This window comes from Calypte anna, chromosome 7 (genome assembly GCF_003957555.1).
Source record: "Calypte anna isolate BGI_N300 chromosome 7, bCalAnn1_v1.p, whole genome shotgun sequence".
Lineage (NCBI taxonomy): Eukaryota > Metazoa > Chordata > Aves > Apodiformes > Trochilidae > Calypte > Calypte anna.
Window position 1 is genome coordinate 30,833,509 of NC_044253.1, and position 995,843 is coordinate 31,829,351.

Genomic DNA, 995,843 nt, shown 5'->3' on the forward strand with positions numbered 1-995,843 from the left:
GAGGGATTTAAAGGAAAAAAAATAACAAAAGAAAACCAAACTAGAAAAAAAGAAAAAGAAAGAAAAAAGGAATAGAAAAAGAAAAAATAAAAAGGAGGAAAAAAAGATAAAAAAGAGAGGGGAAAAAAAGATAAAGAGAGAGGGGAAAAAAGGGAAAAGAAAAGAAAAAAAAAAAAGAGAAAGAAAAAAGAGAAAAATTGAAAAAAAAAAAAAAGAAGAAGAAAAAAGAAAAGGAAGAAAAAAAAAAGGTGAGGGAAGGAATGATAGTTATGTTTTCTTCTTCCAAAGGTGTTTTCCATGGCCATCCTTTGTGTGGGCCCTTTCTTCCAGGTGCACCCTGGAAATCATCCTTTGGGTGATGTGCTGTGCATGGTGTTGTCCAAGTAGTGGGCAGAGGTTGTGTCCTGGCTTGAAGGGCTGTGCCTTAGGGTGGCATCCTGAGGGGCTCTGCTCCTGCTCATCTCAGAAGTCTTGTTGTCCCTCACGCCAGGGTTGGGCTGAATGGGTGTCTCTGTTTCAACATTGGGCTAAATAGGTGTCTCTGTTCCAGCAGGGTCCCTCGGGCTTGGGGCAGTGGGACAGACACCAGTGGAGCCAGATTCCTGCTCCCAGTGGAACCTGGATTCCTGTTACGAGCTACACCCATCCCTGCCCAGACTAATCCTCCCTCTGTGGTCACCCTGAAGAGCCTCCTGGCTGGCTTATCAGGGAGGATCTCCCTTCAGGAAATATTTAGGAGAGGCTGCTTCACCGAGGTGGGTGGCAGGGTCCCACCCTGCAGAGGAGATGCTGACTGGGGGGCACATCATGGCCACAGGGTGTGGGGCCACCCTCCTTTTTTGGGGAGACTTGGCTGCAGGTTGCAGTATCCCCACCTCTGCTGCCAGCAGGAAACCTTTAAAGCCAGTGTTAGGGTGATGGTCTCCTGATGACGGGGAGCATGGCTGGAGGTGAGGAGGGGTGGGGTTTTTTTTCAGAAAAGAGCAAACAGCTTTTCTTGCAGAGATGGGAAGTACAGGGTGGCCAGGGAGCCCTGGTCCATGTCAGTTACAATTCCAAACACTGAGGAGACACAAGCTCTTGCTGAGGGATGATCACTTTGCAGTTAAATGGTTAGATATGTCTGGTCTGCCTTTTCAGGTTTTTTTTAAGACTCACCAAAAAACAGGCATTCATCCACAGGTGATAGATAGAGAATTGTCTGGAAAATGTATTCTATGGACACAGCAAGCACCAGAACATATGTCAGTCCCTCCTCAGTGCAATTCAATCCTGTGCATGGGTTACCCAATGCTTGCAGAGGTATTTATTTTCAAAAATGAATGTGATTTTAGCCGGTGATGGGGCAGGAGCTCTCTTTGTGTCTCGGTTATGGTATAGAGGTTTTGACCTGAAGTCACCTGAACAAAACCAGCATGTGGATTGGGCAACCAGCACCTGGTGGGCTTTTGTCTGGTGGGCAAAAGACTCAGTTTGGTAAAAGAGAAAGAAACAGAGGGTTATCACAGGAGCAGAGGAGAAGGCCTGGATGCTAGGGGCATGCACAGGACTACTGAGTTTTGACATGACAACTCAAAGTGTGAGACTGAGAAAAGCTCAAGCAAATGGTGAGAGATGATCCTGACAGCAACATCTTGGGCACATCAGCAAGAACCAAAATGAGTCACGAGACACTTCCCACCTGGCCTCTCCATCCACAGGAGATGTGTGTAGGTACAGATCAGGCTGCTGGTCCAACCCCCAGCTCTCCATTCCTCCGAGTTCTCAGAACTGCATTAGCCAGGTTTTTACCTGAAATTCATAGTGAAACAGGTGCTGACCCCACCCGTGGGGGCACAAGAGACTTGGGTAATCTGTGCAGAGAACACGAGATCTTAAAAGGAATTGCAAAACAAACTCAGCAGGTTTTGGAAAAGCAACAGATCTTGTCCCACCTTTTGGTCTGCCCTTCGTCATGGCCAAGATACCCCAAACCTGAGTGCTTCACTCCTAAAGATAGCAGCACATTAGTCCATAACTACCTTTGCTATAGACATAAACTCACTTTTCTTTTTTTCTTTTCCCTTTTCAATTACACAGGAAAAGTGAAAACAAAAGCTGGAGGGCCTTTCATTTTACATAAAATGAATGGGGGCCTAAGAACCCTTGAGCTCAAAGCACTGATGGTAACATCCTCCTTCCTGGACAGGCAGCATTTAGAGCATCCAGAAATGAGCTGACGCTGCATAGCTCAGCATGGTAAGTCAATAATATCTGGAGGGTTTTTGCAGCATTAGTTGGCTTTTTACCTCTCCCCCTGTTGCTTTTTTGCACCATGTAGACTGGGTGGTAGAAAAGAAGAGGTGGCTTCACTTAAGCAGCATTCTGAACACTGACACAGGGGGTGTCCAAGGGCAAGTAAAGTCTTGCACTGGTTCTGCAGCGCCCTTGCACACACACCCGATCTCCCTTGTTATAAGAGAGCAATGCTGGATAATGCTCGCTGTCAAAAACCTTATCAAAATAAAACCAACCATTTCTTGTCCTTGGGCTGAGGCTCAGGGGTGTCCCGGTGCCCGGGGGCATCTAGTGGCTGTTTGCTGAACAGCTCCTCGGGCTTCACACCCTCCTTGGATACAGGGTTCTATCAGCCCTCTTAGCTGGAGCAACCAAGTGTCCCTCACAGCACTAACACAGACAACACCCACGGGTCAGAAGTTTTGCCGATAAGCTGCTCTAAAAGCAGATTTCACCCTTTCGCCATTCCTTCCCTTCTCCTTTCCTGAGTACCTATTTCAGCTAAGGAGAAAAACTTTGTTGGTGGCTTCAATCATTCTTCCTTCTTCAATGTGTGGAAATAATGGCCAGGGGCAGCAGCATCCCTTGCATGCATTGCTGTATAGAAAGCACACTAAGGAGCTGCTATGAGGAAGCCTGGCTGCAGACATTGGTTTGGAGGTAGACTGTGGATGTGGTCTACCTGGACTTCAGCAAGGCTTTTGACACCATCTCCCACAGCATTCTCCTGAAAAAGCTGTCAGCCCACAGCTTGGACAGGGGCACTCTGTGCTGGGTTAGGAACTGGCTGGAGGGCCGGGCCCAGAGAGTGGTGCTGAACGGGGCTGCATCAAAATGGTGGCCGGTCACCAGTGGTGTCCCCCAGGGATCAGTGTTGGGCCCAGTTCTGTTCAATATCTTTATTGATGATTTAGATGAGGGGATTGAGTCCATCATCAGCATATTTGCAGATGACACTAAGATGGGAGGAGTGTGGATCAGCTGGCAGGCAGGAGGGCTCTGCAGAGGGACCTGGACAGACTGGAGAGTTGGGCTGATTCCAACGGGATGAGGTTCAACAAGGCCAAGTGCCAGGTCCTGCACTTTGGCCACAACAACCCCATGGGGAGCTCCAGGCTGGGGACAGAGTGGTTGGAGAGCAGCCAGACAGAGAGGGACCTGGGAGTTTGGATTAACATGAAGCTGAACGTGAGCCAGCAGTGTGCCCAGGTGGCCAAGAAGGCCAATGGCATCCTGGCCTGGATCAGGAACCGCGTGGCCAGCAGGTCCAGGGAAGGGATTCTGCCCCTGTACTCAGCGCTGGTGAGGCCACACCTCGAGTCCTGTGTCCAGTTCTGGGCCCCTCAGTTCAGGAAGGAGATTGAGGTCCTGGAGCAGGTCCAAAGGAGGGCAACTGGGCTGGTGAAGGGACTCGAGCACAGATCCTATGAAGAGAGGCTGAGGGAGCTGGGGCTGTTCAGCCTGGAGAAGAGGTGGCTCAGGGGAGACCTCATCACTCTCTACAACTCCCTGAAAGGAGGTTGGAGCCGGGGGGGCTTGGTCTCTTTTCCCAGGCAACTCTCAGCAAGACAAGAGGGCACGGTCTCAAGTTGTGCCAGGGAAGGTTTAGATTGGATAACAGAAAGAATTTCTTTACCGAGAGGGTGATCAGACATTGGAATGGGCTGCCCAGGGAAGTAGTGGATTCTCCGTGTCTGGAGATATTTAAAAAGAGACTGGATGTGGCACTCAGTGCCATGGGCTGGTAACTGCAGCGGTAGTGGATCAAGGGTTGGACTTGATGATCTCTGAGGTCCCTTCCAACCCAGCCAATTCTATGATTCTATGATTCTACTACAACATTCTTTTGGTTGCATGATTTCTTGAGCTGAAGCTTGTCTCAGCTTCAAAAGAACAAAGAAATCACAGGATCTGTTGGGAGGAATTAAAAGCAAATCTTCATGCGAAGTTTTGCAAAACTGAAATTTCTTAGCACATTACAGGTGTTTAGGACAGAATCTGCTGCTGCGAGATGCCAGGGAGAGCTTGACACAGCAGTGCCTGCAGCCATCCCCTGCTCCAGGGATGGGGAGGGAACACTAAAGTGACACTGAGTCCTACATTCACTTTATTTGAATTTTTGGGAGGATGATACCTGTGTTAAATACTTCCGTAAAGTAAAACTGCAACATAGTGTACCTGATAAACAAGGCTCTTTTGTAAGGACCAGTGATTCATGTCTCCTGGATTTTATAAGAAAATGCACATAAAAGCAGTTACAGGGGGGTGAATTATTTTGGTTCTTAAGGGCCTGACAGTTTTGACAGCTTCTAGCTTGTTGTCTATCCCAGACTCTCTTGATCTCCTGACTTTAGCATGACTTTTAATTATACTTTCATATGAGTAAAATGACAATACATCTATAGTCTGGTTTCCATTCAATATAACATATTAAAACAATAAGGAAGACTTTCCCTCCTAGCAGGGTAAAAAGTGTGATTTGGTTGTCTAATGTGGTAGATACATAAAAAAAAAAGAAATCACAAATAATTCAGACTTTGTATGAATGGAGGGTGACCAGTTTCTGCCACTGGAGCTGCTGGGAAAGCCTTCTCCTTGCCATGTATCTGGCTGGCCAGTGCTGAGCCTGTGTTTGCTTCCAGAGCTTTGAGTTCACATTGCAGCCACAGGTGAGGAAAAAACATTTTTTTTTTCTTTCAATTCAGAATTTAACAAATTAGAAATAATTTGATCACCACACACCTGGGTTATCAATGCCTTTGTGATGTAGCTTGCTGTAAGGGCAGTAAGCTGGATCACCTCACCTTGAAGATGTTTTTCCCTTCCAAAACATGTGTTTGCCTTCCCCATCCTGACAATGCTCACAAGAATTCTGCATCTTGGCTGCCAGGGCCTGTGTTCCTCTATCTCAGCCCCTGCTCCAAACGTGGTCCAGCACTAAAAAGCTGGATGTAATAAGGACTACAGAGAACTTGGGAGCTTTAGTGAGATAACATAATATAGTGAGATAACATACACGAAGAGAGGTAAGCTGTGAGTTGGAAATTATGTGTTAATCAAAGTTAGGAAGGTTAAACTAAAATCATAATAAAAGGCACAGTGAACAAAATTTACAAAATAAGTTTACTCTGTTCTTCCAGATCAATCATTCAAAAGTTAGGAAGGGAAAGTTCATTTGTTTTTTTTTCCTCCATGTGCAACACTTTTTTTAATTCTTGTGAATGTGCTTTAATGCCATAATCATGTATTAATTTTTCCATATAACCTGTTATGAGCATGATTTAGAGTGTTGGGCAAGAACAGCCTATATCATCAAGTGGCCTCTGGAGTTGAGGAGATATTAAACAGATCCCATACATCAGGTGTTTGTTGAGTGACAGGACACTGTTTATTTTATGATAAAGGGAAAATAACATCTTAGGGAACATTTTCTTAGGGAAAATGACATCTTAGGGAAGTGCCTCTCTCAACTGCAGTTCTATAGAAAATGTTTTTTGTAGAGGAAAAAAACTACAAGGAAAAGGTATGATGAGAAAAGTATTTAAAAAAAAATAGTAACTTGAGAAATTCAGGGGCAATAAATCACCACACCAGATGGTATTCATCTGTGAATGCTGTGCAGAGCTATCAATTTAAAAAATTGCACAGGAGTGTGCTGTTAAAATGTAGATCTAATATCTGCCCATTTTCACTGCCCATCTTTGCAGTGCCTGAACAGGTAAGAGGGGACTTGGTTCCACCTGCCAGCATAGCTATGGGCTTCCAGAGCCAACCAAATGTCCCCACTGCAGCCTCAGAAAATTTGACTCACTGATTATATATCAATTTAATTTCTAATTCTCTTAATTAGACTAAATTTAGTGCAACTAAATAATTGTATTCTGAATAATATTTTTTAAATCTATGAGGTATTGATTTACAATGATCTTTCTGCCAGCTTATACTCCTGCAGAGCAAAATGCTTTATGTTGAGCTCATTTGCCTTTCCTTCTATGTTTTAGAGGGGTTTGGGATGTGTTGGCACCCATGTGTGAGGAGACAGACTGTGACAGACCTACATGTGGATCTGAAGATCAGGAAAGAAGACTTTTGTGTGTAATCTGGCCAAGGCTGCTCTGTCTTGTCAAGACCACTCTAGAAATTCATCCTGGTAACTCTCAGCTGGGATTTTCAGGTAATTCCCATGGCTGGGCTAACAGTGAGTAGGAAATAGTATGTCTTAATCCAAGTCTTGTGTCTGCAAGATAAAGCATCACCAAAGACAAGGCATCCCCAGGCCATCAGTGAGAGCTGCCTGCTGTCCCAGAGAAAAATTTTATTTAGGGACCCAGTTGTAAAACACCAGGAGGGTGCAATTGGTGTGTCAGCTGTAAGGAAATAATAACCAGTTTATTCTGATTTGGAATTTTTAGCAATTATTTGAAAGTGTTGGCAAAGTAATGGATGGAAGCCAGGAGAACATGTAGAAGAAGGTAGGACCTGAATTAGGAAGCTCACATTGGGGCTTTGTGTAGTTGCAGTCTGCATAAGCTGGGACTTCTCTTGTATTGAGTACAACCTCTTCATCTCTTGAATTCTCTTTTCTCTTTACCTTTCCTTATGGATTGCAGAGCACAAATTCAGCAGTACACACTGAACTTACGGCAGATACACAATTCCATAAAATATGCCTACTTGACTTGACAAATAAGTCAAGAAATGGGCCCTGGGGATCAGCTTTCACCTGGTGGGAGGAAGGTAGGGGTGGTGTGTGCCCCTGGGAATCCAAACTGAATTGAATAAACTCTCTGTGTTGGCTTCCAGTTTGGAAAATATTTCCCCTGTTTTAGGTTAAAGTAGGGAGATGTTGGCTTCATGCCCTGTGAGTCGTGTTTCAGATAGATTCAGCATGTGAGCATTATTTTTTCAATATTTAATAAAGAAAAAAAAATTAAAGCTTGTTTCATTTGCCAGTCTTAAAATGATGATTTTTTAAGGAAAAGGAAATTGATTTAAAGGCCACAGGAACAAATTCAGCAGTCAATGTTGACTTTAATTCCAACAATTAATTAAGGAACTTTTTCAGAGAGCTTTGTAAAATAGATATTGATCTCAGTCACTCACTCTGCTCATGTCTCCGTCCTGGTTTATATCCTCCCATTTTGATTTATGGACTGGTTTTGCAATAGTAGAGCTCCAGGACAGGGTTACTCAGCAGCCCTGTGTGAGAACCCATCCTGAGGGCACAAAGCTCATTGCACTTGTCTGTACAGCAAAGCCAGAATATTGTAATAGCCTGAGTGATGGATGTGTCACTTCCACAGGATCCTTTGATGACCACATGTCATCTGCTGCTGTCCTGCCCCAACTCACCCTTCTGGCTTTCACTAACTGTTCATCTTAGCAATAATTTTTCCTTACAGAAGTGTGAACTGAACTAAAATCTAGAAAGTTAACTGAACTCTGCATTGTTGGAAAGGCAAAAATGCATTTGATTCTTGAAAAAAGCAGGGATATGTAATGGCCTTTTTCTTTTTTTAAAAAGCAACTTGTCTGTGGAAGTACTGCCAAGTTTGTGTTTGGGGTTTTTTTGAGTTGTTTTGGTCAGTTGGGTTGGAATTTCTTCAAGGTGAGGCTTAGGGTTTGTTGTTTCTCTGATCACTAAAGAAGCATTGATCTGGGTAGGTGTGGGCATCCATTTGCAGAAAAGTTCCTCCTGCAACCAGCTATAGGTGGTTTTGCTCCATTAGGACATACTGGTCCACAGCATGGCCAGTGCAAAGCTGGGTAGAAATGCAGCCTTTACTCCCTAAAGATTGTGCCTTTTCCTCCCAATATCTTATCCCATCTTGTGGAAACAAAGAAAAATCCTGAAATGCTTCCAGAAAATGAAGAAAGCAACAACAACAAAAAAACCAACCCACCCTCTAATAGATTAAATATTCTCTTTTATTATCCTTGTTTGCTTATTTATATTTCATTCTTTCTCTTCATCCTTTTATTTTTTGTAGTCTAAAAAACTTCATGAGCATGGGATTGAGGTGAAGGACATAGCTTCCCTTTCCACCAACCTCTGCTGTGCTGTAACCAGAACATTTTAGGAAAGGGTGATTTGAACAGCTGCCCATAGCACTTCACCATCTTCCCTTCTTGCAGATACTCTACAGTGGTGAAAAAGGCCTGAGTGGGATGAGTTTTTCATTGCAGTAAAACAGCATCATCAAATGGGCAGAAGTTTCTAGTGTGATCTGGACCTTAACTAGCCAGCATCAGATTTAATAGTATTGATGCATGTAGAAGCCTGGGAAACATATTTTTTGGCTTCAGAAAACATTCCTACCCTCTCATAAATCATGGCAACTCTTCCTGGGAGGATGATGACATTAAACAGGTGAGAGATATTTCACTTAACTTAAAAACATGGCTTGTGAATTGCAATCACAGTGTATTTTTTTAACGTTGAGAAATAACGTTGCATGGATGAAAAAAAATACCCTGTACTCTGAAATATAGCAGATGTTTAAAGTCTTAGTGTGCTGGTTACTACACATGCACAGCACACCCAGTTAGTTAGCCAACTACCTATAAAATATATTTAATGTTTGGAGGCACTCAGTATGGCTATAAACTGATTTTTAGGGACATGCAAACACAGTTTTACATGCCCTTGAGGTCAGCCTGGAAAAAAAAAACAAGAAACCACCCCCATTTTTCGAGTAAATGGAATCATCTCACCCTGAGATTTGTAGCTCAAAGTGGCTTACCCAGACTTGATGGGAACTTCTTTAAAGGACAACCTTGAAGCAATCAATACCCTTACATACTATAAGTGCTGTAGCACCAAATACTAGGGGGCTACAATGAAGATAAAAAGTTCTGTGATGAAGAACTTGCTCAGAAATTAAGCAAGAGGGAAAAAACCCAATAACCCACATTGCTATTGTAGGGACTTTAAGTCCTGTTTCATTGCACAGGGGATTTATTTGCAGAGCTGGGGGCTGATGATTATCTTTCAGGCGGGGTTTTTCTCTGGTTTTATTCCTGATTTATAGTGGTGGCAATGAAAACAATGTAAGATGGAAAGTCTGTGAGCATGCAGAGATGAGATGAGGCACTGGAGAGAGAGAGAGGCCCCTGCTTGTGTGTTTATCCATTAATGAAAATGGGGAATCCAGAGGCAAACATGCTCATCAGTCCCTCGGTGCAGATAATTGAAAGCACTGGAAGCATGCACTCCTTTTTCATGCTCCAAGGGTTAATACTCTTCTGGGGCACTTAAGAGGAAGCTCCTTGGAGAGTCCACATGATATCTCCTGCCTATCCCTCAACCGTTACTTTATTTCTCCTTTCAGTAAATTCTTATTATTTAGGAGAGCTGTGTTTTTTTTCCCCGGCAACACGTGTGCTAGCTCACCCTTCCCATATTATATTCAAGAGGCTCTATAGCTTTCCCTGAGGATCTTTGCTGCTATTTTTTCCTGGTAGTGTGTGGAGGGACAGGGAGTCTTGGGAGAACCATTAGTTGCCTTTGAAAGGATTGATAAAGACCTGGCCTTCTTCCAGTCCCTCCACTGTAAAGACGGTAATTTATCATTAAAAAACATCCATTATTTTTGCTACTAGTTTAGGTATCTCTTTCCTGATTCCCTCAACTCTCCTGGATGGGAACCCAGAAGATTTATTATCATTTAGTGGTTCGGATTGAACGGGCACCTTTTTATCACTCTGCATCCATCTCCTTCAACTGTGGGCATGGTGCAGAGCAACCCAGCCCCAGCATCCAGAGCAACAGGGATGGAGGAATCCAGCAAGGAGACAGAGAGCCTGTTCAGGCATCACTGTTCAGGCATCAGCTGCTGAAGTTGCTTGGCCAAAGGCACCAGCAGCAAGCTGAGCTTGAACTGGAAGCCTTCTTACTGAAGCCTTCTGTAAGTACCTTGGGTTTCTCAGCTGGGAGGAGGATAGGAAAGAGACACCTCTCCTTTTGTGTGCTACAATAGGAATATATTTGTATAATTGGATACACATCAGTGCTGATGAAAAATGTCCCTCTGCATTATTCATTTTGCTGTGACAATGGGGCATGCAGTGTCCCATGTCTAGCTGGCTCCCAGCCTTTCCTTTAAAGATGACATATAAGACTAGGTCTTACACTTATTTAAACAAACTTTGCTTCTTTGCTTTGGGGTGCTACTTGCTGTCCTGTTGAAATAGTAGAAATAAGAGCAGAGAGATTGCAGATTCATCACCATCTTCTCCGTGAATCCTTCCTGTTCACTCAGTTCTGCAAATTCTTTTTTTCAGCTGCCCCTGATGTTTTCCTCATCTCCTTAAAAGGGTCTCAACAGAAACACTGCAATAAAAGCAGTAATGATGCTGTGCTGCACTATTGGATGTAGGAGTGGTACATGTGCTATGCTAACAAATTTACAAGTCAGAGTAATGCGTGAAGCCTGCTGCTCCCTCTCATCTGCATGCACCTATGGACAGGGAATATATATAGCAAACATAACTCTGCCTTCTGTTAACAGCAGGATGGCCAAATAGTGCAGGACAGCAAAATTTGTCTCCTGAGATAATGTTCCTGGTGCAGACACCAAGACAGAGACATTTCAATGAGAAGATGCAGATCCCTTAGGCTGGACATAAAATATTTATATGAAGAGACCATGAAAAGATAAATTTCAGTTATAAATGTTTACAGCTGAAGGTGGTAATAAATAACCTTCCAAAACCAATATTTCAATTTGCACTTATTGTACTTTTACTACACATTATATTTTCAGGAAACAATAATAATTATAGCAGGGCTATAAACACATGTTTAATGAATGATTACCTAGTTTACTTGTGATCATTGTAACATCAGGAAACAATTAAAACTGTGAAATATTGTTTATTCTGGAGAGAAATGTGACCGTTTCTCCATGGCTGCCATTTATATGTCCAACCAATGCATAATCTGTTCATTAAATTGTGACAGAGGTTGCTACACCTTAATAAATCTATCAGATAACTCCTACTAGCTCTTGAATTGCCAATCATCTTTCTTCAGCTTCATGGGCTTCACATGGTCTTTGGCGGCAAAAGAGAAAGACCTTGCCTGGTGACACAGATGTAAATATCAGGTTGATCCAGCCTTGCCTGGTGCAAGTGAAGCAGTTTGTGCTACATAAAAGCCAAGGAATTCTGCAAGGATCAAGTAATGTACTGGAGAGAACAGTCCAGCACTGTTAGCAAGATGAAACGGAGAAGCCTTCAGTCATGCAGACATAGAGTAGAAAGAGCCTGTTCAAGAAACACAGCAAATTTCAGTGCTAAATGCAAGCTGAGCATGGTTCTCCATGTTTAGCTAGATTAGCTGCAAGAAAACATGGTGGGCATAAGTAGAGAAGATTTATTTGTAATATGGGGAAGGTGATTAGATGTCTGTCCCAAATATTAAAGTCTACATCTCCACTAATAACTAGCTGAGATTTTGCTGGCAAACCAAACCAGTTGGGGTAAAGCAGGTTTTGATCTTTGCTACAACGTTTGGAATGTGCAGAAAACAGAGATAGAAAAAGGAGAAACAGGCAAATATTTGCAAGCAACCTTCCGTGATAGATCCCCTTATCAGTCACTCCTTCCAAGAGCCCCTCAGAGAGCTTTTGGCTAAATTATCTCTGGAATAACCCTTAAATAGGCTCCACAAAGGAGGCAAAGGCAAGACTTAAAGTAATGATATATCTGCTAAGGATGCACTGTTTTCCAAGAACCACCATGGCTGGAAGAGACATCCAAGATCATCAAACACAACCATGTTGCCCCCTTCATGCTTCTGAACAAGCTGCTGTACAGTGTTATGACTCTTGCACACAAAAGAAGTATTTCAGGCTCATTTTTCCCATTAAGGAAAGTAGAAGACTATTTCCAAAATACTCTTTCTCTGCTGCCACCAGTGAGCTGCTCTTGCTCTAAAAGAGAAAGTGTTGTTGAACTGGGAATTCAGAGCAAAGATGAGACCTACACCTGCCTTTGCAAAATGCACTAGGTAAGAATTCTCATGGAGTTGCTTTGTGGCAGCTTTGTGCAGAATACCAGGGCAGGTGAAGGAATGGGAAAATTTAGACAAAATGATGTAAATATTATTGCAGAGTAAGATTTCCACTAGAAGTTGAACTAAAAGTTCATTTATTGAAGAATAATTGTTAATATTATAGCATCTACACTGGTGATGGTAGTTTAACTATGGTGGCATTGCCTAACAAATATTTTTAAAATATTAACTTTTTAAATGTACTTTTTAAAATATTAACTTTACCAAATAACATTTCCACAATTTGTCCATTTTTAAAAGAAAGCTTGAAGCATTCATGAATGTATGCAGTCTTTACTGTCTATCATAATTTATGTATTGTAGGGAAAAAAAGATAAACCATAAATGTGCAGTTTTTCCAAAGCATCAGAATAACTTTCTAATATCTTTGTTAATGGCCTTTTCAGGATGCATGTGCCATTCCCAATGAGTGGGCAGGACTTCAGTTTCTTCTGCCCTGGGCCGTATCACATCTGTAGTCTCTCTGTCATGAATTTACTGGAGAACAGGTAGAGTTATAAATTAATATTTCCTTGCCTAAAAGACTATTTCCTTGACTTCTTTAGCAAAGGCTTTTCTTTGAACTTATCTGAAGGCTTTGTTGGCAAGCGAGCTCTCTTCTGGATTCTGCTGCCTCTGATATATAGGAGGCAATTTCTTGGCATGAAGTAATTAGTGCAAGGGCAATTTTACAGAGGAAAGCTTGGGGATGCTCACTAATCACAGCCTTCTCCCTTCTCAAGTGCTGAGCTTGCTGATGAACCCCTTCTTGCTGGAGGCAATTGTGTTTTCTGGGGCAAATCAGGTCACCGAGGTCTGCGTGCTTCCTGGAGGCTAAAGCAATAAGCAGGAGCTACAGGAGACCTCTCTTCAGGATGGCACTTGCTATGGGTGAATGTGGGCACCCTGCGAGGTGAAGGTGGTCATTAGGCATCCACCTGGCAGAGTTTGGGAACAGGAGATGGTCTGGTGACACGTACATTTGCAAATAGGTGCTTGTGGTCATCCAAGCCTGAAGAAGGAATCGTTTTTATCTTCTCCAGAATGGGAGGCTTTGCAGTCAAAGTTTGTGCTCCACTTGAAAGGAGGGGATCTTTCACAGCATCCCAAGGACCCCCAGAGGCAAAGCGGAACAAATCGCAAACAACGAGGATGTTCCACAAACCTGTGATTCCTTTAGAAACACATTGGGATGACCAGGCTGATGACTGTGAGTGTTTCTACTAGTGACTGCAAATATAAGCATAGAGTTTCATCGGAGAGGTCACAAGGGAAACCTGAGTGTGACAGTACCAAGTATCTGAAAAAGCTGAACTCCCACTGCAGAGTGGGAGATCTCCCACTGCAATACAGGTCATGCTGATCTTGCAAAACCAAAGCTCTTCTTGCTTGGACATGCAGAGTTTGAAAATGTTGCCTGTTTACAGCCACAGGAGAAGGTCAGGTCCATGCCATGCAAAGAACTCATTTTCTAATAAGTATTTGTGTAAGGAGATGTTGTTTCTCCAGAGAGAGACAGAATTTCCTTTCCTCATGTTCATCACCACAGCAGGAAGCCCATATGGACTACTTCATTTTTTTTTTGAAGTATTAGGTTCCTGCAAAGAAGGTTCAAGCAGGGCTTCACTTGCTGGGACTCCTTCAAACAGTCTCATTTCAGGTTTTCTGTGAAGAAATTGCTGGTTTTATCCTGCTTGCCTGAATGTTTATTAGTGTTCACTTCAGCATGAGGCTACAGCAGGTTGATGGAAATGCCTTTCAAGCTGGGCAGCTCCTTAAGAGCTGGTGCTCAAGGGCAGAAGCATGGCAGAAAAGTAGTTCTCTTTGCCAGGAGTTATGGAAATAGAGGAAAATGGTGGCAATAACATAGCAGGTTTTTCTCCTTGCCCCAAAGTTAAAATCTAGCTTCCTCACAGGAGACACAATGCAGGATGGGAGAACTGCTTTTACTGGAGAAGTCGCACTGGGTGAGGAGAAAAAACAAAGAAGAAATGGGTTTTCAGGAGAAGAAACATCTTAGCAGATAGCTTGGCCTGCCAGCCAGGATTAGATCTCTTTGGGAATCCTTTCTTTATGGCTAGTGAGAAGGTGATATTGTTAGTGACAGCAGAGGGAGATTGGCTGAAATAAAATAAAGAGGTTTCCATGGTGATCCCTTCATATTGCAGTAAATTTCATCTTGCAGTCAGCTGGGTTGTGTTTCTTCCCCTGGAGGAAGAGTCTTCGGCTCCCCCCTGTGTTATTAGTTACTGCTGATGTTAACAAAATGCTGACAGCCTCCAAGCAAAGTTGGTGGCTTTGAGGTGTCTGTGATAGCCTTGTTAATTATTCCAAAGAGGCTGGACTGCCCAGAAAACCTGCAGGTGCTTTAGAAATGACCTACCTTTCTCTTTTATACTGTAAATAGATAAAGGTTAGACAGAAAGATATTGCTTTAGCTAAAGAGAAGAAAGTAGTTGGTTTGTTTCTTCCCATTTTACAGCTGGGGAAAGAACCATGGTCAAATTGTGTAACAGTCCCAAAACCAGAGCCCAGCTGGTGTTAGAGGTGGTAATTCATAGAATGGTTTGTGTTGGAAGGAACCTTCAAGATCATCCACTTCCAATCCCCCTGCCATGACCTTGTTGCACCAAGCCCCGTCCAACCTGGCCTTGACCACTTCTGGGAAGCGAGCAGCCACAGCTTCTCTAGGCAAGAATTGAACATATAATTCCCAAACTCTAGCACAGAAAAGACTTTTTCTCCCAAGGTTAATGCCAGAGAAGGGGCTGAACTGCAGAGTGCAGGTAGAACTTTTTACACCTGGGTGATCAGTGCAATACTGGAGCACAGCAGAGGAAAGAGGCAAGGGTTTCTCCCAGGTCGTGTGTCAGTGGTACAAACTTCCTGACAAAAACATCACCTCTCTTTTTGGGAGATGAGGAAACCCCTAGCTGTCATAGCTCATTCCACACCGATTCCACACAAGTGTGATCTCTCCTATGGTGATGAAGAAATGAGCAGCCACAAGACACGTCTCGCTATGGGAAGGCTCAGCAGTGAGTTTCTCAGCTCTTTCCTGGGATGATGGCATCTTCCCATCTGCAACAGAGTCTGAGAGTCACAAATGCAGTGCTGTGCAAGCTTTACCACCCAAAGCATGCTTAGTAAGAAAAACATTTGCCTAAGAAGGTGTTTTGTTGAATGTATATGAATGCTCAAGCCAAGCCAGCTTTGTAAAGGTGCCTTCTGCTGCTGGAACTCTGCATAGCAGCCATGATGGCCAAGGATGTAATGGTGAGGGTCTGGTGGCCACCAAATCAGCTGCTTGGAGAGGACAATGCACTCAGAGGGAAATGCAGGATCTGTGCTGGGACACACAGGCTCTTTTCAAGCATTGTCAATTATTTTTTATAAATTGTGTTTTTAATGATTAATACAACGATGCAATCTCAACTATTTTTGCTATTTCCATACAAGGCAACGCTGGCCTGGGTCTGTTGTCCAAGCTTCAGCACTACCACACAAGGACAGGATTCATCTACAGGTCAACTCTGGCTTGAGCCTATTGTTCAAGCCTTAGTGCTACAGAGCAACAGAGAATAAAACAAAGTAAGCCAAACAACCCTGACTGAATCTTTGCTGAGGTTCAAATAGACCTGGAGGTATTTTCTGATGTCCCATCCTTCATCTTTGCAGGCTTGGAAACAAGCAAGGGGCTGTATTACCAGCTCTGCTCTGCAGGCCACAGACAGAGCAGCATGCAAGATTGGTTCAGCATGTTCAGAAGATGCACTGAGATGGGCAGCCACAAACTTCAAAATGTGACATCTCCAGAAATTGGCTACTCTTTCTAAACAAAAACAAGGTGAGACTTTTTTTTTTTTTTTTAACTATTCCTGTTTGTTAAAAACGTGCAAGCACCTCATTAACTCTGATGGCACGATATTTTTGGCTAGCCACATTGCTAAGCATGTGTTAAGCTCTGATGAAGTGCAAGAATTTACCTTTGTAACAGCAGTTGTGTCTTGGAAACCCAGTTAGCGCCTCCCTAGCGCTGATAAGGTGTGAAAAAATGATCTTCCTCTCTACAGTTGTGTCAACTGAATGCAATTAGCACCTCTACATGTGTTTAAAATCATGACCTAGGTTACATGTTTCAGCAGCATGCAATACATTAGCACTTAATCCCTTCTTAGTGAATCAAAGAAAAAAAAAAATCACTGCAAAATCAGTGCAGTGAATACAATTAAGTGCTATTAAGATTCCATCAACTGTTTTAATGAAGTAAATCCAATCCCAGATTGGTGAACAATGAACTAGGGACTTTTGGGGGCTCACAGACATGCTGTACTCGTGGTAGATGTTGTTTAAACAGTTCTTAGGGCACAGGCATCCTGGGCTTCTGCAGGGAGTGCTGGACACTTCTACCAGAAATTCTGCCTTCTCTGGGGAAGGAGAAGGGGGGAGTGAAAGAAGAGAGAAAGTAGTATTTTTTACTTCAGTGCAAGTAGTAGAGTTCCAGTGTATTGATCATTTATTATATCATTCTCAGGATAACATTCTCAGGATTATATCACATCTGCTATAATCTCATTCTCAGGATTACATCATAATCTCTTTAATTGCACTTCAAGAGCTCTGCTCTGTGGCTCTTTGTGGAAGTCTCAACATATCTATATAATAATTGTCTGCAGTGTCCAAATGCCTCCTTTTCCTCATTTGACTGACAAAAACTTAATATTTTAAGGACTTACTGTATTGTGACTTACAGAAGTGCTTCAGTAATTCTTGTCCTGCAGTCATGCTGTACATACAGAATTCTGTACATACAGAACAGTCATTCAATAGTTCCCGTACTGCACTGGTAGAAATGCCAGTATATCCATGTGTGAAGTAGATACCCCACATTGTCTCAACTCTGTTTTTTGCTGGCCTAGTGTTGCCAAGAGCTGCAATATGACTCTGACCTGACCAGGGTCCTTTTTCTCCAGGGAAATTTCTGTTGGCCCTGGGCTCTAGATGTCAGGCAGTGAGAGCTCCTGGGACACACACTTCCCTGGCTGGGGGTGGATCTGGGGGACCACAGCCACACTGAATTGTCCCCTCCTCACCCCTCTGACAGGCGGAGCAACATTGTGGTCAAGAAGAAATGAGTGTTTTTTTAAGGAAAAGTCCCAGAGGTAGAAGGGAGAAGAGGCAGTTCAGCATCATTATGTGTATGATGATTTGGGGCTGCCTGTCTGCTGGGGCAGTGAGTGCTGTGGCCACTCGCCTGGAGCCAGAGCCTTCTGCAGTCCCCCTTCAGATACAGGCAGGAGGATGTGGTGCTGACAGCCATCCATTCTCTAAATTAAATTTCACTCCCCTCAGTTGTCCTCTACTCAAATTGCTGAATTGTGCACATTAGTATGGGCTGAGTCCAAAACCTGTGAGATCAGTGAGAAATGCTTGGGCCGCCCAGAGAGGCACAAGCTTGGTGCTCCATTAGAGGGTTTCATCTCCAGCAGTGGGCTGGAGTATATGTAGAGGACCTACTTTGTTTCTCTGGGTCAGCAAATGTTTGACGTGGATGGTAGGGAGTGAACCTGGGTGTCCCACTGGTGTGAGCAGGATGGGACAGGCAGTGTTCCCCTGGAGCCTGCTTGGTTTCCCTCTATCTCCATCTCACCTGAAATCTGCCAACAAGGACTGAAGTGAAGGACCAGAGAGCCCAACCCACTGTGTTCAAAGCAAAGAGAGGAGACTGCACTCAGCCATGCATCTAAAAGACCCTCCTTGAGGCAAGGTGAAAATCCCTGTTACTGTATCCTGCCTCCATGGGATGAAGTTGCTGGGTTTGGGGAGAAGAAAATATGAGCAGTTAACTGAGGCTGGGAGAGTAGTGCTGACTCAGCAGCCTCTGAGAGGACCTCCTAGCCTCAGAAGCACAAAACCCAAAAAACAAAAGCATGATTCCCTGCTTGTGTCTCCTGCTGGGTTTTCCACTATGGGAAAGCCATCTGTTTAGGTTATAGCACAATGCAGATAATTATGAAATCCTCTCTATTTAAACAGAGGAATGTGCTTTTTTCCCCACTGAGGTCTGAAAAAACAGCTTTATGTCGCTTGACCCAGGTCTTTAACTAGAACTGTCTGGGCAATTTAATGAAATTAAAAGGTTGGACGATGGGGAGTTCATTAGTAAGTAATACAAAGGCTAAAGCTCTCCTGTCTTGTTTGTGTTTGCCAGATTCAGTAAAGTGAAAGCTCTTAATAGGAGCTGGCAGTATTTACAACATGCTCTGCTCTGATGTGGAAATGGTAGAAATGGTAACACATGTACTGGGGTGACTTCATGTTTCTCCATGAGATCTGGAAAAAAACCCCAAAAAACCCAATACCTCCAGGATGGCCATAGGGTCCCCTGCCTTTCCCTGGGCAGGCTTAAATCCATTTGCAGAACCTTTTTGGTTGCTCTGCATTTCAAACTTCTTGTTTCTAGCATAGAGAGTGAGGAAATGTTGTTTATTCTCCCTCCCCCAAAGAAAAAGCTTTCAGAGATGGCTGCTGCAGAGACTTTCTCTTTCTTGTCAGTGGGGGGCATGGGTAGGATTATGAGCTATTTTGTGACATTTTCCCAAGGATGAACCAAGGATGTCAAGTGCCTCCAGGATTTTGACAGGTTGTAAAAAAAAGAGGCTGATTTGCAGCTTATTTCCTTTGAGTGAAGATTCAGAGGAGTGAGAAGGGTAAGGATTCTCTTCCTGCTGTGTAAAGGGAACTGGAATCCACAGGAACGTCCTTATGTTTCATAGTATTTAATTCACTGAGAATAAACAGGATTTACAAACAAGTGAGCTGTGGCACTGCTAAAGTTTAGGCTGAGAATTCACTTGAGATAGTGAAAGGAATATTCTGACTCCAATATACCTGTATTTGTTTTTTGAGGTAGCATGTAAAGACCAACCGAATCCCATGCTGGATTAGGGTCAGGTCACCATGAAAGCCTCCAGGGAAGGCTCTGTGTGCTACATCCTAGAAATTTCATTTAGTTAAAAAAAAAAAAAAAAAAAAAAAAAAGAAAAAAAATTCTTGGTATGAATTTGGTAAAAGTCCACTGCAATCACACGGTCAGTCCTTGGGCTGGAGTTGAAGGGCTCTGGATTAGATCCACTTAGAAAAAATTCCTGACATGAGTTAAATCTGGTGCCATCGTAGGAGGAAATGGGACTTTCTGTAATTGAAAAGTATTTTGTGGAAAAATGATTGTTGGGCTTTAGTGTAGCTATCACATGAGTTCTTCTAAAAGTAAATAACGCAATCTGCAAGGTTCTTCTTGCACAGAAATTCTGGTATGATTATCACAGAGGGAAAAATGTCAATCTGAATAATGGATATTCCATGTCTTGTCAAATCTGCAGTATGTTCAGCAGTGCAGTTTCTGTTCTGGAATGTGCAAAGTGCCCCAAGACCCAAGTTGATTTTGAAAAGCCAGTCATTGCTTGAACCTCTCTCCATTTACAGACCTTGGGCTAAATTAGGCATACCTAAATGTTGCTTCCAGAATCAGCCACAGCTTTAAAAAATCTTCTTTCCCAGTGTGCAGCTGGGAACAAGGGTCCCCTGCCCCACTCCACAGCAGCTTTACAAGCACAGTCATCCATCCCATGGCAACAAGAGGTGTGTTTTTGTTTTTAAACTCTTCTTCCGATGCAAGACAGAATCTCTGCCAGCCCATCCAAGTTTTTCTGCTCTTTCTGTGTTTGTCCAAGCCAGACAGGCATGCAAGGTCCAGGCAGGACAAAATACACACACGCCCTGGGCCATGTCTCAAGCTGCTTCTGCAACTGGTCCTCTACGTGGAAGGAGCCCCACGAGTGCTTGCTCACAGACTGAGCTGAGCAAAACTTGGGTGCCTCTTCCCACAGCTGGTATTTTACCGGAAGACAAGCACGGGTCAGATCTGTGGCTTTGGCAACACTGTGCGAGTTGTTTTGCTGGGCGCTTCGGGAATCTTGTCCCTGTCTGTCATTAGTCGTGTGGGATGCTCCCGAGGCAGTGTCCTGGCAGTTTTGGGTTCGGATGGGAAAGGCGGTGCTTGTGGCTCTGAGGGGAGCAGCAGGAGGGACCAAAGCGGCGCAGCAACGACATCTTGTGATACGTGGCTACCTCTGCACCAGCCCCTTCTCCCGTCCTCGGGAGCCTGCGATGTCCTTGCTGGAAGTGCAGGGGCTCTGGGGCAGGGAGGAAGGACCTGAGGGACAGGGAGGGTTGGTTTTTCGCAGTCTGTTGTGATCCAAGCAGGATTTTGGCGACAGGGGTGGGAAAGAAAGGATGCAAAAGTATATTATGCTTATTTGCATATTTTTGTTTCGTTTTTATTTTCTTTTAATATGGCATTGCTGGACTAAAAGCTCTTGTAAGAACTTCAGTGAAGCCTTCTCTCCACCCACCTGCTGACACAAGGAACATTTGATTTTCTTTTTGCAGTGAGTGTGAAAGTCAAACATAATGACTTACACCTGAGTATCCCTGTGGCTGAAGCCCCACATGCAGACTGATGTTTCAACCCAAACAAGGGCTGTAGTACCTATCCCTTCCAACTTTGTAGCCAAAGGTGGCAAAAGATACTCCAGACTTGCACCCTGGGACTCAAAATTCAATGTTGCAAGTGGAAAGGTAGGGGCAGAGGCCGAGGCTGGTGCCTCTCCATTGCCCAGCTGTTGGTGTGTGGCCTCTAAAGTGCCCGCCCAACCCAGCAAGTGGGCAGTTCTTCTGAAGGCCTTCTAACTATAGACTGGGTTGAATTACAATCACTTTTTAACTGACCTTCTGTAAAATCAGGACGTTTTGGAGCCGCAATGGCTGAGTTTCTTTTTCAGACCTTGTCTTTGTTCACACCTGCACTTCAGTGAGGAGGGTGCAAGATGGACATCACCCTCTGAGGTAAGTCAGAGGAAGGAATAAAGGAAAGCCTTACCATGAAGCCCCACAGCAGCAAACATCTGTGCTTAGGATAATCATGAAGAGAAACCAGAAGGTGAGCTGGACCCTCTTGTAAGACCTATGTTGTTATATCTCTGGGTAGGATTTTTGGAGAGACCTAATGCACGTGGCAACGGAATCGCTACTGAAAATCAATGAGACCAGACTCAAGGTGCCTTTGAAAGACTTGTCCTGGTGTGCATTGCTATAAAGACTTCTGAATTATATTTAATCCCTCGTTTTTGTTTAGGTGTATCAGGCAGTAGAGCCCAGGCTTACATTCCTGTTCTTCTTAGGATTCCCTTGTTGACAGCCTGGATTGAGAGGCTGTCAATGCTCCTGCCTTCAGCTGCTCAAGAGAGTTCTGAGTCTTGCTGGTGTCCTAGTGTCCTGTTCCAACACCTGAAGGACATGTCCTCAAACTGCAGATGGGACAATGCTCTCCCACTGCCTGAAGTCAAACTCCTTTAATGCAAGCTGCTGGGAACAAAATGAAGCACATTGGGTTGTGCTTATCCTCCAAGTCACCTGCAGCTGAGAAACTGCACTGCTCTTAGGGCACTTCTTCAAGGAAAATGAGAAGGGCTCTGGTTTTACATGGTTTGTAATGCCAATTTCTCTCTTTCTTGTGGAGCCAGCGATCCCTGTAGCACCTGTGCTGCACCTGGCTTGTGAGACTACCAGACTCATCCATTTTCATGGGGGTTTGGGCTCTGGTGCTGGACTGTTGTGCCTGTCCTCTGGCTGATGAATTAATCTCTGAGAGTATTGTGATAGCAAAACACAACTCTGCCTGAAATTTCATAGAAAAACCTAACAAGCTCCATGGGCAAGTTTAAACCAAGTTTAGACCAAGGTTGTCCTCTCTGTTCTCACTGCAGTAAAATATAAATTCCACAATATATCCTGACAGTTTGCTGCTCTACATCTTCCTTCACTGCACTGGAAAAGGCCCATATAATTTAATTTGTAATATCCTGGGGGGAGTTAATGAGCTGAACAGAAACCAAGGCCATGGTTGCAGAAAGGGTTTCTGTCTGTGCCTGGGGTTGCAGATCAATTCTTTGCGATAACAATTGTATTTTGGGGGACATTCCCAGCTTGACTGTCACTGCCCTGAAGAGGTGACAGGAGGTCACTGTTGGCATCAGACGAAGGCTTGGAAACTTCTTTGGGTGGTGCTTGAGGCACTGCCTTGGGCAAAGCAGTGAGAGACCAATGGCCATGCCTGCTCCCTCCTGTCATGGGTTTTGAAGAGGATGCTGACTCGAGAAATTATGCCATGTAAAACCATTCCAGGGATACCCTGTAAATCAAAGGTTAACCATTTCAGCTTCTTTTTCTTAATCCCTGCAGACAGAAAATACAGCTGATGAATCAGGGAACAGTGATTCATAGTGGAAATGGCTCTTGCACTCAGAAGAAACTGGTACTGTGTATTCACCATGCCCTCACCGAAGACTAAAACTTTGGAAAAGGCCAAAAATGCTCATGCTTGGTCTCAGGACTATGGAGGCAGCAGAATAAATGCAGGAAAGCAACAAGTAAGTAAAACTATGAGTAAGCCATGGGTGCACAGGGTCTAGTGTAGTGGAAAAAACTTGCAGAGTGAAGTGCTTGTGAACTATTTCAAGGTTGCAGAGTTGTTTGTCTTACAAAGATAACTTCAGTGTCAAAACTTTGTGGATTTTTTTAATCTCTTAAAATAGATTCTCAGGTGCTAACTAATGCACAAAACGGTGTCAGCTAATGCACAAAGGGGTCAGCTAATAAAAAAGTGATTGTCCATTAAGCTGCACTTTGTGCAACACCTGATGCTATGATTTTTGTGAACAAAGTCAAGACTTTTCTCCTTATGGAACCACTCTGTTGTTCCCTGGGAAGTCCAATTTGTTGACTGTTTGTTGTCACATGTCCTGGTTTCTCCAGGCCTTAGGGGTAGGTGAAGCAGCACTCCTCACAGTGGGTCCCCAGACAGAGACAGGCTCCCAACATGAACTCATGTTTGATTATTTTCCATCAAACTGAGCAGTACACAGAAACTGCTACAGCTATTTTTTTCTACTGATGGAACTGATTCCTCATTTTCACTAGTGAACTATTTGTGTAACTGTACAAGAGGAAAAACCTACTCAAACCACTCTGTGCAGATTGTCATCTATAAAAATATCTTGACAACCTCTCTTGTGAAAAGCTCTCACACCTCCACTTTGCAGCCTTCATGCCTCTGATGCTTCAGCAAGTGGGTAGTCCCCAGGCTAGTGAAGTTCTTTTCCTTTGTCTTCTGTGCTGTTCAACTCATGCCTGTCCACACATGGTGGAAGTAGACCCCATAAGGACCCTTCCCTTCAGTGATGCGGGAGTGAGGAGGTGCTTGCAGGAGGTTCTTCTGCTCAGTTACCAGAAATCTGTTGGCTGCAGTGACTCTAGGCTCTAGAGCATCAGATTTCTGGGAGAGGGGAGGAGATACTTAGCACTGGAACTATGCTTGGCTTGGGCTAGATTTTCCATCATACTTTAGCCAGGGTTTCCAGAGAAATCCATTCTCTGCTCCTCACCTCCTCTGTCATATTTGATGGATGTAAAGGATCTTTTCACAGAAAAACAAGAGAGCATGAAATTATTTCCCTTTTTTCCCAGATAAATTCCTTGTTATAAATTAAGTAGTTTACCCATTTAACTCCAGGTGAATCACCAATGCTGGCATAAGTCTACTTTAATAAGTGGGGGAGATTATCCAGGACAAACATTCAGATCTCTTGGATCTCTCTTGCTAATGATCAAGTAATGTTATTCACAAGTTCTGGTATCATCGAGACAGTGGGGAAGGAGCACAATGCCAGCTGCTCTCCATGTGTAGGATCTGGATGGAGCCTAGGGAAATATGCCCACCCTTGAAATTTCATCCATTTCTCCTTGCACAGAAGGAAGTTTCTATTTAAAAGACACTCAGGATCAGAATTGGATCAAGTTGTCCACACAGGAAGACCTTGGGGTTTCATGAGGCCAGCAGGAGCATCTGGACTCTGCCAGCAGCAGAGCTGGACCCAGGGCAGGGTGTCCTTCCATGGGCTGTGCTAAGCAATCCTGCAAGGTGAGCTCTGCATTCATCAACCTGTCTGCTAAACCCAAAACTACGTGAAATCGAGCATAATTAAGCTGACATGACTCATCCTGGTTTTCACTGAATCATCTTTCAAAATGAGTTGGAAATACTTTTTTGTTTTACGCACTAGACATCAATTCTTCTTTTGAAGGGCCTGAAGCACAGTGAAAATTTTATCCCTCTGATTTGAGGATCAAAGAGAAGGCTTGACCCTGTGATAGGAAGAGTTAGCAATGAGAAACTTATTAGGAAGAAAAGCAAGAGCTGAGCCCCTCAGGCTGCTGGATGTAAGGTTATCTGGTGCCAGGTGCAGGAACCACTGATGTATCTGAGTAGTCATGTATGGACAGACTCCTAACAAAGCTAACAGAAAGTGAGTGTGAGCATCAAGCTTTCATGGAAACAGAAGGTTCATGTTTTGCTCCTGCAGCCAGAACACTCCTATGACCCCATGTCTCAAATTGTCTGTCCCAGTCCCATGTAGGGTACAGAAACACTACTCAGAGCAGTGCTTCCCACCATGATGAAAAAGGGCTTTATCATCTAGCAACTATCTTTAGAGTTGATGTTACATCTTGTCTTGAAACTGTGTGATTTGGAGGCTGAATTCTGGTAAACAAAGACAGAAGATACTGAGGTACAAGTGCTTATGAACTTCATGGTGTCATCACCTGCTACTGAAACCCCCCAGCCCAGATTCAGAAGCCTTTGTTACAAGATAGTGAATAAGCCTTTCCAACACAACACTTAGGTCTCTCCACAGAGCTGGGGAAAGCCATTTCTTGGTGCCCACTTAATGAGCCATCTTGACGTTTTCTGTTCTGGTGGTTGAGTGGATTCCCACAAAAAGGGGGAGACTTAAATTCAGGTTTGACACCTGCCCAGCTCTTACTGATGCTTCCTAAATTTACTTAGCCTAGCAACTCTCTCATTTTGTGGAAAGTGCTTTTATGGAGTGTTTCTCCCCACACCTCTCATGTCCTTTTGCTGTCTGCACCATTACATTACTGCTTCTAAAGCAGAGCCCATGGCTGCCATGTGTGCCAGGACCTCCAATCCCAGCAGCATTGCCTCTGATTCACTATTAATTTCCATTAAGATTATACTGGTTCAAGTTCTTGGGGAATATTGGTCAAAACTAGCATTTTCCTTTAGATATGGCTTGTAAACTGCTTGTATTCTGTCTTGGCTGGGGCTGCTTGGCTGTCTACTTCCACCATTCTTGACCATATTGAAGAAATAATTTTGTTCCTATCAGTAGCAGTCGTGGGAGTATTTCTATATCTTCTCTTTTTTCTTTATCTTCCCCCATCTTGATCTTCTCTTTATCTTCCACCGTCTTCTCCTGGATATTTTCTACATATCTGCTCTTGCCTGTGTTTATCTGCAGTCCATGCCTTTACCTTAATGGCAGTGCAGCACTTAGCCCAGGACTGTATCATTTCTTACTGATGATGTTTAATCTGCAATAATTCTGCCAGGGCTTTTTCTGCCTGATGTCAAGTTGTTCAGATTTTGAGCCCTTTCTAAGGAACACCTCACTGCTTTCGTAAAAGTCAAAGTCAGAAAGAGATTTAAGTTATGCAGCATTTTTCTGTTACCTATTTTTGCTTGATATTGAGAGTAGAATTGGTTCCATGGCTATTACTGGAATAATGTAATTTTTCTGCTTAAGTTAGTAAAAGTGTCTGATTAGTCCCCTGAAAGCTGCCAATGGAAAGCTCCCAAATGGTCATAGCTTACAGAGGATTTGGATCCAGCTCCATAAGAAACTGTGTTGGAAATCCTACCCCACTGTCCCTAAATCCTTTCAGATCATTCCCTGCATCTCCTATTTAATTTGATCCATCTATAGCACGCTGGCAAATGACAATTTCCAAGTCTAATTGCTCCAGAGTTTTCTCAATGCTTCAGAGTTTCTTAATTGTATTAGCCAAGGTGAGGATAATTGCTGCATTCATATCCTTGAAACTTCTAGTACAAAAGAGGCTTATGCAAGAATCTGCTCATTCTCTCCCATAAATGATCTTTATGTTATTAAGGAGTGGGCACTGGGGGGCTGCTGGGAAGCATTCCACTGCACACAAAACCTGAAACTTGCAGAGACAAGACTAAATTATAGTCTGGGGCAATCAGCAAACAAACTTCTTTTTTGCCCAGAGGTTTTTCTTTCAGAAGAATAATAAGCCTGAAATCTACAAATAACCTGGTATTTTGCATTTTGGGGGTATTCTGGATAAGGGAAATTTCTTACTTTTAGGTCACTGGGGCTTTGACATTTCTCCTGCTCAGAGATACCAAACTATCTGTTGCCAGTCAGTGCCCTGATGTTTTGCACTGTTCTTTAAATTCTAAAGCAGGGACTTTTTATTCTGGTTTGCATAGCTTCTGGATCTAGAGTGATATGCAGGGCTTATAACACGTGTGGGTATTGTAGCTGTGAGCTTGTGCATGGGGTGCACTAAACCACTCCAGCAGAGAATTATAGAATAGAATTAGACATAATGTTCTTCTTTAAGCTCCAGCAATTAAACGTAAAACTATTCATGAACATTAAAATGCTGTGTATCACTTCTGAGACTACAACTACCACTAAAAGAAGAAAGAAAAAAGGGGGATGAGCTATTTATTTTCTAACACACCAACTTGATAGACTGCAGGAAGGAAGCATGCAGTGAGTCAAACACTTAAACCAAGCAGCAAATTGCCGATAAGGTAGACAAATTTCACAGCCCATTCTGGGGTAAATATTACATTTCATGGTGCTTTACAGATGACGAGAAATCATTTTAAAATCCTAAAAAAAATATGTACAGAAGTGAATGTGGCTATTTCAAATGATCCGTGTTTTTGGATGCAGTCTAAGAAGGAAATGAACATCTCTTATGGAAAATAGCAAGTGTTACAGAGGTTTTACATAGTGTCCTTGGGAAGAAGTAATCTTACTATAGTTATAGGATGAATTTCCCTTGCACGGCATGGAAAAAACTGCTTAGAAATAGCCTAAATATTTATTTCAGTTGCTAAACAAATTCAGACGATGAAGAAGATGGAGACTCTAGTGGTGAGTGGTAGAAGGACTTTTCAGGAAGGCTCTTTCCTCACTCCAGGGCTTTAAATCAAAATGGGTTACACTATGATTTTGAGGCACCTCATCTAGGATTTTGGAGCACTTTCTGGCTGAAGTGCCATGGTCTGAACTTTGCAGAAATTTAAATGAATGCTTTGTAAAGTCAGATGCCAGTGCTCTCATGGCCAAGATATTATTCCCTCACCACCTGGGCATTAAGTGGATCCACACTGATTGGCACACACCTGGGCAGCCACAACTTTTGTGTCATACATGCACATACTATTGTTACACTTATTTTTAAGTCCTCCATCTGGATTCTGTCTCTCCAGGACTAGGGAAGTCTCAAACTAGCTCTGAAACATTTGGTAATAATGCATAGTTTCTCCAAATCTCATGGGATCTGGAGAGCTCACTCAGAATGGTGACAGCTTGACCACTGGTGACCAAGTGCTTTACTAATATGCTTCAGGGGACTTTGCACTTCTCTTGCATTAATCCATATAATTGAAGATCTCATGGAGTAACAAGTCCCCTGAAAGCAGTTCCTTGTGGTCAACATAAGACTTGGCATTTGGAGAAACTCTCCTGAGAATTAAAGCAACATTATGATGCAATGGAGGAATTCTGCTCCCAGGATACAGATGTTTGCAAAGGCCACAACAAACATTTTCATGGACCCTTTTCAGCATCAAGTAACGTCAAGAAAGAAGCTTCCCTGTGAGAGTGTGGTATGCTTTAGCTGGGAGAACAAACATGGGCCAAACCCAGCCATGCCCTGTTTCCTTGTTATAAACCAGGTACTGCTGAATGTCTGTGTTAGTCTGTTGTCATCATCTGCAGTACAGACAGAAATGAGAAAATGTTTTGAGGCATGGATCCTAGTGGTGTGACAAGCATCCTAGCAGGAGAACTAGATGGCTCTGTCTGTGATGGATGCAGGAGGGTCTGCACTCCTACAGGCTCATCCTGCACCTTGCCATGTTCTAACATCCAGCAAGGAGCTCTTGCTTTCCTGTGACCCAGTATGAAACCATTAGACTGGAATAATCAAATGATTGGAAAGTTAATTCCATTATTTCATAACAGCTAAAAGTTGGGAGGTGCTAAAATGGCCATAAATTACCCTTTCTAGTGAATGATGACAAAGTATTAACTTGTGGGAGCTGTGCCTGTTATCAAACACCCAGAAATATTTGAGGGGGAAAACTGCCCCCAAACACATTAGTTTACTAGAAATAGCACCAGGAACGTCAGATGGTGTGAACTGATGTAAAAACCAAAACCTCTTTGAGGGCCTCTATTACAAAGGATGTATGGGATGCTGCTAGAAGAATAATTTTTATAGTTGCCTGCCAGCAGGGCCATATATTTGTCAGTGGCAATGAATGTCCACAGTCTTGGAAAGAAAAAATATTTGTCCTCAAACTCTGACAAGATAGGTCATCCACTTCAGATGGACGGAGAGCCTCTCACAAGAGAATCATATTCCCCAGTTACCATATCTGGAAGTTCTTCCCAGAGCATTTCACAACTGTGCCACAAGCCAGCTCAGCTCCTGTGGGGTTTCACAGGGGCACATTCACCTGTGGGAGTGGGAAGAGGACAGGAGGTTTTCATTTTGGCTGTCAGGGTCAAGGTGTGAAATTCTGGTTGAACACAGAGATAAGATAGGCAAACTTACACGTGAATCTTCTTGGAGGGAGGGAAACACAACCTGGAAGGGCAAGGAAAAGCTCTCTGAGAGCTACAGCTGCCCGGAGGGATGGTGGGGTGTGGAGAGGGAATGAAACTGTCCCATCCTCAATGTCTTGTGGTGCTGGACAAGTAGAAGGGGGAAGAGATGCCAACAGGGTGCAGTGGATGGAGAGAGCCCAGGTTCAAGAGGATGAGTGCTTCTTCACTGCTCTGCTGACATGATTGTTAACCTGACCCATCTCTCACACCACAAACTATTTTTCATTGAAAGCTTTTAAGAAATCTTCCTAATTTTATTTTTATAATTCCAAAGAACTAGAAAATCTCCTTTGAAAAATTAAAAGAAGACTTGATACAACTTTCATGCTTGAAACTATTCTGGTGTGAAACTATCCAGCTATTGGTGAGGAAGTTTTGGTTGGTTTTTTTTGGATGAATAATTTCTACTGACTTAATGACCAGTGGTGGGAAAAAACATCATGATGAGGTTCCCTCTTAATAACATAATAATATAACAATTTAATAATATGCTTGATGAAATGATTGAGAATCTATTGCTTCACCAGCCTATCAAGTCTCACAGTCATTATTTTCTTGTTGAAATCAATGACAAAACTTTTGCTTTTTTCCCAGGGACTGGGCAAGAACAAAAAATACTTCCTATTTGCTGGATACTTTAACTAAATTTAGAGCAATAAGGCAAGCTAGATAATATGCTTGCCCCTCTTAAGAAGGGAAACTTTCATTTTAGTTTGCATGGCAAAAGCCAAAGGAAGGAGAATGCATATCAAACGTGGTGAGATGCACTTTGGTATTAATTTTATTTTTTTTTCCTGACTATGAGGATGTTGAGGGAGAGGGAGCACCTCTGTTATAGAGGCAGGCTGAGAGAGTTGGGGTTGTTCAGCCTGGAGAAAAGAAGGCTCCGGGGAGACCTTCTATCAGCCTTCCAGCACCTGAAGGGGCTTCAGCGTGGGTAAAGGATGAGGGGTGCGGGTGGCTGGACTCCCGCAGCGCTTTGGACCCCATATAAAGTGGTGCTGTGCTAGAGCCAGGATTTTAAGCAGGATTTGCCTGTATGTCTGTAAATATTGTGGTTTGGAAGCAGAGGAGCCGTGAGAGGGCAGTGTTGGATCGCAGGAGCTGGATTTCCAGGCGGAGGATGCTGCGGAGCTGAGGGTTGGGAAATGGAGAAGGCGGGTGGGGTGCAGCACTTGCAGCATCCCCGACGGCCTCCAGGAGCGTTTTTTTGGGGTATTTTGCGATGCTAAGCCGTAGTACTTTGCAACAGGAAGTAGTTACAATAGACTTCTTGTTGCAAAATTCGATTTTGCATTTAAAGAAAATTGCAGACAGAAGTAAGAGCCTCCCTCCCACAGCCCCCCCATTTTTTTTATTTTTTTTGTATGAAGGAGTTTCCATGCTTTCCAGCAGCACTTGCAGAGCATCCCAAAGGCTGGAGGGTAAGTGTTTATCAGCTGAACATCAGCTGAGTGGCTCACGGGTGGACAGGTGCCCTAACCAAGATGTGCACCAATTCCTGTCACTTGCCATGCCCTCCTAAGTTGGCAACCATCAAACCTCAACATTGCAGCCAAACATCACAGCCTCCAACTTCCCTACACTGCTTTGTTTTATCTTGTTTTTTCAATTGCTCAGGGATTGCAAATTATCTTACCTTACTTGCTTGCCTTTAATTTCCAGGAACCTAAAACTTTCAATAGGTGCAAACTACTGAGCTGCCTTCACCTTTATCTGATGCTGTAGGACAGATGAATTCACACTACAACAGAGCACTCACAAATAATTACCTTTCTTTCATGAAAATTTGCTTATTGGTATAAATGACACCTCAGGATGGGAAAACAGGAGTTCAGTTGCTTCACCTTTCTTTCACAAGGTCAAGCAATGAGGGTTTTTTTGGTACAATTATAGCAAAGTTACCAGCTCATTTTAGATTCCTGCACTTTATGACAAGAATGCTAAGTGGGAGAGAAACCTGTGTGACCTGCAAAGCTGTTCCCTCAATTGATGTCTATCAAGTGAAAGGGGTGGAAGGACAGGCCTTTCCACGATAGACAATATGATCATCTCCCTTTGCTCACATAGGCTAAGTGGGTCCTTAAATGTTCAAACCAACCTCCTATTTCAGTTGTCCAGGTTGTAAATGTTTTCCTTAATGTCAAAAACCTCAAGGACTATCAAGCTAGAAAAGTGATCAGCAGCAGACCCATGTTTGTTGATTCACCTACAAGGCAGCAATGTTTGTAACATCACCTGTCAGTAGGGTGGCTTTCCATCATCTGATCAGAAAAAACTATCATGAAGGTGAGAAAGTTGCTTGGAAAGAAGCCCCTTCTAGCTCTGAATCTTACAGCAGTCTGACTGGTTGGCAGTTTTACTTTGGGAAGGGAGAGGGAAGGAAGGCTAAGTCACTTTTGTCTTTAATAAATCTAAGAAATAGCTAAGGAGAAAGTAGTCCACTTGTTCTGCATAGTAAAAAAAAATATATATATATATATATCCACCCCAAAACATTATGTTGGAGCAAATCCAGAGGAGGCCACAAAGAGAGCTGGGATATCTCTAGTGATGGAGACAGGATAAGAGAGATGGGGTTGTGCAGCCTGGAGGAGAGAAAGCTCTGTGGAGACCTCAGAGCATCTTCCAGTACCTGGTAGGGATGGAGGGGAAGTTGGACAAGGGCGTTTTACAAGAGCGTGGAATGACAGAGTGAGCAACCTGGTCTAGTGGGAGGTGTCCCTGCCCATGCAGGGGGTTGGAACTAGATGGGCTTTAAGGTCCCTTCCAACTTAAACCATTCTGTGGTTCTACAGATGTCTGTCTGTGCTAAACTGACTTTCCAGCAGAGAGGCTCCTCCCTGGGCAGGTTTTCCAGAGTAGTTTAAAGAAACGGTAGTATCAGAAAAGTTCCTTGCTCTGTGTGCTGGTGGCTTTGTTAAGCACTGGGATCTATAGAACTGAATATATCATTTATCTTTACATCAGAGCCAGGTATCTGGAGGGTTTGCAGTGAGTAATGCTTCTCCATAATGCATCACTATGAAGAGAAGCAAGTCTCTTTATAGGGCAACATTTTTCACCTGCTTGTCAACATGTCAAACACCAAAAAAACACACACTTTCCTTCTGAATCCCACAGCTAATCACTCATTTATTTAATCATCATCTGGTGCCCATAAGGGTGCTGGAGATGGGCTGACAGCCATGCTGCTGTGTACCTGAGGAGAGATGGAGATGTTCAGAGCATCTACCAGAGAGGTGCCGTCAAGTTGAGAGGGAAACCCTTATTGGTGTTGGGGTGATTTGTTGGTTTTGATTTGGTTTGGTCTGGTTTTGTGGGTTTTTTTGTTTTTTCTTGTGGTTAACTATAGATACATTTTAAAAACAAACAGCTAAGCTGGCTATTAGCAAGTTGGTGTAGTGGGAGGTATAATCTACTTAATGTCACACAGCAGAATATCCTTTCAATTCACATCTTTTTTATACACAGTGGTGGCAGAGGTTCCCCCAGGTACTGCAAGCCTTGGGTTTCATTTCTGAGGGAGGTTTATTAATAACAAAGGAGGAAAAATTGATCAGCTGATCCACAGAAGGGAAAAAGCACAAAAGCACCTTAGGGGATAAGTCAGAAGAATTAAGATGGGGAGAGAGATTTCCACAACTCATATATGTAAAAATCTGTGCTAAAGGTCCCATTATTTTACTTGTATTTTTCCAGCTCCCATAAATATTTCTGTCCATTGAAAAAGAAGGAAATTCAATGTTTCATAAAAGCTCCACAGTGATCCTGTTATTAAAAACCAAAGGAAAAGATATATTGGCAATTCACAGCAGTTACAGCCACGTAGTTTTCAATAATCCAGTGAGTGACTACATCTGAACAGCCTTTCATTTATCCCTGTGGTTCAGACTAAATTGTTTATTAGAATTTTTGTGCATTATTTAAAATAAAATAAAAAGGGAAATTGTAGCTCTTCATTTTAAAGATTGCTGCTATAAAAAATTCAGATTATTCAAATTTGTTATGTGCATTGTGTAAGCCAGTAACCACAGCTATTTTTTTCATAAACTATAAGATATTGGCTGTCTTTTCCATCTTATTCATAGTCATAAATAAGCAGGATATTTACAAGACATTGCTAGAGGGAGAACAGAAAAACACTAATATTTAAGATATTTCACTCATTCCTCTCCTTTTAGGGGAAAAAAAAATCATGGCAAGACAAATAACCCTGCTCCCAGGTTTTGTGGGGTGTTGTCAGGGTGGTGGGACCTTTGTTGTAACTTGTAGTAATATTCTTTTTATTTTTTCCTGACAGACAGATATTCAGAGAATCAGTAATAGAGGTTAAAAATAAATATGAAAAAAAGAAATTAAATATATAGTAGCTAGTACTAGTTAAAAGTGTATTTCTCTAGTGTGTGCTCTTAGAAAAAAAGAGAGGAAGGAAAGGAAAGGGGAAAGGAAAGGAAAGGGGAAAGGAAAGGAAAGGAAAGGAAAGGAAAGGAAAGGAAAGGAAAGGAAGGAAGGAAAGGAAAGGAAAGGGAAGAAAGGAAAGGAAAGGAAAGGGGAAAGGAAAGGAAAGGAAAGGAAAGGAAAGGAAAAAAGGAAAGGAAAGGAAAGGAAAGGAAGGAAAGGGAAAGGAAGGAAAGGAAAGGGAAAGGAAAGGGCAAAGGAAAGGGGAAGGAAAGGAAGGAAAGGGAAAGGAAAGGAAAGGAAAGGGAAAGGAAAGGGGGAAAGGAAAAGGAAAGGAAAGGGAAAGGGGAAAGGGGAAAGGAAAGAGGAAGGAAAAGGAAAAGGAAAGGAAAGGGAAAGAAGAAAAGGGAAGGGGAAGAAAGGAAAGGAAAAGAAAGGAAAGGGAAGGAAAGGAAAAGAAAGGAAGGGCAAGGAAATACAAGAAAAGGATAGGAAAGGAAAGGAAAGGAAAGGAAAGGAAAGGATGCAAGAAGAGAGCATTCACCTTGCCAATCATGGGATTCCAGGAGGAAAAAAAGGGAAATTTGAGTGGAGATTTGCATGGCTGCCTACAGACAAGGTGACCCACTAGCCTGCTGCCTGGTCCTGACCTGCCAGAGGAAGTTTTGCCCTTGCTTTGGCAGCAGTGCCCTGAAATTCTGCTCAGCACTGTGCAGAGCTCTGGCTGCAGGCAGAGGTGGGTGCCCGAGCACCCATGTGTGAGCTGCCTCCCCAAGCCCCAGTTACCACCTTGACCTCCACTGGCACAGTCCCTCTACCTCTGCTGTCACTACTTGGATAAGAACAAGCAATTTCAATAGCCAAATTGCAACAAGCCAGGTTTTAAATCCTCTTTGGTGCAGTCTGGGAAGTTATCGAGTGATTCCACTCAATAAGCAGCTTCTTCGTGACTCCTATGACTATACAGAAAATTAGGAATTAATGGAACTATTTAACAGAGGAACAACAAATCTGGAAGGATCTAACTCATGCAGTCATTCCTACTAATAAACTTGATAAAAGCACATGGGCTGGTCCCCTGGAAGTGAGGGAACAGCTTACCCTGGGCACGTTAACAACCAAGCTTGAATTAATGGTGATTTTTGGAAGGTAATTCTGATAATGAGGCTCTATTTGCAAAGTATTTGGAGCTAATAAAGCTATTGCAGTCTGGGGAATGCCCTTCTCTTAGAGCACAATGGGAAACTCTTCTCAGTGGGATTGCTATAGAAACAATGAATTATCAGGTAAACAGGACCAAACAGGCAAGTCGTGCCAGGCTGGGGATGTGTGCTGATAAGGTGGCAGAGTTAATTTTCTCTATTTTGTTATAAGTAGAGCTCACATCGTCTATAGAAATATAAAGAGGCAGGTAAGATGGACTGTCTATTATTTATAGACACATTCTGTGCTGTATAAATGAATTTTTCAAAGGAAAACTTTGTACAAAAAAAGGGTGTCAGAAGCAGCTTAATAAATAAATGTGACTGGGAGCCTCAAAAATGCTTTGGGGAACATATGGATATCTTTTAGTGCCCCTTAAAATTTCCCAGATGCAACCTTGGAGGCTTTGTGAACAGTGGGGTGCTTTGACATCTTTGACACCTTTGACACCTCCTTTTTTGGAGGAAAAAAAATTTCAGCCCCAGTATTGGCAATCTATAGCACCAGATAAATGCTGAACCACAGCTTGTGCTGCCTCCGGTTGTCTTGCAAAGTTGAGTTGACCATGATCAAATTCAGATGTTCTTATTGTGCTGGTACACTTCCATTGTGTATCTTGAGGAGTGATGTATCAGGACAGAATTGAATCCACCAGCCACAGGAAGAAACAAGCAGAAACTCTTCTGGTACAAGGAGGTGACCTCTGTATTGCCTTTCCTGCACTCTGATTAATGTCAGCTGGGAAGAGGGTCTTTTGTCTGCCAAAAGAGGGAAGATATGAAATACTGAGTCGTGAGGAGCTGGCTGCAGATGTGAGACTCTTCACCAGGCTCATGAAGAAGATAAAGGAGAGGTGGGAAAGAAGGAGGAGCAAGAGAAGTCTGCCCAAGAGAATGCTGGATTTGGATATCATGTGTGACTCTGAGAGGAGTTATATATGACATCCACTTTCAAACATATCTTATGTCACACCCCCCCTTTTTGCAGGTGGATGAAAGAAAATAAAGGTTGCATCTTCTACTGGGATGAGAATCAGAGCACTTTTAGGAGGCTGTGAAATATTAGGACCTGATGATCTTAGAGGACTTTTCCAACCTCTAATGACTCCATAGAAGTGATGCCCTTGGGAAGGCAGGTTACCAAAGAAATGCCTGTATACAAAAGGACCACAAAAAAAAACTAAAAAGAAAGAAACTGTGATGCCCTAATTCAGTGAGGGTGTCACAGACCTGTTTTAACATTCAGATTGAATGTGTAGGTAAATCCTTTTGCTATGAACAAGACCAACTGAAAACCAAGCCTGGTGTAAAACCCTTTCTTGAGATCAGTCCTTAGTTCCACCAAATACAGTTATGAAATCTGTGTTGTATTGGTTACCTATTACTTCTGAAATTTCATGTTTATAACTTAAGTTTTTTTATGATCTATTTGGCTGGCTTCTTTCAGAATCCCAGAATACACTTCTTTGTTCTCCAGGGGAATTTTTATTCCTCCAAAAACAATCATTCTGCCAACAAACAAACAAAAAAAGACAAATTAGTGCATTGCACCACCCTACAATGGGCCCACTGTTGATGCCATATTAACTGGCCCGGTGAATGGCTGAGCTCATATCTCACAGCCTGCTTGGAGCTTCACTATTCTGTGCCTCTGGGGTTATGATATCATCTCTGAAGTCCTGCAAACACAGCTGAACTCCACACTGCTCCTATTGTAGATCCCACTTCTCTAATTGTGGAGCTGTGTATCTCAGCCAGGCTGCAATGCAGAAGATGGAGGAGGTGGGGACACCTCCATGCCACTCCTTTTCTCCCTACAGATTGTCACTGGTTAACCACAGCAGCAAAGTTCTTTCAAAGTTCTGCTTGTGTGGATTTATACAAATGCATCCTGTACTTACTGTCCTGCTTGTCCCTGCATGAAGGGACAGTACATATTGAAAAAACAGCCTCATGATTGACTGTCTTGGCATGAGTTTGAGATGGGCTAGTTGGCACTTCCAAGGGTCCTGGCTGTCCAGAAATGTGAAGCCTTCTTGCACAAGCTTTCTTCTTGCACAAGGCTTGGCTGCTCATCACACATAAGAAAGTGGTACAGGTGGATGAGGAGGTTACCTGAGTGAATATTTCTCTCATGCAAAATCTTTGCAATTGTTCCAGATCTGCTTGCAACTTTTTTTGCTGACCTGTCCTGTGAGAAGACCCTTGCTTCCAGCTCCATGCTTTCTGGCACGTGCTGCCAAGTGACCAGTGCTTCTTGTTCAGTGCAGCTGATACGGAGCATCCCTGTCACCACAGCTGACACATGCTGCCTTTGTTAAATTACATAAAATGCTGCTGTGCAAGGCACAAGTTCTCTCCCATGCTTTCAGCCACACAATTTACTACTGTGATGCCTATGTCCTTCTCCAGCTCAGCGAGCAGGAGTTACCCTGAGTTTGTTACCCGTGCACCAGCTTGGCCAGCTCCACTCCATCCCACATAGCAAGAAGGGATAAACACAAAGTGATGCAGTCACCCAATGCCTTACGTGGATCATTCAAATCTGCTCTGTGTGACACCTCGGGAGGTGCTTTGACTTCTCAAGCTGCTTGCTGAGAGTTAGCTTATTGCAGGTTTTCTTTCTGTGCTACATTGTAGGGTCTGCAACCTTCCTACCCCTGCACCATCCTGGGTTTAAGCAAACCCAGGAGTCTGCAAAGCACGTTTGTGGCACAAAATGCAGTGTTTTCTGCAAAACAAATGCTCATCAGTGACGGAGAACATCAAGAAAGATTTGAGGAAGGAGAGGAGGAAACCACACTTGATCCCACAGAAACCACAAGCCCAGTTTCATGTGGAAGGTAATTAACCAGGTACTTATTTGTTTAGGGTGGCTCTGCTACTATGTAAAACGTGTGCTTTTACTTAGTATCACTCTGTTTCCCTAGTCTTCACTGGAAAGAGAAGACACTGATACTAAGTATCATTGGGAGAGGTGAGCAGGGGTGAAATAGCTGTCAAAACCAGTTCAGTGCATACTCAAACCCTAGTCCACATGATGGGATTGTGCACTTGACCCCACTCAGTCTCTCTCAGTCTCTCCCTCAAAGCCACCGGGATGCTGGGGCATCCTTGGATTGGCAGCACTGACTCAGGCAATCGGTCCCGTGCCTGTTCCCTGGCAGTGTCTCTCCCAGATATTTCACAACTAGATATAAAAATCCCTGAGTTTGCCATTTGCAGCTGCACTCCCTGTGAGGGTAAAGAGTAAAAAGCTGATTTATGCTTTGAACCACAAAAAGACTTTTATTGCTTCTATATATTTTTTTTAATGTAACCATCTTGCCCTTAAATGTCTAATCCCTTCCTAGTCCTGTAGCTGCTGCCGGGCTCTCCATGGGCTAAACATGCTGGTTTTTAAGCAAACCAAGATATTCACCTGCTCCCCAAATCCCCACTTGTCCGGGTGGTCCTCCTTCTTTCAGAGCAATATGTCAGCTTTCTGGGGTTTTCAGAAGGTTATTCCATCACTTGGAGTACTCCCTGACAGTCATGGAAACTGCTGCTCCTGCATGGGGGAGAAAACCCACAGGCTGCTGCTCTAACTGAACCAGGGATTTAGGAATTTGACTTCAGGCATATACATTTATAGACACTGACCAATTATTTCTTCATTTTTATTAATTACCATTAGTCGGTTATGGCCCTTTTTTAATTCAAACACCCAAAAAAAATATTACTTTGTAAAAAAAAAAAAAAAAAAAAAAAAAGTAATTTCATGAATAATTAGGAAAAGCTACAGCTGAGCCATAAAAGAGAAATAGTTGGGGGGAACAAATGTTTCAGGCTGATCAAGGCATGTGAGTTGTCAGATAGATGGAAAGCCAGGTGAGGTCCTAACAAAAGAGTGATGCTGGAGAAGGGTGATTCAGGCAGGGGTAAGTGAATTGCATGGCATCACCATGTTCATCATCAGGCCTGCTAATCATTACTGGCTTTATTAATGATTTAGAAGCAATGGGAAACATATTAATTACATGAGAAAATGATGCTGCATTAGGAAGAGCTAAAAACAATGGTGAGAGCAGAAGAAAAAGCAGAGAGAGATGTAGGAAGGCTGTGAATAGGAGCAGAGGGCTGGGAGCTATAACAGTGGTAGCTCATTTAGTGCAGGGTCCAGGGGAGTTTCTGCTGTTTTCTCCTGATAAAAGAGCACACTGGTGTTTGTGGAGGTGGGAGGGGGCAACAAGAGGTCAGACAGGAGGGACTGGTTTGAGGCAGGCACCCATGGGGAGCCTTCCTGCTGCCCTCCAGGGAGGGATGGAGCTTTACCCGTGGTATCAGACAGGCAGAGTCACTGCAGAACAAAATCAATCACCTCGGGAGGTGGCTGATTTCTGAAGTCCTGCCTGCCTATAGATTATATAGGGGAACTTAACCTAGCACATTTAGAAGAAAACTGTAGTGCTACAGAAGTTAATACTTCTCTGCCCGCTGCACAGCCCAGCTGAAGAAAGGGGGAGAAACAAGACCCCTAAATCCAGATAAATTTAGGAATCTAATCCCTTAGAAACTGAGGGTGAGCTGCTGAAAGCTGTCAGGGAGGAAACCCGCTGCCCACCGGATGCCACTGTTGCTCAACGTTAAATCATATGGCAAAAGCTCCTATGGCAAGAGAGCTTTTGGAGCTTAAAGACACTCAGTGCTCCAGCTGCCTGAATGCCACCCTTTCCAGCACACACTTCAGAATTATTTGCTTGCAGAGTTAAATCTTTCTGCGAGTCGTTTTCCCGGAGGTAGGCAAAGTTGGCAAAGCCAAGGACAAAGGACTGTGTAAAATTTTACTTTATCTAAGCAGGCCCTAAAAAAGCCCAACTGGAGTTTTATTGCGTGGCTCCTCCGGCTGACAGTCTCCATTAAGCATCTGCTAATACTGCAGAGTCAGAGCAAACCTGGTGTCATGGCCCTATATTATTAGAAAGCCTCCTTTGTCCCAGCAAAAGACCTCGGGGAGAGAATATTTTGCATGAAGAGCCACTGGTGTAAGAGCTGAGCCATCCCTCCACGCCACAAATAAATCTACAATTTCTCAGCTGGGTGGCCTTGGAAACCACACACTAATACGCTTATACGGGGAGACAAGACCAGGTTCAAATAAAGAGCTCACGTAATAAATAAACATGAGGTCAGTATGGGAACAGCAATAATTGCTTTGTATGACAAGATTTGCATAGCAAACATTTGTGATTAATGTACAGCAGTGTTAGGTAAGGAGCCTTCCCTATCGTTGCTCCATCTGCACCTTCCAATCCTGAAGGCACAGCAGCTCCATCCAGAGCAATTAGTCACTGTTTACTGAAAGGCAGAGAGAGCAAAATTTTTCTAGTTCACTATTTGAGTGAGTTTTGTCCCACAGCCTCCCATCGGATCCATTTCTGCAACAGAAAGGAATTATGCCTTTTTTTTTTTCCTGGGGCTGGCAAGGAGGGAATATTAGCATTGCTGCTAATCCCCCTGGGCAAAGGCATGGGCTGGCTTCACCTCAGCTGTGTTCTCAGTTTTGCTGAGGACCCTGCACTGGGTCCGGGCTCTGCTTCCCCTCTACCTTTTCTTTCTCCTTCCTGGGTGTTGGTGGGTGACAGTTGTCACTTTGCCACTGCTGATGTATGCCAAGCTGTCATGGGGTGGTGAGACATGGTGCCCAGGGCAACAAACCCTCCTTTACAGCCTCTCCTCTGCAGTCCAGCTAACTCCTTACAACTGAAACTTTTGGATCTGTGGAGAAAGAGCTGTAAACTGACTTGAAATAACATCTTGATGTGGGTACTGTTTTTCAAAAAGATGAGCGAGCCACTGGCATCACTGGAGAAGAAGCAGTTGGGCTGGGTGGGCTGAAGTTGATCCTTGAAGGTCGAGTGCATTCCTATGGAGAAACACTGCTGCTGGAGCTGTCTGGAGAAAAGTCCTGGTGCCAAACCCTTCAACTGCATCTGCTCTGGGTGCTGGGGGAAGTAGCCAGGGTTGCTGGGGAGAGCTCCAAGAAGCATTTGTGTAGGCCAGATAGAAAAGGGGCTCCTACATCTGGAAGAGCTCCACAAGGGCTAGATCAGGGTAAGGAGGCAGCAAAAACTTATCTCAGAGTGCATGTACATATTTCACTTGGCAGCTCAGAGTGAAATAAAATGAAGATGCTTTTACATTCTTCCGTCACATGCTTGCAGAGTTCAGTTCAGCTCTGACTGAAGCCATGAGGGTGCCAATCAGCTCGTCAAGAGTGATAAATGGCATCTACTGTCTCAAACCTGCAGTGAGGTGTTGAGATTTCTGGTTGCTATCTTACCAAGACAAGCCTCACCAGTCCTCTGGACCTGTTAGGGAGGACATCTGTGTTGTTATTTCACCCCTGTGCCAGGCTGGGCAACAGAGAGGGGGGATGCTGTGGCACTACAGCTGTCCCCACTTGGGTGCATCCAGGAGGTGCCACTGGGCTGGCAGGGGCCATCAAGATGGCAGATACTTAGTGATGGGAGATGCCACCACACCTCTGCACCCCATGGTTTTGCAGGCAGACTGGAAAACACAGCTACTCATCAGCCACTTCAGCCCACCCACTTCAAGTGGCACCTACCTGGGAGTGGATGGACCCTCATGGTTGCAGAATGAGTTCCAAGGTGCCACCACTCTGGCCCATCACCCCAAAAGCCAGCTCCTTCTTTCCATCTCTTTCACCCCAGAGCTTTCCAGCCCCTCCACTTGCATGCTGGTGGTGCAGGCCCCAAATTCACCAGGGCCTGGCTGTGTCACACGGCACCCTGGCCTCAAGAGCAGGGTGTGGGGTGCTTCAGAGGGAGGTGTGGGGGCCCCAAGTATTGGGGAGGGGGCAGCAGCACCCTGGGTGGAGGGTGGTGTGCCACATCCCTATCAGGGGTTGGGAGAAGCCTGGGAGCGCTTCATGCCAGCTCTGACACCTGTCACACCTCACCTCACCTCACAGACTCTCCCACTACTTTCCGAGGCTTCTGCCCCCGCCATTGCTCTCCCCTTGGCTTTTTTGGGAGGTGTCCCCGTGCTTCCTCACTCGGGGACAAGAGACCTCCTGCCAGCCCCGCCTGAGCTGCCCCAGCAGAGCCGGGCAAGGGACACCCACAAGGTCCCCGGGGACACGGGCCGCACCCTCGCAGGTGCAGGTGACGCTCATGTCGCACTCTCTTCCCCCCCACCCCTCCTCTCCTGATCCTTGATTTTCGATGGGGAAAGATGAAGCGTGAGCCGGCGCCATGCCCGGCGGTGACACCCGAGTGACACAGCGCGCACCTGCTCCTCGCTCCCGCGAGGGGGAGCGGGAAGAGCGCGCGGCACCCCCCCCCCTCACCCCCTCAACTTTCCTCAGCCCGCGCGGCTCCGCAGGTGCGGAGTGAGAAGGAGGAGGACGGGGAGGTGGAAGGGGGGGGGGGGGCACGGGGCGGTCCCGCTCGGCGCCGTCCCTCGCCCGCCCCCTCGCTCCGTCCCGCCGCTCCTCCCTCCTCCTCCCCCCGCTCCGCGCGGCTCAGCTCCGCGAGTGCTGGCGGCTCAGCACCCCGCGGCCGGCAGCGGCGGGCGCCCCGTCGGCGCCCGCGGAGGGGCGGCGCTGGGGGCGGCGGCAACTTTTGGGAGCCGACGGCAGCGCGGAGGCTGCGCGGGGGGATGGCGGCGGCAGGGCTGAGACATCGGCGGCGCTGAGGTAGCGGCGGCGTCGCGATGCCGGCGGCGGCCGGGGGGCTGCTGTGGTGGAGCTGCTGCGTGCTGGCGGCGGCGGCCGGGGCTCCGCGAGTCTCCGCGGCCGCGCAGTCAGGTGAGTGAGCGGCCGAGTGTGGGGCGAGGGACGGAGGGGAGGCGGGCTGAGGAGCGGCGTCCGCACGTCAGCCAACTTCTCGGCGGTACTGCGGGTCCCCGTCCCCTGCGCGGGGTGCGGGAGTTTGTTCGGGTCCCGGGGAGAGGCAGCAGCCAGAGGGCGACAAGTTCTTGCGGGAACAGTAGGGCGGAGGAGCGGGGCCGGTGGCCGCGGATCGTCCGCGCAGCCCGCTTCTTCCCCGAGTCGCGTGGCAACACCACTTCTATTATTATTACTATTAGTGTTAAAAACGATAAGTGGGCTGGGGGTTGCGCCTCCAAGCCCCCAACGGAGCGGCTGCCCCTTCCCTTTCTCGGGTGCCCCGCTCCGGTGGTGGCTGCCCGGGCTTCGGGTCCGCTCGTATCCGGGCTGGGCTCGGAGTCCCCGTGGCCGCGCAGGTGCTGTCGCTGCCGCTCCGACGGGGCTGTGCGCTCCCAAACTTTGCGTGGTTGCAGGCGGAGGGAGAAGCTTTCCTCCTGCACGGATTCATTTTGTCTATAAGGAGTATCCAGACATTTCAACACGGGTCTGAGGGCATTTGAGCACGGGGGAATACGAGCCGATAAAGGCACATTTCCCTCTGGCAGAGCCTGCCCTTGTTTCCTAAGTTTCTGGAGTGAAACTTGGAGCGTTTGCTCCGTTGTTGTTTCTTGGCATGGGAGCAGCTCTCGTCGCCCTCGTAGTACGGGGCTGTGTGCGCTGGTGTAATCGCCCGAGTAGGGCACCTGGTCGCCTCCCGTTTCATCGCCCTTCTCGGGAGCTATCGCTGTGAATAAAACATTAAAAGGAAATCTCTTCAGTCTTTGTAACGCTCTCTTTTTTATTTATTTATTTTTTTCCCACCGGTGATGCAAAATTTATGATATTTGGGCGGTATTGGTGCAGCAGCTCCTCATTCTCACAGTTCAGTTTATATTTTGGGGTTTTATATAGCTGAGATGATATGTTTGTCGAGAAGCCAAAGAAGCGTGTCCCGGCTTCGCTTGCCTGGTTAGGCTTCGCAGGCACTTTTGATCTTGATGCACAGCTTACTTTTTTCTGCGTGTTTTTGTTACTTAATCCTTGAGGGGTGAAACGCTGAGCTGCTGCCGCTGCTTTCCCTGACGTTTTCCTTTTCCTGCGGTTTGAATCGGTAAATCCCAGCTGAAGGAGGATTGCATTCCTTGTATTCACCAGGCTTGGCTTTGCTCTACCTTTTTAATCTACCTCCTTGTTTACAAGCAGTCTCACTCTTCCCCTGACTTGATACTTTTCTGTCTCACTTTTCCGGGTAGCCTGCCCCGATTTTGGGCAGCAGCCGTCCCCGCTGGACTGCTCCTCTGCCTCCAGCCCTCCTTCCCCACTGCTCGGACGCGGCTTTTGGAGTGGACGATCACAAAGACGCTCCCTTGGTGGATTGAAAATAATTGAAAATAAAAGGCATCGGTCCAGGGTCGCTCGCCTGCCTTTCCTGCTGCCTTTGGGGAAGCTTCTTGGATTTGTGTTGCAGAAAAGCTTCTGTGCCATGCTCTGTGAAAAAAAAGCAAAATCTGTTTATTAAAGTAAAATAACGGGTTTAGGGTAACATTTTCTGTTTGGGAGGGGTTTGGGTGCTTCTGTGGGCAATGGCAGCTGTTAATGATTGACTCTTGCTGTGTGGCACTTGCTGAAATAGTGAAGCTGTCTGGACAGGTGAAACTTGATTTTTCAAGTGTTTAGGACCCTGAGAATTTGGGCTTTCATGAATTTGGAGGCAATAGGATGAGGGTCTGGCTTCTGCTTTCATTTTCAGTGCATCAAGGGACATGATAATGCCTTCACTTGTGCAAACGAGCTGTTGGCTAAACTTTTGATTTCATTATCCTGTGTCTGTTGGTTAAGATGCAAATGCATGAATATATTGGGGATTTCTGATGTCTTTTATCTCCATGCTTGAGCATATAAGGTTTGCAATGCACAGCTCAGCCAGGGTCATGTGAGCCAAACCTCTTGGGCTGTTACCTGGAAGCTGGCGAGTCTTTATTCTGCTTGGAAATAGCTGATACATTAACTCCTTTTTCTGATATGTGGGGCTGCTGAGTTGTTAAATAATTACAGTCAAATTAACTTAACTCTGTTTGAAGTATTCAACTGCTCTGATAAATTAATTGTAATTCAATTTTTTTTTTCAGCATGTGTGTGTGTATATATATATATATATATATTATTATTATTTTTTCCCACATGCCTTTGGAGAGATGCAGCTCCTCTCCTTTGGAGCAGCCCTCTTTGGCATCCCTCCTGTTTATTCCTCCCCGATGTCTATTTGATGGTTAAAATTAGGCTGAGCTCTGAGTGCCTTTGCAAAGGCACAGTAAATATTGACTGAGAGTTTCAGCCCGTAGCTGCTATCTGATGACTCTGTCCCTTCTCAGGGGATGCTCTGTCTTAGCCCTTTTGCTCCGGGGGGGGGTGGGGGTGGGTGTCAAAACCAGTGCTTCTCCTCACAGTCCTGTTTCCTCCCTGTATACCTGACTTAAAGGGCTGTGGTGTGGGGGTCCAGCCAGTGCAGGCTGGCACTGTCCCTGTGTGTCCGCTAAAGGCACTGGGGAGCCAGTGCTGCTGCAGGGCTGGGGAGACTGGATCTGACCCTGCTGTTCAGGGCATGCCCAGGGAGCCTGGGGAAGCTGTGGCACAAGGTTTGACACTGTATTTGTACACAAGTCCTGCTGATACCAGCACTGCAAAGTGCCTGAGTGACTTAGTTATGACTTCTTTTTCTTTTGGAAGAGATGGTAACTGATGTGTATGTGTACTGATCCTGGCACTTTAGAGCTACACTTGCTGTTAACATGAAAACAGTGATAATAATCTGAAATACATGGCTATGATTAAAACAATGAGACTTGGCATTAGCACCTCATGGAGGGAGAAGCCCTTCTGATCCTGTGTGGTGGCAAAGCGGGACAGAGGAGCAGGGAAATCCACTTGGGTTCTCCTGTGAGGGCAGCAGCCAAGGGCCCAGCACCTGCACTGAGCTGCGAGTGCTGCTTTGCACTCCTGTCCATAATTTGTAATGCTGAAACGTGCCCCCTGTTTTCCAGCAGGCAATTAGTAACAGCCCTTAATAAAACTGTATGTCTTATTCTAGCTTTCAGAGGGATGTTATTTTTATTTTCAAGTGAATTTAAGCAAACCACGTCAAGTTTACTTGCACTGCATGCGAAGATTCAGCCTGTCATGAAGCACATACACATATTCAAAGGCTTTATAGCAGCAGGGTTTTATGCAAGTCCCTGCCAGAGCTGGTGAGCTGCTGGGGTGGGCTGTGAGCCTTTGCTGCGGAGTGCGATGGGTGCAGGAGGAGGGAGAGGGTGTCTGTATGTGTGCGGTGATCCCGGAGCATTTTCTGTGCGAGCATCTCTAGGTGGCAGCAGCCCCCAGGAGCTCCCAGGCATCGGGATGAGCGCTCGGAGTTGGGAGTTGTGATTTCCCAGGCTCTGGTTCTGCTGCTTAGCACCCTGCTCCGAGATCAGGGAGCAGCTTTTTGGGTGCCTAGAGGATGTCTAAAGGGGGAAGGATGTGTTTATGCAGGGAATCGGCATCTCTGTCTCCCATATCCTTGCTTCCAGGATGGTGGAAGTGTAATAATGTGCTAGGAGAGTAACTTGGACATGATAAAATGCTTCAAATGGGCAATGAAGGGAGCTCAGGTGACTTCAAGGAGGAGATAAGGATGATTTGATCATAGTGAGAGGTGCTGAAAACCAGGAGCAAAGATCTAGGTTTATATTCTAGGGGACTCTTTAAGCTAAAGAGTAAATCAGTCATCATAAACTGATAAGTGGGTACTGAGGGTGAACAAGTTACAGCTAGGAATGAAGTGTACTCTTAGTGGTGTAGTAACTGTTGTGGTAAGCTAGGAAACAAAAAAAGATACCTGGTCACTTAGCCTCGTTTACTTGGATCAGATGGTCCTTCTAAAATACAAACACTTGCTCAAGTGGACGATGTAGCCCCGAGTTGTGTTTTGTGGTTTTTTAATTCTACTTTAAAATGTTAATTCTGGACCTTTTTTCAAAATACAGGTGCTTTGGCATCACAACGACCCTCTCCATATTTCTTAGGACAGTAAATCTGAGCTGTTACATGGTGGTTGGTGGTGGGAAATATGATGGTTCCCTGGAAACTTCTGAGCTTGCTTTGTGTCCTGCCTGCACAGACAGGAGTTAGTGCTGGGCAGCCAGACCTTTATGCTCTTAAGACCACTGGTAAGCCAGGGCAGCTCTGTATGAATAGCTAGGCCAGGTCTGTCCCTGCCGACTTTGCTGCTTGTAGGGTACTGAAGCGTTTTTTCTGAGAAAGGAGTAGGGGCTTGCTCCTAGGGCTGACTTATTGCTGTGACATGAGGGAAGGCAGGACGAGGTGACTGCAGCTCGGCTGTTTCCCATGCATCACACATGTGCTGACAAGTCCTACGGTTCTTGTTTTCACTGACTTAAAGGTTTTCCTATTGTAAACAAACACAAGTTGCTGGATTTTGTGTGTACCCACACAGCTGAAGCTGAATTTTCCCATAGGGGTACTGGAATCTGCCAGAAAGATTCATCATTTCAGCAACTTGAGTTAATGTTTTTGTAGTGACTTCTGGCTTTGGATGAACAGTTTAAGCTGTGCTTGGTGGCAGCTTCTCTGTGATGAGCTATGTGTCCACGTGATAAATGGTCTCATTTCTGCACTGTCCCCTACCTCTGCCAGGCATATGGGCACATGCCAAGCTTCCTGTAGTCCTTGAACAGCTGCTGTTATATATAGTCTTCCCCCCCAAGCCTGCCAGGGAAACTCTTCCCATTTTGCATGAAGGGGATGCTAAGTCCAGGAAAGATGTATATTTGCTTGTGCATTGGTGGTACCTGAGGGTCTGACACTGGGACAGCAAAATCCCTGCAGGAGCACACACTAGGTCACACTATAAACTTGTAATGTAAGAGTACCAAGAATACAAATACGTACAAGGATAAGAAGGAGTGTTAAGAAGTATTTTCCAGTGGTATCTGCTTTTGTATTTCCATCCTTGAAGCCTATATAGCATACAGCTTCTGACAAAGAAGGAGTTGGGAAAAGAAAGTAAAATAAATGGGGAAGTAAACCCCAAACTTTTAGTGGATGCAGTCATTGTATAGTATTTCCGTAAAGTTCTTGTTAGACATTTCTCTAATACTGATTTTGTCTCTTATTTCCTCTATTTGTCTACTTATTTCCTCTTTCTCCTGTTGTCTGTGCAGCTAGGCATACACTAACTGAAGGAACATTTATAGCTTGATCGTTCTTCAAATGTTTTCCTAATAAATCAGCGTTGCAGTGTGGGCTCTGGTCACATGGTGATGTGATTCTTGTATCTCTACACCAGCTGGGGGTCAGCTGACAGAAATATAGAGCTTACAGAAATCTCACAAATCTCTATGTGGGCTCTGCTCTAGGGGCCCAGCCTGTAGCTGATGCCAGGGAAGGGTCAACTCTTTCTGCCCTGCTGGCACAGCTGGTCTCCAGACACCTCAGCACCCTTGTCTCCAGCATCATTCCTCCACCAAATGTGGGGAACCCATTGTCTCCCCAGCAGTACATGGGGTGGCACCTACCTGCCATAAGCTTGTATTTTGGAGTGTGCCCCAAACCATTAGTGCATCAGGAGGAGGCTGAGCTATGGGGCATGTTGCTGACAGATTTGAAATTTATGTGGACAGGCTACAGTGGTACTGCAGGACATTATCTGACCCTTTGCTCACAGCTGCTCAACTAAACTAATAAATGTCTATCAAAAGTTGTGATACCTGACCACTCTTTTAGTTTTACCCCTCCCCTGAGTTCTGTGGTGGTGTGATTCGTGAAAGAAATGGGTCAAGTCAGAAGGAGGTTGAAGAAAAAGAGCTCTCTTGCTGAAAAAAAAGAAAATAATAAACCCCTTCTGAACAAAGTTGTGTTATGAATAAGTTGGAAAAGGCCAAATCTCTGTGAAATGGTGACACAGCCTGGGCTGTAGCATGGCTGCCAGAGAGATGCATACTACTCTTGTGTCTGGGCTTGTGGTGGCAAGGCTGAGTAAAGCTCTGAAACCTGTTCCTCTCCTACTGACTTTAAGCATGGCTTGCTCTCTGCTGCTCTCCTAGACCTCTCTGAGCTCTGTTTCCACACTTCCCTCTCCTGTTTTCCCAAGTAAGCATCTCCTTTGGGACAGGCGTCTCCCACTTGTGCTTGCATCTTGGAGAGGTGCCTGAGCAGATACTGCAGACCTGCCTGCATGCTTTACATTGGAAGCAGGCATTAAGTACCTCAGTCTGTGAAGCTGAATGTTCTGGGAAGAGATCTGTGGTGGTGTTATGCTTGCTTGCTTGCACCCCAATGAGCTGCTGAGGACTTTCTAGGGACGTAGCTCCTGCAGCAGGATGGAGCCATTTTGGTGCATGGACAGGAATTAAAATCATCACTCTTAACTTGATACACATCCTAGTGTTCAATTTCCATTAATTGAAATTACGTTGAAATATTGAATATTCTAAGCATAAAAGTTTAGGTGCCACAGTTAGTATGCTAATGGAATATTTTAGTCATCTTTTCAGGTTAGCGTCACAGCCAGATTCAAGGGTAAAGATTTATTTCTAATACTTGATTTTGCTTTAGCCCCTTTTCCAAGAGTGTCCAGATACTGGTGGCTGTTGATCAGCTGCCCTGTGGCTGCCAGCCAGCTATAATTAAGATTTTTATTTTGATCCTATCCACTATGCAGTTTTTAATCATGGATATTTTTGGTCATTATCTTTGACAGTAAAAATGTATATATCTAAATTTAAGCTGCTGTTTGCCGAGGATATGTGACGGTCTTTAGAATTCAATATTGTTTTATTATCTCTTTTAAAGGATAAAAAAGACTCCTTTGTTTCAACAGATTCCTGCAGCACATAAAAATACCAGTGAAGTAGCAAACGTTTTCCAGTTGTTGTTGACTTCAAATTTAGCAACCATTGTCCCAGTTGATATATTTGATGCTCTAAAAATGTGCTTGCCATTAAGTACGAAGCTGAAGTGATTGGTAGGCAGATAATATTCTTTAGAAGCTATTAATAATGCTCAGAGGACGTACTCATTGGACTGTATGGAAAAAGCCATGGGATTGTGTAGGAAGGAGGCAAAAAATAACGTATATTGCTGCTTGCTCTGTTTGAAAGCTGCCTTTATTGCTCTGTCTGTATGTGCTGCAGCGATTGCTGCCCGAATTAGCGCATCGTGAGTGGGAGAAACCGATACGCAAACAGAATGCTGTGCAGCTAATTTTGTTTAGCAAATTGAGATCTGATGCCTGCTATTCCGTGCCCTCCACGAGCTGACTCGGGTGCTAGTTGCGGCATCCTTGTGTAATGTCTGGAGACCCCGTTCTGCTGTGGAAGGGGGGGAGAATCTGTTCCCTCTCTCCCCCAGCCAGTGGAGCTCGGGGGAGCAAGGGAATTAATATCCCATTAAAAGACAATGAAAAATTTCAAAACAAATGTAAAGCCATCACAGCTTTTCTCTCTCCTTTTGTCTGTTGCTTGAGCCAGAGGAAGGCTTTTGTGCTGCTGCTGATGTATCCCCAGTTGCTGTGAGTTTCTCCCTGGATTTCTTTGTTTCCCATAGTTTTGAGCTGCTCTTAAAACCCGAATGTTTGGCTTCTCTTGTGCAACACCTTTCAGACTGCTGCCAGCTCGCCCTGCTGTGAAGCCCTGGTGTCACCTGGGGCCATACTTCGTGTTGGGAAGATATTAGAAAACTGCCAAATTATTAGAGTCTATAAATAGTGGTGATAACTTTCCCAGTGTTTATATTGCCCTTGTGCTGCGTAACTCACTGAAGTCACGGGCTAGGTTTGCTTCTAGTGTTGCTTCATGTGTCACTGTGAATATCATGATAATATCACGATATAACAAGCAGCTGCTCTGCCGATAGTGCAGTGTGACAGCATGGGTTGGGGAGTTCTTTCTCTGGACTTGATAACAACTGTAGTGGTGCTTTGCATTGTCTATGGCTCCATCCCACCCCTCAGAAAGGAAACAAAATCAGGTCTGTGCTGAACTTTCCAGGCTACCCAAGATTTTTATGTGTAGCTTGAACCTTTAATAGAATAGCTCCTTAAATAGCCTTTTATTAGCATTTACTGCCTTGTAGTAACTAAAGATTTGGGACAGCAGGAGAATGCTTTTTTCCCCCCCTACTTTTTTTGGAAGATTTACAAATAGATTCATACAGTGTTACCAGCAGCAAATTTCTCAGTGATAATTTTATCTCAAGATCTTGGAGTCATGAGAATCTTGGTTTTCAGCTAAGGATGGAAAAGCATCTTGAACTGTTCTGTGTGCAGAGAAAAGTTAAAGCTCCTGTAGCTTAGGGGAAAACGTCCACTAATTGCTTTTATAAGTCATGGGGTTTAGCTCATTTATAATATTTTATGCAGGGCTGGTTGACTTATGGATTTTCAATGTCTGGCAAATATTGCTGGTGACTTTGGAGATGGAAACTTTGGTTTATTAAGACTTCTAATAGCTTTAGTGTAATTGCCTATGTGACATGTGCTGAAGACATTAAAATATATGGGTTATGTCTCATGCGACAGTAGGGCAATTACCAGGTAGATGTCCTTTGATACTGGAAAATGATCTTGCCAAACTTTTGCTGTCAAGTTGAATAATTTAAGTCTTGCTGAGAAGGCCCATAGAAATGATAAAAAAAAGGTGTTGAGAGTAGTTGCCTTTTCCAAGTAAACCATAAAAAGGCCATACGAGGGTACATGATTTCTGTAGGTCCTGTCTGTTCCCAGGTGGATCCTGCCCATTTGGGCTGAAAGCTTCTGTTCTCAACAGTCTGTCCTGGGTTAAAAGTGTCTAAATGGTCCTAGATTACATGAAAATTGCTATGATATTTGTTACATTTGGGTTTCTGGTTTTCTGCCTGACTGCTTTTGTAGTGATGCCATAAAATTACATCACCTACCAGTCCCTTCCTTGCATCAGTCCTCTTGGCTTACTAATGACTGGGTCCTTCCTCCAGCCAGGATCTTTAGTGTTGGATAGCCCCTGCCAAGTTTAGGTTTGTTACCTTCTGTGGCCAATTAAAAGTTTTTATTGTTTGTCCTGAGTCTCGGTGGTGCTGGTGCCTCCCTGGACACTTTGTGGCGGATGAGCCACCTCCAGGTGAGGAGGAGGGATGTGCTGCTGCCTGCCTTGTTGCTCTTTGGTTCAGATAGTAGTGCTGACGTGTGCTAAAGTTCCAGAGTTTTTCAGGATCCCAGCTGACTTGCAGAGAATGCCTAACATCACCAAATCTCGTCTTAAATGTATTTTATAAACCAGCTGTTAATTAATTTCTCTAAGAATGCACCTGAACTGGAGCAGGACCCGTGTTTCTAGGAATATCTGGAACAAACCCATGTATTTTGGTGTGACAAGGTCTGAGGCTTATTTTGCCAGGTAAAAGAAGGCTTTCCTGGGGGGTCAACAGTATGAAGTGTTGGAGCAGCATCACAACTGACTAATATTGTGAGGGGTGTCTCTTGGTGCCAGGTAACACTGGCCCTTAGTGGCATGTGGAGATGGGATAGAAATAAACATAACCAGCAGGTACCAAAGCACCTGGGAAGGGTGGAGAGAGGAACAAGTGCAACTTCAGTCCCCTCTGTGGTCTTAAGTATAGATGTGATGGATGAAACACAGGCATGAGGGCACTGGGGTAGCTTTTCCCTGGGTCTCTGCAAATGTGTGTATGGCTGAGGGGCTGTGGTACCAGGTCATGACACTGACGTGCATCCCGTGGGAGCTGGCACTTACTATCTCAGCAATAATCTTTGGTTTTAATGCTCTGCTTCATTTCTTTCCTACCAAGTTTGGGTTTCCAACAATATGATTATTTATGGACTTGTAAGTCAGAAATAGCTTGGTAATTGCTATATTGCTTTGCCTGCAGTAGCAACAAGCATCTTAAATTTAATGCATAATCCACATAGAAAATTGATATTTGGACAAAACTTGAGGACTCTGACAGCTAATCTTAAAGAGCTTTTGGTTGACATGTAAAATAGAGACTTGTGGATGATATTCAGAGGAAAATTGACTGTCTTTAGGATTATTCCATAAAAGAAAAACACTCCTTACAATTGGCTGAAAATGCTTGAGAGCGATTTAAGTTTACATGGAAACCTTTCCTTAGATATCAGCAATGCAAAGTCCTGGGACATTCAGTGTTTGGATCTCATGGAAAAACCCTGCACTAATGCATAATTCAAAACCTGAATTTTGCCTAATTTTTCATGGTTTGTCTGAAACCACACTCATAAGCTGCTGACTGGCTTGCTAAGAGCAGTTCTTTTTAATTTGCTTGTACTTTGATTTGTGTGGTGTTTTGTGTTTTTTTTATTTGTTTGGTTGTTTTTTGGTTTTGTTTCTTTTTTTTTTCTTTTTTTCTCCATAAAATACAAATACAACCTAAGTAACAAGAATGCCTCAGCACCTGTTTTCCTGTGAGAACATTGCAATAATGGATTTGCCAGTGTTTATGGTGAAGGTGTCTGGGTATTTATTGAGATACATGTGCCTACATTTATTGTGCAGTTGGCTGCCAATCACAATGGAAAGGGCTAGAAGTTTCAGCAGAGAAGCTCAGTTTGGTGGGCACATGCTGCTTTACACCAGGGTTACATGATGCTCTTTTTTTTGTTAAACACATTTCAGTGGGTTTTGTCAATACTTGGGTTTGGGTCAGGAGGTCTTGGATGACTTTGCTTCAAAATTCCTCAGTACCTATTTATTAAATACAGTGCTGTTGTTCAACAGAAAACGTAAAACCCAATTTCAAAATTAGACCCACACAATTATGCAGTCAGGTAATGGTGCATGTAATTGCTTGCACAAATGGTCAGTTAGATGTGTAACTGTCCATTTGTATGCAAAATTAACCCATTTTGCAAATTGGACTTGGAATATTTATGGTGGAAAACGCTGCCTTCTAGAGATGGCTGCGTTGTTGCACCATCCCCTTCCATTGGTGTCCTACCAAAATGCATGAGCCTTGTGCATTTTGTCTTCACTTACATGTTGGTAACAAGCTGCTGGAATTGAAGCAAAAAGTGTCTTTTCCTTCTGAAACTTAATATGTATTGGTACACTTGCAATGAGTAAAAAATGATAACTGTGTGATGAGAGATGCTCTTGAAATAGAGTTTGTGGCACAACAATTTATCATGTGCCAAAGGCATGCTGGAGGCTTTGCCCAACTGATATGGATAAGCACCAGATAAATAAAATATAGAACACCAGAAACCACTTGGAGTTATGTGGATGTGATTTGCAAGCAGCAGGTTGAGCAGTCAGGCTGTGTGTGTGTGTTACCTGAGTCTGTGTGCATTAAATGTAAGAGCCACTAGAATGCATGCAACATCTTTGCTCTGGAATGCACCTTTTTGACAACATGTTATGTGTCAAAAGTAATTGCATATTTCTATTAAAGAATTATTTTTTTTTTTTCACACACTTCAGGGTTACTTTTTTGTTTTGTTTCTGTCTGGTGTGCTGCCAAAAGGTTTCTTTTCAATCAAAAAATTCAAATCCACAGCTGAGGAGTGTGTATAAATATATATCATTGCCCCTTGCAGTTGATGCAATCTCTTGTTCATCTCAGTCTCTGGGTGCTCACACAGGCCAGGTTTTTGATCCCTATGTGGCCATTAACACTTTCTGTGTTTGAAAAAGGAGAGTTACTGTCATCACCAAAAAACCCAGAATGATTGTGTAACTGGCTCATGCCTGTAGGCTGTTTCCAAGGAGGATGTACTTGCTTGTGCCTTCTGAGAAAGGTATGTGCTTGTGCATCTCTCCTAACTGGGATGAAGGAAATACTGTCATCCAAATTGTTCCCACAGGGCAGGGAGCCATGATCCCATCCAGGGCATCATTTGACTGCACTTTGCTTCCCGATGCACATCTCTCGTGCACATGCCTGTTTTAGGGCTTGGTGTGGCAGTTTCTGATGTGTGAGAAGGTGGATTTGGCAGAAATCTTTAGGATTTCTTGTCTGGGACCTCAGAGTTTTGAGACTCTGAATGAGAGGCTAGCAAAGCCTTTCAGCCTCACCTCTGACAGTGGGGTGAGTTTGGGTGTCTATTATAAGTTATTTATGTATGTATGTATATATATGCATAAAATCTATTAAAAACACTTTGGATGGAGCTGTTGCCCTGTGCTTGCAATGGCAGGATGAGTGCTGTTGTTCAAAGTGCCCATCACTTGTGTATCTTTCTTTTAAAACTTGTCTCTCTGAGCCCAGACCCTCAGCCTTACCTGAGAACCAGCTTATGTGCACATCAGATCTGTGCTCTGGTAGCTTTTCATCACCATATTATCCCAGCACAGATGCAGGTGCCCTCCTCCTGGTGTTCTGCTGCTTCTGGGCAGCAGAGGGGTTATTCCACAGCACTGTGGTACTCCCTTCCAACAAGGGCTTTTCCCAGAGATGTTTTCCACAAGGAGACCCCTGATGTGCATGTGGGATGGATGGAGGGCGAAGTGGCACCTTGGTTTCATGCTGGGTTATCTTCCCAAAGAGACTGTATGCTGAGCCCGGGAAGAATTAAGCAGGAGTGTATTAACATCACTTTTTATTCCTGAGTAAGAGGTTCATGTCCTCTACGCATATTAATTTCACAGCCTGGGACGGGACATGGTAAAGAGGAGAGCAGGTGGTGCAAGTGTGTTGGGTAGCCTCAGCAATTGGGCTGGGAGAGAAAGCTCAGATAACCAAGCTGATTTCCCCTGCTAGGCTGCATTAGCACCACTGGATTAAAAAACATGGAAAGTTCCAAGCCCAGAACTCCATCATGACCAGAACTATGTTTTCGTTTTGTTTGTCTATGTGTCATTTAAATAATTTTGGCTGGTATTCATGGGAGTTTGCAGGCAGGAAGAACAGGGAGCTGCAACTTGCTGTACACAAAATTTAAATCTTTCATGTCTTATGTGCACGTAAGGCAGAGCTTGCAAAACTCTTCCTCGTGCCTTCCTGATAGCTTTGAGGATTGTACATCCAAAGATGGTGAAGGACATGTTTTCAGAAAAGTACAGCCAAAAATACAGATGAAGGGTTTATCCCCAAAGTCATGTTTGAATGAGGCAGCTGGGAGTGGTGTCAGAACACCACTTGTTGAGTGTTGAGTGTCAAGCTTGTTGAGCTCTGACTGGTAGGGGATTTGTGGGCAGGACCTGGTAGCTCCTTGGTGTAGCTGTGGGTTTGGTGTTGCTAGACCTCTAAGAGCATTTAAATGTTGCTGGAAAGGCTTTGGTTACCAGAGGTTAGGGAAACACAGTCTTGAAGGCTTAATCTCTTCAAAGGCATGAATTTCTGGCTTGTGGTCTCAGTTCAGGCTCACACGATGAACATCCTTTTGAATAAAGATACACATCCGTAAAACATTTTGGGGATAGGAGAGGATAAAAAATGTGCTACATAAACTATATTAATTATATTATCAGCAGAAGAGCTAATAGCTATATTTGCTCTGTAGCAACTGCTATTCTCTATTACAGATACTGCTCTGAGAAAATGCCAATGAAAGGGTTAAAGTATGTTATCTGGTGCTCACTGATCTACTGGACACAGGACTGATCTCTTCTGAGTCATTTATTGGTCCCCTGGATGGCATGTTTGGGTCACTCTGCCTCCTCCTGAGCCACTGCAACTTCCACAGCCTTTGGTACCCATTTGATTACTACTTAATCTGGCTGTGAAATAAAATATTAGAGGTAAATTAAAAGATCTTTTTAGTAAGGCATGACATTCTCTTAAGTGACAAAAAAATAGGCTGTGGATATTCGTGATTTTTAGAGGAATTAACTTACCCTTAAAAAACAAGTAAGGAATGTTGTATTTTATACACAGCTCTCAGCACTCTGTGAAAAAAAGCAGACTACAAAGCACAGTGCAGGAAAATTGATTTATCATCAATTTATTGCTTGGAGCTCTAGGCAAACTCATCTCAAGACAGAACAGAGATCTGTAAAATCTTTTCATCTGAAACTATGAATTAAATTGGGAAGAACTGCTGATAAGAGACCAGAAACAACCCTTGAACCAGACAGGCTTTGGGGAACGGGTCTCCTGGTGCAGTGAGGGGAGGTGGAGGGAGAATGCTGATTTACACCCGCTGAGGTTGTGGAACTTAATTTCTTATTGCCCTATTTCTTTCCTCTCTGTGAATCTGGCCTAGGCAAGAGCAAGCCTACCATACTCCCCTCACACCCCTCTTGATTTCAGTATAAATTTAACTTTCTTTGTCAGTGCATCTTGTTAACCTTGCTGTTACTTCTCCCGACCTGTACTCTTCTTTATTGTGTGTATGGATTCTTAAGCCTCCTAATAGCAGGGTAACTTGCTTTTTTCAGCAGGAAGCCTCTGAAAACAAGCTGATGCATCTCACTTGTCAGATCACTATATAAATAAATAAAACCTGTTCATATATTCCCTTCAAAGAGGCAAATGAGGCGGTGCTAAAGAACTCTCTCCCCCGCTTTCTGCTTTTTGTTGGTTTTTGGTTTTGCTTTTGAGGGGAAAAGCTGTATTATGTCAGCAACCTGTAATAAATAGCACCGCAATGAGAAGTGACAGCCTCATTCACCTTGCATTCATGCAGAAATAACTAAACTCTCTTCCCATGCCTTTGGAAAAGAAAAAAAAGGAGAAAGAAGGGAATTAAAGAAAAAGAATTGACCTTGGCTTGCAGTTGCTCCTGCACTCCCAGGGAGCAGTCTACCAGCAAGAGACTGAAGTTTCACTGGCTGTTCTTGCAGGCAGCTTATTGCCTATGTTACTACAAACTATTCAGCCCACAGTGCCTGAAGTGTGGTCCCCATCCCCACCCCATCTTGGTACCTGAAAGTATAGTTAGCTGAACTCTTACTTGGCAAAAGATGGAGGTTTGAATGGCTTAAATGTATTAACGGAGAAAAAGAAAAAAAGTAAGTTTTATACAATAATGAGATACAACGTAATCAGACAGCTCTGTTACTTATGCCCTTGCTTTATTGCAGCTTATTATGAAGTTAAGGTAATTTGTAAGTTTTCTTGCAAATTGAGGTAGATAAAGGGGGAAAATGTAAAATGGCTTTTAGGAAATCTGGTAGAAGACAAACTGATGAGAGTGTACTTTTGTAGCTGTTTACAAAACTGTTAAATCTGTAGATGGTTTTCTTTACTGCTTTGTTTTATTATTATTTTTTAAGTTTGCAAGAGCCATTTGGAAAAAAACCCACGTTACTTTGTTAGGGCCAGTAAGTGTTCTGTCCTGCAACTGCCTCCCCTTTTTGTGTCCAGACTCTCCAGCTCTCCTCTCTCTGATGGGATAGCAAGAAAGTTTCTGGGGGTCAGGAATAGGGACACAGAAGAAGAAACCCCAGGAGCATTAATTTCACATTTCCTTTCCTCCCTGTGGACCAGCCCCCAAGACTTCTGCCTTTGGGAGACTGTTCCTCCGCTGATGCCGGTCTGGGTGCAGCTCCATGCCCACTTTCTACCCTCCCTGGGCATCCCACGTCCCCCCTTTTAGTAACCTTCAGTGGGAGCTGCTAATCCCCCAGTAACAGCCCAGCACTTGGACTAAACTCTGGCTTTGGTTTGCCTGGGAAAGGCGAATGGCAGCTGTCGTGTTGTTTTAGCATCAGGTTGCTCCTGAGTGCAGCACCGGGTTATTTTTAGTATGTGTGTGTCCTCCTGTCATCTATATATAACTGCACGGGTGAGTGTTGGAGACAAGGGAGAATAGCTCTTGCCCACAGAAATGTTTTCCCTCGCAAGGTGAGGGAGGGTGCAAGGATTTGGTGAGAAGAGAGCAACAGGGGAGTGAAAACACACAAACACAGATAGTCTTTTTTTTTTCTTTATTATTTTTCTTTTTCTTCTTTTTTTCTTCTTTACGAGCCCTTTCAGGCAAGCTTCACTTGCTGAACACCTGAAGCAGCTGGGGTCATCCTGTAGTAAATACAGTTTTGGCCCTGCCCTTTGCTTTGCTGAGCAGAGGAGGTGAGACTGCCTGGTGTCAGTAAAATTGCACTGTGATATCTCCCCTAGCAGCTCGTGGTAATAAAACGCAGGTTTTGTAGCAGGAAAGCCTCACTTCCCACTGCTGGGAAGGGCTCTGGTTCCTCTCACCTTGTTAGAAGCAAGATACACATCCAGTCAGCAGCTGCATCCCTCTGCCAAGTGCATCCTTTTAACCCAGTGGAGCAACCTCCCCAGAAATCTCACCCCTGCCTCTGTCAGAGTTCCGTGGGGGCTGCCCAGGCTCACCCCTCACCCTTTCTCCCCAGTGAGAAGCAGGGATACGTCATGGGAGGAGTTGGGACCTCCCCAAACTTCAGTGAGGGGGAGCAGAGGTGCAGGGTGGTCTGCTTAGAGGGCATGGGAGTGAGGTGCAAGGCAAGTGGGGGCATGGCCCTAGGGAGGCTTTGGGACAGAAATAAAGAAAGAAAATATTTTATTTTATTTTTTTTTTTAATTTGTCAATATGAGAAGAGTAGGTGAGCACCCTTCCTTGCGATTCCCTAGAACCAGGGGATGGGAAGATGTGCACTAGAAGCAATTCTGGCCCTGCTCCTGTTTTCTTGGTAGGGTAAAATTTTCTCGCAGCAGTTTCTTTATTACAAATTTGTTTGCTATTCAGTCTATAAGCATTAAAAATAATGAAGCCATTTAGTATTCCTAGGCATGCCATGTGTACTTCTGAAAGTATTTTATTATGGTTCGGCTTTAGTTAATAGACACAGTAAACTGTTACCACTTGCTTTGCATCTCATTTCTTTCCACGGAGAGTTTTTAATCTTGAACAGAGAGTTCCATGCTGGTTTGGTTCATAAGACATTTAAAACATCATGAGTCAGTAATTTACACAGAAACAAGGATAAACACATGCTTGGTACTGGAGCAGTGCTGCCTGCTAGCTGTCCCATCTCTGTGACAAAGGTGGGGTTGAGGATGAGGATGGTCACTCTCCATTCTTCCTCAGGTCCTGGGAGGGTGTAGGACTCACCTGGTTGGGAAGAGGAGTGTTCCACTGTGTATGGCTGCATAGTGGGTTTGGTGGGCAACCTGTTTGGGTAGCAGGCTCTTCTTTTCTCTCTCCTGGGACCTGTAATAACTTTAGCATCACTGGGGCTGAAGCAGTTGAACTTGGCCCAGAAGTGCAAAGATTTTGAGCAATTGGACAGATGTGACATGCTTTCAAACCATTCAAAATTTACTTTCCAAAGGAACCTGTCTAAAAATGAATAGAAGAGGTTCTTTGTCTGCCCTTTATTATTTGTTCTTCTAGGCATTTTTTTAGGGTTTTTTTTTGGCAGGTCAAAACACTTCTTGGTTTCTTATCTGACTACTCTTTCCAGAGTTTCCTTGTTAAGCATTTGTTAATTAACACCTAATGACTGGGTTATGATGGAGCTACAGGCGTCTTATCTGGAGGCAAAGCAATTGGCAAGCAGATTCATTATGATCAGAGCAACTCTAATGAATTTTAAATTGATTCATAATAATGTGACACTTAAAATCAAATGTTAAGCATATTGTTAATAATTACAGATGCACGTTTACCATATCCACTTTTAATTTTATTGCTTTTTACTATGTATATTAGAGGGCCAGCTTTCTAGTACCTCTCTTTTTGCTCTCATAATTCAGACTTCTGTAGCTGCAAATAGCTTAATTAACTATTTGTCTCTTTCATGGTAATTAGATATGTGAGAGGGAAATCTAGGAAGTTTTTGTAAACATATATAATTTATTGCAGTGATTCTGTAGCTGCAAGTTGTTACGTAAAAATGACAGTGAAATTAATGAGAATGGTTTCATGCTTGCCATCTTTGATGGGAGAAAGGGGAGGGGACAAATGTCAACTTATGATTAATACAATATCTCTGGTTAGTTATTACAGGTATCTGAGAATGTAAATCACTTAAAAATTATATATTTGATACTTTAAATTGTGCCTGAAACCAGTTTTACACACTAAACCCAGCTCTGAGTCCTCATGCTAATATTTGTGGCTTTGCAACCATCTTTTCGTTTTTTTTTTTTTGTAGAATTAGTTTTCTTGCTTACCTGGTGTTTTAAAAATGGAAACTCTTCTGAAAAATAAAAATACTGTCCTAATATCTGTGAGTCACAGTAGTAGCTGGTGGGAGTGTAGTGGGCACATCCTGGTAGGCAAGGTAGGACAGTGTATCCCATCACATATGACTAAAAAAGGCATCTGCTGGGAAAAAAACCCAACCATGGCACAGGATTCAAAGGTGTTTAGTAATACTTGCTATCCCATCCGAAGTACTTCAGGATTCTCCTTTCCCTGATCCCGAAGTGCTCACTATGAGGCTATTTGCCATGGAAAATTGTGATGGAGATGCTGTGTTGGTGTTTGCCAGCACTGCTTGGCTGCCTGTTACAGGGAGCCTGGAGGATGTCGCTTGAAATAGAAAAAAGGAAAAAAATTTCAAAAATAAATGTAATTTTAACATGGTTACAGTGATCAAGGAGTTACCAGGGGCCTTGGGGGGTGTTTGGTGCAGTGTTTATGTTTCAGTGTACCATCACAGGTCTTATTCTTTGCTTTACTTAGAAGTTTATGTGAAGTGATTTTGGCACAGATGGCATCGCCCGTGGGTTGTGCTGCCATGGCCCAGCCACATTTCTGCTCAGACTGCCTCCTTGTGCTTTTAAATCCTACCAAGAGCAAAAGGATGCTTGGTTGCTTGTTGTTTTTTTTAGGAAACAGAAAAAGGGATGCTCATACTGCTGGTGGGAAGCAGAGATCAATAGTAATAAATAGGCTCAATTTTATTTCTTTTCTCTCTGTGAGGTTTGTGTCACTGGGGTTTTTGCAGAGCTGTGGAAGGTGCTGCAGTGCTGCCTCCTACTCCGATGGCCTTTTCAGGCTTCGGCAGCAAAACCTCAGTGCCAGGAGGGTGGCCCTGAAATCCCTTGAGTTAGAGCTGGTGTGAGGCAGCGCCTCGGAGGGGTGTTCCTATTTTATCTCGTTTTTTCCCCTCCTGTAAACAGAAGCGTGGAAGGGAGAACAGTTTTTGTGGGCTGTGCCTCCAAAGGTCATATAATACTTGATGTTTTCCCTGACATGACACAGTGTGACAGAAAAAAGTATTTATCTTGTGTACTTGTCAGCTTCGTTCTGCCGGCTCCGAAATGATGAAATACTACCGAATATGCTGCTGCTTGTTTCCTTCAGGGACTTGCACTGATTTGTTTAAAGTGTCATCTGCACCCAGTAAATGCTTCATTTATTACAGCTGACACCTGAAAACGTATGAGGGAAATGTATCAAGGCATCATGCAAATATTATTTTCTTTATTTGCTGCTGTTTACTGGTGTCCTGATATAAATGCAGTCCATAATGATAAATTGTGTTTCTTGGGGGGTGCCACCTGTGCGTGGATGTGTATGTTTTGAACTACCTCGGCGAAGTTTCTGGAGACACGCTCCATTTCCATCAGGGAAATGCATTTTGACTCCTGATGGGGTCAGCTTAACTGTTAATTATCTTGGTGAGTCACTAATGAGCTGTTGCCGCAGGAGAGCATTCATAAGGCAGCTCTTCAAACTTTTCCCTGTTACTTGTTCTGATACTTCAGCGAAAATAAAAATAGATTTCTTGCAAAAGGAGTAGGGGGGAAGTGAATGTTTGAGGTGATAATGTGGCCCTTGGTATAATATTGATGGAAAAAAAAGGCTTTCAGATTTAACTCGCAGTATCATGTTAGGCTTTTTGGGTGACTTTTACATTTTTAAATTTATTTTTCTTACATTTTCTTTTTTACATTAAGCATTTGTCAAATTCCTCTCTCAGCAAAACAATCAGTTCAAAAATAGCCAACATCAAAGAGATGGAAGGAAGCAGTTTGCCCACGGTACTAATTGCTGATGTTATTGTGTGTCAAAGTGAAGAATGAAAAGTTCCTAAAAGTGCACTTTCTGTGGGTTGGAAGGCTGTGTGTCGTTTAGGGAATTGGCTTTGGTGCCTCCTATGCCCTGATGGTTGTGTGGGCTTGCAGAGGTCCATCCACGAAGTGTTGGGACCTCCTACAGTTCATTGCTAAGGGCAAAAAAGGACATTTGGGCACACTGAAGATCCTCTCTGCCTGCTACTCCAGTGGCACAGCGTTACGTGGGCTTAGAAAATACATAGCACAAGGTGTCTGCATTGTCCTACATCTTGCTATCTATGCAACTCTACAGGACACACGTGTCTATGAGTTGTACTGATGCTATGTGTCAGTATGGCAAGTGATGAGGTCTGTATTTTTGGATGCTTTATTATATGGTGTGGGCTCTGGCCCTGCCTGCAACCATCTGTACAGGGGTACAAACTACAGGGGTTCTGCATTTTCTGGAAAAATACAAATCTAGGAGAAAAATAAGCTTTTTGCATGTTTTCCTTCTCCTAGATAAAAGAGCAGTGCTGGGGAAGGAGGGCCTTCTCAGTACAATGGGAACTTGTGAATGGCAAATGTATCTCCTGCTTTGATGTTGTTTTGTTTTACAGCTGTTGTTACAATTTTAATTAGTGAAACTGGATTCCTTGCTTGAATAGCATCCTTGTTTTATTTTACTGTGGTGTGCCTTCCCCACTTGGTGTGTACAGGCTGAAGAGAGAGAAGGGTCCTGCTCATTGAGTGCAGTTTCATAGAATCATAGAATTGGCTGGGTTGGAAGGGACCTCAGAGATCATCAACTCCAACCCTTGATCCACTACCTCTGCAGTTACCAGACCATGGCACTGAGTGCCACATCCAGTCTCTTTTTAAATATCTCCAGGGATGGAGAATCCACTACTTCCCTGGGCAGCCCATTCCAATGTCTGATCACCCTATCGGTAAAGAAATTCTTTCTAATATCCCACCTAAATCTCCCCTGGCACAACTTGAGACCGTGCCCTCTTGTCTTGCTGAGAGTTGCCTGGGAAAAGAGCCCAACCCCCCCCTGGCTCCAACCTCCTTTCAGGGAGTTGTAGAGAGTGATGAGGTCTCCCCTGAGCCTCCTCTTCTCCAGGCTGAACACCCCCAGCTCCCTCAGCCTCTCTTCATAGGATCTGTGCTCAAGTCCCTTCACCAGCCCAGTTGCCCTCTGTTAGACCTGCTCCAGGACCTCAGTCTCCTTCCTGAACTGAGGGGCCCAGAACTGGACACAGGACTCGAGGTGTGGCCTCACCAGTGCTGAGTACAGGGGCAGTTTCATTGCACCCAAGCTTGGGAGCTGGTCGAGGGGCCTTGAGTCCCAGGGTCCCAGGCTTCCTGGCATTGCTCTGTACCACCCACTTCTCCCCCACCTTGTTTCCTACCTAGTCCATTCTTTTTTTTTTCCTTATTTTCATAATGTTTTTGAATGCAAGGGCTGTTTTTTCCTGTACACGGTGACTTCTGGGTTTTGGCTTGTGGTGCCAGCATTAGGAGCACAGTTTCCATGATGGTAATATAAATATGAAACTCTCAAATAAAATATGGAACTCAGGAACTGCTATGTTGTCTGTATGTTGTGATGCTGTTTTCTGATGGACAGTACTATGTACCCCAGACGATCCTGATTTTAGATGCTCCTTATCTGTGGTTCCCGAGTGGCCAGGTGCCTAACCCAGGTGGGGAGGATTTGGCTTGAATGGGAATTTTAAAAGTTAGCAGGTGATCCTCCCTGACCCAGCCTTGTGAACTGAGAAAAAGCAGGGGTGGTGTTTCTGTCCCCTGTTCTACATGAGCCAGGGAGCCACAACTTGTGAGGGTTCCTTCACCACCCAAAGTCTGGATAATCAAACAGTAAAAATGTGACCCTAGGTGTCAGGCTGCCCTCAGTTTGTATGGGACCAAGCATCTTCTGCCTGAGGAGGAGGACTCCTGGGTCTCTGTGGAAGGAGTGAACACTTTTGGGCAGTGAGAGCTGAGGTTGCTGGTCCCACTAAATTGATGGTACTGGGAAGATCCATCACTGGTTAGCTGCTGGCTTTATGCTCAAGAAGGTTTGGCTACATCTGTGGTTTTGTCCCATGGAAGCAAAATTGCCTCCTGGCATGGGAAGAGCTTCAGTGAGGTTGTGTGAAGTGTCCTCTGTGTTAAGACAAACTTCTTACAAACTAATTGGTGTCAGTCACTTCTGTGTTCATATTTCACTGCAGCTAATTTGGCAAACAGATGGTGGTCTGTATTACAGAGCAGGGCTTTTCCCTGGGCCAAATGACTACCTCTCCAGTTTTCAATTAGCAAAGCCTGCCAATTACCTGGAGTGGTTTTCCTTTTAATTATGCAGCTATCAGGGCAGATAGGTGGTCAGCCTGAGGGGAGGAGGAGGGTGCTCAGCAGCATGGGTGAATCCTTACTAGGAAAACCCATTAAAAAAAAAAAACAAAAAGGAAAAACAATATGATGGGAAAGAGGAGGAGATGCACAATGGGCAGCATGATGCACAAGCCCTCTTTATGCTGGTGTGAACATTGATAAATAGCTGTAAAATGCCTGTCTGGCAGGTTGTGGCACGTAGGAAAGGTGAGGTCTGGATGATGCCCTGGTTGGGTGCTCTGCTGGATGAACACTTATTTTTAGCTTTATGAAGTTGGGTAGTTGAACCAGACAAACCAAGGAGGAAAGGCAACCCCCAAGCAAACTGCAGGATCCCAGTGACTCCCTGTGTCAGCTCAGGGGTGGGCAGGTATTTGCTTAATGACAAAGAGCAGCAAGGCACAGCACTGGCTGATTTATGAAGTCTCCAGTTGTCATCTTGTTTCTCATCCCAGCTAATAACAGTCCAGGCAATGAATAGATACTTCTTTTATAATTATAGACGTCTCATTTTCCCTCTGAGCCTCACATTAAAATCATCAGTCGTCCTCTTCATCTGAATTGTTTCCTCAAGCTTATCTTCCTCTGCACATCAGTCTTTTATTGTATTTTATTTTGACGAGACCGTTTATCTTCCCTTGGCTCTGCTGCTACCTCGTTGTCCTCAAGGAGCAGGGAAGGAGGTGGAAAGGGCTTTGGGCTTGAATTAGCCAATGATGAGGTTGGGTCTCCTTTGGGATGGAGATATTAATGCAGCATCATGAAAAATGAGGTCTGTCTTCACGTGGGGTGACTCTGATAGGGAAAGAATGTAATTAATCACATTTGGGTCTGCAGAGGATGTGCAGTCTGGGAAAAAACACCTGCCCTAAAGGTGGCAGGAGTACGTGAGAAGAGAAATCAAGTGGAAAGAGGAGCTGCAGCAGCCCAGGCTACTTGTGTAGGAGCAGTATTCAGCAGGATTTTAGCCTTTTTTTCATAGCATGCCCAGTAAAGGTACTTCAGGTTTCAGTAAGATAGACAATAATGTTTGTGCAGCTGTGTGCAGACCAGGGATAAAACAGGGAAAACAAGGGCTCCCTAACTCTTCTGGGCAGGGTATCCTATACCTGCATTCCAGCCTAACCTTACCAATGAGACACTTGGCTGTGAAGCACAAGTGCAGTGGCTGCATTCATGTTTTCATAACCACAGATGTACCCAAACCAGGCAGGGCACAAAGCAGAGGCAGATGTCATCAGGCTGGAGTCTCCACTGTGGTGGTTGTGTCTCCAAGACTACTAAAACACCAGCAGACTTTTATTTTTTGTTTTGGTTTTGCTTTGTTTTTTTCCTTTTTCAAACTGTCCTTTATTCAGCTGCATGTGAAGCCCTGGCATGTTGCAGATGTGTCCATTTGTTGCTGTGTGCAACTTTTCTGTGAGCATGTTCCTCAGATCTGTCTTGGCAGAGCAAAAAAATGTTATGTGGTGCAGCTGAAGGAATATTAAAAACGTAGCACTTTGAAGTGCCAGCTTGGGTTTGTACTTCTGCTGGTCGCTGGGGCATGTACCATAGGCTGCAAAATAAAAGGAGCCCCTCTAACTCTTGGCTGAGTCAACAGCTGATTCAGGCCCCAAATAATTATCCTTTGCTTATTAGCATATTGAAATGCCTTTAATTAGGTTTTGGTGCAGTATCTTGAATCTTTTGACTTTTAAAGTTTTCTTGCTCGTAACTTACAAGTCAATGCTTTGGTGTGGTGTTACAGGTCCGCAGATTATGTGTGGAGCTAATTAAGTAATAACGATTGAAGTGCAGGGTATTTCCTTGGGATTAATGACTGTCTGGGAGGAGTTGATGGCCCAAGGTATAGCCAAGGGCCATTAACACCAGCCAACTAATAATTCTAAGAAAATGCCCCATACCAAGGTCATTACTGCTATTAGAAGTTGAGGGAAATGAGGAGGTAGCTGGGGGGGAAGATAAAGTAGCATTGGAAGTATATAGATTTTGAGAAAATGTAATATGTTTTTAATGGGTATCTGCATGACACACCTGTTGATTATCCAGTCTGCTTCTTCCCTCCATTCCTCACTCTTCTGTCCAAAGCTTAATGGCCAGGATCACAGCGTGCAAGGGGGATTCTTTTCTTGCCTGGTGCCTTTTTTCTTAGTGATGCCTCATGTTTTTTCCACATTTTCCACACTTTATGAATATTGCTAATGATATTTTTTTTTCTTTTAGAAGAAGTCTTGAAAACTCAACCTAGCAGTAACCAAAAGCATGGAGAATATCGTGGGTTAGTGGGGTGAGATGCAAAGTTGTCTGCATAAACAGGAGGGAGCAGAAAGGTGCTGATGGAAAACCCACAGATTAGCCCAAGTGCTAATCCAGGGTCAGTCACAGACATTGTGTCAGGGCACCTGTTCAGGTAGCAAAAGGACTGTACTTAAAGCTGAACTGTAGTTGCAGTATGGCATACTGCATTTTGAGATATTGGTGGAAGGCTAGATCTATCTTCTCCCCAAAGGCTGTAGGGTAAAGATCGATCTCCAGATAATTTCTGAATACATGTTAAAAGCTCATGAAACCTGGACTTGCACAACTTGAATTGCCACAATTATTGTTTGACTTCAGTTTCAGTCGTAGGATCTCTGGCAGAGAAAGAAACCTTCATTGCACAAGTGTTTTCTTTAATTTGCTATTCCCATCATCAAAGGAGGAGGGCATGTGGCTGTGTGAAGCTGAGGGAGCTGGGGGTGTTCAGCCTGGAGAAGAGGAGGCTCAGGGGAGACCTCATCACTCTCTACAACTCCCTGAAAGGAGGTTGGAGCCAGGGGGGGGTTGGGCTCTTTTCCCAGGCAACTCTCAGCAAGACAAGAGAGCACGGTCTCAAGTTGTGCCAGGGGAGGTTTAGGTTGGACATTAGAAAGAATTTCTTTATGGAGAGGGTGATCAGGCATTGGAATGGGCTGCCCAGGGAAGTAGTGGATTCTCCATCCCTGGAGATATTTAAAAAGAGACTGGATGTGGCACTCAGTGCCATGGTCTGGTAACTGCAGAGGTAGTGGATCAAGGGTTGGAGTTGATGATCTCTGAGGTCCCTTCCAACCCAGCCAATTCTATGATTCCATGATTCCCTTCTAGGAGACTCTGATATGAATACTTGCCTTTTTCTCCCAGTCTCAAGTTGTCCCTGATCTCCAGCTGCTGACACCTGGGTTATACTTTTGAGGGTTCAGTTACAGGACTGGCATTTCCAAAACTGGTGATATTGGAGGCAGTTTACAGGAGCCTTTTCCTGAGTGGCAGGTATCTCATGGGTGGAAGGATTCAACCATTATTATCTCAACAAGATGGTTCGTAGGAGTGAGTGATTAAAAAAATATATATTGAAGATGAGTGGCGTAGGAAAACCCGTCAGGTGTTGAAGGGAGATAGAGATGTTGGTATCAATTGTGTAAACAGCCAGTTACTCCCTCAGATAAGCCCTGGCCTTTGCTGCAGCAATGTACTTGCTGCTGCTTTAAAATTAGCTCTGCTATGCTTCTCCCTGTTGATTTTTCTGTTATTAGCTCCTCTGAAACCTGCTTTTCCTATGTGTTCTCATTTGGCTTGAGCTCAGGAGGAATGAATCTTTTAGAGGCAGGACTTCAAAGGGGCCCTGGTTGAGTTTCTGGTGGGGTTCAGGTAATCTTGGAGAAGTCATAGGCATTAAACATCCCTCATCTGTCCTCCCTGTCCCTGCGAGGGGCTCCTGCCTGTTCAGGTGAGGGGCATTGCAAAAGCTGCCCTGGGGAACTCTCTGCCATCTTTCTGCTGTCTCTGGTCATGCTCCAAAATTAGTGCCTCTGGCTAGTGAAATGGGTTTCTGGTAGTTTGTTTTTGTTTTTTTGTTTTTTAATAATTCATTAGTTCAGCCATTTATGAAAACTTTGGAACAGAGCAGGGACAGATGAAATTGAAAAATTGTGTTTTTCATAACTTCAGTTTTTTTGTACACAGTTGTAATCTTAATAATGATGAATAATCTGTTAAAAGCAATTATGGCCTGAATAATAATCCTAACTAATAAACAGAATGTACTGTGTAAATTTGGTTGTTTTCAGCCATCTGACTCCAGTCTCCCTAAGTGACTTAAAGCGAAGTGACAATGTCAGCAGCATGCAGTGTTCAGCTCAGCTGAAATTCCTGAGCAGGCATTCCTTACAGAGATCCAGATTATTTTATTTTTAAATAAAAAATAAATTAATGTCTCAATTATTACTACCTCTATTACACCAGCACAGATCACGAATCCATCAGTGCTGTCTTCCACTGAGCTCAAAACCCCCTTTTTTTTTAATGATTTGATTGTGTACAGTTTCATTATTTTCTAGTGGAACTGTAACTGGAAGACTGAGAATGTAGCCAAGTATCTAAATTCATGCTGGCACTCACTTCTGAAGCTGCCAGAATTTAAATGCTTTCAGTGCTGGCTGGAATTAAGGCATCTCATAAAACTCAATCACTCCCTTTGGTAGGTTGCTCTTTGTGGTTTTGGTTTGGTTTTTTGGTTTGTTTCTTTTTTGTTAATGGACATCATTGCTAAAATTCCTGAGGTTTGTACTCTGTTGGATTCCTTAATTTCATTTGCCACAAAAGTGGCATGTCCATCTGTTTTATTTTATTTTATTTTATTTTTTCTTACACATTATTTTGCTAGGTCAGAGCTGGATATTTCTTTAGGTATATACTGCAGAAGTGGCTTGCTTTATAGTTTTCCAGCCTGAAATGCAGCATCATAGACCTAATGAGGAAGGGTTGAATGATGGGGTGGGATCGGCCTGTGCCAGTGGCCCATATGAGAACATGTAGTTTGGCTGGGTCAAACCATGGTCCTCTTTGTCCAGTAACCTGGCTCTGAGAGTGAGCACCACTAGTATAAAGCTCACTCCAGAAGAGTTTACCAGGTTCCCATTAATTTCTGGCTCAGCTCTCTGAGCAGGAAGTGGGCATCTTCATTGAACTGCACTCAGTGGAATTTTTTCAGCTCAATTCCTCTGCTTTTTTTGAATCCATGCAAACTTTGGCACCTGCTGTGGTCCTGCAAGAAGCATTTTGCCTGTATTGCCCTTCTTTTGCAATTTCCCTCTACTCAGAGAGTTTAAAAACATTTTTGAAGGGGTTTTGCAGAACCCTCTGAGGCTTGTTGCAGCTTGGTGGGTTGCTTGCCAACGTATGGTTGTCAGCATAGTTTCTATACTATGGAAAAACAGGTTTTCTCCAACTCATGCTATGTTTTTTACAGAGCAATGGTGGCAAGGTGAGGCAGTCAAGGAGAGCATGGGATCCTCTTGGTCACAAACCTTGCCTTCACATCCTCTCCTTTGCCTGGCCCATGGCTTCTCCGTCAAGGGTTTGTTCTTGGGGAGTACTGGGGGTGTTCAGGCTGGAGAAGAGGAGGCTCAGGGGAGACCTCATCACTCTCTACAACTTTCTGAAAGGAGGTTGGAGCCAGGGGGGGGTTGGGCTCTTTTCCCAGGCAACTCTCAGCAAGACAAGAGGGCAGGGTCTCAAGTTGTGCCAGGGGAGGTTTAGGTTGGATATTAGAAAGAATTTCTTTATGGAGAGGGTGATCAGACATTGGAATGGGCTGCCCAGGGAAGTAGTGGATTCTCCATCCCTGGAGATATTTAAAAAGAGACTGGATGTGGCACTCAGTGCCATGGTCTGGTAACTGCAGCGGTAGTGGTTCAAGGGTTGGACTTGATGATCTCAGAGGTCCCTTCCAACCCGGCCAATTCTATGATTCTATGATTTTGTCACTTGGGTTTGCTTAGTGAAGCAAATAGCTTGGCTTGCCATTCCAGCCACTGATGCCTTCTGCTGAGTTTGCTAAATTTGATTGTGCCATTTGGACAAGCTTAAGTATTTTCATACTCTTGGAAGGAGCACTTTAAATGGCTTTAAGAAGTGGATATAAATTGAGGCTTCTGCCCTTAGTTTTGTGGAATGCTGGTGTGGAAAGCTGTGGTTAAAGCAGTTCGGGTGTTCCTTCTGAAGATATGGCATGCTGAGTTACTCTTTATTTATTTTCACCTATGCTACTATGTGTAATTGCAGCTGCTCTCAAATATCAGCCTCTGATCTTTAATGTGCATCATCAGATAACATTCACCTGTTTTAGGGGTTAGATGTGTTCCAGGTTTTCGGTAGCTAAGGATGTGAGGAGTTGGTAAGAAGGAAACAATTTCTGTGAGATTTGTTGAGGGTGCAAGGGCAAAGACTTGAGGTTCAGGTGGAGCTCAGCAATTGGGTCCATATTTTTGGATGTTTGTTTAGTTATCTAGAATCTAGATCAATTGGTGACTCAGCCCAAACTTTGCAGTCCTCAGAATGTGATCAAAGAGCTGCTTTGGTTGTGCAAGCAACAGGTGTGGGAGGTGTGCCGAAGTCAGAGATGAAACTCGTCTCATTTGGGGCTGAAGCATTAAGATGCTTCCTAGAGGATTTTTAAATGGCTTGTGAGTGAACTGGTTCTTTGTGGTGTATAAAGAAGGATGGGCTCCATTGAAAATCTCTTCTGGGTTTTGGTGTGTTTGGTGCTTTTTTTTGGATGTGTGGATTTTTTGTTTTGTTTTTTTCCTTTTTTTATTTTCTTATATTTTTATTATATTTTTATATTTTATATATTTCCTTATATTTTATTTTATTTTTCTTAGCAATCCCTGATAAACTGTTCCTTGTTTGAGAAGCAGAATCTATTGGTATATTTCTGATCAATGTAAAACCAGAGAACTGCTGGGAATAGTCTGTTAAAATAATTTTAAAAAACCAAACCAGCAAACAATGAAGCTGCATTTGCAGTGTCGAGCAGTCAGTCTGTGTCTTGTGGTGGCTGACAGAGAGATGTGAAAAGCCCAAGGTTAGGCTGATTGCTTTCATGATGTGCCTCAGTATGAGTTAACTTGTTTTCATATGGTAGGAGCAAATAAAGCTTAGATGTAGTAAATGTAATGTCTGCTGCTGCTTGATTTTACAGGCCAGTGAATAAATGAACTTCCTCTGATATTCCATATCTTCTCCTAATAAACAGAAATGTCGCAGTGAGATCGTGCACGAGTGACTGGGAATTACTTATCTCTAGTTCTTCTCCTTAAAGTTGTTTTCCTCATGCACTTGCATGTTTGCTGTTTACCAAGAAAATAATTTTTGCCATTGGATTTAGGATCAGTGATTGAGAGCTGAACCAGGGCACCCACTCACCCAGATGATGGTTCTGTGTCAGAGGTGTTTGAAATCATCTGCCTAACTGAATCTATCAAAGCTAAAAATGATGAAGGGTAATAATTAGGAATTTTCAGGTTCAGATGGTGAAAAGCCTAGTAGCAGCCACTTTTTAGTTGGATCTTGATTATGCATTGCTTCTAACAAGTTTCAGTTGTTCTCCAAACACGTATTTAAAAAAAAATCTTGGTGTGGGAGGCATTAGGGAGGCAAAGATTGTGAATATTTTGATGCATTAAAAAAAACCCTGTCACCCTCCAGATCGGTGCCTTTCCTTTCCTATGGGGAGGTCTTGGAGCTGGGAGGGCCCTGAGTTTGCTTGCACAGAGTCTGCCAGAAAGCAGAACAATGCCTTGCAGTTTAGATTAAAGTCGACAGAAGAGAGAATCAGAATGACTTCATTAGCATCACAGGTCTAATTGGTAATAAATTCCACGTGCCAGTGTTGCAACTTGCCTGGGCTTCCCGTGTTGTGAGCTGGGGCCAGTCCTTGCCCACTTGGGCGAGGGAATAGTGTGGAGTGCCTGACCTTGGCTGCTTGCATAGAGAACTTGGCATGTGGGGCAGAGAGCATCCATGTTCATCATGGGCTCTTAAGCAGTGACAGGGGAGGAGGAACCTTTTGGGATGAATGCTAAAATTATTCAGGTAACCATCTGAGTGCCTGAAAGCCTTTTTTTTTTTCTGAGGCATGATGAGGAAGGAGATGAAGACTCCTCATCTCGTTCTGTCCTCTGAGCACAATTTGCCTGCTGAAGACCTGAGTGACAGGCAGTCTGGCCTGTCCATATGACCATATTGTTTTCCTTCCTTGATTAGCCTGGGCCTTACTGTGCTGATGAGGAAACAGATGGATCAAGCAGCAAATTACCTTCATCTTGCCTCGGAACAAAAAAGAAACAGCATTTAATTGACTCATTTGATCTCTGGCAATTCAAAGCAAGTAAAGTGGAAATATTTAAAAGTGGCACTTCATTTCTGAATAGGAGGGAAAGTGTGTTGGGACTGTATATACATGCATTTGTGGGTGGTTATGGATTTAAAGTGTCTAATGTGGGGGTGATAGTGAGGTTTGTGTTGCTGCTATTTGATGCTTCTAAAGAGAGGAGACACAGAGCCTCCTCTTACAATGAAAAAACACTCTATCACTTCCTTTGTCATACTTAACTGCACCAATATTTCTTTACAGTTCCTTGGCACAAAATGTCCCTTTCCCATGCAGCATGGCATGTTTCATGGGCTGGCAGCTGAACCAGCTCGCTCCAGTGTCCCAGAGCTCCTGACTCTGCTCCTGCCTGGGCACTGGCCATGCTGCAGGGCTTCTGCTGTCCCTGTTTGCTCTAGTGATTTTTTTTCTTCTTACTTTTATATAAATGTTTGTTGCATTTTTTTTTTTTTTCTTTCTCCCTGCTATTTTGTTTTGTGGGATTTTTTGTTTGTTTGTTTCATAATATAAATGAGATATATATAGGTACATTTTGGAAAGTGCTTGGTTGCTCAGAACTGAGCCAGGAGATGACAGTCTTGTTCAGCAGCATCTGGAGTGACCAAGGAACCTTTTTCAAGAAGAGCACTGCTTGCTCCTCATGGAGAGGGGCCTAGAGAAGGTGGCCTGACCAAAGCTCATCTCCACCCCCCACATATGGATGACCTGTGGTCAATGAGCATCTTCTGATGTGGTTGAACAAAGACAAAGAGACAAAGGCACACACCTGCCTCTCAAGGTGTGTTCAGGTTGACATTCACATGTTGGAACATCAAAACCATGCTTGATACAGCAGACAGTGGGCATCCTGAGCATCGTTCTGCTCTAATTGTTCACGAGCTGTCACGACTTAACATGGACATTGCTGCTCTTGGTGAAGTTCATCTTCATGAGGAAGGCAGTCTTAAAGAACATGGTGCTGGCTACACACTCTATTGGTCAGGCAAACTGCAAACCGAAAGACACCTCTCAGGAGATGGCTTCATGATTAAAAACTCCATTTCCTCCAAACTTGAAAATTTCCCGACGGGTCATTCCCATTGCATTATTTCCTTACACCTCCCACTACACAGCAAGCAACATGTTACTCTCTTCAGTATATATGCCCTGACCCTCCAAGCTGACCGTGCAGAGGAAGTCAAATTCTACACTGACCTGTGCTACCTCACCCAAAAGGTTCCTGCAGGTGTAAGATCATAATCCTTGGTGACTCCAGCACCAGAGTAGGAAAGAACTATGAAGCCTGGAAAGGAGTGCAAGGCAAGCACGGTGTTGGAAACTGTAATGACAATGGATGCCTCCTGCTAGAGTTTTGTGCTGAGCAGCAGCTCTCCATCACCAACACTATCTTCCAAGAGAAAGACAACCTGGATGTATCCTTGATCCAAGCACTGGCACCTCACTGACTATGTCTTGGTGCTCCAGAGAAATGTCTGTGGTGTCCGTCATACCCAAGCAATGCCTCTTGCAGAACGTCATAGAGACCACTGCCTTGTGTGATGCAAACTTACCCTCTATTTTAATCCCAAACCTAAGAGGGATGGCATCCCAAGGAAGAGGCTCAAAGTTAACAATCTTCAAAAAGATACAGTGAGAGACAGCTTCCAGGTAAACTTCAGACTAGACTTGTAGATCATCCCATAGATCCCACTGAGGACACAGCTGTGCTGGGCAGGGCAGGTCTCCAGGATGGAGGATCACCACCTCCCTAAGATTGTGCTTTATGGTGAACTTGCCACTGGTGCCACAACAGAGGAGCCCCAGAGAGGAGACACAAGGGCTCCCTGAAACAATGCCTGAGCTTTGGCCATACTGACTGCCATCAGGGGTCCACTCTGGCCTCCAGTTGGGAGACATGGAGATACCATCCATAACACTGCTGCCTGCTTTGAGAACAACAGTAAGATCAGTGTTGAGGAGGAAAGACAGCACAGAAACAGCTGTGCCTTGGCTGTCCCCTCACAGGAGACTTTCTGCTGGGCCTTTTGCACCCGCACTGCCTGTCCCACATTGGCCTTTTCAGCCATCTGTGTGCCTGCAGCAAGCCTAGGGAGAGCCCTTCTGAAATCTTTGTTGGTGAAGCCAAGCCATGATGATGAGGACTTGTGGGACTGAGGAGAAGTTTTAATAGGTGTGTATAGCCAGTGCCTGATGGGCACCCCAGAGCTGGTGGGGGTGCTGTGTTCTACCACCTTCCAGTTCTTACGGTTCTGGGAAGCTCTTGGCAAAGATGCACATTGCACCTTCTCAGAATTCTCATGTGCACACAGAGGCTGTGTTTGGCACAACTCAGTTTAACCTTAAAGCCTGATAAGAAATCTGAAATAAGAATATTTTCTTTTCAGCCTGTGTGTGTTTATGCCTGCAGCTGCTTCTCAGGTCCCCAGGGTGAAAATCATTTGGTTAAGGCAAATGGTCACTCTTTGAATTTATCAGCTCATCATGGCCAGACCTCTTTCATGGTGTCTTAATGCTTCAGGAGGTTGTTTATCCTGCCACTCTCTATGGTGAATGGTCTGCAGAAATTAAAGCATTTCCACTCAGCCATCATGGTGGCCAGCCCCTTCATGGGAACATTATATCCTACACAGATCCTCAGGGATGTTTAAGTTGCAGGTGTTTCTTCTCCTCTTCCTCTGCCCTAGCTTTACCTTTTCCACATACAGTGTGCTTCCCAGTGATTTGTCCTTCTGCTATGCTTCAGTAAAACCTGCCACAAAGTTTTTCCATTTGTTGTCATTAGATTGTTTTAAGGTTAGTGTAAGTGCATGTACAGGGCTGCTCAGAACTTTGCATAGTAAATTTGCAGAAATTGCAACCCTGTTGCTTGCTATCGGGTCATAAATTAGTATTACTCATGCCAGCTTACATATGGCAGATGAAGAAGTTTTTTGGTTTTGGTAGATAACAATTTAGAAATGTTAAACTTTCTCTTTAAATGACTAAAATTCCATATTTATGCCTGGAGGATAGTGTCTGAAATGCTTTCAGGCAGTACCAATTTCACTGAGTGGATTGTGCCCTACCCTGCATCTCTCCTGCTTGTTCCCCTTGTCCTAAGCTTTCCAATATCTGTATTTGTTACAAATACCTATTCAACAGGTATTGCTGTTGTGCATTTTTTTTACCTTTTTTTTTTCTTTCTTTCTAGTTGCCTTCCAGTTTCATTTTATTGTTTCCCTCTGGTTTATAAAGCACAAATATGAAAGAAAGCTTTTGGGCTGAAGTGGGCCAGTTCAATCAGGAAAGCTCTCAAGCAAGGAGCAGCTCAAATGCACTGTGCTAATTCCCTAATCAACATAAACCATGCTGTAAAGAAGGATGAGGGCTGACATAATTAGCAGGACTATTTTGGATGTAATGTGAATTACATATGCTAAATTTGCCATGATAATCCAAACACTCCTGTTATTTTGGTGACTTTTTTCTAATTGTGAAGTAATTAATACTTTTTCTAATAAAAATTAGCTGTGTTTATTATGTTTTATCATAAACCTTCCAAGGGGGAAGGAAGTGGGTTCAGGTAGTAGGAGTCAGATAACATGTAAGCATCATTCTTGCATGAATATTTTCTGAGCTGTTTTTTCCCTTTGATTGTATGATGCTTGGTTTTTTATACCCCAGCAACATGTTTAAATGAAGCCTGGGTATATAGGCAAAGGCTACTAGCAAAGAAAGTAGAAATAAAAATGTATTAGACTACAGAAGGCAGCAACTACATATTTTACAAAGGTAAATGCAATGATAGCTGAAAAACAAGAATAATCACTAGTCACTGATGAAGTGTTACCTTTTTGCTTAGCATTATATTAGTGTCGTTTGAGGGTTTTGAGCATTGCTCTCTGTCCAGGGCTGTTGGCTGTCAGGGGTCTTGAGTTTTTTTCTGGGTCTGAATGAGGTTGTAGGATTTTGTTTGTCACGAATGGTGCTGGGGAAATATGGTGGGAAACCTGTGGCTACAGGCCTTAAGTGTTATTTGGGGGCCCATCAAGCCTGGGAGACTTGAAAACTTACTTTGTTCCTCTATTTTTCATAATTGTTGTCAGGATTCTTCTTCTGGGGGTAACAGGAGTTGTTTTCAGTCTTTTGCTGCTTTGGCTGCTGCTTCTGGTGCTGATAGCTAAATCCATCTTGGTGCTGCTGGGCCAGGTGGTTCTTTGGTGATCTGCAAAGATGTGGTGGGATATCAGACCAAAGGAACCTGTCTGGTTCCTCAGTCTCTGGAAACCTGTCCTAATGCAGGCAAAGAGTTGGAGACCTCGAGGTGATGCTGGAAGCAGGCACTGGTGCACATCCAGGGCTGGGTTGGTAGCTATGGATGCAGGCACAGCAAGCCTTCTGCAAGGGAGTGGTGAAAAGATCAGGATCATCATGCTTTAAGTTCATTTTACTTTTCTCTTTGTTGACCCTCTGCTCCTCAATCCAGAATGAAGGATTGCTCTGAGCATCCTAAGTAACTTATTTGTTGAAAAGCACCAAGATGTGTGTGTTTCTCCCCCATCAGGATGGATGAACAAGGGAAAATTAAGAAGTTGGTTAGTAACATAACAACATAATGTGAAAAGTGTTAAGGACAGAAAAGCCATTAGCCTGAAGAAAAAAAAAGAAAAAAAGAGTCATTTTAAAGCATAATCATAGAATGATTTGGGTTAGAAGGGAATTTGAGGATCATTTAGTTCCAATGCCTTGCATGGGCAGGGACACTTTCCACTAGACCAGGTTGCTCCAAGGCCCATCCAACCTGGCCTTCAACATTTCCAGGGATGGGGCTGCCACAGCTTCTCTGGGCAACCTGGGCCAGTGTCTCACCAAATAGCTATAAGGATGAACTTTTGGGTGCATTGGTGACCATTCTGGGGCTTGTAGTAATTTTTGGCAGTTTGTCACTGAGGATCTGTTTTGCTGCGCTCCTTCCTTAGGCTTTGGATGCTGATAGACAAGTGGCTTTTTGTGTGCTCCACCACTGTGTTGGATCATCTCATTGCAGAATGGGAAATTAATTGTTCCACAGCAGACAAGATCTGAATGCCGAGTACCTTCTTCCTTCCCCCATCTCTCTGCTTTTCTTCTTTCAGTATTTAGCCAAGGCGGCTGAGTTTAAATCTAAGATTTCCCCGTGTCTTTGTATACATCACTGAGAGGCTGTAGTTCTGTAAAGCAGAGCAGGCCTCAATTAACCACCTTTTGAACTCTGCAGTGCATCTAATTGAATGGAACTTTCTGGGAAAGCTGCAAAATAATTAATTTGTGTCTGGTAGGCTGTCAATTTGTGGCTATTGTAACTGGGCTTCACCTTCCCCTCCTTTTTTACCTCCCATGACTACAGTTTACATATTTTAAAAGTATAATTAACATGTAAAGCAAAACAAAAAAGGTTTCTTTCTTTGTGCTGAAAAATGGCTACTTGTCACTTGTCAAGATACTGAGATTTCAGGAATGAGGAGATAAATACTGCACACTTCATAGATGAGATCCCAAACATGTTTCCAGAGTGACCCAGAGGTTTCAGAAGGGCTACAAGGGGCTGTGAGGCGCCTATCAAAGTGTGGCAAGATGAGGGGGGGAGACCTGCGTTATTACACTTTTGTCCCATTTCTTGGCTGTTGGTGAAGCCTTTCCCTTGCTGCACCTCCTGTTTTCTGCTAGGTGGGGGCAGTAGATAGAAATGAAGTTTCCTTACTCTGCAGCGTGCTTTGGGACTTGTGGGTGAAAGTCATCCTAACTCAAGGAGGACTTGTTAGGAAACGTGATCAAAGGTATAAGGCCTGTTGAGAAAGGACCTTCATTTATGTGATGCTATTTGTGGCTTGTGTTCCTCAGTGTCTTATTCAATAAGAACAAATGTGGAAACCCTCTAAACAGGTATTTTTTCCTAAATAGGTAGGAGCACCTGGTGTCCCAGCACTCAGTGCTGCAAGGGGGGGACACTTCAGTGAGGAAAGCACCCCAGCACGTGTGAACTTCAGCACATGAAAATCTTTTGAGTCTATTGGTAGGGCAAGTTCAGGGGATTTTCTTTGAAAAGAAGCATTAAAGAGTTTTACATAACTTGCTGACAATTTATTCTGTGGGAGTGAGCTACCTGTCGTTATTATCAAGGTCTGCTTCAAATCGCAGTGTTTGGAATTTGCACTTTTGTAGGATTGTAGCAAGAGACAGGTTTCTGTCTTTGAGGAGGAAAATCCTCTCATGGCAAGTGGTAGGGTGCCCAGTTTGGGATGGCTTTGCTGGGACTAGGAGTGCCCTGGGGCTCTCCTGGTGTTTCTGTCTGTATGACTGGAGCTTTTTGCTCAACTCAATTTCTCTCCTTCTCTTCTGATAGAAAAATAGATCTGGTTTAGGTGGCTATCCTTAGTCTTGCATGTGCACACAGTGAAGGTGAAGCCATGAGCCATCCTATGGTCACGTGTGTTGTGTGTGCAGTGCACATAAGAGGTATGCACCTGCAGGCTGATAACAGCATAACAAGAGCAAATCTGTCAAGAAAGTGGCTATTTCCATCATTTAAAAGAGGTGCTTATTGTATCCTCTGACTTTCTGACTAATTTCTGTGTTTGGAGGTGCTGCTGAAGGAGCCTGGGCTCCTTGTAGTGGGTGCTGCTGCAGGTTTGCCCATCCACCTCCCAGCGTTTTGGTCCTCTCCACCTTCTCTCAATAGCACTTTTCTTCGAAGCATGAAAGCTTTGCATAGTAAGGACCTCACAGCACAAGAATGAGCATTACTTCCTTTTCTTTCTTCCTTCCCCCCCTTCCCTCCCCTCTCCCTTGGTTCTGCTTTCTGCATCCACAGTTTTTGCTCTTGGCTGCCAGGCCAGAAGCTCCTTTGTTCTCTCAATAGGTCTGGCTGAGCTGGGGGGGCTGTAGCCCTCTTTTACCCGTGAGGGCTCACTAGGAATATGTGTGTGTTTGTGTGTACCTCATTCTTTTTTCCTCCCATTAGGTTCTCAGGGTAATTAGGGTGGCTTTATGGCTGCAGTCGGTGAAGAGCGGAGCGGGGGGAATCTCGTAGCAGCGGAATCTGTTTGCACTGAAGCGCAGCAGTGGCTTTTATTAAGCTTTGAATTGGGGGGGGGATCAAACCGAAAAAAAGTAGTGAATTGCAAGCAAAGCAACAGTTTGTTACTTGTTTCATTTGTGCAGGACAGCAGGGTCTTGTCATGCCTTTAAGCCTCAGCAATTTGGGGCTGCAAGGGAGGGGGCTGCAGCTTTGAAGCCCTCCCGCAAACTTTTGTTTCCTTCCCCAAACATTGATTTGCAGAGGTTTCAGTTCTAAGTGTTGCTCAGAGAGCTGGTTTGGATTAAGATGTGTTCTTAGGGGGGAAAAAAAAATAAAGGTCCCATGATGGACTTACGGAAGGTTTTGGCTCGCCTGATTTCCTTCATGTCTGAGAACTCATCCTTGTGTGAATGCCAGCTTTTCCCACGGTGGTGTCCCTGTATTTGAAAGCCAGCATGATACCTAGTTGAATTTATGCTTTTTTTTTTTTTTTTTTGCTATGTAGAGTTTTGTGTAATAATAATTGGACCTTAGCTGAACAAATGTAAGTCAGCAGTTTTCAGACTACAGAGCACTTTTTTTGTTTGTTTGTGGGGTTTTTGTGGGTTTTTTTGGTTTTTTTGTGTTTGCTTTGTTTTGTTTTTTGTGGTTTTTTGTTCTGTTTTGTTTGGGTTTTTTGTTTTGTTTGTTTTTATTTCTTTTTTTTCTTTTTTTTTTTTTCTTTTACAGATGAAGTGCTTTCGGGTATGGGGACTCAGAGAATTTCCTCTGATCTGCTTTCAGTTTTTCATACCCCCAGAAGAGGGCTCCCTGCAGGTGCCTGCTGTTCCTATTAAATGCCCAAATAAATCTCTGCAATGTGGGACTGAGCCTGGTGTGGAGGGATGGAAAAACTGATACTGTAGATGAAAAGCTGTGAGGAATGAGGTACAGGATTCCCTGGCATGCCCAAAAAGGACCATTTGCCATTTCCTGTTGAGTGAACCTGGGGAACTGAGGTGGTGGGCTGGATGCTAAAGGTGATGAGCATGCAGTTTATGTATTTTCATGTCCTTCAGTAAACTGGTGTTCAGAAATCTGAAGTTTAAGAGCACTGGTTGCCTTGTTCATTCACTTTAGCTGCCTGTTATGATAGCTTAATTACTTCTAGAGCCAGTAAAGCTTTTTCACATGAATCACTTTTTCACTAAGAATATTTTGTTTGGTTTAAATCAATTTTTTTCTAAAAGAAAGGGACTCTGATTTTTGTTTATTTTATTTTTCTTCCCCTAACATCTGTGTTTTCAGACTGTCTTAGCTTAATAACTGGAAACTTACTGTTACTTTCCCTTCTGCTCATTTTTTTTTTGTTTGTTTCTTTCATCTTAAAGGAAGCTGAAGTGAAACATTGTAACATTCTCAAATTGACATCCAAATATTTTGCAAAATTGGAAAGCAAGTGGTGTTTGAAGCTGAAACTGGGAAAACACTTTTTCAAAAGGAAAAACAAAATGCCAACTGTTCTTCTAGAAGGAAATTCCATGTGAAAAATCAAACTTTGGCAAAGAATCTTTGTTTTCGTTTTTGTGTATGGTAATATTTTGCAAAATATCCCAAATACCTCTGGCTGGTTTGTGTTTGGCAGTAAGAGAAGGATGGGATCCTTGGCACCACTGCAAGGTGCAGAGGAGAGAGAGTGTCTTTCTCTGTCCCTTGTGCCCCACCAGGCAGAAAAAGCTGATGGTGCTTCCTCCTTTAAAGCAAACTGAAGCAAGGTCTTTGGGAACAGTCTTCTTTCAGTAAGTGTCCCTCCAGCAGACACTGCTCTGGGGATGCTGCTGGTGGCTCTCCCGGCCATGTCCCATCTGTGGTCTGCCTGGACCTGGTGCTGCTCCCATGAAGTCTGGGGAAAAATAGTGAGTACAGCTACATCAGTGTCTAGGATGAATGAGGACAGACTGACAATGTAGTTTGTTGTCCAGAGAAAAAAAGGCTCAGGGGAGACCTTGTAGCATCCTTGCAGTACCTGAAGGGGCTACAGAAAAGCTGGTGAGGGACTTGTTACACGAGCATGGAGTGATAGGACAAGAGGGAATGGTTTCAAGCAAAGTGGGGATGCTTAGATGACATATTAGGAAGAAATTCTTCAATGTAAGGGTGGTGACACACTGGAACAGGTTGCCAAGAGAAGTTGTGGCTTCCTCATTCCAGGAATTGTGCCAGGCCAGGTTGGATGGGGCTTGGAGCAACCTGGTCTAGTGGGAAGTGACCCTGCCCATGCAGGGGGATGGAAATGAATGGTCTGTACGGTCCCTTCCAAGCCAGACTGTTCTGTGATTTTGTTCTTTGGAGCTTAAATTTAATAACTTTATAAAATTAAGCGAACAACAATTCTAATGTAGAATGACTGCTTTTAAGGTGTATATTTAATAATATTATTGAAATACCCTGAGACTAAAATGCAAATTTTGTCAACAGAGTGGACTTACAGTAGTTGTCTGCTTACCTTTTGCTTCAGGTCTTCTCGTTTGTTCATTATCCAGGAACACAACTCCATACAGGCTGTAGGATTGTGTATTATTTTCAGTGTTGTGCTTTTAAATGAGAAATTTTATAAAAGGACAGAAGTTACTAGAGCACTAACTCAGAAAAAAAGAGTAAATAAAAAAAAGGTCTAACAACCCTCACCAGTCTGTAGGAGTTGGGATGAAAATAGCTAATGATTGCTATCTAAGTGATAGATGGGTAAGCATCTGAAAGGGCTTTGGCAACAAGAAAAGACAGATGAAGGCAAAATGGCTGCTGGCTGCCTGCCTTTCCTTCTTTGAAGAACGTTATGATTAAAGCATATTTAGTAATCTAGCTCCTAACTTGGGTCTAAATGTTTTGAATGAAACAGTGCAACTGTAACAAATTGTAGCAATTAGTGACTACATACTTCTTTTTGATATAGAAGTGGTGTGTCACAACCTCACATGGAGAGGGAAAACCTGATTTTGGAGGATGAGATGAGCACATAGCTGTGGGGAAGCCCACTTTGGGGTGTCTTCAGTTGATTGCTCTGTTGTCTTGTTCTTTCCAGTGTATGGACTTTGCACCACTGTATGTGGAAGTAGGGACCAGAATGTTAGGAACATTCTATTATGGTCATGCTTTTTAAGGTGGCTGGTTGGATGGGACTTAAGGAAAAATTTTTGATCAGATCTGTGTGAATTGGGTTTGCTGTGTAACAGTCTCATTTGGTGTGTGGACCAGTGCAGGGGTGAACATGGTCCTTTTTAATGCCAGACCAACCCAGTTCAGTAAGCAGTCAAGTGCCAGGTTCTCCAGAAGCACCCTGTAAATTCTCTATGGTACATAGGATGGTGCTTAATGTTCATAGTAAATAGTCTAATGTGGAGGGATGAACTTAAGTGTGTGTAAAAGCTTTATGAGATTGGGCTGCAAGCAGCAGAGAGAACCAGTCTGCTTCTTCTGTGCTTCTTCTTGGAAAGGTCACTGACGTGGTGGCATCCTGCCCCTGCAGGAGCTGCAGCTCTTTCCTTTTTCAGATTTACCTGGAGCAATGTTTCTGGAACAAGGAGGTCAGATAAGACATCTTGTCAGCCCATGGCATTTGGGTTGCATGCTGCCTGGCTCTATCAGTACCAGTAAGCAGCATGGGGCTGTCCTGGGGAAGAGTTGTGCTTTGCATCACCTGCTTTGTCACCAGGTTGGAAATGGCCTCCTAAGGGACACCTTGTTGCCTGCAGTTTGAGGTGTCACCCGTGCCTGGCCTTCTCCCAGCTGCTTTCCCAGCCTTTCCACCAGGGAGGAGGTAAAGCCAAGTACCTGCAGTCTCACCATCACCCTTTGGCTCATAAACTGTGCCTGCACTTTACTTTTCCTTGGGTCCCAGAGCCTGTAAAATTTAACTCCTGGTAAAGAGACACAGGTGTGAAGTTTTTAAACTGGTGAGAGCAAATGTAATTCACTTAAATATTTGCAGGTGGGTATGCAAAGGAGACCCGGGTGAATTAAGGCATCTGCAGGAGGAAGGTTTTAGAGCAGATTTTACCTGGTGGTTTTTACCCAGGCATTGCAATTTCAAAACTTCTCAGCTTATTTACTGGGCTGCTGTGCTGAGCTGTGAGACTTGGAGAAATTGCTGTGCTCCTTCTCTATTTGTAACGATGGGGTTGAAACAAGCAAAGCAAATTCATCCAGTGGGAACAGCCAAGTCTCCTTCCCACTTTTTCAGTGTCTGGGGAGGGCATCTGCAAAAGTTACATGTCTTTTTTCTGCTCCTGCTTAGCAGCTGCAGCAGGGAGAGAGGTTTGGACCACACCAGTGTCAGAAAGAAGGATGTGAAGGAAAAGTAGGGATGATGTTATTCTAACCATAAATCATACTGAAGAGGTATGCTTTGCAAGAAGATAAAAGGCTTGTGTAAGTTAGGTAGCCACAAAAGTTTAAGAAACTGAATACTTAATTAAAAATGCAAGTGCCAGCTCACTTAATACAGTGTCAGTCTCCTGACAATGTGCTGGTCCTTCAAACTTAATTGACTTAGGAACTCACTACTCTTTTTTTTAAAATGAACAGTTATATACTGAAAGAAGGTGGTATAATGGGGTTTTCACCCAGAGGGTGGTTGAGCAGTGGAACAGGCTCCCCAGGGAATGGTCACAGCACCAAGCCTGACTGAGTTCAAAAAGTGTTTGGCACTCTCAGGCACATGGTGTGATCCTGGGGGTGCCCTACACAGGGACAGGAGGAGTTGGACTTGGTAATCCTCATGGGTCCCTTCCAACTTGGCATATTCTATCATTATTTATTTTTAATATAGTGGTAGCTGGATTATAGTTATATAAAACCTCCGATAATAGTAATTACAAGCCTTAATTAGTTAATTAAATTTCAATAAATTCTGTATCTTCTCTAATTCTTAACTCAAGAAATGAGATAAGCTTTAAGGCTCTGCTACTCTCCTGTCACAGTTCCCAATTTAGAAGTGGCTCAGTCTCACCAGACTGGCAGTCATCTGCCATCATGCTTCAAATAGATATTTGGTGACTTCCAGGGAAAACAACATAAAAGGCAGTGCTCTATGGGAAACTTTAGTGTTACTGGTTGCTGCTGTGTAATTTGGCCTACAGTGCAGTTCTCAAAATTGCTCAAGCTGCCCTGTGGGGAAGTTTTTGATACCTATCATAACCTTGGATGATCTTCCTCTTATTGCCTTAAAGTTTGTCTTCTGTGTTCAGCTGACTTCTCCCAAAGCTGTTCATCAGCTTCTTATACCTGAGGTGGGCAGGCATATGCTATCCCCCTGCTGGGGTTTGGATGTCTCTGGTTAAAAAGATTCAGATAAGTGAATAAGGAGGTCTGATGTGTTGCTGGACATGGTAAATCAGGAGCAAAAGCACTTGCTTTTACCTCCTTCCAGATTTCACAGATACTCAGGGCTTTATTGAGAACACAGCCTGAGGCTTGTCTAGGTCTTGGTGGCCCTCAGGTCAACTTCTTAAAAAATAACGAAGAGGCAGCAACTGTCTGTGCTCTTCACCAGCTTCAGTGATAGAAGTGGCCAGAAGATTGGATCTCTGAACTGTTTACAAATTCATGTTGTGCTTTGGGGCAGTCAGCCTGCTTTGTCTGGTGTCACACCCCTGGCTTATGCAATTGATTACCATATCAACTGAGATGGTGCATTTACCATTAGCCAATCATAACTTGACCATCATGCAGTAAATTCTCTTTCTTTGGGAAAGGCCCCAAGTCTATCAGGATCTATCTTTTTGCATCAGTATTCTGTAGTGAGTTGTCTCCTCAGTTTTCTTCATGTTTCTCACTACCTTATTTGAAATCACTGCAGACTATGAAGAGACTATGTAGGAAGGACTTGAACCCTACTGCTGGCATTTATTACATTGTGCTGGCCTAGAGCCACAGTTGAGCTCTTCACCATTCACCCAAGAGAAGGACTTCCCTGGATGAAGCTTTTTGTCTTTTAGACAAATTCCTGTCTGAGGGGAGTCACAGGGAGTGACCAGGAAAGGGTAGTCAACCTTCAGGTAGATATTGCAGGTAGAACTCTAGGGAGACACCCTGAGGCAGAAACTTGTGAGGTCGTGGCCACCTCTTTGAGGAAAAGATGGACAAGAAGCAGCTGGTGTAGAGAGTTGGGGGCAGCTGGGCAGAGCTTAACACTGGGGAAGGAGAGAACTGTGCTCAGGAAAAGGCTTTGATACTTGATTAAGTCTGGACAGCAAGAGGTTAAGAAGATGTGAGAAGGAAGGAACTATACACACAGGTAAAAACCTATGTGCTTTGAACCTACATTGTTCAAATTTATTAGGTCAAAATGGTTTAAAAACTCTTGAATAATCAGGTGCATATTTCTGGGTCAGAACTTGCCTTCTATGACTGTAACTTTTCTGGTAGATCATATATATTGATGAGTTGCCATCCCACCATGGTTTTTTCCTAGCCTGTGATGTCCTTCTCAGCACTCCACCTCCAGAGGTGGTCTGCTCTGACCTGGTAGGGAGCAGCTGATGAGCATTGTTCTCAGCAGCCTTTTCAGGATCAAGGTCTTTGATGTGAACAATTATCCTCTTAAAGGGGATGCTGTGAGACTCTTAAATTTGTGGCATCTTATTAGCCATATTTCAAAAGCCAAAACATCAGTTATAAAAAGATGCACCTTGCTGCTAAGACTGATTAATTTGTTCTTAGATTGTGCTAACAATTAACATATTTGATAAATTAAAGCCTGCACTAGGCTATCTGTTGCCTTGGGAGTTTATTTACAATTCCTGATCTGTGGCAGGCAAAAGACTCGTGGTGTGACAATTACTATGTAATGTCTTGATAGTCCCATCACTTTTAAAAATAATGTCCCAGCAGAAAATTTTCCCATCTGTTTCTTACACAAGCTCCACCAGCCCTTCCCATTGAGAAGCTTAGCTTCTTTTTTTCATCCAAGAAGTAATCAGGCAATTCTAGGTCTCTGCAGAAAACTTCCCTTCTGGAAAAAAAAAAATAAAAAAAAATTAAGCAACCTGGAACCTCATGTTTTGTTCTGAAATGAAAATGTGACCTTTTAGGCTATAACTGTGTATATGCACTATGACTTGAACTGTCTCTACATACATGTGCACACTCTACGTTATAGAAGAGATCTTTATACAAGAGATCTTAGTTTCTCTTGTTGGAGTTATTTATTTATTTGGTACCAATGCTGCTTGATTATTGATGCAGAGAAAGAGAACAAATAACTTGATGGTCCAGTGGTCTGAGAGTTTCATATTCTTTAAAACAGGTGATGATAAGTAGAAGAAAGTCTGAGCTCTTTCTGGTCAGAAATACTGTCCTATAAAGTGACAACAAATTTCCCCAGTGGCTTGCTTTCTGGTTGTTTTGTTTTGGGGTTGTTACTTTTTTTTGGTGTTTGTTAGTGTTTTTGGTTTGCTTTTGTATGGTTTTGGGTTTTGTTTGTTTGTTTTTTGGTTTGTTTGTTTGGTTTTTTTTTTTGCAAAAAGGTATCCAGCTGGCCAAGAGGTGTTGCCCTCTCCAGGTACTGGCATGAGCATCACAACTGCTATAAGAAGTTGCCCCCAGACATCCATCCTTTCAGGAGATTTTTGACCTGCCTTCTTGCTTATGTAAAGTTTTCATACCTTTTATCTCCTTCTTTTCCAAACAGCTTTATTCATGGTGACTTGCTTTCAGGCCCTGTTTTAAAAATTCTTCAGCCCCTGTTGTCCTCGCAAAGTGGAGAGGAGAACTCTGCACGGCAGAAACCTTTAGCAGTGGGCAGCACACAAAAGGTCACCAGCCAGCCAGGATGATTTATGGGCCTTGGGCAGCTGGGCTGCTTCCCTCCTCCTCCTCATTCCCTGCATACCTTTGTGCCCATGTCATTCTTGGGTGCTCTCCCTCACTCTTTCCATGGTATTACTACTATTAATTGTTTTTAATGTAAAAATGAATGATGGTAACTGCCTCCTATAAACAAGTTTTTGGGAAAAAAGCGATGTGAACTCTAGCAACCCAGGCAATGCTGGGGGAACAATGTCTCCCTTGTCCCTCTCTGCCTCTGGGGCAGCTGCAGCTTGCCCAGCCCTAGAAACCCGGCTCCATCCCAGGGATTCAGGGCAGGCACAAGGGCAGGCACTGGGGGCTTGCAAAGGCTGGTATGTCCCTTGGCATCCTGGTGATGTGGCACTGGGGATGGCAGCATGTCCTCTGCACAGGTTTAGTAGCTGCAGGACTTGGTTGAGTTATTTTAATGGATTTTTTTGTTGTTGTTGTCGCTTGTATGCTATTTTTGGGATAGTCCTGTGGACCAGGAAGACTTATCAAAATGATTCATAGTCATTTAGTCTCCATCATTATCATATTGATTCTGCAATCATCACTTAAAATATTTCTAGTGCAATATTTTTCCTTTTGCTTTTGGTAAATTTTCTTCCTTCTGCCCCTCATAAAGCCTGTAGCAGATGACAAGAATGCTTTGAAATTACATTACAAAGACCACAACTGGTATAAATAGGTTTTACTTTGATGGAGCTGCTCTGACTTACATTGTCTGAAGATCAAATCTGTACTGTTTGCTTTACTGTGATACTTCTGTTAAAAAGTACCTCTCAGGGATAATTTCCCAATCATTGGAAGAGAGAGGAAAGGAAATTAAAAGGACAGCATCTTTCCACCTTTGACATTTTGTAGACAAGAATGGGTTCAGGTTTTTTCCTAGTTTGAAGTTTCATCATTGATCAACTCTTTAACAGGGGTTAAATTTTTGTCTTCAACTTTCTTTTATGGGAAAGGACACAGAAAAAGAGTTGTGGAAGGCCTTGCAGGTATTCCCGTGGGAAGGCATTTTGTCCCTTCCTTAGCTATAAACACTGGGTTTGGGTATTTATATTCAGTGTATGGCTTTGGAAGTGTTGGCAAGTCCATTAAGATGAGTGGGACTTTGGATGAGGCAGCTTCTCAGGAGGCATATCAAAATCAGCTTAGTTTATAGTGGGTAAGATGATAAATAGAATGGATTTTCAAGAGAGTAATTGTAATTGAACAAGAAATGGGCTTATCAAATGCAAATGATGGAAGAGAGAGAAATTAATGCATGAACACAGGTGGAAAGTGTTGAGGTTTTATTGCAGAAATTTAAATAAAAGTGATGTATCCTGTTGTGTGATGAGCAGCACAAGCAAAACCATCTCCAAAGAGTGCTCCTCCATATTTAATGTTGGTGTCTAACACATCACCCAGCTGCTGCTGTCTCCAGGTCTGAGGCAGATGGGAGACACCATGCCTGAAGGACTTCTCAGATGACCATGGTTTGGGGCTAACCATGAAAATGGAAGTGTGTTTGCAAAAACCTCAGAGCACTCAGTAGCATTTAAAGCAAAGCTTATTTGAGTTCCTGATGAAACTCAGAACTTTAATGTAGTGAAATGAGGCAACCAGGTGCCACTAATTACCAGGCAGTGGGCATGAGCTTGTTAAGCCCACCTGTGCCTGATTAGGGCAGGCCCCAACTGCGCATGAGCAGGATTAGGGGGCCAATAAAAGGTGAGGCTTGAAGCACAGGCTCAGCTCAGTCCTGAGCAAGCCAGCAGAGAGGTCAGTTGCTCTTGGAGCAATAGCACTGATCCAGGCTGGTCAACCCTGAGGGCTATCGGCTCAGAGCACTATTTGTGAGTTTCTGCTGGAACACCTGGTTGGACCTTGGAGTGTTGTACCCTAAGAAAGGTTTGTCTTGCAACACTTCTTCCTGACATCTAATCTAAACCTACCTTTCTCTAGTTTGAATCCATTCCCCCTAGTCCTATCATTATCTTACATCCTGAAAAGTTCCTTACCAGCATTCTTGTAGGCCCCCTATCATCTCAGAAATTAATTGCCTGTGAGTGCTTCCTCTGCTGTGTGACCTGATGTCAGGAGCAAGAGTGGTTGTGTGGGGTTGGTCAAGACAAACCACTGATGCTGTAGGGCTTTTGTGCTGTAAAAGCAGTGGGGTCATAGTAAGCAGGAGGCTGATAACCTTTCTTTTTGTGGGGAAGGGTCTGCTCCACTGGAACGTGCCTGGAAGGGGATCTTACCTGTGTATTTTCTCACTGCAGCTTTTAAATTGAACTTGTTAAGCCCACCTGTGCCTGATTAGGGCAGGCCCCAACTGCGCATGAGCAGGATTAGGGGGCCAATAAAAGGTGAGGCTTGAAGCACAGGCTCAGCTCAGTCCTGAGCAAGCCAGCAGAGAAATCAGTCAAATCTGGAGCAGTAGCACCAAGCCAGGCTGACCAGTCCTGAGGGCAACAGATTCGGAGCACTATTTGTGCACTTCTGCTGGAACACCTGTTGGATCTGGGAGCGCCGTGCCCTGAGAGAGATTCATCTTGCAACGCTTTAATTTCAAAATTTACTAGGAAACTTTCCCTTGTCAAAATGCTTTGAACTGATCACCCTGTGGTCCTTCTCATTTTCGTGGAGAGGTTGGTTTTGTCCAAGAAGGGTTGTCTGGTCTGTGGGAAAACCAGGTACCTGACACAGCAGTAAGGGTTGTTGTGAGCAATTTGTGCAGAAACTAAGAGGAAAACTGAGGGGATTTTTTATTTTTTGTGACAAGATATGTAGCTAAGGTAAAAGAAGAGATCTCTGTTATTATTAAAGTTTAGCAATAGCTAACAATAGTTAACAGTTAACAAATAGGGAAATTTTTTTATTTTTTTTTAACCACTAAGTTGCTATTAAGTAACAAAAATCTGAGCATAAGCATTGATTTCTCCTTCTTGCATCTGAACCCTCTGGTGATGTCACAGGCTTTGTGCTGGTACATTGTGGATATCTAGAGTAGTTACACAGAAAAAAGGTGGAGGTAAACTGGAATTTGGACAGAATAGTTGCCTACAGAGAGAAGTGTCATAGATTTTGGTATTAAAAAACCATTAAGGTAATAAAGCTAGATGCAGAAGTGAAAGAGAGGCTATAACCTCAGTGGCCATAGGCTACTAAAAAGCAGGAGGAGGATCAGTATAGCACAATAGAAGCTGCAAACCTTCTCCACTGGGCTTAGCAGGATGTAAATGGGAGATAATAAACAGTGCAGCAAATATAACAGAAAAGAAAAATACTCCAGTGCTGCTAAAGAGGCCAGCCAGTTTGTGACTTAAAAGCTGTAATGAACAGTTCCTCCTTTTCTGAAATTTTGGTTTGGGGTGCTTGGTTGTCCCAGGACAGAGAACAGAGCACACACAAGCTGCAGAACGTTGAAACAGGTTTGATATCTTGGCTTTATGCTGATGTAAAGCAGGAGTGCCTCAGTTTCCCCATCTGTTTTCTTTATGAAGTGTGCTTTGAGATACTTTGTGTGAGAAGCTCCAGTGAGGATTTGAGGAGATACCTGACTGTGTTCAGGAAACATATGGGAGTTGAGCTAATGTCCTCTTGAAAACAGAACCCAAATTCCTGTGCTGCTGATATGCCTGCAGCAAGGAGGTTGTGCCTTTCCTGATAAAGATGGTATTTCTCTTAATTCTTTGCAAGGGGTATATCAATGTTTGCAGCATTAATGGAGTTGTCTGAGTAGGAAACAGGACTTTTAATTGTAGTCCCTTTTTTATCCTGCTTTTGCTTTGGTCCTTAACTGTTACACTGATCTTTACCATTTGTCATAAGTTCATTTTAGCTCTGTCTTGTTTCATGTGCTTGTTACTTGCTCTGTCACTGATTTGTAAAGCACTCCCTGAATCAGAGACTTTTCTGGCTTCATACCATTCTTTGAATTATGTGTTCTAGGAGATTTTCAAGCATCACAGACTATTTTTTTGGCTGTAAGTCAGAAAAATGTTCCTGGGGATGATGAGAGTTCACCTTTTCACCAATTTGCTTGTCTCCAAAATGCAGTGAGAAGCATTTTTGTTGAGTAGTTGATTCCATCCTACCACACTCTTCTGGCTTAAAAAAAATGGCAATTACCCAAAATTCACACTTACCTTGTGACCTGCAGACAAGGCATCTCTAGTGCTTCATGCAAGCTGTCCCTCTTGTGCAGCAGTCTGGTCTATGCCAAAGCTGAGGTGGGGAATTGCCTGGGCTGAGAAGAGCTTCCAATATTCCAAAATGATCCCATGCTTACATGTGTGTATACAAGTAGTGGTTGTGGATGGATGCATGCATACACATAGGTGTGGCTATATGCATGTGTAATTTGTGAAATCCTGTGCCAAAGCCTGTCTAGAAACTTCTGTGATACCTCCTAGGCTTGCTAACTTACTCGATGTGTACCACTCTAAGAACCAGAGTGCTGCTTTGGAGGCAGGAAAACCTAGTATATTAAACAACAAATAATAAATTATATAGGAAGAGAGGGAACGATCTCAAGTGCTGCCAGGGGATGTTTAGATTGGATATTAGGAAAAAATTCTTTACTGAAAAAGTGGTCAGGTATTGGAATAGGCTGTTCAGGGAAGTGGTGGAGTCTGTCCCTGGAGGTGTTATAAAACACGGACGTACCATTTTAGAACATGGTTTTGTGGGCATGGTGGTATTGGATTAATGTTTGGACTTTAAGGGTCTTTTCCATTTTCATAATGATTCTATGAAATAAGAGGCTTTCAGGTATGTGCAGAGAGCTCAGAAGTTGTGGTTTGTGGTTCATCTCTGGCAAGGGGCAGTGCTGAGTGCTTGGGGAAGCCTTTCTCCTGGAAGGATTTTTGCTTAAACTTGCTGCAGATTCGACTCAGTTCTTCTAAGCTCTTCTCTAGGGTCAGTGCATACTTTGAAGCCCAAAGGTTGCTTTTCTTCCAAAGCTTTTAATCAATGCAGTGGTCACCATAGTTGGTCTCCTTATGATTTGTGGATTATTCACATGTAATAGAAAAGGCAAAATATGCTGAATAAATCTGTCATGATTAATGGCTTTGTCCAGTTGTTGCTGGTGAATATGCAGGCATGACAACAGCATTTTATTTTCTGGCTGACATACGAAAGCAAGGGAAAGCCAAAACATTTAAAAATTTTATTTAGTAGATAGTTCAGAATGGCTGTCCTCTCATTGGTGTTATTTTTAGGGATAGAGAAGGAGCAGATTGTATATTGTGAGTAATTAAATTTTAATTCTACTAAAAGCTTTATTGCTCTTTCCTATTCTCTTTCTATGAAAGTGATAGCAAGGCAAAGGTTTGTGATCCTGAGTGCTCTAAGGAGGTGCTGGTTTTCAGACCTCCTGGTATAGGAATTCTTGGTGATGCCAAGAGCCTGCACTACCAGTGTTCAGCTCTGCCCAGAAGAGCCATGGCAAATGGTATCTGTGCCAGTGAGTGGAGTTGAAGTTACTGAAGAACTTGGTATTCTGCTTATTTGAGTAGGTGTTTGGGTTTTTTTTGTTGGTTGGTTGGCTTTTTCCCCCTCATGAGCCTGGTTTCCTAGAGATGAGCAGTATCTGTGATCTGCAGGGCTTTGAAGTTGTTCTTATACAAAAATTAATGAATTTAAAGAAAAAAAATCACAAAAAACCCCAACCCTAAACCAAACCAACCTTTTTTTTCCTGCTCTTTTAGCTGCTGTAAGGTCTGCTGGGGGAGGTGGTGGGGGCATCACTAACCCTTGGGGAGTGCAGCCACATGCTTCTCTTTCATCTGCTTCCATGAGGTCATAATTGAAAATCATCCTTCATGGGGCAGCTGCTTAAACCTCCTGTCACTGTTGTTTTATGCAGAAATTAATTAGCACATATGAGAAAAATAGGATGCAAATTGAGAAAGCAAATTTTTCAAGTTGCAGGACGTGGCGATTCATGCTTGTCAGTGGCCTGGCTACAGAGAGCTCAGCCCTGCTGAGATGGCTTTAGAAACCCTCTGGTAAGGTCCTTCCCAGTGCTCACCCCTTCCTGTGGAGCTTTGTGGCATTTACTCAGTGATACAAATAGCTGCTTCTCCTGCCACCAATGCTGAACCACTTGGCAGGGACCATGACTGTGCCCAGTGGCTGGTGGTGGTGGTTGTGGAGTTTTCCAGCCTGGAGAAGAGAAGGCTCTGGGGATACCTTAAAGTGACCTTACAGCACCTGGAGGTGCTATAGGAAAGCTGTGGAGGGACATTTTACAAGTTTATGGAGGACAAGGGGTAATGGCTTTAAACTGGAAGGGAGATTTAGGTTAGATATAAGGAAGAAATTTGCTGTGAGGATGGTGAGACACTGGCCTAGGCTGCCCAGACAAGCTGTGACTATCCCTGGAAGTGTTCAAGGCCAGGTTGAATGGGGCTTGGAGCAACCTAGCCTAGTGGGAGGTGTCCCTGCCTGTGCAGGGGGGTTTGGAACTGGAGGATCTTTAAGGTCCCATCCAACTTAAACCCATCTGTGATGTCTGCATCTAATGATGCAAGCTGGCACTCCTGCATTTATCGTGTCTTAGTCTGACTCTCAGTGTGTCTTTCTGAAGAATTTGGCCAGGGCAGGTTCTGGTACTGAAATAACATGTTCATCCTGTTACTCGGATCACTGGAGTTGCTGGGGGGGTTGGTGTCAGAAGGACTGATGCTTTGCTTTTATTGCTGCTGGTGTTATTTACTTGTAGTGGTGATACAGCAGGTCTCCCTCTCTCTGTTGCTGTTTGTCCCAGAAACTAATTTCTCATACGGTTCTTTTGGGGAAAGGCTTTGAAGCTTTCTTGTCTGGCTGGATCTGCAGTGCCACTGCCGCCAGCCTCCCAAGGGCTCAGCCTTTATAAATGGCACCAAAAAACCACCCCCCAGCCGACCACTTGTGTTTAATGAACTCAGTTGCACAGCAGGAAAATGCAGCTGAGCACAGGGTGGTGATGGCTTTAGAAAAGCAACCAGGGGAAAAGAAAAATAAAAAAAAATCCCTAATTGGATTCTGTCAGGTAATCTCTCAATGAAGCAACACAAGTGATAATTGTTGCTATTGGTGACAGGTAGAGTTATCGAAGCATAATGCTGCTTTCATGTTAAAAAGAAGAATGAAAAGGGTTATATTTACAAAAAATAAGTTATTTAACACTCAGCGGGGTGCATTTCAGTTAGCGCTGCAATGCACCTATTAAATTTTTAGTGCCAGATTATGATTCACAGCCAGGAAACAGAAGTTGCAGAGCAGCATAACCCAAGCAACAATTATTAATTAATCAGGTGCTAGAAGTGCCTAAAGAGAGAGCAGCAGTCAAATGATAAGAGCCTCCCTGGGATACAATACAGTTTCTTACTCTTTCTTTCTCTCTCTCTCTTTTTTTTTTTTTTAAGATTGCAAAGTAGTTAAAGCATCTGTCATAATGCGATGTCCCCTTACCAGATATTGCATCCATTATTCTTTCTACCCATATTAATAAACCCATTGATGAATACCCTCATCCTTTAGACTGTTCCCAAAAGATGATTTGCAATTGTAAAACCATTTAACTTGGGAACTGTATATACTGAAAGGAAACTTTGGGAGTTGCTGTAAATTATTTTGACAGATTTTAAAATGCTGTTTATATCCATTAGTCATTACAAATGCCAGGATGTTGTGATTTGACTGTCTCATTCATCCTTACTGAAAAACGATGGATGATTTTTTTAAGTCAGTAAAGAATGAGGAAAAACTTCTTGTAGGAAAAATACATTGTGAAATATTTAGGTAGTTTTAATTCTCTCACAGATTCAGCAACTTTCCCACTGGGAAGGAATTGGTGAGTCTCTTGAGCATCTTCCCCCAGAGCATGCTGCTGTATGTGTGTCCCCCAGGAGAGCAAAGATCCCATTTCCCATGAGATGATGGAGGCGTGTGGGTGCCAAGGCAAGTCAGGGCTGCCAGAGTGTCACATACATACTGCTTTATAAATGCCATCACCAATAGGTTTATTTTCACAAAATCAGATTTTTAAAGCTTCTCAGTCTTATTTTGAGCAAGAAATAATGTATATAGAGAAGCTTATTAGTCCATCTTGGATGGTCATTTTTGGAGTCTCGCAGCTTCTGTTTAGCTCATCTCTTCAGTGTAATTAATTGGCTTTCTTGGAGCTCTAATACATGTGCATTTAAGAGTGGCTTTACCCCCTTCCAAAATTTTTTTTTTCAGTAAGTCAGGAGTATATATGGGGAGGACAAGGGGAAACCCAGGACACTGGAGGAGAAAGTCCTAAGACTAAAAGAACCTAAAGAACAAAGCAGCATCTTTGCAAGGATACATTAAGTATAAACACAGCTAATGGCAGAGTGCTATTGAGGCAGAACACAGTGCTGTCATCACTCATGCTGGGCAGCAGTTGGGGAATTTATGACTGTCTCACCATTCCTGTTGCCCTCATTGCCATTTCTCCTTGCTGGAGGGGACATGTCTTCAGCAAAAAGACATGGACATACTGGAGTGTGTCCAGAGAAGGGCCACGAGGATGATCAGAGGGCTGGAGCACCTCTCCTATGAAGACAGACTGAGCAAGTTGGGGTTACTCAATCTGGAGAGGGGAATACTCTGAGGAGACCTTATGGCAGCCTTCCAGTATTTGTAGGGGGCCTTCAAGAAAGCCAGTGAGGGACTTTTTAGGATGTCAGGTAGTGATAGGTTTAGGGGGAATGGATTCAAACTAGAGGAGGGTAGATTTAGTTTAGATGTTAGGAAGAATTTCTTCACCATGAGAGTGGTGAGATGTTTTGTTTTTTTTTTTTTTTGTCATAGTTGTTGTGAGCAAGCAGCTCAAGGTAGGGAGGGATAAGGGATAACTCCTTAATTCTGCTTTGCCCTTGAATGCCTCCTACCAGGAGGCATTACCTTTTACAACTTACCTATTACAACTGGACTGGATTCCTGCTTGAACAAGGGCTTCATCCACAGTATTTTCCCTGGTACAAGGTCAGCATGGGCAGTTGCTGCCCCCAGTGCTTTCAGCCCATTAGCTGTGCCCATCATATGGATATATCATATCATATGTGCCTATCCTATCCCATGGGTAGGGATTGGGATGGAGAAGGGGAGGTGGAGCAGTGTTGGGTTCATACAAAACTGTAGGGGATTGCCATTGCTAGTTGGGTGCTTTCTCAGTGAAGCTGTGGGGAACATTGGCCCATTAGTACATGTATTACCATTTGGGAAGGCAAATGTCCAGCTTTTGTAATGTAGTTTGTCAAGTGCTTTCCTGTGATACAGCAAGCTTAGTTGAGAAAACCCTGATGTTGAACTGTAGGTGGACTGGGTGACATACTTGGTGTATCTTCAATAAGTTTTGGGTTTTTTTTCTGAAGCTGACTGGGTTCAGAGCTGAGAAACTCCTGGGGGTGTTTGATACCTGGGTTTTCTGGGGAGGGATCCTGGTATTGGCAATATGATCAATGGTGGTATCTGTTCTATCCAGCTGTCATCCTTATTTTTCATTTACAAATGAAGATGCAAGTAACCTGCTTTGTAGCAAATGGCCCATTAGCTACCTTTTCCTATTTGGATGGTAATGTAGTAGACCACTGGTGATTTAGCAGTCTGACTTGTATGGAAAATAACAGATTGTTTATGCTTGTAATTACACTCATTTCCATATCAATTGGTCTGGCTAGACCATTGCTTTAAAAAGAAAAAAAAAATTCAGTCAGGACAGTGCTTACCCAAACTGGCTAATGGAAAAGCATTGTGTTTATCTTGGGTACTACTCTGAATTGTTGAGGAACTGGACAAAGGGAGCAAAGGCAGATGGATCATGGATATAAGAAGTGTAGAAGCATGGTGAGTTAGAGTCCCAGTGGGCACCAAGGGTGTGAGGAGTTTGAGGCTGAAAAAAAAGAATGACTTTGGGGGATTAGTTAGAAAATACTGTTCTAGATCACTAGCAGATAGAAGTCAGCAGGGCAATCTGGTGGTATATATATTTTTAATATGAACAGGGGTGCTGCCCTCTTGACTTCCCTGGAGTGTCAGTGATTCATATCTATTGAATATCTGAACAGCTTCCATTACTTATTTGTATTAGTAATATCCATATCAGGAGCAGCTGAGATCCTCCTGCTGTGTGTGGTAGGCATCAAGAGTTTGGTGTCAAACAAATACCCTTTTTTAAAAAAAAAAAATTGAAAAAAAGTATTGAATGATAGCTGGCTTATGCCCTTTGCAGGTGTTCTGGATCTGAAGTTGGTAGTGGCCAGGTGGCTTGTGATGCTTATTTCTGAGCTGAGGTTCTCATTATAGAGATTGTTGAGTAGGTGCTTCAGAGAGCTCAGTGTCAGATGCCTGTTGTCCATCCAACAATTCCTCTTCTTGAGCACCTTGACATGTGGACAAGAGGTCCAACAGCCTCTTGGCTTGTGTTAGAAGTAGTGTGGCCAGCAGGACTAAGCAAGTGGCTGTCCCTCTGTACCAGCCACCAGTGAAGCTTCACCCCAAATCCTGGGTTCAGTTTTGGGCCCCTCACTACAGGAGGGAGGTTGAGGTGCTGGAATGTCTTCAGAGAGCAATGAACCAGGTGTAGGTCTGGAGCACAAGTTTTTATGGAGAGCAGCTGAGCAAACTGGAGGTATTTAGTCTGGAGAGTAGGAAGCAGAGGGCATGCCTTGCTCTCTACAGTTATCTGGTAGGAGGTTGGAGAGAGGTGGGGGTTGGTCTCTTCTGTCTAGTAACAAGTGATAGAACCAGAGTAAATGCTCTCAGGTTGTGCCAGGGGGGGTTTAGAGTGGATATTAGGAAAAAAGTTGTTTACTGGAAGCGTTGTAACTGCAACAGGCTGGCCAGAGAGGTCTGTTGAATTGTCATCCCTGGAGGTGTTGAAATCCACGAAGATGTGGTGCTTAGGAATTCATTGCACTCTATTATACAGAAGAGGTGAGAAAGGGATCCCAACACTATCAGTAATCAAACAAGGAGAGATCCAGGATGTGGCATTAGTTCCAGGCTGGAAGTGAGTAGGAGTTTTGCAGCACTTTGTGCTTGGGACACCACATGGTTGGTTGTGGGAGATCTGGGCAGGAAACTGCTCATGTCTCAGTCAGCAAAGTCGCAAGTGGTGCTGGAGAATTTTATGATTATTTAGCAGCAATCCATTCCACATGAAATAAAGAAGCAACCTGTGACAACATGGGTCCCCCAGACAACAAACCAAGCATGCAACTTCTTGTTGAACCAGAGGTGATGAGCAGACCTACTGCTTGGCAGAAGATGGAGATGGGTAAGTTACAAAAGAGGCAGGCAGGCAGGTTGTTGCTGTGACTTCCTAGTACATTTAGTTTCTCAAAGATCCCAGGGCTGCCTTTACTACAAGTTAGTATTTGTTACATACTTTAAATGCAAAATCTAGGAATTACGTATGAGTATTCTGAATGTGGTTAAATTCAATTTTGAAATGAAAATTACCTAGAAGAGAAATAATACAGAACAAACAGGTATTGCAGGACAAGTATTACAATTATTGTAACGTGCCATGCAGAGCTGCTTTCTTTTCTTCTCCATTTGGCTTCATAACCATTAGTGGGAACAGAAGACAATAACTCTCAATCTGAATATTATTGTGAGGGGAATAAAGACACTTTGTTATTAAAAAAACCCAATAGAGTACATCTGAGAGAGTGAAATATCAATGAACATTCCTCCAGTAGTATAATGACACAGGAATGTGCTTTTAAAGACATGCAGAAATGCTGTTTGGCTGCACAAATGCAGGAGCATGTTTTATTTTGTTAAGCACAGCATATTTGGCCTTTTCTAGAGCTCGCAGAAGACTCAAGGTAGAGAAGTGCATAACACTGTCTTTTTGGACTTGCATTTGTTTTTTGGGTGGTAGCAGTTGAGGAGCTGTCATCTCTGATCTGAAAAGTGTCAGACTGAATGAGGCTGGGTAAACCTGGTCTTTGGGGTGTAGTTTGTCATGAAGGCTGAGGTTTGGTGGTTAGGGCACCAGGGTTGTTCTGGTAAGGTGATAAAATGCTGGGTGGTCCTCTTTTAAAAGGCGTTTGGACCTGGTCCTAAAGGACATGGTTTAGTAGTTGATCATGGTGTTAGTCAAAGGTTGGACTGGATGATCTTGGAGGCCCCTTCCAACCTAAACATTCTGTGTTTTTATCACCTCTTGGAACAGGTGGATTTGTAGGATGTTGTTGGGGAAGCTCCAGAACTGGGAAAGGGCTTTATATAAAAAAGGTACCATGAACTGCAGCCAGTTAGGTAAATATCCAGCCTGCAAAGGCTGCCTTGCACTATAAATTTGAGATCTAAAACTGAGAGAGGGAAGTAAATGCATTCCTTGAAACAAATTACTGAATAAATACAAGACCTGATAGTAAGGACCTGGGACAGTTGATTCATTTTTCTAAGAAATATTTTTCCATTATCATATTGTTTTTAGTAGAAAAAAAGCAGATGGAAATTTGGTTCTAGGAACATTTGGACAGCACTCTCTGTTGTAGGCAGTGTGGTGAAGAGAGATAAATTAACTATTGCATCAACGAACAAAAAGCAAATTGCACCATTTAATAAAAAAGATATCAAAATGAGAACACGAGCAGGTGCAGACTGGTGCTAACTTATAGCATGAGGATGTGCTAAGGTATCTCACCTAGGATTTATTTACTGCAACAGTTTTCACTTCACCCTCATTGATGTCTCAACTCTGCCACAAAAAGCTTTTCCATAGTTACCACTAAACTTCTTTCCCCTTTCTAGGAAAAACTCTCAGCTGCAGTCTGTTGTGAAAGGTACTGGATTATAAATAATTTAAAGATAAGTTTCAAGCAACCTCTTACTCTCTGTTTTTGAGATGTGCAGGTTATATGGTGGATAATGTGCAATAAAAGAGAGGAAAACATCTGCATCTCAACAGGAAAACACGGTCCACATATATAATGTATTCTTTCACCTTCTGTCAGCTCACTTCTCAGGAGCAGCCTGGCAGTAAGGATGTACATTTTCCATACCATCATCTGCAGCAGGTAAACCTTGATTTCAATGAATGGTCAGGCACTAGCAAGAGGGGAACCTCGTGGAGCTTTTTAGGGTGTGTGTGTTTCTGTGCGTGTTTATTGGAGTTCTGCAGGAACAGCTTAAAAAAATATGCTTAATAGAAATTACTAATCTTTACAATTGTAATTCTTCTGCAGACATTAGGAATGAGAATATTGTTTTCAGTCTTGTCAGATATTCAAGAAGAGATTAAATCAGGTTTAATAATCTTTAAATTGTCACAGTGATTAGTCATAATTGTCAAGCTTGCTGTGATGTTTCCAGAGGCTGGTTGGATGTTAACACTTTAGGAGGGGGAAGTGTGATGAGGCTGGATGCTGTGCCGTGGGATTTGGGCTTGATCTTAAAGTTTTTTTCCAACCAAAACTATTCTATGTACACGGAGCAGGCTTATGGCTTGCCAGCAAACAGCCATTTACAACTCCTGCATCTGCCTTTTCTGAACTATAAAAGAAAGGAGACAGGGAGGTGCAGTTGAAATGACTATGAGTCTAGATAACCTTTAAGCCACAGATGTGGAGCTCCCAGAGTGATCAGCAGCTCTTTGTGTCTCTGAGTATGTCCCTTTGACATTATCATGTGAGAATTACAAGTTCTTTTAATTCTCTGTAAGCTCAAACAATGCTGTATTTTTCTCCTACAGCCTTGCTTTCCCTGCAGGAAAAGAAAAATCTTCAATAAAATCTTATTGGGACTATTCTGAGAATTGCATAAATCTAAAGAGCCTGAAGCAGACCCAGCTTAGCATTTCTGGTTGGAGTCAGTGACGTCCAGGATGCCAGTATATTGACTTTTATATTGTGTGTTAAAGAAACTGGCAAATATTGCCAGAGAACAGTTTTCTCCACACATCATTTAGGAGTCACACTTATCCAAACTATGCAATTTCAGTTCAGGGGCTACTGCCAGGGTGAGTTGTTGGGCCTTTTGCCTTTGGACACAAGTTTGTGCTTTCCCAGTGCTGGAAAACTGCATGGCAATGGGTTTGGTGGGGTATTTTAAAGCCAATTGCATACTGGATTCTGCAGGTGTTTTCCTATCATTCCATGGGGTTGTATTTGTTAATGTAACAAGTGATACTAAGAGTGCCAACCACATCTCAGAGGCTATAGGTTAAAAACCAAAACATTTGAAAGCAAATACTCCCTTTAAGTGATTGAAAATCTGTTTAAACCCTTCCCCAGCACTTTTTTTTTGCCCTCCCCCATGTCAGATCTTTCAGGGCTTTTGGTTTAGGGCTTTTAGGCTCCCTTTCTAGTAACTAAGCATTTTCAACATAAACAGAACTAATTTTTCTCCTGTTTTTCAGGAGAATGAAAAGCTCAATGGAAATTTTTGTCACAATCAAGTGGCTGCACGTTCCTTGTAGGGATTTATATAATCCCTATCAACAAAGGATTGGGCTATGTTTCTTGCCTTTTTTTAATTTTTAAATCTAATTTTTCTATATGGGAACAAACCAGGCATGTGGCAGAATTGTCCAAGCATTGGGAAATGTCCTGCAGCAGGATGGCAACACAGACATAAAAACCCTGCACCTCCGGGCATCAGTGTAAATCTATTCAATACGCTTCTCACTTCCAAGCCATATAAAGTATTGGAAAATGAAGTAAAAAATGCTGCCCTGATTCCTAGTAACTTCACTCTGCAGGAGCTGATTTGCATGCATTTGAGCGCAGATTTGCAGGAGGATCCCAGTAAAAGCACTGCAAAGTCTCCAGCAGTACATTTCCTTTTAAATACTGTAATTGAAGCCCCGAAATTTCTTTAAGCACTTTATTGTAGAAATAGCTGAGGATTTTGGAGTGAAGTCATATAAAGTTATGGCAGCACTTCACAATTTTAGGAGCCTTTTAGCCTGCCAAATTGGAGCCACAGCACTGGTATGCGGGGAGACTCTTCCTTGGTTCAGCAGCAATCACGCTGCCAAAGAGGGGGCTCTAAATCACAGCTCTGGGCTAGAGCAGCAGAAAATGAGAATACAGGTTTTTATGACCTTTCAGGAGCATGATTGCGAACCTGTCACTTGTGAAGTTTTACAAAACATCCCCTTAAGAAAGGGAGTCATGTTGCTGACATTTTATGTGAGCAGATATCATTAGCGAACGTGGCTGCTGGTGGCTTGGGGAAAACTCTCAACGTGTTCTATGTGGAACTGAATTTCACAGATACTGTTGGCATTTTTCCCCTTGCGTCTTCCTCTCTGATTACCTAGATAGGAGCTGGATGTTCATTCTTCTCTTTATCCCATCCTGGAAGTTACCACTTTGTGTTACTTTTAAGGGTACCATTAGCTGCTTTTTTATTAAGTTGGTGTGGTTTTGGTTTGGGGTTTTTTTTGTAGTTTGTTTTTTGTTTGGGTTTTTTTTTTTTCCCCTGATAGAAAACTGTTGCTTGTTAATAATTTCTCCTGACTTGGGCACCCCACCCAGCTCTTCAGGCTGAAAATCACACTCAAGACTAGAATTGACATCAGCTCCCTGGGAGGTGTCAAGACAGATCTGAGCACCAAAGAATGTTGTCTTGTCTTTGGGTAAACACAAAGCAAAACCTTCATATTCAGTTGTCAGTTATATTTCTTGCCATGATTTAAGGTCTTCATAAATTGACAACCCCCCTGGGAAACCAAGGCTCTATTGACAGAAGACAAATTAATCAAATGCATCAGTTGTATCCTTTGGATGAGCTTTATGGGGAGCAGAAGAGCAAATAACTGTGGTGAAGACTCAGGTTCACGTGTCAGCTGCCCCTTGCAGATCTGTTTGTACCCAGGGGGATTTTTTTTTCTCTAGAGGATGGGAAAGCCAAAAATCAAATCTGAGAGAATCAGCCTCTGAAAGATGTTTTTAATAACACAAAAAAGCAAAGATACCCTCTCAATCTAAAGGATTATTTTGACTCTTTCAGTTTTGTAAATGCATTTAAGTTTCCAACAATTTTGCAAGCTGATGTGCAGCTATAAATCTGTCCTGTTGATATACTCCATTAGCAGGCTTTTTTTTTCTGCTATGCCATACCTTTTGGAAAACATTATGCTGTTATGCCTTCCCCATAGTTCATATTCCAGTAGTGCAGAGGAGAACATTTGGTTTAGAGCAGCAGCAGCACAGTTTTAGTGCAGAACCTTCCAAACCCCTCATTTAAAGTGGGTGGGTTTGGATCACTGGTGTGTCCTTTGAGTGGGTATCCTAAATTGCCTTTTCAGGAAACAAAGTCCAATGTTCCACTTTAGGTGTGTTCAAATGCACTCCCTGAGAGACTGAAGAGTCTGAACCAGCCCTGCAGGCACATGCAGCCCATACATGGAGTCAGGGTGATGGATGGCTTCATGGACCACCCTGAGCCCTCCCACTAAACTATTACACAGTTGTGGTGTTACATGGTTTTTGCTTACTGATCTGCTCCTCCTGTTGCACCAAATTGCTTGCACGTGTGTGTATAACCCCTGTTGTCCAGGTTGGTCCTCCTAATTCCTGGTTACTGCCATGCTGTCTGTACAACATTGTAAAGAAAAAAAGAAGGGGAGTAGAAAAAAGAGCTCAGCACATGTCGGGCCTCATCTCTGTTTTATAAGGTAAAAGTGTCTCCCTGTATGTGCTGTTCAAATTCTTTGGTATTATGGTGAAAGTAAAAGAAACAAAACTTTAAGAATTGGGCAGGCTTTTTTTGGAAGTCTTCCCTCTCTCCCAGGCAGCACTGGGCCAATTAGATGTCAAAGGGAAGTGAAATGTATCAACATTGCTTAACTGAAACTTCTCAGGACTTGTGTTCCAAGAAAAATAATTAGGGTAATTTGACATTGCTGTCTTGATCCAGGATATGCACCATGTCTGGCTGGCTGCAGTGCTGGAGTTTTGAGAGCACCAGATTTATGATGCAGTTTACACATCCTCTTAGTGTTTATATATGGGGAGTTTTAAGCCATGTGGTTTAAATTTTTTTTACTGAGGAAAATTTCTCATGTTCAAATTACCCATGGTGGAGAAAGAAGAATCTGAATTACACTTGACATCTTTAAGAATAGCCAGGAAGGTGCCTCAACACATCAGCTCATCTCTGAGGTGGTTTTTTTTCAGTGCCAGTACTGTGGTTGATATGTTCATTGTTTTTCCCTTTGTACACAGCATTTGCTTTGGTGGTTAAAGAGAAACTGTGGGAATCTGTTTGTATAGTACAAGATTCAGGAACTTGTAGAATCGTTGACCCTCCCTCTCTTCAAGAAAAATACTTCTGTATATGTCAGATTTTGAATGCTAAGATTTCTATTCCTCCAGGGTCAGAAGCCTGTGTCTCCTTGAAATCAGAATGATGTTTTTTCTGGCTTAGTAAAGGTTACAAAGTCCCTCTTCCTAGGTTTTGGTGGGTTGCAGCATGCTCCTCTTCTGTTTTCCAAACTGAGCATAGACTCCCTGGTAAAAACTGTGGTTAAAATGAGCAAACCCACTGGTGAAGCTGCCTGATGGTATGGAGGGTCCTGGTAAAGTGTCAGTGGGAAGTGTGGTGAAGTGCAGCCTGGCTTTTTAGCTTGAGTGATTTAACAATGAGCTGCCATGGTTCAGTCTGGTCAGATTAACTCAGATTGCTTATTTCAAATGAGATGTATCTTATTTCATAGTCTAAAACTATTGCTGTGATGTTAAGGCCATCAGGAAGGCTCTGTATGTGAGCAAGAACAACTCTCTCCCAAGACCAAGCCACCTGCATGCTTTGGGATATCTGTGCTGGCGTGGGCAAGGTGGTGACTACGGTGAAGCCCCCCTGAGTTTGTTGAGAGTAGAGGCACAAATTTTGGATGATGGGTTTCATGTGAGGAAGGTTTCTTCTCCCAGCTGGCAATGTTGGAAAGTGACCCGCTGTTTCTCAAGGTACTGTGCTTTCCTCAGACTTTCCTGGGACTCACTCCCCTGATTTATCCATTGGTTTTCCTCCAGGAGGTCCCAGTGTTAGCCCTACCCCCTTCCTATGCCTTTGTTTATTTCAGCAGAATTTAGCCCATGTGAAGTTTAATCTCTAAAGACATTAAGTCATTTGTGCATTAACTTGCCTCCTCCTTTAACATAAATTTCATGTCCAGCTTTTGGGGTAGGAAAGGGAAGGAACACACTGCACTCATTTAAAGTGCACTTAGAAGATCTTTAGACCCTTTTTTGTTGGTTTTCCTTACTTATTTCCTCTTCCTAGTAGCCTCCAGCTTCAGTTCTTAACAAATGCAGTGCAGGGCTAGTTTTTCCTGACTCAAGTGGCAAGTTGGTTGTATTTATTTCAGAAAATGGAGCAAATAAAGCATAGGAGCTAGGCCTGGCAGAGGCATGTTGTTTCTGCTCTGTGACATGCCTTTAGACATGAACCAAGGCTTAAAAGTTGGAAAGAAAATGCAGTATTTTAAAATGTACAGAATAGCTAGGACTAAACTTGTTTTGAAATAATCACTGGGTGTGTATAAACAGAAAAGTAGTGAGTAAAATAAATAGAAATGTAATGCAATTAATACACATGTTTAAATAAAATGACAAGGTTGAAACAAAACTGCTCTGTTCTCACTGAACACACATTCTTTGACAATCTGGAAAAGAAAAAGCAGAAATAATTATCTTGGAATTTTACCCATTGTGGTTTTTTAGCTGAAAATTACATATTTCATTGAAGTTCTCCTGTTTTGGTGAAGGTGGGTTTAGCAGTGGATATAATATGTGTTGAGAAAAATTTTTAAAATCCTAATAGGCTGCTAAGCACTTTTGGCATGTTAAAATTCTGCCACAGGTAAAATAAACCTGTGCAGGATAACCCGTGAGTCTCTGCTATTATAAAACATGAAATACAATGATTGTGTCATCAGTATCTACTTAGGTAGCAGGAAGTATTGGACATAAATTATGACTTGGCCAAATATTTATGTTTTGGAGACATCTGGATAAAGATCAAGATTCTCCTAGGTCTCTTTAATAATGCTCTTAATTGCATCTCATAAAGTCCAACCCCTTCTCAGAAAGGAGTGTAATGAGATATTAGAACTCTGCCTTAGCTGCCTAAAGGTTAGGTATTTCATGTGGTTTTCAGAAGCAGGGTAATGATCTTGCACTAGGTTTTGCACCCTTGGACATCTGAATGTTTTAAAAATCTATTCCTTGTAAATGGAGGCGAAGACACTTTCCTGACTCCCACTGATATTGTGTAATTTTTACGCTAGGTCTGAGCTTCATGTTATCTGCAATCCATGCCTGATTCTGAAAACAGTTTTTCAAATTGAATAAACCAGATCAGATTTTAAAATTTCCAAGTCCAGCAGGTGTTGGTGCATCCTTGCCTGGGAGAGCAAGTGCTGCATGAGCTCTGGGAAAGGACAGCAGAGAGCAACATGTTTCAGCTTACCTTCCCCATCAGTTCTGGGCACAAAAGTATTTCTGAGCTCTAGGGGTTATGCCTGGAAATAATTGACTGACAGTCCCATAGTCAGCTGCCAGTGGGAGACCTTGCTATGCTAATAAACCTTGCTATTCTCTTTCTTTTAAGCTTGACTTTCATGGGATCAGTTAACAATAGTGAGTATAGAAAACTGATTGGTTTATGAAGTCAATAAATGCTGCCAGTGTTGAATGGTTCTGTTACAAACCTCTCATTACTGGGCTGAGCAAACAACACAACTTCTAGTCCTGACATTTATTGGCAGCCTGGACCTATGGGTAACCCAGGATCTTTTTCTGTTGATGCAAAAGAAGAATAAATAAAACATTGGGAATGTATGAAACAATGCAGGCAGACTTGAATTTCATTAATGCAACTCGAGGCAGTTTTTGAATGGTGTGAATAATAATTTAAGGTTCTGATTGCAATTCATGCCACTTGCCTTTCATGGGTACTCATTTTGGGAAAGCAATTTTAGATTCCCAACACATGAAGGTGTCTGTGTGCATGCACCTTTCATGATGCTGATTTCCATGGGATGGCCACCTACACAAGTTAAGTGTTTAGGCCAGGTTCTGCTTTACTCATAAAAGCCAAATATTAATAATAAGTGCTTGCTGGAGATGCATTCAAACACATGACACATCCATTCCTCTTGCATCTTGCAAGTCACTGCAAGGTATGCTTGCTTTCCAGAGGAAAGTGTGATCTGCTGGGGAAAAATGCTCTTTATCATATAATCATAGAATTTTCAGGGTTGGAAGGGACCTTTAGGATCATCTAGTTCTAAGCCCCCTGCCATGGTCAGGGACACCTCCAACTAGATCAGGTTGCTCAGAGCCCCATCCAGCCTGGACTTAACTTCCAGGGATGGGGCTTCCACCACCTCTCTGGCTGGACAAATAAATATTTGAAATACTTGAGATACTGTTCCTGTATCTCACCACCTTCATGGTGAAGAACTTCTTGTAGTAAAATGAGGCAACCAGGTGCCACTAATTGCCAGGTAGTGGGCATGAGCTTGTGTTAAGCCCACCTGTGCCTGATTAGGGTGGGCCCCAACTGCGCATGAGCAGGATTAGGGGCCCAATAAAAGGCGAGGCTTGAAGCACAGGCTCAGCTCAGTCCTGAGCAAGCCAGCAGAGAGGCCAGTTGCTCTTGGAGCAATAGCACTGATCCAGGCTGGTCAACCCTGAGGGCTATAGACTCAGAGCACAATTTGTGAGTTTCTGCTGGAACACCTGGTTGGACCTTGGAGCGTCGTACCCTAAGAGAGGTTTGTCTTGCAACACTTCTTCCTAACATCTAATCTAAATCTACCCTCCTCTAGTTTGAATCCATTCCCCCTAGTCCTATCACTATCTTACATCCTGAAAAGTTCCTTACCAGCATTCTTGTAGGCCCCCTATCATCTCAGAAATTAATTGCTTGTGAGTGCTTCCTCTGCTGTGTGACCTGACGTCTGGAGCAAGAGTGGTTGTGTGGGCTTGGTCAAGACACACCACTGATTCTGTAGGGCTTTTGTGCTGTAAAAGCAGTGGGGTCATAGTAAGCAGGAGGCTGATAACCTTTCTTTTTGTGGGGAAGGGTCTGCTCCGCTTGAACGTGCCTGGAAGGGGATCTTACCTGTGTATTTTCACACTGCAGCTTTTAAATTGTGCTTCCACAGTTGGACAGAATGTATTCATCTCTAGAGACCTTGATAAGCTTTGCCTGAGCTCTCTGCGGTGGTGGCTGTGATACAGAGCTGCTATCTGGTAGCACAAAGGCACCTCTGACTGCAAGCTGAGGGTGTCATGAATACCTGCAGTACAGCTTCAGAGCTGTCCTTTCTTCCCTGGTTCAGGAGATCTAGGATGTTGGAGTTCAGATTTATCCTGATCAGTATTAGAAAAGGTCCTGTTGGCTGTGCTACATGAAAAGTGGTGTGTCAAGGCTCCTTTTGAAGTCCTTATGTCTTGGTGCTTATAGTCCTTCTAAGTAGTACTGATAATACTGCACCATGGAAACCATACCATTAAAAATCTACAGGTGTAATTTCAACTTGATCAGTAGAGAAAATCTACTGTGTGTGTAGATGGAGAGCTGAAGGTTTTTGCAGTCCAAATCATTGTGACCTCCTGTTGTTATTCTTCTGGATTCCTGCTTTGTTTAGTTCAGTAGAATCCTTTGCACCTTGTCACTTATTCTTTGCATGCTGGATGGTGATGTGATCTGTGATACTTGTTTAAGCATTTTTCCTACATATCTTTCTGTAGGCATTAATTACTATCAGATCCTCAGGGTTTGGAACAAGACACACCTGAACAGGCACACATTTCTTTACTCTGCTTAGGCACTGGTGAGATGCTTTAGTGTCTGTCATTAATAGCAAAGGAAAACACTTGGTTTAGCTGGGGAAAAAGAAATGGTGGAGGATGAAGGTCCAAGAGGACTTGCCAAACTTCTTTCAACCAAATTGGCTGCCAGTTTGTAGTGTGAATGAAGAAAATTGAGAACAGCAGCTAAGGCTTAACTAATGCAATCCTATTTGGGGCTGCAAACAAAAGCCTTGGCCTCTCTTCACGGTTTCCGACCTTCCTGTTGCAGATTGAAAGCTGAAGTGATTGTGGGATTCAGTTTGACCAAGAAAGTACTAGGAGAGTGAAACAGATGCACAAATCCTGGCCAGGTGTAGCTTAAAGGACCTTTTGTTTGATACTGGAAAGGCAGAAAGCTTTGTCTTCATCTGTAGGTGTAATTTGTAAGCAGGTTGAACAAAATCTTTCAGAATTTCAGTAGGTGATGGTGTCCATCTTGTGCCACAAGCATGCTGGATTTATAAATAATCCCCAGCCCTGATGGCCTTGGGATTTATTAGCCATTGTCACAACTTACCTCCACCTCTGTCTCTCAGGATAATTTTTTTCCCATTAGCAGTTATTCATATGAATAGCTCTTGGGTCTCATCCAGTATTAGCTCTTCATTTTTTCTTTTGTTGGATGCCTAAAGAAAGGCACTCCAAGAGGGGTCTCTCTTTGCTGTATTCACAGGCCACTCTTGACTGATTTGCTTGGAAATGCACACACAAAATAAGCAAGCCCATCTGTTCCCTTAAGGCAAGTGATAGCAAAATCAGCAGCCACAGGAGAGATTAAATACAACGTGCAGTCTGCAGCGTGCAGGTATGAGCGAGCATGCTCATGATATCCCAAAATCTGCTGAGACCATAGAGCAGGCTTAACCCCTTGAGGAAAGAAGAAGAAATAATTTTCTGGACGTGCCCTGAAGCCAGATGGGCTGCGCCGTGTGTGTCCAAGCAGGGTACTCACATGTTCATTAACATGAGGGGTGCTCTGGAATGGGGCTGGGCTCAGTTCTGGTGTTGGGTCTGAAAAACAGCATGGCTGACCTGAAACAATGTAGGAGTTTGTTTTAACAAAACACTGATGTTTTTTGAGTGCTTTCCTATCCCCCCCCCCTTTTTTTTTAAAAAAAAAAAACAAGGTTAAAAAAGTAAAAAAAACCTGGATCTGCTTTAGGGTATTGCTCATAAGAGTTGTTTTAAGAGATGACTGTAAATCCAAAGGTAATTGATAGGAGGAATGTGTGCTGGGTCCTTTTTCTATCCAAAGCCTGAAGTTGTTATTTGTGGTGGCACTTAAAATATTAAAGCCATCTTTCTCCTTTTTTTTCCTATAACCTTCCAACAACACTTTACATAATCCCCTAATGTCATAATTGCTGGATGTCTTTTAATGCTGCGTATGTGAGGCATTGGGGAGGTATGTGAGCTTCTGGGCAGTCTAGACTTTGCTATTCCATGAATAATGTTGAGGAAGTGGTTTACTTATCTACTGACAGCAAACTGCTACTTAAGCAGTATTAAAGTGACCTCCTCATCCCTGTTGAGTTAAGGAGTGAGCAGTCAGCTCATCTGCATTTGTCTCCTTGCTTGAGGATATCCTTCTGTGGATCCACCTACATTGGAGTTGATGTTCCTGGGCTGTGCAATGAGCTCCATGGAATTAGCTGAGATGGTGTCTCCTTCAACAGAAAGAATTAGGAAGGAATAATTTCCCTGTATGCAGTGAGGGAGTAATACTTGTAAGCAAAAGTTATAAATAGAATAGAAGACATCCTGGCTGCAAGCAAGTAGTGAAACTCCATCTGTATACTTAGCAATGCAGCATTATGTTCAGAAAACATGAAACATCTCTTTCTGGCTTTTTTTTTTTTTTTTTTTTGAAAAGCACCATTTACATTGGGCTTTCTGCCATGCAGTGCTCCACAACCATTGCAGGTGCCTCCAGCAGCATGGAGACCTCCACTGCATTCCTACAAAAACATCAGGGAAAACAGTGTCAGTTTTGTGGGAGAACTGACCAGCAGCTCCAGTGGTCACACAAAAGACTTAAAATTTGAACACTTTTTGACTCAAAATTGCCAATGATGGTATCCCTTGCTTACACAGGCCATTCCTTCCTGATGGCTGTGCCTATGTTTAGGGATTCTCCTCGAGAAGAAACCAAAGAATCATTGCATCCCTGTGTCAAGATCTCAACAGTTGGGGTTTGGGATGTTTTAATTTTTTTTTTTTTCAAATAAAATTGTCATTTTCACTTGGGGAAGGGTATTTTTTCCCCTCCAGACTGGTTTCCTTTTAAATCAAAATGGAAGCAAAATGAAATCTGTTTTGACAGGAGGGGAAAAAATTAGTATTGACTGACTGCATGCATGCTCTTTTTGGTTTAACTTATGGAAGATAAGTTTCTGGGCTCCTCCTTTTGAAGCCCAATGGATTATAGGAGGCTTTCTAGTTGAAGAGAAAGTGGATGACAGACCTTGAGCATCTATTGATGGCGGAGGCAATGGAAAAAGTGGAGAGATGAAAACAAGAAGGAAAGATCTTGTGTCCTTGCTCAAGGAAGAGGGAAGAGCAATATTGAAGGCTTCATCAAGCCATAGTAAGACCCTTTCTGAGGAAAAGGAGCAAGGCTTTACTTCAAATGGACTATGTAGGTGTTGCTTTTTTTTTTGCTGACTGTTCTTTCATTTGAATTCTCTTGAAATTTTAACTGAAAATGTAACAAGTTTCAGATTTACTCTTGCTCTTTTAGTGAACATTTTTCAGTCTTCATTTTCCCAGGGATAAAATTGGGAAAGAAATGTTAATAGGGAGATGCATTAAAAAAAAAACAAAACAAACTTACAAACCCCCCACAAAATACTAGTTCCATGTAGAAAACCGTGGAAAATTGTCTATTATTCCTCCTTGCTTTCCAAGACATTGCAAAAAATTACTCAGCATTTCTTAACCTGCACATACAAATAATCAAACTTCCCACAATGTCACTGTGTTTAGCAATAGGTTCTTCTTGTTGTGTTAAATGTTTCCTGATGGGGCTTGGAAATTAGATGTTTGTTTAACTGTATTACACTTCCTTCATTTGTTAATTGCCTGGGGTTTTTTATTCCTGTATGACTGAAGGTTTTAAATAGTTGATAAATACACGGATGTGTACATACCGACAGACACTAGCACTCCAATCTGCTTTCTCCACACTTGCCTTTTTAATGCTTTTTTTGTTGTTGTTTAAAAAAATCATGTAAGCATAAGAAGGATAATTAGGTTTGACTATGAGCAAATCTGGCAATGAAACACATTAGCTACAGCTTTAAATCAACATCTCAGCATGCAGCCTTGACTTAACTCATAGTCCTGGTAAAATCTAATTAAAACTGAAATGATCATCTAGGCATTGGACTTTAATTGTGTGTGTGTGTGTGTGTGAGTGTATGTGTATGGTTGGGTATTTAGCCTGTACAGCTGATTTTTTCCATGAACTGAGAGCTGCTTTGAGCCTTATGCTACAATAACTTCAAAAAGAAAAACTTTACAGAGCTGTTAAGTTCAAAGCTGGCTAATGGTGTTTTGAAAAGGTGCTCCTATAGGTAACAGGCCTGGGGTGCATTATTTGATGAATAATTATGCACTGGATTAGATTTTGAAGGTATATGGAGAGAATTTTTAAGTCTGCATTCCTAAAGTAAGAAAAATATGCCAGAAATGAGCTGAAGTGTGTAATAAGAGACCCAGCTTTCCCCTACCTTTGAATGATGAGCTCTGGCTTGACTTTAGTCATGAAAAGACATCTGTAATACAGATTAAATCTGTTCACATGGGGAATTTGTGGGAAATTACAAGTGCCTATTAAATTCACGCTCTGACTTACTCCACACTGATTTCACCTTGTAGACCAGATAAAAGCTGGTGGGGTCAGGCACCAGACACACTCATGCCTTTTGGAAAACCTGGTTGGGGATCTGCTGGTATCCTTGATGCCTTTGGAAATGTGACCTCAGGTTCTTGCATCCTGTATAGATGTGTGTGCTGCCACTGATTTATTCTGACTGGGAATGTGGCCTCAGATCTAATAAATCTAATAATAATAAATAATATAAACAAATAAAAAATAATAAATATATTTATTTATTGGAAATAAATGCCTTTTTGGAAAACCTGGTTGGGGATCTGCTGGTATCCTGATGCCTTTGGAAATGTGACCTCAGGTTCTTGCATCCTATATAGATGTGTGTGCTGCCACTGATTTATTCTGACTGGGAATGAGGCCTCAGATCTAATAAATCTAATAATAATAAATAATATAAACAAATAAAAAATAATAAATAATATATATTATCTAAATAAAAAACAAGAGGAAACATGAAAACAATGCAAGATACCTCATGTATTTTCAGAACAAAGTGTAATGCTTTTCATGCAGGGTTTTTGCAATCAGAGGACATCTTTTGGAGTCTAATGCATCCTTGAGAACCTTGGAAATCTTCTAGGCTGTATCTGGACACCTCAAAACTAGGATAGGCTTACACAGCCCCCCATGGCTGGGTTATATGAAAAATGGAGATTAAAACAGCAATTTGTAGGGGTAAATCTTTAGATTAAAGTGAGGCTGATGCCAGTCTGCATTATTCCCATTTTATCTCCCAGATTCACCCCTAGTCAAGCAGAAGGAACTAGAAAATTCCCATGTGCTTGGAAAAAGTAATGGTGCAGTACTTTAATAGTGTATCAATAGTTGGCTGGATGCACTCTGAGGTGTACAGGGTGGCAGAGTTGAGTCAGTTCTGCAAAATGCATTTAAACTCCCTTGATTTAAGCAGTAATTGAGTATGGGTTTGAGCTCTGAGCAATGGAAAGGTAAACCTTTGTTTCTGTAGATTCTGGATGGCAGTTGGGGTTTATAGGAGTGTAGCAACTGTTCTAATGTAAGCAGTGGCTTCAGATGCAGTGTGACAGAGCAGGCAGAGACTTTGGTAAAGGCAAAAACTCTGGGCTCTGCTTCCTGATGAATGGATAGCAAACCTTGCAGAGAATGCAATGTGGTTTTTGTTTGTTTTTGGTTTTTGTGGGGTTTTTTGTTTTGGTTTGGTTTTTTTGCTTTATGGGGATTTTTCTTGTGGTTTTTGGTTTTTGTGGGTTTTTTGTTTTTTAGGTTTTTGTGTGTGTTGAGCTGCTGTGCCATCTGCCTTTTGCTCACTTCCCAGTGCTGATCCCTGTTCCTGACTCTTTAATGCCCAGCTGAATGGCCTGGTTGAGCTTTTCACATTATGGTAAAATTTAGCAGACATCAGTAGTGTGGGGCCCTTCCTAGCTAAGGTTATATGGGTTTTCAGATCTTGCAGACTTTGGGATGGCCTCCAACCAAGACAGTCCTGCTTTGGGACCGCTGGTGGATGTGGAACTGTGCTGTTGACCACTTTGGCCAAGCCAAATGGCTTTGTCCTGTTTCTCCGAGACACAGTGTTAAACATTGGGGGTTGGTCTCTTTTGCCAGATGACTTTCAACAAGACAAGAGGGCATGGTCTTAAGTTGTGCCAGGGGAAGTTTAGGTTAGATATTAGAATTTCTTTATGGAGAGAGTGATCAGGCATTGGAATGGGCTGCCCAGGGAAGTAGTGGATTCTCCATCCCTGGAGATATTTAAAAAGAGACTGGATGTGGCACTCAGTGCCATGGTCTAGCAACCGCAACGGTGGTTCCAGGGTTGGACTCGATGATCTCTGAGTTCCCTTCCAACCCAGCCAATTCTATGATTCTATTCTATGATTCTATAAACAATTGGTACACTTAAGTTTTAGCTTTTAATCATGGCTAAAGTGGGCTAAATCAGATAACCATATCCTGGTATAGATACTCAGTGATAATAATTTTGAAGTTGTTAAGAAGATTTGCTGTTCATGGTAATTTGTATACCTAATTCCACTGTGGGCTCTCCTTCCCTTGGCCAAGAGTGGGTAGATAGAGGAGGTCAGGCTAAATCAGATAAGGCTGGGTATGGAGTATGAAAAATTTCAGCTGTGCAGTTGGTCCATGGTGCTAGAGAATGGGAGTTTTAAGGAGGGTGTTAATGGGCATGGGGTTAGCTTTTAGAGTTAATTTGCCAGAGCAAAGCATTTCAGCTGATGGTGCAGTGTTCCCCGAAGAAATGGTAACTCTTTGCCTAAAGCCAGCTTCAGCATGAATGCTGCTGATTAATACCTGGAGATCCCAGTGGTCTTGGAAGCAATATAGTTAAGTAAAAGGCAATGGGTTGGATAAAAGGTCTTAAATCAAGCTAATGTTGGCAAATGTCATCTGAAAGAGAGGGATTTTGGAGAAGAAGAAGAAAAAAGAAGAAAAGAGTAATTCAAGAATAAATTCAAAGGAGGAAAAGCAGACATTCCCACAAACTAATAAAATCTCTGCAAATGAGAAAATGAGCCTGCTCAGATTGAAATTTAATCACAAAAAGGATTTTATTGTAACAAGGAAAATTATAATTACTACTCGAGAAGGGAGAGCTTTTTCTGCCTCAGCCAGCACATGGCTGCCCGATCCTAGTGTTGATCAGGAAGGAGAGCATCAAGGAGGGAAGGAAAGACCACAGTCCTACCAGTAATTAATGTTGTGTCTGCCAAAACCTAAACCAGCTTTTTTTAAAGAGACAATTGTGAATGTTTCATCTGCAAGTACCATGAAAGCTTTGCTCTAGCAGCAGGCATCTGGCTTCCCCAGCAGTGCAGTGATGCCCAGGATGGTCCCTATGGGGTCTTCACAGTGCTCCTCTGAGTGAAGCATGGCTTGCGGGGGACTTTGGGGCACTGGAAACTTTTGTGGGATTGTGTCACAACTGTGGTTAAACTTTAGACTCATTTAAATTAAGTACAGTATAAATACAGAAGTCCTTCATTGGCCAATAGAAGAGTACCAGTGTGCACACCTCCTATTTCCTTTTGAAAACTGGTGGGTATTGGCATTTTTATTCCATGCAAAAAAATCAGAGGAGAAATGATGGTAATCCCACCTGTTGTTTGTAGTAGCAATATGAATTCTTTCAGGACCAGGGTGACCATGTAGATGGACTTTAAGCTTTATTTAGAAACAATTACTGCTGCCTTAGAGCTCAAAATATGTCCACAGCTTCTCTTTAGCAAGTCAGTACAACCTCTGCTGTTCCCCTGCTGAATGGGTTGTTGTTTCCTTCCTTATTTTTGTTATAGATGCAATACAGGCAGAGTTGGTTTGATTGATATGTTCTGTTTCTTTGTCTATTTATGGTATCGAGCTTCTGGAGTCTCCACTGACTTCATTAGAGTATTTTGGAAAATAAGTATCCTCAGCATTATTTTCTCTGCCAGTCCTAGTGGAGGAAAAAAAAAAAGTATGATAGAAAAGCACATTAAGAGCATACTTAAAAAGAAATAAACCAGGCAGTTTGTGCATACAGTGGAATGGGGAACAATACTGACATAAGGTAACAAGTTTCCTCCTTCAGTATTCTATCAACTGCAAGATTTTTAAAATTTAAGATTAACATAAGTTTTGACAGCTTTTACCACATGTAAAATGGAATAGATAATAAGCAAGAGGAGTCCAAATGTTTGTGGCCTTTCAGTCTATTCTGAGAAAACTATGTGTAAGTCAGTAATAGCCTATATGATGTGAGAACTGAATTTAGCAGAGGACCCACTGAAGGGATTGTGTGAACTAAGATAGCTGCTTAAAGTTATATTTCTAATGCTGACAGTCCTGCAACCTTTATGCATACAAATAGCATGCTTATGAATTCGGTAAAAAGGGAGCAAAAAAATGAAAGCTGATGAGCCTGTAGTATGTTTTAGAGAAAAAAAGGAAAATAAAAGCTTAACCGAAGATGAAGCTTTCATCCAGCTCTGAGCTGCACCTCTCCTTATGCCCATTTCCATGGCTCTCCCAGTGCCTACATGGGAAAGCTTTTTTCCTGGGAGCTTCTAACAGGCAAAGGAGAGATGCTCTGAGGTTTACCCATTTGTGTTTTAATGTAGAAGGGCTCTACCTGGGTATTTTGCTGTAAGTTTTTTTGCGTAAAGGTTTCTATCTTGATACTTACCCACCATTAAATTATTTTTCATGTATCCATTTTTAGATGATAATAATTTGAATGCATAAAATATTTCTGTTAATTGATCCTATTTTTAAAACCACCAGAACAATAGTGAGATTTATATATGTATCACTGACAAACACTACTCAAGTGTTAAACCAAGCTGGTGTTATTTTGGGAAAGCATTTTCTTTTTGTGGATTTTGCTATTGCAGAGCAAATGTACTTTTGAGATCCAGATTTAACTTGGATCCTGAATTTGCAATGCTTTATTATGTCCCCCAGTCCTGTAAGTGGAGGGATGCAAGGGTGAGTCCCTTTCAAAGTCCAAGGTACTGTGTAGGTAAGCAAGCCTCAGCAGGTCTGTGTTCCTTGGGAAAGCACCTGAAGTTTTGCAGATTATCACAGCTGAAGGTACAAGCAGAGGACTCTTGTGTTGCCTAATTGTATTTTTAGTTAAGTGAGAGCCAAGGCCTCTCGTTGTTAACTACTGAGGGTTGTGGCTGAGATGATGAAGAAAATAATCTCAAAGACCCAGATACTCCCTAGGCTGAAACTGATACTGGTTTGGTGTTAAATCCAGATGTGAGTTGCTGAGCCTGGAAAAAGGAAATGAAAACTAGGGTTGTCTCACTGCTTTACATTTTCTTTGGGATTTGTGAAAGTATTTTGTCAGAAAGAGTCGTGGGCTGCAGGAGGGTACGTTCATTTATTTTAGCCTTCTTTGTGTCCTGGGACTTAACCCAATCCCTGGTACTGTCTCCTTCTTATCCTGAAATGCATATAATAGAGGAACTTGTGGCACCAGTGGTTGTTTTTATGCTGAACATTAAATACGTGGGAAAAGTAGCCCATTAGGGTGTAGCTTGGTGGCTTGAGCTTGGAGGTCATCACCTGCAGCATTGGAGAGGGAAAATGGAATGGTGACTGTGGCTGTAGGACTGCAGGTGGATTATCCAGGGTGTTCATGTCAGGTTTTAGGGCTGTCCTTTTGCTTGGCTCAAAGGTCCTCGTGTGTGTGTATGAGCCCCAGGTATGCAACTCTCTGCTGCTGGCTTTGTCTCTAGGAAATTAATGCAGTGGTTGGTTGTAGTCTTGTGGGGAATGGACATACATTGTATTATTACCTTTTAGTGTTTCGTTTTGTTGTTTGGATTTTATGAGGTGGCTTTGTTTTGTTTTGTTTTTTAAATTCCAGTTCAGGTGGGTGGAATATTCCTCATTTTCTTTTATTATAAGGTAAACTAAATTACTATGATGTATCTTCTCCAATTTCTGTTAGGAATGCACTTTGAAACTATAACCTATTTTTAGCTGAAAATCCTTAGGGAAACTCTTAAGAAGCCAGAAAATGCTTTAGTGGGAAAATGATACATTCAAACAAACCTTACAGAGGGTGCTCACCCAGCAGCTGAAAATATTAAGTCTGGGAATTGGTAGGCATAAGAGTATCTCTGAATCTCTCTTTTCTTTCTATCTAAGGTAACCTGATTATGACTATAATCTCTTTTGCTCTGTCAGTTTGAAAAGACAGGATCATCTGTCATTCTGTAAGAAAAAAAACGAAACCCCCAAATCGTAGGCAAAAGCAAATAATCCTTTTTAGCTTTTGTTTAAAAATGAGAGTAATATTCATACAGCCAGAAGGATATTCTTATATGTATATATGCAGGTATATAATATATATTAAAAAAGGCATTACTTTCTTTAAGCAAATACATTGGCACAATGTTTATGCTCTGTACAGTTTCTGCAGGAGATACTTGGGCTGTTGGGCCATTACCCAACATTTATTACTATAAAGGCTTTATCTTCTTAGCAGAGATCTACAGAGGGGAACTGGCACTGCCTAAGCATGTGTGTGCCTGATCATACGTTCATCTTTGACTTTGACCATACGTAGGACTCTACCAGGTTGGAAGAGAGCACCTGGGAAATAGGAATTAGTTTGTTCCCCCAGCTACAGTGCTTATGAAAATAAAATTTAATTGTAATAGATAATAAGCAAGAGGAGTCCAAATATTTGTGGCTTTTCAGTCTATTCTGAGAAAACCATGTGTAAGTCAGTAATAGCCGACATGATGTGAGAACTGAATTTAGCAGAGGACCCACTGAAGGGATTGTGTTAACTAAGTATTTCTACCCCTGAGACAGCTAAAATCAGCCTCTGGCACTGAGTGCATTAACTGAAAGGAAGATACAGCATTATACAGGTTTTTGTCCTCCGTGAGCACGCAGCTGGTGCCAGGTCTCTCCCGAGCATCCTAAAGCGGCGGATGCAGTTTTAGGGGCTGAGCGGCCCCTGTGGGGATGAGGATGCCCAGTTGGGGACCAGGCCAGTGTGGGTCCAGCTGCCACCCTTGCTGGCGGGGAGGGAGGACACCTGCATGCCCCTTTGAATGCAGGCAGCCTTGGCTGGGGGAGGGATGCTGCTGAAATTGCCACAACAGCCCTGCCCAGCACGGAAGCCCAAAGAAAGGGCCCATGCTTTCTGCCACACGCGCTCGGCCGCATACTAAGGAAGCAGGGATGGGGGAATAATAAAAGGCACTGCCTCTCAGTTGGCTTCACTGCTATTCAGGGCTTGCCCAAATTAGCAAGGCTGGTGTAATCCATTCTGCACACTACAGAAATCCAGTCATGTTTCAGAAACCCTGGTCGTGTTACATTTGTGGGAGCTTTCTTCATGAGGTCATTGGAGTTTTAATCTCTTTATGTTTAGTGTTTGGTAGCAGAGTGTTGCCTCAACATCTGAAACTGATTTTGTTGAAGCAAGAGAGTAGGGGTTTGTTTGTTTGTTCAATTCTGTGTGGAAAAAGAAATTGGGAATTGATAGTCAGGAGCAAAACTGGGATGATTTCTTCTCAGTCTTCTGCCATGGTTACAGATGGTGTAAACTCCTCTGGGCCATGCCTGTCAGATGGAGCTGGAGCACCTGAGAGAGGCTTTAAAAACCAGCTGAAGCTCCCTGCTAGCTTCTCCTGCTGCCCTTTCCTCCTCCCACCAGCAAAGTTTCCCTGGCACAACCCTGTTTATGTGCAGAAGTGATTCCAAGGCAGCTCCTAGGGCCACATTCAGCCCAGGTGGTTTCAGCTTCTGCTCTTCTGCACTGACCATAAATTTGCCCTTGCAGTCTTAGAACACGCAAGTGAAATCTTCCAGCTGTGGCCATCTCTCTCACTAATGCTGTCTGAGTCTGCTTTAGCCTGCTGATGGAGGGACACATCCATTTAGATGTTTATAAATAAGGATTTAGCACAAGTGAGTGATATCAAGTGATTTCCTAGTAATTTCTTCGAATTCTTAATAGTAGAAGTGTCCTTAAATATCTGACACAGCCCCAAGATTTTCAAGCTGTGACAACTGCTTTGGCATAAAATAGTGGTGTTTGTAGAAGTTTTTATTTCTTTTTATAAGGAAAAAAAAAGTACGTTTGCCTTTTGCATGGGCCTGTTGGAGCAAGCCCAGAGGAGGGCCACAAAGATGATCAGAGGAACGGAACACTTGTGCTGTGAAGACAAGCTGAGAAAGTTGGGTTTGTTCAGCCTGGAAAAGAGAAGGCTCTGGGGAGAGCTCAGAGTACCTTCCAGTACCTGGTGAGGCTACAGGAAAGCTGGGAAGGGACTTCTTACAAGGACATGGAGTGACAGGACAAGGGGTAATGGCTTGAAACTGAAAGAGGTGAGAGTTAGGTTAGACAGGAGGAAGAAATTCTTTACTTATGAGGGTGGTGAGACACTGGCTGAGGTTGCCCAGAGAAGCTGTGGATGCCCCATCCCTGGAATTGTTGAAAGCCAGGTTGGATGGGGCTTGGAGAAACCTGGTCTAGTGGGAGGGATCCCTGCCCATGGTAGGGGCATTGAAACTACATGATCTCTAAGGTCCCCTTCCAACCCAAAGGATTCTAGGATTCTGTGATTACCCTACACAGTGCAATTGGACCTGCAAGCAAACCCCCAAACTTTTTAGGAGTTACCTATTTTTCAAGTCATGCCTGTTCTTTCTTTACATCACCTTAACAAAGCTAAAGCACACAGAGAGAGATAATCATCATAATTAAAGTAAATCTAACTTACAGGAGCTTAAAAACCAAAGGATACTTTTCCCCAGGGGACAAAGGATAATTAGTTCCGTTTCAGCTTGGTAGTCTGTGTCACTGGAGGCCTCTGTAGGCTGAAGATAACAATGTCACATATTTTGCTGGCAGTGTTGATCTCTCAAAACAGAAAGCAAGCTGTCTCAGCTCACTTTGGAGCCTCTGTAGTCCAGAAAATGGCCTTCAGCAATAGTCTGAACAAGCATTGCCTCTTTATTTGAGCCTGATATTCCCAGCAAACCACCTGTCTTAATGTTGGGATGATGTATTTGAGGGAATTAAGTAGTAGGGAAGAAAAAAATGTTTAATAAATAAATATGTTTATACATTTATATATATATATTTTTTTTTGACCTGACTGTATTTTTCCCTTCTTAGACATGAAGCCATTTCATAGGATGTTCTCATCAATTAATTGTTTCCATGCACAACTATGTGAAGGTGTTCACCAGATTGTAATGATGTGTGCCAGTTTTTTTAAGGAATCTTCCCTTTTTGGGAGAATTTCTTGCCCTCCAATTCTTACCGTAGGTCCACAGGGTCTGGAAGTTAACTTTATGTTGTGGGTGCCCCAGGGTGGATTAATTCCTGGACTAAGTGTGATGTATTATTTCTGGTCTCAGTTTGTTTAAAGTGAAACGACAAAAAAAGGTGCCCTTTCCCAACATTATGGCACTTTAGCCAAATATTTGCATTGGAATTTGTAATGAATTATAAATGAAACAACAATGTGACATAAATTTAGTATTAAAAAAATATCATATCATATCATATCATATACTACCTTCGTTTTCTCCTTTATTCCCGAGGCCTAGGCTGACTGGTGAGATTGGCAGATGTAGAAAGTGAACGAGATAGGTTTTGAGTCAATGGGTAGAGTTTGAAATCCTTCAGGAAGAAGCATCTCCCTCATTTTAAGATGTCAAAACAGCACTTATTTGAGGCTGCAGTTGGCACAAGTGCTGCCTGATGCAGAGAGCAGACTGAGAATACCAGTTGTAGCTATTTCAGTTGTGTCATCTTCCTGGGCTGTGTGTGTGTCTTTGAGCAGGGATCACCTCCATCCTTCCTTCCCTCTAGTCTTGCATCAATGAGATAGCCAACTGAGGTTGGGTTGAACTGCAGGTGGTCATCTGGTCCAACCTTGGCCCAAAATGGGGCCACTGTGGACATCTCAAGCTTTTTTGGGTTGCACTCATCACTTGGTAACTCTATTGAAGGAAGACCTGGAGATGTGTCCAAGTCAAAATGACTCCTAAGAAAGCAGAGCATGAACATTATCATTATGTTGTTGTGCTTGGCAGTTTCCTGACAAAAATAAGGTGTTTTTTTTTTTTAATGCTCCATCATAACCAATTGTCATCTTTAATGGTGGCCAAGCCGTACAGTGGTGGTCACTGGGTTGATCCCACACTGTGCATTGGTGTTGTTAGTAAGTGAAGGCCCATCACCAGCTCCAGTGTAGCTCCCCAAGGGTATGCTTAGGGATTGAACCATTTATAGTGTCTATTTGTGCAATTAAAAATCAGCTGAAGACAAAAGTCCTGTACTGCTAACTCCAGTCTCTGCTGTAATATCCCAGGGATCAGTATTGGGCTTTCCTAACAGCCTGAAGTGATGAACTGCTGATCTTTTTAGTGGATTGTAAGCACAATCATTAGCTCCTGTGCTTTGCTAAGAAAAGCCAATGAAAGCAGTGTGTTTTCTTTTCTGCTTTGTTTTGGTATGTTTGTGGTTTTTTATTGGTTTTGTTTGTTTTTTTTGTGTGTGATGTTTGGTTTTTGTTGGTTTGTTTGGTTTGGTATTTAATACAATTCCAGCTCCTGTGAAAGGCTGAGTCTGAGGTTCACACTTTACCCAAGGAAACGGGAAGGTCAGAAGCTCTTGATTATCAAAACTTTTATCATGAAAGTTCATAATCATCAGAATTTTCAAGATGGGGAACTTGGCAGGAGTTTTGCCAGGTAATTCAGGAGCAGGAAAAGGGAGCTCTTTTTAAGGGATGGTCAACTAACATGGACTTTGCCACCAGGCTTGCATTGTAAGAGGCTGTTGTCGAGGAGAGCTGTTTGTGTTTCCGTGTTCATTTCTTCCTGGTGAACGACACTGGATTGCTTAACTCATTCTTATCATTAACAAACCCTATCATTAATAAAAAATGACAGGTTTTGCTGTCATCATTGCTGAGCTGAATTCCAATATGACATTTCCACAGATCCCACTAAGTTATTTTGGAAGGATAAAGCACATTTAATTGCCCATTTTGTTACCACTGTAGATGTCTTAATCTTACCATCTTATGTCATCCACAAGATTTTCTTTCTGCTTCTAGATAGCAGGGAATCCCCAAAGTTCACATTTTCTGTGTTGCTTACATTAGGGGCAGTCATTTTTTACTTCAAATTTCCATGCCTGTATGAGCTGTGGCTCAACAGTTTTTAACCTGGGGAAGGTAGCTTATAACAAGGCTACTGAGGGCTTTAAGGTGATGCTCCAGACCAAATCAAGGGTCAGTTAGGTGTAATAGATCTTGGTGATTCAAGGGAATCTACAAGGAAGACCTTTTTGTGGCTGCTAATGCCAGAGGAGCACTTTGTAGGACTTCCTGGGACTCTTGGTAACTTTCAGGCAATTTCCACTTCAGAGTAAATAGATTTTGCTGCCTGATACAAGAGAGATGCTCAAGATCCTGTTTTATAATGAAGCAAACTGTTAGAAACATGAATACTGTTACATCCATGGAGAGAGTGCTGTAGGGCTGTTCAAGATGGTGAAGAAAATGGGGAAATGAGGGGCAGGGGTAGAAGAAAAGACAAACTGATGGAAAGCTTAAAACTTTTTATAGAATTTTCTCCATACAGTTTCCTGAGTTCTTGACAGATGCCATGAAATCAGCAGACAGCAGCTTTGAACCATGAAGTGGACACACAAAGAATATTGATTCATCCAAGCTTTCAGTAACCTGAGTAATAAAATACTCCTGAGTCCAGAATATTTATTGGACAAAATGTTCTTCAACCTTTCCTGCAACGTACTAATCACAAATTGGCCTTTTGTTAAAAAAAAGGCATCAGGACTTTTCTTTCCAGCAATCCTTTTTATTATGGAGATCTGAATGTAGTAGAAATGATCTTCATTTATTGTGGCCTGGTCTGAGGTCCTCTCTATGCACCCTGGTCAATTTAGCACTGTTTATTTGGTTATGTGAAGTCCTTGGAGGGTAATTCTTAAGGCTGGGAAAAATCTGGTGCACTAATGCAGCTTTTTTTAACATCTTTCTGCTCTGTAATAACAGCTATTATGTGACTCTCCTATAATTGAAAGGTTTTTTTTTAAATTTTAATTCTTTATATAAAGAAGAATGTGTTCTTATTATGTTCTGACATAGCAGGACAAATGCAAAGAAACAGTGAAATAGCATTTTTTTTTCCTGAAACAGTTTAGGAGTTCCTCTCTTCCAGCTTTTAGGTGGATACCCCATGCTTTCTCACTTGAGGTGGGCTTTCTCACCCAATGATGCAAAAAGAGGTTACTGAGTAGATTTTTTTTTTAAGGTCAAAAGTGTTTCACAGTACCACACTTTTCATTATCGTTTGAAGAAATTGAGTTTTTTACAGCAGAAACACACATAAACTGTGATTTGTTCTGTGTCTCTGCTTCAGATGAGAAGAGCTTTAAGTAAACTTTGTTGCCTGTCAGCTCTGTGCTAGGAAGTTTTATCCAGGGCACTGGGTTGTATTTCAGTGTCAGAAAGAGATTGGGAGGAGAGAGTGAATGCAGTGGTGATGAATACAATGTGCTGGAAATCCTCTTGTGGGAAGGCTTGCTTCTCCTGCCTGCCACCAGGGGTACTTACCAAGGTCATGCATGTCTCTTGGAAGGCTTGGTCTGGTATAGTCCTGTGTCATGTTGATTGACTTTGTCTCCTTCTTGGGTTGAATTTGGATAGGGAAAGTAAGGCTTGCTCTCTGGGCAGGTGATGCACAGGAGCATGGCTGGGTGGTGCTGGTGTGTGCCTTTGCCTCTGCAGCAGAATGGACCACGTCTCTGCAGTCATAGCATTTTCTGAGCATCCCTCCTTGGATTTGCCTGCCAGATGTTTCCAATCAAGTCAGATTGGTTTCCATTACCACCTTGAAAATTGACTTGAGGTGGAAATGAATATTGCAATTAAATTTTTTAATGGCTTTTACATCTGCAGCTCCTGAAGAGATGTCCCTCTGTTGATACAGAGATCTCAACCCCTTTGACGGGCTGGGCAGCATCTGGCAGGAGTGAGCAGGGTGAGCCCTATGGCCTGTCCACCATGGGCATCCTGAGGTGTCCTTCTCCTCTGGGTTCCTACAGCCACCCCAGCAGGGAAGGAGAAGTGGAGGATGCAGAAAGCAAGCAGAGGGCAGAGTTTTGCATAGAATCATTGTTCATGGGAGCCTAATGTTAGGACACAAGAGTTAAATCAAACTATGTAAAATTTGCAATATGTACTAGATATTCTCTTTAAGAATCATAAGGTATGCAACGTTCTTATATTCTCCAAAGGATTTCTTTGGCAGCCTGTGACACATCTCACTGTGACATGACTGAAGGGGTAATTACCAAAATAACAAGGAGGGGGAAAGAAGGCAGCAGTCACCAAACTGGAGTAACATTGTAATAGCATAGTACCTCTTTGAACCTGTGACCCTCTCCCTCCCCCTCCTCTTTCCTGTGAGGGTGGTGAGACACGGGCACAGGTTGCCCAAGGAAATTGTGGCTGCCCTCTCCCTGGAAATGTTCAAGGCCAGGTTGGATGGGGCCTTGAGCAACCTGGTGAGAGGTGTCCCTGCCCATGCAGGGGGGTTGGAACTGGATGATTTTTAAGGTTCCTTCCAACCACAGCCATTCTGGTCTGGTTTATGTGTAGGTCGTGTTGATAATCAAAAATCAAAACAATATTATAAAATATTAAAAAAGTGAAAGGTAATACAAGAAATGGGTTGTAAGAGTCTGAATTTTGCAATATTGAGGAGCTCTTTACATATTAAGTATTTATTTGCCTGACTTTAGAATGTCTAATTAAAAAACCCTAAGAAAGTAATAGTTTTATAGAAATAATGCTATTGGCACTTGCACTCTCTGTTTTAATGAAGACATACTCCAACTATTGTTAATTAAAAACAGTTATGTGGGTGGAGGAAATCTTTAAGGTTCTTTCCCACCTAAAACAAGTCTGAGGTGTGGTTCCTTACTTATGGATCCTGAGGAGCTTCACCAGGAAGAAGAAATCCCACTGTCCTCACCCCACAGGGGCAGTTCCTCTCTGCAGGGAGGAAGTGTTGGAGATAGGAGTCTGTGCCACCCTGCTCCAGCATGGCCCAGACTCCGTGTCCTGCGACAGGGCATGCATGCAGTGAGAGTTTGTTTTCTCTAAGCATTCCATCCAGCCAGTTGTACCCTGAGCTGCATCAAAAGCAGTGTGACCAACAGGTAGAGAGGAAGGTGATTCTCCCACCCTACTCCCCTTCCAGGAGACCCTCCTGAAGTGCTGTGTCCAGTTCTGTAGCCCCCAACACAGGAAGGTCATGGAGCTGTTGGACCAAGTCCAGAGGTGGACCACAAATATGCACAGAGGGCTGGAGCACCTCTGCTATGGGGACAGGCTGAGAAATCTGGGCTTGTTCAGCCCTAGAGAGACCTTAGAGCATCTTCCAGTACCTGGTGGGGCTACAGGAAAACTTGTGAGGGACTTTTACAAGGGCATGGAGTGAAAGGACAGGAGGGGTAATTGCTTTAAACTGATTTAGGTAAGAGATTAGGAGGAAATTCTTCATGTAGTATTATCAGAGTTGGAGGATGGTCAGGCATTGGCCCAGGTTGCCCAGAGGAGCTGTGGCTGATGCATCTTTGGAAGTGTTGAAGGCCGGGTTGGATGGGGCTTGGAGGAACCTGATTTTGTGGGAGGTGTCCCTTGCCCATGCAGGGGAGTGGAACTAGATGACGTTTCCAACCCAAACTGTTTGGTGGTTCTGTGATCTTAAGGCAATAAATGTTGGGAGTTGTTAGCATTGGATTTAAGGTTTGCTTCCATTTTAAATTATTCTGTGTTACATACAGTGTGTTTGTATCTTTACTTGTTGTTCCAGACAGAAATCCTGTGGATTCATCACCAGAAAAACACCCGACCATAATCTGTGCAAATGCTTAGATTTGCAATAACTGTGTTTATAGCACAATAATTAACCAGCTCCTTCCCCCAAACCAATTATTTTATACAGTGCCTCAGCTGATTTAATCAGTGTTCTTTCTAGCAAGTCTGTACTTTTTAAAGTGAATGGATTTCCAGCAGGATCAGATTTTTTTCTGTCTCTTATGCTGCTGTTTTATTTAGAGATGATATAATCACTGTAGAACTGGTCTCCATGCTTTCTATTCTTGATTATATTGCTACTTAACAAGCTGTATTAAATGCCTGAAAAAAATCAAATCAGAAAATTGAGCACTAGATAATAAGGAAAACCTTTTTTTTTTTCTTCAATACTGTTGCCACCGATGGGAAGTATGTGTAATCAAGTTATTTTTTAATTATCTTCAAGCTGAGAGAAACAGAAAACTTAGGATAATGGATAATTTGAAAGTAGCTACACAGAAATGCCACTAAAAATGATGGCCCATAACTTCATCTTGTACACCTCAGTCTTTGCCTTCTCAGCTGAACCAATTGTTTTAGGTATGAATGGAGTAGGATCTTATTTGCCTGGAGCTTGCCAGAGTGTGGAGGTTTAAAGGTAGATTTAATTAAGTTAGTGCTATGGAAGGGGACTCTTCTTTTTGCTCTGATCTTGGAAAATCTTCCTAAGAAACAGCAACTGAAGGTTCTTTGCAGCAAGTCCACACTGCAGTGGGCCATGTAGGCCAGTGACCAGCTGCTGGTGCAAGTTTTGGGTGGCTTCATGACCCTAAAATGTGGCTAAAACTACGTTTCATTGCTACAGTAGTAGCCAGAGAGGGGAGCTCTCCCAAATCACAGCACATACCTCAGAATGGAAATCAAGTGCCTCTGAGGGCCAGAAATGAACCTGAAACTTCATCCTCATGTGGCTGAAGGCAGCAGTGAAGCTCCTGGGGCTTCCACGAGATGTGTTTGTGGCTGGAGAACCACAGCCTCTGTGGGCCATAGCATGCTCTGAGCTGCTAGATGTAGAGTCCTTTTTACAGGACATGTCCTGTGCCATGATCCCTATGGTGAACCCCTCTTGCTTTCCTGCATGGGGAAGGTTGTGCAGGGGTTTGGGTGCTCAGGGCTCAAAGGCTTTCTGTGTTGCTACTTTCGCCAGGGAAAGGGACAATATAGAAAGTCCAAGTCCCAGGTCCCAGATAGGATGCAGATGCCTGGGAAATCAATAGCACCTTGCAAAGGCATTCTCTGAGCAGAAACATGAGCAGCACCATTAGGACATCATAATTTGCTCTCAAGGAAAGTTTCTAATGTCCATCATTTCATGCTTGGCTTATGCCCTTGAAGTGAGATGTCTTATATCTGTGATACAGCTGCAGAAAATTGGCTGTAAAAGTACCTTATTTGATTAAGAACCAGCCATGAAGGCGAATACCAAATCTCCAGGTGGAAACTTGGCCTGGCAAGAGAGGATGAGAAGTTGCCATTAAGTGAGGCCCAGGCCAGGGTGTCCCTTCTGACCAGGGGCACAGCACAGCATGGACCATTTGCCACAGCAGGAATATAAATCTGTTTTCTATTACTGGCATGTATTTGTCTTTTCCTTTATTGCAGCAATAATTTTTTCAAAATACCTTTTTTTTAAAAAAAAAAAAAAAAAGAAAAGAAAGTCTTGAGAATCTGGAAGTTAAATCTTAATTTTGTCCTAACCTTTACAAAATTAAGTTACTCCTGCAAATGACACCAGCAGCCTTACTCACCCCAAGCAGCAAGGGCTTGTCAAGGCACTTGTGAAAGGGGTGAGCTCTTTACTTTGCAGTAGTTCTGAGGTCATGAAAGGTTTCTTTGGTCCATGTAAACAACAAAAAAAGGTGATGTGATGTGGTAGTGAACCATGAAAATATTAAACCAGGTTTATTTAACTGGAGGTCTTTCTCTGCCACCAAGATTTTTTCTCTTTTTTTTCCCCATTCATAAATTTTTATGCTGCTCTATAAAACATTGAGACACTTTCATGTGATGATGCAGCATCAAATGATCAGAGAAAAGTGGAGGAAGATGGTGTTTTACTTCAGGGAGAAATAATTGCTTTTCTCAAAGGTTTGTTGGAAAGTTGTGTACCTGCAGTATGCTGGTGCCCCAGACAGAGCTGTAGGCAGGAGACTGGAACTGAGCTCCTGATGGTAGATTTGTGGAGCAACCTTTGCCCATGAAGCTGTCCCCTTGAAGTACTTGGACACTTTTTAAGCAAAGTGAGAACAACAGCAGAAAGTAAAGAAATTGCCTGACTGCGCACAGGATCTCAGGCTGAAGGAAAATGGAAAATGTCTTTTTGTTTGGGAGCCCTTCTGTAGGAGCTGGAAACAATCTAAGGTGATTTTTTTTCCCAGCACACCTGTATGATTTTTTGCTTTGCCAACTAATCAGAGATTATGAAACTGAGGGTGGCGAAAGGGTGTAATAATGTTATTTTTTGGGTCAATTTTGTGCAGTCGACCTGTGCCTATAAAAAAAAGAATATTGACATCCTGTGTTGCAGCCACTTGTAGGTCCCATGCACTGCCACAGTGACTCACGGGTCCTGGGAAGCCTTTTGCAGTGTGTGTTTGGTGTCACATCTGATTTTTGGGGTGGGCAAGGTAAGGGGTAAGTGGGGTGGTGTGTTGAAAAGTTGAGTGTCATATTTCTAAGTGTGACACCAGGCTGACAACTGCTGAGCTGCCCCAGGAGAAGTCACCTCTCCATGCATTCCTAGACTGCTGTGACCCTGGTTTTATGGCCTGCTTCCAGCCTTGCATTTGTTGTCTTGGCCCCGTTTCCACCCTGGAAGAAGCCACAAAATGCTTCTGCCCCTCTGTTAAACTGCTACAGAATATTTGCTGTAATAAATTGAGGTGATGCACTAGTGCTAGAGGAGCTGATTCAGCTTGCTTTGACGAAAAAAAAAGATTAATTGGGTTTGTTGGTTCTTGAATTTTCTTCTTTTTTAAGGGAAAAACAAAATAGAAATCCCAAGGGAGACTAGGTGTTTGTTCATCAGGCTTTTTAGTTCTTCTCTGAGGATGTTCCTTCTACTCTCCCTCCACAAACTCAGCCTGCCCTAGCCTGCGAGGATGCTGACTGAGGCTGCAATCGTAGCAGGAGATGAGAGGTTTGAGACAGAAATGCATGTTGTTCTTTTTTTACAAATAAAAGTAGGAGCTTTAGTTGGAAACACCTGCAAAAGATCATTTTGTGCATTTATAAAAAATCCTGGGCAAAACCCACTGAGAGTCAGTACCTGGGAGAAGGGCAGAAGCAGTGGTTCTGGGAATGGCCTTGGAGCACAGCTGAGGATATGGAAAGATGCAGGTGCTGCTTTCTCAGCTCTCTTTCAAGATGCTCTGTGATATTTCTCTGTCTCCTTTTGTTTAGAGCCTGGTTACATGGTTTTTAACTGTTTCAGCCATTTTTCTATATAAAATGTGAAGTTCTAGTGATTAAAAATGGGTTGCAGGGAAGTTTGGCAGCAACATAAACCCTTTATCATCATTCACACTCACCTGCTTTCCTGGAAAATAAAAGACCCAGAGTTACCTTCTGAGCTGTTACTGCCACTTTACTGAAACATGCTGTGTATGGGCATGCAGAGAAATGTCACCCTGTTTCAGGAGGGTTCAAAACATACATGTGATCACCCAGCTTTTGTGCAGGATTTACCCGCATAAAAATTGCAGTGCTTAAAAGGTGGTGGAAGATGGGAAATATTCTGAAATTCTTCTTCACTCTGTTTTTCACCTAGTAAAAAGATGCTTCGTAGCTGGCACATAGAAACTGTGGTTAAAAACACATTTGTATCTACATAGAGTCCCTGGTGTTGATGTGTGATTATTTCTCGTGTTAACTTTTTAAGCAGGGAGTTAATAAATTTATTATTAAAATATAGGTGCAAAGAAGGCAAGTTGGGTTTCTTCTACCTCTTGGCTTGCTCTTGCATTTGTGCTGTGGTCCTCGTGTCACTCCAAACCCAATAGAAGTGGGACACTGGTACATCTGAAATGGTGTTCAGACATTTTTTTCCATCTTGTAATTGAATGGCTATTTGCATCAGCCACATAGAGAGAGGTGTGTAGATGTACCCATCCAGATCTCTCCAAGAAAATGGCTTTTGAGTGGGACACCTGCAGTGGGTGCTTCTTCCCAGTCTCAGCCCAGGAAAGCCATCACAGCTCTCCCAGAGTGAAGAGCTGTAAGAAGGCAGCAAGACGAGTTGGGCTCTGCTGCTTTGCTTTTGCCAAAAGCACAAATTGGCCCTAAATGTGGAAAAACACGAAGTCCAGACACCTTTTTCAGGAAAGCTGCCTTGACTGCCTGCACTGAATGGCTGGTACCAAAATAATCTCCAATAGGAGTAGTCGCAACTCATGGCTTGCATCAATCACTTATTTATCCTGCAGGCAGCTTTATGCCCAAGTTCATTTAAATACCACTCACATAGAAGAAGTGTTTCTAAAGATGACGAGGAAGACATTCACACAAAAGAAAAAAAAATTCCATAGAGGGTTGTTACATTTTTAAGTTTAGGTTACATATTAGAAAGAATTTCTTTACAGAGAGGGTGATCAGGCATTGGAATGGGCTGCCCAAGGAAGTAGTGGATTCTCCGTGTCTGGAGACATTTCAAAAGAGACTGGATGTGGCACTCAGTGCCATGGGCTGGGAACTGCAGCGGTAGTGGATCAGGGGTTGGACTTGATTTTCTCAGAGGTTCCTTCCAACCCAGCCAATTCTGTGATTTGAAGGAACAACTTGTGGCTGGGCAGGTCCCTCACCATGAGCCGCTGGGGACCAGGGGAGGATTCTGAGAAATGCAGGGAGATGAATGAGAGTACTGAGGGTACCTGCTCTAAACATCAGCCTGGTGGAGTTTCATTGACTTCAGAGTCATCACAACAGGGCGAAGCCAGCCGGTATTTTTCACATGCTTCTTTGCCACCTTCTGTGCCAGTTTTGGAGCTGGGTGTTCCCCAGAGTCTGGCAACAACCTCTGAAGTTTCTGCACACAAAACCCTCTTTCAGCAGATTCCTTATCTGCTATCAAGGGAGTGTTTACAGCAGCTAAAGCTCTTAAGTGCCTTGTCTCGGAGACTAATGGTGATAATTAAAGCAGTGCTTTCGGCTCCTTTTTGCTCAGTTGCTGGGTAGTGGGGAATGGGGTTGTGGGAGCAAACGGGAACCCGGGAAATCCATGTTCAGAGGTTTGGTGTGTGTTATTTCTTTGGCTTGTTAATGCTTGTCCTTGCTGCTTGAGCAAACCTCTAGGTAAGAGGGAGAATTGCCTGACAATTGTAGGTTGTATTATTTTTCCCCTTTTGTGCTGAAAAAAAGGGGGCATAATTATGGAATGTAATTTAATCAACATAACCCCCCTGTGTGTTGATTTATGAAATGATAGGGAAGGGTAGTGCTGATAGTATTTGTAGGGATTTAAAAGAAAAAATAGTGAAACAACGGATTTCTCCTGTGCTACATTACAGCTGAAATAGCACAGAACAGCATTCAACTAAAAAGACAGACACGGAGATTGTGGTTGGTAATCACAGTTGACACCAGGACCAGTTTTTCTAGAAGTGCTGTGAAATTGTGCAGTAAATTATGTTACATGAGGTGTATTATCCCCTGCTTTAGTAATTAAGACTCCTGAGATAGGAGGCCCCAGCAAAGCAGTTGTTGAGAGCTGTCACTGGGCTGGAGCTGGGTTTGGGGTGATGAGGTGCTCCAAAAGATGCTGTAGAAGGGCTGGTGTGCTCATGTGATAGATGTTCTCTCCTCTGTTGTCTTTCCCTTTTGTCAGCTCTGCAGCTAGGCTCCTCTTTTCCCAGCTCATTCAAAGTTCATTTCTGTCTGATGTCATTTCTGATCACCAGTTCCTGTGGGCGAACAGGGACCTCCTGAGACTCATCTGGCTGCTGCTCATAGCTCAGGTCTGGAGGAGATCTTGCTCTCTGGTCCCTTCATCTGCCCATGGAATGGGCTGATCCCTGCACAAAACCATGCTGCATTTGCAGTGCTTGGTTTGGGCAGAGTGCTTTTGCTCCAACTGTCCCGGGCAGGAGACCAGAACTGTTCATTCTGGTTGTGTCCAAGGCTGGATCCTAGGACTTATATTAATTTTTTAACCTGGGAACTGTGGAGTAAGTATTAAAGAAACTGTACTAAGGCCATCAGGGTCTGACTTCTGGATAAAAATAAGACAATTTGTTCTGAAAGTAATAATGCAATGAGAGCATCCAGAAAGTCAGCTCATGCACAAAACCCCAGAGTGCATCAGGTAGAAGCTGCTTTCTTAGCCTCCAACGCCTGTATCTATTACCCAAATTAGCACTTAGCATAAGAGGGGCTCTTTGCCTGCTGTGTTCAGCAGCTCCTTGCTCCTGCAGAGGGGATAAGCAAGCAATCATCTGTATGAACCTGTTATGTGCTGTCATGTAGGTAATCACTGCTGCACATCACCTCCCTGGAAGCAGGTGCTTTTCAGGAGCTGAGGGGATGGTATTACAATATCTTCAAGTGGTTTAATGATAGCATAAAAAAATGTGATCAATATTCAGTTGACTTAAAATTTCAGTATTTGGTCATAGTGTTTGATTACTCACAGCAGCTTTCTTCCCCACAGCATCTGTTAGTATCATTACAGTAGCATCCTCTTGGTACAGCACTGAAATCCTGGACCATCGTTTGCTACCCAAGTCCTACTTTTGCTGAGGAACCCACATAAGCAGTGAAAAGAAAAATACTGCTATGCTGATTTGGAGATTTCTTTAGTTAGGAGGTATTTAATAAGAAACAACCAATGTAAACAAATTGAGTTCCTTGAGTCACAGCTGGAGTTGCAAATTTTTTTCCCTTGATTATCAAGAATATATTCTGCATGGAAGGATTCACAGCCTACAAAGGCATCTGGTTGCTAAATAATATAATTAAGTAAATGCAGAATAACAGGGACCTACTCCCATGTTCCTAATGAGCAGAAAGTAGTTTTTGTGGTTTTGCAGTAGATCCAGGCAGTCCCTGAAAACTGGCAGTGCTGCATCTTGCAGGGCACCTAGCTTTGCCTTGCTCAAAATTTAGAGACTGTTTTTCTCCCTAAGTGATTGTTTAAAGAGCATTTTTCTTCCTAACTGATTGGCTTTTCATTTTTACTGTTTTAATAATTGTGGAGACCAAAAAGCCAACTGTTGGCAAATCTGTGCAAAGTATTTATATTTAGTTGCTCAAGACAAATTGCTCACAGGAGCAGTTAGGTGGAAACCAGTTAGCTGGGCTCGGCTTGCCTACTACTCCTTGCAAACAACAAAATATGAGTAGTCCACTTGGGGAGCTCCAGAAAGGGTTTTGCGGTCCTTCCAGCAAAGGACCAGGGTGGAGATAGTGGTAACCTTGAGCTATCATCTCCTGAAAGTGTCTTTTCCCATGAGCAAAGCCCAAACACTGCCATTATCTAATTCCAGGGAAGAAAGGCATTTCCTTTGCTCCAGAACAAAGCCAGAGTAGCATTTGGGAGGATGTTCCTGTAGGGTCTCATCCTCAGGGCTTGGCTGTACCAGTATCATGGTCCTGCTGCATGATGGGTTGGAGCTTTGATTTCTCTTGCTTGGCATCTGCAATACTTATGGTGGGATTCTTTTCCTTCTGTAACTTATCATCTGAGTGATCATTTTGAAGATTTACTCTGAGGTAGTTGTTGCATTTTAGCATTACTAGAGGTATGTACTGATACAGCCCCAAGGGTAGGTCCATACTTCTCCAGAATGTCTTGTGGGAATTGTCAATCCAAGGATATTCCTGCTTCATTGTAGATCTGGGTTATTTTGGGCAGGAAAGCATGTTTGAAAAATCCTGGCAGGGCAGACTATCCCAAAGGGCTGCTTGTGGAGGAACAGCACTGGGCAATTGCTCATTCAGTTTCTTTACTGACCACAAGCAAAGTGCATCAGATAAAAGCATGAATGTGTGTTGGTCCTGTTCCTTTACCAGCTGCATCTCACACCGTGTCCTGTGGCTGTTACTACAGACCTCTTTGTGAGAAATCACCATGGAGTTAAATGATCTACCAGGTGCAAGAAAAAGTTGGGTGAGATGATAGTGCCAGAATAAGGACTGTTATTTGGAAGTAGGTAAAAATTGTCCTCAACATTTATACTTTACTACGGGAACTTTTCCTCTGCTCTACAGAAGATTTTCCTCTGCTACCAAATACATTTTCAAAGCAATGTAAGATAATAGATATTTCTTTACTTGTGGGTTCATGCACTGTAACAGCAGTGTGCAGGAGTGCAAGATCACATACAGAAATCTTTATAGTAAAGCTCTGCCATGAACTTCTGGTATGAGAGGTAAAATGACCAATAACCCTGAACATCCGACTAACTATCCTCACCCAAAACCCTTTGTAGAGAATGTTTTAAAATTGTCTGCTGTTCTTGAGTTGATGTGGAATGGAACCCTCCATAAAGTTGTTAATTGCCTCCTATACACATGTGATTTTGTACATGAGAGAGCTGCTCAGAGCATTGCAGGAGCACCAGGCTGAGTGGGGCAGGAGCAAGCAGAGGCATTGGTGTTTGTCTTCCTAACACAGCTAAATATCATCCTTGTGTTCCCTGGGGGAATATGCTTGGCTGCTGTGTAGTGCTGGGTCTCAAGATGAGCAAACCTGAGAAATGGAAACTTTTCTTATATATCTTGCTAGCACAGGCCATATACTGAGTAAATGCTCTATTAGTGTCCTCCCACATTGAACCCTTTGTGTGAGGAACTAATTTGTTTGCTGCTTAAACATGGAGAGCAGTGTGTGGAAACGTGCAAGAGATGGAAAGTGTAGGTTTCATGTTGTCTTGTGCTTTTTTTAATGGGGTTAGTTGCCCTTGTAATGGAGAGCATTTGTTTATGGGGTGTTCTGATAGCTCTGTGTGCTGCACAGAGAAAACATTTTGCCTGGGGCACAAGCGTCTAAATATAAATTACTTTTTCCTGGTGTTTATACCCAAGTCACAGAGGGGTGGAAACTTGGTACGCTGCCCTCCAAAACTACTTGGAAAAGTCAGCTATCTGATGCAGAGGAGATTCCGACAGTGCCCCCAAGCTCTCCACACCATCTGAAAAGAACTTGGAGTAAAGGACAATACATCAGAGGAAAATTTGGAAGCATTGGGGCATTTTGAGCCTGTTGATGGCACATAGAAGGAAATTCCATCCCCAGTGGTGCTGGGAGGGGAAGAAGCAGCAGCTCTTTGCAAATCCCCAAGCAAGGAGCAGTCTGAGCCCCTGGCACTACACAAGCCCCATTTAATAAAATGGGCAGCCTTACAAGCCATCTAGACTTACTGGTTAGGTATTGGCGTTTCTAGCATTAAATGACCTTTTCTTGGTTTAGTTGCTCTTTCTTAGTGTGTGTGTGTTAAGAGAAAAATGGTGGAGATGGTTCAGAGTGGAGCAGACAAGGTAACAGGGAGTGAAGCCAGCAGCAATGGCTGTTCGTGTCCAAACAGTGTTAGCAGGGCTTTCTCTCATTTCTGTAGGATTTTTCAGTGCTCTTCAGAAGGCTAAATTTGGGAAGAAGTGACACAGCAGCAATTTAAGGACTGCCGGAGGTTTTCAGTGGCATAGACCTGTGCTATGAAGTGTTGTATAGAGACAAACACTAGTCCTGGAGCCAGTCTAAATTTATCACTGTGTCACTATAGATAGTTAAATTTGAATGTGTGTCCAGTACTTGCCATTTCAGTAGGTTGCAATCAGCTTGAATTGAGATTACCTGAATAAATCAAAGAGCTGTATAGTACATCCATTTCTTATACAACAGAGCAGTGCACATTATCTGAGGGTGAAAGGAGTTGGTGCAGAGACTCTGACTGATGTTATTATAACCACAGCTCAACACTGCAGTATAAAAGAACAAATTTTGGTATTTTGTGGACTCCTCCAAAGTGAAAAGTACTTGCCACTGCAGTGTTCAAGCTGCTAAGTTACTGTGATTGCTTGTACAGAGACCACAGAATCTGTTGTATGACTACTGAGCATCATCTGCCCAGCCTGGCCCTGTTTACGTGACTGTGGATAAGGCATTCTTCATAATAATTAAAAATGACAGCCAATTTGCTGCAGCTTTATTCGGCCTTGGGACAGGTCAGCCTCGAGCAACACCCAGCAGTTATGCCTCCTCCTTTTTTTCTAGGGAGAAGTTTTTTCATGTCACTATTTCAGGTCACATCTAGAGTGCATTTTTGCAGTGGATTTCTGTACTGTCTCCACTTACTGTGCTGAGAAGGCTTATGCTGAGGAGTGACCTGGGGTGCCTGTGCTGAATTTTCTTGAGCTGAAACTCCACTGTATGATGTGCTCCAAATCCTTGTTAAGATTCTCTGGTTGGTCACAAGCATTTAGTTCCCAGGACTGAGCTGGGCACAGTCTACCTTAAAATTCATATAGGAGTGTCAGAGGAGGGAGGAGGTCTTGTATGCTGTCTGTCACTCTGGATAGCCTTTTACTGCTTGACGTCCTCTCTGCTCATTGCTACTTTCTGAAATACTGAGGAAGCCTCTATACTAAAACCACCTGATTTGATTTTGTTTGGGAAAAGCAAACTGCTTCCCATTTTACAGCTCTGTCAGCTTTGTGAAGTCTTTTTGCTCAAGTTTGCAGTTCTTCTAACAGACATGTAGGAAGATAATAACATCCTTGCTTTCATCGTCTCTTTTCAAGCCACCATGAATCTTCTGCTGCTGTCCTGCCTCATTTGTTTCTTCCTGATTCTCCTCATTAAACAAATTGCAGCCAGAATGTCCTGTCAGACAAACAGTAAATTAATTATATTGTAGCCCAAACTTCAAGAAGGAGAAAAGAATTTAATTACAATGACCCACATCCTGATCCCACCATGGTCAGTGATAAAATGTCTGTTGATATAATTGGGAACAAGGCTCTGCTCCCCCTAATTTCATGTTGCTTCTTTATTATCATTAATAATTTGGGTTTCCCAATTTGTATAGCGGGCAGTCACTGCAGTTGGCCAAAATCTTCCCTCTTTGTTGGTATAATGGTTAGGGAGGCTTTGTGGGTATAGGCCAGCAACCTCCTTGATTGAGTTGGACAGGGAAGTACCATGTCCAGCATGGGAAACTGAAAGGAACTCTGCAGTGTGAGATGGGAAGCAACATAGTGAGTATAAAATGCATTCATTTGGCTCTGACATGTTTTTGTTGGTTCTGAAGGCAAAGTCATATGAAGATTATCTTTCTGTTTTATATATTGAAATACAGAAGCTTGGGGGCAGAATTGTAAATGATGTGGTTATGAGTTTGCTCTGCATTCATAGGTATGTTCCCTTGTTATATGGCTGCTCCTAGGAATCAAATATTTAAGTTTACATAGCACTGCTTTTGATTGCTGGAAGCCTTTGCTCTATACATCAGGTTTACAGTTCTCCTGGTAGTTTAGTGCAATGGGAAAACATCATCTCATGACTCTGAACAGGACCTTAAAACTCTCTGGCACTCTCCTTTCCAGGAGGACAAGATATATTCTGGTCATCTACTGGTGTACGTTTTTCAGTGGGTGCAATTTTTGGTTCTGTCTGGAAAGCAAGGCTACTTATTTTGATAGAGGGTTTCCATATTTCTTTAGGAGAAAAAAAGAAAAGAACTCTTCAGTTCTCTTTTCCACTTCAGGAAAGTGTCATCATACAGTAAATCTGTTATTTTATTCTAGTCCTGAAATACCTTTTCCATTTGGTCACTAACTGCTGTGGAAGTGTTTCTGACACTATGTGCTGCAGCATCTTTGTTGTGTAAACAGCAGTGAACCAGAGGCAATGCTGGAGCCAACATTCAAACCCTGCACTAAAAACAGGGAAATGCAAACTTTCCACTTGAATGTTAGTGCCCAAGTCCTGATCTAAAGCACATTACAGCCTGGATTTTCTGTTTGTTTTTCTATCACACACTCTGACTTTGTCACGTTCCCATAATCTGATGGATCAGGAATAAAGAACAAACTATAGATCTGGAGGGCTTTTGCCGTAACACTTGATCCACTACCAGGAGCATCATGGCACCTCCTTCTTTGCCACTTCTGGTTTTCCAAGTGTGTTGACCAGTCTTCTGGATTTCAGGACAACATGGGTCAGTCAGTCTGAGCTTTTCTTTGCTGCCTTACAAACTTAATGAGCTGTGTAGGGTGGTACCCCATGCCAGGCATGGGGCAGGCTGCACTCCTTCCCTGAGCTTGGCTTTCCTGAGCTATTTATCTCTCATTGTGCTGTAGATTCAGGCTGTGATACGGAGAGGTTATTTTGATTACTTGAAGGTGTCAAAATCCATGCGTTTCTGTCTGTGCTTTTTGTTTTGCTTGTGTTTATTCTGAATTTAAAAGAAACAGTGTGTGCAACCGTGGCACAGGTTGGATTTCTTGCTGGGGGAAATGCTGCATCCACTGATGCTGCCTGAATTGCTGAAGAAAGAGGAATTTACCAGCAGCCAGAGGGTTATTTGATGGTGGAAGAGCAATGAGCTACAGCCATGGGTGCCTGTGCCCCACTGCTGTGGGTGGTCACTGCTGCTAGTCTGAACCTGCCACATTTTTTTCAGAGCTGTGTCCTACCCTGAGCTCACATGTATGGCACGCTGCTGTCAGGGGACACAAAGTCACCTCTGACTTGGTGGCTTCGCTCAGCCTTGCTACAAAAAACACTCCTCAGTGACACCAACAGAAGGCAGGTGCTTGGCAGCACCTCCTGGGCTTCCACTGAGGCTGTGGTGTCAGGAGCTGGCTGATGTCTTCTTGGCCTATTTGTCACTCATGAGATTAAACAGAAGAAACGAGAGGAAATTAATAAATGTTAATATATGCCAGTTTAATTGACAAGCGCTGTTTTCATTAACTGCTGTTTGAAGAACAGACTTAAGTATGTTTGTAAGCTCAAACAAATGTTGGCTTTTTAAAGCTGTTGCACAAATAGAAGGATCTTGCTGCCTTTAAATAGGTTTGGAGCTGTGAACTGTTCAGAATCCAAAATCTATGGGTGAATGATGTAGCTGGGATTCATAAAGCCTATTAAAGATAGTATTTTTCTACTCAATAATTTAAGCCAAACATAAGCTTAAAATCCTGAGTCATGGACCTCATTCTGTGGGTAGCTCCAGCACCACAGCTCCCAGCCTTTTTCCATCTCATTCCTCTTTTCATGTGTATGAGTATTTTTTTCCTTTTTCCTCCAAAGGCTTCACCTCTGGTTTGAGGAACAGGAAAAGTTTATTCTGCATTCTGCTGAGGGAATGTGGCCATCTCTGCTGCTTTCCTCACCATCTTCAACACTGAGGAATCTTGGGGCAATAATTATCACATGGGGGAATGTGATTTTTAAAATCAAAGTGTGATGTTTAAAAATATTTGAGAAAACTCCTTTTGCTTGACTTGGGAAACTGGCTGAGACATCTGCCTTAGAAATGTTTTTAAAACTATTTTTAGGTGAAATTGAGGATGTTTGTGTATATTACACTTGAAAGGTAAAGTGCAATGACATTTAAAAGTTATAAACCAGAGCAGCTTTTCAAGATTGGTGTAAAAAATTTTAAGGCTGTGTACCTGTTTTTAAATATAGTCATGGTTACTTGGCTTCTGTCTGACAGAAAAGTTTGTGCCTAATCCACCAGGCAGGTAGGAAAGATAAAACCTATTAACTACAAGGAGTAGGTGGAAGACCTTGAACAAACGTGCTTTGGAAAGGGATGCATAATAATAAATAATCATGAGTTCAGTAGGTGAGTTCACACACAGCAATATGTGTGTTGAGCATCACTGCCTCTTTCTCTGCATACAATCCCAAAATAGGGTTGTTTTTTGCAGAGACCTAGTGCTCAAGGTATGGGAGTAAGGATGGATGTCCTTGAGTTCAAAGTGAAATCCCTGCTTGAAATTAGGATATGAGGGTCCTTGTATTCTGTTTAATTCTTGTGGTTTCCTATGGATATGGCCCTTTGGTTATTTCATCAGTAGCAGAATTAAAACGAGGTCCCTACTCAGTGGCATGAACAATAAGCTCATTGTGATATGCTATACAGCACTACCCTCTCTTAAATATAACCACATATTCAGGTGTGTAATATTGGGCATAACACACTGATTATGCTGTCTTTGCAAAACAGCAATTCTCTAATTATGGTAAAACCTGGAACAACACTCATGGTATAGCTCTGATCTCCCAGGCAAAGCAGACAAGAATCTCTTGTCGAAGCACAAGGATGCTCAGGGCAATGGATATGTTTGTGTAGCACCCCCCTCCCATCTTAACCAAGGTTTTATTTTAATCTACTTGGCGTTCAATAGTAAGCAAAAGCCTTTTAGGATTGAAGTGCAGCATTGAGCCCCCTCAGCAGCTCTGTGTTTGGCCTGACACGGGCTCTGTCTGTGCATAAACCCCCATTGATTTGGCTGGCACAGATGCCAGATTCACAGGGAAGGGGCTGGATACCAGCCCCCACAGCTGAGGATTGTGCAGGGGTGCCTGGCATTGGGATCCTTCCCTTTGGGGAAAATGGGCCACTTCTTAGGCATTTGTTTATCAAAACCCCAGCTGAAGGGCAGGCAAACAGAAACCTGAGTATGGGTTTTTTTGTTGTCTTAAAAGTGTGCAAGAAGGGACTTTTTGTGACTCTGAGCAGATTAATTTCACTTTTGTTTTTTCTTTTTAATTTTTTTTTACTCTGCTCTTACTAGTGCATTTAGCAAAGTTAAATAAAAATTCAAGAGGCTGCTGGATGTGTTGATGCTGTGTCAGATATTTCAGGCAGCCCCAGTTGTGACCAAGAGTAGTTCCAAAAATCTGAACTGGGCAAAGCACCCTCTCTATGCAGAAACTAATGGCATCTCACAAGGCTAGTCATTTTCAAGTAAATAATCCCATACAGTTCTTTATTTGTATCCTCCAAACCATCAGGAAACCTCAGAAGATGTATCATACTCATTTCCTAGGTGATTTGACACACGGAATACAGAAAAAGTAGGAGGTGGAAAAGCAATTGGACATGCGTGTTGCTTTTCAGGGATCATAGCTTTTCTTTCTTTGGTTGTTTATTTAAAGAAAATATTTTATGAATACAGCTCTTACAGTCAAAAAAAAAAAAAAAAGAAGACAATGGAAATATTAGGTGGTTTGCAGTTGTCCCAAAGTGCTCAAGTATTAATCCTGGTGTTGGAAGAGGAAAAATGTAGACCGAGGACACTTTTTCTAAAGGCATTTCAGTGCCTGAGGTATAACCTAGGTGAGGAAGAAATTGGCAGATCAAATGCTAGATTTCTTTAGAAATGTAAGGGAAACCTTCCTGTACTTTTTGCGTTCCTACAGCACAGAATTAGCCAGGATTCCTGTGAAATAAAACTGAGTCACAGTGTTTGCTCCCTGTGAAAATAATGCTTGTTTTTCCCCTTCCCTGAGGTTATGTTTTTGCAAAGGCTGATGGATAGATGAGCATTACTATCTCCTTCAGCAGCTCCTGGAAGCTCCTGGCCCCTGAGGGTGGGAACATGCCTGCAGAAATGGCTGAGGAACTGGGGGCTGTTCCGCCATCCATCGCCCTGCTGCTGGTGGAAAGAGAAACTGCTGGCTGGGAAGGCTCTGGTTACTGACTAACATGCTTTATTTACTGATTTTGGTATAGAAATAGTCAGAAAAAACAATACTCCCAGAAAGGTAGAGATGCCTGTACCTGGGGCTGGGAAACCTCCAGGGCTGGCTTCCCAGCAGACAAGCCCAGTGCCCAGCAGCATCAACACACACCTGCTCTGTGCTCTGCTTCAGCCTCTATGAAGAATGGTGACATGTTCCTGTTTGCAGAGCAGTGGTGCTTTGAAGTCTAAAACCCAGCTCAGACATGAAAACTTACATCGCAGGTTGATAGGCACTGGCTAGTTGTGCTAAACTGATGCTCAAAATCCAGCCCAGTTCTGATGCTGGGCCAAAAATAGGGAAAGTGGTGCATTTACTGAGAATTAAGTCAGAACAAGGGCATGGTACCCCAGCAAGGGCTTGGAGGGCTTGTGGAGCTGTGGTCTCCCCAAAAGTTCTGGACTCACTGGTTGCTGGTGCTTCCCACCACCACAGGTTTTTGTACTTCAGGCATCGCTCATCAATCTCTCTTCTGTCCCCTTGTTAAATTAGCACCATCCTGTCTGCAGCACGTCTTGTCCTCTCATGTGCTGTGCTGCATTACTTTAGTCTGTGGAGAAATTCCAGGGAACAAAATGACATGTTTTTCATGAATTCTCTCTGAAAAAAATATTATTTATTTTGGTTTTGGGGGTTTTTGTGTTTGTTTTTTTTTTTTTAGCAAGCTCTACCTTGCAGGGATACCGAATCTCAAGTAGTGTGTGTGGGTGAGGCAGGTATTCTCCAGAGGTTGGTGTTTTTAGTGTGACTCCTCTTCTGAGCAGCCAAACTCACAGTAAAACAGTGAAGCCCAAACACATTATGCAACTGGTGACCTTGATCAGGTTCAAAATTATCTTAAGCACTAAACAGTAGCAAGCGTGACTTTTATTGTGAGAAGTATTTTAGGCTGCATTCAAGCATGATTGCTGTAGTCTGGGGTCTGGGTTTGACTTTATTATGCTCCAAGTCTTTCAAGTTAATTTATCAAAATGACATAGAGCTCTGGGGGCAGCTCCATGGTATATGATTGACTAAATAACACTGAATTTCTGAAAGGCTTTTAAAGTTCACTGCTTTCACACCAGGTGTATTTGTTGTTCTAATGCTGGTCACTTCCTCTTCTAGTCATGCCATCCTCCAGGCAGAGCTCAGTACAAGCAGTTTCTAATGACTGAAATTGGATTGCAGGCTCAAGAAACCATGTCTGAAAGTTTTGTGGGGTTTTTTTGTTTTGTTGTGGTTGGTTGGTTTTTTCCTATCTAAATGCTATCAAGCCAGTTGCTTTGTTTCCTTTTTGTCACAGATGTCCATTTTCAGATGTGATGAACTGGTTAAATAGCAAATTCTGGGAAGCAGTTTGGAGGATGACATGGTTTTGCAGAGTAGCTGGAGGAGTTGTAATATCCTCCTGTTTGATTTGAAACTCACCCATCACTTTCAATGGAAAATAAAATAACTTTTTAGAGCTTTGAAGTATTAGTCATTGGCATGGTAATTTTAATTGTTTTCAGTTCCCGGCTACTAATGAAAGAGCATGAAATTTGAGTGTCTTATTATAAACATATTTGGTTTTCAGGAAAATTCTGAAGAGGAAAGGGAAGCTTGATGTGAGGGGACGTAGCATGGGCAGTGCTGACTAGGGCAGCAAGGGAGGAACCCCATTTTTATTATTCAGACATTTCTACCCTCTGCTTTTTTTGCTCAAACACTGCTTGGGGTTTTTGTACAGAAACATCTGTTTTTTGAAGCCAGACCTTTTGAGGCAGTGCTTCCACCGATTAATTCCTAGCAGAACAGAGGTCCCTCCCTTGGGCAGCTGCAAGGGACAGATGTCCTGTGCTCAACGTTGTGCCCTGCCAGCCTGGTGGGTGATGAGCACCCGACAGTGTCCCATCTGGAGCCTGTATAAATGATTGAGTATCAGGACTTAGGTTTGGGCTCAACAGGTAACACTGACATTCTTTCAGGCTGGGGTTAATTTTTGTTTCTTCTGAGGGCACACCAGCATTTCTAGTTTGTTTGATTCCAAAATAGGACTTCATGCAGAAATCCCAGGTTTTTTACAAATTATTTAACTTTACATCTAAGAAAATACAAGTTTCCTGTTGTATTAGGGAAACTGCCAGGTATTTATTCTCCTTCCCCAGTGGTTCATGGTTGTTACTGTACTTCGCTAAGTGATGATAAAGTGATGATGCAGGGATTTCTTCCTTCAAAAACACATTTTCTGATCTTTTTCTAGCAGCCTGCCTCAAAGGGGTACAGTTATCTCATGACTGTGCCAAGGGCTAGGTAAGGACCAAAGGGAGTGGAAAGTCAGAGAAGCAGCATCTCGGGAACAAAGTAGATCAGGCTGGGGGGGAAAAGTGGAGAACAGGATCAAAGGTGTTGAGGAGAAGTGGAGTTGTGTGAGCCACAATTTCCTTTTTTCTCAAAAGTAAAATTCTCAGCCCAGGTTAGGTCATGGTGTGTGTTATGTGCTGTAGGCACCGTGCTGCAGGCATTGGCTATGTACCATCACTGGCTATGTACCGTCAGAGGTCGACACAGCTTCATGACTGGGTGAACAGCTGTATTACTGGAACTATTTCTATTTCAGAAAAGATAATGAAGCATTTTTGAAGACTTGAGAACAAGTCTGAGGAGAGAGGCTGTTGACGCCAGGCACTATGTTGAGCAATAAAGGAGCTTGGAGTATGGTGGCCTGCTACTTTCAAACCTACCCAGAGCCAAAATGAGGTGCTTGGCACTAGGACATGATAGTCTGGAGGTTGGTGGTCATATGCAAGATAACTTGGAGGTGAGACAAGGAGATGAGGTACCATCCCTGCCTGAGTGAATAGTTCCTGTGTTTTGTGATGTCTGCATGCAGAGAGAGCCAGAATTACTGTCACTTGCAAACAAACACACGTACTACAAGACACAGAAATATATAAGCTTAGTAAGAATTGTGGGAGTAGCTCTTGAAGACCATGGAGATTAAGCTGGCTCCAGCTGACATTAATAGGAGGGGTGTAGTAATTCTTTTCATCCCTTCTCCTAATTGCAGATGCTTTTTGAGGTACCTTGATGAAGATGTTTTTGCAGACCTCCTGAGGGAGACATCTGTGCCTGGTAGGAGGCTTCAAAATTGTAGGTTTTCATTACTGCAACTGTGCATGCACTCTGCAGAGTCTGCTAAATCTTACTTGCTTAGTTGAAAACAGAGAGTTTTAGTCCAGTGCCTAGAGTGAATGTGGGATAGGTGATGTAATCAAAGGAGCCATACATTACATCAACCACACAAATGTATCTGACTTTTTTTCAAGAGAAGTCTTCAATGTGAGTGCCTGCCATAAATCTAAAAGTCACTGCCCCAAGACATGCTTCAGTTGGGCTCCTTTGGTATTTGCACTGTCTACCAGTGCTGTAGTAGATCAGAGCGTATGCTACTCAACTGGGGAGCAGGGCTAATCTGACAATAAATGTGTATTTTAAGTGTAGCTGTTGCATTGCATTAATGTTGCTTATTCTGTGATGCTTCCCTGCATCAGCACATGACATGAGTGATACTAATGATGTTTGAAAGGCAGAGCTTTTTAAGGGGCCAGGGTTGTGCAAAGTTGAGTACAATTAGAGCAGTATCTGCTTTGCTGATAGAATAAAGGCAGCTAATTGTCTCTCAGATTCATCAAAGACTTCACTTAGCTAGGTGGAACTTAATCCTTTCAGAATTAGGTAATTTGTGTGAAAGCAGCTGCAAGATTAATTTCCTCTTAATCTCAAGAGATTTGGGGAAGTTAAAACAAGTGCATAGATTCCTATTATTTTTTGGAGGGGAGGCATATTTCTTCACCGGCTTTTTTTCTAAGATGCAGAAGCAGTAGGTAATTGCAACATAATTGTATAAAAAGAAAATCCTCAAATCCTCAAATACAGAGACTGCATTACTGAGGGAGTAAGATGAGCCAAGCCATGGCTGTGGGAACTCCAGGGTCTGGGTGTTGCCTATTACTCCCACCAAGAAGATCCCCTGGGCAGTTTGGCATCACAGGGTGCCAGAGCCTGGAGCCAAAAGGCACAGACAACGTGGAGTGAGACAGGTGGCTGCTGATGCTTGAGGAAGGCCAGGAGATGTGGTTCCTGGTCAGGAGAGGGATGCTGAGATGCAGCAACAGCCACTTCCTCTTGACACTATAGGCAGGCTTGACCTTTGGTTTTTGAGAGAAGATAACGTATGGCAAACCACTGTGGAAAAGCTGCCAAGCTGCAGCAAGGACAGGTGCAGATAAGGAGGCTGAGTGAATCAAGCTTCTGTTTTTATATGAAAAAAACATGCAGTGTGTTCAACAAAGCCAGCCTCTTCCCACGTATAAGGCCCATTAGGAACTTTTCAGCTATCATTTATTTAGACAGGAAGTATATTCTCCTGTTACAGTAATTTATTGGCCAATTTATAAAGGTTGCTAGTTAAATTTGTTAGAGTAGGAGGACTGAAAAATGCAGAGAAGCAAGCAGCTAGCTGCAGAGCCAGCCATTCTCAGTTTTTTCTGATTGTTTTTCTTTCAGCTTTTTGGAAGCCACATTCTCTTAGAAGATTCCTGAATCCTCTGCTAGTTAATCAAAATTTTGAAGTTGGTTAATGCTGTAATTGGGAGGATTTATAAGCTTGTCTTTGAAATTTATTTATTGGCATTCATTTAGTAGGCTAAAGTAATAATGAATATATATAGAAGAGTACTGTTATGTGGATCTCTATGGGTTAGTAAAATCAGTCCATTTCTAGGGAAATCACCTAGCATTGTTTGCATCTTCCTTGAAGACTGATGCCAAGGATCTGTTATTTATTAGATATTTTTCTTTTATTTAAAAAGAATTCAGAATATAGGATTTTTTGCCACCTTGTATCACATTTAAGTCTATTAAATCCCCTGTATACCCTATAACTCGAAGACAGAATACCAAAGGCTTTTAGGAAAGTGTTAAATCCCTGAAGCTGTTGTGTAAGATAATATGGCCATAGGCTTCACCCTGATCTCTACTAGTGAGAGACTGCATTTGCCACCAAGGTTTACAGTTTAATATCACTTCTGAGATGTGCTGTCATGAACCATGACTTTGGAACTAAATCCTGTGTCTTGTTTCATCTTTGGGTTACTTTGAGGGCTTACCGTGTTTATAAGCTGGAAAGCAGAAGTTTCGTGGCATCACAGAGATTGCAATTACTTTTGTGCGTTGTTTCTCAAGCTCTGTCAGCTGTAGTGGGACAAGGGAAACCTCCCTGCACTTGAGTTTTTGCTTAGCTTTGAACACGTTTGCAAACCTGACTTAGCTTTGTGGGAATTGAACATTGCTTAACTGCTGCACTCAGCTGAGACTTAGGTTCAGGGCCCACCCTTTTCTACCCCCACTGTTTTCCTGCATGGTCAGCTGGATGATGTTGTATCTTTGGTTCCTCTCCCTAAATCCCAGTACGTGACTACCAGACTTCTTGTTCCAGGTGTACATGACTCTTTCTTAGCTTATATAGGCTATGATATTTCAAGAGAAAGGAGGTTATCTGCAGACTTAACTCTTACTGATGCCAGTGAGGACTCCTCACTGGTGTACATGGAAGGTTTTTGCCCACAAACTTCTGGTTTTGGCCACCACCTGTGAAATTTTATGTCATTATATACATATATAGAAGAATACATGCATACATTGAATACATTGAAATCCTGGTTTGGGCCGGGATAAAGGTAGTTTTTTGTCTTGTACTTTTGCTTTCAGCTCAGTCTCTTGTAAGGAGCTGCACTTGCTGAAATTAACAGCAAGTTTCTCAGACAGTGTCTGCTTCTGGGACTGATAATGCTCAATGTTTATAGTTACTGCTAGAGACTGGTGTGCAGAGCCAAGGACACTGCTCAGCTCTGAGGAACATTTTGCCCTCCAGAAGGAGAAATGGAGTAAAGAGGTCATACCTGAAGCCCTCCTTTAGGGAGGAGCAGGCAAGTATTCCAGAGTATTCTATCCCATATGCTCCAATTTACACCCATTACCCCTTGTCCTATCACTGGTCACCACTGAGAAGAGCCTAACTCCATCTCCCTGACACTCACCCCTTACGTATTTGAAAACATTGATGAGGTCACCCCTCAGTCTCCTTTTCTCCAAACTAAAGAGACCCAGCTCCCTCAGCCTTTCCTCATAAGGGAGATGTTCCACTCCCTTAATCATCTTAGTAGCTCTGCGCTGGACTCTTTCAAGCACTTCCCTGTCCTTCTTGAACTGAGGGGCCCAGAACTGGACACAATACTCCAGGTGCGGCCTCACCAATGCAGAATAGAGGGGGAGGAGAACCTCTCTTGACCTACTAACCACACCCTTTCTAATGCACCCCAGGATGCCATTGGCCTTCTTGGCCACAAGGGCACATTCAAAACCCGCCTGGACACGTTCCTATGCGAAGTGCTCTAGGTGGCCCTGCTCTGGCAGGAGGGGTTGGACTAGATGATCTTTCGAGGTCCCTTCCAACCCCAAGGATTCTATGATTCTATGATAAGCTTCCTTCCTTCCTGCCAACCTGAATCTGTGTGTTCCTGCCTCCAGCTCCTGACTGCTGCTGACCCCAGGAGTCCAGCCTGGACTTTCCCAGGGCTGCCCTGCAGCGTCGGGGGTGACGTGAGAGTTATTGGGGGGAAGGGGGGAGGAACGTGGTATCAATTTTCCAGTATATTTGTATATATTTAGTATTTTTTCCTATTTATCATTACTGTTCCATTAAAGCTGTGTAGTTTAGTTTCCAACCCTTAAGTCTGTCTCCCTTATTCTCTCTCCTTCCTTTATCAGGGAGGGGTTAATAGAGAGTATCTCTCTTTCAGTTAACTGCCTGCCCAGCATTAAACCATGACAAATATATGTATTTCCAAACATATACACACACATTCGTTTAGACATATTTGTATGTAAACACCTATATAAACAGATTTATACGTATACGTACTTACATCTATTGCTGTTTGATGAACAGCTTTTCTTTGATATGTTTCTGAGTGCAAAGACTAGAAATCTCCACTCCAGCAGGTATCTACTTGGAGAGACTTAATATACAGAGAGAATAAATTATCTAAAAAGTAGTTGTTGTTAAATTGTGATAAACTGAGCTACAGGGAAGCAGCTGGTGCTTTATTGCCCATGAGTTTCTTTGTGTTTCCCTAATGCTCCAGCCAGGCAATGACACATTTATAATTTTTTTAAATTGAATGTTGAGTAGAAAGAGCCATGTTGGACTTGAGATATAAAATGCTCCAGTGGGATTGCTTCTAGGTCATACACCTGGTTATCCATCTACTGTAACCCTTCCTCCCTCTTTTTATTCTTGGTTTGGGTGTCTCTGTTTCCCTGGATGAGAGAAGTATAAATGAGGGACCCTAGCAGAGCAGCTCAGCACCTTCAGGAAAAATGGATAAGCCTGTAAGTGGGGATGCCTATTAAAAAACTATTGGTGATTCCCTTTTCTGGATCAGTGGTGGCCACTTCCTCTCAGTAGCTGCTAGACTGAGCCATTGCTGCAAACCTTCTGTGAAGTGTCCTGTTGTTGTCTAGGTCTGCTCATGTAAATATGCATAAACTACCTTCAGTCCAGTATCAGACATTTTGGTTCAGCAATTAAGATTACATAATTCCATCTGCTTTAACACTAAATTCATTATGTTTTATTTGAGTTCATGTATTTAAAGTCAATGTATTTTTGTTTGGCTGTTTCAGTAAGCTGCAGATTTTTTTGCTGTGTGTACATATGACAACCTGGTAGAAGCCCTTGACTGTGGCTCTTAAAAAGAAGATATATTTCCACAGGCACAGAAATATCTCCCAGTAATTAAAATGTGAACTAACAAGCCTACTGTTGTTGCAGGCAGAGGAGTGAGGCATAAGCCATGTAGGTGCCCCGGCGGTGGAGGTGTTGGAATCTGGTCCTGCATCCCTTCAGACAGGAACTGATGCTGCAGCCATGCTTATAGTTCTCCTTCCCTCACAGCCATAGGACAACAGCATGAGCTATATGTTTTCCAGTAAAATAATTAGAAGTGAAATGGTGTATAGCATTATCATTTAAAATAACATCAGTAAGTTGGAGCTTGTTTGCCTGTGAAGCACTGTGCTGCGTCTTAAGCTGCTTGTAGATGTAAGAAAGATGCTGTCCTGTGTGCAATAGCTGTGGCATCTCTGTCCTTTGATCCTTCTGGCATTTCTGCTCTAATAATGACAAAATGCTATGGACAGTCAGTCTGCAGTTTGTAACTACAGGTTTTGCCTTTGTTGTTCAGTTGAGAGCTGATTATCACAAATCCTTATTTGATGCAAACCTCCTGGAATTGGGCCAAGGAAGCTGCAGTGTTTTGATGAAGAAATACAAAGTTAATGTGAGGAAAATGCAGCATGTTGATCATGGGAGTCGTGTCTGTCTGAAAAATGCTCTAAAATGAATATTTAATGGTACATTTTAGGAATGCTGCTAGCAAGGTCTAGATCTGTTAATTTAATGCAGAGATCTGCATGGATGTGTCCTATGAACTTACTAAAAACCAGTCCAGAATTGGTGTCTATAAAGTACCATGTGTGGGTGGAGTTTGCCTGATATTTTGGCGCTGGGTGGCTGTTGTAGGGATAGAAATTCAAGCAAGAACAGGGCTGAGCAAGCAGAGAGCTGCTGAGATATCCCGAGTAGTCACTGGGATGCAGTCTCCAAGCCTCACTATCTTTTGCAGCCACTTCAGCTTCTGGAAAAAAGGCCAAAGCAGCAGTGTGTGATGTGCCTTTTAGGGCTGCTATGCAAATACAGCTGCAGAGGGCAAAGCTCTACTCTCAGTTGGAGGCAATTTCTTGCCTCTTAGTTGCTAGTGGGGTTGGAGAGCACATAAGGCAGCCCAGTTGCAGCAGGAGGCCTTAGTTCTCAGGTTGGGAGCAGGCTGGGACATGTTTCCTGAAAGCATGGAGAGATTTCACTAACTTTGAAGCAACAGAAAATTGTAGGGAAGAATGAAATGGAAATCAGACTTGCCTGGATTGGAGGTAAGTTCTCAGCAGGTGTAGAGCAAATTGGTCTATGGGCAAGAGAGAGAGAAGAGTTGTTTTGGCACGGTCATGGAGTATATTTGTTTCATGGTATGGTTAAAAAAAAAAATCTCACCTGTGCTCTGAAGTGTAATTCATGGGTGCTAAAACTATGGGTAGTAGTGGAAAAGGAAGCAGAACTTAAGAAATCCTGTTTCTGGTCTTTAGCATTGCTATCTACCAGCAATTAAATAGAAAACAAAACCCAGCAAGGCAAAACAAACTGCCTCAAAGTACACATTTGCTGTCAAGCAACTTCATGAACATGTTTTTCTCTCTTTCTGAACTGGCCCCTTCATAAACTTTTCTGAGATCTTTCATTGGCACTTGGTTTGAAGTCTCAAAGCTCAAATAATTTTTTTCTTTCAGTAAGAAATGATAGGCAATGCAGTAACCTTCAAAACACATGAGCAACACCAGTTCTTTGTCAGAAAGCCGTATAGTTGAAATGGCTTGGCCAAACTACCTGAAGGCAGAGTGAAAACAAAATGTAGTTGGTCACAACTCAAGTTTTATGGGTGTGTAAAAAGAATGGAGCTCTCAGATGGGTTTTAAAGGCTGGTAGAGTGAGTTACTGAGAAGTTGTCTTGGCATTACATAGCTAAGTGTGGAAAATATCTCTGGGAGTGGTGAGTAGTGAAATGCATTTGCATTTTGATCAGCTGTGATTGAACCAAGTACTCAGCTGCATATGGGGAAGGGTAATAGAGAAAAGGTCACCTGAAGGCATTGTTAAGGAGAATGAACTAGATTTTAACTAGTAAGTTGAGGGTTTCTATTTTATGAGGCAGTGTTTGCCTTTTAGTTTGAATAAAACCAGGGCTGGGGTGGTAAAAGTGTGTTAATATTTGGAAAAATCCAAGATGTCCCAACCCAATCTGATGTCCCAATCCCAACCTGATTGGGAGAGGATGCTTTCAAGTTTAGTCCTTACTTCTTGCAAACTATTGTATAGAATCATAAAATTTTTCTAGTTGGAAAAGACATTTAAGATCACCAAGTCCAACCATTAACCCAGCACTGCCAAATGAACCACTAAACTATGTCCCACAGCACTACCTCTACATGGCTTTTAAATACCTCCAGGGATGGTGACTCCACCACTTCCCACAGCAGCCTGTGCCAGGGCCTGACAACCCTCTCCGTAAAGAATTTTTTCCTAATCCTCAATCTAAACCTCCTCTAGCACAACTCAAAACCATTTCATCCTGTACCATCAGTTAATACTTGGGAGAACTAAGGTCTCAGTCTCCTTTTCTCCAGACTAAATAACCCCAGTTCCCTCAGCTGCTCCTGGTAAGGCTTCTTCCAGACCTTTCAGCAGCTTTGTTGCCCTTCACTGGACATGCTCCAGCCCCTCAATGTATCATGTAATCCCTTCTGTAAAATTTACCTAGCCCTGCCTTAGAGTGCCACGTTACCATTTTGCCTTTTGCTCCTGCTCTGGGAGGATGGTTCTTGGATTCCTGGGAGGGTAAGAAACTGTTGTTGCCAACCTGAGGCTACTTTGCCTACATTACTCTTGTTTGTTCTGGTACAAGCATTGTATTAAGCAAGTTCAGTTTCGTTTGTTTTTCCTGTTTGTTTTGTGGAAATATTTTCTATCTCCCTGGTAACGTCTGTGTAGTAAACAACTCGGTGCACTCTTAACCTTTGTTTTCTGAGTCTGAATAAGTTCAGTTTCTGAGTCTGCCCTCTGAAAGTGGGCTCCTTGGTTACCCTGAATGCCTGTCTCTCATCTTCCTTCCGTTTGGAATCATCCTTACAGAGAAAGTTTCCATGGCTTTCTCGCCAGGCACAAACACTCAGCTTTCTTCATCTCTGGAGAGACCCTGCTTGTGATACCACCAACTGCTTCTGCTTCACTCCTTCCTTGTAATGTTGTCTGGTTTACTCAGTTTGCTCTCCTGTGCTGCAAATTTACTTCTCAGTTCAGTTTCTTGTATCCTGGTTAGTTTTCTACTTTGTTTTTTTTTTTTTTTTGATGCCACAGATATTTCTCGTTTGTAAATTCTTCATATAAGTACCTGCAAATCTTGAATTGTCCGCTTTGCCTTCTCTGCTCTGCCACAGTCTGAGCCTCAGCATTGTTTCCAGCTCCTTCTCTAGGCTTTGTACCATTTTGCTGCCAATCTGCAAGGTACACTTTGTGTGTAATTTCAGGCAGATATTTACTCAGTGTGCAACCTATAGGTACTGTATCCTTTCATGTTCATTATAATTCTCAGTTTTTTGCTCAATACTATAATGTCCACACACACCACCGCTCCTCTCTGTAGTGATTGCTCATCTTCAGAGAGAAATTGAACAAAATCCTCAAATCTCTTTCCCTTACAAAGGGTCCTGTTTTGCTCTCTGTAAAATCCCAGATTTCTTGGGTTTCAACCTTTTTCTTCTTGCCCTCTTGTTTCACCACTTAAGCTCATCTCTGTGCCACAGGAGAGTGCAAAGGCAGGAGGATACTGTCATTTGGTAGACTTGTGCCACTCTTGGTGTATAACCACCAGTAATCTACAAGTAGACAGCATAGTCCTCAAGCAGCTAAAAAGCCAACTGCACAGCAACATGCTAATGTTCATCCACACCAAAGGAATACAAAATGGGGCAAGGAATGAGTCCCAGGCAAATTCCCTTGGTGATTTTTCTCTCCTTTTTAATTTCTCAGTAGGGTTTTTGGCTTTTTGTGTCTATAGCTTTATGTCTGTGTTCATTTCAAAGTGTCTTCCATAATGCAGATACTAATCTAATTCACAATTAGAGTTCCAAATTCTTGAATGCTCAAGCAATCATTTTCTTCGGTAATTGAGATCCCCCTAGAATTCCACTATTCCAATCTCCTGCTCAGAAAACTAAGCATATTAATTTGAAAAGCTGCATGAATGCTTGGCCAGGATAATGGCAGCAGGATAACTGCAAGGAAATCTCTTACAACAAGCTTGTTTTCATCTGATAAAGCTTTTCCCGATGGTTACACTGCATGCCATGGATATGATACAACCCCTAAAGTGTGTATGTGTGTGTTTGCATGTGCAGCTTGGTTGAATTTTTACATTTTGAGGAATCATTATTATCTTTTTCTAAGTGTATGAGGATATATTTTTAAAAACATTTAATAATCTCTCATTCTTATCATTTTTTAAAGAGAGCAGAGAGGAAAATTTACACTTTCTGCCTGCAGAATTTATGCATGTATACATTTATACATTTACACATATTTGAATAAAAGTTGCATTCCAATCTTCAAATGAAGTTGAGATTGTCTTCTGCTAGATGCAGACAAACACTAGGGTATAGTAACAGTAAGAGTCTGCTTTGAGTAGGTAATTTAGTTTCAGTTCAAAAGTTTTATGTTGATATAAAATGCCGTTTTTATCCAAGGGAGGTTGCCTCTAAGGAATACCTGTGTGTTCAGACCATATAGGAGATGCCATTGTTGTGTGAGATATGTCTAGAGAATGGTCCTTAAACCTTCAGTGCTACCTTATTAATTAGCACCCCTGTGCTCTGGGCCTTCAGTTGGTGTTCAATGGGCCTGCAGTGTTTCACATAGCTGGAATTATTCTTCCTTTTCCTGTTTTGTTATTGTTCTTCTCTTGTTTCACCTACTGGAGTCTTTTGTGAATTGGATGCTTAAATAACAGAATAGGTGAAGTGAGATAATTAACGGGGATCCCTGATAGATAGAGTTAGTGCTTGTTTAAAATTTCTAGATAGTTTGGTTTTTTTCTCTCATAACAAGGAGAAGGGGCATAGTTTTGCATTTTCATAAGAGCTGGGTGGCCAACTCCCATTGAAATTGACTGGATTACCTGTCTCTCTTGATTACCTGTTTGGATTCTCTGTCTCTCTTGAGATCCCAAATGTTTTTTGGGCCCATTTTCCTTTCATGTGTCTTTGTTGTTTGATGGACTTGATGAAACCCAAGGATGCAATGGAATCAACATAAGAGAAAAGACATCAGATATATTGCCCACAGTGGAGCTGAAGTACTCTAAGAATGCAGAGCTGGTTATGAATGGAAGATTTCCTTTTCAGAATTCCTGCACCCCTCTCCTCCCATAAAAGATAGCACGATCTGTGGATTTATGCTTCCATAAGTATTTGGTATATGTCAACAGTTACATGTCACAGTGGTGTTAGCTTTTCACTATTTACAAGTAGTTGCAGTAAAGGGTTTGTGCAGTAAACCCTGTAACTGGAGCATTTCATACAGAACTTTTGCTTCCTGGCTATCAGATGGGTGGTCTTTCAGATGTCAGATTTCCAAAGGAAACTGGCTATGCAAAGCCCTGTTCAGGTCCCCTCCTTTCCTCTGCTGCTAATGTTGATCTGTGGAAACTATTTCAGAAAAGAGTGTTATTTTTATAGTAAAAATTGTAGGGTTTTCTTTAACACTCTCTGTGGCACCTGGAACATGGGCAATTAGATCCTTGAACTGACCAGAGGTCCACAAAATACACTCTTTCAGCTGGAAGATACCTACAATGATCATCTAGTCCAGATGCTACCTGACCACTTCAGGGCTGAACAAAAGTTAAAGCATGTTAATAAAGGCATTGCTATTTCTCTTTTGAAAATGCTGTCTGTAAATCCTAGGATGGAGAAGTTAGAACTCCTTCAGAAGTCTGTGCATAAAGAATAAGAGCACTTTTCCCTGTAACGCAAAAGAAGCTTCAAGTTTCTTGATGTTTGCCTTTATCCTTCTATGGTGCTTTCCTTATGCTGTGATGTGCATTCATCTTGACCCATGTTTGCAGTGACATAGAAACTTGTGGTGTCTGTTTGCTAATACTGTGGGATTTTGCATGGCAATGAAGCGAACAGGGATGTTGGGGTGTGCAGCTGAAAGTGGTGAGTTTTTCCCCTATGAAATGGTGGAGTAGGAGACCTCTCTCTTAGGAACTCCAGTTGAACTCCAGTTGAACTCCAGTTGAACTCCAGTTGAACTCCAGTTGAACTCCAGTATTGACAAATTCAACTGGGTGCAATTGCAAATATATGCCTCTATATCTAATGCTGTTGCCTAATGCTTCCACCTAGGTATTACAGTACACTGAAGTGTGTCCAGCATGGCCAGAGGCTTAAATTTAAGGACAAATAATGTTTGTCAGGTATGAATAAATAAAAACAGGGACAATACAGTGTATGCAACTAGCCATAGCTTTGCTATAACATTTCCATTTTTTGGGTTGGGTTAATGTAATGTAATGATGAGAGGGTGAATATTGAGGCACTTTTCTTCTGCTTCTATCAGTGAAGTTAATTTCAGTTTCTGCATTGCTTCTCTTTCACTAGTCATAAATGTCCTGGCAAAATCACATTTATTATACATATAAAACACATATCTGGCATATGTTTTCTACCTTGTTTTATTGGATGGTAGAAAAATCTCTGTCTGCTCAGGTATGTGTATAGATATGGAATCAAAATACCTAAGTGATATTGAAGGTAGCATTTTAGTAAAGCAGAGGGTGAGCTGCAAAAGCCATGCTGCTGTTTTTGCCAGTGGGTTTTTCCTTGTATGCTCTTTCAATGATGCTGGCATTTTTTCTTGGTATGTTCCACATCTCTTCTTTGTTGGTATATATGATCCATTGATATCAGTCTACACAAAATGGTTTTGTGGGAGGATTTGCAGGTTGTTGTGGCTTTTTGTGGGTTTCTTTGTTTGCTTTTTATGGTTTTGTGTTCCAGTGGAGTATATCTTCTGTTGACAGTAGCATCACTTGCCCCACAGAAGGCTTTGAAGGTGACAGTGATCTTGATGTCTCTCCTGTTTCCTTGTGCCCTCTACCCCTTGCTGACTCAGCTTGGGAAGGGTCCATTGTCCTGAAACCTAGGGACATCTCTGTCCAACAGTGTGAGACATCTGAGGCAGCTGGCTCTGCTCCTTCACTGTGGTTGCTTTTCTCCTTCAGCACAAGACATCTGGGCTGCTTGGCTGCTCTCTTCCGCACTGGCTGCTGACCTGACTCTGCACCACCAACCCCTTGCTCATGGTAGTACCCTGTGGCTTCCCTCTCCTTGCCCACTCCTTGGTCACTACTTTTATGGAATTAACCCTTTGGGTAGTTTAATTCTGTTTCTGCACAGATTGAAAGAATGTGCAAGCTTGTGCAACATCTGTCTACTTGTATATGTGTTGTTTTTTTTTTACTCAGGCTGGTGCATAACCATTTTAAAACTGGTAGTAGTGGTCTCAAAATCCATGTGTGTAGCAGCTCTCTGATGTAGTCCTCCTATTGAAATTGGAGCTGGCATCCTTTTTGGAGAAACTGGCTTTGATTTTTGTGTGATGAACTCATGTGACACTGCCCCCAAATTAATGGAGAAACTAAAGGTTAGCACATCCTGGATTTGTAAAGAGATCATGGTAGGTAAAGGTAACTTTTTCTTCTGTCCTTCCATGTATTGACCCCAGTGAGTATATAATCTGTGTCCTAAGGGCTGGCAGCAGCATTCTGTAGAAGAAAAAACTCTGTCTTGTTCTTGGAAGCTTAAGGAAGTATGTCATATAGGAATGGCATGACTGGGGGAGGAGGGTGGGTTAGGGTGAGGTTGAAGAAAAGACTAAACTAATTACGTGTGCTGAAATAAAGGGACTAACAAAATAAATCAGGCCAGCAAAGAATTCCTTGATGTCACCTGTGGTTGTGTCAGATGATAGAATGATATAATTCAGCTGGGTGTTTCATTCGATGTTCAATTTGATGTTCTTCTGCTTTTTCCCCCTAAACACACTGGTCTGCTTTTTATGCAAACAGAAACAGAAAATGTACCCTGCACCAGCAGAATCTATTTGTTAATATATTTTGGCATTCAGAAGTAATCTGTGTCAAGTATTGAATATCTGCTTTCCACTCCACTGGTGAGTCCAAGGAAATGGCAGGACATTGGAGAAGCATCGATTTCTAGTGCAAGTCATTAGAGGTGCATTATAAAGCTTGGCACGAGGTTTGTCTTAATCCATCTTTTCACATGCTTTAGAGAGATATGAGTGTTGTCAAATCACCCAGTGCCTCTTCTCTTCAAAGCTCTTGCATCTAAGTGCAGGAGTGCCCAGGCATAGCTGTTCTTCAAGTTCAGATCAGTGATCAAAAGCAAATTGAGCCACCGTCCTTCCAGCCATCTGCCGACTTTGGCAACTGCTGGGGTGAAGGATGGCCTCTGAGATGTATTTTCCCTTAATACTGTATGACAGGGAATGTCATCTAACTCCCTAATGACAGGTAGATGTTGATTTAGCTGATGGTTGACTTTCTGTATTCTAACAGTAAGCATTAAGTGTGATGGAAAGAAATAGGGCAGTAAAACCGAAGGACACAGTGGGGTGAGGGTTGGAAAGAGGTGTTCATTAGTCTTAAAAATTCACTTGTTTTGCTTTGGCTCAATGGGGTTTAGTGGGATAAATCTTTCAGGATTTAAGGAGATAAATGCTGGGAGCTGTGTTCTTCCTCATGGTGCTGCCAAGAGGGGAGTGCAAAAACTTAACCCTGTTCAGTTATCTGAGGCTACTCAGGTGGTTTTAAAATTGGATCAATTTCAGATTTGTTGGTTTTGTATTAAAAGCCTTTCCTGCCTTGTGTTTTACAGGCTGTTCCTTAGAGGTCTGATGCTTTCAGTCATGTCTTGCTTGGTATGTTTGTGTATTTGTTTTTTTCATTTTGATGAGGTATAAAATGCCTTTTCTGCCTGCATTTGTTTGCCCTACCTAAGACAACCAGCATTTTCTATCAGTTGCTTTCTTGGTGTGGCAAGTACCTAAAATAAGTGAGATCTTGTATGGACAAGACTCTTAGCTGTGCTCTGTTAATACTGCCAATAAAAAGATGACCTTTGCATATATGTTTGTAAGCATTCACTTTATGTATATACATAGGATAAAAGAAATTATGACTTAAAAAGAACCAAAGCAATCAAAATTGTCTGTGCCTTGCAAGGGTTCTGTGCAGATTCTAAAGAAGCTATAAACTGTCCCTAACTAGACTAGTGGCCAAGTGACATGGTAACCTTAAATTTTTAACACTTTTTGACTCACTTGGTTCCCAGCAGTTGTAAGTCAGAGTTAATGCAAAGACACAGAGATTTTTGTCTCAGTATATAACATTAGAGCTAGGAATTTCTGGAATGCTCAGTTGGAGGAAAGGAATATTCAGGCTGTTAGTAGCTTGAAAAGTAATATTGGCCAAGCTATATAACCTGTTAAACATCAGCACCCACTTTCAAACCAAAAAGAAAAATATCCCATTCTTATTTAGAGAGAGGCCAATGCTGAATGAAAAATAAATTTTTAGGGAGTGTTTTTAAAAATAAACCAAATAGGCTTGACTTCTTTCCTGACAATTATTATCCTATTTTTGTTAGGATAAACTGGTTATTCAGTTCCAGTCCATCATCTGACACTACATATTCCAAGCAGGAAATATGACAAACCACTTTTTTCAGTACTGGTGCAATTCTGAGAGTGATGGAACAGGTACTTGTTCATGATTGCTGGGGACTCCAAGGTAAATTTGCCTGCAAGCTGGTTTCAGTGTGAGTTACCATGCAGCTGGTGTACACCAAGCAGGAGAAATAGAATGATAAAGGAAAGAGAGTGTGAAGTGGGAACTGGAGTAACTATTTGCTTGCTGCAAATATTCAATCATTGAATCTGGTGAAAGGGCAACTTTGGGAGCCTGGATGTTTGTCATAGTAAAGGCCAGCCAGCTGATTTCCATGAAGAGAGGTGGTTTTGGTTTTTCATGTGTTTGCCTCAAAAATTGAGGCGTGGTACAAGTTATTTGAGCTCAGTAGTTTGCTGAGCAAGGCTGTGAGCGCTTTTTGTCAACAGCTTTTGCTTGTTTGAGAAATCATTATGACAGCAAAAATAGTAATTCAAGACCTGAACTAGAGAAAATGTATAATAAAATATACATAGATGCCTCATGGGACCTAGCAGCTCTTGTAGAAGATGAGTTCAGCTGGTTTGTGTGTTCAGAATTGATTCACTTTGTCACTAATGAGGATTCATGACTGATGCTGTATTAGCAGGGTTAATTTCTAGTTCTCAGTGCTGGGGTAAGTACAGAACCAAGCTCAGTTTGGCTCAGTTTGGCTCCAGGATGCTGAGTTGAGGTTGGCTTTACCAGAGGATTCCTGCTCTTGTGCCAGCAGTGGGCTGAAGAAGCCCTGGGGCTGGTGCCTCTTACAGGCTTGAAGGTTGTACCTTTCAAGTGTGGGCTGTAGAGGCACTGGGTCCTATGGGTAGCCCTGCCCTGTGTTGGTCATGTGGAGAAATGGCATTTGGGTTGCTTTTGGGCTGCCCCAATATCTGTTTACGTGTTGTTGGTGGATGAATAACTATGGGTCTGATGATGATAATGGATCATAGAGAGTCTTGTCTTTTTACACCAGATCAATTTTACTGTGGATGTGCAGTCCTGTATTTGTGCTGCAGTATTTTACTTATGTGTGTTTCTTACTCTTCTAGAAAGTGTAAGTAGCTGTTTTTGCAAATACATTAAAAATATAGCAGGGACTTTTTTTTTTTTTTTTTAATTGGTAGTGAATTTGGTTCAGAGATGGAACACATCCTTTTTCAGAAAAGTGTGTGTATCTCAGGTAAGTTTCATATCCCAGTCTGAAACCACTCAAAATAACCAGGCACTGAAAATGTAAATCTTGTTACTAATCCCAAAACCTGTGAAACATAATATTGTCATTGAACTTTACTGCCTCTTTACTCCATCTAAGACTGCATTAATAGCTGAAAAGTGTCATTTTTGCTAGACATTTAACCCTACATACATACAATCTATAGTGGATTAAGTTAATGAGTTTTAAAACATCCAGAGTAGAATGGGAGTTGTGATCCTACTGTGAACAAGCTTCATTTGTATTTGCTCTCTCTCCTTCACTTTCTTTTGTGTCAGACTCCTTTGTGGCTGATGCCAATACCTCCAGCCAGTGGCTGCCTGTAAAAGCCTTCAGTGTGCTTGGATAGATTAGCTGAGTGTTATTTGACTGTCTCCCCACTGGGACCAGTATACTCTTCACTATACTGGTAAAGTATATAATATAATATATACTCATTCTGCACAGGCCTAGGGCCTCCAATCCTCATCTCTCCCGGTTCACTTATGCAACTGCCTGAAGTCTTGGGTGGCCTTGATCACTCTCATTGTCCTTATGGTTATATTCAATATTCCATGGTTTTGTGCATGTGTGATTTTTTTGTGTTGTTCTCCTTGGTGGAAAGCAACTGTCTTTTGATATGCAGGAGGCAGTCAGATGGATGAACAGACAAGGAAAACCAAGATGTGTGTGTGTAAGATGAAGAAACTCAAATGGAATCATTCTACTATGCTCCCAACATGGAAATTTAATTTCTGGCAGTACTGCTTTGCATTGACTCCAGCTACTATCTGAGCCCTGTTGCCACTAAGAAAGTAGCTTTTGTGACAGTGGATCCTCCAATATCCGGCCTGTTCTCTTTCCAAAATGCCTTTTTTCTCATTGGCATGCATGGCTGGTTCCTGTGACAGATCTGGAAGCCTGCAAGAACACCTCCAGCCATAAGTAACCCCTCAAAAACCTGCAAGAAATTAAATTGGAGTTTCTATCTAACTTGGATCATTAATTAATTCTATCTCTGCCCCCATTATACAATTAGAAATATTGCCAGTGTCCAAATGTGTGATTACTACATCTGTTAGGAAAGGAAAGAAACAAAAGAATTAATGTTGATGATAATTTATACTGACACACTAAGGATGAGGAAAGCACTCGGAGCACTGAAGATCTGGCCAGAGATTTCAGCTGAACATTTGGAAAGATCTAATGACTTGGGCAGATTTGTACATTGTTCTTCTTTTGCTTGTCTTCCCCTCCCATGCCACCGAGTGACCCAAGAGACTTTTAAAGTGCCCTTACACATTATTGCACTGTTTGCACATCAATGCAGGAGAATATTCCAGGGCTTTGCAAAGATATGATTAACAGGCAGGTGTTTCAAATTAATTTTTTTTTCCAGTATTTTTAAGGACCTTATGAGATCCTTCTGGATGGCACTCTGTTTCTGTTGCCATGCCTGCTAGGTCAGACTTATGATCCAGACAGCCCATTCTCCTGCCTCTCTGCATGGCAAAAGGGGGTACTGTTTGTATCCCCCCTTGCTGCCCCAAGTTGCTTTGGGGTTGTGAGGTCTATACCTGCCATCCCAGTATCTGTGGACATGCTGTCCATGACTGTAGCTGAACCCTCTTGAAGTCCTCTGCAGCTCCCCTGTCTCCCCAGCTACCCTTGTGTGGCTGCAAGTCCCAGATGTTCAACACCTGTGCAAAGAAATTCTTTTATTTCTTCTAAATTGATCTCCTGTCTAATTTTGCCCATTTCACGTTCTGCAGCACTTGTCAAACTGCACTTCCTTAAGCTTATTCACTGCATCCATTTCTTCTTAAACTTAAACCAACTAATTGTCCTCAGCTTTCTCCTCCCCAAGGTGGGCACTCTCCTTTATCATATCAGTTGCCCATGCCTGGCTACTGCAGCCTTCCTGAGTCCAGGAGTGCATACAAGATGGGGATGTGCCAAGGATTTGTGAAGTGGCATAAGAACACCTGATCCTTTCAATTATCCTCCAGATAATTCACAGCATTTTGTTGATTGTTTTTTTCTTTGAGGCCACTGCACAAGGAGTTGATGAGTGATGACTCCAAGATCTGAAGGGACTCCCATGAGTTCAGCATCACGTAGAGATGGTTTAGGTTATCATCCCTACATGTATTATCTTTTAAGCTTATATAGTGAGGCTTATCTGCCTTCTTCTTGCCCATTCACTTGGCTGTTTGACTCTCTGCTGCCATTCTTCACCATTGGTGTGCCATTTGACTACCCTAAATTACTTAGTTTCATCTCCAGGTTCTCAGATTTCATGGTTTCTCCCTTCTCCGGGCCTGTGCTGAATGTATTGAATGAAATCCATCCAATTTTTCTGAAAATCCCTCTCAGTCACACACCAGCTGACCACCTGTAGGACTCCAGGTTATTGAGGTAAGGTTTCCCATTATAGAAGTAATGCCTGTTCTTTCCCAACAAGATCTTATTTGTCTGTATGAACAGGGAATTTGCTCTTGGGAGTAAATGTCATCATCATAGCAGGCCTGGAAATTGGAGTCTGTGGTCTCCAGCTCCTAGGATCTGCTCCAGGGCCATTGTGGGGATGGGACTCACCCTGTCTGGCTGCCATTGCTTGGCACAGCGGCTGCTGGTGCTGAATCACAAGCCTTGGTCTTCTATGGATTTTCCCCACTGAAGTGTCTCTGCGACTCCCTCCCCTTGTGCTGTCTGTGAAGTTGCTTTGGCTACACCAAGCTCCTCTTCAGAGATGCTCCTGGCTCTTCTGGGGCTGCTGATGGGGAGGTGGCTGCTGTGAAGGACAGTGACATGGGCTGAGGTGGGATCTAAGCTAAGAGGGAGGAGATGTTCTGCCTCAGAGACACTCCTGGTTCTCCTCAGAAAGGGCTTTCAGCTCAAAGTTGTGAGAGACAGGTGAAACCTCTGGTGGTGGCTGGCTCATGGGTCACATTTGTGCTTCTGGGGTGTGGACGCTGCCTCAGCAGTAACTGCTGAAATATTTATATAAAATCAAGGCAGGCCAGAACCCTCCACCGGCTTTGGAAGCATTTGTGGAGCTTTCTGTATCTCCTTCTGATAGGTTCCCCACTTTTTTGGTTGTTTTTTTTGTCTTTTTCCTGTGAAAGGACTGCTCAGCAAAATGGTGTCGCAGGGAAGAAATGGTGGCCATGCTCAGTCCTGCTTCCCGACTGCCTGAGGGATGAGGTACCCTGTAAGTAAGGCTCAGCTGGGCCACGGGCTGAATAAAATGTCACCCTGCAGCCTCCTCCTCCTGGGGGAAACATTGCAGTGGCCCTGTATTGATGCTCCCCAAAGGGTTCCTGAAGGCTTTGAGGGTCTTTTTGAGGCATTTCTGCTCTGAGGAAAACAGGGAGGCTGTGGGCTGGCGCACCTCTGAAGAACTGAGTTTACAACAGGCCCAGTAACAAAACACACCCACTGGGAGAACTTTTTTAATCCATCTTGGAGATGGATTATATGGATGGATATATGGAGCAAATTAAACAAAAAAATTAAAAAATAATCATTTAAAAACCCCAAAAGACCTGGAGAAAAAAAGATTGTTTCCACATGGCTCTTCTGTGGCTCTAGGAAATATGGGGTGCATGCAGAGCAGAAGCCATAATGTCTCTGAAACCTTGGAGAAACCTTCTGTAATGAAGTATCACCAGATCTTTAATGTGGTGGTTGTCAGAAAAACATTAAATGTGTCAGGTCTCACAAGTCGGGCTCAACAGATGCTACTGTAAATGGGATGCTTCAGACATAACTGTGTAATACATGCTGTCTAACATGTTGGCATTTTGATAAAAGCATATCAAAAAAGCACTAAATTTGTTGTTAACAATCATGTGGTTAGTAGCGGGTGGTGTGTATGTGTGCTGGTGGCTGCTTATGAGATTTCTGGAGAGATATGCTCATATGCAGTTGATACCCAAAAGGGTGGCATGGGAAGTTTTGCTGTGCTGCTCCCTTGCAGTATTTTAAGTTATTTGGTAACCAAAGAATTTGTTTAGACCCTAGAGAGCACGTGCCTGTTGTTTTACTGTAGGCAGTGCATTTTGTTACCTTCCCACTGAGAGTGGCTCAGGGTGTTACACTGCACTGTGTTGTCTCCCTTTCCTGTAATGTCACTGTGCCTTCAGTGGTACCTGTGCCCTGTCACCTCTGCCTTAATGAGCTGCTCTGCATTTCCAACTTGAGAAATGGGGAGGAATCTTTATGGTTAAAGATGCTCTGCTTTCTTTTTGATTTCTCATGTCTCCTTATCACTAACTCCTCTATGTACTCTTCTGTACTCCCTATGAAAAACTAATAGCTATGGTCTCCTTGTTATTGAGGCAGCTTTACCATGCCCTGACAAGGGAACAAAACAATCTGCATGTTGCAGTCAAGGTGTTCCTCTTGGAATGGCCATCTCCCTCTCTTTTACTTTAATTATTACCTCAGTGGCACATCTGCTTTTACATCTAAGAGCTGTGTCATGAGTCTTTCTTGAATTGGCTTGTACATCAAATCTTTTCCTTGCTCTTTTAGTGGGTTTAGTGAAAGTGGACCTTCTTAGGAGGTCTGATTTCAGGACATGATGGAGGTTTTTGCATGATGGCTTCTGCAGGATGTGATGGGCTGTACTTCAGGCCATGCTGAAAACCATTCCATACTTCCCACTGATTTTAGTAGAGTCAGGATGTCTTCTAACCTGATAGTACAAACTGTTATGCTAGCTCATCACTGTTAAAATATACATGTGCTTTTTGATTGTGTGTTCTTTGACACTGTAAATACCAATACACATGAAGTCAACCATGTAGCCATGTAATATCCTGTAAATCAGTGGTACAGCACTGTGTCTGCTGTAACAATTAATTGACCCTGCGTTGACTTGGCTGTAGCTTTTTCTGTATAGGTGAATGTGTTACATGCATAGATGATACTAAGCTTGTTGGAGTCGATTTAATTGGGATAGTGGCTTTGTTTCCTTCATTTCTTTAGTGAAAATCTGTAGTCATGTGGTGAATTAAATGGGAATATTTGCACAGTGAAATCAAGGGCTGCCCATCAAACCATCATCAAAGCTGCCCTTTTTTTCCTTTTGAAACAAAGTTTGAGATTGACCTGTGAAGTATGTTTCCTGTCATTGCAACAAAGATGGTTATCTTTATGCAAGCTGAAATTCTGACCCATAAAAATGTCCATAATTTTAGGTAGAATACCATTGGTTTTGGTGTTGCAAAGTCCCAGTTGCTTCAGTAGTAAGTTCATGGCTGAAATGTAGCTGCAGGAAGGTAGGAACATCTCTGTAGGTCTTCAAGGATTAAGAAAATATTTTCCTTTTTACTGGTGCTTGTTTCCTTGTTCCCATGGTGATGACTATTAGTGGATGGACCAGCTCTGAAGTTCTAAGTAGCAACAGCCAACTTGTATGTTAGATGCTGGAAGACTGAGTAGTTTAATAATAGGTTTTCAAATGTAGCTGCAGTTTTTAGGTGACCAGCTGTAGCATCCTAGGTACTGTATTGATTTCCTGGAAGGGAATTCCTTTTAAAACTTCTTAAAATCAGACCTTCCAAACTTGCCTATTCTAGTTTTATACATGATATAAGCTTGCAAGCACACGTAGTTGAAGTTTTTGGTTGTTGTGGGTTTGGTTCTGTTTTGTTTTTGTGGTTGCTTTTTAATACTTTATAAATCCTCTTGCAAAAAGGCAGTATTTGGGGAAAATTAGTCAAAAGGAGGAATTCTTTAGAGCAAATGTTTTGCACGTCTATACATGCTGCCAGAAAAAGCAGCTATTTTCAAAAGGGAGCATTTTATTGACCTTGAACACATCTACAGTCTGTCAGACACTAATTCTGTTGCTGGAGAGTCTGTGAGATGGGCAGCTCAGTGACTGAGACCAACCTGATAAATCCGTTCAGAGCAGTACCTGCTATTGAAAGGGTAAGGGAAGGCATTGCTTAACATAACTAAATTCTGAATATGGTTTTGAAATACTAGACTATACATGTTCAGATTTAGAATGGCAGTAATCTTCATGTTCTGCTATATCTGTGTCCCCTCCTGTTCTAAACCTCCTGGAAGACAGAAGAGCAGCATGTGGTGTATTAAGCCTGGAGTATTTTTCATTGTTTTTACTAAAGAGTCTTAGCTTCCTAGGGAGTGTCCCTGGGAAGGGGGGGCAGGGGAAGAGAATGGCATAACTTTATAGTTTCAGTCTGGAATAAAATAAAAAATATTTTAAAAATTGACTTGCTAATGTCTAAGGCATTTTTTATATACATATGGGGGGTTTTTTGTTGTTGTTTTGTTTTGTTTTTTAACAAAGCAAGCTGTTAACAAAAACTCTGCTACCCCATAACTGTGGCTGGAATTTTCAGTGCAGCAGAAGCAGGGATAAGCCAGCTTGTGTGGGGAACATTCGTATCATAGTGGAAAGAAATCCCCTTGCAGTGTTATGTACAGGCAGGGACACCCACATCCTCACTCTCACAACACTGGTGGCAGGAGACAGGCCAGTGATGGATGGTTGCCTTTCTAGAGAAATCAGTTGTGGGTGCCCCCCACTCATTTCACTAACTACACACTGGGCTGACTTCTGGGCAGTAGAACTGGATTTTCCCCCATAGCTCATTTCCATTTGGTCTGTCATGTTAATAGTGAAATAAATTGCTCTAATTGCCTGCAAACTTCATCAAATTTATATTTCTTCCTTTTTATTATTTTATTGAATATTTATTAAGCTTCATGTCTTGTCTTGCTTGGTTGGTAAAAGGAGTCATCTCTGCATAACATTATGCTTTAAAATACAGGGTGTCACATTTTACCTCTTCCTCCTGAATTTTAATTTAGATTGTTAAGTTTTGCATTCGTGTTTGTATTAATCATCCCACTTGAAGGCAGAACGAGTTTGCAAAGCACCCTTGTCTACCCAGGCAGTGGTTCTGATCGAGCCTCTTACCCTGAAGGAAGAAGCCCTGTTAGGGCCAAACCTGAGGCTGGTGTGAGTTTTCCTGACTTCTGGGTGTGCTGTTGATGTGCATGGACTGGGAGTGAGAGGCTATTTTCAGGGTCAGTTTAAATTTGTGGAATGCTTTTCCCTTTTCAGCTAATTGTGTTCATGTACTTTTCAAGTGAAATATGTGGGAAACAAGAAGCAGCAGAGTTTTGTGGTCTCCAGGAACTTTAAAGAGAAATCAATTCTGGATTGATTGCTGGTTTAATACTTGGAGGTTGGGGAAGAGGAGGCTCCCAGTTAAGCATCCTTCACAAAATCAGTGTCATTGCTACAACTAAATATTAGATGTACCTATTGTTGTTACTGTTTCCTATTCTGTTTTTCATGTATCTTACAATATTTGGTTTTCTTTGACAGCCTTTGCTCTTGGACTTTTTTATCTACATGGTAATCTCTGCTGCCACCTTTTCAATCTGATTTCTTGGAGCTAATTTCTGGACTTCTTGTTCATGGGGAAAAAGTAATAGAATTGAAAATGAAAGGCTGCAGAACCATAGGGTAAAGAGAAAAGATTTATGAAAGGAATAAACTAATGTTCCAGTGATATATTTTTTTTCCTAATCTCAACAGTTTAGAGTCAATTTGATGGTTTATTTTACTTATTTTTAACAGCTTGACTCCTGCTTTGCATACTGTATGTATTTGTTTAGAAACCTCTTGTTAGTACCATAATTACTGCATAATACTAAATGTGCACACATCTTCCACAGATTTAGGAATTCAAGGTCAGATACCAAGGGGCAATTTTAATTGCCATAAGTTAAGTATTTGCCTACAGGGGGAGGGTAAAGCACTTAAGCTATTGTGGGAGCAAAGAGGGGAGGGTTAGAGCATTATTTGGCTGGTTTGTAAACTACCTTTGGTTATTGGCTTCTCCAGAGCTTTTCCTTTTACTGTTTGGGTAAGATGCCTGACTCTTGAGGACAGTAGCATTTCTCAGCTTCTTAGGTCTTTGTCATTACATGCTCAGCTGCTCCTCTGTCATGAAGTAATTGTCTGATCCTGGGAACAACTTGGATGGTCCCTCAGCATTTTTAGTGCTGCTGGACAGATGGGTGCCCACATGGAGAGATCTTGCTTGCCTTCATGGATATCTTGGAGCAGTTGCAAGAGCAGTTGCATTTTTATGCTCTATTCCTTAGATAAATTAATGTGTCCAAATATGTATTTGAATAGCTATATTTTGCCTCCCTTGTCAGCTCTGTCACTTCCAATACTTGCAGGAGGTAAAATTCTACCAGCTCAGACTCAGAGGAAGGCAGATTCATGCCAAGAGATCTTTTTTCCAGCTGCCTGTAGGCTTAAGATGCTGCATGCCATCTTCCTTTTTCCTGCTTTGCCTTTCAACCATCAAAAATGTGTCCTTAAAATTTAAAATGAATGACCTCTGTCTTTGATTTTGTTTATGGTGGTTTGTCAGGTTTTTACCCAGCTCCTCAAGCTTCTAACCACTAACCTGGTATTATTATTTGTGGATATAATGAAAGTGTGGTATTTGTACATAAACAAGGTGCTGAATTGAGAGCCTGTCTTCATTAAATGTATGTATATATTTATATTTATCAGACTATTTATCAACTCAAGTAGCAAATGGTCTGAAGAGGGTTTTCTCTGTGAAAGGCTTTTGTCAGAATACTGGTGGTTTTGTATATAATGGTTTCCTGTGGTGTTCTTAGTTAGTGGTAGTATTACAATGACATAGACTTGCTGGAAGAGTCCTAGCCCATTTAATTAAAAAAAAAAAAGTTAAAAGTATGATTTGTATTTCAACTAAAGAAATGAATGGTGAAGTACTTATCAACAGGCACAGCTTTCATGTTTATTCATCCAAGGACCAGAAGTACATATTTTAGCATCTGAATGATTACAAATATGTTTACTAGCTATCAAAATCAGAGCTATTTAATTTGAGAATACCAATTCATATTCAGATGTGCTTTGCTTTTCACTGCTAGTGTTAGTTATCCTGTTCAGCATTCAGAGTTCTGGCATTCATCATTTTTAGCTCACAACATACTGAGATGTAACTGAGGGCTGGTGTCAAAGAGGTTAAGGGACACGGCTGTATGTTTTGATTACTCTTGTGTCAATGTGTCTTGTCAGAAAAACCGAATGGATGTGTAATGAATATATGTGGTATTACCCAGCATATCAGAAAGGAAACATTTTTCAATTTTTCTTTTTTTAAAGTAATGTATTTTCCAAGGAAAATATGAAGTACGAAGGTCTCGGGTTTCTCTGGTGCCACCTGGTTTCCTGCTCAAAATTAAAGTGCGTCAGGAGGGGAGCAAAATAATGGGAATATTTTCCTGCCATAAAGTGAAAAGTCTGAAGTTCAGTAATTTTTCTTCCTTGTAAATCTGCTCTTACTCAGATCCTATATTAATAATTCTTTTTTTTCTTGTGTGTAATATTCTTCCTCATGAGATTCTGCCTTTTCTCCCCATGCCTGCCTTGCATCACTTTGGTTTTGTATTTTGTGTGATGCCAACAGTGGCTGCAGACAAGTACTATTAATTTGAAATCAAGGCATGCTGTGCAAAGCCAAGGGGAGGGGAGTTTCCCCAATCTATTTGTTTTAGAAAAAAAATATGGCCATCTTGGGAAGTTTTATTAGCAGGCATTTGTTTTCCAGTCTCAGGGTTTGCATTTTAAATGTCCACATTTAATCTGAATGTTCAAAAGCACTTGGTATCCTGGAAGCAGAAGAACCACCAGGGATTTCTGCTGGTATTTTGGATACCTTGATTTCTGTTGGTTCCTTGTTGGTAAACATCTTGATGTAACATGCATCTAAGTGACATTTTTTGGGAGATTGCTGATCTAAAACCCTATATGGGATAACCCATTTAAATCACTATAGCTGCAGTGAAGGTATAAGTCCACTGGAATAAAAAAAATCAACTTTGTCTGTTCTAATTCTCACTAACTGCTATAATTTTGACCCACCAAAAGTATACAAATTCAGTAACTGTTGAAGAAACCTCCTTGTGAGAGGAGGGCTTACTGGGAGGAGGAAAACCTTCAACTTGGTGGTAAATTTAATTCACAAGAATCATTGTTTTGCCAACAAAGCTTTCAGCATGTTTTGCAAGTTCCATCTGTCCTTTAAAATCATCTTCAAACTATAATAGTACAGTGTTGCTGTGATGGCTTCCCAGAAAGACATCTGTTTCTGTTGTCCTTGCTGTCAGTTAACAGGAAAATTGCCTATAATGTTGGAGCTTAGCTTCTTCCTCAGGTGAACCTGACAGTTTGATCTATTTATTAGTTCTGAAATGTGTAGATACTCACAAATACTGATACACCCAGCTGGGGAGACATCTGCTTTATCTAATTTATATATATATTTTTAGGCAGGGAATCCTCAGCACTTTCTGAAGATTGGTCTTTTTTCCTCTATGTGGGTTAAAGTACCAAAAGTGGCTCTTACAATAGGTAAAAAATTTTCTTTGATATTGCCACTTGAAAGGATAGTTTCAGAATTAAGCTTTAGTTATTTCCCACTTTTTTTCTGCTTTTAGGGAGAAATTTTTTGAGGAAAGTATCCAGCATTTCTAGAGAGATACTTGTGTTCTTCTGCCAGATATGAAGGCGTGAAAGAAAGCATTATGCATAACAAGATACTCTTAGGAGATTTGTTTAGCAGAAGGGCGAAGTGTTAGATGTAATTTGTTTACTGACAGAGTTTCCAACAATGGTGCAATGGACCAGAAACATCACTAACATAATACATCCTTTCCTTTTTTAAAGTGATTATGTTTGAACTGTGCAAATTAACCTTCTTTTTGAGGCTGCTGCTTAGCTGAAACAATTTGCTGATGTAAAGACATCTCCCAACTCATTCTAGCAGATGAGGCAGAAGATGCAGAGTCCATGTGTACATAGGGGAGAAGCTGTTACCTGTAAATCAAGTGCAAGTAGCAACCAGGCTGATCTAATGTAGGGCCTACTGTAGTTAAGTTGTGAGGCTGAAGACATGCTGTGTATAAGGAAATAATGTGTATAAGTAAATAAAGTTAGCTCAACTGGAAGAGCTGCATATTTCTTTGGGAAGATAAAGAATTATTGCAAATACTGTGTGATCTCTTTAGCTATCCCTACTCATTTGTGCCCGGAGTCTGGGATTTCTGCAGCCCACTTTTCATCCTCATGGCTTACTGGAGTGATTGGGCACAGATGTTATTGAGGATATTATCCCTGAATAATGTAGTGTCATTACTGCTGTGTCTCAAACAGAGTTTCACATAGCTGGCAATAATGAACCATGATTTGAGCTCTCCAGAGAAATCACTCTTATCTTGTGAAGGGAATGCAATTAATAAAGCATAAACATATAGCATGTTTTAGGCAGAGGCTACTGTTTTTTCATGCTTGACCAAAGCAGAGATGCACATCACAGCATTTCTGGCCAACTCGGGCTGTGAACTGTCTGTAAATGGCCTCTTTCTTTTTACACTGGGGGGTTTTGTTAGTAACGGATGGAAGAAGAACCATGTGCTCATCTGAAAATTAACTTGAAAGGAGTGTTTTGGCAGTCCAGTGTAAGAAGTCACATGGGAGATTTCCATATGCCCTGCTGAGAATCAGGCTCGAGTATCAGTGGGAACTCGGTGCCCCTGTGCCATTTGTCTCTTGGAAAAGAAGTGTTCAACAGTAAATTAATCCAAATTTCTCTTTCATCTGGTCAGCTGAAGGTTCCTCTGAAAGAGCAGTATGGTTTTCCTCTTCAAGAAATCCTTACAAAATTATTTGGGCATATAGTTTTGGTTTCCTTAATTACTGCATTTTGGCTTGAATGACTAAAACCAGTGTATAGTGTTATCTGATGCACTCCAGTGTCCTGCTTGAGATATGTAACTCAGCCCTTCAATGCAGTGTTTTGCTAAAACTAGGATGCTTGCTGGTGATAAAGCCAAGAGGCCCCATTTGTAGTAATGCAAACACCCTGGGATTATTGGCTGTCTTCCAGCAAGACCTGCTAATTTGAAATGATCACCTGTTTCAGGAAAACACATCTGCTTTAATGCCTTTCAGAGACCATTTCAATTTCAGTGATTAATGCCATTAATGAGTGTAATCAGAATTCTTTGTAATGCCATCTTCTGGTATAACTTGTAACATTGGTGGTTTTGTTTTTAATTGTTAATTGCAACTTTTTATATAGAAAATGTGTACATATTTCCAAAGTAGAATGAAGCTACCCAGGATTAAGCACTACAACTTCTGCTTTGGTGTTAGAAAAGCCAAGTATAAGCCCCCCCTTCTCTTGTGCTGAGCTGAGTTACACACACAGAAATAACTGGAAAGCACACCTCATGTAAGTGAGCCTTTGAAAAATCATCTGCTTCAGGCTGAACCCAGTTTCTTCCACCTCCTGGCTTGTGGAAGATGATGGTGATGACCTCTCAACAACCTTTGGAGTATTCAGTGACATTTAACTCTCAATTACAAACTTTGTGCTTTTCCTGGTTGCCAGCAGATGACGTTACTGTAGATTTCCCTGTGCTTAGCGTGGGGGTTGGCTAGGGAATGCCAGGCAGCACTGTAATGTTAGTTCTCTGGAGTATTTGGCAGATTTGCTTCATTTTTACGACTTTAATATCAGCTGACAGAGACTAGTAATTAAATCCATGAGAAAACTGGGAAGCTGGCAGAATACACACTAAGAAAAGTAGATGGATTGAAAGTGCATGCTCACTGGTTTCCTACCAAGCCCAACAACCCAGTGTGAACCTGATGTAAACAGATCAAGCACAGGCATGGAGAATATAATTAAAGAAGAATGCCAGGATATTTCCATCAATAGTTAGTACATCTTTATTTTGTTCTCCTCGTGTCTCTTAGTATGAATTTATCTTGGTCTTGCATGTTGATAAGAAAATCTCCAGAATGCTCTCCAGATGGATTCTTACTGAATTGCCTATCCTTTACTCTTAAGATCTATGCAACATTTTTTAAAAATATTTTTTATTTTATTTTCAGTTTAGAAATTGCTGATAACAATCCTCAGGAAAAGCTAGGCCGTTTAGAAATAACTTAGTTTGAACTTAGTTTTGAGGGCAAAAGTGTTGCATAGCTTTAAAGTTCTGTTCACAGGTAGACAGTGGATGTCAACAGTGAATTATAAATCCAGTGGATATCTGAAAAGTTACTTCTGCTTCTCAGTGGTGATGAATCAGGCCAGGCTTTTGAAAAGCACCAGTCAAGTGTAATAATGATTTTGTCTTCATGCCTTGCAATACAGATACTCAAATTTTCACCAATATTGGTGCAATAATTCACAGAGGAAAAATCTCTGTTCAGAGTTGTGTATTTAATACACAGGTGAATGCAGAGGCAGTTGAGGGGGAAAGGGGCTTTGAAGGAATCTTTTTTCTTATCAACAAGAGGATAAAAAGTAGTTTTACGTATTTGAGGTGAGAAATTGAGATGTCATTGTGAAAGCTGTCACTCAGGAGTTCTTCCCCCAACTCCACCTTTTTGCTTCATGAAACCCCAACACCCATCAGCTATTTGAAGGTGCTTGTGCAGTTTCTGTAAATATAAATGGCAGAGCTGCCTCTCTGATGGGTACAAATCCTTAAGTTGCAAATATGAAAGACTTTGTAGTGTTTTGGTGGCAGAGGCTCTCGTCTGTGGTGATCTGGTTCTCAGAAACTATGTGTTTGGAATTACCAGGTGTATATTGTACCTGAAGGTTTGATTTTTAAAAATATTAATTATTTAATTTGTTTTTAAAGGCACTAGTGTGTTATATTTATTTTGATCTATGCTAAATTGCTTCTCGGGAGATATCAAAGCCATTTGAAATTGCCAGTTCTCTTTAGTGGTAGCTCATGACATAAAAGGGCTATTTTATATTAATCTGCGGTAGAGCTGTTTAGTTTCCAAGGGTCTGATGAGAAAGTGTTTCTTTGAGTTTGATCACTTCTGTGAGCAGAAAGACAAGCAGCATTAAGAAACTAGTTACAAAACGTATCAAATTATTTCCTGGTATTAAAAGCAAAACTTAAGCAATACTGCAAAGTTACTTTTGAGCTACTTTGTGTTGTTTTGTAATTTAAAAAGGGGAAAGAGATGACATTGCACTGTCTAGCAGCAAACTGGAAAAAAAAAAAAAAGAGATTGGCCAGCCAGTCAGATGTTCAATACTTCCAAGTTATGGATCAGTGGTTTTGTTCCTATATTTTATGGCATTGTCAATTGCAAGGACAATGCCATAAAATGTAGTTCATTCTAGATAGAAGTGTTGTTTGGTTATATATCTAGTGTACCACATTTTGTGATGGAAAAGGTAGCAGTAGCTTGTTTCTTTGGCCTGGTCAGTAGCTGTTTATTAGGAGGTTGTCTCATAGAAACTGGTGTCAGTTTTCTCTTCCCTCCATTTTGTTTGCATTGACAACTGCAGGTGTCATAGGTACAGCATTTCTCTCTTCTGAAAGATCTGTGCATCATATTACAGGTTATGCCAATTACATGCTAAGAGTTGGGTGGCAGGTGGTGATGGCACACCCTAACATGGCTGTGAAAGATCCAGACAAAACCTACCTCTGGCTCCAGAGGTTGGGATTCACTGGGAGGCTGCTGTGAAGGAAGAGCTGTTTCTGCTTTCCATGCTCTTACTCCTCTGCAGGCAGCTGCTTTGACTGTGGTTGGAGTCCAGGCAAAAGCTGGCAAGCCCTTTCCTCTGACAGTGCAAGACAGGCATGTGATGGTGGTTTCAATAAGTGGTAGTGGTGCTTAACCTTTGCTGTCACTGCTTTCTTAGATATACCATGGGGTTTTCTAATATACATGTTGACCTACATGGACTAAGGGCTGATAAGGCTCTGGTGGAGGAAGTTGATGGACAATGTGAAATGCTGCTTAGCTGAGTTTTACAGTGATCTAGGAGCTGAGTCCAACTGAGACTCAAGGCCCTGACTTCAGTGCTGATGGCTGTTCCACCAGAACACCACTTGTGGGAAGATGATAGTTGGGCTGTCTTTGCCTGTCATTTATCTAGAAAGATAGAAAAGTACTCAACTCAGTCACCCAGGAATAAGGAAAATATAACAATGAAATCTATAATAATTCGTTCTGCCATGGATGCTTCTTTTCTTCTTTGCCCCAAGCAGTTAAACTTATTACCAAATGGAACTGTTGAATGCTTTCCTGAATGGCAATAAACCATGGACCCATCACTGGGGGAGTTGTTCACGCTGCTTTGGTGCTTTAAGTTTGGAGCTAATGACCTCTGTAGTGGTCACACCACTAAATGTCACACTCAAAAGGCTGGAAGTCAATGAAGCATCCGGGCCACTCAGTATATCAGTGTTTAATTGACAACGTGCAAGACCTGCTTGTGATTTATAGCCCGATAAAGGGACACACTTTTTATCTTCTGCCAACACAACTGGCAGAATATTTTAGGCACAGATGGCACATTAGCCTTGGACAGCTGGTTCCCTCTCTGCTGTCACATCCCAGGAACATCTAACTAATACTGTCACACACGACCCAGTTCACTGGGTAACTGAGTGGGGTTTTCTTGCATGGCTTTGTGTCAGCCTGAAGGCACACAAAAATCAATCTGCTAAAAGACTGCCTAGAAGAGCTTTCTAAGACTTAGCACCCTACTATGCCCTTCTGGCTGCTCACTTGCTGACCTCTCTCTTTTAGCTGTGTGAATGTAACCAAAGAGTTTTTTCTTCCTAATAGTGTGATACACACATATGCAGCCAGCAGAGTGTGGTTTTCTCCATGTGGTGTCTTCTACTTTGCATCTGTACAAATGTGGGTTTAAAAAAAAAAAAGAGGCAAAGCAGACTTCATGTGGCACGTGTGTCTTTAGAGCTAGAGAATGAGTAGAGGTGGCTGAAAGTTGCTCATTTTGTAAAGTTTATCTTTTTAGCAGAAAAAACCCTGACAAATACATGGTAGAAAGACAATATATGGTGATGGTGTAAAAATACATGTAGATGATAGCAAGGATAAAAGAACAGAGGTGAAGTAGAATTTAAAATGCTTTCTGAAAGAAGACAAAGCTCAACATTTTCTGCAATGCAGTCATCCAGGAAAGGTCTGAGGTGGAAAGCTAAAAGCTGTGTTTGGTAGATGAAACAGATTTTTCACATCAGAGACTTAGTATTCCAAGGTATGATCCAAATAAAAATAAAATAGTTTTATTTTTCCAAAGTATAGGGAATATGAGGTCCATAGTTTCTCTCTATCCCACCAGAGCTTCACTGACTTCACTGCAAACAAGCTGCTATGCAGAAATACTTTAAAATGTATTTTATGACACCAGATTCAGATCCTAAGAAGCAGTGGTGGGATTAGGACTAGCTTTTATTGATGCCAAAGAACTATCACAGAAAAAAGGGAGTTTTGTGTTTGTGTTTAAAGCCATAATTTAAATAAGGTAGAATATAGTTTGTTGTAGAAACACATTCTTAGATTGTGGAGAGGTAACCAACTGAGGATCTGTGTGCACTGGGAGGGAGGAAACTACACCCTTGTAGGGTGCATCTAGTAGGGTGCAGTGCTGACAAAATACCTGCTTGCCTTATCCCCAGGCTCTTCTGTGAGCCACACTTTGCTGTCTGCATCTGGAGAGCATCTGGCTTTGTCTTGGAGCTGGGAACACATGGATATCTGTGTGCCACACAATGTTCACAATAGTCAAGGGATGACAGAGAAGGGTACCTTGATCCCAGTCCCATGTTAGCAGGATTTCAGTTTACTGGAGATCCAAACTTTACTGGTTTTGAGGTTAATGATAACAAAAGGTAGACTGAGAAACCTCTCACGTTCAGTTATTTTCCGAATTGGATCTATGGATAAAGGCTTTGCTTTTGGTGTTTCTTACAATATAATATGCTGTTTTCACACCCAAAGGTGAGGATCTCATCAGGCTGGAAAAGCATTTAATGGAGAACTCCTGCCTGAATTTATATTCTTCATTTAATGTGACACGTACACATGTTCTTCCTAACGTAACATGCACACAGATCGCAGTTGTTCAACTCAGTTTCAAGTGAAATCAGCATTAAGGTTCTGATCAGGAGCTGTGAGGAGTAGATTTAGTCCATCTATGAGCTGCATTGCTTGTTATATGACACTGTAGAAATGCTACAGAAGTTGCAGGCTTTAATTTTTATGGATTTTTGAGTATTTCAACATGAGATGAGTAGAGGTGGGTTTGGCCATGGTGTTAAATTTTATTTACATTTAAATCACTTGCAGAGTGCTTCAGGTAGGATGTAAAACCAGCTTTTAAATCTGCTTTTAGAGGTCTTCAAATGTATTTCTTTTTAAGATTTCATTGTAATACTCCCATCTCTTGCTATATTACTTGACTGACCATCTGTGTCTTGAGAATAACACTTTTGAAGTCTGAGTCAGGGCTAGGTAATCTTTTAAAGACTTTGTGCTGTTACAGCACAGTAAAGTACATTACACCAATTTACAATCCCAAAGGATTTGGTAATCTATAGCTAACAAATTAGTGGCAATCAACAGCATGTTTGGGCATTAATGGTCAATTAGCATTGGGATTGACATTGATGTGCTTCTGAGCCTTGATATTTCCTTTACCAGCTGAGAACCTTTGTGCAGGAGAATGTGAGACCTTGTCTTGGAAAAGCCATGGGTAGGAGTTGATAAATACTCAGGTTCTTCCCTAGGTGGGCAGGGACAATCAGTGTGTGTGTGAGTCACCTGGGAATCCTGCAAGTGAAGTGACCTTCCCTACCATTAGCTTTTTTTTCCATTTCACTCCTGCCTGCTTCCTGCAGGAGAAACAGTGGGGAAATGTTGAGCAGCTAGATCCATCAAAGTTGAGCTGTAATTTCAAGTCAGGCCATTATCCAAAATTAAAGCATATGTGGCAAAGAAATTAGCAGTCTGCCTTGGAAATACAGGTTCCTATCATACACCTGGAGGTGTTCTCTGCCTTTCATGTTCTCTGCCTCAAAAAGCAGGCAATGGCTGATCTGAAATAAGAATGGATGTGGATGAAAAACAACTTTTGGAGCTTGTTTGCTTATTTCTGATGCTAAAATGAATTTTTCTATCTACACTGAAAACTGTATGTTCCATTATGTTTAATTACATTATGGTACTTCTGATTGCATGCGAACCAGAAACAAAATCATTAGCAAAAGACAAGGGTTCTTTACTCTTACTGGCATGGTAGTTACTGTTTCAGCTCCTAACATCATCTATTCAGATCACTGAAATGGTGGCAATGAAAGCACTTGTCCTAGGCTTTTTTTCAGGAAAGTTGTGCTTGTTACTCTTAATGAAGATTGATAAGAACTATGCATCTGAGTGATGTACTTGAAAATACTGATGTCTTAAATGCTTGCTGGTCTGGTGCTTTTTGAGCACAAGTGGTTGAGTAATGGAATTTCCCTTTAGTATCTGAGGAGAAGTTTGCTTAATTTGTTAGTTATTTTCTGGTGCCATTTCATTCTGAAGTTATTTCTTTTGTTATACCTTTTCCTTAAATAGGGCACCTTCTAAATGAAGTAGAAACCAAAAAAAAAAAAAAACCAAAACCCAACCCACCAGACCAACAATTCATGTAAAACTTCAGTACTTAGAAAATAATGTACATGAAACATGTTTTCCAATTATTTCAATTTTCCCCCCAGAAAACCATCCAATTAATTCAGCTTGAAATTGTGCTTTTCAGCTAACTTTTGGTGCAGCTAATTGGAACTTTTTTGTCTATTCCAGTGGGCATAGTGAAAAAAAAAATTAATTAAACTTTGCAATTGTAGCTGACTAGTGTTGAGCAGGTTTTGTTGTTATTTTGTTTTTTAAAATGGGATAAAACTGCAAGAGAAAAAACCTCTCTGCTCTCTTTGGGACTGAACAGAATTTTTAGTACCTAGGACTTGTCTTATCTATGTGAATTTTTTTATCTGTACCCACATCTGAATTTTGATTTAAAGGTTTTTCTACAGAGGGAGAAGAGTATCAGTATCAACTGATGAAACTTGTTCTCCCAGATCACTCTGGAAGGAATATTGTTGCTATTTGGGCCTTATAAAAGTCTCGCTCAGCAAGAAATAAATTGGTGTAGTACACCAATTACACTGACCTCTGAGTCACTGCAGAGGACTTTATTTTTGTGTAGTATTAGATTTAATAATTTTCTGTTCTTTCCACTCTAAGTGTGGAGTGGCAGACGAGTAGTACATACTCCTCAGCTCAGCCAAGGTTTTGCTCTGCTGGGGGAGCTATGGAGTCTGCAGAGCCTTAATGTTGACTGAGGAGTCCTCGAGACTCCAGGTTGATGCTGGCACCAAGTACCCACATGATACTAAAAAGCAGCACTTGTTCACTTAATGCAGTTTTAAGCTTCCGACACTGCATGTGTGCTGCTGCAGCAGCCAAGTCTGGGGCTCTGCTGAGGAATAGACCATTGCATCCTTCACAGAGAGCTTCCATGTCACCTTTCTGCCCAGTGCCATCATGGTGAGGACTGATGGGGCAGCTGCAGGTTGTACAGACTGTGAGCTCTGGCATATTCATAGAATCAGCTGGGTTGGAAGGGACCTCTGAAATCATCGAGTCCAACCCTTGATCCACTACTGCTGCAGTTCCCAGCCCATGGCACTGAGTGCCACATCCAGTCTCTTTTTAAATATCTCCAGACACGGAGAATCCACTACTTCCCTGGGCAGCCCATTCCAATGCCTGATCACCCTCTCCGTAAAGAAATTCTTTCTAATCTCCAACCTAAACCTCCCCTGGCACAACTTGAGACCCTGCCCTCTTGTCTTGCTGAGAGTTGCCTGGGAAAAGAGACCAACCCCCCCCTGGGTCCAACCTCCTTTCAGGGAGCTGTAGAGAGTGATGAGGTCTCCCCTGAGCCTCCTCTTCTCCAGGCTGAACAACCCCAGCTCCCTCAGCCTCTCCTCATAGGATCTGTGCTCGAGTCCCTTCACCAGCCCAGTTGCCCTCCTTTGGACCTTCTCCAGCACCTCAATCTCCTTCCTGAACTGAGGGGCCCAGAACTGGACACAGGACTTGAGGTGTGGCCTCACCAGGGCTGAGTACAGGGGCAGAATCACTTCCTTGGACCTGCTGGCCACGCGGTTCCTGATCCAGGCCAGGATGCCATTGGCCTTCTTGGCCACCTGGGCACACTGCTGGCTCATGTTCAGCTTCCTGTCAATCCAGACTCCCAGGTCACTCTCTGGCTGCTCTCAGCCACTCTGTGCCCAGCCTGGAGCTCCCCATGGGGTTGTTGTGGCCAAAGTGCAGGACCCGGCACTTGGCCTTGTTGAACCTCATCCCGTTGGAATCAGCCCAACTCTCCAGTCTGTCCAGGTCCCTCTGCAGAGCCCTCCTGCCTTCCAGCTGATCCACACTCCCCCCCAGCTTAGTGTCATCTGCAAATTTGCTGATGATGGACTCAATCCCCTCATCTAAATCATCAATAAAGATATTAAGATATTAGGAAATATATAAAGATATTGTAAAATATTGCTGACTTATGGGGCACTAACAAAAGAAATGTTCATAACTGGGCTGCACTTGGCACTTTGGGAGTTCCCTGGTTTGCCCTGTGTTGACAGGCAGGGAGCCTTTCCCTTCCTGAGGAAGAACTCAGAGAAAAGTTGACTCCAGCAGAGCTGTTAAGATTTTTGGCAAAAGGGAGATTGTGTTTTGAATGGAAGTTCACTCCAGGTGAAACTTGGAAACTCTCTTGATCACTTCCTTGAGTTTCATACCAACTTGTCTTGTTCTATGATAGTTAACTCAGGAAAAAGAGTGATGCATCAGAGTTTGTTACATTTGGTCATCTTACCGAAGTAGTCTTCTCAAGCAAAAAATGAAGAAAAATCCAGAGTAGGCATAGAGCAACTTGTAATGACAACTTCATTCACTGCTCTAATTAGTGAGCACTCCCTGGGGACTCATTAGAATTATAAAAGCATTGTTGTTGGTTATGCAGTGGCTGGAACATTTTGAGTTTTGGGCAGTTCAACAATACTACCTTGAAGAAAAGAGTTTTGCAGCCTTTAAGAATTTTCTGTAGATTGGGAGAAAGCACAAATTGCAGTGTCCTAGAAATCCTTTATGAATTGGGCCTTATGTTCATCCTTGTAAAAATGGAGGGGCTTTGAGTTCATATGCCACAGTCTTATATAGGGACATAGTGACTGCTTAATGGGATTTACATTCACTCAAACAAAATTAGGTTGGTAAAAGACAATTCAACATGCTGGAATATAAATGGGACTGATGGCAGAATTTAATGTTTGTGGAAACAGGGCAGCAGATCTATCAAGAGCTAATTAGACAGCAAGTTCAGAGACAGACTTGGGAGTAAAAGGCACCAACAAAGAGAGAAGGAGAGCAAGAAAGAGAAAATTGAGTCTTTGTGTGATGATGAAAAGGAGTTATAAACAAGGTTGTTTAAATTGGAAAACCTGGTGAAGCCTATCCTTAGAGAAGGACTTGGTCTTACCTGAATCTGTTGATTAACACAGGTTGAATGGCAACTTTGATAACTTCTTTTATGTGTACCTAGTTCTCTTTGTTGCTATTTGCTCTTCATGGTGTCTTCTTCTGATACAGTTTCTCATCACAGTATAACGTTTCTATTTGGGGTTTGGCCTTTTTCTCAGGTACCACTTTGGAAACAGACTTCAGCCAAAATATTTCCATCAGTGAAAGGAACTCTAGGGAGCACCACCAGGGAAGACAAGAAGGTGTAGGTTTTTCCTGTTCCCTGCTGGCACATGTGTATGGGAGGAAGGCATCCCTGTGGAGAGTAATCAGGTGGAAAGGATGCTGTGGGCACATGGCAGGCTGTGTAAACTTGGCAGATCAAGGATCCTGTTTGCCCATCCTGCAATCAGCTGTGGTGTATTTGCCATTATTGCTGCATTTGGCACAGCTGCTGCCTTCTGTAGCCCCTGTTGTTAGATGAAGAAAGCAGTATCTGTTTAAATAAAAACACCTGTATATTTAGTTTGTGAAGGCTGGTACCTAAATTCAGTAGGACCAAGGTTGAATTCAAGTTAAATCTTTTATAAGAAAACATGAAAAATTGTTACCAAATGAATTGCTGAGGTGTTTCAATAATTCCTGTTTAATTTGTATAATTTTTTTTCAAACCTAGCTTAAGAAATTCTCCCTCTGGATAAGAAATTATATGGTAAATTTATGAGTTTACATTTGTAGAAGGGTAGTTAAGGGCAGGCCATGACATTTCAGTTACCATCTTCAACATACCCTGACTTGGGTTTATTTCTGTTGTTTTTATTTCTTTGTGCTGGAAGTAGATGGACCTTGCTGAATTTTGCTGGTGGTTGTTGCACAATGATGCTTATGTTTGGAGGAGGTCAGGAAAACCCATGTGCTTTTTGGAATGTGATTAAAACTGGAGAGTCATTGTCTTTCTTTGACAGCAGAGCTGGTATTATCAGAGTGTAGAAATTGGGACCAGAAGCTGTGCAAGATTTTATTTGACAGAAAGTGTCATTTTGTAGAGGGAGCCATAAGCCCTTGTTACGAGGGGCTGGTGAAGCAGTGAGGGCCATGTCTTGGGATTCTTCCCTGAAATTTGAGCTCAAATTTCTGTCTGAAACCAAATCCACTGATTCTGAAAGCCAGATCAGATAGGAGCAGGGATCTCAGATTGTGTCAAGTGTCTGACAACATAACTCTAGTTTCAACAGCAAAATGCCATAGAGTCTTGCCTTGTTTGCTCAGATGCTGCCTCTGCTCTAGGTAGTAGTATTTTATCCCCAGGGGAGTATTATTTGATGAAAGATGTCTGGGCTGGGCTTGTGCCAGGAGGATGGAGGCTGTGCTGGGTCATGGAGCTGTGGAACAGGGAAGATGTCTCTGACTGCAGACCCAGCTCAGGCTGGGCTAATCCAGCAAATCCTCCTGCATTTTCTCCCTTTACTTTGAAAACAGGCAGGAAGAAAGCAGAGGACAACACACTTAAGCCCCAAAACAGGCTTTCACATAGCTACCAAATTTAACTAATTTGGCTTCAGTGTCTTCTAGATGCCACCTAAACCCCTCAGCTGTCAGAGGTGTGGTTTTCTAGCAAGCATGCTTACTTCCCCTCTGAAGGTTTCAGAGCAGTTTGTTTTGATGCTGAATAAAACTGAAGATGAGAGGATGGTGGGAAGAAGAGCCAGCCTTATCCACCACAAGCTGCTGTGCTTCACCTCCCTCTATAGTCCCTAGGAATGACAGGTTCCCCCCTATAATCTAGTTTGGAGCAGAGCCCCAGCTTTGTAGGGTTTAAGTAGTTAATTTTTCTCCTCCACTCTGCTAGCCACATCTCAATACCACCTTTGCAGTGGAGGGAATACACATTGGGGTTCACTACGTGTCCCATAATGAACTGGTCTGTAGGAGGCAATTTTGTTTTCATTTTTTATTTTTCTTTTTAAAAGTAACTTACTGTGCTTTCTGTGTTGCTGTAAATCCATGTTGCTTAGAGGCACAAAATGTTACAACCTTCCCTGGAGTGATACTGCTGCAAGTCTCAAAACTGTGGGTTTTTTTTTTAAATTTCAACTGCACAAAAGGCATTCCTTGGGGAAAGTAACCTGGCCTAGGCCACAGTAGTTACCCCTCAGAAATGGATTAAAGTCGTCTTTTTGCCAGCTTAATGTTCTGAGTTACAGTTCTGGGTTAGTTTCTTTGCCTTGACTGCATCAGATCAGTATCCTTGTGTTTGAAAGGTGTGTGAGAGGCTGCTGACCATTGCTGTTTTGGTTACAGTTTAAAAATGCAAGGTCTGCATTCTGTCACTGACAGGAAAACATGGGGACATTTCAGATAACACTCCCTTTGGTCTCTTCATGTGATGTAAAAGGTGAGCACGTGTGTCTCTGAGAGGCTTTGATGGGCCTTGGTTTTCATTAGGGAGCAGCTGGAGTGCCAGCCTAGAGACTGAAGGGAAGATATTGGTGAAAGGAGGAGGTCTCTGGAGCAGGGAGGTTGTGCACTCATTTTTTCCAAATCTTTGGGCAATATTCTCTGAAGAAACTCTTATTTGGGGAGTGGTGCCCACACTTAAATAGCAGGGCAGAAGCAGTTCACAAGAACCCAAAACTTGTTATGCGGTGAATCTGGCAGATCTCTTGCTGTAATAATAATGGATTATAAAGGTGAAGAGCACTAGTCAGGCAGCATAAATTTGGCAGAAGCCTTAGCATATATTATTACTTCACCAGTAACTGTCACCAAGCTTGTGACTGACTGCAGAAGGATAAAAACCACGTACCCTTTTATGTTGTTTCAGTCCTGGTAGAGCCTTGGACAAATTATGTCCTTGTTTCTTGGGTTACAGCTGAAGAATGCAAAGCAGCAAGGCAAAATGTCCAAGGTTATTTCACTGCAACTACTTTTCTCACAACAACAAATAATAGATTTGTTATTTTTTGCTGGGGAAAGCATGGATGAAAATATTAATGCTTAAGAAATGTGGCTTAGTGGTTTTCCCTTCTGGTTTTCAGGAAGAGACAGCTGTCCTGTGTCAGTTCCTTAGAGGAATTTGCCATCTCTGAGCTTGAGGTGCAATGAATATTTTGTGCTGCCCGCTGTGTTAGCCTTGATGTCTTGACTTAAGACCTCTTGCTCCATGCTGAGATGTTAAGGAGTGTATGTGTTGCAAATCTTGTGAATGCTTCAGACCAGACATGAAAAGCCACTCCTGGTCTTTGCACTTCAGCTTCTTTATGTGTGCTGCCATTTATAAGTGTCTTGTCTGCAAGCATTTACTTAAACAGCTCTCCTTGAAATCTGAAAATGCACTGTGAAAATAAAGAATGGTGATGTCTGCAGACTTTCAACTTTGAGAACCCAGCTTTAAAATTCTGCTTTATTGGTTAGAAGGAGGTTTGGCCTAGACCCCTTCAGTTATTTTACAGGTTGTTTTCTCTAAAAACATAATGCCTAATCTTTGTTTTTCTCTGTGTGGACCACCTTTCAGTACTGAAGTAACCTATAGTTCAGTTCATTTTTGAAATGGGAAGACAGGTATTGTTTTGGCAAGGAGATGCTTTGAGATCTTGGGGCCCAGCTTTGCATACAGTCTGTCTGCTGCCAGAGTCATGGCTTTTGCAGGCTCCTGGTGACTCCCAAGTTGGCTTATTAAAATGCTTTGAGGTTTTATATGGGTTCATGTTGTGGAAAGTATATATCTGTCCTGAAGTTTTAATATTTTTTTGTTTTTTGTACATTTAAAATACTATGCAATCTGTCAAATTATTTTTAATAGCTTTATGCTGTAATGTACACTGTAATTCTTTTAATGCAGAGATTTTTACAACTTGTGGTCACTGTTTCATGGACAAGTTTCATTTTATTTCATGGTGGGAGAATTTTGAAAAGCAAGAGTAAATTTCTGGATGTAAAATCTGCCAGTGTGAAAGATCTTCATGCTTTGAGTTTTGCCTTCAAGAGGCTGCGCTGTGCTGATTGCCTGGATCACTTGGCTGTTATCTTCTGTGGTGTTCTAATAATACAAAATTGTATCGATCGATTATAGTTGCCAGATGCAACTACTGTACAGGCACACTCTTGCTTAAAATTTCAGATGTAAGCAGATTTTAGTGCATGGCTTCTCATCTCCCTCCTAGCTCAGTTCTTGTCCGCCCCCTCCCACCCAGCATCCTCGCCTGCTACCTCACGTGATAAATAACACTGTCTTATCAAGGTCAGTCAGAAAGGCCCTTTTTACATATCTCATAAATTTTAGCCAGGTGCCACCGATGTGAGATTAATGTAATGGCACTACAGCAAGCACTCAGGCTTGTCTTAATTATGCTAAGGTTGCCGGTTCACCATTTCTCTTCATATGTCTCTCGCTTTAGGGAACACTAAACACTATGTCATTAGATTGTCTGTTCCACAACATTGGCCCTTTGCATTTACAAAGTCATCAGATGGCTTATGACCTCGCTTTTCTAAGAAATTAAATTAAATAAATAGTGAAAACAAAACAAAACAAAACAAAAAATAAAAGAAGAAAAGGAGTCTGCCTGGGGGTGAGGGCAGGAGGGGAGAGAGGAGAGAGTTAGGAAAGGGTTGAAGTTTGCTCTTCAGTGCTGTAGGCTTTAAGAGGGAGCAGGGCTGTCATTTTTGAGATGCTCTGCAGGGCATGGCTGTCAGGTGCTTCCTGGTATAAGTGGTATAAATGCATGTGCCATTATATGTGTCACAGGGTCTGCAATGGAAAGGGCTGCAAGCTTGGGATGTTTTTTTCCTGTTAATTTTTTGGTTTTCTTTTGTGTTTCCTTTGGAATTAAAAATCCTCTACCACATAGTCAGTGTCTGGGGGAATCTGCTGACAAGGGGCTCCCATGAGTTCCCTGAGGCTCAAACGAAGCTTGGAAGTTTCTTCAGTTGGCTCTGGGAAGGGAGGCAGAGTTCTGCAGCAGCATGCCCATGATAGCTTTATGGCCTGCCAAGGTCTCTGCCTGTTGCAGCAGGGAGCAGTTCCCTCCTACATCAAGAGATTATGAAAAATATTTCTTGGACATTTGTTTCTTTCCACCTGCAGGCTCAGTTTATCAGCCTGAAGAAAGGCTGACCTTGATTTTTATTTTATTTTTTGTGCTCTATGGCCACATTTAAAGAGAATTGTGTTTTTTTTGTCTCTGCTGGTTTTTCATGGAGAATGTCAAGATAATCAGATAGGATTAATGAATGCACCAATTTTAATTTCTAACTTCTGATAAAAATAAACAGCTTGAAAAGGATTGAACAGGGCTTGTGTTGGAGCAGTTGGACTTGTTGGCTATAGTAGGAGTGGGAGAGTCTTAAACTTTACCATGAGAAAAGGGAACCAGGTATCTAGTATTGTTTGGCAGCAGCCGCCTGAACCATGCTAAGATTGCTCACTCTTACTTTCTCCAGCAGTATGTGAAAATTAATGTGGGTGATGCATGCTCTGAGTACCAGTCAATTTTTTCAACCAGGCTAAATTAAGAGGATTGTGCCCCCTATACTTCTTGGTACTTGCAAGAATGTTTTAAAAAGAAAGGAAAAGTATTCTTCATAAAGAAGAGCATTATATGAAGCATAGATAGCCAGCCAAAGCAAAGCAGTCACGCTCTGAATAACACACAGGGCCCACTCTCTTCCAAACCTGCTAAGCAAAGACAAAGGATACGATGGAAAGGTAATGAGAATAACTGATTTTTTTTTTGAGTGTCATGTACAGAACTGCTGACTTATGGCACCCATGTACTTGTGATGCTGGCCAAAACCCTCTGTGAGGAAGGGAGAGTCTCTTTGTGGCTGACATTTAAATGGCAGAGAATGCTGAAGCACAGGTTGCTAATGGCAGCTCCTCCCATGTTATGAGAAGGTTGTCCTGTATGAATATCATCTCTTCTTGCTGGCTTTCCAGCTACAGTTGTACCTACAGGTGTCATAGGGCTTGCCAGAGACTGGGATCCCTGCCTCCTTTTCCCTCCAGTTGGTAATTGATGTGACTGCCCCAAGTAACACAGGCTGCTTTGCTTTTGGGAGGAAACGTGCAGGTGGTGCACACCTGACCTTGTAAAAATTGAGTGCAAAACTTCAGGTTTGTTTTTGGATTTTTGGTGTTTGTTTGTTTTTTTTTTTTAAATACCCCAAAGTTAATATGTTCAGTTTGAAACTAAAATTACTAGAGGCTTTCCCATATAGACTGTGAATCACTTACTCCATCAGCTACTGGTGCCTCCAAGGCACAGATCAGGTTATCTGTCACTTTAGCATCTAAGCATAGGTATGGGATGTTGGCAGTTACCAGGAACACAAGAGTTACTCTTGTCATTTTAATAACATAAAATAAAGGTAACTTTGAAAAGTTTTTATTAGCCAATAGACTTCTTATAGTTGACTATCCAAGGAGCACTTTAAAAAAAATTAAAATTAAATAGTGTTTTAAAATTAACTGCAGTGTGAGCAAAGGCAGCTTAAGTGTTTTGAAAATATCCTATTATCACCTCTGTTCAGGTTCAGACTCCTGCCAGCATAATTCCAGTGAAAGCTCCTGTCTGCAGTAGAGTTGACTGGTTGCTCCCAGATGTGATAACTGGAAATGTGGTATCTAGTAATGATCTGTGTTCTTGCATTAGCACAGCAATTACAGTGAAAATAGTCCCTGTCACCACAGTAGGAAGCACATCTATGACTTCCTCTAAAATTCTTGGGAGATAAACACAGCTATGACAAATCCAGCCTTATTGGCACTTTTTGGAGGACAGAACGTCTTGTGATGTCAGCTTGCCTTAGCAGGTAAAGATTAATTTCATCTTAAATCACTTTTTAAAATAAATATACTCCTACACAGCTCAAATTTCAGCTTCATTTCATTTGTGTCTTAGACAAGGAAGAAAAGCCACTTTCTTGTCTCTTTGAGTAACATTAGTGCCAAAACACTTGGGGACAGGTTAAGATGACCATGTTTTGGTAAGTGCTCCCCCAGAAGCCAGACCCCTGTGTCTGACTTACCAAAAATTTGGACTGGATGTGCTGTTCTCTTCATAACTCTTGGCTTTACTGCAAGGTCTACTGATAAGCACACAAACATCCATCCTGATGGCCCTTGAAAGAAGACTGAATCAAGCCCATTGACTTAATTGCTTGACTGACTTAAAGTGAAGGGAAAAAAAATCTAGGAAAAGTAATTGTAAAATGAAAGGGAAATAAAAATCACATGCAAATGTGGTGTAGACAGGTGTGCTCGAAAATAATTTCTTTTTTGTGTAAAGTTTCAGTTTTTTGGGGGCTCTGTGTTTATTCAATTGATCTACTGCTTTGATTGAGTGCAGTAATTGCATGTTTAAAAAGAAGAATGTTGCTTCATCTAAACTAAAACTGTCTCTCATGTCAAAAAGGCTGTGAACAAACTGGGTAAGTCTGTCTGGGTTTGCCTACCACCACTTTTTCATGTTGACTTCACCTTTCTGAGCTCCTTGCCCATATAAATGGGTACTTCTTTCCCTGCTACCCAGATCCCCCAGTGGTAAAGTCAAACTCATTTCTGGTGCCATGTCTTTATTTTGAAAATAAGACTGGGAGAAGATGTCAGTGGAAAAGCTGCCAAAATATTTGCTGGTGCCTTTTTTTTCCTATTTGTGTGAAAGACATGGCAAGCTTAAGCAGTTCAAAGAAAAGGGGGAGAAAAAGGAAGGAAGTGAAAAGGCCACCAGCTCTGAGTGTTATGAGCTGCAAGATGATTTGGAAAGCATGTGGTTCACTTGGAGGATGTTGGAGTTAAAAAATGAAAATTGCTTTTGCAGCAAAGTGCACCATAAGGTCTGCAGGGACTGATTAGCACAATGGCTCTGTGTGTCCTGTACAGTAAATGCTGCTTCAGTGGTTATTGTAAGATAGGATATAAAGGTGAGGCAAGTTAAGAGTTGCTCGAGCCCCTGTGGTTCATGGTTATCATGGTATTAAAAGATAGAGGAGCTCTGGTTTTTCTTAATTGGCAAAGGTAGTGGTCAATCAATTGGACAGCTTAATGCTGAGGTTTTTGTTGAGCGGCTTGTAGCTTTGTGAAGCATTTTTGTGCAGCTGTGACACAGAAGCTTCATTTCCCCTTTGATAGGATGAATGTAGTCATAACTGTCTGGCTGATGGCCTGCTTTGATCCTTGCCATACATGGGTGAGAGAGAGGGTAAGGGGGCTAATTTTGAGTAGGCTGGAGAGGAGTAGAGGCAGCAGGGTTCTAGATGTGGATTCAAGGTGCTATTCTGTTACATGGGATGGCACGGTATAGTCTTCAGAGGCTTCATTCACCCTGGTACTGAAAGCAAGCCCTCAATCCATGAGCAACCTGATGGTCCCAAATTAGGGCCAGAACTGTAAACTTCTTTGAGGAGATCAGAATTGCTCTTCTGGCATTTAAATTTTTTTTAATCTTATTTTTTAGGGCTGCAGTTGTTTTAGAGCTGCCTCAAGCATACCTTTGACTTGGGTGGGAATTTTGTATTTAAATAGAAGCTTTATTTATGTATTTTCTGTGAACAGCATGTCATCTTCTTTGGTAGCACAAATCTGATTTCACTTGTTGATCATAAAGCAAACACTATATAGTACCTATGAGAAGAAAAATCTGCTTTCAAGCACTCATGATTCAGTTTAAGCTGGGAAACAAAGGAAAGCTTTTAACTGGCTGGAGAGAAAAGTTCTGGAATGGTTTCCTGTCAGGAGTGCTGGGAATAGGAGTCCTGGCAGGTTTCTGTGTGAGCTAGGAAAGTGTGAGGCACATTGTGAAGCCTGATGATCTGTCCTGCTGGCAACCTGCCCAGGGAACCTGAGGGCCTTCAGTCCCATTCAAAACAACTGTTCATAGCTGGGAAGGTTTCTTTTGGTTTTGTATAAGTTATCAATGGAAATGCAAGTTTCTCAAGGTTTTCAGGTGGCTGAACAAACCTCTTCTCCTCCATTGTCTTCTTGCACCTCAGAGCTGAGGTGCAAGCACAGAAGGGACGAGCATACGCGGTGAGTAACAGGAGCCAAATCTTGGATATGATACACAATAAATATCCTGCAGAGCCTCCAAGAGATGTTATTTCTGCAGTGCTTAGTTAGGCAATCTGTATGCCAGCAAGATTTGTGTCCACCTGCTTTTGTCTGCAGGCTGGCAGATGAAAAGGGGACTTCTTTGTGTGCAGGGAGGTCTTGTACATCTGAGAAAGCTGAGCAGCTATGGATCATTTCCCTGAGCAGCCCTAGGACTGGGCAAAGCCTGCTTGCAAAAGGAGAAAATGGATATGATATTAGTAGCAAAAGAGAAATCAGAACAATTCCTCTGCAGAAGAGGAAGAGATCATGGCTGAATGTGCTGTTTTAATTATAGCACCTCCTGGCTTGAACTCAGTAAAATGTCTTTTTCAGTAGACAACATCAATTAACACATGACACGAATAATGAAATACAAAGCAAATATATATATGTAATTGAAAAAAGTGCTTCTACTGCTTGTTTACACTCTGTGTATGCATGGTGGGTTATATTTATGGGCTCTCTCAGATTTTACTGACATAGAGGCAAGCAGTCTTTGCTCAAGAACAGATTTTTTTTTTGCATTATATAGGTCACAAACAGTGACCCAATATATGTTAAAACAAAAAAAAATGATAGTATAAGTAGAATGATGTCTGAAGAATGCTGAAGTTGCTAAACTGACAGCAAAAGAGTCACCTCCTTTCAATTTCCTTTCTCATGTTTTAGTGTGCTAGATAGTGGGTGCCTGTTCCACCAAGCTAATGAGTCCAGTTGTTGCTTATGTGATCAAGTCCCTACCTTGTGCTTTCTTGGCCACACGTTGTCAGAACAGTACTAAAGCACTTAAGCTCAGCATTAAATGCTTAAGTTTTGCTGTGGTGTGCATGTGGTATGAAGAATGTAGGTATCTGCTTGAGAAGATAGATATTTGTTTCCTTTGAATATTAGTAAGACTGAAAAAAACAATGCAGAAAAGTTCTTCTCTGGAACTAGAGTTGCCAAAAGCAGCTGTCCTGGTACCAAGTTCTTGCTGATTTATCCAGACTAAATTCTCTCTTGTTTTCAAGAGTTTGCATTTGCTTGCAGATGCAGAAAAGGGAGGGAGTTACTTAATTTAAATGGTCCTTTTGTTTTAAACTATATGTAGAGTGCCTTCCTTGTTGCTCAGTTCTTTAATCAGGCAACCTTTTTCTAATCTTATTTTGACATTTGTGTTGGCATTAATGTGACTGGCAGCAGAATCCAATAAATGAGAATTTCAGAGGTGTTTCTGTGCCACTAAACGAACCTTTGCCTGCAGTTTGACTTGGCAGCACTCGTAGAGCTCTGTATCAGCTAGATTTTATTGTGTTGGGGAGGCTGATAATCAAAAAGGGAATCACACGTGCCTGCAAATTAAACATTTTGTTCAGAGTGCTTGCTTGCTATTGAGCAGCAGTGTAACGTCAGGGAAAGGAGGTGGGGGTACATGAGCCCAGTGTGCCAAGTGCTAAATGCCTCCTCGTACAAAAGCCCAGTGGCAAATGTTCACCAATGCAGTTGTGTCAAAACAAATCAGATCATGAGTAGCACCAGCTCTCTTTGCATTATTTGCAGGGAAGCTTTTCTCATCCCTGCCTTGTGATTAATGTGGCTGCTAAGTGCAGGGGGAGTTACTGTACACAGATAATGTGTGCTTTAATACTTGCTTGAATATTAATTTGCTAGCAGAGATGGTTTTGACATTTAGCCCTTTGTAAGCCTTCCAGAATAAATCGTGATACTTCTATGTAGATGCTGTAACTGATTTAATTGCACCTGGATATGCTTTTTCCTTCCTGTTGCTTTCAGGAGGCATTGTGCTGTATAGAGAAGAGAGGTGTCCAGAAGTGGCCATGATGTCTCATGCTGCACCAGGAACTTTGAAATCAATGGGTCATGCTCTGCCTTTTGGATGTAGAGCCAGTGCTATTGAAGCATGCAATGCCAATTTGTCTGAATATTGGTATTATGTTAGGAGAAGTCCTCTTTCTCCCACTCCCCTACCTTGATGGGCCTATTGATCTTTCTGTTGTTATTTTTGTAGTTTATGGACATCAGTCTAGTCATTAAAGAAAATTACCTATTGAGCAGGCTGATTTTCAGGGTATGTTTTTAATACTATGAGGGGGTGGAAGCAACATAAAGCTACAGTGTTTTTCAATTGTGTGTGATGGGACATAGCATGAGCCCCATAGCCACTCAGTGGCTTTGTGATGAGGACAAAATGTCGGACTCTTTGTGAGGATGAGCATAGTCTGTGCATGTGTATGAGAGTCAAACACTCAATTTCTCTTTGATTTGATTAAAAAAAAAAAGGGGGGGAAGGCAGGTGGTATCAATGCAAAGCAATATAACTCAGTTTTGTGCTTGCACTTTGCACAAGGGCTGCCCCTCTGTGCACACACAGCCTGTTTGCATGGGTGCCACTGAAGCACAGAAAAGTTTGTGCTGTTGAAGTGGGAGATCTGCCAGGCAGCTGGCGTTGTCAGCAAATGCTATGGGATGGCTGTTGGAAGTGCTAATGTGTTGTGGGATTTCTGGGGAAAGCTTGGAGACTGTTTCTGAAGGGCACATCAGAAGGTTCTGTTGTTCGGCTTTCTCCGTGTTCCTCACCACTGCTTCTTGTAGAAAGAATTATGCATTTTAAGGTAGTTTTGAGGTTTTAGATGTTGTTTCCTGTCACTTCTGCTTCTTAGTAAAATGGCAAAGTATTACTAAAATTAATGAAATAACAAAAGGATTGCAATACCACAACTCTGAAGAAAGCTTCAGGGCTTAGGGCATTTTAATAACTTAGGTATTTGGCTCAGTCACAATTCCTGAAAACAAACACAATTTTTATTTTTTTAAAGGTTTCTAGTCCCCTTTGCTGTTCTTGTATTTGGAACAATGTGTTCCAGTAAAATGCCACAAGCCTCCCATGGGACAGGACCAGTAAAGATGACTCTCACTTTTGATGGTTTAAGCAGGCAAAAGTCAGTCTGTAACCAGAATGTTTTGCTTTATTTCTAGAAGGCAGTACTTCTTTTTCCTAACGATACATACTTTGCAATTACCTTCCAGAATAACTTGGCACTTTTCTTGGTTTCGGGTAGCTCTGGAAAGAATAGTGTATTCTGCAAACTTCTAGACCTTCATTAAAGATGTTTGTACTGGAAACATCCTTGCTTTGGGACAGGATGAGGAACTTTGTGCTGTTGAAGTAAATGAAGGCTTGGGCATGGAGCATGGGAAGTCCTTTTAGGCAATTGCCAGTTGAGATCTGTCATGGTCTCACCTCCTGTTAAATGTAAGAAAGCTTTGCAGCTGTGCTGCCTTCACTGGTAGATGCTCCAAGACATGCTGCAGGTATAAAAATGCTCTCCTGCAGGGTGCTGCCTTCATGAGGCCCTCCTGGAAGCAGTCCTGCTAGGAAGACAGAAATGAGATATATTAATATGTTTGGTCCTGTACCATTCACTGAACAGCTTGAAGCTGGGATGATGAATCAATCATGCCAGGACAGATTTTTGCATTATTCTGTTTATTGAGTGCATGGAAGATATACAGTGGAACAAATACACCCCCCAAGCCTTATTAAAAGAGTGTAAGGGTTCTGATGGTGAGCATCTGAACAGTAATTTAGGAATTTCATTGGCCACGGAGCTTTAATTTTATCTTTTTTCAAATGCAATGTGAGGTGCTTTTCAACTGTGTCTGCAGCTGCTGGATTTCATCTCCTTTTCTCCTTAGAAGCTTCCTTCTTGGGCAAGTTCTGATTCAGCAAAGCATCTAAATATCTTGGCAAACCTATTGACTGGCTGTCAGTGCACGTATGCATCTGCTGAAATGGGCATAGAAATACTCTGGTGACACACAGCCCCCTTACACAAGGTCTATGATGGACAACACCTCTTGTTACAGTAGTGGTTCTTCATTTCTTTACACATGCTGTTTATACACACAGACTCTTCCATTAATCCACCAAATACTTTGAAATAAACATTGTTAAACCTTTACCAAGCCCAGATTGGAGGCATGTCCTGTGTGTTACCAGGGAGGCTTGATCATCATACTTGAGAGCTGCTTTTCATGGTGGTTTTGCTTGTCATTTTGCCCTGATGAGCACTTTTTACAAGGGGTAAAGGAAAATAAAATATTAAAACACATGCCATGGATTACCTTCAATAGTACTGTTTCATTCAGAAAAAATTAAAACAAAATCATATCCCAGCACTATTCTAGCCAGTGTTTTAATCACATATGAAATGACCACTCAGCACCATTTTTCTTACTGCCTTTTTTTTTCTATAAAGATGGAAGATAAATGGCAAGCAGAAACATATAAACTGAAGCTGTGTTGTTTTATTGTGCATTCCAACAAGTAAGAAAAGCAGTCTCAAGGAAAGCCTCAGGTTTAGAAATCTGAATTTTCCAGTCACAAATAACATCTTTAGTCTGGCTATTCTGACCAGGAGTTTCAGCTGTAATGGGCATGCTGGGCACAGCTGATGGGAAAAACTGAGCAGATTAGACATGAAAACAACATGAGCTGCAAAGAGGATTTCTTCTTTTCTGGGGAGTGGGAGAGGGGGATAAAATCCTTGATCAAATGTGTAAAATTTCTTTAATAACTAGACCTGGCAGGGAAATGCATGGAGTTCCAGCAGTGATAATCGGTGCTTCAACACACTAAAACAACCAGTGAACCAAAAGATTTGCATTTACCTAATTCCTTCAGGACTTGAGTGAGTGAATGTCATTGACTTCATGCCAAATAAGTGCATGGAGAAAAAAACAAAACAAAAGAAGGGCTGGCTTATGCATATAATTTTTTTTTTTCATGATTTAGAGACTGCCTTCTATAGATCATTTTCTGTACCGAGTACATTCAGTGTCCCATTGCAGATGGGGGTCAGCCCTGCATCCTGTTGGATACACAAGGTCATGGTTAGGCCAAATCCCCTTTCTCTCATTACATTAGCCCAAAATGCATGTAAACACCTATTTCCATCTTGCATCCACCATACCCAGTGGTATTCAGTTGAACTGGTGTTTGTAGATCAGAGCTTTCAATTCCTTCTGATTATTTGTAATATGCAGATGTTTGCAGAAATTAGGATGGGCTGATCTGCCCTTTGAGGTTCCCCTCTCTGGATGCTCCAGTATAACATAGGGACAGGGCAGTCCCCTTCCTCCTGTCCTGGGGTGGGTCTCTTGAGGTACTCCTGGGGATGCTGGTGAAGGTTGACTTCCTCAGAGCAGATCTCATGCAGTGGTTGCGTCCTGTTTTGTGTTAGGATACAGGATTTTGGGTGGTCAGTGTGTCAGTGGGTGGTTAGTGGTACGTCAGTGGTCACAAATTCTTTTCACCTGAACATGTGCTTTGCTGACATGTGCAAATCCCCAATACACAGAAGTTGTACCCACTTTGTGTCTTTGGCTGTGGCTGCTGGTTTTATTGGTCTCTCTCTTTAAAGCTGTCCAGTAGCCTCTTGGATCTGTAGCCATGTCACTAGGAAGAGGCTGCTGGAAGAAACAAGGTCAAATGTTCCTGATTTTCAAGGTTGACCATGCTACAGCCCGGATGCAAGACACAACCAGCCTTCCTCTCTACTCCTGTCAAAGTAACACTGAGACCCCAACCCAACAGTCTGTACTTCAGCAGTGAAGAGCTGTAGCTGAAGTACTTCCACACTCACTGCTGCTGCTGTGCTTGGGGGCCCTCAGGAAGAGTGAGGAAATTTCTCAGCTTTTGTATGGGGAGTAGGAGGGACTCCTGAAGGGGGACTGACCTGAGCTGTAGTTGGGATATTAATCCTAGTAGCCTGACGTGGGAAAGCAAGCAGGAGCACGGTTTCTCTCCAGCCCCCGCAGACACTGCAAAGAAGGCTGTTTGCTGTGTGGAGGGTAGACTAGACCTCAGATTTATAGGCAATTTAGAGCTCCATTGACTTGTAAGATAAAATGGTGATTTGAGCTTATTTCATTCCTCCCATGACTAAGGGGTAGTGAGCCAGTGCGGGGGATATATGAACTACCTTAACCCTACCGTGGTCTTTACCCAAAGCTTGAAGGCAAGCCAGGCCTTTGCTGTGTCTAAGGAAAACAAACTTCAAATGCTGCAGAGGACAAAGCCTGTGCAGTAGGAAGTTTTAACCTGCATAAAAAGGCATGGGTTGGAACAGCTAAAGGGGAAAATGGAAGTTTGCTGGAGAGAGTTTGATCCACACTTGAAATACAATTGTAGGAGCAGGAAGATGAGGAGGAAAATTGCAGGTGCTTTGAAAAAGCTATGTGCTGTACTCGTTTCCTGTGCTGTGGAGCTGGGAAAACTTGGCATTTTTTCTTGTGGTGTAACTGTATTTTTTTTTTTTTTTTTCTTCAGGGCAAAAGAACTAAACCTCAGCAGTGGCAATCCTGGGTTGCTGAAACAATAGTACCTCTGTTCCCCTAAAAATACATGCAGCTTGATTTTTAAAAGTGAGATGTTCAAAAATCAGGCAGTCCTGCATTTCTTGGAGCTGCACAGCAGCATGAGGTCCCACTTAATTAGACAGCTTGGGGCTGGAATGGCTAAATGCCATTCTGTTGAACCCCAGCAATAGTGGATACCAATCCCAGCAGAGGTCCCATCTCCTTTTATCCATTCTGGAAAGAGTACAGAAGGGAATTGTAAATGTTGCAGGGCTGCTTCCTGTGAGTTGGCTTACAAGATCCCATGTCAGCTTTACTTCTGCAGCAGCGATGTAATGACTTGGGACTTTGTTTACCACCAAGTTCTCTTGCGTGGTAGATTAACCTCAATTTGTGCACTGGAGTCTCTGGATCTGTACAGCGTTGTGTAACCTTTGCTTTTGTCACTTGTGGAGGCTTGTGCTTTAGGTCATTGATCTTGATAATGAGTTGTTTTATACCTCCCAGACAAGCACAAATGTGGGAACAAATACCATTAAGGAAGGAGGTGGATCTGGAGGCTGAAGTCTTCAATAGATAGATAGGGGGGTTGCCTCTCGCAGTACTTGGAGGTCTTTAATTTTAATACCTAACAAGCAGCTGATGTCCTTTCTACCAAGGAGAAGATGCATCTTGTCCTTCCTCTGCACTTTCAGACAATACCAGATGTCCACTGCGAGCCTGAAGGCTGTGAAACACATGGGAAGGGTAGATCTGTTCTATTACAAAAGCTCCTCTGTTGCGTGTGTGGTGCCTGAGATGGAGACTCGAGAGGGATGGAGTCTTTTTCTCCCTCCAGTTACAGCCTCAGCTGTGCAGTTTAAAGCACTGTGGGCATTGTCTTTTTGGGTTGTTTTTTTTTTTTTTCAGAATGCTTAGAGCATTTTAGAAACCGAAGTCTGAAAAAGGAGAAGTCATCTGTGTAAAATCTTTTAGCCTAAACCCAGAAAGTGATGCAAATCAAAAAAAGGCTTGAGTTTTTTATGAAATGGGGCAGTCTGCTGCTGAGTGTCTCCAGACGACAGCTGCTGTTCCTGGTTTTCAAGAGAAATCTTTTTGGAAGAGAGGGTGGCAAGAAGGGCTGGAACAAAGACCTTGTTTACTCGTGGTACCTGCTCTCTTTTTCTCTTTCAAAAAGCTGCACCAGAGGCTTAGGGGAGGACAGGGGCCACTGGCACAAGGCTTTGCAGAGAGCTGGGTCACAGCTACCAGTTGCTCCCCTGGGAGAGGCCGAATCCCCTGGGTGGGCACTTAGGTTGGGGCTTCACAGAAATGTCATGTAAAACATTTCTGCCAGTGCTGGGTGCTGTGATGAGTTTCTAGGAAACCTGGAATATCATTCCACTTTTATTGTGCTCTTTGAAGCAGTTATGGATCTATTTATTTTTAAGGCAGGAGACCTCTGCATTCTCATTTAGGCTGCGTTGAACGTTTCTATGCTAATGCCCAATGCAGCCAATTTTTGCTCAAGGGACTAATCCTTCCACATCAGGATCTTACTTACACTTGTTAGTCCCATGGTTAGACTTTAAGCTGTTTAAGGATGGTACATCTATGTACCTATATGTTTCAATGGGTTGTACCTGACACAAAAGAGCCATGATCTAGCATCGTGTGTATAGGTATTATTCCAGTGGAAATAACAGCTCCCTTTCTCTAGCTGCATGAGCGAAGACATGTACAAGTAGGATATTGTGCAAGGGAGGCCTGATCTGGCATCCTGGGCACCAAGTGCCCTGTCCTCAGCGTATTTAAATACTCCATTTTGCAGTGAATTGAGAGAGCTACTCTTGCTCTCAGTGGCTGAGGATGTGCCCTGGTACTTGTTTGCAACATTCAGCTGGTTTGAGCTTGAAAGCTGGAGGGATGAGTCTAGTACTTTGGGAAAGGTGCAAAATCTTTCCTGTACTTAGTTACCCAAAGGGGAACAGCCCTGTTCTGTGCGGGTTTGAGCTATTGAGCTGCTGGGGGAATGGAGCTTTAGGAGCATTGCAAAGGTGGGTGGGTCCTGCACAAGACTTGCTCTGTGAACTGGCTGGTGTTGCAGCTTCTGGAAATACAAGAGATGTGGGCAATTCAGAGACCCACTTGTGGGTGTTTTGTCATCTGGAATGCACAAGGTTACAAAGCAAAACTGTGCCATTTTGAATAAAAAGCCATGTTTCTGAGATATTTTATTTTATTGACCTTACTCAGTTTTAAGCATCCAGGCTCCCTTTCTGCCATTGTGCAACTTGTAGTTTGCAAAGACTTTACTCCCCATGAAGAGGAGGACAAACAGTGTCCTGGATACCCTTGAATTTAGGAAGCTTTGCTCTTTTCTGTGTAAGGAATTTGGCCAAGCTCGTTTTCCTTACGCTTGTGGTCTTCCAGGCAGCAACGCAGAAGAGGAAAAAAAAAAAGATAATTACACTTTTAAAGCACAGAACCATGAACATATAATTCAAAGCACTGACAAGCACTGGAAACTGGGTACTTTCAAGCTGATGCTGTGTGGTTTCTTTAAAAAAAAACAAACACAAACAGCACATTGTCAGTGTAGTTGTACTATATATTCTGAAAGAATTTCTAGGTTTTAAGCATAGCTATTAGCTGCCTCCTTTTAAACGAGCCATTACAGGGTGATAATGCCTCCCCATCAGATCATGAGTTTGAGCAATCGGTATCTCTGATGTTGGCTTTAACCTTTCCTGTGAAAGCTCATTAAACCAGAGAAAACATCCACAAGGGAATCCACACAGTCCTCATCTTTATGAAGAGCAACAGCTTAAACAGCTTCACAGTCACCAGGATGTTGTGGTTTCTCCTTTGAGGGCACCACAGAATAAGTAAGATTTGTGGATTCAAGAACAAGCAGTGTCACACACCACACAGCTGTGTGCTCAGCCGGCTCTGGTACTGTCACCTGCAGGCTTTGGTTTGGGCTGTGGATCCGTCAGCGAAGGTGACAGCAAAGCCTGGCAGTGCAGGTGAGGGAGAGCACAGCATTAGTAGTACTGCTGAAAAGGTGTTTTTTTTTAAAAAAAAAAACATCTAGGGCTTTTGTTCTCTTTGTGCCCTGATCTCTGTAGGCAGATCCCAGTGTTGCTGTTTGCACTTCACCCTAATCCGGTACAATGTTGATCTAGATGTTTAATGAGTGGATTGGTGTGAAATCAGGCTTCAGGCTCCCCGGCAGTGACTTAGTAAATACAATAAGCAGCTGCTCTTCTAGCCTGAAGGGGTTGCTATGAATTTTTTATCACTGATTTTTATGGCTTGCCGTTCTGACAGCATTCGGATTTATAGAAAGAAAAGAAGCAATACCTCACTTTCCCAAGAAATCTCCATTTCAAAGATTTACACACTGCAACAACTACTACCTAATTGTTGATGGGTAAGCCCCTTTGTGATTATGCAAGCCAGGGAGACAGGCACTTGAGAAAATCATCCTGGTATTTACTCTGACAGGCAGATAGAGATACCTGAGGCCGATCAGAGAGTGCCTGGGGACAAGCCCAGATCAGTTTTTTAACTTTGTCAGCTGATGGTTGGATTTTTAGCAGTGGTTCTTGTGCCATCCCCGTTATTTAACGGTGCTCAAAATGCCCCCTGCAACAGCAGGTGGACCGGTTCTGTGCAATTGCCCCATTAATAGGCTTTTGAAACTATTGTCTTGGTTTAGCCTCTTTGTACAAGGTTAAAAAACGCAACAGAAGACCTTAAAATTAAAAGTGGCCCCTTAAGGATAGTTCTTAGTCAGAGGCCTTTTTAGGAGGAGAGCTGAAGGGAGCGGGGGCAGCCCCATTCTCCCAACTTTTGTGATGAGATTACTTGTGCTGCAGGGACACACAGTGCTGAGGGCTGCACAGGCCCAGCCTCAGAAGCACTCTCATGCTCCAAACACAGAAAGGCAAAGCAGGGAGAGGGGGACAATGAGACCTTGTTGCTGACACGCGTGGGAAGGGGCTGTGGGGGCTCCTCAGCTGGCAGCTGGAGCTTGCAGCCCTCCCCTGGGGCCCTGCCCTGTCCCATGGGATGTTGGTGAGGCTTGAAGGACTCCAAATATATTCAAATATGCACCAGGCCGCCATGGGTGCAGTGCACCCTCAGCATGTGTCAAAAGTGGGTGTAAAATGCTGGAAACTCCCTCTGCATGGCTGTACACGGCTGCCCAGAGGAACAAAGCAATGGGAAGGCAGGTACCAGGCTCAAAACCATCCTTCCTCTGCTGCACAAGTAAAACCTCCCTGCTTTCCTGCTGGGTGCTGCCAGGCAGTGGCTGTGGGGCAGCCTTGGGACTGGGGCCAATCTTTTCCAGTGGCAGGAGAGCCAGGTCTGCTGCAGCACACACAAACTGGAGAGATGTTGGCCAGCTATTAAAAATAGGTAATGGGCCGTGACGTCCACCAAATGAGGTCTTGTGATAGTCACAACAAATGTGGTGTTTCAGGCAGATGAACATAATTCTGTCATTGGGATTAAAAGGAAATGCAAAATTACACAGATGGTTTTCTAGAAGTCATAAAAAGTTAATTGAAATGGGTTTTTTATTAGTTTGTGTGCTGTGTTGCCACACAGCACTGGCCATGTGGATGAAAAGGCTGGCTGGATTTTTGGGGAGACAAGGTGAAGTGGGAAGTACTCTACGAGACCTGCTATAAAGAGATCAGGGGAGTTTTTTTTTCCTGCCCTATAGCTTTACATCTGCCCCAGAGAAGGAGGATACTCTATACCTTTTAGTAAGAACAATTCAGAGGGTGAAGGGTGAGTGTGCCACAGTGGTGGGTGTGGGGATGGGGCAGGCATGGCTGCTAGGGTGCTTAAGGCAGTGAATGAAGAAAAATTTATTTTAAGTCGTGTTTCTTTGATTCTCACCTGGCTAGTGCCATTTTGCTTGTGCTGAGGAGCTAGCCAAGTACACAGCCTCCCCTGGCAGCTTGCACAGAAGGTGGTGGTGTCCAGTTTGCCCAGCAGCCTGACTATGAAGAATTAGAGTGGTCCCAGGAAACCTCCAAGTGCATATGGGCTTGCTCATCTAAGGGCTTCAGCTCCAACCCTTCCAGCTGAGCTGCAGGCCCTGGCTTTCAGCCTTCACAGCCAATTTGGTTTCTTGAAAATTGAGTGTGTGTGTCACATTCACAGCCTGGACTTTACCAGAGGAAACTTGCAAAGGGTTTCTTTCTGACAAGGTATGCTTGATGCAGGGGTCTGTGCTAGAAATTAAATAAATACTGTCTGCTCCTAGCAGAGAAGGAGCTTGAGGCCTGTGGCTACGTTTCTTCTTCATTGGAGCTCCAAGCCCTACAAATAGTAATGATGATAAAGAGCGACTGCGCCCTCAGTCTGCAGCGTTTGCATACCTGCCAGCTTAGCAAGTCCAGGCTGGGGTTTGGGAATGTGGTAAGATAGATGTACAGAATGCCAAATATGATTTATTACCTCTTTTAAAAATAACACACAAGTGCCCCGAGATGTGAGCTCCTTCTGCAGGAAGGCTGTCTCCATCCCAAACACATTGTGGACTAGTCAGAAGAGGAACCAAAAAGCAGAGGTGGACGGACTCTAGGCAATTCTTGTAACGTTGCACGTAGAATTTGCCTTCAGTGTTTGGGTTTCTGATGCCTGAGTGGTGCTTTTGGATCCTGGGCACCCTGCAAATGCTCACAAGGTTGTTGGTACCTCCTAGCTGTGCTCAGGAGACAGGGCTCTTTCTGCAGAGGTTGCCAACATCCCATGGGCTACCCTCTCCACCCCATGTGCATGGGGCAGGAGCTCAGTGTCCCTGAGACACATGCAGACTTGTGTTCCCTCCTTGCTTTTGTTAATAGAGGCCTGAAATGGGAAGATCTTGTGGCATCTTGCAGAAAGAACAAGGAGCAACCTATTTCTGCCAAATAGCCAGTGCTGGAATCAATGAAGTGCTGCTCTTGATTTTATGAAAGTAATAATGAGTTGACTGCAAAGCAGGAAAGTTGAGAGAGCAACAGCACAGGAATAACCTGTGTATGGTGAAGTTTAAATGAAGGGGGATGCCAAAAATTATCACCTACAATTGCTGAATAGCAGAAGTGAGCTATAAAATGTGACATCAGTGTTGGCACATCCTGGGTGGTTGGGGAGGCAGTGAAGTGGTCCTCTGCCAGTGTAAGTGAGGCAGCCTGCTGCTGTGAGTTTTGGCACAGTCATTTTTGCCTTGGGCTTGTGTCCATGGGTTGAGGGGCTCAGACTTGCAGTGTGCTCTAGATTGGGCCTGTGGACCATCACACAGCTGCCACCTGTGTCTTAGCCAGTGATAAGGGTATAAACAGAGACGAAACTCAAGTGCCTTAACAGGGCAAGCAAATACTGAGAGTGGTTGGTAAAGGTGAGCAATCTCCCTCTAAGCCACTCTGTAAATGTCAAAATCTGAACCAGGGCAGAAATGTTTCTGTGGATGACAGGTTACCAAGGAGCACAGTATCCATCTCCATCCAGGCAAGCTGTAAAGACCTCTGCTAAGATGTTCCTGTGAAGGCTGTGCTGTGGGAAAGCTTAATCTGATCAATGAAACATCTCCTTCTGCAAAGCAGCATCTTTATTTAACGTTTTATGGTGACTTCCTCACGTGGATTGACTTTCTCCAGCCTGAAAATTTATGTGTGGTATTTTAGAGCTTACTTCTTGGGGGAAGGGATTTTCAGCTTTAAAGACCAGGATGGGGAAATATGTTTCAAAGAGTTCCAAAATATTACAGCATTCCACTCCTGTGGTGTCATAAAGCTAATTTCTTCATTTAATCCTTACCTGATGTTTTGCCTGTTGTATAGCTATAGAAAACACTGAAGAGATTTGCATGGAATGTGTTTGGCCTTGCCATGTGGCTATTAGGATCAGATTTTAGCAGTTTTATCAGTCTGTCAGCATGCATTGTTTTCTCCTAGGGGAAATAAGTGATCCACTTGCCTTCCCTGCCCATTTCACAATTGACTTGATGCTCCCACTGTGGCAAAGATACCCTGAACTCTTAAATGTGCTCCTTTGGCGATGGTGATAAAAAAAATCTGTTCTCTGATGAAATTTCCTCAGCCTGTGGGCTAACCGGGGCCACCAGTGATTTGAAGGAAGCATCCTTGTAAATGAGCCCCTAACCAGATTTTACATTGATGTCTCATTGGTCTATCCTTATATTTTTGGGGATTTTGATCAAGAGCAAGTCTGAAGCACCAGTCATAGCTGTGCTCAGTCATAGCTGTGCTCAAAGCAACTCTTTTTATCTCTTAAAGCAAACTCCTCTAATTGTAAGCAGGTATGGAAGATTAATTCTGGTTAGTAATTAGTCTCTTGCTCTTTAGTATGCCTGTAGCCCATAGGGACACTCACTGACTCCAGTAATTCAAAGAAGGCAAATAGCTGGATGAAGAAGAGAGCTGGAGGGCTCAAGTGGGCCTTAGGCAAGAGATTAATCCTTACCCTCTGTTCAGGTACTCATCCAGGCTTCTCTCTGTCTTGGTAGCTTGGAAATCTGCTCCAGCAGCCCAACAGTGATTCTGTAGGAAACTTGCAATCTGCAGCCAAACTCCAGGCTGAACTGTACTGTTCTGTCAGAAATTCATCCTTGAGCATTCCCTGCATCTGTGAGGTACCTGGGGGATTAATTTCAGACTTCTCATTGTAATTTTGTCAAATTTGCTTTGTGTGAACTGCTTTGAGACTGAAATGAAAAACATGCTTTGTGACATCTCAGACGACTTGCTTTGTGATTTGGGCTTGTTCCAACCTCAGTCAGTAAGAGAAAACCTAGCATGATAACACCCTATTTGAGTTAAGGACATAAAAACGTGGGATAACCCCGTGCTATGAAGTAGCATGATGTCCTGTGCTGTGGAACATGAACACCACTGGAAGATGTTCACAGTGTCTGTGTCATGCAACCCTTTAAAACTAGAACAACATGCAAGAAAACCATTCTCACCAAAAACCTTAGGAAACTTCATTGAATAAGTGGCCTGACGAAGGCTGAAGAGGATGTTTACTCAGCAGTACTTGTCAAGTCCTTAGTTGAGTAGGGCTAAGCTGAAAAAAATAAAACCTTTTCCTTTTTCTTGCAGTGCAGATGCTGTCAAAATCAATGGTTTAGTTTGCAGAAATTGAGGTGTCACTGCACATAGTAACAATCAAAACACTACATATGAAAAATTGCCACATTTAACAGGGACTTTTTGAACAGAGTAATTGGTAGCTTCCTGCTTAGTTTGGATGATTTTATTAGTATAAATTAGCAGTTTTTCTTTCAGTTTCTTCACTGTTGTTTTACAGATTGACGCATAACATCCTATACGTCCGTGTGTATTTAAGATGTTAAAAATGGATATGTAGAATTTATCTCTATTCCTGACAGTTTGAGCAGATACTTGTAATTTGTTGGCAAAGAGAAAGCACCTTTCCTGCCTTCCTAGCAAGAACTGGCTCTTTGTTGTAGTGGTACATAGATGCTGCACTCCTGAGAGGTAATGACTGTTTGGAGATTCCATGTCACATGGAATCACTGATGGTGCTGATTTGCTGTGCTTCAGTTGTACTGGGTCAAACGAAAGAATCTGTCTGCTCTTTCTGCCCATCTCCAGAGGTATTTGGTTACCCAACAGAGGGCTTTTTCTGGAAAGGCAAATACCATGCTGGCAGTATCATGCTGCGGCTGCTGCTGGGAATAGACAGAACTGATGGATTTCTGCAGTCAGCCAGTGCTGTTAATTTAGAAGACCTTACTTCTCTGAGGTTTCCTTCAAGTTTCAAAATAATGTTGGTGTTGTTTTTGGGTTTTTTTGTTTTATTTTTTTAATGCTTTGAGCACTAAAGTTAAACTTTTCTGCCCTCTTTTCCACTGTAATCTCTTCAGCTTTCCACCATACAGCATGGGCCTTTCGCACAGCAGTAGCTGAGCTGTGAGACCACTTGAGTAGTTGACAGGTGAGCCAGGTGACTGTCAGAAGCTGCACAGAAGAGATCATTACAGATGCTGGGTATTTAATTCCACTGTTCTCATCACTGGCTGAGAACGTGCTGCAGTGTTGTTCTGCCACGGTTTTTGAGATGACCCTGTTCTAGCTGAACTGTAACAGGGTGGTGCTAGAGATCCTAGGAGAGGAACTTAAACAGCTCAGAAGATGGGCTAGTGTGTATTGAGGGGAGAACAGCCAACTGATAGTAATTATCTTGAAACAGCAATTAAGTTGTCTTGGTTCACTGTTGTGGGCCAGTGCTTTTTCAGATGTCAGAACAGGAGCTCAGCAGCCACAACCTGAGGTTGTGTCACTGTGATCATTTTTCCTCCCTTCTTGCTGTCAACTTCCATTTTGGGCTGTGTCATGTTGAAGCAGGCAGGATACCTTGTGAAAATCCCTGCCCGTGTGCCTCAGCCTCCTTTACAGACTGATTTTTTTTTTTTTTTTATCGCATTCTCTTAGTACACACATCATCTGGTGACTTGGCCACCTTTCTCTGGTGTTTTTTTAGGCAGTCTACTGCCCTAAAAAGTTCTCTGGGCTTCACCTGCATTGGCTGACAGATTTTAGCTCTTTACCTGTTTGGTTCCCTATCACAAGTGATATTTTTAGGAGATAAAACTTTTTGTTTGATCTTCTGCTGTGGGTGTGGCAGGGTGAGCAGTGGAGGAAGTGGGGCTGGTGTTGATGTATTGAGGACATTGCATTTGCCCCGACTGAAGCTGCTGTAGGGAATGGGCTTCTGACTTCTTTGACGCTTGTAGCTATAGTTGCTTCTCTTTTAAAAACAAATACAGTCTTTGCCTGCATTAGAGAATTAGTTTGAATCCAGCAGAAGTTGTGCTGCCACAAATTGCAGCTTAACTTTTTCTGCAGCTATAGTTATGGAAAATACAGCAGCAGGGATGGGGCAGCTGCTCCGGGCGCCCCTCTCGGCAAAGCCCCGGTGCTGCAAAGCATCTGATGGCTGCTGAGCCCAGACAGGGCTGGGACTGCAAGTTGCACAGACTGGATACACCCAGCGTGAATTGGTTTTTATGACAACCCAAGAAGCAGGAGGGAGAGGATGGAGCACTTGGTCCAGTGTTTTTTATTTGCTCTTTCCGTTGTGTGAGATGGCACTGACACAGGAGAGAGGGCACTCGCCTCATTTGCTACTGCTCTGCTTTGTAATTAGAATCTGTTTCAGCTCTGAGAAGTTTATGGTTTTATATAGGTTAAGTAGGAGAGAAGTACAAATAGTTTCAATTTTTCTTGATGGGGGAACTATGAGACAGAGCAGTGTTTGACCTGCCCACATCACATAGCTGACACTTGGCACAGAGGAGTATTTTGAGTGCAGATTTCTTGAATGTCAGGCCAGTGCCCCATAAACATAGGTTGCCTTTTGTTGTTTGCTGGGCACAACTGTATGGGAGAAGCAATAAAGGGGCTCTGTAGGCAGGGCACTGAGTAATGTTGGCTCAATTTACATATGAAAACATTTATTCTAATACTTAGAGCTTACATAGCTCTACAGTGAGAGGTTTCCATGGGCCCAGAGTCTGGCAGAAAGAGGGTCACACCACCCTCTTAAAATGAAATGCTTTAATTTTAATTAAGTCCACTACCTCCTGGAAAGTTGCAAGCTCCCAAATTTCTTCATTACCTGCTGTGCAGCTGAAGCTCAATTGTAATTGAGAACGTGGAGTTGTTGTTTTTTTCCCTTCCCTTTTCTTTCCTTTTTAATTGTAAACAGCAGCAAAGAAGGAGCACGTACAGCAGTAGATGTGCTGGCAGTGATAGATGAGCCAACGTGGCAGGTTGGCTGTGGTTGTTTTGCTGTCGAGGAACGAAGCAGAAGAGCCCTGCCCGCACACCATCTGGCTCAGCCAGCGAGAGGCAGCGAGCTGCACGTGAGCGCAGGACGAGGTGGGCGCTTTCCACTTGTCGAAGATCAGAACTGACACTTGGATGCATTCAGGGTGCCATCTCCCCTGTCTAAATATTTATTTCTTGTGCTGCGCTCAGTCTAATGCAATCAGACTACAGTGTGGAGGGCTGCCATATCCTTTTAGCTCTGGATTTGTCTTCCAGTAACAGGCTCTACTGCCCCCAAACAGTGCATTCATATTGCAGGCGAGGAGAAAAGTTGGAGCACCAGCTTGTTACAGCACCTCGCGTGGTGCCTCACTCGCTGCTCTCGATTAGATCCGACAGAGCTTGTTGAAGGGACCACCTTAGGCTTTGTCATGCAGAGCTGAAGAGACACTAACCAAGTTACACGCAAACTTGACTCCCTTCATATTAGTAGGAAGGTAAAGTAGCTAGGATGTTCTTTTGAAAAATAAAATACAAATTGATGTCTAACGATTCAAATTTGTTTTAATATTTCCACTGGAAGCTGGACGTTTATCCACTCTTCATGTTTTCTCTGTTTTCCCACTAGTTGAAGAACGGGGTGCTGTGACAAAACCAGTCTGAGTGATTTCTCTGCTAAATAGAGAGATGCTCCATTCGATCATGCTGACCCTAAGTTAAATTATCCATTGTGCATGCACTCCTCCACCCATGCACAGACTGTCCTCTGAGGATAGGCTGGCTTAGCAGAGTTTTGCTGCTTAAAAAATAATAAAATCAATCACTTGGATCTTAGTGAGTTGAGTTGGATATGCTAAGCCTAGAACAGCTACTGATGCCCATTATCATCTTCTTCAGTACCTCTCGTCTTGGTCCTGTGAAAGTCTCTTTAAGAGACTGTACAGAATCAGTTGCATAAACACCCACTGAATAAGGAGGGGACACAGTGATTTACTTGTAAGAGGACTGCTTATTGTGTTCTGCACAAGCAGAATTATGAAAGGTTTGCTGGTTTGCCTCTTCACTCTTCCAGGCTTGTTTTTTTTGTTTTTGTTTTTCTTTTTTTTTTTTTTTTTTTCAGTCTAGACTGAAATGGTTTCAAGTAAATAGCATGGAGAACAATTTTTCAGGCTTCTCAGTGTGGAAGAGCTTAATCATCAAGGAATTTTCCTGTAGTGCTGTGTCGTTACTGAAGCATGTGGAAGGGACAAATTGAAATATACCTGCCTTGAGCCCATGTCCAAAATGCACCATTGAAGCTATGCCTTTCCCTGTTCCCTACAGCTGATGTAGGTAGTTGCAGAGAATCGGAGTATCCCTGAGAAAATACTAATTTTGGGTGGGAAATTCTGAAAGGCTAAAAGAAGCTTCTGTTGCCTACTAGATAGGGTGGCTCAGGCACTTGCCAACTGCTAGTAAATGTGACACTGAACCACAGGAGACCTTCAGTGACAGTGGGAGGCTTGGCAAGATCTCTAAGAGCATTTAAAATGTCCCCACATGCTGATGATATCTGTGCATCTGGGTTTTTCTAAGCCACATTGTCCTCACAGAGCTGCCTGGTTGCACCCACATGTCATGGGAGGATGGAGGAGCCTCCAGGGGCTCTCTGCTGAAGGTCTCTGTGAGGGAATGGTTGTTACAGTGCTTTTCCCTTTGCTTTGGATTCCTGTATGCCAGCTGTAAATGCTATGGGGACAGAGGGATCTTTCTGCAGGCAGGAAGGTGCCTACCAATGGGCTTGCTGGTGCCCCATGACTAAGGTCCCTTCTCTGCTATCCTGAGTGCCTCTATGCAGCAGGACTCCTGGGACCTGGCTGGGCTCTATTGTGCAAACTCAGAAATCACTGGGAAAGTATTCTGGTTTCATTCACAGGTTGGTTTTTGGTTTTGTGATTTTGAGGGGGGTTTGTAGTGGTTTGTTTGTTTTTTGGATTTTTTTTTTTGGCTCATTGGTTTTTTTTTTAAGTAAAATATTACCTCAGTTTGCTTTTATAACCCATCCCTGTGATGTGTTGCACACAATTTGTTTTAAGAAATTTAAAGAAACAATACTGGAGAAGAGGTACTTTTAAGTTTTGCATGAGAATGACAAGAGTAGTCCCTGAAAAAGACTGTTTGCATATGAGCACGTATAAATAAATTTTCATGATAAAGTATAATTTATATATGACTTCATACATTCACTGTGGGATTTATAGTATTTGGTTATTAGCTGTGTTGAACCATCCTTTAAGTTGTGTTCACAACTCAATGCCAAATAAACAAACATGCTTCTGATTTGCAGGCACTGAATGAGAACGGGTGAGCTCAGGAGTGAGGATGCTGGCTGTGAACTTGGAGTGTAATTTGTTAAGGTGGATGTATCCATGAGCAGATGAGGGGCACTGGGTGACAGCTTGTCTCTCTTCAGTGCTGTGGTCTTACAGCCAGCCATTTCCAGGAAACTTGTAAGATGTGTGGGGTTTTTTTATTTTTAGTATTGGAGAATAACCTCTTTAAATAGCAGTGTAGAGGTCAGTGCCCACCATCTGATAGAGCCCCTGGAGGGGGTCAGACCCAGAGCCTAATTGCCTGCAGCACAGGCTTGACAAGCTGTTAAGGTACCTTGCTGCCTTGTTCTCTGATGACAAGAGAATGAGGATGAGAGTCATTGGAAGCAGCAGTAATACTTAATTAGAAGACAGACTCTTGTCCCCTGTGTATATTTGCCACTGCCTATAATGCAATTTAAATTATTTCAAAGATGCATAGAAAAGCATCACCTCCTTAGGGGATTTGGTAAGCAGCTAAAGGTCTTTGTGTGGAGTGCCACCTCCTCAATTTTTATGAAGTACCTAAATGGAAAATAAGGGTTGAAGCAGAGCAAGAAAGCTCATAAGGTTGTATAGCACCTGTACATACCTAGTGGGTTGTATTTGTGTTGGGATGGGGAGAATACACTATGTGTATTCTTTTTCTCACAGAAGTTGTGTTGGGTGATCTTTTGGCCATGTTGGGTCCTGTGACCACAGTGGCAAAGCAGATCCTAGGGATGCTAGCCCAGTTCCTGCGTGAGTCAGTGTGAACTTTTGGGTGCTGCGTCCTGCCTTGCCAGTGGCTTTGGGACCACAGGGTGAGATAGCCCATCTCTTCCAGGGATGAGGGGATGGCACAGGAAACTTGCTGGATGCTTTCCCTTATCTTTAGCAGATTAAAACAGAATCAAAGCGAGGAACTGAGGCTGCATGAGGAGCAACTTTCATGCTACTGCGTGGTCCTTAGGCTCTAATTCTGCTTTCAGCCTTCAAATATATGGGAGGACCAGGTGTAGTTCTGATAGATAAAAGACTTCTGCACAGTCTTTATGGCTGCAAGGTTTTTTTATGTATTTTTGAGAACTTTATGCAGTCAGGCTGTTGTTTATGTCTTACAGAAGCCCTGACCCTCCAGCAAACAAAACTCTCATGCTCTTATGGCTTGTTATTGGATCCTTTTGTGGAGCTCCCCCCCAAAAAAGGTGTTCAGTTTTATCACAGGTATTTTACTGTTTCAGCACCTTTGTATTATCTTTGCTTAGTTTAGCCCATGGAGGTTGGTTGTAATTCCTCACATGAGAAGTATTAAAAAAAAGTGTTATCCTAACTTTGCATGAGAACTCCTTGATTATGAAATCATACCAGCTTGAGACACAATTACCAGAAATAATTGCCAAGAATTCTTGCTCTAAAATCTAAGCTTAACTTTCTGGGTTATTGTTGGCAGTGCTTTTTACAACTGGAGATAGTCTATTTAAGGCTGACTATTATGTTCTTATATTTGGGAATCAGGCACTAAGACTGTGAGCTGCAGTAAGATTTTATAAGATTATGTAGCACTTCATTTAGTTGAAGGGAATGAGAGGAGCAAGGTTCTGACCCTTCAAATGACAAGGACAAAGAGTCTGGGAATCATTTCATCTTTACCCCCATGGAGGAACCATTTGTGCTGGGCTGCAGGAGCCCTGCTGGGTCAGTGTAAAGGTTTAATACTACTCATTACATGCCATGTTGCAAAGTTGTTTTTGTTTCTTGTTTACTTTTGTTCAAAAAATTAAATTCATGTACAAATAGGTACTTCTTTTTCAGATTATTAAAAAGTAAATTACTGAAAGGAAGCAAAAATTTTGGGGAGCTGTTTTGGAAGAAGATTTCAGGGGTTTTATTGAAATGCACTGATGTACTTTTCCTCTCTCATCAAAATACATCTCAGGGCTGCAGGGAGCTGGAGTGAGGGCTAAGAAATGGAAAGTACAAGAAGGGCTTTCCATCAAACCCTACTCCCTTGAGAAACAGAGGAAATCGCAGAAAAATGCTACTAATAGTAGTATGGGGTCTCACCTATTAAACCCATCTGGTCAGATGAGAAACTATCATTAGCTTAGAATTTGAAGGGTGAGTCCTTGCTCTTTGCAAAGGTCGGGCATGAAGTGCTGTTTCCTCTAATCCAGTAAAAATTGGAAGATAAGGGAGGGCTCTGCCACGTGGGCTGGGCACTTGGGTGCTGGCCTGTGTGTTTGGAAGATCAGCAAACAGCCAAATAATGCAGCACTGTGCTCTTTCACGGGTTTCTGGCAGGAAATCAGCATCTTGGGAGTTCATGGCTTTAATCTCAATAGCATTTTGTTATCTCATCCCCCAATGGCTGGTGTATGCTTTTATTTTTAGATAAAGGGTGTTGGTGTGGCCATTTTTCCCACCACTCCCTTCCCTCAGGAAAACCTTTCAGCTTGTCAAAACTGTGGTTAATGCCAGAGCTGACAATTTCCCACGAAAGGGAATTTGCCCTGAGCTGTTATTGATGAGTGAAGCTGTCTTTGGGAATGTAGGATTTTAGGGAGGATGCTGATGAAAGTCAAGGATATTGGGAGAAATACAGACTCCCAGAGATGGTCGGGTTGCTATGCTGAGTGCTGGGGTATGTGGCTTCTATGAAAGGTGATGTTTTCTGGTCCTGCCATCGTGGGATCATAGCTGACATTGTTATTTCATGATCAGAAAAGCTCCTGAGTACTCAAGGAAAGTTTTGGATGCTGTGATAGGAAAAGTTTCTGTAATTTTAAACACCTGTGAAGCAGAAAGGCTGTGTCTTCATTTTAAATTTACTTCCAAGCTACCACACATGAGCAAAAATGTCATGTAAGCTGCTGCTTTGTCACCCCAAAACATCAGTTCTAATAATCAGATACTGAGAATCTGCAGATTCCCCTAAGTCCAGCTGAGTTTTATTTCCACTTAAAATCAATGTTGTGATGTTTTGCACTCCTAAAACCCATACTCTAGGAACTCAGTGATTTATGAGAATTTCAGCTTTGATGAAAAGAAAAGGAAAGGGAAATGGAAAAATGTAAATGCTAGATCTATAAAACAAGCCAAGGAAGACTGTGGCTTTTGTTTATTTTTCTATGTGTGTGCATAATGTAAATGATTCTGAGAAAATCCACTCCATGATTTTTTATGATGCAAATTTGGTCAAATTAAAAGCATAACAAGGTCACATGTAAAATGCAATGTGACTATCCACTGGAAAAGATTTCTTCATGTTAGGAAATATGTTCTCTTGCATGTCTACAGATATTTCACTGAGTGCAATTCCAGGACAGAATTTCTTTTCCTCTAATAAATAAAATGTAGTAATGAATTGGGATGTCCTTAAAAAAAAAATCCTTTTTGAAAAGCAGCTAACTGAATTTACTGCAGAAAGCACATTACTTACTGTCAGAAATATGGCAGATCTCTAGATGTGTGCTTTTGGTTACTGAGGTAATTGAGAAAATGAAAAGATTATCTTATTTGGCATCAAATACCCACTCTTGTATCAGGCTGGGTGACTTGTGCAGCCTTCTTAGAAGTCCCTGGAAAGGGAAGGCACCGGAGTTCCTGCAGGGCTGGACCTGAAATACACGTTTTCTTCTGTGTTGTTTTCTCTTGAATTGACCTGTTTGGAACTGGAGGACCAGTTAACAAGTCATTTATTAACTGAACAGTTCTCTAAACTTTTCAAAGGTAGCTCTATGCCTGTGCACGTCTTGCTTCTGCCAGCTCTGGGGCATTTGTGCATCTTTAAACTTGTGAGGAGCTCCCAGAAATCAAGGGCACTGCTCACGTGCTTTGGATGTTTACAGGACTGAGACCTTAGAGAAAACCTGGTTTGAATAAGAAATAAATATCTGAGGCTGCTGCTTCTGTGAGCAATCCTATTATGTTGAGTGGGAGATTTACAACAACCTTGTTGAAGGCTGAGGGTATAAAAAAGAGGAAAATGGCTGGAAGTCAGACTGGGGTGCTTAAAATAGCATTTTTTGGGGGGTGACTCCATCTGTGGGTCCCACTTTGGAGCTCTGCTGAGCACATCATGAACAAAGCATTCAGCCTCTTTAATGTGTGTGATCATAAGGACTGCAAGACAATAGCTGTGGCTAAAAGAAAAAAGTAGATGGGGAGTTAAAAAGAAAAATGCTAGGTGGCAGCAAGCAAAGGCTAGAAGGAATGAGTAGTTTTAAACATAATCTGTAGTAACTGATGGACAGTTTTCCCTGTTTTTATACAAGCTCTTCACTAGTGTAATAACATGGCTGGTGTGGCATGGCCTTTAGCTGGAGCAAGCTGGCAGGGAGCCACTGAATCTCACTTGTTTTTGCTTTGACAGTGTAATGTCAAAGGACATGGTGGCACATGGCTGTAAATCTCACTGCTGCTCATCCTGTGCCACTGTGCAGCTTTTCAGGCAGAAGCCATCTTATGTAAGGAGGTGTGCTTTTTTTTTAATGTGTATATATATATATACTGACCAATAACACATAGCTTCTGAGCACACTTTCTACCATCTCTAGCAAACATCAAAAGAAGTTCCCAGTGTGAGGAAGAGGGATTTTTCTTTCTGCTGCTGTGGTTAGGGCTGTAGCGATGGGAAAGCAGAGCACAGTTCAAAGATCTGCATTACTGAAATTGCCTTGTAATGCTTTATTCATAGCTTCTGTACTGCCTCACATGGGGTAAATTTATTCATTCTATTGCCTGGCTGTGATAGCATAAGTCCTAGTGTAAGTAAGGTAAGTAGTTTGCAGAGATAAAAAGCCTTTACCTATAGTTTTTGGGGTGCAGAAAGACAGGGTAGCCCATAGCATCAGAGCTGGTTGCCTATGCTGCATCCATGAGGGGTGTGTGTACTCTGGGCAGCCTGGTCCAGCCTTCCATGGGGAAGACAGATCTGGGCAGCTGGTGGCCTCCTCTCTGCATTAAATTAGAAGCCACATAGAGAGCTCTGTGTCCCCAGTAGCCCTGTTGTCTTTCTCTGATGGGCTGCTGTATGGGGTTGATCTGCACTCCCAGGCAGCAATTGACCCATTTCTATATCTGACCCCTTGAGGCTTTTGATGGGCTTTTTTCTCAGCTTTATCAAGGCCCATCTAGTGTTGGGGTCTAGCTGTTCTCAGGTTGTCACTTCTATGGTACAATGTCACCTGCAGACTTGCAGAGATTGTGCTCAGTGTCAGCACACATGTTCCTGATGATGGCCCCAATTTTGGCCAAATTTCTTCCTCATCCTTCACTGCTTGGAGACAGATGCCAGGAGGATGGGCTTCTGGGGGGCTCACCCAGCACTTCACACACCCTTCCTTCCCTTGAGGGAGCCCTGGTCTGGATGTCAGGGACCTCCTTTTATCTTACAATTTTCCAATTTTCGGTTTTAAAGGTTTGGATTTGGTCTCCCTTTTGGTTGAGTAAGTGATGTGACACATACACAGAGGATATATTACAAGCTGTGAGGTTTTAAGGTATATCACAAATGGAAGCAAGCAGATCTAGCTGTTGGCAGCAAGTATTAAAAATGAAGCAGGTTTAGAGAGGATTATTTCTGCCTTTTCATTTGGAGCAATAATCTCCATTTAAAAGTAAGTTGCTAATATGCCCTATCACTATACATTCATCTTAACACCTAATAATGGATTTTATCATTAATATGCATGAATTTTCACTTACAATAATCCAATCAGCAGCACATCTCCCTCTTTAAATGCAAGTTATTCAGCAGAACAGGCACTCTGCAACTTTGCTGTTGAGTATGATGGCTTGAATGTGGTGGAGCAAATTTAATTTTTGTGGTACTATCTGATACAGCAGAAGTTGCCTTTTGTTGTATAATTTTGTGTGTTCATATGTGCAGTGTGGATGTGTGGAATGAAGCATTTGAATCCCCTGTGCAAACTTAGAGGCTGATGTGGGACATCTCTGAGACTGGGGATTTTTTGGACATGGGGAGGTACTGATGAAGGGGCAATGTTTAACAGGGTTTTCTAGGGAGAAGCAGCAAACCACAGTCAAGCCACAGACATCTATAAAGGAGAGTGCTCTCTTGCCCTTGATTTGGCTCATCTTACAAATGTGATCTTGGATTACCTGCATACTCACCATGAATTGTTCTTGAACTTCAGGGTCTTTTATGAACACTTGGGTGGCACAACAAGGTTATGGAAATGGTGTTCCTTCTGGTGCAGCCCAAGCAGCATCGCCTGTTCTGGGCAATGTCCTCTCCAGCTGGCAGCACCAGGCTCAAGAGGTTTGTAAAGCTGTAGAAGGGTCCTTGGCTGGAGAAGGAGGAGGAAGTTTCAGTGTGAACAGAGATTTTGATGAGTTTCCTCCTCTTGATTTGATATTAACAAAGCTGGGGGCTTAGGTGCTTTGTTTTTTTCTAGTATTGACAATGTGTCAAAGACAGTTTTGTTTGTTGTTTTTTTTTGTTTTAAAGTCAGTTTCACTGGGGCTTTTTTCCAGTCAAACCCACTACTCATTCTCTGTTTGCGAGCCTTATTTTCACTTACGCTCAACTGGTATTTTTTTTAAAAATGGAAAATACAGTAAAGCTCACTTCTGTGATTTTTGGATGGGACTCTGTCTCTCTCCAGTGCTGTAGTTTTCATCAAATATGAAAAAAACAACTCAGGATTCACTTACAGACACAAAAGCCTGAAAGAGCTTTTCTTCTTCCTCCGTTGTCTGCCACTCTTGAATTTCTGGTGTTTGAATCTTGAAGTGCAGCTGGCAGAATAGACAAAGCCCCTGTGCCTACCCAGTTGAGAAGCTGAGGAAAATGCTGGGGGCAGAGCCCATCCCAGGCAATGAAGTGATGCTGTTCCCTATCATTTCCAGCAGTTCAGACACAGCGTGTGCTCAGGACCTGTGTAATGCTTCACAGTCTCAACTGAGGATCATTAAGCAATGACAGAGGAGAGGAGGAAATCCCACCCCCAAGAATACCTCCTTGGGTCTCTATTCCCTCCAATTTGTATGCTCTTATGTGCTGAGACAGAAATTTAAGTTAATTTTCTTGTTAACTAGAGCCTTGGCTTTATCAGCTTGATTTCCTTTGTCACCAGCTAATGGCTTGGGAAGCACTGTGGTTGCTCAGGTCTTAGAGGACCCTATTGCAGTATTAGCTGTAAGGAATAACCCCAGATGTCCCATTTACTTCTTGCATACAGGCTCTGCTTCAAAGCTACATTGAAGTGTGTTTAAAGCCAGCACTAGACCTTGCTCGAGGTAGACATCTGGTTCACAGGCTCTGATTCAGCCAGGGTGTACGTGCTGGGGCATAGATGAGAGTCATGAGCCTGAAGTGAGAATCATTTAAGTCTCCAGCTGTACAGAAAGCTAATAGAAGAGGTGCTTTGGGGAACTTGTCCTGCCAAGAGGTCTTTCTGCAGCTCCTATTGAGGGTCCTGTGCTGTGTCTGGGGGAGTGTGAGGGTTGGAGGTCTCCATTCATACGGAATAACTCAGATTATCTCGGGAATGAAAAAAGAAAACTAAATTCCCCACTAAATCATGAAAGCTTGAGCTGAAATACTCCTAGTGCCACAGGAACCTGGGGAAGAGATTAGAATTGGGGATTTACCAGGTCACGTAACGTGATGCTCTTTTGAAATGGCTTGTGCCCTACTGATGCCTTTTATTTTGTAGTGTTCAAAGAAGTCCTGAAGGGTCCCTTATGGTGAGGGACTGTGACTTACAAATAGAAGAGCTGGGCTCAGATGAACTCATGCCATTTTGCACATTGGGTCAAAACTGCACAAAGCATTTAGAGGTAAAAATAAACCCACTGAATATTTGGATAAACCTGTAACTGTTCAGAATGTTGATGGTTTATTTGCTTTTACCTATTTAAATGCTGGGGGTTTTTTAGTATTTTGCTACCCAATGACTGATCTCTAAGAGACAGTAAAAAATACATATTTAATTTGGAAAAAGTCTTGCAGGGAGGAATATATTTTTGCTGGTTTGCACTATAAAAGGGCAAAACGCTTTTCATTTCTGCCTGAGTTTTTTTTAACTGGAAAAGGCATCTTTCAAAGACATAAAATTGACATTTTTCCATGAAAGGCTGTTTTTGCTGACACAATTGGTAGTTTAGCTCAGCTTTAATTTCCTATTCTAAATATGTTGTAAAATTATAGGGTTCATCCTGAGAAATATTCAGCTTTTTTTTTTTTCCTTTTGAATTGCTTAAAAATTAAGAAAATTATTATAAATATGGCATAAGTCTATACAAGATGTATTTTTTTCCCCTCTCCTTGACAGTTCAGTGTGTGCACTCTTGGAATGATAATTTATTACAGGACATTGATTCCAACAAGATATTTTAAGTACATTAGAAACAAATTGAAAAATAAATGTAGAGCCAGAGTCCCAACTGGTGTAAATCAATGTCACCCTGTTGAACTCAGTAAAGCCATGCCAGAGTATCCCAGCTGGAAATGTGCTCTATCATGATTTTTTCCATTTTTTCTATAGAGCAGAGCTGGTTTTTGCCACCGTAGGTGAAATTTGTGGGGATAGGAAGAAAAGAGTGGCTCAGTAAATCATCATTGTGAGGGAACTCAAGAAGTGATTTTAGTACTTTCCAAAGCTGGCAGACTCAAGGGCACCTCAGCAGCCCTCAAGATCTGAGCCCATCTCCAGCAGGGAGTGGGACAAGTGATTTTTAAGAAAATGAATACCACGTGGCTGGTGTGGCAGTGACCTCTCTGGTTTCCCTCCTCCCCAGTTTTGAGGACCTCTGCCAGAAGCTGGATGTGACACTAATTTTTTTTTTCTTCATTTTTTCGATGAATATGTCATAAGAATTACTTTTACAGACATGAAACATATTTTTTTAAAGATCTCATTCTTGTAACTGATGGATCTGTTGGTATTTCCACCAGCAGCCTTTAAAAAAACAAAACAGAGGCACATGTCCAGCAAGGGAGGTGGGAGACTTAGCCATGCTATGGGATTCACTCTTAGAAAAGGAAATGTAGGGCAGCCCCATCCAAAATCCTTATATCACTGTGGCATTAACTTAACCTTGAAGTTTGACAAATTCATTACACGCAGCTGTTTACATCAGCTTTTTAAAAGAGAATTTTTATTCAGGAAGAAATCCATAGCTGTGCTATTTTTACAGGCAAGCAACCCCTTGTGGTTAGGCTTGGGTTTCTTTTGCCTTCTTGTTGATGGCAAACGCTTACAAAACGTTGTACAGATCGAAAAGTCAAAAAATACAGCTTTTGTGTGCAGGGAGTCACTATTGCAAATGTCATGTTTGCGTACTTTGGAATTAAAAATCAATGCTCCACTACGTATCAAGAAAGAATATTTCACAGCATCTGTTGTAAAAAAGATTATGGATTTCCTCATTAGCAACTTAGATATAATAGAGCTGAATGAGGAGGAGTGGAGCTCTCGGCAGGCAGACGGAGCGGCTCGGGGCTGTTCTGGTGCTTCTGGTTCAACACAGGTTTAGCAAACACATTGCTCTGTTTGGGGGAAATTAATCACACTCCTAGTTGGTGCCTTTTGTATTTCTGTTGTAAGGTCAAATCTGAACTGCTTGCTCTACAATGCATATCAGGGAGAAGATTATTTTTTTTTTCTAGTAAGTAGGATATTGATGCAAATCTTCCAGGACAAAACTAAAGAGGATGAGTCTGAAATCCACTAACAGCAATAACAATAATAATAGTAATAGTAATACTAATAATAAGTAGCACAGCCTGGGAATTGAAATGGTAAAACCTCTTCCTTTTTTTCTTGTCATTGTTTAATCAGTCAAGACAACTTAGTCATAACAAGGTCATCTCCTTTCACAGAGTTTCTCTGCCTGTCACCCCATAGGGATGGTACCAGTCTGAATCCTACCTACAGCTGTTCTGTGTGTATCAATTCATGGGCACTTTTTTATTGAGGTCATACACAAACAGCCACTTAAGCAAAAGAAAACCAGAAATAAATGCTTACTGGGGAATGAATTATTCTTCTTGACTCAAAGTCAGTGATAATATATTGAACTAAGAATTTCCCTATTGTTAGAATAATTTGTTTTGGTGGACATAATTAGGTGTTTTGGTGTCTTCTTAGCATGCAAGGTTTGTGGTATGTTTTACTGTTTTTTTGATGTGAAGAAAACAAATTTTGTAAATGATGTGCCAGTAAATATAAAACTCACTAACCCTATGTTATAGGTGACTAATTCCAGGCCTGGGATACAAGCAATCCATTCCCACCAGTTCTATGCAATCTCTTTTTTGTTCACTTTTTTGAAGTTTCTGGACTAACTGAATCTGTAGCTATCAACAGACAAAGTGCTGGGTGTAGTGAAATGAGGCAACCAGGTGCCACTAATTGCCAGGCAGTGGGCATGAGCTTGTTAAGCCCACCTGTGCCTGATTAGGGCAGGCCCCCACTGCGCATGAGCAGGACCAGGGGGCCAATAAAAGGTGAGACTTGAAGCACAGGCTCAGCTCAGTCCTGAGCAAGCCAGCAGAGAGATTGGCTGCTCTCAGAGCAATAGCACCGATCCAGGCTAGTCAACCCTGAGGGCTATAGACTCAGAGCACTATTCGTGAGTTTCTGCTGGAACACCTGGTTGGACCTTGGAGCATCATGCCCTAAGAGAGATTGGTCTTGCAACAGCTGGGTTAGGATAATTGTTGGCTGGGTAAGTGTGTAGCACAGCATCTGTTTGCACTGATCTGGGGTCATAATCTGACCTTTCTTTCCAACCACTCTGTATCCTATGAAACTTTACCAATTACAGTCGTTTCCATGACCAATCACCATCTTTTTATGTAAGTAAGAGACCATTCTGGAAACACCCTGTGATCTGTTAAATTCGGGAAAAGGTAAAACAGTTAAATAAAGTATTTGGGTAGTATTTTGTGCAACACACAGGCTTGTAGGTTTCTTTTCCATTGTTTCAGTAAGATACGGGAGTGATCCAAGGCTCCCATGTGAGACCTCAGACAGACTGGTGAAGCGAGGTGGGGGGGAATAGCACAAAGAAACATATATTTTGCTTAGAGTTGCCATTGCCCAATTATTTGTATTATTACAGTAGTTGGTCATGGTTTCAGCTGGGTCCAGCACAAATGCTTGATGAAAGCCCAGTCCCTTCTTCAGATCTCAAGCCAGGCAATCACTTTCCAATTACCAAGGGAACTCCCTGACTTCCAAGGAAATGGTAGACTAAAAAGTAGGGTGAAGTAGCTTGAGGTGGCCAGTATGTCACAATTTCACTGTTAGGTTTTTGTGTCTTTTAATTCTAAAGTTATTTGATGAGACCTTTAAATACTGTAGGAGTTTGAGCAACATATGCTCTTCAGAGAAGTGTTACCTTGGCCTGGGGTAATTCTCTACATTTCTTGATGGCTTTGACCACTGCTTTTCTTCTTTGTGATCTTTATGTTATGGAGATATGCCAACAAAAGGGTGGGAGCATTGATGTTGTCCTTTGGAAGCACTGATGACATTGAAGCCACATCTTCAGGCTGTACCATAATTATAAGACCTTTTCAGGGGGCCAGAGAAATGGAGCTAAGTGATTATATACCTGTCTGGATCATAAGCTTCCTTATCAAGCAGTTTCAACCAATAAATCCCTAAGCTCAGCTGTCCTTAACTTACTCTGTGTGACACTGTGCTTCTGCAAGATTAAAATGTGTATGAAGAGAACAAACAGACCCAAAACCAACCATGCAAATATTCTACCAGTTTCTAAAATACACATTTTCAAAAAAGGCTAAATGGAAAAGGTGAGCTGTTGCTTTTCCCCCGGTAGAAAAATAAAAAGCAAGTGGGCTTGTCAGTGCAGAACACTCTGTAAAGTAAGAGAGTTGGGTAAAATGCAAATGGCAGTTACTCAAAATGATGCTGAAAAGATAAAATGACTGCGTTTGGATAGATGGTCACGGATTAAAGATCTATAGTGCACTAAGTTGTGTGGCAATAAAGATAGGCAGATAAATGCAGGTCAGCGAGGAAGATAAGACAGGCTGTATATTGATGAGCTACTGTTTGAGGGAATATATAAATCCATAAGAGCCTTTGCAACAAATGATGTGAAAACTTACAGCACAAGTGTTTTACACGCAACACCAGAGCAAATCTTTTTTTTTATTAACCGAGTTGAACTTTAAAATTATGTTATGACCAAAAATCAATAAAGAGAAACTGATTTAAGTTCATTGGAGTGTGAAGGGGTTTATTACCAGTGCTACATCACTCTAATGATGTACTCTTAAAAATTTGTTTTTGTGATATATTACATCTATTATTGTTAAAAGGATAAAACTGCAAAGCAACAGTGGACATTAATAAATCAATTTAAAGAAAAATGGGCAGGTAGACAGGGAAAAATGAAATCCAATTTTCAATTTTTAAATGTTGTGCAATTGTAATATATGCAAATGGCACCTCCAACAAGGCTCTGGGTTTTCAGTTGCTAATGGGATTCTCTCCTGGTGCTTATTTTGTTTGTTTGGTGTAGGATAATCCTCGGTAACTGCACTGTGACAATACACCCATAAGTAATATTTCTAAAGCTAATTTTCTCACTTAACCTTCCAGATAGATCCACACTATAAAAGCAGCCTACAGGGCTTTGTTGATCAGGTTGCATGAAGCATTTCTTTGAGTTGTTAGAACACAAAACATCTGTCTTCCTGTCTCTGTTTTCCACCTATATTTATTGTCCTGGATGTCGAATATGTGCTGTACAGAGAGGTGCTGAGTTGGTGCCAACTGCTTATTAATACAAGAGCTAAACTAACAACTTCTGCTGGTCTGTCTTTGAACAATATTTAGGCAAAACTTTCTGAATGTGTTAAAAAAAATATACTTGTTCTCTTAACCTAGCTGTAACTAAAATAATTTTACTAGTGGATTCTTATTTTTTGCTAAAGAAACTTTGGATTGCTGCTGGGAAGCATTCATTGCTGCATCTCCTGGTGCTGCCTGCTCTTGAACTGTGTTTGTCACAAAGAATTACATGAGATTCCTCTTCAGCTGTGACCTTTCTTACTTTAATAGCACCTGACAGTGAAAAATGCTAGTGTTTTCAAAGGAGCCAGGGAATTTAATTGGACATCTACCTCTTTAAAGCTCTTTTGGCAAACCAGGCTTATTTATTTTTATTAATATTCTCACAACCCTGGGAGAGGGTGATACAGCTGAAACCAACCCACATGCATAATTGCACAGCATTTGTGGAAACACAGGGATTAAAATAAAGCAGTGGTGTGAATAAATACACTTTTGTCAGCCCCTCTCTAGAAACTCTTCAATCTGTGTTAACTCCAGGGGCTTCTTCGTTAGGGTGCTGTTGTACATGGGAAAGTGATGCTCTGACAGTGGCAGCATCAAGCTCCATGTTGATCATTTCCTAGCAATTACCAAATGTGCGCAGGGGAGGAGGGAGGTTTGTACTTTGAAGTGTTTAACCTCCAACCATTCAGCCTCACCTTGAGAGGAGATGCTTCCTTCTGAGATGCACTGCTAGGTGCACCCTCCTGGGTGGGTCTGGCTTGTTCCCTTGTGGATATGCTGACCTCGTAGAATTGCCAAGGACGAAAAGTTATAGAATCATAGAATCATAGAGTTGGCTGGGTTGGAAGGGACCTCAGAGATCATCAAGTCCAACCCTTGAACCACCATTGCGGTTGCTAGACTATGGCACTGAGTGCCACATCCAGTCTCTTTTGAAATATCTCCAGGGATGGAGAAGCCACTACTTCCCTGGGCAGCCCATTCCAATGTCTGATCACCCTCTCCATAAAGAAATTCTTTCTAATATCCAACTTAAACCTCCCCTGGCACAACTTAAGACCATGCCCTCTTGTCTTGTTGAAAGTCATCTGGGAAAAGAGACCAACCCCCCCTGGCTCCAACCTCCTTTCAGGGAGTTGTAGAGAGTGATGAGGTCTCCCCTGAGCCTCCTCTTCTCCAGCCTCAACACCCCCAGCTCCCTCAGCCTCTCCTCATAGGGTCTGTGCTCGAGTCCCTTCACCAGCCCAGTTGCCCTCCTCTGGACCTGCTCCAGGACCTCAATCTCCTTCCTGAACTGAGGGGCCCAGAACTGGACACAGGACTCGAGGTGTGGCCTCACCAGCGCTGAGTACAGGGGCAGAATCACTTCCTTGGACCTGCTGGCGACGCTGTTCCTGATCCAGGCCAGGATGCCATTGGCTTTCTTGGCTACCTGGGCACACTGCTGGCTCATGTTCAGCTTCCTGTCAATCCAAACTCCAAGGTCCCTTTCTGCCTGGCTGCTCTCCAACCACTCTGTGCCCAGCCTGGAGCTCCCCATGGGGTTGTTGTGGCCAAAGTGCAGGACCCGGCACTTGGCCGTGTTGAACCTCATCCCATTGGAATCAGCCCAACTCTCCAGTCTGTCCAGGTCCCTCTGCAGAGCCCTCCTGCCTTCCAGCTGATCCACATTCCCCCCAGCTTAGTGTCATCTGCGAATTTGCTGATGATGGACTCAATCCGCTCATCTAAATCATCAATAAAGATATTAAACAGAACTGGGCCCAACACTGATCCCTGGGGGACACCACTAGTGACCGGCCGCCATTTTGATGCAGCCCCGTTCAGCACCACTCTCTGGGCCCGGCCCTCCAGCCAGTTCCTAACCCACCACAGAGTGCCCCTGTTCAAGCTGTGGGCTGACAGCTTTTTCAGGAGGATGCTGTGGGAGATGGTGTCAAAGGCCTTGCTGAAGTCCAGGTAGACCACATCCACAGCCCTCCCCTCATCCACCAGGCGGGTCATCCGATCATAAAAGGAGATCAGTTTGGTCAGACAGGACCTGCCCTTCCTAAACCCATGCTGGCTGGGTCTGATCCCTTGCCCATCCTGCAGGTGCTGTGTGATTGCACTGAGGATGATCTGTTCCATGACCCTGCCAGGCACTGAGGTCAGGCTGACGGGCCTGGAGTTTTCCAGGTTCTCCTTCCGTCCGTTTTTGTGGATTGGCGTGACATTCGCCAACTTCCAATCATCTGGGATGTCCCCAGTGAGCCAGGACTGTTGGTAGATGATAGAGAGAGGCTTGGCGAGCTCTTCTGCCAGATCCCTCATCACCCTTGGGTGGATCCCATCTGGTCCCATAGACTTGTGGGGATCCAAACATCTCAGTAGGTCACTGACTGTAATGAAAATGTATTTGTCATTTCTTAATGCACAGAACAAAGCAGACTGCAGAGATTTGGAAACAGGTCAGCTGATGATGGGTATCTCTGTATTTGCTGTTTACTGAGTGCTGGAAAACATTATGAGAGGACTTGATGAAATTAGGCTGTCAGGAGAGCGTTTTTAAATAGGGGCTACCGTTGCATATAGTGTTCAAGGAATGTATATTCAGATTAGTTTCTGTGGTGTCCTCCAAATGTTTCCCATAAGCTCAGGGAAAGCTGAATAAAAGGTAGATGCTTTTGGACATTGTTTTAAGACCAAACAGGATTGGGATCTTTGCTTTGCCTTACAAGGTTGAGCCCTAAGTAATCTTGAGCTTGTTAGCTGCCACCTCCATCTCTTTTATCTTTATTTCTTATAATCTTGTATATTGCTAATATAAAGCAGAGGCTTTGGAAGCAGGAAAGTTAAAAAGTTGCTGTAATCAGGAATGGGATCAAGTGGCAATTTTTTGGACAGACGATGACTTGAACTACAGCAAGGTGTGGATCACCTTCAGGAAGCTGGAAGAAGGTAAATGCAAGGCAGCAGTAAACAGGGATTGCAAAGCTACTGCGGGAGGAACACTACAGTGATGCCTGAGCACACATCATTATTAATATTGAAATGTCAATGGTATTTTTAGCCCAGCATTTATTACCCATTTGAGGAGGGTGTCTAAATGAATCCAAATGTCTTGATAGATGTCTTTCCTTGGTGCCTGCCCCAGAATAGTTGAGAACCAAACAATAATTACAATCACTTCTATACAAGCAAGAGAATGATAATCTTGGATCTTGCAATTTTCTTCTGTCTTTAGCTATCATGCAAGTCTGTCATTCTTGCAAGTTTTAATTTCTGGCATCTGCTTAGCAGGAGTAAATTAGCTTAATTGCTGTAAGATTTTTCAGAAAGTCTTCCAAGTATTACTCCAGTTGAAAAATTGTGTTTGTCCCTCTACAAAGAGAAGCAGCCATAGTACGTGTTCCAGAATGTATTTCATTCACTAACAATTTCAACTTCTAACCTCACAGTTGGAACACTGGTAGCACATGCTGGAAAGCAGTGAAAATTTCGAGTAGTGATCTCTGTTTTAAAATCAGAGTGCATTCATTTGATTAAAATGTGATGACAATAGAGGTGATGGAAGTTGAAGCTCTCTAACCATGGTTCCCATTGAGAGATGTCCAGGGAAGTGTTGGCCTACTGCTTGCTGATGAGAATGACTGATGAAAGGCAAATGTAGATCCAGTTTTACCCAAGCCTTTGGGGTGTTGAAACCTCCTGAGAGGACGTACTGATGAGAACACAACAAGGAATGAACTAAATGTGTCCTCATGAGAAAAAACAAACACGTGCCTATCTGCAAAATATTTATTAACTTTACACAGGCTTGAAGAATCATTGCTACTATGTCATACCAAGTTACTAATGTGGATGGGTGTTTCAAAAAAAAGGGTGTAGATTCCCCAGATCCTTGACATGATGCCAGATGAAGGGTAATTGAAGGAGTAAGACAAAGGGATTTTGTTATGTGTAAGGTTATTATTGTGCTGCCACCTCTGTTAGCTCTGGGAGGATTTAACAAGTCAAAGATGGTAAAACCCAAGCCTTATCTTTTTTTTTTTTTTTTTTTTTTAAGTCTTTAAGGGAAAAATATATCTGAAACAGTAGGAGGAAGCAATTTAATTTAATTTGCAGTTTCTGGTTACCTATCCCTGTTGCTGAATTGTTTGTCCTCAAGGGATTAACTTGCTACTTTTTTTTTTTTTTATGATGGAAACTACTAGGCTGCAAGAGTTTATTTAACAAATCAGAATAAAAATAAATACTGTGTTATTCAGTAGCATGGGCAGGGCTTCAGTATTTTCTCATTTCTCATAATCTAAAGATTTTCTCTTGTGCATAGTGGAACTGTGTTTCTTTGGGGCATTATTTTTGAATAAGTGTGGTTTTGCATAGCACAGCTTGGACCATCTGTCCAGCTGCAGTCCCAGCCACGTCTCACCAGAGAGAAAAATATGCTGTGCCTCTCTTCTGATCTGCAAGATTTTCCACATCTCCCAAGAGCTGTGCATGAAACTGATGTTTCTATGAAAAAAGGAAACATTCCTGTTGGCTTGAATGAGGCCATGTTTCATTTCAAAGACCCAGAGCTTCCAGCAAATGTCAAGTGATTGTGGCTGTATTTGAATCTGTTAGGTATCTTAGGTCACAGTCCTTATTTTAGCAGCCCTTCCTCTGTAACCAGTGCCTCTAAAATTGAGGATAAAAAGAAAGTGTCTAAAATGGTGAGGTAATTACCATAAGTGATCAAGAAGGACAGTTGCTCTGCATTATGCAGGACTATTTCTTGATAAAGACTTCTCTTTTCTATGTTTGTTTCTGCAAGGGCATATTGAGTGAGAATTACATGGAGCCAGTTTGGCTGGATTTACATTGGCAGGAGATAAATACTGTAGATGAGAAACATGTTTGTCTGGGCCAGAAACCTGGTGTTGCAGAGAACAGTCCAATAATATGCACTGATGTCCAGTTTTCTTGGCATAATTCAGTGCAGTTTCTTCTTTCAAGGTACTTTCTTCTTCCCCTGGCACCTTAGCATGTTTGCCTCATGATAACCATTTAGCATTAGCAGACCTTTAAGTTCAAAGTCCTTAGGTGCAACCAACTCAAAATAGATTCAAGATTTAGTTAACCTGTGTTCTGCCAAAATTTGGTGGTAAAAGGTAGTGCTGTCAGTCCAATAAAGCATTGCTGCTTGTCAGATTAAAAACCAAGTGGGTTCAGTTTGACAGGTGAAACTAAGCTGCTGATCTGGTCATTTCTAAAAGGACATGTCCTCTTGTACTTGTGAGATCAGAAAAACTGTGGATGTCATCTCTCTGAGACATAACGCTTTCTTCTTTCTTTCTAATATAAACTTTTATAAGCCCTTCAAAAGCTCCTCAAGCTTGTGTAGTTAGAAGTCTCTCTTTATCTGTCATTTTGTTAAGCTTGAACACTTCATGGAGACATCAGACTTTCCACACAACTTTTCAGCACTAAACATGCTTTTATAACCGGAATAGTAGTCTGGGATAGATGGGAACAGAGTTCCAGTTTCTGGATTTCCTAGTTTCACAGCTTTGAATAGAGTTTTTCTTCCCTGGGGCTACACAGCTTGTCATTTCCTTAAGGAATTCCCAGTAGTCCCACCTGTGATGTTTCAAATCAAATTCTTGGTTTTTGGAGTTGAATGGTCTTCAAGGAAATCTGACCATCCCCAAACAAAAGTGCCTAGAAGTGGGGACTTATGTTTGCAGCATTTTTGTGCTTGATGGATAAGGACAGAGTTAAGAAGTGGAGGGTATATGGCCCTGCAGAAGGACCCAGGTTTAAGCAGTGGGCTCAGGACCTTTGGTGGGAAAGCCGAGCACTTGAGCCCTGACCTGGGCTTTTCAGTCCCACAGATGAAATCTATCTGCTATATTTAATGCAAGTGCACAAAAGCTCCATCAGTGGAATGGCTAGAAACAGACCTCTTAAATACCAAAACACAACACCTGCCATTACTTATCCTGACCTCTTCTCTCCCCTTCTGTCCTGACCCCTCTCCAGTTTTATGTCCCAATAAAGCAGCTGCACATCTTGCAGTTTCTGGCTGCTGCTGTTTCAGGAGGTTTATTCAGGTCTTTTAAAGAATTTATAGTTATTTCTTTAATGACCTTTCCCAGTTCTTTGTTGATTCCTTTCCAGGGTTACAAACTGGGAGAACAAAAGCTGACAGTGTATTGCAGGAATCATTTTGGTGTCTCACACACTATGTCTGTTACCCTTTCCCATCTAATTTTTCTTCTCTATATTTGGCAGGTGATGATTGTGGGTAAGCTGCTGTTACTTACATCTTTTTGTCTTCAAATTGTGACGTATTATGACACCCAAAATTAAGGGGTGGTGCAGAGGAAGAGTGGTTTCTACTTGTGAAGAAATCTACCTTCACATTTAACTCCTGGTCCTTGAATTTGGTCTGAGCATCACACTTAGCAAGATAACATCTAAAGAACATTGTTTCAAAAGAAAAAAAAGCAAAGATTTCACAGTCAGTTGCTTTTGGCCAAAGTCTGTGGACATAGATGATGTTTTCACAGGAAAGAAGTTTAAAAAAGCAAAATAAAAGGCAAAGCCTTTAATAACCTGGAAAGTCTGGTGTGGGATCTATATGGTAGTTCAGCTTGTATTCTTGTGATTAGAAAAAGGCAAGCAATTAAGTCTGAGATGGGTTTTTTTTAATGTTTGTTGTTGGTTTGTTTTTTGTTGGTGGTCGTTTTTTTGTTTGTTTGGGTTTGTTTTTTTTTTCTAAGCTGGTACTACATGGCAAAAAAACCAAACATCATTCTGCTTTGATCTCAAAGCCAAGTGGTGCCTTGGCACTGAGCCCCAGGCCTGCCAAAATAACCTGGCTAGGACATGAAAGGCAAGGCCCACAGCCTATCTGAAAACAACAACCAGCTCATAGTCAGGATGATGAAATGATGAGGACTATGTGATTACAAGAATATTGGCAACGATTTAGAGCTCCTGAGTCATCTGTGCTCTTATTTGTTTCTATTACTCTGGTTTTCTTCGGAATTTTTTTTTTTTTTTCCATCTGAATTTTTTGGTTGTGGAGACTGAGGTGGAACTGGTGATGTGGACCAGGGAAAAATTTATCTCTGGGCAGACAGATTTAGCAGGCTGCAAGTCTGGGATGAATGCTCCTAGGAAAAATTTTGTACAGCCTTTTAAGACTGCTTTTGAAGATATATCTACTGTAATTCTACCCTGGCTCAGATGCAAAAATAACCTGGCTTTAGTTAACCTTGACAAGTCTGTATAGTCTACTTAAGCTCTGGGTTGCTAAAGTGGCATCAAAACATAGGAACTGCGAGATGGAAGTTTGTGTGTCTTATCTGATGAGGTACATGGGTGGCAGTTGATTAAATCCAGAAGCCTGGGGAAATAAAAATGTAATGGCCACCTGCAAACAACCTCTCTAGGTTCATTTAAACCTTTCTGCTAAGATAATCAGTGTTTATTAAGAAAAGACATTGCTGGCTGGCCCTAAGACCTTAGGATGTGCCAGTATGTGCTATGTGATATCTACAATACTTCTCCGTGGTTGTGGTGAGGCAATGGGATACAATATATGCTGTTGAGGTGTATTAAAAAATCTCCTTGATTACAGTATTTTCATCAGATGTGCTTTGAAACTTTAATGCTGGGCAGTAACTATCCTCTGGTCCTGATGAACTGTCATCAATCTTGAAAAAATGCTTGGTAAGCATCTGTGCAGGGTTCTGCAGATGGGCCTGATCACCTGGTATGGAATTACAAACTCTAAAGGAAAATATGATGACATTTATTGATCTAGGGGTTTTGCTAGTCCTGGCATACATAAGCAATGAAGAAATGAGGAAGTTCAGGGGTTGTGATGGATTCAGGGGTAGCATGTGTTTGATGCCAGCTGTATTCACACTGCAGTGAACACAAGCTAATGCCAGTTGCATGCTGGCAGTGTCTGACAGAATGCCACTATTTCCCTTCTCAAGAGAGGGGTATTTTAGGAAAAGTGCATGTTTATAGCTTAATGCTTTCTATTTTTACCATGAAGATGACTAGTAGAAGGCTTTTCTTGAGCTGTTCTTTTGTTGCATGAGAACTGCTTCTACAGAGCGTGCATTGCTGAATCCCACAGTGGAGCTGAAGGGAGTTCTGAGTATCACTTCCTCTTTTTCCCTATTGTTGTCGTAACCTTCAGGTAATTTTAAATGTTCTGTGTTGGTCAGCTGAGTAAGAATACTCTATCTGTCATAAATTCATATTAATGTCAACATCACTCCTTTCCAGTTTTACTAGAAACCACTGCCAACAAGCTCCCAGTTTGAGTTATGTTACTTTTCTATTCCTGTGAAGTAGTTAAAATAGAAGAGTTGGCATAATAACTAAATTATTTATGGTCAGTTTCTCTCTTACCAAAAGCAGATCTTCAATTCTGCAACTGCTTTGCAGCAAGAACACCAGGAAATTTATCTGTGGTGTGTTTTGCAGCAGAATTCCTGAGATCAGTTTATTTATTTCTCATTTACTCTATGGAATTATTTAAATCTGAATGATATGTGTAATAACACATCTGGTCTTGCTTCAGAGCTTAGCAGAAGAGAGAAGGAAGTCAGCCCAAAAAACTTGATCCAAGCTACTTCTTTGTTCTTGAGAAGTTTGGTCTATTCAAAATGTGGCCAGAATCCAAATGAAAAGTATCAACCTCTGTGCTGAGGGACTGCCTCCAGTACATGCCAAAGTTATTCTGGAATCATTCTCAGGTAGGACTTTTTTATATCGTAAAGGGGAAAAGCAACTCACTCCATTGATTTTTATCATTTTAAGGTAATTTGACACAATAGGAACTGCATGGTGTTACTGGCTGAAACCATGAGTGCACAGAATAGGTTGGAGTTTTAAGTACAGCAAGAAAGTTGTAGGGCTCTAATGGGCAAATGAGGAGTGTTGTGTTTATCCTGAGGATAAAAAGGGAAATAATTCAACAGACATCAGGTACTTCAACATTATGACAAGTGAAGAAAAAACTTGAGGAGGAAAGTCTTTAGTTTTCTTTGTCCCTTTTTGTTTCTTTTTAGTTCTGGTTTCCAGTAGTTGCTTTCAGGGTAAAACAAATGCAGATTAAATTAAATTGGATTAAAAACATACAGGACTGCAGTTTTATTTTATAGACATTATGGAAAAGTTATCCCCTGACATCAAGCCTATATGAATAATTAGTATTTACTAACATGGAGCTCCAAATTTTCAGGTAATTTAATTCTAGAAAACAGGTGGGTTTTGTCCATCTCTGTGTTTGTATTCATGGGGACAGTGTTGTGCACAGCAGAAGATCCTGCTTTGGACAATCACCAATTTAAATGGGGAGCTGGTGACCTCTACTACCTTTTAGCCTCAGTTTCCAGGAATTCAGTGGGGAAACATTCCTGGCAGAATGCTGCAAATTAAAAGACACTAAAAAGAAATGGGTGAGATTAAAAGTAAGGGTGATTCTGTGTGAAGGCACTGGCCAGTGCATCAGCTGTGGTGATACTGCAGAGAGAAGAGACCATGTACTGGGTAGGAGTTGGTGCTTGAGAGGAGAGGTGATGCTGAACCTCAGTTCTGCAGCTGCCCCTAAGACCAGTTCATCCACCTTGCAAAGCCAGGTCGTGTTTCACGCTCAGCTGCTTGATGCTGTCAAGTGAGTATCCATTCAAGTTCCTTATTTACTATGTGCCTACAAGGTTTATGTTTTTGAAGTGGTAATCTACTATTGCTGTGTGTGTAATACATGGTTTTATGAAGCATTATTCACTTTGTAATTTACTCAGTCTTGAGGGAAAATAATATTGGTTTAGATATTCAGACACAGGGGCTGGACCCTACTTTCTTCAAAGCCTCTTGAAAAAGGGCAAGATGGGGCAGTAGTGAGGACTAGGCATAAGGAGGGAGGTGATTTGGGGGTTTTCTGGTTTGTTGGTTTGGTTTTTTGTTTTTCTTTTTTTCTAAGAAACCAGTGATTTGACATGACCTATTACCACGGAACATAGCAGATCAAGCCATTTTTTATTGGGTTAGTGATATCATTTCTGTTACATTCCTTAGCTATGCATTTGTATGAATGTCTGGAACGATTCAGAAATTCAGCTTGACTGGCACTTTTCAGTGCTGTCACTCAAAAGGCAGAAAACCAGAAAGTCTGAAATGTCTTAGTGCGCGACAGGCATCAGGTGTAGGGATTTATGCTGCTGTGAACAACTGAAACTGATTCATCTCTGGGGCTTCTTGAGTTCTCACCTGATTTATGTGCAGAAATACAGTGTAAGTAAAATGCAGACCTACTTTAGTTCCCTAGACATGTGGTGCTGCAGAAAGCTTTTAAACTGCTGTGGTGGAAAGCAAACACCAGAGTACTGAAGAGGATCCATGTATTTTATTTATGCTGCTCCATGTCCAGAGGTTTCCAAGCATGGGTATGTTCCTATAAGTGATGCAATGTACATATTATTTAAAGAAGGTTCAAAGACAAAAAGTCCTTGCCCATTCATGTAGTGACAGTCTAAAAGAAACACTACCAAATGTGACCTGGTATGGAGCTATCCAGACATGTAGTGGATGCATGGGAGTGTAAGGCAAGGTGCTGGAGCCTCATGCTTTGCAGATTTTGGTATGTGACTTGCCCCTGGGAAAGGTTGGAGGCACACCAGGACAGGTGGACTGAACTTCACCGAGTCCTCCTTCAGTGCTGCTTGTGCTTTCTTTACATTGATTTGTTTCAAAACAAGTTTGGGAAATTTTTGAAAAATAAGATGGGGAGAGGAGAGCTCTAAGTATCCATATTTGGCTCTGTCACAATAGAAGCACATTTTCCCCTGCTTTTCTAAAGGAGGGGAAGGCAGGACTGATGGACCAGGGGAGCTGTAGCTGTTTGAGCATTTATTGCCTTTTTCAGTTGGGTTTGTGTTTCCGTGGCAACATACCCTCTGTGGCTTGAGATATGCAGTGAATTGGTACCTGTTGTGTCTGTGAGGGGCTGGGTGAAAAATAGGCTTCGTGAAGGTAATGAAAAATAAGTTACCTTCAGGCACAATTGGTTTTTAAGCTAGATTTACATGATAGGCATATGGCTTATATAGGGTCAGATACCAGGGAGTAACTGAAGCATTCTGTGGTTGGGTCTTGGTTCAAGTGACACCAAGAGGGGAAATGCAGAGTAAAACAATCCCATTTATCTAATTTGCTGAATAAATAAATGAAAGCGCTATTACTAATGCAGATTTTGAATAGAATGTTCATGGCTGAGGGCTCAGATGAAGCACTTCTTGTGGAGAGGTAACATTTCAAGGGAATCAGGATAGAGAAAATGGACATGACCTTTTTGCATTGTGCCTTCGTTTTTCAGCTGGTTGTCTACTTTCTCCTGACATCAGTCAATCTCTTAAAGGTACCACTGTTTTAACTGTTGGGTAGAAGTGGAAAACCTCAGTGCACTGTTGTGAGTTCAGATTAAACAGCTACTTCAGCACCCATTAATTTGCTTCAACAAGAGCTGGATTTTCACGATGGAATGGCTCTCAGCAATCCTGGCTCTCTGCTAATAAGGATTTTAAAAAAAACAAACCAAACCAAACAACAAACACATCTCTTTAATCTGGTGCCTAAGTAGGCATTTATCTTTTCTGAGAATGGGTTTTGCAATGTTTTTTCCAAGCAGCACAGTATGGAAGAAAGTAAAAGCATGTGATTGCAATGGCTTGGAGTAGGAGTGGCTCAGCTGGCTGGTGACAGGGATCCTGTCAGGAGCTGAGTTCCCCATCCATTAGACTGTGAGGCTCTGCATAAGAGAATGAGGAGCCCTGAGCCCAGTATCACTAACCTAGGCATTAGCAAAGCTCTTTCTCTGTAAAAGAGGGTGCTTTTTAGTGTGATTAAAACCATCACTACCTCCTGGGCTGCCCAGGGAAGTACTGGATTCTCCATCCCTGGAGATATTTAAATAGAGACTGGATGTGGCACTCAGTGCCATGGTCTTGCAACCACAACGGTGGTTCAAGGGTTGGACTCGATGATCTCTGAGGTCCCTTCCAACCCAGCCAATTCTATGATTCTATGATTCCTGCAATGGAGAGGAGGTCTTCTATTGTTGGATCTGGTTCTGGTTTGGGTTTTGTGACATGCCTGCCTCTGTGTTACCAAACATGAGCATGAGGTTCTTCCATGCTTGATAGGTCTTGTGATTTCCATCTCTTGTAATAGAACATTTTTCCTGTATTGGACAAGGCACCTCAAGAACCTGCTTCTGTGAGGGGCTGGGACCTCCCTCTGATGTGTTTGCTGATTGATGTCAGCTTCCTAAAAGTGCTAGGAGGTCATCCCTGCAGCGAGCTTCTCTGGTCCCATTTTTTACTGATTTGCCTTGGTTTTCCATCCTGAAGGATCACGGATTTTGGGGATGCAAGGTCTTTTCCCTATGTCATTATTCTGCATTCCCAAACACTGAGCTGGCAGACTGGTTGTTCCCCGAAATATTAATCCCCAAATCCCTCCTATACCACCCGGTCTGAAGCAATTATGATCTTTTCCCCTCTTCTGCTAATTGAATTCATTTGGAAACAGACATAGCAGTCTCAAAGGACCATCCTTTTAATTTCCCTTTTACGTGTAGCAATTAGTTGGGGGTTGTTACTGGCTGAAACAATGAGCTCACAGAATAGGTTGGAGTGTTAAGTACAGCAAGAAAGTTGTAGGGCTCTAATGGGCAAAGGAGGAGTGTTATCAGCCAGGGCTTGACATAAACAGCTTATTGTCAGGTAAGGATGCCTGGGGAAGCCCTTCCCCTCAGACACATGCTTCTGGGATCCTGCTTTAATCAGCTTTTACAGGAAAAGTGAAACTGGTTTGGTTTTCCACCAATGCTACCCCCCCCCTTGCCCTCACAATATATCAGATATTAAACCTGAGTTGCCCTGGGGAAACCAGCGTGTGTTTTTGCAGGGATGTAGGAAGAATTTGTATTGTGTAAGTTGCATTTTTTTGCATGTAATTTTTGCAGTCTATTCTGCTCGGTTTTTCATCTTAAAACCAACATCTATAGCCTTTTTAATGTCTTTTTTTTTTTTTTTAAAGTCTTTATCACTTGAAAGGGATATAAAAAGTTAATAACAGATTTATAATTTTATTAGCGTTTATGCTCCAAATGCGAGAGAGTTCCTCAACCCAAGTTTAATGCATCCTTAAAGTCCTTTTTTATTAGCTTGTTAATTCCCAGCAGTACCATTTTATGGAAATGCATTTTTTTCTGGAGGAGAAACAATGGTTTAAAGTCAGATGAAGGCAACATGAGTTTTTTTTTGGTTTGACTAGTTCTTGTTGGGGTTTTGTTGGTGGTTTTGTTTTGTTTTCTACAGGGAGGGATTTACTTTTTTACTTCCACAAAAGTGATTTTTACCATATTATTGCAAGTACTTTTGACAGATACAGGTGCCCACACAGGGTGGGTGTTCAGGGTCATCCTTTTCAACAGAAGAACACGAATGAGGGCTGGGCAGGCATGAGCATTGGGTTTGCAGTGGGAATGAGTGACAGAAAGCCTCCTGGTGATCCAAACTTGCTCATTCTCTTCTGTTTTCCACCAGACTGCACCAGGTTGACGCACAGTGTTTGGTGGGGGTTTTTTTTTTGTTTGCTTGTTTGGTGATTTTGGCTTTTTGCGTGTGTGTTTTTTTGCTTTTTTTTTTTTAATATTTTCTATTTTTCTATTTTTTTCATAGATCTGCCTGTCACAGATGTTGTCCCTTACTGGTCCATTTATTTTGAAAAATGACCTTTATGTTAACAAGCTAGTTTGACTGATCTGGACTTTTTAACACGCTGAGGATGAGAAATTATTTTTCAAATGAATCTGCTTTTCTTATTTGTTTTCTAACTGAAAATTACTTAGGGGGAGGCGCTCTGCTTATGTTTAATTACCTGTGTTATTTTATTTTTTCATTCATACAATGGACAATAGGGTGTAAATTAAAGTTATATGGTAGCTGTTGCACTATCTAAGCCCTCTCCACTGCTTGTGTAGTCATCTGTCTGTGTTTCCATGTGTGAGAAACAGAATTTGTGGTTATCATTCTGTTTCACACACAGCAGGAGCTGGAAGCAAACCTGTGCAGTAAAATAGATTTGAAACATTTTCTGTATCACTAATTTCCAAGTCTTTCTCTGTGGTAGAGCATACAAAAAGGGAACTTTAATAAAACCTATCATTAGCCTCGTGGATCGATATGGTTTAGGAAATACTCAACAACTTCAGTTGTTTAAAAATAGGAAGTGCCAGAGGGGGTTCCCACCTCCCCACTGAAAGCAAATCACAGGATTGATCTGTCTGCAGTGTAACTGCAAAATTTGCAGAAAACAGGTGAATTGGCTGGAAATATAAATAGAGCCATAATGCAAGGGGGTGCCTGAATTGTTCCTGGGCCCTCCCAGGCAACCCCCGATGGGTCCTCTGTAAGTGAGACAGTCGCTTTGGGGGGAGTAGGGAGGGAGCTAATGCCAGCCAGAGGATGCTTTGCACGTTGTAGAGTTGCTGCATTTGTCTTTCTGTTAATGTTTTCTTTTCACCTCTTTCCTGTTCTCTGAGCAGACCAGTTTCTCAGGTAAGTCAGAAACCAACTTCAAGAAATTCATCCATGACAACAGCTCAAATCATGGAAAGAGAGAGACCCAAACTGAAATTACAGGAGTAGCCAAGCCCTAGGTCAGGGAACATGCTAAGGAAAAAATAAAGAGGACCTTCTGCGGGTTTAAAATACATAGAGTAGTTTTATAGAGCTCAGTAAAATATCTCTCAGATGACTTGCTTTTTTTTTAAATAGTCTCTGAGAGTTTCAACTCCATTTACTATTCAAGGTTAGACTTAGGTCCTGCTATGAAACTCATTTCCCTTTTTCTCCTTAAAAACCTGCCTTCAGAATTATGGCAGGATTCAATGTCTCAGCCAACATCTTCTTAACGCTTTGGTCTAAGAAGGGGTTTAGAAATTTGGCATCACCTTCAAATGTGACTCTGTCTGTGGCAAAGCAGCAGAAGACCCACAGGAATGGTCTTGTGGACCTGTCTGTGATATCCAGACATGCACTTTAAAGCTCCTATTTGTTGCATGCAATCTTTATGCACAGTGCAGTGAGAACCTTCCTAAGATCCCAGCCATGCCAGTTGCTGGGCTTTTCAGGGATTAAGGTCTGTAGACTGACATTCTGGTATTTATTAATGAGTAATTTATGAAGGCAAGCACTTAGTCCTCTACTGTTAACTCCATATCACATTGCATTCCTTCCAGCCCACCAGGATAGTTTTCAGGAAAAATGCTTGGGGGTAGGACAACAGCAGCACTTACTTTGCTGCATGAATTTCTCCTGTGCATATCCACGTGATCAGCTGAAGGTCTGAAGAACTTTCTGAATCACCTGCATGGCACTGGGCTCCTGTATTTTCTTCACCATAATCCACTGAAACCAAGTTTCTCAAGTATCATGTTACTTTCAGGCTAGGGGGAATTTTTAAATTTTTTTTATTTAATTTTTTTTTAAGAGCAGCATCCAAACCCTGTTTGACTTGTGCTATTTCTGTCTTAGCTTGCCAGTAGTGAATCTGCAAGGTATTTTAACTGGTATTTTAGCTTGCCAACAGGATCCCAAAATAAAACATCAGCATGATGAAAGCCATCTTTGTCTTGTCCAGGAATGAAACTGCAGTGTCCCAGGACTAAAAATGTAAATTTCTGTGGACTGAGCACATGTCTGAGAGAGAGTGTATTTAGTGAAGCAGTGGCCAGTCCACTGAACACAAAATTCCTCCCAGTCTGGTAATGAATGTCAAACCACTGTGTTAAATGAATATACAGAAAAGCTATTCTTATTCAGCTGCAAGTCTATGCTTGGAAAATTCCCTTTGAAAAATTCTACTTAATGGTTTTCAGTGAGTATGGAATAAATCACAAGTTACTGTAAGGTCTTGGTAAAGTCATTAGAGCAACCAAATTTTGATGATCTTCAGGTCGCTGTGCAGATGAGTCCAGGAGCTCACAATGCAATGGAAGAGCATCCTCCAGGCTGGCGTGTTCCTGGATGGAAAACTGCCATCCAGCTTGATCCCAGCTTCTTCTTACACGTGATTTTGTAAATTGGGGAGGAAAATTACATGACTAAAATGCACAGTGATGCTGTGGTATGACAGCTGGCCTTCGTGTTTTGCATCCTAGCCTGTCTGAGGAAGAACTGAAATCTAAATAAAGCTGTACTCAGAATCTAGGAAGATTGGATTCAATGAGGTTTACAGAATGCTGAACTGTCACTTTGCTTATGCATTTAAGCTAAGATAACATGCTAGGCTTTCTCTTTTATCCATGGATACACCTAAGGGTGATTTTGAACCTGCTAAAACAATAATTTGCAGTTGAATTTGCCCCTTTCAGTTGGGAACTCTCTCCCAATCTATACAGGCAGAGCTTACTACTGGTACTGTGTTTCACATTTGCATGGCTAAAAATGGATGTGGGGAATCCCACTCTTCTTATCATTAACTTCTCTGTGATTGTATTATTGCATTTAAAGGATCACTAGCCTAAAGGTATACAAGCAAGCATGACCATTTAATCCATAATTAACCTCTTTACTGAAGGCTTTGTATAACTTAAAATAACATATGATAGGATTTCTGGAATTTCTGAAGGCATGCTTAAATATCATAGAGTAGTCTGCTGTTAGATATTAATTGAACTCATTGGCATTTATACAACAGAAAATAGCTGAGGGAAAGAGTTGCAATTTAGTATCATTCACTTTGTTTTTATTTTGTCATATGCCTTCAGTCCACACTGTCATCATGTTCTTAAATACTACAGCATGCTATTTCAAGAAAAAATTCAGACTCCTCTGACTTTTTGAAGGCTCAGCAGATAATAAGGTTTCCATACTATTAGGAAAGGTGCTGTAAATCAGATAGGACTTAGATAAATACCAGTGATGTCCCAAAAGTTTGGGCCTTGGGAAGTGCTGGATGTAAAGGCATCTGCAGAGGCTGCAGACCTTTCTGGGCTGGAAGTCAACTTGAAGAAGACTGAAGTTCTCTACCAGCCTGTACCACAGGAAGACTTCCATCATCCCCACATCACCATAGGCAAATCACAGCTTGAGTCAGTCCAGCAGTTCAGCTATCTGGGATGCATTATTTCCTCAGGTGCCAAGATCAACAAAGAGATAGACAACAGATGGGCAAAGGCATACAGAGCATTCAGAAGACTTCATAAAAGAGTCTGTAGCAATAAACACCTGAAGAAAAGTACAAAGATTGGTGTCTACAGAGCCATTGTACTGTCCACTCTTTTATATGGGTTGGAATCATGGGGCATCTACTGCCACCTCCTGCGACTCCTGGAACACTTCCATCACTGCTGCCTTCATACAGTCCTAAACATCCACTGGACTGACTGTGTGACCAATGTCTCTGTCCTTGAACAGGCAGGGTCACCAGTATTGAGGCCATGCTACTGCGGACATAGCTGTGCTGGGCAGGGCAGGTCTCCAGGATGGAGGATCACCCCCTCCCTAAGATTGTGCTCTATGGTGAACTTGCCACTGGTGCTGCAACAGAGGAGCCCCAAAGAGGAGATCCAGGGACTCCCTGAAACAATCCCTCAGCTTTGGCCATGTTGACTGCCATCGGGGGTCCCCTATGGCCTCCAGTCAGGAGACATGGAGACACCATCCATAACACTGCTGCCTCCTTTGAGAACACACAAAGAATCAGTCTGGAGGAGAAAAGACAGCACAGAAGAGCCATGCCTTGGCTGTCCCCTCACAGGACACTTTCTGCTGGGCCTTTTGCAACCCCACTGCCTGTCCCATATTGGCCTTTTCAGCCATCTGTGTGTTTGCAGCAAGCCCGGGGAGAGCCCTCCTGAAATCTTCATTCATGAAGCCAAGCCATGATGATTATGAGTTTCCACAGTGTTGTTTTAAAATGTGAAAGTGCTGCTTTTCCTCTTTCAAACTTTTCTTTTGTTAGTGAAAGGTAATACAATTCTTTCTTAATTTCTTTCCCCACTATTGGTCCAAGATATTTCCCTTTCTCTCAGATCGACCATGGTTTTTCAGAAAAAAAATTTGACAAAACCAGTCTTACCTGCTATTGGCTAACAGAAGACTTTTAAAAAAGATAGTTCAGTTGTATGTCTTTACTTTCCACAATAAACTAGGGAGGTAGGGAAAACCATGAACTGGAAGCACTAATTAAAGTTCTTAAGTTGAGTGAAAAATCTTGCAGTTCTTTTTAAAAGGAAAAGCTTGATTTCTAATAGATGACTGGTTTTAGTAATCGTAATGCAACACAGATGTGTTAACTGATACTTTCTGCATCTGTCCTCTGAGCAAACAGAGCACCTGAGAAGTAGAGCTGTTTTTCAAGAGACTTAATGCTAAGTGCATCTGGAGTTCAGAGTCTAACCATACACCTAGTTTAAAACCACGTGAAGTCACTTTTAAGTTGGTAAGCACGTGCTTGAGTACCTTGCTGTTGTGAGAGGTACAATGTGCCGAGTCCAAGAGCTTCCCTCCTTCAGAGTTACACCAAAGGAGCGAAATCCTTCCTTCCTCTTGAGCAAGGTCTGTTTCTAGTGCCTGTGATTCAAAAATACAGCGTTGCAGAGTGAAAATAATAGCCTAAATGAAATCTTTGGAAGCTCCTCTGCAGCTGTGGGAGGGTGGCAGCTATTCCTGTTGGCAAACTGATTATTGTAGCAGAGCACTGGAAGAGACAGACGCTTCTAATATTATCAATGATGGCAGAGCATTATCTGAAATATTCAAAGAACAGCTGTGGTATTTTGGCTATTGCAGTGTTGGTTGTGTCAGCATAGATAGATTTCTTTCTGTTTTTTTTTCCCTGGGAACATAATAGTCAAATGAAACCTGGATAACTACAGCCTCAGGGCTGAGTTGGTGTTCTTTACCTGCGAACTGCAGTTTTCTAACAGGAAGACTAATGCATGTTTTATTGTGTTGTATTTAAATTTGATTTGCTGGGAGAAAATGTTTTATTAAAAAAGCAAGGAGAATAACTTGTTAAAATATTTCCTGTACCTCCTCAGGTGAGCTATGGAAGAGAAGACAGGGATGCACGGGCAGTCCTTTTAGTTTGAGGTGGCTTGGACACCAAGGAAACAATTCTATAATAATTCCAATCCCAGACCTTGCTTAAACAAGATTGTTTAAGTTAGGGCTTAAATCCAACCCGGTTCAGCAATTCAATGAAGCTGTGAAGTTAAGCACCAAACAAATTACACCTATATTTTGCAGCTATAAATGTTAAAAGCATGGTGTTTCCCTGTCCATGCACCTTGGAACATGGTGGAGGGAGTGTGCATTGCTCATCTCTTGTGCTGGAGATCTGTGGTACTGTCTTGCTGTGCTTAGTGATATCTGTGGCAAAACCCCTTTCTAGCTCCCACCTGCTGCACACACCTCCCCTCCTTCACTGGCAAAGGCAGCATAAGATGCTCTGGTTGCAACAGGGAGCTGTGATGCCTTTTTATCCTGACCTCTGGCAAAATGTAGTTTTGTGGCTCTTTTCTACTACATGTGGAATAAGGATATGGTTTAGCCATGTAAAGTCTTTTGTGAGTCTTACTTGTCATAGACGGAGCAAGGGGAGATTAATTCTCCCAAGGAGCCTGAGAGACATCTGATGGTGCCATCATCCAATGTACTATCCCAAGGTGAGCTTCTGAATCACCTGAGAAAATTTATGCAGGGTTTGGGAAATAGAATTTGAATTTGCTTGGAGTTCTATTCTTCTGGAGAACATCTGGCTTTAGTGGGAAACATGGTGTTCAGGGCTTCATATTCTGAAAGAGGCAGTTTATATCATGGTTACATATGTAAGGTGTGCAGCATTTGGGGACTGTGTCCTTGTAAATAGCTCAAGATCCCTTTAGAACAGGATTTGTAAACTGTGATCTATCATCTTAGGGGGCTATCTGCTTGTTCTGAGGGGGTTCATAAAATGCAATAAAAGCATCTTGCTGTTAACAGACATGAATTTTCTGTGTGGTTGCAAGCTTTCACCATGAAATTTCTGGAGCCCCCAGAATAAAAAAGATTAAATCTGCTTTTGTTCTGCATATCTGTCTTATGTTCCAAACCTTTGTTGAGAGCCTTGGGAGTGAAAATAATAACAATAACAATAATAATAATAGATGTATAGTTTTGTAGATAATAATATTGCTAGCACAAGTTATTATTATTATTGTTATTGTTATTATTATTGTTGTTGTTATTATTTAAGAGGAAAGTATGGGCAAAGTGATTCTAGCTTCATGCCAAAGTGACTCCAGATTTGTCTGGAGCAGACTTGTCTTTGCCTTGGAGATATATATGTACAGGAGCTGAACATAAATGGCACCAGCCAGAATCAGGGAATGATTTTTATTTTTAAATACATGAAACTCCTGTAGGTCTTGTAAAAATAAAATGCAAATTCTCTGACTTGACAAGATGGGAGCCAGTGTGAATCCCCACTGAGCCAGACATGAGCTATGCAAATAAATGGAGTTTCAGCAATTTACAGGTAGGTTCAGTTGCCAGTTGATACCCTCTCATCTGTAGGAAGCACTGTCACTCCTTCGGCTTGGTTATACCTGCAGAGCTTCTGGGTTTGGATTCCAAGTGTCCATCATGAGAAGGAGTTCTGAACTTTTCAAATCTCTTTTTTTTTTTTTTTTTTTTTTTTTTTTTTGAGAGAGAGAGAGAGAGAGAAGGTGGGTGAGGGTGGCCTGGAGGGGACAGGGAGCACCTTGTGTTGTTTATATTTCACTTTCCAGGATTTTCTAAGCCTTTGAGGCAAGGTGACTTTTAGCAGCCTCAAAATGAAGGAGTGTTGAATGGTTCTTCATTTTATGAGATATATAATACATATGGATAGCAGATATAATACTCTGATGGGCAGAGAGCTCATCTGGATGTAGGGCAAGGGAAGAGCATGATCTCAGTTGAGAGCTGGTCTGTGGAGGGTGTGCCACTGCTCTCAGCTGCCTCCCTGTGTCTGTGTGTCCACATAGTGTGAGGGAGAGAAAATACAATAAAATACCATTCTGAACATCATGAGAAGAGGAGAAATGAGTGTTAACAGCCCTGCAGGTTGTTCCTGGCTGTGCAGCCATCTCCTCTGTCCTATCTGTTCCTGTTGTCAAACTGAGCAATTGTCTCCTGGTGAGGTCCAGGTGCTACTTTTCGAGTGAAGGTGGGAACAGCCCTGCAGTCCATGACTAGCAGCTGCATTAGCCTGATGATAAGCCACAAACACAGAGAAGTTTGTGAGCATATTCAGAATTGAAGATGAGACTTGATCCAACTCTTTGTAAGTTTGTGTATGCTCATTGTTTTATCCATGGTAAAATCCTGCAATTAGTCTGTCGATCACCCTGGACTTGGTTTTATATTTCCTCGGCATGAAGTGTAGGGGGTTCTTGCCTTGAAAACTATCAGCAGTTGAGACTTTCATGGATAACTAAGAGGGATTTAACCACTTAGTTGTTCTGAATCCACAGGGCAGTCCCATGGGTGTACAGCCTGGGGTTAACTGTCTGGAGGCTGGCTGGAAGCTGTCACTCCCGCTAGGGCTGACGACATCTAAGAGACATGCTACCTGACAGGTCTAGAAATAAGACATTAAAATCTGATTATTAGAACTACTTTGTCACTAGGTTTTTAGGGGAAAATAATAAGAAAAATACTGGCATTAGCATTGCAGATGGAAAAAGGTGTATCCCAGATAGAGTGAGCTTGTACAGCTATAATGGATTGAAAAAGAAAAATACCTCCATTCTGCATGACATTGTGCAGCTGATCTGGATTTGACTTACCCACATCCAGTGGCTTAGATCTCCCTGTCTTCCTTCTGCTTGGTTGTCTGTAGTTGTCAGCTTCTGGCAAGACCCATTAAGGTAGCTGGGATTCTTTTTCTCCCCAAATTGTAGGTGTTTTACAAACCAACATGGGGTCTGAGGCAATTTCTGTAAAGTCTGGGTATTTTGATGATGGAGGAAATGCTCTCACTAACTATCAGTTTTCCTGTCTGTTGTTTGAAAGGTTGCTGTTAGGTGTTTTCCTTCAGTCCTGCTTTTTTTTTTTCAGAAATTATTATGGATTTTGCTGATGCTTAGGCTGTTGTGCCTGGGGTGGTGTGGCAGACTTCTTGGGCAGTCTAACACAGGGAAAACTTCTCTGTGGGGTGCCCCCTGCATTCACTGTTTCTCTTCCATGACAGTGATTAATGAGTAGCACAACATTAAATTGTTTTTAGGGTTATTGGCAGAGCTGGTCAAGTCCAAAAACATTTAAAGGTGTATCTTCCTTCAAGAAGCAAATTTACTATTGTAATGTCAATCAAATCAGAAATCAAATTTACAATTGTTGTCTCTGGAGTTACGTGCAATCCAGTAATTTCCTACAATTCTCCAGCACAGTGTTTCCTGCTCCTGCAGAGTCAATATCTGCTTGGCACAGCACCTGCCATTGGGGTTTTGGTTTCTGCTTTTATTTCCCTCTAGCACACTCACTGCATTCCAGATCCGTGCCATGTGGTTACCATGGCACACTCACTCAGAGGGTTGGGTTTGGATGTCCCCATTTCAGATGCCACAAGTGTGACCCTGGCAGTTTCTGCATATTTCTGTTGAGTTTTTAAAATTGATGGATGGCACTGCCCCACCTGGAGAGGCTGGGTGAGAATGAGTCATTCTGTCAATCTCTAATGATTGCATTTTTATGATGTTGAAGGTCTTTTCCAACCAAAATGATTTTGCGATTCCCTTTCAGAAACACACAAAACCAAGGGTAAAATAATTGTGTTGTGTTTTTGTGTTTGGGTTTTTTTTTTTCTTTTTCCTTCCTTTCTTCTCCATCTCTTACCTTGGGAGCCTGCAGGCTCTCAAATGATTGTTGGGTCTAATTGGAAATTGAGTCCCTTGCTTTTAAAGTCTTTTCATAAGACTCTCTCCTACTTCATTAAATCATTAAATGACTTTAGCAGGTATTAGTTTTGAGCTTTATTAATTGTGACTTGTTTTTCATTATGAGATAATTGTCAGTCAAGAAACATAACTGTTGTAACATATCTGAGCAGACAAAGTTTCCAGGAGGCAGGGAGACAGGAAATACAGAAAGGTTGCTTGTATTGAAACTTCTTTAAATAAACTCTTTCTGGGGGTATTTAAGGATTCCCTGGAGGTACCTCATTTGGGATATAAAACCAACAGCTTAAAAGCTTCTCTAAAGCACCAGGAGCTCTGGTGGGAATTTGGTGAAGAATATGATGTGTTTATGGTTTGTATTGTAACCATTCCTGCCTTCATTGGGAAATACTTCCCATTCCCAAGCTTGCTTGCTTAGGATGATTTCCAGGCATGGCAGAGATGCACAGCTTCTTGAAGGCTCGGTGTATGCCGGGGGCTGCAGTAGAAGATTCAGGTAATTTTGAGAGCTGGGTCTGCTTGCAGCCAAAACTGTTTTTTGTTTTTACAGGCCATGCAAATTCTGTGGCTCTCTCTAAGCTGCTCAGAACTGCCACCTGTGTTGGGAATCACAGAAATTGTACGAGCGTGGTGCACTGGGGGCTCAGGGTTGGCCAGAATCTGCAGTGATGGTGGTGGAAGTGAGACTGGTATTGAAGAGTGCTGGGCCTGCCTGGTCTGTGTTGACAAGAGCAGTGCAATTTATCTTGAGCTATTTTCCAGGGACTCTGAGCAACAAAACTATGCATCATCCTAAAGATGCTTCCATGAAACAATTAGGCTGTATTAAATTATTTCTACTTTAATGTGAAGTGCTTCCTTGGAATAGGCAGACCTTGATGCACAGCTCCAGGTAGTGGAGAAAAAAAAAAAACAAAAACCAAGCAGCAAACCCAGTTTAGGACTAATGCCTGGTAATTATACTTAGCAGTTTTTTGGAGTCTTCAGTTTTTATTCTAAACATAATTCATCCTTCCATTCAGAAGAAATTACAGTTGTAATGACAACATTTGCAAGCAGCAGTGAGTGATACTAGTAGCCTCTGAACACCCATTCTTTACCGAAAAAAGATTTGCTATTTCCAAGTGATAAGATAAAATCTTTTCTGCAGATGATGGCTTCTGGAATATATATATAAAAAATACAGTTTCACAGAAAAAAAAATAGACCGTTTCAGAGAATCCTGAGAATAAAAGATGTGGTCTTCTAATGGCTGCATCTTAGAAAACACACCACTGCTGTGATTTCAGTAGCTTGGTATTTCATCTGTTGTTTAATGGTCTAACAGAGTAAAATATCACCCCATAACGACTCTTGAATGTGTGTAGGTTTCTTTATAGCCTTTCGTGGAGATGCAGGCTTCAATTTTGTCCTGAAGAAGCTCCTAATATAAATGGGTAATAGATCAGTAAATCAGATAAGCCCTGCTGGTGAGGAGAAGAGGGATGGAGTCGAGGCTCAAGGAGGCCAGCAGCTTGAGTGATGGCAGCTGTGTCCCTCAGCCACGCTCCTGAGCTTCCCTTGGTCTTCCTCCAGCCAGTGGGCAAAGGGAGACTTGTTGACTTTGAGGTGAGGCTGGAGAAAACGAATAGATCATAGTAGAAACAGGGATATAAAGTCTGCCACACCACCCCGGGCACAACAGCCTAAACATCAGCATCATTTTTGAACCAGTCACGGGGACATTTACCTTGTAAACTCTTTATCTTCTGTTCTTTACTGTATTCATGGAAGTGGTTCATTCAGGAACTGCTCCTGCAAATGTATTCAGATCTAAAAGTGATTATATAGAGCAAATTTCAGAATTGGAGCCTAATCCTTAGAGCAGGACCTTGCTGTGAACCATCTAATATGTTGTGTTGAAATGGATTCAAAAGCAAAGAATGTTGTTCCCTGTAGCAGCTGTTATTAATATGGAGATTATGGGGAATGGTAAACTGGAAGCTAGGCATGAGCTCCTTCAAAAAAAGATAGCATCATACTGGGTGTTAGAAACAAAGTAACTCATGGGGGGATTAAAAATTTGGTGTAGAAGAGTTGTGGGGCAGAGGGGGGTAGTTAGCTTTGATGTGTATCAAAGGATGTTGCAGTGAAGGACATTGGAAAAGTCAAGTATCAGCAAGAAGGACAGAAGTTAGGTTTTAGAGGAGATCCATCTGTCTAAATCTGAGGGTGTCAAAGCAATGCTATATATTTACTGGAGAGATCATGGGACCTTCATCACTGGGAGATGTTTGGAACAGAAATGGTTCAAGTAGGGCTGTTTGTTTGTCTTGGAGATGTAGAATGTCTGTGTCAGAAGTTAGTAAGGGATGAGGATGGATTGTGTCCAGCTATATGTAGCCTGAGGAACATGTGAGTTGGAAAAGACACTCGAACTTCAGACACAGTCTCCAGTAACCATTGTAAAGGTTCATATGAGTAATCACAGGTTAATAAAATAATTTTAAAATTATTCTAAAGTAATAAGTAGCTAATGCACATTTTTTGAGAGATGATTTGCCTTTTCATTTGGCTTCATTTGACAGAAGCTGACTTGCTAGGTTAGGTATTTTTTTTAAAAGACCTTGCTTGTAGTCTGTACTCATTCATAAGCAGATATAGTTCCTTCCCTTCCTTCCCTCCCTTCCCTCCCTCCCCTCCTTTCCCTCCCTCCCTCCCTCCCTCCCTCCCTCCCTCCCTCCCTCCTTTTTTTCTTCCTTCTTAATGCTGATATATATCTTTTGCTTACAATCCCAGGAAGAGAAATGGATATTCTCTTGTGTGTACTTGGAAAGTTTCTACTTCAGATTTGAATTCACTGCACTCAGTGGAATTGAAGATTGTGAAAAGCCAAACAGCTCTTTTATGGAGTCAATGGAAATGTTGGTTTTAGGACTTCTTGCATCTTGCATCTTCCTAGGCAAAGTCATCACTTCCCTCTCTGCTTACAAACTGGACCAGAAGCTAAATGTTACATGCTGGAGTTAATAAAAAGTCTAGACCTGATGGAGTTCCTGTCATCATCTTCATCTCCCCCTAAAGGATGAAGACAGCAGCATTTAATGCAGTTGAGAGAGAAGAAGGAGCAAATACTGCATTAGGGTCTTTGTTCAAAAGACCTGTGCACTTCAGCAGGCTGATTTTTTTATAATCATGTTCCAAGAGAGCAGAGTGGCTGCAATGTTAAAGCCACGAGGAAGGGGAATCACTGTAGTCAGTGCAGGCTGCCATGGAGAGCTTTCCTTCCAATCTTGCCACACAGCAACTGTGAGGGATCCCCCCCACCAAATACATCCAGATCTGACTGGCTGTCAAATCTGAAATGAAACACCTGTGTGTCAGAAATATTAATGGATATGAGCACTAGCTTCTTGTCTGTGGTACTGACCACCTGCCAGGCTTTATGAACTGGCATTTATTTGTGTGCCTGTATATTTATTTATTAGCTTTTTGTGTTCTGGTTGCCACCCTCCACCCCCAAGTCATAGGTAGGGAGAGTCAAGCAGTTTATGAATATATTCTTTGTGCACAAGGTGTTGTGGCAGAGATTGGGAATTACATTCAGGTTTTGGTTATTTACCTTTAATCTAGACCCCTCTGCTAGCATTTCAAGCAGGTGCCTTATGATAGTTTTGGACTTTGCAGTTTTATTTTTGCTTTACTGAGCTTGGGCTCCTACAAAAACTTGCAACCCATCTTTCCACAGGTACTCAGCTAACCTGGATGCCACTCCTTCAGAGAGAGGAGAGGATTCAAGGTGAAACTTGATGGTTCTCCTTCATTTTCTGCTAGTTCCATTAGCATTCAAAACTGAGACTCCATTGTGTTTCAGTACTTAGCTCCCTGCAGAAATATATAGGCTCTCCATGAAGACAGGATTCCATATGTAGTGCTTTTGGTGAAATCTGTTTATCTTTGCAGTTGGCCAGGAATAAATAAAACAGCCTTATGGTTCCCATGAGTATACACTATATGCCTCAATTATTGGTGCATTATATTAGTAACAGATGCTCCATTCCCCCATATAAAAGGGAAGAAGATGTCTGAACAGTAAAACCAAATTTTTTGCTTATACACTGTAATTATCACCATTTCTCCATTTCAAAGGCATCTGTCTGACATACCCTAATTGTGATGTGTTGTGTTACCATTTGCATTACATTTTGTTGCTGAAGAGAGCAGTGACAGCAGTGGTTAAGGTTGCAGGAAGATTTCTGATCAGTTCAGGTGCTTTGAGCCTTGCCATAGTATTTTCATTTTAGCTTGAACCATTTCAGGCATTTGTTCCAGGCAAGTCAAACAGGTGATTTGCCCCTGAGAGCTGGTGTGGATACAGACCCTCTGGCTAAAGGCTGTGTAGTCTGTGCTATTTGAGAGCTGCCCCAGGGCAATGGGCTGGACAGGTATCTTCAGGCATCATCCAGTTTGCTTTTATTTCTTTTAACTGTGTTACCACCTTGCATTTTGGCTCTGTAAAAAGCTTTGGTCAAGTGAGCCCATGGTTCGCTTGTTCTCAAACTACTCAACAGCAAAGTTATGGTACTTGGGGTACAACATTAAAATAAACAAACAAACACAAAATATTTCAGATGGGCATTTTGCTAACACTAGTAGGCTAGTAGGCAATTTTTAATAATCTTAAGAAGTTTTCTCTCCAGTTGACATAAACCTCCCTGTTTTACCTTGCATGTCTTTAAGTTCACAGCTCCAGTAGGGAGAGTGACCCCTCAACTCTTGTGAATTTTAACTGAGCACTGCTCTTCAGCTTTGCCTCTTTTCTGTTGCAGGCAGTACAGTGGAAATGCCAAAAAAGTATTTTAGCAATCTTGGATCCTTGTACCCATTAATTTTTTTTTTTTAATAGAATTTTAGCCTCAGGACGCTTCTTCATGTATTCTGGCCCCTAGGAGAACAGCCTTTGGTAGTTTGTCAGGGTTCTCCTGTGTGAACTCAGATGAGGTCCTTTCCATTTGATTTCATCCATGTTGCCTTTTCCTTTATGGATCAGGCTGGCATTTCCCCCCTCTTCAATAATGCACAGCTGCACTTCTGCATCTCTCCCTCCACCAGAGCTGATAGGACAAAGGCAGCTTTGCAGGGGGGCAGGCAGGTGGAGAGTGGAGGATTCCAGTGTGTGAGTAGCTTCAGCCTCTTCTAAAACAGCCATGTAAATTTTGTTTGCTTGAAAACTCTCTCCTGAGTCATCTTCAGCACAGTGTTTTCACTCTGGCTCCCTGCCCTACCCAAGAGAGTTCAGTGTTCAGTCTGCTGGCAGCAGGAGGCTGGGTGACTGCAGAGCTTTTTGGGGACAGGCAGTGAATGGGAGCAGTAGCAGGCCCTGAGGTGTGTTTATACAGTCAGTCTCGCTTCCTCCACTCCCGTGATATATTAACCACTTTGGAAGTTTCCCAGCTGTTTCAGGGGATGAATAACAGCAGTAGGAGCCCATATTTAACCTTCACCACTGGGGCTATGTGCTTTATAGTTGTCGTCTTTTATCCCCCTGGCTGTCTGAGAAAGACTTCAATTGACTTTCTACTCCCTCCACTGCACTGGTTTCCCTCTCTGCTTGTAGCCACACACATGGGAGACAGGGCCACTTGCCTTTTCTTGGTCAGAGCAGAGACTTCATCCTCTGTGCTTATGGATGCACTGCAGGTGGGGGGCTTGCTCCCCACAGCATTGGTCAGGGATTTCCTGGAGGCTCTCCCAGCAAACCTTTGCATCCTTTGGCTCAGAGTTATTGGCTTGGGTGTAGCCTGTCTCACATTTTGATTGTCTTAGTGACTACTAAATAGACATGATCTGGGTTGGTTTTCTTTTTTTTCAGTGAATGACAAATTCAGGGGGTTTGGGGAAATAACAGTGAATGTCTGTTGTGAGATTCCACTCACCTCTTACTCCTTAAAAAGGCTTCAGGCTGGAAAAGTCCTGACCTGTCATGAAAGAATTTAAGATGCTAGCTGTGATGGTGTTGCACCAGGCTGCACTGGGAGGCAGATGCAGCTATGCCCAGAGGTGTGGTAGAGTTACCACCCCTGGAGGTGTTTAAAAGATTTGTAGATGTGGTGCTGAGGGACATGCTTTAGTGCTGGACTTGGAAAGACTGGATTAACTGTTGGACCTGATAATCCTATAGGTGTTTTCCAGTCAAAACCAGTTCTATGATTCTATGCCGAGATGTCTCAGCATTCCCTACTTTCAGCCAGGTGTTACTTATCTGGGATTAAGTTTTCTGTTTTTTAAATGGGGGGAAAAGAAAGAATGGTGTGAACTGTAGGGAGGGTGAACTTGCCCTGGATAAAGCCCAGTGGCAACCATGGATGGGACTGTCACTGAGTGGCAAAGACAAAGATTTATGCAGGGTGGATCTGGAGCTATTAACAAATACTAAATTAATCTGAAATAAGAATGAAAAAGGGCTTGCTTTCTGCATTCTTTTGCACAACAAAGCTGTCTTTGCATATCCTTATAGACCCCAGAGCCACCAAAACAGAGGGCAGTGTTTGGCTATGTGGGGCTGGGTATACAGCAGCTGCTGGTCTGCTGCTCTTACTGACCTCAAGCAAGGAGCTGGTCAGTAGTAGAAATTGTCAAGCAGAGCATTTGGTTGGGATTGCTGCAAAGTGAAGGGTTTTTACATGCACCATCAATGCAAAGTGTGTGGCACCTTTTGTCCTTAGTTACTGCATCTGATCTGCAGTAATGAGTCACCTTTGCAAAAGCCAGTGATCAGAGAAGCAGGACAAATTTCCTTTCATGCTGGTAAGAAGTAAACTGTGGAAAGGCCTGGGGGTGGGATGGTGAGGAACAAGCAGTGTGTTCTTCACACTTACGGAAGGAAGAGAATTGGTTTTCTTACCATTCCTCTTATGGTCATATACTATGGTGTGTTAAAGAACTGATGGAGGGAATAGATGCCACAGGTGCTATATAAATAATGTACACATAGTCCAAGTCCTTGATATCTTGCAGCATAGCAATTACAACAGCCACAAGTAAATAGGGACAAATGAGATGAAAACAGAAGGTGGCAGGATTTGAGAGACTTGGGCAAATATGTTCATTTTTTTGGTATTCAGGTAGTCATATTGCCATATAATGACCTTTATCCAACAGCATGTGAGAATGCCCAGAATATTTCAAATTATAGTACATTGTGTGACTGGGCAGGACTCCACAGGTGACTCTGTGGAGTCTGTGACCTCCCAAGGCCCCTTTGTTCTTCTGTTTCTGTGATGAAAAGTTTCCTGGTAGTTATTTTGCTGCAAAATTCCCTGGATTTGCTTGTCTTACTGCTTTCTGTGTACTCTACCTGCCCAAGCATCCCCTTTAACCTTTGTGTAGAGTGCTTCTGTCTCCTTCATTTCACTAAGGTACCAGTTTAGGAATGGCAGACTGAGACATTTATACTCATAAAACTATGCTTGAACTTTAGGATCATTGAGAAGATACAGCAATCTTGCACTTTGGTTTTTGTCTGAATCTAAATTTCAAACTGTGGAAAGGTGTTGCTTGTAGCAGTTCAAAGGCACTCACCTTTGGCACGTTCACAAAATGAAAATGTGTGCTGTTCCAGAACAAATTTACTTCTGTCCTTGATACAGAGATGAGCAAGGTAGTATTTCCTGGTGTCTCTGACTTGGTGGAGGCTATAGAATTATTGTTGCTGACTGTAAACGATATCCTTGAATACAAACAGCACTGGTTTTAAAGCAATGAGTTTTAAGTTGCAGTTTATTTGAAACTAGTGTTGAAACCCTGGTTCCTGCAGTTCAGTATGGATGCCTTCCAGCTGGACATAGCTCCTTGTTTAGTGAGATTACAGGACGAGCAGTAGGAGCTGTGATTTTCTAGGAAAGAATCTGAAGCAAACTGGTAGAAATTTTTATGTCATATTCTTCTTATTCTCAGTCTGTCTCCCCTTAGTGTCTCAGTAGGATTTGGTAAGGGAAGCTCATCTCTGAGTGGCTTGTGGTGAAAGTCTGTGTGGCTGATTCAACACAAAACACTTCAACACTGTCTGCTTTAAGCACTGCTCCATTCCTAGTGACTTCAGGAAACTTGTACAAGTACTAAATGAAAAACATTTTTTCCCTCCTTATTTAGAAACATAGAAAAGAAGGATTGTTTTCAAATTGGGAGTAACCTTGAAAAACCTACTACCCTATTTGAGCATATATGGTGTCTGGTCTTCCTCTAAAGCCAAGAAGTCATTCTAGTATTGTCAGGCTCCCCAGATAATTTTAATTGCCCTGGCTGAGGAATAAAGCAGCCACTACTGTCTGTATTTTTCCTTACCACATCCCTTCCTAAACAGGTGAGAGTTGGCACATGCTGTTGCATCTCTCTGAGGTGCTGGTTTTATTTGACTCCAGAGGGCCTGCAGTGGAGGTTACCTGTTCTGCTGATGAGTAGAGAAGTCAGAAACCATTTCAAACCCTTGGAAACTTGCTAGCCATATAGGTAGCCCTGGCTAAAGTCTTTAGTGCTGCTGCCACTGCATCCTCCCTGCTGCGCCTGGAGATAAAGCACAGCTTGAATCTTCAAATGCCACTGGGAGGATGATCAATCTCAATCCAGCCACGTCCTTCTTCTCTCCCCCAGATAACTTCTAGTGAGGAAGAGAGGAAAACATAAAAGCAGCAGCTGTAGGGCATGGGAATTTGAAAGGTGGTGGAGTTAAAAATCAATCAGGACCAACAACAAAGGGCTCGCAACTTAATCTCAGGGAACGGTACTGCTGTGGGATCCCAGAAGCAAGTAAAAAAACCCATAAATGCAGACACAAGCAAAGATGAAAATTTCTGTATTCTTCCTGTTATTATCCTCAGTGGAGGAAGAACTGCTTATTCCATCCATTCACCAAGCAAACTAAAGTTAAAATAAGATAGAGGGGATCCTATTATCTGATCGTTGTGACAGTGCTATGCATATGATATACAGAAGGAATTCACATAACACAAAATAAAATCTAACATTAATCCCCAAGAAAGGTATTATAGAGCTCAACAGAATATGCCATGGGTTTTAATTTGGAACTGGATTTTTTAGTGATACATTTTGGATTGTTGTCTTTCATTTTTTCGCTAGTTTCAGCAAATGAAACGTTTTCAGGCATTTACTGAATTCTGTAAAAGAGTTAGACTCCATGTTTAAAGGATTGTTTTGTTTTTTTTTTTTTTTATATTTCACGAAAAGATTGAGCCCCAAATTCTCTCAAAGGTCTCCTTCCTTTTGCTGAGATTTTTCCATCACACTTGGAAGTTGCTTGCATCTGTATAATTTTTAAAGATCTGACAGTCTGAGGCAGGTATTTTAAACATAGGATCTAAAAATCCATATTTTGGCCTGCTTTCTGTCAAAATGTATTTTCAGATAAGCTATGCTTAGGTCCATGGGACTCTGCTTTTTACACTACCTGAAACCCAGACAGTGATTAAATGCCTGACTGCTCCTTAAGTACCCAAAGAAAGATTTGGAAGTTTTAAAATAAGGTGTGATTTTACCCACAGAGTAAAATTACATTAGTACTCTTTAAACTAAGAAAAGAAACCTTGTTGCCTTTACTGGTCGCCAAACCACTGTATAAAAGTCTTCAAAAATAATAACCAAAATGTGTTTATTTCAAGAATATTTCAAGGCTGACTCCTTCCTCACCTTAATACAACGTTGCCATCTTGCTATATTTCATATCAAGTATTCCTTCCCTGGCTTCTATTTTCCTTCCTGGTTTGGCAGATCCCACATCTCTGACTATTTGGTATTGAAAATCCTGTGCCTGTTCCTCTGAACTTTTGTTCTGACAGCTTTTGGATCTGCAAGTCCCCTTTGCAGTAGCATTCTCTTTTGCATAGTTTTTTTGATATCTCTTGAATTCAGGGCACTTGAAATTGGGGTTTTGCTGAAATTGAATTTGAGCAGTCAGGGGACAAGTGGGAACAGGGCTTGAACTTAGCACAAAATTTAGTCTCAGGGGAGCTGCTGTCTTCTGACATACATCCTTGGGCAGGATGAAGGTCACAGTGATCTTTAGCCAGATACCTGAAGACTGAAGGGAAAAACACAAGCAGTGTGGACTCTATTAACCCAGAACAGACCTGAAATGTAAAAAAATGTGTTACTGGGAGGATTTCCCCTAAGCTTTATACTCTTGTAGAATCAAGTGATATTGCAGTATCAGTTATCTGACAGAGAAGAAAGGTAAAATTAAAATGTCTGAGTGTTCAGTGAAACTTATTTTTTATTAAATACAGTGGTCTGCAAAACATGGAAACCTCTCTTCCTTTCTGCATTTACACCCATGCAAAGCTTAATGTCTTCCTCTACTCTAGGTTGGCTCTTTGCAAGGCAATTCATCTGTGTCAAGTTTGCAGTGTGCCTATAAAATCAGGAGGCTGGCTGAGTAAATTAGAACTAAATAAAAACTTTTTGGTCTGGGAACCAGCAGGATAAATCCATCATACAAAATAAATCTGAATTTTTGTGAGCAGTGTTGCCTGCTATTGTTCTACATTATTTCTTACAAGACTTTATAAGAATTGTATCCATTTTTCCCAGCTGGGAAAAAAGGGATTTTCTGACGTTTATACATTTACTTTTTTTCAAGACCAACTGAACCTTTACAAATAACAGTGTTACCTCCTGATGTAGAAATAGGTTTTATTACTGTTCTGTTAGCTGTCACTTGTAGAGGTTTTATTTCAGGATTATTAAAAAATACAAATGCTTTCCCCCTGTGCACATGCTATTGTGTTGCATCTCAGATCAAACATGGAAATGCACTTGGAGGATTTCACAGTAAAAATGCTGAACACAACCTTTGTCATCAGTATAATTCTGAGTTTAAAAGAAAATTAATTTATTCTTTCCTGAAGTTGGAGTTTGAAGCAATACTCAAACACAAAGATTCACTTGATCTTCTCTGATTTCTTCAGCAGCGATGAAATGCATTAGGAAACCCTCTGCTACTTTACCTTTTCATGGTTGAGAATTTCATTGATTTGTGCAATTACAAGGTTGGAAAAATGTGACCAATGTTTGCACACGATGTAATAGCAACCTATAAGAGCGGGAGAAGGAGGGAAATGGCACTGCACAAAATCAATCCTTTCCGTCACAGTTCACCCCTATTAACTGAGTCTTGAACACTTGCAATTGAATATGTGCTTCTCTAATTTGCTGAATTGGTACCTTGGAGCTTGCTCCTCTGCCAATACTAAAATTAGCCCCTCCAAAGGAATGAAGTTGTTGGCAGAGTGCTCCCACCCAATGGTGCTCCATAGCTTGGGTATATTGAGTAAGTTGTTGCTTAATATCTTTCTCTGACCTCACTTGAGTGAATTTGGCTCTGCCTGAGAGGAGATGGGGGCTTTAGAGGATGGGGATCTCTTGCAGATGAGAGCTGTGCACAGGAAGTAGATGAACATGGAGCTGAGGCACCACTGGGAGAGGAGGGGCAGATGGAAAGGTGATAAGGGAGAAGACCAGGTAAGGAAGGAGAAGTATTGCTGCAAAAAACCTTGAATGCAAGGACCATTTGGCTGCTCTGGTGCCTGACCTCTTGCCCTAGAGCTCTGTGCTCAGTATTGCCATATAGCAACACCATGAACCCTGGGCACTGTGTGAATATAAAACCAGGTAATCCAGGGCCATCTGTGGGTATCTGCTAAGCTGACAACAACAAAACACAACCTTGCAAGACCTTCAGATCCTCTGTGTGTAATTCCAGATTTATTTTCCCATCACTTCTGGTGGTGTTCTCCACAGGGCAGTACAGTAAGCACAACAAGAGACAGGAAAGCAAAAAGGCAGAGCAATCCTCAAGGGTGTGCACACAGCCCTGACTCTTTAACCATAGCCAAAGTAATCTTTCTTTAAGACAAAGACTGGATTTATTCAATTATATTGGTTTGAAATTTGTTGACATCTAATACTCTGCATGCTGGGAATAGGTAGTGAAGTTGCAGCCCCAGCTTGTTTCCAAATATGATTCTGGGGCTTGCTCTGGAGCTCAAGTACATTTCCAAAAGGAGAAAAATGTGGAAATGAGAGAATTTGATCAGTGTTCTTAAAATCATTGAGAGGCCAGGTTCTTGGATAAAGTTAGTGCCTTACAATAAATTCTGTGAATCATAAAGTAAAACCATTACAGAAGTCTGTTTTCATAGTCTGGCAGGCTCAGTGGTGGCAGAGCTCTGTTTGTCAGAAGCAAGTTTCATGGACAGGTAGAGACTGAAGATGCTCTAATGGCTGTGGCACAGGAATCTGGCAGTTCTCACTTTGTCTTTGATTTCTCTGCTTCATATTGCTGGTAGATTCAAGACTGAGATGTACAAGTGCTGTGGCAAATCAGAAATCTAGTTAGTTTTGTTGTTTTAACAATACAAGGCAGGTGCCAAAGAAAATGAGTTGCAAACTGTACTTCATTCCATAGTCCTACACAGCTACACTTCATGTTATCTTTTCTGAAAGCATTTCACAATCCTTCTGCCTGGTGGCCTCAGGGAAGACAGTTTCTGGTTTAAAAGAAAAAAAAAAAAAAGCAAAAAAGTGGTTGGAAGAAGGGTAGGAAAGGGAGGAGATGTCCAGGTAGGACTTCAGGTTCTGTAAGCTCTGATTTACTGTGGTGCATTGAGCTTTTGTTACAGGGCTGTGGTTGTGATTAGAGCATGTGAAAGTCCATGTGTGGAACATTATGGAGGGTGAAGAGGTTTTGGAAAGAGGCATCAGTCTGACAATAGAGGGGTGTGTAATGACATCCCAGATGGGCAGCACTATCAGTAAACAAATAAACAGGTTGAAGATGTAAAGGAAAAGTAATTTTGGCCCAGTTACTTCCACTTCTCCCTTTACAAAAAAAAAAAAAAAAAAAAAAAAAAAGAAATCTGCTTTGAAATAAAGAGCAAGCATCTGTGTAGTATTACTACAAAGCACCTGAAAGGAGGATCATGATAGAATTAAACTGTCACAAAAAAAAGTAGTTATAGATGTAGAAAAATAATCTTGGTTCTTTTCTTACTCCAACACAGGTATGTGGAGGACCATCACAACATGGCAATGAGGTGATACTTGTCATTCGTGTGACAGAGACAAATTAGAATCCAGCCATCTCAGGGTGGGAACGATTTTTGTGAAAATTAATGACTTGATTAGAAGGAGAAATGAAGCTTCTTCAAGGGGACATGCAAATAAAGGAGGAATCACTAAAACTGTCACTCGGTGTAAAGTGAACATTATGCAAAGAAATATCGGTGGGATATTGTACAAAGACAAATTTGATGTCATATTAATCATACAGTGCCAGTGGGAGCAAAGGGGAGAGAAAGAAGAAGGAGTCAGTGCAGTACTTGTCTGACTTGAGGAGTGTTCCCTGCTGCAGCAGGGATGAGGGTCCTGGTCCCAGGGGAGCAGGGTGCATCCTCTGCACCCTGGTGTTTTTTCTGGTGATCTTTCCCAAGTCTCCAGGGGAAATGGGCTAGAATTGCTTCCACTCATCTAGAGGCAAAGGTAATGCTGAACATTCAGTTCAGTTTCCTGATGGCAAATTTGCAGAGCACAGTGGGGTCTCTATTTCTGCACCCTTTCATGAGGAGCAGGGCCACTGTTTTAAATGACAATTAACCTCTTGTGGAAAGAAGCCCATCAGGCAAAAACTGATCACATAATAAACCTGATTTTCAACTTGGTTTTGTTGGATTAAGAACCAGATCTATAGGGGCAGTTAGTTTCAGGTTCAAGCCCTACCTGGGAAAGGAACATGTTTGAAGACAAGAAAGATAGATAAACTGAAAGCAATGCTTTTCTCAAGCAGGAATGGTACCTGAGTTAATGGCTACAGACATGCAAGTAGTATGTTCAGAAGAAGACCTTGGTTTGAGTTTGAAGGAGTGCCTGAGATGTTCTCTCAAGTCTAAATGATCTTTAAGGCCTTTTTACTCCTAACGTCTCTTTTCCTGGAGTACGGAGAGCCTCATACCTGCCAGACATAGCAAGGTAGAATCCAAAGATGTCTATTATCTCATGCAGCGTTACCAGTGACAAAGAGAGGGTGATGCCCAGACTGTTCTTTTGCTGATTTATTATGTCAAACTTAAGTTTGATGGGTATTTGTCTTCATAGAGTGAGGGATCTTGCAGAAACCTAACTGAAAATAACAATCTTGTGCGATGCAGATATAAGCTAGTAAATTCCCAACATGGTGATCTCTATTTCTTTGGGTGCTGAGCATTTGGTAGTGCTGGTGAGATTGAGATAGCTTTGTGCTCTCACAGTGATGATTCTGGGTACAAGTAGGGTGTATTCTTGCTGCTGGGAGGCATATTTTTGGGCCATCTATCTGTATGCTCTTTTTGCCAGGAAATACGTGGCCTTTACTGGCTTATACAGAACACTTATTTCCCTAAGATCAGGGTGCTGGATCTATGCAAAGCAACAAAAGGCTTTGTGAAAACCCAGCCTAAGCACAGGGCCATCACTGGACCTAGCCTTACCTGTTCAGTTCACCCTTGTGCTGGGGCTGTGGGTGCAGGTTTCAGGCTGAATTTCACAGGAGCTGCTTCACTTGCCTTGCACAAATGTCCTTGGTGTGCTGATGTTTGGCATGCAAACTGGATGCATGTTCCTATGCTTTTTTGTGCTTTCAAAAACTTGATCCTGTAGGATCATCTTATCCTTTTTTTGTTAGGTTATTTTTTAATAAGATGAAGCCAGCAGTTGCTGTCCCTTCAGGAGCCAAGAGATAGCAGGCTCTGCTCATTCATTCTTCCACTCAGATTTTTTCCCTTGTTTTCCAACAAGAAGCTTTGAAGCCTCCACCTTTTTCCTCTTGTTTGAAAGTAGTCCCTGGGCCTGTCTTCATATTCCCCATGTATATTTAAATGTAAATTGCATCTGACTGTGGTGACACTAATTAAGGCGGAGGCGTTCAGATGCAGCCCCCCTTGTGGGGAGCACAACCAATAAACCCGCTGTGACTGGCAGCTGTTTTGACCACTTTAGACAACTGCAATTTCATAAATGTCCTTCCCCTTTGACTTGCTGGTAAGGGACCACCAGGCCCCCCCTTGGGCACCCACTGCCAGGCAGGGACCAGGTGGCTTCAACAAGTGCAGGGCTGGTACCCTCCCTGCACCCCAACCTGCAGGCATCTCACCCCATGGGGGTACTTTTCAAGGCTGTTGCTTGTAAAAAGAGATTTGATTTTTTTTTTCTTTCTTTCTTTTCTAAAATATTAAAATATTTTATATTATCCCAGTGATGTGCTCCTGAGGTGTTTGACCAAATATTAAACCTCTGCAAGGGCTAGTAATCCTGGAAGTAGCTCAACACCTTCATGTGACATTGAAATCATTCAGTAATTTTACAGTACATTTGAATTTCGGCACTGCTCAGCCACTCAGTTTCCATTAACTTTGCCTGGAATTTCTTATGTCCGTGCACAAAGCAAAAGTGTCAAGTTTCTCCTTCATGCTCCAAAACGCCACCTGAATCACAATTGTGGTGTGGCTAATTGTTATTAATTAAGCTGTTCTGAGCAACCCTAGTTGGGCTGTGCCTTTTTTGTCGTTGTAAAAAAAAAAGTCTATGCGTTTTGTAGGCACAGTGTGAAGGAGGGCAAACAAGAGAGTCCTGCTCCTGGGAACCTCCTCTGCACCCTGCAGGGTGGTTTCGGGGTGAGTGTGGGAGTTTTAAGGGATGGGGCTACCGGATCAGGGAGCAGTGCAGAGCCAGGCTCATTACTGTCAAATTAGCTTCCCCGACCTTCGGTGCCATTTACCCGTCACAGGCAGGCAGCTTCAAGGACATTTTGCAATGGGTAAATTTGCTCTGAGCCTCCCTGGCCGCACGTGCTCCCGCATCACTTAAGCACATGGCCGTGGCCAAAGCCTCCGGGCAGAGGGTTTTGCTGGGATCACATGCTGGGTGCCCTGTGCCCCCCCCTGGGGCTCCCCCTCCTGCCTCCCTCCAGTTTCTCAGGTTCAGATGATCTGGATCATTGAGTGGGGTGAGGAAGAGAAAGGTATTAATGAAACAGAGACCCAGGGAGCAGCCTCCTTGCGGAGGGTTTGCTTTGGGTAAATTGCTTCTTGGCCTTTGCTTCTTAATGAGGCTGCTGCTGGTGTGCCTGCTGCTTTCCATCCCAGCACCAAAGGAGTGAGGCATCTGTTGTGCATCCCCCTGCCTCAGTGTTGTTTTATGAAAAAAAAAAAGAAAAATAGGGTGGAGAGGTCTTTGGGCAGAAGCACTATCATCTTGTGAAAGGCAGGAATGTGAAGCTACTTTTGGTTGGTGGGAATGTGTCGTCCACATCTTTGAAAAAAAGCAGCCAGCCATCTGCTGCTTCTTTTCCTTTTTTCCCCCTTGCCTTGGGTTAAGAACCAGAAAACAGATTATTTTGGCACATCACTGGGACATGTTACTTTAACAGTGAGCTAATGGTTACCATTTTCAGGATAAAGATGCATGTCAGGAGTAGTCTTGAGTATTTTCTGAGTTGAAAAGGATCAGGGAATGGCTGACATTGTGTACAGACATAAGAAGTAAGGCTTAGGGCACAGGCTGGTAGTTGCTCTGGATTGCTCACTCATAGCATCCCTGGAGCAAGCAGCATGGAAAGGAAATACCCTGGAGAAGCATCACAAGAGGTTGGAGTGGGAATCCCCTGTACCCACGCTTTCTTAGTGTGATTTTCCCCTGTCGTCCTCTCCATATGCTACTGGCTGAAGCTTTAATTTGTCCACAGATCCTCATGGTGCTGCCACCACTGTTCCAGGGGCAGCTCCAGTGTTGTATAAGGTATTGACATTCCTTCATCCCAGTAAAATTTCTTGGCATTTTACTGTTATATGTCAGTTCTTCTGCTAGTAGCATTTGCAGAAAAATGACCAAATATCTGAGAGCAGCCCAGGCTGGGGTTAAGAAGATTGGTGAAATGTGGTGGTGGTGTTTGTCAGGTCAAATCCCTCACCCCGTTCTTATAGAGTCTCTTACCCCTCCTTTCCAGGACTGACATATTTTCCATAGCCTCTTTGGTCCCTGGAGGATGTCTAGCTGGTGCATTTCAACAGTTCATTCCCCAGGCAAGCTTTGGATCCATTCTATATTGCTGTCTTTTTGCTAAAACAGCTTTCTTTTCCCTTGCTGCAGAGGAGACCTGCCTGGCCACCCTAGGGCAGGCATCTCTTTTCTGGCAGGTAAAGTAAGAATCAGCCCTCCACGGTTTCTGCATTTCAGTGAAAAGGGGCCAAGAAAATAGGCAGCCCAGCTCTGAAAAGACCAACAGTATTATAGCAGCAGGGGGAAACCCTATGGGATTGCAGTGGTACTTATGACCATTGTGTGTTTGCTGTCTCTGCTTCCTCTTGCCTTCCCTGAATCCTCACCAAGGGTGTGCAGTTTTGTCTGAACCCACAGTTCCTGAGTGAGGCAAGTTCCAGTGCTGATTACTCCAGAGATAAACCAGTCCTGCTGTCGCTGAGTGGAGGATTCAAAACTAATGGTCCTTCTGCTCCTGGGATTTACCATTTGGAAGATACTTTATTGCTATCTTGTGACATTTCCCTGCACTTTTATGCTCATTTATATAACTGTTTTCTTTGATTTATGGCAGGTTTTCTTCATGTATAGCAGTGCCATAAATTGTGCAGTCCTACTTTCAGTGGTTATGAATTTGAGATACTCTGTAAGCAGTAGGATGGGGAGAAAGGGCAGAAGCCTTTTGAAGAGGCTTTTGATCACAACCCCAGACAAAATGACCTGTTATTTCAGTATGAATTTGAAGCAGACATCAAAATAAGTTGGCACAGTCTGTTTTTTTGGCTAGTCAGGAAGTTGTGGAGGTTTGGGTTTTTTGTAGTGTACAATCAAAGTTATTCATGTATGGTAAAAAGATGCATGAGGCTGAGTCCACATAGTGACATTTGTGTGATGAGCCCTGGGAGCCCTGGTACTTGATATCTGCAGAGGTTTTCAGAACAGCAAATTAGTACTCTTCTTTTCATAACTTTCTTACCTTTCTCTTCATAAACGTGCTTTTTCACTTTGTTGCTGTTCTTTAGGACTCAGACAGGCTTAGATTTCCAAAGAGTGTTCAGTGGACATCAAAGATCCAAAGCCTATCAAAGCCACTGGTCAGGGCACTGAAATAAAGACCTCAGGTTTTGATTTGTTGGCATCTTGCTTTGTAGGGGAAGAGAAACAGCTCATTTAAAAATTGCTTTCTGAATTCAGCTGTCAGAGAAGCTTTCTGTTGACCTTTACAAATTGATACCATCACAATCAATAGACAGAAGTTTAAGGGCAGTCTCTGGGGCAGAGGGGCAGGAATAAACTGAAACATTTATAAAATATATATGGAATGCATTTGAAAAAGTCCAGCAGAAAGAAGAGACGATATTAAAAGGGAGCATATTTGAGCAAACTGCTTTGTAAAGAATTCATAGTCCTTGATTTTGACAGGTATGTGTACTTAGAACCTAGCTTTTGGAATGATTTCTAAAAGTATATGAAACAAAAAAGAACACATTAAATATGCCTTAGATTAATCCAGTGTAACAATATAGTGAGTAAAGAAAATAACTGGAGATTTTGAAATTGCTTTGTCAGGTTTGACTGGAGGGGAAGTGTATTTGAGGGGCTATTTCACAGCAACCTTCATTCCCCTATGCCCTCTTGTAGCCTTCAAAAGTGAAGCCATTTCCAAAGGCGTAGTAAGCATTGCATGAAGAGGGAAAAGTCCTTGGAAGTGTTCAGGGTGAGGCTGGATGGGATGTGAATCAATCTGCTCTAGTAGGAGGTGTCCCTGCCCATGCTGGGGGTTTGGAACCAGATCATGTTTAAGGTCCCTTTCCAACCCAAACCAGTCTGTGATTCTCTGACTGTACCCAAAAATGGCCACTGAGCTGCTGTTCGCTACAGCTGAAGCCCTCAGTAGCCTTGGAAGCATTTATTTGGTGTTCAGACTTCTGGTTAGCTTTTCATTTTTATTATGTTTAATATAAATTATGTAATCCAGGGCTTGGTTCACAACATTTAGGTTGGAGGAGATGGGATTTTTGTTGTTTGCCTGCTCCTCTACCCCTGAGTGTGTCTTATTGGCAAAACCATACGTGCTCAGTAATCTGTATGAAGCTGTTTGTCTGAAATGGGCACAAACTAGAAGAGATGAAGGGCTGTCTGTGGCAGATAATATTTTAAAATTAGGCTGTATGTTTTATACATAGCATATAGAAGTAAAAATGGTTCTTGCATAGACTTTAGTTATTAGAAGTTTGATTTTTTTTTTTTTTTTCTGCCTATAAACTGCTCTCTGAAAGCATTTGGTTTAATAACATATGGGGTTTATTGCTTAGTTTAGCCATGGACAATTAGGAAAGGACAACCACTGGTTTAAGAAAGGCTTGTGTAAGACAACACTTTTGATTAATTATTTGATTCAGCGACCTTAAAGTCTGTGACTACCACAGACTCTGGGATGTGGTCCCTTTTCCCAGGTCCAGTGTACTTTGGCTCCGGCCAAAGTGTCGTCTCCACCCCATGGACCTGGACAGCCTCAGTGCAGCCCCTGCCTCTCCCTGCAACTACAACGTCTTCCCCTCATCTGCAGTACTTCCAGGTCTAAATAATTACCATTTCAGCCGTCTTACATCAGCTGAATTCTCCTGTTTGACAAGGTTATCGTGTTGCTTGAAAGACTGTTATTTTCATCAACGAAAAATAAACTCTGTGTAGCTTCAACTTATTAGACCTCTGCATTTTTGCTACAATAGGATAGTTTCTTTAGTCAGGTTTTTTTGCATTGCACAGTCACCTTGAAGCACTTGGAGAAAGCAGCTCTGAAATGTTGCATTTGCTCCTGCCCCCACATAAATGGGGACACCCAAGCCCCGGCATGGCCATTGCGGTTGCTCCCCATGAGATGCTGCTTTTCTTTGGTTCCCCAAATGTTTGTAAGGGACCTGTTGTTAAAGCCCTTCTGCAATTCCGCCTCGCAGGCTAGTCAAGAGTGTGGGGAGATTGTTCTCTCCAAAGCAGTCCATTTCTTTGTGTTTAAATTTCACAGTTACTTTAATCATTTTATTAGGTGGTATTTGGATTATGTGATAATTACTCATGCAGCGTGAAAACGATTACTGCAGGAGATCTCAGGGAAATACCTCTTTCTTTTTTTTTTTTTTTTTTTTTTTTTTTTTTAATGTCTCAAGTGCCTGGTGCTTACCCTCTAACCAGGCAGCAGTTGCTTTGTGCTGCTTTAGTGGTGACTAATTACCAACACTTACATTAACAGATACAAAAGCACCTGTCCCACCTACCCCATCTGAGCCTTATCTTTTATATAAACGGTGCTTAAACAGTAGTAAGTAGGATCTGAGGGTTTGTTGTGCATCTTGCCAAATGTATTTTAAATACTGTATAGGCATCGAGGACTGCAATCCCGTTCCAATCGCAGTGGCTGCCAGCATTCCCACTGGATTTCTCAGGCTGAGGATCAGGCAGAAGCTGAATGAATGTGCTCCCTTGTGCACACACAAACTCAGCTTGTTTGTACAGTGTTAATTAAAATGCATTTAAGTTGAGTGAATGCTTGCGGTATTCAGAGCCCCTCTGGGGAAGGAAATAAAAGGCAGGCAGGCAAAGGCCTGAGGCTGTCATGGAGACACAAATCCCATTGGAGCAGCAGAAGCTTCTGGGGAAGGTGGACACCACTGCAGCAATGCTCTGTGCAGGCTGAGCACCCCTGGGCCCCCAGGAGAGCCTCTTGCAGGAGAAGGAGCCCTCAGCAAAGCAGCTTGGTTTATGACCTGGGAAATTATTTGGGACCAACCTTGCAGCAGGATCAACCTTGGCATTCCTTGCCAAATTGATTGGTGTTGAAGGCACATGCACAAAACCCAGTTCAAGTGCCTGACCCCCTTGTGCTCCCCCCCCATTCCCACCCTTGCATGTGCTCACCTGGTACTTGAGATTGGTGCTTCATCATCTTGCATCCTCCTGTTCCCCATACATTTAAAAAGCAACCCAAACAGCTGACACCTGCAGAGATTTCCACCCTTTGCCCTGGCAGGGATCCAGGATACACTGCAATGCAGTGATGGAAGACAGCAGGTTGCATGAGCCATTGCTGCTGGGCTGAAGCAGGACTTGGGAAAGGTGGGGGATGGAGAGCAATATTTGCAAAATCTCCAGGCCTCCAGCTTGACACTTTGCTCTGCATTTAGCTGCTGAAGAACTTGTGGCCTTGTGTTACTCATGATCATTTATCTGCAGACTTAATCTTAGAAGGTGTTGGTGGTGGTCGATACTTTGGTAGTGTAGGGAGAGGATTTTGGTTCTTGGCATGAAAAGTTATATTCACAAACTTCATTTTGAATGCTGCATCCAAGTGGCCAAACTGGAGATTAGTGCAGGAATAGGTGGTCTGTAATGGCTTTCACCAACAACAGGGAGATCAGTTCCTCCATGTGATGGTTGAGGGCAACAGCAACGTTTGTGTGGACTAACTTGCACGTTGTAGTGGTATTTAATTTCTTTGAGGAGGAAATGTAGGCCAGTTGGAAAAGGGATGCTATTAATATTCTTGATCAGGCCCAGTGCAGAGGCAAAACTGGAAACATGGTAATAGAGAAAGGTCCTGCCAAGTGGTTGGAAGGCAAAGAAGACTGGCCTTGTGTTTCACAGCTATTTGAAAACCTTTTCACTGTGTCCAGATGAAGTCTTACCTGAACTAAGCTAGGTGCTGGAAGCAGAGATCACTCAACTCTTTCTTAAATAATGTCTGTTTGTTGCTTGTTTAGGTTATGTACTACAGCGTGAACTAAATTGTAATGCTGAAGACATTTCAATAATGTACATTATTTTTTTTCCTCCTGCATCTGGTAAGAAAATCCCACACTCCTCCTCTGCTACATGACACACATGTGTCTGTAAAGGAAATCTTTATTTTCAAAAGCTTTTCTATCTCAACTTTCATGATGGGCATTTGCCAGTTTGACCATTGGCAGCAGCTGGCCTGATGTGAGCAGCAGTGAGTGGTGTAGGGCCATGTGTCACCCCCCTATCACCCCTTTCCCTTGGGTTCCCCGCCAGCTTGGAGGCTTATCAGCTGCCTCCTTGTCGGAGCAAATGCTTCCAGATTCACAGCAAGACCTCAAGGAGAGCCAGATGATAGAGCAGATGGCAGATGACTAATTTGGCAAAGTTAGATGAGTGGAAATTGTTTGTTTTAATTGCTTGTCAAGTCCGGTACCTACATTATAGTTAAGAAGCAACTATTTACCCTCAAAATAGAATGAAATGAGGAAAGACTGGCAGTGTGTTTGTCTGTGAAGAGAGAGAAAAAAGAATGGAGAAATACCCAGAGAAAATAATTTGGTACAAAGGCTTTGTGGGGGGGAAGAACTGTTGGCAAAGCCTCTTGTATTAATTTCTGGGGGTTTTTTTGTTTGGTTGGTTGGGTTTTTTGTTGTTTTTAATGGTAGCTGTGTGAGGTGGGTCTTGCAGCACAATTTTTTCCATTTTGTCCTTTCCAGTTGTATCACAATATGTATGTGATGAAGATAAAAGAGAAACATAGCTGGAAATATTGGCAAAAAATAAGCAGATGACAATGGCTTGACATAGTTGGCAGAGGTAATTATCCTTGAAATGTCACAGTATAAATCTAATCAGCATTCAGTGTTTTGATGCTGTTTTCTGGCTGATACGAACAGGAATGCTACTTTGGTAAAATATGCTCTGTAGCATCCACCAAACATTTTGGAGAGCTCTGTGCAAGGAGGGAGTGCCATCAGCTTGGAAAAGTGTTATCACACATAACTCGCCCTTCTTCATCAAGTTACAATCAGTGTCAGTCTTTACAGTGCCTGTTTGTGTTCCTCTTCATAAAACTGGGAAATTCTTCCCTTTGTAGGTGGCAACTGATGAGCCTCTGCTAGAGGTGGGACCACCCTGATAAAATACATTTCTGCAACTTTTCTGGAAGTTCTAGGAAGCTTTTACAGTGGCATATGAAATGATATTAGGAGGTTTAGTGAGCAAATTTCAGGCAATTACTGGTTTTGGTCCCTTCTTCAGGGACCTCTTCTTCATGCAAAGGGAAGAAAAGCTATATTGGTTTTTCAGAGTCCTTTTAGCATTGAACAGCTGATTGAAAATTATTGTAAATTTTTTTATTTGACTTTATTTAGCAGTTGTCAAGAGCTTAACTTGGAAAGCAAAATAAATAATTGATCTCCCAGACTTGTGTTTCTGGGCCTTGTGCACGAAGGTAAAAGGGATTAAAGCCTTGATGGTGTGGCTCACAGCTACCGTGGACCAGCCTGTACCATGTCACCTCATCCTGATGGTACTATGGTGGACTCTGAATGGCAGCAGGATGGCAATGCTGAGCTTCTCTTCTGTCTCTGTGGCTGTCCAGGGGTTGGTTCATGGTGGTTGGGTTGATTGCATGCAACTGGATTCAAATGGGATGGTAATTTTCTGGAGTAGAGCAGACCTCACGGAAGGAAAACACTTGTGCAAGCTGAGTTTCTAATTAGGAATACAGAGAAAATTGTGCTGTCCTTCACTACAATCTCTCACTTAGGGAAAGCAAGCCTCTAATTTTAAAACACTCTCCAAACCCACTAGGCCTACAGGGAAATGGGTGGTGACCTCAAGAAGTGCTTTGCCCTCTCCCAGGAGACATCTGCAAGACTGTATGTTCAGGGGGTCCTTCCTTTTTGTTAGGATATGCTTTATTGCAAGAAAAAATCAGGTCTTAGGCAGCTCATTCAAGCAGAGCTGTAAAAAAATATTGAAGGGATTAAAAACGTATTTACTGCTTTTTCTTTGTGCGTGTGTGAGAGAGCCCGGGCTGCTGCTGAGAGTGTGGAGCAGAGTGAAATGAATGGGAACTGCTGCTGCATTGCTGGTAATTGAGTGTTCCTTAAAGGATTTGAGTCTTTCCCTCCATCTGGGGGCCTTAACAAATTGCCATGAGTGTTTGCAATCATTAATAAACAGTTACGTTAGCTACCTTGTCAGGAAACCCTGGTGATGGTCCTGTCTGTACAAGCACAGCTGATTAAGTGAATAAGTGGAAAGTAGGGGGAAAGAATAGGTTAAAAAGAGGGTATGAGTTGTTGTTGGGCTTGTCCTGGCTGGGGTGAAGGATAGTGTGATTATCTTTTTATAAATACACTTCTGAACTGGGTAGGTCTGAGAGTTTAAGCCTCCTGGTGTGTTTTTGGTCTGTTTTTGGACAAACCAATCGACAAGCTGGAGGTTGTGCTGTGAGATGATAATTAGTGTTTTATGATTCAAAAGACTATATCCAGATACTCAAGATAAATCCCTTGGAGCTGATAACAAGGATACCTCATAACTGCTTTTCTGACTGCATTTGGGAAGAGCAGCAAGATACCAATATTTCAGGTGGGGCTGACCAGGCCAGAGATGATGGGATTCACTCTTTCTGAATAACTCCAAATGTAGGCAGATCTAGAGGCAGGGTGAATATGAAATTAAACAAGTTGACCTACTTCCAAAAGTTAGTCAAGCTGTTGATCTGAGAGGATTATAACATCCATTAGTATTACAAGAAACAGGACTAGATGGAGTCAAGTTGGATTTTTTAATTTAATGTATAGATTTATCATCAACAGAACAGGGCAAAAATAATGGCCTAAAAAGCAAAAGTTAAAGGACATTTTTAAATGCCTCAATTATTTGCTGCCTTTGAGTGAGCATCTGAATCATTTGGCTTTGTTATGAAAAAGTATCAATGGGAAATTAATTTCCAAGTCATGTGTGTGAATATTGATGAAAGGCGTAAATTCAATTCAATACAGACTGCTGTAATTAGGGCCATTAGGAGCTGAAGCTCTTCTCCATCATTTTAGGTAGCTAGTAATAAGGAAACAACTGAGTGTGAAGTGTGAATGTGTGAGTAATGCCTGAAATCCATGTTTGTGGTGACCGAGCAACACTCTGCCCTGGCACTTGCCCAAAATCAACTACATTTAGGGTGTATGAGAAGCAGCCCCAGGCAGGCAGCCTGGCTGGGCACTGTCAGATGACCAGACAGGAAAGTGCATGTCCTTCAGCTTTGAGGTAACACACACACAAACATACTCTGTGAGATTTGGTGCCAGAATATGGCAAGAGAGGGATTGGCCACATGCATGTCAGTGAAGGATGTGTTTGAGAGCTTAATGGCAACCTGGTACAGGCTATCAGTCAACAGCTCACTGTTGTTTTCTGTCTGGGAAAATGTAAAGGGATGTCAGATTTTCCTGGGCATGTGTTGAAATGATGCTGAAAGGTTTCCCTCATCGAGATGCCTCTGTCAGATTTCTTGAGCAGGTTGGGAGTATACACGCTCGGAGATGCTCAACAGTGAGAAAAGCTGCAGACAAGAGGTCCATCTTCAGCTTCTACGTGTTTGACCTCAGCTGCAGGCAGGGGAATGAGTATCTTTTATTAAACAGGAGGGGTTCTGCTGCAGGAGCTGCTTATAGCAGACTTTTTCTTGCTTTTCTGTTTCTTAGGCTATATAAAATAATGTGTCTAACAGTATACAACTAAGTGCTTTGGACAGAGTTTATGAAATACAGAGTATAGTGGTTTTGCATGCCATGGTGAGGAAATACATTTTGTTGTGCTTGTGTTTATGCCTATGTACAGCTAGAGCATTCCTAAATCTGTGTATTATTTTGGCACCTAATTTTACAGAGTTGCCACAACACTGAGATGCTGGAGATGAGCAGGAGGGTGGGAGGGGGATGTTTGTACTCTGTGTTGAGCTCAGGGACAGAGGGACTGGGGGTCCTGCATCACTCCTTCTCAGCTCCCACCTCACATGCAGTTACTTTAGTACTTATTAACTATTTTGGCAAATCAGACCCGGAACAATTATTTTTGCCTTTGAACTGCTTCCTGTGGCTCATAATGGGGGGATAAAACTTATTAGCTCCACTTCCCAGCTCCTTTCTGTCCTCTGTCCTTCCAAGGTCTGGCTCCCTGGTGTTTGTGGAAAACCAGGAGCATCTTTGTCATTGTATGTGGCAGCAGCATTTCTCCCTCATGCCATCAATGGCTTTTAACCCTGTTAGTTGTGTTTTGCCTTAAAAGAAGGCCAACAGTGTATCTAATCTCTGTTTTAAAGGATTCTCTGTGAAGGATAGAGGTACTGTTGCAGCTTTATCCCTCTGCAAGTGAGGATTGATCTAATCTGCTTTCCTTAGTTTAATAGTTTTATCTTTTTTTATTATTATTTTGAATCTGGCATAATTAATAGGAGCATCAAAAGTATATGTTCAAAATATGGGCTGTAAAGCTTAAACACAAATTAATGGCTCATAATAATGGATTATTAATAATCCTTGGTTATATCTACATTTGCTTTAGGACTTCAATTCATTTTGCAGGCTGGGGCTCTTTCCTGCCCCCAGGACTCTTTCTGCCTGAGCTGCTCTGCTGGTTGGGTACCAAAGGTGCAAAATTTGAACAGCTGCAACCCCTGGTTCGTGTAGGATGGTCTCACATCTGTTTCCAACTCCTTTGTTTTGTGGAGGGGAGTTGACTTGTCAGGAGAGTATAGAGCTGAAAAGCCAAGCAAGGCCACTCAGTACTTGGGATGACTGGTGCTGCTGGGCAGTGGCTTTCTCTGGTTTCCCAATTTCTGTGTCAGAGCAAACTGGGAGGAGCTGGGTTGCACAAACCTTTTACCATGTAACTCATAAGCAGCAGGAGCCCAGGTGTGAGCTGGACCAAGGAAGTATTTTGTGTATTTGTGGGATTTCTTTCTTTAAGACAGAATTTAAATGCTCCAAATGACTTTGAGATTAAATTTAAAGTATCAACATGATTTCTCCTAAATTTGCTTTTAAGATTTTATTAATCCAAAAGAATTTGTTTCCATAGCAATACAAAGCCTAGAAGTATTTAATTGCAATGGTTTAGTTGTACAAATTCAATCTTATTTAAAGAAAACCTGCAGCTCTGGCTTACATCTGGGCTGGCTTCATCCCAGTTGAATCCTCTTGCAAGAGCAGGCTCCAGGTGTTCTGAATCCTCATCCTTACAGCAAGAAATGGCCAAATTAGCTTTCAGGAAACATTTAATGGGTGTGCAACATGAAACACCAGCATTGCAATATATAGCTTTATTAGCTGAACTGCTGGAATTGTTTTCTGTGCTATGTTGATCCTTAGCACTGATTGCGACATGGAACAGAAATTATTTATTAGTCCTCGGGAGCCTTAAGACAGAATAACACTTAGTCAGCTGCAAACAGTCAATGTTGTTGTTACAGATGCTGCTGTGTTTAGGGAAGAAACAAACAAACTGATCTTGTAATTGGTAGCAAACATTTTAGAAGTCTTTTGGCAGGGGCAGGTGCATGTCTCCCTAAAGGGTGGAGGTGCTTGTGCAGCAGATCTCAAGATTGTTCCAAATATATATTTAAATATGAACCAGGGCAAGGCTTTGCATCTCAAAAAGATGATGTGCTATTGCCCAGAAGCAGTACTTAATCCTTCCAGGTGTTCTGAGTCCAGCAGAGCTATGTCAGGTCCCAGCGGGACCATGTCTTTCCATCTAGGGAATCCCAAACAAGGCTCTTGAAAATATTATAAATAAAATCTTCATGAGTTGTGTTTTGGTCTAAGTGGTATGCTGGTACTCTAAGTGGTATGCTTGTACAAGAAAATTTACAAAATGAGAACATTTGTGCTTTAAATTAGGCCTTGAAGTGAGGTGGTAGGTTCTATTTTAAAACCCAAGGAAACCAACCAGTTTTGTTTTTTTGTAACATGGTATAATTGAATATATGTCAAACATTTCAAGTTTTTAAACTTAATGAGGACTTCAAAATTTTAATTTTAGCAGTACAGTAAATAAAAAGATATTTTAAAACTACAAGAAAGAGATAAGAGAACTACATCCATTACAATAATTTCTTTGGTTTTTGGACCAAGTATGTATTTGGAAAAGCAGTCCACTGTAGTGCCTGCTCAGCTTTGGCCCACAGTTCTTAGGTGCTGGAAATACAAACCCCAGAAATAATCTGATAAAACCTTCATCCCATGAATGGCTCACAAAGAAGCCAGCCCCTGCTGTCCCTCCCTCGTGGGGAGTAGTTGTTCAGGAGGAAAAGATTTCTGCTGCCATTTTTAGGGCAGAGGGAGTTTCCTTGTGAGAAAGCTTTGAGCTGTTGGTGGGTTTCTGGCTGCCTCCTGAAGCCCTTTGCCAAGGGCTGCTTGAAACTCAAGTCAACCTTGTACAAAAGCAGGTTGCTCTGCAGCAGAGACCACAGCAGAGCACAGAGATGATAATTGTTACCATTTCTATTAAAAAGAAAAAAAAAAAAAAAAGGAGAGAGATGTTGTAAAACAGTTAATAATAGTAGTAGTTGAAAAGCTAATTACTTTTGATATTTATAAAAAAGGACCCACATAATTCAAAAGAGCACATTTTAACCAATTTTAGTGATTATGCCACCAGTTGTGGAGAGTTTTGTTTGTATTGATCTAATCCAGTAATGGGAGTAATTCCAGAAATGTTGCTCTCATCTGACTCCTATTCTGCATAGCATAATGGCCATTTCAAAAGTTTGGATATAGTCAGATTAATTTGCTTGCAGATATGAACCACCCACAAGCTGTTGGTAATCAGAAAAAAGTGTGTGTAGAAAAAGCCCAGCCCCACCCATGCCCATTTACCTAGCACTGCTGTCCCAGCAGGCTGAGCACTTCATGAAAGATTCTGTTCTAAAATGTTTCTTGCTTTTCTTTCCTGCATTCTTTTTTGTCCTTGTTTGATGAACAGCAAGCTAATAGGCTGAGCAGAGTTTTGAACCAGACTTCAAAATTTAGAACAGATTAGTTTGTTTAAGGACATCTTCTGAAAAGTAATTGTGTTAGCATGGTATTTCCTAACTCATCTGCCACATCTCCACTGTACACTCAGTCTGGTGACTTTGTGGAACGATTATGACTTTTTTGTTATGGTCTTTCCCCTGTTTAAATGTTGTATATAAGTCTTCTGATCAGGTTGCTTTTGACTTGTCCAACAGACCATTCTGAACATCAACTGAATAAGGAAATGTTGGATTACCAAGGTCAGACTGGATGAATGGGTCTCTCCAGCCTTTTGTCCTTTAGTCTGTGATTAACACATCTTGTGAAGTGCCTGATTCTGTAGTAGGATGTTGCTGAGTCCTACATTTGGCCCCTTATGTGCTGGGGTCAACTAGTTTTGCATTTTTCTCACATTTCTATCTTTTCAGCCTTTTTGCATTTCACAGTAATTACTACCCTTTCATCCCATTTGGTGAAAACTGCTTTAATTGCTGAGATGATCATGGACCATATTTGTACCTCCCTATTTCTACTGCTGATACTCAAGTAACTTGTGGTGGGTTTTATTTTTTTTAGGACCTAATCCTGTGAATTATTTAGGATTTTAGTTCCAGTTGTCTGTACCTCTGTATACAAGCTTTATTTCCTTCTCTGCTTCTGTGCCTCTCTTTCCCACTCACGGTGGTGGTTTTTCCTGTGGTTTCTTGCAGTGTGTGCTGGCACTGAGAACAAGCTGAGCTCTCTCTCTGACCTGGAGCAGCAGTATCGGGCCCTCCGCAAGTACTATGAGAACTGTGAGGTCGTTATGGGCAACCTGGAAATCACCAGCATTGAGCACAACCGAGATCTCTCCTTCCTCCGGGTGAGCAATCTTTGGTTTCTCTTCCCTCTGTCTTATCTGTTCAGGGGAGTAGCTACAGGTGCTGGGCTGGAGAGGGGCAGGTGTCTTTCCCACTGGCTCCATTGCAATATAAAGTGGATAATAAAATGTCACAGGTATGCAGAGAACAAGAGCGATGTCGTTGCTGTGACAGATGCTCTGAGTCTGCATCATTTAGATTTCTTCAGGATTTGGGGGAGAAAGCCATGTCACTACAGAGAGAGGTGACACCTAGTAGGTCTCTGTCACCGTGTGTTGCCAGCAGGTAAGGAGCTGGTGAGGCAGGGTTTAGGAAGGTCAGAGAATCATGCAGATATCTACTGGAGTCGTGGAGAAGCTAATTGTAATGAAATCTTTGGAGAGACTGATTAATAGACTAAGTGAGGGAAGAACTCTGGGCAATGTTTGTGGAGCAAACAAAAGGAAAAACAGAGGGATTGCTGAATGAACATGACCCTTCTGTGTGTGGGAATGGAGTGAAGAGCCTAACTGAACCTCCAGTATCCAGAGGATGTCCACAGTAGCTGAAGGCTGTCCTGCCACCATGGAGCCTGAGTTGTGTACTTCCTCAGTTCTTACTTCAAATTTTGAGTAAATATCAAGCTTTGGGGTTATGAAAGAACATTCCAGTGTGGTTTATGTGTTCCTCCAAAAACTAGGAGGGAAAGTTGAATGCTGAATTAAAAGAGCTTAGGCCCATCATTATTTAGTCTTTTGAAACTGATTATGCTTGAAGAAATATCCACATAAAGGAGGGATCCAGGTGGGCACCTGAGGATGCTGCAGATTATGTGGCTTCAAGATGGAAGAAACTGGCATGTAGGGATGAGGGCCACAGTAAAACAGGCATCCTGTGGCAGTGTGATGGCAGCCTATGCTGGTCATTCTCTCTAATATAAGTCATGACACAGATAAGGGTTTACAGCACTCATGTCATATGGTATTACTTGCATTTACTTCTGCAAAATGCTAATGTTGTTTTTCAATATGAATGTCTGTATATAAGTGGGATTTTTGTAAGGAACACATAGAAGGAGTGGCAGGTTCAGGTCTGGCAGCAGAAAGAGAGTGGCAGGATCCATCCCTGGCAGGCTGTGTTGGTTTTCTGGGACTTGGATGAACCTAGTGTTCATTTTCAGTTTGTAAAAATGTGAACTTTCTGTTAGGGGTTTTATGAGCACATTCCCCAACAGTGAGTGTATTTAGCTTTTTGTTAGGGATATCAGATGTTTTCCTCTCTATACATTGGTCTATATTTACTTGAAGTGTACACCACGCTGCTAAAAGACCTGCAAGCAAAATTCAGCTACCAGCTACTTCTGGAGTGAAGCTTGGGGTGCTAATTGCACTCAGACTAAAAGGTTGCCTGTTAATTTCAGTGCCAAATGCTTAAGAAGTAATTGCTGTCTACATTTCACAGTTGTGACAAGTGGGGAAAACATACGTGTGCTCTGAAAGAGACAGAGCATGGTGCAGCTGGACTAACTGGGTTACCAGCATGTCAGACAAGTGGCATATAGGTACCACCTGTGCAGGCAGGATCCCTGCACTAATTCAGGCATTGCTGGTGTTGAAGATGCCTCTTGAAACTCCTGACTCCATCATTGTGCAAGGCTTGAATTCATCATGGACTGTTCCCCTGCTTCAGCTTTCTTCTCTTCTATGTTTCCTACTGCAAATTATTTGGAAATCAGGGCATTAACATTCCTTCTGGAGAGCAGAGTAAAATATTGGTGGAAAGGGGGCAGTAAAATCAGCAGATAAGAGGAAGAAAGAAGGGCCCTGGGCTATGTAGTAAACGAAGGTGGTTTGGCCACTTGTGTTTTTTGGTGACAGTTACTATCACTTTTCTATTAGCTGGATTGCTTCTCTTACCTGAGACTGCCTTCTCACAGATGTCTTGTTAAAAAGCAGGACTTGAAACAAAACCCTGCAAACTGGACGTCTAGTTAATATGATAAATTGTAGTCATTAAAATAGAAAACCAAACAGAGAACATGTTATTGGTGAGGCAAATAAATAAATAAATGTTGGCATATTTATGCCTATAATTCAACATTCATTAGGTGGGCAGTACTGCTTGTGTTTTTCAATTTAACCATTGTTGTGATGGCCACATGAAGGTGACAGATCAGAGATAACTATAAGAATGGCTCTTTGTCTCTCTCAGAAATATGATTAACTCACTGTGTGAGATGATGCTCCTCCAACCTGCTCCATTTTTTTCATAGTCTCTATTGCAATAATTTCCCTCTTCCTCAACCAAATGGACTTCAGACAGGCAGTTGATGTATCCCTGAGCTGTCTGTACATCCAGCTGATGAGTGCCAGGGCTTTGTGTGCCCACCTGCCTTCTCATTAGTGCTCAGTGTAGCTCCCTCTCACTACAGGACAGAGGGAAGACGTAGCAAGCCAAGCATGCTGAGCGTTTTTATCATGCAATAATAAAAGAATACTCTAAATGAATTGAAGTGAAAAAACCCACAAAACAACCATATAATTTTATTTACCCTGTGGAGCTACATTAAAAGATCAGCATCCCATCTCTCATACTTATTTAGACGTTTATTCCCTAAGTGAATTTGCTTTATGTCTCTGAGATAGCTCTCTGGATATCTGCTGATTAAGACTAGAAGGGGCTGCCTATCACCTGAACGAAATGCTCAACCATTTAAACTTCCAGGTGTGACAGCTGTGTGCAACACTTTGAGATTGAGGAGCTTTGTTCATGTATGAAGGGACTACATTTTCTAATGCTTTTTTTATAATACTTCTGTACCTGTGCAGAGCAGGAGTACAAGTCTGGTGGTTTAGTTTTGTGTATTTTATTTTTGTGTTAAAATTTTGGTATTGCTTGCCTGTGGGTGACCAAAAAAAGGGTGAGCAATTGCAATGTGAAGTTGTCTTCCTACACTCCAGCTCTTTAACACTGGGACTTCCTCCCTGAAACCAGATAAACTGGTTGAGCTGGTGCATGGCCTGAGTCTTGTCAAGTCTAGAGCTGGGATTTAATTCCTTGGCTTGGATTTCAGAAAAAAATCTTGTGAAAAGGTCTGGTTGTGCCCTGGTTCATACTGCAAATGGCTGGTTTCAGAAGCAACAACTTTGTATTGTGAACTAGCATAAAATACTCAGTATACCACAGAACAGTCTTCTGCAAGCACTCTTGTTCTGCTTAACACATTTGGTAAACAAGAGTTATCTTTGAGTAATCCCCAGGCTTTTAGCAGTTCACAGTCAGTAAACTGTCTTCTTGCGCCTGGATTTTATTTAACCAATTCAGATTATTTACTTTTGAAGACATGACCAAAGTTCTATACCGTTCTCTGCAATAACTCTCCCAAATGATTATGAAACTTATTTCTAATTGCAATCAACAGCCTTTGAAAATGATCTACCATGGCTTTATGAGTTCTTTTTTCATTTCCCTTGTGCCTCTGCAGCACCCTTAGCCACAGCTATGTTGGCAGCTATCTGCCTGCCATTTCTCAGGGTAGGTGTTTCATGATGGGCAGCTCTAGAGCCACTGTGGTTACTGCAAAGATGTTTAGCCCCATCTTCCCTTTGCCAGCATGAAGAGCTGTGTGCTCAGTGAAAACCTGCACCAGGCCCTGCTTTCTGCTTTCCTTACAATCATGTTTAGACTTTGTGGCAGATAGAATAATGTGAGGTTTATGTATTTTTGCTTTTGCTTGTGTTATAGCATTGGAGTAAGACTGGGTCAAGTAGACCTCTCTGATGGGGGGAGGACTACCAGAGCAGCCATGGGAAAAGTTGGTTAAAAAACCATGTCATCTGGTTCCATGGCATTTAAAGCTGCTTCTGGGTAGGAAGAAAAATGTTCTCTTTTTTAAAAAAAGCTTTTTGGTCCTTCATAACAAAATGGGTCTACGCAGTCCCATCTGAAAGGGTCTCAGTGGAGATGAGGGTGAAGAAGAGACCCTGTGGTCTGAAAAGATGTGTTGGGAAGGGGAGTGCAGAGACAGGAGATTATTGCCTTGTCCAGTTTGCTTGGCAAATCCCTGTAATGATATATAGGTCTCCTGATGGCCTTGCACCACAGCTCTGTGTCCTCTTGTATGCTAAAAAAGCATCTGAATTCCTGACTGACAGCTTTTAGGAAGGTCCCAGCTCAGCAGAAATGGAGTGGGATGTGGAGAGGAGTCATGAAAAAGAGAGGTTATGCCTGTGCAGAGGGCAAGCTTCCCCAGAAGTGCTTGGAAAGCACTGCAGCCTGGCTTTACACCAGCACAGGGATTTTGGAGGGGTTTGCTGCACCTCCTTTACCAGGAGAGCCTGGCCAGCATGTGTTTTTTCCTTGGCTGGCAAAAGGCAAAGGTGGCCTCCAGGTAATTACAGATTTGGAAATTAAATGTGTTCCTAATTGCCCTCGCAAGGCCTTACCCATTGGAAAAGGACACATAAAGAGCCTAATGGTGTGCTAGCAGTGGAATGGGGGGCTCTGCATTCCAAACAAATCCAGGTGGACACCTCCAACTTGCTGTGAAAACCTGGCTAGGGCATCCTGTGCACGCAGCAATGGACACAACTGCTGGGTGGGTTACAAGAGCTTCTGGCAGCTTCTGGTGTGGGCAAAATATTTCACACTCGCCCTCGTCAGCCACCAACTGTTCTGGATCAACTGGAGCTCTGTTCAAAGTGAGATGGATCCCAAATTCAAATAACAGAATGGGAGCAGAGGCTAACAGCAAAAAGATTGTGTGGTACAGCTCATCCTTGATGAGCTTTGGGCTTGCTTGCTGCTGTTTAAGATTAATATTCCATGCCTCACAATCTCCAGAATAATCTCACCCAGCTTCATCCTGACCCTGTCACGCTCAGAGTTGCCTCAGCTGGTAGGTAAACAGCCTCCCATGCTTTGTGGCCTGTGTTTGCAGTTGTTACATCATTTCTGTGCCTCAGTTGTTTTTTCCCCTCATGGTATGCCAGTAAGTCAACAACTGCATCTCTGCAGCATCTGCTTTCTTTTGCTGTCCCAGGTGAGCATATGTAATGCAGGTATGTCCTTGAGGCACCATGGACTGTTAGCTGCTGCTGTGCCAAGACTGCCTCTCTTCCTCAAAAGCCCCTTTTCAACAGCCTGTCTGGTTTCAACCCATTTTTGGTAGACAGAGGACATGCTAGATTTGTGCCTCTGCCGAGGCATCTTTGGTGTCAGCCCCTTGCTCCTGGTGCTTGTCTTCTGGCACATGCAACACAGCAGTGCAGGGACCCTGCCCACATCTCCCCTCCCTTTCCTCCCCCTCAAAAGCTGCCTGTGGTGTGCCAGCCTCCCATCTGCCTTCCTACCTACCTTCTGCCAACATTTCCCCCTTGCACCTGGTCACACTTGCCTACTTGGGGACACAAATAACCCAGGGTGGCTGGCAGCTCCCTGAGCTGCCATGGCTGCTCCCTCCCACGGAGTCTGGGGGAGCTGCAAAGCATTGAGGAGGGACCTCAGCCCCTCTCCCCACCTCCCCCTGCCATACTCACCTCACTTGTCACACAGATACTTCTGTCCACCTTTGGCACCGTGGTTTTCAAATGTTTTTTGTAAACCTGGCAGCTTCATCTCTCCGAGCAGCTAGTGCTTTTGCTAGCTCCCCACAGCCAAATTTTAACTCAAGTTTTATTCTCCTCCCAGCCCTATTCTTTGCTTTTTAAAGCTGTCCAGAGCATTGCAACAGGCAGAGTAGCCGGGCTAGGAGGCTGCTTTCTCATCCGTACACAACACCAGCCTTCTGTCCCTAAAATAAACCAAAGGATCCACTTGTACAACCTCTTTTTCCCCTATCATCCTTTCTGTAGCAGCAAGCAGCCCAGATGAGCTCAGCAGTGGAGTTTGGGCTTTGCTTTTGGCTGAGAGAAACTGAAAGACTCTGCAGGCTGGTGTTCTTCTGGTTGAATTAAAGTTTTAGCTTCTGCAAAACAAACATAGGAGAAAATTAATATACAATTAATCCTTCAACTGAGCTGCCAAGCCTTAACCAAATATATGTACATTGGTTATTGCCCCATTAATATAGCAATTATTTTTGGTGACATCACAGATACAGTTTGAAACACCCATTTGTGTTTAGGAGGGGAGTTGTGTGCTCCTGTTTTGGCACAGGGGTGGACTATAACGTGGTCTTTTGTGTCTGCATGCCCCATTTGCTGTGGGACCCCGCTCTGGGAAGCAGTTTTCTGGGGAGAAGGGCTGCAGATGATGGCAGGAGATTTCCAGGAGAGCCTGGGGGTGCTGGGGATGGTACTGAGCTGCTTGTCACAGCTCATCTGCTGTGGGGCTGCTGGAGGCATGGACAGCCACGTTCCTTGTGACCACATCCCTGTGATCAATTTCCTGTGTAAAACAGGAGCTATGGTCTGTGTGGAGCAGCTAGCAGGTGGTATCAACAGGCCCTTTACCAACACACACACACATACCCATGTAGGGGTAATTCAAAGAGGTTCCCCCATCAGGACTCTGGGAGGCCACGTGGTGTTTCCCAGCCTGGGGATTCATTCTTCCCTTTGTTGTATTGACAGCAGCCAAGAGCTTCCCCAGTTCCTCTGCCTGTGTCCCCTTCAGTTGAGAGGTGTGTCTTTCAGCTGTATCACATGTGGAGATGAGAGGTAAAGATTTGAAGTCCTGGGTGTTTAAGGAGTCTCTTTAAATTTTAGCATTTCCTGTTCAGTTCCCATTATACAGGAGGCACCCTCCCTCCAGCCTCCCAGGAAGCCTCTCTCATTCGTGTGTGTGGCAGTGGCAGCAGCTCTAGAGCAGGAGAGAGATAAAAGAAGCCTGACTTAAATTATTCAGAGTAACCCAGACTTATACACATGCTCCAGCTCAATAATGTTCTTTTTGCTTGCTATCCTGTTGTTATGGTTGTTGCAAAGCCACCCTTCATTAGGCAGAGCAGGGCACTGGCCAGGTGATGTGAGGTCGCTCCCAGGGCCCACACGGATGGTCCTCAAGACATAGGGCAAGGGTTTATCTGTTTTGCTGGTCCTGCTGTGCCTTTCTAGTTGCTTTATGTTGCTGTGGAGACACCTGGATGTCAAGTGATGTTTTCCATTCAGCAGTATTGTATCTCAGTATCTCAGCCCCTTGCTGGGAGATGATGAAGTGCAAAAAGCCCTGGTGCCAAAAATGTGCTCAGGATGCGGGGTTCATTGCTCCAGGTGGAATGCTTTCCAGATTTGACAGAGGTAATATGGTATATGTGTGCCAGCTGCTGGCAGCTCAGCCTGGATAGTCTGTGGAGGATGGTAATGGTAGGGTAAAACATTTGGAGGAGCTGGCAAATATACCATGACCCCAGGAATGTAATGGTCAGGTCTGGGGTTGTTTCCATAGATTGTTGAACAGCCTGTGAAATGGAGGTGTCCTTGCTCTTTGGTCATATAGCATCCTCAACAGCCTATAAGGTCTCGCTCCTCTTTCTTTAACTTCTGCTTTCTCCTTCTCTCTAATACAGATCTTATTCTGTTCCTAACAGTCTGCTATGTGGGACTGTATTTTGGGGTTCATGCTGACCCCAGCCATTCTCTCCCTGATCAGTGTGTGCTCGTGGGAGCATTTGACTCTTTGGGCAATGTCTACCAGATATCTTCAGGGTGCACCATAGAACTTCAGCGTGTGGGTGACCTCCTGCCTGGCTCTGCCCTATGACAGTGCAGGGCAGTGCCTGGGCCAGCACAGTAACATTGTCCACATTATTATCCACCTTTGCCTGTGCTCAGCCAGCCAAGTGTCTGACAAACTCTGTGCTTTCCAACTGGAGCCTAGAACCTTAGCCATCAAGAAAAATACAGGCCAAGAGTTGAACTCTTAATGTGAACAAAAGCTACTGTTGAGATTCATGGCTCTATCTAGGATTGATTTTTTTTTTGTTCAGTGTCTCCTCAGACTCTTCCTTCTGTCTGCCCATGAAGGGGTCTGATGCTTTCAGCTCCTGCATATGGGCAAAATACATGTGGCTGAGCCCAAACCCAGAAGCTGATGCCATGGGTACTATAAAAACACTGGTACAGGAGGGAGGACATTATTAAAAATAAAACAATGCAAACATTCTTAATTAGGTGTTGTTTCTCTTTTAAGCTGATCTTGCCTCTAGGCGAGTGAAACCAATTATGTCCTCCCTTTCAACCACCTTATGCTGGTAATGGTCTTACTCTTGTCCTTGTAAACCTCTCCCCTAGTTAGAAATACTGGCCTAATTGCAGCTGGCCTAAAGTAAACAAGGGAGCAGAGTTAAACTAACCAACAGGAAAAAAACCTAGGTGCAAACACTTTTAAATTATAAATAGATTTATTAGATTTTAAAGCAAATGATTAGTTTTCTTCCAGCCATAGAAAGAAAGGTTATTTGATGCAAAAGATGCGTGTAATGAGCTTTCAAGGCCAGTGTTAACCCTAGCTAGGAGATGGCATGGACCCCACCATTTTGTGCTGTTCATTGACAGTGTTGTCTAGGGTGTCATTAAAGTTTATTTATTCTCCTTTTTTTTCCACCTGCCCTCTCAAATCTTTTTGTGGAACAGAGATGGAAGTTGAGAGGCACAGAAGTTGTATAGATAGGCATATAGATATCTATGTAATTGTAATACAGAGGCCTGTGCACAGTGGAAGGATTTTATACTTCCCTTTGAGTGACATTTTTCTCTTTACCCAGGCATTTAGGCTATATGTTGCCAATTTTTCCTCTAGCCCTTCCTCCCTCCAATCCCATTTTACAGTGGAATAAAATGAGATTAAACAAACCAACTGTCAGAGCACTGAACAATCTTGCATTGTAATACACTAACTCAGAGTCCTGGATCAATGGGCTTGAATTGCTGTTAAAAGCTGAATGAAAGGGAAAGCAAAGTCTTTTGCCATAAACTGTGGCAAGGGGTGGAGGAGCAGAGGGACAGATGGAGGCTTAGCCAACAGGTTTTGTGCTAACCTGGATCGATATTAAAGGTTTCCTCTGTTCAACAACTGTTGCAACAGCAACACCCCCAGCTCTCAAACCTGGTGTTAGCATTGGGCTGTTTAATTATACAGCTCCACGTGTGTCATGCATCCTGTGCGGCTGTCCAGGAGAGATGGGGCAGAGGAAGAAGTCGGCCTTCCTGAGATTCCACCCCCAAAACATCATGTCAAGGGAGTGCCTACCAGGATATGATTTACTGAAAGTTGCTCTATCGCCTGGGGCTGGGCTGAGGAGCCAGGGAAACTAGAGCTGGCCAGGGGGTGAGAGTGGATGTGTCTTTTTGGGTTGGAGGATAGGTTTGCTCAACCCAACAAGCAGGAACAGCCATTAACCATGTGCTGGCTCTCAGTACTGAATCCTATTTCTGCTCAGTTTAGGAAGGTTATCGAGGTCCTGGAGCGGGTCCAAAGGAGGGCAATCAGGCTGGTGAAGTGACTTGAGCACAGATCCTATGAGGAGAGGCTGAGGGAGCTGGGGGTGTTCAGGCTGGAGAAGAGGAGGCTCCGAGGAGACCTCATCACTCTCTACAACTCCCTGAAAGGAGGCTGGAGCCAGGGGGGGGTCTCTTTTCCCAGGCAACTCTCAGCAAGACAAGAGGGCACGGTCTTAAGTTGTGCCGGGGCAGGTTTAGGTTGGAGATTAGAAAGAATTTCTTTACTGAAAGGGTGATCAGGCATTGGAATGGGCTGCCCAGGGAAGTAGTGGATTCTCCGTGTCTGGAGATATTTCAAAAGAGACTGGATGTGGCACTCAGTGCCAGGGTCTGGGAACTGCAACGGTAGTGGATCAAGGGTTGGACTTGATGATCTCTGAGGTCCCTTCCAACCCAGCCAATTCTATGATTCTATGGGGTAGATAATAAAATACTTATCAGGTGAGATGTCCCCGATTTCAATCATCATCATGGGAAGGTGGAATCAAGAGGGTTTGGTTAAAGCAACAGGGACCTAGTTCAAGGCAGTACCTCTGCAGATGGTTAAGTGCATTGACTTCTAGTACTTGTGTTTGAAGCTAAGTAGAAAGGTAATAGTGTCTGCATGCTGTATTGGAATAGCTCGTAGTGTTACTTTTCCCCCTTTAGTGTTGATTCGTCCTACCTGAGAGGAAAAATGAAGTGCTTCAAAGTACTGTCCGAACATAATAAACTTGAAAATGTCAAAAGGCAAGGTAGAAATATCATTCCAACTTTGACAAACCTGCACTGTTTTGTGCAGGAAACATAGTAGTCATAGCTCAATGTTGGTCACTGGACAGAGAAAGGTTATGCAAAAGGTATATTTTGTAAGAAATTTTATGCTTGTGCTTTAAGAGAACCACCTTAGTAAGCCTGAGGTGGAGCTGAGAACCTTAAAATAAACGCTATTCAGTTTGAATAGTATGGAAGGGATTTTGCCAAGTGGTCCAAGAGCTTGAAAGGTTGCCAAAGCCTAATATTTCCATTCATTCTCATTTCTAATGGGTTTGGATTTATTCAGATCCTGAATACTAGCAAAGAAGCTGTTTTATAAATTGTTTTATATTTCTGTATAGTCATGATGATGGTGGAAGTATCTGTATCTTGCTGTAGGGGACAACCCATGAAACAACACAACCCATGGCTACCTGCAGGTATAGTGCTGCCTCTGAACCAAGAAGGCTGAGATGTGGAACATCATTACTTTAAACCCTTTTCATGCCAGCATTGCTGGCTTACACACAGAAGCACTCCTCTCACCTTGGATTTGAAAAGGGCCTTTTGCAAACAACCCCCCAACCCCATACTCAGCTTCCTTTCCAGACAGGGTCAAAGGGCCAGGGAGAGTCGAAGGGATGGTGAGGTGCATGGGATATTGCTGCCTTAAATCAAAACCATCAGCCCTGTGTAATACATATCTTAGGAATGATAATGACAGTTCATCCATCAAAAGCATGTTGCAAAGGAAGGAAAATCTATAATGAGTATCAGGAAACCTAAGGGTTGTCTCTGCAAAAGTGTGGAGTAACCTCTTTGGGAAGCAGATGATGTTAATTAATTCCTTTCAGACCCACTGTGTCTTCAACTGTAAGAAAATATCAGTTGTAAAGAGATGTCTGATGTAATATAATAGGTCTTATAGATTACTATCATCTTTGAAATACCACATTTAATTTCTTTGTAGTCTGGTGAATTTTTAGGTGAAAGGAAGAAGAAAAGAAGTGCAGTCTGCAGGTGGGTTACCCTCCTACTCTCCAGGCTGGTTTGCTCAGTGCACAGCATCCCTGCTGCTGTAGTCGCCAGTTGCTGCAGCCTGGTCATGTGAAGGTGTTTGTCTCATCTGCTGTGAAACTTCAGTTATCTTCAGGTTATTTGGAAAATAGTTAAAAGCACAGAAGACTATTAAGGAAAAAGGAAAGGAAACTGCAAACCCTTGTCCTCCCAGTATTTCTATTTCATTTACGTGATGTTCTCGTGAGCAGGTGGTACCTTGCCTAAAATGGGGAAACCTATTATAAACAGCCATTGCAGGGATCCCTATGGGAAGGCACTGCACAAGGGGGTGGGGTGAATTTCTGTTCTCAGTAATTTTCAGCGATGTGCAAGCAGAGAGAAATAAGAGGAAAATAATTGCAAATATTTATGCTGTGTTAAAACTACTGCAGAGAGCAGGGACAGCTGCACAGCTTAAACGTAAAGGTTTTGCTGGCATTTGTCGCAGCCACAGTTAATGGGAGCGGTGGCAGGGTATCCTCCTCCCCTGCCTCTTCTGCCTATTTGTTTCCTGAAAATGCTGATATTCATAATTGAGGCCAGGTGAGGTCCATCAATTTAGCAAACCAGGAGCTGATCCCAGTCCTGCTGTCAATTAGCTCCAGCACTCAGCATCAGCATGGCTGGAGGTTAGGGCAGCCGTGCTGGGTGATGAGGGTGGATGCTGAAACACGCTCCCTTCTCAGCTAATCATTTCAGTGCCAAAGCAATCATTTGATCTTGGCAGAACAGCTGGTTTTAAAATACAGATTATCCACTACTTCATCTCCTCACTTAGCTGCGGAGCTGATTTGTTTCAGCTATAGATCAATTATACCACCAAAACAACACTCGGTTCACTTGTACCACGTGAAATGAAGATAAAATGGGTTTAGGCGCTAATGATAGATCTTCCATTATAGTCCCTCCATCCCTGCACATAAATACCCATCACCATGGAGTGAGGATTCATTCATTCCTGGAGCTAGTCCTGCTCATTTCATTAGGATACAATGAATTATTTTAGCAGAACAATGCATATGTAAGAATAAAATGCAGTTAAAAGGGCATTTATTTCTCGTGCTGCCTATAGGTGTCCCTGATTGGGTGACACCAAAATCAAACTGATCAGACGTAAAATCAAATATGTATGGTTAAAGCCTGTTGGGAAGTGATGTGTCTTGTGTGCGAGGAAATCCAGCTATGCCAAAGCAGTGTGTTTTAATGTGATCCTTTTCTTGACATTCTTATGGCCCTTTGATAAAAATTTTCTCCATTACTGGTCAGTGAAACTGAGAAATATTGCTTCATTTGCAATGAAACCCCCTCACCTTGCAAATCAATCTGGCACGTGCTCAGCCAGCGCATTTAGACTATGCTGATGAAAAAGCAAAGTGCCAGATTTATGAAATAACAGCACTACTACTACTACATACAGCACTACTACTAATGCTGGCAAGCCAGCATTTCCATGGGCAGAATAGGTCCAGCACATTTACATCTGTACTAACATCCACACGTTTGCATCTTTCACAGTAGCCCTGCTCTTGCCTGCTTTGGGACTGATTCAGCTACTCTAGGCAGGTGTGTGACAGAGCAGTGAAGGACTAAATATTCCTGGCTGGAAGTACTCAAAATGCAAATTTTGGTTAAGTGTTAAAATACCATACTGCTTTGACTTTCTAACTCTGATGCTTGACCAAAATGGGTCAGGCTTTTTCTTAGCAGAAGATGTAATTAATAAGGGTGCTTTTTCCACGGTGTGTCGCACTGATGCAGGTCTCACACTCCAGCTGTCATCAGAAGGTTCCCCAGTTCTACCTGACCCGAGTGTTCAGCCCCGTGTGCTTGTATCTTTCCTGGCATTCCTGAGATAGGTGAAATACTTACTCAGCATTGATGGGAAATACTGGGTTTATGGCTCATTTACCTTGTTATGATGTTTTCAGTACACAAAGGTTTCCCATGTGTAATTCCTGACTTTTCTGTGTGTTCAGCTCTGCATATTTTTAGCCACCTTTTCCTACTTCTGTGAGAAATGTTTCACATGGGAAAAGCATGTGTGAGGAAACTCAAAAAACCCAAAGGGGGTGCAGGAAGAAGAAGCTGGCATGAAGGGGCTGTTTTCCATCATGGTGGGAGTGGGAAGGGGGACTGGGGTTGAACCTGGGCATCTGATCCCAGGCGCTGGATGTAACGAGAATGGCTCAAGGCAGGAAAAGTATGTCTTGCACCTGATTTGATGTTTTTGATATTGTTTCTTGCTCTTAGTAGTCCATCACAGCAGCATGGGATACCTGATTTGCAGGGCAGACATCTTGCTGTGGGTCTGTTGCCAATGCCCGCAAGATTTTGTGAACCAGGGAGGAGTAGAACTACCTGCGGGTTTATTCATTTCTGGAAAAGGATTTTTCGAGTGCAGTTTGTAGAACCCGCACAAGGAAGCTTACTGTCTCTCTAGAGGCAGAGCAGTGAGAGGGAGGAATGTGTTAATGGTGGTTTCTGACTGTTCTAAGTTGAGAAGTGGGGAGCTGCTGTTTCCAAGCCACCTATGGGTGCTGGGGCTGGTGTCCTTAGCTCCATCTGCCTGATGATAAGAATGTGAAAAGATCAGGACTGAATGGAAATCATGTCAAATAAGATAATCTGCACACACTTGCCCAAACACATCAGAGCCAGCAAAGCCCACAACCAGGAGTTATACAATTCTTATTTGTTTAAATGACTTTGAATAAAGTTGACACATTCCCTGAGATTTCAGTTTAAAAAGAAATAGTTTTGATTGCATTTCTGCACCTCAGCTCCCCCCATAGAAGGTCACCTTTCTGCAAATATGCATTTAGCTTGCAGAGATCTAGCCCTGGCTTTTAGTTTTACTCCTTTTAAAGTTTTAGGTCTTTGTTAAAGCCCTTGCTGTACAGCTATACCTAAAGTTCTGGGTTTTAACTCTGACCTCTGGTAGAAAATTACACACCTTTTTATGTCTAATAAGGGCTAAAATTTTAAGTGAAGCAACTGGCATCTGTACAATGTCTGCTGCCTGTAGCCCTCCCTGCAACTGTGAGAAGCCCAAACCTGACAGCTCCTTAAGCAATTTTGGTTGTTTTTTTTTTCTCCCATGAAATTTTAATGCTGCATCACACCATGAATTCATAGCAGATGCAAATATTTATCAGATCTGCTGCAGACAGTGTCCACTGGATGTTAATTTGCCGAAAGGATGAATCCTGTTGTGTCTGGCTAGCAAACACTTCTCAGAAGCAAAATAAGGAGGCCTTCATCTTGGGTTTCAGGAAAGCTTCCAGTAAAGGCTGCTCTTGTTTCCTTAAATAAACATCTTCAGCTCCATCCTCCAGAGGCATCTCGGAATGGCCCTCTGGGGCTCTCACAAAACAATAAGGGCTCTTTTCTGATAGCACTTTTAAGAGGCAATGATTTTTCTTAGCCTTCATTTAACTGGTGAGTAATTGGCCATCATCTTGCTCAATACAAGGCTTTGTGTTTATTTTTTAATTGAGCTAAATACCTCTTCTGCTTTCCTGCTGTCTCTGATCTCTGCTGGAGAGAGCAAATCTTAGCAGCTTGGAACATCACACGTTTCTCTGATGGCTTTCAGCTCCCATATGCTCTGGTTCAGCATTGGTTTTGGCTGATCACATTGACAGCAAAACACCTTTTTTATTTAAGCTACAGCTTCCTAGAAATACGTCTCCGTGCCTAATCAACATAACCTTCAGTTCTTTGAAATCCAGGATCTAAAAACCATGAATGTCAGAAAAACTTCATGGTGTGTGGGAGTCTTTAGCGCTTCTGACAGATAAAAGTGGAGGAGAGAGGAGGAAGCCATTTGAAAAAAACACCAAATACAGGCTGGAATGGGGTTTTTGCTGTGGCTGACAATTGGGCCGCTGCCTTGGGAAGGACAAACTGGTGCTGAGAGACAAATTTATGGCTAAGAAATCAAAGGGAAGCGTAGCACTGAGTGTAACGTGGTGAGCAGCCAGGTGGGTTTTGCACAACCCAATGTGTGCACCGAGCTCACGCACTGTTTGCTGGAAGAAAAAGTCCTCTGCTGAAAGGTCTTTTAGACTTGAGAGCTGTCGGTTTATTATTAGGATAGTAGTGTGTTTGTTTTTTTTAAGAAGTGAGAAAATTAGAATAAATTACAGTAAAATATCAGCAACTGCCTAAAATAGAGTATTAACAGTGTCTTGTGGCGTTTTTGCAGCCAGGCAAGCACACACAGCAGGAATAGTGCCAGCCTGCACTTTCTATCAGCTTCAATTACTACTTTCACCTGGTTTTAGATATTTAAAGTTTAATGTTTAGTTTTGATGATGCTGAATAAAAATAAGCAAACTATGAAAATTCACATTTAAGGTATCAGTTGCAGTGAGCATGTATCAATAATGTAAGCAGGATGAGACTGAATGGCCACAGTCTTCCAAGAAAGCTTTTCCATTTCTGTTGTGTTCCCTGTCTAGACAAGATTTATTAAACAATCCTCTGAAGAGATTGTCCTTCTCTGCTACCTTTTATTATTGGTGGAAGCCAATTTGAAGTTCACTCTGTTGTGTGAGGGATCTTTTCCCTCATGTGATTGATGAGCCGGATGGGAAGTGATTAGACTTTAACAAGCCCACACTTCTTGGAACAACACTAACAGGAAAAAAAAATAAAAGGCTGTTCATCAGATTTCAGATTCATTGCCAATTATTTCCATCTTTCAGGGTTTTTTCGCATTCTTCAATATCTTGTTTTTCTGGCTTGCTTCACAGGGTAAGGAAAGGGAAGGGAATGAAAGATTTGTGTGGTGCAGTCAATAGAGGTAAATGTAGGAGGAAAGCTACCAGCTGCTAGGGGCACTCTTGGTTTCTTGCTTTGTTGTTGTATTTGGGTTGTTTGTTTTTTTTTTTTTTATGAAGTTTGATTGTGAGTTGCTTCTGATACCCTTCCCCAGGGATCTGCCTGCTTCACAGAGAAGCAATAAACTGGGCTAGCTGGAACAAGGCTGGTAGGACAGACAATAGGACAGGTAGGACATAGGTGCTGTTTCCTTCCCTAAATACAAGGGAGGACAATTCACTGTCCCTTATATTGGGGCTGTCAGTGTGAAACTCCTTTGTCCTCAGTCAAAAAGCATTTATTGGATTGCTCCATGATTTGTATGTGATGATATCCAGGGAGACTTTTCTCCCAGAGATCCCAAAAACCCCGATATCTGACTATGTGGAACAAGCAGCTTTACTCCCACCTGTCATTAGGGTTTGGAAAGCCTTGTTAGAGGCAGAAATCCAGGTTTCACCTTATTTTGGCTCTCATTCAAGCCACTCATTTACCTTTAGCATGTGGGTCTTTTTCTCTTATGTTTAAATCTCTTGTCCTTCTCTTCTTGGTGCCTGGCAGAGATTTTCATGTAGAAATATAAGGCGCATAATCATCCTTGCCCATAAGTTTCCTAATTCCTCTTGTTTTCATTCAGAGATTTGAATGAAACAAAATTTATTTATTTATTTTAAAATTCTTCCTCGGGAGACCTCTAGAACTTATTCACTGGGACAATAGCAAATTTGAACGAGATGTCTGGTTTTCTTTAGCATGTCTTAGGACCACTGCTGCAGGCTGAAACATAAACACCATAGAGCAACCAGGTATACAATGAATGGGGAAATTCTTTTCCCCTGGTAAAAGTCAAACGAGTTGCTCTATTTTAGCTTTAAAACTGAGCTTTTATGCACATTGCAGAACCTCAGGGGACCATCCCCCGTTGGGGCTGTTGGCTAAAATTGTCACTGGGGCTCAGCTGTGGTGTGGACCAGAAGCGAACTCCTGTAAAAGCCAGAGCCCTGCAATTATTCAACACCTCAGCTTAATGGCTGAAGTGGCAAAGAATTAGGAAGGTCTTTTGGGGTTGAATTTTTTTTTTCTTATAAAAATGAGTACTTTGGAAAATGTTTTTGGTTATGTTTTGGCTTTTACTGTGAGAAATGGTTTATTTATTTTTTAGCTCAAACCAAAAAAGTCCTTAATTTCTTTAAAGAATTCATTCTGGTAAACTGCACAGCAATAAGAATCTTGCTTTTTTTCAAGTGGGTTTTTCCTCCCCCTATCCCAACCAAAGCTATTTACCATATTTAAGATAAATACTTCATTTATTTTTCCAACCAAAAATGGATTTTTTTCCCCCTTGTGTTGATACGTTTATTCTTTGTAAACTTTCCCTAACCTAATAAGGATAGATTTTTTTTTTAATGGCATTTTATGAGATCTGCCTCATCTTTACTGTTAAAATTTGATAGACACAAGTTATTAATAAAAATGCAGGTCAGTTTTTATTGTACTGGGAAGAGCTCTTGCCTCAGTAAGGAATGTAGTAAATGAAAAGAAACAAAGATCACAGATGTTGTAATACAATTAGTAAATGTGTGTATCATTGAATTTCACTGAAATGATTGTGATTTGTGCTGTTGTGTTGTTTGATTATGTTTGACTAGCCCAGGAATTGGTAAGTTCCTGCTGAAGCCTTTTCCCTTAGACTTACAATAGGTCATGGTAGGGTATGTTTCTCATTACCATCATGTAGGCACTATTTGAACTGGATCTGATCTCCCAAATTGACTGGTTTTAGCCATTGAAGAATAACTTATTTAGGTGCAAAGAGGTGCAAATTTATTTAGGTGCAAATATGTTCTTTGCCATATTTAACTGAAGCCTGGAGCAGACAGAAGAGATGGTAGAATTTATAGTCCATTAAAGTGTCCATCAAGTGTCATCTGTGAAAACTGTTGTGGTTATATAAAACAGGAATGAAACAAATGTAGTTTTAGTAAGTGTTGAAAATACTTTTCTTCTGGCTCACAACCACCCCGCATGACAAATCTCTTGGGAGTTTCGCAGAAGTCAGCAGTGTTAGGGGCTATGTACCCACACACTGAGAATCCTTCTCCAGTAAACCTGAGAAATGCAATATTTGTTTTTGCTTCCAGAAGGTTTTATGGTTTGTCTTGAAGACCTGAGGAAGAGCAGGGCAGAAAGGTGTGTGGTGTACCTGGCCCTTGCGAGGCTGAACTGATGCTCTTGGGTCAGTACACAGAGGTGCAAGAGGTCATCACTTATTTCCAACGTGAAAACCCCCCAAGTGCCAGAGAATCCTGTCCTTGCAAAGACTGGCATACTGATCTGGTGGATCCAAGGATTTTGCCTTCTTAAGCATTTCTGAGCATTTGGGGGTTTCTTCATATTGATCTTCCAACCTAAGCTCACTCAATAATATGATAAATAATTTATGGGTTGACACTTTTCCCATCCTGCTCTATATGCACTTCACATAGGCACAGGGCAAAAGCTGAACCTGTGCTTTGCAGCCAGGGAGGGCAGCAAGAAATAAAGAGAAAATTCAGTTGAAGTCTTTCTTGCAAGCTCAGCAAGGAAGATGGATCTGCTTGGAGAGCCTGGGGAAGCTTTGGATGTTGGGGAGTTACCTGATGCGGTAAGAGGTGTGTGTGTGGAACCAGTTTATGCCTGGCCATGGCAGCTCTTGTGTTTTGAGCTCAGATGAGATGAGACTTTAAGCTTTCCTCTGCCCATCTATAAACACAAACTCAGCATAATTTAACACCTGCCTTCTATACTTGTGGAGGTTGGTGGATCTGAGGTTCAACTGTCTCACCTATCTACACCAGGAGATCCCTTTGCCTCAGCTCCTTTATCTTCCTTGCTCTTGACACACCAGGCATTGCATCAAATGGACTATCAGCAGGCTAAAGCTCAGGTTGCTGGGTCCTGGCAGGAGCAGTACCTGTGGATGGACTGGATCTGTCAGCAAACACTGCCAGACATGTGCTAGTTTATTCAAAACTGTTTTCATCACTGGAAGAGTACATTATTTATGAATCCTTTCTCCTCTCTGTTTGGAGATCATTTATCAAATCAATCAGAGAATTCATTAGGTAATTACTATTTTTTCATTATTTGCCTGAGCTTTGGTGTATTTACCCCACACAAATAGAAAAAACACTGCTAAATGGTTCAGGAATGGATCAGGAACTTGAAATACCTATTTTCCTCCCTGTAGTATAGATGAGGATCCTGGGAGCTGCTCTGTAGTGTGCCAGCTAGGATTGAAGTTGTGGTATTTAAGAAGTGACAGGATGCTGCCAAGTGTCATTTGTTGTCTTTGGCCTGAACAAGATCACCTCTGCTTCATGCTGGTGGACAGCCAGACTTGATTTGTGCCCCATGTCACATGTGTTCAATTGAGGCATCAAGAAGTTATAATTCAATGCTTATAAAAGGCCCCAGGCAGGTGTGACCCCCTAGCATAATCCTCTTTTACAAGGTCCCCTTGCATCTTTCAGAGCATTCCATCCCATATCCTGTTTGTTACCACCTCCATGATCATACCACCTTCATGGTGGTGGTTGTGGTTGGAGATTTCCAGGGCAAGACCAGCCATTCATCTGCTCTTTCTCAGAAAGGGGTTTGCTTTTTGTTCAGACCAGGTGGCCTGGGCAGCCACTGGGCTTGAGGACCACGAGCAGCAGGGACACCCTGGCATCACATCTGCCATGGGGGCTGTACCTCCGTGCTTTCAGACTGCATGTAGTTTCCGTAGTTTGAGTTTTTTAAGTCCCTGACTTGCTGTGACAGGGCGGAAACAGGTTCCTGTAGTGAAATGAGGCAACCAGGTGCCACTAATTGCCAGGGAGTGGGCATGAGCTTGTTAAGCCCACCTGTGCCCCTTTTATTGGCCCCCTAATCCTGCTCATGCGCAGTTGGGGCCTGCCCTAATCAGGCACAGGTGGGCTTAACACAAGCTCATGCCCACTGCCTGGCAATTAGTGGCACCTGGTTGCCTCATTTCACTACAGGTTCCTGTAGGACAATGAGGTTCTGTCAGATGTACGGAGAGCTCCCGAGTGAACAGGGCCACCAAAATGTCGTGCTTTCCATTTCCCAGTAAGGGGAAGCTCGTGGGACCCTGGGGTTGGATAAGAGCAGGAGATGATGAACAGGATGGGTAAATTACAGCAGCATCATTCCAGGGTGACTTAAACTTCTGTACGAAAAGCATCAGTTCCTGACATGCTTCAAGAGCATCAAGGTGAGTAGCTGGGCTGGGTTTGGGTGTCAGAGTCTTTTTCCAAGACCCATGCAGACTAAGGGGATTGCGGGGAAGATGACCTTGCATGACACCTGTACCCTACCTTGTCTGCTATGTGGGGTTTATTTTCAAGTAAATGTCAGGGTCTATTCTTACCAGCTGCTTGCAGTGTCCGTGGTATCCCCGCTGCAATGTTAATGAGAAAGTTTTGCCATGTGGTTTTTCTCCTGGTGACCCAGCTATTCTGCAAAGTACTAAGGGCCACTGAACAAAAGTGTATAATGTATAATTAATGCAATAATTGTTTAATTTTATTCCCCTTTTCATCAAAGTTGCTGTACAGAGTGCATGTATTAAATATGACTACAGTGCTGTTTCCCTAGACAACTGCTGAAGATGAGTTAGGAAGCCCTCAATAGGCTATTACAGTTAAACATTTTCTTTGCAAAATAAATACAAGCTGTCTTGTGAATAAGAATGAGATTAGCTAAAGTCACTAGTTAGGGTGACTGAAGAAGCTGTAAATGGAATAAAGCATAAATTCAGCATCTGAATTTTCTTCACTATGAAATAGTTTTCATGTTTTATTATTTACACACTGTTGCTGTCAAAAGCCCTTTGTAAGTTCAGAACTTCTTTTTGTTGGGTACCTCCTGGTTTTCAGCTTCTCTCTTTTGGTCCTCTGTTTTTCATCATCCTGCTCCTGGGTTTTGGACAGAGACAGTATTATAATTATGTTCAAACTGTCTTTGCCATCCTGCCTTCTCCCTTTCAGAGTTTCTGATCGTCACAGGGCTCAGCTTGGTGAGCAGAGCTCAGTACCCAAGGCAGCTGGCTTTGACCTGGACTTAGCTAAGAAATTAGAAAAAGAGATTGGAGGTCTCTGAAGCAAGGAGAACTTGGTATTGCCACTGATTTTCTATCAGCATGTGAGCATCACTGGTGCACACTGTATTTTGGCAGCTCCTAAGTCCTGACAGTGATCTGGAGACATGAAATCCTATAATGGTGCACAGATAAGCTTGTGCGTCCTTTGTGGTTAGATGTTGGTCTCATGTTTGCTTTTTTTCCATACATAATTCAGTTTGGAAATTTTTAAACTACATGTTTTAGGAAGATTTAAAAGATCCTTTATGATGGAAGAAAGGGGTTAAGCTGAAGTTAAAAAAGAAAACTTTTGAAAGGTGGTATCAGAAACAGAAAATTGGATGGTTTAATCTCATAGCTTTTCCCTAAAGCTTGAAGCAATTTGTTTAAACATCGATTTTAACATTTATTTTTCTACTATGTTCTTTTTTTTTCCAATGGCTTAATTTTCATTCCTTGTCTGGCATGCCTGTTAATTTTGCACGCTATCACAAGCCTAATTCTTCTCTGTTTCAAATGAATATCATATAAACTAATTGCCATATGATTACCATGTAATTACATTGTGACTCATGACAGATAAGACAAAGTATCATAGCTACATTTTAAGAAATGATAAATGTTTGACTAACGTGTCAGAAAAATGTAAATATATTGTGATTATTGTGGCACTTTTAAACACATTAATTCTCTCCCTAGTTTCTGTAAGCTGTCAGTCATGCTGTGGCAAGGAGCAGTCAATCCAAGCACCTAAATTTATCCCTGTTTAGGCAATGTTTAGCATTGGAGAAGGTGGTGGTTGGTGGCCGGATCAAGTCACTCATGAGAGACCTGACTCTTCCAAGTAAATTGCTTATTAAATAAGTTTATCCTCTTACACACTTCTAACTGTCTTTTGCAGTATTTCCCAACACATGCATGATTTTCTTCCAGCTCAGCACTGGGGGATATCAGTGAGTTTTTTTACTATTTGGGGCTCTCCTAGCATGTCCTGTCTGCTTGCAGGGGCATCTCTGCTGCCCAGGACCTCCACATGAGCCACGGGACTGAATGTGTGGCCACTATAAGTGATCTTAGCCATTTCATCTCTGTGTCTTTCCTTATCTCTCGCTCTCTTCTGTTCTCCAGAGGTGCAGAAAAATACAATTAATTAGTGTTTAACCACACGCTGTGGTCTGTGGAAGGCACTAATTGGAAACTAAGCCCAGCATTCCCCTGCAGAGTTCCTTTGCTGCTCCAGGGTGTCGTGTTGGAAAGAGATGCAATGATCTGTGGCTGTGGAGCAAGTGAATGCTGCGAGTGGTCCAGCTGCTGATGCTCACAAAGCTTGGGAGAAACGGAGCTTTGGCTGCACAGCCAACACTGATTGGTGGTAAAGGGACCAAAATTGAAAGTTAGGAGTGTTTTTCATCGTAATAACTAAGTTGTTCTTCGGGGTGTCTTATGGTTAATGTAGGCAGGGACAAAACTTTTTAACAGCTGAGGTGTGAGACAGACTCCTATTGATGGGTAAAACATGTTTAGCATGGAAATGCTTAAAATAGTATATTTAGTTTAAATTTCCTTGAACTCTGCAAAGGTATTAGGAAACATAAAGCCACGCTAAAGAAGTAATTGAAAGCCAGATAATGGATGTTTGGCTTCAGTTATGAATAACTTCATCATTGATCTTGTCTTATTACTTAGAGTGAAGTGTCCTTAGCAAGATTACAAAGAGCAGATTTCTGATTTCTTCCGTGCTTTTTTTTCAGATTTCTTCTGTGCTTACATGTCACCATCATACAATAGTCAGTATAAAGGGTAGTTATATAGACCTACAGTGATGCAGAGAGCTTTTTGTCTGTGCAAGTGCCAGCACACCACTACAGGCATTTGGGCTAGGATGTCTCAAGGGCTTATTTAGTCCTGGTGGCTGCTGCTCTGCATGTGATCCTGCCTTTGCTACATGCCTTGATGCTAATTGAGGTGCTTTCCCAGAATTTAGGTGGGCTTCCTGAGCAACTTCAGATTGGGACATGTCTGGTTGGAGGCCACCCCCTTTGACACGTGGCCCTAGGGATTTATTTTTGTCTGGATTAGCAGGCCAGTTGCTGCTCCTTTCCCAACCAAATTAAGCAGCCATCATTTCCAGTGATTCACTGTACTGGGCCATGTCCTCTGCTCATTTAAGGTCCTGGAGCAAGACTGGTAGCAGTTAACAGCAAATAAAAAGGCACATTCATTAAAAAAAAAAAAAAAAAGAAAGTAGAGAATATGAAAAGGGGAAGGGCAAGGGAGATATTTGGCAAGGGAGGTCTAGTGAATTTACAAGCTGAAAATTATGAGCCCCATAGGATCCCCTTCCCTCATGATGAGTGACAACAGAGTTACTCGTTGGGCTTATAAAGGGAGGGACTGCAGCGAGCCAGGCCGCAGGGAGCTACTGAGGCTGCAGGCATTTCCCAGCCACCCATTTACAGCCACCAAGCTGGAAAACAGTGTCCCAGTGCCCTGTGAACTCACCTCTTAGAGGCATTGTTTCAAGTCTGTAGCCACAGCAAAAATGAAATCAAGGCGCCCTAGTTCTGGAAGGAGTGAACTTCAAAAGCCTGTGTGGAGCTTGTTGAAGTATTAACAGTCTTGAACGTGGGCAGTTTCTTTCCCTTCCTTCTTACTGTCCTTTTATTAGCTGAAAAAAGTGAGGAAGAAAATAATTGAAAGACTTGGTTAATGCAATGTGTGACATTAGAAATTGCCTTAATAATGAAATGCATGATTAGACCAATTACAGAGGTAGGATGGAAATGCTGTGTGTGTAGGTAGTGCATGCTTAGCACACACACACCTTGAAAAAAAAAGAGCTGGTAACCATCAGGGACACAAGGAAAGAAGTGTTTCTTTGCCTCTGGTAGCTTTTGCTGTGGCCAAAGCCAGCTCACCTTTGTCCTCCTGACTTTAATTTGTGTTAAGATGCTAATTCTCTTCCGTTATTCTCATTGTAAATGTAGTGTTTCATCCTATTCTCCCCCCTTGCACTTCACCTTGCTGTTTCTCCTCTCCTTCCCCAGAGACCTGGTAGTGTAGCCCTCAAACACTGACACAGGCAGGTCCTGAAATTAAAATCCCAGTTTGCTTTCCAGAGGCGTGCTGGCTGTGCTCAAATGAAGCGATCACGAGCGAGCTGCCAAGTGAAGTCAGAGGGGAAGCTCCTGGGCTGGTGTGGGTCAGTGCAGTCCCCTGTGTTTCCTGAAAGCACGTGGATTTGCCAATCTGATCATCTGTGGGCTTCCCTCCTCAGAGGTTCACGAAAGATGATAATTTAGATCTTCTCTGCTACATGATACATAATGGGCAAACGCTCTGCTTGCAAATCAGTGATGCGTTACTCTTCCTCGGCCACCGTTCCCATGCTGAAATCTTTATACTCACAGATATTTTGAAGATGTGTGGTAATGCATGATTTCTGGCCTTAGCACCAAGTGTCTTAAAGAGATTTCATTTAGATAAATTATCAGCTGGATATGAATAAGTAAAAAGCAATAAATCAAAGCAAATCAGCTGTTTCAGCTAAATGGGTTTTTTCATATCTATGATATAGTCCAGAAGGAAAAAAAAACTGGTTTGTTTTGTTTTAATTGAATGTGGTGGTGCTACAAGACAATGGTGTTTTTAATTACAGTTTTGTGAGGGAAGTTTTAAGTTCTTTTTTTACCTATACCCCTGAGAAAATACATTGCTGTTTCAGTGAGTAGATTGAAAATGAGCAATTTTAACAAGTAATTTTTTCCTTTTAAATGCTATGTATGACTTCTGGATGGTTTAGAACATATTTTGTGGTTGCTGCCCTGGATACATGATCAGAGTTATGTGTGCCTGAGGTATGTACAGCCACTGTTTGCATGGAAAGCAATGCAAAGAGAATATGTATGAATCCCGGTGGAAAGAAGCAGTCTCACCCCCACAGGATCACCTATCTCAGCAAACTTCTTCTTCAGTGATCATGTACCAGAAAATTGAGAACTGCTGATGTTCACCTTGGAGAGTTTTATCCTTCCCAAACCCTTGCATCAAATGTATTGGGAGCCACTGGTCATTGTGGAACCTTTCCAGGGAGGGACTCCTCCATTTTTCCTCAAAAGGTCTTCCCTTTCTTTCCCTCTTTTTTTCTCTAAATCCCCTAATCTCTAATCACATGCTCAGAGTCCCTTTCCTGTGGATAAGGAGGATGCTGTTGCCATTCCAGTTAGCCTTTTCTGTTTCCCCCCATGAAGTTGTGAATTAGGGATTTTAAAAACTTCTGTTGTTAGGAAAAGCTAAATTTTCTCAGTCAGCATCTTTCACAGAAACCCATCAATGTGGGCTGGGGATTTTGTGTCAGTGAAAACTGAAAACTGGTTGTTTTGATCTTCAAGTGGCTGAAAAATAGAAAGACTGTTTTCCAGCTGGCTCTATTCACATTATGTTGTGTGAACATAATACCACTCACATCACTGTAAATTATGCTAACATGCAAGAAAAGGCTATAAAAGTTAATTCAGTGAACTGCACTGGGTAGATTTTTAAATGCTTCTGATAGGGTGCATGGTGTGAAATACACCTATTTCTAACTGGAGGCAAGGCACAAAGGTGAAGGAAAGAAAAGTTGAAATCTGGGAGAGTTTTTAACATCCCTGTGTATTAAATTTGGATATTCAGAGTGTACAGCTATAGATTTTTTTACATTGTTCCTTAAGTCAGTGTGTTTTCTGGATTGCCTTTTCTCAATGTATTTCTTACTGGTTAGTCCCCTCTTCTGTGCAAATTGTGTTATTTACCCTACAGTATGGGTGAGCTGATGGTCACAGCAAAGTTTTATTTACACAGCCCTGCTTTGTTCCCAGGAAGGCACCATCATCATCTTTGTTACCAGTCCCACATTGGCAAAAGCAACATTTCTTCATTCTTTCCCAGGGAAACAGTTCAGCATTTCAGGTGCTTCCTATCACTTTGTGACACCGGGTGCTGTCAGTTCTCCTTGTTTTCTACTACTGCATTTTCAACTACAAGTGTGTATTGGTATTTTCTACTTGAGGGCTGTTCTTTAGATTGCTGGGGGTTGTGCACAAGCAGGCATAAACAAAGATGCTGTGTTGAGTAATGTGATAGTCAAGGGCTTCATTCCTGACTTATGGTGATGAATGAAAGAAGGGTTAGGGAACAGAACAGACCTGGGAGTCAGCTTAGCCACAAGAAAATACTTGACACAGTATGAAAGTAGGGAACTGAAAGCAACATGCTTCCCTCAAGTGCAGTACTTTCTGCACAAGAGCTTGCCATTGTTTAAATAGAGGGAATTTAAATGACATTTGGCACAATAGTACTTAATCTAATTTTGTCAATTAAAGTATAAACCTGTCAGGAAGAATGCTGATTAGGGCTAGGGAGTGACTTGGAAGGTTCAAATAGGTGATAAGTGCCTGGTTATTAGCTTTATTAAGTGGAATGTTTTGCTTTTAACATTTTCCAAAGGCTTCTTAGTTCAAAATAAGCAGTAAGGTGTCAGTGCATCTATGCACATGTGCAGCTTGCTCCAGGAGAGGTGGGTAAAGGCAGGAATTCAAATCTGGTGGTGCCAGATGGAATTCAAAGGCAGGAATTCAAATCTGGTGCTGTAGTTTTATTTTTCATGTCAGTGATATGGTGCAGTCCCTGCTGTGATGCAACTCTTGCAGTACAGTTATTTTTCCTCTCTGGACCTGTGCTTTCCTCTGTGCCTGGGTAGTGTCAACTGCACACTAGAGTGAATCCTCGGTATTGCTGCTCTTCTTTGTCCAAGCCATTGCCCAAACATTTTTTTAGCAATGTTTCTTTCTGAGAAGAGAGATGAATTCTGAGGACAAGCATTTTTAATGCTATTTTCCAGTTACACTTATTTGTATGGACGTTGCTGAGGATTTAGGCAGCCCTGTTATGGTGCACTTTGCTGTGCATGAGTTTAAAACATTGCCACCTCCCTCCAGCTTCCCATCCCACCAGCAAAGTCTGCTCAGGCTGTAGCTCCTCTGCTTTGTTGGCCAGCATGAGTGAAAGCCCACCTCCATTGGCAGCTTGAGTCAAGAGCCTGCATCCTCCACCTGGGATGTGTCTGGGTTGAAAGTGCTGGCCCCTGGTCACCTTCTGCTGACGCCACTGCTGCAGGGCCATGGCACAGATGGGTTGGCTGGACATGTCCAAAGCCTCAAACTGAGAGACTCACGAGGGACCATCTGTCACTGCCCAAAGCCCTTTTGTATGAACACAGAAGGAATTTGAAAAATCAGAGGAGGTAATTGCTTTAGTTACTCCTCCAAGCTTCGCCCAGCAGACACTGCTCAGCCCAGAACATGCTGTCCTTGCAAGGCGCTGGGCTTTCTCCAATTATAGGAGCTCTTGCCTTCTATTTCTGCTTCTTCCTTGGTTTCTCTGAGGTTTTCTGTTTCCCATGTCCCTGCTGTCCACCCTCATGTTGCCAGACCTTCCCCACATGCAGCCGAGACACAGGCATGCCTTTTGATTTGGTGGCATCTGCCATGCTCCAGTCACCAGCCCCAGTTGCTCTTCCCACTTATCCCAAAGGAGGGGCTGTGTCTGTTCCCACTGCTTTCAGTGTTTACTGTCTCCAGGCCTCCTGCCTCCCCCATGCTGGGAGCTGGAAGGTGATATGGCTTTGGCCAAGGCACACTGCCATACATGAAATGGTGGAGATAGAAGAAAGTGCCTGGCAGCTGCCTCTTTCTCCAGCTCCTTGCTTAACCTCATAGACTGAATGGACAATTAATTCCCTTGCCCTGGAAAATAACCATGTTTGACACACTGGTGAGGCCTCAGTCTTCTGATGGGAATCATGCTACGTGCTCAGCTCTGTGTCAAGATGGTTGAGATTTTTTCCGGGTTTTGTTTTTTTGGTTGTTTTGTTTTATGCAAGGGATGAGATTTCTTCTTATAATTAATAGTACTAATGGAAGTGCTGGTGTGCTGTGAAAAAAATCCCCTTTACACAGCAGGTCTGAGGAATACCCCTCAGACCACTCCCCCAGTGTTGGGCATTGGAAGGAGCTTCACATGAAGAAGAAAACAAAATCCCTAAGCTAAATAGCATATTTAGTTTAAATTTCCTTGAACTCTGCAAAGGTATTAGGAAACATAAAGCCACGCCAAAGAAGTAATTGAAAGCTAAAGTAATTTTAGCTTGAATTGAAAGCTAAGCTAAAGTAAGTTTAGCTTACTACTTCTACTCATCAGTTACAGCTTCTCAGTAAGTAGTAAAAGCCATTTCAGTATTGGTTTTAGATTTTAGGACAGAGCATGTGAATGCATATATGTCCTCCTTGAAAACTATATTAATTGTTTAATCTTGGAATAAGTTTATTACAACCTTCTCCTGCTTGACCACAGCCTTTGTCCAAGAAATGGTGTCATGAACAAGAAACCCAACAAGCAATTTATGCTCTTTCCAGATAGAGAAGGGAGTTTTAAGTTGGAACCAGGATACAAAGGGAAGGAAGGGTGGTACAAATATGCATTTTGTTTTGTCACTTGCCACTTCTGAAAGCTGAAGCACTTAATACCTTGCTTGTCACTGAACCCCTCTGCCTGGAGAGCTTTCTTATTCCTTGCTGACCCAAAATTGAGTCACAACATCTAGCAGTGATTGAACTCAGTATTATTAAACCATTGTTGTTCTTGCTTTGGCTCCTTCATACCCATTGCCTTCATTAGCTGTAGTGAAGTTGCTGGAGTGTGGTTTGATTGCTGTTGCTGTTGTGGGAATTCTCTGGAGAGCTGGAGAAAGTTTGGGGGTGCACTGGGCTGGGTGAATGGCCCTGGCAGCACTCCAGGCTACATCTGTCTTCCCAGCCTATTGGTTTGTGGGGTTTTTTTGAGCTAAAGGGCAGGAGATGGCCCCAATGGGATCTCCCAGTGACCTGCACAGAACTCTTAAAACCCAACTGTAGTATGGGATCTGTACAGGCCATAATTAATCAGCAGTGCCTTGCTGGCTACTGGGGCCAAAGGCAGGTCTGGTGCTGCCTTTGGGGCAAAATGCACAAAAAGCCATAAACATACTTATATAAACTTTATTAAGATTCTTCCAGTATGAATCACAAGAATTGAGTGTTCCTGAATTTTATTTGGATGTCTTTAACAACCCCAGTCCCAATACTAGGCATATCAACATAGTCCAATCTAAATACTAATTTCTAAAACCACAAAAATACATATCCTGATTTTATAGCGTTGTGTTGCAACCCTTATCCTAATATCCCTACATACAAACTCTGTCCAAGCTTAATGATATCTAGTGTTTCAGTAAATCCCTTTAGGTGTTAATTTGTTGCCAGTATAAATTAGCTGAGCTCAACTGATGCCAGTGGTACTGTGCAAGGTTTTATCTGATAAGCATCTGTTTTTTGAAGTTGGGACCCCACAAACACCCTTCAGTATGATTGCCAAAGGAACATAATGCCTGTGCATCCCAGAGTACTGACAGTCTGCACCCAGGTTTTTCCTGTGTCCTGTCAAAGGGTTAAATAAATAAGGAGCCATATTTAAGCTTGCAACCTGTGTATTTGAAAAGAACTTATTCTTGAAACTACCACCAAGTCCACCAGAAGCCTAATCCACAACTTTGGGAAATTCAGTGGAAAATTGGCTTCAAGGAGCATTAACTCAGGTTCTTGGCAAGATTCTTTCTTTATTGGAGGAGGGGTGAAGAAATAAAGAACACCTTTAGACACTGAAGTTACTCTTTTATTTTCTCTACAAGTTTGCACTTGTCAAGTACCTGGAGTATTTTACTGATTTATTTGTTTCTATGAGGCAGAACTGGATTTAAGCTTAACACTGGGCACTAGGTGGGTTTTAGCAGTCCTGAGATTTGTGCATGGCTGTTTCCCCCTCCGTGCCTTACAGCTAAATCCAACTTTCTTGGATGCATGCTCCTGGGCGTGCTTTATGGCATCTCACAGTTCCTATGAAGGATATTTTTTTCTGCCAAACCTTTTGCATCTCCACCAGGTTTCCCCACCACCAGCGTGAGAAGGGAATGTAATTTTTCCAAGCACCCAAGCATGTGTGTCATGGAGGGGTGTCAGCCAGCTCTGCAGCCTGATCTGGCTTTGCTCTGAGGTCTTTAAACAGGTGGATTTTTTCATCCAACCCACCAGGGCCCAGTAGGGGTTACAGTTCTCCCAAGATGCCAACAGGGGCTGAGGCACCCCAGATTTTAGGCATTGAATGGTAGACCCAAATGGCAGCCCAGCTGGGGATTGGAAATACAGGTTGGTACTTTAAAATCATTCTGTTGGCGTTTTATCAAATAATTCTGAATTACATGATCTTAAGGTGAGACTTTTTTGCTGGTCCATGCCAGTTCAATGTCAGAGGACCATATAAAAATGCCAAGGACCCTTTGCTACTCCTCCTTGGAGCCTGGAGCCATTGCATGGGTGCCTGTTCCTTCACCCACCTGCCATGGTGTGGGAAAGCCAAAGCTGGGTCTGTAGCTCCCTTTCTGCTCTGAATTGTACTGCATGTGATACTTCTGTTTTAAATGCCATACAGCAGTGTGTTATTTTGTAAGAGGAGCACCTTGCTATTCAGCCCAGGGCTTCTTTTTTTACTTTTTCTTTGAAAAAAACATTTATAAACCCAACTTTTTATAGTTAACATAATGCAGAAGTCAGTAAAGTGCACTAAGGCAGTATCTGCCCTTTCCATGCCATGTTTGTGTCCCCATAACCTGTCACAAAGGTGTGCACATCCTGTTTTTCATTAGCAATAAGGAAAATCTATCTTGTTTCAGTTAAAAAGTATGCAGAAGCTGTTTGCCTAAAAAGAGGTTGAGTCTACCAGAACCTTACTGGGTGTGGGTACCAATGATGGAGATATTTCTTTCGACATTTGGGTTTCAGCTCACTTGTGTTAAGCTTTTAAGTTTTTGCATCTGCTATTTTTTTTTTTTTCATTTTAAAATATTCTGTGTACAAGTAAAGCCACATGAGAATGATCTGTTTTCTCCTTTTTGTTTCTTTCTGAGGCAATAAGACATCTGGCTGCTACTAGTGTGAATTATCAAGTCACATCCTTTTAACCCTCCTCATCGTTTTATTTGTAAAGTGCTCACCCGCTGAGATACCAGGGGCCATGTGCAAATAGTTTAAAACAACATCAGGAAATAAACAGCATAGACAAAAATGATGAGATGGTTTTTAACGCTGAAAAGCTGTGAGCACTGCAAAAAACCATGTTGTTGGGGAGAGGAGAGAGAGAGCTCAAATCAGTCTGGTGTAGTGGCAGAGACTGGAGCTCACCCTTCTTCCAAAAATTAGGCATGAAGTTTAGTTCTTCAGCTGTGGGTGGTGAACCCAGCAGGCACCAGAATGTGTCTGTAAGTCTTTCCCTGAATTGAAACAATAGTATGCGAAAAGCTGCAAGCCTGCCTGTTCAGGAGAGCAGGACTCCAGCACTACCAGGGGGCTGTTCACTTCAGGGAAGACTAGAAAAAATTAAAGGTTTTCTTCTGAATGCAGCCTTTGAGGAGAAAGTGCTTGGTCCATTGGTGTTCAGAATGTCCTTGTGCCAGCTCTGTGTGCTAGGAACCTGCTAAAAATGAAATTGTGGTTGTAAAGCCTGGCTGGCTGAGGCACGTACATTGCTCGTGCAAAATTCTTTGGAAGATGTGTAGCGATCAAGGCTGAACAAATGAGCTGGCTGGCTGTGTTTGTGTGCCACAGCTGCCAAATGGCTCTTCTTTTTTTTTCTGAAAGAGTGCTGCCAGAGAAGCCCAAAAAAGCAGCATGTTGCCAAGATATTGAACTTTCTATCCCTGCTCCAGCAAATAGAGATATCAAGATAGGAAAAGTGCCACGCAGATTGCTGCTTGTTCGTGATGCTCCTGCTCTTCCTTATCCACACACGAGGCAGCTTGCAGGTGCCCAGATGGCAACACCAGCCTGTGGCTCCTTCAGGGCCAGAGGAGAGCTCACCAGGGTTGTGGTGTGAGAGATGGCCATGCATGAGTGATGCTGTGACCTGAATGTGCAGAGATGGGGCCATGGGGTGGATCAGAGGAGGGGAAGGCACCAGCCCCTGCCTGCTTCTTTGCAGCTCTGGTTATTGTCTTGCAGCGCTGCCTTGTGCTTTTGTGGTATCTGCAAAGAACTTTGTAGAAAATAAATAGGAGTTTTCAAGGAAAATAAAAGGGTGATAAAACAAATAACACATCCTTGATCTGTATGATTTAAAAAATAAATGCAGGAGAGCTGCCAATAAATGAAAAGAAACTTCCAGAACAGTTCACATGTTGAGTGGCTGCAAGAACTGAGCCATCAGTCCCTCTGCTGGGGATTATTAATCCAGTATAGCCTGAGCACTGCGGGAGGCAGAGAGGATAAATGCTGATCTTCCTGGTGCTTTCCCATCTGACAAAGCCTTCAAAGTCTCACACCTCACCCAGAAGCCTTAGGACTAACACAGGGTGCAAACTCCAGCCCTTCCTGTGAACAGACTGCTTGTATGGAAATCTGTCTCTGTGTTGGGCTGGTCCCTTCAGCAAATCAGGAATTTTGCCCAGTAACAGCTTGAGCATGAAGATGAGAAATTCAGCTTTGCTAGGGTAGATAGCAGAAGGCTATCTAAGTGGGTAGTTCTGAAATTGAGGAATTTCATCAAGACAGCAAATGATGGCTGTGATTTTAAAGAGTTCTCTTTAAATAGAAGTGGAGGGTTTATGGTACTATGGGAGATGGAGAACTGTGTGTCTCTCCCCCCCCTGCCTGCCCTATGGAAAGCTTTGGTAGGTGGATGGGGAAAGTCAGTGCTGTTTGGGGATTGACTTCTCCTCACACATCTGGGGGATGCTCTGTCGTTGTACCAAGGTGGTTTGCTCATATTTCTGTGTTATCACATCAAAAGAATGGATTTATTACAAAGTGGCCATTGATGAACAACAACTATAACAGCAAAGCGTGGCTAAAAGTAAGAAATAATTCCAGAATGGAAAACAGGCAGCCCGGTACTATGTAAAACAAACACATCCAGAATCTCCACTGTGGCAGTCAGGGCTGTAGGTACTTCACAGCAATGGTAAAAGTATTTTAGGCAGGAGGGAAAGGAGTGGAGAGGCTATATAGCCTCTTGCACTGATTGAAAGCCAAAGGAGTAATTTTCAGCCACAAAAATCAAGGGAGGGGATAAAGCAAACAAGACCTACAACTCAAGCTAATAATCAAGATAAGTGCTAGAGATAGCAAAGTATAGCACAGCAGTATTGTGTGCCGTGCAGTGTGTGATAAGAGATTTCTTGTAGACTGTGAGCATTTGCCAGTGCTGCTGTCTAGGTTGAGTCAGGCTTGTCGAATTCCTGTGCTGAACTTATTATTGTTTTTCTTCAGGATTATAAAAAAAAACCAAAAACAAACAAACAAAACCCCACAAAAAACTGAAAAAAACTTTCTATTTTTTTCCTTCTGGTATAATGTTACATAAAAATGGGGATAAATGCAAAAAATACTTTTTGAGGGTTTTTTGTCCATTTCCTCCTTCTTAGCCTAATCACACAATAGGAGCTGAAGTGTTTGAAAGGAGCAATTAATGATTATTTTATTTTTTACACAAATATTTCTCTGTCACTTTCCTGTTCTAGTCAGCTGTTGGAAAACAAAACCAGTTTAATCTTGAGAAGAAAAAAGTTTTAAATATTTTAAACAAATTAGCTTCTTCTAGGACCTTAACTACCATACACTCTTGGAATTTTAAATGAAACTTTTTGAATAAAGTATATGAGGTCCTTTTTTAGAACGGAGGGAAAAAAACAACCTCTGAAGCAAACCAGAGAAAAGGAAGATAATAACACTTGGAAAGCAACCTCTTGGCAAAGAGGAACAAGAGCAGTGGAATAATTTAATTGCTCATCAGCTAATTATACGGTATTATAATGTTAATGTGTCTTCATCATGACAATGTAATAGGTATAGATTGAAGCATATGAAAAAGAAAGTGTTGATGCAGTAATTATAACTAAGAGCAGAGCTGTTAGAGTAATTATAACGCTTCATCAGGTAATTAACGTATTGTTCAACTTGAGACAGAGAACAAAGAGTGAAGAAGTTAAATATTGAAGGACATGCCTTCCCCACTCTGGGGCCTCTGCCTGCATTTCCAGGAGGGGCTGCTGGTCCCTATTGATACTGTTATTTTCTTATTTCCTTGTACATATTTTAGTGAGGGGGGTGGGGAAGTTATTAGGGTGTGTTCAGCTTAATAGAGGGGCAGCCTGGCAATCATTATGGGAAGCTGTGTGTCCTGCACACCTTCCCCCATTGTCATTGCTGTGGGGGAAAACGATTTATGGATGGGTATCCAGGATTAAAGGGCAATGGATGCTGCTGGAAATTAACCTCTAGTCAAAGACATCTATTCAGCATGGGTTGAACTGGCTCGTAGGAGAAGTGCTGTGGAGAAAATACTACTCAAAGTGTATCTGAGTTTCTCCTGTCTGCCTGTGCAGCTGCCTTTTTTGGGGTGGGATGCTGAGGGCTGAGTTGCTTCTGTGCCTGCACCTCGTTCCAGCTGCCCCCAGAGCCCAGGGATAAGCAGCACTAGCTTGGCTCTTGCAATGAAACTACCAGGTTGGGAATTTTGCTTAATTTCATTAAATCCACCCCATGCCCAGCAGTCGAGTCCCCAGCAGGGAAGGTGTTCAGATGCCATCTGGCACAAGTGCATCCACAGACAGCAGTGCAACGCACCAGGATCTGCAAGGCTGTGGTTGGAGTCAGGGGGATGGGTGGGGACAACACCTCTGCCACCAAATGTGTGGCTTCAGGACTCCTCTGTGGTTTTGTACTGATGTGCCTGAAGAAGGATGTGGGATCTATCCCACCAGTGCCGTTGGACATACCATAGGACATAGGTGCTCAGGATTAAGGAACAGAGCTTGAAGGGGGTTGATAAATCTGGGTTTGATTTTTCATTTGGTTGTGAAATGGACTGAGCATTGTTTTCAGCTTGTACAATACTCAAAAGGGAGCCCTTGTGTCTTGGGTAGCAAGTCAGGGCAACATAAACACTGCTTTTAAATATCCAGCTTTGTGTCTATTGCTCCCCAAAACAACAGAGAAGGAGTTTTGGCTGTTCCCACATCCCAAAGGAGTGCTTTAAGTTACTAGACCAGTGCTTTAAAGGTGTGGGTGCACTTAACTATGAACATTAACTAACTATGAACACATATGTATTGCCCTTGTAAGATCTTATTCCCATCTTGATGTGCAGTTTTTGACACATCAACAATTCATGGGAAAATCTCTCCCAGTCAAGTCTAAACCTAAACCATGGCACATGGGGAGAGAGAACTAGCTAATAGCACTGGGCAGATTTGTCCCTTTTCTCTGGTCCACAGGGACACTCGGCACAAACATCTGCAATCTGCACACCTCCCTGGAGCTAATGGTATTGTTGACAGCATTTCTTCTTGTGTTATTTTTGGGTGAACTTCCTTCCTTCACCTTAGGATAGTTTTCTACTGCAAATCAAACTACCTCGAACTGATTGTCATCATCAACAGTATAATTTCAGATGAAATTAGCACAACAGTGGGACTGATTTGGTCAGTTCATTTAATGATGTGCTCATTTGCAGTTCACTTTTATGCCATACTACATTTTATATAAGTGCTGCATCCCTTTGCAGGCTTTACAGTCATAATGGTGTGGCATCATACCCAGCTAAAGTACTGAGTGTTTGGTCAGTAAGAAACAAATGAAACATTTCAATGTTTTTTTAAGGCAGGTAACAGCACACAGCAGAAAGGAGGACGTTGTGCTTCTGGTTGAAGATGTGCAAATACATATTTATGGTGACAGAAAGGTAGGATCAGTGTATGCAAGTGAGGGTTTAAGTGCAGTAAAGAGAGGGGGGGAAGGAAATAAGATTGCTGGAGGGGAAGGAAGAAACACAAAATAGTAAAAAGAAGTATGGAAAAAAGGACAGAATTAGATAAGAGTGAATGGGCTGAGTTAAGGTTTAAAAGAGATGACTGAAAACCAGGGGGCAAAGGCTTTGGAGCAATTTCTGGTCATAACAGCAAGTGGAGTTTCAGGTCAGAGGTTGTTGGATTGTAAGGGGAATTTCATGCTATAATGCTAGCAATCAAGGGCTGCTTCAGGACCTGCATTCAAGAGAAGTTCCACCTTGATCCAGAACATCCCAGATGTGTGCTGTGGGCATTGGCTGGGCTAGAGAGAGGAGCTGGAGCTCTTGTGATGACTGCACTGGGACGTGCAGGTGTGTTTCACTGGCTCTGCCTTGGGAGCACAGAAAATGTGGTTCAAGGCTCTTATATCATAATCTGAAATGCTATCATATAGGATCTGGATTCATTTTTGCTTACTAACATAGTGTATACTCAGTTAAGGCAGCAGCAGCATGCTGTGTTCCTAGTGAATAGATACTAACCCATCACAGCATGCTTGCTGACTGCTTCAGCATGGCTGGGTAGTTTCAGTTACTCTTAAAAATGAATGAAAATCAGACACCTACATCTTTTGAATACTTTTGAAAATATTAGCCTTAAAATAGACTTAAAATGACACATCCTACAGGCAATAAATTATAGGCAAAATGGAGTAAAGTTGTTTGGTTGGTGTTTTTTTTTTAAAAAAGGATTTTATTACACTTTAACTAATATTTGCTAGAAAATATTTGCTGTGGTCTGCAGAAAACATTATATTGAGCAGAATGGCATATTCTTTTGGTTGGTTCTTTCTTGTTATATGTTAGCAGTTTGTCAAGTTTATTCCCTGATAAAAACTGTACTTGTGTCTTAGTCTGTGACCGTGGTGTAATGACAGATGGCTTCAGGCTGTCTTCTGAGGGACTGTGGCTGACAGTGTGTAAGTAACTCAGGACTAACCCAGTACAACCTTCCAAGAGGGAGAATCCAGTTCTCTGGTCTGGATGTAGCCCATGGAGAATCTCTGCCCCTCACCTCAAATTGAGGATCTGTCCCAAAATCCTTACAGGGTGAAGTCAGCTGCCACATTGCAGCTGGTCCAGCTGATACGAGTGCTACTGTTAATTACCTGGAATTGTTTCTCAAGGTGTTTCTCTGAAGTGATTCTTTCTGGAGGGTTAAACTAGTGTGTTTTTAAAATGGTCATCATTCATGTCTTAACTGTTGCATTTCTGCTTTTGGGCCAAACCTGGCAAGGGAAATGTAGAAACTGGTGGTAGGAGAGGTTGTTCCCAGGCTGTTCCTTGCAGAAAGGACCAGGACTAGTACAGGAGAGGTGCTTCTCATGAGGCAGACAGCCCCGTGGAGCAGATCCCATAGGGCTGGACCAGGCAGAAACCCATGAATCTGCTGTCAGTAAATCCTGTCCTGCAGGCAAAGCTCCTTCTTTGCTCTGGTACAGCTCTGTGCTTCAGGTGGCAGGGATTGTGTTTACACCTTGGAAAGGTTTGCTGTTATACCTGAGAATACTTTTGTCATCCTTTGAGCTGTGGGATGCTTTCTGAAATCCTTTTTAAGATGGTACCTTGGAGTGGTGAGAGCCACAGCTAACTGGGAACTGGAATTAATTTTTTATGTCCATTTATCAAGTTTAATTTTGATGGCTTTCACATCTTTTCAGTGACAGTTTTGCATTTTGAGGGAGGCTGAACAGAACTTTACAAACTATCTCCTCCCTACCATTTAATCACGGGACCATTTTTATCACTTCTCTTCCTTTTCACAGTCACCCTTTTGTCTTGGGCTTCCTTACTTTGGCTTTGCCCTTTCTAGTTGTGAACACGATGTCCCACATGGACCCACGCTGCCTATATACATTGTGTTACAGCATTTCTCTGGTATTTTTTTCTTCCTTTAATTTTCTTTGCAGGTAACAACAGTCAAAGCATTCTCTTTTTTTCAGTACTGCTGTGTTCCAGCCATTTTTGATCCCCATTGATCCACACATGGAATTTAAAAGCTCAGCCAGGGGGCTCCTGTGTTGAGGAAGAAATACAAACACATTTCTGGGTCTTATTTCCATCTCTAAACGAGAATTTGTTCTGTTGTTGACACGAAAGCCAGGCTGAGTGTGCATCACTGAATTAAAAACTAAAAAGCAATTAGAGGAGCCTCTTTGGAAAACGTTATCCAGCACAATCATGGCCTAATACTCATGTCCTCCTCCACAGCCCCATACACCTTTTTAATTTCTTTTCTTTTCTTGCAAGCCATCTATTCAAATTGCTTGGGAGTGGAAAATGGAGTTATCGACTGGCTTTTCATGAGCTGTCATGAAGCAGTAAATAGAAGGAAAAGACAAATGTAAGCACATCCAGTGAAAGAAAAATCATAATTAATATTTCAGTAGAATAAACTGCCTCTGAAAAGACAAGAGTGGAAATGAAAGGAGAAGGATATTAGCTTGACATATATCAAGGTTTTAGCTATATTATATATATATATTTTCACATAAATCTATGCTGTGGTTATGCCTAGTATGCATGTTCAACTAACAGGGAGCATAAATGCAGCATAGAAATAAAGCCTTTGAATGAGTTCTTAAACAGTTTCCAGCAATTGCATGGAAATCAGAGAGGGAGGTAAGTCTTGGATGTCAGAGTTGCAAGAGTCATGGAGTTGCATTTCCTTCTGGTGAGGATGCTCTAGAACACTTTTAAACTGAGCATTTAATGCAATGCTTTAAAGTCTTATGAATGCAATGTATTAAGTATATGGCTAATGCTTGTATTACAAGGTGATAGGTAGCTTTGGTCCTCTTACAGTGGGCTGTTCTCTGCAAAAAAGATCGCTCATTTCTGTCAATATCAAGTGTCCAAATAAATGGTAGGATGAGCAGAAAGAAGAATAGACATCAGCCTTGTGTACAAAGGGAAAGTATTAAAAAGGTGCCAGGATAGCTTGTCCTGTTTCTGACAGGGAATTGTGTCGAGGGTCCAGAATACCAACACATCCCTCACCCTGTTTTTCTCACAATATTTCTGGAAAGAATTATCCTGGAAGCTGCTGATTCCCATGCAGAGCCTGAGGTCTGGAAGGTGAGGGGGCACAGGGTAAACTGATCTGCCCTCTGATTTATGTGACTCATTTGAAAGTGTAGGCCTGAGGCCAAGAGCAGATAAATGGCTCAGGCAGTATCCAATAAGTTACAGCTATTGTGTGGCTATTAATAATTGTGGGGTTTTTTACAAGACACATGTTGTGCACAAATACAATTACTGTATTTTCAACAGTCATTGCAAATCAATCATTTCTACATTGCGTACCAACTTGGTATCTGATTAGCACCAAATTCAATTTGTGTTAATGAGCCTAAGGCAAAATTAGCTTGATACAGTCTCATTTAGTAGTATTTAGATATAAAACGCAGGTTGTTTGGTTTTGCTCTACTTAGGGTTACCATAGTAGGATAAACAAGTTAATCCAGACTATCAACCTGAAAGGTTTTTTTTTTTAAATCAGCAAGAGGCTGCTCTGTGTTGTCAGGAAGGCCTTAGGTGTGGATGTTGACATTACAGGAGATGTAATGGTCACAAACTTACACCTCTGAGCTTACAGGAAAGAGTTCAGATGGGAATAATACAAGAATATCAATAAGAGCATTTCTTAAGAGTCCATAAAGCATCTCAAGCCGGTGTTACAACTCAATAATACCTTTCTAAATGCCAACAGTAGTTTCCTTTGGAGGTGTGTGGGCTTAGGGTCTTAAAGTGATTTAGAAAATATTGTCAAAGTGCAACTCACAACACAAAGACTCTACAAGGAGCCCTTTCCTGCTTCTAAGGCCAGCTGAATACTGCATTTCATTATACCTATGAAATCCCACAGATGTAGGACATCATAGTCTTGTTTTGCAAAGTCAGCTGTTCTCATCACCACTGCCCATAGCTGGACTTGTGTCCACTGACACTGTGAGAAATAGTTTAGGAAAGGGTAATATTAATCCCTTCAGTGGCAGTTCTCACTTGCAGATCAGTTAGGAGCCCACATACCCTTCATCTGTTTGTGTAATCTTAAGGTACAGGAGCATTCCCATAAGGTTATTTTTAATTTTCCCTTTGGGCTGCCCCTCCTGCTGCACCATAACTGATATTTTCCCTAAATCCAGGGGAGGATAAATGCGTTTTACATGAGCTGTGTTTTTGCTTGGCTTTCGGGATCTTGAAGAATGAGCATTTCTTTATGCCTCTCCCTAATTGAAGATAACACATTCTTAACACTATGTAAACTATAAAATCATAGAATCACAGAATGTTCAGTATTTCTAGAAACCCTAGATCAGGTTGCTCAGAGGCCCATCCAGCCTGGTCTTAAAAAACTTCCAGGGTTGGGGCTTCCACAACCTCTCTGGGCAACCTGTTCCAGCATCTGACCAACCTCATGGTAAAGAACTTCTTCCTAACATCCAATCTAAATCTGCCCTGCTCTAGTTTGAATCCATTCCCTCTAGTCCTATCAGTACCTGATGTCCTAAAAAGTCCCTCACCAGCTTTCTTGTGGGCTCCCTTCAGATACTGGAAGGCTGTGTTCCAAACAACTTTATTCCTCCTTAAATCAGCACCCGGAGCAGATCATTTTAGGAGGGATCTCCTGATTTACACTAGCTGAGGATCCATACTGGACCTGCTTCCAGTCAGATGAGGGTGAGATGAGGCCTGCAAGACCTTGATTTTCAGAAAAAGCCAATGTTAGCAATTTTCATTAAGCATCATGGAAATTAATTAGCCCAATTTTATGGAAATTAGCTCATTAGAAATAATTTTAGCTGGCCCATTCACAAAGCACTTTTCTCACTAGGAAGAAAATAAATTAAAAAAAAAAGAGAAAATGAAAAAGCAAAGCTCTGCAAATTGGATACTGAAAAAAACCTCTTTCTCCTCTCTTTCTAAAAACAAATGCATTTCAGCAGCTGTGCTGTTGGCAGGGGAGGGGCAGCACCCACAGATTGAGCCTCTAGACTTTGCTTTCCCACTCCGTGCCTTAAAGAGCAACAGCGAGGGATTTGTTCAGCTCAGTATTGTTTGGGGCTGCAGATGTCTTTGCACAGCCTGAGCTTGCACATTGTGCTGTTTGCTACCTTTAGGATTGGCTGAAGGAAGGAGGGGGGAGGTGGAGAGAGATGACAATCTCCAGGACCATCTCTCTGGGGACATCAGCTCTGTGGCTTTTGAGAAATCAAGCAGTTCAGGCACAAATACATAATTACAGGGGTGAGAGCAGAGAGCAGGTCCCTGTGCTGGGGGAGCTCTGCCCTCCCTCTCAAACTTATTAGGCTGTAAGGTTGTGTCTTGTGGAGCAAAAAAGGGTACTTGTGCACTGGGGGGTCTTGTGTGTTTTGGTGTCTATCAGCTGGGCCCTGTGAAATCTCCAGACAGTCCAGAGCAGATGATCCTGAGGCTGCTGTGTTTTGATCCCCATCTGTTCTATGGATTTCTTGTTCTGAAGAGTTTCTAGCAGAAGCTCTAGCTGTTTCCCATTTCAGTTTTTGTTCTGTTAGGTGCTTTGGCCAAAGGAAGGTTGTTAAAGAATTTATCTTCAGACTAATCATGAAATACACAGGTCATGCAAGAGAATAAATACCTTCACCTCCATGCTCAATCTCAGCTTCCTCACTTCTCTTGGGGGGGAGTTCAGGATTTACTGGTCTTCAGGGTTTCTAGAAATTTCCTTGTGGCTCATAATTTTCAGTCCAGCAACCAGTTTTCTTCCCTGGGCTAAGTGTCCAGTTGAAAAATTGTTTTTCCTTCTCAAAGTGTTAACTCTCCACCCCGATTTCATTCTTCTCTCAGATCTCTCTGTTTTTTGAACCTCTTTGACAAATGCCATTCCTGAAACCTCTAAAAAGAACTAGGGGGAAAACCCCTTATTTTGCTTAGGGTACAATGTGTCCTGTGTTCCCAAAGAGCCACATGTGCTCAGGTGCTGTAGTTCTCCAGCCAACACCACCACTGTTCACCTACATCGCCAATTTACAGGAATGGATCAGAGCATCTTGTCAGGAGATGTATTCCCTTTCACTTTTTGTGTGTCTCTGTCTCTCCCCAGCAACTGTTAGTGCCTAACTGGAACACCTACAGGGTTTTCTTTCCTTAGAGTCCCTTGTTAGATGTGTGACATTACTTGTTTAACAGTTGGGTGTCACAAACTCAAAAGAGATGAAAGAGCAGAGCTCCCCAAAAGGCTCTTGAAGAGGTGCAGTTCATAGAGGGGCCACCTGCCTGGATGAGCAATGTAGGCAATTGGCAGGGGGGGACATCAGGAGGGGGGAGTGAACCCATTTTCCTGTACTTTAAAGTCTCCCACCCTCTCTCCTCCTGTTCCCAATATTTGCAAAAGTCTTTCTAAAAAATTGCCCTCTGTTTTGCAGCAGGGATTCATTAACATAACTCAAGGCAATGGGAGAGAGGAAAAAGGTGTGGGAGGTCTGGTAAATACCTTCCATCCAAAACTTTATGGAGGGGCCTATTTGTAATCAATTCCACAGCAATGAAGCAGCTGGTGTACCTGAGAAAACCAGTGCTGGAGTCCTGGGCAGGTCTAAAACCTGAACTTTAAATACATTGAAACCAAAGGAATGTTTTGAAGCTGAGAAAAATCTTCCTGGCAAGTGACAAGATCAGAATTATTACTCTTCCACAATTTGCTTAAGCAGCTACTATAAACAGCTACTAATCAGGCTCCCTTGGTGTTTAGAGATATCTGTAGATTGATTTTAATTAGATTGGCACCTCTTTGTTAATTCTATAATGTTTGTTTGCTTACAAGTTAGAGTATTTGGGTGTTGTGATGCTGTTTGTTTAACTTCTTTAGTGGAATTCGAATTAGAAGGCTCTTGGGCATGTTTTTTTTCTCTGAAAATGGGGTTTTGCTAGAAATAGTGTGGGCTGATTTTTCAATTCTTCAACTGCAATTGTTGTTTTAAACACCTTTAGGCACCTCCACTTAGCACCATTGCCAAGTGATATGCAGGAAAAGGCACAGGCAAGAAAAAATGCCAATATTTAGGTGTTTTACAAGGGTAATTATTTTTTTTTCTGGTGGTTATTCCAGAACAGCAGATTTCTAGTATAATTAAAAAAAAAAGCAAATGATGAAAAAAATACTTCCAATGTTTCAGGCCTGGTGAGGGCCTTGAGGTCCCCAGTTCAGGTTTCTGTGAGCATCCATCTGCTGCTGGACATGCTTTGAATGGGCTGTAGACCTTAGCAAGCAGTATCAGTATGGTCTTTTCCAGACTGAGGAACAGTTTAAGTCTGTGTCAGTAGTGAAGATTCTGTACCCATATGAACCAAACTGAGTCTTTTAAGGTTGGAAGTGTTTTTTTCCCTTCCTTTCTCCCTTTCTGTGGCATGAAATTGTTTCTCTGCAATAACAGCTGATTATCTCTAATCTGCATCTTTTCTATTATGATTTTTGTTGATTTACCTTGACTTCAGTTTGTTTTTGTGGTTATTAGGGATTTTAGTCTACTTCCCACAGTTTCCCATAGCTCTTCTTATGCTCAACCCATTTCTGTCTTATTATCCGAGGGTGCCCCTGATGTGATCCTGATGAAAAATAGGTAGGGGGCTTGTAAATTAAAAAATGAACTTTAAAACAAACCTCTCAGAAATGGAGTTTGTTCTTCATGAGAAGAATATTTCATGACTAAAAGACATTTTTGCTGTGCTCCCTTTAGAAATTTGGGCTTTGGAAATGGGACAGGGCATATTTTATGATGTAGTTGGGCTCTGCCTATTGCATCTAAAAACATCCTATGTGCAGCTAGAGTAGATTTGTATAAGCCAATGAACTTGGTGCTCAGGATGAGTTTTCAAAGGGCAAGGGAGGGCTGTGGCTATAAATCCCCCACAGGCATCATACATTTCAGTTTAGGGTTAGGCAGGAGTAACAGAGATATTGGGGGTGGTGGGATTGATCCCAGCCCACAGTTCAGAACCAGCCCTTTAATTCTTTTTGGTGTTTTCTTTGCTTCCAGCTCAAGGCAACAAGAGGGCACATATGCTGGAACCAAGCTTGGCACTGTGGACCTATCTATGTTTTCTCCCAGCACCTTTGTGCACTTATTTTAAACCTTCTTTGGGTTTCAGTCTTTCATCCAGCATTTCTGCCTTTCATCCTAGAACATTTCATCTTTTCTTGATCCCAAATCTAATGAAAAAAACAAACCAGACTTTACCTTGCTGCAGTAAGTATTTAATTCAAAGACTATTTGAAATTCAAGAGAAGAAATTTCACTTTTTGCTGAACTAGCTGGCCCAAAGAAGGCTCAGGGTTGGGGTTTTTTTTGTTGTTGTTCTTTGGTTGGTTTTGTTGTTGTTTTATTTTTATTTTCTCATAAGAAATGATATAATTCTCTTTGAGTTGAGGAACTTGGATTCTTAATACCTTGGGTCTATAAGTATTTACATAGTATTTGTATGATGATACAGTCCAAAGAGCTTCACCTGAGTATTATTACAAAAAACTTTATTTTGGAAGGGAGAGTTCTGCTCTGTGGTGTTTCGGTCCAAACAGTTCGGGAGCTGAAGAGGTTGGGAAATTGTGAGGGAAAGGCCTGAGATGTGCAGAAGGACCTGGCAGGGGATGTCTGGGTGTCCAAGCTGGTGCTCTGCTGACCACACATCCCTTTGCAACTGGTAATAGTAGGAAAATCCAGTGCACTGCTCTGCCTTGGAAGCATTGCCATAGGATGCCCACCAGCTTTAGTAGTAAGAGTAAGGCAAGCCCACAGCCAGGATCCCAGACACACACCTTGTGTTTCATGTGGGCTGAGCTCTCAAATGTGTTCATACTACTCTGGCACTCCTAATCAGGCACACAAAATCCTGCAGACACCCACATGCTCCCCTAAAGTTCAGCTCCCTACCTCAGTGAGCTTTCCTCTTTGTGAAATCCCCATAGCAGTTTTTCTTTGTGTTTCTATAGCTGAGTTGGAGGTGAGCCCCTTGCCTTGACATGAGCAATGCCTGTGCTGCCTGATGTAAAGGCTGAAGTGGTTATTCAGCAGCAGTCAGTAAAAAATGAGGAGAAGAGAGGTGTCAGAGGAGCTGTATTGAATGCTGGTGCACAGCAGAGAGGGTTAGCAGGTGTACCTGGGTGTGGGACATATAGACTTCCTCCCACATTAGGAGATTACCTTAAAGGCAGTTGTAATAATCTGACTTAAACCTCTAAATGCAATTAAATCCTGAGTTAAGCCTGAAAAATTTGACCTGACATTCTGCCTTTGACTCATCTGTTTTTGTGTCTTGGTATTACAGCAAATATGCTGTAATGGATCACACAGACTCTGCAGAGTCTGCTGAAACAGCCAGGGTAAATTAGGGACAGCACATCAGGCAGGAGTTTCAGTCTCAACCATCAGTTTCATTTTTGTAATGTGCTCTAATGTCTGACAGCTGAATGTGTATTTAATGAGCTTTTAAAAACAACGGAGTTTTGATCAGTCGGAACAACATGCCATGTGCAAAGGTGCCTGTGCTGCTGCAGAGCTGAATACTTGAGGAAAATTAACTCACCCAAACACTAAATAAGGCTGAAAACCAGCTTGTTAGCTGGAGAGATGCCATCCGCTCTGTCCCAAAGCATTGCCTCTTCTCAAGGGGAACTCCAGCCCTCTTTAAAGGTTCAGAAATGTTTAATTAACCACATTCCTCCTGTTATTATTCACTTTTTTAGCCTGTGTAACCTTCCAGCCCTTCCAGCCAGATGTCCTTCAAGATGTTGTCTCCCACCCATTTGGTGCGAGAGAAACTCTTGCTGAAAGCCCATAAATCTTCAATCTGGCCTTAATTCCGATCTCCCTTGAACACTCCTCAGCATGGAGAAGGATGAGTGTGTGCTCCTCAGCTTTCCAGGTTCATCCCTGAGCTTTCCTTCTGCTTCTTTCAAGAGATTGCTTTTATCTCATGGTTCTCCCATGTCTTTGAGTTTGTCTATCAGTTGCCCAAGGAAGAGACTTTCTCTTTAGTCAGTGTTGATCACAGCTGTTACTGCAATAAATACATAAATAGCATCCAGGAGAATTACAATTTACAGCAACAGGCTGAAGCAGAGGCTTGTATTTTTCATCTACACCTGTCAAAAAGACCAGGAATAATAAAAAGTATCATGAGTACTAGAAATGTATCAGAGATTGTGTGAAGAGCTTCTTCGACAGCCCATCAGACACATGAGGCCAGGGTAGTTCAAGTAAGTTGCTAAACCACAGAGGTTTCTCTATTTTGAAACTCTGGTTTATGTGTTACCCATGTGAATCAGACAACATTAAGTTTCAGTTAACACATCCCCAGTGTAAGAGCTGTAGCTTAGAGATGTTCCTTTAAAGCTATTGCTAACCCTGTGTGCCAGAGATTTGCAATTCTTTTCAAAACCTGGAAGAATCCTAACTCTGATCATCCTCCTGCATGGAGCAGCATGATAGTTGGCCATACAGCAGCTGTCTGGTGCCTGGTCTATCAGTTTCAATAAATATTTTGAGGTGCCGGAATAAAGGGGAGCATGGAGCGAGGTGATGAGCTTTACTCCATCCCATTTCATGGTTATGACAAGGGCTGGTGTGGTGTGTGGGCACAGTCCAGGCTGCTTTCACCAGTGCAGCAGCGTCAGAGCCATCTGGGGTAATTTCTCCATTAATTTCCATTGTCCCTTTAGACACCTTTTCCATGCCTCTGCCTATGACTGAGCCATTTTAAATCCCTTTAGCTCCAGTGACAGGCTGGTGCAGAAACAGACACCTGCATCTAGCCTGTTGCTTTTAATTTATTTTTTTTTTTAAGCCCCACCAGAACATGTTTTGGGGGAAAACAGCTGACAGAAGCAGTGATGAGCTGTGAGCTACCTGAATCATGCAGCAGGAATTGCAAGCAAATGGTAAATTGTATTGCCCTTCACCTGAAACACCCAAAACACTGCCTTCTTGGCTAATTCCTTGCATTTCTCCCATCTGACTGTGTATCTTTATTCCTTCTGTGAAGGCTGGGAGGGAGATCTAAGCTATTTTGCCAGTAGGTTGAAGAGGGCTTTGAACAGCTCCTTGCCAAGTGGTCACCAGGTACCTGCAGACAAGTGGGATTTCTCTTGCTTTATGAAATGTTCCTTTGTGTGTATTGAACCCTGCAAAACACTAACAAAAGAACTTAGGGATTGCAGAGAATGTGTAATTGAAAAGCTGGTGTTTTCAAAAGGTAGAGAGCAGGGTTTTGTGGGAAGAAATGGCAAGAAAACATCGTAGCAGTGTCATGTAATGAGATTATCATATTTTTCTTTAATTCACTGAAATTTTGTCCTTTCTTGGGTGGATAAGAAATGTTCAGAAATGGATTTGATTATTTTCTTAGATCCTGTGAGAGGACAGCAAGTAATGACAGAGAAAGGGTCACTTAAAGGCTCAGGTTGACAGATGAAGCAAGCGCAAGTTCTCTGTTTATAGAGGATGCATTTTGATGCTGGGCAGTTGGGGAAAAATATTACAGGGTTTTGGGTGCAAACAGCACTTTCTGATGGTGCTGGGGGGGGGGGTTGGTTTTGGTTTTTTTTTTATCTGTTTTGCTTTGTTTTTTATATGATACAAAATGTTTTCCATAGTCCTCAGCTAAAGAGAACCATAGTTCTCAGCTCCAGGTCTGCCAGAGGGAGCTGGTGGGATAGAAGGCAGCATGAGCAACTGGGTTGTGGCTCAGCATCTCCAAAATAGTTCCCTTCATGTGTTTCCAAGCTGATCAAGTGATCTTGATTTTAATCAATATAAAAATGAGGACTATCCATCTGGTTGATTATTTTTTTTCCGCTCCAGATGTTTACAGTTAAGTTTTTTATTTTTTTTTAACTAAAAAAAGTTTCCTATAAAAACCCTATATATTTTGGTTCAGATTTTGGTTTTGTTAAGAAAATATTCCATTTTGCTTTTCCCTGAAGGTCTTAAGTATTTATAGGTTTTTTTTGTAGTGTTTCTAAAAACTGGCATTTCCTAGCCAGATGTGTTTCTGGCAGTACGTCTGTGTTTATCTGGTCTGATATTGCTCTCACCCTGTCAATCACTGACATTTGCCAGGGTTTCTTGCATTTTGAAAAGAGAATAAATGACTGTTTGGTTCTTGTTGCTTTTTCAGGAAGTTCCTCCAAATGAAGTGTTACGTTTTCCAGTTGCTTTATTTTTTTTTTTTTTTTTTTTTCCAGAGAGCACCTTGTGAAAAGGCAGCTCCTAGGTGAGAAGAATTAGCCAGTCAGGTTTTGTTAGAATGAACCTTGAATCAGAGTTTGGAAATGAAACTTTCTGCAGATGCTGAGATTTTTCAACTCTTCCTTCTTGCTCTTTCCTTGTCAGAAGTGGAGTTGAGGCATGGGGAGGGAAAACAGTCTTAATTTGAAAAAAATGAGTTTTATTTTTATTATGTACCTCATCTGTATTTCCTGGTTAGCTGTAGGAGCTGGAAGCTATGGCGATGATCAGATAACCTGCCCCAAGCAGCACCTTTATTTTAACTTTCTTCACTGGGTTTTCATATGCAAGCCTTCATGGCACAAAACAGTTTGTAGATGCTGACAGTAATATCTCTGAATCAGATCCATAGAAAACTTTGTTACAGGGTTTAGGATAAGGTTATAAATGTGTCTGCTGAAGATAGGAACACTGAAGAAGCCTCCAAAGAGGCTTTCTTTGAGGTCGCTGTCCCTGTAGGTGTGACAAGATCTCCGAAGTATAAAACAGAAGGACAGATTAGAATTTGTGTCAACTGCAGTGATCAGAGGAGGGATTTTGGGGAAATCAGTTTCTTTCTCCGAAGTCTTAAGTCCTTCTCTCAAAAAAAAAAAACCCAACAAACCCAAACTAACCCACTGACCAAACCCTGAAAAAAATGTGAAGAACAAAAAATTGACAGCTCAAATCTCCACGGATTTTAGAAGTCAAGAAAATAAAAATAAAACCAAACCAAACCAAAACCACTTTATCCAGTGATTTTTATCTTCTTTTTTTAAAGTGATAAGAGCTTAACTTACCAAGCCACCAGCAAATAGCTGCACAATGTGGTTTACTGTGCAAGCTGTTTAGATGTCATTTCTTGCCAAGTCTCAGAAGGCTGCCCTGGTCAGTGCAAACCTAAACCAGGCAGCCCTGCTTCATGAGGGCCAAGCCAAATGTCAGCTCAGAGGCACTTCTTGTCCCTGGAGTCCATGGTAGCAGCTGGTCTGTTATGGGCTTGGGTTGTGGGAGCCACCAGCAGTGCCTTGGAGACTAGGACAGTCAATTTTGCTTCTTCCAGTTTCCTACAAATTTGGTTGGCTGTAGGGACTTGCCCTTGGCTTAAAACCACAGGACTGATGGAAAGGGCGTGGGTCAACCTTACTGTAGCCCATGCGTTTGGTCAAGCTTTTTGAGACAGCTGGCTCTGTAAAGAGAGTGGTGCCACCAGTTATTAGGGGGATAGCTGTCACCAGCTGAACCTGATGGGGTTTTTATTGTTTCTGGGGTTATGCCTGAAGGTGTGTGACTGCACAGTCTGCACAGTGTTTTATGTTTTGAAAAGCTGCCTTTTTTTTTCCATTTACTATCCCTGCTGCTTCTGATGGCTTTTGCAGTGCAAAAATAAGAGTATCAATTTCTAGGCAGGGGGAGTTCAGAGGGCTGGAATACCTCTCCTATGAAGGCATGCTGAGAGAACTGGGGTTGTTCAGCTTGGAGAATACCTTAGAGCACCTCCCAGTACCTGAAGGGGCTACAGGAAAGATGTAGAGGGACTTTTTACAAGGGCTTGTAGTAATAGCATATGGGAAAATGGTTTAAATCTGGAAAAGGGGAGATTTAGATTGGATATTAGGAAAAAATTCTTTACTATGAAGATGGTGAGACCCTGGCCCAGGTTGCCTAGGGAAGCTATGTCTGCCCTGTCCATGGAATTGTTGAAGGCCAGGTTGGATGGGGCATGGAGCAACAGGTATTAGTGGGAGGTGTCCCTCCCCATGGCAGGGCGTTGGAACTATATGGTGTTCTATATGATGTTCAATGCCCATTTCAGCCCATACCTGAGAATCCATAAAGTTCCCATAAGGCTGATGCAGGGACAGCTTTTGCCTGTCTTGTGCTATGTCCCAGCTTCACTGGCCTCTGCCTCTTTGGATTTAATTGCAACTTAGAGCTCAGCACGAGCAGCAGCCATCAGTTTTTCAGTACCTGTAACTGATCATATGGTATTTTAGGAAATATTTTTGTGTCATTGACTTTATTTCCCTTTGACAAGGCAGGTAGTACAAGTGGCTTTGTATTTAGGCTAACTCTCCAAACCCTGTTGCATTTGCGTGTACTCTATAGAATTTGGTTGAACCTCCTTGCTTGTGGAATCACAGGAGCTGCCTTTTGTATTTATGTTCTGATTAAATAATGGAACAAATAACGAGCAAGTCTCCAAGGGCCCATGGGAGGTATTTTAGCCATGACAGAACCATATTCAAATTGGGCAAATCTTAGGCAAGGGGAAGGCCAGGTTTTCCTAATCTGAGCTCAAACTGGACATCTCAAGGGATCCTGAAAAGTGAGATTATTTACCCTTACTTCTGAATCCTGGCATTGTATAGCAAAGTGAAAAGCAAACATCTGATTATTGTTGTTAATTCAGTCAGGGTTTGAACATGGACACAACCACACAAGGTCAGGTCAGTCTCTTCAGAGATGAATGGGAAGAGAGACTTTTTGCCCTTGTTTCACTCATGTGATAAAAAGCACTGGAGACCTAGAGAAAGTGTATGACTTTGAATGATCTCAGGATATAACTCTGACTGTCAATGTTCATTTTTATACTCTTGTAATAAGTTAACAAGGCTATGAACAAAATAAAATGCAATTACCCATGTTCGTTTTGCAAACTAATGAAGAATTCAGGAGGCTGTGAGAAGTGGCAGTGAATCATGCAAAGATGTTTGCCATCAAAATCAAATCTGCTCTTTTCCAAAGAAAAGTGCTTCTAGACTTCAAGGCAATGCCCAGGGAAAAGATATATGATGCCATGTCAGCAGCTGTTAGGCTGATTGCAGTGGGTCTAGGTCAGGACTTGTTATATGTGATGATAAATCAATATAAATGAACCCAGCTCTTTGGTTATTTGTTGTCTGGAGCTAATTTTTCACACTTGGAGGGAATTTAGCACTGAAGTGACTCTCATAGTTCAGGAAAGCACACTCTTTCCCTCAAAGTGTAACAGGAAAGTTGGCTGCTCATGATGTAACCTGCTGCAGAGTTTCAGAGGATATGTCCTAGGAAAGTTATTTGCCTTCCAGTTTGATGTTCATGTCTGAGTGCCTTTCTTGCTGCACTGAGATAAAATTCAAGTAGCTTGAGTTTGAGGCATGGAGAAGGTGATAACACTTAGCATGGATGATGCTCTCAAATCACTCCAAAGAGATTTGGGCTTGGGGAGCCTTTGGATATTTCTTGAAAGGATATGACAAGCTGAAGTTGCTCCAGTAGGTTTTAATGGCTTAAGGGAAGACCGCATCTATCAAAAACTTCACAGGACTGGCTTATTGTTATTGTGTCTTGTATTAGAAGCTTTTTTTCTTATCAACTTCAGCTTTGAATCTAGGCCACTCTCAAAAATCCATTTGGTGGTGGTGGTTCTTTACCCCTCACCAATAGTTAAAATACAATAAAATAATTAAAAAAATAAAAATGCAAGGACTTGTAAGCTGTTCTATAATGACACAGATAAACAGTCTGTGCACATTTAATATCAAAGCATTTATGACAACTTTCTTTTCCCAAAGATTAAAAAATAGCCAGAAAGGAAATTCACTGAGCACATGTAGTACCTTGATATATTTCAAAGAACCTGCAGGCAGCCAACATTGTCCCAGTCTGTGCTGGTGACCCTTACAGTGCCTGAAAAAAATGGTAGTGCTGGGAGGGAGTTGGAGGCATTTAAGAAGTGGGGACTTTACTTTTGGTCTCTACTGGTTTAAATTGGTAGGATTATGTTCTTACTTAGAGTTGGATCTCATCCCTGGAAAGTCAGAAATCCACAGTGTGGAGTCTGTAATAGGCATATTTAATACTATTCAAAATTAGCATTTTACTTTTGGCAAGCTACAGTGCTTTCTTATTCCCATGCTTAATTTTTCAGATAACATGTATTCTCTTAAGCAAGAAACCTTAGTGTCTTAACCCTCCTGCTGAAAATCACTGACCTTTGCAAGGCTCAATGAAATGCTGCTTGAGATCCTTGCTCTGAATGAGGAGACCCCAGGAAGTCACACTTTGTAAGGCTCCAAGTTGATCATACATGTCCAAAATTTGAAAAAGTAGTGTTGAGGAAGGATTTTCCTGGGTTCTTCAGACACTTCTCCTGAAGATGGTTCTTCGGGAGATGGAAAGAGCTTTCTTGTTGCAGCATCTCAGCTGGCCTGCATAGCCATTACCTCCCATGTGGTACTGGGACAAACCCTGAGATAAAGCACAGAACTTGCAGAGCTCTCAGATTTTAGGATTCTGCACTCTCGCAAGGTTCATTAATTTGATCACATAAGTGCTGCATGAATTAGATGCAGTTTAGATAGGAGAAAAAGGGTGGATCATCATGTAGATCACCAGGAACTTGTCCAACACATTCAACTACGGAGTGTGTTGGTATCTTTCCTGCATTGATTTGTCACTGTGTTACTCTTTCCCATTACTGATCTGACTTGGAGCCTGTCTCATAGATACACCAACCATTTATCCCAGCCTGGACACCATGGCAGACCATCCAACAAAGCTTCTTAACATCTGTTTAATTCAAAGCATGCAGGTGAATGTCTTTGGCTTGTGGACTTGAGTATATGCCTCACTGTGCTAAATAAAGGCGAACCTAAACACTTGTTTATTTAAAATTTTCTAATAGTGTGAGATTTTGGATGTGGTTAGCAAATTGCTGATGGCCAATTTCATATTCTTCACATCCTTTTGATATTAACAAGAAGTTGCCATCTACTGTACTTTGGAAAAATATTTCCTGTACCATGACTTAGCAGTGAATGACTCTGTGTGATGTTTTACTGTCTTTAGCTGGTAATGTGTGTTCAGTCACACCAATCTTTGCTACCATCTACATATGCAATCTTAATAATTTCAGTTCTCTCACAGGGTGACTGGAACCATGTTTTAAAATGGTTTTCATTAATTGTTGAAGACAAATATTTATCATATGAATGGAGGTTTGTGTGTGCTAAAAACTCATGCAAGTGTTAAGTATACAAATTGGTTTTGGCATTGTTCAAGAACTCTTAAAACTTAAGTCAATAAATGAAGATGAATCAAACTCATGCTTGTGATTCACAAAATGCAAGGTAAACCTCTCATTATATATTTAAATTGTGTGCACTGCTAGGAACAGAAATCACAAAGCGGAGGTGCAAATGGATTTCCAGAGAGCTGTGCTACAAAGTGATCAGCTTCTCTTGTGCTTTGCTGTTTCTGCAGCTCTACTTCCATGTCCCATGAATCTGACATTGCTCATCAGTTTATCAGAATTACTGACTAGACCTTGAATGGCACCTCTGTAGCACATGGGTTTTGTGGAGCTGTGCTATGCACATTTACTGCCGTGTAAACCTGCTAATAGATTGACGTGGTCTATGAAAAACCCTCATTCCTCATTCAAGGAATCCAGTACAGATATGAGACAGGCTTTGTGAAAAAGCTGAGTTGGGCGCAAGGTTCAGTAACCAACCACCAGACTATGGCTGGAAAACAAGGAGGTCACTCCGTGCTAAGGGTGAAAGTCTTAGCCTAGCCCACTGTCCTATGGGGCTTCCCAGGTGTTTGCAAGGGATTTGTCAAGAAAAAGGGATTTCTGGGGCCAGCCACAGCGTGAGGGGAACATGGCTTGGTGCAACCTAGGAGCTGGGCTCAAGGGAGATGCCAGGGCTGGAGATGCTACTGCAGGAAAAGTGCTGGGAAGGCTGAGCTGGATTTGTGTGGGGCTCTTGGTTTAAGGAAGGCTTTTGGGATGTTCCATGCAGGAGACAGGGCCAGGGCTGTGCCACACACACATATGAATTTACAGAAATTATAAATTATTTCAGTCTATATATTTTCAGTATTTTCAGTAAATTACTGAACTATCCTTGCAGAACACTTTGTAGCACAAGTGGTTGCAAGCATTGGTGAGCCTGGTGTGGTCACAGTCACTGCCAGCAGTGCTCCTGCAGGCTGATTCATCTTGAGCCTCAAATTCAAAATTCAGTAGCTTTTCAGATTGCTCCAGTCCTTAAAATATCAGTGACTTTCTAGAGCATGCAAATGTAGATTTAAATACCTCAGATCAGCTACTGCATTATAGACCCTGTCTTTTAAATGTTCCCATATGGACAAGCAAGCAGAGCCCAAGAGGGTTTTACTACAAGCTTGTTATTTTTCCCCTAACAGAGTTGTGAGGAGTAAGTCTGCCAAAGTTTCTCTGTAAATCAATCTATTAAGCTCCATATTGGAGTGACATAAACAATGGCTGGCATTCACTTGTTGCTGCCTGCTAATATTGAATCTAAATCTTAATGTCTGAAGGGTGAATAAATTACGGATGTGTTAATTTTATGTTGTTTCCAGCTTGCTGGTAGCAATCCTGCACAGCTGTTCTGCCTTTGTCTTCTTCCACTGACAGTGACATCCAGTGTCTGGGCTCATTATATTCCCTTCAATCTCTTTCTCCCTCCAGCCCTTTTTTAATTATTTCAATCTATTTTGACTAGTCTTGTGCAGAATTTCGTTTTCCTCGTGTACTTGCCTCTTTCAAGATGTGCTATTCCTCTGCCAGTGGGTGGGACAGGTTTAGAAATACCTACATGGCCCTTGTCTACTAGGGCTCCCTGGGGACTTTGCCAAGAGCCTTCTTAAAAAAGAATGGTGGAGTAAGAGCCAGTAATGGTAATTATGTCTGTATGAGAGATTTCTACATTTTTGGTGAGGAATCTGTTGGTTGGGGGAGCTGTGTGAAGGGAAGAGTACAGAACATCTGTGTAATTGTCATAGTTCCTTTTATAATGCCATTCTGCTTGATGGAAGGAGGCTAAATTCTGTTCATTTCCTGTAATCTCATTAAAGACTAATTTGGAAAACTAAAAAAGAAGAGACTTAGTTTAGGTCAGGCTAACTACAGTTGAAATACTTCTGGTGGCTGAACTAGCCAGAAGCTCTCTGTTTCAGGTCAGTTCATCAGTAGCTTGGGGTTTTTGTATGTTTAACAGTCCAGGTGGATAAAGGGAGAAAAGAAGAAGAGATTTATTCTTTCTCCTGACATAATAAGGCCTTGATAATTCTTCCGTGAAGCAGGTTTTATTTATCTCCTTGAGCATTTCATGGATTTTCTTTTATAACTAAGGTAGAGGTACTTTCTCATCTTGTCACAACTCATTCCTCCTGCCATCACCTTGGTGTTGATTATCACTAGCTGCAGGGTCAGCAGGACCAAATAGCTTTTTCCTTTCAATTCTTTGGTCATTCAGTCTTTGCAGGGTAATTTTGGGGTTTTTATTTAAAGTATGCCTTGCCAAATTATTATGGATAATAAGCTATTGAAGAGCACTAACAGCAGCAATATAAAATTTGGCAAGTTGAAGATGAACTGAACTGAACCAGGGTTTTCCAGTCAGCTCATTAGAAACATTTCAGTCTGAGGTTAACCAAAACATTCTTGTTTTCCTTTAGGATTTCCAAATTAGTGCAAAAGAAAAAAAAATATAAATAAATATTACCTATTAATAAAACAAATAAAAGGAAGATACAGAGATACTTTAGGAAGCTGGGCTTGGGTCAGTGGAGCATTTTTGTCTCAGAAGCTTGAAATCCCTCTCTACTGCCTCTTCCCTCCATCAGGAAAGCTGTGACTGCTGTTTCTGGGCTAGACAGTTGAGATATGGTTGCTGCAGTTTCAGTGTATGAGGTTTCTATCATTCTTGTGCTATTAGCATAATTTAAAGAAAAGCAGGAATAGATTTTATTATTGAAAAGAATACTTGGGAGAGAGTCAAGGCTGAGCACAAACAACTAAGAAATGGAAGGTGAAGTCACAGTTTGTTCCCCCATCAAAACGACAAGAGACCCCATGGCGCCAGGCTCCAGGACTTTTGTACATCCTTCAAAGAGTCAATGAAAGTAATGAAAAAGCATGAAACTTGTGCAACAAAAGGTAATGGATTTTCTATGAAGCTGCCTATTTACATTGTGTCTTAATTTAAACATGCCCAGAATTCTGGGGCTATGCCTGTCTGATCCACCAAACAAACCCTTTGGGCAGTGAGTTCACATGTAATAAATCAGGGATTGTTGACAAAGCTATTCTGAGGATAGCAAATGGTTTTCTGGAAAAGACAATCTTTTAAAAACAACTGCATGTCCAAGAGAGCTGGAACCAGCTGCTAAACACTGGACATAAACATAAGGAGGTTTTGAGAAAAGCAGTTGAAAGGGAATTAACAAGTTCTGTGGAAAGAACTGAGCTGGTATGAAAAGCAATTTATAGAGCAATTATAGTTCACCTTTGGGGTGTCAAAAGTTCACAATATCAGGCAAAGACAGCTCTACATCTGGGGGACATAGAAAGATATCTGCATTGAAAACTGAACAGGGGCAGCTTAAAAAAAGTATTTGTGGGACATATGAAAATGTGTAATAAAAAATGGCCAGTAAAGTAGAAAAACAGTTAAAAGAAAAATGTTTGTACATAAAGATTTCTGATGTCCTGACCACAGGGACTAAGTTTGGTGTTTAATTTTCTTTGCTTCATCATACGCTGCCCAGCCAGTGATATGCCAGGGAGTCAGATTTGGATGCTGTTGGTAAGGGGATCACAGCCTTGCCCCTGTTGCCAGGGAACCAGGTTCATTTATTCTCCATAGAATCATAGAATTGGCTGGGTTGGAAGGGACCTCAGAGATCATCGAGTCCAACCCTTGAACCACCGTTGCGGTTGCTAGACCATGGCACTGAGTGCTGTCCTTCACATTCACTGCTAGATGCAGGCTCTGTGGCAGTGTCTCCTCTTGCACCACAGTCAGGCAGTTCCTGCCAGTCTGGTGAAGGATTTAATCCTTTCACCAGTGGCTGCAGAGGTTGAGCACTGTTTTGCACTTGCAGGTCACCTTCTTCTTCAATGTTCCAGTTTAAAAAGAAGCTTTTATAGTGTGATACATAGGGGTTCCTCAGTGATAATTTCTTGGCATTTTTCAGTGGTCTAGAAGATTAGTTAGGATGCCTGGGTATAGGTATCAGAGCTTAAAAACTGTCTCCTGCTCCACACATGCCAGCAGAAAAATCTATTGCCTGCTGCCTCAGAAAAAGATTTTTAAATAGAAAACTCACAGTCTTCAAGCACTTGCTGTGCTTGGTCTTGTCCCTGTGCTTGACACTCTATTAAGAGGTGCTGTGAGCTTCAAAAGTGTGCTAGTTTGGGCTGAAATTTTATTCATAATTGCTGACATGAGGCTATGGTTTGGATTTGTTCTGAGAATAAGGTTGATAACATGGCAATGTTTTAGTTGCTGCAAAGCTATGCTTAGATTAAGGCAAGGGCTTTTCAGCTTCTCATACTGCCCCTGTCCTCCCAGCTGCCTCTCTACAAGAAGACAGCCAGGAAAGCTGACCCAGTATTTCTAGAGGGATGTTCCATGCCATAATATGTCTTTCTCAGCATATAAGATGGGGAGAGTTGGCCAGGGGATGCAATGGCTGCTCAGAGATTGAGCATCAGTTGGTGAGTGGGAAGCACTGGCATCACTTAAGGTTTTTTGTGTTGTTTGGTTTTTTGCTTTCTTGTTTCTTTCTTGTTGTTGTTTACATTATAATCACATTTTAATATTCTAATAATTAGAATTAGTATTATTCATTTTATTATCCTATCCTATTTTTAATTATACAATTGTTTTTACCCCAACTCGCAAGTTTTCCTGTATTTTTCCTCTGATTCTTTCCCCCATCCCAGGGGGATGGGAGATGGAGGTGAGTGAACTCCTGCATGGTGCTTAGTTGTTGGCTGGGGTTAAATGACAAAATAAAGTAATTTTCTTACCCAACATTCACAGGCTATCTTTGCCCCAAGGGCAGTGCTGCAGGGCCTGAAGGGCTGTGAGCACCAACAAACTGGCTTTTGGAATGCTCTTTGCATTGGGAATCACTCAGGCTGCAGGAATGTCTTTTCCCCCCCTGCTCGCCTTCCTTTCCACATCCACAGGATGTGCAGCTACTGTTTTCAAACAGATTTAGGCTCTTGAGTTCACTTGGAAGACAAAGGTGGTTTGAGTTGTAATTAGGGAGGTCAGTCTGAAAAATAAGACACAAGGCCCTGTGTAAGGCTCATGGGAGAAAGTGAGCACTTGACGTGAGTTTGAATTGTATGATCTCTCTTTGGAAAAGTCCACTTCAGGGCTGCATGCTTGATCTGAGAATGAAACTGTATAATCAAAATTGTAGGGCCAGGAGCAAGAAAGATGTTGGAATTGGGGAAAAAATTCCTTTGTTTGATAGTGTATGTATGATGCTCTCACATTTTAATTGAAGAGAGGTTAATTAAAGTGCAGTGTTTTAGGATGTCCTGGGCAAAGCCTTCATGAAATCCATCACTATTTCTTTTAGAGAGAAGTTGAGTAACTTGCCTGGTGATGACTGGATAGCAATACAGATATTATTTGGGGCTGATGAAGGATGACTCAAGAGTGTTCACAAAGTTGCTGGGATGAGGGGAAGGGACAAGCATTGCCTGTGGATATCTGGATAAGGAAACTTTGGTGTTTTACCTCTCCTGCCCTACGGGCTTCTGAGAGGCAGATAAAGACAGCTGAAGGAAAAATTACATATGCTAATTACTTTAAAAATGAATTAATTGCTATTAATTATTCTATCACAAAATCAATTAGTATCGTACTGCAAGTAATTTTAATTAAAGCAGTCGATAAAAATCAGATAAATTGTATACACAGCAAAATTATGCCAAAAGGCCAAAATTAGTCTCTAATAAGAAATAAAACCCTAAACCGTTCAGCACTGAGCTTGAATTAGATGTTATTTTTATTAAAAAAACATTAGAGCCCACAGCAAAAACTTGAAAGCAGAAGCTACTTTGCAAATGAGAAGAAAGCTTTTGGTGTTTGTGAATGAAGCTGAAAAGGATCATAGTAGCTATGGGGGATTTATATCTATCTACATATTTCTGAGATTATTTTCTCAGAATGAAAAAACCAAAAAGACAGAAGAATTGTTTTCCAGTGTTTAGGTTATTATACTTAAGGGGATGATTTAAAGGGACTTGATCTTGAATTTTTATTAGCCCCTTAAACAAAAAGATAAGCCTTCTTTGTATTTTGCACTGCTGGTTCAACCCAGATGCTGTTCATGTAGTTTTGGTCCTAATTTTGGAGTAGTCAGGTTTCTAAGAAGAAAGAAAATGGAGCAGATTCGGTGTTGTTGAATTTACTCAGAAGAAATGTGTTTGAGGCAGTGGTGTGGGAAAACTGGGGGCCAGATCTCGTGGTGGCTAACTCAGTGCTGCTTTGTTGGCATTTGTGGGGTTTCTGCTTTGCCCATCTGACAGGCAGCAATTGGCTGGAAGAGGCTCCTGCAGATTTAGGGATGCCAATCATTCAGGATTGGATAATGGGGAGAACAAAAAGCTGGAGAACATCAGAGGCATAATTAATCCGCTGCCTTTGCTTTTGAGTCATTATGTATGGTATGTGGGTGGGTGGAAGTTTGCATTAGAAAGGAAGATGTTGTACTGCTGTCTAGAAAAGGACACAGGTGTCTGGTGTGTGCTAGAAACACGCAGGTGTTTGGGATGCTGCTGTTTTGTTACTGAACAATTTGCTTACTGGTTCATGACAACAGCCAGGGGAAATGGATTTGGGCTGTCCAGAAACATGGCTGATTTTTGCAAGGAGATGGGGGAGTGCTGTAATGTGTGTGCCTAATAGACCCACACCAAGGAATGTTTCTGTTCTCACACACACTCACAAAAAAAAGCTGAAAAGTTGCATGGACTGAATTCTTCTAACTCATTAGTGCAGTTTAATGTTTGGGATTCCATTGACTACTGTAAAAAGCAGGTAAAGTAATGAAAAACTACTCTTTGTCAAGCAAGAAAACGAGGCACTGATGGAAAAGCTACTTTATTTACTCATTTATGGAGAGAACATGCTTTGCCCAAGTTTAAAACTGACTGTGCAGCTACTTTTGAGTATTTCCATGAATAAAATGTCTAATGAAAGCACTGACACTTTCCCCGTGTCTTTATTTTTGAGACTTTAAAGTGCAAAGGAAGGGCTCACAAGTGTTCAGTGAACAGTTGTCAGTGTTGCCATATGGTAAAAATGTGCTTTTTTCAAGTCTTTAGTGCTAGAAATAGCTTGTTTCAAAGCAATAAATGATGAAGCAGCTGAAAGGCATTTGTTGAATCCTGACTCTGCCCTGGCTGTCCCTATGCTTCCCTTGTCCTGACCTCTCCTAAAGCCTCTGCACAGCTGCTACAGCTGCAGTTCTTCCAGCAGGGTTTGTGATCTACTACTTTGGGGCAAAAAAAAAAAATTTGTTCATTTTTCATCTAGTTGACAGGATACAGTAGTTGCTATCATTTACATTTCCCTGTGTCTCATAAGCAGTTCTGATACCATTATATTTTTATGGGTCCCCATCTGAAGTCTCACTCCTGATGTGCAGTTTAGGAGCACTTTGATTCATAATACCCGATTTTAAGTTCTTGTAAAACTTAGTTATGACCAGTTTAACATCCATGTGTGGCTCTACCTGGTGATGTGTCTACTTCAGCTGACTAAACTCAAGTCCATCTTCCTCTCTGAAGAGCTGTACCTACAACCTGGCACAACCTGGCAGGCTGGTTGTCTGAGCACAGTGATGCTTTGTATAACTTGCAGTGTAAAACCAGAGTATAAATCATGAGTTTTCCTGAAGCATGACTGAGCATCCATGGTTCCACTTGTCTCCTTGCCTTAAGTTTACATTCAGGTTTGAAGCTGCACTTTTGTGTGGAAGATACTGTGGGTACTTTTGCTTAAGGGAAGGGAAATGCTGTTTGGAAGACAGGAGAGAAGGGAAGGAGCTGAGACTGGGATATTACAGTGTTTGTGCACTCCCTTGCTGACTTAGTGAATCAGGATTTGAATCCTCACCTGATCCCCTCTGTCCACCTCCTCTTTGACTTGCTGTATCACATCCGTGAATTCTTGTTGCTTAGGATGGTTAAAAAGTTCTCTGTGACAGCAAGGATATCACATCCTACTTTAAAAGGTATCAGCTTCATATAAAGGCAAAGAAGTCTTTCAGCAAAAATTATAAAAGTCTGGCAGTTCTCTCCCTGAAATCAGTGGGTGATTTGCCTGAAAAGATTTTAAGCTGTGGTCCTATAAAATTTCTTTCCCTCTGTACAAACTCCTACAACCACGTACAGAAAGTTCCAGTGGACACAAGTGTACTGAAATGACATTAGTGCCTACAGTTTAAACTATGTTGATTCCACAGACATTTTTGGTGAACTGTATGACACTAACCCCTGAGGAATTTGTGCAGACCTCTGCAGTGGGCAGCCCACACCCCACACTCATGTTTACTGTGGAGAAAATCTGTATGGACTCCTACACAGTGTGCAGTGCCAGACAGCTGACTGCACTGAAAGGGGATTGAAGGAAAAAAGTATGTGAACATAGCAACATAATTTTAATAATTACACTGATGTAAGTTTAATAACACAGTAGTTCTCTTGACCTGTTAAAAAAAAAAAAAAAGGCATCATGAGCTACTAACAGGTGTGAGTTTTGGTGATGAGCCTTAAAACCAATATCAAAACTGTTATTTTCAGTGCCTTTCTAATTCCACAGCTGTTCTAAAGAGACCAAAGAAAGTCTCACCTGCTCACATCTCCATCCCTTTTCCAATGCCAGATGGAAAAGCCCATGCCAGCAGTGTCTGCTTTACCACAGTCTTCATTGCATTCAGCACAGGAGTTGGGTGTAGATACCATCAGTAAGCATCGGATGATGATATATCCCTTCTTCCTTGCCTGTCCAGCTGAGACCAGCTGCAAGGATTCTGGTAACAGCTTAGTTTGGATCCATCCTTTGGTATCACCACAGCCTGCTACTGCATTGCCAACCATGAGCTGGGATTGGAGAGCACCACATTTCACTCCTTTCCAACCTGGGTGGTTTTCATGCCACCTGCCAAGAAGTGGGAAACTACTCTGTCTTTGTACCTTGAGATCTGCACTTTTATCAAACTCAAGTCTTTTCAGAGAGATATGTTTAGTGCTTCCTCATTTTGCTTTATGCTTCTCATCATGATTTTATTTATGTTTTGTTCCATTGTGTCATGCAGCATAGTGTAAGAGGTCAAGTGCAGTAAGGTGCTCACTGTGTAGGTGAAAAATCTTGAGAGATGACGTTCTCTCCAACATATGGCTGGGTTTTAATCATAGATTATTTTTTTTAAATGCTGCACTTTTTTCAAAGGTCAGTCTATCTGCATTTCTAAGAGAGATGCAATCCAGTAAGCATGTACATAGAAGAAAAAAGAAAAAAAAGCAGAGCAAACCAAATCATCCTGGCTTATGCTTTCAAGCAAACAAACTCAGCCTTGGAAACCTCCAAGTCAGATCTCCGGTGTGGGTGACAGCAGGCTGCTGCAGGAGAGTCAGAATCGTGCCTGTCATGTACAGAAGCATCCCTTAGCCAAGGATCTTGGTATTTCACACGATCCTCATGTTGCAGAGAGGAAACAGGCAGGGATGAAATGTTTGGACTAACCATTTGTTGAAGGTGAGGCTATAAAGTACCACTTCAGCTTCCTGGCTACCCAGTGTTTGCTGTGCTGGAGAGTCTTCAAAACATGTCTGAACCAATCTTTTCTGAAAGGACTCTCCTTGTCTTTGATCAAGTTTTCATGAGCTTTGTGCAGGGGGCGACTCATCTCCAAAACATGAGCACATCTGTTTACTGCTGAGGCCTGTATGTCCTTCCCAGAAGGCTCTTTTCTCTGTTTCCATAGATCTGGCAGAACTTGCTTTTATCCATGGAAATGTTTGTTCAAAAGGTCCAAGGAGAAGGCAATAAGATTGCATAACATTTTTTTTCCTTATTTACACTCCACAGTTTTGAGATCCTTTATCATACCTTTCTGAATTAAATCCAGTTAGGATGGAGTCAAACAACCTAGAAGAGCTACAGGTGCTGCACATTACTGCAGAGGTACAAGTGAAACAGGGATAAGAGATTGTCTCTGGAGAGGAATGTGTTTCCCATTGCTTTATCTCCCTTGAAAATAGTGCTGGGTTTAAGCATGGGGCCACAGGAAACACCACAAGGAGTTGAAGTGTTGGGCTGTTTATTCCTTGGGTTTGGGAGAGGGAGTATGATGACAGCATGTCGTGCCCAAGGTAGGTACTCTTTGGATTGGCTTGTTTAGCCACTGGTTTTGCTGTGTTTGGGCCAAATGGTGGCTCTGAGAAAAAAACAGCATAATTACTGTAATTTTCTAGATCTTAAGGTTTGCACATACATTGCTGTGACTTACAGAAACACTGTGAATATTGATGCCAAAGTAGCTAGCACAAGATCACAGCAAACCCCACACACCAGCATTCACTTGTGTTTCTGGAGCATCTTGATGTATGATCACTGGCTCTTAGCAGTCACTGCCTGGAGGACATTTCTGTTCAGGACATCCCACCTTACAAAGTAAAGGAAATATTTGTCTGTGTTCTGCCTTCTCACATGGCTTCCTGCATGGGGGCTCAGCAGGCTGCCAGGTAGAGCTTGCTAGCTACTGGGGGCTTCTAATTAGAGTTACCCTGAAAAATTGTCCCGTGTTTCTTATTTTTACCAAGAAGGTATATTCTTACAGAAACCTTCTGGTGGGTCTTTTAGTCTAGAGGTCAAATACTGTCCCCTGCCATGCACTTGAGAAAAGCCTAAGGGCAGCAACAAGAGCTGAAAGCCTCTGCTTTGTGGTGGCCCAGCTGGCCAGCCTCAGGAGTTGTGCTTACAGAGCCCTTCCTAATGAAGAGAAAAGAAAACTGGAGGGTTATTTTCTAAGAATAAAAATTCCTTTATGGTTTTTTGAACCTACTTTATACTTGGTGCAAATGATTGCTTAGCATCTGGCAGGCTGGGGTTTTGCCATGTGCGGCAGAGGATGCAGTTTGTGTAGTTGCAAGCAATCTACTCAAAAAGCTTTTCTGTAGTCCTGGAGCTCAGGAACTTGTTCATTTTGAGCAGTCATTTTCCACATTTAGCCTATTAGGGATTCTATTTTTGGTGACCTAGTTTGAGCTCTTTAAAAAATAATCAAGCAGCATTTTTCAGATCTGATTTGTAATGGGGCTGTGGATTGGTTTTGCAACTTGAAATGAAAGTTGGGGCAGGGGGAGGATAGAATCTGCATTTTATCTGCCTGGTCCTTCAGAACTAATGTTTGCAATTCATTTTAGAAGGCCTCTAGGAAGGTTAATCTGAGAAGACTATGGCTTGTCTTTGCCACTTCAAGAGTTATTGTTCGACATGCCACTGGGAAAATAATAAAGTAGCTAGGTTTAAATAATACTTTCTATGTGATAACCTCCAGAAGTGCTACCAGGTATTACTGGCCATGATCCAAAAGCTGTAAAAGCTTGTGGATTCACTCACTTCCCAGTGTGTACAGTGGGGTTTGGATTACAGAGCAAGCAATCGGGGCACGTGCCAAACAGCCTTGCCTTGGGTTATGTACGGACTCTGCTGAGGCAGAGTTGGGATTCAGGCTGGGGTCCAAAGATCCTATTTCCATGCTTTAGCCAGGCTCTGGGAGTTAGTGCCACACAGGAGAACGAGCAGCCTCTGGTTTCTTGTGCCTGCAGGGAGGGTCTGGACAGTCACAGACCTTTCATTTTTGTAAGAGAGGAAGGATGCTTACAGCCCGGAGCTGGCCAGGCCCCAGCATCAGCTTGTTCAGATGGGCAATTAGGAGCAATTTTGGCAAAACTGAAGCAAAGAAAAATGCCTGAAAATATTTTCAATCTTTATAGGATGTTTTGGTTTTGTTTTTTGGGATTTTTTTTTTTTTTTTGTGGCAATGCAAAATTACATTCCTAAGTATCAGGCAGCCTGGAGGGGCATTGCAGTGGAAACATACTCTTCACAATTCTTTCATTTTCTTTGGGTACCACTTCCCACCCAGTGGCCAGCAAGCTGCTTGGGTAGCACACCCTTGCTCCAGGCTCTGTCCTGAGACCAGGAAGAACAGCCTAGCAAAGCTGATATTACTAGGAAAAGCACAGAGTGATCCTCTGAATCCCCAAGAAGAGTCTCTGTGGTATTATTAAGGCTTGTAAATTTAGGAAATAGGAAGGGAGCAGACAGCCCGCTCATTAGGACACATCAGTGGGGGATGTCCCTGGTGTGGAAATGCTCAGAGGTTCTCAAGGTAACCATAGGAAAAATGTGCAACCGTGGTGTGTTATGGATGTGCGTAGTACCTCCTGGCCATTGTCCTTGGAACCTCCTTCAATGGGGGTCCATGGAGAGGGAGAAACAGAGCCAAGGGATTCAGAATTACAGGAAAGAATTTGGAGCAGCTGTGAGACTGCAGCGAGGGCCAGCCAAAGCCTACCATTAGGGAGTTCAGAACTGCTTCTTTGTCCCTCTTTATCCCTGCTCGAGGCCCAGATTGTGTGGGGCTGACCCACAGAGCACAGCTCTTCTTTGAATTGGAGTTTCTCACTGATGGATGCCCATGCCTCAGTTTTCTCATTGTAAAAATACTCTTACAGGGGCTGAGAGTTGGCAAAGAAGATCCTATAATTCAACTGAGATCAGATTGTTTGTAATTAAGAATGTTTGGCCTATTATAAGGATGAGACTCCTATATTTAATTTATATTTGATTAAAAAAGAAGGAAACAAGTGCTTTACCATTCCTATTGCCATTTGGTGTTTCTATAGCTCTAAAGTATCTCCATCCAACAAATAAGATATGGCAAATGTTTTAAATACTATTTAATTTATTTTCTAGTGAGAAAAAAAATGTAAATGCCTGAGAAATTATACTTTGAAAAATGGCAACTGCAAATTAACAGCATTTCACATGGATCTTACTTTGCATTTTTAATACACATAATGCATTTCCCAAATTACATGATTTGCATTATAAACCAGAACAGCTCCTGTGTCACTGCTGCTGTCCAACAGTTGAATTACAAGGCTTTTCTTTCCAAACTGTATAAATACATATTTACCCAAATGATGCAATTTAGGGCTCCTTTATTTACATTTTTCTGGTCAGTCAATCATGTTGACATCTTTTATAGTCAATGATTTTTAAAAGTATCCAAGTAAATTTAGCAGTTGAGGAATGGAAGTGCCAGGTGTATGCTGGGAGCAATCTTTTTGCTATTGTGGTGACATTTTGGCTCCAGAGTTGGAACCCACCCTGTCTCTGCCCTCAACTTTTGTGAAATTGTGCTTTATCATATTGTGTCACCTTCAGCTGTGGTGGTTTTACCTCCCTTTCTGGGCCTGTAGTGTTAGGTGTCAGGTTGGGGACACTCAGGTTCCTGAGCCCTAGCCTGTCTCAGACTTTATTCTGTGGGTAGGCTGGCACACGTTTTGTCATGAACCAGGAGTCTGAAAAGCTGTCTGGCCACTGTCCCTTTATCACTCCAGAGTGCATTCAAGGCAGGGGCCTGTCACCTCCAGAGTCTTCCTCCTCCTGATCCTGCCTCATTTCTCCACCCTTCTGCTGTCTGAAATATCTAGAAGATGTCCATCATGTAGTCTCATCACCACCAACAATGTCAATTGTTCAAAGCCCTCACTCAGGTCATCCACATGTGTTTTCAGTAGTTTTCTGGGATTGCTGATCCTCATTGTCCAAGGAGATTCAATTTCCAGTTTTCATATTCCTGCATCATTAGCATGGTGTCTCCACTGCTTTGATTGCATTCCAAGCTGGAGGTCAAAATCAGAACTGATCTTGAGTCAGCTCACTCCAGCATGTGCTGGCTTCTGGCTTGAACATGAAGAGGAAAGGAGGTAGAAGGATAGATAAATCTGCTATTTTGTTAGTTTAGTTCTGTCTCCCTTACCCAGTTCTTTTCCAGGGAGGCTTCTTAAGCATTCAAGGGTTGTGTGTACCTGTTACTTCGTCTCCTTCCCTTTTAACTTTCATTGGCTGATTTCAACCAAATTTATCAGACAAGTTGAGTTTCCAATGACAGGATGTTCCACAAAGGACTGAAGAACTGATCACAGGGTAGATGGCAGGGACCCAAGACAAAGCCTCCCCCTAGGGATTTGCTGCATCTCAAGCTTCAACACATTATTAGTTTTGAAAAAATTCCCCCCAGGAAGCACAAGGGAAAACCAGCAGCTCTGCTTTCTGCTGCTCACAAACCTGCTGCTCACAAACCTGCTTCTCTCCCTCGCTTCTTGCAGCATCCCAGGCTCTCATTACCTGTCCTTGTGCCTCTCATGGAAGAGGTTAATTTTGGCAGATAAGATAAGTGAGCAGGACAGCTTAATTGTCTTGCACTTAACTGAAATAAACCCTAGAGAAGGGGAGGAGTTGGATGTTGCATCATAGTACCTAATAAGTTGGCATAATATCTGCTGAAATTAGGAGCCTGAGAGTTTAACTAAGTGTTGCCCAAACCTGAGAACACTCAGGAGCTGGATGTGGCCATGTCAATGGTGACAATATCACTGACCACAGTTGCTTCAGTGTTGCACTTCTCCATGTAGAGGGTTTCTGTGACTTTGTCCCTCCCAAGAAACTAAATGGTTAAGTGCAGTTAGTAATTTCATGGGTTTTCCTCCTCAAACAGCCTGTGATGATTTTAAATACATATTACCAGGTGACAAGATGTTGGGTGCAACTTGCAAACCCAGCCATGGACAGCCCTGATCCTAGTTTTCAAGCTGAAAGAGCTATGTTAGAGCCAAGGTTGTAGCTCTGTCTGTAGCCTTTCAACTGATGTTTACTTACAAATGGGCTTTAGGACCAGAAAAAGGCCAGGGCTACAAAACTAGCCAGAGCCAAAATGCCTATCATCCTACATTTTTCAGGTGAAAGAAACACCATTATGATAAGTGATGAAAGCAGCAGCACTTTATGCTGTTCTAATAACATCTATCCAAGTGAAATAAACAACAATAAATGCCTGTGGTATTAATGGGGTCCTTATTACCTGGCTGTACAGGATCTGTGCCAGTGCCAGCCAGTGTTAAACACAGCCCCTTCAGCTCATGAAGTGTTGGGGGTGCAATTTGGTTGACTTGTTGGCTGCTCAGAAGCCACAGATGGCAGGAACTCTGCACAGCAGCCCCTTAGCACTGGTGGCTCAGAAGGGATGGTGGAAAGCAGCTGGTTTGTGTCAGCAAGCAGCAGCCTTGCTCCACCATTAAGAGAGCTGAGTGCTTCCCAAAAGGAAGCCAATGCAATCCCCTTTTGGGTTTGCCAGGAATTGCCACACTGGGACTCGGGAGAGTTAAAAGTGGTGGCTCCAGTGGTGGGAAGTGAGTGCTGTGCTGGACAGTCTTTCACTTGGAGATTGCCAGGGGAGCTGCTGGCTTGCAGGAACATTACCATTGTGCTTTCTAGCACTTTTCCCCTGCTGATCGCCTGCATTATGCAAAACGAGCAGATTCTCAGCTCACTCTTGGTAATCAAGGTATTTTTTTGAGAAACAGAAGCCATGCACTGCTTCTAATCAACGTTTTCTCAGAATCCTGTGTAATGCTGATCTCACTGCAGCATTGCAGACAGGGAGAATCTCGCTCCCTGCCTCTGTCTTCATTAGCTACTTTGATAGTACATTGGCATGACCTCCTCCTTCCCTTCTGCCCCACTCCCTGAGCTGTATTTTGCACCTTGTGGTAGTTACAGAGGTGTAGTAAAAGGCTGGGTACTGTGCATTATGCACATTATAAGGGCTGTGCCCTTCTGGAGTGTGTAATTAAACCCATAGCTACCAAAGCTGTGGAGTTACCACTAGTTGTGTCACTAGGGGTAGTGGTTTTAAACAAAAAGAGGGTAGATTTAGACTAGAAATTAGGGAGTAATTTTTTACAATGAGAGTAATTAAACTGGAACATGTTGCCCATAGGGGTGGTAGATGCCTCATCCCTTGGAAGCGTTCAAGGTCAGGTTGGACCAAGCTCTGAGCAACGTGATTTAGTCAAAAGTGTCCCTGCTCACTGCTGGGGGGTTTGGACTAGATGACCTTTAAAAGCACCTCCCAGCCCAACCTCTTTTGTGGTTCTGTTCTGGTTTTAGGACAGTAGGAACTGTTCATAGTCTCCGTTAGATTGTCCTTGGAGAGTGTCTGATGTAGTGAGCAGAAACTTATCTGCTGTGTGACACCCAGGAACAGCACAGAGGCACAGAACTCTCAGTAACAACATATGTCAGAAGTCCTCTCTGAGATGAGGAGAGGGTGGGAATAGCAGCAGTGGGATACTGAGAAACTGAGAATTGAAGATGCATAACAAAAACAGCTCTTTGCCAGCTGATAACCCAGCAGGATGATGATCAAGTGCACAATGTTTATTGATATCTAAATGGCTAATTGTTGCATTTTAATACTTAGCATAAACTCAGTTATCTGATTTTAGCACAACTTAGTATTTATTATGAAATATGTGAGGGGTTTATAGCTATTGTTCACCTTAGGGAGAAAATAGAAAAAGAGAGAAAGCCATTTTATTTTAATAGCACTGACTTCCTAATCTAAGCACTCTGTACTAGCAGCTTGGTTGCAGAGTGGAAAGAAATAGTGGATATTACTGTTTATCCTTTGTTATGGAACACTATCACCTCTATCTCCATCAGCAGAGTCAGGCAATAGTTTACTACGGCAGACACTGAGGAATATCAGCTCCCAAGCTGCTCCAGTTCAGGTAGTTTGTCATCGTGAGCTTTCAGGACAGCAAAAAAATTGATTAAGAGGGAAGATTTGTCATGTCAGCATTTTTGCCCACCTAGAAGGCAGTGCTCTTTCCCTCCCTCCTTATCACACACCTGTCTTTCTTGCACTGAGTTTTCTCCTGTACAGGGGTAGCTTTGATAAAGAGTTACCTTCTTAGCTGAGCCTCAGAATTAGCAAGTGCTATACGTATGGAAATGTAAATTACACTGATTAGCTAAGTGTCACAGTTTGAGGAGAAAAGTGCAATCAGAACAAGGAGAGCAAGAAGAATATTTGCCCACTCCATCTATGATCAGTCCTTCAGCAGCTGCCAAAGAGGTTCTTAGTAACACTCAGAAAAACAGAACCTAGAAAATACAGTCAGTAACTGTGAAAGATGAAGAGACATGCCTGGTGTAATACTGTCTTTCTAGAGAGTGAATTCACATTTGCTAAACCTCCTCTCTTGGCTTACACATTCTGGGGTTTGTCTCCAAAAACTTATAAACATGCTGAATAGGCTAAGCACTGGGAGCAGAGAGCAATTCAGCACCCCAGTCACCTACCACTGTCTCCTGATTCTTAGTGATTGGGATTTTTAGAGAGCTGAATGCCATGCAGCAATTTCTAGAGCTGGTCCCACTGTAGTTAGGCTCTGGACAGGCTTGCAAAGCAGAGCTTATGGCTCTGGTAATTTAGGAACACCTCAACACTTAGCAAAGCTTCATCATCCATCCCTATCTGCTTTGGTTTGAGCTTGTTTGGTTATGACCCCCCACAATGCTGTGATGAGTTTTTCATTTTCAGGAAGGATGACAAATAGTTCATCTCTATCTATATCTCAGTACCTCAGATTCCAGAGATGGGAGACTTGGGATACTCCATGTCCTAAGCCAGGGCTGCCATTTAGACTCCTTCAGGGGCTACACAAGGAGTTTCGTCCAAAAAAAGTGGGATATGTGGCCAGACAAGAAAGGACTAAACTCAGGCACCTGCACCATGGCAGTGTTCCGAGATATTTGTCTTCAACATGTGAGACAGTCATAGTTTTGCATGAAGTGTAGCTTCAGAGAAAGGTATCAAAATTCAACCCAAAGATGCTCTTCTGACTAAATAATTTTCTCTTCACAATGCTGTTAGCTTGGAAAAGATGATGGAGTTTGACACGTTGACGTTACCCAGGGAGGACATCCTGAGGCAGGAAAGAAGACATTTCCATCTGCATGATGACAGCAGCAGCTGCTTGTCATAGAATCATAGAATCATAGAATAGGCTGGGTTGGAAGGGACCTCAGAGATCATCGAGTCCAACCCTTGATCAGCTACCGCCACAGTCACTAGACCATGGCACTGAGTGCCATATCGAGTCGCTTTTTAAATGTCTCCAGGGACGAAGAGTCCACCACCTCCCCAGGCAGTCCGTTCCAATGTCTGATCACCCTTTCCGTGAAAAAATTCTTTCTAATATCCAATCTGAACTTCCCCCGGCACAATTTAAGACCATGCCCTCTTGTCTTGTGGTTGTGCCAGGACAGCCTCATGACTTTGTATGGTTTGGAGCACAGAAAGCTTTTAAGGACATACTTCAGCTTTCAGAGTGGGGCTAAGTTTTTCCATTTGTTGCCCACATGTATATGTATCCATCCCAAAGTGCTAGAGTTTCAGATCCAGTCTTTGCTTGGTGAAAACCTCAGCTGAAGTCCTCTGGCTGTAACTAGCTATAACATGGTTCTTTTTTCTCCTGCCTGAACTGAGATCAAGCCTCTGCTGAGAATCACTGTGGAGCAGCTATCTCCAGCCCTGGTAAGAACAGCACAGTCTCTGGGGCCACAAAAGGGTTTCTTTTGATCTTATGCTGCAGTTTAGGAGCTCTCCAGATCATCCCTGAGCCTCTTTGCTTCTCCAAAAGGAGAAGATTTTCCTACTCGGTGTGTCACGTAACTATTAATATTGAAATGCACATTCATTTGTTGTCTGTACAGTTGAAATTGATCCCAGCACAACTTTCCTAGAAGGAAAATACCTGCTGGGAGGAGCTGTGCATGCAGGCAAACCCCTTGGACCAGCCACCCATTCTGTAGCCCACCCCTTTATGGGCACGTACATGTGCAATCCCATCACTGGCTCTGCCAGTTCCTCATGTCCTGTAGGGCGTGTTGGTGAAGATAAGAGCTGAGGAGTATTTTCAGTTCCATGAAAGGACATAGTGTGAAGATAATTAATTAAAACCTCTGGGACTTTCCTTGAAGCAGCCTGTTATTACACAAAGATTGCTTGTGGAACTGTTAGGTAAATTTGGCCTCAGGTAGTTCCCCCCACTTCTTGGTCCCTCTGGGAGGAATTATGAAATTCTGGAGTAGAGTGATGCTTTGTTAGAGTTCTGTCTGGTTTAATTAATTCAGCTTTAGTTATAAATCCCATCAAGAACAGCCAAAACAAGGGACACATGTTAATTTGTAGGTGTCCTCTGAGTTAACTTTGACACTGGCAGAAAAGGAAAAAGCAGTTTTCCATGTTGTTACAAACACTGCAATGTGAAGTGACATGAAAATGAACCTCTAGTTCATTCCAGGTCTTTGTTCTATCTGTAGCTTTAGTCTAATATTTGCAGTGATGTTGGCAAAGGCTGCAATAGCAAAGCTTCTCCAGAGGACATTATCCCTCAGCCCATGGTGATATGTTGAGAGCCAGGGTGTTACCCTGATGTTTGCTGTGAATCTGGTCAGTTGGGTTGCTGGAGTCCCCATACAGTCATTTGTGCTGTTTGATAGTATTCTGGCAAGGCAAAACCATTGGAATGACAGGGCTGTAATTATCTCTTTAGACAGGGAGTGCCTGCTGGTTTTTAGATGCTAGTGAGACATTAACCTCAGTCTTTGGGCTTCACAGGGAGCTCAGTGTGAATTGTCAGAAAGACAATATGGATAGGCCAATGAAGTGTCACTGGAAAGGGCAAGATAGCTGGGATCCCTAGAATAGGCTGTGCAGACATTTTCATCGACCATTTTAGTGAGTACTTTGAAAGAGATGCTTATATGGAACAGCACCTCTGTGGCTCTTTCTGCTAAACTCTAAGCACTGATTTGAAATTGGCCCTTTTCCTTTAACTACTGCTAATTTGTGTTTTACTCCTGACTTTTCAACTTCATTTCAGCTAGGAATTGCATTAGGCAACATAAGGACATCATATGCCACAGACCTTACCCTTTTCTGGAAAGCTTACAGCCTAAACAGACAAGAGAGGGGGGAAAAAGCTGGCAGTGGTAGGAAGGCAAAGGAAAAAATGGAGAACAGAGTAGCAGAGATGAGCTGTTGGGCTTGTGGAGAGCCTCTAAAAGAAAAGACTTTAAGAGATGAGCTCAGGTTGTTTAGTGTAGCAAAACTGCCAGCACACAAGCAGATGCCAAGCATAACAAAAACCCTTTGCTTCTGAGAAGTTGCAGGCAGGTGAGAGTTCTTTCCTTTCACTGGTTCACCAGAAAGCAAAGCCCAGAGCTCCTGCAGTGCCAGGCCTTTAACATTCACACCAGCAAATGTAACTGCAAAGGTCTGTGAGGGTTGCACCCTGGATAGAATTCATCCCTTGGTTTGTAGTGCTTTCATTTAGTATCAAATATCTACGGACAGGGTCAAATAGGGATAGGAAAGTATCATAACAGACATTGGCAAAGGAGGAAGCTGAAGCATTCAGCCAAAAGGCTCCCATCCATGGGAGCTCATGAGGAGAAATACTGTAAATATCTCCCTGGGTCTGGGAGGCACAGGGCTAAATACAACCCTGGTGTGTAGGACTTCCAGAGTATGTGCAAGCTCACACACATATTATTTCAAATGATCAACCAAGAAAAAGTGCCAGCGTTTTGTTGTAGTTAAGTATATAAACTTTTCCAAACATTCAAGTCAAGGTGTGCTCTGCACGTAACAAGTCCATAGTATCTTGTAGGACAGAAAAGGTTGGGTTTGAGACATCTTGGAAATATCTATGCAAGGTAGTTGTAGGACCAAGTGATATTTTGGGGTATTGAGGACATGATTTAAATGTTGTGAAGTTATTTTTATTGACTTCAAAGTATCAGGACTTACACTGACTAACTTAATACTCACAAAACAATAAATCAAATTATATAATGAAATAAATAAAATTGAATGGTTCTATTCATTTAGTAAGATGTTTTTGAGGCCTTAAAGGTGTGTTTGGTAGGGAGTTCTCAGGTTGCAAAGACTGGGTCAGGAAGCAAGGGCAAAACCAGCCCTTAACCAGTGGGATGACGCAAGAAAGGAAATGAAATTCAAAGCAGCTGGGAATAAAGAACTATTAGATGCCAAAGTGTCTCTTCTTGTCTAGGGCCAGGTGAGAAAGAAAGGAAAAGCAAAATAGTTGGGCAAACCGGGCTGTGGAGCAACATGGTGACACTAGTTGTCTGCACATGTGGGACTTTAGGAAATGGCATGTGTGGATATGGGGAGCTGGTGCTGAGTATGCTGACCATGTGCTCAGTGTCCTGGAGTAAAATTCCCCTGGCCTGCCACTGTCTGATTTCCTAGCTGGTTGCTACGAGTAGAAAAGAATTGGGTAGAAAGAAAAAAAATGTGTCCTTAGGAGCCAGAAATGCCTGCAACTTCAACCTGATATTATACTTGCTGACTGAGACCTGAAGTCAGGCTGGATGCTGTGAGAATGAGAACTGGTTTTGCTCAGCTGAGACAAACCTGTCATTTCTGCCAGGATTTTTCTCATCTCACGGCAGCTGCAATTCAGCCAGGGAACTGTGTAAGCATTGCAGTTTGAGATGTTCAGAATATCTGAAGACAAGAAATTCTGCAGGAAGAGAAACACACGCTTTGTTGTTGTTTTGTATATATGTATATTTGTAAATGCACATAAAACATAAATACACACATCCATATGTGTTGTGCAGAATAATGGAAATTTCTGAAAACTCCAGAGTGACAAAATTTGATTCTGCAAAATCCTCAGGTAATTTTTAGAATTCGGTTAGTATTAATATAATTAAAATAATAATATCATTTATTAAAAACAAAAATAAAATAGAATATTTAAATAAGTAATTTTCCTATTGGTTATATGGAATGTGCTTAGGTTCAGTAATTATGTGTTAAGCCTCTCCTGTAATGATTTCATGATAATCTGACCTTTGATGGTCCTAGCTCACTGCAACTGGCACTTTCTGTATGGTTTACAGACAGCAAAGTAATTAATATCTATTAAATACCACTGCTGGCCTTCTGATGTACTTAGGTCCTTGAGTGCTCCCTCCTCTCTTTCTCTTGAGACATCTGTTCTTTCCTCATGTTCCTGAATACTGAATGACAAACACATTTTCAAGGCCACTACCAGGCCAACAGCTGGCTGTCAACTTAAATAGATGAGAGGGCAGGGAAGGCCTTTGTTGGAAGAGAAATCTCTGCTGGGTATGCTGAAGCTTGGTTTTGGATGACCACTTAACTCCCAGGATCCTCTTTCCAAGGGAGGATATGTCCCCAGTGTGTGGTCAGTGAGGTTAAGGAGGCACTAGAGGACAAAGTCAGTGCACTCTAGGCCAGAGTTTGCTCTCTTTGTAGTTTTTGGTCTCTGTCTCACCTGGGTGCAGTATTCAGCATCTCAGGGTCACGAGTGTTTCATAAGGTTTTGGGTGTCTGGTTGCTGGACTGCTCCCACTGATGGACACATCCCACCTGAGGGATGTGCTGAGCACCCTCCATTTAAGGAGCTCAGAAAACATAATCCAAAAACTGCCAAGGTTAATTTTATTCAATATTAAGTACAATAACAGCTCTTGAAAAGCTGTCTTTCAGGAAAAGGTAATAAGAGTATTAATAAAAAAAAAAAGGGAGGAGAGAAGTCCTTTTTTAGCTTGCTGCATTATTTTATCATTGCCAATCAGCTGGGTACTCCTTTGAGATTAGTCCTGTATAGTTAGTAACATTGTTTCTGTGATGACTTTAATGACTGAACCTTTCTTTCATCCTTAGCTGTGACAACCACTCTGCTTTTTCTCCTTCAACAAGGAACATTATTAAATATAGAGGTTTCCTCTAATTAAGCCATTGGCAAAAAAATTGCTTGTCCAATCATTTGCTGGTGATAAGTATTGAAGGAAATTATATCTTGTATGGAGCATTACACTTTCCTGCCACATTTTTCCTAAGAAAAGAACAAAATGGTATAAAAATAAAATAGTAAGATTGCAGACTCAAGCACTCAGAAATTAAATAATAGCAGTGTGACAGCTTCCTGAAGCTGCCTTCTGTTAGGAAAGAAACATTCTTTGCTCCTCTTCATGAATGTTCCCCTGTCCTCTCTGACCTCTTGGTCTCTTCCCCATCTTTTAATTTCATAGATTTACCGTTTCTTTTTGAATCTTAATTTTTAAGTTATTTAGAATTTTTATATCAAGAGCAAGCTATTTTTTTCTTGTCTTCTGCTTGGGAAAGAGGGAAATAATTTTATGCTGAACTGCTCAAACACCCCTCACCATAACTCACCCCTAATTTAAAGAAAAAGACATGGTCGTGACCTTTGAGGGAACCACAGTTTGTTCATTGTTTCAATAATTGCATGTTGGAACAGTGGTATGTCTAAAGTGCCTGGCTACTAAAAATTCTGAACATGATAAAAAACAAAAAAAAACCCAAAACAAAACAAAAAAAAAAAGCAAAAACAAGAACAAAAAAAGTTCCTCTAAGATTGTGCCTCTTTCCTGGTTCAGGAACCACAAAGAAAATGTATTGAGAAGTTTTCAGCATGAGCCTTTGGAAAAAAGCTTTGAAATCAATGCAGAGAAAATCTTGTCTAATTGTTAGTTTAGTCATTGCAGATTAGAAGTTGTTTTGCACATTGGTGACACCCTGCATAATCTCAAAATCTGGAATTTACATGTCCTTCCTAAAGAACACCTCTGACTTTGAGAATCAGATATATTCAATAATTGCTCACATCTTATAAATCGTGGATCTATCCTTGAAGGAGACTTTAACAATCTATTAAAGCCTGAATAAAAGAGCTATTCTCCAGCTTCTAGATAAACAAAACAAAAACACATCTTTAAAAATCACAAGAAGTCTCTCCACTTTTTATCTTAATGGAAATAAACCTAATCAAAAGCCAGCAATTAATGAATCTCTCCAGGGTTTCCATTCTTGAAGAGATTAGCGCTACAAAGGCTGAAATGGTTTCAATAGGTAAATGTGATGTTGAGCTCACTTAATGTATTTGTATATTCTCAGCTAAAATCCAGTCTGTGGATAAAGATTCTCCTCTTCAATGAAACCAGACAAAGAACCAGCAGTTCCTCCAATATTCACTAATTTATGCATGCAAAGATGTCCTAGAGTGCCAATGAAGTCGGTTTCTCTCAGGAAGTGCATTTAAAATACTCATCAAAGAATGGTTTGTTGCACATAGGAAACAAACTGAAAGCATGTTTTAAAGAAACTATTTTCTTGGGAAGGAAAAAAGCTCTCAGAAAATAAGCTAACTGATTTTCCCGGATTGGACACACAGCCATTTTCTTTTTGCAGAAAACCATAGCCCAGACTGAGGTTGTTTGCCTGAAGTTTGGCAAGCATAATACGTTTTCCCTATGTGTAGTCAGTTCCTGTGTTCAGAAATAGAAATGGCCTTTTGCTTTCAGGAGTGGCCTGACACCTTTGCCTACAGTTTGAATAGAAAAATATAAAAATCTGTTGTTCAGCTCCACCTGTGTATTAGCTCTCCAGGATGTTTAACTCGTTCTGCATTGCTCCAAGGAGTGGGAATCATGCCAGCCAAAGGCTCCAATTGCTTCCACTGTAGGTAGAGGAAGAGATTGTAATAAACACATTTAATTTCTCTTGCTAACTATAGACTTGCCTGGCACCTAACCTGGCTGTACACTAGGAAAAATTAAATCACAAGATCTGTTGTAAAAAGCCTATCACTCATTCTATATAAAATGAAAAAATAAAACCTCCTTCTACTGATCATAGAATCACAGAAGCATAGAATTGGCTGGGTTGGAAGGGACCTCAGAGATCATCGAGTCCAACCCTTGATCCACTACCGCTGCAGTTACCAGACCATGGCACTGAGTGCCACATCCAGTCTCTTTTGAAATATCTCCAGACACGGAGAATCCACTACTTCCCTGGGCAGCCCATTCCAATGTCTGATCACCCTCTCCGTAAAGAAATTCTTTCTAATATCTAACCTAAATTTCCCCTGGCACAACTTAAGACCCTGCCCTCTTGTCTTGCTGAGAGTTGCCTGGGAAAAGAGACCAACCCCCCCCGGTTACAACCTCCTTTCAGGTAGTTGTAAACACCGATGAGGTCTCCCCTGAGCCTCCTCTTCTCCAGGCTGAACAGCCCCAGCTCCCTCAGCCTCTCCTCATAGGGTCTGTGCTCGAGTCCCTTCACCAGCCTGGTTGCCCTCCTTTGGACCTGCTCCAGGACCTCGATATCCTTCCTGAACTGGGGGGCCCAGAACTGGAAACTGCCCACAAAATATTTCTATGATCTTCTCAGCAGCTTGCTTACAGTGATGTGTAATTCTGGACACCCTGTTACGGCCTGTGCTGCATTTGTCATGTGTTCTTCCCATTTGACTTCTGATCAGACAGCTGACCTTTCACAACCATAGTGGGAAACACACCATTTTTCATCTCTCCTTTTTGTTCCCTGTCTAAAAGTTTAACCAGTTGCTGTCTCAGGCTGGGGAGAGACTGAATAATGGTCGTCCTCCATTTTCCTTCTCCTTGGGTAGAAGAATCAGGCATGAATGATTTCCCTGGTATGGTTCAACGAGTTTTGTAATCTGGAGGACAACTCACCATCCTCTTGAGATGTAGTTCAGCTTAGACACAAGTGAAGACATAATTGGGCTTTAGTGTGTAACAAATAAGAACAAAGAAGGAACCAAATTTTTCTGTGGTCAGCGACATCTCGTTTTGCCAAAATAAATACACTAACTTGTTTCAGGCCACTGACATCTCACAGCACACCTGTGCAAGGCTCATAAGTGGTAATAACTGGGGTCAAGTCTCTTTGTGTTGTTAGGAAAAGACCTCTGCTTGAAGACTGTAAGGTCTAGCAACAAAAAATAAATTTGTCACAGACATGGCAGTGCAGTGCTCATGCTGCTGGTTGACACTGCCTCTCTAAAGCAGTGTCAGGCATTGGTGTGAAAAGACAATCCTTGCTTTGTCCTTATGGGTGAAAGCACCTTGAGACCCTTGAATATGCTCAGAGCTTCTCTTAGGCTTCAGCTGTCTGAGGGAAATTGATAAAAGAGAATGTGTCTTCCCATAGTCAATACTTTTCTAAAATCCTTCTGGGGTCTTGATGTTATATTGTTTATGAAGTAGCAGTTTGTGCAATTTTATGTTGCCTGGAAAGAAACTGATTTCCTTGATTGGAGCTTCCAAATGCAGAGAAAGCAAAAGTCATCAATCCTCTCCACTTGAAAATTCTGTAACTGTGCAGCTGATGTACCATGAGTTGCTGCAAAATATAGCTACTACAAACAGCCCAAATTGTAAAGCATTTTGTAGCAGCATAATGCTCTCATTTTGGTCTTTCCAATCTAATTTATGACTAACTTTTCCCTTGGGAGATGATACAATAAACTCTCCTGAAATCCACTCTGCAAATATGTTGAAGGCCAATCAGGTATTACAGATATAATGTCAAAATTCTTATTGACTTGCTAAATATGTAGTCATCTGCAGCTTTCCTTAGTATAGAGAGGTGTTAACAGTGAAGGCTGGGTGGTTACAGAGTAGAGACTTTGTCTAGATCATAATATTGCTCAACATAAACAGCTTAGGATTTATTGTGTGCACTCAAGCAGCCTGTGTACCTAAAAGGCAGGCAATTCCTAAGCAGATACACAAAGGCAGGAATTATGTTTTACACAGAAAACATTGGGAAGGCTCCTAGATGCTGACGGAAGCCTGATCAGCTTCTCTACTCATGTTTTAACTGAAATATAGGCAGACACATGGTGCAGGCTGATGCCTGAGCTTAAGTCTTATTCAGTCAACAGGAAGAATAGTGGGATGCATCTTTAGAGCTGTATTTTGCAATTTCAAAGCAAAAGTGGGGGTGGGAATCTTGGTCCTATTATTTGCCTGTTATTTTAACTTAATGTTGACATTCCCACATTATTTTATTGTTTTGTTCAATTTTTATCTTATTTTTCACATACAGCACTCTGTTCCCAGCAATACATCACAAAATGAGTCAAGATACACATTTCAATGGCTGCCCATGTTTTTGTCCATCACCATCACTTATGTGTTGTTTAAGGATCTTCCTTTCCAAATGCAACATTTGGGCAGTTTAATGGATTCTAGACTGGCATTTGTTTTGCCTCCAAGCCCTTCCTAGACCCTTTTGTAATGTATATTAGCTCAGACTCAGCCTAACTGCCTCATTCCTGCATCAAACTCAGTAAATAAATAACTACAGAGCTAGTTCTCCTGTTTAATGTAGAAAAGTCTCTTGGAATAACAAAATGTAAAGACCAACCATTCAGAAAACAAAGCTTTAGTTCAGCAGCTCCCAAGGTGTATTCTACAAATTACATGGCAAAATTTTCACTTAGAAGTTTCCAACAGATTTTAACAGCTTTAGATGGATCTAACTGATTGCTACATTGAGGAAATCAAATGCTATATTCAGTCCATTGATCTGCTGCTCGGAATATTATTAATATTTTGTAAGCATATTATCAAAGAGGACTAGATATCTGTAAGGACAAAGGTAGGATTTAATTTCTGCCAGCTGCCTGAAATACTGAATCACAATTCAGTTCTGCAGTCATGCAGCAGGGCAAGGCTCCTCGAGTGCAGCTCTTAACAAAATTGCAACCAAGCCCTGCCTTTGCTTTTTATACATATGAAAGCAACCTGGAAAACCATCAGAAGTTCCTCTCTTTTTTTCTTTTTGGTGACAAGTTTGAATCTTAACTGCAACTTGAGTGTGCTGGGCAATAAATTCTCTGCAGCTGCCAAAGCAACTCTGGTTACGTTACAGCTCTTGCTTCCAGACCAGGTACCAGAAAAATATTTTCCACAATCCGTGTTTTGATATTTTATCAGTGTGCTCAAACTTGAGGGATTTTTACTGAAGCTTGTACAGAGTATCTGAAAAACTGCTGGTGCTCATAAGGGCTTAACATCACAATTTCACAAGTGTTTATGTAAATGCAGGATGCACAGTATGGCAGGAGACAAGACATGTGGAAGGAAATTCCTTATGTGTCTGCTCTGTTAGCTACAACATTGTCTTTAAATGGGACATCCTCTTATACTTTAGGAACCTCAGTATGTTCTACATATTTCTGTTTGCTTATGGATAGGACTTGGAGAGAAGCCAGCAATACCAACTGGTCTGAATCCTGTAAATACATATCCTGAACTCCTCTGAAAATCTGAGCTTATCTTGTCACTAAAAATTCATAATTTTCAATGCACAATGCATAGTTTGATGCTAATTGAGCCCCATAAATTGCAGCAGGCCACCTATATCCATATCTGGGCTATTAGCATTGCCCTTGCTAGTGCTGCAAGTTCTGTAGTTGCTTAGAGGCCACTTTGGGGTTACTTAGTAAATGCTCATTTTTTAAATTGTTCTAATGAAAGATGTATGGCATTGCATGGGTGAAAGATAGGAAAAAACAATAAAAATTAATTGATGGTGTTTTAGGTTACTCGGATACTCACCAGCATGCCTGACTGAATTTTCTGAAGGTGGATATTATGACTGTCCTGAGGACTTGTTTAAAGTTAAGCAAGTGTTATCTTTGCAGTTTAGTGGGTTTCCCTCATAATTAAACTGGGAAACAAATCTGATGAGTTTGGTATCATGCAGTTCTAACCATATATAAATGCTTACCTTTTAAGTGATGAAAAAAGCACAATGCTAAATGATCTGTTTAAGTCAGCTCAAGATATGAAAAGCCTCTGAAGGAGATGACATGGTAGTAACTACTCACAGTCATTATTTTAATTATGACTGTGTTGCAGCCTGTTGAGCTTTGTTAGGATGAAAAAAAGGGGTGATGCACTCTAGAAAGTATTTTCATCTTTGTATTACTTAGTAATCTGGTTTTCTTAGGCTTTCATGTAACGTGACAAGGTGTAAAGTTCATGTTGGAGGGTCAGCTTAGATCTTTGGAGCAGTCAGGAGACTCCTGAGCAGCAGCTGAGTTGTGTACAGGCCCTTGCTGTGTCCTCATGTGATGGATATCCCTTGAAATTAGAAATTACTGTGTTTGCAACAGATGGGATAAGAACTGTCCACTTGGCTTATTCCCTATGTATTTCTAATTTAAAGTTCTTTGCCCTTTCTATTTCCCTCCATGTGGTAGAAAAATAGGAAACCCCCTGGGCTTCCTCTGGGGACCAAAGCACCTCTGTGTTACTTCAAACCAGGGCTGGAAAAGCAGAGGCTTTTGTCTTTGCCTCTCAAGTGAGCATACAGAACATATATTCTTTACATCTTTTTATAAATATTTTTTTAATGCTTGTGAATTAAACACACTTATTCTTCAGGTGCCCCTCATCCCTCATGATGAGGCAGCAAGAGCTTTGCCAGATTGGGTCTAGTGATAGCATAAATAGTGTGTCTGCAGCTGAAATAAAACCCCAGAATATAGCTCTCTTAGGTGCCTTAGCCACACTCTAACCTTCCCCAATAGGTGTTAAAAAGACTTGGTAGTGTTTATGAAAAACATCAGCTTCCCTAATTGTTCATTGATCTGTTTTTCTGGGCAGAATGATGTTTTCACTGTTATTTTGCTCTGTTTCACTCAGATTCATTTGACTCAAACTGAAGAATGATTTCAGATAGCAAGGAACAATCTTGACTTTTACTCCCAGCTGACAGGATAATTCTGGCTTTAAAGCTGGGAGTTTAAAATGCTTTACCTGTGCACTGCTACTATTAGTTGTAATTAAGTGAACAGTTTGTCTAGAGCTCATTTTTACAGCTCATTGCTTGAAAAAGAACCTCTGAAAAGAACGATTTTATTTTTGGGACCCCACTTCTCTGTTAGCCCCCAGCATAGCATCCCCCACCCCCTGGCATGGCTGAGAGGGGCAGGGGCTGCCATGTTGTGGTGCCATCCAAGGCAGGGCAGCATCAGAAGGTGTGACAAGTTTGGGGACATACAGCCTTCACTGGTGTCATTGTCATCAAAGAGTAACATGCTTTGATTTTTTGCTTTGATAAAGTTGGCTGTTTCAGGAAAAGTAGAAGCTTTAGTAGAAAGTGGGATTTGGGGTGCTGGGTAGTGCTGGGCCTTAGGGACACCATGCTCTAGGGCACAGGTGCTCATCTCCTTTCTGAAAATTGATGTAAATAAAAAGCTTTTCTCTGGTAAACATATGAGAGATGAATCCTGTGGCATGGCATAGTTTGAAAGCAGCTTGTGAGGCTTTGGATTTGTCAAGAATTAATACCTTTGGCCTCCCCCCCACACATACACACACTGCTTTTCTTTCTCTTTCTTAATCCTGGATCTGGCACCTAACAGGGCCCATCAGAGAAGCAGACACCTTTGGCTCTCGAACCCTAAGAGGTGCCTCCTCATCTGCTTTCTGAGCAGCCAGGCATCTGCTCAGAAGGGTTGATGTACAGTGTCCCTTGTCCCTTTGTGACAGGGAGCTTGGGTGCTTCAGCCTGTTCTTTGTTTAAATCTGTATGCTCATTCCCACTTCTGGACCCAAAGAGCTTTTGAGAGCCAAAATGCATTTACTGAAGCAGCCAGAGTGCTGTGAGAGCCTGAGCCTGTCACTGCCTCACTCAGTGGCATCTTCAAATAACAGGTCACATCTCAAGAGCTGGCGACGTGACAAGGAAAAGCAAGGTCATGCTGGGCAGGACTTCCCAGTTAAAATAATTCTGTAATGAGGGCAGAGGGGAATCCTGCAAAACCACAGTGGTCAGCATGCAAGACTGGAGGTTGCCAGAGTTCATTTGGTTTTCCCCACTGGAAACTTTTAGCTAGGTCTGTTGGTGACTAATCTGCCTCTTTCCATTGCTCTAGGCTATTGTAGCAAAATGCAGTTAATGGCATCCTTGTTTCTTTTTTTTTTCTTTCTTTTTATTAAGGGTTAGATTAATGTATTTTTACAAGGATCTCCAGCTCTAGCAGGAGAATCAGACTAGGAGGTGACACTGAAACTACCACTGCTGAGAGTCACTCCACCTTACTGGTGGAACAAAGACTGATGCTGAAGCAAAAGCAGCTCAAATAGAGTATTAGGATACTTGAGCTTATACCTGAATTCAGGATACCTGAACAAGAATGGTTTCAGCCTTGTATACAAAGGCTGAAAGGTCCAAATCATGCCTAACCTTGGCATCAGTTGCAGAGGAGCAGATCAGCCTGGCTGGTGTGTCTTGTGTAAGGACTTCTGAGTCTGCATGGAATCCAACAAGTGTCTTTCTGGTGACTCTTGACATGGCTTGGAGCAAGCTCCAAGTGGGCAGGTGTCCATTTCCAGTAAGAATCATGTCAAAACTTGCTGTGACTGGTAAAGTGATGACATTGACCAGGAGTGATTAGAACCTTAGCTGTAGCCTCCACTTCCAGGTCATTTTTTCAAGCTGGGCCAGTCAAAAAAACACATCATCCTGCAAAGCATATTATTCCTCTGCCTTTTTCATCCAAATTTAAATTAAAAATAAAATGCCAAAATAATATAACCGACAACTAGATCTGATCAGTAGGTTGATATCTTCCAGTAAATGAGAAACCATTTGGGTTTTTTCTTTTTTTTCTTTTTTTTTCTTTTTTCTCTTTTTTTTTTTTTTTTTGAAAGAATTCTTCAGCAAACAAATAAATGGAAACAATGGGAATGGAAAGGACCTTCTGCTTGTCCAAATGCTTGTTGCAATATATCATTTCAACCAAATAAAACACACACAGTGTGGGACTCCTGGGGCAGTTCACAATTACCAATATCAAAACCATGTTCTTTTGTCCACTTTTTTTCCCTAAACTTTGGAATGAAGACTTGCTGCTGGCTGCTGCTGTGTGTGTGCATGTGCAATTACAGTGCCAGACTGGATTAGGGCCCTTTTAGGTGGCCTTGCTGTTTGACAGTAAGGAAAGCATACCCTAAAAATAGCAACCATGGCTATAAGTGACAAAAATTGGCAGGCAGAAATCGGTCAGATACAGCTTTGGAACAGCTTTTAATTTTTTTCATTTCAATTCCCAGTTAAACATCCCTTTAAATTAATTAGAGCAATCACAGTATCCCTAGAATATCAGTGTAGAAATTGAAGCCTGGTGCATGGTTTTAATATTTCCTAAATTCTTAAGAGATGCCATAAAAGCCAGTCTAGGGAAACCATTGTGTACGATGAAAAACAAATTCCTGACCAAACTGGCTAAGCTGGAATGTCTGAAAGAGAAGAGCTATCATAGAAGTTCTGGAAAGCTTCTGCTGATAATGGAATCAGTGTCCCAGGGTATATTGCAGCTCTATATTTAATACTGAGGTATTGAACTGTACTTCTCTGAACTGAACTGTACTGGCAGCCCACAGCTTGAACAGGGGCACCCTGTGCTGGGTTAGGAACTGGCTGGAGGGCCGGGCCCAGAGAGTGGTGCTGAACGGGGCTGCATCAAAATGGCGGCCGGTCACTAGTGGTGTCCCCCAGGGATCAGTGTTGGGCCCAGTTCTGTTTAATAACTTTATAGATGATTTAGATGAGGGGATTGAGTCCATCATCAGCAAATTCACAGATGACACTAAGCTGGGGGGAGTGTGGATCAGCTGGAAGGCAGGAGGGCTCTGCAGAGGGACCTGGACAGACTGGAGAGTTGGGCTGATTCCAACAGGATGAGGTTCAACACGGCCAAGTGCTGGGTCCTGCACTTTGGCCACAACAACCCCATGGGGAGCTCCAGGCTGGGCACGGAGTGGTTGGAGAGCAGCCAGACTGAGAGGGACCTGGGAGTCTGGATTGCCAGGAAGCTGAACATGAGCCAGCAGTGTGCCCAGGTGGCCAAGAAGGCCAATGGCATCCTGGCCTGTATCAGGAACAGCGTGGCCAGCAGGTCCCAGGGAATTCTGCCCCTGTACTCAGCGCTGGTGAGGCCACACCTCGAGTACTGTGTCCAGTTCTGCGCCCCTCAGTTCAGGAAGGAGATTGAGGTGCTGGAGCAGGTCCAGAGAAGAGCAAGGAGGCTGTGAAGGGATTCAGCACAAGTCCTGTGAGAAAGGGCTGAGGGAGCTGGGGGTGTTCAGCCTGGAGAAGAGAGGCTCAGGGGAGACCTCATCGCTCTCTACAACTCCCTGAAAGGAGGTTGGAGCCAGGGGGGGGGGTTGGTCTCTTTTCCCAGACGACTTTCAACAAGACAAGAGGGCACGGTCTTAAGTTGTGCCAGAGGAAGTTTAGGTTAGATATTAGAAAGAATTTCTTTATGGAGAGAGTGATCCGGCATTGGAATGGGCTGCCCAGGGAAGTAGTGGATTCTCCATCCCTGGAGATATTTAAAAAGAGACTGGATGTGGCACTCAGTGCCATGGTCTGGTAACCACAGTGGTAGTGGATCAAGGGTTGGACTTGATGATCTCTGAGGTCCCTTCTAACCCAGCCAACTCTATGATTCTACGATTCTCAACCTAGCTCAACTCACTGGGTTCTCATCACCGTTCTGTAGTGACACCATTCTCTCTTTAGATGCCCCACAAGTATTGAAATAGCTCAAGAGCTTTTTCAGCAACTTCAGTATCATACAGATGTTCACATGTTTGACTTTAGGACAGCTAGTGCTTGGAGTTTGTTGCATATAAATTCTTCCTTATATATACCACCACACTTTATAACTTCTAATAAATTTTAAAATAATACTACAAAAATTTTAAACATAATTAGAAGACCTTTGTACATAAATATATGAAACGGTGGCAACAGCGCTGAAGCAGCAAAGCAAAAGCCTGTCTCTTATGCTGCAAATCCCTGTCACCTTTATTAATGATACATACACAGCACATTTGATTTGATGCCTGCTAATATTTCCCTGTTTGCTTTTATTGCGATATTGACTGCCATCTCCATCATTAGTTATAATCTGTACACATTACTCTGAGCAGAATTTTTCTTTCCATGTATTGTTTAAGTATTGACTTTGCCAAAGGGAAAAATAAAAGTGCAAGCATTTAACACACAAAAAGTTAAATAATCCATTTTGGTCTATTAAATATGCATACACGTGCTAATACATGTTGGGTTTTTTTTCTAAAAGTGTTTTAGTTCTAATAAGCTTTTGGACTTAAAAAAACTGCTTCTGGTTATTGGGGTTTGGTGGTTTGTTTCCCCTTTTCAACTGAGCGGACAATTCATGAGTATGGGCAGGAGAGTTATTAAACAGTTCCACAAAGTTTTCAGCCAACCCAAAGATGGCAGCTATCATTTTGCCACAGGTTTTGATACTAGTTTGGATTGAGATTTGGGAAAAAAAGCATGTTATTCCAGCACCTGTAGTTGAAACTTGAAGTTGCATCTTTACAAATGTTCAGTGATTGCTTTTATTTAGAAGTACAATTGTGTTTACATAGCATCACAGAATTATTTGGGTTGGAAGGGACCTTAAAGGTCCTCTATTTCCATGCCCCCTTCCATGGACAGTGGCACCTCACACTAGACCAGGCTGCTCCAAGCCCCATCCATCCTGTCCTTGATCACTTCTAGGAATCCACTGCTTCTCTGAGAAACCTGCTCCAGTGTCTTGTCACTGTGACAACAAAGAATTTCTTCCTATTGTCTAACCTTCCAGTTTAAAGCCATTACTCCTTCTCCTATCACTCCATGCCTTGTAAAACGTCCCTCACCAACTTTCCCATAGCCACTTCAGGTACTGGAAGATACCCTAAGGTCTCCTCAGAGCCTTCTCTTCTCCAGGTTGAACAAACCCCAACTCTTTCAGGCTGTCTTTATTGGAGAGGTACTCCAGCAACCTGATTATCTTCACGGCCTCCTCTGGCCTTGCTCCAGCAGTTCCATGTCCTTATTGTGTTGAGAGCTCCAGAGCTGACCCCAGCACTCCAGGTGCTTTGTCTTTATTTACTTTTTCAGACTTGCCCTCCCTTTCCGCCATCCATTCCTGTCTGATGGTGAGCTCTTCTAGAGGTGTCTCTCTTACCCAGTGTTGTGTCCCCTCAGTCTTACCCAGCAGCATCCTGTACAACAGAGAATTACTGGCAGACAGGCTGTCTTATCCAAGCTGTGACATTGCCCCAGTGGATTCTGCCCATGTCAGGCAGGGGCCTTTGACCTACTCTCTGCTTTGAGCTGTGAGCAGTCATCCTTTTCTGCATCTTTAATACCTACTGGGAATTTCCACTTAAAATTAAGAAATCTTAAAAGAATACCTACCTCTTTATTTTTGCCATTTTCAACCAGTATAAACTGGTTATAAACTCATATAAATTGAAACAGAAATGTGGTTAAAAACACTAAGTTGAAACATAATTTGTTTTCCAATGTTGCGTTTTGCTTTTTAGCCTTGGGTATCTATATCCTTTCATAGTACAGCATCCATTGTAGGAACAATTCAGAACAATTAAAAACTGACCATTTCTAATATGGTTCTTTAATTTTTGTCTTTCAGTCTATCCGAGAAGTCACAGGCTATGTTTTGGTGGCTTTGAACCAGTTTGAATACCTCCCACTGGAGAACCTGCGCATCGTTCGTGGGACCAAGCTCTACGAGGAGCGATACGCTCTGGCGATATTTCTTAACTACAGAAAGGATGGCAACTTTGGACTCAGGGAACTTGGCTTGAAGAACTTGACAGGTGAGTGAAAGTCATGAATGTTATGGATCAGTTACCAGCAAAAAATGAGCTTGTTGAATATTTGCCCCAGAGCCCACAGTCACTCGCATTCTGCAAACAGCAGAGGTACCACAAGAGGCTGGCAGTTGTACTTGGTTTGAGTGGCTCACTGCTACTTAATTTCATTCCTTTTTTGGTTCACAACTGTTCTTTTCTCAGTAGTGATTAAAGACTATGTATGGAATTCATGCTGAAAGCATACTTGAAACAAAAATATTTGCTGAGAGAGTAGATCAACTTTTTTCTTTGTTTTGAGAACATAAGCTTGTTGATTTCCAAGTGATCTTCGATTATGGCACAGGTGTTGATTTAGGTGTTACATATTTTATGCCAAGTGAGATTACCTTTAGCATCCCCTCTGCCTCTGTGCTTTGCTGCTGTCTGGGTCACACTGCTGCTGTACTGAGCAAGTAAGGCAAGAGGAAGACAAAAGGAGGAGATGGTATCTTTGATACATTTAATTTTAGAACTCTTTCTAAGCAAAAATCCTACTGCATTGTGTATAATGACAAAAATGCTTGTTTTCTGGAGATAAAAATTTAAGCCAAGTTGATGGTTTTCTGTTCATCTGTAAATCTGAGGCTGAATAAACATTTCCCTTCTCCCAGCTGAGGATCTATAGTTGGTGATTTGGTAGATTAAAAACTGTCTAAATAGCACAGGACTGTAACTTATATAAAGTGCAGGCAGTGGCAGACTCTTTTAGGGAGTTCACTGGAAGCATTTTATTTATACCTGGTTCCTTATGAGTTATGATAATTTCTACCCTAAGCTTTGATGATAAGCTATTTCTGCTGATAATCACTGACCTGAGCTCAATGTGGAGTTCAAGGTGGGGCCCTTCTAAACTATATTTAGGCACCCTTCATACTCTGCTTTTTTCATGTTGGAATATTCAGAGCAGCACACAAATGCTTACAGTTTCTTGTTGAGGCCTCACTGGGCCATACAGATAAGCTTTCAAAAACAGGATGGAAAAGTAAGCTTGCAATATTTTACAAAACAAAACCACTGTGGATGACTTTTTCTGATCAGGCTCTTTCTCCTGGTTTTATTTTTAGCAATTTTCTTTACTGAGACCATTATGCTGGTATCAGAGTGCTTCCCAAGGTCTCTATATCCCTGTCATTAACTACTCTTTTCTCTATCACTGTCATAATTCAATTTCCTCTTCTTCTGTTTCCACATTTCTTCCCATCTTTCTGCTTTAGAGTGTTCATTGGGACTGCCTATGCCTTCACATGTTACAGAGCCATAATATCAAGTAATAATAGTATTACCTGTTTCTTCATATACTTTTTCTTGTCAGTGGTTTTCAGAATGCTTTGTAAAAGACTAGGTAAAACTGAGACGGAGAGGTGATGTGATACAAAGGCCAAAGGAAAACTGGAACTCACTCTTCTTGGGTCTGAAGCTGCTGTTCTGCCAGGAAGTGAGGGTTGTGTTTTCAGTGCTTGTTTAGCCACGACTTTGTTTCTCAGTAAGGTTAAAAGCCTTTTTCTTGTAGGCTCCAGGTCAAGATTTCCTTCCTGAACTCTTCCAGCTGTCCTCTGCCAACAGGCAGTTTGTCTGGCTCCACAGAGTCTCTCTGGAAGCTGCTTTTCCATGGTAGGCACAGCACAGAAACTGCCCATCAAATGGCTTTACTTTCTTTTCTAGTGTCATAAGAAGACCTGCCTTGGCTCAGCATCTGAATCTTTCCTAACATGAAATCATCACAGCCACTTCATCTGATTTAGGTGTTTCCAAAGCCCTCTGGTGGGATTATTTGGCTCAAAATGTATTGTTGTCTCTAGGAAGAAAAGTGTCCTAATAACACTAGCTTGTCTCCACTGAGCACTTAAAATAGCTTCTGTGTTCTGAATATGAGCCAGTATGTGCTTCAAAATACTCTTAATATTTTCTAGATAGCATGTGCCAGGCCCTCATGGGTCTCTTCAGCAGCTGTTCTTTGACCACTTTGTACATTGGTTGAAATGCACCTGACTATTTTAACCCACAACCTGCAGCTTTTTGCAAATGCTCTCCCTTGAGTATATTGATACTTCATTTATTTTTCTAACACATCCTTAGCTGCATAAAAAATAGTAGCTGTATAAAAATAACTGATGAATGTGATGTTGCAAGGCTGCAATAGGTCAGCTCTATTTGAACCTATTTAGTGCTTACCAGCTGCTCATTATTTATGCCAAAAACTGCGTTGCATGTGAAGAACTGTCTGCCCAGGGCTTATGCCTTGTTCACAGAAGTTTGGAGCTTGTTCACAGATTTGTGCAGTCTCTGAATGATGGAGTCCTGAGGGTATTTATGCTCAGTGCTTTGCAATATACAGACACTACTCCCTGTGTTATATCAATGAAGAAATTGCTCTCACCTTCATATTATCCACAGGCTTAACCAGAGACAGGGTTTCAGCCTTCTGTGCAGTACCATTGCATTATTTTCAGTGTGTTGTTAACAGCTTTGGTTTTATTGCCAGAGATAACTATCATGTTCTCATATTTAAATGTATCTTTAAGTGCTTGAATTTCCTTCCTTACGTTACAAAAAAATGACAGCTATGAAGGCAGTAAGTTTTATCTCACACAGAAAACATGATCCAGTTCTCACTCATAATATCTGTCAACATGAAAGGGAGTTTTGTTTATGCAGCACAGACCAGGGCCACGTCCTAAAATTCATGTAACAGTTGCAAAAACTCTTACCCGTATAAATCCTTTTCTCGCTTCTTATGAAAACTTAGTGATTCCATGGGAGTGTCAAAACCAAACAGAAATTGAACTAATGAAGTGGCTGCTGACATCTCAGCTGGACACATCTCAGCTAGCAGATTCAGCTGCCAAATAGCCTTAAAGTAAAAAGGAAGCTTTGTCATACTGAACATATTATTCAGGCTGAGATTGGTAGAATAACTGATGCTGAGGGAGATAGTTTCCCACTTCCTTCCATTCATTGCTTGTGAGCTGGTGCAAATCGTTCCTGTCTTCCCCAGGTAGCTCAGCAGTCAACCTTAACTTATCCAATGAAAGGGCATCATCATTCTTCACCCTTTGAGTACTCCAAATATAGAGAAAACCTGATGGCTGCATTTCATTACGTCATTTATCTTCATGAGTGGGGAGAGAGGGATAACTCATAAAAGCCAAACCCACTTATGAAGTATCCCATATTTTTCTCTGAGTAAAGATGAATAAGAGGGATCTAGAACAAATGATGTATCTTTGAGCATGGCCTCATCTCTCCTGTTGGCCTTGGGGACAATGGCTCCCCTGAATGTGCCTGTGAAAACACTGAATTCCTTTAATGTATTTGAATAAATTTGGCTTAGGAGTGATTAGTTCAGTAACACAGAAGAGCAGCAAAAAGTGTAGTTTCTTACTGTGTGTTTTGCAGGAAAGAAAATAGATTCTAAAATACCTGAGGGTCAAGTGAGAAATGCACATTGAAAGCTGAATTTGGTCAGTAGTAGCCAAAGAAAGGAAATCTAATTTGGTGGGCAGGAAAATCATAGGTGAAGAACCAGCTTCACTGGCTGCAGTAAGTGATCTGTTGAAAATTTACCCCATTATAGGTTTTTGCAATAGGTTTTAATTTCTTTAGGTTTTAATTAAATGTGTTTCTAACTGTTACATAAAACAAAATTTTAAAGATCTATGATAATTTCTATATGATTTTTATTTTCTTTTTTCCCCCCACAAGAATTAGAAAATGCTAAGGAGTACTTTAGAGAAAGGAGAAAAAATAATTAGATCTCTTATGAACAGGGTTACTTTTCAGTGAGTTTCTTGGTTTTATTTTAACGAAGACTTCTCATTTGCTATAATTATATTGCAGTTTGATCAGACTGGGGGGAGGGACATTGGAGGAGGGGAGGAGTAAAATTTTCTTTCAGTTTTGTTCACTGTTCACATTTTAAACCTACAGTGTTTTGGGAAATCTTATTTAGGTACCTGCTCAGGGCCTGAACTCCTTCAGCTCTGTGTGACTGCACATAAAGCACTTTTGTGGCATGGATGAAGTCCACCCCCTTTTTATTTCTTTGACCACAAAGCCCTCAGCTGGTGTCAGCAACACCATTCCTTGGACCACATGCATTCTGCACGAGTCACTGTTGGGTTCACTGTGCTCAGAGATGGGAACACCTCTGTGTGACAGTCAGACTGAGCAGAGGAGGCTGGGGTGTGTTGGTTGTGGCATCTTCCTTCACTGCTGATTTGTGCTAGTGGGGCAAGCTGGGCAGAAAGCAGTAGGGAACTCGCTTCAGGCTTCCTATGCAGCAGGTGGACAAGGCATCATATCTTTAAGTCAGAGAGGGGTTGCTAGGAGACAAAGAAGAATGAGGAATTTGTTTTTAAAAAATCCCTTTGGTGTACCCTCTGCATGAGGGGCTGCTGCAGGAGTTATCAGTCCTGTAGAAGCAGAAGCAGTGGGTCTGTGACTGTGCCAAAGGACTCCTTTTCCTGTATGCTTAGAGCTGGATGGACTAGAGAGGCATTTGTATCCCAGCACATCTTTGCTGACCACATGGTGGGTAGGAGAATAGGGAGGAGCACCTCAAGCACAGCTGTGCTTCCCTTGGGAAAGGAAGACTCTTCTGTGTGGAGGCACAGACCCTGGGGGCATGGTCCAGGTCCTTTCCTTGCACACCTCACCCCTATGGAAAGAAGGGCCAAGGCTTGTGGCTGTCCCCAGGCTCATAAATACAAGTGTGCCTACTAGCACACATCTTTCTCCTTTTCCCCAGGACACTGTTTTACTATTTCCTGAGGGGGGAAATTGCCCCATTCTGGCTAGTGGTCTCCTCAGACATGGTAGGTGTGATATGACAGCCAGTCCAGTCTGGAGCCCCAGACCCATCTCTGCTGGCAGTCAGTGCACAGCTGCATGCTGCTGAGCATGGAGCAGGAACAAGCACAGATCCAGGTTGCTCCCAGCCAGTTGGCATCAGTGCCTGGGAATGTTTCCAGGCACTCCTCGGCTCATGGCTGCCCAGAGGAATCCCAGATAAGGAACCACTGCCTCCAGTGAGCAGACGATGGCTCACAGGTGTTATCAAGGCAAATAGGCATATTGCATGCAGCTAGAAATGCTGATTTGGAGCCCCATTATGTTTATAGTCATGAGTTTATTATGTTAAGTAACAAGAGTGGGATGCTGTTTTTTAAATTTCAGTAAAGCCAGAATTTTGCATGATCTCTCTGAAGGATTTGGATAAGCTTTTTGTCATGCAAAATATTATAGCTAATGCCAGTGATACTTTGCAACTTGTTGATAAACAACTTATGCTCAGTTTCCTTTATTTTAAAGCACTTCACTGTGTTCATTTCACTAGTGTTAGAAATGTGCAGCCTTTGGCAAGGAATTAAACAAAAAGCTCAGCATAATAACAATATATTGGTAAATGTTTTTCACTGTAAATTGGAAAGATCATAGAATCATAGAATCATAGAATCCTTGGGGTTGGAAGGGACCTCGAAAGATCATCTAGTCCAACCCCCCCTGCCAGAGCAGGGCCACCTAGAGCACTTCACATAGGAACGTGTCCAGGCGGGTTTTGAATGTCTCCAGTGAAGGATCCCACAGAAGGTTGTTTCCTGGTGCTCCCTACCCCCTTTATTTTCACACAAACCATGAAAAGCATAGTGGATTGCAAGTGGTCTGATATGGTTTATTGAAAGGAATGCTCAGATGTTTTGTGAGTATCCAATGTCATGCAGCAGAACAACTTCATGTCATGCAGCTTCTCCTGCAGCAAAACAGGGCTTATAATCATGGGGAGGAGAAACCAGGCCAAATCTTTAGCTGGTGTAAATTGTCTTGCTTGCTTTGACTTCATAATGAACTGAAATTTAAATTGCACTTTACTTTCTTCAGTGGATAATTTAATTCACGCTTTAATTTATAAGCTAACTAGTGCCTAACTCCCACTTAAGCTCTTTTAAGGAACCTTGTATTCAGGGTACTCTGTCAGGATTAATACCAGCTAATGATAGCTGACTTCAAGGCATGTCTACACAGTGCAGTGGAGCTCTGCACAGGGATCCTTGAGCTAGCATCCAGCATAGGATGGAATAGTGTTTTACCCCACTTTAGGAATTGTGTTTGACCACACAGATTGGGTCCTGTGCTTGGGCTGAGTGACCCAGCAAGGCAAAGGCAGCAGATCTCTCCTTTCTAACTCTGGTCTCTCCAAACAGAAACACATTGTCCTGGAGTCTCAGGGTCTTCATTATGTGGTTGCTGGGTTAAGAAGGGTGGTATATTGGGAGGAAAGGCTGGGTAAATGGAGGAAATCCTTTCTAGCTCTGTGGTGCAACCAGCGCTTCTGCCTCTTTCTGTTGTGAATCACTGCTTCTACAGCAGAGCCAGTAGTGCTTGCCTACTTTAATTGGATTTCTTTTGAGAGTTTGGTATGAAAATGCTACTCAGGGAGGATCTGGCATGATGTGGAATTCAGCTTTTAACACTGACAGATACTACTTTAAATGTCATTATCAAAAAAACTGGATACGCTGCCACTGTCACCCGATAGTACCATATAAAATAGTAATACCATTCATTCTCTTTTTGGCATTTCATTCTCTTTTCACCTCTGCACTACTTCTCTTTATCTGTGCATTTCTCAATTATGAAGCAAGAAATTCTCTGTGTTCTGGAGGTGTGAAACACCCTTTAGCTTTTTAGAAATGTGGGAAATCAAGATAAATCCAGTAATACTGAAGCCTTCTAGAAATAGAGTAGCTTTGCCTGACTTCAGTCACTCGAGAGTTTTAGCAGAACAAGGATTTCTCTGGCCACATGCTTCACAGGGAGTTTAAACATCTGAACAGAGAGTAATCCCTCCATTTCAATCACATGGGTCAGGAATGTGTGGCATTTCAAAACATCCAACATTGGCAGACAGATCTGTGTTGGGCTGCACTATAAGTTAAATAAAATGCAATAGACATTACAGTTAAGAAGAAATTGTACAGTTTATAGTGACAGCACTGCTGAAAAAAAAAAAAAAAAGCAAAAAAGGCCAGCTCCCCACCTGCTTAAAGAGAAAAGAAAGGGGTGAATTATTCTCTAAAGTCAAGGCCAAATTCTGGTCCTGAGTAGGTGTTTTAGAAATTATATCCTTGCTGCTTCAGTAGTCTATCTTCTCCAATTCAGATGAATAAAAAAGGCATTCATTTCAGTGAGTTTTTCTCTCTGTATCTTTTTTCTTTCTTCTTTCTCTCTACAGTCTTCTGAATTCATTGATTTTCTTATTTGCTTCTGACAGGCTACAGCTGGCAAAGATTGTGGTGCTCTTGTAAAATAATTAAGGTCTGGTGTTACATGGGGAACGTAACCTATCAGTACTCCCTAGCAAAAGAGAGGTTATTGAGCAAGACGGTTCAGTTGCTGCAGGGTGGTGGGCTCTATCTGCCCACCCCCAATTATAAGGACATGAGCTGTGAGCTACTTGTGAGGCAGAGGGACCAATCTCCAGCATCCTAGGGCTGCTCATGTCTAGGGCTCAAAATGGCATCAAACTCCATGGGTCAGATGTCAAATTTAGTGCCTCTGCTTAAAGATCAGCAAAGCTCAGCAAAGGCATTTTCGTGGTGTTGCAGCATAGGTCTGGAAGGCAGTATGTGTTTTAAGGCAGCATCTGCTTATAGACCTGGATTCAAATCCAAACCCAAGAGTGACCTCCTTTTTGTAGCATTTCTTGCCAATCTATAGGAATGAAGAGCTGGGCTTTAGGAGACCATTTCTTGCAAACACAGAAGTCTCTGAGTTGAGGGAAGGTTTTATCTGCCCCCTTGGTTTACAAGGTAGAAATAATGGGTGCTCCTAAGATATCTTCATGCCTGTTCATTTTCATGTCATTTGATGCTGAGGGAAATTCCCTAGAAACTCTATATGGAGGCACAGGAGAGGCAACGAACCAGAAACTGTTTTATTTACTATATCTAGCTCTGAGAAAGCCCTTGCAGGCAGAGGAGGCACAGAAGCCATCCCAGACACTCAGCACAAAGGCAAGACCTTTGTGTAGCCTTCCCTGGCTATGGGCTGGCAGAGACAAGTGCTCCCACCTTTCACTTGGCCAGCTCCACCCCAGGCTTCTTGTCCCTTGCTTGCACACAAAACTGTTTCTTGCAGTGTCTCAAGTCTCAACCTTGAGCACCCAGCATTGGGACTACTTTTGTCACAGCCAACATGGGTGTTTTTAACTTGGGTGGGTCTTCAGCAGCATTGAGATGGGCAGCAGAGCAGGGCCGGAAGTGAGCATCAGCTCATTATAGGTTTATCTGAAACTGAGTTTGAACACACAAGCTTTGTGTGAAGGGGATGTGTGTCTGTTAGTCTATGAAAGAAAAAGTTCAAAGTTCCAACAGAGTGAACCCATCTAAGCTGACTGCAACTTCCAGGGTGAGAAAAACTCTTCTTAGCTTACCTTCATGAGCACTGCTTCTGAACTAGCTCACAGATAACAGCAGTCTCTAATGGGGGAGCAAGGATTTTGCCATCAGGAGTTCTTATGTGGCTGGGGGTTAGTAAAAAAAGACCAAGAGTTACAGTTGTCTCCAGAGACCCTTCCTGACCTGCCTCACTTACTACCCATACCCTGCCCAACATGAGTGGATGTGATGACAAAGATGCATTCAAGGACAGCAGTTCTGGGCAGCTGGGCATGCTGTGATTGTGAGTGTGCTTTGGAAACACAGGAACAGCCTCCCATCTGCCCCACATCTCTGCAAAGCCACTGAAGCAGATGCAGAGGCGGGCAGGAAAAAGTAACCTTGAATGGAACTTAAAAATAGAGATGCAGACTTGTAGAAGAGGGGAAATCACCGTGTGAACAGAGGTGGGGAATGCCCAAGTATGTGCCCCACAATCTAATGGCAGAGCAGGACTCACCTGGACTGGAGCTGCATTACAGATGAAGGAGCAGACAGACTGTACAGGAGTGTTTTTGATTCTGAACTGCTGGAGCTCTCTGGGAATCAAGACTCCCTGGTCGGTCCCACCTAGCTGTGCAAGCACTGCTTTCCATATAAAATGAACTTCTATTGGGCTGAAGTGAGAGCGTGAGGTGATGGGAGCAAGAGGCAGGTGGTGCATGAGGAGGCAGAGCTGTCCCTGGGCTGTAGGAGCCTTCTGTGCACCGCTAGGAACGTACGTGCCTGCAGGCATGGAGTTGGGGAACAAAGGTATCAGATGAGGAGAACAGGCTGGAGGCCTTTTTCTTTGATGTTTGGAAATTGCTCCAGGGGCTGTCTTCTCTGAAACCCCTTTGCCTTCCTTTTTTGAAACTTTCATAGCTGTGCTTCTATTTCTTTAAGGCTTAGAAGGAAGCAAAAGGGTGTCTGGCCAATCAGCACACAAACATCCTCACCGTGGAGTTCCCCTGAGAGCTTCTGCATCTCCCCATCAGTAATAGAGAAATGGCAGAGCCACGTGCTTTGGGCCTCAATCCACAGGTACTCCTGATGCAGAGGCAGAGAAGGAAGGGCAGCATCAAAATGGCTCTGTGTACCCTACTGAAGAGAAGATATCCTGGTGGTGTTTTGGGGGGCTGGTTTTGTGTTGCTATTTTTTAACTGGTCAGCTGGGCTCATACTCAGAGTGATGCTAGAGGCTGTGGAAATTCAGGGAGCTGGTTCCATCCCAGTGGAGGGCTGTAGAGTCAGACAGCTTCAAAAATGGCTCTGGGGCACATGCACCTGAGGGCAGGATGCAGAGACTGAGCTTACCAGGAGGCGTTTGAAATATTCTTGCCAAGACTGTTGTAAGTGGGGTGAGAACTCATTTGCTCCAGTCTCCTTTATGTAGACTTCAGTTAGAGCTATTAGCAGTTTTGTTGAGAACTTTTTTTTTTTTTTTTAATTGAAGCATGTCTGACAAGGGAAGACTTCTGTGAGAAAGGAATGGTTTAAGAAACAAGGGGAAGAATGCTGAAATGTTCAGGCACTGCATTTAATTTAAAAATTCCTCCTTATGATATTAAGCAGTTTTTCATGCTTCTATAAATAAGTCATACTTTCAACAGGAAAAAAACAAACAAACAATCCAAAGCAAACAAAACAAAAACAAAAAAATCCCAACAAAACAACAAACAAAAACCCCCAAAACAAACCATAATAGTTTGTGTTAAACAAACCATAAATTTTTAGTTAATTGAGCAATAATAACTGAATCTGATTTAGACTTATTTTTCTTTCCATTGGATTTCAACTCACTGAATTATTTGGTCCGGGCTTTTTTTCTAAAACCTTAAAAAGGATTGAAAAGCTTTTGGCTCATATTATGTCCCAATATCAGGTGTAAGATACTTCTCTTGGTGTGAGAGTATATCCAATTGAAAATAGACATATAGAGCAAGTTGTAAATTAATCAGCTCAGCTGCTGGTTGTGGTACAGATCTGTCACCATGGTTTGATATGAACAACCTGCTTCTTAATGGGGTAAGTTGTCATTTTTTGGAGCAGGTTGTTCCTGCCAGTTTACCAGATGTAAACTACTGTGGATGTCCCTAGAGGAGGCAGCAACCACTTCTGAGGTTACACTCCATGCATAACTCAAATTTCTGCCTCTCTGCTAATTTTTAAGTGATGTTACTAATTGCACAGCTCCAGCTATGTCTCTTTCTCATTCTGGAGTGGAAAATGAAATGCAGGAGCACACTGTGTCTTGGAGTGATTCCCTTGCTTTACTGTTGTTACAAGTTTATTAGTTTTTCAAGCCAAAGCAACATCAAATAAGTGCACCCGAATTAGTTTCAACATGTGGTGAGCTTTAGGTCATGACTGAGTTCATTCCCTTGTTTGAGGGCCCAGTCCAGATCCTACTGAAAGCAAAGTGGGTGTGTAGCCCAAGTGATGGGTTTTCACCGCTGGTGGAGTTAACTGAGTTCCGTTTCCAGAAAATAATAATTATTATCTCCCCCTAATACATGAATTCTTTAAAAGCTTCAATCAGTGTCCCATGCAGGGCAAGGTAGCCGGCGAGATATTTATGCACAAAACCAGGATTTATTGTAAATAGCAAAGGATCTTAAAAATTAGACTATAAAGACATAAATCAGATTATCTGAGTGCTCTGATATTAGGGTAGCAAAACACGATATTAGTATAACAAAACAAGAAGATATCTTACCAATAAAATATGCAATAATCAAATATGCAGACAACTGTTACACAAAGGCTAATTGCTGGAGTGCAGGCAACTTGCTTATTAATACTTCTTACACTAGATCTAGAATAATGATGCAAATAATACCTGTAGGCAGTATGGTAAGACAATGACTACAGTTTTTCTCATATTTGAAAGGATTTTGAAGTCTTAGATTTCCAAAGCTTAAAGGTAAAAACTTTAACATTTAAAATTAGCTAATAAGGATATAAATACGAGCACACATATAGGGATTTGATACTTCTTACCCTTTATTTGGCTTCAGCCAGCTATCCCTTTCACTCTACCTCTTGAGGACTAATCATTCCAGCAGGCTGGAGGGGATGACCAGAATCCTGTACACTTTCCCTGGAGCCTGATAAAGATCCATTATCCTAAGCACAGTGTAGTGCAAAGGATAGGCAAACATTGACAGTGACAAAAAGGTTGTGATGCAGAAAAAGTAAGACAAATGCAAGGAAGATAAAGGCAAATCTGCTGGTTTTATATGTGGTGGATAGGGAAGCTGGGGTGGACACAACTTCCTGAGCGTGTCCCAGGCTGTGTAAGAAAAGGCTGTGAAGAGCTAAGACACCTGTAGGGGTTGGCTGCACATTTTCCCCCATGCTTAATGGATAGTTATGAGCTATGTTTTGGGAAGGTCAGTGACTGGTATATTGTAGTGCTGGTGCTCTCTGCCAGCATCACCAGCACCGAGGAGGAACTGCATTTTGTTCTGAAGTGGTGATACTATGCTTCATAATTTTATTTTATTTTTTCCCAAGAGTGAGTCACACTGCTTGTTTTTTTTAAAGACCAAACTGCATAGTATTTATTTCTTTAACAGCAGGCAAATGCTACTCTTCAGTTAGATGTCAAATCCTCAACCTAAGGTTGCCTTAGGGTGGTGTTTCTCACAGTAACAGGCAGGAGCAGCCAGCTCAGAGTGGTGCTGAGGGCTCAGGCTGTCCAAGCTACCCCTTAGAGGCTGTGTCAGGGAAACTGCAGAGGTGGTCAGAGGTGGAAGGATTGTTGTTCTGAAATGATCCATGTACAAGATGAACTTGGCTGGATCAGCACTTGAATCTTCTGTGTTGTTTTTTTTTTTTTTTGACCTCTGCCTATGCAGAGTGCATAGGTGTTCTGAAATGATGTGGTTGCATGCATGGCTGTGGTTTTCTTTGCTCCTGCTGAGTTAACTGCTACTTGTAGAAGCTCTGATTCCAGCAGTCACATTTAAGTCCTGATATGGGGCAGTTTCAGTGTAACCCGTAGTGGTGCTGGCAGGTGAAGTTGACAGTCGTTAAATGCTTCGGCGACTCAGAGGCTTTAGAGAGTGCTGATCTTTAAGTGAAATTTGATTGTCCTAAAAGCAGGCACTTGCAAGGGCATCCTCCTCCTCGGTGTGTGTCAGAAGAGTTGAGAGGGGTATTTTAATGGCTTAATCACATGGGCTGTACAGTTAGCCCCACGTTGAGTTCAGTAAATCTCACTCCAGCCCCTGTTTCAGGGGCAAGATTTCTAGATGTTCAGACCTGAGTCGTTTTGATTTAATATTCAGAAGCATTCAGCTTCCCAAATAAAGATAATAGTTTTGCTAGTTGATTTATCAGTATCTTAATATGGACTTAGTTTTAGCCTTTTATATTCATCCCTCTTGAAATGAAAAAAAAAAAAAAAAGAAAGCTTACCACAAACCAGCCTTGAAATATGAAAAAGTTATCAAAGCTCTGCTGGGCAAATTTAACTATACTGATGGGTTGAATAAGCTATGACCTCTGCGAACCTCATTCTGCTCTGCTTCCTCTTCAGGCTAGTAGCAGTGGCTGGAGGTAAACATTAATCTTTTAATTTAGTCTTTGGTATAAACAGAAGAAATACCTAATTGCAATCACTGTTTTGTCATCAGGCTTCTCCAGCCTTACTGCTTTGCTTCTGAGGAAGAAGTAGCAGTGATGCCCATGGGCTCTGCTCAGGAGACCTCCCATCCCACAGCATTTGGATAGGGCAGATTACAGCTTGTTTGTCACAACAGGAGGGTCAAATGTAGTATGGGCTTCCTGGGCATATATCCTCCAACATCCCCATTTGCTAACTCTTCTTTAATCCTTCATCTGTTCTTGTATCTTTCTCTGGAGTCGGCTGCCCTCCATCTTATTTTTCTTTGTATGTTTCTGGGAATAGAGAAAGTTTGCCTGTATGGAGGCAGGCTGTAGCAGCTTACATTACTGTGCCAGTCCTAAGGAACAAACTGTGGAACAAACTGTGGGCAAATAGAGTTGCAGCTTATTTCCCTCTTCCCAAGCTCTGGAGCGGTGAGTCTGCTTGCTACGTGGTACCTCTGACAGCAGAGGCTGTTCTGGTTGGGACTGTTATCTCCTGGAGAGCAACAGGTGGGTTGTTTGCCCATGTGTTGCAGACCCATTTCTAAACTCTCTTGCTCCTGTTGTTGGTATCCAAATCGAGTTTGTGTTCTTTCTGTGAGCAGCATGGGAAAGCTGCCTTGCACCTTCTGCCTCAGCATATGCATAGCCCTGAAGATCGAAGCTGTGCTGTTTGCAGCCTCACAAAGGTCACTGGAGGAGATGGCTGGCTTACTCTTGGAATTGGCATGTGACTGGTGTTAATGTACTTTAGCATTGCATGACCCAGCAATGGGAGGTTTATGCTGTGTGGTTCTGATGGCTATTTTCACATCCATCCTCTGTGTGACCTGATGCAGAGACTCAGCATAACCTGCTCAGAGATACAAGGGCTGCTCTCCTCTGTGTTCTCTTATATGGGTAATTAATGACAATAGCTAGGGTTTAAGGATAGCTCACCAAGAAAACTTACTTGGGTTTAAGTAAAATTGCTCCTTAACACAATTTGTTAAATTGAAACAAACCCCACATGAATGTCCTTTTAAATCCATTCAGCTTTGTATTGATTTAGCCTACTTCAGTAACTCCGATGAGCTAAATTGATGTCTGTGCACTAAGTTAAGTGCATTCACATGGGATTCAATACCTTCTGAACTGACTTGACTTCAAAACTGATTGTAGTTTAACCACTGCAAGCCTTGTGTGAAAAATGCTTTTCTTGCTTGTTGCTACTGCTTTGACCGAGAGCAACAGGAAAACTTAAGGAAAAAGTAAATGCAACTGAAAGGGAAAAGGTGACCTCTGATGATGACTCTAATGTTGGGGTCCCTAATTTTAACACTGAATGGTTGCTATCATTGCCCAAATACTTTAGTGGCAGCTTCCATTCTGCAAGGCAGCTGGCTGACTATTTAGTGCTTTTGCTCCCAGGTGCACTGTCACTTAGTACCTGGAGAAAGATGAAAAGCCTTACATACCTACTTCTCCACCATCCTGCCTAATGCCTCCCAAGCCAACACAAGAACATGTAAAAGCCCCTAAGCAAATGTTTCTTTCTCTTTTCAGAGAGCAGTCTCTCAGCTTTGGCTGAGCTGGATGTTTCTTTGTCCAGAGTTAAATACCAGAGTTCCTTCAAATGTTAAGCTGACAGGTTCTTTTTAACTCAGCCACCAAGAGCATTAGCCCAAACTAGCACTTGTGACCAAAACTCTGCTCCGCTGACAATGTGGAAAGGAATTGCAACCTAACCCATCTTCATCCTCAGCTGGCCCCTGGCCCAGTGCTACAGACCGTGGTTTCCCTTTAATCCTCCATGATAATAAGATGTTGAAAATGATTGCAGTTATGTGACTTACCACAGGTTTTTTTGTTCATAAATTATCACACAGTGACTGAGCTGGGATAATTGGTGATGTGTGTGTTCTTTGTGTCCTAAATGGCTCACAAGAATGTGTTTTGCCTTCTATTGCCAGGGTTTAGATGATGGGACAGTACTGAACAGCAACAGCACAATCTCCTGAGGTTGCTCTCAATAAACATTGAACTTTCTCTTACCTGTTGAGGAAAGTGTTTCTGTGTGGGCATTTTTAAATCTGGGGCTGTGTGCATGTTTCAAGTGATGAGTTTGCAGTAAATGTACTTTTTAAATGTTAATCTATAGACTTGAGCTATCTTTTTCTAGAATACAAGGGTCATCAGTTTACATGGGACTCACCTGAAAGCAGCGCTTCTTAGTAATGGCTCAGAAACTCATAAAAGAAGAGTGAAAATTTTATCCCCCTCTTAAAAATATCCCTATGACTGGGACAGGAGGCCACCAGTGGCCCCAGAGAGGAGGGTGAAGCAAACACAGGGAGACAGAGTAGCTTCCTAAGGGATGTTCTGCACATTCATAGCTACCAAGGCAGACAAGTTTCACTTCTGTATGAAGACCAAAATAGGTTTGAGGGAAGGGTTTGAAAGAGGTCAACAAGATAACTTGGTGGACATCCATGCCTTTGAGGTACAGCTCAGAAGAAAGAACAAAAGATTCTTGAAAATGTATCTTGTGTTTGATGAAAGGCAGCATGACGGGCTTGTTGAAGGCAGGAGAAGACATAAATAGTGTATGAGAGATTGATAGGCTCTGGAAGATCCTGAAAGTGAATAAAATTTTCTTTTATTTGATGCTGTGAGGAGGCATGAAATGGGAGAAGAAGTAAAAGACATGTCTGGTGTGGTGAGCTAGAGAAGTAGTTACACAGTGGAATTTGAAAGGAAATTCAAAGGAAACAGAGAAGAGGGAAAATTGCTTCTCAGAGGAGAGATACTGTTGTCAAGACATTAGAAAAGCTTGGACAGGAGCTCTACATTTGATGACAGAAAAAAAAGGCCATGTTAAAGAGAAAAGAAGTGACATCAGCTGTGTCACATGGGCTGACACCCTGGAGAAGAGGTGAAAGGAGAAAGGATTCCAGATTGCTGGGGCAGTTGGCAGCACAGCTGGGGCTGCAAGAGAGAGAGGGAGCAGAGTGTGTGTGGAAGGGACACACACTGTGTGTGACACAGAGCTTTCCCCACAGGGCAAACATCTATGGGAGTATCTAGCCTGGCACTAAGAAACATGTGGGCTAGCTCTGATTTGTGATCACCATTTGCTGGTGGATCTCCACATGCTAAGAAGGAGACATGGACGTTTTGTCAGGAGCTGGGGATGCTGAGCTGTTGGGGAGGATTGTCCAACCTCACCTGCAAGCAGTGTCAGTGCTTTCTTACATCAACAAACTGTCCTGCTCACGGATGTCACCAGAAAACAAAAGCTGGCTTTTGTAACACAGCCCCATTTCTGATGAAGGACACGTATTCCGGAAGGGAGAGTTTCATTAAATGCATGAAGAAGCTGCAGCAGTTGAAATCTATATTGTGTTTTTCTTGCTTATCACACTTGATGTTTTATCTAAAGGGATCTGTGAGTGAGGTGGTAAAACAGGGCTTTTTTAATTATACACCACCCAGCAAACTGATAAGGCAAACAAAGCAAACAACCCAATACCACGGGCATGAGCCACTTCAAAATAATAGCGTAGCAAGAACAATAGGGGAATAACTCACAGTTCCCTAAGAAATTTTTGCAGTTCAGAGGGCATAAGATAGTAAGCAGCTATTGAATGGGTTCCTTTCATTTTTCCTACCCATCTGCCATCTGATTGGGAAGTGTGTTATGTGTGTTTGTGGGAGAGCTTCTTCCCCTGTTGTCTTAAAAGCCTCACTTTACAAGAACTGATCCTAGTGGAAACAGGGATGAAATGCATGCTGCCAATGGAAGGAGAGCGACAACTAATTTAAATACAGTTTAAATCCTTTATAACTTCTGTTGCATATTCACATACAGCGACATCTCTGGGATTTCCCTGTCCCCTTTGGTCCACTCTGACACCACAGAGTGGGGTGAACTGGCAGCTGCCCAGCACCAAGGCTGTGAGGGAGAAAGAAAAGCCCAACAGCCAAGTCCAGCAGCAGGTTTTGTTCAGACTGAGGTCTCCAAAAACGTGTGTTTGACAAAGGCATTTGCTAGCACAAGGAATATTCAGTGTGCTGCCTCACAAAGCACCAGGCTGGCTGTAAGGTGAGGGGGCAACCTCAATGTGTGGGAATTTGGTCATTCTGTGGCTTGATGGTGCAAGGTGGCTGTATGCCCTTCCTTGTCTGCACAAGTGCAGTAGCACATGTCCATGCTGCAGGAGCCAAGGATTTAATCCCCAGCTCGCTGCCTGGCCCAGCTGCTCTTGGCAGTAGAGCAAGGGAACCCAGCATAGGCCACAAAGGCTTTCCAGATACTGTGTAAGTGTTTGGACTGCAGGCCAAAAACCATCTCCATGCTCCCCAAGTCACACTGTTCACAGGATGAGATCTAAGTGGTCCAAAGCCAGCCTAGATCATCTACCTGACTTACTGTAAGTTCAATACAGATGTAACCTTTAAGTGAGAAGACATTTTTGCAGTCCTAATCTGCTGCAAAATTCTGTAGGAATTCACATTTGATCTACAGTCCAAACTGGGGAAGAAACGAAAGCTCATACAAGCTTGTCTGTTGTCCTCTCAGCCTCAAGGGGAACAAAGAACTACAAGAATAAACCCACAATTAAATTTCTTCACCTTCAATTTTAGCATCTTTCCTAAGAAAGGAACATTTATGTGCTGGAGAGATTTGGTAGAGGAATTCGTTGCCAAAGCACTGAGGCCTTGGATGTTTTCAAATACCAAGTAACAATCCTGCCTGGGTTGTGTGTGTATGAAGGCACATTCTGCTTTCTGGTTTTGTGACAGACCAAAGAGGAGTGACTGCAAGAAAAACTCCCACAATCAAGGTTTGTAGGGGGGAGAAGCTTTGCTACTTGCCTTTGTCTCTGTTTTTGAAAAGTTTGGAATTTATTCATGTATAAAAGACTGGCAGCATTCAATTGTTACACTTTAGAAATTTGATTGGATTCTGTTAAGTGTTAAGAGAGGTCTGGAGAAACAAATTACACTTCTCTAAGCCTGCTCCAAACACAGACTGAAACAAATTTAAGCAATGTGGGTAACAGGATGGGAAGAAGAAAGTTTCCTGGTTTGTTACTTCTCCACATACAGCTTACCAGTTTTTTCTTTTAGTTTTTTGCTAATGTGGCAGTGTTATACATACAACTTTCAAAAGCCAAAGTCTTAAAATGATTAGCCCTGTTTTCAAGAGGTGGTAATGGCCACATATTGAAAAATAGAGAAGCATCTAAGTCAAATTAGTAAGAATTAGCCATCTAAATAACTTTTTAAATGGTATGTACTCTAGGAACACAAGTCCAGTTTGGAAACAGTGAGACACAAAATCCTGAAGTCTCAGGTTCCTCTGCTATTGTGAAAAGGAGATTGAACATCTAAAATTACATGGACAAGCTTGAGAAAGTCAGTTTGAAGATTCATCTTCAAACCTTAGGGGCTCAAGTTTTGTGATGGCCTGAGAGTTTCCAGGTCTGTTTAAGACCAGATAAATTCATTCCCAGCCATGGCAAATGTGGAGTGAAAAGGAAAACTAGAAATCCTGACTTTTCAGAAGCTAGAATGCACATACAAAAAATAAGGTTGATTATTTTTAACATCTCAGCATTTTTTAGTCATGACTTCTCAGGGGCTGATTGAGATACTGAAACGTTGGGGGCTTATTATCCTACGATTTTAAAAATAACATGTCTAGCTAAGGCAAAAATCCTGAAAGACTTTCCTCACTTCCATTTAATGTGTACTTATAGGGTTGGGTAATGTAACATACTTCTGTTTCACTTTTAGAAGGTCCAGGTACTTATTAGAAATTACTCAAATGTTTTGAATTTCTCTAAATATATTGTATATTGTCATTGTAGATGACAAAAATTTCTGTTGTTGGCCATTTCCCAGCTAGCACTGTTGTTTCCAGCTCGTATGTTTGTTACAGGCCACATGTGGGAATGGAGTCATAAACATCTTATTTTGGCAAAACCAGAACACTAATCACTTTTGTATTGTCTCCAGTAGATCCTGAAACAGTAAATGTTGTAGATTAAAAAGATAATAATGTGCTAATCCTTTTAGTGGTCACTGACTATTTTAAGCTGTTCCATCCCTCATGCTTGAAGGATAAATCATCTGGCTCTTGATGAAAGGCTGGATAGTGAAGTATGTGTGCACATCAAACACCAGACTTTGTATCAATGAATGTGTTTTTCTCACTATTGTAGATAATTTTTGATCACTTGTACCCTCAGTCTGAGATCTCACTTTTCCTCTCCCACCACACACCCTGGCACACCCCAGGAATCTTTCATGGCATACTGATGGACTCAGCTCCTGGCTGCTGATGGGGGTTCAGAGCACTTTCTGGCAGAAATTTACACTGGAATAAGAACAAATATATGAAATTCTTATAGGAACAAGGAGACTTGAAGTGGTCACATAAAGAACACTAATTTTTAGAATAAGTAGATCAGAAAGTTATCAACAAACTTTTATGGACACAGTCTGACACGCACTGAAATCAAGGGAGAAGTTCTCCAACCTTAAATGGCCTTTGGATTAGGGCCTGCTGAAGTGGGCCAGGTCCTCTGGGAATGAAGTTACCCTACACTAGAGTTAGAAAAGGGAAGAGAGAGTAGGGATACAGTTGAAGACTTGGAGGTGATGCAAAGAGTTTTCAACCTGTCTTCCTTCTTTTTTAAAAAAATAAAATAAATCACAGGATGAAAGCACTTCTTACTAGCAAATTCTGTAAGTGGCTGTACAAGTTGTGGTTGCATGTGCCAAGAAGGTAAAAATCCTTCGGATCAGTGTCTGCTACTAATCTCAAATAAATAGTTTTTTAATGGGTGTATCAAGCAAATCCACAGCAAGTGTTTGCATGGTCTGTAAGCCAGCAGTTACAAGACTCTTCACACTATACAATGGTCACCAGACTCCTTATTTTTCATGTTTGGCACAGGGAGGGGTGTTTTTCCTTTGCAAAGTGAACATTGTTCTTCATGCAGAAACGCAGCAACTGTGTAGTGTGTGTGGAACAAGCAGTTGGTTAAAGATCAGCATAATTAATGTATTAAAGTGGAATGTACTTGGATAATTGATTAATTGGTGCAGTCTAAGCTACTTGCAGAGCATTACATTCACTCTCTGTTAAATCAATCTGTCTTCTGTCCAAGCCTTGAGACTGAGAGCCAAATGGCATGAACAACTTTAATTGAAGTATCCAGATCAGTTTTACTGGGCCAGGGGGAGCTGGTCAGTGCAGCTTGTTGCTTGTGCTGGATCTCATGCTTACATTTTAGCAGGACTGCAGGCAGCTTGAAGACATAATTAGTAATGCTTTTATCTTCCCATAGCCCACTTTTGCATTTTTTCCACCTTATTGCTCTGTTCTTCTTAAAAACAAAACCACAATCTCATGCAGAAGGAAATGGCACAATGACATTTTAATTAACGTGTTCATCCAATTTACGATCACTGTTGGAAACTGCAATATGGGGTAGGAACTGTACATTCCTTAGCAACACAAGAATACCAGAAAGGACTTCCTTATTAAAATTAAAAATCACACAGCAACTGAAAGCCACAGACTCCTTGCTCTGTGGTAACACCAGAGCAACAAGCTCTGTAGAGCAACACCATGTTCAGTACTAGTTAGTGAGTACCAGAGAGAAGAACAAGATAGGATAAGATAGTCTTCCTAGAGAGCCTGCTATATGAAGAGCTTCTTTTTCCTCATCTTAATAACTATTTGGCTGTTGGTAAGCAATGATATTTTAGTGCCTTTCAGGGCCCAGTGGAGGAAGAGTGGACATGGAAGTCAGTGGACTGATGAAACACATAAAATTAATAGTAGACTTTGCGCCTTTTGTGAGTTTTCTTTCAGGCTTTTCAAGGTGTTTTATGCTTTTCTGTTGCTGTGCCACTTCTGCTCTCATCTGGTGACTGACACCAAGTCAAATAAACCTCACTGTACGTGTATGTACAGAGTTTGCTTTGAGGATGGTAGGATGGTCAGTAGCCATTCATTGACTGATCTGTCAAATGTCCTAGAGGGGTGGGAAATCCCTTCTTCTGGGAACACTTCTCCTGTGATCTTCCACTTACTGTAAAGTATTGCAGCTCTTTGGAGCAGGGCACAGACCCATACCCAGAATAACAAGCATACACTTGTCTTATTTGCTTAGGAGTATTTAAAAAAAGCTATGGGCCTAGCATTCAAAAAACTAAGTGCTGAAGGTGAGACACTGACATAAAATAGTAATTTCCCAAATATTTAGAGAAGCACGTGTATAAACATTTGAAGAACTAGGGCCTAGAGTGTTTTGTTTGTTTACAAAATCTACAAGCATGCAGTTGTTTGAATGTGTCTTATTTTGTTGCCTAAATGTGACCTTTGAGGAGGCTTCCTCTCAGTTGCTACTTTAAAATTACTTCGTGTGTTTATTTCTTACACAACCTAAAGCTCTACCAGAACCCGATGACATTGAACACGGACTACTGTTAGCATCCAAAAATTATGGCTTAATTTCCCACCATGAATATTTACAATTGAGAGCCCATAACACTGTAATACGATAAACACCGAGGCTGCAGGCTGCCGCATTCACTTGCATAGGAACTGTTCATTATCAGCAAACATGGTTTTGACAACCACTTTGAGGCAACACTGCTCTATATCAAATATCAACAGAATTAGCATGCATTTTCTTGTTAATTACTGTAGTGCACCATGCTGTGTGATGGCCAGGGAATGCAAAAGGGAGGTCTGAGCTTTGCCAGTCACTTGCGATGCAGAATTCAGCTAATGCAAGTTTATTAGCTCTGAGGAACAGCATTTAATGAGCTGCTAACCTCATGATAGGCCTGCTTTCCAAATGGTTAACTGGGCCTGCCAGCTCATAAGTAATGTATGAGAGAGAATGAGGACATGGCAATAGGTTCCTGGTACTCATTAAGCGCATCCACAGGAGTCACAAGTGGCAAAGTGGGTGACCCCATGGTAATCTCTTAAAAGAAAATAAAATCCTCTTGAGCAAATATGTTTCCAACACTATTAACCAAGATGCGTGGGAAGGAAATACAAACAGGATTTATTTTTTTTTTAGCTTTTGGGTTTTTTGTCAGTCTTTGAAAACTATTAAAGGGCTGTTTGTTAATAGCAGCATTAAAAGATGGGTGTTTCCACAGGCAGATACTCTACTGTGACACAGGGATAATTATTAATTAATAAATCAGGTACTCATTTGTTATTGAATGTTATTTGTGAAGAAAAAGCCTTGGTTATCTGCTCTTCCTCGTTAGTATGTATGTATTAATATGTGTACTAGGTGTAAGTATGCTTAATAACATCACTGTAAAACATCAATTTCTAGACTACTTGGTATAATATTCAGGGTAAACTTCTCCTTTCTTGGTGCTTCTATTTCTTTGATTTGACTGCCATACCTTCTTTTCTGCTCTCTTAATTGATTGGTATATTGGTTTTTTATTTTAATCAGGACTCTAAGCTACATTTTAAAATGAAAAGGAGTCCATTTTGTGAAAACAGACAGTGAAATCTTTTCTTTAGACTTTCTTCAGACGACTGTCTTTAACACTCTCTCTGATACAGCAACACTGATTGGCGAGAAGATTTTACCACTAAGGCATAATAAGGAAAAATATAATAAATGTCACCAGGCACTGCTCATTTGCTATTGTTTGGCTAAAAAATAGGTTTAATAAAACTTAGGTGAATTTGAGAATCAGGTCGCATCACAGGTCGCATCACAGATTTATAGCTCAATATGCTTGCATATATGCTTATAGCCACGTCAGAGTACTATGAGGATCCATCTCACCTGCAGTCAAAAACTGAGCAGTGGTTTGCCCAGGTGTGTAAGGAAGCATCTTCCAGGTGGCTGACACTGGCCTGAGGCTCTGGAGATGTGTCTGCTGTTGTGATACTATACAGGTCTCCTATTCCTGTACGACCTTTGGCAAGTTGCACCTCTTAATTGTGCCTTATGCTGTCCATCCTTGTGCAGACAGCACAATAAATTTAACCAATAAGTTACTAAAAACAAGTTTTCTGTTGAGGTACCTGTGACCTGGTACCAAAGATGGTACCAGCCCCCTTAAGGCCCTGATCACTCTTGTTCCAGGGTAAGAATTTAAGAACAGTGGTGCATTTCCTTGATGGTACTCCTGAAGTTACACTGGCATGCTTATTACAACCAACCCATTAAGTGGCACGCTCACTTCTGAGAGTTTTCTCCAGAGTATGTAGGGCTATACAAAACCTGCATCAATTGCCAAAGCAGTGTGAAGAAAATTAATACAGCCCCATCAAAGGGATCACAAATTCTCAAACGGCTCAAAATTTGTTTGATCCGATGATTTCCGATGGCCTGTCTGAAGTATTTTGATGCTGGTATCTCAGAGAATGGATTTATCTTTAAAAGAGGGACAAAAGTAGCATCCTTGCTCAGATGACTGCTGTGTAAATTATTTCCTGCATGTCACCAAGTACTACAGCTGAGCAGTGCGCTCAGTCCCAGAATAGCACTGGAGTTGCACAGAAGAAATTGACGTCTGTTCCTTGTGTTGTGGTTTCAGACATCTGCATCACTGTCCCTACTCTCGGCAGAAGGATGCATTTCTCTTTTTTTCTCTGACCTCCAAAGGCAGTTTCTCACTCTGTCTGCTTGTGAGCTCCCGAAGTGGGAGGTTGTCCAACCCGTGGAGGGAGGAAGGCACTGGCAGTCCCTGATAATGTTTCCAGAATAGGGAATGGGTAGCTGAGCCCCATCCCCTTGTTTCATTATCATTACTGGTTTCAGAATTTATGTTCAAGAGGAGCTTGCTTTTCCACTTGCTTTCAGTTAGGTATAAAGCAGACTACTAGCACATTTCTGGCCTGGTATTGTGTGGTTATTGAGAGCAGAGGAGGTATTTTCCTCTGGTACTGTCTTTAGACAGACACACTTCTAGACTGGTTCTGTGTTTAGTGTAGCAAAGGCTGCATCTGGCTGCCCATACCATGTGTGTGTTCAAAAGACATCCGTGCTTTCAAGACTGCATACATCTATTACCTTAAATTTCTCAGTGCTTTGTGTAATTTCTTTATGTTCCTGCAGTCTTTGGGACTGCAAGGTCCCATGGTTACTGTCCTGGCATACATATGAGCTCATTACCTTACAGGTTGCTGTGCTCACAGTTGCTTTTCTTTAGAGAAACCAATTTGAGCTGGATCTGTTTTTGTCTCAGGAACTCACTTGCTTACCAGTAAGCCTCAACTACAAGTTTGAACTTCCTTCCATTAGACCTGGGCTGGGCTGGTTGCACCCTCACTGCCCTGCCTGCTGCCCTCTGCACAAACCTTGCTCTCTGTTTTTTGGCTTCTGGCAAGGCAGTTAGTTGTGAAATGGAGTGACACAGCTGAGATAGGTCTGAAATAAACTGAAATCAATTGGCTTTTTCCAGTGACTTTAGGTAAGACCTTTCATCATTAATGTAATATGTATTTTAATTTCATAAATTGGTTTATATTTCCCATGACAGAAGAATGATTTAAAATTAAAATGAGGAATTTCCTTATACAACATCCCATCCTTTAGTGCTTTGCTCCATGAAAATTGTACATTGTTACAGCGTGAATCAGCAAATATGAACATTTACCCAAAACAAAGGTTTGTGGATATATGCCTACACAGAGTCTAAAGCCATGAATTTTGCATTAAGGTTGATTTAAAGTTTTTTAAAGTTTTTTTCCTTATGCATCGTACTTAGGTTAAAAACCTTATATATGCATTAAAATCGCATATATGCTTTAAATAGTGTTTCCTGTTTTTATTGTTTCTGAAATCCATAGGTACATGAAGTGCAAAAGAAAGTTGTGCCCAGAAGGGCACATACCTGAATTTTCCAAAGCTGCAGTGCCTTACAGCTACCCAGTGTCACCATTGCTTTTTGTTGAAATTACTTCTGATAGTTTTTAATAACTTAGCTTGTGAGAAAGCTGCTTTACCCTGGTTTCTGAGTGCTGTGTGGGACTGGGGTGGCAGCTGACGGATGGGATGCGCCTGGGAATGCGTGTGGCACCCATGCTATGCCCCTGCCAGCAACATGCCAGGAAGCTTTGCCTCTCAGTGCTAGGCAGAACTCAGCTTCTAAACCTTATTGGTCAGAAAGGGCTTGCTAAAATCTGATCAGAGGAAGGAAAGCATTTATTTGAAACTATTTCTGGAAAGATATTTTAAATAGTCCCTTAGTGTATAGCTCCATTATATTTCAAGCGAAGAGCCAGAAGAGCAGAGAAGATGGTGTGTTGGCTTGCAGGTGCAAGCTCGGGTTGCTCACACAACAAGCTGAAGGGAATTTGGTTTAATATTCTGGACAAGCAGCATCATGTGAGTCTACCAGGAATGTGGGGAGCGTGGGGCCAGGAGCTGCTTCCTCTCGGTTCCCACCTTGTGCGGATGCACTTGTGTGTCTGAGCGTGCACAGCGTGCAGCTCGGGTGTAAATGTGATCCCAGTGCTGACACTGAACTCGGAAGTAGGATTTTTCAGAGCCGTGACCAGTGTAACTTGGATAAGCTTCAAAATTATTGGAGATAGAGTTGTGGAAGACTGTATGATCATTTATATTTGGGTAGGAGAAGGGTTTATTTAAGAGGACAAAACTTTTCCTGATTTCTTAAATATCTGGGGAAAGACACTGTGTATACCTGTGTAAGACCAGCCACACAGACTTCTGTGCTCTGGTTTGATTATATATATATATATAATATATATGATATATATATATTATATCACTCACACCTTAAATGGTACTAGCACAACACATGTATACAAGCAGTTGGCCAGGATGCTGCCCTGACTAGATATGCTGCAGCACATCTCCACAAAGCCTTAGTGTTTAAGCAGACAAAGCCTTTTGGTTGTAAAGAAGAATTACAAAACAAATGGTTGGTGTTAAGGCCTCAGCTTAAATGAGTTGCAAAGTAAAATATTCAGTGAATGGAAGTTCCTGTGATCTTCAAATACAGGGATGTTTTTTGCTGTTCTCATGGGTCTATAAACAGTGTGAGTGATGCACCACCACAGTCACTGTCTACAGCATTTTAGTAAGATGAGGATTTGATTCCAAAACTCTGACACTGGGAATGGTTATTTGAGTGCAGACTCCGGGTTAGATGGGGTGAAGAACTCCTGAAGCAATGCCATGTGGGAGATGTTCCTGATCCCTTCATTCCTTTACAAGATCTGTGAAATAATTGCTGTTTTGATCGAGGAATAGCAGTTACGGTCTGCTGCTGGACAGGGAAAGGTTAAGCCTTCCTCCAGGGCTATTTTTATATGTGGCAACAACTGTCTTCAGTGTTTGTAATCTGTCCAGAAATAGATACCACTTAACAGGAACACTTAGCAAAGAGAAGGGCCTTTTTCAAGAATTCCTACTCTTCACAGGCATTTCGTTTTCAAGATCACTTTCAGCCCAAGGACACTTGTGGCTTTTGGCAGTCAGGTTGGTGACCCTGGGCCCTGCCAAAGCGGGAGCCATGGGTGACAGCAGCACCTTCCGGAGCACAGGACGAATGACAGCAGTTCAGGGAAGGGATGGCACTCCAAACCTCCCTCCCACAAAAGTGAAGGGCTGAGCTGAGGCCAGGAGAAGTTTCCCCAAGGCCAACAGGAACAACACCAGCATGGTCAGGCTGTGAGGACATCCCTACCACCGTGGAGCTTGTGAGCTCATAGTTTGTGCCTGCATCTTATCGCTCGTGACATGTTAAGCCAGTCACTTATCAGGCATTTCTAGTGTGAACAGCAGTTTTGTACTTCAGTGACAGGCCCTGTTAAATTCAAACCAACCAAGCCAAACTCATTGTGTCAGGGAGAGAGGAAAATACATCAACTATAAGACTTACTCAGCTTTCTTAGTTACTCAGAGCAGTTTGTTCTTTGCAGGTTTGACTGTTTGCAGAAAATGCATTTGCCTTTCATATTCCTCATCACATGTATTTGGTTATTCTTTGAGTATCGAGCACTGCTACTTTAGCTACAAATATCAAAACTAGATTCCAAAAAATGCATCAGGTCAGCAAACACATGGTTCCCTTATCACTGCCTGTGATGGAAGATGCATCTGCTCAGTGCTTGTGATAGCTTTGTGCCGCAGTGGACACAGCCAGACTTCCAGTCTTCATTGTCTCTCACTATTCCAGTGTTCTCAAGCAGTTGAGCTCTGGATCTCTAGTTTTAAGCAAGCCAGAACTTATATCCATGCAAGGCTGGATTAGGTATGTTTTTTAAACTGAAAGTGGCATAGTCTGCCTTGGTAAAACATGTAAGTACAGAAAGGTTCTTGGAGTGTGAGTGCATTGGAACCAAAGGGTGTGTTTGTACATTCAGCATGCAAGAAGCCTGGTAGTTTTTCAGGCTTAGAACTACTAAAAGATACACATACACAGGTTCCCTAGTAGAATATGAACCTAAATATTAGAGATGCACTCTTGACTCCACTGAATCCAATGTACATTTTGCCTTACTTGAGCAGGATTGAGCCCTTTAAGGTGCTGTTTTCTTCAGACATAAGAAACTAAGAAGGTACTGTCAGTTGCCAGAGATGTTTCTGGCATACTGTCAAGAAGTAGTACCTTTAGTAGGAATTGAAAATGTGTTTTTCTCTGCCAGGGGCTGAAGATTATAGCTGGCTGTGATTTCTGTGTCTGATAGTTCTGAGTTGTGAAGGGAACAGTTCATTCGCAGCCAGCTCTGATACGTGAGAAACCTGGGATCTGGTTTTAGAATAATCCTGAAAGCTTAATTTGCAACACCAAAGTTATAACACCTTGCAAGCAGTTTAGCAGATACCTGAATTACATGGATCATGGTACATGCTAGCTTTTGGCTGCTCTGTTCTTAGCATGAAGGCAAAGAAGTTGTTTAGCAAAACCAGACATCTTGCTTTTGGTTAACTTAACACTAATGTGTAAGAGTGATTTAATAACGAGTTTGCAACAGCATGTTTTTCTTTTAGATTGCATGTCAGCATTCTCTCCAGTGTTTCTTGAATCACCAGATACCTAATAGAAATGGGAAGGCTGACTCTTAAATTAACTGGACTTCAAAACAAAGTAACAGGAAGTACCAGGGGCTGATAAAACATCTATGAAACTTAATACACCTCTGCATCAAGGCCCTTTTTAAGAAAAACAAAGTACACAACCCTGTCACTGTTTTGTAGAGGGCTGAGTGTTAAACCCCTGCTCCCTGGCTGTGTAATGAAGACACAAGTGGCTGGATGCATGCTGGAAAAGTACAGAAAAGAGAAAGGAAGATGAAGTAGTTTCAAATTCTTGTAATGTTAGTAGAAAGCTATAAATAAGGTAATTTTTTACTTTTCTCGTCTTTTCTATTTTATAGTTTAATAAAAATAATAGTTTAGGGTGGGGGGAAAGTTGAGAGGGTGAATATCACCATGGAAACCGAGGGACCTGATTTTAACACCTGATATTTCCCCATATAGGCCATCTCACTGTGACTAGGGACTATGTGGTAGAGCTAAGGCTAAAGAAGCTTGAGAGGGGGTCTTTGCTCCATTTTGCACATCTGGAGGAATGCTCAAGAAAACTTGTGGGGTCTTTGTGTTGTTTCCCTGTACTTTATTGGTGTAGTTACACATGAAATGGCATGAGCACAGAAGTTTCATGGGGTTTTCCTGCATGGATTAGTAAATTTAGCAGATTTGACATTGAGGGTGTTGTGCAAGTACAAGGTGCTTGGTCACCTTAACTTAAGCATTCCTATTTGCATTGACCAGAGAAACTGTGTCCAGATAGCTTGGGGTGAATTGCTTTTGACAGCTGTATGTAATTTGATTTCCATTTATAACAATGCATAGACACTTCATCCCCTTCTGGGATAGATCAAGTATCGATCCTTGGCTGAGGAAGACCTCCTGATTCCTCGAGTCCTGCAGGCACCAGAAGGGATCTGATGACACATCAGATTGTTCCCACTGGAAGTCATGATAAATTCTGTTTACACAAACAAAATTTTTTGGCAAAATATAAAGATAGTTTGAGATTAAAAATTAGCCCCCCAAAGCTGCTGGTTATTAAAGGGAGCTCAGGTCAACCTTCTTCACTGGCTCCAGACAAAGGACTTAAGAAGAACAGAAGTAAGTTGAGATGAAGAAATTACTTTTGTTAGGGCAATATGCTACACTATTCGATTTTAATTAGGCCATGACAGCGAGTCTCTGCCTGTCTTGCACTGATCATATATTCAAAGATCATCCAGAATATGCTAATACGAGGCTTTTAGTATCCTTTGAGGAATACATTTAGCATATTAAAAGCATACTCTGAGCATTAGCAAGACATAGTGTATTGGTGGTTCACAGTCAACCAGACCTAGAGTTTACTTAAGGCATGGTAAGAGCTGTGTCCTGTAAATTATTACTGTGTATATTTTTTAAATTGAAAGCAGGTCACTGTTTTCTCTACTAATTAAGGCTGGAAGCTTATTCCACTGTGTCCATCTGCTTTAATGTGCTGCTCAATAAAATCTCTTCTTAACTGATTTATTCAAAACATATAGATGCTTCTAAAATACTTTGAGGCCTTTTTTTCTTAAGGAGATGATGACTAAGTAATTATAAATGAGTGAGTTTATCCTTCAGCCACCGTTAGTCAGAATTTGGACTTTGTAGAAATTAAGGCCAAGGGGAATCACTATGTCCACTGGTCTCTAGGTGCTGGCTGTGGAGCCTCCCACTGATTAAGACCAACCCTTAAGGATTACAGCAGACTTGGGGATCCTCGTTCATTCTTTCTCCTTCACTAAAAGCAGGCAAACTTTTCTATCTGAGTGGCATTCCTGTAGGACTTCCCTGGCTCTTCTGGGCTGCAAGGAAGACTCGTGTCCTCTTTCCATCCCACTTCACCACTGACCTAGAGAGCAGGCCACCTTTGAATGATCAGTGGATAGCAGAAAATCTGTCTTAAAGCTTGATCTTGTTGCATTACATTAACATATTCCTCTGCTACCTGTTGTAGTCTTGGCTATGAGAGCTGGTTTGAAGATAGGACAGGTACAGGCTTTAGTCATTCACTTTCTGTACAAATCAGCACGTGGTGAATTTACTTTTCCAGAGACAATAGGAAGTTAATAGGAAGAGGTGCAGAAAATAAGTTTTCTCTTGTTAGAGAAGTAGCTGTCTGCCCTTGCCACCTCATTGCAGTGGCTGTTGTGTGACCACAGCACCCAAGTCACCAAACCCCATGCATCTGATCCCAGTATCCCTCACTGTTGCTCTTCATTTTCTTTGTGCTGCTGGGCCCTGATGATCCCGCTTTGGGTTCCTGTCTGCTGAAAATGCTTTTAGCCTTTTGGAAGGTACATGTTTTGTTCCTTCTGGTTCTGCAACATCATGCAAGTCACTGTGCTGCAGGACTGCTCCAAAGCCTTTGCTTGTTCACACCTCTGAAGGAGTGTTTCAAGAGCCAACTCAGAACAGGACATTAAAACCTGAGGAATTTTATGGAATTAAGTAATTGCAAAGTTAACATAGCAATTTGCATAAATTGCTGTGTAATCACTTTAATACTTTTTCAGGCTCCCCAAGGCAATGTTTTAAGGCACGTTACATAGTAAAAGTGGGATGAAGCAAACAAATGTTCATGCATGAAGAGCAGAATTTGCCCAGCCAGTGCTGGTGTAGGACTGCCAGGACTTTGCTTCATTGAAGTAATTGGTGAAAAACTCACTACATCCCTCCTGGAAACCCCACTTATTTGGTATAAGGACATTTGGGCACTGTTCTCAGGGAGTCCTTCAAAGTATGAGTGCAATCTAATAAAGAGTTTGCCTCTAGGAGTGAGCCCATGGACTTCCTGGTTATAATTTGCCTGTTTTATTTCATTTATTTCAGACTCTTACAGGACTAAGCCCCATTTGACTCCACAGTTTACAAAGATCATTTCATTCTAAAGCCTGAAAAAGATATGTGGTTACTTCTCCTTCATGAAACAGTCCAGAGTATGTCCATTTATTCCTATGTACTGGCCATGGCCCATCTGCCTACTGAAAGTTTCCTTCCAGAAAGGAGCTTTTCCTTGTATCTGGCCATTTCCTGGGCTGGCTGGTAAATTTTCCTGTTCAGAGAGCATGCAGTATTTCTTGCCTGAATTCCTATAGCATTACTTGTCATGTCCAGAATATTTGTCTGCTTTGCCTTTTTCCTCTCCAGTGGCTGTTCCCTGTGTTGCTATGTGCAGATTGTCATAAAATCAACACTTAGGTCTATTTTGGAAAAGAAAATAGATGAAGATTCAAAAGCCTTTCACTATAAATCCTGATGTTTAATCATTATGGCATATTTCTGACCATTATTCAGTTCATCTTTATTCCAGTTTTGTCACTAGAACTGGACACAATGCACCAGCATCTCATTGGTGCCAAACTACTCATTAGCAGGTTTGGCTAAGGCCCTAAACAGGGAGGCTGCTTTGGCCTCCTGTGTTGACAGCCCAGCCTCCTTCATCCCCTCTGTGCACAGAGCCCTGCTTCTTTATGCTTTGTTAGCCTTGGCGTTACTAAAATTGTTCACTGAACAATCTTAAATGTTCTAATGTGTGGGGTAGATGGTTGGCTGACCAGTTGGGGTTCAACACTTTGCAGCCCCGTAGTTAATGTTAACTTTTGGTAAGGCAAAAGTTTAATGTAACTTCATCAGAAGGGCAAAGATAATTACTTACTGGTGTCTCTTTGTGCTTGGTTAGGGCCACGTTTGTCTGTCATCATGTTTAAATTATTTTTTTCTTTTTGGCATTACTCAAGAAATGCATCTTAAACACTAAAAAATTTCCTGTGTGCAAATTCGTTTTGGAACTGATTTGCTGTGCATCACAAGAGATGAAAATGATCAAAGTCATACTAAGTGTTAGAGAAGATTGTGACAATTATTTATTTCATGTGTCACTTTCTTATGTCTCTTTGTTCTAGATGCCTCTTTTTAAATCTCTACATTTCCAGAATGCTTTTACCATTCTGCCACCAAAGATTCAGCTTTTTTAGTGAATCATCAAAGAATCAGTTATTGACATATCTTTCTGTCTTGGCAGAAGATGTCCTTACCTTTCAGCTTTGTTTCTGTGTAACAAATCTTCTTCATTTTTCATTTGCTAAGCTTAAAATGAGTACAGTTTGGTACGGCCTAAGGTGCAGTAAGGTATTGCCAGGCTGAAACTGTGAAAATGTGCAACAGGAAAGAAATTTTAAAGGCAAGAGATACACATCTGTGTATGTGTATTTTTTTTCTTTCTTTTTTTTTTTTTTCATAGTCAAGGTAGGCATGAAGTCATTAAGTGATCTCCACACATTACACATTTATTTCTGCTAGTTTCAACAGGACTTTCTATAGAGTAAACTTTGTACACACCCAGCACATAACACGTACTTTATGTATGCTTTCAAAAAGTCCTGCTTTACATGTAAAAGTCATCAGTGTAAAAGTGTGAAATGCATTTCCCTTGCTTATTTTTTTCTCACAACAGGAGTTGGTGCTAGGATGATTATGGGCTGAATGCTGTTGAATTTATGTTATGCTGAATTTATGTTTCTATATAAGCATAGAAATAATATGTTAGGCAAGTATGATTCTATGATTCTACTTCTGTATGAGAGAGATTTTTGTTTGCAACTGGAGGAGTGAGTATCAGAGGAAGGAAACTCAGGAAAAATTTCTGCAGACAAATGGCAAGGGGTTGAAGCATTTCTGCACATGCTTGGTTGGGTTCATGGGAACAACTCTGTTTCATAAAGACTGTTTGTATATGCAATTGTCCAGAACCTGCTAGGAGGAACATGTTACTCCTGCAGATCCAACACCGTCTGTACCATGGCCACTTTGTAGATGTATTTTTAAGGAAATGTAGTGTCTCTCTTTGTGTTACTTCATTCCCTTGGTCTACTTCTTGGTGTAGCTTCCCCTCATTATTGTAGTTTGTTGTGTTGTTTCTGGAAGCAGATCTCAAAAATGCAGATTTCTTCCTTTTTGTTGGGGTTAGTTTTAAATCTTGGGTACTACCTGTTGTCAAAGTATTTATTTTAACCTCAGAAGAAATAAGATTTAGATACTGATAGATATTGATAGATAATTAGATATTTAGATAGATATTTGGATATTGATTTTTTTTATCCCTTGAAAGAGTTACCATTTTGGGCAGCACTAAATTCACATATTGGTGAGGTGGCTTCACTGTTGGTGTTTTGTGTTGGCAAAGTTTTATTAAATGCTCCCAGCAATCCTCCATTAACATCTACAGGCTCTTTCATTCTTATTCCAAAACAAACAGGAAATGGGGGGAAGTGGGAGAAGTAATCAAAAAACAAGACATAGGAAGCAATAGATCTCATCATTATGAAAGCTCTAATTTATACAGTTCTTGAATTTAAAGCTGGCAATTGTGAAGGTGTAACAACTAGGTAATTAAACTTGTTTTGTATTTTGGTCACTTCGCCTGGTAGCTTGCTGATTTGGGTGGTATTTTATTAATGATCTCTCAAGGGAAAACTACTGTAGCTGGGAAATTAATGCAATATTAATAACAACCAAAGCTATGCGAATGATTCTACTTTGGAAAAGCCTGACCTGAACGTGCTCTGTGAGCAGAAAAGTCAGTGCAGAGTGTGTGTGCCCCACACTGCTGCAAGCACCATCTCCCTGGGCTCTTTTGGGTCAACAAGCAGGAATCTGCAGGTAAAGCAGACTCAGGTGTGAGCAGCATGAGAGCAAAATCTACAAACATGCTGAGCTGAAAATGGACCTAAAAGAGCAAAAGGCAAGATGAAAACTGTCTGAACAAAACCTCTGTGGAGCTGTGTCTCAGATGGGTTCTCCATTGGTAGCATTGGGAGTTTGTTTTCCTTGGTTGTGGTAAATGCACGTTAGGAAGCTGCTACTTTACTGGTGGCTGTAGTAGGCTTGAGGCTGACATGTAGTTCAGTAGCACTTAAAATAACCAAAACAGGGCTCATGGAACCTGTTAGTTAAAATTTTTGATAAGCCTCTGGTAAAACGAGAGTCACTCAAAAGTCACTCAACCTTATTCGTCCTGCAAGTGTTTATGTACCTCCACATACATAAACCATGAAATGTTTAAAAATAACAGCTTTGAGAGGATGGCCCAGATTTTTTAAGAATAACAAGTAATTTCCAATTCCTCTGAACCCTTCCCCTCTTTCCCTGAGTGTGCAGCATTTTCTTAGTTTAGAAGCTTTTTGATCATTTAGGAAATCAACATTGCAGCATCTTCTGAAGTGATGTGCTCATCAAGGAAAACATTTCAGATAACAAAAAAACACAATTGTTAGGTATCTGTATCATTACAGGAAAAAAAGACTCTGCAAGCTGATCAGAATCCTCTGTAGCTCCCAGATATCACCTTCTGCCTTCTTCTTCCCACTCAGCAGCTCTGTGAGCAAAACCACCATGAAGCTGCTTCCTTACTGCATCATTGTACATGATAGGGAATGTGACATTGGTCCTTATGGAGCCACCTTGTGTTCCCTTGTGGAAAAACTATGCTTCCAGCCAGCCAGACACCTGTGTATGACAATCTAGGGAATGGAGACATCAGAGAGAGAATAAATGTGAGTGTTCTGGAGAGTTCTCCCATGCTGAATGGTGTAGGTAGGTAGATACATACATACATACATAAGAAAGTAGAAGGAATCATGCAACCTAGTAAGTTTTCCATGGGAGAGCTGGGCTCAGGCCTTGCTTTTGGCTTGGGTAAGCTATTTTACTGTCTTTACCTTGTTTCTCCATCTGTAAAGTAAAATGGTGGCACTCCTCTTCGGGTTTTCCTTTTCTTTTTCTGTTGCCCACAACAGTTCGGGGTCAAAGGCTGTCTCTTCCTCAGGGTTTTTACCATGGCTGAAGCCTTGGATTGCTGCATAGTCAGAAAGAACCACAGAGCTGAGTTGTTTTTTTTCCCAATTTTGAATATGAAGTCACAAGACAAAAGGCATTGTAGGGTGTATTTGTGCAGGTATTGATGGCACACAGTGAGTGAACCTGCTGAAAACCAAACTGTTGCTGATCCTGCCTCTTAATGTGTCTTACATCCAAGTGCACACAGAATTGTTATTGACTGGTGATATGAAAATGTTCTTTCAAACTAGGCATTCATAATTAAACTGAGATCAAATGCCCAGCCTTTACTCTGGTGCTAATGATGTGGAATATCTTCCTCTTCTTGTATTATTTTTTCATGTTTGTGTGCGTGTGCCGGTGTGTGTATTTTTGCAGCAAGCTGGAAATTATATTTTTAGGCAAGAGGACTAATTAATAATTCATTCATGAAAAATGATGAAAGTAGCTGATTAAAATGTATGTCTAGCTTCAAAAGGAATAATCATTAGAAGCTACAAGTGTTTATAAAGTCCATCTCACCCCTCAAAGAATCACAGAATGTTGAAGTTGGAAGAGACCTCGAAGATCATCCAGTCCAATCTTTGACTAACACGATAGTCAACCACTAAACCATGTCCCCAAGGACCAGGTCCAAATGCCTTTTAAATGCCTCCAGGGATGATGACTCCACCACTGTCCTGGGCCATTTCAATGCCTGACAACCCTCTCAGTGAAAAAATATTTCCTAATATCTTGCCTAAATCGCCCCTGGTGCAGCTTCCATCCATTCCCTCTGCTCCTGTCACAGTCACTAAGGAGCAGAGGCTGTTTCCCTCCTCACTCCAACCTCCCTTGAGGCAGTTGCAGAGAGCTCTAAGGTCTCCTCTCAGCCTCCTCTTCTCCAGACCAAACACCCCCAGCTCCCTCAGCTGCTCCTCATAGGAACTGTGCTCCAGGCCCTTCAGGAGCTTCCTTGCCCTTCTCTGGACAGGCTCCTGCACTTCTGTGTCCCTCTTATAGTGAGGTGCCCAGGACTCAAGATGAAGCCTCACCAGAGCTGAGTACAGAGGGATGATCACCCTCCTATTCCTGCTGGCCACAGTGTTCCTGACACAAGCCAGGATGCCATTGGCCTTCTTGGCCACCTGAGCACACTGCTGACTCGTATTAAGTCGGCTGTCAACCAACACCCCCAAGTCCCTTTCCAACTTACAGCTCTCTAACCACACTTCCCCAGGTCTGTAGCTCCCCATGGGGTTGTTATGACCCAGGTGCCAGAGCTGGCATTTGGCCATGTTAAACCTCCTACAATTAACCTTGGCCCATTTGTCCAACCTGTCTAAGTCCCACTGTAAGGCTTCCCTACCCTCCAGCAGATGGACACAGCCACCTTGTTTGGTGTCATCTGCAAATTTACTGAGGGTACACTCAATCCCCTCATCCAATTCATAAATGAAGATACTCAAGAGAAGAGGCCCCAGTATGAACCCTGGGGGACACCACTCCTGACCGCTCACCACCCAGATTTAGTTCCATTCACAACCACTCTTCCAGCCCGACCATCCAGACAGGTTTTTTTTATCCAGTGCAGGGTATATTTATCCAAGCTAAGTGCCATAAGTTTCTGAAGAAGAATGCTGTGAGAGACAGTGTCAAAAGCTTTACTAAAGTCCAGATAGACAATGTCCACAGCTCTTCCCTCATCCACTAGGAGAGTCCTCTTGTTGTAGAAAGAGATCAGGTCAGTCAGACAGGACCTGCCCTTCGTAAACCCCTGCTGACTGGGCCTGACCACTTGGTTATCTTGTATGTCCCATGTGATGGTACTCAGGATGTCCTGCTCCATGACTTTTCCTGGCACCAAGGTCAAGCTAACAGCTCTGTAGTTTCCTGGATCATCCTTTTGGCCCTTCTTGTAGAGGGTGTTACATTTGCCAGTTTCCAATCAACTGAGATTCCCAGTTTGCCAGGACTGTTGATAAGGAGGGTGGCTTGGTGAGCACTTCTGCCTGCTCCTTTACTACCCTTGGGTGGATCCCTCCCAGTCCCACAGACTTGTGCCCATCCATGGGGCACAACAGGGCACTGATCATTTCCTCCCAGACTATGGGGGCCTCATTCTGCTCCCCATCTTGGTCATCCAGTTGAGGGAGCTGCACCCTCAGGGAGCAATTGGCATTGATGAAGACTGAGGCAAAATGAGCACTCAGCAGTTCAGCCTTTTCCATGTCATTGGTCACAAGTTTCCCTCCCAGGTCAAGTAAAGGGGGGAGATTCTCCCTTACTCTTCTTTTGCTATTTACGTATTTATAAAAACTCTGTTATCTTTACTGATACTGGCCAGAATTAATTCAAGCTGAGCTTTGGCCTCTCTAATTTTCTTCCTACATATCTTTGCAGTAACTGCTTCCTGCTAATTCCCTTATCCATCACTGTTATTAGAGGGATGAAGGAGAACACAGCTTGCGAGCCTGATCCCTTAACTGGCTGTCCCAGGGCCCCAAAATCTCTTCTGACTGCTTTTGTAGATCTTGATACCAATTCACTGCTACATACCTGGAAGAGCATACCTGGCAGTAATCAGAAGTTTACTCTGAGTTACCAGGGCTGGAAGTTTACTCGTGATGTCCCTTATCCTGGCCCCAGGGAGGCAGCTGACTTCCCTATAAAGTGGGTCCCATCTGCATATTGGGCCCTCTGCAGCCCTCAAGAGGGAGTCACCCCCAACAATGACCCTTCTGTTATCCTATTTGCAATGTGTCAAGATGGTTGGTTTAGGGTGAGTTGGCCTTGATGGTAGTTTTGGTCTATCTGGGTATCCCCTATCAGGGGTATTCTCAGCACTGTCTGCCATTTCCTTGCACAAGCCGTAAACCTGTTCTGCAATGCAGGGTGGTGAGGTTCTTGAGGTATCACTCCTGCCCCATTTGTGGTGTTGGGCTGGGACCTGTTCCCATTGTCCCTTCTTCTATGAGTTGTCTTGGGATGGCTGGAGAGTTTCTTGAGAGAACCGAGGATCCTGAGATAGTAAGAACTCCTGTGGTTCCCTAATAAGATTTTTTCCTGGGTCATGCTAGTGGTGAGCAAGCTCTTAAAACACTCATCTAACTCCATCTCACTCTCCCTGAAACTCCTCAGTCTGCTCATCTCCTCCCTGATCTCCATTCCTTCATCCTGCAGCATTGTCACCCAGCAGAGCAGCTCATCCCCCTGCTCACATCAGACACAGCCATCATCATCAGAGCTGCCCCCAGCTGCCATGGAAAAGCTGTGGCATTCCCAACAATTTGTGACCTGGATAGCCACATTCTTCTGCAGAGCACCCTCTGAGTACTCACACCCATTTTAGTGGGTGCTGGGAATACAAGTAACCACCATCCAAGTAACCACCACCAACCTAGGAGTAAGTTGCAGCTCCCTGCTGCTCTCCCTGCCCACACAAACTGCCCTGTGCAAACTGCCTCGAAAACTTCCCTGTTGAAACTTCCCTGTTCAAACTTCCCTGTTTGCCCACCCCTGCTCACCTTGCTTACAGCTGTACAGTGTCCTGATCTCAGGAACCCACCCTGTACCACTCGATCTCACATTCAGCCCCTGGCCTTATCTCATATTTCTTCTCTCTCCCACTGCCTCTGCTGGTTGCTGAACCAAGGGGTCACCCCTGTCTCCTTTTTCCATCCTCTGCTGTTTTTATTCCCATTCACAGGTATCAGGTAATGATGATATTGAGGAATGAAATGTGATCCAGAATAATAAAGCCTGCTTTTCTGAGGAGGTGAGAAGCTTCTCTTGACTTAGAATGATTGCTGATCAGCTACACCAGGCATGGCAGGAGGCTTAACTGTATCTCCTGATGGCAATAAAATGTGGAGTTTCCAATGGGTTAAGTGGGTTTGCAGTCAGAGCTTCTGCAATGAAAGGGCTTACCTGAAGGTCTCCTAATGATGACCTCCAGAATGTGATTTCACCTATTCCTGACCGCACATGGGATGGCTTAGGGCAGGGAGCATTGGTAGTGGCCTGTCAGCACTGAGATTCCTTGGGGGTGTAGCTCCTCTCTTTGGTGCCTTGTGATCATCAAAGCATCACATTAGATGTCCTTGACCAGCAAGAGGGCCTGCAAATGACCCACTGCAGTTTTAAGGGGTGGAGGTGTGAGGGAACTCAGCTGAAACCTTTCTTCAGCCTTATGTCTCTTGGTTTACAGTGGGGTTGTGTTGGATTAGGTCCAAACAACAAGTCTCAGTGTGTGTTTTTCTCTCCTTTAATCTTTCATTGGGAGAAAAAAAACCAAAACCAAACCCTGATAACAACACAAGGAGAAAAACTATAAAAAGAGAAAAGGGATCAAAGTCTTTCATGAGTGTAGTGTGTGTAAAGCCACCTGCAGGGGCAGATTTGTCACGGTACATTTTTGCAAAAATCATTAGCTTGTCATGGCAAAATGGAAAAAGTAATAAAACAGCAGTAAAAACAAGTTAAATTCTGAGCCTGGAGGATCAGCTTGTCTAAAATAAATGACACTTTTTTAAGGGTCAGCTCTTACTTTCTCCAATCCTGTGCAGCCATAACCCTTTTCCTTTTAGCTTAGCCCTTTTCCACACCTCAGCATTTCTGCAGTATTTTGTTTTTGACATGTTGAAGAACACTGATTATTACCCTTTCCCCTCTGGATGATCTGTTTTTTTCATCCTGGTGATGGAGTGCTGGCAGTACATAACATTGGAGATAAAATTATAGCTAATTCCACTGGCCTAGTCCTTTCTCCTACTCTCAGCTTGTATCTTCAGCTCGAAAGTACTTGAAAAATTTTAGTTTTTAGGCCGAAGAGCATCTGCTTGTTTGGATGCCAAGGCCTCTCCTGTTGTATCATGTCTTCCTGAACTGTGAGTCCTTATTTTTTGTTAGTGCAGATATGCTTATTGAAAAGCATACTTGTGAAACAAAGTCACATTACATGCACAGTTGGCAATGTTCAACTCCTAATAACTCATCTGTGTTTGCATTCTGAACTAAATGACCTGAAAAATTGTAGGTTAAAATGGAAGGGAGAAGGAGGGAGGATAGACACATTAGAAAGAAGACAGGTTCAGAAATGCATTTAGAACTCAGAAATCTTAATTTTCCAGCCCATCTAAAACTGGAAAGCCACTGAAAAGTGTAGGACTAGATGTTCTTCTGATGTAAAGAGACACGGTTCACTGATTATAAGGGAGCTGTGAAAATTTATATCTGCCGAGGATGCAGCCCCCAATTTTGAAAAAAGCTTTTAGAGACCAAAGGGAGAGTAAGAGAGCTGTTTATTTCTCAGTAGTTGTGACAGGTTGACCTCAGGTTGGTAATAAATGGGAGGTCAGTGCTATCTGCTGGTGTTTGCATCTCTATGGCCCCATTCAGCCCAACCCAACATCACCATTAGCATTTGCTCCTGCAGGACTCTGCTGGCTGATGGGCTTTACTGGGTTTCCAGGCTGACAGGTAGCCAACTGCTGCTGCAAACAACACCTTTTTTAGTAAAGGGTTGGAAGACCCAGACAGGTTACCCCTTGGGATGCTGCTTGCAGGACAGAGGCAACATGGGTGGCATTGCTCCCACCTGCTCTAAACTCTCTCATGCTCTTCAACTGATGTCTCACGTGCTCCATCCTGACTGGGGACTTGTTCTTTCCTGCAGCTCATTATAAAACATATGGAAAAAGTTACAGTGAACAGTAATGCTGCCATTTAGCTGGAGTAGCACTACCTTACCTAGTGTATATTAGAGTTGCTCGTGCTTATTGATTGGTCTTTTTCATTTTTTTTCTATAATATAAACATTTCTGTTGGTAAGAGAGCTGTGAGTGGGATATAATGGAAGGCTTGGTAACAAACACAGACATTTACATACACAAAATCTATCAGTCCCCTTTAAAAACAAATATTTTTCTGGTTTTTGCTAATTTATACCCCAGGGGTGATGCTCCAGCATGTACTCTTGCAAGTGGCAGTTCCAAGTGTATGTGTCACATCCCTTGAAATTCAATTGCAAAGCTTCTCTTCACTGCTGAGGGATTAAATGTTACCTCTGAATTTCTACATTTCAACCCTTTGATGTAGTGACATTTTTCCTGTACATTGCATTCTGTTTGTTATACATTGGCATTTGTTATGGTGTATATATATATATATATGGTAAATACGTTATGATTTTAATGTATTTGGGCCCTTACGTGTATTCAAAATGCTTTGGAAGATTTCAGGAACTATAGAAATTTGTACACTGGGCTATGTGGTTTTTGTTAGTTGATGTAGTGGCCTTTTCCTTGTGGTTCCACCATGCGGTGGCAGCTTTACTGATGATGCAGAGGCAAGATGAACTCTCTCCCTGTTCAAGCTGAGGACACTACAGAGCCCTGAGTTCACTAGGCACCAAAAAACTGTTTAAGAACATGTATGGTGGTGGTACTACATGTATGCAAGCCTGTATTTTAAAATACTAATCTTAACCCTCTGCCAGTTTTTCAGTAAAGATAGCTCAGTTTCCAGCTCAGCTCTCTTTTGGCTTTAGCACCCCCTGCCCTTTTGGTTAGGCACATGGACTTTGAATATAAAAGTATTTTCTTGGTCCCATGGATAAGCCAGACTTGGTTCCTTTAATAGTCCAGTGGTCAGATGTGGTTTTGATATCTGTCAGTCCAACAGCTTTCTTACTTATAGCTGTAGCCTGCAACATATTGCAGAATCTCTTACTGTGAGAAATATAGTATTTGGGGGTGTACCAAAAGAAAGCAGGTCCTTATGGTTTAGAGCATTTAAAGCACAACTGAAGCATGCTTTATATCAAATTGGCTCTTGTGTTCATCCTTCAGTCACACTGCCAGATTTTCCTTCTATTACCTTGAATCCATTTTTCCTCCTTCTCAACTTCTCCACCCTTTTTATTTTGTCAACCCTGGTTCCTTTCAAGCTTCTTTTCAAGCTCAAACTTAGCCGCTATTCAGCAGTGTTCCTTAGGTGCCTACAATCTGGAAAATGTTGCTATAACTTGGCATTCTTTTAATTATTATTATTTCAGCTGTTAATATTAAATAGTAACTCATGCAAAGTTTATATCATCCTGAAGAGCCACAGCTTTAGTAGGGTTCAAAAGCACATGAGTTTTCTTCTGAGAAAATAAAAATTTATGATATTTATTGTCAATAAACTTTTAAGATAAAATTCTATCAGCAAGGGGGCAGAAAAGCAGAAAATTACAGACTAAGATGTGTGCAGAGCTTACAGAATAGAAGGATTAGTTAATTATTTACCTTAGATGTCTAGGATGGCATATAATCCTCAGATGACAGTAATTGGGGTGACCTGTTCTGAATTTGCTTTGTTAAATCTTAAAAAGAATTATCTTTTTTTAAAATGAAAATTGGACATAAATAAACTGGTTGCATTAGTTTAGTGGAAAAGATAAAAAAACAAAAAGCAAACTCAGCTGTTTCTTCCAGGGTGGATGCCCGTTAAGTTCCCCTGCTGAAGATTTAAGGGATGTGATTCGGGTCCCACTTGGACCTCCTGTAAATCAGAACATTCCCCAGGCATCTTTGTAGATGTTAGGCAGAAGGTGAGATGCTTGCTGTAAAGCAATCAGCAGTCACCCAAACAATCAGGGGGTAATTTGGGTATTAGAGAAAAAAGTGTGATATTAGTCAAGTCATGGAGATGCTAGGAAAAGACATGGTGCTTTTGTCCACTGTGATGGATCCACCAGCCCTAGGTTCTGATTAAGTGAACTGTGACAAGATTGTGGCATGAAGCAGCAATCAGTTGGTGGTTCCACATTTGCTGCTCTGGGGATCCAAGTTGTCTTTTGATAAATCCTTAAGAAGGCTGCCAGAAGCCTTCTGGCACACACTAACAAGTGGTTTATGGTTCTGCACAAAGATACAAACTCCTGACAGAGGTTCAATATACTGCATTAGCAATTGTATTTTATTTTATCATATGACAGAGAGATGTTGTGATTAATTAGTAATTAGCTTGACAGTGGTTTGAAAATATTGCAGATTTGACAGATGGCAAAAAGATGGCTTAGCAATGTGGCATCAATCCTGTTGTGTGTTAATCTTTAACACCTTTGCTCATTACATGTTAAAAAAACAAACAAACAAAAAAAACCAGTACTTGGCATGGATTTTTGTTGTAGATTTGTCAAATAGAGTTTCTCACCTGGGCAATCCTTACTTTCATTTCCATACTAGAGATAACAATCTTGTCTTTCTGGAATAAACAGTAAATGCAAGCAGGGAATCTCTACTCCACGGATTCCAAAGTTCCAGGAAAACCCAAATACTGTTTGGTTTCTTTATACTCCACATAGTAGCTTAAATGAAAATGTGGAAGTTGATGAATGAAGGTCCATTTTCAGAAAAAGTTTTCCTTGTATCTGTTGATTCTGCTGTCCAGGAGTCCTGGTGGGAGTAAGAGCTGTTTCAGGCAACTTAGTCCCTTCAATGAGAGTCAGCTTCCATTGAGGCTCTCTTCGTCTCTTCCCACAGCTTAGTGCCCAAACCAAGGAGGGGAAAGAGGGTCAGTGTTAAATTATATAGCCCTGGGCTGTTTCATTCAAGGAGTTCTCACTTTCTGGAACCCCTCACCTACCTCTACATTTCAAGCAGAAAAGGGACCTGAGAGAGAATGCTCATCCCCCCCAACCACCAGTGAACCACCTTCCAACTCTTCATTCATGGATGTGGAGCTGAATGAGACTTCTGGCAATTTCCCATTCCTAAAGCTAACAGTTTCTATAAGCTATGCCACCATACTGATTACCCTGCATTTTTAGATCCATCATTCCTCTTTTCCTTGTTTTCTTTGTACTCTGTCCTGCTTTTGCTGAAAGAAATGTTTTCCTTTCTCCTGTATGTGTCAGTTTTTGCTCTCTGTGCCTCCCACTTTCTTTCTTTCCCTACTCCATTATGAGGCAGTGCTAATAGTTCTTTCCATATAAAAAATCAAAAAAAAAGGAAAGAAAATCACATTTTGGTACTTTATGTCATGCAGACATATGCTTCAAGACAAGCATATTTCATCCATTAAGGAAGAGAATAACTTGCAAGCTGCTGTGGGGTGATGGAACAAGCAGTTTTTCAGATAAGGTAGAATCATCCATGTGGGAAAGTAGATGGTTAAATGTGCCAGACAAGATAGCTTTTCAAAGCCCCAACCTGGAGAATAGTAATTAACCAGGAATTCTCCTATCACCAGTTGTTATGCTACAGAGAAAACATATATGAGCCTCCTGCCTTTGGGACATTATGTCACAGAGGTGACTTCAGCAGTGAGCTGAAGCATGGTCCTTCTAGGAAATGCCAGGAGCTGCAGGGTGTTGGATGGGAATTGTCTCTGTTCTCTCCCATCCTGGTTTCCCAGAGCTGACGAGGAGAGGTGGCTTGGCTGAGTCTTGTGGCAAGCAGTGAAGAAGCTGTTGATGTGGTTTTTGTGCCCCAGTGTCCTTTCCAAGTGCTTATTGGTGGAAGGGGAGGAAGATTTATGGTCCTAATAGGAAAGGAAATGTGAATTCAGTGATGTCCTGGCAGTCAGAAGCCACCCCTCCTGAGCTGTGATTGGAAAAAGAAAGGGGTCTGATCTAGGGTGTATCTGACAGGCTCCAGGGGAATTAGGAGCTTTCTTAGCATTTGTGTTTCTTCCTTCTGTTTTGTAGTTGTGAATATGCCTTGTTTTCTAGGAGGCTGCAGTGATGGGTATGTCCATTTGTGACGGGAGGTGATACTCTGAAGGTACTTTGGGTAATGGCAGGGGGATGGAGGTGGTGTGCTCTATAGTTTTCAGAGGAAAATGGCCCCATCTCATTTTCTGCCTGGTGTTTCAGTGAAGAAGTGCTAGAGAATTAATCAGACTTAACTTCTTTGGAGGAGATGTTCTCACACTGCTAACTGCAGGGTGGCTGAAGTTACATCTGCAGCCTTTTATGGGTCAGTATGAGTTTGCTTTGCTCAGCCTGCATCTGAGTCTGACCTGTGTCTGCTCAGTAACATCAGCCTGCATTGGGCATCAGAACGTATTAACCCAAGTCTGGCACTGTGCTAAAGCAGCTGTATGTCTTTTAGGGGACTCGTAGCACAGATAAAGCTTGCTCATCTGTATCATAGGAGTATCTACTCAGAAAGGTACCTAAAGTAGCTCGAAAGGAACCATCTTAGCTATTGCAACAGAGTAAATTACCCCATTTGCTTGCCAACTCATGGTATCCATGAGCTGCTTCATTTGCCACCAGCCCTGGGGAGAATCGAATGTTCCTGTGTTACATGCAAGGACCACATCATCATTTCTGAGGCTATGCAAGACAGAAAAAGAATCTGGTCTGTACGATGCTTCTCACTGCAGGTACTTGAGACAGGCATTTGGGAGGGGTTTCAGTTGTGCTTTGTTGGGTGTCTTTGAGAGTCTTCATGGGATGTGAGGTAAGGCATGTGTTGTGCATGCAAAGACTGTGGCTCTAGCTGCAATGTTGCCACTGCTTTTCTGGCCCACTGTGAGATGCTCTTTTACACCTTTGTGCCTTTGTTTCACCTGCCTCTTCCACCCTCTGTACAAGCTGCTCAGGGCAGAGGCTGTTGTATGTAACTCTCTGCAGGAGCCAGGTCTTTATAGAATGTAGAGGAACTGATTTTATACTATTACTGATAATGAAAAACACCACAACAAACTCATTTCTTTAATCATTTCATCTTCTTCCCCTACTATTGCATGGGATTATTCTGTTAACCTTTAAAGCTATGGTACTAATTTGCTTTATTGCTTAAAAACCAACAAGAATTTCCCTGAGGCTGTTTCAGAAATTGCTTCCTTTGTTATCAAAGGATCAACAATTCAATGAAGACATCTGGGCTTTTTTTCCATAAAGCTATTGTAAGAAAAGAATATCAAGATGCCTATAAAGAACTACTATGGTAGTAGTTCAGAAAGTACTACTGCTCCTGCAGCAGGCTGTTCAGGGTGCTGTGCAACAGCTGTACCCTCCCAAAATGCTCATGCATTCCTAGAGTAGTAGGTGTTGTTCCAGGCACCTTATACAAATCTGTGCACAGAAACTAAAGTGTTTCATTCTGTTTTGTACTATAATCTGAGCAGACCCAAAATTCATGCAGAAGGAGGTTTCTGGTGGTGCAGTGGGACAGCTGTTCAATTTAGCAGTGGCACATAAGAGCACTCTAACTCAGTAGCTCTCTTCTTGATAGATTTTCATCCTCCAGATAAGGAAGACTAACACCACAAGCATGAAACAAGGAATAATACATACATTTGTAGAAAGCTGGCTGATTTGGGGAACTCACTGCTGCAATACCTGCTGTCACCAGGAGCAGAGCAGGCTTGAGTAATGGGGCAACTGGTGGTGCAGGTAATACCAGCTTGCACCATAACAGTGCTCTTCAGAGCATGAAACTGCCATAATTCCCTACTGGTAGGAATCCATCTTCCTTAAAAATAGACACTTCTTTCAAACAACAGAACAAGGAAGGACATGGAAAACCTCGTCTGAACTGCCTTGACTGCTGTGCTCATACACTTCATGCTTTGTGACTAAGTTTTTGCATTTAGTTGTGTTGGACTCTCTGAGAGTGCACCTTTGACTCTGGAGCTAGTTTGTTTTGCAGATATAGCTGCAGGAGCAATGTTTTGAGTACAAGCTATTCTTCCTGCCTTTAGATTTTGGTTAGATGTAGAGTTTTTCTGCCATGAAATATTGTCCTGGGTTCACTGAAGGCATGTTGTTATCAGTTCATTTATTTGACATGAAAATTTTGAACTTCCTTCTCTGATAGATTCAGTCTACAATTGTCACCTGCTCAGGTCTGCATTGGTTGTGTTGCTCTTCCTTTTGTTCACACTCATTCTTATGATTTAATTGGAATTCAGCAATGACCCTGATGGAAATGAAGAGAAAGATTTAGGCAGGAGAAAGCAATGTATGTGAAAATGAAGCACAGTATAAAGGAAGTTTTTGCAAATTGGAATCCACAGAAGGTGAAATCTAAGCAAGTTAGTTTTCCAGGGAGCATCTGATTTAATCCTTCATCTGCTAACTGTATGAAACAAGTACAATTGTTATTAACACTGAGGCTATTTTGCATTGCCCATTTTGTCTATCACAGCTTGTTGGGTCGGGATGGCTACTGTCCTGCATCTTCTGCATTGATTTTTACTGGCAGTGCATTAAGCTAGCTTGGCTGCTGCCTTTTGAGTTGAAGAACATTTTCCAGTTTGCAGGGGCTGAGGATAACTACAGGAGTGGAGGGCAGTGAGCACCAGAGCTGTGGTGGATGTGACAGCTGCCCTCCTGCACATTTAAATCCTACTGAAATAAGTAAATTGTACTGAAATAAGTATGAAGTAGGCCTGAAGTGCTGCCAAATATCCTGCTGTGTGGTCGTTGTGGAAACACCTACTCAAAGGGTCAGGGAAGTGGTGCAGCTGACCTCTTGGTGGACCCTGATTGCCTCCTTATTGATGTTACTGTAAATCAGCAGAGAAGGAAATGCCACAGGCACAGGTAAAATGAAGCAAAGGGAACTTGCATCTTGTGGGGTTATGCAGGTGAACAGCTAAAGCTGCAGTGTAGGAAACATGCAGATTAAAAGCATCAGTCTAATCTGTCTGGTTTATCTGCAAATTATGTACTGGTGCATCACCTCTCACCGAACTTGGACGAACAGTTCCCCTTGATTTGATGCTTACATCAAATGAGTTCTTTTGGCCTTTGTCATTTATGAGACTGGCCTGAAGTCCCACTAGAGGGGTTTCCATTATGTCAGTCCTTGCATTTGAGGCATTAACTGTTCCAGGGCATCTTTATCTCCCCATATAATTTTATGAAGATTTGCAATAGGTTGTGCTATATGAGCAATCTACCAACCTGATCAAAGAGCCCTAATGTGATATTCATGTTTCTGACAGCCTATTATATGTATGGTTTTCAAAATCTAGAATAATCTTCTGTTAAATTAATGAAATATTTTAATTTTTTTTAATTAAAAAAAAATTAACTATTCTTGCAAGGCAATTTTTTAGAAATAATAAATACTTTACTGTGTCTACAGATCAGGAATAACCCTTTCCATGTTTGACAGTGATACCATAGCAGCTGAAAAAAAAAAGTTAAAATTTTCATCACAGGGGAAAGAAGTCAGACTCTCTGAGCTACTGGTGATAGCTAAGATTCTTTTATGCCTACTTGGAACCAGTTTATCAAAGAACTCTTTCTATTTTTAACAAATTTCATACATGTTCTATATTACAAACATCAACATGCAGGAATATGTAGTACTATTTTTTTGTTTGTTTCACTTAGACCATTACTGATCTCTAACTCATCTATGTTGGAAAGCAAGCATTTTCCATTTTCTCTATCTGTGATTTCAGCATGGAAAAGAGAAAAGCAGAAAAAAAGAATGAAAAGAGAAAAAGCTTCTTGCGGAGCTATTTGCTTGGAAGCCTATGCTATTTTCCTAATTCACTGTCTTTGTATCTTCTGGAACAAACAAAGAAAAAAAAAAAGAGTAGAGAATTACAGAACAGCAGTAGTTTCTTTAACTGGAAGCAATGTACAGATTCTTCCATCTGGCTGCAGTGACACCTTTGTGCAGTTTATTGCTCATTTGGAAGGGGAAGTCACGATTCCCTTGTGCTCTCATCCTTCTCGACAGCAGAGCTGACAAGAAAGCCCAGGTCTCCCAGGGCTTTGGAGCAGCCCTGTTGCTGGGTTTGCTCCTGTGGGTCCCTTCCCTGCAGCTGGAAGAGAAATATTCCTGGGAACAGGGTGACAGTGTCTCCACTAAAATTGGCAGTGTAATCAGATAACAATTTTATGTAGTTTTGGTTTGTTTTTAATAGATTTCCCCCATTTAGCTGAGGAAATTGAATTGTTGTCAACAAATTGTTTAAATTAAGAAAATGAGCATCACTTAAAATGATAATTGGTTTTAAATAATTTGTTACAGTAGATGAATTGGAAATTCTAACAATTTTAATTCAAGTTAACAAAACATTTGGTATCAATATTTCAGAACTGGACGTTTAGGTGGCACAAAACCTTTAATCACATTAATGGTATATTTTTGAGAAACAAATCTTCTTCAGAAATCTCTTTTCCAGTATTCCCAGCTGGTAGTGAGTTACAGCAGACAGCCCAGAAATAGAAGTGCAAGTTGTCTCAACTGGAATAGAGTATATCAGAATGCATCTGAGAAGTTAAGAGTATAACTCTGCAGCTTTTTTAAGGACTTTTTAGGATGCTGATACTGTCTGTCTCAAAAATAGTGGTGTGAGCACTGCTGCTCAGTGGCTTCTACAAGGAATAGAAGTGGTTTGGTGAAGTGTGCTCGGGCACAATTGTTTTGCAGTGATCCTGCTCCCAGGGTACCAGCCTGAGACTTTACAGACAGTAGAATGTGACAGCTGTCAGTCAGACTCAGAAGAATGTCTGCTAGTAAAATACCACTGCACTTTGCTGCATATAGCAGCACTGTTGCCAACTGTAATAAAAGTCAGGAAATTTTAGGCATCTGACAGCATCACAACTTAATTTTGTGAAGAAACAGTTGCAGGGCAGTGTGTGGAGTTACTGCAAGTTATTGCCTCTCGCTTTGGGACCAGTGCACAGCTCAAATCATAATGTGCTCCATAATATATGTGCAGGGGAGATCCCTCTCATACTCTGCTTGATGCTGTCCAAGCCAGTCATAAAAACACTAACCCAGGCTGTCTCAAAGCACTGGAGACTGATGCAATGTTAGCTAGATTAATTTTTGAGCTCTCATTTGTAGATTAGAGAAATCATTAAGCCAATGCCATCCCTGGAGCTTTCTGCTTCTGCACAGCAAGCTGTAGAGTGCTTGAACTTCTTTCTCTATGCACTGAGCATGATAAGAGCTGCTGAAGGCCTGTCAGGAACATCTCAGAAGCGGTGGAGAGAGTTGTCTCAAACCACCACCCAGCAACTGAGATCCACCCCTTGGCTGTAGCAGAAAGGCAGTGCAAGGTGACCTGAGCTCTGATAGGAAGGAAACCCAGGCTTTTGCTTGCAGGTTTTAGGCTGTGGTTGAGTGCTGAGGAACTCAATCGCAGGACAGGAAAGCAACTGGATGCACAGCAGGTCAGGGTTGGCTGCTCTGTGGGAAGGTAATGGTGGCATCCTGCTTGGCATCTGTAGATGCTTCAGCTGTACCTCTCTGTGGGAGGAGAAAAGAGGTTTCAAGCTTTTATTGGGTTGTAGACTCCAATGAAAGCAAAACCTTTATGGTAGGAGGAAGGTGGGGACAGGAGAATGGAGTGGAAGCAGGTGTTTTACTGCCTTTTCCCCAAAACAGCTGATAGCTTCGTGACCCAGATGGTGGTCTGAATGTGGATCCACCTCACTGCTTTCTCTGTCCCAGAAGGAAAAGCCAAATCCCACCCTGCCAAGCCTGAGCACGAGCTGCTTGTGAAGGAGTTGGCTGAACAGGAGGATCTGTCTCTCCTTGTGAGGTCCCTCCTGAGTCTGACATGTGTCTGTGCTGAAAGACTTTATTGAAGTTGTGTTTTCCCTAAAAGTTTTGGTTTAAACACGTTGGCGTTTCCCCAGGAAAAATCCACTGGGTTGGAAAATTGCCAGATAGCTCTGGTGCAAAACAATGGGATTACATTTCAGAACTCTGAAAATTGCAAGGTGAGGGGAAATGCTCACAGATATGTACAAGCAGACCCATGGATTTACATTGAAAATGGAGTTAAAGAAGGAACTCATCTGACAACTACTTATTAAAGCTATAACTGCAGAATCTCAAATTCTGAAATTAGCCTCCCTGCTTCAGTAGAAATGTCTTTGCTCACTGTCTTATTTCTCTTTTTCTTATGTCTCCACTGGAGCAGTCTTGTTGTCTTGTGCAGGAATTTCTAACCATTTTTTTTTGTTTTTTCTCACCACCACCTATTTTTTGTATGTGTTTTGGGCCAAGAGGACATTAGCTCAGGGATCAGATGATTTGCAGATTGGAAAAAAATACTGCTTTATAATAAGAGGAGGATATTGAATAAACCCCAGATTTAATACCAAACCTAGTGGAACACTCTGATGAATGTAATTGCATTTTAAGCATTCTGATTGAATTTTTGATCCATATTGCATTTGTTTTGCTTGTGACTCTTTTTTCTTTTTTTTTGTGGGGGGGAGAAGTGCATAGAGATTAAAGGATTACCAGGTTCTTAAGAAGCACAGGCAGCTGCTAAAGCATCTGAATATTCTTGCCTAAATTTGATGGGAAAGATATATTAATCTTGTCTTTTATATCAAGCAATATGTTGCAAGCCAAAATAACCCGAAGTAAGATGGACAAGAGGGAAGTGATGTAAGGGACATTTTCTTAGTTTCTTCTACAGGTGAACAAATGGCAGGGTATTGGCAATAACTGGAACAAAACAGTGCTGTAATTGAAAAAAAGAGATTGAAAACCATCTGAAATGGTTATGGGGGGATGAGGGGTTTTTTTTTTCCTCTTAATTTTCTGACAAGTTGGAGTGAGCAGTAACTTGCACACAGAGAGAGAATGAAAATCAATTGTTTCTGTTCTCCCATAATGGAAGGAGTGTGGGAAACCTGTTGGAGACCTTAACTCCTGAAATAAAGTTCCTTCAGGAGACATGGAGACAGAAATTGTGTTTGCAAAGGGGGTTTCAGTAGTGGAGGCATGGAAATTATTGTCTCCCTAACTTGGCACCGGTGAGGCTGCACCTCAAAATGTGGGCTCAGTTCTGGGGTTCTGCAGTACAAGAAAGACAGTCACGTGCTGGAGCAAGTCCAGAAAACAAGGAAACTGATGAGGGGTCCAGAGAACAAGTTTTAAAAGGAGCAGCCAAGGGAACTGAGTTTGTTTAAACTGAAGAAAAAGAGGTTGAGGGGAAACCTTCTCTATCTCTACAACTACCCAAGAGGAGGTTGAAGTGAGGTGCATGTCAGCCTGTTCTCCCTAGTAACAAGCAGAAGGACAAGGGGAAATGGCTTCGATGTATGCTAAGGGAGGTTGAGATTGTATATTATGAAAACATTCTTTACTGGAAGGGTTCTCAGGCACTGGAACAGGCTGCCCAGGGCAGTGGTGTATTCACCATCCTTGAAAGTATTTAAAAGACATGTAGATGTGGTGCTGGGGGAGATGGTTTAGTGGGGGACTTCTTAGTGTTAGGTTGGCCCTGGTGATCTTAAATATCCTTCCCAACCAAAACAACTCTACAATTCTGTGTTGGACAGAGCCAGTTCCAGCTGGTTCTGAGACAGACCCACCACTGGCCAAGCTCAGTTGATCAATCAGTGACTTCAGGAAGCACCTTCAGCTCAGAGAGTAAGTGATGATTTAGCCAAGGGAACTGAGTAAAGTCATTTAGTGTCAGGATGTGCCTTTAGGCAAAGTGGAGGATGAGTGGCTCTGCTTTCCAGATAAACACACACAGATAAGGGGAGCTGTGAAACTCTGGTACTGACTGGAAACTCATTGTCTGTACAAAACAGTGCTTATTATTAAGTCCAAATGACTTGTATGTGCAGTAAATAAACTTCTTAATATTTATATTAATATAAGGGAAGTCATCAGCTCTCAAGGTCAGAAAAAAATCCTGTCAAGCACTGTGAAATCAAGGAAGGGCTTTCAGGCTTTAACAGGCTCCCCCAGTCTGTAGCATGTTTTACCAAATGCTTACTGCTCCTCAAAATTTTCTAGCTGAACAAAACCTCAAAACAAGTCTTAAGAAATGACTTCCAGCTTGATCAGGGTACATGATAAGCAAAGGGCAAAATCAGTGGTGCTAATGGGGAATGGCTTTGGCCAACAAATGGGTTTTGATCTGTGAGAGCAAAAGATCACCCCATGCTGTTGTGGCTGAAATGTTAACAAAAAAAATTATATTTTTTTTCTTGCCCTGAAATGATACAAACAATATTTATTTCGATGTTCCAAAGATATAAATTTAATCTTTTATAGGTAGCACCAACTTAGACCATGCTTAGCATGATTTCTGTGCTAATCAAAGCTTCAGAAACCATTAGAAGTGAAAACATAACTAAAGAGCTGAACAACAAAAGCAGCATTAGGATAAAAACGCCTAGAGACAGAGGTTTTTCATTTTCATTACTTTTCTTTAGTGCTTTTGATTGGCCACACAACATGGGGTTAGGGACAGGGCTTTTCCTCCGGGTCTAGAATAGGTGGATGAGGTTTGCTGATATTTCTAAACACCAGGTTTCCAAATCCATTGCAGGCAGGTAAATCTCCTCAGAACAATGTGAAGTCCACAGTGGTTTCTTTCAGGACAAAGAAGCCTCTTAGACATGGAAGCAGGGGTAGACATTGTCTTAAGAAACATTTAAATAGGAAAATAGAGACCTGTGTGAAAGCTCTGGCTTGGTTTAAAACCAAGCTGGAGTGAAGCATTTTTTAGTCTTCTGCACCATTCAAGTTAGGTGTAGCCCATAAGCAGAATTGTAGATTCATGCCTCCTCATCCCCTGTTTTCTTAAAAATCCTGGGAGTTGTTTAGAGTTGGGTTGAAATTTGGGCTTTCATGTATAATGGGGACATCTGAAATAGTCATTCCATATACACCGGACTTTGGGCAAGGTCCATATCTCTTGTGCTGTGTTGTTTGAGCTCCTTTGTCATTTCATGGCAGCAGAAGAAAAAGAGAGAAACCTAGGAAAAAAAGGGACTGCTTGGGTTGTAACTGAAATCTTAAGTGCTGTAATTGTGTGATGCTTTGGGTTTCTGGGGGCTTTTCAAGCCAAGTGCAAGAATTCCAAATGGCTTTCTGTGTGCACACACAGTCTGTGCTGGGAATGTGTTTCAGGTGTCAGTATATTTAACCAGATATCCTCTGACTGATAAAGAGGATGCTTTATTTCTTCTTTTCTCTATATACAGCAGAAGGTGGTGGATGCCTTTGAAACTGTGAAAGGGGTAAAACAGGTCTGGCTTGGTCTGGCAGTCTCATCCACAGCAGGTATATGCTGGCCTAAGGGCTGCTCTCTTAATTAATCACATTTCTGCTGCCTGGGTCCATTGGATAGACAGATTTTAGTTTCATTGGGGTATGAAAAGGAATCCCGTTCAGCAGCTCTCTGGGTGCATTTATAGTCTTCTTTTTTTGAGTTTGTTGATGGATGTCAGCAATCAGCTCAGAAAACCTTAGGCTTCACATGCAAAGGCCAACATTTGTGCTTTTTGAGTGGAACTAAAGCCATGACATCAAAGCAGTGGTACCACCTGTACAAACCCTTCTTATAGCCTCCTTTACCCATCTTTACTGTGATCAAATGGAGCAAAATTGTTTGGTTTGATTTTGTGGGGGGCTTGTTTGTTTGTTTCTTAAAGAAAAAAATAAAGGTAGCGTCTTTCATTACTTGTTTCCTCCTAATTATACATTCTCCTTCCAACACAGGGGTAAAACTGTCTGTTTTCTACTGACCAGTATGAAAAGATAGGGCAGTTTGAAGGTAAAGCTCTACAAATCATTGAGAATGTAATTTTGGGCAGCCATGTTCCTCTGATAGGCTCTAATAATTCAAATAATTCATGTTTGGATTCACTTGTGTCTGTCATTGCTTGGCTTATAATAATAATGCTATGGAGACGGAGCTTAGCTTTTTTTTTTTTTTTTTTTTTTTGTTAGAAGAAAAAGATGCTTAAGCCCTGTGTATTTAAACGAACTCATGTAATTCGTAGGAGCTAAAGGATGAAAAAATACAGGATCATAATTATTTTTGTCCAGAAAAAAAAAACAACCCATTAATCCTACCATCCCTTCATTGCTAGCAGCAGTCACAAAAGCAAATCACTGAGATCCTTCAGCAATAATTTTCTAGTGAGCTTTTTACACTTTTGTGACCTCTGCTCTGCTGTGGTGGGAAAGAAAGGGCAGAAATGGATGGTAACTGAGAGTGTTGCTCTGTGCTGGGAAGTGTGTGTGAACCAAGCTGTCATTGTCACACCCAGAGCAGAGCCAGCTGAGTGATCCCTCTGCTCCCACTGACTGAGGAGCCAGCCTGCTCTTCAGCTTCATTCTGTTTCCAGCAGTTGAATGTAGGGAATGAAATCGGGTGAATGCATATTTCTGGTGGGTCAGATAGGTTTTGCTTTTCAAATAGACAATTCCCTCAGCATCAATTTGCTGGCTAGAAGCAATTTATACCATGTAGTGGTCAAACATTAGAACTGAACGGCTTTTTCATTCAGTATAATGCTGCAAATATTAATACTGTGTGAAATAATCATGAATAGGTTCACAGTGTCATGGCACTGTGACATGAATTAAAAATTAAGATATGCCCAGGCTAATGTTCTAATCTTAAGATTTTCTAAATATAACTAGATGGCTGTGTTCAACCAACAAGTCAACTCAATGTGAGATTTGGAGTCACACATCATGCATTTTATTAATTTCATACAGAAACTTGAAGGTCAAGGGGAGTAGCATGGGAAGGGTGCCCAAATAATACAGTTTTTAAACAGCATGATGTGGATCCACATCAAAGTTTGCTGTAAGAGAGCTATGAAGCTGAGTCTCAAAATGCTTTCTGAAAACAATCCCTCTCTACTTGTGTCCTGGCCCCTGTGATTTAATGCACATATAGCTCTGGCTGGGCTATGGGCACAGCAGCTGTAGGGCTCAAGTGGTGATGCTTGGCTTTTGGATTAAAAAGAAGAGCAGGCTTTGTTATGCAAAAGGAACAAAACAACTTATATCTCAAAAGCTCAAAAACAAGGCAAGAAATAGAATCTGTCATCAATGAAAAGACAGAAAACAACAAAGCCCTTTGAATTTTTGAAACATCCATGAGAGTCTGGGGGCCTTTTTACACTGAAGAGTTAAGCTTGGCCTTGCTGACCTTGCTAATGGATGTTGTTTCTCCCTGGGCTTATCTTGTTTAGCAGGAAGGAGGGAAATGAAGCCAGCCAGAGGAGAAGCTCTGTAGGAGAAGGGAAGGGAGGAGGTAGTGTTGAGTATCAGTTCTCTGCAGATTTGATACCTACCCTCAAATGTAGTTTGAAATCTTCAAAACATCATCTCTGCAAAACAATCTTTCTCCAAGTTGCCTTCTCCTTAAATATGGCAGGCAATGTGGCATTTGTCCTCTTTATGTCAAAAATCAGAGTGAAAAGAAGGAAGAACATTTAATTACTATGAAACAATGTATGTTCAGGAATCAGAATATTCTAAGAGTTCTGGTAACTGTTTTACAGAAAACTGGTTTCTCTTTTAAAGCCTTTGTCACTTCTATAGATGTAATTAATCAGACATTTTATTCATGTGCAGGTTCCTTTTGCTTCTATGATAACTTGCTTCTATACAAAATGTGGTCATAAGAGCTCCACAAGTAGCATATTTTGGTGCTAAATGTAATTCAGTTTTACAGGAAGGATAAAAACCTGTGATAGGGACAGATCTTGGAGCTGAGCTGACATTTTCAGAGGGGCTAGCCTTGATCCTCTAAAAGAGTTCATGACAAACTGTTGAAAAGCAATTATGTGTGGCTGGAAAGTCCTCTGATTTTCTTCACTTACTACACCTGCATTATATTTTCATATTGCTATGTACTGTGGGCTTACGTGCTTTAAACTTTTGATTGTTTAAAGGAATGGTTGTAAAAATGTGATTTTCAGAATTGTTACTTCTGATCTTTATTCAGAATTGAAGCCAGATTCACAGAGGATTTTCTTTCTTCTTTAGGCAGGTGAATAAGAACTACTCTTGTCAGAAACATTTAGCAAATCTCTGCTGCCATAAACCAGAAAATAATATGATTTCAAACACACCTATTTCTGTTTTCTATTTTCATAAGATACCTTCAGTTTTGGTGGTCAAAGTAGTTTGGTTTTCTAAGAGCAGTTGTTATTTTCCCCACAAAAAACAGGTCCCCTTCTCAGTACTCACCCCCTTCTGTTATCATTTATCATTCCTGAAATCTTGGCCCAATGGCATAAACAAGAACTCTTTTGAAACCTTGGCTTCAATTAGGGGGTATTAAACAACAGGATTGGTTTTTTTTTTTCCCATAAGTTCCTCTGATCACAAAAAAGTTTAAGGAAAATAAATTAACCAGAAAAATAATAGCTCGTTTCAATTTGAATAAATTTCAGGGAAGAAAGAGACACTATTGCTGGTGGCTTTGAAAAGTCCTTTTATATAATGTGCTTCTAGCAGTCCCCTTTTTGTTTGGAGGAGGAACCAAATGCTGGTTCTTTTTAATGAGGTGTTGCACATATTCAGTGCTTATTGTGTTGGTGCATATAATAGCAAGGTGTATGAATTATATACTGTAATTAACACTCTCCTCTAACCTGCTGCTTGTCTCCCAGCTGTGCAGAGGTGCTGTCAGGATTGGGTAGCATTGTGGTTGGTTGTTGCCAAAGAGTCACTTGAAGGCCTTGATGCAATGGTTAAGAAAAGTTACTTTAGCTGAGCATCCATAGGTTTCCACTGGTTGTGCATTTTGCTATTTGTAAGTACTGATGACTCCAGATAGAACCTGACTGTGCTAGTTAGCTTTATACTCTCTTATTTATAAGTGGCATGATGCAATGAGTTTTGATCTTTTGATGGGTGAGGTTTCATTCACTGGATGCACAATTTTGCTTTTGTTTTGTTTCACTTTAAGCTTAAGAGATCAGGAAGCACTTAGCTTCCCATCTTCAAAGCACTCCTCTTAGCCAAGCACATCTCCTCAGTGAAGAGTATTGTATCTCCTGGACGGCAAAAGTGGCTGCTGGGTTGAGGCATCTCAGACAGAGGAAATCACCATGCCAGCACTACAAATGAAGGCAGCTCTTAGATCCCAGATGACTCCTCAAGGCAAACTGGAGCCAGTCACTGCACTTCACTTGTTCTGAACCCTGTTTCCCTTTGCTGTAGCTCAATAGTCCATGTCTGTTCACCATGACCACAGGAGGTGGTTATTCTCTCCCTCTGTGCAGGAATGACTTTTATCACCTTCCTCCTCAGTCCTCTGAGACCAAAAAACCCCTTTCTTCCTTCCTACCCTTCTAGGTTTCTGCTCACTTCTCATTTTTGTCTTCTGGGTTTTCTTCAGAACCCACCTGGTTTTGAAGTGCAGTGCTCAAACTCAGTGTTTGAGCTGCTGTGTTGCCAGAGATGAGCAGTGGGAAAGGCTGGGCCTCTCTGAGCACTGCAGTATGGTGGTGGTCACATCTTTCTGGGACACGGTGTCACAGCTGCCTTGTGACCATAGCTTAGAGCTGTGGATCAAAATGTTTTACTGAAGAACTTTTCTCTTCTCTCCTCTTTTCTCATTCAGTCTTTGTACAGTGGATTATTTCTGTCTAAGGATAGATAGTCCCTGGCACTTATCCCTTTAAGTTTTGTACTTTTCAGACCATTATTTCGATTTGCCAGGGACATTAGAATTCTAATTTTATTCCCCTGTTTATTTGAGGTCCTTCCCAGCTTGAAAGTGTCTGAAAATGTTTAAGCATACATTCTTGTCCATCACACAGACTGTAGTTGTAGAGAGTAAGATGAGCTTCTCATCATTGCTCCCTTCAGCCAGTAGACAGCTACTCAACCAGCTTTCACCTACCTCCAAGTTTTCCCAAGACTGTCTTTCTCTAGTTTGCTTGAGAGAATATTAGGCAGGACAACCTTATGTTCCACCTCAAGTATAAGAATGAATATTTTCAAAAAGATGCTCATGGTTTTTTTTAAGTTTTTAGTCTTCAGAAATGAACCAGTAGCTCTTGAGCTACTGTGATGTTTTGCACTCTTCTGCCTTGATGGCTGGTGGGAGGGAGTGCTCCAGGCACAGGTACTTACAGAGAATAGAAACACTTTAATCAAGGCTGAAGAAGGGAACATGTTGGTAGAGCACTGGTCTGGAATCAGCTTCCTGATCTCCTACAGAGCAGCAGTCGTAATTGAGGTACTGAGTGTGATTTGACAGACCTAATGCTCCTCAAAATGTTTTCATTCCTGGATCCCTAGGAAAAGGCAAGCAACTGGTGCTGTGAGGCATTTGCACAGGGAGGGACCTCTCAAGAAGATATCAGGCTTTTCCAAAGACCTTGTGTTGAGAGCCTTGAGGCACCTCTTCCCACTGCTACTGTAAATCCAGATTGCAGCAGCCAGGGCAGCATAAACCCACCTAATTTTTTTTCCCAGCAAGGGACATATGGATTTTTCTCCAGACTTATGACTTTATTTTTGTCATGAAGATGTTTTGAAAGCACAGTAAGAAACAAAAGATGAGAAACAAGCCAACCTCACAAGACCATAGGATAGACCCAAAAATTAAGAGGATTCTGCATTAGAAAAGGTACCTCAAGCTTTGTGAGCACAGAAAAGCAGAACGTTGATTCATTTAGCCCTTCTAAGAAAAATGGACCAATCTAATATGTATGGTGCAATACTGCTCTGCCATCTGGGTATAACTATTAGAAGAAAATAAAAAATTAAGTCTGTGGAATTCCTGGTTTTGCAGAGAGTTTGCTTATTGTGATGGTGATTTATAGTTACCAGTACTAAACTCCTTGGGGGGGGGGATATTTCTCTGCTTTAGATAAAATGTGGCTCCAGTACTGCTGAGAGGGCTTTGTGCTCTGCCCTCTGAAGCAGGTCTCTAAATTTCCATTGTCCTTTTCCAGCACATTCTGGTTGACAGACGCTTGCAAATAATGATGCTGGAATTGGGGTTCCTCAGTATTGTGGCACACATCAGTTGTCTGTGTCCCTTTCCCTGGCTGGCCTTGAATGATATCTCCTGAATCCCATCTTTTGGTGGCTTTTCATGTCGTGATACCTCCTGGCGTGTGGTGATTCCACAGACACAGTAAGTGTCTGTACTGCTGTATGCAGGCCATAGCTCTCCTGAGCTTCACTGAACTGGTAAATTTGGTTGCAGGGCCAAATATGTTGGACTTGGTGCTGAATCTGTCCCAGCATGGACAAAAGTTAAACTGGTTGTGCTGAGCAGAATGGAATGAGAGGAGGAGGGCAGTGTTGATTTGGAAGAGTCAGAGTAATTTAAGGGAAAGGGAAAAAGAAGTCCATTCTAAGAGCTGTGGATTTTTCTCAACATTAAGTCCTGGGTACTAGAAGCATCTTTGTCAACAGCAGGTTAAGAGAACAAAAGACTTGAGAAGCTGCTGAATGATGGAAAAACTCAAAGCAACAGCTGCAGATCAGTCACTAGTATTTGCATAGACTCTTTGCAAATTTTTTTTTTTTTAAATCTTTGGACCAGTAATTTCCAGGACTGTGCCATCACACCTCTGATTTGGTAAGCAGAGTGGCTATTGCTTCTATCCAGGTGCTGGTGGAGCTTTTTCTAGTGATCTTGCAGAGCAGTGTTAGCTGGGATGGTGTAGGAGCCGTGCTGGAGAGGTGCCTCTCGGACCCACGTGTGTCCTGAGCCCACAGCAGTTGCTGTCTTCCCTTTCTCATTTCTGTCCATGGTGTTGAAATGTGTTTAGCTGATGAGCAGCCTTAATTGAAGGTGCTTTTCCCTCTTGAGGAGCACCCTCTGGGTCTTGCTAACATGGGTGGTCTGAGGAAGGTTCTGGCTGCGTAACCTCGAGCTCCTCTCAGCACCCAGACCCAGATCAGTGCTGGAGGGGGAGCCATGGATGTTTCACACACATATGGTGCTATGGCATCTGCAGTGTATTTCATGTACACTTCTAGTAAGACTCTGGTAAGGAAACAAAATAGAAGCAAAATAGTATGGTTATTCATTTGGTAGGGACTTTGCTTTACCTTACATCTCATAACTCCTCCTTACTTTGTAATAGCACTTGTAAATATGGTGAAAACTACTAGAGCAGCATACAGAATCCTGAAGCATTAAGCATTTTTTTTTCTTTTTTAGTTTGATAGCTTTTCTTTCTTCTAGGTTGGTGGTTTTTTTTCCTTTTTCTAATTGTGATGATTCTTGATTTTCTGAAAAAACAGCAGACAGTTTTTTGTATTCAGCAGCAAAGTTAAAACAATCAAAACACTTAGTAGGATTTTATTACAGGTTGGCAAGTCAATGATGTTATAAATAACACACAGACATGAGCAATTTTAGTGTCTTTAGCAAGCATTCTACCTGCCTGAAAGTTATTTCTGTATTTCTAAATTCTGTTTTAGCCCCATGATTGCAAACTTCACAGTTTTTATTTGGAGATTATGCCAATATAATTAATAATTATACCAACTTTTCTTCCCTTTCTTCTTTTTTTTTTTCCTTTTATAGGAAAAAAAAATATACTACTACTACTAGGTGTGTTCATTTCTTCTCTGAGAACTGGATTAAAAAAACCAGTAGCATTAGTTTCAAACTCTAACCCCTACGGAATGTTGTCTTCAGTTAAAGAAGAAAAAGTTTTGAAATTCTCAAGAGGAGTTTCTGTTTTAAGTGAGTCATTGAATTGGGACTTCAGAGTCATCATTCTTTACAAAAAACAAAATACAAAACCCAACCCAACAAAGAACTCAAACCTTCCACTGTGTAAAAAAAACCAAAAACCTGCTAAACGTAAAAAAAGGGTAGGGAATGCTATAAGCACAGTAGTCCTAAATTAAAGCAAACTTTATAAAAGGAATATTTTCTTGGGTATTTTTATTTCATTACCTCCTGCTCTAGTAAATAACCCTGCATTTCTCCACTTCTTGTACAAACATCTTCAGAAAGGGAATGTTTATGCATATATTGGATTGCAGCCTGCTTTGAGGTGGAAATCAGCCTTTGAGAAAAATGTGGAAACCCTGTGTGCCTGTTTGGTGGAGGAAGTTAAAAGGGATGCTGCTTGTTAACTGAAAGTGCAAGAAGTGCATTATTTCTCATTTTGGGTATTGGGAAAAAGCTATCTCATATGCCACTTTATAGTAACCTTGTTGTTTAAACGTTGGTGACTGCTTTTTCTCATTTCATTTTTAAAATTTGATAAATCCTTTTCTGAGTTAATGTGCATTTGGTTTCTAAAATACTTTTTTGTTGCACTGTTCATAGGCTGTGCTCACAGATGAGCAATCAACCTGTTTAGTGGGAAAAAAAAATAATCAGTGATTTTCCTGTAATGGTAGTTAGCTTTAATCAAAACTTCATAACATTAATGTTTTATTAAAAGCAATCACATTAGCCTTCACAGAACAATGTGGGTATGAATAAACCAGTTTCTTAGGGAACTGTAGGAAGCACGATTCCTTGCGGGACAAAGAGCCAAGGTGCATATTATTTGCTTAGTCTATGAGAAAACTTGCAAGTTAATAAGACCACTTAATAATTCTGTTTTAGTGCTGAAACTCCATGGCACTTGTGGGAGCTCCAAGGTCTCAAGACACTCTGGTACTAAAGCCCGTGCACTCAGAGGAATACACAGCATGGAAGATGAAAGATCTCCCCCAGAGCCACTGTGATGTGCACTTCCAGAATGGAAACAATAAATAATTAGTAGGTGGCTCGTTATATAGATATTGAAGTGCTTCATAAAGAGCAGGAGGCAGATGCTGTTCCCCCACCCATTGCACACACAGTGAGCTGTGTATCTTCTTCCAGATCTTCAGTAGCCTGCAGAACAGCCCTTCCACTGCCAGAATGTAAAGGAGCTCTTTATGATTTGAGGTTAAGATAATGTTCTTTGTTCTCCTGGCCCAAGGGAGCAGTCTTACACAATTGACAAATGGTTTAATATGGGAGCCTTTCAGGCAAGGAAGTTGGTTAGTGCTTCTCTGTTAAAGCAGCTTTTTATGGACTGGTTTTGGCTCCTGGAGAATCTCATAGTTGTTAGGATCCCCAGCTTCACAGCATTCTCAGAAGTCAGACTTGCTGCTGCCTCTGTTGGACCGATGGGACCAGGACAGGCCTGGCTTGCTCAAGGGCACAGAAAATCTTGTGACATAGTAAGAATATTACACCTGGATCTTCTGGGTCCCAGACCTTTCTCCAGCCAGCAACACATTGTGCTCTCACAATTATAGCTCTGTTCTTCTCTTGGAGCATGTTGTCCAGAGTTACTCAGTTCCAAGATGTGTAGGAAATTAAATAATAATAATAAAACAGAAGTGGCCTAGGTGTCTGTAAACGTAATTCCTGCTGGAAACATCTGGGGTTCTAACTCTGGAGATAGAATTCTCTTTATCAGAAAAATCAGAGAGGATTTGGCTTTAGTAGATAAAGACCAAGAATGCAGAGAACTTGCATCTGTTTGCCCTGTGGGAGATGCTCTGTGATACACTTTGTGCTGTACTTTTTCAAAGCCAAGTTAGTTGACCTGAACCATGTACAGCAATAATTAAGAGGTAAACAGAATAGTGTACGTGGGTTCTGGTCTTGCCATTTCAAGAAGGCTGTGACAGAATTACAGTAGGTAAAAAGAAAGGTGACTAAAATGATTCCATGCATGGAGCAGCTGCTTTATGAGAGTATCTAAAAAGTCTGAGTCTTCACTTTTGAGAGTTGAGGGCTGTTGAGGAGTATGATTGTGGTTTCCAAAATCAGGAAGGTGATGGGTAAGTTGGGTGTAGAGTTGTTATTCACCAACTCCTGTGATACGAGAGCAAGAGGTGCTCAGTGAAATAAGCAGGAGATTTATGTTGGAGATAAATAATTTCCTTCTGCAGTGGGTGGTGAACAGATGGGATTCAGATGCCCTGAAAAGCTGGGGAAGCAGACACTACTAAGTGGGCTCAAAAAGGTTTGGACAAGCTCATGGATGAGAGGTCCATAAATGGCTAGGTAGGGGCCTGACATCCCCAAAACAATGGCTTTGGGTAGTGGGGGATGCTGGACAAGAGGCCAAGCTACCTTCTCTCCCAAAACACCAGATCTTTTACCATGCAGAGAGACAAGCTGGCTCACTGGACCATTGGTCTGTCCCAGCAAGATGTTTCTGGTACTTAAGAAGCACATTGACAAACTCCCACAGATGCCTGATTCACGTTTAGTGTTGTAAGTATATTCCTTACTTTCCACTGTGTTTTCATTGTGAGGCTTTATAATTTGTTTTACACTGAGAAGGAGACAGGAGCTTTTCATGAATCTTGAGGTTTTTTGATTTCCTGTGTAACTCATTCTGGAATTCATCCAGGAAGCATCTTATCCATTCACCTGGTTTGGCAGAAAGGCTCCAGTTACTGAGGCAGAGAGCAAGAGGTACTCCCAAGTCTCTCAGGTGACTCCAATTGCAGCTCTTGTAAAGCTTTTAGCAAAAGCAGAGGTGAATTTTGTGATAGTGAGGATAAGTTACTCTGTTTTTACTAAGGCCAAACAGGCAGCTCCACATTAGAAACTTTTCTTAGTGGTCCTGACAGCTATTTCTGATTCTTTCCTCACTCTCAGGGTAATGAAGACATGTAGTAATGTTCTGAAAATGATGTCTCCTTGAAAACTTGAAACCTTGCTGTGGAAAATTGTTATGTTTACCTAAAGTGTTTACCTAAATTGTTTTACCTAAAGAGTTTACCTAAAGTGAACATGCCAGACTTCCTAAATACATGAAAGTTTCAGGCAAATATCATGAAAAACACCTTCAAAATTAGAATGCATCATATAGTGTTGTCCTCTCTTGTCTTAAAGTCAATGGGAAGCCCTTTCATCATCTTTCTTGTGAAAATGATGAGGAAAATATTTCTTGACTTTTATGCTTTACTAATCAACCTGGTGGTATGAAAAAGTAGTTGGCTCTCTTATAATTTGTTTTATTTCAGTCATCTTTGCTAGTTTTGTGCATCTCCTAATATCTCATTCATCATCATATTCACTTGTCAAGATTTCAAGGCAGGAGAGAGTTTTCTGACAGCACAACCTGACTATTGCCTGGGGAAGCTTATATTTAGTTTACCAAGATAATATATGTTTCCTTTTAAGATTCTGCCTATTTTGATACAAGATCTTAATTAGAATTAATGTAAAACGTGTTCATTTCAGATTTCATATGCTTCAGGGTTTTTTTTGTAAGACATTGAGTACTGAAAACTAGAAACAAAGCAGAAAATACTCTTATAATTAAGTAAAATATTTAATATTCCCTTTACAGTAGCCTGTTTTAGAAGTTATCTCTTTTTTTCAGTCTCATCTGGGAACACTTCTCAGGGCTTGTTCTGTGCACTTTTTTAGTGCATGAGACATTGTCTTAAATTGGACCTTGCTGGTAAAACTGCAACTGAACTGTGTTCAGGAGCAATATGTACATCTATCAGAACTGGAATTTTATAGAGGAGGCTGTTTCAGCAGAAGATACTTTGGGGATTTTCGGACTCTCCCAAGACAGTTCTGGTGATGTACTTGTTCAGCTTTTCATTTTAAAAATATGTTTTGCTTTGAATATTTTCCTTTGTAATATATAACAATTTTTTCTCATTTCAAAAGGAAATATTTACATTTGCTGAAATGAAATGTTTCAAGTAATCTGAGAAAGAGATCTTTTTGCCAGGGAAATTTAAGTTTTTGACTTTCAGCTTGAAGGACAATGAGGTCAGACTTCTGAATTTCAAATCCCCTGAAAACAGAACCTGCATTCTTCATGTAACATGCTTATGAAACCATTTCCTATGTTTTATCTCTGTAGCAGCTCTACAGCTGGATTACTTTCTGATCTGGAACACCATGTTTCACTTACTGGTTCAAGAAACTAGGCCAGATAATACTAATGATTTAATCCTAAATCAAAATATCAGTCATAGATTTATCTCTATCCTGCAGGAATTCAGTCCTGTGGGGATATTTCATTGGCCAAACTAGTTAGTACAGGAAACAGTATCAGGCAAATATAATTAACATAGCAATTTTGGCACTCTGTGAATGCTGCAGAATTTGTCAAAAGAGCTTGTAAATACCTGCTAATTATAAAAATCTCCCCTTCCTTTGGGGCTCTGGTCCTCCTGTGGTACCACTGAAGTTAGTTGGGTCTGGCCAAGTCCCTATCTCCTAACACTAAATCAGGTGACCCCTCTGTAATTAATTGCTCGGTGTTGGTAGGAGTAAAACCAGCAGAATATCCATATTTCTCACTTCAACAGCCAGCCTGGGAGTTACTGGAATTGCCATCATATAAAAATCCTGTGCTGGTTTATTGCTTTGGCTAAATCCTCCAAGAGGTTTGTGTGAACATCCCTGCTTTCTGTTCCCACGTTGCAGGATGCAGCAGTCAGTGCTGACCTGTGCCTGGCTGTGTAGATGTTCTTTCCCTATAGCTTTACCAGTTTCACCAGACAAGTACTACAGTTCCCTGAGCTGCACTGCAGTAGTACCCAGGGATGTGCTACATCCTTAATATTGGTTGACTGCTGATCAGTTGCTGGTGAGTGCCTAGCTGATAAATAAAACACCACTTATCAGCTATGCTTATTTCAGAATTCAGCTGTCCACTAAAAATGATCAAAACTCTCATTACAATTTACCACAGGTGGATAAATCCAGAAAGAGAAGTACATCTTGCACACTTTCCTTGCATGCTGTTCCTTTTCTCTGTTTTTCATTGCTTTCTGTCTATCTGATATTTCCCTGTTTTGGTCTGGTATTTCTGATAGATTATCTAGATCTTTGTGCTTCTGTATAAGCATTTAGCTATCTGGGTGGGGGTAAACTTTTTAGTAGGACCTGTTGTGATAGGACAATGGCAGGTGGTGATTTTAAATTAAAAGAGGGTGGATTTCGGCTAGGTGTAAGGAAAAAATTGTTTGCAGTAACAATGGTGAAACACTGGTTGCCCAGAGAAGTGGTAGATGCCTTGTCCCTTGAAGACCTGGGTCTGTTCAGCCTAAAGAAGAGGAGGCTCAGGGGAGACCTCATCACTCTCTACAACTCCCTGAAAGGAGGTTGGAGCCAGGGGGGGGTTGGGCTCTTTTTGCCAGACGACTTTCAACAAAACAAGAGGGCATGGTCTTAAGTTGTGCCAGGGGAGGTTTAAGTTGGATATTAGAATTTCTTTACGGAGAGGGTGATCAGGGATTGGAATGGGCTGCCTGGGGAAGTAGTGGATTCTCCGTCCCTGGAGATATTTAAAAAGAGACTGGATGTGGCACTCAGTGCCATAGTCTAGCAACCGCAACAGTGGTTCAAGGGTTGGACTTGATGATCTCTGAGGTCCCTTCCAACCCAGCCAATTCTATGATTCTATGAAACATTCAAGGCAGGCTGGCTGGGGCAACTTCATTTAGCTGCAGATGTCCCAGCCCTGGCAGGGGGTTTTGATTTTTGATTAGATGATCTCTTAAGGTCTCCAGCCTCAACCATTCTATGATTCTGTGATGTAGGTATGACCATGCCTTTTTATCAGCTTCTTTTGCTTTTCTGTTGATCGTGTAAACATTTTTCATGTGTTTTTGCCATTTGTTGGTTTAGGGAGAACATTCTGCTCTAAGAGAGTTTCAAGATTACTATGTCTTTTTTTTTTTTTCCTTTTAACTTTTATCTTTTATCTCAAGGTAGTTTGTCATCAGAGAGAATTTTTGGATTTAAATCCTCTGTGATACAACATTTAAAAACTCAAGAGTTAATCCCAAATATGCTCCCCTCTGCCATGAGAAGTCAGCATGCAAGCTGCATCAAACTCCTCTTCCATCAGGGTCTGCAGCACGTGGTATACCAGGTCTGGGGAGACCTCAGATGGCCCATCAGGCCCTGGCTGTGTCTCCTAATATTTTGCAGAATTCTGCCAAATTCCACAGGCATCCAAAAAAAGTATTTTCATATTACCAGGCCTTTGGCTTTTACCACAGCCCCGCAACCCACTTTTTCCAGAGAAGGCTACAAGTGGACACAAAACACACAATTCATGGCATTCTCAAGGGATTCTCATCAGCTTTTTTGGCTCTTAAGAGGCCAAAATTCTTGCAGTCTGCACAGATCTCTTTTGCCAGGGAGCTCAGCCCACCTTAGATTTTCCCTTATTCTTCCTAAACTCTGCAGGAGCAGAGACTACAATGGTTCAGCTTTCCCTGGGTTGTTCCGGGGGTTTGTTAGAGCTGAAACATCCTGCAGCACTAAAATGAGGTATTTGTGATTACTTGACAGGAGCAATCTCTCTGCTGGTTTATTTCTGACACCATGTCATCAAAGCTCTTCTGAAACAATATGCACTCATGTGGGAACAGCAGTGTGTTCTCCGTACATAGGCAACACTTCTAGTCCTGATGTGCCACAATTTTTGTTCTGCCTTGTTATAAGAAACTACAAAGGAAGCAAGCCTGGCATTAAAGAAACGTGGTGGCAGCAGGGAATATTAGAAAATGCTTCATGTTGGTAGAACTTTTCCAAGTCAAAAAGAATCCAGATTTGGAAGGTCTTCAATTTTGCATGAAATACTGTGGAGGGCTATGAATGCTACAGCAGTGAGGGCTTAGTTTGTTTCCTTGCTTTAATTCACAACTAAAAAGCCCAGGCACAGGGAATAAACTGTATCTAGAAGTAACAGAATAAACTGGGAACAGAAAAAAATTTTGTAGGAAAATTTTTCCACTAGTAAAGCCTCCCTGTGCCATGAGACAGACCTCAGAAGTGGCAAAAATTCTTTTCCCCAATTTACTTCAAGTTAGTCCATGGAGAGCACTTTTGGAACAGCCTGTTAGGAGTGGTTTTCAGGTGGCAGTGTGATGCAAACTCTGAATTCCAAATGGCCTTTCTATGCAACCTGTGTATGAAGCCTGTGCTCAGACTTCATGTTCAGCCATGATGATCAGTTTACATTTGTTCTCCAGAAAAGTGTTTTTATGAACCATTAGACTGGCACTTATTTTGTGTAGCCCATTCAGTTGTAAGAAAAACAGCAATCAAAGGCACTCTTCCAAGCATAGCATATTGAAAAAAGGGACTGTGTTGAGCACTGCCTCTGATGTCAGCAGGTACAATGAAATGCAGCCTTGAATCAGAGTTCACTTCCAGAATGAATACAGGAAACATCCAACATGAAAGCTGCTTTTTTACAAGTATCTCTAAAGGGCAGTTGACATTTATCCTGACAGAGTGTCTATATCCTGAGTGGTGACTTGTGAGCTATCAGAGAGATGGGTGGTTGAGTTCATTGGAAAGCAAAAATATGTTCCTAAAGGGCAAAAACAAAGTTGTAAGACTGAATTGGCAAATGCTGCAAATCAGCCTGGCTCCACAGACTGAAATGTGATCCTCAGCCATGCTAAGGCCTTAGCACTAATAACACAAGGGCACACAAGTCCTCCTGGTTTCAAAGATGCTCTGATTAAAGCTGCATGTTGATAGCCTCCAGTGGACTCTGTGATACCCAAATCCAAACGAGTCATAACATTCATTTCCACAGTCCTTTTATCTGGTGACAACCCACAGTGGGCATATGGGAAGGTGAAGGGTAGGGCTGCCCTGGGAGTGTTACACCACACGAGGAGTCCCTGCGAAAGAGGAATCTGGTACCAGATAATTACCCCCACTAGGACAGCCCTGGCAGCCAGAAATGTTCAAGGGTGGCCTAGACACAAAGCAGAAGGTCTTAAAATAACTCTCTGGGCTTTGCAAACCGAAGTTCATTGCTTCCCAGCCTCACGGTGTCAAGACCACAAAGTGTAAACTTTATTAAAATACAAAAGCTGACTTTGATGTTCGGAGGAACAGTTGATCTGTTACTGATACTTAGCCATCCCTTTCCAACTTTGGCAATGGTGCCAGCTCTGGGGCAAATTTGGAATAAAATGGTGACAGGAGTCTTTGTCATTTTGCATTAGAAAGTGTCAATTTTTAACAGATACTTAGCACCCCATGACCCTCATAATAATAGAAACCTCAATTAGCATGGGTGATATCAAGAGAGGAAATTGAGACTGCAGTATTGCATCTCCCAAGCAGCAAAGCATTGAAACCAGATACCTTCAACTCCATTTTACAAGTACTTCCAAGAACATCTCTTGAATTCCTTGAATGCATCAGCTGTTTCACCTCTTTCTGAGCTGCATTGTTAGTAGTTTCTTTTGTTGCCACCTCTCTTACACATCATCCTAAACAAGGGATAAAATCAATGTGCAAACTGTAAATACTTAGCCTATGATTGCTCAAGAAATTAGAATCTTGGAGGTTGCAATCAGCTTTTTATTTCACTTCAATAAGCTATAATATTAGGAAAATGTATATCACCTATTGATAAAATTTGCAAGAGGGATCTCATTTTGATGAGGAGGTAAGTGCTTCACTGTATGCACACCTCTGTTCTTGGCCCTGCTGACATTTTAGGAGGCTTTTAATTGCTTCAGAGTTTAAATTTTAATCTGAATTGTAGAGGGAGAAGAGAAATACTGTGTGAAAACTACTTTTTGTAGGGTTTTTCATGTTTTCTCATGATCTTGTGATCCTGCAGCTCTAACTTTAGTTGTTCATTGGTGCGCGCCATGAAATGAAAAGAAAAATGCTGAAAAGAGCTGGTAGTGTTAAAATTTACCTTGTAATGATTCTTGTCACCAAAAACTGGTTCTTTGTAGCCTTTGCACCACAAATGCCACTGGCAGATTGCTGCCAGTTTTGACTTCTGGAACAGAAACCTCACAAGTCTTTCAGAACCAGTGTTAAGCAAAATGCTTTATAGAGCTGAACACTGTAGCTGTAGCTTTCCTGTTTTAAATGTGCTGTCTTCAGTGATACTTGGAATGGATTTCAGGTCTCCCTGGGATGGAGTTCTGCTAAGTGTGTATAAAGGAGAAGGAGAAAATAGGATATTTTATGCTTTTTTAATATTGTTTTGGTTTGCTTCAATTTATTGCCTAAAACCTTTGTTCATAAATAAGTAGGTACAGTGTTTGATCCAGCAGTCTGTAGAAAGTAGAAATCAATGGAAGCTTCATTCTGGAACAGCATCTGAGGGATACACAAGAAGAAACAGCAGTGCTTGCATGGTGAGCTGAACGTACGCAGTGTTACTGGCAGGGAAGGAGAAACTGATTCGGTTTTTATCGACCACATCATCGACTCCAGCATCTGGGATGTGTTTCAGGGACTTCAGGTTTTATCTTAAGTCTTCTAAAGGTAACACTCTGCACCCATTGAGGAAAAGCAGCTTCCACAAAACAAAGAGCCTGAGCACACAGGGGTGTTTCTGCACAAGCTGGCAGAGCTGGGTGCCTCAGTCAGTGGGGTTTCTGCTCCCACTGCTGGAAAGGTGCAGAGCAGAGGGAGGACTTCAGCAGCATGGAAAAGCTAATGGAGTGCCAGGGTTCCTAGCTGGCTTCTGCCCGCAGAGTGATGGCAGGAGAAGCAGCAAATGAGATCAAATAACTTATGTAGTTGCCATATAGCAGGGCCATATATTTTGGGCAGACGTGATCTGAATGGTTCCTTCCCATTACAGTGTGTTGTTCATGTAACCTGCCTGGATATGGGAAGGGTAGATTTTAGATTTTGAGTCCTGTGGGATTCCCCTGGCTTTCAAAGCTCTGTGTGCCCATTTCTCTCCCTCTTTGATTTTGGTAGTTAGGGATTGCTGTTTACATTTATAGATCTAAATAAACTATAAAGAAAAGCCCAACATTTGATTTTAAAGTCTTAGGTGTCATATTTTGTTTATATATTTGATAAAAGGCATGGTTTTGTGTCTTTTGAAAATATACTTTTAGCAGGGCCTATAGAGTTCCAGGTTCTTTTTGAGCAGTGGTATTTACTCTTTGAATACACTAGATTATTAATAAACCCAGGAACTGAGCCAACAATTTATGAAGGTAACATAAGTCTAACTATGTTTCATCTGGTCCTTTTGTTACAGCAATAGTAACATTCTGAACTGGAGAGGTTTTGGCAAGAGTTCCCAGCCACAGGGGTTTCTTCATTTTGTGGTTATTTCTCCATTTGTTTTTAATGACAACCTCTGGCACTCTGACAGATGCCTTCCATTTGCTACTCCAGAGAGCAGGCATGCCCCTCGAGAGCTTGGCAAGACAAGAAAGTGCATCTGTGACAGGGGCTAGAGCAAAGGACATCACATCTATACCAAGGTTATCTCTATAAAATGAATCCCATATAGAAGTAAAGCTTTGAAAAAAAAACCCACTTGCCTGATTTTACCAAAGATGGACATTTAAGCCTGTACCTTAGGCTGCTGTCCTACATAAACCAGTACTTGTGTCTTCTCATGTCATTTTACATCTTCAACAACTTTTAAATTACATCAACATTTATTTATTTATTTATTTATTTTTTCTCCCCACTTGTTTAGTCTCTTTAGAAGAATGATTTTCAGACTGCTGAGTTGGAAATGAACTTTTGAAAGATGATGTTCTTGCCAGTGATGGAGAAATATGAAGTGTCAGGGCCTGGTGATATATCTTTCAGTTAATCCAGCTTTCTCTGTGGAAAGCTGGCAAAAGGCCAATTGCAATAAGCCCTGAAATATTCCCCAATGAGAGCCTGTGGCTCCACTGTAGGCCATTGGATGGTCCCCTCCCTGAGATGAAGCATGTCCCAAGTGGATCACCAGCTGTGGTGTAAAATCCACCATAAATTAAAATACTGCATATTTGCATATATTTGTGAATGTGCTAAGTGGTCAGAAACATTTTAGAAGAGAATCTGAAGTCACTGAGAAAAGGGGACAATTTGCAGAGAGCTCATTGTGGATTATAAATCCATCAGTTCAACTTCTACCTGCACCAGATCTGAGCAGTTCTGAAATTTTGGTCAGCAACAGCCTTTAGGGAAAAGTATCTAAAACTTTCTGTGGGTTTCATGTCCCATAAACTTGTAAACTCTCTGGGATTTATCATTAACCAAGTTGGCATTTTAATGGAAACTGCTGTGTGCATAAAGAGATGAAAGTCTCTATAAAACAAACCACATTTAGTAAACATACTGAGGCACAGCTAAAATCAAAACAAATCAACTCTTTTGTAGTATAATAACATGCTATCTATACCCTTTCTAGGTTTTTCTCCTTGATTATAGGCGTTATCTGCTTCATTAATTTAAGTACTGTTATTGTATCCATCAAGTACTTTGCCAATTTCTAATTGCCAGGCTGCGAGTTGAGTCACTAAGTTATCTTGGCTAAGAAACAGTTCAGGAATGACAGTTATTTGGGTATGAGTTTGTTTTCCTAAAGGCCATGATTGTTTTAAAATTTACATTAGTTTCTTGTATTTTTATTTGCCTTGGTGCTTTTTATTGCCTTTTATGAGTCACCCCTTTCATTGCCTTTAGGTCCATTTTATACTAATAAGCCATATATTAAGAATACATAACTTTCAGCAAGTAAAAGCTTCAGTGGTGGTAGAAATATTTTCAGGTTACCTAAGATTATTTCATGTTTTTTTCAAATAAAAATACCATAAAGAACATTTGAAATGGTGAGAGGGTTTGTTCCTCAGCTGTGCCAATAGCTGTGAGACCCAGCGAATTGAGAATATGTCAAGACCTGCACTCGATGTAGCTGCAGCTTGGAGTAGTTTGCAGCCAGTTTGATTGTCTGTTCATGTATCCCAGTAAAAAATTATTTCATCTTTCAGTCAAAATAACATAATATGTCTTTTTGCTGATCAGCGTTAGCTGAATTAACTAAAGTTGTGGATAAAAGCCTTGCACTGGAGTTAAATCTAGTTGTTATTTGTAGTGCATGGTGGCTGCTTGTACTACTGGTGGCATTTGTTTCTGATCCTTGGTGGAGTGGGTGAAACTACAATACACTGAAACAGGCAGTGAGAGACATTACAGGCCATCGATGTGGCTTTTTCTGGTTTGAAGTGATAAATAAGCTCCTTTATGTGGGTATCTGAGATGATCTGGTTTTCTATTGAGCAGGAATTTACTTGCGCAAAGAATCACAGCAAATAAATGAAAACGTTTGGGAACTACAGCAAAACATGTTTGTAGTCTTTGAGAAATCTTACTTGCAAGGACAGAGAAAAAACTCTAAGCCTAGAAATTAATTTTTTCATGCAAGGGAGTTGGCAAGGTTCATTCCAAGTTCCTTCTATTACGTGGTATCAGTGTTCAATACCACACAAAAGCCATACTCCGTCCTAACTATTAAATCCTAAATATTTACTGTATTCATTTGTATACAGTATATATTTGTATTCAATTGGGCCAGACCTTGGTTTTTACTGTTGCTAGTACAAAACCGTTTAAGAACACTGGATGCAATTTATTAAGGAAGGTGCTGACACATGCACAGGGTGTTTTAGCAATTCACTGAGTCTTAGGCACAAGGTTAATTACACAATGAATCACCAAACAAACAGAAACTCCTGAAGTCAGTACATCCTCCAACAAATATATAGCAAGGTTAAAAGTTAAAGATTCCTCTCTCTTTCTTATGTATTTTTCAATCAGTGACAGAAAAAAACAGAATAAATGCATTTTAACTCCTGTGTAGTCTCTGCCATAGCTCCTGTCTAGCCCCACAGGCTCTTCTGAAGAGTCCAGTGATAAATTCATCCTGAACAAGGGCTCCTCCTACCCCTTAGCAATAGGAAGCACATGAAAGCTCTCAGGGCAGGTTTCCACTATTTCTCTTCAGGGTTTCTTTCTTCTTCACTGTCTTGCTTCCTCAAGCTAAGAGCGCTGGTTATTTAATGAACGGTTTGAAATTATTGGAAAAAATTCTGAGATGAAGAGCAACATGTGTTTGGTATCCCTTATGGATAGAGTGCTATCTACTCCAACTTCTTTGCATTCAGGAAGCTTGCACTGACTTAATTTCTGAGGTGGTTATTACTGGAATAATAATAATAATAATGCAACATAGGGTGTACCTTAGAGGAAAAAGACCTCATCCTGGAATTTGCCTTGAATTTGTATTTTGTGGAATAATGACATGCTGCTGATAAGAAAAACTTTCCTGCATCAGGGGGATGTTGGTTTATCATTTTCTGATAGGCACAGTCAGTTTGTGTATCGGCATTCATAGCTGATTGATAGCCTACTCTAACAGCTGTATCAGGGGAAATGCTTTGGTCTGTGGTGGCTTCTTCTTTATTGGATTTTTAAGTTTCAAATTTAATAAAGCTCAGCTTTAATTAACAAAGTAAATATAAAACTGAGTTATGGGTTTAAAGGGAAAATTTACAGGAAGCCACTGACTGAACAGAAGATCTGAGTCTTTTTTCCAGCCTGAAGACATACTTTTCCCCTGCTTATTCTTGTCTTGACAGAAACGTTTCATATGCTAGGAAGAGTTAGTTATTCCTGAAAAGGAATCAAAATCACCAAAGAAAAAAAATAGCTAAGTTTGTAATTACAGGTGGTTGTTTCATCATTGTACAGTTGTTCTGTGTATTTGATGTGTGGTCATATTCTCCTTCTGTCTTCTTGTAAATGAGTCAATTGAGTACCTTTATGTTTTTCTTCTTAGCTGAGATTTCCTTAAGACCCGTCCAAATCCCTATGTGCCATATGATAGCTTTAATTTATAGTATGGGTGCTACAGCGTCCTCCTGGCACTGCCCTTTTGGGAAGAAGGATGTAAGTCTAAGTCTTATCAGGGCCTGCTGAAAGAGCAGGTAAGAGCTGCCAGAACTTCTGATTTCTGTCTGCTTTGCCAAAAAGGTAAGATAGAGGGATAGAGGATTTGGCTCCTGATTGGGCTCACAGTTCCCCCCATGTTGTGTGATGCAGGGAGAGAGGGCAGCATTCAGGCAAGGTCAGTCAGCCTGCTGCAGTGGTCATGTCCAGTATTATGAGGAGCTGCACGTCTCTGTGGAACAAGCTATCACTTCCATGTCAGATTCAGGCAACTGTGAACAGAAACTTCAGGTTCAAACTTGTTTGGGCTTAAATTACCTACCTCTTCCATACCTCAGAAGCAGGTGAAGAGAGGCAAGCGGAAGAGTGGTGTCAGCACCTGTGTCAGTGGCCAGCATGCTCTTAGAGCTGCTTGGAGCTTTATTTTGCATCCCAGGCCAGTAAATATGTGAATCCAGAGATCTCAGAGTGCCTCCTGGAGCCCTGAGTACTTTGTCTCTCTGTGACAAGTGCTGGCAGGCAGTCAAGGATATTTTCTCCTCTGTTCACATTACAGGAAGGGGCAAGGCTTGAGTTAGCTCAGGTTGAACTTGACGTTCACACAGGTGGAGTGCTTTACAGAGCTTGAGGCAAAAGATGAGCCTCAGATGAACTTGTTTATCCAAATTCTTGCTCTTGCCTGACTCTTCCTTTGTCAGCTGTTCAGCTTACTCCCTCAGAGACAGTCTCACAGAAGACAAATTCATAGAGGAGATGAATGCAGTGGAGAGGATGCCCTTTTCCCCTCTTGCATCTTCTCAGCTGGGTTCAGCTGTGGTTGCAACCTGTGCAGTGCCTCAGTGCTAAGGCCTGAGCACCAACCCCCATCGTAAGGAACATGCTCCCTCTCATCAAACCATGGTGATTCCTTAAGAAAAGGGGAGCAGAAATACTGTTTGTTGTTTGGAAAGTTTCCTTCTACTTTTCTTAGCAATCCTAAACTCTGCTGGAAAGCACCTAACAGCTTTTGAATGAAAACCAGCCAAATGTGTGAAAGCTGCAGACCAGTGTTGGCAACACATGTATACCCCATGCAGTGCCCCATTGGGACTTCCATTGAATCATTGAGTTGGTATTAAGCTGGAAAGGTGCTGAGAAAAGAGTCTGACACGGTCGGAAAGTGGAAAAATCTTGCTTGCAAAAAACCCCAGTACCTTAAAAAAAAAAAACAAGCCCAAACCTATAATTAAGTCCATAACTGCCTATATGTTTTTAAACAGATGTTGGTCCAGTTCATCTGAGCGTGTTAGGTCTTTCCAAAATGCACAAATCCCAGCAGTGGCATTTTCCAGAGATCACTTGCTTCTGTGTGTGCTACCACTTGTTTGCTCATACACCACTCCATACCCCAGTACAAAGTCCCTCCCCATCTTTCTACTCTTTAGGTACTGGAAGGTGCTCTAAGGTGTCCCCACAGCCTTCTTCTCCAGGTTAAACAACTCCAACTCTCTCAGCCTGTTTTCCTAGGAGAGGTGCTTCAGCCCTCTGATCATCTTTGCGGCCTCCTCTGGACTTGCTCCAACAGCTCCGTGTCCTTCTTGTGTTAGGGGCTCCTAAATAAATCAAAAAATGGTGTAAATTAAGGGAGAAACAGAAGGACAAAATCACTGTTTATCTTAAAAAAATGAAATCCAGTAATTAACAGGCTTATAACCCTGATTTTTCTCACAGCATAGTGTTCAGCCTAGGTGCCTCTCCCACCCCTTCCCTGCAACACACATTGTGCAGTGAACTGGCTTCACTCTGTCCTCTTGTCTGATGTGCTCTACAGCACCAGGATTTCCAGGAGGCCCCTCAGCCTGCAGGAATGGGAATCTTCATTCAAGCTTGTGACAAGAAAATGACAGGTTTTGATGGGGCACGTGAGACATGGGTGATGGCATTTAGCAAAGTGCTTCTTGTGTTTCTGCAGGTGGAAAGTTCTGGGCTGTTGCCATCTCCTGCAGCTCAGAGCTCAGGCAGAAAGGGGCCAGGGGCTTTGAGGGGGCTTTGGCAGTGCCTCTCCTGTGGGTGCCACATTCTTGGTGGCAAAGGCTGTGGTGGGGCAGGGCTTGGAAGGTGGTGGAATGGTGCAGGGGGAGCAAGGCTGATTCCCTGCATCATCCTGGGACCGACATGGCCCTGTCCAAGAGCCCCCAGTGCCACACCTGTGGGCTTTTAGAGGGCATAGTGGGGCAGGCAGGGAGACTGTGAGTGAGCCCCAAAGCCAGGGAGCTGGTACAAGGGGAGATTTTGGATGTGAAGGAGGAAATTTTCCTGTAGGATACAGCTGTAGCCATGAAGGTTTGTCAGACATGTATAGGTGGACTGAAAGAGAAGGCCTTCTTTGTTAGGAGACAGCCTTTAAGGAATTGGGGGGAACGATAGTTTGGGAGCCGTCTTATTTTCCTCTCCTGTCACAGTATCCATGGAATTGGTGAGTTTCTCTGAGCACCTGCCTGCGTGCTCAGTATGTGGGGAGCTTATCTGGGAGACTGGCTAGTAAATTTGACAGGCTTTTAATTTTCTTTATTTTCATTTAAACATTTACATCACATCCCATTACCTTCTCTGGGCTGTAATTAGAAATCCTGTGGAATTAAGAACCATTAAAGTCATTGAGATTCCAGCCTTGGGAATTTGCCCAGAGGCACACAGCTTACAGGCCTTCACAAAGCTTCACTTTCCTGGAGTCATCTCCCCCTCCCTGCTTCATCTAAGCCTTTGCAAAAAGGAACCATCTTTTCAATTTTGCTAGATAATTGCTCTTGCCAACAAACAGATGTTTTGTAGCTTTGAAGACCAGGAATAGACAGGTATATAACTTCTGCAGTCTTGCACTTAGAGTCTGTGTAATTTGAACAAGAACTTCTGAAGCTCAAGAGAAAGATAAGTTACTAAAGCCAAATAAAGAGTTATAATAATTCAGAGGAATATATTTTCACCCTATATTTGATTGAATTAATATTCCTGTCCCTTTACCAGCATTTATGCAGTTCTGGGGCACAGCAGCCAGTGGACTGAGACAGAAATTATCATTCAGGATATCTCTTTTGGTTATTTATTTGTTTATGCATTCCTAAATCATGTCCAAGATGCATTGACCTTAAAGGCAATGGTCGGAGAAGTCACAGAGCTGACCACAGACAATTTAGGGGCAGAGATTCCACCCTGAACCCTTCCAAGCTGAGTCCTGAGGCCAGGGGAAGAGCTGCTTGGTTTCACCCTCAGCAATTCTGTTCACAGGCTGGGGGCTCTTCTTGTGCCCTCCTTCTCTTGCCTAGGGTTATCTGGGAAGCTCTTTGGCAAAAAATTACTGAGAATTGTTCTTAATGCAAAGGATAGCAGTTATTGTGACTGAATTGGTGGGTCTGGGCGCTTACTCTTTCTTCCTGTTGTCTACATTATTAAAAATGATCTCACAGAAATAAATACCATCAATCATTGCCAGCTGCAGTTTAGCAAGAGTGTAGACAAGGACAAACTGTGTGCTTTTGCTGCCTGCAGACGGGAGCTGTTTGGACTGGTTTCACTGCAGAGCAGTAGAATGGTGGAAGCAAGTTTATCCTTTTTCCAGGAGGCAAGTGTATTCTGCTCCCAAATATGACAAGGAAAGTAACCCTCACTGTTGCCAATGTTGCATGGATAGAGAGCAGAAATGAATTAAGAACTGTCCACCATGGGACAAGCCACTACTGGGAGCCAAGAATGCCCTCTGTTAATGGAGGCATAGGCCTCACTGGAGTTTTACTTCCATGTCATTCCATGTCACTTCAGACCACAGTGTCACCCTTGATCTACTGCCACATATAACTGAGAGCAGTTTGGGTTCAATGCAAGTTGTCTGCTGTGAAAAGAAAGACATGTTGGGAGAATGTTTGCAACTGTGTTGGTTACAGTCTTTCCAAGGAAGGAAGGAGAGAAAGAAGGAGAAAAAGAGAAAGAGGGAGAGAAAGAGAAAGAAGAAGAGGAAGAGAGAAACAGAAACATGCTTTCATTGTGGCTTTTAAGAAGCTAGATGCATTTAGATGTGTTTATAAAATTGATGGGAGATGAGAAGTATGTAAGAGTGGGCAGAAGAACTAGAGAACTGTAGTGAAATGAGGTAACCAGGTGCCACTAATTGCCAGGTAGTGGGCATGAGCTTGTGTTAAGCCCACCTGTGCCTGATTAGGGCGGGCCCCAACTGCGCATGAGCAGGATTAGGGGGCCAATAAAAGGTTCGTCTTGCTACAGGGAACATGTGAAAGGAGAGATAATAGTTTTGAAAAGGTGAGAGAACTAACCCCAAATTCTCTCTTTTGCTTAGGACATTGTCACCAGTTGCTTTGGCTCCCACTATCCAAAGCAGCTACTTTGGCATGAATTCACATGTCCTCATTTGCCTCACCTAAGCACCTGGTTTGAGTTTAAGGAAATTGCCTTGATTTCTGGATATTTTAATGTAATGGCCACATTTTAATTGTTGCCGCTGTTTTGCTGTTACTTTATAACAGATCCAAAGGACATGACCATAATGGAGGGAGGACAGTCAGCAGAATCACATCAGCTGCATTTCCAAAGGGTCAGCAGCATGGACAGATTCCCTGACAACCCATCAGATTTGAAACCTGAATTTAGTGTTCAGGCAAAAGCAAGATGCAGTATTGACAGTGAAAATCGTAGAAATAATAGAAGTAGAAGGGAGAAAAATATGAATTGGGATACTTGAGGCCAAGGCTTTCTAAAACTCATTAACTCACATAGAAGGCCTTACTGATTGCTGTAATTAACATACATGCTCCTCAGTTTATAGACCTTCTTTTGGCTATCTTGCAGTCCCCAGCCACAGCTCTGGGAGGGCAAGCACAATCCAAGGTCCTTACAGTTGATAGGAGCCAAGGAAGAGTCACTTCACAGTCCTCTGTGGGAGAGGATGATTTTCAGCATGTCATTTGCACAGTTTCAGTACAGGAGAGCTAAGGAGAGGCACAGACACTTCCCACCTCAGACAAATTTCAATTAAAATTCTTCTTCGAAGAGTTGACACCGTATCTCAGGAGAGGTTAACAACATGGCATAGAAATGTGAGAGCATACTTGAACAGATCCCATTTATAAATTTTAAGCTCGGTGGACACAGACTCCTCTTCCAAGCCCAGAAAGATTAGTTGGGTTATGCAATTGCTGGAGCTGGCATAAAACCAGCTGCATGCCAATTACCAGCCCATATGCAAATGCTTGTACTGAAACACAGGATGCAGCTGGACGTGAATCTGGGCATCCTTCCAGGATTATTCCAAGCCACATTATGACAGTTTTGAAAGAGAAGGGTTCCGTGGAGCCAGTAATTTTTTACAGCTTTTCAGAAAATGGAGGAAATTACTACTACATCCAGATCTTAACTATTTTTTTCAAAGGGAGAAGGAATTTCTGCATGTTGATGCCAATCAGGATGTACTCAAGGCACTTGTGCTCCAAGACAGAAGGCCATCAGTCTGTTTGCCAAGTGCATGGCCTGAGTGCCAGATGTGCTTGGGGTAGGAAGCAGGCTTCTGGAATTTGTCAGTGACTGTATGAAAAGAATTTAAAAATCTACCACCAGATAATGTCAGAGTTGAAGCTCCTGGGGTTGCTGCAGGAAACCCTCCTGCATTTGGATGCCCCTCTGCCTGCTGATGTTTCTCTTCCTTCTGCTGCTTGACTTCCATGTGAAAAGCCTGCTCTGGAAGGGTGAAACAGTGATGGCAGAACATGTTCTGCAGAACATATTCGACATTATTTACTTGCAAGATGCCTCTTATAAAGAGATTATGCCAGGAGAACAGGGACATGATAGTCTCACAGTTCCATATCTCAGCAGATGGAAAAGATAAATTGAGAGCTGCCACCAGCAGACATGAAACATTACAGGTTTGATCAAAATATTATATAGCAAAATCCCTGACAAGGAGAAGCATTTAAAATTCTTGTGTGTCTTGGTAACACAAAGCAAATCAGTCGAAGTATGTAGACTCATCCTGGCTGGAGAAAGGATTTTCTAAAAAGTAAAGGGGGGTGGTGGAATAATAAAAATACCTCCATGCCATTTCTCAAATCTGGCTCAAGAGATGACAGGTATGGTAGTCTTCAGGGGAAAGCTGTTTTTTTTCAAGGGTTCAGTGTGGCTCCATGGACCTCTTACCTATTAGGTGTCTCTGAGCATCAGCTTCCACTTTTTCTGTCTTGGAATAGAATGCTGTCTCCACTGCTGTCCTGTGTTTCTTCAGACTCGTTTGGTTGTTGACTGCCCACGCTTAAATTAGGAAAAGAAGGAGATGGGCTGAGTCCCTTTTAGAGCAGTGGGACAGTAAGGTCCCAGTATTGTACACAAGGACTCTGAACAAGCAGAACAGCTCTGGAGGAGGCAAAGAAGGATGGCTAAAGGATCATTCTGCAGTCTAACCCCCAGGAAGTCTTGACTGGTGGTTCCTTGTAGAGTTTGTGGGTGAATCTGTTGCCAGTGGAAGCATCCTGGAGGCACTGGGAAATAGTTCTGGAAACCACTCATGTTGTGGGGCTGGCAAATAAACATGTTGCCTCTCAGGAGCAGAAACAATTCATCTTGAAAAATGCTTCAATCACAGCAAAAGCTCTAGAGAAACAATGAGAAAAAATGAATGTGAAACCATGATAGTGGGACAGGAAGGGTGGCTTGGTTGGGCATTGCCACTGCACATTTGCAGAGGCCTTATCAGTGTGATGGAAGGAGTTGTTGCAGCTATAAGGCATGGGTAGCATTTAAAGATGGCAAAAGAAATGGCATTGGCATCTGTACAGTCTTCATTGAACAAATTTGGAGGATGCCTGACACAGAAAGTGGGTGCTGTGTCATGAAAGCCTGCAAGGCAAGTGCTGATGCAGCTGCTTTAGGTTATTACACCAGGTTATACCCCAGGGATGCTTGTGGTTAAAGATGAGCAGACAGCAGAACTGAATTCCACTACTGGGGTATCTGTCAGAGACTTCAGCTTTCTGAAGCCTGCTGAAATACCAGGGAGGCTTTGTTTGACCTGTTGTGCAGCCAGTATGCTGCACATCATCTCTCCTTCTGCACCTTCTCCTGGCTTTCTCCTGAAGGATAAGAACAGGGCAGATGAGAAATGAATTGGTTTAGATTCAGTAGGTTCTAGTAACTTTTGAATAATCAGATGCCCACATCTGTGCTTCCTTGCTGAGACCCATACTCAGAAGTATGAATTTTGGAACAACTGAAAGGTAAGCACTGCTAAATCACGGTGTGGTATTAGAGGAGTCACTGAGGAGGCACTGCAGAAACTGCTCACCTCCCCCTGGGGGCACAGTCACTGCTGCCTGAGGTGCAGGTATCTCCATCAGGTAGTGCTGTGCTGAGTGTTGTCGTCACAGACGAGAGCTGGAGGTCCTAATGTCACTTGAAGAATCACCGACAATATCAGGAAAAGGTAATTTTTAATACAGATTTATGAATGTGCTACTTAACAGAATTCAGTGGTAAGGTTCACTCTGTTACTTACCATGTAGAAGGGACATGCAGGGCTTGGAAATGGGTGGGAATGACTGATACAGGGATCAGGGGAAATTATTTCTACAGGGATAGGGGAGGTTGAGTCAGGAATGGTATGGAGTGATTTGCACAGGAGTTAAAGAATGAGGAAGATCCTCCTTTTGAATCAGGAGGCTCAGAGTGGACTCCCTTGGTTCCCAAACAGCCTCCTCAGAGAGGAGCCTGAGTGCCTGGATCCACTCTTAGTTCCAGACTTGGTCAATGGTTTACAAGTAAGGGATTTAGGTGTGGTGCTTTAACATAATATCTGTAGCAGTGAATTAAGATTGTTTAACACTATTATAACGAATCAAAAAATTAAAGCGTATGATTTTTTTGTAACTTAATCAAGAATCAGTTATAATCAATACAGAGGTTCTAGTAAAAAATCTAACAAAGTTTCTAAACTAAATTTAACTTGAGTGCATACACACAAACACACTGGCAGATGTAGAGATGAACTTGTTAAGATGTTACCTGTTTGGTACCTAATGTCATTGAAGAAGTTGCACTCTTCTCCCCCCAACTATCCAACAGAGTCAAATTGTACCAGCCCAATATAATTTGATTTTCTCCCATACTTGAGAGGTGACTGGCGATGCACTCTTACAGTCAGATGAACCAGCTTCCTTCATGGGACCTGTGTGATGCATGCAGAAGCCTGTTGCAGTCACAGAGAACTCCAACAAGCCTCCCTCTTGAGACCAATATTTATAGTATACAGAATGATTGACTCTGGTCAGTATTTTCTGTGATACAATTCAGGTTAGGTAATCTTTGGGAACTTTCAGAGTGGGCTTGTGTTTTGAGCAGGAGGGATTCCAGGTGTGTTTTGCAAGCAACAGAGCTCAAGGGGCAGCTAGGGAGTGAGTACCCAATGGCACCCAAATTGTTGTACTTGCACTAGGACTCCCTGTTTCAGCAAGCAAGGGTCCAGAAAGTGCTGGATCAGCTCAGCTCACTGTATCTGCTACAGAAACAAGAATAATGTTGGACTCACTGCACTTGTAACTAAAGCAAGAACAATGTTGGCTGATGTTGATGTTGCAAGGTGACTCAGTGACAGTGAACAAGGGTGTCTGCACTACCACAAATGTGAAGTCACAGCTCCTGTGAATGAAATGACTGCTCATAATGACTTAAATTAATACAATTTTCTTTTTACTAGCAAAAATCAAAAGAGCAAAGGGCAACACTTCTTTCATACTAAAGCTTAATCTAAATGTTCTCTTAATCTTAAATGTCCCCTCTGGGGGACAGTGACAGAAATTCTTTATTTCAAATACTGCTACTTTTCTTTATACACAAATGTTATGTGCTTTAAATATATGTAATATATGTAATCATCCAGATGTGTTGCTTTGCATCATCAAATGCTTATCAGCAGAGAAAAGTTTAAAATGAAGTATGCTTTTATAAAACTCTGCTTATGTTGCAAGTACTGTGGTAGCAGATGATTAATTACCAGAGAGGGACAAAATAATTTAGGTTGGAAGGGATATCTGGAGGTCATCTGATCCAATCTTCTTCTCAGAGCATGGCTAAAATCAGACAAGGAACAAGTTGTTCATTGTTTATGAAAATCTCTAGAGATGGGGATAGCACCACTTCTCTGGTCAGCCTGCTCCTGTGCTTAACCACTCTTGCTGTGGGGAGTGTTTTCATCAGTGTTTCCCATGTTGTGTCCATTGCCTTTTGTCCTTTAGCAGTGCACTTCTGCAGAGAGTCTTCCCCTATAGCCCTCCCTTAGCTAGAGGCAGTAAATGTGCCCCCTCCTCACTCATAATGTCTTCAGCTTAGACAAGCCCAGGTCCTCTCACCTCTCCTGTGACAAGTCCTCCAGCCCCTCACCACCATAGTAGTTCTATCTTGGACTCTCTTGTAGTTTGGCAACAACTGTGTTGCACTGGAGTGCCTAAAATGGACCCAGCACTTCAGATGCACCTTCCCAAGCTCCCAGTAGATGAGCATCATCACCTTCCTCACTTACTGTCTCTGCTCCTGCAGCCCAGGGGTGATGACCCTTCATCACTGCATGGGTGCACTTCTGACTCATGGTCACCATACCACATACAAGGACCACCAGGCTCTTTTCTACCTCTCTTCCTGATTTGTAGAACCCCCCAGGAAGCCATGAGGATTGTGACAGCATTATGTTGCTTTTGTTTCTGTTAATCTACCTGTCACTCCCAAAATTACGTTAAGAAAACAGTAAATGCAGCTCTTGGCTGCTGACATCAGGATCAGAATTTGACTGGACAAAGTAGTGAGACAATTAGCACGTCCTTCTGAAAATTAATATCCTTTTAACAAAGTCACCAGATTACATGAAAGCTCCTCCTGCAAAATTATCAGGGTCAAACAGCTTTCAAAAGCTAGTAATGGGAAAAGCACCAAACAAATGAGCTGAGTAACACTGTAAATGCCTACAGCTGCTTCTGCAGTTAACATCTGCAAAGCTGCTAAGGCTGGTCATGAAGCTTTCTGTCTACCCTGTTGCTAAATAGCACCAAGAGTATGTTATACTGATGGCAGGGTGTGGTTAACACAGGCAGCATTGGTCAGAATCAGTCCATCTTTTACTCTCTATTGTCAAAGCAGAAGAATTATTAGAGAAGCAGGAACCTTCTCCAGAACTGAGGTGAAGAAGATGATTTAAATGTAAACCTGGGCACTTTAGGGAATCAAGATCCAAGCAGGCAGAAACTGATGTGATCATTGCCAGATGGGTTAAATTGAGCAGCCACTAGGACAAGTCAATCTATCTGGATCATGGAAGGAGACTATTTCCTTTAGCACAAGCCAACTGTGTTGAGTAAAACACATTATACCAAAGAAAAGATTGTTTTTTGTGAAAAGAATAACATCTTTAATTGAGCTTATACTCAGCTGTTTTTTTCTCTTTAGAATAGGTGTGGGGATTCAGCTGGTTTGACTCTTTTCCATAGTATTTTGGGATACTTTCTCCATGCACTGAACCCTCTAGGGACATGTGGCTGCATTTTATGTGTCTGATGGTCTCAGTAACTGCTGAGGGTGCAAAGTGAAATTGGGCCCATGAGCCTGACATTGACTTGCACTTCTCTGAGAATAGCATAGTCATGGAACATGTATGTTCCTGCAAAAGGTGGGGATAATTTGCAGTGTTATTGCCTTTTATGAAGTAACCAGTTAAATGATTTGACATAGTGATTTTATTAAGTCTGTGAGAAAGAAGAATTTGGGGCATGGACAGACAGAGGAATAATCTGAGGAGCTTCAAATGTCTTCTTTGAGTTGGCTTAATGTGACTGAACCTGTTCATGAATGAGATGCTCCCTTTGGGCAGATGGCTAAAGACTCAACTAGAGACTCTTGTCCTTTAATGAAGTAGCTAAATGACTTACAAGGACCTTGTGAGCCCAACTTCACACACATTTGCAGTGAAATGGTGAAAAGATACCCCATCAAACTCAGTGAGAGGTAATCAAATGACTCCATTTTTATTTAAACAGCAAAATAGGCAGCTAGATTTGTAAGATTTATGCTCTGGTGCTACATTCCAGTGTTCTTAGTTATTGAGCAGTTGGAAGTACAGACCCACAGGCTGCACATAACACTGAATGCTTTTAATAGAAATAAAGAATATCTTGCTGTTACCATCAAGACTTGAAACTGACTTCCAGCTAATGACCCAAATAATCTTTACTTGAAATTGTGTAATTGACATCGAAGGCTGTCTGGGGCTCCTAGCTGGTACACAGATTCCACATCCATGAGCTTTAGAGTATGGTCATTGAGCTGAAATGGAGAAGGTTAAAACTCTCATTTTCATTATCCAGCTCCCCCCACCTCCCAATACAAATGTGACATTTCAATTTTACACAGTCCAACTCTTCTTAAATCATCTGTATAAAAACTTCAGATCTTGATTGATGATGGATGAGCTATTGTCTTCTAAAGCACCCAGTTCTCATTACCCTTTAAGACATAGCTTATTAATGACAGACCTGAAGTGCTTTCCCAGTGGGTCATCAGCAATCAACTGTGCTAAGAGATCAAATGACTTGGTTTGGCATGAGATTTCCAGGCCAAAGCCATTTTCAAATACTGCATTCAGCATCTTGGGTGAAATATGAGAGTGTTTTGAGAGTGATACAGTATCTGACCACAGGTCCTGATCACCAGGGTGCTGATGGTGAATCTGCAGCATTTCAGCATACAAAGATCCTTCAGCTCTAATGGAAACTGAGGTATCATCAACATGCTTTATGTAATACATTTATGCAGAGTACACATCTTTGTATGGTATGATGTAAGACAAAGCTGTTTCCTGAGCAGACAATCAACTTGAAAGGTATAGGATATCTTCTGTTGTGCTTTTGAAGTGATTATAGTGGATGTGCCCAACAATTTTTCCTAATTAGCTCCTTCCCCTTGTCTGCCCACTTCTGAGCTAGTTCTTTCCCTCTCACTGTGCCAGTGTATCGTGACATCTGGCTTTGCATCACCAGAGAAGAGCTTTTAATTTGCAACCTTGAATAGTAATAACAATTTTCTGACCAACTTTATCACAACCAGATTCTGCTGCTAAATAGGTGCCTACAGCCCTCACTGAATACCAACAATCACAAGTTACTTGCACTTCAGGGTATGTTTAGAATATGAATATGTTTTGTCCATTTAATCCACATTAGCAATTAGCAGACTGTGAGGAATTACACTGTATGCAAGAAAAAGTCAGCTGAAGAAAGTGCCCTTTTAACAGACGGATTAAGAAGAGGTCTCTCCATCTCTGGTCTAAACAGACAGCACACTGCAGAACTAGTGCCCCTTTGCATTATTAATAGGGATATTAAGCTTCTGGTGGCTGGTAACACATTTTCACTGACTTTAGTCAAACTCTTCATTATACTACGAGAGATGTTATTAATTGAGCCCCTTTTTTAAATTAGCATACTAAGTAGAAATTATGTGTGATGTGCCTGTCCTTGTTCAGTGGCGCCTTATGGAAAGAGTAAGATTCTTGTGTTTCATCATTGCCAGAGCCCCCTGTGTTTCCATTCTCCTGTTAGTACTGTAAGTGTTGTGTGGCAGGCTACCAAAGTTATGTGGTAATGGTTCTGCTTCATCACTGGGCTAATGGAAGCTAGAAAATAGCAGATATAATGGATAATACATGTCTGACTTAGCTTCCTGAATAAATAACCATTTAATAGAATTTTAATAATATGCAGATAAAAGTTCCCCACAATCGTTTGGCAGCAATAAGCAAAATAATGACAGAAGTCAGTGGTGAATACATTTGCTGATTTATTTTCCTATAACTTGGGTTACAGAATTACTGGCTTTTAAGCTACTTTACTAGTAGCTCTAATAAGGAAGATGATAACATTTTGCATTCTCTTCAGAATCAAGTGGCAAAATACCTCGGGGCCATTCCTTGACTGAGAGCATTGGCTGCAGCCCTGGTGCCAAAATGGGAAATCATGATCCTCTGAAGTGTGGCCAACAATACCTTCCAGGAAGGTATCCAAAATAGCTTGATGCCTTTAGGAACTCTTTTTGCAATGAGAGCCAGTGGGACTTGTCCATCAAAATCCCCTTTTGTAACTCTGTCCCCCAGCACTGTACAAGTCCCGGGGTAATGTTAGCTGCCAGCACAGCACGGTTGGTATTTCAGGCAGCAGGTGATAAAGCCAAGTGCTTTGCCTCCTCTCCCAGGCAGCAGTGTTCTACTGAGACTAACAATTTTCCAGTGTCACGAAAAATTGTCTTAGAAGACAAAAATACTTCCACCAAATGATATTTAGAACACATTCCACTGTGAGCAGTCCTTCTCAGTGCTTCTTCAGCAGGAGCTGGCTTCTTTCTTTACAATAGAAGCCACAGAATTCACCTGAGGATTTGTCATTCTCATTTCTGCTCCTGTCTCAGAGAGAGTTCAATAAAGAGGTGTCTCAGGCGTTGCATGCAGGAGGAGAAAGCTCTTTTTGCCTGCCTTTCCTTGCTAACCCATCTGCACAGGCAAAGGTGCCTGCCTCTCTCCTCCTGTTTATTGTTTAACTTTATCTCTCATTTTCAGTGATGTAAATTAAAATGAGATGACTTTATGATGATGAGTTCATTATGGAGTAACTATTTGTATTATATTTGTGCTTCATTTGCTTAACATGTAACAGGGTTTATTAGGTCTTTGCAGGCATAGTTCTTGCTAAGAGAGGGCAAAGAAATGCAAAATACATTTGTGTTGAAGGCAGTGAAGCTGATGCATCTCTGCTGATTTACACATGCCGAGGACTTGGCATAAAGAAAAGTGGGATAGCGGGTTGGAATGGGAAGATAGAAAGGGGATGTGTCTGCATCCCACAGAGCAGGAAGAGGCAAGCACAAGTACTGTAAAGAATACTAAAATTTAATCTCAGGGTTATTTAATAGCTGTAAGAGCCCATCTTTGATATTATTACTCAGGTTTAGTAATGTATCGCTGTTACGGTCCAGAGTAACATTAAAATTTATTTTGTTTTGGGTCCGTGGGAACAAAGTCCAACCATAGGTCAGGTGCAAGCACAAACTTTTATTTGACAACTGGCACAAGCAAATGTCAAGGCAAAAGAGGGAGAGAGGAAAAGGAGAAGATGAGAGAGAGAAGGAGAGAGGGGGAGAGTGAGGGAGAGAGAAAGAGAGAGAGAGGAAGAAAGAGGGAGAGAGAGGGAGAGTCAGATTCACCAGGAGGGGTTCACCTGCCCAGCAAGTTTCTTCATGATGATGCTGATTCTGCACAGGTTCCGATGCGAGATGGCAGTGGGTCAGGAGGTGACCAAACAGCCACAGCAGAGACAGCCATAAATACCCCTGAGTTCCTTTTGTTCAGCTGTCACTCAGCTGCTGCAGAAGCCAGGTTCATTGGCATTAGCACAATCCAGGTGTTTTCCTCACCCCATTGCAGATTCATCCGGAGGGAATTTCCATCTTCACACAGCCATCAGGTCTCAGCTCTTTCCAGGCATCACCCCCTGCTCTGCTCACCCACCTCAGCTATCAGCATCAGTACAATGAAGGTGGCTTCCTCCACCCTGGCCAGGGCAATGATGCCTGGAGAGATGTCCCAGCATGGAAGTCTGACCCTCGGAAAAGGGGAGCAATCTCCACCCAGCCATTAGTTCTGATCTCTTTCCAAATTCCAGTCAGTGAGATCAGCAGACTCTCAGGATCACCCTATGAATAGACTTGTAAACTTTAATCCTCTCACCTGTGACTAATGGGAGCCTGCAGGGCAAGTAAAGACACTGTACCGTGGTTTGGGGGAAGGGCAGCAAGTGTGACATTTATTATTCAGCAGTGAAGGAAGTCAGAACATTTTCCATGTTTGCTTTCAGTAAAGCACAAGGAAAGCTGTCAGATTTCCTTATGGTACAGAGGGGAGTATTTCTGGTTACTTTTAGACTGAAAAAAGTCTTTCTCCACAAACTGACACTATTACAATTATTTTTAAAGAGAGATGCTGCCTGCATCAAGGTTCCTAGAGGAAAAAGAATTTTATAGATACTGTCATGAGCAAATGTTCTAAAAAACAAAATTTACACTAGTGGTAGGTGTTTAGATGTACCAGCTGGTAGTGACACTATTTGTGTAAGTGCTTAAGAAGCTATGGATGTAGGTAGATTTTAGTTTTTCATGGTTTGTTAGGTGTTATTTTTAATTAAAATCTGTGCCATAACTGAGTAGGTTAGCCTGTATAGAGAACACAGAGAAATCATCCTTAATCATGTTTTCAAACATTCTTCCAAGTCCCACTTTTTCCACAGAGCAGAATTGCTAGCAGATGCTGTATTGCTTTTTTGAGGGATCATCATAATATCATACAGACAGATCATTGCTGTATCTCTAATCTGGAATCTTTTCTGTATAAGATTATGATTATTGTTTTCATTTTTAAGTCCCTTTTTTAATGAAAAGCCAAGCCTTTAAACCAGAGGTTTCTAAGAAATAGTAATACCCTGAACTGACTAATATGTGGAAAGATGTATTTACAGACAATCCTTTATTTAATACATTTGTTACTTGTAGGCCACCTCCACTGAATGCTGTGGCCTGTAAACACCAATATTTTTTTTAAAATAAGCAGTTAATTCCTTCTTTCTTGTTTGTCAGCATTAGCATTCCCATTACAGCTTTTAAAGGTTTTCTTAGCAAATGAGGACTATCAGGTGACCTTAATCATTGCTGCCATAGTTAAGATTCACTCTTAATGTGTCCATGAGGAGTGTGCCTCTCCTGGGCATATAGCACTGCTTCATGTCATCCTAAGGTGCCATTTAGTTACTAACCCTCAGCATTACTTTGCTGAGGGTGAAACCTCTGACATTAAGCAGTGCAGGAGGTTTTAGCTTCATAGCTTCTGTTAACTTTAATGGATGTCACATGGATTGTCCAGTGCTTTGGAAATAGAAAAGCCAGGTTAAGAAGAGAAACTGTGAATTTTGCAAGATCTTAGACAGTAAAATAAAAACAGATACTTCTCCAGAGGAAATCCTGATGCTACAATCAGCAACTGCAAAATCGTTTTCATGTTGAGACTTGAAAACTCTGGTCTTTGGAGATAGGGGAACAAGCCATCTTTTTAAACCAACTGGTATAAACGTGAACATGCTTTTAAAAAAAAAAAAAAACAATCCCTTTCATCTGCTCAGAAACCATCTCCCTTTGACACAAAGCTTCCAGTAAGACATGTCAGCAGTGGTTTGGAATCATAGATACTGAGTATTTGAGTATTTTGGATCATGGTATTACAGCAGCACAATCTGACCAGTAAATATGCTTCTTCCAGACCTTGTGATGACTGGAGCCTTCTCACATATTGTGGGCTCAGAAGATTCCTGCCCCAGCAGAACACATTAATTTATTGTATGTTTTAAGTGTTCATATGTATTAATGAAATACAGCACAGTGTGACTGGTTGCTTGTGTTTTTAAAGTCAGTTAAGTCTTCAAAGTTATTTTACCCACAAATAGCAGAACTGTTCTATATTGATCACACTGAACAACAGGTAAACCCAGTAAGTCATTAGCAGCTGCGTGGCTGTCTTTATCAATGAACAATTCCTGTTTACAAACGCTATAAGCTACTTGCCCTCCAGTGCTCAGAGTACTGAGAATACAGTGAGAAATTTCTTCATTTAAAATTTATGCCCTCTCTTTCCAGTACGCAGAGCAGCAATAGACTTAATCTGTCTGAAGTTTTACAAATCTGTTGTTTTGTTCTTTTATGCAGAAATACTGAATGGAGGGGTGTATGTTGGCCAGAACAAATTTCTTTGCTTCGCAGACACCATCCATTGGCAGGATATTGTGCGTAACCCCTGGGCCTCCAATTTCACTTTGGTTCCAACCAATGGCAGCTCAGGATGTAAGTACCAGTTTTATTCTTGTCATCCACTCAGAACAAAGCAGTATAAATATGACCACAAGTTTTCCCTGATCCTATGTTACAGATAATTGTATTTTTAAAATTTTCCTGCTTTCATCAAAGTCTGTAAGCTGCTTGTGGGGACACTCAGTCTAATCTTAAAAACACTTTTGAGAGTATTTGTGAACATCAGACATATTCTGATTTTTCTTTCATCTGTTTTCTCTCTTTGTATTGTTTTTTTTTTCTGTTTATTGCTAAAGCTACTGTGCTGCTGTGGAAGCACAGAAGTTATTGTTTGTTTTGCATTTGTTCCTGCTGCTCATTCTAGTCCTTGAGTCACAATAGTCTGTCTATGGCATCATAATTAGCTACTGGAGTAATTAATGTTACAAACTCAAGGATATTCTGACTTTAGATGAGAAATAAATCTCTAAGAAATAGTTATCCTGTAGTCTTGTGTATCTGTGAAGAAAGAGAGAATTTGCAGAGGATGGGGTGGTCTTCACAATATAGCGAATATTTCTGGTTTTAATATATTCTATTTTAATGGTCTCTATGTTAAACTTGTAGTATCTGTGTACTTTGATTAATTTGTTGGATCCATTTTTCTATTTCTTTACCCTGGAGCTATTTACCTTCAGTATTATTTTGATGACTCTTGCAGCAATAATGAATTCCAGTGAATGGTAGTGACAACGGTAAAAAAGTGTTTAGATAAAACATTCCATAATATAATAATGTGCATTCAAAAAGAGTAGCATGCTATTAAACAGTACCCTCAGGATGTATCAGCATTGAAATTCTGGGACAGGTTGGGAAGAATTTTTTAACTGATGTCAGGAGTGACAGCACAGCAGACATACTGTTCAGAGCATCCTGGACATAGGATGTTCTGGATCCCTTATCAAATCCTATGGTGTCCCTCCAGGATCTATTATTGATTCATTGCCTCTTTGGCTTCCAATGCAGCCAAGAAACAGCTTCAGTTCTTCAGGTCTATTTTAGGAATTCTGACAACAAATTAGACTCCAGGCAAAAACCATTTGACGAGGCCTCATGATTTCTAAGCAGCAATTTGTTTTTAACCAAGTGCTTTGTGGTATGATACATTTTCCATAATGTTACTTGCTTTGGTGTGTGGCACCTGCTACCTTCAGAACCAGAGCACAGCTACTTGAGATACGGATTGCTCCAGAGCACTGCCAAACTCCACTGATTCTCCATCTCCCAGCACCACAGCTGAGGATCATCTCTTCTGCCTCTGGCTGGAAACATGACGTAGCTGTAATGCAGCCAGCTATCATAGTTGCATATTAAAAAACTTCAGCACTGGTGATGATCAGTTCTAAGCAGAACTGATAAATCTTTTGAAGGTTTAGGAATGTCTGTATCCTTTTATGAGTCATTACTTCAACAAGACTTGATTGTTACTCTGGGTTTTTTTCTGTTACTGTTTTGTTTTTGGTTTTTTTTTCTTAAACTGTTACCAGTTCTTCAAGACAAATATTTTGCAGCACTAGGGAACTAGGGTCTTTTAAAAACACAATCAACATCAGTACTATTTTTTTAGCTAATGCAATTTTACTGGTAACTCCAGAGTGATGGGAGCAAAATCAGTGCTGAGTACTTCTGGAATCACACCCTGAGACTCATAAAGGCAAATATTATCTCATTCTTTTGAATGTGTATGCCTAAGTTCAGTTTTCTTAAAACATTCTTTCATTCCTTTTGAGTTGTTTTGAAACATAAGGTAGGAACAATTTGTGCTTTGCCATTTGTGCTTGATGAACCTGATAAACAGCATTCTTTCAGTGATGACTGAGGGCTGTGTGAGAAGGTAGCTTCATTAAGATAGCCATCCAAATTTTAGTTTCTTTTTACTTACTTGGGATAGAGCAGAGCTCAGTTAGACTATATTTAATTTACTAAACATAAGTCTCCACCTCCAAAAACCTGGATTCCATCTCAGTACTATTCATGACTCTTGTGAAATTTGATTAAATTAGCTAATCCAAACAATTTCTGTCTTTAAAACTTACATAGCTGAAAACCTAAACGTCATTAAACAGAAAGCCAACAAATAGCTAAAACAGTTTAACAAATGCGTTAAGGCTTTGGAGAACAAAAATCACCATCATGGTCCAGAAATCACAATTTGAAATAACCTAAAATTAAACAGCTCTCTGTTTGTCCATGTATTAGACACACATGCACGCACACAGATGTGTATGTGTGTATATATATATAAATCCTTCAGATGAAATGACTCAACTATAAAACATTAAAACTACCTGTCAAGAGGTAAGGGAAAGAGATTATGCTACAATGGTAGTTTACAAAAGAATTAAGGTAATTTATTTGCATTGGTGCAGAAAAGACTTAAAGAAATGAACATGGAATGATAGCCTTAGAATGGAAATCAGTATAGATTATCAATAAATAAGGTGTATACTTCTCAAATTTGGCTCACATGTCACTTTTCATAATTTGCTAGGCAAGGTGGGTGATTGCAGAGCCCAGCATTGCTGTTTTCTCACTGCTGCAAATAATACTCAGTGCATTACAAAGCTTCTGGTGCTTTTCTGCATGGGCTGTGTATCATGCTTTTTTGGACCCATTTGTGTCTGCATTTACTTGCTATTTTACATGACTGTATTAAATTGCCTGAAGTCACAGAAGCCTCCTCATGAAATCCAAGTCTTGGCTAAGTCCATTGCAGCTGAGTAAGTCCATGTTGCTTGGCATTACTGAGAATATTCTAAGTGCAGGAGATGGCAACTCTAAAGGACTTTTCATGCCAGAATATTTTGAAAAGAATGAGTGGGTTTTACTGCTAATTTAAAAGCCTTTGCAGGACAGGGAAGTGTTAGAGAGGCTGTATCAATATGGGAGTGTAAACCAACCAAACCCTCTGTGTCAAGCTCAACAAAGTCCCTTCTATCAGTAGTTTAGCTAAGTCTGGATAAACATGAACATGTGAGAGCTGGGTACCTTCATCAGCCTGTGTGCCATGCTTAGCTGGGCTTATCTGTAGGACTGGAGGGTGGCTTGTGCTCTGGGGATTGTTAGGGCTCTTTCATCATGACCACCTCTGTAGTGCTCCCTGGCAGAGATTATTTTGGAGACAAAAGGCTGTGAAGTGCCATGAGTATCAGAATGAGACACCTCATAAATCCAGCGGGTCCTAAACCACAAACCCCTTTGGTGTTCTGGCATTGCTGCCGTTGTTTCCAGCTACCAGTAGCAGACCTGAAATCACCCCCAAGGTGCCTACATGTCCAAAAGAACAAGGACCCACCTTCAGAGAGCCCAATGAACAGGACTTGCTGTGTCCTTGCAATGCCAGCTAGACACCAGCAGGTTTGGTACAGCTGCACTGGGAGCGTGTGTGCATGCTCAGGGCTCAGCCATGTCCCTTTCTTATCTTCCCCCATGAGGGAGCATACTGCAAGCTGCTGGTGCTGCTCTCTTCCAGCCAGACAGAAGAGCTGATAATGGTCCCAATTCAGGGATAATTTCACTTGCAACCCGCCCTGCTGGGCCAAGGCAATCAGCAGAGGAAGACAAAAGGATGGAGGGAAATGAAGATGCTTTGAAATAAAATCAGTCTCCTGCCTCTGTGCTTATTTCATACCTTGGATCTGCCAGCTCTGGCAATCCTCTTCATTTACATCAGAGCTAGACAGAAAAGAATATGGCCAGTGAACTCTGGGAGTAGATCTTTTTTGATTCCCTTCATTGCAGGCTTTCATTGTTACATCAGTTTTAAGAAGTAAGTTGAAAATGCTGCGGTATCCTCAGCACTACAGTGGAAATACTGCACGCATATGAACTCTAAGTGCTGCTTCTCCTTTTTGTTTTTGTTAGCCTGAAATGCATTCTGCCCATTGTTTCATGTTCTGATCAAATGCAGAAGAGCTCATGTTAGAGGCCTTTGAGTTTTACAGTCTTACTGTTGAGATGAATACAGCCCGTGGCTGCCCGGCCCAGAGCTCAGCACACACCACTGAAATATGATAAATAAATGTTATACCAGGGGCCATGTATATACTACAGCTCTCTGAGGACAGATACTTCTGTGCCTGGCACTTTGACTCATATGCTGAAATATTACTAGCATTTGTTCTTCCCATACTCATCTTGTATCTGAGCCTTTTAAACTTAATTGTAGTTTGAAAGCAGCCTTTTCTTCCCTTTACCTGAAATCAACACTTTCAGCCTGTTATTTTGTTGTTGTTTTTTTAGTGCTGGAGATGTTGCAGTGGGAATCTTGAAAGTTCTTAACGGTCTAAGGAACAAAATTTCCGCTTTAGATACATGTTATTGAATTTGTTTCAGCACTGCTGAAAATCGTTTTTCTCTCCTTCCAAAAATAAACCATGAATTCAATCCTTAGCCATGCACAGTAAAGCCACGCTTTGCAAGAGCCTATTCCCCTTTTACCACATCTACTTGTTGGATTTAGTCCTTTAACAGAAGAGCTGGAGATGTATCCTGCAGAGCTAGAAACCTGAGGTGAAGTTCCAAGCAGTGGTGCAAGAAATAAAGAAGGAGGGATTAGACTTCTTGTGTAAAATTACTTCAGATTGGCAGACGAATCCTCTCTGACTGGCTTTAAGGAAAGTGTAGTGGAAATTCAGGTGCTTTGATCTGTGTCCTCAGTGTCCTCCTTGGTCTGGCAGTTAGCAGAGACTGGACTCAAGTCCCGTTGCGCCAGGTTCGCTCTTTTGCAGGATTTGACAGGGACTGCAGCATTAAATCAGAATTTTCAGTGGAGCTTTTCTCAGAGGTTTTGTTAATCATAGAAGCCTGAAGGGTATGAATTATTTCATTGAGGTTGCTTACATAGTAACATAGTAACACACATTCAAATAAATCAGTAACATATTTTAAAATGCTGAAACCATAGGATGCACGTCCATGATAGAGCAGGTAACTGGGTAATAAAGATTAAAAGATTAGGTTCTGTTTTCCAGCTTTAAATAAAAATAAAAATGCTGCTCTTCAAAAAATTATCATGAAGAACCCAGAACTCCATGTAGTAGCTGTGAAAACTGAACTCTATAAAAATTAAGCTGATCTTAAAGTATTGTCCTGAACTGATATTTCTGCTTAGACTCTGAAGTGCAGGGAGATATGTGGAAAAAACTCCCTTAGCTTGACCTGGCTTTTCACCTGAGCCCCTGCTAGCTGTGTAAAAAAAGCGGAATATTTGGCAAGATATTTTTTTATAGCAAAACAATTTGAGTTATTAGCTTTTCATACTATAGTACTCTTCTGACACTGCTTTGTCTCTTGTGCCTGGTAATGTAAAAACTCCCAGTTTCTGAGTTAGGCAGAAGCACTTTTATATTGTTAGATGGTGCATAGGAAGAAAAAGCTTGGTCTTTAGCTGTGTACCTCTAATTCAGTAAATCCCATTCAAGGGAAACACTGTTTTAAAATGTCTCTTTTTTTTACCTATTGAGTCACAGATTTTTTTTTCAAGGGCAAAAGAAGTCTTGAAACTGTATTAGCTCTGATTTTCTTTATGTGGAGCCCTGAAGTGTCATCCACTTGCCTGGTGTCTTTCCTAACCACAGCCCTGATTCCAGCCCAGCTTTGAGTTTCAGAAGCAGCCCCAGGCCTGGCTCAGCTGGAGCTGGGGGCCAGGGCTGTGCTTTTGGTCCTGTGTGCACCCTCCTAGCACTGCTCTGAAGCACTGCCCAAGTGCAGCTATCCCTCAAGAAGCTGATTACTCCCCTAGTATTAAGAGATATAGCATTAGGTGCCTTTATGTCTAATTCAAATACGGTTTTAAATTACAGATGATGTTGCTTCTTGCACCTTTTGCAGCTAGCTCAAAGAGCCCTCTAGTAGCAAGGATTTTCTCCCTGCAGAAAAGGTGTGCACCATGTAATGAGCTCACCTCTTGGTCACTTTTTCATAAGCTAATCAGATAGAGGGTCTCACATCTCTCATAGTGAGGAACTTCTTTCCAGTCCTAGAACAGTATTGTTTGCCCATCAATACAGAATATTTTTCTGTGTTCTTTTAAAAGGTGGAAACCCAAATGTTTTATTACAGATTTAGCTAATATAAAAAAAAAATGTATCCTTTGTTTCAGCTTCACATGAGGAACATGGTATTCAGGCAGCTCTGACATTTGTGTAATTTAGAGACTCCTTATATTCAGGAAAATGTACCCTGGGTGCTTTTATGCCAAAGTGTGCAATCTCACATTGGGCTGTATGAAAGACGTTTGGTCTGATAGACTCCATCTTACCTGCTGGACTCTCTATTGCTAACTGCTCCTCACTGTAATTTTTGGGATTACAGTCTTCCTGTCACCAGTAAGTTTTATTGCCCCGGTCTTTTAATAATTTCTAAGCCTTTGGCTGGAATATTAAAAAGCATCCAACCTGCAGTGATCCCCAGGGAACCACACCCCAATTGTATTATAATTGCTTCTTACAGCTACTTCAAGAGAGCCCCAGTTAGCTGGCTCTTAATGCATTTTTCATATGTTTTATTAATATTGAAACCCAGAGACAAATCTAATTAAATGTTTACCATTTAGCCAGTGCTTTGCAGTTTAATTAAGGGAGCAGAGGATGGACTAGCCAGCTGCACAGATGCTTATGAAGCCAGTTCTCTGTTCCCCTGGTGCAGACAATCCCAGCTGTGGTTGACAGTGTCTGGATACAGGTGTATTTGGAAGCATTATAGCTCAGTTTGACATGTTTGTCTCTCTACAGTATGTATTGGGCTGGTGTTAGTCAATGCTGGCTCTGTATTCTGGTTTTTGGTTGGGTTTTTGTTTGGTTATCTTCCTTTCTTCATTTTCCCTGTCACCATTCTCTTTGTCAATTGCTTTATTTTGTTTAACCTGTTGCTGCCCCACCAGCCCTGGTAACTGAGACTTTGCTGGACCATGTTCTACTGCAAGCTTTCCACATGCTAGCAAGAGGAGTAATAGTAATATAGTTTCTAAAATTATAATCTTTAAATTACTGCAGAAACGGGGACAATTTGGTAGAAATGCCTCTTCATGTCAGATTAGTTTAAGGCTGAAATCTCCTAAATTTTTTTTCAATTGGTATAGTAGAAAAGTAGCCATGTGGATACATGTACATTCCCTTCAGCATAAATAGTATATTCTTGTACTGTGTTTCACAAAACCAAAAAGTTAATACTTGCATGGGACTTTGTGTAAGTGATAAGCCTTCTTCTCCATCAGATACTACAATGTACACAGGTGAATTTGTGTACAGGCATTTGTTGCAGCTACAGAATGAGGTCTGACAGGTAGCCCATTGATTTAGTGTTCAGTTGTGGCCTTGTAATTCTTCACAGAACACAGTAGCTCTTTTTTTTTTTTTTTTTTTTTTTTTTTTGCACCAGTAGTCACAGTATTAGAAAAGGATCATTTTTTCACATAGTGACTTATCTGGAGATTTATAATCAGGTCAAGCCATTGGGTTTTTAATTCTGGAGGAACTATGTGCTAGTTACAAACAATAGGGGTTCCTCAGATCCTTGCTATCTCTCCCACAAGTCTCACACTTCTACCAGTTCTCAGTTACACTATGGCTAAATTGTATAAAATACTACAGGTGTGCACACCAGTGTTTCCAAGTGGGCCATCCAAAACAGTTTGTTGTTCAGTACCTGTCCTCCTACCATCAGGAAACCCCACTGGTGGAGATTCTTGGAGTGGAAGGGAGGATGGGGCCCTTTCCTGCAGTAAAAATGCCATCAGAGACTAAAAAATCAGGAGGTCTAAATGCAGTGTAGATGTCAGTCCTTGAAAAACTTTTTGTTAGACTGGTAGATGCTCCTGTAGCAGGAACCAATCGCGTGTAGATGATGAATACATGTAAACCAAATCCTGAACCCTTGGTTCCTAGAGACAGGTGAGCTAACTGCATTTTGTCCACTTACTGCTGCAAGATATTTTGTTTTTTTTTTAAAGCACAAGAATTTCACTCTACAAAAGACTATCAGCAGTATATTTATATAAACAGGCAAGAAGGAAAGGGGGAAATGACTAATTCATGCTCAAAGCCAGCTTCCAGAGTAGCAGCAAGTGTATCCTTTCTGGTGAACATCTAAATTGGAAACTACCTACGGAGAAAATGGCACGCCAGAAAGTATGCACTGAAGACATTTGTTATTGCAGAGTTTGTTAAATTATAACCTTTCACTGAGGTTATTACTTGAAGTTCAATTCACATTTTAAATGTATGTTTGGAGACCAGGGAATGGGGCCTCTGCAGACAGGTGGTTTCAGTGCAGAATACGCTCCCTGCTGCCAGTGTCACCATGGCAAAGCTGGGAGGAGAAGCTGTTCTTTTCTATAAAATGCCACATACAACTAAACTGTTTTCTGAAAGCTGTGTCTGTGTGGAACACACCTCCAGGGCTTGCAGCATTACATTTCAGCAGCACTTTTATGGATATCTCGGTGGGAAAGAAAATTTATATAAGAGCTGACTGCAGACAGCCACAAAGTCACACAACCTCCTTTCACTCAACATACTTGGAGGTTCTTTTCCTACCATCAAGGACTCTTGCCAGGATAGATTCTGTTTATTTACCTGGAACTGAGAGATAAATACAGTAATAGAAGAAACTGCTTTTAAATAATAGTTTTTGCCAAGCATATGTAACTGAATATGGAGAAATACATGAAATCCAGTGATAGAATTAACTTGTTCTGCATTAGTATGGCAAGCTGAACTGCTAGAAGTTGCCTGTAATGTTTTTCCTCAACCCAGCATAATGTGTTTTGAATAGAGGGAAGCCATTTAGTTTCCTAATAAAAACCTTCAGCCAGCATTTTCAGAAGGGATTTGTCAGTTGGTATATGCCCTTGAAACAGATTTGAAAGGCAGGAAGACGTGGCATTTAATGGAAATACAATGCCTCTAACTGTTGAATTCAGTGAATAAAAAGTAAGTAACAAACATAAGTATACCTAGTTAATGCAAATCATACTGTGAGGGACAAAACTCCTTAGGCTGCCAGAGCCTACAGCAAGGATCTAGCAAGGGAACTGATACAACGCTGGGGACCTTTAGGAGCTTTGGACCCAGAAAGGAGGGCGCTGAGAAAGCCAGCATTAACTGTTTCTGAAGAACCTCTGACAAAAAATTACCCAACCCCAAACCAACCCCTGCCCTGCCAAAGTGCTGACCTGTTTTGCAGAGTACCTTCTGGTATGGTCTGAGGTAACATTAGAATTTATTTTTGTTTTGGATCTGCGAAACAAAGTCCAACCGTAGAAGGGTGGGTGCAAGCAGATTTTATTTGACAATTTACACAGGCAAAGTTACAGAGACAGGCAAAAGAGGAGAGAGGAAAAGAAGATATAAAAGAGAGAGAGAAAAGTGGAGGGGAAAAAAGGGTAAGAAAGGGGGAAAAAACAGAGAGAGAGAGCGTCACCACCAGGGGCCCACCTGCCCAGCGAGTTTCTTCAGGATGGTGCTGATCCTGGACAGGTTCCGATAGGAGATGGCAGTGGGTCAAGAGGTGACCAAACAGCCACAGCAGGGACAGCCATAAATACTCCTGAGTTCCTTTTGTTCAGCTGTCAGTCAGCTTCTGCAGAAGCCAGGTTCTTTGGCATCAGAGCCATTGCAGACAGGCTGCCTGGAGGAGGGGCTTCTGCAGAAGGGTGCAGTCCCCCACCCACTCATCAGTTCTTATCTCCTTCCAGGTGTCACCCCTGTTCTGCTTCGGTCCAGGCCAGGTCCATTAGCATCAGAGCCACTGAAAACATGCTTGCCTGGAGGAGGGGAGCTTCTGCAGAAGGGTGTCAGGTCTTATCTCTTTCCAGGTGTCACCCCCTGCTCTGCTCTAGCCCCCTTACCCCGGTACCTCAGTATCAGGACAACCAAGGTGGTTCCTCCACCCTGGCCAGGGTAACTGTGCCTGGAGGGATGTCCCAGCATTGCAGGCTGGCCCTCAGAAAAGGGGAGCAGTCTCCACCCTAGTTCTTAGTTTTTATCTCTTTCCAAGTGTCACCCCCTGCTCAGCTCTGGCCAGGGCTAGACCAGCCAGACAGGGTTGGCCCTAGACAGGGCTATTCACTTCAAAATTGTTCTTTTGGGACAATTTCAAATCAGTGAGATCAGTCTCTCACACCTTCTTTATTTCTTACAGCAGTTAACAGGGTGAAGAAAGTCATGCAACAAGCAGCACAATTTACCAGGCTGAGGGAGGAAAAAATTACAAAGTGACACTAGGTCTGTAGCTGCAGAATTTAAGTAGTGCTCCAGATAGCAGTGTGTAGCAACTGTTGGTAAATGCTTATCTTTAAATGGCAACCTGTGTGTGTGTATAATGTATTACTGTGAATCACCTGTTTATAAGCAGATTGTTTCTCAAGCAGTATATTACAGTCTTTCTGTTTCAGTGAAAACATCCCTGTCCATTATAAGCAGCTTGCTTTATCACAAACACCAGTGTTTCTTGAAAGCAGGAAATAAACCCCAAATACTTTGAATATTAAAGTAGTATAATTGAATGGCAATTGACAGATTTGTAGTGGTGGGTGGATGAGTGGAGTTGGTCTTTCACAGCAAGCTCCAGCTGCTCCAGCTGGCTGCCTTTGGAGAGCTGCATAGGGAAAGAGGAAAAAAAAAAGACTATAAAATCATCCACTTAATTGAAACTTCTGCTTCTTGAAGCTGCTGTGTGCATCCCACTCTTTGAAGCTGTGATGTTAGATTTGCAAGATGCACTTTCTAGCCAGAAGCTCAGAGGGGGCTCGGTTGTCCCCCCAGGGCACGGGGGGGTTTAGGGTTAGGGAATGTGGGTTGGTGGCAGTGGGTTGGTGCTGTGTCGGGAGCATCCAGCTGGCATCGTGACAGGCTTCTCCCAACTTACTGTTCTGTTGCTTGCATAAAACTAAAAGACACCCCAAGCCTTTACTGCTATCATATCTGCATTATTTTAAGGATTTTGCTGCACATGCCTGCTATAGCAGAAATTCTCAGAACTGCCACTTAAGTTCTTGTCCTGTTTTGGTGGACAGTCTGGCTAAAGAGGTCAGGCCACTGCTCTCCTCAAACTCAGGGTGGTTTCAGGGGCTTCTCTCTGATCTGTTTCTCCTGCAGGGAAGAGAACAGTGCTGTGGCTTCAAAGCTGAGTGACTAGAAGGGAAGTTTCTGTCTGTTAAGCAATATACAAAGTATAGGAAGTATCAAAGTCAAAAAGAAAGTGTGTTTTATGCTCCTGCAGTCCCTCAAGCTTTCAGTCCCTGTGTGTAGGACCTCCACAGTAGCATCTCTTCAGGCTCACATTCAAAGGAGCTCTCACATCTCAGAATCTCCTTTCTGGTCCTCTGGTAGGAATGTGTAATTTATTTTTAAAACCTCATAAAAGCTGTCATAAGTGAAGTGTTCTGACATAGGGAAAATGCTGGAAATATTTGCAGAGTAAGACGCTCAATCCAGATTTTCTAATGATTTATACAAATTGTTATGTATGAAAATAGCTTCGTCTCAAATTCCTTGTGTTATGCCTGCCTGATAGTCACAGAATATCCACAGCATCACTTCTGTGCTGATCTCTGACAACTGAAGACTATCCAGGAAACTGTAATCTGGAATTTGTAGGATTACTGCCATTGAATGTTTGTAGACAGCAAGCACTGCATCTAAATATCAGAGTATATACCCAGCCATTGTTTTCCAACAGAGAATGGGCTTCTGTTGTCCAGGCATTGTTTTGCAATAATCAATTTTGTTTTAAATAGCCAGAGATACATTTTGAATAAGCAATTACATTTTAATAAGCATCTTACCATAGTTATCCGAAGTTTATCTGAAACTGGACTCCAGATGTCATAGGAATGGACTGTTCCTTTCTAGTATTTCCATCTAATTGAGTCAAAAGTTGGTTAAAATGTTAGGACACCTAACTGCATCCAGCCAGACTCTAGGAATATTGCATGGCATAAAGAAAAAGAAAATTACTTTTAAAAGCCACTTCAATTTCAACTTTTCATTTCCTTTCTTTGAAGTTATTACTTTATTTTAAAAATGAAAACTCTATGTCCCTCTGTTCAAACTTTATTATGGCTTTGGCAGCATTACAGGAACAGAATTACAGGACATTATTTTGACTTATGTAGTATTGACTGACTTGATCTGGTTGAAAACTGGGGGAGTTGGTATTAAACATGCACAAGAGCACTCTCAGCTTTGGCACATACCTTTCAGTCTGTCTGAGTTTGCTGAGCATCTCCTTTGAAAATCTCCTCAAACAGTGCAGAGATCTCTCAGCCAGTGTTGCACATTGCGTCCAAAAGAGAAACCTCTGTCTCCATCCTTCAGTTCTCAGCTGAGATTATGCACTGGGCAGTAAGTCTATTGCTGCACCTGAGGACAGATATTTGGCTTAAGATTTACTACGGGCATTTACATGGGTAAACATCTGCTTTCTGTGTTCAGTAGGAGCTGCTGCTTCTTGAGTTTTGTGTGGTTTTTCACTTTGTGTGTTGTCACACCACAGACTGAAGCACTTGTTGCTGTGAGCCAGAGTTCAAAAGCACCTGAGCTGAGAGCTAAGGGGCAGTGTCCTGGGGCAAGGGAGGGTCTGGGTGTTGCAGAGTTAGGCATTCCAGTGGCTGCTTCTTGATTAGAGAGGAAATTCATGTACCTTAGGGCACCTACATACAGAGGAGGGAGTCCATTAAAATAGTACCTACCAGGAACAAACTAAGGGAAAATTATGAAATTAATATAAAGGCATAGAAGGTGTTAGCTTTTTAATGTCTGCTGGGAATCTGCAGTGCCTGCCACCCTCCCCTCACAGACCCGTTTTCTGCTCATGCTGAAATTTCCTTAATAAAAAGGAATTTGCTCCCCTTTGACAAAATATATTAGCAGCTTGGGGATGTGCAGGAGCGGAGTTCAGTTTTCTAGCTTGCCTGAAGGCATTCCAGTCTGTACCTCCTATCTTCCATCTCCTAGTGGAAACTGCACCGTGTTAGTCTGATCTGGGTTTTTGCTGCTCCTTCTGTTGAAATTCTGAGAGGAGTGGTTGCATGCTGTGTCCAGCTCTCTCCCTTCAGTCACTGAGCTTCCCTCATTGACAGGAGAGCTGTGGTGAGGAGGGATGGGTGCCTGTTCTGTGCTCTCTCCCCCCAGAGAATGCCTGTAGACTGTTTTTTGGGCTGATGTCCTGGGAGGTGAGTGTCTTCATCACAGGAAGCAAATGAGAAAGTGGGATGCATAACCCCTTAGGTGAGCATTACCATCTACAGATGGGGGAACATTTCCCTTTTCTTTCACACAGGGGAAAGGCAAAATGAGAGCTACCCCTCTATTTTGAAGGGCTCCAGGGTTGTCAGTCTGTGTGCTTTGAGGGAGGTCCTTATGAGGGAGGCTGTTTCATTTCTACCGCAGTGTAGAAATGGGGTACCCCCTGGACAGAGGGGGTACCTCTGTCCAGACCCTCACTGGACAGAGACCAAGCTGTTCTGCTGTTCAGGAAGAGGTTCTGCTACAAGTGTGAGAGAGAGGATGGGCTTACTGGATAGGAATATATTCTTTTTAGCAATAATGATTACAAGGAAAGATTCCCAAGATCTTGTTCTTGGTGAGCCTGCCAAGCAGCAGGTATGACTTGACCTATCCTTTAGCCTTCCAGCTGGTCTCCCCATGTGCTCAGGATCCCCATGTCTCTGTTCAGAGAGGCATTCGGTGCTGATTGAAACTAATTCACTGCCACAGTGGGGGGAACTCACTTGCATTGCTCTGTGCTAATAGCTATAAGCAGTGATAATTAATAGCTCCTAATTGCTTAATCAGTGTAAAGTTTTAGACTATGTCATATGTGAAGGTTTTTATTTTGTGTGGATGACTAAGCCCCCAATAAATTAATCAAGACATACAGACTTACCAGTCTGGTCTGTTCCAGGCAGAGAAAAATCACCAGTGTTTTCACTACGCCCCTCAGGTCCCTTTCTGTGTAGCTGTTACTGTGGCCTTAAGACATTTTTCTGTAGCAGCTGAAGTAACATTACAGTGAGCTTCCTATCAGCTCAGAGCTGTCAGTGATAGATATGAATCCACCAGCCTCAGCCCGTTTGGTGCTGCTGACATGCTCTTCTTGACTTTTCATTTATTTCTTTACCTCTGGTGGCCAATCTCTCTCAAAATCAAAACTGCCACCAGCATACCCAGTGATACACTGTAATTTCACATCTCTCAACAAATCCCCAGTCACTGTGTACAAGTGAGGGTTGTCTCTGTCCCACATTACTCAAGAAAATTTATCCTCCTTTGGTATCCAGGTTTTGCTTTTTCAGTGCTGGTTCTATTTTCTCTGTGTTCCCTCTCCCCACTCTCCCTGACACTGCCCCATATCTCTCCCTGTCTTTCAGGGCATATCTCTTGGATTGTTTTCATTTCCCATGGCTGTTTCTTTTCAGCTCGCTGTGCCCCTCTCCACTTTTGTGTCTCTCTCTCTTCCTTTCTCCTGAGGAACATGAGGAGAAGATAAAGGCATGGAATGGCAGAGCTGGAAGTCCAGTTGTTAGAATGAGGGCTTCCACTGCTGCTGAACCTCAGAGATCCCTGTGTGCCAGATGCAGACACCTGGAAGTTAGGGGATACGCGATCGAAAACTTTGCTGTGGATGGTGGTAGGACTTGCAAAAGATTCTGATGAATGCTAGACAAGTTTTCACTGTGAAGAGATGCCATTAACATTTGGGCAAGGTATCTCTACTGGGCATGGAGACTTCACAGGGTAGAAGGAACAATAACATGTAGGAGACAGAAAGCTCTGTTGAGGTGCTGCTGTTTCCCACAATAAAGGTAACTCTATCAGTGCAGGATGCTAAAGAAAAGCCTCGATTTTATAGAACTAATCCCACATCAGGAGAGCATTTGGTGGTACATTCCAAAGTGAACTCATCTGACATGAGTGAAGACAACATAATTTGTTAGCAGTAGAGGAACTGGACCTTGGATTACTGTCACACTTCTACACAGAGGAGGAGAAAGTGAGCACTAGATATTTCTGTAAGACACTTTCTTTTTTTTACAGAAAGTTTTACTTTCTCTTGTGACATGTGTCTCTACTGCCATGAAGAAAAGAAATCCTGGAAAGTGTGAGTCTCTGTCAGATAATTAACTTTTAAATCAATAGAAGAGATCTGAAGACTAGCACAAGGCTGGAAGAAAATGTAAAATGATTTTTACACAAAGAAGTGTGACTGACTGGATGAATGTCTGACAATACGAATAGTCAGACGAGGACACAGAAAGCATTACAGCCTGATAAAGCAGAATGATCCATCACAGTAGTATCTTTAATTCTTGTTAATGCTGTGCTGCAGTGTTTGAATCATTTTTTATTTTGTTATCTCTTCCTACATAATCTAAGGAGTTCCAGCTGCTGTGCAAGTCTATTTAAACCTTCTGTCCTATCTAAGCAATGGGCAGAAGAGACAGGGACTCTTAGCATAGAGTGTACCTTGGATCTTAGGCTACCTATGTTTAGGAACATATGTGGCATCTCTAGCATTTTTGTAGGAGTTAATTTTTTAGGTGAAGGATTAGTTCATAAGTAACTTATAGAAGCTAATGAATGATTTATAGATGTTTTGATAGTTAATTTTAGACTGTTAGATAGATGTCTTGTAACCATCAAAGCCACTTTATTTTGGCAGTATTTATTTGGACTTCAGTATCAGTGTATTACAGATATGCTAACATTTATTAATAATTTATTAACCTGGTAGAAACCATCTGTAAATGCAAGCTTTGTGCAAAGTGAGGCTATTTCTTTAATTTCTACTTTCCTTCTACTGAGAGAAGTCTGCTTGAGGCAGCTGGCATAGCTGATGAGGAAGAAGCAATGTTTCTTCTCTGTACTACACTGAGATTAGAGCTAAGAGGAGAACTTCATTTTTCTTGTCTTGTCAGTAACTTAATCCTTTGTGGTTTTACTGTTCCTGAAATAATAAAGTCAGTCTGGAGCCAAAGGAAAGCCCTTCTCAATTTTCAGGAAAGCACAAGGATGAAGTAACCTTGGTATTTCCCAAGCTAGTGAGCAAATCTTTTATGCTGGTGACTTTCCCCAGCTGGGGGAGCAGAAGCATCTCCTGCAAATAAAACTCCACCTGAAAGGTACAACATGGATGCTCTGCACCAGAGTCCATAATCAAGTTCTGTTGTGATAGTATTGGCTAAGGGAATATGAGCAAAGGGAGATGAGCCATTGGTTTTCTGCATGGAATTTGCCAAAGTAAAATGAATTCTCAGTTTCCAGTGGGCTCTTTATAAACCTAGATTTCATAACAAACCCTGTAAAAATTATGTAAGCCTTTTAACTCTTTCCCTCCTCCTCTGTAAACTAGTGAATAAAATGTCATCGTGTATTTGAAACAATGCTACTATTCAGGAGCAGAAGTGTACTCTGTAGAGTCACATTTGTAACAAGGCAAGTGATTTTTCCTGGTTCTTTCTCTCCAAATCTAATTTAGAAGAGAAAGAAATGCTTTTTTCTTTTGTGCCTTCACTCACGTTCAAGAATTTAGTGAATGCACAAGGTAGTGCTTGCAAGGTACCTGTGGAGTGTTTGGCCAAATTCCACCTGGTTCTTGAACAACTGTTTGACTGTAATAAGAACAAGCATGATCAGTTGTTATGGATGGGCTGTTTCACTGCGTCTGAGTGTTCCCTAAGTTCCTTCTATTGCCACCAGGACTTTGGAACACGTTTTGATGTCAAGAACCAGTGGAGGAAATCATGGGAAGGAGTTCTAACTCTTTAATCTCAGCTGTATCAAAACAAAACAGCAGAACACTTCTTCAGTTTCATGGTTTGCCATTTCTTCATTAGTTGTTTCTTTTAGCCCTTCCTGCTCTATGTTGGGGAGTTTTAGAATATTTTCAAGACACAGGGAGTAATGGGAATAATTTTTTTAATGCCAAGAATGGTTTGAAATTTTTTTCTCTAGACTGTTGGTTCACTACAATCTACAAATCCTAAGAAATCTATACAGAAAGATCTGCCAGAAGTGATATCATTATTACAAGGACCTCATAAATAGGGCCAATAGATTTAGTATTGTTTAAGCCTGACATATAGATGTAATCATGAGACCTGTTCCTCAGATGAATTCTCCTTATGCTTCTGGCTGTTTATGTTGACTTCCATGGGATTATTTTTATGTTAGATTTACAGAGCTGATCTTTAATAGGTGGCAATTTGTCCTTACCACAGTAGTGAAAACCAGATGAAATACTGAGTTACATGAAGGAAGACTCTAGACCAGTCCATACCATAGAATCACAGAATGATTTGTGTTGGAAGGGACCTTAAAGATCATATAGTTCCAGACCCCTGCCATGGGCAGGGACATCTCTCACTAGACCAGGTTGCTCCAACACAGCCTTGAACACTTCCAGGGAGGGAGCACCCACAGCTTCTCTGGGCAACCTGACAGTTTACAGAGAGCAAAGAAAGTTACTTTTCTTTTTAAACAAGCAAACCAATATAGAGAGACTATTTGGAGTTTGTTTTTTGATGATAATTCTCAGTATATTTGACCTTCAAAAGGTCATGGAAAAATGCAATTCAGAGGTGTGCTGCCTACAGGTTCAACTCCTGTTGTGTCTGTGCACCTGAGTAAAATGAAAATAATGAAGCAGATACTTTGAGTTGAGAAATGAGAAAAAAAAGAAAACTAGCAGCCTTTCCTTGCTATATTGTTAAATATCTCTATTTAAATGCAAATGATCATCTGACACTGCCAAACAAAGTCATGTATCAGGAAGCCAGCATGCAAGTTAAAAAAACAAAAAAGAAAAGAAATTATTTTTGAAGATGCAGGATTGCTTTTATTTGCAGGAGGAGCAGAGCTGGTTGAATATATTTTTGGCTGTGTACTGAGTATCAGCTCAGCAACTCAGAGCTGAGAGGTATGAAGTGTTTTATTTCAAATGTAGCTTTTATGAAGGTGTGGGTATCCTCTCTAGTTAGAGGTTACTTGAAGTTGTTCCTGTATTCTCTCTCTGCACATACTGCAGTGGAAAAAGCCCAGTGCATACATTATGGTTTGGAAGGGGGTAGAATCCAGGGACAGAAAGAGGAAGAAATGGCCAAGCTTGTGCCTTATTCTGCCTCAGAAATATGTGGTTACATGTGATCTGTGCATTGCTTTATATTGCATCTAGCTGCAAGGTTTCTGGTTTTCTCCCTAAACTCCAGACTGCTTAAGCTAGACAGGCATGACTGCAAGGAAGGATCAGGCATAAAATAGTCTTTCAAGACTCCTATGTCCATGGGCTGTGGTTTCTCCCTAGCTACTCCAGTAGGGATGCTCCAGCTTGGGTGAGGACCAAGCCAAACAAGTGGTGGTAAGGGTATTTGAACATGCACCTGGGACCCTGCCCTTTCTCCTTCCTGCGCTTCTGTCAGAAGAAGTCCCTGCTTCCTGGGGGTAATTTTTATTCAGTTGATTGAGCACCAGAGCCAACAGAAAAGCTTAATCTGAGTGAGTCTCTTCTGTTAAAATTCTTCCTTTAATTTGCTATTCACCTCACCTTCTTTTTAAACTACCATTCTTATTAATCAATATGGATCTATTTGCTTTCTGCACCAGGTTCCAATAGTCTCTTAATAATCATCACAATCGTTATTACTGATTAAAGTTGTATTATTCATGCCAGATGGAGTCCCCTCCCTGTCAGCCAGAATGAGTTTGCCTTATGTACTTATAGTACATTTGTGATCTAAATAAGCAGATGGCAGAACGTGACAGCAAATTATGTGCTGGTGATGTCAGCAGCAACACTTCCTGAGGATAAATGCTTTAAATGAACATGAATGCAGCAAGGAGCTGGTAGTTTTACCAAGGCAGTTGGCATACAGTATGGTAATTACTGTACAACATCAGCGACAGCATCGTGAATGCCGTGCAAGTGCTGAGGGAAGAACACTACCTTGGGAAAAGTAGTGACACAAATTCCAACATTCCACAGCTCTCACGATGGGCTTGCTCAGCTGTATGGTGTCTCATAGGTATAAGAGGAGCAGTCTTTTCTTTTGGGGTGATCCAACCTTAGCTGAGAGACATTTTGCAGTTTCTCCAACTCTGTCTCCTATGTGGGAAGTATTTGATTTAGTGTAATGGAGCAATGTTAACAGCAGCTGCTGCTAAAACAGGATTGAAAGAAAAGCTTCTGGATCAGGTTCAAAGGGGAAATTGGCTTAATAGAATCCCAGCAGTATTCAGGGATGAATTAAAGTTTAATCAAAGATGAGGTTAGGCTCCTGTGGTCAAAAGAGCAGCGATAAGGACCCTGCAAAGTCTTTTAAAACAGTACTGTTGGCTTTCTCTGTTCATCCCTCAGGTCTGGCTGGGTGGGAAGGGCTTGGCTGCCTGCACCCCAGGCCCTGCCACATCTGGGGTTTGGCAGCTGGAGTGCAGGGTGCAGTGAGACAGGCACTCCATGCATCCTCTGCAACTATTTGGTATTCAGGAGGGAGAAGCTCTAAGAGCAGAATTGTGGCTGAGCTCTGACCACATCTGGATGGGAGCTACAGAATAAGGTCTCTCTACTTGCAGTCACAACTGGTGTGGGTCTCTCCAAGTGTCTTCTCAAATAACTTAAGATGCAGCCAGCAAAGAATGTGGCAGTTCTCTTTCTGCTTCCCCTCACAGTTGTCAGCATTTAGCCATGAAATGAAAGGTGTGACCTCAACTCCCTCCTCAGTCCAAGCAGGTTTCAGTCAGTAATTGCTAGGTAGTCTATAAAAGCCTCTGTTTCTAACTCTTCTTTATCCACCTGTATTTTACAGTAGAAGTACCTACAGTTCCACTTTTCTTGAGGGCCTAAACCTGCCAGCACATGGAAGGAGCACATGTAGAGCATCACATGAGGTTCCTTCAGAAGCTTAACTGCAGGCAACTGGAGAACCAGCAGTCAGAAAGGGGAAGTTCCTAAATTTAGCTGGTGCTGGGATTAAGGAGTTGCACAGGGCACATTTCCTTTAGCATGATAATGGACATGAAGACTGTGCAAGCTTTGGAGGGAGAGGGGTGGCTTTTAATCAAAGGCACTGAGTGTATCACCCCAGTGTTCAGATGAAATTGAACACGAGATAGATACTGTCTCTAGTACAACCATCCCTTCTCCTGTGAAGGAATGAGTGGGTCTTACCTAGGACATAACATGTAATAGTAATAGGGCTGGGTGGTGAAATGATTCCCCAGTCCTCCAAACTTGCTCATTTTTTTTGTTTGTTTGTTTTAAAATGTCTCATCCAGGATACATAGCAGAGAGGTACTTAGGTACTTAGAGAAGTACCCATACCTCTTATGTTTTACACCAATTCTGGTTATTTATTTGCACCTTATTTGCAGTGTTTTGACCTTGGTAAAGCATAGAAACCCACCAAAAACCCTCCTCTTCAGCAGTTGCTGGATGTTGAAGAAATGAAAGGAAGCCACATTTCTAATCTGTCTCTTCCTTCTGTCTGTCCTGAAGGTGGTCGATGCCACAAGTCCTGCACAGGCCGATGCTGGGGACCCACAGAGAATCACTGCCAGACCTGTAAGTATGGCAAAGAAATAAAGGACTAAAAATTATGAAACACAGTTCCTATATTTTTGTTATCATGAAGTGATACTACAAAATTCTGGTTTTGGTGTAATTCTGAACTATTTCAAGATTTTTTTCCATATGTTTCTACCAACAGATGGTATGCTTTTTTTCACCTGTCAATTTATTTTTTTTCCTTCCTCCCTTGTGCTTTGTGAAAATACTTAAGCTAAATTCAATTTTATTTTCTTTTCACTTCTTGCCAGCAACATGGAGCATGGCTCCTGAGAATATTGGTATTTTGAAGTACACTGAAATGAATACTGCAGGAACAGAAAACGCTACATGGAAGAGCTGGAGATCTTTAATCGTGGTCTGACTCTGTGAAGTTCCTAATGCCAAAACATTCTGTTAATTTCAGTGGGAGCCTGGGAATATTCATTATCTTGCAAAATTGTTCTCTCTATAATAACTCTGAATGTATTTGAGTTGTACTGAAAGAGAGAATAATAGGGTTTTTTTGTGAAGGAAGTAGTAAGTGAAGGGCTGTTCACAATGTCTGTCTCTCCTCTAGAGTTTATACAGTATGGAAATGCATGACAAAGAACTATATTGAGAAAATTTCTTGCTTCTGTGCCTTTCAGCTCCTTTAGATAGGTACTAAAGAGTTAGAATTGCAGTCATAAGGTTAGCAGATATAATTAAGAGCTGTCTTCTCCCACAAGTTTTCTTCATTTTTTCTTCATTCCAGGAAGAGGACCTATCCTTTATATTTTCATTCTTTGAAATACCAGAGAGTGGAAATTGGTTGCATTTGCTCATTTACTGGAGTTGCTCTTCCTAGGAAATGAAATGGTTGCTGATATTTCCCCCAGAGAGCACTGCCCTAGCTTCTGCTTGTTTCCTCAACTGAGTTGTAGATAGAAGGAAGGAATTGTGACAAATTAACTGCTATCAGGCAAGCACACTGACTAACTCTCTGAACTGATGACAGCCCAATGTCATCTGCCTTTTTTGTTGGAAATATTAAAAATAGTGCAACTGTGCCTTTTTCTCTCTTTTTTTTGTTTTTTGTTTGTTTGTTTGGGGTTGTGTTTTTTGGGTTTTTTTTTGGTTTTTTTCTGACTACTCAAGAGATAAGAGCAAGAGATACGGGGAAATTAGAAATGACAGATAACTTGACATGAATATTTTATGAGTGAATGTGAGCAGGAGGAAATCTAAGCTGACCTCCTGGCCACAGCAAAGCAAGGGGCAGGGGCAACAGAGCTGCACCCCTTCAGAGGTTCCGCCTCCAGGCCAGGCACTGCTTTTCAGTCAGGAGCACCAACTGATGTTGCTGGCAAAGCTAAAGACAGTTACAGCTCTGCTAAAGTTAACATGTTCTTTTATTACAGTTTCATATTCAGCTTGATCTTCAGGTAAGATTAAAAATGCTTTAGGACAGGCTGTAGGAATAGCAGTACAGTGAACCAGGTACAGTGATGCTTAGCAGATTCTTCTTTATCTGAGTCAAGCTAGGACATCTCCTTCCTTTGCTGGCCAAAGAACTCAGTGCTCAGAAAGCCTCCTTACAGCAAGGTTATGTGCTGACATAGATAATGGAAAGGATCTAAAAGCCTACCTGGCCAAATTATATCATGGTTAGGTTAGAATTAATCAATGCTGGTTCCATCTCTGTCCTGATGAGGCCTGTTTGTCAGCCAAAACTAGTAGCTCTCTAACGACCTGGGTAATTCATCCAAATTTGAGTAGACTTAATCAGGCCTTAAGTGGTTAGTTTATCCAGGAATATGTAAAACCTTGGCAGTTACAAGGATGATATGATCCTGACTCAAGGTCTGGCTTCAGCAAGCACAAGCTTCCGTCTTTAATCTAAAGCTGGGAAGTCCAACTGGACTCTATGTGGCTGCAGAAGTCCCAGTGGCAGGATCAGCTCCCATAGTCTCAACCTCTGCAAAGCACTGGTCTCAGATAAGTGAACTGATTTGGTGGATTAATGTAGTAATACCAGAGAGAAAAACTTATCTGCAGTGTTGTGAAGTCAGAAGCTTAGCAGAGCTGCACAGTAGGTTTGCTGCAGGAGTGACAGCTATCTCTCTCTTCACAGTGACTGCCCTCTCAAATCCAAACAGAGGGGACAAGCTAAGGCACAACCATGGATTTAAAATAATAAACTTATGAAAAGACATATGCCACCTAAGTTCCAGGGAGATACACAGATCACACATCTCTAATTGAAAACAGCTATTCCACAGCCTTTTACCTTCAAGCCTCTGATTGCCAATGACAGACGTTAATTTTATATCAAATATTTTCTTTTTGCCTCCCTGACCTCACTGTACCTTGGCTAAACAGCAGAATCTACGGAAAAGACTAAATACTAGGCTGGCAAAGGGCATTTCTTCATTGCACTTCCTCCACTTGTTTTTCTGCAAGCTGTTTTTAGTAAAGAATACGAACAGGGACTCGAAACATAAAAACGCAAGTGGTGCTAAGCTTTTGCTGCCTTCCTTTCTGACTTTAAAAAACATGCCTGGCTTTCAAGCTCATAAATGTTATTCTTAGATACAAGCTACAGATAGGATGAGCTGTATCACAAACATAGTGTCTACCTTAACTTGGTCACCTTGAGGATTCATGTCTTTTAAGCGTGTGTACGAAAATACTTCAACTGTACTACATCCCAGTGTAAAACTATTTTTTTCCTGAAAACAGTTCAGCTGTACATCTGTCTTCATTTTAGTAATTTTTTTATTGGGTCTCTGAAGAAAAAATTCTAAGATAACCCCCTCCCAAGATAAGATGTAAACTATTTTCTTGGGAAAGGATAAAAAATGAAATATATTAATCTGTATCTTTCATTTCCAATTGCATAAGGGGAAAAAAAAAAATAAATTTTTTTTTGTTTTTTTCATTAATGTCATCTACCTAGCTTTTTCTTATGCTGCCTTCCAGCAATGTCTCTCTATACGTATAGCTCTATCTGAAACACCACCTGCAGCTAACTCTATCCTAACGTGACAAGAAAATTTATGTACTTAAGAAGACATGTCATAGGGAATATAAAACAAGCTTATCTATTAGGGAGGTGCAGAGATGTAATTTCAGGGTACTGTTTTATATAGTTAACAATCTCTTTTTATAACTAAATTATTAGTAAATATTAATTTTGAAAATTTAAAAGCTAGGTGGTATTCCTTGTTTCGGTGTCAGGGAAGGATAATAGGGAAATACTTTTTCAAAGAATCTATTTTTCAAAGAATATTGGGCACCCATTAAATAGAAAGTGAACCACTTGAAGGAAACACAGGGATAAATGTTTTGGAAGTTACTAATCAAATTTTAAAATCTATGATTATGGTCTTACTATTTTTTCTGTTTATATCTGTTGGGGGGGGGGCTTTTTAAATGAATATAAATGGAAACTTTAACAAATTGAATATATTATTGAATATATTACTTTATTAAAATGACAGATTATGTACTTTATGCATTCCTAGAGGAACATAACCAAAACAAAAGAGAAAAATTTAAATTAAAATACAGACCAAACTAAAGGCATCCAAAAAAAGTAAATGGCCTTTAAATCAAACCTGAAACATTAAATGTTCAGCAATGGTAAAATGCTCCATGACTCTGTGTGTACAGGAGTTATGCCAGAGCATAATTGTATTTATACAGTCTTTGCACAGCTGATGTTGCTGAGAAGAAGAAGGTTCCAATGCAGTAAGTACCCAATTAGAGCAGCAAAAGGCAAGTGGGAGCCTGATGAGAGAGACAGAAAGAGCTGAACCAGCAGCTCAGATCAATCAGGGTAACCCAGCATTTTCGCTTGGAGCCAACATCTTTAATTAAAATCCTTGTATTTCTCTAATAACTTTGCATGTTCAGGAGACTTATTCATTGATTTCAGTTACTTCCCATTTTTCCCTTCATAGATTTATAGTTCCCTGACATACTTAAAGATTAAGGGAAACAATAGGAGAGACCAATTATTTGTACACATACATGAAGTGCCCATTCCACTCTGTTCCCAACACAGCTTGTTGCTGTATCACAGTGGAATATTCAGTAGAGATTGATAGAAACCCATCCCAATTCATGGCCTTTTTTTTCCAGGCCTTGGTGTTTGCCACTGTCTGTTGCTGTTCCAGCCCTTGCTTTGACAGTTCTGTGTAGTCAAAACCCTCAGATTTCCTGGGATCCCAAAAGGGTCAGTAGGCATCAGGGTGGGTAGTTGTGCTGACTCTTAAAATTCTCATTTGAAACTTGGGGTCTCAGTTCTCACAGTTCTCTTGAGTGACAAGTATCTGACACTTAAAATTCCTCTGACAACCCAGCCCAGAACTCCTTGATCTCATGTGTGTGTGTCTGGGCTGCAAGCAGGACATGATGTGAGGGCTTCTGATCACCCCTGTCTACCAGCAACCCTGTGAGCAGTCTCCACAGTAGGTAACAGGAACAGGAGGAGGTCAGTTTTTCTCCATTCTTCTCTTGGAAGAAAGAGTTACTTTGGGTTACTTTGGGTTGATGCTGCCTGTTCATGGCTGATGCCCAGTTCCCTACTATCCGTCCTAACTCTTTTGGCACCATCTCAAGCCCCCTCTGGGAGCCATCCATCAACATTCATCAGCTTGAACATACAGTTTGGTAATACTTATAAGTAATAAGTATTATTTGGGTAATACTTACTTTTACATTTCATTCTTCCAGATAGGTTCTTGAGTCACAGCTAGAAAATCAACTGATTTCATTTTGATGAAAGTTTGTGGGGAAAATGCTGGCTATATTATTAAACCAGTACACTATGTACATTTTCTATAAGCTTTTCTCACAATGATGATTGCAGGAATCTAACTGTTATGTTATTGGAATTTGGGTATTATTTCAGGATATAGTATTGCCTTGTGTTTGTTTTGGGGAAAACCCTTCACTGCAAACTGTTTTGAATACGAGTCCCACCTTCAGAGCTCACTAAATTCTTTCTTGTCTTGGTGTGTGGTGCCCCTGAAGATACCTGACAGCTCCTCAGAGCTGGACTTTTGATAGCAATTATAATGCAAATACAGCATGAAGTGAATCGCAAGATAAATATGGTATGTTGTGGCCTTTTCCTAGAAAGACATGTTGGCATTTCTGTTGGCATTATTTGCTTTCCCAGTAAAATAAACAATTAGGGAAGAACAGTCACAAACTTTTGCTGTGGCTATAAATTTTGCAAACTGATTTATAACTTCCTAGTCTTCAGGAAAAGTCAAAATGTTTCCTACCCCAATCAGCATGGTAGAGGCCCTCATTAAGCTTGTGCCTAAACATAATCATAGTACAATTTCTGAAAGAACTTTGGTTAAATCCTGTGCTGCAAAGGGGCCATAGCCCTCCGGGTCAGTCCTGGTATGGGGCGTGCTCTTGGTTTTTTAAAAAAGAAAATGTACTCTGGAGTAAATTGTTGTAGTTAAGGATTTTATTATTTTTTTTTAATGACTGTGTCTGTATCTTCACACATTGCACAATCCTTACAGGGAGGCTCTAGTAGTGGGTGAATAATTTAGATTATTTTTTCCTAGCCTAATAGTGTGAAAACTGCTGAAAAGTTGTCAGTAAATGGCTTAACCCCGCTGCTGGTTTTGGAGCTCATTTCCCACCTCTGTTTAAGCCTGGGGAAGTTCTATTATCTGCAGCTCAGCTTGAAAGGAGCATGTAATCCTCCTTAGTGATCTTGGCTCTCTTGGCCCACTAAAAGTAATAGCTTGTGAGTTGGCAAGAAGACTGCTTTTTCCAAACATGCTCAGGGGTGGTCAGTGTGGTTGTTTGTGGGCATGGATGTAGTGAAATGAGGCAGCCAGGTGCCACTAATTGCCAGGCAGTGGGCATGAGCTTGTGTTAAGCCCACCTGTGCCTGATTAGGGCGGGCCCCACTGCGCATGAGCAGGATTAGGGGGCCAATAAAAGGTGAGGCCTGAAGCACAGGCTCAGCTCAGTCCTGAGCAAGCCAGCAGAGAGGTCAGTCGCTCTCGGAGCAATATCACCGACCCAGGCTGGTCAACCCTGAGGGCTATAGACTCAGAGCACTATTTGTGAGTCTGTGCTGGAACACCTGGTTGGACCTTGGAGCGTCGTACCCTAAAAGAGGTTCGTCTTGCTGCACATGAATACCTGGCAGGTCCTTCCTCCCCCTGAGGCAGGGGGTTCACCTTCTTAGGGTTGGTTTTTGGGAAGGCAGCAGGGAAGGATTCCCTGTACCTCTTGCAGCTGATGGTGTGGGACATACTGCAGGGACTCAGCCTCTTTGCCCTTTTGAAAGTCTGCCAGGAAACCTCTCCGTGGGAAACCAGTGATTATATAAGCATGGTAGACATCTAGACCTGCTCTCAACAGCAGCTGGCGTGAAGGTAAATAAAATATAATTGAGTGTTTTGGGTTACTGTGGGGTGGTTTGGGTATAAGGGGAGGCCACAGGAGTGTTTTCTGTGAGAAGCTACTAGATGCTCCCCCAGCTCCAGTTCCTGCCCCACATCTAGCCAAGGCTGAGCAGATCAGAGAAGCTGGATTTGCCTCTGCCAGTAACATATTCAAGAAGGGGAAAACAACACTCCTAAGACACCTGCAGGGCAAAGGAGGAGGAGATGAGAGCAATACCAAAGCAGAGATAGCAAAGTCGGTGAGGACCAAGGGGGAGGAGGTGCCCAAGCAGAGACTTCCCTGCAGCCTGTGGTGAGATGTCAGCCTATCCCTCAGCAGCCCAGTGAGAAGCCTGATGGAGCAGTTCGTGAAGGATCAGGAGGGCAGACATGGAGCTGCAGCTCTGTAGGACCCCCTGCCAGGGGAGGTGGCTGTTCCTGAAGCATCCGTGACCCTGTGTGAAGTGCACAGTGAAGCATTCTGTTCCTGAGGGACTGCACCTCATGGGAGGGACTCATGTCAGAAAGGTTTGTGAGGGACACTCTCCCATAGAAGAAGGACCCCATGTTGGAGCAGGGGAAAGGCTGTGAGGAGTCTTCCCCCTGAGGAGGAAGGAGCAGCAAAAACACCGTGCGAGGAACTGACCCTGAAACCCCCCTGCCTGTCCCCTGTGCCCTGAGGGGGAGGCAGGGGTGAAGTGATCCGGACCTGGGAGAAAGGGAGGGGTGGGAGAAGGTAGTAAGGATCTGGTTATGTTTTCTCTTTCTTTACTGTTCTGATGGATTAATTCTTTTTCTCCCCAAATTGAATCTGTTTGCCATGACCGTAATTGGGTGTTAGACCTCCCTGTTGGATTTTCTCCACCCTGTGGCACAGTGTGGGGTGAGGGAGCCAAGGCCTGCTTGTTACCAGCTGGACCTAAACTGTGACATTGAGTTAATTAGGTAGCTTGTACTAATTGTCTACAAAGTGGTACTTTACATCAAAACTTTACAGGCTTAAGCAACACATTAAATTGCTGTGGAGCAACAGTGAGAAATGCTTTTCAACAGTATCCTGCTAGTGAATACCCATGGGGGGCTATCCTGCCCTCTTCTCTTTTCTGATGTATCTGCCTGCAGTTTGGCTCCTTGGCTCTGCCTCTGGTGCAAAGAGAGAAGAAAACAAGGAGACAGTGCTGCTGGAGCAGCACTGAGTGTGATGGGTAAGGTAGCTGCTGAGGGAACCCTCACCATACCCTCTGCCTGCCAAACATTCTGGAAGGGGTCACTGAGCATGTGGAGTGGGAGGGCTGACATTTTAGTGACCCTGTACTGCTGCTGCCAGGAATGGTTCCCTGCCTGGCCTGGTGCCCTGCCCTGCTGCTGGCAGGAGTCATGCTGGCCAGAGGGTTAGAGAGCAGTAGCAGAGGAGCGTTTTTATAAAGGAGGTATACAGGTAGCCATGAGCAGTTGCTGTGTGAAAAGGAGGCAGAGCATTTGGATGGTACCCTCTTCACTTAGGGGCCTACATCTTGTCTGAGGACGGACACAGATCTGTAGTGAAATGAGGCAACCAGGTGCCACTAATTACCAGGTAGTGGGCATGAGCTTGTGTTAAGCCCACCTGTGCCTGATTAGGGCGGGCCCCAACTGCGCATGAGCAGGATTAGGGGGCCAATAAAAGGTGAGGCTTGAAGCACAGGCTCAGCTCAGTCCTGAGCAAGCTAGCAGAGAGGTCAGTCGGATCTGGAGCAATAGCACTGATCCAGGCTGGTCAACCCTGAGGGCTATAGACTCAGAGTTTCTGCTGGAACACTTGGTTGGACCTTGGAGCGCCGTGCCCTAAAAGAGGTTTGTCTTGCAACACAGATCAACGTGGGGGATTTGGGTCATGGGACTGGATGAAATTAACATCCTCCACTTTGGTGCCTCTTCACAGGTGGCAGAGGGAGAGCCTGTGGCACATGTCCTCTGTTAAGTGAGGGTAAATCTTGGCCTTCCTTGCTTTTGAGGTAAAAGCTAATAGTTCTGGTACACAGTGCAAATCAAGGCACTGTGGAGAAGTTTCTGAACTGGCAGAAACCAATAAGCAGTCACCAACTAAGTGAGGCCTTTGTTAATTTCCTGAGATGAGACTCTGTTTCTTGTCAGCTAATAGTGTGGTAGCATACTGCAACATGTGTGTTTTGCTTAACATATGCCACTGTTTTATATCCTGTCCTAATGTTTATAAACACTCTTACTTAAATTTAAAAATCCTTTTAATGTGTTTCCCTAGCAGTGTTGACTGCAAGTGCATTGACAGAAATTTCCTGATTTCTTAAATCAGATTGCATAAGCACAGAAGTGTTTTCTGTCTGGGGGTTGCCTCTTACGTCAGCAACATGAAGTTACACTAACAGTGCATTGCCTTTTTCTGTAGATTAAAAATTATTACTTCTCTTCGGTTATTTACACTTTTATGTCCTAAATAAGTTTTGTGTATATGAAGAAATTTTGGTATTACCTTAGGTATTTCCAGTGAGTAGTTATAGGAATATGGTTTGGGAGTTACTGATACGTTAAGTAGAAGAAACAAACAGACAGATTGGATGAAATTCTGGCTCTCTGGCTTCTTGAAAACTGTTTTCCATAGAGAAGTAATTAAATGCTATTAACAAAATCAGTGGTAAAGGTTAATTACAGAAGTGTCACATCCCTGCTTTTATCAAAAGATATCTGACAGCGCAACTTCCTGGCATTCTGTAGGTGGTGGTTGATACGGTCCTGCAGACAATAATAATATCTTTTTCCTGCAAAAAAGATGGTATAACTGGGTGAGGGGAGGAGCTGCTCTTGTTGACTGTTTTTTGCGTAAGACTGAGCCTTGAGGTACAGCAGTGTGGTGCTATTTAAATCACTGTGCTTTCCAGTTGGTAGAATATAGTTGTTTCTCTGTGAATGAAGGCTGGATTGTGTTAATTAGAAAAAGTAACTGGTATTTCCAAATGTGTTCAAACCTGCAGGCTATGTTCTGGATTTTTTCCATCATCTCATTGTCTGTTTGTCAAATTGGTTGCCATCAAGAGCATTTGGCTCTGAGATGACTTGCCTGACTCTGAGTTTCAGTGTTTTACTAACCTTGCTATTATTTGTGGGGGGAAACTCACACAGAACTGGTGGGCTTACTTCTGTTATTTTGTAGGTTTGAGGGTTTTTTTGCATATCCTTCTGTCATCTGTTTACAAAAACTAATAATTTGAAAATAATATCTCACTTTAACTCTTGAATTTTTTTTTCTCCACACTCCTCAAGCAAGTGTTCCTAAAAAGGGTGTTGTGAAAGGATTCTGGAGGATATGAGTTGCCAGTTCCACTGAAGCAATTACCCTAAAACTTGTGTGTTTTTTTTCAGTATATTATTTGGATTGTTGTTTTCCTCAGTGGGCAGTTGAAGAGCTCTCTCCTTAGTCCTGATTCTGACCTGATAATTTTTCTGCCTTTTCCCAGTGACAAAGACAGTGTGTGCAGAGCAGTGTGATGGGCGGTGCTACGGGCCCTACGTCAGCGACTGCTGCCACCGGGAGTGCGCTGGAGGCTGCTTTGGACCTAAAGACACTGATTGCTTTGTATGTGTGAGACTCCTCATTTTTCTTCTTCCTGGCAGTCACACTGCAAATTCTTAATGCTTCAATCCATGGGATTCACAATTTTGACCCTTGAATGTATTGCATGCCCACTCCCAGGCTTAGGCTGCAGATTTAAGCATTTAATATTTTCCAAGTTATATTAACATCCCTTAGCTACTTAATAATACCCATTGACAGGTTTATGAGATTTGTAAATACAGATTGGGAACCATTAATATGCTAATCTCGGTGAGCTTTAACTTTTACTTTTTTAAAATTAACTTTTACAGGTGATAGGAAATTTTTAGGACTATTTATCATTCCATTTGAGCATGGCTTTTATTACTACTGTGTGTGCTTTTTATTTGAAAGTCAAGAACACAATTTAGGTTCTCTGTGAAAGGTATTCCCTATTACTGTCAGACTTGATTGAAACTCAGCTTTTACTGGGCATGCTTCTTCACTGCCCCAAATGGATGCTACTACATGCACTTCAGGTGGAAAAGAGGAAAAGGGCAAATTTTCCTCTAATATATATATATATATATATAAATGCCTTTAGATAGATTTGTCTTATTTGTAGTTTGTTACTTGCAAAAGCATAAGCAGCTTCTGAATCCAACACTGATCTCAAATCACTCATCACTCTGGGTTGCAGAGTCCATTTGCTGATGTTTTTAGGGAAAGCAAATCTAGGCATAAAGAAGCTTAGAGAACTACAACATGCACAGAGAGGTGGGTATTCAAAGGTACCCAGATGATTGGAAAAAACAAGTATCTGTGAAGTTGGGTAGGCTCCTTTTAAAATCTTCCAGGTTGGACTGGGAGAGAAGGCATCTTATGGTACAGGTAATTGCAGATATTTTGATACTGTAGGCAAATAGATCATAATGAACAGGCAAAAATCTTGCCCTTGCTGGGCTTGAAACTTGCTCACTATCTGTGTATAGTTTGATACTGGTAGATATTGTACCTCAAAAATGCATTCTAAATTATATTTGTTAGCTGCTGATAAAATGCAGTGATGGCCTTACTCTACTGCTAATGTTTTACTGAAATTGCTCTTTGTTGCTGGGTCTTTACACACGTAGATATTCAGCACACATGGTATGACTGATTCAGTGTTCACAGGAAGTTCTGTGTTGGCTTTGGACCACAGAGATGGGAAAATAATATCCTTTCCTGAATCATATACAATCTAAATAGGTAAAGAGGAAAATTGCCTTATTGTTCCCATATGACTGTTGAGGACCATCCTCAAAGCTGATGTGTTGATGTCTGTCCATTCTCAAAGGTTAAGGACAAGTTATTTGCAGCATAAATTCTGTCATACTGCATCCTGAAAGAAAATAAGTTAGACTGAGTGGTGACAGTTATGGAAAGATGACTGCTAAAAATCAACTGGTGTTTTTGTTCTGATCCAGCAGAAAAGCACTCAGGGCTTTATTCTCATTCACTCCTGGCCTGAGAGCAATGTAAAAGAAATTCAGCAGGGGTCTGGCAATTTTCAGGACTAGTCATTACTTGCTTAGTACACACTGAGTGAAAAGTGTAACCCTTTAGGCTATAGACAACTGTGCTTGGCTTTCAGATGAGATACAACTGTTTTTTCCCTCTGTATGTTCTTGTGCTTTCATTCATAAGTTAGCAGTGTGTGGGACCAAATGCTAGAGGTTTGCATGCATTATCCAAGTAATTATAAATGTGTACAAAGCTTTATAGTCTTGAGATAGAAGTTCCCATATCTTCTAGATGAGCTTTTCCTGAGAAGTGTTGGTTGTGCTTTTCTTATGGATTTGCCAAACCTGTTATTGGAGGATTATCATGTACATGCTATAATACCTTTTAAGTAAACAGTAGATGTAAAATTGTCAAGCAGAAAAAAATAGTATTTATTAATAAGCAAAAGTACAATTTACAAAACATTACAAATCTTTTAGCTTGTTATGGCAGCTTGCAACATTATCCTATTGTAAATATTATTTTAATATTTCCAGATAAAATTCAGCTTTCCTTCCTCCATATGCTACCATACAACATTTGCATGTTCAATTCTAAAAGCAAGACAATAATCATCCTGTCACATAACTGCAAGCACCCATGCTAATAAAAAAGTTGTAGAGATGTTCTTGCATTTAAAACCAAACTGGATCTAAAATTGAAATGCGTATCAAGGCCTGGTTGAGAGCTGTGGCACCCGTGAACTTCCCACCCAGTTCTTAAAAAACAAAACAAAATGAAAACAAAGAAACAACACAAACAAAACCAACAAAAACCCTAAAACCAAAACCAAGCCATCCAACAAAACAAACAAAACCCTTGGCAAACAAATAAACAAAAAACCAAAAAACCACCAAAACTTTAAAAGTTTTGTAATATGCATTTTAAAGAATAAAAAAAAAGACGGGATCCATTTGGGTTACCTGCAAGCTCCCAAGGACTGTGGAAGTTCACACACCATGTAGGATAGTGTCTTCATCATGGAGTTCCCTGCTTGTCCCTTTCAGCAGCAGATTTTGTCCTTCTCCCTTAGGTGCATTGTTAGTCTCTGCCTTCTGAAATCTTTTGAGATGACAGATAACCTGCCTCAGTCCTGCTGGTCCTGATCTGAATGGAGACAAGGACTGTTAGAAAAGAGAGCAGAACAGAGGAATCTTTTCCACTTTTCTCTCAGTCTCAGCCTTGTATGGGAGGCAACATGACACATGTGTTGGTGTACTTGATGACTCTTTAAAGATTCAAAACCACCTGTATTTTTTACAAGCTGGAAAAGGACCAAAAGCTTTCATCCCTAGAACTAAAACTTTAAAAGCAACCTGGCTTCAGCAAGGCAGGTTAGTGGGGAAGCAGAATCCAGTAACAATGGTTGCTTAAGCTGCTAGAAGGATCTGAGCCAAGTTACAGCTTCCATATTCAGCTGAAAGTTAACATTTACAGTATTCTTTGTGAATATGAACAATTTTTTATAAGCTGTGGTTAAAACCATAGACACGGTAAGTCATGATAAGGAATGTTAAAATCAGTGGGGTTTTTCCACTGCTAATTATCAACCTTGCATGGTCAATTATTTTCCCTGCATCCACACACTTGCCTCTTTCATTTGTCAGGGCCCTGTCCTCAATCAGCTCTGGGTGGCTGAGCTTGAATGCTAAGTGATACAAAGTCCTATTTTCTTTTCTCAGTGTGTGAAGCTACTGACCTTGTTAAACTTGCCACTTAGGAAAATGACCCCCTCCTGTGCTAGCTCAAAAGAAGTTCTTATCCCTCTTGCTTTCTAATTGGGAATTGCAGTTTTCGGCTGGAGAATGCTCTCATGCATTCTCAAGAAATCTAAGGGTTGGACCTCTGTAAAAGTCATTAGCAGCATTTGTTTAGATTGACTGATAAATAGCTATTCATTTGTGGTGATTTTAGAATGTCCTATGGAGTTGCGAATTAGTTGATTGCTAGTAGTAACAATAGTTATGAAACAAATTACAGTGTTGTATTTTTGTAGGGAGTGCTGTAGCAGCCAACCGTGTTTCAAATTAAGGGGGCTCGATAGGTTTCCTTTTTAAAGTCATCTGTTTGCCAAGATCCTAGCAAGAAATCTGAGTACCCAAAAAGAAGGTCAGAGAACTGTATATCCCTTTCCTCACTGTTGCAACACATCTGAACAATCACAACTGTATTTTAAACTAAAATACCCAAACAAACAAAAACAAAAAACAAATAAAACCCACAAACAAACCAAACCAAAACAGAACAAAAAAACCCCCACCACAACAAAAAAAACTAAAGCAGCTGTATGGTTTAACTTCATTTTTTTTTCTCCCTTGCTTTGCAGGCCTGTATGAATTTCAATGATAGCGGAGCATGTGTCACACAGTGCCCCCAGACTTTTGTATACAACCCTACCACCTTCCAGCTGGAGCATAATCACAATGCCAAGTACACCTATGGGGCTTTTTGTGTCAAAAAGTGCCCACGTAAGTGCTGTGTTAGCTGCCTTTTCCTGCAGTGATGGAAAGTTTGAGTTGCATTTCAGGAGCCTTACAAAGCGATGAGTGTGATCTAAGCACAGAGCACAATATCTCAAATCCCTCCACCTGTGCTTGCAGCCTGTAATAACTCAGTCATCTGTTAACTACAGGCATTTGGAGTTGCTGACACTTTCCTAGTATCCTATGCTGAAGTGATTTTATTCAAGAAAAGGAATTGACTGCATTCCTCTTTCTATGACCACTGCTTGTTACATTCATGCTTTGGATCAGCATATGTGGATTTCAAAATCAACAGTTAAAATAGTGCCAAAAGGCTGTATTCGTGGGATTGAAAAATTTCCTTTTCAGGAAATAATTGTCCACGTGGCAAAAAATGCTTTCATAATGCTGGTGCCCTTTTTTTTACCTTAGAATAATACCTTAGAATAACCTTTGACAGAGGTATTTTCTGAGCAGGTGTGTCCCCCCAAGGAAAAACCATGTAATAGTGACAACAATAAAGTCCTAAAACTCCAGAGTAAAATTAGAGGGGAGTGGGGAGTTAAAAAAAGATTAATCCAATGCATATAAAGAACACATGCTTCTGAGATGCCAGACAGATGATGATAAGCAATAGAAATATTTAGGAGGATTATCACTTACATAGTCCTTGATATAATTTTTTAATTAGAAAGAAAAATAGAAAAGAACAGTATTCTTGCTCTCTCTTTCATTTCCACTGAAGTTTGCAGCTCATTGTATGTTATTTTATACATAAATTACATATAAAAAAGATGAAAAATTATGAATGGAACCATCATTCAGCCCAAAGAAAAATACAAATTTTGAATCTCTGTAGACAAGTAGTTAAAAGTCATTCTGTGCTAAGGCTGTGACTGTCACAGCTCAGTTCTGTCTTTACCAGCATGGTCTTTTTTTTGAAGCAAGATTATTTAAATTTTTTTTACATAACATACCTTGAATTTCTTAAGGGATAGGATTCTTTGTCCAAATATTTAATTGAACTTTTTTTCCTTTTTTTGTCCCTTTCTTGACATTGTTAAGCTTTCAGCTAGGTAGGATTAGTCTATATCCCTTTTGGCAGTTGTTTTACAAGGCAAAATTGAAATACCTGTCAATCTCTTGTGCAGTGTTTTATCCCAGGTGTATATACTTTTGTGTGTATGAAAGAGACAGAGCAAAGTATCATGTTTTATTTCCCTCTAATTACTTTAACTTTATTACCACAAATAATGATAGAACCAAATTAGGGGAGGAAGGGGGTCAAGTCTGACAATTAATGGATTTTCATAAGTCTCTGAAAACTTGCTTAATTTGTTTTCTTGTACACTCCTAAAACACTGAACACTAACTGTCAATGTGGAAGTGTTGTGGTATATAATGATACAGATTGACAACAGTGTCCAAAAATATCTGTCCCATCATGGGACAGATACCCAGTGGTTCATTTTCTGCTAAAATCTTCTTATTTTCTCAGACAACTTTGTGGTGGATTCCAGCTCTTGTGTCCGTGCATGTCCGAGCTCCAAGATGGAGGTTGAAGAAAATGGTATCAAGATGTGCAAGCCCTGCACAGACATTTGCCCTAAAGGTAGGCAGCAGTTCAGCCTGAATTTTTTTTATTGTGGTCTTGCTGTATTAGAGCATAACAGGGTGATATTTTGGCTTGGAATACCCTTTATGATTGTGTTGTAGAACATTAGTAGTCTTTGGATATCCACAGAACTTTGAACTATGTAGGCTGTGGGTGAAGTATATATAATAAAAGGAAAACTTAATTCAGTTTTAATGGTAATATATTTCCAAAGCAATTAGTTTTACTTTTGATTAAATAAAAATGAAGGGGTTTTCTCCACTGAATTTAGAGAAATCTGAGAGAATTCTTTATTGTGTGATGTTAATGACAAGTATTTCCTGGAGGCATTTTAGAGCTGTCCTCTTGTCATTCCAAAGGGGAAAGTGCAATGCCCTGACTTCAATCTCATGCTTGTCAATACAATGCTAGGTTTCCATTTATTTCCTCTGTCGTTTTTAGTTTTAAACTTTGTCTCTGTTTTCTCAGTGTCTTTTACCTCCTTTCTAATTGTCCAAAACATAGATGGAGAGTTTTTCATTGCTGGTGCTGCTGAAAAGACTGATATGATAGGTTATATCACTGTCCCAAGCTCAACAAGGCAGACTTTCTGCTTCCTGCTTGAAGGTCTTAGGAGCAAAACACCATTATGCACCTCTGCCACTTTTTAGTCCTAGTGGAAGCCGTGTCTGGAAGAAAATTCACAGTGAAGTTACTGAAAAACTCTGTAAATCAAGAGTCCCTCCAAATGGCTGAAACAGTCAAACACAGAGATCTCATCCAAGGCAGGGTACTGATGTGCTGAATTCTAAGTAAGGGTGACATGCTGAATTCTAAATAAAAGCAGTGTCCAGCCTAATTACAGTGAACAGCTTTTGTGTTGTATAGGTTCTTATATGAATTGGAATTTTTATAAGAATTTGGAAAACCAAAAATGTTTTTCCTAGTTCTTTACACAAACTCCTTCTTTTGGCAGCTTGTGATGGCATTGGAACAGGGAGTTTAGTGTCAGCTCAGACAGTGGATTCCAGCAACATTGACAATAGGTTTTTATATGCATTTATACATGAAAACGCATGTGTATTATCCCTGTCAAACTGAGCTGTGCTCTGGGAGGAGGAAAGTTCCTATGTGTGTAAAAGTTTCAGGTGTACTGCTGGTAGCTGCCTTTGGAACTGCCTAGTTCCCTGTTGAGGAAATGGGATATGTGACAGGATGGAAGTCATGAAGGATTTGTTCCTGGATGCATTATGTGTCCCAGAAAATGTAACTAGATTACATAGGCTACAAAGAAGTTTTTTCACTGGTGTCACAGTCTATAACTATTATTATTTAATATTTAGTTTGCAAGGAAATATTAGCTACTGCACATGCACAAACTACAAATTGCAAAGTCACCAGGTTTATGGTTTGAACAAATGGCAATGGTTTTATTCAGGAAAAAATTACTTCACCTTTGAAAGAAGTCTTGGAAAGGAGTTAATAGTGAGACAGAAACAGGCAGACCAGGGTTTTTAGACAAATTAATCACCCCAGGAAAAGGGCTATTAAGAAAGAGCAATTAAGCTTTTTAACCCTCTGAAGAAAGGGTCACCTCTAGTCTCTTGCAGGGATCTCTGTCTCTTTGAGGTCACTGCTCTGCTGCTCCTTGGTGATGCTCCTCTTGCCTCTGATTTCACTTTTTCCTCTGACTATTTCTATAGTAAAAAGTTCCTTCTTTTCATCAATTATTGCCAGAGGTTACAAATTTGGTAGCTGCAGGTCTTCCCTTTGTATTCAGGTTTCCTGAAATTCTTGTGTTTTCTATCAATTTGCATTAGCTGTCTGGCAGTTTATCAGTATCATTAGCATTTTATCTTTTTAGTCCTGACAAAGGAGGGGGTGGTCTGTTGATGAGATTTTGCTGGTGGAAATAAGTTTGGTACCTTTTTAAACAGTGTAATCTATGCCAGTGGAGCCAGGGTTCTGCTGATGGAAATCAGTGTGATACATTTTAAACAGAGTAAACTGTGTTGGGGAGCCAGAGGACCACTGATGGAAATAAATTTGATATATTTTAACTCAGTAAACCAAGCTAGGGAGCCAGAGGAATGCTGAATCAAGAGGCAATTTTTAAATCTATTTCCTATGTATCCACATTACCACTGGGTACTGAAGTTTCTCCAGTTACTCCAGACTCCACTAATTTATTTAAATTCTAGGATGATGAGTAAGGAATTACTTGTATGTCCTTTCTAAAGGACTTTATGACATGTGAATGGTTAAGTTCACAAATTCACCAGAGCAAAGCTATCAGCATTAGGATCCTTCAGTCTCTGCACTAGGTAGTGCACAAATAAATGGTATGGCCACCAGGCTTGTCCAAGTTATCAACTATCTGTTTACCTCTGGTTTGAGTGGGATTTTGTGTGGTTGGTATTTGCCTTTAGATTCAGTGTGAAATACCCAAACCTGTGTGTTAGGATGTCCTGCAGCAGATACTTTAGCTTGTTTTAAATTGGCCTATGCTTCTTTGGGAATGTGGGTAAACAGTGCAGTTTTAACACCTCTCTTCTGGTTTATCTCTGAAAGAAATCATGACTGACTCTGGAAGTCCAACATGTTCTGATTCAGTAATTGTTTTCCCTAGTTCTTTACACAAACTCCTTCTTTTGGCAGCGTGTGATGGCATTGGAACAGGGAGTTTAGTGTCAGCTCAGACAGTGGATTCCAGCAACATTGACAAGTTCATAAACTGTACCAAGATCAATGGCAACCTTATCTTCCTTGTTACTGGGATTCATGGGTAAGTGACAATATTAAGACATTATGTCATGGTACTGACTGAGAAAAATTGTGTCCACCTCTTAATGATAGTCACAGGCTTCTTTTAGGAGATAGCAGATCCAGAATGGATTAGTTTTCTGCCTTGCATTATGAAAAAAACTTTTAGCTTTGATTCTTACAATTCAGTCTCTAAGAAAAGAAAGGATGAAGTAGACTTTTTGCACTAGCAAGAGAAAAAAGAACTATGATTTTTGGTTACTTTATGAGATCCTTGGACTTACAATGATGGCTGATTAGAGAACAGAAGAGAGAAAAGAAAGTTATCTTCTCTTAGTTTCTTTTAAATTTTGTATGACCAGATGTCTCGTGTGCAGAACGTGCAGAGAGTGTCTCATCTGTCATGAGTTGTCATATCCTGTGTGGCTGTCACTGCATAGATCTTAAAAAAAGCTGCCTTCTTGTCAGTTGGTTTTGAAGTACATATTCAGGTTTCAATTGCAGAGATTCACAGAACTCACTGGTACTTAAATCCAGTATTTTGTTTTAAATGTGACTGTCTGTTGAATAAGTTTCAGTAATAGTTGGAGATATGGAGGTACAGAACCAGTGTTAAAAAGTGTCACCAATGTCTCCTGAAGGAATATGTGCCAACCTGACAACTAGTGCTTGGCTGTTCATAGGTTGGTGCCTGTGTGTTTGCTATTGAAGCAAAGGTAAATGCATGGTGCAAGTGCTGGAAGGGGGGAAGGCAGATTCTGATGGTGAGGTGAAGTATAATTCAGGTAGCCAGCTCCTTGCATTATATTCTGCCATTGAGAGAACACAAATACAATTCTATCTTCTTTCTAATTCAAGCTTTTCATGTTTTTATCAGACATGGTGAATTACATGTGACACTTTGAGGTATTTCTAGACCTATGAAAATGAGGTAAATCCTCAAAATGCACACAAGATTAAGCCCTTTACCCCTTTGCTGTGATAGGTACACAGATATTTGGGGGTATATTCATAATGTAAAGTTCTCAATTGCTTCTACCAGTGCATAGGCTTCAAATTTTAACTTGCTTTTTGGGTTCTTCAGAGCTTTCAGCATTGCTTGCATCTGGTTGTCAAGATTTGATCTTATGTCCAGTTCCCAAACCAACTCCATGTTTGCAGTTTTATGGCATAGTGAAAATGTGATTAACTGAATGTCTGCAGTTTGATCTGAAATGGAATTCTGGCATGAGATGTGCCAGCAGATTCTTCTTCAGTTTTCCTGTATATTCAGATATGTTTAGATTATGATAAAGTGGGTGACACCAGGCTTCCTTGATCAAATTTCCCTACTAGGCGAAGTGGAAAGGAATATTTTTTTTTCCTTGATTTGATATAGTGATTGGTTGTAATTTTTCACCTACAACTTGACTCCAGCCATGACAAAGTTTGAAAATCCACTTCAGTGGGGCTCCACACCTTGATGGTTCTCAAAAGACCATCCAGTGTGAGCTTTGACTGTGGAGCTGGTCTCCTCATCTCCCCAGCAGGGACTTCAGTGTGAAAGGTTAATGTAGTATAGGGAGGAAGAAGGACTTTGGTTCAAGCAATTTAAGAAAATGCTGCTTTGAACTTGGAATCCTGGAAAAGGTCACACAGGAGGCAAGTGCTCAGGCTGTCACACTTCAAACCTACCAATAGGCTGGAAGTAAATCTGTTAAATCTCACAGGACAGGAAGTACTCTGATAAACACTAACCAAGTAGCTAGAGGACATAAGCAATTTTGTGTGGATTATTGCAGTACATTGCAGGCAATGTAATTTTGAGTATTAGAATTCCTTTTGTTGCAAAACTTATTATATTAGCCCTGAAGTTATGAGTCTCATTATAAAAATCTGTCTAAAGAGACAAAAACCAACCTTGAAGAAAACCAATCCATATCAAAATTATGGACTACAAAGCAGAAGGTTATTCTGTTTGAATAGATGAACATAAACCTAAGGCACGTGATGGTGAACAGCTTTTTAAAAAAAGTTCTGTTTCATTTTGGAAATCAAGAATACAGAAATAATTTTTTTTAAAATTACACTACACAAGTAGTTTAATATATGAAACGACAGTATGAAGCAACAGCAATAGCACAGTTCTCCAATTTTTATCTAAGTTCTGTTACAAATTTATTTTGTCAGAGTGAACTGCAGCTTTTAAAAATACAGATTTTCAGGTTTTCAGATTGTAGGGACTTAAAGTCAAGCTCTCTGTTGGGAACTGGAATAATTTTTGTAGTGGCAGAGAATAACTTCAGTGAAAGATGCTGAGTGGATTTTTCTGTTTGCTTTCATTGGGAACTGTACTGTTAAGATTGGTCCTGTCATATGTTGATCTTTTGATTCTGTAGCCTGCCTCTCCCTTTCCTGAGTACTTGAACTACAAGTCTTTGTGAATTTGTAATGACTGATGTAAAACCTCTCTATATGGTTTTCTGTACAATCATAATAATTTATATATAGATTTATAATTATGAATGGGCCTTAATTGGTGTCCATTAGTTGAGTAGCATGAAGGTAGACTTAAATTTTGGTGAGTCAGTGGTACTCATTGTTTTAAGATAATGCTCTGCTGAATTGTATGACCAAAGTGACCTGCATTAGGATCCCTATCTGCTGCCTGAGACAGAAAACACATTGGCTGAAAAATGAGTAGGACCTGTCAAGGTTGGATGTAGCCTTCCCTTCTGGCTGGGGTGCTAAATGCCAAGCTGCCTCCTACTTGTGTTGCTGTCTGGGAAGGGGTAAGATATAACAAAGAGAGTTGTAACTTAAGGATGGACAGCCTCAGCCTGCAGCAAATGTTGCCTCATTCTTGTCAGTACTTGCAGCAGGAGCAACAAGCCCTCAGTACTCACCAGCTTTTTACCTTCAGTTTAGTTGTCCACCTCCAATTTGATGATGAGATGAATATGCAGTGAGGATGGTAGAAAATTACTTTATTAGTCTGCAGTTTTATGTTGATAAAATATATCAGACATCTGGCTGCTTAAGGAGTTAACTGTTTGTATCTTTAGAGACTATGTTAGAGTTTTGAGGTGAAATTCACAAACCTCATGTTTACAGCAGGCAAAGGTTTCCCTTTTTATAGTAATGCATTGTAAAAGCAAAATGCTGTGTTCCTGTTAGGTAGTCAAAACTTGTTATCTAGTTTTCTGAGAGCCCCAGCTTTTTAAAATTAAGTGTCTGATGCTTCTGTGGCCCACTGGGCTTTATCTTAAGGTTTGAGCATTCATTTTGTTGCTTCTAACCCTGAGTCACCTCCAGGATGGTTAGAAGTGACCCTGTCAGTCTGTTGCCACACAGACTTGTGCCGCCTGTCCCCAAAGACAGCCTGGTTGGTTACCTGCATGTTCTGATTCCAAGAACAATGTCTTGTGGAAAGCAGAAGGAGGGGAGGTAGAAATCCATGCTCCAAATTTTCTGCCCACTTTTCCCACCCTAAGAAAACCCACAAACTTACTGTAACAATGTGTTACAGAAGAATCTTTTCCTAAATTTATAAAGGCTTTTTGTCTAAATAAAGTTTCTAGTTTGCTCCATAAGGAGTTGGAAACTGTTTATTTCTTTAAAATTAGGAGGGTTAAAAAAATAAAAGATTGAACTCTCAAAATCAAGGCTAGATTCATCTTTTTACACTGTAGCTGAAATGGAAATTTTAATGTTTGGGGGTATTCCATTCCTTGGGTGACAAATGTGCTTGGCAAGGATCTGTGCTTTCTGATGTCCTGTGTTCAACACCACCTAAACAGTGTAGCCTTTTGATGCCATGTGTCAGGAACTGCTGGTGTTCTCTGGTTTTGCTTATAGTGTGTTAGTTCAGCAGTGGCTTTGTCGGGCCTGGTGGTACAATATTGCAAGTGTACCATTTGAGCTAGTATCCCTGGAAAAAATGTTGAAAATTCATCTTTCCTTTAGGGTGTTCACCCATTGTTATTTAGGATCCCTTCATTTTCTATAAGCATAAATATTTGCTGAAATATCAGTGATTTAAACCTTAAAGATGGTAAGCACCATTCTTTTCCTTCAATATGGCTTGGGAGAAGTTAGACACAGGTTTTCAGGAGCAACAATCTGAAGAAATTTGAGATGGTCTGAAGAAATCTGGAGCATATGCCACCTAAAAGCAAAGTACTTACCCCCTGAATACTGCTTTCTGTATGGTATAGCTTTGAGGATGTGATCTTTTTTATTTGGAGCATAACGTTTTGTGCTTTTAATATTTCAGGGACCCATATCACACAATTGCTGCAATCAATCCAGAGAAATTAAATATTTTCCAAACAGTGAGAGAGATAACAGGTAAGATCCTTTTCATTTCATATATCTGAACTACTAATTTTGTGTTTATGGTTGTTGTTTGTTTTGTTTTCTAAAGAACACAGGGTGCTTCTTCCTTTGAAAGCAGCTGTAGATTTGATAAAAGTTTCATACACAAAAACCTCTGTATCAGTTGATATTCACAATTATGTTTCCCTCTGCTTGTGACTACAGAATGCCCATTATGTCTGAGGTACACAAACATCAGAGGACCAAGACCTTACTGTTAGATGGGTGAGGTGTCTTTATCCCATGCTAGGAAAGTGGGACAAGTATTGCAAGGGGGTGTACCTAGTGAGGGAATATGGTGCTGGAATGTAGGAATTGTCTTCACTTTAAAGCATTTTAAACCCCCAAAAAACAACAACAACAACAAAAAAAAGACAAGCCAATCTGATTTGGCAGCTACTTCTCTTGGTCTAACAGAAGATGCTGCTGCAAATTAGCCTCTGTAATCTAAATCAAATGTATAGTCAGTGGGGTGGTAGTCCCTCTCATCTTCTGTGACATTTCAGTGGAGTCGTATAGCTAGAACTCTGTACATTGTTTTCTTGCATCTTGTTTCTTGTTCTTTCACCATTCAGGAGACAGGAAGATACTACACCTTTGAGTTCTTGATTGGTTGTGGATCATGTATTGATAGGGAAATGCAAAAAAAATATCAAAATCTCTGGTCTCTACAGCATGATTGTAGCTGGGTGGAAATCAGCAAGTGTTACTCAGTTGAAATGAGTTCCCTTCCACATGCTTCACCTCTCAAAAGTTGTGTATTTCCAACAAGCCAGTGGGATTAAAAATGAAAGTAAGGTCTAAATCTCTCCCTAATTAATGTCAAAGATAATCTGGCATCTGGATGTCTGTAATTTGCCATTTTTAAGCACACTGTGTAATTGGCAGTCATGGTTCTACAGTGGAAGTGGAATTACCCCTATGCTAAAAGATGCATTTCAGTGCAGTACTGAATAACAAATCATAGGGAGCTGCACTCACTCTGTAGAGGACTGTGTGGCACAAAATCAGCAGTTCCACTTCCTTGTGCAAAGAGTGCTCTAGGCAGATGAACAGTCCTCATAGGCATACAAATGCAAGTTGTTTTAGGGAATTCTTGTAATCTTTTAATGCATCATAACAGATCTCTGAATTTCTGTCCTAAGTCTCTAGCATATTTAAAATCTGGATTTTCTTAATTCAGCCAAATACTCATTTTTTTTCTGCTGCTGTTTAGAACAGGCTGAGAGGCCTTGCAAGATTCCAGCCCGTGTTTAGGTTCACCCTCAGTGTGGCTGATCAAAGCAGATGTAATGCTGCTGTGACTGTTAGAGTCTTCCTTTGCCTTCTTGGAGGAGACAGTGGTGAGCAGCCTGATGAATTCAAAGACAGTAGTTTGCAGCATTCATTACCTATTTATTTATTTTTCTCAAACCACCACTGTCTTTCATTAATAGTCTTAGCCTGTCCTAACTCATGTATGAGATAAAGCAGTCTTTCTGTCTGAAATCATTGACATTCATGGGCTTGCCTTTTTCTCCTTCAGGGTATTTGAATATCCAGTCGTGGCCTGAGAATATGACAGATTTCAGGGTGTTTTCTAATTTGGTTACTATTGGTGGAAGAGCTCTCTATAGGTAAGGTACTTCCTCTGCTGTTGGAATAATTTTGTATTAGTATTCAATGACTCTTTGTTCAGTAGCACAGAGTGCAACATACTGTGGGAGGGGCTTCACAAACTGATAGGGTTTTGTCTTTTACCAAGGTATTAATTAGCAGTATCTTTGCTGATTTTGTTGTTTATAATAGGTAATTCCTTTTGAAACTAATTATTTTAGAAACACAAAGCACACCAAAACCAAAAAACCCCCACCATTATGGTTCAGTGCTTAAGCTATTAACTAATTGTCCATAAAGTGCATTTTATGGTTTAAAATAACTTGTGAATATGAAACATAACTTTTATGTTTTACTTTAAAGACATTAAGAGTATAACATAACATCATTATCAGGAAGTTTATATGGTTGCAATAGGAAATGAAGGTTCATGTTCTCTAAGAGCCATGTTGGTCTTCAGCAATGGTAAAAGATAAATACATGGAAGAGCACTGAACTCCCTGAGGTGCCTTGCAGGTGGGCTGGGGTGTATATGAGCTCCACAGTGCCATTTTTACTAGAAATAGTTGTGTATGGAAACTCATGTGGATTTTATGGTTTGAAGACCATAAAATGGGGTCACAAATAATGGGAGCAGCTCATGAAGGTACCTGAATGATATTCACAGCAATGCCTGGTTCTCCATTGGGTAAAAATAGGAAATCTGTATTGGGATTCTGCTGGCATCTTAAACAGCAACCTGAGTGGGTTATGAATAGCAGTGAAACCTTGAGATTGAATTACAGCCCAGCTTTCTGTCTGGAAACAGCAATTTTTATTTGAAACAGATGGAAAACAATTATTATCATTGAAATACAATAACTCTAAGAATACCTAGAAACTAGATGTTGTCTTCCCTAATCTTCAGTCATCACATATGTGCAGTCCTTTCCGTATTACACAATCATTTACTGTTCCTTTGATGAGGAAAGACAAATACCACATCTTACAACAAAAGAAAAATCAAATGTGGAAAGTGGGCTGGAAAAATTCTTTGAAAATAATTTCTCCCTGTATTTATATAAATGACATTAGTTTGATACCTGACAGATGTTAATACGTTTTGCATAAATTTGTCAGTTTCTCTTCAGCATATAAGCTATCATAGTATTAATTCTGTCATCTTAAAGAAAAGAATTCTGGATTTTATTTAGTTTTCTAAACAGAACTTTCTCTCAAAAAAACTTGTTAATGTATGAAATGGAACTAGTTGAGCTGTTTTGCTGGCCTAGCACAATGAGCATCACAGCTTGCAGTATCAGAAGTCTCAGAGTGCTCATAATTTTCTAGAACTGGATGCTGACTCATAAAAATTGGGGCCACCCCAAAATGAACGTTTGCTGACCAAATTTTAGTTTTGCCAAAAAGATTATATCTACCTTAGAAACTAATTCTGGAAGGCAATTCCTAACCAGCTTTATTAAGTTACACCTTCTGGAGCTAATTCCTCTTCTCTCTTTTTTTTTTTTTTTTCCCTTCTTTTTCTTTCTGTAATCACAGTGGCCTTTCCTTACTCATCCTGAAGCAGCAAGGCATTACCTCTCTGCAGTTTCAGTCCTTGAAGCAAATCAGTGCTGGCAACATCTACATAACAGACAACAGCAATTTGTGCTACTACCACACAGTCAACTGGACAAGCCTCTTCAGCACTCCCAGTCAGAAGACAGTGATTCACCGAAATAAAAAGGCAGAGAACTGCAGTAAGTGCTGCTGCTCCATGCAAACCTTTTTGCTCACCTAGGGAGAAAATGATACAGCTACTGACAGGATGCAGTGCCATGAGCAGGCCAGGAGTCTGATGGCTCTTGGACCTGCATGGGCAGCTGTGGAGAACTGATCACTTACAGAATATAAGAATTTGGCCCAGTCTGCCCCTCTGAGCAGATTTATGGGCAAATGGCATGTTTTAAAGTATGAACAAATGAAAGGGAGAAGAGAGAGTGCTGATTCCTTACCATGATGTGAATTTCAAGTTTCAAAAATGTGAATTTTGAAGGCCATCAGTGTGGAATGAGAGTAATGTTCATAAAAAGCACTGGGTTTACAGGTTAAAATACTACAGCCCTTTGCTTATGGAGTAAGATTATCATCTTTTGCTTCTACCCTGCTTCACCAGAGTGTCCCTGTCTTAATCCAAAAGGTGACTTTTAAGACTGTTTTCCATCACTGGGTTCTTCCTTTCTGCACTTAACCTATCTGATAAGGAATATTTCTTTTAATTGGGCCTATTTTCTTTCAGGAAAGAGAATGTGCTAGTACTGGACTGAGATCAGAGTACTGAGAACCAAATGAATGCAGTGTAGCAGATGAAATAATTTGGTTACGTAGAAACCAGGCAGCAAATTGTATTAATGCAGTGATATGGTAGCAGCAATAGAGTACATTTTAAGTTTCTATAAGACTGCTACCAAGAGAGATTAATTTAATTACTTTGTTTCAGTGGTATTACTGGGTTTTGTGCTTTGACCAGCCAGAAATCTTTGCTTTTGGTTTTTCTTTTTTTTTGGTCCTACTTTTAACTTATCCTTCTAGTTCTTTAGTTCTTTTTTGTTTGTTTTTATGGGGTTTTTTAAACCCACCCCATTTCATTCCCCTTTCCTTTGAAGTACTATTCTGCTATAAAGAGAATTTGTGGTTGTGCTTATCACTGTAGTAGGAGTGCACCTTCCACTGCAGGGTGGAACAAAACTATACATTTATCTCTGCTGCTCAGTTATTTTTCTAATCTCTTCTACCATGTAAGAGGTAGAAGAAGTAGAAAGTCATGTTTAGGTCTCTGTGTGGGTTTGATGATAATGATTATTATTGTTGTGATTTGGCTGCTTCTCTACATACAAGTTAAAAAAGTGAAAGTTTAAGAAATGCCTCTTGCTGTTGATTGAGATGGGTTAATTGATGTTGCCTGAGTGTGTAGAGGGCAAGGGTTGTTCATAATTTTCAGGAAACCACTGTCCACTTTTAAGCTGCAGCATACTTTAACCTGTGGCATAAACGTTCTGTTATGTGAGACAGGAGGAGGTCTGTAGAGAGCATTCCTTGGTAATTTTTGTGCATGTTTGTAAAAAAGCATTCTTAGTGTAGGCTGTGAAACTGTAGAATAGACCCTTACATTTGGTAGAACATTTTGAAGGAAGGCAATACAGAAGGTGGAGGAGAGATGCAGTGTCTGCTGCTGCTTGTGTGGTGAGGAAGTCCATAAGTGTGTTCTGTGTGTTGATCAGCTTCATGCTCTCCTGTCCTTACAGCCAAGCAGTGAGGAAAGCAGGAGCAAATGGGTGGTTGTCTGTGAGAGTGGCACAGTTCTATTTGTTGTGTTCTGGATTAGCTCAGCATCTGTGAGCTCTGAATCATGTCAATGGCTTCTGTTGTCTTGTTTTTCATTTTTTCTATCCTAAGGCTTTGTCTTTGCTTTGAGTTCTTCTGAGGGTGAATATTTTTTGAGCATTGAATAGGAGCAGCCTTTCAAGAGAAAAGCATGAATTTTTTCGTATCATCAGCTCCTTAGACACTTGAAGGGAAAGCTCCTGGCTTTCCATGAATAACTGGTGTCTTCAGTCTTGCCAGCTAGAGCATTTGCAGATGGCTTTTAGTTCCTTTATGCAGTCTGTTCTTTTACCACCAGAAAGCCTGCTATGCAGGATGATGGTTTGCTAGTTGCTTTCACCTGTTATGGGGCTGGAGTTTAAAAGGATCAGGTGATGGGGAAGAACTTGGTTCTGTGTCAGCAGTCTGGAAACAAGTGTGTTTTGTATGTTATGATGGGAAGAACTATTTCTTTGAGATTTCATGTAAGAAATTTCTTGGCCTAGCAGAACAGAATCTGTCTGAAGAAGTACAAGGTCTTGATGACCATGCAAGAATCAGAAGGGTTATATTCTAAAATCTAGTGGTGGGATCTTGCTGTGAGGTACATGAACCTCTGAACCCTCCAGAAAGCATAAATTTCCTCTCTGCTATATGAAAAACTGCCTGCTGTGAGAGAATCATCTTACTTTTGGAGCTCTTTGATTTCCAACAGCAGATTGGCTATAGCTGACCAATAACGATACATTTTTTAACAAAAGTCTCCCATTCCTAGGAATTAAGTATTAAAAAAAAAAGAAAGGAATGATAGAATGATAGAGTAGAATGTAGGCCTTGTGTCTCACACCTGCATAATCTTCCTCTTTCCTTCAAGTTACCTATAACTTACAGTATGTTAGAAGTCAATGGAACAACAGAAACCCACTCAGAATAGAACTTCATAAGGTGCTTTTCCCTTCAACAAATTGTCCCTTTTGTTTCACTCGTTTTGAGAGCTTAAGGACCTAACTGAGCATAGTAGTTTGGCAGATATTCCCATATAAGCTCCTTTGTCAAATACCAAATTACTTTTCCTGTGGTCACTAAGTTTGAGTCTCTTTGAAGTAGCCACAGCTACTGAAACGTGGGGTTTCCAAGGCAAATGGAAACTTGGATGTGCTTGGATCACTCTTTTGCACTGGATGTCTTGTCACTACATTTGTATACAAAGGGAAAATGTAAACTTTATTTGTCTTTTAGCTTGTGGAGGGTTTGTTTTAATAGACTTCATTATTTTCCAGGAACAAAAATACTCTTAGAGATATTTTATGAAATTTAACACCAAGGGAATCTTCATGAGGAAAGCAGATTTCACTGATTTCATTTTAAGAAGTCACAATACAAGCTACAGTACCAAGGGACTAGGTTTAAAAATGGGCTTTAACCTATGTTCATTAAATGGACTGTAATTAATAAACACAGGCTAGGGGCCAGCTTACTCTGCTCAGTGTCTTAGCTGACTTCCTGAATCCCAACAGGGAACAGTGGTTTTCCTCTCTCTCTGCACATTTGTGTGAATGAATTGATGAATGCTTTGTGGCTGCCTGAGAGTCAGCAGCAGATGAGAAGAGTTGTCCTGCTGCTTCAACTCTGCCTGTCAGTCAGAACCTCTCTAGAGTTAGATGGGTTCTGCTATGGGTTAGATGTATAATAAAAACCTTCCCAATTACTTGGAGTAAGACAGAACTTTTCCTCAGAGCCAGATGTGTTTTTCCACCATCTTCTGAAACATCTGTGACTCTCAAGAGGAGCCAACAGACTGAGGTTTAAGAGAGTTTTCTTGGAATCTCCCACTGCCTGAACGCTTGGGATCTGAGAGCAAGTCTCTAGGATTTCTATTTTTGTCTTTCAGTTACTTTGTCTGTTCTACACCCTGCTCTTACAGATGCTTGGACACATGCCCATGCTGTCTGAGTGTCAAACAAGGCTAATCAGAATGGAGAAGGACAATACATTGGTAAATATTTGCAGGATCAGAATCCATCCTGTGATAGAAATACTGTTTACTTGCCTGGCAACCAGCAGGGTGTGAATTCTTAATAAAAAATATACATTATTAAAAACAAAAATTTTCACATGATTCCAGGGAAGAAAAAATTCTAGCCCATGTTAATTACACCCACTCTCAGGTATATTATTGTTTCTTTGTATATTTTGAGTCATTGTCAGCTTGTTTTTGCTTTTCTCACCTCCTAGTGGTTGCTGGTGGCTTAAAGCAAGTTACAGCAAATATTTAATACCCATGTGTAACTTATTTTAAAAATCATTCATGAGCTTCCAAGCATCATATTTAAGCATTGTATTTAAGTAACTTTTAGGATGTATCACAAGGTGGTGATATCTTTTCCCTACTGTTTAGTGCAGTGACTCAGGGAAGATACACTAAAAAAATAATGAAAGACTAAAATATTTGTTGAATAGTTCAGTCAATAGTGATGGCTCATCTTAGAGGTAACAGTGACAGTGTGGGATTGGGCAGAACTCTTCTAGTGTTTTGGTTGGGTTTTTTTGTTTTGGGTTTTTTTTCCCTGATACAGAAGATAAAGACAACACACTTCAGGAAAATGCTTCATGAAAATTTTCCAATACACCAAATAGACTTCATTTTCCTTAAACCATAAATTATTTCATCTTGGTATTTCTGCCACTTCTTACCAGTGTTAAAATAGTGACCAAGTATTTTGCCACCCTAGATATGGCTTCTCCAAAGGCTAGCTAAAAGCCTAGGGCAGACTTCACTTGGTTGTAGAATGATGAAATATAGGAGCAAAACTTAACATGTGGGTTTTGAATTAAAAAAAGTAAATTTAAAACAAAAACATAACCCCCTAAATGCTCCTTTGCTTTGTGTTCTTTCTAGTATTATCCCATGCAGGGTCCTGGGTACACCAGGGATGGGTACCTGGAAGGATTGTGACCTCTCTCCTCTTGGGGTTTAATGCAATGGCTCTTGGACTCTTCATGTCCCTTTGCAAAGAACAATTTAAAAAATGCAGTTAATGATGACTTTTCTTCAACTTTTCTCCCACTGTGTATGTTTTCTTCCAGGGAGTCCTCAGTTCAGAAGTTTTGTTTGTATTTTACTTTAATAGCCCTTTGGACAACTGGTATTTCAAATTCTTTATGGTTTTGGCATTTATCGTGCCCTGTGTCAGGGAATTCTGCAGCTTGATCTATACTTCCTATGAAGAAAAATCTCAGTTTTGAACCCTATGGAGTTTCTGTCTCTTTGAATGCCCAAGAGGGACTTGGAAGAAGCAATGAACAATTGTTTTGTTCTTACTTATAATCTTCTTGTCATTCACCATTTTATAGACCTTTATCCTGCCCTTTCTCACCCATACCTAAGGCTACTTCTCTATTTATTCCTGCTATGGAAGCTCGTTTCTAATTTTGAACATCCTTCCAGTGCTCTTAAACCTTTTTTCTCACTCTGCTCTACCCTTTCTGAAAGGAACAGCCCAGAAGTGTGTGTATTATTCAAGCTGTGAGTGCAGAGTGTGTTTCTGGACTGGTATGGTTATAATTTTCTGGTTTTCCCCTATCCTGTTTCTAAAACACCTGAAAATTCAGTTTACTATTCTGAGTCTGGCAGAATGCTGAGACAACTATTTTCCTTTGGATTTCAGAGGACTATGTAAATTAATAATAATATCCTCTCTCTCTGCAGCTGCTGATGGAATGGTGTGTAATGAGTTGTGCTCAAGTGATGGCTGCTGGGGGCCAGGGCCAGACCAGTGTCTCTCCTGCAAACGCTTCATCAGGGGAAGGACCTGCATAGACTCCTGTAACCTCTATGATGGGTGAGACATTTCCCTTGCACTTTTTCCTAAAGTTGCTTACTTTGGCACTTTCACAAGTGATTTATTTGCTTTTACATTAATCTGCTTCCATTGTCAATATTACTGATTTTGAGATAAATATATTGTGGGATAAGTTTTAAGTGTTTCCAAATCTGAACTTGTGTAGAAGGCTTTACCTAGTGTTCTGCTGACTGAAAATTTCATGCAGCATCAAAAGTTTGCTAAACCTTTTGTGATTCTAATGATGTGAATGGTTTGATTTAGGTGAAGTCTAAAAAAATAGGCCATTTAGAAACACATAAAATTATGTTATTTCAGATTAATTAGATTTGGGCATGTAATAATGTCTACCCCAAAGTAGGAAATCCCCCCCTTTTTTTCTCATGTGTACACACAAATATAAATCACAGAACCAACATGAAATCATTTATGCATGTGCATTATCTTTTCTGGAGGATGGGTGACAGAATATAGCACAACCAAGGTAACTAAATCTGGCTTCTGACAGAAAATAGAGCTGAACTGCTTATATTAGCTGCATCAGAAGAAACTCACAATAAGGAAGCTAGAAGGAGGTAGAATTTCACTTTCTATGTAACAGCACAACAAGATCACTGGCACCTCTTTTAAAGTCAAGATAAAGAACTTGAATTATTTTAATTATCTTTTTGAGCTCAAACTTCTAGTTGACAATAAGAAAACTGTGTGGTTTCTTTCTCTTTCTTTTACTGCCTGGGATGTCAAATCATATAACTGTTATGGAAGGGGTATTGAATGGGCTCCTGTATATATGTGAAAATATACTAAGCTCTTCTATGTGGACAATGCATGCTAAAAAAAAGTTTTATATGCTTAAAAGCCACCTTCTTGCTCCCATTAAAAAAAAAAAATAAATTCAGACTACGGTTTTGTTCTGATACACACCAGAATGTAATTGAGCAGGTTTGGTGTCTGGTGCCACCATGAAGCCTGTCACAGTGAGGTTACAAGGGGGCTGTCAGGGTGTCATGCCCAGCCCTCAAACCAGGATATTCTGATCTGTATCAGCTATGGAATTTACTCTTTCCACAGGCTCCATTCCTTCCTAAATATGTGAAGTGATTTGTTTTGACATTTTCTAGATTGAGATCTCAGTCTATAATTGTTGATTAAAAAGTTTCAAACCTTTTGGAGAATAGGATTTAAAATGGGAGTGTGCACAGAGACTTAACTAAAACAAGAGCAGCACTGGGATCAATGCTGTTTCTAATCCTCTCCTATCTGGTAGAGATGTCTCAGATCTAACAACTGGCTTCCCAAATCCAATAACTCTATAGATAAAAATCAAGAAATGAGCTGCTTAGTCCTGTTAGTAAGGTCCTTTTTCTTAAGGAAAGAGGAGAAAACAACACTTTAGTTCTGTACTGGTAAACAGGATGTCTGCTGCTTCACCTGCCTACCAATGAGGTTGCTGATGGATTTCAGGTGGTGCAAAGCAGCATAATGTTGTTAACAGAACTCATCTCAGCTGGCACAGCTTGCTGACCATAATGAAACTGAAATGATTTTCACCAGGTGGAAAGCCAGCCATTTTATCTCCTTTGTAGTCTCACTTTTGCTCTTTCCTAACCTGCCTGCAAAACATTTTTCTAGGGAATTCCGGGAGTTTGCAAATGGCTCTGTCTGTGTGGAGTGTGATCTCCAGTGTGAAAAGATGGAAGAAACCATGATCACGTGCTATGGGCCGGTAAGAGCAAAGTTTGTGTGTTGCAGGCTAGCTTGTTAAAGTGTGCTAAAGCACAGGTATTTTCTAATTATAGACTTCAAACTTGCTATTGAAAATTCATGCTAACAAATGTGGGAAATATACATCTGCATGTAGGGAAAGAATTCTCCCCGTGTTAAATTGGTGCTAGGAATAAAATCCCTAGGTTTATAAGCCTCCTTAAAGTGGCTTATAAAGCAGTGTCTTTTTTTTTTTTTCCTGAGCTGTCTTTATGCCTTAGTGGTACAGATACACAGATTTTTTTAAGTGACAGCCTGCAGTTGTGATTTGAGTGCCCTTTTTATCACTATTTTTATTCTTTATACTCAGTTCTGTCCTGTTGTACTACAACTTCAGTTACTTTTTTCTCCATGCCTGTGTGGAAATTTGCCTCAATGTCTCAGCTTCAGCAATGTGTTGATTTGTTGGTTTGTTTTTTAAAAAAAACTTAGGTTTGTCTTAAGTTACTTAGATAATATTTTTCATGCATCCTAAATGAATGTTAACTGCAGCTATCACCTTTACAGTGGCCAGGGAGTCTTCTTTCAAAGATTATCACTCTTTAGTGAGATAGGAGTTGTTGGATTTTTTTTTCTCTATTGTATATTATCAAGTTTAAAAATCACAAGCATCCTGGACAAATGAGAAGCTGTATTTGAGCATATACTTGAGGTATGCAACTAAGAAAATTTGACCCTCAACTAACTTACTTATACTGAATGGAAAAAAGACATCATGCTTTTTGTTGCAATACTGGATTTTCTGCAAGAAGCTAATGTTTCTGGTGCTCAACCAATGAGGGAAATTTGGAGTAGTAGCAGGGCTCATGGACATAAACTTCTAGTCAAGTGCTTGACCTGAATATCAGATTTGCTTGTACACTGGCTTACCATCACAGCTTTAAAATTTTATGTTGTCCAGGAGCCTTGGTTTATAGTTTATAACAATCTATGTATGTATTAAGAAGAAGGAGATGTTGTAGTTCTTCAGTATTGAGATCAGATACCACAGGGAGAATGCAGTGTGGAAAGCAATTCTGGAGTGTGTAGGTAGGTAGGGCATCCCACTGAGAGGCCTTTGCAGTGGGTTGAGTCAAATGTGGCTCAGTATTGAACAATGTTGCAGGTAATTTCTCAGAGTTAAGGTATTCACGAAGTCCATTGTGTTCAGCACATCCATAGTATTGTGAAACCATCTTAGAAGCTTGAATTTAATCTTTCATGCTACGGAATAAGTTTACTGCCAAAAGCACCAGGATTTTGCACATCTGCTGCTTCTATCAGAGGCTGGAGCCATACAGCTAATTCACTGTTCATTGCAAAAGAAATGCTACTCTGGTTACTGCTGAGTCTGCTGTCAGTGTGGTAGGACCTGCAATTCCACTGCAGCAGAGTGCAACTTGAATGCACTGAATTTCTTTCTTCCACACTCCCCAGGGACCTGATCACTGCACGAAGTGTTTGCATTTTAAGGATGGTCCAAATTGTGTGGAAAAATGTCCTGATGGCTTACAGGGGGCCAACAGCTTTATTTTCAAATATGCTGATGAGGATCGCGAGTGCCATCCATGTCATCCAAACTGCACCCAAGGGTAAGTGCAATTTCTGTGAATTTAGCCACTCTGTATACTGTTCATAGCATGGGATGATTTATGTACAGTTTGGATTGTTAAAGCACTTATCCCACTCCCCAAAGTTTCACTCATGAATGTCCAGCACCTTATCATAAGAAAAGTTTACACTCCTTTTGAAAACTATAGAGAACAACTTCTCACAGCAATGCTTTTATCTTTCATTCTAGTTAGCACTGGCTTGTAACAGATACTGCATTGATACTTATGTAACTGTAGGCCCATGAAATGACTCTATTTTCAGTATTTACTTGGTGACAATTTTCACCTCTGCTCTTTGGTATTGATGAACTAACCTGGTAGCAGCACTACTGTGAAATGAAAGTGTTACTGCGCTCTTCTTCATATGGAGACTGATGCAAAGGGTTTATCTGAAACCAGACTCTACAGGAGTCTGGGCTGAGCATCAGTTTCTCAAGTCCTGCCTGAGTGCCCAAAATCACTTCTTACATTTGGAAATGTACAGTCCAGGTGTTTGGATTAGAACTAAGAATCTATGCCACAAAATAGTAGTAGCCATATACACAGCTGGTGTTTTCCATGGGCCTTGTAAGTTATAAATGTCTCTTCTGTGAGACAGTTGGTGGTGTCCAGCACACAAAGAAAGAAGGAGGCAGCCAGGGGAAAAAAGAAAAATTCCACCAGTAAAACAATCTCTGACAAGAGGCTCCTATTGTTTAGCAGTTAAAATTAAACCAGTAAATTATTCAAAGTAATCTTGATGTCAACAGCTGTTGCCATTCAAAATGAGACCTTTGCTGGTTTTGCAAATCTAATTACAATGGAGACATTAGGGAAATGAAAGTGAGATGGCAAAGACACAGCCAGGATCTGTTACACATTTGTCTTCCCCTCAGACCCTTTGAGTCAGTTATGCAATAAGAAAAATGCTGCTACTGTGGAAGCTGAGTATGAGGAGCAACACTATGAAAAGATGAGCTCACTTCAGGAGCTCTGCTCCTGGCTTTAATAGATGGTGGAAATGCCAATTTTGATTGAATTTGACAAGCCCAGGTATGGATGATGGATTTACTGTCCACTCTGCATAAGAAGTGCCTTGCAGCTCTGCTGGTCTCTCAGAAGACCAGAATGCAAGACTTGCTATTCCCTCCTCTTCTCAGGGGAGGTCTAACTGGTCCTAACTATTTGCAACACAGCAGTATTTCTCCTAGACCAGGATGGAGCAGAATGCTTTCCATGCCTTTGCACTTCATATGTGTTGGTATTTTGCAAGTGATTGTTTTTATCTCCCTGGATAGAACAGGATCAAGAAGGAAGGCTTTTTATGTCTTGATCAAAATCTGACATTCTATTTCATAAACAGATACAGAAAAACATTATGCAGTTGTAACTGAACATAATGGTATTTGTTGGCAACCCTTGGTGGTGAAACGGTGTTCCTTTATGCTTAGTTATGTTGTCATTTAATCCTTAAACTTTCAGGTTTCCTTTTTATTCTGCAGCTGATAAAGAGGAAGATGATCTTATCAGGCATTAATCCCCAGAGAAATTATCAAGTACCACTAGAAATGGGCCAAAGTTTTCACTAGGTTACACGTGCAAAGTTGCGGTCATCTCCTAGATGAGAAGCTATCCCTTTGCCATGAGTCAAATACTATTCTTCATTGAAATCTTCACCCTCTGAATAAAGGATTAATGTCTATTTTTAGGTATTTTGTTACCCCCCAAATATGGGTAAGCATGGGTATTCTTTTCCAGTGTTCTGAAAGAAGAATCTCCTCTTTAAAATCTCCTTAAAAGGATCTCCTCCTTGGTAGGAGAAAAGATTGCAAACAAACCAGAGAAGAAGGACTTGGGTGTGGTTGCGGACCAGAAGCTCAACGTGAGCTGTCAATGTGCACTTGCAGCCCAGAAAGCTGTGTGAGTCCTGGGCTGCCTCAAAAGCACAGACAACCAGTTGAGGAAGGTGATTCTCTCCCTCGACTCTGCTGTTGTGAGACCCCATCTGGAGTACTGTGTCCAGTTCTGGATCCCCAGCATAAGAAAGACATAGAGCTCCTGGAACATGTCCAGAGGGAGAGCCACTAAAATGATCAGAGAGCTGGAGCACCTCCCCTATGAAGACAGGCTGAAGGAGTTGGGGTTGTTCAGCCTGGAGAAGAGGAGGCTCTGAGGTGATCTTATAGCAACCTTCCAATACCTGAAAGGAGCCTACAAGAAATCTAGGGTAGGGTGTTTTACACAGGTGTGTAGTGAGAGGACAATGGGGAAATGTTTTCAAACTTGATGAGAGAAGATTGTTTAGACAGTAGAAAGAAATTCTTTATTTGAGGGTGGTGGGACACTGCACAGGTTGCCCAAGTAAGTTGTGTCTGCTCCCTCCCTGCAAGTGTTCAAGGCCAAGTTGGATGGGCAACCTGATCTAGTGGAAGGTGTCCCTGCCCATGCAGGGAGATTGAAACTGGATGAACTTTAAGGTCCCTTCCAACCCTAGCCATTCTGTGATCCTATTATTCTAAGGCTTTCTGGAGTGTGATTTTGTTTACAAAACAGTTAATGACACTCCCAGATGTTTGAGGTTTATGGGTTGCCTGTCTTGACAGCATGTCAGGGTCTGAATAGGCCCACAGAGAGAAGGGAAATAAATTTGTCTCTTCTTTACTTCTTCAAGACTAAATTCTCTAGTTTCATACCCTTCCTACAGAAATTAGTATTTAAATTCCCTTCTATCAGGATTTTTCAGTGAAAAAGGTTGTAGAAGGAACAGATCTTGATATTTGGCTCATGACTGAATGGTACAGAGAAACCATAATCCAACTTCACCTGGCATGTCTGTTCTCTCTGTCAGATCAGTTGCTGGAATAAAACTGAAGCCCTTGAAGTACAGCTTCCATATTTGTCAAAAAGTGTTGATCTGCAGTTCTCCCCGTGTGGAGTTGTCTCATTCCTTCAGTGCTGCTCTCAGAACCAGGATGTTTGCTAAAATGGGTTGTTAGTTCTCATAAGCTCTTTCTAGTCATCCTCACCTGTTGCTGGCACCAAGGAAGATACCTGTCCCATGTCTATGTTTCTTGTGTTTTGCCAGTTTCATCATCACACTTAGAGGTGATTGCATTACCCCCTCGAGCATGAGATCTGATAATGCCATTCTCCTCCCTTATTGAAGTATAATGACTGCTTCAGTTAATGTGTGTAATTATCCAGGCCTGTTAAAGATCCGACATCAACCAAGAGAACTTTCAAGGAGTGACTTCCTTGGATGCAACAATTGTGATCTTGGTCTTGCATCCCCAAGTTAAACATCAGCAACTTAAAGCCAATTTGGAGCAGATCTGAGGCATGTGGGACAGCTACCCCATTTAATTCAAGAGAGTTGGAAAGCATTTGGCACCTCTTCATGCAGAGCCAGCCAAAATGGAGTACTTTCACAGAAATAAAATACAAATTATATAATGACTTTTGTCAGTCTGCTTCCTTGCTGGGCAAGACACAAATGGGAGGTCTCACTGGGCACCTCCCCTCATCATAGAAAGACATTTTCTTAAACAGTTTTTTGAAGGAAATGCATTACACTTCACAAAAGCTTTATGCTTCTAAGCCAAGACCAGAGGAATCATGGGAGCCTTATCAACATGTGTGTGGACCAGAAGGATGTGAAGGCCAGAAGAACTGTCTTGCCTCTAAAGTGTATTTTTAGGGAGGCAGTAACAATTCCAGATGAAAACTCAATTACAACAAACTCTGAATAAGAAACTGTTTGCTATAGTGGCTGCTTGTAAGGTGCTGAATATATCATTAATTAATTGGCATGTATTATTTAACCAGTTCCATTTACAGAGTGAACTTGGAAATGAAAATATAATTTGAACTACAAGGAGAAGAAGGAATCCTGAGAGTAAATGTGGCACCAGTGCTGTGTTTGATTTTTGTCGTGCTTGAACTTAATGTGTGACAAAAAAACCTGAACTCGAGGAAGTCTCTTCCAGAGGGAAAATAACTTGGTGGCACAGATCAACTTGTTAATAAATGTGGTGATTACTCACACAGTGTTGCATTTCCTTCCATGTTGTCAGAACAGCTAGTCAAGGAGTAGGAAACTGTTCCACATGACTAGAAGTTGAAATTGCACCTGGACAGAGTTTTCTGTTTAGGACTGGGAAATCCACTGAAGAAGATTACAAGTTTAAATAAAAATCAATGGTATTTAATCATGGAGTGAATGAAGTCCAGACAGCTCTCTATTCTTCTTCAGGTTCTATTCTCCAAAATCCCAAGAGAATAAAAGTACACATGTCAAATGACTTCAAGACAACAGGCTCTTTATGTTAGTGAGCAAGTTACCAGAACCAACTAATGGATTTTCAGACCTGTAATTTGAAGGTTTCTTTTTATTTATAGCAGGAGTCTGGTCTTAGTTTCTCTTGACATCCTAGGAAACAGAAGATCTGGACAACTATTTTTTCAGTCTTCTTCATTACTGACCAGTTTTTCTGCAAATTGCCAAGAATGCCACGCAAGGAATAAATGCTAGATATGTTTGAGACTAGCTAAAATTCAGACAGTCCTGAATTCTGAAGCCCTCAATCCCAGGTTGACATTTCCAAAAAGTCTCATCAGTAGTTCTTGCTATTATGTTTTTGAACTGCACTTGTATCTACCCTTTCCAATTAATGCATTATCTGGGTACCTGAGCATTTAACAAATCCTTTTGCTGTGTGCACACTTGCTGAAGGAACCCATTATAGAGGAAAGCCTTACAATTCATGCTTGAGTGTCAGTTTACATGTAACAATAAAACTTCAAGTAAACAAACCAGAGGTAAGGCTCACTATAATTCTGTTCTCATGGATGGGCAGGTAAGGGGATATTGAATTAATTTATTTTATAATGGTAGAATGATAGCTAATCTACATGCAGGCAAAGCAAGTGGTGATGAAGTGGAAAGATGGGGAGCATATTTGAGCTCTTTCAGATTTTTAACATACATATCCCTCTGTCAAAGCCAAACTGAGGCCACGAGACTTTTAAAAGAGTTGGGATCCTACCTGAAATTTAAAGTGATTAAACAGAATAGAGTTTCAGTCTACTGATGTGTCAGATCACCTGCTCCTGTAGTAGATGTACAGAACAGTAGTTCAAAGATCTTCTAAGGAGTTTAAATAAGTTGTTTGGTTTCTTTAAAATGCTGAGAGCTAGATACTCCTCATGGCCACAGGGGAACTAGCTAGGCATTAGCATTAAAGGATGTTAGATTGTCTTAACTCCTAAAAACTTAAAATTAAGTGTCTGTACCTGAGAATCCTGACTGCTGTGTAAATGTGTAACTGAGTTGCTCTGGTAATGAAGAGAACCCGGGGCACATCTTCACCTAATGCTCTTCATGAGAGCAAGGAAAATCCATCCAATACACAAGCTTCTCAAACAGACCCCAGTAGCTGAGGGGATCTTTCCCCAGAGCTGTGCTTTAGTGCTGCTGCATAAAATTATTCCCTGCATTCCATCACCTTTGGTGGGCAGCTGCTGATTTTGCAGGTGGAGGACTTTTGGCAGCATGTGAGGAGAGCAGAATAAAATGCCTGAGTCAGCAGACACCATTTTGCTCTGGTTTTTATTGGAAGCTCATCTTTGATCTTCCCTTATAAAAGCTTCCAAAACATTTCTGCAGTTGCCCCAGCTAAGAACTTGGAACACAATGAACAATTGCTCCAATTACAGAAAGGAAAAAGTTTTGTATTGGGCTCCTGGGGGTCTCATCTTACAAATGAACAGTTTTTGTGCACTAATGACTGGTTTGATGATTCAGACAACATCCAGAAAAAGCAACTCTATTGTCAGGACTCCTATGTGTGCAGGTGAAACATGCCTTAAGTGTTGTTTGTGCCAAGCTATGTGCAACCTTGTGCTGTTTATGTTGCTATTATTGTTCCTGTTGCAAGCTTGGTTTTGTCATAAGCTATAATTTTGTGGTGATTTGGGTCTCTCTTGAGAATTGTAATTAAGATTTTGGCACAAAGAGGGTATTCCTGCTTTTGGATAAGTAAATAACAGATCTCTCTCTCTCTCTCTCTCTCTCCCCCTGTTTTCAACTTATATTTGCTGCAGGTGCATAGGGCCACGTCTTGAGGACTGCATCGGCTTGATGGATAGGTACTTGCTGAATGATGGTTCCCTATGTGTCTTCCATCCTCCACGTGTGGACAAGGATGCATGAGTGTGCATGTCCTTGTGAATGGCAAATGATGTCTTTTGTTCTGTAATTGCCTGCAGGTGTAGAGGTCCCGCTAGTCATGACTGCATTTACTATCCATGGACACGACAGTCCACTTTACCACAACATGCTAGGTAACATCCACCACTCTTCCATTTTTGTACACAAGATCTTTTCCTGGGCACCGTAGGGATGTTATACTACCCAGTTTGTTCAGAAACACACAAAAAAATATAATTTATCTTTCAGGAAGATATGCCTCTCAACATCCAAAATTATTTTTGCATTTGAAAGAAAATTAAATATCTTTTTATATATTTCGGCTGACTAGAAACTGAACTTTTAATCATTATTATATATTTTTAGGTAAATTCAATAATGATTCAGTCCTGAAGTTCTCTGCTAAAATATGTATTTCTTGATGAAATTTCACCAGATGTAAACATGGTGGAACTTAGTTTTCCCAGTTTTGATTCTTCTTGTTTAAAACAGAACTTAAAAGCAAATGAAGCCTTTTCTTCCATTTTTCTCTGTGGGAAAAAGTAAATGCTTCAGCAAAACTTAATTTCTTCCTAAATTATCATAACACTATTATTTGATTAATTTTTAAATTTTCTGTTTTGTTTGGTTTGTTTTTTAAAAAAAGTAACTGCCACAATTGTATTTTTCAGTAATGACAATCAAAATTATTACAGGAAGAATCTCAAAACATTCTGATTATATTCTGCATTCTCTTTCATAAAAGCCCTTTATTGTCATTGAGTTTGTTTATTTTTATTTTGAACTGGTTAGTATGACCACCAGGCTTTGGGATTACTGTCATGAGCTAAGACTGAATGAAAAATATATCATTTTGATCAGCCTCGCCTTATTGAGGTATTTACTTTGAGGTTTTTCCTTGTCTTTAAAAATAAATTTGAGGTAACCTCTCATTCCTGGTAGTGTGCCTAATATGAATATCCCTATTTCTAGCTGTTGAGGGAGAATGTTTGGGCTTGGAAAAAAATACAAATGCTATCAGCTGGTATACTTGCTAAAATAAGTCAGTGTCAGACTTAATTCATGGACCAACAAATAAGCAATGGAGAAAGACTTAAGTTTTCAATATTTCAGTTTTGGTTTTTTTTAAATCTGACTGGGGTATCCAGTTGGAGATAATTCTGTTTTCCAAACTGACTTGCTGAGAATCAGCAAACAGCTTTAAAAGTCTCCATTTTGTACTCAAGAGCACAAATATAGATAATGTATTATTTGCTTAAAGGGTTTACCACAGTACAGAGGAAGGAGACTGTGCTGAAGTTCTTTGCTTTAGTAACCAATTAAATAGCATGTATTTCATCAGGTGTGTTTTTAATCAGCTTTTGGGGGAACTTCAAGGGCTTTATAACTGAGACAAGACATTATTTAAGCCAGCTTGTTGGAGGTAGTGTTACTCTTACAGCATTACAGGTTCTTTGCTTTAGCTTCCTCTGTAAGCCTGAAAGCCAGTCAGACCTTGTTCACTGTTGAATTCAAGTGGTATAAAAACATCTTCGTGTTGAAAGTGTTCAGGTAGTAATAAAATATCTGTAGGTACTGCCTAATACCTGCTGAGTTTGGTGGAAAGATTCCCATTAATCACAGTGGATATTAGATTGGGCCCCATCTTTAAAAGTGGAATTAAGGGAATGAAACATCAAGCAACACAATGATGATAACTCCTGAAGAGAATGTCATTTAGGAAGGTGCCAGGTATGAGCCATGTGTTAGCAGGCAATGGTAATTCCATTTCTCTCTGGTGTAAACCATAGATTTTGTCTGCTTGCATCAAGACAGTAAGGCAAATTATCAAGGGAGTGGAAATTAAAGCAATTGTTTAATTCTGATCAAGTGAATAATTCCCTGCTCCATTCAGTCTGAGGGGGAAGACCCTCAAATGTTTCCTTCAGATCTGCTGGAATTTCCTATTAAAAAAAAAGTCCAAACTTGCAAAACTTTGAATTTATTTTAGGAAAATTACTGCACTGAGTTTAAATGTCAGAATGTATGTGTTTTTTCACTTGCAAGTCAAAGAAGGAAATTCTGTACCTTTATACCTATTAGCTTTGTGAAATAGCTCATTTTCTATTTTTTATATATGTGAAAATTAATAATTTTGTTTGGACTAAAATGGGCAAAACTGCATTGGCAAAGTGGTATTTTTTTATTATGGTAGGGATATAAATAAACATGGATATGTTTCACTTTAGATAGAACCTTCTTTATGATCTTATAAGAATTATGTGCCCTTCCTAGATGTAAAAACCTTAAAATAATTAATAATCAGACTTATCCAGCAGTGAGTTGAAGGGCAGAGCTCTCTGCTCTTTTGGCAGATGAAAGTGAGAGCAGGTCTCTAACCACAAAAGGTATTTTTCATCTTCATCTATTTCCATTTTCATACCAGTATTCCTTTGCTCTCCAGTTTGCAAATTGGTTTTGCTGTGATCCATTGACTTGAGGGCTTTTGTAATAGTCTGGTAGAATAGGAATTCTTGCTGTCATGTTTCATAAAGATGAATCAGATGTGCATCACATGGCTTGTTTTCCAGTCAACCCGTGAAACTTCAGGTTTTGTGCTTATGTTTGGGCCCTTATATTTTGCTGAAAAAAACCCTTGCTGTTGGCATTGCATGTCTTCCTGCATAGGTGTTTGATTTTTTTAAAACCCTTAGTTTCAGTAGAGTTCTGTCTAAAGGGATATAAACCCTTTTCTTTTCCCATTTCCCCAGGGAAATGGGAAGGACTGTTTTAGCCCTTTTCCTCTAGGCTACTGGAACTGACTTTTCAAATGGCTGCTAGGTTGCTTGCTTGATCTCATGTCTCTTTTGTTTCCCTGTGAGGGCCCATATTTAATTTTCATTTGTTCAATTTATCCTCACAAAGGCTTTCACTTTATTTGCCAGGAAAAGTTCAGACTCCAAAGGAGCTACAGGTCACAGGAGAAATTTACATGCTTCTTCTGCTTAGTTGGAAATTCTGTTTATTGCCATTTTACCACTTGATTTACTGTAGTTGAAATCATATGGCAGGGAAAGCATTTGCTAACGTTTGTGACATACACTGTCTTTATACCACATTGGATTCATAGTGTCCCTATCCCAGTGTTTCTGATTGTAATCCTGTGATTCCCTGAGTCCATTTGCTGAGCAGATTTTCTGACTGACCTCTTCCTGCTCTGATGACACTGAGGCCTGAAGGAATGGGACAGGTCAGCAGAGAATTCCCCATGCCAGGTGGAATCCTTAGGTGTCACTTAACTAACATCACTGCTTTTTTGTCTTCCTTCCTGCCCTTCCTCCCTAGCTGAGAATCACAGCTGTGGGAACAGAAAGCAGACAACAGTCTCCCTGTTTTCTGCAGCCTCTTGTGTAGCTCTTCCTATTGTTCACTGCCTTATGGGCGTCGGAGGAGTAGGTACCAGGTTATTATTGTAAGGCTTCATTTTGGGTTCCCCCTTACATATCAACCTTTCCTAGAAATTGCTACAGCAAAGATGAAAAGCAGGCAGAGGCTGGAGTTTTCCAGGGTGCCCAAGGAATTTGGGTTTCTTCCTTTCACACTCCTTGCTGGAATCACACTCCTCCTCTAGGTACCTTCTGGCAGTTGTAGTCAGTGGTGCAGCATACCTGTTAGAGGCTCTGAAACAAAGAGTGAAAAGAGGAGTGTGCCTGCTTCAAAGATTTGGATGACCATTGCCTAAAAGGAAAATTTGAAAAAATGTAGAAATTTCCCTCTTCTGTCCATGAAGATAATTACTCTAGGCAGTCTCAAAAGGCTGGTTCTTCTAAGATCCCCTCCTCCCAAGTCCATCTGAAAAGTTTGGCTAAGTCAGTTACTGAAGCTACACTGTGGACAAAGTTTTCACTTGTAGCATGCATTTTGATGAATTAATCCTTCCTCCAATTCTCTCAGCTTCCTACTAAGAAGAGGAGTGAAGTTTCTCTTTTACAGTGCTTGAGAGATTTGCAATCTGAAGTTGTGATTAGAAGCACATGGTGGATATGACAGGAAAGAATTAGCACCTGAGTAGTTTTGGTCTGAGCGAGCTGATGTCTCTATTTGTGCCTTAAGAAAACTTCATTCTCATTTCCCTTTTAAGAAACAGAAACTAATTAGCCAGGACCATCATTGTCAAGTGGTTACATAAAATCGTGTGTTGATATTGCAGTCCTCATGCTAGCTTGATATCAAGAAAGGATGGCCTCTCAAAAAGTCATCACTTCCTAAGCAAAAGGTTTATGCAGTCTGTGTGTGTATAGGAGAGCTCATTAACAGTAAACCTGGTGTAATGAAGGCAGATCCTTTCATAGCTGGTTTGTACAGCTGCACAGTGTAGCTTTATTAGAAACTCAGAGCAGCTCTTGAGTAGATGATGGGGAAGGGAACCACCTCTAATAAACTGCTGATGTTTATTGCTTTTATAGCATTCTGTTCCTTTGCTGGGAGGAAAACGTTCCATATGCTTTGGATTTTTGTAGGATAATTGTAGTCATTCCAGAGGAGAAGAGAAAGAGACTGTATAAAATAAGATGAAAAATGGGATCTGTGAGTACAAACTAGGCTACATTACTTGAGTGGTAAAAGATGCTACTCTTGAGAGACTTTTGACATGGAGCTTTCTGATGCTATATCATAAGAAAGCAGTTGAAGAAACATTTGTTTTTTGAGAATCAAGACTAGAAAGACTGGCAGTTTCTGATCCTGCCTCTATGGATTGGGTAAAGTTTATACTTAATGTGCTTAGGACAGACTGGAAGAGAAACCTTTGTTCCATGTTCTCACTTGCTGCTAATGAACTGGTTCCGAGACAGACTTTTACTGTGGGCACTTCTGTTGTTGCAACATTTCACAGCCTGAAGTTTAGGAGAAATACTCCTGTGACACAAATGAAAGTCACTGCAGTGATTTCTTGAGCTCCCTAAATTTTACCTCTCTCACTTTACTTAGGAAAGGGGTTAGGTGGATTTTTCTTCTTTTTTTTAAACATAGATCTGACCACAGATAACAAAGCTATTATTTTATTGAAACTCCTGACACATTCAGAATTATTTTTCTGGGATCTGCAAGGGTTTCTACTTCACCTGCTTTACTCAACAGAGTTGGCTTTTGTGGTCTCATGGCACAGAAGAATTTGGTAGATCTGCTGCTGTAGAGAGAAATAAACTGTTAAAGATGGAAGATTGAAAGTAATTGTCACACAAGTGCTTTTTAAAATCCATTTTGATCCTCCAGTAGTTTGAGGATCCTATTGAGAGTGTACAGGATAGAGTTAGGCCAGAAGTCTGGTGTTTCTAGTGGTTTGTTAGACCAGCAGTGGGATATGAGCAAAATACTCTTGCAGTAAATTGAGATTGTTGATACCCATAGACAAGTTTCTCAGCAGCTGCTCATTTGATGGGTTTGAGTAATATTCTTGATTGTGCAGTGGTGCACACCATGAGGAAGTTACAGAAGTTGCCTTGGCATGTGAATGTAGTTGTAGCAGGTTTTGTCTCAATTGCTGTGTCCCAGCCCCTGTGCCTTCAGCTGCTTAACCCTGAAGAGCCTTCAGAGCAGTGCCCAGCCTTAGAAAGATAGCAGGCTGCTTGCAGAAACTTGCAGGGACTTGGTTTTGATCAGTATAGCACACAAGGTAACATCATGAATTCCATAGTACCTCTGTTACCCCAAACTTCATGCCAAGTGTTTTCTACCCCTCTGTGGCTTGAGTTCAAGACCCAACTTCCTGAGCTGTATCCATATGTTCAGCTCCACCACAGCAGGAAGCCTCTGGTTCTATGAGGAGTGTCATGGAAAGCACTGGAGTTTTGTGAGGTCATAACCAAGTTTCTTTGCAGGGACTTTGCAATAAAAGCATTGTGTGGGAGGTTTTTCTGCTTTTTTTCCTGCTTTTCACATGTTGCAAAATATTTTCCAAATAAATATAAGAAAATTCCTTGTTTCAGAAAACTGACTAAATAATTTTTACTGAAAAATATGAGCAGAAACAATAAGTGATTAGGACAAACATAATAGGCCAGTGCTGAAAGACAAGAAATACTAGGAAATTCCAAATGGAAAAAGGGTTTGTTAGAATGGAAAATGACACACAGCCCTATTGTAGAAGGCACTGCATTTATTTCTTATCAGGCTATATAATCCTTGTACTGATTTGACTGCACAAATAATATATGGTGCAGAAATAAAATTATGCCACGAAGAAGTGACCTTATTATAGAGCAACAGTGTATATCTCCCTGCTCTACAATGAGTTTCTTTTATGGCTTGAAATGAGGATTTAATTTAGATTTAATGTCATTATAAATTAATTATCTGTTATTAAAAACACATTTGTAGAGCTTTAGAAATATGTAAGATGTAGAGTTGTTTAAACCTCAGTGAATGGTTTCGTAATAATTCATTAATATTTAACATATAATAAATCAGAACTAAAGCTTATGGTTCTACTTCCAACTTACTTGTGTATTGCAGGCTTTGCTGCTCTTTCATATTCAGACAATTTGCATGACAAATGTGTTTGAGATGAGAGTCTAGCCAAGACTTAATTGTCTGCATTCTGGCTTACTCACTGTGACCTGTCAGATGATAAAGGAGCTGCAGTTGTTGTACAAAATGGGAAACTTTTGGTTGGGCTTCTTTAGAACGGTGTATTGGTAGCCAGCTTGTGTTGGGAAGGTGTATCCAGCCAAGTCTGCTCAGTTAGATCTCTTCAGGTCAAGGTGTGTATCTCAGGCTGTGTTATCTACTGCAGGACAGCATTTGACTTTGGGAGAGTTTTATTCCTTTCTGGTATCTATAAAGTAATCTTGCAAGAATTTCCCCCGTGTGCATTTCTGCAGTGGGTGTTTAAAACCAGTTTAAGTGTTTTCTGGAATGATCAAGCGTAGAACACTTGGTGCAGATGAGAATTTGGATTTGAAATCTGGAATTGGTGTTTACATGCAAAAGTATAAGTACTACTTCTCAGTTAGTTTGCAACAGTTTTTTCAACACTGCATCAAAAATAGCAGATAAGTTAATGATGATAATAGAGTTCATAGTCTTTTTAGTTTGTTTTTGCATACGTGGACTTTGATAAAATATCTGCCAGGTAATTGAGGGGATAGCCTGCAAACACAATGGTAAACTAATAAAAAACCCTGTAGGTTTGAAGAAATTAAGAAGCTCTTGTCCTTTGGTGCGATGTGTGGGAAGTTGACTACAGCAGTTACCAAAGGTGGAAGCATTACCAGGAGTACCAGCAACCATGCAGAACAGAGCATTAGAAATCAACCCATCACATTAAATTACTTTATCTTCCTGTATCTTTTTTCTTGTCATGCTGTAAAGTGAAGTAGCAGGATGGGAAAATGTTAAATAAATTCTGTACCTTTGGGCTTTTTGTATGAAGAGTTTGAAATAACTGTGTTCAAGTTGTAGTGGCTGAGGGGGCCTAATGCTAAACTCATTTCACATGCAATGCCCTCTATCTGCTGGTTGAGCTTACTTTGCATCTCTTTGCAGCAACCTAGAGCTATTTCATGTATTTTCTTGTTATAACAGTAGTGGATAGGGTTGAACAAGAACGTAGACTTGAAAGACTGTTTTCTCAGGACTTTATGTTAAAATGGCTTTAGAGAAGAGCCACCAGGAATAATAAAAGCTTTGTACATTGTGCCTTGTAGTGAAGCAGTCTGGGAGCACAAACATCTAGAGCTTATTAGAGGTTAAAGTGTAAAGCCTGATTATCATCTAAAAGTACATAGGTACAGAACAAAAGTGTGCTTAAAGGTGGTGCTAGTCTAGCAGACTGACAAGGAGGGTAGGATGTCTGGGAGATAATGAAGTGGATGAAATCTGAGGAAAGAGATATTCAAAGCAGCCAAATGCCAGTGCATTTCTAATGAGGATTATTAATGCCTGGAATGATTTTTCCTGGTACTGGCCTATGCTCCAACACAAGACTCATAAAATCAAAACTAGAGCTTTTTCTTGCAAGTGGGATGAATTTGTGCCAGACCTGTAGGCTGTGTTACACAGGAACTTGGGCCAGAGGATTTTGCTGCTTCCTCCTGTCATTGTTCACAACATGTAACATAACACTTCTATGTCTGTGATGACAGTTTCCAGCTACAATCAAAACTGTGCTTTAATACTAGGACCCAAAATTCCTCTTTTGAATTTTGATTCCTAGTACTGAGTTGGACACAGACAAGAAAATCTATCAGCCCAATACTGGGCAGTTGTGGGACTGGGCAAAAAGTTTGAAATTAGTAATGCAAATAAAATTCTATTTACCATAAATATGATAGCATTGATTATTAGACAAAACTACAAGAAATATTTTTTTAAAGATTTAAATTTTCTCTCAGCTCTGATGGGACACAGAAGAGTGAGTGGGTGCTGTGTGACTTTACACAAGGTTTTTGTCATGTTGATGTTCATTAACAGTAAGGTCATTAAACTTTGGAGTTTTCAGACAGTGCTTTGCAAGGGAAGAGGAGAAACTCAATCACATCTTACCTGCTTGATGTGTGACTCTCTTGCACTTGTGCTTGTATTCACATGCAATTTATTTTTAGTAAATATAGCAGCATTTTTGTCTTTTTCTTCAGTGCTTCAGCATTTTTATTTGATGTCATACAACTAAAGGCAAATTTGTTCCCATGAATAAGTATTTTTGCTAATGTCATACATTTGAAGGACTGATTTCTCCACCTCTATCAGGTTTTTTAAGCCTTCCATGGCAGTGAGGTTCTGAGTATCTGCCATTGTCCTGAAGAGCAGACTTCTTTTCTTACCTCTCTCCCTCCTCTTCCCCCCTCCTCTCCTTTCACTCTTATCATCCCTCCCTTCTTTCCTGGAAGATGCTTTGGTAGACCTGTATCTTCAGCACCACAAAGTTTTAGAAAGTTGAGGTGTCTGGATATTGGATATTTTTTATTTGTATACAACTTTTTAAAGTAAAGATTTTTTTTTCAGGATGACAGTGCTTTTTTCAAAAAACTTTCATGCTTTTTTGTGTTCTAATGCAAATTTTTATTAATGCTATTTTCATGCACTGGTGAGCAGGTTCTTTTGCAGGCATGTTGGTTGTTTAATCAATAGAACATAATGCAGATATTTTCTGTAGTTATGAGCTTGAGCAAATGATCAAACAGGCAAGGAAAGATTGTGGGCTAATGTGCCAAGCAGGTGTTGGCTAGTTGTTATTCAGCTTTTCATTGGCAGAGAGTTGCAAGGAGTTTACAGTATATTTGGCAGTTTAGTACATTTGTGTACCCCTCAACAGAGCTGGTAATACCTCATCCTGAAGAGCTGTGTCATTTATGCAGAAATTTGAGAACAGATTCAACCCTATTATCAGGACAAAAGCCAGACTTTGGTTAAACATAGTCCAGTCATGATGCAATCATTGATTTGTAAATTAAATGGAGTTTTTCTTGTAGTACCTGCAGGAAAACTGTGTGAAATACAAACAAGCTTTTAAGTAAGAGGTTCCTTATATATAACATTCCCTAAAGAAAGTGTACATTTCACAAATAAATTACCTTTTTCCCCTCATGGTCTGATGTCAGAGGGAAAAAATATTTCTTTTTTTAAAATGGACCAAAATAGTCTCAATCACAGTGAAGATAATAGACAAAGAACAGATTGAAGAGATAACACTTTAGCTTTAGTCTTTTAGACTAAAAAGCTAAAGACAGTCCCATCTCCTGTAGATGTTTTTCCCTCCCTCATGGCAGAGAGAGCCTCTGCATGTAAATGACTTGGATGCAGGCTAAGTTCTGTTCTGTCTCACCTCTTCAGCTTTGCAGGAGCTCTCTCTGCTTTGATTTCCTGCATCAGCCAGTGGATCAGACTGCAAATTCCAGACATGGGAAATGCTGGAGTCATCCTCTAATCTGTAGCTTTTTATAATGAGGGAAGTCTTTCCAGGAAAATTCCAGTGAGAAAAAGGCAATTACTAAGAAAAAAAGCCAAAGCCTAGAGCTGTAGCTGTATGTGTGTATTCACTATAGCTGGTTTCATCAACTTTTTATGCTCTTTTTTAAATACTTCAAATACATGTATTTTCAAAGTGGGACAAGAGGCAATTCCTCTCCCGTCTCTCCCTTATGGTAGAGATATGGGAAAAATAAATAAATAAATGTCTGAGCCATCCCTCTCCTTCTTTTCTTGAGCCCTAATCAGCGTCAGAAGCTGTGAGAGCTAAGAGGCACAAAAGGTCAGCAGGATCCCCTGTCTGTTAAAAAGGCTGGTTGGGGTTTGGTTAGATGCAGGGAGTTGATGGCAAGGGGAGAAGAAAGGAGTTGTGGTGGAAGCAGGGGAAAGATAATTTTTTTAAGCTGGATCACTGTTTCCCCAGACACTTGGCCTGCTCTGTTCTGGGAGTTTAGCAGCTGTTGGAAGAGGAGCATGTTTGACATTTGGGTGATGTGTAGATCAGGTGGTATCTGCAATAAATTCTGGAATGTTCTCTCATATTGAAATCTGGGGGAAGGAAGAACTGTTTTACTAAATTATCATTTGCCTTTATGTGGGCCATACTGTACAGCAAAATAATCATAATAAAACAGCTGTTACAGAGTCTAGGTTACTCTGAGCAGTATCCTCACCATGGACACAAGCTGTTTTTTTGAATCAAGTCACATCTGTGGCTATCAAGATGATAGAAGGTTGCCGTGTACATAGATGAAAAAAAAAATAAAATAATTGGTAGAGCTGGGAATAGAAGGTAAGGATAATATTCACAATAAGTGGTTTCCCTTCACAGCCAGTGAAGTGAAATAGATTTCTTTGGATGGCTGTGGATACAGAGGAGAGGAGGGAAGGCAGATGGCTTAGGTGCTTCCCAGTTGAACTTTTTTTCTTAATGGCCTCTAAGGAAATGCTGGCAGTGGGATGATGAATAGAATGGAGTTGCAAGACGTATCAGAGTTTCTCTCTGCTTTACTTGGTAATAGAACAACAATTGTGACTTGTATGTTACAGACAAGAATTTTTGGGTTTATGGTCATACAGGAGATGATTGTGTTTAAACCTTGTAACTGAGGGAGGATCCCAGTTTTATGTAAGTTTTTTCCCCATAATCAAATGGGATTTTTTGGTGATTAAAATGATTTATGTAGAAGATACAGAATGCCATTCTTGTAAACTAATAGCGATAAATCTGAAAGCAGCATCAGACATACAGGGAAGTAAATTTGTTATACCCTGTTCTTTATCTATCTTGCATTGTCCTCAGTGTTTATGAACACTGGCTACATTTATTCCCTGCTGTACTCCACAAAGATAAATTCTGCATAGTTAGACCTCAAATGAGGAGTAGCTACAATGTAGATTGAAGTAACAGCATCGCAGTCATTACATGTATTTTAGGAAATGTCTCAAATGCTATATTTATCTATCCATTTATACTAGAGTGGAATGAAGTCATGAGCATTTTGGAGTGCAGCTGTTTTGAAGTGTAACTATTTTGAAATTTAAGTATTGTGCTTCAGACTTTGAAAAAGTTTTTTTTAATGGTGTGTGCGTATATACAGGCACACATATGGATATAACACAACAGAATGGATGGGTGCCTATTTCCAAACATAGTCTTTTACAAATACTTTTGGACATGGGTCCAAAAGATGTTTTAACACCACCACTTGTTAATACCAATTGTTAAAAAACCTTATCTGAAACCTATGTAAGCTTTACATTCATCATGAAGCAAGTGACTGGAAATGGCAAGAACACAGTTTGATAGTTGTGCTGCGCTTTAGTCTGACTGCTCTCTCATGTGAAGAGGCTTCCTCATGTCCCCTTGGTGAGACTGATCATGGAAGTGTGGATGCAGAGCTGGACCAGAAGTGGTCTGACATAAAGCAGGGCTTTCTTTAATGTACAGAATCTGAGGGTGAACTATAGAGTCATTAAGACTGAGAAGGAAAGAATCCAGGAATCTCAGATTTGGTTCCACATAACATCCTTGAAAGTTCCCTACAGTGAAATACTCCTGAAGCTTGTGGAAGCAAACACTTGCAACTCCAATCGTTTCAAAGCTGGAATAAAAGAGAGTGCAGTGTTCAAACCCCCTTAGACAAAAAATCTGTTCAGTGGTTCTTAAATCTTCTGAATGACTACTCTCAGGAAAACAATCTGTTTGTTTATACCTGGGGCAGGTATAAAAAGAGAGACCAATGCAGATTCAAAAGATGATGTTTTGTGAAGTAAAGTAAAAATGAAAGGCATGTGGTAGGAAATACTTTCCCCTTTTAGTTCCTTAAAGGTGGGAAAAACTACCCGTAAATTTTTACAAGCATGATTTTGCTTAGATGTGGAAATTTCAAATGTTGAATAGCTCAATTTCAGCCAACACTTAACTGTAATTCAAGTGAATTACAAGCACTTTTCACCAGTGGAATTTGGAAAGTGTTAAAAAGAAACAGGAGAAGGTTGAGAAGAGTATTCAAACAGGTTTCCTCCTATTGTTTATTTAAAATACTCCTGACCATTCCTGCTGTCTAGTCTTTAGAGTTTGATTTATCACCCAACTGAAGTGAATTTTCCTCCTTGTTCTGTATCAAAAAATTTTAGGGGACAAAGTAAGGAAAGTCTAATTTGTCATGAGAAAGTGTCCTCAGCTATCAGATTGTTTTTCCAAGCTCTGGAGCATACACCTCTATCTTTGTGACTGTTTCTTAACTATCAAGAGAAAACACCACACATTAGACTGAATGAAGCTGGAACCTGAAACCTGACTGCAGCCTCATTAACACTGACTACTGCATTAATCATTGGTCTGAAGCCAAGAACAGGTTGAAACTGTTTCTGATCCATTTAGGCTCCAGTTCAGCCTTCTGCTTGAGAAGTGGTAGAGGGTACAGGGTGAAGGTAATTGCCCTGACCATGTCTGCTAGAACACATAATAGAAACCAAAATGTAGCAATGAAGAAAATGTTATAAAAGTCTCAACAGCTATTTCGGTGTTTGGGAATGTTCCTGCTCAGTTTCAGTAGCCAATTTTATGCTGGGATTTATATTCACTCAATGACCCAGTGCCCACTGAGTGTTTTAGCTACCTATTGTTTTTAAATGGGCATTCCTTTGGGTTTCTGCAGCTCCCCAGGCTGTGTAACACACTTGGCCTCAGTCTGTGCTGTTCCATGGTACTTAGGGATTTGAGAGTTGATGAGTAAAAAGCAGTGCCACCAGACAAAGACATATCCTGGAATATAATCTCAGGAAAATTAGCTTTATGTTTCTGAGAAACTTGTGTTTTCCTAATATTTTCATGTACACAGGCATAATCACAGAGCCAGTTGACTGCACCTGGTTGCAGAAAATCAGACTGAGTTTTTTGCTTCTAACAGGAATTCCTTATGCAGAGAGAAAGACTCAGAGCTAATGTTGATGGTTGTAGTTGCACAGCTGTCCATCAGTGCCTGTGGTCATTACAGGTTTGGTTTTCTTTATTCAAAGCAAAATATTACTGGTCCCAAACAAAATGGGAAATATTACAAGTTTATAAAGAGGATTGTTCTTGACGAACTGGCTTCACCTGCATCCAGTTTAGTGGATTTAACTCGCTTTCTGTCACAGATAAATCAATCTACATTATATGGGCCCTGACTTGGCATATTTTGCAAGGAACATTAATACTTAAAGAACATTAATACTTGAAGAACAAGCCTCAAAACAAAGTTACTGTGCAAGTTCTCAACAATAGTGGGTTTAGGGTTGCTGTGGCAAAAGAGTAAAATCTCAGTCTAAAAACATGAGGAGTGCAAGAACTCTCAGATGAACTTTTCAGGTTTGAAGGGAGAGAAGCCCATGGAAAGCTTCCATAATGATCCTGTAATCTCAGAGATTTTAGTATTATTCCCCGTCAGCTGTATTAGTAGGGAGTTAAAACTGAGAGTTCTTATTAATTTATTGTGAAACTGAAACACAAATGGGATTGTTCTGCTAAATTATACCGTTCAGCCTGAAATCCAGTTGTAAAGAAATCTGTTGTTCACTGTGTGTGCCAAAAGATACTAGAGATGTCATAAATTTATGATCAATATATACTTGTGTTTATAATCCTAGGTTATATTAATTTTCAAAGTTCGATTTAATGTTTTTTCTTTTATCAATTTTGTTGGGTGAAATGAGGAATCCCATATTAGCCTTTTTTTTTTTAAAGGATGCATTAATAGGACATACTTGTGCAATTAAATGAATGTACATAATATATTTATTTGTATCTTGGTGATGTTTTGTATTCTGTAAACACTCTGATAACCAAAATATGTGCAAACCTTCAGTAAAGGATGTCACTGGATGCTGAACATCCTGATGTATCCCAACAGCAGAGTTGGTCTCGAGCACATCCGGGCTCATGGCAAGGAGGAAGGGCTGGGCACTCTCAATTGGAGACTGCAAGGCTCTGTTCTGCACAGGTTCTCATTTGGCACAATGAGAATGAAAAAATGCACTTGGAGCACCTAGATAATATGATGATAGTGATCTAGAAATGTTCTTAAATACTTGCTTGAGGAAGGCTTCAACATAGGAACTAGGGCAGGTAATGAAAAAGCAATTTTGACTGCCCACGTTTGTCAGCATTGGCCTTGTCCAAAGTGAAAACTGTGTTTGATGTTTAGCCAGATGGACCTAGACATAAACTGCAACATTTTTGTCATTTTGCATATAGGGAAGTTGTGGCCAGAGGTACCCTACTGCCCCCAGGGTTTAACTTCATCCACTTGCCAATACAATGGAATGGAATATATCGGGGTATATGCAGAAATGGTAGGAATTGTGAGATTAGATACAAGTTAAAAATTCTGTTTACACATGGTAAAACTCCTAATCTGTACTCCTAATCTTTTTCAGTGTTCAGACACTCTCAGATTAGATGGAGAAAGGGGGAAGGGAGCCTTGTTCTTGAAAAATAGAAAGCAAAGCATGTCTTAATGTGAATAACATTAGATTAATTCTTCCCACACCTAGGGAGCACCATTTTGTGAACACCAGGAACTCTGGAAGCTGTGGTTATAGAGCTCTGCCAGGAGAGTGCTGCACAGCAGAAAGAGGCTATTAACCCATATGCAAATTTTCTTCCTTGTCTGCTTGTTTATCTTGTATATTTTAAGTACTAATATTATTGTTACAGGATTAGCAGGATCTGTTAGATCTCTGATAGTGCATCTTCAAAGTCATCTTAAGTCCCCACTGATGGAAGGGGTGAGGAGTGCACGGCATATGAATCATCCATCAGGAAAAAATAATGCCTTGGTAACAAAAATTTACAAGTGGATACTTAGTACTAATTAAAACTTTTAATATTTACTGTTTGGATATATAGATAAGGTCAAAGGAGAGGAAGATGAGGAAGGTTGAGACAGGAATTTAAAGCCCTCTTAAGCTCAGCTTCAAAGCTGAATGTATTTACGTATAATATTAGGTGGGTTAATGCCAAAGATGGAAAAACAAGTATTCTTTCTCAGCTTTAGTCCATGGACCACAATTCTGTTTTCTTTACCTCTTCTGATGCACTCTTCAGTTGAATGTATGCGAGATGTACTAATCTAAGTCCCTAATTGGGCTTTAATAGCTGGTCTCAAAGCAGATGTTTTGGAGTAGTTGGAATGATCTCTTCTGTGGAGCATTCTTGTCCATCTTGGAATATGAACTTTTAACTTTATTATTTCCACTGGCTCCCCTGCTGCTGCCTTTTCCAGTCACTAACTGGGTATCCTGTCCTCAGTTTAGGGAGCAGTGGGGGACAGTGAATTAATTGTTATGGGGACATAATTATATGGGGTTGAATTGGGATTCAGGGCATTAATTCTTGAATTGCTGTCATCCCCTAGGGTAGATTTTCACTATGTAAAGGAAAGAAATAGCTGTATCAGAATGTTCCTGTTGGAGGGTTTGTAAAAGAAGTGTAATCTAGGATCAACTTATGGCTGTCCATTATTTATGCTGGATGGGCAGAACTAACATGGAACTGCCTCTTTTTGCTTGACTTTAGTCTTTTAGAGTCCATACAGAGAAATGGGGCCTCCATACTTTAATTACTTTAACAAAATTGGGGGGGGGGGAAGGGGAGAGGTGTTTTGAAACCAAAATTTTCATCTCTGTGTCAACATTGTTTCTATTAATTTCTATTGAATTAGTTTTAAGTGGGCAAACAGTGAATTGCCTTCACAGAGGTGGCTGTGGGACAGTAATGTAAGAAAAATCTGAAGTAGATTAAGCCCTTAATGCCACTAGAGATAAGGAGATTTGTGTGTCCAGGTGTATGCAAAGCTGAATTGTTGGTTAGGTGCATATGTGAAGTATTGGATTTAAAAAAAAAAATATGGGAGACAGGTTTTGTTTCTTCAACAGTCTCTGATCAGCCCCACCTTGCAGGGATCCATGTTGAATAACCTTAACAGTTATCTGAAAGGCAAACAGCATGTTAATGATATTCACCAGGGTATTAAATGTAAGACACTACAGACATGAAAATAGTAGAGAAATGATACAGGAGATTGAAGATGTTAGCAGAATAGATAGGCAAGCAAACTCAGACTAATGAACTTAAGTAAAAGTAGCTCAAATGAGGTAGGTGACACTCAGAAAAATGGGCTTAGAGAATACTCAACAGTGTTTGGAAACAGCAGTGAAGTGCACTGATGATACTGGAAAGCACTGAAGGCAGTGACTTGATTTTGGGGCTTAGCTCACTGGCAGAGAGAGAACCTGTATGGTATCCAACTGCAACCATTTGGGTCTGTGGTGTTTGTCTGCCATGACTTTTATTCAAGGGTAATGGACTTATGAGTGAAGAAAGCTGATCACTATTTGAGTGCAAAATAAAACATAATCTATATTGCAGTTATTTGTTTAGCGTTTCAATATGAGATTTTTTTCCCCTTGTGTGTTATATTATTCCTTTTATACTTCCTTTTTAAGCTTGCTTAGTTGTGTGTTTAGATGATACCTCCTGAAAATTCAGATATAATGTGCAAATCACAGCATATTTCCCATTAATAACTAAATGCTTGTTTTGCAAAGCTTTTGAAAATTACTTGCTTTGTTATTTGATTCACTACTAAAAATGATGAGGACTTGAAAAGAAAGTGAGAGCTGACACAATGAATCATAAAAATTTATTTTGTGCTCTTTAACAATAACAGGGCTGCAAGGAATCTGTAACTTCATTTTATTTTCTTCACTAGTCATTATATCTCCTTTGGAACTATTTCCTTGGCATGGCCTATCATGTAAATATTGTTTGGACCAGTTCTATTGTAAACACTACCATAAAACTCTTAATTATTTATTTTGACAGCTGTTAGGATAGTTTCTAATACACATTCTAAAGCCAGGAGATCTCCTGCCTATTTTGTCAGTCTATGGTTTCATGGTGTTTGTTAAAAATTATGTGGCTGTTCGTGTAGAATAAAAAAGCAAATTCCTCTGCTCAATGCCATTAGGCAGTACGAGCTGCACAGATATCTTTTGATGTCCAGTGTTTTTCATAATTGCCTATTAAAGAGTCAGCCTCATGGAAAGCACATGCAAATTAAGAGGAATGTTGTTTTGGGTGGATATGCCAGGTCATTTAATCTGAGCTCTGCACTCAAAATCAGAAGGGTAACCAACAGGATGAGAAAGGTTTTAAGGCCAAACTAGATGAAGAAGGAGTGTCTCTGCCTGAGTAGTAGGTGGTACTGGACTTTTATTTCTCAAACATCATAATCCATCTCAGCCAGACAGCATTCAGCTTTATTTGAAGGCTTTCGGGTTTTTATTGTTAAGTCTTTGAGCTATAATGGCCCTTGCAGTGTTGTGTAAGATCAGTGTGTTTTCCCTGGGCAGGCAGGATAGTGGTTGCTTTAATAATGAGATGTGGGAGGATGAGGCCTTGTCTCTGTTACCACAAAGTGAGTGACACAATAGGATTGGGTCTGGAGCATGAAGTAGGGAATGGTCACAATGTCTAGGCTGTGTTTGCTGCAAGGAATTCTCTGTGTTACCTTTTATTTGATCCTGTGGACCTCAATGGCAAATAGAGGCTAGAGCCCCTTAGGTGCTCTCCAGAAGTACAGGTTCCTGTCGATGTCTGAAAGGAATCCAGGCTGGGTGCTTTGAGGCCTTTCTGAACCCAGCTGCAGTGACAAGGGGCCGTTAGGACTGTTCAGAGTTGGGCTTCAAAATATGGTACTCAGAGGTAGTGTAGACACACCTCTATATACCAGACCAGGTTAGATGGCACTGCTTCTCACTGCTCAGTTTTGTGATAGGACATAAAAAGAAAAATCAAGAGCCAGATAAATCCATTTACTATTTCTGCGGGAGACTCCTTTAAATTTTCAATAGCTGTGTGGTAAATTTTTATTAATATGCCAGAATGTATCTTTCACCATCACTGAGACATAACTCAGGGAGGTTTTTAAAGCATAGCAGTGATTTTTCTGCAACCTTGACAATGGTTAACCTGCTCCCCATAGCTACCAGGCAGTTGCTTCAGCCCCTTTTGTGCTCTGTAGTTGTCATGGAGTGTGGTTTTGCCCATCTTTCAGCTACTCTCAGCTGTTGTTGGAGGGATGTCAAATGCTAGGGATGTGTTTAATAAATGTGAATTTGATAGTGATTTGTTGGTATTCTATGAAAATGCCTAATTAAAACTTTTGTTTAGAGCCTGCTACCCACTAGAACAGGGGAAGAGAGAAAGAAAACTGAGTCAGAGCATCTCTTACTTTGACTTTTCTTTTGGAGGGAGCCTGCTTCTCTCCACCAACTGTGTAGGTGATCTCCAACTGTGAGCACCTAAGTCAGAGTGAATCTCTGAGACAGTCTTTCTCTTTTCCTTGTATAGTACCTACCACGATGCCAGCCAGCTGTATCTTACCAGTATGAAAAACAAATAAATAATTGTATCTCATGCTGCTTAAAAGCCTGGAAAGCTGAAAGGAATTATAGGAGTAGTGGGGGGGCAACAGGTCTTCTGCAAAACCTGAGCCTCACTTGGCATTGTCTGCAGAAGTTACTTGGCTCCTGCACAGCAGTATTTTGTTCTGGGACCTGGCTGTGCTGAAAAAACTGCAAAACCAGATGGGGGCAAGCATAACCCCTGACAAAAATGTTGGTGTGTAATAGTAATGAACCAGGAGTTCCAAGAGGGTGCATGGTTCCAGTCATTTCTTAGGATGTTGTTGTAAAAATGGTCTCCAGTTGAGGAAAGTGTATGCATATGGTGCCTCCAGCTTTGTCTAAGAAATACCATGTTTGAAGTTGCCTTTTACTTCCTTCATTCTCAGGAAAGCACATCATAATGGTAGTTTGGGATTTTTAAACTTTGCTTGTTTTCCCCTAAATGTACAAGCCCATGAGTTAATCTTGATGGAGCCAAAGGGTAAGCATAGTTAAAGCTCATGCAGGAAGATTGTGCAGGTGCCTCTCTCCTCATTTTGCCATTGCAGATTTGTTTTTGCCATCAAAGTGCATGTTGTACCTCCTTGTCCTCACAGCTCCTCACATGTGCATGGCAGTTTGAAAAAAAGTAGAATTGGTATATTGATCAAAAAGAAAAAAAGTTATATGTTAATGCTTTTCACCTGACTTCCTATTTGGACCGACTTAGAAATTCAAGTCATAAGACAGTTAATAAGCTTTCCAAGTGCTTGAGTTTTATGTACCCAGCCATTCGATGGTCTCTCACTCTACCTAAAAGTAAAGTCTGATTCTGATTGCTAGGACCCCTCTGATTGCTGCTGGAGTTATTGGTGGCCTCTTCATCATTGTCATTCTGGGCCTGACATTTGCTGTCTACGTTCGGCGCAAAAGCATTAAAAAGAAGAGAGCTCTGCGAAGATTCCTGGAGACTGAGGTGAGAATGTGCCTCTTATAGAAAATGTAAAAAGATATACAGAGCTGTTCAGCTTTTCTGTTAAAGATGTTCACATCTTCAGCCCAGTTACCAGAGAGGTCTGTAGAAATTCTTCTGCTAATTTATGCAGGACTGAAATAGTTTTCAGTACGTATATAGATTCACAGCTTTTGAAGACCAAATAAAGGTCCACATATCACTAAGTCATGTTCCACCAGATTTTGGAACTCTCATCTTGCTCTCAGCTGAACTTTGATTCCAATTCATTAGTACATATAGCAGCTCTCATACTTAAATATTATAGGTTACTTACTGTTGTTCTCAGTGCCTGCGTTGCCTTTGTGATCCAAATTTTGTCATAGTCTGTGGTTATGATCAGTAATAATGATGTATTTTATTAAGTCAAGATACTTCCCAGGGCTTAACCAAATGAAACTCAGAGAAATGAATGGTTTGGGTCAGAAGGGACCTTAAAGATCATCCAGTTACAACCCCCCGGCATGGGCAGGGACACCTCCCACTAGACCAGGTTTCTCAAGGCCCCATCCAACCTGGCCTTGAACACTTCCAGGGTGGGGGCAGCCACAACTTCCTTGGATAACCTCTGCCAGTATCTCACCACCCTCAAATAAGTAATATCTTCCAGATGTCATGGTTGTACTGTCAAAAATGTGTAGTGGTACTATAGAATCGAGTGCTGTGCCCACTCTGTCCTGCTCTTTGAAATACTAGTAGTGGAGGGGATAATCTAGGAATTATATTTAAGCATAAAATTAAATCTTTACGTGTCAGCTGCAGCAAAGGTGATTACTGTCATCTTCTCAGTCATGTGAATGAGATGCTTTGTGGATGATGATATTTTTTTACTGGGATTCTTTGAGTGTTCTGTTTTCAGTTCTCTTCCGTGAGTCATGCTCCTGCTCATCTCCACTGTAGAGCTTGGGAGCAAATGCTTACCGCATCCCCAATCTGTTTGCCTGGGTATCTTTTTGTTTGGACAGCATTTGCTTTGCTTCTTAAATACTGTTCAGTTGTATACAAAGCTTAACAATACTCAGTAGCTTTAGATATGTAAATCTGGCCATTGTATCAGCCCCTACTTAAGCATAAATAATTTTTAAGCTGATAACTTGCATTGGATTTGAAAGGTATTGGCCTTGAAGATCAGTTATGATTCTCCACTTGGTCAAAGAGAAGCTGTGGCTGACAGTGGTTCCTGCGGGACCAAGGTCTCCTTCTGAACATGTGGGGAAGCTGTTGTCTTGGCTTAGATACTGAAGCTTAAATCAGAGGCATCCTGGCATAAAGACACGAGTGACTATTGCTTCAGCTCAACTCTCTGTTTCTGGCTTGAGGCTATAACAGATCTTTCTGTAGATCATTCTCAGTAAAACTCTATGAGCATTTTTTTAGATGCCCACAACACTTCCCTGTCTTAGTGGACTGTGTCACAGAAACTGTTTTAACCCTTTGCAAAGTGAAAATACAAAAGCCTACTGCCAGTCTGTCTACTTTTCTTTTATTGTAAACCTTTCTTTCACCATGGAAATATTGGGCATCTATAGTGGGAAGGAGGAAAGAGAAATCACTTTTTAAAAAGTGCATCTCACTGGTGGTTTTGTGACAACCTGGCTTGTTGCTGTTTGGTTTTCTTGTTTTCTTACTCCTATAATTTCCGGATACCAGTTATTTTTTTACCTGAACCAAAGTAGTCTGGATAATTCATTAAATAGTTTATGATGCTCCAATTGCAATAGAAGTAGTTCTCAGGCTGCAGAGCATTGTGTATTTAGCCTTATAAACAGACAACTCTGAAATTCTGCAGTGGTTTCAAACCAGTCTGAGTAGGAGTAGCCCTGAATTATTTTCCTGGAAAGGAACAGGCTGTTTTTCACTGCTTGGAGTATTGTCCTGTTCATGTATTTTTAGTTTATTTTTTAAAAAACATTGGGGTTTTTTTCTGCCAGAGAAGTGATAACACTGAGCTCTGAAAGCATTTTTAACTGAATGTGCCATTGTGGCTCATTTACTAAGTTTCTTGGGACATCTTGAGCAAATTGTTTAATTATGCTTTTTTTTTTTTTTTTTTTTTTTTTAATTAATCCAGTAAATTAGGGCCTATTATAAATTAGTGGTCTGCTATGAGATGTGTTCTCCTTAAAACTGTTCTCTTGTGTGATATAACAGAAGTTCAGCAAATAGTCCCGTCCCCAAAACAGAGTAAGAACATGATGAGCCATTAAGTTGGGGCTATTTAAAAGAAATATGGCCAACTTAAAAGGCACTAAAAATTAGAGTGTGGTGCAGTGATAATAAATGCTGTATTTCTGTCATGTAGAAAATATTTATCCTGCCTCCATTAGCAAAATTCCTTGGGTGTGTTTTTGTGACACCAGTTCAATTTCCAGTTCATAATTCTATCATGCAGTACTGGTGGAAATTACAACATGTGAATGAGGATTTTGTTTATTAGGTCTCTTGGTTTCTTAGCATTGCTCAGTTGCTTTTGAAGGTGAGAAATCCTTACATAACTTTACAAGTCAATGGTCAATAGACACCACCACTCTCTTACTCCAGGACTTAGTTGGATTGATTGTTCTCAGTATAAGCTTCTGAGAGGTCTTCTTCACATTTTGAAATATCTAAGACAATTGGATTCTCCTTCATAGCTTGTGGAACCATTGACTCCAAGTGGCACAGCACCCAACCAGGCACAGCTTCGTATCCTGAAGGAAACCGAGCTGAAAAGAGTCAAGGTTCTGGGCTCTGGAGCCTTTGGAACTGTATACAAGGTAAGAGTCTTCAATAAACAGCAGTGAGTCCCCTCATTTAACTTTTGAACAGCCAAGTTTTCCATTGCAGCAAAGCATCCTGTACATGGATGGGTTCGTGAGCCCTGTGTGTCTGGGAAACTCATAGGGTAGTGGAACAGTGTGAGACGAGCATTACCTTCTCATTGGCTCAAACATTAATTCTAACCAAACCTTCTGTTCTAATGAGACATGCAGATATTATTTCTTAGTGAGAAAAGCAGTGTCAATGACAAGCATCCTTGCACACAAGAGGACAACACAACCCAGGCTGTTGTGATATTAAAATACAGTATCAAAGTTGGTCGCACATACTGGCTTTACAGCACAATTTTGGACAAGCAGATAAATGTAATCTCTCTTTTTGTTAGTGTCACATGGGTCTTGTAGTAGTCATCATACTCTGTAAAACAATATTGTCATTAGCTAACGTGATATTTTTTATTTCTTTCATTTAAACAGAAAACATTAGTATTGTAAATAAACCTTTTAAATACAAGGATGTACGAGCAGAACTCATGAGGGAAAAAAGACTCAGTTAAATATTTTTTTTTAAGATCTGTTGGTCATGTCCAAACATCAAAGTTATGAAGCCAGGCTTAATGAGCAATCTCCCAAATTGAGGAAATAGTGGAGATAGAGAGATGCTGCATCTGTTTTCAGACTGGGGAGGAAATGGAGGAAGTACAGAGCAGGTCACTATAGCTACAAGGTCATTGGAATGCAGTTTTGAATAATAAGATTGAATATATTTAGGAGATAAGAAAGTGATAGAGATAGGTACCATAAAGTTGCTGAGAACACAGCAATAATCAAGTAGGGTGGAAAAGCAGCCCAAGAAACACACAGTTTATGGATTTTAAATCTAAAGTTTATTTTTTTGCCATCTCAGCTTTTAATTCTCAGGTATCAATTAAAAAGTAGTTTTGCAGAATTTTAATTATTTTATAACTTTGTGTATTCTCAGTTCTGAAGTTCATAACTGAACTGCATGATGTGACAAAATGAAATGGAAAGAACTGACTCTGAAGTTCCTGTGGTATCTATGGTCACTGTCTTATCTCTTTTTTTTTTTTTAATTTTAATCTTTCTAGGGCATTTGGGTCCCTGAGGGAGAAACTGTCAAGATTCCTGTGGCCATTAAGATCCTTAATGAGACCACTGGTCCGAAAGCCAACGTGGAGTTTATGGATGTAAGTAAGAGACAATCAGTGTCACTGAGTCCTGGGGACAGTGTGTCTTCCTGTAGTCCACAGACTGCAAAGAGGAAATTCTACCAGTTTTCTTTCCTTATCTTAAAGAGAAGAAGGGAGCTTGTACACAGGATATTGTGCTGATGTTCAGCAAATGCTGCAATATCATGTTCCTAGGAAAACTCAGCTGCTGACATTTTGTGTGTAGGCCATTTCCCTCCATCTCTTAGTCTCTGACAAGCTTTGACAGTCTTAATACACATCTATAGCGTTCTCTGTGGCAGCAGTTTTCAAAGAAACAAACAAAAACAATCAAAAAAGAAAACAGCCAACCAAGGTTGCATCTCAGCTGTGAGTAGGTCAGTAGGTCTCTAGAGCTGTAGAGCTAGGCAGGTGTGTATGAGGCAATGCTCTGTCCTTTTTAGGTCATAACATGTAGATCATTCCATTCCCAAACTGTAAGCAACTGCCCTACCAGGGAAATGTCAGTGCCATGGTACTGAAGGGCTGAGTGTTGCACTGTACAAATATCATGGACCCTAAGATGTCTGGAATTTCATTATAAACAATCTTCCCATCAGTGAAAGGCTAAAACTCATGCCTCATGTGCCACATACTTCATCTTTCCATGGCAGAGAAGCTACAATCAGAAAGAGGAGTTGCAGGGCAGCATATTGCTGCATATGAAAGTCTTACCTAGTGCAGAACTACCAGGAACAGAAAATGAGCCTTGGCTCTCTTCTATTTCAGTGCTCCTGAGAACTAAGATTCTGGGAGCTGTCAGCCACAGCAAAGCATAATGGGGGGAGAAGAACATTCAAATACACTGGATTTTAAAAGCCTTTTTACACTACTGATCTGGAATATTGCTAATAAGAGGTCGAGATCATAATTTTTATCAGTGTTCTATGTTCACAGAGATAATGCACTCCGTTTTTAGGTCTGTGTCAAGATGAAGTTTCATTGACACTGTGGATATCTATAGACTATTTAGTGACAATTTTTTGACAAATGGAGAAATTTACACTTATTGTGAAAATCCCTCTTGTGAACTTGTAAATTACATAGGACTTTTTAAGTCTTGAAGATCTGTTCAATCTGTAGACTTAATTTGATTAGCATTAATGAGACTATAAACCACAAGGAGAATGTACTCCCATTATATAATCTGGTTTTCCATCTAGAAATGGATAGAAACGTCTGGTTATGGATTTAGCTATTTCAGACAAATTACCACATGTGAGTTCTCAGGCAATTGAACGAAGGCTGTACAGATGAAAGGATTTCTTGTGCCTTTTACAGAACACTGCACATTTATGTTTATGACTTTCAGTAATCATTGTGCACAAATGAAAAAAAAAAAGGCCATTTCAGCTCTGTTCAAAAGGAATGAATTGTACTGAAGTGATAAAGAGTAGTAGGTGTTTGCTTAATGGACAAAATAATGGTCAAGAGTTTTGTTACTGATAGAGCTCCAGAAAGAGGAGAGCTGCTATTCTCCAACCTTTGGAAGTGAACATGCAGGCAGTGCAAGGGTGCTGAGTGTGATCTGTGCCCCATGTCCAGTGTTGTTAGTGATGTAGATTTGTGCCTCAAAATGAAGGAAATGTCAGAGGAATGAGTCAGTGGAACTGAGCAGCTTGCAACAGCTGAGAATCTGACTCAGATAGTGAACTGATAGTCCAATTCCCTGGACCACATTCCCCTCCAGTGTATGCATCATAATGTCTCATAAATGGTTCAGAAGTTATGTAGGTTTTTGGACAGTAGAGTTTTTAACTAAGTAAGTTACAGCCACACTAGGAAAGATTACATTTCAAAATAGCAGTTTCTCATGAGTCTCTAACCCAGTGCTAACAAGGTTTGAGGAAGTGAAGGTTGTTTTTAGTCCTAGAAGTTAATAGAAACCTAAAGGTTACTTTTAATCACTATAAGAAGAACTGAATTTCATCATTGATTGATATAAGTGACAATAAGGAGAAATAAGATGTTTTCTATCAATGCTGCATTTGGTACATGTGCAGTGGTCTGTAACATCCTTTGCTGTACTGCAATGATGATGATTTATTTTCTTTTGTAATTAGTGCTCAAGCAATCCTACAGATGTTCTCCTGTCCTTATCTCCTAAGCTCATAATTTATTTCCTGAAAAACAAGTTTTTAAAGAGAATGATCTAGGCATTGTTTGCAGGTTTAATATGACTGCTCCTCTGTGTCCCACAAAGGACATAGGTTTTAACTTTTTAGATTATTAAGCTATTATGAGGATATAATTTAAATAACATTCATTGAAGATTAAGTTATCATAGAAAAGGTCCTTGATCAGTGTAACTATCCTGATAAAACTTGGTAATGTTTACTGGTGTTATTTTATGAGGAAAATTTCAGTGTACATTTGAAAGCAAAATGCATCTGTTGTGATTTCAGTAAGAAGAGTGCTATGAATAGCTGTTGGTTAAAAGCAGTTGTATCAGATTTTTTTAAAACTGTATAGGTGGCTAAGTGCCATTATGAATGTAGTGGGGGTTGACTCTTAAATTAGTGTCTTATATGTAACATGAATGGGAAGAGGAGGTTTGTGGCAAGGAGGTGTCATTAAAGGAGTCACACCCTTGACTTGCATTTTTTTGTACTTGTCAAGTACAGGTGTGCTTGTGTCATCAGTTACTTTGTACTCAATTGAATGTGGCCTTGTATTTGCAAGTAAACCAGCATTCCTTTTAGACAGACTCTAGAAAATGTAAAGCCTCTTGTAAACAGTGGTTTGTGTGCAGAGAGAGTACTTGGGGCAGTGAAGTGTCAATAGAATTAGCTGGTATAGATGTTAGCAGCATGGTCCTTAGGTTCTGGATAAAACTTCTAATGTTGGCAGAATGTAAGTCTAAAAGTGCTCTGTGAGCACCTGAAATTCTGCTAAATGTTATGCTAAAAGAGTAAAGAACAACAATTTGGCTTGTGCACTGTCATTTCAGTACCTTGAACACTCACTAATGGATCTGTAATTACTATAATTATTATAATTATAATGATATAATGCATGATGTTCGTCCCTCCTATGGCCAAACACCTCCCACCCTCCTCCTCTCAGGGGGTGATGAATTGGCCATCATCAAAAAGTACATCCCCCATTTAGGATTTTTCTTCAGGGAGATGGAGCAGAGTCTATTTTCCAGGCTTTCTCCACTCATTCCCAGCTGGCTCTTTTTCTACTGTGTCTATTATAACAGTGCAAGCTGAAGTCTACCAGGTAACCCATACCACCTTCTCCAGTGCAGGAGAACGTACACATGGACTTCTGTGGATTTGTTTTCACTCTTTAGAGGTTGTTGCTACTGTTGTACAAAATGTAGTTTTATCTTTTTTCCACTGATTTTTGATAATGTGTTACCTCTGGAATAACTTCACAGCCTAAAGAATTTCCCCACAGGTGTTGAAACAGGTGCTTAAGTTGTGGGTTGTAGTTTCTCCTCTCTGCTTGGCTGGTCATGCCTCATCATCCTCAGGAGGGTGCTGGAATTTGAATTCAGAGTGAAGTTGTTCTTGCTACTGCTCTGCCTGCAAACCTGACTGGGAGGGGAGTCACCAGCAAGCATGGGGAGCATCAGAAGGGAAGGATAATCCTGCTCCTCACCTTAAGGCTGGTAACAGATTACATGAGGGTCTTGAGTTTTAGGGAGGGAAGAGAGGCTTGTTAGGAGGAAAAAAGGCAAATATGTGAAAAGGCCACTTGAAAAGTAGAACAGGCACTTGTAATTTCACTTGTGAAAACAGTTTCCCTTCATCAGCCTCAAATTATTTGACTGTTATGATCATCTAATAGTCAAGCAGCCATTGGCTTGTTCTGATGGTTTAACATCAAGTCAGATTCTTGACTTACAATGTAAAACATTCTAAGCTAGAAACATGCTGCAGTTGGAAAGAGCAGCAAAATATCTTTGAGGAAAAAAAAAAATCTTTAAACTAATATGTCATGGGGAAGCAGACAATTGATAAGGGCCTTTTCTCTCTAGCCCTCTAAACTTGGTGTTTCCAGAAAGTAATCCTGCAAGCTGCAGTTCTGTCCAGGGTTATGATCCACTTACAAGTTTAATCTATCCTCTCTGAACTTAAATGCTCCATTATCTGTTAGAAAATAATTAGAGGTTGCAAGCACAAGTCTGCACACACAGAGTTCCTTGGGAGTCCCTGAGCTCATTGAGATGGAGACAGTTTGACTGATGGTGGTCAGCTGATACTGGGCCAGGAGCTAATAATAGAAGGCAGTGCTGCTTAGCTAGGTGAGAAAGTTAACTTGGGAAAAATTAAACTGAAGGGTTTGGGATTTATGGTTGGAAATAAATTTCCCATTCACATTTGTTTCCTGCTAAGAGAGCTTCAGAGGCAGTTGGTTTCTTTTATGGTTTTATAATTAAGATCTAGGGGGCTTCTTCACTTGCCTGGACTTAGCTGTAGCTCCCTGCTGTCTCTAGGAGCAGCTCAGTGTGCATGAGAGCATTTGTCAAGCCAAGTGTAAAGGTAGTAAGTGACAATGACCTCCACCAGGCATGCAGCAATCAAATTAAAGCTGTGTATAGGGGGCTTATACCCATATTTTTTATTTATGTTTGGCCTAATCAAGTTAATAAAGCAGACAGTTGTCTTGTACTGCAAAACGAAACATTTTCATAATTTGTAAGCTTATCTTATGATAAAGACAAGTCCTCAAGACATATAGAACTTATCTTTGTTTCAGATATTTCAAGAGGAAAAAAAAAAAAAACAAACCATGTTGGTGACTAGCAAAAGAGAATTTTACTTCCTGTTTAGCTTGAAACCCTCCAGAGATCTGCACAGGTCTAGATGCTTTCTTATTTTCTTTATCTGTGCCTAGCTGCCAGTGTGGAAGATATGCTGGAGATAGAGCTGGCTAGTCTGGGGGGGAAGGTGAGAGAAGACTTCTGTTTCCACCACTGGCATTCCATATAGGAAGGTTGTAAGTTTGTAAGTCCCTTTCTTGGACTGCTGTGGCTTTCATAGAGCCCTTGGGGTTCCCTGTGGAGACACAGAGTGCAGTTTCTCAGATGACACAGATCATTTAAGCTGACTTTCCTTGTAAAATCCAGCTTTATGTGACTATGTAGGTGGCTGATGAAATATTTTTGTCTGTCTCTGGCGTTATTTTTAATTCCAGGTATACATCTCATTTTACCTAGCCAAGTGGTTGACCCAGGTCTTCAGCAGTCCACCTAGGTGCTTCTGAAAGTCTGAGAAGACATTACTATTAACAGTAGTTGCATAACACATAACACAGTAGTTGCACCTCACAGTCATCCCACTGATTACATGTCTGCTTGGGAAATGCAACCAAGTTAATCTTGAACCTCATTTTAAAGGGTAGCTTTAGGATCAAATTAAATCCTTTATGGCAGTAGTGAGACATTTTTTCTTCACCTCATCTGCTGTCATTTATGTAAACATCCTCCTTTCTGACTGGTGAGAGGTTCTCTCTAAGAATAGCAGCTAATGAGCAGCAGTGCTGTGTGCTGCCTGGCTGTGTGCTTCAGCTGGGATTTACACAGATTTTCACTCCATCATGTCAAGTCACTGTGGCTGGGAGGGCAAGGGCTGACCTAACTCAGCTGACTGTAGATTCCTTTTTGTGCAGTCTTACCTCTTCCTCCTACTTATGCACACTGTAAGTATAACCACTTAGGAGAGGGTGCTGTTTGCCTGTCAGTTCCAGTGACAGAAGCTGACTGTGATTGCAATTATAATTTCCAACTTGTCCAAAGAAGCCAGAAATCAAGCTGCCCGCGAGAACTCTGCATACCATGCACAAGCTCCAAGAGTGATCAGCCTCTACATAAGCTGTGAGTTTATCACTGTTAAAGGTTAACAGCTTTTACTTATCTGAAGATAAACTATTGCAAGGTCACACTCCTGTTACTGCTATCTTAAGTAATGATTTTCTCTTTAAATATTTACTTACTCCAGTATTTTTTCCTTCCACAGTATGCAAGGGTAAGATGTGTATGGTAATTTTCCATATGCAAGGGCTTGTGGGGAAAGAATGTACAGGAAATGGAATGGAGTACAAGCACAGGTAGCCAAGCCAGGCTGTGTGGAAACAGTTCTGCTGGCATAACACTCCAGCTGAAAAATACAGTGAGGGAAAAAGTTTGCTTGCTGCTGGTGATGAGGGGAATTCTGAGCCCTGCTGATATCAATGGGAGCTGTGAACTTGCCAGTGAATTCAGCAGGGTCAGGACTTCACCTCCAGAGTCATCCCTTCAAGTAGTCTGCCACAGGTTTAAGGGAGAATCACACTGTAGTGAGTGGCTAAAGTTATGAGTTATTCCTAAAGGAGTTAGGAAGGTGATGCTGAAGCTTTTTGTCACTGGCAATTGGAGAACTCCTTATGTAAAATATGTATCACCTCGTGACCAGAAAAACCTGCGTAAGGTGGGGTGAATCTATGAGTGGGGAGAAGACCAGGGAGGACTGTTAGTTTATTCACTGGGAAATGTACCTGGGGATTAATTGAAAGTATTAAAAATTCTTATCAAATTCAGTTAGTGGTTTTGACTGTAGAGTGTGTGTGAATCAGACATTTTGAACTGATGTCTTGTATGATGGTTACTTTTTATGAGGTAAACTAATAACATGGTTGGTAGCAGTTGCTTTGGAGTGTACCTTTGAGCTTGGTTACTGAAAAATGAAGTCAGTTACTTACTTAGCTCTATGTGTTAATGTTACAAAGGTCAGGATCCTGTAAAGTGCTGCTGTTTTATCAGGACACTGTGCAAGAGAGCTTTTTTGTAAAAGTGTTCAGAAACTGAACAGGCAAACATTGGAAATAATTAAAAAATTAGAGGGCAGAAAAATGGTGCTACAAGTATTAAAAGTGGCACACGATAGTTTAAGTGGGAGACAGAGGCTCTTGGGATTTGTATTCCATGGTGAGGTTTTTGGTGCTTACAGTACCACGGATCTCTAGGTCTTGGTATTGCACTGTAGGTTTCCACCCTTTATTATATGTTGAACTTGGATCTGATCCAGAATGCTTTGCTCCAGCTTAGTATTTTTGAGGACTTAAAGGTTCTTTGAGGGGATCGAGTACACCCTCAGCAGTTTTCAGATGACACTAAATTGAATGGGAGTGTTGATCTTCTTGAGGATAGGGAATCACTTTAGAGAGATCTGGACAGGTAAAATCAATGAGCTGAGGTCAGTGGGATGAGGTTTAACATGACCAAGTGCCTGGTCCTGCACTTTGGTCGAAATAACCCCAAGCAATGCTACAGGCCTGGGGAAGAGTGGCTGGAAAGCAGCCCAGTGGAGAAGGATCTGGGAGTACTGGTGGAAGGCCGGCTGAACATGGTGGCCAAGAAGGCCAGTGTAATTCTGGTCTCTATCAAAAACTGCACGTCCAGCAGGAGTAGGGAAGTGATTAAACCAATATACTTGGCTCTGGTGAGACCACAGCTTGAGTATTGTGTTCAGCTCTGGGCACCACGGTATAAGAATGATGTTGAGGTCCTGGAGCATGTCCAGAGAAGGGCTACGGGGCTGATGAGGGGTTTGGAGGGCATTTTGTATGAGGAGTGACTGAGGGAACTGGGGTTATTTAGTCTGAAGAAGAGATGGCTAAGGGGAGATCTAATTATTGCTCTTTACATCTGCCTAAAGGGAAGCTGTAGAGAGGGTGGTGTTGATCTCTTCTCCCAAGTAACTAGTGATAGGATGAGAGGAAATGGGTTTAAGTTGTGCCAGTGGACATTTAGGTTAGATATTAGGAAAAAATTACTTACTGAAAGAGTGATAAGGCATTGGAATGGGCTGCCCAGGGAGGTGGTGGAGTGTCCATCCCTGGAGGTGCTCAAGAAGAGTTTAGATGTGGTACCTCAGTATGTGGTGTAGTGGCTGTGGTAGCTGAAGTATGGTCGGACTAAATCTTGAAGGTCTTTTCCAATCATAATGGTTCTATGATTGTTTGCTTTGTATCTGGATGCCTGCTTTCAGGAGAGCAACCTTAAGCATCTTGGGAAAAGTTTCTACTGGATACTGTGAGGCCATGAACTTTGAGGATTTACAATTGTGCCCTCAGGTGCTGGTCTTTTCATCTGCACAACCAGCTGATGGTGTGATTTAAGGCAGAGGGGAGGATGCTACCCATGTAGAAACAGATCTTCCTGGAGTGGTAGATTAGAGCTGGTAGACTTGTAATTGCACATGAGAAACTTCTTTGAACATCATCAAAGTGACTGAGAGCACTGGAGTTCTCTGCAGAGTCTGACATTCAGATGCAAAGTGCATCAGTAAGTCTGACAAAACTTGGTAAAATGGAAGATAAGATTATTAGATAATGCTTGATGTGCTATGACAAGAAGCTGACGTGTATCCAGTTTTAAAGCAGACTTTGACATTGAGAACTGGGCAACTGGTGCTGAATCACCACTAGAAGAAACTGAAAACATGTATTTAGAAACTTTCTATTGCTTTATGTTTTTTAGTTGTGCCTCCAGCTGACATCAGCACTATAAAATAGGCACATGTTAATGTTTAAGTTCCTAAAGGGCAATGCATATGCCAGATTGTTGCCACACTGATAAAAAATGCAGGTTTTTATGGGCCCTCTGTTAATAAAAATGAGGTATTGTTTCCACAGGCTTAACTGTAAGGCATCCCAAACAAACCATCACTACTTTGAGGTTAATGGTAAATCTAATGAGGTTTGAGGGAAAGACTGAAGAAGAAATGTCTTGATATTTAAGTCACAGGAGCTGGCTGTAAAACTGTATGTATTTGCTTGCTAACCATTTTTGAAGTACACTTGTCTGTGATTTAGTTCAGTGCCAGATGGGTTGGCTACTATATAGCAAATTTTTCCTGAAAGCAGGGTGATGGGGCTGTGTGTAAGCTGCAGCTCACACTCACACATCAGCAGCAATGCAGAAGTGAGCAAGGGCAAAGGGCCCTGGAGTATCAATGCATTATATTTGTCATACTTGGTTTATGCTGCTGAAGTGCCAAGTCAAGTTAAAGTTATGGGTGAACAATGGGTTTTCTGCTGTAGTGAGAAAAAAAATCCAAGACCATTTTATATGTGCAAGTACTCTCCCTGTGTTTGTTTTTAATAGAAATTTCAGGTGACAGAAGCATAGGAGCTGAACTTGGAACATGAAGTATATTTTATCTTCAAGTCTTCTAAGAAACTGGTGTTTGGAGTACTTCTTAGTGCTCTGTTGCAAATAACACTTCAAAAAATAAGTGTATACCATGCCTCAGTGCTGATCCTGACACCTCTGATGTATCAGCAACTATCACAGACTTTTAAAAATTATATAATTAGCATCTGTTCATATTAATATTCTACATATTTTTTACAAGTGATGGTCTGTATTGCTGATTGTCACATAGTTGTAATGGCAGAAATAAGACAGGGAAATATGGTACCTGACTGGCTTGCTGATAATCTTTGTAATATTCTGCCAAGACCTTTCAGACTTCACTGCAGTATAACCAGGATAAACAGAGTTAGGGCTGTGGTTAGAATGTGGCTGGCAGTCTATGGAGCAGTAATTGTTGATTTAAAATGCTTTGTCCTTCAATACTGAAACTAGTTCAAAAAATAAACAAGCTTTTGCAGAGCAACATTTTCCATATTAACTTTGGTTCCATATTCTCTTTGTAAAATACAGTATCTCTTGGACTGTGTAAGATTAGAAAACCTGTGAAAACATGGTGAGTTTGTCTCTGATGGGAAAGTTTTTAGTCAAGATAGACAAAACAGATGAAGGGTAGAGGAATTATTATTATTATTATTATTATTATTGTTGTTGTTGTTATTGTTATTGTTATTATATAAATTTATAGATGGGACAATGTTAATTGCAACACAGATCTCATAACCTTTAAGCAAATTATTTGATGTGGTCTTTTAAAATTAATTTTTATTTTATTTATGTTCTGTTTTTACATTGGCTTAGGACGTTTACCTAGAAAAACAGATACTCTATTATATTTGTTTTCAAACAAAGCTGTTTTATCTAATTATCCCATGAGCATGTGGCTAAAATGACTTTTCAAATATCTTTTGGTCTCAGTCAGTGCTTGGCCCTAAATCAGGTGTTTTTAAAAAAGTGGGTGACACTGGATATAAGGCAAATTGTGTGTTACAGAAAGTAGAAACAGAAGAGAGAAAATAGGTATTCTTTCCTCTTATTTACTTACAAGGTGATGGCAATTGTATCCTGAAAGTTTCTGCTTTATATAGAATAGCAGGGTTTTACTTGAATAGACAAATGTGCATTGTACAAAATCCAATTAGTTTTTGGATAGACCAAGCCCTGTTATCTTAATGCTTTACATGACAAATGATATAAAAATGCCTAAGAAAATAATTATGTAGATTTTTGAGCTATATAGACAATTTCTAGCTGTTTTGCTTAATACTAGCTTCAAAGGCCTTCACTGATTGACTTGCAAAGGTAAATCCTGTGATATTGAGCAGTATCAATGCAAGGTAGGAAATGGCTGAGTGACAGAGAACAGTTTGTCTGATGGAACAGTGAGACTTCAATAAAGGAGGGGCACATGGAACAGGGAGTAGCTACAGGCAATTCCCCAGGCTTCAGTTTATTGAGTGGAGGTAATGTCCATGGGTAGACAACCCCCAGGCTGAATCTACTTGAAAACATTCTCCTGTGTTGAAGGCTTTTGCTAGCTAGGAAGTGCTCTTTGGTGGAGTTCAGTGGGATGATTTGTATATCTATATAAAATGAGAATTCAGCTCTCGTGTGTTTTCTGAAGCCAAGCAAATATTCTTTTTAACTAGAGCAGTGTTGATTTACATTGGTGGCTAGAATGACCTGCTAAAAGTACAAGTCCTCTGAAAAGTTGTTTTAGTGTTTGGCAAGAAATGGCATTTGAAATGAGGAAAGAGAGTGAGTTTCCTTGGTGAAATGTGTTCTTGACAAAATAGTGAAAAAGTTATTCATGTTAAAATATATTACCTTGTTGGAACTAAAAGGAGGAGTTTCTGTGGAAGCTTTTGAGTGGGAGATAAATTCCAGTGAGCTCCTCAGCTAGATGCCTCTCAGAGACACAGAATTTTCTTTGATCCCAGTAAAATGTCACACCATGATAGTCCACACACCTGCAAAAAACAGCTTCTTAAAAATGAAACTCTAAATGCGTGCAGCTAGGAATAGATAGGATGGACTAATTATATGTAACTCTGCTTCTGTTTTTCAAAAGTCATCCCACATAGATAAGTGTGTTTGTTAGAAGGGCTGGTGGTGTAACAGCTATGGATACTTTTCCCTGCTTTTTATTATGTGTCAGCTTCTTGACTACTGAGCTTCACAGTAAGATGCAAAATAGGTGCTAGCTGTTAAAACTCTCTGCAGTATGGATAGGGTTACTGAGTTGTAATCAGGGTGCAAATTGACTGTGCTTCACATCTGAAAGCAAGCCTGGTCTTTGTATGGCACATCCCTAAAGCTGCAGTGAATATGTCCCTGGGCACTGACTTTGGCACAGTGACCATAACTTGGGGTTCCACGTTTTCTAATTGTGCTTCCTTCGCCTGAAGTTTCCCTTGGGAGCAGTGTCACTTAGAAAGAGCCTTTTCTGCTTTCTTTCCTGGATAGCTGCAAGGTATGACTGGCTGTGGAAAAGCAGATTTACCCCAGTCAGCCTTGTCACAGTTTGCTGTAGGAAATGCTAGAATATTTGGGTTTTGACTTTTTTGCTGAATAGTTCTTTGGAAATTCTGGATCTTTGATACCATGCCACCATGCTAGCATAGTTAAATGTTCCTATGATGAAAATGTAATGTAAATTATTATCTTGCCATGTTCATACCACTCTCAAATTACAGACTGATTATAAAATAGGCATTCCCTCCTGTGGTGCTGCAAGCTTAAGAGGTGTTTGCCCATACATTTATGTTCTTGGCTTCTATACACTAAAGTAAGATCTTGTCTTTATGTGAATGCCTACACAGCTACAAACACAAATTTAAAAATACAGTTTTATTGACTGATTTGACCAAGGCTTGTGTAACAGACATTTGACCACTCATTCATGTAGGTTTGTCCTTAGAGTTGCTTGGCTCCCCCTGAGAGAAGTCTGGATCTGAATATAGTCATGCATTGAACATCTGACACAGTATTTGATGTTATTGCAAATGTCAAGGTTTTATCAACATAAAAGAAATTCATTATTATTATATTTGTGTGTGCATGCATAGAATCACAGACTGGTTTGAGTTGTAAGGGACCTTAGAGGTCGTCTATATCCAATCCCCCTGCCATGGACCAGGTTGCTCCAAGCCCCATCCAACCTGGTCTTGAATTTTCCAGGAATGGGGCAGCCACAGTTTCTCTGGGCACCTGTGCCAGTGTCTCAACACCCTCACAGTGAAGAATTTCTTCCTAATGTCTCTAGATAAATGTCCCCCAGTTTAAAAGCATTCCCCTTTATCCCATCACTCCATTCCCTTGCAAGAAGTCCCTCTCCAGCTAAAAGTCTCTCTCCAGTCCTGTCTAACTGCATTACTCTGACATAGAACATATTCAAAACTTGTGAAATTTTTGGGAGGAATGTGAAACATTATGGTTAGAGCGTAAGAGGACTGCCAGTCTTAAGGTTTATAAAAACCCCTTTGCCCTGAATCATATCCATAGGCAGGCCAGGGATGTGAGCTACCTTTGCTCCCCTTTGCTTTGACTTCTGAATTCCATCAGCTTTTCAGAGCCAGGTTACTGACCTGGGTGGGCATCATCCCATGGATGGCTGGGGAAGGGAGTGGAAAAGCCATCCTGGCTTGCAGCCACGTCTCCTCCCAGCTGCTGGCTTGCCCTCCGCACCCAATTACTGTCACAGGCAAACCAGACCCAACGTGAGGAATTTAATTTATTACCAATTAATATTAAATAGCTGATTTGGTATTAGAAAACAAAACAAAGCAACCACATTAAAATATTTATGGGCATCCCCCCCCCTCCTCTCCACCCCTTTCCCTGGCCCAGCAGTAACCAGTGCTGTCCCCACCAGTGGCTGCTGTGGCAGCTGGGCCTGACCGGAACCAGCTCTGACCGGTGTGGGGCAGCCCCAGACCCTTCCTAAGGGCCTCCCCTGCAGCACCCCCCCATCGCTGCCCTGCCATTACCCCTCTGCTCCTGGTTCCTGCTCTTCCAGGATTGTCCCAAAGCTGGGATGTGCCAGGGTAAGGACCGGGTGGCTGGGTGCAGGTGGAGGTTCCAGCCTGGCAGCAGCCTGAGGTGGGCTGGGAGTGTGTGGATGTTGCCCGTGGCAGTGGTTTGCTCTACAGTGTTTTTTAAAAGAGGTTTTTAATTTTGTCTCTGTGAGAAGGGTAGGGCACCAAAGAACAAAGAAAGCAGAGAAGGGCGGAAGAAGAGCTGAGGAAACTCAGAAGAAATTAGTGGGTAGAGTAACACTGAAAGGAAGAAAACTCTGTAACACAGAAAATGCCTCGAAGCTTTCGATGCCTTTGTGGGTCACTGCTGCCAGCTTGGTCAGAAAAAACAGTAAAACCTAACAGGGAACCACGGAGTCTAATGCAACCTTTTTGTTTAAATATCATCATCCCTTTGCCATACTGGAGTCTGAGTGTGATGCTCTTGTGCAACTGAATACAGGTGAGGGAAACATGAAATGAGTGGTCCAGTTTAAATTCTCAGTTGTGGGAGATAAAATACCTGAGTGTCTTTGATTAAAACAACTCTTAATGTTCATAGTACACTTGATGAAATTAGGTTTCAGTGTGATGCTGCCCCTTTAAATTGATCCTGAAGGAGGAAGTAGCTTGAGTGTGATTGTAAAGTCAAGCTTTTCAGCTATACCAAAAAATTTCAAAGAAATGCTCTAAGACTCTTCAAAAAGGAGTGAGAACTTAATTTTTTTTCCCTCCCCTCTATCACTCATTCTTGAGACCTTGCCATCACCCATCTTAAATCAAAAATCAAAGCAATAACTCCCTTCTTTCTAAAGGAATCAGCAGCTAAGGCTGAAATGTTTATAAGATGGTCAGTGGTAAGGTCTGTTTTCCCTCCTGTTCAAATAATGCAGAAATGATTGCTTTTTTAGACACTTAAAACCATCAAGAATTGTTGCTAGTTGCATCAAAAATTGTAAGAAACAAATCACTTTTGACACACATAATGGTGTGTGTCACATACTATAAGTAAAGCATTTGTCAAAATGATGTGTTATCTATACAAAGCAATGTGCACACTGTTAAACCACTTACACCCCATCTGCAAGGGAGAATGGCCAGTCTGAAACTCACTGTTCCTTCTTGAAAGTGCATTCAGTGGAAATGGTTCTGGTTGCTTCAGTACTGAACTTTTGGCCATTTATGCATAGAAGTGAACAGAAAATGGGGTAGATTTTACTTCATGATCAGTAGAATCTGTTTTCAGGCAAGGTTCAGAGAAAGGCTGGTGGGAGTTGTCCCTTGACTGGATGTTTGACAGAAAATCTTCACTTAGCTTGTTGTGCACTGGAGGTCTTTACCATAAGATTTGAGATTCCTGCTCAGCTGTCTAACACAACTGAGGAACTGAGAGACTTAATTGGTACAAAGTCAGCAGGGGGAAGTAAGAAGCATATGGTATGTGTGTTCCACAAAATGTATCTCCTACTCCTTCAAACACTTAGGTGTGTGCTGATCTCTAAGCATTTGAGTCCTGATGGAGTCAGCATGGTTGCCCATCCCCTCCATGTTTGTAGGCCAAGGACCACAATGCTACTTCTTTCGTTTTTCTTTAATTTTCAGAAAGGCAAACAGACAAATTTGCTTCTATAACTAGATGAAGGTGTCTATTCTTGCATGCTTCTCTCAGGTGGGCATGGAATATTTAAACCAGCAGTCTGCAAGCATCAGCTTTGAGAGGGAGAGCTTTCAAATTCCCTGAACCACTCATTTTAGTTTCAATCAATGTTTGGAGGAAAGTGGGGCATCCCTCTCTGCATTTGAATTGCATGGGGCAATCACAGGCATTTGAATTCAGTGTCAACAATGCAGGCTGTGCCTCTGCTTTGTTGAGTCACTATGACTATGTTCCCTCTCTGCTGTGTCTGAGTGCTGTGACAAGCAAAGGAGTCTCAGTTGGCATGCCTGCTCTGAGAAATGCAGCATGTTATAGACACATACCACCCCTAGAAAAGGCTGTTTGCCTCTTTAGCAATACCTCAGCTGCAGATCAGCTCTGCTTTTGGGTGCTGGAGTGCACATTGCTCTAGTGCTATACCATGCCTCACTCCTCACCAAGCTGCAGCCTGGATGCAGGGTTGAACACTCACCCAAAATCATCTTCACTAAGGACACTAGTCTGGAAACAGGTGAGCAGTACTTACTTATGTTGTGTTTCCATCATATTTGTGATGGGCCATTAGACCCCATTGTGATATTTATATATTTATTTTTTTCTTAATTTTTGACCAAGAAAATTTTGGGTGTAGTGGCACAGTTGGCACCTAGACTTTCAGACCTTTCTGAATGAGTAAATCAATCTCAGCATTTAATGGTGAGGCATACTTGTTCTCTGGTCTAAGCATGCAGTTATTCTACTTATCACCCAAGGGACCTCTGGTTAAGCTTCTTATTGGAAACTGGACTAGAAAAGGCTCAGATCTACAGAATCACAAAACTGTCAGAGTTGGACGGGACCTCTAGGAATCATCTAGTCCAACTCCCACTAAAGCAGGATCACCTATAGCACATTACACAGGCAAGTTTTTAATATCTCTGGAGGAGGTGACCCCACAATCTCCCTGGGCAGCCTATTCCCTGTCACCCTCAGAGTAAAGGAAATTTTTTCTTACATTTAAATGGAACTTCCTATGTTTTAGCTACGTCTCCACAAAGGCCATAACCACCCTTCTCAAACCTGTCATCTCTTTAGTCCTAAGCATTTTTCTTGGCTCTGAGAAAACACATGTTAACAGGACCCATGCTGTTATCTTCTCTATTCATGTATAGCTTCCTTAACATGGATTTCTAAAGCAAAAGAAGCATGGGGGCAGTTTCTAGGAGACTGGTTAGTGCAAAACTCTAACAGCTCTTTACACACCCTTACTAACAGGGTCTTGATTTACAGCTCTTGTATCATCCTGTGCCAGCCAAAATCAGTGATTCTGCAGAGAAAAAGTGATTGTTCATGTGAGTGGCATGGATGTTTTTAAGAGGTTGTGCTACCTCTCAGCTGAAGGGCAGACTGCATAGGTTAAGTTTGCTATAACCTAAAAACTTTTTAAGACCTAGCAGACAGACAAAAGGCATTGAAAATGTGTTGGACTGTAATTGAATCTTCCCTGAAGCGGGTCAGATGTGCATTCCAGACCCAGTCATTAGAAGCATTGCAAAATTAATGTAAAAAGCAGTGTATTCACTCCAGTATCTCTCCTATTACCAGAGCGCAGCTTGGGCTTTCAGAAAAATGCACAGCATGGTATAAAGTCAGCTTTTAAGTACATTTATTTACTTGATAGTGATGAGGAAAAAACAGGTGGATTGTACTTTTCTGGCTTCTTTTGCTCTGTTTTGTTTGAATGCAATTTATGGTGAAAACAGGTTAGAAACAGAAGGTTAGGAAACCAGAGATTTTTCACTTTGTCCCTGCTTACTGAACTCTTTTATCAGGTGCAGATGTTCATCTGGTTTAAATGAAGCAGTAAAATCTACCCCGTGCTTGCTGAATTGGGGCAGCAGATCAGGATGCAGCTCTGGGACACAAGTATATTTTCCCCTCAGCCAGATACTTAAATCTGATACTAGAGCATAATAAATGTTTCTTCAAATGCTAATTCTCTGGGTAGGTGAAGCCCTCAGCAACCAGCAGATGAGGCTATCAAGCATTGCCTTAGTCGTCTGTATGGGACTCTTAATGGTGCAGCCAGTTACATGTTTGAGTCTCCATAAGCAGCTGTGGGAAAATCTCTTGACCACTTCTGAGACCAGTTCTTGACCATTCAGATTTCCTTTAGAACACACTTTGGACTGGGCAGGGTGATGGCCCACTGTCAGCTCTGACCTGTTCCAGGACCCCTGTGTTGTCTGTTTGACATCTTTGGTATCTCTGATACAGTCTGGCCAGGGATGATTGACCATGTGTTTGGCTGGTGTACTAATTAATGAGGACATGTGGATAAATCTTCCCCATGGACAGAAGCATGGTATTGGTGTATTGCAAGTGGCTCATGCACCTTGCTGGTTTGTAAGCTAAATGGTTGGAGAAGGTGTCAAAGGATCCTCCTTAGGGACCAGCGTGGTGGCTAATATTTACATCCAGTTATCAGTTGTACTCATTAGCAATTACACATAAAAGCAGGAAAGGGGAACCTAAATACCATCTTATAAGATGGGCTGTAGGTGTTACTCAGGGAACTGTGGAAAACCTTTCTTCTCACAGTCTTGAAAACTGTTTGTTTGGGTTTTTTTTTTTTCATCATTCCAGAAAGCTGAAATGAAAATCTCACTTTAGTTGGACATTGGGTTACTTTTGAGAAAGAGCAATCAAATTAGAGGTATTCCAGACATGGCTGCAGACTATGGAGAGAGGAAACAATTTTAGGTGGGTTTTCCAAAACCCTCTAAGGACCAAAGGTGAATTAATTGACCTGTTAGAAATGGGTGGCTTGTTCATCAGCTTGTTCACAAGTGTTCTTAGCCTGGATATCTCTCTGTGTTACATTGTTACAGTGATGACCAAATCTTGTGCCTCAAATAAACTCTCTCTGCCTAAGCATGTTTGGACACTTTAATGTCAGGTGCTCTGAGGGCTTGTTCTGGCATCTCCCTGTAGATAGGTAATTGCACCTCCTCAGATGCCTATTGACATAGCTGTACTGACAAAAACCAGAGACACAGGATTGGTGACACCCCTCTTCTTTGGTGTGCTATTGCATTACTAAATACACATGGTTTGGAAGGGGCCTTTAGACTTCATTTAGTCCAATCCCCCTGAAATGTGCAGGGACATCTTCATCTGGATCAGGTTGCTCAGAGCCCCATCAAACCTGACCTTGAATATTTCCTGGGATGGGCCATCTGCCTCTGGACAACTCATTCCAGTGTTTCACCACCCTCATTGTAAACAATTTCTTCCATATATCTAGTCTAACTCTACCCTCTTTCAGTTTACCTTGTCCTGTTTACTCCTTGTCCTGTTGCAACAGACTGCTGAAAAGTTTGTCCCCATCTTTCTTATGGTCCTTCTTTAAGTACTGAAGGGCTGCTAGAAGGTGTTATTATAAGGTGTTCTTGGAGCCTTCTCTTTTCCAGGCTGAACAACCCCAACTCTCTCAGCCTGTCCTCATAGCAGAGGTGCCAGGTCAGCTTCAGCTTTTCACCCACCAGTGCCCTCAAGTCCTTTTCCACAGGGCTGCTTTCAGTCTCTTCATCCCCCAGCCTACATTGATAGCAGAATTTGCCCAGGTGCAGGACCTTGCACTTAGCCTTTCTGAACCTCACAAGAGGTTCACATGGGCTCACTTCTTGAGTTTAATGTGATCTGGTTTCTTTATACAAAGTTTCACATATGAGAAGTACGATGCTCAGTTAAACACAGCTCAATTAAGGTCACTTGCTGGTTTTTTCTGTGATGAGGCTGAGAGGACACAGCAATGTCCTTGTCTAGCTGCCTGTGGGATCAGATGCTTTCTGCAGTGAGGTCTTTCTTGACCAGCCTCAACTATATGAGCATTGCAGGCACTGTGTGAACAGAACATGCTTACAGAGTTAGTTTTTTGAGATCTTGTAGCACGCCAGCCTCAGCCAGCCAGGTCTCTCTGTAGGCTGTGAAATATATCATGGTGAGATAAGGGCAAGCTGAGCTCTAACACTGCTACCTGTGTCTATGTTGGCTGCCATGTACCTGTCCTGTCTGTGGCTGCCAGGCACTGCTGTGATAATTAATACCTTGGAAGCAACAGTAGCATTAACAAACTCCAGGAAGAGATTCAGTTTAGCTGGGGAGTTACTCTTGTGATAATGCTTCTTGCTTCTGCAGATTGGTGAAGGAAGGTGCCCGGTGTCAAACAGAAGCCTTTCAAAATTGTCACCCTTTCTCAGATGCCAGTGTAAGCACGTGGTGGTACACGTGCAGCCTCCTGGGTGAAAGACAGAGCACTGTAGCTTAATCATTTCTCTCCCCTCCTCTTCTGTTTTATTTCAACCTCCAGACAAATGTTTTGAAAGACATTGACCTGGGGCTTAGTTCCCACTTCATCACTGAACTTTAGGTGTGTGTGTGGATAGTAGGCTGTGTTTTTCTGTACCTTGGTTTCCTTTCCATTAAATTAGAATAGGGAAAATTTAAAAATCATTTGTGTAGTTGTGCCAATTGAGTGTAGAGACAAGAGCTGCAGACATAAGGCTACCAAAAAGTGGAAAATTGCAGAGGCTCATTTTGAAAGATCCCAGTGTCAGACAGCCAAGTCTGTGAGTTTAGGTGCCTTACTTGATTAAATGTTTTTGAGAATTTAATTGGGAACCAGGCTGCAGAGTGCCTGAGTGCCACAGAGATTGTAGCTTGAGGGTCTTCTGTGTCCAAGCAGATTTTAAAAGGTAGAATCTATTCCTTATTTGCTGCACAGATATTTAAAATGCCACTAAGTCATAATGTATCTATTGTTTATCTGTTTTGTCTAATTAGACCCCAGCAAAACAATTGCAATCTCCTTTACTTTGCACTTGTGCTGTGCTGGTGTAGATGTAACCTGAATTTAGTTCTCCCATAGATACTAGTTCAATAAAAATAACAATACTTTTACTAATGAGAGTTACTATGTGAAATCACGATTCATACTAAATTAGTATTCATTAGTGGATTAATTCTATAATGAAGGTTTCCCTGCTCTATGTTATGTGTCTCAATTCGTTACAGAGCAGTCCATAATATTTTATTAATAACTTTTTTTTTTTTTCTGAAGCCATTGCCCAAAACAATGGGAAGAATATGTGCTTTCCTGTAATATGAGAATAAGACAGATGGCACTGCTTGCTTTTATTATTGTACAGAAGTGTCTTTCCTTTGGATTCTGCCTAGACTTGTAGATGGCATGTAGCTGGAGACCAATGGAGCACATGCTTCAAATCTTGCCATCTGGTCCCTTGGTGAGCAAAATTAATATATTGTCTATATTCTAATCGTCTCTCATTGGAAAGAAATGTACTCTTGCTCCAAGTTTCTGGAGAGACTCTCACACGAAGAGAGAGAGGGAAACAAGTACTATCCCCGGCATCTACAGGAGAAAAATGAATGGGGTAGAAAGACAAAGTGAAGCAGAGGAATTTTGTGCTCTGAAACTGGGTAATGCAGATGTCAATAGGTATTTATTCTGGTGACCTTCAGTGGCATTTTCTAGTGATAGCAGACTAAAATTGTTTCCAGGAGACCCCATATATACCAGATGAGTGAGACAGAACTGTATCAATTTTAATGTGAGCAAAACTACTGAAATTAGGATTCTTTTTCTAATTTGCTACACTGGAATCCTCCTCAGAGCTCCTTGCCAATCATTCCATCACATAGTCCCTATTTATTAATGTATTTATTTTATTTTTTCACATACATTTAGGAAAAAAGGAAGAAGATGCTTCTCTTGATGGAGGCCATCTGCTCTTTTTTTTGTTGGGGGGGTGAAAAAGCCTACAATTAGTGTCTTGCTAATCTTTTCATTTTAACAAAACAAAAAAAACCAAGAGAGGGAAAGAAAGAGCAAGAACTATTATGCAAATACTCTGCAATTTTGTTTCAAATAATCTTTGTGTTATAATGTGCAATTTCCTTTAATACAAACTCAGCCTTCTTGCCAGGACTTTTTTTTTTTTCTTTTTGCCTTAATACAGGGAATGGAAAAGAAACTTTCATGAGTTTGGAGGGAGTACATGATAGGTTCCTCTGATGCCAAATTTTTCTCATCCTTTTCTTCTGTCTTTCTTTCTTTGGCACTATTATTACTGTTATTCTTTAAGTTGTCAGAAAGATGTCATATAGGTTTTTGGAGAAAGAAAGAAATAGAACTAAAATAGCTTTACAAAGCCACAGTTTTCTCTCTCTCTTCATTGTTCAATTGCCATGATGAAATCATCTTGAAACAGAGGACTCAGCTTAGTGAATGAGAAGGGTAAAGCTTTCACCCTTTCTTTTTTTTTAATGGCAGTGGCTGGTGATAGCAGCATTACCTGTAAGAACTGGTATGTAGGGTTTTTTATAAGGAGCTCCTGTGGTACTTGGCAGTGATGTGAACTTCAGGGCTGAATAGTGTAGCCAAGATTAAGTCCTTCTGGTCCTTGGTATTGGACAACCTAGGCAGCCAGCAGAAAACCTCTGAAAACTTATGAACTGGGAAAGATAAAGTATAAACAGAAGAAAGGAGTATTGTCTTCTGTTTATTGTGTGGGATGGTGAGCCATGGAAAAAACTGAGTAACTCACCCAGCATCTATTGGTAGATGAACCATTCTTCTTTGGAAGAATCAGGAGCTGAGCTAAGAGGCTCAGGTTTAGAAAACTGCTGCTTTTTTGTAGTGGTCTACTTGTGACATCAGCAGGAATCAGGCAGGACTCTTTCGGCAGCTGGGCTGCTACTGAACCATCTCCACCACTGGTTTAGGTTATTGCTGTACAACCATCATGGAGAAAGTAGCACGATCACATCCTAATGGTGTAACAAATCTGCTGACTTTCACTAGGGCATCAGATACATTTGAAAGGCCCACACTAAACCTCCCTTTTCTCAACCCTTTATGATAGGCTGAACTTCAGGAAAGCTTCAATCAAAATATAAAATTTATGTGCTTAAACCTGTAAAATACCAAACATAAAATCCCTTTTCCAGGAAGGCATTTTAGTGCAGGTTAATCAAATATCTCGCCAAATGAGGCCTAACTGACCATCTAACCATACAGGAGTGGCATAGTTTTCTTGCATAAAAAAATCTGATGCCCAGTGGATTGACCACAAATTGGGAAATAAACTGTAGAGAAGTAAAACAAGAACAATGAGACATTTAAGCAGTCAAGTGTACCATTTGCATCTTTGATTCTGTGGCAGTAAGAGCACAGGGAAATAGAGGGCAGTGCAGAATTTCTTTCAGATGGGATTCAGATAGTCTGACCCATTGCTTGGGGCTCATTACATCAAGTACATGACATCAGACTGGATTTTGCCTAGGCATGCCTAGCACTGCATTGCCAGCTGAGGAATTCATGGTACTTGGGGGCCATGCTCTTTGGGAAATGAAAGGTCTCCTATGCACAGTGTCTCTAAGCACAATGGAGTAACTGGGTCACTTGTTGTTACAGGAAGCTCTTATCATGGCCAGCATGGACCACCCCCACCTGGTGAGACTCCTGGGTGTCTGTCTGAGCCCGACCATTCAACTCGTCACTCAGCTGATGCCTCATGGCTGCCTCTTGGATTATGTTCATGAACATAAGGATAATATTGGTTCCCAGCTTCTGCTTAACTGGTGTGTCCAAATAGCTAAGGTATGTAGATCGTGCTGTTCTTTTTCTGTCGTTTTCTTAACTAAGACATGACATGCAAAAAAAAAGGTACCTTGAAAATTGTTTGGATCTTGTGGTTTTGTTTATGATCTGATTTTTATCTTTTTTTGTTAAGCATGGATATGCTTTCAAGCAGGTTGGGTAGTTCTTGAAATACAAACTATTGTGGCTGCTAACATTATTAGAGATTACTTGTTAATATGTAAATGGAAGTGTTTTTCTTGTCTGTCTTTCAAAGTCAGTGTTAATGAGGGGTCTTTCCAAGGGGACATAGGCAAGAAATGAGAGAAGAAGCCCCTGGTGTGACATTTGAGGCCACAGAGTTATTTTTCAACCTCTTCTACTGTCCATTATTTTTAGATACTGATTTCACCTGATGGTAGTTTTCAACCTCTCTGTATCTGTATTGCCAGTTAAATTCTGATATGCCATCAGTTGTCTGCCCCCCACACTGCCAAAGAAGATAAACATTCACTTCACATCACTCCTTGGGGATTCACTGCCGTTCTGCTGTGCTTAAGGCCTATCACAGCAGCTGAGGCTGGAGAGGAATATTGCTCTTCCCTACAGAATGGGAAATCTCAAGGGCTGGATCCCACTTGGCTGCCGTGGTACTCTCTGCCTTCCTGTGGGGATTTAGCCATTATCCTTCAGAGGCAGACAGCACTTCTGCTGAGGTGAAACAGAGTGTAGGTCATAAACATAGCCCTAATGTAATGCACAGTGTTTTACCTGTGTTATAGGCATGTTTAGGTATTCAGTGTTGGTTATCAGTTGCCAAGAGTAATGAGATTTGGGATTGCAGGCTGCCTAAGTTTTATCCATTTTAAAAGCTTTCGAAACCACAGTTGTGTACAATGATGTTACTATGAATGAAAATCAGGAACCCACTTTTTATTTAGCAATTACTTAAAATTTTTAGATTATTTTGATGAAAATCCTTGTTCCATATAAATATAGCACACAGGCTGCCTGTTTAAATTAAATCTGCAACCTTACATGAATTGTCTACAAGATGTATTATGAAATGTTGATTCAAGAGGTAATGTTAAACTTTTAGCAATTGAGAGAAGCCTGGAGATTCAGCAGTTGTTTTGCTGCAGCAAAGGGCAGCCATCAAGTGAACATGAACTGCTTTAAAAACTCATATATAAAATAATTTCTTACAAAAGTAAGAAAACTGAAATATTCAGCTAGCCCTAAGTTTTTCTTGAGGAGAGGAGTTTGAGGTTCATTACAACTAACTGAAAGGAAGTTGTAGCCAGGTGGGGGTTGGGCTCTTTTCCCAAACGACTTTCAACAAGACAAGAGGGCATGGTCTTAAGTTGTGCCAGGGGAGGTTTAGGTTGGATATTAGAAAGAATTTCTATATGGAGAGGGTGATCAGGCATTGGAATGGGCTGCCCAGGGAAGTAGTGGATTCTCCGTCCCTGGAGATATTTAAAAAGAGACTGGATGTGGCACTCAGTGCCATGGTCTAGCAACCGCAACGGTGGTTCAAGGGTTGGACTCGATGATCTCTGAGGTCCCTTCCAACCCAGTCAATTCTATGATTCTATGATAATAGACATCAGTTTCTTTCCCAGATCAGATCTTTGTCCAATGCTCCTGAAGGTGACAGGATAGGGTTTGACCAAGACAAGAGGTGGGGGGAATCCCAAGTCCATGTTCTGATGTTGCAGCATGTTGTAGACATGTTCATGTCTGTGATTCTGCTGTGCTGTGGTGATAAAGCAGCCAGAGTGGCACAGAATATTGAAACACACTGATAGGATTTCCTGCATTGAGAGCTTTGCAAGGGTTTATTTAAGGCTGTTATCAGACCAGGAAAGGTGTGGGAGGAAATACATATTCCTGTTTGCATCCTTTCTCTCAACACAGCCTCCTTCCCATCTGTTCTCCACTATTGATTGATAGTGGCTGTTATTATTTGTTACAAAATATTTATACAGTGGCATGTGTGAAAAGATAAACCGTGTTTATTTTCACTGTGTGTGTGCATATGGCCATTGACTCATTGTACTAATAGCTGTACTTACTTTGCTATGGACTTTATGTGGGCAGCTGATCTAGTGAAGCAAATAGTCTGATCTACAGTAGAGGAGCTGACAGATCCATGGAAAGGTCTGTGGGAGGCAGGTCCTGGTTTTCCCGTGGTGATTCTTACCAAAGTGAAACAGGTTCTAAACTGATTTCCATTGTGAATGGTTTTAGCACATGATGGGGATTGGATTTAGGTACACTCATTTAAGAATCATTGCCTGCTGGTTCTCTTGATCAGTGTGTGGTGTGGGAGGAGAAGATGAGCTATTACAGATATTTGAGTTCTGAGGTGCTGGGTAGCCCAGCAGTGCAAAGAAATGAGGTCATATGAGTGATATTAACTGGTGAAGTGTCAGGAGGAGAAAGGAAGTGTCTTTATAACAAAAGGTGGCCTTTTATTGAGGGAAAGTTTAGTGAAGTTTAGTTAGTTTATTGAAGCTCAATGAAATTCATCTTCATCTGCATCACAATAATCTTGAAATTAATTTTGCCCTTGCCTAACATTACAGCCTCAAATCTCATCCACTTGGCTACCCACAAAGGAGACATCAGCAAGTGACCGTTTTCTCAAAAAAGTGCAGTACTTGGAATGTTTTCTCCTCAGTTCCTCCATGAGTCTCTTTCCCTTCTCTTATTTTTTCTACAGGGCTTCTTAACTGGAAATGAAGAGAATCAGTGCATATCTGACAAGGATGCAGTTTGTTGCTTTTGTGTGCATAACAGTGGTATTTAGTAGGGGATGCTTGTATGTCAGTGTGGCATAGTCTTATTGCAGAAGTAGACTCCAAAGAATTAAAGTGTCTTGATTTCTTCTTGTCTTTGGAGACCTTGAATCACAGTAGTGCACTAAAAACCTTCCCCATCAGGCTGCATCTACACATAAGAAGACATATCTGATTTATTAGATAGGGGGCTATCAGTGAAGAGAGGAAAGAGGCAGAAGGAGATGAGGCTGTGCACACCTACATCATGTAAAATAGTAATGCCACTGCTTCACAGAATTTTCTGTATTGCAATGTGATGGTATACATGAACATCTATATCTTTGCTGTCTCTAAGATTGTAGTGTTGATTGGTGTTAGAAGAGACACACAGGAAAATGTTTCAGAACTGGTAAAAAGAAGAAACTTAGAGCTCACCAGATGAGTAGTCCACTCATCCCAAAAAGTGGAGCAAATGTTTTAGTTCCCTGCTAAAAACAGAGGAGTAGTAATACTTGTTTTCCATTCATCTGACACATATAGCAGTGGCTAGGCATCATCATCAGTCTGCAGCCTTCAAATAGGAAAGACACAATTTTCCTACGAATAACTGAGGTCTCCAGAGGAATGGATGCAGAAGGTGGCTATGGCACCAGGCACAAGAAGTTTCCGTTCACTGCAGGAAAGGTCTGTGTATCCCATGGACCTGCATCCCCTGTGCTCACATTTCAGGCTCTGTCCCACTGCTTGGCAATGTCTCTTCACATTTTCTCCACAGTCTTGATTTTTTGAGACTTTTGGGAATGACTGGTCATGGTTTTTTTGAAAACTATTAAACATGATCAGCAATGTAATAAAAGGCAAAATGAGCAGTGGCCTCCCAGTCCTATTCTGTGCTCCCTGAAACAGCCTCTGGTATGTTTTGTTAGATACATCTTTCTGCCCTCACCTTCCCTCTTTTTTATGGAGAGAATTTTCCCCAACAAGAAGAGTGCTAAGGGAATTGGAAATGCCTCTCTTCTGAAGTTCAGGCTGATTTTAGGAATTGTTTAAAATCAAGTTGCTGCTGCAATAAAGTTCCTCCCTGCTGCGCTTTTCTCCATCTGCCAATGTGCAGGCATTTATTTATCGAAGTCATTGCTTCAGAGTTCAGTTGTTCTGCCAGGCTGTTCATTTCCATATGTCTCTACTTCTGTACAACTAGATGCAAAGAACTAGTTAGGCCCTATGCCTGGTTGCCAGCCTGCATATGGCTCAGAAGTTCATTTCTGAAGGTTGATGATAGGGCAGTTATTAAGTGTTATCTGCTGCCAATTGAAAAAAAAACCTTGGATGCTGTTTCTTTTTGCTTATACAGATTGTGTTGAATTTCTTCCGACTGTTATATCATTGTGTTCTCTTTCCAGAAGCTTTAGCTTCTTATTTTATTGATGAAAGTTATAAAAATAGAGTAGCCCCCAAACATTCTGCATAAAACAAGGTTATTAGACAGCAGATATGTTGAGCAGGTTTCTTCCGTTCTGCTTTGCACATACTCAAGGCATCTCCTTGTGTCTCACTTCTATGTGTAGTGACTCACTTGGGGACTGAATGTTAAACCTTTCAGCTCTGAGTTCAACTCAGCAATTTTATGTAGAGATTAATGTCCAGTAAAGCAGTAAACTAGGCTCACATGTCAAGATACTTCCTAGGGCAGGATCAAGAGTGATAATGGAAAGACAGCATAGGGCTTCTTGAACATCCATAGTGTTGACTACTTGAGAAATGGATTGGGAATTAAATTTTGTAAGGTTAGCATGAGCCTAGAAATGAATTCTCAGTGAGTTACATCCTTGTCAGCACATGACAGATCCATGTAAATCAGGAAGAATTAACAGCAACAACAAAAGATACTGTATGCACTGTTATTTCAATGTGTTTGATATTATTTCTCCCAGCAAGAGCTGTCCAAACACACTCCCTGTCAATTTGGAGATGGGGAGGTTTATTGTATTCTTACAGAAATCATTTTAAGAAGAGAGAAAACATCTTGAGGTTTCTAGTTAGAAAGAGATGGTTAACACTCTGTCTGGCTGAGGTTAGCTATAAGATATCTGAAGCCATATTCTCTCACTGTTACTCTAGGGGAAAAATTAGCCTGAGTCCCATGGAATTATTTTTGCTGTGCTAGGCTCAGTCTCTCTCAAGGGCATATAGAAACACATTTTTGCTTCTGTAACTTTGCAGACAACACTTGCTAATTTCAACACAGCAGTTCAACCCAGGAAGCTCCATCTACTGTTTTATTTTTTTTTTCTGGTACAATCACGGTTTCACTCTGCTGCTGTTGATCTGTGTTACATCTGCACTGATTTTGCTGAGCAGTGTTTAAATGCAGAGGAATTTTTCCTGCCCTGAAGAAGACAAGACAGAGGAAGAGTCAGAAAAGAATCAATCTCTTTCTAAAACAGAGCAGCTTGTCTGCGATCACTTAGCCTGTGGAAGAGAGCTCAGCTCTTCTGGGTCTTAGCCAGTGCGCCGTTCTGGTCTGCCCCGTATCTCCCAGGGGCTGCCAAACCTGTTTTTTGCATTCTGAACTATAATAATTTATTCACAAACCCTCAGAATACTAACCAGGGAAGCAGAAGCAGGTTGATACAGTGGAATGTCATGGAAGGAAAAATCAAGTATTTCAGGGGATTACTTTTTATACCTTTTCATTCCAAAAGAATTCTGAAATTACCTTAACTAAAGCCCTGCTCAGCATCAGTTATCCAGGTATGCAGGAAAACGTTTGCGAGCACTCGATAAAAAAAAAAAAAAAAGAGAGAGGAACATGAGGATCAAATGTTAATGAAGCAGATGCATCTCTTTGGTTCTGTGGAGTGTTATCCTATCACACTTGCAACCACTGCTCACTCTAAGGATACTGTGCCAGCAGTGTAGATCTGCAGCTGGGAGTCTCCAGGAGCCATCAAGCCCAAGGCTCTTGCAAAGCCTTCCTACTGCTTCTTTCTGCACCCTGTTATCTCCTTTTTTAGCTGGTTCACCTTACAGGGCTCACTGCCCTTCTGTGATTCTCTTGGCAAAAAGGAGAGCCTGTCCACTGTCTCCTCCTAGAGCCTTGCTCTGTGCCAGGGTTTTTAGAAAGGTGTGTTTTATTACTGCCCAGGGCAGTGCCTCTCAACTGGATGTAAATTCACAGACTATGTGAAATTCAAAGGATCTATGTTGATTTATGCAGTTGAGAAGCTGACCTAGAAGCTGGTACAGCACTCACCTCACATGCTAAATTAAATGGGTTTCAGCCTGTGCTCCTCATGTCTGGAGCAAGGGAGGCTCCGACTGGGAGAGCCAAAGGCAAGTGAGATCCCCTTGGTTTCACTGTCAGGTGGAGAGCCTTTCTCCTGCACTGACACTTGATGGATTAGGAGTGATTTGTTAGAGACATTTTTTATTATTCTGGTGCAGCTGGGATGAGAGAAGCTGTGTATACTGGGAGGAGTGGGGGGGTGACTGGACAGATTGGGAAGAGGTGGAGGATAGTGGCTGTGGTTCAAGGTCTTTCTTTTTCATTAAAGCAACCTGCCCTACAGCTCAATGCCTATTCCATCATGGAGTGAACAAAGGCACTTAATGACAGTCATCTATCAGCTGTCCACATTTTAAGCTTCAAGATGTCTCTATTCCCAGAGCTCCTTGCCATGACAAGGCTAATTGTATAATTATAATGCTATACCAACCCCTCCTGACGTGCTCACACTGGCAAGAACCAGGGCTAAGGGCTGTGATAATTATCATTGCAAGCAAGTTCATTAGCATAAATGTAGTTTACTAATGGGGCTGCTCTATTAGGAAGTGTAGTGTATAGAAGAGTAGGATCTTAACCAAGGACTATGAAATTAAAGCCATAGTTGAAACAAGGCCCCATTGAAACAATGGAGAAGCAAAATCAAAATAGGTGGGGGAATGTCACGGTTTAACACTGGCCCGGCGATTAAACCAAATAACAGACGCTCTCTATTAATCTCTCTCTCCTTGATAGAGAAAGGAGAGAGAATAAGGGAGAGAGACTTATGGGTTGGAAACTAAACTACACAACTTTAATGAAACAGTAATGATAAATAGGTAAAATTACTAAATATATACAAATATACAGGAAAATGGATACCACATTCCTCCCCCCTCTCCCCCAGTAACTCTCACGTCACCACCGAGGCTGCAGGGCAGCCCTGGGAAAGTCCAGGCTGGACTCCTGGAGTCGGCAGCAGTCGGGAACTGGAGGCAGGAACACACAGATATGGGCTGGCACGGATCAGGACCACAGGCAAACAAACGGACGGGATCCTTCCAGGATGCCGAGTGAAGGAAGGGAAGCAGGAAATCAGGAAATCCGGAAATCCGGCTTGGCCCTCATGATGTCTCAAATTTATACTGAGTGTGACGTATACGGGATGGAATACTCTGTTTGGTCAATTCTGGCATCTATCTTGTCCGTTCCTCCCTAAAGGAGGGCTCAGGTGGGATCTCTACTCCTTCTGGAGGGTAAAATGTTTTCCTCAGAGCTGAGCAGTGTCCTTGGCTCTGCACACCAGTCTCTAGCAGTAACTATAAACATCAAGTGTTATCAATCCTAGAAGCACACACTGTCTGAGAAACTTGCTGTTAATTTCAGCAAGTGCAACTACTTACAAGAGACTTAGCTAAAAGTAAAAGTACAAAACAGAAAATCACCTTTATCCTGGCCCAAACCAGGACAGGGAAATATAATTTTACTCTCCTGAATACCTCTCTGCACTTTTCTTTTCTTATTCCTAGTCATCATGCTTATTTTTGTCATCTTGCTGGAAAGCTTGTAAAGCCACAGATGACAGGTCAAAATGGACTCTATTTCTGCTGTTGCTGGAGAGCCTTCACTGAAAGTGTGTGCCATTGAGTCTCAGAGGGGAATTACCCCACCTTACCCATACCCAGGGACTTGGTGCCTTGCTGGGCAGCTTCCTGGGCTGCAAATGTTCACACAAACTTAAAATCATAAAATAATTTGAATATGAAGGGGCCTTTAAAGGTCATCTAGACCAGTCCCCCTGAAATGTGCAAGGTCTTCATCAGGTTGCTCAGAGCCCCATCAAACCTGACCTTGAATATTTCCTGGGATGGGCCAGCTGCCTCTGGACAACTCATTCCAGTGTTTCACCACCCTCATTGTAAACAATTTCTTCCATATATCTAGTCTAACTCTGCCCTCTTTTAGTTTACCTTGTCGTGTTTACTCCTTGTCCTGTTGCAACAGACTGCTGAAAAGTTTGTCCCCATCTTTCTTATGGTCCTTCTTTAAGTACTGAAGGGCTGCTATAAGGTATTCTTGGAGCCTTCTCTTTTCCAGGCTGAACAACCCCAACTCTCTCAGCCTGTCCCCATAGCAGAGGTGCTCCAGCCCTCTGATCATTTTTGTGGCCCACCTCTGGACCTGCTTCCACAGCTCTGCTCCATGACCCTTCTGTGTTTGGGGCTCCAGAACTACACACAGCACTGTAGGTGGGGTCTCATGAGAACAGAATAGAGAAGGAGAATCCCCCCCTCAACTTGCTGGGCAGAATTCTTTTGATGCAGCCCAGGATATGTCTGTCTGTCTTTCTTCCTTGTGAGTGCACATTGCTGGAGCATGTCCAGCTTCTCACCCACCAGTGTTTCCAGGTCCTTTTCTGCAGGGCTGCTGCCAATGCCTTCATCCCCCAGCCTGTGTTGATACCTTATTATTAATTTGACAATACCTTGCAACAAAATTCTGGTGTTTTTTTTCAGAATTTGACATCCTAGCTTATAAGGGGTGGAAGGGACAGGTTTCTTTCCTGCTGTGGTTAACTGGACCATCTTGGGCTTCTCTGAGGTGCTGGAGAAGTTTCTTCTGATCCTTTCAAATAGTAAGGTGGTTTTGGGTTTTTCATCAAATGCAGGGCAGGATGCAAATGTTTGGACTTTGGCTGCTGAGTGTCATCTGCCACACTCAGATGAACATGGGTGCACTGAGTTCTGAGGATCAGAGCCTGGCAGCTCTTTCCTTCACTGTTAGTTGCTGTGGCTGGAAATAATTCTCAAACTAAATAAGGATTTGGATCCTATTAAAAATATTTGCAGCATCTCTGCACTTTGCATGTTTCTTTTGAGGGCATGTTATTCCACTTTTTCCTGCATAGTTATGTACCTATATAAAAGCCTATGGAGGCTTTCAAGGAGTTTCTTCCCTTTCTTTACCAGTCTGGAGTACTGAACTGGTTTAGTAGCTTCTTTATCTTTTCTATTAAACCTGTGCATCCATGGAAGAAGTTTCCTGTGAAAAGCATTAAAATAAATGAACTTGTTAAAATTAATGAACTTGAAAGTTAAACAAGGTTTAAGGGTTATTTTTCCCTTGCTCCCTTGTTTCTTTGCTCTCCAAATTTAGGCTTTTTCTTTCTCTGTAATTTTGTCCTTTGCTTTCTTTACTTCTTTCTCCTACTTTTACAGTGTTTTCTGTGTTGCCTGTTGCTTGCTCTTCAGTGTTGTCATTTTTCCTTTATTCTCTGGCTGCTTGGCTCCCTCTAGCTGGTACCCATTCACTGCTCCGAAAGAGATCAGAAGCAATCATGCCTGCCACCCACCTCAGTTTCCTCATATATGTCATAATAATGCATTAGGTGTTGGAGGTTTGAATACCAGCTAACTAATGACTGCAAACCCCATGTGCTGTTCTAGTTTATGAGGGATGTATATTTGAATCTGGAAGATTGCTTTAAAATGCGAGGAACAAAAATGGAAGAGTGTGTTAATAAAAAATTCGAGAAATACTTTTGCTCTGACTTTTGCTCCAACCTCTGATTCTCTAAGGCTCTTCTGCATGCCCTGATAACCTCAGGGTGATAGTATCTGAGTTGTGTGTGGTCTTTAGTGTCTGTGTGTATATGTGTTTGGTTGTTAGCTCCAGAGCTGTGTGGAATGACTCAACCTTGGAAGGTGACTCTCTCTCTCTCCACTGACTGAGCTGCCTGGAAGCCAAGCGTAGGCTAACGCTAAGCGTAGGCAAGTGTTCTGACAGCTTAATTTACAGGGGGATAAATGTGAAGGGTGTGGGTGATGACAAGGACATGCAGGGAATCTGGGACAAAGCAGGTACTGGAGGACAAAGCTAAGGTTGAAACTACCAACACAAGTGGGGTTGGATTTCTCTTCTGAAGTGTGGTACTTAATGCATTAGTGAGCTGTACCCTTCCATACTATGTAAGATCCTGTGAGCAGGGATGGTAACTTGCTTCAGCTTGTCAGTGACCTAGAGAGGTTTTGTAGAGGGTAGAAGTCATCCTTTCTCCAGCTCTGGTCTGACTCCTGGATTATGTAAGCTTCCTCTTCTCTTTTGAGAGACAGATTTTTCAGCCATTTACAAATCACATCAGCCTTTGCAAAGCCACAGAAATCACCACTTTATGGCACAGTGATAGATAATTTATTGTTTTGTTAAATGAAAGGTTCACTTAGCACTGACATTTATGGGGTCTCTGATATTGGGGTTGTGACAGCCTCAGGCTACACAAACCCTGAAAGCTGGCTCTGCCTGAACATACCGACATTCTCACTGAGCTGCACTGGGAGGTGGAAAAAAAGCCCCAAAAAACATTAGCTTTTTCCTAGCAGTCCTCAACAGACCGGCTTGGGAAAGCATTATTGAAAACCACTCCTAAATCAAATTCAAGATATTATAGGAGCATCTACTAGGGTCTGTCAGGATTTCCATTATAAGCCCATATTTTTGAGGTTCATAATTCAACCATAAAATTCGGCCCTGGACTGTGACTTGGCATAAAATGTCTTAGCTCAAAGCATTTTTTTATTATTATTCAAGAAATATATATATTTGGCTATTTTTAAATTGCTTGAGTCGAGAAACAAAAGCTGGATTTTTCTCTATAGATACTCATAAATTAAAGTGCTTTTTCCCCCTAGTGAATGACTTCTTTCAAAGTTTCATTTTATAAAATAACTTATCCTGCTTGGGTAACTACAAAAAAAATGGATAGCCAAGGCATGGTTGCCTTAAGTTAGAAACTCCCACATTTTTGCACAGTACCACAGTACGTACATGCCCCGCAAAAAAACACTCCCAGGTCTAGTAACTGCAGCAGTAGTGGACCAAGGGGTGGACTTGATGATCTCTGAGGTCCCTTCCAACCCAGCCAATTCTATGATTCTTATGATTCTATGATTCAGCAAACTCTGCAAAGCCATTTACAAAGGATCATGGTGCTCTTAAGGAGTTCCCCATATTTGACTAGAGCTTAGCTTTCACAGTTATCTAGTTCTCCAGCTTTTCCAGTGCAATCCAGTGCTCAGGCAGAAATCCAGTAGCCTTCTGTACAAGGAAAAAGGACTGGTCTGTTCCCAAGGAGAAGAGTTCCTATGCAGATGCTGTTCTAGATGTGATCCATAGTATGATTTCAAACCCAGCAGAAGAGCTCCTGACCATGTCTCAATCCAGATGTATCTTAAAAATACAAAACTGTCCTCTCACCAGGTACCACTGCTTCTCTGCCCAACTGTGAGCCAGGAGTGGCAGTGGCCTGAAGCCTGTTGTCTCCTTGTCCTGGTGTGAGTTGCTGTAATAGGGCCCCCAGAAACAAGCATGAAAATGGCAGACACTTGATGTTTTTCTATGAAACTGCTACTGTATATCTCAAGCCAGAAGTGAGACCTGAATATAACGCCTTACATCCTGGTCCTTTGCTGATATCACCCTTTCTTCCCAAAGTAAAGTTTTACAGAAAGAGAGTGTATGACACGGAAAATCCACAGAAGCTGAATTCCCCTGATCCACACCCATTAGATAGCAGTGAGTTAAACAGCTCCTTGAAAAGCAGGGGGATGGAAGGGATGCAATTCCTGGGGACACTGTGTGATCTCTGTGTGTGCTCCTGGGTGATGCAGGAGACCAAGGTGAGTCTCCTTAGTAGAACATGAGAGGGGAGAGGGCAGTTCCTAATGGCTGCTGGCACCATTGCTGGTGCTGTGCCAGCCCTCAAACCCAAAGGGTCATCTGGCAGTCAGGTGTCATTAGTCAACACTCTCCCCCTTTCCCACATCCCATCTGTTTTTGTCCAGCCTGTTTGTGTGAATTACCTCTCAGCATGCATCAATTCTCACTGTAGTTTGGTTTTCTTTCTTCATCCTGTGACCTTCCTGCTTCCTTAAAGTTTAACCTCGTCTGTGGGCCAGAGTAAAAGCCTTGCTGCTTCTATTTACTAACAAGTCATGTTTGCAAACAGAGGGGATCATATTCCCTGCAGTGCATGACTTAAACCTCAGGTCCTGCCACACATTGGTATCTTCTCATTATAATTAGAGGGGAAATGGGATTAGGTTATGTATCAAAAAATTGTTTTGACCAAGATTTTGTAGGAACCTGTGTATACAACTAAAACACTGCACTGTAATACAATTTGGTTTAATCAGGAATTCCTTTATGCATCCACTTGCCTACAACAGTGACTCCTATGTCAGCATCCATTAAACAAATTGCATGATAGCATGATATAGTGGATGGGAAGGAAGAAATGAAATGCAAGCTGTCAGAAGGGGGCTTGAAAAGGCAAAACATATGTGAATTTCTGTATGTTTAGGAGTGGAGATAATTTAAGAGCTAGGTGTCACTGAAAGAGGAGTTTGACATTGGTGACTAGTGTGGAACCATGCAGTGAAACATTGAGTGGGAGGTGACACTTATTTTAAGTTAAGGATTTTGGACGCAATGCAAATCAGTGTTTGCTGCCAGGCTTTACTGACTCCTGGGACTCGCTGTGCCAGCTCAGGCTGCCCACATGTATGGTGCAGGGTGTAGTACTGCACCTTTGGTGTTTCCTTAGAATAGGTGGTGCCAGGGTCCCTGTGTGTTATCCTTTTGTGCACAAGCTGGTGAGAAAGCTTGACATGGAGCCCTGTTTTGTGTTTGCTGTCGCAGTGTGTGCTACACCTGTGTGCAGGTTTGTGATGGGAAGCCACTGGGACTTGAATTTCTGAATGTTGCACTTTAAGCAACTTAAAACAGAGTCATCTCCTCCTGTGCTTTACATTATCATCATTCTACTCTCCTGCTAGACCTGGGCACTGCCCACTGTATGCCCACCTTGCAGTCCTAATGTATGTCTCCTGAGCAGGAGCATATCATTGTCCTAGTAAGATGAAGAACTGCAGAGTCAAAAGATCAAGAGATGTGTCCGGACTCTGAAGCTGGAGCAGGTGTTTTTATTTTTCAAAATTTAGGGTTCATTTCCTAACCTTTGAGCAAGTTTTTCTTTCTGCAGTGTATAAATGCTATTTATATACACAAGATAAACAGTGGATTTGTTGTTTCTGAATTGGAAGGAACACAGATGACTTCATTGTATTTCTCAGATTTTCAGATTTTAATGCAAACTTTGGAGTCCCACATAAGGTCTAAAATACACCAGCCAGGTCGCTTCCAATAGAGACAGGATGTTTTATTACAGTCATTTTTTTACCTCCTCTGGGTAACACTGAAAAACATCCACTTGTACCTAAAAAACCAAATCAAATTGCAACTGATGTAGTGGTTTGGGTGTATGCAAAGTTCATCATATGAGAAGAGATTAAATGTTTGAGTGTATTTGGTTTAGCTAAATGAAGCTTTGTGTGCTGAGTGTTAGCTATAAATGGAGCATGGTTAAATACCCAAGAGGAAAACAAGTATATAAGGTAAAGGACAACACTGGCATGAGAATGAATGAGTCTTAACTGGCTATGAATAAATTTAGAGTGGAGATTAGGAGAAGGTTATTAGTCACTCTAAGTGGTAAAGTTCTCAAACCTTCTATTAAGAATAATCAAGGCAAAACAAAGCATGACTTTTAAGATGGAGCTTGATAAGTTTCTGAAGCAGGTTTAAACTGAATGGTATGGATGCTTTCAAGGGGCAGCGTTTGATGACAAGGCTGCATTTAGTTCCCTGTTTTGAAGCTGAGTAACAGAGCAAGAATAAACAATGAAAGCAAGTGCTCCCATGCTTTGCTGGGAGACAGTTCTGAAACTTGGAGCTTCTGCAGGTAGACATGAAGTTGTGTTTCGCACTTAGGATTGTTTCTTGTTTTTCTGTTTCTTACTCGCCTGACTCGTTCTTAATTCAAATTAAAACTGATTCTGATTCCATTAGCTGAACTGAATAATGCATTACTCTGAGTTTTCATTGAAATCAGCAAACCTATTTGTGCAATGAGGATGCTATTCTTGTGAGTAAACATCTCAGAATCAGTCTTGTGTGTTCAGCCTACGTCACCCTAAGTAAAAAAAAAAAAATGTTTTCACTTTAGCTCCTTTTTTCCTCTTGCTTTTGCCTAGGGCTTGCTATCTGTAATTCCTGCTATGTGTACAGCAGGTGAAAAACACATATAATGGAATTATTTAACGAAGAATTTATTACATCTAAATATGCTCTGGTTGGTGTTGGAGACTTAATGACAAACAACAGTTCTTTTGCAAAATTAGCAGTTCACAGAAAAGATGACATAACAGTGTCTTTGGTTTGGGCTACATTTAAAAAGACTTAATTATAGCTGAGAGCCCACCCACCTGGACATTATATTGTTGAAGAGGAAATTTTTTCCATGTTTGCCAAATCTTTTTCTGTCTTGCCTTCCAACCATCTTTGTTTCTTGCGAGATACTCACACCTACATGGTTTTTTGGACTACCAGTATTCACAGAATAATGTCTTGTTTTTTGTCTGCCACAGTTCATGCATCCATACCATTAGTTATGAAACCTTTTCTACTCTGCTTCTTGCAAGTACAGCTTGTTGCCTTCTCGTCTGTAATCTTTCCCATTTTGCTCTTATGTGACTTTCTTTCCCATAGACTTTTCTGTTATTTTAAGACTAAAATCTTAATAATTGTGTTATGCTCTGTAGAGCATCTTGTGTCTTGAATTGTAAGACTAATAATAATCCTTTTTGTCTCATTTTAAAACCATGAATGTCAGAAAGAAAGGAAATTTAATCATAGAAACAGTAGAAAAGCTTTGTTTTGACAGTTCTATATTTGTGCTATGTTGTGAGGCTTTTTTGCTTTGCCTCCCAAACTGAGGTAAGCATAAATTTAATTTGTGGCTTTTTTTTTTTTTTTTTTTTTTGTCCATAGAAAATTGCAAAGACATTTGTAGTCATCACTATAATAAACAGAACAAAACAGTCAGCTTCTTGAATTGAGTTCTATACTTCTGAAGCAGATCTCAACAGCTGAGAAAATATTTATTTCGGGTCCCTTAGTGTACCTTACACTGACTTGATCTTGTTACTTCATGCTGCCACTGAGGGGCCAAATTCAGACATTAGTATACATTGTGTAGAGGCCCCTGGTGCCTGTTGGGTTTCAGAGATGCTCTCCTTTTTCTGGCCAGCAAGGCTCTGAGGTGAGCAGAGCCCAGGGAGGAGCACTGGGGAAGGAGGTGTTGCTTGTAACCCTGGGCTCTCTTACACATGGAGTTCTTGGCAAGCCTTACACATGATCATGCTTCTGTGCAAGGTAGGACATCCAAAACAGGCTTCCTAAACCTGAGGGGTTTTTTCCTTTGGGTTGGGGTGGTTATCATTGCTGCTCTTCATAGCATTCCTCTTCCCCTGAACATTCATCTTCATCTGAACAGGCTTTTAGCTGAGGCAAACTGACTTTGAAGTCTGTGGAACTACACTGAGTGGTGCTACCCAAAGGGCTGGGATTCAGGGTTTTTTTTCATGCATGTTAGTTAAATGACTTTATCTTTAAATTGGTTTCTTTTAAACATAAAGACAAGGAAAAAAAAGCAGAAGGACATGAACAAACATGAAGGTTTGTTTCACATGCATAAGTAAAGCCTTATTGACAAGCATGTTCCAACTTGAATTAGAGATTTGTGACAGATTAAGAAGCTTTCTCTCATGAACCTCTGATCTGTTATAAGCCAGGCATTGTGACATGTTCAGTTTCCTTTAAGCTCATCCACTTTACCAAGCTGATTGTTAAAGACCAACAGTGCACTCTCTCAAAAAGTGCTAAGTCTTGTTATTTTAATTTCATTCATCACGTCTTTCATTATTCTGTTAACTAAAACGCAGGCTGCATTTTACTGTGTTAATTAAATCATATTAATTTCTTTTTAACCTTTGCCTGCCTTTCAATTACTTCTTACTGTAGTCTTTCTTACTGTATTTTAACTAATCTTGAGGTGAGAAATTTTGGGAAATTCTTATTTTGTGTCCATGGAAAACAATTGTAATCCAGTCCTTCAGCAGTAAGCTGAGGAAAACATTCAGTTCCCCATTAATACCCTTTCTTTTCATCATCAGGCTCTTCTTTTTAAAGAAGTATCCAGACCCACCAGCACTCCTTGTTGTCCTCCAAAGAGGCAGGATTGTACTCAGGAGTGGTTTTCATGCTCAACTCTGCTTCCTTTTCCATCACATCCTTACTTTCTTCCTTTCTTTGTCAAAATGTCAGGGTAAAATACATCTTAGGCACAGCCACAGCCTTTTCCAACATGCTGCAATTCCTTGGCACTCAGCTATCATGCTTATTGGGTGGAAACCCAGGATTTGCTTTGTTAGGATAAGGCTTTAAACCTCTTGTATGTCTGCCCGACAAGACTGACTTTGGTTTAGAACTGTTCTTCCTCAGGAACCATGACAGAATTAAGTGATTGTCAGCCAGTGATTTAATGGAGCAAATTTATTTTAGAATTAAATTGCAGAAAATTATAACAAATAAGCAATCTGTACATCCAGCAGGCTTTTGATCCTTTGTTTTGTGCAGTCCTACATGATGTCCATTTTCTGTGTTCTCTGTCTCTTACAAATGAGTTAGAAAGGCTTCCTCTATGGAATAGAATTATGTCTAATATTTGGGGTGGTTTTATGGATGTTAGCTTGTGTCTTTGTCCAGTTCAGCTGCTGATTTGTGTTTCTGTAAAGTTTCAAGGGTAGTTTGCATATTGTTTGACCTTTTTTTGGAGCTGGTTTTGATGTGGCTTCCAGTCTTTGCCTCGGCTGCTGCATGAATGGGTTTAAAGAACTGATGGAAAACGTATGAGCAAGCTCCTTTTGCCTGACAGAGCTGGCCACTTTGAATAGTGAATAATGCCTTCAAAAAGAAGCTGCAAAAATGCACTTGGCGTATTTCATCTTAAAATAGACTAAAGTAAGTTAATTTTAAATATGGTGATATCATATTTTTAATTTCTTTCCTGGGAGATGTGCTATGGTATTTCAAGTGAATGATATGATAATGTAGCAAATTCTGACATAAATATAATAATATGTTATTTATTATTATTATAATATATACATGAAAAACTTTTAAGGACCACTGTTGCTTGTGGTTTCTAGTCACAACTAGTGACAGTATGAGAGGGCACGGCCTGAAGCTGTGCCAGGGGAGGTTTAGGTGGGATGTAAGAAGGCATTTCCTCATGGAGAGAGTGATCAGACATTGGATTGGACTGCCCAGGGAAGTGGTGGAATCACCATCCCTGTAGGTGTTTAAGGAAAGGCTGGATGTGGCACTTAGTGCCATGGTTTAAGCTGATGTGGTGGTGTTAGGTCATAGCCTGGACTTGAGGATCTCGGAGATCTTTTCCAGCCTCAATGATTCTGTGATTCTGTGGTTTTGTCCTGGAAATCTTGATGGACAGATGCGAGCCCAAGTGCATTAGAATACTTGCAGTATATTCCAGGTACTGTTTTAATGAAGTTTATCTTCATATCCTCACAACTTCCTATTCTGGTATACATATCAACCTGTGGGTTGTGTTGGCTTTCTGGTGCATTCATTTGCCTTTTTTTTCCCATCTATGTGCACATCTCTGTATTGGCAATAAAATGATAGGTCTCCTGGTATTTTGCCCAGTAAAGAAAGAAATAAATTATACATACATTTCAACATTTATTTTCTTGGTAAGGTTCAATGTTCTGTTACTTGATATAGTGAATATATCTAGACTGGAAATCCACAAAATGAGAAGCAGGTGCATTGCAGAGTGTTGCGTCTAAGTATCCTACTCATGCAGGGTAGAAGTTATGCTCAAGAAGCTTGCAATTGGAGAAGCTTGCAATTTCAACCACATGAAGTCACAACAGAATAAAGGTAACATCAGACCTTTTTTATTTCATAGTTTGTGTGCAGAACCTTTCAGAAGGTGCTATTTACTTTTTCACCATTTTCATGCATGATTATCTTTCACTCCATCCTGGCTGCATGCAGTGAGTAGAGGTACAACTTTTTCTCTTTAGTGTTTGGCCCAGGATGACACATTAATGTGAGGAGATAACTTAGTATTTAAAGCATTAGGTGCCATTGATTCTTAAGCAAAAATCCTACTCTAGTTTGTTGGTAGCATTCTTTCTTGAGTGGCATCTACACTCAGTGTTAGTTCAGAAGGCAGTGACCCAAATGTTTTTACGGTAAAAGACAAGATGGAATGTTAGAAACAGCTGAATACTATTCGTGGATGCTTCATAGATTTTTTTTTTTTTTTTAATGAGGTTTTGACACATCACCTCAACACTCTTCAGCAAATGGGCTTGCAGCCCTTAATGAAATAAAACATTTGGAGGTCTTCCAGTGAAAGGCACTATGCAAATGCCAAGTGTTATTGCTCAACTGCTTCAAATTGAGAGAATTTCCTATGATCACACATACCAGACCTGTCATGGGTTTGTTTATATGTGGCAACCTGAAGCTAAGTGCAAGAGCTACCTTCCATTCTTCAGACAAAGCATTCAGCTTTCTGCTTACCTGAAAGTATGCAAATTGACTTATCTAAATAAATTTCCACCTGTCAGCTGATATACAGTAACCAACTGTATGTTATATTTTTGTGTACTTGCACATAAATTTGATTATTTGAGGTCCCTTTTAGGTAAACCTTTTTTAGATGATGGTGATTTAGGTTAAACAGTTTACAGTGCATTCACAGCGGGCTGTAGCACACACACACAGTGTTTTATCAAGTCAGAACTGACAGGTGGAAAATCTGAGCTGGGATAATAGCTGTCTAAATAAATGTGGAATATGCATAAGAGCCCCGATGACAGCTTTGGTTTGAATATACCACATAGGTAGTTTCTCAAGTTACATGGACATACCTTTATGTCCATCTCAACCATTTAAAAAAAATATTACTATCTCTATTCCTGTCAAGCATATTGCTTGCCAAAGTCAGAAGTGTTAGAGCCAGTCACAATGCTCATGGATACTGTGAATAAGAATGATTGGAAACACAGGTATGTATCTGTGGAGTTGCACCATCTTAATTTAAATCTTTGGCTCTCCAGTGCAGTTGCCACAGGCAATACCACATCATTTATGGCCTGTTGTTGGTTTCTCAAGTCAAAGAGACATACCTACCAGAACTTGATAGCAGAGACTCATAAATGGTCTGCTTTATAATTGATAATGTAAGATTTCACCGCCTTAAAAAGAAACAGCTAATTGATATTTTGAGCCCAGCAGCAAATTGGCTGTTCCAGCAGGTATTTTGGCTTCAACAGATCTGTAACACACTACTTTTTCTAAAGTTTCTAATAGTACAGGTTCAATAACAGAAAACATATCTGTGTAGGTGTTTTCTGTACAGTTTCTAAAACAGATTCCCTGGCTTACTGCCAAGTACTTTTTGTGATTCTTTAGGAAGAAAAAAAAAAAGCAAAATCCCAAAGGTTTTTTCCTTCATTTTGAACATCAGCAATCTCCAGTCACACTTTTTGCTCTGCCATATAATGAGCCTGGTAATCCTACTTCAAGCCTGCTGATGTATTTGGATGCCAGATTGAGCTGGAAGGCACTTTTTCTTCATTCTAATTAGCAGTCAGAGGAAAGCTTAATCTACCCCTTCATGTATCCAAAGCTTTCCTATTCCAGTAAGAAAATTTTCCTGGCCAGCTAGAATCTCTTGAAGAAGTCTGGGCTGGTGATCTAATAGCAAGACTGGAACATCAGAGCCCAAATAAATGTTATTTAATTGAATCTGTTTCTATATCCTGACGTGTCTACAGACCACATTCCTTTTTGCATCCATCACATTGCCTTGGCGTTTGGAAAGGCTTCTTCACAGATAACATCACAATTAAGGAATGAGTTCTGAAATTGAACTAGCCTTAGTGGAAACTGCTAAAAGGCATGTAAAACCACTTTATTAATACAGCATGCCTTTGGAAGGGAAAATTATGGATGACTTTCCAAAGCTTGCCATTTCCAATTAAGTTTGGTGTGATTTAGACTTCAGTCTCTTGGCTTGTATTGTCAGAGAAACCTGAGCTGAAATTAAAGCCTCCTAATGCCCTCCAAGGGACTAATCTATCTTTTCTGCACTTGCTGGCTGTATTCATGTGCATCATGTTGGCCATTGGCATGCGTATGTAGTTGAGTTAGTGACACTTCTCCAACACAATTGTTGGAGTTTCAATAAAAGTTGAGTGCCTAAATAGCTTATACTTTTGTGCATAATAGCTTAAACTTAGCCTAGAGTAACATGAAATTTACGAATTTTTTCTCCATTGTTTCAGTTCTTAGTTTTATTTTGAGCAGACTTGGTAGAAATAAAATGACCGAAACAAGAGTGGTGTTTTTCATAGAAATAGCCCACCATGTATTCAGCCACTAACTGGGGATCTGGTTGGTTATGACTGAACAATTCCTTTCCTCATGGAGAATTGCAGTTGTGTCTTCATAACAACACAGCTGTGTGCCCTGGGCAGCTTCCCTGTGATCAGCGAAGGGAACCAGAGGCTGCTTTCTGGGTTGAGCTCAGTGTAAGCTGAAGTAACAATTGCTCAGCTGTGATCCAGTGATGGCCTTCTCATAGCTAAACAGAGATGTGTGATCTCTTGTATCTGCAGGGATGGGTTTTTTTAAGATGTTTTACTTATTGAAGAAATGAATTGTTTAGAAGGCACAATGCTTGCAAATTGCCACTTTGTTTTTAAAACACTTGGAGAACTCTTACTTTGAGAAGGAGTTTGAACTAGGTGGCCTCCAGAGGTCCCTTCTAAGTAATGCTTCTTTATCTCTGCACAGATTTTCACATAGACTGTTTTGGGGTAGTGTCAGTTTCTCAGTTGTGTAATTGCCTTATTCTTTTCCACTCACAAATGAAATAAGACTCTGTTCAGGCTTTTTCTGAGGTCCTTGTAGTTGCTAAGTTGTTGCAGGCATTGCCCCCTACTTCTATTTTAAGTATGGTCTTCTAACCAGCCATTTCTGATGAAGTATAGACAGGTAAGAAAGTGCAGTTCCAGACTGAGTAATTCTGACTTCTTGGTAAAGGGCAAGCAAATACTTCTTTGAAGAGCATCATTGGAAATACACATTTCCATAGTTACAAAAGAAAATGTAAAAAGTATTCCTGTACTTTCATGCCTTGCATTGGCTCTGCATACTGAATTAGTAATCTTTCTTTACCTATGTCTGACAGTAACAGTTTGCAGAGCACAGGTCTCAAGTTGAAAACTGGGAAGAGCAAGTGAGGGACAATTAAAAACCAAAGGGCTGAGCGTACATGTTTTCACAGGAAAAGGGATTACCCTGGTAGAAGTTTGAATTCCAAGGATCAGCTCGTAATACTTGTACTCATACATGGGAGCAAAGTACTGTGCATCATAGGAAGTCATAATCTGGCTCTTAGTGATTTTGCCCTGCTGTCAAATAGGGGTGCAGTTCCTAGAGTTCTGTAGCAATTTTACCAGTGTTCAACTTTTGCAAAACACAGCATCAGCTCCCAAGGAAGATACCCTCATGTTTCTCATCCACTTCAGATGCCCACTGTAGTCACTGTAAAACCTCTCAAGCACTAACAGAATGTACAAAAAAATAACCCCCTTCTCTTTACTTTCTGGGTTGTGGGGTTATAGACCTACATTGTGTACAGCAGACAGCATAGCTTTGGAAAGGGAAGATAAGGAGTACTTAAATGATGCAAAGAGCCAGTTAACTGCAGGTCATGAGCCCATCCAGATGTACTTGAACAGATAATGGTCATAAACAGATTTTTCTTAAATCTCCTAACTAATAACTAAAGAGATCTCTAAGGTGAGAAAGTCAGTCCATCAATTGCAGTGTCCTAAGCATCAGTAAATTCACTGCTGTCTCAGTTGTCCTTTGCCTGTGCTTGATGAAAAATACATATGCACATTCATTTCAGTTTTTGAAAGATGCATACACAGTTCTTCTCCATATATTTGCCAGCCCCTCTCCCAGAGTGAATTGAAAAACACAAGCCACAAACGCTCAGTAAGTCAGAGAAGCATTTACCAACTTGCAGATCTTTGCATGTTGCTGGTCAGTGACTCCAGCTGAAAGGTGACATTTTGAAAGCAACTAAAGCAGTGATGTGTTTGGACACTGAGACAATTTTTAATTGTAGTCCTGATTAGGAGAGAGGCTTCTGAGTAGTACTGAGCACAGTATTCGATGTGTATAACCTATTAGATTGATGAGGGCCTTTTCTTTCACCCTCTTTTTGAATTAAGACACAAAAGCAAATACTGTCCACCTGTCACATTTTGATCAATACTGTAATGCTTCATCTTGGAGCAGAGAAAACCTGCAGCTCAGCTTTTCTCTGGGCAGGTTTGGAATGCACATTCCCAGGGCTGTGCCTGTGGGAAGGGGTGTGTTTGAACAGTTCTGCTCTCTACAAAGCCCCTACAACAGGAACAGTTTGGTTGCTGGAAATGGTGCTGCTATTTTTATCCAGTGCTGGGCCTGGCATCGATGTCATTTCGTAGATGTGTTTCATCACAGTGAAGGCTGTGATTATTACACTACTATTACAGTTTCAATGAAGGCTATTACACTACTAATATTTCAAAAGTAGTGATTGCTTTTGGTTTTCCTAGCTTCTTCAGACAGCTAAGGATCTATAGTAAGGTAGCATGCATTAGATCATCCCCTTCAGTCTTCACTGGGCTTTGTCAGGCAGTCCAGCAATGACTGGTGCAGACAAGCCCACAAAATAATAATTTCCCAGTTAATCTTGTTCACTGCACCCTTACAAACATCTTTGAGCAGAGGGAAGAATCTGTCCTGTCATTTGCATTTATTGTGTGAGTTTTAATTTATTTTCTGTTGGTATTCATATCACCAAAATACCCTGTTATGTTTCTTGTTCTATTTTCCTTCGTATAAAAATAAATGTCAGGATGATCATTTGAATAATTTTTTCCCTGAAAGGGTAGGTACTTTCCTTTCTGTAGTCTCCTGTGTGCCTTCTTTCTGTTTAATGTAACCTTTCTTAGATTAAAAAACCAATGATGTTAATAGAATTGCATAATTGTCAACGGATAATGTTCTCCCAGTGAAATATAGCTATTGAGGCTTACCTAAAACATTTGTAGCAAACAGGCATGCAGAAACAAAACAAAGATATTTATTTTCAATGTGACACATCTTTGCCATCATTGGCAGCTCAATCCTCAGATACATCACTCAGTCTCTGCAGGACTGGGACCCCAGCTTTCCCAGTGCAGCACTGGGAAGGTGTGATGACTTCCACTGAATGCAGGAAGATTATGACCAGATCATGACCAGAGAGAAGCAGAAATTTCAGAATCCAGACCCAAATCCAGCCTTTCTCAGAGATCCAAAGATGTTTGGGGGCTTGATTCTAGTGGCTACCTTATAAATTGCAGTTTCCTCTGGTGTTAATGCTGTTATGCAGGGGAAAACTGACGAAATTGGAGTAACTAGGCTTGCACCTCATTGCTGCAAAACATCCATTTGAGGCACACTCTAAAATGTTAGTTTTAGAAAGTAGTGGGAACGGTGACCAGTCAGTACCAATTTACAAATGTTAAGTATAGAGTAGTAGTGGATGATGAAAGTAAACAGTACAGTGTATATAAAAATATTTAGCTAATGCATATTGATAGTGGCAGAGGAAAGATCTGTTTAGAACTGAGCAAAGAACTAACAGCATGGAGCGATATGGTCTGTAAGGAGAGGAAAAAATAAGGCTGTACATTTCTGTCAAACCAGGGGAGCATCATCTTTTCAGAATTAATAATTAAAAAATAGCAAAGTACCATTTGTCAGAATACTTTTAGCTGCAAACCTAGATTTCTCGTTTCTGGATCAAAGTATAACTGAGCATCTAGTTGACAGACAATGCAAGTTACTGCCACTAGAAAAACAACAATTTAACAGTTTAAAAAATGTTGCAAAACTATCTAGATCTCAGAAAAACTGCTTCAGATTCCTGTTGGTGCTTTAAAGAGGGACACCACGAAATTAACTGTGAAGCAGTTAATGGGCTTCTTGTGTCTTGTGTGGTCATGTTTGAAACATGGCATTAAGAAATTTGAGCTGGAAATCTGTGGATGATGTCAAGTAGTGGTGTGCAGGACTGGCTCTGTCTCGTTGTTCACAGCCCTGAATCCATTCTGGATCAGTGAGGCTCTGAAACCCTCAGGCTGACTGAAAATCTGGTCCTACCTCAGGCACCTCTAAATCAGGTGGCTGCAAAATAAGTTGATTTTGGATGTGACTGAGGAAAGGGCCTTAAAAAAGTGCTCAAAGTTAAGCATGTGCTTAATGTGCCCCTTCACATACAGGAAAGATTTTCTGAACTGGAATGTCTCCTTCCTGGTGCTTGGAGTGAATGCCAGTGGCAAACAGATATGCCAGCTGTGGTCTGAGCCCAATACATGCTTGTAGCCTGAAATGAGAAAGATGCCTCCTCTTCTGAAAGAGTAAACACAGAAATGCCGTAACCTGGGTTATTAGACAGTGAACTGCTTTCAAGAGTTTTTTAATTTTAATTTCAGTTTAAAATACTCTCTCTAATAGGAGATGTTCTATAAGAAGTAGTAAAGCTGATCCTTTATTTAGCTGTGCACATGCTGTAAGTGTATGTATAATCAGCTTTCTGTCAGGAGGGTTACATCTAGGTGTATGGAAAGGTGTTGTGCTCTCACAAAAACAGTAGGATGAGTGTGTGACATTTGCTGCACTGTCAGTCCCATTCCATACTTTTGCTGTCAAGAAGCAAGTGCTGGATGTGGAGCCACTGCCTTACAGAGCATGTTGAAACAACAGGCTGGGACACATGCTCCCACTAGAGGGACTTGGCTGTATTTTTCAGTGGAAGACCTTAATATCCAGAACTACTTGCAGTCCTTTAAAAAGGAATCACATTGTGGTATGTGAAGTGCTTGGCAAATTTTGTACTTGTGTCTTGTCCTGGTTTGGGCCAGGATAAAGATGATTTTCTGTTTTGTACTTTTACTTTTAGCTAAGTCTCTTTATGTAGTTGCACTTGCTGAAATGAACAGCAAGTTTCTCAGACAGTGTCTGCTTCTAGGATTGATAACACTTGATGTTTATAGTTACTGCTAGAGACTGGTGTGCAGAACCAAGGACACTGCTCAGCTCTGAGGGAAAACTTTTACCCTCCAGAAGGAGTAAAGAGATCCCACCTGAGCCCTCCTTTGGGGAGGAACAGACAAGATAGATGCCAGAATTGACCAAACAGAGTATTCCATCCCATATACGTCACACTCAGTATAAATTTGAAGGATCACGAGGGCCAAGCCAGATTTCATGATTTCCGGATTTCCTGATTTCCCTTCTTCCCTTCCTTCACTCGGCATTCTGGAAGGATCCCATCCGTTCGTTTGCCTGTGGTCCTGATCCATGCCAGCCCATATCTGTGTGTTCCTGCCTCCGGTTCCCGACTGCTGCCAACTCCAGGAGTCCAGCCTGGACTTTCCCGGGGCTGCCCTGCAGCCTCGGTGGTGACGTGACAGTTATTGGGGGAGAGGGGGGAGGAATGTGGTTTCCATTTTCCTGTATATTTGTATATATTTAGTAATTTTTCCTATTTATCATTACTGTTCCATTAAAGCTGTGCAGTTTAGTTTCCAACCCTTATTCTCTCTCCTTTCTTTATCAAGGAGGAGAGAGAGATTAATAGCGTCTGTTATTCGGTTTAATTGCTGGGCCAGTGTTAAACCGTGACATGTCTTTAGGAGCAGAGAAGAAGGAACTTGGTGACATATTTCACCACCCCAGCAGTGCTGATCAGAAGGAAGGGGTACAGAGGGCTCTGTGTGTGTCTGAGACTATTCAGGGGTACTTACACATTAATGCTGTCTTAAAAGTCTAGCATGTTTCAGTAAATAAAATCAGTCTGAAATGCAAGATTCCAACTGCACTAGAGAAGGGTGATTGTGCATATAATAGAAGGGGCAATGCCAAGTGAAAGGGTTGTCCCACCCAGCTTATATTGGGAGGATTTCAAAGACTAACAATAATAATATGAGGTTGCATGAAGGTTAATGTTGTTTAGGCAGATGGTGAATTGCAGATTCAACCTGTTGTCATAATAATGAATGTGTTTAAAGGAATGTTCAAGTGGCAAATGAGAGAGAAATGAAATGCACACATGCACGCATGCATAGATTTAGCAGTGTTGCCTGCACCTCATATATGCACGTTTATATATGTAATTTTTAAAGGAACTGTATTGACTCCTTGACACAAAATAATGCAAGAAGCAGGACTATAGATTCAAGCATACCATTCATACTGATCTGCCATAATTTTGCCTGACAGCAATGACAGAAGCATTTGATCTAAGTCAGACAGAATTTTATAGCCCTATTAAATGTAATTTCAACCCCACTCTACCACATGCATTTTTTACCCTTCTCACTTCCATTTTACAGCATCATACCAAAGGAGCCAAGAAAAAGTGTTTGTTTTACTGGGGCCCAGGATGTTAAGTCAAATGTTTCTCCATCACTTTTGAAGTTCTATAGCTCTTTGCTCCATGGGAGCCATCTTAGAAAGTGAAGTGGATATAGAGAAAGAGGAGAGTGAAGTTCTGTGTTCCTATTCAGTCAGGTATTTCATCAAAACAGTACTCAGAGCTTTGTGTTTTATTGTAAATCCCTGTAAAAATATTCCCCCAATGACAAATCCATTGGACTCAAAGTATCTGTGGGGATTTGTTCAAGCTAAATGAAAATAATATGGGAGGCTAGCAATAAGAGTGGCATTAAATCATTTTGCATGTTATGAAGAACGCTGCTTTTGGAAACAATTCCTGACTGAATGTGTTTTATAAGTATTCATCCAAATATCTGAGCTGTGATCAGCACCTGGTTCAGAGATTTTTCAATTTTGGGCTTGATAAACCATGTCAAAAATGGTTGTCCTTTAGTCATATTTGGACATTTCTGGATTAAGATCAGGGATCTAGTGAAGTCAATGACACAGCAACTGAGAGATCAACATAAAGAGGAAGAAAGGGACATAGCCCACTGCTTCAGAATTTATATTGTACGTGAAATAAAAAGGAAATTTAGGATCCTTACAGCTTTTTCTGGCTGTACCATTTGAATACTGCCCTGTCATGCCTGTATTTTTTTGCAACTTTTACTTGAAATAAAAAACTTAGGGACATCATTACTGCATGTATAGGAACCATGTAGAAAACGCTCTCTGTGTTCTTACAAAGCCACCACTCCATAGCTGAAAACAACAAAAAAATCTCTGTTGCCGTAGATAGAGGCAAAGAAAAGATCTAGAAGAAGCCAAAACTCTCCATACAGCCTTTGCAGGGGCTGCAGCTTTGTCAGGCATGTGTCAGGTTATGTGTCTGCTGCAGAAGTAATTCTCAAGTTGGAGTTTTGAAAGCTTTTAGTCTTTTCTTACTATTTTTAAAGTAGTTTAATGTCAAGATTAAAAATACTGGGATCTTTTTCCAAGAGCCATTAAAAAAACCTTACTTTTTCTACTCTCTCTTTCTGAATTCACCCATGAGGAGCTGTCGTTTTCCATCATTTCCATTTTCTCCAAACTGTGTATTCAGCTCTTTTTAAATATGTATTTTTCCATTATATTTTTAACCTCACTGTGATTAGCTTTTGCCTGGTTATTTAACTGATTGGTTTCAGCTGTATCCTGAGGGGGAATGCCAGACTAAACCAGCAGTGTCACTAGATAATGTTTTGAAATTAGGAAGCTAGAGATAGCTAACAGGGACCCATCTGACTCCTTTGGAGAATGGCAGTTACCATAATCAGTGGAGACTGGATAAGAATATAAAAAAAAAAAAAAATTCCCCTCATTTATCCATTCAACGTGGCACTGGCATTCTGTATGTAATTGTGCTTGCAGAAAATATTGCTCAGAATGCATTTATCAGAGCTGTATTTCTGCCCAAAGGTTTCTAGAACAAAATATGAGTAGTGGTAGTGCCTAGGAACTGTATTGCTATCTGAAAGCCCCGAGTCAGGAAACCTGGACCTTTTGCACTGTGTAATGCAAAACCCAAAAGACATCTTTTACCTGAAATTTTCTCATCTCGTCCTTTCCTTTGTATCAGAGAGAAACAGGCTGGAATGAGCAGAAATAGCAATTGTAACATTTAAACTCTCAGCTACTTTCCAGCCGCAAATATTTACCTCCCGTTCAATACAAATGTGTGGTGAATTGGAGAATCAAAGGTGTGTTAGCTGTGTAGACAAAACTGCTTAAATTCAGAGAGCAGAGTAAACAACCTGGAATGAAATTTGGGGGAAGGAGAAAAAGTATTTGAATTGATCAGCCTCATTAGCAGCCTGCTGTACTAACCCTTTTTCTGTGAAATCCTTGTCTGTGTAATCAATCACACCTTTTGTGAGGGGATTTCTGGTGTTTGTACAGGTACAGCTGTGACAAACGAGATCCCTTTCGACTCTCAAGCATTCCCAGTGGTACACACCTTGTGGGCAGGGACGGGAAGAATGGCAGAGACACTTCCAGCTTCCTAAGTGACTCCTGGCAATGGCCTTGGCACTGCTCCGTGGCCATAGGTCTCCTTTGCTCCTCCCCAGCAGTATGGAGTTCTCTGAAAGATCTTGATTAGAAAACTATAGGGAGTAACCTTTAGGGTCAGTTTTATGTATGTTTCCAGGCATGTTGTCAATTAACAGGGTCAATCCTTTATGGCTGATTAACAAAGAATGAGTGTGATACAAAGGTCACCTAGGGAAGGATGAAGTGAGTCTGGCCCAGAAATAGAAAAATAACCATTGTCTTGTTTATGTTGGCCTGGAGGCATTGATCTTTTTCCTTGGTAACAGAGCTGCACACCACATAGGAATGCTGCTCTTTAGTCGGTGTCAGACCTGAAATGGCAGGTCCTGCCTTGATTTCCTTGGCCCTTGAATGAGGGCTGTAGCACCACCTTGCTCACCAGATCTTTCAGTGCTTGTCAGATGGAGGAGCTCCTGTAAAAGCCTTGCTCCTTGCAGACTTGCCTTTGTCAGCTTTTGCCTCTCTTGTGCCAGCCACTTGAATTTTAAACACTCTTTCGAGTAGGGATGCCCGGTGCAGATCAGGCTTTGCCTCATAATCCAGACTGCGGGAGTGTATGTGCTTGCTTCTAAATCCAGCTTTGTTTTGGCTGAGCCAACCGTGCTTTATTTGGGCTGATGTGGAACAAAAGGAAGAACAAAAGCACATTTGCCGTGGAGTGCATTGTCACAGGGTTTTACTCTCCACCAAAACAAAGAGTGAGAGAGAACGGGGCTGTTATGGAGATTATCATCATTCTTTTGAGAGCCATGGTATTTTCCCAAGGAGTCAATGACATTTCTTAATTACTCTCTTCATGGGTAGCCATGTGTAGAGATTACCCAGGGCTCAGCAGGGCATTGTTCTGCCGAAGCCTTGGAGAATGATAATGCTGACAGTACAACACTCTGCTGTCCAACGCTCTTCTCCTTTTTCTCGCTCTTCATTACACCAGCTAATTACTTCTGTTGGTGACTGCTCAGCATTTGCTTATCCCATGTAACCCCAGCAGCCCTCCACTGCCAGTGTGATTTACAGTAATAGCATAATGCTTCCTTACTGCTGCTTGAGCTTGGCCCACTTGGAATTAAAAAGGTGCTGTTGTTCTTTTACAAAGCTCAGCTGCCAGAATGACGATGTTCAAGTGAGTGGAAACCAGTGCTGGTAGCTGGGAAAAATGTGTGAACATCACTTAATTCTGGTGACTCCTCAAAGTTGTAATGTACCAAAGAGAAACTGAGGAATTTTGTTTCTATCTCTGCCTGAAAATATAGATGTATTTATGGGTTCCTTTCTGCTCTCAGCTCTTCTCCTTGTCAGCAGTAGAGCAAGAATAGGCAATTTTTTTTTTACTTCTCACTAACTCAGCTTCATTTCCTAGAAGAAAAGTTTGAAAATGCTGTGTGTTAGATATTTTATGGGGGGGGGAAGGGAAGACAAGGGTTTGGTGGGGTTTTATGTTTATTTTTATTTCAATTATATATATATATATTGCTCTCTAAAGCAGTTAATTGCACACATATGTTTTCACTATCTATACAACAAATGCATATATATCATGCAACAGAAGGAAATGGGGCAACTAATATCTGTGTGCTTTTGAAAAGCTCTCTTCCCTTCTTCCCTCCCCATGCCACAGAAACATGGAGCTGTGCCTGGGTGTTTTCAGAGATGATGAAAATGAATCCTGCAGCCATCTAGCAATATGTTCATATTTTGACTCCATTGGCAGAACACAGTGATGTTATCATGTGATACTGAACTTTCAGCTGATAAGAAGTCTGAACACTCATTCAAGGACTGTGTGAAATACTGCTCATTCTGGGTGTAAAATAGAAAAACTGAATGTAGACTTAGATCAAGCCGTTTTCTTAACAGTTTGATAGCTGCAGATATAGAAACAGGGTCTTAAGAACTTGGCAGCTGTAGCATTCTCCATCAGTCATTCAGACACTATATTAATTGAAGAATAATTTTGAATATTTAAAAATCAAGTCTTCTTTCTTGTTTTAAGTAAACTTAAGCCAGAATGGTTTTGTAACAGATTTAGAAACAAAATATATGTTTTTTACATACTAGAGTAGAATGATGTATATACTTAACAAACCAAATATAAAATGAACAGAATAGTTTACTGAATATATTCACTGCTTAGAACCACCTTGAAGTATCCAGTGATCCTTTTCTGAAGAGAAACTATGGTGCAGAAGTTTGCTTTACAATTAAGTCAGGAGTCTCACTCTCTCTGTCCTGCCATTCTTGAAGGCATGAGTGGCCACTCCCTCTCCACTTTCCAGTCCAGAAGCCTTCAGGGCATGTAATACCTTGATGTGCTCAGAAAGGGGGAGTTTTCACAGACTAATCAGATGTATCAATAAATATAGGCAGATAATATAGGCAGGTGTTTTTGACTTCTTTAGAGGTTCTGCCCCACTGGGACAGTGTTGCAGTCCTGTCAATGAGTGGGTGAATTTCTGTGCTGGGGAAACCTGACCCCTCCCATCCAAAAGTACTGCAATAGATGCAGATTCCTTGTGCAAGGAAGGCAGCATCCAATTCTTGAAGACTTGGGACAGAATTCAGACTGACTTCAGCCAGAAACATCTTTGTCTTGTATGAGCTTCGTCCTTATAAATCCAGTCCAAATTTGGCCTGTTAAGTACAGTCAGGTCCAACCACCTGGCTCACATTGACAGCTGATGACAGAGTCCCTTTTAATCACCTGGATGCTGCTGGAGCAAGAAGTGAAATACAAGCCCTCTTACATTTCCCTCCTTCTCAAAGTTTGGACCATATGATATATGAGTTCCAGAAGCATAACTCTGCCATGTTTTCAATATCAAATACATCTCTGCCCTCTTTCTGGGCTGAGATTAAGGGTTATTATCCTTGCTTCCAAAGAAACAGTCAGCTGAACACAATTGAGCTGAAATGGCAGGGAACTTCTTTCCTTTCAGTGTCTGCTGTAAGAGTGAAAAGCCAGGAGATTTGGCTAGCTCCCCACCATGTCTAGCTGGTTCACACTGGCATGGTCAGAGAGCATCACTTTGTTCCTGACCTGTCTTGCCAAATTAGAATGTGTTTTGACTGGTTCTCTGTGACAGCATTTCTCTATTTCCAGGCTCCTTGTTACTGGTCTAGATACTTTGACTTGAACTTCTAAATGAAGGTTGTCCTGTTGTTTGACCCTTTTAGGATACAGCTTTCTCCCAGTAACTTTTCCCCATGTTTTTACATTTATTAATGAACAGTTGGAGATTAACCATTTTGTAAAAACTCTGCTCTGTAAGGAATAAGTCATTACTGGACTCAGCAGTCGAGGTGTTAGAGACTTAACTGCCCTTACATTTGCCTGAGGCTCTAATAAGCAAACTTGGTGGTAATGAGTGATTTCATGGGGACTATTGCTTAATTCTAAAACATGGAGGCTATATAAAGAGCTCTGCAGTTCATTACAAAGTCAAATGTGTTTTGGCATTTAAAATGGACAGAGGTGACTGAGATTTAAGTGTTTCTATTTATTTCAACCAAGTATGCTGTATGTAGCAAGAAGGAACACTAAATGATTAAAACACAGGATTCACCTCAAACTGTTTCTTTGGTGCCTGGGCTTTTTTAGTCTGCTGTTTTGTTCTTCTTGGTTTGGTTGGTTTTGGTTTGTTTTTTTTAATCTGATGGCATGAGAAGAAGATTAAGTCAGGCAGGAAGAGAATAGTCCTATTCCCTAATATAAAAACTTGAAGGAGTCCATCTGCTTGAATTGAATACACTGCTATTTAGTAAAGTGTTAGAGGAAATAAAAAAAAAAAAAAAGAGGAAGAGGTTTACTATCTAATTCATAACTGAAGTCCCCTGAAAAGAGTATAAGCCTTCTGTTAAATACCATTGAGTTGGTGAGTGTGCTATGAAAGCAGATAGTTATTAGAAGGAAATTACAGTCTAAATAAAAAGTAAAGATCACATTATTTATTTATTTACTTGCTGTAGAGGCAGTTTTGCAGTGTACAGTCAGTCCTAGAGGTGTTTTCCATAAAACTGCTCTTTTCATCAGCCTAAACTGCAGCAATGAAGCCTTAGGACATGTGTCTGTGTGCATGCTTGGGCATAGAGGGAGCAGGGAAGGGAGAGTCCTGTCACGGCATATAAAGCTACAAAGGTTCCCAGAGGTTACAGGAGAGTGTCAGAAAAAATAATGCACGTCAAGACCTATAGCTCTCTTGCCCCTTTTTTGTTGATAAAGATGATGCTTCCAGAAGGGCACTAAGAACACAGGTGGGCTCTGAGCACTCTTTTGAAAGTGTGGATGACTGATGGCTTTGAGGAAAGCAAAGAGAGACTACCTTAAGACACTCTTGGGGTTTGTGAGTGACCCTTTCACATCAAGGGAAGGAAGAGAACCATGTGGTGGATGTGAGGAATAAACCCTGACCTCCACAGGCCCAGAATTTCATTCAGCATGGCCCAGACACTCCTGTATGGAAGAGGTAATCTGGTTGAATGTTGTGGGCGTGAGAAGAGAACAGGCATATTACAACTTCTCTGATCAGCTTGAGGGATGCTGAAGGTCTGTGTTTGAGATCACTTCACAGTGGGGGACAGCAACATAACAGAAGTGATGTATTTGTCAAAATGTTGTCAAAATTGGCACATTCTCCCATGCAGAGTACTCTGGGGAACACCTGCACTAGAGCAGGGGCCAGGCTGGTTCTGGCCATTGAAAGATGAAATAGTATGCAGGCTGATGTTTAAAAGAAATAACTTGTACCTTTCGACTGCACTCTTCCTTCATAGTTTGCATTCTGATAGCTTAGTTTTGTTATACTTCATGCATAAATTAATTATCTCCTGGGAAAGGAAATAACAGTAGGACAGAAAGAGAGAACACGGCACATTAGCAAAATTGAGCAGAGCAAAAATGGACATGTGAACAGAAGCTGTGGGGTTTAGTTTCATGAGGCATAGTAAAAAGCATGGGCTGGGTCACCTACCTTAGTTAGCTCTTTCAGACTGAGCAAGGAGTGAATATTCCCATTCCCTCCCCTATTCCAAGTCATTCTGCAGTGCTGCGAAAGCTCTCTTTAATGGTAATAAAAGGGTCTTTCACAGCACTTTGAAAGGTGAAGTTCTGTTTCCTTTCTCTTTCTCAAGCATTTCTTTACTAGCTTACATGCTTGATGAATAAAAGGACCCTTCCTTCTACCATCTTTAAAAATCTTGATAGATGAACCTCACAAGAAAGTGTCTGGGGTCAGAAGGTGCCAGGGCTTTGGCAGCTCCCATCAGGGGGGTCAGTGTGGCTGTCCTGCAGTGCAAGCACAGTGTCTGATGGAGAAGCAGAGACCTGGCCATCATCTTTGCTGTTAAAAGATGCCAGCATGGTCTGTCAGTATCATGTGCATTCTACTCGAGCAGTACATTGTCTTTGTCCCAAATTACAGCATGACAAAACCTATTAATTTTGTCAGAATTATCATAATTCTCATACATATCCTGCTCAGTGCAGGCATGAGGCTGTAAAATCCTGTTTTGTTTTGGTTGGTTGGTTGGGTTTGTTTTTTTTCTGTTGGTATTTCTGTTCTTTTTTTATTGTTGCATGGTGACTGATTTTAATTGATGCATACAGGACACAAAGGAATGCCAGGCAGATACTTTCCTTTAAAAATCTGCAAGCCAGCTGCATCTCCATTCGATACTAATGTCACAACCACCTTTCCTAAGGAAACAAACCACCTTTCCTAATGTCACAACCACCTTTCCTAATTCACACACCTTAAAGGAAAGCATGCCTGCTTTGCAATACAGAGATCACATGTAGGTACAACCCAAAGTCACATCTTATGCACAGAATAAGAGGTGTGTTCCTTCTCTTTCTTACTCTGTCTTGTATTGGTGCTTTCCAAGTCTGTGCTTATACCTATGTGTATGTATTAATGTTTATTAATTTTATCATATGTGGAGGCATCGTGGCCATCCAGAAGAACAGGGCTTTTTTTGCATTACTGATAGAAAGAAAAGTGAAGATTGCAAAGCTTTCTGTACATTTAACACCAGCATACCACTGGTAATACAGTGGCATTTAATGAGGGAGGAATTATCTGACATCTGCACTGGGTAGGGGTGACAGTTCTCCTTTGCAGTCTCTTTTGTTGAGCCTTCATCCTGTTAAGTCATAAATGATGTGATAATATAACAGGACACCACAGTCAGGGTCAACTTTTGGCTCTCTGTCTCTTTAACTTGCCTTGAGTCCTACCCTCAACCTCTTCAGCAGGTTTACTCTGGGGTTTCTGACTAAATGACCTGCAGAGGCAGAGCTGCTCATAGAGATCAGAGCCTGAACTTGCTGAGTGGCCCTCACCGTGTTCATGGGGTGTGTTCAGTAAGAGAAGGCACCCAGTGTTTGTTGCTGGGTAATTAGAGATGCTGGTGAATTTGCAGTAATTCACTGAAGTGCTGGTGCCTTGTCTCATACAGTGACCACAGCAGATTATTAGCTCCTGACAGCACAGCACTCCTCTGGCACCTGGCACTGAGCTCTGCACTTCCCAGGTTGCCAGCACAGCCACTCTTTTGGGTTGCCTCACTTGGGGGGAGACTGTGAGAAGGGTCTGTATTCCTCTGGAGCATCTTTGGGCCAGCATCAGTGGAAGCAAAATGAAGATCTGATCGTGTCTGCTGTGCTCAGTTGTGTGAAGTGGATGTGTCAGGGATGGTTCCATGAGGAAAGCAAGAGATCAGTTACACGGATACCAATTAAAGTGGAATTAGATAAACTGAATGAAATATTAGAGCAGCTATGATTGTTCCTTTTTTTTCCCTTTTTTTTTCCTTCTTTTTTTTTTCTTTTTTTTTTCTTTTTTTTTTTTTTTTAATTTAATGAGGCCTAATATTCTCAGCCAGCTTGCACAAGACCTTCAGCTAAAACTGTCACCAGTTAATGAGGTTTTTCTAGTGTACTTAACCTAAGGCATAAAAGAGGAGCACAGACATGTCAGTATTTCCTTGATTTGACTGTATATTCTATATTCTCTGAATCCATGAGTAAGACACTTAAAGTGCAAGCCTTTCTTTCTTTCCTTTAAGATACAATTTCTTGCCTTTTTGCAGTGCATTTCTGGCAAACAGAACCTTGGCTTTTCCATTCCCCCTGCCCATGAGGATGCCTCCCCCCGACCGCAGCCCCCGGGGAGGAGAAGCCGGTGCCTGTCTGTGTGCATTTGCTCATGGAGAAGGGCACAGGTCTGGCTGCTCCTCCCTGCAGCCAGGGGAGGGAGTTTACCTTCCAGCTCTCCTCAGGCTCATTACATGCGGGATCAGGTCTGTGCCGTTCCAGACTTCTGCACAGCAGCTCCAGCAGAGTCCTCTGGAGAGCTGTCAGCTTTCTCCTGTCTGCCAGTCTGCCTGACAATGCAGTACATGAAGTTATGAAGCATGGAGTTCTGCTGCTACCTTAAGGGTTGGGGCTTTTTTTTCCTATTTCCTTTTCTGTTTTGTTTTGGGTTGTTTTTTGTGTGTGAGGGAGAATGTTTGGCAGATTATTTTTTTTTTTCCTTTTTTCTTTTACTTTTTTTCCTTTGCTGGAAGAAATATTTTCTAGAGCAGAACAGCCTTTTTCTTATTTGCTTGCAGGTTCTAAATTACCTAAGGCTTAGAAAAATCAGATTAGTTTTAGTAATAAATCCCCTGGTGCATTATCTGTTATTTGCAGTATTTCATGTATGCAAACTATTCATCTGATTCTTTTTTTCTAAATCTCATTTTTTATCAGTCAGTCAGTATTATTGACCTTCCTAGTCATTTGGTGTATAATGATAACTTCTTACAGAATACCTTTTTTATCCATTAATGTTGTAGATAACCCTTCTGTCCAACAAATAACCATAAATGCAGACATCCATATGCTCTTTCACACCAAGGAAAATGCTAGTGCTAGCAACCAGACACCTGAAATTTTTATTAATACTGTTATTTGGGGAATACTTCCAGCTTTTCATATGAATTGCCTACAAGCACAATACTCACAGTCAAAACAACCTTATTACCTGAACTTTCTTTTCCCTACTCCATATCATGGCAGGAATGCCATGCACAAGAATTCATTCTCTGATCCTGTTGTGAGGTGGTTGTTTTTTTTTTTTTTCTGTTCTCACAGGTAAACATTTGATCTTTTTTTATCAAGCTTAATGTTTTTCAGGTACACTTTTCCACACCCTCCCGCCTCCCCCTTCTGTCATTCCTGGATTTTACTTCTGAGTTTTGTCCCCTGGGAGGGCTGTGTACATTCCTGTGCACTTTGTGATTTGCTGCATATTTTATACGTGTGACTAAATAGATTTAATAGCCTTTTGTCTCTCTTTGGGAAGTCTCTTGTGTATCACTTCAGTTGCTAGTAGACATTTATGCAGGTAATGCAAACTCATGACTAGGCAAGTTGTTCCGCAGGGTGTTTGCCAAGTTCTGAAACACAGGACCAAAGTATAATAACTGAGAAAAGAGGGTAGGGGGAAATGCTGAACTGAAGGTGCTGTTTCATACAGTAGTTGTGGAACAGACTACTTAGGTTACTGAGATTTGTAGAAAAAAAATCAGTAACTGTTTCAGGATAGTCAGCTGTTTGGGTATCCTGTTGATAGGCCCTCTTCTTCCTGGGAAAGGATAAGCACAGCAAGTGCATATAGGGGGATATAATATTTAAAAGCTATGTCTTCTCCCCCAAAGGTTAATTGTGGTAATCACCTTATTATCTCAGCCTGTGGAAGCAGAACAAAACTTAAATTGCTCAAAAATGTAAAGTGAAATCAAGGCTGTGTCAAATCTCATTCTTACTGACAAGGAAATGATTGTTTATACCCTGGAAACTGGAGGGACCCAGCAGAGGAGCAGGCAAAGGGCAAACCTGGTGACATTCACTGCATTACTGTGCACTTACTGGGTCACCTCAGAGCCAGCTGAGATGAGCTCAGGAAGCTGAGGAAGCAGCAGTCACAGTGCTGAATGAGTTTGTTCAGAAGACCTCAGAGTTACACTACAGCTGCACAGGAACAGCAGGGCAGAAAACCATTGGTAGGTCATTGCAAGCAGGTATTTTCTCTTTCAGCTGAAACGTTTTATCTACTTAACTCGTTATAGTGCTGTGAGGCACCTTTTTTACCTGTCACCAAAAGACTGCTGACCCTTGACTCCTGCTAAGTGAAGTCCATTGTGTTGAACAACAATGCTGATTTATAAAGGGAAAGCAATTCTGTGGAAAGGCTTTATAAAATCTTTCTCAAGGGCTGCTTAGCCTGCCTTGCTGAAAAACTGTGGATTTTTTTATTCGTGGAAAGATTGAAGAACCCCCAGAACACACTTTTAGGATCACCCATCCTCTTGCGTATGACTCAACCTTGAAGATTTCAGTCTTCAGCCAAAGGTGAAAAACACTTTTGCAAAGGTCAGTACTTCTGTAGGGTAGGGCTCCTACAAAAATGGGTTTGACCTTTAACATCTGAAGCTGGATTTTGATATATGGAGAAATCTGAAATTGTCATTACAAAATCTTCACTTGTTACTGCTTTTGGAGATCCCTGTTGCTTTTCAGAATATTCATATTTCAAAGAAATATTCTTCCTCTGAGGCAGAAAGCTAAAGCAGGCTGCAGAGTTCCCATGTTCTTGGAATAAGCCATCATTTGACCAGTCCAGTAGCTCTCTTGTCATGTGCAGCTTTCTAAGGCCTTCTCCCTGTGCAGTATTTCACTGCTGTTTGCTGATTTATATGTAATCCTCATGTTAATTTTTGATAGTAGCATGCACAAGGATACTATGTAGAAGTGGGAAGTGGGTGTTGGTTATTATTAAGAACAACAGGCTGATGCATTTAGAGGTTCACATGTTGATTATCACTCCAGAATGTGTCAGAAACTGTTGTTTATTTGGTTTCCTCACTTGTGATAACTTGGACATTGCAGTGTTTTTCTTGTAATCCAAGTGATACCAAAGTCAGCTCTCTGTTGCAGCTGAAGGATGATGTTCTCTTTTCATGGCAGGTGGTGGATAAAAACAGGTTATTAGAGCTAGCTTGAGCATAAAGATGCCTGCTTGGCTCCTTGTCCCTGATAGCTCTCAGTCTCCTAGTTTTGCAGATATTATGGCCTGTGATACTTCAGGGGAAATGTCCATAATGGCTCAAATTACAGAGAAGTACTTGGGGAGGGAAAGCTAATATCTTTTAAATCATCTGATAAACTTGTTAAGAGTAGGCAGCCCTGCAGGTGAGAAGAATCCCTCTTCAGAAGCCTTCTGCAGATAGACAGCACCATGCCACACCAGTTTGCACAGACAGGGGGACAAATAAAGACATTTAGTCCCATCTTTCCCCATTCCATGTTAGTCACATATGAAGGAAGTTTAGAGGGCCATTCTCTATGTGTTTCATTTTTTTTCTCTCATTTTTTGCTGGACATTCTGTTGCTGAGAAAATGGGATTGGCTTGATTGAACATTTCAACTCCCTTTTCTCACCAGTAAGGCAATCTGCAAGGGAAAGGCAGCAAACCCAGAAATGTAATGGATGTCTCTTCTTACCTGCTTGAAATCTCCCTTCTTGCAACTTGTGCCTGTTGCCCCAGGACACTTGCCCCTTGCCCCTATACCCTCCCTTTTGGCAGTGGAAGTGTGCAGCTAAATTCCTGTGTTGCCTGCCTCCTTTCCAGGGTAAATAAAGCCCATTTTCCTCATCTTCTCCTTGTATTTTATCTAGTCCATTCCCCTAGCCATCTTAGCAGGCCTCTGCTGCAGTCTCTGTGCTCTATTGACATCTCTCTTGTACTGTGGAGAGGTACAGGAGGCGTCATACACAATTTCAAATAAGTAGAGGAGAATAATCCCTTCTCTTAAGTTGCTGGCTGTGTCTTGCTCACGCAGCTCAGGATGTGGTTGGTCTTCATGACTACAATGGTGCATTGCTGGCTGCTGTTCAATACCCTGCTCAAATGTACAGTGCAGGTTCCTATATCCAAATAAAGTATTTTTCTGAACTCTCACTAATTTCCAACTTGGCATTTCTTTGTGATGGGAATTCACCTTCAGGCCAGTGTACAAAAGACTCTGAGTTTGTGGCAGGGGGGTGCACGTGCTCTGCTTTCATTTATGCCACATCTTTGGCATAGTCACTGCTCCCATGTGTTGGGACACAGCCCCGGTGATGAAACTGTCTTGGCAGCATATTCCTTTTCTGTCTGTCTCCAGTTACTACTTAGCTAAGGATCACAAAAGGAAAAAAATAAGACTAGCTGTACTTTGGCATGTGTTTCTAGAGCACAAGGGAGTGAAGAGCCAGAGGGTTTGGATACCTTATTGAGCATTAATATTCATACTCTGTCTGGTGCTACAGGAGGTTGTTGTTGGGGATCTCTGGCTGGCTGTTCGGTTCAGATGCCTTCTTCAGCATCACATTCTAGTCAGCATGGATGTTACAAGAGAATGCACTGTAGGATAAAAGGGAAATTGGCAGCTATGTAGGCCACATTATATAGGGTTTAACTTTATCCTTTCTGGTTTTGTGGCAAACAATTTCATATTACAAAAAAATGTTAAACCCCACGGCCAACATAAAAATTTACAATGGAGACTGAAGTTGAATATGTGGCAGAGACTGTACATTATTTTCATGCTAACCTCATGCAAGATGCCAGATTCCACAGACCCTGCTCTGTCTGAAACATCCTGTAAACCTGAAAAATCAATCTTCTGATTTGTTTCTTCTTTAGCCTTCATCTCGCTTACTCCTGAAATAGTGTGGTAGGATTTGCCATCTTTTAAGTGTGTCTGCAGCTACTTTCAAGTAGTTACTGTGTTGATTGTTTTAAAGGAGGGGACTAAATTCCAAATCCTTTAGAAGACCAATGCCCCTGCTACTGATTTGATGTTGTTAACATCATGCTGTATCAAGAGCAGATAGCAGTGTCTTGTAAGTACAGGGTGTCTTCAGACAGTAGTAATGGCACAAGATTGGGAGCAGTGTTTCTGATTAACTTGTTGACTTTCTGTGCCACCTTTTATGGGTGAAATCCCTCTTGTGTTTCATATTTCCCTCTGTGTGGTGCCAGTCCCTACATACCTAATACCATATCATAAGGTAGGCAGTTTTTTTGTTTTGTTTTCTGAACTGGTTTGTGGAAGACAATGTACCAGAATAGTATTGCTGCTAAATTAAATAATCTGCTGTGTATTTTAAAACTAGATGTATTTGGAGCCTCATCTTAAAATAAAATTCATCTCCATGCAGACTAGGGAAAAAAACCTCTGTATCTTGATTCTCAGTTCATTCAGATTGCCCCTTACTGTGGTGTGATGCGTGGCTCAGACTTACAATGTGCTTTTCTCTTTTCCTCTGTCCCTTTCTACTAATCCACTTGGTATTTCATACAGGGACTTCTCTGCGTGGCAGTGAATATCTGGCAGGCAAGGTGGCTTTACAGAGAGGGAAAAACAAGATCCAGTCCCAGAACTGAGGTTTGCACAAAGCCAGAAATGGCAAGTGCATCAGGAGGGTTCACATTGCTAATGTCTCAGGGAGGCACAGTACTCTAGTTATCTTAAAGGTGCAGGTGGTTTGGGGGTGAGTGGCTGTTAGCAGTATGAGATTTTTAAATAGATATTTTCTTCCTATTATTTTTTTGTCAAAAATGAGGAAAAAAATGAGCCTTTTTTTTTCTTTCATGTTTAATGCTGTCAGCTGGATTTTTGTTGATTCAAATGCTCTTCCTCAGTGACCTTCATCTCCCCATGCCCGTGAGATGTGAAAGATGCTGTTGACACAAGCAAAGGCTCAAGCTCCCTCAGCTCATATCCCAGACAGCACTATAACATGGCATGTTTGATGTTGCATATTTCTATCTCGCTGACAAAGTGGCACTGAAAGTTATTGCATTCAGCTGGGAAAGGGAGTGGAGCAGAATGAAAGCCACAGCAAATGGTGCTGTCTCCCCTTTCTTCCCTGTCCTCAATTTTTACCATACCACCTTTAAATGCAGGAGGCAAAACAGGTCTGAACACTGAAAACAAGATATAGAAATGCAATCCACAAATGCAAGGCCTAAAGTGAAATCATCAGGTTCACAGTATGAAAACAATCCCACATCTTGATTTGCAGGAGCAAATTCTGCATTTGTACTGAGAAATTGGCTTATACACACTGAAATGTGATTGCAATGTAGTACTAGAGGTAGTACTAACCCTCCCCATTTGTATTTGTGTTGCTGTACTTGCCACAAGTTCATTATGGCACCACAGAAATCTGGACGAAAACAGCCTGTGTTGCTCCACAACTGTATTGGTGCCCTCTGCAGGTCTCCTTAGCATTGCCTCCTTAACACAATGAGGTTTGAAAAGACAGTATCAGGAAAAGTTCAAGATAAGTAAGTATAACTTTTTAAAATTTCAGTTTTAGGTCTTTTTATTCTCAGGTTCTGCCTCATAGAGTGGCCATGGTTAGCTTTGCCATGGTTCTTCGTAGGTTTGGATTTACAGCCTTGGGCAGAGGCAACCAAGAGACAATTGCTGTGCAGCAACATACCTTGTCATTTCTCCATCGCTATAAGTGTAAGTAAGCTCATCCTCACGTGTTCTTCAGATCTTTCTTCCATCTCTTTATTTTTTTGAGTGACTCCTATTTCCATATTCAAGGATGTACAAGTGATGGTTTGGAGGAAGGTGATGAACCCTTGAACTACTGCTTCTTGGGGGGCACATAGGGGAGCACCTGTGGTGGTGCTGCAGGTGGTAGTGGACCTGCAGTACCTGAGAAGCTCCTCTGCTCCTTGACTTGCCAGCCACCACAAACCAAGGCAAGACTGCTGGGGGACACAGTCCCCTTGGGCTGTGCCTGTGCCATCTGAAGAGGTCACCCCCCTGGCATTGTCACTGTGCTGCTTGTGTCGGGTTCAATCTACCTGTTTCAGTCTAAATCAGCTAAGCTGATTTAGCTGTCTGGAACAACTCAGAAAGGTGGTGGCTACTGTTCTTCTGACCCAAGAAAGATCCCTGAGTGTTGGTGTGACTCGTGCAGGTGTAACACATCCCTGAGGGCAGGCAGGAGCTGAGGACTCAGCGTGCACTGAGGAAGCCAGGAGGAAAGTGTGTGAAAAACCCCAGAGCTGGTACAGAGGGAAATGTACCCCATTCCTGGTGCAAATGAATAGCAAGATGGCTCTGCCAGAGTGGGAGAATAATAAAGACAACTGTGCTCTCAGTCTGCAAAGGCTCATTCCTTCTCCCCATCTCATTTCCTTTGGCCTGTAATATGTGTTAGCAATACCTCTTACCAATCCTCTGTTTTCACTCCACAAATGAGTACACAACCCATTTAAGTTTCACGCCCTGAAAAATATGTCATATTGTTTTCTTTTTATGGGATGAAATAAATCTGTCAATTAAAGGAGTTAGCATAGGGCCAAGGTCTCTGTTCTGACTCAGGAAGTTGTTTCATCAGAACAAGCTGAGTATCACCTCCTCTGAAAATGGGGAAGGTAAAGAAAGGCGTTTAGGAGTAGAGCTGAGGTTCCAACAGGGGCAGGGCAGGAGGGCATTCCTGATGTGGGTAAAGTGTGGAAATGAAGAGTAGGGAAGGAGCAAACTCCTGGAAAGCTTCAGAGCTCCTGGGTGCTGCCACCTACTGTAGAAAGCTCTGCACATTCCTCCTCCCTTCCAAGCACCGGCACTGCAAATCTGAATGTGCATTTTTTTTCCTGTGTGCCATCTAAATAACAGCTTTTTTGGGTGAAGTACAGAAATAATTTCCCAGGCCAGCTGGTAGGAAATCACAGTTATAAGTCTGTCAGGGAATTACAGTTTAATCGCAGTCTATAGTAGAAAGACTGTGCTACAATGTAGTATTTTACGTGAAAGCCTGCCTGAAAAAAACATTACCCCCCACTTCCATAGATCTTTGCTGCCAACTGCAAGCAGTTTCAGTGCTGTTTAGCTGGCAGAGCTCATTGTTGACAGACTAAGAATTGGAATTAAAATGTGTGTGACAGTGCATTAAGGAAAGAGAGTGAAGGGGGTGTAAAATACAATCAAAAAGGGGCATCCAGAGAGCAGGGAGATAGGACCAGCAGCCCAGTGGCTGTTTGGGGTGTGGGGGTGGCTGTGACAGGGAAGTGGTGAAGGGGTTGCACTTCTTGCAACTGGGAAAATTGTTTTATAAGCAGCTAGCAAATATTGATGACATTCTTCTGCCAGCCAGCCAGCAAAAAACTTAAGCAATGGCAGCTCAGGAGGGTCTCGTAAACCCTGTCAGAACTGGCAGCTCTCTTAGTTTGCTAATGATTGCTAATTTTGCTAATAGCTGAAGCGATTACTTGTGTCACTCATCCTAAGAAAGCTAACGGGGCTCCTGAGGACCCCTCCCAATAAAATACTGGCAAATACCATGGTTCCATTCAGAACCGGGGCAAGAGAAGAAGAGGAGGCCGACACTTAAGTAAATCTTGGTCTGCTGCTTTTCCTGCTGATTTATTCAGCCTTTAAAATCTCCATTTCCATGCTCAGTTGTGAATGGCAGCTTGAAGCCAGGGAAAAAAACCCCACAACTGACCACACATCAAAAGAACCCAACAAACATGTGAAATGGAATTGGGAGGGGGAATATTTGTCAGGAGGCACTTGCCTTGGTTTCATCTGTTGTCAGGCAGGTGCCTGGTTGGTTCAGAGCCACCTTCAGTGTCCCCAGAGCAGTGGAGCACCCATATGGGAACACAACCTTGGTTTGTTTGCTTGTTTTAGCTCAGTCCCTCTTTGTGTGAATCAACATCCTTGGCTGAAAGGGGCAGGGCATTTACATTTTAAATGTAGGTGATAGTCCCTAGCCTGGTGTATCTTCACAATAGCCTTGTGCTACTGTTAGGAAAGGGAAAGACTTCCTTCAGCCATCCAGGGGACACCCACAAGGAAGGCCAATGTCCTGCATCTTGCTGAAAATTGGTCATGAGCCCTGAGATGCGAAGTACAAAGTGAGAAAACTACTTGACAGTACAACAATGAATGTCTGTATCTTTTTTTCTATCTGTTGTACCTTAGTAAATGTAGTGGTAAATAATGGTGTGGGAGGCTCTCTTGGCTTATTTTCTCTGTGGCTGAAAAACTGGCTGCTGTTTGTAACTTTAGAAGTTACAGTGTAACTACAGATGGTTGTTTTTGGAGGGTTGGTTGGTTGGTTGTTATTAAAAGTCCTTTTCAATTGCTACCTTAAGGTTTCTGAAGCAGTCTCTTTTTAAGTTTTGTTCCATAGCAGCTTTACTAGTCACTTCCTTTTAGTGACCAGCCCCACTCCATGTTGTGGAACATGGTGCCCATGGAAAGAGGTGAGCAGCTGTTTGAAATACAGGCAGGCAGCAACAGGTCAAGGCCAGAAAAGTTCTTTCAAAAGACAAATTACTTCTTACCAAGTGTGGTGGTTTCACTGTACTATCTCTTGCTTTTTCTGTAGTAAGTGTCTATATTAATTCCATCATTCACTTTCCATGGAAAGTAATGTCTAGAAATGGGCTTGGACTACAGAATTTTGTTTTTCTGTCCAATAGGAGGTGGACTTTGTTCCAAAGTTTCAATTGGTCTTATATCTGTACTAGAAATGCAGTCAAATATGTATTTTCTATTTGAGTCTTGGGTGTTGGGTCTGATAGGAGTGCTAGAGCTCCTCTAATGTGGAGACAGGCTGAGGAAGTTGGGATTGCTCAACCTGAAGAAGAGAAGGCTCCGGGGAGACCTCAGAGCACCTTCCAGTACCTGAAGGGGCTACAGGAAAGATGAGGAGGGACATTTTTACAAGGGCATGGAGTGATAGGGCAAGGGCAATCAGTTTTAAGCTGAAAGAGGGAAGATATGTAGATGTAGAAGAAGTTATTTCCTGTGAGAGTGGTGAGACACTGGCCCAGGTTGCCCAGGGAGGTTGTGGCTGCCACATGCCTGGAATTGTTTAAGACAAGGTTGGATGGGGCTTGGAGCAACCTGGTCTGGTAGGAGAGGTTCCTGCCCATGCAGGGGGCTTAGAACTGTGTCAGCTTTATGGTCCCTTCTAACTCAAACCAATCTGGGATTCCATGACCTGTGGTACCACTGCAGGAACTGAATGTTATGATGAATATCTGGAGCTCTTGTCCAGTAGGGATTTAAGTTTCTTGATTCCTGAAGTGCTTGCAAAAGGGGTAGAGGCAGACAGTCCAAACACAATCTGTAAAGCCAGTAAAGGCACTGAAAGCAATGAAGATGCTTACACAGAGAGTCCCATTAATGGTTCTGGCTGCTGCTAGTACACTCAACCTTGATTTTTATAAGGGGTAAAGCACCAAGTTAAATTGCACTGTGGACTTGGCAGCAATGTAGAATTTGAGAACTTTTTAATTTTCAACTTTTGATCTGTCAGAGCTGAACCTGGTAATTATGCAGCATTTGAAGGTCATTGTGAAGGAACATTATGCTTTTTCTCAGCTGTTCTCTAGCTTTTTGACTTTATTCTCACTTTAATCCAAGGACCATGCGAGTTCAATGGTCAGTTCACTGATGTCATGTTCCCAAGAGAATTTCTGTTTCACAGTAAACATTTCATATTTGCTCTTTTTTGTGTGAATATCTTACAAAATAATTATTCATTGAGTTGCTGGGAATGGTCGATGTTGCTCCAGATATTACTGCTAGAATCAGGTAATCAGCAAAGATACATGCAAGAAGCTTTTCACATTCTGTTATCTGAAAAGGATTCTGCTACATCCATTAATATGCCTGCTTGATCATTCAGTGTTTGAACTGAATATAATTTAACAAGGATATGAACAAATAAAATGTTCTGGTGTAAGCAGCTGTTAGCTTGCAGAAGTTTTAGTTAGTAAAAAGTAACTAATTTTGGTATAGTAGAAGAACGTTTTATTTCTTTTAATTGAAAAACCTATTTCTCTACTCCTGATTTTGCTTTAATTTCTGATTTGATTTTGCTTTAATTTATTATTAACATGAATGTCCAAATGTTCTTTTTGTCTCCTTCTCCTCTGTGGATATTCTTTTAGAACAGTCATGAGTAAGCAGGAAACTGTGACCATTAACAAGATTCCTGCAGTTTCTTATCCATTGTCTAATCCCATCTTTTTCCCAGTATTGGAGGACTTAGTGACTGGGAGCAACTGGTTTTGAGTCAGGTGTAACTCTCAGTCAGAAAAATTTGGGGGCTGAATTAGGAACAGACACAAAAATCCTTTCTGCTTGCATTTTTATCTTGTGAGCTTGCACATTAAATTAGGGTCATTCATGTTATCTCATCCAGGATTTGGGAAGAGCACAGCATTTATTGAAATCTCAGCCTGAGGGAATTGTTAGACTTAATGTAACTTTGTGTTTTACATTAATCTTTTTCCCTCATGTTAGCTTCTTTTTGCTAATTCTCACCACTTTGAAATGTCAAATATCAGTATTAATGTCTCTTATTCTCAAAAATACAAACAAAGGTCCAGATATTCACATTTAGCTTTGGATGTGTAATGCATTCACCCACACCTCCTAAAGCTCCCTCAATTTTCTAGTTTGCAGGCAAACTTGTTGTCTCTGGGATGCCACCTGTATGTACTGAACTTTAAATATTCCAATCTAGAGATGTGTCCATGCAGTTTCTGTGTTGTGGCACTTGTCTCATGATTCAGTTTGAAATCCAAATACCCTGAAGTAAAAATGGTCCCAGTTTAGTCCGTTCACACCTTTGAAAATGCCATCCATGTGTAGCTTATCTGTATTATTATAGATGTTGTATGAAAGTAGTGGGTTTATCAGCTCAGTTCTGCTGTGAAAGTAGCTATAAAAATGGAGGAGTCCAGGTTCAAATCTTCATCTGAACTTTCTCCCTGCAGAAGAGCTTTTTGGAACTAGAATCCCAATTCATGCTCATTATAGAAATAGATCTTTCCTGCACCATTTGGAGCTGACATTTCCGTGAACTTCATCAAATTAGGATCCAGGAATGTAGTTTGAACTCATTGTTAGGACAGTTTTAAGGGCTTCATTCTTCTCCAGGCAGATGTGATGCAGTTAATTTCAGTGAGTTCAGAGCAGCAAAAGAATGGCTTGGCAGTGAAAAATTCAGTTCCTACCAAATAAAATGTGATCTTTACCAGAATACTTTAGCAGCTGACTTCTCTGGTTTGTAGTTTATAGCTTTGTATTAAGATTTATATTTACAGTGTCATTATGCACAAAGTCTTCCATAGAGATTTTTTTTTCTTTCTCATAATTAAAGCAGTAGGAATTAATGATGGACCAGGGAGGCTTGCAGTTTCTGCAGTAATGAACTGAACTACTTTGAGTATGTGAGAATAAAATGTTAATACAGTGTTATTTTGGTCTGAACCAAGTCCTGTCATAAAAAAAATATTAAAATTGTATTAGACATATTAAAAACCAAAAACAGAACCCAGAACAGTAAACACATTGCAACTGTGTAACTAGTATAACTTTGATTCTAATGCTCAGCTAATTGCAAGAGAAAATATGATAATTTCCTTCAAAATGGTAAACATTAAATGTGACCTTATCTGAAATCCTTTGAAAACTGAGGATGCTGGCTTTAAAAGTTTGTCATCTTCTGTCTCCCTTCCCTTTTTTGTCTCTCTTTTCACAATGGAACTTTGAAATAGAAGTTACCATCTCTTCTGCTGGCTTTGCTGACCCCCACCCCTCTAGCCAAATCAATTCTAACCCAGCCAGTGAACTCTCCCAGCTCCTTTCATTTGTTGTTCTTTAGCTCTTGCCACTTTCCAAAGGGACTGATGCTGATGCACCTCACAGGGCAAGCAGGCTCAGGACTGCCTGCAGTAGAAAATACAGCAGCCTGGCAGAGCCCAAAGGAGTCTGGGTGACCAAGGTAAAGAATCAGTGAAACTGGGGGAAAGGGGAAAGGATTGCCCCACTTTTCTCATCAGACCAGGGAAGAACAGACACTGGGAAGTCAGGGTTTGCATCTGAGAATTGAGGTTGAACACCAGTGACTACTGGCTTACAGTCATCCAGAAACTGAGATTCATGCTGTTTCCACGAGAATAGCACAGAGATAACATGCTTTTCTGTAATGATTTTTAGTTGATTTAGGAATATATGAAAAGCCCTCATTCTTTGGAGACAGTCACTAATTTCCTTCTGTCTGAATTCAATACAGAACCCAGCATTTCAGGTTGTTCTTCAAGTTGTGCTAAATGTCTTCTTCTTTGTCCTCTGCATCCCTTAATCTCATCAAGGCATCCAGTTGGCATTCAGGCAGCTCCCTTTCTCTGTAGCTGTTTTTTTTACCCTTCAGGAGACATCTCAGCTTCCTGCTGGGCTCCTGGGATGGCCTCTCCTGCTTCAGCCATCTAATCCCTTCAGCAGTCTGGATCTCTTCTCACAGTTGTGAGAGTGAGAAGAGTGAAAGCTGGTTTTCACTCCCACACACTTCTGTGTTGTTTCCCCAAACTCCTGGGATGATATTACCCATTTTCCTTTGTCACTGGTAACTCTCTCTGAGAAATGTGCAAAAGCAACTTTCTGGCTTAAAATACAAACAGTGTGATGTTTCCATAGCACTTGGTGCTCTCTGGGTTAATCTGATTCACCTGTTGTTTGTTCAACACATACCAAGGCTCTGCTGTTTGGGAGCTGAAAATGTAAACAGATGCATTAGTATTGGCTTGGGGTTGTAATTTTGTTGGCAGAAGAAGGCTGCCTAGCACTGTGGGTCTAGGAGGTGTATATTATAAATTAGTAGTATGAACACTGCAGTATAAATTATAATAGTTTTAAAAGATGAACTAAACTTTGAGAGTCAACTCTTTGGGGAATATCATTCGCTATCCAAGTCTTCTTGCCATGCTCTTGCCATTGACTGGGTTGTAAACCACCATTCTTCAGGATATTCTGAAAGCTCCAGCTCCAGTCAGACTCTATGAGATTTTCTACTTTCATTTAAAGCATAATCAGAGAATGGATGAGCCTGGAAGCAGGGTTGAAGTATACCCTGGAATCTCAGAGGCCAAAGGGTAAAAAAGAACAGAGCCTCTGAAATATTTTTTAATTTCAGAATTTTGTAAATAAACTTTTTTTTTAAGAGGTTCTGTCTTTGGTTTCCAGTGTTTGAGGTTGGAAGTATTATTTATGTTATGGTAGCTGTAATTCCCCTGCATAACAAGGCAATAAATTGTCCCTGTGCTGTATGTATTGGTGAACCTTCTGGAGTACTGAGGAACTTCTTTGATGGCCTGGCTGTTGAGGAATTACAGGAATGTTGAGGAATTATTGCTGCACTTAAAGGAAAGATCAGAAATATAACCTTGACAAAAACAAATAACAAACAAAAAAAAACCCCAAGCCCAAAACCTCCAAAATCCCAAGCTTGGATGCTGCCCAAGCTTGCTGGTCTGGATGTTCCAGATGGTCCAGTTGGTGACCTGAAGATCCTCTAGTACAGTCTCCCTTCTGAACAGCAGCTCAGTGTTCAGATGAAGCAGATGGTAGTTAGTAGAGCTACATGAGATTTGCCATCTATAAAATAAATCCCAAAGTGTATTTATGAAGCTCAGGGTTTTTCTGCCTCAGCACAGGGCTGTGTGGTTATTCTAAACCTGCTTTAAAAAATGGAAAGGAAGCTATTTTCTTTTAAAAGAAAGGTATGTGTAAGGGCTTGAGTTTCCTTAAAACTTTTTTCGGTCTTAGCCTGGTTTTCTATGGAAATTAGCCTCATTGCAATCTCTGTGTCTGTCTTCAGTTTCCCTTGCAATAACTTTTCAAAATGTTGGTTGAATTTATTCAGATTTGACAGGGGAGAAAAGGTCTCAAAGATATTATCTTTGTATGAGTTTCATAAAAATAGGCATCTAGATAGATGAGACTGTGATTAGTGCTCCCACTACAGGAAAAAAAGGCACCGTAGGCTCAGCCATGTTATTAAAGAGCTGAGAGTCCGTGCTGGAGACTGCCACAGAAAACACCTCCAGGCTGCCTTAGACAGCCTTTCCTGCTCCTGTTTCCATTGCTTTTGCCACCCAGCTTTCCCACCATCGCAGTGACAAGAGCAGCAAAGTGAAATGCACCCTTGTATCTTTTTCCTGGACATGTTTGTAGTAGGATTATCTCTTTGTTAGAGCAGGATGCCCGTGCACCTGAAGCATCAGCAGAACACAGCAGGACCTTTAGAGGGAACTCACTGTTGGAAAGGTAACTAATTTCCTCTAAACTCACTGATCTGAAGCCCTCCTTCAGTTGGTGTTGGATGAGGCTTCAACAGTGTTGAAGAGGAGTCAAATAAGTCTGAAATTAAATTCCATGAAGCCTTTTGGTGGTCTGGGGATGTTATCATTGCTACAAGATAAGCTCTAGAGGTGACAGCCCAGTGCAGATGGGAAAACAGGCAGAAATGAACAGGTCAGTGGGACCCTGTGAGCTCCCAGTGAACCCGTGTGGTGTAGCAGGGCACCAGGCAGGATTTACCAGCTTGGTACAGATGCAATTTTCTGGCTTGCTCCCAGGGAGTTTCCAGGATGAGAAGACTTTGTCTCCCTCCATACCTACATGCACTGCGAGCCTAAAACAGTTGTAGTGCAAGCAGTTGTGACCTTTGCAACTTGTAGACAGTTTGGCTTAAGCTGCAGGTCCACCCTGCTTACAGCCCCAGAGTTAGTGAGGGGGAACTGTTCCTTGCTGTGTCTTCTCCACTCCTGAACACCTGGTCAGGACAGGTACACCTGGACAGGTACACACAGGAACACATAGGGTATACCACTACACAGAGAACTATAGCTAATGTAAATTTGGGGCCAGGTAGTCTTCAGCCTCTCCTGGGCTAAGTTGTGTGAAGCTGTGTCACAGCAATTTACATCTGGAGGACAAAGCTTTCAGCAGTTTTCCTGAAAAAGAAACCAAACAAACAAAACCAGAAACAAACAAAAAAACAACCCCTCCCCCAAAAAACCCCAAACCCCACACCTCTCTCTGACCCCATTACCAGCATCTCTGTTGCTGCCTTTAAGTGTCATTTAGCAACTCAAGGAAAAGAGGGTTCAGCAGCCCATGGGTAGTTTTGTGCAGGTCTCTCTGTCCCCAGGTTAGATGGACCAAGCCCTAAGTGTTAGTCTAGGTAAGGGTATGTAAATAAGGCTGCTTTTTTTCCTGCGATAGAACTTCATGAAATTTGTGATCAATGAGGCCCCCTGGAGCTCTTTAGAAAAGCAGTTTTATGAGCAGTAGAGCTGCTGAGAGCTGGTTGCCTGTGATTTATGTCTAGTGATTAGGTTATCTGAAATTTAATATGTTCCTAGTGCTAGTTAAAGTATCCTCAATAATGTCTGTCTCTTACATAGAGTCTCTAGTGCCCAAGAAAGACTGTGATCACAATAGCAGGAAAACTATTTCAGTTATTCTCTTCTCCTTGGCTATCTGCTTTCAGGAAACTTAAGAATGCAAAACATTTGAGACAAGTGTAGTGCCAAGTTGAGCTGAAAACAATGGAAAGCATCAAAAATTACTAGGGAAGAACAGATAGAAAAATAAATACACATCGTGATGGCACCAGCTTGATTTCTTAAGGAGCCAAGTTAAAAATACATAAAATAGAAAAAGAAAAAAAAGAAAAAAACCAAAAAAAGCTAATGACAGTTCAAATGATTCTTGTGACAGAATTTCAGCTGCTGGGCCCCATCCCACCCATTGCCATGACCCTTAGCAGATGCTGTACAGATTTTGCCAAAGCCATTCTGTATGTACTTGGCTTGAAATTTGTGAGTTAATTCTAATGTTTCTAGAACTTGAGAATGGAGATGCACACATGACCTGTGCTGTGTGTGCTGATGTGCTAAAAGTACTTTTCACAGTGGTGCAATTTGGAGGAGTTGGGTGAGTTTTCTGGAGAAGCAAAGACAGAATTCTATCTGGGTGTGTTACCATCTAGTAATAATCTCATGGGCCAGTTGATAAGTGCCCATATATGATCCCAGACCTATTCAATTTAGCTAGTTGCCTCTAGGAAAGAAGTTATTTTCATTACACTGCATGCCACCTGGTGACAGCATTTATTGACCTATTTTTTTTATACTTTCCTCAGTGACAGCCTGATTCTCCTTGCCATATTCCTAAATAGCCTTTACTGTAAAGACCTTTTTAAAAGTATTTCTGTTTGGGGTTATGTTGATCCTTTGCCTATGTTATAATCAATGTGTTTTAGTGAAATATTTTAAGCCTGGTGCCAGTTAGTTTTAATTGAAGAGGAGGACAAAAAAAAACCCAGCATGATTGAGTCCTTGGGGAAATTGTGAGTTTCTACTGCTGAGCCTTTGAAATATCTAGGCAGCATAAAAGAGAGGGAAGTAACTGTGAATGAAGCAGCCAAGAGATGGAGGTATGGCTGAAAAATTCCAGCTGAGAGACATATGGAAAGTGCTCAGTGATTTCTCATATGTCTGGATCAGATCCAAATAAGCCAAAATCAACAGGAGACTTTTCTACTCACTGTAATGATTTTACTATTAGCAGACGCTTTCTTTTATGAATCTTCTCATTTCAGTACTAAGAAAAAGAAGGTTCATGTGCCTGTATGGCAATTTGGTAAGAAAAAATTGTGGCTGTTTGGTAAATTGACAGTGCTGGAACAGTACTCTGAGCATGGAAGTGATGCTGCAGAACCACAAGGGGAATGGCAACAACTTCTTGGGCAGGGTGTTAGTTGCCAGTCCCCAGAATGTCTTGATCACAGCTTAGAGGAACAAGTCGATTCCTGCTACAAGGAATTCCTGGCCACTCCAGACAATGCTCCATGTGTATTCCATAGCCAGGATTAGTAGTTTGTCATTGTAAATCAGAGAAAATCATAGAATCATAGAACTGGCTGGGTTGGAAGGGACCTCAGAGATCATCGAGTCCAACCCTTTTAACACTGTTGCGGTTGCTAGACCATGGCACTGAGTGCCACATCCAGTCTCTTTTTAAATATCTCCAGGGATGGAGAATCCACTACTTCCCTGGGCAGCCCATTCCAATGCCTGATCACTTTCTCTGTTAAGAAATTCTTTCTAATATCTAACCTAAATTTCCCCTGGCACAACTTAAGACCGTGCCCTCTTGTCTTGTTGAAAGTCATCTGGGAAAAGAGCCCAACCCCCCCCTGGCTCCAACCTCCTTTCAGGGAGTTGGAGAGAGTGATGAGGTCTCCCCTGAGCCTCCTCTTCTTTAGGCTGAACACCCCCAGCTCCCTCAGCCTCTCCTCATAGGACTTGTGCTCAAGTCCCTTCACCAGCCTGGTTGCCCTCCTTTGGACCTGCTCCAGGACCTCAATATCCTTCCTGAAAAAATCCATGGCTGTGGTTGAGAGTGAGAGGCAAAAGGGCCTAGGTTCAGAGGTGGGGATAAAGGCCAAATATGAGGCTTCTCAAAGACTTGAGATTTTAGAGGAGCCCAAGGGTGTCAGGCTTTCTGTGCTTCCATGGGAAATTACTTTGCCAATGGTTAAAACCCCTGTAAACCCACTTTGCAGGTTCCAGCTGTGCAGTGGCAGCAGCACTGATCCACAGCTTGAACCTGTCTCAGCCAATAGTAGATGGAAAAACTCTCTTTGTTCTCTTTGTAGTGACTCAGGAATTAAATCACTTGAATTGTTACTATCAGTGGAAATCCACCTGCCCCGACTCCTCTTTGTTCTACTCAGGTCACCTGTTTCAGCTCAGCAGCTTTCAAAATTTCCAATGTATTCACCCACCTACATGCTCAGATCTTGAGATGTCAAAGTCATGAGTTGCCTTCTTGCTTTTCGAATAAATCATGGTATCTGTGGCTCTGGAGACAGCTTGACAAAGATGTAGCTGTACCTGAAGTATTTGCTGTAGCTGGAAGGGTACAGTGATCAGGTAGAACAGCCAGTTCTCACTCACTGTTCTCACTCACTGAGAAGTTTCTCACTTTTGGGAACTGAAACCTCTAATGCTAGGATTCACCTCAAAAGTTAATGGCTTTTGAAAGCTTGAGCCAAACCACATTTAGGAATCTCTGGGACCTAGACAAAAAGAAGAATCAGTTCCATTTTGAGAACATAGCAAAGGTTTCTTTTTAGGCATTGACTTCAAAAGTAGTTTCTCCTCTGTGTAGCATTGGGGTCCCTTGGTAAAACTGTCAAACCACTTTGCAGGAGGAATAAATTGATCTATAGCACAAAATAGTACTGCAGGCAGTGCTCCGTAATTATCTGAGTAGGGTAGAATTATACTGTATTTTGTGTGTGCAACCTGTAACAATTTAATGTGAGGACTTGTCTAAACTTGCCTTGGATGCATTATCACATCTCCATGGAGTCCCTGTTCCTGCCTAGGCAGGGCTGAGCTGAGGCACAGAGGGACAGGGCACCTGCTGCAGGGCAGGGAGCAGTGTTCCCCTGTCCCTTTCTTTGTCACTGGCTGTTGTTTCATAGAATCATAGAATCAGCTGGGTTGGAAGGGACCTCAGAGATCAAGTCCAACTCTTGATCCACTACTGCTGCAGTTCCCAGCCCATGGCACTGAGTGCCCCACCCAGTCTTTTTTGAAATATCTCCAGACACGGAGAATCCACTACTTCCCTGGGCAGCCCATTCCAATGTCTGATCACCCTCTCCATAAAGAAATTCTTTCTGATATCCAACCTAAACCTCCCCTGGCACAACTTGGGACCATGCCCTCTTGTCTTGCTGAGAGTTGCCTGGGAAAAGAGCCCAACCCCCCCCTGGCTCCAACCTCCTTTCAGGGAGTTGTAGAGCGTGATGAGGTCTCCCCTGAGCCTCCTCTTCTTTAGGCTGAACACCCCCAGCTCCCTCAGCCTCTCCTCATAGGATCTGTGCTCGAGTCCCTTCACCAGCCTGGTTGCCCTCCTTTGGACCCACTCCAGGACCTCAATATCCTTCCAGAACTGAGGGGCCCAGAGGAGCATATGGCCCTTTCCTATATCCTTGGATAAATTATCTGTGTTGTAAACATCTTCCTCAGCATCATGAAGTGTAAAGAACAAAGCAGCAGGCAGTATTTAATGATTGATTCCCCAGCACTCTAAAGGCTCTTCAGGCTGAAGGAGCCCTGGGGCACAGTGTCAGTTTGACTCACACCCTGCAGGCTCTCACTGGCAACACGGTGATGCTCTGAACCATCACAAACCATGTGGCTTCATAGCTGAGGGTAGATATGCTCCTCTTGAAGCAACATTTCTGTCTTCCACCCAGCCTACTCTAGCATTCTTCTGGATTTATTGAATAAGGTTAATGGATTATTTAGCAGGTTTCTCCAGCCATTATCAGCTTGCACACTCTATGTGGCTGGCCTCTCCTGTTAAGTCAGCTATCATAAGCTTCTCAATTAGAGAAGGGGAAAAAAGAAAAAGTATGAAATATGTAACTATGGTTACCTGTGATGTGGAAGTTTAAGAAGTGCTCAGAAACCAAGTGGCAACAGAGTTTGGAAGTTCAAAGCTTTAATTTATTAAAAAACTCTCTTGAATCAGACTCTCAGAAGCATTTAGAATAAATTCAGAACATTTTCTTTGGTAGCACAGCATTGCCATCCTGAGCAGGAGCCATCATTCAGACTGAGTACTTGCTCTGATCATGTGAGAAGAGGAGTGGGGGAGTGTAAATAAACCCTTGTTCTGCTCCTCTCCTGCAGGGTCTGGTGGCCCTTGCAGCAGAATTGCTTGTGGAACCAGCAGTTTCCAGGACAAGTGGTGCTTCCATCATCCTGCTGTATTCCTGTTGACACTGAAATGATGATTTTTAAAGTGTTAATACAGAGCCCTGAAGCTGCATGTGCTTCTGGAACATCTTTCAAGTAGAGGTGCCTACCTCAGAAATTCAGCCCCAAACATGCTGTCTGCTGAGAGAGAGAAAAAAACAACTCAATATTTAATTTAATGAGAATCCTGGATAATGTTAAAAACTTTTAATTGGACCTGAAGTGCACTATGGAATATGTGTCTTGAGGCAAAAAAATATCCCCTCAAGTGTTCCAGGGGGATCAGTGAAAATATAGACATATTTGACTTTTGCAGAGCAGGGAGCTGCTAATGGTGTTATGGGATTTTCATCTGTACACACAAGGTGGCCACTTCAATGTTCCCTGTATGCTCAGTGCACGTGGCCCAAGAGTGGGAGAAAGTAAGAAGTTCATCTGTCCAAAAATGTAATCTCATTTGAAGCAGCCTGGTACACAGAGTACAGGAAAGAAATGTTTTGTCAAGTATTTTATTATCATCACATGGTATGTAAGATGAATACAAGAAAGCCTTGCATCCAGTGCATGACATGTCAGTTTATCCTTGCACTTCCAGTGGAAAATTATTGTCTGCTGCTGGGCCATTTTCCCAAAAAGCTGCCTGAAAAAGTTGAGGTTTTAATAAAGAATATTGGTGTTTTATTGGACTGGGGATTGCTGAGACCAAGGAGCAGTCACTGCCTCTGCCTCAACATCAGTGATCTTTGGCAAATAATTTAATCTTTCTCCTTCTAAAAACACAGCTTTGTTTATTAAATGTTTATTTATTATATTGCTGTTTATTAGCATAGAGTGAGTTTGTTAATTAGAATCTCATCTCTTGGAATCAGAGCGAAGCTCTTGCCCTGGGTATATGTTGTTCTTTGCTCAGCAGGGTCCCAGTCCTGGACTGGCATCTCTAGGTGTGTTATAAGCTGCTTTGTATTTTGCTCATACCATGCTAACAGTACTGGGCCATGGAAGAGTAGTAGGGATGGGGATGCTGAGTGACAGAAAGCAGCAATAAAAATGCCTTTCTCCAGCCCCTGCCCGGCTGATTCTAAAACCAGGCAGATTGAATCTTTCACTGTAATTGATCATTCTCTAGGTTGCAAGGTGCAGTCTTCAGGTTGTTGGAGAAGTCAGTAAGTGAGTTTGTCATTTATTGCTGAATCCCCAGAGTGACCTCCAGGAGTTACAATGTGCACTTATCCCTTTGTTAGGTGTTTGCTGTATTTGATCTTCATGCCACTGATTTTGCTTTGTCTTAAGACCATTTTCTGTAGAGCCAGCACAGCACCTCTGAAGCCTCTAAGTGCTTACCCCAGGTCCTCCTGTTTAACCAACTTGAAACAAACAGCATATAATTTATTAGGGGTGCATTAAGTTGAGAATATTACAGTTCAGTCAGATGCAGGGCACAGCTCTGAAAGGTCACTGTTCTTATGTTATTGTTAGAAGTGCTGGAGAATTTTTAATGTGTTTGCACTGTGGCTGTGTTCATTCTGAAACTGTGTGAAGGCTGTTCTTGTATCTGTTAATCTGGAGGTGCCTTATTAATAGGCTGCACACTTCATTGATTTTTAATTAATTTCTGAAGAGACACAGAGGATAAGTGCTGCAGCCCACAGACATCTCTGTACTTATTGCAGTCCACATCTCTATTGATCGCCTGCCTAAGGAGCAGAAGTAATCCATTTTAAATACACTTTCTCGGAGAGACTGAATGCACTACACAATATACTCTCCCAATTGTAATTGTGTTGGCAAGAGGTCAGTGGCTGGGGTGGGGGAAAGGCAGCCTCTTGTTTAGTATGCTGCTGGCTCCCCAAACACTGGCTTCTCTGCAGGCTTCATTTCAAGAAAGCCAAGGTATCTCCCTTACGTGCTGTTTATAACTACAGAGTGTAAAGAAAGCAGTGGCCACAGCTCCGATGTTGAAGTGGCACAGGGAGCTCCTTTATAGGACACATTGAGCCTGCCTGCCTCTTCAGAAGAAGGAGCTGGAACTAGTCTAACTGTAGCAATTAATCTGAGAGAAGAATAGCATTCAAAAAGCCCTTTCAAATTCTTAATGTGCCGGTACATCTCTCTTTGGTGGCCACTTTGAAAAGCATCAAACACTTTCCAGGAGTTTGTGTTCCACTTGGAGCTGAAATCTGAAGTCTCTGAGCACTCCCCAAATCAGAGGACTGGTACATTCTTCCTGCTGGCGTGTGGAGCACAGGTTACTAGGATTTGCTTTTGAAGCAATAATTCAGTCTTTGTCATAAGGACTGTGCTCCTGCCAGCCTGTAGTTACTTGGCAGTGAGTGTTTATTACCCAGTAAGGAGACTTTTGCAGTGATAAGTTTATTATTTAGGCAATTAGTTCTTTTTTAAAGGCTTCTTTTACAGGAAAAAAACAAAAAAACAACCAAAAAATCAAAAAATCCAAAACAAAACAAAAGAAGTGTTGACAACATGTATCCATGGCTGCAGCCAAAACACTGCTCAGTCCTTCCATGCATCCTGAAGAAAGGTGAGTTGTGTTAACGGGAGCAGAGACAGTAAGTGTTCAATTCTGACCTGCAGAGCACAGGCCTCGTACATTTGAGGAAGGATGTCCCTGCAGTAGAACAGAAACCTGCATCTAAGTAGTCAGGCTTTTTCTTACATGGATCAGAAAGTCAGTAGATTTCTGCTTGGCATTTTTCTCTGCCTACACGTGGCAGTGCACAGGACAGTGCTGAACACCCGACCACTTTGTGTGTTCACCTTCAGAAGCCCCTGTGAGAAGCAGAGAGTGCAGAGCCAGCAGGGATGCATCAGATGCTAAGTACTTTATCAAAGTATTGAGGGTGATCCCTTACTCGTGAGTAAGGAACTTCCTTAAGTTTTTCCTATTACAGCTCTTGGAGGGTGAGAAACTCTCTTGGTGTGTCTCTTCCACAATGTATATTTTGGCATGGTATCCATGTTGGCCTGGAGGGAGCTGAGTAGAGAGGAGGGGATGTGAGAGAGAGGGAAAATAAAGAGGAGCTGCAAAGCTGTATCCAGGTTACTGGCGATGTGCTTATTATAAGTACAGCTACAAGCTACAATTTCTCTCATCTCTTAGGGCTCAGTACCATAAACTGAGCTGTGATTTCTTTGTGGGTTATAGGAGAACATCCCTGTCCTTTTGAGCAGTTTGGGAATAAGGAAATGGTACTGCAAGAAACTTTAAGTAGCCTGTGACCACCCAGCCCCAGAGGCTGGGATACTTGGCTCACATGCAGTGGTAATGCAGCCAATATGAGCCAGTTTGCCCATTGAAGGCACTAAGCTGACACAGGAGAGCACCTTATGCTCAGCTGTCTTGAGGAAGCACTGTGGCAAGAGTGTGAATTTGTGCCTTGCAAAATGGAGATTAGATGCAACTCCTCAGCTCCCTCCTTCAGGAATTTCTCGCATCCTAAACAGCCTGTATTGCAACTGCACAGATGAAGCTGTAGGAGGGACCAGAATTTGAAGGCACACACAAGATGGGCAGTATCAAAATCCCTGTTTTGTCTCTCACTTCTTATGCTACTAAATGTATTTATTTAACATCTTTCATCAGAAGAACATGAAGTGTTTCGCAGGCTCTTTATGTTCAGCAGCACCTAATCTAGATGTCTGCATAATATGAGGGAGCCAGGGAAAGAACTCACACTTTTCACAGTACTTCAGGCAAGGGATGTGATTGATGATGACAGTGGAACAGACTCCCCTTTGGTGATGCCTGAGGAATTTCAACAGGCTCCCAAGACAGGCAGCATCATTTTAAGGACCCCTCTACGTAAGAACTGTGAACAAGTCAGTTCAGGAGTGAGCTGCTCATCTTTGCTTTGCAGAGGTGGGAAGGCACTCCTCAGATTTTAAGTTAGAGTGGCTGTGGGTCTGGGCCCATCAAAATGTCTGCTCATTCCAGTCAATTAAGTCTTTAAATGACACAAGCTTGTGAACTTGCTTTTTGCTCTAATTTCTTTTTAGTTGTTCTCCATTTAGGAGTCACCTGTCACTTCGAAGTAGCCTGAATTTTTCTTGTAATTCTCACATAAATGATAGCCTCATATCCTTTTTCCCTTCTCGTTCACTTCCTAACTTTGTTTTGACCTGTTATACTTGAGCATCTTTTTGTATGTCTGTGTCTTGTGCCCTAGCTCAGCATTGCAATGAATCAGGCTTTCAGACACCTATTACTGGAACAAGGATACTGCAGCAGCCATGTCATGCAGAGCAGAGATGTGATGTTGGCTTTTTTTTTTCTCCAGACTTGTTCTTTTGATGGATAGCTGGCATGTTTACACTGCCACAGGTAGTGTCTGTCCTCCTGTGGCTAGGTATGAAGCCAGCTTATCTCAATTTTGTGCTTTAGCTGAATAAACCAATGTACGATCACATTCCCATGTGTAAGCAGACAGAATTTTACTTCTGGGTGATACACACCCAGTGTGGGTGGGTGGAGAGATATATGACTGATCTGTGTGCAAAACACCACTGCTGACTCTTTTCCTGGCAAAACTAACTTGAGCTACCTGTGCAGGAATTGTATTTGTACTGGTCAGCTTTCCATAGGGGTAGTATTCCAACTACCCTAGGATCCTGCCTCTTAAGTCAAATACAGGCAGTCTTGGGCTTGTTTCTGTGTGCTCTGAGCTATTTAGCCCAAAGCCACCCAACACCATCACAGGAGGACTATGATAAAAGGGATTTATTAGCAGGCACAGATACACAGATCCACACAGCTCATGTTACACCAACTCAGAGTGCAGGTGTGGCAAAATTTCAGTTGTCTGGTCCCAGTCAGGTGGACAGGTTCAAAGTGGTTGTAGGAAAATGCAGCCACTTGTGTCAGCTTTGTATCCTAAGGCTGCTTTTAAGGACAGGCAGCTTTAGCTGCAAACAGCAATCATAGAATTGTAGAATCATAGAACTGGCTGGGTTGGAAGGGACCTCAGAGATCATCAAGTCCAACCCTTGATCCACTACCACTGAAGTTCCCAGACAATGGCACTGAGTGCCACATCCAGTCTCTTTTTAAATATCTCCAGGGATGGAGAATCCACTACTTCCCTGGGCAGCCCATTCCAATGCCTGATCACCCTCTCTGTAAAGAAATTCTTTCTAATATCCAACCTAAACCTCCCCTGGCACAACTTGAGACCGTGCCCTCTTGTCTTGCTGAGAGTTGCCTGGGAAAAGAGCCCAACCCCCCCCTGGCTCCAACCTCCTTTCAGGGAGTTGTAGAGAGTGATGAGGTCTCCCCTGAGCCTCCTCTTCTTTAGGCTGAACACCCCCAGCTCCGTCAGCCTCTCCTCATAGGATCTGTGCTCGAGTCCCTTCACCAATATACCAAGATACAGCTTCTTATTTATGAATAGGCTATTGCAAATCTTGAGAGAGCAAACTTAGTCAAAGGAACATGAGATGAGGAAAAATACAATGATATCATGTTTCTTTGTCTATTTTTACTAAAGAGAGAGAGACTTAGTAACTTCCCCTATATGAATCCAAAGTAATTGAATTCCTAAATATTTGGAGTTACACACCCCAGGATGCAGGAATGGATCTCCCTTGCCAGCTTTAGTGGAATTGGATGAACTCCAGACATTTTTGGAAGTTCTGGGCAGCTAACCTGGTGGAGATATGCATATCATAAGGTGTGAGTCCCCGCTGGGTCTGGCAGCATTGGACTGAAACTGTTAGCATCCTTGACTCTCCCTTGGCTGTGAGGATGACCTTCCAGGAGCAGCTTCCAAGCAGAGCTGCATAAGAAATCACACCTCTGCAGCTGAGTCAGTGTATTTCAGAATAGTGTCAGTTTTCCCCTCCCATGGTTATCTCTGGAGTAACAGCTACTCAGATGATTCTGGTTGCTCCTGACAACAAAGGGCACCATGTTTTCCTTGAAAGCAGATTTAGCCCCAGGTAAAATTACACCTTTTCCATGGAATAAATGGGGGAGAAGGTGATAATTTCAAGCTTTCTGCAGTGATTCCTGTTATTAAGCTTGCCTCCAGTTATTAGGCTGGAAAGAAGGCAGTCTCCAAGGCTGGAGGTTAATGTCCATGAGATTTGGAGTCTTGAAATTTTCTCCCTTCACATATGTGTTTGGTGAATCTGCCACTTGTGATGGCTTTGGTGGGTGGAAGGTATTATCAAAGAAAGACAGGCTGCTCCTAATTTCATAATGACATAAGACCATTGTTCCCTCTATTTAAGTGGAAAAATAATGTTTATTATAGAAACCAGCAAAAAGTCACACTGTGGGGGGGGGGGCTGAAATAGGGTTTGTAGCATGTCTGCTGCCTACTGGTACTGTTGAAATTCTTGGGGCAGCTGAAGGTAGTTTATCTTACTCCTTTTATTATTTGAATGGTCTTGCATCTTGCAAAGGCATATGTATATTCTTCAGTTAGTGATTCAACACACTTCAGTTCATCTCTGGCAATCAAAGGGATTTTGCTTTTAATGAAGCATACAAAGCTGCTTAAATTTCATCCTGAGTAAAGAATACCTTTTTTCTGGAAATGAAGTACAGGCACCTAATGGAAAAGTCTTTCTGTCAAGGCTCTTGCAATTCAAAGAGTTGAACATACCCTGAATGGCAGCTGCCACCTTTGAAATGAATCCAGAAGCATCCTCAGCAGGGAGGTAGGATTCTGAAAAGTCCAGAAAAGTGAAGGAAATCAAGACTGAAACAGTCTTTCCTTGCAGCTTTTATACTCTGAGCTGTACAGATGGAGGCTGTGCTCAAAAACTGCCCTCAGGAACTGGGAGGCAAATGGCAGCAGCATAAAGTAACATGGATAGAAAAGTAAGAAAAGACTAAATTATGACCCTGTCTTTAAGGCAGGAGATCTCCAGGGAAAACTCATAACTTTCCAGAAGAGTTTCATTGTTCTTTTTTAAAAAAATCTACCATTAGTCTGCCTTTGATGATACCTCTCTGTATCACTGATGGTGCCCTGTCTGTAGCACTGGAAGTCCTAATATTTTATGAAACCAGTTTGATACTTCCTACTGCAGTTCAGCACTTGGAAAGATCAGAAAGATGTCACATCCCATTGTCTTCTCTCCTTCCATGGATTTTTTGACACAAAATCTCCTTCCCACTGTCCTATGTCAGTGTGTTGCCAGCATATGTTATCTCATTTTAAAGTTTCTGTCATTTTTTTCATGGAAAGAACATGAGCACACCTCACTGTACCTGAAATGCCCATAACAAAACTGTCTATCCAAAGTCCTAGAGACTTCACAAACGCTTCATAGGAAAAGTCTTTCTTCTTCTATTGCTCTTAAGAACTAACTTTTCTTAAGAAACTAACTTTTAGTCTACTCAACAAGGTAAATTTTATTCTCTTTTAGTTCATTTCCAAGTATTAACTGATTAATAGGGAGCAGAATTCACCTCAGCTAGTAAAACTGTTGCTGTGTTTTGCCCCTAGTTTTTACACAGGAAATTATAAAGGCTGAAAAGTGACAAGTAGGAAATTCTTACAGGACTTAAGCTCTTAATGGTCATTTCCATCTTTCCCATCCACCTCCCTCCTTTGAACAAAGCTGCCTTGGAAAATTACAAGCAAATTCTTCTACCCCTCAGCATTGCTATTAGTTTCCTTGGTGTTGTTGCAAGCCTTGTGTGAAATGCATAAGCCACATGGTCAGGATAGGTTAATTACTGTGTGGGCAAGGATAAAAACCTTTAATATTAATCAAAGTCCTGGCTAGGGCATTTGTGTCTGCTTCTGAAGGGAGAATTCAGGTTTTCACAGTTTCATAATCAGGTGGATGCAAGGGATCTGGGCTGCAGGGGGGTTTTGCTGCTGTGTGTGTCTAGGTAAAGATCCATACAGCACAGGGTTGTCTTTGCACATGATTCTAGAACTGGGTGCAGATAAGGGATGCAGCTGTGAAAGATAAAAGGCTATACCTTGGTCATCCTGAATTTCCAGAGGGACTTCCTCAACTTATCTGAGTTATAGCTGTTTGCAGTGGCTGTTTGACTTCTTAATAGCATCAGGCACTGATTCAGAGAGTGATTGTGTGTTCAAGTAACCAAGCAGTAATTTCATTTCTAATGACATTCTCCATGAGGAAGCCTTTGCCATGACTGTGATGAGGAAGTCTCAGTGATGGGTAGGTCATGGTTGATTCTTGCATTTGTGTGAGATGAATCTGGGCTCAGAGATAATAAGTCAACTGATCCTTAAGGGTTTAATGTTGAACTCTTCCTTCTCAGTGGTTTCAGCATAGAAATCCCACCCTATAGAGGAAATTCTAATACATCTATTAAAGTGTGGATTTTCTTATTATCTGAACATTTTATGCTTCAATAATTATATGGGTTCTGCATAGCTCTAATTTTGAATAGTCCTGAAGGGCACTTCATTTCCTCAGCCTCACAGATCACACCTCAAATGGCACAGCAAAAAAGTGTCTTTTGGATCAGACTTCAAAGTATCACTTTTATAAACAGATCCCTTTCTGCTGCCAGGGTCTAAGGTCACTTGCATAAGTCTCACCAAATGTTCTCCTGGTATTTGATCACGGGCTTGTTGGGTGGTGATGGCACCATCTGTGTAATGTAGTGATTATTTTTTTCTTATTATACCTCTGTGTCATATAAAAATACCAGGGATACACATAGAGCACTTTGCCTGCCAGGTCTGAAAATATCTTCAGTTGATGATTCCTGGTGTATTATATTTTTGGACAGCATTGCTGCAGTGAATACTGTAGGATTGCCATTTTTAGGCTGTTTTCAGTCTGCTTGTATAATCTTTTTAATGGAAAACATACATATAAATAACTTTTCTCATATATTTCCACCATCCACCTTTAAAACTTGTCTATAGGCTATCAGGAAAATCAACCATGTTTACACTGGGTATCTCTAAGAGGATTTACATCTCTGCAGAACCTGCAGAGGATTTTGTAGCTGACAAACCCTCCATGGGTTGTTTTCAGCTTTGCAGATAACACAGATGGGAAAAAGCCCTGAGAAACTTATTTGACAGAGGTGAAGTAAACTGTGAGTACAGTGATGTACAGACAGCTATTTCTACCCTCTTTCTGGACAGAAAAGAAAAACAGGTGTGGCAGTGGTTAGGAACAGTACTCAGGCTGGTGATTAGACATCTTTCTAGTTCATAAAAAAATATTAGGTTTGGTTGAATAAAATCTAATCTTACTAAGACAATATTAAATAATAGCATGTAATAGAAATAAATGGAAAGGAATAAGTAGAATAAACAGTGAAACATCCTTAAGTGTTATTCTACATGTTTAAAAGCATACTTGGAAATTAAATATATAAAGAGGATAAAACAAGATGAAGGATTTATCGTTAAGTGTTACCCTTTCAATGAAGAATGTTTCTGGACACCTTTCCCTCCATTCCTGCCACCATTAGCTAAAGACAGGAGGCTAAAGCCTTGGTGCAGGTCATCTGTTTTCATTTTAACAAGACAAAATTCTATTTCTTCATTTCTGCTGGAAGAAATATGCAATATCTATATAAAATTTCAGTGCTGATAGGTGCAGATTATTCTATTTTTAAAATAAAAAATATTAATTAATATATTAATTATTATTAATATGTTCTGATACCAACATATTTCTCTCATTAAATTCTCTGGGGCTTTGTGTTCTCATCAGGTTCTGGCCAAAATGATCTGTTTGCAGGTTTGGGTCTTTCTTTTCTCTCGTTTGTTTTCTGAGATACTGAGAATTTCAACCAGATAAGGGGATTGGAAGTTACATAAAATCTAGGAAGTTTTAGCAGTATTTCTGTTTGGATGACTCTTTTGCAGTGGAAGATGGAAGACTGAAAAGGTGCTTAACCCCATGGTAGCTTAGAGGAAGCCATTGTGAGCAATGTTTGGGGGAAGCACCAGGACTCCTCTGTTTGCACAGGAATCCTGGCTGTAAGGGCAGCACTTTCAGGAGCTGCAGAGCTATTTAAGGGCACCCTGGGGCACCCTTAGGGTCAGATGTGCTGTCTGTAAGTGCAGCAAAGCTGGAAATGAGACCGTGGGCCAGAGGCCCTGCTCACCTCAACTCAGCGTGGGCATGGAGCTCTCTCAGTGCCTTTCTGAGAGATATCCAGACATTTTGGTTGACACCTACCTGCAGACATTGCATCAGAGTGGTTGCTGGTGGAGGGAGGGATGTGAGACAGAGAGATGGCTCTGGTTCACCTGCTTCCCAGAGCAGCAGTGGGATCAGCAGTGTCTGGCAATGCCTTGTAGCACCTTCTGGTTACTGGTCAGTGCTGAAGCTGTGAAACAGGATTTGTGTTCATCCCCAATCCATCTAAGTTGTATGGGACCACTTTTGTGGTTGTTTTGCCTCTACTACACAGTGTTGTTGCTATGGGCTGTGTTGACTTTTTCTGGTTGGATTTCTTCAAGTGGCAGCTCTTGTGGGAAGCCTTTGGTTTCATGGTGTGTCTGTTGTGCAACTCAAGGTTGGTTGATGTATGAGACTTATTTTGCCTTTTCCTACAGGTTTTAATTTGATGTCAAAAAACATTATGCTTTCAAAGACTCAGAGTTCCAATGCTCAATAGCCAAAAGCGTTGATTTGCTATTGGCAGGAGGGTCTGTTTACTTCAGTTAAAAGTGCCTTCAAAATATAAAATAATTTACTTCATGCCAGAGTCCCTGTGTCCCCTTTCAAGCCACCTTCATGTTGACTGCAGTAAAGCCTACCACAATAAAAAAGAAATACTATTTATGCTAAAGGTTCTCCTGTGTGTTTTGAAACCTTTTAGCAGTATTTGCGCTATAATTTTTCACATAAAAGCCACAGCAGTTCAGAGCTCCACTTGGTGCTTTATTTAAAGACATCCACTTTCTGTCAAAAAAGGCCTACATTGTGGCTCAGTGACCATGAATGGTGGCTCACCCATTTACAGTGTCCTCCATGTGTGTAAAGGCATGAGCACATGTGAGCTTCTTACTCTGTGAAAGGGAATAAAATCCAGCCCATGACACTGAGTAATCTGGTTATTTTAATCACAATCTGTAACTCTCTGAATTATCATCTGTATTATGGGATAATGTGATGTCTTCTGTATTCAACAACGACTTTTAAAAATTACCATATATATTATACAGAGCTAATATATTAAGAGGTACCTTAAGGGTAATTATCGAGTGTGTAATTTCATCGGTAAGTTCTTATAATAATGGTTAATGTCATAAATGCCTTCTAATGAAATTGTAACCCTGCCTGACTATCTTTTGTGTGTCACATAATTAGTGAGACCAAGATTTGGTGTTCATCTCGATGTCACAAAACATCATGTAAGCTTCCATACTGGTGGTAGATAGTCTCTCATCAGAGTAAGAGTAAGGTGGTGAGGTCAGCCAGCTTGAGTATATGTTACCTTATCTTTAAAGGATGGGCTGGATGGGCTTGTTAACAAAAGTGCTTCTAAAAGAATACATATACTCATTTTAAAAATGTCCATTGATCCTGGTGTCTTATTATAATACTACATGCAAAATTTTGAGAAGACGAAAAGGCAAGTGTGTCACAGCACTTGGACTAAATGATTGTTTTCCTTCTAATCTACTGAGGGTGGTGAAAATTATGTTCAACTCAAAGCCATTTGGAGATGGATGAGAAGCTTCATCTTGTATTGAAAACACTTGCTTGGTGTTTTCAGGCTAGGATTGTTTCCCAGTGTGGCCCAATTTTGGTGGGGTTCTAGCTAAGTTGATTATTTTATATGGTTTTCAGATTTCCTGGCTGAAAAACAAGAGCCATAATACTTCATTTCTTTGTCTCACATTTCCAGATTTTAAACTTGCTAGAACAAAGGAGGTACCCATGTGTTTGTTGTTTTGTTTTGTTTTTTTCCTTTGGCAGTTACCATAGAATCTTAAAATCTCATTCACATTGGAAGGAACCTAAGGTCATCTTATCCCAATTCCTGCTCAGACCAAGAGCAGCACTGACCTTCTGCCCTCTAGGCCATTTTGGTTTCGGGAATATGAATAAGGGCACCAGAAATTTTACATGACACCAGTGAAAAGTAGTTCTAAGAATCATATAAGGCTCATTGAGTTTATTTTACTATTCTTTGTCCTTTAGGGAATGATGTACCTGGAAGAGAGGAGACTTGTCCACCGGGACTTGGCAGCCCGTAATGTCTTGGTGAAATCTCCAAACCATGTGAAGATCACTGACTTTGGCTTGGCCAGGCTTTTGGAAGGAGATGAGAAGGAGTATAATGCTGATGGTGGGAAGGTGAGTGCTGTACATATCTGGAAGTAATATATCACTGTGACAAGCCTCTTGAAATTACTCTGGAACCCTACTCTGTAGAGCAACCTATCCCTATGGCACTACTATCCGTGTAAGAAAGTCTGTCAGTGACTTAGCAAACCATGTTTGGCAACACAGACAACAGTTTCTCATTTTTTTTGTTCAGTGAGCTTCTCCAGGTGCTGAAATATAATTGTCTGAACAGTTTTCACACTTAGAATTAGTTTTTGTTGATGTGCTCCATTTGGTGTCTTGTTTTGAAGGCTTCTGAACTCAGCTCAATGACTGATGGATGTTCAAGAGCATTTCTGGCAAACCCTTTCTCTGGTCAGTATAGACCTCAGTAACTTGTAGTCCCATTTTCCCAGACAAGTAATTTTCCAGAAAGCAACAAGAAAGGCCACAAAACATGTTTGTAGCATATGACAGTTTAAATATGTTCAGCAAAGAGCCACCTCATCTATCCCATTGGAAGAGTCTGTGAACTATTTCTTGCAACTAGTCTCCAATACTATTTTGAACGCCAGGCCACTAAAAAGGTAGCTTGAGGATGATTTTGTAAGCAGATATTTTCCCATATTACTTTCCAGCATACCAAGCAACATCCATGTAGTGCCTCACCTAATTTCTAATGCCTTCAGATGAATGCATTATGAAATTCAGAAGGCTGAAAGTAAAGGCTGGAACTACATACTTTCCACATTTCAACGTGTCACAAAATCCCAAGGGATTCTGCCTCTCCTGTCATTCCTTTTTCTGAATGTTCAGTTTGCTTTCCGTCTGTTCCCTATCTTCTGGGATTTTTTGTGCTCACTCATGCCCTTGTCTGGGACAAACAGCTGTTGCCAGTGTGTGCTTTTCTCCTAGATAGGCTGGTGCTTAATTCATGTGCTTCTGCCCTCGGCAGCTGTTGCATGGATTACAGCAGCATTTCAGTCAATGAGGTGAAGAGCTTGAAAGAAGTCACCGGTGCTTTCCCATTTCCCCAGTAAAGAGACCTCCTGGCAGGGAAGGTGGAGTTTTGGCAGTTTTCCCTGATTCCTTCAGTTCTTTAATCCCCTCTTCAGTAACTCATCTGCCTCTTCTCTCTGTCAGCCAGTGAATGACAGAAAATGAGCTGGTACTTGCAAACCAGCTGTTCCCTGGGAACTGTTATATGGTGTCTTGGACTTCTGAGGCTGATCGCGCTGCTGGGATTTCTGGAGCGGGATTTATATGTCAGATATGTCACTTCCTTGTTCCAGAGAAGCATCCTTTGAAATCCAGATGTTAGCAAGCCTTAAGTCATCTTGAGAGCATGCTAAGACAGATTCAGACTGGTTAAGGGGAAAAACTAACTTCTTTCACCATGAGGACAATCAAGTGGTTGATCAGATTGCCCAGGGAGGTGATGCAGTTCCCATCATCAAAGATTTTTGAGTCCAGAGGATGAGAGACCTTCTGGGGACACTTCCAACTGGACTTACCCCTTAATGAGCAATGCAGCTTTGCTATTTCAGCAATTGTTCAAGTTTGCAACAAAGCAGTCATGTTTAATGGGAATGAAAGGAATACACTTCTGCAGAGTTTAGTGGAGGAGGAAAAACCATCTTTGCCAATGCAAAGTCAGCCTTTATTAAAGTGTGCTATTTTTTGCCATAACAATATAGCTTATGTTCATTAGTCAACTTCATAAAAGGTATTTTCATAAGGGTTTGAATGAAGACACATCCTCTGCTTTTACACCCACCATCTGTTCAGATTTTGCTTTCAGTTATGTATCTCTCTTGTTTATCCAGTACATGTTCAATAGTTCCAAATTAGAGGTGATCCATATGAGTCCATGCCAGCTAAAAATCTGTTTTTAATGTCTGCCCATTAGAAATTAATGGACTGCAAGGGCTGGGCCTCACAGGCCCAGCTCAAGAATAGGAAACACCATGGATCTCATTTTAACACAAACTCTAGAGGGAAAAGCCTTTTGCCAAGCCTAGGTTTGTGTTTGCCTGTGTAGACTTCTCTGTCAGAAGAACCCAGCTCTCACCAGGAGTGATTCAGAGCCAGAGGCTGACTTGGGACTTCTGACTTGTTTTCAGGAGCAATTCTTAGAAAGTAATGATACAGAGAACTGGGAAGGCTAATTTCCTAGCAAATATTAGCAATGTTTAGAAATTAAGCATTGTAAATTCTGAATTTTCACCATTACCTGTTCAATAATGATTATGTAGACTCTGAAGTATTATGGACACTGCATTATTAAGTAGCCTCATCAGAGAGCAGTCAAAATAGCAGTGTCTGGTTTTGCAAATTGTTGAGACAAAGGAGCTTCTGTATTCCATCTTCTCTGATGAACTACAGATTTAGGGGGATTGGGTGTACTTTTTGTGTTGCTTCCATCTTCACATGGATATGATGAAAAAGTTAATTGTTTCACTACATCTGAATCACTAAATTTGGGTGGTATGAGAAGTTCTGTAGGTAACTTGTTCATCTTTCTCACCTCCATCTGTTTCAGGAGTCAATGTCCCATTCGAGAGGGCAGGAACAGCCACTTTCCCCACTGGGTAGTGCTGCTTTTTGTTAAGGATGGAGATGAAAAAGAAAAGAGGGAGGAAGCTGATGTCTACGTACAGGATCTATCTGTACTGCTCTTATATTATATTTTTAGGGTTACATTTCTCTCTCTTTCCCTAGATGCCAATTAAGTGGATGGCTCTGGAGTGCATACACTACAGGAAATTTACTCATCAGAGTGATGTTTGGAGCTATGGTAAGTTTCCACTCAACTGGTTTAAAAATTTGTCCCTTGTAAAACATTAAGCCAAGTTCTGTTCCTTGGTTAAAGATACCCTGTTTTCCTAGAGGAGTTAATTCCAGCAGGTTTTGCTCTTCCTTTTTAAATTTTTTCTTGTTTTCTTTTTTTCTTTTTCTTTTTTTCTTTTTTTTTTTTTTTTTTTTTTTTTTTAATGTGCAACTCTGAAGAGCAATTGTGACTTGTGCCCTGCATTACTTCCCCACTCACTAAAATACATTATCCTGATGTCCCTGCTGGGATGACTGCCGGAAGGTCTGGGCTGGTAACAGTTTGGCTGATTATTGTGACAGAAGAAGGCCCCTTTCAGCTCAGACACAGATTCATAAAAATACAGCTGCAGGTCATAATTTTCAGCAGTCCTTTGAAAATCTTAACTCTAAAAGCCATGAATGTCAAAAAACATATCCAGGTTTGTGGGACTTTCTGTACCTACAATCAGATAAAAGTGAATTTGTCATAATACAGAACAAATACAGCAGGAGAAAGAAAAGAAGGAGACAGGCTGTCTAAGCTAACTAAAACAAGCACCTATGTAATTTTGCAGATAACTTGGGACTTGGTTAGACAGGTCAGCTCTGGTGGACTACACACACACCAAAAAAACCCAAGTCACAATTGAGAAATGAGATGTTCATTTAATGTTATTAATTCTATCATCCAGGCAAGCTGTTGTGCCACATCTGCTGAGCTGTTTTCCTGTTTATGTAGTACAGCTATTGACAATAAAATCCTGTATACCTTTGCAAGTAGAATTTTTCAGCAGTATCTGGGGCTATGGGTTTCTATTTGCAATTCATGTGGTCCTATCATTTTAAAACAAAAAGGTGTACAACTCTATTCATTACTCATTTTTACCTGTGGGTAGCAGCAAAAGACACTGTTTGATGTGGCTTATTCACTGCCCTCTTCTCTATAGCTGAAAAAAACATTAAAGTTAAATAGATCATGTAAAGCTGCTCTTTCTTCTCAAATTCTGTATACCCCGTATCACTGAGGAAAGATTATGCCTCCATTTACAAAATTCATTTTAAATGCAAGAAGCCCAGAATATCTGCAATCAGAAATAACAAGACCAAAAACAATTGGCAAGTTATAGTTATTGAACATCAACAGAGGTGAATGAGGGTGAAATAAATATGTTTTATGCATATGGTAATTTTGCCCATCGCCTCTCACATTAGTGTAACAGCTTGCAAAATATGGTTCCTGATTTATAGGCATGTTTAAAATGACCTTTGCAATTAAAAAAAAAGGTAAATATGGTGTGAGAGCAGCATTTTCAATGTTTAAGATTTTCTTGGGGGATGAATTCTGTTACTTATGGTATACAATCTTTATTTCCAGCTCTGATACCAGAACAAATCTTATTCAAAAAGAAGATCTTGGTTTTGAAGCACAGCAGTATCACAACTCAGATCTGTAGGGTGATTTAAGGAAAAAAACAAGTACCAGTGGGTGTGGATGACTTAGAAGAAAAAGACAATAGCATAATGTAACTCAGTGCTTTATATTTGTGGGCAATTGATGTTCTAAGTTAGGGAACATCTGTTGGTTTTTTCCCCTTAAAATAATATAGTACATCAGCAGCACATCTTCTTGTTTGGATGTGATAAAAGAGTGTGATGTATACTTTTGTTATTGTATCCATTTACTTTATCATGATTTATTTGTCTTAAACCTTTCTTGTGTGCCTCAGATCTGTCATGCTGTGCCTTACATGGAAAAATATTGAGGGAAGTTGCCTTTAATGATTAACACAAAGTGTTGTTTCACCGTTTGCTGGATCTCCTTAATGCCAAACCAAACCTTAGTGTTTTTACAGGCACTGGTAACGAGGAAGAGATTGGAGTCCAGAACTGAGCCAGAATCCTGTGCTGGAAGAAACTGGGAAGGAATCTGAGTAGTACAACATCAAACATTAACACTCTTCCTTTCTCTCTAGGAGTCACCATCTGGGAGCTTATGACCTTTGGTGGGAAGCCATACGATGGAATCCCAACACGAGAGATCCCCGACCTGCTGGAGAAGGGAGAGAGGTTGCCCCAGCCTCCAATCTGCACTATTGATGTTTATATGGTGATGGTGAAGTGTAAGTAATTGTTGCTTTGAACATCCCTATGGTCACTGCAAAAGGAGGACTGATTTAGAACATTTGCATCTATAACCTCTGAGGGTGCTAGGTCAGGCTGCTTCAAAACAAAAGCTTCCCCAGATACTGTAAAATCCATTTAAATGCTGTATGCACAATTTTTGCAGTTGAAAAAGAGAACAAATTTAGCCATGAAGGGTTGAGTTAGCTCAGCTTCTTATTACTGTCAGCTGGTATCGCCTATTCTTGCTGTGAAGTCAGAGTTGTATGATTGTTATTGTAAACCCTTGTCATTTCCATGACAATTGATTTTGATGTTAAAAAAGATAGTATTGAACATAATTATGGTACATGGATACCCAGCCAGTGAAGGTTGCGAGAAGAAATGCTGGTTCCAAATATTAAGGAAAGAAACCATGAATGTTTTATTGTTAGTAACAAGAATGATGATTGTGATAATAAGTAAAATTAAAATCATACAGTAAATGCTACAGAGAGGATAATTTTTTTTAATGATTATTAGTTCAACAATTAATGAATATTTTTATTTTAGCAAAAAAGGACAACAGACTGCACATGGGTTTTCCTTCTCTTTTATCTCCAAGATAGCCACACTAGTGGTAGCGTCCTCCAAGGCTATGCTTCTCATTTAAAAAGAATTACGAACAGCTCTCTGGTGTTTCTGACTTAATTTAAGTGAGATTAACATACAGATGTCTCATCTATCTTCTGTGGTCCTTTCCCTTTTGTTTTGTACAAAAAAACACTGAAAGAATTAAAATAAAACTAGAAGAGATAAATAGCCTGTCTTCTGAAAACAGATGTAGCATGCACACAGGTATGGAAATTGAGCAGTGCAAGAGGTTCATGTTGGCTGAGTGCATTAATGTTCCACCTGATAGGATTTCTAATGGGTGTGAGGCCAGTCTCAGTGGATGAAAGGAAGTCATAGTAGAAGGGGTCTTCTGGAAGGTGGGAAATTACAGATAAACCTGCAGACTTAGTCCTGTGAAGTTTGTGTGAATTTCTTTATAAGCTATGGTAGCTTTGTTCTTCCTGCATTGGTTACTGCTTCAGTTAAACATCAAGGAGATAAGGCCTGCTTCGTTTAGCCTCCCTGGCAAAGAGAACTTGGGAAACTGCAGATAGGATCTTCCATTAGAAAGAGCTGACACTGAGACAAACTAGTTTGCCAGTGGTGGCTGCCTATGCTACTTGCTTGTTTTGCAGAAAGCATTCACAGGGTTTGAGATTTGTTGTTCCTAGTGAATGTTTCTTGGCGAGTGAAGGACAAAAGAATCACCCCCTTACTTGCCTAAAATAGCATCTAATGCCTTGTGATGCAGGCACATGAAGGCAGAATTATAAGGGAGGCAGCTTTGAGGTCAGCCATCCTGCAGGTGTGTTAAGCAGCTCTTTTTCATCTAAGCTACTCTGGAATGGTAGGGCAGCTAAAGTGAAACTGTATTTAGTGTCATAACTTTGTAATAAACCCACTAGACTCAGATGAGATCAGATTCATTATAGTAGAGGTTGGACATATCCATAATAAAAGACAATCAGAGTTTACATCTAAATGGGCAAGACAGGCCCAGAAGATTGCAAGGCATTGTTGCTGTCTCTGTTTTGGGGATGAGGAACAAGAGCTCAGAGGAAATTAAGAAATCCATGCAGTGCCTTCTGTGGCCAAGACCAAATATTTTCCATTTTAGATGCATCATAGAGTCCTAGCTTTCTGTTCCCATGGGCTCTTTATTGCAACTGTTTTTTTAGGCCAGAGCTGCCAAAGACTTCAAATTTGTGCGTTTTTTAAAAATGGAATTATTTCTTCTTCTGACAATTAACTGTTTTCTTTCTGATCTTTCATCTGTCCCCAGGCTGGATGATTGATGCTGATAGTCGGCCAAAATTCAAGGAACTGGCTGCTGAATTCTCTAGAATGGCTCGAGACCCTCAGAGATATTTAGTAATTCAGGTGAGCAACACCGTAGCAATTTAAAAAAATTCTGTCTGCCAAACCTTACTGTTGCCTTTGAATCTTTTAAATTCAAGTTGCTCTTGAATTTAAAGCAAACAGTGACCACAGTAGTATACAAGAATGAAGTAGGATGGCCAGTGACAGTATCTTAATAATAATAATGCTAATAATATCTGAAATTTACTTCCTAAGCTTTGATTTAGAAGCACATATCCAAGATCTTGCTTTGCAAACTGCTCAATATTTCTCATTCTCATGAAACTGGGGGAAAGATCTGTCCATGAGTTGACCTGCTTTAGACCAAGGACTTGTTTGGTTCTACAGTAGCTTAGGCTGACACTCTGGAGTTTTCCCTGTACTCATAAGATCATAAAAAAGTTTCTTTTCACATCCTAAACATAAAGGTTTCACAGAAAACAGGGAGTTTTGTTACACTGGTGCCTCTCATGTTAGAAGGCAGCTGTCTTCTGTGTCCACCTTAGGCTGTGTAGGCTCTGTAGTGCTTCCCAGTCCCTGTGACAGACCCACAGCAACCTGATTCATCACCTGAAACTACACTGTGGCAGCAGGGCAGCACCGGGATGGCCACATCTGCTGATGGCATCTCCCTGGAGCTGTGTATGCATGGGGAACTCCTGCATTCTGCAGAAGCCTAGGGTCATGTATGTGTTTATGGCAACTCAGAATCAAGCCAAAATTAATTCAGCTATTTGGTAGGATCCTTAGATAGCTCCAGTGTGTGAGCAGCTCAAATGCTAACAAGAATTTGAAGTAGTAAGATGATGCTGAAACAGCAGAGACCAAAGCATAGAATTAGTTTGATCCAGGTGATTATACTGTCATGCTGTATCTCATGCTATATCTCATGCTTCACATCACAGAGGAGAGGGCTGGTTCCTAGCTTCACACTGATGCCCAAATTCCTAGCTGAAGAACCTCCACAAACACAGTCACTGCCACTTTGTCTCCTGATTCCTCCTGTGCTCATCTCACCATATGGTGTGTCATTTCACTGTGTAGCCACTCATGGGGTCTTCTTGAACAGGGAACCTTGCTGTCCTTCAGCTTGGGGAGAAGTAAAATACTAGTCAAGTAAAATACTAGTCAAGCAGATTTGTGGTGCTGTATGTGGATTTTCTCATGCAGTATTCCCCGCTGTGATAAACTGTAAGTTTAGCTGATACAAGTGAATCCGGAAAAATCAGTCTGATTAAATTAATTTGTTATCCAGGATGTGTTTTCCTATCCCAGATACTTCTTCCCTCCCTTTCTCTCCCTCGCCCTCCCCATCCCTGTTTTATAGCCTGGCGGGTGTTTCATCCTGTGAGGCTTCTTGCCTCTCAAGGCAATCCTTGCAGACAATAGGTGCCTCTTGAGGAGAAACCAGGATAACTCCAGTGATATCTCTGATATCTCTGCCATTATGATACCCCATGCCCCACCAGATGCAGTCAAGAATGACAAGCTTGCTGTTGCTGTGACACAGCCATCAAACCCTGCTGGACTCCACACATGGCATAAGAATTGTTAAGGAGTCAGGGGGCCAGTTTCTAGCCATGCAGTTAAGGTTAGCATCGTTTCTATGGGCTGTTAAGTGCCTGGGGCAGGGACTGCCTTTTGTGATGGTTTGTGGCAACCAGGCAAAGTGCAGCCCTGTTTTGCCTCTCCATCTTGTAGATGCTATTTCAATAAAAATGAATATTGCTGTTGTTGTTGCTTTTGTTCCCTGGTTTGACTTTTATTGCTTCCAACTCTGTTACATTCTGCAGAAATTTCCATATGGATGAGAGGGAAATTTAGCCTATAAGCCCCTAAAAAAATACAAATGAAAATAAAACAAACACCCAGACACAGCAGTTTCCATGTTATGTCCTGCCCCCCACCATGTAAGCCTAAATAGCTGAGATATTTTACAGTATACATCAGGCCTTGACAGAACTTGGGTCAGAATCTGAACTTGTATGGGAAAATGAGAGAAGAAAGAATAAAAGTTTGATGACAAGAATGCCAAAAAATTACTTTGCTTGATTTATGCAGTTACTCCCTTTCTGTCATCATAATCCCAGTAAAATAATCAAAACAAATACTGTGCATGTGGTGCTTTAAAACAAGGAAAGCAGCATGTATGGTCCCTGCAGCCTGGCTGCCAGGACAAGAAGAAGGCTGAAGGTCCCTGTTTGGGAAATTAATCCATCTTTTGACTCTTTTCCTCTCAATACAACCTATTTAGGGAGATGATCGTATGAAGCTCCCAAGCCCTAATGACAGCAAGTTCTTCCAAAATCTTCTTGATGAGGAAGACCTGGAAGATATGATGGATGCTGAAGAGTATCTTGTCCCTCAAGCCTTCAACATTCCTCCTCCCATCTACACCTCCAGGACAAGAATTGATTCCAACAGGGTAAGTGCAAGCTCTGACAGAAAATACTGGCTATTACAAAAGCACATGTGGAGATTTAAGTGCACTAATCAAACACAGGCCTTGGGAGTTGCCTTGGGAATTACAAGCTCCTGTGGTAAGGAGCGTGACTGTAAAAATGTTGTCACTGTGTTCCCTCTTCATTGTGCCTTAGTGAATCCTAAATTAAGAGCTGAGTGAACAAAGGCTTGACTTGAACTGCCTGGCCTGAAAGCAGAGCTGAGGCTTGGGGAGTCAGGCAGTGTTATTTTTGGTTGCATACCACCCTGGCCAGGAAGGGCATAGCTCTGACTTCCACCCCTGCAATCCTGCCAGGGCTGGCAGTGATGTAACCCAGGGCAGCTGGAATATAAAGCTGCTGCTTTTGTGTCTGAAGGCAAATTGCATACCCACCCCCTTTTCCTTTTTTTTTGCCACATAGAAACCATCTCATTCTTGATGTGATGTCTGCTCTCTGCAGTTCACAATTTCCTGTCTTGGTTTGAGTCTCTGATATTGTACCACTGAAGTCAGTGGGAGCTTTGCTTTGCAATTCAGCTTAATGGAAGTAGTGAGACTGCATCCTTCTTTCAGGAACTCCTACTGCTGGGAATTTTCTCTGGCATCACACAAAAATCTTAACACTTAAATCTGGAATTACCATTTGTCAAAAGTTTTTTTTTATTTTGAGCCAAGTTTTCTGGCCCAGGTGACCTTAGAAAGGGCAGCTGTGGGACAGTAAACTTGCACCCAGCTCTGTATTTTGCACTCCTGTCGTTATAGTGCTTTTCATGTTGTAGGAGCTTCCTTATGGAGGGGTCATTTTTTGAGGCCAAGAGACAGGCAAAGAAGTGGCCATTGGCCAGCCAGCTGATTAATAATAACATCTGCTGGTATCATTGGAGATTGAGCCCTGTCCCTGGCAGGATTACTAGGGGAATGTTGGCACTCCAGTGTCTCAGTTTAGCTTCAGTCTCAACTCTGCTTTCTAACAAGTACATTTCCTAAACATGCTGCTGGTGCTGCTGTACAGGCAACTGCTTCTAGATTGCAGGAAGGCCACAGCACCATGCTGCTGGAGGTGCTTGGGGTCAAGTCAAAAGACATCAGCACTCCTGGTTTCTATTGCAGAGAGGTGTTTTTCTGGATGGTAGTACATTTGTTTTCTCTCTGTGCAGAAAGCTACATCCTTGTCTGTTGTTTTTCTGAAGCATTCAGATTCTTTGTACATAAACTATTTTTCCAGGGAAGATTCAATTGATTTAAAACCAAATACAGAGTAGCTCCTTTAAGGTAATAGTGCATCTGCTGTGCGTAGTTCAGTACAGATGGATGTCAGCTGGAAGAATCACACAGAATTGAAACACTGTCAGAGATCTCTGTCTGCAGTTGTCTGATTCTGTCTTCGTGTTTCCTTTGGATAGTTTGTGATTTATGCTTGTTTGGTGTAGTGAATATTAATATCCCACAAGCTCATTATGGTGCAGCTGCAGCCATAGATGCCTAAGGAATTGATACAGCTTAGGTAGTTCGTGTTCACTCTGGCTAGAAAATTAAATTTTATGGGGAAAAACCAGGCAGTTTGGTGAAGTCCAACATAAAGACAAGAGCTACAAGATCTTCATGTCATTTTCAGAGATCAGAAGCATAAAAAATTCTTTATTTCTCATTTTAGTTGTTCTGATTGTAGTCTTAGTGAAGAAGGAGTCTGTTATGTGATGTCAGAGTAGTGTGCTTCTCTCTGGATGTGTTGTACTGGCAGCTTCAGTTGTGGGCTCCAGCAGCACAGCTCTACTGGGCACAATGGTTTGCAAGCAGAACACATGAGCGTCCTCACACTTAGGCTTTGAAGTCAGGGAATTAAGGAAGAGAAGGAGCATTTATTTTCTAATCTCTGAAGTTTCTGTAGGGCCACCTTGGTCTTAAATCCTTGCAGCTTGTTGCCAGGGAGAGGCACCACCAGTTGAGGTTGGATTAAGACACTCCCTGCCTTTTTCCTACCCCTGTGGGAAGATAAAATCTATTTGGATATGAGTTGATAACATAGAGCTGCAGCTCACGGAAAGATGGCTGGAAAGAGGGAAGCCTTCCAGGGAGTTTTCAGCTCCCAGGACAGTGTCACATCCTTCTTTCTCCAGGGATTATTGAGATTTATGAAGCTGTAAGGCTCAGACACAGCTTCAGCATTTCCATCACACCCAGACTGGCTTCCCGCTAGGATGTCTTTGGGACCTATGCCTGCACACACTCTAGCCTGTAAGAGTGCCCTCTGTTATGAAGGCCAACCTGAGACTGATGCAGCTTTAAAATAAAAATTAGCATCCCAAGCTAAATTGAATTCTTCCATTGCATCTGAAGCTCTTCAGTTGCAATTTCAGCTCTTCGGCTTTTTCCAGCTTTTATTTTCTGTTGTCTGGAGTTACTGTAGAAATATGGAGTTTTAGAAGCTCTGTGCTTCTGAGAGATAAGCTGAACCCTCAGCAGTGTTTCCATGAGCACAGGACCCCAGTTAGTGCTCAAGTGTCCTACATACACATCCATTAGATGATTCATTCAGGTATTTGTAACAAGTACTGTCCTGTGTACACAGAGATAATGCTAATACAGAGAGCACTCTGTGTACCCCAGGAAGCTTTTTGCTCTAAATTGTTGGTTAATTCTTGCTGAAAACTATCTATACTATTTACTACTCCCTGATACTGCCCCTGTAATTTTACTCTATATGCTATATATTATGGAAGCAACTGCCAACCCTACAATTAAATACCAAGTTACTTTTTTTGGAGATGTCTAATTCATATGTCCTGGGGATTTTTTTGCTTGTCTAAATTGTTTTGCTTGTCTAAATCAGACTCTGGTGTGCCAAAATCCAGCTTTCATTTCCCTGGATAGTGTCTGATGCCATTGTAGCAGTCCTGGTGTGTGGCATTAGGTCTGGTAGTGTTTCATTGTTGAACATGTATATACATCTGTGTATAAAGAGATTATTCCAGAGAGAAACCAGGAAAGAAGCTATCTTTATGATTAATTTGTTGAATTTGCTGTATTTCATAGGTGTCTGCAGTGCTCCAGTGGTAGAAGCTCAGGTCTGAGGTGTAATACAACCTCCTTTACACACTGAAATACAGCAGAGTTGGAAGGTGGGAACTGTGAGCACCTTTGTCTTCAGTTGCAGCTGGATGGAGGGAATTTGGAGAGCAGTCAGACTTTGGAGGGGAACTTCCCAGTGTGCCAGCACATCTGAGCTAGTATGAGCCACAGTCATTGCAGGTGGGGAGAGCTAGCAGTTGGTTAAAGCATCCTTTCCTTTTGGCAAAGAAGGCAGCAGGAGGAAATGATGATTTGTGATTCTCCTTGTGGCCAGGGCTTTAGCAGCAATCAGTGCCTTCCTGTAAGAAAAGGCAACTAACTCTTCCTGTCCAAGCTCTCAAGCTAATTATTTCTCCAGGCATGTCCTGGCCATATGAGGCTGATGGCAGTAAAACTGCTTCATCCCAAAGTCAATAGATAAATTGTGTGAAAAGATACCAAAGCTGATGGGCCACTGCAGGCATTTTGTCTAAACTTCTGGCATAAGACAGGCCAGAGTCTCTTGTCTCTTAATTTCTGCATCAAGTGCAGAAACCCTGAGGTGGAGTTTGTCTTTTAGAGAGATTGTCTTGATTGTATCAGGTGGGATGAAAAATGCATCACAGTGTAGAAAAGTCTCTCTGAGTGGATAATGCTGACTCCTTAGCAGGGTTGGGATCCTATTATTGTTTGCCAGGCATCCTCTTTTGGGCTAGATTAGGAGCTGCCAGTTATCAGAAGTTCCTTCTGCTTAAGGGTTGAGTGGGATGGTACCATTTGTATGTTTGCTGTTGCAGAAGGACAACACTGATGTCTCCTTTTTATTTGGTTGGTTCGTGGTGTTTGCCATCTCTCTGCTTCTGCAACAGCTTCTCTAAAATAATGTGACTAAGTCTTTCCTAATTTAAGGAATTATGGCTATTACTATAGTCTTACAGGTAATGGACTTTATTTTTTTCTGTCCCATTTCTTTAATTCCTGCTCATCAAAACGTGATCAGACACTTTCTGAAAAATTTAATGGTTTTGTTTGTTTTTTTTTCTTTCTATTAGACTCTGTCACTTGCTTACTTTTGTGTTGGAATGAAACCTCCAATGCCTGAACAGATGAACTTGTAAATTAATTTTGTCAAAGGGTTTCATAACATTTTAGAAGATTGCACTGAGACTGTCACTATATTAGCTGTCTTGCTTCTTGAAAAACTGCTTGATTAGTTAGGAAAGTTTCCTATATGAATCCATTCTATATGTCTTCCATTAAATACTGTTTTTTGTATTCTCAGTAGAATCTAGGCAATAGTGTACCAGATCCTGTAGCTGCTGCCATCAAACCTTCAGAGGAGTTCTGGGAGTACCCCCAAGCTCTCTTTCAAGATCTTAAATTCCCCATTTTCTGCCTCTCTACATTTTAATGACATCCTGGTGGTAGAAGGCTCCTGTCTGTCTGCTCTGCCTTTTATATTAAGCAGTTCTCAGTAGCTGCTGGTTTTTCATTGGTGTCTAATCAACCATCAGCAATATTTTACCTATTGTAACTTTACTTCTGGGAAGTTCTTCTGTGTTTATTTCTAGTTTTTGTTGGAAATGTAGATAGCACAATTCCATCTTTGCCCATGAAAAGCAGGAGGTGAGCCCAGACTGATATTAGTCAGCTTAATTTCATTCCTCACAGTGAATGAAGTAAGAAGAATAAACATGCAAAATACACTGTGAAAAAAATTTGATGAAAAATTATTTCAGTTTTAATAATTTACATGAAAAAGGAAAGCTTCTAAAAATATGTATATTTAGAATATATGTATTTAAATACCTATTTAAAATGCTCTTCATTTGCTAGAGGAAAAGGGAAGAAAAATTTTATGAAGTACTCAAACAGAATAGATGATGCCCTGATCTTCACAGAGAATTCTCTGAAAGATCCTTATGGCAATCAGTCTCTTGCTTTGCAGCTGAAATCCATGGTGTTTCTCTGAATAGATCAGCATGACCAACTTGTCAAATTGCCTCATGGTTTTGCAGGTCAAATGCCTTCAAACAGGAAATTTTTAATGTGTTAGATGTTTTCTGTCACATTCAGGCTCTGGAATTCACTTTCTGAAAGTGTTGGGTAGCATTTTGGTTTCTACAAATGTAATGAATATTTAATAGCAAATCACCAGCTCACTGAACTTCCTGGTGATACCTACTGCAATTTTATGCTCAGGGAGATTGGTGGAAGAAACTGTAGCTCTATATTGCTTCAAAAACCTTTAAACCTTGCTTTACAAACAAGTAAATTTATTGAGCTTTAATCTAAACTGGTTTAAAATCAGTCTGCATCTGCTTAGTCCATGAATAGATGCTGACTGTGTTAACAGTCAAGAGAGCTCACAGCTGATGCATTTTCTTTTCTCTTTTGAAAAGAAAAAAAAGTCAATAGATATAAAGAGACTAAGTAATAAATATTTCTACACTGCACTGATGAGGCATTCTTGGAAAATAGCAAGCTAAACAACTCTACATAATTCAGTAGATGGAAAAGTGGACTAAGAGTCAGGAAATAATTATGAGAGCTGGGAGAAAATTTTCCTTCAGTGACTAGATTTAAGACAAATTGTTGGTGAAAAATGTTAGTTTCTGTATTTGTGATTTCCCTAAGATAATGCAAGCACCCTAAAAAAACAAGGGGCTGTGATTTGGAGGTGCATCTGGCAGGGCTCCAAGGAGGTGCCATTCAAACATATGGCTGGCTGAGACACCTGGGGCTCATGAGCCAGAGAATTTTGTCTTCAGCATCCCACAGCAATGGGGCCCCTGGGAAACCACTTGGAGCAGAAGGTAGCAGGAGGATTCTGGAGCATCCTGTGCCAAATACTGTACTTTCTAAGTATACATGCAATGGGAATAAATGCTGACACAGCTTAGAATGCCCTTTGTTAGCCAGAATAAAGAGTCTGCCTTTCTTGTTAAATGATGTGGTAGGGGAGGGGGAAAAAAAATTCTCAAATCTATAAAAAGAGTCTCCAAAAGATGTGGTGGAGAGAAGGGGGAGGAGGCACAGATGAAGTTTAGATTTAGAATGTTAAAAAATTATTATTTTATCCAAATCAGCTGGATGGTTATTTCTTTTAGTGTATTACTGCACCAGAACATCAGTCCTGCTCTAAATCAACTCAGCATTTCATCAAGAAGCCTATTCTTCGCTGTAAGAGACCAAGAGTGCACAATTATGGGTTTCTTTTCCCCCTTGCATAATAAAATTGTGAGATTATCATCAAGTCTCTATTCAGATTTTAGGAAGGCTTTTTTATTTTATTTTTAAAACCCATCTTTGTCTGTAAGAGCTCCCTGTTCAGGCCGGCATGCTGTAATGATTACTGCTGTAAAGGCTTCAGTGGAGATGTGCTCTATTTCATTCTCAATGAGTGCTGATGGCATTTTGAGAGTCTAAGAATATCCTTTGATTACTGTATAAAGCAGAGAGAAGATGGCAATGCAGCCTGCAGCATAGGAGGAGGCTGCTTCTCCAAGTGTTGTTCATCAACTTTCTTTTGTGCTTTTTTTTTTTTTTTTTTTTTTTTTTGCTTTTTTTTTTGCTTTTCTTCTTGTCTACCATGTCACAATCACAAATCATGACTATGTTGTGCTTTTTGTCCCATTCCCCATCTTTTCCCTGTTTGGGGATTTGAAACTTGAGGTTTGTCCTGAAGAGGAGCTGCTGCTGCTCCTGTGTTTTGGACAGATTCTACAGTATAGGAGCAGGAGCAGTGCCTTGACCTTTCTGATTCCCAGTGAACTGTTAGAGTAGCTTGGAAATGGTAAGTCTCTTCCAGACTGTGGGGAATTGGTCCACAATTAGAAGGTGGCATTTACTATAAAACAGCTTGGAGATTATATTAAAAAAGGAGTGACAGAAAGCTTGTCATGGGTGACAGGAATGATGCAGGAGTGAAAGAGATTGAAAGGGAAAGACAGACACAGGCAAGCTGCCTCCCTTCCTGCTCTCCTGTCTGACAGTCATGACTCTGTTAATGCAAAATAATAGGGGAAAGGAATTCTTGCATCTTCATTCTTGTGTCATGTTTAGATCAAGTTACACATTGTGCCAGCTGAAGTCTGTTTGCCAGCTAGTCTGAAGTTGAATTAAGGTTTTCAAAGTCTGGGGGACAGGAGGGGTTCCAGGGAGAGTTTTTGATGCCATGCAGCAGAGGATTGCTTCTATCCCCATCTCAGGTATAGGAGATGAGTCTATGGAAAAGCATTCCACCTACATTTCTTTGTCAGTGAGCCTGAATAGTGAGGTTTTTGTAACTCTTAATAGTCTGTTTTCACTGGTGGTCTTATCTCCTTGATGAAGTGTTAAGCTGTAAATCTATGGTGTATGCCTGGTATTTTCCAGTAAACAGCACAGAAAATATTCTGTGCAATATTTAAGTATGTTGTTTCCCATGCCACTGTGCCCAAATTGTTGGCTATCTTCTGATATATGCCTTGTACTGTACCCAGTGCAGACTAAATTACTCCTATAAGGCTATATTCAGATTTGGGCATCTCACTGCATATGGACTGCCCTAAAAGAGTTTATAAGTCTGAAAACAGCTGTTAGGAGGCAACACTCTGCAAGAGAAAGTTTAAATGAGTGATCTGAAGCTATGAATTATGTCAGCACTGACCTGAGACAACATGACCAGTGAAACATCCATAATGATGCTGAACAAGTTCAGGGATAACTTTAACCTACCATAGTGCCAGGATGTGATCTGGCACATCCAGAAAATATGGGTATGTCTTTTCTATCACACACCACACTCACACATTCCCATTGGTCTAAACAGGATGTTTTGTGTCTTGATTGTGGAAGGAGCAGTCATCAGAGACTGAGCAAACACTATACCTAATGCAGGGTGGTGCTTGCATTCTTTTTTTTTAGTAGTGTATTAATACTTAGGTTAAAATGTTTACACACATTCTGAGGAAGGGTAATGCTGGAAAGGGGACCAGGACTTCATTATTTCCAATAAAGATTTGGTGATCCCCAGTGGAACTTTATGGCACTGAACTAAGGACACTGTAAATAGTTCCATAGCTACTGTCCACAACTGGTGTATATTATTCCTACTTTCTATGTTTGTTGTTGAATAATAGGCTTCCCTGGCCTTTCACTGGAAAAATGTATGTTCTGTTGTGTTATCTGCACTCAGATGGGCCACACTGCTGTTTGTGTCCCTGAAACAGGTGGTATAAGAGACACACACATCTCCCAAACCAGTTTCAGAGGATGTACATCTCCCATGGACTGTGATTGTTCTCCTGCATGCTGAAATGTTGCAGGGTGCCAGCAAGGACTCAAACCTAGTGCCAAGCCAAGGCACTTGGCAGTGATGCTAAAAAGATCTTTTCTTAATAGCCCTAGAGGAAAGAGCCCAGCAGGGAATGGAGTTTTCCTAAGCACAGTCAGGAGCCCAGGCAGAACAGAAGAGGATTTTAGGAAGGGCAGTGTCACGTCAGGTGCTGTGAGCTGTGGGGACAGATAGGCTTTAACTGTAATGACCCAAGGAGGTCTAATCCTTTCTTCTGATATACAGCCCAGCTCTGAGCAAGGGCTAGGACCAGAAATCCCCAGAGGGCTTCAAAGTCTTCTAGCTATTACTATACAGACAGCAATTCACTTCTATTTAACATTATACAGCAATCTTGTGGTACATGTTTTTTCTTTCCTTTGATTTTCATCTCAGACATGTTTGCTGTGGGCTTTCTGAAGCAGGACAGAGGAAGCTGTTGGCTCCGTGGTCAGAGGGAAGCAGGACCACCCTAGGGTGGTCTTTCCTATTTGAGTTTCAGTTCAGATCAGTTGTAAATACCAAGCTGCTCCCTTGAAGTGTAGCTGGAGTTTGCTTGGGGCCAATGGGCAGCTCTGTGTTGTGTGCTCTGCCTGCAGCCCCACCAGAGCATCCCAATCCTGCTGCTTAAATCCACTTGCATAAATCAGCTTTTTCCTAGAGAACTGCTGAAATCTTGGTGCTTGCAGCAAGATCTGCTCAGCCTGGTATGTTAGGAGGCTGCGGGTTTGATGACTCAAGCCTGGATCCTGAGTTGGTTTCAAATCAGGTAAACAGCTTGTAGGTGAAGGAGAAAAGTAAATTATGTCTGGAGGCACAGAGCCCAGGGCTGACACTGGTACAGTGATATGTTTCAGAGCTTGACCAAAACAAATAGTCACTGAGTTGCCTGAAGCAGGGACCATGAGATACCTCTGAACAGGATGCGTGAGGAGCATCCCGTGGGAGTGTTGTACTCCTGCTTTATGGCTTGGTGCTTTTTGCACACAGGAGCAGAAGGAGAGTGAAAGAGAATGGGCTTTTCATGTGGATAGGAGCAGTATCAGAATGTGTTCTAATGTGTTGTGTGTGCATCGATGCTGGCAGAGCCTCGCCATTAGCAGAGGAAAAAATCTTTCAGTCCCATGAGCTTAGCAAGCTGTTTAAGAACAAGAAACAGGAATAATTATGTAATTATGCAACCCTCTCAAATCTGTGTGCACGTCTCTGTGGATGACAAGGAAAACCATCTCTGCAGCAGCAAAGGTGCTGTGGAAGGCTGTGCTAGCTAGAAAAGCATGAGGGAGCCGAATCATGCTGTAAAATAAAGTTTTACTTATTTCTGCTTGGTGATAATCCAGTACCACCCATAGTCCCAGAGCAGCATTGCATCACTGAGAACCTTCAGCATTTCTTCCACCTGCACTCAGCTGTGGGTAGAGCTCTGAAGACAGCTGTGGTCACCACAGTGCTGTGTGGGGTGAGCTGGGGCACAGGCAGGAGGGGGAACACAGCTCGGGATGCCATCTCCCAGGCATGATGCTAGACTCAAATGGCAAGAGGCAAGACAGAGGCAAATTCACACAACTACATAAATTTGAGTGGCAGGACCCAACAAGGCTTTGATTTCATTACAGTTTAACATGCAGCCAGAAAATATTATTTCCCTGATATAAAGGAGGAGGTACTTACCTTTGGGAGATTCTAGAAGCAAGGAATTGGAAAATGGAATTAATGAATAGAAAGCAATAACACAAGCCAATATTCACAAAAGTGTTATTTACTTCTCTTTTATCAAGGCTCATTTTACAGGAATGTTAGTGGTTATAACAGCTGATGTGTCACTGGTATTTAATACCAAAGGGCCTCTAAAAAGGCTTTAAGGGACATTTGCTTGTTTTTTATCTTTTCTCCCTGATGTCATGTTTGTGCCTAAAATTCAGTCATGGTATAAAGAATGAAATCTTGGGTATTTCTGTTTAGGGCTGCTCATGGGCAGTCAAAAAGGCTGGGCTCCTTCTGGAGGATGCTTAGAGTTTAGAAGCTGTATGTGTGCACCCCCAAGCTCATGGATATAATGCATATCACACTGTCAAAAGGGGCTGGTTATTTATTGGTTTTTTGTTTGCTTGCTTTTTTGTATGCAAATTGAGTCTTTTTAAATAGGTTTATGTAGTGAGGCAATAGCTGGAGATTTTGATCATTCAGGTTTGAATTTTAGGATCAGAAATCCTGGAAAAAGAATATTGGCTCTTTTTTTTTAATATAGTGCTTAAGATGCAACAACAACAACTAAAAAAGCCAATCATCAAAGTAAATTGGATTGTGTGGACAAATCATTCTCTGTTAAGTTTTACTTGGTAAGGTCCACAGGTATTTTCTGCTCACAGTGCAATGCAGTAAGAGTTGGCTGGTGCTTTATCTTAGAAGCCTACAAAACAGGGACATCACATTGCAATTAGCAGACAATTTAAAGACATTTAAACAACTATATCACATTTTCAGCCCCACTAATTGGCACTACAGCTGTTTTCTTTGCCTCCTTTTTTTGGAAGAGTGGCCACAGGGCGTTTACTCCTGGCAAAAAATGGTAAAGAATTTTAAAAGTATGCAGACACCACTGGCTTGGAGAAGAGCCAAGCTGTGAGGTTCTGTGTTAAGGGTGTTGCAAGACAGCTGTGTTTAGTATATAGCTCAAGGGGAGGTGTGAAGAAAATATCTGTGACCTGAGTTGGCAAGTCACTGTCTGGGAAGGGTCTCAACATAAAAAATAGCAGTAAATCCATTAAAGCTTGTCCATTCTCTCCTGAAGTCTTGGGACAAGGCTATTCTAAGAGGACCTGTGATTATGTTGTTCTAGTTGCATCGTATGTATTTGAATGTTAGAGGCACAACCAACAAGGTCTAAAGATGGGACAGGGGTTTTAGCCTTTTGTTGTGGGTGTAGCAAAGCATGGCCCTGGATAGATAAAGTGGCTATCCTAAAAATATTTAAGTTGATAATCATCTAAATATTTACTGGCAGAGGAGCACAGTCCTGTGTACTGATGCCAAGCCTATTGACAGGACTTGCTTTTCTAGGTTATACTGAAGAGATCACTGTGGGCTAAAAGTAGTTCCACATGGCTTTCCTTTTATTCATCCACAATCAATGAACCACAGATTGAAATTCATGGGAGTGCCTCTGTGAAAACAGAAAGATGTAAATTAAAGGTGTGTAATGTAGCACGGTGTAATAGCAAATAGAAAAGGAGTGGTTACAGTCACTGGTTTAGTGTCTGTGAAAATGGACAGCAGCAAATTCCAATCCCCTGCACGTAATTCTAACACAGTGTTGCTACAGCTTTTTTCTCTCCTGTACATTCTGGAGGGCTGTAGCTACCTTGGAAACCAAAAGAAGCAAACCCCCTCTTTGGAGGCTGCCAGCCAGTGGGAGGGAGGAAGGGAAGCTGGGGAGCTTTATCAGGAGGTGCAGGACTCTCAGCAGGGGTTTGGATTTCTTGCTTTTAGGAGAGCTGACTCTGTAGTCTCCACTTTGTATTTTTTCTCTGGATCCTACCTCCTTGGCTAAATCTTCACCACCCTCTATGGGCCATAGTTTGCTAATTACCTGTCTTCAGCCCTTCCTTCTCTGATTTTTGGAGTATACAGAAAGTTTCCCTGAATACAAGTAAATACAAGATCAGAGGACAAGGAGAAGGCAGATTGTCTTGCAGTGCAACATCCTATAGCCATCAGTAGGCCTTCAAAGTAGCATCTGGCAGGCTCAGGGGATGTTTTTTATCCATTTGTCTAACACGTTCTGGGTTGTAACTTGTGTCCTGTATCATTACGAGGTGACAGTGAATCTGTATTAGGAAAGAAGGGATCTGACCTCTGCAATCAGAGTATCTCTGGTTTTCACTGTTCCCTGTTTAAAAGGACATTCCTGGGTGTCCCACACAAGCCTCTTGCAGAGCAGTATCTAGTTACAAGCCTGCTGCATGGTTTTTATCCAGATGTGTATTGAGGACCCTGATTTCTGTTTCCTTTAAAAACAAACAAAAAAGGTCATCTCTGGTAAAGTGTCTTCTGTTCCCTCTTCTATTACGATCTTCTCTCTCAAATGTGATCATCTCAGCCAGGTAACTGCTGAGATCAGTTTTTCCTTCCCTACTTGTGAACCTTTCTTGGCTTTTGTTCTTCTGGATACAAATAAACTTGTCTTGAATGAGAGACTGCTCACAGATAGGGCAGCAATGAAGTTTCCAGGCTCACCCAGCCAAGCCCACTGCCCTCTCCTTCTCTGCTGCCTTTGACAGCAATTTCTTTGCAGCTGCCATCATCCTCACTTCTCTGGCTGTCAGCTGGCTCAGAGGGACCAAAGCTCTTCCCAGGTCTAGGGCTTAAGTTTAAGCTCCAGCTCAGCTTTTCAAACCTAACCAGGTGAAATTGGTCATGGTTGGCCATGGCTTCACCATTGTCCCAGCTCCTCCTCCCTCACACCGTAGGCAGCTCACAGAGCCTGGAGCTGCCTCTGCCTGCAACAGGATCTGCTGCTTGTTCTCAGGGTGGGCTGGCAGCTGCTCAGCTCCCTCTGTACAGCTGAACCTGGCTGTGTTTGGCCATTTCAGTCGAGAGCGATTTGCTGACAGCAGAGGAGATTCAAGTTCAGCTCCAGACTCTAGAGAAGCTGCTGTTACACTACTTTCAGGCTGTCTTCTGTCCTTGTGCCTCCTGTTTCTCCTGTCACATTTAGGTTTTATTGCCATCTCTGTCTTCCCATTCAACCTCCTGTCACATGCCAACCCTTTCTCCCTCCCCACACTTCAGTCTCTCTCACTTGCCATTGTCCTCTGCACCTTTCCAAGCCACCGTTCCCTGGCTCCTGAGCATCCCTGCTGCCAGCTTCTCCAGCACCACTTTCCTTGCAAGCCCTTCAACTCCTTTGTGCCTGCTCAGATTGTGGTTTCTTCCTTCTCCCTCCCCTGGCAGGAGGGTCACTGACACCATGAGATAAATCCTTTCCTTCCAGCACTTAACTTCCCCTGAGGAAAAACAACTTCTGGAGTCCTGCTCAAGCCTTGCTGGTGCATGGTGCAGCTGGACAGTTCAGCTAACACAGGTTTCCTGCACTTTTGTAATTTGCAAACTGAAGATTTTTTGGGTCAAAAAATCTTTGGGTCAAAAACTTGGCCAAATATGGATGAATTTTCATGGGAATGGCGAAAAATGTACTTTTAACTATGGCTCAGCACCTGATTTAGACCTCAGCCACAAGGTGCTGGAGCTGAGTAACAAGGTGGCCATGGGGTTATTTCAAATAGAAGGAAATGGACATATTTTGATCACCAGAAAAACATAGTCTTCAGACAGGCAGCATGCGTTATTTTGAAAATTATGTTCTTTCTAAGACTTTTCCTGTTGCAGGTGTTTTACTTGAGCCATTCCTTTATAAAGTAAGATAACTGCCAGTGACCATCATCTCCATCCTAATTCTTTGGCAAGAAATTTATAAGGGAAAGATTGACTCTAGTATGTCCACTCCTTACTATGTGAGGATATATATTGTCTTTTCTTTTAATTTTGGTATGTTTCTTCGTGTGGATATGTTTTTGAACTGTATTTTGATGAATGAAATGATCATCTGAAGTGGAGTGTTCCCAGGGTGATCATAAGGCAAGCTTTTTCTTTTAATTTATCTCAAGTTTAGACCTTTTTTCAATCCTTGACTTTTTCTTTCCTCCAGCTAAGAGAAAACAAAGAGTTTTGAAACAAAATGGGAAGCTAATTATGAGGAACTGAACTTGTAGTCTCAAAAATAACATTTTGTCAGTAGAAAAACCCATGAAAAAGTTGTTTCATTAATATTTTCCTCCAAAAATCAGCATTTCCCAAATGACAAACACCAGTTTGAGTAGCAATAATCAGTATAAAAGCATCTTCTGCGCTGGTGATGTTACAGCAGTTCAGGTCCCCAGGGCAGTGTAGGATGGTTCCAAAACCAATAGCAAAATGAAGATCTCTGCAGCAATACTTTGATGTGCAGCCTCTAGACTTCTTGGCAAAACCATTTAGCCTGTGATACAGAGGTAACATTACAAGTGTGGTGTATGCTGAGAGCAGGACCATGGCACATTGGAGTCTTGAAATCCAGCAGCTGCTGTGCAGTTTGGGTTTACCAGAGCTGAGTTTCCTGTGATACTGCAGTTACCTGTGATAGCCTAGTGACAGACTTGCATCCTCCTGCCCTCACACTTATCCTTCTCCTGCTTTGTCCCTGGGAAAGGATGCCCTGGCTTGGAGCCGGGTGCTTTCTGAACTTCTCCTGCTCTGTATTTCCTCTGAAGTTGAGTGCACCCTCTGTTTTTCTGCACAATCTGCCTTTCCAAAATTAGACATGAGACATTTGCAGGATATGCAGCTGTTCAGCAGGTGTAATGTGGCTCTAGCCTTTACCCAGCAAGAGCTTCATACCCTCCCTAAGACACAATTTGTTGAATTGGTGAGGTATTTGTCATGATTAATTCTTTGAATTTTGGATTCAGTTAGGATATCTAACTATGTGCATGTTTCTCCCCATTAGCTCGTACAGCTCATGTGACTTGTTTCATTCATGTGACCTCTTACTACGTATCCATCATTCCATTTTTCTTTCCTATTAGAGTGAAATTGGACACAGCCCTCCTCCTGCCTACACCCCTATGTCAGGAGTAAGTATTTCACATTCAATCTTCATCCTTTAGGTTTTTCTTCTTCCTTCACTGTGTATTTTCTGTTTCAAACCCCTTTTTCCAACATAAATGTCCCAAATGGTGAATGAAGTGTGGATGTAAGCAACCAGATAGTCAGGATTTTACATTCAGCCTGCAAGCTCTGTGGACCCACACCCAAAATTCTGTCAGCTGCCAACTTTTCTTGAAAAGTGTTTAGGTAACAGGCTTGGATGAATCTGTACATTTTTCCTTCCTATTTATAGGTCATGATGTCGAAATATCCTTGCACACCCTTGCTGAAAAACAAAATGGTAGGTAGATTTGAACCACTGAGTTTAGGTACCAGCACAAACACAGTTCACCAGCCTGAAATGTGCTATCTGATGGAATTACATAGGTTTTGGGTGATTGTGTCATTGTCACCACAGGGCACCCTAAAAGTAGCCCTCTCAGGAATAAACAGACTTCTGAGATGTTGAGATTCTCTGTCCCCAGTCCCCTTTGCAGAAGGAGATTTCCTTATCAGGAGATACAAGGGGTGTGTTCAGAAATGAGGGGAGATCACCAAAGTAACAAGATGAGATACCATGTTTGCTTTTTGCAGATGTGTATATCCAGCCTCCACGTGTTTACACAGGGGGAAAGTTTCCTGTCCCATTTTTCCCCCCATTTCCAGCTCTAAGCAGCCAGCTTGCTTCCCTGGTGGATTCTCTACCCCGATGGTGCCTCCCTGGCAGGAGAAGCCAGCTCAGCCCTGGGCAGAGGGGGCTTTGCTGGTATGCAGCAGAGCCCGTGCTGCTGCCAGTCCTGCAGCAGTCTGCAAGATGGACGAGGCTTCACCTGCCCAGTGAAATGCATCACTGAGCAAGTGTGGCAGGAAACACACAGGAGCTTGATGAGTTGCTGCTGAATCTTTCCTCCCTTTGAGGCCTCTTTTCTCACACTGCCTTTTCTTTTCCAACAGAACCAGTTTGTGTACAGAGATGGTGGCTATGCTGCGGAAGTGCCGATGCCCTACAGAGCTCCTGGCTGCATAATACCAGAAGCCCCAGTTGCTCCAGGGGCCACAGCAGAGATCTGTGAAGATGCTTGCTGCAATGGCACACTGAGGAAACAGGTGACAACCCTGGCAAAAGAAGACAGCAGCACCCAGAGGTACAGCGCTGATCCCACCGTCTTCATACCCGAGCGGGTTGTCCGGGGAGAGCTGGATGAGGATGGGTACATGACACCAATGCGAGACAAAACTAAAACAGGTAAAAAATTGTCCACCTGGAGAAGCTCCTGCTCTAGTCTGACTGCCTTCTTTCTTTTTTCTGCACCAGCAGCTTTTCACCGAAAATGGCTTTTACTGAGTAACCCAGGAAGGTTGGAAACATTCTGACTTGCTTGATATTTTATTGCATGGAGCTTCATTTTTCATTCTTCTAATTTGCTTCCAAGAAAAGCTCGAATGTGCCAAAATGTCAAATTCGGTAATTTCCCCTTTAACTTTTCTTTCTGGGAAGTAGCAAGGAAAAGGAATGAAGAAACTCAGATCTCCTTATCCAAAAACTGAATTCTTCAGTTCTTTCCAAGAAAAGGACCTATCTTTGGATCTATCTACAGGTTCAACTTTGCTTTGCTTATTGATCTTCTCTGTCTTTATGGCACTGTGCTTAGTACATGTCTTGTTGAACAGATCACAGAACTGCTACACACAGTAGACATTTTATGGCCATGAGGAGTTTAGGACTGAAAGCACAAGATGTGTCTCAGAGAAACCATCACTGCCAGGTGAAGTCTGCCTAGATCTGTGCCAGCTCTGAGCACTGTGCTTCCCAGTTTGCTGTCATTCATTTCTTCTTTTTAAATAGTGAAAACAGCCACTTCAATGTAAGGAGATGTGTCATTAGTAATTTGCTTTCAAGCCTTTGCATTACCTTTAAATAAATTAATTAATGCAAATGTAAATCTCAAGTAACTACCGGGTTTGCTTCAGGATTTGGAAGCCACTTAGGCTTTGTGTTAGATGGTGGCAATGGAGTCCTGGGGCTTGGCTCACAGCAGTAGAAGTTGTGGGAGTGCCCTCATGGCCTTATTCTTCAGCAGCTGCCCTTGCAAGAAGAGATTTGCTGCTGTCAGTTTGCTTCAGTGTGAGCTGATGGGCTTTGTGCTTTACAGTAAGACCTCATAGACAGAGCAAGGCAGGAGGTGGATCCCAATGAATCCAGTGCTCTGTGACTCAGTGACCTGTGTGAGGCCATGGGAGGGAGCTTGCTAAGCATCTGGTTTTGGCCTAGGGCTTATGTTTCTTTCCCCTCCCCACCCCTGTCTGGTGTTCCATGCCTGCTCCATGTGCCTGAAAAACTTTGTGCAATTCAGCTACAATTTTTGTTGTGTTGATCCACAGTAAGTGATTTAAGCAACTATAACCTGCTCCGAGTCATGTTTTGGAGCTGATGTAAGATTCTCTTGATCTCTTTCTAGGGCTCATTTGAATCATTTTTTTCATAATGCTTCAAGGCCTTTTGTCCTTCAGGGGTGGAAGGTTTTTAATCAGGCAAATTGTTCTGTTAGAAATGAAGCTGTCTTAGAAGTCAGTCCTTAGGGATGGGTTTTGTGCAGCGAGGCTTAACTAAAATTTCTATAGAGCTTTCTGAATGGAAAGGCTGCAAAGAAGAGGATTTGACTGATATGTCCAAGGTTGCCAAGAGAGTGAGCAGCAGAGTCAGAAGTTGCCTGCATGTTTGACTCTCTAGGTCATACTTTGACTGGAAGTTAAGGATCAAACAAGGCTCATGGTCCATGGCACAAGAGCTGCAGCTGAGTCTCCCTCCAGCTTTGCTGGAATGAGTGTCTGGGTGGAAGGATTCACAAGTCCAAGTCCTGCTTCTGGTACAGCTTAGCAGTAATGCACACATGATAATTGCTACATGGATAGATTCTTCCTTTTCTTTGCTGATTTATTTTCATTCTTTCCTTAGATTACCTAAACCCAGTGGAAGAGAACCCATTTGTTTCCAGACGAAAGAATGGAGATCTCCAAGCTGTGGACAACCCAGAGTATCACAACGCTCCGAACGGGCAGCCCAAAGCAGAGGATGAGTACGTAAATGAGCCATTGTACCTCAACACTTTTGCAAACACCTTGGAAAATGCAGAGTACCTGAAGAACAATTTGCCGGAGAAAGCCAAGAAGGCCTTTGACAACCCAGACTACTGGAATCACAGCCTGCCCCCTCGAAGCACCCTCCAGCACCCAGACTACCTGCAAGAGTACAGCACAAAATACTTTTACAAACAGAATGGACGGATCCGGCCCATTGTGGCAGAGAATCCCGAATACCTCTCCGAGTTCTCCCTGAAGCCTGGCACTGTGCTGCCTCCACCACCCTACAGACACCGAAACACAGTGGTGTAGAGACCGTGGGCCTATGGAAGTGGAAAGGCAACCCCTTCTAGCTGCCTCACTCTTTCTCTCCCGCTCTTCTTTTCTCTCTCTTCCCTCTCTCCCTTTCTTTCTCCCATGAGCTTCCTCTTCTTGCCAGTTCACTCATTTTTGATATTTCCAAGTTGAAAGAGTGTCTTGGAATCACTTGCAGATTAGGTTGGGAACCTGGAAGGAAGGAAAGAAGGAAGAGACTGAAAGAAGGCAAGTACAGCCTGGCAATTCTCACGTTCTGCAGATCCAGAGGGTCGGCTGATCAGAGAAGCCAGACAGTACCAGTCAAGGCCAGTGGCAGTGTTGCCTGCTCTCAAGATAGTTCCCAGTGATTCAACCCAGACATTATAGGAAAGTCTCATAGAGACTCTTTCCTTCAGCAGGAACTGATGAGAGTCTGTACAGCATTCCTGGAAATCTCAATGCAGTTTCCATTAGGGGGAAAAAATGGACAATTTTTATATCATGTGCGATAGCATAGTAATTGAGATTGAGAATCCAATTTCTTTCTCTAACACTTTTTATCCCAGCAACCGAAAATGGCCAGCCTGGCTTTTCATAATCGTTTAGATCTTCATTGTGGCTTTCCAAGAAATGATGATGTGACTCTAATATACAGCTAAACCCTTTCTCTGAGCCACACCATGATTTTGTGTCAATTCTTAACCACAAAGACTCCAGCTCAGAACTGGTACATGACGCAACCATTTTTTTTTATGTGCCAACCTGACAAACCCTTTGAACGTAAAAACCCTTTCAGAAGAGAGTAGCAAAACCACACCTCAAACAAATTCTTTTTGAAGAATAAAGTCAGGCCAAGAAACAAAGATTTGTATGCAAAAAGCTTTGCTTTCCTTTTTTATACCAGCTAATGATAGATACATAAAAGACCCAAACAAATTCTTCCCTCTTTTTCTTCTTCATGCTCATGAAGGGAGTTGGGGATGCTGTCAGGCAACACTGAGGACAAGATGGAGAACTGGAGAGTGTGATATGGGTCATGAAGGCTGCTGGTGTTCTGTGGGGTGGTGGCAGAAAGGGTCCTTTCAATTGGAAGAAAGACACTGGACAGGAGAAAATGCACATGGCAGTTCACTGGAAAGTTAGTTTGCACTTAAGCTCCGATTTTATTTGAACTGTTTTCTGGGTTTTGAATGAAGCAATATGGAAGTGACCAGCAAAATACAAAAATAATAATTTTAAATTAAATAATAATTATATTTAAAAGATGACTGTGGAAATGCCAAAATGAAGCAAATCAAGTCTTTGGAACAATGTCTACAAGTTCTGAGAGGCCATTGCATTGACTGCTTCAGAGAATACAGTGACAGAGCAACCAGCTCTTACTGCTGCCATGTGAAGGACAGTAGAGCAAGTCCTGAAAGGGAAAAGAGGTAGCAAATGTCTTGCTCTGGCTTGCAGCACAGTACAGAATACTTCTTTCTAAAAGGAGGATTACTTTGGCACGGAAGACAGTGCATATGAGGTTTGGGAAAGTCAAAATGTGCATGACTTGCAGAGCTTTGCGTCACAAATGTAAATAAGTATAAGTAAGTCTCCTTGCACTTAGTTCTGCTTTTGTCAACCTCAGTTTTTAGGCAGACACCCCCACCTCACCTCCCAGCCTGCTCCTCTTTGGAAGTGTCTTTCAGCAAGAGTTTTGGATGATTTTAGAAACCTAAGGCAGATGGAGCTGGGAAGGGAGGCGATGGCTTGCTCCTGACAAACCAAGATCTGTGTGTCTAAGAGCATCTGTGTGCCCAATTCCCACCAAAAATCTTAAGGAACTATTAAGTACCTTCAGGTACTTAAGATCTGCCCATGTCTCTATCCATCAATGTTTTTAAAGGGAAAGAAACCATACCTGATGGATGGAAATCTTAGGTGACACAACAGCATTTCAGTTTGTGTGTTTCAATACTGTTAAAGTCAAGATCTTCAAGGTGACCTAACCTGGCAACAAAGCCAGCAACAACCAGTGGTCTGGAAATGGCATCAAGCTCCTCCGAATTCCTGCCATCTCAACAGCTTCCCACCTTTAATGGTAGGGAAGCAGAGGAAGGAATAAAAGCAAGCAATAGTTACCCAAGTCATGGTGGCTGAGGGTCAGCTTGACCAAGGTATGAAGAGATTTCAAACCTGGGGTTGTTGGTCTGCTTGTAGATGGGAAACAAATTGTGTATGATCACTAGGCCAAGGTTGGTTCAGCTGATGTTTGTGCATCAGGTGTGTTCGGCCATGTGGCCGATACCGAACCTGTAAACCCAGTCTGTGGCCAAAGAGTCTGAACACACTGAGGTGGGACAGATGGTTGCAAAACCATCAAGCACCTGAGAGGCCTTGCCTGTTGGCAGGAGACAGAGACAGGAACTGGGCAGGGGCTGCAGCAGAGGCGGGTGGCATGGTGTCCTGGACACAGCTCCAGGGAAGGTATTCCCGTGGTAGTGCTCACAGGGTGTTGTCTGGAGTGCAGGCACAGGCCTGCCAGATTGGGATGCACTTGCTGAGCTCCCTGGGGACAAGGACTGGCACAGGATTGTGGATGTCCTGTTTCAGCACAGAAGTAGCTGGATTTACATAGGTTGGTGGAGAAGGGGTTGGTTTGTCCCTGAACAAGTCTTCTAACCGAGTAACTCCTAATGGAGAAAAAACAGAATCCTGGTTCAGCTTATGTGCTTGAGTTCAAAGAGGTTCACTCAGAGGCTGCTGGGGCAGAGGATGCACCCCTCCAAACCCAGGGGGGATGGTGCTGGGATGTAGCTGCTAACAAAAGGTGAGACCTGTTTGTTTCTCTGGTAACTAAGTAGTAGTTACTGGTGTTGGAAACAAACCCATTAAATAATCAAAATGTAAATAATGGTGGTTTTTAACAATTTCTGCATTTTATTTCTTACAAGACTTGAATTATTTATTCCTTTCAATTGTTGACTGTGGGTGTGATATAATATATGAAGTAGCATGGAAATGCAGAGGTGCCTTGAAGTGAAGCAGTGTGAAGGCCAAAAGGGGCCGTACAGAGCTGGGGCTTGGACACGGCCAGGCTGAGCTGTGCTGAGCTCTGTCTTGGGTAGCAGAGGGCAAAAAAAAAGGATTACTAGGTTAATTAACATGGTCATTCTTGATGATGGAAAACTCTTTTTATTTGGTTTTGGTTTTGTTTTGTTTTGTTTTGTTTTCTCCCCCTGGGCTTCTGGGTTGAGATGCAGTTGCCAGAAATGCCTCTTGTATGTCCTGCTGTGCCAGCTCTTGACCTTTGCTGCGGCATCTGGGCCTGTGTGGTGCTGTGTGTCTGGTTAACCAGGTTCCTTTTCCCTGGGAAAAGCAACAGCCTTGGAAACACAGGTCATAAATATGCACATTTCCTTGGGAAGAGTAGTGCCTCTGAGCTGCCTTGGCGGATTTTTGTGTTTTTGCCAAAGAAAGTTTTAGGGATGGTTAAAAAAGCAAACTGAAGAGAACTGTTGGGCTGCTTTAAGCTGATCAGCAGAAATACCTGCCTGGCCCTCATGGGGTATGGCTGCTGGCTTGGTGAAAGAAGTCAGTCCAATGTACATGGCAAAATCGTGGCAAATATTGAACTGATTGTGTTATGAAAGATGAGGACCAAGGTTTTCAATAAGTAATTACAGGCTTGCAGAAAGAGCAGATATTTCCACACACAAGCTGCATTTTATCAGCACAAAGCCATTGGTGAGAACATCAACACAAAGATTTTGTCTGGTTTTAATTAATTCTCTGGTTCTATTATGATGACTGTATACAGCACTGTCAGTTTTTATGGATTTTTATAATGCAGTCTCTTATTTGCAAATGTGTTCCTTTCCCATATTGTAACCTGATTGATAGAAGAGTAGTGACAAATTTTTCAAGAGCAGGTACCTGAGCGTGTATCAGCCATTGTCCAAGGCACAAAGCAACACACTAAATGAAAGAGAACAAGGGCTTATTTTTTTCCTAATCTCTTTCAATGATACTTGTCTTAGATGTTATTATCTACCTGAGGGTTGCTTCAGAGAAACATGGATGCTGGATCTGATTGACTTGTTGTAACATAATTGACTGAAACCAACTACTTTCAGGTTTCTTTCTTCAGCTCTTTTCAAATTTTTCTTTTTCTGCAAAATTGCCAGGAGGGATTCTTACGTGGCCATTCAGTCAGAAATAGCAGAGTATTTAGAGCTTGCTTTCCAAATGGTCACCTCACACAAGTAGCAAGCAATGGAAGTAGATTGGAGAGAGTATCAGCAGTAGGAGCTACCATGTGAGTCTGTTTCAGGCATCTGAAGCTCAGCCCAGAATTTTGTACAGAGAAAGGTTATGTTAACCCTGGCCACACAACTTATTTAGTAGAAAATGCATCTCTTGGCTGCAGGAACTGTACTCAGAGTTCTCATTCCATTTATTTCCTGGATTAATGGAGAGATGCCTTTCCTGTTCTTCAGCTGGTAAGCCCAATGGCTGAGTGTGAAGGGCCCTTGGGGCCCATGGAGCTGGGACTGGGCAGCTAAACCAGGGGCTATCCATCCAATACCAGTTTGCAATAAAGATTTGAGAGGGAGCTATGGGTGAGCATTTCCCCCACCCTCAGGCACCACCAGTCCCAACCCAGAAGCAAATGAAATGGCAGCTGTGACAGACCAGACTCTCTGTGGATCAGTTCTTTCCAAGGCTATAGGTGGGACTGGGCAGCATTGGGGAAAAGCACCAGATGTGAGCTAAATCATCCTAGAGATATAGGTTGGGTTTTCTTGAGGATGGACCTATACAGGGAACTCAGATGTTAAAGAAATTTATTTTTTCCCCTGGGGTGTCTGTGTAATTGTCCTACATCATGCTGGCAGCTGAAGGAATGAAAGGTTTATTTGGACGCCTTTATACCACCTGGGAGATGAGGTGGCTTTTGCACAAATCAGGATTAGGCTGTTGGTCATGTAATTCCCCAGGGTAGCAGCAGGCACCCCAATCAGCCCCGCTTCCCGCAGGAGCTCTGTGCACCCCATGCAGACAGCTCTGTATGGAGAGGGCAGCACACACGTGCACACACAGGGACACTCACACCCTCCCTCTGCCCACCCTCATAGGGGGAGAAACAGAGGTGCCCCATGGACTGCCACCTGAGGTATCACTCACTTTTTGGGGTGTTTTTTCACTCACTTTGCACACCTGGCATATCCAGGCTTTCATCCTGGTTTCCCAATCGTGTTTTGGAACTGTGGAGGCTCAGGTGGGTATTTACCTGCTTTGAAGGCTGTTTAGCTTGAGGGTGACTGGTGGAACAGTCATGTTTAGCATGAACCAGGACCAAGCCTCCAGTTATCAGTCACCTCCATGGTTCTTGAAGGGTACCTCAAAGAGGACAGGATCACCTTGAGTTCTCTTTGCAGATATTTTTCCAAAGGTGTTACTTGGAGCTACATGAAGACTGTTCACCTGTTCTCTTCTAGCTCTATCACTTGCAGTATTCTCATTGCTGAGGATCTTAGATCTCTGCTGCTAACAAGTTTTGTCTATTGTTATATAAAATCTTTGGTTTGGGTTCAGATTTTTGTTTTCAGAAAGCCAAGGCTGTGTGTGTGGGGGGTTGGTTAGCTGGAATGTTCACACTTCATCACATGAAAGGAGCTGCAGTTGTTCCACAGGGCAGCTTCCCTGTTTGAAGAATTCCCTCTCTTCTTTATATTCTGGCTCTTGCTGAGCTTTACACGGGTAGAAAAGGTCACTGTTACAACTAGGGCTTTCAAATTTGGAATAAATAACAGAATTAAAGCTCTGTGGTTTGAAATGCTGCTCTAAAATGTCCAAAAATCACATCTCCACTGTTGTTTTGATTTTCTTTTCCTGTACTGCTGTGTGACTTAGCAGGTTGTTCCACTGGTGGGCTCATTGCTCAGGGGAAAGGCAGTGAAGGCTGCAGTCCAGAGGTCTGGGTGTTGCAGAGCACCTTTCAGTGTTCAGAAAGCAGTGGGAATCAGTGGGACAAACAGCAGCCGAGCACATCTCCTATCTGGAGCCAGACTGAGGACATGTTTCCACCCACAGCATTCTCCAGCTGGGTTCTGTGCCCACGAGCCAAGTAAAGGTGTGAGGGAGAAGACTAAGGACATGATCCCCATTAGGAAACAAGAAGAGTCAGAGCTGCTGTTTCTTCCTGTTTTATTATTTAATTTTGAGTTTTGTGGACCTTGGTAGAGAGGGGCTTTCAGGGGAGATTTGTAAGGTGTTATGTAGTGTGAGTTGTTACGTCCCAGTTCTTCTCCTCCCCAGTAACAAAGCCATGAAATCAGGCTCCAGACATGTGGTGGATGAAAGCACCAGGGTGAAGGTGCATCCTGCACAGCTCAGAGGTGACCGGGGCTGCTGCTGCCCTGCGCTGGCTCTCAGCACCCTTTGCCAGCAGGTTGGTCCCCGTGGCACCACTGTCCCCGTGCCCTGCCCCACCTTTGAGCTCTCTTAGGGAGTAAACACTGTATTGTCCATAGCACTCCGAAGACTAAACCCTTTTGGGATAACCACAGTAATAAACTGTGAATGGTATTTTATAAGTAAGTGTAGATATGTATGCCGTTCTTTCGAGGTAAGGTACTCTGACATATGTAGCATAAACTGGTACTGCTGTTAAATGGGTCGATTACTAACTGAGCAGCTGTGTAAGGGGGAGCTAACTTTGAATGCACTCAACCACTGTTCCTTTGAAGGTGGGCACTGAAGGTAGGTGCTGAGTACTTCTCTTTTTACAGTGGGGTAAGCTAAGAGGAGCATGCAGGTCAATGGAAACAATTTTTAATAGCATCTTAATGTTAGAAATTGGTGCACATTTGATACATGATTCACAGTGGTTTTAGTCCCTTGTTTTTGCCCAATTTTTGCGATTTCCCCAGCATCATAAGGCAGAATTTTCAGGCTGTAGCAGTGTTAGAGTAGGGAGGGGAAACTGAGGGGAAAAGCTGTGTCTTTCTAGAAGTACAGATATCCAAAATGTGTGTCCTGACCTGGCTGTCTTGAACAGCCTCAAGTTGTTCTTTTCTGATGAGGCTGATTCCAAGGATGACATTACTGTCCCCTCCCCTCTGGGAGGAGGCACAGGGACAAGAATCCAGGCACAGTGAGGGGGGTGGCTGTGACCACTGCATCCAGCCCATCCCAAAGGAAAGGAACAACCACAGGAGGTGGGTGGGAGGGAGATGGGCAGGGTGTCGGTTTCAGCCAGTTCTCCATGTTCTCAAAGGGAAAAGGGACAAAAAAACCATCAATACTTCTGCCTTATGAAGAACCTTTAGAAGAAGAGAAGCATCAGTGTGTTGGGGAAGATCTGCATTTCTTGCAAAGTGATGCATTCAGAGTTAGCTGCCTTTCTGAAACAAAAAAAAAAAAATTAAAAAAAGCCTACAAAAAACTACTGTATGTTACTTTGAAAATGTGAATAGTATTTTTATAGCTTGTTAAAGACACAGCTAGTTGCATTTGTAAATAAGGATAATGTTGCTTTTATTTTCCTTGTGGACACCATTATTTGGAACATAATTGTCCTTAGGGTTGATTTGTATATAGGTAATTTGCTTGTGATTTAAGCCTCCCCTTTTCTTTCCCTTCCCACCCTCTGGTTTTGGTTAGAAGTACCATTTTTGGCATTCTGTGTGATTCTGTGTTTTAGCACTATTGTGGTGTGTTCAGATTTTCTGCACTTGCTTACACAGTAGGGTATGCCAGTTGTGTGTGGCGTAACGTTACTTTAACCTTTCGTTCCTCATATTTTAGCTACCGCGGGTTATGCACTGTTACAATACTTACTGACCTGGGTTAATATTAGGGACATATTTTAGCATAATTTTTCCTTCTTTTCATGGTTTCTTGTTTATTTTCTCTGTTTTCTTCCCTCCCCTTTTGTCTTGTTTGGAAGCTGGGGAGAAACCTGTGGCTCTTCTCTTTGTGTGGTTATATATCCCCCCCCTCCCTCCCCCGTGTGCAGTCCCGAGTTTCTCCTCACGGTCCTTGGGGTAGAGCTGTATCTGTTTGTTAAGGCAAATGTAGACTGCGACCCACCTTGCATCAACCCACGCTCATCCCAGCTGAACAATTTGAAAACTGTTCTGCCTTTTTGTTACATGAATCTGTCAGAAATATATTTTTAATTTAATATAAATGAAATTCAATAAAATACGAAAAAAGTCTCTGTGTATGTCTGAAACCCCTTGTCAGGCCATGAGTGCTTCCAGCAGCAGGGACTCCCCGTGTCCTGGCAGAGTGAGGGGGACCCCAGCTGGGCTGCGGGGAACCATCCTGACCCCAATCCACCCACTCCCTGACCCACAGTCCCCCCACTCTGCTGGAAGACCACCCTGACACCACCCCATAGACCCAACCCCCACAGTACCCTGTGTCTTTGTGTCTATCCCTGAGTATGTTTGTGTCCACGTGTCTGTGTCGGTGTCTCTGAGTTTGTCAGTATGTCCATGTCTCTGTGTTCTTTGTGTCTGTGGTTCTGTGCGTGTGTCTGTGTGTGTCTCTTACTCCGTGGGTCTCTCTGTGTCCCTGTGTGTTTGTTTTTGTGTCTGTCTGTGTGTCCATACTTCTGTGTTGAGGTGCATTTCTCTTTGTCTCTGTGTGTCCATGTCCATGTGTCTTTGTGTCCATGTCTGCGTATGTGTGCACTTGTATGTGTCTCTCTGTGTTTCTGTCAGTGTCCATATGCCTGTCTTTGTGTTTGTGTCCACGTGTGTCTGTGTCTTTGTCCATGTCTGTGTGTGGGTGTGTGCCTGTTTGCCTGTGTGTCTGTGCGTTTCTGTGTCTGTGTGTGTACATGTGCCTGTCTGTATCTGTGTCTGTTCATGTGTGTGTCTGTTGTTTCTGTGTCTTTTTGTCTGTATCCACGTGTCTGTTTCTGTATGTCTGTGTGTGTCTGTATGTGTCTGTGTCTTTGTCCTCATGTCTGTATTTGTGTGCACTTGTCTATGTGCCTGTCACTGTGGCCGTGTCTGTGTGTGTGTGAGATGTTTATTGACACAGCCACATGCACCCACACCCGCAGTGCCATAAATAAAAGAAAGCCACAAGTACTCAGCAGCCACACGGTACCTGCCTGCTCCCATCTGCACCCCACACACTTCCTCACTGCCTCCCTCACCCTTGCCTGCCCAAGCTTTGCTCCGGCTGTGGCAGATGCACCTTCAGATCCCCTGTCAAATGTAACCCACCCACTGCCCACCCCATAACCCCTAGAAGGGCTGCGTGAACCCCGCAGCCAAATGCCCACTGCTGCCCCCTTCAATCCCCATCCCTGCAGACATCACCCCTGGTCTGTCAGGGACCGCCCCACAGCGGGGGGGCTGAGCCCGGCATTCCCCTCACACAACCCGGGTGAGCCCGTGGGTCTCCGCGCACCCTAAATCCATCTCCTGTCCCCACACACGCTGTTGCCCTGGCCCTCCACATGGCCAGGGCTCTGGAGAGGGTGTCAAACCTACCAGAACAGTAAAGGTCATTTGGCTTTTCTGTGACATATTGTAAAATGCTCCAGTCTTTTGGGATTGCAACTGTTCATGTCATTAATGCCCTCAACGTGTTATACCCAGTAGTCTAGAAAGGCCATTGAACAGCGATACAATACATAGGGAAATACACAGTTCAATGACATACTGTATATATCTAGATTAGATCTAGATCTAGATATACTACATATTATATTATATATAATAAATATAAACATTAAAATAATAAAATATACACGCCTTCCCTAAGTGGGTTTGCTTGGACCATAAATAAATAATTAAATCAATATCAATAAACTATTTCCCAGTGAAACAGTTTACAGCCCTCTGCTGCTCAGGTAGGAAAGCTGAAAAGCCACTGAATTCAGGTTCTCGGGCAGTGACTGAACAGCACAGTCTGTGCACTGACAGCACGAAGCTTTCTGCAGCTCCACGTCACTCATGAACCGGGGGGGGGGGGGGGGGAGTGTTGTGGGTGGAATTGTGTGCACCCCTAAGGCTTCATTGCTAAAGAATACGGATCTTGCAGTTAAGAAAAAAAATTAGACAATAAATCCCTAGAGGATGGCAGGGGGGTAACACACAATGCTGAGCTTGGCCCAGGGCTGCCCAGCGTTTGGTGTGCTCAGTGGTAAAACCAGGATGGCTGCACTGCCAACAGTGCAGGGGGTTTGAGTCACCACAGAGGCTTCGGTCTCTCCAGCAGCAAAAGGTGCAGCCACTGCTGCACCTCCGAGCTAAACCCTCCAGGTTTAGCAGTTTCACTAACACTGTATCAGCCCCAAAAGTCAAGCAAATCACTTTAAAGCTTGCACTCAGTTTACAAACCATGCCATGATTTTAAAGCAACTAAAGAATGAACAGCACATTTAAAACATGCATACACACCCCCCCAATTAAAGCCTTTATAAAGTCAAAACCATCAGCAGATAAAAAAAGCAGCACAGCGCCACTAATGTGGCTGTGTGTCAGATCTCAGATTGGGACACTAAATATCAGAAATTGCTGCCAGAAACGAGAAAGAGTCAAAAATCAGAAAGGTAGATCCATCCAATGGGCTTCTCTTTGGCTCCATTAATCTGTCTGTAACAGATTGCTCAGTTTAATTTTCTTGCTGGGATTACAAAGGGCTCATCAGGCTGGCAGGTACAGCAGCTGTGCCAGGAGTGCAGCCACTCCACAGCTCCCAACAACCTTCTCACCACCTCAGACTCAAGGGTGGGGAAGAAAGGGAGTGAACACCCAGTAAGAGAGAGCTGTGAAGGGGAGCAGGTGGGGATCTTGCCTGAAAGGTTGGATTTGTGGCAGGAGCCCTTTGTATTGCCAAGTCAAGCTGAGCCTGAGCCATGTCCTCCCGAGACAGTTAAAGATTGGTTCACTAATTGTTTGCCAGCTAAAGTTGAAGCATTTTTGGCTCAGATTTCTGGCACATCGGTCAACTGAAATATTTGCTTGATGCTTTTGCAAAATTGGTGGGGTAGTGAAAGTGTAGGGGGGTTTTTTGTTTGGTTTGGGTTGTTTTGGTTTTGTGGTTTCATTTTTTTGGTGTGTGTGTGTTGGGTTTTTTTTTAAGCTCCCAATACAGATTCCCCCAGGCAGATTCCTGAGGTTGCTATGGAGTGTTTGTGCAGCCCTAGCACATTCTCTGTGAGAAAAATGACACATGGGATGGGGGTTATGACGTGATAGGGAACAGGGGAGATATAAAAGGGAATTTTGTGGGCAGATTCATTAATGCCTGTGAGACGGATTTGCCCCTGGAAGAGCCCCTGGGACTGCAGGGAGCCTTCACATCTGAGAGATGATAATGCTGGGAACAGGCAGTTGAGTGAAGTCCTCTGGAGCATCTACAGCCCAGCTCAGGGAGCTGGCATAATTATTTACATGTGTCCATCTAAAATAAACTGTAAGATTAAATTATTATACTCAGAAAACTGTTTCTGTACTGTCTGCAACCCTCCATTCAAACCCATCTTGCCCCTTATTTTTTCAAAGCAGTGGCACACACCAGTGCGGGGTATCACTGGGTTTAACCCCAGCCATAGAAGCTCTGCCAAAGTCCCCACTCCAGGGGACAGATGGCATCTCCAAAAGGGACACAAGCTGCGAAGCCCCAAACTGTCTGCTCCAGCAGGAACAGCTGACAAACAGCCAGGGCTTCTGCAAAAGCCTCTTTTCCTCACTAGGAAAAAAAAAAACTTCTAAATGGAGATGTTTCTACACCCCCCCCCCCCAACAGTAGCCACTGCTGGAGGCCACCAGAGTGGCCACAGAGGAACCAGGACAGCAGGCTGAGATGCTCCATTGTGCTGAGCCACCTGAGGGACAACATTTGGGAAGCAGAAAGTAATAGTTTCACTTTGCATAAATGTTATAAACTGTTTCTTGCAAGGCTGTGTTTGTCCTTGTGATAAATCCCTCTCCCCCCCTGCTTTTTTTTCCTGTGAAGAAAAGCCTTTATTATTATTGTTATGCAAAGAAAATCTGTATGAATTGCTTCCTGCAAAGCAGCAGCAGTCAAGAAGACTGTAGCAACAAGGGAACAAGTCACGGTTTCCTTTCAGCCATCCCCACAGTAATCTGCTTTTGTCCCTGTTTCAAAGGAAACCTTTTACTTCCAGAGAATAGAAATCGTCCTGATTTTCCTGACTTCGATATCTAAGTGTGCCTCTGGCAAGGCATGGACCAGGCTGGGGAGGGGATGGGAACAGGGGAGGGCAGGATGAAGAAATCCTTGTACTGGATGAAAAGCAAACTGACCTCTGTTGTGACCTGCTGCTTTCGCACCTGTGTCTTTCTCTGCGTCTCTCCTTCTGACCCTGCTGGTCTGGTTGGGGCTGGACACTGCAGGACTCCCCCTGCTTTCCTCAACAACTGAACCGTGGCTGAAGGCATCACACACAGCAGCACAGAGAAGGGAAACACAGACACAGCCCCAGTGAAATCCTGAGTGAGCAATGGGCCCCAACCACTCAACCCCGACAAGAGCAAGTGGTGCACCTGGAGGAGCACAAAGCAGCACCTGTGGATGGAAATAATCTGCTCTTCACTCCTCCTTTGCTATACACAGAAGCAGTTTCCACAGGTGAGTTGTTTCCTTCTTCCAGTACTTTCTAACACAGCAGATGGCAGGTTTGGGACTGCTAGTGATAGCTGCAACGAATGCCCCCTCACTGCTTCATGTTTCAGAAGAGCCTTGGCACCTCTGATTCCTGCCAAACCAAGAAAATCAAACTATAGTTAATGAGTAGGTACAGCATATGACAATGCCGAGTGGCAACATCAGAGGTCACCCCACCTGTTGTCTATAAAACATCATTTACTATTATGCTACCTGACAGTCTGGATAGACCTGGCTGACACACCCCCCCCCCCAGCCTCCCTCTGTCAGGTGCTTCCTCTCTGCTGCAAGGTGGCAGAAAGGTAAAGTTTGCCCTTCCCGAGGTGGTGTGAGCACACTGCAGCCACTCAGCAGCAGAAGCAGTGGCTGAACAAGGTGTTTTGGGAGGGCCTGAGCAAATGGGCACATGCACAAACACACACAGAAACCCAGGAGCAAAGCCATCTCCCAAAACACTCTCATGGTACAAAGCATGACCTGAAGAGTACGACATGAAGAGAGAGCAGGGGCAGCAGGAAAGGAGAAAATTGTTCAAGAAATGGTTTTGGCTGAATTTGGTGATTTGCTAAAACGAGTGTGTGATGGGGTGATGGTGGCTTCCAACCAGGAACCAGGAGCTGTGTCAGGAATGGGAAACCTCAAAGCCTCCCAGGACCCCAGTAGAGTTGATATTAGCCAGACAGATATGAAATGTTTGTGTACCTGGGGCAGACAGATTGCATGTCCTGCCACTGAATGTATTGTCTTGGCCAGAAGAGAGAAATGAGGCAAGAACTTTCTTTCTCTACTGGTTTATCTGCTCTGAGCAGGATTGCCAGATTATGCAGAAACACTGAGCAGCAGACAGTGAAGTGTTTGCACTGCATTTGCATTGTTTACAGAGAAGAGTAAAACATGCTCGTTTTAATTGAATGTACTTATACCCATGGGGGAGAAAACCATCACACATAAAAGCCAGGAGTAACAACTGAGTAATTTTCCAGTGCTGGTCCACAGCACAGTTCCCAGGGGCTGTGCTGGCCCCCAAGCCCTCAAGGGCAGCAGGAGAACCACGAGTTAACCCTGGGAAGCCCTGATGTGCCTACACCAGAGCACCCCCATTTGCTGGCTGACATCAGGGAGCAGGGCAGGTTCTGGTGTCACACCAAACCACAAGTGGACAGATGCATTAAGGGAGTTTCAGTGAGCACGAAGCCCTGGAGAGGCCCAGAAGGACCATTTTGGCTGGAGGAGACCTCGGGCATCCCTTGCCGAGTGCTGCCACTGCTCTCCCCACAGCCCTGCCCTGTCCAGGTGTTTTTAGCCCAGAAATGTTTCTGTACTGGTACTGGTGGATCCCTCCAACATCCACAGATGTGTGACAAGGAAAAAAAAAAACAGTTTTGGTAACTGTATTGTTCCTACCGTATAAAAGGATGGGTTTTGGGGGTTCTGTAAGCCATGATCAGGCACAAGCCTAAATCTGTAAGCAAGGAGTCTTGTTCTTCTGATGGGTTTTGCAGCCAGACAAATTTACAAAGTTTGCAGGCAGCTTATAGTGGAGCCCTTGCAATGTGACTTGGCACAGGCAGCTATTTGCTTTGCAGGACAATAACCCTTGAGGCTGTGAAGCTCCCACTCCAGGTCTTGGGGAGGTCTGCCTCTACCTCTTCATCTCAACCAGGGTGGCAGCCCCAAACCAGCAAGTTTTCAGCTTTTGACTCATGGTGATTTGTACCCATTTGTTCCCAGGAAAACTGATTCAAACTGATTGTATTTTATATTTCACCAGAAGCCACGTACTGTTCTGGGTCTATTATCTGAGAGAACTCTGAGAGTTGAACTTTCCCAGGTGGGCTCTCTGGGAATGCAATAGTTAAAATAAACCATACTGCAAATTTAACTCAGAATACAGAAGCATTTAGAGGTGGGTACCTCTGTGCAGGCGAGTAGCTTCACTTCAGTCAAGTACAGTGGAGAAACAATGGGGCATGTTTCCTGTCACATTGGAAATATTCTATAGCTTTTAATAAAGACAAAAAGAGGAGTAGGTGTAGGTGTAAAGTAAAAGTAGGTGTATATTTTAGAAGCTATTGTTCGGATACCAGTTTCAGTTGGTATCTACTCTACCTTGGAACTAAATTTGAGAAATAACATCCATAACAATGGAGGGGCTGTGTCTTCTGCTACTCCTTGCAACTTAAAAAGAGGGAAAATCTGGAGGTCTTAGAAGGTACAATGGCCTTGGCCACCCCAGACTTCAAGTGCCCTTCTGAATATCAAAGTAAACCTGCCTTTAACACCATCAGCAGAACAAGAACTGGAGGGGCTTTGGATTAAAATCTAGAGGCAGGCAAAATATGGGAGAAGATGCCCTGCCTAGGCTTCCCTGGCAAGCTGGTGCCAGAGCGAAGAAATAAATCCCTGATTCCCAGGCCAGGGTCCCTGATGAGCAGGTGAGAGCCCAGTATTGTGGCAGGAGGGACCACTGCAGCCCGGGGGTTTTGCTCTCTGCCTGCACAGGAGAGGAGGAGGCAAGGGAACATCACTCATGTCCCACAGCCCTCATCAGCCCAGCAAAGATTGCTTCAACTCATGGAAGCTGGTGACAGCATTAATATTCAAAGATCTGCCAGGAGAATGCAAAAGGGTGAGAAATGGGTTTTCAGCACTGCAGAGAAGGTATTCCAAGCATAAAGGAGAAGAAACAATGCAAAATTCAGACCTCTCCACATGACATCCTCTTGTGCTTACATTCCCCATTGTCAGACCCAATAGCTGGGTGAGAACTTGATGTCAGGTTGCCCTGAATTTCATTATTTTTTAACTCATTGGAGATATCTATGTCAGTTTTCACACCATTTTGTCAAAATCTGCCTGACATGCCATGCTCCTTGGCAAACGTGCATTGAGACCTCAGAAGATTGCACTGGGGTGGCAGACAGCAACCCAGCAATCACCATCCCCCAGGCTGCCCCAGTAGGAGGAATTTGCCCATCTGGTTAGGGCAGCCCCAGCCCTCATAGCCTTTTGAGCAGGGGGCCCATGAAGCTGCTCTTGCCAGAGTGCCAGGCACTGGATGAAACCTTCAGTATATGCTGCTTTTCTCTCCTGGGAAGCTCCCAAATGAACCAGCCCAAACACTGGAGTAGGAGCAAGCCTGAACAGGTGAAGTGCCACACTGAAGCAAGTCATAGAATCATAGGATGGTTTGAAGGGACCTTAAAGATCTAGTTCCACCCCCCTTCCAAGAATAGGGATACTTCCCACTAGATCAGGTTGTTCCAAGCCTCATCCAACCTGGCCTTGAAAGCGACATCAGAAGGCTGTCTGCACCCAGAAGAAGGTGACTAAAAGGAAGTCAGTGGCTGGAACAGCACTTGGTTTGCAACTGCTTGGACCATGTTATCTTTCCCACCTGCAGAGCATCTCTGATCTTGTGCTGGTAAAAGAGGCCTTAGACCTCATTGGGGCACCCCAGCAGGGTTCCATTGTATCCTAGCTTCCTGAGGAAGCAGGGAGATACTAATACCTGTCCCTCTAAATCAGATGTGAAGACAGGAGGAGGTCATAGCCCCTTTGCTAGTGTGGCTAAAGGAACATAGATGATTGTTCTCCTGAGGAAATGAAATCGTTTGGTCTTCACCAGTCCCATTAATGAGAACAGAAACTTCAGGTCTATTCTTACCCTCCTCTGGGTGTAGACAGCCTTCTGCAACCATCCAAGCAGACAACTCTTCTTTTGGTTGTCAACTGCACAAGCCTCATCATGTCTGCAAAACATCATTGTAGAAAGTCATTTTCTCCCCAGCCTCATCTGTGACAGGAGGCTGGGACTTCTGCTAAGAACTAACACAGGGGACTCTCAGGATGCTGCCAGTCCAGCACAGCTGAAGGCTTTTCTTCAGTACAAAGAAATGCATTTTTCAAGACCAGTGGTGTATGGGACATTACCCCAAATGAGAATTTCTGCAAGGTACAGTGTCTTGTGTATTGGAGGACCTGGGTTGAGCTTGAATAAAATTTCTCCCCAGCTGAAAAGCACAAGAACTTGTTTTTGCCTTGTGACAGTGGAGGTCACTGTGAGCAGAAGAGGAGGAAAAGGAATGACTTTGTGGGGCTCCAGGCCATCCCTCTGCCCACACACACCATCCAGCTCATAGAGGCTGCAAGAAATTCATCCTCACTTTGAGCAGGTTTATATATATGTCTGGAGGGAAGGGGCTGAACAAAACCTGCCTGCAAATTCCACATGCCAGCTGAAGGAAGGGATGATGCAGGGCAGTGACCAGCAGCCCTACAAGGCTGAAATTTCCTCACAGCCCACCCTGCACAGAACTGATGGGTTTCCCCAACACCCCTCTGCAACTCAGTGTCCGTGCATCCCACCCGACTGTGGGGACAGGGCTGTGTCACACCCCCTGAGCAGTGGGTGCCAGGTTACTGCTGGGCAGCAAGCAGGGTGATGCTTGAGAGAGTCCAGTGCAGAGCCACAAAGATGATGGAGTGGAGCATCTCCCTCATGAGGAAGGGCTGAGGGAGCTGGGTCTCTTCAGCTTTGAGAAAAGGTTCTGTGTAAACATAAGAAAAAGCTTTTGCACTGTGAACACTGGCACAGGCTGCCCTGTGAGGTTGTGGAGTCTCCTTCCCTGAAGACATTCAAAATCCACCTGGACATGTTCCTGTGTGGCCTACACTTGGTGGTCCTGCCCTGGCAGGGGGGCGAGACTTGATGATTTCTCAAGGTCCAGTCCAACCCCTAAGATTCTGTGATTCTGTGATGACACAGACAGGGGATTTCTTGACACTGTGAGCAGGTGCCTCCTTATAAAAAGCCAAACTTTGAACGTTCAGCTGTAGGTTTCTTCACTTCCTTCTGGAGCTAGGCATGAAGAAAACAGACACATTTAACTATCAGATGTAAAAATAGAAGCTTTCTGGTCAGAAATGTGTACTTATAGTTCAGTCAGAGAGCAAAAGGAAATGAACCTGCCCAGAAAAATTTTGTGCACACTTGCCCATATGGGCCCCTTGATCGGCAGCTACATTTCCTTTAAAATCAGTCCAGAATCACCTTGGCTGCCGCTGCCACTCCCCCTCCAAGAAGTCAAGAAAGAGTCCTCCAAGCTGGGCAGTTGGGCAAAAGGAGGAGAGTCTCAATGTTAAAGTCCATTTTCAAAATTTGAGTCTACTGGGAAGCAATAGGCCACCTATTAAATCATGATTTTTGTCTCCATGGAACTAAATCAGGACACCAGAAGAGAAAGCCTGTGACATTTCTGACAGAAAAAGTCAAAGGAGTCTATTTTCCTCTGTGCCCCATGCTACCCAGCCTGGAAAAGAGAGAAATGACTTTTCAACTTAATTAATAATGCAAAACCTGAGGAAGGGTCGAATTGCACAGAATGCAGAGAAAAAGTTGAATTTGCTGATAATACACTACTTGGAAAACAAGGTTCTGATATTCCCCTCTTGACACAGAGTCTGTTGCCTACCAGGGCAATCATATCCAAGTGTAATTGTCTAACAATTGTTCCACACTGAGAAAATAGTTCTGATTACAGACATTAACACGTTTAGGCATTAAGCTTCCTCACTGTAATTGCCCTTGAGCTTAGTCTCACAAATGAATTAATGTGCTGATCACTTGGACTAATAGAACCAGCAAAAAGGTGATGAATTGCTTCCAAATCAGATAAAATCAAGCGTGACATCATTTAATTAATTTCAGGGCTTGGGGGGAGGGGGAAGGGGGTCAGCGTGGATGCTGAAAAGAAATATAATTCCCCTTAGTGATTTCTTTGGAGAGAGAAATACGCAAACAGGGGAGGATGGGGCTGGGGAAAGGGAGGCTGCTCACCAGGTGAGAAGGGGGTTGCTGAGATGGAGCTTTATAATGAGCACACAGCCCCTGGTGGTTGTGGCTGCGTGACTGATTCAGTACAGCTGACAGAGGATGGATTTCTGCTGGGTATGACCAGGTGCATTGCTAACCTTGAGTCATCCTCCAAGTGATGGGCCTGATGTGTAACCCCTGCTCCTCCCCCAAACAGAGAGCCTGGTCCTGGTCTGCTCCAGAGACACAGTTCCTCAGTGTCTGAAGGAATCTCCTTGGTCACATTTCCTGGCAAGGGATCATTCTCTGCCCAGTTCTGGAGCCCCAGACATAAGAGGAACATGGACTTGCTGGATCAAGTCCAGAGAAGGGACACAAAGATGATCAGAGGGCTGAAGCATCTCTGCTGTGGAGGTAGGCTGAGTGTGTTGGGGTTGTTCAGCCTGGAGAAGGCTCCAGGGTAATGTTACAGCAGCTTTCCGGTACCTGAAGCTTTTACAAGGGTGTGCAGCCATAGGCTGAGGGGGAGCAGCTTCAATTTGGAAGCAGGTAGATTTAGGATAGGCATTAGAAAGAAATTTTTCACTGTGAGGGTGGTGAGACACTGGCTCAGTTGACCCAGAAAAGTTGTGAAGTTGTGAATGTCCCACCCCTGGAAGCATTCAAGGCCAGGTTGGATGGGGTTTGGAGCAACCCGATTTAGTGGGAGGTGTTTCTGCCCATGGCAAGGGGGGAGGGGGTGGAACTAGATTATTTTTAATGTCCATTCCAACCCAAACCAGTCTGGGATTCTAAGATTTATTGAGATGGCAGCACAAGGCTGCAGTCAGGCAACATCTGGGCTGACCATTGCTACCTCAAGCAGATACTCTGTTACCCTCCTTGACTTCTCCTCCCCTAGAATTGGCCTCTCAATCATTTTTTTTTTTAGAAAGGAGCAAAAGGGGTCAATGGAGAGGATATGGCAGGGCTCTGGACTGATGCTGTTCAGTACAGACTCTAAAGCTAAAGTTGCCCCCTTGGACAGGGGCCCAACTGTAAAAAAAAAGGCATCATCCAAGCAGCTTGTTGAGCTGGTAGCTGGTGTGGTTACAGGTGGAGCTTTCTCTTTGCAGTCTGGAAGATCACAATCCATTGCCCATTTCAGATTTTGCATTGCATGGAAATCCTTACAGAAAGAGCCACCAAGAGAAGGGGCTTTATAAAACAAAGGTATCCATTACAGCTTAGTATGAGAAATGACTTCTGCAATTTGGGAGCAGACCAGCTTTTTACCTACATATATATGGCTATGGCACTTTACAAGGACACAGTCCTGGCCCTATGCCAGTTTAACCATGTACCAGAAGCACACACACAAACAGGGATTTGCTGCCTGTCAGTAAGCAGGCACTGATCTCTTCCAAGAACACAAACCTGCATGAGCATAGGCAGCATAAAATGCAATGCACAGCCCAGAAAAATCTATGGGCCCAGAAAAATTTAACCCTGTGTTCATCATGTCATGAAAATGACAAGGAGTTTTGTCACTGCTGATTTCAGCCAGAGTGGCAAAGGGCCCAAAATATTCTGCTGCGTGTTTTGATCAATATTTTATTTAACTGAATTTTGGAGTCACGGAGGGAAGGGGCAATGAGTCCTGAGAAAGCTAAATTTGAAGATATGATGCTCATAATTCTTGAAAGTGTGGAGAGGCAGCACACCTTACTGCCAAGCCTGGCTGCTCTTTTAATAGTACAGGTGGAAGAAAAAGGAAGCCAGTTCCCCTCTGTTGCTGAGAAGGATAATTCAGGAGTTTTCCTTTGATGAGACTGTTTCTTGGGCTTTTGCAGAGCCTACAGGTTCAGCAGCCCCACACCAACACCATTTGGCAGCATTCATCTTGGATATTTATATTCATCCAGTCACCTGGGCACAATGCAGTTTGTTTGATGCAGCCTTACAATAAATCTGATTAGTGGAGCAGAGAGTGCAGCTGACAGTCACTGGGATATAAAGTAGTTTCCTTATTTCCAGCAGCATATCTTGCAAGGCATCAGGCATCTCCTGATATGCTGATGGCTCCATTTGCTCTATTCTATAAAACACAACTAGCAAATAACAGCTGAGAGCAACAGCAGCCAAGCTCCTGAATTTCTTTTCCAAGTGGTGATCTAGCCATGGCACAGCAGTCTTAGCCCTGGCACCTCCATGGGCAGTCAGAGGAGAAGCTGGTCCTGGAGAAGATCCAGCTGTCCCCTCCTTGTCCATCTAGTTTATGACAGAGGTGCCAGTTCTGCCCTGATACCTCTGGCTGTGACAAGCTAAGTGACTTACTCTGCTGTGCTTTATTCCTTGGGAAGAGGATTAGCTCATCACACTCATTTTTCTCCCATGCTAATGAACACATGGTGCACATGCTAGGGCTCAGTTGCTTTAAAAAAAACAACAGATCAAACACTACATCCAAATGATGCCAGTTTTTCAAATAGTTGCTGATGAGGTCTTTTTGAAATCTGGCTATGGATTGCTGGATGATCCAACGCTTCACTTGGTGGGCATGCCAGCTGTAGGGCTGCACAAATGAAAGGAGAAGTAAAAAATGGTCTGGTGGCTGAGGACTGATTTTTAAGGGAGAGAAAATTTCAAGAAAGACCCTTATGTCAGGCACATCCTGAATGCCAGGTGGGATGAACTTAAAGCTCAGTCACAGGGGAGGTTATGCAGCTGAATACCACAGAGGATCTGGGACTTTTTCCTGTACTTCTATTCTCCAGGTGTAAAGAAGCAGGAATAAAACAATTTTTTCATCTTCAAGGGATGCTCTGCATGGAAAGGTTTATGCAACTCATGAACTGTGCTATGGGGAGGGTGATCTCATAAAAACCTTGAAGGGGCTTCTTGGCAGCAGGAAAATGTCATGGCACTCTGTAAGTGCAAGAGAGGGATTTGTTTTTACAGTATGACATTTCCCAAACAATTAAAGTGAAGAGCAATATCCTATAATCGCTTTTAGTATTAAACACACACAGTAAAAACTACTGTTTAAAATGAATGATTTTTTTTTTACGAGTATAGAACATGTTTTTGCACATTATTGTAAGAATCCTTGCCACTCCCCATCATAAACTTGAATTCAAACTGTAACCATTACCAGGGACTTTCTTCTTCTTGCATTATGTAGTGACTGCATCTGGGAGATCAGAAAATGAAAGGATCTGAGCTTTCCTAATGTCACAATTGTTTGGAGGATTTGCTGTGGGAGTTTCTTATTTTACTTTTGTCATAATTCAGCAAAGTCTGAGAGATTAAAACAGATAAATAAAAATGCATTATGCACTCATTGCCCAATGCCTTGGAAACCTGTATCAAATTCATGACCGATTGGGAGAGACTGGAAATCACATTATCCTTCACATCTCTTTTCCTGTTCCCACAGGACTCCTTCAATCACTTCTTAACCTGTATGTAGGGTTTTGGACATGGCCTCCTCTGACCTCTGCTGCCCACAAATATAGAGCAGGAACCGCCACAGAAGATACCATGGGAGCTAAACCATCCAGACCTTTGCTGCAGGGACATTCTCTTTTTTGTATGTAAAGGGTGTTATTTTATTCATGTTATCTCACTCAAAGAAGATTGCAGGAGGGGTGTTTTCTGATCTAGATAGGCATTTCCCTGTTTCAGGAATATAAAACCAAAAATGGGTAGAGACCTCCAAGGCTCTGGTCCTGACCCCAAACCAAAACACCACCTGGTTTCTTATCAAACCTATCTTCCTGAGACAAAACCTGTTAGAAACATAGGCTTTGACACCACTACCAAATGTCACAGCTGCAGTGTGGGAGCTGCTGAACATACCATGACAGAAACACATGGCTCAGACCTAGTGTCTTGCTCAAATCATAGGTGAAGGTGGTTAATCTGGATTGCTGGCTAATCTGGGTTGCTATTTAATCTACATCTGGAGCCTTGTCCTAATCCAGCTCTTCACACAGATATACCCAGACACAGGGATTCTGTGCAAGCCCTGGCTAAGCAAGTCTAGAAGGACTTTTGCCCAAAACACAAGGAAGGGCTTAGGGCTGGGAGTGCTTTTCTCAGTGACAACCAACAATAGGATGGGGCTAATGGGTCCAAGTTGGAGCATAGGAGGTTCTGTGTAAATGTAAGAAAAAGTTTTTTCACTGTGAGAGTGACAGAACACAGGCACAGGCTGCCCAGGGAGGTTGTGGAGTCTCCTTCTCCTTCAAACATTCACAACCCATCAGGACATGTTCCTGTGTGACCTGCACTAGGTGGTCCTGCTCTGGCAGGGAGGTGGACTTGATCTCTTGAGGCCCCTTCCAGCCTCTTCTACTCTGTGATTTCTGTGATTACATGGAAGGCAGGGTCCTATCCTTGCAAACATTACACACTGTGTTTGCATTTTTGCCAGGGGTGTGTTAATATTCATACCTTTGCTGCCAGCCTTGGGACCAAGCAAATGTCCTCTAACTGCAATTTCAGCCTGGTCAAGGTAACTGACCTTTTTCATTAAGTGCTTCCAAATTTCCAATCTATCCACAAATGTGAAAAATCTGTGCTAATTACAGTCCCAGTGGGAGGCCAAAAGTGCAGAGGGGAGGTAAGGGGTTTCTGAGTGTTATTTAAAAACACATCATCAATGTTGACACCGTTTTTGGCTTACACGAACACAGTGCCCTGGTCTCTGGTTTTCAGGTGGGTTATTTAAATACAGATTCAAAAAACTGGGGGGCTTGAGGTGCTGGGACCTGCCACTAACTCAGGGTATCACCTTCCCTGTGGCTCCAAGTTTTGTCCCAGCCCATTTTGTGGGCTGAACATTTGTACAGTTTAATAACATCCCAAATCATGTGTGCACAACACTTACAAATAGTGCTTAAGACATAATGGCTTATTAATATAACACATACCATTTCAGAAGTGATATGAGCTCTTTCTCTTTTGTACCCTTTTTAATAAAGCACATTTTGAAACTCACTGACCTTTTTTCTTAACTCTTTTTTTTTTTTTTTTCCCCTGGCATTATGTAGAAAAACCCCATCAGTGTGAAGTGGAATATAATGCAGTTTATTACCTCTAACAAGGGAATGGCCCATAACTCTAAAGAGACAAAGCCTCAAGTGAGCTATGAAGGTCATTTTCTTGAATCCAGAAAGAAAATGTAATACTGACTGTGTCATGTTTCCCATTTCAGAGACAATGTGGGCAGCTTTCAGTTTTATTGTAATAAATAGGAAAAATGAAGGTTCTTCTTTCAGATGGAATTTTACACGGTCAGTCCTCCCCATTTTGGAGGGAACAAAGGTGACTGTCTGGCTGGATTTTCTGCTGTTATTTCACCTCCTCTGGATTTGATGGTTTGTTCATGAATCTTTAGGAGACACAAGACTCCAACTGCATACCCAGCCACTGTGACTCCCTGCAGGGAATACTCAAACATCTCAGTGAATAAAGGCCCAAACAGCAAACTCACAAACTTAATCATTACTGCAGTTGCCTCCAGAGCTCTCCAGTAATATATTGCTTCAGTCTTTGGAAGCCAAGCTATCTGTTATCCCCCATCCATGTTTCATGCAGACATGAACCTCAGAGCATTAAAAGATGGCAGTGATGTGCTATAGCCAATGTGGTATCAACAGGTCTCTGAAGGGACCAGAGCATAGATCATATACTGGGCAAGGCTGAAGAAGACAGCTTAAGACTTATGTCAGGAGTGAAAAAAACATCTATCTCTTTTCCAGCTGCTACTGTATCAGGGGCAGGTCAGAGCCCTGCCCTAGCAAACACTGGAAAAAAACCACTGTGTAGCTTTGCTTTTTGTCCCTGGAATAAACAGGTTTGTGCAGGGCTGCAGCTCTCAGGTCAGAGATAACTGGGGTGTAACTGGGATAAGAAACATTTTTCCATACCCCCATTCCCTGTCTCTTCCATCCCTAGACAGCCTGGAGGATGGGAAGCAGGTTGCACCTTCCTTCTCCTTAGTGCTTGAGTTTATTTTGGCATTGCTTAGTGGTTCATACTCTATGGCTGATCTAATTTGGTGTAGCTTCCTTAGTGAGATGATGCAGAAAACAGTAACAGTTTTTTCCTTTACATCCCCATCTTCCCTTCCAGTTGCAAATGGTGTCACAAAATCCTGTCTGGAAGCGCTGGGGCATTACCAAGCAGCTCCTCTGTTTCCAAAATTACGGCATTGAAACACTTGATGAGGACACTCCCGGTCTCCTACATAAAACCATCAGTGGCTGTGTTAGGCTTGAGGAGAAAAGCAGAGAGCAAACAACAAATGCTGAAGGGTGTGATGGGTGCAGAAGGAGAGCAGGCTGACATAAACAGAGAGCCTGTAGGGAATTAGCATGGAACACACATCACATTCACAGCTAAATAACTCTCCTAGGCTTTGACCATGCTGCTGATACACCTAATGTACTTCTAGGTATGTAGCTGGTAAATTATCTTAAGGGCACTTAAGTCAACAGAAGGATGCTGATTCAGATGAGTAAAAGACTTGACATGATCTGCTTCAGATTAGCCAAACATTAATTTCTTACAACTTACTTGTTCATCATCAACTGGTGAACACTTAGCAGCTTTGCCAAGCACTGCAATTTGTCTTTCCTACTTTAAGTGGCAAATGTCACCTTAACAATGTATAAACCCCAAAATCTATGGAGCATCCTCAAGACTGATATTTAATGCTGCAAACAAAACTGCCAGATTTTGTGATCTCCAATCCCGAATTTTAATGCCATTATTCAAGACAAGCATGGCACATACTCCCAATATACCATTCCATTCAACAAGTTGTACAAAAATAACTTGATTTTTATCCCCAACAGAGATGGAAGAGCTGAACCATACTGTCCAGTCCAAGGAAGAAAGACATTCTGGAAGAACCAGTCCTTGTATCACAGTCATCATGGCCAGCATTACAAGACACAGAGGTGTGTGCTAGGGCTCACATCATCACCAGCTTTGTTGGTGTAAACAGAAGTAGAACAGGAACTGCTGTGAATCAGCATTTTTATTCCTTCCCCAAAGACTTGAACCAGTGAATCTGGGCTGGAGCCGATTCTCCTTGTGTGAGTGCTGGCAGGAAAGGAGACAGCTCCAGGCTCCAAGTGACCCCCTCTCCATCTCCCAGCTTGCCAACACCACTGTTACTTGGCCAAGCAAATCTGAGGAGAATTTTGCTGCCAGGGGGGCTGATGACCCCAAGGCTTGGACAAGATCTCTTCCCACTGCAGGCAGTGGCTCCTCCTGCAGACATGATGGAGCCAGCACGGAGCTCAGGGAATGGGAGCTGCTGGAAGCCCTGCCAAATCCAAAGCTTTGGCCATTCTCTCCCTGTTAGCCCTCACCCACGCCGTGCTTAGTCCAGGACGGCATGAAGAGCGACCAGAGGAAATGCTTGAGAAACTTTCCTCCCCCCCCCCCATAAATAATGAACAACACTGTTACTGAGTAAAAAGCAATGATTGTGTTCCTGGTGTATGCAGACCCTCTCTCTTTCCAAAAAAACACATCTTCCTAGGCACTGTCCTGCTTTCATTACTCTGTGGCAATCCAGGCTGGGATCTAGTTTTCCAGCAAGTAAATACAGGGGGGAAAAAAAAAATTCCCTATAAAATGTTGCCAGTTATGGGTCCTAACCTGCCACTACTCTGACACAGAAAGAGGAAATATCCCCAGTGTAAAGTAACAGTAACAATACTAAGTTTATTGACTTGCCTAGGATATATATTTAATAAGCTTACTGTTGCCTGCTGATATATAGTAATGTTTTATATGGATTCTATACATGGACCTCTATCTGCCCAGAGAAAAATCCCTTACCAAAATAATGATCTGGTACTGAAAATCTGTTTTCTTTCTCTTGATTCTCCTTCTTCCTTAGTCAAGAAATAAACTGATGGACTCTGGGGATAACAGAGACACTTCGGCTACAAATTTGAAGGGAAAAGGCAACAGTTATTATCCCTGCTTCACACACAGCTAGCCCCATGAATGTTCCCTGGCTGACTGGTTCATCCCCTTGGTGCTTTTCATTTTAATTCCTTTAAATTACTGCTAAGCAACCCTGCAAATTGTCTGATGCCAAGTTCCTCCCTTTTCTCCCAGGGAAGTCGGCAAGAGTTTCACTGGTATGGTTCTCAAAGGACAGCAGAACTGGGGCCATCGTGCTCAGCACTGAAACCCGAGCTCCTTGGTACCTGACAGGTTGTTGGCACATTCCCTTAGTGCAAAAGAAGATGCCAAAGAAACCCAGAGAGCATCTGCATTTGCATTTCTGTTCACCTATCCAGTTTGCAGTGCAAAAAGCAATTAAGCTTCATCATCACCTTTTTCCACTGACCACACTCAGATTGAATGTGAGCTGCACATACTGGATAGTCACAGATTGGCTTGAGCTGGAAGGGACCTTAAAAATGACTTAGTTCCAATCCCCCTGCCATGTGCAGGGACACCTCTCACTAGAGCAGGTTCCTCCAAGTCCCATCCATCCTGACCTAGAACACTTCCAGGGATGAGGCAGCCACAGCTTCTCTGGGCAGCCTGGCTGAGTGGGTCACCACCACCTCTCACAGCAAAGAACTTCTTCCTAATGTCTAACTTAAATTTTCCCCTCTTCCAGTTTAATGCCATTATTCCTTGCCCTATAACTCCATGCCATTGTAGAAAGTTCCTCCACAGCTTTCTGGTAGCCCCTTCAGGTACCTGAAGGCCATCATGAGATCTACCTGGAGACTTCTTGCTGGTCCTGTGGTAGCCTGGCTCCTGGCACGAGCCCATGGCTGGGGTGCAGTGCTGGATCAGCACCCTGGGACCCTGCACCAGCCCCCAAAGAGGACACAGCAGCTTCAGGTCTGTGTGGCACAGGACAAGGTGACCAAACACAGTGAGCCACAGAACAGGCTCTTAGCCTTGGCCTTCCATAATTCTACACTTCTCTTTGCCTAAAACCTCCACAGCCATCAAGTTTAATTTTATTCACAATTGTAATTATTTTTTTATCATATGTCTTAGGTAATTTTGCAGCCATGTGGGAATCTGCACCCAAATATAGAATCTACTGTGTCATCAAGGGAAATGTCTCATATCCAAACAGCGAGACAGAACAAGTGTTTAACATCAAGGAAGGAAAACAAACACCAAAACACTCAGAAAAAATCCCATGTGGGTTGCAGACAGCATGTGAGTGCAGATGGGAGCAGGTACAGTGAGAGAAGACAGGGACAGAGGAGCAAGGAGATGGGAAGATGGTATCTGAAGGATGTTCACCACTGGGACATATTGACCCTGACAGGGCAGGACTTAAACACAGCCCCACAGTGTCCTCCACATGACACCACACCTCACTGTTCTCCTTCTGCAACCCCAGAAGGCATCATGGGGCTCAGGGCAGCTTTTCTGCTCTACTCACAGGATCTGGAAAATTATATTCTGCATTTTATTTTTATTTATTTGTTTATTTTCCTTTGTTTTTCCTTTTTCTCCCTAGGTTTTAAGAAATCACCTCTGAGACACAGAGCAGCTATTATTTAAATAGGCAACAGCACCCCATTTGGCATTAGCTGCCTGAGAGTGTTGCCCTGGTGCTGTAAATCTGGCTTTATTTACTTACACATGCCATTTCCCTAACTATTACCATTCTGAACCACCCAAATCTGTCAATCTAATGGAGATATATGGACAGTAAAACATGCACTGGAAAACTGCTGGTAGGTTGTACAAAACAATCAGATTTAATCAGCTAATAAATTATTCACTTCAACTGAGAGTCAAACATACTATTTGAGCCTATTTACGGATGTCTGATTAGTGCAAGTAATTCTCCATCCCTTTATTATGTTTGCTAATAGATTATGAAAACCATGTTGTGATAATGGTCTTACTTAAGTCATTTTGTTGCATGAGCATACACCAGAAAGCTTGTTCCATCCAAGGCCAGGGACACATTGCAGTGGGCATCACTTGGTTACACACAGCTATGTTGTTTCCAAGGCCTTCTGCAAAGTTCCCAACAGTGGGAATTTCATTTAAGGAAAGCTGCTGTACTGCCAGGCTCTCCAAAAGGCACTGCACTATTTTCAGACACAAGTACTGTTGTATGAGGATGTGAGGGAAGAGGGCTGGGCTGGCTTCTCCCCAGACCTTGAAGGATGGATGGGGGAGCTCAGCAGTAAATTGCACCACATCATTAAGCATTTGTGCAGCAGCACAAGGATGCAAGATGTAGCACCAGCACCTAATGCAGCAGCTTGCCAAATGAAGCCCTTGAGGCTATGAGCAGACCTCTGAGCATTACAGACTGTCACATCTACCTCTTAATGAGAGCATCCTGAGGATTTCATCCTGTTACCCTGTACTTGGACAATTTTTAAACAATTGCTTACAGGTATAAAGATGCAGCAGACACACACAGCATGATGGAGAAAATCCTTGGTTCCCTCCCTCTAGCACTCCACACCCACCATTTTTCCAGAAGGAAGGCTTGCACCCCAGCATACCCCAAAATCATTATTTTTCTGGCTTTACTGTGGGTTCAAAGGAGTTTAGCAGCACGTCAGGTCTGCAGAGCCTCAGGTCTTCTGCCTTGGTCAACGATGCATTTTTGGAAAGAACCTGGCAGGACAGAAGCCAGACTGGAAAAAAAGCTGGATGGCACAGGTCTATTGGTCAGCTCTGCCAGCAAGCTCACCTCAGCAGATTACTTTGGACAAGGGTACTGAGCGTGGCATTCTCAAAACTGACTTCAATAAGCCATGTCTAAAGGCAGTTGCAACAGAGTCCCCTGTCACAAGCCTAATTCTTCCCTGCCCTTGGAGCCTTGGGTTCCAACTCTCTGATACCATGACCCTATTATTTCACCCAAGGTGCCTGTCTCCCTGTCCTGCAGACCGTAGAAAACACTGGCTCCTTCCCTGTGCCAGGCCAGGCTGGTGCTCTGGTAAACAGGCAATGCAGAGCCCATCTCTTCTTTTTCCTCCTAGATAGCCAGGCAGGGGAATCCACCCAAGTTTTAGCCTTGTAATGGCACCACAGAACTGAGAAGCCCTGTGCAAGACTGGAGCTGAGACTGAAGCAGGGACCTGCAGTGAGGTCCCTGCCCCAGGGCCAGCCAGAAACACAGTCATGACAGGGGCCTCAATGCTCCCAAATTCCCTGTTCCTATTCTAATGAAGCAGTGGAAACAGCAGCATTTGGCTTTGGTTCATTTTTAGCCATTTTCCCTCCTCTCTGGCTTTTGCAAGTGGATGGATCCTTTTTGCAGATGGATCCAGATGTGTTGTGGAGGGACAGGGGCTGCCCAGCTGCCCTGTTACCCATGGGATGGACATGGCTGGAAATGCTTCAGGTAAAAACACAGCTCCTTTTTCCTAGCTACATCACTGCTGTAGTACTGTGTTTGGTTTTTTGTCTTGTGTTTAAAGGTGCCAGACTGACAGACACCCTTTTTGAACCCTCAGGGAAATCCGTGCCCATCACCTGCCAGGAACCAACCTGCAAAAAGTGAGAGCTCCCACCTGTACAGCCCACAGGTAACAGACAAGGAACTTCACACCTGCCAGCACATTGCCTCCTGCAACTGCTTCCAGCTACCAAAAGCCTGAGGGCCCCAGAAAAGTGATCTCCCAGCTGCCACACTGCTCTCTTAGCCACAGGTCAGGTCCAGGTCCCTTTTCTCAACATCATCATCCAAATGCCATTAAAGGAAGGAGGAGGAGGTAGGAGTGAGGAGGCAGGGGGAGAAACTTTTAAAGAATGTGGATATTTTCAGTAAAATGAAAACAAATTGCTCTAAGTAAACCATTTGTCACAGTCTGATTACTCTGCTGCCACTCTGGGAACACCAATTTGTCATGCTAGATCAGGATAACAGCAGGCTGACTGGATGAAATGGCACACTGCCTTCTGGCTTTTTGCTCACAACCAGTGAGGACAGCAGGGATCTCCCAGAGCTCCTTCCTGGTGCCCCATCCCTCCTGACAGACCAGGCACACACTCAGGTCCCTGCAGCCAGCATCACACTGCTGATGGCTCCTTGATTCCCAGCAAGCATCTCCAGCTCTTGGTACTGCAGGCCTGCCTGAGACCTGCTAAGGATGCTGCTTTTACCTGTTAATCCCAGTTTGTCTGCCTGGACTGTAAGATGTTCTTGGCAGGGATCACTTCACGTGCCAGTGGTTGGTGTAATACTGCCCTGAACTTTCTGGCACCAAAGTGTCCTAAAAATGCATGTATTTTTATTTTTCTAAAAGCCCATATCTATTGATATTGATATTGTGCCCTCAGGAATGCTGCAGCTGAGCCCACAGTGCTTGCTGGCCCAGCCCTAAACCATGTTTCTCTCTCCTTGGTGACACCTGAAGAGCTTCAACAATTGGTAGGTGGAGCTATTAAAATACAACAAACATACACAAGGAAAACAAAAAAAAATGCTTCAAGATTCTCAGTTAAAGAGATGCTTAAAGAAGATGGGTTGATGCAAGGAAGCAAGAAGCAAAGACTTGCCAAAAAGAAGCAAAGATATTGATCCAGAGGAAAACATGACATCCTAAAGGATACTGCATGAAAAACTTCAGCATCTCCTGAAAGCTGAAATTCATAGTAGCTATGAGGTTGTTTTATTGCTAAGTAGCACTGTGGTCATCACCACTGTGCAGAATGATAAACTGATGGAGCAGTAAATACAGACTGGGACTTGTCTCCCTCCCAGTTGAATCCAGTGCTGCATGCCTCTGTCACACCACTCACTTATGATGTAAAAATCTGTTATCACCACCTTTGACATTGCCATAAATACGTCCATCTGCACATCACCTCACCTTGTGGTGCTCCATGAGGGTTTCTCAGCTTTCCACAGGAGCAGAGTGGGGCTGCACAGTCCTTTGGGCTGCTCTTCTTCACTGAGCAGATCTTGCACAGCCCTTTGAGCACTGAGCTTATACAGGCAGTATATTACAGCAAGTAATCAATCCCTCCCTGGTTTTTCAGCTGAGCAAGGGCACTTTCTGCTCAGCTCGAGGATTCAGGAGCCCTGGTTTGGATTGGAAGAGCTGTTTTCCCCCCATGCTACCAGCAGGAATGAAGGTGAACTTCAAAAGCTGGAGGACTACATTATTTGTTTTATGGGATGGAGATTTCAGTCTTTGTATATTTGAAAAACATTTAGCAGAAAGGGGCAGATCTGTAGATATGAGTTCCAGCTAAGAATTTTATAGCAGTAATAATAATGAAGTATTGCACTCCCTATTGTAGGCAGTTGTATAAATTAAACACATGGCATTTCAATGTATGGGGAAAAAACCTATGGGACTACTTCTAAGGAATCCATGAGAAATGAAAAAAGAAAAACAGGGCATTGACACGCTGTGGCAGTCAGCGCAGTTGCCATTTCTAAATAGGTCCACACTTCATAGCAGATACAATTTTCAGGGCTTAACAAGAAGTAAACCCCTACTGATTTAAACATTAACATTACTGACGGTGAGGTAGTAATTCCTATGAGGAGATCATATTTTCCTAAATCTTAATAGCTTTCTTAAGTCACTTTCATAGAGCATAGAGTAACAACTTCACAGTGACAGGACTGAAAATCAGTGGGTACTGCAGCTGAGAGCAAAAGCTTCACAGGAAATGATCTTATCGTCAATTAAGTCCTAATAAAACAGCAAGAGGTTCCTCATCCCACCTCTGGGTCCATCCCAGAAGGCCACACATTCAACCAACACAAATGAAATGCGGGCAAAATCAGGAGAGTAAATCAGAGCAGTAGGAAATCAAACTACAAAGGGGATTTCTTTCCCTCCACAGGGACCATATAGCTGCATCATGTTACTCAACAGCCTAAGTCATCAACTCACCTTCATCAGATTAGTCACAAGCATCTGTCAACAGCTGAGATTTGCAGGCAGGGAGAAGTGCTCAGAATTCACCAGGCAGGTTCAGTGGGTGCTTCTCTAGTTCAAAGAGCTCTTCACCATGGCCCTTCACATTCCAATTATCTGAAACCAACTTGGGTTTTCTAAATGTTGCTGCTGAGTTTGAACTTCAGTGAAGCATCCATTTGCTGGAAATGAAAGTTGCCAATTAAAATCAGACTGTTTATGTTGCTTTGGGGAGTTGAGGGGAAGAGAGAAAGAGAGAAAGGGAAAGCCAAATAATTCATTAAGTGATCTATATTGTGGAAGTACAGTTGGCAATTATAATTATCCTTATAAGACTTTCCTGCTTATATAAGCCCTTCCATTCAGGGATCTCAAAACACTCTGCAGACATTAATGATGTTAGCTTCATAACATTCCTGACCTCATTTACAAGGGAAGGAATTGTGGAAAAAAACAGAAAACAACACCATTTTCTATTATAGATAGCTTTCATTTTGTAACTGCCTGTAAACTTTATACCTGAAACTAAATCACCGTTAAAAATCAGGGTCAGTTCCGAGCTCTTGAGACAGTAGTAGTCCTCGACTCACAGTGTGAGTGGGAAAAAAAATACCTAAAAAAATCTAGTGAGAACTGTGTGAGCAGGGAAGACCTATCTGAAACCTGCTGCAAAGAGCCTTGAGTCACTGAGATTTGTCACCCTGGAAAAGTGGCAGACACAAACATCAAGCTTCTGCCTCAGGTTCTTACATAAAACTGTCCCTTCCCCTAGCTCAAACAGTGCCCATAGGTGAGATGGTCATTTTCAGTGTTCACTTCTCCAAATCAGCAAGCTCTGGGGTTTCACTCCTTCTCTAAAAGTAAAAATGAAATAGAATTAAATCCTTGGAAAAGAAAAAACAAACTAGAACAAGTAGTTGCACATGTTGCATATGTATACCCATAAGAAAGAGGGACATTAATAGCAGCCACTACAGAGTTCTCAAGCACAAATTGTGTCTAACCAACATAATTTCTTCTTGTGAGAGAGTGATATGTTTTATAGGTAGAACAACAACAGATGTCATATATCCTGATTTAGATGTTGTTTATTATAGCAGTCTCATAGCTGAATTAAGGAAGCATAGGGATCTTACAGTGTAGGGAGAATGTAGAAGTGGTTGGAAGGCAGTACTTGGAAAGCATTTATCAGTGCTTCAGGATAGAAATTGTGGCATGGACGTGTGTGCTCCATGGGGAGCTGCCCTGGATCTAGGACTATGAAATACTTCCACTAATGATCTGGATGATAAAAGAAAAGCATGCTTATTAAGTGTGCAGATGAGGAAGAGCAGCATGCCCTTTGGAGAACAGATGTGGAATTGTAAATGATTTACCAAATGAAATCTCTAGCCCCAACCACCAGGATGCTCTTTAACATTCCTGAGGGCTCATTTTGCCTCTGAGGTACACAGGTACAAAACAGCTTGAGGTACAAAACAGCCCTCAAGCTCTCTTCAGCAGGGACAGCACATTGGTGAAGCACCACATTTGGGCTTTGTACTTGTAGAAAATCAGATGCCACCTAGGAACTGAGACAGGACCCAATAACAGTCTTCAGCTGTGGTAAAAAGTCTGTCTTCTATTTCTACAGTGAATGGAATGAGGCCTTTCAGAGGAGGGCTCAGAATGGAGAAGAGAGGCTCTTGCATGGGTCTGACCTGGTAACTGCTAACCCAACAACTCATTCCTCTCTGGGACAATCACAGAATCACAGAATGGTTTGAGCTGGAAGGGACTTTGAAGACCCCCTAGCTCCAGCCCCCTGCCCTGGGCAGTATGGGACACCATAAGTTTCTCTTCCTGGACTACACAGGACACCTGGTGTAGACTTTTTAAGCTGAAGTTTGCCTTTCGAAATAATTCACCTCTGTTTTATCTGTAAATCCATTCGGGCCTGCCCTAGGGTTGGTGTTGGAGGAAAAAGGCTATCAGAGTTGTGAAGTAGGCTGGGAGCAGACAAGGATCAATAAGATGGGAGAACTGCAGCTTCCATATGGGAGCGGAGAAGAGAAGCCAGGCAGAAAAGAGCAGGGGGATGAAGTCAGCAGTTTGATGCCAGAAAACCAAGACCCATAATGTGCCATATTTGCCAACTGTTGCTTTAATTAAAACCAGTTGCCAAGAATGTCACAGGAAGCTGGGCAGCTGTTGAGAACACTGGGGACAAGAACACAAAGAGGACCTTTCCTGTCTGACCAACCTGATCTCCTTTTGTAACCCACCTGGTGGATGAGGGGAAGGCTGTGGATGTGGTCTACCTGGACTTCAGCAAAGCGTTTGACACCGTCTCCCACAGCATTCTCCTGAAAAAGCTGTCAGCCCACAGCTTGGACAGGGGCACTCTGTGCTGGGTTAGGAACTGGCTGGAGGGCCAGGCCTAGAGAGTGGTGCTGAATGGGGCTGCATCAAAATGGCGGCCGGTCACTAGTGGTGTCCCCCAGGGATCAGTGCTGGGCCCAGTTCTGTTCAATATCTTCATTGATGATTTAGATGAAGGGATTGAGTCCATCATCAGCAAATTTGCAGATGACACTAAGCTGGGGGGGAGTGTGGATCAGCTGGCAGGCAGGAGGGCTCTGCAGAGGGACCTGGACAGACTGGAGAGTTGGGCTGATTCCAACGGGATGAGGTTCAACACGGCCAAGTGCCGGGTCCTGCACTTTGGCCACAACAACCCCATGGGGAGCTCCAGGCTGGGCACAGAGTGGCTGGAGAGCAGCCAGGCAGAAAGGGACCTGGGAGTCTGGATTGACAGGAAGCTGAACATGAGCCAGCAGTGTGCCCAGGTGGCCAAGAAGGCCAATGGCATCCTGGCCTGGATCAGGAACAGCGTGGCCAGCAGGTCCAGGGAAGTGATTCTGCCCCTGTACTCAACCCTGGTGAGGCCACACCTCGAGTCCTGTGTCCAGTTCTGGGCCCCTCAGTTTAGTAAGCAGATTGAGGTCCTGGAGCCGGTCCAAAGGAGGGCAACTGGGCTGGGGAAGGGAGTCGAGCACAGATCCTATGAGGAGAGGCTGAGGGAGCTGGGGGTGTTCAGGCTGGAGAAGAGGAGGCTCAGGGGAGACCTCATCACTCTCTACAACTCCCTGAAAGGAGGCTGGAGCCGGGGGGGGTTGGGCTCTTTTCCCAGGCAACTCTCAGCAAGACAAGAGGGCAGGGTCTCAAGTTGTGCCAGGGGAAGTTTAGGTTGGATATTAGAAAGAATTTCTTTACGGAGAGAGTGATCAGACATTGGAATGGGCTGCCCAGGGAAGCAGTGGATTCTCCATCCCTGGAGATATTTAAAAAGAGACTGGATGTGGCACTCAGTGCCATGGTCTGGTAACTGCAGCAGTAGTGGATCAAGGGTTGGACTTGATGATCTCTGAGGTCCCTTCCAACCCAGCCAATTCTATGCTTCTATGACATGAGCAGCAATAAGAGCTGTCCTGTCAGTCCAGAGAGGCTGAGGAGCAGAGCTGCTACCATCCAGCCTTGGAAACTTCCACACTCATTTCTGCTGGGGTGCAGAAGAAACTGAGGAAGGCATCGATCAGTCCTCCCATCACTACCAATCTGAGGTCTCTAAAGAGTCTACAAAAATCTACTTACATTGGCAAGTTTTAGAGTTCAGTGGAATATGGATATTACTTTTAAGGCAAGGAGGGGCTGACTGGGGTTTGCAAAACTTTTCTTAAGACTTCTATAATTTCTTAAGAATTTTATCATTGCAGACCACTCATGAATCTGCTAGAGAGAAAACCCATCCCGCACCTTCTCCTTTGTGTGGCTCTTCTCCACCCAGTAATATCCTTCTAAAAATGAAATTAACTTTCTTGCTCACATCTTTGAAATTCCCTTCACAACCAGATAGCCAAATAATGTTAATACTAATTTTAATTCTGAAAAGCATACAAAAAAAAAGAGACATTTTCTCATTATTAATGGAAGAAAAAACCTATTTAGCATATCTAAATGAAAAGTGTTAAGATCTATAAACCATACAATAGCAATCATGAAAAAGCTACAAGATGGAATTATTCTCTCAGGGCTTTTATCAAGGTAGTTATCATAAGTTAAATGTGAAAACCGCACGGAAATCACTCAGAGAATTAGGTATTCACACACTTCTCCACTGTAAATAAACCCCATGCAGTAGTAGACGTTCTCTGTTTATGGCTCCATAATTCAGGATGTGCCAGCAATTAGCACTGGAAGTTATAGCAGTGAGCTTCATTTGGTCGAGACAGAGGTAGCTGTGTGCTGCAGGGAGCCAGCCTGCTCCTGGGTTTCCAGGGAGGTTTGGACAGAGGAGGGCAGAGCAGGAGAGTGGGAGCAGAGACCTCCAGGGCTGGAGGATGCCTGGGCAGGAGGATGCAGACACACACACCCAGGGCTTCCTCAGCTGCAAGAGATTCCTACTGAACCTCAAATAATAAAGGCATGAGGATGCTTCCCACGTAGAAAAACACTGCTGTGCACTTCAGGAGATGTGAAGATTTCCCCATGCCATGTTAAAAGCAGCAAACTCTGTGCTACAATAACACCTGTGTCAGAGGAAGGTGGGTAGCATCAGGCATCTTACCCTTTCTGTTTCAAACATTCTCCTAATGAAGTATTAAAATGTGTTTTTTGTTGTGGAGGAGCCATTTTAATTACTCCTAACATGCACTGGGGGAATTACTACTGTGCAGGCAGCAGATGGGTATTCTCCTGCCTCATACCCACGACAGGAGAGGAACAATGTGCCACGTTGCTAAAACTACATTATGGTATTTATCAGCTGGTCTTATACAAATAACAAGAGATGGCTCACATGAAGTCCAGTGGACTCCAGAGTGCAAAATAACCCTCTTACTCTATTTAGCTCTTGCAACACTGGCTTGTACTCATGGTAAATCAGTATCTTTAGGTGCATAAGAGAGAAGGGAACATTCATTCCCTGCCTGTCCCTGCCACTTACTCATAGCAATTTTGTTATATTTCAGGTACACTGGGGAAGAAGATCCAAAATTTGTCTGATCCCTCAATGACCAGCACCAAGCTGTATTTTGTAAGAGACAAATAAATTTTTGTTTTTCCAGTTTTTAATATATATGGCCATTTTAAAATCACTGAAGTGGAGAAAAAGCATTTTTTAAATGGTAATTTCCACAACCAGATAAAATTTTTCACAACTGAGATAAAATTCAGTAAATAAGAATATCTGATTAGGAACAGACTTAAGCACAAAGTCCAAAGGTGGTCCAAATGAATCCTTCAAAGTTTGATGACTGCATTAGCTGACAATAAAACATGAGGGTAGTGGGAGCGATCCATGGATACTCTTGGACAGGTCTGGGAGCTGCTGGCAATGCAGAGCACCTGTAAGATTCAGCTTTGCTCTGTGGGGCAGACTGAAGCTGTTCCCATCATTTAATGCCATAAATTTACCAAGGAAACAAGGAGAGTGGAAAACGGGAGAGAGTGTGTTGGGCAGATAACACACATCTATTATTTTCTTCTAAAACATTCAGAAGTCTGACAACTAGAAGTCCACATTAAATAAATGTGTTGTTTCCCAGATTCATTAACACAATTGCTATTTTCATCACACTGAGTTGATTACTACTGCAGAGTGTCTGTATATATTCTCAAGAGCTGATTTTATGCATTGTTATTTGTAACTAAATTAGCAATAATCGGCAAATTGAATTCCATAACTTGTTACAATAATCCTATTATGAATAAATCCTGATATCCTTCTTAAAGATATTCTTGGATGTGGTGAGTCTAAACTCCATCTCCAGCCATGTTTGTGGTTGCCATTAACTAGACACCTCTGCAGGACCAGAGGTGGTTGAAGGCAACAGGAGAAAGGCTACTCAGGTAAGCATGGACTGCACAAAGCTATTTAGTCAGCATAAACCTTGGTAAAAAAGTCAGAATTAAGACCTAAAAGTTTAAGCAAATCTTGCCTATCCTATCTGTAACTGAACATTCAGGGAGAACATTGCAGTTACTAGCAACTCCTCAACCTAGCACAAGAAGACATAAAAAGTTCCAATGGCCAGGCCATCAGACAACATAAATTCAGGCCACATTAAGATTAGTTTCTTTTAATAGTGAGGAGTAATTAACAGCTGAACCAATTGGCCTTGCTATCTTGCTGTCTTTAAAACTAGGCAGGCTATCTCCCTTTTAAAAGCTCTGTGGTAATTCACAAAAGGTTATCAGCTTAACACAGGAATAAGAACAGGACCAAATTCTGTGGGTTGGTTTATGCATGAGGTCAGTCTAAAACCATGGGGCACCATTGTTATGAGCTGTAATTTATGAGACTGTTTGAAGTCCTTTGGTTCTCCTGCAACTGGTCCTCCTCTGAGCAGCATACTGTGTTGAATATTTTATTTAAAAGATTTCAGAATTTCTGTATTCACAGCTGATTTTACAAGACACAAGGCCAGACCCTCAGGCAGACTAAATCAGTGTAGTTCCATGAAGTGGAGTTTGTTCAGTTGTCATGAGATGAAAAATCCAAGTCTATTATTACAGGCACCTATATACTTCCCAGTTTTCCCATACTACTCACCTAAACCTCCTGTTGATTTTCATCTAAGACTAATGGCTGTGAACAGACACCTCGGCCTCCCCAGTGCTGTGTTCCAGACTTTCTCTAGCATTTCCTTGATAATTCTGTTTATTACATTTTTTTCATGTATACACCTTGCTTTCAACACATTTTGTCAGTGCTTGAAGGGAACAATCAAGCCTAGAGCTAATCAACAAATAAATAGACTTAGTGAGGTTATGGAATCAGGATAAACAGGATTAGAACTTCAGGAGGAGAGAACAAATATAGATGGGCACCCAAAGGGCTGGTTTCACCGTCAAGCCCAGAGTGTCATGTTAAGCAGGGGCAGGCGAGCTCTTGATGCTTTTGTTTCTAGCCAGAGACCCACAGGAAAATACAGCACTGCCTAGTGGCAACTGAATGTTTAAACACATTTATAATACAATGAAAGAATTTAATAAGAATTATGATAATATTGTTTTAAGATATTATTATTCTCCTCTACTAAAGGGCTGTAACTTCAGGCTAAAGCTCACATAGTTGTAACACAAGCAGTGTGCAACACACTCATTGCATGCACAGAATGATCCAAGTGGGAAGGGGCCTCTGGAGAGCTTTAGTCCAGCCCTGCTCAGAGCAAGGCCAACTTCAAACCTGGACCTGATTGCTCAGCACGTTTTCCACTCAGATTTCTCAAAACCTGCAGCAATGGAAATTGCAACAAACTGGAACCAACACACAGACTACTTGCCCCCTTGCTTGACTGCTCCTGCTGTCAATTTTTTTTCTTCTACCCAGCAAGAACTGCTTTTGTTTAGCCTGTGCCTGCTGCCTCTTTTCCTGTCACTGTGCACTTGTGGAAAGGGCCAAACACTTCCACCCCTCTAATGATCCCACTTCGGTGATGAGTCTGCACCCAAAGCTTTCCCTCCTCCAGGCTGAACAAGCCTCTCCCCCACAGCCCTGGCTTGTGTGCTCCAGCCTCTGAACACCTTCATGGTGCCTGTCCTGGTTTGGGCCAGGATAAAGGTGATTTTCTGTCTTGTACTTTTGCTTTATCTAAGTCTCTTGTAAGTAGTTGCACTTGCTGAAATTAACAGCAAGTTTCTCAGACAGTGTGTGCTTCTAGGATTGATAACACTTGATGTTTATAGTTACAGCTACAGACTGGTGTGCAGAGCCAAGGACATTGCTCAGCTCTGAGGAAAACTTTTATCCTCCAGAAGGAAGAAAAAGATCCCACCTGCAGCCCTCCTTTGGGGAGGAACAGACAAGATAGATGCCAGAATTGACCAAGCAGAGTATTCCATCTCATATACGTCATACTCAGGATAAATTTGAGGGATCACGAGGGCCAAGCCAGATTTCACTTCCAGCTTCCGGCTGCCTGCCCTTCCTGCTTCCCTTCCTTCACCCGGCATCCTGGAAGGATTCCATCCATTCTCTGCCTGCACTCCTGATCCATGCCAGCCTGAATCCACGTGTTCCTGCCTCCAGCTCCCGACTGCTGCTGACCCCAGGAGTCTAGTCTGTACTTTCCCTGCAGCCTCGGTGGTGACATGACAGTTATTGGGGGGAGAGGGGAGAGGAAAGTGGTATCCATTTTCCTGTATATTTGTATATATTTAGTAATTTTTCTTATTTATCATTACTGTTTCATTAAAGTTGTGTAGTTTAGTTTCCAACCCCTAAGTCTCTCTCCCTTATTCTCTCTCCTTTCTTTATCAGGGAGGAGAGAGATTAATAAAGAGCGTCTGTTACTTGGTTTAATTGCCGGGCCAGTGTTAAACTCTGACAATGCCCCACTGCACTCACTCCATCTTGTCAATATCCTTCCTGGCTACAAACCAGGCATGCTCCAATATGGGCCAATCCCTGATGGTTTTTGCAGAAGAACAAAATGGAAAGTGCCAAATACCCAACTACTGTCTTTTGAAATCCTTGCAATCTTTCATTGCTAGAGATCAAAACTAAAACTCAATTTAGCAACCCAACAAAAGCTGAGAAACTAAGATACGTTCTCCTACTCCTAATTAATTGCCATCTACATTTTCAAGCCTTTCAGCCCAGCTTTCTACCTGACTAGAAGAGCAAATTGCTTCAGCTGCATGCTGCAGAACTGAACACAGAGAACCCACGGGCTTAAGGTAGAAAGTATCCAACAGCTCAACATGCTATTGAGAGGTTTCTAGCATCTTGCCCATACCACAGGGAGTTTCAGCCTGACAGTGCCCAAGCTAGAGCAGAAGGAAGTGGCCATGCTCCTTGAGCAGCTTGCCCCAAAGCCACGTGTTGCCTTCTGCATCTGCCACTCACAAAATCAATACTGAGCTCGCTACTTCCATGTGGGAATGTAGAGGTTGAGAGAGGCTTCCTAATAGAAAGTGATAACTCCTTTTAGTGCTGGAAAGGGGCTTCAGCAAAAGGGAATCGTGCTCACAGGAGTAAGTTGTTAACCCTTCCCTTAAAAAGAGGATTCATTTTGCCACTGGGAAGGAGTGTGGCTCTTCACCCAAGGGATTCAATAGGATTTTTCTGTTATGTGCCAGACATTTGGATCAATTCAGAGATGTTTTGCCCTTCCACAGCACCACCAGTGGGAAGAGGGACTCTCTAGTGCTGCATTTTCCCCCAGTGCCAGAGAGGAGATTCCCTTTGCAAATGTGCTCTCCACTGTAATTTCATGGCTGTTCCAGGGATGTGAAGAAAAAAAAAAATCCTACAAAAAACAGTATATGGAAAAAAAACCTGATAGTGGAGGACTCTCAGAACTTATGGAAAATAGTCCTGACAACAATCTGGAGTTTGAAACAGCGATTTCAAACTGTAGACATCTTTGGAAACTAAGTATTTACCACAGGAAACAAATGACATAAGCACTGGTCCTATTTTACAGTGTTTCCCAATTAATAACCATCATCTTGCAAAGCATTTGGTAGCACACCACTGAACACATTACACAGCCACAATCTTCCTATAGTCTGTTTCTTAATTGCAGAGAAAGGATCCACTCTATTTCTACTCAGATGTTCCCAAAGTTGAGAATCTGACTGGTGGCAGAACTAAGCAGGAATATCCTTCTCTCTGCAGATCTCCATGCAGAAACAAAAACAGCCAGAAAAAAAATCTAACAAAATTACTGCGTTTCTTCACACTTCACAGGAAAGAGAGGGAATGAGGAGAGAAAATAAGCACTTCAGGTGCACTAAGTGATCATTTATCTTAGTTCCCTGGTAGCCTTTATGAATACAATTGCTCTACTGAACTTGGCACATTGCCTGTAACATTTGAGAATTTTGCTGCTTTAGCAAAATGTCTCTCCTGAATTCGTTCCATTCATAGGCTGTTGCTGGACAAAGGAGACACTCCTTTATTTTTGTCATCCTAGGAAGCTCACAGGATAATAGGTGCAGAGCTCCTAGTCCTTCAAAAAAAGCTTTTGTAAATAACTTCTACCCTCCACTTTGGAAATACCACAGCTGCAACATACTTTGATACTGCCACAAAGGTATTTGCATCTAGTTTTAAAATTAATAAATATTAACTTGTTTGGGTTATTGTATTTGCTTGACATCCCAATAAAACCTGAAATCTTAAGTCATGCACTGGTGCTGGTATCACCAAGCCAAGGCAAGGATCTAACAGCATTACTGGGCTCTCTCTCACCATGCTGAGGAGAGAAAAACCCCAGACTTGATTTCCCTTCTTCACTACACACACAACTGAGGGCACAATAATCAGTGACAATACCCTCAAATCTGCATGCTGGGTCTCCCCCTGCTTCCCCTGTGCCTCTGGCTGTCATAAGTAACTGAAGGTACTTACTACTCCTATTATTCTTTTAAAGCTCAACTCACCCATATCCCAAGAACCATGTGGAGAAAGGCCTTGACTCTGCCTCCATTTCCTGATTGCCAAAAAGGGCTTGATCATGTTTCACCCTGGAGAAACTGCACTTCCTGTTCAGCAAATGCTGAACCCTCTCTATATGGATGGCAGAACAGCCTTACCTTCTGTGACCCCACTATACACTGACTTTTTTTTATTATTTTCCCAGTTGTTCTCTGGTAGATGGCTTCTCATCATTGGGAAATGGTACTGAGAGAAGAGAGAAGGCTGGTTTTTTTTTCAAAGAGCTCTGCAAACACAGCCCTAATTCTCAGCTGGCATGAACTGTTGTGATTGAAGTCAGGAGAGCTGCTGTTACTTACATCAGCTAGGCTCTAGGCCACCAATAGCTGAATTCTCCCCTATTATTCAAGCTGCCTAGGCCCAGAGAGAAGAAAAATATTATTCTTAATATGCATCAAAATTACTTACTTTTCCAGTGCTTTCTCCTCTTCTCCCTGGGAAGTAGTTGAGTATTTAAACATCACTGAAAGCAGCAGAGGAAGCCTGGGCTCACTTGCTGGCTCCCTGGGACAAGCCATTTTCCTCTCTGCAAACTGGATTTTTCCCTTGTGAAATAAGGATGGCTCCTGGCACCAGGAGGTACACAAACATCCTGCTGAAAAGGCTGAAGAAAACCCAGGCATCATTACTACTGATGTTCCTACTAATAACATTTCCAGTCCATTACACCCTGCCTGATCTTCCCAAACACATCTGGAAGATGGTTCATGCTACTGGGTGTCTCTTATCTACACTGTCTCACTTTTAGCCAATACCCAAGTGCCAGATGCTTCCTGTTATTCCCTCACTAATCTCCCAGGAGAACATAGAAAGGCGAATAAGGGAAAGAGATTTTAATGTTGGGGAAAAAAACACCCCTCTAATACGTTTAGTGAAGCAGTAATAATAATGATGGGGAATTAGAACTATATAAATTTGAAACCTGCACTCCTCAGCTGGTAATTGCTTCCTGACCTCAGAAGTCCCAGTCTGGACTCAGCAGCAGACGGGGCTCTGAGCCCAGGGTCCAGGGACAGCCCACAACAGGGCAGGTTTGGCTCTGTGTGGCCTAGGCAATGGTTATCCTGGTCATCTCAAAACAGGACAACACAAACCTAAAAAGTGGATCTATTGCATTTAAAAAAAAAAAATGTTTACACCTATTTCTAGGTACTCACATACTCCCTCCGTACTCCCTTCAGGGTCAAATTAATGACAGGAGCTGGTACTGGCTGAAATAAGATCAAGAAATGTAGGAAAGGCTTGGATGCTGGAAAATAGACTGCACTATTTCTGTGTGTCTGTTTGGTAAATTACACTTCATAAGGAAGGATGTGCTTTAGTCAAGGCTCCTTTGCATCAGGGGATGGGGTTTCAGTTGTGTTTAGCCTCTGTATTTCCAAAGTTCTGCTTGTAGGTTTTTTTTATTTTAATTGTTTGTAGGGAGGTCAGTTGGTGCCAGTATTTCCACAGGACTGTAATAAGTGTAGGAAGAACTGTTACAGTCACAAATGAAGATCACATACTGGTCTTTTAGAAGAGAAAATGTATTCCCATCTTTGTACCATGCTCCGGAGGTCACACTAAAGGAAAGCCTGGCTGTATTCAGAGGGATGAAATGCACCTCAAAGATAGTTCCCTTAGGCTGCTGTTTCACTGTAGACCAAAACTAAATAGATTCAAGAACTGTAACTGAAATGAAGAAGATGAGCTTGCCCATATAACTGCTGGGCACTAAGCATCCTCTGGGCATGGCTAAGGAACCATATAAACATTGTTTTATTTCAGTTGCTTTTGCATTAAACCCACATGCTCTTCTAGACAGGCTTGCTCTGGAGTTCACCTTTAAATAAGACATAAAACATTGCATTTGAAAATGTTTTAGTGTCCATTGTCACTGTGGTAATTTTAATGCTATCACCTGGTGTGTGGTTAACACTTCTTTCATCTCTCTGCTAACCCAATGTGATAGATACCATAACTCCAAAATACAAGTGGGATGACAAGTTTTCAAAATTGTCTAAATATACAGCTAGCCCACTGGCTGTTTATTGCAGCATGTCAGATTTCATCTCTCCATAAGACAGAATTCCCCCCCTTAAAAAGGAAAAACAGAAGACTGATTCTTTAGAAAAAAAATAAAAGAAGAAAGAAAAAAAACACATAGACAAAATGAAAGACAAATAACCTTTCCCATCTCCTTCTGTTATGTCAAAGGCACCTGTGTAGCTCAGATGCAGGGATCTGGGGAAAGAGCTTGTGAAGATAGGGGCTTAAGCACAGGAAGGCTCAGAGATGATGGGATTTATCAGAGGGAACATCCCACTCTGCTCCCACACCAGGAAAGGGGCAGCGGGCACACTGCTGTGCATGGGCTCTGACACCCAGGACAGGATTTTTCATCATCTCTTGAGACTTCTTCATATCCTTCTCCCAGATTCTGTCAGCAGGGAGCAGGCACACCTCCAAAGCAGACAGGTAATAATGACTCCAGTGCCAATCCCACTTGTACTGTTCTAACTAAACAAAGCAGAGCTGCAAATTTTCTGGGTGCCAAGGAAGACTTCATATCGCCAGTGGAGCAGCACGTCAAGAGGCACAGGGTAGATAAATGCTTACAAGTCCTTAAAAGTTCAGGGAGAGGGTCCCACCTGGGATCTTTTTGGCATTTGCAAGGTCTAAGATGGAAAAAAATTGGAGAATACACAGAGAAAATATGTGTATTAAAATACATACATATTTATATACTCACCTTTCAAGTTCTAGCTGTATTTTTCATTATCAGTAAGTCAGCTTAAAACACCTCGTTGCCATCTTAAATTCAGCCATCTCTTTGCATCCATCATGTCTTAGACTTCAACATCCACCTTGTGTAGGCAAGACCAAGCTTTCAGACCTTGCAAACTTCCTCCCCAGCACCTCCCTGCCTGCAGCATTTCCACCCCCAGCCACTAGACAGCACAACAGCCCAAAGAATGACCCCAAAGGAGTGGTCTCAACCCACAGCATTGAAGACCACTCAAGGGGGCCCAAGTGGGTGCAATATGCAAAGGAATGAATGATCTCTCCTGGATCATGGGAGTTTAGCATCTCATGACTTTTCCTGTCATGAGCCTGCAAGGGAGCTGGCATGGGAAAGATCTCTCCTGCTCCTTCCTTTTCAAGATACTTGCTAAAATCCTGCCTAAAACACATCAAAGGACACAACTAGCTGGATTAAGCACCGAGTGCACAAATACAGAATAATGCACTTGTGACCATGCCCTGACATAGATCAACATCAGGAGAAGATCAGAAGCATTTCGATGTCCATATCACTGCCTGGGTGTAAAAAGATTCAGGAAACCTATTTTCAGTCAGTGATGAAATTAATCTGCAGGGTAGTGAGGAACTATATTCCCTTTAACCTCAGCCTATATTCCCTTTAACCTCAATAAGCTCAACTACACAAAGAATGTTTTTTACTATATATGCATTGTCCAAATATTCCTGCTCTCTACCTTTCCCATGTAGATGACACTTCTCCCCCAAATTAATTTGCTTTCATTGGACAAATCAATATTCTCTCTACAAGAAAAAAATGAGCTAAAATGCATACGTCACAGAAAATACAGTACAAAAATATTGAATAGCCCAAAGATAATGATACGACCAGAGACTGTGGTCATTTGAAAGCCCTGAAATGTAATTTTGAAAATTGCTTTACCAAGTTAATAAAAAAAGACGCACTGAAAAAACCCCACAATAATACATATTTATTAAGTTCTTTTCTCTATTTTTCCCAATTGCTGAAGATTAGAACAATGTCTTATTTTTCAAGAAAAGGTTTTCTAGGACTCTTTGGGTACACATCAAGGAGCAGTTTCCTGAATGATCATAGCCAAATGAGACACCTCTGAAATAGCCTGGCTGTATGTGTAACTAATACATTTAGTACTTCATGTAAGTCCTAGCTTCAAGTAACTTGAAAAAAACATCTAAAAGAGTTATCTATCCAGAAACAAAAATTACTTACTCATCTGCAAAGACTGGCTAGGATGGTATATACTGAAAAAAAGATGTGGAGCCTTTAACAAAACAGAGCCTTTTCTATGCCTGCCCTGAAGAAGGCACAGAGAAAAAAGAAAATCTAGATGAAGGGTGGGGAACAACATGGGGCAGAATGTTCCCAGGTGCCCCATGCTGGGGATAGTGGGCAGCTTTGCTCAGGGAAAGCTCCCCTTGGAGTCTCTCAGCCCAGGGGGCAGCCAGCAGGGTTGCTGCATCACTGTCCTCCAGGCTTGGCCCCAAAAAACCAATTCTCTTCTAAGAGCTTCCCACTCAGAAAAGCACAAGGTGCTTTCTAGGACTGTGGAGAGACTAAGAGCATAAATGTCTTCTCTTTCATCATTGTTCCAGCCCTTCATAGCCTTAAAGGAAGGACTTCATTTCACACAGGTATGATTGTACAAAGCCCTGTCCAGTTTCAAAACTAAAATAACACCAATCAATATTATCCAAAATAACACCTAGCCTCTATAGAAAGCCAACTGCATCAGCAACATGAAATCACATTTACCTTCCTTGCTCACGTAGTGTTGGAACAGTCCTTGCAAACTGACATTAAAATGCATAAAAAGAGAGGAAGGGACATTGCTGTATTAAAGATCTCAGATGTATTCATCACATTTTGTAATACCTAAGAGGTCTACACAGTAGGGCCGCGTCCAGCAGGAATTTCCCAGTATAATATGAGAGAAGGCAGAATTCCTGGTCTGTACTGGGCTGAGCAGCACAATTCAGAACAGGTTGTGTTTCTCTGTGGCACAGAGGGTCTGACTCTGCCTGGCACACTCATCCCTGTCTCTAGGAGGAGCACATTGCCCTCTGCACGGCCTGGCAAGAGGCATCCAGCAGGGAGCAGAAAAGCAGGTCCTTTGGCATTTTTTATCCCACTGGGGAGGATCAGGAGCTTCCATGGCACACAGTGGTCACCATCCTTTGCCCTGGCAGCAGCGAGCCCTGAGCCAGGCAGATCCCAGACCTATACTTTGGCAGCAGTGTGCTGCCACCCAGGGCTCGTTCAGAGCTCTTTCAGACACAGCCTATACGTTTGACATAGTTTGTCCACTAACCACTCAGATGTTCCCCCCTTGGAGATATTTTTGCAATGCTATTTGACCCTTGCCAGACGGTGTAGTATAGCATTTTTGGCAGGATGTTGCTTGCTGGCTAGTCCACTGCCTAGCTTCATCCTTAAGAGCTTCTCTGACCTCCAAGGGATGACAAGGACTGTGCTGATAGCTTCCCAACTCAGACAATACGTTTCTGGGCAGGCCACGTGCCCTTACCACACTGTACAGGGCTGCCAGTCTCAAACACACCACATCTGTCTCTGCTGTTTTCTGTCTCTGAGGGATTTATTCCTCTCCTTCACTAGTACAGCATCCCCTCTGAATGAGTCTGCATACACCTTAATTTATGCAAAATTCAATCATTAGCTTGGTTATGGCGAGTCTTTTCCAAAGGGGAAACTGTTCTCATAACATTACCTTTCTGATATTTTTTTTTTTAATGACAAACTGTAATGCTACTGAACTCCAGCAGCTCCCAATAAAAATTACTACCACTTGTGAGAGCTCCAGATACCATAGGTTTTGTTCCCAGGTCACCCTGCCCATCTTTACTGTAGTTCTTGCAACTTCCCCAGGCTGACAAATGTGCTGTTCAGCTACTGCTATTTTTTTATGACCCCATTTGACTCCAGCACATCTTGATGCTAGTAATCTCAGGGGTTAGGACAGGGGTAAGCTTAGGTTTTGAGCTGGATTTGTTTATTGTATTTTCTGAAATCTACTGCCAACGTGGAAGCTTTTCTGCCTCTAAGCTTTTAAGCAGAACTGGGATGGACACATAGCTTGCAAAGCCTCACAGAGTCCTTTCATAAATAGGCTAAGATTTACCGAGCCACACTGCCCATGCTAATAACCTGAGCCAATTAATAATCTAATAAAAGTCCTAATAAACTATGTCCGGACATGCCATGACACTCACACATTTCCATTTTTCCATTCTCTGACATTCACCTCTGGCTGAAGCCAAAGCATCTTGGTGACTTGTCAGAATATCATCTCCATCCAGAAAATTTCTGGAAGCTGGGTCCTCCTGCTTGCCTGCAGCACACTGACAAGGCTGACAAGGCACACAGAGCTCACCTGCTTATAAGTCAGTTTGGGACTCCTTGACAGCAGTGCAATCCCTTCCAGACAGCTTTGCAAAATGGCAAAAATGAGCCAAACACCTTTCATCTAATCCCTCATTTAGAAGTTATCACTTGGCATTTGGGGGAGAGGAGGTAATTTTCTGGACCAGTGTTTCTCATTCTTGTATTTGGCTGCCCAGTCTACAAAGATGCCAGAAAGTCTCAAGTGCAATGCCTTTCTCTGCAAATATTTCAGTCTATCCCAGGTTTTGCTTTTTCTCTCAGAAGTCATCTGCCTCAGTGAGCCAGACAGTCCAGCAAACAGAGTGCCATCGTGAGACTGCCACAAAAGCTCTGCACTCCCTTATTCTGTTCTGCTACTAAATATCCCCAAATCCTCAAGCATATATTCAAGAGACTTTTTTTTTTTTTTTTTTGGAGGAGCTTTATTCTGAATTCTCTACCCAATAAAGAAGCACTAGGACATCAGACTTTAGTTTTCATCTTTCTAGAACCTTAATCTTACACTAATTCTAAACCAAAGTGGATGATGTTTACTTCAAGCTAAATAGATGAAATAAATGCTATTAATCCTGTGAACTATGGTCCTTATCAAAACCTAGGGGGAGGTTCAATAATCAATAGGAAAGTTAGGTCATCCCTGTTCCCTTTTTGAAACTGTTAACCATAGACTCAGTATAATACACATTGCTCACAGACCTGAATCAAAACTACTTGTTCCTTTACAAAATGATTCTTGATCCTAGACCTGTGTCTTTCCCTAATATTTACTTTTTACAGTGGCACAAGTTAATGCATGTAAGTGAAATTCTGAGGAAAACACCACTCAGGTAACCAGTGTGTGCAAAAACTACAGACCATGGTCTCATTTAAAATTGGTGCCTGCTGCTGAGGGCCAAAGTGTCAGCAGAAAACCAGTCTCCTAATTGCTTCTTCTCTGAAACCTGAACTTCATTGTGAACTTTGCCCAAAATGTACCAGCATGAATAGTGTCTATATAAAAAATAGTCTGTATTCATTTCTATAAAGTGTTGTTCCACATTCTAACATCAGGGTAAAGAAAACAGAAGAAAAATGTTCTCATCATGACATCTCCTTCCTGAAACTCTAACCTGATGTGTATAAAACTTAATGAAAGCAATCCAAAGTCTACACCACTACTAATACAAAGCCATGCAGTACTGTAGACATCTTCCCTTTTCCTATAGACTATATAAATCTGTAGATTATGAAAGAGCTTGGGCGCACACGATATGCTTAGAGCTCCCTTTGTAAGACCATAAATCTAACACTAGGCAAAACAAATAAACCCCAAATAAGTATTTGCCCCACCAGAACCACTTTCTGGCTTTCTCTGCCATCACTGGTGGGACAGAAAACCATACCCAGTTAAGCAGTCAGTGCATCAATCTGAGGCTGCTTGCTCCTTCCAAACACCATTCTGCTCATTAATCCCAAGGGCTGTACAAGACTCAGTAGGGCAGTGCAGGCATCACTGCTTTCTCACTAAATCCCTGGCAAAAAAACATCCAGGTGTGTCTACAAAAATGGAGTATCTACACAAAAAGAATTACATAAATGCATTTGTTTCTACAAGGACTGTTCTTCCTCTAAACAGCACTAGGCATGGATGAGAAGGCCTTTGCAAATAAGGGAATGTGTGTTGCACAGAAGTAATTTGTGGTATTCAAATTTCCAGGCAACTCCTAAACTGCCTTTAATAATAAAGTTTTTTTACTTGTGTTTAGTTTCTCCAGAGAGGGACAAAAGCCCTGAGAGATCTTATTCTCTCTTCCCTTCCGCCCAATTAATTAATTATAAAAAATAACAAATAACAAAGAAACACAAAAATAAAAAAACCAAACCCTAGCTCTTTGAAAAAATTATTTCATGTTCTCCAGATTGCAATCTGGTTGCGATCACTCTTGCATGCTCTGTGAATCAGGTGTTAAGTATGTGTTTGAGAAACTGTCTTGCTTATGCACATTAGTCATTAATTTTCAAAAGTAATAAGTTCCTATCCCACCCTAGCAAATCCTAGGCTAAAAGACTAAAAATATTTTCTTAGAGTAGTAAAGAAAACAGGTGGATTTCCCACATAGATGAATAAAACCCTGTAGAGAAACAAGATAAACCAGGTGCCTCGAGTTGCCAAAGAGTGGGTGTGAGTCCACCTGTGCCTGGTTAGGGCAGGCCCCCTATTACCAGGGGGCCAATAAAGGTGGGACACACACCCACAGAGGGGACCTCAGCTCACTCTGGTGCGAGGCATGGAGAGGCCAGCAGCTCGTTGAGCCTCTGGAGCAAGAAAGGCTCTTCCCGCTACACTTCTACCCTGGAAGCGCTGTGTGGTGGCTGGAGTCCTGGAAGAGACCAGCAGCTCGTCGAGCTTCAGGAGCAAGAATGGCTCCTCCTGCTACAAAACCCTATTTTACTGAGTCTGAGATTTGTGCTAAAATTCTTGAAGTCTCATGAGCAAAGGACTCCAGCTGAACTTTTCTTATGGTTCCCAGCTCCTCAGCAGCTACGAGAAGGGTTCCAACCTCTTACTGCAACCTCTTTTTTACAGTGAGGAACAGTTCTACACTCCTTCTCCTTTAGCCAGCTGTTTATAGTCACTATGCTTGTAGGTTTTGAGTCTTTGATCCTTTGGAAAATGTTGAAACTGGAGAAAGAATGACTGACTGTCCCATCCAGAGAGAGTTTTTATATGAGAAGCCAGGCTAAAAGAGCAGGAAGAAATTTGGTATGTATTCATATAAAACTTGAAAGCAGACTTCAAAACCCTCTCTAAATCCTTAGGAAATATGGATCTAGATGTTTAAAGTTGGGCCTGGTCTCATGAAAGCCCCAAACCATGGATCTTACCAATCACAAATGTGACTAAAGACAAATTTACATTTGAGACTTCTCCTGTGCTTAGGAAGAGGTTGCTTTTTTTTCCTGTATGCTGCTGCTTTTAAGTTTGATGGCAACTGGACACAAAATGGTTACACTTAATTGAAGACTAAGCACAAAGGTGAGCCAATGTATTGACTGTATAGTCAATTGATATATGAATATTAGATGTTTTCTGCCTCCTCAGCTCTCTTATTTTCACATGAGTTTTGCCAAGGGGTGCTGTATATTGGATATTCAGCTACATTTCAATTCTGTAATGGTTTTGTAGTTCAAGTCATGCATAAAAGGATGGAAAATGCAGCACACTACTGAAATGAGACCCTATGAGCATTGGGGAGTTTTTTTAATATTCCTAACAAAGGCAGCCAATGCTACAAAATCCTTATGTAACTTGTCTTTGTTTAGTACCACCTCTATCAGAACACAAGTATTTGCAGGTCTCTGAAAGCAGCTCTTTCACAAAAGCATCAGCTACTTCAAACACATTATGAAATCTGAAAAACCCTTCCAGCTGTTTCAAGAAAGAATCTAGTGATTTTATCTCATTTGAAACAAATTAAAGAAAATGCCTCAATATAGATTATTATTATCAGAATTTGACTTCTCCTCCAGCACCCCATCAGTAAGTTTCTTGGGTTCAATTACAGCTGCCTCTGCTGGTAGGTGGACTCTAACACCTTGCTAGACACACAGTTTGGCTTATTTTATTTTACCTTATGTTAGCAAGAAGATAGAAGTAATTCTTTAACTTAGTCAGTGCAACATAAGGTGTACTAAGCAGGGTTTTTTAGGGGTTTATATGACACAAAAAGAAATCATCTGGGACAGGAGCCTGCTTGTTTTGGTGCTGTGTACCACAGATCTTAGGAGCTGCCAGTACTGGTGAACTCCAGGTCTGCTGAGTTTCTGTGGAACAGAAAACCAACCTGGGATGGGCTGTGCAGAGTACCATGCAAGACTGCATTGAAGATACCACATTATTACGCAATTAAATATAATTTAAATAAATAAAACCCTGGTTCCATTTGATAAATTGGACACCTAACATTTAGTGGGTCGATGCAACCAGGCAGCCTCTCACTGCCCACCACCCCTCCACATGTGAGGCAGGACAGGAGTGCCCAGACACCTGCCTTACATGTGGGGGGATGGGACATCAAAACATTTCATTCAAGAAGCAGGAGCATGGAGAAGTGAAGCACTATGGGCAGCTTGTACTTACCTGTTCTGATGCTAGCAAGCACGTACTTTCCACCCACTGTAATCAGCAGCAAGTTACACCAAATGCCTTGTGGCATGAGTTTCTGTATGAACCACAGGACGTGCCCAGCACTACCGCGACTCTGTTCTGACAACAGCTGGTGGACTCTTCCCACTGACAACAATCATCTCAGTGTTGCTTCGGAAACTCTCCTTGTCAAGCAATGACAGATAAAGCCTCCCCTGGCTGATGTTCTCCAGATCAGATTACCACAGAGAGAACTTCACAATTGCACGAGATTCCAATTTTTTCCCCCTCCTCATTCTGGCTAGGAATTCAATTTTTTTTATATGAAAAAATATTGGCAGTATATCTTTCTCATCTAAGCTAAAGGTAAGTTCACTTAAATTGGCTTTGCTAGACGTCCTTCTCCTAAATGCAATGATCTTCATGATGAACTTTGCAGCTTTTTTCTCTGCTGCAGAATTTCCTCCATTTGAGCTGGCTTCTGATTAGACCTTGGTACTGCTGGCTGATTTCCTCTGTGATTTTTTTCCATGCCAGTCAATAAAATGGCATTTTTAATAACACAGGTCGTGGATGTAATGCTATTCACAGGTCTGCATCAACTTTCTATGGCTGCACTCTTGGAATTACCCACTTCAGCTACATCTATTAATTTCCCATGAAGTTTAAGAGTTCTCCATATGTTATGTCCCTACCCTGGAGCCACGTCACATTGCTTTTCATAGCAGCTTCTACTCCAGTTCATCTCAAAATTCAAACAAAATGTTTCTTGAAATGTGTTTTACTTTTCAGCTATTTCGTGTTAGAAATATGAGCAGGCAGCATTTCAATTTTTTTTTTAGAGGTGATGTTCACTTTCAAGGCTTACTTACAAGTCTCAAGCAGTAAAAGGAAATCTGTTCATGAGACTATTCTGAATTGTGATTCTCTAATAACAGCAGGAACAGGAGACAAAATTGGTTTGATTTGATTTACAGTGTCTGATCCACACGGCAAATGTTGCCCTCCTTTTCTGCTCCCAAACCAGTTCCAGTTTATTCCTGTTTGTTATTTATGCAGATACATTTACTGAATAGTTTATCAAATAATTTCCAGATTGGGCTTGCTGCTTGGATTTATTTTACATAAATTGTTCACCAACTACTGATTTATCTACCTGTTTAGTATACATGCTGCAAGGAGGAATATAATCTAAACCACAGAGTATTATTTCTGTTCCATCAGGGCCTCGCAGAAGACATTGCACTGACAGAAGAAAAATGAAGAGTGAACACTGAAATCCCAGAAAGATAATTCTTAAGAATAATCAAGGAATTGTAGCAGAGTTTGTGAAACTTGCCTCAGTAGGCCACACACAGCAGATTTTATGTTGACAAGATAAGAAAGAAGACTAAAATAAAAATCAGGAGTAACAGTGCCAAACACTGGAATGGAGCAGCTCCTTCCTCTGATTTACTCAGCAGCTCAATTTGCAAAATCCTGAACATGAAACCATGGACAGGCAGAACAACTTAATTTCTGAAGGTGAGCTGCGAGTACCAGGGGAGGCCAAGTCCCTCTCAACAACTTCCATGGCTGAACGTGGTGGCAATGGAAGTGAAGTGGCGGAATTACAATCAAGGGGTTGTGGCTTGGAAGTAAAGCCCTGCTAAAATCCAAAAAGCGAATGACATCAGCCAGGCCTGGATCAAGAGAGGGCAGAGTTCACTTTACAGGGCACTTCCAACTCCTAGGCAGTCATACAGGGACCTTCTGAGAGAAAAAAATCACCATCCTTCTGAAAGCTATTAACCTAAGGACACTATTTTAATTACTACAATTGTAAGAAATATAGAAAGCAAAATACTACAGAGATGACTAAAAAAATATCAGCTCATGTCTCTGAAATATACAGTAAGGAACATTAAGATATTAAGCTCTGAGGAGATACAATAAAAACTATTACAGCTCCAGGAAAGACATATAAAGATGAGTGTAACAATTACCTGCCTGACAGAGAAAGAGGAGGAAAGGTACATAATTCAGAGTACTGCTGTTACTGGCTTTAAGACAGATCTATAATGAAGAGTATTGCAGTTACCCTGTTCTGACAGAGATGTAATGACAATCATTAGTTACCTACCTGTAAGGAGGACATGTAATGTGTAGTATTATTGTTACCTGCCCCAAAGAAAGAGCAAGAAAGAGGGAGATAGAGAGATGATGAGAAACTTGGACTATTACCCAGCTCTGGGAGACAAAAATTATGAAAAGATTTGCTGCTGCCCATCACTGTTTTACAGCTACTGGAGGGAGGGGAGGATGGGAAGTGGTCAGGGTTATGCCCTGGTTGTGTGCAGCAAGTCCAGATTTGCAGCTGGTGAACTTGTGTTTGCTGCAGCTATGCCAACTTTGGGGTTGTGGAGAAGGAGGAGACAGGACAGATGGGGACTGCCCTGTGAGAGACAAGTGCCACAGCCCACCTAGAGCCAATACAGACCATGGAAAATGTCCCAGAGCGACTGATCCCCACATGGAACCCCACTTGGCTCCCCAGACACAGCAAGCTCCAAGCAGGCATCATTTCTCCAGGCACTGCCACAGGCAGGCAGCCCTGGGCAAGTGTGAAGGTCAAGAGGAAGGGATGGCAAAAAGAGTAACTGTAAAGGATGGAAACATGGGTTTTGAGAGCCCTGGTACATGGCATATAGAGATGCAATGTACTTAGACTTCTACAGAAAAAAAAAAAAGATGCTTGGAGCTTTCTGTAGCCTTCAGGGTCTATCCCTTCTCTGGTTGAATGATGTCTGCCTATCTACCCTACCTTCAGACCAAAGGGACAGCTGAAAAAAAAAAAGTCTTCTTTTAAAAAAATCTAGGGGCAGAAGAAAGTAATAGCACTCAAAAAAAAAAAAAAAAAAAAAAAAAAAAAGGGGTGGGACAGTTAACCTAAACTGCAAGAATGAGAAAAACTGTTGCAAGACGAACCTCTTCTAGGGCATGGCGCTCCAAGGTCCAACCAGGTGTTCCAGCAGAGACTCACGAATAGTGCTCTGAGTCTATAGCCCTCAGGGTTGACCAGCCTGGATCAGTGCTATTGCTCCAAGAGCAACTGACCTCTCTGCTGGCTTGCTCAGGACTGAGCTGAGCCTGTGCTTCAAGCCTCACCTTTTATTGGCCCCCTAATCCTGCTCATGTGCAGTTGGGGCCTGCCCTAATCAGGCACAGGTGGGCTTAACACAAGCTCATGCCCACTACCTGGCAATTAGGGGCACCTGGTTGCCTCATTTCACTACAGAAAACCCCTGAACTTTGCCATAAGAAATAATCATGGCACAGGTACTGAACAGCCTAACTCTCCAATTTCTACAGCACTTCTCTGTGGTGTCCTCGAGCTCAGGCTTCAAATTTCTTTTCACAGGGTGTAATACCAACAGGACTTGAGACAAGGTCCAGTGAAGAGTGTCACATTTTAGCTCACTCAGTTTTCAATCAGATCCCTGATCAAATTATAGGTAAAGGAATGAAAGAAAAACTCCAGTGTGATTCAAATTAACCTATTTTAGTTCTATTTTGACCACTATTTACTATCCATCAGGTGGAAAGATGGGAAGTTCAGCTAAAACAATTGAATTTTGTGGTGATTCACTGATAATATTCCAAGAAGAAAGAGACTCCAGAAACTCTACTGTTCTGCATGGCTGCTCTATCAAACCACTTCTACAAGAACAGACTTGGTCAGGAAGCAGAGAAACATGGGCAAAGAGCAAAACACAAGGAAGAGAGCTCTGAATGGGATGGAGACCATTTACTTATTGAACCTGTATTCAGAATAATTCCACTCTCTGACAGCACACCAAACTCATGGCCTCCAAAGCAGAAATAAAGCACACATCACACTAAGAGTTCCTGGCAGAAGCCATCAGCCTACAATAAACAGTGCCGTTATCACCAATGTGTTACTATTTGTTTACAACACCAAAGACCCAAGCCTTAAATTCAGTCCCAGGATACTCATATGTGTATATGTGGTCTTAGCACAAAAGGCACCTGTGTTCTTTCCTCTGAGGAGGAAGAACAGGCACAAAATAGGATGATGCCTTGCTTCTCTACTTCCAACATGGACACATTTCCTTGGGCTGGGAGGGGAGTTCTTCAGGGTGAGAACCATTTGCTTCTCTTTGAGGAGGAGAGCTGGATGCAAGAAATCAAGCTAATTTGTAAATTACCTCAATTTTCACTCAAAAGTCCCTAAGTAAAAAGGATAGGTAATTCTTCTTTTAATGCATTTTACTTTGAGTAGCAATACTGCCCTGAACTGGAAAGGAAGACTTGATGAACCAGGCTCTGCTCTTCAGAAAGTGCCCCGTGTGAAGCCTCTGACAGCAGCCTCTGTGCCAGGCAGAACTGCAGAGCCCCTGGCTTAAACCATATCTGAGGCTGCTTCCTTTGCCCGTATTTTGTGGGTCCCTTGTTACTATTACCAACACTTTGGGGAGGTAAAAGAGAATCTAAGTAATTTCAAAGGGCGTTTTACTCTCCTGGGATGATGTAAACAGAGCTTAGAGTCAATGAGAAGCAACTGCAGCAAAGCTTTTTGTTTGGTGCAAGTGGCAGGATCCAGCCAGTAATAAAAAATAAATATATATAGTAAGTACCCACTTTGACTATTACATTAAAAGCTACAGTAGACAGAACTGAACTTCTCCTGATTCCTTCTGGGAATACCATGCTGTTCTTTCACTAAGTGTGATGCCTGACTCTGAATATTCATTGAAAAAACAAAAAAAAAATCTGCTACCTCTCTCTCATCTTTTCCTGGACTTTGTTTTTCTCATTCAATTTTGATTTCTAATTTTTCTCTTTTGCCATTTTTTTTCTCACCAGTATACTTAGCTAGATGATAGGATTTCTGGTCTGCAGAATATTTCAATATGTCAACTTTTGTTTTCTTTCCAATACAGACTGACAACAAATGAGATTATCAGTTTCAGAAGACCTTGTTTCTTTTTCATTTTTATGTTTATCTGTGCAGTTTACAAAATACACATGGCCATTACTGGCACGTTTGAGTGGAATAAAACGATACATTATTTAAACAAATCTTTAAAACAATTCTGAGCATTTACTACTAAAATATTTCATTCACCACTAAATTTAAATTTCAGTTCTCTGCCAAGAGCTGAGAATAATAATAAAACAATCATAGAATCACAGAAGAGGTTGGAAAGGACCTTAGAGGTCATCTACTCCAATTGTCATATTACATTTTGCCAAAAAAACATTAAAACTATCTAACAAACATAAAAGAAAGAAATTTAAGACAAATTCTCAAGCTTTCTAGTTCTGGTCCCAAACTTGCTTCAGAAAAAGCTGTGTAAAACTCTAGTTGCCTATTTTTTCCCTTCAAAACAGCCTGAATACAGCCAGTGAGCCCATGCCCCGCTCACAGTACACAAACACTCCCACCACTGCCCACATAACCTACTTGGTTGTTTTTCTGGACTGATGTGTCTGACCCTAGAATATCAAATAAAGACCAGAAATGAGGGGAAGCATCTACCTCTTCTCCTTGTCCTCAAAATAAAAGTTAAAAAATCCCCACATTCATTTTGGTGCCCATTACTTCCCAGCCCTCATGTTTCACTGGAAGTCTCTGCAGGGGTCCTGCAGGGACAGAGGGAAGCACCAGCACTTCACTGGGAAAGAGATCATGGGTTTCTATTCACTTATATTCATATTTTTTTATCTCAGTGGTTTCAGAGGCTGTGAAAGGTTTTGTGATTTTCCCCTAACCACTTCTCCACTTCTTTGGCACTAAAAAGTGATAAACAGATGTTAGTTCAACACAAATGTTTGGCTGCGAGAAAAAAAAAAATTAAAAATCCCACCTCTTGCTTTCCAACAAGAACTGCACTGCCCTGCATCGAGGAAGCAGTTATCTGATCACTCACACTTATGGGAGAGGGGATGAAAAAAAAAAAAAAAAAAGAGGGGAACCTGATTCACATTGTAGAAGTGGGAGAAAAAAAAATCATTTACTTTTTGGAGCTTTGAAATATAAGAACAGCCTTAGCTTGGGAGGCAACTGAATTAATTCATATATAAATGTTCCTTTTGCATTTTTGTTTTCATTTATTTCCTTCTTGGAATCATCAATAACAAAGCTGAAAGCCAGTGCATGACAAAACAATCAAATGAGATATTTAGTACCATGGCTAATTTGTGCTCTGTTAAACCTCCCCTACAAATTTTATTAACTCTTCTTCCTGCTCTACAAATGCTTTTTTTTTCCTGGACATCTCAGTGAGTCTTATGCTCAAGAAAGTTCTCTGGTTCTTTCCTCTCTCCTCCAGCCCAGCACTGAGCAGGCCCAGCAGGGAAGGCAAAGGCTTTGCTGTTCTTCAGTTTTTCTAAAGGTTCTACTTAGCAAAACCTTTTGCAGAGCATGTGAACTGAGGAAATCAGGGAAGAATTTTGGATCTATGATTCCAAACCAGAAACAGATATATTTTCACAGGCTTTGCTTCTGATCCAGGCAAGGCAGCACCACTGCTGACACAGATGGTTCCCTGGTGTGGGACCTGTTTTGAGGCAGGGGACCTGAGCCCAGGGAGGCTGGGCAAGGAACTTTATGTGAAACAACATTTTGGAGCAACTTTGAGCACAAGTCAGGAGCAGCACCAATCTTCTTTCTGAAAAGTCTTTGAAATCACTTGAAAGCAAGAAACAAAAGGTAAACTCCTGAAACAAAACAAGCTAAGCCAGTGACTTTTTGCACCATGAAGTTCCTTTGGTGTAGGTTTAACAGTTTAATTACTTCTGCATCCAAATTTCCAAATTCTATTTATTTATTTATTTATTTTTTATATTGGCTGCACTGGAAATTCAGGCAAAATGTTTTCCTCAGTGATCTTTTTGTAGAGTTTTATTTTATTTTTTTCCTCTGCTTTGTCTTTGTAGAAGACAATCAAAGAGAAAGAATGGAATAAAGTCAAAGTGTAAGTTCAAGAACAAACTCCTGTGTATACCCACACAGGTATGTCCATGAACAATAAGGATCTGTCCTGCCAAGTGCTAATGAATGGGCAGTTTCAGCCCAGAAAGAGAGCTGCATCCTGGGCTGCATCAAAAGGAGCATGACCAGCAGGTCCAGGGAGGTGATTCTCCCCCTCTACACTGCACTGGTGAGATCCCACCTGGAATACTGAGTCCAGCTCTGGGGCCTCCAATGTAAAAAGGACATGGAGCTGTTGGCATGAGTCCAGAGAAGGCCATGAAGATGACCAGAGGGCTGGGGCAACTTTCCAGAGAATACAGGCTGAGAGAGAGCTCTCTCCCAGAGAGCTTCTGGGAGACTTTGAAGCAAACCTCAGTTTGATTTTCTAGTCCCTTTTCACCTTTTAAATACATCCTAACCAAAATATTACTTTATTCACTGCACATACATGCTCCACTACAACAAGAACTGAAGGCTCCTTCCCTAGAACGTTACATGAGAGGCAGTTTGCTGCAGGAATGTTCCCCTTGAACCATACTGTTCTGCTAACTAGAGTCATCCAGACTGGAAAAAATAAACAAGATATATGTGGCTATAATAAAATGCAACTTTTTATTGTCCATGCATCTTTACCTCCCAAATAACACTGCTGGAATACATGGAGAGCAACTGTAACACAGCCATACAATGCATAAGCACTCCCTTAATAAATGGTTTGGGAAGGACTAATACATGCTTAATAGATGTTTTAATAAATGCTTAATCAATTGTTATAGATCAGGGGATTGCTTAAAGCTGTTTAAGTCTCAGAGCTGTTGATCTGAGGACGAGAGAGATCAGTGTATTAGAAATCCTGATTTTTAGTGGCAATTTCACAACCCCACCATCCTGCTCATCACAATCAGTGCCTTGACAGCTGTGTGGCCAATATATGTAGTAATATATGTGCTATATATATGTACATAGTACATGTACATATATGTACTATATGTATATAGAAGGGCCATGAGGATGATCAGAGGGCTGGAACACCTCTCCGATAGAGACAGACTGCGAGAGTTGGGGTTATTTAGTCTGGAGAGGAGAAGGTTCTGAGGAGAACTTATTGTAGCCTTCCAGTGTCTGAAGGAGGCAAGAAAGCTGGTGAAGGACTTTTTAGGATGTCAGGTAGTGATAGGATTAGAGGGAATGGATTCAAATTAGAGGAGGGCAGATTTAGATTGGATATTAGGAAGAAGTTCTTCACCATGAGGGTGGTGAGACACTGGAACAGGTTGCCCAGAGAGGTGTTGGAAGTCCCATCCCTGGAAGTTTTTAAGGCCAGGCTGGACAGGGCTCTGAGCAAATTGATCAAGTGGGAAGTGCCCCTGTCCATGGCAGGGGGGTTGGAACTACATGATCCTAAAGGTCCCTTCCAACCCTGAAAATTCTATGATTCTATGTTGCCTTTGGAAGCTCAAAGGAACACTGAGCTTCCGAGCTCAGTATGCTGAGCCGAGTAGTCCTGAGGGAGTGACAGTTGTTAGATATATATATATACACACACACATATATATATATATGAAAAGCAGAGTGTTAGCTTGGACCTATTTGTGCTACCATTTTACTTGGGCTAAAGGTCCCTTACTACACAATGATGCTGCCAGTTTTGTCCCCCATTCATTCACCATGAGAGATTTGCAGGACAGTTCTGTGTTACAGAAGACAAACATAATCACTCCCTGACATTTGGCCTTCATTTAGCTATGCAGATGCTGAACTGAAGTTGCCTGATAAGGAAATGGGTATCTTGCATGCCACACAAATTCAGAGCCAACACAGTACCCTTAGTTTGAAAAGACAAGGCCACTGTTTGTAGGGGGGATTATTCATTAAATACATGGCAGGGTGTGCAGCAATGTAGCTGTTAACATTCAGTGAGGAAAACACCAAAAGATAGAGGAGAGGAAAGGATAGAAAATAGAAAAGGATCTTAACTTGGTTGAGCACACAGAATGGTGTATGTACTTGAACATCTCACAAATCCCTTTCACAGATTAAAATTAGTGCTCACCTTTTCATCTCCCTCCTTAGCATTTCTTGTAAATTTTCACATCACTTTTTTTTCTTCTTCCCAGCCTGTCAATGTGGTATGAATCTCTCCAGCACAGGGAGGGCAGGTGAGGCTGAGGAAGCTGTTTATCTGTGCCAGCAGAAGCTTAGTGCATGCCAGTTTGCTTTGTGAAGGAGCTCTCAGCATAACAATCTCCTGTGTTTTAAAATTTAATTCCAACTTGCAACAAATGTTGGTCCTTTGTGAAGGAGCTTCCTTTTCCCTGATCCCAGCTAATGAACCTAATCTGTTCCTTGTTGCTGGTATCTGGAGGTCTTACTGCCTGTAATGCATTGATTTTTTGAAGTGTTCCACAGAGGTGGGAGCAGAGCTATCTTACAGGGAGGAGTGGGGTTATACAACCTCCAAAGTGCTGCTGCATGCATATCTTTGACTGCTTAGACCTGCATGATCTGCCCCAGGTCAAAGAGAAGGTTTGCATTTGCAGGAAGAAAATAATCTGGTCACCCGAGTCAGGCTGCAATACCCAAGCCACTCATGGTCTGTTATCTTCTTAGTCCAGGCCTTGTAATGTTAGTCTTTGAACTCCTCAAGGCAGAAATTTCTCCTGTGCCAGGAAAGCATTTTAGCCTCTCCAAAAATACCAAGTTTGTAAAGCAGCTGTCCTGCTAGAGGACAGAGAATCAGAGACAGAGAAGGGCTTGGAGAAGAGCTTGGTGAATAACACAGGCCAGTAAGGGAGAGGGAATAGTCTGACAAATACGAAGGACATAAAAACTTTGGAGGAAGTCACACTCCTTCCTGGGAAATTTCACATTGGGTATTTAGCATCAAAGCAGTTTGGAAACACATTATGTATATCAATGGATGCTAGTTCAAAACTAAGGTTATTTTCCAACAGATACAACATATTAGCAAGACTCCTCAGTTTTCAGCACAGACACCCAAAGCTGCCAACAAGAGTCTTTTTCCTGCCATCCCATCCCCCTTTAAAATTAACAGAATGTGGCCATGTGAGTTCACAGCAGGCTTTCAGACTCTACACCTTGGAAAAAAACCACACTTGCCTTGGAGGCAGCACTTTGCAGTGTCTCAGAGAGATGATTTCTAAGTCCTAAAGCAAACGAGGACCTTTGCAGCAGCTCTGGTCTCCAGCAATCAGTGTGTAGACATCCTTTCTGATGCACAAGGAAAGGGGACAGCTCTGGCAGAAGATGGCACACGCTGAGGCACTGATGTTGCCCCAGGGAAGGAGCTCTCTGGGAAGACTGCCCACATCTCAGTTCCCCTGTTTGCAAGGGCTTGTGGAGGAGCCAGATTATGTTTTGCCATGGGTTGGCCAGGACTCTGTGTTGGATTGCCATGGACAAAAGGCAGGCTGAGAGCAAAGGAGTCTTCCTCAAATACTGTCTTTCTAATGAAGAGATCTGGGCACTGGGTTGCTTTTAGAATTGGAACAGCGTTACCACTAAGGAATAGCAATTAAAAAAAACAAAACAAAGCCATGGACATATTATTGTAAATTACATTATATATAAGAAATTAAATTCAGCTGTTCTCAAAGGGATTATGTAAATCTCAGTAACTGTAACAGCCACATCCAATATTCCACTGAACTCCGTTAGCCAGCATAATATCCTTAAAACAAACCCATAGCAGGGATAAAACAATGATCCTTCCCTTGACTCTCTGTCATGTGCACTTTGTCAGCACATGTGAGAGAAGCTATGTGAGAATCTGGGCCAGAATTTTTTTATTGCAGCATCAAAGGTGACCAGCTCTTAATTAGCCCTGAGCATTCAGACTCTGATTTGGACTTGAATCTCTGCTACCCTGAGCAGCAAGTTGTGGCAGAGAAAGGAGCAGTGGTTGAGAAGCATATTCTGTATTACAGACAGCTGTCCCCTGGCTCCTTGGTGAAGGGGATTTCTCAAAGGTGGCAGATGCCATTTTGCCCAAAGTTCCCCAGTGAAGACACAAAAGTCAAGCTTACATGCACAGCCCTGTACAGAACAGACATGTCAGAGGCATCTGGGCTCAGTATCTGCTGCCTCCAGCCCCAGAATTTTTGTGCAAGGAGCCCCAGCTGCACAAAGGAAAAGACAGTCCCAAAGGAAAAGGCAATCCCAGGGATGACCCCTGCAAAGCCTACCAAGGGACCACATTGTGCCAACACTTGCTGGAGTGAGGAAGAAAAGCAGAAACATAGTGGGCTGACTGGACTCTCTACTTGGAACAAGAGGGGAAAACCAGCCTAAACCAAGCACCTTTCTAGTGCTAGAACCCTACCCATGCCATTTTCAGTATTACAAGTGTCTAGCTTAACACTTTAAGCATTTTCCTCCAGACAGACCTGTAAGCCAGAGGAGTGTGCTTCCTAAAAACTCCAGTGGGAACTCTGTCTACCTTCACCCAGGCTGAGTTCAGCTTTTAATGTGTTTCAAAGACCTATTTGAGCACATAAATCTGCAGGATCTGCAAGACTCATTGTACAAGAGCATAGTATTGAATGGGACTGATCTAGGAGGAAGTCTGCAAGCTCATCTACACTGCAACCCATAACCCTCAGCTCCAAACAGAAGTTAATACTGTTATGCTGGGCTTCTTTTATTATCAACCAACTCTATAAAACTCTGTATTTCAAGGGAGCTCAGTATACATTGTAAGTATGCCAGTTTGTAAACCCAAGCCTACAGCATCTTGTTTTCAGTTGTGAAGAAATAGGGGGTTTTCCCATGCAGTAACACTGAAAGAGAAAATTTTCCACTTCCAGGGAGTGAAATCAGGGGTAGGAACAGGCTACAAAAGGCAGCTACTTGCTTGTAACCCTCAGCAAACATGAAGGAGACCCAGCCAATTCTCTAAAAGCAAAAAAAAAAAAAACCAAAAACAACCCAATTTTTGATATTTCAGTTCTCTAAAAATAGAAGTAGGTCTCATATCTCAGTGCTTTTGCTACAGATGGGGTTCATGACTGCAATTTTCTGCCATGCAGTTCCCTTCTAGAACCCCCTGAGCGCCCCTCTCCCTTCCCCATACCCCACACTACCAGGGAGGAGGAAGATGATGGTCTTCCTCACCCCCAAGTCCCTAATTCCCAAGTGACTGAAGCACGTTTGGCCTGGGGAAGGGTTTTTGGACCACACAACAGTACATAAGCCAGCAGCCTGGGAGACAGCAGTAATAGTCAAGTCACTTCTGACCCATAATTTGCATTAACCACTGCCTGTAAACAACCCTGCAGGGACAAGGACCCAAGGAAGGACCACGGAGTTGTCACTCTGGGGGCTGGATGCATGGGATGTGCTTGCAGGCTGTCACCCTCTCCCAGCTCCTGTACCCAGGGCACAGCACACACCACTTCTGTCCCTCTTCCCCCGGCAGAGCCCACCTGCTGTTAAATTTGTCTATTATTTATTCGGACCTGCAATTTCCACCAGAAAGAGAATCAAGTCCTGTGCAGAAAAACTTCTGTGCCTGTGCTGAATGCTAAGTGTGAGATTAAGCTTGATTGCCTGTACAGGGTGGTTTGCTAAATAAGGAGGGGCCAGGACTACTTCACTGACCCGAAGCCATGCACACATTGATGTTTAAGCTCCACAAAAGTGTTTTGCACACAGTTCTTAGCATATGATAACCATCCCCTGCACAATTCAAGATGGCCCTTGAGCTGTAAGGGTAGAGAAAAAGGCTGGAGGGAAATAATGAGGGGAAGAAAGTCAGAGCAAAATGACTTGATGCAGAGAGCAGTTACCTCTGTTGTTACTTTGCTGTCAGCAGCACAAGCTGGGGGGCTGGGATGCTGGCACCAACCTGAGAGATGTGGTCTAATTGATAAGACAGCTCTCACTGCACACCAGCAAATGCAGAGCTGATTGCTTCTGCCACATAAAGCCCACGCTGTCCTTGGTAGGGTTTCTAAGACAAATAATTACTATTGGTGTCTGCTATTGTCATCCAACTGATCAGATGACAGAGGAATGAAGAACACAAAACATCACTAGATAAAGAAGTCAAGAAAATACACAAGGAAAACTGATAGGAAGCCAAGCAGCTGCTGATTTTCTTTCTCCTGGCAAAAAAACATTGGGAGGAAAGTGGGTTAACAGGGCGTCTTGAAGAGGACCACAACACCCTTTGTCTGGTCACTTTTTGAGGAGCAGCACTTCAGTGCTATAGCCCCAGTCCTACAGCTTCAGCCCTCTACCCTGCCTGGGGTAACTCAGAGATGCTGCATGGAGTTTTAGCTCCTAATTTTTAAAAAGATTGACCTAAACCTACTCAGTGTTTCATCTGGCAAAAATTGATTTGGTTTGTTCAAATAAGCAATCCCAATGCTTGCAAATTACCACAGTGCACAGTGGAAGTAAAGCACAGGGATGACAAAGCCTGTGAGTTCATAAGAGAGGACAGAATCTTTACAAATCCTGGTATTTTTACAACCTCAAAGTAGACCACTAAGCTTACAGACCATGGCTAGTGTTCCATATGCAGCCAGCAGAAGTGCAGTCTGCGTGGGAAATGATCTCCCTTCCTCCAGACTGGCAAACACTGTACACTTCTTTTTAAGTAGACACCACTAAGAAAGTCTACAAGAGGCTGTGAAGACCATTTTCCCAGCTGTGTGCTGTCTGTGGACAGTGATTTCTTTTCCTCCAGACTGAGAAGTTTGTTATAATGCAACAAGCTCTGAATCAAACCAGAATCTGTTTTTCCCAAGTGCAGCTTCGGGGGGGGAGCAGAGGATATTCAGGCTGCGTCCCAGAATGGGGCTCCCAGCTCTGTCCTAGGAAGGAGCCCCTGTAGACAAGGGATAGGTGCTAATGGAGAAACTTGTTCCTCCCCTGTTCTTCACGTGCTTTACAACTGCATCTTCTACAGTGCCTAAAGATGGCATTAATTGTTTCTTTTTTTAAAAAGTTCTGTTGAAGGACTTTCACTGATACTAAATTAAGAGCCTTAAAAGAAGTTGCAATAGCAGAGGAAGACCATGGCAACTTGTGCTTGTAGGAAGAGGTCCTCGCTGTGAACATTGGTAACACAATTAACATGATGGTGTGACTAACAATCAATACTTATTTCTAAACACAGCCAAAGATCCTAAAACAAACAAACAAACAAAAAAAAAAGAAAAAAAACTAAACCAAAAAAACAAAAAAGCAAAAGCAAGAGTGATTTTGAGGCATACTTCATGGGAAATGCCTCTCTCAAGGGTTAATGAATGATTAAGGGACTCTGCAGACAAGCAAGTCTGGTTGGAAACAACAACAAGCACAGTGGCAGACAAAGTTACAGATGGGCTTAGGGACCCAGCAACTATTGATTGCAAAATTGTGGCCCTTCCCACTGTTATTCCTGATAGTCTTCTGAGAGATTTTTGTAAAAAGCACCCCCACCCTCATAAAGTGTCACAGAGGCAGAAACAAATCAACCTCAGATAGGCTGTGAGGTCCCACTTAGCCTGTACTGGGCACATCTCCATCCCTAAAGAATATAAACAGGAATTGTTGCATTAAAAGGCTTACACCTTTGATCAACTATCATTTACCTACCAAGTGCTAGGTCTGATCAGCTTTCCTTTTCCTTTTGAGAGAGATGTGAAGTTTGCACTTCACAGTGGTTTACTTCAAAATGGTGTTTTAGCAGTATATTTGTGAAGGCTGTTCTCAAAAACCAGGTACTTACAACTGTCATTACATTTGCCCCATCTCTTTGGAGATGCCAGATTTTAATAACATTTTTGCATGTATCCTATTCCAATAACACTCTGACAATCAGACAGTGCTGATAGTGTTTAGTGAGTAGAAAGCTGTATTAATTCTTCAAGCCACAAAATAGAGAACTGATATATACAGCCTCTGAACTGATATTACTCTGTGCAGCAATGTACAAGAGCCACAAACTGTATTGGTCAGCAGGTACTGAATCTGTACAGTCAGTGGTTAGATGTAAACCAGAGCAGTGACTGTAATACCACTGAAGTCTGGAATTGCTTAAAATAGCCAAAACATAACTCAGAATTTTAATACTTTGCATTTTTTTCAGATATGTTGACAGAGAAAAATTTTTAAATAGTGAAATGGTGAGCACTGACAGATGGGAAGCACTTTCTGAAAACATAGCCCCTTAATGTTTATTACAGCAGTCAGAAAGTAGGGCATTAAAAGAAATTTCTTTATAAAACCATAGGCCCAAAGAGTCAAAAATACTCGACATTTTGCTGTCAACTCATTTCTGAGTCCATAGGCTAAGGTTCATCTCAATTTAAGCCAGTTTCAAACCTTCTTTTATTACCAGTACTGCCTTTCTCCCACCTCATAGCTGACACGGTTCCCAGAACAGAGGTACAGAAGAGCAGCCTCCATGCAGACACAAAGGTGTTCCATGACTGCATAAAGCCACATTTTCAACCCTGTGCAAACAAATTTTTATCTGAAGAATTTTCAGCCCACACTTGTTCTAGGCTCTCCTGGGATAACTTCATCTTAAAAACAAAGTACAGCCAGAACAGCAAGCACACCTGCTGCTCAGAGAGGCCACTCTCTCCCAGAGCTGTAGCCCAAAGCCAACAGCACAGCATGGCTTCCTCCATGTGACTTGAGCAAGTCACAGCTTGGTCACACACTCAGAAAACTAAATTTAAAACCAAAGTAAAAACATCAGTTGGTGATGTACACCCAGAAAGCATTAATCTTCCTATATAATATGACACAAACATTTGGAAGCTGCTGGACTTTTTTGCTTTCTTCTTGAAGAACTATTTTCTTCCAAAAAAGTAGCTTAGAGTATGAAAGGATAATCTGAGAGGGGGGAGATGCTGCTGCAGGGCAGGAGGGTTCTCCTGAAGGGAAGTGCTGGCTGGGATTAGAGATCTGATCCAGGCTGGAGCACCTTCCACCCTTTATATCAGCCCTCAGCCCTCACAAGACCCTCTCCTGCTAAATTATGGACTGTCAGACCCCTCACCATTTTTATGCTTGCCTTTAGCATCCTCTCTGAGGCACTGCTTTGGTGTTACGCAGTTAATGTACTGCTTTTCCTGTAACAATCTATGATCCAGATGGATGCTGCATCTCTCAAATTTTGCAGCCTATAGACAGCAAAACAGGGCTTTGGAGTACAGTCTCACAGTCAAGATTCTCCTCAAAAATCACATTTCCAACACATCCTACAGCTGTGGCCCCAGACAGGTGCTTTTCGTCAGCCCCAGTACAACTGCTGTTATAATCTCTTTTTTTGTTCCTGTAACCTCTGAGACAGCAGACCTGAAGCTCAGCTTAGCTCTGAGTATTTCAAATTCACTGAACTGAAAAAAATCTTTTGGCCCTTGATAAATTGCTCTCGCTGCTAAAGAGACTGGAGCCAAAAGTTTTCAGGCACAGAAGATGGCACTGTACATCAGGGCCCCAGTCTGTTAGGATCTCCAAGATCTGTCTCTGAGCCCTCCATTTCTACTTCTGTCCTGACATGAATATGATCCAAACATGTTCTGCTACTTTGGAAAATCCCAAGTATGGCTATGACCTCGTGATGTTTAAGTTTCCAACTCCTTGTGGGAAAAATGTCTAATTCAGAACACGATTTCATTTCCCTCACCTCAAGATCTTTTCTGCTGCTAAATTGCTGACCTCCATTTTATCAGCAATATTGGTCTTTGAGTCACAACTCCAAAGAGGAATAAAATCAGAAATGGTTTTATTAAAAACACATACATGCAAGCAAGCATATATTTAGCCAAGAATTTTCTCCTGAGTCAGAAGTAGAGTGAAGAAACAAATCAATGCTTTCCTCTATCTGTAGTACACCATGTCCTGCACATTACTATGAGATACTCACGTCCTTCTCTTTTATCTTTGTATGTGCACAAAACTTCTATTCTCCACTGGTTTTTTGTCCCATAAAAATAGATTATTTGGTTTTCTAACAGCTTTAATGTCACAAGAAAGGAATAGAAAATGAAGTTATGAATCACCATGTGAAGTAAAATCACTAATGATAGTTTTCCTTCAAGAAACCTGCCCGTTACCTCCACCTGGACTCTGCAGCACCAAGCAGTCCCTAAGGGACAGCTGAACTGATTACCATGCTTATTAAATAACACTCCCACTCCTGCTAATTTTCCTTTTTTAAACAATGGAGTTAGCATTCATAAGACCACTGGAAGCTGGAGTGGTCTCATTAGCTGTGTTTTGCTGAGCAAAGCATAACTAAGCATTAGTAGAGCAAAATTTTCTGTAGTTGTAATCTCCATGGACTCCATTTCTACCACAGAATTTTAAAGGGTTCTGTTCATATGAGTTTCTAAACATGACCACTTTTTTTAAATACCCCTTCTGAGGCAAAACATCTTATACATCATATTGTGAATTCTGTGGGGTTTTGTTTTCTTAAATATTTAAACATGTCTTGGAAAAATTTTGAAGGATTGCTGTTATGGCATTTTAAAAATTAGATTAGAAATTAAAATATCGAATAGCAACAGAACCTTTAAGAAGCACACCAGACTTTCCTACTGCTCTCTGTCATCTCAGAATGATGCAGATCCCTCTAATTCTCATACAGTGTAAATTCCCTGAAATACCTTCAATGCTCCTCATGAACAGATGAGCTTTTTCTTGGGGGAAGGGAGTGACTTCTTTTTTTCTTTTCATTATTGATAATTTTGCAACCTATTTTCCTTTTAGAACACTTGTTACAAGCTTCTGAAAGCAATGAAGTGAATTTATATTCAGTTCCATGTTTGTTCACTGAGAGGGAATGGGTGTTACCCTGTCTTTTCAAGAAAACCTGCAAAGAATTACCAAGTCTGTCATTCCCCACACAGGGAAACAGCACTTCTCTTGTTGGGCATCTTTTCTCCATTTTGACAGGAAATACTGTGGAGGATTTGTGGGAGATCAAGAATATTTTCAGGTTATTAAAAATATAACAAACCAGCATGAAGATCTCAAAGATGTTGGGAAAAGGCATGGTTTTAAGAGACCTTTTTGAAATCAGATAATTGTCTACTATTAAAATTACGATTCATAACTTAAAAGGGACTCAAAATTGGGATAATATTGAGAAAATTAATTTCCATGTTGCAGTTGCCTGCAAAGGGAACCACCTCTCTTAAACAGCAGGATGGACGTGATGAAGAGATTGTAAATCAGGCATAGTCTCAATCCCCTTTCCCATATTAGAGGTTCAGGAGAAGCTTCAAGCAAAACTCCTCCCCAGGCCTGGGTTACACAGGGATGTTTTCTTGTAGTAGGAAGCTGGAAGAAGCTGTATTTTAGCAAGAGCTGCCTGGTGGCACTGTCAGCTGATTTTTATAAAGAACTGGCCTCTGGGGCTTAGTACTATTGGAGCCAAATTGTACAGCAGAGGTGAGGGAAATGCAAGTGTTGAACTGCACACGTCCGTGAAAAAGCCAGGGGTAAAGGGAAGAGACAGTACCCCAAACCCTGAAGCATTCCTGATTTTAAAGGTCTGAGAGAATCTGTACTTCAACTACTCCGGATGAAAAGCATTAAACACGACATTAAAAATTTTCATAGGTCAAGGCACAATGTAAAAATAACCACAAATGCATCCTTGCTGTTACTCTCTGCCACATGTTTAGGTAACAGTTCCCAAACCATAAACCTTGCCAGTCCGAATCAAGTTAATACAGCAGAGAGCAAAAAACCAGAGAGATAAGTCAGCTGCTGAGAGCTGCTGAGGTCAGGAATCCTTACCAAGCCCCACAGGACCACAATCTGGCCTGAAATCCTTCAACTTAATTAATAAATACTGCTACCACCACAGCTGCTGGGAGTGCTGGTGATGGAGCAAGCCATCTGGGAATGCTGGTGGCTGGGAAAACACAGGCACACTGCCTGGCAGGAAAGTGCCTGGGAGAAAAGAGGGACTTGCTAGAGATCTGTGGAAGCAAGTGCCAGAGGATGCTTAGACCTGCAGCCTTGTTCAGGAAGGTGAAACATCCCCTGGTGTGCAGCCAAGACTGCTCTGTGCCGTGCAGCAAAGCTGGGATCCACGCTACAGAGGCCCAGAACAGGTTCTGACCTTACTATGCCCCAGCCTGAAAATGTAACTAAACACACTGCAAAACTGGAAAAAAACCAAAAACTAAACAAAGTATGATAAATTTAAACTACAGCCTCAGACAGCTGGTTTTTTCACACCTCACTCGGCCGCTCTGTTTAGTATGAAACAACAAAAATATGGTTGTGAATGGAGCTGGAGTTTGATCATGTTAAGACAATGCCACAGACAGTGGTTGGTGGCAAAGAAGGAAATGTGGAAAAAATGTTTGCTGTTTAAGTTCCTGCACTGTCTGCTATCAGTGACAAGAAACAGGGTGTTATTTTTATGAATGTGATCTCAAACTTTTTCTCACATCAAGGAAGAACAGTTCAAGTATTCACTTGGTTAGATCACAATCTAAAAGCTCATGTTTGGGCATATTTACATCACTTTTGTTCATCTTACTACTGTAGACACATTGTTTCTAGTCTCTCTTTTGTAGGGTCATCCAAAATGAAGAAAATCAAGCATTTATTTTTCCATTGTTTCACACATTGGCTCTAATAAAAATGAGCAGTGGAAAACACTGAATTCTTCATGCTAGCAGAGGGTTTGCATTTAAGTTCTCCATGTGGATGAAAGCATCAAGTGGAAACAGCAATGCCTGATAACTTAGGATTTTGGTTTTTCTTTTTTCTTTAAATGGAAAAGAGGAAAGAAAAAAAATGGAAAAAAAGCACTAAAGCAAAGGGCAAAATGATGACAAGAGAAGGAGAGTGAAAACTGACCCTCCAATTTTTGGCAGCTGCAGCTGCTAGAAAGGACACACTGGCAACACTGAAAGTGAAGAGTGAGATTCTCCCTTGACTAGACCAGTGCACCCAGAGCAGAGATCTCATCACATCTGCCTCATGCTTTTCCTCCCTCCCAAATCAGGCTACGGATTCCAAGACTGGCTCAGCTCTTGCCAGGAGCATCCATTCACCAAGGGATGTTGTAGCCCTCATCCAGAGGCAAACTTTTGTCCCTGAAACCTGAACAGCAGTCACACAATTCCCCATGCATTGGCTGTGTCCCATCCAGCTTTTTACTACTTCCCCAAGTGCTGTTTCTCCAACTGAACAAAGCCAGGTTCTGCATGCCAGAATGCAATACTTGAATGCAATACTGGGGTTCAATTTCACTGGAAAACCTCCTGAACATGGAAAGGAATTGCTGAAACAGGCCACCAGAGACCAGAGCTGCTGAAGAAGGCTGTCAGACCCAAATTGTAACAATACCTTGCACAATACAGTGAACAATGAATGATTTCAAGCAAGTCAGAAATTTTCTTTAAGTTTCCTTTAAGATTTTCAGCCTCCAGAATACCAAGAGGAATTAAATAACTGCATTTCTTAAATTGTGTGTTTCAGGACAGAAGGTTTGGGTCCATTTTTGACACTGCACTTCCTGCTAATGCCATACTATAGCACTTTGTACATAATGCCTATATACAAAACCAATGCCTGACCTTTATCAGTCATTGATATTATTGCCATCTATACTACATAAGGCATGTTCAGTAATGACAGGGGTGAACTAAAGAGCCTTGCTCTAGGAAAAGAGGAAAGCACATGCTCAGATCTCACTTTGGGATTCAGACTCCAAAATGAAGGTCTGCAAAATAACACCTACTCAAGTCCATCCACTTTATACCACATATGCCCCTATATAGAAGTCAGTTTGGTCATGGAGTTCCTGTGTTAGGGGTTACTGTATTTGTCATCTTACGCTGTCTTGAAAGACCTTTAACCCCCGTTTGAAGAAGATGACCCTAGGATGATGATCACTATTTCTTCAGCTGTTTTTTTCTGCAATTTGATAACAATGTTGTAAAGAATACAATTCCATTTAGCTACCTCTTGGACTAGTGCTTAACTAGGGAGCATCCCACTGATGATGAGGAAAAAAAAGCCCATACAAGAAAGGAGAGGAATTAACTAATGTACTTTTAATCCATAATATTAATAGGATCCTGATGGACATATTTCTCCCAGGGTCTGGGACCCATGAGGGACAAATTATATTTGCTACTGTCATGCCTCAGTTCTGTGACCTTAAATCTCTCTGACAATACAAAGGCTGTAGGAACAGATAGAGCCTGTCCCTATATCCCCTTCCTGAGGGGTAGGAAGAAGCATTGGACATGTAAATGGACTTTCCCTCAAAACTGCAGCAGAATCAGAGAAAGCACTCTCTGTACAGAAAGCAGTGAGAAGACAAAGAGAGCTCCTACTTTTCCTGTGTTGCAGGGGCCACAGGAGAGGGAGGGGGAAGCAGAGGGAGAATCCCTGGAGTGGCATTGCAGCAGGATTCCCCCAGCTGAGGAGGAAAAGCAGCACAGGAGCTGTGAGAAGGATGTTTGAGAAGTCCCTTACTATATGCAATGTCAGGAAAATCCTTCACAAGCGACTGAAAGAAAAACCTCAGTTCTGAAGGACAGGGAAACAGCCCAAAAAGGACAGTCTTATTAAAAGGTATAAAATATGAATATTCAACAACAAAAAATCAATAACAGGCTTACTCCAGTTACCACAGCCTCAAGGCTATAGTTATTTAAGTACACAGAATTTACCAAGATTATTTCACTGATACAGTACTTGATCAGTAATTCAATTACCATGCACAAGCCTACATCAAACAGCTACACATTCAGAAGATATCTTTGGCATACTTCCCAAAAATGAACCTTTATGCATCTTTCATATGGCCAATATAATTAAATTTACTAGTACATGTAGCAGAACAAGCACTTTAAGTAATAGGACACAAGGACTTCAAGTAATAGGACATAATCCAAACAGCAGGAAAAAAACACTCCACTCCATAACAAAAACCAGAAAGCACTGAAAGACTAAAAATAGAGAAGTGAGAATGAACTGTGAACTGATAGCAGTGAGGACTGGTCCAAAGCCTGCTGTAGAGACTGGATTTCCTTGCATGGCACTCTGATAAGTTTTTCTAGCCTGTCAGCCAGTCATAGAGATCCAAACCCACTGTATCCCCAGTGACTCTCCCAGGGTTTCTGTACAGTGGCTCTGCTCTGCAGCCCAACTCTGCACTGCCTCATTCTCCCCTAGCCCCAGGCTTGCTTCAGCCTGTGCTCCAGCCTTGCATCTGCTTTGACAGAACTCCTACGGACAGCATCCAGCTCATGGAAAAAGGGGAAAAGCAACAGAGAGAGGCAGACTCAAGGTCCCAGTCACTGATTGCTTCCTCATAATGTCAGTCGAGCATATTTCAACAGTGCTATGTCTTACATTCTTAATTGAGTTGAATTTTGGCAAGAAAACCATTTGATTTCCATCTAGATGTAATGAAGAGTGATTTATATGTTAAATATTTTATTTCAGCAACTCTGTATATAGGCAGACAGAATGTAATGGGAATATCCTCCTTCACATTCCTCCTTTCTGGGTTTTATAATCTTTACTACCAGGCCTAAATCCAACAACTCACAGACCTGAAAGCAATTTCACTGTTTTTATCCAATGAACTAAATCTTCTCTTTCCCTTTTCTTTAGGATTTATTTTCTCTCTTTTTTCCCCCCATAGGTGAAGTGTGATCATAATGGAAATCCACATGTAACACTAACAACAACCCTTGGTTTTAAAGGCTACACTTGATAAAAAATTATAAGGAATAAAGTGCTCCAAAATTGTACAACTTATTATACATTTGCAGATTTATATACATAGAAAGGATGAAGTAATCCACATAGCTGAAGCAGTTTCAGATGTACCATTCTCAATATGTAGATGACTTGTCCAATATTACCTGTGACTGTGGGAAATATCTACAGTCCTTTTTATTTTCCAAATAATTACATGTACTAACATAGTCATGGAACTGACCCATTAAGGGAATCCTTTCCTCTGTCTTGCTTGCATGATTCTCTTCACTAAACACAGTGAGGGGAAAAAGGACTGAGCTACAAGTAAGGATTATGGTGATGTTCCATGTGGAGAGAAAACCAGCAACTTTCACTTACATGCCAGGGCTGTTCTACTCATTGCCACAGAAGCTTGCAGAGGCACTCACTTCCCTTGCCTCTTTGTCTAAACCCCAACTATCTCAACAGGAAAAATCAATAGTTACACTAGGACTTTGAAAGTATCTATTTAATTCCATCATCTCACAGTAACCTGACCCAGAGCTACTGCTAGCCAAAGAACATGTGGTTATCAAGGGAACAGAATGGAGGTTCCCCCTTTCTGGTTTTATTTTGTTGAGGTGTTTGACAATATTAAAGGCAGCATTTTGGAGTCACACTTCAGTGTATGCCCATGGAATGTTCTCCTCCAGGAAAATCTATCATGGGCTACAAAGGCAGCAGTGCAAGGCTTTGAAATTCCAGACCCAAGGAGCACTGCCTTGACTTAAGACAAATGCTAATGGAACCAGCACACACCAGCTTCTCCAGAGCAAAGTAAAAGAAGAAAAGAAAAAAAGAAAAAGCCTCTGCTAGGAAATTTTTTTCCTTTAAAAGGCACTATGTTCCTTTGTAAAACTGTGCTGTAGCCTGAGCCATGAATCTCCCTGGGTCCTCCCATTTTCACTACTAAATATCTGATGATACTCAGTCTTGTCAGGTAACGCTGAGAGTCCTACTCAGCTATTTTAAACATTCTACTTTTCCTTACTGTTCCCCTGTATTCTTCAGGCAAAATGCTTGATGTGTCCATGTACCAGGGAGATAAAAGATACTGCTGGGATGAACAAGGATTCCAAATTCCCCAAACCTCTGGCCTTTTATTAAGTGAAAAAAAGAAGGATAATACATTTATATATCTATATATTGCTCACGTGTAGAATAGGTCTAATTATTCTTTAATGGGTATAACCAACTATTTCTAGTCTACTTTCAAGTCTTCCAAGTCTGTGATAAAGACCCTTAGGTAACAAATACAGGCTAAGCATGCAATATTTACATGTCTAGAACAATTTGTGAGAGAAATATTGCCAAATTCATTCCACCTCATAGTCCACAGGGATGGATTAATTTAATTAATTAAAAACCTTGCTTTCAGGGGATTTTCATGCCCAAGATTTTAGGCTCAGTGGTAGTCCATTATTATTCTAGCTACTAGAAATACAGTAATGGGGAAACACAATATAATAATGGGGGTCACAAGGATGATCCCAACATCACCTTTGCTCTCCACTTTGTGAGGGCATGGTTTAAACTGTGTGCATCTTGCCTCTTAAGTAGCCCAGAGACACTGTATGAAACCCAGGAGATGAAACACAGCAAATAAAATAGTGCAGTGGTAAGACCTGAACCTTATCTCAAGTTCACAGGGTAAGAGCTCAGTCAGTGGCCCAAACACCTTAAGCATTGTGGGCAGACTGATGATCAGACCTGGGAGACATGGGAAACACCCCCATTTAACTGGTGATGTAGGGGCTATACTGCCTTTAAGTCTTTCAGTCCTGGAGAGAGCCCATTTCAAACCCAAGAGGTTGTATGGTCCAGTGGGCACATGTGAGGAGAAGACAACCTGCAGATGTTTATTCCTTTTGCATATCTGCTGTCTGTGCCACCTGTACCTTCCCCAGGGCAGCCCCTGTCTCTCATGGGCAGGAGTCTGAGTTGGCAATACACATACAGAGCAAGCTGGATCCAACAGTGCCTTGGAGTGAATGTAAGCCAAAAGTTCCAAAAATCATTGGTGATCTCGGGCCATCTCAGTTTCTGCATTTCTCACTGAACATCCCATAAGAAGAAAGTAAGTTCATGAAGCACAAAACATCCAAAAGTAGCAAATTGGACATTTGAGCCCATCTCTGACTAGGCAGGTGAAATGGAGGGAACTCAGAGCTACTGAGCATAAGAAGATCCAGTACCCATTCAGACCAAAGTTTTCCTTCTGAGCCCCTTTTTCCAACAGAGGCCACCAAACTCTCATGCCAGGAAAAAACAAACAACCCATTCATGCTACTTCTGCCCCTCAGCAAACAGGTTCCTCAGGCTGTAGCTTAACCATATAGAGATGTTGATGACAGGGCCAGCTGAAGGACCCTGTCCTCTCCATCCTTTCCCAGCATGTCATGCAACACTGTCCCAAGGTAGAGCCATGCCACAAACAGGCAGGAAAAAAACAACCCTCCAGAAGGATTCAAAAAGCCAAGAAAAAGGTGTGTTGTTTACATTTTACTTATCCCAACATGGTCTGCAGTGTAGTGCCACTCATGCTTGTGACAGCAAACCTGAGCAAGGAGCTCCCTGTGATAGAGGTGATGGAAACAGAGTGGGAGCCAGTGGGAACTCTCCAGGTCAATATAGTCCCTAAACATTCTGATTCATGCAATTAAAGCCCTATTTCTTCTTCATCAAGTGAAATCTACAACATGGTAGGAGGAATCTGACCACAAACAGATAAATGAGAGGACACACAGTCTGTGGCATTGATAATAGTACCTACCAGACTCACACTATGGCAACAAAATACTCTGCTCTGCCTCTGCTCTTGAAGCCTGTTGATAATGCAAATGGTGCCACCTGATAAGAAGTCCCAGATACGTGAGCTCATAGTTCTTGTCAGTGTTATCTTGTGTCTCTTAGAGTTCCAACAGACCTTGCAGGGAAATCAATCCCTTCACTTGTAAAAGTGAAGGAGAGTGTCTCTCTCTCCTAATGTATTTTTAAGGCGTTACTACAATGTGGTTCAGATTTCATTCAAAATGTCTAGCTGATACTTAATTTCAAGTTCCTTCTGTGAGCTCCTCACCTCACTCCTTGTGGCAGCTGCTCCACGAGGATTTGCAACACAGTCTGGAGGTTTCTGTTGTGCTCCAGTTTATACCTGGACATCCATACATACAGGACATCCCTGCTCTTTATCACATTTCCCAGCTTGAGGACTGTCCCACACCATCACTCAACGGAGTGCACGTCTGCACTAACAACACAACACTTGATTGTTCCCCGTCAACAAACCAGGAACAAAGACTTACCAAAACTGGACTGTCTCCTCCTGCTGGATCCTGCATCTCTGCACATCATGCACTACAATGAGACTCAGGGCCTCTGTTCTACCCTGGAAGAAAAAAGGGAAAAAGCAACTGAGTGCCAGCCCCACTGGAGAATCCATGTGCTGGAATCAGCCTTTGCCAGCAGGCTGCAGAGAAACATCCACGCCAGCCACAAGACAGCCACCCAGCTGCACTGCCTCCTGACCTTTCCAGAGAAGTCAGGTATTGTAATTTGTCCTGTTAGCCATGTAGCATTGAACATATGCTCCACATGCTGCACCAAGCCCCACTGTGCTCTATAATCACTCAATCTTTGGTAGTGCAAACCTCAGCAGCTAGATGCTGGCTTGCTAATGGTCTGCATGTTGCGTTCAGAATTGTTGCTGGGACTGTTAACTGGGTGGTCAGATTCCCGGTGATGTGAATATGCTTCAGAAAAGCCTTAAAGCAAGAAGCCATTGCTCTTCAGGATGCTCAGCAAAGCATGTAGCCTTATCTTAACATTCCTCCCAGCCACCAGCCCTTTAGCACTCGCTTCTTTGCTGAAGGAGCAGAAAAAGCATGGAGCACCTTATTTCCTGCAATGTGCACACAGGTTACTGCAGCTCAGCAGCTGCAAGCCTCTCACTCAGCACCACACTTGGAGGCCAAGGATGGGGCTGGCAGCCTTATTATGACTTTACAGTTCCAGCTTTTGCCAAGCAATCACTGCTTCTACACTAAGGGAGAAGCAGGTAAGATGGGGTAGTAATTCAGGGAGAGTCCCACAAGCCAAGCTGGCAGGCAGCACGATCACACTGCACTTGTATTTACTACCAAAGGCAAGGGAACCAGGCAATAAAAGCAACCACAGCTCAAAAACCAATTTCCTTGCATTTAAAAATAAAAACCTAGGACTAATTTAGTGAACTAAAGGAAGTAGTTTGTTTTTTTTCTCTGCATTGGATTCCATACCACATGGTGAGTTTGCAGGTAACTAAGGGAATGATCAGACAAAAAACAGTTTCCTGGAGCATCCCATTGCAATGCAGAGCAGTGCCCACTGCAGCTGCTGCCTCACTGAGCCCACCACCACATTAACAATCCCACATGTGCCCACATTTGCATAAAAGGAGCAGTTATCAGCAATTACAGCTTGCCAAGGCAAAATTCTTCAAGGCCGCTTTACAACTAGTGACAGATGTAGCATTCCCAAGTTTAAGCTGTAATTTATTCTTAGCCTGGGCAGAAACATAAGGAAAACACACTGTGCATTTCACAAAGCTGCTCATTTAGGCATCTGAAATTTTAAAAAGAGGGAAGGAGGAAGATGAATAGGGACTAAAGGAAAGAATAAACTGCAGACACAGAGCTGGAATTTACTGTTTAAAAAGAGTGACAAATATCCAGACTGATTTGCTCCTGAGCAGGTCAACTTTTACCTTTTGTTCACATTACAAGATACCAGCCCCCCAGATTTCCCAGTTCCTTCAGGGTTTAGTCACAAGTAAAAATCACAGTCTGATATCTTTAATGCAGCTGCTTTCAAATATCAGACCAAACACCTGCAAGGGAAGGGAAGAAGGGATTGTAGCAAGGAGACAGCCCATTCCCACCTAGAACATGGAGCAGCACTGGAACCTTCTCTTCCCATGCTCCCCCCATCTCTGCCATAAACCCAGCCCTAGAGGGAAGCCTGGACTGAAGAGCCAACACCCTGTGATAAAAAAAGGTGAGTGAATTGGGACAGAAATTCCTCAGGCAGCTTTTGCATACAGTAATCCTAGGATAATTCAGGTTGCAAGGAACTTCAGGAGGTCTTCAGTCCAACCCCTGCTCAAAGCCAAATCTGCAAGGATATATGATGAGGCTGCTCAGAGCTTTAGGATGGTGGGTAAGCATCTATAATCCACTTGCTCTCCAGAAAGCAGTTCACTCTATCTTTCTTCATCAAGAGGAAACAAAACTGGGATGAGGAGTTTTCTCTCATCTGCTCTCTTCAGAGAAATGCAGACCCTCAGTGGCTGCCCAGCTACCCACACTCAGACATCAAAACCAAATCATGCTCCAACAGATCCTCTGAGGCAAAGCCCTCCTGCTGCTGTACAGAATTTTATTTCTGGTTTTGTGAGGATTACAGTTTGTATATTCCTACTTTCAGGAGGGTTTCCAGCTGCAGAAGGAGTGTGGCCATTGCTCAGTTCAAGGAGCTGACCTGGAACAACCAGCCCACCAGAAGATGAGAGGAATCAGAATAGTTATCCCACTGCTGGCACTTATGGTCCATAATGGAAGTGTGTTGGAAAGCTCAGCTCAACCCATCTACAAAGTTAACAAGCACATCAATAAAGAACAGAAGCAAGAAAACAGGGAACCTGGTTGTCTTCCTGATGTCTTTAAAATTTAACCATTATGTGCTCAGGACCTCCTCTCGGGAATCAGAAATCATTCTGATCTGATGATATAGAATGATAAGTGAGATAGGTTCATTGGCATTTTCAGGCTTTGGACATCTATAATTCAAAATCCACTGCATATTTCAAATCGTTTTCCTATTTGCTACAGCCCAATTTAACCCTTCAGTGAGTGAAATGTTGTTCTGAAGCTATGAGTGACTGTACCTTTCCCAGTCCCAGCTCTTCTACAAAGGAACTTCAGCAACGTAAATGCTTTGCTGAAAGCTGACTCCAGCACAAATCCATGCACAAGCTCCAAGTCATGGTAAATATCATTATTAGCACTGCTACATCACACATGTGTAAGGTCAGAGAACACCAGCATGAAAGCCTAATTTTCCTCTCCCCACATTTACTCTGCATTTAAACAGGAGGGCTTCTCTGCCTGCACTGTGCAAACACAAGAGGGATGCACAATTGCAAACTCACATGGCAATAAAACTGTCCCCCCAGGCCAGGTGGCTTCAGCAGCTTCAAACACTGACCTTTAGCACTGTAGTCCTGGGCCAGGAAGCCACAGGCTGTCCCACAGTGGGAAAGAAACCTACACCATCAGTCATGGCTAGCAGATACAAAGGCATGGCCAATGTGTCCAAAGACATGGACCATGTGTCCAGGAGTTTCAGCCCTTTGGAGGTTTATCCCTGCTAAAATCAAAATCATAGGTTTTTGCACTATGTACAAACTGTCTTCCCCAAACACCTCATCAAGCTTTAACTGCACAGGGGAGCAGAAAGCCACTTGCTGGACATAACAGCCACCACCACCCAAAATGCTTAGGGAAAGGTTTCCAGAATTTTTCAGCAAGTACAGATTATAGCAGCATTCTCAATGCCTTTTTTTCCAAAACCAGGTGAACAGAATTTGGATAAAATAATAATTTTAGAAATCCAGATTACAGCTCTGTTTGTAGAGAAGATCAATCCAAGCAATTAAAGTCTGCCAAAGTGATCAGCAACTGAAAACAGCCTTGCAACTTGCAGGAAACAGCAGTAAAGAAAATACTATCTGACACATCAATTGTAATTCATACCCAGTTGTTCACTGTGCTCTTCAGTCATTGGATAAATGCCAAAGCTATGTTTAGTTGCATAGATTTTGATGCCCCCTCACCTATCTGTGACTGTCTCATTCTGCAATGAAAACAAGGGTTCCCTTACAGGTTGGATACAATGAAACTCAATATACATAATATGTAAATTCAATTTTCCTTGACAAAAGTAGCAGCTGTGTACCTTTACAAGATGACGAACTACCCTTAAATCTTAAAATGCTAAAGGAAGGAGAGGAGCTATGAAAGGAGCAAGGACCTCAGCCCATGGGACAGCAGGCAGCAATCCTCCTCCTTGTTCCACAGTCACTTGTCAACAAGTCCCCTAGCACCTCCAGCATCTCAGGCTACACTGCTGCCTAAGCACCAGCCTGTTCTTTCCCACATTGCAAGGTTTTTTTCTGACTGCCTGTCTCTGCCCCCCTCCTCAAAAGCAGGAGCCAAGTCCCTAATTAATTTCCTGCGGTCCTGATCCTCTTTTACAGGGTCAAGCCCTGCACAGGATCAAAGAAGTTTAGTGTGTCTCTGCAATTGGGAAGTGGGAGTCCTGGGAATTAGCTGCAGCACGAAGAGGTCACTTCTGAGATGGAAGTTTTCTCCAGGGGAACAGCTCTGTACCCTCCTCTCAAAGCACAGACAGATCCCACTTAAATAAATTTGCTTTTTCCTCGCTCTCATATTTTCCCTGTGTACGTGCAGAGAGCAGACACTCAGATCTGGAAGCAGGTGCACCTGACAAGGCCTTCAGAGCCCTCTGTCCTCCTCTTGTGTTTATACCACCTGCACTTTTCCCTCTAAGGCTTCAAGTTGATTCAAATTTCACCTCCCTTTCCATCCTGTATTATTAGGGCCTTCTACTCATTTATGCTAAGATGGTGAATACACCATTAAGTTATGCAGAGGCACAGCCACTTGCTAGGAAGAGAAACAAAAGTTATGATTTAAAAATATTTCTTCAGCCCCACTGCGTTAAGCGGAAAGGTTGGTGCCAAGTCCCTCCTGGAGAGGACAAAGGAAAGTCCTCAAGGAAGCTGGCAATGAAACAAGGTTGTAGTGAAGGTTCAGTGCTTGCCCAAAGGCTCTGGTAAAGAGGTGGGAAGGAGGGTGAGGAGGTTACCTCACCTGTTATCAGCTGGGGAAATAGCTTGTTTAAGCCTTCAGGAGTCCAACAAAGTGCTTTATCAAAACTTCTGATACTGCCAATTACACATCTCTCCCTTAAAAAAAGGATGAGCAGCTTGAGTGTATTTTCAGCACATTCTCTGAAACACAAAACTTCCCCTCCACACACTTTAACAAATACTAATGAAGAATTGGCTGAACTGAGTGTGGGGAAAGAGTAATAAAAACACCAGGAAAACCTTCCTGCAGCTAACATCTCACAGGGATGGCAGTGCCTCTCAAAGAAGCTGGAAAAGCCCTGCTTCAGATGTTAAATACTGGGACAACAGAAAAAGGATCAAGCCAGCTCAGACTGACACAGCTTCAGAACTCTCCCAGCTACACAGGGGTAAATTCCTGGGGACAATTTCCACTCTGAAGTCTGGAGCTGTGCTGAGTTGTGCTCCCATCTTCTGATTTCATCAGAACTGAGTAATTCTCTTTTTTTCCCCACCCGTGCATGTTCAGACACAATAAAATTTACCTCCTTCTAGGTCATTAAAATTAGCTTTTATTGATTTTGTTACAAGCAAGAAGGTATGAACTTGTGATTCTATGCTCCAAGTATCCAGGTACTGGATTGATGCACTTTGCAATATGAGGGTCTAACCTTTGTCACCTTTTCCAAATCATTAACACAAAAAAAGCTACCTTTTGTGTTTTGTAAAGTCTCTAACATGTCAGCTTTGCCATTTGTAAAATCAAAGCAAAAAAACAGATGTACTGAGGTCTCTGAGGTAAATCCCAAGCTGAGCACAGGTTTCTGCATTTGATATGTAGTTGGCAGAAAAGTCTGCTGCTGGACATACACACACGAGTGAAGGGGTTGATTTATCATACGAGGATTTTTCAGGAGACACCTTTACTCTTTCAAATACTGTCTTTAATGGGCATATGCACACCTGACTGTAAGCACTGCCTGGATCCCAAGCAGAGATGAGATAAGGGGCTCAGGCTGCAGAGGAGAGTGACTGGCCACAGATTCAAAACAGGATAAGAATTTGGGAAGAGTTACACAAATCCCTGTTGTTTTGGGTTTTTTTCCAGGAAGAAAATCCTACCCAAAGAAAGCTAAGTGTGGGAATGCATGCCTGACAACACCAATAATCTCTGATGTCACTTGTTTTGTTCCTGTGCAAGTTATGAGGGACTTTCTAAACCTCTCACTTAATCCTGGTGTCTGCTGTTGCTGAACAATTCAGCCTTCTGTCAACAGCTGTCTCTGCTCCAGTCTCTGAATGGCCCCTGTTCAGCACAGCAAAGCCATTACTTACAGCACAGCATGCTTTCCTGACAGCCTCTTCATGTTCCTTTTCATGGAGTCATAGAAATCATAGAAAGTCAGGGGTTTGAAGTCACCACAAAAGATCATCTAAGTCCAACCCCCACCATTGAAGGGTCACCTACAGCAGGAAAGTGTGACCTGCCCAGGTGGGTTTTGAATGTCTCCAGGGAAGGAGACTCCACAGCATCCCTGGGCAGCCTGTGCCAGTGCTCTGTCACCCTCACAGTGAAAAAATTCTTCCTTATATTTATATAGAACCACCCATGCTCCAGTTTAAAACCATTGCCCCTTGTTCTATTGTCAGTCAGTAAAGCTGAGGAAAGCTTTACTCCATCCTCCTGGCACTCACCCTTTACATATTTATAAACACTGATGAGGTCACCCCTCATTCTCCTCTTCACTGAGCCAAAGAGACCCAGCTCCTCTCAGCTTTTCCTCATATGGGAGATGTTCCACTCCCTTCATCATCTTGGTCACTCTGTCCTGAACTCTTTCCAGCAGTTCCCTGTCCTTCTGGAACTGAGAGGCCCAGAACTGGACACAATATTCCAGATGCAATGTCACCAGGGCAGAGCAGAGAGGGAGGAGAACCTCTCTCAACCTACTGACCACCCCCCTTCTAATGCACCCCAGGATGCCATTGGCCTTCTTGGCCACAAGGACACATTGCTGGCTCATGGTCATCCTTCCATCCACCAGCACCCCCGTCCCTTTCACCTGTGCTGCTTTCCAACAGCTCAATCTTCAACCTATACTCGTACCTGGGGTTGTTCTTTCCCAGAACAGCCTTTACACTTGTCCTTGTTGTAATACATGAAATTTCTCCCTGCCCAACTCTCCAGCATGTCCAGGTCCCTCTGAATAGCAGCAGAGCCTTCTGGGGTGTCAGCCACTCCACCCAGTTTTCTGTCATCAGCAGACTTTCTGATAGTAGACTCTACTCCCTCACCCAGGTCATCAATATATTATCAATATATATAAATGCATTGAATAGTATTAGTACCAGTACTTACCCTTGAGGGACTCCACTAGAAACAGACTTTCAACTAGACTTCATCCCATTAACTACAACTCTCTGGCTTCTCCAACCTCACTACCCCATCATCCATCCACACTTCTTCAGTTTAGCTCCACAGATGCTCTGGGAGATGGTGTCAAATGCCTTCCTGAAATCAAGACAGACTATGTCCACCACTCTGCCATCATCCATCCACCTGGTTACATACTCATAGAAGGCTATCAGGTTGGTCAGACATGACTTCCCCTTAGTAAAGCCATGGTGACTGCTCCTGATAAGTCTTGTTATGGCCCAGAATAATATTCAAATTTATTTTGGTTTGGATCCGCAAGAACAAAGTCCAACCAAAGGTCTGGTGCAAGCACAATGGACAAAAGCAAATGAAAGAACCATGCAAGGGAGGGAGAGAGGAAAAGGAGAAGAAAAAGAGTAAGAAAGTGGGAAGGAAGAATGAGAGGGAGAGAGTCAGAGTCACCACCAGGGGTGCAGCTCTCCAGCGCGTTTCTTCAAGACGGTGCTGACCCTGCACAGGTTCTGGTGCAAGATGGCAGTGGGTCAAGAGACGATCAAACAGCCACAGCATGGAAAGGCATAAAAACCCCCGAGTTTTTTGTTCAGCTGCCAGTCAGCTGCTGCAGAAGCCAGGGTCATCAGCATAAGCACAGTCCAGGTGTTTTCCTCACCCCAGCCAGAGCCATTGCAGACAGGTTCACCTAGAGGGAATTTGAATCTTCACACAGCCATCAGGTCTTAGCTCTTTCCAGGCCAGGTACCTTAGCATCTTCCTCCACCCTAGCCAGGGCTATTCACTTTAAAATTGTCCTTTTGAGGCAAATTCCAATCAGTGAAATCATCAGACTCTCACAAGCCTCGTCCTTGATGCCTTGATGTGCCTGTAGACAGCATCAACAATGAGTTGTTCTATCACCTTTCAAGGCATGGAGGTGAGGCTGACTGATCTGTTGTTCCAGGTCCTCTTTCTTGCCTTTCTTGAAGACTGGATTTGCTTTTAATAACCAATTGCAAGTAGAGTATGGAGAGAAGAGGTGATTGGTGTTTGAACACACATCTGTAGGGAGCCATGTCAGCAGGCTAGGGCTGTTTGGGCTGGTACAAGTGTCCCAGTAAAATCTTCTGACCTCTGGCTTCACATCTCTGATTTGGCAGTGCAGGATAACAGTGAATGCCCCTATCTTGCCCAGGCATCTGCACAGCCCAGCAGGCAAACAGCATCTGGGAAACAACCATCACCTGGGATGTGGCCCAAAAGACCGACTGAGCTACCCTGGCATTTTCCCTTCCACCCCCCTTGAGCACTTTTTAAGCAGGTGGGAAGGCAGAGGAGCAACTCATCTGCTTGCAGGGGCTGCAAAGCTGCTGGGATTTCTCAAAGCCCAGGCTGAACATGATCATATGTGGCACAAGATAGACATGAAACTCATTAATTTTAAATAAAAAGTATGGCAAAGATGAGCTCCGTTAGTGTCAGTTTTTCAGGCACTCCAATAACTGGAGCATGGCAGCAAGGGGCAGTACAACTGGATGCATATGAGGAAAGCCATTGCTGGTTCTGTGTGCAGCCAACTAAAGGAAACCATCAAGGTGGAAAGAGTTATCAGGAGTTATCTTTCCCTGCGTACTAATGGGTCCATGCAATCCCTGTGTGTGAACCATCATATTTTATCATGACCTGTTCTTTTAAGAACTTTATGCTCTCCAAATTGCAAATTTAAGGGGTGAGATGCCACTATGTGTCACTCTCCAAATTGCAAACTTAAGGGGTGAGATGCCATTATGTGTCACAGTTACTGGAAAAGAACATTGGCAGGTGTAATCCCAAAAGCATTCTTCTTTTTAAGGAAAAAGGAGATTTGTTTACAATCCAGGATAACAATGTAGGCATAAGGGAAACTCATGGAGAACTTGCTAGCCCCATTCCAGCTAGTAATCCATACCTCTGCCTTTGCTTGCCAGCACATGGTAATGCAGAGCTGCAGAAGTCTTCCTGGCTGGAAAACCAATGAAGGTCCCTGGGCAAGGAACAAATCCCTGTCTGGCAGTGAGCCCAAGCCTTGTTCTGGGGTGTCAGGTTAGTGCCTCCACCCATCTGACCACAAGGACACCTTGTGGGAAGGCAAAGGAAATCTTTCTTTTCTAATTGAACAGGACAGCTGACTGATTACAAGGGCTTGTTAGAGAGGTTGTAACAGGGAAAGTCACTCAGGGATACTTGGTGCTTAATTTTGCTGCTTCAAGGGACAGGCCATTAATCCTCAGGGTATCCGTTCCTTGCTCAGACATTTCTCAATTAGGCATTCCTAGTTTTCAAAGCAAAATTGCAGAGCTGTCTTCAATCAGTGCAAAACCCCAGGATGACACTGGGGGTCTGTGCAGGCCACCCCTTGATATGAGACTCTTTTTTCCCAGGCCACCTCTAACAAAGATAGAGGTTTAAATTTGTTTAGAAAGATACAGGTCCCACTGTACAAGCCATTAGCCTTAGCCTTCCAAGTTAAAGAAAAAGATGTGGAAAGTGTGATTAATGCTGGATTTCCTTAGGGACTGGGAATATTTTAGAAAGGCCACTGAATCTTGTAAGTCACATATACAATGGCAAGAGACATGTGATTTTATGTAGGCACATCTCAAAATAAATGGCAAGCATTCTTCTAGATATTAAAAAAAAAAAAAAAACAAACCAAAAACCCAAGCCCAATTCTCAATGCATGTATATGTAACTTCAGGTCTCTGGAATGATCTTATGATTCATATACAGTCATCCCCTATGAGTCAACCTTATTGTTTCTAAGCATCATTCTTATGCTTTTTCATTAGGGCATAAAAGGAGAAGACAGATAACACTGATGCTCCTGTCCCTCTACCTCACATCACTGAGCCTTCTGTCAAAAAAGAAAGGTGGGGTTTGTCTTTGGTCATTAAGACTGAAATGTGTACCCCAAAATGGGTATAGTGGGGCTTCAATCAGGCTAAAGATGAGCTTGAAAAAGTGATTTGCTTTGGTAAGAGTTTAACATTATACACCTCCAGCATCTCACCTGCCAGGTTTGTAACTTCTACCTGCTCTTTCAGACCCAGGGATCTGGTGGTGTGACTCTTTTCTTGCACTGAGCAGTCCAGAGAAGGAAACTTCTGCTTCTTGATGGGCACCAGGACAGTTTAGTGGAGAGATGGCTCTGACAGCCACATAGCTTTAGATTAGTGGGAGACTAGAGGCAAAGCCCCAGAGAGTACAAGGTGACCAGATGACTTAGAAGCAGCAAAATGAACAAGTGAAACACAGAAACCTCCTGGACATCCATAAGGGATCCATCATGTTGAGGTAAGAGGACTTGGCTTCAAGGCCAAGGAAAAAGGGCTGCCCTGCTCTGAATCCCAGGATGTTCCCAATCCACTGCCCATCCACATGGCCACTCATAAGCTGGCTGCCTACATTCTAGCTTCAAAATAGCTAAAAATTCAGTATGTCTGTGCAGCAAACCAGCTAGAGTTTATTCCAGGGATGAAATTTTGCCCCTTTCCCCCCCCCTCTGTGCTCCTCCAACCACCTCTTCAGCCTGTTGTGGCTTCTGGAGGGACAGGCAGGGTAGTTAGACCATATCTTTAAGGAAATATATTCAGGGAGGTATTGTGAACCCAAAAGCCCCTGTAGAAATATCACAAAAACTTGTCTCAGATCCAGAAAAGCTCTCCAAGCACAGCCCTAACATGGCCACCTGCATAGACTAGGAAGTATACACACATTTTCTTTATTTTCATTTGGATTCTGGGAGCTCCACCACACTCTGATTTTCTAGATGTGACTAAAGAGATTGCTCCAAACAAGTGTTCCTCTGAGTCATGTGTCTTTCCCCCTTTAGATGTTAGCTACCTGTCAGAGCACAATGACAGCTCCATTACTTTGGGATTCTGTTGGACAAAACAAGAGCAAATGCCCTGAACAGCAGAAGCCTCCAGTGGCCTGCATGCAGCAAGGGGAATCTAACCATCCCCTACAGCACTCTGCTTCTCACAGAGCTGGAAACCCACATACACCTTAATTCTTTTTGATACAGGCAGAATAAAGCTGCTGCCACTTATGGTCCTCATATCAAAACACCACACAGTCTTCCCAGAAACTGTTTCTGCAGTTTACGCTCAAAAATAATCCTATGTGACCTTTGCAGAGACCTTACTATGAATCTCTCATCATCCATGCACTTCATTATTAGGGCTTTAAAAGAAGCTGATAATAATTTACATACTGAGAAGGTCTGTTACATGAGCTCAACATACTAAAATGACACAGTTTCCCCTAGAAAGTGAGATATAATGTAGGCCAAGCCATTTACAAGGTGATTGTGCTGGAGCCAGCAGCAGGAATAACTACATTAGCAAAGAAAATGCATGTAGGCAAAAGAGAGCAGGGATTGGCCTTTCTAGAGGCTTAAATTTTAGTTTCATTTTATGGCATGACATTATAAGTTTAATACAAATACTCTCCTCCATACAGCACATCGTACAGACTTATTTTTTCCAAGTCTCCTGTCTTTGTCTGCATTAAAATCCTGCTCTCCTCCTCCTGGCCCTGAAGAGTTATTAGGCTGCAAAATCACTTTTATGGGTAGGTGTGACATTAAATGCCTACACCTCAGACTTGACCTCAGGGTAATCTGCTGGGCAGCATGCAAACATGGGAGCTGGTGAACAGTGAGGAGGAATCTGAAACACAAAGGTGACTAAAGCCCTTTTTTGCCATTTTGTTTCTACCAAGCCGTTTTAAAAATGCAGTCTTCCTCTGGCCAGACTTGCAGAAGTCCCACACTAGAGGTCCTGCATCTTTTTGACAACCCTGGCTTTTGAAAAGTCCCTCAACATTAGCACTGCAGTTTTTTATTGCTTGGAGGATTTAGGTGTGCAGGCCCCAGTGACTGCCTTATGAACCCATATTAATATAACACCTGTAATTTGCAACCTTTTTACTTCAAGGCTGAGATTTCTCCAAGACATCATCTGTATGTTAGAGATCAGCATGTCATGGTCCCCAGCTGGTGCCTCATTCTCCCTAGGTTTCCCAGCACCTCCTCTCCATCATGGTCCCTTCTTCAGCTTCATTGCTGCTGGCCTGGGACCAGCTGACACCACCGTGGTACTTCTGACCCAGAGCCTGGGGTTCATGGTATCAACAACCAGGACATGGCCACTGAAGGATTAACAGATGCACTGAGCTCCTGGAGGCAACATATGCTGCAGTCATTAGTGACTGCTGAGCAACAAGGGAACCTGACACCTCTGATTTGCTTTACCTTCTGCAGCAAGAGCAATCGTGGCTCTTCGTGGGATGCAGTGCAAGGCCCTCAGCCAGAGAAGCTCCAATATAAGGTACAACCAAGCTGCCAGACCCCCTCCTTGCTGAGCCTGCTCAGCCACACAGACCTGTTGTTCACACCAGAAAGCAAAAGGCAAAAAACCAGCAGGGAAACATGTTGGAAGTGCTGTAAAAAATGCACATAATAAAGAGAAATGGACAGTCAAGCCCAACCAGGGCTGCCACCTCTGACATGCATGAGGCCAGTTGCTCTTTGTGTCCATCAGTAGCTGGGAGGCCCCTGCCAGGGCCACTGCAGCATGTGCCGCATCTGGGCAGCCTAAAAACCCCCCAGGTACAGGGCTGTGTTTCTCTGAAAGGTCACATTCTGCAAAAGAATGTGAAAACAGCATCTCGCATAGTGCTTCTGACATGCCTGTTCCCTTGCAGAAACCAGAGATGATTATGCCCTTGTAAATGACAAACCTCATTAGGAGAAACAACTTCCCTGCCTTTAACCTCGCCGCTCCCTACCCAAGATGCCTCTCCTTAACCCCAACACTCTGCTGGTGACTGGGATGTTTAGAGAAGGCACAGCTGAAAAGGGACAGTTTTTCTCTTGACTTTTATGACAATTAGCAGAGGTGAAAGCCAGGGTACTTTAAACAGTATAAATTAACTTGGGGATTAGTTGGCTGTTTCCGCCTGAATGCACATGAAAACATATTAGAGGGCTGAACTTTTATGCTGCACTATGACACTGTCATTTTTCTTCATAGCTTTATTTTGTATTTTTCCTACCCTCCATTGACTTTAACCCTCTTAGAAGCACAAAGAAGGAGAGAAAAAGAAAAAAAAATTCTGCAGTTTTATGGCATATTTAATGAGTGAATATTTCTTTTCTTGTTGTTTCTTTCCAGATAGCTATTGATAAGCAGACTACTCCAAAAGTATAGTAATATATATTTTCAGAATAAAGCACAAAAAGTTTTTATGCATTATGTTCCCAGGACTACTACCCAAGAGGTGTGCAGAGATGACACCCCAGATGATATCTCCAAACCTAAAGCCTTGGAAAAACTTGCAATCACACTGTACCTGCAAAAACATTAAAAAAAAAAAAAAAAAAAAAAGATGTGGCCAAAGAAAATTAAGCCATCAGTGGACTTCAGATGAGCACAACTGTGCTTAAAATCAAGGTTTAAGTGAAATGCCTGTCTTGTATATGCACCTGGCTCTTGGTGTACCACCTCAATTCATGTCTGTCCAGAAGGAGGGGATGGTTTATGTGGTCAAGAAGACCCAAAACTATTCCTAGCTCCTGGGGAGGTGCTTCCCCATGAGACTTCAAACTAATAAAGCGGTAGCGTTACCCCTCAACTACCTGGCAGCATGATCTAAATACAACACATCCTCTCTCTGCTCCTCATCTGCCCCATCCATTTGTGGCACAATTCTTCAAGGTAGGAAGACAGCTGCATTCCAGGTGGATTTGTGCTATACCAACCAGAACCAGAATTACCACTTGCAGCTTGAGGCTTTGAATTCCTGCTAGAAACAATATTGACAGCTTTTCCAGTCCCTGTATTTTGCATTTCTACACTGGTTAATTCCTTGTGATGCTCTCAGTATAAGCATGCTATGCAGACCATGTCTCATCCCAGCTTGGCTGGGACACCATTCCCTGCCAGGCACTTGGTTTGTGATGCTCAAAGTACACAGCTCAGGGTTTGTGTGCACACACACACACCCCACATGCTTTTATCAGTGTTCAACAGAGGATCATTTGGCTTTGCATTCTTTATCGACAAACAATTAACACCTAAGTTCATCTTGTAAACAAAAGGATTTTGTATTCATTTTGCTGACAAACTGACTTGAAACGATGGAGAAAGCCCTGTTTGACAGTCCTGGCACATTCTTGGTTCTGGGGAGAAAATGCATTCAGCTAACTGTCCAATCACTTATGCAGACAAAATGAATTTCATCATAATTCTGTCAACAAAATGTTAACTTGCTTAAATTATTCTCTCAACAAAATAAATTAACTTAAAATCCTTTTGTACACAAAATAGATTTAAGTGTTTAGTGAAGTCTCGTAAATACTACAGTCTGTTAGCTTAGCACGTGCAAGTCAAACAGAAGGCTTAGCTGAGTCAGCACTTCTTGTCTTGGCTGGCAAGGCTGGTCTGGATTCTTTCAGCTTTTCCCTCCTCTGTAAGGTCAACCCAATAAGAATTCCAGTCAGCTGGGATGCAACATGTAAGTCAACCAGGACTGTGCAAGAGAATCCTTTCCCTGTTTTTATTTAATCACTAGCAACTGGAAGGAAGAATTTGATATAAGTGTAGCAGGCCTAAACAGATCAGCCTGTTTCTCAGAAGGAGAGAGGCTTCATCTTTACATCTCAAGTTTGACATAGAGTTTCACAATAAACCTTCAGATAAAAGACCAATTTAATGAGGCACTACAGGTGAGATAGCTGAGCAGATTTCATAACAAGAGCCTGAAAATGTAATTATTGTGCTTTTAGACATTATGTGTCTAAAGTCCATTGTACCTATGGAAAATTTCCTTCTTCCTTTTCTGTGTTGTTCCAAATGCAAGTTTAAATACACATATTCCCATCTGGTTCAGGAATACCAGAACCTAACACTAAAAGAATTGAAAGCAATCAGAGCACAGGTATTGCTAGAGGAGGCAAAAAGCACCAAATCCTGTTCAAACCAGTGTAAGTCCAAAAGGGGCTGCACCAGAATCAACAGCAAGTATCTGCCCTTCAGACCATGGCAACATCACTGAAGATGTTCCTGGTGTGCCCTTGTGGCACTAGCCAGGGCAAGGAAATTCATGGGATCCCTCTCCCATTTTGTCTTTCCCCACACACTCCCACACATCCCACTCGAGCCTGCAGAAGAATCAGGGATAACACATCCTGCAGGTCAACTCAAAATTTTCACACTCATTTGGACTCAGCTCCAGAGAGCAAAACTCCCTAAGATAAGACTGTTCCCTCTGCATGTTTTACCTAGCACTGTCTGCTCTGTTGTTCTTTTGCATTTTAATAATAAAGGAACACAGAGTTTGTTATGCCTGCATCTTCAGTGTTCTCAGTCAAGGCATTTGGCAGGCTGGTGGAAAAATGAAAGTCTTAAATCTGCTTTTGCAATATACTTCCACTAGTATAAACAGGTTTTTTGTCATCTTTCAAGGGGTTTTTGTGGTTATAATGGAGTTAATTTCCAGGTGTGTGGAAAGTGTACAGTAACACAAGGAAAATACCATATTAATATTTAATATAACACTTTTTATGGGCATGAAAAGAATAAAACCCATTCAAATGTAAATGCAGCCTGCAAGGATGGATGAAGTTTTAAGGTGTTTTTTTTTCAGTAACATCTTCATTTTGCTAAAAACCAACTTGATTTTGAGCGAGGTAAGAGCGCCTGTGTGTGTGCAGTTCCAGGCACTGGAAAGGCTGCTTCTGGTCAAAGTCCTACTCTGTATTTGAGACACATTTGCAACACTGTCTTGTTACAGCACTCACTGAAATACAGTGGGTTTATTAATCCCTTTAGAGATATGTTGTAGCCCCAAGGGGATGAAGCTTGCCACAGTGTCTATGCTGCCTTATGAAACTTTAACAGAGCAGCCAAAATTGTGGGATCGCTCCCTACAGCTCTCGTGGGCAACAATTTTTTTTCTGTGACATACCCTGAACATAACAACTATAACTAATGGCTTACCCTGGGATTTCCAATGATGTTTCTTTGTGCCAGGCATCCAGTTCCTTCCAAATGTCAGTGGATCTGGGTCTCTAAACACCACAAAGCTCTTTTGACATCTCCAGCCTAAAAGAACACATTTTGCCAACTACATTCCAAGCACAGCATAATAGTTACCAACTGGGGAAGCTTGTAAATGGCACACAAATATTTCCAAATAACCACAGAAAATAAACATAAATGTCAACCTAGCTGGGAGATTCCCTGGAAAACAGTAGCAGAGGTTTGGGGAGTGTGGGTCAGGGAAACCAGGTTATGCTTTAACTGGTGTCACTTCTACCTCTCATGGAATTACTTCTGAATCATCCCAGCCTGTAAAGCACAGCACTGGGCAAGGCCATGCCACTGAGCCAGTTTATATCATTTCCAGTCTAGTTCAGATAGATTTCTTTTTTCTGAAGAGTATCTCTGCAACCATGCATATCACCACCTCTTCCAAATGGGTCAAAACGGAGTAAAGCATGGAAAAAAACAACCTTGCTGTGTCAACTAGGCATCAGGATATCAAGCTGAGTTCAGTACCTGAATGCTGAACATAAATTTGGAATTACTTTTAGCCAGTTGTGGCAGAAGGTTCATTTCACTTCATGACAGGATTCAGTCCATCTCTAACACTGATCCCTGAAGGGTTTAACAAGTTTGTTTTTCCTTTCTCCTGCTCCATCCTGGATGATTTTAGATCCTTGGCTCCTTTAGCTTTACTCAAATAGAAGCAAAACCCAAGAGTATGAACTTAGAGAAAGACTCTAAGGCACAGAACTAGGTACCTCCCTCCCGCACAACCTGCAGAGGCTCCAGCGTCCTCTGACAATTCACCAGTCCTTGCTGAACCACACAGTGGCAGCAAACTGGTCCAGGACTCCAGTTCGCCTTGGTCTGTGCTCAGACTTGGGCAATGCTCCACATCTAGACCTTAAGTAAAGATTTACTTGAGTCAAAAACATGCCTGGAAGGGAGACACATGATAGTGACAGCTCAGACTGGAGAGGGAGCAAGCATTGGGAAAACAAGTAAATGGGCAAGTAAAAAGCTGAGGGATATATGGCTTTTGGTTGTTTTTTCTCTAACTCAGGTATCTCAAACCCTCCAACACCTAAACTTGGGAATTCACCTTTGTAAAGAGGAACTTCAGAGGACATAAATAAATGGAAATTTATATGGAAATAAACATCCAAATATACATGAGGAAGGGAGGGGAGGGAAAAGGGTGATTCATTATTATGGCTTGCGTATCATTAAGCATTCATAAATTCCAAGGCAATATATTTTTCTTCATTGCTCGGATAATAAATCATCATTTGATTACAAAAGTGGAGTACCTGGATGGAACAGCAGCCTTTCTGAAAAATGTTTCTGGCAGCTGAATGACAGGAAAATTTATGGAAAATTCAGTTGCCTGACTGTCCTGCCTCCAGGAGAGAAGACTGTGCCAATGTCTAAACCTTTCCTGACAATTCACACAGCAGACACTGTCCTTGATGGAGCGAGGTTTTTAGACCTCCCTTGGCTTGATTTTCATTATCCCTCCTTTGGCAGCCTGCAGAACGTCTAATGGCAGTGCAAAAGGGTTAGAAAAGAGCAATCCAAGCTGTTACTGAGCCTGTACTAGCCAGGCTGTCTCTAGATCTATGAAAAATATACTGCTGTGTTCCCCACTTACCTGGAGTTGTCCAATCAATCAAAGAGATCCTTCAAGGGTCACTAGTGTTTGGAAGAGCAAAGACTTTTCAAGAACAAGAAAATGACTGACTGCTTGCTGTTTTCTAGTTTATCTTCATTTCCTTTTCCAGCCTTTTTGGTTTTTTTAGACCAACTTTTAATTTCCTTCCCCTTTATAAACAAAGGTATTTGGCCCTTCTTTGCAGTAAGTGTCTTTGCATCATTTGTCATTTTTCTCCTGTTAGACTTACTCCTTGCTGTGAGTCAGAAAAATCTGGTCACACAAGCAAAACACACCAGGAGAAGGGAAGGGAGCTGAAGCAAAAGGCATGGTAGTACCAGTTGATCCTCACTGCAATAAGGGCAGACAATGAGGGGTCAAGCCCCAGCTTTTCACACTTGCTTCTGAAAGGAAATTGGTGCCTCCTTTAGAAGCAGGTCTGGGGATCCCCCTTTGGCAGAGGGTAATTCACTCCTTGCAAAGCTCAGTGCTTCTGGTGGAAGGCCACAACTAAGAATTTCTTCCAAGAGGAGTTAGCCTTGGAAATGTGTAGGTTTTAATCTGGGAATTGCCTGTTCTAAAATGGAGGACAAATCACATCTCTGCACTTGGCTTTGGGGTTTTGCATGGCTCAGCTGTCAAAAAACCCCCACAAACACACAGAGTCTGACCCAGAAGGGGTGGTCTTCTCTGGAAGGGTCAACTACAGTCCTCCTGAGAAAGGGTTGAACATAAGGATTAGGATCTCTCTTAGCACGATTAGACACCTATATCTAAATGAGACAAGGAGCTTCCTTTCATGGGTGGCAGAGAGAAGCAGTGCATCCCACCTCCTAATGCAGACATCTAAAATGCATCAGACGCATGTTCTACAAATACCTATTTCTTAGCAGTGATTATAAAGAAAATCTGGGTGACTATCTCATCTGCTGCCATCTGAAGTAGAAGAGCTTGGATGCCTTAGGAGAAAGGAAAGGAGAAATAGGCAGGTTTATTTCCTGCTGGTTTCCTGTTTTGGGTGACACTACAGAGAGAACAAAGACCATGCACTGAGCTGAATTTCTTTATGGAAAATGTTTTAATCTCCTATTCTCAGTGCCCAGATTTCAAGAGCTGCACGAGATATAATGCTGTGAAAAATCAAACTCCAGCTTTTTTCCAAATTGCATTCCTATTGGGCACTAGCCAGCACTATCCATCCAAAATATTAAAGACCCCCAAAGGCATGCTACACAAAGGAATTTGAGATGTTTTCCAAGGTGAATCTTCCAATACCAATAGTTGTAAAATAGAGTTTGTCATTTGTTAAAAGGGACAGCGTTTGGGTAATAAACACAATAAAGTGACTCCATCAATAACATGAGCACAAAGCTCTGATGGGTCACATTAGTCTTGGAAAAATCTCAGTCTTCCAGCCGTGCTGCCATAATGGGCTCTCCAGGGCCCATTTTACTCACCAGCTCTTGCAGTACTTGCCCCAGAAGTTTAACAGACATAATTACACTGGGACTTGAGAGAATGATACATTAATGCCAGCTGAAAATCTCTTATCAACCCCCTGTTCACTGAGGTGCATTTGGTGCTCCTGAATTCCATGGACTTTTTGCACCAGTGATACTAACAGGGCTGGGAAGACAAATAGGGTCTCAGCCTTTAACACTCTGAACTGTATACAGACCTTAAAATCTACATTCCTTGGGTGACAAACAGCATTTTCCATCCACTTTGGCCTTCCTGCGATTGCACATAGCTCAAGGATATATATTTTCCCTGTCCTTAACCCCAGATGAAAACTCTTCTGTGGAGTAAACAGACCTTAAACACATCTCTCCATTACCCTATCATTTGGCAGGATTAGGATGCAAGTGTGTTTCACACCTGATGCAGAAAAGTATCTGCCTCGAGTTTTCACCCAGCAATGATTTGTCAGTGGATAGAAATCTCATCTCTGAAGCCCTGGGGCCTCAGCTAAACACAGTAATGTAACATTTTATTAGCAGTTTCAGAAAGGTAATCTAACACTAGATTAGCATTAAATGGTCTGGCAAAGCAGACACATGAAAGCATCTGTAAACATCCTCTGGTGCCCTTGATAGCGAGAGTATCTCTTTCTTAGGCAAACAGACAGTATTTTATTTAGATGCTTTGAGGCACCGATTTGCTTTGTATACAAACTGCTGAGTGATTAATGTCTTGGTGAGCTTTTCCTCATCAAAGCTAAAACTACCTGAACTATCATATGACTTGCTGCAAGATGACTAGATAAAGTAAAATTGTGAAATGATCCTTGTGCCTTGGTCTCTTGATGAATACATGGATTCCTTGATACAAGAAATATGATCAGGAAATAATCTGCTCCTAAGAAGGCAATCTGAATCCCCTTCAGGGAACAGGCTGCAGGAATACAGCACTGAAGGTGATATAGCAGCATTTTAAAAAGAACCTGAAATCAGTACACAGGATGCCACTGAGGAACAGCTAAAATTGCTTTATCTGCTAATCTTCCTGGGAAAATTGCAATATTGGGAAATTGCAGAAAGACCAGATACCTTGCTCATATAGAATTGGATCTGCAACTGTGCTGGACCTATTTGGAGACTACAGTACATGATATTCTCCAACTAGAAGGAATTTCAGCCCAGGACAGGGTTCCTTTGTTAATGCTATCAATAAACATTATTAGGGTGAAGAGAGACATTGAGGTCAGTATTTTTAGAAGCAGAGTATGTTTGAGTAACCAATTGGAGACTCCTTACAGTGGGGTGATTTACTAATGGCGGGGCTTCCATCACTTGCCTATCATCTCTTTGAAGGATCAAATATGCCCAAATTTGGTGTTTGTTTGTTTGTTGTTTTATTTTTAAATATGCAATATGTATCCTTCAAATGTTATCTCGAAAGTTTACTCCATGAAAACAGACCAAACAATTATAAAGATCTTAATTTGTTTTTCATTACAATATAGGGGCTTTATATGTGGGATAAAATACTGCATAATCAAGAATTTTTAGATAGTAAACAAAAGAGTTTAATCAACTTCCTAGCAAGTTTGAATGATTTATAGTTTCTTGGACTCTTGAGACCTATTTGAAACTCTGACAACTTTCTGCTGTAGGCACAGTTAATAAAACTTGAATTTCTCATCTTAGGTTTTTCCCAAATGAAAGTTTTAAGTAATCAAAACACTGAGCTGATATACCAAAGCAAGGGCTATTGAGTGCTCCAAATATCTGCACAATAACAGATGGGCTAAAGCTACACAGAGTGATCTGAAAAATGCATCAAAAGCATGTAGCAAACTGTTCACATTCCACTTCTAAGTGAAAGATATGTTATAGTCACCTGGCATATGAATAAGTCTCTTGGATGTGAAACAAGAAAGTAAATTATGAAATGGACCCAAACTCTCTTTTAAGCAGAAACAAACATTATGGAAGAATTACTCCGAGGGGGGGGAATAAAAGCTTGCCAATAACTTTAAATTTCTTTTCTGTGCTTTATAGTATGGTGCTGCCTCATGTCCCAGCATAAATAGCTGAGTCAACAAAGGCATATGCACATGGAGGGATATGGTCCCTGAAATAAGCTCCCAGTTGAACAGACAAGACAGGATGACTTTGTGTGGAGCTCCTGACCTCCTCTTGGGCACCACGAGGGATGGGGCACTGGCAGAGCACCAGCCCCATGCTTCCACAGCCTGCCTACCCCCCACACTTGGCTCTCAGCATCTCTTTCTAGCATTTTGTCCACACACACTGTCAAAGCATCCAGCACAGCATTTCAGCCCATTTAAACCATTATTTTCTTACTTTCAATGGACCTGGGGCCTGGCCAAAGCTCTTCTATACAAAATCGCTGCTTAAAAGTCTCCCTCCCTCTCTCTCTCTCTCGTATGGTACATACCTCTTTCTACACAAAAAATGATTTATTATTTTAGCAATAGAAAGGCACTATAATAGGCCAATGAAAATAGCTAAAATTGTAGCCACTTTGCCTAGCAATTATACATGTGACAGTTTCATTTATCTGCTCGTCCAGCAGCTTAATTTACATCCCCACTTAATGGTTAGTTGGGGAAATGCACTTTACTGCAGCAGCAGCAGGGGAAAGCAAAGGCTGGACCAAGAATCTTGAAAGAAGGAATAATAATAAATTTTAATAAACACTGCTGCCATTAATTATGCAACCAAAACAGCCAGCAGCAAGCAAAAACAGTGAAGAGAGGAAAACATTGCCGTATTTACATGTGGAAATAAAACATCAGTCTGGTATCTACATTTAAATGTTTTAAAGCTGGATGAAACTGACTGAAAAATCCAGGGGGAGAGCTGATATTTGTTCTTTTTGTTTGTACTTTGGTTTTTGCTCCCTACAGTTCAACTGGATTTTAATTTCTTTTTTTCTCTTTAGTTCTAAAGGTAGAAAAAATGCTTAAAATAAAACAGAAATCCCAAAAACCCTAATCCCCCCAAAAACAAATGACCCATCACAGACACAAGCAAATATTCCCAGGAGTTTTGGTGAAGATTTAAGACAGCAATTACTATGAGAAAGTGTATGAAAATGAACTGGAAGAAATGGCAGATATGTTTCTGCCTCAGGAGAGCAGAATTTTTCAATGTCCCAAGTAAAATGATGATTTACAGTTCTGCAGTGAATAGACTTTACACACTAACCAAAACTTTGGTAAGGTTTAGATCAGGTCAGGGATTTCCTGATCACGTTTTCCTTCTGTCAGAAAACTTTCAGTCATTGAAATTTCATCTGTTATTTACCACTGAAAGCTTGAACAGTATTTATTGTTGTCTGGATTCCTCAGATTCTGAATGAAATATCTGGTCAAAACAGAGAGGTGCAGAGCAGGAGCAGCAGCTAAAGCACACACCTGCTATGTAAGAAACCAAGGTACTGAGCCTGGGATGGCTCAGGCAGGCAGAAAAGCTGAATTTCATTCTGTGACATTTAGGCAAAGGGCCCTGATTGCATGATCACTGTGGTGTCTCGTTCAGGGTCTAAGTGAAAAAGCACAATGTCTCCCTTACTCTCTGCACGCAGATATAGAGTTTTTCCAGAATCTCAGTAAGTCACAAAGAATGTAAAAAGAGCCCTTTGCCTGGTGGTCTCATTCAGGTATGGCCCAAAAGCCACCAAGTGCAATGGCAAACTTATTTGTCTAGTAGCTTCAGCAAGTCAAAGATGAGGGAGTTTCCATTTCTTTTGTTTGCTTGCTTTTTTTTTTTTCCTCCTTTTTTTTTTTTTTTTTAATAAACAACCATGGTTCTCATTTTAGGTGTGCATCTAGTACAAAGTATCAACTTGCTTGGGTTTTTTTTTTTTTAATGTAGATGCTTCACGTGCTGTGGCTCCTCAAACACAAGGCAGTCCAAAAATGTGCTTCAAACAAGTGAAGGGCAGCAGCCAGAACATTTGCAGCACAAAGATGACATCTTTTGGATCGTGGATTATGAACTATAAGTTTAAAACAAGCACTGAAAATGTCTGTCCTGATATTTTACACTCTTTCATTCTACGTGACAATAAACAGTGTTTCTGCAAGCACACGGGTGGCTATGGCTCCTCTGTATATAGGATACATATCCATGGTATCACACCATGCTGCACCAAGATATCAAGTTCATTCTCACCACACAAGAAATTGATGCAGAACTAACGAGAGCTGTTTCTCTTTAGTGGAGCCTGCCTGTATTCCATGTTGTTTAAACCAAGGGGACTTCAAGGAACTTAGGGAATTGGCTGAAGGAAACCACCCAAAGTTCAACAAGGAGAGGTACAATCTTGGGCAGCTGGAGCTGTGGCAAAGTTGCAGATGAGCCAGCAGTAGGCTCCCATCTTAAGCAAGGCAAACTGGGTACCAGCATGCCCAAGAAGGTCCTAGCTAGGAGACTCAGGGAGACAAAAAATCATCCTCTACATGGTGTCTCCGCTGGCAAGGCTGCAACTGTGTTGCTGTGCCCAGTTTTGGACCCCCAGAACTCAAGGATCCAAGGGAGAGCAGCCAGGGATAAGGGCTCAGGGTACAACACCCACAAAGACAGCTTGAGCTTGTTTAGCCTGAAGAAGAAGAGCCTGGAGCTACTTGAAAGAAGTTATGACAGCAGAACCAAACTCTGATAGTGGCAGATAGTGAAAGATGGGATGATGGCCACAAGATATAGCTTAGAAAGTAAAGATTGGACACTACAAAAAAGGTGTTGTACCAAGACAGCAGTGCAACCCTGAAATAGGCAACTGGAAAGGTGCTGGAAAGTGCATCTTTGGAGATTTCCAAGAACTGTCTGGAGAAAGCCAGGCCTGGATTGGTGTAAGTGTTGGTGACTGTCTTGCTCCAAGCAGGAGGCTGGACTAGAGACCTGCAGGATGCTCCTCCAGCCAACATCCCTGTTGCTCTGTGACCTCTTGGGTTTTTTTAGACATTAAGAGTCAAATCCTGTGAAGATAAATTGTACACTGAAACCAAATCATCTGAGAGTAAGAATGTGTTTAAGTTATTTCGTTAAAGCAAATTTCCTGATGCAATCTAGACAGCTGATGACTTCTGGGGCTAATCAGACAACATTTTATTGAGAGACAATTCTAAAGAGAGAGGAAAAAGGTGTTGAGGGATGGTCTGGGACAACCAAACAGCCAGGAGAGCCAACAGCCCTTTCCAAAAAGAACTATTTGGTGATAACACTGCAGGCACACATCTGGAAGTTGTAGCACAGTATCCATCACCTTTTCTTGGGAACAACAGAAGCACAAAATCTTTTTATTTCATGATTCAAAATGTATGGTCTTCCAGTGTTACCCATTCTCTTCTGACTCTGTACTGTCTAAGGATAACTGTTGCTAGACAGTGTACATCCCTTTCTGAGGGATTCACAGTCTTGAGACATACTGTAATTACTGTAACTGTACAAAATGTCACAGCTTTCTATCTTACAAGAACATCCAAGTTGAGATAAGCATTTACAGAAAAGATTGAAATCAGGGAACCCAAATCCTCTCACAGCTGGGTTTGTCAGACATCATGAGAGATAAGATAGAGAACAGAATCATCCAAGGAATTTTGTCTGCCAACTGGAAATGAACTCCATCTGAAAGAATGCTAATCAGTTAGCTGTTTTAATAGTAAAAACATTAAGCCTTTTTTAGGGAAACTAGGTATTTAATAACAAAAATTATAATTTATTTAGTCTATACAGACTTGCTCTGCTGTAAATCACTGATGCATCAGATAATACTTTGCATTTTTTCTTGAAAATCATGCAGAGGAGAAAATAATATTTTTGGTGTTATCAGGAGGAGCAGAGGCAGCTGACTCACTCTTTCTAATCCTTCCTAACATAACTGCATAATCACCTCACCAAGCACTGAACCTCAGCTGAAAGGGCTCTGTCTTCCATTGTTACTTTCTAAAAGCACAGGGAAGCTCCTCCCCAAGTGGGATTTGCATCACTAATTATTATGGAATAATTAGGAACAACAGATGCCAACTTTTGAACTTGCTGAGCCTGGTAAAATTTCCAGGGGCTTGGAGTTTTGGAAATTATGGAATTTTACTGTTCATTTGTGTGGGAGCTGGGCTGCTGTCACTGCAAACCATGTGATGGTATCAGGATTACAGTGACCACAACTCCAACTGGGGCTACACTGACCCATCTGAAAAAACAGAGTTAATGCATCTCTCCGACTGATTTTTTTAGACAGGCTCTGTAATTTAGTATTTTAATGGAGACTACCCATGAGTCAATAATAGGGCTTTCACAGCATTATACATGATACAGTATTCTTCTAAAATACACTGCAAATTTGGGGGGTTTTTTCCCCTCAGTTTAGTTATACAGTAATGAAAGGTCTTAAAAAAGCACAAGATCCTTTTGTAAGGTAAGGAAAACCTGCGTACAGGGAATATTTTACTACATTAAGTATGTCTAACAAACAGGAATTGCCTTTAAAGATCTCAGTAGTTGCCTTGGAATACTTAATTAAACAAGAATTTCTAGACTCAGATGAAAAATTTAAGTCCACAAGAAGTCATTGACTAAAGCCCACCCACACATGACACCACCAGAAAGTGACAAGCTTTCCTCAGGTTTAGCTCAGCTTGAGCTGGAAAATACTAGCATAAAACAAGAATTGAACTTCTTTATGCTCAACTATTTGCTCAGATTTTCATGTCCTGAAACAGAAGTGGAAGCTTTGCTGAACTCACAACAGCCTCTGAGGGACCCCCAAGACCTTACACTATGAGGCACCAACAGGGTGTTTGGGGACTCTCAGCAGAGAGATGTTGTGATGTTGGCCACCAGCTGGCCCCCTGGATAAAGGTGTTTAATGAACACAGCAAGGGACTGGGGGCTAAGGATAGACCTCTGTCTCTTTGCAGCTTTGGGGCCAATATTAAAAGGTAGCTCCAGAGAGTCCAAATCAGTTGTTGGAACCAGCAGAAATCACTGGTAACAGAAGCACAGAATTACCTTGATTGGAAAGACCTTCAAAATCATTGAGTCTAACCATTAACTTAACACTGATAGGACCTTATCTAAGCCACATCCCAAAGCACTATGTCTCATACCTATGTGAAGGGAGGATCATTACAGTTTAGACTGAATCACAGTTCAGGTAAGATCTTAATCTCCCCCCAAGCAGCAAAACACTCAACAAAACTAAACAAAAAAAAAAAAACCAACCAAGTACATTGGTCTGAAACCCACCAAGACTCCTCCATTCTTCAGTGGTAAAACTGTTAATCAAAGTTCATGGAAAACTAACATAACAAAGAGCTGGAGATGGCTGTTCTGGGGAGTGTTTACTCAGCCTGATGCTTTCCCTTTGGCTACTTTCATTATCAGTTGACAGAAATGAGCTTCTTTCGAAAAATTAATTAGAGCCCCCAGTTCCCTTCTGGAGGATACTCTCTCTACAGATTATACTAACAGCCTAAAGAGAAGAGCTTCTAACCAGTCTGAAAGTGGTTGTAAAAGAGGGCCAAACAAAAATCTGCACACTTACAATGAAGCCATGAGTTCTCTGAAATCAGGCATTGATTCTGGGCACCTTATTATAAGAGGGACACAGAAGTGCAGGAGCCTGTCCAGAGAAGGGCAGCAAAGCTCCTGAAGGGCCTGGAGCACAATTCCTATGAGGAACAGCTGAGGGAGCTGGAGGTGTTTGGTCTGGAGAAGAGGAGGCTGAGAGGAGACCTTAGAGCTCTCTGCAACTGCCCCAAGGGAGGTTGGAGTGAGGAGGGAAACAGCCTCTGCTCCTTAGTGACTGTGATGGGAGCAGAGGGAATGGATGGAAGCTGTGCCAGGGGAGGTTTAGGAAATATTTGGAATGGCCTGCCCAGGACAGTGGTGGAGTCATCATCCCTGGAGGCATTTAAAAGGCATTTGGACCTGGTCCTTAGGGACATGGTTTAGTAGTTAGCTTATGGTGTTGGTCAAAGGTTGGACTGGATGATCCTGGAGGTCTCTTCTAACTTAAAACATTTTGTGATTCTGTGATTAAAAGAGTACCTGCACCTCTGGGATATCTGGATCAGTAACCTGTGACTCCCAATGCTCCAGGGTTGCTGCAAGGCTGCATCACTTAGCTCTGAGGTCACCAGGCTTTTACAAATGACTATCACAGCTTCTTTGTAATAATTACAGAGCAACTATGAAAATAACAGCAAAAGCTATGCCAAGCCAAGCCAGATCCTTGCTGGGAAACTAACTCCTACCAGCCCAGTTCCACTAGTATCTGGGGAAAACCAGACATTTCCACCTCTGTCCCATATCCATGACCTCATGATGCTCCCAGCTTTAGTTTTACCCACAGCACACACATCTTTAGCATGTCCTTTCTCTCCATAATCTCACCTAAGCAGCATCCTCATCCATCACATGGTCAGGGTCCCACTGCTGGTCACAGACATAGCAGATAAGGTTCCAGCTTGGTCTCTGGGCTTCATTTGTCTCAGAGACCTAAATAAAACAATTTTTTGCAGAAATAACTAATTTCTGAGCTTCACATTCCTTTCTTGGGATATCAAGCCATGTGTGCGCTCACAATCAAGTCAGATAACAGAGCCTATGAAACTAATATTATCAGGATCAAATACCACGCACGATTCCTATTTTAAAATGCACAATTTCTGCCTGTTTTTTACATGCAATTAACCTATGAGAAAAGAGTTATCCAAACACGTTTTTATCACTGTCTTTAAAGTAGTACTTAGACATTTCTACCTCAGAAGAGTTTTCAGTGCCACCTTTAAATTGGAAAGTCAGTCTAAACATGTACATTTCTAGTTGCATTTGCATTCCTCCTCTATGCAGGGGCCATAGAAACAATTGGTTCATTGGTTTAGCAACAAAAAAAACCTATAGTGAAAATTAAAAAAACCAAACAAAACAGTCTTGGAACAAGTTTTTTTATTTTCTCTACAGAACAAAATCCCCCTATCAAATAATTTCCCTTGGCATTCCATTTGCTCTGAAATGTTTTGTTCCATGTGCTTGTGTGAAAATGAAAGGAAATAATATTTTTAATAATGCAGATCAGGGGAACCATCTGCCTCATTTAAGGATGGAAGTCTGCTTTGCATCTGAGTTTTTTAACCTCTGTGGGAATGACAGCACTCTCCTGCTGGAGGGCACTAGAAAAAGCCTTCTCCATCCCCTACAGCCCTGTTCAGTGCAGGTGAAAAAGTCACGGAGAGAGGGCAGGAGAAAGGCTCCGTGCAAGGGTGAGCAGGACACTTTGCTAGAAGTCTGTGCACCAGCTTCAGTGAAAGTCCACTGATTTATAAAGAAACAAAGCCAGAGAGACAGGCTGAGGACATCTTGCCCTAGGAAAATAAATTCCTCTGGTAGTGAAAACAAAAGGAGAATTTAAGTCAAGCTAGAAAGCACCCTGAGACTTGCTAAGGCTGAGTCAATATGCTAACTTTGAAACTTCACAGCAGGGCATGTATTGTAGTAGTATGTGTGTCTAGTTCAAAGAAAGTCAAATCCAAATTCAGGGTGGCCAAACAGGCACTTAACATTTGCCCCACACCATAGTTGTCTGCCTGCCTTAAACACTCAGTCACAAGTTATTTCTTTGGGAAAATGAATCCTGCTGAAAATCAATATTAAAAAGACACGGGAGAGGCAATGTCTGGGGAATGTGGAAACACGGCACGTGCAGCCCTGATCCCATCCATGGAAGTGATCTCGGGAGACCAGAACGTCAGGCAAGCTGCCAAAAGCTCCCTGCAAAGCCTGGATTTCCCTGGCAATTTTAGTCACAGCTCTGCCACTTGAGTTACTGTGACCTCAGTCCTCAGCAGTAGCCACACAGTTTGGACATTACGGTTTTCACTGATGGAAGGAAAAATAAGGAAAAAATTAAGAATGCTCATTATGCCAAACACCAGAAAGTGCCTGCGGGTTTTTGGTTCTGTTTTTTATCTTGGTTCTTCTACAGCCCTCGTGTGAGAGTCTGACCTCACTGATTTGCAATTGTCTCAAAGGAGCAATTTTAAAGTGAATAGCCCTGGCTAGGGTGGAGAACCTGGCCTGCCAAAGCTGAGAGGGGGTGACACCTCGGGAACTCCTGTGTGATCCCTCCAGACACGACTGAGCCACCTTGATTGTGCTTGCTAAGTACCTGGCTAAGGGGGCTGGAACAGAGCAGGGAGTAGCACCTGGAAGAAGATCAGAACTGATGACTGGGTGGAGACTCTGCCCTTTTCTTGAGGGCCAGCCTGCAACGCTGGGACACCCCTGGATCTTCTAAATTAAATGCTGGGGCTGTTTGGTCACCTCTTGACCCACCGCCATCTCTCATCGGACCCTGCCCAGGATCAGCGCCATCTTGAAGAAACTCGCTGGACAGCTGGTGTAAACCCTCCTGGTGACTCTCTCTTTCTCTCTCTTTCTTACCCTTTTTTCTCCATTTTTCTCTGTTTCTGCCCACTTTTTTACCACTTTTGTCTCTCTCTCTTAGATCTTCTTTTCCTCCCCCCCTCTTCTGCCTGGCTCTATATTTTTGCCTGTGTCAATTGTCAAATAAAATCTGCCTGCACCCGACCCTTCTACAGTTGGACTTTGTTTTGCGTGTCCAAAACAAAAATAAATTTTAATGTTACCTCGGACTGTAACACCTCGGTAGCCACTTTTTTCACTGTCCAAGACACACACTTTTCAATGCAGGGACAGACCTTGGTTTTTCTGATCATATTACAAGTTATGTGCTGTTCTCTAACAGGGAAGGTTGCTCTTAAGACCTGAGTATCCCCAGAGTGATCACAGCTAATAGTCAGTGATCCTGACTGCCAGAAATTTAAGGCCAGCCCTCAAAAAATCTTAAAATTCATCTTCTAGACTCACAGCATTAAAAAACAAACAAACAAAAAAAAAACACGTTTTCATTAAGAAGTAGTTTTTAACATCCACGATGATGAAAGAAAACCTGTAAATGTAACGATGTTGTATGCCAAGAAGCCATTCCTCCATCCAAAGGCAAGGAAACAATTCCAAGCTGTGTTTTTAAATGCGGACAGCACTCACCGAGTAATGACATCGACCATACTTGTAGCAGAGACCACAGCATCACATCCTGCAGTTCCTCTCAGCAGCCAGTGAGACAGAGCCCTTGTCTCTTTCTGACCAGTCAAACCTCTCTCAGGGGGAAAGTTGTCTCAAGTCCCAAAGCAAACATGCAAAGCTCAGGAAAATCACGAACTGAGGATTATTTTTTTTCATTCTTCTCCTGCATAAGCATTCATTTCAGAAGCTCTGCTGCTATTTCCACACTGTCTGCACCAGTAGCTGAAGATAACCTTTTGATAACATTTGCAACTCACACACTGATGTACCATCTATCTCTCATTGTATCTCCCACTGCATGCTTTGCTATTCACAGCCATTACTCAGATTATGCTGCCTTGTTTTACCTGGCAACACAAACAAACTGAAGAAATAAGAAATGCAGATTTCAGAGAGATGTTTTGAAACTCATGTCAGCCTCCGCTGGGCAGTTTCCCCCATGTCAGATGTGCCTACCATGAAGTGCTTTATGGCACTTTGCAGTATATAAAGGTGCAGCAGAAAACTGTGAGCACTGCCTTTATTCTCAGTTGTTACTGTCCCTTCAGTAGTGAGAATTTGGAGGACTCGTCCAGTCAATTCCTGATGAGCTCACAGTTTTACAATTGTTTATCTCAGCCACAAAATAGCACAAAATTTTAAGCTGCTATTGTTTTGTAGGATAGGAAATGCATTTTCTGATATTTTTTTCATAATGTGCTGTCAAAAGCCTATCTTTCCAGGACATTGGCATGTGAGTGATAATTTTGTGGTCCAGTACTTTTCCTGAAAAATTATATGGAAAAGTTCCTTTTTTTATTAATAAAAAGGTATCAGAAAACCACTGTCTACAATTCTTCTCTACATGGTCAACAAGCAAGATTGTTCTGACATCTAGGGAGGCAGTCTTTAAACTCCTATCACTGGAAGTGAAGTAAGAAGAGTAAAAAGTTATTATTTCATATGCATGGATTTAAAAATTACCTGAATTTAGAAGTAGCATAGTATTAAATATATAATCATTAACCCATATCAAACAGTGTACATCTTAATGAAAAGATGTGAATGAAACCCCATTCAATCAGTCCATGTTTCACAGAAAGTTCAGTTTGCTCCATAAGATGGGCTCCTCTTGAAGCATTTTGAATGAAATTCAAACCAGTGTTCCAAAAGCCTCAGGAGTGAAGGCTATCAAATACCAGAATTCTCTGGTCATCTACACATCCAAACTAAATGGAACACCCTTTTTTACACTCTAAGGCATCTGTAATGTGGTTAGATCAAAGCAGTCAGTGTTCTCAGCTTCCTACCTTCTCATTTTTTTCTGGCTCTTAGGAGGGTTTGAAAAGCCCCAGTTCAGCAATGTGCTTTAGAGGAATACCCAAACTCTTTCCAAACACCATGTCTCACAACCCAGGATCCATCTTTTGACACCTTCCAAAACACATCAATCTGAAACAAATCGTATCACAAACTCATCCATGGGATCTTTGCTGAAAAGTGTCAGGATGGACACCTGGACCAGATTGGATGCAGGCATCTGTATCTCATCTGTGTCTCAGTCTGTACCTCCTTAAGTGAAGCAGACAAACCCCATGGATGATGTGATTGCTGAGCTGTGCTTCTGGGGGTGAATGCAGCTTCTACAAGGCTGAGCAGCAACCTCATCCAGGCCACAAAACAGGCTGGAGGCAAAGATGTAGCTAAGGAAAACAGCTTGGATGCCTCCTTTAGTTTCATTCCACCAAAGCTGCAGGATATTTTTGAAGTGTCCTGTTGTTTGGGATTGACAGGTATAACAGCAGCAAAACTGTCAAAGGGAACTGTGGCTACTCCATTTCCTCTGTTTCCCAGGAACCTCCTGCCCTGGCATCAGAAGAGGAAAATGGGCAAAAAGAAGGGCTCTCACCACCTCCCTCTTTTTCAGATTGTGTTCCATACAGAAACCCCATCTGAATAAACATCACAGCATTGGATGAACTAATACTAATGCTTATTTACTACATTCATGTCTCCTGTCCCTCTTTGATAGGTCCATAAACCTGATAATCAATACTCTCATTAAATAACTGTGCATCTGACCCAAATACAATACACAAATAAAATATAAAAGCAATATAATCTAATCATAATATAATTCTGATAGATGATGAAGATCTAAGGCTGTAAACTTATTCCACTCCCCTCCATCTCCTAGAATTGTACATATTGATATCCATTAGCCCTCAGAACATTACCAGACAAGAGCAGAGTATAAAGTTGTACAACAAAAACCCCAGCATCTTGCTTAATACTTCCAGTGAAAATCATTGGTGGGAGATAATGAAATTTATAACTGTAGTGTGAATTTACAGACCTGGATATGTTTTTGTAGAAAATTATAGCTACAGATGAAAAGATAAATCTCTTTCTCTATCCCAAACCAAAAGCACTGCCAGTTTTATTCCCACAGGATCGATACCAATCACCCACTGTAGCCAACCAGGAACAGCTGATAACAATCAGGAGGCACTAGATCCAATTCTGCTGTAGTGACAGGGCTAGTAAGTCAATAACTTCAAAAGGCAGCTTTAAAAAAAATAATCTAATTTTTAGAGAGTCATATAATAGGAAACAATTTGTAAGTCAAGATTTTAAGCAGATATAAAAACAGAGCATGGCCTTAGTTACCCTTTAAAAAATATTTTTACTTAGGTTTAGCTCACACAGAGGCAGGAGAGAAAACCTGTGCCTATGCCAGCACTGTCAGCTTTTTCTTGCCATTTGCTGACATCCAAAATTTCTTCCAAACGAGGAATATCCCAAAGCATTACAGTGCAAATAGGTGAAGGCAAGCATGCTTCTGCAGGTATTCCATGGACCCTCTTGGGGTAACCCTATCCTCAGATGAGCAGCTCAGAGCCCACCCTGGACAAGGTTAGTCTTAGTGATTGCCCCAGTCTTTGAGAGCCAAATTCTGGCCATGGTTTCAGGAACTTACACATCACAGGACAGTGTAAACTGGCCCTATACACAGGTAATCCTGCCAAAGAATAGTTGTTACAAAGAGGTAACACAGAAAGTAAAGGAATCTAGTTCTAGTACTTAACTAGCTGTGACATCAGAGGAAATTTAGAGCAAACTCCTTCCTGTTTTTCTCATCAGTTTTGCTCTTTGGTTATAACAGATGCAGGAGAAACTTCGTCACTTTTCTAGCAAAGGAAGGCTTCAGGACCCAAAAAGACTTTCTCTTGAAATAGATGGGTCTGTGTAAACCCTTTGACCCTTTTGCAATGGGCAGAATCTGGTTGCCCTGACTGCTGCTCTGCCTGTTTGCACTCACTGTAGGGGCTCTGGGGGTCCCCAACAGCCTCAAAGCTATAGCAAGAAATGGCCTTTGCACACCCACATCTAATATTCCTTGGCTGAAGTTTCAAGAAGTTGCAAGAAAGCATTCACTGCTGGTGCTCCTCTACTTGCCAGAACACTTTTTTTTTTTTTTAGCAGAACTTGCTGAAAATTCCTCTGTGCACTGACTCTTCTTACCAATTCAGTTTACTTGAAAGTGCTGCCTCTGTGCAGTAGCTATGATAGGATGCAAGCATGTCAGGAGGGCTGCAAGCTGTTGCAGTGCCAGACTCCTCAATGCTGAGTATTTTTGCGTGCCTCAAGAAAAAGAAAAGCTAGCAAGGAGACAGTGGAAAGCTGAGAGGTTGAAGTCAGGAGAGTGGAAGAACTACAGGAACCAGGACCCCTTAATAGATACTTAATAAATACTTACATATCTGTCTTTTACCCAGAAACCTCCTTTCATACCTTTGGATTCTACTGCTCAGAAATTCTCAAAAATAAGAAAATTATTTGAAAGGATTTTTTGAAACTACATTCTTAACCCCAACACCACTATAGGCAATGCTCAGGGTTTACTACAGTTATTCAAAATTTTCCCTATATAATGATGCCCTGGTTTGGTTATTAGCTCTGTCAAACCACCTCTTTATTCAAACTTCTCTAAGAGGTGCTGTACAAGGCAGTCTTTTTGTCAGGAGAAAGGAAGGAGATTTCCATTTTAATGGTTTAGCAGAGTGAGGGTTCTGTTTTAAGAGTTAAAACATTATTATTAAGCAGATGGTTTTTTCCCTGCAGAACCCATACCAGAGAACATGGATTTGATATCCTGCAAACAGCCATTGTGGCAGGGACACATAGCTTAACACCCACTATATTTGGTGAATATATATATATAAAGTCTTTGAAATGAAGCAGTTATTTAAGAGCAACCTAACTTCTGATTCTTGACCATCTCCAAGAATCAAAACAAATGGCTACATAAGAGATCTATGTCCAAAGGGAATTTTTAAAACAATTTAATGGTATTGGTACTGTAACATATATGATGGTTTAGCTAACCCATCTCATCATGTAGATTTGATGTACAGCTTAATCCAACAAAACCTTTGCACTCTGGGGGCACCAAAGCCAGGAACCCAGACTGTGTGTATTCCCTGAACCCATTCTCACGTTGTTGCAATGTGTAGTCACAAGCACGCAAAACAGCTCTTGCTGTACAATCAGGACAACCACATTCAGACCAAAATATTATTTCTGGGTTTATACCTGACTGCCTTCTGGATTTTGAACTATACATTGTCTTTCAGGCTTTTCTTTACAGCCCAGAGATTTTGTTTCCTTTTGTTCCCAAGCTGAGGTTTGCACAGCAATCACTTCTCTCTGAAAGCTGGGATGTAGAAAACCAAAAAAACACCTCAAACCTAGCTTCACGTGTATAAACGTACAAAACCACTCTAAAAATATATTTAGGTAAAGAAAATTATTGAAGCATCAGAATCAGAAATTTTGCCATACATGCTGCTGTAGTGAAATGAGGCAACCAGGTGCCACTAATTGCCAGGTAGTGGATCTTCTTACCTGACTCCTTGGGTTTTCTGCTAATGCTAGTTTGCGCCAGACTGGATCCCTTTCTTCTGATTCATCTGAGCACGGGCTAGATCGAGGTCTATGCCCGCATTCTCCACCAGATGTTGCAAGACGAACCTCTCTTAGGGTACAACACTCCAAGGTCCAACCAGGTGTTCCAGCAGAAACTCATGAAAAGTGCTCTGAGTCTATAGCCCTCAGGGTTGACCAGCCTGGATCAGTGCTATTGCTCCAAGAGCAACTGACCTCTCTGCTGGCTTGCTCAGGACTGAGCTGAGCCTGTGCTTCAAGCCTCACCTTTTATTGGCCCCCTAATCCTGCTCATGCACAGTTGGGGCCTGCCCTAATCAGGCACAGGTGGGCTTAACACAAGCTCATGCCCACTACCTGGCAATTAGTGGCACCTGGTTGCCTCATTTCGCTACATGCTGCAGTTTAAACTTCTCAATGTAAAATCCAGTTCAGTCAAGTTGGCAGCAGACACGAAACTTTCCTCTTAAATACTCCAAGAGTGGTAACAAAGCCCAAGGAGATGAGGCATTTCAAAAGTCCTTTCTACCCTGAGCAGTGAGATGTAAGAAACCTCAGTGTATCCCACACCAGCTCCCCACCTGCCATCACAAATTGCTCTGATGATGAAAGCAGCTTGTCCAGAACCAGTGGTGTACACACGTGGTTAGTCATATTGGTGATGAAGCAAAGCAGAATTCAAGTGTTTCTGTACAGAAGAAATATAGGCAATGAAATCAGAGATTTGATAGGTCTGGGCAGCATTACTTCCCAGTTGCACAACAAAGCAAACCATTTATGAGGCATGAAATACCTGACTGACCTTGAAGCTTGTGGCTGAGGATTTATGTACAGGGAGCAACCACAAACACCTCACCATGGCTGAATTTTATTTTGGCTCTTGGGAAACATGGCAGATCCCTCACATATGATAGCTGCTGCCTCCTTTAAACACAGCAACAGCAAACAAATCATTTCATCCGCCATGCAACTCCAGAGAGGGCAAGCACAGAAAATAGACCTCTATTTGCTTGTCAGCAATTTGCAATATCATCAGGTTTTGAACAAGTCTCCCTGTGTTGCAGCTGGTGTAGGAGAGAAGACAACTTAAAAATGGGCTGGAAACCCTGTGACAAGAATCCTGGAGGGTGCCTGACCACCCCTAGAGAATGAACCACTGCTGGCTGCAGCCACAGCTATGCAGGCACCCCAGAAATCAAACATCTGACATCCATCACTTGGTGCTGGGCAGGGTGTAGCCATTGGGTTATTTGGGAGCCTAAAGCCAGGAGTGCTCTGTCTTTGCAAAAGAGGAAAGGTATGGCCCCAACACCTCACAAGCTTTCAGGAAAATCTTTGGGAACTAAATACTATGTACAAACAAAGTGACTGCAGCATTGGGACAGAGGTAACAATAACAACACTGTGAGAGGCATCACTACTACTGTGTCCTTGATGCTGCTATCTCTTTACATGGAGGGTATTTCTGCCCCAAGAGGAGGGAATCTTCCAGGAAACACTGATGACAAAAAAACTCCCCATCCCTGCTAGCAGGGTCATCCTAGAAAGAGACAATAACCACAGCCAAATAGGTTCTCAATTGCCACAGGGAAATGTCAGGGGGAGAAAAAATAGCTGCACAAAGAAGTTGTTGAAAACCCCTTGAAGTGAAACCTCAAAAAAGAACAGAAGTTCAGAAAACAAAACCACCTGAAGACGAGTAAGGGGAAAGGCTCCTAGCAATTCCCATGCTATTGTTATTTTAACTTGTTAACTACAAACATCCCAGAGCCAGAGCTTTTTAACTATTTACTCCACCTGCAAGAAGAGTCCTTCTCTCTGGAGGTTACACAGAGCCCACCTCAGGGAGATGCAATGGGCACTGGAATAGCCCAATGAGGCAGTGCCATCTGCAGGTCTCTGGAAACATTTGAGCCTGTTTTTTTTGAAAGCCAGTAAAGCCACTGCTGCTGCAGCAGAGGAGCACTCCTTCCACAACAGAACAAGGGCTGTCCATCACACAAACCAGGCCAGAGTTCCTGAAGGAAATTAGGACAAATAATAAACGATCTTGCAGCAACAAAACCAAGAAAAAAGAGGTGTTATGACAGAAGAAGCATGAGACCTTGCAAAGCACTAAAGTGAGGGTATTGATTTAATTTTGATCTGAGATCACCTCGTAAGTCACATCATGATCATTTGGAGAAGGGAGGACATTGCACCTGGATAGGAGTAAAGGGAAAAACCATTTGAGAATTGCAGCAGCAAGGATCTGCAACAGCTTCCCAGAGAGGGTCAGAAAATCCACCTCATCTCCAGGAAAAGGAATTGCAAAACAGAGACTGTATTAACAAAAAGCTTTGAGGTAACCCAAAACATCCTGGAGTCCTCTATTCATATACATGCAGTGTTTGCATTGCAGAACAGATATGGGAGAAGACAGCATTTCCTGTAAGATGGAGACTCTCTAACCCAGCATTGAGGACAGAAGGGTCCCACCAAGATGAGTAAAATGGTGCATAGGGAAGGGAATATTTACTACTTCTCTTTTCCTGCAATAGTACAGTTTCAAAGTATTTCTTTCACACCAGGCTTTTGTACCAACTTAACTATCAATCAGTTATTCAGCTTGCAGTGTCTCTAGAGCTGAACCCCCAAAGAATGGGTTTTCTGTTCCTTTTCCAACTTAGCAGGAAATAAAAGTGGAGAAAAAGATATCTGCTTCTATGTTGCTAAGGAAAAAAAAAAAATCTCATTCTGTATTCTCCAGTCCACTGTTCTGTTCAATTTTGCATTTCAGCTTTTCGTTGCTCTTCAGGGAATGTCTGAGATTCAGAGATCTCAATAGTGAACCAGGGCAGGTAACAATTTCAGTACACAAATTCACCCAGCTGAGAGTGATGCTGAGATTGCAGATTGAGCCAGAAGGCAGGAACAATCAGTGCTCTCCAACTGCAAGGACCTGAAAAAGAACTTTGCTATTAATTGCAGCTAAGTACATTGTGCTCAGTACCACGCTGGGCTGTTCACCAGGCAGATTAATATATAGCTGATATACACTTATATAGTAACTGTACTGTACAGTTACTGTACTGGTTTTTTTCACTTTTTTTTCAAAACTACCTTTGTGCAACAGAAAGCAGTTTAGTGTTAACTGAAGAACAGGAGCTCAGATGAAAGCCAGGAATGAAACAAGTCTATTGCTGTGCTGTGAAGCAACAGCCCGCAGTATCATCAGCGTATTAATTATGGCCTGCAAAGCTCTTTGAAGTTGCAGAAAACCACTGCCTGAAAATGCTATTATTTTATTGAAATCAGCATCTGTTGTTTTCAGCATGATCTATTCATTGTCACAAAACAGCATCCGAGCATCCCTGCTGCCTGTTTATGAGAGAAACACCACCCCCACGTTAAGGTTTGTTTACTCCCAATGCCAGAGCAACTGCAGCAGCCAGAGGCCAACACCCTGCCAAAACATTTCATCCCATTCCCCTTGAATCATGCTCCGAGGTGCAAATTACAGCTCTGAGATCTTGCTTGCCCCACAAATCAGCTTGACTAAAAGCATCCTTCTGGAAGCAAATTCTGGTGTACTGGGAGCAGGAAGCTTGACACGCCTTGCTGCATATGCTTCTTGCTTATCTCCATGGACAATTAGTAGGATCTCTCTTGAGTAATGGGTTTTTGATGGGCTGGGAGGAGGATGGATGCTTGAGCACCACGCAGTTGCTGAGATTTAATTACAAGGCCAGACTGGCACTTTCACAGCACTGGCACTCAGGTGCAGGATCAGGGGCAGGAGGGAGCTGGGTGCCAGACAGCTGCCTGGGCTCCTGCTGCCTGTCCCCACCACCCCACTGAACTGTGAGCTTCCTCTTCCATCTACCAGCCCTGCTTTTCTGCACAATGAAAAGAAAACAACACACAGGACATTTGTCCCTCTGCTGACTCTTTCTGAGAGTCTGCTGAGCCATGCAAGTTCCCAGGGAGGCTGGTGGGAGCCTTCACATTCAGCATCTTTGGGAACCAGACACACACACCAGTGGGGTTCCTCCCTGCATAGTGGGGTGTGGGGCTCCTGCTGTCCCCACAGGAGCTGAGGAGCTGCAATACTCCTGGGGTAGGAGCAGCTTTGGCTGTGTCCCTCTCCAAGCCCGTGACTCCTGTGTCCTACCACCTCCTTCTTCTGTCTCAGCAGAGAACAAGGAGGTGACCTTGGCTAACAATCCCAGGGGATTCAGCCATACACAAGGAGCCTAAGCCCAAGCTTGTGCACATTCTCCCTATCCAAGCATAAATCTGACATGGAAGTGGGGGTTGTTTTCCCATGTGATTGAGAACCATCCGTAGCCCTATTTATCAGTTCTTGATTTTAATTACCTTTTCGGCAGCAAAAAGAGTACCTGCTGCCCAAGGTCACTCCAGCTCATCATCACCTGAGATGCACATGAAACATGAATGACTCAAGCCTTCTGGTGAGAGAAAAATATCCAGGCCATCCATAAGTAATGCCTGTTCACTACAGATATCAGCATGTCGGTGCTGAAGACCTCATGCCACAGAGGTCTCCGAGCAGCCAGCAAGAATGACAGACACAAAGACCCAGGCTGGAAACCAACTGTCATGGGGTGAGTAGGGTGGGCAATATAAAGTTAAAGGTACTGGAAGTTTTCTAGTGGCAAAGTTAAAGGTATTGGAAGTTTTCTAGTGGCTTTTTGTGTATTTCTTAAATGAAAAAAACCACACACAAACAAACAAAAAAGCAAAACAAAGAAAAAACCCAAACAAAACCACAAAACCCACCAACAAAACAAAAAACAAAATACCAAAAAAACAACCAAGGAATGGAAAAAGAAAGCAACACCCCAGAGCTCTGTGTGTTAATTGCAAATATTTACCAGCAGCAAGAGACATCTCCATGCTGATCATGCTAGCAATGGCCATCACATTATCATAGCAAAGCATCAGAATAATTGTTATTATTACTTTATTTAATTATGTTATTACTGCAGATGCAGAGGGAAATCTTAATACTCTACTGCCCCAAATCAGGAATTGATTTTATAATGAGACCACACATGTCCTGCTCATGTCCTGCTGTGTAAGCCTGGGGCAGGTGAGTGGGAAGGCAAAGAGGAAGAAGGCAGAACTAAATTAGAATGAGGTTATAACATATTCATTTATGTCAGAAAATAATTTTTGAACTGTAATACCTCCTCTTATTAGGAGTCCTCACTATTACTATTTCATCCAGCCTCAGGCATCCCTGCTGAAAGGGGAAATGGTGAGTGAATGAAAAAAAGGCAAAGAAACCTCACCCAACACTAGATGCAGGAGTAGGGAAAACAATGGGAAATGTCTTTGTAATCATGCACAGCAACAAAGGAACTGAAAGGAAAGTAGTCATGGCATCATGTGAACACTGAGGCACCTTATCTACTCAGTTGTGTTTCATAACCCTGCTCCATATGCACACTTCTGTCGGCTGGTGAAAGCATCATACAAGAAATGGCAGATGAAACAGTTCATTTAATAAAATTACACACCCTCCCACAGAACTGGGACTCTAAGAAACAGAAACTAGGAACCCCCCCATGTGAAACCTGTTCTTCCCATTCTGCCACATGAAATCCTGGGCACATATGTTCCTAGCACTCCCAGGCTGGCTGCTCCTGGCTGTTGTGCACACGTGTGCCCACAGGCATTAGTCAGCACAAGATGCTGTGCTGGCATCTTGCTGTGTTGGCAAGAGACAGTCTGGCATTTCCAGCCCATCAGAAACATCAGCAAAGCTGCTGCTGTGGTCAGTGGCTCACCAAAAGCCTGGTGCAGACTTGTTCACCTGGGCAGTGGTCCCATACAGTGAAAGTGTGGAAAGGCAGAAGAATCCTGGTGTATTAGGAGGGCATCACCGAGTGCCCTCCACACAGATGGCAGAAGCTGTTCACCTTATGGTACTGACTCAAGAAGCTCTGTAGTCAGTACCCTCTGTTCCTAGGTGTGTTGAGGGGGAAAAAAAAAAAAAAAAGAAAAAAATCCTAGAAATTGGCCCTGAACAAGAATAGATTAAAAAATAGACTTTGGCAGGAGTCCCATAACCAACCTACAGAGAAAAGGCTTGATTCCACCCCTTGCTTCAAGCACCATGCCATGCAGAAGAGTTGCATCCTCCCTCTTGAGCCTCCATTCCTTGACAACTCTTTGAGGCAGCAGTGCCACAAGTACCTATTACACCTGGCAGAGTGAGGCAGGAAAAAACACAGCACAAGCAATGACAACAGCCATGCAGATAAATCAAACAAAGTCCAAGAGTCATATTTAACCAAAAAAACAATGTTTTCTTCTCTTAAAGAGAGGACTGGAGATAGCAGTGACAAGCACTCTTTCTGACCACGGCACTCATACTTACCAGAGCCCTGCTGAATTCCATGTCAGACATCAGCTGTTCTCTTCCCCAGCAGCTCAATAATAATCCTAAGCAACTGGATTTAACTCTGAGTTCTCTAAGAGTAGGTCAGGCCACCTGTAACCACAGTGGTTTCCCCTACATGAAGCCACATTATTATTACACAGATGACTGAACTGGTTGGGTCACATAAAGTACCACAAACGTCTGCTCATCCCTAAAAATAGACCCATGAGCCCCATGTAAACAGTTGATTCTTTCTTAAATCAAAACTGATCTGAGCTTTTCACCTCCTCTCCCTATTGCCTCAGCAAGAGCAGACCTGAGACTGCCTAAATGCTGCAAAAACAGAGTAAGAGGAACCCTCTCCCTCAGACTTTTAAAATGACTTTCAATGATCCCCAGAGCCATCCTTCCCCTTTGCTCGTGCTCCTTGTGTCCCTCAGCTGTGTGGCAGAGCTCACAGCCAGCCTTCCCTTCCTGAAAAATCTGGAGGTGAATCTTCAGTCATGCCCCTTTCTCCAGGGCAGGAACAACTCAAGAGTCCAGTGAGGTCAATACCCACTGCTCTGAAATTATCTGTATATTTTTCAGGAAGCTCTAAATGAACGTAGTCAAAAACCTTCAAAAAGATCTTACCTTAGAAGTCTGTGTGCTGTGTGGGTTTAAAGGGAGACCAAAGCATTGTAGAAGACATCTGTGATGAAGAAGACATCTTGGCCTTCTCCCACACAGACCTACCCTTAGCACCTTGAAGTTTGCATCAGCTTTGAGGTAACATCTGCATTACAGATGCCTCCCAAGCTGCACAGCTGCCTGATGCCAGCTGGTTTGCTGCTGCCTGCTCCAGCAGTTACCAACCTTCCCACACCTTCTTCTGAGCCCCTGGGAACACCCAGGATACAATCTTGTCCTGGCAGTTGGAGAGAGGAGCTATTATTTCACAAAGGGAGCTTTATGGGATTCAATAACTCTGGTTATTTGGCCAACTCTCCTTTTTTTGTGGCTTAGTTGAGTTTGTTGATCTCATTGTATCCATAGACTAAAGCTGACATTTCCTTATCAAAATGGACTAAACACCTGCTTTATTTCAGCCCATATAAAGCTCCCAGGAAATAAAAGTGATCCAGAACAATCAGATCAGCTGTCAACTACCTTGGTTTTGGTATACCTCACCCTTCAGAATCTCTTAAGACCACATCTTCATCATCCAAGGTTTGTTTTTTTATAAAATAAATTACATATGTTGAAATGTTTGCCATACCAAACTAAAATAAAAAGTTTTAAAAAATCCAGATAGGAAATAATTAAGCAATGTGACTCATGACAGACACCAGACATGGTCCTGTCACCCTGGTTTTGCACCCTGGTAAATGCATTGCCAGCTCTAGAGACTCCCATCATCCATATTTTTGTCAGCAATATCCAGGCGGAATGGAGCATCTGCAGGTTTCAAGCTGACACTTTCAGCCAGCTCCTCCTAGCTGCATTTAATTGGATCCCAAGTTAAGTGTTGTCAGACATGGTGCATGGGAATCTGAAGGTGTGCCAACACCAAAAGCAAGATTACAAGTTTCTAAATGACTTGGAGGTGCACTTTCTATGGGCTCATTCCTACCTCGCTAAATGTTGGGAAGCCCTCTCCCCCTTCATGACAGTTTATGGGATCAAACCCTCCCTTTGCAAACCACTAACACATGTCAGTAAATTTACTTGCAGGACGAGCTCTAATAAAGCCAATGATGCACTCATATTCCCAGCAGTGCTCTCATTTGCGGGATCAGAAGCTTCAAGAGCCTTTTAATTTTATAATGAAGGGGGAAGAAAATCAAGAACAGTGATTTCCCTGGAGCTGCATGAGGGCTGGAATTTAACAGTAGAACAGAGAAAAAATAGTACAAGATGCCAGGTCAAGGCTGACCTTCATTGCTTGTCTAGCACTTGCTGAAATCACCAGGCACCCAAGAATGCAAGGAAGGGTTGAACTTTGTGCTGAGAAGCATTCATGAAAGAGGAGAAGACAACTTGTATCTTTCCACCTTTTGACCAGATGACTGAGCTCTGTCCCAAAGAAGGGTACCCAGGCCATGGTCAACACCCCTAACAGAGATAACATGCAAACCTTTCTCTTACTCTCTAGACCTCTGCCAGTTACTGCCCGTAACTCAGCAGTGCTGAAGGTTAAAGTCTCATCCCCAGAACATCCTGGATCCAGTGCAGAAGAATATACAGCAATGCCTAATTTTTCAGACACACGTAAGACTTGAAAGCTCTGCTGACCATGGCCAATTTCTGTTCAGTCCAGCCAGTCTACTCCAACAAGATAATTTGAGTTCAGCAAGACAAGTGGTGAAAAATAACTTTGCTACCTATAATCTTTGTGAAGCAACCTTTCCAGAAAGCCCTGCTTTATCTGACCCCATTGAAGAACTTTTTATTTTTGCAGGATCTGAATATCACAGGACACTCAAAAAGTAATAGAACAGTGCATGCCAGGTCCTCAACCAGTGGACATTAGCTGGGAGGGGAGGTGATCTGATTTACATCAGGAAATGTCAATCCCTGTATGCTAAAGCAATTCAGACTGTGCTCCTCCACAAGCAGATGGGCATAATTTACAGAAATTAATAAAGGTCAAGCTTAAGATAAACAAAACTGAATGCCATCAGGGTTTTCCATACCTCTTCACTTGCAAACAAGGAATCAAAATGTGTTCCAAGACCCAAATCATTCTAGCCAGCATCTGCTAATCAGAAACCCTTCAACTATTGGCAACTATTCTGCTCACAGAAAAGAGGCCACATCAATGTGTTTTGCTTTGCCTTGCTATCAGCTTTCTGCTGCTGCATTCAGAGAAGGCAGGGGAAAAAAAGGAATACAAATCCACAGCACAGCTATTGTCACTAGCAAGCTCATGGCAAAAGTCATCAGAGCTGCTTGGATTACTAAACAACTTGATCTGGCCAAGCAGCAGAGGCTATGAAACTACCCAGAGATGGGGTGGTAGCAGACACCTTCAAATGCATTACCCAATTTTCAAAGTTTGGATCCTCTTGTTGGCATAACCAACTACTTTTCTCACTGTCTTCCCATTCACGTCAGTAAATGGGACCCTTGCACTTTGGTCAAACCCCCATGGACATCCTCATAAATCCTCCAAGGCACGAGGCCATGTCAGTACCCAGTGTGAGGTGCCTGGGAAACCTCCCCTTGCATTAATATCATGGGAAACCTGGAAGCTGCAGATTTAATAAGCATCAAAACCCCACACAGATGTTAGAGGTTGTTAATCCTGGCCACATAGCAAGAGTACTCTCTGGCTCAGAGCCCTGGTACAGGCAAGTTAAGCCTCACTGCTAATACTGGTGGCCCTTGAGGTGCTGACAATATAGCCTAGAGGAAATGCAAAAAATTATGCATGGATCCTAAATCACTTAATCTACTTCAAATCCCACTTTATGATCCAACATCACCTATTTAAAAGTCATATAATTCAGTATCCAAATGAGTTATCTCTTCTGAGCCTACAGGCAGTCTGTGCCACAGTACAGGGAAGCAGCACCTGGCAGGACCAGCAGCCCCACACTGTATACACAGACAATTCAGTGGGTGCTTTCTCACCCTCAGCTAGATGGCATATACGTGTCCTACAAACTGCTTGCAGACACACTTTCTTTTTTTGTTGTGAAGTTTGTTTATTTCACCTCCACAGCGTGCAGCTAATGAGGAGGTGCCACTCCATCATTTTTACAGGCATTCTCTCGTGGGCCATTAAAATCACCCAGTGGCAGTCTCTCAGGAGCTTCCAGTTGGGTCTCAAACCACTGCAGATGTCTGAAAACATGAGACTTGATTCCAGAATAATTCATACTGGATTTACTTTATTTAAATTAAATTTACTGACTTTGATGAATTGTTGCTCCAGATCCACATGGAGCACTAAGCAAGGCTGGCTCTGTGTGGCTTTCCACATGATGGCTGACACTGAGTGAGACCACTATGAAAACATCTATTTATAAATTACTAATTTCCATAACAAGTTAAAAGGTGTTCATCTTAGCACATCCAGACTGGAAAATCATTGACTGCCTTAGCCATAACAGCAGGAGTCTCTTTCTAAGAACCACACTTTCCTTAGCACTGAAATAGCATGAGACTAGGAAAAAGCCTCCCCAGTGACAGGCTGTCTCCATTAGGAAGCATTAGACATGAGAGTGACTGAAATTAAGGATTTTTCCCCGGAAAGCTTTGGACTCTTTATGACAAACCATAACCAATGTCTGCCATCTTCTGCAGCTGCAGTGTCCCCTCAGCACTGAGGTGCTGCTGAGAAATTCTGCAGGTTGGACTGCAAAGGTCAGATGCTCTCAACCAGGATAAATCAGCCCAGTTCTGCTAAATTCCATGGAAGTTCAGGGATTTACCCACAGGTGAAAATCATGCTGGGAGAGATATTTTTATGCATTGCAAAGAGAAATGCTTAGAAAGCAGACTGTTATCTGGCTAAAAGCAAATTTCCTCCACTTGAAGTCATAGCCAGATGCCTCAGAATTTGATGGCAAAACTGACAGTGAGTGGCATGGACATGCTCTGCCCCTGGCGTGACCTGCTTGCAGAGATGAGCTTTGTTTGTGACCATCTAGTGCTGAGTGGCAGCTTGTAATTTACTTTCTCCACCAAGATTCTGGGGATGGGAGAAGAGCAGCAACAGAGCAGTAAATAGCTACACAAGCTTAGCTGACTGGTGTGCTTGAGAAGAGAGCAGATGTAGTGAAATGAGAAGAAAAAGCCTGGTTACCCCAGCCTGCCCCTGGTGCATTTGCTGAACAGAGAGGTTCCCTCCTAGCAAGCTGCCACAGGGCTTCACCCCAGTCCACAGATCCCCCTCATTTTGTGATGAGAAGGCTGAACCAGAGGATCCATCTTTGAGCTCGGGTATTTTTTTAATGCCCCAAACATTTAGCTGGCATCATTTTCAGAAGATACGACCTTTCTTGTTAAAGAATCTCACTTTAAAATTTCACTATGAAGTCTGGTATTTGGCTGGAATTTTTTTACAGCCAGCTAGAAGAACTTGATATTTTAATAGTGGGTGGCTTGGGACTTTCTGAAAAATCAGCCCTTTGAACATGCCAAGCTGAGCACCCAGAATTTAAAGCACTTAATGTATCAGCTATTTTAAAATGCTGGCCCTTGATTATGAGGGAGTACAGATATACAAGAAGAGACAGAAGCTCCTCTTGGGAATGATTTGATCTTCAGATTAAAAAGGCACAAGCCCAGCAATATTTGCTTATTTAGCTTTTAAACAAAATTTAAATAAAAAAGAAAAAGAAAAAAGAAAAAAAGGCCATGGCTAGCAAGAAACAAACTTCTCATTAGTGGGCTCTGCCAGATTCTTTATCTAAAAATAGTCTGTTCAGCAGCTTTTGAAAAAAAAAAATGTTTAATCTAGATGCCACAGTATATGCAGAAGAACAAATAGGAATATTGCATCTCTCTTCTGCAACAGCTCTATTTCACTTGCTAATTGTTGAATCTGATCCAGGTCTAAAACCAGTTAGCAATATGAGAACTAATGGGCTAAGATGAGCACAGAATATGAGGACATGAAGGGGTTTCTGCCCTCTCCTTCTTTTCTGGGAATGTCTCAATAAAAACCAGAACCAGCATCATTTGATATTAATTTATGCAGTTAAAGAGGAAATCAGGTAACAGGCACAGAAGATGACCAACACAAGAACATTAACAAGAGTCTATAGCAAAGCTTTAGCAAATCTAGGTCTTTTCCAATAAAACTCAAACAAACTTTCCTTTTTCCTTCCCAGTGCTACTCTGGTGGAGATAACACAGATCTCCCCCTACTCTGAAGTGAAGCTTGCTGCAGAAGATGGTTATTTCTGTGTTCCAGTCATTTGTAAATTACAACTTCATTTATAGGCACTGAGTTAGCACAGAGGTTGATGCTGATAAGTAAACAGAAATGCTCTTTAACTGCATCTTTCTGAAGGCATCAATATCTTGCAACATCAATTTCTCTTTCATTCAAGAAAATAGGTCATGTTTCATGCTTTGCTGACATTTCCCACCTGGCAGCTCTAATAGACAGAAAGGGGAGAGAATTTTTATTTATTGGTTGGAATGAACTTTTGCATGGGGAACTTTAAGATGTCACATAAATATTGCAGATTCCTATTGATTTGTAGAATAGGAATGATACAAAGCAAGGGAAGTCCCTTTACACCAGCAAAGCCTGTTACTGACTCTCAGCCGGATTAAAGGGGAGTCACTTAAAAGAGGAGAAGCAATTTCATTCTTTATGACCTTATTGCTAAAAACAGCTTAAAGAAATTGTCTCTTATTGTGCATCCACACCAGCTTGAATCCCTAGCAAGTATACCTGTAAGCATGCCCTCAGTATTGCTCTGTACACCCACATCTGTGGTGTGTCTGCCAGGCTCATCTTTGTGGCTCTGATGAGAAGCAGTGGATAATTCATCCTGTTGGAGTTAGGGTATTCTCCACGCTCATTTCTGATCCAATGGCCACTTCTTAACCTTTATTTTCCCATTAGCCCACTAAGCTCCTAACTGACAGTCTTCCACAGACACTTTTTGCTTTCTATCAGGTTGGGTAACAAACAAAGGACAGAATTAGTTGATAGATTAGCAGCTTTGCTAGTGGAACTTCCTAAAAGAATTGCTCTCCTGTATCCTCAGCCCACGAGGTTCCTCATAAGAAATGGCAGTTTCAGGCATAACTCAGCTGTGGCAGCATTTCCCAGCTCCACTAATTGAATTAATCTGCTGTTACAAACATCTAAGACAGCCTCACCAGAGCATTTGCATTCTCAGTAAAGCCTGTAGCATCTTCAGTTGTCTGGAGCTTATGTGATTTTCATAGGCTTCCCTTGGGGGAGTTGGATTTTCTTGCTTTATCATGAATAGGGAAAAATCTATTTTCTTTTGTCACAGCCATCGCTGTTGATGGAAGTTACAAGTAGGGGATGAGAAAGGAGAGGGAGGAAGGAGATACTTGAGAATATTAAATACTTGAGAAATATTCCCAATACATTTGTGCTATAACGGAGCTTCAGGAATACCATCTGTGTAAATGCTTTTATAACACTCTTAAAACCCCACAGATTTATCATTTTCTGCAGCAATACAGCTGTGCTAAAACTATCCCAGGTGAAACACTGTCTACAGGGGAACAAATAGAAGTGCTTTGTTGAGTGGAAAAGAATGACCAAAATGGGGCTTAAAATGCCAGCCTGATTTCTGGCCCAGCACCGAGCTGGCCCATCTCCCAGTTCTGTTCAATCTGGTTCTTTATTAGGCTGCAGATATATTGTAATTGGTAACTATACAAGATACTTTATAGTTAAATCCCTCACCCCCTGTTTTGTGTATCCTGCTGTTTCTTCTGCACCAAGGAACATCCAGGGTGGGGGTGTGGGTGCAGGGGGCACCTGAATAAGGCTGACAACAAGTTGATGGCTCAGAGGCCTGAGGTCAAATCTCTGCCCCATCCCTGACCTCCTGTCCCCTCTGTATCCTCCACTGCACACAAGGAGTTAACCCCAATGCAGCACCAGCCTCAGCTTTGGTGGGTAAGACCAGAGTAGCACAGTATAAACATCGTTTCCCTGCTAAGTTTGACAGAAAGGAAAGAAAAAAACCCAGATCTTCTCTCCCTGCATCCACAAAGATTTTACCATGGAGGATAATTTTACATTGGAAATACCAATGGAAATTGGAAGAGCTCTGGGAAGTATCATCCCTAGGAAGGGAGAGTGGGAGGCTAAAATTAATAATGCTCTTAAAATCACACAATTTAAAAAAAAAATCCCAAGTTATGCTAAAACAAATTATTAGGAAGAATATAGAGCCTTACATGTCAGCAACTCCACCATTTACATTGTAATATTCCCCTCTAGATAAGACAGACTGCAAGACTGACAGGTCAGGCAGGTCTGGGAGGACAAAGCTTCAAAACCTGTTGCTGATCCCCTCTATCTACTGGTACCTAAAGTAGAGCTGTTAGCATTCACACCTTGGGACAAAGTGTTTGCCAGTGTTTTCTTGAGGAAGAGATGCCAATGCTTAAGTGTCAACATTTGCAATGAACAAATAAATAAATAAAAAAAATAATGAAAAAAAGAATCACAAACCCCCTAAAACAAACACAAACGAACAAAATGAAAAAAAAAACCAGAACACACACACACAGAACACCCAGAATCCAACTACCAAAAAAATGTTCACCTAACCCAGCAAGCTGCATATCAAATATATTCTCAGGACACTGTCAGGATTTCATGGCCCAGGTGTACCTTTTTGCAGTGTAGGTGGTGTGGTTCAGCTAGCATTAGAGCAGAGACAGGCATGGACTTTCTGAAAGTCAGCCATCTGGGGTGATGGTATTATCTATTGAAAATACACCACAATTGCAAATTCTTGTGACTGTTTTTTGGGTGTGCTGGTGAGAGGGAGAAAATGACAGTAGGCAAGGCAATTTTGATAATTACCAATGCAGAGGACTTGCACCCCTGGTCTCTTTTCAGTAATGTAATTGATATCTTATAAATTTAAACATGACCTTCACAGGTAGCACTCCAAAAATGCCTTTCAGTCTCATTCACCTCATATACCACATTTAAATACAAACTTGCCAAAAGAATTATAATTACAATTTTGCAGTAAAGTGTTTTCCAAAATAGTCAGACTTACTATTCTGTTCTGAGGACACATGCAGAGAAATGAGCTAACTATACACGTGCCCATCCGAACGCTGACTACACGGTTTATTCATTCCCAATTGCAAAAATCATAAATAGAACAGGAAGGTGAATCAGAGGGTACAGTTTTATGGCTATAATTTTCCTTCCCTCTTAAGATCAGATGACTGAGCTGAAAGAATTGAAGCCCATCAGACACCACACTGCATGTGTGTGCTCAAAATGCTCAGCAAGTATAATACTCAATATAAGGTGAACCAAATATTTAAAGAAAGATTTTGTAGGCCCCTGTTTCTTATGCATATAGCCATTTTAAGAATCAGGTTTGAAGAACAAATCCTAGTTTAAAGAATCCCCGACTGAAGTGATTAACTGTGTAGCTTTAAAACTCTAACTCCCTAGAGCTGCTTTTGACTAGCTGGGGCATTTACCTGAACAGCTCCAGGTTCACTTTCCTCTGATTTTCCAAAAATTTGTTGAGAGCATGAGAGGAAAAAGAAAAAAAAAAAAAATCACTAGTTTTGCTCTGCCTGTTATTCACTCAAGAAATGGTACACAGCAAAATCAGATTTACCAGCAGGCTGCAATTGCCAGTTACTTGACAGGTGGGTTTATTACTAGACATGGCAATTTACAGACACAATCTGACATTTTAAAATGCCTGTTCTCATACTGCTAGTATATTTCTCACAGCAACTCACATTACATTTAGGAAACAATTCAGAAAGGTGTAAAATCAACCTGGCTCCAGCTGCTTCAATGTGCCTTAAATCAAGACTATTTCACTTTAAGCAAAGAGCCAATGAATCTGAAGAGTTGGTATTTCGAGAGGGAGCTGCTTCTATTAAACCCTGCAGAAAGGCAGGAGGGAGGCAGATCACAGGCCTTCCTTCCAGCCCTCACTCCTTCCAGCCCTCTGCCTGGAAACCAAACGCAAACCTCGGTCACCCTGAAAGTACCTGAGTGAAATCTCAGCACCAGAGCAAGAGCCCCACTGGCTGCAGCAGAGCAGGGTTTCACACCAAGCAACGTGAGCAGAGTACAAATCTAATGAAGGGATGGTGGAACCCTCCCTTCTCTCCATCCATCAGCACTCAGGCCTTAGGATAAAGCATCTATAACAAAAGAGCTGCTGCTCTCCCAGTCCTTGGGGAGCCTCCTTCCTTGGAATAACCCTGCATCACAGAAAGACTGCTCCCTGGTTTGGGGGTGCTGCAGCAGTGACACAGCACTTCCATCCCCAGCTTAAGGATTCCTGAAGCCTGTTAAGTGACACTGACCACCAGTGCCAGTGCAAATGGTTGCAGTCCTCTGGTCTTAGTGAACCCTTGCTGAGTTTAGGGAGAAAAGAAGTCATGCTTCTGGTGTAGACTGCCAAGCTGTTAGTAGACCACAGAAAGGGGGCTACTAGCCAGCTGTATGTCTTGGTGAACTGCAGGTATGAGCAAAGAACATAAATATACCTCTACCTGGGAGTGAAAAAAGGCTGGGCACTCATGATTGAGGCTTTAACTTCTTTTGCATTAGTCTGTTGTTCTATTACAAGAATTATCTGTATTGCATGCATAGGTTACTATCATACAAATATCCTATTGTATTCAGCTCACTTGTCTGTTAATTGCCTACAAAGGACTCTCAGGAACTGGTGCAAGAAGTAGCAAGCTCAGACATCTCAGTTTCATAGTTTTTGATCACCACATTATGTTGCTGTGTCCCCTCCCAAGAAAGAAGAGCAAAGAACTACATTGTCCTCCACTTGTACTCCAAAATCACATCCTCAGCTGGAGCAATGGGAAAACTCAGCTCTTCATTTGCACAGTGCCCAGCAAATTGAGGGCCTGATGCTTGGGAGGGTTTGTGTAGCACAAGGGACCACAGTTACTATCTAGCAGGTGTATTTCACTAGGAGCTTCATGAAACTCAGCATCACTTACTTTTCTTCTTGACATGAAGAAAAACCATAAAACACAAAAAGAACATCTACTGCACACAGCATGGTACCTCTGGCTGACTCTGGGTCAGGAGGACGCAGTGGAGCTCCCTGGGCTCCAGGAGTGGCTGAAGGACTCCTCCAACCCTTGAGCAATTTTACACCTGCAGTTCTGATTGTCCTGCAGGCTCTCCTCAGGCTCAAGGTGATCATACACCTCTGCTTCACTTCTGTAAAACCATGAAAGCAGTTCCCTCCTCCCATGCACTTGCTGCCTCACCTACTTTATAACAATTCCTCAGAAAAAGATCCTTTTCTGCAGCATCTGTAGCACCACTGAATCCTAGATGTGCCTATCCCTTGGATGATACTTTAAACCAAATACCAATAGAAATCTTTCATTTAAAAAATGACTGACACACACATATATCCCCCAGGTACTAAGAATGTGTCACAGTCATTCCCCCATGCTCCTCAGGCTTCCCCAGCAACTCTGGAGAAGATAAAGGACTTGGAGGAGAAGGCAACAATTGTGATTTCAATGAAAACCCTAAAATGCAAAAAATTTGCCTTTCTGCTAAATGAAAAAGAGACACATTTGCACATTTTTGTAAAAGAACATGTATGGAGATCTGCAATGCAAAAAATCCCATGTGCAAAGCCCCAGGACTGCAAATTATAAAGCACTTTTTTTGTTTCTTTCCCTTCATCCTAATAAATAAATAAATAAATAATAAAAAAAGAGGATTTGAACACAAGTTCTTTTCAGCTGGGGTCAGTGCTTAAAACCCTGCTTTCTGCCACAGACCCAAGAGTCCTCTGCAAGAGGATCCTATAAATAAATATGCTGCAAAACCCTCCAGCTTTGATAAAATAACATTTTGACTGAATTGTTATTTTACTCGCAGTGTTCTCACTAACTCCATTCCAGCTACAATTAATTTAAAAAACGTTGTATCTCCAATCCTTCCTCCTGGTTTGCAACAGTCATAAAGAATTTTTTAAAAAGACACAGCTTTTTTTTTTTTTCTCAATTCTTTTGTAAAACACTTAAATCTGCATTCTCACTTTATAGTACTGTTAGAAGCAATTTTATTAAAGTATTTATGATGATGAAGGGCATAATAGGAAAAAAAATCTCTTCTTTTTTTCCTGAATCACAATACAAGAACAGGATTTCAAGCAATTAAATTACCAGCATGCCAGTGTTGAACAAATGAAAGATGGCACTTCACACAGCACGTGGGCACCTTATGGAATTTCCTATTGCAAGACATCTAAATGTCAGACAGGGCTGAATCATAATCTAGTTGGGCAGCACAATTATGGATTATATGAATGCTACAGAAGCATGGAGATGCCATTGCTGCATCAAGATATTCCTGATAATTTTTCCTTGCCAGTGAAGGTAGAAGATGGATCTGCATCCCCCAACCATTCCTACTGCAGAAGGTCCATCATGCCATAATTAAGAAATTGTCCAGGCCCAATGTGATATTAGTTCATTCACGTGAATTTTCCTCTTTTTTTTTTTCCTTTCTAAGATGCAAAATTGGCCTTGGCTGGCCTGATTCCAGAGTTTTCAAATTTTTAGCAGATATTACTGATAACACTACTGCACTATGCACAGCAAACTGCACACAACTCACTACTAGGTGATGAGTAACAAACATGTAATCAAATCTGGAAGAGAGGGCATTCTGCAAGCCTTTAAACCTCAATACATTCCACAAACATAGAAGCAAATTCACAATCATAAATGCAAGGCATACTCTAAGGCACTGTTCCCTCAACTGTGACATGAAAGCAGATGCTCTAATTCCAGGGTTACTCCTTTGGGGCCTCAGATAAGGAAGATGAGGCCAGGCTGGTATTGGAATAAAGGATATGGAGGAAGTGGCTGCACCCCACTGAGGTACTGGGCAGGTTAGAGGCAGAAGCAGGACATAGGTGGCAAGCTGCTTCAGTGGTTAACGTGCCTGACTCTGCCTGCATGGAATCAGTGTTTCTAAACCTTTTTTTTTTTAAATTCCCAGAGTACTTTGCTTTCTCTGAAATGCAAAAATAAGAAACGATCAAGTTCATTGCCTCTTAGATGTTTGTTTCAAAAATTTACTTCCTTCTGAAATGGCAACGTGGAATGTTGGAGGCCCAAAACTTCAGAAGAGGAGCCACAGCACCATCTGGTATGTGAAATTAGCTACATCAGCACCTCTGGATGGCTGCCATCCAGAAATGAAATCCAATGAAATGAGGTCTCACCATGGTTGCTACACAGCTCTTTACATTTCCACTACTGCTGATTGCTAAGAACCCCCCTGAAGACAGAGTGACAATAGCTAAGAAAGCCCCTTTAAAATGAGGCATGTGTTTCATTCTGGAGAGGGGAACTTTATGGTATGTGTTGACTACAAAATTCATAATGACAAACACATGAAGGAAAACAGAGTAGGAGCTTTGAAAGCAGGAATCCTTCCATTTTGCTTCAATTCGATTAGTATCCATTAGAAACCAGGAGAATAAATGTAAGTAGATGAGGTGAAAATAATTGTAACCAAACAAAACATTCTTAATTTGTTTACATGAATAATATGTGTTAAGCTTCCATATCACATTAGCTTTTTTTATGAAACTGCACCCTGGAGAAAGAACATAATTAATTCCTACAGTATCCAAGCCAGTGGGCTTGCCTTTCACAGAGGAAAAAACCAAACCCAACTCACAAGCCTAGCATCACAATGTTTACATGATAATGCTTTGCTTTTGATTCTTGCCATTTTGCTTTCACTGCCTTTTTTTTTTTTTTTTTTTTGTTAACATGTATTTATGCACACTAAAAGTAATTCAGTGAAGATAACACACAGTAGGATTTGGGAGGTTGAAATCAAATAATCCAATCAGTTTTGCATTTAGTACCCAGCTAGAAAAAGGGACAAGATCTCCAACATCTTTTCTTGTTTACCTAGTGTAATTGCTTTTGAGCTTTCTTGGACATGGATTTGCTGAGAAACATTGCTTTCACTCCAGGAAGGATGGCTTTCATCCTGACACACAAAGTTCTGTGGTCAGGGACCATAAGGGAGGCATTAATCAGGTAACCTCAAAGGCCAGTGCCTCTGCTATTTCTTTCCTTGCACAAAACAGAACAAAGTTTCTGATCATCTTTAAAAATCACATGACAAACAGCTGGCAAAATAAATGCAAAACTCAAAAAAAGCTCACAAAGATCATAATAACAGTAAACATTAAAATTGAAGTGTTGTCAAAATATAAATTGTGAAAACCTAAAACTGAACAGGCAGCAGAAAGTAAATTATTACAAGTACCTAATTTTAAATCTACTTTTCCAGACAACAAAGAAAGAAATACTTCCACTGAACATTATGGAGGTGACAGAAGTGGCATTACTAGTGTTTGCCAACATCCACCTTCCTACTTATACTATTGCCACTGCTGGATCAGAGTGAAACTAGAACATGTCAGATGTGTTTAGTTTTTTGATGGAGGCAGCTCGGTAAACAAGAATACCAACAGTCCACACTTCCTCAGAAGTCACAAATCCTGATCCAGAGCTCCTAGAAACCTGCAGAATTCTTTTCACTGACTTCAGCAGGGCTGGACCAAATCCTTACACACACCGTGGCTCCTGAGGTTGGACATGCTTAAACCTTACCCTGTTTGCATTTTGCAACTTGCTCTGCAGGAAGATGATTTATTTATTGTCTCAAAATTCTTATTCTGTTTAATATAAGTAGTTTATTAAAAGGGGAAAGGGGGGAAGTCCCCGGTAGGCTGGTATGGCCAGGTTTGGCTCTGCAAAGCCTCTCCTCATTGTCACAATTGAGTTCTGGCAACCAATCTTACTGATGTTTGGCAGTGTAACAAGTTATCCCCTTGCCTTCAGCTACCAGGAGCTATTTCTTCATGGATTACCTCAAATGTCTACAAGATTATGGGTTTGGCTCAGGTAAAGATGCTCTATATCTACATTGTTAAAGCAAGTAAGGAGGTCCAGGGCAACATGAGTGGAAAACACAATAAAAGCATTTTTAGGGCTCTTCCATCTGGAGAACAGCTGACTGACACTGAATCACACCAGTATTTTTCAACAAAGCCACATCAGAAACTCACATATAAGCTACATCTGGCTATATTTTCCCAGAGAAATAAACCACATTTTTTCCTCAGGCTATTACCCCTCAGGGTTGTTTCCAGGGTATTCAAATTACATGAGTAATTACTTTCTTCTAAGTCTTTGCATCCTCTTCCTAATTAAAACATCTCTCAGACTTATCAAAGCAGAGATATTAGCATTCTGGGACAGCTACCTTTCATTCCTAACAACTCCCTGTGTACCCAAAAAGCAAGCCAGGGAAAGGGAAAGCAAAGGAAAAAATATTTATATAGAAAAGAAAAATAAAAGACAGGCTCCATCTGATACCCAAATCAAATCTGGTTTAGCTCACCCTATCCTTGCTGGCAACCACAGTATTTTACAGAGCTGTCACCATTTGTGAGATACTTGGCTTCAGGGAGAAAATGAAGATGAAAGAATTACTTACCACACTTCTACCAACCTTGTAAATCATTCATGTTCCTCACCCGAATCACAGCCAGCTACAGTATCTGTCACATTCTGGATTTAAGCCATGTAAGATGCAACATTTGCCAATGATCACTCAAAATACCCTATTAACCCCCTTCAAATACACACATTGTGTCTTGGCAGACAAAACAGGGGAAAAAAACATCTTATTGTGCAGTTCAGCATCTTGCTAAAGTGCTTCAGTTTTAACTGAAAGCTATACAGTCTTCTCTACAGGCAATGAGTGACTTTATTACTTTTCAAAAGCTGTATCTAGGGATAAGAAAACAATTTCCCCTGGACTTTATTAACAGCAGGTTTTAGATTCTCAAATGAAAACTGCAATAAGTGAAAACCAGGAGTAAGGAAGCTTGTAACTGTTCAGACTAACTAGCAGAAGAAGCCTTGACAAGGATACTTATGTACCAATGAGCAGTTGCCAGCTGTGCAAAATCTCATCTAAAGTTCACTGAGAATACTCCAAGTCCACCTTGTAAACTCTTGAAATTCAGTTCAGCAGAATCCAGGTGAAGTTTTATACTGTGTAACAAGCAAACCAGCACTCTGGAATATACCACACAGGCCTCAATGTTCTCCTTTAAAAAACAGCTGCATATCCTCTGACCCATGAATTTCACTCTCCAAACAAAAATCACCACTCAAATCTAATTAATACATTTTATACCTAAGTTGTTTCCACATTTGCATCCTCCTGCAGGTCAATTCTGCCCTGATGCTTTTGTGTTAGTGCTGGACACATTGCTCTTGCTAGCACGGGTCTCTCCAAGGCAGAGCAAGGCCAGCAGATACTCAGCTACCCTAAGTTTCATCCCAGCCATGGGATTACAGGGAGGATTAGTTCAAAGAAGAAATAAAGTGCTCGTTTAAAGCCATTAAAAATAGCTACTCTGCTGTCGGATTATTAATCGTCTGTCATAATATTCTTAGAAGTGATTATAAAAGGTGTATTTCTGTGCAGTCAGAACGCCCTCCTGTCAGACATGGGGATGAAGGAAGAGCCAAGAGCAGGAGCCCTGACAGCACACGGGAACACTGCCACCTCTTGCTGATCACCAGGCAGACAGCTGCCAAGCCTGCACTCAAACACCAGGTTACCCCTTTTAAACCCTAATGACAGAGATGTTCCCTAAGGTGGCTTTATCTCATGCTTTGGGTAAAAGCACATATTGCTCAGGTAGTACAGGGTCATTCATTAAGCCATGGTAACCTGCTTTTGAGCATGAGATCTGTCGGAGTCTTTCAGGCTCACAGCCTTGGTGTTTTGTTGCTGGAACACCAGAGACTTCAGCAGTTATTCCTGCTACTGGCAACACAAAAGCAGATTCAGTCCTGGGAGACCACAGAAAGATGCAGTGTGACGCTCAAGAAAGCCAAACATATTTTCTTTGAGCAGAAGCTGCTGCTAATCCTCCCTGAAAAACACAGAGCAAAAGCTGCACACCTTCAGCTGGTGGTGCTGGTCCAGAACCACCCAGTGCCAGCCCCCGTGCCCAGGTCTGCTTGAAAAATTCACCCCCAGGACAGGCAGGGCAGCAGCAGGCCCCTGCAACTTTGGGAAGAACACAAAACACAGATTTCTTGTGAAAACTCCAACATCTCACCAGCTGGAAATGAATAATTTCTTTCATGCTCTTTGCAAGTCAGTTAATAACTTTTTTTTCTCCCGATTAATACGAATATGATCATGGTAAGGGCAGGAGTACATTTTATGCCTGGTCTGGTTAATTTTCATGGTGATTTTGCAAGGCACCTGGGTCTGCTACAGAGGCATTCAGGTATCCATTACGGTTCAGCAGCACATAATGAAGGTTTAAATGAATACTGCAAAATTGGTGATTCTAGTTCAGTAGAAATACGAAAATGTGTTAATAGAACAAGTGACCTGTTCCGAATTTCTGGTTATATATGTGGTAGAAAAGGTTAAAAAAAAAAAAGAATATAAAAAAAAAACCAAAACAGGTATCTTAAAATAGGATGTCCTTGAAATAGAGAACAAAAGAAAAAAGTTCACTCACTGCACTTAACAAAAAAAAAAAGACTATAATAAACCACATGTCCCCAAAGCAAATCCAGATAAACACCACAGATTCAGCTCCTGACATTCTGGGGATTTTTAATGTACCACACCATTTATGTAGTTAAGCACAAATTAACAGGCTCCACATAGGCCTTAGTGGATGAAGTACAATAACTGCAGCATGCAGAGTGCAAGAGTCTCTGCTTTCTGCAAGAGCAGTGCTCTGATATCATCATCATCATTATTGAATGGTTTGGGTTGGAAGAGACCTTAAACATTATCAAGTTCTAAGCCCCCTGCATGGGCAGGGACACCTCCCACTAGACCAAGTTGCTCCAAACCCTATCCAATGTGGCCTTCAACATTTCCAGGGATGGGGCACTCACAGCCTATCTGGGCAACCTGGGCCAGCATCTCAGCAATTCCTAATGCCTAATCTTATATCACAGCAACTTTGCTCTCCAGAATCCCTCTGGAAAGTAGCACCTGATCAGATCAAACGCCTTTCCCACCACCTGGGGTTACCATGCTTGGGTGGGTGAAACAAGGGAGTGTTCTTGCTCAGATTCTGTGTTGCTATCATTTCACCATTTCACATTTCACTCATCCTCCCCTTGTCCCACACCACCAAGGAGCACCAGAACCTCAGCCATCCCAGGGCATTCGGTGGTGCTGTGTGGGTTCCCCACAAGCTCCACCCCAGCGTGGCCCCAGAGAGAAGCAGCCAGCACTGAGGATGCTGCAGCTCCATCCCAAGTGTTCTGTGGGGTGGTTGCTCCAGTGTGGAAGAGGAGGACTGACCCACACAAAGCACTGAGGGATCACATTAGCTGCTGTCCTGGATCATACCTCTCAGTTCAGCTTCCCCCAGTCCCCACGCTGTGATGGAAGCTGAAGCTCTGCAAGTTTGGGCAACCAGGAGATTCACTTCAAAGGTGCACTGGTGACCCCAGCTGAAATGCTCATGTAGATGTACCCAGACACACTTTCAAAGTGGAAATGAATTAGAACTGGTTGAATTAGTATCTGTGAATAATTTAGCCGATACATTTTGCATTAATTGTTGAATAATTTATCCACAAATACATTTTCTACATTATTTGACCTCTGCTGCAAAGTAATGAATACTATTTGGCAAATAATTTACTGTAAAATATTTATATGAATACATTAATTCTGAATATATTTCTCTACTACTCATTCAACTTTCTTAACCCTTCTTCTTGCTGTTTGAGTGATCTTAGCACAGACAGCTGTGAGCCATCTTCCATAAGTCATTCTTACTGTCTGGTGTGGTTCATCCTCATTCAGACATACCAGCACATAGTCCAAAATACTTCAATCTGTTCTGGGAACATTCCCTCAGGATGAAGCCTGGAGACCTCTTGAAATAAGCCCAGGGACATGCAGACATGGGTTAGTGGAAGCAGGAAGAAACAAAAATGGGAAATATTCAGTCTGAGATTTTATTGGAAGGCATCTGCAACTATTTGAAACCTCACTGAGATTTGACAAGGACTAAACACATTCCAAAGCTTTGCTGAAATCTTTTTTACCTCTGCAGTACAATGATACAACCTACTCTTTATTTAAGCACCCAGGCAACAGACTTCACACAGTTAAAACCATGGTCTTGAAGCTGGACAAAACTCATGCTGCTTTACATCTTTTTCCTTTCCTTTCCTTTCCTTTCCTTTCCTTTCCTTTCCTTTCCTTTCCTTTCCTTTCCTTTCCTTTCCTTTCCTTTCCCTTTCTCATCTGTTTTCTGGATTCCTTTTCCCCAGAATTTTTTTTTCTGAATTTTAATACTCTCATAAATCTGCATTTGTTGCAAAATTCACACCAGTGGCAAAGGCCACGAAAGAGGTGATAAATACCAGATATATAGATCCTGATACAGTTAAAAGGGACACTTTTCACTGACAATAACTTCATTTCTTACCCTTGTTCAATTTTCTTTGCTCCCAATCTGGGCTGATCTTGTTCTGATCTTGGGACAGCTAATGAGTAGGGTGTCCTTAACTCTGGTTCCTGGCTGCATCATAAAATAGTCTTTTTTATAAACCAGAAATTACTTCAGAGTCATGAGCATTTTTTTTGGCTGTGTTTGCTTTGTCTGATAGTGTTCACTCTTGCAGTTGTCATGATCATGGACAGTGTAATATCATGTAACATCTCGTTCCCTCCATACCCAGCAAATTAGCAGATCTCCTTCACCTAGTGCAAGAAAATCCTGAACTAGGACCTTCATTTAGTAAACAACCAGAATTACTCAGGCCTCACTTTTTACTGTCTAGATCTTTTTCAGCTTTGTTTTTTGAAGACACTGAGGACAGGTATACATCAGTGTTCTGAGCAGCTTCCTTCCTTCTGGGTTAGGTCAGGATGCCCTTGGTCCCAATTGGATCAATGCAGAAGGAGGCTTCACAGAACTCAGCATCTATTTCTCCTTCCCACATTTGTCTATGTCCTTCCTTGTTCTCCTGTAACTCTATCACCTGGGATGGTTTTGACAATTCTTTCCTACATGTTCAATCTGATTTAGTTTTCTCATATTTCCCTAGGGACTTGAATTGCTGTTCATGCCCCATTTAGTTTCCTTCCAGAGAAGAATATTTCTTGGTGAAAACGTAGTGTCCCCAGCCCCAGGAAAAGTAAGAGGAGTATGGAGCACTTTCAAGGCTGCTCGGTGTCTTTGGCTCTTGCTTGTTCCCTTTTATACTGCTCTTCAAGAAGGATCCCCCACTAGGCCTACAGAATTTAGATAGAGCACCTATATGATTTCCCTCATTTCATGCCTTCTTTGCACTGTCTGCTTGAAAACAGACCCTAGTCACAGCCTTTGTCCCTCAGCTGTGAGCTGACTGCAACCACAAATCTCACCTTGCAAAACCAAAAAGTAAAAAAAGAACTTAAAAAAAAAAAAAAAAACAGAAAAAAGAAAAAAAAAAAAAAAAAAAAAAAAAGAGAGAGAGGGGAAAGTCTTCAGGCAAGTAAAAAGCATCAAGCCCTACAAAAAGCAGGATGTGTTTCTTAATCACTGACTGCTACCTGCAAGAGCAGTAGCTCCTTTTCTACTCTTATGAATTACTTGGTTTATTTCTTTTTTTTCTTGACACCAAATGCTCAGTTGACAGGACAGGATTATCTTCAGGGAGACAGGCACTACCCAAAGCACTACAAGCAAATGCTTTACCCATGTGCAAAAGCACTGAGATTAGAAATGCAGGTGTTCAAAATCCCACTTGATTTTCAGAGATGTGCAGCTCACCTTCTTCTGTGCTATGGCCTTTTCCTCCTCACTTCTGCCTACTCTGCTGTGTCCTTTGCTTCAGTGATACAGCAAACACCTGAAACCCCATGTGGCAGATGGCATTAAAGAGGCTTATTTGCAAATGCTCACATTGTCCCTGGTGAAACTTCTGGATCCAAGGTAGAAAATAGGGCAGAGCCTTGTAATAAATACCAGTCATAGAATCACAGCATGGTTTGGGTTGGAAGGGGCCTTTAAAGGTCACCTTATCCTAGCCCCTAACAGTGAGCAGGGACACCTTCTACTAGATCACAGTGCTCAGATCCCCATCCAACCTGACCTTGAATGTTTCCAAGGCATGGGGCATCTACCACCCATCTGGACAACCTGTTCCAGTGTTTTACCACCCTCATGGTAAACAATTTCTTCCTTATATCTAACCTAACTCTGTCCTCTTTTAGTTTAAAACCATTGTCCCTTGTCCTATCACTACAGGTCCTGCTAAAATGTTTGTCCCCATCCTTCTTAGAAGCCCTCTGTAAGTACTGAAGGCTGCAATAAGATCTCTCTGAAGCCTTCTCTTCTTCATGCTGAACAACCCCAACTCTGTCATACTTTCTTTGCACAAAAGATGCTCTGGACCTTGGATTATCTTGGATTTTGTTACCAAACATGTAACTCTGGAGTGTTGACATTTCAGGCCTGTCCCTCCTGCTCTTCTGGGCTGCTCTGCCAGCCCCATAAACCATTGGAGAAGTATATGCTTCTCTTGAAGGATGATTTTAGAAATGTAAATGTGTGTAGGAGGATCTATGCTTCAGGCTGGCTCCTCTAAACAGAAAAACTTTTAATTTTTTTTTTTTAATATTGCCACAGGCTCCTCTTAAATTGATGAGAAATGCATTCTATTTGCCTTTACAGAAAGGCATTGTATATTACACTTAATCTGATTAGGTAGGAAAGAAGAGGCATCTGTGCTTCTAGGGGCTTAAACATGTCCTTTTAAACAGTGCATACAAAGAACACTCTTTGTATCAGCCCACTTTAATATGAGGTAAAGCAAAATTAAACAGTCATTTTGAAATACCACACAAATATAATATTATTGCAGCCCCCTCATTATGAAGACACCTTACAGAGAGCAAAAACTGCTTTCACCAAGTTGTAATTTACGGACTCTGAAAGTGTTAAAGAATTATAGCAATATAGATTTAAGATTATCCACCAAGGAAATGAGACTTGAAACCTGTATCACAATGTATTTGGTTACAATTTTATTTCTGAGGAAAATTATATTAACAAAAAAAATCACATAAATCTTTCAAATAAGGAAAGATACACTGGGGAATCCGGATGGGATTATTCTTACAAAGAATAATACCTATAGTTCACAAGATATCCAGATTGCAATATACTTTATCCAGTGCATGACTCATCAAACCTTATCATCTATAGGCCAGGAGAAATGAAGATAAGAAGCAGCAATAACAGAAGCTTTCCTTCGTAGGAAAGTGTGGCACTTGGTTCACACTAAGGTATGCACACTGGTAGAATGCATGCACACTAGGGCATGCAATCTACCAGGCCCTGCTCATTTGGTCAGATCTTGTGATCAGAGGCTTAAAGAACCAACTCCTATCTTTTAGAGAAAGATATTCATTAACTTGTTACAGAAGCATCCCACCTTTTGAAATAATGAGAATCTAGAACAGTTTAAACCTCCTCACTAGTGATTACAGAAGTTTTAATCACTTCCATTTTGAAATTCAAATTGGACGTAACACTTGAGCACCTATAATTATCTTTATGGAAGCAAAGATTTGCATTATGTTAGGGAACTTTATATATATCAGGCAGAGAAATCACAAGATTCAGGGACCAAAAACTGATTCAAAATAAGATTCACCATTACAGTGATGAAGATAATTAACTACAGGAACACAGCAATGTGATGGATTTAACTGTGCTTTAAGTGAAGATTGGATGACTTTCCCAAGGGTCTGTTGCAGCTCACACATAAAAGGGGAACAAAATAGGAGTTGCTGAGTGACATTTTTCAGTTTGAGTTACACATGAAGTCTGAACAATTTCTATGACTCCTCCTGCCTTTACTGCTAACAAAATGTGCAACTGTTACCATAAGAAGCCCTCATTTAGATGTTTTATCCTGGAATAAACTTAAAAGGAGGAAGTGATATCGTTGCAGTCGAGTACAGCAGAAAACACCAGTGTATGGCATACTGCTAGTTTTCAGATTGAGCTGTAAAAGTGGTATGTAAATATCATACTATCATTCTTGATTTATAAAGCAGCCAGTAGGACAGGAATCAAAGTAACAAAAGGTATGAGCAGTAATTGTATCACTAGGCATCCTTTATGCCTCTAATAATGAACTGGAGTTTAGTTTCTCCTGAGAGGAGAGAAAGCTGGTACTACTAGGGTTGATATTGCAGTACAAAGGACATATCTCATCTGCAGATAAAAGAAACATAAGCTCTAATTAAGACATCCTTAAAAAAAAAAAAAAAAGGCAGCTCCCAGTCTAATAGCCTGAAGGCATCTTAGCTAAAATACCTGAGAATGAAAACCGATCTCTTTAATTAATGCTGAGCTCTAATCATTAACAGCAATTACATAACAAAACCTATCTCAAGACAGGGATTCATGCACTAGGAAATTAGATACAGGAGAAAAAAAACAATACTTAAAGAGATGAACATATTAGCTTCTGGAACAGTGTCTAGTACATTTCCAGTAATGCAATGCATGATTATATCCTTCAGCTGTGACAAACCATCTGGACAGGTGATCTACATGATACTGAATTCCCAACAAGATCTGTGATGCTCATTGCTGTGGTTTGCTTCTATGCCATGATGAAGATAGAAGCTGTTATTTCCCATGCTTTTCTTATAGATGGTTTGATTTAACTGGTCACTGCATCAGCATTTTGTGAGCCATATCATGAGGAGCAGCTGCTCACAGTCTCTTCTGAAGCATCAAAGAGGAGGCATCAGAATAAGTCAAGAAGTAACAAGTTCAGAATACATGAGGGGAGATAGGTATTTCAAACGTTGCAGAAGGCTCCAGAACAGTACACAGAGGTTCCAAAAGTGACAAAATATCAACATCATGGATGAAAAAGAAAATATAATTCTTTGAAGATGGAGCTGCAAATGCCAGAAAACAACACAAACACTGAGGATGATGTAGGCAATGATTGCCTTGCTCCTGAAGTCTCACCCATTCCCATTGCCTGATGCTGGCTATGGCTGCACACAAGACCCAGAGTCCTTTCAAAGTTGTCCTTTTACTTGGAAACTTTGAGATTGGGCCTGGTTTGTGGTTTTTTTTTTCCCCCCTCTATTTTTTTTTGTCACATCCCTTTAGGATTAACTATAATGCTTTCAAACAGCTGAGTAACACAGTCTCTTGGTGGTTTTATGTAATTTCATGGCAAATGCCAAACACTGGGGTCATTTTTCTCATCAATAGCACATTCCATCTTAATTACACCTTAAGCCCTTTGCCTTCCAGTGGTGCAAAGCTGAGAGGTGCTCTTCAGACGGAAAAGGCTGCCCTTGCCTCAAGAGCTGCAGCAAGCCCTGCTCTCCTGGTCTGCCCAGGGCCATTGCAGGTAAAATGATCACATCTCTCCCTTGCACCATAACAGATTATGCATGATTACTGGGCTCCTGCAATCTTGGCTCTCTGAGCTATTCCTAAAAGAGCATGTCTATCTGCTGGTACGGCAACCTTTACTTCCAACTATCTGCAGTGCTCCCTTGCCCTCCCCTTTGCTCCCAGAACCTTTGTTCCCAGAAGCTGTTCTCTCTCCTTTAAGTCTAAGTTTAGCAGGAGAGACTGAGCCATCCAAAAGCAAACAAACCAAATGGATCCTTTTCTTGCTTGACTCAGATCTCTGCAGCGTGCAAAGCTCACCCTTCCTGCTGGCTGGTGGCCCCAGGCATCAAACTTCAGCTGTGCCTCTGAGAGATATAATATTTGATGCTATCAGGAAACTGCTGAGCTGCTGTGGCTGATACGCTTCCCACAAAGCAGCCTAATGCACCACCCTGGACTAGATCCCTCCCTCCCTCCTTCCACAGCTCTTAAAGATGTTTGCTCAGTTTAAGTCATTTGGCAAGAATTGTTTGCTCACTGTGTGAGGCAGAAGCCCTTCCTCTCCCTCCCCCTCTGGTTATATTTTCTTCACCTTCCTCACCCCCTTCCCCCTCCCCCCAAAAAAAAACCAAAAACAAAACCACACAACAAATCAGAGCAGAATTTTGCTCAGTCCATCTTCTCCCTTCTTTCTCCTTTTACCGGTTCACAGCACAGAAGCTTTCCTTTGTCAGATTTGTTGGCCTGTGACTGACAAGCAATTACAATAACTAATTTCATTTCAGGGGAAGATAATAAAACGTGATACCATAACTACCCACAGAGCCTCCAAAGTATTCATGTTCACTCTAATAACCTGGTGAAATGCTGTTAATCTTGACAGAGGCTGCCCAGCAGGTGCTGGGGAGCTGAATCTTCATATTCTTTCACTGTTTGCTGATCCTTCCATAGGGAAAGCTCCAAGCTGTTAAAATGCAATGGCCCTGCTCTGTTTTTACTTACATTTAGTTTATTAGAGGCACAATCAAATGCATAACTAATCCTGGAGCCTGCCCTCCCTTACTGAAGAGGGAAAGAAAGGGAGGCCTGACTCATTTAGGCTCCGGCAATCTCAGATGCATGGAGTGGTTTCCCCCTGGGAGACAGAGGCATTGAAGGGGAATGTGTGGCAGAGGGGGAATTCTGACTGTTTTCCAAAGCAGATGATTTTGACTAACACTTCCACCCCCTGCCCAGGGACCCCTTCATTGCTTGTTGTCTTTGGTTTCAGATATTTATCCTAAAGCCAAGGAAAATGGGGGCTGATTTGGTATTTAAGATTCAGTCTGTCTTGTCCTCTGAGGACCAGAGTGCAAATCATTTGTATATGGGTGAGGGGACAGATGCACCTTCTGCCAAAGAATCACAAGTCTCCCCCTTAGGAAAACTGCATTTACCAAAACTGCAGAAACACTAACATTAATTTTCCTAGAGATGCCACCTTGGTGTGCACATCAGCACGAGAGGAGGAGTAAGGAGATGACAGCAGGGAGAAAGGCAGCATCAGCTTCTTAGAAATGAAGGCCACTTGTGCACACCTCAGCAGGGAAATTAATTGTACTTCGTTGTGGAAGCACAGTGAGGGAACCTGAGGGGAATGAGGCCCTTGTGGCCAAGCTGCAGGTACACACAGACCCTCTGCTCCACAATTTCTCACTGGTTGTTCAGCAGGCCAGACCCTAGGCCCTTAATCTGAAGCACATCAGTGTCCCAGCAGTAAAATGGTGGTGGTCAAACCTCTTGGAAAGCCTGGCTCTTTCTTAGGATGCAAATCACCTCAGTGCACAAGTATTCTGTGGCCTCCTGAGCAAGCAGAATCCCACCCTGCCAGAGCAAAGACAAAACCAACCTCTCAGCATCCTGCCAGCACAGCAGGGGGAACAATTAAACACACACGACTTGCTGAGTCCTGAGAGCAGCTTAGAACTGGGGAACACAGTTTGAACAGTGGCCTTCATAGAGACAAACCTGACCTCACTGAATGCAGTCCTGTTCAGAAAGGGCAGCAGCAAGAGAGGCAGCAGGGTTTGCTCAGACAGGCTTCCACAGCATTGGTGGTACTTTTTTCTGTACAATTTTTAAAATTTCTGTAAATAGGAACACACCATAATGGAGGTCAGAGGGCAGAGATCTGTTCTGAAGAGGGCTAGTTCAGGGACTAGAGTGTGGGGATGCTCCATTTAAAGAGGGAAAACCAGAGGAGGTGCTCCTATCCAAGGGCAATAAAGATAAATGTCTGCTGTCAAAACTTCCATGTCTGCTTGGGAAGCAAGAGTCTAGGTACAAAATAAACTGGAGAAGCAGCATGGTCTTTTAAAATTCAAATTGTAATTATTTTTTTCCCATAAAAAGAATGGGTTTCTTTTTTTTTCCAGTTACTTCTTGAGAATTGAAAAGCTTAGAAATGCTCTGAACAAAAGAACAGAGATAACTGTGATAGGTGTCTCCAAGATAACAGGCAGCTTTCCATCCACCAGCAGGTGGCTCCCAGGCTAAAATCTATGCTATTAGCTCTGTGGAAAGGAAGCTGTTTAGGGCCCAGATCTCACTCCTTCCAAAACCAAGAGGAGGGAAAGGCATCATTTCAGTCTTCTGTTCTTCAACCAAAATGCCTGCAGACCTTGCTGAATTTCAAAGTAACTCGGTATTTCTGGTGGAGAATGCTCCTCTGAAACACACTGCATGGACCTATCAAAAAGTTAAATTCTTCTGCCCTCCAGCTGTTTCTTTACAGCTAGATGAAGCTATTGAAGAGAGGAGTAATATATAGTTTCAAGACAGCTGAACTGTTTATCTCCAAACATTTTTCAAAGCAAAACTACAAGATGTTTCTGGACTTGTCTGGAAATACATCCTTTAACATTCTTCCCTCTGTTCCAGGTGACCTACTTGAATCTGCATAGTCAAAATAGAAAAAAATAAAATTCCGTATTTCTTTAATATTGAGAACATTCAAAATAAATAATCTTGGGCTTTGTCTCCTCCAAGAAGAGAGGTGATGTAAGAGCAAGCGAAGTGCAGCTGACTTACCTGGACCCAGAAGTATGACCCAAAACCAATAAGAGAGCCTCTTACATAGAATAAAAAGGTCAAGAATATAAAGATGTGATCTCACAGGGCTACAAAGCCAAGAAAACTGTTCACTATTTAAGTAGATGATTAAAGAAAATATAATGAGAGCTAATGTGGCCTCTTCCTGGGAGTTCATAAACCCACACAAGGAATCTCCTGTAGGGGCAGTACATGCCTTACTTACATTAGGCCATTTAAAAAGCTGACCTTCCTCCCTGTTGTCTTGCCTTCACCACCTTCAGATGTAGCAGAAGGCAGATTAAATAAACCAGAACTACAACAGAATGAGAAGTTGCAGGAAAATCTCAAGCTGTAAAAGACTAAGCTATGCACAGAGCTAATCCAGGTAGATATTTGCCATGTTCTCATCAAGCTCTGAAGTCCACCAAAGCCTCATTTTATGCTCCTTCAGCAGCCTAAAGTGTTCTCTGCTGTTCTGGTACCAGTACCCCAGTGCTCTGCTAAGCCTGAGGAACAGAATTTTACCAACAAATTAAATTACTTGGGCACAATTTCACCCTAACCTGTTTCACAGCTTCCAGACAAGTGGCTTTATATTAATTTTAGTCCATTGCTCAGCTAGAGTTGGCTTTCCATGTCAATATTGACTATATGAACATGTGATCCATGGCATATGGAGCAGACGGAATCCCTCCTTTACAAAGCAAAAAAATCACTTAAGAAAAGAACCTGCAGACTCATAACCATGAATGCCAAGAGAAAGAACAGGGAAAGATCTGGATGGAGAGGCTGCAACTGCATTTTGGTTTCTAAAACAACCCACTAAGATCTGACTCAAAAACCTGAGGACAACAGGAGTCTTTGCATTGTCTATGGGATTCTTTGGATCAGAATTTGGTTTGGGAAAAAGGGGGAGAATTACAGCTATCAAGAACTTTCATTAAAGTGAAACAATAACTTGAGCACAAGAGCTACATTTAATGAAAAGACAAATTATGGTGCCCTGCTCAGGATGAACACTTATCTAGCACCATGTGTTGTGTGGGAGGCACCTCCCTTCCAGGTTGTTTAGAGCTGTTGCCTTATTCTGATTCCTGGAAAAGTTTATTTGTAGAGGAATAACATAAATTCATTAAGTGACCTCCCAGCTATACATGTGGAAAATATGCCCATCTCTTAAGTCAAAAAGCTCCTCAGATATAACTACTCAGATATCACCTCCCAGTGCTGCAAATATTAAGGTGGTGATATAGCTATATAATGATAGTGATTTTAGTCTGAATTGAGACTCCACATGGTCTGCACACATGGCTGTTTTTACACTTTCAGAGGAACACCAATATCAGAGGAACAAAGTGAGCACAGTCCTAAACAAACAGGCCAATTCCTACACTGTCAAATGAGGGTGATGGAGAGGAGTTTGTGGCTTTTGTATCAGAGACCCTGGGAAATGTCTCAGGAGTCTTTATTATCCCCATTACTCTAGGCAGCACAGATGGATCTGGGAGATGGAAGGCTATGAACAAAATTCACATAAATATTGTGGAGCTGCCCAAGGTCAAAGAATAACTCACAGCAGCCATACAGAGCCTGCTGGATTTAACATTTGTTTCTCCATCCCTCCTGTATGAAATTCCTTTAAATTGTATCTGTTCCATTTCAGCACCAGAACGCCCACATGAAAATTGACCCTCCTGGCTGGTAGTTTGACAGTCACTTAGTCTTTCTTCAGACAGTTACATCTCCAAAACAGAAAGACCAGAAGACAGCTACGTGGAGATTTCAGCCCAATAGTTTAAAGGTGATGTGTGAGATGTATGAAAATTGCATTTCAGTGGCCAGATGGAGAGACCTAGGGCTGCCTTAGGACCAGGGAGAGGCAACTTCATTTGCCAGAATTGTTTGCAGCTCTATCCTTCTGCAATAAAAAGGTGGATTTCACCCTTCAGCACCTAGAGCACAGAGAACAGCATGGTTGTCTCTCATCTACAACCTTTCGTCTGCCTGTCCTGCTTCTCACCTCATAAAGCTCTCTTCTGCTAACAACCCAGCAACGCCTGCCCCTGCATGCTGCATAGTCCCAGTGCTGGCCTATTCAGGAGTCTTCAAAACTGGACTCCAGGCTGCTGGATGGAGGTTGTGTGATCAAGAAGGAAATTATGCTCAGGACTTATCCCTGCCTTGGCCATGGAAGGTACATCCTCATGTCTGAGTAGCTCAGCACACCATACTTGGATATAAATCTGCTCCTCACCACCACCTGAGGCAACAGACTCCTGACATAAGTACCTAAGTATTGGATATATGCTAATTGATTAACTACTTAGAAGGTTTAAACACTTTTAAGGGATATATATGTGCTTTTATATATTTTTATATAAGGGATATATATGTGCTTTTATTGTCATCAAGATGCTGGTATTGTATGATGCCTGCAACCCTGCAAGTCCACATCCTCATGGGCCCAGAAATACTATTTTTTTTTTTTGCACTGATGCCTGGCACAATCAGGAGGTTTGGCCAAGTCATCCTGAAGGTTTTGATTTTTTCCACTCTGATGAATTACAGAGCTCATGTGCTATGAGGAAATCCTCCAGCTGTCCAAGCACAAAAATGGCACAGATCACAGCAGTGTAAAAAACCCAAACAGGAAAAACCCACCTTGTCCCATGCTTAAGCCACCAGCAAGCCCATCTACAAACATTCAGAGTGATTCTTTTGAATTACCAGCTGTTCCAGATGTGAATTAATGATCACAGGGCTATTTTTCTGCTAATTCCCATATTCAGATTGATTTTCCCTCCTCTTTCTTCTATCCAGTTATTCTAAAATGTTTTTCAAATACATTATTATTAATAACATTTTCTCTACAGTTGACCTCTTCTATTTTTCTACCAATTTTTTTTTCTGTTTTCTCTCCCCTGTTACATTTTATAAGGAAAGGATTTTCTTGACACCATTATCCAGAGTTAATAACTCAGAGACTTGAATTTTCTTAAGAACACTTACCTCCTCCAGGGCTGCCAGAGGCTGATTTCACTGAGGGACAGGGGCTATCCTGAATGTGAACAGACTCAGATAGTCCGTTCAGGACCATCCTTATTTTCCTGAATTTCCATGGATCCCTTCTCCAATAAGTTTCATTTCTTCTGGTACCCTGTGGCACTGGAAGGAAGAAAGCTGGTATCAGAATCATGGAAGAATCAAACAATATTACCCAGCTCCAATTCAAGCCAAGTCTTTGCCAGGCTCCTGCTCTCACTGCAGGGCAGTTACAGCTCTGCACTTTGCCCATCTATGAGTGGAATGGCAGGTTACAAACATAACTGTAAGTATCTGACATCAGTCTGAGCCAGCTTTTAGTGTCTGACACAGAAGGAACTAAAGACACATTGCTTCCATCTTCCCTCCTTGAGGTGGAAGTAACCCCATCTCCATCTCTCACCCACCCCAAGAAATGACCCCATTCCCAAACCCGGGCAATGACAAGGCTGTAACGTGTAGATTCAGCATATTTTGTAAAATATCTCAACTTACACATCAGCATAATGGTATTCCTCCTCTCAGGAGAAGCTCCTGATAGCCCAGATCAATCTTTTCACAAAGGTGAAGAGAATTTCTTTTTAGTCCCTTAACAAAATTATCTCGGTCATCAGAAGATCTGCAGTGGGAACTGGCTTCTGCTTTGCAAATTTGCAGAGTCTGCTTTTTTTTTTTTTTTATTTTCCTTGTGGGGTTTTCTTTAAACCTCACTTATATAACACTTATTTATCACAGCCACACAGGCTAATTCATGTATATGTATTTAGTATAAAAGCATTTGAATTAATGTTCCCAGCTTGTTTACTTTGAAGGACTGAATGCCCCCTCAGGAAGACATATTGATCTTAAAGGAGGCAGTTCTCTGATGAACACTGATTCCTGCAATATTTATGGCATCTGAAGCCTTTTCTCTACTCTTGATCTTTTGAAAAGAGATCCCGAAGGAGGGTGACAAAGCTCAGAGAATGAAGGAGGGAGAAGAAGCACAAGAGGGGTCCCTTTGCTCCAACTGCAACATCAAAATGTAAACAGGGAGGTGATCAAGGACTGATCTGGCTTCTAAATTAAGCATTTTAAATGTATATTAATGAATATGAGAGGAAAAAATCCATTGACCCAACTTTATAGAGAATGCTAGGATAAAAAAAAAAAATCTGCAGTTTTTCTCAGTTTTGCAGCTCAATTCCACTAATTTAGGCCATATCAACTGTGATTTTTGAGGCCAGCCAAAAGAACTGATGTCAGTGGAAACATCAGAAAGTAACCCCTTCATGTTCTAGCACTTTCTAATTACTCTATATGGCCATATTTATTGTAAAAAATAAAATACTAAATCCTTTTCTGCCTTCTTATTCAGAACTGAGTTTGCATTCCCTATGGGCTGAGAGAATGAGGAGGGGCACACTTGCTATCCATGTGCTGCCCTCCCGTCTCTATCCAAAAGGGAAATCACCTCTCTTTGCTTGGTGTTGGCTTTTGGGGCATAATGAGAAACAGAAAGGGCAAAACACAAGCAGAAGGATCCTGGGGCTAGATCCAAAGTCTGAGTCAAAATACATCACCAACACACTGTTTTGTCTGTACCCATTTACTCTCTCTAACATTCTGCTTCCTCACCATAAACTGGGGTAATTTCTCGTCCTTTCTGTCTCTGGGCTAGCTGTGAATCACGAGGTACAAGGCCAGTCTTCCAGTACATGTTTAGAGCATGCACTGCAAGCAGGGTTCTCATTCTCACCTTACGCTATTTGACTAGGGCCACAAAGATGATCAGAGGGCTGAAGGACCTCTGCTATGAAGGCTGGCTGGGAGAGTTGGTGTTCAGCCTGGAAAAGAGAAGGCTCCAGGAAGACCTTGGAGCACCTTATGGTACTCGAAGGGAGGGCATGGATTGATAGGAAAAGGGGTAAGGGCTTTAAACTGGAAGAGAGGACATTTAGGATAGATGTAAGGAAGAAATTCTTAAGAATTTCTATGTGGGTGATGAAACACTGGCCCAGATTGCCCAGGGAAGCTGCAGCTGCCCCATCCCTGGAACTGTTCAAGGATGTGTGGGATGGGGCTTGGAGCAGCCTGATCTAACGGGAGGTGCCCTGCCCATGGCAGAGGGCTGGAACTGGATGATCTTTAAGGTTTCTTCCAACCCATTCTATGATTCTATAAACAAGCCCCAGAGCAGTGGTGTCTGGGAACAGCAGACTGCATCCCTCTGGAGAGGCCACAACTCTCAGCCCAGGCAGACAAGGAGCAAAGGGCAAGGCAGAGAGAGTGAACAGCTTTGCTGCTGAGGTTGTCCCCACTATCTGGGGGGCCTGGCTCCCCACTTTTACCTTGCTTTATCATGTGCCATTTACAATCATAGGACTAACTCACCTTTTATATACAAGTTATCTTTGGATACATATATGTGTTTATACATGTTGAGACAGGACAGGGTATGCTGCAAGGTTACCAGTGTTTCCCTTCACATTCTTTTTCCACTTAGGAAATAGAGTAGAGCAGAAAAAACATCTGTTTCTCCTATTTTTAGAGAATGTGCTATGATATCCTGCAAAACAGGTAATAAGCAGAATCATTTGTCATGCTCTGTTGAATGAATGAGGTCTGTGAAGCTGCCAGCTTTGAATTCAGCCTCCCCAGTCCCTCTCCCTTTGTTGAGAATTTATTTCATCATCAAAATCCATGCTAATATCAGAAACCAGGCTGAGCCAGGGCTGGGGAAAGATGAGACCAAGGGCCAAGGTTACATTGTAAAAGATGCAGTTTTCCATCAAAGTGTTTTGTTGCACTTGGCTAAAAAGAATTTGAGGGAAGATTTGACCAAAATATACAGTGTGATGTGATGGAAAAAGCAAAGAACCAGAAGAGGGAAAAAAAACAACACAGAGAGAGAGAGAGAGAGGGAGAAATTATTTTCTAAGCATTAGCTTCAAAACAGCTGTGGAAAGTTGTCTCAGAAGTGACTTGTATTTGACTCTTCCTAGCAGGAATAGAGGATGCAGATGGGATTCCTAAACAGAACAGGAAGAGGAGGAGAGAAGTTTAGAAGATCAAGAGCAGGATAAAGAACTTGCTGATGATACATATGGTCTTGTTTATTCCTTCTCCACACAGTACTGAGGAGAAGTGGCTGCCTGCTATATTAATATGAGCCACTAAAAGAAAAATTCTCCCCATGGACTTACCCAGTGGAACTGATTGCCCCGAGAGATTTTGGTGGCCAAGAGCAAAATCTTTTTAAGAAGCTGTTACAAAACTCATTAGTCATTTCTCTGGGTGACTGGGACCCATATGCAGCCATAGCCTGTGTGTAATATATATCCTCAGCTACAAACCTCCTGGTGAGTCTTATTAAGAAAATCACTCCCATTAGGCAACCAGAGCTGACAGTTGTCTCAGCTGTCCTGCACCCACCTGAAGTTCTGCATTTCCAAAGTTCCCCCCCACATCAGCCCTGCCAAAAGGGGGCTGTAACGTGCATCCAAGTTCTCTACCTCAAAAGCTGGGCAGAGCAACACAGATCTCTGTGGACCCAGATAAAGGTTGAAAAGGAAAGACCAGAAGCTGCAGAGGCAAAGCCTGATGCCTGTCAAAGTCAGCACTGGCACTCTCCCTGATTTTGGCAGAGCTGGGATTTCTGCAGTCATTTTGTTTTGATGTCATGACGAGTGGGGGGTGTTGAGATGCGCTGTCAGGATTCCTATCTGAAAAATTAAAATAACCAAATTGAGGTTAGCTTTTTGTTTAGTTACTTGTCACAACTTGTCACCAGGGGGCCTGTTTTGGCTGTACAGAACACTTGTCTGGTTTAGTCGTATTGGAGCACCTCTATCTCAACAAAATATTTGTTTTAAAGGGAGATCAGAAACTGAACCACAGCAGACACTCAACAGGAGAGGTTGGAAAAGTAGTGTTTACCAAATAGTTCAGCACTGGAGAGATAAACGGACATTTGAGTTCATTTCACTACATAATGTTATTAGCTAGATGAAATTAGACTGTCAAATACAGCTCTGTAAAATGCAAGGGGAATGCAAGAGGGCAAGAAGGAGAATGAACACACAGGGGACAAATCACTGTCACTCACAAAGGAGTGCCTGGCAGACTAAGAATGAAGTTCACTCCTCAGGGCAATCCATCCCCAGATGCTATAAATACATTTTAATGCCCCTGTCAGCATGAGGAAAGAAAGAGCCAGCCTTCCCCAACACAGTGTGTCAGGTGTTTTCTGTCATTCAGGAAAGCTTGAAAGAGCCACATTTACATTGCAGTTTTGTCACTTCTCCCTCTAGCAGTGCTAAGGCAGGTTCTCCACTGCTTGGCTAGAGTAAGCAGAGATTCTGGAGCAAAGCCAGGGAGGCTGCAAGTGCTGCCATGGCCCACCTTGAATCACTGATGCAAACAGTGACTTTATTCCCCCCCTGGGCTGCATTGCAAAAGACAGATTGGGTCTGCACCGTCTAAGAGGCTGCTTGGCTTTACCACAGGGGAATGACATCCAGGAGGACTCTGGCCATGCTTGGGTGGTATGGGTGGGAGAGCCTCTCCCTCTGACAACCAGCCTACAGGAGACATCACTCAGGCTCACACACAGAGCTGTTGCTTCCCAGAAAAGCTTTTCCCACATGGGTGAGGTGAGATCAAACCCTAAGCCCTGACCAAAAAGCAACAGCATTACACAGTGCCCAGAGAATGGGGTTACATCCCTTCTCCTGCTAGTCCTACTGCCTTCCCTGAGTTGCATCTCAGCTACAAAGAACTTTGGGGTGAATGTTAGATAGACTGGAGCTAATCCTCTTTGCTACTGCTTTATTTTTCTTTTCAGAAGAGCCCTGCAGCACTTTCTTCAGAAATTAATGCCAGGAGGGGCCTTTTCCCTTGCTGTCAGATAGCCATGCAGCCAAACCAAAATACCATCTCCAGCAACATCAGAGCCGACGCTGGGGCTCCTGTCAGGCTCTGAAATGGAGATTGGCTCTGCTGAGGTGAGCAGCTCTTAGATACACTTCCATCACCCAAGAAGAGAGAAATGACATCTCACTTAAAAAATGTGCTTTTGGATTCCTGCTGCCTTTCACTTCTCTCTAAAACATAAGTTTGGCCTGAGCTAGACTGTGATCTCTGAGGGGGTAGGAAATCCACAGTGTTTAGCATGCAGGAATCCAAGCACAGGGACAAAACAGGATACAGCCATGAACAGGGAACCCAAATGGGAGACTCTGGAAGAGCAGCTCATCTCCAAGAGAGAGCATTTCCATGGGATGAAAAGGTTACTGCAAGGCAGCCTTCGGCCAGCTGTCCATCTCAGGAGCCAGAACAATGCAAGAACAACTCACAGAACAATGCAAGCTTCATGCTTTCCCTTTGGGCTTAAGTCAGTATTTTGTTCTCTTTGTGGCATCAGACAACAGCATGCAAGGCTTTGCTCTAACCAGAATACTGAAACAAAACCAACAAGCCTTTGAAGGTCACTGAAATCCTCACCACTGTGCTGCTATGAGTGGAGAGTGTGGCACCAGTTAGTTGGATGACAATTAGAAGGAGATAGCAAACACCACTTTCACTGCAAGAGAGATCCAGCAGCTAGCATGAGGCACAGGTTCAGAGCCACAGCCTGCTCCTTGGCAGGCAGCTGTGGCTGTGGTCCCACTAAGTCACTGCTGAGGATCATGAAACTGAGCTTGCTGCTCTTGCGTTGCCAGTTCTGCTGCTCTGCTGAAGTGAGTATCTGACCTTGGGTACACACTGGTCACACACTCACATCACCTGCATGAAGCCAACAAAACAGATGGGCAACTGCACCAGCTAGAGACCTGACCCACAGTGACGACCAGGTCTGCAGGACAGAGGCATCCTTGTGAAACAGAAAGGCTTTGTTTCTGTGATTTGCTTCGTTCTCATTTTATTTCTAAATGGCTCACATCTGCCTGCAATCACCACGGCAATAGTTCACCTACAGTAACATGACAAACTACCCCAACACATCTCGGGCAGAAATATTTCACTCAGCTCAGCAGCCCTTAAAGGGAAGTGTCTGCTGTCAGAGGCATGTGCTCCTCACCCCCTGATGCATGGCCCTGTCTGAGAGCAGCCTTTGGTTCAGCACACACCCCTGTGAGAGGGCATTTATCAGCGCTGCCGTTGCGGCAGTTCTTTAAGAACCGACGTGGGATCTTCTATTTCTGGAAGCACATGCATGCAATTTACAACCTTACAGCCAGCAGCACCACAACACAGATTACTTAATCCATCATTTCCCAGGAGGGGAAGGCTGTTGCTAAGGCAAGGGGAGGTTTCAGCTGGGTGAGACCTGGTCATTATCTATAGAAGTAACTGCTTTGGAGAGCACACTCTGCTTTCTAAACTTCAGCTGGCAGTAAAAATGCATCCCCAAAAATTGAAGCTCCCATCCTACCACACCCTTGGTAATACAGAGCTGAAGATTGCTATCAGAAGCACCAGTAATTCCACTTACAAATGGTCATGAAACATACAGAGATAAGTAGCAAGCCTCAATAGTTTGCCTTATTCTCCTGGGCATATGGACAGACCTCCGGGGACAAAGTACCCTGCCACAAGAGAGATGCTCCTGTCATCTAACACATCCCCTTTTACTGTCCTTATAATCAAGTGCATTTTTTTTTTAGGAGGTATAAAAAAGCCACCACGGATGATGCCATAACAACCTAAATAATTTCCAATTGCTTCTCTATTTGCCATGATTATTAGCAGCATAGTGAGAGGAAAAAAAATATGTTCTCTAGATATATACTCTGTCTCCTAGAGACCTGGCTACAAGGTTGTATTAAGTCTTTTACAAGAACCCAATGCTCTGGTTAGGGGTTAGGGTTAGGCTTAGGGTAATGATAAGGATTAGCATTAGTTTAGGGTTAGGTTAAGGTTTAGGGTGAGAGTTGGAGTTAGGTTTAGGGTTAAGGCTAGCTTAGTGCTAGGGTTATGGGTTAGGATTACGGTTTAGGATTAAGATTATTTCAGGGTTACGGTTAGCCCTCAAAGATTAGGGTTAGTGTTAGGGTTAGATTTAGTGTTTGGGTTAGGTTAGGGTTTAGGGTAAGGATTATGTTTAGGGTAAGAGATAGGATTAGCGTTTAGGGTTGGGGTTAGGGTTAGGGTTAGGCTTAGCCCTCAAAGATTACTAAAATCACTTACTTTTGGAGCAGGGGTGTCTTTGGCTGCCCTGGGGACCTTCCTCTCCACATCAGCCCCTTGTTCACCATGGCCTTGGGGCTGAGCTCCTCCTGCCCTCCTGCAGGAGTCACACACCATGCGGGAGTTCTCCATCCTCCTCTTCCAAAACAGGATGACCCTCCTGCCAGGTACCAAATAGACTAAGACCGTGAGGAAGAAGGTGTGGGACAGCTGCTGCCCTTGGTCTTCCACCTCTGCTGCTTTGTCCCCACAGTCCTGGGCAGGCACATCTCTTTGGGGTTTGCCTCAGCCTAGACATCACCAGTCTGCAGCACTACTACTACCTTTGTTGTGCTACTAGCGCTCATTGCCATTAGGGTGAGGCTCTGAGTCTCAAACCCACAGCCTCAGCATTGCTCGGGTTTGTCTGTATAACTGCATGCTAACTGGCTGGGCCACTCAAGCCTGCCCTAATCAGGCACAGGTGGGCTTAACACAAGCTCATGCCCACTACCTGGCAATTAGTGGCACCTGGTTGCCTCATTTCACTCCAGGGTAATAGTAAGGATTAGTTTAGTGTTAGGGTTAGGATCATGGTTTGTTTTCAGGTTAGGCTTATGGTTTTGGGTTCAGATTAGGTTAGGGTTCGGGTTAGGTTTCTGGTTAGGTTTACGGTTAGGTTTACGGTTAGGTGTGGGTTAGGGTTAGGGTTTGATTTGGTTTGGGTTAGGATTAGGGTTAGTTCAGGGTTAAGGTTAGGGTTAGCCCTCAAAGAGGGCTGATATCTAAATTGAAAGTTGAGTATCTGCTCTTTATTGGTGAAATCTTGGGGTGATTATATTTCATTTCACTGAGTCCAAGTCTTGTGATTTTTCTCTGCTATATCAAGTCTTAACCAATGACATTCCATTTTCTCCAGGAGTTTTTCTTGGGGCTTCCATGGAGAGGATGCCAATATCAGAAATGCAACTCTGTGGAATAGCTACCAGTAGAAAATGTTATGCATATTCTTACTCTGCACTTCAAAAACACTGCCCTTGCTTTCTGAGGGCTGCTTTCCAAGGACTCCCACAATCTCCTTCATCGTGTGCAAAATGATACCATCTTTATGACATCCATGGCTCTGATTTTCTAATATATAACATCTATTTTATACACAGCTGAAGAAAACTATCATGTGCACGTCTATTTTGTATACAGCTGAAGAAAACTATCATGTGCTTCTCCGTGTACGTGTAGCCACAAGGTGGAGACTTGTGCTAACTTACTCTGTACCCCCAGTACCACAGAGCACTGGGTTCAAACCAGCCACGTGAACTCTGGGGTATTAAGGGGGGTGCAGTGTGAAAAACACTTCATTGCATTTGCAGCTCAGCAGATTGCAGGAGAGATATGTAGGGTTAATCAGGTTACATGTCTTTAGAGCTTTGTCATCAATGGTGGCTCCCCAGCTCCCCCCAAGATATTATTGAAATTTAATATTAATAAAACTCTTCTTCACTGCTCAGTGGGAACACGGTCATGTGCATCAGGCCCTCAACAGTGCACACCTAGGGGTTGTGTGTGATTTTACTCTTGCACACAGTATCACTGAACTGAAAAAAGTTCACTGGGCTGCTGGAGACATAAAAGTCCAGGTTTCAGTGTGAAAATGTAAGAGTGAGGGGAGAAAGGGAGAGAAACTTTGCCTGTCCTGACTTCACCCTCATCTTTCAGCACATCAGTGCAGCGCTTCCGGGAGCCATAACAAGTGTGTTCTTGGGTATGTGTGCTTTCCAGCAGGCTTTGAAGCTCTTGTAGACAGCTCCCTCTCCTGGGATATAGCTCAGTCTCTGGGCCCTTAACACAGTCCTTTAAAGGGCTCATTCTTTTTATTCTATTTTTCTACTAGTGTTTAAGAAACCTCTGTGCAAATACTTGGTGACTGTGGGAGTGGGGGGAGGAGACTGTCTTGTTTTGCTTGTTTTAAGATGTCAGCCCTGCTTAACCTGCTTATTTGCTTCAGTGGAGGACAATGTTTGTCCCTGGATTTCCCACTCTTGAGGGCACGGTGAGGCAGCCAAATCCCTGTCCTTGCCCAAGAGCTAGCCAATGTTCCTGGGGAGCTGGCACTCCTCCTAGGGAACTGTGTCCTTGGTCGCTCCTAAGACTGGGAGTGTTGGTGGGGTTTCCCACATGAAATCAGAAAAAAAAAGGGAGCTGGGCTTCCCTAGACTGGGAGTGTCCGAGGTTTTGGGGTATTTTGTCACTTGTGCTGCAACACTGAAAGTCACTTGGCTCTGGAATTGGGTGACTAATGTGCAAAATTCACAATAAAACCACAGCATTCAGTAAGAATTGTTGACTCAACTCACAGTAATATTACAAGGGTGTAAAGCATATTACTGTGAAAAGCCAAATAATTTAATAAAACACATTAAAAGCTTTGATAACCAAAATTAACAACCAACTCTTGAAAATAAAATACAATATGTGTTAAAAATACTTACTGCAAGAACTTGCAATAAAAAAAATGACAAGATAAAACAGCAGTTATTTTTATTAGAAAATATTATTGAGTTCTTGCAAGGGCAGTGTCTAGCAGCTTCAGCTGGGGCTAAATTCAGTTACAAAGGAACACACATTACACCTCAGGGTGTATAAATTCCATATCTAGCCAATATGTCTGAAAAGAGGACCTGAACATCCTTGCTGTGGAGTGCCTGTTGTCCAGTCCTGCAGAGGACCTGCTGACCAGGGCACTTTCTGTCATGCAAGTGTAAGAGTGCCCATCAGCTGGTGCCTGGTACTGCCTTTCAGTGCTAACAGAGCTGGGCTGTTGTGTTTCAGACTGAGCTGATAGTTAATGGATGATCAAAGGCATAAAGCTGGTGGACATTAAAAGGCAAGTAATAAAATTTAAAAATACTTTATAACTTGACAATAAAAATGGGCATATAAAAGAGGTTCAGAAGAGATTGCTGCTTCCTTCTAAACCAAGTCTAGAAATTAGCAAGAATTTATCAGACAGCTTTTGGATCAGAGATGTAATAAATGCTGATGTAGTTGTTACTGTGGGTCTCTGATCTATTGTTCAGAATAGAAACCATACACTTATCTACAGTTTATCTTTCCCTTGAGGTTTGGGGGTTTTTAATTGCTTTTCTCTTTGCTTTGAAAATTAACTGATGCTATAGATAGTACCTGCTTGATACAGGTACCCCCTAATCACAGAGGTGTTATTCTGAACTCTGCAAAAATAAGCCTTTGCAACATACACTTCAGGGTGCTCATCAGCTCATGTCAGCCAGGGTCAGTGGCATCCTGGGGTCACAGAAAGTGCCCTTAAATATTCTTAACACTCTGAGGAAGTAAGGCAGAGGAGGTGAGAGGAAAGCATGCAGATGTGCAAGAAAAGAAATTTATCACTTTCCCCAGCAGGTAACTTATCACATCTCTAACAGCTAACAATCTGCTTGCTGTTTTATTATGCTGCAATTCCATCTTTTGTGGGATAGGAATTAATCTCTACTGATTTTCTAAGCAATATTTTTAAACTGTTAGCTCCTCTTTCTCATTTCAGAGCCAAAGCAGATAGAAAATAGAAGTTCCAGGGTGAGATTTTTCCACAAATTCTCATCACTATAATCTCTCTGTTCTGCTCCCTAATCCATGCATGGCTGTTTCTGGTGCATGTCAGTGACTGCATGTCTGTGCAGCCCAGCAAGTGCAAGATGAGGAAAGGAAGGTGAAGAGCTATCTGGAAAGAACATGGATTTTGGCCAAGACAACTGTTTCAAATGCTACAGATTCCATAATGACTTTAAATCTTCATATGGGAAGAGTCACCCACTAATTTCAAGGGTCTGTCCAAGGTGTTTCTTGGCAGTAATGTGTGTGGGACTCCCTCCAGGTAGAAGCATCTCCTTGCCAGGAATCACACTGAGATTTCAAGGAACTGAGGTCTGATTAGACATCCAGACCTTCACTTATGAAGTCTGGCCCACTGGGACAGACCAAGGGGGTGTATTAGCTCCTGTTAACCCTTTTCTATCTCATAAAGCCCAATGCTCCAGAGAAAGGTGACATTCTTCATGTTGGCCAAGGACAGAGGAGGTGAGGAGGGAATAAAGTTACCCTGAGTCTGCTGCCAATCATCTTATATCCTGCAGTGGGAGGTCTAATTACCCATGTCATTGTCTTAGCTTGCTTCAAAAGTAGTGTTTAACAGACTATAAAAGACTATCATACAAGCTCATTAACTGGCTAGGTGGAAAAAGAAGAGGCTAATTTGGTAGACAATAATAAACAAAGCAGAAAACAACACATTGCAAACACAACCTAGAAGCAAGCAGATAAAGTCAAACGCAGTGCTGTGTTGGAAACAACTGGTTTTGGAACAAATGTTTAAACACAGATACTGAAATTTCTTTACCTTTCTCTTAAATAGGGGAAATTGCAAGAGTTTTAACACCCAAGGAACCATGAATATTTGCAATATAGATGAACAGAACTCCAGCAAGAAACCTCTGTGGGTGTCTTCATCTCGGGCAGTGTGTTTTATGGTACCTTTAAATATGAAGAGAGCAGATCCTGTACTCTCCTGACTTGCACAATCCATCAGTGTCTGCACAGCCCTGGGTCCCAGAGGGCTTCCACCACAGCTCATTTCCCATGGCACCAGTTAGCACTTCAAATGCACTGCCAAGAATGAAAAATGAAAAAACAAATTGGATTTGCCAGGGCAAAAAGGAACAGGAAAGGAGAAGGGAAAACCATTGCTGACCTTCATTCATTGCTAGGATGCTTGGTGGGGGAGAAAGCAGCCAAGATCATAGAATCACTGAACAGTTTGGGTTGGAAGGGGCTTTAAAGATCATTTTGTACCAAACCCCCTGCATGGGCAGGGACACCTCCCACTAGACCAGGTTGCTCCAAGCCCCATCCAACATGTCCTTGAGCACCTCCAGGGATGGGGCAACCACAGCTTCTCTGGGCAACCTGTTCCAGGCACTAACCACCTTCATAGTGAAGAATTTCTTCCTAATGTCTAATCTAAATCTACCCTCTTCCAGAGGGCAGATGTCTCTTTTTATTTCCTTGGGAAGACCCCAGATGTCTCTTTGTATTTCCCCAGACTTCACACTGGCTCTGATCCCCACAGCAGCATGGAGCCAGCAGCTAAGATGTGGTACCTGCAGCAAGAGGTGAGCTCAGGAAGCCACAGGGCAGCATGAGGGTTGTGAAACACAAGGAGAAGACGGGCAGATTCTCAGCAGGGCAAACCCACCTTCTCCCATTCTTTCCAAGGCTCTGTATGTGCTAGCTGACCACCCATCTTGTAATCCACAGAAACATTTACAAATGCATCAAAGAAGTCCCTTTGCTCTCTACAGCTCCTTCATCCTGCTCCATAAAGGAACATATCCATTTCCACTCCCTCTCTCCCTCCAACCTCACCTCATAAAGGGTTTTTTAAATGCATCTCCATATAAAAAAAAAAAAGCCCAGAATAACATGAAGGAAAAACCAACCCACCCATCCTCTTTGTCTCTCCTCTGCTCCGAAGAGCAATTAACTCCCATTACTCTTCAGGTGGCTCACTCAGGCACAACAGTCACCCCCAGCCTGCAGAACTGTCACCAAGCTATCACCAGCACAGTGGCTCTGAGCTGCTGTCACTGAGCCACCAGCCCTGCTTGGGATGCCTCTGTCACAGCTTTGCTACATGTTCAGTCCTGACTCTGACCCCAGAGCTGCCTGTGGGGATGGGCACGGTTTGGTTTTGGCTGCAGAGGGGAGCAAAGCACACATGGACAAGCACCCAGAACCCAGGGGGATCCATGGGCTCACCTATCTCTGGAAGCAGAAAGCCCACCACAACAAGCAGGGAAGCACAAAGGCAAGGCTGCTGCATGCCTGGCAAGGGCATCAAACATCCTTCTTCCCTCCTACTTGAATTAGCAGAGCAGTTTTCTCTCTCTTGTGTTGCAGCTTGGCTTTGGGAAACACGCTGAATTCCCTTTGACTCCTTTGGCCTTCTGAAGGGTTTCCAGAGGGCCCTGCAGCCGTGTCAGCTTTATTAGCCCCTAAAACACTGGCTGTTTCCATCTGCCATTCACATGAACACACCCCAAGGTTTTAGCAGCACATCACCATGTCTCAGTCTGCCTAGTGGGACTAAAGACAGCTTTGCAACAAAGATAGAACCCACCAGCACATCACATATGCCAGAAAATAATGAAAACTGGATCTTGATCAGACAGAAAATTACTGCAAGGAAAAAGATAGTTAAAGGTCTGGAGAAGCATCCTCAGCAGACAAATCCCAGCCAATCTATTCCCACTGCAGGCCTGAAGGGGGCTTTGCTCTGAGTGACAAACAAAAAGAACTAAAAAAAAAAGAGAAGTATTTATAAGAGGAAAGCAAAATAGCCATCTGGAGCACCAAGCCTGTCTCACCTTGTTTCTGGCAACTCCAGAAATGGTTTAGGGCTATCTTACAGTGTCAGCCTTACTCATTCATGGCCATGTTAGAGGGTCATCCCTAGAAAAGACATCCTACCTTCCCAATTCAGTCTTTATAATAAAAAATTGAAGTATATTCCCTCTGTGCTGTTCATTGGTCCCTATACATGATCCAATAAACAGCACAGTGAATACAGACATCACTTCTCTTAAACCCTTAAGATGTACCAAGCCATGTATCAAACAACAGTGACACCTTAAAATCACAAGTGACTTATGAAAGCATTGGCTTCTATTTTTGGAAGGCAATTCCTTCCCTTGAAGTATCTTGTTTAAAAAAATAACAGTTTTTCCTCTTTTCTGTTGATACTGGTGACAGAATGATTGTAAGGTCTCAATTACTCTGAATTCCATGTGCTAATCCCCTCAGAGATAAGATGGTGCAGTCACTGTGAAACCAGTCACTTAATGAGGGGACTGAAAATAGTAATCAGGCACTAGATGAAACGCCTGACCTCTGGCTGTTTGGGATTACTGACTCTAAAAGACAGGGTGAGTTATTTTTCTATTGTATCTATTAAAAAACCCATATAAGCTTTTTATCCTTACTTCAAAAATACATAAGCAATGTGCTTCACAAGACTACACGTACTGGCACAGCTGAGATCAAAACTCTGATGAGGGTGGAAGGACTTGTGAATGTAGATATGGCCAACTTACCCAGCAGAGCTGTGACTCCTGTACCCTTCCTCCTTTGAATTCCTCCCTTGCTGTCAGTTCATGTGGTGGTGGTGAGTTCCCAGACAAACGCCTGTAACTGAATGAGTGCAACATCACCACATTTTCCATGCTGGTGCTTTCCACTGATGAATTCCCTGGTGGAAACTACTGTGACCAGGGGACAACCAGTTTCTCCACAATCCCAAAAGGTCCCCACAGGCAGAGAGCACATAGTGCCTGTCAGTAAAAGAGCTGCTGCCACTGAAGGAAGGAGATAGGAACAGACTCTGACAGGGCAATGGTTACAGTCCTGCAAGACAAGAAACCTCATCCAGAAGCTTTCACAGCATGTCAGGAAGAAAGAGAGGGAAAATGTAATGAAAAGCCTAAAAACTGTTCTTCATGGTAGAAGATGCTTCTCCTGTCTCCTTACCATGAGATATGACCATAAAGGAATACAAGTAGGAAATTACATGGTCTCTAGGAGAAATCTTGATGAAAAAAGACAAGCAAAGGAGTCTCCATCTCAAGTGGAGGGGGAGTGAAGAGTGACAGGCAAAGATCTGCATTGATATTTTCACCTGTTTATGTCTACCACCATCAGTCAAGACCTTCTGGGGATGCCATTTTCTCAGGAAGACTCCACTTTTCTGACTAATGGAATAAGAGAAAGACCACACTGCAATTCCTTGCATCAGTCTCCCACAAAGCAGGCCACAGCTCCTGCACCTGAAGGGTCTGAGCAGTTTTCTTTTACAGAAGCAATAACCACCACCAGGTATATAAGCAATACATTTGAAGATATAAATAAGAACCTAAAGCAACCAGGCCAGTTTCCCCATTAAATTCATATTGCCACCATGAGGCTGAAATGAAGGCCTGGGTCTTAATGTATTGCTGACAGGAATCCATTTGCAGACGTATCAATTATTTATGATTGCAATAAATCATTTACAAAGTGCTGTAAATTCCAAACAAGGCTGAACAAACAGTAGGCTTCATCATCGCCCAATTTCTCTTACAGCCGGAGCTGGGCTGGGAAGAGGTGTCTGTCTTAAACAGGATTGATTGGAGGTATTACACTCAGGGTACTGTACTCTGAATAAGGGGTAAACTTTAGAAAATAAAGGGTAAATCAAGGTTAAACCCCATCCAGGCAGTTCCAGGGCTGTTGTGTTCACTGTTAGCAGCACCTGAAGTTGGTAATTTACAGCTAAAGCTTGAGGATGCCTGGAGGAGGTCCAGACACACCTTTTCTGCCATGGAGAACTGTGTGTACAGAAGAGGTTCTGGCACCTCTTGAGATGATTGGGAAATGCTCCACAGCATCTTCTGCTTGATCTCAGAGGGTCACTGTGCTGATCTGTGGCTATTCTGGCATCACCTGGGTAAGCACAGCCCTGACCAGTGGGATACTGTTCACCAATATCAAGTCTCAGGAATTGTCACTAAATCTTTTTAAAAACAAAAATAGGGGCAGCGCCTGTGAACAATGCCATCTGAAGGTTTCTTAAGGTGTGCATTAAGTTATCTGCTAGCCAGGAGTGAGCTTCTACTCAGTGTTAATGTGACACTCACACTGACATGCTGCAGCCAGCTAACAGCAGGTCAGATCCTGTTCCTACTATCCAAAAGCTCTTCAGCTGATGTCTGATCCACAGGTGGGATCCACTGCTGTGAGCAACTTTTGCAGTGGAAAAATCAGTCTTCTAGACTTTGGGAGCTTCTACAGCTCAGCCATTATCCTGCAAATCCCTTCCTTATAAATAAATAAATAAATAGATAAATGGCGCTGACACAAAAGAATCAGCAAAATCAGCATGGCTGTTTAAATTATTTGTTGTTTAGGATATATTTTCTCTGCCAGACTGTTCCTTCGAGCCCAATGGTTCTCTCTCCCACCCACCCCCTTTTTTTTTTTTTGCTGGGCTGAAAATCTGCTACTGTTTTCTCTGAGAGCCTGAGTGCTGCTGACTCCTTTGTCTGAGCCAGCTGCTATTAGTCATTCGGGGCTAATTTCTGCCAGATTTTTATTCACTGGAAGACCCACAGATGAATTTAAAGCTTTGCAATAAGGCACAAAGGCCTCACTGATCATTTAGCCAAACCCAGGGCTCTCTGTTACCCACCCACACTAGCCCAGAGTGTCGCCAGCAAGATGAAGGGTAATGTGACACCGTGATTCACCCGGCCTTGTGTCAGTGAGACCAGAGCACTACCTCCAGTTTTGAGTGCCCACCTGGCCCAAAAAGAAGCCACAGGCCTGATTTCTCTTCATAGAGGCATCTCTGGCAATGTAACAAAGCAGATTTGGGCAGTTTGGAAGCATTGAAAGCTGTGATCCAGTGTCATAGGACATGGCATTAACACTTAACACCACTGAGCCAGCAGTGATTTTCCCATACAGACTTACCTTGAAAACATCTCTGCTATGTTGGCAGTGCTTGGCAGAGACATGTCAATATATTCTGGACCACTGGGTACGCCATATATCATGGTTTTTTGCATCATGTTTGCAGCATCATCCAAACCCCCACAGAACATTAAAAATATAAAAGAATTTTACTTTGAAATTCATTGCTAAGTTTGCAAACTTCCTGCAGTCGCCTAATGCAGTCAATAGGTGATTCATTTTCCAGTTTTCAGGTGCATTTATCCAGTTGTGTAGTTTCCCAATTGTCCACTTGTAGGCAGTAATGGTTGTTCTGGGGGTCTGTACATGGCATGTAGCACAATATATTCCCAGCCCACAACTTACCTGTGAGGCTCAGTCCTTGAGATTTTTACAGCTAACAAGCTGCTGGGAAAGAAACACAAGGAAAAGCAATGGAAGAGCAAGCTCTCATGATGCACAAAGGCTACTGGAGATATCAACAACTGATTCCTTTTCAGTTTTCATTGTGTCACGGTTTAACACTGGCCCAGCAACTAAACCAAGTAACAGACGCTCTCTGTTAATCTCTCTCTCCTCCTTCATAAAGAAAGGAGAGAGAATAAGGGAGAGAGACTTATGGGTTGGAAACTAAACTACACAACTTTAATGAAACTGTAATGATAAATAGAAAAAAAAATAGTAAATATATACAAATATACAGGAAAATGGAAACCACATTCCTCCCCCTTTCCCCCAGTAACTCTCACGTCACCACTGAGGCTGCAGGGCAGCCCTGGGAAAGTCCAGGCTGGACTCCTGGAGTTGGCAGCAGTCGGGAACTGGAGGCAGGAACACACAGATATGGGCTGGCACAGATCAGGACCACAGGCAGATGAACGGACGGGATCCTTCCAGGATGCCGGGTGAAGGAAGGGAAGCAGGAAATCAGGAGATCTGGAAATCACGCTTGGCCCTCGTGATCCCTCAAATTTATACTGAGTATGATGTATATGGGATGGAATACTCTGTTTGGTCAATTCTGGCATCTATCTTGTCTGTTCCTCCCCAAAGGAGGGCTCAGGTGGGACCTCTTTATCCTCCTGGACGGTAAAATGTTTTCCTCAGAGCTGAGCAGTGTCCTTGGCTCTGCATACCAGTCTCTAGCAGTAACTATAAACATCAAGTGTTATCAATCCTAGAAGCACACACTGTCTGAGAAACTTGCTGTTAATTTCAGCAAGTGCAACTACTTACAAGAGACTTAGCTAAAAGTAAAAGTACAAAACACAAAATCACCTTTATCCTGGCCCAAACCAGGACACACTGCCTCATGGGAAACCTCTGCCACATCATGCTTCCAGCCAAGCTGTCAGTCCATGTTATACACTTGGTGCCCTGGCAGAGCAGGAAGCCTTGGGCCATGCATGCCATCTGATCCAAGGAGCTGCTGGCTCCTGCTTCCAGCTAACAGGAGCCACCTCTGCTCTCCTAGCATGGACAACTTGCACTGTCTGCAAGGGGGCTGGAGTTTTCCCCACAAAGGGCAACAAATGATGTTATTCCCACCAGAAAATTACAGAAGAACAATTAGCTGTCTGTCTGATTCACATGAAGGCATTTGAAAGACAGTTTGGGTCCCCCCCACTCCTTTCCTTCTGTTCTGCTTGATGTGAGAGTATGCCTTTGCATTTTGTCATCAGGTTTTCTTACTAGAATATTTCTAAGCTGTAATACTTAGTTATTTGTGAAGGGGCAAAAAATGCACAATTTTTCTTGCTTACGTAAAACCAAAATAAAGTCTAAATGCATCAGTATTCCCCTGAGACATATTTCCACAACTGAATGTCCACAACTACACACATCTGCACATGTGCATGCTCCTATGGCTGTTCTTAGAATACATCTATATCACCTTTTCTAAGCAGATACAAGGCCACCAATGCTTATCCTAAAAGCAGCCAAACGTAATTTACTTGTGGAAGAATTACATTAAAACTGTATTAACTTACTCATCACTGCCCATGGGAAGGCACCATTCTAGCTCAAAGTTTTCTGTCCCTCTTCCATTTTTCTAGCTGATTCTAGAAGTTACAGAATTAAAGCTGCACCTGCTTTGATATTTGGCTAATTATCACTGGCTTCTAGGTGACCTAAGATCACTTGGGTTGCAGAAGAAGCAGCCCTGGGAGCATTTCACCTCCTTTTGAAGCAGTCAAACTGCAGCCTAGCAATCCTGCCTACCAAACAATGTCAGACTCTCCACTTCAAATGCATTACAAGAAGCAACATATTTTTTAGAAAACATCATGAAAATATGGCCCCTGCATTAAGCTTTCTGGCACATGCCTAAACATGCAGATCATTTAGTTCCAACCCACTGCCATGGGCAGGGACACCTCCCACTAGACCAGGTTGCTCCAAACCCTATCCAATCGGGCCTTCAACATTCTCAAGGATGGGGCATCCACAGCTTCTCTGGGCAACCTGTGCCAGTGTCTCACCACCTTCATAGTGAAGAATTTCTTTCTAATATCTCATCTAAATCTCCCCTCTTTCAGTTTAAAACCACTACCCTTCATCTTAAAAGGGAACAACACATACTTATGGCAAAAGTAAGCGCATGGCCTATGCAATTATTTGCAAACAACACTCCATCAGGCAAGATTTTAGGTAAATTCCCTGTCTGTAATCCCATCTAAACACAAACCTGCTAATTTTCCACAAACTTGTTGAAATCACGTCTCTGCAAGCTTGTCAGGGTTTAACAGTGGCCCTGCAATCAAACCAAATGACATATGCTCTCTAATAACCCCCTCCCTGATAAAGAAAGGAGAGAGAATAAGGGAGAGAGACTTATGGGTTGGAAACTAAACTACACAGCTTTAATGGAACAGTAATGACAAATAGGAAAAATTACTAAATATATCCAAATATACAGGAAAATTGATACCACTTTCCTCCCCCCTTTCTCCCAACAACTCTCATGTCACCACCAAGGCTGCAGAACAGCCCTGGGAAAGTCCAGGCTGGACTCCTGGGGTCAGCAGCAGTCGGGAGCTGGAGGCAGGAACACACGGATTCAGGCTGGCATGGATCAGGACCACAGGCAGAGGAAGGGATGGAATCCTTCCAGGATGGTGAAGCAAACAGGGACAGATGAAGAAGGGGAAGCAGGAAGGGCAGGAAGGGCAGGAAGGGCAGGAAGCTGATTTGACCCTTGTCATCCCTCAAATTTATACTATGACATATATGGGATGGAATACTCTGTTTGGTCAATTCTGGCATCTAACTTGTCCATTCCTCCCCAAAGGAGGGCTGCAGGTGTGACCTCCTTACTCCTTCTGGAGGGTAAAATGTTCCTCAGAACTGAGCAGTGGCCTTGGCTCTGCACACCAGTCTCTAGCAGTAACTATATACATTGAGTGTTATCAGTCCTAGAAGCACACACTGACTGAGAAACTTTCTGTTAATTTCAGCAAGTGCAACTACTTACAAGAGACTGAGCTGAAAGCAAAAGTACAAGACAGAAAATCACCTTTATCCTGGCCCAAACCAGGACAAAGCTTTTGAAAAATGTCTGAAAATAGAGAACGGTTCTTCTATCCAACTCATTCCGTGGTAACCCCTGAAGCAGAAAGAAGTAAACCAAAGCTCTTTCCCAGAGACTGGGAATTTTCCAATTCAGGATTTTGTGGCTCCCACCCATGTTCACTAGTACAATAGTTGGGCCATGTTTGGCTCTGTGGCAAACTCAAATGCAATTAGCAGCAATGGGGAAGGAGACATAATTGTGTTTCTCTGGGGAAAGTAGTTATTAGGGGGGTATTATCTGGACAGTGGCTATATAAACTGTGGTTGAATGAGCTCCATTTACAATAAGAAAAATTGCCAGAAAGTGATCAGAACATATGGATGTGATGAAAGGCTGCACTTGAGCAACATGAAAGGCCAATAATCTGTGAGGAAGTAGCTGTTTGATAGCTTGGAATTTTAAGCAGGGATAGTGCTGAGGGAGGGATTTCAACTCTAATCAGGCAATCCGTTTCAAAATTTCCCAGTAGCCTCAAACCTTCTCTGAAATTTGGAGTAATGGGGGGAGAGAAGGCTGCTGCATCCCATGGGCCACTTTCAGACCTGATTTATACTTTCTGCATATCCAAAGTGTTTACAATAGGGCATCCCCTGCCCTTTGGTGTGTAACCTTTTCACAAAGGCAAAGTCCTGTCCTCACACGTTGCCCATTGAGAAGGTCATGCACATCTGAAGGAAAGAATGTGTCCCATTGCACCACAGTTTGTCCCATGAAGCCAATGTAAATTGTGACACCTCTGTAATCACTTGGAACAGGCCCAAGTCTCAGTCTCTTAGTATCTCTTCTACCCTTGCAGCCCACAGAGCACTGGATTAGCCTCAGTCAAATCCTTTTTTTATATCTTGCTGAGAAAGATTGTGTGAGTGACTATAGGATACACACAGGAGATTTTATCTTCAATACCTGCTTTCCTTGCACATATCCCAGCAAGGGATAATCCCAAGAACGGGATTATTCCCCAAGAAAACACTTCTTAGAAAAAGGCATATTAGTTTTTTAGTACGATCTTTGTGAATTTACAAGCATAGACTGTGACATAAACAACTTGGATCTACCAGAGGAACTTAATTCAGCTTGACAACTTTGAGACCTTAGAAGAATTCTTTTTGGGATCTTAAGTAGCTCAGTGGGCTGACTCACAAACTTGGGTTTTTGCTACCAGATCCCTCATGAACCATAAACCATCAAACCACCACAGACGTGTTCTTCATACACAAGCACAACCTTATCTAGTCAAAGAATCAGTTTCCTCTAAATTTTTGCCATAATGTATAATTCATGTAAGAACATAAAATGGCTGCACCTCCAACTGTTTTCAGCTCATCACCCTCCGGCATTGCACTTGATTGCTGTGTATTTATAATCCAGTGGATTTCTTTCTCATTAACATATTGCAAGTTCCCTTGAATATGTATAAACTTGAGTAACCATCTGATTCCAACTCATTATCTTTTCCTCACACAGGTTTTTATAGACTTCACCACAGAGAAACAAAGCTCTCCAACTTGTTCCTCCTATGAAAACTAAACTCTTGATCAGCTTTGTTTCCTTCTCCTGAGCCTCTTTCCATTCTACTGTATTCTGTGTGAGATGCAGAGGACAGAATTTAAGGTGTGGGCCAGCCAAGGATTTTTCCAGCAGCACTGAGAGGTGTCCCCTGCTGCTCCCCTAATCCCGCCAGTACTTTGGGGTTTCTGATAAGCATTGGGCAGAAATTTTCATGATATTTACCACTGGAGCCTTTATCTCTCTCCATCAGTAATGGCCAACTAAAAGACCACCATTTTACATAAAGTGTTAGGTTTATTTTTCCTTAATGGCATCATGTTACATTGTGGCTCTGATTACATTTTGCTGCTCACTCATGAATTCTCATGAAGGTGTTCACAGGCTTCCCCCTAGACAACTCTGTACCACCAGAATAGGGGCAGGTCCCTCCAAAAGAGATTTCTATCATTCCAAAACAGAGAGTTCAGATAAGATAGATATGGGAGAATTTCTTTCTCTCCACAAGATGTGTAATTTTTAGACAGCAAAAATTAGGCAAGATGAATACCAGTGTGAAACTCCAGTCCCTGAGAAAGCTCCTGTGATCTCCAGCCCCTCTGTATGACCAAAGAAGTGGGTCTGCAGTTCCTGGCAGATTAGCATTAGAATTAAGAATGGAATAGGATTCAAAAGGCACAAGCTTCAGTACTTTATGTCTAGAGATTTGCCCTTCTCCTCCCTTCTTGTCAACAGTGCTGAGAACCACAAGACACAGCACACTCTGCAGACACCTCTGCTACCTGACAACAGCTCAGTGACTATTGAACCTCCACTTTTGCACTGTGTCTCTGACTTCTGGGGGTTGTCCTGCTCTTAAATTTAAATCCTAAATCTACATCTTAAATCTAAGGTCTGACAAACCTCTGTAGATCACTAGCTGTATGTCCCCTTCCCATATCATAATGTCCACCTGCAAATTTACACACACAGCTTATAGAGGGAGATGGGGTTGTACCTGTACAAGTCTCAATTATTTGGCATGAACAGTTCAGGATCTTCCATTGCAGATGTTAACACATATGGCCACTGTCATCATGCTCATCAGACAAGCAAGACCAACTTGTTCCTAACTTCAAGCTTTTGAATACTTGCAGACCTAACCCTAATCTCCCTGCTTGTTTTTTTTCCTTCTCTGTTCAGCTGGACAAATGAACACTGCCCTCCCTGAACTAAGGAGAGAAGCAAAGATTCTTCATCAGGAAATTAATATGCTCATCTAATTTGCAGGAAAGACAGATTCACTGGGTTTCCTTTTTTTCCTCTACAGTTTTTTTTAAAAATAAAATAAAATAAAATAAAATAAAATAAAATAAAATAAAATAAAATAAAATAAAATAAAATAAAATGTAGTTGCCCTGTCATTGCATAAGGTTGTACTTATGCAGTATTTAGATAGGTAAACTCTAAGGAAAAGATGGGGTATCAATGATTCAGTAAAGTGTCTCCTTTCCTCTCACAGTTAATGGTGAGCAATATCCAGTTATGCAGTTGGCTGAAGGTTTGTTTTGGTAAGGTGACATTGAGATGGTCCAGCTGTCCTGGCTATGTATATTGCTTATTACTATCTATACTGCTTGAAGATTTGTATTTGTATCGTTTGCTAAATCCCTGGGCATGAACGGCACAACTGTTTAAAATTGTCTTTAATTTAGAAGCTTTCAAAATAGTCCCATTTTTTACAAGTGCTCTTGCAGCACTCATGCTAACAGATTTGAGGACTTTTCTGCTGCATTTGTAAAACTAAAACCACTTTAAGACACTTTTTGAAGTTTAACAAAACCAGCAATTTATTTTCAAAGTAAGAGTAGTCACATGCATTTTCTAAGATGTCGCCAAAATTAGACAAAAAAAGCCCTCACAACACAGAACCTATTGATCAGCAATTTGAATGCTTCAGAAGTGTTCTGGTAAAAGTCTGCTTAGCATAATTACCCTCTGTGCAAACTTGTTCACCACCTCAGCCAGAAATTGGATGTTGTTTATCCTGTCTGAGCAAAGGGATGTCTGGTGGTAAGGACCACATCTTTAACTAGATGACTACCTCATTGGTGCTACTTTTTTCATAGCAAAATATGCAGAACATCTACTAAGCCATTCCTGAATGCATTACATTCCCAGGATGGTTGGTAGCCATTGCTTACATCCTAAAATGTTAGGATTTACATACTCCTGCTTCTTTTCCCAAGTGCAAGCAATGAAAAGACAGTCAGTTCAGGGAGAAATGAGAGGCTACAAGTCTATTTGATCCTTTCATATCTGAGGAAATAATCCTTTGGGATCACCAGAGCCCCAAATAAGAGGATTCACCAGGCTTCAAGTCAGAAACCCCATCCCCACTATGCATATTCACAGAACAGGGCATCCCTCTTTTCCCTCTTTTTCAAGAAGGGAGGGAGATAAAGGCAAAGTTTGTAGGGGGTTAAGACTGCTAAAATGGCCTTTGCTACAAAGCATGATTTACAAAAGCATGCAACTACAAGACTTCCTCTAATGTGCATCTTTATATACCTAATTTCCTGGATATAAAAAAAAAATAAATAAATAACATGGTTCCTAGGTGACTATGGCACTGAATGCTACCTGCTTTCTGCAGCCCTTTTCCCTGTGTAGCTGTCAGAACTGCAGGACCACCATGGCCAAGAGCTGCTCCACTGCTCACAGCAGATGCCCCGGGACAGATCAGCATCCCAGGACAGGCTGGCAGAGTCCCCACTGAGGATGTGTCTTGCCTGTGGAACATTTACTACCAGAGATTAGGCATAAAAAGAAACCAGAGTGACCCTGGCTACTCAGGTTGGATTTGGAGGGTTGTCAGCTAAAGGGGTGAGGCAGAAAGAAGCACAATGAAAAAAAATAATAATTAAAAGAATCAGTAAAACCTTTTTGCTTGTAAGTAAAGCACCTTGCTGGTTGTGTGGTGGAAAGGCAATAAATAGAGAGCCAAAGACATTAAGCACTAGGGAGTTTTCACAGAGCCTTTTCTCAGATTAAACTTAATTTCTCACTAGTTTGTGATTACTTTGATTACAGGACTGTTATTGTAGCTACTGTTATGTAGCATAGCTTGAGATGTAGCACTGCCAGCACACAAGTAAAAGAATGGGACTCAAAAAGCCCAAGCTTAATGTTGGGGAAACAGTTCAGAAATATACAGGTTGTGAGCAATCCTGATTTACTTCAATTTAGGCCACATTGGGTTAATGGCTATTGAGGCCTAGTTAGAGGCTTTCTGAGAATGAGCTACTGGGAAAGAGATAACTTAATTGGCAACAGAAGAGGAAAATAATTATGTGAGAAGAAGGTTCCATGAGAATGGTATGTGTAATTGGAATTCAAAGCCACCTGCTTGATAAGATGGTGTAAACAAGGCTTCTCTATATAAAGTGAGTGCAAGTTGTTAATAACCGATTTCATACAATCATATTGATGTGCACATGGAATCCTTAAGCCTCCGCAGACTGTTTTCCCACAGCTTAAGTCTCAAATATGCAAGGAACCTGTTGCATGAGGTGGGAGGCTGTCGAGGCTTTGCCAACCTTTCCCATGTCCACCATAGGCACAGAGGGAAACCAGGGGTAGAAGAAGGGGATACCATTTGCTTGCTGGTTTGCTATCAGACCTCAGGGGCCTGAAATACTCTGAGGAGCTCTGTGGATAAGCCATGTGCATTTTCCTCACAATCACAAAACTCTGCAAATTAGCTCTATCCATCTCCTTTGAACAAGCCACAAATGACTGGACAAGGCCAGCACTGTAACAATTCAGAGTACCTGCTGCCAAGTTAGCTACACAAAATCTGGCTATAAATCTTGACCTGACATATACATACGCTATGTTTTCCAGCTTTCTGGCTTTTTATCCTTTGTTCTGTAATCCCAGAATGATTGCAATTAAGGATTACTGTCTCATCAAAGTGCCTTTCAGTGCACTAGCTTGTAAACACTTGTAATAAGTATGGCTAATAAAATAGTTTATTAGCCAGCCTTGCACAGTATTTTTACAGCCTTTTCCACTCATCATTGAGAAAAATAAATCCTTCCTGGCTGTGCTGGAGCTGGCACTGCAGCCAGCTCCCTTGGTCTCACCAGTAAAGAGATGAACAATTGAAGTCCTTATAGGAGCAGAAGTGATTTTTATTACCTGCTCCAATCCCATCTTCTGCTCTTCAGACTGACTGAGAAGAACTGCCACAAATGCTGTTTCCGAAATAGATCAGCAACAAAACTTGCTTTTGTTGCATGAAATGAGGGACAAATTCAGAATCTCAGCAGCTTGACAGTCCTTGTTTCATCTCCCAGGATCCCAAGGCAAAATTTGTTGGGGCATAAGTCTGGGGAACCGAAATCCCTGGTCAGGAGTGTGGAAGAGCTGCTTGTGAATCACTGCAGGTCACAAAGCAGAAGTGGGGTGAAGGGGAAACCTTCACTCCATAAAGTTCTCAGGAATCAATTTGTTTTGAGATGGTAGATCAGTGATGACTTGTTTGGGCTTTAAGGAAACTACATTTTGCCTTGTTAATGCAATGACCTTGGTTGTTCTCAGCCACCAGCTGGGTAACTGAGCTAAAAATAGGAACATTGTAAAAAGCTAAACCACTGATTCAAAAGACAATGTTTTACTAAGTGGGAAAACCCTGCATAGTCTCCTCTGGCACAAGATGCTCTTTTGTAGCAAAGCATTTTTTTTTCAAAGGTACTTGGTGAAGTCAATTATCATGATATATGGAGTTACTTTCCATGATAAACATAAAACCTAATGTTTGGCAGTAAAAATAAACCTCCCAAGTTTTCCTCCTTCTTCTGTCCTTTTATCTCTTTTTATTACCACGTTCAGAAGTATAAACTGGTAATTTATTGAAAAATGAATGGTAATATTTACCAAAGTGCACTATTTACTACCCGTTTTACTGTGAAGAGAGTCTGGTTTAAGAGATTCTTCCTTTATGTTTTTTAACACAAGCATAAACAAAAATGATCCTGAAAATATGACTTCTATTCTTTACTTGTTTTCTTTAATAAAGAAACACTGAAATAAACACATGGAAAGGAATAAGATTTGTTTGTGTGAATACTTCTCCCCTCACTCTCCTGATGTGGCACAGCAGCCTGGAGGAGGAACCACAGATACAGAGATGTGCCCAGGGCACCTGGGAGCCAAGCAGCAAAAAGCCTCTGCAGCTTCAGTCTGGGATCTTCACCTAGAATAACAAAAACCCCTGCGCCTCCAGGTGTGAATTTAGACTGCTGACCTTCTTCAGACAGTGAAGCCATCAAAAGGATTACCCCTCATTGGGACCCAAGCTTGGGTTTCACTTACTAGGAGGTGTACATCCACCCCGACCAGCAGATCACTCCTTCATATAATGGTGGTGTTCACTTACCCAGGGCAAGGTTTGCAGGGAAAGTGAATCATTATTAATGGCACAATTTATGTAACTGGAACAACAAAGAAAAAATCCTTCCTCATGTTATAAATCAACCCATGGGCTTAGAGGGCATGTGAGAAAAACACTGAGTACAAGCTCGGGCAATCTGGATGATCTGATGAAGCTGAACTGATGATCCAGCTTCCCCCAGATGTTTCCCTCCAGAGAAAGGTAACAAACCATGGCATCCTAGAGCAGGAGCTGCAGGTTGTAAGCCCCTCTATTTGGGATCAAAGTGATCTGTGGTGCTGCTTACTGCAAAATGATGTAAATTGATATTCTACCAGAAAACCTTCCAAAGTTCACTACAGAGCACAACCTCCTGAGGCTCTTCCTTATCCGAGCACCTATAGCCAGATCAGCTGCTCAGCTGAGCAACTGAGGCCATTCCTTGCTGGTTTATTAATGTTTTCACCTATGTAAAATAATTCAGCTGGGCTGGAAACTGTCCACAAAAATTCTATGTGGCTACACCTCTTATACTCTCATTGTTCCATTTCTACATAGCAAATCACTCCCATCTTCTATGTTCCAGGGCTGAAGAGACAGTGATAGATTTCCATGGGACAGATAATTAAATTAAATCAAATCCATTCAGCTGCAGAAGTTATCACAATTCAGAGGGAGCAAATCTGTGCTAAATTCTTGTAGTTTGTAACAAAGTGCTTAATACTCTATATAATTCTCATAATGACAAGTGTCTGAAAATTGTACAGGATTTTTCCATATGAGCAGCATCCTGCATTGAGAGAAAACATCTTATTATAAATGCATCCTCTGAAGCACTCTAACCCTCTAAAAATACAGCCTAAGAGTGAAGTCACACTGCATTAAGCACTGTAGTATTCTATTTTTTTACAGTTCTTATGCAACCCCATTCACCAGATGCCTTACACAGTGTCTCCTAAGGATTCAGGCATCCTCTAAATCATCCTCTCACCAGGGAAGAACCACATGTGAGTGGCACTGGGAGTGTATTTGGACTGGGTTCTTTGCAGAAGTGGATTTTCTACAACTGCCCATTGCTATGGGTTCTTATCAGAGATGGAAGGTCAAACGCCTCCACTGTGCATGGCAGGAAAAGGCTGCAGGATTTGTGTTTCAGAGAATGTCCCACAGAAAATCATCAGGATTTGAAGCTTGCTCTTCAGCTGAGCCCCAGGAACACTCTGCTGAGCACAGCCCTTGGCCTGCAGCTCAAGTCCAGAGTAACAGCAACTAAAGACAACTATCATTATTTACTGTAATGAATGAGTAAATATGTAACACATCCTTGCCTCTACACAGGATTAAATCTCAGATTAGCACCAGAAAGCAGTTTAGAAAATAACTCATATATGGCATGCAATCCTAATGCACAAGCCTGGAAATCTTAGTAATGTGAAAGCAGCTTTCTCCGTCTGCTTCTCTGACAAATAAAACATTTGCATTTAAACACTGGGAAAAACCATTCTGTTTTGTTAATCCTGATCTGTTAAAGAAGATATATTGAATCAACACCTGACATCTTTTTGCAGCTCCTTAGAGTGAGCAGCCTTTGAGGTGGATTTTCTCTGGCAAGGAACCTAACAGAAAGGGATTGTGGTAAATGAAGGAATCCTGCAGAAAAGCCACTCCCAATTTAAAGCAGATAATGAGCAGCAGAGCTGGTGTGGAAGCAATTAATTCTAATCACTTACGAGACAATAAAATTTAATTATGGGATCTCTGAAAACTAAAAACCCAGCAATTATTGTTAATAGGCTTTTCTTGATGGCAGATAGTGAACAGAATTTGTTGAGGCTGTTTTTCCTGCAGTTAATTTAAAAAAAAATAATCAGCTTTTAGTTAAGGGTTCCTAGGCTTACACTAATACACTAAGCAGTGATACTGGGCTATGTTTAGATCCCACAGGACAGAAACACAGTCTTTGAGGGAACTCTTGCATATGCTTTTGCATAATTGGCATTCTCTGCTGAGGTCTCAGATCTTTATTATCTCTTCAGACATACTTTCATTTCAGAACAGCTGGATGTCTCCAGCTTCATTTCAGAACATTCATGCAAGGAAGAAGAGAAACTGCAAGTGGTTGCTTTGTCATGCACCCATTTAGGTGCTGTATGAGAACTCCAGTTGGGAAGTAACACTGGTGGTAAACTAGACCAGAACACAACCAGGTGACTCCTGCTCTGAATTGATGTGGATGTGGCCCACATTTACTTTTTCCTGCACCAGAGACTGCTGGAGTTTCAAACAGAAAATGAACTACTTCTCCTCCAGATGAGCAACATAGCTCACCCAGCCTGAAAAGAGCATGAGGATGGAGAAGGACATCACTTTGGTTCAGTAGTTCTCATTTTGATGATTCACACACCTGTTTCTCTCCTAGCCAGCCACAGATCATGACTTCTCTTGCACTTGCAATAGCTTCCAGACCTTTCAAAGTCTGACAGCCTATAAGGCTATCATATCTACCATAAATTACTTGAAAGTATTTACTAACAAATGTAAGCTCTCAAGTCCAGAATTTGCCCAGTAACTTAAATATCAATCTTTTTCTCCTATGCTCTTTTCTATCTGTGCCCCTCAGGGCCTGTGCCCAAGTGCCCTCAGGAACGTGTTTTCTCTGCCTGGTTTGCACAGTGTTCAGGTGGTGAATGGCATTACTGCACATTAGTGAGGCCTGTGATAACATAAGCATACACCTCCTCCTTGCCACCATTGCAGAACTTCTTTGCTTACCTGTGCCAAGCTCTAACAGCAAGGTTTTTTTGTCCATTTGAAAACTGCACAGGAGAGACTCTCCATGAGGCACTACGGCTGAGGCATCATGCTTGGGTATCCACACGGCATCTCCAAATGAGATACAAATAATACAGCATTGCTGAGACAGGCTGGACTGCAAAACAGATAAATACCAGTACCTTTATAGATGCTGGAAGAGGACTACAAAAGAGTTCAGTGCCCATTCCAGGATACACTAAGAACTCAGACCCACTGGCAGTAAGACCCCACTATTTGCTTTCAGTTGGTCACATCAATACACTCAAAATTTGACTCAAATTTGACCAGGTCTGACCCTCAACAAAGGTCATGTTTTGACCACTTCACCTCCACCATCTCTCTCCCATGAATCATGAAAAGCAGTAAACACTTCATCCCATGTCCCTTGATGCTCAGTCAGAACATCACCCACTTTTCTAAGAGTTGTTCCAAGTGCTTCTCTCATAAGGGGATGGACTGTAAGGCCTCTCAAAGACAGTGAATAGCAGAGGGCCATTTTAAGCTATAATGAGGTCTCATCACTACAAGAGATCTTGAAGGACAAAAGCTCGGCAGCATTTCGGGATGAGGTTTAACACGGCCAAGTGCCGGGTCCTGCACTTTGGCCACAACAACCCCATGCAGCGCTACAGGCTGGGGACAGAGTGGCTGGAGAGCAGCCAGGCAGAAAAGGACCTGGGAGTCTGGATCGACAAGAAGCTGAACATGAGCCAGCAGTGTGCCCAGGTGGCTAAGAAAGCCAATGGCATCCTGGCCTGTATCCGGAACAGCATTGCCAGCAGGTCCAAGGAAGTGATTCTGCCCCTGTACTCAGCCCTCGTGAGGCCACACCTTGAGTACTGTGTCCAGTTCTGGGCCCCCCAGTTCAGGAAGGATATCGAGGTTCTGGAGCAGGTCCAAAGAAGGGCAACCAGGCTGGTGAAGGGACTCGAGCATAGGCCCTACGAGGAGAGGCTGAGAGAACTGGGGTTGTTCAGCCTAAAGAAGAGGCGGCTCAGGGGAGACCTTATCGCTCTCTACAACTACCTGAAAGGAGGGTGTAGCCAGGTGGGGGTTGGGCTCTTTTACCAAACAACTTTCAACAAGACAAGAGGGCATGGACTTAAGTTGTGCCAGGGGAAGTTTAGGTTAGATATTAGAAAGAATTTCTTTACGGAAAGAGTGATCCGTCATTGGAATGGGCTGCCCAGGGAAGTAGTGGATTCTCCATCCCTGGAGATATTTAAAAAGAGACTGGATGTGGCACTCAGTGCCATGGTCTAGCAACCGCAACGGTGGTTCAAGGGTTGGACTCGATGATCTCTGAGGTCCCTTCCAACCCAGCCAATTCTATGATTCTATGATTCTATGATTCTATGATTTAGTAATGCTCAGGAAGACAGAAAAAAAAGAGAGCAAGATTGTCTCAAGCTGGAAGAGGAAACGTTTATCTTGAAAAGGCAACTGATTCTCTATGAATAGTATCTTAGGGAATTGTGTACACCAGGGGCTAAATTCATTGTCAAATCTGCACAGCAGCATTATGCTGTCTTTGCACGAGTCTAAGCAGTTCTGAGGAGATTGGCAAAAAACATGCTTGTAGAGTTTAAGAAACTTCATGCCGTAGAGTAAAAAATTGACTTTAAATAACAAGAAACATTCCTTGGGACACGTGAATCCCAGAACTACAAACTCTTGGCACTTCTAGCAGGTCCCTGTAAAACCAGCTGCACCTGCTACTTTTAGACACTGACTTACATGAACTAGAGCATTCAGACAAGATGATGGCAATCCCAAAGCACTAGCATTATTCCCTAGATTATTCATCCTTTCCCCAAAGTACATTATCATAAAGCTTGAACATAATTTGCAAGAAATGCTTTTGTCTCTCAGTTTCATCTTTATGAACTTCCCTGAATTCAAAGAGTTTATCTCAGCTGGCATTATCAGTCTGCAGAATTCAATATATTTTAATTATGAGGATGAGTGAGAGTTTAGCCTTACTAGTTAATGAAAAAGTATCATATTCTCTATTTAATTAGGACACATTAAAAGCTTCATATTTAAATTCTCTTCAATGTAAGGTGAAACAAATGGTATAGTGTAACTAGATCATTCCCTATAAATTACATTAGGCAGTGCCAGACACTGAGATGCAGAAGAAAGTAAACCAGAGGCTTTGGGTACTATTTGGCAGCTGCCTCTAGTAGCATTGCAGATTTCATTGTCCTGCAGATGGCTATAGAAGCAGCATTCATATGCTTCATATGGCATGGCAGCACCTCCTGTCCCTGCAGAGATTACAACAGCTCTAATTATGCCTGCTGAAAGCTTCCAGGGCTGCTCAGAGTACAATCTGGTGTTATAAACACTATAAACAGATGGAGCCAGAGGTGGTCTCCCCTTTTACCACCTCATCTTGGTTATTGCAGGAGTCCACTCTCCTCCTAGGGGCTGTTTCCACCTAACTGGGAAACAGGCAGCAGGCAAGTATGGAGCCACTGGTATTGCACACACACTGCAGTCCTGAGTTCTTATACAGTGCTAACTCTCACTGCTTCTCTTGATCACTTCATTGTAAAGCTCCCAGCCAGACTCCTCAATGCCTCTGATGCAAGCACAGAGAAACAAAGCACAAATAAGCCTGTCAACCCCAAGTGCAAAATAATACACTTGGTATGTGGGGGAAGATAAAAAAAAAAGATTCCTTACAGACTGGTGGCAACACCCAGTTCAGGAAAACCAAGTGAGCTCTCAGCCAGGCAAGACCCATTCCTCTAATCACTGCCAAGAGCTCTTTCAGACCATGCAGTCTTTCCTACTTGACTACTTCCTGGCACTTTCAGAAACCTTATTTTGACTGTTTCAAATGGTCTCTGAGCAGAGAGGTTTCTTAAAGCTTCTCATTGTCCATGCAGGGGGATTAGAACCAAATGATCTTTAAGGTCCCTTCCAACCCTAGCATACTTCTTTCATCTGACTCTGTCTTAAGACCTCTACCAAGAAAACAGCAAGTGGCAGCAATAAGGTGTCTTCTTCGCTCTCTTACATTCTTTTCCTTCTGCTTTCAACATGCCAACCCATTGGTGTTTTGCTGCTAACTTCTGCAGGGGCTGCCCAAGCAATCTCCAAGTGATTTAAACAGTGATAACATGAAAAGAGTTAATGCAGAAAGGTGATCAATTGGATAAAGAGCCTGACCTCAATATTCAGCAGTGTCTCCTGAGAAATACACCTTCCAGAGGCTCCCAACACTTGGAAGATCTATGAATCCAGTGAGTGGCTCAGGAGAGTGACTACTAAGAAAAAACATTTCTGATACCAAAAATTAGGTCCCTTCATATTTCATCCTGGCTCGTGCCACCTTTTCTTGTGCTTATCTCAAAAGTTGTGCTTTGTACTGTCTCTTATACCTTCATGTGTCTCTTTATCACCCATCTTTTAAGGCAGTGAAAAAGAATGAAACTGACTGTTTGTAGATTAGCAAATTTCTTGCTCTGAAAAGAACCCTCTTTCATCAGTCATTGTCAACCCTCCCCTCAAGATTAAGAAGAAAAAGACATTTATAAGGCAGAAACAAAGATGAGCTTGGTACAAAGGATACTAATTGTAACTTTTTTTAGTTTTTTAGAGCTGCATTGATCTCAACAGCTGTAGATACTTGGAAATCTTTTCCTATAGTGTCCACACCTTCATTACACAAAGAAAAGCCCATTGAGAAACAAATTCAGACAGCATTCTGAATCTGCACAAGGTAAGCTGGGGATGATTTCCTGGCTCCTTCTGACCATGACCAACATAGGAGTTTCATCTTACAGCAGTGGAAGCAAAAAGAGTTGGGTTGTTTTTTTTTCCTTCAATAGGGGAAAGGGAAGAGACAGCAAAAGGAGATCGAGGAAAATACAGCTCAGGAGATGGGATGCTCTGTATAGAGATGGATCTGATTAAGTGGCACCTGCTTCTGAGGAGTAGGAAAGACATTGGTGTTTAGAGCCAGCAGCAAAACATTAACAGTATGGCATAATTAGAGAGTACTCAGCATATATTCAGCCCTGGTGTGTTTTTCTACTAAATTCCACTTCAATTAGATGAGAGTCTGTGGACACCAAAGAAGCTGTGGCTTAAGTACCTGCAGCTGCTGCAGTAAGGAACAACATACATATAGATACATGTATACATCAATACACATATCCATACCATTAGATACTTGGCAGGGGTGCTGTTGAAGTAAAAAGCAGTAAAAGTTTCCCCATTTTCCAAAACTGGCAGCCCCTTCTTTAAAGTTCCCATCTCTTCAGTGTTTCTTAGCCTGCTGTTCTATCATCTGGCTTCTCACTTAAAATTTACATTGGGGCACCAGGGCTTCTCTGTTCTCCTGCATACCTGCTGCTGAAGAAAAAGTGCATTTGCTTTGTCCTGCTGCATTTTTTTCCACCACCTCTTCACCTCTGAGGTCTATGGCAGCTATGCATTAAATGATGTACTCACTGTCAAACAAAACTGATGATTCCCTAACAGACTAGTGCTCATCAATGCTTAACAAAATAAAAATAAAAAAAGACATAAAAAAGAGGGCAGAATCCAGGCCGGGTAGAATTTAAGAATGAGTAGCTGTGACAGTCCAAGGCATTTATTTCTTTTACAGCTCATGAGAGAGGTGACAAAATAGAAAAGGAAGAAGAAAATACAAACATTTTAAGATGTTGCTTTGTTCACTACTAAAGGCAGAAGCAGGGAGGGAGGCTGTGAGATGATGCCAGTTGTTAATGGGATTTTTGCCACCAAAACAAATTAAAAGTCCAGGATGCATTTGGAGAGTACTGCTTCATTAACCACCATTAGTCATCCATTTCACAGCTGAATGGGTGAAGAGTTGATGGCTCTGGGATCTTCTGGACTTTTGTCCTTGGTTTTGTTTTGTTTCTTTTTTCTTCTTTAATAACTTCCATACCCTAAAAGCACAAAGCTCTCCCTGCATACAGCAGGCAGGGATGTTTTTATCACAGAAGTTAGTACTAAAGAAATGCCCATGACAAGAGCACATAGGATGTCAATCAGATCAGAAATAAAGTCCACACCTGGTTCAAAATATAGTCATGGAACTTAGCACTGACTGTTCAGAGATTTCCACGGTATCCAAAGGCATCGTAACCTCTGCCTACTCCTTAGCAGTTTTCAATAACATTTCTTATCATATTTTATATCCTTCTTGAAATAGTTTAGCATTTATTTCAAAAAGCCCAGACTATCTATCCACCCTTATTCTCTCTGTTCACTCAAGACTTTCTGAGGCCCAAGGGAACTTCAGAACTCATGCAAGCAGCAGCCTAGCTTTGCTCATCTCCTCAGCACAGCCCAAAGTGCACTACTCTCAGTGCTGCTCCCTCTGGTGCAAGCACTGCTGGGTGGTACCCAGCTCCCCCCCTGCAGATCTAGCACTAGCTGGCAGCAGTATTTTGTGGAAGAGCCTACAGGTTCTGGGGGGGTTATAAGAGGTTGGCAATGAGAAGCTAGCAGTACCCTGCATCTGGCATCTCAGGCAGACAGAGCATGGCCAAAGGAAATTGCTCCATTTTAGCTTACAATAGGAAGCATTAGAGAAGTTGTCCAATTTGGAATCTTCCTGGGTTCAGAGTGTGCATATTGCAACATGGGGGGGGGGGGGGGGCAAAAAACAGACACATATGTTCCTTAGCTGGTGAACATTTAGAATCAGGAACCAAATATGCTGCAGGATGCAGGGCCATTGGCCATGGAGCTGCTGAAATCTTCTGCTATGCAGACACTGAGTCATAATGTGCCACATGTGGCACAGTGACTGCTCCCTGGACAGCATTTGCAGAAGTTGCCAGAGCTGAAAAAGCAGCAGAGAAGGCTGAGAAAAAGCAAAGGGGTAAAGCACTGCAACAATTTAACTTCATTTTGAAATTATTCAATTTTAATGCCCTCAATCATTGGCACAAAATGTTGGACACCCACACAGAAGCCTTTGGGGAGTTCTCTGCTTTTGAAACCAAACACAAAGCTGAGAGAAAGCCTTTATGATACAGGGACAGTCACCTGAAGTCTGAATGATGAACCAGAATTTAAACAATAGTAACAACAGCCTGATGGACTGAGCAGAACTTGCAAGCAATTCCAGGACATACATAGAAACAGCCTTCCTCTCCCACTAAATCTACAGGCTGGAGATTATTCTTGGCTAGGGTTAAAAACCAAACAATAAGTAGCTGCATCATGCCTCACAGCTCTTGCAGGGAATCCTGGGGAATCCATGTTCATCTGTCTTTAAGGAGCTCCTGTCACACTCATCACAGTGACAAGTGTCCATCATATCATTGGGAGGATCAAGCAGAAGGATGTTTAACTGTTCAATAAAGTTGTAAAATCCTCAGTCAACAGCAATGGAAGGAGAGAACTACATGTCTTGCTATGGGAGTTTGAAGCCAGGTTCTGATAGACCAGCATGGGAATTATTAGGAGTATGGACCCAAGGAAGGTGTTCCTAAGGAGAAGCAGGCTTAGTTATGAGAAAAAAAAAAAAAAAAAAAAAGAACAGTCCCCATGTAGGATCACTTTATTTCTGTTCATCTCCTCTGCTATGGAGGTTTCAGGATCTACCCATCTAGGAAGTAACTCATATTTGATCCTATGTGGAAATGGGTAGAAGATGTAGAGAGGCTGGGGAGAGTATGGCTTCCCAATGAGCCATCAAAAGTATTGGCTAGAAATTAGTTTGTGTGAGTTGGAAAAACCATCAGTGAGATGCTATAAAATACATGGAAAGATGGTTAGATGGGTGATCAGAGATTCCCTCTCTTTTGTGGTGCCAGAAGCAGCAAGATTGCAGGTTGAAGGTAATTCTTCTATGCAGTGTTCCCAGTGTCAAATCGTCTGTAGTGGAAGAGACTCCTGGAGTCCAATTTCCCAGAGTATTTGACAGCTTCAGCAAAAAGCTTTGTCACCTGTCAATATAAAGCAGAGGAGGACTGAGCATTGCAAATCCTTCTACAGGAGGCAGAGTAATAAATAGAGCAGGCTCTACACTTCTACATGGTCACTCTGAATCTATTTGCAGGTCCAGTCCTTCAGTCCATCCAAATGGATACCAATTTCAAGGGAACTGTGCACAGGTGTTGGCTTCAGCCCTCTAGAGCCTGCAGGTCCATCTGGAGAGATACAGAGGAGCTGAGCTGCTTTGGCAAGACAGCTCTGTCCCTTGAGAGCTGTTTCCCTCTACAGCCCAAGCTCTTAAGAGAACACAAGGCTGTTTTCCACTCTCAAACTCAAAGATTAGAACTCTGTGATCAAAAGGCTTCAGTGAAATACATGAAGCAGGTTTGGTAATGGGGATCTCCATTCTGGTTGTCAGCATGTGTCTCACTAGAAGGCAGGGGATGGGGCTTCAATTTCCCATTCTTGCTAATCCTGCTTGGCATTATCCTGCCTACAAGTTTACAGCCTGGCACTCTCTGCTCTCCCCTCACTCCAATCACAGCAGATGATTTTGCACAGTTGGACCTCAGTTCAAGTCACTGGGTTCTATTTCAGCATCCAGGGAAATGAAGGGGAATTTGGCTGCTGTGCCATGCCAAGAGCCAGATGAGGTCCTTTTGTGAAGCCATTTACAAAGGAAGCCAAGGCAGCACGAGTCCCACTTTGCATTACCAGATATCTCTTCTCCTATCAGTATTTGAAGGGGGCTTGTGAGGAGCATAATGAGTGGCAATTGGAGACTCTGTCAGAACAGGTGGCAATTCCACCTGGATGACATTTTGGAACTGGATTGCCTCAAGGATCATTTAAGAAAGCCCAGCTACATCCTGCTTTAAGGACCGTACCGGAAAATATCCCATGAAAAAACTGTTTCCATACATAATTTAAACATGTGCCAGGCAACTCTGCACAAGAAGTTTGCTCTGAAGTGAAAATTATATAGCAACAACTTCAGCTGCAGTACAAGACTCAAGAATCTCTTATCGTTTTTGTTTTAGTTTGGTTTTTTTGTTTTGGTTTGGTTTTTTGTTTTGTTTTAGTTTGGGCACTGTTACTTTCTATAGTAGCAAAAAGAAAATCCATTCAAATAACTGCATTTCCATGATTTTCAAGCACATTATTATTTGCCAGAGATAATGAGGGTCCAAGCACTGGAAACTAAGGTCACAAGTGCTTGAAAGAACTGAAGGCTCTGAAACCTAAGAGGAGAAATAACATAGGGAGTACCTGGAAATCAGTGAGCAGAGCAATGCTGCTGTCAATAGCCATCCGCCGGATCACGTAATTATCATGGACAAACTTGCTGCTGCTGTTAGGCAAGTTAATCACCAGATCTATTTTCCCATCCCTTACCAGGCTGAGGAGGGAATGCACAAGACAGTAGCACAGTTGCTTAATGCAAATCTAAGGTGCACAGCACAGACATGCAGGAACACAGTGCTGAAAATTTTCAGTTTTGCTTTCTAAGAAAGGAAGGTTTAGGGGTTAAGGCACTCAGCTGGAACTCAGGGCTCTGTTTCTGTTACATCTATTTCTACATCTTTACATCTTATTTCCATGATGTAAAGCAATGTTCAGCCTTCATCCAGCTCAGCACAATCCTGTTAAAGGCATGACTGACTGTCATTAAGACTAAATATTCAGACCCCACATATCTTTGCATGAAAATGGACCATGGAGCAATTAATCCAAGGCATATTAAATAAGAATGTTCAATGAGATGTTCGTTAATTAAGCTGAAACCTTCCTGCTGTGACAATTCCAGAGAGAATCAGGTAAAACAAAACTTCTGGATTGAATTCTGATGTCCCATTAAATCCCTATCATTGATCTCAACATGACCAGCAATTTGGCCCTTGTATTAACTGCCCTGCATGTTAACACAAATTTAAGCAGGTGAGTGTTGCTCTTACCTCCTGACTGAAGGGAGGCTGAGATTCTGGCTCTCCTGTGATGGCCATGCCACAGGATTTGCTGGGATACCATTGGCATTGAGCCAGTCTGAGGTTGCTTCTGTGGCATAAAGCTGTTCAGGGAAGAAAATAATAAAAAAAAAGGTTACTTACTGTGCACTTCACAACACTGAAACCTTTCCTTTGACTCATGAGGATCTGACCCAACATGCAGCCTGACTGTCAGAGATGAGGGACAGGGATGGAGGACAAGCCTGTCATCATGACTGTTCCTCCATACGGAGATACTCAGAGAACAGCAGGACTTTCCCAACTTTTTTGTGTTTGACTAGCTCATGTGTGATGGCCAATGGATGGTAGTAACATATCCAGAAACAGTAAAGTTGCTAAATCCCTCTGGCTTCTAACAGGCTTAAGTTAAACCACCTTTTTTTTAATTATCATTTTGTTGTTGTTGCCTAATGCTAAGTTTCAAAAAGCAGAAATGTAAATCCAGTAGTTATAATAATGCCACTGAGGAAAATAATCCCTAAATCCTTCTTAAATAAGCTCTCCTCATCTTCTGTGGCCACGTTGTTAGTTGCCTTTCATTAGGGATATGGATGTGAAAAGATGCAGAAGTGTTACAGAAGGGATGTAAACCCTGCAAATTTCATATGTCTGCAGCTTGTGCACATCACTGAAGGTGAAGCACTTTAGAGACCTCCATATAAAAGGCTTCTTTGTCCTGCCCTCCTGTCATACAAGGCATCCTTTTGGCATTTTGATATCTTGGAGAACACAGGGGAGTTTATAATGTGACATCTTGGCTGATGGCAGAGCAAGGGTTATTCTTGCCCTCATGACTTAGTCCTTAGCCCAACTTTTAGCTGGGTGATATCTGATGACTTTATGGATCCCTCAGCTAAAAATCCCTGTTGTACTTAAAAAATGTGGGGTTTTGGTTTTGGTTTGGTTTTTTTGTCTTTTTTTTTTCCCTATCTCTACCATTCTCCATTCCTGTAAGCAAGCTAAGTACACATTTCAAATTTTGAAAACTCTAGCTCTGAATAACTGGAACCACCTACCTTGAAACCTTCCTCATGCAGTAGTTCTGCTACCCTGAGGAATCTGGAGCGGAAGGATTTCTGAAAAAGGAAATTTATTTTATACAGCATCAGAGTTTAGATCAGAAATTTAGAAACAGTGTTTTGTTGGGTAACACATGGCTCCTATCAGCTGTGCTGAGAGGCAAATACACCTTTATGTGCTGAGTGCATTTGTCTGGGTGTGCAGAGGTGTCTGTATGTGCTCACACAGTACCTTTCCAAGAAAACTGCCTGGATGCTGAAAGCCAGAATCAATCCCAGCTAAGGTGTATTTTCATTATACCACCAAGGGCAGTGTTCCTGTACTAAGCTCAGCTGCAACTACAGAAGGTTTAACACTTCAATGTTAAGTATCTGGGCATTTCTGTTCTCAAATACACAAACTAGACTCGCCTCTGCTCTTAATTAAATATCTTTACAATCATAGCCCAAACATTTTGCCTTTTCTTCTGGCATATAACATGTATGGACAGGCTTAGGGCTCCCTTTGGATGCTCTGTTTGCAAATTCACAGGAAAATGAACCTGTGCATGTGCGTGAGCTCATTTCTAACTCCCCATGGCTTATGGAATGGAAAACACAAAACCACTCAGGAGACCAGGACACCTTATTCCCATGAGGAACTGAATGGCAATGTTCTTAGAGCACCTTCTTTCAAAGACTCTCTCATAATGCATACCTAGATCCAACACAATTTAGAAGAAGTAAAGATAAGACAGCATCCTGGAGACATCTGTACTTGAGCAAGTCATTTTAGAGCAACAGGCAAGTGAAAATTCGATCCCAGTATAACTTTCTTTAGGATACTGCAGGTACAGCAATGCATAGATCAGATGCAACACATACCCATGACAGGCCAAACCTCACTTTTAACCTTAGTCTGGCTATTTGGAAGTAAGATTATTGCAAGCTCCTTTGTCCCTGCTGGAGGTAATGGTAGATTAACCTTTATGGGTGAGAGAGGAATATTCCGAAGGGTGAATGATTTCCTATGAAGAAAAGGAGTCAACGGGGGTTTTTTGAGCACTCTGTAAAGAACCTCATTCTGAAAGCCATCTCATTCTGTACAATAACTGGAAAATATAAATATACAATGTGACAGGATTGGCAGCTTCCTAGTCAGGGAGAACAGTTCTGCCTTCTGGTCAGAAGGGCTGGCTTTCACAACAATATTATAAACTTCTATCAAACATATACTGAACATTTGTGACACATAAAACAGCTTTTCCATGAAAAGAAATTACAGCTGTCAGTTTGCATCCGAGCAGCCTCAGATTTACAAGCTGGCTGAAAGAACTCATGTAAGAAACCATTAGTTACTAGAGGTGAAAAGTACAAGCAGATTTATTTAGTGGAAGATATCTATTGTAAGAGAATTTTATTCTTTATCTTTTACTGGAAAAGTTCTATTTCTTACAACCTCTGTTTCGTGTAGCATGCCTTGCCTTGCTATTTGTAAAGGGCCACATGCTCAGTTAATTCAATACAGTCACATCAGTTCTCACTAAAATCCAGTTCAAAACAAGGCCAGCTCATCTCCTGTGATTATCTTGAATTCTGTATCCAAACCCGCTGTGGAGCATGCAAAAATTCTGGTATATAAGGAACCAAGGCAGAAGGTTACCTTGAAACAACAAACTTGGAGTGTTGGGATTTAAAAATAAAATACTTCATCAATACTTTCTCTATCTCGTGGTCACCAGCACAGATGTAAGACAGATGCACTCCATCCCAGAGATATCACTGAATAGCCCAATCAGGAAAGAAAAGAAAATGAGCTTTTCAACTCCTTTTGCACAAAACATAAATTATTTAATGGCGGGCTCAGGATTTCAGCAATAGAGATCTCTCTGAATCATGAATAGAGGTCAGATTATCAGATTGCATAAACTGGCAGAGATTCATTTGTCTCACAAGAAAGCCATACTCCATTTACCCTGGCAGAGCATCAAGCCTTTAAAATCTTGGGGAACCTCAACCTGTGCAATGTCAGAGCACTTGCAACTGACGGATGGACAAACCCATTGGGCTTGAGGGGCTGCTGGCTGCTCAGCCTGCCTTGGGCTGTCCCATGGATGACAAGCAGTGCTTTCCTATGTGACTTGAGGATGATTTACTGCATTAACAACATTTCTTCCTGGTCCTAGTAGGACCACTGCTGGAACTCAACCTGGAAACACAGCAGCATGGAAGCCCCTCTGCAAGGCTGGGCTCATTAACTGGGTGCACTGGGACCTGAAGATTGCAACACAGCCATTTGACTCTTGGATTGTGATACCCCTGAATCAAACATTTGTGAAGACACAAGGATGTTTCTCTCTGCTCTTGTTATCTACATCTATTTGATTTTCACCCTCAAGAAGGCATGTCTCATCTCACCTCAACATAATTAACAGCAATATCAGAAGGGTGCAGTATATGGAATAAAATAAATATGTTCAGCCTAGACACATTTGAGAGAAGCAGAATTCACCACCTTTTCACTTCTTATTTCACTCCTCTGTAAGACCTAAAAGTCCAGTCTAAAAATCAGAGCAATAATTATGAAGCAATGAAACCCCTGAAAGCTGGGCATGTTCCGAGTTCACCATCCACTGCATTTCAAAGCAACACCTTTCTCAGAGACAACCAACTTGTCAGCTGTTCAGAATCAGCCCTGAGTGCACCAGAACAGCTCACAAAAAACATTCCACAGTTGGAAAGCCAGAGGCATCTGCCAAGGGAGGGACCTGGATCCCATCACTCCCTCACTGGAATGAAATCAAACATTTGGTGGTCACAGAGATGGCAACTGGCATCTTGTCCTTTTGAGCCTGTATTACCCTTCTGAGAATATCCTAACAATGCTACCAGTTTGAGGTACATGATCTAAAGTTTCTCATCAAAATAAGAAGAACTTTGCTTGTGTTCACAGCCCACCTTATGCCTTGATCCCTGTGCTTCTTTTTGCAGTGCAGGGGTCCCTTTTCCTCCAGCCTTTAATACTCAGGGAAGACCATTCATAGCCTACATGTCAGACCTAGGTGAGGATTTCAACCCTCCTTTCTTACAAGGCTTAATTTACCCTCAGTTTTGAAATGGACCCTGGAAAAGGAGGTAGGTGACAAACTCCAGAGTGGTGAGGAAGCAATACATCATTCTCAGCATTACCTTTACGCTTCTTGTTTTGGAGTTTAATTATATATAAATAATATGCCGAGAAGAAGAGAGACCTTTAAGTGACTGATCTGTTGTTTTCAAGTCTGTTTTGTAAAACCATAAACTGTAAACCACTCATTAAAAAAATCACAGAATCTTGTTACTCTTCAAAGGTTTGGAGGGTTGAGTTTTTGGGGTTGTTCTATCTTTTTTTCTTTCTTTTTTTTTTTTTTCTTTACAAAGAATATTTGGCTCTGTAACAGATAGTGACACAGAACCTACATAAATGCCTTCTCTGCTAAAATTACTCTTGTTGCCTGTTTGCTTTAAGACGTTACCAGGAAAATAGCAAAATTTCAAACTCTGGGTTCCCTTTTATAATTCTCTGGGCTTTACATTTCCCCTTAAGTGGCATTTTAAAATCTGCAGTGATTAGACATACGGGTACCAATGGACCAGAGTTTCATACTGAACTTCTAACTTTATCTAGGTAGCAAGCAAACACTGCTGCTAATCTCAGGTCACTAAGAGCAACACTTCCAGCTAGTGATGTGTGTATATATGTGTGTATCTAAGGACTAAACAGTGATCTGTGTTAGCAGAAGTCATGTTCCTTTCTGGCCACTTTGCACACACTTTCCTTCACATCCTCTGCTGGCATAGACAGCCCAACGCATTTTTTACACCCCTTGTCTTTTTGTCTTTCACACCCCTTTCATACCAGTTGTCTAACAGGAATATACACATGATTTAGCAATTTGACTTTTTTTTTTTTTTTTTAACATATACACACCTCAAAATTTATAAGTGTATCTGACTTCAGCAACTACTGCAGTTGGCAACAACCCTGTGATAAAGAATAATTGTTTTCTTTTCTGCATAGCTACCTTTTCATCCTGAAATGCACATCCCCCTTACTGATGCAGAAGCATGATCAGAGCACAGTTGCTCCTGTGGTAAATGCATCAGAAGCTTTCTCAAGTAAGGGCTCCTTGCAGAAGCCATTGCACTGGAGGACATCCCATAGGGACACCACTTAAACTTTTTGTCTTTCAGCACCTTTGAAGGGTGCTGACAGCAACAGACTAAACACTCAAGTCCAAGTTCTAGTCTGGTATAGACCTGCAAAATATGTATCTGAGATGCTGTCCTTAAGAAGACAGAGCTCTGGCAAGATGCGGCAACCAGAAACATTACTACACAAATGTGCTGCTGGTTTTTTCTTTATGAGCTACTTGGTCCTAGCTGATAGGAGCTGCATGGTAGGGTATTAACCACCCACCATCATCAGACAGGGAAAGGAAAGCCTGGAAAAGAGGAGGCTCAGGGGAGACCTCATCACTCTCTACAACTCCCTGAAAGGAGGCTGGATCAAGTGGGGGTTGGTCTCTTTTCCCAGGCAACTCTCAGCAAGACAAGAGGGCATGGTCTTAAATTGTGCCGGGGGAGGTTTAGGTTGGACATTAGAAAGAATTTCTTTACAGAGAGGGTGATCAGACATTGGAATGGGCTGCCCAGGGAAGTAGCGGATTCTCCATCCCTGGAGATACTTAAAAAGAGACTGGATGTGGCACTCAGTGCCATGGTCTGGGAACTGCAGCGGTAGTGGTCAAGGGTTGGACTTGATGATCTCTGAGGTCCCTTCCAACCCAGCCAATTCTATGATTCTATGATTCCATGATTCCATGAATAATGGCAGCTGTGCCCTTAGGCAGCCCAAAAATCAGGCTACAGTGTGAAGACTTTAAGCCCTCACTTCACTGCACTCAAGTGTATTCCCATCATGACTCTAAAGAAGAGGGGAATGTGACTGTGCAGGTCCCATTGACTGTCACACCAATCCATAGCCTCCCAATTCCCTAACAGTGTCACCTTTCCCACTATGACAGACAACAATGCTGTTCTGCTGGAATGAAATCTCTGCCATCTGTGTGGAAAGACTGTCTGTATGGAAACTGTCTCATTCTTTTGAGGGGCGGAGGGGAATTGATTTCAACAGGTCAAGAGGCAATGTACAGACAAGAGGAGTTCACCTGCCAGAAAAGGAAGGTAACATTGCCAAGGCTCCCATTCGGGAGCGTGCAAGGAGCAGCTCTAAGTTCTAGCTGGGACATTTCTATGAACTATGGGTTTTGTTCCCTTCAGGAAGGCAGCTCTTAACTCTCTGATCCCAGGCCTCTGCTGGCAGCAATCCCAGGAGTTTGCCCTCACAAACTTCTGCAGCTCCCAGTCAAAACTATCAGGAGCCAGACAGTGGTAAAAACAGGTGAGCTCCAGAGAACCCATTAAAGATTGCTCCATGGTGTTTGTTCCTCACTGGCTTATGGCACTTCAAGATGGACTGCAGAGAAGCACATGTAAGCCATAAGGACACATAATGAAAACAAGGCAACAGTTACTGAGTTGCTCCCTGTCAGTCCTCTCTTAGTTTTGACTTTTAGGACTCACCTGGATACTGATCAAAATTCCTTCCTTAGGAAACGTAAACCCTGTGGCAAGCATGGCCTTCTGGAAGGCAGAGGACACATCATCCCCAAAGCCAGCAACCTGGGGAAAAGGCACAAAGAAGGTGGCATGCAGGGAAAAAACAAAAACAACATTACTTTAAAAAGAAAAGGGGATGGAATTTTTAAATAGGCTCTTTTGACTTCTTCATGCAGAATCAGATGCTTTTCCTTGGAGTCAGCAGGCAGAGGAGAAAAAGAAAAATAAATCAGAAAATCATTGTGGACAAATCTCATAATTTTAATGAAGCAATAACAAAGGAATAAGCAACACTTTAGTTTCAAACAGCACACCAAGGAGTAACAACAAATGATTCTGCTGAGTTATGGGAATGCTGTACACAGCCTCTGCTCCAGATTTTGTGAGTGCACTGCAAATCTCTTCCCATTGAACAATACTTAAATACCAGGGAGTGTTCTGCATGCAGGCGTGGGGCTGTGTGTGTGCTCTGCAAACTGGGGTACAACAGCACTTGGGCTTTCATCTGCTTCTGGCATTTCTTCTAGAGATAAAGCACAGTATATAAAGAGGCTTTTCCATTAAAAGCCCGCAGGTGCACAAAATAGAAGTAAAATGTTAGTATGTACTTTAGAAAACAACAAAGAAGTCATGCTAATTCATAAAAATTTATTTTATATTAAAAAAAAACTTGGCAATCAGTAACAATCATTCAGAAGTTTTCCACCATTCAGAACTGCCTGTGGAGCTTAAATGCTTACAGACTGTTTTACAGTAAAGATTTTCTGAAAGAACTAAGCTGAGTTCCTTACCAAAATCTGGAATTCTGATGACAAAAAGAGCTTGAGCTTTTGTGGAAGTTTAAAAAGAAAAAACAAACAAACAAACTGAAAACAACAACAACAAAACAAAAAAAACCCAAAAAACCCCTCACTTTTCTAGCCAACTATACACTTGTTGAAAAACAGACAGAAACAGAAGCCATCAGAGATTTTTCTCTTTGCAATAACAAATCTACACAGACATAAAGACAGGAAAAAGGGGCTGATTGAGAATTGCTCTCCCATTTTCCTCTTATGGTCCTTCCTATCACAGAGTGAGCCCTCACATTCATGGTCTCACTGTTACCATGGTGAGCAGAAACCACTGTTTTGTGTAAGAAGAAAAAAAAAAAAAAAAAAAAGAAAAAAAAAAAAAAAAAAGAAAAAATAAAAATCCAAAAAGGGGAGGGATTAAAAAAAAACTCTTTAGAGAAAAGCTGAAACTACCCTTGACTGTTTAGTCTGTTCTTCACCATGTCTGGCTGAGGGTTTACATGTCCTGAATCTCCTAGGGTGGTGGGCAGCCCCTTCCCTTGTAGGTTTGGACCAGGGGTTCCTGCCTTGCTGGGTGAGGTTTATCATTATGGTGTAGTCAAGACAGCCAAAATACTCACAGAGACTCCTAGCACTGTCTCCTCTACTGTTGTGGGAACCACAACTTCCAACAAAACACATCTCTAGATGCTAGAGAGGTGTGACAAATTCAAACCCAAATCAAGCTCTGTGTCTTTGAGGTCTCTGAGGAATATGTGAGCATTTACTCAAATCAGGTTACTGTCCTTACTTCACTCTTAAGAAAGACCTTCATAGCTGTCACATTTTATGGCATCTGTGAATAGGGATCTTTCCAACTCATAAAAGTTAATAATTCCTCCCTTATGACTAAGGAAATCTCTAACTATATAAAGCTCAAAAAAATAATTTGTGCCCTTAGTTACATTTTTATTATTTTGGGGGCTGGGGGTGGGGGGGTCTGTGTATTCAATTTTGTTCTGAAAATAAGGAAGTCATGGAATTAATTTGGCTTTTTTCTGCCCATTAACTATTTTGAAAAAAAAAATCTGCTGCAATACTGATTTCCCACACAATATAGAAACCAAAATAAAAGTTATTCTGGAGAGGTGTAGAGTTCTTGCCATGTATCTGTAGAGAGACATTGTCAACCAGGTGCCTTGAATTGCCAAAGAGTGGGTGTGAGTCCACCTGTGCCTGGTTAGGGCAGGCCCCCTATTACCAGGGGGCCAATAAAGGTGGGACACACACCCACAGAGGGGACCTCAGCTCACTCTGGTGTGAGGCATGGAGAGGCCAGCAGCTCGTCGAGCCTCTGGAGCAAGAAAGGCTCTTCCTGCTACACTTCTACCCTGGAAGCGCTGTGTGGTGGCCGGAGTCCTGGAAGAGACCAGCAGCTCGTCGATCTTCAGGAGCAAGAATGGCTCCTCCCGCTACATGTATCAGTCATACTGAAATGGTCTTTCCTAACAAAACAGCTCATCTAGACATACCCAAGTGTGCATCAAATGAAGTAGCACAGGCTGTACACCTGCCTAGCTGTTGCAGAGCAGAGTTAAGCCTCATCTAACTGCCTCAGTATTTAACAACTTGTCAAGCAGCCTTTCCTGCCCAGAATAATAATCTTCCTATTGCAACCCTTTTCTAGAAGGAAAAGAGTGAGTAAGTTTAAAGATAGCCTGGATGTATCTATAGAAGTTATGGGCAGCTGGGAGACAACTCATAAGCAAATCTTTCTTCTAGAGGAGTCAGTATCTCTTCAGATTATGTAGATGGGGGGCTCCTATCACAGACAGAGAAACAACCTTTTGCCTTTCCAGCATGCCACGCTACACCAGAGACACATTTCAGAAGCACCTCACAGCCCTGCTGTAGAAAGAGTGGGTAAAGTTGTCCAGTGTCCCTCTCATCCTACCAACAGCCAGTCCTGCACCCACCACGTTTTCTTCACTCTTTCTCACCTTTTGCACCTTGGGTCATGTCCTGATGGTTTCCAGACAACAACAGAAATATCACCCCACATATTTGTTGCGTTTAAAAAGGAGCATGTTCCAAGACCAAATGTTTGTGACCTGGAGTCTTCACATTCCCATTCTGGCATGTGTTGATGAAAGGTTCTGAAAGCTTCAAGAACTTGTCTGTCTAGAAGCAGATGATTCATAAAATGGACTGACACACTGAGAACCTCCCAGAACCCAGGAGCTCTCTGATGAGCTAATTTCAGGCTGTCACACCAACCAGATCCAAGCAGGAAGCTGACATGCAAGTAAAGAGGGACATCCAGTGGCTGAACAAACCGGGTTTTCCAGGACAATGTTTTTTTGCAGACAAGCAAGATATTTTAAATTTTCTGGAGAAGCTACAAATGCCATCATGATTCAGGCAGTAAAGATTCATGGAGTTTAAAGGCAACTTGGCTTAAAAAACATAGAAAAGCTAAAAGATACCTCCCCAGTAGAGGCCATTTCACATCGGAGAACGGGGTCAGCATCACTCAGTCGGGACCATGAAAACATTGGGGCCTGGTGAAAGAAAGAAAGGGAGAAAGAGAATGAAAATTTAATGGATCATTTAAAAGAAAATTAAATTAAAAAATATCCAGGTGCACCTGGAAGTGACAGAAAGACACAGACATGAATTAATCCAAAAAACTCACTAGTCAAAGCTGATAAGTAAAGAAGGACTTGACAAATGAGTTCCCCCAGCATCTTGTTGACAGACTGGAACAAATAAAGACATATTGCCCCAATAAATCATCTTTCTAACTCTGGCAATCCTGCTCACCTTCTTATGGCAGCTTTCTAATCTGTGGTAGCTCACTATCACTGTAATTTTTAGGACAAACTTTAAAAAAAAAAGGCATCTAATTTGGGATACACGGAGAGACTATTTGAAGCTAGTTGGTTTTTTCTGAGAAAACTGTTCTCCAACAGAAATTTTTAATTCACAGGAATTGATCCATTCCACAAGAATACATTCTTTTGTTTTAAAACTGATGAAACTTTGTAAATTATTATCGGATTTTGCCTCCCCCAAACACACCCCCTTATTTTTTGATCTCTTGTATGAAAGTATTAAAAACTCCTGACCATCACCATTATCTGAGGACTTAAGGCACTGCTGTCTCAAATTTGACCTTAAACAAAAAAGGGAGAGAAAGAAATTGGCTGCTAAAGAGCCAATATCCACATGTGGCAAATACAGAACAAGTTTTCTGCTAAGAAATAGTTTTCTATATAGGGGCTGTCTGCATCTTAAACTGCTAATGGCATTTGCACAAAGATAGCTTCCTTGCTGCTTAAAAAAGAAACTATTTTTAAATCCAATGACATAATTCTGTTCTTGGAAGTCACTGCAGTAACACTGGAGACAATACAGCCACTGTTTCATGACACCTAACAATGACCAGCTAAAATGTGACAGCAGAAATTCACTGTGAAAGGTTTCTCAAAAATGACATGTCTTCATGACTTTTAGATAAGTCTTGCTTCTTACATAAGTAAATAGAAAATTTTTTATAGAAATATTTTTATAGGCTAACTCTAAAGTCTCAAGCTGAGATATGGCAGTCAAGGTGGATTATTTTTAATGCCCATATTGTCTTGAAAGGTAACAAATGACAAAAGCTTTCCACCACCTCCCTAACTTTTTTCTGCCAGGAACATGAAAATGCATCAGCAGGAGTAGACTGGCACTGGAAATAAATCCCATTTAAAACTTAGTCAGTCATGCTCTATCCAAGATTTAATCTTGGTCAGGTCACAATGTTTTCATCATCCTGCAAACAAACATGGCAAAACAATAGTTCAGTCACTGGGGCTAAAACACTGGGTCTCCAAATACACAAAGGAGCAGCTATGTTGTAAAGAAGAAAATCATTTCATATTCTCTTTTCAGAGCATTTAAGAACTGCTGGAAAAAAAAATCATTTCCATGCAAATATTCCTAGTAATAAAAATGTAATAAGACAGAAAATATAATGCATGAATAACAAGAACCAGGTTTAACTGGACTATTTTTCAAAGTTTAGCATTTCCAAAGCTATTAGCAGGTTTTTATATTTGACAAATCCATACACTACACAAGCAATATAAAAAGCTTTGTAGTGAAGTCTTGAATAACACAGTTGAGTTTTCTGCTCTGTAGCCAACATTCCCAGGAGAGACAAAACTCTCAACAGTTTAGCTAGCAGTGCAAAAGATAAATTTATAAATTTATAAAAATAAATAGGACTCACAAAACTAAGAAAAGTCTCAGATTAGAATTTCAAATAATGCCTATCCGTAGCAGCAAAATAAAATTTAAAGCTACTTTCAGAATGGTTGGCTTGCCAGCAACCTAAGCTGGCTTGGGCCACAGATTTGGCTTGTGCTTTAATAGATCTCAACATTTTATAAAGAGAAAGATGTAAGGTGCTTCCTGTTTCCTCAGCTCTCACTTGATATGAGAAGCTATTAAAGCTTCAAAGTTTCTCTATTCTCATTAGCCATGTATTTTCTGCACTACTGTTTTAGGTCTTTATGATTAGGATCTTCAATTATATATTTTTTCTTTTCTAAGTATTAAAAAAATATATCTCCAGTTTACTTTGGTATCTTGGGTGCTGCATGAGCTTATAAATTATGAAAAATAAAATCTTGACCCCACTGAAAACAAAGGATCCAAGACTTTCAATCCCATTTTAACTGGTGGGGCATATAAAGGGGATTCCATATATTCAACAGCCCATGTTCCAAATCCTGAAGATAAAATCTGGGGGAGACTGAAAATACAAATTCATACAAGTCCACACGTGTATTAGGTATTATGAAGTATCCTGATCTTCAGTTTTCAATTCTGCAAATGCATATTTACTATGCAGTTAATAAACATGATTTAAAGTGGGTAAGAAGAAATAAAGGGAGATAATAATCACTTTGTCAATAATCACTGGACAATTTTCCTTTGATTTTTCTTTAAAATTCCCAACAGACATTTTCTTTAAAAGTCAAAAGTTCAGCTTGGCATTCGTTTAATCACTGCATTTTTCTCTCTGGACATTAGAGGACTAATTGCCTATTACCGTACTAGGTGCTGGCTCTGTTTTAAGAGGTTTTGGTGGTTTTTTTGAAACTGTACCTTAATTCCAACATAGTTGGAGGGAATAATGGGATGTTCCAGGGTGGGGAGGGATGATTCATTAACCTCTTCTCCAATCATCACTTTTGTGGCCACATCAATGAAGTCCACACCCAGAGTCTTCGACACAAAAGGGAAGGAGCGGGAAGCTCGCAGGTTGCACTCAATCACCTGACGGAATTAAAAAGGAGAAATACCAAAGTCAGGCACCATGTGGTAAAGAAAGAGACTGATGCATTTTTCTGAAATCAGTCCTCACCTGTCTTGGCAGAGATACTCTTCAGATTGCCAAAGACACAGAAATTGTGTTTAAAACTATGAACAGCAACAAGAGATGGGGAGTGTCCAGCTAGAGACACAAGGAACCTGGTGTTCTGCAACACTGTTTTATCTCTATTGCCTGAAAACTAGAACTGAGAGGAATCCAGGGTTCACTTTGAAAAACAGATTGTACTATAGCCAAAATTAATATGGAAGAGGTATGGAAATTTATGTGCAACCTTTTAGAAGCCCATCTTGTTTTGGTTTCTTTTTCCATGGTAATGGCACTTAATGAATGACTGGGCTATGCTTATCAACCTTCCCATCTACAGGAGAACTTCACTCAGTCACCCAGGCAAGGAACAAAGAAGATCTGCATCCTGCTGGGAAGCCCACCAGAAATCAATAGCAAAAGAATTGCTGTAAGTGAGAATGAAGGGGGAGTAAATGGGGATGAAACTACTTAGTTAAGAAAGAAAACATGGGAGGGGTTAGCCAGAGCAAAGGCAACCACAGCTGAGGGAAAGCAAGGAAGGAAAAATTCCATTCTGTCTCTCTGGAGTTTCTGAATAACTACTTGTGAAACAGAAGAGAGTGAAGAAAGGGGAAGTACATTTTTCTCAACTAATGGCCCAAATGGGATCTTTCACTCATAATGCATCTCTTCTGCACCCTGTCAGGTTTTCTATCCATTCAGCATTTCCGCAGTTATACTCTGCTCATCTTTCTCTGACTTTTTTCCATTAGCACCAGAAAGCCAACTGTTACCCACAAAGGGTCAGACATCTGCTGTACTTCTGTTACTGATAGCTACTAGAACCACACTATTTAGATAATCATCTTAATGGATTATATTAAAGGCTTAAACACTGAAATTGTCTCGCTTTCTTCCAGTGACTTGGAAAGCTTATTTTAATGGTCATAATTGCTGAAGATGAGAGAGGATATCAGAGATCTAAAAGCAATGATACTCAGTTCATAGGCTGAGGCGTAGATCCTGGTCCTGTCCATCATATTCAAAGGTGATAACTTTGGGAAGTACAACAGCTCAAAGAGAAACAAAGCTCTTGCTGACAAACAATGCAACAAGTCTCTCTTCACCCTCAATGGGAAGACAAGGGAGAGTTGTGTGTCTAGGGATGGCATGGGTGAGCCACATGTCCTCAGAAAAGGCAGGTTAGAAACCCACAGCTGCTGCTGCTGTCACAGAGTTTCCATGACAGGGGGGATCACAGGAGCCAGGCACCTAACTGCTCAGAGCAGAGCCTGACTTCCTCCAAAAGTCACAAGAGCTCTTACCAGCACATCATTGCCTCGCACCAAGAACTGGATGTTGAATGGACCAGAGATAGCAAAGGCACTTGCAATCTTTTTTGTAGTAGCCTTAACCTACAAAAATAAATAAACAAAATTTAAAATAGATTTTTAAAATAGACAGCATCTGACAAAACAAGACATCATCATGTCAATAAATCACCCCACGTGTGGATTCCTTAAATGTCACACCTCTCTGCCCAAGCACATTTTCTCTCTATGCCCTCACTTTGGCAATAGCACCACCTCTCAGAAGGAAACATGTTCATTTGCTGGGTAATCCAGAGCCCAAAGCAACATTTGAGGGCAGAAGTGAAAACAAAGCTTCATATGGGTGTGGGAGAAAGAAAGGGAAGGAGAGAGAAAGAGCATAAATACCTCCACTGTCTATATACAGAGGAGCAGTTCCTCTACTGCACACTGCAGCTTTTATCAACTTTCTTGGTGAAATAACAAATAACAATGTTTTGCCATTTGTGATTACAAACTTGATTTTACATGTGTCCCAAGAGTCTTTCACCAACAGGCCTGTCCCATCACAAATCAGTGGCAGGTGTGTCAGCAGAAATACTCCAGAACAAATTGGGAGAAAAGACAATGGCCTCATTTTCTAGGTTTGTCAAGAAGACACATGCCTTTTCAGTACAAACACTTACAAATAGCTATGCTGCAGGAGATTACTACTTTCAGAAAAAATAGTTGGAGCACAGACCATTGCATTAAAATTCCTCTTAGCTTCCAAGCAAATCCTTTTCAGGATGATATCTTGGGGAATGGCACATTTCATTTAGAAAATACATTTTGACAACTAACTCTGTATCACTAGATTTATTAATGAAAGGGGGGAAAGTCAGGTTTAGGAGAGGTTCATCCATCCTCATCCCCTTTCCAGAAAAGGCAGACTGCTAGAATGTCATACACTGATCTAATCATTTAAGGAGTGTGGTAGAAGAAGTAGTGGAAAGTGCACCGTGGCATACATATAGATGAGACACTCCTCTGCTGCTGTGGTTTCTGGTCTTAAACCAGTCAAACAAAAAAATCTAGTGTCTGAAAGTGAGTATATCTATGGCTTCAATTACTGGGATTCAGTTCAGATGATCCTGTGTGTAGATCAGCCAGTCACAGGGGGCACAGTAACACCCCACATTTGCACAACAGCCTTTAAGAAAACATCTGTGATTGAATTTCTCCTGAATTTCTCTTCTAAATTCTCCCAAAGAGAAAAACAGATTCAAAGTCTTGTTTTCTTTTCACTTTTCAGTGCAACACCTACCTTTTCCAAGGCTCCCTGGCTAATAGTTTGTGTGGGTAACATGAGGGTGGCATCTCCAGAGTGAACACCTGCATTCTCCACATGCTCTGAAATAGCATGTGAGATAACCTGCAGACAGTACCAAGAGAGCAGTCAGTCACCTCACCCTCTCTCATCAACTGTTCCATCTCCATACCCTCTGCTAAGTACCATCCAGCACACCCTCCTGAATGGAGCTGTATCCAAAAAAAAGGATACAGATGGAAGAGGAAACGAGAAACTCAAAATTTGGGGGATAATAGGCTCAAAGCAGACAGAAGGCATATATGAAAGGGGATCTCATTACTGTCTTTCATGCCATGGTGAAGCATATTGAGAACATTAAAAAACAAACACCATGGCCTGGAGGATCCTAAGGCTTCCTTCTTCTCCCTAACAAACATGGACTCAGAAGGTAAAAGGCTTTAATACTAATTAAGCTTTAAACCATCTCTCTAAGTTCTGCTTGCCACAAACACAAAAACGTTGTGGTTCACCAACAGAAGCAGCTATGGACTAACTTCATTTGTATTTACTTTTTTTTCTGTGGTGTTTCAACCATGGAAAAAAGTAATCAGAGGAACTTTAGACCTAAGGATTGAAATTAATGAATTGCCTCAAGGCACACTACCTTGATACTGAAAAAGTGATCTTGTCTGCTGGTTAAAAATGAAGGCTGAAAACAGAATACTTCTGTTAAACGACAAGTTTGGGTTTTGTTGTGTGTTTGTTTGTTGTTTTTGGGTTTTGTTTTTTTTTTTGTGAGAACTGTCTTTGATTAAAAATGTAATGCAAGGTGGAGTTGTAATAATAGGACAACTGTGGTAATATCATAAGATGTTGATACAAGTCTAAAGAAATTAATTTGTGAAGCCAGTAATTTGTGAAACCATTAAAAATTACATTCTAAAGGATTCATTCATATGGTTAAGCAAAGCTTAATAAAATAACTATTTAGATGTGTGTAATAAGTCAGGTTGAACTTTTCAAGCATGATGTTATTGAACCCAAGATTAATTAATCTTTTGTTGTTTCTATACTCTTCTCAGCACAAATCCATGCCTGTACAGTGAATCATTCAAACCACACATTTTTGCAAATCTCCCATCCAGAAAAAACATTTATTGTTGAAGAAAAGCAAAGTTCTTACACTTCCTGCCTTTGCTACAGCATCCATCTCCACTTCACGGGCATCTTCAATAAATTTAGTGAGTACCACAGGGTGATCCTGTCATCAAGACAAGACAAAAAAAGAAAGCTTTTATTTGAGAGTATTTGGGGACCACTCAATTGTTCCACTATTCATCACTGGAAAAGTTTTGGAAGCAGAATCACACAAGACCAATTAATATCCTTATTTCCACAGATAAGTGAACTTTCTGAAGAAATATGGGGGAAACTTGGAGTAATTTCCCCAAAGCCACTGATGCATTTGTTTGAGTCCTCCATGATGTCATGATGACAGAGACATTTGGGGCAAAACAAAAAGAGCTTTTAGGTGAGACCATTGTAGAGACAAGACAGTGGGATATCTGCATGGATCCAGAGACTTCTGATCCTGTGTCCTGAAGATATTTCTTTCCTTCAAGATCTCAAATTCTTCCTTCCTCTTTGTCTCCCAGTCACCCCACTGAGCACCTTATTCCCAGAGTAATTGATTCTTATCATACCTGATGACTCTGAATTGTGCCCATTTGCTTTTTAGAAATGTCATATATTTTAGGCAAGAGATGCATTCCTTTCTCATTTCCTTGCCTCATTCCCCAGGTCTCCCAAGAGAGAAGTTGCCACTAATTTTATCTGGCCAGGAACAACCTGTCCTTGGCTCTCAATACATTCACTGGTAAACAGCTTTCCTTTCCCCTTCAACCTGCTTACACTTCTGACTCTTCCCTAATGCTTTCTCCTTCCAGCCACCTGCTCCAACAAACAGTTAAAAATCTAATCCATGTTCTTCTAGGCCAGCTTTATGTCTCAACATTTTACCTGTCCCATCCACTATTAACTGCCTGTTACTTATTAGAGAAAAAAATGGAATAAATGACAGTCTGTGCATGCTGAAAAGGCTCCTCTTGAAAAAATATAAAGCAATTTCAAAAGTTACAAGAAACAATTCCTTACATTTATCAGTGCAAGGGCAAATTCACAGGCAAGGACAATGTAGCAGCCTGCACTGTTTCATACATTTAGATGTTTGTGTCCTGTAACTTTCTGTCTTGCTGCAGTTTTTCACCAGAAGATTTTATATGTACACAGAACCTTGTTTACTCCAATCTGTCTCAACTCACACAGGAAGTTTTGAACATTACTGACAATATAAATGCCATAATGACACAACACCCTAGCAGCAAAGTTGATAAAACAACAGAACACTAGTCAGACACTTTATTTGGAGATGCTCCTTTGGATGGAGCAGAGTTAGATAAGGTTTTGTAACCAGAAAAAAATGAAGTGTGCGTCCCACAGAGACACTCATATTCAGTTACATGTTCATAAGTAATATTGCCAGCTTCTGTGGAACCAGTCACAGGCCATAAATCCCTGATGACACAAAAAAAAAAAAAAAGCTGCCTAATTTAGAAAGAAAATACAGTACTTTTGTTCTAATTTGCTTTTTTCTAGTTTAGCTTCAATAATACTATGGTTTTTGCAGAAATAAAAACATTGGGTGAAGATAAGAATTCTTCTCTTAGCAGCTTAATTACAGTAGTAAAATATTTAGCATGTAAATTTAGTGTAAGTCACAGAATCACAAAATTGTCACAGTTGGAAAGATCACATCATTCTCTCTATGTGATCTCTATGATCACAGAGCCCAACTGCTAATCCAGTAAAAGCCATTTTGTGATTTGCCTGTGTTGTTTCAAATATACAAATCTGTCAGTATATACATTGGACCAAACCTCTGCAGGATTGGAGACAAAGCACCCAAAAGCTCTTGGTATGCAACCAGTCATGTTTGCAGCAAATGTCAGTGCCTTGTTTGTGTAGCAGAACTGGACATCATAAGGATCATATGGGAAAATTCACTCTTTCCCCCAGGAATACATTACACATTGTCAAGACTTCACAACTTCAACTCCCACCAGGGCACCCTGTACCAGGAGGAGACCTCTCAGCAATAAAGACCAACACTGCCCAATTCAAGTCAATCAAGATAGGACAAGATAAGCTACCAAGGGCCACTTGCCTGGGCTTCAGCCTCCTTTAGGGCCTCCCTTACCATCATCAAGCCTTCCAGCAGCAAACATGATCTGTTCCACTGAACAGGCTTAGATTCCCCTGACAGTAGCACGTATGGTGCTTCAGTACTGTTCTGAACAGTGATTATTCAAAAGAAGGGGAAAAAGCCCTCAGAGGAAAACATCCCAAAAGGCAAGGCCAAACTCAGAGACTGATGAAAGGTCAGACTGTGAGTTCTGTATGTTCTTCATTTAACCTTGATTCTTGAACTTTCTCCTCCTCCCACATTCTCATCTCTCCAAACACCCTTTGTGTAATAACACTGATAGAAAGTATAGAAGAAATGCAAACTTTGAGTAGTTTACTATGTTCTGAAGCACTAATGACTTCAGGAAAGTGCTCAGATTTTTCTCTCCTAAATTTCAATGTACTAGACCAAATCCTTCCCTTTGCTAGAAAAGAGACACTTAATAGAACAGAGATTCCCAACTTAGCTTTTCAGAAACATTTTACATGGAAACCAAAGCCTTCCTCTTCTACCTAACATGCTCTGCTGATCAATAATCCCACTGGATTAATAGAAAAGCAGGACTGCTGGCTGCTTACTATCAGAGGAAATGGAATTCAGTACATGGAGAGTTAAATGTCATAGCAAAATCTTGCAAATGTTCCTGCACTTAAAAGGGTTAAAAAAAAAAAAAAAAACAAAAAACCAGTGGTGAAAGAGAAGATGGCAGGATGAAGGGTAGGAATGGTCTCCTACCCTTCCTAGGACAAGGTAGGTCTTGGCCTTCCATCTGTGTATACTTGATTCATCAGAAATGGATGTCTGGGTATAACAAGTAACTGCAGTATCCAATCCATCCAGGCATCCCAGTGGCATCAGTAAGGATGCCTGAACAAGCTCCCAAATCTGCCCAGTAAGGAACAAACTGAGGGGTCAAATTCTAATTTCACTGGCTCCTCTCCAAGTAAGGAAGGGAAAGGAGTGAGGAAGGTGCGATACATAAACAAAAACAAAAAGATGGAAAACACAGTAGAATTGAAAAAAAATGCAGAAAACACACAAAAAAGCAGTAGCAGAGCAAAGACTGGCACCTGAGAGACTCTGGTGGCTTCTGCTAAGAACTTCTTCATTTCCTCTTCAGTGAAAACTACATTCATTGCAGACCCACTGTGAGAATGGCAAAGAAAAGAAAACAGGTCAGCTTCCCTTGTGCCTCCAAGGGAGGTATCAGTGTCAGACACCCCAGCACTAGGTTGCCAACTACCTTTATATAATAGACAAGCCAAGTAAGCCACAGCCTCAGGCCACTTGCTCCACTCTGGACTGAAAGAAAGGCATAGCTGGTACGTGATGAACCTCCATTTGACCTCCCAGAGAGGACAGGTGTTCTCCAGAACCATAACAAAGAATCAAATCAAGAGCCATGGTTCTGTAACCTTAGTACTGCTGCCAAATGCCCTTTCTGACCCAAATCTTTAAAGCTCCCCTTGAGTCAGAGGGGATGGAGTCAGTCAGGCAGCCTCAGAAAGGACCCAGACTTTCAGCACAAGTGCAGGGGATTTGTGAGCTCAGGAGTGAAAAAGGACTTTGCTCACATTTGCCCAATTGCTTATCAGTGAGAGATAATGCAGAATGTAGAGGCCACTGGTGATGGTGCACAGTGTAAATGCAGATGAAAATGCATTGCTCTGCACTGGGCATTTTGCTGTGCCCATCCCAAACATCTCAGCCCTTAATGGGGGGAGCACAGCAGATACAGATACTTGTATGCCATAGCTACTTGGAAATGTAGCTGTTAATATTATCAGATGGGGGTTGAGGAAAAGACAGGTCCAGAGTCAGTGATTCACATCTCTTTTAAAGATAAAAAAAGATGGTACTTTGGTAACTCCCACCACTGATGTTCACCTTCCTCTGGCTCTGGTGGACAAGCCCACAAAGGCTGTGGAAAAAGAGCAGAGGAAGCATCTATTGCACAAAAAGAGTCATTTTAACTAATATAAATAGACAAAAGTCCCTAAGTGATTATACAGACTGGACTACCTGTTCATCTGATGTAAATCAATGCAGTTCAGTTGGACCCATGCTCAGTGATGTGAGCTGGTGCATACAGCATGTAACTAGTGAGGATTTGCATTTAGTTTTCCAAGGCAACTGGCAAATATTAAAGGCTATATCTGATCAAAGGATGGAAAAGTCTAGCTGCAGATCTGCTGCTATTCTGCAAATAGAGGTCAGACAGTGTGCTGCACTAGGGCTTTGCACTTTCTGTTTCCTCAAGTTTACAGTCTCCAATTTCATCTTTCTCCCTAAAGTCCCCCCAAGCTGTCCAAACACTCTTTAGCAAACTCTTACAATGGAAAGGACCTGTGCTGAATTTAATATGGATAGAACCAACAGGCTAAAAGAAGTGGTCCCTAAAACTCTGGAGAATTAGATCACGAGAAGTTTCTAATTTATCCTTCTGATCCGAGTGCTGGTTTGTAACTTCTTCACAAACCCACCACAAGCTTCAGAAACTGGATAGAGAAAGTCACATTCAACAGTCTGGATATTTGCTCGAGGGCTGAAAACACAAGAAATAATTTTCCTTTTCTTCTTTAAGTAAAAAAGATGGGTTTTTCTCTCCTAAAAATGAATACTGTGCCTTTTCATGTAGATATGTCTCTTTTTTCATATGAAAAGGATCCTGTCTCCAATTTATTTTCACTTGTAAATTGTTCCCAACAAACTGCCTCCCTGTGCCTACTCATCCAGCTGTGAAGAAATGCCTTGCAGAGAAGAATGATCATTCTGAACATTTAAGTTTGCTCTGTGTATGTGATGGAGTAACTTCTTCAAAAAAGCCTAACTCCTGGAAATGCCTGGCTCTGCACAAAGTCTACTGAAAGAGAAGCAGCTGCCACAGCATAGGGACATAAAACATGCCTGTAAGCAGAGAAGCTTAGCAAATAAGCTGAATTCAAATGATGTGCTGTCATTTTCTGAAAACAGATGCCAACCCCAATAAATTGTCTCAGCATGTTCCCTTCTGGTTTTCCTGGTGGCAAACAATCTCCTGACTTTATTGTACAAGTAGTAGCCTAAGAAACCTTAAGGAATATCACAGATGGTTCGTGGATTTGGCCTTGAGATATGAAAAAGGTAATGCAGCTAAACAGATTCTTATGATTATGTTCTACCTTTGCTCTGTGCCTGATGGACATAAGGGATCCATTGGGCTCCTTTATTGGTTTGAGCAGTGGCCACACCTGCTGAGACAGGCAGCTTTATGCCACATGCACCTAGCATGGTGTTTTCCACACATCCCCTGAAATTATTCTACCTTGTCTCAAAGAGGCTTTTGTAGTTCAGATGTTCAGTGTTATGAGTTCTAGTGGTAAAGCCTTACCTCAGAACATAGGAAGGCCTCAGCAAGCATGGGTAACCCACAGAGCTTGCAAATTCAACTGCATCTCTCTAAAAGAAAGGGAGGAAAAACATGCTGCGAACAAGAAAATATTTTAAAGTCATCCCAAAATTTCAGTTCTAATTGCATTTGCACTTTACTATCCATTATGATTGGGAGGGGAGGAAGGAAGTGGAGGACTACAGCCTGGGCTGGGCTGAATGTAATATTGCTTTTCAGAGCTGTCACCTTCAGACCTTCCTGCCCATACAGCTTCATCAGGGAAAAAACACACCAAACACACCTCTATTCCTTTACAATCTCCACCTGCTAGAAGAGTTTTCAAGACCAGAAGAATAAACTACAGTAGCTTGAGAGTGGTGCTAACTTTTGATGGGTATACATGAAGAACAACTGAGGGAACTGGGGTTCTTAAGTCTGGAGGAGGCTGAGGGTAGACTTTCTTTCCCTCTACAACTACTTGAAAGGAGGTTGTAGCAAGGTGGGGTTATTCTTTTCTCCCTAGTAACAAGTGACAGAACAAGAGGAAACAGCCTCAAGTTGTGCAAAGGGAAGTTTAGTTTGTATATTAGAAGAAATTTCTTCACTGGTTTTTAAGCACTGGAACATGCTGAGCCCAGGAAATGGTTCAATCACCATCCCTGGAGGCATTTGAAAGACATGTAGGTGTGGAGCTGAGGGACACGGTTTAGCACCAGACTCAGTAGAGTTATGTTAATGATTGGACTCAGTGATTTAAAAGGTCTTTTCCAAGCAAAACTGTTCAATAATTCTTGTTGTGTAAAGGTGACCTCTCCTGGCTTCCATCCCATTCTAAGGATGCTATTGGTTCAAGACTGCTCTTCAACACTGCGAGCAGAAAACTCAACTGCCTTTGGAATATTGAATTGCATCAGCAAGATAGTCCCTCTTGAGAAAATGTTTGTAACAACCCCCAGCTGCTTCATCATCCCCCAGAGGCACATCCCAACTTACCAGTTTGCTGACTGCTTTCCAGGGAGCCTGGGCCACATGCAGCTCATCCAGAACAGCTGAGAACACAGAGCGATCTTCTGCCCGATCGATCTGCAGAGGATTTGTGCCAAGGATCTTCACTCCACTCTGGTGCAGTGGCACTGCCAGGTTATTAGGAATCTGCCCACCTACAGAAATAATGCAACCACTGCATCCCTGGTGGTAAAGAGAAATAAGCACAGTCACATCCAAGTTTGCTTAATGTTAAGAGGTGTTATGACAGCGTTAAATCACTTCTCAGGTTGCTGTGAGCAAAGGCAGATCACAATTGTGCTGATCCAGAGGCACTCAGGCTACTGAGTGTGATTCAGAGTGTGTAGCCTCACTAAAACAGCAATATCCTCCTTGATATCACTCAACAGACAGTAGTAACTTAAGGTCAAATTCCCCAAGAAACCAAAGAAGTATGCAGTGCTCACATGCCTTTTGACATCAAGCCAAGATCTTCTGCTAGAACCACAGACTGTTACCTTATTTCCATGTCATGTTCAGGTGCTTCTGCTTTCCCAGTGGGGATAAGCACTGAGCTGAAACCCCCTGCCTGGCCGTGCAGAGGAAGGCCACTGCACCATAAAAACCTCACATCCCTCAACAAAACTCAGAAATCTGCTCAGTAGGGTCAGGTCTCCCTCTCATGTTCTCCTACAGCTGTGAACATGGGGAGCATCACTTCAACAGAGACCACTTCCACCCCCTGGCTGTGACCTTTGGACCCAGTAGAATGAACAAACAAGATGTTTTAAGTCTCTTTTCTTTCTCAGTTTAGCTTTTCTGAGAAAACAGCTTCTCCCATGCTCCTGGTCAGAGACTTCCAGAGTAGAAGACATTCATGTAAACTCCTTTTTACTACAGAGTTGAAAGGCAGGAGGCTCCAGCAGAGAGGCAACTTGGGAAACAACTGAATCTTTTTTTCTGCCAGCACTGTTCTTTGCTAAGGTAACACCTTTCCTAGCCCTGGAAGCCAGTCTTCAAGGAGTGCTCCCCCCTGACCCCTTGCTGGCCCATACAAGGCAAAGCACACCCTAGTTCAACAGAGCCTATTCCATCAGTCATCTTGTGACAGTGAATAACACTTAAGCTTCTATTTAAATTCAACCTCATTATTCCTGGTTAGCTCCTCAAGCCTGGTAGCACACTCAATAACAAATACTTCAGCCAAGTGGTCATATGCAGTCATTTCTACACAGGTTATTTGCAAACACTGCAATTCCAGAAGCAGATGAGGCAGAACAGGTGACACAGCCACAGTGGCAAGTTTCACAACTATCTCTGGGCAACCACAACATTTTAAGTGAGGAAATAAGAAATGGAAAAATCACAAGAAACAAGTGAGGTTGCTTGCAATCACACATCCTCCTTCAGGTACAAATAAGGACATTTTATTTAGATGGGCAGGATGGGCTCATTGGCCTTCAGGCAGCCATCCTAGGAGAAGGACAATGCTGACTCCAAACATAATAATGGACAGTAATTAAATAATGGGGACTTCACTTCCAAATTAAAGCTGGTGAAACTTTGTCCAAAGGAGAATCAGGCCCACATTACAGCTGCAGGGAAGGGCTCTTTTGAACCAAATTTAGCCCACACAGTTTCATTTACCTCCAACAGATGAGAAACGTAAATCAAGTGATCCATGGTTTGGCCTTATCTTTTAAAGTATCAATATTCTTTTAACTAACAAGTGTGTTTTTCCTGAAGAAGGATAGACCCACTGGCCCACCTGGAAGAGGAACTTCTGAATGAGGGATTTAACAGGATTTAGAGTGGCAGATCTGTAAGCTAAGAGCAGGATGGACTAGAAGGGACTGAGAAAAAACAGATGATAAATGACAGAACAAACCCACCCAACTTTACTGCAGTTCATTTCCTACCATAATAAAAATCCACTAAAAAAGTCTGGCATTTAAGCAGCACTTGTTATCTCAATGTCTAAAGATTATTTTCTTAAAATGCTATCATTCATGCTGGAGATTTTTTTCCTTTTCACCATGTAGTCACTTATGGGATGACATGCTGCTGACAGGAAGGGAAAATGCTTCATTAGCAAAGGGTGGAGCAAGGACAGAGGCTGTTTTGTGCCCACATGGGGTTATATCATGACACCAGTGCTCACCAACTCCAACTTGGAAGAAAAATCTGTTCTTTACGGCTTCCAGACCCATAAAAAAATACAGTAGTTATCCCTAGTGTCTGGGCCCCTTACCATCCTACATGGATGAGAACCAAACAATGAATAAGCAACCCCCTTCTTGAAGCTTGGGGGAGTTCCTGTTCGACAGCAAGCAAACGTAGCTTTGGTGCCAAGGTCAGCCAACATCTTAATCTATCCTCAATGTCTTTGAAATTCCAATGTCTCATCCAACAGCTTCTCTTCAGCTGATATTTATTTCTTTCTCTAAAACAATTCTAGTCACTGAGCCTCTAAAATACAAATACTGCCTATATCAAACAGGGGATGGCATTAGGGACAGTCCAACCCCAAGGAGAAAGAGGAGCTGACTTATGTGGTCTACCTGGACTTCAGCAAAGCGTTTGACACCGTCTCCCACAGCATTCTCCTGAAAAAGCTGTCAGCCCACAGCTTGGACAGGGGCACTCTGTGCTGGGTTAGGAACTGGCTGGAGGGCCGGGCCCAGAGAGTGGTGCTGAACGGGGCTGCATCAAAATGGCGGCCGGTCACTAGTGGTGTCCCCCAGGGATCAGTGTTGGGCCCAGTTCTGTTCAATATCTTCATTGATGATTTAGATGAGGGGATTGAGTCCATCATCAGCAAATTTGCAGGTGACACTAAGCTGGCGGGAGTGTGGATCAGCCAGAAGGCAGGAGGGACTCTGCAGAGGGACCTGGACAGACTGGAGAGTTGGGCTGATTCCAACGGGATGAGGTTCAACAAGGCCAAGTGCCGGGTCCTGCACTTTGGCCACAACAACCCCATGGGGAGATCCAGGCTGGGCACAGAGTGGTTGGAGAGCAGCCAGACTGAGAGGGACCTGGGAGTCTGGATTGCCAGGAAGCTGAACATGAGCCAGCAGTGTGCCCAGGTGGCCAAGAAGGCCAATGGCATCCTGGCCTGGATCCGGAACAGCGTGGCCAGCAGGTCCAGGGAAGTGATTTTGCCCCTGTACTCAGCCCTGGTGAGGCCACACCTCGAGTACTCTGTCCAGTTCTGGGCTCGTTTAGGAAGGAGATTGAGGTCCTGAAGCAGGTCCAAAGGAGGGCAACTGGGCTGGCGAAGGGAGTCGAGCACAGGTCCTATGAGGAGAGGCTGAGGGAGCTGGGGCTGTTCAGCCTGGAGAAGAGGAGGCTCAGGGGAGACCTCATCACTCTCTACAACTCCCTGAAAGGAGGTTGGAGCCAGGGGGGGGGTTGGGCTCTTTTCCCCGACAACTTTAAACAAGACAAGAGGGCACGGTCTCAAGTTGTGCCAGGGGAGGTTTAGGTTGGATATTAGAAAGAAGTGGAAGACACACAGAAAGAATTACTTTTCCTTTTATAACAAAAATCACTCGTTTTATTACTACCTTGCTTTTATGTCATTAGTAATAGAGTCGGGTTTTCTTCTTCCTTGAGTTTGAAAATAAATTAGACCATTAAAATTATACCTAAGAGCCTCCTTTAGTTTTATGAATTGTTTCAGAATGATCCCAGAAACTGAAAAGGAATCAGAAGAGGCCATCAAGCACATAGATATTAAAAGAAAAAGGGAAAATCTTCGTTGTCAATAAAGTCTGAGGGACTTTATTGACTGGTAATTGTCAAAAAGTCAATAAATCTCAGGGAAAGAATTTTTAATTTATTTCTTTTTAAATTACTGTCCTCATAGACTATAACCTAATTTTGCACCTTCACAGTAAACTAAACTTCCCTCCAAAGCACAGATCTGTTGTGCAGAGCTGGGTCTCTGTTGAGTCAGAGCAGCTGTGAATGGTGACTGAAAAGGAGAAGTAAAGGGGACACAGGGGGGAGGAAGATGAGGGGCAACTGAGAACACCCCTGGGATAGGAGTGTGCCAAGCTGTGAGCAGCTCTTGGTGGGCAGGTTCCAACTCCCATGGCCTCTTTGGAAACCTTGTCTGCAATCTAGCCTAATTAGTCTAATCTTCACTTTAAATGCTCTTTTTTTCACTCAGACTGAGTGTTCTAAAATACCTGAATATTTACTATTCCTCTCAGGATTTATTGGACAACACAACCCTAAGTTTGGATGTTTAGGCTTAGACAATGATGGCTTAAACACCTCCAGAGCAAACATCAAATTGGTTGTTTTCACACCCAAGTCAGAGTAGCAGAATACTCTGACACCTCCTGGCATATTTCTTCTCCCCCGTTTTACTCCCAGCACCTCAGATCCAGTTGCCTCCTCCTTCCTTGCCCACTTCTTCCCTCACAGTCACCTTGTGGCTGACTTCACAACAGGACAGGTTAAAAACATTCCCAGAAGCATGAGCACAGTCCAGCTGATGAACAAGACCAGCTGAGCTGAGGAAGCTGCCAAGAGAATGTCCTTCCCCTTCAGCTCTGGGTACCACAGGATGCTTCTGTCAGACCCTGAGATCTGTAACACCTCCTATCAAACTCACCGAACCCTGATGTGACAAGCAGGACAATGCAATTCCTTTCAGCTATTTTTCTTACCCAACTTGCTAATTACTAGCACTACTTGTTTAAATGAGTAGCTGCTCCCTCATCACCTATCTCTATCTTTTCTTTGATTCTGCAGTAATTAGATGATGTGTTTCATCAGCACTATTTATCTGACAAGTTGTCACACCAGATCTCTCCATGACCTAAGTTCAGAAGTTCAGTGTTGATGAAGTAAACAAGAACTCCTTGTTTATAGAGCTGAGCCCCACAGATAATCCCAAAGCATTTAAAAATCAGTCTTTTATACTCCAGAGAGGCACCAGAATCTTTTGACTTGTCCTAAATCTAATGCTTTCTGGTAACAGTCTCTGTTTTTATGTAAATTTTAAGAAGAGGTAAAACAACATGTAAGAATAGGATAGTATGAAGATGCAATTGTAAAATGAAGAGAGACTGGGATTAAAGTTCTGATATGCTTTTGTTTGGTTCCAAATTTGGAAATGTTCAAAATGTAGTCAGGTTATAAAACCATTTTAGCAAGTTGTACCCAGTCAAAAAGGAGGTGAGCTCAAATTGTCCCACAGAGAAAAAAGAGCCAAGAAAAATCATAAAATATTTACATAACCCAGGTGCTGAAGCAAAGTTGCGTCAGCAAGTTACAGGACAAAATCACACTGAATTTCAAGGGAGATGAAGTTCTTGTAAGCATCTTTGAAAGCCTCAGACACAAATCCAAAGATGATTGTGTTACCAGTTGAAAGGTAACATTTTCCACATTGAGTCCAACTGTTTCTGTTACATAAATCCATCTGGAACTTCTCTCCAAATTTTAGTATCAGCATTTCTGAGCACTTGAAAACTCCTAACAGACAAATGTGATGTCTGGATCAGGATCTGGAACATGTTTTGGTTTGATGGCAATTACAATGCCCCTTCCTGCCTGCATGCTGAACCATATTAACAGAATTACCTCTGTATCACAAAGCCAAGACTGCAAACTCTTGAGCAGGCATTAGCATTACACTCATAACTTGTTCTACTGCTTCAGGGCAAAGTACTTGTGCTCAAAGTCAAGGGTATGCTTAAGTGCTAAAGCTCAGCATCACAAGGGCAGAACAATTTGTGCGATAAATGGCTGTGCAGCAAATTAAATCTGCTTGTAAATATTGCACAATATGGCATCTTGCAAAATAATTTAATATTTATTTGGCATTCATTATTGAGCAGTCTGCTAGGAACATCAATGATGTGTAAAATGCAACATCGGGATCCAAACCAAACAGCTTTTGCTAGCGAGCTCTCTCACTTCACCCCCAGCTGCTCTGCCAAAGCAAGCTAGTAACATGAACTGAATTTTGAAAAGTTTGGTCTGCTTCATGGCTTTTTGTTGCTGCTTCTGCTGTTCTTTACCTCATATTGGTAGATGTCCAGGATCCTTTCCAACGACAGCTCCTCAAAGTACAGTCTGTCACACTCATCAAAATCTGTGCTCACCGTCTCCGGGTTGCAATTCACGACGACGGTCTTGTTGCCAAGCTGACGCAGCGTGCGGATGCTGGAGACAGCACACCAATCAAACTCCACACTGCTGCCTACCAGGAGACAGAAAAGTGGACAAGGAAAGGAAGGATGCAGAGAAAAAAATGTAAACAGACCTTCTCAGCACTCAAGCTTTAAAAAAGAATTAAAAAACCCAACCAAACAACCAACCAAAACAAAACAAACTGGCATTGCCCCTGTCAGCTCAGAGCAAGAAACCTAATTGTCCTCCCATGGAAACTGACCACCTGCAAACGTGAGCTTTTCAGCACAACAGCTTCATAGCCCAGATGCTCTGGAATGACAGGCCTCTGACATCTGTCACTCTGCACACATAAACACTCATGTCTTCTTCACTCTTGCTGCCCAGGCAACTACGGCTGCCTCCCAGCCAACATGCTGTGAGATGAACTTAAGAGGCAGAAGCCTAGAGGTGAACAAACTGAGCGCCTTTTATTATGAGACAGTGCTGTTTACTTGAGGAAACAGGAAGAATTTGTGTAGATGTGGTTTAAAAAAAAAACCAACAGAAGACTGAAACATTTTTTACCTTTCAGAAGAGCAGAGTGTGGCTAACCTACCAAGCAAAAAATTACAACTTAGTGGCTTTGACCTTCCTGTGCACTGAGTCAGATAAGGCAGATTTGTAGAACAACACTTTGAACCTCTCTGTGTCCTTTTATCTTGGTTTAAAGGCTACAATGACTATGGCAACACTACAGGGCAAGCTCATCCTACTGTCCTGAACCCTTGGTCCCCACTATGGCCACCTCCAGAGGGAAGAGGCACAGAGGAGTCCCCAGGCCCTCGGGTGAGCACCAGGACCTGGTGCTTGGTCTTGGGGCAAGCTGCAGGGCTTGGGACCAGGGCAAAGCTGCAGGCTTCAGGCAATGCTGAAGTCCAGACTTGTACTAACAGCTGCTCTGTCATAAATTTCTACACTTAAACAAGTAAATGAGGTACTATAAACAGAGAATGATGCATATTAAAAAAACATGATTAAATAGTTATGCTTACAGTCTACGAGAAAACCTTGGGCTCACCACGATGTGTTCACAGTCACTGTATGATCATTAACCACTGATAAAATTATTTTTATATATAATTGTCTGACAAGATACACTGGAGATTCAGGGTGTGCTTAATTGTTGCCTTCACCACCAAGTCACAAACAGATGGCAGTCACAGGTCACTCACTGATGGGCATTCAAATTGCCTCCCCGCTTCTGTCAAACCTCAAAATATGCCTAAATCTCAGCTGAAAAGCCACAGAAAAGAGACAGAAATAAAATCTGAAACTGGGTATCTCGCAAGGCCACTTGTATTCCACTTCCATGATTCGGGTATTCTTGCACACAAGAAACCTCAATTTGGGGACACAATGGTCACCTGGAGACACCATCTGACTGCTTGAGCTACAACCTGGTAACACATCTGAACACTTGTGAGTATAACACACCCACACCCAGTAACATTTAAGTTCAAACAGTGGAAAAAGGGAAGACAGCAAATAAGTAGTAATACTAGTAATACTCTTGTAACCCAGCAAGACACTGCTCCTCAGACCATAATTACTACACTGTGGAAAAACACCAGGAGAACAGATGGAGCTATGTGAGATAGAACTACACAAACAGACTGTTTGATCCTGCAAGGAATGCAATGGTGTGACCAGTACATGGCCTGGGAATAACTGGAGTTTGGCTCCTAGAGAATGTTATGAGCTTGCTACCAGGTGCAAGCTGGGGAAATGGTTAGGTAAGATTTTTGTGTTAGTGCATGCTTACATAACAATGTGTATTATTTTGACTATACTGCTGAACTGTACTGCATTTTTGAGAACATAGTAAACAAAACTGTAAATCAATCAATAGATACCAGGTGACTATATATGTGAAGAGAACCATACAAGAAACAATTCTGATTCTGCTAGAGCACAGCAGCAGGGTCCTTCCAACACTACACCACTACAAGGCATGCTTTTGAATGCACTTTCAGGTCCCAGTCATGTTAAATCTACAGATTTACAGAGCACTCTGCTGGTTCACACAGTGGCTGGAATAGCTTGTTTATATTGCTTTCAGGGCTGAGTTTCGTACAAAAAACCAAAAAAAAACAAAACAAAACAAAAAAAAAATGGCCCTCCCAGGATAGGAGGTACCATCCTGGCAGCAAGTGAAGAGAGAAACATCACATTGAATATGGATGCAATGATGCCCTCCTGGAGCACAGGTCTTTATGTGTGCATGAAGGGTGCATCAAAGCAACCTCTGAAGTTCAAGGGTGTGTCACTGTATGGATTCACTTCGTGTTTCTATTTGGTGTAACATGAAAATTTTTTAAAAATCCCACATTCATTTGAATAGTTTTTGTTTTTCATGCCAGAATACAGCATGACTTTTGAAATGACCTCACACTTCCCCCCAAATAATTTTATTTCTTTGCAAAAGTGAACACATATTATTTCCCTATAGTACATTTCAAAATATTTCCAAATAAAATTCATAAAGCTGGTGCTTTGTTTGGTTTTTTTTTATCTAAAACTCCGTTTTCACAAAGGAAAATAAAACTCTTATTTAAAAAAATAAAATAAAATAAATTAACGTTAGACATTTAACTTCCATCCAAATCATTTAGCCCTGCCTGACTTGTTGGCTTGTTCCTGTTTTGCAAATATAAATCCACAGGGAACACTGAGTTGATTCCACTGAATTATGACTATGATTCTAAAAGCATAGACAAAAAGTATAAAGCTTATTTGCCTTCAAAGGATAACAAAAGAAAAAAAACAACTTGGCCATTCAAATTAGAAAAAAAGTCTTTCAGGTGTGCAAGTAATGGTTTCCTCTAGCAACATTTATTTAGTTGCAACCTCTGCCAAAGACTGTCTTAATCTAATCAAAGCTACTGAACAGATAAGAGTGACATCAGCCCTGTATGGCTGATCTAAACAATTAGGAGTTTTAGGTGTGCTAAGCAAAATATACTCACACACATTCAATCAGATTATTAAACAACACTGCCATCCTTTTTATGTTCATTTTTTGGAACTATGCTACACAGTACATTGAATGGCAGAAACATTCACAAAAAAAAAAAAAAGCATAATTGTGGACTGTTCCTCCTGATTTCATTCTTTTTTAATGTTTCTACTGCAAACTAAGATCAAAAAGACACATCCTACAAATAGCAGCAGGAGTGGAGCATGTGACCTGTCCATCTGAGCAAAAGAAACAGACTGGTAAAAATATTTCTGAATAACAAGCATTTTTTTTCCCTTGTCAATAATTGCAAGTTATTTGGAAGGATCCAAGAAAAGAATTTAAAAAAAAAAGGGAAAGTCATCCTATACAGAATCCAGCAGTCTGTCTAACCAATCCTCATAGCTATGAGGAAACTCTTAGGCTGTGTGATCATCTGAGAGGCTGAAAAAACAGACAGAATTGTGTGCACAAAAGCAACTGAATATATAAAAGTATTTTCATAGTCACCTACACCCACAGTAGTAACGTGTATAGTACATAACAATATTGTCATGAGCTGGCAGGCAACATGTAACACAGGTATGGAAGCAATAAACTTCTACAGAGGGTAACAGGTTCCCAAGACTTTGGGAACAGCCTTCCCAAGATTAAAAAAGTTCCCTAAAACTTTGTGGAAATCACAACTAAGTGGCAAGAAGAAAGTAATAAAATCCTTTTGTTTTTTCTGGGGTGTGAAATGAAGTCTCTGAGCAAGTGTAAAAGGCAAACCTTGTGTTCGGAATTGATGTCCTGTGCACTGTGCTCTGGAGGGTTTTGTCACCATATAAGAAGGGGAACAAACGAAGCACAAGAATATCCAAAGAAAGCTCAAGGGTGCAAGGAGAACAGAGGAGTTGTAAGAAAGATTTACCTATGTGATAGGGTCCACAGCCCAACACCATCACTCCACAGTCATAAAATTTTACATCATGTTCCTGAGAAGGGAGAGAGAAAAGTCATTAGGATCTGTACTCCACAGCACCTACTTCCATGATTTTCAGAATAAAATCTCTGGTGCTCAGCCCATACTCAACAAGCTGATATTTTAGGGCTCAAGTCTGATCTTGTTTACTGTGCTGTAACTCAAATGCAACTCTATCGGAATGAGTGGTGCTGCATCCAAAGCAGAGACACAGCAGCTCTGATTCAGTTGTTGGAGCAGCCTGAGGAGCTGCTAAGTTTCATATAAAGTTGAATCTTAGGCTGAGAGGAGTGAAACATGACTTCTGCATTCCCAGCACCTGACCTGTGCACAGAGGACACAAGAACAGGTGATACAGAACAGGATCACAACAACACAGGGGCATTGACACTAAATGCACTGGATCAGTGTTTCAGTGAGAGAAAATTCCAGGCTTGCTTTAAGGGGATTATACATAACACCATCCAAAATAATAGCTACAGAAACAAAACCATCCTCACAGCATAGGGAAAAGAGTTCAAACTAGACAGCAATGAGACTGTTGTTTCCAAATGTGCCTACCTGCCCATTGTATGTGATGTAGAGGTAATTAGTTACTGCTGGGTATTCTGCTGCCAGGGTGTCAATCTGTATGGGGAAGAAGGAGAGGGATTGTAACTTAGCCATGCCCATGTTTTGGGGGTTTTCTTTACCCTCTTTCCTTTTCTATACCTATTTCTGTTGTATTATTTTCCCATCATGTCTTTCCTCAAACAGAGGTTATCTGAGCTGTCACATACTGGCAATGCAGCACATGCCTGGCCTTCTCTCCCAGACCTCACAGTTCAGTTGATGGGAGAGCCTAACATCTCTTTCTAAACTGCAATTTTCTCTCTTCTTTGCATTGGTAAAACACCTTTGTAGCCCAGGAACTTTCCCCATTCACCCCTTCTCATTCTCTAGTTAGTTTAGTATCATTAATTACACAGATCTCCATTGCTCCAGATCTCCTGTCTTCTTCAGCTGGGACATCTGGGATCTTCACACTATAACCTTGACCCTGTCTTATTCCCACACAGAATACAAACATCCACAAAATACAGCTTTGAGACCATGCCAAGGAGCAGCCAGCTGTGCAGGTACTATGTATTATTGTTACAATACAACTTGTGTTTTGGCAATTAAATAGTACACAAAGCAAGAGTGATTTTCAACCACCTTGTATATGTAGTTCTCAACAATTTCTTATGTAATTAATCACTAGAGAGCCCAGAAGAATAATTTGCATATTAGGCTATTCTCAAACTATTTATGTCAACTACTTATTGCATGCTATACAGGGTACCTAGTCCATCTAGGTCACCAGCAATTGCTGAAGTTCCCTCAAAGAACAGCTGAAACATTTCTACACAGAACAATGAACAGGAAACAATAGTAAAGAAGCCCAAACATAATTTTTTACATGCTAGATGACTTAAAAATCTCTCCAATCTTCAAGCATTTTCAGGAATCCTCACTGGCTGTCCAAATCCTTGTGAATAACAAAGAACGTGACCTTATGCCAGGAGCACTATGTAAGTGTCTGCTGCTCATTGCTGTTGCTAATTCTGCAGCTTGCACTTCATGGCTCAAGAAGAACCATATGCTTCAAAGCCACAACTGCAGGAATAAATAGAATGACCTTATTAAGGGTACCCTGGCACACAGATCGATCCAGCACTGCAGTACCATATGCAACTGGAAGAACACAGTGCAAGATCAGGCACGTTTCTGTGGGCCAGGTGAGGATGTAGAAGGAAAACAGCAGCTGGGGAACAGAAGGAGATTTGGCACCTGGAATTGGGCCTGGGGGCACAGCTGGGCTCTTTCAGAAAAATTCAGTAGTTTGGGTTGGGCGTTTTTTCCCCCCTTTAAGGACAAAAATCCAGCTGCTGGCAGTTTAATACCAGCATACCTTAAATGCAGCAGCAGAACACCTAGCAAAGCACTCCTGACACTGCTATGAATACTAGATGAGCTCATTACACTCGTGCTATCACAGTGAATAACAAATGAACCCATAACAATAGCACACTTCAAATAAAGTATTATCCTGTAAAAAGTTAGCACCAAGAGAAAAGATACATTACATTCTTCATGGTCACACATGAAGAATTCTAAGCCTTCCCCCTCAGCCACACAGAACATGAACAAGAATATTTGGAATCTCTCTTTGGAGAGGTTCATGCCTTTACATTGATGTGCAAGAAATAACAGCCCTGTGGGTGAAATTTTTCTCCTCTAAAGCCAATGTCAAAACTCCCACAGATGTTAACAGAGCCAGGGGTTCCACTTCGTTTGCCTCCACTGCTTCTAAGGCCATGGAGGTCTCCTGCTCCTTGTGGTCCTGGAAGCCTCCTCCATGAGGAGGGATATTTCTCACGTACCTGTTTCACCCAGGGCACTATATTCTTCCTCAGTCTCAGCTGATGGCACTGGACTTCAGTCAGCCCCAGGCATTTCCCAATCTGTTTGTCTGAGAACCCGATCTGTTTGGCTCTCCTCAGTGTCTCTTCTGGAACTGTTTCACTGGGATTCAATAAGAAAAACACCTCTGCATGAGGCTATACAGGAATACTCAGAAGAGATATGAGTGCTTGTGGCATTCATACTGCACAGAGTTGCTTGAGGATCATGCACATAAAGGCAAGAAAAGGAAGAAAAATCAGCTAAGCTATACAATCCTCACATATAAAAGATCTTGTTGGCACTGGATGTCTTCCACAAATACCCATAAGGTAAATTCCATAGGCTAATATTTTTTCAGTTCCATTCAGCCTCACAGAGATGCATTCAGCTTCCTTTATCAGCTCAGCATTGGGCAGAGGCAGGGCAGGGATTGGAATCAGAATCAGGGGAGCTTCCAGCAGGTTCTCACAGGAGTCACCCTTGTGGCCCCTCTGCTTCCAAAATACTTCTGCACTAGCACAAGACAACCATTACAGCCTCCATGGAGAATCTGCAGTGATCATTTTCTTTGATTCAGTACCCATACATCTCCATGACCAAGCTTTAGCTCAGTCTCTCCTACATTCCTCCTCCCAGACTAAATTTTAAAATACAGGCCTCACCAGGCTGGGCTGGCTCACTACTTACCTGTGTGCTCACAGCTCCTGCCTCTGATTCCTTCTGCCCACTCCACACACAGACATGAAACTCCCGAAGCTATGGAATGAACCATTCAGAGGCATAACTGTCCCCTGACCCTGCTGGGCTGGAGGACAATTTGCCTCATAACACTACAATTCGTCTCAAACAAGCCCTTCTTTCTGTTGTTAAGGATGCTCTGCCTACCTCCAGAAATGGCCAGTCTTTAAAAAAGCATCTGATTTCAGACATGTACAGTAGAAATGACCTTCAAAGGCTCACACACAAGGTAGGTTTTTTCTTCTGACAGTCCCAAGTATATATTTTTTTCATATTATTTGTGCTGCTATTTGCATTACAAAAGGGGGGAGAGGGAGATAGATAGGGTAAAGCAAGGGCACCTTTTTTGCTTTCTTATTTGCAGTCAGGGTCTCTCAATACTTCCATTGTTCTTATTCTCCTGGTTTTGCTTTTCAGGAAGTTTTACTGTTTACTTCAAAAGCATTGCTGTCCCTGGCTGTCTCTGCAGCTCAACAGTTTCTTGCCCATTTTGTTTTGATTTTCTCACCTTCAGTATTCCCCACCCCCCATTATCTTCATTTAGCTTTAACTCCAACTATAGCTCTTATAGTTTCTGCCTCTGTTTAGAAGCTACCTTTTCTAAGCTTAGCTTTTGCAAAAACATTAAAAAAGCTTATGTATTTTTACCAGCACTTCTGCTTTTCATCTTCATTGCCAAGAGCATCCTTGCCTGCCCAATAAATCAATATTTTATGAGCAAGCAAGCTCTGAATCAGGAAAAAGGAAATTATTAACAAACAAGCAATTTTCCTAAATCAGAGCTTTTGAATTGTGTCCTTTGCTTGATGGTATTTTTAAATAAATAGACTTATGTTATTTGTGTGGGAGAAGAGGGGCAAGGCTGCTTTATTGGAATGTGTCAGGAAGCTGAAGCATGAAAAAGTCATTGGATTGGATTTTCCACTGTGGCTTGGGCACAGAGCAGCTCTGCTGCCCTTGGTGAAGTCAGGCCAGCATCCAACAGGTGAGTCACAAAAGTGACAAAGCAGCTGTTCTAAAAGCAGAACTGGGGACCAGAAATTTTGGGGTTCAGATCCCTGGGTAGAGGGGATTTCCTCTACAAATTCCACAGTGCCATTTCTCCTTCTCCTGCAATATAAGAACTGAGTCCTCCAGGTGCCCACGACAGCAGAGCAGCCAGATAGTGAGGATTTGCAGCAAGGAAACACTCACTGTAACTTTTGTCTCCTGCACTGTGTCTGCTCTCAGAGCAGGAGTACCACCTACACCTGCTCTACAACCTTCCACCACATCACCCTTCTTACTCCAACAGATCTGCTCCTTGCTAGTGTCAGTCAGGCTGAGCTTCCCAGGTTTTAGATTTAGTTCCCATGCACTAAATGCCACCACCACAAAACTCTGTGACTCCTCAGCCATTTCTACTTTCTGGTTTCATCTCAGCTTGGAGGCAGGACTTGCATAAAATGTGAATAAGAGAACTGAAAGCATGGGTGGGTGTTTTATAGGAGGAAACATAGGAAACAAAATCTGCCAGTTCTCTAGTAAAAGCAATACTAGCCATCACACAGCTATTAGAAAGAACACAGCCGCGTTAGATTTCTCTCCTAGAGTCTGCATGCCCCAAGTATGAGTGAGCAGACCTGATGACCCCAAGAAAATGAGCCTCTTTCAGTGCAGCTTACTCCCTTGCTCTCCCTCCCTTCTGCCTCAGAAACACAGGATGATGGCTGTCATTTGATTACTGACAGAGAAAGAAAATTGCCTTCATTTGCAGCTTGTTTCAATTTAGTTTTTTTTGTATCTCATTATAACAGTATCACTCATTGTCATTCCCCCAGCAGGGTGGGTAGAAGAGAAGCCACGATTATTTAGTGACATGATTCATTTGCCTTGGGCAAGCAGCTTAAATTAGGTTAAGACACTTACTAATCCATGCAAAAAGGTAATCAGTTTTGTACAAGACAACCAGTGTGCAAGAGATTCAGAGAGGAGCAAAAGGGGAAATGAAACCGCATTTTTTCCTCTGCTACTCCCAAAGTGTAATAAAAAAAGGTAAGAGATGTAGGTTTCAAAGTGGCTTATAAAAAAAGATGCAGTGGGAATGTCTATTCAAGCAGCACCTAGACAGGAAGGGTTTTCTCATTCCTCATTGCCATGGAGGCAGCTTCATGTGGAGGTAACACACCAGCTCACCACAAGGCAGGAGAGGTTAGGATGGGCAACGCAGCCCTGGGGATGTTGCAGTTTGCCATTGAATATTGTCACAGAAAATGGGCAACAGCCAAACACTTAGCAATGCTGCTCTCTGAACACTTGAAACTAGAATCTGCAATGAGATAAGAAATTGAAAAAAGCCTTTGAGGCAGGTCCCAGGGATTTGGAGACAACCAGAAGAAGGGGAATGCAGAGTAAGTCAGCAGAATCATTCCACTGTGTAACAGGAACTGCATTGGAGAGCTGCAGATTCTCAGCACTGCTGTGGAAATCAAGCTGCCTGCCTGCCCCTACTGGACATGCACCTTCATACATGGATAACTTCCATTTACTAATCAGGGTAAGTTTCAGAATTAATATCTCAGCTTTCATGAAAAGAATATAAAGAAACATGCAAACAGTGTGGTAGAGTGGTGTTTATTTTACAGATAGTGAAACTGAGAGGGTGCAGAGGTGATGATATTTAAGGGTGATGCAGGGTGGTGATATTTAAGATCCAGAATTCCCACTACCTTTACTCAAAGAAAGACCTTCAGACTTGCTGGAGACACTAAAGCCAGTAAGTGCAGAAGCAGGCTGGCCTCTTTGAACACTTCTAAGAGCTCACCAGAAATCCAACAATAAACACAGAAAAGAAATCTCACTTCTAGCTATTCCCAAACACATTACCCAGTCCCTACATCACTGCCTCACACTTTCCCCTGGAGCATCAAATACAGAGCAAAAAGTCTTCCAAAGATTAAACTCCTTCACTGGTTCATAATCAATCCTGAAACAAGGGCAGCATTGAGTGACCACAATTACAGACTTCTATAAATGCTCCTTTTTCCTAACACTCACCTTTGCAAAATGACAGGCAGAAATTTTAGAGCTTCAAAACAAGATGATTAGACTTTTGAAGACTGCCATAATTTAGTGGCTGGTCACTTCCTCAGAAAGCAAAAGTCCCCTGCACATTTTTTAGTTTATAAACAACACAAGCCTTTCCCAAACCTTGCTTATGCCTCTGTTTCAGTTTTCATTGTTGATTTGTTGCTTTTTGCTTAAAATTATAGCCTGTCATCTTTGAAGCTCCATACATTCACTTCTTCAATAATAAACACTAAATGGAAATGGAATAAATTCCCCTTAATGAGGAAATTTTCACCTGGCAGAGAGGACCTGGGGAAATCTACTAAATGACTGGAGGAATGCTGGCAGCATTGCAATTATGAGAAGAGGCTGCTCGTTTCAGTACAGTCCTCTCTTACACTTGACTGGCTTTCATCTGATCCACCAGTTTAGGAGAAATGCTAAATAAATGTGCAGGCAGAAAGCCCCAGCTTGATTTGGGACAAAGCATTCTTTTTCTTGTCTCCCAAATCAGTCCCTGCTTCATGTTAGGTATCTGGTGGGGTTTATGCCCATTCACATAGGATTTATTCACATGTTAATGGGTCTCAATCAAAAGGTTCAGGAATATTTTGTGAACAGAGGGCCAAAGCCTGAGCTGAGAGCAGCTGGGACACAGTGCATGAGATAACTTTTGTCCTGTAATGTCACAGCCTCACCTCTGCAGATCACCTCTGGTTTGTCTCAACAGCTATTCCTGTGGTTGAATACTCACAGAGGAGCTGCAAAGATAAATATGCCAGCTAAGCCCAACAGCCTTGAAGTCAGCTCCCTCTAAATCTGGAGGGGGTGAATTTAAGCCCAGACTACAGTTTAGCTAAGACAAGCAAAGTGGACTGAAAGCAAGAAGTGCTGGAGCCAAAATGCCCTAATGCCTAGCCCTGAGAGAGCTCTTCATTTCCCAGTAGTCATAGACCTGGGGGGCTCCAAAACCCTATTTGATTTCAGGCTGCCCTATGTACAACAACATATTCTTTCTCTTTTCCACATTGTCCTGCTCTGCTTCAAGGCTCCTAGTGACTTCCTTGATTGCTCCTGACGTTTTACAAGATTTTGAACATGCTACAATTAAAATAATGAGATCGGTGTATAAATGCTCTCCCTGCTTCTCATCTCCAGGAGACAGATTGTTACCATTTTTCCCCTCCTGAGATGACTGACAAAAAGCTGTCAAAAGAACGTTTAGGGAAGCAGAAGCTGTAAACCAACAAATCTCACTCACTGAAGAACTATCACTCCAGTGCTCTGCATCTTTAACATTCAGATCCCAGGGCTAATAAATCTTTCTGTGGACATCTTGATTCAAGGAACAGGAACCTCGTATCGCTCCCTAAGACCTAGATGACTCACATCTAGGTTTAACTGATGCACTGAAGCAGTTCACACCAAAGCACAGCCAGGAAAGGGTCATAAATACTTCTTCAAAGTCTATTTTTAGCTACTGGTAGAGGAGAGCTTTGAGGTCTTTGCTGGGATGCCATGGTAAAACCCCCTCTGCTGCTGGTAATTTACATATTGGTTACAGAGATTCCCCAATGGCTTTTAAAGGACAATGTCTGTGTATCATCAACAGCAAGGCAAAAATGCATATTGAGTTTTTACAACAGCACAGATGCTTTGAAAGAAAATACAGCTGTGAAATTATTACCAATGGCTCTATAAGACAAATAATAGAAAAGTATCTTATGTCAGATCCACACAAAGCACAGACAACAGTGCTGAACAGCTGCTTACATTATATTCTCCTCATATACAGAGTTCCTAATTTGTTCCTGAGTCTTCCCTGCCCCAGAGTTCACAGAGAAGACCAAAGTAATCTCCCCAGTTAGTTAAAAGTGAGTACTACAAATATGTCCCTGATAGCTCCTCAAACAATATAAATCAGTGTAGCCTTATTTAGCATCACTGGACCTGCTGCTTTACACTATACCAGATCTGATTCCTGCTCTCTGACCTGTCCCCAAATCACACAAGTCAGCAGAAACACAGCTTGTGAGACAAGCAAGGTGTTGCAACAACCACCGTGGAAGAGTACAGGTTATTGATGGCCTGTCTGACCCTTCCTCCCTGCATTCTCTCCTGGGTCACCTGCTGGAGCCAGGTTTAATTCCAGCACCTGTATTTCTGTGAGTACTCCACCACAGTCATGTTTTGAAATCAAGTCATGCTTCCAGCAAGCAGCTTTCAAAGCACACCTTTCACAGACCCAAGGACATGAGCTTCAAAAAGGAATTCACAATAAACAACTTCTTCCATGGGTCACTGGGTAGATTCACCTGGCTACAAATGCTCAGCTGAAGTCATTCTGCACCCTCCCTTTTTTTTTTCTGCTTACCCCTCTATTAACCCATGTCTCTTTAGGACTGGTAAGAGCAATACTCAGGACTGCATTTACCCCTTTCAATAAAGTCTCAGGCCAGGAGATGTTTTCACTCAGTGCCCACAGAGCAAGGACACATTCTCCTCCACAACAAAGCTCTGAAGTAAGAAGTTATTAAAACATGATTGGTGCCATCAAACTTTAGAAGGCCGAGTTTAGTTCACTGCTCTGCCAGACTGCCTTTGAGACTTTGGGCAAGCTTACCATCTCCAAACTTTGCTCCTCAACTGTGAAATGGGGGATTATCACACTCCTCATTTCTCGCTTGGATGCTACTTTATAGTCTTTTATCAATCTTGAAAAATTCCTCTTTGGGCAATACACTCACACTTCTGCCTGTTGCAAGATGGCTCAATCTCCCCTGGGTCTTACTCAGATCTTCCCGAGCAGTGAGCTTGACCCCATTATCCCACCCTTTCCCCCATTCCCATAGGCTCCCAAGTAACAATAAACACAGTTACAGGTCCAGTTGCTATGGAGATGTCCTTCTGATTTTGAACAAGGTTTTCATCCCCACATCACTTGGGTGTAAGGGATGATTTCATCACAGCTGCCTACCTCTTTACCTATAATTAATGGTATTTGTTGTACATTCTTCTTGCACAAAGCCACAGTTCTCAGGGATCACACAATCACACTAAGGGATCACACAATCAGGAACAGATGAAAATAACCAAACACAAATTACTGCAGACTGTCAAAGTACAGATGCAAGTTACAAAGGAGCTTTTCCCTTGCACCTAGGCCACCAGTGTCTTGAGCTGAACATGCTCAAGACACTGGTACTTCCAAGTTTGGGATTCAGCTGTGCTCTTGGAGATGATGCTGCCAGTGTTACTGGACCCTACTGCAAATCACTTGCTCTGCTCTGGGTCCATAATCCTGACATGAAAGTCATATCTTAGACCTCACTGTCTCAGACAGCTGACATGGTCTGTTCAAATTTTCAATTCCTTCATGAGCTGTCAGTCTGATCCACAGCCACTGGGGTCACGCCAGAGCCCTTCTCCTCCATTTTCTCCCACAGGACAGGCGAGACCAAATCTAAGGAAAGAATTTCCTGATAACAGCACTACCACTGTATTATAACACTATTATACCACTATATTATACCATTGTATTATTACCACTACCACTATAATATTGCACTACCACTGCTTCAGACACCATCACCTATTCCTGGACTGACAGCACGGGATGGTGCTTGTTCTTTCCATTTGTGGACGTACATGTGGGTTTGTCTGTGTGTGCATGGTAAGGGGAGGTTATAGTTACAAAGAAATTACTGAAAGTATGAAGATAATCAGTTAAAAACCAAGGAAAAAAACCCACAAGATAAGTTTACATGCAAGATGAAAAATACGTAGGTCACAGAAGAAACAGCAGTGGCATTTGACATGCAAGGGATATTACTGGATATTCTGGAAAGTACCCTCAAAATGGCTTTCTTTTCCCAATTCAACTCAGGCCATTTTCTTTCCTGCAGCCAAATCACATAACCTGAAACAACTTTTTTCTCCATCTTAGAGGGCCCAGAGGCAGAATCAAATGGAAACATTGCTGCAGCATGACAAAAGCTATACTGTCTCACCAACACCAGGTTCAGTCTTCTTTGGAAATATGTTTGGTGGAACAAATGTAAATGGGGCAGAAGGTGCCCTTCCTAGTCTCTACTGTATTTAAATGGCTGACCATGCCTGTACAGACACATTTGTCTGAGAACAGCCAAGCATTCAGAGCCCAGAAAGGTTTTGTACCTCCATAGCATTATCCTGTACAATGCTGCATAAACTCGTGAGGCCTTCTGCTCACCTTTGAATCACTTCACGTGGCAAGGATGCAAAGCAGCAGGGAGTGCGTGAATGCTGCTTGTTGAACTCCTCACAAAGGCCTCCACCTGCCTCTGAATCCCCTTCCCCATCTGTCTGCCATACCCACTTGCTCTGCCTCTGAATTTCCTCTTGGCAGAGACCAGTTCCTTGTCACCAGCCTCTACAACAGCCCTGCAGGGCCCAAATCAAGACTCTTGGCAGCGACATTACTCCAAACTGCATCCAAAACCTCACTGCAAAGAACCCCGAAACCAATCCAGAGACAAAAAGGAAGGGATGGATCCAACCAAGCAGAGAGTGAGCTTGTAACAAGCAATAGCACCTGGGAACAGGACAACTTCTGGTTCTGGTAACTGTATTTCAACAAGAGAAAGATTTAAAGTAATGAGGGTGTCACAGCTCATTCTTTTCCATTGGAAATAATCCTGTAAAACAGGTAAAACTCATGCCAGGCATGCTGGGGACTGGAAACAGCTGGCTGCAGGAAGAGCACATGTGTGCCAAGTCTCATTTGCATCACTCAATTAGCTTTCCTTCAGCTGTTGCAGAGATGTGTTTCCTGATGTGGATCACAAGACCAGACTCTTGGTTCAGGTCAGAAGTATTTTTCCCTGGCTGTTTGCCTTTCTTTCAATGTGCCTCAAACACACTGCAGCCGGACTGTCTGTCCCCTCCCTCCAGTGCAGGCTGGGAGGTAAGGGAGTTCCCTGGGAAAAGCCTGAGTGAGAGGGAGGGGTGGAAATCTGCACTGAGAAGTAAATGAGACTAAGTCAATTTATGCCACCAGTAACATGAGTTGAATTGCATGACTCCGTTTGCAAGAGACACAGCCTTGGTTGTGGACGATACAAATGCAAGGTGGGATACTGCCAAAGGGCTCTCTGTATCAGGTCACCCACTGAGCCTGCTGACATGTCACTAGATGGATGAAAACTGCGTGGGATGGTACCAGGTACTGCTCACATTACTAGGAGCATTATCACCTGACACCCACTGCAGAAAAGGGGAAAGTGGCCTGAGCAATAGAGGACAGCTCAGCACCATCAGCCTCTGTGAAGTCACAGTGGATTTATACCAGCTGAGGATGGGACCAACCTTCTGTGCATCATTCTAGAGTTTGCCACCCCAACAGCCAGAAAATCAAACTGATTCTGGATGTGTTGCTTTTCTTCCTCAGGAGCTGCACATATGTATTTAAGGCCCTCAAGACACATGCAACATGCCACAGATGTTAGAGAGCAAAAAACAGTGAAGCCAAACAATAAATTTCTGTAGATAATCAAGCTGCTGCTTCTCTTCGACACCTCCCTCCGCATTTATTTTTGTTTAGCTCCAGATTCAGCTTCTTCCGGGGGACAAGAGAGAGAAAGAGCTGCTCAATTAAAGCCGTGCAGCTGGTCAAAGCAGCAGAAATCACAGCAGAGGAACGGAACCAGTTCCGCAGTGGTGTCCTGGCTACGGTGCGCTCCCAGTGCCATCATGTGGTGAAACGTGGCTAACACACCGGGTACCCGAAGCCCAAAAGATGCTCACCATTCGGTCAACTTAGCCAGGAGGTTCTCCCAAGCTCGTAAACCACAAAGGGAAAGCTTAACTCAGCATCTGGAACTGAAATACAGCCCAGCGCTTTCATTTACTGCGATCTTTCCTGCTTAGTTTGATACGGTCATTTTTCTTAAAAAAAGAAGATTTATATTTACATATATCTGGAATTATGGGTGTTTGAAAGTGCTGTACAAAGGCAACACACACTGCTTGATCACAGCAAGGCAGAAAAGCTTAAAAAATCAATTGCCAAGGCCAGAAAAAAATGCAGTGCATCTGACCCTCAGGTGCAGTAAACCAGGACAAGTCCTATGCTTAAAGGCGAAGTCTGTCTGTCCCAGGTAGATGAGCACAGCCTGCTGCTACTCATTGCAGGCCCTCCACATTCCCAGCCTTAGTCTCAGAGATACAGTGAGGATTTTCCAAAATAAACCAGGACTTCCACAGTCCCTGACAGCAGCATTTAAAGAAGGTATTTTAGCAAAAAAAGAATGTTTTCAGGAATTTCTTCTGTCCAGACAAGGCAGTGAACTGTGTTTTAAGACAACACTGCTTACTCCAATAAACTCCCCAGCACTGACTGACTCTGGTTTCATGAAACCAAACCTTGAGTACTATGTTCTGGGGTCCCCAACATAAGGAGCACCTAGAGCTGTTGCAGTGAATCCTGAGGAGGGCCACAAAATAATCAGGGGGATGGAGCACCTCTGCTAGAGTGCCAGGCTGAGAGAGTGTGTTGTTCAGCCTGGAGAAAAGAAGGTTCCAGGGAGAGTGGGAGAGGAGAGAGAGACTTAGGTTACACATTAGGAAGAAATTATTTAGTGTGTGGGTGGTGAGACATTGGCACAAGTTATCCAGAGAAGTTGTGGCTTCTCCATCCCTGGAAGTGTTCAAATCCAGGCTGGATGGGGCTGGAGAAGCCTGGTCTAGTGAGAGGGGTCCCTGCCCATGCCAGGGGTCTTGGAACTAAATGATCTTTATGGTCCTTTCCAATCCAAACCATTCTGTGATTCTATTACTGCATCTGTGCTTGGGCTTACCAAAGGTTTCCCAGTAGAAGGATCCTCAGAAGGGCAGTTATATCCTAGGACAAAGCTGTTGTTTTTTCCTACCTGTTGTGTTCCTTAAGGATCCTCCTCATGTTCACAATGTTGCACATCTTATACAGGAACCATTTGTCAATGGCTGTGAATTTGTGAATGACATCCACAGGCACTTTGTTCTCCAAGGCCTGCCAAAAACAGGACAGCACCAAACAGCCTCTTTAAAACATGCTTCACAAATACAGAGTTAGTCTGCAAAGAGGTAGCAGCAACTACATAGAATGGAGGCACAAAAAGTACTGTAGTCTAAGCTGGAAAAATCAAAGGTTCCTCTACCCCAGGACACTGTGATCCACAACAAAAAATGTGCCACTCAGGGAGCGTGGGGAAGCACCAGCCACTTTTCTGCACACACCTTGGTACCAAAAGCTGGATTCAGTTTGAGCAAGAGAGAGATAATTTGCTTTTTCACAAAGCCAGCAGCCAAACTTCAACTGATGGCAACAGGGCTTGGTGGCCCCTTGGTGGCCTTCACTATCTACAGCAAGGCACACTCAGCCTGCAGTGCTGACTCCTCCATCTGCACCCCTTACCACTCAAGTTGCCTAAATCTAGACCCACTGCTAGCTTCCTAGCTGCAAATCTTAAACAGCAAGGTCCAGCTTCTAAGATGGGGAGGAACATTTTACTTTGGAGCATTCATCTTGATTTACCCCTGAAACACAAGGCTGAATCACACATACAGCCTTGAAGTACTCCTGAAGCAAGTTAAAGTGCAGTCCTGGGTCACACATTGCAGCTGCAGCATAATTCATTCTTCTCTCATCTAAAGTTAATGTCAAGATCATTCAATTTCTGGATTATTTTGCTGGAGCTATTTACTTATTACTACTATTCTGTTTTGATCAAACTATTAGCAACCACAGGGTAAAAAGGAACCCTGCAGAGTTATTATTCAAACAACATTTTACAGGATACTGCAATATGAAAAAAAGATATTTTGGATGAATATGCTAGAGAGCCATTGCAGCTTTATTTTCTTTCACTGATACTTCTTAGGTCTCACCAGTGGTGTGCAGTTACAAGTCTCTTGATAAAAAAAGTATAATCAACCATAATGATAATATCAGATCAGTGTCTTGGCTGAGCTTAAGCAATCAGGCTCATTAACTTGCTACCATGTTTAATTGTTTTCTTGCAGGGCAGCATCCATGGAACAAGTCCAGAGTAATGCCCCTGAAGATAACTCCAGCATTAATCCAGAAACAAGTTTGGCCCCCTGCACCCCAGTTATTCTCCTGAGTCATCAAGCTGTGAAAATAAGGTTGTACCATCAGTGGGAGCTTCAGTGCTGTGATGTGGAGACTTTATGGCAACTGAAGTGCACAGGTGTCACCATTTGAACAGGAGGAACTAAAGAAGGAGGGCTTTTCAGACTCTGAGAGAGGCAGAATGCACAGGGAGGGATCAATTCCCTCCCATTTCCTGCCATACTCTATAAAAGGTCAGAAACCCAGCAGCTCCTCCCTCTTTCTGCTCCTGCTTTGTGCTGCCTGTGCAGTTGTTCATTACCACCAGCTTGCCACGCACTATCAGGTTGTGTGTATATATATATATATTTGTATCATTTTGTTACTTTACCCTTTATGTTATTATCTTTCCCTTTTGTTAGTAAAATCTGTATCTGTTGCAAGACGAACCTCTCTTAGGGCACGGCGCTCCTAGGTCCAGCCAGGTGTTCCAGCAGAAACTCACAAACAGTGCTCTGAGTCTATAGCCCTCAGGGTTGACTAGCCTGGGTCGGTGCTACTGCTCTAGATTCCACCAACCTCTCTGCTGGCTTGCTCAGGAGTGAGCTGAGCCTGTGCTTCAAGCCTCACCTTTTATTGGCCCCCTAATCCTGCTCATGGGCAGTGAGGGCCCGCCCTAATCAGGCACAGGTGGGCTTAACACAAGCTCATGCCCACTACCTGGCAATTAGTGGCACCTGGTTGCCTTATTTCACTACATGTATCCAATTGTTTCCAGTTTCCAACTTAAAACCAGTCTTTATTCCCCTTTTATCATCCCTTTGTGTGTGTGTGGGGGGGGAATACAGAGGAATTCTGTCCTAGGTTTGTAGTCCACCCAAACTGCTAAGCCATGACAACAGGTCGGACCAGTGCTGTGCTCCAAGAAAGTATTACCTGCATGGACAAAGGTTGGGTGAATGCTCTCTCATTAGGCACTGACAGCACTTTCCACTTTTTCTGAAGGATTTCCAGGCAGCTTGCCTGTGTTTCCCTCTCACAATTTTTCTCTTGCCCCAAGAGGTAATAAGCTGCTGGACTTGAATATCCTGCATGCTCACAAGCGGCAAACCCCAAATGCACATTTTGTCTCCTTTAGAGTAAGCAGTAACTCACACAGCAAACCTTGGCACCCACCAGCCACTGCTCTTCCAATCCCCTGCAAAGAGAATCCCAGGGCTATCACAGTGATCCCTGAGCACTGGCAGTGACAAGGCTGGGCTTCTCACACATTTCTGGGTAAAATATAGGGTGTGAGGCAATGGGTAAAAAGTTCCTCCCATTCTGATTCCTTAGTGCCTGGAAGGTGAGGTCACACTGCCACGAGTGGGACAGGAGCAAATCTGTCTTCTGCCCATCTGATTTCACAGAACAAGTACAGAGTTGCTTATCTTGAGGATCACCAACCTTCAGCCAATGGTCCCCAGGCCACATGTACACACACAGGTAGTATGACCACATACACTTAATCAGCTTAGGACCCTTTATATAAAAGCTCTAGGGATCTTCTAAGGAAACTGAAAAAACACTAATTACTTCCCCTCCTCAATCAGAGGAGAGGCAGAGAAAACAACCATCTTCCTCTCTGTGGCAGAAATCTGGAGGCTGGGAAAGAATGAGTTTGCAGACAGGTCTTGCCCCCAAGATCACCCCAAGACCACCACACTACAGGGGCAAACGAGTTTTCCAGGCAGGAAAGCCCTGCAGGAATTGATCAGGGGCCCTAGACTATCCTCCCATGGCCCTATTCTATTCAAATCTCCACAAAGGAGTTCAGCCTTAACACACCACTGGAAAGAGGGAAGGGAGCTGCAGCAGGACAGTATGAGTCTAGAGCCCTACCCCCCTCCAAGTGCACCCCATCCAGTAGATGATGGCCTCATGCTGGGAAGCCAAGGGGTTTATAGGGCTGCCTTCACAACAGGAGCCAGAAAGCAGGCTTTGTTTCCAGACCAAGCAAAAGAGGGCAGCTCAGGTGCCTGTGTTGGCACCCTGGTTCCTTCAGTCTTGCCCCTGCTCCTCACCAAAGGAAGCATTTAGTTGCTGCTGGACAGGAGCACAAATGCAAACAAACACATCTGTAGTGTGGAAAATTGGAGACCTGGGCTCTGGTGTGAAACAGAGCATTGATCAAATCCACAGCAACAGTTTTCTGAGAGCACTTGTACACAACCTTGAGAGCACCCAGAAAAGATCTGATGCAACCTAAGCAGCCCTGCTCATTAGGCAGCTCCACCTTTGCAGTACTCAGTCACTCTGACCAAGGGACAGGTCTCATCTATTTCATTCTCTCTCCTTGTGCTTTCTTTCACGTTACAACAGGGAGTCCCATTACAATAGCAGTAACTCTGAAGGGCAGCTGAACTCCCCTCCCTTTCACTCGAGCAGTTACTCTTTTTATCATCCAGATGACAAAGAAAAGAGAAAAAGTAAAAAGCCTTGGAGAGCTGACTAGTGGGGTTTGGAAGGGGGGAGGAGAAGACATACAAAGCAGATCCATCTTGTTCCAAACAAAGCTAATGGCTAATGGGAACTAACTGTTTGCTTTTAAATGCCAGCATGCTGGAAAGGGATTTCCAGACAGGCAGCCCCAGCTGCGAGAAGTATCTCTTACTGATATTGCTTGCCTCAGTTATTAACAGAGATGAATTAGTGCACTGTGTCAGGCAGAGGCTGCTCTGTAGAGGGAGGGATTAAGACTTTGATCTTGCTTTTTTTGACAACTCCTCGTGAAAATGCCACCAGCTGGAAACACCCAGAGTGCTTAGTGGGACCCAAACTCACCTTCATCTCCCCAGATCCCGTGTGTTAACATGGAGCTAAGATTAACCTTTCAAAAAAGCTCTCTGAGCCAGTCAAACAGACAAGAAGCAAGATTTTTCTCTCAGTTACAAGGAAAAGCTCTTATAAAGACCAAGCACAGCTGCTGAAGGATGTTCTACACTTACAAATACACACATTTTCACTGCTTGAATAGCAAGAGTCAACACCTGGACAAGCCACACATTTATAGAACATCCTGTGCTTTTCATTTAGGCCATTTATAAGAGGAGCAGCTACATGAAAACCTTTTTACAAATACAGCACAGCCTCAGGTCCTCACACTTATGTGGAGGATGTAATGAGATATATCTACAAATGAGCACAAAGGGCTTAAAGATTCCACCACACAGAGTCAGGAACAAAAAAATAGTAACTGGCTATACCCTGCCTGAAAGATTTACAATCTTAGAAAAAGCTCAACAAGTAAGTATGAGCTATAACAGACAGCTTCTCCCTCCTCTTCATTGAGAGTATGGACAGAGGGACAAGTTAGCTGCAGCAAAACCAAAGTGTAAAAATGCACTTACCTTATAAAGTAACTAACTCTTCATCTACCATGTGATATACACAAATACCATGGACCAGAAGGAAGAAATAATTTCACACCCTATTGTAAGCTCCCCTTACAATAACACCACCACCACCCTCTCATTACCCAGACACCTGGAAAGATGAAGTGATTTGCCTGGTGTGACGGGAGAGGGGTTAATGGTAGGGGAAACTGAGCCTATTTCAAAGAATAGGGGATTCCCTGTATGCTAAATATGTGTTCTAAAGTATTTTTTTTTAGTTTCAAGCCCACACTAATGCAACAATTGCAAAATGACAGTGGTCTCACAGACTGCAGTTTGCTATTCTTTATCATCATTTCTCATAAGGATCTTCATTTTTTCCTTCCTTCCTATAAATTAATGGTAACCAGCAAAACTGGACAACTTTGACTCTTAAACTGGTGCAAATCAGAGCTGAACATTCCCCAATATTCAGCAAACAAGATGACCAGCCCAGTAGCTATAGTTCAAGGGACATAGATCAAGAGCTTTCTGTCTTTTGTTACCTTGGCTATTGCATATATCCGAGTGCTGGATGGCTCAGAAAGTTCCTTCTGGAGATCTATGATGGCTGGCCAGGATTTATTCATGGGCAGATGTGAAGTGAGGCCATCTACAGAGGGGTGGCACATTCTCAGGGCTTTTTGGAAGCTCTCTTCAAAAGTGCGCCCAATAGCCATGACCTGTAACAGAGAGCACTCCCACATCAGCCACAGTGATCATAAAGGAAGCCTCTGCTCTCCTCTATAAACCACTCTGAAGCATTTCAGGAGAGGGAGGCATTTTGTAGCAGCATGGGTGTAGTAATATAGAAGGATATTTCTGTTTAACAAGCTGTTAGAGATAGAAATTTGCAGTGGGAATTTTAAGGTTCAGAAGAAATCTGCTTCTCTTCCTTTAAATTACATTTAACAATGACTCTCCCCTGTGAGGGTTCTCTGAAAGGATTACTCCTCTTTGGCCTAGCAGCACTGGGGCTTCGCTCCTTCAATCTTGATATCATGTTTAATAAGAAAACAAGCCTTTCTCTGTGGAAATCTGTGAGGTAGCAAAGCCCTTTCTCAAATTTCTACATTTTTATTTCCCAGTGCAGTACAACTCTAAGTATAAAAATCTTCTCAAATATAACGTTGAAAAATGTCAAAAGAAAAAAATAACATTGTTTTCTCTTTTCTCACAGCTCTGGGCCCACTGCCCAGCACAACAGAGCTCAGGAAAAACCAGGCCAGACAAGACTGTTCAATTAATAAAAATGCAGTAGATGCTGCAGTCCACCTTCAAGTTCAGGCCTAGGGAGAGGACTTCCATACTAATGGAGAAACAGGGGCAAGAAGATCTTTGCCTCAAAGACATGCTCTCCTAGCACTACCTTCTTCATTTCTGGCAAGGGGATTCCTACTCCCAGATCCTGCAGACTTATATTTCCTCTTAAGCTTCTCCATCCCTGTTTCAGTTTCCCCCTCAGCAGTCACAGACTCAAGTGATTGGAGCACTGAACCTTTCTATATCTCTCTGCTCTCTTTACCCAGTATCCCACCTGGAGAAGGACAGGGGATGAACCTGTTCTGCTTTTGTGATATGCAGTCACTGGAAGGACTCAATACTTCCTCCATGCAAATGTGCATGGCCCAAAAGTGTTCACAGCTGATGGTTTGTATTTAGAAATCCCAGCTCCACAGAACATTAAAAAAAACAAACTACATTGCTATTAAAAACCAAAAATGCTGTTGGAAAAATTAAGTTCTAATTAATTCTTCCAGCTGTGACAAAGGCTTGTTGTCTACGCAAGGTAGAATTGATATTAGGAATGTCTCGTGTGTCAAAATAATTTAATAAAATAGCTATTTGAAAAGCATTAGGAAACAAAGACAGCTTAAACCCACACAATTATTTTGCTTTGGTAGCTGATACGTAATTAACTAATTAAATGGGTAATTTACCCATTTTGCTTCACTTCTCTCTTAAAACATGATCTGAAAATGCTGTTATTGTCTCAGACACCTTAAAATCAGGGTTTCACAGTCACACTGTCATGCTCCAGGTATCAGAAACTTAATCAGTAAGAGGAGTCAAAACTTCAGAGCGAGATTACAGATTGTGTTTGGATTCAAGACAAGAAGTAGACTGAGATATGGCATATGGTTATAACAGAGAGGACTAATAACTACAGCAGCAACCAAGAGCTGTGGCTCATCAGCATCACTGAAAATCTTAACAGACTCAAGCTCGTGAAGTTCTGCTCTAATTAGCCACGACTACAGAACCCCAAACAAAAAAATAACTCAGAGTTCTGTAATGAGTATTAAGAACAAAATCCACCTTGATGCAAACTTCTCTTCCCTTAGGAGTCAAACCATTTATGAAACTACACTCCAATATCCAAGACTACAGAGTCCTAACTCACTTCAATTAATTATAGCACTGGATAAAAACGATTTGAGCTAAATAAGCCTCTTTAAAAGCCTTTAGGTCCCTGAAGATAGATATTCAGAGGGCTTCCAAGAATGAGAAATGACTTTCTCAAGAGAAGGGATAAAAGGGAATGAGAGAGTCTGCACTGACCTCTCCCACACTCTTCATGGAGCTTCCAATCCGGCTGGAAGTGTGCTGAAAACGATCCAAGTCCCAGCGGGGTATCTTGGTAACAACGTAATCCAGGCTGGGCTCAAAGCAGGCAGAGGTTTTTCCTGTCACCACGTTCTTGATTTCTGGCAAGGTGATCCCCAAGGCAATTTTGGCAGCAATGAATGCTAATGGATACCTGCCACAGAGAAGTAGGGCACAGCAGAGTGGGATGCACTTTGCTTTTGCAAATCCCAGGAGTGGATTGAATTAAACAAATGTGATATTTTTCCCTCCTCAACACATTGGAAGGTTAATGTGTTCAAGCATAGCAGGGCCCATCCAGCTTCCTACCTTAACACATCGTAGAGCTACCTACCCAGACCTTGAACTTGCTTTATTACCTGCAAGGCCACCATTTTTGGCATCTGTGGGACCCACAGGGAGACCACATAAACAGATATGTTTTGCTGCAAGACTGCCATCCTAAAAGAAAACAACCCACTGTCCAGCATCATGGCTTATCTCCAGCCTGCTATGGCACTTCAACAACCACAGAAGTTGTTGAGAACTGAAAATTAGAGATTAATTTGTGCTTCTCCACAGCATCTGCAAAGTGCAATTAAGAAGCTGATTTTTAAACAGCCTGCTCTGACCATCCTTGTCTTGATTAGTTTATGATTAGCCAACAAAACAAAGGCAGCTAGCAATACCATTTGCATCAGTCTGACAGGCAGCTCATTAATAACCCTGTCCTCTGGGTCCCAGAGATGATTTGCAGCCAGCATAGGGATACAGTGGAACTGATTTGTAAGAACAGCTATTAAGCCCCCACACATGCACCTCCTGGGAGTTTTTCCACTTGTAGTAAGAACATCAGCAGGCTGGAATGGACCTGGGAGGCTCACTAACCCCTTCTTCCACCTCCCAGCAGGACCCATTCTCCAAGGGTCAATCCTAGCAGATGCTGACATGAACTGCTCTTAAAAGCTTCCCAAGCAGAAATCTGCATCTGACTGACCTGGCTGCTCCAGAGTTCTCCCAAATAGCTCACTTCAGCCATCCTTGCTGCAAATTAAGCTTGTGCCTCCTTATCTTAACTGCATGGAAAGCAGATGCAGAAAATCTTCCAGCTGTCAGTTACATATTTAAACAACACAGTGATCTAAGTCACCTGTCATAATTCTCTTTTTCTGTTCTTCTTCCCTTAGTTTTTTTTTGTTTATTTGTCTGCCCTTTAACTTTTTGTCTGTTTATAAAATCTTACCCTGTTGCCTTGGAGGCCAAAGCTGAACTTCTAGAGAGTCTGGCATTAACTTCAATGATGTAGTAGTCCAGGGAAGTTGGATGCAGAGCAAACTGGATATTACACTCTCCCACGATGCCCAGATGTCTGACAACTTTGATGGCACGATCCCTCAGCATCTGAAATTCCTCATTAGTGAGTGTCTGGCTTGGAGCCACCACAAAAGAATCTCCTGTTTGTCACAAGGTAGCAGAGAAGGCAAATGAGAAGTAGCTCAGTGGCAGTAAATTCTAGCCACAGAGGTCACTGTCTTTGCTAACTCATTGCTAGTAATGAAGTTACCACAGACATTCAAACCTGTGAAAAAGGTGATGAAAAGCACAGGTAGTTAGTAGCCCAGAGCTCAAGTTGCTGATGAATCTTATGGAAAACTGAATCATAGGGGTAGGTTTAGCCTAACAATATTTGTTTCACACCCTAGCTGACTGCAGCCAAGGCCTGAAGCATATTTCTAGAACCCACTTCATCAGTCACAAAACTAAGTCAATAACAGCAGGCAGAAGGGCCCTGCATAAAAAAAGTAATGAGCCACCCTGTGCCCAAGCCTACCTGTGTGGACTCCCATAGCATCAATGTTTTCCATATTGCAGATAGCAATACAGTTATCAGCAGCATCTCTCACAACTTCATATTCTATCTCCTTCCAGCCAACAACTGACTTTTCCACAAGTATTTGTTTAGTCATTGCAAATGCCTGGGAATACAGCAGAGGAAATGAAAAGTAAAAAAGAAAACCTTATTAGAGCATGTTCCATATTCAAGACTTAAATATGTGGGGCTTATCAGACATCCCAGACATACATGAGAGGGCATGGTCTTAAATTGTGCCGGGGGAAGTTCAGATTGGATATTAGAAAGAATTTTTTCACAGAAAGGGTGATCAGACATTGGAACAGGCTGCCTGGGGAGGTGGTGGACTCTTCATCCCTGGAGACATTTAAAAAGCAACTCGATATGGCACTCAGTGCCATAGTCTAGTGACTGTGGCGGTAGTTGATCAAGGGTTGGACTCGATGATCTCTGAGGTCCCTTCCAACCCAGCCTATTCTATGATTCTATACATGAAAATTGAAAAATGAAGATAAGGCAAAGTCCACAGCACTGATGACAAACACTTGTTATTTCTATCTTTTTTAAAAAAAAAAAAAGAAACAAACTTTGCATTAGCTTCAGGAGAAAGGCACAGGAAACATTTATGTGATCTGATGGGGAAACAAGGCAGGGCATATGATCTTGTGATGGCATATCAATAACAAATAGATAGAAAAAAACACCCAGTGCTTCAATCATGCAACAGGCACGTGTTTCTGTTTGTGTATGTGGGCAGCCCCATGCACATCAACAGGAGCACTCTGCAGAAAGCTAAATGACTGTGATAGGGAGTGTGGTTGTCAGCAAACACCATGTAATTAATAGCACTAATAATGTTGCTTATCATTGCCATACTAACTGGAAGCAAGATTTTTGATTTATTCTTAAACAAATTTTGAAAGTACTCCTTGGCATAAGAGATAAAAAAGCAAAACCAGTTTGTTGGTAAATAAGAATTATCTAAGTGAATAAATGGCCTCAATATTAGCAGATAAAAAAACATTAATCAATTCTCTACTTAAAACCCTAGAAAATAGTGGGTACACAATCATCTCATCCTTTAGCAAAGCTTCTTGTTTTAATGATGCCCATGAATTTGTCCTCAGTATGGCCCCCTCTGTATTTAGCTCAAGTTGCTACATAAATGTTGCCCTTAGCTCAGCTGCCAAATGTACACACACCTAAAAGAGAAGAAATAGTTTAAGGGGTGGCATTTCACACCCAGCCTAAGCAGGCACTGAATTTGTGGTGATGTAGCAGGAACACTTAACCACACTTGTAAACTGCCCCTATGTTCCTATTGCCTTCCCTCACTCGAAATGAGTAAGCTCAGGAGGTGTGAACTGAAGGCCAGATCCCTTGAGCTACCTGTGCTATGGAACACCCATAGGTGTTCAGTTATCTGAATTATATTCAATTCAGAGTTCAGTGCCTGAAAATCCAGCTCACAGAATTAATACAGATCATCTTCACAACTGAAAAGGATAGTTTCTGCTGGGCTGTGGAAATAAACTTCGGATGCTCAGCTAATTCAGCATGACCCAAATGGATTTTCCACTATAAATTTTGAAATATTGATATTAAAATAGGAAGTGCTACTGATTCTCTTGAGAGGCAGGAGGCTTTGCAGAGGGATATAGATAGATTGGAGCATGGGGCTATGATTAATGAGATTAAAGTTAACAAGTCAGAATTCTGGATTCTATACCTAGGATGGAATAATGCTGAGCACAAGTATAAATTGAGAGAGGACTGGTTGAAGAGCAGCCATGCAGGAAGGGACGTGGGGGTACTGCTCAGCATCACTAGGCTCAGTGTGAGTCAGCCACAAGCCCTGGAAGCCAAGAGGGCAAACTCTACCCTGGGAAGTATCAGACACAGCAGCACCAGACAGTCAAAAATGGTGATTATCCTGCTGTGTTGAGGGCTGCTGCAGCCTCACCACAAGCACTCTGTGCAGTTCTGGGCCCCACAGCTTCAGTAGGATGTGAAGGTCCTTGAACACGTCCCAGAGGAAGGCACACAGCTCATGAAAGGGCTAGCAGGAATGTCCTATGAGGCACAAATAGGGACTTTGGGTTTCGCTAGTCTGGGGAAAAGTTGGCTGAGGGGACTTCGTTGGTCTCTAGAGCTTCCTGAGGAAGCAAAGTGAAGAGGGAGCTGCTGATCCATTGACAGAACACATGAGAATGGTTCAAAGCTGTGCCAGGGGAGGTTTAAACTGGACATTAGGAATAATTTCCTTATCAAGAGAGTGGTCAAACACTGGAACAGGCTTCCCAGGGAGGCAGCCAATGCCACAGGTCTGTCAGTGTTTAAGCAGCATTTGGACAATGCCCTTAACACCGTGCTTTAACTTTTGGTCAGTTCTGCACTGGTCAGGCAGTTGGACTGAGTAATTGCTGTAGGTCTTTCCAGCTCAAATGGTCAGTTTTATTCTAGCCTATTCTGTTGTACTCCATTGAAAATGCTGGAGCTCTTTTAGTGTAATATTTGAGAAAATGAAAACATTTACTCAGAAAGTAAAATGGAATCAGGCTTTTGGTAGGAAAAAAAAAGGAAGTTTCAGAAATATGAAAAACTTACTAAAAAATATTCAACTGCCCTACCCGAAATTTGTACAGACAATAAGATATTTATAAAGAGCAGGCTGCTTTACAGATTTCAGTGAAAAATAGAGGTTCAAAAGCACTTTTCTAAAAAAAAACCAAGAAATGCTAATCAAAACTATGTTCTACTGAAAAATGTTCTGCAATAAACCTTTCAGGCAGCTGCACTGCTGAGGCTTCTGGGTGAATTTCTGTTTTCTCTAAACACAGACCATGCATGAGACTGGGTCAGTGAAGTGTTTCCAGCCTCAGTCACCAGTCCATACAATGGGGTGAATGAAACCACTGTGGCCTCCTGCATCTGTCAGTCCTGTCCATCAGCATCCCTGCAAGTGACACTGCCTGGGCATACATTTGTTTCCACTAAGCACAGTACTAGATCCAAAATCTGTTTGCATGACAGCAATGTGAAGGAATACAAAATGTCCTTTTCACATACAGTTTACTGGCATCAGCAGTACTTCTTTCTAGAGATGCACGAAACATTCAGGGGTTCAGGAAAAAAGGAAAAGACAAAACTGAGAATTTGAGACCAACAGATAGAGGTTTATTTCCTAAAATTTTGCTTTTTTTGCCAAGGAAATAAGATTCTGTTTTGTTTTTCCCAATTATCTGTTTGCTTTCCAGAGCAAATGAACAAAAAAACCCCTCAAAAAATGAAAAAAACAAACCAACAACAATGCCAGATTTCCTACAGAAACAGAGCTGTCTCTTCATAGCCAGAGACAGCTGGACGTCAATTCATGAAGAATCATCCCGTTCAATCTCTAAATGAGCTTTTGACCTAGCAAAAATACCATCTTTAAATGGAAACCCAGCAGAGACTCAAGCCTTCCAGCTCTTCTGTCCCTGATACTACATCACCACTTGGCATCTGAAATGTTTCAACATCCTTGATGTCTTTCATGTGCCATTTACACGTGAATGCAGGTGAATATAATCTACTATGTTTCTTTTCAGATGTGAATGGCTGAAAAACTTGCTCAAATTGTCTCTCATTAATTTAAGAGATCTGTCATTTAACCATTGTAAGCATTTTCATTTCACAAGCCAGCAGGAATTATGAAAAGAGGGCACTGGATGGAACCAGCATGATGTTTTACAGATAAGATAAAAGGCACTGTGTGTACAATTTCCACTCAGTGTCCACGACTATCTGAAGAACTTCTCAGAGAACCAGATGTTTAGTTCTATTCACAGAGTTTGCAATTGCAGACATACCTTTGTACCAAGGTCCAGCAAACTTTCCTCATCAGGGCATATGCCTGACCCCAGACCACCAAGGGCATAAGCAGAACGTATCATGACTGGGTAGTTAATCTTTTCAGCTGCCTTCAGAGCATCTTCAATCTTAAAAGAGAGGGGGATACATTTCAGAGATATTATAACAAGATGAATAAAACCTTACTCATAACTCATAACTTCATAATTCATACTCTTTAATTCTGTTACATGATTAACTGGGAATCCTACCAGTAAGCTGCCTGAAGATAAAATTGAAAGAATAAGCATTGTCTTTGTGACATTGCTTTGTTCTACCAAACAGCAGACAACTGGAACACAGGCTCAAGGAGGTAACTTATGTTTTTATTTATGGACATCCTTGATGACTTTCTGTGGACAATGTCCTTACATGGTCCACCTTCATAGACTTCAGCATGAAATAACCCCTTCAAAAAGCTTGTACAAGTTTTTTTACTAAAAAAAAAAAAAAAAGTAGCCAATGACACCTTATGTATTTTTGTGCTGCAGCACAGAAGTCACCCCAGCCTAATTTACTTTTCTTGTTAGTGGGTAAATTAGCATGTTTTTCAAGTGTTTAATTGCATTTTCACTCATTTTAAATCGTGGTGAACCAGCATTAATCTCTGCAGAGTGCTGATGAAAGTGTACAAACTACAGTATCCACAGTTTTATTGAACTTTCACTCAACAAAACTAGAAATATTTTTTTAACAATGCAAATGAGCAACAGCAATAGTAACCACATCTTCAAAACTGTCTGATTTACCGATTCCACTGCAAAGCTTGGAGCAATCTTTTCATTTAGCTCAGTCAGCTTATCAGAAAAGAGCTTTCTATCCTCTGTAGCCATGATGGATTCAACTGATGTACCTAGGACCTTCACACCATACTCCTGTAGGACTCCTTGCTTGAAGAGTTCAACTCCTGCAGAGTAAACAAAATTATGGTTTTGAGGACTGACGGTAGATAAGAAGAAAGTATTCAAGATACTAGCTGACAATCTGTCTGGTCTCATCAATATCTAGTTTTATTATTCTTTATCAGTATTTGAACTCAGAAACATAACATGAAAGTTTCTGTCCTAAAATCTATGATACCTGGGACTATTTGTAAAGTTACTTCTTGGCCATCATCTGCAAAATACTGTTGTAAGAAGTTAAATGAAGCTAAATTGTCCTTCCTGATCTCTGCTTTAAGGTGGTATGGATATCCTCAATTCAACTATGCTAACTAAGACTTAAGACCCAAAGCAGGATATATGAATTATTTCTAAGCACCAAACCCAGCAATTAGATGCTACATTCACAGCTTAGCAATTACTCAGTCCCCCATGGTCAGTGTGTCTACCAGCATCTCTTAGTAACCTTTATGGTACTGACCACAGTTGAGAGCAGTTTGGCCACCCATGCCCAGAATTAATCCATCAGGACGCTCCGCTTTGATGACCTCTGTGACAAACTGTGGAGTGATGGGGAGGAAGTAGACAGCATCAGCCTGCTTTAAACCACTCTCGTTGGTCTGCACTGAAGCAATATTGGGGTTCATGAGGACAGTTTTCACATTTTCTTCCTGAAAAATGAAAATTTGAATAGGATGCATATGTGGAAAAAAAAGAGCTAACAGCAGCAGCAGCAAGGAGAGATGGGGTTCAATAACCAATTTATCAACAGCAGAACTTAGAAAGCCTGGTTCCTTATACAGATCCCATTAGGGATTTCTAGTATCTTGTTCCAGGCGGAATTAACACCCGTTCTTTACTTTTGTGCCTCTGCCTGTCTGTGAATTTTGAGGGAATAGAGATTCCCATCAGATTCAGAAATTTGGCTGCAATTTTTTAACACATGTAGGAGTTACACAGGTGAGATAGGTACAAACTCCAGCATAATTATGTTTCTCTTTTGTTGGAAGTCAGACTAAAAGGGACAAAGCAAAAATATGTTCTTCAAAACCCAGTCTTTTCCTGCCAAGCAGTAGGTCTTTTATCATGGCTATCAAGGTAATTCTCAGATTTTTGTACTGACTAGTAACAGCTCGAGAATAATTTTTTTTGCTTTGAATTCCATTCAGATATTTTAATTTTGCTGGTATTATCACTTCAAAAATCTTTTCCCATAACTTTCTTATTCGATATTGCACATACTAAATGACAAAATCTGCCTCTATATGCATGACAGATATTAACCAAAACAGTGTGTTTTCTGTTTCACACATGAAAAATTGAGATAGCAATAATAAAATTTATCTGTTTCCTGCTATACCAATGGAAGTTTCACCACTGGTTTGGCTACAGAGAGAAATTCACCACAGTTTGCTCACTACAAGAAAAATTTGAGTCAGAGCTGGGCAGATCAACTCTCCTCACTCTTAAAATATTAGTGCATAATGAGGAAGATAACCAAGTTTTGCCAATAATGATGAGACCAGAATGTGGCCAAGCTTAAAAAACCACAAGAAGATAAAGAATGCATTCCTGCTCTGTAGTGCATTTGACAGGAACTCATTCTAATTTCCATCAACTTCTTGTAAGGCAATAAACTTATACAAACAAATAGAACATTTGGAAACAATGCTGGTTATAGATGCAAAATACATTTTAAGAGAAAGATTTGCTATACAGAAGTACAGAGGTTAAGACTCCATTATGGGTCTCATTAAATACAGAAACTGTGATGTGATTTAAAAAGAAAAAACAAACAAAAACAAAAAAACAGTAAAAAGAAACAGGAAGAAGGTTGTTAGACTAAGCCATCCATTCCTTGAGCAATGGAAGCATTGCTAGGACCAGTATAGAAATGGCTATTTTTTCTCCAATTCACAATAAGCATTAAAATGCCATAGAGTTCTTATGTGTTTGTGTAGAAATTGTGATTTCTTGACCCATTGGTTTTGGGGAAAAAATATACAGTTCATGTGGAGCAGTGGGATTCTAACTCAGACCTCTGACTGTTCATTTCAGGTACTGGATAACATTTCTTCTTCCTTTGATAACTTAAAATAGTGCCTGAAAGACTGGCTGTCAATTTCTGCTGACCTTTATTCCCCATAAAAAGTTGGATTGTTTCACAGAAGCAGAGTTCCCTTGGAAATTTTTGGAACAAGGAAGGGAAAGAAGAGATAAAATCCTTATGGAAAATATTTTACTTTTAGACAAATCACCCCAAACTGGGTAGTTTTCATTAAGGCCCTGAGAGATAATGGGTAGATTTCTGACCAAAACATTCTAATAAAACATTCTTCTCTAATAAGTGTATTCAGAAATTCATAGCTGTAATTTTCCTGTAATGAAGGGGAGGAAGGAGAGTTGTATCACTTTCTGCCATACTGGAATATCTATATATCTGAGCCCTTCCTTTCCATCTTATCTAGGGCAAGGTGTCTTAAGTACAAGCTAGCAGTGATGAGGAAGTAATTAATGAGAGAATTAATGCTCACTGTGCTGAGAGACACATTTTACTGATATCACATCCTCTGGTCCAATTGTTCAGGATGTTGGGTTTTAAACCACTTGCTGTTTGCCCTAATAACCCTTTCCATCAACTTTTGTCTTTTACATTTTTATAAGCACATAGCACCCCTTCTGATCTGAGATCTTCATTATAACTTAATTAAAACAGTGAATTAATATTACTCCAGGAGGGCTCCATTCCTCTTTTTGTGTAACATCTGTATTTAGATAATTCAGAAGAATCCCCACAGCAAATAATGCAGGTGACCACAAGCCAATCTCTATTGTCTTGTTTCAGGTCTTGTTCTTCAGGGGATGTTCCTGTCTTTGATCAACACTCTTGTATATACAAATTCACTGACTGCCTAAGTCCCAGATCCACAGAGTTTCACTCATTAAAAGAGGTACCCATTTAACTGCATGGGACTAAATTTTATCACAGCACCTTCTCATAATAGCAGAATTAACCACAACATCCATCAGTGAGAATCAGTGTTGATTATTTATAAGAAAAAAATTGAAGAAGTCAAAAAGGGAAAAAAAATCTCTCATCTCTTGTTAATTGTCCATGTTCTCTCCTACACTCTGCAGTTTTGCTCTGGCAGCCACTGACCAACCACCTTCCCTCTTGCATGCAATTGTAAATCACTGCCAGAGGCAAGGTCAGGGAGTGTAAGCACTGCTGCTGGAATGGCTGCACAGCCCGTAGATCAGAGCAGCTGGCTGGTGGCCATGGGAAAGGACACTATAGGAGGTCAAGCTAGGGAGATTTATCATTAAAAAACCCACTTTGTTCCACAAACCAGAGCTGAGTTTGAAGGACAAAAGAGAAAATCAGGGAGAGCTATCTCCTTTCCAACTCATTATCTGCACTCACCACTCTGGGGTTCTTTTCTTGAACCAGTTTGAACTAGTAGCCAGCAGCAGCAATGCAGCACACAAACAATGCATATACAATACCAGAGCTGTTGTAAGGCCAAGGCCAACCCAGAGCAAACACAGATTATATTTAAGGTTACTGTAATTGATTTTTTCCTTCCTTGACTCCAGGGTCAGTTCTCCTGATGCCAGAACAGCCTCAGAGCTGCTCACAATCATCACCTCAAGTGAAGCAGCTGCTTCATCTGCTCTGAATCTGCTAGACCTGTTCTTCTCCTTCTTCACATGAACTAAGGGGCCCAGGTAACTGTTACACTACCAGTAATAACCCCATCACAGGATTACCACTATGCTTCAGCACCTTCTCCTAGAATAAGTTTTTCCTTTAGCACCCTTTCTAGGTGCTTTGCACTTGTGCAGCATGAACAGGCCAGAGCAAATCAGATCCCAAACCCCACCATGTGAGTGCTCTATGCAGGATGCTTCAGCACAAGCACCATTTTACAAACATGCACTTCTCAGTCACACAGAAAAGTGCACATGTATTTTTCTTTGCTTCAGAACAATATCAAGCTTTCCAGTCTTCAGAAATGGAATATTAGAAACTGGATAACAAGTTTACTGGACAATGTTCATGCAAAGGAATGACTTTTCATCCAATCCTTTCAAAATTATAACTCTATTCAGGAACCAAAACTTGGCATATATGTACTTTAAAAAGTTCATCCCATTTAAAATAAATATCATTCAGAAAACCTGCTTTGATAAGGGATTCAAAATCTTTTACATAAGTCTCAACAGCACACAACCATTCAGCTGTTGGTTTTATTTGCCTGCCTTGCTGTATAATGGTGTACCACAAAAGTTTCAGTAATTTCAGCTAAAGTGTAGCTTGCCATACTCCTCCTCTTTATTTCCATTCAATATGACAAGCCCAGAGTGACCAGACATCACAGGTAACAAACTGCTTGAAGACTGCAATGGAAATCTTCAGAGTGTCTCTCTTTGGAAGATAATTCTGAGTGGTTAACTCACATCACTAAACCAATGAATTCACAAACTAAAAATGCCTACATTTCCCTACTGCCATTTATTCACACCAGCTTCCCTATCCAAGTGATACCCTGGCTGGATGATCATAGCTGTGAGAAGAGAAAATAAATGACATTAGGTTAGTATTTGCAGAGTATCCTCTCACCTTCATGGCTTTCACAGCTTGGGATCCAGAGTAATCAAATTCCCCTGCCTGACCAATTGACAGACCTCCAGACCCTAGAATCAGAACCTTGGAGACCTAGAGGTGTCAAACAGCATAAAAAATATCAGTCCCATGATAGTTTGGATGAAATAACAGACTGTGCACTGATCAGCTTCAAATTAGAAAATGTATGTTCTAAAAGAGAAGAAAAGTCACCTCCAAAACCACTGCAATTTTATTTCTAAGAATATTTCTCCTGGGTTTCTCTAATATATCTCTAGTTTGAGAAACACATGACTTATGCACAGGATATACAATGAACCTGTTAATCATATCAAGTGCTTATAGACAACCATGCTTTACTTTGGCTGCCCAGAAAGTCCAGCTGCCTTCTAAGATAGCATAAGCCTAGCTCACACTAGGAAATTCAGACTTATTTGCTAAGCAACAGAGCATCAACCTTATGCTAGTAGCTCTAAGTCTCAGTCATATTATCCCAGGGCACCTCATATACTGCTATGAGAGTGCTTTTTTAGGGAGAACTGCAAAGAAAAAATATATGAAACATGAGATCTTAAAACTTTCTCAAAGAAAAGGGAGTTTATAACACAAGAGATATGTGATGACTGTGAGACAGGCAGCTGACAGGCCTTTCATAAGGGAAGCTTCTATGATTCCATGGTCAGCTTTTCTGTCATTTTTTACCATGGGTTAGGTGGGAATTGACTGGCCCTGACCTTGCTGGCAGCATTCAGAACCAGTACCTTAACACCGACGTCCATCTTGGAAGTTGTTGCTCCAGCCTTGGGCAGGACAGAGGAAATGGTAGTGCCTTTCTCTCCCTTTATCAGTGAAATAAATGAATCAAACAGGAACTAGGAAAAACAAAAAAACAAACAAACAAAAAACAAAAAATCAAAACCATGTATTTAATCTCCAAAGTGGAATTAAATAAATACAAAGCAAAGAAGGAAAAAGCAGGCCTTTTGTGAGCTCAGGCTAGCAGCTCGGCTTTACTGACTTCAGAAAGCAGATTTACACCACCAGGGAAGAGGGAATTACTATTTAAAATTTATTTAACAACTTTGACAGATCTGACAAAGCTGCATTCAAGAAAGTGAGGTCATTATCAGGAAGAAAACACATTATCAATGTCTGTGTGCTTTGCTTGTATACGGCTGGGAGTGCAATGAATGAGTGTGTATTATGTGCTAAAATACAGAAGACCATACACTTAACTAGCACAAGAGAATCATCTGGAATGGAGCCTGCCACAAACCTAAGGCGTCAACAGGTGTATCTAAACTTCAGTTGTGCAAAGTCAGTATTGTCCTTCCAGAAGAGATCCTGTGAGAAAAGTTTTCTCCAGCCAGGTCAGGCAGGAGAGGCCCCGTGACCACTTCTGGCAGGCAGGCAGCTGCAGAGAGTGGGACAGGCTCCTCACCTCACCCCACACCTGCAGAGCCTCTACCCACACAGTCACTGAAGATGGGTGCAGCTAATCACCTGTGGAAGGAGGATGGAGGGGTCCTCTAACCCCACAGGTTAGGCACTGTGTTATCAAAGCCATCCCAGCATTAAGAACGCACAGACTTCCTCTCCCAAGAAATACTAAGTAGTTGATTTATGTTCAGACATGCCTCCTCTGCCTTCCACATCCCCTGTTGCTGCTTGGTCATACTCTGTGACAACACAAGCAGTTGTTATAGAATTTGTGTGCAGTCACAGATGGGGGATTAAAATTTCATTTCACTTAGGAGAACCAGAGTGAAGAAATGTGAATCCATTTACATAACTCTGCAGTAATTATAAAATTTGAAAGTGGAACTAAAATATATCAGAAAGTTAATGATTTTATTATAAAGCATCTGGCTGCTATTTTTTTCTGTTAAGAAAAATCCTTTCCCTTTTGCAATCACCCCAGATACAAGAGATTTGAGCCTGATCCTGCAAAGGCTTAAGCACTTCAGTAACTTCTAAAACACAAATAATCCCACCAGGACTCAAAGCATACAGATCATATGAATGGAACCATTGATCCAAAGGACACAGTAGTCAATAGATGCCTTGCTCTGATTGTACTTAGGTGTGGATGAAGAAACAAGCCTATGCATGACTGGGCCCTCTGGTAGGATCCTGACATTTCCAAACCCCAAATTTTAGGCCCATCACCAAGATAAAGACTTGTCACTGTAGCTGATACAGATCTGCACTCCCTAGGCTATCTGAAAGCAAGCTCAAATCAACTCTTATACAGTACCTCTGTGTCTCTTGGCCCAGGATTTGCATCTGGGTAGAACTGGGCTGTGAAAATTGGTCTGGTCTCATGCATGATTCCCTGCAGGAATAAAAACCATTATGAGTTTCTAGCCTAGGGGTAAAGTATGTCATTGGTCTGTCACATCTTCCCTGAATGCTCATGTTATTACTAGTTACATACAAACCTCCTTTAAAATTATTCTCACAATGGCTTGTCAGGATTTGGAAACCCATGTTGGTCAGTCTTGTCCAGCTGTGGTGGGTCAGGTCAGCCACAAGAAAGGGCTTTTTCTCTTTCAAACAGAAGAATGCAACAGACTACACAACTCTGCTCCTGTTTGTGCATCTCACACTAAAAATCATTGCTCCTTGTCCCTCTCCATTTGTGAAGGTTTAGGAGACTGATGCTGCGTTGGGGTTGACAGAAATTATCTTCTAGCTCACATAAAAGAATGTCAAGGTCCTAGATCCAGAAGACTCATGTCCAACCTTATCATCTGCTTTATGCAAAAGCACTATCACACTTGTCTCCAGTGTTCAGCTAAAGCAAACATGAAGGACCCAGGGATTAAAGGGTCCAGTTTGTCAACACAGCTAAAACAATCTAATTTCAAAAAGCTGCAAATCTCTTGTATTAATATTTTGTTTGGTAACATTCATCTCTGTTTAGAGAGAGATAAAGAAGAATAAAGAAAAGGATAAAGAAAACAGTGCAACTGACAAACATCAAGCTTACTCTAAAACCATCAGCTGGAAATTACTGTTCCTCAATCCTACAATATATAGCCAGAAAATGGCAGAACAGCACTGTTCAACCTGCCAGGATTGATGTGGAGCATTTAAACAAAACAACAGAGAGGTATATTCCCATGGGGCAAACGGCTTTTGAAAATACCTTTTTTTTTCAATTATTTTTTCTGATAAATAACAAACTTCACTGACTTGTACAACACTGGGTCTAATGGACAAGACTTAAAGCAGACAATTACAAAGCCTGAGATTTGTCTAAACATCTGTCTGACATTGTCAAAACTGAGCTATGGGATATTGTTTTCCTTAAGCTTTTTCCTGTTCAGCTGTGAACCTGCAGAGGTCCAGGCATTTTAATTTTTTTTTTTCCCCTACAAAGACATCACCTGACATGAGACCTCTACCTTAGATCCTGTAAATTGTTCTCTAGAAATAAGAAGTCAGTCTTTCCCTCTCATTACTTTAGTCTTTGGAACTCTATTTACAACAGCATAACAAATTAGACTGCAACAATATTCCATTTCCACACTGGGCAATACAGAACCAACACCAAGTGACTCAGGTTATTGCAATTGAGGCACAAGCCTAAGATAAAGGTAGCCAAGTGAGCACCACTTAGGGAAACCACAGAAGTTAATAAAGGCAGCTGCTGTTCAAGGGAAATCATAAGGTCATTGCTGCAATCCTGCCCTTTGGGCTAGTATGAAGAACAGTGACAATGCTTCATCCCTTTTGGGGCCATAAGGTAGGGCTCTCAAGTAAAGTAGATGGTCAGATCATCAAGTTTAATCCCGACAAGAGGTGAAATTAGGTGAGATGGAGCCCTCACTCAGAAGTTGCTACGTGCAGGTTTCTGGAAAGCATGAGCTCACCTCATTCGTTTGATCATTGGCATTCACAAAGAGAGGTTTCCAGCTGGGTGGGAGGGTAGAGCTGTCAATGGCATAGCCATGGTTCTGAGCAGTGATGACAGCCTGTCCATTCACTGCATTCAGAACTGGTTGGTTCTGTCCTCTGAAAGACAAAGGATCAGAGAACAGGGGACAGAAGTGTCCAAAGGCCACAGTCAGGAAGAGCTGATAACTGTGGGGCTATATATACATAGTACCTGTATGTACAATCTCAAAGTAAACAAATGGATAAATCCTAGGAGAAACTTTGCTATCCTTCAGTTTGATGAGGATCAACTATATGACATACACTCAAATCACCCTCAAAAAAAGGAATGCATGAGATAACAGTTTAAATGAAAGGCAAGGAGAATGGCTGGAATGAAGCAGTAATATCACTGCCTTGCCACAAAGGCAGTTCAGAAGCAAAGCACTGCTGCTCTGTGGTGTTTTGCAGTGCTGAGCTGGTCTGTCTGGGCCTTGGGGAGCAGAGGAGCTGCCACACCTGTTGGCCATCTGCATCTTGTAGGAAGTAGCTCCAGCTGCAATTCCAGTGATGAGATTCCCCATGCTAATTCCAAACAAAGGCTCTGGGCGATTGCTCTCCAGGACCTAAAATTAAAAGATTTTCAAGAGGTACTGGAGTGTCTTTGTTCAGTAATTCCATCATAAACCATGCTAGTTCCCTCACAGCAGTCACAGACTTGGGGAAAAACTGAATGCAAGGGTGACAGCAGCACACAAAGGGAAGTTTCCTCCTTTCCTCTGCTTCAGAGGGAAGCCTCAGAGCACAGCTTTATGTTCCTGTCTCCTTGGAGGGAATGAGCAATGGCACTCTGCATTTCAGCCATTTAGTGGATGGCACTACTTCAAACAGGAGCACTGCAAAATCAGAGGTGCTTTTTTCATAAGGTCACAGAGGTGCTAAAAGAACACAGGGTACTTTAAAGGCACTGGTAAGGTAACTGTGGTAATCATGTTCCCTATGTAATGTTCACCAAGGTCTGTATAGCCTTATTGTAAGTACTGGTCTACAGAATACTCCCAGTGGACCAAGATGAGGAATATGTTAGGCAGATGAAATGACTGAACATTTGGTCTGTAATGTTAGTACCACCTATTTGATTTCAGGCATTTTTAAAAAAGACAAATAAATGAGAATAATTTGCCTATGGCTATTACACTGTACCTTTCTGACATTCTGAATCACCTCCTGGGCTTTCATGGGATCCCCTGGACCTCCAGAAATTATGAGCCCATCATACTCCATGCTGGTAAAATCATAGTCCCATGGAACCAAATGCACTTCTGCACCTCGCTGGGAAAAAAAAATAACAAAAAAACAAAAATCAAACCACCAACAAGAGAACAAGACATGAGGGGAGAAGGGGAACAAATGCATTTGTGTCAGGAGGTTGTTCCTATGCTCCCATATTGTAGAGGCTGAGTTTGGTTTTCAGTCCTCCCTTTGCCAGGGACAATAACAAGGTATCTCTCCACTATCTACTCAGATTATTTTCACAAAACTGGTTGTCTTATTCTCTTCAAGCCACCTCAGTGTGGTGTTTAGTTTGTTTAGTTTGTGTTAGTGTGGTGTTAGCCAAGTTTGTCTAAATGTTTTTCAAGGCATTCTTCTCATACCTGAGAGGTTGCAGCAAAAGTCCCCTTCCTTACCCCCTCTAGACAGTTTACCATGTTCAGAAAACACCTCCAATCCATAAAAATCATCCCAGAAAATGTGCCTCATTTTAGAAGGGAAACTGTTGGAGAATGGGTGTGTCCAGCAGGAAGGTGAGTGAATACAGGCAAGGCTTTACATAAGCAAAACAAGAGAGGAAGGACACAAAGCACTGACCTACCTTAACCAGCAGACGGATAACATTGTGCTTCAAACCACAGTCAACTGCTACGACTTTAATTGGATTCCCTCTGCCATAAACCTTGACTTCCTATAAAAAGACAGACCATGCTGTAAATGCCAGGTCACCCTCTGCCCCTAAAACATAAAGAGGAACAGAATACCTTCTCACCAACATACAGCAACTGGTACTAAACAATCAATTTACATGGAAATTTCCAGAATTACTGAAGACATAAATGCTTCCTTCATTTTTCTGTAAAAGTAGAATTTATAATGCTCTTTTATATACTGCTGATTACAGCAGCAATAGTAATCCCTAAGAAAGCACTTGTTTCCAGAGCTAGACAAGCTTTTTTCCTGTGTTTCGCCTCATTAGCAGTGAAGCCACAAAGCAGTTCTCAGAGATGATTGCAGTCCAAGAGGAATGCCAGACACAGTTTTCCTGCTGATGCCAGTGGAATGAGGCTACCTCACACCAGCCACAGGTCAGTCACATTAAACACCACCCTGACACTCCAGACATGGGAAGAGCAAAGCAAAGCACAGCTGGAGATGTCCTGGGACTGACCTCCAGTGCAGCACAGCAGCACAGATCAGGCCAAGCATTCCACTGAGCGTGACCAAACCTCACATGGACCTGACAGTTTTAAATACCAGACAACACTTCACTCCCATCAGCTGTTCCCTAACCCATTCTGCAAAGTAAATTGTCACCAGTCTCAAATCTGGGCCATGATGCTTTGTACAACCACTTATCTGTTGCTCTCAACCTGCATGGGAGACAGTGAAGTCAAACTGCCAGATGCTGCATGGGCCTTGATACTGCATTGTGCAAACACATCACTGGAGAGCTGTGTCACTGATGCAAGCTTATTTATGGACCACTGATTTCTGAAGCTTGATGAACTATTTCACTTGTTACATAATTGCAGTTAGCACCAGACTGCGATGTTTTTCTTCAGTAAGCACATAAGGCAACCTTCTTCCTTCTGAAAACAAACTCTGTGCTTATCTTCAATCACGGTCAGCTTCTGAAAGCTGATACTGGCAAGTACACTTTGTCCAAAGTGACTTCTTGCTTCTGCAATAAACCACTGGAAAAAAAGATCTGGGGGCTGTTTGTTTGTTTTTCTTTCTTCTTTTTAAACTGAGTAACTACCTTTTGATCAGCTTCTCTGGCATTCATATTTCACAGCTGGGCCCCTTTATGAAAAGATGCTGAAGTCCATGCCCAATATGCTGGTACTAGGTGGATGAGCTGAATCTTTTCACACAAAGATGACAACCAACTACAAGGAAAAATATTCCACCTACAGGGAACTCAAGATGAAGTTTATAAGCAGAATATGACAAGTCCTCCCTTTGTGCTATCCTAAATCAGTTCCTCTTTTCACTTTTATCTTCTCAAAGATCAAGATGAAGAGACTTTTAGGATGCAAAAGCATGTCCTGTGGGAGGAAAACTCTAATCAGCATCAGGATTACTGCTATGTCAGGAGAAAGGGTGGAAGAGATGAGGTACAAGGAGCTACCCCCCTTCACTACCAGGTTACCAGCTGAAATCCATTAACCACCAATGCTCCCTAAACCACCTTGAAGGACAGGACTTGGCCCAGAGCCAGCAGCGTTACCACCACTGTTGCACTCCTGCTGTGCAATGCTTAAAGTAGATTTTTCTATCAGAATGTACCCCACAATCCATTTTTGAGAATGAGCAGAATGGAAATCATATTGAAACTAGGTCTTATCATCAAGGCTTCTGATATGAAGCTCTGCTTGACAGGAAATATGATAATATCTTCACACTCACCAATGCACAAGTGGATTGTACTTTCACAGCCCATTGTGAAACTACATCATTGCATAGGACTTGTGTGGGTCTTCTACCTGCCCTTCAAAGCTTCTGGGAAGTGGGTTTCAAAAATTTCAAGAAGATTAAGGTGACCAGTTCTCATAGCAACTACCTTAGTTTCATGTGCCAGAGTGCCTTAAGAAAACTCACCCTCCTTTTTAAAAGGGCTTTTGGAAACCCCTTGATTCCTCACAACATCTGTACTTCAAAACAGAGTACGTGGGGCTGTATTTGTGGATAAGAAGTGACATTTTACCTTCAAGTGATTAAATGCCTCTTGTCTGCTTCAGAACCCTGACCATCACATGCACCAAAACACATCTGCAGGAAAAGTTCCTGAAAAAATCTGGCAGTTTCCTACATTTCCTGCTATGTATAGGCATTATTAACAAGCAGAGTCTATACCACTAGTGCCTAAGGAAAGCAGGGGGGAAAAATAAAAATGAAAAATAAATCACTCCTAAAGGCACAACTGATACTCAGGTTCCTGATCTTACTGTATCCTGATTTACATGAAAACAGATGTTACAGATTATCATGTCCAGCAATTACCAACATTCAACATCTTTCTTCATTTCTAGTTTTATTTGTGATGTTGCTTTTTAAGCCTATAAGATGAAGCTATAAACATAATGAGACCACCAAAGCTCTATTAATCTTATTATATCTCCCTTTTAGAAGCCATTTGCAGCATTTTTATAGTAATTCAGTCTTAAAAATTGCAGAGTTTAGCATCAGCAACCGTACCTATTTCTGAGTTACTGCTCAAAATGCCTCCACCTCCATCTTGCAATCATAGATCACAACCTCAGTAAGCAATTCCCATCCTTCTGTGTAACAACAAGGTCCCAACTCAAAGATTGGAAGCACTCCCATGAGTTGGTGAGATTTGCAAGGCAGCCCATGTATTCCAGTGGCATCCTGGGTAACCAGTTACTACTGTAAACCTCAGTTCTTGCTTCAGTTGATGGGATTAAGCACTCAAGGCACTCGTTATCCCAAAATTGAATCCCCAGTGGGTCCATGATTTAAGACATTAGTCCTTGCATTGGAAAAAGAGTTACTGGGTTTAGTATGGGCCTGGTCTGATACATCCTCATGATCTATAACATTCTTCTCAGCTTGCAGTTAAACACAGTTTGCATGCCCAGCTAACAGAGTACAAACCTAACTGCTGTACACAGGCAGACAGAGCAACTAATGGCACTAACATTAGATCCAGGGGATTCCTAACTTGATCTAGAAATATCTTCTTGAATCACCTTAACAGTTATGCCTGAACACAGATTGTTACAGGGAACTTTCCTGACATTTATTTAATGAAAAGCAACTATGGCTTTTATTAATTCTTCTGTTTGAAAACCTCCACCACATACTGGATATAACTGTACTCCAAATACTTCTCTTTCCTTTGTAACACAAAGCCTTCTGATCAGAATACTGTTCAGACTAATCTAGCAACACAGAGCTCGTTTTACATCTTTAACACTGCACCTAAGGAGCTATTGGGATTCTATGTAAATGGTCCTGAGACAACACTCCTTCAAAAGTCTGGAAAGAGATATGGTTTAGAAAAGGTCTCCCAATTCCTTAGAAAGACTGGATGATTCCCAGAGCAAAACGGGAGCAGTTACTACCTGGACAGCAGAGCCCTGGGAGTACAGAAGGACTTCTCACCTTTGTTGAAACTTCAGCAATTAAGTTTTCTTTATTTGGGTCTGCAAACTCCACGGGTTGACCTTCAAATTCAATCTTTCCAAGTAACGTGCCCTGTGGAAATGCACCAGTAAAGAACAAAACATGAGCAAAGGAGAAGTTGTGAACACTGGGACAAGGTGCTGACAGGCACAGCAACTGGAACAGCTGTTCAGAGATTGTTTCTTGGCAGCTTATAACCATCTCTAGTATCTTCAGAAGCTCATGAGCCTACCTCAGTATCAAAAATCTGTTTAAAATCCTTCATTCAGGGCAAAGGCACTGTCAGCAGTAAAATTTGTTAACAGGCAGTTTGGAAAGCTGTCCAGTGACAGTAAAATGGGTTGCCTTCCAAGAGGATCAGAATGTTCATCCCTAAATAAATGTTAAGTAGATCTGGGAGCAATCTACAAAGCCATTTGAAGCTTTTTTGTTTTGGAAACCCACTGAGGTCTTCAGCCACTTCCTGTGGATAGCTGTGAGGCAGTAGAGCTGAAGTAAGGCAAAGCTATGTAGGGGGCAGGACAAGAAAACTACTTCTTTCTGAATAAGCTGTTAAAAAGATAATCACTGGCAGTGAGCTCTACTCTTTATTGCTGTTACCACCTCCCAGAAGCTAAGACACTCTTGCTCTGCCAACAGCATATTCTTCTCCACCTTCTGGTCATTAAAGTTCTCAGTGGAAAAATCCCTGGTTTGGCTTTGCCCCAGTCCTAGAATAAGCAGGATTAAACCAGTGTTAGCCTCTTCTAATCAAGGGGAAAGGGTGTACAATACAGAACTTCTCAAGAATGGAAGGGGAAATTACAGCAGAGGATGTCAATGGTTTGTTGTAACTTTTAACTCAGAGCACTTTCATGAGAAAGCTTGTTAAACACAGCTCACCCTGTGGATATCAGGCCAGCATGCACACCAGGATTGCTCACAGGGTTTGGCAATACTTCCAAGAGATGCCTCTATGGTTGGCCACACCTGAAGTATCCTTGCCATTTTCACAGGACAACAAAGAGCCAGCATCACACATTGCCACGTGCACTGCTAAGGCTATGTTTTTAAAACAGTTTTGTTCTTAAAGGTAGCTGACATCCTATCTCCTCTGGAGTAGCACCTTACATCAAATGCTACTCCAGGCTACTTAGCATGGAGCAGAGCTGAAAAGGTCAGTATCATCTTAAACGAGACAAGACCTTGGCACCACAGAAACTGCTCAGTGCCACCATGCAGTGAGTTCCATAAACACTGATGCCAAAACCTGAAAGCCACTGCTTATAAACTGGAGCCCTGTGTCTTACCTTGCTCCCAGATAATACAGACAAATGCATTTACCATCAGAGTCCAACTTAACAAGTCATTCATCAGTTCTGCATTTATCCTAATGAAGCCCTTCTCTCACTCCCAACTTATAGACACAGACTGAAATACTACATTGTTATGTACATATTTCTGAGAAGACTGGGAGAAAAGGCTACCTTATGTATTATTTGAAAAGCCATCAACCAACTGGCTTTCAGAGTGGCAGTTTAATGGGCATGACTACTTACATTGGTAAGTTACAGGATAAACACTGAAAGTGTACTTCCTTTGGATGAAAGGAATGCTGAGGCATTAAACAGTATATCTCAACAAAGAAGAGGTAATGCCATTTTCTGTCATATTAAACTGCACTTGTCTGCTGTCCTTAAGAGCAGGACAACATCCTATCATCCCTTAAGGATTAATTTCTACAAATATTCCTCTACTCAAGCTGAGTCATTCATATTTTGCTCTGTGGGATGAAAGGGGATGTGGAGTTGGACTGCAAATTGATCACCTAAAGAAAAGAGCAGATTCAAATAATCCATTACAAAAGAAGAGCCTCCAAGGCACATTTACATTCAGACTGGCTTTGATCACTGTTTTAGCTAGTGTGAAATATAGTTTAACATTAACCTCTATTCATAGTAACATAGTCCCGCTCATGTCCTTCAGTTGTCAGCTCTTGGAAACCAGAGAAAAGTAATAACTATCAAAAATAATAACAGGCTGCAGCCAAAGAAAATGAGTTAAGAATGCAACTTAGGTTATTGTAGGCATTCCTTTGTCCCTGAGGAACGGGGGAATTTCCACTGACCAAAGGTGGTGCAGTGTGTGAACTAACATCCACAACACCTCACAACAGTCAGTTCTTGCTCTGACTGTTACTATCTGAGGCAACATGTTGTATCTGACACAGACACCTGAGGCTTCTAATTTACATCAGCTTGTGCCAGTTCCTGCAGGGAGAAGAGGAAAACCAGAGCAGAGCCAAGGAGACGCATCAGAGCATTGTCTTGGCTGTCCAGAAGACACAAAACCTTTGGAAGAGCACAGGGACCTGAGCAGCAGCTGGGGTCAAAACTGCTAAACAGCAGCATTGCTACCCCAGGTTTGCTGCACTGTTAGAAAATGGGTCCAGCAATAGCAAGGTTCATGTAAGGGCATCAGGGGAAGCAGATCATACCTTGTCACGAATCAATTTGGACAGCATTCTTGTATCAATCCCATACAGTGCAGGCACCTGAAGAAAACACAAGAGAAGCCTAAGCTGCAGAACAAGCAACTAAGGCAGATGAAAACAGCAGTCAGATCACTTTGCTGAGAAGAATATGTTCTTGTTTAAGAAGCTCTGGCTCTCAGCAGCACTAAGGCTGCGTCACCTCCAGTTCTTTACTTGTGTTCCCTGTTCTCACTCATAAATAATTTAGCTCTTCAAATCTAGTTTCTGCATTAAAATGCAGAAAATAAAAAGCTCACGTGACAAATAGTTGTCTCATTACTGAGCCCCATTTTGTTTCACTTATGAGCACCTTAACCTCCCAGCTGTTAAAAGCCAGTTGTAACCTACCAACACATCCTTGACTCCCATGACTTGAAGTCAGTGGGGTTCTGGCAGACAACATCTATTTATGTTATGAATGAGTCAACCACTAGGAGCAGCACTACAGAAATCTCATACAAGAGGACAGTATGTAGTCTAATGAGTATTGTTTTTATGGAGAACCAAACATCCCCATTTAATGAACATTCCTTCTGGACACTGAAAATATCACTGCATGCTGAAAAAGAGAAATGGATGAAGAATCATATAACTAAGGAACATGAAATGAGCCCAGTACAGACTAGCAAAGACATCTGAGGAGCAGAGTGGCTACCAGCTCAAAGCCAACAGTTCTTTGCTCTGTTCCGATACGTTTTGGTTTGTTCTCATAACTTGGTTGCCCCTGGATTGCTCACCTTTTCTTCCTGCAGCCAGTCTCCCATGCTCTTAGCAGCCTGCCAGTGGCTGTACTCATTGCTGTAATCCAGCACCAGCAAACCTGAAACCTGTAGGGAGAAGAAACATCATTTTGCACTGAAGGATCACTCTGTACTTGTCCCATATCTTCTGAGCTTTTACTACTCATCCACTGCAAACCATATCACAGATAGGACACAAGGGTAGGCAGCCATGGCATGGCTGCTCTTAGATAAGGAAAAGATAGCAAAAACAAGCCTTTACAGAAGGTGTGCACAACACAGGTACCTGGGAAAGAGGCAGAGACTCCAGTGCTCTGCCATAACTGTACCTGGGCCATTTTACTTCGGAAATTCACAGAATTATGTGGCTTCCAGGAAACCAAAACTGAAAATTGTACAGAACTGGGGAAACACTTCTCATTAGAAAGAAAGTGGAAATTCAAGACAAGAAAAAATGTTTTATTTTGATTTTTTTTTTTTAAGAAACCTTTCCACTTTTAAGTGGCGTTTAATTTCAAGTCAACTCCATTTTCTGGTGGAGTCAGACAGCTTATAAAGGAGTCATTTCACCCCAGGACAGATAAAGCAGTTCACTAGTTTTGCAATTACATGGTTATGTTTCATTTTGCAGGACTGCCACCACTGGATGGACACAACCCTGCTCCTGGCCAATATTCCCTGTCACCACATTGTAAACACTGCCTCCTGTACTCATGTGTGTAGCCTTTTCCACACAGCTGTCACCTCCTTTTTTGTACAAGGAGGTACAGGCACACAGAGGAAAGTTTCAGAACACAGAAACTCCTGATTCTCACTGGTGTTTGATCTGTATGTGCCAGCCAGACCTGAGCACACAGATAAATATGAGGTAGAAGGGACTGTGGAAAAACAGCCATTCAGGACAGCAGTTCACAAAAACTGTGGCATGTCTGTCACTGATGGGAAACAGAGCACTTGCAGACAGCATGAGGCGAGGTACAGAAAGCAAGATGAATTATGTCTGACCACCATTCCTCCAAAGAATAATATCTAGGAGAAGAAAAAAAAGACTGAGTAATATTGATTCGTTTTAACTTCTTCGAGGGTGCCAGTAAATTCTTCTGCACACACAAACAGGCACACAGGCTGCTAGCACCACCTCTTGGTCAGCTCTGCAAGTCCCACTGTTACCTGTATCCTGTCAGACTCCAGAAACCTCCTGAGGTCAAATTCATCCAAAGCAGCCGTGTCAGGCACTCCACCATTCCCAACTATGGGGTTTGCCAGTGTCAGAATCTGTCCTTTGTAGCTGGGATCTGTTAAGGTCTCGGTGTATCTAGATGAAGAAGAAATAGAAGAAAAGTACATTGGTCTGGAGTAGAAGAGAAAAAGAGCCAGTGAAACCAAGACAGACCCAAATTCCCATGTGACAAAAAGACATTTCTGTGAAAGCATTCTCATTACAAAAGCAAACACATCTGTAAATCTGCTCTGACTTTATCCTCCATGATCAAACATTTGACTCTGAGAACAAGGAGAGCTTTGGATTCTCATGTTTCATTTCAGACAAGCACAGGAGCTACAAGTAAAGTCAGACAGCATGTGATTTAACACAAAGTAAACAACTACACAGAGTGCAGAGTGATCACAGAACTGCAATAGGTACATGCCATATAGCTAGGCCCTCAGATAACAGCTTGGGCTTGGTCATTCCCTAGGAACCTCTTGTGGGCAGTGCTTGGCCATTGCTGTGTCCTTCCCTTCATCTGGATGAACAACTTGCCCCTCTCAGCAACAACTGGGAAGCTGACTGACAACAGAGCTGTTTGCCCAGACTTGGTCCCTTCCCCAGTCTGTAGCTTGCAAGTGTTGAGATGTTCAGGGCTTTAAATGCTCAGCAAGGACAGATCTAAAAGCACAATGGAACATTTGTCTGCAGTGGAGGATCAAACCTAGGATTTTGCAAAGTATCAGCTCTGGATCCAGTAGATCCAGTCTCACTTTCAACTCCAAAACAGAGGACAGGGTTAACATCATCAACACACCCGTGATCCTATTCTTCAGCTTCAAATTAACAATCAGACCTTCACTTCCTCCCTTATACTGTAGCACACTGTTGCAGCAATCCATTAACAATTGCTGTCTTTCAGCTCACAAGCAGCTGTAATTTAGCAACAGGTGAAATTATCCAAATGCAAATATTTAGCCAAATGCATAATAACACTTCAGGATGAACCTTCCCTACAGAAAATACCATTTATGATTGTTGTTACTGTTTAAACAACACATAATGGGCAACTCCAGCCATCTACCAGATACCAGCAAGTCACAAGAGACATTTTTATGGAACATCAGACTTACTGGCAAAAGATTAATGATCCAGCGTTGGGAAACTCTTGACAAACCCCAGCATGGCTGTAGGCAGATACAGGCAATGCAGCACACCAGCTAGCTCTGAGACATGTTTAATGAAATATTTTTCAGGTAAGCCTCTCCTGCTGCTCTACCCTGTACTCCTTGCTGCAGGGAAACAACCACACTAAGTGCAGGGTGTATCACAGAGCTGCAAGGAGCACATGGCATGGGCACATTTGGTGCTGCTCTTTCCTTCTGAGCCACTTGGTTATGCTTCCAAAAGACTCTTTGTTAATGACAATGCTAATGTAATTAACCTTTCCATGTTATTTGTAATCAGCAAACAAGGACAGAGAGCCATTGGGTTTGGCCAGGGTACAAAGGCACAGCCCTGCACTGGGACACAGTGCCCTTTAAACAGGCACAAAGCCTTGTGGAGGTCAGAGAAGCAGATGGGAACATGAGCTCCAGAGATGCTGGAAGGTCCAATCCTTTCTGTGCCTGCCCAAAGGGCTGCTTGATTTCAGTAAGTTACTGTCAGTCAGGTCTCTCACTAGAGTATCTATCATAGGAAACACACACAGACTTACTGGAGGCAAATGCCTTTACTGAGCTGTTTCAAACACAGGAAAAATTTATGGATTGTAATTCTTTTTTAATTGGAAATCTCCTTTCTTTCTTTTTGTTCCTATACCAAAGATGGCTGCAACAATAGGATTTTTTTTTTTTTAAGCAAATGTCTTGAAATGTTAATCTTCATGCTTTTCTAATGAAAATTCAACATTCCACCACCAAAACAGTGCTCTTTGCCCTCTATTCCAGACTAACATCACAACATTTCAGCCAGCTTTAGCTACCTCAAGCCTGAAAGCTGTACAGACATAAAGTGCTTTGACGTGAATCAGAACGTGGGAGTCTAGATGAGGAGGTAAGGTGCAGAGCAGCAGATTAATCATCCCAGCACAGAGCCTGTGCTGACCTCACTCAGTGTCTAGAAACATCCACAGCACAGAAAGCAGTGTTTTGGGGCTTAACAGCAGCACTGGCTAAATGACCCCGGTGATAGCCTCTTACTCCAACCTCTTACTGTGTCAATGAAGTATCTTGCTCAGCTTCTTGCTGTGTCAGTGAAAAGAGGTACCTGAGTTCCTCTGGATACAAAAGGTCTTGATCTCTGTGTTCAGGAGCACTAGGCAGAGCTACTAAGTGTTTCTCTCACTGGACAACAATCCCTGAACTGGTAGCAAATTCACTTTTACTATGTGCAACAACACTGCAAAATCTTATCTTCCTTTTCTCCAAATTAATCAATCAAGATCATGTTCCTGGAGAGTGCCCTGAAGATAAAACCTTACATTTTGAACATTCCCTCCATGCCCATATGCTCCCCAGCACAGAAGAGATCTCTCTTCCACAGGCATCCTCTCCAGATCACTGGAAGAAGAGCAAGCACAGCTTCTGCTGCCACAGCAACATGTGGAGAGGAAATTAATCCATCAGGTCCTCCTTGACTTTTGTGATGTGACAAGATTTATTGCCCATAATCTGTGACTGAGAAATCTGGTGCCCTCCATCATTCTGATCTATATTAAACAGTTGCTTGTTGGCAGGTATATTAACGCAGCCAGTAATTAGTGCTGTCAAAATACATAAATAATTGCCTCCTAATGCAAAACTTTGCAAACAGATTCCCCTCCACAGCAATTTAACATTCTCTCCAATGAGATAATTTAAAAACTCATCCTGTGAATACTGGTTTCTTCAAAGGAGAGCAGAATTTGGGGGATGTGAGGCAGCTGGGTAGAGACAGCTATGAATGACTGCAGGAAAATCTCAAGCACCAACAACCTCAGAGCTGTCTTATCTCCCCAGAGACATGTCCTTCTCCTAACCAGAAGCCTTTTTCTTCTGGGCAGATTTCCTCTGGTCAAGCACTTCCATTAAAGCATGAGCACCATTTTGCTGCTATCCCCAGCCAGCCACTGGCTTCTGCCACTCAAGAGGACAGCAAATCATGCTACCTTAAGGCAAGAATCTGATTTACCCTTTAGTTGGAAAGGACACAGAGTTTAAATTCACCATTAACTGTGGCATAAGGCAACAAATATCATGAGATGAGTTATAGGTGACCGAATTTGGAACCTCGGGTTTTTAAAAGTTTTGCACTCTGAAGCCAGGTTCCATTACCCAGAAAGCTGTAGATGCTTCAAAACTCTGTATTTGATCAGGGCACTGGAGGGAGAACAAAGACAGCTTCTCTGCTCTGGCTCAGCAATGGCTGCAATTCAGTGGGAAGTGATCAGATCCCTACATGCCTCACTATCATGGTTATTTATATCTGTCTTTAAAGTTGCTCATCACCACAAATACTGTGGCCCAAAAGGACTGTCTGAAGTATCTTCATTAGCTTTCTTTCTCTCTGTAACCCCAGTTACTAAAGTGTTTTCTTATACAGAACACTACATGGTTGGATCAGGACTACATGAGCTGGGAAAAAGCAGTTTTTATACTTTAACAAGCTCCCAGAGAGGTTTTGGTGCTTGTATCTCATTTGCTTTTGCCTTACCCAGGAAGACCAGTGTTGAATACGACTTCCCCTGCTGTGGAGGATGGATAGCCAAAAGAATAACCCTTCATCTTCGTCCCATCTTCCAGCACCAAGTTTGCTGTCTGGGCCTAGAGAAAGGCACATAAAGAGACTCAGAAGGAAAAGGCTTGATGTTCATACAGGTAACACCTAGGACACCTGCCTTTCTCACCTCATGTTGTTAGTATTCCTGCCCCTCTCCCATTCCCAGATGCCAAGATACTCTATTATTAATGTCTTGATCTTCTTACTTCTAAGTAACCATTGTACTGCAAAACAGCTGCCAAACCTCACCACAAGGAGACCATATGCTGCTACTACTGTGGGATCACCCTTCCATATCTATTTATTTCTTCCCTCCCTTATATCTTATATAACATTGATATGTTAACATTGATAACATTTTAGGGAAAGGATTGCTTCTCTTCTCAATGACTGCTCAAGGCTTGCTGCTGAGGATGCTGGCTCTCCCTCATCCAGCTGTGACCTTTGATAGGTGCTGAACTTCTGCTGCAACCATACAGCCAAGCTGCTAAAAATAAGTGTATGCTTAATTGGACTAATGTTAGGTGGCACAATTCAAAATACCAATCCATTCTGCTGTAGGACAGAAGAAGAGATGAACTAGTGTATCAGACAGGCACTCCTGGTCTTAGTCACCTCAGGGGGATGCACAAATTTTCATGGAAGAAGTAGATATGGAACAAGCAGCTTAGAGGAAAAATTCTCATGAAACTGCACCTCTTTCAGACAATATTTAGCAGAACTGAGTCCCACAAAAACCTTGGGATCCTTTAAAGGCTTAATCACTCTTCTACAGCTGAGGAAAATGGGACACAGAGAGCAAGTTCTGCAGAAGTCATTAATAAGGTCAGTGGCACAGCTGGGCATTTGCACATGCCACACTAAACACACACTCTTCTGCCTCATTTGGAAACTAAACCTTTTTGCCATCCAGGAACTGGATAACAAATCACCTGGGAACTCCATCTTCTACAAAAACATAAGTCTATGCACAGCAGAAATGACAGAATGAGCTGGGAGATTCCCTCAAGCAGTAGGATCACCAGTGACGTGCAGGGAAAAAGAGCGAGTAAGCAAAGTTGAAGACAGATTTGCTAACAAATTTCTGGGCCTGAAAGAATTTGGGTGATAAACGTTTTGGGCCCTGAAGAACTACTGCCTTGGGAGTGCAAACACAGCTGCCCCCTGGGCATGAGCTGCAATCAGTGCAAAAACCCCAATGGTCTGCACCACAGGAGATGTGTCAAGCTCCTCTACCAGACAGCAGCTCTCACCATGATTTAACTTCATATTGGGTTTTTTTTACAGAACAATTCCTCTTACTGGTATTTTTTAAAGAAGAATCAAGATCAATTTTCTGTAGAAAGAAGCAGGAGAGCCACTTTCCATTAGCTATAAATCAGATGAACAACCCCAGCAAGGAGAAATTTCATTCCCAGCATTGAACATTTTGTAACAATTATGGCAAATGTTCATCTAGAGCTCCTCTGCAGTTACAAATACTGCACAGATCAATTACTAATGTAGTGCAAAATATACTAAAAATACAACCAATGTGAAGTAATTGAATTTTGTGCATCTGGGATGCTTTTAGCCTTGCATTTTTTCCTCATTAATGTCAAACATCCATTCTCAGAAGGTTTAGCCATCATTTTCTGAACTTTCCAATGCTACTGGATGGAATAGTCAGCAACATCAAATTCCCCCCCCCCCTCCCCAGCTATAAATATAGGATTTTTAATAGCTAAATTCCCCAGATAAAACCTACAGTTTGGTCAACTCCCTAATCTCACTAAGCCTGTTATTACAGCTGCCACATAGTCAAGGCATTGCAGAGCACAGGGGTTGCCTGGGTGCCTCAGACTGGGCTTTGGACTTTGTTCCCTTTCTAGTACAGGGATTTTTAGCTCTGCCCTTTCTGAAGTCTGCTGAAAAGTGAGCCCACATTGCTGACATGGGGGACAGGCTGCAGGAACCAGTCCCTCTCAGCCTTGGTGAGAGATGGATCCCTGTCCCCAGCAGATTGTGTGTTTCTGTACACTCAAGTATCAACTCCAGTTCAAGCCTACTTGTTCCTACCCCTCTTTAGAACAAGTTGGGGTAATTGCCTGAATTGCAGTCCCAACTGCAAACACAGCCTAGGACTCTCCTCAAGGAAACAAAGTCCACAACAATGGAATGACCAGAAAAGTTAAGATCCATCTGACTCCTGGGGGACAAAATCCACAGCAACCACTGTGACCTTTAGAGCTTCATTCACCCTATTGTACTGGAGAGGAACCCACATGTCTTTCCTCCTACCACAGACCTCCTGCCCTTCTGCTCACCAGAGCAGCACAGAAATTATTTTGCTGAACAGAAGCCTCAGTAGTACTATCAGAGCCCCTACACATGCAGAAGAATATCCCTGAGCAACCATAACCTGCCTGCTAGTTCAGCTGCAGCAAGGGATAGATGCTCAAATGTTTCCCTCCCTTACTTGATTTATTATTCTTAATTAAGTGCTTGCATTGCTTGTTGATCAACCTAGAAGCAATTATTCTTGCTTGTGTTTCCAGCGGAGGTGTTACCATATCCCTAAGCTGCCAGCCTACCCTGTCTTTCAGTTTTGTTTTTAATGTGAAAAGTGATTTACAGGCTATAAAGAAAGCCAGTTGGCTCAATCAGAGGTTAGCTGGGAGAGATTTTCACTCCCCCAAAAAACCTAAACAAAACAAAACAAGCAAGAAATCAACAAACTCTCCAGAGTTTCCTTTTATCTCCACTCTTCTCAAAAGCACCCCATGTAGTCTTGGATAAATCTCTGTTTTAGTCTCAACTAAAATACTTCTTCCACACAGAACCCCAGTGTGAGAGACACCACTTGCACACTGATTTCACCTCCACAGACATAAACAGCTTTACCTTTAGCAGAGCTCCCTGTGCTCCAGAGAGTCTGCTGTGCTCCTGAAGAGCTTTGAGGATGGAGATGACTAACAGGGTCATACTGTTTCTGCAGTATTGCTAGATCTTCTGCATTTTGTCAAAACAATTTCCAGAGTTAATTAGCTCAGGTCCCTCTTCACTAAGCATTTCTGACATGAAGTAAACAAAGCACCGTTCTCTTAAAAAAACCAAAAAAAATAACAAAAAACCCCACAAACTAAACAAGGAAATTAAAAAATGGACTAATTTAGTTCCAGTTAGTTCCCTGTTCTTGCAGCCCTTCACTTCAAAAGATGGATGATAAAGATCTGCAAAATCTCAAAAGATCTACAGAACAATTTTTTTTTTAAAGCATGTCTCCTACAAACCCCTGTACTGGAAAGTGAACAGGTACTTTTCCTCTTTTCTATTTGCCTCACACACAAGTTTAGCACATTTGGTTCTGGCTAAAATTAAGAGAAGAAGAAAGGGTAGGAATAAAAAAAAAAAATATCAAAAGCCAGTTCAATGTCTTGCCAAAGATGATTCACACTCAGGTTAAACGTAGGGAGTAGCTTTGGATTAGTTCTTTTACCATACAAGCAAAGCAAAGCAATGCCAGAAGCAAAACACAAGTACCATGGTGGAAAAGTCACAGCTCAACAACACCTTAACTCTTTTAAAGGATGCTCACAACAATGCCACATATCTATGTGGGACAGGAGTTAGAGGAGGAGAGAAACCAAGACAAATCAGGCATCCAGCAGAAGTCAAGGAGTATCTGAGGATATGAGCACTCCTCTTCTCCCCTGCAGGAATATCTCACCGAATTCCCCTCATCTCTAGGGACACAGGACCAGTTTTACCTCCCCTTCACTTTCCCATCCAGGGAGTGAGCAATGGAGTAGCTGTGACTGATCTTTCACCTTCTCATACCTCTCTCCACTTGCCATGTAGTTATTTTCTCAGTTACCTTCCACCTGCCTCAAAATGTATTTGAAGAGCCCTTTTATACCAAGATGAAATAAGTTTCTAAAGCCAGTGCCCCCAAATTTTCCTTCCCTCCCTCTCATTTCAAACTATATTTTCAGTTTGCTCCTGGTGGTTTTTATAGCTCTCCCAGTCCTCTCCTTACTGTGCCAGCTATACTATTACAAACCACCTATTTATTGCTTGTACTGCTCTTTACATCCCTTTTTAACTACATTGGCCTCAGATGAGCATTAAATGATACGAGCTTCGAGCTGCAGTTTCTCTGCCCATTCCTGAATTATAAAGAAGCTTGATTACCCTGAAACCAATGATGCCAAGCACCCCTACAGAGAGCCCACAGGTGTCTTCAATCTACTCTCTGCATTTCTTTCACACATGGATGCTCTGTCTCTCTTTTAGAACTGAAGGATGGGATTCAAGAAGGAAATATGGATCTGTGAGTCCCCAGCTCACCGACAATGGTGTTTCCCTACAAATACTGAGATTAACTGGATAGTAAACAGCCTAGGGAGAAAAATTATTAGTCACTCTACTAAAACTACCACTTCTCCCTTATGATCCCTAATCCTTCACTTAGCTTACACATAGGTTAGAAACATGTTTTCATTGTATTTTGTTATGCTCCCTAAAATAGCCCACCGAGAAAAAGCAATAAAGAGCAACTCAACGCTCATTTAAGGCTGCAGTAATGGGAGGATGGGATCATTACCTATACTGTCATTAGCCCACACACCTTAATTACTTTGCATTTCACACTTTCTCCAATCTTCTTATAAATATCCATTACCTCTAATGATGGCTGGAACACCAAACTCAGCCATAAGTCATGGCTTGGTCACTTGTCTGACAAACACAATCAAATTCCACACTCTGATGCAAACCTATGCAATAGTTTGGCTCATTTTGATCACTTATCCTTAAATTTTCCATCAGGACTGCTGCTTTACTGCTTGTGTATCAGAGTTTCTTCCACTTCTGGTCCTGTACTTGTCATGGAAAAAGCTTTTATTTAAGACTGTCACTCTCTTAAAGCAAATGCCCCAGGCCAAGAAAGGTTCAAGCTTTTGTATTCCAGGCTTTGAATGCAAACAGAATCATGTCACCCCCAGCGAAGGTGACATTAAGAACCTGAGCTGAGATCAAGAGCCACAGGCTCCTAAACTACACTAGATGTCAGCCTTCTTACTACTCTCCATGAGTGCAGGTATGCGCTCTGACAGCAGGGACTCCTGCAAGCATTGAACTCAAGTAATCAAGTCTGAAAAGGAAACATCTTTCCCCAGTGTCACTGCCGAGGCAGAAGATGTCACATAATATGACAGAAAGAAACTCCTGGGATTGACTGGCTAGCACCACACCTTGTGGTGAGCCAGCTCATCTCAGTGCACATGGAAATGCTCCGTGAGTTTCAGCATTTCAGATGTACAGTCAGTCTTGGCTACCCTGCAATAGGTCCTGTCATTCACCCTGAGACAGAAAGAGGGCCCCACTCATGCTGACCCACTGCAGGTGTATTTGCAGTTGCTGGGAGAGAGGCTGAAATAGCTCCCAAGGGCTTCACTTGGCTTTGCTTTCTTATCAACCTGATCATTCTCATTGCCTTCACCATCAGTGTAATTTGCTTTAACCAATCACTCTATGGCTTTACAAACACAGAATTAGGTAGATGCTGGAACAGTTGGTACTGCAACTCCACCAGAGTAGGGCAGTTTTCCATGAGCATGAAACTTCTTAATTGCATTCCTCAGCATTATGAGATATGACCTTGTACGTCTGTCACTCTGCAGTCCTTGAACAAGTAACAAAAAATGTTTCTAAGACAGTCAACCTATCATTTAAGATGCCAAATCCAAACTTCATGTGCTAATCCATCAGTACAAGAATGCATCAGATCCAGCTTACTGCAGATGCCTACCAGCATTATCCTGGGATGTATAAAGAAAGATGGTGTCTTATCAAAAGCTGAATCAGCAACCCTGACCATAGGCTACAAAGCTTTACCAGTGGAAAATGCTTTTTCCTGGAGCAGACTAAAAACCACAGAATAAAGAATCTTTGAAACTCACTTCTCTGTGCATCACAAGCCTTCAGCTGGGTATTCTAGAGGGCATGGCAGAAATAACTGAGCCAGCTCCAAAAAAACAAGAGATGTATCAGAGGCAAGATAGTCAAGTAAGGATGGTGTTCAGAAGAACTCTTCAGACCAGCTTTGTTGGCTTGACAGTTTCTAAAGCCCTTGTGAATCTGAGTGAATTCCTGCATGAAATCCTGTTGTACAATCCATAGCAGCATCATACTGATGCTACAGGCTATCACGAACCATGAGCCAAGCAGACAGGTCTGAATCCTGGGCTCCTATCCCCTACATAAAGACATTTGTCAACAGCACCTCTAAGTGCATTCACAGGTTCCACTCATCCAGCAATACTGGCAATAAAACTGTCTCAATTTTTTCCTGTCCTGCTTCACTTTGAAACACATAGCCCAGAGAAAAGTGATTGTCCAAACTGCGTCACAATTAGCTTTTTCACAGCAAGAGACACTTTGTAACCCAGTGCTGAAATTTCAAAATGGAACAATAGAAGCTGGCACTTGCCCTGAAAGATGTGAGAGACAGCACTGCCCCACCTGAGGGCTCTGACATAGTTTTCATATGTGGTCAGTGTCAGTTCCACACAGCTTCACCATCCAGAGGAATAACCAAGGAACTTGCTCCTCATGTCAAAGCCCTAATTCGTCTTCAAATGGTGCAGCAGTGGAAATTGGTAACTATGATGGCTTTCTCATTCACAAGTAGGACTCCTGTTGTCATCCCTGGGAGGAATAACTTCCTCCTAAGCCAGATCTGATTGCAGAGTCAGGATCCATCTGCTGGGAGGAAGATTACTGTGCTGTTTTTTAAGACAGTGAACAAGGTAACAGTTCATGCCTGCTGTGCACTCTCTGCCAGGGGAAGACAGGTCCATTAGCAAGAACAGTAGTCACAACTCTGGCTCTTTTTAAGAGTAGGTGAGACAAACTTAAACAAAGAACCTCAATGCTGAAGGAAAGGCTTAATATAGGGATGTGTTCTTCTGCATCCAGCTTTTCTCTGCAGCCAATTTTAGTTTTTAAAGTAATGGCTCTGCTGCCAGGAGCTTAGAGGACTTCTGAAAAATCTGTGGCAGTGTAACAGGTAAGAGAAACCCCAGTCCTCAGAGGACAGAAAGTATACTGATCAACCCTCTACTCCACCCTACCAGGTAAGGCAGCACCCACTGCATCCCCTCAGCCTCTAAGAGTTCTTCCCCAGCACTTGCTGAAACATCACTCCCTCATCTGCTCAGTCTCTTACATTTTTGATTTAACAGGATACACATGCAAGAGGATCTTCCTAGTGCATGGAGAAAAAACACTGCCAATGTTCCAGAAGTCATACAGCAAGTCCCATTTCACCTCTATGCCACACCTGCCTGAGTTACACCAGCAAGGCTGGTCAAGCACAGCTCTGGTAATAAAGAACAGAAGAAAGCTGGGGAAGTAAACTAAGGGTTTCCAGCCTCAGTAAATCAAGAGCTGATACACTGATATGTTCACCCAGAGCTATATACCTCTCCAGTCAATCTCAGAGCCACCAGTTTCCAATACATTGAAAATGGATCCTTTATGGATCCAATGGGATTAATCACAATGTGTAAGTGATTAATTTTTTTTTTAAATATCTAGCTGATTCATACTCATATGGACTGAAAATTCTACTCTGTTAGCTATCAGTCCTACAGGAAGGTGGGGTGTTTCTAAAGAAAATACCATATAATAATTAACTGCAACCCTGAACTTCCACCTTTTGGTGCAATTTACCCTCTAATTTCCATTCCAGACTAGACAAAACATTGTTTGCTCAGATAATACAACCATTTTATGTGTCTAGGTAAGCCCTGTTATCTGCAGCAAGCTATCTCTCAGTATGTCAAAGACATCTATTAAACTGCAGTAGCTCTGTTACTGTTACCTTGATGCTCAACAGCCTGGTACCGGTCCTTGAGAAACTCCAGTGATCAGCAGACACATTGCAAAACTCCAATCTGCCTTTCAGAGCCTTCACCACTTTGCAAGCTGTCAAAATTCTTGTCATCTTGAAAGCCGCCGATGGGTAACTAAAGTTTAAAGAAAATAAGAGGAAAGAAAAATCCACTTGTATGTATTTCTTCAAGGTTTGGTGCAGATAATGTGCTCACACAGATCACAGGGGAAGAGAACAGAGAGACAGCGGCTGTGCAGGACTGACTGTACAGCTCTGCCCTACACCTTCCCATTTATTCTACCATGAAAAGTCTCTGGTGCAGCCCCACCTCCTCCTGCCCCTCCTCGGAAGGGCTGAAACACTCTTGCAACACTTTTCTTCAGGTTGGTCCCAGAACACTCTTATGGAGGTTGCATCACAGGCCAAACATCAGCTCTGCCTGTGGGAACAGAGCAAATCCTGCTGGAGAAACCATAGCCCCAGGAAGTGATCTGGGGCTGGAATGTTAGCTAGAGGAACAGCCTGGGCCTGCTACAAGCATGCTTGTACTAAGCAAATTGGGGAGACCAATTCTGTGGAAAATATTAAACTTCCTATTCTGTATTTGGAAAGTGCACAGTCACCAGAAACTCTAGCACAGCTCCCAAAGTGCTGCCCCTCCTCAAAATATGAAAAGGACACCACCAGGAAAAATACATGGCTTCAAGAGAAATACATATTTTGGTAAAATTTAAAATAGACAAAATCTGAAATAAGATGAAACATTCCATGTGCCATCTCCTAACTGACTACAGACCTTTGTGACTATCACATATTTTCTATAACCCTACATTAGTCTTCAAAAAGAATCATGTTCCTCATTAGCCAGATATGAAAATGCCTAATGAAGACAAAAGCTATGGGACCCATTTTTATTCTTCAAGAACTAAAATGGTGAGGCATCTTTTGAAATCTGGGTGATCAAAGTTTAAATTAGCTTAGAGTAAGGGAAAAAAACCAGAGAGAGAGATACAGATTTACTTATTTATTGCAGCTGAACACATACTCGTCAAATCACTGACAGTAATAATTAGGGCTTCTTTGCATACAGTGGTTTGAGATTAGGCTAAATTGATGCCACATAAAAATATTTCCTGTGCAGCTCATTATAGCACCATGTTTAACTGTCATGCATAAAATTAAAGACAGAAAAGAGAGGTCAATGGGTTTGGGCACCCTCTGTGGTGTCAAGAGCTTATTGGAGACTTGGTTGATAAACACAGGGGAAAGGCCTGAATCCAGATGACTGAAAGAGACAGACAAAGAAGGCAGAAGCCAGACTGGGTGTAGAGGAGCTCAGTGCTTTAAGACGATCTCTAGAAGTGTGCAGACCTGAGAGAAGCAAGCCAATGATGTTCCCTGGTAACTTGAGTGTGGTTTGGGAAAGACATAACCACTTTTCCTACAGTAAGATACCTGACAATCATTCTGATACATAGAAGGAGCTTGAGGGACATGGATTTCACTGTTTGCAAAGAAACAAAAAAATACAGGGAACCAGGAAATGGTTTTGTTAGTGATTCCTCTGTTTGCTTGGCTCTGGGCCATAGTGATCCAGACTGGAGATACACATAGGAAAGGAGACATACATAAAGCAAAGGCACATTTACAATTGAACAGATCACAAAGACCCATACCAGAAAGGTCATCTTAATATATAAGAACATGGACTCACACAGGCCAGAACATGGATTCACACAGGCCAGCTTTCTTCCAAAGCCACATTCCACATTATCTTAGCATTTGTAAGGTTAAAAGCACCAGCCTTTGCTATACTGAGGGGCATATTCTGCACACCATTGTACTCTCTACCAACATTTAGGAAGTTACTATAGGCCCTGGGTATACCCATGTTTCAACTAGAACCAGCCCACACTGGCAGTTTCAGCACCCTGACTGCTAATTCCTTAATGCACCCTTCCAAAACCTGAGTTTCAGCCTGGCTGCACAACGAGGCAGATGGATCCAGACCAAAACATCTTTCATTTCACCACAAAGTCATTCATGAACACAGGGAGTCAGGAGTGAGCCAAAAAAAGGACTACAAGCTCTTGGCAGTGCAGCATCTTTTACCAGGTGAAAACAGCTGCAGAACCCCATCATGAACTGGATTCAGTGTGTCAGGGATCTGTAGTACAGATCTAATATGCTAGCTGTATATTAAGGGTGAAATGCTATATGGGGAAAAAAAGGCAAAAACCTACTTTCCTTTCATCATCTCCACAGTAAGGTTGACCCCTTGACTATTCCTATAGATTTGACCCTGATGTCTGCCCTTTTTATCATCCAAGTTTTATTATCAAAATCAAAATCAATTAAACCCACCTCACACCTTCAGAGATTAGGCATGTTATTAATTCAGTGCAGGAAAACATCTTCCTTTTCAAAGCCTCCACCATGATGGAGGAACTTCCCTGTGCCAAAAAACAGGAAAAAACATCCAAGCTGTTTGTCTCACTGCCAATGTGCTAAAAGGAGGTGATGAACTGTTGACTCTTCAAGGCTAGAAAATCCTGAGAAAAGCCTTGGTTCAGCAAAGAATATCAATGTACAAAGAATCTTTCTGTGGTTTGGACAGATCTTAAGTATGTGCTTAACATAAAGACCCAGAGAGACAGAATGACTAAGAAACAGGGAATCAATAAGGAAAAAACCAACCACAGACAAGTTGGAAAACGAGAGAGCAGAGACCAATGGTTTTATGGAGATGGAACTACACTCCTTGAGCATAAAACATGGAGAGCAAAGTGCTCATTAAAATGTGGAGCCTTTTCATACTGTTTAAAAATGAAAACCATCAGAAAATAAATTTATCACATATTCCCACTGTACCATAAAGAAAATCAAACAAAATCAGTGGTCTGTGGCTTTGTAAATCTCCAGGGTCAAGATACTCAAAGAAAGCTAAGTGCCTGCATTTTCAGAGGCTCAAAACAAACTGCTTCAAAACATAACTGAAGAAGCTCAGAACACTTGTGGCCCAGCTTAGGTGCCCCCAGGACTGGCATCCCAAAATGGAAGCTCCCAAAGCCACTTGTCACAGCTGGGAAGCTCTGCTCTAAGTAACCAAGCTATGCAAGATGTTTCATTTTCAAGTTCTCTGTAAAAAGCCCTAGATATTTTGGTTCCTACTTGAAAGATAAGAGATCAGGGTCAATTTGTGGGCACTTTGGTCCAGATCCATGTCAGTGCAAGTCCCAGGTAACTGCCTCCAGCTCAGTGGAGCTCCACTGGCATAAGTCTCCCCTGGACTGGGATAAGCATAACAAGCAGCCTACATGAATTGCTTGGACTCTCCTTGTAGCTGAGATCAGAGAGGTTTTTTCCCCAGGTGTACTTCAGATGCTTTTGGAGATCTCTCCTGCCATCTGTCAGGTTGTGTCTGATTTCTGACCCTCCTGTCTTGCCCCAAGTAAAACACATGCCAAAAACAGAATGGAAAAATAGAATAGTTGAAGGTATCAGCAAAACTGAAATTCTCTGCTGCAACAGTAAAGAAGAAAAATACTTTTCTCCATCCCTACAGCTAGAAGAGAAACCCTCAAAGTGATCTGGAAGCCTTGTCTCCCATTCCAAGGCAAGCTCAACTTGCTTCCCAAGGAACTTATAGGAAGAGTTTTGAAAGTGTCTAAAAAAATATTTGCCATACATTTCCTAATCAGGTGTTGGTTTATCAAGTAAAATCACTGCAGTGAATACAACAGCAAGTTTGAGCTAGTTCACAGCATACTGCTAATAACTCTAGTAAACCCCATGACCTCAGAGACCATAATTTACTTTTTTTTTTTCCTTCAGTATGTAGTGGGGGATAAACTCAAGTTATTTTGTTCACATGCAGATGAACTAACACCATTCAGGCATCCCCTACCAGCTGATATTCCTGAATTGCTGCAGGAGAGACAGCAAGCTCAGTTACATTTTCATATCTGCTGCTTTGAGCCCATCTCAAATGAAATGAAGCATTTCAGGTGAAATCCACAATGTTTTGAAAACACAGTAATTGTGATGCAAAATGCAACAAGCTAAGAATTTCAAAACAACGTTTTCACCTGAGTATATGAAAGAAACTGAAAGGAATAAGAATCAAGTACAAGCCTTCTACCTTCTGCTATTTAAGCCTCAGCCAGAACATTGTTTTTTTTCACACAGTTTCATATATTCATTCAGGAGTTCTGGACAACTAGAAATACTGGCTGTGTCCACTCTGCCTGCACAGATTGACACTCTAGAATTCCCTCATGGAAACTGAAGTTTCATCAAATCTCCTGTGTGTGTGTGTAGCTCAGCAGCACACCTGCTTGGAAGACAAGTCTGGCAGTGCCCTGCAGTTGAGAATTCCCATCACATGGACTGTACTGTATATCCTCAGGAATATGACTGGGAAAGTTCATGAAACCTGGCAGAACATACACTCAGGTTAGTATGAAGGGATTTGGGGGAATAGCTAATCCATTCTGCAACATCTGCAAGGATCTGACAGCTTCTACCAACTGGTACTTTGACAGAAGTATACTGTATATATACATCCACACACATTTATGTAAAGAAAGATCCACATTTGGCAATAGCAATTCCTTTTCCCTTTCAGTCTCAGATTTTGACTCAACAGCAGACATCTGAGCCTGTACTCTCTCTTATTTTTTCAGAATTCCTTCACGTGGCACATGGATAACCCCTTTCTTCACTTGCCTAACTTACTGACAAGCCAAATAAATCTCATTCAAAATCCACCTGCTTGATTCCTCAGAGATGGAGATTTGGTTGCTATCCAAAAAGCCACATATTACTGATTGTTGACTTTTCTTTTACTTACTGTTCTATCATAGACCTGATTATATTTGGGTAAAACTCCAAGCTTTCATTCCAGTTCATTCCAAGCTCTCATCCTCCTATTCCAGTTTCTGTAAAGCATAGAATGGATGTGAAACCGGCCCATATAAACTAGCCTTCAACTTAAACTTCCTTCTACCCTGAGCTTCCCAAAGAATACCCGATTGCTTTTAAACTAATAAAAGAAAGGAATCACTGAATATAAATTTAGATTTATTTTTTTTTAGATGGAAACAATTCCAAGTGATAAGGAAAGAACAGGAACAAAAAATGGATTTCTAGCTGCACCACTTTCCTTACAGGTGTGCTCTTGCTTGCAGTTTGTTTTCCATCCATCTCAGTGCCTTCCTGAGATGCAAACTGCCCAGTCATCTCTTGTCCTTAGCTTTTTCTGCCCAAAGACCTGGCTTTTTGCTTTCTGCTCCCTTCCGTGCTTTGTCTGAATGAGTAACATTCTGCCAGCTCCTTGATGTGATGCTCCTGTCAGAAAAAAAAAAAAAAAAAAAAAGGAAAAAAAAAAAAGAAAAACCAGCTGTTGACTAACAGTTAAGTAAAAATTGCCAGGGAGAACATCTGGGAGAAAAACCTAACTCATAGCCATCATAATGATGGCAAGGTCATACAGGATCAGTTACATGATCAGATGTTTAATTTTTGGGGGTGCCTTTTTATATCTTCACACGAACAGTTTTATTTGTTTCCAGACAAAGCTGTAAAGATTTTATTGAGAGCTGTAATTGGATTCTCAAAGTGTGCCTGAGAAGCACAATTAATTTCTGTATTTACACCTTCTTCCTGTGTTTTCATATGCTTTTCTACTTGATTCTTTTTCCTGCAAGGGCAGATTCTGACTGTCATCTCTGGGAACTAGCACCTTTCACTAGGAATGGCAAGAACACTACCAAGCCTTAGCTATTTTCTGCAGAAGGAAATAATATGGAAAAAAAAAAAGGTAAGAAATATGTTTTTAACAGCACAATGAAATCTTATTCCAAGAATCCCAGCCCTGCAATACTCACTCACAGAAATCATGCATGTCTGGGGGAAGGAGAACTCACAGATCTGAGCCCTGAGCCAGCATAAGTTAATGGTAAACATAATCTGCAAGTGTTCTTTAAATAATATGTGCAACCTGAGGTTGGTGAAGGCTTGAGGTACAGTGCTAAATTCAGCCTATTCTCCTCATGGGTCTTTGACTGACAAAAGACCATTCTGAAGAAAACATGGGTACATATGCACATGTGGATGAAAAACACAGTAACTATTACTTGAAACATCTTCCTAATTCTGATTGCATGTCACTTTTTGTTTTAAATGGTTACTTTAAAAATTGGTTTTATTAAATACTGCAAGTAGTTATTTGAACTACTGCAGAACCTTTTGTTTTAAGAGAAACATATTTTTCTCCTTTTAAATTAAAATTTTCCTTCTTTTTTTTTTTGCTTGTTTTCAAAACACAAATCCAAAAGCAAATTTCCTTTAAAAAATAAATTAAGGTTTTCATTTTGGTATTTTAATTGAAATGTCAAAAAGCATCAAAATCAAAACTGAGATGCAGTTTCACTTTTCTTCAAAAACATTAGTTCAGTCTAGCTGGCAGCTAGTAGTAATTTAGTTCTGCAAGGAAAATACTTGGCTGTGGAAACAGACTCTCATGTCCAATGCACAGTTTTATAAAAGGAAGGAAACATGCCTTAAAAGAACCTAAGTATCCTGGGGCAGTAGCAAGTACCAAAGGGATTTGTGAAACTAAATTGTTAATGATCAATCAGCAGCCCCATGACTGCTTCAGTTACCATCTTCTATGAGAGTTTTAAAAGCTAATAAAGACTTCTCATTTTGTAAAAAGAGAAAATACTGTAAAAAAATAATTGAAATATCAAACCAAATCAGTTTGAAAGATACCTTTAAAATAAATTTTTAAAAAGGCAAATTTGTTGTTAATTTTGAATAGCCTACTCAGCACCTCCCTTCTTTTTCAAAATTTATATATATATATATATAAAACACACATTTATATGTATATGTATTTATCTACTGCCTGACAAGAAGACTGTTAAATATCTAGTCCCAGGTTTGAGAAAATCCACTTTTAAGGAGATTAAACTTTTCTTAAAGGCTTGAGCAGCCAGGAGTACACTCATCTGCTGTGTGGGATATCAAGCCCATGCTTTGCCCATACTTGACAAAGATAAGGCTCTTATCTTCAGCAAGAGAAGAAGAATCAATGTCCTGAAAATGGGGCAAATTCCATTGCCCCTGGGATTAGCAGCTCTTCTTAGATCAGCTGACTTGGAAGAAATAGAGAAAACCCATGCAATGTCTGAAGGAGACTGACATTATTCCAAAAGGCCAATTCCAGAAAACCCTTAGTTAGCTAAAAATGGGTGTCACCAGAAAGTGCTGCCCAAGGAAGAACCATGACCATACAAAGTGCAGCTTGTTCCCAGTGCCACGACTCAGCACCACACCTCAGACACAATTGTTATTTTCATGTTGATGCAACCCAAGGAAACTGACCCCAGGAGTCTTAAAGCCACCTGATAGGAGTCTGCAACATCTGACTTCAGTCCAGAGCTGAAGTCTAGTGATGTTTGGAGGCAGCAAGATCTCTCATTCCCCAGCATTTTCTAAAAAGACATTTTTACAGAAGGGGTCAGGATTAGAAATCATCCATTTTCCCCGTGTTTCCAGGAGCTCATACAATCCAGTGGCTTGTTCCTGGGGATCACCCAAAAGGCCAGGCTGGCTTTACAAAATAAAAACAAATCAAAAGGGTTGCCCAAACACCATGCTACACAGTCTTTACACAGTTTAAAAATAACATGACCTTACAATAAGAGATTAGCTACATTTGCTCAAGATCCATGTTACTCTTGCTTCCTTCTGTGGCAGTCCTACAGTGGGTGAATATTTGATGGGTTATCATACCCAAACAAAATTGACTTGCCCTTGATTATATTATAAACAATTAGGCTTCTATCTAGAATGAAGGCTACAGCATAAACTGTCCCTGAACTGCTAATTCATGCATATAAACCAGTGCATGTGCATTCACACAGGCACATACTGTGTTCACTGGACAGTTCTGACATTTTTCTTTAGCTTTAGAAAAGATAGTCCTTTTCCCCCAGTTAAATACAGATTCACTAAAATCAAAACTTCTATAACCAAATTCTTTTCATGGACATTTTTACCTGGGACAGATCGTTCCATCCAACATTTTTGGCAGACATCTACAGAAGATCTTGGCCAGACCATCACACAACACTGTGTCATCTTTCATGTCAGATCTATGACTAGGGACACCCAAAAAGGAAGTAAGGAACTGAGTAGAGAGAAAGCATCTACCACAACGGATAAGCACCAGCTCAGAAGAGTTTATATAAAGATACATAGATACAGTCCTCACAGCTAGGCCTTCTGAAATATGATTCACAATAACTGGACTACTGGACTACTAAAAAAAACCCAACAAACCAACAAACAAAAAAACCCCAAATAAACCAGACCATTGTTGCCACCATGTTACTGGATCAGACCTAAAGGAAGGCCCACTTTGAGGAAAAAAGCAGCTCCACTGAGATGTTGGAACACATGAAAAGTCCTGATGATTAACTTATGAGCTAGCACCTTGAGTAGTTAGGTGAAGTATCATCTCCCAGTCTGATTCAACCAAGTTTGTCCTGATCAGGAAATACTCTATGAATAATATGCTCTAACATCTACAACAGATATCACATTCAATAACAGGACACGTGGGAATGGCTCAAAGCTGCATCAGGGGAAGTTCAGACTGGACATAAAGAAGCTTTTTTTTTTTTTTAATCCAGAGGGTGCTGAAACACTGGCACAGACTTCCTAGACAGGTGGTTGATGCACCAAGCCTGCCAGTGTTCAAGAGGCATTTGGCCAGTTCCCTCAATACTATGCTTTAACTTTTGGTCAGCCTTGAAGTGGTTAAGCAGTTGGACTGCATGATAGTTGAAGGTCCCTTCCAACTGAAATATTCTATATGAGAAGAAAGAGCAAGTTTCTGACAGAAAGCTTTTTCCCTAACTTCAAGAAAATAAAAGCGAATTAATCTTCCCTTTGATATAAATATATAGTTATGTAAATATATTACTCTTTGAAAAGGAAATACACAACATTTCTTTCCAGTCTAGATTCTTACCCTTTAGCACTGCTAGATGTTCCTGGTTTTGCTGGGAGAGGGAGTTAGCATTTCATAGGAGTTACTTAACTTGTCCTTGGCCTCTGACCATATATACTACAGCATCCCTGATCAGTCAGCATTTTCCTTGTTGCTTCATGCCTGATGCTCCAGATTGGAAGGATTTGCAAAATTTGTTTGTCTTTTTTGTTGTTGTTGTTGTTTTTTTAAAATCTTCTTCCTGTAGTTACCTTGAGAAAAAAACAAAACAAAACAAAAATCCAGAAAGATAAAAAGTTTTGGCTGTTGTACACTGGGCTCTGCATTGAAGCCCTTGCTTTAGCTTACAAATAGATATGCATTAGGCAGATACATGCCTAAGGATGGAGATCTCTCTTTTAATAGCTCAGCAAATTCTTGCTATAGGGATCTACAGTGTCATTTAGCTGGGATGAGGCAGAAGGGACATGATTTTGATTGACTGAAAAACATTTTTAGAGCAGGAGAGTGAAGAGGTTTGAAGAGGTAACTGATGCCATCAGGAAAGTGTTCATAACTTAAACCCCAGAACTCCAATACTGTATATTCAGTTGGTATTTTTATAATAGCAAGGAAACCTTATGAGTTAATTATAAGACTACATCACGCTCCATGGAGATGAGAAATCCTTGATAAAGTTTTACACCCAGTAAAACTTTTTACAGTCCTTACACAAGCATTTTTCTTAGCAAAACCCCCAGAAATAGGCTCCTCTCCACAAAAAATCAGTTGGCTTATAGAAGGTCTATGCTTTTGAGTGGAGGCTTTTATTGCACACCTTAAAAGAGGGCACACAACCCCAGCAGGCATGTGAGTGGGCCCAGGGCTGTAGGCTTTGGGTGTAGTTAGGCTGCCCTTTCCCTGGATATATTCTGTATTGTAATGTCCCCATCACTCATTTCACACTGACACCCACCAGTGTTCATCAGGGTTTAAATTAACCACACCATAGAAAGATAGCACTATATATCCAAAGGCAGCATGATCCTAGTTCTTCATGGATTTGAAGAAGGCAGGAACTTCAATACTGAACCATTTCATCTCATTCAGCTTCAGGAAAGACAAAAAAGATGATCACTGATGAAAGTTAAGGAGCTCCAGTTCACCCTGATAATAAAACAAAATCAATTATATATATTTATTTCCACTTCCTGTGGTCTCCATCATTTTACAATCCATGACAGCCAAACCAATCATAAGCTACTCCATCCAGTACAGTGAAACTGCATTAACCTGATAAAAATCTACAAGAGCCAAGTTTTCATTCAACTGCGAAGTTTTCATTTCAGTAGTCTGATCACTAGGTCTCAACAACAGCATGTGCTTTGGAGATGAGAGCAACAATGAGCTGGCTTATATAGGCCACATGATTAAGAAGAGCTTCAGGTTGTCATTTCTGACTTGAGGGAGGAAATAAGGCTTGAAAAATACAGACCCTTAAAATCAGGAGCACTTAAATAGCAGGTATCCATACAGTGAGGCATCCAACATCACTGTCTGTTAACTATCAACCATGGTAAATTGTCCTGTTGTCTGTGAAACTCTGGTTCAAGCTTAGCCTAGGGTTGTTCAAATATGCTATAAAAATACACTCAAACGCTGTTTTGTCTGAACTTCCTAGCTCTGCATCCACTCCTTGTAACACTCAAACAGCTGCCCAGAAATCAGATGCATCCCCTAGTACACAGGAGTCTCTCAGGCTACAGAATTGGGACCACCAAAGCAGATACAAAAAAGCTGAAGCAAGACAGGAGGTGAACATTTGAAGTGCTAATATCTGAAGTGTCATAGTATATCTGGTGCAGACATGAGCTCCCTAAACCAGATTCCTAGTGACAAGAAAGCTTACCAAGAGACAACTTTATAAAGAAGCACTGCTGAATTCTTCCACTCAATGCAGATGGGCCACAGGTAACCAGGATACAACTGTCTGAGCTTCACACAGTCTGCTCTGAGCAGCAAGAAGTCACAGGAACAGAAAGCAGTATTTGAACTAAGCACACAGTATTTACAAATGATGTAGAGGATAGAATGTTGTGAGGGGCACCCTATGCAAGAGAGGGTTTTAGGCAAGTGCTACCTCTTTCCTGTGCCAGTCAGGGAGTCAGCCACTCACTCCTGTAATCACATTTATTTTAACTTTTCCAGACAACCTAATTCTCTCTCCCCTTCTGCCACTGGCAATTCCCCTTCAGCCGCAGCATGCTTGGGAGTGTGCTTTGAAGAATTTGGAAGGTCATTTTGGGCAGCATGGGTCTGATTTCCAGCATCAACAGCAGAAGGAATTGGTCTCAAGCCATGACTTTGGAATAGCCTCATTTTTTTTATTCTGCTGATTCACATGAAGCTTGAAACCTTTACCCATACAAATTTCTGGCTATGCTCTTGCCCTCCTTTTCTCCTGACCCTTACCAAGCCACCTCATCCTGGCAAAATACTTTCATTTCATAAGAACTCTGACCCAAATACATTTACCTGTGCAATCCAGCAAGTTCAATAGCATTGGTGGTATGTGGTGAATGCTTCCAGCTTCCTGTTTACCACCATCCTCTCATTATAAGTTTCCTACAACAGATGGACTGTAAATTTATAGAAACAACAAGATTCAGTATCTGGGTGGGAGAGGCAGAAAGGGCTGATGCTTCAGTGGCAAAACCCTAGAGGGGGGAAAAACAATCCAGAAGAATTTGGAGGAAATATGGAGACCTGTGTTAAAGTACCAGCCCAGTATCAGCTATGAATATAGCTGCACCTAGGGCAATGCAGGCTGCATGTTGTTGACAATTCTGCCTTTTTTCCAGGGAAATGTGTTTCATAAGATGCAGCTAAAGACATAATAAATCTGTGTTTCGAGCTACTATGTTCCTTCTGGACAGCACCCATTTTGATAACATCAGCCACAGTGCTTTCTAGTAAAGATCCCTAACAGCATTTCCATTCATCCTGCCAGTCAGCTAATATAGACTCTGCAAATTTGCAGGGGAATTGAGATGAATTTCATCCTTTCATTGCTTGCATCTCTCTAGAAGTCATGATGCAACACTTTTTAAGGCTTTTCCAAAGGGCAAATAAATAATAACTAAAATCATTTGAGCAAAAGTAAGGAATGAGAAATTCTTTACATTTTGACAGTCACCAGCTTCCAAGCTCACCACATAGGAAATGCTATTCTGCTATGCACATTCTTCTGCCACGCTCCACATGCCTAAAATAATCCATATGGGACACTTCCATCATATTGCTCCAAGGATGAAGAACATATAGGCACTAAAGCTACATCTGTGTCATTTGGAGTAAGTCTACACAGTCCCTCACAGGCAAATCTCTGGTTGTTTTGCCTGTGTTCATAATCCACCAAGGATAAAGACAAGCCCAGAATAGAAACTCATCAACTTCATGGCTTAAGCACAGCACTGCTGTTGCCAAATGAAGGAATTTCTGGTTTCATACCTGGTTTTTTTTTCTCTCCTGCCTCTCAGATAGGACTTCCTGCAATGGCCCTAGCAATGTATCTTTAATCATTCAAATTTGAAAAAACTAGCAACTAATCTAGCCAAGAGATTATAGGATAATCTGCAGAATGGCAGACATTTTAAGAGGCAAACATCTTCAGTTGTGAAAACTCTTTGAAAGGGAAAATTAGAAAATGAGAAATTAGAAAGGAGTTAATTGCAGAAAGAATCCTAGAGGAAGAATATTTTGAGTATAACATGCACACCTGAACTCTAAGCAATTAATCCCTTTTCCTTTCATCTGCATCATCAGAGAAGTCACCAGAAAGTGAACTGAGATGAAACATTATTCTTTCAGGTTAGGAATACATGAGGTTAAGAAGGTAGTCAGGAAACTGCCCCCTTGCTTTGAACAACATTATGAGTTTGCAAAATATTTTCAATCCTTAAAGGCTAAGCCCTTCTGAAAACAAAAACATGGTAAAATATATAAAAAACAAGGAGAGTAAGAAACTCTCTGGCACACAGCAAGCTCTGTTCCCCTGTTCCAGGCAGTGACCCATCACAAGATGTCAGTCTCTGGAGAAGAAAGCATGGCACTGTCTCCTGGCCCTGCTTGCACAGCTTGTGGCTGAGTGACTGGCAGCTGTGCTGGCCCTGTGCCAGTCCTCCCTCCCAAAGCCTCAGCACAGAAGCTTGCTTTTTATTTAAAAAAAGAAAAGTATGAAGAGCTAGGGACACATCTGAGGCATGAAATAATGTTCTGATTCCCAAGCCTGCATTTCTGCAGTGATTTACTCAGGGGCAGCTCTTTCCCTGGGGACAGCATGGTCCAGCCTCAGCAGAGCTGTATCAGGGTCACCTGGAAAAAGCCCTTCTGATCTATTTTTTTGTGTGTGTGCACTGCATAAACCTCAGGACTGCACATCACAGCACCAAGCCCAGCACCACAGCTGAGGAAGAGCTTCACCACACCTGCCTGTTGAGATACCCACAAAGATTCTTTGCTACCTTTTCTAGCATGCTTATGTTAAGGACCAATTAATGCTCCAGTCTCAGTTCAGTCATAAAACTGTCACTACAATTAAACGTGTCACAAAGGATGATCTGATTGCCTCCATCCTCTACATTCAAGGTAACTCCAAGCCCAGTTTCACTTCACAGAGCGCCCAGCTGCAGTCAGGGCATACCAGACACTGGAAGTCTTTGCAAAGAGCCATTCTGAACACCTGAACCATGACAGGGTTCAGCAGAAGTTCACAGCTTATTAGCCTCCTGAGTATTCATCAGGATACAGAAATCTATAGGAAATGAGGTTGATTAGGTAGCATTATGCATTTATAGGAGGCAGGATTTAAAGTAGGCCTGTCTCAGGGCTTTTGGGTACTGAAACTTAATTTCAGCTATTACTGGCAGAGGGACTGTGTCAGGTGATGCTAATGAATCCCTGCCTCCTGCAGAGGTGTGACTCACCCACCCCACCTGCAGGGAACTGTGAGGCTCTGTAAGCTTCAGGAAGACTTCTAGGATATTGGTTGTGAGGAAATATTTTGGGCTGAAATTAAGCCAAAAGTTAAAAGTCTGAAAATGCTGTCTGCAGCATTCATGAAATGGAGTAACCATTGCCCAGTTTCCCTGAGAGACAAGAAGCTCTGCAGGAGTCCTTTCTCAAAACCCAGCCACCACCATCCTCTTCAGTGATGGGAAGAGCCACAGAAGCATAAAATCAGCAACAAGCCTAGCAGGGACAGGTGACAGGAAGCAAGGTGCGTGGTCTTGATGGGGACTCCAGAAGGAGTGATCTTCAGAGAGCCAGAGAGAGTGATGGGTGCTCTGAGGAACAGCAGATACTTGAAACCTACCAGAGAGGCAAACCTGGGAGATGGTGCCACATATTTACTGACCAAAATAAATTCAGACAAGTCTGTTTCCACAAAGGTGGATGCGCAAAAGGAATATCAAGATACAGATGCCAAATAATTGCTGGATCAGAACAGACGTTGCAATGCTGCCTGGGTGTCCCAATTGCCAGTGGTATGGGCTCTCAAGAAGGTCCTTTAAAAACATATCAACAGTTTTCCCCCCCAAAAAAGCCCTTGCTTACTTTGAGCCATAGCAGATTCTGTTATAAGGAAGGAGTAAAATGGTATTTTCATAGGTTACAAAATGAAAAGCCAGGATCCTTTCAGTGCCCTTCAGTGTCCTTAGATCAGCTGTAAAGACTGATTTTATTGCTCACTGTAATGAAGATCCACGTCACTGCCACCCCAGACTGTTCATGTAGTCAAGCAAACAAGTCAGCAGTCACACTTGTGCACTGTTCATCCTGTAGACATGCAAAGGTGAGCAGTCAGGATAAGCAATCAGCCATACACACATTGTGTTTTCCTTGGCAGTCATGTCCAACCCTCATACTGAACTTTAGAGACAGCATCAAGGGTGCAAGTGCCCTGTGCAGAACTGTTGTAGTCACTACAGTAAAGTAAAAGAAATCTGACTTCAGGATCAGCCTGCTCAGAGATCAAAGTGTATCGTCTCAGCAAACCCTACTGTCCTACAGATGACCTCATCACCAAAAAGAGTTGCTCCAGACAGTTCTCAGCAGTTTAGTGTCTTTCTTTGCTCCTGCCCACAAGTAGCCCTTACTGCTCTCCTCCTCTCAATCAGGGCTGCTCTCCATCTCTCTCTTATATTTGCTACAAAAAGACAAATTCCCACTGCACTTGGAATCGGTACCTCATGGTCCACCAAGAGGGGAAAACAGCAAAAAACCCTCACAGAGGTGCGTTTCTCCAAAGAGCCCTGGCCTGATGCACAGAACCAGTGACTTCTGCGCATCATTTGGAAGAGCAAAGAGCCACAGAGGCTGCAGCGAGTAGTGCAGAGCAGAGCAGGAGCTGAGCAGAGCTGCTCTCCCGGGGTGCCGGCCAGGCCAAGGCTTCTCCGGCTTCTTGCTCGTGGGACAGGGGCATCTAGTGGCTGAGCCCCAGAAGAGCAGGGGGAGGCCACTGACACAGGTTGCAGCTCCGCTGCGAGAGGGATGTTGGGAGCCTACGAGAGGTGTGGTTGCTCCTGACACGGAAAGAGATCATTATTAGGAAGTTTTTTGGTTATTAACTCTACTCAGGTTTACATGCCACAAAGCAAAACATAAACACCTCGAATCAGCACATCAGCTCAGGCGAAATCCTCCGAAAGTGGCTTTGATGTCAGATGCTGAGGGAACAGTGCTGCAGCAAACCTGTGCAGGATGTTCCCCAGCTCCTAACTCCCAGAAGTCGATGGATCTGGCACTTCCTGTTCACAAGCACAGTGGCAGCTTTTACAAAACAATCCTCTCACAACTTAACTATATGAAGTATGTCCTTCACCTGTGAATGCTGATCCTCTCATTTCAGTTCATGTCTGCTAGCTCAGGAGGCGTGTGCCACCTTCCCCTGTTCACATTCATGACACTGCTCAAGACTTGACAGACATCTCTCTGCTTCAACCCTCTTTAGATACCTCTTTCCCAGCCTGGCTACTTAGTCCTTGCACATAAGCTATTTCACATAGTTTATAAGCTTTTTCTTCTAGTTCTTTAACTTGTACCCCTTCTAGTTCTGCAATTCTGTTTGAGATGAGATGGGAACTATATAGAGTATTTGAGGTGCAGGTGAGCCATGGACATACATAACAGCATTTCCAGGTTTATGCTTTTTCCCCTTCCTAGTAACAACTGACTTCCTTTTCCTGCTAGCAAGCAGTGAGCTGGCATTTTCAGAGAACCACCTCTAGACCTTTGAGATCTCTTTTATGAACGGGAATTGCTATCTCTAAGCCCACCCCTGTGTGGGTACATAGAGTCAGTACTGGTTTTTTACTGAATATTTTGCTTAACATCTGGACACAATAAACTCAGACATGATACAAGCAAGGTGTGCCCCAGATAAACTATCAATATCACTGACTAGTTTAGTTCAGCTTCTGAAACCAATACTCAGGACTTTGATCTCTTCGTAGAAGTTGCTAAAAGAAAAATAATTAATGACATCTGCAATCATGCTTACTGCAAACTGGAAAAAAGAAGCCAATAAAAGTAGCTTTTTCCCCCCTTCTGGATATCCTTCAAAATGAAAAATTTTAACATTGTAATAACAAGATCTAACACTTGCTTTACCTTCCAAAAAAAGTATACTTACCTTCAGAATAGCACAACGATCTTCAGTCTCTCAATATATGTTTGAGTGTTTATTGGGATCAAATACTGTGAGCTGTGGTTCTAATATTAAAGAATGATAAAGTTTCTATAATTACCACTAGTTTATATATAACATTCCAGTTGAAACAACATCTGATATTCAAAACTGATTTTTAAAAGAGGAAACATACATCTTTGATCTTTCCTATGTCTTAGGACACTTTGGACATCAATCCTAAACATGAAGTATCTTTAGTCATGCTGTCGCTGAATAAGTCATGTGTAAGAGAGGTTAATAAATACAGCTGAGAAGCTTCTTGCTTTTATTCGGTACTGTCTGAAGCTTGAACATAAAGAAGCCAACACAAAAATAAAAACAAAACAAAACAGAGATGAGGAGATAAATGCCACAATTTGCATTACAGTTCTTAACTGTCCACAAGATTTTGTATTGCAGTAGTTCTGTGTACATGCCAAGACTCCTCTGGGGTGATTTTCCAGCAAGGCCATGAAGGACACCTTATCTTTCCTCCCTGCACCCCCTCACATACAGCATGTAGATGCAAAGGAAAGACAAGAAACTTTCACAGTTGTTATTATATGTGATTACCATGCCAAGCCCATCTGGTCCACAGCGTGGAGGCCACTGACTGAAATCAAACACACCCTGAGAGGTGGCTATGCAGAAGGGTAGATGCCAAACCACCATTTTGGAGAGACCACTTGCAAATCCACATCTACACTGCCCGACTTTGGCATCCACCAACTGGAAACGAGCAGCAGGGGAGATCACACAACTGAGAGGTGTCTACAGCCAGCAAAGGGGCATTACCTCAGGAGGAAGCATCTCCTCTCAGTAAGAGGTGTTTCAGGAAGTCCTCAGGCAGGATGCCAAGTGGTCTGCAGGCATCTGTAACATCTGACAGAGATCTAAGATTCACATCATAACTGGAATGAGGAGCAAGCAGACACCCAGGCAGTCTAAGGTTTTCTTAAGGGGGGACTGTGACACACCTATTTTACCTGTGTAACTACAGATACACAGACAAGTAACCACCAACATCCAGGATCCTTATCTGCTAAAATTTGGCAAGGATTTGTCTTTTAGACAATGCTGTGCAGCAGAAAATATTACATGCCATTTTTTTTTTACTGGTAGAAAGATTTTAGGACAACTTTTCAACCACTTATTGTGAGTCACTTCTGAAAATGAGATTCTAGGGCTAACTTTGTGATGACACTGCCAGGAAGGCTACTGGAGCCTGTTCTTTTACCATTCTCTCTGCCTAGTCTGGCAGCTGCTTCTGCACAAAATTAGTCTCTAGATGTATTTTGGACAGATATGCTTTCATTGCTTTTTTCAGTGAAGGAAGAAAAAAAAAAAAAAAAAAGGAAAAAGGAAATGACCTCAAATTGTGCTGGGAAGATGTACATTGAATATTGGGAACATTTGCTTTACTGGAAAATTTGCTTTACAGGCACTGGGACAGGCTGCCCAGGGCAGTGGTGGAGTCACTATCCCTGGAGGTGTTTAAGCAATGTGTAGATGTGGTGTAGAGCGAGACAGTTTAGGGGTGGACTTGGCAGTGCTGGGTTAACTGTTGGACTTGATGACCTTAAAGGCCTTTTCCAACCAAAATGATTCTATGATTCTACAAATCCAGCACAACCCGTTTCAGACAGAGCAAACAAACCATCCTTCCATCTCAAAACATCTCAGAGTGATAGGGATTGCAATTAGAACATGGGGGAAGCTTCCCACTCAGGCTCATTTCCTTCTTTTGTTCCATATTCTGCATGGGCAGATTACTAAGGACAAATCGTAATCCACTTGCCTGGGCTCTGGGTGACAGTCACAGTGAGATACTCTGGAGGTATCCTGGGCAGCAACAGGTCCCTCGAAGCCCAAGTGCTTGCAACTATTTAGAAAATAACATACTGGAACATAAACTCTTGGCAGAGTGAGGAGAGAGGAGAATAGACAGGATAATTTGAAAGAAGCATCTTTGCCTTGAAGTGATCTGGAAAAAAATATGAGAGGGATCAAAGATAAAATAAAGACTGAAGCTGAAATGGTGTGCCTTGTGCTGAAGTTAATACTGAACTGGGCCTCAGGGAAGGAGGGCAGCTAATATTGTTTTGATCTGCAGGTCAAAGGGAAAACCATAATATGGGGGCAGCAAATTTGGCTGTGAGTAGAAGACCCCAGAAGCTTTTGCTGATGCGAGAGCTGCCTTCCTGAATACTAAAGCTTCACAGTCCATCTCCCTGCCTTGAATGCAAGGCAGTGTTGACAAGACTGAAATTCACTAAACAAGGAACAGCTGAAAAAGGAACCCGAAAGCTTACAACTGGGATTCCCTCTTTTCTCTTGTTTCTCACCATCTCCTGCAATCATTCTCTTTCTTTTATTTGAGTTCTGATTGTACAAATTGTAACTAACAATGGACAAAAAACCAGAATCCCATGTATAATAAAATTGTTCCAAGCATCAATGCAACAACCTAATATATTCCTATCGTGCTCTCAATCACCAACAAATGTAAATTCTTCAGAGCAGCAATTTCAGCTAAGTCCACCCAGACAGATTCAGCTCTACAAGCAGCAGCACCATTGCATTTATTCCTCTACAAACCACGAGCACAGCTTAGCCCAGTGAAGGCTTTCCCATAACCAAAGGCACGTGGCACACAGGTACATAGCCACAGAACTGCAGGCACCAGTTGCCACCAACCAGATTTTCATTTGGAATGAAAAACAGGGGGACAAGTTATACTGCTCAGGGCTACACATCGCAAGGACCTACCCTACAGTCATGAGGAAGACATGGCTCCTCTGGCACAGGTAGGACACCACACTTTGGTAGGAGATAGCAAGGGAAAGCCCCTGTCACCTGTCCAGTTCTGGCCCCAACCTGGGTGCGGTACTGCTGGAGGGGAGCAGTACCAACACCTTCCTTGGACTGACTCTCCACACCTGCTGGGCACTGCACCTATAGGACAACCAACCCCACAGTGCTGAACAAATGGTGCCCCTCCTCTCTAGACCCCATAACCACCAGGACCAGCTGTGAGGGGCCCCAAACCCCACAGGGCCTGCCAAGTCCCGTAAGGACAGCTGAACTGAACTGCATATGGCCCCCAAAACCCTACAGGGAAGGTCACATGGGACCCCTAAACCTCACAGACACCACAGAGCCAACTTGCAAGGGACCCTAAACCCCACAGGGCTCCCTTAAACCCACGGGACCAGACAGAAGGGGTCCCTAAACTCCACAGGGCTCCCTAAACCCCACATGGTCAGCAACCAAGGCCCTAAAACCCTACTGAGCTTTCTAAACCCCACAGGGAAAGCCACATGGGACTACTCAAACCTCACAGGGTCACTGCAATGGGCCCCTAGCCCCATGGGTATAAGGATCAGACACAAGGGACTTAACCCCACGGGACCAGGCACAAGGGACTCCCTGAGCCCCACATGATCAGGTGCTGTGTGCCCCAAAACCTCACAGGGCTCCCCAAGCCACAGGGTCAGCAACCAGGGGACCCCATGGCCCCCAGCATGCATGGCCCCCTAAACTCCACATACTCAGAGGAAAAAAAAGGAGAGGGAGAGGGAAGGGAAAAGGGAAAAGGGAAAAGGGAAAAGGGAAAAGGGAAAAGGGACCTCTAAACCCCACACGACTCCTTAAACCCCATAGGGTCAGCAAAATAAAGTAAAATAAAAGGGCCTCTAAACCCCACAGGGCCAGCAGAAAAGAGCCTCTGAACCCCCACAGGGAGAGCCTCAAGGGAGCTTTCACTCCCTCAGGGCTTCTTCAACCCCCTCGGAGGTCTCCGCTACCGCAGCGGCAGAGCTGAGGGAATTACCCCGGCCCCTCGCTGCCTTCCGGGGCGGAGCGGGGGCGGATCGTGGCGGAGCCAAGTGAAGCGGGGACGGCGGCAACCATGATGGCGCAGCGGGCGATACCTAACCCTTACGCGGACTACGACAAGTCCTTGGCTACCAGCTACTTCGATGCCTCCGGAAGGGTGAGTTGGGGTCGGGGTGAGGCGACCGGGGCGGGAGAGAGCCCTTCCCGGGGGCGGCTGCAGGGCCTTCTCCCGCCCCGGCCCTGAAGCCGAGCAGCCAGGAGCCCAGCCTGGTCCTGAGGTAGCCAAAGCAGAGACCTGTCGGGTTAAAAAGAAACCCACCCATTTCCCAGGTTGTGCCCCCTCTGGGTACCCCAAGCTTACCAAGATCCTATCTGCCTGCCGGTTTCCTTCAGTCCTAGTGGGGTACTATATTTGTGTGTGGTTTTTTATTCTCTCCACAGCTGACCCCCGAATTCACACAGCGGCTGAATAACAAAATCAGGGAGCTGCTGCAGCACATGGAGAGGGGCCTCAAGTCTGCCGACCCTCAGGACTGCACCACTTACACAGGCTGGGCAGGTAGGATGGGTGTCCCGTTGGATCAGAGGGAGCAGGAGCTCTCCAAAGCAGACTTCTAGGTCAGGCCAAGGCAGTCCCTGCACATTTTTGGCTGATTGAATGATGACAGTAGATCCATGGCAACAACGCTGCTTCTTCTGCATGTTTTAATCCATTAAAACAAATGGCTCTCTTTCATAGGACTCCCTGGTTTTGGAGAAGGCTTCAAGCTGCAGAAGGATAACTCTAACATTACAGGGAGTTGAGTATTCTCTTGGTTAATGGTGCCCAAAATCTGCAGCAGAGAAAGCCACCACCTGCTTGAGAGCAAACATGGGAGACTTCAGAGGGATTGGCACTAAATCTGGCAATGGTGGGGATGCTGATAAGTAAAAAAGTGCTCCATGAAGTAGGCAGATGTACATGGTAGGTCATTTACCTGCAATCAGTCCTTGCATGTTGCAGCAATGAGCTTATGGCCTGAGATAATCTTTTCTGTTTGGGCTGAATTCTATTTTATGACAGTGTCTGATTGGCAGGCTTCTTCATTCCTGTTCCCCAGGTAGTGTCCCTCCATTTAGCCAGGGCTAGTTCTGCTCCAATACCTGCTGGGAGGAGCAGAAGTGCAAATGTGAGTATCACGAAGGATGGTAGGCTTCCCTGCACTCACTCTTGTGTGCAAAGCTTCCAGGAGCTGTCTTTTTCCTGTTCTGCAATTTCAGTGTGGTCTTCCTTCTTTAGGAGTGTGACCTGCCTTCCCCTCCCTATTTCTGCCCACTGGAGCCAGGGAGAACTCACCCTTCTTTACTGCCTCATCCTTGGCTACTGCCATGTGCTTTGTCAGCAATCCCACCCTCTGCTGTGTGCCAGGCTGTTGAAAGGGAGCCTGGGGTAGCTGCAGTTAATACCATGCTTGCTGCAAGATTTTTGCTGCTTCTTTGCTGTTGTTTTATGGCAATAGACTGCAATACTAAATGGCAACTGTCTGCCTTACAGCCTGGGTGTGGCTGGTGAGTTCTTGGATGCTGTGGAACTTGATGCCAAGTATTTTTGCTTGGGAGAATGGTGTTCATTGCCTTGGTGCTAAACCAATGTTGCAGCTTGATGACAGCAATGCCAGACATGCCTGCTTAAACATTTTAGTAAGGTAGACAGGCACTGAGAGCACTCCAGAGCAGTTCTTAAGAAATACTAAGATGGCAGTATTAAATTCCAGCATGGGAGAACATTGATTTCATCAGTTGCTGCCTGGCAGCACTCTGCTGCCCCTGTGAATTTATTCATTTTTGATCCCTGCTGGCTGATTTCACCTTGGAAAACAGGTTCAGTCTTCTAGTCTGTGTCACCCAGCTCTGAGGCCTCCTCAGGTGAAAAGCACTGTGTAAGCAAGGATGGTTTTTATCATGAGGGTGCTACTTGGCATGACTCCTCTGGCCAGAATAATTCAGGAGATAAAGCAGTAGGACACTTGACTGGTATTAGAAGTGCTCTGAAAGTCTGCAGGGAGCAGGTAAACACCTTTCCCCAGGGACCATGCTCTCTTCCTTAGGGTGACCTTAAGAAGCTTCGTGCTGGAAATTGGCTGCAGTGATGAAACAGTGGTTGAGAGCTCTGGCAGGACTTCAGCTCATTTTTATTTGGTAGGAAGGTTCTCTTTTCCTCCCAGGGATAATTTCTCATTGGGCACACAATCTTCTTACCTCGGCTAATAGAATTAGAAAAAAACCCACAGATAGATTTGCTGCAGGTCACAGCCAGTGAAATGAAGTTCCCAGATATTAAACTGCATCTTTGTCACCCTCCCTTCTTTTCTAACCCTACCTATATTAATTTATGCAGTGTTGGTTTCCAGAGACAACATTAATTGGGCCAAGACAGCAGCTTTTTTCCTGTAATTGCTTATGTAGAAAAGGCTTGTTGAGTATCTTCTCATGTAAATCATTGCCCAGCAGTCTGAAATCAACTTGCACTCTTGTGGCCGCTAATCAGAGAGGTCTGAAATGTGGCTCTCTTAGTGCAAGCTCTACATGAAATGTAACATACTTGAGTGTACCACATTACACCCAGTAATACACAGCATATGCTGGCATTTTACTTTGGTCCCTGTTTCATTCCCAACACACTTGACAGAGCCCTGTTTACCCCAGCCTGCATTTGTGCCAGCGAAGCTCTGACTTCTTGGCACATGGAGTTGGAGCAGAGGGAGGGAAGGACTTAGATTTTCAGCTCATAGGCAGTGAAAACACACTTTCAGTCAAGATTATCTATTGAATGGCTGAATGCCCTCAAAACACATTTTAGTCAGCAGTTTCATTCAGTTCCCCATAGAGATCAGGGCCCCGTAGGCAACACCTGGTACGTGCCTGGGTATAGACCAGACTCAGCTGTTGTGTTCTGTCTTTTAATCAGTTTAGCTATAGACTGCTGGAAGAGCTTTTGTGGTCTTAATCTGTTTCACTGGTATCAAAGTGTTGACTGAGGGAAGGGAAACTGCTGCAAGCTAATTCTGAATGGGAAGCTGTTCAAATCCTGGCAAAAGTACAGCTGCCTCATACATTTTCAAATGGATTAGGATGAGGAATGTACATGTGTGATGGCATTTCTCACAGGCACAAGAGGCCTTGCTCCAAAGACTGCCTCAACTGGGAGCACAGACAGTGAGAAAGGAGTGGAAGGAGACTGACTTCACTCCTGTCCCCTCTTAGCTGACTGCAGAAGTTTGGAAGCTCCTAAGTCTGGTGCCATCTGGACTATAGTGTCCTTCCAAGATGATGAGTTGGTCTGCCACCCAAAATGGTACGAAAGGGAGAGATTCCCCTTCCTCCACAATATGGCAGTGCCTTTGGCATTTTCTTTCTGTGTGCAAGCATTCCCTTCTCTAGCAAGGTCACAGTTGTGTCCAGAGCTCAAGGGCCTCTGAAACAGACTGGTGAGCCCAGCTGACCTGCCTCACAGCTTTTGGCTCTTGGTGAGTAGAGATGAGCAAGGCTGAGTTGCCTTTTGAAAGGACTCTTTAAAGGACATGCCAAGATGAAAGAAAAGGCATTTAAAATGGATAGAAATTCTGACTATACCAGTTCAGGAAAGCTTTTGGAAAAGCACCTTGTCATTCACTGTAGTGCAGTATCTTAGTTGTAATCTCAGAACTCACAGAACTTGGATCTACTTAAAGAGTTCTGTTCAGAAAAACAGAGATCTTCAGGTAATCTCTACAGAATAAGAGGCAGTGAGGCTGCATTTGATGAAAGAGAACAGGGTGCCTTGTATCACCCACATAAACCACATTGGGTAGGTTTTGTGAAACCTCCGTTCTTGGACATAGTGTTTGACTGGACAAGGTTCAGAGCAGTGGGATATAAATTTGAAGCTGAACCTTCAGATCAGTTGGATCACATCACCTCCATGGATCCCTTCTAACATAACCTGTAGTAGGATTCTGTGATAATGAAATGGGTAGTTCTGTTTTGGGCTGGGATGCATTTGAGGGGGAGAGGAGGGCTAAAAGTTCTATAAAAGAAGGTTTGTTTTCCAGGTTTTAAGGCTGGAGAAGCTGAGGCATCTTGAGAAGTGCCCCATGTCTTACAGTACAGTAGGAAGGCAAGCTGTAGTAAAATGCACCTGTGGCTCTGCAGACAGTTCTGAGCATGTAGTGACCAAGCATCTCAGGCATTAACACTCCAGTGTGTTGGCTTCCTGCACATTAGAGATGGCAGTTTCAGTCATTGGAGCTCTTCTAAAGAATGTGCTGTCAGTAACATGTGTTCACTGTCACCCTGCACCATCAAGTGATGTCTGATGCATTCTCCATCGCATGTTTCTATGCAGCAGGTCTTACACTGTAAGGAGCAAAAAACTTTGAAGCCTGGAGAAATTTCAAATAAGGCCTAGTAGCAAACCATAACCAGAACAAAGCCCAGACAGCTTTGGCAGTAGCAGACCCCAGGCAAACCACTGCCTGTCAGTTCTACTGGAAACAATTGGGAGTCTCACAGGTCATAAAAATAGGTCACATTTCCAGCTGGGACACTGAACGTGGACCTCCAGGGCACACAGAATTGGAGCAGATCAACTGCTTCTCTAGCCCCACTTGACTGATGATGATGTGTGTGCAGCACCTGCAGCATGCCAAACAAACACCCTGTCAGCCAACAAACCCACCTGGTCAGTTGGGGTGAGGAAGGTGTCATTGGAGAGGGGGTGAGATAGAGCTGTGGAATAGCTTCTGACAAGTTCACCAGGTGGGAACTCTTGTCTCCAAACAGCACTGCCTCTGAAATATGCTTCATGCATCTTGGCACACAGGTCAATATAGGATATTTCCCACCCAGGTGACTGCATTTTGTATCCTTCTCCATCTGTAAATATTGCCTCTACATGCATAGCCCTGCCCTTCTCTGCTGGCCTTCCAAACTTTTGGGCTCACAGGGCAAACAGTGAGCTCAAGGCAGCACTCATTGTGCCCTTCTGATCAGCTTGGCAGTATGAATTCCTTGAGGAAGGAGTTAAGAAAATTATTTAACACTCAGTTTGTAAGGCCTTTGGGTTTTAAAGACAAAATTAATTATTTCTTAATCATTAATCATTCTTTATTTGTTTTGGGTTTTTTGAGGAAGGAAGGTGAGAAATATTTTAAAAGAGGAGAGGTAAAGAAGCCAGAGGAAAACAATGGTGAGACATTTACTTTCTCAGAATTCACTCCCAGCAGTGGTCTTAGCATGGCAGTTACACAGATAATTAAGGTGATATGATGGCAGTGGAAATACATGCTACTTACAATGCAAAAGTTTTTATATTAAAGTAGGCAGTCAAGAGTGCAAGTTGTGCTCAGGCAGCTGTCAGGCCTATTAAAGGTGTGCTAGGTGCTAAATAAATCAAGAAGAGTCACTTGACATTTGCTGGCTGGAAAAGGAGGGTTCCCCTTTAAAAGAAGGCTTCACAGTCACATCCTTATAGACTTGAGTGATGGCACTGTACATCTGAGCTCTCTCTGGAAATACTAGCACTGAACTGCTTAGAGGACAAGGTTATTAGCTTCAGCAGGAAATGGAAATTTGCCCTTAGTATACATGTGGAATTGAATTGTCTATAGCACAAAGCTTTGGAGATTACCCTTGCAAAATGAGAAAATTATCTAAATTTAAAATTGTCCTGAATGCCACAGAAAGTAATTTTGCAGCATGCTTGCCCTCCATCACCTTACACATCAAAATCTGCAGAGATTGGCTCTATTTATACTCAATTGCAGGACCAGAGTCATCTTAGAAATAGTTACTGATGAGGGGAGAAATAAGCTTTTTTGAAACTGATGTTGGCCAGTGGCTTTCCTCAGTGTGTGCTTAAGGATGCCTTCCAGATCAGCAGGATGGTTCAAATGTGGCAGACCTTTCAGACACAGGAGGTTTTCTTCTCAGTTACCTACTAAAAGCTTCAAGGGCTGGATGAAGACAGAGCAGACAGAGGCAAAGGACAGCAACTGATGGGACTTCTCAGTGGCAGTGTTGTTTCAGTAGCTGGCCAGCCCATTAAAACACCCAGGGATGACCATGCAGCTTTTTCCAGCATTTTGTTGCTCATGTTTCAGACAAGGACTGATCTCATGAAGTGGTGCAGAGGAGAGTTGAGCAGCCCCTTTCTTTTTTAGGAGGCATCAGTCCTTGGTGCAGGGTTTGAGACCTGCAGGAGGAGATGATGTGCAGGGAACTAAGAACTTTGGTGCTTTCCAGTGGGAGGGAAGGAAAAACAACCCAAACACCAAGTAGATTGTCTTAAAGGTGCTGCTTCTCAGTGCTGATGACATGTCACTTTTTTTGAAAATCCAATCCAGCCAAGTGACCCAGCCCTTTCCCTCCTGGCATGGGAAGAAATAATTGAGATAAGGTAGCAACTCAGCACAGCTCTGCCACAAGTTTCATCTTGCCCAAAGATGATTATTTTTTTTTCTCCACTCTTTAGCAACAGTCCCAGGTACCACTGGCAGATTTAGGTGCATTTGTTAGGTCTCATCTTTTGCTCCTTGCTACTAAAATTGTATGTAACCTGTGTATCAGCTCTGCTGCCCTGCAGGACCTCCTGGGTCAGACACTTGTCTTAACCTGCACTCTGCTCCTGAGTGGCATCAAATACAAGATCACAAAGTAGGAAAAGGAGTTGTGGATGCTGTAGCTTTTGGTTATACCCCTGGATGTGTGTGAAAAGCCTGTCTAGGAACCTTATGCCCTGGATGAGGCTGAGGGCAAGGCCTTCAGGTTTGTTAAAACAGCTGGGGGCACATAGGGGGAGGAATCAACTTTTCTGGTGGGTGCAACCTTTACATTCCTTTCGCAGGCATCGCTTTGCTGTATTTGCACCTGTTTGATGTATATGGAGACCCAGCCTACCTTCAGGTGGCCCACGAGTACATGAAGAAGAGCCTGAGCTGTCTGACCAGACGATCTGTCACTTTCTTGTGTGGAGATGCTGGGCCCCTGGCAGTGGCTGCTGTCATCTACCACAAACTGCAGAACCAGAAGCAGTCAGAAGACTGCATCACTCGGTAAAACACTCGGTTATGTCTTTCAACTGATGTTCCTCTGGCTCATAGAACTGGTCTGGGCTTGCAGCAGGCACTCTCTGCCAAGCCTGAATAGATTTTGTTGCAGTCTCACCTGAAAGCTAACCCAGTAACTTAGCAAGGCAGCACAAACTTGTTCTGCCCTGGGGAAAGAGCTAGGTCAAGGACAAACATGCCTGCCTAGAAGCCTGTAGGCTGGGGAGCAGGGACATTGCTCAGCTGGTATTGCCATCTTAAAAATAATTCTGATAAAGAAGAAAAAAATTCCAAAAGAAAAATCCACACAGAAGTTTTGGTATTTTATTAGAATCCTTAAATTTAACTTTACAGGGTTTTTGTATGAAAAGAAGAAATGTGACAGGGTTATTAGATTTATTTTATCACTTGCTTCCATTTGCTGTCTGTTAGTTGATTTTGAGCTAAATCTAAGATTAGACAGCATCCCTTTCATCTGCTGAATGCAGATGCTTTTGATTCATTTCTTTCTATTTCCTGCCTTTCCTCAACTGTTTTCAAATGTATTTTTGTTGAGTACTTAAGAAAAGGACAAGCAACCAGTTCTACAGTCAGCTCAGCATGTGGTGTGACAGGAAAAAAGTTAAGGAGATGCAGTTGCAAGGTTTTCTTGCTTAAGGGAGGTCAGTTCTGAGAAGGTGAGACACAGCGCTGTAAAAAGTTTCCATTTACAGGTTGTCAGCACAAAAACAAGACAAACCCCCTGACGCTTCAATAAAATACTGAGTGTCCTTAAACAGCAGTGAGTAACTGATACATAATAGCAATTAAAAAAGCCATGGGTGGAAAACGCAGATGCCTGTGTGGAGTAGACACCGAATTCCCATTCCCTTAACTAGGAATAGCTTCTGCTTTATGTGGATGCTATCAGTCTGAGGACAGAACAAAGAAAGGAGTTCCTGAAATAATTTGTGGTTTAGGTTTTGCTTAATACTATGTCAAAGTGGTGAATCTCACTACAATTAATATATTTTCTAACAAAAAGGGAACTAATCTGTCAAACATTACTGGCCAGGTATGGTCAATGCATAAGCCCCATTGTGAAAAATCCCTAATTCATGTTTTCTTGCTGTAGCTCTCCCTCCCCATATCCCTGCTGTTCTGCCTATGGTTTTGTGGCAGAGTGGAAACTCATGATTAATTCTGCACTGCCATCTAATGGCATAATAAAGGCAGAGCCTTGGAAATTGGTTTCTTTATACCTCTGTGAGGAGGAAAGAAGAAAAATGGGGCTTTCTCAAAGGAACAGCTATACTGTCCTTACTGTGCCACCAATTCCCAGAGCAGTTAGCCTGATCATGCTCCCTTTAAAAAGAGAGTATTTGAGAAATAGCTCCCTTAATCAAAACTCTTAAGTAGGTTTTTAGTACACTGTTTAGTTACAGAACAGTTGCCAAGCTATGCAGTGCAAGTGCACAGAAATTGCACTTTATTACAGCTGTGTAAAAGGAGGGCCTCTCCATTTTGTTCTCTGTCTTTAAAGCACCTTGTCTTTACAGAGCTCAAGGAGAGAAGCCATCAGTCAGGTTTTACCTGCAGTGGAAGAGACAGATGCTTGCTTTTTCTTAGCTCCTTGCTCTTGCCTAAATGACTTCATGATGAACAAATGTGCTTTTATGCTCTGGAGAGACTAATATTTCAGGGCAGCCTATTTTCCAAGAACTGGTGAAAATCTGAGCTGTGTTCCAGGACTCCTCTTTTCCCTGCCATCTCCCACCCATTTAGAAGGTTAAAGGTTTGAGTGATGGTTTTAGAGCCAGTGCCATACAAAAAAACCCATCTTGCCCTACAGCTGCCTCACTTTCCCTCTGTCCAGAAACTACTGGGTTTTAACAGTTGAGAAAACAGGCTGATGGTGAGCAGGAATGGCTGTTCCTTTCAGGGACCTGGGTTTACCCCCTCTCACCTCAGAAGTGCATTCTGCATGCAGTCAGTCCAGCAGCATCCCGGGCATCTCTTACTGCATGCATGCCATGCAGCCCTGGCCCACATTTCAAAAAGACAGAAAATGCTGGCAGGCTTCCTCCCCTGATTATCCTGGCTGGGAAAGCAGTTAGAAGTAGTAATGCATAAGGAGCAGAACTGGGAGCTCCATCTGCTCCAGATTTCCCCTCAAATTATTTCACATCCAGACATTAGAAGATCCCTGCTATGGATATTATTGTCCATCCATCCATTCCTTCTATTGCATCTAACATCTCAGAGCTGAACACCATCACCTGCCAGCATCTCTTCTGGCCAGTCTGCTGCTGGGCAGAGTCTGTTTTTCAAAACACAGTTTTCACCTTGGAAACTTCCTCTTCCTCAGCCTGCCTTGGACTGAGGGGACAGGGGGCATGAAGAGACAGTAAGGCTTTCAGCAGCTGGGAGAGGGAGCCTGCTTACACCTGGACTTGGGTGTAAAGTCTGTATATTGGTTTTAACCTGCAAAATTCGGACATTTGGTGGCTGCTACTTTCCTTTGCAACACATTGTTGTGCCCAGGAGCAAAGTCTGCCAAGGCACCTTTTCTGCTCCCCACACTGCTGTGACAGGGGAGCCCTGCACACACTGCTCTCCCTTTCACAGCCACAGCAGAAGGCAGCTGAGGAAACTGCCCTGAAGCTTCTTGTTCTGTTTTTTCAAAAGTGATAGCATTTTTCAGATTTCTATCTCAGGGGAGAACAGAAAAATAAAGCCAAAACCAGTTGTATCCCTGCCTGCTGCTCTGACAGGGAAGGACAGGCAGCCTTGCTGGAAGCATCGTAAGAGGCAAAACAAAAATTTGCAAGAGTGAGTTGGGCTACAAAGCATTAGTGTGAAGAGCTGAAGGGGTATCACCAACTTTGCAATGTGATGATAGGAAACTGGAGAATACCTGTCTCCAGCAGACCTTTCACTCAGCACTTGTAGGCTAAACCTTGGTGCAAGCCAGGCAGTCCACAGGGGGGTTTGCCCACAGCACTCACAGTCTGCTGAGCTGTCCTGACACCAGCTCATCTCTTCCTAGAGAAGATTTCTTAACATGTGCTGCAGAGGCTTGATGTTAAATAACATTTTCAGCTGCTTCTCCCCGCCTTTCACCTAGATTTTTAGCTCATGGTGGCACTGGCAGTGTGGTTCTGGCCACTTGAAGGCATGGAGAGAAATGGCTTTTCTATCAGGACTTCTGAGCACAAGGGGCAAGAATTTTCCAGATACCATCAGCAATAGTTTGATTCTTTAGCATTCCCTGAGCAGCCAAATTAAACAGATACCAATTTAATTTGAAAATAGTAATTTTTGGCAGAGGGTCTGCCTTGCCAACAGCATCACAGGGAGTTAATGGTGGGCAGCCTATCCTGAGCAGTCAGCAACTTTATGCTGTTTCCCATAGCCCAGATTTCCTCAGAAGCAGCCTTCCCAGAACTGGCACTCTGAAAACCAAGCACATAATACAACTGCACTGGAAAGACCTGAGCAGAGTAAAGCAAGAAGAAAGCAAAGGGGAATGAGGGATGCTGCCCCTTGCATAGCTGGAAGGCTCAGACCTAGGGACTGAGCCACAATCTACCAGGGCACAGGCAGGATGAAAGAACAAACCATGGGTTTCAGTTCCAGTCTCACTGCTTGCTTACACATTGCTTTGCTATCTTCAGTGTTCTCTTATCTCTCCCATGTGAATTTGTCTTTGTAGTTTGCTCCATCTGCACAAGCTTGGCTCACGAGTGCCAGATGAACTGCTCTATGGGCGCATGGGCTACCTCTATGCACTGATGTTTGTGAACAAGCACTTTGGAGAAGAAAAGATCCCTCAAAGTCACATTCAACAGGTACTGTGGGTTCTGCTGATTTGTTAGCTCTCTCTTCCTCCACAGCTCATCTTTGGGCAGGTAAAAAATCATTGCTAGACATAGACAACTCTGGCAACAAGGGAGAAACCACCTCATGGTATCTCTGCTCTTCTTCCAAAGGGTAAAATCACGCGACCCCCCACCATCCATATAAGTCCACAAGCAGTACTGAACTGGCATAAATTTCACTCCCTCACCCACGCTCTTCCCTCTGCTTGGGCAGAAAAACAACCTGGTTTTGTTCTGTGCCAGGATACTCACCACACTGTGTCCATTACTTCAATCTGTTGCCATCCACAGGTCTGTGAAGCTGTTTTAGCCTCAGGAGAGAGCTTGGCTAAAAAGAGGAACTTTACAGCAAAAAGCCCACTGATGTATGAGTGGTACCAGGAGTATTATGTTGGGGCAGCCCATGGTTTGGCTGGGATTTACTACTACCTCATGCAGGTAAGAGGCAGTGGAGGGGACAAATGGGTCTGTGCTTTCCCTCTGCCCCGTCTTGTTTTAATGGCTTATGAAGTGTGTCCTTAGACAGTTTCTCTCTTTATCTCTGGGCACCTGAAACTATTCCTACTCATCTTCAGGAAAAGAAGCAGCAAGCCTTCTTGCTTAGAGGGCCAGGTGATACACTAGAGCCGGCCCTTCCTCTTGAGGATACAAATGTACAACTGGAAATAAGTTTCTCTGCCAAAGGGCTGAGCAGCCTTGGGCCAAGGGGGTATTTGTGATGTGTGAAAGCCTGGACCAAAGAAAATACTTGATTTACAGGGAATATGGCCACAGTTAACTTTGTTTCTGTTAGGGCAGATCTTGGGCCTCTCAGGGAGAGCCAGAATGATAATTCTCTCTGATTTAACTTTCTTTCTTTCCTACTTAGTCTAGTCTTGGAGTGAGCCAAGTAAAACTGCACAACACAGTCAAACCCAGCGTGGACTATGTCTGCCAGCTCAAGTTCCCATCTGGCAATTACCCTCCATGCATTGATGACAACCGAGACCTGCTTGTCCACTGGTGCCATGGGGCACCAGGTGTTATCTACATGCTTATCCAGGCCTACAAGGTACCAGAAATCTTGTAAACACCCTTTGGGGACCCCTAAATGTGTAACTTCATCACAAAGAAGGCTCCATTGAGACTCTCCCTGCCTTGGAGTAAGATGGGTTCTTACAATGAAATCACCCCAGAGGGACCACTGAACAACACAGGAATTAATCTTTTACAAAATTACCTTTTCAAATACCCATCAGCTATGCGGGGTGTCCTGTTGCAGGTGACTGATGGTGACAACTAGTTGCATGTGAAGTAATGGTCATACAGCCCCATTCATTCTATAAAAACCATCCTCCTTTAAAGTAGACAGCAAAGTCACAGCATTAAGGCTTCAGTAGGAGGGAAACTGATTAATCCAAGCTTCCCCACTTGCACAGGGATGCTCTTTGTGTGGAGGAAATTGCCTCAGCAAGAGGAAATATTTCTTGTCTCTGCAGGTTTTTGGGGAGCAGCACTACCTAAATGATGCCCTGCAGTGTGCAGAAGTGATCTGGCAGCACGGGTTGCTGAAGAAAGGCTACGGGTTATGCCATGGGACAGCTGGCAATGCTTACAGCTTCCTAGCACTGTACAACCTCACTCAGAACATGAAATACCTGTACAGGGCTTGCAAGGTGAGAGCTGAATAAGGAAGGCAGAGGCAATTACTCAGTTCTGACTATTATATCACTCCCTTTGCCTTTCAAACCTAATTTCTGGTGCAGCAGCTCCACCAGAATAGTCCTTCAGCAGCATAGTCACTGACAGCTTGTGCAGAAAGAATATCCTGCAGGAGCCTTGCTCTGACAGGGATAATGTGAGGATGAGTGTGGTATTTTTTTCACTTTTTTTCCTCTTTTCTCAGTTTGCAGAGTGGTGCTTAAGCTATGGTCAACATGGATGCCGCACTCCAGACACTCCATTCTCTCTCTTTGAAGGTAACCTCCATCTCCCTGCTTATGTTTTGCTCCTGGATCTGAGCCAGTCCACCACCAAGGAGAATAAAATACATGCTCCACTGAAGTCTTTGTCAAAATCAGTGTAGAGAATGGGAAGGAAATTGTTTTCATTGTTTTTGTCCTTTCCCAGAAGCAATCTCTGTGTAGCACAGGCTAACTCCTGCCCTCTTGGGCCACCCACATGGATTCTGCACACAGATCTCTAGGGGAATGCTTTAGTGGGTAATGGCCAAAGTCTGCCTTATGATAGACTGCCTGGCTTCTCAGTTGGTCTCTGTTCTCTGCATTTTTAAGGACTGAAGTCCTCCCTGGGCTTTCCAGTTCCATTTCAAAGGTGAGTGAGGAACAAATGGCTTTTGTAGGCCTGGTTGGCTTCTTTGTGGCTTCTGCTAACTAACAGCTTCCCCAAAATCTGCCATCAGCAGGTATTACTGAAGGAGCCAGTTCCTCAGGTCACCTAAATCTCCCTGGCTTTGCTGTAGGCCAAGGAACAAGAGCAATTACTTCAGTGAGGACCTGGGGCAGCAGTGTCACAGGATCCAAGTTTAGCAAAGATTCTTAGATTGTTAAACCTGCAGACAGGTAAAGCAGAAGGGAGGGAGTTAGAGGGGGAATGACCCATCATGATTTCCTAGAGGCTTTTCAAAAATTGATAAGCTTCAAAATACTTTCCCAAGTGAAATACCTAAGTTGCTTGGGATACCTGAGTTCAGGCCTTGGAAATTCTTCAGGTCCTTCTAAAAATGTTTTCCTTTCTTCTGTCTTTGTGGCTCATTCACACCCTGGGTAGTTGATAAAAGGGAATGTCTCTGAAGCATATTGTGTTTTCTCATACTCAGGAATGGCTGGAACAATTTACTTTCTTGCTGACCTGCTGGTGCCAACCAAGGCCAAGTTCCCTGCGTTTGAACTCTAATTCTGAGTTTGGATATTTCCTGCCTGAATCCGTGCACTCAGTAAAGCAGCCCAAAGCTGCCTTCTCCTTCCTCCTGACTCACCGCTGTTCACCTCACTGAATGTAAATCCATCATCCTCCTGAGGGCATGCTGAGTTCTTTAATATTTCCACTCATCTCATTGCATTGTTTTGATTTAAAAGACAGGATGCAGATTTTGCTGGTGTCTCTTAACAAGACAGGGCTGCAGAGGGAAAATGTACAGTATTTTGTGAGCTATAAAAATGGGATAAAAGCTTTCTATTGAATGTCACTGGCCTTTTTTTTTTTTTTTCCTGACAAATACTTGCAGGTGTTTAATTGTCTTTGGAAAACAAAACATTAAAAACTGAGGCTACTGCCCTGCAAGTTGCTTTGAAATCTTTTCTTTCTGAGCACGCAGGGAGTAGGCAGTTCAGCAGCTGGGCTGCTCCATCTAAAGTGAGCATGTGGAGTCTTCATATATGTTTTTTTTAATGTCCCAGTGAAAATGGCACGGCTGGAACTGACATGCCAAAGCCTTGTTCTTGATTTCCTCCTGCCTGCTTTAAAGGCAAAGGCTATGTGTAGATATTTTGTGCAATTTTTTTCCAGTGACAGACAAATAATCCGCTCACTTTTGTGCTTATTTGCCATCTTATGCTTAACCTTGCAAAAGTCCATTGCTCATTTGATGGAAAACTTAAGTCTCAGACTGAGTTAAGCTTGCTTGCTCATGTGGTCTCTTCTGCTCAGTTTTGAAATTTTATTTTGCAGACTTTATTTAAAACTATATATGAATTATTATAGGTGTTAGGTGGTGCTGGGCCTACTAGCAGCAGCATGGGAAAAGAAATTTATTCCACTCAGCTCTGTCAGTGTTTAACCTATTACCTGTATACATTTTGTTTACATGCTTTGTTTTATAAGCTTTCTTGAATCTCCATAATTTGAGTCACTTATTTGCCTTGTTACTGTTTATTGTAGTTGGATTTGCAACCATGTATCTACCCAACTGGAAAATCTGCCCTAGGTTAAATAGTTTTGACCTGTCAAGCAGATTAGATACTTGCAAGTGGTAAATCTGCTTTTCCATCCTTACCTGATGCAACCCTAATTTAAGGACCTGACCCTGCAAACCACTTACTTAGCACTGAGAACAAACTAAACACTGACCACAGTGAAGGTTACTGATGCATCCTTACCATCTGGGGCTGTATGAGGGCAGCTTCTCAGCCTGCATGAGAACGGATGGGAGTTTTGATCTTCCAAGGGCCCAGTTGCTAAGAGCAGGTGGGTAGCTGCTCCTGCACCAGCCATAGTGAAGCAGGAGAACCAAACCTGGCACACCAACCCAGCAAGCTCTCATGTGCCTGAACACAAGGCAGCCTTGCACAGCACAAAGGCATGGGCTGCTCCTGCAAAGAGCAGAAACCATTCCTGGAAGGTTGCCTGCTTTCTCAGAGCCCAGCCTCCTCCTGCCATCACACCATCCTGGAAGTTCATGAAGGGACAGCCCAAAGCACAGAGAAGCTCATGTGCTTCAGGCTGAGCATCCCTGTCAGAAGCCTCAAGCCTGGTGTTTGTCATTCCTTAACATTCACAGGGTATAAACAGCACAGGGAGGTGACTGAAAAGGAGAAAGCACAGCCATGACAGCAGAATTTGACTGATCAAACAGTTTTGAGGTGGGATCCTGTAGGATGTGAGGTTACCTCCCAGCATTGGCTGGTGAGATGGCAGTGGGAGGATGCTGCTCTGAGCCTGAGCTTCTGGCACTGCTTCTGTAAAAGAGATGGTTCTTGGAGCCTGGTGTCATGGCAGCACCATATCCCAGGGTTCATACATGGATCTGAGGATCATCGGGGGCTTGTGTACAACTGCTCTGTGGAGCACTGTTTAATAAAAATACTGAAATGAGCAAGTGTTGGGTTATTTTTACCCCTTGCTTTGTGACCAGGATTCATGTCTGAGGGATACCAACTACAGCCGCTCTGGTGGCTCCTGGGGGCTCATTGGCCTCCCAGCCACCCTGTTATGAGTAATGCACGTTTTTCCCAGTCTCCAGTCCATTGAGACCAGTCCCATTCTTTCCTTTACAGGCTTTGCTTTTCTTCCAGGACATCCTTTTGCAGCAACATCTCCATCTAAGGCCACATGCTCCCTGCTTTGGCTTCCCTTGGAGACCACAGTCCTGCAAGTTAGTCTTAATTGCACCAAAATATGCCAAAGTGCAGTGCTGGCCACCAAAAAGAGGATGTGAATCCTCCCCAAAAGTCAGCCTTCTGCCCAGTGGAAGGAGGAACAGGCTGCCTCAGGGGGGCTGGGCCTGTCCAGCACCAGTGGCTTTAAGACCAGACCCCAGGAATGGTGTGGGTGAAGGTGATTCTGCACTCCAACACAAGCATAAAGAGAGGTTGCCTGAGGTCCTTTTCAGCCTGGTTTCCTACAGTTCCCTTTTCTATTAAGATACATGTTGAAGCTCTTCAGGAAGGAGGTGCAGCAGTCAGGGTGGGAAAGGAGCACAGTGCAGTTCTCTGGTTGTTCTTTCTCACACGGGTGTGGATCTGCCTGTGCTGCCTGCTCCCACCTGTCCTTGTGCCAGGCAGGGGAAAGGAAGACAAAGGAAGACAAAGCCAAAACCACGAGACTGCTCCTGCTTCAACAAGCTGCCTGAGAGGGACTTCATCAGAAGTGTAGACATCTAACACTTGGTTCTTGGTGATGGTTATGTTTGTCCATGCCACCAAGTGCCTTATAATCCAAAAAAATGGGTAAAAAATACATTTTGAATGCAGTGCCATCTGGCTCGGTTTGTGTTCACTTCTTGTGTATACCAGCATGATCAATAAGATGGAAAATGTCCCAAATACTGTTAACCAAACATCATCTGTAGGTGTGCATCTCCCACAAGAGCTTGCTGTGCTTTCACCTCTCAAGCTGGCAGCAGCCTCAGACACAAGAGAGGTGACACAGGGACAGTGTGGAGGCTATTGCTGCCTCTGCCCAATTTACTTCATTCCCCGTTCTTGCATATTAACTTTTCAAATGCCCAGCACTGATGCAGAATCTGTAGCTATTTCCATGTTGCCAAACATATTCCCCCCACCCCAAGAAGTCCTCAGCCCAGGTAACACTAGCAGTCAGACACACAGCTCATTTGATAAATCACTTTATGATTTATCTCCCAATGAGACCACAAGTCTTGCTCTGGGCCAGCAAGGTCCCAGAACATAACACTTGATTTGGGAAAAACAACACAGGTTCTTCACATGTTTCTGCCCAGAATCCTGAGCCAAAAGTGAGCTCTTTGGCCAAAGTGTCCCCTGCATCCCTTTAGAGGATGAAAGGGGAAGACCAGGAAATTTGAACCCCAAGCATTACAACTCATAATAAAGTCTAAGACAAAATCCAACAGAGCAGGAGGCAACATCTGCTGAAAATAAGCACCCGGGAAAACACCTGGAGCCCAGCTGGGCTTGACCCTGGCAGGGTTACAGGGCTGGGGACAGTATTTGCTGAGGTGGAGGTGGCCTCAGGAAGGGGCTGTGCACCCCAGCAGGTGGCAATGCAGCCCCACAGCAGCCTCCTACAACAGCTGAATGTAGGAGTCAGGAGGAGTGTAATTAACTTTGAACAGCTGATCAAATTTCAGGCTTAGCTTATAAACCTGCTTGTGCCTGACCCTAACAGCAAGTCTTGGTATACTAATTAAAGGATCTCGGCAAATTCTGACAGGTAGTTTGTGGTTGGTTCGCAATTCAGGATGTCCTTCATCAAACATCTCCTTACTACAAGCTGGGAAAAGGAACCCCACCACTCTCCCTTTTGCACAAACATATTTACACCCCTGCTGGACCCCTCATCTTTGCCAAAGATTACAGAATATTATTTCATACCAAAAGGGATTCAGAGAGCTCCTTCTGGAGAAAAGAACAGGGATGTTGCTGCCACAAAAGTGATATTGTTTGGCTTAAGTGATGCTGTGCAAGCCCAGAGAGACCAGGGGCTCGTTGTGCCAATGGCTGTGCTGGCACTACTATGAAAGTGGTGTTTGGTGTCTGGGTACAAGCACTGCTCACCATGCTGGTACCACAACTGACCTTTGGAAACAGAAGATGAGCATGAAGAGCTCTGCCTGCCTGGGCGAGTGTAATGCGTGGCTGCTCTAAGGCCCAAAGAGGACCATCACATCTTTGCATCCTGCAGGATTTTAGCTGTTTCATAATTGAGACAACTCCATCAGAAGCTGTTGGGAAAAGCAGAGCAAACCAGCTCCCAATACACCTGCTGATTTTAGACAGAGCCTGCTTTTGCCTCTCCCACAGATCTCTGTATTCCCAAGTGTTGCTCAAGCCAGCTTTCATATCCAGGTATGGTGGTCCCTGCTGTTTTCTCCTGCAGCAGAGCTCCCTCAAGACAATTCTGTGTTACCTCTCTCCCACTCATTTCTGTCTCCATGCTGTCACTACTGGGGAAGAAGCTTGGTGCCTTTTTATTTTGGATCATTCAATGAACCCAGGTCACAGCATCACAGCAAGGGGAAGGCAAAATACAAAATGGGAGGAAAGCAACACCAGCTTAGCACAAGGAAACCCAGGCCTGTCCTGCTGCTGATGGGGAAAAAGCATTTGAGCACAGCTGAGGCGCAACCAAGAATATCCTCATCTGTATATTTGAGCAATTTAGGTGCTAGAAGTTGACAGAAAGGGGAGAAAAGGAATAAGTCCTTTATCATGTAGCCCTCAACTCAGTAAGAACCATTTTGTTTTGCCACTCCTTGTGCTGGACAGCACAACTTGCAGCCACTTCTCACCCTCAGATGCCATGCTTTCCCTATTTGTGCCCCTGAGTGTGAAAGACAGCAAATTTGGTCAAAAAAGATAAAATAGTTACTGAAATGAATGGCCACACAGCTCTGCTGCTTTTACAGTGAGGAAGACAGCCAGGGATGGAGAAGGCACAGAGATGGCACTAAAAAAACCTTGAAAGCCTTAAGAAGGGAAGAAAGAGCATGGCTGTGGGGAGCCATTTAACTCCCCACGGCTCCCCATGGCTGGGGAATTTCTCTCTGGCAGGACACACGTCAGGCGGCCCTCAGGCAACGCTCGTTTTGCAGCCGCTGCAGTTTGGTGCAGCATTTGCAGTGATCTCAGGGGGTAATTTAATCCACTGGTAGCACTTCACCCTCCATAAATCCTATTGGAGCCAGGCCCACTATTTATAGTGACACCGTAGTATGCAGCTGCATACAGGGCAGGAGCAAACGTTCTGCATAGCGGCTGTCAGCTCTAATCAGATTAATTGAGGAGTTGGTCATATTTCCACCATTTGGCTGAGTTTTATTATAGCTGCCCTTCCTTGAGCAGACCCCTCAGCAGGGAAGGGGAGAGACCACAGCAGTTCCAAACAGCTTCCCTTCAGAGCAGACTCAAAGCAGCCCTAAGTCGCAGGGGTTTCCCCCAGAAGGTTCTCGGAGGTGTTTTGTAGCACTTTGCTGTGCCACTGATGTGCTCCTCCTCCTCCTTACTGACACTCCAAGTGGTGTGTAGGAAGGGATGGATCAGATTTTACAAGTGGCTGAAAAAACAGCAGAGAGAGGTCAGAAGACAAACTCTCTTAAGAGACTCCAAGAGGGTCACCATAAAACACAAACTTTGGATGACAGCTTATCCTACATCCAGGGTACCCTCATGAGGAACTCATAGCTCACTTATCACCATGGGAAAGGGGACAAAGGCCCCTTGGGTGGCATCTACAGGGGATTGCAGCTGGGTGAAAACAACACCAGGATACACAGTACAGGAGTCCCCAGAATAGGGCTCTCCACCCAATGGGACCACAAGGCTTAATATTCACAAACGTGACGAATTCATCCGCAAGAAGCTGGGCTCCAGACCAAAAGTGGAAAGTTGCCAGTGGAAATATTAAGAAACCCCTGGTGGTTTATCACCACAGAGGATAAACTCCAAAGTGTTTATACCACCCAAAGCTGGGAAATATATCCTGCTCCAGCAGGGCTGCCCCCATGCTTTACATGCAGATGGAGAAGACCGACCCTAACGTAGGGATCTCAAATGAGTACAAATGGGCTTATGAGCACACAGACCCCTTTTAAAACAGGACAATCATCATCCATTATTTTTTGCCCTCTCTTCTGTTACCTTCACAGTACCAAGAGTTCCAATTCCCTGGATATCATCAGCATTAATCTTATTCATTCACTCCAATAACCACTTAGCCTTTCACTCAATAGTCTACGCATTCAAGAGTTGAATTACTGCCTTGTAAATCTGAGGAGCAATGATATTAGCACTTACTTCCCATATCCCTGATTTGTGACAGACAATATCAGCCGATGGGAAATAGAGAGACATTCTCTGTAGCATGAGAAAAATGGCCCAATATCCTTTCCTTGCTTTTCTCACTGGAAGATTTAATTGTGACATGTGCTTTATAATAATATGGCCTGATCTGGGACTCTTCCTAGCTTCAACCTTCACAAAACCTATAGTAACATGATCACCTTCCTACACTTTTCTCCTTCTTTCTACTTAGGCTGAAATAGTCCAAAAGAGTCAGAAATATCATTAGGAGAATACAGAAATGCAGACAAGCAAAGCAAATCCTTAAGCTTCACCTTCTTAAAAACCAGGCCAAGAAGAGTAAATCATATTACTCAGGGTACTGAAGTTGCAGCCAAACTATTTGGTTAGCAAATGGATGAGATATACCTGAACAAAAGCCAGTAATGATCCATGTACAGCTTGGATCTTCCTTAGATAAAATTGAGAATAAATTCTTCAGTTAATGCTACTATTTGGAAAAACAAAACCCCACTGCATTATGAGCCTCAACACATTTTCTGCTGTGAAAGGTTAATGAAGACTGAGCCAAGCCCTTACTAAGTTCAGCTGATGGAAGTTTCACATGCCAGGCTGCCACCACCTCTGACCTAAGTAGGAGACAGAGCATCTGCACTGGGCAGATTTGTTTTCAAGTGTGCTTCAAAAATTACCTCCTCTGCCTGATCAGCTCAGCACGGTGTCTTCACACCACTTTTGAAGGCAGCTTTGGGAGATCCACTGGAAAACTGGGAGAAAGCCTCCATCTACTCGAGACCATCAAAAGGTTGGACTCAAAATTACAGGCTCTACATGATTCCCCAACAATTCTCTAAACATCATAATTTCATGAAAAGGAAAAACTTAGAGAACAGGGGCTGGAGGTGATGTTTGAAGGCAAGACAGTTCATTTCAGTGATGTGCCTTGCCTTGGACTGGGACTCAACAGACAAAATCTCCTTCCTTTGCCTGCAGCTGCCAAGTGGGGCTGCTCCCACCAGTCATTTGGCTGCTCTCAGCTTTTTCTCTCCCTCATTTTGCTCATTTTTCAGCACCTCTGAGATAAGAGTTTCTCATTATTTCTTGGTGTAGCACATCACATGGGGACTCCAATTAGAGCATGGAAGCTGGAGACACTTCCTATTGCATTTGCCATGCTGTAAATATAGTAACACTTTTACAGTACTGTCAAAATGTTGAGGGAGAAATCAGAACCTAAAAAAGCAAATGTATAGCTATAGAACTGTAAGCAATGTAAAATTACTACTATGACTTCCAAGTCTTGTAATAGAATACCTAGGGGGGGAAAAGTCTTAGAAAAATGCTTCATTTCTCAGATGAAAGAACATCTGAATCATTAATCCTCTGATTAACCCATTACCATGATGCTTTGCCAATAATTATGGGCAAAAAATTATTCCCTGTACTTCACATTCAGGAGGAATGGCAATGTGATGAGCCTTGACTGGATTCAGGGCAGTCTGGAAGAAAGCAGCATCCCACATCTCCCAGATACCTGCCAATCCTCTTCCTATTGCAAAGCTCCCCTTCTCCCTGCCTCTGGCCAGGCCTATCAGGCCAGCTAGAGGGGGGGAAAGATGAGCAGCCAACCCCACAGTTCTCAGCCAGCATTGCCCAACTCTGGAAGCTTGCAGTAGACATATTCTGTGGAGGTAGGTCACAGGAAATTAGACTGGAGTGGAGTATTATTTATCACCATGTGGATCCCAGCCCTGTCCTTTACCCATCTGCAAGCCCACCCTGTAAAGTACCTTGAGGAATACAACAGCAAGGAAACTGTCACCAGTCTTTGAGAGGAGCACAAAAGTTTGAGATGCTTTATTTAACCACTCCAAAGGTCATTTACCTGCACAGAAACAGAGTTATAATGAAGTGCTCTATGTCTGCTGGTGACAACTGTCAGAGAGAGAGCTATTAAAATCCATCAGGATCTCTTGGCTCTCTACTCCACAGGCCAGGTGCTCCAAGAGCCCTGCTAGCTGTTGAGCATATTTCCTTCAGCTCCATCTAAATCACTGGACATAACCTTTATGTATGATACAGAGCTGGGAGCCTTGCATGGGCACAAATGTAGGAGAGAAAGAAAAGGCAACATAGAAAAACCCAGCTGGTAGTTCACAAGGCCTATGGGAAGGTGAAAAACTTGGTCCTTCAGGAACATGCAGAAAGTGGGAACAAGTGCTTTGAAAAAAGAAAAGAAGCTTAAAAAAAAATTAAAAAGAATACTAGGAATCTCTTCTGACCCTGAGAGCAGGAGCTGGAAAACACATTGATTTGTGATCTTCTTAAAGTGATAACAAAATTCCCTAGACCTTTGTTTTGAGCTCTTTGTCTGTGGGAATTCAGGCCCCACGATGTGGCCACCACAGACTCATCCCACTCTCAGAGCTCAGAAAGAAAAGATGTGCCAGACCCCTGCTGAACTGTTCTCATTAATTCAGCATCCCAGCATTTGCAGGGGATAACAGTTCAATGGTCTGGCTACCAAAATCTTGTTTGTACATATTTTCCTTGCTCTCCCTATACCTTGAACCCACTTACCAGGCTTTCTGGTTGTATTTATGTCTTTGCTTTTATCCTCCTCATACCACTGTTTCCCACTGGGTTCTTTTTCTCCTTAATTTGAACCCTAATCAGCACACTACATGAACCCACAGCATACTGCACATTCCTGGGGCCCCAGAGACATCATGAGAAGCAGGCTTAGCTATCACTTACTCTTTAAAAACCCATCTGCAGTAATGGATTTTCAAAGTAAATTTTGTTGAGATACCTTCAAGTTGGGTATTGGTGGGGGTTTCTTTTTTGGGAGGGCGGTTGTTTTGGTGTTTTTGTTGTGGGGCTTGCGGGGTTTTTTTGCCTTTTTGTTGACAAGGAGTTTTCCTTACTTTTTGAAAACCCAAAAATGGTCTCTGAAAATCACTTGTGACTCCTGAAAGCCAATACATAACAATTACCACCCTCATTACTGAGCAAAGGATGACAGGGAAAGTGGGTCTGCAGCAGTGCATGGAGGGTAAAAGCAACCCTCAGCTGCTAAAGCTGCCAACACCACGTTCCTCCTGGCAGATGTCACCTTATCCCAAGCACTGCCACTGCCACTCTCTGCTGGACTCTTTTCTTCACCTGTCTAATCCTGGGCTGCAGATGGAGCAAACAAACAGATCCTCTCTTCCCAGGGACCAGACAGCCCACAGGAGTGAGTGTTCACAACCCTGCCCTGGGGTTTTGTGTTTCTCCTTCTGGTTGAAGGTCAGGACTGTGGGACTGAACACAGTTGTCAGGTTAATTAGGAATTAGGGAACATCAGTTTTCAACTCTGCTGGGAAGAAAGTAGATCTGCCAAATTAGATGTGCTGGGAGAGAAGGCAATGTGCTTTTTCAGCCTTCACCACCCTTAGGTAGAGAAGCAAATGTTCTGCCCAGGATTAGCAGCATGCTGGTATTAAACATTGCAGCCCACAGCAGACTGAGAGACTTGATTATGGTTCTTTAAATGCTGTAAACACTATAAAAACACTATAAAAAAATCCTTGTAGAAAGCGAAGCTTTCAGAAGGGGAGATGAAAAATTGCCTCCATAATGGCAACAAAAGGGAATGGTAAGAAGTTAAAAAAAGAAAAAGCAGTGCAAAGAGAAGATGGCAGGGATGGTATCCACATGGGAACCTTTCTTGGGGGCATCTCTACCCTGATGCTCTAAAGGATCATAAGCCTCATCCAATTTTAAGAGTGATTGTGAATGTCAATCAAATTCAGATCATAAAACAAAAGCAGGAGAAAGATACTCCCAGCTCCAAAAGCAGAAGGCACAAAAATGACATTCCAGCCCCAAACCTCACAGGCTGGTAACTACAGCATTATTAAATGTACAGCAGCCCCCCCTCCAAACTATCTGATAAAAGCTGTGCTAAACTGACACTCAGCTTGGGAAGAGGAAGAAAGGAGGCACTAGCAGGAGCACAAAACACTACTGGAGTTCTGCTCTCTTGGGACAGTAAAGGTACCAGAGATGATGGCTGAAATAGGAGGTAAATACCAGAAACCAGTGTTTCATTTCTACATGGGAGATGAAAAGCATGTCTGAATTTTGTAAAAAAATCTAAATATGTTTTAAAAATAAGATTTAAAAAGTAAAACAAAATAAGGCTGTTTTCATGAGTACATAAAAAACTGGTGCAAAATTTACACTTGAAGTTCTAAATCGTTTCCAGTTTCTGTCTTATATTCTGTCTTATGTTCTTATGTCTTAATGTCTAATATTCTTTAGCAAAAGTCTTCACCCAATCTATGTACTTTTCAAAAGTTTTTCAAAATATTTGCTTAAACCTAGTGATGAACTTGTTCTTGCAGAAGTTTTGTGCCAGCATCACATTCTGAGTTAGACAATCCAGACAGTAAATAAAAATGCTGTGTGGTCTACTTGTTAATCAAGACCATCTGGATTTTAAGTTGTGAGTAGTTACATTTACCCACCTTTGACAAACTCAGAAACTAGAATTCATTTTCCAGAGTCTACGGGGAAAATGTTTTGAATGTGACCACTGCAAAACCAAAAGGGTGGCACAACTCATTTAAAGAAGTCATGAGTCTGGAGTTTGTGTCAGGCTACTCTTGCATGGCAGCATCCCCTTTCAGGATCCAATCTTCCACCTATTTCAGAGACCACAGAACTACAGGAGTGAAGGCTGCTACTACACAGCTACTACTGCTGTGCAGTAGGTGTGACTACACTCTCAAACTGTCCTTGCTGCAAACACTCATCCAAATCAGATCTGGTACTCTGCATATGCACTTGCTGTTCCCACTCCTATGATCCAATATTTCTCAAGGAGAAAGGCAGAAACAACCTTAATATGCCAAAAGGGTTAAAAGCACACCTGTGTATACACACAGCAACCCACAGCCAACTGCTGTAATTCTATCAGCTGAACAGAGTTGCCTGGGAGAGATGAGTTTCAGACAGAGGCATTTAATAAAAATAACAGGCATTTCTGACCTACCTTTGATGGTAACAGTCTCCAACCCCCATGTCAGCCATGTCATCAGCCTCTTGCTGGCAGCTCCCGAGGCATCTCGTGTTGCAGGCACTGCCATGGCTCACACAGCGAGCACGGCTCCCCAGATGTGGGGGCCAAACAAAATATCACGTCCCACAGAGTGGGTACATTGCTGTGTCCCACAGAGTGGGTACAGGTAGGGTTCCCCAGAGTGGGGATCAACCTTTTTAAACCTTTTTTGGGGTCAATCTTTTTTAACAACCTATTCGACGAGATTAAGTTTGGGAATTCTCTGCGCGGTACTCAGGAGTAAGGTTATTACCCAGGAGGTTTGTGTGAAAACACAACTTTATGTAAAAGTAAGATTATAAAGCATGTGAGATTACAACTAGCAGGATTATAAATGATGGTGCTTTCAAAGCAATGGATTACAATTTAGTAAAACTTAGGGAAGTTGTCAAAAGAACAGGTTACCACTAACAAAACTTAACAAAGTTAGAAACTGTGTTACCCTCATCTTCTGAGATAACGTTAGAAACAGAGACACAGAGAGAGAGAGGAAGAGACAGGTAAAGATAAAGATAAGATAAAGATAAGGAAGAGATAGAGAAGATATCACCACCCTTGGATCCAGTGATGATCTCAGTAGGAAGTTTGGGTCCTTGAATGGTGGACGCGCATCCCGAATTTCAAGTGTGCCTCTTTTATGCCACCTGACCCCACCTTTTTGGGGGGGGCTTTGGCATATCTTGCAAAGCCAGGTGTTCACTTGGACCCCTCCAGATAGGATGGCACAGCAATAACCCTTATTTCTGCACATGGGCCCTCTCCAGTGGCCTTACCTGAGGCACACACAAGATGTCACTCTGCCTCTGCAGGGTGCAGGGTGCCTGCCCCTGTCCTTTATCAAACAAGGACAGTGTCCTGCCTGTCAGGGTGGCCATCAGACAGAGCTCCCCTTGCAAGGCCAGTGTTCAGCTTATCGGGATGGCCACTAAAGAAGGGGCTGCTCTTGTGGGAATAGGGCCCTGTTTATCAGGGTGGTTACCCAAATGAGGGTCTCTCCTTGAGAGAACAGAATACAGATGGGTTATCAAATGAGGCCTCCACTCAAGCACAGTGCCCACTCTGTCAGGGTGGCTGTTTTGAGACAAATATTCTTCTCAGGTTTCTACACTGACTTTGACAGAAGTTTAACAAGCAGAAGAAAAACCTTCACGACTGGCAGAAGGGGCTGAAACTGAAGCCTTGCTCCTATCACACTCCGTAAGTGGACCACTTGAGTCCTGATTACATGCATCCTGCATAAAATAGCAACTTTAAACCTAATTGTTAAAAGACCTGAGGGGGAAGGCAGGGGCAGCTTGCAGCAGCTGCCAAACACTGGGCACAGAAAAATTTTAGAGGGGGCTTAAGGTTGTCAGTAACTCCCTATGGCCAGAGTCCCCCCATGGGCTCCTGATTCAGCTCTTGTGCCCCAACATCTCACCTAACCCTATGGGATTTCCAGGTTCTGGATCCAGCAGCACCTTCTGTGAGAGTCACTGTATACCTCCTGATAACACCCTCTGATCTCATAGGTCACACGAGAAGCAAAACGACATTCATGAGCATCACCGTATCCCTTTGCCTCCCTACAGCTAAATAAGGGGCACAGCAGCAGGGAGCTATTTAAAGAAAGCCAGCATAACCAGCAGACCTTGGAGGAGAGACCTTTCATGTGCATACACCACTGCTCCCCCCCAAAAAAGAGCACCTCCAATGGGAGGATTTGGCAGCACTTTACCAAGTGTTGTTTTCACACACAGAGGAAACACAGAGGTGTGACAAGCACAAACACAGAAGGCCAAGCTGCACAACAGTTTTCAACAGCTTGGCCAGGTTTATCCAGTGTATCCCTGGCAGCAGTGAGACTTTCATGTCACCTGTAAGAAGCACCTGGCAGCTCACTGTGTGTTCTGCCCCCTTGAACTGCAGCACAACTGGTTGCTGAGTCTCCCCTCTCCCACTAAAAGCTTTAAGGGACCCACATCATCTTCTCGTGACATTTCTAAAAAGAAAGCACCCATCAATGCTATGGAAGAGCCCAAGTCCATAGACAACATGGAGCTGAGCACCATGATGGTTAGAAAGCTGGGCCAAAGGTACAGTGTCAGTCACAGGGGATGCTACTGCTGGGCTGCCATAAGGAACACTCCGCCACCAGACACTGGAGCCTCAAACCCCCAACCTCCAGAGCAAAGTTTCAGCTCCATTTTTCCACGTCAGTTCTCTACAGACAGACACATTTTACACATGCTCAGAAACACCCTCCTAATGATTAATGAGAAAGGAAGAACTCATCAGATATTTAGGCTCATCTGTGTCCACTCAGACAATCACAGTACAGATTATATTTGAGATATTTGTGTACATCTCTTTCAGAGCTTAAAAAGCCTTGACAATACTATTTAGATCCTTAAAACAGTTTTCTGAGATATACACAGCACAACTGGTCACACAGGAGTGTAGTTATAGCCCTCTCTCCCTGAAGAATTAATGATTCAAAATGCACAAGTATTACCTGAAACCTACAGTATCCATAAATCCACATACTTACATATGGACATAGAAACAGCTGAAAAATTTTAGTTCCTACAACACTGTTCTCAATGGGCTGTCTTAAGTTTTTCATGTGACTGAGCTACATACTAAAGTTCTAACACAACAGCAAGACTCATGCATGCAATTAGAAACCGGGGTGTTCTGGTGGATCAAACACATGGACATTTAGTAATATTTAAGCAAATGCAGACCACACAATTGGCAGAGACAGGTTTCAATGACAAGGGCAGAGAATGTATGATCACTCGATGATGCTCACAGCTCAGAGCTTCAGGCCTTGAGGGTTAACCATACCTCCAGTCATTGAGAAGAAGTCTTACTGATAGCCAAACAGAAAAAAGAAGTCTAGATTGTGACAGCAGCAGATTTCTTAAGAACAGATAAGATCATTAAGTTTTGAGAGGTTTCAAGCTAAGACCATCCCTAATAGAAATCAGCAAAACTTAACCCCTATCACATTAAACCTGGTGATTTTTCTTTGGCCTTTAGATCCTGGTCTAACTAAGACCTTCTGGAGCAGTTTATGTCAAAAATAAGAGGGCAGAAAAAAGTGAAAGAAAAGAATTTGATGACCCATAAGTCACAATGAAACCTTCCAGGCAATGCAGGTATGTGGGACTGTGCCATGTACTTTGTTATGGTTTAATTTAGTGTTCTTTGCAAGTCTGAAGTCACTCCACCTCCAGCAGATTAAATGGGACCCCAGGAAGACACAGTTCTTTTTAACTGGGCAGTAATTTAACTCCTTTGCTCCACACTCCAGGGTACAGAGCAGAAGGGAAAGGCAAGGAATCTCTGCAGCTCACTGACAGGCTGGGGGGCCCTGAAGCTGCAAAAATCCCAGTTGCCCAAAGAGGCACCAAGGGGATTTTATCCCATGTAGTGTGAGAGAGTGTGCAGAGATTAACATTTTATGCAGTGCCTAATGTCTGGTTTTAACATTACACAGTACCCCTCTCCAGGCCCATCAGCTAGAGCTCTCCTTGGTAAAGAACCCTTCCTGGTGGGATCCAATAGGCATACTCTGCCTTAACCACAGCCCTTGCCAAAGGATCTGGGGAATGGGAACAAGGTGCAGCCCTGCTCAAATGTATTTTGGTCACATTTAACCAGGCACTTGAATTTCAGAGCCTGGTTACTCAATGATCTATAAGCTGATGCTCATGCAGAGGAAACGGAGGTGCCAAAATAATGATCTATAAGCTTTACAGGACAGTGGAAAGCAAACTGCAAAGAGCATTTGGGTAACACTATTTCTTCCTCCTCAGGGAACGACAGTGGGGGGGGGGGAAGGGGGGAAGGGGGTGAGCTGCCTGAGTGTGAGCTGAAGACAGCCCCCAAGAAAGAGCTGAGAACATGCATGCCTGCACAGAGCTACTCCCCCATCATCACCTCTCCCAGGGCAAGGCAGGGGGGTGACGAAGATGCTCCTGGGCTCTCCAAAAATGCCTTGTATGTCTCCCTGCTGGTTGCTGGGGGACACTGACATCGTCTGGGACAGAATTAGAAACCCTGGAGCAGGAGGGCAGTGAGGCACAAGTGCTAAGTCAGCTGTGGGCTATATGCAGCACACCAGTTGGTGCCTTCTTTACCCTTCTTCAGATGCTCATTCCTCTGCCTGCTCCCTCAGCATGGATTGACTTCAAGCTAAACTTCCTGGAGGCTGCTGCACGGTCCTCACTGCATTCAGGCTACCAGCACCTTACACAGCACTAGAAGGAACCAAGAGGCAAATCCTGCCTCCAAAATGCACCCATCACCTCCTTGAGCCAACAGAGCCCTTCATTTGTGCACACAATGCCACCTTTGTGCCCTTAGACAATGCTCTCTCCAGCATTCATCCATGTACACTTGCATTTTTTCCTGCTGACATTGCAGCCACTCAGCCTTCAGAAGAACATAGTAAATATTTAAAAGCAACAGGTGTCAGATGAGTTGATCACAGGCAAAAGAACCTGACAGACAGCTGAAATCATAGAAGATAAGTGGGCATGGCACAGGAGAAAGGTTCCAACAAGAGATTGTAATAGGTTGACTGTCCTTAGGTATGTGCAAACACTGTCTATATTCTCAGAGCTACACACCTGCTCTGAAAGCCGTCTTATCAGATCCTTCTGAAGTGACCACTAACACTTCCCCTGGTGCTTGACCTGGTGTCCTATGATGAACACACCATCAATTTCACAAAACAAAGCAAGGAAACCACCTTGCAGTGGCCCTTTTGATCATAGAATAGTAGAATATAAATTAGTATGATCTTGTCCAAAAACATTTCTTCTTCTGTGGCCTCCTAAAGCAGCCCTCTGGCTGAGCAGTGTAAAGCTTTCCAGAAGGAAACCATTGGCCTAAGTTCCTCTGAGCAAAATTACCCTGGAAGAAGTGTGTTTTACCTTCTCACTCCTGTGTAACACTTGCAGACATACTGTGTCTAGCAGATGTCCTTGGGCAGTCATTACAGCACATGTGGCTTGGTGGACATATCAAAAGTGTAAAAGGAAAATAAAGTCCCCAAGAGGATAGTGAAAAAACAAGTACCTTGGGTTTAAGTTACTGGGAAAATGGGAAGTTAATTGCATTTTCATGCATTTTAGAGAGCAAAAGGCAAAGCACTCAGAGGAAGATAATTGTGAAACAGAGTAGAACAGCAGTGCTCACACTTTCTTCTAATCACTCCTGAAATTCTCCCCTGAAATATGGGAGATCTGGTCACCCACTTCTCTGCATGGACTTAAACCATTGCCTCCCTACTCCTGGAGGAGGGCCCGACTCCCTGGGCTATAGGAAACTCAAGACAGAGGAATTCCATTGAATCTGGACCAGGAAGGCAGAGATTTCAGAGTAATTGCACAGGGAATGCAGCCCAGCACAGCAACTCTCCCTTCACCTCAGGTGCCACCGCTGTGTCACCGCTGTGTCACTTTAGCCTGAAAAAAGGAAGAGACTTCTCTCTGGATGGAAGGCACACTTCCATTCAATTACTTCAACTAAATGCATAAAATGTTTTGTGTCAGCCAGAACTGCATCCTCATCAGTTAAACTATGATGTTAAACTAAACCAGCCAAGCCTTGAGCAGCTGCCCCCTGTTCGAATGGGCAGGACTCACAGCACAGTTTCCAACCAACAGCTTTTTCACAACTGGATTTTCCAGGGCCTTGTGAAATCTGAAGCTCTGCCACAGTTCATTATGCTTCCCCTTGACATGGATTCTCCTGCAGGACAGAGGGATCCATGCTCTCCCCAGGAGTAGTGCACCCAGCCAGGCAGATGCCAGAAGTAATTCACATTCCGCAGCTGCTGCCGCTTTCCCTTAGAAGTGGATCTCATCAAGTCCCAGCAAGCATGAGGGAAAGGCTGGGGGTTTGCTCTAGTATTCCTGATCATTTTTAGCTGCTGCTAGGAATGGAAGAGAAATCCTCCTGCTGCAGCCACTGGACCCAGCTCTGGAGCCCAGGGTGAGATGGTAGGATACTGCCAGAGACCTGTGAACATCAGCGCCCATGCAAGAGCACAGGGATACATCTCCTCTGCATCACCTGGGATGACTTTGCTTCCCAGGGACAGACCCAACATACTTCCAGAGATGTCTTGGGAGAAATCAAAGCTTACAGGCAGATAAACCTGCAGTGTCTTTCCCAAGCTCAGAAAACTGACTGGACCATAATCCTTAACACAGCAATTGAAATAAAGACCTTCCTTCCTCATCTTCTCATCCGATAAAAACACCATTATTTTGTGGCAGCTCCTCAAAAAAACACCTTTTCTGGCAGCATGAAGCATGTCCAAACACAT

At 42.1% G+C, this 995,843-nt stretch overlaps 3 protein-coding genes across 5 annotated transcripts; 2 read left to right on the forward strand and 1 right to left on the reverse strand.

The window, feature by feature from the left end:
* Positions 1-42,515: 42,515 nt before the first annotated feature.
* ERBB4 (erb-b2 receptor tyrosine kinase 4) lies at positions 42,516-671,775 on the forward strand. Of its 3 annotated transcripts, XM_030453944.1 has the most exons (29): positions 42,516-42,609; positions 277,984-278,135; positions 366,841-367,027; positions 459,210-459,344; positions 479,844-479,909; positions 489,772-489,890; positions 493,717-493,858; positions 495,351-495,464; positions 498,105-498,231; positions 502,465-502,538; positions 504,091-504,181; positions 505,701-505,900; positions 511,213-511,345; positions 512,978-513,071; positions 514,526-514,680; positions 520,948-521,022; positions 540,614-540,746; positions 543,416-543,538; positions 544,651-544,749; positions 567,066-567,251; positions 635,691-635,846; positions 638,538-638,613; positions 640,601-640,747; positions 642,625-642,722; positions 644,956-645,126; positions 660,133-660,180; positions 660,447-660,494; positions 661,148-661,439; positions 663,150-671,775. In XM_030453944.1, exons 1-29 carry the CDS (start codon positions 42,516-42,518, stop codon positions 663,584-663,586), a joined length of 3,972 nt encoding a protein of 1,323 aa, XP_030309804.1. In that variant the 3' UTR covers positions 663,587-671,775. The 3 variants fall into 3 exon arrangements, with proteins under 3 accessions (XP_030309804.1, XP_030309805.1, XP_030309806.1); XM_030453945.1 differs by lacking the exon at positions 660,447-660,494; XM_030453946.1 differs by lacking the exons at positions 660,133-660,180; positions 660,447-660,494.
* A 179,740-nt stretch (positions 671,776-851,515) lies between these two features.
* CPS1 (carbamoyl-phosphate synthase 1) lies at positions 851,516-943,813 on the reverse strand. Its single transcript, XM_008504937.2, has 38 exons — positions 943,691-943,813; positions 935,758-935,867; positions 932,028-932,172; positions 930,855-930,944; positions 930,082-930,138; positions 927,585-927,677; positions 924,055-924,144; positions 923,385-923,513; positions 922,701-922,807; positions 922,178-922,319; positions 920,557-920,634; positions 919,073-919,171; positions 918,297-918,392; positions 914,154-914,343; positions 913,541-913,698; positions 912,752-912,880; positions 908,880-909,024; positions 908,292-908,502; positions 907,025-907,223; positions 904,969-905,145; positions 899,869-899,987; positions 889,153-889,294; positions 887,309-887,374; positions 886,697-886,760; positions 882,674-882,855; positions 876,642-876,836; positions 875,649-875,716; positions 873,349-873,424; positions 870,218-870,295; positions 869,050-869,157; positions 867,759-867,848; positions 866,199-866,369; positions 863,528-863,602; positions 860,233-860,331; positions 854,626-854,685; positions 853,559-853,671; positions 852,873-853,002; positions 851,516-851,614 (listed from the first exon to the last, which is right to left on the reverse strand). Exons 1-38 carry the CDS (start codon positions 943,811-943,813, stop codon positions 851,516-851,518), a joined length of 4,503 nt encoding a protein of 1,500 aa, XP_008503159.2.
* A 20,499-nt stretch (positions 943,814-964,312) lies between these two features.
* On the forward strand, positions 964,313-980,002 carry LANCL1 (LanC like 1). Its single transcript, XM_008504917.2, has 9 exons — positions 964,313-964,426; positions 964,711-964,828; positions 971,132-971,339; positions 975,028-975,163; positions 975,485-975,631; positions 976,062-976,244; positions 976,672-976,848; positions 977,079-977,151; positions 978,012-980,002. The coding sequence occupies exons 1-9, from the start codon at positions 964,343-964,345 to the stop codon at positions 978,086-978,088; spliced, it is 1,203 nt and encodes a 400-aa protein (XP_008503139.1). The 5' UTR covers positions 964,313-964,342; the 3' UTR covers positions 978,089-980,002.
* The last annotated feature ends 15,841 nt before the right edge of the window (positions 980,003-995,843 follow it).

Coding starts and splice junctions, on each gene's coding strand:
- ERBB4 (XM_030453944.1), top strand. CDS start 42,516: ATGCCGGCGGCGGCCGGGGGGCTGCTGTGGTGGAGCTGCTGCGTGCTG. Junction 479,910..489,771: donor AGAGAATCACTGCCAGACCT/GTAAGTATGGCA, acceptor GCCTTTTCCCAG/TGACAAAGACAGTGTGTGCA. Junction 645,127..660,132: donor CAAGAATTGATTCCAACAGG/GTAAGTGCAAGC, acceptor CTTTCCTATTAG/AGTGAAATTGGACACAGCCC.
- CPS1 (XM_008504937.2), bottom strand. CDS start 943,813: ATGACAAGAATTTTGACAGCTTGCAAAGTGGTGAAGGCTCTGAAAGGC. Junction 922,808..923,384: donor TGATTCAGAATGTCAGAAAG/GTACAGTGTAAT, acceptor TTTTAATTTTAG/GTCCTGGAGAGCAATCGCCC. Junction 853,003..853,558: donor AGCCTCCCTTCAGTCAGGAG/GTAAGAGCAACA, acceptor TTCCCTCCTCAG/CCTGGTAAGGGATGGGAAAA.
- LANCL1 (XM_008504917.2), top strand. CDS start 964,343: ATGATGGCGCAGCGGGCGATACCTAACCCTTACGCGGACTACGACAAG. Junction 975,632..976,061: donor TTTACTACTACCTCATGCAG/GTAAGAGGCAGT, acceptor TTTCCTACTTAG/TCTAGTCTTGGAGTGAGCCA. Junction 976,245..976,671: donor TGCTTATCCAGGCCTACAAG/GTACCAGAAATC, acceptor TTGTCTCTGCAG/GTTTTTGGGGAGCAGCACTA.